At 37.6% G+C, this 1,045,869-nt stretch overlaps 10 protein-coding genes, 3 long non-coding RNA genes, 1 other non-coding gene and 8 pseudogenes across 36 annotated transcripts; 10 read left to right on the top strand and 12 right to left on the bottom strand.

The window, feature by feature from the left end:
- The first annotated feature begins 70,124 nt into the window (after positions 1-70,124).
- Positions 70,125-75,883, top strand: LOC147828819 (uncharacterized). Its single transcript, XM_087208053.1, is given in 1 exon segment — positions 70,125-75,883. A coding segment is annotated over 1 exon segment (3,255 nt). The 5' UTR covers positions 70,125-71,071; the 3' UTR covers positions 74,327-75,883.
- Positions 75,884-87,820: 11,937 nt separating this feature from the next.
- LOC101715964 (AP-1 complex subunit sigma-2 pseudogene) lies at positions 87,821-88,511 on the bottom strand (annotated as a pseudogene).
- Positions 88,512-154,189: 65,678 nt separating this feature from the next.
- On the bottom strand, positions 154,190-166,047 carry LOC110350342 (uncharacterized). The gene is made up of 3 exons (XR_015450069.1): positions 165,254-166,047; positions 164,993-165,159; positions 154,190-157,516 (listed from the first exon to the last, which is right to left on the bottom strand). It is a non-coding gene; the product is annotated as an uncharacterized LOC110350342 (long non-coding RNA).
- Positions 166,048-166,419: 372 nt separating this feature from the next.
- Positions 166,420-171,934, top strand: LOC110350680 (uncharacterized). The gene is made up of 4 exons (XM_087207999.1): positions 166,420-166,594; positions 166,760-167,469; positions 167,551-168,432; positions 168,512-171,934. Exons 1-4 carry the CDS (start codon positions 166,420-166,422, stop codon positions 171,932-171,934), a joined length of 5,190 nt encoding a protein of 1,729 aa, XP_087064125.1.
- Positions 171,935-172,315: 381 nt separating this feature from the next.
- Positions 172,316-565,993, bottom strand: LOC147828815 (uncharacterized). The gene is made up of 10 exons (XR_015450068.1): positions 565,833-565,993; positions 547,702-547,813; positions 340,560-340,726; positions 253,155-253,332; positions 252,544-252,772; positions 243,516-243,643; positions 212,850-212,919; positions 205,414-205,516; positions 175,911-175,964; positions 172,316-172,393 (listed from the first exon to the last, which is right to left on the bottom strand). It is a non-coding gene; the product is annotated as an uncharacterized LOC147828815 (long non-coding RNA).
- On the bottom strand, positions 184,426-186,879 carry LOC101712639 (cold shock domain-containing protein E1 pseudogene; annotated as a pseudogene).
- Positions 228,964-231,612, top strand: LOC147828818 (uncharacterized). Its single transcript, XR_015450067.1, has 2 exons — positions 228,964-229,000; positions 231,374-231,612. It is a non-coding gene; the product is annotated as an uncharacterized LOC147828818 (long non-coding RNA).
- LOC147828817 (uncharacterized) lies at positions 231,738-237,694 on the bottom strand. Its single transcript, XM_087208045.1, is given in 2 exon segments — positions 231,738-231,920; positions 232,235-237,694. Coding segments are annotated over 2 exon segments (4,551 nt in total). The 5' UTR covers positions 236,753-237,694; the 3' UTR covers positions 231,738-231,887.
- LOC101716660 (antizyme inhibitor 1 pseudogene) lies at positions 282,681-290,199 on the bottom strand (annotated as a pseudogene).
- Positions 475,147-476,489, top strand: LOC101703877 (exosome complex component RRP45 pseudogene; annotated as a pseudogene).
- LOC147828816 (small ribosomal subunit protein bS18m pseudogene) lies at positions 561,970-565,964 on the bottom strand (annotated as a pseudogene).
- A 1,462-nt stretch (positions 565,994-567,455) lies between the features above and the next one.
- Positions 567,456-621,704, top strand: Mis18bp1 (MIS18 binding protein 1). 2 transcript variants are annotated; one of them, XM_087208047.1, is made up of 17 exons: positions 567,456-568,043; positions 570,174-570,728; positions 575,306-575,410; positions 575,635-576,119; positions 578,871-578,944; positions 581,159-581,289; positions 588,864-588,951; positions 589,909-590,063; positions 593,068-593,213; positions 594,197-594,293; positions 596,507-597,371; positions 603,392-603,555; positions 604,549-604,709; positions 610,039-610,184; positions 614,640-614,727; positions 617,807-617,855; positions 618,028-621,704. In XM_087208047.1, the coding sequence occupies exons 2-17, from the start codon at positions 570,203-570,205 to the stop codon at positions 618,129-618,131; spliced, it is 3,384 nt and encodes a 1,127-aa protein (XP_087064173.1). In that variant the 5' UTR covers positions 567,456-568,043; positions 570,174-570,202; the 3' UTR covers positions 618,132-621,704. The 2 variants fall into 2 exon arrangements, with proteins under 2 accessions (XP_087064173.1, XP_087064172.1); XM_087208046.1 differs by having other exon boundaries at positions 593,068-593,225; positions 603,392-603,564.
- A 170-nt stretch (positions 621,705-621,874) lies between these two features.
- Fancm (FA complementation group M) lies at positions 621,875-671,298 on the bottom strand. Its single transcript, XM_013075073.2, has 23 exons — positions 670,614-671,298; positions 669,934-670,106; positions 666,915-666,992; positions 665,453-665,611; positions 661,001-661,132; positions 659,002-659,134; positions 658,513-658,638; positions 657,460-657,546; positions 654,680-654,864; positions 649,893-650,099; positions 648,724-648,937; positions 645,790-645,953; positions 644,386-644,541; positions 640,550-642,443; positions 635,612-635,703; positions 635,444-635,506; positions 634,325-634,447; positions 632,669-632,825; positions 629,959-630,065; positions 628,861-629,253; positions 625,176-625,551; positions 623,584-623,875; positions 621,875-622,680 (listed from the first exon to the last, which is right to left on the bottom strand). The coding sequence occupies exons 1-23, from the start codon at positions 671,122-671,124 to the stop codon at positions 622,542-622,544; spliced, it is 5,961 nt and encodes a 1,986-aa protein (XP_012930527.1). The 5' UTR covers positions 671,125-671,298; the 3' UTR covers positions 621,875-622,541.
- Positions 671,299-671,663: 365 nt separating this feature from the next.
- Positions 671,664-674,445, top strand: LOC101717346 (zinc finger protein 410 pseudogene; annotated as a pseudogene).
- Positions 674,446-675,109: 664 nt separating this feature from the next.
- On the top strand, positions 675,110-688,765 carry Fkbp3 (FKBP prolyl isomerase 3). Of its 6 annotated transcripts, none has more exons than XM_021262776.2 (8): positions 675,151-675,300; positions 675,846-675,949; positions 678,236-678,337; positions 679,297-679,404; positions 683,463-683,598; positions 684,754-684,821; positions 686,809-686,906; positions 688,453-688,765. In XM_021262776.2, exons 2-8 carry the CDS (start codon positions 675,866-675,868, stop codon positions 688,505-688,507), a joined length of 651 nt encoding a protein of 216 aa, XP_021118435.1. In that variant the 5' UTR covers positions 675,151-675,300; positions 675,846-675,865; the 3' UTR covers positions 688,508-688,765. The 6 variants fall into 6 exon arrangements, with proteins under 6 accessions (XP_004835662.2, XP_004835664.2, XP_021118435.1 ...); XM_087208051.1 differs by having other exon boundaries at positions 675,164-675,272; XM_087208050.1 differs by having other exon boundaries at positions 675,179-675,329.
- Positions 688,766-689,041: 276 nt separating this feature from the next.
- Positions 689,042-729,855, bottom strand: Prpf39 (pre-mRNA processing factor 39). 7 transcript variants are annotated; one of them, XM_087208049.1, is made up of 15 exons: positions 729,701-729,849; positions 708,713-709,065; positions 708,158-708,283; positions 707,641-707,975; positions 707,394-707,512; positions 703,393-703,560; positions 698,359-698,524; positions 697,481-697,588; positions 695,961-696,125; positions 695,522-695,648; positions 694,420-694,688; positions 693,391-693,575; positions 691,352-691,426; positions 689,969-690,089; positions 689,042-689,749 (listed from the first exon to the last, which is right to left on the bottom strand). In XM_087208049.1, exons 4-15 carry the CDS (start codon positions 707,725-707,727, stop codon positions 689,693-689,695), a joined length of 1,647 nt encoding a protein of 548 aa, XP_087064175.1. In that variant the 5' UTR covers positions 707,728-707,975; positions 708,158-708,283; positions 708,713-709,065; positions 729,701-729,849; the 3' UTR covers positions 689,042-689,692. The 7 variants fall into 7 exon arrangements, 6 of the variants coding, with proteins under 6 accessions (XP_087064175.1, XP_004835667.1, XP_087064174.1 ...); XM_004835610.4 differs by lacking the exon at positions 707,641-707,975 and having other exon boundaries at positions 729,701-729,855; XM_087208048.1 differs by having other exon boundaries at positions 707,641-708,283.
- Positions 694,275-694,360, bottom strand: LOC147828814 (small nucleolar RNA SNORD127). The gene has a single exon (XR_015450099.1). It is a non-coding gene; the product is annotated as a small nucleolar RNA SNORD127 (small nucleolar RNA).
- Positions 729,856-745,012: 15,157 nt separating the features above from the next.
- On the bottom strand, positions 745,013-822,576 carry Togaram1 (TOG array regulator of axonemal microtubules 1). Of its 3 annotated transcripts, XM_004835615.3 has the most exons (21): positions 820,163-822,576; positions 808,565-808,721; positions 804,060-804,194; positions 800,614-800,910; positions 799,023-799,285; positions 795,711-795,943; positions 792,787-792,887; positions 783,591-783,743; positions 778,431-778,529; positions 776,893-777,068; positions 776,283-776,436; positions 766,530-766,683; positions 759,709-759,814; positions 759,177-759,412; positions 758,651-758,809; positions 755,341-755,467; positions 754,478-754,596; positions 751,846-752,035; positions 749,605-749,824; positions 747,078-747,164; positions 745,013-746,138 (listed from the first exon to the last, which is right to left on the bottom strand). In XM_004835615.3, exons 1-21 carry the CDS (start codon positions 822,206-822,208, stop codon positions 745,873-745,875), a joined length of 5,478 nt encoding a protein of 1,825 aa, XP_004835672.2. In that variant the 5' UTR covers positions 822,209-822,576; the 3' UTR covers positions 745,013-745,872. The 3 variants fall into 3 exon arrangements, with proteins under 3 accessions (XP_004835672.2, XP_004835673.2, XP_004835676.2); XM_004835616.3 differs by lacking the exon at positions 783,591-783,743 and having other exon boundaries at positions 820,163-822,458; XM_004835619.3 differs by lacking the exons at positions 745,013-746,138; positions 747,078-747,164; positions 749,605-749,824; ... (1 more) ...; positions 754,478-754,596; positions 755,341-755,467 and adding an exon at positions 755,496-758,451.
- Positions 822,577-822,626: 50 nt separating this feature from the next.
- Klhl28 (kelch like family member 28) lies at positions 822,627-868,355 on the top strand. 9 transcript variants are annotated; one of them, XM_087208041.1, is made up of 6 exons: positions 822,663-822,757; positions 832,856-833,120; positions 836,768-837,666; positions 855,253-855,696; positions 858,356-858,564; positions 861,754-868,355. In XM_087208041.1, the coding sequence occupies exons 2-6, from the start codon at positions 832,986-832,988 to the stop codon at positions 861,915-861,917; spliced, it is 1,851 nt and encodes a 616-aa protein (XP_087064167.1). In that variant the 5' UTR covers positions 822,663-822,757; positions 832,856-832,985; the 3' UTR covers positions 861,918-868,355. The 9 variants fall into 9 exon arrangements, with proteins under 9 accessions (XP_004835679.1, XP_004835677.1, XP_087064167.1 ...); XM_087208044.1 differs by lacking the exon at positions 832,856-833,120 and adding an exon at positions 834,755-834,800 and having other exon boundaries at positions 822,673-822,757; XM_004835621.3 differs by lacking the exon at positions 832,856-833,120 and adding an exon at positions 834,755-834,800 and having other exon boundaries at positions 822,676-822,777.
- A 7,068-nt stretch (positions 868,356-875,423) lies between these two features.
- Positions 875,424-885,116, bottom strand: Dorip1 (dopamine receptor interacting protein 1). Its single transcript, XM_087208039.1, has 5 exons — positions 884,978-885,116; positions 882,270-882,794; positions 880,704-880,793; positions 878,697-878,831; positions 875,424-877,460 (listed from the first exon to the last, which is right to left on the bottom strand). The coding sequence occupies exons 2-5, from the start codon at positions 882,791-882,793 to the stop codon at positions 877,277-877,279; spliced, it is 933 nt and encodes a 310-aa protein (XP_087064165.1). The 5' UTR covers position 882,794; positions 884,978-885,116; the 3' UTR covers positions 875,424-877,276.
- A 51,230-nt stretch (positions 885,117-936,346) lies between these two features.
- LOC101718721 (nuclear receptor subfamily 1 group D member 2 pseudogene) lies at positions 936,347-944,874 on the top strand (annotated as a pseudogene).
- A 77,050-nt stretch (positions 944,875-1,021,924) lies between these two features.
- Positions 1,021,925-1,026,463, top strand: LOC147828813 (RNA-binding protein with serine-rich domain 1 pseudogene; annotated as a pseudogene).
- The last annotated feature ends 19,406 nt before the right edge of the window (positions 1,026,464-1,045,869 follow it).

Here is a 1,045,869-nt window from a genome sequence, read left to right as displayed (position 1 = left end):
TGAGATGATTAGGTCATGAAGGTAGAGTCTTCCTGAGTGAGATTAATGCCATTATAAAAGGGGCCCAAGACAGCTTGTGTGTCTCTTTCCTCATTCTAGAAGGTGCCATCAAGGAAGCACAGAGAGATTACTCAGAAGCAGACACTGAATCTTCCTGCACCTTCATTTTAGACTTCCCAGTCTCCAAAATCAGTAAACTGTGAGCAGTAAATTTCTGTTATTTATACATTATTCAGTCCATAGTATGTCAATAACAATCAAAAGCATTAATGACTGTTTAGAGATCTGTCCAGTGAGAATTACTAACAGTTGAAAGTATCTTCACCATCATCAAGAAGAGAAAGAGAAAGCAAAAGAGAAAAAAAAAATGGAAAGGAGAAAAAAAGAAAAAGAGACACAGAGAAAGGAATTTGTTTCATTAAGGAGTCCAACATTCTGCAACAAGCCTGTATCACCTGGAGCATGTCAAACTCTTAATAAGTCAAATATAATCATTTAAATATTTATAGATGAAACCCCAATGATGGACAGGACTGACTGCTCCTTATTGAGTGCAGGACCACAGTGCCATGTGGCCAGAACCTCTGAAATCCCGAGACTTGGAGTTGCATCTGTTAAAGAATGCGTCCCAGCTCATCTCTGACCCTCATGAATAAACAATCTAAACACACAGATGTGGAAGTATGTTCCAGGGTGATTACGAATGACCTCAAATTAGAGCTATAAAACAAGAAAGTGCTTCTCCACCTGAAGAGTATTGTAAACCCTGTGCAATCCACTGTTTCATTACTTCAATTTAGTAGAATCTGTAAATAACAAGAGGAAGAATCGGACTGTTCTCTGTGAGTATTATCTGCATCACTGATCAGAAAACAGGATTTGCGTTTAACCTATTTAGAAGATTTAAAATAATTCTAGCTACCTTCCAGGCACGTACTTTAAAGTGTTCTGATATTCTGCCATCTTGTGGGACTTTGAAAATATAACAGCGACTCAGTACAAAGTTTCATGTTTGTTTTATAATTCAAAATGTTTGTGCAATATAAAGCATGAATGAACATAATTTCTCTAATGACATATAATATGCCCAAGAAAATTTGATTTTCCTTTTTTTCCTCATTACATATTTCATATAAAAACAAATTTTAGTTACCCTTAGTCTTATTGACCTGAACCAAACAAATCTATAATTTGAAATAAGTTAGAGCCGGCAAAAGCTTGAGACGAGTTTTAACATTTTTCCCTATTTTTTGTTAAGCATAAAGTGATAAGGCCTATTTCAGAAATAATTGCTTCCATGTGTGTATCAGTCAGCTTTCCAGTTGCTGGGACACAAAACCCAATACACACAACTTAAAGGAGGAGAAGTTTAATTTGGTCCATGGATTCAGTGCATGGTTATCTGGCTCCATGGCAGAAACACCATGGTGGTGGAAACTGGTCACCTCATGGCAGCCAGGAAACAAAAGGAGAAGGGACAATCTGGGGAAGGAGATATATCCTCCGAATATACTTCCTCAGTGACACACCTATTCCAGCCAGGTCCTACCTCCTGATAGCACAGCTAGCTATGAACTCATCCATGGATCAGTCCACTGAGGTGTATATCTACCCCATGATTCAATCACTTTGTAAAAGCCCCCACTTCTGAACACATAAGACTTTTGGGGGACATTCTAGATCTAAACCATAACAATTTAGGATTTGAACTCTTTTTGTTTTCCTGTAGCATAATAACTCAAAAGTAATATACATTTTTATAGTACTCATTTGAAAATTGTATACTTCTTGTTCTCTTTCTCCCTATGTATTTTAATTTAGTCATAGTTCTATTATTACATTTTACCTAGGTATTGTATTTTACATAAATCTATATTTTAGCCAAGTATTAAGATTCATATCATATGTTTGAGGTCTAAATCACTTAAAATTATATATCCATTTATTTTAACACCCCATAGTCACTCAAAATACTGTTTTCAGAGGTTGTGCTTCAGATACACTGAGTATACACTCTACAAGCTGCTTGTCCATGACTCAGAAGGCGAGGGAAAAATGGAGCATGGCCCTGCCAAGTCAGACTTTACTCTTAGTACAGGAAGACCTTTTAAAGGGCACATGAAAAGAAGAACTTCTTGAGCCTACTCAAATTAAAATATGGCTATGTGTGGTCTCTTATGCAGGTGGTATTCAGTGCAGCGTTCCCATGAAACTAGGTCCTTGATGAAATTATCTTAAAGTCAAATCCATTTGGTAGGGTCATCAGCTCAAATATAAGCAAAAATAGTGCACTGAGGGAATGAAGGTGATAAAACATGAGATGTAGGTCTTTAAAGAGACATCTTCAAAAGGAACAAAATAACAGAATTTTGCAAAGGGACAATATGGACTAGATAAATGAGTCTTAAATGTCCATGTGCTGCAGACTTGCTATCCAAAATGGCTGTATTGGGAGGTAGTAGAAGGACTACTTCTAGATAGTGGTAGGAGGTAGTAGAAGGAGGTAGTAGAAGGACCTTTAGGCGAGGTCCTTCAGGCATAGGAGTGCACCTTCAAAGGGCTTTGTATGATCACAGACACTTTCTCTTCCCCTTTTTCAATCCTGGCCATACAGTGAGCAGTTTGCTTGGCCATGGATTCTCAGTATAATGTGTTACTTCATTAGAGATCAAAAGCTATTCTCTCCCAACCCCTCCATCTTAGACTAGAACCTATAGAACATAAGCCAAATGAACAGTTTCCTTTATAAGTTAATTATCTCAGGCATTTTCTTATGATAATGGGAAGCTGGCACAAGAAATTGGATATGAGAACAGCCTACACACTTTTTCAGACTCTAGAACTGTATTTTGTTCATATTAGTTGCCAAAAATAGATTTAATTAAATTTTAAAATTATAAAAATCCCTCCTGAATATAGCAGTACATTTTCCTCCTCATGTTAAGGCATAATCAAATGTTCTCCCTCTTAAAGGAAACTTCAGACATTCCAGAAATCAACTTACATGTTTCTTAAAAAAAAATTGTTATTTAATGAGATATATTTTCAAAATGTACATTAATGAGATATATTTTCAAAATGTACATGAGTAACTAATAATAATTTCATATTAGCCTATGTGAGCTGAACCTAAAAAAGAAGCCCTTATGTGGAAGAGAAGATAAACAAGCAAGATTTAAAGATAGCTATTAAGGATCTAAGCCCTTACAAAAATAACTGACTCACAGCATAAACCAGTACCTTGTTTTGAAAGCAAAGTCAACACACTTCTAGACCAGGAGAGTTATCCTAGTGAAGAAATGCACAAGTCTAGGTCTCTCTATCAAAAAGTTAAGGGGGGGGAGCAGGGATTTAGTTCAGTGGTTCCACTGCCTGCCTCGCAAGCTCAAGGTCCCGAGTTCGATCCCCGGTATCAAAAAATAAATAAATAAAAGGGACCACTGGAATTTCACTCTAAGAAATATTAAAAAGTATGCAGCTTTTTTTTTTTTTTGTCTCTCCTGGTCACTCCTACGGGCCCTTAATATATAAGGGCTTAGGAAAGACCCTAGTGTATAGTCCATGCCCAAGAAATTCTGTTTATTACTAATGTTGTACACATGAATCATGAAAATGGCCAGGAGTGAAAGGGACAGACAAAGGAGAGGGCAAGTTTTTTTAAGTAATTATTTGAATATTGGCAACTTGTATTTATTTATCTTTCAAAACTCACAGGGAATCAGTAAAGTAGCTTGATGTACAGAAACTCAAGCTTTGATAGTCCCTTGCTTTCCCCTCTGACTATACCTACTTAAATAAATAAAAGAGAATAAATGTTATCATAGACACCTGGCAAGTTTTTGCTTTTGTGATTAACAAGAAAAATTTCCTTTGGAATAAACCATTATTCAAAACAGATAAATTTGAATTCTACCACAGGTGAACTTTAGGAACTGAAGAATATTTGCACAAAGTATATAGGTTGGTAAGAAGGAGGCATCAAATTAAATCCTCTGCCACATTCAGAGTTACCATTAGTTTCTTTTCTCTCCCAAGGTGGCTGTAAAATCCATGCTAATTACCCATATACACACCTGACAGGGGTAAAGCCAGGAATAAATGGCAATGAAGCAGCCAGAAGCCCCAAGTGTAGCATATTATAGGGACAGAAGATAGTCTCGCTAGATCTGGCAAAACTGAGCCAAAGCTCTGCATCCTTAAAAGATGCTAACACCAGTTACACTGTAAAGCATCGAGTCCAGAACAGGAACTCAGCCTACCAGTGAGTAGCATTTGCCCAGGATTATTCAACAGAAGGCTCAAATCTCTTGTGAAAACAGATAATTCTGTCACATTTTTTTTCAATCATGATATTCTTTGACCTTTTTTCCTCAACAATTGCCAGTCACGGATGATATATGAAATGCTCACCATGTAACCGGTATCTTCGCATTCACTGATTGATTTAATTCTCCTAACAATTCTTTGAGATGGTTATTTTTATTATTCCTTGTTTATAGATGAAGAAACCAAGAGTAGAGAGATTAAATAACTGGACCTAGGGCTTTTGGGATGGAAAGTAATCTGCAGAACCAGATCTAGAACCTCTTCTAGAACTTGCCTTCATAAATGGACGGTTTCCAGACTTTCTGTAATCTCCTTTTAATTTCCAAACATTATTGTCTTTTTGTCTTTCATCTTAGCTACTACATACTCTCCCACAGGTCCCAGGGTAGAACAAACACCATACATGCATCCATACACATGCACACGTGCACACACACACACACACACACACACACACACACACACTGCATGTAACTTTTAACCAGTTAACCAGGCCCAACCCCAGGCTTCATTAATGCTATGCAAACACTCCACACAGGCAATAATTTCCTATGTCTGAAATTGGAAAGATGTGAGTCATAGTAATATCTGTACCTAAAGGGAAATTTCAAGACAGTCCCAACAGAGGGAGAGTCTGAATTTTCTCTGAAGGTCCTGGCAAAAATCCAAATACTTGGATTCATTTTTATGTTTCTGTTCAGAAACTATAAAATGCTTTTTAAGTGTCTACTAAATTTTCCTCTAATGTGGAACAGCAGGGAGGTGCTCCACCTCTTTGGAGTCACTTGAAAAGCTCCAAAGTAAGTTTAAGAAACAAACCTAAAAAGTGGCCCAAGTTGTCAGGCCTGTCTCCCTTCAAAGGCACTGGCAGCCATGCAGTGTGCTGATAGGAAATGCTTCAGCCTACAGAACTTCACAGCAGCATCTCAAACAAACTTTACACTTCTCTGGGACCAAGAAGAAAAAGGAAAGGAAAAAAACATTAAATAACCTTTTCCTGGCTTCTCACATGTCTTTATAGTATGAATGCTTATAAGCTTGCTTAGATATCAAAGCAGGGAATATGTGCAGGGCTTTATCTTAAAGGATAAAAGAAAAATAGTGTTAAGGTGGAGGGAGAGCTTTCTAACAAATATATCTCCTCTTCATGCTTTTAACTCTGGAGAAATGTTGGAGTCCTTGCAGGATCTCCAAAGAATCATGAAGCAAGAATGTATATTCATCTGGATAAGGATTTAAATTCATCCCTTACTACTTCTTAATTTTCTTAAAAACAGTCACTCCTAACAGGTCTGTCAGCTGTTACAATATTAATTATAATTTGAACAAAAATAAAAATCTCTCTGGCTAAATAAATTCTTTCTTTGGTTGCAAATTAAGTTATCTCTTCCCCACTTCTCTTTCAATTCCCAGCTGAGATGGAAAATAATTGAACACAATCTTTTTCATAATTCCCTTTTAAATGCTTGGAAACTATTATGAGTCCTCTTAATTTTCTAAAAAACTTCAATCTATTGACTTTTTTCAGAAAACTTTTAAAATGTGCATCACTACATCTCATCATCTTGATTCTCAGTCCTTTAGAAATTCAAAGACCAATATTAGAGCAATCCCCTAATAGAACATTGGTTAATAATAGATATTGGAAAAGTTACATCTGGCTCTCTGTTATCTATTATTCTGACAGCTTTAAAAATGAACACCATTAATTATTCATTCATTTTCAATTTACGATTCTAGTTAAGTGACACTCATCTTACCCAGCTTGGGGAAGGGTACTTTCTTGAAATTTTATAATAAGACAAATTAAAAATATTTGATACATTAAATTACACTGTTTCCTAAAAGAATTGATCTCAATTTAATGAAACATTTCTTTGATTAATTTTGTAATACAGGAATTGTATACCTATTTTCCAAAGTATTAAAAACTTAAACTAATGTCATTTATAATTTAATGGAAACAATATCAATTCTGTCATCTGTAGAATTATAAAAACTGAGATGTGAAATAGCCCTTTAGAGGTAACTGGGCCCTAATTTTCCACCCTGGAAATAAAAATGGGAGGACGAAAGAGAAAATGTCTTGCCCCGGTCTCGAGAATGCAGGCACGATTCCTAAGCTCACTTCTTGCAGTGTAACATCCCATCCCTGCACAGTCAAGCCTTGCTCCAGGCACCATGAAAAATACTCAAAGTCATCATCTGTTATACATCCTTCCCTGTACTTTTCAGATACAGGAGAAACTCTCCCCTTTCCCTGCCTTTCTTTCTTTATCTAGGTAACCTCGTCTGTGAATTAATTAAGCAATATTCTCTGAGTTAGTCAATGAATGCCAAGCCAATGAATGATACAGTAAATCAATACCAGTGTAATAAAAATATATGCTACGGAGTTCTCAGACCCTTTTCATCAAAGGCTAAATGCACAGCCTTGACAATAAACATGTCCAATACTCTGACAGGTAGAGCAGTCTGAGAATGGAGCACTCAGGAAGATGGGCCTGAAGCTGGAGATGAGTGGATAGAAGCTTGGATGAAGACAAATCAAGGATAAAACACAACTGTGTCTCAACTATGTGGCATCAAAGAGAAGTCTAGCCCCTTTAACAGTTCCTGATTATTTCTGGATTAGAACTTTTTCAGTCTCCTTATTGTTTACATCACATCACATTATCAATTAATATAAAAATGAATGCATATGAGTAATTTAAAGTCATATATAATAGAAGCACACCATATCTAAGGAGATATCTTTAAATATTAAGCTTTGATATACCAGGAAACTATTCTTCTCGTAAATATATATTTAGCATCTATAGCATGTGCTATTTTTTTCCTTCTAGTGCCAAATGTAATCAAAATGATAATTTGGTATTTTTAATGCATTCATCAGTCACATGTTACGTTTCCTGACACTAGTGCCCTTTATACTATAATTTAGCCTCTTGCATTAAAAACAACTGATTAAGGAAAATATTGATTGTCCTTTATAATATGTATTACACACCTAGAAATACATCAGATATTTACAGGTTCAAGCATCTCAAAAACAGTCATGGGATCATGAAAAAATTCAATAAGGTGATTTATTTCCATTTCTAATGCTATGTAGATGAGTTCCATTTCTAAATATTGTCACCACTTAGATTATGTACTTCTTGTTTTCCATGTTTCCACACAGTTATCAATCATTAGTCAGCAAAGGATATTCTCTCATTTTATATATTATTGAAATATTTTCTTGGTTGCAAACAGTGTGCTTTCAAAAAATGAAGCAGTGTATGAAAAAGACTTCTATTTTTAATTTATTTCTGTTCAAATAATTTGTCTTTGTTCTTGACCTTTTATATTATGTGAAAAATTGTATGTAACAATGAGAGAAACAGACAGACAGACACAGAGAATAGCAAGGAGCCTTTGCTCTGTAGCTCACTATTACTACTACTTCATTCAGTGTAGTCTCTTCTACAAATAAAGCCCCAGAATTGGGATTGCAGCTAATCCCCAAATCACTGTATCAGTGCCAACAGCCACCATCAAGGTACTAGAACGAGAATGAATAGTTCTGATCCCAGAAGCATTGTTAAGAATCATGTCACTGGCTGCCATCCACTATGCAGTGAGCACCTACTACATCACAGAGGCTATGATAAGCATTACTTCAATGAATCCTTTCACAGGCACTGAAAAGCATGTGAAACCTGAGGCTGCAGAAGAAAAATGGAGTATCAGTTCTATGCCTCTGTACTCACCTCACTACCACCTGGAGACATTGAATATGATGGAAAAAAAAAAAGAAACAAACTATTCTGACCTCAAGCTTCCTCTCTTTTTAGGTAATTTTGAGTGTCATGAACTGACAGAAAGCCTTAAAAAATTCATTCCTTGGGGAAATACTTTCACTGACCCTATGCTTGTCACTAAGTGTAACACATACAAGTTTTTTACTCTGTCTTTATTGTAATCTCATTAAGACAAGAATTGTTATCCCTGTTCTACAGATAAGGAACCAAAGTGAAGTAGTAAAATAACTTTAATAAAACCAAATGGCAGAACCAGGATTCAAGACATATTCTGCCAAGTTTTCTCCACAATGTCACACTGTTACAAATAAAAAGTATAATGCTACAAAGTAGTACCTATTATTAAACCTGCAAACTAAAAATGTAGATAAATGTTCTGATTTTTTCCACAAAGTTGGAAAGTAGTAGTATTTTTGAAATGGTATATGTACTCAAAACATTTCTTTGACGGTATGACTTATGTGGCAAAAAAAGAATTATATAAATAAACAAATAAATAAATCCTAATGGGATGATGAAAAGATGAGAGTAGAGTTTTTAATTTATAAATACATGATTATTACCAACTAGTTCTTAGCCAAAATATACTGGAAAATCAATCTATGAAGTTTATTTTCTCTGGTTAGAAGTCAATAGCCTTAATAGAAAGAGGTTAGTATCCTTTCCCTCTCCTCCCCTGAAAATCATACACTTTAACATAACTTTGCACATTGTGAACCATTTTCAAAGATGAAAAAGACACAAAAATCTGAAATAAGAGTCAGGTCCATACTGAGGTAAGTGTCAGGTTACCCTGTTCTGAAACAATTAGAAACACCAGGCTAAGAGAATGTGAATAAAATAGTGAATAGTCCACTGAAATAATCATAAAATTTATAAATCTATATATAGTAAGAATATAATAACACATAAAAAAGTAAAAGAAAAAATAAAAGGCTGCTCAGTTGATATCTACCTATTGTCTCTGAGTATTTACACAGTAACCATAAGGCAAGCTCCAAAATCTCCTACAAAGAACGAAGATTGAGGCTTCAATGCATTTACAATCTAATCTTGACTCCCTATTCAAAGGTATCAAAATAAATGATTGTATGATTATTAATCTGATCCACTTAACCCACCTACTTGGGTTTTGTGCTAGTCTGAACATGGTACCATGGACAGAACACTACAGATTAGGTGGCTTAGGCAAGAGTGTGTTTTCTCATAGTTATCAAGGTCAGAACTCCAGATCAAAGTGCCCTCAAGATTGGCTCCGTGTGAGGTTCCTCTTCGTGGCTTGCAAAGAGTCACCATCTCTGTAGGTGCAGACTCACTGCCTGTTTGTTCCCATGAGGTAAAAGGTGCGATCCCTGGTGTCTCTTCATATAAAGACACCGATCTCCTGGCCTTAAGGCTCCATGCTTATAAACTTAATTATCTCCTGAAAGATCCAACTCCAACTACAGACACAATAGGGGTTAGAGTTTCCACATATGAGTGTTGTGAAAACAATTCAGTTTATAACAACTATCCAATTCCACATGAAATAAGGAATTTCGGTTGCATAAAATACCATATCACTTACTCCAAATATGACAAACAAGCAGCCAGAGAGGCTTTAAAATAGTAACGATAGCACTTTGGACTTCTGAGTAACAACACAGTGGCTTGAGTAAGAAATTTTAGGTGACAATTTCAATTGAAATAGTCACTTAAGTGGCAGTCTCAATTGCCTTGACACATAGTATAAAAATATTAAAATAACTATTCCTAAGAATACTTTTGAGGTATGCATACTTCTTCAGGGACACAACAGTTCATAGAAAAGTCTAAAACTTGTCATATCTATCAGCCATGATCACTCAAAGAAAGCAACTTTTGGTCTCTCTGAGCCCTCCACTGGCCAAGGTTGTAGCTTAGTCAAAACTGTGCGCACAACCATGGTTGAGAAACATTGTGCACATAACAAGTCTAAGAACTCAGGTGGGATGCTCCCGGCCCAGAGGTAGAGGCTGCTAATCCACCATCCCACTGCTCCTGGACCACAGGAAGGGGCTTCCCAGCCACCATCCCTCCTGTTGCTCCCAGCCCACAGGAAAGGGCTTTTGGGCCACCGTCCCTACTGCTGCTCCCGGCCCCTGTTCCACCTCTCCCAGCTCAGAGGAGGTAATCCCTGCAGGCAAAAACAGCCCCCACCCCAGTTGAAATGAGAAAACAAGTAAATAAGTCTCAAAACCACACTCCCAGATCACTTACAGCAACCCCAAGGGGAAATGAGATGGAACACTCTGATATTCAACCACCTGGACCCACTGAGCTGGCAACAAAAGGGGATCTGGAAAAAAGGAAATCAGAAATAATTCCTCACATAACAGGAGAAATTGTGCCCCTAGTGCAAAACATGATTAATAAATCTAGAGAGGAGCTCAGGAACATGATGAAATCCTAACATAGGAAACAAATGGAATCCATAAAACAGATACAAATAGATTTCCACAACATAAAAAACTCCATTGAAAGTCTACACAGCAGAAGGAGCCAATGTGAGGACAGAATTTGAGATATAGAAGAGAAGATTGCAATTAGTGACCAGTAAAAGAAAACTTGCTCCAAAATTATAAGGGAACATCAGAAATCAATCTAGCAGCTGCTAGATGATGCGAAGAAGAATAATGTAAGACTGATTGGAGTCAATGAAGAAACAAGAGAGAGTGCAGATGACATAAAAAAACTCTTCACAGAAATAATGGCGGAAAACTTCCCAAGCAGGGGAAAAGAGCTTGACATACAGAAAAGTGAGGCATATAGGACTCCAAATAGCCTTGATCAAAAAAAATCTACACATAGCCATATAATTGTTAAGATTCCAGAAACTCAACAGAAGAACAAAGTTTTACAAGCAGTCAGAGAAAAGAAACAAATCACATACAAAGGAAAGCCCAGCAGAATCACAGCAGAATCCTCAACACAAACCATCAAGGCAAGAAGAGCTTGGAGTGACATATTCCAAGTGCTAAAAGAAAACAGCTTCCAACCCAGATTGATGTACCCTGCAAAACTATCTTTCAAAATGGATGGAGAAATAAGATACTTTCATGACAAAGAGCACCTTAGGGACTTCATGAATACCAAACCAGCACTCCAAAGAATTTTACACAATATCCTAGGAACAGACATTGAGGATCACAACCCCAGGAAGCAAAGAAGAATGAAACCATCTGGCATGACAAGAAATTAAATGTAAAGGGGGAGAACCCAACAAAAAGAAAAAGTCATGGCAATGACAAGTCAATACGTTTCAGTTATAACCATCAACATTAATGGTCTCAATTCACCAATCAAAAGAAATAGACTGGCAGAATGGGTCAAGAAGCAAAATCCAACAATATGCTGCATACAAGAAACACACTTAATTCAAAAGGAAACTCATAGACTGAAAGTTAAAGGGTGGAAAACAATACCACATGCAACAGGAACCTGAAAAAAAGCAGGAGTAGCTATCCTCTTTGCAGATCAAGTAGATTTCAAACCAACACAGATTAAGAGAGATGAAGAAGGATACTACATCCTTGAAAAGGGAAGAATCCAAGAGGGAGAGATGACAATCATAAATATCTACGCACCAAACACTAGTGCACCCAACTATACAAAACAAATACTAACGGATGTGAAAAGTCATATATGCACTAATAAAATTGTAGTGGGGGACCTCAACACCCCACTGTCACAAATAGATACATCAACTAGACAAAAAATAAGTAAAGAAATACTAGAACTCAATCGAACTTTTGAACAAATGAACTTAAGAGATGTTTACAGAGTCTTCCACCCCACAAAAGCAGAATAACATTCTTCTCAGATGCACATGGGTCATTCTCCAAAATAGACCACATACTCACACATAGAACATGTTTAAGTAAGTGCAAAGAAATTGAAGTTATCTCCTGTATATTATCAGACCATAGTGCGATGAAATTGGAGATCCATAGCAAAATAAACTCAAAAACGTTCATAAACACATGGAAATTGAACAACACACTTCTGAGTAACCAATGGTTCACAGAAGAAATTAAAGAAGAAATCAGACAGTTCCTACAATTAAATGACAATGACAGTACAACATATCAGAATCTATGGGACACAATGAAAGCAGTCTTATGAGGGAAATTCATAGCAGTGAATATGCATATTAGGAAAATAGAACAAGCCCAATTAAACAACTTGCTGCTGCAACTCAAGCTTCTAGAAAAAGAAGAACAGGACAACCCCAGAGCTCATACAAGGGAGGAAATTATGATCAGAGGAGAAATCAATGCAATGGAGACTAAGCAAACAATACAAAAAAATCAATGAAGCCAAGAGTTGGTTCTTCAAAAGAATCAACAAAATTGATAAATCCTTAGCCAACCTTGTCAGAAAAAGGAAAGAAAAGGCCCAAATCCATGCAATTAAGAATGAAAAGGGTGAAATTACAACAGACCCAGCAGAAATCCAGAGGATCATCAATACCTACCTCCAGAACCTATACGCCAATAAGATGGACAACACAGAAGAAATGGACAGATCCCCAGATACATAGGAATTACCAAAGTTGAATGAAGAAGACCTAAAAATTCTGAACAACCCAATATCAACCAATGAAATTGAAAATGTAATTAAAACTTATCAACTAAGAAAATCCTGGGCCCTGATGGCTTCACTGCTGAATTCTACAAGACATTTAGAGAGGAACTGCTGCCACTACTGTTTAAACTCTTCAAGGAAATTGAAAGGGAAGCAATACTCCCAAATTCATTCCTGGAAGCAAGCATCACCTTGATCCCCAAAGCAGAGAAAGACCCAACTGAAAAAGAGAACTATAGGCCAATCTCACTAATGAACACAGATGCAAAAATCCTTAATAAGATACTGGCAAACAGAATGCAGAAGATCATCAAGAAGATCATACACCCTGATCAAGTGGGATTCATCCCAGGGATGCAGGGATGGTTCAACATATGCAAATCAATAAATGTAATACATTATATCAATAGAGCCAAGGACAAAAATCATATGATTATCTCCATAGATGCAGAAAAAGCATTTGACAAAATCCAGCATGCATTTATGACTAAAACCCTACAAAAAATTGGAATAGATAGTCTCTACCTCAAACTGATAGAAGCCATCTATGAAAAACCAACAGCCAATATCATACTAAATGGTCAAAAACTGAAATCCTTCACACTAAAATCAGGAACAAGACAAGGATGTCCACTATCACCGTTCTTGCTCAATATAGTTCTGGAAACATTAGCCACGGCAATTAGACAAGAGAAAGATACAAAAGGAATAAAGATAGGTAATGAAGAAGTCAAATTGTCATTATTTGCAGATGACATGATACTCTATATAGAAGACCCCAAGAACTCCACCAAAAGTCTTCTAGACTTAATAACCAAAGTCAGTCAAGTAGCTGGTTACAAGGTCAACACACAAAAATCAATAGCTTTCCTCTACACCAATGACAGACTCACTGAGAGAGAAATAGGGCAAATAATTCCTTTCACAATAGCATCCAAAAAACTGAAATACCTAGGAATCAACCCAACAAAAGAAATCAAAGACCTCTTCTCTGAAAACTACGGCATTCTGAAAAGAGAGATTGAAGATGATATGAGAAAATGGACAGACATCCCCTGCTCCTGGGTAGGAAGGATTAATATAGTGAAAATGGCCATACTTCCAAAACTGCTATATAGATTTAATGCAATTCCAATTGAGATCCCAGCAGCATACTTCATGGACCTTGAGAAAACAATCCAAAAATTCATTTGGAACAAGCAGAGACCCAGAATAGCAAAAGCAATTCTAGGTAACAGAGACATGGCAGCGGGTATGACAATCTCCAACCTGCAACTATACTACAAAGCTACTGTGATAAAAACAGCATAGTACTGGCAAAGAAACAGACCAGAAGACCAGTGGAACAGATTAGAAGATGCAGAAACAACTCCAGACACACTGAGCCATCTCCTCTTTGATAAAGGAGCCAATCACCATAACTGGAGGAAAGACAGGCTCTTTAATAAATGGTGCTGGAAATATTGGGTATCAACTTGTCAAAGATTAAAACTAGTCCTATGTCTTTCAACATGCACTAAACTAAAATCAAAATGGATTAAAGATTTAAATATCAAAATAGAAATATTGAATTGCCTGCGCACATAGGTTAGGTAGAACTCTTGAAGACATCGGTGTAGGAAAAGATTTTATGAACAAAACCACAGTTGCCCGAGAACTAGCACAAACAATCAACAAGTGGGATCTCTTCTTACTAAAAGGCTTCTGCTCAGCAAGAGAAACCACCAGCAATGTGAAGAGACAACCCAGAATGTGGGAAAAAATCTTTACCTGCTCTTCCTCACACAAAGGTCTACTATCCCGAATCTATAAAGAATTTAAAAAGATCAGACCTCCCAAATTTAAAGACCCAGCCTGAAAATGGGCATCTGAAGTGAACAGACATTTCTCAGACAAGGAAGTAGAAATAGCAAATAAATACATGAAAAAATGTTCAACCTCACTGGTCATTCCAGAGATGCAAATGAAAACAATGCTGAGATTCCACTTCACTCCAGAAAGAATGGCTGCTACCATGAAATCAACCAATAACAAATGCTGGTGGGGCTGTGGGGAAAGAGGAACCCTGCTCCACTGCTGGTGGGAGTGTAGACTGGTACAAGCACTGTGGATATCAGTATGGAGATACCTCAAAGAACTAGGACTGGAAGTCCCATTTGACCCTGCTATTCCTCTGCTGGGGATCTTCCTCAAAGAATTAAAAGAATCATACCACAGTGATATATGTGCACCCATTTTCATACCAGCACAGTTTGTAATAGCTAAAACTTGGAAACAGCCCAAATGCCCATCAACTGGAGATTGGATAAAGAAAATGTGGTTTTTTTATAACATGGAGTACTACTCAGCCATAAAAAATGAGAAATGAGAGACATTTATAGCTAAGTGGATGCACATTGAGGTGATACTCTTAAGTGAAATAAATAGGACACACATGTAAATACCAAGTAGTTTCTCTGGTGTGAGAAACTGAAAGTGTAAATAAGGACTAAATGTATAATAGGTAATGTGAAATAGGAAGAAAAGGGGCAAAGGGGAAGGAAGTGGGAGGGCTAGGGGAAAGGATAGAAGGGAATGGGATTAATATGAGAAAATGGAAAAATAGGAACAAAATCTTTGTAAATAGGGAGGACTGGAGGGGTTGAAGGGAGGGCTGGGCAAGAGTGAAAAATAAGAACCAAGAGAGACTATGTAAAGGTGCAAATTTCCAATGATGAATGTCATTATATTGTATACCTAAAATGTACCAATGATTAGAATGAATAATCGATAATGAAAAATAGGAAGAAAATGTCCAAAGGGGTAGGGGTAGTGGGAGGGGCACGGGAAAGGAAGGAAGGGAAAGGATAAATGATGAGAAATGGAAATAAAGTCTTCGTAAAAAAAAAAAAAAAAAAAAAGAACTCAGGTGGGTGGCTTTGAGAATATAATGAGCACCCAATACATGTTAAGATGGAAGACTAGGTTCTGATTATTGTGTCTTGTCTGCTTCTTTGTAATATGTTCTTCATCACAATAAAATTCCTACCAGAAAAACAGCAACACTTTTATGATAAAAATGTATTTCTTTTTTTTATTTCTTTTATTGGTACATTTTAGGTATACAATGCTTTTATATTTATCATTAGGAACTTATACCTTTACATGATATATCTTGGTTCTTATTTTTTCCCCATTTCCTGCCCTCCCTTCACCCCCTCCACCCTTCCCTATTTATAAAGATTTTGTTTCCTTTTTTTCCGTTTCTCATAATTTTTCCTTTCCCTTCTTTCCTTTCCCCTATCCCTCCCACTTCTCCTACCCCTTTGGACCTTTTCTTCCTATTTTGCATTATCAATTATTCATTTTAATCATTGGTACATTTTAGGTATACAATGTAATGACATTCATCATTGGAAATTTAAACCTTTACATAATCTCTCTTAGTTCTTATTTTTTCCCATTCCTCTGCCCTCCTTTCAACTCATCCATCCCACCCTGTTTACAAAGACTTTGTTTCCTTTTTTTTATTTTCTCATATTAATTCCATTACCTACTTTTCTTTCCCCTATCCCTCCCACTTCCCCTTCCCCTTTGCCCCTTTTCTTCCTATTTCACATTACCTATTATACCTTTTAGTCCTTATTTACACTTTCAGTTTCTCACACCAGAGAAACTATTTCGTATTTATACATGTTTATTTATTTCACTTAAGAGTATCACCTCAATGTGTATCCATTTAGCTATAAATGTCTCTAATTTCTCATTCTTTCTGGATGAATAATAGTCCATTTTATTAAAAAATGACATTTTCTTTATCCAATCTCCAGTTGATGGATATTTGGGCTGTTTCCAAGTTTTAGCTATTTCAAATTGTGCTGCTATGAAAATGGGTGCACATATATCACAGTGGTATGATTCTTCTAATTCTTTTGGGAAGATACCCAGCAGGGGAATAGCTGGGTCAAATGGGACTTCCAGTCCTAGTTCTTTGAGGTATCTCCATACTGATTTCCATAGTGGTTACACCAGTCTACACTCCCACCAGCAGTGGACCTGGTTCTGCTTTACACAGAGCCCCACCAGCATTTGTTATTGGTTGATTGCATGATAGCAGCCATTCTTTCTGGAGTGAGGTAGAATCTCAGCATTGTTTTCATTTGCATCTCTTGAATGACCAGTGATGTTGAACATTTTTTCATATATTTATTTGGTATTTCTACTTCCTTGTCTGAGAAATGTCTGTTCATTTCAGATGCCCATTTTCAGACTGGGTCTTTAAATTCAGGAGGTCTGATCTTTTTAAGTTCTTTATAGATTCAGGATAGTAGACCTTTGTCTGAGGAAGAGCAGGTGAAGATTTAGTCCCACATTTTGGGTTTCTCTTCACACTGCTGGTGGTTTCTCTTGCTGAGCAGAAGCCTTTCAGTAAGAAGAGATCCCACTTGTTGATCATTCATGCTAGTTCATGGGTAACTGAGGTTTTGTTCATAAAATGTTTTCCTACACCGATGTCTTCAAGAGTTCTACCTAACCTATGTGCGCAGGCAATTCAATATTTCTATTTTGATATTTAAATCTTTAATCCATTTTGATTTTAGTTTAGTGCATGTTGAAAGACATAGGACTAGTTTTAATCTTTGACAAGTTGATACCCAATATTTCCAGCACCATTTATTAAAGAGCCTGTCTTTCCTCCAGTTATGGTGATTGGCTCCTTTATCAAAGAGGAGATGGCTCAGTGTGTCTGGAGTTGTTTCTGCATCTTCTAATCTGTTCCACTGGTCCTCAGGTCTGTTTCTTTGCCAGTACTATGCTGTTTTTATCACAGTAGCTTTGTAGTATAGTTTCAAGTTGGGGATTTTGATACCCCTGCCATGTCTCTATGGTCTAGAACTGCTTTTGCTATTCTAGATCACTTCTTGTTCTAAATGAATTTTTGGACTGTTTTCTCAAGGTCCTTGAAGTATGCTGCTGAGATTTCAATTGGGGTTGCATTGAATCTATATAGCAGTTTTGGAAGTATAGCCATTTTCGCTATATTAATCCTTCCTACCCAGGAGCAGGTGATGTCTTTCCATTTTCTGACATCATCTTCAATCTCTCTTTTCAGACTACTGTAGTTTTCAGGGAAAATGTCTTTGATTTCTTTGGTTAGATTGATTCCTAGGTATTTCAGTTTTTTTGGATGCTATTGTGAAAGGAATTATTTGCCCTATTTCTCTCTCAATGAGTCTGTTGTTTGTGTAGAGGAAAGCTATTGATTTTTGTGTGTTGACCTTGTAACCAGCTACTCTACTGAATTTGGTTATTAAGTCTAGAAGACTTCTGGTGGCATTCTTGCAGTCTTCTATATAAAGTATCATGTGATTTGCAAATAAGGATAATTTGACTTCTTCATTTCCCATCTTTATTCCTTTTATTTCTTTCTCTTGTCTAATTGCCACGGCTAATGTTTCCAGAACTATGTTGAACAAGAGTGGCAAAAATGGACATCCTTGTCTTGTTCCTGATGTTTGTGAGAAGGATTTCAATTTTTGACCATTTAGTATGATATTGGCTGTTGGTTTTTCACAGGTGTCTTTTATCAGAATGAGGAAGAGATCATCTATTCCGATTTTTTGGTAGGGTTTTTATCATAAATGCATTTTAGATTTTGTCAAATGCTTTTTCTGCATCTATGGAGATAATCATATGGTTTTTGACCTTGGCTCTATTGATATAATGTATTACATTGATTGATTTGTGTATGTTGAACCATCCCTGCATCCCTGGGATGAATCCCAGGTCCCACTTGGGACCTCAAGGTGTATGATGTTCTTGATGATATTCCGCATTCTATTTGCCAGTGTCTTATTAAGGATTTTTGCATCTATGTTCATTAGTGAGATTGGCCTGAAGTTCTCTTTTTCAGTTAGGTCTTCCTCTGCTTTGGGGATCAAGGTGATGCTTCAAGGAATGAATTCAGGAGTATTGCTTCCCATTCAATTTCACTGAAGAGTTTAAACTGTAGTGGCAGTAGTTCCTCTCTAAATGTATTGTAGAATTCAGCAGTGAAGCCATCAGGACCTGGGTTTTTCTTACTTGGTAAGTTTTTAAATACATTTTCAGTTCCATTGATTGATATTGGGTTGTTTAGAATTTTTAGGTCTTCTTCGTTCATCTTTGGTAATTCATATGTATCTAGGAATCTGTCCACTTCTTCTGTGTTGTCCATCTTATTGGCGTATAGGTTCTGGAAGTAGGTATTGATGATCATCTGGATTTCTGCTGGGTCTGTTGTCATTTCACCCTTTTCATTCCTAATTGCATGGATTTGGGCCTTTTCTTTCCTTTTTCTGAAAAGGTTGGCTAAGGGTTTGTCAATTTGTTTATTTGTTTGAAGAACCAACTCTTGGCTTCATAATTTTTTTGTATCATTCTCTTAGTCTCCATTGCATTGATTTCTCTTCTGATCTTTATAATTTCCTCCCTTATATGAGATTTGGGGTTGTCCTGCTCTTCTTTTTCTAGAAGCTTGAGCTTCATCATCAAGTTGTTTAATTGGGCTCTCTCTGTTTTCCTAATATGAGTATTCACTGCTATGAATTTCCCTTGTAAGACTGCTTTCATTGTGTCCCATAGATTCCAATATGTTGTATCGTCAATGTCATTTAATTGAAGGAACTGTCTGATTTCTTCTTTAATTTCCTCTGTGAGCCATTGGTTATTCAGATGTGTGTTGTTCAATTTCCATGTGTTTATGAAGTTTCTGCAGTTTCTTTTTCTATGGATCCCCAATTTCTTCACACTATGGTCTGATAAGATACAGGAGATAACTTCAATTCCTTTGCACTTACTTAAACATGTTCTATGAGCAAGTATGTGGTCTATTTTGGAGAATAACCTGTGTGCAGCTAAGAAGAATGTGTATTCTGATTTTGTGAGGTGGAACACTCTGTAAACATCTGTTAAGTTCATTTGTTCAAGAGTTCGATTGAGTTCTAGTATTTCATTACTTATTTTTTGTCTAGTTGATCTCTCTCTTTATGACAGTGTGGTATTGAGGTCCCCCACTACTACTGTATTACTGAATATATGGCTTTTCCTGTCCATTTGTATTTGTTTTATATAGTTGGGTGCACTACTGTTTGGTGCATAGATATTCATGATTGTCATCTCTTTCTATTGGATTGTTCCCTTTCCAAGGATGTGGTGTCTTTCTTTGTCTCTCTTAATCAGTGTTGGTTTGAAATCTACTTGATCTCCAAAAAGGATGGCTACTCCTGCTTTTTTTCAGATTCTCATCATATGGAGTATCTTTTTCCACCCTTTAGCTTTCAGTCTATGAGTTTTAATTTAAATTAAGTGTGTTTCTTGTATGCAGCATATTGTTAGATTTTGCTTCTTGACCCATTCTGCCAGTCTATTTCTTTTGATTGGTGAGTTGAGACCATTCAACATTTATAGTTATTACTGAAACATATTGAGTTATCATTGTCATGACTTTTTCTTTTTGTTGGGTTCTCCCCCTTTACATTTAATTTCTTGTTGCACCACATGGGCTCATTCTGCTGTGCTTCCTGGGGTCGTGATCCTCATTGTCTGTTCCTAGGATATTGTCTAAAATTTTTTGGAGTGCTGGTTTGGTATTTATGATGTTCCTAAGGTGCCTTTGTCATGAAAGTATCTTCTTTCTCCATCAATTTTTAAGATAGTTTTGCAGGGTACATTACTCTGTGTTGGAGGCTATTTTCCTTTAGGGCTTGGTATATGTCACTCCAAGCTCTTCTTGCCTTGAGAAGCATGCTGTGATTCTGCTGAGCTTTCCTTTGCATGTGATTTGTTTCTTTTCTCTGCTTGTAGAACTTTGTTCTTCTGTTGAGTCTCTGGAATCATAACAATTATATGCCTGTGTAGATTTTTTTTGATCAAGGCTATTTGGAGTCTTATATGCCTCATTTATCTGTATGTCAAGTTCTTTTCCCCTGCTTGGGAAGTTTTCTGCCATTACTTCTGTGAAGAGTTTTTAATGTCATCTGCACTCTCTCCTATTTCTTCTTTGACTCCAGTCTTATGTTATTCCTCTTTGCATTGTCTAACAGCTGCTGGATTTATATCTTGTGGTCCTTTACAATTTTGAGGGAATTTTTCTTTTCCTGGTTAGTATTTGCAATCTTCTCTTCTATATCTGAAATTCTGTCCTCATATTGGCTCATTCTTCTGTGTACACTTTCAATGGAGTTTTTGATCTCCTGGAAATCTCTTTGCATCTGTTTTATGGATTCTGTTTCTTTCCTATATTGGGATTCCATCATGTTCCTCAGCTCCTCTCTAGATTTATTAATCATGTCTTGCACTGTGAGCACAATCTCTGCTGTTATCTGAGAAATTATTTCTGATTTCATTTTTTCCAGATCCTCTTATTTTGCCAGTTCAGGTAGTCCAGCTTGTTGAGCATCAGAGTGTTCCATCTCCTATCCCTTTGGGGTTGCTGTAGATGATCTGGAAGTCTGGTTTTGATACTTGTTTATGTGTCTTCTCATTTCAACCTGGGGGGGGGGTGCTGTTGGCACCCATGCAGCTCACCTCCTCTGAACTGGAGCAGTGGGACCACAGCCTGGAAGCCCCTTCCTCTGGGCCAGGAGGGGTAGGCAATAAAAATGTATTTCTAATACATTTAGAATAACAAAATCCATAAACCAATTCTTCATCAGAACTCTCACAAATATTAATAACTATGAAAAATAATCCCAAAGAGAGGAAGGAAAAAGTCAAACTTCATGTTGCTTTTCTAAAAAGCCTTAGAATTATTGATGTGCTAAACCACTTGAGCTTTAAAAATGATTTAAGCATATCTTTGCATTTCACTTGAATATTTAGAATGTTCCAAACACTGTCGTGATTGGTTTTCAAAATGAAACCATGAGTTAATTAGAAATTTAATCATTCTTATATTTCAAGATAGCAAAGATTTTTTTTTTTACCTTTTAGGTACTGCTTATAATTAACATTTTTCCTACTTACTTTTCATAAAGTATTTTATATTATCAGAACCTTTAAAGAAACAGACTTCTTTCTAATTTTACTATGCTAAACTAATTACAAAATGAATTTTTTATTTCCTAATTCTTTGCCACATTTGTACACCCTCTGGGTAGTGAATCATAATTAATTCTGCTTTTCTTTCTCTAATAGATTCATGCGTATTATCATATATATTAAATTTTCACTTCTTTAATTTTTTCATTTTTAGTGCTTTGCACATTGACAATGTACACTTCATTAGAAACACGTAATCCCTTAGCTGTGATCAAGGCATAATTACAAATCTTTATAATATAATAACATACATGTTCTTCACATTTTTTACAAGACCCCCTGTTCTACTTTAAAATTATGTAGTCCATGTCTTCCTAAATTACAATGTGAGAATGAAATTTAAAAATTCTAATTCTTATAACAAAACCAATAATAAGCACATCTTTCTTTTTTCAACCTCTTCCCACTCTAATTTAAAATATAATCATCTATTTTTGTCAATGTAATGTTTAGATTAATTTAGATAATTAATTTAGACAATTAGCACTGAGATTTTTATCTGAAAGTGATAAGCTTTGTGATATGATGAAGTAATAACACTCTCTTGTTACACTAGTTTCTTTGACCTGATTCAACTTTCAAAAGATGTTTTGACAAAAATATATATATATATTTTGGTACAAATACAGCAATGCAAAAGTCCAGATTTAAGAAATACAGGCCATAAAATGCAGTGTAGTAGGGAAGGGAACAGTGAAGCTGAAAAGATGAATTTTCTTCCAAATAAAACTACACAATGTTATTATGCTTTTCCTTGTCTCTCATGAGTTTTGGTAACATTCTTTTACTTTGTCCAAAATTCACACAGTCCTTTTGGGGACTCTTGGGATAGCAGTACCATCCAAACATGGTGTTTTGTTTTGTTTTGTTTAGGCAAGAATGAAGGGTAGGAAAGAATGACAAGAAAACTGAAAGCATTTTGCAAATGTTTGCTGGAAATTGCAGTGTTAATTGATCATTGCATAGCCAAGTTATACATAGGTGGTCTAGCACTATAATACAAAAAAAATAAGAGAAGGATAATGATCAGATTTATAAATTAGTTCTTTCTGCTAAGTGTTAACTGAATTCAGAAAAAATTATTTTCTTCTGTTAAGGCTTTCTACTTCTTTATCCAAGTTTAAGTTCATCTTAAAGATAATTAGAGTAAAAACACTGAAAATGATCAACAACTTGAGTTAAGTCACCACTAAAGGTAAATTTCAAAGAAAAAAATACTTCAACTTTAGAACACTTTACTCTCTTCAATGCTCTCATAATCAAAATGAGGCTTTCAAGGGGGCCCTTCTTACCGTCTTCTTACATTCTTAACTATCATTACTCTTCTCTCACACTCTTTCTCTGACCTTATATCTTGTTCCTTTGCTCTATAAACTGTCTCACTCTTGCTAAATCTATTAAATGAGGACATTCACCTCCTTGGATCTTGAGGAATCCAGTCCTTTGAGTCCACAAGAACAGAAACTTTGTCTATTTTTTGTGCCACCAGAATGAAGTGGTACAGTGAATAAAATGTAACTTACAAGCTCTACTATTTCTTAACTTACACACACACCAAAAGGAGTCCTTTCAAGCCAAGCACCCCCAAAAACTTAGAAATCAATCTTTCTGGGACATCTTCTCTGAAATTTTAACCCTGCAGTGGGTACATGTAAAATTCCATGGCACCCTGTTGTAATCCCTATTGTTTAATTATCTTTTCACTGCATTGCAAGACTCTTAAGAACAGGACTTCCATCTTTCACTCTTGTTTCATTAGCTCCTAGCCAAGTACCTGAAGCACAAGAGAATTCAATATGCATTTGTAAAAAGCATGAAAAAAAAATCACGTAGCTCTTATGGTATGGTGTCAGTGTTCCCAGCAAAACAGTACAGGAACTTACTGTGCTATAGAAGTGAAAGTATGTCTGACACTGGATCTGTATCCCTGTTTTGCCAGACAATCTGAGATTAGAGCTTGTCAAAGGCAGGATGATGCCACCACCCCTGCAGTTATTCACACCTTATCCCGGAACCTTAGGAAATGTTGCTGTATGTAGCAAATGTGACTTTTTAGATGCAATTCAGGTTAAAGAGCCTAAATTGGGGAAATCAGCCTGAATTTTGCAGGTGGGTCCAATTTCTTCTCACAATCTTTAAGAGAGGAGAACCTTTCCCATCACAAAGAGAAGTGACAGAAGTATGCTACCTTGATGCCTCTGAGAAGGGACAAAGGAATGTTAAGCCAAGGCACTTAGACTTTCCCTCCCAGCCAAGCCAGCAAAGTCAGGAAGATGGATTCTCACCAGAGCCTCAAGAAAGAGCATGCAGCCCTCCCAAAACCTTGACTTTAGCCCAGTGTCCTACAGTGTAGGACTTTTACAGAACTGTAAGGATAATAAACTCATACGCCTCCCCAAAGGCTGCACCCCTACATACATCTAGTGTTGCTTATAATAAAATGACTTCAAAGCCAGGCATGGTGATGGATGCCTGTATCTCAGCACTTGAGGCAAGAGAATTGCCATGAGTTTGAGTTCAGCCTGAGCTGCATAGTGAGTTCAAGGTCAGCTTGAAGTACATAGCAAGATCATATCTCAAATGAATAAATAAATAAATACATAAACTAAAACAACCTCAAAAGATTTTTTAATGAGACTATCCAAATAGTCACATCAATATTCTTAGAGACATTTTTTGGTAAATATCTCAGCACATTCAACAAACTCACGTTGACTGAATTCTTTCCTTCAAAATATCTTTACCTATGTTTCTCTATCCACTTACATTAGAGAGAAATTTATTTAGACAAAAAAATAGTTGAAACTTGCTCAGAGATTCAGAATGCAAATTTTATTGATTCATCTTCCTTTTTCTGTCAACTACATGATAATTCTTTTTCACTATAAACATTGGAGCTTTGTGGAGCTGAGCTGCCGTGAGCCACCATTAACACTGCCCCCACACCCCAGACCCCACCCTCTGGCCTCCAGGCTGCACCCATACCCGGATCCACATCACAGAGGCACAAGGGGTCATAAGGGCCATTGTCCTGAGCTCCAGAAGATAGAGCAGAAGTGAACAACAGAAAGAGGGCCTCTCTAAGGCTCCTTGATGAAAATTGAAGCCCACTAGAAAAGTGAAGAGAATCTCTACAATAAAGGTATACCAGACCACCGTACTTGGTAAGTTGGCAGGATCAACACCTCCCATCGGAATCTGGACTATCTTCAGGGGAAGGACAGCTGGAACCTGAAGTAGAACCTTACAGAGTTCAACCCTGCAGGAGGACAGGGAGCTCAACTTGGGCCTTGCAGCCAGAAATCAGCCTGAATCTAAGGGGACTGCTGCTGGCTTGCTGAGACTCATTGACTTATAACTGCACACTGCTGCCCACATTGTCTATTGTGACACTAGAGACATACCCTAAGGGAGGCCCTTCCTTTTTATTTTTTATTTTTTATTTTCAAAGGCTTTTTTTCTCTTAATTTTAATTTTTTTTTATTTCTTTCTTCTCTTTTCAAATTTTTCTTTTTTTCTTTCTTCTTTTTTCTTTTCTCTCACTTTCACTCTCTCCCTCTCTCACTCCCACCTTGTTCTTCATCTCCATTTTTGTTCCTGTTCCTGCTCTAATTTGGATTTCTTCTTTCTTTTTCTTCTCTCTTTTTTCTTCTTTCAATTATCATTAGTTTTAAAGGAAAGTGAACACAGTTTCTAGCTTCCCTATTGATGATAGGTTGTTCTGTTCTTGTCTTTGTTCTTTCATTCTGTCTTTTCCTCTTGTCTTCAACAGTACCCTAGAGTTTGCATGATCTTCCTGTGTCCTCTGGCCTCACTTCTAACCTTTCCCTATCCTTCTACCTATCTATCCCTCCCTCCCCAACTCCTTCTAAGCCCCCATCCCAAAGGATAAAGTTGCTATATTTAAGAGTTTATTCACTATAAACATAGTTTGGGCTGGTCCTCGATTTTTATTTAATTCACACAATTGAAGGTGATAGATTAATAACTACCACAAATTGTCATTTTCTAAGCTGTGCTTGATAGTATTGTTGTTGCTGGTTGTATCACTTGGGCTAAGGTGTTGTGATTGATCTAATCAGTTGTCCTTCCTGGTATAATGAGAATGAGACTGCCTTAGAGTCATTAGAGACTCAAAACCTTAAGACCAGCTATATCTGGAAGACACCTCTGAGAAGCAATCATTCCATAAGGGTTCTGAATACAAGCAACAATGATACTTGCAATAAGCAATATTGAAGTTTCAACCCAGGAATTAAACCAAAAACTGTACCAATAACAAAAATAGAAATGAGAAGACACTTAAGCAAGGCACAGACCCAGACTTCCAGCTCACCAAAGGCAAATTCTGGGGGAAACAAGGTGGAAAAGTCTCATAATCAACCACCTGGACACCCTGAACTGGAAGTAACAAAACAGATGGATGACGCTCTAGAAAAATTCAAAACAGAAATAATTTCCCAGATAACTACAGAGATGGTGAGCAGAATGAAAGACATGATTAAAGACTCTAGAACAGAAACAGATTTTTAAAAATAGCTGAGTTCAGAACCACGATGGAAGCCATGAATGCCCAGCATAGGAAAAAAATGGAAACCATGAATGCCCAACATAGGAAAGAAATGGAATCCATGAAACAGATTCAAACAGATATCCAGGAGATCAAAAACTCTATTGAAAGCATTCGCAGCAGAATGAGTGAATGTGAAGATGGAATATCAGATATAGAAGACAGGATTGCAGTCAGTGACTATGAAAAGAGAGATCTCTTAAAAATAGTAAGGGACCAGGAGAAATTGATCCAGCAGCTCCTAGATGATGCAAAGAAGAATAATATAAGACTGATAGGAATCCACAAAAAAGCAGGAGAAAGTGCAAAAGACATAAAAAACTGTTCACAGAATTAATGACAGAAAACTTCCCACATACCATGAAAGAATTTAACATACAGATACGTGAGGCATATAGGACTCCAACTAGCCATGATCAAAAAAAATCTACTCTTAGACATATAATAAGATCCCAGAAACCCAACAGAAGAACAAAATACTACAAGCCATTAGAGAAAACAAATCACATACAAAGGAAAGCCCATCAGAATCATAGCAGAGTTTTCAACACAAACCCTCAAGCCAAGGAGAGCCTGGAGTGAGATATTTCAACCCCTAAAAGAAAACAACCTCCAACCTAGACTGATGTATCCTGCAAAACTATCTTTCAAAATTGATGGGGAATAAGATACTTCCATGACAAAGAACACCTGAGAAACTTCATGAATACCAAACCAGCACTTTAACAATTCTAGAAAAAGACAATGAAGTCCACAACTCCATGAGGCCCAACAGAGCAAATCCATCATGCAAGGTAAAAAATTAAAGGGAAAGGGGGAAAAATAAAAGAGCCAATAACAGGAAAATAACATGACAATGATAAGCCAATACACATCATTTATAACCATCAATGTTAACAGTCTCAATCCACCAATCAAAAGGAATAGACTGGCAGAATGAATTAAGAAGCAAAATCCAACAACATGCTGCATACAAGACATGCACCTAGTTCAAAAAGAAATTCATAGACTGAAAGTAAAAGGATGGAAAACAGTTTTCCATGTGACAGGAACCTGGAAAAAAGCAGGGGTAGCTATCTTATTTGGAGACAAAGTAGATTTCAAACCAAAACTAATTAAGAGAAACAAAGAAGGTCACTACATCCTTGTAAAGGGAACAATCCAAGAGGAAGAGATGACAATCATAAATATATATGCACCAAATACAAATGCCCCCAACTATACAAAACAAATATTAATGGACATGACAAACCAAATAAGCACTAGTACAATTGTAGTGGGAGACCTAAATACCTCACTGTCACAAATAGACAGATCATCTAGACAAAAAAATCAACAATGAAATACTAGAACTGAACCAAGCTTTTGAACAAATGGACTTAATAGATGTCTATAAATAGTATATTAATAATATGCATAAAGATATATAACTTCTCTGTCACCTTTGTTCAGATTAAAGTTTTCCAGTTCCTCCTTACATCCCATGCTGAATGTGTGCTGATTTATGTACTGTGGTATGGTATCTCATCACTAAAGAAAACTCTGGGGTGGGAGATTTAGCTCAGTGGCACCATGTCTGCCTCACAGACACGATATCCTAAGTTCGATCCCCAGTACCAAAACAAAATTAAATAAATAAAAATAAAGTAAACTCCATATTATTATGTCAACTTTACAGTTAGCTTATATAGTGATTTTTCCTAATAATATCAAGTTCCCAGACAATACTCTAATATTTTTTATGAGAACAATATAGCATAAAAGCTTTGTCCACTAATTACCTCCCTGTAATAAATGTTGCCATAAGAAAAACCTGTATCAGTTATTCCAAGTTCATAGGAGTCAGGTATTCTAAATTGAAGTTCATATGTTAGACAATATTCTACTCAAAACAAAGAAAATTTCTGCTGAAGAAGGAGTTACATGGGTAATACCAAGATTAAGATAACTATTTTGTCATAATGGCCATCATCATTATGATAAGTATTTTTAAAATATCCACTCAATGACTACAAAACAATAATGTATGGCAAAGATTACATTCCAGTCGAATTCTTTTTTTCTTTTCTGTATGCATGCTTACCCACATTTGTTACACTACGGAAAATAATTCACAAAATCTTAAGTACACAAAACATGACTACTCAGAAAAATTGGGGATAAAATTTCTCATCCTACTCCACTGGAAAGTTCATGGAGGCATCAGGTACCACAAAGGGTGAGGATGAGCCTGGGGCTGGGTGTCAGAGTCTATGCTCTACCCATCTGTACACGACACAGAAATTCCACCAGTCAGCAATAACTGAAAAGCAAATTGTATTTGCATCTACCTCAAACATGGGAAATTCCCTCTGCATAAACTGAATTATCAGGATCTAAACCTGGGATCTCAGGAGTATTTGGGTTGGGAGAGAGGTTGAGACTCAAGATCAGAAATTTAGGGAATAAGAGAAAACTTGCACACTGAGTAGAACCTTCAGGCTCTCATCCACCCCTTTTCTACTTCTTCAAACACACACTTTAGGCAGTGACTTCAGTGACTTTAAGGAAGGAAAAAAATCCCTCCAGATATTGATACTGCTGCTTCTATGGTAAAAATGCCAGCATTTCAGATGCAACACCTTATGGTTAAATTCACTAGTCAAAAGGACCTACTTCCCTACACACATATTTCAGCCCACATTTTGGTTAATAAAGAGCAAGGTCATTACACCTTTGTGAAAATATTCCAGAATAAAAGGTGTCCCGGCCCACGGGTAAGTCAACGAAGACCCTAGAGGGGGAGCAAGGATGAGAGGGGACAGGGGACACGAGAGATGGAGACAAGACAGGTTTCTGATCAAGTCTCGTTTATTGCGGAAGCTGCTACAACATATATACGGTAGGGCTAGAGGGGAGGAGCAAGAGGAGGGTACTGGGGCTACTTCCTTGTTGCCGGGTAGATTTGCAGCAGGCCCGGATATGTCCGTAAAAGGCACTCAAGAGTTCTAGTGGGGGGGCAAGGCCCCCCACAGGTCCTCCCTTTAAAATTATAATTATAAGAAAGGCGTCAGGAGAGCCAAGCCTGCGGGGGCTGAGCCTGTCTTGGGTCAGAGCAACACAAGTGTCTGCACCGTGCACCTTACCCGTCATCGGTTAACCAGAGAATCAAGGCTCTGGCACCTGTCTTAGGCGGCACACGAGGGCTCTCTCATTGCATGGCACGCTTGCTCAGTTGCCCGTCATTGGCTTGCCAGCCCACTCACCAGGTGGGGTGAGAACACTTCGCCACGGCAAGGACCTAATCGATGGTCCGACATTCGTCCTGGTCAGCCATTGCCAATCTATTATAGTAGACCTGTATGGGCGCTGTTTTTATTGCCTCTATCTGGGCTCTAAGAAAGGCCATGGTTTTGTTATAAAGTACGGGCCCTAAAGAAATGAGCAAGAGTAGACCCAATAAGGGTCCCAGCAAAGGGAGGAGATAAGGGAGGAAACCATTGAGGCCAGTCCAGAGGGGATTTTGAATGAGTTCTTGTCGTCGTCTGTTTAAATCTTCTTGAAGTTCACGAATTTTTCCCCTGACGATCCCAGATTTGTTGGCATAGAAGCAGCAATGTTCATTTAAGGCTATACAAATCCCTCCTTGTTCTGCTGTGAGGAGGTCCAGACCCCTTCTATTCTGAAGGACCACCTCAGCCAGAGAGTCAATCTGATCTTGTATATCTGTAAGAGTGTTGGAGAGAGCTTGAACATCATTAATCAGCTGGTTGGATAATTTGGCATAAGAATGTAGCGCCACTCCGACGCCAGCAGAGCCAGTGGCAAGGGCGCCGGACACCCCTAGTCCCATGAGCAAGGGGACCAGTGAGACGGCCCTTTTATGTCGCCCAGCGATATAGTCAAAGCTGGGCAAGGGCACCGGCTCATCTCCAGGAATAAGGGAGATGTCCGGGAGAACAGTCGCCACCACGCACAGCCCAGTCCAATTAGTGGGGAGGGAGGTGAACACCAAGCTCCCTCCACAGATGAGCACGTGACCCGGGGCAGGGCAAATGGCGGCAGAGTCATTAAGCACTACTGAACAGAGAGAGAAATTTTGGACTCCAACATGTATGTCGAAGCTATTGTTGTTGCCCGAATTTAGATAACAAACTGAGGCGTTGAACTGTACTGGCTGGACCCTGAAGGGCAGGGAAAAGCTGCAATTGTAACTAGAACTGTTGGCGTAGTCAGTTTGGTCGACATTCGGCAAGGCGAGGGGCAGGGGTGTGCCAAGGGTCAAGCATAACCAACAACCTGCAGCAAAAGCTGGGTTGGATGTATTGATCACATGATAAGTGGCCTCTAGGACACTCAGAGTTTGGGCGTCAGGGTCTGGGCCTCGAGGTTTGGGAAGGACCAGTGGATGATAGTTTAAGGAGGGATACATCTCTTGGATGATAGTCTCAAGTTGTTTTTGTACTCGTTCTTCCCGGAGCTGATCCGAAGGCCCTCCACCGTCCGATATATGGATGGGGGCCTGTGGCGGCCAACAGACGTCTTTGCCCGGAGTGCCGCGACAAGAGGCCTGGCCAAATTTAGAGTATCCTATGGGGCTGGGAAAATCCCAGTCGCCTCCGACGGAGCCACTATAAGTTCTTTGCAAGACAGTAGTTAAATAGATTTTCCCGTCGGAATGGGTACATTGCTGGGCCTCAATATAGCAGGTAGAATGCATTTCGGTGGCCATGACACACCCGGCAGGGCATGGCCCTGGTTTGTCATTGACTGTTGGTATAATCTTAGGTTTAGGGACACATTTCCATTTTTGGTTATATCCTCCTGCTAATGCGGCCTCATAAACTAAGTAGGCAGTTTTATCACCGCAATCGGTACTACGAGTGTAACTTGAGGGCACAACCCTACCAGAGCCCCCTGTACAATCACAGGGGTTACCATACAAGGCAGTGAGCAATTGTTCTTTGTTAACTGGTTGAAATCCGCTCTCCGTTGTTGATGCCAGGAGCAGCAACAGGCCGGGCAACAGGATCAGGGGTATCATCTTCAGAGCCTGTAAGCAGAATTTGTCTTGCAATATAAACAAGGCTGGGCTATAGATAAGAGAGTTAGGCTAACCTGATTGAGCTTTTGAATATAACCAATGTGGGCATATTACAATAACATTTTCAGAACTTAACCACTATGAACGTTTTGTAACAACATATTCAGTGTTTAAATCTCCTGAACAACCAATACAGTCAATTTACAACCTATTTAGATAATATTCACTATGATATGTCTCCCATAAGATTATATGATATAAAATTTACTAAGGGGTCCCTTTGATGAATTAAGACCAGAATAATCATTTTCTGGGTGGCCACTTCTATATTCATCAAAGGGAGTCCCCATCTCAATTCATTTTGACAACCAAGAGTCTATATCTTTCTATTTGCAACTGTCAATTGCAATTGATTACTGTTTCTAATACACATTACTTTCATAAAATAAATTCCAGTGGTACTTTGATCCATTAACAACCTGGGGAGGAAAACATGTCTTCAATTCAATAACATTTATCTATGAGGCAACTTAACAGTAGGCGAATATCCTTTAAAAGGGAAGGAACATATTGAGCTCAACTGTATGAACACAAACAACAGACAACAGACAAACGTTTGAGACAGTGTATAAATTAGGGTGCACCCAAATATAACTAGCCAAATGGAATTATACTATACTCTTTATGATCAATAGATAGCAGTTTTAGGCGCCATTACTAACTGGTTGAGATTGGGCAATGTCAGGTCATCGGCATCATCAGCACGCCTATCAACTTGTTTTACTAGGCGTTCTGGAAGCCACCTGGCTGACTTCATTTCCTTGGAGTAAATACACACTGATCCTCGGCCCCAGATAAGTACAGGATCGGGCCCGTGCCATGAGTGGTTCAGGGGGTCTTTCCACATCACCGAGGCAAATCGTCATTGCGTCTCTGGTTGCCAGAAACGGTTGGCTGCAGATAAACCTTTGGCATCCAAATTTAAAAAGTTAAGAATAAATAGTGCATGTGATATCAGGTTTCTAGGAGACCCCTTGGTAGGGTACCATTCCCCATTTTTTATTTTGTCTAAAGTAATTTTGAGTGTGAGATTAGCCCTTTCTATAATGCCTTGTCCCTGAGGATTATATGGGATTCCCGTTATGTGTGTTATTTCAAATTGTTTGCAAAACTTGGAGAAGCCAGAGCTGGTATAGCTGGGACCATTGTCTGTTTTAATTTGTTGTGGACATCCAAGTACTGAGAAGGCAATGAGGAGATGAGCGATGACATGTTTAGTAGCTTCCCCAGACTGCAGGGTGGCAAATATGAATCCACTATAGGTATCAATGTTGACATGTATATATTTAAGAATGCCGAATTCAGGGTAGTGTGTGACGTCCATTTGCCAGAGGGCATTTGGAATTAAGCCACGAGGATTAACTCCCAGATGAGGTGTAGGAAGGTGCAGAGTGCACGTAGGGCAGGCCTTAACAATTTGTCTAGCTTGTTCTCTAGTAAGCTTATACATAAGGCGAAGCGTGTGAGCATTAAGATGATGGAATTGGTGTGCCTTCCGTGCCTGGTCAATTGGAATGGGGGCATCAGTATTTATTGAATAGGCAAAAGCCTGAGGTCTTGTGGCTAGGTCTGCTAAGCGGTTGCCCTCTGCAAGTGGGCTGGGCAGGGTAGAGTGGGCACGAAGGTGCCCAATAAAAAAGGATTTAGATCTTTTTCTGATTAGATCTTGTAGTTGGAGGAAAAGACCACCAGTCTGAGAAGCAAGTTTGATCAGTCCGCATGTCTCTAATAAGGGGACAGATTGAGCAATGTAAGCACTGTCAGTAAAGAGATTAAAAGCTCGCGCAGGGAATGCAGAAAAGACCGCTATGACTGCCTGTAGCTCAGTTAATTGGGCCGAAGAGTGGGCGGTTTGGAATTGGACAATGTTATCGTCCCACACATAGGCAGCCATCCCGGTGGAAGAACCATCTGTAAAAACGGATAGGGCTTCTGGCAGAGGAGAACAAGAAGTGACTTTCGGGAAAATGAAGTCATGTCTGTTGGCAAAGTCAATGAGTTTGTTGGGAGGATAGTGATTGTCCAGTAGCCCTGAATAAGAAGCGAGAGCAATTGGCCAGGAATCGGTAGTCTGCATAAGCCAATCGATCTGATCCTTAGGGTAGGGTTGGATAATGACATCAGGTTCCTTTCCAAAATACATCTTTCCATGGTCTCTGCCTAAGATAACCAAGTCTGCAACTGCAACATAATAGGGATAGAAGACCCGTTTAGGGGAAACTGGGAGATGAACCCACAAAAGGGGAGCGGTTTGCCAAAAGACAGCAGTGGGAGAAAGAGAGGTTTTGCAGATGATATATTGTAAAGGAGAGTTATAATCTATAAAGGTAATTGTTTGATTTTGGATGGCTTGTTCTACTGTGTTAATGGCTTTGCGCCCCTCGGTTGTGAGTTCCCGAGGTGAAGTGGGGTGGCTATCACCTTGCAGGGTATCATAGAGAGGCTTCAGGTCATGTTTGGTGAGTTTTAGATAGGGCATAAGCCAATTAATGTCTCCAAGCAGTTTTTGGAAGTCATTCAGAATGTTAAGATTGTCCAGCCGTAAGGTAAGCTTTTGGGAGGAAATGTGACGTCCCTTCATCTGAAATCCGAGGTAATTGTAAGGGTCTGTTAGTTGAACCTTATCAGGGGCAATCTGGAGGCCACGAGATTCAAGGGCCCGCCGAAGGTCAGCATAACAAGCTAAAACCTCACTTCCTAATTGTCCCGCCACGAGGATATCATCCATGTAATGGATAATATACATTTGAGGCCAATTGTCTCGGGTGGATTGGAGTGCTGTGGCTACAAATGACTGGCACAGGGTGGGACTATTGGCCATGCCTTGGAGCAGCACTAGCCATTGAAAGCGCTGCATTGGGGCACAGAAATTGGTCGCCGGAAGGCTAAATGCGAAGCGTTTTTGATCAGCAGGGTGTAAGGGAATGGTGAAAAAACAATCTTTTAAATCAATAATAACCTTATAATATCCAAGGGGGATGGCCACCGGTGAGGGAAGGCCGGGCTGTAAAGCTCCCATAAGTACCATGGTCTTATTGACTGCCCTAAGATCCTGTAAGAGCCTCCATTTTCCCGATCATTTTTTAATGACAAAAATGGGAGTGTTCCAAGGGGACTGGCTAGGAATGATATGGCCAGCATGAAGCTGTTCCTGCACCAGCTGCTGAGCCGCCAATAACTTCTCCTTGGAGAGGGGCCACTGATCGACCCACACTGGATCATCTGAGAGCCAGGTGATCCTTTCAGCATGGACCGCAGGAGTGTCAATGACCCCTATGGAAAATGGCCTAACCCTGCTCGAGGGGGCCGAGGGACAGGCTCAATGGGGTGAGTAAGGCTTGTAGGGTGTTTTCCCAGCCCTGTTCCTGGAATGTACCCATTTTTAAACATCTGCATAGTGACAATTTCATTGGGGCTGGAAATAATTAGCCCCATTTGTGATAATAGGTCTCTCCCCCATAGATTGACAGGCAACCCTGAGATGATATAAGGTTGAATGGTGCCCTGATTACCATCTTGGTCCCTCCAGGTCAGATCTTTGGCACTCTGTTTAGGATTTTGACTTTGACCTATACCCCTGAGATGGGTGAGGGTGTCTTTTAATGGCCACGCCCGAGGCCAGTCTTCTCCCTTTATGATAGTTACATCAGCCCCAGTGTCTACCAATCCAGAAAACTGTCTCCCATCTAACCACAAGGTCATGAGAGGCTTCTGCGCTGAAAGCATCTCTGACCAGTAGACATCGGATGAGCCGAAACCCTGGCTGCCTCGGGCATTGTTAAGAGCCGTATTAGAGGTAGAGAGAAGGGGAAGGAGTAACAATTGAGCAAATCTTTGGCCTGATTGAATGGTGTTAATAACTTTGGGGGAAGAAGCCATAACTTTAATTTCCCCGGAGTATTCGCTATCAATCACTCCTGGGTAGACCAGCAGTCCATTCATGGTACTGCTGCTTTGGCCTATTACGAGGCCAAAGGTCTCCTTAGGTAGGGGTCCAAAGACTCCTGTGGCGAGGGCCTGGACTCCCATTTCTGGGGTCAATACTGTGTGGGTGGTGGCACTGAGGTCCAATCCGGCACTTCCTTTTGTGGCTCTGACGAGGTCTGAAATGGATCGCTGTTTATTGGAGCAAAATTGAGCGCCCCATAAATTTGTTTGGAATTGGGGGCCCGGGGCTGGCCCCCTTTCCCGTTTCCCGAATTCGAACCCTGGAGAGGGGGGAGGGGTCGGCCCTGGACATCAGTTTTGGATCGGCACTCACTCGCCCAATGCCTCCCCCGATTGCACCGGGGGCAGGGCCCTGGGGGCGGAGCGTGGGGGCCCTGCATTTTAGCGGTCGGGCATTCTCTAGCAAAATGGCCGGTGGCCCCACACCGGAAGCACTTATTGCCGACGTGGCGCTGCAGGAATTGTTTGACTGTGATCTTTACCCCTCGTGCCTGTAATGTCTCCTTGAGACCTTGCACGAACAATTCGTGCTGACTAATGCCCTGTCCCATAATCGCCGTTCAACTTACCGAGGTGCGAAAAGACGGCAGGTCTACGTCAATTGCAAGCCTCTCCTGTGTCGAGTGTGCTCTTTGTTCCTCAATCTCAATCTTAGGGCCCCTGAGCAGCGTCCTTCACTGGATCCCCTGTTCTCGGGCCCCACGTTGGGCGCCACTTGTCCCGGCCCGCGGGTAAGTCAACGAAGACCCTAGAGGGGGAGCAAGGATGAGAGGGGACAGGGGACACGAGAGATGGAGACAAGACAGGTTTCTGATCAAGTCTCGTTTATTGCGGAAGCTGCTACAACATATATACTGTAGGGCGAGAGGGGAGGAGCAAGAGGAGGGTACTGGGGCTACTTCCTTGTTGCCGGGTAGATTTGCAGCAGGCCCGGATATGTCCGTAAAAGGCATTCAAGAGTTCTAGTGGGGGGGCAAGGCCCCCCACAAAAAGGATGTCAAAACAAGCAATTTTTTGTACTGGCTACCTGTGAAGAATCAAAGGGGGTGAGTGGGGTGCATGAAGGAGGCTTACTTTATGCTTCTATATGAAGTTCTGTATTCTTTACATGCTACTTAAGTAAGCATGTGCTAGTTTATTTTTTTTTAAAGATACATATAATTTACTCTCTTGTCTGGGTGACAACAATGGCACAGAGGAGCAGGTCAAACTTTAGGTAAGATTCTTCTCCATATTTCTAGGGCCAGCATGGTGTACTCCAACATCATCAGAATCTGAGGTGTCACAGAAATCCACTGACTCAAAACCCACTACTATTCAGTTCTTGGCTGTTTCACAGCATACCAATTAGAATACCATATTTGCTTCCTTTGTGTGGTAGATGGTGTCAGAGACAGGGTGTGAGACTTCTGTCTTCCAGACAGATTTGATTCAGCTTCATTGGCTTCATGAATTGGTTATCAAGGGACAAAATGAAGACAAAAATTGTATTATGCCTAGACTCTACTTGGTAAACAGAGTAATCAAGTTATTTCATCCAGTCACATAACATTTTCCTACATGAACATGGAATGTTCCACAGTAGAATAGCCAGATTAACCATCCCTAGAGGAGCAGACATCTCAGGCTATTTATTGTGTCTCTGAGTTGATTTTTACTAACAACGTTGACCTTATAAACAAAACCATGAAATATTGGACTATTATATTGATTTAATTTAGTAAACCTTTTAAAATAATTTAAACTGCAAAGTGAATTTGCATGTGTATTGGTTAGAAAGAAGCATTCACATTTTATAATTTTATATATTCTGAATACTAGCAATTTGACTTTTGGATTCCTTTATTAGAGTATGTTAATTTATAATAATTAAATCAAAAAATGTATATGAGTTCAAGCACAAACAAGAATTTAAAGCACATTTATTCTTTTTCTAATAAAGTCCAAAGTGGGCAGATGGGCAGTGTGCTCTCTGGTGGTAATTCATGGATCCAGGGTCCTTCCTTCTGGGGGCTACACTGTCTGCAATGTGGGACTTGCAGTATCCCAAGGTGAATGTGCAGCATCCTGCTGTATCATGCATAAGTATCCATCCATACAATTTGTTTAAATTGAAAAACTTCAGAGAGTGGAACAACAACTAACAAGACCTTAACAGGATAATGCTTAACTGTGTGAGGCACACTAAGGTTATGTCATCTTGATGCATGGGAGGTTTTGTGGACCAGGATTTGGAGTAGTGGGTATTGCTCCTGCTAATATCCTACTTTATCACAGACTCATGGCCAACTACAATGTAGACTGAAAAATACTGATTCACCATATCACCAAGGAAGAGAAGAATGTAGATTTATATCAAAGCTCCTCAATTTTCTTTGATACTTTCATTTTTGACATACTCAATTTCCATTGCAAATGGTCTACCTAAAAAAGATTCATTCTTCAATAATAAGATAAAATTCCTGTCCTCAGGAAGCTTATATTTTAATGAGGAATGTGGTAATAAACAAATAAACCAGTGGATACAATATAGTTTCAGTAGTTACATATTCCATAAAGTAAAAAATAAGTTAGGTAAAGGGTAAATTTTAGATTAATAAAACAAAGTCAGGGAGAGAGCTGCACTGAAATATATAGTAGATACTTGTATGAAGCTTGAGAGGCTCCTATTGGAATATTTAGAGGAAGCACTTCCAAAGCAGAAGGGATGAACTGCATTTTTAATAAAAAGTATCAAATTATCCAGGCAGAAATGTTTTCCTTGCATTTTAAATTAGTCTAATAAACACTGAATCTTGACTATCACTTCCTATTATGTCGTATTATTTTAACATAAAATACTTCCTTTTTCAGCCTCTTTGAAAAAGAATAACTGAAATTTTCCATACAATTCATGTGACCATTTGAAGCACAAAATTATTTTACTTTAGAAAATACATTACAATAGGAAATGGAACTACTAAAGAAGTAACTGATAACATTTTAACTCTTCACTGTTTTCAGTTGTAAGTATCAGAAATCCAACTCAAATTCATTCATATAAATGAGAAAATTTATTGGTTCACCAGACTATATAAAATGTTGGTTCACTAACTTTTTTTCTCTATCATCAAGATTCTTTCTCCATTCTTATTTCTGCTTTGACCAGTTTATCTTACTTCAGATGGCTTCCTTCCTATCTGTGGAAGGACAGTAGCATGGATTACAATATCAGTTATGCAATTATTTTTCATTCTCTCCCTTACATGATGCTACTATGGCAAGTCCTATAGGACTTCTCACCGCCTTAGACATAATACCACAAAGTGTTCTGATGGACCTCACTTGACTCACACACCTATCTGTATACTAATCATCCTGGCCAGGTGATCGAATTGAAGTAGTTGAAAACTATTTTATCAGAGAAAAGGAAGTGCTGACAGAATAAGGATGAAATACTGTTGGGTGGATTAAAACAACAGGGTTCCACTCCAGACAATGTTACTAATGCAGTCATAAAAGGAAAGGTATTGTGTAGTCTACTGTGTGGCACAAGTATCAGAATCAAGTGGACTTGGGTGTGAACAGTGGCTTCACAGATTACTAGCTGTGTGACTTTGGGCAAGTCCTAAGCTTGGTCTCTTAATCTATTGAATTCTGATAATAATAGCAAACAATAGCTCTAAATATAAATGAAGAATTTGAAATGCAGAGAAATTCAATAATTTTGCCCAAAATCACACAGCTGCTAAATGACAGATCTAGGATTGGGTTCAAATTTCACATCCACAAGATTCCCAAGCACATCTTCCTACCATATTGCATCATAATTATTACACCAATTCCTTGCTTTCAGAGACTGTGGAAGTGGATTCACTTTCCCCTAAATTAAATAACATTCTTTTGTGCTTTGAATTTTCATCCCTTTTATTTCCATCCCTTAATCCTTCTAATTTGTCAATGATATTTTCTGTGAGCCTGTGACCGTCAAAAGAATGGATTGGTTATAAAAGGGGAAGCCAGTTCACCAAAGACAAGAAATACCAGAAATTCTGCCACTGGAGATTTATTCTATTAGCTTAAACTTTCTATCTGTGCAAATGTATAATGTGCTCATAAGATGAGGCTTGTTCTAATAACCTAGTAGCAGTTTCATCATTTGTAAAAACAGAGATGCCATTTACTGTACAGAGATTAAATGATAGATTGTGTGGGTCAAATTATAAATTGCTAAGAAAAAATCAGGCACATTATTGATAGTGACATTAAGAATAAAACATTATTTTCAATTCCTTAAATCTTAGTATAAACAGGTTTCAGATTCTGTCCTACAAGTAGCTTTTCAATGGAGAAAAGCTCAGGCCTGAAAACTTGTGGCAAGGAAAGGCAAAGTAAGTTCTGCAGTGAAGAAAACGCAAGGAAAAGAAGCGTGAAGACATCAGGAGTTAAGCAATCCTTACAGTTCTGCATATGGCCCTGACATTGCCCATGTCCCCATATATGAAACCCAAATAGTTTATTACACAGGTTTAAGAGACAAAGGTCCTCCCTAGCACTCTTACACAAATTTAAACTGCAGCTAATTTTAAAAAGTGCAAGTTCAGAAGCAATTTGTAGTATATATTAAAACATCTATTTCAACAGGTGAACTTTGTCCATTTGCAAATGAAGAAATTAACACCCATAAATTATGTTGGATACAGTATTGTCGATGTGTGTTATATTAATTTACTACACTAATTAACTTACTGTCTCACACCAAGTCAACATTCCCTCTCTGGGCTGAATTTATATTAACGTGGACTGTAGATGACCCATCTAATTCTCTGATAAGTGTTCCTTGACGTACAGACAGATATCTTCAAGAATGTGTCAGTGTTACAAATATTTCCATTACATGAACCATGATTCCAATATATGTGATGCCGTTCTGTTTTATTTTTAGCATTTGTAATTTAAGTGTCATCAGTCTTGTTTGGTGACTTCCTATTTTACTAAATTTTTATGGATGCAAGAAACAAAGATATATTGTACCTTATAAATAGGTCAGGGACATTATAGCAGTAAAATATCTCCCAACAAAGATTTCATAAAATTGAAGAGTAAGACATACTATTGCCAGGTTTCATGAAAACAAAAGGGACTAGACATCGGATGCTTTTTGTCTTAGAAATCAGATTCTGTTGATCTCTGCATCTCTTTTTCATTGCTTCTTCCTTTCATTCTATCTTTGTGCTCTATTCTCTTCCTTGCTTATCAGAATTAGAATTCAGCATGGCTGATCAAGTTGAATGACTCTATGACTATTCATTCAAAGTACCTGTGACAAACTAATTCCAAAGTATCAGTCCAAATTCTTGAGTGGGGGTATAAAATCTAACTAGCTTGGTCAGTTCTAATTTAGTTCACCTTTGGAAAGTTGGGCGCTTCAGACCAAGCAAGCTATGGGAATGGGAAACAGTGGTATAAACTCAGCTTTCCCCTTCATCAGAAGCTGCAAGCAGAGCCAGTTCGTTCACATGGGTCATAGGACCCTTCCAATTTAAAAAGCAGAGTAAATTTAGAACTTCCTTCTTCAACTCATAGAAAGTACCTAAAATCAATGAGAAGAATAAGAAACAAAAATTCAAATGGGTACTGAACAAAACCCAGAGACAAGTAAAATCATAAATCAAAAATAGATGAAATCATTATTTAAAGGATTAAATATCAAAGAGTAGTTTATGAAAAATAAGGCAGAAGAACGCCTGCTGCTGCTAACCTAAGGAAAAGCAGCATATCCAAAGTTAAAACTTTACCACCTTAGGTAGAAACTAGAATCCCTTATTCTCAACAATGGAAAAGGATGAATAGGCTGGCAGTATGAGTTTTCAAGGAAGCAATTTGGTTTTGAGAACAAGAAGAGACAGTACTGGGCTGCGGATTTAGCTCAGTGGTTTCGCCGCCTGTTGCGCAAGCCCAAGGAACGGAGTTCAATCCCCAGTAACAAAAAAAAAAAAAAAAGAAGAGACAATACTGAGAGAAGAATCAGACAGATAAGCCGCATTTACAGGAATTTATCTGTCAGTGAGCAGCAAGAGGAAAAAAGAGAAGCTCAGCATAAACAGACCCACACCTTCATCTCTCCTTTGAGTAGATAGAAGGCAGGCCTAAAAGAACCCACATACAAATCTCTAGGCAATAAAGAATGCTCCTGCTAGTCTGCAATCCATCTCTCACATCTTACCAATAGAAAAATCCTTCAAGTAGCTGTCCAGGAAGAACTCCCTTCATTCAAAGATGATAAGTAAAAGAAGACATGGCATAGAATATTTACAAAGATAGCACATGAGAAAATGAATAGGGGAGGGAAGAAAAAAATACTCAAAAGAAAAATATTTCCATAGGGCAAGTAAAAATCATGACTACACATGTCACTAAGATACTAAAACAAGTAAAAGAAAGGAAATACCAATGACAAAGCTCAAGAAAGAAAAGGGAAACATTAAAGAAATGGAGATAGTACTGCAAGTAACAGACAGAGAGAAATGACATGTTGAGTAATAAAAGAAAAAGAACAAGTATGAGAAAATCCAGCAAAAGAGAAAGTTAAAAATAATGTTCATGTCATTTATGTCTAGAGTAAAACATACTACTTAGGGTAAATTAAGTATGGTAGTTATAAGTATAAGCAAATATGGTGAAAATAAAAAAGTGGATCCAAGAAAATATATTCAACTTTTTGTTAAGCAAAGTAAGAAACCAACAGAAACTGTCTTAAAAATCAAGGATTGAAGAAATTATACAAAGGTATGGCTTCAGAGACACCCATTAATAACAAAAATACAAAAATCTTCCAGATATATACACATATGTGTAATAAAGGAAATGCATATCATGCAGTAAAAGATTTCAAAAATTAAGATTGAATCATATAAATCACATAAAAGTGAAAGATATAATATTAAACATATGTGCCATGAGTATAAGTGTAAAAGGTTAAGTACACCATTAGAGGAAAAGTACTTTCAGAAAAGATCAAGAAAAATGTGTACCATATCTAAAACATGCTTATAAGAATAAGTCAGAACAGCTGAAAATAAAAGTCTGGCCAAAAGTAAATATAAACAATTTAATGTTGGGCCAGGAATTTAGCTCAGTGGTTCTGCCGCCTGCCTCACAAGTGCAATGTTCTGAGTTCGATCCCCAGTAGCAAAAAAAAAAAATTAATGTTAACTAAGGTTGCATTCAGAAAAAAACTATTCAATGAAATGTAGTTTTATTCTAAAGAGTTACAATTTATAGTGAAAATACAACAGCTGTGAATATCTGTACACAAAAAATGTAGCATCAACATATGTAAAATAAGAGCTACAAGAAACAGAAGAAAAAATATAGAAATACACTAATAGTAGGAGGCTTTAATCCAGTTTTCTCAGTCCAACATAGACAAAATGTACAATCTTCAAAATAAGTTTAGTAGGTTTAAATAATAATAAATAATAGTAATAAATCTCCAAGAGCTTAAAATAGAGCTTTGTCCTTAACAAGTTAAAAAAACCACACATTAGGCCTCAAAGAATATTCTAATATATTAGAAAAGTTAAGTTGCTTATTATATACCTTATGCAAAAATTAATTTCAAGTGGATCAAATAATAACTAAGGTTTTGATGGCTTGATATGTTCCAAACATGTAACACTGAATCAGTTAACCCTTCTAACATTGCTGTGTGGAAAATGCTATGAGTTCTCCACTTTAAAGATGATGAAATTAAGATGCTGAAGAAACAATTAGTTTTTAAAATATTCTTTTAAAAGACAACATATAGCCTAAGAAAAGCCTTGAAAAGATTGATAAAGTTTACATCATAAAATGAAAAAAAACTCTAAAAAATCCCAAAATCAAAATAGGAGACAAATAAAAATTGAGAAAACAAAATCTGCAGCTTATATTGAGTTAAACTGGTCTGACATACCCTTACTTAAAAACTTGGGTTATGACTGGAATTTTAGTTTGAATTTCCAACAAAAGTCTTGAATTACAACCTGAATGTCAGCTGCTTGTGCTTCCAGATGGTCTCAGATTCAGATTTTACCCTTAAAGAGTTCTGGAAAGAACATTACAGCATCCTTTCCTGTGTGGGGTTAATTGAGAAACCCTGGGCCAGTGTCTTTCTAAGGACACTGAGATCCGCCTGTATACAGAAGAGAGACTTTGAAGGCTGTGTAGAGGAGCCTGAGCCTGAAATTGACAAGTTGAGTTACAACCAGCCCTCAGGAACAAATTGAGTTGATAAGTCAAAGGTCCACTCTATACAGAGTTTCTTCTTTCCCTTTCATTCCATCTATGCTGCAAGCCTATTGGATGGTGGATTTTCCCTCTTCCCTCAGTTTCCTGGCCTACATTCCAATCATCTCTGGAAACACACAGAAGAGTGCTTTGCTAATCTTCTAGGCATGTCTTAATCTACTATACTGATAAAGAATAATTAACAGTCATAAGGGTTTAATATTTGATCCACTGGGTATCGACTTGACCACTATTTTATTCCTCTTTTATGGAATTGTAATACTTATTTTGTATCATTATATCTTGGAAGTATGTAATCTTTTTTTTATTTTTACAGGGTACATAGCTAAGAATTTGTTTCAAGTTTCAGAGGAGACTTGCACTTGCATTTCAGAATAATTCTGGACTTTCAAGACTCTTGGAGAAGGGCTAAATGCAGTTTTAATTGTAAAGATGACAGGATCACTTGGAAGACAGAGACAGAACATAAGAGTTTGCATCTGCAATTTATCCCAAAGGTCCAAGTGTGAAAGTCTTGTTTGCAACCCATGTCACCATTGGGAAGTGATGGAGGCTTTAGGAGGTGAGCTCTAGTGGAAGGAAGTTAGGTCATGGAGGGCATGCCCTTGAGGAGGTATTGTTATCTTGACTCCTTTCCTGTGTCTGTCTCACTTCCTGGGCACCATGAGGTGAGCAGCCACCTGTGCCACAGTGCTGTCCCATGATGTGCTGCAAAAGGTCCAAAGCAAACAATCAAGTTATTATGAACTGAAATCAAAATAAGTTTTTGCTCCTTGTACATTGTTTAACTCACATGTTTTAGTACAATAATGCAAAGCTGAGTGACTCACACCTGTGTTAGTGAGACTATTTTTTAATGTTCTCACATATTGCTGGTAGAAGTGAAAGGTTAATATAACCTCTACAATAGATAGTTTGACATGCTCTTCAACAAAACAATACATGGAAACCTAACTAGCAATAGGTACTTTGCTAAGTAAATTATACACATTGTAATTATTAAACACACAAAAACAAGGGAGTTCTTTATCTTGCTTGGGACAACAACCAAGATAAATTATGGAAAATAAGCAAGTTTCTAGACATTATGCATAAAATCCTTAAATTTATTTAAAAGAAAGGAAAATATAAATATGATTGTAACTATGCATTTTCTTGTATTTTTGTAGACTATGTCTGGAAGTAAATGTAAGACACAAGCAGAATGTTCTTATATCCACTCAGAAGAAAAGCCTGGACTACAAAGGAAAAGGAGATTCTTCAAGCATATCATGTTTTGCAATTTGACTTTCAAACTATATAAATGTATTGATTGTTTTCTTAAATAATAAATTTCAAATAAAACAGATTTTTAAAAAGGAAAATAGTTGAATATATTCAACTCACCACATTTCTGGTTTTTTGCTCCCTACTTTACTAATATAGAACAAAAAAAGGAAAGGAAGCAAGTAAAATAGGATACATAAAAATGTAAAGAAAAACTTTAAAAAGTCAACAATTAAACATCAAGTATAATAAAAGCACGACTCTCTGCTGCAGAGTTTGGGTTCTCTTTCTTTTGCTGTCTCTGCAAAAACATTTAAATTAGGTACACTTGATCAAATATATGTTAAAAGTCCATCACTTAAACTTCTCACAATGTAATTAGTATGCCAATAGTAGTACAAGAGAGGGAAATGGGAGCAGCCATATTGGAAGAAAAATTTTGTATACTATTAAAAATAAGATTTGAAGTAGATGTTTTAATGTAAAATGTTAATTATAATCACCATCACAATGAACAAGAAAATAAAAATACAGTAAAAGAAACATTGAGTGAATTAAAATGATAAACTAGAAAACACCAATTTAACACAAAAGAAAGCAATAGTGAAGGAATAGAAGAACAAAAGAAACATAACCCCAAAAAAAGCAAAATGACAAATATAAATGTGAACTCAGTAATTACATTAAAAGTTAAATATATTGCAGTAAAAAGGCAGACATTGGGGAATTGATGAGAATCAATGAAAGAGAATGAGAGACTATGTGCCAATTATATGCTATTTATAAAACATACAGTTTAGATTCAAAGATACAAAAGGGTTTAAAGCAAGAGGATACTAAAAGATATAACATGCAAAGAAAATCAATATACTAATATCGGATAAAATAAACTTCAAGAAAAAAATTTTACTGCAACAAAACCATTTTATAATGACAAAAGTGTTAAGCCAATGAAGTTGACAATTAAGATTAACTAGTACAGAGATCAGCGTGCCATGGACCCCAGGCAAGAGGAGCCTTCTGGGTAGGCACACCACAGCTCCCAGGCAAGAAGAGGCTTTCAGGTAGGCATGCATGGCTCCCAGCCCAGAGGAGACCTCCAGATTGGTGCGCCATGGTTCACAGGCAGGAGGAGGCTTCCAGGTGGGCATGCCATGACTCCCAGCACAGAGACCTCCAGATCGGTGTGCCAAGGCTCCCACTTAGGAGGAGGCTTCTGGGTAGGTGTGCTGCAGCTCCCAGCACAGAGGAGATGAGCCACACAGGTGCCAGGAACACACACCCACCACACACGCCCCTCTCTCCCCCTGCATCAAAATGAGAAGACAGGTAAACAAGCCACAGAACCAGACTTCCAGATCACCTACAGCAACACCAAAGGGAAATGAGATGGAACACTCTGATACTCAACTACCTGGACTCCCTAAACTAGCAACGAAAGAGGATCTGGAAACATGAAACCAGAAAGAATTTCTTGCATAACAGCAAAGATTGTGCCAATAGTACAAGACATGATTAATAAATCTAAAGAGGATACAGATTTTAAAAAAAGAGAAGCTGAGGATCATGATGGAATGCCAAAATAGGAAACAAATTGAATCCAAAAAACAGATGCAAACAGCTTTCCAGGAGATTAAAAACTCCATTGAAAGTCTATGCAGCAGAATGAGCCAATGTGAAGACAGATTTCAGATATAGAAGATAAGATTGCAATTAGTGACCAGGAAAAGAAAAAAATTCTTTGAAATTTTAAGGGACCATGAGAAATCAATCTGGCAGCTGCTAGATGATGCAAAGAAGAATAACATAAGACCGACTGGAGTCAATGAAGAAACAGGAGTGAGTACAGACAACAGTGAAGAAACAGGAGAGAGTGATGGCAGAAAACTTCTCAGGCAGGGGAAAAGAATTTCACTACAGATAAGCAAGGTATATAGGACTCCAGTTAGCCTTGATCAAAAAAATCTAAACATAGGCATATAATAGTTAAGATTCCAGAAACCCAACAGAAGAACAAAATTCCACAAGTACTTAGAGAAAAGAAACAAATCACATACAAAGGAAAGCCCATCAGAATCATAGCAGACTTCTCAGTGCAAACCCTCAAGGCAACAAGAGCTTGGAGTGATGTTCTTCAAGCCCTAAAGGAAAACAACCTCCAACCCAGATTGATGTACCCTTCAAAACTATCTTTCAAAATTGATGGTGAAATAAGATACTTTCGTGACCAAGAGCATCTTAGGAACTTTATGAATACCAAACCAGCACTCCAAAAAATTTTAGACAAAATCCTAGGAAAAGACAGTGAGGATCACAACCCCAGGAAGACCAGCACAATGAATCCATGACATGACAAGAAATTAAAAGCAAAGGGGAGGATCAAACAAAAAGAAAAAGTCATGACAATGATAACTCAATACGTATCAGTTATAACCATCAATGTTAATGGTCTCAACTAACCAATCAAAAGGAACAGATGGGCAGAATGGGCCAAGAAGCAAGATCCAACAATATGCTGCATAAAAGAAACACACTTAATTCAAAAAGAAACTCATAGACTGAAAGTTAGAGGGTAGAAAACAATACTCCATGAGATGGGAAGCCAAAAAAAGGCAGGAGTAGCTATCCTCTTTACATACCAAGTGGATTTCAAATCCACACTGATTAAGAGAGACAAAGAAGGACACTATATCCTGGTCAAGGGAACAATCCAAGAGGAAGAGATGACAATCATAAATATCTATGAACCAAACACTAGTGCATGCAACTACATAAAACAAATAAAAATGGACATGAAAAATCATATAAGTACTAATACAATAGTAGTGGGGGACCTTAATATCCCATTGTCACAAATAGATAGATCAACTAGACAAAAAAAAGCAATGCAATGCTAGAACTCAATCAAACTATTGAAGATATGAACCTAACAGATGTTTACAGAGCATTTCACCCCACAAAACCAGAATACACATTTTCTTTGGCTGCACATGGGTGATTCTCCAAAACAGATCACATACTCACTCATAGAACATATTTAGGTCCATGCAAAGGAATTGAAGTAACCCCCTGTATATTATCAGACCATAGTGCGATGAAATTGGAGATCAATAGCAAAAGAAACTGCAAGAATTTCATAAACACATGGAAATTGAACAACACACTTCTGAATAACCAATGGGTCACAGAGGAAATTAAAGAAGAAATCGGATAGTTCCTTCAGTTAAATAACAATGACAATACAACATATCAGAATCTATGGGACACAATGAAAGCAGTCTTACGAGGGAAATTCATAGCAGTGAATAATCATATTAGGAAAACAGAGTAAACCCAATTAAACACCCTGATGCTGAACCTCAAGCTTCTAGAAAAAGAAGAGCAGGACAAACCCAAAGCTCATACAAGAAAGGAAACTTTAAAGATTAGCACAGAAATCAATGCAATGGAGACTAAGAAAACAGTACAAAAAATCAATGAAGCCAAGAGTTAGTTCTTCAAAAGAATAAACAAAATTGACAAACCCTTAGCAAAACTTTTCAGGAAAAGGAAAGAAAAGGCCCAAATCTATGCAATTAGGAATGAAATTACAATAGACCCAGCAGAAATCCAGAGGACCAGCAATACCTACTTCCAGTACCTATATGGCAATAGGATGGAAAACACAAAAGAAATGGACAGATTCCTAGATAAGTATGAATTACCAAAGTTGAATGAAGAAGACCTAAAAATTCTAAACAACCCAATATCAATCAATGAAATTGAAAATGTAATTAAAAACATACCAACCAAGAAAAACCCAGGTCCTGATGGCTTCACTCCCAAATTCTACAAGACATTGAGAGAGGTAGTACTGGCACTATGATTTAAACTCTTCAATGAAATTGAAAAGGAAGCAATACTCCGAAAATCATTCCTAGAAGCAAACATTACCTTGATCCCCAAAGCAGAGAAAAACCCAACCGAGAAAGAGAACTATAGGCCAATCTCACTAATGAATATAGATGCAAAAATCCTTAATAAGATACTGGCAAACAGTATGCAGAAGAACACCAAGAAGATCATACACCCTGATCAAGTAGGATTCATCCTAAGGATGCAGGGATGGTTCAACATAAGCAAATCAATCAATGAAATACACTATATCAATAGAGTCAAGGACAAAAACCATATGGTCATCTCCATAGAGGCAGACAAAGCATTTGACAAAATCCAACATGCATTTATGATAAAAACCCTACAAAAAAATCGGAATAGACAGTCTCTACATCAATCCAATAAAAGCCATCTATGAAAAACCAACAGCCAATATCATACCAAATGGTCAAAAACTGAAATCTTTCACACTGAAATCAGGAACAAGGATGTCCACTATCACAACTCCTGTTCAATATAGTTTTGGAAACATTAGCCATGGCAATTAGACAAGAGAAAGAAATTAAGGGAATAAAGATAGGAAATGAAGTCAAATTGTCATTATTTGCAGATGACATGATATTCTACATAGAAGACCCCAAGTACTCCACCAAAAGTCTTCTAGACTCAATAAGCAAATTCAGTAGAGTAGCTGGATACAAGGTCAACACACAAAAATCAATAGCTTCCTTCTACACGAACAACAGACTCACTGAGAGAGAAGTACGACAAACAATTCCTTGTACAATAGCATCCAAAAAAGTGAAATACCTAGGAATCAACCTAACAAAAGAAATCAAAGACCTCGTCTCTGAAAACTGTAGCACTCTGAAAAGAGACATTGAAGATGATATCAGAAAATGGAAAGACTTCCCTTTCTCCTGGGTAGGAAGGATCGATATAGTGAAAATGGCCATACTTCCAAAACTGCTATATAGATTCAATGTAATCCCAATTGAAATCCCAACAACATACTTCACAGACCTTGAGAAAGCAATCCACAAATTCATTGGATCCAGAAAAGACACAGAATAGCAAAAGCAATTCTATGTAACAGAGACATGGCAGGGGGTATCACAGTCCCCAACTTGAAACTATACTACAAAGCTACTATGATAAAAACAGCATGGTACTGGCAAAGAAACAGATTTGAGGACCAGTAGAACAGATGAAAAGATGCAGAAACAATTCCAGACACACTCAGCCACCTCATCTTTGACAAAGGAGCCAAACACCCTTACTGGAGGAAAGATAGCCTCTTTAATAAATGGTGCTGAAGAAATTGGGTTTCAACTTGCCAAAAACTAAAACTAGACCTATATCTCTTGCCATGCACTCAACTATAATCGAAAAGGATTAAAGATCTAAATATTAAAACAGAAATGCTGAACCAACTAGAACAGTGGTTAGGTAGAACTCTTGAAGACAGTGGGGTAGGAAAAGATTTTATGAACAAAACCTCAGTTGCCCATGAACTACTACAATCAAGAAGTGGGATCTCTGTTTACTAAAAAGCTTCTGCACAGCAAGAGAAACCACCAGCAGTATGAAGAGACAACCCACAATGTGGGAAATAATTTTCACCAGCGATCCCTCAGACAAAGGTCTACTATCTTGAATGTGTAAAGAACTTAAAAAAAAATCAGACCTCCCAAATTTAAAGACCCAATCTGAAAATGGGCATCTGAAATGAACAGACATTTCTCACACAAAGAAGTAGACATGGCAAATAAACCTATGAAAAAGTGTTCAACATCACTGGTCATTTGAGAGATGCAAATAAAAACAATGCTGAGATTCCATCTCACTCCAGAAAGAATTGATGCTATCATGAAATCAACCAATAACAAATGCTGGCAGGGCTGTGGGGAAAGAGGAACCCTGCTCCACTGCTGGTGGGAGTGTAGACTGGTGCAACCACTGTGGATATCAGTATGGAGATACCTCAAAGTACTAGGACTGGAAGTCCCATTTGACCCACCTATTCACTGGCTGGGTATCTTCCCCAGAGAATTAAAAGAATCATACCATGGTGATTTATATGTACCCATGTTCATAGCAGCACAATCTGTAATAGCTAAAACTTGGAAGCAGCCCAAATGCCCATCAACTAGAGACTGGATCAAGAAAATGTGTTTTTTTACAAAATGGAGTACTACTTGGCCATAAAAATGAGAAATTAGAGACATTTATAGATAAATGGATGCACACTGAGCCAATACTCTTAAGCTATATAAACAGGACACAGATATGTAAATACTGAACAGTTTGTCTAGTGTGAGAAATTGAAAGGGTAAATAAGGACTAAAAGGTATAATAGATAATGTGAAATAGGAAGAAAAGGGGCAAAGGGGAAGGTGAAGTTTGATGGGTAGGGGAAATTAAAGAAAGGAATGGAATTAATATGTGAAAATAAAAAAATAGTAATAAAGTCTTTATAAATAGGAAGGGTTGGAGGAGTTGAAGGGAGGGCAGGGGAAGGGGGAAAATTGAGAACCAAGAGAGATTATGTAAAGGTGCAAATTTCCAATGATGAATGTCATTATATTGTATACCTAAAATGTACCAATAAAATAAATTTTTTTTAAAAATTCACTATCCTGAGAACTACTTTAATATCTTCCAAAGGCATACCTCCCATGACCTAATGATCTCTGACTAGACCCTACCTGTTAAAAAGTCTCCTCAATTCTTAAAATTGCCACACTAGAGACCAAGATTCTAAAAGATTAAATACTGAAGGACAAACTCAAACTGAGGCAAGAGAGGTACATAAGAAACAGCTAAAGAAAGAGCTAAGGGCCATTTTCTGGGTTAGATCTACTTTCTGAGTTAAACTTTAACCCAGATCGGGATATCCAGTTCTACATACGATGGGAGAAAGTAACCAGGTAACTCAGCTTATACACACTAAGTTTCCAGGCATGAACCCAGTGGTCTTCAGCAATCCTTAGCCAACCCCCATCCTAATTACCATGTCACTGAGTATGCAATTTTGACCAACCCAACCCCCCACCATAGGGTTTGGGTCCCATGGTAGTTCCTTCAACAGCCATGTTTATGGGCCTCAAATCCACTACTGTTGGAAGGGCAGAGCTGACTCTCTCATTTGCAAGAGCAAAAACCTCAGAATAACTCAGTACCACCCCAAATCTTAATGGTTAAAACCCCCAACATCAAGCCTCTGTCTAGGAGTTTTTCTTATTGGCCTGCTTCCACCCTGTGCATACTTTCACTTTCAATAAATCTTTGATCTTGCTGCTCCTTTTGAGTGTCCTGCTCAATTCTGTATTTAAGACATCAAAAACCTGAACAAAATCCCTGATCCAATAAAAAAAATCATAGCCAACCCATAACATTCTGCTTCTGAGCCATAAGCTTCACATCCTTCTGACAATTATAAAATACACTCCAGTGCCATTAGCCCAAAGTCTTGATTTTTTTTCCATGATCACTCAAAATTTTGAGTCCAAATATCTCATCAGAAATTCTTTCTGTGGGCCTATAGAATAAAAAAATTTACCTACTTTCAAAGTACCATACCAGGCCAGAAATGGGCTAAACATTTTTACTCCAAAAAAAGGAGAAATAGTGAAGTAGAAAGAAGTAACCAGCCAAAGCAATACTAAAACATAGTGGAGCATATATTAAGTCCTGAAGCTCCAGGTTCAGTATCCTGAACACATCATGAAGTGGGGTAAGTCCTCAGAGACTTCGCTTTGCTGATCCCAGCCCATATGGCTACTCTCTGAAACCGCCTGCTGATGCCTACAGCTTTCTGAAACTAACATTCCATGCTGCTGCTTACGGTCCTTCTCTGGGATACTAGATGCAGATATGCTGTCACGGTCCTACAAGGCATTGCCCCCTTGGGAGCTCTCTGTGGCAGCTCTGCCTGCAGCAAACTTTTGTTCAGTCTCTCAGGTTTTCCTTTCAAATCTCAATGGAAGCTCTCAAGACCCCATAACTCCATCTCCTGTGTGTCTACAAAATAAGCACTGTATGGACAGTCTACCAAGGTCGGCCACTTTCATAAGCCATGACTGGGCCTACTTGGGCCATGGCCAGATCTTCTGTTCAGTTCTTTGCTGGAAAAATCCAAAATACTGAGCTTATTCAAAGTGCTCAGGGGTTTCTGAAGCTATTGTGCCCTTCTGTGCCTCTGAGACTAGGAAGGGAGGGGTGACTTTGAAGATTCCTGAGGTGCCCTGAAGGCCTTTTTGCTATTGTCCCAGTTAAAAAGTAGTTAGTTCCCTTTTAATCCATGTTATTTCTTTAGCAAGTAGTCACTCAGCTGGGCCTTCATCTTCCAATCTTGCTTTCTTCACTTCTTTTCTGGTCGGGTTGTAAATTTTCCAAATTTTTCTGCTGTTTCCCTTTGCTCTCAAATTGCATTGAAAACAGCCAAAGCACCCACACAGCTGCTCTGTTTTTGGGGTTTTTTTTTTTATTTATTTTGCCAGAATCTGTAGGTCATCAGTTTTAAACTCAGCTTTCCTTCATCCTCTAAGCTATGAACACATTCCAGCCAAGTTCTTAGCAAAGGTGTATCAAGCGTAGCCTTTACTACACTTCCCAATCACATTATCATTTGCATCTGAAACTAGTTTCCCTCGTCTTTCTGTCTTCTGAGCCCTTGCTAGAATCACCCTAACATTCCGCTTATAGCATTCCAATCAGTTTCTAACTTGCATCTCCAAACTCTCCCAACCCCTACTATAACCCAGCTCCAAAGATGCTCCTACATTTTTTAGGGATAATTATAGCAATGGCCCCACTCCTCAATATCAATGTTCTGTATTAGTTCATTTTCCATTGCTATAACAAAATACTTGAGACTGAATAACATAGAAATAAAAGATGTTTCTGTCAGTCCAGGCAGGAGAGGACTGTTACAGAACACCATGACCCACCCTGCATGCTGACAGCCTGCACGTTGGCAGCCTGTGCACCAGTGTAAAAACCCATTACTGGAGCCCACCTGTGGGAAAGACCACAGAATATCACATGCCAGCCCTCAGTTCCAGGAAGTCATACTTAAGTCTATGCTCTCCCCAGCCCTATGCTGATTCCCTATGGAGTCAGCCCACCTGCTTACATTTGAGTGAATAAAGAGCTTTGTGCACTCACACAAGGCTAGTCCAGGTGGTCTCTGATACCGATACTTTACATCTCTGATACAGTTTCTTCAGCTCACAGTTTTGGAGGTTCACGAGTAAGGCATCAACATCTCCACTCTAGTGAGGGCCCCCTTGACTACATCACATCTTAGCAGATAGCACCACTGCAGGTGTGCATGAACCAGGAAGAGATCACATACGCAACAGGAAGTTGGAGAGTAGGAAGTGACCAGCCTTGGGGTGTTGTTGTTGTCGTTATTGTTGGTGGTGGTGGTGGTTTGGGGGGGGGGTTGGTACTGGGAATTGATATCAGGACCTTGCACTTACTTGCAAGCCAGGCAGTGCCACCACTGAGCTAAATCCCCGGCCCTTTTTTTTTTGTTTTGGTAGCATCCTTGGGTTTTTTTACAACCACATATTCTTGCAAGAACTGTCTGTGATGTCATGAGAACTACCTTAATTCCTTCCCAGAGCGATGCTGTGATATACCTATGACACTCCCTAGGCCCTACATCCTAAAATTAATGACACTACAACTTAAGATCACCACACTGGGAACCAATGTTTTGTTTCAACACATGAACTCTTGGGAGACACAATCAAACTATACCCAAAATATAGCAACTAGAATACACATCCTGGATAACCCATTTTAGGCATACCCCCAAATCACCATAAATATATGCAACTTGAAGCCATAAGCTATTTTACTCCCTCTGGAGGGCCTGTACTCTCTGAGTGTGTGTTTTTTAAATTCTGCCTAAAAATCTCTTTATGCCACTTATTAGCCATTCTGAAAATTCTTTCTCTGTGAAGAAAGATAGCAAACCTGCCACCTGTCCATGAGTGTGGTGGATCAAGGTTCCCCATTCCTGCCTTGAGGACCTCCTTGGACCCTATCCAGTGACATTTCCTCGTCAAGTCAGTGGCAGGAGATAAAGGAGGCACAGAGCCTATGACTTTAGTAAGTACAGCCAAAGAATGTTCTTTTTTTCCTTCCCAACTCTCTTTGCCCTGAATCTTCTCTCTCCCTCTCTCTCTCTCTCTCCTTCTTTCCCCTCATTTCCCTATTCAAATCTTTGTAGCTTTGTTTTTTCTTTTTTTCCTTTTCAGCAATTTCAGTGTACTGAAACTCTAGAAAATGATTGCTTATGTATAAAGGCACCAAAGACATGAGGCACTTGCTCCCTCTAAGCAGGAATGAGGAGCGGTGTCAGGAGGTACACTCTAGGATGAGTAGTGGCCTTATTAGATAACCCTTGGAGTCAACACATCAGTTCTGACCCATTCCTGGGCAAGATGGAAGTAAAATTTACTCACCAATGAGATATCGATAAGAATAGACCCATTCAGTATTTCAAGCCAGGTTTCTCACACATCTGGTATGGAAAATCCAGTTCAGAGACACCGTGGAGAGAACCAGACTCAAGATGACACCTAAGAAAGCTAGCTCCAAGAATTACATACAACTTTGGGTCCTAAACATTTCAGATAAAAGGAGAATCTCTAAACTGCTTTTCGAATCCTCTTTCTCTCTCCCTCTCCCTCCATATTGTTTGCTTTTCTCTCATACATCTACTTCAGCCTCAGATTTTATCTCTGTTTAAAACTGCAACTTGTAGCTACAATTATACGGCACCTACAAATCTTTTAAATCTTCCATCAAGTCTTTACATAAGTTTCAGATTCCCAGCTATCTAGATTCTTATGGTGACATTTTAAGTAAAACCCAGCCCTTCTGTACCTTTTTTATTTATTATGAAAGATGCCATCAACTTTTGACATACTTTGTGTAGTTCCACGCTTGAAAGGATCTATGTATATGACAGTGGCAAAAATTGCTTGTTTACAACAATTGGACTGGCCTGTGTTGGCTGATCCCAGGATGAATAGATTTCTGCATGACTGGAAGGGATGGCTGGGCTACTCATGACAGAAAACTAGGGTGGGCACATGGCCTGTCCTCAGGAAAAATTGGGCCTGATTAACCTTTTCAGTCCTTGGGAAAATTGGAACACATTAGGAGGACAGGCATGATATCTGATCCCCAGTGGGGGACCTAAATAGGACACTGTCTTTTCTTCTTTTTTATCTTTTTTCTCTTTATTGCTTTTCAAAAGGACTCAAGAAAGATCTCAAAGATAGAACATCTTATAAGATGATGGGTAATAAAACATCACCTTTTTTTTATTAAATTCTTTTATTGGAACATTGTAGGTATACAACACAATTATATTTCTCATTGGGAATTATACCTTTACATAATGCATCTTGGTACTTATTTTTTCCCCATTCCTAGACCTCCCTTCACCCCATCCATCCTTTCCTATTTACAACGAATTTATTTCCATTTTTTCCATTTCTCAGCATTTTTCCTTTCCCTTCTTTCCTTTCCCCTGCCCCTCCCACTACCCCTACCCCTTTGGACCTTTTCTTCCTATTTTGCATTATTGATTATTCATTCTAATCATTGGTACATTTTAGGTATACAATATAATGACATTCATCATTGGAAATTTGCACCTTTACATGGTCTCTCTTGGTTCTTATTTTTCACCTTTGCCCAGCCCTCCCTTCAACCATTCCAGTCCTCCCTATTTACAAAGATTTTGTTCCTATTTTTCCATTTTCTCATATTAATCCCATTCCCTTCTATCCTTTCCCCTAGCCCTGCCACTTCCTTCCCCTTTGCCCCTTTTCTTCCTATTTCACATTACCTATTATACATTTAGTCCTTATTTACACTTTCATTTTCTCACACTAGAGAAACTATTTGGTATTTACATGTGTGTCCTATTTATTTCACTTAAGAGTATCATCTCAATGTGCATCCATTAGCTATAAATCTCTCTAATTTCTCATTTTTTATGGCTGAGCAGTACCCATTTTATTAAAAAAACCCCACATTTTCTTGATCCAGTCCCCACCTGATGGGCCATTGCTTTGGTTCCAAATTTTAGCTATTACAAATCATGCTGCTATAAACACGGGTGCACATATATCACTGGGGTATGATTCTTTTATTTCTTTGGGGAAGATACCCAGCAGGCGAATAGCTGGGTCAAATGAGACTTCCAGTCCTAGTTCTTTGAGGTATCTCCATACTGATTTCCACCAGTCTACACTCCCACCAACAGTGGAGCAGTGTTCCTCTTTCCTCACATCCCCACCAGGATTTGTTATTGGTTGATTTCATGATAGGAGCCATTCTTTCTGGAGTGAGATGGAATCTCAGCGTTGTTTTCATTTGCATCTCTTGAATGACCAGTGATGTTGAACATTTTTTCATGTATTTATTTGCTATTTCTACTTCTTTGCCTGAGACATGTCTGTTCATTTCAGATGCCCATTTTTGGATTGGGTCTTTAAATTTGGGAGGTCTGATTTTTTAAAGTTCTTTATAGATTTGAGATAGTAGACCTTTGTCTGAGGAATAGCAGGTGAAGATTGTTTTCCCCACATTGTGGGTTGTCTCTTCACATTGCTGCTAGTTTCTCTGCTGGGCAGAAGCTTTTTAAGAAGAAGAGATCCCACTTGTTGAGTGTTTGTGCTGCTTCATGGGCAACTGAGGTTTTGTTCATAAAATCTTTTCCTATACCAATGTCTTCAAGAGTTCTACCCAATCTGTGTTCCAGCTGGTTCAGTGTTTCTATTTTAATATTTAGATCATCAATCCATTTTGATTTTAGTTTAGTGCATGGTGAGAGATACAGGTCTAGTTTTAACCTTTGGCAAGTTGAAACCCAATTTTTCCAGGACCATTTATTAAAGAGGCTATTGTTCCTCCAGTGAGGGTGTTTGGCTCTTTGTTGAAGATGACATGGCTGAGTATGTCTGGAGTTCTTTCTGCATCTTCTAATCTGTTCCACTGGTCCTCAGGTCTGTTTCTATGCCAGTACCATGCTGTTTTTATCATAGTAGCTTTGTAGTATAGTTTCAAGTTGAGGGTCGTGATACTCCCTGCCATGTCTCTGTTTTTCTAGAATTGTTTTTGCTATTCTGGGTCTCTTCTTCTTCCAAATGAATTTGTAGATTGTTTTATCAAGGTCCATGAAGTATGCTGCTGGAATTTCAATTGGGATTGCATTGAATCTATATAGCAGTTTTGTAGATATGGCCATTTTCACTATGTTTGTCCTTCCAACCCAGGAGCAGGGGATGTCTTTCCATTTTCTGATACCATCTTCAATTTCTCTTTTCGGAGTGCTATAGTTTTCAGAAAAGAGTTCTTTGATTTCTTTTATTAGGTTGATTCCTAGGTATTTCAGTTTTTTGGATGTTATTGTGAAAGGAATTATTTGCCCTATTTCAGTCTCAGTGAGTCTGTTGTTCATGTAGAGGAAAGCTACTAATTTTTGTGTGTTGACTTTGTATCCAGCTACATTATTGAATTTGGTTATTAAGTCTAGAAGACTTTTGGTGGAGTTCTTGGGGTCTTCTATATAGAGTATCATGTCATCTGCAAATAATGACAATTTGACTTCTTCATTTCCTATCTACATTCCTTCTATTTCTTTCTCTTGTCTAATTGCTGTGGCTAAGGTTTCCTAAACTATATTGAACAGGAGTGGTAGTGGACATCCTTGTCTTGTTCCTGATTTTAGTGTGAAGGACTTCAATTTTTGACCATTTAGTGTGATATTGGCTGTTGGTTTTTCATAGATGGCTTTTGTCAGATTGAGGTAGAGACCGTCTACTCCAATTTTTTATAGGGTTTTTATCATAAATGCATGCTGGATTTTGTCAAATGCTTTTTCTGCATCAATTGAGATGATCATATGGTTTCTGTCCTTGGCTAAATTGATATAGTGTACTACATTTATTGATTTGCATATGTTGAACCATCCCTGTATCCCTGAGATCAATCCCACTTGGTCAGGGTGTATGATCTTCTTGATGATCTTCTGCATTCTATTTGCCAGTATCTTATTGAGGATTTTGCATCTATGTTCATTAGTGAGATTGGCCTATAGTTCTCCTTTTCAGTTGGGTCTTTCTCTGCTTTGGGGATCAAGGTGATGCTTGCTTCCAGGAATGAATTTGGGAGTATTGCTCCCCTTTCAATTTGATTGAAGAGTTTAAACAGTAGTGGCAGTGGTTCCTCTCTAAATGTCTTATAGAATTCAGCAGTAAAGCCATCAGGACCTGTGCTTTTCTTAGTTGATAAGTTTTTAATTATGTTTTCAATTTCATTGATTGATAGTAGGTTGTTTAGCATTTTTTGGTCTTCTTCGTTCAACTTTGGTAATTCATACATAGCTAGGAATCTGTCCATTTCTTCTGTGTTTTCCATTTTATTAGCATATAGGTTCTGGAAGTAGGTATTGACCATCCTCTGGATTTCTGCTGGATCTGTTGTAATTTCACCATTTTCATTCCTAATTGCATGGATTTGGGCCTTTTCTTTCCTTTTATTGATGAGGTTGGCTAAGGATGTGTCAATATTGTTTATTCTTTTGAAGAACTAACTCTTGACTTCATTGATTTTTTTGTATTGTTCTCTTAGTCTCCACTGCATTGATTTCTGCTCTGATCTTCATAATTTCCTCCCTTGTATGAGCTCTGGGGTTGTCCTGTTCTTCTTTTTCTAGAAGCTTGAGGTTCAGCATCAGGGTGTTTAATTGGGCTTGTTCTGTTTTCCTAATATGAGTATTCACTGCTATGAATTTCCCTCATAAGACTGCTTTCATTGTGTCCCATAGATTCCGATATGTTGTATTGTCATTGTCCTTTATTTGAAGGAACTGTCTGATTTCTTCTTTAATTTCCTCTGTGATCCATTGGTTATTCAGAAGTGTGTTGTTCAATTTCCAAGTGTTTATGAAGTTTTTTGAGTTTCTTTTCCTATGGATCTCCAATTTCATCGCACTATGGTCTGATAATATACAGGAGATAACTTCAATTCTTTTGCACTTACTTAAACATGTTCTATGTGTCAGTATGTGGTCTATTTTGAAGAATGACCCATGTGCAGCTGAAAAGAATGTGTATTCTGATTTTGTGGGGTAGAAGACTCTGTAAACATCTGTTAAGTTCATTTGTTCAAGAGTTTGATTGAGTTCTACTATTTTATTAGTTATTTTTTGTCTCATTGATCTATCTATTTGTGACAGTGGGGTGTTGAGGTCCCCACCTACAATTGTGTTAGTGTATATATGACTTTTCATGTCCGTTAGTATTTGTTTTATATAGTTGGGCACACTAGTGTTTGGTGCATAGATATTTATGATTGTCATCTCTTCCTCTTGGATTGTTCCCTTTCCTTCTTCATCTCTCTTAATCAGTGTTAGTTTGAAATCTACTTGATCTGCCAAGAGGATAGCTACTCCTGCTTTTTTTCATGTTCCTGTCACATGGAGTATTGTTTTCCACCCTTTAACTTTCAGTCTATGAGTTTCCTTTTGAATTAAGTGTGTTTCTTGTATGCAGCATATTGTTGGATTTTGCTTTTTGACCCATTCTGCCAGTCTATTTCTTTTGATTGGTGAATTGAGACCATTAACATTGATGGTTATAACTGAAACATATTGACTTCTCATTGCCATGAGTTTTTCTTTTTGTTGGGTTCTCCCCATTTACATTTAATTTCTTGTCATGCCAGATGGGTTCATTCTGCTTTGCTTCCTGGGGTTGTGATCCTCAATGTCTGTTCCTAGGATATTGTGTAAAATTCTTTGGAGTGCTGGTTTGGTATTCACGAAGTTCCTAAGGTGCTTTTTGTCATGAAAGTATCTTATTTCTCCATCAGTTTTGAAAGATAGTTTTGCAGGGTACATCAATCTGGGTTGGAGGCTGTTTTCTTTCAGGGCTTGGAATATGTCACTCCAAGCTCTTCTTGCCTTCATGGTTTGTGCTGAGAAGTCTGCTGTGATTCTGATGGGCTTTCCTTTGTTTGTGATTTGTTTCTTTTCTCTAACTGCTTGTAGCACTTTGTTCTGTTGTGTTTCTGGAATCTTAACAATTATATGCCTATGTGTAGATTTTTTTGATCAAGGCTATTTGGAGTCCTATATGCCTCACTTATCTGTATGTCAAGCTCTTTTCCCCTGCTTGGGAAGTTTTCTGCCATTATTTCTGTGAAGAGATTTTTATGTCATCTGCACTCTCTCCTCTTTCTTCATTGACTCCAATCAGTCTTATGTTATTCTTCTTTGGATCATCTAGCAGCTGCTGGATTGATTTCTCATGTTCCCTTATAATTTTGAAGCAATTTTTCTTTTCCTGGTCACTAACTGCAATCTTATCTTCTATATCTGAAATTATGTTCTCATATTGGCTCCTTCTGCTGTGTAGACTTTCAATGGAGTTTTTCATGTCCTGGAAATGTATTTGTATCTTTTTTATGGATTCCATTTGTTTCCTATGTTGGGATTCCATCATGTTCCTCAGCTCCTCTCTAGATTTATTAATCATGTTTTGCACTAGGGGCACAATTTCTCCTGTTATCTGAGAAATTATTTCTGATTTCCTTTTATCCAGATCCCCTTTTGTTGCCAGTTCAGTGGGTCCAGGTGTTTGAGTATCAGAGGGTTCCATCTCATTTCCCTTTGGGTTGCTGTAGGTGATCTGAAAGTCTGGTTTTGAGACTTATTTACATGTTTTCTCATTTTGACTGGGGGGAGGGGCTGTTAGGGCCTGCACGGATTACCTCCTCTGAGCTGGGAGAGGTGGGACAGGGGCTGGGAGCAGCAGTAGGGATGGTGGCCCAAAAGCCCTTTCCTGTGGACTGGGAGCAGTGGGAGGGGTGGTGCCCAGGAAGCCCCTTCCTCTGAACCAGGAGCAGTGGGATGGCAGCTCAGAAGCCCCTACCTCTGGGCTGGGAGCAGTTTGAGGGATGGTATCCTGGAAGCCCCTTCCTCTGGGCCAGGAGCGGCGGCACAGAAGGTGGCCCAAAAGCCCTTTCCTCTGGGCTGGGAACAGCGGGAGGGATGGTGGCTGGGAAGCCCCTTCCTCTGGACCAGGAGCAGTGGGACAGCGGCTCAGAAGCCCCTGCCTCTGGGCTGGGAGCAGCGGTACTCAGTACTGTGTTCTGGTGATCCAGTGTCCTCTGTGTCTTTGTAATATGGAACCAGGTGACTGTACAGAGGAGTCGGGGGTGGGGGGGTTGTCCAGTGGATTGTTGCCAGGGCGTGGGTTGATTTGGCATGTTCTCCATGACTCGGGACCTCGGTAGGGCGTGGGCAGACCTGCCTGTCTGTAGCAGGGTGATTCAGCGTCTTCCACAGGACTTGGGACCTCGGCAGGGCGTGGGCAGGCCTGCCTGTCTGCAGCGGGCTGATTCAGCGTCTTCCATGTGACTCGGGACCTCGGTAGGATGTGCGCAGACCTGCCTGTCTGCAGCAGGCTGATTCGGCGTCTTCTGCACGACCATATTAAATTTTATATTAAATTTTACAATTGAGAGCATTTTAAAACAATTTTTTAAAACTTTTCTCTGTATTTCTCTAATTATAAGTGAAATAGAAAAAAGGATTTAGTCCCAAACTTGATTTTATAACAATGAGGGAAAATAAACTAACATCACTAAGATCCTAGCTGGCAGTCTGCAATTCTTCTCTTTCTCCTTTTTGACTAATTACTGGTTTAATTCTGTGGTATTAAAGTAACCAGGGTACTGCAAAAAAATCTTATGATTTACATAAAAAGAAAAATCACTTATTAATATCCCCTAGGGAAACTTCTAACTGGCTATTTTATTTATAGTTATAAACCTAAAAGTAAAAAGGATTATAATTTAATACAGCCAATACATCTAAAAAGTGTACTCTAATTTAATTTAATTGTTACATATCATACACTTTTTTGTCTGTCTGACTGATAATCTGTTTTTAATAATTAGCTAAAGTGCCTCCAACTGCTCCATTTTAAAAAAATATCTCATATCAACTTTTAAAAAAAAAATTTGTATTTACAAACTTCTGGCCCTGTTAGAGTTTTCAAAGTGTGGGGGGGAGGGAGAGTTAGATATTCAAGAGTTACAAATGTCATTTAAAACATTAGAGTATAAAACTGTTGTTACTTCAAGGTTTACATAAAACTTACAAATTAGAATCTTAAAATTTTGTAACAAAGCTTATATGATTTAGGTTAATATATATGTTTCTTGGTACATGTTATCCTCTAAAGTTCTATTTAAGTTGGCCTAAGGGTACACTCATATAATTAGCCTAAATCACTTTTGTTAACATGGCTTAACAATGAGTTACTCTAAGTTGGTCAGTAAAATAAAAATAAGGAAGTTTTTAAAATTGCTAACATACATTTTGCTGTTATTAGTCAATCAGTATAATATTTATCTTTGTTAAAAATCCAAGGTGCAATGTCCACTGCTTTCTGTATTTCAAGTACAAAAATTTTTAGTTTTTTTTCCTTCGATATGTATAAAATGCATAGCTTCATATGTTAACTATTCTATTATTTGGTTCTCTGAGTAACCTAAAATAATTGATAAATAAATACATAAATAAGAATGGGATTAATCCTTATAAATATTTATAACAGCTGAGTCATCAGTTTTTAAATTTAACTATTCTTGGCTTCTTAAAGTTTATAAAAGAACAATATTTTGGCCTATTTAATGTCATTCTTCATAAACTCACTAAGAGTTAAATTCTAGTGTATAACCCTATGTATAAAAAGGAAGGGAGATTGAGGAAGGGCCCTTGAGCCCTCAGAACTACTGGTAAAAACTCCCTCCATAGCTGAAAAATCAAGTGTCTGAACCAATGTCCTTCAATTTTCCCCATGATGGGTGGCTCCTTCAGTTTTTCCCAACAAATATTATTTTTAAAATATTATACATAATTCAGTTGGCTATCACTAAGAGGCTATATTCCAATACATTTATGTAAAACCAAAATCTTACCACCTCCCTAAACAAAGTTTTCTTAAGATATTAATGTGCTCTTGGTAAAAATTTACAGAAGTTGGTCTAAGAAACAGTTTAGTCAGGGTAATTTCTTCTGTTTTCTGCCATTAGGCTTTGAATTACTTTAGAAAAATTGTTTTAAGAGTGCTAATGTTTTATGTTGACATGTGAAATCTTTTCAATGACAAGTTTATAATTCTGGTCAAATAAACAATTATTATATTGTGTTATAGTAAATTTTATATCTGGGACTAAAATATATAATATATAACTATATATGAATTTATAACAGTTATATATTAAATATACTATGTCTGAGCTTTGTCAAAATGTACAGTTTACAAACTTATGCAAATCTAATACATACTACATAAACCCTAAGTTCTCTCTCTCTCATCTGTGCTCTTTCTCTCTCTATATATATAATGTGTGTGTGTATATATATATACACATATATGTAGTATATAGTTCTCATGTTTATATGTTACATCCATAACCATATAAGGAATTAATTTATTATGCCTCCACCTAATTTGAACTGTCTGAGGAGAAAGTTGGATTAAATCTCCTTGGTTTCCTTATCTACCATTCAATTAATCAACTGTAGACACTACTATATATATATATAGTAGTGTCTACAGTTGTATATATATATATGGGGTGTGTGTGTGTGTATATATATATATATATATATAACATTTAAACATAAAATGATCAAAACTTTTTGTCAAGTCTGGTCTTTGTACTCAACACAATTCAGTCCTGTCATATGACACTTGAACTGCATCTTTTGGCTTTTTCTAAACAAATATTTTGCTATTGTATAAGTGAGATGCATTATATACTGGTTAATATGTCTTTGTGTTTCCTAAGCAAAGAGAAAAGAATAAGCTAAAAGAGTAAAACAAATTGAGGCTAAAGAAGGCGTGTTGATTATTTGGTACTGCCTTGATAAGCCTTTTTGTGACTTTCTTACTTTAGTCTGTAATAAACACATTGGCATTCCTGTAATAAAGTTCCAGTTTCTGTTGGTTACTTAATGTTGGTTTTTTATATCAGGCAGAGTCTTAATACACATTGTTTTACTATATATCCATAATTCCTTTAAAACAAAATAAAATATCACCTCAAAATTGCATTTATAAGTCCTTCAAAGTAACTCTGTAATAAGACAATTTTAATGCATTATATTACATTTAGTATTGGATAACTCCCTGAAAATCTCACAAGCCAAAAGCTGAACACAAAACAAGTACAACATGCATTGCTTTAAAAATATTAAATTATGTTTAGTAATTGTAATAATTTATTATCTTCTATGTCCCTTCAAAAATAACAAAATTGGGTTCTTTTCTAAGATTTAAAGGTTTACTTGATATATGAAAAATGGTAATAGACAATTAAAGCTCAATATAGGCTTAAAACTTGAAAGCAGTTGAAACAGGGATTACACATGATCATGTTAATATGAATTTGGCTCTTATCTAAAGGAAATGAATTAAATGACAACTTCTAGAACTAGGAAGTAGGTACTTATTTTTATGGTTAACAAGATTCTTTCCAAATGTTTTATAAAGATAACTAATACTTGTTGAATATTAGTTATTGTAACTATATATTTCACAAGTATTATTATTTAATTTTTACATTAATCCAATGAAGATAATTATTTTCATTTTACAGATATGAGGAGAAAAAGTTTAAGAGTATTGAAATTGTGTGTGTACAAATCATAGTGATGAAATTTGACTCTATATATTTAACTCCAAAATCTGTTTTTTCCTATTCATGATATAGAATTTATGGTTCTGATTTTATATAATATGCTTATAGAATGTTATAACTTAAATATTAAACTCATTTGAGGAAAATTAATCAAATAAAAACAAAATGGAAAAAATTCAAATAATAAATTCCAAGCCTATCACTTCTACCACTTTATATTCTTGCACACAGCCCAATTTATGGCAAATATGTGACAAATATTTTTAATTTGTTAATGAAGAAAGTAAACTTGACTAATTGCTAGAAAATATGAATGTGATAATGTTTTAAAAGATCATACTGAAATCTTCAGACACTTCTCCGTTGAGTAAATTTTGCTTTTCTCAACAAACTGTATAAACTATCATAGTGAAAACCCTTCACTTTTCACTAATTAAATGTCTTATTTGGTTATAGCTCTTTGTCATTGTTATTTTGCTTCTTGTTTTTCTTATTGTTTTTTGTAGAGTCTCACTATGTAGCACAGGCTGGTCTCCTGCTTTGGCCTCTCTGCAGGGAATACAAGCATCACTATGCTTAGCCTTGATTATAAATCTTGTAAAGAAAAATATAAAACACCATTCAGAATCCACTAAAATTTACTGAAAATATTTTATAGCAAATAATATACTAGAAGTTTTGTATCTATCATTTCAACATGCACAAGTAAGTAAATTTCCTTTGATTATATTTCAACAATATTGAGTCCAAAACAGGACCCCAGGTCTTCTAAATCATGAGCAATTTCTGTTACATTAAAGTCCTTCAAAGTAGGATGCCTGGTTTTAAAGCATAGATAAGATAAACTACTAGAATAGAAATAAATTATGTATTATGTAATGTATGTATTAGCTAGATTTCCAGCTCTGTGACAAAATACCTGAGGACATCAACCAAAAAATGGAAACATTCATTTTGGCTCACAGTTCAGAGGTTTCAGTCAATGTTCACTTGGTTCCACTATACATAAGCCTGAGCTGAGGCAAAACATCATGAGAAAGAACACATGATTAAGCAAAGCTGCCCATTTCATGGTGGCCACCAAGCAAAGAGAAGGGGAAGAGACTGGTGATAAAATGTATCCTTCAGTGATATACCCCCAATAACATACTACCTCTAACTAGGCCCTACCTCCTAAAGTTTTAACAACTTCCCAATAGCTCATTAAGTTATGAATTGACAAACTGATTAATCCATTCATAAGATCAAAGACTTCTTGATCCAATCACCTTCAAAGCCTCCATCTTGGACACTACTGCATCGAGGAGAAAGCCATTGAGGACACATGAGCTTTAGGGAAGATAGTCTTAACAGCTTCAGCATTCCTTAAAAGTTCAAATCCAAGCTGCATGAAGGATGACCCACCATACCACAAAGAAGACCCGACACCACAGCACCACATGGAGGAAGACGTGCTGCCACAATGCAACAAACTGCCAAATCCTACCCATCTCTGCTCCATGATTTCCCTCAGCACAGGGCCACAGAGGTGACTACAAAACAATCGACCTGATCAAGAATGAGGCCAACTCCCTGGAAAAGAGGTAAGCCTGGAGGAGTCAGCTGCTTCAGGGAGAAATAATGGATGGATCAGCAGTGCTAGTTCCAAGAAAAGCCCACAACTATTATAAACTGCAAAAACAGCTTGGAGTTTTACCCCAAGAGTGACTTCTTCATACCATGACAGATTTGGGAAAGAAATCCACTACAGCACTTGTCATCTTGTCAGAGAGAGTTTAATCAGGCGCCATTTTGGAAAGAAGTTGATTGTATGGGACTGAGCCACAGAATACCTATACTATACTATACTATACTATACTATACTATACTATACTATACCTATACTATACTCTAGAACTAAAGTGCTACCATACCACAGAGGCTTGGGTTAGAGACAGCCATGGGAGACAGACCTGGAGAGGGTGGGGTCTACCCATAGTTCCCCTGAGAAGTTCAAACTCAGGCCACAGAGGACACAGGGCCTGCGTTCCATGGTGGGATGCCAGGTTTGGTGGGTGTGGCTTTTAGAATCATATGGTTCTGAAGGCAATGACACTGAGTCCAGTGGTCTGCTTGGGCCCTCACTGCCAACTTCCAGCAGAGACTAGTGGTCCAATTGCTTCACGGTGTACCAGTGTGCACAGAGACATGACTCAGCTTAGATTGCAGCCACAGTCTAGGCTTTACAGATAGGGATCTCTTGAGCAATGCATGACCTCACAAATCCACAGGCTATAAAGTGGAGAAGAAGAGGGGACAGTGACTTGCTGGATTCCAAAGACTATAGGTCCTAAGGAAACCACTCATTTGCAAATACATAAAAAAATTTTTGACATTTTTTTCCTCCAGTTTTGTTTTGGTTTTTTGTTTTTAATAGTGGTTGGAGTTTTATTACCTCTTCTCTTTTTCCTTTTCTATTACTATTTTCGTTTGCTTCATTTTTTTTGCTTTTCTCTCTCCTCTTTTCTCACTCTTATTTTCCTCCATATCCTATTTTCTCCTTTAGTTTACTCTATTTCTTACTTAATTCTTTCTTTATTTCTGTTATTTTTATCTAATACTAGTAATTTCCTTTTACTCTTTTATAGGATCCTTTATTTCACTTTTATTGCCTTCTTCTCATGTTCAATTGCTTAATATTTCAAATTTTACTTTTTTCATGCTCCCATTCCCCACAACCTTTATTCTAGCTACTATAACCATTAAGGTTTATGAATCTATAGATTGTGAGTTAACTATATACTATTACTGTTGAACATTGTTCTATTGTTAGTGGAGGTAAAGTTGTTCCATTTAGTAGATGTTTACTGTAGGTCAGTATCTGCTTTGTCAGATTTGTATTTAACACTACTCAGATACTGTTGGTGATCTCTCTAGAGGGAGACCTGGAACCCCGGAAAGCACCGACTTTTAAAGAAAGAAAAGGAAACAGCCTGGGGGATGAACATCAGTTTAATTCCTCTGGCACTATGAAGCAAGGCTTTCATACCTGTAGGAAAGCAGCTTAGTTATTCTGGCTATTGTCTTTCTGATTTTAACCTCTGGTGACAAATGACTTTAAGTGACTCATAAAAGCTACAGGTGAATTCACAAGTCCCCTGTTTCCATTCACCAATCCCGCACATCAAAGAGCACACTGCAGCCCTCTTCTTATCAGATAGTATTAAGAGAGCAGGATGATTTCAGTGAAAATCAAGCCCACCAGCCCACCACAAACATCACAGATGTGTGATTCATATCTCTCTCACCACCCATAGAGTCATTGGGTCGTGGTCCTCTGATCCCAGAAAATGGCAAATAAGAAAACTAGGAAAACCTGTTTTTCTCCCATGAGACTTTTACAAGGTCTCTTAAAGTTTTCTGGCATTCTTTTAACAAACAGACTTGTGGAATTTCCCAGAAACGACTTAATTTTCTTAGTTAACAAACTTCTTGTGATCAATTCTTACAACTAGATAGCTGAATTCTACAATTTCCCACAAGATACTAGTTTGTATCTGACATTATTGTTTTTGCTGATTTTCTTTCTATAGCCAAGGTAACATAGTTGTTGCTATCAAATGTTTTACTCTATATGCCAATTACTGGATAGCCTAGGGGATCATAAACAATACCACAGCTCATTCACATAGAACTAGGTACTGGGCCAAATAAGCTACAACCTCCCTTCCCCTAACTGGACAGATTACAGCCAGAATTGTATAATGAGTGGGCCAGTGCCACTGCCTCTTTGCCATATGAATATGAGGAAGTAAAAGTCTCTCCTTTTAAGACCTGACAGAGCACTTAGTTTGGCCAAAGAGCTTCCTATATAAAGAGCTTCCTCTAAGGCAGTGTTCAGTTGGAGGTTTTAATCCATCCTTCAAAGACACTAGGCCTCATCCTTTCTTTTCCTTGTCTTTTGAGGATCATGTGAGCCATTTTGAGGCTTTTGGGTTGTCCTAAGTCTTCACAAGCCATTTTTAGTTCAAGTTCTTGAACTGACAAGAAAATTTTGACTAATAGATTTTTAAGGGACTAAAGACTCAGGTGTTTTAGAGAGTTCTGCTGTGATTTTCTCAAGAATTGTTAAGTGCTTGTTTTTCTTCATAGGTGCTAGAAATGTTTTTGTTACCTGTGACCTTAAAAAAAGTGGTTTTATTGGTATATAATATCCCTATATAACTGAACATGCTTTCTGTTCCTTCCTTGGTTCATTCTAAACTGTGTTTCAAAATGTTTATCAGAACTTCTTTTTGCTAGCAATTGATTTTTTTGCTTCCTTCTTCTGCCACCTCTATTCAACTAAGAAAATGGGAAATTTTGACTATAGATGCATTGTCTTTCTGTTCTTCTCAGTTGGGAGAATTGTTCTTAAGACTGGTTTCTTTTTTTCCACACTAGAGGCCTTGAGCAATACAGCCAGAATAAGATGTGGAAACTTCTGTGCAAAATGTCTAAATTCTAATATGTAGAAGGCCAGCCTACAAGTTTATCCCAATCCAGGGGACAAAGGAGGCTTAAAGACAAAAGACACTGTGGAGCCAGAGTGACTCCATTTTGGAGCTGTCTCCTTTGTTCTCTCAGAGTGACTCCATTTTGGAGCTGTCTCCTTTGTTCTCTCAAACTTGTGCCTATCCACTCAAAATTCCTAAGTTTATTACCCAGCCATCTGTGTACTCAGGAAGGACATTCCGGACACACTACCTATAAGGTAAACAGTTAATGGCTAACTGCCCACAAAAGATAGATGTGACCATTAGTCAGTGGACCTGCTAACCATCAGCTTATGACAGTCGGCCCCTAACCTTTGCCCCCTACTCCCTTGCAAAAATCTATACGTAACCCCCTTAACCCCCCCGAGCCTAACCAATCAAAACCCTACACTTCATATGTATTTAGCATTAACCAATCACCTGGCTACTAACAACCAAAGCTTGATGTATATTCAATAAAAACCCTGCTAGTCTCGAGGCTCGGGGCTCTCAATCTCGATCCGCTGCGTCGGTGACAATTGAGAGTCCCTGCTTAAGCTTGAATAAACGACCCTTGTGTGCTTACATCGGAAACGGTCTCCTGGTGGTCTCTGGGACTTCACAATCTGGGCACAACATTTGGGGGCTCGTCCGGGATCCCAAGACCTTCAGGACTCCCGTACCGGAGGGTCAATGCCGGCTGGTGAGTGTTTTTTGTGTTTGTAAAGTCTGGGCCTATTTTCTGGGAAGGTCGGCAGACGGTCTAGGCGGACGCGCTGCAAGGGCCGCCGACCCGGGATCCTGGAAGACGTTCCGGATTCCGCTGGTGGGGACGGAGTGCCCCAAGAGTACGAGTCAGTGAGACTCCTGGAGGGACGGTGCGGGTCGCTCCCGCGGCACGGCACGAGGCCGTCGTCCCATTTGCATTGCCTCCGATCAGGCGGAGGACGGTTTTGTCTCTCGTGTTTCTTTCTGTTGTGTTTGTCTGTGTGTTGTACTGACTTGGACTGAGACGATGGGACAGACTGTGACTACCCCTCTTTCCCTCCTGAAAGATCATTTCAAGGAAGTTAGGGAGAGCGCTCGTAACCTAAGTTTAAAAATTAAAAAGGCTAAGTTCATCACCCTCTGTAGCTCGGAGTGGCCCACCCTTGGGTCAGGATGGCCCCCCGAGGAAACTTTTGATTTGCAAATTATACGCAGAGTTCGTAAAGCCATCCTTCATCCCGACCAGGTACCCTACATTGCCATTTGGGAATTTCTGGTTTCTAACCCGCCCCCATGGGTTAAGCTCTTTTTGCCTTCACAGCAGCAGCAACCGGAGTTAATCCTGACGGCCAAAGAAAAGGCTCCTAAAAAGCGCGCGGATGAAAAACAACCCGAAACCAAGCCAACCGCGCCACTTTACCCTGTCCTCCAGGGAGGGACCGAGGAAGATCTTATATTTCCTCCCCCTTACTCTCTCCCCTCTCTTCCGCCACAGCAGGCTGGAGGAGGTGACCCAGTCCCAGCCGGGGCTGGGGAACCCGCCCCGGGCGCCGCCGACAACCGTAATGGTCCCGCCCAAAATACTCGTCACCGGCGCGCCGCCTCGCCGGCAGGACCGGCAGATTCAACTGTCTGCCCGCTGCGAGCAATAGGGCCCCCTGATGAACATGGAAACCAGCCTCATCATTACTGGCCCTTTGCTACCAGTGATCTTTATAATTGGCGCCGACAACATGCCAATTTCTCTGATAACCCTAGAGATTTGATTAACCTGTTAAAAACTGTTTTGTTTACCCATCAGCCCACTTGGGATGACTGTCAACAGCTTCTGCAGGTTCTGTTCACCACTGAGGAACGAGAGAGAATCCAGAATGAGGCCAGAAAATTGGTTCCTGGTGACAGTGGTCAGCCCACCACCAATGCAGACACCATCAACACTTCTTTTCCTCTGTCCCGACCTAACTGGGACTTCAATACGGCAGAAGGTAAGGAGAGACTTCGAGTCTATCGCCAGACTTTATTAAGAGGTCTCAGAGCAGCGGCGAGGAAGCCTACAAATTTGGCTAAGGTAGGGGATGTACAACAAAAGTTAGATGAAAGCCCTGCTGCTTTCCTAGAAAGAATTCAGGAAGCTTTTCGTAGGTACACTCCTATGGACCCACAAGCAGTTGAGACAAAGGCAGCTGTAATAATACATTTTGTCAACCAGGCGGCACCAGACATTAAGAGAAAGTTACAGAAAGTAGATAGGTTAGGAGAAAAGAGTATTCAGGACTTAGTGGCAGTGGCAGAGAAAGTGTATAACAATAGAGAAACCGCAGAGGAGAAACGAGAAAAAGCTGATGACCGCCAGACCCGAAACTTAGCTCGGATCCTTCTGGCTACCACTGCGGGAGAGCAGAAAGAATGTGAACGTAGACTAAAAAAGATTGTGATGGAAGGAGAAAACAAAGAGAGACGCAGAGAGCGCCCCCAGTTGGGGAAAAATCAATGTGCTTATTGCAAAGAATACGGACACTGGGCCAGGGACTGTCCTAAAAAGAAACAGCGAGAAGGACGCCCCAAGACCCCTATTCTGGCTGCGGATGAATTAAATGATTAGGGGGGACGGGGTTCGGCACCCCTCCCCGAGCCCAGGGTAACCCTAAAAGTGGAGGGGAGACCTATTGAGTTCCTGGTGGATACAGGGGCTCAACATTCAGTCCTACTCAAACCGTGTGGCCATATTTCTGATAAAACCTCCTGGGTTCAAGGAGCTACAGGCATGAAAAAGTATTCATGGACAACCCAAAGAACAGTAGACTTGGGAGTGGGCCAAGTAACCCACTCATTTATGGTTATACCAGACTGCCCCTACCCCTTATTGGGAAGAGACTTACTTACTAAATTAGGGGCTCAAATTCATTTCCAACCCGGGGGCACAAAAGTCCTTAATCAAGAGGGAAGGCCCATTCAGGTACTAACCATAAACCTGGAAGATGAATATCTACTACATCAAAAGAGGGCCCCTCCTGATCCTGATATGGAACAATGGCTCTCCATGTTCCCACAAGCATGGGCGGAAACTGGAGGCATGGGGCTAGCTATACACAGGGCACCGGTGTTTATAGAAATAAAACCTGGAGCAGATCCGGTACGAGTTCGCCAATATCCTATGCCCCTGGAGGCCCAGAAAGGAATAACTCCACACATCAGGAGGTTACTTGCTCAGGGGATTCTCAGACCTTGCCAATCGGCCTGGAACACCCCCTTGTTGCCAGTACGAAAACCTCATTCTAATGACTATCGGCCAGTGCAGGACCTCCGGGAGGTAAACAAGAGGGTTATGGACATTCACCCCACAGTGCCTAATCCATACACCCTATTGAGTTCTCTTCCCCCGAGCCATCGCTGGTACACAGTCTTAGATCTCAAAGATGCTTTTTTTAGCCTTCCACTGGCACCTAAAAGCCAACACATCTTTGCGTTTGAATGGAGTGATCCAGAGCAAGGCATCAACGGACAGCTGACGTGGACCCGATTACCTCAAGGATTCAAAAACTCTCCCACCATCTTCGACGAGGCCCTACATGAAGACCTGGGTGAGTTTCGCCTCCAGAACCCCCAACTAACTCTGTTACAATATGTAGATGACCTTCTTGTGGCAGCTGAGACACAGGAAGACTGCTTAAATGGAACCAAGAGACTCTTGATGGTCATAGGAGAGCTGGGGTATCGGGTGTCCGCTAAAAAGGCCCAGATCTGCAAACCCGAGGTAAGCTACCTGGGGTACGTGCTTAGAGAAGGGCAGAGATGGCTGTCGGATGCTAGGAAAGAGACAGTTCTTAAGATACCCACACCAGATTCCCCTCGAAAAGTCAGAGAATTCTTGGGATCGGCGGGCTTCTGCCGCCTATGGATACCAGGGTTCGCAGAGCTCGCAAAGCCCCTCTACGAGGTAACTAGAGACAGTCAGGCTTTTCAATGGACAGAAAAGCTACAAAAATCTTTCGATCAAATTAAAACAGCCTTGCTGACGGCACCAGCCTTGGGCTTGCCTGATATTACTAAGCCATTCCACCTTTACATTGATGAAAACAAAGGAGTCGCTAAGGGCGTCCTGATCCAGTATCTAGGGCCATGGCGCCGCCCAGTGGCGTACTTATCAAAAAGACTTGATCCAGTTGCGTCAGGATGGCCCCCGTGCCTAAGAATGATTGCAGCAGTAGCTCTAATGGTCAAAGACGCTGACAAGTTAGACATTAGGCCAAGAACTGTGTGTGACCACCCCTCACGCTATTGAGGGAGTCCTAAAACAGCCTCCGGATCGATGGCTCAGTAATGCTCGCCTGACCCACTACCAGAGCTTACTCCTAAATCCAACCCAAGTTGTCTTTCAGGCCCCGGGTGCTTTGAACCCAGCCACACTGTTGCCAGACCCGAACTTGGAGGCTCCGCTTCACGACTGCACAGACATCCTAGCCCAGGTACATGGAATTCGAGCAGATCTGAGTGACCAACCATGGCCAGATACAGATGATACCTGGTACACTGATGGGAACAGTTTTGTTCGTGATGGCCACAGGTATGCAGGAACAGCAGTGGTGACAGAGACTGAGGTCATTTGGGCAGAACCATTGCCCACCGGGACCTCAGCACAACGGGCGGAGCTCATAGCTCTGACCAAGACATTGACTCTAGGACGGGGCCAAAAGTTAAATATATACACAGATAGCCGGTATGCCTTTGCCACTGCACACGTCCATGGGGCCATCTACAAAGAAAGGGGACTCCTGACAGCTGAAGGAAAGACTATTAAAAACAAAGAGGAGATCCTTGCCCTCTTAACAGCCCTCTGGCTACCTAAAAAATTAGCCATTATCCATTGCCCAGGACACCAAAAAGGCGACACTCCAATTGCCAGAGGAAATAATTTAGCTGACCAGACAGCCCGAGAAATAGCCTTAAAGATTAATCTGACACTGGCCACTCAGCTGCCCGATCCGGGAAGTGCAGCCCTACCAAAAAAACCCCAGTACACTGAAGAAGATTTAAATTGGATAAAACAATTACCTATGCCTCAGTGCCTCAACGGGTGGTGGAAATCTTCTGATTGTAAAGTCATCTTGCCTAAAGCGCTGGGAGAACAAGTTCTCTCCAAGGTGCACCGGACCACCCACATGGGCACTCGAAAAATGCAAGATCTCCTGAGACATGCTGAAATTAAGATCCGTGATGCTAATTCTAAAATTGAACATATTGTTGCTACCTGCAAAGCCTGTCAATTGACAAATGCCACCCACAATAGGGCCAACCCAGGAAATAGGCTGAGGAAAAGCCGACCTGGAGCCTATTGGGAATTGGACTTCACCGAGGTAAAACCTGAAAGGTATGGTTATAAATACTTGTTAGTTTTTGTAGACACTTTTTCAGGATGGACAGAAGCGTTTCCTACCAAACATGAAACAGCGCGAAGTGTGACTAAGAAACTGCTAGAAGACATCCTGCCAAGGTATGGTTTTCCAGTAATGCTAGGATCAGATAATGGACCCGCCTTTATTTCCAAGGTGAGTCAAACCCTAGCACAGATATTGGGGACGGATTGGAAATTACATTGTGCATACAGACCCCAAAGTTCAGGACAGGTAGAGAGGATGAATAGAACATTAAAAGAGACCTTAACTAAATTAACCTTAGAGACTGGCGGTGACTGGGTGACTCTCCTTCCCTTCGCCCTCTATAGGGTACACAATTCACCCTATAAGATGGGATTAACTCCCTTTGAAATCATGTTTGGAATTCCCCCTCCCATTATTCCCAACCTTCAATCAAATGTGCTTGTTAAATTTGATGACCAAAAGTTGTTGCTTTCTTTAAAAAGCCTCCAAAGTGTACACGAAGACATCTGGCCTAAGTTAGAAGCCTTATACCAGACCGGACCACCTCCTGAGCCCCATCGCTACCGACCTGGAGACTGGGTCTTCGTTCGGAGACACCGGCAGAAAGACCTTGAGCCCCGTTGGAAAGGACCCTACGTCACAGTCCTGACCACGCCCACTGCTCTCAAGGTCGACGGGATTGCTTCGTGGGTACACTACACCCACGTTCGCCCTGCAGATCCTCACACTGTCCTAGAAGACTTCGTTCCATCATGGCAGGTGTCCAGAGACCAAGACAGTCCCCTCAAACTCAAGCTACGTCGTCGACGATCGTGATTATGGTAACTGTACTTTTGACACCGACACTAGGAGGACAAAACCCATATGCTCCCTTAAATTTAACCTGGATGATCATTAGTACGTCTACGGGCAACATTGTTAATAGTTCATCTGAAGTGGCTCCACCACTTACCTGGTGGCCAGACCTAGACTTTGACCTGTGTTCGCTCGCCACAGGGACTTGGAACACTGGAAACTGGAAAATCGGGCCTAGAGGAGAGCCAATATGTAAAAAAGGCATAGGCCAATGTAATACTAATAGAACATCCCTGCCCATGGCTCCAGTACCTATGGCCCCTCCTAGACTTGACCCTGGGTGTAGCCATTCTCTTGATAGAAACATCCTACAAAGCACCCCCTTTTATGTTTGTCCGGGAGAAAGGCGCACACAGTCTCAGATAAACAAGTGCGGGGGACCTGACCAGTTCTATTGTGCCAAATGGGGATGTGAGTCCACGGGCACTGTCTCCTGGGCCCTGCCTGTCAAGGACGATTTTATTTCTTTAAAAAGAGTCCCTGGGCCCCCTGGCCTGCAGACAAATCAAAAGGGTGGTAATTTCTTAGTTCTTAGTGGCCCCTGTACCGGGTTCCTCTGTAACCCGGTCAGACTTTCATTCACGGATTCAGGTAAAAGGTACACTAAATGGGAAACAGGCCAGACTTGGGGACTCCGTCTATATCAAGATGGTTATGATACCGGGTTGTTATTCACTATAAAACTGAAGGCAGAGCCGCTCACCATAGGGTCTCCCCAATTGATAGGGCCAAACTTGGCGCTAGCTCCAATAGCCCCTTTCAGACCTATTAAGCCCCCTCCCCCAAAAAGCTCGCCTATGTCACCAAAACCAAACGCCTCCGTACGGCCATCAGACTTAACCTCCGCTCCCACATCCCCGCCCTTGATTCAAATGATCACCCAGATTGATAAAGTCGATCATAACCGGGACCAGGACCCCCTCTGGGAACTGATGGTTCACACCTTTAAAGCTCTAAATGCATCTAGGCCAGACCTCACTCAGTCCTGCTGGCTATGTTATGATACTAAGCCCCCATACTATGAAGCAGTAGCTTATCTAGACAATTTCACTAAGTCAGACAGCCCGACTCAATGTAGATGGCAACAAAAAGGGACAGCTAGGCTGACCCTACAATCAGTAACTGGGCAAGGAACTTGTGTCGGCAGTGTCCCGGCCTCCCACCAACACCTTTGTAACAAAACCGTCCTTAGACCTAGGCCCAAATATCTCATTCCCCCTTATGATGGATGGTGGGCCTGTTCCTCTGGACTTACCCCTTGTGTACATGGGCTAGTGTTAAAACAAACAAGAGATTTCTGTGTACTTGTACAATTAGTCCCCCGGTTGTTATATCACTCAGAAAAAGACATCCCCAGCCGCCTGGCTGAAACCCAGGTCAGAGTTAAGCGAGAACCTGTAACGGCCATTACTTTGACCGTTCTCTTAGGATTAGGACTAGCTGGGACAGGAACGGGAGTTTCATCGCTACTAATACACAATAAATATTATAATGACTTAAGGACAGCCATAGATATAGATATTGAAAGGCTAGAAAGCTCCATCTCCCACCTCCAAGAGTCTTTAACTTCACTAGCAGAGGTAGTCCTCCAAAACCGAAGGGGGCTGGACTTAATTTTCCTTCAACAAGGAGGACTCTGTGTTGCACTAGGTGAAGAATGCTGTTTCTATATAGATCATTCAGGAGTAGTCAAAGAATCCATGGCTAAAGTTAGAGAAGGCATCGCCAAACGTAAACAAGAAAGAGAACAATCTCAAACCTGGTTCGAATCTTGGTTTAATTCTTCCCCTTGGCTCACTACCCTAATTTCTACCCTGTTAGGCCCCTTGCTTATCGTGTTGCTACTATTAACCTTTGGACCTTGCATACTTAATAGACTAGTTTCGTTCATTAAAAAGCGAATTAACGCTGTTCAGTTAATGGTACTCAGGTCCCAATACCAGCCAATACCTATTGATTTGACAGAATTAACCCCCAGAGGCCCATGATTGGCCCTCTACAGCACCCTGAGAAGGGGGGAATGTGGAGCCAGAGTGACTCCATTTTGGAGCTGTCTCCTTTGTTCTCTCAGAGTGACTCCATTTTGGAGCTGTCTCCTTTGTTCTCTCAAACTTGTGCCTATCCACTCAAAATTCCTAAGTTTATTACCCAGCCATCTGTGTACTCAGGAAGGACATTCCGGACACACTACCTATAAGGTAAACAGTTAATGGCTAACTGCCCACAAAAGATAGATGTGACCATTAGTCAGTGGACCTGCTAACCATCAGCTTATGACAGTCGGCCCCTAACCTTTGCCCCCTACTCCCTTGCAAAAATCTATACGTAACCCCCTTAACCCCCCCGAGCCTAACCAATCAAAACCCTACACTTCATATGTATTTAGCATTAACCAATCACCTGGCTACTAACAACCAAAGCTTGATGTATATTCAATAAAAACCCTGCTAGTCTCGAGGCTCGGGGCTCTCAATCTCGATCCGCTGCGTCGGTGACAATTGAGAGTCCCTGCTTAAGCTTGAATAAACGACCCTTGTGTGCTTACATCGGAAACGGTCTCCTGGTGGTCTCTGGGACTTCACAATCTGGGCACAACAACACAAAGATAATTTGGAAGAGGAGAACCAGGGAACTTTTGCCTCTTCTGGACAAAAAGCCCCGATCTGACTGTGCTCCTCACTCTCATTAGACTTGCACCAAGAAGAAGCAAGCAAGCCTGTGATCCAGGATTTAGGGAAAGTGTATCAGGTTCTCATAATTTACAGACTGCACCCAAATATGTGTTTTCTTTAATCAGACTTCAGCTATAGCTGATTCTCTCCTCAAAACTGGCTGAGGCTAGCGTGCTAGCCCACAGCCTGAGGTGGGGGTGGTCTGCTATCTCCTCCCCCATGTCTCAAGGAGAGTTCAACCCAGGCCTAGGTCTTTACACTTGTTTTCCCACACTAATACAATGAAAAATGTCTTAAAACCTGAAGCAAGAGCTTTTTAAAATTAGCGAAGACCTATGATAAGTTAAGGTAGGAAGAAAAAAACTTCAGGAAATTCAAACTCAGATTAAAAGGGCAAGCAATCTCCTTTGAGATGTAAATCCCCCCCACCCCACCCTGGGGCAGGGTGTTGAGACAGTGTCTCCTTATTTAGTCCAGGTTGGTGTTGAATTTACTGCATAGCCCAGGCTAGACTCAAACTGCCAGCAGTACTTCTGTCTCAGCCTCTGGAGTGCTCGATTGCAGGCAGTAGGAAAAATTTATTGAGAGAAAGATAGCTTCTGTCTAAGAGAGACAGAAGGGGGACCAGAAAGTGGGTTGCCCACCCACCCCACTTCTCAAAGGTGTTGTATGGGACAAAGCCACAAGGTGAGGGTTCAAGGTGGGACAAAACTATAGTCACAATGGGCCAGGGATTTAGCTCAGTGGTGCCACTGCCCACCTTAAAATCACAAGATCCTGAGTTCAATCCCCAGTACAAAAAAAAAAATTATAGTCACAACATTTAAATCATACAATTTTAAATTAAGACAGTTTTGAAACAAAGGCCAGAATTTATGGAACAAAAATCAGGATCTATGAAACAAATGGCCAGTGTTGTGCCCAGATTGTGAAGTCCCAAAGACCACCAGGAGGCCGTTTCCGATGTAAGCACACGGGGGTCATTTATTCAAGCTTAAGCAGGGACTCTCAATTGTCACCGACACAGCGGATCGAGATTGAGAGCCCTGAGTCCCAAACTAGCAGGGTTTTTATTGAGAATACAACAAGCTTTGGTTATTAGTAGCCAGGTGATTGGTTAATACTTAATATATATGAAGTGTAGGGTTTTGGTTGGCTAGGCTTTGGGGGTCGAAGGGGATTACGTATTGGTTTTTGTAAGGGAGAAAGGGGCAAAGATTAACGGCCAATTGTCACATACTGATCGTTAGCAGACCCACTGACTAATGGCCGCATCTATCGTGTGTGGATAGTTAGCTCATTAACTGCTTATCTTATAGATAGTGTGCCTGGAACGCTCTTTCCCCGGGTACACAGGTGGTTGGGTAATAAACTCAGGAATTTCAAGTGGTGAATTCCTAGTTTAAGCACAAATTTGAGAGAACAAAGGAGACGGCTCCAAAATGGAGTCATTTTGGTCCCACACCAGAGCTTATGAAACAAAGGTCATGATCTATGAAGCAAAAAGATCAAAGTTAGAACCTATGAAAGAAAACTTACCTCCTTACAGTAATCTCAGTGGAAGACCTCCAAAATGATATAGGGGGAAGAGATGCAACTCCCAAACCTGCTAGGTATCCAAAACACAAGTTTGTGTTCTCTAAAATCAAAGAATGAATTCTAGGAACAACAGAAGTTAAGAGTAGGAAAAATTTATTGAGATAAAGATACCTTCTGTCTAAGAGAGACAGAAGGGGGACCAGAAAGTGGGTTGCCCCTTAATTCTTTTTTCCCATTCCCCTCCCTTCCTTTCAGCCCCTCTTCCTCTCCTTATTTACAAAAGTTTTGTTTTCACTGTTTCCTTATATTCTTTTCCCTTCCTTCCTTTCCCAACCCTCCCTAGTTCCCTTTCCCACCTGAACATTTTCTTCCTCTTTCACAATATCTCTTATACATTTTGGTCCTTATTTACCCTTTCAGTTTCTCATACCAGAGAAACCGTGTAAAGTGGTGCTGAAAAAATTGGCTTTCCACATGCCAAAGACTAAAACTAGACCTATATCTCTCATCATGCACGAATCTAAAATCAAAATGGATCAAAGATCTAAATATTAAAACAGAAACACTAAATTTTCTGAAGATATAATAGGTAGACCTCCCTTTGTTCAAATGTAAATGCCTCACCACTCTGATTATCCACCCTTTCATAACACTAAAACAGGGAAGTTGTGTGAACCACTCCCTTCTCTCCATTCAATGGTAAACTAAATACCACCCTAATGATTATCCAGGCTTAAGCATAGGAAGTCAAGCAGATTGCTGACATCAGAGAGAGCAACAGTAGGAGGCACTTTGGCTCAGTGGTGTCTGACCTTATAAATACCAGAAGCCTGAATTATCAAGGTCTTTTTTCCCTTCAACAAGTCCCTATATCCCTTCACCCTTTTTTCTCTTCACCCTTCTCCCTGTTCCTACTAGTGTCCAATGATCTTCAATAAATGTAGTTACTTACTACATATTCTGAGGTGTATGCTTGGCAATTCTTTTCTTGTTGTACACAAGAACTTGGACTATTTTTGGCCCACTCAACTGTATCAAAACCACCAACAGAGTGAAGAGACAACCCACAGAGTGGGAAAAATGTTTTTGCCAGCTGTTCCTCAGACAAAGGACTACTATCTAGAATATATAAAGAATTCAAAATAATCAACTTCCCCAAATTCAAAGACCCAATCCAAAAATGGGCATCTGAAATGAATAGACACTTCTCCGATGAAGAAGTAGAAACAGCAAATAAATACATGAAAAAATGTTAAATGTTGTGCCCAGATTGCGAGGTCCCCAAAGACCACCAAGGAGCCGATTCCGATGCAAACACATGAGAGTCGTTTATTCAAGCTCAAGCAAGGACTCTCATCTGACACCGACGCAGAGGGTCAGGATAAGAGCACCGACTCTAAAACACCAGGGGTTTTTATAGAGGTTACAGCAAGGCGCGGGGTTTCAAATCACATGCAAATCACAGGATTGGCTAGCATTTAGCAAGTTTTGAAAGTTTACACCTAATTGGTTGGGCCTTGCACGCTGAACTGCAAATGGCTGCTCAAGTCATCGAAAAGAACATCTGAGATACTGGGGTATTGGGGTAACTACTGATTAGCTGTCGCAGGCCATGAGAAGAGCATCTGGGACATTGAGGCAGCTACCGATTAGCTGTTGCTAGGCTAGTTGCTAGGGGACTGCTGAACATTATCACAGGCAGGTGGCCAAAGTACATCTTGTGGTTTTTCTTGGAACTAGAATTTATGTCCAGGCCACCTTACTCTAAGATGGGGCCAAATTTTAAAATGGAGTTACTCAGGTCTCACATTAAACATCACTGCCCATTTGAGAGATGCAAATTAAAGCAACACTGAGATTTCATCTCACTCCAGAAAGAATGGCTATCATCCAGAAATCAACCAATAAATACTGGTGAGGATGTTAGGAAAAAGGAACCCTTTTTTACTATTGGTGAGAGTGTAGACTGGTTCAACCACTGTGGAAATTCTTCAGAAAATGAAACTAAAGTTTCCAAGCAGCTATTCCCCTGCTTGGTATCTTTTCAAAAGAATTAACAACATCATACTACAATAATATATGTGCACTCACCTTTATATCAGCACAGTTTGTAATAGCTAAATCTTGGAAACAGCCAAAATTCTCATCAATGGATAATGGATAAAGAAGGTGTAGTTTGTTTATACAATAGAGTACTACTCAGCCATAAAGAAGGATAAGTTTGAGACATTTTTAGGTAAATGGATGCACCTTGAGATCAAACTCTTAAGTGAAATAAATTGGACTCACATATTTAAACATTCCAAGCTTTGAGATGTAAATTTCTCACCTCTTTACCACCAGGAAACCTCACTTCAGATATGCAAATTTAGGAGTAAGTATTGCTGAGGAGTGTAAAAAGGAAAAATCATCCCAATAGTGTTATTTTTTAAAAGCTAGTAAATGATAAATCTAAGTCTTCATTTATTTGTTTATATGTACATGTATATGTTTATGTGCATGTGTGTATTACATATTGCCTATGTATATACTTGTGTTTGTATATTGTTTAAATGGTACTAATATAGATAGTAAAACTGGGGCCATGGGAACACACCCCTCCACTCACCTGAACCTAGGCAATGCCCCAGTGCTAACCCCCTAAGCTTTGTCCTAAAGCTTACTACCCAGAGCCAGAGATAAGAAAAACAAAGACCCCTGAGCACTCATGCTTGCCAGATTCTCCAGTATGACCTATAGTAACTTTTCTTCATTTGGAACTCATTGAAGTTTCAGGCTGTGGGGGCCCAAGGGCTGAAGGGAGGTTAGGTCAGGCAAAGTTCCACCCCCCACCCCCCAAAACGAACATGCATGGAGCAGATATCACAAAAAAGCAGGAACCACCTTTAATTTCTAGCGTCAGGACAGCATCAGAGCATGAGAGTTGGAGCTGCAGCTGTTTGTTGAGCTCAAGAGCTGCGTTTCTTTATCAGCTTTCCTGAGGCACACTTAGACAAAACAGCCCCACATCTTTGCAGAGCTCTGTGGTCATGCATGGTAGTCTATGCTGGTTTATTATTATTATAACAAAGTCTGTCATGCGCCTGCACTAAATGACACTTGTATCCTCAAGTGCCTTCTGACATCATCAGATGCCCAGGCTTTGACACATTTCACAGTGGCCTCCTACACTTGCATCTGGACTGCATCTCATATACATAATTATAACAGAATGAATTATAAGAAAGGTAATGTGCAATAGGTCCAGCTGTCATGTCTCAGTGTCCTTGGTGTTCTCAGGCTTAAAGGTGGATGAGATCATGTAAAGCTAGTCAATCATGTAAAGCTAGTCAAGGCTAATCAAGCATGGTTAGGAGTCTGGCCAACTCCTAGACACTCCCTAAATGATCAATATTACCATATGGAGAGCTGAGAAGAGATTTGACCCAAGATTTACCATAAGAAAAGATACAACTCAAAGGTCAAGCTTTGTTCTGTTTTTAGCCAGGGATTTAGCTCAGTGGGTCTGGTCTCTATTTTTAGTTACTTAGCAAGTTACTTTAGGTTCAAGTGAAGAGTCATGACTTATAGCAAAAATGACTTTTATGTCTCTCATTATTCTGGAAGCAAACACAAATGATATTTTAATGGGTCACAGGTAAGGGTCCAAGATTCTGCTGGTTCCCCAACCCTATGGTTGTCTCTGACTATATCATGACTGCATCAGTTTCAGGATTGGTTTGTTCTAGTATGCTCTCAGGACTGCTTTCTTGAGCAAGAGTTGTTTACAATGACTGGCAGCTGGGGCCAGGGATTTAACTCAGTGGTTCCACCACCTGCCTCACAAGTGCAAGGTCCCGAGTTTGATCCCTGGTACCAAAAAAAAAAACAATGACTGGCAGCTTACACTTGGTCATCCTGAGACAGGACATAGGACCTGGCAGAGACTGGCTGGGAAGAGTGGCATAGGATCCAAGCACTGTCTCTCAGGACCAGTATGTAGAAGTTCCTATGAGTTTCCTTGAGATCTGGACAGCATAAAAGGGCACAGATGCAAAGAAGATGGCTTTCCTCACAATATCCCACTTGTGTCTTCCAGGGTATATTTTTATCTTATTCTTTCCCAACCTTGTTCTGCAGAGCCAGTTTCTTCCTCATCCTTCACTTTTACTTTCTCAAATAAATTTTGTCACCATCTTTTGCTCATTTCATACAATCCTTTGTTCAAGTTGAGAAGAACCTGGAATCCAACTCCAAAAGGAGATGAGAGCACCACAAAACCCAGTAACATGTATTTGGTGAGCCATTTCTGGTACTCAGCAGAATTTGAGTTGGATAACAAACATCCTCTGTCACTTATTACAATAGTGAAGTGGAAATAATTGAAAAGCTTTTGCATGTGTACCTAAGAAATTCTCAAGATGTTACTCTTGGTCTTTGTCACCATGGGTGATAGGACCTTGGACTACAGTAAGGAAAAAGCAGCACAGTTTAATGAGGTAACAATACACTCAGAATGACCAGGCTCATGCTAATGAAAGGAAAGTGGCATAAGTGCTGAGGGAATTGGGTTTAAGGACTTAAAATGTGCCAGGTGTAGGGCAACTCCCAGTGAGTCTTCCGGAGCATGATTGACACCATGATTGACAGGGTGCTGAGTCATGCCAGCTGTGTCCTGCACATGTCCTTTCCCATAATTCACTGTTATAATTGAATGTATGAGATGCAGTCCATATGCATGAACCCTCAATGAGCTCTTGGTGAAGAAAGTTACTGTAGATCATGCAGCAGAATTTGGTGTGCATGCTTCCTGGTTTGGGATTTTGGAATTTTCCAGAACAGGCTCAGGGCTCTTTGTTATTCTTTTCTCTGCCTCTGGGTCACAAGCCTTAGGACAAAAGTTGAGGGATTGGCCCTGGGATGATGCCCAGGTTCAGGTGAGTGAAGCAGAATGGTTCAGCAGTGCATGGAGGAGAGCAGCCCCATAACTCCAATTGTACTGTCTATATTATCCTGACATTGGTAAATGATGTGCTTTCTCCAAAATGGTAATTTACATTGATTTACAAGAAAAGGGGACTCGAAGTATATGCTTGATATACCTTTCTGACCAAACTAACCCTGTTTCACAGAAATATTGGCTTTCATTAATTAACTTGGTCACTGTTTCTTTTTTTTTTTTTTTTGAAGTACATGCAAGAAAAGGTATTTCAGAATCTACTAATTTAAAGCAAGCAGCTGTATACAGATAACAAAAGAAGCAACATTTTGTTACAACTTAGCACACAGCATCCAAAGCAAACAGGCATGAGACAATGCATATTTATGCAGCATTAAAACCAGATGAACAACATAGTGCAGGGCAGGGGGAGGGATGGAGGGGGAGAAAAGGAAATGAAAGACCCATGTTTCCCAGTGCTTTGAATGTAGTGTCTTACAAACAAGAATGGTAAGAATGGAAATAACTGATTTGTATACCTGCCTAACACACAACACATTTTTGTAGGTCTTCCAGTGGCAAACCAGTTTGGGTAATTTCTGAAGCTACTGTTTAATGACAACTTACTTAACTCAGGCCTTAAATTCTGTAGATAGAAACAATGAATTATTTGGTAGTTTTTCTTTTACAATAAAATATGATATAAGTTTTATTAAAAGCATACACAATAGTGATCGATGTTAAAGGTTTTAGTATTCAGAAATATAAAACTATAGTTAACAAAACATTAAATAACATCAACATATATAGACTATAAGATAATCACACTAAGTATAGTTGTTTTCTTCAACAGTTGAACAACAAGCCACTCTCAGTATTATGGCATTATTTTGATGGAGCACTTCAGCCATATTTTCTTTGGTAACATTAACGATTGCTGTGTTTTTCTCTTATAAGATTAATCACAGATATGTGTGTATGTGTCTGAGATAAAAGTACATAGGACATATTTTGTCAAGAAGAAATTAAACCAGTTGTGGACAGGAATAAGCTATATCAAGATCACATATAGATTGAAAACAGGAAAGAAAATTACGAATGAAAAAATACAATTGTCAAGATACTAGTTCTGAAATGTTGTATGATTATTTTACATGACAACCAGTCACCATGATGAGGACATTTTCTTTCATAAGCATATCAGCTCTTTTATTTCCTCTGGGAAATTCTGCAGACTTGATGAGTAGTCATTTAGTACACAGGGACATTAAAATATTCGTGACGTGGCTACAAGAGAAATGCATATATTCTTACACAGAGTACACAAACTGGTACGGACACAATCAGATTTCTAGAATGTTTAGTTCATGGTAAAGCTGCCTAAAACTTAAGTTTTTGGTTGCTTTTGTTCTTTGGTTTGTGGCTAAACATGTAACTTCTTAATGCCTAGGAGTTCAGATTTATTTGTATAACTTTATATAATGATAAACAAGGTGATCACCTACACCCAAAAATATCCTATTTATATTTACTAGTAATACTCTGAAAAGATTTTCAGTTTAAGTCACCTAGTCAGTGCTGAGTTAACTGAAAAAACAGAATAAATCCTTTCACCAGTATCTTAAGTTCATCAGGATTTTATCACATGAAGCAGGGGATCCTAGAGGAAAATCTTCCAAGAGAAAAATGGAAGTAGTCATGCATATGGCATTTTAAATAACAATAAAGGCTTTTAACTGTTCACTTAGCTACAAAACAGTAAGTCCAATGAATATGACTTTGAAAATAAAGATATTAATTTTTTTAAAATCCTCAAATTAGACTTTTAGAGAACTCTCCAAACAAAACTGTTTAAATGCGTATACCTACAAATTTATCTCACAAGATGTTTCTCACATCAACAAGGCAAAAAAGGTAACCTGAAGTGGGATTTAAAGTGACCCTGTCTGCCCCTGCCCCAATTTCCTGAAATAACATGGAAAATTCTGTCTGTTCCATTTTATATTTATTCAAGCTTGAACTCTGAGATATTTGGCTACGAAAGCATGTAAACAGTCCCTCCAAAAATAACATTCCTACATTTATGCAACGATTAAATACAGTAATATCTGAGGATAAAATCCAGTCACAAACATTTTAAGGAGATAGCTGCCCATTTTTCTCCACTCAAAAGATAGTAGTGAAATTAAACAGCAAGCAATTAAAATAAATATTAATAACAAACAACCCCCAATTCAATTCCTTACAGAAGCTTTTGTTTTCATAGGGAAATTCTACTTTACCGATGGTATTAGCAAATCACAGTATTTAATAAATATCTTTTTGTTTGTGAACCTCTAAACCTATTTCAATATTCTCTGTAGAAAATAAATTACAAGCCCCAGTGACTGATCACGATTAGAGCAAAATTCCCTATGAAAGCCTCAGTTTAATGAAATAATTGGGACTATCCCTTGGGATTTAATGTAATTTAGGCTTTCTAAGTAATGCTAAAATATAACAAGCTTGACAAAATTATAACTGTCAACTGAATTCATATATCCTACTATATTTTGATGCATGTCAGCACTCCAGCATGTATTCTAGTACGGGTTTTTTCTTAGACCACCCATTGAAACTCTTGCTGTGACACATATTCTGTTCTCCTGCAGGAGATCGGCCTGTTCAATTGCTTTAAGGACATTTTTCTTGGATGTTTCCTGAACTTCCCCTCCCAAAAGAAATTCATCCAAAATAAAATAGGCCTTCTCAAAACTAAAGATGATATCAAGTTCACACACACTGCCAAAATACTTGTCACGTAATTCCACGTAACGATGAATTATTTCCAGGGTAATTAGTTTATTGTCCTGATCCTCAATAGCACAGCAGAAATACAGACTAGCATATCTTTTGTAAACAATCTTCAGATCTGGCCACTCAAGGAAGCTGCACATTTTAGGTTTCCTTGCTAAAACGGTTTGAACAAGTTCTCTTGTGATCTTTTTCTTCTCTTTGTCTGACAGTGGGACATACCATTTCTGCAGTCGAAGCTTTCCCTGACGACTAAAAAGCAATATAAACTGCATGGCGGCCACGGGCCGCGGACGCGGCGAGGATCGGCCGGCGGCGGCCGAGGGGGAGCCCCTGCCGCCGAGCTGAGGAGGGGAAGCCGTGTTGCTGTGAGTAGTCACTGTGTTTCTTAATTCAAAGCACTGTGCGCACTGGACTTGTTTTACATCTGCTTAAAAGCTTTGTATCTATTTTTTGTCAAAGTTGTAATGTTTTACAATGATGACTACAAAATAGAATCAGATTTGACACTGGACTTTAGATAAGTTTAGCCTAAGTGCCATGCTATATAAATATCTCATATTATTCATATTTGGCAACAGTGGTTTTATGACACTGATTCCAATCATTTCTCACTTTCCCTCCAAAGTGGCTAATATTCTGGCTGATCATCACTAGGGAAAGCTACTTTGACATTAAAGGACAAGACCACAGATGGTTAATTGGCAATGTCTTTAGAAGAGAATATAATGCATTTGTAGATGGGAGGTGAAGTTATAAACATAAAAGACATACATACCTATATGTCAACCCTACCAAAACTAAGTACAGCTACAAAGGTTATAAAGGAGGATAGCCTGAACTACATAGCAAGACCCTGCCTCAAAAAAATTAATTAAATTCCATTTTGCCATGCCAGTTACAATCCCCCCTTACTTTTGCCCAGCCCTCAATCTTGAGGGCCATGAGATGCCATATTATTTGACTGGTTACGTAGTGTTGGATTGGCATGAAGATTCTGTCAAAGTAGCTGAAGTATGAGCAAAAGGAAGACTAATGCTTGAGCCTGAAAAAGGATCAGTAAAGATTGTGAGGTCAAATACAAAAGATAGACAAAGTCAGGAGATATCTAACAACACCTGATGAAAGGACTTTTTGTTGCTAGTAGACAGTCATGCCTAAGAACCCTGACTCTTTTCCGCTTCCCCCATCTATACCAATACATCTTCTTGTTGAGGATGTCTGAGAAATTTATTTCCTCAAAAGGTAAAAATCTCTTAAAAACTAGAATAAGCAGACCAGTTAAGACAACCATGGCTGACAGAACAACGAGATTTAGATTTCTATGACTATCTACAAACTCCAAAACCCTTCTTACAAGATTATTTCCAAAATGATTAAAATCTGTAATAAATTAAAATAAGAGGGCCAGGGACTTAGCTCAGCGGTTCCGGTGCCTGCCTTCTAAGCACAATGTCCTGAGTTTGGTCCCTGGTACCAAAAAAATAAATAAAATAAAATAAGAAAACCCTTAAAAGTTCTAAACAGGCTTTCCCAAATACTCCCTCTAGTTAAGCTTGCATAGGAAATATTTGTTGTCCCATTCATTAAGTCAGTAACCTAATTTAATAAAACAAGTATGTGAGAAAGACAGCAATGACTTTCTGATATTTTAGTTGACTAATTTAAAACTCTTTATATGAGAGAAATTTATATCTATAAAGAAAATTTCCATTTGTAAGAGATTCTCCTTTCCTGAGGATTAACTCTTACAATAGGGAAAAGGCATTAACTTAAATCTACATATAACAAGCCTCACCTTTGACCATTTTTCTCAAAAGAACCATTCTGTGTCCATCTTTGCTTCAGCAAATAGTAGTGAAAGGGAACCAATTATTAACCCAATTTCTTTCCCTCTCTCTCTCTCTCTCTCTCTCCCTCCTATCCTTTGCTAAATTGCTCTTTACCTCAGTTTATTTTTAATTCCTGAACCAAAGTCTGAAAGATAAATATCCTGTGAAGGATATGGGAGCTACCCCATTCTCCACATCACCATCTGTCTTAGTTACTTTTCTCATTGCTGAGACAAAATACTCGACACTCAAAGTTAAAGAAGGAAAGGTTTATTTTGGCACAGAGTTTGTAGAGGTTTCAGTCCATAGTTGGCAGGCTCCAAGGCAGGGCAGCATGGCAGAGGTCATCACAGAGGAGAAACAGTCCATGGTAGGAAGAAGACAGCAAGCACCAAGCAGCAAACAAACTCAGTAGCCCTCTTTCTGTCTCTTATATTTTATCCAGACTACCCACCCTTAACTGAATAGCACTCACACCTGGGGTGGGGCACCATTAATCCTATCCAGAATTATGCCAAACCAATAGTGGACTAATTTAGGGATCACTCACCCTGATCCCACCATCACACACTCCAGATCCAGCCACCATTGAAAAGCCTCATGTATGACTGCACAAGGCTTTGGGGGACATCTAGATACAAGCCATAAAACCATCACCCCCACTCTCTAGCAGCACTGTGACCCAGTCTAGGATAATGATCAGATTACAACCTAACCAATCACTAGCTATGCAGATCCCTCAACTCTTGCCTTTGTTCTTTCCTCCATGTAACTGCACAGCTACTACCAACACCCAAAGACAGCCTTTAGATCTGTTTCCTAATGGGGACGTGTCAAAAAATAAAATTGTTTTTCTTTCCTTCTACTATTGGCTTTTCCATTTGCTTTCTGTGGCAAGTGGCTAGACTTGGTTTAGATCTCTAAACAGATTCCTGAGTCAAATTCCCTCTGTCCTGATTGGTAAAAGTGTTTACATCTAAATTGTGTTTCTTTAAAATGTACATTTTCTATCTTCTTTCATCGAAAAGTCATATTTTTAAAAATTCAAATTTAGAGTTGCTACTTAAGATCGATTAGAGGTTAATAAAAATGAAATTTAAAGATTGATAGTTTAAAGGGAAAACTACTTAAATGCAAATAAAACACCTAAAGTGCTATAAGAACTTTGCTTCTGATGTATCTTGATGTATATGTGTTACATGTGTCTGTTATAGATATAGTACATGTGTTTGTATATTTGTATATTTGGTGTGATGGGGAAAATATCTCCCAACCTCTTAGGTGGCAAATGTGGCAAGTTTGTGGTCTCACAACATTGAGGAATGAAGTCACAAAGCAAAGGAGGTTAAGAGAGTTTTATTGGAAATAAGAAGAATGAAAATAGTTCCTCGATTTATAGGAAGGGGTCACATGTGGACCACCACCTAGGCTCTTTGTTAGTGGTATTTTGTACAGAAAAATTACAACATGGGTACAATGTGGGTCAAACTACAATCAATTTATGGGATTACAAGTATAGTCGCTTAGCTCATACTGTTCCAATAGGGAAGCAAGTCACTAGAAAGTGTGCACAGAAAGAACAAGGCATTCCTGGAAAGAGAGGGGAGTACTGGTCAGTCCAGATGTTCTGGTCACCCACCCATGGGTCTGACGTCTATCTAGGCTCACTGGACCATGGGGTGCTAATTGCAGTATAATCTCAAATTGCTGTTTATCTCTAGGGTGTAACTCTAGGAGTCTTGGAGGTGTGGCTAGTGCATCTCCATTTTGAGGCCTGGCTCTCTTCAGCTTTGCCTCCAACCACAATCTTGGACTCTTCATCTTCTATGCCCAATTCCTCAAGGGCCCAATTCCTCTCTATCTGAATATTAACTTCTATCTAACTTATCTGTCTCTAATATTGGTACCAAACTGACTCAAGATGAAAATGATATGGGAAAAAGAGAGATCAAATGAAAATAACTTCAACACTTAGAGCAAATCTATATCCTGCCATCATAAGAATTACTCTTATTTCTTTTTCTTTTTTTTAAACAAGGTCTCACTATGTAGCTCAGGATGACTTCGAAATTACTAAGTAGCCCAGCCTGGCTTTGAACTCACAGCAATTGTCTTACCTCAGCATCCAGAGTGCTGAGATTACAGACATCCATTTCCACACCTGGCTGTCTTGTTTCTTTCCTGATACTATGCTTCTCAAATTTCTGAGGAACTCAGTATCTGGTCTTAAAGCAAGGAGATAGGGAAAGTTAAGGTAGGGCGCAGATCCTGAATAGTTAAACAGGGCACAGGTCCTGAAGTAAACTAAAAGTTGGGGCTCAACTGTGTTAACAGAGGGCCCCAGATAATTAAGCAAACTATCAGGGCCTAGTGGATTACAGGGGACAAAAAACAGGTCCCTAACCAAGTGGAAGACCTTGGAGGAAGTGAAATCCAAACAAAGCAGCTTGCATTCCAGACACCAAAGGCCTAACTGTAACCAGGAGTATCCCTGTGTTCTGTTACATACACCCCTACCAAACACTGTATAAAAAACCAATGGACCTAAATACCTACAGTGTCTGCCTTACAGGACACCCCTCCCCAACTAGCAGGGGTTTTTCCTTTTATTCTTTCTAATAAACATGCATTTGGCCATTCTCCACCACTTGTTGCTGTTTTGTCGACTTCAATCTTCATTGCCCCAAAACAAGGACCAAAAAGCTAGAGGGAGCTGGTTACGTTTTGAAACCAATATAAACACTAAAACTCAAGCATGTCTCTCCCCATTCTCCCTCACTACTGAGACTATATTTATCCTGACTTGTTATAAGTTGCAAGGACCTATTTTTCTCTGCTTTTCTCATACTTCGATCCCCTGGTTCTGGGAATTAAGAAGTTACATGGTCATTGGTAACACAACTAGAACAAAATTAGATCTTATTCAGCTTTATATCTCTGGAGCCTTTATTTCCTTATAAACATGCTTTTTAACTTTAAAATATCCATGAGAATTGTTGAGAAATCTCATATTTTTTCCACCCTTGTTCTTTCTCTCCTTCACTCTCCATAAATACACTCATTTTGAAAATAGTTTTGAGCAGAAAGCCTGAATAAATTAAAACATTCTTTTCCTGTAGTCTGAGAAAGTAGATTATGGTCTAAATTCTAAGAAAGAAATTCTATAAAAATATAGAAGAAGCAATCTACTTGCCACTGTAGTAGCTAACATACTGAAACTCAGGACATAGATTACAGACATGCATTGCTGCTGGGAGCACATACAGCAAAGAACATTTTGAAGATATTTTATTCAGCATCAAGGAAGATCAATACTGGCTCCACAGAAAACCAAGATTATTAACAGATGTAGATTCCATGGGATAATTGCTCAGGAAAACAACAACAAAATATACCTTTCTTAAAGTTTCTAAAAGATCAATAATGATGAATTTATTCATTAACAACTTACTATACCTCTAGGAAAGAATGCTTTGAATCTGTACTTGAGGACAACAGAAATTATTCCAATACCACAAAAATAAAAAATGTGTACAGCAAACAAATTTTTAGCACATCACAACAATAATTACAGGTATGTGCACATGCATGAACATTAATAGAAGGTCATGACTTTAGCTATTTCTCTCCCATATAAAACATCATTTTTGGCAATTTAATAAAGCGAGGGGAACAAATGAATGATATTTATATGCTAGAATTTAAAATAGGAGCCCAAAATTACATGGAAAGTACTGTTTTACTTTATTATGAAAATATTAACTTTAGAATACTAAGCAGGAAAGATTAAGGAAAGGAAAGAAGGAAGGAAGGAAGGAAGGGTAGGAGGGGGAAGAGTCAGATAAAATAATTTGCAACTCAAATCTCCTTTACTCATTCAAGAAAGATTTATTATTTACTTTTCATGAGCTAAGCACAGTGCTTGCCATTAAAGATATTTATCAGCTTAGGACAAAATCTAGTGAGAATAAACATGCAGATGATCTCTATCCAATGGTTCAACTTAAATGTTTTTGAGTTTAGAATGGTATAAAAGCAACATACACTCACTACAAACTGTACTTTGAATTCCAAGTTTTCAGTTTTGATATTTCCCAGGCTAGCAATATGTAGTATAATAATCTCTTGTGATCCTGGGCAGCAGCAGCAGCAAGCCACAGCTTCCAGTCAACCACACGATCACGAACGCTAATGACCCATGCTCTCAGTGTACAGTATGGCTAAGCTATGATGTTTGGTAGGTTAGTTATGTTAAATGCTTTTTCAGCTTACACTAGTTTCAATTTTTCATAGGTTTATAAGGCTGTAACTCCAAATTTAGTCAAGGAATGCCTATATGCAAAAAAAAAAGACCACTACAAGGCAATGTGAAAAGAGCTATAATTCAGGCTTGAACGAAGAATTACTAACTCTGCTTGGAGGTGTAAGTTTATTTTAAAGTGGAGTTGGCATTTTAACTAGACCTTAAAAAGCTGAATAAAACCATTTGTTAAGGCCGAGGAGTCACATTATATAGCTATTTTCTAAATATAAACTTAATTCCTAAGAAAAATTCCAACCACCTTGATTCTTTTTCTAACATTACTACCACCTCTGCATCTGTCTGCCCAAGCTATGAACCATATCTTCATCCTGTTAATGGCACCACACATATATACATCCTTCTAGAAAGCAAATCTTTAGAAGATGATGCAAAACAAAGTGGAAGCCTACTGATTCATACACACTAGAAGATAAAATGTCTTTGAGCTTCTTGGTACAAGACCACAGAGAATTTGTTATTTCCTGACCACTGGAACCCACTAAAGGGCTATATCAAAAGAGCCAAAATATATTACAGGCTCACTAGGCAAGTAGGAAATCTTCTGAGAACACTGGTAATGACACAATAGGCAAGGGCTAGACACACACAAGCTATGCATAAATGGATACTCAAGTACAAATTTGGTCTTTCTGATACCCATCTCCTCTGGAAGAGGCTACCATAATCTTTATTTTTTCTGCTTCCTTATTGAAAGAACTTACATTTTACCTAAGGAGGCAAAGAATTACATTTCTCAATCTCTTTTGCAGATAGGGTTGCCACAGAGATATGACTAATATAAATAAGTGGTCTCTGGGAAATATTTTTAAAGTCTGTATTCTTATTGATAGGAATTCATTTGATTTTTTTCCTCCTATCTCATTAGGTAAAAATAACAAGCTTCTGACTTTCTTGCTTATAGGAGTCTACAGGTAGCAAAGTTTTAAGATTCTGGATTTGAGAGAGCAGTGAAAGAATCAAGACAAACCTCACATTTCTCACTAAACTATATGCTCTCACTGCAGACCACATTTAAAATTGGAAGGCTAAGGACATGTGAGAGTTTGCTATGAATTAGCAAAACATTTACTAATTGAACCAGTACACTGCAGGCAACATGTTTGCATAATTTCAGTATCACCAAGTTAATTGCCTTCTAGAATTAAAACATCAATAATCCAGAACTGTTACAATCTTCATTTTTAATCTAAAACTACTAGACATTCAAAGACAAAGAATTGTAACACAAAAAAGCCCAGATATCAAATGTATAATATGAAGATTTTCCCACACCCTACCGAGGTCCCCGGTCGCACGGAACACACGCCGAATCAGCCTGCTGCAGACAGGCAGGTCTGTGCACGGCCTACCGAGGTCCTGAGTCGCGCGGAAGACACCGAATCACCCCGCTGCACATACGCAGCCACCTGATTCCACACTACAAAGACGCAGAGGACACCAGACCACCAGACCAAGGTACTGAGTCCCACTGTTCCCGGCCCAGAGGTAGGGGCTTCTGAGCCATCGTCCCACTGCTCCTGGTCCAGAGGAAGGGGTTTCCTGGCCGCCATCCCTCCAGCTGCTCCCAGCCCAGAGGAAAGGGCTTTTGGGCCACCTTCTGTCCCGCTGCTCCTGGCCCAGAGGAAGGGGCTTCTGGGCCACCATCCCACTGCTCCTGGTCCAGAGGAAGGGGTTTCCTGGCCGCCATCCCTCCAGCTGCTCCCAGCCCAGAGGAAAGGGCTTTTGGGCCACCTTCTGTCCCGCTGCTCCTGGCCCAGAGGAAGGGGCTTCTGGGCCACCATCCCACTGCTCCTGGTCCAGAGGAAGGGGTTTCCTGGCCGCCATCCCTCCAGCTGATCCCAGCCCACAGGAAAGGGCTTTTGGGGCACCATCCCTACCTCTGCTCCCGGCCCCTGTCCCACCTCACCCAGCTCAGAGGAGGTAATCCATGCAGGCGCTAACAGGCCCCCACCCCAGTCGAAATGAGAAAACACATAAATAAGTCTCAAAACCAGACTTCCAGATCACCTACATCAACCCCAAAGGGAAATGAGATGGAACCCTCTGATACTCAACCACCTGGACCCACTGAACTGGCAACAAAAGGGGATCTGGAAAAAAGGAAATCAGAAATAATTTCTCAGATAACAGGAGAAATTGTGCCCCTAGTTCAAGACATGATTAATAAATCTAGAGAGGAGCTCAGGAACATGATGGAATCCCAACATAAGAAAAAAATGGAATCCATAAAACAGATACAAATACATTTCCAGGACATGAAAAACTCCATTGAAAGTCTACACAGCAGAATGAGCCAGTGTGAGGACAGAATTTCAGATATAGAAGAGAAGATTGCAATTAGTGACCAGGAAAAGAAAAATTGCTTCAAAATTATAAGGGAACATGAGAAATCAATCCAGCAGCTGCTAGATGATGCAAAAAAGAATAACATAAGACTGATTGGTCTCAATGAAGAAACAGGAGAGAGTGCAGATGACATAAAAAATCTCTTCACAGAAATAATGGCAGAAAACTTCCCAAGTAGGGGAAAAGAGCTTGACATTCAGGTAAGTGAGGCATATAGGACTCCAAATAGCTTTAATCAAAAAAAAAATCTACACATAGGCATATAATTGTTAAGATTCCAGAAACACAACAGAAGAACAAAGTTCTACAAGCAGTCAGAGAAAAGAAACAAATCACATACAAAGGAAAGCCCATCAGAATCACAGCAGACTCCTCAACACAAATCATCAAGGCAAGAAGAGCTTGCAGTGACATATTCCAAGCCCTAAAAGAAAACAGCCTCCAACCCAGACTGATGTACCCTGAAAAACTATCTTTCAAAATGGATGGAGAAATAAGATACTTTCATGACAAAGAGCACCTTAGGAACTTCGTGAATACAAAACCAGCACTCCAAAGAATTTTACACAATATACTAGGAACAGACATTGAGGATCACAACCCCAGGAAGCAAAGCAGAATGAACCCATCTGGCATGACAAGAAATTAAATGTAAAGGGGGAGAACCCAACAAAAAGAAAAAGTCATGGCAATGACAAGTCAATACCTTTCAGTTATAACCATCAATGTTAATGGTCTCAATTTACCAATCAAAAGAAATAGACTGGCAGAATGGGTCAAGAAGCAAAATCCAACAATATGCTGCATACAAGAAACACACTTAATTCAAAAGGAAACTCATAGACTGAAAGTTAAAGGGTGGAAAACAATACTGCATGTGACAGGAACCCGAAAAAAAGCAGGAGTAGCTATCCTCTTGGCAGATCAAGTAGATTTCAAACCAACACTGATTAAGAGAGACAAAGAAGGACACTACATCCTTGGAAAGGGAACGATCCAAGAGGAAGAGATGACAATCATAAATATCTATGCACCAAACATGAGTGCACCCAACTATATAAAACAAATACTAACGGACATGAAAAGTCATATATGTACTAATACAATTGTAGTGGGGGACCTCAACACCCCACTGTCACAAATACATAGATCAACTAGACTAAAAATAAGTAATGAAATACTAGAATTCAATTGAACTCTTGAACAAATGAACTTAACAGATGTTTACAGAGTCTTCCACCCCACAAAATCAGAATACACATTCTTCTCAGATGCACATGGGTCATTCTCCAAAATAGACCACATACTCACTCATAGAACATGTTTAAGTAAGTGCAAAGGAATTGAAGTTAACCCCTGTATATTATCAGACAATAGTGTGATGAAATTGGAGATCAATAGCAAAAGAAACTGCAAGAATTTCATAAACACATGGAAAATGAACAATACACTTCTGAATAACCAATGGGTCACAGAGGAAATTAAAGAAGAAATCAGACAATTCCTTCAATTAAATGACAATGACAATACAACATATCAGAATCTATGTGACACAATGAAAGCAGTCTTATGAGGGACATTCATAGCAGTGAATACTCACATTAGGAAAACAGAATGAGCCCAATTGAACAACCTGATGCTGAACCTCAAGCTTCTAGAAAAAGAAGAGCAGGACAACCCTAAAGCTCATACAAGGGAGGAAATTATAAAGATCAGAAGAGAAATCAATGCAATGGAGACTAAGAGAATGATACAAAAAAATCAATGAAGCCAAGAGTTGGTTCTTTGAAAGAATCAACAAAATTGACAAACCTTTAGCCAACTTTGTCAGAAAAAGGAAAGAAAAGGCCAAAATTCATGCAATTAGGAATGAAAAGGGTGAAATTACAACAGACCCAGCAGAAATCCAGATGATCATCAGTACCTACTTCCAGAACCTATATGCCAATAAGATGGACAACACAGAAGAAATGGACAGATTCCTAGATATATAGGAATTACCAAAGTTGAATGAAGAAGACCTAAAAATTCTGAACAACCCAATATCAACCAATGAAATTGAAAATATAATTAAAAACTTATCAACTAAGAAAAGCCCGGGCCCTGATGGCTTCACTGCTGAATTCTACAAGACATTTAGAGAGGAACTGCTGCCACTACTGTTTAAACTCTTCAGTGAAATTGAAAGGGAAGCAATACTCCCAAATTCATTCCTGGAAGCAAGCATCACCTTGATCCCCAAAGCAGAGAAAGACCCAACTGAAAAAGAGAACTATAGGCCAATCTCACTGATGAACATAGATGCAAAAGTCCTTAATAAGATACTGGCAAATAGAATGCAGAAGATCATCAAGAAGATCATACACCCTGATCAAGTGGGATTCATCCCAGGGATGCAGGGATGGTTCAACATATGCAAATCAATAAATGTAATACACTATATCAATTGAGCCAAGGACAAAAAACATATGATTATCCCCACAAACGCAGAAAAAGCATTTGACAAAATCCAACATGCATTTATGATAAAAACCCTACAAAAAATTGGAATAGATGGTCTCTACCTCAAACTGATAGAAGCCATCTATGAAAAACCAACAGCCAATATCATACCAAATGGTCAAAAACTGAAATCCTTCACACTCAAATCAGGAACAAGACAAGGATGTCCACTATCACCACTCTTGTTCAATATAGTTCCGGAAACATTAGCCACGGCAATTAGACAAGAGAAAGAAATAAAAGGAATAAAGATAGATAATGAAGAAGTCAAATTGTCATTATTTGCAGATGACATGATACTCTATATAGAAGATCCCAAGAACTCCACCAAAAGTCTTCTAGATTTAATAACCAAATTCAGTCAAGTAGCTGGTTACAAGGTCAACACACAAAACTCAATAGCTTTCCTCTACATGAATGACAGACTCACTGAGAGAGAAATAGGGCAAATAATTCCTTTCACAATAGCATCCAAAAAACTGAAATACCTAGGAAACATCCTAATGAAAGAAATCAAAGACCTCTTCTCTGAAAACTATGGCACTCTGAAAAGAGAGATTGAAGATGATATCAGAAAATGGACAGACATCCCCTGCTCCTGGGTAGGAAGGATTAATATAGTGAAAATGGCTATACTTCCAAAACTGCTATATAGATTTAATGCAATTCCAATTGAGATCCCAGCAGTATACTTCATAGAACTTGAGAAAACAAACCAAAAATTCACTTGGAGCAAGAAGAGACCCAGAATAGCAAAAGCAATTCGAGGTAACAGAGACATGGCAGGGGGTATCACAATCCTCAACCTGCAACTATACTACAAAGCTACTGTGATTAAAAACAGCATGGTACTGGCAAAGAAACAGACTTGAGGACCAGTGGAGCATATTAGAAGATGCAGAAACAACTCCAGACACACTCAGCCACTCATCTTCGACAAAGGAGCCAAACACCCTCACTGGAAGAAAGATAGCCTCTTTAATAAATGGTGCTGGAAAAATTGGGCTTCAACTCACCAAAGATTAAAACTAGACCTGTATCTCTCACCATGCACTAAACTAAAATCAAAATGGATTAAAGATCTAAATATTAAAATAGGAACTCTGAACCAGTTGGAACAGAGGTTAGGTAGAACTCTTGAAGACATCAGTGTAGGAAAAGATTTTATGAACAAAACCTCAGTTGCCTGTGAACTAGCACAAACAATCAACAAATGGGATCTCTTCTTATTCAAAAGCTTCTGCACAGCAAGAGAAACCACCAGCAGTGTGAAGAGACAACCCACAATGTGGGAAAAATTCTTCACCTGCTCTTCCTCAGACAAAGGTCTACTATCTGGAATCTATAAAGAACTTAAAAAGATCAGACCTCCCAAATTTAAAGACCCAATCCAAAAATGGGCATCTGAAATGAACAGACATTTCTCACACAAAGAAGTAGAAATAGCACATAAATACATGAAAAAATGTTCAACATCAGTGGTCCTTCAAGAGATGCAAATGAAAACAATGCTGAGATTCCACTTGACTCCAGAAAGAATGGCTGCTATCATGAAATCAACCAATAACAAATGCTGGCGGGGCTGTGGGGAAAGAGGAACCCTGTTCCACTGCTGGTGGGAGTGTAGACTGGTGCAAGCACTGTGGAAATCAGTATGGAGATACCTCAAAGAACTAGGACTGGAAGTTCCATTTGACCCCACTATTCCACTGCTGGGGATCTTCCCCAAAGAATTAAAAGAATCATACCACAGTGATATATGTGTACCCATGTTCATAGCAGCACAGTTTATAATAGCTAAAACTTGGAAACAGCCCAAATGCCCATCAACTGGAGACTGGATAAAGGAAATGTGGTTTTTTTATAACTTGGAGTACTACTCAGCCATAAAAAATGAGAAATTAGAGACATTTATAGCTAAGTGGAGGCACATTGAGGAATACTCTTAAGTGAAATAAATAGGACACACATGTGTAAACACCTAATAGTTTCTCCGGTGTGAGAAACTGAAAGTGTAAATAAGGACTAAACGTATAATAGGTAATGTGAAATAGGAAGAAAAGGGGCAAAGGGGAAGGAAGTGGGAGGGGTAGGGGAAAGGATAGAAGGGAATGGGATTAATATGAGAAAATGGAAAAATAGGAACAAAATCTTTGTAAATAGGGAGGACTGGAGGGGTTGAAGGGAGGGCTGGGCAAGGGTGAAAAATAAGAACCAAGAGAGATTATGTAAAGTTGCAAATTTCCAATGATGAATGTCATTATATTGTATCCCTAAAATGTACCAATGATTAGAATGAATAATCGATAATGAAAAATAGGAAGAAAAGGTCCAAAGGTGTAGGGGTAGTGGGAGGGGCAGGGGAAAGGAAAGAAGGGAAAGGAAAAAATGATGAGAAATGGAAAAAATGGAAATAAAGTCTTTGCAAATAGGGAAGGGTGGAGGGCATGAAGGGAGGGCTAGGAATGGGGAAAAAATAAGAACCAAGATGCATTATATAAAGGTACAATTCCCAATGAGAAAAGTAATTGTGTTGTATATCTACAATGTACCAATAAAAGAATTTAATACAAAAAAAAATGAAGATCTAAAAGCAGCTAATAATGTGTTCTAGAATTAAAAGAATATATTTTAAAATATATTCCAATTAGTTTAAATGTGTTAACAAACAAATCCAAATATCCATATATATGGTTATCCATACATATATATATCTCCAAATATAGAAATAAAAATGATAAAATAACAAGACAGAAATGTTAAGCGGAAAAGTACAATGGTCACAGTTTTGCAAGTTTTGCAACCCATTCTTGCATTACTGAAGTGTGCTTCCAGTAGTGACTGTTTTTCTAAAAGTAATTTCTGGAGCAGCTGTTGTAATAAAAAAAAAACCTCTGGTCAGTGATCTACCTTTGAAACCATCTCACTTCTGGGTATAAGAGAAGTCACGTACTCTGTCCTGTACATCTCCTCAGAGAGCTACACAAACAGATATGAGTTAAGAGCATATACTTTAATGTGATTGATCATTTTAATCACATGCTACAAAACATTTTTAAGTTCAGGTGACATTTTTCTGTTAGCAAGCCTTTCTTTATGGATGGCACAGTGCATAGAGTCATATTCAGAAGCAACCACTTAGACCCAAGTAGCAAAACCAGAAAGCTGTCCAGTTATGGTGGCTGCTCCATCCAGGAACATATTGTTACAAAATGACCAATTTAGTTTTCCTGATATGTCATCATTCAAAGACTTGAATAGTTCTGAGGCTGTGGTATTGGTTGGTGACAACTGCATATAACATATCCTCATGCACATCCTCCTAGAAAATATATTGAATGAAGATTATTGCCTTTTTGTCAGTTTTCAACATTTGTAGACTCATCAATCTGGATTGTGTGCCATGGTGACCGATTAATTCTTTCTAATAGTTGTGCCTCAATAGTCTCTGCTATTTACCAATTTGTCTAGCTGTGGTGCTAGCTAAAAGAGGAATTCATGCCACCTTTTGAACTGCAGCCTCTCATAAGTTCATGACAAATGTCCTCAGCAGCAGACATTGTCAATTCTTCACTGATAGTGAAGGGCCTCTTTGCTTTAGCAATTATGTTAGCTACAAACAATGATGCTTTCAGTGCAGACACATCTGATGAAGTGGTGGCTTTCAATAATTGTTTTTCTGTTCAGGTTTATATTTTTTTTCCTTTTTAAAAACTCCAAAGGCTTGTTTTTTAATGCAGGCTGGCTAGTCTCTGTGAAGCAAAGCAGTTTTGAAGGTTTAATGTCTTTGTTGGATATCCAGTCACCATATATTATGCAAAGTAGGCTTAGACAATGTGAGTCACCTGTTACAATGAACCCATAATTTAATGCAGCTTTCTTTTTTTTGGCAGTCTTATTGTTATCAGGTAGCTTGTTTCTAAAAAGTGGCTCACCAGCTAAATGTTACTGGGTTCTGGATTGTTTACCTCTCCTTCTGGAGTTGAATTTCAGGTTCTTTTCACCTCAAACAAAGAATTGAAAAAAGTGAGCAAAAATCAGTGGCAAAGTTTATTCAAGAAGGCAAATATGAAGAGTGGGAGAGAAGCTGGCTCTTGGAACAAGTAAATAGAAAAAATGGTGAGAGCAAAGATAAAAGTACATGCTATATCTAGGAAACACAGTGTGGACTACCATAAAAAGTAATGATAGCAACAGCCCTTCATGGCTGCTTTTCTTTTATATTGTTCATATCTGGAAGAACCCCATGAGAACTTCTACATCTGGGTCCTGAGAGGTGGTGCTGAAATCCCACTCCCCTGGCTGACATCAGGTCCAAACCATCCTATTGAAAACCTGCTTGAATTCTTGCTAGAAGTCCACATGCAGGGATTTGGGAATAGTTCTGTGCGTGTGTCCAGGATCTTATAATTAATAGGTCATGTCTACTTCCCCAGCCAGCTTTGCCACACCCTAATCTCCTACCTCATTATGATCTACTTTCTCATTATTGAGTATTTCTCATTTTTCAAAGTAGCTCTCCAGTGATGATTGGTTTTTGTTCATTTTGGCCAAGGTTAGCTTGTGGGCTTTCCAAAACTGTGACTAAGATAAGTGTTCAGTGTAGGAAAGAGGCCCAGATGGATGTGGGTTATAAAATAATGGGCAGGCCATGCACAGATTAAAATAAGTGTCAGAGTCTGATTTAAAGCCTTCTGCTAAATCCAGCTGTATGATTGAAATATATCAACTCCCTTGCCACAATAAAGTCTGTCACCAGATGCAGCTTAATTGTCACTTACCACTCACTGACAGGGCTTTGATATGAGTCTGCAAGAAATTGATTTATTATGGTTTCTGTGCAGTCAAACCTCTCTGCTAATGACAATCTATATTTGTAGCCACTCCCCAGAACTAGCATCACTGGCTCAGCTTCACCTCAAATCATGGGGCAGTAGATTTTCATAAGGAGCATGCAACCTAGATCTATCACATGCACAGTTCGCAGTCGGGTTCACAATCCTATGAGAATCTAATGCTGTTGCTGACCTGACACGAGGCAAAACTCAGGCAGTAAGGCATGGGATGGGTAGTGGCTGTAAATGCAGATGAAATTTCACTTGCTCACCCACTGCTCACCTCCTGTTGTGTGGCCCAGTTCCTAACAGGCTACAGAACAGTACCGGCCTGGAGGTTGGAGACCCCTGATATAAGGTCCATCTAAGAAAACAGAAAAAATGCTACAGAAATAGACCAACACCTTTCTGACCATCAGATTTTCAACAGTGTTATGGTAGTCCAGTGTGGAAAAAATTTTTTCAATAATGGTACCAGAAAAACTGGATAGTTATGTGGGAAAAAAATAGCCACAACTCTTATCTAACACCATTCACATAGCAAAAGCAATTCAAATGAATGATGGACCTAAATGTAAGAGATAAAGTACAGTATAAAACTTCAGAAGAAAATGTAAGGAAATTTTTCTGATCTTGGGTTAGGCAAAAAATTCTTAGATTAATATCCATCAACAGGTCACTAATAAAATGTGATATATCCATACAATGAAATACCACTTGGGACAACTAAAAAAGAATAAACTGATGGAACATACACACAACTTCGATGACTCTTTAAAAGGTGCTAACAGAAAGAAGCAAGACATAAAAACTACATATATTATGATGCCATTCATCTGAACTTCTAGAAAAGGAAAAATTGTAGTAACCAAAAAGCAAATTGGTAGTGTTTGAGCTAATAGATGGGGCATAAATGACTATGGGCATAGGACAACTTTTGGCAAGATAAAAGCATACTAAATCTTAGAGCAAGCGTTGCCGTGATGTATATATTTACCAAAATTCATAGAATTTAAAATGGGTGCATTCTACTGTATGCTAATTACACAGAAATAAATCTACTGAAAAATAATACCACACTTTAAAATATTTAGAACTATATAAAAGGTTCTTTTATTTCCCAGTAAACGTAGCAACATATACAAATTATTTTACTCTAATACAAACATATAGGACATAGTATGCTTCAGTGGGAAAAGATTTTTTTTTTCACCCATACAGATATGGAAACAAAACATAATTCTCCTACTCTGTGATTGATCAGGTTGCTCTCATTCTTGATTTCTTCACTGATAATGTATACCTGTGGTGCAGACTTTTGAGTCTTAGGGGAAGCACTACATAACAAGTACCTGATGCCTTCCCCTATGCAGTCACCTAATCACCCTGAGTTTCTTTAAAATACCCATACTGAAGAAAAATTCTGAATATTCAACTTACCAAGTAAAGATAAAACTTACAGATGCCTATTTCTTCATTGATTCCATCAGAATCCTGGCTGGTTCCTCAGTAATCATTTAGTTTCTCTCTGACAAAATGAAAAAGCACATTTGTAATTGCCTCAATAGGATCCTTTGGAACACAAAAGAAATTCTTTCTGACTAATAGAAAGTTTTAAGGATATATGAGTACTTAGGGAGATATAATTACCTCTACTAAAGTCAATAACATTAACAATGTGTTTCAGTTGTATTTAGTTATGATAGAATGGGTAAAATAAATTACATAATACTGTTATTTAACGAATCATTGATTGCATTGAGCCATTTTTCAACTTTTCCTATATTCTCAGCCTTTGTTATGTAGCTGTTAACCTCTTGTATCAAAAAAATATAGTTTTCCATCTTAATTCTGAGCTTGACCATAGCAGGAATGTATTATGTATATGTGATTTGCAAAAGTACTTACTTTTTGTGCTTTTGTGCCTCTCCCCCGCCACAAAAATATTCCTCAACCTACAGAAACATTAGAAACACATGATAAGAGTTGATTCCTACCTGTTGGCCCCACCAGGCTAGGTTTATCTCAGGCAAAAGCAGCTGATCACTTGTGTACTAAAGTCCAGTCCAGACCAGCAAAGTTGCCTAAGCAACCACCCCACATGCCATGGGAGGAATAAAATCCTGCCACTGAGGCTTTGTGACAGTTAGCTTGTCATCCAGGAAGTCTCTGGAGGTAGATAGCCATTTAACACATTCAATTTGTAATTTCTTCTGAACATAATCATTCATCCATAAACCATATCCCCATCTTAATTACTATTGTTTGAGAACAGAAAGTCTTTTTTAAAAAACAAGAACAATGGTACATATTTACTAATTAACAAAGGCATGTGAAACAAAAACTAATAAAGAACAAAATTAATATTCCATTTACAGCAAAGTCAGTTGTTACCTTGCTGTTTTTTTAGGCATTTTACAGTATTTTTTGCTTCAGAATTGCTTTGCTTTCTCTTTAGCATTGTAAGGTTGCTTGGTATACATCCGATAGATTTCAGAGGAGCCATTATATTCTGATATCTACTCAGTCTGTGAATCTTATACTTCGTAGTTTGTTTGATTTTAAGATAGGATTGGGATGATTTTGAGTATGTGATAAAAAGAAACTATGGCATAAACACTAAGTTAATGAAGTGCTTACTAATCATGGGGCTGATAGAAGGCCTGCTCTTCTGAGAGGCACTGACCCCATTAAAAAATATTAACGCACTTCCAAGATGTCTCACTCATACACTCTCACAATGTTGTATTCATCTCCATTTTTCCTGAGGAAATATGTTATAAAGTTTTTGCCACACACAAAAGATTCATACCCAAACCATAGAGACAATTGGGAAACACAACAAAACCTAGAGTTGGACTTCCTAAATTTAAAATCCTTGCTCTGCCACTTATTAAATGTATACAACCTTGATATGTTATTTAATCTAAATCTTAAAGAGTACAAAATGGAGATACAAACAAAATGATATTGTTGACTTCCTCAGGTTGCTAGAGGAGCAAACTTTATGCACACTGTTAGAGCAATATCTGGTTCATCAGAAGCTGACTGTAGAAACTGCTCCCCACTCATGACTGCAAAGGCCCAGCAAAGCTCTTGCTCCTTTGATCTCCTAGTAGAGTATGAATGACAAGATGATGCTATTCACTTCTCCTCTCAGGAGGAATTTTGATACTTATAACAACTTAACTGACAAAGGACTGTATCGGGAAAGAATATAAGGGCAAGGTTTAACTAGACAATCAAATAGTGCCTTTTTATTAGGACAATTACTAAACTAACATAGAATCAATGTGTTGATATAAGACCTCATCAGGAAAACCATTATTCTTATATTATATAAACTACACTCTCACTTAAACTCAGCTTAGATGATTATAATGGCCAATATAGCTTCCCCAGAAATCATAATTATTCTTAAATTTAAAGTAAATATTCTAAATTAAAGAATTTTATTTTAAATTAAAAAATCAATTAAAGAAAATAGTTAATGTCAAATCCTTCAATGACTTTCTGAATAAAAATAAAAACTCATAATTTTCATTAAAAGTAACATAATCCAAGATTTTCACATGACAATATTTCTCATTTTGTTTCTATGGCAGAAAATAAAGAATGGTGATCATGTTAAATGTGACTTCAGGTCCCCATCATTTAGTATTTACTGCTTTAACATTACAGCAGTAATAAACCAGCAATTTTCTCTTCACTTTTGGTTATTGTTTTTCAGGGCTATTTTTACTTTGTGGTTATTTTGTTTTGTTTTTACATTAGTGCTGTACAGGTATTTTAGCATTTGTTTGTTTGGTCTGGACCATGGTCCTCAGGGAGTTAGGGTTCATCATTTTGCCCAGAGCACAAGGAAGAGTTGGAGTTGTGCAATTAATCAGCTGTTTGAGGAAACTGACTGTATCCCAGCTAGGGCCTCAAAAATGAGTCAAAACAGTATTTTTAAACAACTATATTACACAATTCTTTTATCATCAATTAACACAAACTCATGGAAATATAACTACATTTCATTGAGATTGTTTCATGACTAATAATTCAAAATTTCCTATGGAAGTCTAATAAAGAGTGGACAAGAATTTATATAAATGAAAGGTAGGAGAATTTGTAGAAGCATGTATTAAAGTACATTTTAATGTCTCAGTAATTATTCTTGTAATGCCAGCAAAGAAATCAAACTAAGATCCTAAAAATGGCTCTAATCACCATATGAATTTAGGATGTGATGTAAAGCAGGGGTCCTCAGTCCCTGGGCCACAGACAGTACCACTTGTCTTGTTAGGAACTGGGTGCACAGCAGGAGATGAGTGGCCAGTAAGCTAAACTTCATCTGTTCTCCATCCTGGCATCACAGCCTGAACTCCACCTCCTGTCAGAGTGGCATTAGATTCTCAAAGGACAATGAACCTTACTGTGAACCTTCTGTGCAAGGATTCTAGGATGTTCTCTCCTTAAATCATCCTAAAATCACCCATCCCTATCTGCTCCCACCCCCATCTGTAGAAAAACTGTCTTTTAGGAAATTGGTCCTTGGTTCCAAAAAGGCTGGGTTTGCTGATCGAAAAGCCCCTTCAAATCTGTGTGGAAAGGAGAGATTAACAGTAGATCTTTTACATGCAACTGGCTAAATGTTGTGAAAAAAATTAGATTCATACATGACTGTATAACACAAAACATTTTCTTGAAGAATTTATGACTTAAATATTTTAAAAATTAAACCATAAAATTACTAGAAGTTGTAATTATCCTATCTAAGAGTAGAAAAGGCCTATCTCAGTATCCCACAGAAAACAAATATCATCAAATAAACATTTGACTTGGTGAAAATTAACATGTGTGTAAGTACTGTAATAGAAGATATGATAAAAAGGCAAATGCAAGTGACACAAGAGGAAAGAAATATTTTAACTTCCACATGATGCCAACTGGATTAAATAGAGAAGAAAGTAACCTACAAAAACCAAAAATGTGTAATATCTATAATTCAAAACAGAAATAAAAATTGTTAAGCTCTTACTAGTAACAAAAGGAATGAAAATTAAAACATTAAGGCACAACTTTTACCTAGGAAATTGGTAAAGATGTATTTAAATAATATTCAGTTATCAAAAATTCAGGTTAAAAAAGGTACTTTTTCTTTCTACTTATGGGATTATAATGTATACAGCTTCTCTGCACAGCAATTAAGTAATATGCAACAAAAATTTAAAAGTGCAAGTCCACCGACCCAACAAATTATTTATGTACATGCATGCACATAAATATGTTCACACAGACATACACATACACATACACAAAGTTCATCTTATACTACTAAAAAACAATCAATAACCTAAAAAGAATGCCAATAAAGATTGGTTTAACAAATTGGAGTATTCCCATTCAAAAGAGTAATTTTTAATGCACTCATTAAAAATTAAATTGTAAAAGTTTACTCTAGAAAGTATTCATAATATGTTTTAAGTAATGAATCATCGTACCAATAGTATAAAGAGAACAATTCCATCTTTGTTTAAAATGTACATAGGAAAACAATTGTAAAGACAAGTGTTAGTTACTAGTTGGTAAGATCTTTCTTGTTCAAAATTTTTAATAATAAACATGTCTTAATATTATAATTTGATTATTTACTTATCTGCTTATATTTTAAAAGTTGTATGAAATATTTCCTCTACAATTTTCTTATGCTTCATGTGAACCCAATTAACTTTCAATGTATTGTTGTTCAGATTTTCTTTGCCTACTTTTCCAAAGAGTTCTCCATTCACCATCTTTTAAGTATTTTTAGTTAATAAAAATAAAAAGGAAAGACAAGAGTTTTGATGGCTTGATTTGCCTTTGTGAATTTCAGCACGAAAAAATTAACTCTTAAACTTTTAGGCAGATAGAAATGTGTTGTGAATACCAGGGCTTATTTTTTAAAATACATAGAGGAGTTGACCAGAGTTCTTTCACTTTTTCTCTTAGTTTAGAAATCTGTTTTGTAATCACCAGTCGTGCTGTTTTGCAACTTATACAGCTGTCACCTTATACAGATAAAAGAACTATAGCAATTATAAAACTGATCATTCTGTATAGTTTGAACAGGACAAGTGGGAAATTTGCCTGGAAAATGTGGAGGCCTCAGAAGACTTTGGAGAAGTAGGGCAGTTTAGCATGTTAAGGTGTAATTATGTTATTCTGCCATCCCACTATTAGTTAATTTAAGAACAGAAGTAACTGTTCACCATACAAAGTTCTCATATATTTTCTGAGAGTAAAAGTGTAAGAAGACTCCTGAGAAATCTCAGGCATTCAAGATTTATACTTCAATTCATCCCATTGAGAAAGTTTGAGTAAATAAATAGCCAAATTTATATTTGTTTCTTTGCATTTACTGGGGAGAATTGTATTCTACTGCCTCATATGAAGTAATGAGCCAATTAAATGACATCCTGCAGACAATTTTCTCAGGCTTCTGCCCTACTTAAATAGTCATAAATCAAAGTTTGTACCTGAATTCAGAAAGTCCTTGATCACAGTGAATGCCGCCAGTGTAAGGAAAATAGCCAGGCAGAGATTGAAATATGGTTTGTCATCTGTAGCAATTAGTAATAAAACAGATAATAGATTCTCTTTTAGAACTGGAACTAAAAAACAAATTCTGCTGATTGTTTAGTAACCTTATTTTATTTTATTCATTATTTTTTAAGTTATTTGATTATTGCTAGAGTGGCAACTCATTTGAAGAGTAATGTAGTCTGCTGATTTTCTGCACATACACCTCGCTAATAGTTTCCTAAATTCACTGGGATAAAGTAAGTTGAAAATAGGATAAAAGTAATTTTTCTCCTATTTACAACCCTCAGCTACCTGAGGCTGAGCTCCATCAATCTTCTTTAATCACTTGGGAAGAATACTCAAGAAAGCCTTCTTCTCCTCTTCACTTAAGTAGTATCAATCACTTTAATTAGCAAGCATTATAAATACTCTACTCTTTATTTACAAGATATTCATACCCTTTCTGATTTCAAAAAATTTGGCATTGATAAGGCCCTTGCAGAATGTTTAATGATGCTCATAACTCAGGGGTTTTTTTAAAAAAGGTCAACTCTGTCAAATACAGACTCTGTATTTTAATGATAGTTTAAATTAAACTGTATATTGTTCCAAGAAGTATAATTATAGATGTTCTGTATACAAACTTCCAAACTCACCCTCTGATAATGGTAACTACTATATGCATTCCAAGTAACTCCTTTAAAGAAATTGTGTTTCTTTCTTTTTAAGGTAAAAAAAAGAAAATTGGACACTAGAAATATTCTGCTCCAGTGAGATGCATGATGCTTTGTGGAAGCTTGCCTGATATAGTAGGAAAATGCTATCTTAGTTTCCAATCACTTGTAGTCTGTGTGACAATGTACAAGTCATTTAACTTCTCTGGCATAAGTTTCTGCACTCGTAAGCTGAAACAACATCCCCTTACCTACCTATTCCAAGGCAGCAGGATAGACTAAAGGGTGTCTTGAGGTGCAGTCCCATTTTAGAAACCTTGACATACAAACACTGAGATTATAATTTACAGCCAAGACAATAGTGAAATGACCTGTGGATGTGTGCAGTCATTTTCACAGCAGTATGATCTTCTCCTTAACACATTTGAACCTCATGGCCTCCTCCTATGTGATAAATGGGCCCGTATAATAGCTACTTCTACCAGATAAGAAGCTGAGCCTTGAAAAATTCAATACCTTCATTGCGGTCCTTGAAGTAATAAATTGACCCAAGATCAACACTGGAGTCTTCTAACTCCAAGTCTAATATTCTTTCCACTATTCCACATTTTTTTCTCACACAAGTCTGACATCCAAATTTCCAAAATTGCATCCTCAAATGTATTGTTAGCTTTCCAGAAAAGGATACCTTCCTCATTTTGCTCAGTAGAATTGAGCATACAACCTCAAAATGAAATTTAATAATGCACTATTGTGTCCTGAGTTTATGAGAGGTGTTGAAGAGAAATTTTCTCACCCTTTATGTATTTCTAAAGATAATCCACAAATACAGATGGTCCTCATGCAGATTAGTGAGAGAGAGCTGCATGTAGCTAAAATATGATGTTGTGATCCAAAGAACCTTTTCTCTTGCTAACTTTACTCTTTGCCATCTGAAAAAAGTGCTTCATGGACACAGCAATAGAATGAGAATAGCCAACTGACAGATTTCAAACAAATTGGGACATTTGGGGATGATCAAACACACTAACCCAAGAAATAGCCAAATGGAATTTGTAGGAAAATGATAACAAAATGTAGATAAGCCATCAATTTTCAAATATCCATTTCAGGTCCCTGGTCTGTATTATGCAGCCTGCCATGGCCTCTCAAGCTTTCATTAATCTCCTTCTGCTCAGACCTTCTCATAGTATGTACCGTCTTCCCCTCACAAGTTAGGACCTTATTACCCTCATATTTCCCTAATTGTAAACACCTGGCTTTAAAAACCACCTCCGCATCAAAATGCTCATGATGCCTCCCTCTTTGATCTTCTTCCTACCAGATATAGATATATATTCCAGCCCCTGCCTTAGAGGAGAAAGACATATTTGTACTATCCCACTTAACATTTAGGATTATCTCTCTTAGGAGTATTTAAGCTCTACAAAATGGATCCCAACCCAGGGAAACAGGAATCAGATGCACAGCTGGAAGTGAGTGATAAGAGATATGGCTAAGCTCCATCTGTATTTAGAGCCACTCCCTAGCTCTGGCATTACCAGCTGAGCTTCCCATACCAGATCACCTGCAGCATTAGATTCTCATAGGACTGTGAACTCTACTGTGAGCTGCACCTTTGAGGGATCTAGGTTGTGGTTCCTTATATGTATATCACTTTAAATTATGATCCTATCACAGTCATTCTAATATGTTCTGCTGGCCTGAATACCTAGTGCAGTAATTTACAAGAGTGTTGGCTTGCAGAGCTACAAATATATGCCAAGTAATTAGCAGCACAAATGGAAATGCTAACAATTGCTTGATTTGCATTCATATGTGATTTTTAGATAATCCAGGTCATAACCTCTTCTATTTTTCCTAAGTATAGAGAATTGATGTTACAAGTCACAAAACATGTATTCTTAAAATAAAGCAGAAATATTTCTGGCAAATAGAGCTTACACATTTATGTATATAAGTAAACATACAACTCACTATATCTTTGAAATTTAGATTCACAAAAAGTACCACATAATCAACCTGCCAGAAAATGTATTCTATTGGTGCAAAATATACATTAAAATTAATAATTTTAATACAAATCTAAACTTTAAAAATTTTTGTTCCATTCAGTGTCCATTTTTCTGAACTTGTCCCCTCCCCACTTCTTTAGAGTTCTTTCAGAACTACTCATGAAGATAAAATGAGTTAATGGGAATGAGCATAAAACACTTTCTTTTTTTCTGCTCAGCCATATTTTCTATTCTCTTAATTTATGGTATAGACTGACCTATTCTCTTCAGGCTTCCTACAAGCTTTTTCTAGACAAAGAAACACATAATGGATTCAAAATTCAATAAATTACATCCTAATTTTAATTTCCAGTTCTTTAGATGCCCCATCTAGTCCTAGTGTATGTGTGAAATACTAGCATGTTTTATATTTAATAAAAATTTAATGGTGATGTAATGAACTGCTATTGATTCATTATTTATTGGAAATACACTTAATTTGGTGACAGCAAGACAGGATCTGGACATGCAGGAATGAACCAGACAGACCCTTAACTCAGTAGCTCTTACATTGCAATGGGGCAGATTCAGACTCAAGGTCATCACTGTACTGAACACATTTCTTTGCTACACCAAACAGAAGATAAATTAAGTTCTACTCAATCTTATTTAAATGTAATTACACAAAATGCACCTAATGATGGGTAAATGTAGGTAGGAAATTATACATTTGGGACTACCAACACCTGCTTACATTCACCATGCTAAGAGGGCTCTTCCTAATATGTTAGACTTAAAGGGAAACCAGGCCTTTAGCACTGAGATGTCACAATAATGATGCAATTAAAAATATAACATGCCTGCTAGGCTCTTTGCAAATAGCCAAAGCAAAAGAAACTGGAGAGAGTATAAATATCATTTGTAAAATACTGTAAAGATGTACAGTACCACACACCTGTCACTCATTGAAAAACAGACTGCTTGATGTTTACTTTTGTACAATATTCATTCACATTTTTTCCAGAGAACCCATAAAACAAATAGTACTAAGGTGATCTCTTAAGACATAAGTCTTGAGATATAAGCATTATGTGGGAGAACATAATAATGAATCCCAAGATGTGTCATTAGTATCATGATGTTTTAAAATTTAACCACTTAATTGAGGTGCAATTGACACACAAAAAGCTATAGCGTTTTGAAATAAATTTTATTGGTATATTTTAGGTATACAATATAATAGCATTCATCATTGGATATTTGCACCTTTACATAATCTCTCTTGGTTCTTATTTTTTCCCCATTCCCCTGCCCTCCATTCAATCCCTCCAACCCTCCCTATTTACAAAGACTTTGTTTCTATTTTTTCATTTTCTCATATTAATTCCATTCCTTTCTTTCCCTTCCCCTACCCCTCCCACTTCCCCTTCCCCTTTGCCCCTTTTCTTCATATTTCACATTATCTATTAAACCTTTTAGTCCTTATTTACACTTTCAGTTTCTCACACTAGAGAAACTATTCGTTATTTACACATGTGTGTCCTATCTATTCACTAAAGAGTATCACCTCTATGTGCATCCATTTAGCTATAAATGTCTCTAATTTCTCATTTTTTATGGCTGAACAGTACCCATTTTACATATAAAAAAAAACCATGTTTTCTTTATCCAGTCTCCATTTGATGGGCATTTAGGCTGCTTCCAAGTTTTAGCTATTACAAATTGTGCTGCTATAAACATGGGTGCACATATGTCACTGTGGTATGATTCTTTTAATTCTTTGGGGAAGATCTCCAGCAGGGGAATACCTGGGTCAAATAGAACTTCCAGTCCTACTTCTTTGAAGTATCTCCATACTGATTTCCAGAGTGGTTGCACCAGTCTATACTCCCAGCAGCAGTGGAGCAGGGTTCCTCTTTCCCCACAGCCCCGCCAGCATTTGTTATTGGTTGATTTCATGATAGCAGCCATTCTTTCTGGGGTGAGGTGTAATCACAGCATTGTTTTCACTTGCATCTCTCCAATGAACAGTGATGTTGAACATTTTTTCATGTATTTATTTGCTATTTCTACTTCTTTGTGTGAGAAATATCTTCATTTCAGATGCCCATTTTGGGGTTGAGTCTTTCAATTTGGGAGGTCTGACTTTTTAAAGTTCTTTATACATTCTAGATAGTAGACTTTTGTCTAAGGAACAGCAGGTCAAAATTTTTTCCAACGTTGTAGGCTGTCTCTTCACTCATTTGATGGTTTCTCTTGCTGTGCAGAAGAGAAAAGATCCCACTTGTTAATGAGAAGAGATCCCATTTGTTGATTATTTGTGCTAGTTCACAGGCAACTGAGGTTTTGTTCATAAAATCTTTTCCTACACCAATGTCTTCAAGAGTTCTGCCTATCCTCTGTTCCACCTGGTTTAGCGTTCCTGTTTTAATATTTAGATCTTTAATCCATTTCGATTTTAGTTCAGTGCATGGTGAGAGATATAGGTCTAGTTTTAATCTTTGGCAAGTTGAAACCCAATTTTTCCAGCACCATTTATTAAAGAGGCTATCTTTCCTCCAGTGAGGGTGTTTGGCTCCTTTGTCAAAGACAATCTGCCTGAGTGTGTCTGGAGTTCTTTCTGCATCTTCTAATCTGTTACACCAGACCTCAGGTCTGTTTCTTTGCCAGAACCATGCTGTTTTTGTCACAGTAGCTTTGTAGTGTTGGGAGCAATGCTACATAATTCTAGGGAAAAATCATTTGAGTAGGCCTAGTTCTCCTGCCTACAGCCCAGCTAGGACATTCCAGACATAATTGCATTTTGGCCTCTGGTCACAACTGAGACCTCAGTGATCCCCAGATGCTGTAATCTCCAGGGCAAAACCACACCTGCAGGAGATGCCAGGGAGGAACCAAATCTTCATCTGCATAATTCCTCATTGTTCTTAGATTTCCACTGCCCCCCAGCCTTTTGTTACACCTTGTTTATCCCAATGTGAAGTACTGAACTCTATATTTCACTTGTTACATTTCTTTCCCCATGTACTGAATAAAAAGTGCTGCAAGCTAGGGGGCCTTTGTCTTTGCTGCCCAGAGCAGCACTGATCAGACCCAAAGCTCAGCTTCTTCTCATTTGTCTACCTTTCCTGTAATTCACCATGTGCTGCCGTGGCTCGCAGGAGACTAGGACTTACTGCAGAGGTTCTGGTAACATCCCCTTCCCCTGTTCCCTACATTGTAGTATGGTTGCAGGTTGGGGATTGTGATACCCCCTCTCATGTCTCTGTTACCTAGATTTGCTTTTGCTATTCTTGGTCTCTTCTTGTTCCAAATGAATTTTTGGATTGTTTTCTCAAGGTCCATGAAGTATGCTGCTGGGATCTCAATTGGAATTGCATTAAATCTATATAGCAGTTTGGGAAGTATGGCCATTTTCACTATATTAATCCTTCCTACCTAGGAGCGGCGGATGTCTGTCCATTTTCTGATGTCATCTTCAATCTCTCTTTTCAGAGTGCTATAGTTTTCAGAGAAGAGGTTTTTGATTTCTTTTGTTAGGTTGATTCCTAGGTATTTCAGCTTTTTGGATGCTATTGTGAAAGGAATTGTTTGCCCTATTTCTGTCTCAGTGACTCTGTTGTTTGTGTAGAGGAAAGCTATTGATTTTTGTGTGTTGACCTTGTATCCAGTTACTTTACTGAATTTGGTTATTAATTCTGAAGACTATTGGTGGAATTCTTGGGGTCTTCTATAGAGTATCATGTCATCTGCAAATAATGACAATTTGACTTCTTCATTTACTATTTATATTCCTTCTATTTCTTTCTCTTGTCTAATTGCTGTGGCTAAGGTTTCCAAAACTATGTTGAATAGGAGTGGTGATAGTGGACATCCTTGTCTTGTTCCTGATTTTAGGGTGAAGGATTTCAGTTTTTGACCAATTAGTATGATATTGGCTGTTGGTTTTTCATAGATGGCTTTTATCAGATTGAGGTAGAGACTGTCTATTCCAATTTTTATAGGGGTTTTTTTTATCACAGATAGATGTTAGATTTTGTCAAATGCTTTTTCTGCAACTTTTGACATGATTATATGGTTTTTTGTCCTTGGCTCAATTGATATAGTGTATTACATTTATTGATTTGCATATGTTGAACCATCCCTGCATCCCTGGGATGAATCCCACTTGATCAGGGTGTATGATCTTCTTGATGATCTTCTGCATTCTATTTGCCAGTATCTTATTAAGGACTTTTGCATCTATGTTCATCAGTGAGATTGGCCTATAGTTCTCTTTTTCAGTTGGGTCTTTCTCTGCTTTGGGGATCAAGGTGATGCTTGCTTCCAGGAATGAATTTGGGAGTATTGCTTCCCTTTCAATTTCACTGAAGAGTTTAAACAGTAGTGGCAGCAGTTCCTCTCTAAATGTCTTGTAGAATTCAGCAGTGAAGCCATCAGGGCCCGGGCTTTTCTTAGTTGATAAGTTTTTAATTATATTTTCAATTTCATTGGTTGATATTGGGTTGTTCAGAATTTTTAGGTCTTCTTCATTCAACTTTGGTAATTCCTATATATCTAGGAATCTGTCCATTTCTTCTGTGTTGTCCATCTTATTGGCATATAGGTTCTGGAAGTAGGTACTGATGATCATCTGGATTTCTGCTGGGTCTGTTGTAATTTCACCCTTTTCATTCCTAATTGCATGAATTTTGGCCTTTTCTTTCCTTTTTCTGACAAAGTTGGCTAAAGGTTTGTCAATTTTGTTGATTCTTTCAAAGAACCAACTCTTGGCTTCATTGATTTTTTTGTATCATTCTCTTAGTCTCCATTGCATTGATTTCTCTTCTGATCTTTATAATTTCCTCCCTTGTATGAGCTTTAGGGTTGTCCTGCTCTTCTTTTTCTAGAAGCTTGATGTTTAGCATCAGGTTGTTTAATTGGGCCCGCTCTGTTTTCCTAATGTGAGTATTCACTGCTATGAATTTCCCTCATAAGACTGCTTTCATTGTGTCACATAGATTCTGATATGTTGTATTGTCATTGTCATTTAATTGAAGGAACTGTCTGATTTCTTCTTTAATTTCCTCTGTGACCCATTGGTTATTCAGAAGTGTGTTGTTCATTTTCCATGTGTTTATGAAATTCTTGCAGTTTCTTTTGCTATTGATCTCCAATTTCATCACACTATTGTCTGATAATATACAGGGGATAACTTCAATTCCTTTGCACTTACTTAAACATGTTCTATGAGTGAGTATGTGGTCTATTTTGGAGAATGACCCATGTGCAGCTGAGAAGAATGTATATTCTGATTTTGTGGGGTGGAACACTCTGTAAACATCTGTTAAGTTCATTTGTTCAAGAGTTTGATTGAGTTCTAGTATTTTATTGCTTATTTTTTGTCTAGTTGATCTATCTATTTGTGACAGTGGGGTATTCAGGTCCCCCACTACTATTGTATTAGTGCTTATTTGATTTTTCTTGTCCTTTAGTATTTGTTTTATACAGTTGGGCTCACTAGTGTTTGGTACATATATGTTTATGATTGTCATCTCTTCCTCTTGGATTGTTCCCTTTACAAGGATATAGTGTCCTTCTTTGTCTCTCTTAATCAGTGTGGGTTTGAATTCCACTTGATCTGCAAAGTGGATAGCTACTCCTGCTTTTTTCAGGTTGCTGTCACAGGGAGTATTGCTTTCCACCCTTTAGCTTTCAGTCTGTGAGTTTCATTTTGAATTAAGTGTGTTTCTTCTATGCAGCATATTGTTGGATCTTGCTTCTTGACCCATTCTGCTAGTCTATTTCATTGACATTGATGGTTATAGCTGATATGCATTGACTTAACATTGTCATGACTTTTTCTTTTTGTTGGAATCTCCCCCTTTGTGTTTAAATTCTTGTCATGCCTGATGGATTTATTCTGCTGGGTTTCTTGGGGTTGTGATCCTTGTTGTCTTTTCCTAGGATATTGTCTAAATCTTTTGGAGTACTGGTTTGGTATTCATGAAGCTCCTAAGGTGCTCTTTGTCATGAAAGTATCTTATTTCTCCATTAATTTTGAAAGATAGTTTTGGAGATTACATCAGTCTGGCTTGGAGGCTATTTTCCTTTAGGGCTTGAAATACGTCACTCCAAGTTCTTCTTGCCTTGAGGGTTTGCATTGAGAAGTCTGCTGTGATTCTCCTGGGCTTTCCTTTGTATGTGATTTATTTCTTTTCTCTAACTGCTTGTAGAGTTTTGTTCTTCTGTTGGGTTTCTGGAATCTTAACAATTGTATGCATATGTGCAGATTTTTTTTTTTTTTTTGGTACCGGGGATCGAACTTGAGTCCTTGCACTTGCAAGGCAGCCGACGGAACCACTGGGCTAAATCCCCGGCCCTGTGCAGATGTTTTTTGATCAAGGTTAGTTGGAGTCCTATATGCCTCGCTTATCTTTATGTGAAGTTCTTTTCCCCTGTTTTGGAAGTTTTCTGCCATCATTTCTGTGAACAGTTTTACATGTCATCTGCCCTCTCTCCTCTTTCTTCATTGACTCCAATCAGTCCGTTATTCCTCTTTGCATCATGTAGCTGCTCCTGGATTGACTTTTTGTGGTCCCTTAGTATTTTAAAGAAAGTTTTCTTTTCCTGGTTACTAATTGCAATCTTATCTTCTATATCTAAAATTCTGTCCTCACATCAGCTCATTCTGCTGTGTAAACTTTCAGTGAAGTTCTTAATCTCCTGAAAATCTGTTTGCATCTGTTTTATGGATTCCATTTGTTTCTTATGTTGGGATTCCATCATGTTCCTCAGTTCCTGTATTTTTTTATCTGTGTCCTCTCTAGATTTCTTAATCATGTCTTGCACTATGGGCACAATCTCTACTGTCATCTGAGAAATTATTTTTTATTTCATTTTTTCCAGATCCTCTTTTGTTGCCAGTTCAGGGAGTCCAGGTGGTTGAGTATCAGATTGTTCCATCTCATTTCCCTTTGGGGTTGCTTTAGGTGATCTGCAAGTCTGGTTTTGAGACTTGTTTACATATCTTCTCATTTCAATAGGGCAGGGGGGTGTGCTGCTAGCACCCACCCAGCTCACCTCCTTGGTGCTGTGTGCGGTGGTACGGTGGCCAAGAAATTTCATCTCCTCTGTGCTTCAGGTGGCTCTGCTCCTTGTGTACATTTTAATGTATACACTTTGATGACTTTGGCAAAGAGTGAATCCCAGCAAAACTATCACCATAATCCATGCCATAAATACCTATGTAACCTCTAAATCTTTTCTATGAACCTCTTTGCTCATTATTGCTTAATGGGTAATCTTTGTGAAATAGGATTAGACCTCTTTTTAAGGCTAGAAACTAGGCTTATATCATTAGTAGCGTCAAGAATTAATTTTCACTTCAATTTTAATTGCCAGGGCTGAGGTCTAGATGAGACATTTTATCCAAAGCACTAAAAGATACAGCAGAGTATAAGCAGGGCCAAAGTCCAATCCACATTCTGCTTACTACACTCTGTTGCCAGTCAGTCAGGTCCCTACACTCATCAGGCTGGTTTAGTTGCCCCTGACCAAATCAAAGGAGGCCACTTATTTTGTTGATAAGAAAAAAATATTTTATTCAAACCTAGCTCTGTGGAGATGGAGGGACTTCATTTGCCTTAAATCACCATCTCCCTGTTTACAGGTATGTAGTATCTCTTATGGCAAAGAACAAAGGGAAGTAGGAATACAATGAGACAATATACATGTGTGTGGAGGTTTGCTATATCACTTCAAGCCATCTTCCATTCCCTCCCTTTCCTGTGGAAACCAAAACTGGACACCTTTGGGCTGAGCCAAGGAGTGGATGGTGACTGTGCCCTGGGCTTAAGGAAGTTTGGAGAAGCCACTTGTCTCTAAAGAGCTTTTAAAACTCCATTTTGCCATACCTGTTATACCACCACCCTCTTTGTTTATTATTTTTGAAATAGATAGTCTTTTTGGAAATATGACCAGGCCTCTTTTTAAGGTTAAAACCTAGGCATATGTTGTGTCTTGTATCTACATGTCCCCACAAAGCTTCATGCACTCATAGATAAGGCTTTTCAGAACTGGCTGGATCTGGAGTGTGTGATACTGAGATTAAGGATGTGTGGTACTAAACTACCCCCATTGATTGGTTTAGCATGGTTCTTGGTGTGGATAATGGGAAGGCCCACCATGGCTGTGGATAGCACCATCCAAAAGGCTTGTAGCCTACATGAGATAAAAGGGAAAGAGAGAGGATTTAGCTCAGTGGTTCCAGCACCTGCCTCAGAAGCACAAGGTCCTGAGTTCAATCCCCGTTACAAAAAAATAAGCGGGGGGAAAGAGAGGCTTGCTTCACTGCTTTATGCTTCCTGCCTGCCCATGCCATGGACTGTTTCTCCTCTACAATGGCCCTGTGCCATGCCACCCTGACTTGGAGCCAGCTGAATATGGACTGAAACCTCTACAAACTGTGAGCCAAAATAAACCTTTCCTTTCTTAACTTTGGGCATTGGGTATTTTGTCTCAGCAATGAGAAAAGTAACTAAGACAACATATATCATTAATAGGATCATAAATTAAATTTCAGTTCAATTTTAAGTGTCAGCACTAGCATCTAGCTTTGTGCACTTTGCCCAAAGCACAAAAAACATATGACAGAGAGTATGAGTGGGACTGAAATTGAATCCATCCTCTGCTTACTAGATGTGCACTGGAAAAAGGCTGAATCAGCCTACAGAAAAAAGGATGCTTCTTCCTTATTCACCTTCCTAGAAAGCCCTTTTCTAATTCTCCCAAAGACTACATGTAGTCTAGCAGATCCTGGACCATTGCTTCTAGCATAAGAGTCTAACAAAACAATTAAACTCACAATATTTATGCAAAGAAGTACCCACAGACAGAATCATTTTCATGTCAAGCATTAACTTAATTTTTAAAATAAGAGTCTGAGTTCTAAGAGTTAATCTAAGAGTTAATTTACATAGCCATTTAAAGCCAGAAGAACAACAATATAATCTTAATTGTGAAAATGTTCTTCACTTGATCTTAGCCAAAAGGCCAAGAAGCTATGTGAAAATGTTCTTTATAGGAAAAGATAATCCTACTGGTCAACTTTGGTTACATATTTTACATGAGTTCTCTTCATAGTGGTAATGATTTGACACAGATTCACACATTCTATCACCAAGTTCCACTTATGACCAATGACATAGGCCGGAAAGAAGTCATAGAGAATAGCATCTGGCTAAATGTACTGAAAGAATTACACCAATTATCTAGACTTCAGCAACACTGTGATTTAATCTCTTGATCTATTCTAGCACCTATTCCAGCTAAATATCCCTAAAGATATCCTGCTGTGGAAGCCCTTTGAGGGAATAGGCTCCTAATGACTCCTTTTTGTCCCCAACCCCAGCACAACACTAGGCATATAGGACTCAATAAATGTAGTTGAACAAATAAGAGATGGTTAGATGAAGCCTTTAATATCCACATAGTAAGCTCAACAGTGAAGGTAATTAAAATACTATCTGCTGTGGAATGTAAGCTTATTTCATCCTATTAGCCTCTCAATTTGATTCTGTAAATATTTATTGGATACTTATAAATGTAAAGCATGACACACTTAAAGAAATACAATGATAAATTCAGAGAGAGTTGCTCCTTTAAAAGTGATTATTGTTTTATGAAGGTGATAGAGATACAAAAGCAGCATATATCAACTCGTATGTTGTTATTCTCTATTAATAATAACTCAAGAAACATACAGGCAATAGAATTAATTTCAGAGTCACCTTAAGAATTTCAGGTCCCATAGCATCGAACCAGGGTGAAGAGCAATACTTTTGACAATAGCAAGGAGTTGTTATTCAATATTTTCAACCCATAGTTCCCAAAATCCCAATACTGAGCTGTTCTCAAAGGGAATACAGAGAACATATTATTATGGTGTCCAAGATAAGAATAAAAAACCTTGCAACAGAAAGCTGAAGCAAAAAAGAAATTAATCAGGGAGCTCAGTCTAACTGCCCAATAGAACTAAAGTACAATACTACATGTTTCTTGTACCCTGACTCCTTCCTTTGTCCTGGCACTACTGCCACCCATGAGGGATTACAAGTAACTTACATCTATATGATATTAAGTCTAAAACTCCAAAGTATGGGCTTTTACATTGCATGCTTTTTGTATCCATATTAAGAAATGCTACAAGCACACAATGGCCCGTCATTACCACTGCATGTTTTGAGAGGAAAAATGCAATAGATTATATTGAGTAGAATTTCTTTTGTTCATTTCTCATCCAATTTGAATATGTATTTTCAATGAAGACAGTTTATATCATGATATTATCATATTTCACCTCAATCTTATTTTAAAGGGACAATAGCACTGTGTGACTGATGCTGCCTTTGAATTATAGGTTCTTACTAATCTGCATTTGGGTTATCTAACTCTTTGAACCATTCAGTCAGAAAGCTGTTTACTTGAATCAAATGAGAAAGTTAGCCAATAATATATAGCAAAAAAATCAAAATGTTACTGTACCCAGCCACCATTCCTAAAATATAATAGGCATTTCACAGTCTCATATTCTCATCACAGAGAATGTAATGAAAAAGAAAATGTCATAATATTAATCATTTCTCATGACAAATAGTTTAATAGGAAAGGGAGAATGTTGTATTACCTATGTAAATCAACTATTATGCCCAGAATGCCGTATTTCCATGGCAATCCCATGATATCTAAGACAGCCTCAATCCTCCATCTCTGCAGGCATCTGGCGAGACATATTTTTCTTTTTAATTAATAAACTTTTAATTTCTTAGAGCAGTTTTAGCTTCATAGCAAAACTGGGAGCAAAGTGAGAGAGTTTCTACACTCCCCCTGATCCCATGGCCACTTTTGAGATAGCCCCAAGAATATGACAAAACTCAAGACAAAGTACAAGAAAAATTTAGACTGATTAGTGCAACAAACAACTTGGTCTTAATACATTCTTTTATAAATTCACCTTTTAATAAATTGAAGCCTTGATGCAAAAACTAAATGTCCAAATACCAAAACCAGTTTTTTAAAAAAGCTATTTCCCTTTAAAATATACAATTTTATGAATAATTGATAATTTGAAATAGGGAAAGGTCCAAGGGTTTGGGGGTGGAGGGAGGGGAAGAGGAAAGGGAAGAGGGGAAAGGAAAAATTATGAGAAAGAAAAAAAATGGAATCAAAGTCTGTGTAAATAGGGAAGGGTGGAAGGGGTGAAGGGTGCACAGGTAACGGGAGAAAACATAAGAACTAAGATACATCATGTTCAGGTACAAACACCCAATGATAAATGTAAATGTATTTTATACCTAAAATGTACCAATAAATATAAAAATAAAATTAAATAAAAAATAAATAAAATAAAATATTCAATTTTAGAATTGTATTAAGAAAAATAAGATAAAATTAGAAGCTTTGTGAAGGGAAAAAATGATTCACTATTAAATGAAATGGCTTGACTACAGAGTATATGATAACTGCAGCCAGCAAGAGGACGTTTCCACTAATTACGAGAAGAGAATTTCTTTTGAAAGAAAGAGGTCTGGAATCTGTCAGTTTCTGACCCCAAAGCTAATATATCTACCTTACATGTCAGTGGACTTAAGATGAAAGAAAACAATGGGGAATGGTACAAGTCAGAAAAATAGCATAAAAGATTTTTAAAAATCAAAGAGGTATTGGGCTATATTTAAAAAAGAAACAAAATATATTAGAAAATAGAAGAGAATGATAAAAACATATTTCCAAATGTAGTTCTTTCCTTGGGAATGTAAAAACTAAAAATATCAATGCTATTTAATTCCTGTACAGAGGCCCCTAATAGAGAAGGTATTAAGTTAGCTACCATGATGGCAGCCTGTTGGAAAATGCATGTCAAGAACTAAAACAGTAAAGTGCAATTAATTTGGTTTCCTTCCATTCCACAGATCCAAGGGTGAACACAAAGAGAAAAGATCAGTGCTATTCTCAAAGAGCTCTATCTCTGATTTGAAGAAATATCCACAAAGGCAGAGGCAGCAACAGATCTGTCACAACAATGGGTGGTAATGAACAACAATGGGAGAAAGTCATAAAAAATACTCTCAGAACATTCTGATTGTTTCAAGTGTTTAGCCAGTCAGTTGATTATGAAAAGAAAGTATAATAATCCATATGTTGGAAGGAACAGTAAAATACAAATCTATACTTTCAAAGAAGGTAGTTATTAGAAAGTTTTAATGACATAAAACATAAATATAAAATATATTGAGCTTAATTAAATAAATGGAAATAGTAAAACCATAGAAACAAAATTCCATAAACTATAGGCAACAAAACAAAAAAAAAAAAAGGAGGAACAGAAAGTTCCCAGCCAGGAATCTGTGGCAGCTGAGAGCTGTGTTCTGTGATGTGCGGCTGGGCTGTGGGATTAGACACAGCTCCTGGAGGGCTGCTGTAAATTATAAACCAGCATATGTGCAAGGGGAAGAAGCAGCCCATTAGTAAACCTTTCCAATATAGATGGGCTCCCAAGAGGTTAGTTTGTACATTATTCACAGAAATAACTTTGACTGCACAAAGATTTGTAGAGCGTTTCAATTGCCCTGAGATACTTAAGAATTTTGTTCAGCGAACAAAAATGGAAACCTTAAAATCACAGTAGCTGAGCAAATTATTCCAAAATGGCATCATTTATTTGATAGCAAAATACGTTTGGACAAAAATTAACAGTAAATTCAACTGTGGTCACTTAAACTGTCTAAAGAAATTTGAAACAAACAAGAGAGAGCTATTGAGTTCTTGTGTTTTTTCTTAAAGAAGAGTGGAAAGACTCCATTAATAATTATAATTCAAGGGCAGGGGATTTAGCTCAGTGCTGCCTGTCTCACAAGCACAAGGTCCCAAGTTTGATCCCCATACCAAATAATAATAATAATTATAATTCAACATGTACCATATCTGACTGAAATTCAATACATTTTTGGCCTGGAACTTAGAAAATGTCTCGTAACAGATTCCCTTTAATCATGCCATTGGTACAATCTACCAAAATGTTCATAAGACAATTTCACTTGTGCTATATACAGCCAAGTTTTCTGTCCTGTGATACAGTGGCTAACTGGCAAAAATTATGTTGATTAAATATGGCTTTGAATAATTAACTTGCTCTTGTTTAAAAGAATGGTACTGGATGATATGAAATGAAGAATGGCTTTCACTTAAACCTAGTTCCATTAATGCATCTTAAGTGTGTTATTCCTGTGCTTGTGAGGCAAATATTCTTAATGCAGTATAGAGAGAAGCTATGCTCATCACATATTTCAAGCAGACACATCAAACTCACACAAGAGGAATAGTCTATTATGCAAAAGAACAGCTATAAATACAGATGTCACAAAAAGGATTTTAAGGTATGTTCATTCTGGTAGCTACACTGAAAGGACAGCAACTCACAGGGGAAACTCTTCGCATAACAATGGCAAACACGCAATAAGGAAAGCACAACCATGTGAGCATGTTTCGAATTTGCTTGTACTGAGTCTGCTGACATCTCCCTGAGCAAAACTAAGTACAAATCTAAGCTCATTGCTAAGAATGGGAAGGCACACTTGGCTACTGGTGCAAGAATTTCCATTTACTTAACAAATGGCATGGTACATGCTGAGAGGTAAAGAATTAAGCGATTGAGAGTTTGAGCCCACCCTGGGCAAGTTAGTGAGACTGTCTCAAAAATTAAAAATAAAAATAAACCAAGGCTGAGGGTTTAGCTCATTGCAAAGGCCCTGGATTCAATCCTCAGTAATGAGTACGGAGTGGGGCACACAGGATTCTCCAGTACAGTGGAGCTGCTGAGAAGAGAGGGAACCATCTCTCCCCCACAGTGGCCATGCCTTATTATTATTCTCCCATTCTTTATGCCACCAGGCACACTAGCTGTAACAAGTGTCTAAATGAACAGATATGCTTGCCTCTTTTTGTTCCCCATCCATGTCACCAAGGCTTATGTCTCACCAGATGTGAAATGACTCAAAAGGAAAATAATGAACTGTTTTAGCCAGAAAGGATATTGAACTGTGTCACTGAGCAGCTGGCATGGCCCTTCAGCACACTGTCAGCCCTGTATTTGGCTCAGATACCACTCAGGATATGACTGTCCTCACCAAAAGGACAACATACAACCTCTCCAACTGCCATATCCAGGATAATTTAGGATGCAACTTAAAAAACTCAGCATGCAGAGATCTGAGGAAGACAAATAGGTCCTGGACCACAAACAGACAAAAAAGTAATCCAAGAGCATTTGTACCAATTCATTAGTGGGACCAAACTGCTTTTGGAATCTAATCAATAAAGACACTATGAATAAAGACTAAGATTTTTATTTCAAGAATAGTGATCATTCTAATGCAAGGAAAACCTTCACTCATCACCAGAAGCTTTAGAAGACTTAAAACAACAAAATAAAAGGAAATAAGCACATAACAAGGATAAGCTTTCTGTTCTGCTTTATGAATTTCTCCCCATTGTACTGAGAAAAAGTTAGCAGGCTTTATACCAGGTCTCTCAATATTATGTATGTTTACTGGAGGATATACTCCATTTAAATTTAATCACAGGGAAAATTTCACTTAGTTTTTCTCCCATGCAGTGCATTCAGGTATTCTATAACCATGTTTTTGTGGCCTTAAAGAGGTCTCATTAAAGAACTCATTCAAATTTCATTCAAGATAGATAACTAGTCTATTTTGGCTATTTTTGTCAGCTGCCTTGTAGTGATTCCAGTCTGGATGTTCCACACATAACAGTTATTCAAAATCTCTCCCACAGGAACCTCTAGCTCCATACCCTCAAAGTATCTGGTCCCTCTTCTTATATATTGAACAAAGAGATGTCTAAGCCCAAAGGACACCGATGTCAAGATGCCATCAGACATTCTTGCTTTCATTACTTTATTTGTGGAGCATCCATTGCAATGGGGGTACTCTGGTAGATGGAAAGCACACAATTCCTGCCCTGTAGACAATACAGGGACACTAACAGGTAAACAACAACAACAAAAATACAGCACAATGTAAAGAGGGTATTAAGGTTTGAATGGGCACCCCAAAATTCATGTGTTGGAAACTTTCTCAATGTATCTGTATTGTAAAGGTGCAGGCTACAGGGAAGTGTTCAGGTTATGAAGCTGAGAAAGGTTTTCATATGTCACATACACACAAAATTGAAATGAAGTTATAAAGTGAGGTTAGCATGGGGAAATAAATGCAAAGCATAAGACTGCAGCACCTAGGTCATTCTGATCTAGCATGGCAGGTTTCTGCAGACTCCCCATATAGACAATAAATAATCTCATTAAAACTCTTTTCCTTCTTATCACAATTCTTACCTAAATGTATAAATGACTGATCACTAAATAATATCCTATGTTGTTGTCAGCCAATACAATTGTTAAGAACCAGTTTATTATAAACTTTAAAAAAAAAAATCTATAAAAACCCAGAGACCTTTCTGATACTACTTGAAGGAGGGTTAATTCTAGGTAGCTAGAATCCGTTCCTCCTGGGTGATTATCTTTATACTGGCTCAAATAAATTATTTGTTCTTATTCTTGGTGTGCCACATCTTGCCTCTTAAAATGATGAATGGATTAATGCTTTACTCTTGGGAGTAAGATAGCTATCAGGAGTTTGGCCCCTTTTCTCTCTCCTATTGCCAGCTTGCCTTTCTACTTCCTGCCATGAGCTGAAGCAGCGTGAGTCCCTCACAAGCTGGGGCTTCTCAGCTTCTAAATCATGAGTCAAAAATGATCCTTTTTCTTCATCATTACACAGTCTCTAGTATTCTCTCAGGTGACCAAAACCCAGACTAAGATGGCAGACATCAGCCACTAGAAGCTTCCATGCTGTCTGAGTAAGAGATGATACAAAAGACCAAATATTTAATTCATTCTTTTGTGCTTGCTTTGCTGGAACATATACTAAAATTAACTCATTCTGGAAGCATCAGGAAAGACTTCACACAGGAAGGAAAATCCAGTATAATATGGGAGACCTTTCTCCTGTAGAAACCTAAAGAATCAAGCTGACTGTATCTCTATATTTAAACATGCTTTTCTAAGTTTTCTATTTAATGAGGAATACAATAAAGAGACTATTTTAAAGTGCTACCTGAGTTATAATTAACTTCAAAAAATTCCAACTATGTGCTTAGCCAAAATCTATAATAATCAAGGACCTATATCTTCTCACCAGGTTTTCCAAGTGTTTTTACATGACATTGATTTTGGAAAAATATTACCTATATTAAACTACATTCCCAGTTATTGAGCCCTGTAACTTTATGCTTTCTGTACAAGGGTATTGTAATTACCTTATAAAAGACAAGGTGAAATAATAGAAAAAGGATGAAGTTGACAAGCATTCATTGAATTTCCCTCTCACTCATGCTATCTGGAATTTCTGAGTCTCTCAACCTTTTCCCAAAGCTATTAATATTATTGCTATGTTGACCTTTGCTGCTGTTTGCCAATTTGAAATTTACAGATCAGCAAGCACCAGTAAATCTTGTCAGAATTAATGCAAATGTAACACACAGTCATTACTGGCTCCTTGCAGTACAGAATAGCTTGCTACAATATTATTACTGAGACACAATTTATTCTGATTGCCACAAAGATGAAACTCCCTGAATGGAAGCAGTAAACTCACTCCAAGAAATAAATTTTCCTGGCGTTGCCCATACAGAAGTTTGCTCAGGCGGATGAACGCTGTCAGGGCATCGAGTGGCCGCTGATTGATTCACTCTACACATCTCCCATCTTCCCCTGCTAGAAAATGAAAGTTAATTCGCTCTCATTCATTCTGTTCCCCATACTAGACATTTTTAGGGATTGAACTCAGAAAATGAAGATGAGCAAATCATGGGCCAGATGTACCTCCCCAACACTGGCACTGGGTGTACCTTTATATTTCAGTCCTGCACGTTTCTTTCCTCGGACTCCCTAGGATTAATATACTAAGGAATTCCAAGCCAAACAGAAAGTATTCTTTGTGCCATTGGATGTACTTAGGTTTCCAAAATGTAACAAGTGGTTGCATAAAATAATTGACAGTATGTAGGTAGGTCGCAAAACTTCAGTTCATAACCATTCCATCTTCTCGGTGCACTTTAAAATCATTTTCTTCTCTATTAAAAAAAACTTGCAGTGATGGTTATTAAACTAAGAAGTTTAATTTAGTCATCTTCTCAGAGGAAGAATGTGAAAGGATGAGCAAACCCTAGAAAATAAAACTAAGGAAGGAATATATTTTGTGTTTCCTGAAAATAACTAGCTGAAATATGGGTGTTTATCCTTCTTTGGGCAAAGGAGGAACATTGGAAAGAAACTGTTTCTAAACACATGGAGAAAAAGGCTGTATGAGCAAAGGGGAGTCGGCACATAAAATGATGCATGCTCGCTTTTGGCTTCCAAAGTCTCAACTAAGAGCTCAGACTTCAAGACACCTGAGAAGCCACACCAGGAATGCCATGGATGCTCTCAAAACCTGGGTGTTCTCAAGATGCACTACCAGAGGAACACAAAACAAAAAAACCTGAGAATATTTACAATGAAAGCATTTGAAATAGAAAGGGAATGGAAACTTTTAAAAGTCAGAGAATATTAAATAATTAAATATATTCAAAATCATTTTTAAATCACGGAAAGAAGCTATAAATTAGATATCTCTTAAAATACAATCTCTTTGAATTCCAAATTTGATTTGAAGAACAAGATAAAATTTTAAAACCCATAGTTTAAACCATATGTAGAATTTATTACAAGAATAGCATACTTATAAGCAGAAGCAGCTTAGAGAATGGTTTTTATAATAAAGAATTGATGAGTGATTTAGAAACTTTAAAACAAATATTTCAATCCTGGAAATATTTGAGTACCTTCTCCATGTCAAACATTATTCTAGGTGTTGAGAATAAAAAGAGCTCCCTTTTAAGGAGTTTGTAATCTAGAGACACTCTTGTGGTTTATGTTCAGATGCCACCCCAAGCTGCATGCTCTCATGGGTGGGGCTTTTGGGAGGTTATTGGATCACTGGGAGTGATACTTATCAACAGATTAATCCACTGAGGAGTTCACAGTGGACCCCTGAAATTTGTGAGGGTTACATTTCCAGAGCACCCACAAATTGTGAAAAGCTGCGAATTTCAGCTATGGTTAGAAAAATACCTATAAATGCTTATTTGTACAGTTTAAACCCTAAATATGCTGTCTCCCACAGTTACATAAATTAATTTAATGAAATACTATATTAATAAAGTCCTAGAAGGTACGGGGCATTTTGGCTGCACCTTAGGGATATAAGGGCTTTAAGAACAAAACTGAGAACACTCCAGGTAGCTACACGGGGTACAGCAACCTATTATGATGCGGGAATCCTGGGCCATCTGCCTGAGATGGGTTACAAGGAAGCAGCCAATCAGCATCAAAGAGAACTGAATAGCGCACTTCAATTGGCTATTTGCAAACCTCCCACAAAAAAGCAATTGCGGAGAATATTTGGGCTTCTGCGAAAAAGTAGGGGTTTCCACAGACAATTATTAGTTAGATTCTAAGGAAAAAATCTATGAACTACTGCGGCTACGAACTTTGAACCACTTCGAGACGGTTCACTGTATACCTAACTATGATGTTTGGAGGTGAAGTCTGGTGGGTCACTGGGGGTGTGGCCTGGAAGGGTCTATCTCTCTCCCTGACCCCACTGCTTCCTGCCAGCCAGGCCATGAGCGAGTCTCTTCTGCTAGGCACTTCCTTGGAGCTGATTGACTGTGGACTGGAACCTCTATAAACTGTGGGCCAAAATAAACCTTTTCTTCTTAGAGTTGTGGGTGTCGGACATCGTGTCTCAGTGAAGAGAAAGTGACTAAGATAGACACAGGTGAATAATATAGTTCATAACATTCAGTGATATATATAATGGGGAGATTGAGTAAATTTCTTTTTAAAATAAATGAAAGAAATCCAAGAAGATAGAGGTTAAAATAGTTTCACTTTTTTGAAGAAAAGGTATCTGATCCATAAAGGAATTGTTTCATTAAATCTCATCAGCTATCAGAAAAACTGAAAGGCAATTATAAATTACAAATGTTAATAATAGCTAGCCAATCAAAATGGCCCATTTACTCTGAAGCAAAACATCTCTAACTTTAAATTTTTTAAAATCTGAAGCAGAATTTAGATTCCTGTCTAATGAAAATTATAAGATTTAAAAGTAGAATTGGTAAGAAATGGCTTGAGAATAAATTATGAAAAGCAGGAAAAGGCTACATTTCAGAGCTCATTTTAAAAAATGAAAAAGTAACTTTCTCAGCACATCATTATGCTTTTTTTTTTTAACTACAACAAGAAATACATCTCTCAGTCAGATTCTAGAGGCAGCCACATAAATAGATACCCAAAGTACCTACTCCTAATGGCAGTAACAACAACAACAACAAATGTTTCACAGACTGGGGATAAGGGGCTATTCTGTGTATGTGTCAGGATTCAAAAACAAAAATGAAACAATTTTTAAAACCCACTATCCAAATCATTACAATCTTAACTATTCTATATACCTGAACAAATAATATAACAATTATGCCTGTTCTCTTTCCAAAATACAGCATAATACCTATTCTATTCCACAGGAGAGATAAGTTTCAAGGTCTTATAAAAAGTAAAATTATTGAATGCTTCCTTTTGTTTTTTTAGAATCCATCTCTAAGACTTAGAAATAAAGGAGGCATGAAGGAAAGAATAAATACAAATAAAAGGAATATCTTTTAAAATTATTTCCAATTTCTTGAACCTTAAAAGAAAAAAATCCTACTGATTTATTGCACCATTTTACGATTTTCTGTTGCATCAAAACTGTTAATAAGATTTCCATCTTACCAACACTCTTCATGAATGTAGATGCAAAACTTAAAATATAAGTGAAATTTAGGAATATATTTAAAAGAAGACATATTGTCTTTTTAATATGAGAATGTTCTCTTTTTAAATATCAAATATTTATTTAAATTATTTATTTAAGGCCAGGGATTTAGCTCAGTGGTTCCAGTGCCTGCCTCACAACGCAAGGTCCCAAGTTTGATCCCTGGTACCAAAAAAATAAACAAATTAATTACTTATTTATTTAAATACTTAAAACAAATTGATACATTTACCACATTTGGATAATAGTCACCTGATAAAATTTAACATCCATTTGTAGTAATAATTCTCAAAGAAGAGAAACTCCTTATTCTGACAAAGAGCATCTGTGAAAACCAATAGCTAACATATTTATTGATGAACTATTTAATATCTCCCTCTATCTCTCAGGCTGTCAATGAGTAAAAAGCAAACAAAGTAAAAGGCATAAAGATTCCAAAAGAGTATTAAACTGTCTTTATTCAAATAAAAGATTGTGTACATTTATTATATAAATTTTATGAGTAAAAGCCTAAGTAAACTACAGAAGAAAAAAAAAAAAGCAATAGTAACTAAATTTAACAATGTTGTAGGAGGCCAGTATAGAAAAACGTACTTGTATATAGAACGATGAATAATTGAAAATGAAATTTTTAAAATAATTTCATCTGCAATAAGAAAATACCTACACACTGAAATTACAAAATATTTTAAGAGATGTTATTAGAAATCTAAAAAAAATGAAGAGATATATCACTGTTTACAGATTGGAAGAAGCTAAATTGAAACAGTGTTGATTCTCTCCAAATCATCTATTTAACATGATTCTTATTAAAAACCTGGGAAAATTACTTAACAAATTTGCAAGGGAAATCTAAAATACAATAGAAATTCAAAAGATCTTGGAATAGCCAAAAATATTTATAAGTAAATTTGGAGTACTAACACAACCTGATTTCCAAACTTACTATAATGCTACAGTAATCAAGAGACTGACTTTGGCATAAGGATAGAAAAATAACTCAAAAGAATTGAGCATAGGTTCCAGAACTAGAGCAACATACAGTATTTATAATGAGTCACAAAAGGAGAATATTTTCAACAAATGGAATGGAACAACCAACCAAAATTCAAACTACTTCAATTTATAATGAAAATTAATTTAAAACAGATCATAACTCTAATAGTAAAGGTAAAACTATAAATCTATAAGAAACCATGAAAGAATATGTTCAAAATATTGGGGGAGGCAATGATTCTTAGAGGGTACATGAAAAACACTAGGCATAAAAGAAAGAAAATGATAAATAGGACTTTTTTCAAAATTAAAAGACCTGTTCTTCTAAAACTGTGATAATACAATGAAAATTCAAGCCAAACACATACACACACATATCACAAAGTAACCAGGACACATTTTTAAAAAGCATACAAATTAATAAAAACCCCAACATTCAAAATAGGAAAAGTACTGAACCAAAAAAGAAATTAAAAGTATATTTGAAAATGTTCCACATCCTTAGACATCAAAAAATGTAAATTAAAATGACAATGGAATTGTTTCACACTCTGCAGACTAGCTAAAATTAAAAAGACTGACACCATCAAATGTTGGTGAGGATATGGAGCCACTGAAACTTCAACAATATTGTTAGTGGAATTACAAAAAAGTATAACTACTTTGGAAAACTGGTAATTTCTAATAAAATTAAACATACTTACCCTAGAAGTAAGCATTATGCTTCTAGGTTTTTACTCCAAACAAATGAAAACATGTTCACAAAAGACTTATACAAAATGTTTATCAGCCTTATACATACTACCTAAAAATGGGACATAGCCTAAGTGTCCATCAATAGGACAGAGGATACATGTTTTAGTACAAAAACAGGGCCAAAAAAGGAGGCAAAGTAATGATAAAAACAATAGTAAATTTCTATAAAATGTATGTGTATGAATGAAGCCCAGCACAAAATAGTATGTATTTATATAATTTTATTTCCATAACTGTGTACTATCCAAACTAGTCTATAGTGATAAAAATCAGAACAGTAGTCACCAATGGGGGTGGTGTGTACAGAAAACTTTCTGTGGATATTGAAAGGTTCTGTGTTTGGTAGAGATGTTGTTTATATGTACGCATACACGTCAAAACCCATTGAATCTTATATTTAAGATTTGTGCATCTTGATGTAGGTAAACTTTATCTTAATGAAGTATTTAAAAATATAAAATATACTAGCTCACTAGTCAAAGTTATTGCTAAAATGACATTACATGGTACCAGTTAAGAATATATGAGTTTTCAAATGTATAATATTGTTGAAGAATCTTGTGCTATTTGAAAACTTAGGGCTTCTTATTTGGTGACTAGACATAGCACAGTCTTAACTAGTACTTCAAAAGTAAATGTTATGTTCTTACCTCTTTTACTACTGATAACACCACATGGGAATCAAAGGACAATCTTTGCCCAAATCACATTACCAAGTGAAATAAGAAACTCAGATCTAGAATTCAAGATGGTAGACTAGCATACTATAAGAAGAGAATTTAGAAATCCTTATAGATATGATCATTACTTTCTGGTAACAATTTTCTAGGAAATATAAAGCATATTTCAATTATCTAAGTTTTGTACATTTATAGATACAGTAATATGCACTTTTTCTTAGCATTACCATTAAGTAAAAAGAATATATACTTGAATTTGTTTTGCAGGTAGAAATATTAAAACAAAGGGAAATTAAATCATAACTACTTGGTACCAATATGATTAATTTAAAGGAGAACATTTCTGGAAGTCAGTGACCTGATTGTTGTTCAAATTTAGATAACTAAAAACTTTTGGTTTTTAATTAACTTGTCATCTTTATACAATAAATATCATAATTTGCTATAATGCTAAATGACCAGACAATTGAGAAAAAAGAACATTAAAAAGAACCTGCTAACTCCTTTTTTTTTTTTTAGTACCAGATATTGAACTCGGTACCTTGAGCTTGTGAGGTAGGCAGTGGAACCACTGAGTTAAATCCCCAGCCAACCTGTTAACTTCTATTCAGAAGTACTGAGGTAAGAGAGTAGAGCCATAGTAGGCTGCCTAGAATACAGAATGTGACTTGTTAATTACAAAGATCCAGACCAAAGGCCAGGAACACAATGTATCTATGTAACTTGATGTAGAATGGATGTGACCTGTCAGTTACAGCCAGGATGCTTGGGCAGAGCAACTTCTGAGGAACCAGATTTGGAAAGAGATAAAAGGCAGCAACCCTTGACTTCGCTGCCACTTCTATCTTGATGGCATGCTCTTGGTTTTGCAGTGGTCCAGCCTGCTTGCAAGACATATCTGGTCTTGTTCTTCTTTCTTCCTTCACTCTTTTCTTCCTTTCTTCTCTTTCTTCCACCTTTTCCTTTCCTCTTTTTTTATATTAAATAAAAGTTATGTTTAACTGTTCTTCAGTTGTCCAGGCCACTTCTTTGCATGGGACAGAAAGACCCAGGAATCTTCGGACACTATGCCATCTGGCAACATTATTTCTTTCAGTAAATGTTAGCTTAAATACAGAGAACAAAATCAGAATGAATTAGTTATAAAAACGCGGGTTAGTATTGGTATACCTCTCTGAAAGACTGACTGGTATACCTGAATTTTTTCCTTACCTTTAAGCAATATGAGTATATTCAATTTATTGTTGGGATCTGCCAACAGTAAGTAAGAAAAGTATGCTTTTCTTACTTGCACATTTGAGGGGTTTTTTTTCATCTTTTTAAAATACAGTTCTCTCCAATGAAATGCAGAGTTTACTTACTCTTTCTTGGTTCATGTCTGTTAAAGTTTAGATACAAATGTCCCCTGAAGGCCTCACATGCTCATAGGTTGGACTTTTGGAAGGTGATTGGATTGTGGGGTTTATAGCTGACTTGCTGTTAGGAGATGGAGTCTGGTCACAAGAGATGGGTCACTGTGGATGGGGCTTGGAAGGATTGATTTCCCTTCCCTGCCCCTCCTTGTTGTCTCTCTGCTTCTTGGATCCCATGAAGTGAGTGGCTTTCCTCTGCTCAGCCCCTTCCACCAGGCTCTTCTGCCTTGGAGCCAGCTGACTATGGACTGAAACCTCTACAAACTGTGAGCCAAAATAAACCCTTCCTCTTTTAAATCGTAGGTGACAGGTATTGTGTTTCAACAAGGAGAAAATGAGTAAGACAGTCTCTTGCCTTCATTCAGTGGTTGCCAATCTTGCTATGGTCAAAAACACTTTTAGAAATTGGAATAGACACTGCTGTGGAGTCTCTCTCTAAAAAAAAAAAATGAACATATGCTTGCACACAAAACATTTTGCAAGAAATTTCCAGAAATCCCTGATCTTGTGATTACAAAATCCTTCTCTACAAGAATCATTTTAGCAACTCATAGTGATTCTTTTAATGACCACTTTAATTCTATTTTTCAAAAACTAGATAGAGAAGGGGTTTATAACTACAAGTATAAAAAAGTCCTTTTAAGACTTACATGGAAAACATTCATTTGATAAATGTGATACTTTGAGAAATTCGATCATAATAGAAAAAATTTGCTATGTTTCACTTCAGTATTATATAAATTTTAAATAAGTTTTAAATCACAATTTTTGCTATATTTAAAAATAACAGTCCATGAATATATGACTATTCAATCTAGGTGACAAGGCTTGATATATAGAGGAAATGGCAGATCCTTGGGAATAACTCCAGTATTCTCCAAATCCACAGTCCAGTGATGCCAAGTGATCAGTAAAAATAGAAATAAATAATAGGTTTCTTAAAGAAAGTCTCTTAATTTAAATATGGAATACCCTCAGAGACAAGAGAGACTATTTAAAGGAAAGAAAATTTACTATAATACAACCTCTATAATTATTTTCCATTGCTCTTTTAAAATAGCTTTAGTTTGTTTCAATATGTTATTTGCATTTTGTCTCAGAAAGATTTCTTAACAGCAAATTGTTTCCATTTTCATTTATAACCTGTGGTGACACAAAGTGAACCAGATTCTATAAATTACTGTGGGAAGTGGTGAGCCAACAATTTGGCAGAATAAAGCCCTCGGGATATGACAAGCAAAAGGAGAATGGAGTTTGAAATTGTAGATTAAAACTGAAGAAGAGCACATTTGAATGGTAAATACTGTATTAAAAGTGGACACCGCTCATGACTGCTATATGCAATAGCTTTGCAGGCATGTAGGGAAAAATTAAAAATCAATCACTCTGCTTAGTATCAGTGAATACTTGGACTAGGTGTATATCCTCAAGCTGTGAGGTGTTCTTCATGGCAAATAGGCATTAAGATCACTTACCTTTGATTGCTTAAGGCTAGTAAAGATATTCAAGGAGGGGCTGGGGATTTAGCTCAGTGGTTCTACTGCCTACCTCACAAGCACAGGTTCCCAAGTTCGATCCCTGGTACCAAAAAAAAAAAAAGATATTCAAGGATTTTTAAAGCTTTACTTTGAGCACAGTCATGATCAGATTGCTTAAGAAAGCCACTTTATGTGAGACCATGACTAAGTTTTGCTATATTTACAGACATTTTGTCACAGAATCAAAGTTAACGTTTAAAAAATCCTCTTGCCACTGAGGAACCCAGATATGCTCTATTTGCAAACTGACTGCATGAGGCAAAAAGCACAGTAATTATGAAGCTGTTGGTTTGGATAAAATGAGAATGTAATTGAAAAACAAAAAGGTTAGGAAAAGAATATGCTGAGAGCTGAAAATAAAAATCTGAAATGATATCCCAGCCTGCTCATAAGGTCTTTTTCACAGTGTAGAAATGCTGCTACTGCTTTACTTTTCCCAGGATCTATGTTCTTCTCTAGGCTCTTATCTATTCTTGTGTTTCCAGTTTTCAGGGATCTATTGAAATAATCAAGATCATTTACATTCAAAATCTTTGCCATATTGTTCTAATACTAATAATGACCTCAAATTTATTACATATTGAAGAAAAATTGTTTTTAGAGCTATATCTTCCTTCTAGTTCTAATTTCCTTCTCATTCATTCCTTTTCCAATACCATATTATTTCCATCAAGCATATTACCAAATCTTCAGAAGAGTTCCAGCCCTATATTTTAAGCTTAACTAATATTCGGGAATACAAATACCCTTAAAAAGGACAATTCTTTTTACTCTTTTTCCCTGTACACTAATAGTAGATGAAACACAAAAACTTTTTAAACATGTTTCATAAGAATCACTGATTTCAAGCAGAAAAAGATGCTGGGGGTCATCTGGTGAAACATTCTCATTTTGTACATAAAGATGGTGGCCCAGGGAAGAATATGCAGCAACAGAGCTAGTAGTAAACAGTTCTCATGTCTATAAACCAAAAGGCCACTTGATAAGGAATAACTTCATTCTTCCATTTCTATCTCCACTGTGACTGCTAAGTTTAGGTTTTTGTTTTTTAAATTAATTTTTTAATTTTATTTTTTATTAGTACACATTTGCCATACATAATGATCACATTCATCATAGGGAATTTGTACCTGAATATAATATATCTATGTCATGCCTGGTCTGAATGAGACCTTCACAAGCAAACAGGCCATTCTCAGCAAAGAACAGGCTATTCTCACTAAACAGAAAAGACTGCCATAAAGAAAATTTAGGATGGAGTATGTAATCTCCCTGGAACCAAGAAGTCCAGTGGTTATTTTCACACCTGTGCTGACCATCCTTGGACCCTCAGTCATAAACATTCTTTATGATCATAGCCTCCTTTTCAAGTCTTGTATAAGCCTAATTCCCTTCCCAGGTAACTGCTGATACCTCTCTCTCTTGATATCAGCCCATCCACACACAGATGTAATAAATTCAGCTTTTTCCAGCTAGATGCTAAAATCTGACTCTGATTTCAGTCTCCATTCACACCTGGACTGGAATACACCTTTTTTCTCACAAAGCCTTTCTCCAAGTGGCCTCATGTGTGCTGTTTATAACATTTTAATTCTTCTTTTATTTCTCATTTCCCTTCCACACTTCAACCCTTCATCCCCTCATTTACAAAAGCTTTGTTTACATTTTTTTGTTATCTTTTTTAAATCACTTTTTTCTTCCTTCTCTTTCCCCTGTCCCCTCTCTTGTTCCCCTTCCATTTGAGTATGTTCTTCCTATTTCCTTCATCCTCCATTTTGTTCCTTACCCTTTGGGTTTCTCATAAAAGAAATGTATTTAAACTCGTGTGTCTGATTTATTTCACTTACAATTATGATCTTGAGATGCATCCATTTACCCAAATATGTCTCAAGTTTATCCTTTTTTATGGCAGAGTAGCACTCCATTGTATATACAAACCACATTTTCTTTATCCATTCATCCACTGATGGGCACATGGGCTGTTTCCAAGATTTAACTATTATAAATTGTGCTACTATAAAGATGGGCATACATATATCACTGTGGTATGATGCTTTTAATATTTTTAGGAAGATATCTAGAAGGGCAATTGCTTGGTCAAATGGAACCTCTAGTTTTAGTTTAGTTTTGTTTTGGTTTTGGTACTGGGGATTGAACTCGAGACTTTGCGCTTGTGCGGCAGGTGCCAGAACCTCTGAGCTAAATCCCTAGCCTCTAGTTTTAGTTTTTTGAAAAATCTCCATGCTGATTTCCATACTAGTTGTACCAATTTACACTCCTAACAACAATGAACAAGGGTTTATTTTTTCCCACAGCCTCGCCAGCATTTATTGGTTGATTTCTTGATGTTAGCCATTTGTTCTGGAGGGAGATGGACTCTCATGCATTTCATAAATGACCAGTGATGTTGGACATTTTTTCATATATTTATTTGCTGTTTGTACTTCTCTATTTAAGTAGCTATTCATTTCAAATGCCTGCTTTTTAATTGGGTCTTTAAATTTGGGGGTCTGACTTTTTTGAATTCTTTATATATTCTAGATATTAGTCCTTTCTCTGATGAGTAGGTGATAAGAATTTTGTCCCCTTCTGTGGGTTGTCTCTCTGCCCTGCTAGTGGTTTCTTTTGCTGTGAAAAAACCTTTTAATTTGATGTGATCCCAGTTATTAATTCTTTGTAATATTTTCTGTCCAGTTGGAGTTTTGCTCATAAAGTCTTTGTCTACACCTATGTCTTCAAGACTTTTACCTACTCTATCTTCCAGCAGATTAAATGTTTCTATTTTAATATTTACATCTGTGATCCATTTTGATTTTTTATAGTATATGGTGAGAGACCTGGGTCTAGGTTTAATCTTCAGCATGTGGAAAGCCAGTTCTCCTAGCATCATTTAAAGAGGTTACTTTCTTCCAGTGAAGGTGTTTGGCCCCTTTGTTAAAGATAAGGTACCTGAGTATATTTGGAGTTGTTTCTGCATCTTCTACTCTGTTCCATTGATCCTCAAGTCTGTTTTTTGTCAGTACATGCTGTTTTCATCACTGTAGCTTTGACTTCAAATCAGGGATTATGATGCCTCCTGCCTTGCCTTTGTTGCCCAGAATTGCTTTTGAAATTCTAGATCTTTTCTAGTCCTATATAAATTTTTGGAATTTTTTCTCTAGTTCTGTGAGGTATGTTGTTGGGGTTTTGATTGGGATTGTATTAAATCTATATAACAGTTTTGGAAGTATGGCCATTTTCACTATTTTAGTTCTGCCTATCCAAGAACAGGCGATGTCTTTCTATTTTCTGATATCCTCTTCCAGTTCCTTTTTCAGAGTACCATAGTTTTCAATCCAAAGGTCTTTCACTTTGTTTATTAGATTGATTACTAAGTATTTTTCTTTTTTTTTACACTATTGTGAAAAATGTTTCCCTAATTTTTTTCTCAGTGAGTTTGTTATTCATGTACAGGAATGCTATTGATTTTTTAGTGTTGATTTTGTAACCTGCAATGCTGCTGAATTTGGTAGTTAAATCTAGGAGTTTTTGGTGAAGTTTCTGAGGTATTGTATGTAGAGTATCATGTCATCAGCAAATAATGATATTTTAACTTCTTGTTTTCCTTTTCTTTCTTTCTTTTGTCTAATTGCTTTGGCTAATGTTTCTAGAACTGTATTGAACAAGAGTGATGATAGCGGGCATCCTTGTTCCTGATTTTAGAGCAATAGCTTTCATTTCCTGACCATTTAGTATAATGTTGAGTTGTCATAGATGGCTTTTATCAGACCAAGATAAGGACATTCTATTCCAATTTCCTATAGGGTTTTATCATGAATGGGTGTTGGACTTTGTCAAATGCTTTTTCTGCATCTGCTTGGTTCTGTTAATGTGGTGTATTACATTTATTCATTTACATAGGTTGAACCATCCTGTCATCCCTGGGATGAATTCTACTTGGTCCTGGTGTATAATCTTTTTCATGGTTTGCTGCATTTTGTTTGCCAGTATCTTACTGAGCATTTTTGCATCTATATTCATTAAACAGATTGACCTGTAGTTCTTTTTTGGTTGGGTCCTTTTCTAGTTTCATTATCAGGATAATGCTTGCTTCCAGGGATGGCTTTGGGAATATTGCTTCCCTTCAGTTTGAGTTTCAAGAGTAATGTCGTTAGATCTTCTCTAAAGTTCTTGTAGAATTCAGCAGTGAATCCATCAGATCCTAGACTTTTCTTTGTCAGTATTTTTTTATAACTTCTTCAATTTCATTGACTGATATTGGATTGTTTAGAATTGTTATATCTTCTTTTTTTTTTCTTTTTTGGTTTTTTGAGGCAGGGTCTCCCTTTGTAGTTCAGCATGGCCCTGAACTCACTATATGGCCCAGGTTGGCCTCAAACTCATGATGATCTTCCTGCCTCAGCTTCTCAAGTATTGGGATTACAAGCATGTGCCACCATGCCTGACTGTTATATCTTCTTTATTTGGCTTTGATAATTCATATGTATCTAGGAATCTATCCATTTCTTCTGAATTTTTTTCTCTCTATTTAGAGTACAGGCTCTCAAAGTTGATACTATTGTTGCTCCGGATTTCTGCAAGATCTGTTGTGATTATGCCCTTTTCATTCCTAATTGCATGGATGGATTTGGATCTTTGTTGTGATGATGGTGGCTATGAGTTTGTCTATTTTATTTAATCTTTCAAAAAACCAACTCTTCGATTCATTGATTCTTTGTATTGATTTCTTAGTCTCAATCACATTAATTACTGCTCAGATATTTATAATTTCCTTCCTTAAGTCGGCTTTAGGTTTAGCTTGTTCTTTTTCTAGAAACTTGATGTTCAATATTAGGTTATTTATTTGAGCTATGTTTTCCTGATGTGGGAATTCACCACTGCTATAAACTTCTCTCATAGGACTGCTTTCATTACATTCCATAAGCTCCAAGTATGTCATAATCATTCAATTGTAGACACTATGTAATTTCTTCTTTAATCTAATCTATGACCCATTGGTTGTTCAAGAGAGTATTATTTCATTTCCTTGTGCATATGCAGTTTTTGTTATTTCTTTTGCCATTTATTTTCAATTTCATTGTACTACGATCTGATAATATGCATGAGATAATTTCAGCTCCTTTGCATTTACTTAAACATGTTCTATGAGCTAGTATATGGTCTATTTTGAAGAAAATTCCATGTGCTGCTGAAGAGAATGTGTATTCTGTGGTTGTTGGTCAGTTTAGGTTTTAATCTCTGTTCTGGATAATGCCATATTCTCATTCTCCTAATTAATTATTTGTAATATTCCAATCCTGTACCAACCTTTCTACAAGTATATTTTCATTTGCTTTGATAAAGCCAGCCCCATTTTTCTCTAGGCTTCATTTAAATGTTTATAGCAAAAATCTACATGCAATCTTAAGCCAGATCCAGGAAATACAGATTCAGCACCAGTGATTGAGCAAAAGAAGACACAAGAGGGAAAGCAAGTTCCACGTGGAAAAAAAAAAGACAATTCTGATTTTGGACACACTTTCTCATTACAATCAAATTTTCAGAGTTAGAAGAGACTGAGCCATTGGCTTGTCCAACATTTCCCAAGTGTTTCTTATACCCTAGAGGCACAGGATAGTTAATGACTTTGTGAGCTGGTAGATTAGGAAATAGTATAGTTGACCAAGTTACATTGATTTTTTTTTTTACTAAAGTCTCATGGCCTTTTATGCCAGTGGGGGCTTATGTTACTCCAAAATTATAGGCAATTTGTTCCAAATTTATTTGAGCAAGAAACCCTTTTACAGAGAATCCCACAGAGCTGCTATCCTGAAGGATATCATGGGAGGGAAAGGCTGATTACATCAATTCTACAAATTGTAATCTAGTTAATGCCAGAGTCAGAACAAGAACTAAGTCTTTTCAATTTAGTGCTCATTGACAGGAACATTTCATTTTGTCTCAGGTCTTTCTGGTTTCTGAAAAGACATTCTGGCTACCTCAGATATGATAAAAATAGTAGGAGGAAAAGAGATAAGAAAGGAGCTTCATTCAGGACTGGCAAATCATAGGATTCAAGCAAGGCTGATTCTTAGAAGCATAATAACTGACATCTCTAGCACAAAACTCCATTGTAAAAGAATTAATTCTTAGTTGAAAAAAATGACAAGCACAGCAGAATTTATTGCAATATAAATATAAAGTATTAAAATTCTTAAACTTTAAATAAAATCGCATGCAGAAACTCTTATGATATATATTAAAGGGACTTTCCAAAAATATGCTTGAAATTTTGTGCCTAAACTCCCACTGGCCAAAAATGGAATATTTTGAGCAACAACAAAAAAATAGTAGCTGAGTGGGGCATTGGTGGCTCATGCTTATAATCCCAGCACTTGAGAGGCTAAGATACAAGGACGGTGGGGTCAAGGCCAACCTGGACTACATAGTGAGACCATATCTCAAAAAGCAAAAAGTATCTGCAAGAGATGTATCTAACTCAGTGAGGAAAAAGGGAAAGATGAAAATCACTTTTAGAACACAATATGAAAATCACATTGTGTTTTTCCTGTACAAATTATACTTGAGATAAGCAAACAGTTGATGAATGGAATTTTTCTTTACAGAAGTTTGCCAATTTCTAAAGGGAGGAGTAATAAAATTACAATGTCACACTAATAAAATAATGAATGTAGACAATGATCATCAAGGCCTCTAAGTCACAAACAAGAAAGAGAAGTAGAAGAACATATGCCCGCTGACAAAACCTCCAATGAAGTACTCCTGCCTAAAATTGAACCTGAATTTGACCAACCTTCTAGTTCCAAATACCCAGTCCAGCCCGGGATTTAGCTCAGTGATTCTGCCGCCTGCCTCACAAGTGCAAGGACCCAAGTTCGATCCATGGTACCAAAAAAAATACCCAGTCCAGTAACTACAGGAATCAGAGGAGCATGCTCAATGACGAAGATGTGGTGCAATTCCCAGAATAGGAAGTTCTGCAGTTTACCCTGGTTACTTCGACAAGGAAATTTTGCATGGGGGAACAAAAGAGATAGGGAAACTACATGTTTAAGAAATAGAGCAATGATTTTCAAATGTGTATCTTTTATTTAGATCCTGACAATATTATTTTTTAGATTTGATAAGGATGAAATTTTTTTTACATACTGTTTAGAGATACATATGAGCACTATTTCTAAATACTTTATTAAAAATAACCTAATGTTGGGTAGAAGCTTTCAAAAATGAAATAAGACTGCCCCTAAGATGAAAACTGTTGATGCTGAGGGATGGCTACATCAAAAATTAGTCTTATTATTCTTTCTACTTTTTTATATGCTTGAAATTATGCTTAATAAAAAAGGTTTTTTGCAATATCAAACTCACTTGTTACTTATTCAAGACAAGGGTGTTCAAAAAGTAATTTACAATTTAGATTAGGTCTAATAGACTAAATAATTGAAAAAACATGGGTGAGCAAAATGCCAACCAGGACATCCATCATTGACATCTTTACCATTACATTTAGTGGTTAGACATGTTATTGCAACTATACTACCCACAGAAAAAAAAAGGAAAGGCCAACCCAACAGTGTAAAGTGTGTGGTTCAAAGAAAGACAATAATACAAAAAGAATTTGGAAAGAGACTAGATACTACTGTCCAGATTATAATGTTGCATTGTGTATTGAATGTTTTAAGATATAACAGACACAGAAAAATTACTGAATAAGTTTGGTAAAATTGTCTTTTTTATATTTCCTGTTGTATTATGTCACAAAAATTAATAAAATACAATTTTTGGTCATCCTGTATTTTAAAAAAAAAGGTTTTTTGAAGTTGTTAATCATGGTATGATTTTAATACCACAGGTTACACTTAAGCCAAAAGATAATAATTGATTATAAAATAATCAAAGTTTACCTCTTATTTATATAACTAGTTATAAAATCATTTAGTCTTCAAATATTCTTTCTATTAAGAGAATTTTCAATCCATTTTTCCACTTAAACATAACATATAGTAATAGTAGCTGCCATTTATTAACATTTACATATAAATGAATGCAAAAGATAAGATATAAAACTGATGTGTTCTAGTTTATCTTAACAGTTTCTATTTTGTTCAACATGTAATTTTGAATCTCTATAATGAATTTCTAATCATATGTCACAATATTTAGAAAAATGAATACTTTTAACCATGTCCCAAGTTAACATTTCATGACACTCTCCCTTCTACTGAATTCAGTGCACATTTGTGCACAAAATCTGTAACTAATATCACAGACTTACCCTCTATTTAATCACTGACCATTTTATCAATCAACTTACTCAGTAATTTAACATATTGTAAATAATCAAATAAATTACTTCTCATAAATGTCTTGGAAAGTTCCACTTGGTGAAAGTACATCCTTATTGTATATAGATGAAAGATAAAAATTATTGCATATTTTTAAAATTTAGGTTTTGCTTTCAACATTAACACTGTGTAGTGTTTTTTTCTTAAACTAAGTTTAAAAGGCTGGTCTTGGTGAAAGGATACGTGAAATTCAAACTACACTTCCTAATATGGTAATCTTAGGCACATCACTTAATAACATGGAAGAAGTTTGAACACTCAAGAGTATCTAATATAATCAAGCAGTAGATAAATAGCATTGCTGTTTTATACCAGCAGTCATGAAACTCTTTCTATAAAAAGCCGGACAAAGAATAATTTGGGATTTGCAGACCACGGTATCAATTGAAAGCATTCAGCTCTGCTTTTGGAGTATGAAAGCAACCATAAACAATTTGTGAAAAAATTAGACTGGTTATATTCCAGTACCACTTTGTATACCACTTAAATTTGAGTTTTATATACCTTTTCATTTATCATGAAATATCATTTTTAAAGTTTGTTTCAACCATTTAAAAATACAAAAACTTTACTTAGGTCAAAAGCAACATAACAGACAGTGAGCCATATGTGGTTAATCGGCTATATTTCATCAATCCTCACTTAACAAAAATTTATATTCTTGTTAGTTGTATTGTGTTTCTTAGAGGACGGCAGAAGCAGGCATCATTATGTACCTGTTTAACGTGTAGAAGAAATGTGTTACATGATTGCAAATCAGAAAGAAAACTATCTGAAGGGTCTTCAGTATAATTCTGTCTGAAGTTTTGTTCTAATATATTGTAAATATTCACATGAAAAGAAACCTAACCTTTTTAAAAGTCCCTGCAAGAATCCAAGTTATAAAACAGCTGGAAAAACAAGTTAGTTAAAAGGTAATTAATTACCACTGATACAATGCCAGAGAGAGTGAGTTTAATTGAGGATCTCTAAATGTAAAGGAGGACTTGATTGGAAATAGACTACAAAGGAGAGAAGTCATCAGGTTAATGTGTGAGTAGTCCTGGGGATGAAGCATATGTGTTTGTATTGGCTTCTGAGATGGAAAATAAAGAAAAAGAAATCAGTAACTGTCTCAAATAGGTATAACAGTGAAGAGTAAATTAAAGTGCAAAAAATGCAGCTCTCTCTAATAAAAGGGGACAAAACTGGGTAAAATGAGAAGATGACCTTGGAGGTAATGATTGCTCGAAACACAACTTTAATGCCTTCCCTTTGAAAATCGGCAGGCACGTAATTTGAAGATGGAATAAAACTCTATTTCCTAAATGCCTGAATCCTAAATACCTGAATCAAAAATGAAGAGAGGTATGCACCTTGGATGAATTTAGACTCTAAGATTCGAGGTGACATAACCAATATTTTCTTAATTCCTAATTAATAAAATAGCCATCATCTATAAATTGCCTATCAGGTGTCTGGTAACACCTCAAATGACACAACCAATGTACAAAGTTCTCATCTATATAATAAGGACTAAAGAGACAAATAACCTTCTTAAGGTAACACACCTAAACATGAAGTTAGGCAGAAATTTGAACCCAATTTAGGCTCAAAAATCCACTGTGCCCTTTCCCATTTTGCAGCAAACAGAATAAGACTTACTTTAGTATTTCACATCTGCCCCTCCATACTCCTCAAGGTGCAAAATGACAAAACATTGTAAACAAGCCAGCAACTCTGCGGCAACAGGCAGCCTCAAGAAGTTCTAGGCCCAGAGTCTGGCGCTCTAGCTACCAATAGATGCCATTATCAAAGCCCAATGTTTGTAACAGACAGTAAGAACAGATCACACACATGGCAGAGTAAGATGCAGTTAAAATTTGAGCTTCTGTCTATAACGTATTCACCACTTTGCATCCCCATTTCCCCAGAGCTAAAATTGAGAATTCAGGGGTAGCTAGCCCAAATTTACATTTACAATCTATGGTTTTTATTTACAATTAGAAATTTGGTTTCTTAAAAATTTAATTTTCCTTAGTAAAGAATTAAAACTCTAATTCACAAAGGAAAAGCATGTACTGGAGCCTTGACATCCAAAGACATAACAAAGAAAATTCTTTCCACAGGAGAGCTACAAACAATTCTCCAAGCACATCTCAAAATCCTCATTTAATTAACAGGGATGATTTCTTCCCTGTAAAAAAAGACAGAAAGGCTCCCATTTCTCCTGTCTCTGTTTCTTTACACAACTGCATACCCTGGGGCTTCAACTCAGAACTTTGAAAGTAGGCCAGTGTTAATAACTTCCAAATCCTACAGGGTTGATTAGCAAGAGAAATGCAGTTACAAGAACATCTCTTAAGAGCCAAGCCATGTGAGAGAAACCGTCAATGTTCAGAAACAGCAGAATGAAAGTCTGAACATTTTCCATGTGAGACCCTCCAGCGTCAGAGGCACATTTTCTTGACAGAAAATGAGACCATATTAATCAATTGTGGGAAATAACCAAGTGAGCTTTTCTTAATATGAAGATAAGACCTCTGTTCATCTTTCCTATTTCCTTTTCAATATTTCTTCCTATCTTTTTCATTGGCCTTTAATTAATCCCATTCCTGCATCCTTTTTCTTGTTCTCTTACATGACTATTGCTTAAGAATTTCCCATTTCTGGTTTTACAGATTCTGACTCTTATTGTCTCTTTGCTAGAACACTTTTTTGTACATTTTTCTAAATCTTTTATTCCTAATTATTCTAACTTACTTTATGGTAATTGATAACTAAACTGACCATAGGACAATATATCCTCCAGGAAAAAAGCTACCAGACAGGTGTTTTCAACCATCATCTCTTCCCCAAGATAATTTCTGTTCCCTAGTTCTTTCTTAAACTCTCCTGGGCACTTCAGGAGCAAAACAAATTATGACATACTTGGATTAGAACACATCACCAAAAAAACACATTTTGGCAGGCTTGTTTTTCCTAAGGAGATTTTGACAGCTGGTAAACTAAGAGTTTGGGTCTCCTGAGATTCCTCTGCACAGCTTGACCAGGTATCACAACCACATCAGAATGTACTGAACATGGCTTTATCTACCCTATCAGTTTTCCTCCCCAGCCTAATTCACTAGCTGTTCAAAAGTCATTACTCTAAGTAGATAGGCTAAATAACTATATTAGTCACCTTTCTGTTCCTGAGACCAAATATCTGGCATACATAAATATAACTTAAATGAAGAAAGGGTTTATTTTGGCTCATGGCTTCAGAGGTTTCAGTCCATGATTGGCTGGCTCCAAGGCAGAAACATGATTGCAGAAGGGGATGGCAGAGGAAAATTGCTCACCTCATAGCAGCCAGGAAGCAGAGAGACAGAAAATGAGTCAGAGAGGAAGGCTCCAGATACCAGATGTAGTTCCCAAGGTCATGCCCCATGATCTACTCACACACTCTGAAATCTGCTTTACTAATCTAGGCATCTCTCAAGCCAATCAAGTTAACAAACAAGATTAACCATCACAGTAGCACTACACAAACAATTCTTATTTCTGTAATGTTAAGTTCTTTAGTTATTTTGAAGAGATACAGAACTATAACTGCCAGAAAAGAACCATCACTGTAACAGTATTTGTTAGAATATATGGGCCTAGTCTAATTTGGTGATGAATGGAATGAGGAACTTACTCATCTAACTTTTCATCTGGTTCTATACTTAATATCTTCTAGAACTGTAGTGAAATCATAGGAAACATGGAAGTGTTTCAAATACAAATGTGACTTTAACAGAAAAGATGCATTCCGTTTTTGACAAAACACCAATAACCTAAAGCTGAATAACTCAGACTTGATATATGATAAAGGTCAGAGAAGAACATCTTTTTAAAATACTTTGTGACAAATTTCATTCTGGTCATCCTCTTCCTCCTTCTCTGGTATAATTGCTTCTAAGCATATAGAGACACCCATTGTATCACTCCTTTTTTTTGCACTGCATGTAAGATTTTTGGGAATAGAAACAGGAGCATGGGTTAAAATTTGTACTGTTACTGGATTCCAATGAACTTCACATCTCTTTGGTAAGGTTGTATGTACTGAGACTTTTTTGGTTGATCAGTTTGCGTGGTAGGTTTAGATCTCAGCCATGTAACACTCTCAGTTGTTAAAAAGAAGCTAATGTAGTTTGTACTAATCTGTTCTGTGTTGCTAATGACACGATACCACAATGGATAAGTCATGAAGCAAAAGAAAATTGTTTTAGCTCATGTTCTAGCCCAAGACTGAGGGTTCACATTTAGTGATGGCCTGGTAGTAGTCTCAAAGCAGAGCAAAGTAATCATATGGCAACAGACAAGGAATACCTACGTGATATATGTTCTGGTTATTCTGCCTCTTCTTATAAAGCAATCAGTATTCAATAAGTCATGGTGGTGCCACTCTGTTGACTAATCCTCATCACCTCCAAAAGATCCCATCTCTATACACTAGGTGACATGAAGTCTCTACCCCTTGAATGTCTCACAATGGAAATTCAATTTCAACACATGAACCTTTTGAGGACCCTCGAAGCATTTCTAAATCATAGAATAGCAAACAAATTCCATTCAATTTCACATTGCCCCAGACTTTTTAAATTCTATAGAAACTCAAAGTTTCATTGGGCCACATACCATGAAGTGAATGCTATAACTTTACCAACTTTGATTGAATAAACTATGGTACAATGGAGATCCCTACAACCCTGATTTTCTTATACAATGTCTAACATAGACTTAATCATAAGCATATCTATAATTTTTAAATATCTTATTTTTTTAAAAATCAATTAAAAGTCTGAATATAGCAGAGCCTATGTACTTACATTTTTTGAATTCCCATTACATTGCAAGATGTATGCAAATTGTACATTTATTCATTCTATAAAATGATAACTATCTCATCTCCTAATTGGATATTTTTGTATTTTTATTTTCATTGCCTCTATCAAGACTTTACTAGGAATTTTTAAAGTGTAATTTAAATTATAAATATAGTTCATTTACTCAGACGCAAAGTGGTAAAATAATCTAATGTTCCATTGAAGTGTTTGATCTGTTAATACATGATCAAAAACTACTACTGAGTACATGAGTATTTTCCAAGAAGCTAAAAATAAAATTGTAAGCCCCTTTCTTTTCAGAGATTTGATAAGAAAGTGATTTATTCCAAGAATAATCATTTTATTTCACTTGAATACCCCTCCTACCTACAAAAGACAAAACAGCAGCTTAATGTATTATTGAACTTCAGATTTTGCTAATTTTGAAAATATTTTAATTAGAAAATGTCATATCCCTATGTTCTACAGGATTTTCTCTCTACCATGAAAGTAAACAGGGACCCTTAACACTATGTACATTTTTACAATATTTCACTTCCTATCTCAGAGTAAAATCAAAAGTCCTAATGGTGGCCCATAAGGCCTTATATGATAATCTGTCCTCTCTCACACTAACACCTAGGCTTATCACCAACCATCCTCCCTCTTGGTTGCTTTTCCCGTGCCAGTCATGCCTCCCTGCTATCCTTTCTGTATCAAAGCACATCCCTGCTGAAAGGCTTTTACTCTTACTGACGGAGCCAGCCGTCACTTGTCGAACAGTACCCGAATGGGGGAGTGAGGATGAAGAAAAATAAAGACAAAGAGATAGAGTCGGGAGGGCTCCCAGAGACCAAGTGCCCGAGTTTATTTTTCTTCTCTCTTTTATACAACAGGTGAGTTTGGTTGTTAATCATGACCCTTATCCAGAGACACCTGCTTCCTTGTTTTCTAGTTCTTTGGGAATTCCCCACCCTCGTGGGCTTCCTTGTTTCTCGGGGTTACAGAACGTTCATCACGTTCCAGGGCAATCTAATTCAGCAAGGACGCGGTTCCTCATAACATAGTCTCCTTGCTCTATACAATGGAGGGTAAGATTCAAAATGGAGCCTCTTTGGCTAACACCGCTCTCCACACTTACTATTCCCTATGCCTAAAATATTTGTTTCCCGGAGGAGTGCATAGCTCACCTCGGCACAATATTACCTCAGAGAGAAGTTGGTCATCCTATCTAAAATCTCCCTTCTTTTATCCCATCACTCTGTGTGCCCTTCTGCACATAGTAGGCACTCAAACATCTGAAATGTATAATAAAGTGTTGGTGACAAAAATTAAACAATTCTTCCCACGCCTCAGGGATGTCTTGCTGCCAACCCTCCCAACCCTCGCCTGGGGCTGAATGAGTAGAAACCTATTAGGCAAAACCCAGCATACAACTGTGCAGAATGGCCAGTGACTTAGGAAACTGAAGTAAAATGGCATGACCAGCTAGAGCTGTGATCTTGTCTGCCTTGCAATTAAATATGGTCACTGAGAAGCAAGGAGGTTTTTTTTTTAAACTCTGGAGAAGAGCTTATTTGCAATAAGATCAAGACTTTTGGGAAAATTTCACAGATAAACATGTTTGGAAGATGTGGGGCAGATAGGAATGGGGTTCAGGAGGCAATTTAGTAAACAAGCCCAATCACATAGGTGAGTAAAGATAGGTCACAAGTCCTGGTAAGAGAGGAATGGTATTGCTCATTAAAATGTCATCAATGGATGACTATTCTATATATTTGTAGTCATTTTTTTAAAAGTCTTTATATTAGTATAAGTGGCTTAGAAAGTGCAATATAAAAAGGAAAGCAATAAATACAGAAAAATATCTGGTATTGGACAATTTACTATATTTTCTAAGAGACAGCAGATAAATTGTGATGATCTCACCAGTGTGACTTCACCTTGAAATTGTAACCACTGGAATACACACTAAAAATATGTTTCTAGAGCTTTCAGATTCCCACGAGACAAATGCATCTGAAAAGGCTTGGAAGTAATACCTGGAGAAAAATTGTAAGCCCTATCTAGGGAATCTGATGAGGAGGAAAGCCTATTCACAGCAAGATTAATACACAGCATTAAACTTAAAACAATAAAATTCCCTCTGGACTCAAGCATTATCTGGTCTTCACTTGAGTGGTAAAATTGAATGATGAAACAAACAATTCAGTCACTTTTCCATATGGCGATACAGAGTTATAGCTCAAAGAAAGAGTTTTTAAGGTATTAGAAACTTTTCTTATGTTTAAAAAGCTTCATATCTAATAAAATCATATATAATAATTTCATATCTAACAAGAATTGTACCCACATATACTATTTTGTGTAGAAAAAAGTGAAATGACCCTGTTTGGAAACTTATTTTCTATTATGCCACAGTTGCTCTATTTCTGGATTTAGAGAACATGCTAACCATATTTGCTGGTATTAATATCTCACCTCCTGGTCCGGCGAGATTGCAGACTGTGTTACATGTTAACTTTTGCCAGTCAGCTCTCTGTTAAGTGCACCCAATCAGAAGCCCTGGAGGGACGCTACTGTCTAGGGGATAAAGGAGGGCTGTGCAGTGGTCCCAGCAGTGAGTGGCAGTCCTGGCTGTTTAGCAGCCACTGCCCTCCAGTAAGGCTCAGCCGGCCACGGCTGTCAGGGCAAGCTGTTTCTGTCAAGCTCCTTCATCATGACAGTGATAGCAGCATATTCCAATGGAAACTACAACTTATTTTCAAAGGACCAAATCTCACCTTGCAGGCCCTTCCTCTAACTCCCTTCCTTGTTCACTTTTCCCTTTGCCCTTGGATACATCCCTCAGAGCAGTAGCCAGTCCACAGAGCTACTTCTGCACATTTTAGTGTTCTCTCTTACTCTGTAGTTAACTACTTTGATTTCATTAAAATGCTTTATATCAAATTTCCCCTACTCAAATTGCTGGACCCTATTTGACATAGTAAATGTTTGGCAATGTGTCACATAGACATTTATTCATCTCTGTCAATATTATGGGAGTTGGGAAAGAAAAATTCATCTCAAAAGTGTCTGAGAAATTTGAATATGCATTTATTAATCCAGTAATCCACCAGTCGCAAATTATCTTATACAGTCTGTAGCTGAGCCCTGTCCAAGCCCTATGTTGGGGCACCACATGTAGCCGACCCTCAGAGACTTAGACTTGCTACTTTGTTCTCCCTGACCCGGGGATCAAAGGAGGATGAATGACAGAGACAGGAGTCAGCTTAACATGCTAGCAGCCAGGGGTGTCTTGCCTCTTAGTAGGCAGAGGAGCCTCCTCTGACTCATCTTACCTTTATTCACCCAAACATGGGCACGCACAATCAAAGTAACACAAGATTCATCTGCGTTCCAATATCCATTAGTACATTCTCTGGTAAACAACTTAACCTCAGCTGTCTTAAGTTTTCCCTACAACCTGCAAAATGCAATCACCCCAAGTGCAGCCATTCTCCTTTTGCTCACAGAGTAGGCTTCAGTTCTCCTCTGGTCTCCCACAAAAGTCCATTAAATAAGTACCTAGACACTAAACCATAAGAGTACAGTGGACCCTCAAGTTATAACTGGCCTGACATAGGAACAACTTGGGTTAATTAGGTTAATGGATGATTCGTCTGCCTCTTGTTATCTATAGCATGTACACAGATAAACATCTAGATCTCAGGTGTAGTGACTTACAACTAACTTGAGTTACAACCAGCCCTCGGGAACTGATCAAGTTCATAAGTCAAGGGTCCACTGTATTTTCATCAAAGTTGAAAAGAACAGAAACAGACTGAAACCAGACTGAAATGTCACAAATGCCAAGAACTCCAAATAAGTACAGCTAGAAAGGATTCATACAAACACAGACTACTAACTAGAAAACTGACAAAACCAAGGCAACAGCTCTCTCTTCTCATACCACAAAAACCATATCTTCCATCCCCACAACTTGTGCTCTCGATCTACCTCACTCTGCTCTTTTTATTCTTTCCAGATCACTCCAACATACTGTATTACTCACCTAGAATGTCAACTATTTGACTTTCTCCTCTAGAATGTACACTCCAAAAGGGTTCAGATCTCTGTTTTATTTCTTCCTATTCCTCAGCATACATGGGGTTATAAATGGCAGCTACAACCCCCAACTCAAACTATCAGTGACTCGCAGTTTATTGGTTTTACAGTTCCAAATTGTTAAGCAAGAAATCTGATTGCTACTATTCATCTCATCTCTTTAAGTTATTGAAGCATACATTAGCTTCTCATTTGTGAGAGAAAATCAGATACAGTCTTCTCTATTCTACCGCTCATTCAGAAATTCATAAGGACACACAGATGAGTCAGGAAATGTTTTGCATTTCTAATACAAAAGTGGTCATTTATTATAGCATTATTTTTCAGTTGGAAAATAGAAACTATATAAATATATCTGCATTTATATCCTTATATTAAAAGTGATGATACTGGCTACATCTATTTCCATGGTAATAGATTCATCAAATATATTTACATTTTAAAAGGACATAAAATAGAACAAAAAATAAGATTTTATTTCTATATATTATGTTTACAAAATTCTGGAAGGGTATTTACCAAAATGTTACAGTGGTTAATTTGGGGTGGTGGAATTTTGACTTAGTTTTAGTTTCTCTTTTAATGCTTTTTTTGTATTGTCTGATTTTTTAAAATGTAATCATTTCTTTCTTTTTTGTGACAATAGAATAAAGCCACTTACTTTCTGTAGGAGGAAAGTAGAAAAAAGAAAGAAAAATAAAACCTATTCCCTAACGAATGACTGTTATTAAAAAAAAAAAAAAAAAAAAAGAATGACTGTTATTGGACCCGGGATTTAGCTCAGTGGCACCACGCCTGCCTCGCAAACGCAAAGTCCTAAATTCAATCCCCAGGACCAGGAAAACAAAAGAAAAGAAAAAAATGACTGTTATTGAAGAAGCCATTCCCACATAGATAATAAAGTCACACAAGAATTAAACAAAAGTCAGTCATATAATATGTAATATCTAACAATGATACAACTGCACAGGATTGCAAAACATTGTATAAATTCTCAAATTTCATAACAATATTTCAAATTTGGATGACTTTAGACAATGATACTGAACCAACTCAATATCTTATGAACTTGTAAATAAGAGGACAGAAATAACAATTTTTCCAATGAACTGCACTGCAAAGTAATTAAATAGGAAATGAAAGGAAGTTTCTCTTCATAAAGGTATTCTGATTAATAAATGAAAATTAAATAATAGTATTAGAAAAACACCATTTTACAACTGCCAATGGATTATTGATTTGGTACTAAAACATCAAAGGATGCTAAAAGTCACAGAAAGAGGGAAAGCTAGATATTACATATCTCCTACAATCATCCTAAATACAGTACTATGCATTGTCTTTTCAAAGGAATCACGCCTGAATCACATCCACTCTGAATTTCTTTCTTTCTTTCTTTCTTTTTCTTGGTACCAGGAATCAAACTCGGGTCCTTCTGCTTACAAGACAGGAGGCGGAACCACTGAGCCAAATTCCTGGCCCTGCACTCTGAATTTAGCAGCCACTGTGCAAGAAGCACCCATGATAAATATGTTGAAGTACAAAAAGGCAGCATCAAGAAACTCCATTCTTTCATATTCCATGTGTCAAATTTCCCAGACTCTTCAACAGATACCCTGTGAGGAAAAGAAAGAGAGGAGGAAAATACAGATTTTAGGAAGACTCAAAAGACATGTCAAATTTCTTAAGTATAGACTAGGCTAGAATATTTAGGAATACATATATGAGTGATAGAGCTATAAAAAGGGAAATTCAAGAAAACCATTACTATCAAATTCAGGATAATGGCAAGAGGGACAGAGCTATAACTGGAATGGAGCAACTGGAATGAGCTGCTCGGGTGGCTAGAAAAGCTCTATTTCTTGACCTGGGTAATGTTTATCTTATAATGATTCATGAAGTCATATGTTTGATTTAGATGACTTTATGCTATTGTGTTTTATTTTTCAATAAACATGGTTTGAAATATAAAGAAGGTTGACATAGGCTAGGATTCAAACTTTACCTACCTGACAAGATGTTACAGAGAGAACAGAAAGCAAAGTGAAACATCATACAGGGGAAGTTACAAGATGTGAGAATGATGAAATTCCCCAACCTCACAGTGTTGTCTTGCCCAACTCATATCTCTTCTGAAAATCTATTGTGTTATCCATGGGGCACTGCCACATAGGCCCAAAGAGTAAAATGAACCATTCCAGCCTTATTCTAATGATAGTTTCTCAGACTCTTATTTGTTCTAAATATTAGGTATAAAAATGCATAATGGAAAATTAAAATGCCAATAATGCTGGAAATCCATATTTTTAAATTAATTTTATTGGTACATTTTAGGTATTCAATATAATGACATTCATCATTGTAAATCTGCACCATTACTAAGCTCTCTTGGTTCTTATTTTTTTCCCATTCCCCTGCCCTTCATTCAACCCCTCCATTCCTCCCTATTTACAAAGACTTTGTTTCCATTTTTTCATTTTCTCATATTAATTCCATTCCCTTCTTTCCTTTCCCCTACCCCTCCAACTTCCCCTTCCCCTTTGCCCCTTTTCTTCCTATTTCACATAATCTATTATATCTTTTAGTCCTTATTTACACTTTCAGTTTCTCACACTAGAGAAACTATTTAGTATTTACACGTGTGTCCTATTTATTTCACTTAAGAGTATCACCTCAATGTGCATCCATTTAGCTATAAATGTCTCTAATTTCTCATTTTTTATGGCTGAGTAGTACTCCATTTGTAAAGAACCCACATTTTCTTTATCCAGTCTCCAGTTGATGGGCAATTGGGCTGCATCCAAGTTTTAGCTATTACAATTTGTGCTGCTATGAACATGGGTGGGCATATATCACTGTGGTATGAAACTTTTAATTCTTTAGGGAAGATACCCAGCAGGGGAATAGTTGGGTCAAATGGGACTTCTAGTCCTAGTTCTTTGAGGCATCTCCATACTGATTTCCCCAGTGGTTGTACCAGTCTACACTCCCACCAGTAGTGGAGCAAGGTTCCTCTTTCCCCACAGCCCCACCAGCATTTGTTATTGGTTGATTTCATGACAGCAGCCATTCTTTCTGGGGTAAGGTGGAATCTCAGCATTGTTTTCATTTTCATCTCTTGAATAACCAGTGATGTTGAACATTTTTTCACATGTTTATTTGCTATTTCTACTTCTTTGAGAAATGTCTGTTCAATTCAGATGCCCATTTTTGGATTGGGTCTTGAAATTTGGGAGGTCTGGCATTTTATAGTTCTTTATAGATTCTAGATAGTAGACCTTTGTCTAAAGAACAGCAGGTAAAATTTTTTTGCCACACTGTGGGCTGTCTCTTCACTCTATTGGTGGTTTCTGTTGCTGTGCAGAAGCTGTTTAATGAGAAGAGATCCCACTTGTTGATTGTTTGTGCTAGTTCACAGGCAACTGAGGTTTTGTTCATAGTCTTTTCCTACACCAATGTCTTCAAGAGTTCTACCTAACCTCTGTTCCAGCCAGTTCAGCATTTGTTTTAAAATTTAGATCTTTAATCCATTTTGAATTTAGTTTAGTGCATGGTGAGAGATATAGGACTAGTTTTAATCTTTGGCAAGTTGAAACCCAACTTTTCCAGCACCATTTATTAAAGAGACTATCTTTCCTCCAGTGAGGGTGTTTGGCTCCTTTGTCAAAGATGAGGTGGCTGAGTGTGTCTGGAGTTGTTTCTACATCTTCTAATCTGTTTCACTGGTCCTCAGGTCTGTTTCTTTCTGAGCAGCATGCTGTTTTGTCACAGTAGCTTTGTAGTATACTTTCAAGTTGGGGGTTGTGATACCCCTGCCATGTCACTGTGGCCTAGAATTGCCTTTGCTATTCTGGGTCTCTTCTGGTTCCAAATGAATTTTAGGATTGTTTTCTCAAGGTCTGTGAAGTATGCTGCTGGAATTTCAATTGGGGTGGCACTGAATCTGTATAGCAGTTTTGGAAGTATGGCCATTTTCGCTATGTTGATCCTTCCTACGCAGGAGCAGGGGGTGTCTTTCCATTTTCTGATATCATCTGCAATCTCTCTTTTCAGAGTGCTATAGTTTCCAGAAAAGAGGTCTTTGATTTCTTTTGTTAGGATGATTCCTAGGTATTTCAGTATTTTGGATGCTATTGTGCAAGGAATTGTTTGCCCTATTTCTCTCTAAGTGAGTCTGTTGTTCATGGAGGAAAGCAATTGATTTTTGTGTGCTGACCTTTTATCCAGCTACCCTACTGAATTTGGTTATTAAGTCTAGAAGACTTCTGGTGGAGTTCTTGGAGTCTTCTATATACAGTATCATGTCATCTGCAAATAATGACAATTTGACTTCTTCATTTCCTATTTATATTTCTTCTATTTCTTTCTCTTGTCTAATTGCCATGGCTAATGTTTCCAAAACTATATTAAACAGGAGTGGTGATAGTGGACATCCTTGTTTTGTTCCTGATTTTAGTGAGAAGGATTTCAGTTTTTGTCCATTAGTATGATACTGGCTGTTGGTTTTCAATAGATGGCTTTTATCAGATTGAGGTAGAGACCATCTATTCCAATTTTTTGTAGGGTTTTTATCATAAATGCGTGTTGGATTTTGTCAAATGCTTTTTCTGCATCAATTGAGATGATCATATTTTTTTTGTCCTTGGCTAAATTGATATAGTGTATTACACTGATTGATTTGCATATGTTGACCCATCCGTACATCCCTGGGATGAATCCCACTTGGTCAGGGTGTATGATCTTCTTGACGATCTGCATTCTATTTGCCAGCATTTTATTAAGGATTTTTACATCTATGTTCATTAGTGAGATTGGCCTATAGTTCTCCTTTTTGATTGGGTCTTTCTCTGCTTTGGGGATCAAGGTGATACTTGCTTCTAGGAATGAATTTGGGAGTACTGCTTCCCTTTCAATTTCATTGAAGAGTTTAAACAGTAATGGCAGTAGTTCCTCTCTAAATGTCTGGTAGAATTCAGCAGTGAAACCATCAGGATCTGGGCTTTTCTTAGTTGGTAAGTTTTTAATTACATTTTCAATTTCATTGGTTGATATTGGGTTGTTTAAAATTTTTAGGTCTTCTTTGTTCAACTTTGCTAATTCATACATATCTAGGAATTTGTCCATTTCTTCCATATTTTCCATCTTATTGGCGTATATGTTCTGAAAGTAGGTGTTGATGATCCTCTGGATTTCTGCTGGGTCCACTGTAATTTCATTCTTTTCATTCCTAATTGCATGATTTGGGCCTTTTCTTTCCTTTTCTGATAAGGTTGGCTAAGGGTTTTTCAATTTTGTTTATTCATTTGAAGAACCAATTCTAGGCTTTATTGATTTTGTGTATCATTCTCTTAGTCTCCATTGCACTGATTTCTGCCCTGATCTTTATAATTTCCTCCCTTGTATGGGCTTTGGGTTTGTTCTGCTCTTCTTTTTCTAGAAGCTTGAGGTTCAGCATAAGGTTGTTTAATTGGGCCTGCTCTGTTTTCCAAGTATGAGTATTCACTGCTATGAATTGGCCTCATAAGACTGCTTTCATTGTGTCCCATATATTCTGATATGCTGTATTGTCATTGTCATTTAATTGAAGGAACTGTCTGATTTCTTCTTTAATTTCTTCTGTGACCCATTGGTTATTCAGAAGTATGTTGTTCAATTTCCATGTGTTTTTAAAATTCTTGTGGTTTCTTTTGCTATTGATCTCCAATTTCATCACACTAAGGTCTGATGATATACAGGGGATAACTTCAGTTCCTTTGCCCTTCCTTAAAAATGTTCTATGAGTGAGTATGTGGTCTATTTTGGAGAACAACCTGTGTGCATCTGAAAAGAATGTGTATTCTGATTTTGTGGGGTGAAACACTCTGTAAACATCTCTTAAGTTCATTTGATCAAGGGTTTGATTGATTTCTAGTATTTCATTGTTTATTTTTTGTCTAGTTTGTCTATCTATTTGTGACAGTGGGGTATTAAAGTCCCCCATTACTATTGTATTAGTCCTTATTTGATTTTTCATGTCTATTAGTATTTGTTTTATATAGTTGAGCTCACTACTGTTTGGTGCATATATGTTTGATTGTCATCTCTTCTTCTTGGATTGTTCCCTTTACAGGGATGTAGTGTCCTTCTTTATCTCTCTTAATCAGTGTTGGTTTGAAATCCACTTGATCTGCAATGAGAATAGCTACTCCTCCTTTTTTTCAGGTTCCTGTCACATGGAGTATTGTTTTCCACCCTTTTCCTTTCAGTCTATGAGTTTCTTTTTGAAGTAAGTGTGTTTCTTGTATGCAACATCTTGTTGGATCTTGCTTCTTGACCCATTCTGCCAGTCTATTTCTTTTGATTGGTGAATTGAGACCATTAACATTGATCGTTATAACTGATATCTATTGACATCATTGTCATGACTTTTTCTTTTTGTTGGATTCTCCCCCTTTGCATTTAAATTCTTATCATGCCCGATGGACTCATTCTGCGGGGCTTCCTGGGGTTGTGACCCTCATTGACTTTTCCTAGGATATTGTCTGAAATTTTTTGGAGTGCTAGTCTGATATTCATGAAGTTCCTAAGGTGCTCTTTGTCATGAAAGTATCTTATTTCTCCATCAATTTTGAAAGATAGTTTTGCAGGGTACATCAATCTGGGTTGGAGGCTGTTTTCCTTTAGGGCTTCAAATATGTCACTCCAAGCTTTTCTTACCTTGAGAGTTTTCATTGAGAAATCTGCTGTGATTCTGATGGTCTTTCCTTTGTATGTGTTTTGTTTCTTTTCTCTAACTGCTTGCAGAATGTTGTTCTTCTGTTGAGTTTCAGGAATCTTAACTATTATATGCCTTTGTGTACATTTTTTTTTAATCAAAGCTATTTGGAGTCCTATATGCCTCACTTATCTGTATGTCAGTTTCTTTCCTCTGCTTGGGAAGTTTTTTGCCATCACTTCTGTGAACAGTTTTTTATGTCATCTGCACTCTTTCCTGTTTCTTCATTGACTCCAATCAGTCTCATGTTATTCTTCTTTGCATTGTCTAGCAGCTGCTGGATTGATTTCTCATGGCCCTTTACTATTTTAAAGAAATTTTTCTTTTCCTGGTTAGTATTTGCAATCTTATCTTCTATATCTGAAATTCTGTCCTCACATTGGCTCATTCTGCTGGGTAAACTCTCAATGGAGTTTTTAATCTCCTGGAAATCTGTTTGCATCTGTTTTATGGATTCCATTTGTTTCCTATATTGGGATTCCATCATGTACCTCAGCTTCTCTATTTTTTCATCTGTGTCCTCTCTAGATTTCTTAATCATGTCTTGCACTATGGGCACAATCTCTGCTGTTATGGGAGAAAATATTTCTGATTTCATTTTTTCAGATCCTCTTTTGTTGTGAGTTCAGGGAGTCCAGGTGGTTGAGCATCAGATTGTTCCATCTCATTTCCCTTTGGGGTTGCTTTAGGTGATCTGGAAGTCTGGTTTTGAGGCTTGTTCATGTGTCTTCTCATTTCGGGGGGGGGGGGGAGAGAAGATGTGTGCTGCTGGTGCCTGGAAGTTTCACCTCCTATGTGTGGGGGCAGCTGTGCTCCTCAGCATTAGGGACAGTGGTATGGCAGCCTGGAAGGTTCACTTCCTATGTGCTGGGGGCAGCTCTGCCCCTCAGCACTTGGTGTGGTGATACAGTGGCCCAGAATGTTCACCTCCTTGGTGCTGCAGGCATCTCTGCTCCTCTGGAGATACATTTTAACTAGATCATCAAAATGAAAGTGTCCTGGGGCTGGGGATTTAGCTCAGTGGTTCTACTGCCTACTTCACAAGTGCAAGGATCACAGTTTAATCCCCAGTACAAAATATTAGCAGAAGTCTTATTCATTGATTTCTGAACCAGCAAAATCATTCATAATTGCTAGCAAAGGAAATCAGCCTCAGCTCATCACATAAGGCAAATTAACTAAAATGCACATAATTTTTCCTGAGTGTCCATTAATCAACATTAACTCTTTTGATACTTTTATCTCCTATTTTTCCATCTCAGTTTTTTTTCTTCTGGATATTCTGCTCCCTCCTCCATTGGGCACCACCTCAAAAATGAATGCAGTCAGAACAAAGGTTGAAATGGGTAAGAGGGTCAGGCCAGGGAGTAGAACATGGAAGGATCATAAGCATAAGCATGCTGCAAATGAAAATATATTTTAGAATTATCTTTCCAAAACTGTGAAAGATGAATTGGAGGATAGAAGCAAGGAGACAGACACATAGGAAGATAAATGCAGAGGATAGATGAAATTGGGCCAAAGAGTACCACCACAAAAAAAAAAGAAGAAGAAGAGGGAGGGGAGGGAGAGGAGGAGGGGGGAAAAAGAAGAGGAAGAAGAAAGAAGAAAGAAAGAAAGAAAGAAAGAAAGAAAGAAAGAAAGAAAGAAAGAAAGAAAGAAAGAAAAAGAAAATCAGGCATGATCAGGATGGACTCAGCCATGATCCAGATTCATGTTTCTAAAATATTCTGGTACAGATGAAGCCAATAAAGAGAAAGAAGCATGCCCCTTTCAATCTAGCATATTGATCTACCTATATTGATTCAATCTAGCTATTTCAAGGGATATTTAACCAGCTCTCTCAGCTTTCCTAAGCCCAAGCAAGTCTGAAAGGCATCTCTGCAAAAAAAGAACATTGTACCTGAAAGCAGGTATGTCAAACACTCAAATTAATCTAATCATAATGACTCTTTGATAATTTAGAAGGTTTTCAATATGTAGCAATAACAAAAAAATCATCATTACCAAATCAATTATCACTCCACGTGTGATTTACAGAAATGCAATTCCAAACTTCTGGTAAAAAAGAAAATAGGATTCTTAATAAACAACTGTACATTAAAAATACTAGAGTCAATTTCCTTTTTTTTTTTATCTTTCCTTCTTTTCATCCAGTCAAAATTAAACATTTACTGAGAATATAAGTCTTCCAAAGCAAGTTAGATGACACTAAAAGAAAAAAAGCCAAACAACATTTTCCAAATCTAGGACACACGCTGTTTTAAAAATATATCTGGTCATAAATAAATATATTGAGCACATTAATAAATGGCTCTTTCGAAAGCTCTTCACTCACCAGGACTTTAAATCACCACTCAGAAAATAAAGGAGTATTGAGAATTTGAAAAGTAAGCATAATTCAGTCCTCTCCAAGTTATTCTGCATTTTTTCAAGGTTAGTTGTTCTTGTAAAACATACATAAATATGCATATCTTCTCTCTGAGTCAGGCTCATTTCAACATCCTAAAGCAAAAAGAAATAGGAAAGTCATAAGAGAGTTTTAGATACCACAGCCTGAATGAAACTTGAATACCAAAAAAGACTGAAATATGGATACCTGGAAAAGATGTGTTTCTGTAGACTCCACAGCCTTCCCTTCAGGGCTCAGTCCAGGGCAGGCTGTGGGACTGGAGCAGATAGACTGCTGTGGCTGCTGAGCAGGGATTGGCAAGGGCCAATGGCATTGGTTATGAAGAGGAAGGTGGCCCAGAAGCTTGCTGCTCAGAAGGCCTTGACAGGCACGTTCCCAAAAGTGTGCATTGTGGCTCTGGGCGTTGTGGTTCTTGGAGAATAAAAATTCCCCCGCCTTCTGATCTGAAGTATCTACTGGTCCCATGGTCTCCTTCCCGGGTTTGAACTCCCTTTGAAATTGTGAAGTCATCACAGTGGGGATGTCTATGAAGCCCGAATCTGATGGAGTGAAGTGAGTTCTGAAACATGGAACCCTTACCAAGTTCAGAGCAAATGGCAACACTATGGAAGAAATCACCTTCAGATGTGCTCTCCTGCCTCCACCCCACCTGGTCTTGATTTTGCTTGGAAGCAGTGCAGCCAAGGGGAGGAAGACTCACTCTGGGTTTCAGGGTGGAGGAGGAAGAGCTCCAGTTGCCAGGGCTGGACCACTACTTCTGATAGAGCAGTACTAAACAGTAAGACAGCCCCTGGCCTTGCCTCCATTTTTTTCTCCACAGAATGTTTTGTTTTGGAAATGTAAGTTTATGTGGCTGGGCTCCTGCCCAGTGTATCAAAATGGTGTGTGGCTGTCTGAACTGTGTGACCTTTCAGGAATGTTCTGTTAAGCCCTGCCCTCTCACAAGAAGGTTCTGTTAAGCTCTGAACCCTGTCAGGAATGTTCTGTAACTCTGCCCCACCCCCACCCACCCCCACCCCCTCTTCAATGAGCATGCTCACCTACCCTGTGGCTCCCTATATAAGAAGGCTCTCATTTCTGGTAGAGTGCTCAGACTCCTCTACTAAAAGGCTTATCTCCGCCTCTTCAACTAACCATCAGATTCTCAAGTCTTCAAAGAATGAGAGCTGTGACCCAGAGCTGCCACACTGAGCAATAAAGCTCAGCTGTGCCTCAGAGCTGTGTTTCAGAGCCGCCACACTGAGTTGTAACACTTCGCTATAGCACAGAGCTGCTCCTCTCTGCTGCAACACTTCTGAGCATCCCAAGACCAAGCCCTAACTTCCATGGGAAGCTCTTTCCCACCCCACCCAATGGCTGGTGCAGGCCCAAGACCACATGTGGGCATTGTTATGGAGAAGAGGCCCTGCGAAAAGCCACTGTCACCTTTTAAGGGGAAAGAGAGTCAGGCCTGGGCACTGGTGGGCAGCGCTGAGAAAGGTTTCCTCCACTATGGTGTCATACAGAAAGGGTGGGGTGTGGCAGAATGTGGGTGAGCTCTGTTACCAAGGCACTTGCCACACAGGTGGCTCCCAGAAAGCTTCTAGCAGACCTAGGGTCAGCACCCTACTGGCCTAGATCTGTGTGACTGAACCTTGCCCTGTCATGTTTTTGCTTTGTTTCTGGGCTACACTGTTGCTGCACTGGCAACAGATGTGCCTGCCCATCCTGGCTGGACCCCATACCCAGTTCAGCTGAACTCTGAGCCCCTAGCAGCTAATAAGCCCTCTTCCCTCGATTCTGATCTCCCACTTGAATCACTCATTGACCTTACTCCCCCAGAAGAGCCTGGAAGCTTTGTTTACCTGGATTCCTCTGTGCCCACCAAGATGCTGTCTCCACCTCAGAGGTTTGCTGGACAGCTGTCCCCACAGCTGGATAAGGTTGCTGCCCCACACCAAGGTCTAGCTTGGCAAGAGAGGCTCCAAAAACTGCTTCTGATGGTAGATGGGGGTCAGAATCAATTTCTAGCTCTGCCTCCTCACCTCAAAAGGAAGATCCAGACTTCTGGGCTCCATCACACTGCAGACCACCAGGCAGGTGAAGTACCTTTTGTACCTCTGGACAGGCAGCAGTCAAAAGCAGCAAAGTTTCTTTCACACCTGAACAAGGAGGAGGAGCAGGATCAGCATCAGCAACTCCCTGAGGTGGTGGTTGGAACTCCACATCAACTTGAAAAACCTAAGTTTCAGGAGCAAATCTCCCAAGAGAAGGATATTTACACAAGTATGGATGGAGGTGAGCATGACAGCCATGATCTGGAGTCCCAGGAGAACACAGATCAGCCTCCAGAGGCCCCTGGACAAACTACACCTTCTCAATTCCAGCTGGAGGCCCAGAATCTCCACCCAGAGACTCCCCAGGTACAATCCTTTTCTCCTTAGCAAGAAACAACAGCTCAGTTCTCACAGTGCCCTGAGGAAGGGGAACCTTCTTCCACCCAGAGTCAGCCTGACCTTGCTGCTGAGGAGGGTGTGGAGCAGCTGTTGGTGCCACAGGAGGTAAAAGCTCCATCTCTGGGTAGGAGGGAAGAACATCATTCACAGGAGCTGGTGGTCACAGTTAATGTGCTTGTGAAGAACATGAGGACCACGCCGGCTGGGAAGGAGGCTCAACCTCCTCCACTCCACCAGCAGGCCCCAGCATCACTTTCAGAGAGTCCTGAGGGAGTGAAACCTTCTCCAACCCAGCAAGAGGCCCCATCTCAGCCTCCAGGCTCTCCTATGGAGATTGAACTTTCTCCCAGACAGCAAGACCAGCCACTTGCAACTTCTGAGACTGCTGAGGAGGTAGAAACTTCTGGAAGCCAGCTGGAAGCTCTGCCTGAAACTGAAAATCCTCTGGAGGAAGTTAAATCTCCAGTCCAGGAAGATACACCAGCTCTAGAAACCACTCTAGGGAGGCTAGGTGATGAAGTAAGAATTTCAACTCCAGCTCACCATCAAGCCAAGCATTCACACTGGCTCAGGCTGACAGTGAACCCTCCAGACCTACTGCTCACCAAAAGACCAGAACCCACTGCTGAGGTGAGAACTTCCCAAACCCACCATGAGGTTCCAGCTCAAGTCTCAGTTCTACTGGATGATGTGGAACTCCCTGTGACATTGATTGAGGCCCTGACTCTGCCTCCAGAGCCCTCTGAAGGGGCTGAATTCTTCAAGTTCCAATGGGAGGTTCTATTTCCATCTTCAGAATCCATTCAGGATGAGCAAGGCTCTCCCAGCCCGCAGGAGAGCATGGATGGGAGTCTCCAGGCTTCTGAGGAGAGTGAAGCTTCTTCAACCCAGTGGGAGGCCACAGTTGAACATCTACAAACCTCCAAGGAGGTTGAACCATCTTCTACCCCTGAAGGGGCTGGATCTCAGCCTCCAGAGCTCCCTCATGAAATCACAGCTCAGGCTCTAGGACATCACAAGGCAGCAGTTTCTTCTCCAACTGATGTTCCCAGGTCAGCCTCCAGCATTCGACAGTGTCACTGTTCAGCCTCCAGAGCTGAGTGATGAGGTTGCAATTGCAAGTTCAACAGAACAAGGGATCCTAGCTCAGTCCTCAGTGTCCCGTGAGCAGTTTGGACCTTTCACCGAGAAGGAAGAGGCTCCAACTCAGCAGCCCAACCCTGCCATGAAGGATAAACCTTCTGCATCCCAGGGCAGGGTCCCAAGTTGGCATGCAGAGCTTCCTGAGGAGCATTCTGGACACCAGAAGGAGAGCTCAGCTCTGTCCCCAAACTTCTCTGCCAGAGCTGCACTTCAATCAGTCTACCATGAGCTCCCAGCTCAGCCTCAGAGACCCTCTGTGAGTGCTACTATGACTTTTGTAGCCCAGCTTTCTGAGCTGCCTGAGGACATAACACCATCTTCAGTCCCCCAGGAGGCTGCAGCCCCACCTTCAGGGCCACCTAAGGAGCTGGAACCTTCTCCAGCTCAGCAGATGACACCACCTCAGCCTGTAGAATTCCCTGAAGTGGGCAAACTCTCCGTGCTGCTGCCAGCCCTATCTCCACCCCCAGAGCCTCCTGAGGAGGTAGAGCTTTCTCCAGCTCAGGCGGTGGACCCATCTCAGCATCCACATGAGCCACCCAGTGAGAGTGTAGCTCCCCCTCCAGCCCAATATGATATTACAGTTTCATTCCCAGCACAGAACCAAGCTGTGGTGCCACCATTGCCCAGTGTCACATCTGATTATTTGGACATGGAAACCACTATCACTCCAGTATGCACTGCAGAGGGTGAACTTCCTACTGGCCTCCAGAGGTCTGCAGCTGTTCATGCAAGGCCCGCCAAGGTGACAATTCCACCACCAAACCTGATTCTGGGCACAGTTGGACCTTTGGACCCAGAGCTTACCAGAACTCCACCGTGGACTGCAGAAGCTAGAGTTTCTCTAGCTATGCAGAAGCCCTCCTCCCAGCCTACAGACCCAGCTGAGTCTGTCACTCAACCTCCAGCACCTTCTGAGACAGAAGCTCCAAGTCCTAGTCAGGAGCCCACTCAACATTGCCCATCGGCCCCGGTCACAGGCCCACCTTCCCACGTGGATCCCAGCAGCACTGCTGTGCCCTCCACAGAGGCTGCACACTCTCCATCCCCACAGAAATCTACAGTTCCTCCTGTAATGCCGACTGGGGTGATGCTGCCACACCCAGACCAGGTTCAGTCTCAGCATCCAATCCTGACTGAAGTCACCACTCAACCAGTGGAGGTGAAGGCTCTAACTGTGCTAAGTGCACAGAGAAGCATGACACACAAGGACATATGCGAACTCTGTTCCTGCCAGGAGGAGACCCTGGCTTGCACTGACCTTGGCCCCACCCGCAGGCTGCATGAGGTGCCTGCCCTTGAGCCTAGTGCCCACAACAGGACCTTCACTGTCCTAAATTTCCAAGGAAATTCTATTTCTTTCCTTGATAAGAATGTTTGGAGAACATACCAGTGGGTTGAGAAACTAAATCTCAGTGAAAACTCCCTGACTGAATTACAAAAAGACTCCTTTGCAGGCCTGCTGTCCCTACAGTACTTAGATTTATCCTGCAATAAAATACATTCAACTGAAAGAGGGACATTTGACTCACTACCCTTTTTGCAGTTTGTAAATCTTCGTTGCAATTTTGTTTCTCAGATCAGCTATGGAACATTTCATGCGTGGCATGGGATGCAGTTTTTACATCAAGTAGTCCTCAACAATAACCCTCTGACAACTATCGAAGATCCATCTTTTTTTAAATTACCAGCATTAAAACACCTAGACTTGGGAGCAACACATGTGTCCCCTGCAGTGCTGGAGAACATCCTCACCATGACTCTGGAGTTGCAAAAACTGATCTTGCCGAGCCACATGGCCTGCTGCCTCTGCCAAATTAAGAGTGATATTGAGGGTGTGTGCCCGACAGTCAAGCTGCACTGTGACAGCACCTGTCTGTCCAACACCATGCAGTGCCTTGAGGCAGCAGCCATGGGGAATGTGGATGGGGCACTCATGAAGGTGCTGCAGACCCGGAACAACAGCACCAGCACCCAGCTGAGCATCGAGCCTGAGACATCATCTTCACAGCAAAGTGTGGCCCCCTGGTCGGCCATCATGAGTGACCAGCACAAGTTTCATGACCAAAGTGACGTGACCGACGCCCTCAGCTACATGGTGCCCTATCTCTCAGAGGGAAGCCCAGAGGATGTGCAGTCAGCTCTACTGCCACTCATTGCAAGGCTTTTTCCAAATGCATTTCATGGAGATAACACAGATTCTTTAAAAAAGGATATAAAGAAGTCCTCCTTTATCCACGAATCCAACAAAAATAAACTTGAAGAGCTGTATTTGCTCAGAAATCAGTTAAATATAGAAATTCAGAAAAAAATGGAGGAGGTTAAGAAGGAAGACGACACTGTCAGGCATATACAGCCCAGCATTTTGGGTCCCACCTTGGAGCCCCAAATATCTAGAACACTGGGAAGGGCTCTGACACAGGAAAACAGCATGGCGGAAGACCTGAGAGGAAGGAGAAGGCTGCACACAGTGGACAGGGTCCTCAGGGGCCTGAAGGGCACAGGTAGAAGGCTGCTGCAGGACAAGTGGAAGCAGCAGGTCAGGGGCAGGCAGGTCACCTGGCCCCTTGCACAAGCAGCCTCGGGGACCCCAGTGGCATGGAGCTGGAGCAGCATAATGAGGGCCCCCAGGCCCAGGAATCTGGCCAGATTCTCCATCCTCACAGAAGGACAGAGGGCAGCCACCCCTTCCTCCCTGCCAGCTCCCTGGCTGGGCAGGTCCCCCACCTCCACCCCTGCCAGAGCCCAGCCTGTGGTGAGAAGCAGAGTGAAAGACTTCACCCACGGCCTATGGTTTCTAAACCATGGGCAGGACAGAGTGCTAAGAATGAAGGCAACTCCACCTGCCTGGCAGTCACAAAAGCATCATCTCTTGGCTGAAACTCTCTTCCCTGTGTCCCTCAAAACAGCCCAGGCCAACCTGAGGGCACAGCTCACCAAGGGAAATGCACGCAGTGGCCTGAGCCCAGCAAAGAGGCTTGGGTTCTGGGAACTGAGGAGCCTCATGGACTCCCCTCCAGGAGGCTTCCCGTCAGCACCAGGGGACCTTCGTGTGTCTGCTGCAGACTCTGCCTCGGGCTCGGCCTCGACCCTCACATACATCACCTCCCCAGGGCTGCCGCCCCTGGGGGTTGGGTTAGAAATGCAGCTGAATCACTTGCTGCAGCCACTCATCCCTGACAACAACCTGAGAAGGCTCTTCACTCAGGTCATCAGCATTTTGAAAATGGACTGCGCTGAGCCCCCCGCACCCCCTGCCTGTGCCAAGCTCATCTCCAAGTCTTGCTAACTGCTGATGCTTCTGACTGAGCAGCAGGAGGCCACGGTGTCCCAGGCCCAGGGGGAGCAGCAGCAGCTGTATTCTGACCCCGTGGTCATGGAGGGGACAGAAGCCCATGGCAAGCAGAAGGGACAGCAGACGCCTTGGATGTTCAGAGAACATGTTCTTGAAAGCATGTATATATACAAAGGCATCATTGGGGCATTAGCAGTCCTGGCTGTGATACGGATAGCTGTCATCATCGTCCTCTGTGTCAGGCAGAGTTACCGGCACAGAAGAGCCAGAGTGGAAGATCCAGAGGCCAGGAGGAAGCCCAGCAAAGAGGCCAAGCCTGCAGAATCAGCCAGTGACAGGTAGAATGACAGGGAGAGTGATGAGCTAGTGGAGATGCTCACCAACTGACCTCGTCCTGCAAGTGACCAGCAAAGCTTATTTTTCCCTTGTCAATAAAGACTTTCTCATCTCCTGCTAAAAAAAAAAGAAAAGAAAAGAAACTTGAATACCATCTATAAGCTTGTGTCATTAAGAAGTTTAATATTTTTAATGCATTCACTGCATTTATAGCTGGCTCTAAGGCACTTATTTCTGGCTGCAAGGTTTGACAGCAGCCTAAGCAAGCTGTGTATAGTAGCCATGGTGGCTAATCCACTTATGTGCAAAATCTAAATTACTTTAGTACCACAATGCTTGAAGAAACAAGGTATTTTTATGTGGAAGATCAAATACAAACCTGTTCTTCCCACTCTACTAACAGGACAGAATTTAGTTCACTGACAATTATTTGGCAAAAATTTTTCTTAACAAATGTACTTTGGGGTTCATGGCAATTTTTAGTCTCCCCAGCATAAGTATTGCATGCAGATAAAAATCAAAAGCACAGAGTATAATTAAAACTTTTTTTTCACAGCTAAAAAAAAAACTTTTACACTCTAATTACCATATTCATAGGACTCATCCTATTCAGGAAAGAAGTGGGCTTATTAATTTAAACATCTCTCTTTTCTAATTCAATGTTTTGTTATTGATTTCACAGTCACTGAGATGGAAATTGAAAGTTTCCTTTCCCCACATTTTAATTAGTTAATTGATTTGGTTGTTCATTATTTCTACAGTGAAATTTCTTAAACCATGGTGGGGTTGCGGGGGGAGTAGAATAAACTAGAAATCTATTCTTACAGTGATCTGGAAGATATGCCAGATTTAGAAAGCCTTATCAGATAGGACAAACCAAAGACAGTATTTGCCACACTAAACATAGGCAGCACCCAGACCAAGTTCCATCTTTGTCTAAGTATTTCTGTTTGGTCTTTTCACTTTCCACATTGAAAACTACTGTAATATCCAAGAAATATGTCCAATGACAGGCCTGTAAACAGGCTACTACCAGGATAATTATCCAACCGCCATGTAAGTCATTTCAGATGAAATTTCCAAGTCAGAGTACAATGAAATAGGCTTCTGATTGTTTGATATGTTGTCATATTACTCTCAGAACCTGCCTCTATATTAACACTAGTGCAGCCTAGAACATTACATGTCCAAAACATACATTGCCTCCTTTGTGTATCAAAAACTAGGTGATCTCCCATATTGTGTCAAATATTGAATGTAGGATGGTGTACCCTCAACTGTCTACTTCAAAGAGGCTGAATGGAAATTTTACTCAAAAAGGCCAAGTATTATGATCCAAGTTGAGCCCATCATTCTCTAAATGCATCCATTAACACAAGGTGCAACAGAAGTTTTGGCTGAATATTACTCTTTCATACCAACTCACTTAAGTAGCATTTATTCTGTATGTAATTCCTTGTGTGAGTCACCTTGAAAAATTAAAAATAAAATCCAAAATTTAAAGCTAGTGTGGATCAACAGGTTTGGCACACACCTATAATTGCAACACTCAGAAGGTTGAGACAGGAAGATTACTGTGCATTCAAGGCCAACCTGGGCTACACAGTGAGTTGAAGACCAGCTTGAACTACATAGTGAGACCCTGTCTCAAAAACAAACAAAAGGGAAAATTTTTTTTAAAAAAGTGAGAGGTCAAGTTATATAGTCACTTGGAAAACAGATGATGAATTCATCTTAAATTATTTTCATCTCTTGACTCCTTCCCCCTTTGAGAAAGACCTATCTTCCTACTTCCTGTTTTCTATATTTTATTTTGCTTTCTATTTATACTTTGAGTTTCTCATATAAGAGAAGCCATGTGATATTTAAGTTTGCATGTTTGATTTATTTCACTTAACATTATGGTCTCAGAGTGAATTCATTTGAGGGAAAGGAAAGGGAGCGAAAGTGAATAAAAAAGGAATTAACATGTGTTATGTACATGTACCAGCTCCACACAAGGAATGTAAATATTATGTACTGCAAATGTACAAAAAAGAAAAAGGGAAGGGGAACAAGAGATAAATAGAGGGGAGAGGGAGAGAAAGGGAATGAAAAAAGGAAATCAGATGTATTATGTACATGTACCAACTCCCGACAAGAAATGAAAATGAACAGACATGTACTAATAAAGAAAATGATCTGAAAAAATTATTTTCAGCAAATGATGTAGGAAATTGAAGAATTCAAGGTCTAATGATTTCTAAAAGCTCTTCATCATCATATTTTCCACTTATAAATAAAAAGTATTCTTCAAATTAAAAGTGGAGAAAAATAGCTATTGTCTGTATTAAATTGGATAAATTCTTGAAACACTTACTTAGTAGTACAATAAAGACTTACTTCATGAAATGTTTACACCAGTTGGCAACACATTGAGTCCATTTGATAGAGATATTTAAGTGAAAATAAAAGTTTTTAGAATCTTTGTCTTAAGATTTAAGCATACATTTTTGAACTGTAGTATAAATGAGCAGTAGATACTTTTAATCAGAAATTATTGTCCTAGCTTAAAGCATCTATATCAAATATTAAGTGTGACCTTATCCTCTAGGCTAAGGAAATTATTAAGAATAAGAATTTGGCAAAAGCTAAAGGAAACAAATTAGGGGCAAAGTTCTGTTCAACTCTCTGCATTATGGTTTTCTCAATTGAGTAGGTAATGTCAGATATGCTGGTCTTGTGCACTTCCACCGACCAATCTTTGTATTCAGTGGAATGCTGAAACAGAGAGGGATGCCTTTGAATTTAAATCAATCAGGAAAAAATAATATACCCTCAATGTTTATTTTTTCATTGCTTTCTGTCAAAATACTTAGTTATATACAGCTACATCTAGCTATATCCTATAACCATAATCATAAATAATAATTACTGATATTCCCTAGAACTCATAAAATATTTGACTACCAAAGCTTAGCCATATAGAACAGGACAGTTTCTTCTGTGTAATTTGCCATCTACTAGTTGTGCTACAAGGTTAGATTCTAAGAATGCTAGTCTTTCCACAAACACATCATTAAGACAGTCTCCAGGGAATTGAATCACCCCAGAAAAATGGAAAAAGAAAACTGCTAGCAAAAATGTTTTCCATGTCTGTGAACTAGGTATCTGTCTACATATCTAACCATTTCTATGAATGCTTAATTTTAAAATTTAAGTCATCTTTACAAATTTTAAGCACTCCAAATTCAGCATAGCAAGAAAGAAAGATGCTAGAGATACTGTAGCTTTGAGCACATAGTTTCCTAACAGCACTGAACTTTAGCATTTCTCTATCTTTAGGAAAAGAAAACTCTGAAGTCTAATGGAAAAAAAGAAATGTAGTCTAGGAACCCAATCATGATGAGTCAGTTCCATTTATTGATCAAGATTATTAATTGTGTCAGACATGGTGGCATATACCTGTTATCCCAGAACTTTAGGTAGCTGAGGCACAAGGATTGAAAGGTTGAGCCCAGTTTGGGCAACTTAGTAAGACCCTGTCTCAAAATGAAAAATAAAATGTTCCAAAGTTCAATCACTAGTACTAAAAAAAATGAATAAACTCAAACAAACAAACAAACAAAAGTTGTGAAAGATTGAATTGTCTTACCTTGTCTTACAGAGAAACTTTCATTTTATTTTTGTCAAGAAGAGATAATTTCATCTGAGGGGATAAAAAGTTATGTTATTTACATTAGTAATGTTCACTTTGAACATGGAACATTTAACTTTCTAAAGTTATCATCAGGATTAACAACTATAATTACCCACAATGAATTGATTACCATGTACTACAAACATATGCTAATAAAACCTTTTACAATTAAAAAAACTACAATTAATAATTATGAATTTTTTCTATTTCAACATGATGCTAAAGTGGCATCTTAATAATGAAAAAAATTCCTCACTAAACCAAAGAAAGGGAAATGTGGACTCCAAGTCAAGGTTCTCATTTCAAATTTAAACCAAAAATTGAGCTTAACTGGGAGAGTTCCAAAGGGAAAAACAGTTTGAGTAGCTTAACAATGGTTTTTTAAAAAGACTCAAATAAAATTTAGCAAATTGCTTAAATTAGCCGGGGATTTAGCTCAGTGGTTCTGGCACCTGCCTTGCAAGCTCAAGGTCCTGCATTTGATCCCTGGTAAAAAAAAAAAAAAAAAAAAAAAAAATTGCTTAAATTATAAAAGCAAACCCTCATTTTAATAATTAAATAAGATAAATGTGTTAAAATCACATAAAACCATAATTGTTTTTCTGACTTTGGAGGATTTTTAAGAGTATATTGAAAAGAGTATCTTTTCCCAACTATCTATGCAATAAATAATTTTTAGTGTGTTGTTTTATGATCATTAACATAAATGAATGGAAGACAGTGGATAATTGATTTTGAAGCTGATCATTAGAAGCACATCAACAATTTCAATTTATAAAAAGACAGTTTAAAATAAACAGATTCTGTGATAAAGGAAATTCATCTAATCTAGTAGTTTCTTAATTACCTTAACATTAAGAAATTAAACTCACACATAAAGTAAATATAATTTTAGCTTAAAAGTAAGTTTGTGATTAACCAGAAAAGTAATAACCAAGACTTGACAATTCCAATCACTTGTAGCTTTTTATAATTCAACTAGCAAGTGCTTGGCCATAACTAATCTATGCACGAACAGTTATATTATCTAATATCTTACTTTTGAAATTCACAAAAGTACTAGTATTATCTTATTAAATATGATGAAAAATAAGTTCTTAAACATCTAACTTTGTGAAGGCAACATGATTTGGAATTATCCTGATAAAAATCAAATTTTTCCAAAAGCATGCTTAATCTAAACATGAAATATCTCAAAGCTGAACAACTATAAGGAGAGCCAAAAATAAAATAACTAGAGATAGAGAGTGGCCTACTTTCTTCCTTAGAGAGACTAGGAAAAATCTAATTACTGATCTGTTTCAACTCTGAGGTTTTATCTTTAATCCACCAGAAGTTAAAAGGCAAGCATCAAAACAGTACACCTGTGGAGAAAAATGTTGCTATGGAAAACCACCTGGTTGCACATCCATATATTTAAAGCTTAGCTTTTATTCTTTTGCCCTTTTTTGATCCTCTAAGACTTGCTACTCTAGAGACTTATGAGTGTTATTTCATTACAATGATTTTTGAAAATCACATACAGGACACATTTGGATTAAAAACATTTAGTGATCTTACAATTAAATAAAATGATTGTTTTGAAGATTTTTTTACTTTAAGTAAAAATTAAAAAGAAGATATGAAGAAAGCATTAGACAAATGACAGGTAAAGAAAAGAAAAGAAGAACATAAATCAGAATTATTTGTTACTTTTCACATCCTATCTCTCTAGCCTTATCAGCCATCTCTCCAAAAGTTCCCTGCATTCCCAGACCCAGGAGCACTGGCCCTCTCCTTAGCTCAACTTTCCTTCCACTATACCTCTGCCCTTTCTGCTGACTTAAATGGCATCCATCTGCAGCCTCAGCATTTCCCTAATTTCAACATTCATTCCCATTTCCATCATTTCTATTTCCCTAATCTCAACAGTGTCCCTAAACCCCAAACACATACACAAGATGCCATCTTACTTCCTAAACTCCCTTAACCTTTTAAATCTACCATTGTCATAGACACTTTTAACCTATTATGGTAGGTATTATAGTTGGAGTTTTGTACCTCTTAATGACTGAGTCACTCTGAGAAATGTGTCCTTATATGATACCATTGTTACATGAGCATTATAGAGTAGGCTTACATAAATTAAGATCACCACATCACTAGGTAACATGTCTTGTGGGACCACTGTCATTTATGCAGTTTATCATCAACTACAAGTTCATTTTATAGCACATAACTATATATAGGAAGGCAGAAATCAGTAACCATAGTCATCTTGATATCCTCTACAGTGCTCAGCACAGTACTTTTATCCACAGTGGCTACCTAATAAATATTTACTAATTAATAACTTCTGGGTTTGATTTTCCTCTCTAATTATTTACTTTTATTTTTACAATCTACAAAAATTATGTGGTGTAGACAGGCACAACGACACACATCTGCAATTCCCGCACTCCAGAAGGCTGAGTTAGCAAGATCACAACACGGAGCCCGGAAGCTTAATGATTTAACAAGATCTTAAAACTAAAAAGGAGGCTGGGGATGTAGCTTAGTGCAAAGGTCCTGAGTTTAATCCCAAGAACTGCAAAAAAAGGATGGAGAGAGGAAAGAAGGAAGGGAGGAAGAAAGAAAGGGAGGGAAGAAAAAGAGTGCTTCCCTCCATTAGCCATTAAATTAGAACTGTAATGAGATAACATTATACAACCATAAGAATGACTAAAGTTAAGAGGATAAAACCAGTGCTTCCCAGGCTGTAGAGCTACTGAAAATCTCACACAGTGTTGGAGCTAACTTAACATTTTTAAAAATTCTTACTTGTCAGATGTGTTTGTGCTCTCCCTGTAGCTTCCATCACACACACAACCATTGCATGAAATCATTGGTGAAGTTTTAGTCACTGTCTTTAAAAAAATGGAAATCCTTTTTCTCAAACATCAGGGATCATCAGCACATTGTCAATAGTTCACAAGCAATGTAAATATAATTCTATTTTCTCAAGATAAACTTTGTGAAAACTTTTTCGTAGACGCTTTTCTCCGTTGTGTACTGGTAATTTCTGTTGTTGGTGAGGGGAGTGGGAAAAATTCCTATCCACAGCCACCTATTTCCACCACCTCATCAACTACACTGTGAATCCTGCTCTTATATTACAGTAGCTGGTGTTTGAGTGGTGGCAAACCTATGGCACACGTGCTGCAGCAGGCTGTTTGTTATCATTGAAAGCTCTAAAACATTCACCATCACTGGCTGTAAATGAACAGCCAAGCATTAGGGAGTGTATATGCCCTAACCTATACTCCTCCAGTAAAACACTCAAAATTTTAGAACTGTTGTGGATCAAATTCTACTATGGTCTTACTTGGTAGTGCCTAACAAAATATATTGAGCAGGTATTTATGCCATATAAAAAAGAAGTATGGGGCAGTCCCAGTCCCACATAGATAGCTTTATTTTTTAATTTGTATACATAAAAATCTTAATAAAAAATATTATTGTTCCACTAAGCCATCAGGACCTTGAGGATGAAGAATGTGTCTTTATTCTGTTTCCCTCTTTCAGAACTCAGCAGAATATTTAGTATTTTTAAGACCCAGGGAACAATTACTAGATAGATGAATGAATAAGTAAATGATGGATTAGGGCTATTTTACCACTTTATATGTATAGCATATAATTATATATATATATTTATATCATGTAATTCCTCAACCCTTAGAACTATTATGAATGTCTAGGTTTCAGGTTTTTTAATTTGCCTAAGATTCCCTCAAAAGCTGGGTTCTGTCAGGGTTACAGGCTTTTAACCTACATGTGAAGGTAGAAGGGTTGATACAGATCATCCCTGGACAGGATCATAACTCCTCTAAATCAGTATCTTCACATTCAGGTTCTCTTGCCTCTAGGTAATGTGAGAGCAGAGTAGTAAATGCAACAGAGAAACTAAATTGTAGCCAAGTCCTCATCAATCTTTCCAACTTGTGGATAGATCTACACTGTTTATTAGTCCCTAGCATTAGCCTAGGTGTGAAGGATTCAGACTAAAAGCAATCTTTCATATACTCCTATCCCATGATGGGGCTACTAAGCATCACCAAGCATTACACCTGGCCTAACACCCTTGTCTGCCCAATGCTGGGCTATCTGACACTTTCTCAGGTTGCCCATTTTATTTTCCTTTCAGAAACCAACATCATTGAAATAGCAAAATTTTCAAACAAAAAGACATTTCTACAGAATGAGTCTCAGCATAACTAAATGAATGTTATAATGACTAATTTAATAGCTTCCTTCTAAAGAAATGTTAATCATTTAACTTACTAGATCTATAAGGCATCAGCAGAACTAAAATTTAATAAAGAATCATGTGAAAATATGGTATTCATTACCTGAGAAAGGTTTTCTATAATCTATAACGCTTTTAGTTAGCAATTCTTTTATAGTAACTTATTTCTGAATGAACTGCTCCATATTTCTGGAAAATTCTTCCAAATAAATCTTAGTACTTAGTCTTATTAAGTTTAATTTATTCTGTTTTTCTCATTCTTACTAATTATTGGATGTCACTATCTTCATTCACTTTAAAATTTTCATTACAAAACTGCATTATTAGCATTAGTAGTAGAGATAAAAATCTATGGTCCCAGAATAAAAATAGGCACTCTCTTATTTTTATACATATGTGTTTGAAATCAAATGTTGGAGATTTGAATTTACAATAATTTCAAGGTAGTATCATCTCTGTAAAAATTAAAAGTATGATATATTTCAGCACTATTCAAGTTTGGGCAGCACTAACATTTCAGGTCCAAAAAAACCATGATGGCAGAATACTTTGAGGGATTATCAGAAACTAGTGACAGTTGAAAAGAATGCCGGGTGTCTGAAGGAACTCTAGAAGTCTGATTCAGTCTTGGCCCCTTTCTGCAAGCCTAGTGTTATTTTCTAGGGACACTGGAGCTATCCTTGGTCCTTAAGCTTTTGTCAGCGGGGTCAGTATGAACCGGGAGCAGTATTAAAGGAGGTTGCCTGTATCACCTCAGCACTGACCACAGGATTCACTGTGCCATCCTCCATGAGCACCTACATAGCCTCCTCAACTCCTGAGCCTGCAGTTAAGAGTGAGTGAGAATCGGAGTGGGGTCCAGACAGCAGCACATAAAAAGGTCAGATCAGATAGGTGAAAAATCACTGTTTGAATATGCAAGACTCAAGTCACTGGCATTCTAAGAGTTTCTCTAACTTTGGACAATAAAGATGATTTGGATACAACTAAAGAATATTTGGAGCGATCTAAAAAAAATCTCTTTCTACTATCTTGTTAAAATTGGGTATTTTTTTTCCCAGAGCCAGGATCAGACTACAACACAGATGGTATTTTGAAATTAAATTTCTTCAGAAACATATAAAAAGCCTGATTCAGTGACTAAGACACTGTGTGTACATGGACTGGAGATTATGTGAATGTTCAGGCTATGTACAAGATAAATGTAGAAGACAAATAGTATAGACATGCACATCCTCAACTGTCATCCTTTTATTAATTTTTTAATGTGCTTCTCAGATTGGGGATGGCATTTTTTCTAAGAACTGGGGATAAATAGTGAATAAAACACAGATAAGGAAGATGTCAACATGGTTGCTGTTAAAGAATATCTCTTAAGGTAAATGCCCCCCCCCTTTAAGAACCAGCCTCCTTTCTCTGTTTTTTCCATGATGTCTTCCTGACCATATCTAGCCAGCAGTCTCAGACTCGTCTGGGGTCCAATAAACAAATGCTCTGTGGAGTTCATTCCTTTCGTAAAAATCTACTTCCTTTCTTTTTTTCATTGTTATATGTATGGGTTTATATGTACCATGAGGGCAATGTTTGTCATTTGTTTTATAACCTACACCCCAACTACAGATTAAGACAAAGTAGGAAATGTATAAATGTTGACTAGTGAAAACAAAGTATAAAACAAATGAAAGGACAGCAAAATAAGAATATTTTCAAAAGATAAATTTACCATAATTCAGGATTCACTAGCATAAATTTATTGGTTCCTGATTAGGAGTTATCTTGTATAAAATAGTTAAGAATCACTATTTGTTGGACAATCAAGTTACTCACAGAAGAAAATATTAAACATGTAAATAGAACTAGAGAATATAGACCTTTTCCAGAAATGAAGCTGATTAATAAAAAACACTTGAAATAATACAAAGGTAATTATAAAAGTGTCTTTCTTCCATAACAGTGCTGTGGACAATTTCATAAATCAGGAATTGAGAGAGCTAATTCTAGTTTTACCTCTGCTGTCAAGTAGTGGAAGCAACAGTCCACCACAGGTACTGAACATCCCTTCAAATTCTTGCTCAGTGGGCCAAAATTGAAAAGCCTTAAGAGTCAAGCTGTAGCTACTTGCAAGGGCCATGTTTATCAAAAAGTTTGGAAAAAAATGAGGTAATGTCTCTCTCCAGATAAGGAGCAGGCATGATTCTGCTGAGTCTAAAAGCAATGGATGCACTGCCTTAAGCTCAGTGTTCCTATCCTGTAACACAACTCACTGCGTGTACAGGATCCAGGTAGGCCCACCTGCATGGGAAACCAACTCAAAATAAAATGAACTTCCAGCTACTGCTTTTGTTGTGATTAACAGTCTTTTGTCCCTCACATAGGTTTATCATGTCTTCTACCAGTATACACAAAGAACAGAATGCAAGCTTATTAGCTTGTACTTATTGTTAAAATTGTTAATTCACCACAGTTCCTGACAGAAATGGGTTGTATTACCTTTAATAAGTCATTTAGTTACTCTATGTCTACCCTTCCTCACATTTTAAAAAAAGGAATTTGAATTTGATATTCTCCTAAATTGCTTCCAAAAGTAAAGATTAATGATTCTTCTCACCCTGAGAAAGAAGTAGCTTAGAAGAAGTAGTCTTTCTTCTATGTATTTATACCAGCTCTATCTTTAAAGACTTAAATATTTTATAAAATTTTATTCATAACTATTTCATCTTGAGGATAAGGAAAAAAAGAACAAGCATTATATATTGCATAAAGAGAATTTTTTTCTTTTTTAAGCTTTTAGATTTTCTCTTATTTTTAAGAACTTTTTCTATAATACTGATGTAAAGATGTTCTAGAAAAGGAGAGATAAAATAGCTTTGACATTTAAGATATTTTGGTTGAGACCATAAAATCAATGATAACATAGTATTCATCAGTAATATTTTAATTCCTAAATATCTTTTGCCTCCCTGTATTAGGCAAATATTAAGTAAGTCCCTCTGAGTGTATTTGGCAAGATATTTACTGCTAAGCCAGTACTCTGCTTCCCTGTCTTTCATACCTCCCTTACATCCCAGGGCCCGTGTTCAGCTTTCCTTCTGTTTCTCCATGGAAGTGACATACTATCCTGTGACACTGTAAGATAGTAGGGCTTGGGAAGCCTGGGTCTGTGAGTTACTAAGTTGTACAGAGTGTTCTGTTTTGTTGAACACCTAGTATGAGTAAGAACAAAAGAAGGTTGTGCTGAGCCACTGATATTTCACAATAAATGTTATTAGCTTGGCATCATCTAGCCTGTGTAATGAATGCTGAAGTTACATCAAGAACAAGGTGCTCCATGATGAAATCTTGACATATGTCACTGGCTTCATGGTCACATAGCAAAGAGTAAAGAAAAGACACACCGAAAATGTTAAAAGATGGCCACCTACCTTTACACAGTGGAAAATATTTGATAAATAATCATATAAATTTACTTGAGAAAAATTGGAAGTATTGAACAGAAAGCTCTAAAAATGAGATTGAAAACAGAATGTGTATGTTCGTTACTATTGGTTGAGTTTGTTCTGTAAATACTAAAGAATGATAAAAAAAACCTCAAGATAGAATTTACTGATTTCAAGAAGAAATTAAAAAAGAAAAGAATGTTTTACAGATTCAGATCCTCAGATACAGTTTAAACTAATTGCTTCTATAATCTAAACTATATGTACTAACAATAAGAACCAAGAAGAAGAGGTTCAGTAAAACCTATCAATAAATAAGATGTTTCAGGGAAAATATCAGAGTAAGGGTGGACCTTCTATGCACTGTCCCAGAAGGCTTCATGGTATCCACCACAGAGTCAAATGAGAGATATAACATGACTCTCTGGAGAAAGGAAAGCAAAGAAATATAATAGATCTTTTCAGTTTGCATTTAGAAGTTGGCAGAACTCTGTGTGGTACTTTGCAACACACATGGATGAAATTGCCTAATAACATATTTCTCAGATTATATTTCCATCACGTGTCCCATGACTGTATTAAAATTTATTTTTTAAATGGTTTCTTAAATTTATTTATTTTTTTAAATATAACATGAGGAAGGTGTTAAAACTGGTGTAATAGCTCAATAGAATAAGTTTTGCAGATTTTGGGAGGGACGAAGAGGGAGACATTCAGAACCCTTCACCAGAATCCCCCCAGCTTGATCATAGTGGATTAAAGATGTGCTTTGTGGATGTAGTTAGTCAATGACACCGACTTGACAGATCTTTCTTTCTGTGCCAAATCCCATTGAGTTATCTGGTCCACTTGGCTGACAAAGAACCATTAGGTGAGGAGCACTGGCATCATCCACAGTGATGTTCTTCAAGCGATTGACCAACCGATCAGGTCGAGAAGCTGCAACAGTCTTGGGGCGCTTGCAGGCTAGCCAAACATTACAGGCACTGCACTTGCCAGTGCGCTGGTTAAGAATCACCGAGGACTGCACCTCATCTCCTGCCTGTAGCTCAATGCCATCCTGAACTTCTTTCACATGGAAAAAGAGCTTCTTGCTATCTCCTACTTCATAGTTAATGAAGCCAAACTGATCTTTCACACACTCCACTGTGGCCCTATGCAGGGGTGTGATGTTATAGGCCATAGTCTGTGCATTTTGGCCCAGGACACCCAACTGGAACTTAACACCCTCCCCTTTCTGCAGGCAATCCCTTTTGTTGGCCATTCCAACTATGCCAAATGTATACACTTCACCTTTTATATCCCCCTTTTCCACAATCTCAATCATTCCTTGATACTCACTCTGTGTTGGATCAACACTCCTCAGAGGACAAATGACTTTGCCAGAGTAGATGGTGGGATCAGCTTCCTCAGTAATACCATTCACTGAGTGAGTTTTGTTTACTTTTTCAGTACTGACTTTGTTGCTTTTGCCTTTGGACAAGCTGTACTCAACCATGTTCCCCAGTTCCAGGCTATCAGCTTCACCAGAGAATTCACTGTAATGGAAAAAGTTTTCCTTATCAGGATTGGCTGTTTCAATAAATCCAAAATTATCTTTCAGAGTTGCCACATAACCCAAGAGCCTCTTGGAATTGGAATTACTACCTAAAAGTCGCACACAATTTGTAACCTGATGCCAGGCCTCTGTTTGTCACTAATACTAAATTCAACCTTATCTCCTATCTGAGGAGAAGTAGAACCTTCCACATCCTTGGCTTGAAAAGCAATGGTCAGTTTCACTCCACAATCATCATAAGCAATAATGCCATCCTCAGCTTTCTTCTCCTTGCCTTTGATAGGGCTAATGATTTTAGGATTGGAAAAAGTGACTTCTTTTTCTACAGTCCCAGAAAATGATGATCTGAATGAGAATGGAATGAAACCGTGCCCTTGGGAAGTTTTTTAATACTAAGACCATGATTTCTTTGGGCAGAGAGCATATCAGGAACCACAGAAAACTCTACTTCATCTGCAATATGAATCTGGTTCCCATCCAGAATTTCACTGAAGTAGAAGAACATACAAGGATTCTGATCCACACACTTGATGAAACCAAACCCATCTCTCATGGCAGCAACTATACCCATTTCTCTGGCTTCATTAGTGAACTGAAATGTATTTGATAGAACTTCTATGTTGCTTGCTCATTCTAATTTGTCACATCAGTCTGTTGAAATATTAAACCTAACACGGTCACCTTCCAGCAGGGTCACCTTGGATTTTGTATCTTTATCTCCAAAAGGAAGTTCTTTAGGAATCACAAAATCAACTTTGATTCATCCCGACAGTGGGTCATTCTGGTTTTTACTGGGTACTTTTGGGATAACTTTGGTTATAATTCCCTCAAAATGTTCAATACTGATATCTTCAAAAATGACTGTTCCTTGAGGCAATAATCTGACATCTGTTGCAACTTCTTTACCATTTCTGTCCTTGATTGTGAATTCCATATCATCAGGTTGCAAGGTTTCCAGGTCACCTTTAAACTCACTGTAGTGGAAGAATATCTCTTTTACCACATCGCCTCTTTCAATAATGCCAAATGTCTCCTTCATGGCACAAACTACCCCCTGACAGCAGGCTTGTTTCTTTTTCAACAACGTAATGTTACGAGCACTTACAGCACCAGTGTGTTTATTTTTATCAATTACAAAATTTATTTTATCTCCAGTTTCCAGCTCAACATTCCCTTCAACATCTTCAGCAGTGTAAGTCAGGTAAAACACTTCCCCATTATGTTTGTAGCATACACTGCCTGTTGGACTCTGACTGGGGGCAGCTGGAGATTTACTCTCTCAATTGTGAGGAACAGCACACACAACTTGTCCATTCATTTGTTCTTCAGGGTGGATTTCTGGTTTTCTCTTCACTAGTTTAATAGCAATTGGTTTGCCAGTCTGCTGGTCAGATGAAACTTCGAATTCAACATCATCTCCTCCCTTTAAGTCCTGCAGGTTGCCATTATATTGTGAACAGTGGAAGAAAAGTCTAGCTTGACATTCTAAACACTGAATAAGTCCGTAAGAGGTTAACAGTTTTTCAATAACCCCAGTTTCACGAAGTGCTGCTGAAGTGCCATTGGGGTACCCATTATGTTCATTGTTGTGGAGAAGGTTTGGATCAAAGCTCATCTCGCAGTGATAATCAAATATTGCACTTTCAGTATTATTAGCTGATTCTTTTTCAGAACAAGTTGCAAAGGGTGAAAGTTGCTAGTATTAAAAAAAGAGAGAGAAAGAGAGAAAAAATGATCTACCAAGCTAATAAAGAATACAACTGCTGCTGCACTGAGCAATCTCACAGTACAGCACTGAAGAAAACAAAGACTACTAGCAGCATTGGGAAATGCTCTTTCAAAGCTGTTGAGTAGGCACAAACTTCTTGTTTCAGATCAAGTGTTGTGTCTTCAACTCAAGTGTACTCTTCTTTGGTCCTATTGGTTGTTACAAGGTTTGTTCCTTGCCTGATCTGAACTTGAAGCAGCAGTTTCAGGTGGTAAAGTCTGTTCTGTTACACTTCATACCCAACAGCTCAGCGCCCCCTCTCCAGCATTGCCATAAGCAGCATGGCCCGGTACATAGGAATTGACTGTATTGAAATTTAAATTAAAAAAAATTTGGCCTATGTGGCATCTACTAGGTAATTAGAATTTTTTCTCCAGACCACTATTTGTTCAGTATTAGTTTTGAAAATCTTTCTAAAACAAATCACATCTTCTGATGTCTTGTTAATGCTTGAGATGTTTCTTTTTAAATTATATGGACAAATGTTTAAAAACTCAGTTTTGCTTTGGTTGAGTTCTATTATATTCGAATATTATTATAGTTTTTTTTCCCTTGCATTGTTTTTCTTTGAATAATTTTAATTTTTGTATATGTGTGTGTTTAGTGAATGATAATAGTTATACATTTTTTTTAAATAATTTGACAAAATGCAGTATTGATTCATGACCTAAACTCCACCTCTCTAACCTAATAAAAGAAATCCACAAAAAGGAAAGAAAGGGAAGGAAAAGGAAAGAAGGAAGCTCTTGCATAAAAGCTCTTGCAAAACCTTTATTTCCATTTTTTTCTTTCAAGTCTTTTTTTCTTTATCCCCTTTCCCTCCTCTCTCTCCTCACTCCCTCCACTTGTTGCCCTTCCCATTTGAAAAAGATGTCCCTACTACTTAAAAGCTATCTTTTATTTTGCTTTTTCTCTATATTTTGGGTTTCTCGTGTAAGAGAAAACATGCGATTTATTTTTTTAAAAAAGAAATATAATAGATCTGAGGGCTAGAGCTCAAAAATAACTACTGGTTTAGTTACTAAATTATATGACTGATTGGATTAAAATAGAAATTTTCAAAACACTTGACTGTCAAGGAAACTGCAAATCCATAACTATTTGAGGCATAAAGTTTATTGAGGTCCAGAATTTCAAACAAAAGCTAATATTATTCAATGTTTGCTTCAGATGTGGCCAAAGATGATAATGAAAAAAGAAAACCCTGCATCTTGAGACCGTAATGTTGAGTGAAACGAATCAGACACAGAAGCTTAAATATTGCACAGTTTTTCTTATATAAAGAATCTAAAGTATAAATATATTAAAGAACCAAGAAAAGATAGATGACAGCAAACAGGGAGATGGATGCTTTGCAAATGGGAAGGAAACCAAGAGATAGAGAAAGAGGGGAGGTAGAGGAAGAGAAGGAAATGTAAAAAAATTAGGATGCGTTATGTACATGTGTCACCTCCCATGATGAATATGATTATTATTTACTGCGGGCATATACTAATAAATATAAAGATTTTAAATATTAAAAAGGAACAACCTGACAAAGGGCATAATCAGGACTAGTAAGAACAATGAACAAATAAGTTCTGCCAGGAGAGGCAATTCTAGTCAGGTAACAGTTCCTCCAAACCAGGGTAGGGAAGAAGGGGCCTCCCGGTGTCTGCCAATGGGATTACAGAATCATTATAGACCACTCCAGGTGTGGTGGTACCCACCTGTAATCCCAGCACGCAGGAGGCTGAGGCAGGAATATTGTAAATTCAAAGCCAACCTGGACTACATAGTAAAACCCTGTCTCAAACAAACAAAAGCAAAATCTGTTTCTAATTCTAAATCGAACTGCTTATTATCAGATGTTGGATAAAACAGTCATTCTGTTCATTTCATACTACTTCAGATTGGGTTTTTGGAAGATGGCAGTTTGTGTTTTAGTTCATGAGACTGGGCACTAGGAGGAATGCATTTAGACCTGATGTGGAGACTGATGGGCCTCCTCCTGATGCGTGACTTTAATGCAATAATTGGATGGAACATTGTCCCTTTTGAGGGGCTAGTGTATGTGAGGAAAAGTGATAGAGAGGAATATTAATGACCAAGAGGAAACATTAGATCAGAGATATTTATTGTTCACCAAATAACTGTGTCAATGAGACCTGTTTGACCAATGCGCTGTGAGCAGAAGGATCTGTGCCACGTCTAAGAGTATTTCAAAACTAGTGCACAACACTCCAACTCTCTCTTCTTCTTGAGCAGTTATGCAACCAACAATATTTTGAGTTGTATCACAAAGCACTGATAGGCATGTCAGCGAAAGGGGACCACTGAGCAACTGTGTGCAGTGACTCCAAACTTCCACTGCTAAACCACACCAGACATAAAAGTGAGTGAGAAAAGACTGTTCTAATAAGACAATGAGACAATTACTGATAATTGGGGCATAGTTCATTATTATTCCAACATCCCAGAATACATCTTAATACATCCATGAACTAGAGGAGAAGAATCAGAATCCATACACTGGGATTGCTGTGGTTAGCATATTGCTCACAACCTGCAAAGAAGAGCCCCAGAGAGACAACCTGGAAACCCCAGTCTCAATGGCACAAAAATCAGACCACAGACTTCAGCCCACAGACACATCACCAAACCCAAAGGGAAAAGACACTGACAAGGGAGAGTCATCCCACAGAACCCAGTAGGGAGGCAGCATTGAAAAGTTAGGGATATCAATTGCTTCTTTATTAATTTCATCCAATAAATAAGATTTTTAAAAATATACATGTTGTAGAACACTTAATGCCATCAGCAATTAGGGTAAATGAGAAAGGATTTAGCAAAGCTAGTCCAGAAGCTTGTCTGCATACAAAGCCACAAAGAGGCACTTTGAAGTTCACCCTTTAAGAGGTCATTTTAAAGGTTCTAACAAAGAAAGTTAATAGGCAAGAATAAATTCCCAAAATAATATTCATATCTTTTGATATCTAAAGACTTCTTTTTATAGAAATAAATGCCACTAGAGAAAATAATTCTAAAAATTATAGAAATTTCTATAGGTAAAGTAAAATAATTTCTTTAAAATGGTTTTAAAAATATAAATGGTTTTTTTTTTTGATATTATTGAAGTAGAAAAGTTTCAACTTGTTATTCCTTTGATGAATTAATCCTATTCCTCTCAGTCCTGACGTTTTGTACAATGCATTGAAGAAAATTACGTGTTGTGGATCACTTATCAGTGAGGATTGGATGAGGACTGTTAAATTCAATCTTTCTTATTTCCTCTAAAATTATTTAATCATTATCCTTTGAACAAATGCAGAAGAAATTAGACACATATCACACACCATTTAGCCAAATTAACTAAAAATGGATGAAGATTTAAACATAAGATTTGAGAAGGTAAAACTTTCTTCTAGTAGAAAACATAAGGCATAAATATATATATCTACAAATACACAGGCAATAAAAGCAAAAATAGGCAAATGGAATTACATCAAACTAAAATCTTTTGCACTTCAAAGGAAATAGTCAACATATCTAAGAGTTAACCTACAGAATGAGACGCTCTATTTGCAAACTGTACATCTGATAGGGGATTAATATCCAATTATATAAGGAATTTAAACAATTCAATAGTAAAAAAACAACCAAATTTTAAAATGGGCAAAGGACCTGAATAGACATTTTTTGAAAGACAACAAGTCTATGAAAAAATACTCAACATTGCAAATCATTAGCAAAATGCAAATTAAAACCACAACAAGATATCACTTCAAACTTGCTAGATTTGCTATTATCAAAAAGAAGGAAGGTAACAATCACTGGCAAGGATGAGGATAAAAAGTAATCTTTACACACTGAAATGTTAATTAGCACAGAAATGTTAATTAGCACAGTCATAATGAAAACCAATATGTGGTCTCCTCAAAATATTGGGCCGGGGATTTAGCCCAGTGGTTCCAGCATCTGCCTCACAAGTGCAAGGTCCCGAGTTTGATCCCTGGTACCAAAAAAGAAAAAAATTAAAAATAGAAGTACCATTTAATCCAGCATTCTTACTACTGCTGTACACCCAAAAGAAATGAAATCAGTATGTCTGAAACAAACCTGCACACTCATCATTATTGCAGAATTATTCACAATAGCCAAGAAAACAAACTTAACTTCCCATTACCAGATGAATTAATAAAGAAAATATGGTAAACATACACATGGAATGATATTCAGCCACAAAAAATGAAATCTTGTCATTTGAAAAAATGTGACAGTAAGGTGAAATAAACTAGACAAAGAAAGAAATACTACTTTATCTCACTCATATGTAGAATCTATTATAGTTGATCTTATAGGAGTAAAGAGTAGAATAGTAGTTACAGTACACTACGGATGGAAGAGAGGGATAGGGAGAGGTTGGTGAAAGGATAAAAAGTTACAACTAAATGGGAGGTATAATTTCTGGTGATTTCTTACATAATAAGGTGACTTGTTAAAAAACAATGTATTGTATATTTTAAAATAGCTCGAAAGGAAGACTGAATGTTTCACTAGAAAGAACTGATGAATGTTTGAGATAACACATATTGTTAGTTACCCTGATCTGATCATTACATGATCTATATATGTGGGGGGTTTTGTTTGTTTGTTTGTTTTGGGGGGGTTTTATGGTACCAGGAATCGAACTTGGGCCCTTGTGTTTGCACAGCAGGCGGCAAAACCACTGAGCTAAATCCCCGGCCTGATCTATATATGTGTTGAAACATCACACTGTGTCTATAAATATGTAAATTATTAGATCAGTTGAGCAGATGGTCAAACTCATAGAAATAAAGTAAAATAATGGTTAACAGCGGTTGAGGAGGGGAGAAATGAAGAAAATATTTGTCAAAGGAAACAAATTTTCAGGTAGGAAGAATAAATTTAAGAATTACATTATATAAAAATAAGGAATCATATTGTACACAATGGTACTTATAAGTAGCAATATATAATACTTATGAAAATTACTTAAAAAGTAGATTTTAAGTGTCCTTACCACAAAAAATAGGTGTGTGAGATAAAATATAGATTAATTTAACTATTCCACAATGTTTAAATATATCAACACATCATGTTATAGAACATAAATATATACATTTTTACTTATTAAACAATCAATAAATGAAGAAAAACAGTTATCCTAGAAGCTTTTTAGGTAACTTACTAATAATGCATAAACTCTTTTTCATAAAAAATGTTAAGAAGAAAAAAATTTTGAATTTTAGTATATTCTTTAGTCTAGCAGATGACAAATTTTGAAAGTACTTAGTTTATGAAATTTTGCTACAAGACAAACTTTTCTAATTCTTTTATTTCTTCCTTTTTGTTGAAAGCTTTTCGGCTTTGGTTTGGCATTAAGAAAATGGCCAGAGTCCAAGACAGCAAACATTCTCATCACTGAATAAATTAAAAGGATTGTGTGACTTCTAGACACCAGGAAACATTTGATAAAAATATTTTGATACACAAAATAATCTATCATAATAGTTGTGTTTGCATCAGTCCCTAAAATTTTAGCTATAACTTCACAATTGCACTGGATATTATTTGTCAGGAATTTTTATTCAAGTTATTTTGTGCTCAGCTTTACATGCTTTTCAAGCAAGCAGCTTACTGAACAGAGATAAAAGTATGATAAACTATAAGAGATGATAAATCTAAATGGTACAGTATCTTCTATTCATTGCCAGCTAAATTTTCACAAGATTATTTCAGATAATCTTACTATCAACATTCTGACCACTTTACATCTTTCATTGTGCTGTTATCAAATACTTTTAAGCACTGGGTTTTACTGATCATAGCGGAGAACAAAATAAAGAAAAAGGAAGGAAGGAAGGAAAGAAGGAGGGAAGGAAGGAAGGGCAACTGGGAGGGAGGGAAAGATCTGATTCCAATCATAAAAACTGGCTGTCTTAAATTTTGCTGTCCATTTAAAATGTAATGTAAGCTGCAAATGTGAGCCACATATAATTTAAGCTTTCTAATAACTATATTAACAAATAACAAACAGGTAACATTAATTTTATCATTTAGTCTGATATATTGAAAATATAACCTAACATGTAATGAATATTTAAAAATCATTGAAATAATTTACTTTTTTGTTAAAAACTTTGAGTTCTAGTGTGCATTTTACACTTAAAGCACATTTCACCTTGGACCACCCACATTTAAGGGGCTGTCAACAACTGTACTGAGCTCCAAACCCAAGTTCTCTGAGAGAGCTGTATCTGCATTAAAAATCCTGTAGACTCTTTGGCCTTGGCTGACTGAGACATCATGGTTGTGGAGAAATGGATTGTTGTAGGCCAAAATTATCCTGGGCTATCTTAGGACCTTTAACAGCCAATTGCCTTAAATTTGTGTTTGATCTAACGTTCTTTCCAGTAATAGATAAATTGCTCAGATATATCACTAAGCTTAGCAGACTTCTAGCCCCTACAAACTCTTAAAGTGAAGAATGCTGTAAGATTACTTCTGAAGCCTACAGAAGAAATTTCCCTGCTTTGCTATAGTTCACCTACCAGGTGCTCTCTCCAATGTAACTGGTAAATGTATTGATCTATGACTTTCTTTTCTGTGACTAAAAAATTTCATGCAACCTCTTCCACAGTGAAACATGTCATTCTGGGCTATTTGAATCCATGTTCCCAAATCATGGACACTCACATCGACCATGGCTCAGAATAAACTATCTTATTTCCTTAAAGCAGAGTTTTTATTTGATGTTGCTAGAACAATACACATCTAAAAGAGTTTCTTTAAAAGGAAGGTGAACACACAACTGATATAAAACGTGCCTACCCATTCAGATGCATTAATTATTTGAAGCTAGTGAACACAATTAGTCAAAATACAAATATAGATCATATTATTTCCAGGTTCCAGTTTCACAACCAGCTTCTGAAGAGTTTGGAAGCCATCTCTCCTTCCTAACAACTAAAAAGCTGAGCAGACTGAAAAATTAAGAACTCTTCTAAGGTCTACAGGACAGGTATGGTCACAGGGAAAACTGCTGTCCACAAGATTAGGGACTCAAAATACAGAAACTCACAACCCCCCAAAGCAGAGGCTAAGTGTAAAGTATCGCAGGAACAAATGCCAGCAAAGGAAAACATGAGCTGTAGTTGATGAATAGCAGAGGTTCACCAAAGATAAGTCTGGGAATCAAAAGTATAGGAATACTCAGGCATGGGGGAAGAGGTGCACAGTGTTATAAAAATCCCCTCCAGGAGCTTAGTCAGTTTCCCACATTGAAGAACAAGGGAAAATATCCTCTTGTGCTTCTAGCATTGAAACTGCCTGAGTGTTCTGTTCTTAACAAAGTTTGACCTCTGGATAAAGTACTTAACCAGAGCTTAAACTGATAGGATATTAACAGAACCCAACCAACCGTGGGAAAGGAAAATGTCCAATTCCAACGCCAACTAGCCAACCTGTCCTACCCAAGAAAAAAAATTTTTGAGAAACTTTAGTGAACCTCACAGACCAGAGACATAGGCTCACTCAAAGATTTAAACCTAATCATAGGACTATAGAATGCTTCCCTTCCCCTATACTTTGTCACTACATTACTAATAGCCTATTTATAGCAATTCCCTTTACTCATTACATCAGATCTGGCCAGCACAAAGGAATTATATAGTGTGTATCAAAGGCGCAAAAAAAAAAAAAAAAAAAAAAACCACACACACAATGTGAACAAATGGTTCAAGTTTCAGAACTAGATTTGACAAGGACACTGAAACTATCTGACAGAGAATTTAAAACAACTGTGGTTAATAGGCTAGTGGAACTAACAGATAAAGGAGACAGCATGCAAAAATAAATGTGCAATTCATACCAACGTAGAAATCCAAAGAAAGAATCAAAAAGAAATATTAGAGATCAAAAATGCTGTAACAAAAAAATCAGGAATGCCTTTGATGGGAAGTTTAGTAGACAGGACACAGCTGAATAAAGAGTCTCTGATCTTGGTGTTATAATAATAGAAACCTTGAAAACTAATTGAAAAGCAAAATGAACAAAGACTGACAAAAACAGAACAATATCATTTGAGGACTGAGACAACTACAAAAGGTGTAATATATGTATATAATGTGAATGCCAGAACTGAAGAAATATTTCAGACAGTACAGACTGAGAATTTCCCCCAAATTAATATTATACACCATATCACAGATCCAAGAATTTCAGAGAACATGAAGAGCAGGATAAATGCCCCAAAGACTATACTTATGCATATTTGTTAAGATTTAAATTTTAAATATCCCTCTAAAAGTCTCATATATTAATAAGTGTGGTTTCTAAAAGGTAACTGGACCATGAGGAAACTATATTCATCAGTGGATTAAACCCCTGATGACTTCATAGTTGAATGTGCTGTTAGAAGGTGGGGCACGGTTGGAAGAACAAGTTACTAGGGGCAGACATGGAAGGGCATATTCTTGTCCCTCCTCCTTTCCTTTCTGTTTCCTGGCTACAATGGGTTAAGCAGCTTTCTTCTGCCATGTCCCTCTGCCATTCCATTTCTGCTTTGGAGCCAACCAACCATGAACTGAATCATGTGAACTGTGAGCCAAAATAAATCTCTCCTCCTTGCACTTGTGGGTGAGAGTCAGTATTTTATCCCAGTAACAGGAAAGTGACTGTCTTAGTTACTTTTTTCTCATTGCTGAGGCAAAATACCTCACACCCAAAGTTAAAGGGGGAAAGGTTTATTTGGCTCACAGTTCAAAGATGTTTCAGTCCATAATTGGCTGGCTCCAAAGAAGGGTAGCATATGGCAGAAAGGCATTGCAGAGGAGAAACAACATGGTGTGTACAAAGTAGCAAAAGCAACAAGAGACCTTAATAGCATCTTTCTGCCCCTTTTATCCCAACCGGAACCCCGGGATTAAGGTGGTCCCAAACCACTCACATGTAGTGGTTTAGTAATCACATGCCCTTAATCCCAGCGTCACACATTCCAGTTTCAGCCACCTTGGAAAAAGACTGCATGAGACTTTGGGGGGACATCTGGACATAAGCCACAACAGTGACTAATACATTTATCATTTTCTAATTATAGTATTCAAAGATGAAGAAAACACCTTAAAGAAGTTAAAGAAAAATATCTTATCTATAGAGAAACAAAGATTAGAATTATATCCACCTTTTCCTCAGAAATTAGAGAAAGTAAAAACATGGGGGGAAGGGGTTTTAAAATACTTAAAAGTGTTGCAAGGAAAAGAAAAACTAACTTAGAATTCCATATATTGTGAAATTAACTTTTAAATGTGGGGGAGAAATACTTTATCAGGTAAACAAAAATTGAAAGAATTTGTTGCCACTAAGCCTGCCTTATAGGAAATGTTAAACAAAATCTTTAGAGAGAAGACAAGCAATATAGATTAGAAACTCGATCTACATTTTATGACAAATTGAAAGAATAAGTAAAAGTAACAGAAATTTTTACTTTTTATTCTTAGTTAATCTAAAGATAACAATTTATTCAAAAGCAGAGCAAGATGGTGGCAGAGTGAGGCACACTAGCCATAATATCTCCAAACAATCATAAATTTGAACAGGTATTTATATATGAAACTACCTTCCCTAGAGCTAAGGAAAACAAAAGCTCACAGTACCTAATTTTAGATTCACAAAAAATTCATTGAAAAAGATGGGAAGGAGTCACCCCCTCACAAATTAAAGTAATACACTGCAGAAAGACAAGTCCCAGAAAATATTTTCACAGCCCTTAGAATCTCTTGTGCTCCACTTCTTCATCTTTCCCTCCCTTTGAGCCTTTTGTCGCTGCCACTATTTCAGCACTAGATATGCCCTAAGTCAAGATTTGCTGTCCGCAGTTGGTGTATTGTCACTGTTTCAACACTCAAGAGTATCTCAGGTCCACTTTTTGCCCAAATCTACAGTAAATGTTCAGAATGGACTAGAGAAGTGACTAAAAAGAGCAGTCCAGCCCTGAAAGCTTCTACCTGGGGCTGAAGTAAACCCAGATGACTCATTTACAGTCAATGACCTGCAGGACTCTGCTGTGTTCTGAGCTCCACCATGAAGGGTCTGGCCCCAGTTTCCTGTGCAGTGACTTGATATCTAAGTCTCACTTCTTCTCCCAAATAGATAATTACTCTCTCTGTGTTGTGCTGCCTGGGGTTGGGGAAGAAGTGTGGGGAGACTCATGGTTATGAAGGCTCCAATGTTAGGTTGCACATTGGGCCCGTAGCCAGCTGATAATGTTGCAGCTCAGGGGCAGGATTAAGGCCTGCCGATTGCTATGAGGCACTCATGGCCTCAGGCCACTGCAGCCCACCCCAAATCATTCTGGCTAGAAAACAAGTCCATCTGACTGAGGCCACAGGTCTCCACTAGAGTAAGAACACAGGCTTTAACCTTGGGCACTAACCTGGGGACAGGGACTGTTGAGAATTTCCTGGTGTTAAGTTTCACTATCCCAGCATTAAGTTCCAAGGCCAAGTCCTATGCTTACTTCCCTGACTTACTCCCCAGTTAGTAGGGTCTTTCTTCTCACTGAGATTTAGAAAGAGGTAGGGAACACAGTCCCTCAAATATCCTGGCTAATGCAGGTGTAGAGGCTCTGTCTGTGTATACTGACCTCGGGACATGGGCTGTGGGACTCTTCCATGAGTCTTCTCTCCTTTTCCTTCTCCCAAGTGAGGGGCATCTCTCTGCAGTGTGTTGCTTGGTGTTATAGGAGAAATAACATGGGCAACTCTTTCCTTCTCTACCTTCCTCAATGAATCGCTTGTATTCTGAAATCATGTATTATAATTTTTTTTTTACTTGTTTTCCTTAGCTCTTGTGAAGGTAGTTTTTATACATGAATACCTGATCAAACTGATGTTTTGATTGAGACATTATTGCTGGAGTATCTTAGTCTTCCACCATCTTGCTCTGCCTCTGAGTAAACTCTTATCTTAGATTAAAAATTTAAAGTAATAAGTTTTTATTTTACTTTTTCCTTCTGCAATGGTTTTCTGAATATAGAGTGAGTGAGGTTCTAATTTATATTTTTGACAATGTTATAGTTTATATTTAGATGTCACCCTAAAGCTTCATGAATTCATAGGTGGAGTTTAGGGGTAATGATTGGATCATGGAGGTGTAATACTTGTGGGTGGATTAGTCTACAGATGAATTTATAGCTAAATGTGATGTTAGGAGGTGATGCCTGGTTGGAGGAAGTAGGTCACTGCTGGGGCATAGGGGCCTATCTTCCTACCTTAATTTTTCCTTACTTTCTTCCTTAATATCTTCCTTAATTTTTCCCTACTTTCTGCCTGCCCTGCCATGAACTGCTTCTCCTCTGCCATGCCCTGCTTCCCTGCTACCTTGCTTTGGAGCCAGCTGACTATTGATTAAAACCTCCACAGACTGTGAGCTAAAATAAACCTTTCCTTCTTTAAATTATGAGTATTGAGTCTTTTGTCTCAGCAAGGAGAAGGCAGCTGAAAAGACTTTTTCTAAAAATTTTGTTTAATGTTTCCAGCATGGCAGGCCTACTTACACCTATTACCTTCTTTGTCCCATTGCATTCATCGAGAAATGTCTTGACTCCTTTTATATATTGATCCCATGTCAGAAATTAATTACTGTCACCAGAGGTATCATGAGGAGAGTAGGTACCAAATCCCTCCATGTCTCTCCCATCTTACTCAATGTCAGTATCCAGACAGTAATGAATGCCATCTAAGCATAAACCAGGCTTTCAGACAAAGATTAAAGTCCCACCACCTCAACACCCAGTCATCCAAAAACCACCTGCATCTTTCAAAGATTCCTCTAGAATCAGTGCCATCATTTCTTGGCCTTTTGGCTAAGATCAAGTGTAGAATTAGTGCCAAAGTTTGACATAAGCCTCAATGAGCCCATTTCCAGAATAACATCTCTCCTGTAGAAAAGGCACAATAAGGGGAAATGTGGAGAAAGGCAGAGAAGATAAAGATATGGAAAGAGAAAGTCCTTGTAGTAATCAAATATCCAATTATAGCTACTAGAACTTTCCTCTTAGCCCTCTTTCCTTCAACTCTGTGATCTACCCCAGTATTTTCCAAATAAGATTTCTTGTCTAATTAAAGCTGCTCTGAATTTTTTCTTGCAATCAAGAATTTTAACTAATACAATCCTTTTGATCAAGAAGCTTTCAAATTAATTGCAGCTGCTGGATAAACACCACGTGGAATACTTGCTGTTCACAAGTATTGCTGTTCACAAGACTGTGAAAATCATTTGACTATCTTCAGCACATTAGGGATAGTTGCTTGATCTCAGATATGAACTTCAATCATAACTCACATTTGGAATATGTTAGGTTATGCCCTCTGCCAAGTATTTGTTAGTTTCACAGTTACTATACTCTTGGTAAAGTTCTTAAAAATAGTGTCTCTTATTCGCCAATCTTCAGCTAAAATGAGGCTGGTCTACAGATGCTCTGGGCATTCTACACTGGAAGCTCTCACCTCCTGGAGAAGCAACTATTTACCACCTTAAACCACCTCCTTCTTTCTCCTTATACCTTATAGTACACTACTACCCAATTCTTCCACTCTCCTGTCCTTTGCATTTCACTGTTGTATGTTCAGATCAAACATTGTCCATTAGTGGCCCTTATTTAGTCTTTAGTGATGGGCTTTGTGGGAGATGATTGATACCTTTTTATCATACCTCACAAAGTTTTAAAGGGCCACTTGTCAAGACAGGTAGGTTTTATGTTTGGTCATAGAAGAAAAAGCCTGTTTTACATTATTATTAACTGCATGCTCCCTAAAGTTTGCAGCCCTTGGTTAGTATGGCTAATAGTTTACAATTTAGTTTAAATAGAGAGACACTAAAAACAGTAAGTCCTCCTTAATACTCAGTATTACAGCCTCCAAAGGCAGTGAAGATGAGATGCAATTCAGTCTCCTAAAATAAAAAGACCTAGCCAAGTTAGTCATACTCAAGTACAAGCTGCTTGAGCTCTGAAAACACATCAGGGATCAGGAAACAAAACTCAGTGATGTTAATATTTCTATATTTTATTCCTTTTCCCTCCAAAGCCAAAAATTCATTCTGGCCCAGCTGCTGAGATGAATCAGCAGGGAATATTGAACAGAGTTCAGCTTAGAAGCAAACAAAATGATAGGAAGTGAAGTATGTGAGTGTGGACTTCCTTTACAAACACCTGAGCAGTAAATGTATTTGCAGGTGGGAAAATATATTCCTTTTTTGCTGAACATGAGCTATTCAGATATTTACACTACTTATTGGTGAACTTTCTAGGCCCCCAAAAGAAAAAATCCTGGCTGATAATTCATTTCCTCGGGTCCCATCTCCTGTGCTCTTCAGGACAATCAATGGCAGACAGCTCTAGTAAGATGTCAGCAGCTCTCAGAAACAAAAAAACAGCCTCTAACCTATCTTTCTTCCATATACATTCCACAGAATGCTAGTCTCAGAAAATGACTTGTGGAAAATAAGGAAAGAATTTGTTTTCAAATGAACTTGGGCAACACAGCCATACTCTATCCCCAGCCAATATTGACATATGAAAAGCTTTGAAGCCCTATTTTGAGGAAACATAATGAATTTTCTTTGTTTCTCTAGGCTAGCTTTGTGAACACTTTTTTAATGTAATTTTTCCAGATTGAGTTTCCAAAATGCACTGTGGGAGATTTTGTCTGGAACTTCAGCACAGGGGCCTTTTTGCCTGGGGCAGGATTCCCCAAATTCCACTAGAACACCCAAAAGAGGGAGATTCATATCATCTACACAAATTAGGTTTCATAGTCAAATTAAAATGTTGGAAGGGGCAGGGATTTAGCTCAGGGGTTCTGCACCTGCCTGGAAAGTGCAAGGTCCTGAGTTCAATTCCCAGTACCGAAAAAAAAATACTGGAATCTTGGAGAATTGTCCACCACCCACCATAAACTTCATAAAATCAGATTTTAAAATGCTGTGTTATGGCAGTTGATAAGCTATGCCTGGCCTTCTGCTAGTAGGCCAAAACTCAGGATCTGTACTAATCAGGAAATTTACCAACCATAACTTCAGCTTTTTAAGTTGTTCAGAATCATGTCCACAAACTCCAATCAATACTTCTCTTTATTAATCCAGGAGGACATAAAGCTTCCAGAAAACAGGCTGACAAGAATGGAGAAATGACTAAGAATAGCACTTGGCATTGTAGGAGGTATGTTTCCTGTGAAAATTTAGCATGTAAAGAAAGATGCTTACAAAAGCAGATACTGAAGATTATCATTTTCCTATTGAGTGTTCAATTCAGGCAACTGTCAGCCAAAATAGGCCAGCAGAAAGAAACACAACAGATTAAAAATCTGCTGAGTCTTAGAAGTTGGGCTAAAAACCACTGCAAACTAAAGAGTTGGAAAGGGATTCTACTCTCATCCATGTGATTAGAAAGGCCAAGTATATTTGATAAACAGTGTATCTGGAAAAACAATTCCTTTTGTAACATGCAGAATAAAGTGCAAAAACAAAGAAAAAAGTTCATCATGAAGCATGAAGATTCAGAACAATAGACTTCTGAATTTCCTGCAGGAAACAAGAAGAAAATTTTAGAAATAATTTGGCATTAAGAAAATATTAGATATAATGCCCATTGTGAAATATTAAAGACATTTACCAAGAACAGAAAGATGAAAGTACAAAAAATGATTTTAATTTTACAGTAGCAGAAACCAAAGAATAATAATAAGAAGAAACAAGGCAAGGTTGCTTACTGTAATAGGAAGTATATCTAGTAAGGTAAGCAGAATGTTCTGACCAGAGAGATTTTTAGTAGTATGAAGTCCTTAGAAACAAAATAGATGGGCAGTTCGCTAAGACACCTCCTAATTCTGAAACACTATTGAGAATCATGACTCCTTGGGCAATTCTCAGACCTGTGGAAATACACACTGATACTGCTGCTAATAATAATAATTATAGTTGACACTTGCTATGTATAAGGGGTTCTTATAAATTCTATATCCACTCACCATATACACTCACATGCATTCACTTATTCAATCTTTAGAACTAACTTGTACTATTACTACCCCCATATTGAGTAACTTTCCCAAGGCCACAAATCTGATAAGTGACAGGATCCAGGATTCACACCTGCAGATCCCAGTTTGAGTCCATGCTCTTGTTACACCATTATGCTTCTTCTACAAGCTATTAACATAGAACAAAGAGGAAAGCCCTGGAGCTTCTCTTACCTACGGAGATCTCATAGAACCTTCCTAGGAGAATCACAGAGAACATCAGAAGAGTAGTAGAGAAAGAAACCCAAAAGTATATGTAACTTCATAATTAATTACACAAATAAAAGTTGGAACATGCATCATTATGCTTCCTTCAACAATAAGTCACTTATGTATGTGTGTATTTCTGGCTCTGTCTATACATGGATAATTTCCTTTTGTTTTTTTCCTTTCCTCTGATACGGTCTATAAAGTTATTTGGAAGATATAACTACAAAATTCAGTGTATCGGTTGCAGAATATCAAGCTAGAATTATAGTGGCACTAAAGGGAAGCTGATTACAAGCAAGTTTACAGCTGTTTGTGATTGGAGTGATAAGACATTTGCTAACTTTCCTCAAGGAGAACACTAGAGAAGAGAATGTGACTACTGAGTGGGACATAAACATGTATTTAAGTATATGAAGAAATTATGCTTGTTTTATATTTTAAATTACTTTTTTGGAGATATAAATATGTCAGGTCTCGACCAGATCCTAGCTTTACATCCTCTTGTTTTGAGAAGCTTTCCAAAACTCACAATAAAGACTTTTAATAAATACTTCTTTTTGAGACACTCACTATGTAATCTAGGCTTGACCTTAAACTATCTGTATTCAAACTGCAATCTTGCCTCATTTTCCCAAGTGCTGGATTTATAAATATGTACCACCACACCTGGCTAAAATAAAGATATTTTACTCTTGAATTAACCATAATTTGTAGCAACTGAACAATTTAACTACATATATTTATTCTATGTCTATATGATTAATCAAGGTAATATATAAGTGGAAGCCAGGTGTGGTGGTGCACACCTGTAACTCCATCACTGAGAGAAGCTGAGACAGGAGGATCATAGGTTTAAGATTACTTGTACAACTTAACAAAACTCTGTCTCAAAATTTAAAAATAAAAAGGGCTAGGGATATAGCTCAGTAGTAGAGTGCCCTGGTTTCAATCCCCAGTACATCAAAAAAAACAACACAAAAATACACAGGAGTCAGATAAGTTGTCAGAAGAAATGGAACTGTTACAAAAAATAGAGAATAGATAGAAAAATAAAGAGACTAAGATAATATTAAAAATAACAAGGAAAATATGCAAATCTCAGTAATTTAACTAAGACAAAAATACTGTATCAAGGAGTTTTTAAAGTACATTTCTTCAAACACTTAATTCAAGACAGGAAAGGAAAACTCAGCTATAAAGATATAAGAACAATGACTAGCAGAAAAAGTGTAATGGAAGCAAGGAAAGAGAAATATGCAAGAAGGAGTAGAAATGGAGGAGAAAATGGAGCATTTCCTTTTTACCTAAATATATCCAGGTCCTCCAGAGCTATAAACAGTGCAAAATGCTACAGAGAATTGAGAATTCAAGATTGAATAAAGAATATTGCTGAGCAACGAGGAATTTAAAAAGCTAGAGGGGACATTATACCAATAAGAAAAATAAAGTGAGAATAAATCAGAAAAATTGATACTTCTCAGTAAATACAAGAAACAATTATTAAAATTCAGAGTTTAAAGCTAAAGCAGAATTTGCACAATTGAAGCTGCCACCTCCATAAGTAAAATAAAATAAAAGTCAAGAAGAGATGGGGGCTGGGGACTTAGCTCAGTGGTTCTGCCTCCTGCCTTGCAAGCGCAAGGTCCCAAGTTCAATCCCCAGTCCCAAGAAAAAAAAAAAAAAAAACAAGAAGAGATGAAACAAAAGATTTCTAAGCATCAGTGAACATCCAGCATGAATTTGAAGTGACTGAGCAATAGTTGGAGGCTCTCAGAGCTGTAGCAGGGAGGGTGACACTGGAGCATGGAAGTTGGCCAAGTGGGGGTAACAAAGAGCCAAAAGGGCAGAGAATTCCAGCTGGAATTCTAACTGTTGTGTATTTGTGGAATAGTGTTTATTCAGAGAAGCGCATGCCTCCTTTACTTAACAGAACAAGCATGAAAATAAGCACAGCCTCTTTACCTAACAGAGATACAAGCAGATATTATTAACACTAACATTCTTATAAAATATTAGCTATCAACTAGTGCGTGGCAATATGCGAGTCACTGTACAAAGTCTTGCCAACTAGAAAATCAAAATTATCATAATATGATTTGGTATTTGTTTAGACTTTAGAGTTGACAAATCTCTTTCATAGCACTTACTAAATTCTCATGACTCTAAAATAATATAAAAGATTACTTTCACAGCCCCATTCACATAACAGCCAGGATACAGCATTTACCCCAGCATGTTCCCATGGTGGTACCCCTTATCTCAACAGATCACCTGGTCACCACTACATGCCACCAACCAGACTCATGCTTTCCCATTAAAGTTCACACTTTACTTGCATTGCCCTCTGAGTCCCTTAAAAGTTTCATGACTTCCAGTCCTGGCAGAACCAGAGAAATGTTGAGGCCTATGCAGGAGCCAGGAAAACAAGCTCTAAAATAGCTCTGTATAATACATTGCCATCCAAATCACAAAGTAACTATTCTTTAATTATATTCTCACAAAGTCTCTTGTGAACAATTCTATTAGCTTCTAGACCTTAACTCTTTAGTTAAATAATTGCATAACAAATCCAAGGATAAAGATCTGGTTCACATTGTCTTCTCTACTATCTTCCACTCATCTGTCTCTAATTCATTTCTTTCCCAAGGTAATCCAGTTGATTTCAATATCAACTCTACCTCTACAGCAGTGGTTTCTCAGATCCCAATCCTCAAAATGTCTCTGAATACTCGTAGCATTTTGGCAAATATTGAGATCTTCATATATCTAAAAAATTATAATAATTTTTCCCCACAACACAGAAATGTCCAGCCTAAAAAGTGAACTCAAATATTTGGCCTAAAAAGTAAATTAAATACTTTGCTGAAGACCTTTCCAATAAATAGTCATGGGTCAGTGAAATATCCTGGCAGAAGAAAAAAGTGAATTTTACCCTGTTTTACTCTATTCCTGCTTCCCTAATGATCTACCTGAGATTGAGTAAATCCTAAATCAGTAAACTGTATAAAAACATACGTAAAAAAAGATATCTGTAGGCTGATACTTGAGCACTATGTCAATAATGTTATTTTAAAGTCAACGTTGTTCTTTAGCCATTAAGGAAATGCAAATCAAAACCACATTAAGATTCCAACTCACCTCAATCACAATAGTTATCATGAAAAATATGAAAACCAGGGCCAGGGATTTAGTACAGTGGCACCATGCCTGCCTCCCAAGAACAAGGTCCTGAGTTTGATCCCTAGTACAAAAAAAAAAGAATACAAAAGACAATAAATGCTGGGAAGGATGCAGAGGAAAAGGAAATCCTTCTACACTGTTGGTAAGAATACAAATTAGTATAGATACTATGGAAATCAATACAATGGTTCCTCAAAAAGCTAAAAATGGAATTATCATATGACCCAGCTATATCACTCCTTTTATGTACACAAAGGATTTAAAATCAGCATATGAGGGCAGGGATTTAGCTCAGTGGTACCACTGCCTGCCTCGCAACAGCAAGGTCCCGAGTTCAATCCCCGGTACTAAATAAATAAATAAATAAATAAATAAAATCAGCATACTATACGGCTACCTGTATACCTAAGTTTATTATAGCACAATTCACAATAGGCAAGATATGGAACCAGCATACATGCTTATCAATGGATGAATGCAGAAAGAGTTCAGCAGGGTTTTTTAAATTAATTTTATTGCTACATTAAAGGTATACAATATAATGACATTAATCATTGGAAATTTGTACCTTTACATAATTTCTCTTGGTTCTTATTTTTGCCCATTCCCCTGTCCTCCCTTCAACCCCTCCATCCTTCCTTATCTACAAAGACTTTGTTTCCATTTTTTCATTTTCTCATATTAATAACATTCCCTTCTTTCTTTTTCCCTACCCCTCCCACTTCCCCATCCCCTTTGCATCTTTCCTTCCTATTTTACATTATCTATTATGCCTTTCAGTCCTTATTTACACTTCCAGTTTCTCACATTAGAGAAACTATTCGGTATTTATACATGTGTGTGCTATCTATTTCACTTAAGAGCATCGCCTCAATGTGCATCCACTTAGCTATAAATGTCTCTAGTTTCTCGTTTATGGTTGAGTAGTACCAATTTTATTTATTAAACCCCACATTTTCTTTGTCCATTCTCCAGTTGATGGGCAATTGGGTTGCTTCCAACTTTTAGCTATCACAAATTGTGCTGCTATGTACATGGGTGCACATGTATCTCCATGGTATGATTCTTTTAATTCTTTGGGGAAGATACCCAGCAGGGGAATAGCTGGGTCAAATGGGACTTCTAATCCTAGTTCTTTGAGATATCTCCATACTGATTTCCACACTGATTGCACCAGTCCCACCAGTCCCACCAGTCCCACCAGCAGTGGAATACAGTTCCTCTTTCCCCACAGCCCTGCCAGCATTTGTTATTGGTTAATATTATGAGAGCAGCCATTCCTTCTGGAGTGAGGTGGAATCTCAGTGTTGTATTCATTTACATCTCTCAAAATACTGGTGATGTTGAACATTTTTTCATATGTTTATTTATTATTTCTACTTCTTTGCCTGAGAAATGTCTGTTCATTTCAGATGCCCATTTTTGGGTTGGGTCTTTAAGTGTGGGAGGTCTGATTTTTCTAAGTTCCTTATACATTCTAGATAGTAGAACTTTGTCTGAGGAAAAATAGGTAAAAATATTTTCCCACATTGTGGGTTGACTCTTCATACTGCTGGTGGTTTCTCTTGCTGTGCAGAAGCTTTTTAATAAGAAGAGATCCCAATTGTTGATTGTGCTAGTTCACGGGCAACTGAGGATTTTTTTGTTCATAACATCTTTTCCTACACCGCTATCTTTATGAGTTCTGCCTAACTTCTCTTACAGCTGGTTTAGTCTTTCCATTTTAATATTTAGATCTTTAATCCATTTTGATTTTAGTTTAGTGCATGATGAGAGATATAGGTCTAGTTTTAATCTTTGGCAAGTTGAAACCCAGTTTTTCCAGCACCATTTATTAAAGAGGCTTTTTTTCCTCCAGTGGGGGTGTTTGGTTCCTTTGTCGAAGATGAGGTGGCTGAATGTGTCTGGAGTTGCTTCTGTACCTTATAATCTGTTACACTGGTCCTCAGGTCTGTTTCTTTGCCAGTACGATGCTGTTTTTAACACAGTAACTTTGTAATATAGTTTCAAGTTGTGGATTGTGATAGCTAAACCTTGTCCTATTGCCTAGAATTGCTTTTGCTATTCTAGGTCTCTTCTTGTTCCAAATGAACTTTTGGATTGTTTTCTCAAGGTCTGTGAAGTATGCTGCTGGGATTTCAATTAGGATTGCATTGAATCTATATAGCAGTTTTGGAAGTATGGCCATTTTCACTATGTTGATTCTTGCTACTCAGGAGAAAGGGATGTCTCTATTTTCCGATATCATCTTCAATCATTTTTTTTCAGAATGCTATAGTTTTCAGAGTAGAGGTCTTTGATTTCTTTCGTTAGGTTGATTCCTAGGTATTTCACTTTTTTGGATGCTATTGTGAAAGGAATTATTTGCCCTATTTCGGTCTCAGTGAACCTGTTGTTCATGTAGAGGAAAGCTACTAATTTTTGTACGTTGACTTTGTATCCAGCTACTTTACTGAATTTGGTTATTAAGTCTAGAAGACTTTTGGTGGAGTTCTTGGGGTCTTCTATATACAGTATCATGTCATCTGCAAATAATGACAATTTGATTTCTTTATTTCCTATCTATATTCCTTCTATTTCTTTCTCTTGTCTAATTGCTGTGGCTAAGGTTTCCAAAACTATATTGAACAGGAGTGGTAGTGGACATCCTTGTCTTGTTCCTGATTTTAGTGTGAAGGATTTCAGTTTTTGACCATTTACTGTGATATTGGCTGTTGGTTTTTCATAGATGGCTTTTATCAGATTGAGGTAGAGATCATCTATTCCAATTTTTTATAGGGTTTTTGTCATAAATGCATGTTGGATTTTGTCAAATGCTTTTTCTGCATCAATTGAGATGATCATATGTTTTTTGTCCTTGGCTAAATTGATATAGTGTATTACATTGATTGATTTGCATATGTTGACCCATCCGTACATCCCTGGGATGAATCCCACTCGGTCAGGTTGTATGATCTTGATGATCTTCTGCATTCTATTTGCCAGCATTTTATTAAGGATTTTTGCATCTATGTTCATTAGTGAGATTGGCCTATAGTTCTCCTTTTTGATTGGGTCTTTCTCTGCTTTGGGGATCAAGGTGATACTTGCTTCTAGGAATGAATTTGGGAGTACTGCTTCCCTTTCAATTTCATTGACGAGTTTAAACAGTAATGGCAGTAGTTCCTCTCTAAATGTCTTGTAGAATTCAGCAGTGAAGCCATCAGGACGTGAGCTTTTCTTAGTTGATAAGTTTTTAATTACATTTTCAATTTCATTGATTGATACTGGGTCATTTAGAATTTTTAGATCATCTTCATTCAACTTGGTAATTCACACATATCTAGGAATCTGTCCATTTCTTCTGTATTTTCAATCTTATTGGCATATAGTTTCTCAAAGTAGGTATTGATGATCCTCTGGATTTCTGCTGGGTATGTTGTAATTTCACCCTTTCACTCCTAATTGCACAGATTTGGGCCTTTTCTTTTCTTTTCTTTTTTTGGTACCAGGGATCAAACTCGGGACCTTGTGTTTGCAAGGCAGGCACCAGAACCACTGAGTTAAATCCCTGGCCCCTTTTTTCTATTTTTGATAAGGGTGGCTAAGGGTTTCTCAATTTTGTTTATTCTTTCAAAGAACAAACTCTTGGCTTCATTGATCTTTTGTATCATTCTCTTAGTCTCCATTGCATTGATTTCTACACTGATCTTTATAATTTCCTCCCTTATATGAGCCTTGGGTTTGTCCCTCTCTCTTTTTTTTAGAAGCTTGAGGTTCAGCATCAGGTTGTGTAATTGAGATTGCTCTGTTTTCCCTTTATGAGTATGCATTGCTATGAATTTCCCTTGTAAGACTGCTTTCATTGTGTCCCATAGATTCCGATATATTTTATTGTTATTGTCATTTAATTGTAGGAACTGTCTGATTTCTTCTTTAATTTCCTCTGTGACCCATTGGTTATTCAGAAGTATGCTGTTCAGTTTCCATGAGTTTATGAAATTCTTGCGGTTTCTATTGCTATTGATCTCCAATTTCATTGCACTATGGTCTGATAACATACAGGGAATAACTTCAATCCCTTTGCACTTACTTAAACATGTTCTATGAGCGAGTATGTGGTCTATTTTGGAGAACAACCTGTGTGCATCTGAAAAGAATGAGTATTCTGATTTTGTGGGATGGAACACTCTGTAAAGATCCGTTAAGTTCATTTGTTCAAGAGTTTGATTAAGTTCTAGTATTTCATTGTTTATTTTTTGTCTAGTTGATCTATCTATTTGTGACAATGGGGTACTGAGGTCCCCCAGTACTATTGTATTAGTGCTTATTTGATGTTTCACGTCCATTAGATTTATATAGTGTTTGGTGCATATATGTTTATGATTGTCATCTCTTCCTCTTGGATTTTCCCTTTACAAGGATGTAGCATCCTTCTTTGTCTCTCTTAATCTGAGTTGGTTTCAAATCCACATGATTTGCAAAGAGCATAGCTACTCCTGGGTTTTTTGAGCTCCTGTCACATGGAGTATTGTTTTCCACCCTTTAACTTTCAGTCTATGAGTTTCTTTTTAATTAAGTGTGTTTAGTGTATGCAGCATATAATTGGATCTTGCTTCTTGACCCATTCTGTTAGTCTATTTCTTTTGATTAGTGAATTGAAACCATTAACATTGATGGTTATAAGTGATATTTGTTGACTTGTCCTTGTCATGACTTTTTCCTTTTTTGGATTCTCTCCCTTTGCATTTAATTTCTTGTTGCCCCCAGTGGATTCATTCTGCTGGGTTTCCTGGGTTGTAATCCTTGTTGTCTTTTCCTAGGATATTGTCTAAAACTTTTTGGAGTGCTGGTTTGGTATTTATGAAGTTTCTAAGGTGCTCTGTCATGAAGGTATCTGATTTCCCCATCCATTTTGAAAGATAGTTTTGCAGGGTACATCAATCTGGTTTGGAGGCTGTTTTCCTTTAGGGCTTGGAATACATCAGTCCAAGCTCTTCTTGCCTTGTAGGTTTCTGTTGAGAAGTCTGCTGTGATTCTGATCAGCTTTCCTTTGTATGTGATTTGTTTCTTTTCTCTAACTGATTGTAGAATATTATTCTTCTTTTGGGTTTCTGGAATCTTAACTATTATAGCCCTATGTGTAGATTTTTTTTTTGATCAAGGCTAGTTGGAGTTCTATATGTCTCACTTAACTGTATGTCAAGTTCTTTTTCCCTATTTGGAAAGTTTCCTGCCATTACTTCTAGGAACAGATTTTTATGTTGCCTGCACTTTCTCCTGTTTCTTCATTGACTCTGATCAGTCTTATGCCATTCTTCTTTGCATCATCTAGCAGCTGCTGGATTGATTTATTGTGGTCCCTTACTGTTTTAAAGAAATTTTTTTTCTTGGTTATTAATTGCAATCCAATCTTCTATATCTGAAATTCTGTCCTCACATTGGCTCATTCTGCTGTGTAAACTTTCAATGGAGTTTTTAATCTCCTGGAAATCTGTTTGCATCTGTTTTATGGTTTTCATTTGTTTCCTTTGTTGGGATTCCATCATGTTCCTTAGCTCTTCTTTTTTTTTATCTCTGCCCTCTCTAGACTTATTCATCATGTCTTGCACTATGGGCACAATCTCTGCTGTTATCTGAGAAATTATTTCTGATTTTTTTTCCAGATCCTTTTTTGTTGCGAGTTCAGGGAGTCCAGGTGGTTGAGTATCAGATTGTTCCATCTCGTTGCCCTTTCGGGTTGCCTTAAGTGATCTGGAAGTCTGAGACTTTTTTTGAGACTTATTTATGTGTCTTCTCATTTCAACAGATGCAGCCTGCTGTGTTGTTATTTTTTTTGAGGTGACTTTTTGCTCACCCAGTGGTCTTCAATTATCAGCAAGCCACCAAGCATCCTTTACTCTGCTGCTCACCAGTACACCAATTCCTGCGTTCAGAATGGTCACCTTCCTGATTCCTGAGCTGACCTGTTGTCTGGGTGGGCTTCTGGCTGGGGCCTGTGCACACTTGGGATAGTATCTAAGTGTCCTTTTTGTTGGGCCCCCTATGTAGCTCTTGTCTGGGAGGGTCTTTGGCTGGGGGCTGTGCACTCCAGTTCCTGTTGTCTGTGCAGGTTTCTGGCTAGGGTCTCCACTCACTTATCAGTGGTATTGGGGTGAGCCTCTGGCTGTTGCTTGTGTGCCTGTGTAGCTTTTTTCCAAGTGGGCCCTTGGCTGTGGCCGATGGTATGGTGGGCTTCTGGTTGAAGCTTGTGTGCCTGTGCAGTTCTTTTCTGGGTGGCCCTTTGGGTTGGGTGGGTGTGCCCGACCCTCTGGAATCAGGGTAGAGCCCAGGCTGTGATCTGCCTGCAGCCTCCATGCTCTGGTCTGCACAGCTGCTCCCCAGGATGTGCACACACTTATGGATGGTATGGCAGGCCTCTGGCTGAAACTTGAGTTCAGCAGTCTTAATCACTGGATGACATGACTGATAATCGGCAGTATTGATTTATAGTGAAAGTCACTTCCTTTATAGGCGTGGATCTCCTTGATTGACAGGTCATGCTCACTTGCCCGACCAGATAGCCACCCCTAATCTGCCTCAGTAGGAGTTCCCATTCAGGGAAGAAGTGGCTTTCTTTTTATTTCCTTTTTAAATTTTATTAGTACACATTTGTGATACATGCATTTTACAGTTCTCTTGGGGAGTTGGTACATATACATAATACAGCTTATTTCTTTTTTTAATCCCCTGCCCTCCCCTTCCTCTCCCCTTCTAGTTCTTCTTTTCTCCTTTTCATTCTTGTTGATAGCATAAAATATCCACATTCGTTGAAGTTATTAAGACCTTGTACCTGGTACATCTTCACTGTAGCTATTTCCCATCCCTTCCCCATCACCCCTCACTCTAAGTCCTCAGGACCCCTTCCCATCTACAAGAGAGCCATCCCCTTGTCTCTATCTATCCATCTTTATTTTTCTCTTAGTTTATACTTTGCCTTACTCAGATGAAAGACACCATAGTGCATGTAAGTTTGTGTGTCTGATTTATTTCACTCAACAGTATATTTTCTAGATGCATCCATTTTCCTCTATATACCTCAAATTTGTCCTTCTTTATAGCTGAGTAGTATTCCATTATAGATAGATACCACAGTTTCTTTATCCAGTCATTTATTGATGGATATACAGGTGGTTTCCAGGATTTAGCTATTATGACTTGTGCTGCTGTAAACATTGGTATGCCTGAATTGCTGTAGCATGATGTCTTAAGTTCTTTGGGGGAAGATACTTAGAAGGAGGATACATGGATCATATGGAATTTCTAATTTTTAGTTCTTTGAGAAATCTCCATACTAATCTTCATAATGGTTGTACTAGTTTACATTCCCACCAACAATGCAGGAGGGTGACATAGGAACTCTGATAGTTGGCTACCTCTTTCTTCTCCAGAAGTGGCCAGGGTGATAGCAGAGCTCAGAGTTTTCCTCTTCTCCTCTATCACCACCTAGAGGAGAACAATAGGGGTATCACAGATGAGGGAGACCATTATGATGTCATGATTCATGTCAGTGCAGATGAAATTTGGAATTTATATACAAGAATGGCAGATGGGCTTATGAACTAACAGGTGGCTGAGGTATGAATGCTCCTATGCAGGACAAGAAGTCATGGCTTACATGATGATCTCAGGAGACCTATTATTACTCCATAACTATTCCTAAGATTTGGCTGGATCTCTTATTACTAAAAGTGGCCAGCAGATTGAACAAATCTCTCATGAATCAGGAGCTTTGAACAAAAGTGATGAGCCGTTAGGAGAGCTCAATGATTGAATCATTACAATTATGGTAAAAAAGGACCAGATACAGAATGCATGGTATTTGTTACAGAACAGTATTTGCTAAAGTAACATTATGGTAAGTTTTTCTAAGACTAGGAAAGGAATGAAGAAGTGCTGCATCTTTTCTTTTTTAATTTTTAATATATGCTTCTGTTTTAAAAATCCAACATTTCTCTGCTTTGTAAGTATTCTGCAGTTGAGGTGTAGTGAAATCTTTGCTGCTCAACAGATGTAGTTCCTACAGAGTTGTGAGGAAGGGATGAGTGTGCAGAAAACTAATGTTGAAATTTTGAAACAACAGCAGAGTGAATTTCACTTTTTGGTTTTGGTGACCAAAAAAAAAAAAATCCCCTTTCTCCTCATGAAACTATTGTGAGCAAGTTGCTTTGTTTGTTTCATGTTCACTGTAAATCTGAAATACTGGCCATGCCTTTGAAATTTGTTGGCAGAGTTTCTTCCACTCCCTTTGTCTGGTATTCTAATTTAAAGAAAAGTTGCACCTAAATTACTAAAATATTCTCTGCTAATACTTTTTATTTAGATTTATAGAACCTAGAACATCTGGTGAACTTCAGGTAACATAGGAATATATAACAGTATTCCTTATTCTTTAGTCTTCCATATCAACTAATACAAAGTGTGTACATTGCTATGGTGTTTAACTTGCAAAAAGGCAATTCTGTATGTTTTTATAAAGAATTATAGGAACTAGCCCCAGAAGGTCAGGGTCAATTGTGATGTTCTACCAAAAAGAAAGTAAGAAAGAAAGAAAGAAAGAAAGAGAGAGAGAGAGAGAGAAAGAAAGAAAGAGGAGAAAGAAATGAAAGAAAGAGGGAAGGACAGAGGGAAAGAGAGAGGAAAAGACACATCTGATGGATGATTAAGACATGATATTCCTGCACATTGCTCTTTGCACCTCCTCTTCTTCCCAATATAAACCTTTCCCCATACTGAGATCCCTGAAATGGCCTTTTGGGGTGGGGGGGTGGATATAGCCCCTCCCATCTTCTCAGGGTGCTGGCCTTTACTGAACTTGATTTCCTTCTATTGTACTCTACTCTTTTATAAGAATTTTTTTAATTTTTAAAAATAAATTTAATGAACCTTTCTTTAAAAACCGTTCTTTATATTGTAGTTGTAGCCATAGTTTAAAACAATGCCATAGAAGCTTCACTTTTATTTTGGCTTAAATAAATATTAGAAATAGGAAAATCTTATCCTGAATTAAACCTTAAAAAGTAAAAACTGTCAACATTTTTAGATTATTGTGGGGTTTTAGGTGGCATTTTACATATTGAATTTGACAAGATCTTAGTCAAACAGATGATAGTAATATATTCATTCAGGAGACAAATGATAGCATGAAGAAAGTAGAAAGTAGAAGTTAGAGTCAAAATTATTTTGACTTATTTTGTCAGAGTATATTTTTACTTTTAAGGGAATGAAATAAAGTGAAAGGTGGAAATACTTTTTAGACCACAATGGCATATAAATTGGAGAACAAAGGGAAGGTGGCCATCCTTTAAAGTGCTCAGAGCTTTAGTGATGATTCAAGTCTGATTTTTGGACTTATGAAGAGTTATTTTTGTGAACTGATGGAGAAGTGCTGAAATGGATTTATTGAAGGTCATTTTTATAGCGAACATTTTGGGGAAAAGCAAACCTCTGGGAAAATGGAACAAAGACATACTGGAGAAAAGATGGCAGAACAGATAGACGCTCTGTATTCTCCAGCCCACGAATCTGAGCAGATCAATAGGGTTCTGGAAAATCAGTTAAAGCAATTTCATGAATTTGGCAACCGGAGCAAGATGACAACCCACTGAGAAAACTCGTTTGGGATGGGTTGTTGATTTTGCAGGAGCAATAAAAGAGAACATATACATGATGGAATCAAACGATGCCAGTTAGCTATGCAGTGGTTAACTATATTACATATGATCTAAAACATTCCTGTTGTAAAGAGGAAAAGTGCACATGATAATTATGTTCACTCAAAGGCATTTTCTATGAAAACAGTGAGTTTTTTAGCCCTTTTTCCATGTCAGTCTTCATAATTAACCACACACTTGCAATTAAGACTTCCTGGGTGATTTCTGATTGTGTGACCTCTGAAGCGCTTGGTGGACAAAAGCATAAGTGGGGACTTCCTGGCTCTATCCATACTTTAATATACAATATGATAGTCCTATACGCTCACTCTATATTTAGAAAAGTAACATTCTGCTGTGGGACTAGAAGAGCTTTTGTGTTCATGGTTCCAATTATTAATAATTATTATTAATCTAATCTCATCAGATTCTTGAAGGAATTGGCAATAACTGACCAGCTTTACACACTTGGACAATACCCCTCGAATTTAATGGGAGTAGCCATGAAAGCAGCTTTTGAGTCTGATGCAGATACTTATAGAATCTAAGCTAAAATTCAGTGCATAAAGATCAGTTCTGTTTCTGCCAAAGCAAGTACACTGCTAGAATTTGGGAACAATATTGATCTTTTTCTCATTATTTTTTTTCACTTACTTCTCTAGAAAGGTATTCAATCATAATTTTGTCAGTTTTTTCCTTACTATTCTTAATAAGTTAGTATTGTCTATATTTAAATAAACAAAATGACCTAAGGAAACCATTATTATTTAAAACCAAATACCATAGTCATGTGACCTCATAAACATGCTGATAATAAATTTATCAGGAGGACCAGGGATCTAGCTCAGTAGTTCCGGCACGTGCCTCACAAGCACAAGGTCTAGAGTTCAATCCCTGGTACTAAAAAAAAAAAAAAAAAATTATCAGTCAATACAATTTTATTAAAGTGTTATCCTTTCTAGGGACCATCTCCTGTAAATTATGAATCAGCAGGCTCTTAATGGAATGTAGATAATTATTCCCTATTTAGGAAAAGAGACAATTACTTCTAAAGATTTGGAACTGGCATTTCTAATCTTCATGTGTGAAATCTTTGGAAACACGGACTCTTGTCCTTAGAGAATTATATGATTTCTATAAAATGTATTCAAAGCCCTGATGTCCGATGAGAATTATTAAAGTAATTGTTTTTCTCAATATTTTTATTTTGTTAAAAACTAGAACTTGGCCATAGTCTTGAATTCAAGCCCTTCACAAGCTAGATGGCTTTTTTGTTTTGTTTTCATTGTCAAAGTTTACCCTAGAAAGCAAAATAAACACAAAACCATAAATGGTCAGTGCCTGCTCTTAGTCTTAAAGATGATAAGGGAAAGCAATGTATGTATATAGCTCAGTGCAAATATTTCCCTGATCCCTCACAATCAGTCTAAAGGATACATTCCTGAAAAGGGCCCAAGGATGTTTCTGGAGCTTAAATAAGCAACAACCTAACCCACCCTACCCATATAATAGGCTCATGGGTTTGCTGACTACCACTTCAGAGAGAGTTTTTAGGACACATCAGTGAGGCACTGGAAGGATTAGGCAGAAATTTAAAGTATTCTTTCAAAGAAATAGAATGTAGGCCCTCAAGAGAGAGGCATGCTACAGTTTAAACTAGAAATATTTATATTTTTGGTGGTGCAAATCTCTGGAATATGTCACTCTATAGACTTGGTCTTGGTTTAGGGGAAGGATGTCTCCTGCACAGAAAGATAATGGTCTATTCATAGGGGAAAGCCTACTTTACAAGTGAAAAAGTGGTTTATTCACAGGTGAAAAAGGACCATTTTCCAGTAAAATAGGAATGACCAAACCTATTTGCAGGTGAAAAGGAATTTTACACACTTATTGTGTTTTAGGAGAAGAGAAAGAAAAAAACATAAACTGGAAATGTGTCCTGAAGCTGTAATTTTTATTTTTTAAATTATAATTTTCCTTGTCTCCCTTTACTTATCTTCACTTTTTTCTATCCTACCTCACCTCCCACCCTCAGATTCTGATGCCTTATCTTAAGGGCTGCAGAAGGGCTGAAGATTTGCCTTTTATAAAGGCTTCAGGATGAGGAGAGGTATTGATCCTACCTAGCCAGGGATCAAAAGTTTCATCCTGATTTAATTAATAGAGACAAAATTGGGTTTTGTTGTTTAGTGAACCATCCTCTTTTGGTAGTCTGGAAAAGAGTAGAAGAACATTAGCAAGTTATTGATGTTTAAGTTTTATTTTATAACTGTATTAAATAACCAGGAGCCAGATATTAATATTGATAATAGTAAAGTCAGTAACATTTGGCACAAGCCTTTTATCTTTAATATTGACCTCTATTTTGAGATGTTTAGCCAAATATAACTGGTGGAATTTAAGAACATATAGATTATTAAGAATTCAGTGTCCTGGGCCGGGGATTTAGCTCAGTGGTTTCGTCGCCTGCTGTGCAAGTGCAAGGACCCGAGTTCGATCCCCAGTACCAAAAAAAAAAAACACAAAAAAAGAATTCAGTGTCCTATTTTAATTGCAACAATGCCAAATGAATACACTAAATAAAGATATCTATGTTGTATGACCTCTGGCCATTAAGTTTTTTTTATTATGGGGCTTAGAACTTATATCTTGCCTCTATTTTGTAGACCTGAAGATGTTTTATAGTGACTGGCTCTAAATAATGTAAATATAAATTAATTAATGTAAATATAAAATTAGTTTATGCCACAGAGTTAACAAAGTTTGGTAGTTAGAATATTTACATTGCTATTATTTACAAGAAGATAAATTTTTACCAGAGAAGTACTTGAAAGTACATTAAGAGAGGCTGAAGGACACATTTTTGGAATATGTAGTGAGACGGAGAATCAAAACTTTTTATGACTATGTTACAAGTACAGCTAGAGACTGCAAGCTGGGTGGTATAGTGTTTGGAGCTCCTTTTTATATCTACCCTAGCAATTTGTGTAATGTTATTATTTTCTCTCTCTCTCTCTCTCTCTGTGTGTGTGTGTGTGTGTGTGTGTGTGTGTGTGTGTGTGTGTGTGTGGTTTTTTTCCTGGTTATATTTTTCTATTGCATGTTTAAGACCAAGTCAAAGTAAGACCTGCTGTTATTAGATTTTGGGGGTGCTGGAGTCTTCTTCTGGAGGTGTTTTCTAGGTTCTTTCTGTCCTGAACAAATTGGTCAAGGTATAAAAGGTAGCAAGGTTTTATATTTATTAATGATAGGAAAAGAAACATCCTTTGCAGAGTGAGTTTGGGCCAATTAAAAGTAGGAAAAGAAGTACACTCTACAGGATGAGAGCTGGCAACTATGAAAAAGAGCCCAGTGGCCCAGAGATCAGTGATGACTGTCTTTTGTATCTCTAACTCCTCAGAGTAATGTCAGGTCTAGGTTGCCCTATTGAATACCTGTTCTAGTTTTCATGAGAATTGAAGACAGCATTATCTGGTTGGTTCTGCAAGCAGGGCTTTGAGAACTCTTCTGTACATGCGTCCTGGGACTTTGCAATTAACAGGTCATGCCTACTTTTTCAGCCAGTCTGCCATGCCCTAATCTCCTGCCTCATTGTGTTAAAATTAATCTAGCTCTCTCTATATATGTCAAGGTCAGTTAAAGATTCTCAAGGGTTATTTTGGGAACCATGTAAAGAACCTCTTAACTCTTCTAGTCTTTCCCACCACCAGTTGCCAAAATGGATCATATGGCTTGCTCAATCATATGGCTTCTCTTGGAACCATGGGGAACATTCTCCTCTTTAATGACCCTAGATTAGCACAATGTACACTGGTTGACTCCTGTCCTCTGGTGTCCAACAATCTCCCTGCTTGGGAAGTTGGGTAACTCACCCGAGTTATAAAATCTTTTAGAGGTATCCAATCATATACTGGGTCCTGGCTAACCTTGAAGGGTAATGGCTAAAATACTGGCTGTCCTTTTAGCCTAGTTACCTTTTTTAGTTTTGATCTCCAAACCTTAGTGGTTAAATGCCCAGAAGGTCAGTTACACCAATATTGAAGTGGGAACAGAATGCTTTAACTATTATAATATTATTTTGATATTGAGCACTTTTAAATATAAAGTATGACTACAGAACAGCTACCTTTTATTAATCATCTCAGCATCAATATTAGGAATCAGTGTCTTATTTTATATGCATTGTAGATGATAGTCTATCATCTTAACAAATATTAAGTTGTTTTTTAGAAGTCATATTTCAGTAGAATGTTATCAGATAACAGTAAAAAAAGTACAAAATCAAGACCAAACATGGCATTTTAGCATAACAAATATGATATTATACTAGAATCATTAGGTTGTTGTTATTATATCATTTAAATTTTACTTTAATCCAACTACAAAATATTGAATGACATAAATAAACTTATCTAAATTTGCTATTTTTTAATAAAGTGCCTTTTAAGAAGAATGTGCTTGTTTATGGATGTACTTTATAGTTTACCTATATATTATAAATTATTAGAGTAGCATTCCCTAGACTGAAGTGTTAGGCATATCTACCTATCATAATACAATTACATAACAATCACATATGGATAAGCCTGAAAAAGTTTATGACTACAAATAATATTGTTTGAGGACACTAGTATGATAAGGTGTTCTAATTTTTGTATGTTAACGGATTTGCACACTTGGGGACCATAAATGTATTTACTATACCAAAAGGTTAGCAATAACTAGCATCACAGCTATATAGAAATGTTTTATAAAGTAACCTAATTTTTACTCTTAAGATAAAATCTAGATTCTTTTAACAGATTTATATAATGTAACTGCACTGACAAGAATTTAAAATTATCTTTAGAACTCTTATAAGTTTGGGAAACAGTGTCAATGGCTACAAATAAACTTATAACCTAAGGTAATAGTTATTCATTTAACCATTATTGAAAACATTTTACAAGTCAACATTTAAATAATCTTTACCTCTTAAAACTCAGTTTCTTAATCAAAAGACAGTGGAAAACACAACAAATTATCTTAGTAAAATATAAAACCTTTGTTTTTTTAGTTTGGTTTTTCTTAAACTTAATGAAGAACATTTTAATATCTTAAGAAAACCTTATTGCTTTAGACATAGAAAACAGTTTAATTATAGCCTTAATTATATTTATACATTAAAAAATTTCTTTATATAAAAAATAATTTCTTTCATAACATTTGTTGAGTTAGCCACAATAAGACTCTAGGGAAAAACTGGAGAAGCTACCCATCAGTGGAGAACACTGAAGCAAATTGTTGCAGGCAAGTGCTTTTTCAGCCACCAAGGAGCGTTTTGTGTGATCATTTCTCAGGCCCAAGGGCTCTCACTTAGGGATAATTATTTAAAATACTATTTTATATTTTAAATATTTTTAATTAATTAATTTTATTGGCACATTTTAGATATAGATAATGTTCACATTCATCATAGGATATTTTTTAAATATTCTAACATAGAATTATATATTAGAAATTTAACTCAATCAACTTAAGAAAATAATCTCAAATTTTATATATATTAATAATTTATAAAAACACATTTAATATACCAGAATATATTATCTTTCATAAACTTTTTTTAATTATTAATTTTATTGGTACCTTTTAGGTATACAATATAATGACATTCATCATTGGGAATTTGTACTTTTACATGATATAACTGATTCTTATTTTTTTCCCCATTCCCCTGCCCTCCCTTCAACCCCTCCAATCCTCCCTATTTACAAAACCTTTGTTTCCATTTTTTCCTTATCCCATATTTATTCCATTCCCCTCTTTCCTTTATCCAACCCCTCCTACTTTCCCTTCCCCTTTGTAATTTTACTTCCTATTTCACATTATCTATTATACATTTTGATACTTATTTACACTTTCAGTTTCTCACACCAGAGAAACTATTCAGTATTTTCACATGTATGTCCTGTTTATTTCACTTAGGAGTATGGTTTCAACATGCATCCATTTAGCTATAAATGTCTCTAGTTTCTCATTCTTTATGGCTGAGTAGTATTCCATTTTATTTTTTTAAAAAAACACATTTTCTTTATCTAGTCTCCAGTTGATGGGCAATTGGGCTATTTCCAAGTTTTAGCTATTACAAACTGAGTCACTGTGAACATGGGTGCACATATATCACTGTGGTATGATTCTTTTAATTCTTTTGGGAAGATACACAGCAGAGTAATAATACCTGGGTAAAATGGGAAACTTTAAGAAGCCAATAATTAAATTTATATCTAGCAACTGATGACTTAGATGTTGTTATAGGTATTTATAAGTTTTTTTTTCTTTTGGTATTAGACATCAAACTCAGGACCTTATGCTTGCAAGGCAGGCAGTGGAACCAGAGCTTAATCCCCAGCCCTATAAGTATTAATTTTAGTAACTTTAGATTACCCATGAGAACCAAACCATACCATATTATCTTTAACCACAGAAAAGCTCTAAAGTAATTGCATACAGAAAAAAATGGACAGTACATTTATAAAACCAACTTTTGAGATAAATATTATCTTGATTTTCTAACAGCCTGGATAAAAATGTGTCACCAACTTTAGACATCTTTACCCTTATCTTACCAAACAACTTAAAATAGCTTACTGTTAAGCCATGTGAACAAAAACTATTTAAACTGATATTATAAGAATCTACTTATCTATAAGCCAATAAGAGACAGGTAGGTACCTGAGGACAGGATTATTAAAAATATCATTTTCTTTCTTTGGAGGCCTCTTTAAGTACTGTGGTTCTTGGACCTTTACATAGATAAAGACCCATTAAGTCTGAATATAAGGGATTTCACATCATTTTCCTTGTCTTTTGCAAAAAAAGAAAAATAAGAAAAGGTCTAAGTGAAGAATTTAGACTGCCATTCTGAACCTATCTCTTGCCTTTCTCTAGTAACTGGACCCAAACAGTATTCCAATATTAAGGATTAAAGCAGAGCCCCTGGATCTCCACCTAGCTATCTGCATGGGGCCCGTGGAGAGAAAGAGAGAGAAAACTGAGACTGGGGTCCTTCAGAGGGCATCCTCTATAGATGGACACAAAACTGTTGAGTCCCTGATGTGTTCTCCGTGAGATTCAATTGTATTATTAGACATCTCTGGTGAGTCAGTGACATTGCTGTTTTCCTCTTTATTTTTCAGTAGCTCTCTCCATAACTTGTGGCTCACTACGACTCCTTTGTAAGTCACAATGACAATATCACTTGGATCTGCAGCATTGGCCCACTGACTCCTTTGAAGGAAGTGTGGAACCTACCTAGGGGCTCCTTTAGAAACACCCATAAGATCAGGGCAGAGGCACTTGTGAAACAGTATGTCTTACATTTACACCAATACTAATAAAGGAAAGCTTTAAAAATTTTAGGAATTAGAGCCCAGGGATTTAGCTCAGTGGTTCCAGCACCTGCCTTGCAAGTGCAAGGTCCTGAGTTTGATCCCCAATACCAAAAAAACAATTTTAAGAATTAGGATGGCTCTATTTGTGTGTACTCACAGCCACTTTATTGAGCTTTACTGGCTGTTTTATTGTTCTGTTCAGGCTGTCAGCCATATGTTTCTAAGTTATCTGAATTTCTGTTAGAAGAAATAATGAGGGGATCTAACCCAGTTCAAAAGAGAAGAGGGAGGAGGCACATATGATCCTTAAAATCAGAGGCTTAGCTCTTGTCTATAAGGTTGAGATTTTCTGATGACCGTGAGGCCAGTTGAAAAAAGAAAAAAGCAAACAAGCATGGCAAAACCATGTGACCAACTCGTGTAACCAACTAAACACGGCCAAAAAACATGGCCAAATCCATGTGGCTGGCCCACAGCATGAGCCAAAATGGCCAAATCATGTGACAAACTCACATGATGAACCAAAATGGCTGACCAATATGGTAAAAGAAGGTGGACTGGGATGAAATAAGGCCCCAAGAAAGCAACTCACTAATGATACCCAGAGGTAAAAGCCCATCTAGGAAAAAAGCACAGATGAGACTTTAAGCAGAAAAAGAAGTAAAGTGGTATAGGTGGCTACTCAGGCAAAAGATCAAGTTACCAGAAAGAGTGAAAAGCTGAGTAAAGTATCATGAAAAGCAGAAACAAGAGGACAAAAGGTATGCTATATTAGGAAAACAGAATGAGCTCAATTAAACAACCTGATGCTGAACCTCAAGCTTCTATAAAAAGAAGAGCAGGACAACCCCAAAGCTCATACAAGGGAAGAAATTATAAAGATCAGAGGAGAAATCAATTCAATGGAGACAATACAAAAAATCAATGAAGCCAAGAGTTGGTTCTTCGAAAGAATCAACAAAATTGACAAACCTTCAGCCAACCTTGTCAGAAAAAGGAAAGAAAAGGCCCAAATCCATGCAATTAAGAATGAAAAGGGTGAAATTACAACAGACCCAGCAGAAATCCAGAGGATCATCAATACCTACCTCCAGAACCTATACGCCAATAAGATGGACAACACAGAAGAAATAGACAGATTCCTAGATACATAGGAATTACCAAAGTTGAACGAAGAAGACCTAAAAATTCTGAACAACCCAATATCAACCAATGAAATTGAAAATGTAATTAAAAACTGATCAACTAAGAAAATCCCGGGCCCTGATGGCTTCACTGCTGAATTCTACAAGACATTTAGAGAGGAACTGCTGCCACTACTGTTTAAACTCTTCAAGGAAATTGAAAGGGAAGCAATACTCTCAAATTCATTCCTGGAAGCAAGCATCACCTTGATCCCCAAAGCAGAGAAAGACCCAACTGAAAAAGAGAACTATAGGCCAATCTCACTAATGAACATAGATGCAAAAATCCTTAATAAGATACTGGCAAACAGAATGCAGAAGATCATCCAGAAGGTCATACACCCTGACCAAGTGGGATTCATCCCAGGGATGCAGGGATGGTTCAATATATGCAAATCAATCAATGTAATACACTATATCAATTGAGCCAAGGACAAAAACCATATGATTATCTCCATAGATGCAGAAAAAGCATTTGACAAAATCCAACATGCATTTATGATAAAAACCTTACAAAAAGTCGGAATAGATGGTCTCTACCTCAAAGTGATAGAAGCCATCTATGAAAAACCAACAGCCAGTATCATACTAAATGGTCAAAAACTGAAATCCTTCACACTAAAATCAGGAACAAGACAAGGATGTCCACTATCACCACTCTTGTTCAATATAGTTTTGGAAACATTAGCCATGGCAATTAGACAAGAGAAAGAAATAAAAGGAATACAGATAGGTAATGAAGAAGTCAAATTGTCATTATTTGCAGATGACATGACACTCTATATAGAAGACCCCAAGAACTCCACCAAAAGTCTTCTAGACTTAATAACCAGATTCAGTCAAGTAGCTGGTTACAAGGTCAACATACAAAAATCAATAGCTTTCCTCTACACCAATGACAGACTCACTGAGAGAGAAACAGGGCAAATAATGCCTTTCACAATAGTGTCCAAAAAACTGAAATACCTAGGAATCAACCTAACAAAAGAAATCAAAGACTTCTTCTCTGAAAACTATGGCACTCTGAAAAGAGAGATTGAAGATGATATCAGAAAATGGACAGACATCCCCTGCTCCTGGGTAGGAAGGATTAATATAGTGAAAATGGCCATACTTCCAAAACTGCTATATAGATTCAATGCAATTCCAATTGAGATCCCAGCAGCATACTTCATAGACCTCGAGAAAACAATCCAAAAATTCATTTGGAACAAGAAGAGACCCAGAATAACAAAAGCAATTCTAGGTAACAGAGGTATGGCAGGGGGTATCACAATCCCCAACCTGCAACTCTACTACAAAGCTACTGTGATAAAAACAGCATGGTACTGGCAAAGAAACAGACCTGAGGACCAGTGGAACAGATTAGAAGATGCACAAACAACGCCAGACACACTTAGCCACCTCATCTTCAATAAAGTAGCCAAACACCCTCACTGGAAGAAAGATAGCCTCCTTAATAAATGGTGCTGGAAAAATTGGGCTTCAAGTTGCCAAAGATTAAAACTAGACCTGTATCTCTCACCATGCACTAAACTAAAATCAAAATGGATTAAAGATCTAAATATTAAAATAGAAACTCTGAACCAGTTGGAACAGAGGTTAGGTAGAACCCTTGAAGACATTGGTGTAGGAAAAGATTTTATGAGCAAAACCACAGTTGCCTGTGAACTAGCACAAACAATCAACAAATGGGATCTCTTCTTATTAAAAGGCTTCTGCACAGCAAGAGAAACCACCAGCAGTGTGAAGAGACAACCCACAATGTGGGAAAAAATCTTCACCTGCTCTTCCTCAGACAGAGGTCTACTCTCTCGAATCTATAAAGAACTTAAAAAGATCAGACCTCCCAAATTTAAAGACCCAATCTGAAAATGGGCAGCTGAAATAAACAGACATTTCTCAGATAAAGAAGTAGAAATAGCAAATAAATACATGAAAAAATGTTCAACATCACTAGTCATTGGAGAGATGCAAATGAAAACAACGCTGAGATTCCACTTCACTCCAAAAAGAATGGCTGCTATCATGAAATCGACCAATAACAAATGCTGGTGGGGCTGTGGGGAAAGAGAAACCCTGCTCCACTGCTGGTGGGAGTGTAGACTGGTGCAAGCACTGTGGAAATCAATATGGAGATACCTCAAAGAACTAGGACTGGAAATCCCATTTGACCCCACTATTCCACTGCTGGGGATCTTCCCCAAAGAATTAAAAGAATCATACCACAGTGATATATGTGTACCCATGTTCATAGCAGCACAGTTTGTAATAGCTAAAACTTGGAAACAGCCCAAATGCCCATCAACTGGAGACTGGATAAAGAAAATGTGGGGTTTTTATAAAATGGAGTACTACTCAGCCATAAAAAATGAGAAATTAGAGACATTTATAGCTAAGTGGATGCACATTGAGGTGATACTCTTAAGTGAAATAAATAGGACACACATGTGTAAATACCAAATAGTTTCTCTGGTGTGAGAAACTGAAAGTGTAAATAAGGACTAAATGTATAATAGGTAATGTGAAATAGGAAGAAAAGGGGCAAAGGGGAAGGAAGTGGGAGGCCTAGGGGAAAGGATAGAAGGGAATGGGATTAATATGAGAAAATGGAAAAATAGGAACAAAATCTTTGTAAATAGGGAGTACTGGAGGGGTTGAAGGGAGGGCTGGGAAAGGGTGAAAAATAAGAACCAAGGGAGACTATGTAAAGGTGCAAATTTCCAATGATGAATGTCATTATATTGTATCCCTAAAATGTACCAATGATTAGAATGAATAATCGATAATGTAAAATAGGAAGAAAAGGTCCAAAGGTAGTGGGAGGGGCAGGGTAAAGGAAAGAAGGGAAAGGAAAAATGATGAGGAATGGAAAAAATGGAAATAACGTCTTTGTAAATAGGGAAGGGTGGAGGGTGTGAAGGGAGGGCTAGGAATGGGGAAAAAATAAGAACCAAGATGCATTATGTAAAGGTACAATTCCCAATGAGAAATGTAATTGTGTTTTATTCCTACAATGTATCAATAAAAGAATTTAATACAAAAAAAAAAGGCATGCTAAACTCTAGTTCACACATATGGATCCTGAATAATCTGTTCTGCAACTGATTTAATAATAGACTCTCTGGCAGCTCTTTACTGACTTGTACCCACAATGAGTGACAGAAAAGAGGAAAGAAATAAATGGGAAGATAAACATGAGGCAGATCTATGGGTACTTGCTGGGAAAAACAGAGGCCATGCACTCTGCCTACCCCATCCCACATGACAGGACACACTAGGAAGCTGTTCCTAGCGCCATGAGAAAGCTTCCTGAATTCCTCAGCTTCCATTAACTTTTATCACACTCTAGCTTCCTGCTGCTCCCCAATAACTAAAAAGAATTTGAACCCTCTGAAAGATGAAAACCTGTCTTAGGAGGAAAGAGATGAGAAATGGATAGGAGCTTTCCTATGAGAGAAAGAGGCAAAGAAAGCACCTTCTTGGCCATAGATTTTAGAGAAACAAAAACAAATAAACAAAACAAAACAAAAAAGTACCCAAAAGGGCCTTGCCTGCTCCTGGCTGGCTTTGCTAAGATATGTTGTTACCAGGTTTCGAGGTACAGTGTCTCCTTCTAGAGGTAGTTTCTCGGTTAAGCAAAGAATTGGTCAAGACAAGCACAAATAGTAGAAAGTTTTTGCATTTATTAAAAGTGAGGAAAAAACAAGCTCTGCAGAGTGAGCCTGGGCCAAGAAAAAGTAAGGAAAAACAGTATACTCTATAGCATGAACATGGACTGCTGTGGAAGAACACAGCAGCAAAGAGCCCAACATCCACTACCCTGTTTGTATCACCCTCTCCTCAGGCTGATGTGAGGCTGTCCTATCCAAAACATCCTTAGGTTCTCATGAGAAGTTAACTTGCAGGACTTTGTGAACTGTTCTGCATGTGTCCTGGGATTTTGTAATTAGCAGGTCACACATACTTCCTCAGCCAGCTTTGCCACACCCTAGTCTCCTGCCTCAGCCATAAACATGGTAGACAACAGTGAAGGGCTGAAATGAAGCCTCTTCTGGAAGCCTGCAGGTCTCTCCTACAACCAGAAAATGTAGAAACTGCACATTTCCCTCCTCCATCCTATGTGGTAAGACACATTAGGAGGGCTCCCCTCTTCCCCCACCCAGCCGAAGTACAATTGAACCCAGAGCCATGAGAGGACTACCCAAGCTGCATTGCTCCCACTGATCCCCTCCACTCTCCAGCTCCCTGCCTCTCCCTGCTAGCTAATATCTGAAAAAAGTTTAGGGATTTATATTTTCTGATAGATGAAAGCCTCAGAGTGGGAGAGAAGGGACAAGAAGGGGATTGGATTTTTTTTTTTTAGGGGAGAGAGAGAGGATTAAAAAAGAGAAGTTTTGGGCCGGGGATTTAGCTCAGAGGTTTCACCATCTGCTGTGTAAGCACAAGGACCCAAGTTCAATCCCAGGTAACAAAAAAAAAAAGAGAAGTTTAGAGGATCTCCTTTTACTAAAGTGTTAGGACCCAAAGATGTGTGTGATTCAAGGAGATTGCTTCCCTAGGTGTCACCCCAAAGCCTGGTCCTCTCCACAGTGTCTCAGGACTAGGCTTCCCATTCCAGTTGTATGAGAAATGTTGCTTCAGACACTCGGTGGGTGTATCCTAATATGTGGCTCCCTGGTGAGCAAATTTTAGTTCCATCTGACCCAGGAAAGGGGTATGTTGACCTGAAGGAGGACCTAATGAGGCCACTACACATCATAGAGTGTTCTCTTGACACCTCTTCCCATTTCTGTTTAGAGAGAGCCAGTGCCTCTTGTCTTCATGTTTTTATATGTAAGCACTCATCTTTTTCTAGGAACTAGAGGGCCTCTAACTGCTGGAAAGGAAAAAAGAAAAACTAAGGTTGCAGAGGTTTTGCAGGAAAGAAGAAAATAAAAGGGAAACCAAAAAAAGAAAAAAGGAATAACCTACATATCAGAGGGCAAGAGGTTGGGGAACATGGGGAAAAAAATAGGATTTTGGCTGTACTTATTGAATTAATAGTCCTGATGCCTCTTTTACCTCTTGCAGTTGGCTCACCAAGAGAAAATGTCACTGGACAGGGCAAGGGGAAGGTCTGGAAGCTGAAATAAAGAACAGAACCCACTCTACACATAGAATAGGTTAGCAAGTTTGCTGACTTAAGTCATGATGAAAGAATGATTAAGAATATCAATTGAGGGATGGAAAGGCACAGATCCAAAAAGAGACAAGCACTGATCCTGTTGTGTCCAGATCGCGATGTCCCAAAGACCACCAGGAGACCGTTTCCGATGTAAGCACACGAGGGTCGTTTATTCAAGCTTAAGCAGGGACTCTCAATTGTCACCGACGCAGCGGATCGAGATTGAGAGCCCCGAGCCTCGAAACTAGCAGGGTTTTTATTGAGTATATATCAAGCTTTGGTTGTTAGTAGCCAGGTGATTGGTTAATGCTAAATACATATGAAGTGTAGGGTTTTGATTGGTTAGGCTCGGGGGGGGGTTAAGGGGGTTACGTATAGATTTTTGCAAGGGAGAAGGGGGCAAAGGTTAGGGGTCGACTGTCATAAGCTGATGGTTAGCAGGTCCACTGACTAATGGTCACATCTATCTTTTGTGGGCAGTTAGCCATTAACTGTTTACCTTATAGGTAGTGTGTCCGGAATGTCCTTCCTGAGTACACAGATGGCTGGGTAATAAACTTAGGAATTTTGAGTGGATAAGCACAAATTTGAGAGAACAAAGGAGACAGCTCCAAAATGGAGTCACTCTGAGAGAACAAAGGAGACAGCTCCAAAATGGAGTCACTCTGGCTCCACATTCCCCCCTTCTCAGGGTGCTGTAGAGGGCCAATCATGGGCCTCTGGGGGTTAATTCTGTCAAATCAATAGGTATTGGCTGGTATTGGGACCTGAGTACCATTAACTGAACAGCGTTAATTCGCTTTTTAATGAACGAAACTAGTCTATTAAGTATGCAAGGTCCAAAGGTTAATAGTAGCAACACGATAAGCAAGGGGCCTAACAGGGTAGAAATTAGGGTAGTGAGCCAAGGGGAAGAATTAAACCAAGATTCGAACCAGGTTTGAGATTGTTCTCTTTCTTGTTTACGTTTGGCGATGTCTTCTCTAACTTTAGCCATGGATTCTTTGACTACTCCTGAATGATCTATATAGAAACAGCATTCTTCACCTAGTGCAACACAGAGTCCTCCTTGTTGAAGGAAAATTAAGTCCAGCCCCCTTCGGTTTTGGAGGACTACCTCTGCTAGTGAAGTTAAAGACTCTTGGAGGTGGGAGATGGAGCTTTCTAGCCTTTCAATATCTATATCTATGGCTGTCCTCAAGTCATTATAATATTTATTGTGTATTAGTAGCGATGAAACTCCCGTTCCTGTCCCAGCTAGTCCTAATCCTAAGAGAACGGTCAAAGTAATGGCCGTTACAGGTTCTCGCTTAACTCTGACCTGGGTTTCAGCCAGGCGGCTGGGGATGTCTTTTTCTGAGTGATATAACAACCGGGGGACTAATTGTACAAGTACACAGAAATCTCTTGTTTGTTTTAACACTAGCCCATGTACACAAGGGGTAAGTCCAGAGGAACAGGCCCACCATCCATCATAAGGGGGAATGAGATATTTAGGCCTAGGTCTAAGGACGGTTTTGTTACAAAGGTGTTGGTGGGAGGCCGGGACACTGCCGACACAAGTTCCTTGCCCAGTTACTGATTGTAGGGTCAGCCTAGCTGTCCCTTTTTGTTGTCATCTACATTGAGTCGGGCTGTCTGACTTAGTGAAATTGTCTAGATAAGCTACTGCTTCATAGTATGGGGGCTTAGTATCATAACATAGCCAGCAGGACTGAGTGAGGTCTGGCCTAGATGCATTTAGGGCTTTAAAGGTGTGAACCATCAGTTCCCAAAGGGGGTCCTGGTCCCGGTTATGATCGACTTTATCAATCTGGGTGATCATTTGAATCAAGGGCGGGGATGTGGAAGCGGAGGTTAAGTCTGATGGCCGTACGGAGGCGTTTGGTTTTGGTGACATAGGCGAGCTTTTTGGGGGAGGGGGCTTAATAGGTCTGAAAGGGGCTATTGGAGCTAGCGCCAAGTTTGGCCCTATTAATTGGGGAGACCCTATGGTGAGCGGCTCTGCCTTCAGTTTTATAGTGAATAACAACCCGGTATCATAACCATCTTGATATAGACGGAGTCCCCAAGTCTGGCCTGTTTCCCATTTAGTGTACCTTTTACCTGAATCCGTGAATGAAAGTCTGACCGGGTTACAGAGGAACCCGGTACAGGGGCCACTAAGAACTAAGAAATTACCACCCTTTTGATTTGTCTGCAGGCCAGGGGGCCCAGGGACTCTTTTTAAAGAAATAAAATCATCCTTGACAGGCGGGGCCCAGGAGACGGTGCCCGTGGACTCACATCCCCATTTGGCACAATAGAACTGGTCAGGTCCCCCGCACTTGTTTATCTGAGACTGTGTGCGCCTTTCTCCCGGACAAACATAAAAGGGGGTGCTTTGTAGGATGTTTCTATCAAGAGAATGGCTACACCCAGGGTCAAGTCTAGGAGGGGCCATGGGTACTGGAGCCATGGGCAGGGATGTTTTATTAGTATTACATTGGCCTATGCCTTTTTTACATATTGGCTCTCCTCTAGGCCCGATTTTCCAGTTTCCAGTGTTCCAAGTCCCTGTGGCGAGCGAACACAGGTCAAAGTCTAGGTCTGGCCACCAGGTAAGTGGTGGAGCCACTTCGGATGAACTATTAACAATGTTGCCCGTAGACGTACTAATGATCATCCAGGTTAAATTTAAGGGAGCATATGGGTTTTGTCCTCCTAGTGTCGGTGTCAAAAGTACAGTTACCATAATCACGATCGTCGACGACGTAGCTTGAGTTTGAGGGGACTGTCTTGGTCTCTGGACACCTGCCATGATGGAACGAAGTCTTCTAGGACAGTGTGAGGATCTGCAGGGCGAACGTGGGTGTAGTGTACCCACGAAGCAATCCCGTCGACCTTGAGAGCAGTGGGCGTGGTCAGGACTGTGACGTAGGGTCCTTTTCAACGGGGCTCAAGGTCTTTCTGCCGGTGTCTCCGAACGAAGACCCAGTCTCCAGGTCGGTAGCGATGGGGCTCAGGAGGTGGTCCGGTCTGGTATAAGGCTTCTAACTTAGGCCAGATGTCTTCGTGTACACTTTGGAGGCTTTTTAAAGAAAGTAACAACTTTTGGTCATCAAATTTAACAAGTACATTTGAGTGAAGGTTGGGGATAATGGGAGGGGGAATTTCAAACATGATTTCAAAGGGGGTCAACCCCATTTTATAGGGTGAATTGCGCACCCTATAAAGGGCGAAGGGAAGGAGAGTCACCCAGTCACCGCCAGTCTCTAAGGTTAATTTAGTTAAGGTCTCTTTTAAGGTTCTATTTATCCTTTCTACCTGTCCTGAGCTTTGGGGTCTGTATGCACAATGTAATTTCCAATCTGTCCCCAACACCTGTGCTAGGGTTTGACTCACCTTGGAAATGAAGGCGGGTCCATTATCTGATCCTAGCATTACTGGAAAACCGTACCTTGGCAGGATGTCTTTTAGCAGCTTTTTAGTCACACTCTGCGCTGTCTCATGTTTGGTAGGAAACGCTTCTATCCATCCTGAAAAAGTATCTACGAAAACTAACAAGTATTTATAACCGTACTTTCCAGGTTTTACCTCGGTGAAGTCCAATTCCCAATAGGCTCCAGGTCGGTTTCCCCTCAGCCTATTTCCTGGGTTGGCCCTATTGTGGGTGGCATTTGTCAATTGACAGGCTTTGCAGGTAGCAACAATATGTTCAATTGTAGAATTAGCATCACGGATCTTAATTTCAGCATGTCTCAGGAGATCTTGCATTTTCCGAGTGCCCATGTGGGTGGTCCGGTGTATCTTGGAGAGAACTTGTTCTCCCAGTGTCTTAGGCAGGATGACTTTACAATCAGAAGATTTCCACCACCCGTTGAGGCACTGGGGCGTAGGTAATTGTTTTATCCAATTTAAGTCCTTTTCAGTGTACTGGGGCTTTTCTGGGAGGGCTGCACTTCCCGGATCGGGCAGCTGAGTGGCCAGTGTCAGATCAACCTTTAAAGCTATTTTTCGGGCCGTCTGGTCAGCTAGATTATTTCCTCTGGCAATTGGAGTGTCGCCCTTCTGGTGTCCTGGGCAATGGATAATGGCTAATTTTTTCGGTAGCCAGAGGGCTGTTAAGAGGGCAAGGATCTCTTCTTTGTTTTTAATAGTCTTTCCTTCAGCTGTCAAGAGTCCCCTTTCTTTGTAGATAGCCCCATGGACGTGCGCAGTGGCAAAGGCATACCGGCTATCTGTGTATACATTTAACTTTAGGCCCCGTCCTAAAGTCAATGCCTTGGTCAGGGCTACGAGTTCTGCCCGTTGTGCTGAGGTCCCGGTGGGCAATGGTTCTGCCCAAATGACCTCAGTTTCTGTCACCACAGCTGCCCCAGCATACCTGTGGCCCTCACGAACAAAGCTGCTTCCATCAGTGTACCAGGTGTTGCCTGCGTCTGGCCATGGTTGGTCACTCAGATCTGCTCGAATTCCGTGTACCTGGGCCAGGATATCTGTGCAGTCGTGAAGCGGAGCCTCTAAGTTCGGGTCTGGTAACAGTGTGGCTGGGTTTAAAGCAGCCGGGGCCTGAAAGACAACTCGGGTTGGATTTAGGAGTAAGCTCTGGTAGTGGGTCAGGCGAGCATTACTGAGCCATCGATCTGGAGGCTGTTTTAGGACTCCCTCAATGGCGTGAGGGGTGGTCACGCATAGTTCTTGGCCTAATGTCAATTTGTCAGCGTCTTTGACCATTAGAGCTACTGCTGCAATCATTCTTAGGCACGGGGGCCATCCTGACGCAACTGGATCAAGTTTTTTTGATAAGTACGCCACTGGGCGGCGCCATGGCCCTAGATACTGGGTCAGGACGCCCTTAGCGACTCCTTTGTTTTCATCAATGTAAAGGTGGAATGGCTTAGTAATATCAGGCAAGCCCAAGGCTGGTGCCGTCAGCAAGGCTGTTTTAATTTGATCGAAAGATTTTTGTAGCTTTTCTGTCCATTGAAAAGCCTGACTGTCTCTAGTTGCCTCGTAGAGGGGCTTTGCGAGCTCTGCGAACCCTGGTATCCATAGGCGGCAGAAGCCCGCCGATCCCAAGAATTCTCTGACTTTTCGAGGGGAATCTGGTGTGGGTATCTTAAGAACTGTCTCTTTTCTAGCATCCGACAGCCATCTCTGCCCTTCTCTAAGCACGTACCCCAGGTAGCTTACCTCGGGTTTGCAGATCTGGGCCTTTTTAGCGGACACCCGATACCCCAGCTCTCCTATGACCATCAAGAGTCTCTTGGTTCCATTTAAGCAGTCTTCCTGTGTCTCAGCTGCCACAAGAAGGTCATCTACATATTGTAACAGAGTTAGTTGGGGGTTCTGGAGGCGAAACTCACCCAGGTCTTCATGTAGGGCCTCGTCGAAGATGGTGGGAGAGTTTTTGAATCCTTGAGGTAATCGGGTCCACGTCAGCTGTCCGTTGATGCCTTGCTCTGGATCACTCCATTCAAACGCAAAGATGTGTTGGCTTTTAGGTGCCAGTGGAAGGCTAAAAAAAGCATCTTTGAGATCTAAGACTGTGTACCAGCGATGGCTCGGGGGAAGAGAACTCAATAGGGTGTATGGATTAGGCACTGTGGGGTGGATGTCCATAACCCTCTTGTTTACCTCCCGGAGGTCCTGCACTGGCCGATAGTCATTAGAATGAGGTTTTCGTACTGGCAACAAGGGGGTGTTCCAGGCCGATTGGCAAGGTCTGAGAATCCCCTGAGCAAGTAACCTCCTGATGTGTGGAGTTATTCCTTTCTGGGCCTCCAGGGGCATAGGATATTGGCGAACTCGTACCGGATCTGCTCCAGGTTTTATTTCTATAAACACCGGTGCCCTGTGTATAGCTAGCCCCATGCCTCCAGTTTCCGCCCATGCTTGTGGGAACATGGAGAGCCATTGTTCCATATCAGGATCAGGAGGGGCCCTCTTTTGATGTAGTAGATATTCATCTTCCAGGTTTATGGTTAGTACCTGAATGGGCCTTCCCTCTTGATTAAGGACTTTTGTGCCCCCGGGTTGGAAATGAATTTGAGCCCCTAATTTAGTAAGTAAGTCTCTTCTTAATAAGGGGTAGGGGCAGTCTGGTATAACCATAAATGAGTGGGTTACTTGGCCCACTCCCAAGTCTACTGTTCTTTGGGTTGTCCATGAATACTTTTTCATGCCTGTAGCTCCTTGAACCCAGGAGGTTTTATCAGAAATATGGCCACACGGTTTGAGTAGGACTGAATGTTGAGCCCCTGTATCCACCAGGAACTCGATAGGTCTCCCCTCCACTTTTAGGGTTACCCTGGGCTCGGGGAGGGGTGCCGAACCCCGTCCCCCCTAATCATTTGATTCATCCGCAGCCAGAATAGGGGTCTTGGGGCGTCCTTCTCGCTGTTTCTTTTTAGGACAGTCCCTGGCCCAGTGTCCGTATTCTTTGCAATAAGCACATTGATTTTTCCCCAACTGGGGGCGCTCTCTGCGTCTCTCTTTGTTTTCTCCTTCCATCACAATCTTTTTTAGTCTACGTTCACATTCTTTCTGCTCTCCCGCAGTGGCAGCCAGAAGGATCCGAGCTAAGTTTCGGGTCTGGCGGTCATCAGCTTTTTCTCGTTTTTCCTCTGCGGTTTCTCTATTGTTATACACTTTCTCTGCCACTGCCACTAAGTCCTGAATACTCTTTTCTCCTAACCTATCTACTTTCTGTAACTTTCTCTTAATGTCTGGTGCCGCCTGGTTGACAAAATGTATTATTACAGCTGCCTTTGTCTCAACTGCTTCTGGGTCCATAGGAGTGTACCTACGAAAAGCTTCCTGAATTCTTTCTAGGAAAGCAGCAGGGCTTTCATCTAACTTTTGTTGTACATCTCCTACCTTAGCCAAATTGGTGGGCTTCCTCGCCGCTGCTCTGAGACCTCTTAATAAAGTCTGGCGATAGACTCGAAGTCTCTCCTTACCTTCTGCCGTATTGAAGTCCCAGTTAGGTCGGGACAGAGGAAAAGAAGTGTTGATGGTGTCTGCATTGGTGGTGGGCTGACCACTGTCACCAGGAACCAATTTTCTGGCCTCATTCTGGATTCTCTCTCGTTCCTCAGTGGTGAACAGAACCTGCAGAAGCTGTTGACAGTCATCCCAAGTGGGCTGATGGGTAAACAAAACAGTTTCTAACAGGTTAATCAAATCTCTAGGGTTATCAGAGAAATTGGCATGTTGTCGGCGCCAATTATAAAGATCACTGGTAGCAAAGGGCCAGTAATGATGAGGCTGGTTTCCATGTTCATCAGGGGGCCCTATTGCTCGCAGCGGGCAGACAGTTGAATCTGCCGGTCCCGCCGGCGAGGCGGCGCGCCGGTGACGAGTATTTTGGGCGGGACCATCACGGTTGTCGGCGGCGCCCGGGGCGGGCTCCCCAGCCCCGGCTGGGACTGGGTCACCTCCTCCAGCCTGCTGTGGCGGAAGAAAGGGGAGGGAATAGGGGGGAGGAAATATAAGATCTTCCTCGGTCCCTCCCTGGAGGACAGGGTAAAGTGGCGCGGTTGGCTTGGTTTCGGTTTGTTTTTCATCCGCGCGCTTTTTAGGAGCCTTTTCTTTGGCCGTCAGGATTAACTCCGGTTGCTGCTGCTGTGAAGGCAAAAAGAGCTTAACCCATGGGGGCGGGTTAGAAACCAGAAATTCCCAAACGGCGATGTAGGGTATCTGATCGGGGGGGAGGATGGCTTTACGAACTCTGCGAATTATCTGCAAATCAAAAGTTCCCTTGGGGGGCCATCCTACCCCGAGGGAGGGCCACTCTGAGTTACAGAGGGTGATGAACTTAGTCTTCTTAATTTCTAAACTTAAGTTATGAGCGCTCTCCCTAACTTCTTTGAAATGGTCTGTTACAAGGGAAAGAGGGGTAGTCACAGTCTGTCCCATCGTCTCGGTCCAAGTCAGCACAAACAGACACACAAACGCAACAGAGAAGCACAAGGTGAGACAAAACCGTCCTCCGCGCGATCGGAGGCAATGCAAATGGGACGACGGCCTCCTGCCGTGCCGCGGGAGCGACCCGCACCGTCCCTCCAGGAGTCTCACTGACCCGTACTCTTGGGGCACTCCGTCCCCACCAGTGGAATCCGGAACGTCTTCCAGGATTCCGGGTCGGCGGCCCTTGCAGCGCGTCCGCCTAGACCGTCTGCCGACCTTCCCAGAAAATAGGCCCAGACTTTACAAGCACAAAGAAAACACTCACCAGCCGGCGTTGACCCTCCGGTACGGGAGTCCTGAAGGTCTTGGGATCCCGGACGAGCCCCCAAATGTTGTGCCCAGATCGCGATGTCCCAAAGACCACCAGGAGACCGTTTCCGATGTAAGCACACGAGGGTCGTTTATTCAAGCTTAAGCAGGGACTCTCAATTGTCACCGACGCAGCGGATCGAGATTGAGAGCCCCGAGCCTCGAAACTAGCAGGGTTTTTATTGAGTATACATCAAGCTTTGGTTGTTAGTAGCCAGGTGATTGGTTAATGCTAAATACATATGAAGTGTAGGGTTTTGATTGGTTAGGCTCGGGGGGGGGGGGGTTAAGGGGGTTACGTATAGATTTTTGCAAGGGAGAAGGGGGCAAAGGTTAGGGGTCGACTGTCATAAGCTGATGGTTAGCAGGTCCACTGACTAATGGTCACATCTATCTTTTGTGGGCAGTTAGCCATTAACTGTTTACCTTATAGGTAGTGTGTCCGGAATGTCCTTCCTGAGTACACAGATGGCTGGGTAATAAACTTAGGAATTTTGAGTGGATAAGCACAAATTTGAGAGAACAAAGGAGACAGCTCCAAAATGGAGTCACTCTGAGAGAACAAAGGAGACAGCTCCAAAATGGAGTCACTCTGGCTCCACAATCCAAAAAGAGAAAGGATTTAGTAGACAGAAATTTAAAGTATATGTTCAAAGAAATAGAACGCAGGCCCTTAAGAGAGGGGGAAGCACTACAATTTGGAGCTAAAAATATTTATTTGTTTTTAACAGTGGAAATCTGTGGGATTTGTCAATTTAGAGTCTTGGTCTGGGTTTGGAGAATGGGGGAAGATGGCCCACCCACAAAAAGATATGGTCTATTCATAGGCGAAAGCCTATTTTATAGGTACAAAGTGGTCTATCCAAAGGTGAAACAGGATCATTTGTAAATAAAAGGGGATGCTCAAACCCATTTGCAGGTAAAAGGGAATTGTGCATGCTGATTGTGTTTTGAGAAGAAAAAGAAAAAATATTTTAGCCACGTGTGGTAGCACACACATGTAAGTCCAGCACTCAAGAGGCTGAGGCAGGAGGATTGCCATGAGTAAGAGGCCAGCCTGAGCTACGTAGTGAGTTCAAGGACAGCCTGTATTACAAAGCAGGACCCTGTCTCAAAAAAAATAAAAAGAAAACAAAAAATATTTTCAAACTGGACTTATATCCTGAAACTGTAATGTTTAATTTAAAATTTATGATGTTCCTTTTCTTTTTTACGTATCTTTATTTTTTTCTAGCCAGCCTCAGATATATTCTAAAATAATGACACTATACTATAAGAGACCAGAATATGCCATCCAACATGTGTCTCCTTCACATAAAAATTATTTTGAGCTGTTTACTTTGAGAAACTGAAGACACAAGAGAGGCTCTGAAAACAGCAAAATCACCCTTTGTAGGGGATATTTATATCTAAAAAGGAAATCTCCATTTGTAAGAATGTCTCTCTGTTCTAGAAGAGAAGAATGACTCTAAGTAGAAATTCTTACCAATGGAAAAGACATTTGCTTAAATTTGCATAACAAATCAGACATTTGTTTACTTTGCTTTCCTAGGCACCTCCCCCCAGTCAGCCTTCCTCACACCCTTCTTTCTTTGTCTCAGTGGACAATGGTATTTAAACCTGAGTTCAAAGCCACCTATTTGAGATTTATTGCCCTGAGTATCTTCATGAGGTACATGTTAATAAAATTGTTTATTTTTCTCTGATTAATCTGTCATTTGTTACAGGACAGTAACTTAGAAGGATAGAAGGAAACTTATTTTTTCTCCCCTACGATGCAAAATATGAGCTCTATATGTTTGTTTGACATTACAGTTTGATACCACCTACCCTCACAGATTCAAAAAGAGACAAGCACTATGTTCAGCTAAAATTTCTGGGTCAGAATCAAAAGAACTGAAGTTTTCCTGCATTTATAAAACTCAGTATGTTATAAAATTTCTCACTTTGTGATATTATTCTTTCCAGTGCTTTCTGAGGTATTTGTTATAGGGAAAAGGGGTTTATAGGAAGGAAAAGAAAAGAATAAGGGCCTTATTAGGCTTTCTGACTAATTCTGATCAGAAAGAGCTAAAACTTTATTTGGAGGGAGCAATTAACAAGAGAGGAGGCAGATAGGCAGACCACAGGGGAAGTCAAACGCGTGAAACCAAGACAGTAACCCCTCTACCTCCAATAAAGTGGAAAAGAAACAAAGGGGGAAGTGGACTACTAACTTCAAGAAAAACTGTATTAAAAGTATGTAAGTAAGGATCAAAATGTATAATAAATAACCTGAAATAGGAAAAAAAGGTCCCAATGCCAGAGACACAATCAGGTTGTGACAAGTTCCAGGGAGGGAGGGTCTTTATCACCTGATAAAAGCAAGCAGGAGACAAAGGCCCACAGGTAACCGTCTTCAGAGACCCCTGTCCTGTCTCACACAGGGCAGCTTCCTGTCTTCTTTTTTTTTCCTTCTTACAAATAAAGTGTCTTCCTTTTTAAACTTCATTCTTTAGTTCATTACTGGTGCTGAGTTTATGATCCCATTGGCCACTCACTGAAGCAGAGCAGTGGTGCACACACCCAGTCACAACATTGCTAGAACTTATTTTATAGTGACAGTACACAAAGCTGAAGAGCTGACAGAATCCACTTCAATTATTGTCCCTAGTTCAGACTGGGGAGGTTCACGTAAGATTTAGGCAGCCCAAAGAAGAGATTCAGAGCTGCGGACTGTGTTAAACAGTTTTTATTCAGCTGCTTAGCCATAGTTCATCTGGTTAGCTGCCCTTGCAGCCCCCAGCCACTGTACACTCACAGCAGTCCTTAGCCCCTTAGCCAGCCCATTTCTGCAGCAGTCCTTGCCTGCTTAGTCGCGCACAATTTAGCCTCTCGCCAGCCCGGTGGCAGACTACACTTCTACCAAAATGCATGCTAGTGACCATGTCCCAGTAATGACCTTGGTTATCTAAATAATTTATGCCAGCCAGCACTGACCTTGGCATGAAAGTTATTTACATTCGGGCATCAGGATGTGCCTACTCTGCCTCCCAGATCCCCTTCCCTTCACAGCCTGAATCAAAGATCCACCATGTTGTGCTCTCACTTTTCCCTACAATTATATCTTTGCCATGTCTTCAGTATGCTTCTATCTTTGCCATTTTTTATTTCCCATTTTCTTTTCCTTTTGATACTTTTTAACTCATGTGTGAGCTATCCCTCACTCCAAAGCAAAATTGCCTGGGTTACTAGTGTGGTCTTAGACACCTACTCTCATCAGATAAACTCCTTATCTTATCAGTTTCCCAATCTTGCCCCCCATTAAAATTGACCAGTCCTGAGGCTGGGGATTTAGCTCAGTGGTTTTGCTGCCTGCTGCGCAAGCACAAGGCCCCGAATTCGATCCCCAGTACAAAAAAAAAAAATTTGACCAGTCCTGAGTCTTATTCTTTAAATACCCTATTAAAGGAAAATGTTTCTTACCAAGTGTATATAGTATATATTTGTATTTATATAAATCTACCAATCCAAAACCATCCATTAAGGTAGGCACTTCCTATTGTGGGAGGCTATAAAGGCAAATATTTCTTTGACCCTGTCAAAGAAAAACTGCGCCTGATATAGTTAAAAAGGCAAAGACTTTAATCAAGAAGATATCTATTATAATAGAAGAAAGACATAAAGTCAACAGTTGGGCATTTATTACCAATTGGCAAGGGGAGGGAGTTTTGGATAGAAAAATCGCTAAAAGGAACATGAATAAATAATGGGATAAGAGGAATTTCATTAAATTTTAGATCTAGGAGGATTCTAAAATTGTCTGAGCAGAGCTCTTCCTAAAACTGGGCTCAGCATAGGAAGGTCAGAGCCTAGTCAAGAGGAACGTTCAAAAAAGCCTGACTAAAATTTGATCAAAGAGAAAGTCCTTGTCACTTCCCAAGAAGTTTTTGACTGTCCTCATAAATGACTGAGCATACATCTCATCAGGCAAATAGGTTACTATACCATTTTTGATCTAAGACAATTTTAAAGTCCCAACTATTTTTAAAATAGAGATTGTATTGAAAATTTTAGTTTCTGTGTACCATTTTGTTTTGTTTTTCCTAGCACCACTTGTAATTTAGCCCTGGGCCTTCATACTGAGTTACACTTGCAGCCCTTTTTAAATTATGAGGTAAAGTCCAACTTGCAATCCTCATGCCTCAGCCTCCAAAAGTGCTGAGATTACAGGTACGTGCCACCACACCCAGCTAGTTTTTGTGTTCTGGACTATTGCATTTACTTTGAAGTAAGAAAATCTGATAATACTCTCTAAGTTACATCATCCAGATGAGTAACACCATTTTTCTTGATGCATGTTTGTAACACAGATTCGCCCTTTGACGAAATTTCATCAGGCTCTTCTGAATCCTCTTCTCAACTAGATCTCATCCTTTGGGTTTTCATGTTTATACTGACCATTTTTAGCAAGAATAAATCTTGGTAAGTCAATTCATCAATAATCCCCAACCCTCAACAGCTCATCATTCTCAATATCTGACTAAATGTCTCACCCCCTCCCATCCTCCAGGTGATAACTGATTATCTGGCTTTCCTTTAGCAAGAATTAGGTTAGACCAAGAATTCTCTTAGCTTCTTCATTCTTCATCTACCAACCCCACTACCCCATACCTTGCTACAAGTCCCTGCTTTTTCCTGTTATAGTTAGAATTTGGCCCAGTTCAATATTGAGGTCTCTTCCTGCTATTGCAATAGTTGCTGAATAAAAACTGTTTTTACCACTTCACTGTCAGGCTCTAGATTTTCTTTAACACTTTTTCTCCATCCTTCCTATATGAAAAATGTATGTTGGCATAGATTTCAAATTGCTACAATTAGAATACAAGTTGGCACTAACATTACCAATAATATTGACATATTTTGAGAGAGAGACTAGACTATTGAGGAGGCTCCAGTACTTTTGCTGCTGATCATTGAAAATGGTTTTGATATAAAAAATGGCATTGATAAATGAAACTCAGGATAGGGAAAAAGAAGGGCAGATGTATATGCCAGGCTTTATTCTAAATGTGCTGTGAGGTCTTGAGCTTTGACTTCAACTTTGACTTGGTAAAATAACTAACAATTGTACCTTACATTTTAAAATTTCTGTCTTATGATGAGTATACAATAACTATTCATTGAGTGATTAATAGCTCATATTTTTCAAAATTCTCAGTATTTCAAAGAGATTTAGCTTTAAAAAAACCTAACGTGATTATTATGCAATATATAGGCATTAATAGAAACTTGAAATAGATCGTAAATACTTTACAGAGCTTGTTTCAAGAAAAAGAAGGGGAAGACATAAAATAATAATGCAGGACAGCCTAATAAAAAGAAACAATGAGAAACTAAAACATGCTTCTCTGAGATTTGGAGATCAAAATATTGGTGTGAAAGGATGAAAGAATTGAGAAAATTAGAAACTATAAGGAAATTAGTTACCAAAACTACATTCCCTTTAATATAAAACTTAGCCTCTTCTGGGCCGGGGATTTAGCTCAGTGGCAATGTGCCTGCCTTGCAAGCACCAGGACCTGAGTTTGATCCCCAGTACCAAAAAAAAAAAAAAAAAACTTAACCTCTTCTGATTTTTTTTTTTTTTTTTTGGTAACTGGGATTGAACTTGGGACCTTGTGCTTGCGAGGCAGGCAGCAGAACCACTGAGCTAAATCCCCAGCCCTTCTGAATATTGTTTAAGGGGAATTCTTAAATCATAAGCTCTTTGAGAACAGAAACAAGCTTCATTTCAAATATTTCTTAGTTCAAGAAAGGGATTTGATATGTGTTGCTGAAGTGCTTTATTTTCCATACAAGGTGCTACAATTTACACCTACATTATGTCATACTATATGAAATGAATACCAACGCATAAATATGCTTTCATCAGGCAAGTGACACATATTTAAAAGAAGAATCATAAAACATGGCTCCTTTAAAATGTCAAAGAATGTAGGCCATCGAGTTTTGGCTTGGCAGGATAATACAAATGAAAAATCTAAAAATTATCCACCAAAAAAATTCAAAATCTATGAATTCACATATTCAGATTGTATTTTAATAAGTGCTATATCACTTTAATTTAGTGTCATTCATTTAAAATAATTTAATTGTACCTAAAAATAATTTCCTGAACTATTTCATCCCTGTCAACTATCAGGAAAAAGGAGTAACTGGCCAGTCATTGCAAAATGGAACTAAAGAACCATGTTATCAAAAGAGACTATTTAGAACTCCAGCTGTTGGTGAAACTGGAGTTGGCAGTTATAATTGTAGGTAGAATTTCTGTTAGAAGAATGTAATTATTCAAACTGGATTTTAACCAACACACCTGAGCACTTCAAGAAATATATTTTTAATACCATAAATAAATACCTACTTTGTTCCATTTCTCAGTAGAAAGATAACTGCTCCTGAGGCAGGTTGAATTCCTAGGGTTCTGCTTTAGTTCTGGCCTAGTAGGAAAAGTGCCACGTACTGAATTGCCAATCTACTTCCTGGGGAGATCTGAAATCAAGCAAAGAAAGCCATTATTATGTATTTGATAGTACTTATTAGCATTTGATATCTTAGAATTTTGTTTTCAAATAGCTTTCATTAGGTAGGTCAAAAGTTTTAAATTCAAAGACTCTATCAGAGTCACAACGAAACATCATTGATATCATTTGGCCTAGGTGGGAGTGGATCAAAGAGTCGATCTTCCTCTTGGATCTTAATTTAAAAAATATTTTTCAAATTATAGGAAGAGTTAGAACTCCTTTCTTTCCTGGCAGCTGAGGTAGAAAACTCACAGGGCAGAATGAGGAAAACCAAAGGCTGAAGGTAGACTATAAAAAGACAGTTCCAGGTTGCCATTCTTGTGAAGCAGACAGGAGCATTTGAGAACTTTGGAGGAAATAAAACTTCATTTTGATCATAATTGAGTTAAAATTAAAACTTCAGATAAATTTAACAGGATTGAACTGAGTAATGATCAAATGGCTAATGGGATAACCCTCAGAACCAGAAAAGGTTCAGAGAACTCTGCTTAGAACGTGGACAGGCAGCATTTATGAATGGAAAATGGACGTGAAGTAGAGAAACAGCTCATTGGTTAGAGTCCAGTGCTCACCTTATGTGAACCTGGTCTGATCACGTGGCAGACTGTGTCAAGCTGAAGCTCACTGCTGTGATTGGCTGAAATTACTCTCTAGTTAGGCTTTCAGACTGTTGATATATTAAGTTTGGTTGCAGTTCCTCAGGACAAGTTTAGGTTAGTTAATCATTGTTTTGTTTTGTTTTTTTAAATCCATGAACACAGCATTTTCATCTAAACTAAAAATGTAGTACTTAAACAATATGGATTCCAACACCCTAATGCCATGTCTTCATGACTAACTACTAATAACGTAGTAAATTTCATAATTCCTACTCTGCCCCTTATATAGTATGGGACTATTTCCCTCATTTGTTACATGGATATATTAATAACAGAAGCCATACAATCGGTTGTCATATTAAATGAGTTAACACCTCCCTGTTAAACACTTTGAACAATGCTGGGCCTTTGCAGAATGTTATATAAATGTTTACTACTGTTTTTTGTTTGGTTGCTTGTTTGTTTTTATCAGTACCTATTTGTATTATATAATTACATTTATTGTGGGGAGTTGAGTATATGTACACAACACATCTTAATTCTTCAAAATGGTCTGTTCTTTTCCTAAAAACTCAAAGTACTCTCTGAAGAAGATACCAGAAATTGAAAACCACAGGAAGAGAAACTCGAGTCTGGGAGAACAGCAACACTTGCTTTGGTTATATCTGGCTAAAAACTTTTTCAGTTCCCTGAAAAGATATGATAAATCGGTATCAGTATAAGCTATTACATAAAATTATGCTTTTGATAACTATAGTAAAAAGTACTCATTTCTAATTTGGGGCTATAGATTTAGACATTCTCAATGAATTATCCTACTTTTGTATAAAGATTTTAGTTAAAGAACTCATTCGGGTATTATAAAGAGTTTAACTCCAGGCAGCCAAAATGAATTGCAGACACACTGTCTCCCACATCAATAAATGTGTAGGTGGCTTTTTCACATTCTATCGAGTAGATAAAAATCAAAGAAATATAGACTTCACGGTATTTTTTAAATGTTTGCTGTTTTTAGAATAGTTTTACATTACAAAAATTTGGGAAAATGGTACAAAAAGATCCCTATAAACTCCCAACCCAATTATCACTCTCACTGACATATTTGTCACAATTAACGAACCAATATTAATATGTTACTATTAACTAAAGTCCATACTTTTTTCAAACTTCCTTAGTCTTTAACAATGTTTTTTTTTTTCTGTTCCAGCATCACATACTACATTTAGTTATGTCTCCTTAGGCCACTCTTAGCTGTGACAGTTTTTCAGACTTCCCTTGTTTTTGGTGACTGTGACAGCTGTGAGATGCACTGGTCAGGTATTTTATGGAATGCCTTTCAATGGTTACTTGGTATTTTTCTCATGACTAAAATGAGGTTTTGAGTTTGGGAAAGAAGAAATGTAGTCAGTCAGTATAAACTCATAAATATTTATCTAATCCAATACTACTTTTATTTTATTGTTCAGCCTGTTTCAGTTTGATCAACAACTGAAGCTCTTTCAGTTGGCTCCTCTCTTTTGACATATCCTCTTCATTGTGGGGTTGTTTTTTGTTTGTTTTGGGGAAGAGAATATTCAACATTTCCTTTCACAAATGCCAGATGTTCCAGGCATCCTGTATATATCTCACCCTACTACTAATATCAATCCTTTCTGCAAGAAGTCCTGGGTTTTTTCTTTAGCAAATGGTATTAGAAACCAAGGTCTGTGAAGTAGATGTGCTTAGTGTTATTGGAAAGTCATTGTTTCTAGGCTCTCTAAGCTGACAAAGAAAGAAAATACATGTGTAATAACTTTAAATCTATAGATCACCTTAGGAAAAGTTGGCATTTTACCAGCCTTGTCTTTCTTCCAATCCATGAACTTGAAATATCTCTACATTTATTTGAATTTTCTCTCATCAATGTTTTATACCTTGTATAAAAGTATATAAAAGTTTCATACTGCATATACATCCTTACATATTTTCTTAGATATATAATCAAGTACATTTTTTGGTGTTATTCTAAATGGTGTTTTTAAGTTTTAAATTCCAATTGTTCATTGCTGGTATATAAAAAAACAGTAAGCCTTTGTATATTGGGCTTCTGGCCCAGGATATTGTGGGTTGTACCTTCAAGGATGCCATTACAGAGAAAAGCCAAGAAAAATCACCTATGTCTTTGGTAGGTGAAGTAGAAAGTAGTTATTTTGAAATACACTGTAACAAAGGCCTACTCTTCAGAGACAAGTCATTACTAGTCTTCTCAAATAAGCACAAGGTGAATAACCAACTGCGGCCCTTTAGCCTTCCTGATTCACCTAAATGGTGATGGAAATGAATATAAAAATGGTTTTGTGGCCTGGGGATTTAGCTCAGTGGCACGCTGCACCTGCCTCGCAAACACAAGGTCCTAAGTTTGATCCCCGGTACCAAAAAAAAAAAAAGGTTTTGTGACAGTCACTCCAGGAACATAGGCCCAATAACATCTAAAGGTACAGCAAGCATTGAACACAGTCCAAATGCTAGCCAAATTAATATTGAAAACACACACAATAAAAAAAATCATAATTTGGTTCTCTGCGTAATACATCATGTGTAGATCTCAAAAAAATATAAAGCATGCCAAAAGGGAAAAACACCTTAACCTATTCAAAGGGAAAAATGATTTTTCAAACAAATTATAATGGAGGGAACTGAAATAAATGTTAAAATAAAGTCTTTGGAAAGAAGAATATACCAAAGCTCAAATCCACATTTTTATAAAAGGAAAAGCATCAGAGAAAGAATAACTGAAAGTAAAATAAAATCTCCCATTTTTTATCTCATTAATTGCTCTAATAAATAAATGTTTTTTCAAAGTAAAAACAGTGACTTTGTATACTGCTGTCTTCCTCTACTTGCTTATTAGTTCCAGGAGATATTTGGTGTTTTCTGTTTGTATGTTTTTGATTTTAGTTATATTTTTCTACATAGCCTTTTGCAAATAAAGATGACTTCATTTCTTCTTTCCAACTTGTATATCTCCCTCCACCCCGGTACCAGGGATCAACCTCAGGACCTGCCACTTGTAAGGCAGGTGCAGCGCCACTGAGCTAAATCCCCAGCCCCTCCAACTTGTATATCATTTTTTTTTTTTTGTCTTATTGCATTACCTAGGACTTCTAGTAAGACGTTGAATAAGAGTAGTGAGAAAAGACCTCCATGCCTTCCTTGTTCATGATCTAAAGTAGAAAACATCCAATCTCTCACCAATAAATATGATATTATATGCAGATCTTTTATAGATGATTTTTCTGAAATTGCGAAATTTTCTCAGTTTGTTGAATGGGTGTTGGATTTTGTCAAGTGACTTTGCTGTGTCAATAGACATGATGCTTTATATGATTAATTTTCAAACACTGAAACAGTCCAGTATATTTGGAATAAATTCTACTTGATTATATAATTCTTTTTATACATTGTTGGATCTGATTTATTAATATTTTGCTCAGGATTTTTTGTCTATGTTTAAGAGCATCTTAGTTCCTTTCTTGTCACTGAAACAAAATACCAATTAAAAGACAAGTGGTTTATTTTTGCTCACAGTTTCATTGGATTCAGTCCATGGTCAGCTGGCCCCAAGGCAGAAACAGTATGGCAGAATGGCATGGTGGATGAAAGCTGCTCACTACATAGTGGCTAGGAAGTAGAGAGAGAATAGAAGAGCCAGAGACAAGCATACACCCTTCAAAGTTGTGCCTCCAGTAACACACTTTCACAATAGGCCCCACCTATTAATGTGGGAATTTAGGGGTGTATTTATATCTTAGTCATAATTCTCTCTTTGGTCCCCCCAAAATTTATGTCTAGCCCATTTTATGAAAAATCTATTTAATTCATTTCTAAGTCACCAAAGACTTAACAGTTCTAGTATTGCTGAAAAGTCCAAGTCTAAAACCTCTTCTGAAACTCAAGACAAATGGTTGGCTGTGAGCTCCTGTAAACATCAAAAAGAAAGGTAAATACTTCCAACATACATTGGCACAGGGTAAATATTCCAATTCCAAGAAGGAGAAATAGGGAACTAGAAAAGAATTGGACCAAAGAAGTACTGAAAACTCAGCAGGGCAAACATTAAGTCCTATAGTTCCATATCCAGCACCCAGGGAAGACTGTAGTGAAATGTGAACTCAAAAGGGCTGATTCAGCCCCACCCATATAGCCTGCCTGGCCCCTTTCTTGGACTAGTTCCACTTGCCACCTTTCAGTTTTCCTCAGAAGACTTTCCACATTTGGCAACTCCAATTTCCCAGTGCTTCCACTGTGCCTTCAACTTCACTCTCATAGCTTCACACAAAGCCTTTTCAGGAGAACACTGCCTAGCCTTCTAGGCCTTCCTCTGAAATCTGTGTGAAAGCCTCTGTGACCATAACTCTTACATTCTTTTTTTTTTTTTTTTTTTTTTTTTTGGTACTGGGGATCAAACTCAGGTCCTTGAGCTTGCGAGGCAGGCGGCAGAACCACTGAGCTAAATCCCCAGCCCACATAACTCTTACATTATTGATGCCAGTAAAACCAGCACCATGTAGATGATGCCAAGGTTTGCTGCCAGCTCAACCAGTAGCTGGGGCCTCTGGGACCATGGCTACAATGCCTTGATGGCTGACCACAGTAAAATGAGTCCTGAAGAATCAATTTCCTAGAAGGCCAATTTCAAGCAAGCATCCCAGGGCATCTCTTCTTTAAAGCTTTATAGTTTTGCATCCTTGAGTCTCCAGTGTGATGTTTCCTGAGATGTCTTGAAGCCATCTTTCCTATTTTCCTGATGCAAAGTACTTGGCTTATTTTTAATGCTACTTTTTTCAACAACTATGTCCATGGCCCAACTTTGCAGGCATTTCTTCTGAGAAAGCTGCAAACTTTTCAAATCATTCACACCTGCCATTTTCTCCTCATTCTCACTGTAGATCTGGCTAAAAGCAGTCAGCAGTACTCATGCCACAGCTTGAATGTTGAGCTGCATTGAAATTTCCTCTGCCGGATTAGTTAGTCCACTACTTTTAATCTCTGTCTCCTGCAAAGTCTCAGGACTAGGGAACAATGTAGACAAATTTTCTACCAGAGTGTAACACACATGGCCTCTGGTCCAAAATTCAATAGAATCTTTATTTCCAACTGAAATCTCCTAAGCCTGGCTTTTATTGTCCAGATTTCTCCCAGCACTCTTGCCTTCTGCGCTCTGACCAGTACATACATCAAGCACTACTCATAACATTATGAAGTTTCTTAGGTGGCATCTCCAAACTTTTCCAAACTCCTCCCAAAAACTAGTTCCAAAAGCTTCTAAATGGCATGGTCAGGTAGTCACAGAAACAACCCCACTCTTAGTATCAATTTCTGTCTTGGTCACTTGCCTGTCACTGGGAAAATATATCTAATATCTGTAATTTAAAAGAGGAGAGGATTATTTTGGTTCACAGTGGTTTAATTTGGTTTACAGAGGTCTATTTTGGCTCCAAAGCAGAAGCAGCATGGCAGAATAGCATGGTAGAGGAAAGCTATTCACCACACTGTGGCCAGGAATCAGAGAGAGAATGGAGGAGCCACCCAGTTACCCATCCCATCCGACCAGACCCCAACTCCAAACACATGACTTTAGGGGGATATTTAGATCTAAACCACAACATGAAATACATTGATTCATATTTTATAGTACTTTTGAAATAAACTCTAAGACATTTTCACATACATTCTACATTATTCAGTTAATCATTTTGTACAAAACTTAAGCTATGCATGGTCTTTCATCAGAGAATAAAATAGGATATGGTATAAAGTGAAAAGAGAGAACTCTGATTATCTTTATTCTTTAAATGAGCATTAAGTAAAATCTTATATAGAAAAACATTTTACTAGACAACATTTTTCAATGGCTATAGAGTATTTAAATATAGGGCTTTGATTTCAAATTACTTTGGGAACAATGATGTTTTTAATTATGTCTTCATTCCCCTCTTCTTAAAAAAACCTCTTAGTCTCTTAGTACCTTTTCCTTAACCTGATTTCTTTCTGAATTCCAAGGGTAGAATTGACACCAAATCTCACGTCTTTCATAACACTTGAAAACAGTCTACTGTTGAAAAGTAATGGCTGCATTCCAAGTACATTTTTAGAGAGGTGTTGCCTGACACTTCAGACATGTTCAGTTCTATAATAATTCTCCTTGCAATCTGTTCATTTTTCTTTCTCTTTTCTTTTCTCCCTTTGTAGTGCTTCTTTTCCTTTTCAAAAGTTCACTCTGGCTCCATTGTAGCATTTTCTCTTGAAGTCTCATCTTTTCCTCTCTTTCTATACTCAACTTTTGTTTTATGGCTTATTTCACTGTCCTGCTCTGCTGGAATTCTAGGCAGTCACTCTGGCATCTTGCACTGCAATGTAACAACCTAAATCTGACAAAAGCCTGTCAATTGTTCATCTTGGCACCTTCTCCACACACACTAAATGGTAGGAGAGCTACAGAACGGAGCTTCTTTGATGTTAGTATTGGGGACTTGGGATGTTTTCATTGAGGGCTGATGATTATATTTTTTTAATCTTAGCAGTTGTCTTTGAAACCAATCTGAGGCAAATTCTATAGGCTTCAAATGAACTCTCTGGATCTTTTGTGGTGAAAGAAGTTAGAAACAAGAAAGAAATAGGTTTGTTTGTATGTAAGATTTGGAGGATGGTAACATAATGACATACACACAATTCACGCCACATACACTGTGGTGGGTGATTAATTAAAAGGAGTTGTCCTTGTGAAAAGTATATATAAAAGGTAAGGCATACAAGTATAGCTATCCAATGTGGTCAGAATAAAAAACATATTTATCTAGATTCATAAATTCGGGGAGATATGGTACATTTCAAACCAGAATTATGATTAACAGAATTAGAATAGGAATTTCAATTATACATATCACTCATTATTATTATTATTATTTTTGGTTCCAGGGATTGAACTTGGTTCCTTGCAGTTGTGCAGCAGCCGGCGAAACCACTGAGCTAAATCTCCAGCCCCTACATATCACTTATAAGTTAAATTTTTTTAAGCTAGTTAAAATAGCAGAAAAATTATTCTTGTTTTTCAGTAACTAGAACATTTAGTCATTAAAGTAAATCTATTTTGCTAATCATACCAGGGAAATCCAAGTGAAAATTGTACCAAAACAAGATGAGGCATGATGCAGCAGTGCACACCTGTAATCGCAGCACTTCAGAGGCTGAGGCAGGAGGATCACTATGAGTTTAAGGCTGGCTTGAACTACACAGTGAGTTCAAGACCAGCCTGAACTATACAGCTAGATTCTATGTAAAAAAAAAAAAATCCAAGATGAAAATATTAATGCATACATGCAACTTTGTGACTTCTTTGCTGTCTTGACTTCTCAAATTGCATGTTATATTCAGCATGCTCACTATTTTGGCAATTTCCACATCTGCTTGATCTTTTCTACTATTTGCTATCTATTTTCACCAGTAAAAAGGGTAAGCAAATGTGAAAAAGAGATGGTCAGAAAAATACATTTAAAAATGAAATTTAAACCCAAGTGTTTGCACACACCTTTAATCACATTCTGGGAGATGGAGGCAGGAGGATCCCAAGTTTGAGCCCAATTTGGGCAACTTAGCAACTTTGTGAGACCCTGTCTCCAATCGATCAATCAATCAATCAATAAGTTATTCACCTCTGTAAAGTATATGAAACAACCAACCAAACAATGAGAAACAATATAAACCAATCTTAATGTCCCTCTACCATGAGGTTTTCTGCTGACAGCACCCCTGACAACTAGACTACCAATCTATATTATCAATCAATAGTTACTTAGTTTCTTAGTGGTTTCACAAATATTGGGTTCTAAAACATTATATGAAGAGAGCAATGTTTCAAGACTGCTTTAAAATACCAAATATGTCTTTGGCTGGAACCAAGCTAATTAACACTAAAATATTAAATCAATATTCTTAATAATAATGTATTCATTATTTTTGGAAAAAAATTAGTGTGCCCTGATCAAAATGTAAATATGCATACTGATGTACCTACACTGGGGAATTACTATTTATATCTAAACAGGCAGGTGGAAATCAGCAGGTGTATTAGGCAATTGTCATTTTGTTCACTGAAACAGTGCCCTTTCTGTTCTATGACTACTAAGATCTCTGAATGTTTTAGTACTGAACTATTCTCAGCACAGATGACTCTGGTGCCACCTTGAATATTCACCATTCATAGGCTGCCACTTTTGCTATGGGAACTCACACATGTGACTTGTTTCCATGGCAGCTCATAAATTACAGATCCCAAAGTCAGCTGCAATGAAAAGAGAAAAAAAATTTTAAAGATGCTTGCTTTAGTTCATGGCAGTTATCCTGAATATTGCTGAAGTCTTTTCGGTTGGGTTTCAAACCATCTCTGTCGTATGAGAGAACTTGAAATTGTGCTTTACCCTACATATTGGCAATTGGAACCAAGCTGTCTTCTCTCTAGGCTGGGGAAATAAAGAAAGCATTTTTGTAAATCATGCACCAGATAACAGTCTCTTCATGAACAGTCTCAATCTGTCCTGTTATTATCTACTTTCAAATCACTTCTGATGAGTACCAACTGCTTAAATGAAGGAAGAAGAATCAAAACTTTAACTTTTTAATAAATAACTAATATTAAAATAAGACATCTGAATATTCAGATAAAGTCCACAATTCAGATAAAAGCTAAGACCTATAATTACTTTTAATTTCTTTTTAGACAAACAAACATTTTTTTTGTAGAACTGTGCACATCAGTAGCAATCAAATGTTAAAGCTAAAACAATTTTTATATGGCCTTCCATAGATAGGGCAGAGGGACGTGCCCATGAACTCAGCACCTACCTGTACTCTGTATGTATCATTTTTAATCTTCACACAGTCCTTGAAGGGAGAGGAGTCACATTCTTATTTTCTAATTGAGGAAACTGAGGCTCAGTGGTGTTAGGTATCTTGTGCAGATCAGTAAGTAAAAGAATCAGGACTTAAAATAGAAGCAGCAGTTTAAAATAGTCCATTCAACCTACAATTATAATATTAAATATGAAATTCAGAGAAAAATCATTTCCTCACTTTTATATTTTGAAAACTAGTCTCTTCTCAAGGTAATTTACACATTGTGGTTTCTTTTTTAATATACATACAACTCGCAGTAATGAATAATATGAATAGATTCATGCATCAGATCATCTGGCATATTAGTAGTCCACTCATTTACCAAAAAAAAAAAAAAAGGAAAGGAAATAAATGCAGTCATTTACCAAATAACAGAGCACTGTGCTTTTAGTATCCATTGAGTTTCTGTGCACGTAGTTCAATGACAACGTAGGACCTGATATAGAGCCCCTTTTGGACTTACACTTTATTTCCTGTAGAGCAACAGGTTACACTATGCCTTTTGTTTCAGACAAAGCGAAGACATAGAAAGTAGTGTGCTGACCTCCACCCTCTACCTAATGCTGACACTTGCTTCAGATTGATACAGAGTTTAAATTTCAACCTAGTCTGAAAATCTTGGCAAAGACAGTCATTGCATCATTTTAGGTGTCTATTTGGGTCCTGTGTTGACATCAATCCTAAATAATCATGAATGCAATGCCTTTGCAGATGTTTTTGAGCTGATCTCTGTGTTCTTAGTTCATTTAAACATTGATGAGCTGAGGATGTACCAAAATCATGTAGCTCTCTGCCTTAGCTTACTTCTGCCTTAGCTTTTAGTCCTTTTCAGGGTGCTTCCTTAAATTAAATTATACTTTAGTTTAGTTCCATTAGATGAGGATATCCACTACCATAGAACAACATAATTTTACTTCTGACCAGTTATTGACTTGAGGGAAATTTTTGACTAATACCGATGACTGTGTGTCGCTAATATTAGCAAAAGAAGTTCGAAAACACCATCCTTTAACATGAATTACTTCTTTCTAATTGTTTAATATGTTTCTTTGAATTCCTACTGTTTCTTTGGATTCAGACAAATAAAATTTAAATTCCTGTTGTATTCAAGGATTTTCATAGGTATACTTGCCCTGACACCCACTTTTCTATGAATAAGAACACAGCCTTCAGACCTATTAGATTTAAATTCAGGTATCTCCTCTGCCATTTTCCATCTGCATAAATTGGAGAAATTTCAGGTTTTGTTTCTACCTTATCTGGATTTAAACTTTTTGTGTGCGAAAGTGGAGTAATAGTGCTTGATTAGGAATTTTTGTGCAGAGCAAATGTGAAAAAAAAACCATAAAACACTGAGAACAGTGACTGGACATTGCAGCCCTTCTCCACCTTCAGTTCTTCCTCCAAATTCCCTTCTACTCACTCTGAGCAATTTACTTTTCCCCAAAGAATATATGCATTTTTCCTCTAGCCCTAGGCATGTAATATGTACACTGCCTGGGATGGCCTTTGACCTCCCACTGTTCACTTCACTCCTTCTTTGTATCTGAGTATCACTTCCTTTAAGGGACCTTCCTAGATCTTTCTGCCCATGAGTTCAGGGTACTTTGAACACACTCAGAATTCTATAAATGCTTCTAGCATAACATGATACTGTGTTATAAGGACATTTATAATAGGTCGTCCCCTATTAGCCTGAGGCCCTCAAAAGCAGAGTTGACATCTAAAGCATTTTTGTGTCCCTAGTATCTAGTGTTCAATATTTGTTGAATAAAATAATCCTGTGCTCAAGAAATTCAGGTTTACTATTTTCCTTTTTGTTTTATTCTTTTTTCTTATAGTACTGGTGATTAAACCTAGGGTTCATACAAGTAAGGCAAGCACTCTACCACTGAGCTACATCAGCAGCCCTTCCACTTTTTAATATTCATTTCTATCCACAGTTAAGACAGTATTGCTCTTTTGTTCTGGGACTTGCACTTGATAGAAACTATACAAATGTCTGTCCAGTCAAACATAGTGTGAAAAATAACAACTGGTGTTGTTATAAGTCGAAAATTATTAATGGATGAGAGAATGAAAATTAAGTGAATATAAGAAAGAACATAAGAACATAACTTTCATTTACTATTCCCATTCTAATTTTGCGTTTGGAAACCTAACAAGTAGGTAGTAGTAAATGTGTACAGTGATCTGCAGAAGACAGATTTCCTTTTCCTTTTAAAAGCATGCTCTGGGAGATAAGAATGCAATTTGGAAATGTAATTTTATTTTTAAATTATGAGATGGATAGACTTAAATAGCATTGATGATGAAAAATGGCATAGGAGAATGTAGATGGTTTACGTGAAACAAGAACATCAATCTTCCTTCTTAAAAGCAATGAGTCCAGGGTTGAATTAGAAAATATTCTGGAGGGAAAGCTATATGATGAAATTTGTTCCTGGGTCAAAAGTCTCTTCCCATCTGCTGACCGGAAGGGCATTCAATAGGTTGATGTAATCTCTGTCACCAACAGAAGGAAGGGAAACAGTGACTGATATCCTTGTCCCAATATCCATTGTCTTCACATAGAGAAGTTAGAAACATAGCTTGAGATAGACATTGAAGTAGGTATCATCTATCTTTTTAGCCCAATAGAAGGTTCATGGTTTCTTAAGAGTCTAAAGTCAAGTGAATTGAAAAACAGAACGAGTGTTCTCAAAGACCAGATTAAAAATTTTTGCTGACTCCTTAAGCACATACAAGAGATGGCAGTAACCTAGATAGGAATGTTTGTTAGCTTCCATCTATACTACACATAAGTTTATGTAAACATTTCATGTGTAAATTATTGTACTACCTGACCACCAGAAATATATTTGTAATTTGGCTTTATCAGATGTAATAGAGTAAAATGTTTTTCCTAAAACTGTTATGCACACACACATACGTGCACCCACACACACACATACACACAAAAATTCTTCTCTCTATTCTCTCCAATCCATCTCTGCAACAGATAAAACTTCACAAAATACCCGCCCCAAATCACATACTTCCACTTAAAAGTTGATCTGCAAAATGTAGTTCAACTTTAAAAACCATTAAAAAATTGTTGCAACTCACTTTTCCATTTTTTTCTCAAATTTCTGTCCTATGACTTGCACTTCAAACAAATCTGACTAAATCCACAATGTTTGTGTGCTTTAGAGAACTAAATTTTCCAAATACTCTCAGTTGTCAATTCTTTCTATCCACAGACTTCTTATTTTCTGCAACTGTTTTTATTTCCACAAATGTATTATACATTATTAAGCAAAGACATTTTTGCATAGAGTTTTATTTAATTTGGATGGTATTGAAGTTACTCTAGACTTCATTTGCCCTTGTCTTTTCAGTGGGGCAATCACTATTTGGATACCTTTTTATATGCATTGATAAATATACATATAAAAAATATAAAGCAAGGTGCACGTAGACATAAAAACATATGCCTTTGTTTTGTGTATTTATGTTTATTTTGCACTCATAAGTTCATACTCAATATTTTTGTAACACTTTTGTTTACCTATTTTCTTGGTCCTTTCATGTCAGTAGTAGAGATGGGCTATAATATTCAAGTATAGATGTGTCATATTTAACCATCCACCTACTAATAGACATTGGACTTTTTCCATTTTTCCCATTGAAAAAACTACTACAAAAAAGAACATAACTATGCAATATTTTTCTTAAGCTTGACTGTGTCCCCCAGAATTCCTGTATTGGAAACTTAATCCCCAACGTGACAATGTTAAGAAGTGGGGCCAAAGAACAAGTGTTTAGGTTGTGTGAGCTCCTCCCACACTCATAGATTATTGCCATTACAAAAGGGGCTCTCAAGAGAGTGGCTTTGCTATCTTGTACTCCTGTTCTTCCACCTTTTGTACCATGATGGCACAATAAAAAAAGCCCTCTCAAAATTCTAGTACCCTGACCTCAAGCTTCCCATCCTCCAAAAACATGAATCAATAAATTTCTGTTTATTATAAATAACCTAAGTTCCAGTACCCTCTTATAGCAGCCCAAAATGGACTAAGAAATCATATGAGCTTGGGCTGCTGTAACAAAATATCACACATGTGGTAGTTCAGACAATAGAAATTTACCCTCATGCAGTCTGGAGCCTGAAGGTTCCAGAACAGAGTGAAGCCTGGTCAGGTTCTTGGGGAAGCTTTCTGTTTCCAGACAGCTGCCCTCTGCTATGATCTCAGTTCTTGTATGTGACGAGAAATCTATTTTCATAAGGACATGAAGACCACCATGAAGTTCCTGCACTCGTGACCTAATTCAAGCTTAATTACTCCCCAAAGGTATAGTCTCCAAACGCCATGACAGTGAGGTTTTGGGGTATTAATACATGAATAGGCAGGTAAGCATTAAATCCATAGCAGATCTATGCCTAACAGAATTACAAATTAGGAAATTCTGCCAGATTATCTCCAAAAGAACTGTGCAAATTTGCATGCTCATCTCAGAGCCTGAAGCGACCCACCGTCCTATACTATTGCCAACATTTGATGTGTTGATCTTTTTATTTTCTCTGGATTTTTGTAAATATTTTGCTATCTCATTGTATTTGTATCTTCTATTTATTGCTGGAGTTTTAAATGAGGTGCAATATTCACTGATCATTTTCATTTTCACTTTCTTGAATTACATGATTATTTTCCTATTGAGTTTTTAATTTGGGGGAATTCTTCAGATATAGTGAACACTAATCCACTGTAAGCTCTGTGAAGGCATGGTTTTTAATCTGTTTTGCTCATTACTAGATCCCCAGAGCCTAAAATTGCAAGTGGCACATGCTGCATGTTCAATACATGTTTTCCAAAAGAACACATCAGTAGAATTAATAAAGAAATTTTAGGCATTTTCTAGTGTACTATTTGGCTTGACTATATAGTATCTAATTTAAACAAAGTTTTAAACATTGATATGATCACACTTATTAACATTCTTTACTGGCTTTTGGGCCGCCATCTGTCCCGCAGCTTCTGGCCCAGAAGAAGGGGTTTCAGGGCCGCCATCCGTCCCCCCGCTCCTGGCCCAGAAGAAGGGGCTTCCAGGCCACCATCCCAACCACCGTTCCCAGCCACTGTCCCACCTCTTCCAGCTCAGAGGAAGTGAGCAGCGTGGGCACCAACAGCACCCCCCTGCCCCCCCAGTCAAAATGAGAAAACACGTAAATAAGTCTCAAAACCAGACTTCCAGATCACCTACAGTAACCCCAAAGGGAAATGAGATGGAACACTCTGATACTCAACAACCTGGACCCACTGAACTGGCAACAAAAGGGGATCTGGAAAAATGAAATCAGAAATAATTTCTCAGATAACAGGAGCAATTGTGCTCCTAGTGCAAGACGTGATTAATAAATCTAGAGAGGAGCTCAGGAACATGATGGAATCTCAACATAGGAAACAAATGGAATCCATAAAACAGATGTAAATAGATTTCCAGGAGATAAAAAACTCCATTGAAAGTCTACACAGCAGAAGGAGCCAATGTGAGAACATAATTTCAGATATAGAAGATAAGATTGCAATTAGTGACCAGGAAAACAAAAATTGCTTCAAAATTATAAGGGAATGTGAGAAATCAATCCAGCAGCTGCTAGATGATGCAAAGAAGAATAACATAAGACTGATTGGACTCAATGAAGAAACAGGAGAGAGTGCAGATGACATAAAAAAAAACTCTTCACAGAAGTAATGGCAGAAAACTTCCCAAGCAGGGGAAAACAGCTTGACATACAGATAAGTGAGGCACATAGGACTCCAAATAGCCTTGATCAAAAAAAATCTACACATAGGAATATAATTATTAAGATTCCAGAAACTCAACAGAAGAACAAAGTTCTACAAGCAGTTAGAGAAAAGAAACAAATCACATACAAAGGAAAGCCCATCAAAATCACAGCAGATTTCTCAACACAAACCCTTAAGGCAAGAAGAGCTTGGAGTGACATATTCCAAGCCCTAAAAGAAAACAGTCTCCAATCCAGATTGATGCACCCTGCAAAACTATCTTTCAAAATAGATGGAGAAATAAGATACTTTCATAACAAAGAACACCTTAGGAACTTTATGAATACCAAACCATCACTCCAAAGAATTTTACACAATATCCTAGGAACAGACATTGAGGATCACAACCTCAGGAAGCAAAGCAACCAACACTCATTAAGAGAGATGAAGAAGGACACTACATCCTTGGAATGGGAACAATCCAAGAGGAAGAGATGACAATCATAAATATCTATGCACCAAACACTAGTGCACCCAACTATATAAAACAAATACTAACGGACAGGAAAAATCATATATGCACTAATACAATTGTAATGGGGAACCTCAACACCCCACTGTCACAAATAGATAGATCAACTAGACTAAAAATAAGAAATGAAATACTAGAACTCAATCGAACTCTTGAACAAATGAACTTAATAGATTTTTACAGAGTCTTCCACCCCACAAAATCAGAATACACATTCTTCTCAGCTGCACATGGGTCATTCTCAAAAATAGACCACATACTCACACATAGAACATATTTAAGTAAGTGCAAAGGAATTGAAGTTATCCCCTGTATATTATCAGACCATAATGCAATGAAATTGGAGATCCATAGCAAAAGAAACTCAAAAAACTTCGTAAACACATGGGAATTGAACAACACACTTCTGAATAACCAATGGGTCACAGAGGAAATTAAAGAAGAAATCAGACAGTTCCTTCAATTAAATGACAATGACAATACAACATATCCAAATCTATGGGACCAAATGAGAGCAGTCTTACGAGGGAATTTCATAGCAGTGAATATGCATATTAGGAAAACAGAATGAGCCCAATTAAACAACCTGATGCTGAACCTCAAGCTTCTAGAAAAAGAAGAGCAGGACAAACCCAAAGCTCATACAAGGGAGGAAATTATAAAGATCAGAGGAGAAATCAGTGCAATGGAGACTAAGAGAATGATACAAAAAAATCAATGAAGCCAAGAGTTTGTTCTTCGAAAGAATCAACAAAATTGACAAATCCTTAGCCAACCTTATCAGAAAAAGGAAAGAAAAGGCCCAAATCCATGCAATTAGAAATGAAAAGGGTGAAATTACAACAGACCCAGCAGAAATCCAGAGGATCATCAATACCTACTTCCAGAACCTATACGCCAGTAAGACGGAAAACACAGAAGAAATGGACAGATTCCTAGATACATAGGAATTACCAAAGTTGAATGAAGAAGACCTAAAAATTCTAAACAACCCAATATCAATCAATGAAATTGAAAACATAATTAAAAACGTATCAACTAAGAAAAGCCCGGGCCCTGATGTCTTCACTGCTGAATTCTATAAGACATTTAGAGAGGAACTGCTGCCACTACTGTTTAAACTCTTCAAGGAAATTGAAAGGGAAGCAATACTCCTAAATTCATTCCTGGAAGCAAGCATCACCTTGATCCCCAAAGCAGAGAAAGACCCAACTGAAAAAGAGAACTATAGGCCAATCTCAATAATGAACATAGATGCAAAAATCCTTAATAAGATACTGGCAAACAGAATGCAGAAGATCATCACGAAGATCATACACCCTGATCAAGTGGGATTCATCCCAGGGATGCAGGGATGGTTCAACATATGCAAATCAATCAATGTAATACACTATATCAATAGAGCCAAGGACAAAAAACCTATGATTATCTCCACAGATGCAGAAAAAGCATTTGACAAAATCCAACATGCATTTATGATAAAAACACTACAAAATATTGGAATAGATGGTCTCTACCTCAAACTGATAAAAGCTATCTGTGAAAAACCAACAGCCAATATCATAGTAAATGGTCAAAAACTGAAATCCTTCACACTAAAATCAGGAACAAGACAAGGATGTCCACTATCACCACTCTTGTTCAATATAGTTTTGGAAACATTAGCCATGGCAATTAGACAAGAGAAAGAAATAAAAGGAATAAAGATCAGAAATGAAAAAGTCAAATTATCATTATTTGCAGATGACATGACACTCTACATAGAAGACCCCAAGAACTCCACCAAATGTCTTCTAGACTTAATAATGAAATTCAGTCAAGTAGTTGGTTACAAGGTCAACATACAAAAAACAATAGCTTTCCTCTACACCAATGACAGACTCACTGAGAGAGAAATAGGGCAAATAATTCCTTTCACAATAGCATCCAAAAAACTGAAATACCTAGGAATCAATCTAAAAGAAATCAAAGACTTCTTCTCTGAAAACTATAGCACTCTGAAAAGAGAGATTGAAGATGATATCAGAAAATGGACAGACATCCCCTGCTCCTGGGTAGGAAGGATTAATATAGTGAAAATGGTCATACTTCCAAAACTGCTATATAGATTCAATGCAATTCCAATTGAGATCCCAGCAACATACTTCACGGACCTTGAAAACAATCCAAAAATTCATTTGGAACAAGAAAAGACCCAGAATAGCAAAAGCAATTCTAGGTAACAGAGACATGGCAGGGGGTATCACAATCTCCAACTTGCAACTATACTACGAAACTGCTGTGATAAAAACAGCATGATACTGGCAAAGAAACAGACCTGAGGACCAGTGGAACAGATTAGAAGATGCAGAAACAGGGCCAGGGATTTAGCTCAGTGGTTCTGCCACCTGCCTCGCTAGCAGAAGGACTGGAGTTCGATTCCTGGTGCCAAAAAAAAAAAAAGAAGAAGATGCAGAAACAACACTAGACACACTCAGCCATCTCATCTTCAATAAAGGAGCCAAACCCTCACTGGAGGAAAGATAGCCTCTTTAATAAATAGTGCTGGAAAAATTGGGCTTCAACTTGCCAAAGATTAAAACTAGACCTATATCTCTCACCATGCAATAAACTAAAATCAAAATGGATTAAAGATCTAAATATTAAAATAGAAACGCTGAACCAGTTGGAACAGAGGTTAGGTAGAACTCTTGAAGACATCGGTGTAGGAAAAGATTTTATGAACAAAACCTTAGCTGCCTGTGAACTAGCACAAATAATCAACAAATGGGATCTCTTCTTATTAAAAAGATTCTGCACAGCAAGAGAAACCACCAGCAGTGTGAAAAGACAACCCATAATGTGGGAAAAAATCTTGACCTGCTTTTCCTCAGACAAAGGTCTACTATCTTGAATCTATAAAGAATTTAAAAAGATCAGACCTCCCAAATTGAAAGACCCAATCCAAAAATGGGCATCTGAAATGAGCAGACATTGCTCAAACGAAGAAGTAGAAATAGCAAATAAATACATGAAAAAATATTCAGTATCACTGGTCATTTGAGAAATGCAAATGAAAACAATGCTGAGATTCTACCTCACTGCAGAAAAAATGGCTGCTATCATGAAATCAACCAATAACAAATGCTGGTGGGGCTGTGGGGAAAGAGGAACCCTGGTCCACTGCTGGTGGGAATGTAGACTGATACAACCACTGTGGAAATCAGTATGGAGATACCTCAAAGAACTAGGACTGGAAGTCCCATTTGACCCTGCTATTCCACTGCTGGGAATCTTCCGCAAAGAATTAAAAGAATCATACCACAGTGATATATGTGCACCCATGTTCATAGCAGCACAGTTTGTGATAGCTAAAACTTGGAAACAGCCCAGATGCCCACCAACTAGAGACTGGATAAAGAATATGTGGGGTTTTTTTAATAAAATGGAGTACTACTCACCCATTAAAAATGAGAAATTAGAGATATTTATAGCTAAGTGGATGCACTCTTAAGTGAAATAAATAGGACACACGTGTAAATACTGAATAGTTTCTCTGGTGTGAGAAACTGAAAGTGTAAATAAGGACTAAATGTATAATAGATAATGTGAAATAGGAAGAAATGGGGCAAAGGGGAAGGAAGTGGGAGGGCTAGGGGAAAGGAAAGAAGGGAATGGAATTAATATGAGAAAATGGAAAAATAGGAACAAAATCTTTGTAAATAGGGCTGAATGGAGGGGTTGAAGGGAGGGCTGAGCAAGGGTGAAAAGTAAGAACCAAGAGAGACTATGTAAAGGTGCAAATTTCCAATGATGAATGTCATTATATTGTATATCTAAAATGTACCAATGATTAGAATGAATAATCAATAATGCAAAATAGGAAGAAAAGGGCCAAAGGGGTAGCGATAGTGGGAGGGGCAGGGTAAAGGAAAGAAGGGAAAGGAAAAATGATGAGAAATGGAAAAAATGGAAATAAATTCTTTGTAAAGAAGGAAGGGTGGAGGGGATGAAGGGAGGGCTAGGAATGGGGAAAAAATAAAAGCCAAGATGCATCATGTAAAGGTACAAGTTCCCAATGAGAAATGTAATTTTGTTGTATATCTCAAATGTACCAATAAAAGAATTTAAGAAAAAAAGAATTCTTTACTAAGTGTTCTACATTTTGTGTCTTATAACAGTTCTCATTGTGGTTTACAAACAGTTTTTCTTTGTTTTTGTTTAACTGTATGCTCTTTTTTCCTATTTTATTCATTTTTACTCTATTTAATTTACTATCCTTACTTCTGATGTTTATAGCCTTTAAAAAGTAGCAATTTAATATATATATATACATATATGTATATATTGAAGTTGGTTCATATGACATTACAAGTTGAATTTTATAGAATGTCACATTCTAGCCACAGTGAATTTTTTTTAATTGCTAAAAGATTTAAAATACAATGTAACTTGACTTCTATCCTGAGTCATTGACTTCCAAAAGCACATTGAAACATGGAGAAGGACACAAGTTTACTTTTCCCATAAACGGGCACTAGGAAGTATGTTTTTGAAGGTAGCACATTATTTCCATTTGTATTTAATTTATTATTTAAGATTAAATTACTTAGTACATTGGACTTGGATAAAATATTCTAAATAAGATACAGAGTGTCAACACCACTCTTTCTTTGTGTGCATGCAAAGCAAAAACTCCCAGAAGCAAAATCCTAGGATATGAAGTCAATCAAAGCCTGCAGAAACTTAACAACAGTATATGTTTGGGAAGTAAGATGTACACACCAAAGTAACCTTGGGAGCTAAAACAGAAAAGGCCCCAGTGAGTGTCCCTTATCACAGCAATATTCTCCGGAAAGGATGGACAGTCATATCTGTCATTTTGACCACATTTTCACTCCTGAGTAGTGTCATTGTCAACGTGCAATATGAAAGCCATCAATACACGCCAACAGTGTTTACACTCCAAGTGGCAGAAACACTATGGCTAAAGAAGAAAAAACAAAGAAGCCAGAGGGTAATATCTTGGGCTAAGATGAGAAATATACCAAACTATGGACAATGGAGTTGCAAATATAAAGTGATCTAAATAAAAGAGGGGAGAGAATTGATCATTTAAAGATCAGAGGCAATAAGTCTATATTTATTTAAATAAAAGCAACCATCATTTGTTACTGAACTTTGCTTAGAAAAATAGTCACTACAGATTTTGTTACCTATATATAGTCATTCCCTGAAAAGGCTAGCCCTAAGAACTTTCCCCCGGTTGAATAATTTTATGTGCTTTCCTTCTAAGAGCTAAAATTATCAATCAAATATAGCCTGCTTAATTTTGAGTTATTGTGGAGAAGTCATTAGCAGATGAAGTCAATTCACAAAGAAATAACTAAGACACAAAGGTATAAAATAAATTTTCCTGCAAGATATTCTACCCATACATTGTACTTAAATGTACTTATTTAATAAAGTTTACTTATGGTTAGCTATCCATTAAGCACATCTCTGGCAAGCCTATGTTGTAGAATCAGAAATTAAAACAAAACGTTTTCCCTTCAGAAATTTAACACTTGTTAATGACCCACAATTCATACACAGATGCATAGACACATACAAGTCAAATGAGCAATGAGCACTCATTTAAGAGAATGATTTAACCAGTAAAGTATTATATCAACTAGCCTTAAAATCAACTCGACCTCTAATTCAGCTTTAATCCCCAACTGGTATAAAAACTTAAACATACAAACAAGAGTGTTATTTTGGAAAATAAAGAAATTAAATTCATCAAATATGTATTAAACTACTGCATGCTAGGAATACAAAAGTAGGTAGAAAGTTGTTCCCACTCATAAGGAGCTCTCAATCGAATAAAGTCTGTTTGGAAGAGTTTATAAAGGTAAAGACATAATGGACCACAGTAGAGAGTCATTACATGCCCCTTGAACTGCAGAGGTATCTCAAAGAACCTTCTGGTAGAAGGGCCATTACATGCAAAAACATAGTTTATGAATAGCATTTGAGTAGCAGTTCTAAAATGGCAGTGTCACATGCAAGAGGGATAAGAGACTAAAACTAAGGAATGAGTCAAGAGGTTTATGTGTCATATATGAAATTCAGAGTGTATAATAGTATCTGGCCTATCTATTTCCTTTGGAATCAAAATAAATTTGCTCCTTCAACAATTTGCTCCCAGTCACAAATCATGTCACCCTCCTCCTTTCCAATGTTCATTGCACTGGATAACTAATCCATTTTAGTTCCTGATCACCTTCACTATTATGGCCTCACATATACCCCATTCATCTCTTTCTTTGGCTTCACTTCTATTGGCATGTTCTGCAAAAACTGGAAAATACATAATGATAACAACAACAAAAATACAAACATCTCTCAGGCTGTCTATCTTCTCTTTATAACCAAGCACCTTAAGGTACTCCAAACAACTGTCTAAATTCCTTCTTGCATAATATAAGAACTTACTACCACACAGTATTTTTTTTTTTTTTTGTACCAGGAATCAAACTCAGGACATTGTGCACTTTTGCTCCTCCACTGACATCCTTCTAACAACGAACTACATCCTGTCTGATTTCTCTTTTGTGCTCAGCACTACCAATCAGTCCTTTGAGGCTCTTTTGGCCACCATGTCTGTACTCCTCTAAAAATGCCCTATGACTTTGTCCCCTCCTTGCTCAATTGTTCCTTTTAGTTTCCCTCTTTGACCATGGTCATTTGAACTAGTAACACTGTATTCCCTTTCTCTATACTAAGAGAAACTCTTCAGTAATGATCCATCCTCTACGTTAGGTTTTCTCTTAAATTATAGCTATTACTTATCCTTTTGATTATCTCTACATTTTTTTCTGTCACACTAATCTATACTTGTCCCTACTTATTTTTCTTAATCTCCCTTCATCCACATTTTGAAACTCCAACATTGGATTGAATCTGTTCTCTCAATTGACACAATTGTCCACTTACCCCTAGGAAGTTCAACTTCCTTTTAGCCTTTGCCTTGCTAACTCCTCTAGAGCAATAAACACTATTCCTTCTGAAATCCTTGCATTATTTGGATCCATGAAACACAATATCTTCTGATTCTCCCCCAACCACTTGATTCATACTTTTCTCCCAAAATCTATCTTAGAGTTATATACATTTTATCACATGTTCAAAATCTCTTGTTTATTTTCCTAGATAGTTCAACTTGATACATCAAGGACATTTTCCTGGACCAGGATAACAACCTTTAAAGAAATGACTGCAAGTTTTTAATATTTAAATAACTTTTGACAACCTTCAATCACATCTACTAATCGATCTCTGTAGGTCACAACAATCACATACTTTGCCAAAGGGGACACATAGTTCCCATGATAACCCAAGAATATTTTTCCCATTGCATAATAAAATTTAAACCCTTGTAAAAACAGTAGATTTCCATTCTAGCCTCTATCATTTTGAAGTCCTACTGTACTTCCTTGCCATCCTCTCCCCACACAGACTGATTAAAACCAACCTACTCTTAAAAGTAGTAAACAGTGAGGCAGAAAAGGAACAGATTTGGTTTAAGTGCAGATGTAGCCTGTCTCATCTTTAACAGGTTAAGCAATTTACTTTAGCCAAATTTTCTTAATTGTAAAACTGTGAGAATAGCTAATGCTTAGTCTCCTGGTAAGTTATAATTCTACGTATAGAATGATGGGCATACAATTTAACTATACATATCCAATATTCATTTTATAGCAATATTTATTACTATAGTCAGTTACTATAAACATGTGTTATCTCATTTAATCCTGTAAGAAATCTTTGAGGATGGTACTCTTACTAACCCATTTTATAGATGAAGAAATAAAGACACAGAGAGGTTAACAACATGTCCAAGAGAACAGAATTAGAAACAGTCAGGTTTCAGAATGCCTAACAGAAAGCTTAGAAGTAGTAATCCCTGAATAAATCATTAAATCATGACAAAACACCATTCTCTACATACTGCTTTACTCATATAGTTCCCTTACTGAGAATCTTATCTTGTCTCTTCTCCCTCTTGGTGCTCAGCTGAATAATCCTTTATTTCACAGCCCATCAAAGAAACATTTTAGGGCCAGGGATGTGGCACAACACCTGCATGGCAAGCATGAGGTCCTGAGTTTGATCCCTGGTACCTAAAAAAAAGATACTTTTGGACATCCTTTCTTCAATAACATCTTAGTGGTAACTTTTATATCACTTACCAAGCTAACTAGTGCATATACATAATTAATAATACATTTATATATAAATTAATTTGAGAGATATGAGAAGATAGAATTCATGTTTGGTTGGTTTATTTTTAATCTTTAAACCCTCCATAGAAAACTGGCATAATGTATCACCTCACCTAAGTGTTCAACAAATTTTTGCTGAATTAACTTTCTCGGTGATTTTTATTAGTATATGTTTGCAGAACATAAGGATTACATTTATGGTGGAAAGTTTGTATATGTACATAAAACATCTCAGTTCGTTTTTTGTTCCCTTCCCTCACCTACTCCCTCCAACTCTTCTCTCCCTCCCCATTTGAAAAAGCTCTGCATTCACTTTTTTCTCTTCAACTCTTTTTGTAAAATCCCTTTTCTATTTCATCCTCCCTCCCTCTATCTCTTGTTCCCCTTCCCATTCAAAAAAGGTCTTCCTACTTCCTAATCTCTATCTTTCATTTTACTTTTTTATACTTTGGGTTTATCATATGAGAGACACAATGGGATATTTAAACTTGTGTGTCTGACTTGTTTTGCTTAACTTTATGGTCTCAAGGTGAATCCATTTACCTAAAAATGCCTCACATTTATCCTTCTTTATGGACACTCCATTTTATACAAAAACCACATTTTCTTCATCCATTTATCTGTGATGAGTATATAGGCTGTTTCCAAGATTTAGATATTATAAACTGTGCTGCCATAAACATGAATATTCATGTATCACTGTAGTTTGATGCAGTCTGAAATCTTTGGAGAAGATACATAGAAGGGAAATAGCTGGGTCAAATGGAATTTCTAGTTTTAGTTTTTGGGGAATCTCCATACTGATTTCCATAGTGGCTGCACCAGTTTACAGTCCCACCAACCACAAAGAAAGATTCCTTTTTCTATGTGCCTCACTGGCATTTGTTATTGATTGGTTTCTTGATGATAACCCTTCTTTCTGGAGTGAAATGGAATCTCAGCGTCGTCTTAATTTGCATTTCTCAAATGGCTAGCAATGATGGATATTTTTTCTTATATTTATTGGCCATTTGTACTTCTTAATCTGAGAAGTGTCTATTCATTTCACATGGCCATTTTTTTGGATTGAGTCTTTAAATTTGGAGTGTCTGATTTTTTGAGTTATCTAGTCTAGATATCATTTATATTCTAGACATTTTTTAGTTCTTTAGACATTCTGTCTGAGGAGTAGCTGGAAAAATTTTTTTTCCCATTGTATATGTTGTCTCTTCATTCTGTTGGTGGTTTCCTTGGCTGCACAGAAGCTTTTTAATTTTATGTGATCCCATTTGTTGATTTTCGGTATTATTTCTTGTGCAACTGGGGTTTTGGTCAGAAAGTTTTTGCCCTCACCTGTCTTCTTTTCCTATTTTATCTTCCAGCACATTAAGTGTTTCTATTTTAATATTTTAGATCTTTGGATCCATTTTGATTTTAGTTTAGTGCATGGTGAGAAATATGGGTCTAGGTTCAGTCTTCAGCATGTGGATAGCCAGTTTTCCCAGAACCATTTGTTAAGAGGCTATCTTTCATCCAGTGAAAATATTTGGGCCTTTTGTCAAAGATAAGGTAGCTGAGTGTTCAGAGTGTTGTTTCTGTATCCTCTAGTCTGTTGCACTGATCCACAAGGTTTTTTTTGCTGATGCCATGCTATTTTTATCACTATAGTTTGTAGTATAAAGAAGTCCATGATGGTGCCCCCCCACCCCGCATTGCCCTTGTTGCCCTATATTAACTCTTACTATTCTAGGTCTCTTCTGTTTCCACACGAATTTTAGGATTGTTTTCTGTCGTTCTGTGAAGAATGCCATTGGTATTTTGATTGGTATTGCACTAAATTAGTATAACAGTTTGGGAAGTATGGCCATGTTCACTATATTGGTTCTGACTATCCAGGAACAGGGGATATGTTTCTGTTTTCTGATATTCTCTTTGATTTCCTTTTTTTTTTTTTAGAGTACTATAATTTTCATTGTTGAGGTTTTCACTTCCTTGATTAGGTCAATTCCTAAGTATTTCATTTTGCTTGATGCTACTGTGAAAAGTATTGTTCCTCTAATTTCTCTCTCAGTGAGTTTGTTATTGATATACAGGAATGCTATTGATTTTTGAGTTCTAACTTTGTATCCTGCTATGCTACTGAATTTGGTTATTAAATCTAGGAGAATTTTGGTGTTTTGTGGGTCTTCTATGTAGAGCAGTGAAGGCAAACATTTTAGAGATGAGTGCCTAAACCGCAACCCAAAACCCACTTATTTATCACAAACTCTGAACACTGCAATACTAAGTATTTTAGTTTAGAAAAACAACTCATAGATTAATGTCTTTGGTTTAAAAGAAAAAGAACACATATGCCATAGGTCCCACCACTGATAGATCATGTCGTCAGCAAATAATGATAATTTAACTTTTTCCTTTCCTGTCCATACCTCTTTTCTTTTTTCTAATTGTTCTGGCTAATGTTGCAAGAACTATAGAATCAATCTAAAAAATGTATACACAATTCAAAAAAAGAAAAACTTGTGTAAATATTTTAATACTAAATTTATTGAGACATCATGAGATTAGTATGTTACCTTTGACCTCTACAATTATAAGAGATGCTCAAAATGGTGGCCATGAGCTTCCAGACATTTTATTAGTATGGCAAATTGCTGCTTGGATAACCTTGGTCATTGAGATTGTTGCACATGCATTTTCAATTTCTTCTGTAAAGGCCAGCACGTAGGTTTTCTGTGAAATACGACATCCTCTAGGGTCTCCATATAAGGGTAACACCATCTGTTGAAAAAAATCATACTTTTCTTTCCCTGAAGTGTGTATACTTTTTTTTAGTGGACTCTGTATATTGAGTGGGAGTGGTGATAGTGGACATCCTTGTCTTGTTCCTGACTTTAGAGGAAAAGCTTTTGGTTTCTCTTCATTTAATATGATGTTGGCCACTGGTTTGTCATAGATGGCTTTTATTAGATTGAGATGAAGACTTTCTATTCCTATTAACTTCAGTGTTTTAATCATGAATGGATGTTGGATTTTTGTCAAATGCTTTTTCTGCATCTATTGAGATGATCATAATTTTTTAAATCTTGCTTCTGTTAATGTGGTATATTACATTTAGTGATCTGCATATGTTGGGCCACCCTGCATCCCTAGAATGAACCCTATTTGGTCATTGTGTATAATCCTTTTGATGATTTGAGGCATTCTGTATCTTATTGAGGAGTTTTGTATCTATGTTCATTAAAGAGACTCGCCTATATTTCTCTTTTTACTTTGGGTCCTTTTCAAGTTTTAGAATCACAGTAATGCTTGCTTCCAGGAATGACTTTGGGGATATTGCTTCTCTTTAAATTTCATTAAACAGTTTGGGAAGTATTGGCATTAGATCTTCTCCAAAGTTCTTGTAGAATTCAGCAATGTATCTATCAGGACTCAGGCTTTTCTTAGTTGGTAGTTTTTTAAATTACTTCTTCAATTTCATTGACTGATACTGAAATATTCAGGATGTTATATCTTCTTGGTTCAGCTTTGGTAGTTTATATGTATCTAAGAATCTATCCATTTCTTCTGAATTTTCCATTAATTAGAGTATGGATATTTGAAGTAGTTGCCAATGATCTTCTGGATTTTGGCAGAATTTGTTGTAATTTCACTTTTTCCATTTCCAATTGCATGTATTTGGGTCCTTGGCTTTTTTATTGTAGTAAGTTTGGCTAAGGGTTTGTCATTTTGCTTAATCTTTCCAAGAACCAACTCTTTGATTCATTGATACTTTGTATTTTTTATAGTCTCATTTTCATTAATTTCTGTTCTGATCTTTATAATTTCCTTCCTCGTACTAACTTTGGGTTTGGATTGTTCTTGTTTTTCTAGAACCTTGAGATGCATCATTAGATTATTTATTTGAGCTCACTCTGTTTTTCCAATGTGAGAATTCATCACTGTAAACTTCCCTCTTAGGACTGCTTTAATTTCATCTCATAGGTTCTGGTATGCTGTATTGACATTATCATTTGATTGTAGAAACTGTTTAATTTCTTCTTTAATTTCATCTCTGACCCATTGATCATTCAAGAGGGTATTATTTAATTTCCATGTGTTTGCATAGTTTCCATGGTGTCTATTACCTATGATTTCTAGTTTCTTTGCACAATGACCTGATAATATACATGAGATAATTTCAATTATTTCACATTTACTTAAGCATGCTTTATGGACCAGTAAATGGTCTGCTTTGGAGAAAGTACAATATTCTGCTGAGAAGAATATTTAGTCTGCTGTTGAGTAACATTCAATAACTATTAAGTCCATTTGTTCAAAGGTTTGGTTCAACTCTGAGATTTCTCTGTTGATTTTCTGTCTAGTTGATCTGTCCATTTGTAACAGTGGGGTAGTGAGGTCCCCCAATTGTATTGGTGCTTATTGATTTTTCATGACCATAAATGTTGCTTTTATGAAGTTGAGTGAGCTGGTATTTTGTATGCATATGTTTATCATTGTTATCTCTGTTGAATATACCATTATCAAATATGTAGTAACTTTCTTCATCTCTTCTGATTAGCCCTGGATTAAAATTCACTTTATCTGAAAATAGGATGGCTACTCCCACTTTTTTCTGGGTTCCCATTGCAAGGGATATTGATTTCCATCCTTTGACTTTCACTCTATAAATTTTGTTGTGGGTCAAATGTGTTTCATGTATACAGCATATTGTTGGGTTTTGTTTCTTGATCCATTCTGTTAATCTATGTCTTTTGATCAGTGAATTGAGACCATTCACATTCACAGTTATAACTGATAGGTATTAACTTAACCTGGTCATTATATTATTTTCTTGCTATTGATTCCCCTTCTTTTGCTTCTACTTAATTTCTCACCCTGCCTGGTGGGTTCCATCTACTGGGCTTTTTTGCATTGTTAGCTTCATTGTCTCTTTCTAGGATATCCTTGAGAATATTTTGGAGTCCTGTTTTGTTGACTATGAATATCTTTAGGAGTTCTTTATCATGAAAATATCTTATTCTCCATCAATTCTGAACGATAACTGTGGGATACATCAGTTTGGGCTACAAGTTGTTTTCTTTTAGGGCTCAAAACACTTCACTCCAAGCTCTCCTTGACTTTTGGATTTGTGCTCAAAAGTCTGCTATACTTCTGATGGGCTTTCCTTTAGAAGTTATTTGTTTCTTTTCTCTAACAACTGCTAAGATTCTATTCTTGTGTTGGATTTTTTGAATCTTAGTTAAATATGTCTTAGGGTGGTTCTTTACTGATCATGGCTATTTGGGGTTCTATATGCCTCACTTATTTATATCTCAAATTCTTTTTCCATGCTTGGAAATTTTTCTGCTAGTACTTCTGAAAACAGGTTTTTAGGCCCTTTGCGCTATCTTGATTTTTCATTAATTCCAATTAATCTTAGATTAATCTTCTTTGCATCGTTGAGCAGCAGCTGGATGCATTTTTCATGTTCCCTTGTGATTAAGGTGTCTCTCATTAGTTGATCCAGCCACAGCCCTGTATTCTAAATCTGTTTTTTGGTACCAGGGATCGAACTCAGGACCTTGCACTTGTGAGGCAGGTGGCAGAACCACTGAACTAAATCCCCGGCCCTGTCTTCTAAATCTGACACTCAGTCTTTACATTGGTTGGTTCTGCTGCCAATAATTTCAATAAAATTTTTAATCTCCTGGACTTCTGTTTGGAACTTTTTTATCAATTTCAATTCTTCTCTGTGCCAGGGTTTCATGGTTTGCATCTCTTTCTTTAACTCCTCTAGTTCTTTATTAATATCTTCTCTAGTCTTGCTGATCATTTGTTTTATTAGGATCATTATCTCTTTAATTATTTCTCCTGTTTTGTTACCTCCACTATTACCATTTCAGATATTCCAGCTATGTCTCTTTTCATTTCTTCCCCCAGTATGCCCTTTGAGGGAGTTGGGAGCTTTTAGGGACATTTTGTTGCCTTGTTTTCTCATTTTCCATATTTTGTTTCTTAGTGTGTTTTCTGTGCTGAGGCTTGCAGATTGATTATGGTGGGTTGCTGCATTGCTAGTATCAAGGCCTCTTTAGTTACTGTTCACTTTTCCAAGATGTTCTCTAGGGATAGCTAGCTATTGGCCTTTGGCTCTGTCCCAGGATGCAACCACCTCCATTTATTTGGCAGAGGACGGTGCACCCTATTTGGCTGTAAAGTACCTAGTTCTTTGGGAATAAGCTGTGGTATTGTTTATGACCCCAAGGCAATCTAGACACTGGCATACAGAGTAAACTAATTGATGGCAACAACTAAAGTTGTAAAATTGGCAACAACAGTAGCATCAAATACAAACTGGATATTGACAAACCCTAAGAACTAATAGCATACCATCCTTAACTATAGAAACAAGACCTATAGTTATAGTACTAACTTTAAGACAAACCAAATATTGATATACAGTAAATATATACTCAATGAAATGCTTATACCTCCATTAACATTAGAACTGTGTTCAACTGTAGTATGATATAGTTAACTACCTCCAAATTCATAAAGGTTAATGGTTACACTAGTAAGGATAGAGGTTGGGGGAACAAGTACATAAAAAAATACAATTTGAAAAATTAAGCAATGAAAGATGGGAAGAGGTGATAAAATTGAAATAAAGCATCCTATTAAGGAGTAGAAGAAAATTAGTAATATTAGATAACAGTAACAGAAAAGACCAACAAGGAAAAAGACAAATAACAAAAAATAGAGATTAAACTAGAGAAACAAAAGAAAAAATAATAAAACAAGTGAGAGAGCTAGTGAGAAAAGAAAAGAGGAGGGGAGGAAGACTTAATTAAATGAATAAAACAAGTAATAAAAAGTGGGGAGAAAATGTGTGATAAAACTCCAAACTCCACCAAAAAAAATAGAAAATACCAATATGGGGTGGGGGGGACTTAGTCTAAAGAAGAGAGAAATGAAAAAAAAAATCATATGTATCTCTAAATGAGCATTTTTCTTCCAGAACCTAAAGACTTTAATCTAGCAAGTCACATTCCTCTCTGCACCTCTTTATACCTGTAGGTTTTTGTGTTATCAGTAAACCTCAGTTTGTGGCAACTATCCAAGCCAAGACTAGGGACCAGGGAGGGTATGGGCTGGCAGACACTGAGTGAAGACTCAAGAGAGACTGAAGCACCTGGTATAGACTGCCGCAGGCAGGGAACCAGGGCTGGGTGCCCGACGAAGACTCCGGCAGCCATGGGACCAGCTCAAAATGCTAGATGAAGCCTTGTGCAGGCCTAAGGAGCCCAGTGGAGACCAGGTGTGCCCAGGACTAATATGAGTAGATTCCAGTGGACCTAGGGAGGGCACTAGGCATTGGGTGGAGATTCAAGCTGGCCTAGAGCACCAGGCAGGTGAGTGCTGAATGCCAGACAGAGACTCTGGCATGCATGGGACTAGCATGATGTGCTGGGCAGTGATACCAATGGGTCTGGGCCACTCAGTAGAAATCCAGATGCACCCAAGATCGATGCAGGGTGCAAGATGGAGACACTGGTGTGCCCAGGAAACACACAGAGTGCCTGTCACTGAGTTAGGACTCCAGCAGGCCCAGGGCACCAGGCAGAGACTCATGTGCTCTGGGGAACTCAGTGGAGCCACAGAATGCTCAGGACTGATGCTGGATGCCCCACAGAGTCTCTAGCATGTCCAGGAAGGGTGCAGGACAGTGAGTGCTTGATGGAGACTCAACCAATGTTGGGGTGCCAGTCACAGATGCCAGCAGGTCTGGTGTTACCACTTGGTCTCATATAGAGGTCCTGGAAGGTGTGGGACTAACTTGAAGTGCCTAGCAATGGCTCTGGCTGACCTGAGGCACTCAAGAAGCTGGGTGGACATGGCAGTCATTGTTTACTTGTTTATCCTCTCATTGCCCAGAGTCGGGTGGGTGGAGAAGGAGCTTCCTCTGCCCCTGGTGACCACTGGCTTGGATGCTGCGGTGTTTTGGGAGGGAATTATGGAGCAAGGGGGGCCACATACCCTGGAGACTAGTCTCTACAGTGCTCCTTGGTTTCCTCTGTCTATTTGGGAAGTTCTCAAGATGGCTGCTCCCAGGATGAACAATGGTGGGAGTCATGTGGACCAACCCGGTTAGGACTGCTTCCCTTCTTTTTGACTACTATCCTGATGTTTGGTATGATCAATATATATCTTCTTTCAAACTGATTTTCTGTATGAGGGTGTAAGTCCTTCCCCTGCTTCCAATTATCTGGGTTTTTAGTTTATCTTCCCTGAGTATCTCAGATGAATCTCCTTTTCTAGTCAGCCATGTTGGATTTCTCCTTAAATTCACTTTTAAGATTGTCAGAATAAATATCCCATGATTTTATCACAATAATTTTTTTTTAAATTAACAATACCTTCCTCCAATTTCCTGAGATATTTATGCATTCACAGGCTAGCCTGGAGTTTTCAAGCATGTGCAACTGGAGAAGTGTCCTAGAGCTTTACTTTTCAATGTGATTTCGGTCATACTCCTGTTCCCTAGTCAAAAAGAATACTCAATCAGATTTTATTGTCCATGTGAATGCATTAATTGAAAAGTAGACTTCTAAAAGGAATAGCTAAACTATGCTGGGGCTCAATCATGCACACATAAGTGAGTACTTATTGCAAGACATCTACTTAGTTTCCTAGCACATATGAGCCTTTCCAGTGTATACAATGAACTAAAATCTGCTGAGAACAGATGTTTTCTTTATCTAAGTAGCACCAGTGCCATCTGCAGGAAAAGTTCAAACAGCAACTGTTTTTATTCATGTGTTTCTCTTCAGTCTCATCAAAAGGCTTTGTCATGCATTTGCCCAGTGAAAAACATTACAGGGCTCATCTCCTAGCAAAGATTTCCATCCATTCTGGCTCATGGATGAAGTAGGTATTGTTAAAACATAAGAAACCATGCACAGCCAAACTAGAAAAATCTAATATTCAAAGGACACTGGAATATGGTTTAAGAAATAAAACTGTGAAGTACACAGAAGCCCTTTCATTTGCTTACATGAAGAATGCATGTGAGTCTGGCCATGCAAATGAAGTTTTCATCAAATGCTTCCACACAGCTTCATTAGACTAAAACATCCAAAATCTAAGAATTTGAGAAAATCTGTTTTATAACTTTTTAAAGAAAAGTTTTTTGTAGAAGTTTATGTTAACTGAAATCTACATTTGATTTCTAATATGTGCAGCAAAGTTCTTTAACCTTCTTTTTGTCTATAGTTTTATCTTCTCCTATGAAAGACTCAGCCCCACAAATTCGGGTACCCAAATACTGTGCTCTACTCTACCTTTACCAAAAATAATCATTAACACTTACTTCTGGATAGAACTACTTTTAAATTTTAAGCAATTTTTATAACAGATCACCTCTTGATCTGCCTAAAATTCAGTGGAAAGCGCACACAATAAATTTTACATCTAGACTAACCAGGCTTCAAGTCATGTCCAAGAAAGAAACATTCTTCTACCCCCCACCAATAAAGAAGCCAGTAACTAAACATGTAACCACAATTAATAAGAAAAAAACATTTTTTCATTCAGTTCTCCAAGTAGCTCCTGGAATTAATAAATATTCTAAAATAGCAAAAGGTTTTTAAAACAAAACTCAATAACACTGAAAGAATGACACCAAACATTCTATACTTTTAAGCATTAACATTAGAATTGTCTCAACGTGGTGGAAAGTAGATTCACAGAGAGGACAAACATCTATTTCAATAACAACTATTTCTAAAGATAGACTAGTCACAAACTTCATTGAAATAGTAATAGTTTTTCATGATTATTACAATTATTTTGCTTACTCAAATAAATAGGGATTTTATACTCCCTATAAATTAAATAACAATAGTCATCTGCAGCTATAGAACCACTGTAATAGAATCTACTTAGAATAATTAAAAGCAAATTGTATATTACAATCCAGAAATAATAAAAGAATACATTTCATTTATTTTATTTTTCAGTTCTCTTCAAATGCTTTCATTATGGTTTCAGTTATGTTTTACAATGGGTGAATATAATTGTGAACTTCAGGCTGGTAGTTTCTTCAATTGTGATCAACAAAGAAAAAAATTTTTCAGTTTTATTATGTGAGAAGCTTGCCAAATCTCCAAATGTGTTTGAGATTACCATTTTCTTCCTTATATTGAAGTTTTTCAACTGGGCTTACACATCATGAACTGCTAACTCTGCATACATAGTAGAAAATCATTTCTTAGTCTATTGAAAAATGCTGAAAGTCCTGACCTGCCCAATATGTCTCTTCCATCAGGTTGGCAGAAAATCTAACTGGAGAGGAAGTATCCAACAATTACCATGAAGAAAGAATTTTAAAGATTCGAAATGCTACTTACAATTACTGAAGTTAACATAGTAACATAATTATGTACATAAAAAATAAAGTTGAAATGATCAAACTTAAATTTACAATATAGAATAATAACCATGACAATCTAGGTGATATTGATAATTGTTAAAATAAGCCTGTATTTCAAATATAACAATAAATGTGGTTACTCTATCAAAAACAGAGAAGAAAATCTCACTGGTTGATGAGACTCCAGGGGAGAGGACTCACTTCTGGTCCTTTTGGTGATCTACCTTTGGTCAGTCAAGAGAAATTCAGAAAAATTCCCTCCCTGGACTTGCTCTTCTTAAAGTATCCTCAAGTTAAAGTAGTCAGAACACCAAAACATTCTATTTTGGTGTGACATTTCCTGAAAGGAATGCAAAGTATTATAATGATATTCTAACGTATTTTGAGCCTGTTGTAAGATATGCTACTGAAATAGTACATAAAATAAGCACAGTCATGGTGAGGACCTCAAATAGCTCTTGTTTTTATTTTAGTTCCAGCAAAGCATGTGATAAGTCTTCATAGTTAGGATGCCAAAAAGCTCTAGAAAGCATCAAGGGATTTGAGCCCAATAAAAAGATTAGTGAAGCAGAAATGGTGGGAATCTTAGGATTCAGGAGTCTTGACACAGGTGCTAAAATAACCATCAAGGAAAAGGTTGAACTTAGATGGCTTCATATGTCTTTAGACTATAGTAAAAATGTAAAAGTTCAGAGGAAAATCCATGATACTATGGCATGTAATACAAAAAAGAAAAATGGGTCAAAAATACTAAAGCCTCACCAAGAAGTAATTTTGACTTCAATCACAAGTTATCTTCATGAGAAGAGAAAAGCATGAAGTAGCACAATAGACATGGCGGTCAAGCAATTCGTAGACTTCCCAAGATGATTATATATAGTTTTTAAAGACCATATAAAAATGGAAAGAATGAATATGGAGCTAAAGCATTCTTTAACAAAAAGTCTACAATGAATTCAAATTTACATATGTAAATATATGTAATATATAACATGTAAATGGACCCTGACTGAAGTGAAGATAAGAATTCCAAAGAACCTCCATTTACTCCCATCATCATGGTATGTGCTTAAAAGAGAGCTTCAAGCACTGCCTCAAATCTAAGGTCAATGTCCAACTTGTTCTGCATATAGGAAAAAATCTGCTTATTTGATTCCTGCTTACTTTTCCATGTTCTACTCCTGATCTACACACACACACACACACACACACACACACACACACACACACAGAGGCACACATGCATCAGCCACACTGCCATGCTGATTTCTACCTTTGTGCAGCCTGTACCCTAGGCCTAAAACAGTTTTCTTTCCTTGAAGAAGTTATTCTTCATAATCTACTTCCAATGTTGTATCCTTCACAAAGCCTCCTTTATGCTTCTTCCTCTGGCTAGTTACCTCCTCCTCCTCTATGCTTCTTATGTTCTTTAAATGAACTACACTCTCCTATAAGAAGTTGAAGACTATAAAATAAGCTAAAATAAACAAGATCAAAATTTTTCTCCCATAGGAAAGTTATTTTTGTGTTTCCATTCAAAAATTTGTCTGACCTTGAAGAGTGAGGTAAATGAGCTAAGAGAGTGTTCTCTATTTCGTGTTACAAACGAATGGAAAATGTTAATGTATCAGTCCAACATTTAATTCTCTTTTAAGTTACTCTTCATCTTAAGTTTTCCAGTTGCATGAGCAATCAAAGCAGTTTACCTAATAAAGCCCTGCTAAGTTTTCCTTCTAGAGGTCCAACTTGATGACTTTCTACCAGGCAGACTGAAGCACTCCAAAGAGAAGTATGGGCTCTGAAGGGCAACACAGGTGCTAACTTAAGCCTGAATTGCAAAATTTTCTCTCAAAAAAATTACAAATTTCAATTACATTATTGATTCTTTAATTTGTTCTAAATTTCTAAAGACCATAGAGAGTATAAACATGTTTTCTGCCTAATCCAGAAACCCCAAGCAATTGTTTTTTGTGGGATTTTTTTTTTTTTGGCCTTTCTTTCTAAATTTCCTTCCCTTGCATAAAATTCAATAATTTGAAAAATTTGCATTTGACAGATCAATGAGATCTCCTTAGTGGTGGTTTAATACCAAGATTCACTGGAAGAGCTCCACGCTTTGTTCTATTCCTAAAGATTATTAATCGTAACAGATCTGAAACCCATAAAAGTACTCAGAAATGTTCAGGCAAATTCTTTGAGACCTTAATAAATCACCGCCTTATAAACATTCTGTAATTTTACAAAACCAACCTGATTTCAGTCTTAACAATATGTTTAAAATTACATATTAAGGTAGAATTTTTGCTAGTGCCTACTAAAACAAAGTCAATATACTGAATATTGAACTAACAATTTTTATATTGTCCACACTACTGAGCATAACGTGTCTAGCATTGAAGAAAACAATGTCAAAAATGCATTAATGTCATTTTGTCATGAGATGAATTCCAGAGACTACTAATACATGGGTAAAATTAAACTGTGTAAATATTAAGAGCAATAAAAGTTTCCTAAAAGTGTGAAAAGAATTCATTTTTGTTTTATCTAGTTAAGTTGTAGATTAAAAAGTGACCAAAAATATATGAGAAAGATACCATACTACTAACATCTGACTACACAGCAAAGTCAAATTGAGAGAAAATAATGTGAAGAATAAAACATTTTAGCAACTAGAAAGGGAGAAACAAAAAGAAAAGCCAAAATTTTGCAACATAATAATGTAATAATTTGTCAATTCAATAAACAGCATCTATGTATAAATATAATGTATAAATCAAGAAAATAAATGTATAAATGTATAGCACAGATACATGTCCTCCAAAAGGAGATATGGTCTATGTCCCAACAAACTCAAAACTTTGATAAGTTAGTTCAGGGCTAGGACAAATTTCTTCTGCTTTAGACCAACTGAACCCATTCAATTATATCAAGGTACATTTTTGGTTTTATGTGGGACTACTTGGAGTAATTTGTCTCTTTTTTCTGATACGCTTCATAGTCTGCCATAGAGAAATTAGAACCAACCAACATCTAGAAGCTATTCAGCCACAGCTTATCTTGATTCAGCTTCTGCAGTTATACAAATAAAAGGGGGAACTTATAGTTGTATAAATCAATGAAATAATTTCCATGTACATAAACTGATTTGCTCTAAACACATGAAACCAGCTATTAGATATATAAGCTATGTATTACTAAGCTGGTGTCTTAGAATGAGTGGGAGGTTTGGCCACTCTATTCTCCACCACCCTCCCTAATTCCAACATGCACACTCCCACTCAATTTTCATGCACAAAATTTTTTCTCTTTAATGAACTAATTTTTTAAAAAAACTAGGAAATCAGTGTCTGGGGCACTACCTTTTGCTTTATTTTCTCTTTTCCATTGACTGCTTAATATTCATTTTTGAGACTTGAAATATTAAAAGGGCTGCTATCCCCCAGACACGCAGTGTAAATAAAGTCACATTTCAGGACAGATTAGGGTTGGAGGAAAACAACTTCAACTTCTCAGAGCATCCTCATTTTTTACTCAATACTTTTTACAATTATCTGTGAATTAGATATATTATGAAAATATCATTTTTTGTGAAGTTAGTTGTAAAGTAGTAAAGAGCAATTAGTATTAAGAAAAATATATCTTCTATAAATTCAGCTTAATAAACTGTTTAAGATAAAATAATTTTTTAAAAGATGCTGTATGTAAGATGTTAATTATAACCTGGACAATAAAACTATTCAAAAATTCCAAGACTAGAGTCAGAATAGTGGGGCTAGTCAGTCTTGCTTCCACAGTTATAGGTAGAGAGAAATGAGAAGGTTTAAGTCTACTTGCCATTACTTTTTATGCCTCATGGCACATCAATGGCAGACATATTAGGCCCAGTCGAAGAGAAGTTGTCCTCTCCTCCCAAAACTGGGAGGAGTTTCTGGGCTGGCTCCTGCCAAATTCCCACAATATACCACACATTCACATTCTTAAGAATCCCCATTCAGCCTTACATAAAAATTACAGGTGCACTGCCATTAATGATTTTACAGGGTGGTCTCTGAATAAATGAGAAACTGTCTGAACTACAGAAAACAATTCAAAAATTCATTTGGAAACAGAAGAGACCTAGAATAGCAAAAGCAATTCTGGGCAACAGAGACATGGCTGGGGTTATCAGAATCCCCAACTTGAAGCTATACTACAAAGCTACTGTGATAAAAGTATGGTACTGGCAAAGAAACAGACCTGAGGATCAGTGGAATAGATTAGAAGACACAGAAACAACTTCAGACATACTCAGCCACCTCATCTTTGACAAAGGAGCCAACCATCCTCACGGGAGGAAAGATAGCCTCTTTAATAAATGGTGTTAGAAAAACTGGATTTCAACCTGTTGAAGATTAAAAGCAGCAAATAAACATATGAAAAAATGTTCAACATCACTGGTCATTCAAGAGATGCAGATGAAAACAACACTAAGATTCCACCTCTCCCCAGAAAGAGTGGCTGCTATCAAGAAATCAACCAATAACAAATGCTGGCAGGGGTGTGGAGAGAAAGGAACCCTTCTCCATTGTTGGTGGGAGTGCAGACTGGTGCAACCACTGTGGAAATCAGTATGGAGATACCTCAAAGAACTAGGGCTGGAGATCCAATTTGACCCAGCTTTTCCCCTGCTGGGTATTTTCCCAAAAGAATTAAAAGAATCATACTACAGAGATACATGTGCACCCATGTTTATAGCAGCACAGTTTGTAATAGCTAAAGCTTGGAAACAGCCCAAGTGCCCATCAACTGGAAATTGGATAAAGAAGATGTGGATTTTTAATAAAATGGAGTACTACTCAGCCATAAAGAATGAGAAATTAAGCTCCCTGCCTCCATCCCAAGCTCCTAGAGCAGAGAAGCTCAGCCAGCCCCAGCACCTGGAAGGAAGCTCCCCCGCTGCCATCCCAGGCTCCTAGGGCAGAGAAGCTCAGCCGGTCCCAGCACCCAGAAGGAAGCTCCCTGCCTCCATCTCAGGCTCCTAGGGCAGAGAAGGCAAGCCAGTCCCAGCACCCAGAAGGAAGCTTCCCCACTGCCATCCCAGGATCCTAGGGCAAAGAAGCTCAGCTGGTCCCAGGACCCAGAAGGAAGCTCCCCGCCTCCATCCCAAGCTCCTAGAGCAGAGAAGCTCAGCTGGTCCCAGCACCCGGAAGGAAGCTCCCCCACTGCCATCCCAAGCTCCTAGGGCACAGAAGGTGAGCCGCGTGGGCATCAGAAGCACTGCCCCCCCCCTTGGAAATGAGAATACACATAAGCCTCAAAAACAGACTTCCACATCACCTACAGCAACTCCAAAGGGAAACGAGATGGAACAATCTGATACTCAACCACCTGGACTCTCTGAACTGGCAACAAAAGAGGATCTGGGAAAAATGAAATCAAAAATAATTTCTCAGATAACAGCAAAGATTGTGCTCATGGTGCAGGACATGATTAATAAATCTAGAGAGGACACAGATAAAAAAATACAGGATCTGAAGAACATGATGGAATCCCAACATGGGAAACAAATGGAATCCATAAAACAGATACAAACAGATTTCCAAGAGATTAAAAACTCCATCGAAAGTCTGCACAGCAGAATGAACCAATGTGAGGATAGAATTTCACATATAGAAGATAAGATTGTAATTAGTGAGGAGGAAAAGAAAAATTGCCTTAAACTTGTAAGGGAACCTGAGAAATCAATCCAGTAGCTGCTAGACAATGCAAAGAAGAATAACATAAGACTGATTGGAGTCAATGAGGAAAGAGGAGAGAGTACAGATGACATAAAAAAACTGTTCACAGAAGTGATGGCAGAAAACTTCCCAAGGAGGGGAAAAGAACTTGACATACAGATAAGTGAGGCATATAGGACTCCAGCTAGCCTTAATCAAAAAAAAAACTACACATAGACATATAATAGTTAGGATTCCAGAAATCCAACAGAAGAACAAAATTCTACAAGCAGTGAGAGAAAAGAAACAAATCACATATGAAGGAAAGCCCATCAGAATCACAACAGACTTCTCAATGCAAACCTTCAAGGCAAGAAGAGCTTGGAGTGATGTATTTCAACCCCTAAAGGAAAACAGCATCCAACCCAGATTTATGTACTCTGGAAAGCTATCTTTCAAAATTGATGGAGAAATAAGATACTTTCATGATAAAGAGCACCTCAGGAACTTCATGAATACCAAACCAGCATTCCAAAAAATTTTAGACAATACCCTAGGAAAAGAAAATGAGGATCACAATCCCAGGAAACCCAGCAGAATGAATCCATTGGGCATGACAAATTAAATGCAAAAGGGGAAGAATCCAACAAAAAGAAAAAGTCATGACAAGGCTTTTAAAACTTTTAACTTCATCTCCCTAATGAGTGTATAATTCAGTCTTATTATTGTACTGATTAGTATTTTTCTCATTCTAGAGTTGCACACCATTCCTTATGCTATACTGGCTATTTATCATCTTCTTATGTCTACATTTTAATTGTCTATTAATGAGCTTTAAGAATTCTTTATATATTCTGGTCATAGGTTATATGCATTGTAAATATGGTCTGTTTAAGGACTATTTTCATTTTAATGATGTCATTTAAAGTTCTAAATTTTGATGGAATCCCATTTAACAATTTTTTTCTTTTATACATCATGTTTTTTGTATCCTAGGTAGTTCTTGACTACCCTGAATTCATAAATATTTTCCCTTATAATTTCTTCTTAAAGTTTTATACTTTTAGGCTTTCTTATTTAGGTTCATAGATCCCTTCAAGTTATTTTCATGTACGGAAAAAAAGGGTTGAGGTTAATTTTTTATATATGGATACCAGGTGTTCTAGTGCCATTTGCTGAAAACACTATCTCTTCCTCAGCTCTTGAATTGAGTTTATATTCTATAAAATGCTAATGTTAAATAATCTTTCAAAACTCAGTGGACTATATACATGTGGTTCTATTTCTAGAGTTTCTGTTTTATTCCAATGATCTATATGTCTTTCCTTACACCAACACTGCTTTGATTACTGTAGCTTTAGAAGAAGTTTTAAAATTAGGTACTAAACATCTTACAACACTGTTTTTGTTTTAACTTTTGTGTCCTTTGTGCTACTACATAACTTTTAAATTTCAATATCCAATTCTTCATTTATAGCAAGTATACACAGACCTGAATTTTTATATATACCTTGTGTTTTCTAATCCGGCTAAATTCAAGTACAAGTTCTAGGGTCTCCTAGAGATTTCTTAGTATTTTCTCTGTAGATGATCATTTCATCTACATACAAAGATTTTGCTTCTGCCATGCCAATCCTATCCTGTTGTGTCATTTTATTGCCAGACTATTTTGGTGGGGCCTAGGTTTCAAAGTTTAATGAACAGATAAAGAGTAAGCATATCTGTCCTTGTTCCCCACCTTAAGGAGAAAGAATTGTATCTTCTCCATTCATATAAGGCATTCTTGCTGGAAGTATGGAGTACATGTCTTTAATCTGTTAAGAAGTTTCTGTTCTACTTCTAGGCTCCTGATAGCTTTTACCATGAACAGCTGTAGAATTTAGTCCAATACTTTTTCTCCAAGTAGTGACAGGATCATATGACTTTTTCCTTTCCTCTGTTAAAATGATGACTTTTGGGGGTGGATCTTCCAATGCTGAACCAACACTGCCATCTCTATAACAAAACCACTTTCTGCATCCTGCCAGATCTGACTTCTAATAGTTTGTTTTGTTAAACAAATTGCTATCTATGTTCATACTTTTTTCTTCTATTATCTTTATCCAGTTTTAGGATTAACACAATGTTGAGTTCCTAAAATGGGGGGAGAAGTGTTCCTTCTTTTTTCTGCTTTGTTTGATATAGTTTACCAGTTAAAATGTTTATGAGCCTGCTGTTGTCATATAGGTAGGTGTTCAAGCTAGGAATATACTTTCTTTAATAGGTGCAATTCAAATTTTATATTTCCTCCAGAGTTAGTTTCATTAAATTGTTTTCCAAGGTACTTCTTAGAAGTTGTCAAATTTATTTCCAAAAAGATTTTTGTAATATGCTTTCTATATCCTTTTAAATTCTGTAAACTTCATGGTAATATCTCCTAGATCTTAATATTGTAATTTAAAAAATGTATAACTGATATTGTGTAACAGGAAGAAAAGATCTAAAAGAGCAGGGGAATTGGGAGGGGTAGGGGAAGGGAAAAAAGGGAAAGGAAAAAATATGAAAAGAGGAAAAAAATGGAAACAAGGTCTTTGCAAATAGAGAAAGGTGGAGGGGGTGAAGGGTGCACAGGTAATGGGGAAAAAATAAGAACCAAGATACATCATGTACAGGTACAAGAAACCAATGATAAATGTCAACATTTTGAATACCTAAAATGTAACAATAAAAGAATTTAAGCAAAATAAAATAAAATAAAATAAATGAGAAACTGTCTGAACATGAAAACTCTTAAATATCACCCTCAATGAATTGCAGCAGAAATTCTGGGTGTAGGATCCCAAAATATCTGTGTTTTGCCATCCCTTCAGGAGGTTCATGTGCATGCCAAATTTGAGAACCACCTGCCAGGATAACTGCTCTTTGTCACATGTACAGACTATGTAAAAACTAATCTCCTTTCACCAAACTTTTACTTACTCCATTGGGCCTGTCCAGCCAGGACTCTGTCTTTCTTCAAGATCATTTTATTTTTTGAGCCCTATTTCCTGTCTACTAGAGTTTGGATCTGGAATGACCCATAAACCCTCTTAGTCCCTAGCCTGGTGCTATGGGGAGTCGGTGGAAATGTCAAGAGGTGAGACTTGGTGAGAAGTCTTCAAGTCATTGGGAACATTCCCTGAAGGGGATTTGGGGATCTTGGTCTCTTCCTTCTTTCACTTCTTGGCCATAAGTGAACAGTTTTGCCCTGTCATTATACTCCGACCATGTTGTGCAGCCTTACCACAGGCCCAAAAGCAATGGGGCCAGCAGATCATGGATCCCATGATGATATTAATGATTTGTAAGAAGAGAAAGAGAGACTCAAACCAGCAGAGTTGCTTTTTCTCATGACTTTCACCATTTTGTGACAACAAGAAAGCCCTGACCAGAAGCCAAGTAAATGCTGCTTTTGTCGATGGGCAGGGTCCAAGGAGTTTCTCGCGGAGAGGAGAGATAAGATGCTCAATTCATTTCCTCTCTCCTATGGAGTAGGTTCTTCACTATCATGAAAAAGAAATGCAGGATTCATCAGTGAAAGGCATAAGTAGATTTATTAGGCAGAGTTAAAGAAGTACACATTCAGGAAAAAAATGTGGGTGACTGATGAGACACACTACAGTCTGGGCCTGGGTGTATTTATTTAGTCTCAAGGGTGTTCTTAAAGCAGATGATCTAGAATGTGTATTCCATGTCTGTCAGGGTACTCAGTAGTGGGATAGGTTAAAGTACAATTCATATGCATGCATTTCAAGTTTAGAGATATGGTACTTAATTAATAATGCTGCTTTCTTGTGGAAGTGTGTGGAGTATGTGAATCTACAGAATTGAAAGAGAAGCACAGGTTCAATTTACAGGAGAAAAGCATGGGTCATATTTACAGACTTATTATATCTTTTATAACTCTTAGGAATTTAGGAGTAAGTAGTATGGAAGGGAAAAACAGGCTTAGGAATGGGAAAAAAAAAAGACATTTTAACCTTGGGTAACTTTGGGCCCTGAAGCCCCAGCTTTCTTATATATACAATCTTTACATTACAATTTTCCTTGTCTCCTTTCCTCCTACCTTTATTTCTTTGTGTGTGTGTGTGTGATTCAAAGATTTACTAAGGAACTCTATGCATTCTACCTATACAGAAACACCTAGTAATTATTACAATTGGTTTAAGCAGGAATAACATTTTTTGGTGTTAAAATTGTTAAACATCCTGCTTAGTGCACAGCGACTCTCCATAATGAATCTGCTCTTCACAATGATTTACCACACACTTTAAATTACTAATTAAATAACAGAAAAACGTACTGAGTCAAACTAAATTTAAATGAGCTATAAAAAAAACCCTCATTTCAATCCCCAATACCAAAAAAAAACCCCTCAAAACAGATCATATACACATATTTCAAAACTACCTTTGCTATCTAGCCCCTTTCCCCAATTTTTAGCCTGAAAAAAACAGTAAAATCTACACAAAATTTTATTGCAATCATACAAGGGTTACATTAGGTCAAGTACAACAAATACTATGATGCAATTTTACATTAACCTACAATTCAAAGCACAAATTTACACACTCAGAATACACTGAACGTATCTAAGGAAGCCACAATAGTCTTCCACTGACATCTGCTGTATCAGGGTGGAAGATGCTAACTTTACAAGACTTTTGGATAGGAAGCCTCAGTATAAAAACTGTGTACTTGTATGTAAACGGTTGAGGGGAACCCGGGTCATGGGCTTCCATCTCCACTAAGTCATCCATTTTGTTGTGTATTTTATTTTCAAAGCTTAAAGGGTAGGACAAACTGCTAGGTTTAATCTGGACACATTATTTAAATTTCCCGTCACCCCAGTGAATTCTAGATGAAAGCTGATTTTGTCTGGTCCCACATAGCTATTGACTTTTGTTTCTGAGAGAATGGACAGAGTGAGATTGTTTGGATTGTTTCCACCCTGGAATGTAGACCAGACCAGTACACCCCGAAAGCGCAGATCTAAAGGGGTGGGGCCTGCATAAGCCTCCGTGGGAAACCCTTCTTCCTGGCTCAGCTGAAGGCACGAAGAAGAAGTTCTTCATCATGGTGTTCGATCGAGGTGACACCCGCATCCTGCATCTCATACCAGTCACTGAATGACATCGTGGAACACACAGCTGGCCTCGGAGCATCCTTGAACGCAGACGCTTCCTGGAGCGAGCCCATGTTGGCAAAGATCAGCCAGTCGCCCACGTGCAGCTCGGGCAGCTGGCGACTCTCCACAATCTGATCCAGCTCATCACAGGACAGACCCCAAAGGCTGCTTGGAAACAGAGGCTCATCTTCCTTGTATTTCTTGTGAACCTCTGGAATGGTATTCAAGTCCTCAGACAGTTTACTTCCAAAAGAACCAGACACACCATCATTCATATAATACACAAAGGCCGGTTCATCGCTCCTGGTTTTTTTCTACTCCAGAGGGGAATTTCTTATTTTCAACAACTTTCTTTGCAATGGTATTAACTGCAAGTGTAAATGCAGAAGACATATAGTAGTTTCCAGGTCCTGAAATGATCTTGATGCCAGAGCCTTCAGGAAAGTAGACATCCAACAGAGGACTGATAACATGATTGACTTCCTCCAGCTGAAATGCAGTTCCTGTGAAGCCTCCGCCAATGTCTAACATGCTCTTTGTAAAGCCAAATTCTCCAGCCATGTCAAACACAGACCGAGCATCGGAGAGAGCATGCACATATACTTGAGATTCTTTGGGAGCACATGGAATTTCACCCCGATGATTTGGACATCAAATTCCTTAGCACATTCCAAGAGATGCCTACAGTTAGTTCTTCAGTGTGGAGCCCAGCTTCATGCTACCCTCCTCACCTCCACTACCATCTTCTGTTGCAAGATGTAGTAAGACCTTGGCATTTGAGTGATTACGAGCAATTTTCTTCAATTCAATTTCATTGTCACGTCATGATACTCAATTTTCGCTGCATACTTTATCTGCGAAACTTGCTTGCAAAGACTTATGTAAATAATGTTTTCTGGAGATACACCCAGTTCTTGCACTAAACCCATTTCATTCTTGCTGGAGCAAGCAAACCCCGTCCTCAGAGCCGCGAGTGTGTCCAGCACGGCCGGCGAGGGGTTGCACCTCATCACTTAGAATGGCCGGATCTGAGCGGCCTCACTCTGCCACTGGCTGTGCTTCTTCACGATCTTCCTCAGGTCACCCACAAAGAACGCGCTCCCCGCGTCAGGGTATGTTCATTAACATAGTTATCAATAACGTTTCCAAGGTTTGTTCCTTCATCCAACAGGCCAGCGGAGTAGTTTGCGTCGTCAATGAATCATTCCATCTCAGCCATATTCCACAAAGCCGAAAGTCATAAACCAGGAAAAACAAGGGATGGGCCACCAAGCCTATGTCTGGGTCCTTGGCATATGCAACAAAATGAACAAGTTAGGAGATGGACCCCCCTATCATTAGCTGGGCTCCCAAGGGGGCTCGGCGTTGAAGGCAAACTGCTCCTTATACAGCACTTCTCCTAGGCTTTCTGGGTAGTTGTACGCTTGGTCAGAAAGTTCGCCGTGAGATAAGGGTCCAAAGAGTCGGGTAAAGCGTTTTCTCTTTTTCGGTGGAATTTTTAAAGAGGGATGTGGTTACCTTGAGCAGAAATACCCAAGGCGGCCTGGGCCATAGGCTGCGGGTACGGCGTGTGAGAGCGGCCCGACACCAGCTGAGCAGCAGTGGTGGCTGCCGGAGAGACATGGGGTGGCGCCGGCAGGAGGGAGAGGACTCGGCCTTGTCACTCCGCAGGGCAGCAGTGCCAGAAGGGAGAAGAGGCAGAGCAGCGGCGACGACAGAGAAAGCCACCTACCTTTATTTCTTTTTTATTCTATTCTACCTCAGTATCATGCTCTTGGGCTTCCCAGCCTTAAAAGAGTCAGCCAAATGAACTTCTTTCCTTTATAAATTATTCAATCCATGGTATTTTGTTATAGTAACAGAAAATGGTCTAAGCCACTCAAGAATTTGATTATAGCTTTCTCTAAAGTGCATTAGTTTGAAAGATGTATTAAATGGAAATCAAATACAAGTATTAATTTGTGATCCAAAATTTCCATAGAGAATAGGAGTATATTTTTCGTAGCTACCGAAGTCAATGTTGCTTTGCCTTCATGTAAAATTTAGCAAATGACAACTCTTCTTAAAGTAGAAACTTTACGTAGTATCCTGTATTATGTAGGTTACTGCTAATGATTATAGAATTTTACTGCTACTCCTAAGGATTTTAAATATCAGCTGTGTACAGAGCCAGGTCATCCATGAAATGTACTAAGATAAACTTCAGTTGTGATCTGACCTGTCTAAATTCTCCCAGAACCGTGACCACTACTTTGTAGTAGTTGACCCTCTTTTTAGCCACAAATGAAATTGGCTACTTTAAGCATTTACTTTCTTTGTGAGACCATTAGGGTAATGACAAACCATTAAAAGCAAATAAAATGTAGTTTTATTTGTAAAAATATTACTGTATTTATTTACTAAATGAGAGCAATTTCAAGCTTTTCTTTTAAAACACTCAAGTCAATTCAAGAAGTCATGGGAATGAAAAAATGGTAATGTGCCATTAAATGAAATTGAAAAATAATAGACAGAGTTCATTCTACTCAGTGATTTTCATTTCCTTCTCATCCAAACTTCTACCAGTGTAGTTAATGAATAAAATTAATTAACTGTATTCTTTATTCTTTATTTGGCCAAAAGGTAGAGGCAGGGAAAAGAAGGCTATGATATCTGGACCCTTCAATCCAAACCATAATCAGTGATCCAGAACTCTTCTCACATAGCATTTGAGTTTGAATATTCTTAAAGTGCACTAAAGCAACCCTCTTTTTAAAATACCCAAAATCAAAGAATACTTCATCATACAACTTGAAAACTAAAAGAGCAGGCACTTTGGAAATAGCACTATACATAAATTCCCACTATGTGAGCTTCAGCAATTCACTCAATATCTTGAAGATCATCCTATTTACAAAATGTGCTCTACTCATAGGGGCTGTACATGAATTGCATTAAATTAGAAACAAAAAAGTGCCTTGTGTAGCACCTGGCACCTAATAGGCATTCAATAAATGGTAAATATTTATGCAGCTTTGAGTAGAATGTATTCTTCCCATTTCATACTTGCCCCTATATTCTCTATTCCCAATCATGTAAGTAAAAGGACCTGATGGTCTTTCATCTTTGTAATCTAGGTTAATTGTAAAGCAAAACCATCTGCACAAGCAAGCAAATGTTATTATTCCTTCACTAGGGACAACTGAGATAATATCTTTCTTTACTAGTCTTATGTTCTTGTTTTCCTCAAAAAAATTTGCTAAAGGGCTTTTAATGGTTATTAGAAATTTGAAAAGATACATTTTAGAAATCAGGCTGTTCTGTTAAAATGAGCCTAACTATCTAGAATAATTAATTCATTACAGCAGCCTAATACCAGCAAGACGGCTCTGCTAAGCTACTTGAAGACTAGCCAAGTAGTTAGCAGGTAAGTGTTCCTTTCAGGTCACCAGTTAATATAGGTGTTTTGAGTTTCTGGAAGCTTTGTTCTCAGAGGGAAAACATTTCAGTGAATCTGAGAGAGAATCAGGGCAACCATAATGAGTCTGAAACCAAATGCCAATCATAATTTTAGGCCAGCTGATACCTCCTTTCGATTTTGAACAAAGACCTACCCTCTGCGAGCACAGCTCTCCCCCCAAGGAGGGACTGCTATCATAGAGAACTATGTGATTCTGGCAGGATTTAAACATCAAGCTGGGCTGTAGCATAGCTGCAGTGAAATGAGGTTTTAGGTGGGATCGGGATTTGTCAAAACTGTGGGAGAGAAAACAGGTCCAAGAAGTACACTTGGTCAACAATAAATTGTTAAGTTTAGAAAAGCATAGTAGTTTCAAATAAGTCTCTCAGAACAATTAAGTTTTATCCCTAGCTGACAGGATGGTACAGTAGATAATACCCAAGCTCTAAAACCAAACAAATACACCTCTGCTATACCCAAGCTATGTTATCTTGAGCAATGTATGTGACTCTTCTAAGTTTCCTTTTTCTCCTCTTTAAATTGGTGAATATAATAGCACCTATGTCATAAGATTTCCATTATAATTCATTGAGCTAGTAATATAAAGTCCTTATCATGACGTCCAAAACATAATAGGGCTCAATAAATGAAGGCTGCAATTTTCACATGGTAGTTATATTGGTATAGACAGAACATCTAAATTTGTTGTGGTAAAAAAAAATTAATTTATGTTTCTTTCACATAAAAGTAGTCTTAAAATAAGAAGCTCAAGAGTATGCCAACATTTTGCTCCATCATCCTAGCAATTACAGTACATCTTTAAGGGTTTCTTCTTAGAAGAAAAATTAATTCCTCACATTCTTTCACCTAGATTATTGCAATAGCCTCTTAATTGCCTCTTATTCCACTCTTCCCTCCTGCCATCCATTTTGACATAGAAGTCAGGGGGCCCTTTGATAACTTGTCAGTCCGTAACACTCCTCTGCTCAGAATCTTTTAGCAGTTTCTCATTGCATTCTGAGTAAAAGCCAAAGACCTCACAATGTCTCTTAAGGGGCCCCATGCCCCTAGTAACTCTCAGACCTTTCACTACCCAATACCTTGGTCACTAGCTCCAGTCACAGACACCTCCCTGCTATTCTGAAATATTTCTCCTCAGAATCATTTCCCTTGCTGCCTAGAACACTCTCCTACCGGTTATCAATGTGGCTAGTTCACCTACCTCCTCCTGGCTTCCGCTTATTCTCAGTTCAGCAAAACATTCCCAGAAACCATTTTTATGATAGCAACTCTTTCTGACTTACCCATCCTCCTTCCCTGCTTTTTTCTCCATAGTACTTACCCTTTAACAGTCTATGGCATTTCCTCATCTAGTTGTTTACTGTCTTTCTCTCCTTCAGAGTGCAAAGCGATAAAGGAAGGGGACTGTAGTCTGCTACAGATTGCAGACTGCTCCGTCTTCACAGTATCTGGCATACCATAAGTATTCAAATAATTGCTAAGTAAATCACAGAAGGATTTTTCTCATGAATAGCATCTTAATATTTGTAGCTTTGGGGATCTTCAGGCATAACTTTTACATCAGCTGTCTCATTAAAGTGTTTTTCCAAATCAAAATGCTTTTTCCCTTTAAAAAAGGAATGCATTGCCAGCATCCTTAAGGCAAGTCCACATCTTTGCAGAAGGTATGGAGGAGTATTGCTCAGATTCCACCTCAAGTAAGAAGCTACTACAAGGAGGGCAGTCAGCTGCCAACTTTCACTGTCAGGGTCCACCACGGCATCCATGCAGAAGCCACATCTCCCCTGATTGTGTGCCCTGCAAGTGACCAGCCATGATGGGAATATTAATGCTGGGTCACCCTTGCTCAACACAGGGCTCCAGTTGTCCTGGCAGAATCCCCACTGTGGTCTGAAGCTGTTCCTACCTGATCCTCCTCCCTTCATCCTTTCTTTCCACAGATGTCACACTGCATCTGTAGGATGTCCTACAAACTCCTGCTCCTTCCCTCTACCGTCTACAAGCATTTACCAAATAAATTTTGTGTACTTCAAATTCTATCTCGGTGACTGCTTCTCATAGGACCCAATCTGAAACAGTCTTTTAGACATTTTTCACAGGTATATTTTAGTCAGTGCAAATTCAATATGTTTAGAAAATACTCAAGAAGATCTCACAAAACTTGGCCCAGAACAATGTGGATCATGTTGGAGACATTTTGGGACTGAGATTTGTTGTGGAGAAGGAAAAATTGCACAGTGGTTTATTCAAAGTACTGGAAAGTTTCTTGAGTCTGAGCAGGATCACCCCAGCCCAGGATATATGTGATAGGATTAAATTATTTCAGTGACTGAATTACTCAGATATAAAAGATAATTTTTAGGATTTCTATAAAATCCCTAGATATTTGAAGTTACTATTTTGGAATATAATGGCTTTGAATCATTTTTAACCTTAAAGATTACTAAAACTAACATAAAATTAAGTTTTAAAAGACCCAGTTTAGTATAATTTCAATCCTGAAGTTAAAGTAAAATGATGGTAAAAACTTAATTTTTAAGTACTCAGGCATTTCTTCTATATTTGGGTTGAATATGAGTTATATAGTTAATAAAGTATATAAACTGGTGCAATATTTTTTCCTGTTTGTTGGTGTTCTTCGGCCAATTATATGTTCTCTCTGTGCACTGAGTTTAAACAGTACCAAGTTACTGTTTATTGCTAAAGTTTCACAATAGACATTTTTACCTTCATTTTAAAAATTTATAGAGAATTTATGACATTAGCTTATTCAATGTCACAATGCAACACTTCTAAGCAAAAATTTTGAAAGTGTAAATTTATTTAAGAAGCTGTCATTTCACAAAAATATGGTAGTAATGAAGCAGCTACATGTTGCTCAGATGCTTAGGAGTGTGCTTTCCTTCAGATGTAACATTTTTCTTTTGGTTTTTGCATTTTGGAACCTCCTAAAAGAGGATATGTCTACTCTACAAATACAAGGAACAATATAGAAAGCAAGCATCAGAAGATCCTATAATTCTAAGTACAAGAAAATTAGCTACTTGGAATTACTCTTATAAAAAATTTTGACTGAGAATCAGCCCGCTGCAGACAGGCAGGTCTGTGCACACCCTACCGAGGTCCCGAGTCACACTGAACAGCCCAAATCAGCCCACTGCAGACAGGCAGGTCTGCGCACACCCTACTGAGGTCCTGAGTCGCGCGGAAGATGCCAAATCAGCCCGCTGCAGACAGGTAGGTCTGCGCACGCCCTACCACAGTCCTGAGTCTCACGGAACAAGCAGAATCAGGCTGCACCCCTGCAACAATCCACTGAACCCCCAACCCCACTCCTCTGTACAGCCACCTGGTTCCACACTACAAAGACACAGAGGACACCGGGCCACCAGACCACAGTACTGAGTCCCACTGCTCCTGGCCCAGAGGTAGGGGCTTCCCGGCCACTATCCCTCCCACTGCTCCCAGCCCAGAGGATAGGGCTTTTGGGCCACGTTCTGTCCCACCGCTCCTCGACCAGAGGAAGGGGTTTCCGGGTCACCATCCCTCCCACCACTCCCAGCCCAGAGGTAGGGGCTGCTGAGGCACCATCCCACTACTCCTGGACCAGAGGAAGGGGCTTCTTGGCCACCATCCCTCCCACTGCTCCCAGACCACAGGAAAGGGCTTTGGGGCCATGATCCCTACCTCTGCTTCTGGCCCCTGTCCCACTGCTCCCAGCTCAGAGGAGGAAATCCCTGCAGGCATCAACAACCCCCACCCCATTTGAAATGAGAAAACACATAAATAAGTCTCAAAACTAGACTTCCAGATCACCTACAGCAACCCCAAAGGGAAATGAGATGGAACCCTCTGATACTCAACCACCTGGACCCACTGAACTGGCAACAAAAGGGGATCTGAAAAAATGAAATCAGAAATAATTTCTCAGATAGCAGGAGAAATTGTGCCCCTAGTGCAAGACATGATTAATAAATCTAGAGAGGAGCTGAGGAACATGATGGAATCCCAACATAAGAAACAAATGGAATCCACAAAACAGATGCAAATAGATTTCCAGATGAAAAACTCCATTAAAAGTCTACACAGCAGAAGGAGACAATGTCAGGACAGAATTTCAGATATAGAAGATAAGATTGCAATTAGTGACCAGGAAAAGAAAAATTGTTTCAAAATTATAAGGGAACACGAGAAATCAATCGAGCAGCTTCTAGATGATGCAAGGAAGAATAACATAAGACTGATTGGAGTCAATGAAGAAACAGGAAAGAATGCAGATGACATAAAAAAATCTCTTCACAGAAATAATGGTAGAAAACTTCCCAAGCAGGGGGAAAGAGCTTGACATACAGATAAGTGAGGCATATAGGACTCCAAATAGCCTTGATCAAAAAAAATCTACACATAGGCATAAAATTGTTAAGATTCCAGAAACTCAACAGAAGAACAAAGTGCTACAAGCAGTCAGAGAAAACAAATCACACACAAAGGAAAGCCCATCAGAATCATAGCAGACTTCTCAACACAAACCATCAAGGCAAGAAGAGCTTGCAGTGACATATTCCAAGCCCTAAAAGAAAACAGCCTCCAACCCAGATTGATGCACCCTGCAAAACTATCTTTCAAAATCGATGGAGAAATAAGATACTTTCATGACAAAGAGCACCTTAGGAACTTCGTGAATACCAAACTAGCACTCCAAAGAATTTTACACAATATCCTAGGAACAGACACTGAGGATCACAACCACAGGAAGCAAAGCAGAATGAACCCATCTGGCATGACAAGAAATTAAATGTAAAGGGGGAGAACCCAACAAAAAGAAAAAGTCATGGCAATGACAAGTCAATACTATTCAGTTGTAACCATCAATGTTAATGGTCTCAATTCACCAATCAAAAGAAATAGACTGGCAGAATGGGTCAAGAAGCAAAATTCAACAATATGCTGCATACAAGAAACACACTTAATTCAAAAGGAAACTCATAGACTGAAACTTAAAGGGTAGAAAACAATACTCCATGCGACAGGAACCCAAAAAAAAGCAGGAGTAGCTATCCTCTTGGCAGATCAAGTAGATTTCAAACCAACACTAATTAAGAGAGATGAAGAAGGACACTACATCCTTGGAAAGGGAACAATCCAAGAGGAAGAGATGACAATCATAAATATCTATGCACCAAATACTAGTGTGCCCAGCTATATAAAACAAATACTAATGGACATAAAAAGTCATATATGCACTAATACAATTGTAATGGGGAACCTCAACACCTCACTGTCACAAATAGATAGATCAACTAGACTAAAAATAAGTAATGAAATACTAGAACTCAATCAAACTCTTGAACAAATGAACTTAACAGATTTTTACAGAGTGTTCCACCCCACAAAATCAGAATACACATTCTTCTCAGCTGCACATGGGTTGTTCTCCAAAACAGACCACATACTCACACATAGAACATGTTTAAGTAAGTGCAAAGGAATTGAAGTTATCCCCTGTATATTACCAGACCATAGTGCGATGCAATTGGAGATCCATAGCAAAAGAAACTGGAAAAATTTCATAAACATGTGGAAATTGAACAACACACTTCTGAATAACCAATGGGTCACAGAGGAAATTAAAGAAGAAATCAGGCAGTTCCTTCAATTAAATGACAATGACAATACAACATATCAGAATCTATGGGACACAATGAAAGCAGTCTTATGAGGGAAATTCATAGCACTGAATAAGCATATTAGGAAAACAGAATGAGCCCAATTAAACAATCTGATGCTGAACCTCAAGCTTCTAGAAAAAGAAGAGCAGGACAACCCCAAAGCTCATACAAGGGAGGAAATTATAAAGCTCAGAGCAGAAATCAATGCAATGGAGACTAAGAGAACAATACAAAAAAATCAATGAAGCCAAGAGTTGGTTCTTCAAAACAATCAACAAAATTGACAAACCTTTAGCCAATCTTATCAGAAAAAGGAGAGAAAAGGCCCAAATCCATGCAATTAGAAATGAAAAGGGTGAAATTACAACAGATCCAGCAGAAATCCAGAGGATGGTCAATACCTACTTCCAGAACCTATACGCCAATAAGACGGAAAACACAGAAGAAATGGACAGATTCCTAGCTATGTATGAATTACCAAAGTTGAACGAAGAAGACCAAAAAATGCTAAACAACCTACTATCAATCAATGAAATTGAAAATGTAATTAAAAACTTATCAACTAAGAAAAGCACAGGTCCTGATGGCTTTACTGCTGAATTCTATAAGACATTTAGAGAGGAACTATGCCACTACTGTTTAAACTCTTCAATCAAATTGAAAGGGCAGCAATACTCCCAAATTCATTTCTGGAAGCAAGCATCACCTTGATCCCCAAAGCAGAGAAAGACCCAACCAAAAAGGAGAACTATAGGCCAATCTCACTAATGAACATAGATGCAAAATCCTCAATAAGATACTGGCAAATAGAATGCAGAAAATCATCAAGAAGATCATACACCCTGATCAAGTGGGATTGATCTCAGGGATGCAGGGATGGTTCAACATATGCAAATCAATCAATGTAATACACTATATCAATTTGGCCAAGGACAAAAATCATATGATTATCTCCATAGACACAGAAAAAGCATTTGACAAAATCCAACATGCATTTTTGATAAAAACCCTACAAAATATTGGAATAGATGGTCTCTACCTCAAACTGATAGAAGCCATCTATGAAAAACCAACAGCCAATATCATACAAAATGGTCAAAAACTGAAATCCTTCACACTAAAATCATGAACAAGAAGAGGATGTCCACTATCACCACTCTTGTTCAATATAGTCCTGGAAACATTAGCCACGGCAATTAGACAAGAGAAAGAAATAAAAGGAATAAAGATAGGAAATGAAGAAGTCAAATTGTCATTATTTGCAGATGACATGATACTCTATACAGAAGACCCCAAGAACTCCACCAAAAGTCTTCTAGAATTAACAATCAAATTCAGTCAAGTAGCTGGTTACAAGGTCAACACACAAAAATCAATAGCTTTCCTCTACACCAATGACAGACTCACTGAGAGAGAAACAGGGCAAATAATTCCTTTCACAATAGCATCCAAAAAACTGAAATACCTAGGAATCATCCTAATGAAAGAAATCAAAGACCTCTTCTCTGAAAACTATGGCACTCTGAAAAGAGAGATTGAAGATGATATCAGAAAATGGACAGACATCCCCTGCTCCTGGGTAGGAAGGATTAATATAGTGAAAATGGCCATACTTCCAAAACTGTTATATAGATTTAATGCAATTCCAATTGAGATCCCAGCAGCATACTTCATGGACCTCGAGAAAACAATCCAAAAATTCATTTGGAACAAGAAGAGACCCAGAATAGCAAAAGCAATTCTAGGTAACAGAGACATGGCAGGGGTTATCACAATCCCCAACCTGCAACTATACTATGAAACTGCTGTAATTAAAACAGCATGGTACTGGCAAAGAAACAGACTTCAGGACCAGTGGAACAGATTAAAAGATGCAGAAACAATGCCAGACACACTCAGCCATCTCATCTTCAATAAAGGAGCCAAACACCCTCACTGGAGGAAACATAGCCTCTTTAATAAATGGTGCTGGAAAAATTGGGCTTCAACTTGCCAACGATTAAAACTAGACCTATATCTCTCACCATGCACTAAACTAAAATCAAAATGGATTAAAGATCTAAATATTAAAATAGAAACTCTGAACCAGTTGAAACAGAGGTTAGGTAGAACCCTTGAAGACATCGGTGTAGGAAAAGATTTTATGAACAAAACCTCAGTTGACCATGAACTAGCACAAACAATCAACAAGTGGGATCTCTTCTTATTAAAAGGCTTCTGCACAGCAAGAGAAACCACCAGCAGTGTGAAGAGACAACCCACAATGTGGGAAAAAGTCTTCACCTGCTCTTCCTCAGGCAAAGGTCTACTATCTCGAATCTATAAAGAACTTAAAAAGATCAGACCTCCCAAATTTAAAGACCCAATCCAAAAATGGACATCTGAAATGAACAGACATTTCTCAGACAAGGAAGTAGAAATAGTAAATAAATACATGAAAAAATGTTCAACGTCACTGGTCATTCAAGAGATGCAAATGAAAACAACGCTGAGATTCCACTTCACTCCAGAAAGAATGGCTGCTATCATGAAATCAACCGATAACAAATGCTGGCGGGGCTGTGGGGAAAGAGGAACTCTGCTCCACTGCTGGTGGGAGTTTAGACTGGTGCAAGCACTGTGGAAATCAGTATGGAGATACCTCAAAGAACTAGCACTGGAAGTCCCATTTGACCCTGCTATTCCACTGCTGGGGATCTTCCCCAAAGAATTAAAAGAATCATACCACAGTGATATATGTGTGCTCATGTTCATAGCAGCATAGTTTGTAATAGCCAAAACTTGGAAACAGCCCAAATGCCCAACAACTGGAGACTGGATAAAGAAAATGTGGTTTTTTTACAACATGGAGTACTACTCAGCCATAAAAAATGAGAAATTAGAGACATTTATAGCTAAGTGGATGCACATTGAGGTGATACTCTTAAGTGAAATAAAGAGGACACACACGTATAAATACTGAATACTTTCTCTGGTGTGAGAAACTGAAAGTGTAAATAAGGACTAAATGTATAATAGGTAATGTGAAATAGGAAGAAAAGGGACAAAGGGGAAGGAAGTGGAAGGGGTAGGGGAAAGGATAGAAGGGAACGGGATTAATATGAGAAAATGGAAAAATAGGAACAAAATCTTTGTAAATAGGGAGGAATGGAGGGGTTGAAGGGAGGGCTGGGAAAGGGTGAAAAATAAGAACCAAGAGAGACTTCGTAAAGGTGCAAATTTCCATTGATGAATGTCATTATATTGTATACCTAAAATGTACCAATGATTAGAATGAATAATCGATAATGCAAAATAGGAAGAAAAGGTCCAAAGGTGTAGGGGTAGTGGGAGGGGCAAGGGAAAGGAAAGAAGGGAAAGGAAAAATGCTAAGAAATGGAAAAAATGGAAATAAAGTTTTTGTAAATAGAGAAGGGTGGAGGGGGTGTAGGGAGGGCTAGGAATGGGGAAAAAATAAGAACCAAGATGCATTATGTAAAGGTACAATTTCCAATGAGAAATGTAATTGTGTTGTATACCTACAATGTACCAATAAAAGGATTTAATTTTTAAAAAAAGCTTCTGCACAGCAAGAGAAACCACCAACAGTGTGAAAAGACAACATACAATGTGCGAAAAAAATTTTCACCTGCTGTTTCTCAGAAAAAGGTCTACTATATCAAATCTATAAAGAACTTAAAAAGATCAGACCTCCCAAATTTAAAGACCCAATCAAAAAATGGGCATCTGAAATGAACAGACATTTCTCACACAAAGAAGTAGAAATGGCTAATAAACATATGAAAAAATGTTCAACATCACTGGTCATTTGAGAGATTCAAATAAATACAACACTGAGATTCCACCTCGCCCCAGAAAGAATGGCTGCTATCATGAAATCAACCAATAACAAATGCTGGTGGGGCTGTGCAGAAAGAGGAACCCCGCTCCACTGCCGGTGGGAGTGTAGACTGGTGCAAGCACTGTGGAAATCAGTATGGAGATAGCTCAAAGAACTAGAACTGGAAGTCCCATTTGCCACAGCTATTCCCCTGATGGGTATTTTCCCCGAAGAATTTAAAGAATTATACCACAGTGATGTGCATCCATGTTTTAAGCAACACAATTTGCAATAACTAAAACTTAAAAGCAGCCCAATTGCCCATAAGGTGGAGACTTGATAAAGAAAATGTGTTTTTTTTTATAAAAGGGGTACTGCTCAGCCATTAAAAAAAGAGAAATTAGAGACATTTATAGCTAAATGGATGCACACTGAGATGATACTCTTACGTGAAATAAATAGGACACACGTGTAAATATCGAATAGTTTCTCTAGTGTGAGAAACTGAAAGTGTAAATAAGGACTAAAAGGTATGATAGATAATGTGAAATAGGAAGAAAAGGGACAAAGGGGAAGGGGAAGTGGGCAGGGTAGGGGAAGGGTGTTGGTGGTCTCTCTAGAGAGAGACCTGAGACCCCCAGAAAGCACTGACTTTTGAAGAAAGAAAAAGAGACAGCCTGGGGGATGAGCAGCAGTTTAATTCCTCTGACACTGTTCGACAATCACAAAGGAAAGAAGCAAGGTTTTTATACATGTAGGAAAGCAGCTTAGTTATTCTGGCTATTGTCTTTCTGATTTTTACATCTGATGATAACCAGTGACTTTAAGCGACTCATAAAAGCTACAGGGGAGTTCACAAGTCCTCTGTTTCCGTTTACCAATCCAGTACATCAAAGAGCACACCGAACTCCTCTTCTTATCAGATAGTATCAAGAGAGCAGGACGATTTCAGCCAAAATCAAGCCCCCAGCCCACCACAAACATCACAGATGTGCATAGTGAGTAGTATCTCTCTCACCACCTGTAGAGTCACTGGGTGGAGGCTCTCTGATCCTACAAATGGTAAATAAGAAAACTAGGAAAACCTGTTTTTCTCCCATGAGACTTTTACAATGTCTCTTAAAGTTTTCTGGCATTCTTTTAACAAACAGACTTGTGGAATTTCCCAGAAAAGACTTAATTTTATTAGTTAACAAACTTCTTGTGATCTATTCTTACAACTAGATAACTAAATTCTACAATTCCCCACAGAAAGGAAAGAAGGGAATGGAATTAATATGAAAAAATGCAAACAAAGTCTTTGTAAATAGGGAGGCATGGAGGAGTGAAGGGAGGGCAGGGGAATGGGGAAAAATAAGAACCAAGAGCAATTATGTAAAGGTGCAAATTTCCAATGATGAATGTCATTATAGTGTATATCTAAAGTGTACCAAAAAATTAATTTTAAAAAGTAGTTATAACCAAAATAAATAAATAAATAAATCATCAGTAAATTTTAAGAAGCACTATGGAAACTTTTCATGGACATAAAATTGTTATGACTTACAGATGATGAAATTATTTAGATGGCTTTTACACTTGTATTATGCATCCTAATGGAGGCTACTCTGGAAGATAAGAAAAATTAGGTGCTGTATGTAAGGAATAAGTAATAATGAAAACAGAAATCATCCCAAGAGATAGTAGGGTAGTTTGCATATTATTGTAGCAGTGTTTTCCATTCTGGAAAAAGAAAGACCCCATGGAAATAATGTATTTGACAATGAAATAAAGCTGGGAGCTGTGATGGAGTAAAACCAAGGATTTTTAACTTTAACTTCTGAATAGGAGAAATAACTAAATTAGAGTCAATTTTAGGACCAGGTACCAGGAACCTTACTTGCCATCCACAAATAGCCAATCCAAAACTATTTCTTAGAATACCCTCTATTACATACATCAAAAATACTAAAAATGATGATAATTGAGACAAATAATATTAAAGAATTTGAGCAATCTAGATTTCCAGAGTAGCTCTTCTCATTAAAGCTCACTATGCAAAAGCCATACTAAAAAAAAACTAAAGTTGAGGCTTCTTTCACTTATAAGTCTACCTGGAGTATTATACTTTTAATATTTGCAAATCATGACAGTAGGGCACCGCAGAGGAGAAATAGCTCATGGCATGGTGGCAGGAAGCAGAGAGAGCCTGAAGAGAAGAGCAGGGAAGAGGTTTGCAGGCCACACTTCCAGTGACCCTCTTCCTCAGACCAGTCTTCACAGCCCTGCAGTGCATTTAGCTATATTCATCATCGGGACTAATCCACTCATGAGTATCATGCTCCCATGACCCAGTTACCTCTCAAAACTCCACCTAGAACCACATGAGGCTTAGGGGGGGACATCTGGATATAAGCCATAACAGCACCAAATAATAAAAATTTAAAATGTAGAGTACAAATCAATTTCTTTGAAAAGGGAAGGGAATTAAAGAAGTCTGCAATTCAGGACTTCTTATGATGATAGAATATAGATGGAAGTAAATATTTATTTTGAAAAAAGTAATGCTCGTGCTTTCCTAGAGACTCATCTTATTTCTCAACTGCACACTGCTTGCTTTCTCACCCCCTTTGAGTAATAAAATCAGATTACTACTATAGGACATGTGCATAGGGACACAAGAATGTAAGCTATTGCTTAAATCAAGAATTGGTTTATAAAAGCAAACAACTGTTACATCTTCCTGTATATTTGGAATTTCTATTATTGACATAAAATGAATTAGATATCTTAGTTTTGAAGATTATAGAATATCCCAAATTTTAGAAAAACATGGGAAAGTTCACTCAGGGAAGTTGCTGCCATGTGTCATACCCTGTAGCAAATTTATTCATGTTTCCTTGTGTTCTCTGTGGTCTGGCTTCAGCAGGAACAATCTAAAAAATAGATTTTGCTCTTAAGAAATCAAACCCCCCAAAACTTGTCATAGTCTTACTCCTTTGTCTGTACTGAGAAAGGTTTGTCCTTGACCTTTTACAGAGTCCCAGGAAAGCGGGACCGCAGACAGAGGCAATGTGAATTCCCAACGCTTCTCCTGAGTACTCATCTATGGCAGAACCCCAGGATTCTGGAAATGGGATGAGAGTAAGCAGAAGACAAGCAACATAAATAGAAGGTTAGAATCCTGAGCAGAAATGGAGCAAAAAAGGATGAGGAAAAAATACATTGGATTTCTCCCTTAATTTCTCTCCTTTTCCTGAAAAGGTAAACAATCTGGTTAGGAAAAATTTGCTAAGAGGAATCATTTATGGTGACAAAATTGGAGATAATGCTAATAAAATATATAACTTTATCAAATCTATGAACAATGTTAAATATGTATTATTATCCCCCTTAAATGACAACTTAGTCACATTCTCATCACTGAGACACAGAACCTAATGCCCACAACTTAAAAGAGAAGAGATTTATTTTGGCTCACATTTTAAGTCCACAGTTGACCTTCTCCAAGACAAGAAAGCATGGTGGAAGGGCCTGGATGGAAGAAATCTGCTCACGTCTTGGCAGCCAGCAAGCAGAGGGTGGGGAGGAGCCTAGGAGGAAACTACATCCCCCCAGGCCACATGCCCACTGACCCACTCTTTGGGCCAGGCCTCACCTTCCACAAGCCCCACCTAAAGCATGAGGTTCTTGAAGGTCATCCCAGATCTAAACAATAAAAAATATGAAATTTTTATGTAAGCAAAATTAGTATATCAAGAGGCTGTGACGTAGAAGAAAGAACATTTTGTTGGCATCTGCTTTCCTCTCTGCTGGTGTGTGATTTCAGTCTCTGCTTATTCATGTGTAAAATAAGAATGATAACATTGTCACCCATGTCACAAGCTAGTAAAGGACTCTAGCAGGTAGAATAATGTTATGGTTTAAATCTAAAATGTCCTCCAAAATCCTCATGTGTGTGGAAGGTGAATGGATCACAGGGACAACTGTTAGGAGGTAGAGCCTACTTGGAGGTTGAGCATTAGGGGTATGATCAGAAAGGGCATATTTTTGTCCCCAGCTCCTCATTTCTCTCTCTGTTTTCTGGCTACCATGGGATGAGCTCCTTTCCTTCCACCATGCCCTTTCACCTCGCCATTTTTAACTTGCAGCCAGCCAACTATGGACTGAAACTGTGACCGAGAATAAATCTCTCCTCCTTTAAACTGTGGATGCCAGGTATTGTGTTCCAGTGACAGGAAAGTGACTAGTATAAATAAATAGCAATCTTGAAAAGATATGTTTAAGTCTTAACCCCCAGTACCTCTGAATGTGGCCTAATTTGAAAACAGTATCTTTGTAAATATAATTAAGAGTCAAGATAGGGTCATCCTGAATTAATGGTGGGCTCTAAATCCATTGATTGGCCCTCTTAAATGATAGAAAATAAGACACAGATATACTTTATTAGTCTCTTTTCTGTTGTTATAATGAGCTAGTGGGAAACTTATAAAGAAAAGAGGTTCATTTAGCTCACAATTTGGGAAGCCTCAAGTCCAAGATTGTGTAGTCCCATTGGTTCAGCCTCTTGACTTGTTCACAACATAGCAGATGGCATTATGACAGGAGTGCATATTTGGGTGAGAAAAATCATGTGGAAAAGCAGGAAGCCAATGAGGGATTTGGAGCTCAGGTTTACTCTTCATAACAATTCACTCTGACAGGAACTATATTAATCCTATCTGAGGGTACACCCTCAATAACCTAGTACTTTCCACAAGGTCCCAGCTTTTAGAGGTTCTACTAATTCTCAGTACTGCCACACTGGATACCAAGATTCCAGCAATGAGAATTTGGGAGACACAATTAAACCATATCCAAATCATAGCAGAAACAGAAGGTAAGGCCATGTGAAGATAAAGATGGAGGCAGATCATGAGCTTCTTTAGACAAGGAGCACAAAGAATGGTCCACAGACATCAGAACCTAGGAAAAAGCACAGAACAGTTGCTTCCTCAGAATCTTTAAAAAGAATTAATCTCAAAAACACCTTGGTTTTGAGGTTCTGTAAGACAATACATTTCTGTTGTTTTAAGCCACCTACTTTTGAAATGTAATAGTGATTTGTGCTTTTGCTGGAGGAGAGGCATCTTCCATAGCCTCATACAAAGAAATAGTGCACCTGACAGACATCTATAGAAAGACAAAAGAAAGAGTAAAGGAAAGAAATAGTACAACTATTTTGAGCACGTTGTTAAGATCTTTTAGCTAGAAGCAACAAAATCAACTCAGGCTAGTACCAGCAAAGACTACAAAATTAAAGAATGAGCAGGAGTCTTAAAGGAGAATAAAAGAGTATCAGATTTAGAAGAGTTGAACAATCAAAAATATAAGATTCAGATTCCTTTAAGGCTTTTCTGGATTTTAATCACCACATCAGAAAGAATGTGTTTCTTTATCCTACACTAAATAAAACATACTGTTTCTGCAGTATTTTTGTTTTTAGAAAAACTGTCAATTAAGGTTCAAAGAATCAACCTTTAAGGAAAAATATCTCAATTGCTATGTTACTTTTAAAAATGCAAAAGTCTCTGCTGTTTCACTGCTTGCTACTTTGAGACTTGGCTCTCTTCTGCCTGCTCCACTTTGCCACAGACTGTTTCTCCTCTGCGATGCCCCTCTTCCATGCAGCCCTGCCTTTGAGCCAGCTAACTATGGTCTGAAACCTCTACAAACTGTGAGCCAAATAAACTTTTCCTCCTTTAAAAAAAATGCAAAAGTCTTCCTGAAAAATAGCTTGACACATATCTAGGTATATAACTCTTATTAACTTCTAAGTAGATCAAGAAGCAATACCTTCATCCAAAATCCTGAAAAATGAACACATTGCTTCTTTTCCTTCCCATCTCCTTTGGGAAGAGAAACATGGTTTGAATGTTTAGACTTATTTGAATAAAAATGCAACCATGACTGAATTCTAAGATCCAGCATATTTTAACTGGCTTAGGGAATACTTCTCTTAGATAAACTACTTACTTTAAACTCCTGTCTGAGGAAATTATCACTTTGAATTATTTTGAGTTGCAGCAAGAAACAGGACATTTTTCAACAGTATATTTTCTTTGCCTTAGGCAATTTGCTCTCTGTTCTATCCAGAATTCTCACTGAGAGGAGTTAGTATAACTGGTAGGTTTCCTGCTCAGCAGATTTAAGTGAAAATAAAAACTTACAACATGAAATCAGTTTGATGGGTTCCTTCAAACTAAATCCAGAAATCTTTTTTTGAAAAACATTGGCCTATGGAGGAATAAAAAGAGAAAACTTACAAATATTTTTTACATAGGGCAATATGACATTACCAGAAAACTCAAGGTATATAAGATGAATGGAAGACATTCATTCTACAAGATTTTGGAAAAATTTTACACAGATAAGATACTTAACATGATATTAATAAACACTTTATAGTAACCTAGATTATAATCATTAGTGCTTATATTTTGACAACCTCAATTAATAAGTACACAGACCCAAACAGGCTCTGTGCTGTAGATGCTTTTGTATGTTAGCACAACATATCCCTCAGATAGTCATCTTCCTTTGCCCACTCCCTGACACACAGCCATGACCTCTGGATGATAATGATATCATATATTAACTCAGATTCTTATAGTTAGAAGTGACAGAGACTCAATTTTAACCAGCTTACATATTTTCCTTCTTCTGGCATTCCTACATATTGGCTTCATTTTGATAAAGACTCTCCACATGAAGTATCTCCCAGAAACTCCGGCTTACCATAATTTCAGAAGAAGAAAGTGCTGGTAGATCCAGCAAGAATAACATAGAGGAGAAAAGATTCTGATACTGTGCCCAGCTATAAACCAGTAACTCAAATGAGGGATATGGAGATGATGGCCACGTTTGAGTCATATGCCAGTCTCTGAAGCAGCAAGGCAGGATTGGCCCATGAACCACTTACAGAGCAAAGCTGTCCTTATAAAGAGAAATTTTCACACAACAAAGAAGAAAAATTATTGCTAGGTTTATCAGTTAAGAGTCCCAAGAGGCAAAAAAAAAAAAAAGAGACATTCAAATTAGGGTAACTAAAGAAAACTTCTTTTAAAATGAACTAATTATAAAGATATAAATGTGGTACAGAGGAACCACGAGAGATAGTACAGTGACTTACAAGAGTTGTCCAAAGGGAGAAGGGAAGGGAGAAGTTACCAAATTTAAAGAGTCCTGCAGAGGGGAGAAAAGATACTCAATGAGAAATTCTAATCCAAAGTGACCTCACAAGAAAATAGAAATAAACCTTCCTTCCCTCCAGTCTCCCTCCAGGAGTCCCCAGTAACTAAATTCAACCAGTAGTCAGAGGGTAGGGGAACCCTCTAATGTAACACTTAAAAATCAGGCCTCTGAGTAGCAAAAGGCTGGATAAGGACAGAGAATGTATCTGGAAGAACAAGTGGGAAATATGCAGCACACTGAACATGCAGACAGCAAATATACATGATAGGCCATGGCCCCTGGATGCTCACCCATTCACTCAGACGATATCTGTTGAGTCCCTGTATGTACAAGGCAGCTTTGGAAATAGGGAAAACATAAAAATGAATGGGACATGGTCCCTGCTCCAAGAACCTCATAGTCAAGAAAACAGAGACCAATATGAGACAATTTTTCAGTGAAATTTTTGTATTTTTCCCTATACATTTTGGCAAACCAATATATTTGTATATAGAGTATTACACAGTCACAACCATAAATGAGCCCTAACCCTAACCCTTATTTCTGCTGTGTTTTAGACCAATCAAGTATTCTCTAACTCTAAGAAGAGGTATATGTGAGCATGAGGTATATATGTACACAGTTCAGAGGGTGTACAGAAAGGGGGAGCTAGTGCTAATGCTGCATTAAAAGAAAGAGTTACCAGAGAGGACAAATGGGGGAAGTGAATCTCCAAATGAATCTTTATCAGTAAGTAAGCAATCAAGAAGATAAATCAAGAGAGAAAAGGAAGTGTGACATTCTAGACATAAGGAACATTTCAGTAAGTCCCCAACTTACAAATGAGTTCCATTCTGGGACAACATTTGGAAGTTAGATTCAATTCATAAATCGGATTCATTTGTAAGTTGGATTCATCCGTAATTGGGATAAAGTAAGTCTATACACCGTTGACACAAGTATACAATATATATTGCTTTGTACTTCTTAGCAGTCCCATCCACATCACCCCTGCTTTTCCTCTTGCTTCTGGACATCCTGAGCTCTGACTGAGCACTGCATTACTCCACACTATCACACTTTACAATGAACACACAGCACCACAACTGTGACAGTGTCTGGCAGACACGTGAGCTACTCCTGCAATTTGTTCACATCTATGAATGTTCCTAATGCAAGATCCATTAGTATCTGTGAAAGTTTGCAACTGGAATGTTCATAAGTCTGGGACTTACTGTATTAAAAACATCCATGAAGTTGTATTATCATATATTTAACCAACTGTATAAGTCTATATATTAAACCAACTATAACTAGAAATTTTATAGTCAAATTGTAATATGATTTGATAATGAAAAATCAGAAAATATACTCTGTGTGTATGTGTGTGTAAGTGTGAGACAGAGGGCTGTATCAGTTTTTTAAGTGGAGAACTGGTCATTTCCTTACATGTAATTTTATGACCCCACATACCCCAGAATTGTAGGTGTTCAGTAAATACTTATTAGATTAAATTTGTTTTATTTTCTTCATCAAAAATAAATATTCTTGACTTTTCTTTAATTTAAAAAATTCAAATCAATATTATTTTGAAGAAAATATCAAATAAAGGTTTAAGAGGAGCAGATTTACATTTCCATAATCATTTTAAAACTCACTTGCTCAACAATACAATAACCTATTCCTTCAATTTAACTGAAATTTTATGAATAAATGAGTAGCACTAAAGGTAAACTGAAGCTGAAGGTATAACCACACTGTTGCTTCTCAGAATTTTCTTCTGAGAAAATGACAGAAGAAATCAAAACCCTTTGCAAAAAAGAACTCTGAAATTCTTACTCGTAAAACAAACTCACACAAATTTTGTATTTTACAACAAAATAATCAGGGAGACTAAGGCATATGTGTCTTGATATCCCTAGGGCACTTGTATGACTTTCAGAAGCATAGAATTAAAATATAAAAATAAAAGTTATAGAAAACACAAACAGAAGATTAAATCCATAGTTAATTAATGTATTAGATTCAGAAAATATTGCTGATCTGTTAGCCATAGTTCTGGTACATCATAATGTCCATGGATGACATTCTTTATTTCTAGATTAAGTAATAGTCTGATAAATCCCAGTCATTGCCCTGTCATAAAAATCATCATATTTAATTCCTCTTACTTATGTGATTGTCTTCTCTATCTAGTATGAGGCTTTACAATGACAGTACTATGTCTCATTTACTGTTGTATCCATAGTGTCTAATGTGATGCGTGTAAAACAACCACTTTCAGTGAATATCCAAGGCACTGTTGGCTCACCCTGAATACCTGGTTGCCAGTCCTAAGGTCAGTAATACACAAAAACAAAAATAATCTGTAATATTTAAATTAGAAACAATAAAAATTGTTTCTTTCCCCTCCGGTCATAGGTAATAAGAAAGCTTGAAGAAAAATTTACAAAAAGTTAAGAGGAACACACATGCATAAATACCAGTTTCTCTGGTGTGAAAAACTAAAAGTGTAAATAAGAATCAAAATGTATAATTCAATTGTGAAATAGGAAGAAAATGTCTAAAAGAGTAGGGGAAGTGGGAGGGGTAGGGGAAAGGAGAGAAGGGAAAAGAAAAAATATGAGAAAAGGAAAAATATGGAAACAAAGTCTTTGTAAATAGGGAAGGGTGGAGGGGTGAAGGGAAGGCAGGGGAATGGGGAAAAAAATTAGAACCAAGATACATCATGTAAAGGTACAAGATCCCAATGATGAATGTAACTGTATTGTATACCTAAAATGTACCAATAAACTCAGTGGAAAAAAAAAAAGTTAAGAGGAACAGAATTGATACCATAGAGTCAAAAAGTCTTTTTTGTCTTCAAATGCAAAAGCATATTTCAAATATAGAGCAATTCTTGTAATAATCAAAACCAAAAAACATAGGCATTAGAGGCTGAAAAATATTCATAAAATAAATAGATTTGAAGATTAGGAAGACTAAAGATAGAAATATTACTTTATTAAATGACAGTTTTACTAATACAGAATTTGAACATTGAACTTATGGTAGATTTTAGACTATGAAAATAATGAAGAAAAGAAAAGGGTCTATAAGTATAAATCCAGACAATTATTCTTTCTAAGTCTTCCTGCAGTGTCTATTATTTGCTTGGTAACAGTATAAATAACATATATTATTTTAAAAATAGCTATTTTGAACTGTATCAGTGACAACTACATTAATAAGAATGAAGCATTTCTGTATTAAATGCAAAAATTTTACATCTCCTTCCTCAAAATGAGACTATTAACAATTGAAAAAAAATAAAACAGAGAACACCAGGAGCAATGTCCAAAAAAGAAATCAGAAATTCCAGGAAAATGTATAACAAATGAGAATAATTAATAGGGATATCTAACATTGCCAGAACTCCTACCCACATAAAACTGACTTTTCAAACAAGGACATTCTACCATTAGGCTATGGAAATGGTGCAAAGATCAGAAACACAAGGTGGAGAGTGAAGAAAGATAAAGACCGTGAGGTTTTACTAAGTCAGTATTGAAGACTGGAATATTTGAAGCTAATTCCAGCACTCGTGCCTAAGAAAATGCTCTAAATAAATTCTGAAAGAGTTCTGAGGGCACATTTCAAGCGGGCATTGGGGGCAGAAAAGTGGGTAGTATTTATTTAACCTCTGAAAAATGTTTCCATGGTGCCTCTAAAAAAGCTACTTACCCAGTCCACAAGGCCACATCTCTATCCATCCACATGTCAAAAGTATCACTCATATAGTGCAGATAAAATCCAGATACAGATTTTTCAGAAATTCCTTACTAGACAAATAGGTCTAAAGAAAAATAAGGAACAAATGAGGGAACTCTCATATAACACAAGCAAAAGTGTGTTACTACTTTGTAAACAATTTGTTGGTAACAATATATTCCTTCCATCTCACATCCTGTTCTCCTCACTGTTTAAGGATTATATTACTATTAAAAATATTTATTAAAAGAATGAAAATTAAATTTCTGTATCTAGTAATGGTATGTGAATTCAGATCAAATTTCCCTTTTAATTCAGCTAGAAGAATGCTACAAAATACTAAATATATTAAAGTTATCTACTTCAATGCATGGAAGAACTAATATTGTAATAAAGAATTATATAGCCAAGATTTATGACAGATATACCCAAAAAAAGTAACCCATTAATTTGTGATTTCTTGAACCCTGAAGGCATTTGCCAATTCCAGAAGAGAGAGATGAGAGATGAAGGAGTACTTTTAAAGGCCTCAACATGAAATCCAGAATCCATGAATGATTGGAGTTCTAATATAATTGTTTCAGATTTCTAAAGAGATGAGAATGGATGAAAAGTAACATCCCTTGCACAGACTATAATCTGTCAGTCATGCACATGACCACAAGAAAAATAATTACAGAATATACAAATTGCTACTTCCACAAAGCATTTTGGCAGAATGAAACAGAGTTTTCTTTGAAGGAAAAGAATATTATAGCTGGAGGTTTAGCTCAGTGGTTCCGCCGCCTGCCTTGCAAGGGCAAGGACCTGAGTTCAATCCCCGGTACCAAAAAAAAAAAAATTATAGAATTTACATTTTTCATACTTTTTGTTTTTTATTAGTGCATACTAGCTAGAATATTGAGTTTTCTTTTGACATATTTATACATGGAAATTACATACTTTGAACATTTTTACCCTCCCATTACCATCGTCTACTTCCCACCACCTCCCTCAATCCCCTTCTTAAATAAAAATTTATCTGGAAAATAAGAAGATCAAGACAACATAAACAAGAATAGTGGAATTACAAACCATAAAAGCCCATGCACTAAGGCTACGGAGAGGAAAACTATAAGACATGATTCTTAAAATAACTATCAACAAATAAATAAAAGATTCAAACTTTGGGCAAAGAATTAGAGATCATAAAAATAAGCCAACATCAAAAGGAAACAAAATGAAAATTTTAACACTACCATATACAATTAAAATAAAATTGTTGGCAGGTAGATTTAAAAAAAGATTAGACATTGGTGACATAAGAATTAGTCCTCTCTTGCTGCCTTTGCCACCTCATGAGTGCCATGTTGTTTCTCCTGTGTGAGTGCGTTTGTCATGCCTGTCTTGGAGCCAGCTGATTATGGACTGAAACCTCTATGAACTGGATATGCTTCACTTGTGGGAAATTAAAGAAACTTCATTTTCAGTGGCTTATGACATTTGTTGTGATTTTTAAAAAGAGCCAGGAGCACACCAGTGATGAGCACAGCCACCTGGAGTCATCTGTGCTACACCACCCCCTTCCAGGCCTCCCAGCCAGGGGCACACAGGTGAGAAGCAGAGCCGCAGGGGCACCTGCAGCATCACCCTCTCACACCGCCGCCCCCCACCACCTCTGGCCTCCTGGTTGTGCCTGTACGTGGATCCACACCCCAGAGGCACAGGGAGTCTTGAAGGCCATTGTTCTATGCTCCAGAAGATAGAACAGAAGTGACCAACAGAAAGAGGACCTCTCTATGGCTCTTTGATGAAAATTGAAGCCCACTGGAAAAGTGAAGAGAATCTCTGCAATAAAGGCACACCACATCACTGTAGTTGATATCTTCTGCTATGGTTTGAAAGTTTATCCCTCAAGAAAAATTATTAAGAGTGCTAAGGAGGAGACTTCCAGGACACTGTACCATCGAACCCAGTGCTGAGGAGGTAAGCCCCCTCACTGCCAAGGAGGAGCCTTCTGGGCCACCGTACCATCACCCTCAGTGCCAAGGAGGTGTGCTCCCCAGTGCAGAAGAAGTAAGCCGTGCAGGCACTAGCAGCACAATCCACCACCACCACCCCCCACATTGAAATGAGAAGACACATGAACAAGTCTCAAAAGCAGACTTCCAGATCACGAAAAGCAACCCCAAAGGGAAACAAGATGGAATAATCTGATACTCAACCACCTAGACTCCCTGAACTGGCAACAAAGGAGGATCTGGAAAAAATGAAATGAGAAATAATTTCTCACATAACAGCAGAGATTGTGCCCATAGTGCAAGACATGATTAATAAATCTAGAGAGGACACAGATAAAAATAATAGAGGAACAGAGGACTATGATGGAATCCTAACATAGGAAACAAATGGAAACCATAAAACAGATGCAAACAGATTTCCAGGAGATTAAAATCTCCATTGAAAGTTTACCCAGCAGAATGAGCCAATATGAGGACAGAATTTCAGATATAGAAGACAAGATTGCAATTAGTGACCAGGAAAAGAAAAATTGCTTTAAAATAGTAAGGGACCATGAGAAATCAATCTAGCAGTTGCTAGATGATGCAAATAGGAATAACATAAGACAGATCAGACTCAATAAAGAAACAGGAGAGAGTGCAGATGACAAAAAAAAACTGTTCACAAAAGTGATGTCGGAAAACTTCCCAAGCAGGGGAAAGAACTTGACAAACAAGTAAGTGAAGCATATAGTACTCCAAATAGCTTTGATCAAAAAAAATCTACACATAGGCATATAATTGTTAAGATTCCAGAAACCCAAGAGAAGAACAACATTCTACAAGCAGTTAGAGAAAAGAAACAAATCACATACAAAGGAAACCCCATCAGAACCACAGAAGACTTCTAAACGCACACCCTCAAGGCAAGAAGAGATTGGAGTGGCATATTCCAAGCCCTAAAAGAAAACAGCCTCCAACCCAGATTGGTGTACCCTGCAAAACTATCTTTCAAAATGGATGGAGAAATAAGATACTTTCATGACAAGCAGCACCTTAGGAACTTCATGAATACCAAACCAGCACTCCAAAAAATTTTATACAATATCCTAGGAAAAGACAACAAGGATCACAACACAGGAAGCCCAGGAGAATGAATCCGTTGGGCATGACAAGAAATTAAACACAAAGGGGGAGAATCCAACAAAAAGAAAAGTCATGAGAATGATAAGTCAATACATATCAGTTATAACCATCAATCTTAATAGTCTCAATTCACCAATCAAAAGAAATAGACTGGCAGAATAGGTCAAGAAGGAAGATCCAACAATATGCTGCACAGAAGAAAAACACTTAATTCAAAAAGAAACTCATAGACTGAAAGATAAAGGATGGAAAACAATACTCCATGTGACAGGAACCAAAAAGAAAGGTAGGAGTAGCTATCCTCTTTGCAGATCAAGTGGATTTGAAACCAATACTGATTAAAAGACACAAAGAAGGACACTACATACTTGTAAAGGGAACAATCCAACAGGAAGAGATAACAATCATAAATGTCTATGCACCAAACACTAGTGTGCCCAACTATATAAAACAACTACTAACGGACATGAAAAGTCATATATGCACTAATACAATTGTAGTGGGGGATGTCAACACCACACGGTCACAAATATATGGATCAAGCAGACAAAAAATAAATAATGAAATACTAGAATTCAATAAAGCTCTTGAACAAATGAACTTAACAGATGTTTACAGAGTGTTCCACCCACCCCACAAAATCAGAATACACATTCTTTTCAGGTGTACATGGGTCGTTCTCCAAAATAGACCACATACTCACACATAGAACATGTTTAAGTAAGGGCAAAGGAACTGAAGTTGTCCCTTGTATATTATCAGAGCATAGTGTAATGAAATTGGAGATCCATAGCAAAAGAAACCACAAAAATTTCATAAACACATGGAATTGAACAACATATTTCTGAATAACCAATGAGTCACAGAGGAAATTAAAGAAGAAATCAGGCAGTTCATTCAATTAAATGACAATGACAATACAACATATCAGAATCTATGGGACACAATGAAAGCAGTCTTATGAAGGAAATTCATAGCAGTGAATATGCATATTAGGAAAACAGAATGAGCCCAATTAAACAACCTGATGTCGAACCTCAAGCTTCTAGAAAAAGAAGAACAGGACAATCCCAGAGCTCATACAAGGAGGAAATTATAAAGATCAGAGCAGAAATCAATGCAATGGAGACTAAGAGAACAATACAAAAAATCAATGAAGCCAAGAGTTGGTTCTTCAAAACAATCGACAATATTGACACATCCTTACCCAACCTCATCAGTAAAAGGAAAGAAAAGGCACAAATCCATGCAATTAGGAATGAAAATGGTGAAATTACAACAGATCCAGCAGAAATCCAGAGGATCATCAATACCTACTTCCAGAACCTATATGCCAATAAGATGGACAACACAGAAGAAATGGACAGATTCCTAGATACATAGGAATTAGCAAAGTTGAACGAAGAAGACCAAAAAATGCTAAACAACCAACTATCAATCAATGAAACTGAAAACGTAATTAAAAACTTATCAACTAAGAAAAGCACAGGTCCTGATGGCTTTACTGCTGAATTCTATAAGACATTTAGAGACGAACTACTGCCACTACTGTTTAAACTCTTCAATGAAATTGAAAGGGAAGCAATACTCCCAAATTCATTCCTGGAAGCAAGCATCACCTTGATCCCCAAAGCAGAGAAAGACCCAATCGAAAAGGAGAACTATAGGCCAATCTCACTAATGAACATAGATGCAAAATCCTCAATAAGATACTGGCAAATAGTATGCAGAAGATCATCAAGAAGATCATACAACCTGACCAAGTGAGATTGATCTCAGGGATGCAGGGATGGTTCAACATATGCAAATCAATAAATGTAATACACTATATCAATTTAGCCAAGGACAGAAACCATATGATCATCTCAATTGATGCAGAAAAAGCATTTGAGAAAATCCAACATGCATTTATGATAAAAACCCTACAAAAAAATTGGAATAGATGGTCTCTACCTCAATCTGACAAAAGCCATCTATGAAAAACCAACAGCCAATATCATACTAAATGGTCAAAAACTGAAATCCTTCACACTAAAATCAGGAACAAGACAAGGATGTCCACTACCACTCCTGTTCAATATAGTTTTGGAAACCTTAGCCACAGCAATTAGACAAGAGAAAGAAATAGAAGGAATATAGATAGGAAATGAAGAAGTCAAATTGTCATTATTTGCAGATGGCATGATACTCTATACAGAAGACCCCAAGAACTCCACCAAAAGTCTTCTAGACTTAATAACCAAATTCAGTAATGTAGCTTGATACAAAGTCAGCACAAAAAAAATAGTACCTTTCCTCTACATGAACAACAGACTCACTGAGACTGAAATAGGGCAAATAATTCCTTTCACAATAGCATCCAAAAAACTGAAATACCTAGGAATCAACCTAATAAAAGAAATCAAAGAACTCTTCTCTGAAAACTATGGCACTCTGAAAAGAGAGATTGAAGATGATATCAGAAAATGGACAGACATCCCCTGCTCCTGGGTAGGAAGGATGAACATAGTGAAAATGGCCATACCTACAAAACTGCTATATAGATTCAATGCAATCCCAATTGAAATTCCAGCAGCATACTTCATGGACCTTGAGAAAACAATCTGCAAATTCATTTGGAAGAAGAAGAGACCCAGAATAGCAAGAACAATTCCAGAAAAACAGAGACATGGCAGGAAGTAGCACGACCCCCAACTTGAAACTATACTACAAAGCTACTGTGATAAAAACAACATGGTACTGGCATAGAAACAGACCTGAGGACCAGTGGAACGGATTAGAAGATGCAGAAACAACTCCAGACACACTCAGACATGTCATCTTCAATAAAGGAGCCAAACACCCTCACTGGAGGAAAGATAGCCTCTTTAATAAATGGTCCTGGAAAAATTGGGTTTCAACTTGCCAAAGGTTAAAACTAGACCTGTATCTCTCACCATGCACTAAACTAAAATTGAAATGGATTGAAGATCTAAATATTAAAATAGAAACACTGAACCAGCTGGAACACAGGTTAGGTAGAACTCTTGAAGACATTGGTATAGGAAAAGATTTTATGAACAAAACCTCAGTTGCCCGTGAAGCAGCACAAACACTCAACAAGTGGGATCTCTTCTTATTAAAAAGCTTCTGCCCAGCAGAGAAACTACCAGCAGTGTGAAGAGACAACCCACAATGTGGGAAAAATAATCTTCACCTGCTATTCCTCAGACAAAGGTCTACTATCTCAAATCTATAAAGAACTTTAAAAAATCAGACCTCTCAAATTTAAAGACCCAATCCAAAAATGGGCATCTGAAATGAACAGACATTTCTCAGGCAAAGAAGTAGAAATAACAAATAAATACATGAAAAAATGTTCAACATCACTGGTCATTGAAGAGATGCAACTAAAAACAACGCTGAGATTTCATCTCACTCCAGAAAGAATGGCTCCTATCATGAAATCAACCAATAACAAATCCTGGTGGGGATGTGAGGAAAGAGGAACACTGCTCCACTGTTGGTGGGAATGTAGACTGGTGGAAATCAGTATGGGGATACCTCAAAGAACTAGGACTGGAAGTCCCATTTGACCCAGCTATTCCCCTGCTGGGTATGTTCCCCAAAGAATTAAAAGAATCATACCACAGTGATATGTGTGCACCTATGTTCATAGCAGCACAATTTGTAATAGCTAAAATTTGGAACCAACCCAATTGCCCATCAGGGGAGGACTGGATAAAGAAAATGTGGGGGTTTTTTTAATAAAATGGGTACTGCTCAGCTATAAAAAATGAGAAATTAGAGACATTTATAGCTAATGGATGCACATTGAGATGATACTCTTAAGTGAAATAAATAGGACACACGTGTAAATACCAAATATTTTCTCTAGTGTGAGAAAATGAAAGTGTAAACAAGGACTAAAAGGTATAATAGATAATGTGAAATAGGAAGAAAAAGGGCAAAGGGGAAGGAGGTGGGAGGAGTAGGGGAAAGGAAAGAAGGGAATGAAATTAATATAAGAAAATGGAAACAAAGTCTTTGTAAATAGGGACAGGTGGAGGGGTCGAAGTGAGGGCAAGAGAATGGGGGAAATATAAGAACAAAGATATATTATGTAAAGGTACAAATTTCCCATGATGAATGTCATTGTATTATATATCTAAAGTGTATCAATAAAATTAATTTAAAACAATAAGAATTAGTTAACTACAGGGCTGAGAGTTTAGCTCAGTGGTGCCACACCTGCCTTGAAAGCACAAGGTCCTGAGTTCAATCCTTTGTACCTAAAAAACCAAAAAAAAATAGGTAACTACAAAATGTGATAAAATATCCATACTGAAATAGAGGAAAAGCTGAAAAATATGGAAAAGAAGATAAGAAACAAGACATAGTGAAGAATAATAATTAATAAATTTATAATTTTTTCCAGTGCAGTTTAAAGATAATCTACATGTCTCAGTCCATGGGGCTGGGTAGCTAACAAACACCAGATATTATTTCCCGCAGTCTCAGGAGCTAGCAAGTCCAAGATCAAGGTGACAGCAGACTCTTTCCAGTGAAGGCCTGCTTTCTGATTCTTAAAAGGCTGTCTTCTTGGCAAGGCTAAGTGGCATACACCTGTAATCCCAGCACTATGGGAGGTGAGAAGATTGCAAATTTGAGTCCACCCTGGGCAACCGAGTGACTTAGCAAGACCCTGTCTGTAAATAAAAAATTTTAAAAAGCTGGGTATGTAGCTCATTGTGAAAGCCTTGGCTTCAATCTCCAGCATGCATGAATGTGAAGAGAGAGAGAGAGAGAGAGAGAGAGAGAGAGAGAGAGAGAGAGAGATTTTCTACCTAAGTCTTCATATGACAAAAAAGACAGGGAGAAAAGGGAGCTTTCCAGGGTCTCTATAAGGCCATTAATCCAATTCATGAGGACTCTACCCTTATTAATCACTTCCCAAAGTCCTTAACTCATGATAGCATCACATTTGAAATTAGACTTCAACATAATTTTAGGTGGGACAACAAACATATAGTCTATAGCACAAATAGAAGCATCATATAATTATTAGAATCTTGAGAACAGTACTTGCAAAAATCTTGGGGAAAAGATTCACTCTTTCCAGGATGTTCAGTATAACTTTCCCAGAAAAGGGTTTTCTCAGCTGAAGTCCAAAAGAAGAAAACTTAACTAGGTGAAAAGCTGGGAGTGAATAGAGATAAGAATGTATTTAGGCAGATAGAATAGTATATTCTTCTTACCCTAGACAAGGAGAGCAGAATAACTTTAGGGAACTAAAAACAACTCAGTATTGCTGGAAAATAGAATGTGGATTGGGAAAATGGTGAAAGGTAAGGAAAAGTCAGTGAAAATATGATGATGGTGGGTTTTATAAATCATAAATTATTTGATAATTGTGATGATACTGATTGGTAAACAGATTGAAATGAAGCAAGAGTAGAATTTGGATACCAAATAGGAAACTGTGCCATGATTCTAGTCAAGAGATGACGGTGGGATGAACAAAAACAGTAGAGTAAAAATAGAAAGTATTAGATGAATTCAGAATGTAATTTAAGGCTTATAATAATTGAATTTGAAGGACAAAAGGAAAAACTATTAAAGATGATCACCCATTCTTAGAAAGAGGCAATGTAAGTCAATAAGATAATGGTACCCTAAAGTTGCAGCAGGTCTGTGAGAAAAGGATTGCATCTGAAATATTCTGAATGTGGGGTATGAGTAGCCCAGTACTGTGCAGATGTTCTATAGATGCTGGCTATGTGGGCCTGAGTTCAGTAGCAAAATGCAGGCTGGAGTTATAGGTATCAGAAAGATAACTACATAGTGACTGAAGCCAGAGAAGGGACTTCTGAACAGGTGTCAAAGGAAATACTGACATTTAAGAGAGATGAAGAGGCTGAGGAGCCAGTAAAGCAGATGGAGATAAACTTATTGAGAAGCGTAGCTATGAAGGAAAAGAAGAAATTGATTTATATAATGCTTAAACACACAGGAGACAAGAATCATATTATTATTTTTCTCATGACTTCATTGGTACATTTTAGGTATAAAATACAGTTACATTCATCATTGGGATCTTGTACCATTACATTATTCTCTTGGTTCTTACTTTTTTTCCCCTTCCCTTGCCCTCCCTTCACCCCCTCCACCCTTTCCTATTTGCAAAGACCTTGTTTCCATTTTTTTCTCTTCTCATAGTTTTTCCTTTCCCTTTTTTCCCTTCCCCAACCCCTCCCAATTCCCCTGCTCTTTTAGACCTTTTCTTCCTGTTATACAATAGCAGTTATACATTTTTTAAATCACAATATTAAGATCTAGGAGACATTACCACAGATTTAACAGAATTTAAAAGGATATAGAAAGCATATTACAAAAATCTTTTTTGAAATAAATTTGACAACTTCTCAGAAGTACCTTGGAAGACAAATTAATGAAACTAACTCTGGAGGAAATATAAAATTTGAATAGCACCTATTAAAGGAAGTATATTCCTAGCTTGAAAACCTACCTATATGACAACAGCAGGCTCACAAACATTTTAACTGATAAATTATATCAAACATTTAAAGCAGAAAAAAGAAGGAACACTTCTCCCCCCATTTTAGGAACTCAACATTGTGCTAATCCTAAAACTGGATAAAGATAATAGAAGAAAAAAGTATGAAGATAGATAGAAATTTGTTTCACAAAACAAACTCTTTGATCTGGCAGCATATAGGAAGTGGTTTTATTATAGGGATGGCAGTGTTGGTTCAGCATTGGAAGATCCACCCCCCAAAAGTCATCATTTTAACAGAGGAAAGGAGAAAGCCATATGATCCTGTCACTAGTTGGAGAAAGAGTATTGGCCTAAATTCTACAACTATCAGGTAAAAGCTATCAGGAGACTAGAAGTAGAACAGAACCTTCTCAACAGATGAAAGACATGTACTCCATACTTCCAACAAAAACTCCTTCTTGGCTCATGTCCTTCCATCTTTGCTCAGTTTTGGGTAAACTTGTAAGTTACTTGACCTCTTTAACCAAGCCAGGTCAAAGCAAGACATATCTCATTTAACAGTTAGAAGGATTAAAAAAGTAATCTTTGAAAGTTGCTTAAGACAATGTAGTGTTCTTTGCACCGCTTAGGACATGTAAAGGGCTTATTTCACTGTTTTGCATATAAAAAGCATCCTATTAACAATACAATTATCACCATCATCATCACTATTGAATAAACATCAGCATCAATATGGGCAATATTAAAATTACAAAGATACATTAAAATAATGTGAATTTGGCTTTAAAGACCACCACAGAGAACATGAGTCATCAGAAACTCTGTTGGCAAAAGGAATCTGAGTGAATTGCTCAATGTGAAGGATTCTTTTGACACAATTTAGGCAAAAGAAAAAAATTTTTAATTAAAGCATTTTTTTAAATTCTCTTCTTCAGAGAAAGAGTCTTTGAAATCCAGGCAAATTTCAGCCTGGGTTAAACACCTTATAGGATGTTAAAGGAGGCTAATTATTAAACTTTAGGAAATGCCACAGGGCCTTCTAATATTTACTGGACAGATCAGATAGCAGCTGGCAGGAAAATAAAGCAAAACAAAAACTAGAATCAATTCAGAAAATGACAGGTGGGTCATGAAAAACTCAAAACCCTGAGAAAAATAATTGAGGAAATAGTCTGGGATGGGAAGAACCAAGAGAAAAAATTGAGATATTCTAATGAGAGTTACCATAAAGGAGAGAAATATTAATAATGTTGAAATTTATAACTAAGTGGATGCACATTGAGGTGATACTCTTAAGTGAAATAAATAGGACACACATGTATAAATACTGAATACTTTCTCTGGTGTGAGAAACTGAAAGTGTAAATAAGGACTAAAATGTATAATATATAATGTGAAATAGGAAGAAAAAGGGCAAAGGGGAAGGAAGTGGGAGGGGTAGGGGAAAGGAAAGAAGGGAATAGAATTAATATGAGAAAATGGAAAAATAGGAACAAAATCTTTGTAAATAGGGAGGACTGGAGGGGTTGAGGGGAGGGCTGGGCAAGGGTGAAAAATAAGAACCAAGAGAGATTATGTAAAGGTGCAAATTTCCAATGATGAAAGTCATTATATTGTATACCTAAAATGTACCAATGATTAGAATGAATAATTGATAATGCAAAATAGGAAGAAAGGGTCCAAAGGGGTAGGGGTAGTGGAAGGCACAGGGAAAAGGAAAGAAGGGAAAGGAAAAATGCTAAGAAATGGAAAAAAATGGAAATAAAGTCTTTGTAAATAGGGAAGGGTGGAGGGGGTGAAGGGAGGGCTAGGAATGGGGAAAAAATAAGAACCAAGATTCATTATGTAAAGGTACGGTTCCCAATGAGAAATGTAATTATGTTGTGTACCTAAAATGTACCAATAAAAGAATTTAACAAAAAAAAATTATACAGCCTTGGTATGTGCCAGGTATAATTATAAGGAGATATATATATTCTTTTCTATTTATTTATATTTATATATTATATTTATATAATATATTCTTTTGTTCAGCACAAGACAAGAAAGGTCCATGTATGCCAAGTATGGACACCAAAACATAGAAGGTTTAAATGACAACTTCCTTAAGTATATAATAAGAGAGATGAGGAAAATAGGATCCAGAAAGCTATTAAGGGTTTTATGCTTTGGAGCTATTTTAAACTTTTTAAACATTTTTTGTTATAATTTTCCTATGAAATGATACTTTTTTGCTGCTGACAGAAAGCCACACAATGCCTGTTGTATATGCATTTCATCAGTGATCCTCAAACTTTAACATCAACAGAATCACTTGAAAAAAAAGACATAAATCCAGAGGTCTGCACCTTATCCTATTGCAATAAGCCTCACCCTCCACATAATTGGATTAGTTCTCTTCTGCTTGACTGTGAGTCATACCAAAGTTTGAGAACCATACAGTTACATATTATTGCTATTGTCATCCACAACACTTGCCTACATGTGCCCAGATTATCACAGGAAGTTCTGATAAACTCTACTAAGCCTTTATTACCTACAAGATAAGGCTCACGCTCCTTTGAATCTCTTACTGTCTGGGTCAGCCTGTGGATACAGACTCATTTGCAAAATTCTCGTAATTATTCCCTCATGTATTAGAATTCTTCAGAGAAACAGAACCAATAGGATATATGAGAGATATGTGGGATTTGTTATGGGAATTGGCTCATGTGACTAGGAAGGCTGAGATATCTCATGATAGTGTCTGCAAACTAAGGAATAATGAAGGCCTATGGTGTCATTCAGTCTGAGATTATGTCCAAAAGCCTGAGAACCAGAGAAGCCAATGTTGTAACTCTAAAATGAAGTTCAATAGAAACAGGACTGAAAACGTGGATCTCTGGTGTCCAAATACAGAAGATAGATATTCAGTCCCCAGAAGAAAGAGAGAAAATTTCCCTTTCCTCTGCCTTTTTGTTCTATCTGGGGCCTCAACCAATTGGATAATGCTCACCAACACTGGTGAGGGTGATATATTACACCATTTTTTGTTGCTATAATGAAATATCTGAGACTGGGATTATAAAGAAAAGAGGTTTATTTAGCTCATAGTTCTGGAGGTTTAAGGGCAAGGTACTGGCCACATCTCAGATCTGGTGAACTCCTCGAGGCACACACGCTGGCAGGTGGATATGTAGGAATGACAGATGACAGCACAAAACAGAAAGCCAAATAGGCTGGGAAGGGGTCACATTTGCTCTTTTATAACATCTCTTTCATGAGCACTAATTCAGGGTCCCATAAGGACTACTGTAATCTCTTCGGAAAGATTGTACCCCGTGATTTAAGGCCATGCCACAAGGTTCCACTTTGGGGGGCATAACACATTTTTTTCATAGAGGTACATACACATAGGTGTTTCAAATCCACATTTATTCTTTAGAATATTTCTATTGATGAATTAATTTTAATTTTATGAGTTTTATTATATTAAGTAATGAATGCTTAGCAGGAAAAAAATCACAAAAATTAAGTGTTGCATTTATATTATCAGACCATAGTGCAATAAAATTGGAGATCAATAACATAAGAAACTGCAAAATCCCCACAAACACATGGAAATTGAATAACACCATCCTGAACAACCAATAGGTCACAGAGAAAATTAAAAAATAAATTAGATAGTTTCTACAAGTAAATGATAATGCCAGTACAACATAAAGGAATATATGCAACAATGAAAATAGTTCTATGAGGGAAATTCATAGCAGTGAATGCCCATGCTAGGAAAACAGAGCAAGCTCAAATAAACAACCTGATGCTGAATCTCAAGCTCCTAGAAAAGAAGAGCAAGACAAATTCAAAGCTCATACAAGGGAGGAAATTATAAAGATCAGAGCAGAAATGAATGCAATGGAGACTAAGAGAATGACGCAAAAAATCAAAGAATCAAAGTGTTGGTTTTTTGAAAGAATAAATAAAATTGATAAGCCCTTAGCCAACCTCATCAAAAAAAGGAAAGAAAAGGCTCAAATCCATGCAACTAGGAATGAAAAAGGTTAAGTCATAACAGATCCAGCAGAAAACCAGAGGATCACCAATACCTACTTCAAGAACCTGTACTCTAATAAAATGGAAAACACAGAAGAAATGGACAGATTTCTAGATACATATGAATTACCAAAGTTGAAAGAAGAAGATATAAAAATTCTAAACACCCCAATTATAATCAGTGAAATTGAAAACATAATTAAAAATTTACCAACAAAGAAAAGTCCAGAGACTGGTGCAACCACTGTGGAAATCAGTATGGAGATACCTCAGAGAACTAGGACTAGAGGTCTCATTTGACCCAGCTTTTCCTCTGCTGGGTATCTTCCCCAAAGAATTAAAAGAATCATACCACACCGATATATGTGCACCTATGTTTATAGCGGCACAGTTTGTAATAGCTAAGGTTTGGAAACAACCCAAGTGCCCATCAACTGGAAACTGGATAAAGAAGATGTGGTTTTTTTATATAATGGAGTACTACTCAGCCATAGAGAATGAGAGACTAGAGTCATTTATAGCTAAATGGATGCATATTGAGGCCATACTCTTAAGTGAAATAAATAGGACACACATGTGTAAATACTGAATAGTATCTCCAGTGTGAGAAACTGAAAGTGTAAATAAGGATGAAAATGATTAAAACAAATAACTGATAATTTGAAATAGGAAAAAGTCCAAAGGTGGAAGGGTGGCGGGAGGGGAAGGGGAAAGGAAAAAAGGAAAGGAAAAGTTATGAGAAAGAAAAAAAAAATGGAAACAAAGTCTATGTAAATACGGAAGGGTGGTGGGGGTGAAGGACACATAGGTAATGGGGAAAAAAATAAGAACTAACATACATCATGTTCAGGTACAAACACCCAATGATAAATGTAAATGTATTGTATACTTAAAATGTACCAATTAATATATAAATTTTAAAAAACAAAGAAAAGCCCAGAGCTAGGGATTTGTCTCAGTGGTGCCACTGCCTGCCTCGCAAGCACAAGGTCCTGAGTTTGATCCCAGGTACAAAAGAAAAAAGAAAAACATAAAAGCCCAGGGCATGATGTCTTCACTGCTGAATTCTACAAGACTTTTAGAGAAGAACTATCGCCACTACTCTTTAAACTTTTCAATGAAATTGAAAGGGAAGCAACACTTCCAAATTCATTCTGGGAAGCAAGTGCTATGTTGATTCCAAAACTGGGGAAAGACCCAGCCGAAAAAGAGAACTACATGTCAATCTCCCTAATCAACGTAGATGCAAAATTCCTCAGTAAGATACTGGCAAACAGAATACAGAGGGTCATCGAGAAGATCATACACCCTGACCAAGTTGGATTTCTCCCAGGGATGCAAGGATGGTTCAACATATGTAAATAAATAAATGTAATACACTATATTAATAGAGTCAAGGATAAAAACCATATAATCATCTCAATAGATGCAGAAAAAGCATTGATAAAATTCAACACCCTAACATGATAAAAACCCTGTAGAAAATTGGAATAGTGGGTCTTTATCTCAACTTCATAAAGGGTATCTATGAAAAACCAACAGCCAACATCATACTAAATGGTCAAAAGCTGAAAACCTTCACGCTAAAATCAGGAACAAGACAAGGATGTCCAGTATCACCACTCCTATTCAATATAGTTCAGAAAACATTAGCCACAGCAATTAGACAAGAGAAAGAAATAAAAGGAATAAAGATAGGAAACGAAGAAGTTAAATTGTCATTATTTGCTGACAATATGATACTCTACATTGAAGACCCAAAAACCTCTTCCAAAAGGCTTCTAGACTTAATTGATGGATACAGTAGAGTAGCTGGATACAAGGTAAACACTTAAAACTCAATAGCCTTCTTGTACACAAGTAACAGACTCACTGAGAGAGAAATTAGGGAATCAATTCCTTCCACAATAGCATCCAAAATAACAAAATATCTAGGAATCAATCTAACAAAGGAAGCAAAAGACCTCTACACTGAGAGCTACAACACTGAAAAAAGAGATAAAAAAGGATATAAGAAAATGGAAAGATATCCCTTGCTCCTGGATAGGAAGAACCAATATAGTGAAAATGGCCATATTTCCAAAGCTGATATACAGATTCAATGCAATCCCAATTGAAATCCCAACAATATATTTCACAGATCTAAAGATAACAATTCAAAAATTCATTTGGAACCAGAAGAGACCTAGAATAGCAAAAGCAATTCTAGGCAACAGAGACATGGCAGGGAGTATCACAATCTCCAACTTGAAACTCTTCTACAAAGCCACTGTGATAAAAACAGCATGGTACTGGCAAAGAAATAGACCCAACAATCAGTGGAATAGACTAGAAGATACAGAAACAATTCCAGACATACTCAGCTACTTCATCTTTGACAAAGTAGCCAACCATCCTCACTGGAGGAAAGTTAGCCTCTTAAATAAATGGTGCTGGAAAACTGGGTTTCAACTTGCCAAAGATTAAAACTAGACCCCTATCTTTCACCATGCACTAAACTAAAATTGAAGTGGATTAAAGACCTAAATATTAAAACAGAAACACAAAAGTTGCTGGAAGATAAGTTAGGTAGAACGTTTGAAGACATTGGCATAGGAAAAAACTTTATGAACAAATCCTCAGTAGCACAGGAACTAGCACAAAGAAACAACAATTAGAATCTCATCTTATTAAAAAGCTTCTGCACTGCAAGAGAACCTACCAACAGAGCTAAGAGACAACCTACAATGTGGGAAAAAAATTTTACCAACTGTTCCTCGGACAAAGAACTACTATCTAGAATATATAAAGAACTCAAAAACAATCAGATCCCCCAAATATAAAGACCCAATTCAAAAATGGGCATCTGAAATGAACAGACATTTCTCAGACAAGTAAGTAAAAGCAGCAAATAAACATATGAAAAAATGTTCAACAGCACTAGTCATTTGAGAGATGCAGATGAAAACAACACTGAGATTCCACCTCATCCCAGAAAGAATGTCTGGTATCATGAAATCAACCAATAACAAATGCTGGCGGGGCTGTGGAGAAAGAGGAACATTGCTCCAGTGTTGGTAGGAGTGTAGACTGGTACAACTGTGGTCACTGTGGAAATCAGTACAGAGATAACTCAAACAACTAGGATTAGAAGTCCCATTTGACCCAGCTATTCCTCTGCTGGGTATCTTCCCAAAGGAATTAAAAGAATCATACCACAGTGATATATGCTCACCCATGTTTATAGCAGCACAGTTTGGAATAGCTAAAACTTTTAAACAGCCCAAGTGCCCATCAACTGAAGATTGGATAAAGAAAATGTGGATTTTCTATAAAATGGAATACTACTCAGCCATAAAGAACGAGAAACTAGAGACATTTATAGCTAAGTGGATGCACATTGAGGCATACTTTTAAGTGAAATAAATAGGACACACGTGTAAATACCAAATGGATTCTCTGGTGTGAAAAACTAAAAGTGTAAATAAGGATTAAAATGTATATTTGATATTGTGAAATAAGAAGAAAAGGTCCAAAGGAGTAGGGGAAAGGATAGCAGTAGGGGAAAGAAAAGAAGGGAAAAGAAACAATACGAGAAAAGGAAAAAAATGGAAACAAAGTCATTGTAAATAGGGAAGGGTGGAGGGGTGAAAGGAGGGCAGGGGAATGGGGAATAAAATAAGAACCAAGATACATCATGTAAAGGTACAAGATCCCAATGATGAATATAACTGTATTGTATACCTAAAATGTACCAATAAACTTAATGAAAAAAAAAGAAATACATGCACACACTATGGGCTTTAAAATGATTAAAAACAAGGATTTCAGAGCATAAATAGAAGAGTTCAGAGGATTTTTAGGGTAGTGAAATTATTCTATATGATACCACAATGGTATATCCTTATGTATTTGTCAAAAACCATAAGATGTACAACACCAAGAGTGAACCCTAAAGTGGACTATGTCTTTATGTAATAATTCATGAATTGTGTCAGATGTACTATTCTAGCGGAGAATGTTGATGGTAGAGAATGCTGTGCATGTGTTAAAGCAGGGAAATATAGGAACTTTATGTTCCTATACTCTGTTTAGTTTTGGTATAAATTTAAAACTGTTTTTAAAATTCAGTCTATAAATAAATGCTTTGGATGTATCAATATGTTGTAAGCATGTATACAAATCACACAATTAGATTTTATGAAATGAAAAATCATACACTGGAATTCATATACCATATACAGTTGCTTAGATATTAAATTAATGTAAACTAAGAAAAATAGACTTTAATTTTATTTTTTGTATTTTTCTTTAAAGTTACTGAATTTCTCAGAAGGGAAGGGAATATGGGGCAAAACAAAGTGAGAGTGATGGAAAAGCAATTGTGCTTTCTATGTGTGAGAAATTCACACCAAAATTATACAAATCACTTCTTCAAGGGACAACGCTCAGCCATCATTGTATTATTGTGACAATAGGCTTGAAATATACTCTTTGGAAAATGTTCGATGCTTGTCCATAAAGATTGCTATGGTTTAGACCAAACTGAAAAAGTCATCTCTCTTATGCAAAGAAATACAAACTTCCATATTCATTTCAATTTGGGCACTTCATAGAAAGCATTCATTATCCATTATATGAATACAAGCCAAGAAAACAGTCACAGGCTAGATTAAGTCAATTTTAAAATGCAATTGAAAAATTCACAATTTTATCTCCAGGTCTTTAATCCTACTTATGTAATGATTCTACACACACACACACACACACAAGTTTTTTATATGTTCAGAAGCAATTAACATAAATGTTACTATCTTACGGACTTGATAAATCTGCTTTAAACATACAAAAAGCAAATGATTCCACAAATTTACTACTGTAAAGATGAATCATTCAAAATCAAAAGACAAGATTAATACCAGAACTTGAGTTAACAGATACTTTAATCTTAATTTTTAAGATGTTATATTGGTACAAATGTTTTTTCATTTTTAGCTTACTTTTTTCTCAAAATAATATTCATAGATCTGATTGTTAGCATTCTTCAATTATATGCCTCAAACATCATTATAACATGCCCTAAATTTCTCCAATCAGTCTTCACAGAAAGAAAGAATCTATAGATCTGTTTATTCCTAGTTTCTTGTCCTACTTGGAAGGAACAGAAGAAACTACATTTCACAGAGGAACAGTATATAAATGTGCACACACATTTTAGAATGTACATTATAAGTGACCACATATTTCATCCTTGTACCAATTTAGAGTCACTAGAGTTCCAAATCATTTCTGTGCAGAACAGAATTAAGGTAAAGCAACAAGGAATTAGTATTTGAACTGACTTTTACTACCAGGATTTCTAAATTTTCCATTTGCTTCAAAACACATACTGACAGATTGACATGCTCTCATACCATCCCTCTTCAAGATTCTGGCAAACTCTCTTGCTAACACAGCTGTCCCACCTGGGGCAAGGGGACAGAGAAATGACCTCTCTTCAGCGACCTTCTTTACCTACTATTCTGTAAGCAAACTAAAATAATGAGAAAACAATGTAACTTTGAGATTGAAACTTTAAGATAATATATATCAGATGGAAGCCAAAACTGTCTGATCCAAATTTGATATTTTAGGGAAGAAATTTTGAAATCTAAAAATGTAATATTGAACATGCTTATTCACAGAAAATAGACCACATTGCCTCTAATAACACACATTACAACAGATGCAATCATTTAGGGGACAGGTACAAAATAATTATTCAAAGAACAATTATCTGGACTTAGGAATTGCTGGAGCCAGCTGCTTTAAATGATGCCATATGGGAATACTGCTGCATAGTCTGTAGGCAGTTATATGCTTACCCTTAGAACCCATATCACTCCTGGCCCTAAATTTCTCCAATTAGGCTTCCCAGCATAGATAGCATGTTCACGCAACATAATGATATTGTGTTGATTGCCTACAACATGTCAAGTGCAAAGTGTTGGTAATTAAAAATGAAGAGAACATAGGCCCTCCCTGAAGGAGCTTAAAGCATGGTGGGAACAGATGAATAAACCATTAACTGTGCACAAAATCAAATACAAATGAGTAAAATGTTTGATAGGAGAGGGTACATGGTTCTCTGTCCCAGAAATCACACCTAACTGATACAGCAGTGTTAGACTGGGTACTGATAATTAAACCAAGACTAGAAAGGCATTCCTGATAGACAGAGCAGGAAGGATTGGCACAGCAAGACTGGTACTCAGAGACAGCCACCTGTGTAAATAAATAGACCACATGCCATGACACAGAAACTGAATGAACTGCTTTTCCTCTAAGATGCTAGCAGATGCTTAACACCCCCCTCAAGGCCACTACTTGATCAACAGGCAGGGAACCCATCTCCAACTGATTTGCACAAACCACGGACTTGGCTGGCATACTTTGCAGAATTCAGGAGGGGTCTTTGCACAAGATGATTCAACGAAGGGAGTTCAGAACCAGCAACTCAGAAAGGTATCAGGGATTGAGTCACAGCAATATGAGATGGAGCCTCACTCCCAGGCTAAAACAGGGGGAGGCAGTGAAAGGCCTAAGATAGCAGGAGTTCAGAAAGTTCACTCCCCAAACGGAGAACAGATGAAAATAAAAAGGATACAGCCCTGCAATGGTATGCAGCTGAACTCAATGCACAACAGCATTCACCAAAATAAAATAAATAGTAAATTATAAAATAAAGACACAAACAGGGCAAGAACTCTTCTATGGATTTTATCTCCCTTCTCTTCTGATTCAACTACCTTAGCAAACACAGAGAGGGACAGAGAGAAAATCAGAATGTAAACCCCATTTGATGGCAGTGAATTATTATTCATACAAGTTATCTCAAACAAATATCTGAGAAATGTTCAGCAAAAGTAAAATGTGAAGACTCAAGAAATGAAGTCAAATACATTCATTGTGTTTTTGAGCACCACCTGTATGTTTTTTTGTTACATTTTCCTCTTTCTTTTTCTCTCTCCAACTGTAGCCCAAGGCAATAATTCCCAGTTCCCTCTTTAATACAAAGAAAATATGGGCAATGTTTGAAGAATGAATGACAAATTAAAATGGGAAGAAAATATACAGATTTAAGAAGTGAGTCAAGGAACAAGGACATAACGAAAGGTATGGGAGGAATGAAAAGGGCAAAGAATAAAAAGAAAGGAGATGATAAGTAGTGCATCATGGTTTACCTGTGTTAAGCTTCTTTTTTTTTTTTTTGAAAAAAAAGTAAAAATGATAACGGTTTGCATACGGGCAGGATACAGTAACCAACAAATCTCAGCTCTTATCATTTTATCTAAGCCTAAATTCAAAGAAATCACAGTTTCTTTTATGGGATCAATACATACTCTAAAGAATAAAAACAAGGAACAGGAATGTTTACTTAAACCTATGAAGTCAGCAAGACATGATCTTATATTTTAGTTCTTAAAATGCTCTGAAAGGAACAAGGGTACTTACTGCATTCTCTCCAGGAAAGAAACATTAGGCAGCACTGCCAGCCTCTCATACGATCACCATCGCCTTGCTAGGCTGAAAAAGAAGGATCTCCTGTTCCCTCCTGCCTCGCCTTATCTGACTCACACTGCACTTGAGTATGCACCTCAGCAGGTACTGGGAATCTAATGTATTTTTCTTTTTGTTTTCTGCAGCTACCCATCTCTCCAGCCCACTCCTACGTATTTCAGGGATTAAGATGCAATTTGATTTGATAGCTAATATTTATTTTAAACTTACTCCATGGCAGGCAATCATCTAAGTACATTACATATACTTTCTCAATTCTTATCCATGCCCTATGAGGCAGGTATAATACTTATCCCTCTTAAACAAAGAGAAATCAAGTAATTTGCCCAATATCACAAACCCAGTGAATGCAGAAGCGGAGAAACTGATCCTAACCTCTAAATTACATTGCCTGTCTCCGGAAGCAGTTTGTAGATGTTTCTACACCAGGAAGCACAATGGAAAGTAAATCTAATCAGAATTCATCTGATCATAATTTGAAGCTAAAACATCATGAAATTTTTGTAATTTTTTAAAAAGAGGATATATAATCTATTTTCTGAGACATTTCCTAATAATCCTGGCCAAAAGTAGACTAAATTGTATAAAGTGTGACAAATTTGGCATAAGGTGAACACTATCTAGCCTTATTTTTTTCTGTCAAATTTAAATGTGTAAGATAATTGTTATCTAGGTTGCATCTAAAAGTGAAAGTTTAGAACCAGTTCTAGTGGTCTGTATCTAGAAGAGTATTCAGAGTCTACATCAACTTATTGCATATTTCAAAATAACTAGAGAGGAACCTGAAGATTCTCAACACACAAGTGATAAATATTTGAGGAGACAGAAATGCTAATTACCTTGATTTAATCATTACTCATTGTATACATATATCTAATTATCACTAGTTAAGGCTGAGCACTATAGGAATTAATATTACTTAGTTTGCAAATATGATGCATTAGTAATTTCATGTCATTACCAATATAGCCAAACTGGCTAACTTTCCATCCTGAAATTGTGTTTTAACATTTCAGTCACAAGTTTTACTTTTTATGCTTGTTTGATGATTCTCTTATTATTACTTCAGTAGCCAGAGATAGCACATTTCCTCCGGTGCCACTAAGGGCAAACTAGCTTGAGAATCAAGGAGTAAATCAACCAATTAAGAGTTAAATAACTTTCTAATTATTTTTAAACTCAAAAAATGAAATCTTTTAGAATGTAATCAGCTAAGGGCAAGGAATATGCTGAATGAAAAAGCAAAGCTAATTCAATCATAATGAATTATTGGAAAAGAAAACAAGTATCCTCAGTTAGGGAAAATGATGATGATAACTAAAATCAATCTATTTCATTATTTAATGTATTTCATTATAAGTTAGATATGTGATACTTCTAAATATAAGAATTGATCTTGCATGAATTTGAAGTACACTCCCATAAAAATAACAAATTATTATATTGAGTTTGTTATTAACCCTACACATTAAAATATTCTTCCTTGAAATTCTAGTGAGATAGTGAAATTTTCTCTAATAAAATATCTAGATGTGTAAAATTTTTAATCCAAAATATCATTACATTTTACTCTAAAAATAAAATTATCAAATATATATATATATCAAATACCAAACATCAAATATATAGATGGAGTTTGTTGAATATTGAAATTGAGCATCATCTGATCATCTCCCTCATCAGGCTCTTGATAGCATTCCCATTCTTGTTTTGCTCTCCAGCTACAACATTTTCTGTTTCTTAAATATACTATATTCCTTTCTACTTTGGATCTCTGATCCTTCCTAAAAAGTTTTCCCTCTATTCTATCCTCTTCATTTCCTATAATTTCTTCAGTTTTATGTTAAAGTGTCATTTTCTTTGTTAAGGAAGCAAACTGTATTCCTCCATGATGTCTTATCCTCTCAAGGTCCCCTAGCCTTCTCTTAGAAGTAGGTATGTGTAACTTTTAAAACATTTGTTAATGGTTTATCATCTATTTCTATGTAATCTCTTTTTAAGTGACTAAGAATCACTGAATTAAGATGCTGTGCCTTTTCTTGGAGTTGCTTATACTCAGTTTTCTGCAGAGGGAGTGTGAGCAATGAAACCTAACTAAATTACAACTCTGAGAGTGTCCAAATGAAGGGTTTCACTTAAATGTATAATGTCCTACAAAATAAAATTTAACATTTCAAACTCTTTAGCATTTTCACCGCAAAGCTAATCTAGGAGTGCCAAACAGGCTACTCCCAAATTCCCACAACTGGTCAAGTGTCCAGGTTCCCAGGCATCTGCCTACTTCAGCAGACCACTGCCCCAGGCTTTTCTTCTCTGACTCTCAAAGGACAGAAAGAACAAGCTCCTAGATATTCACCTGATTACCCTCTGTGGAGGAGAATATTCTCTCCTTCTTCCGAGAGCATTTCCTTCTTTCTCCTCAAAATCTTCTCACTTAAATCAGAATATTTCATTTTTCATTTGAGTGAGTTTTACCACTAAAATCTCAAACTAATGAACACTCCAGCCCATCTGAAGAATAGCCCTACATGGTGATAATGATCTCACAATGCAGCAGGGAAAAATACCTTCCCCAAAATGGAGAAATAAAGAATATTTTACAATAAGTATATTCTCCCAGAGTTATTTGGTTTCTGAGTGGAAACTAGTGAAAGAAATCCCAAACAGAAGTCAGGCCTCAAATTCTTGTTCTGGTTGGATAATTAGCTATAAAATCCAAAAGAAGTCATTTAAATTCCCTGTGCTGCTTCTCTTCTCAAAAGTAAAAAAGATGAGCTAGATTATTGTTTAGGTCCTTTCAAAGTCTATGACTCTATCGTAATTCTCAAAACTAACAATTTGTTTATTCATTTTAGCTAAGAAGGAAGGAGGTATCTCCAACATCAGTTCTTCAGTAGCTTGTTATATCTGCTTTATTAAATTTAGTTCATTTTTGGTAGCTTCATTAAACAACACAGCTTGTCAGAAATACTTGCATATTTATGTGGTAATGGCCCTTCAGAGCAATTATGATGTCAACGGAACTATTATGATTTCAATGCCACCATAACATCTTATAGGCATAACTAGCACTAAAGATAAAAATTTTATGAGACATACTCAAGCTAGTGCACAAAGCAGCAGGGTTGTTTTCCCAAAATATAAGCAGCTGAGCCTTTAAAAAGTATTTTGATTTTAAAAACACAAGGGATATTGACATACACCAGATGGTGGTGGCAGTTTGAAAAAAAAAGACTACTTAAATTTGTTTATGGAAAAAAAACCATTTGTTTATAGAAAATTACAGTCTATGTGGCTGCTCTTTAACTGCAAAATTGGTTAACCTATGAATCCTGCTTTGGGTCAAAATCATAAGGACCTAAGCCAAAAAAAAAAGTAATAATCATGTTCAACTCATTAGTATTAAGTGATATGACCAATAAACAAACTGTGTTTTAGATCAGACAATGTATGTTTCTGAGACTTTCAGATATCCTAGACTATAACTGTAATACTCTTTCATAAGTTTCATGTCTCAGAAAAAAAGTGTATATATGTTTTGTGACTCCCATGAACAATTCTATCTCTATTACAGGGTCTTTGACTTACAAAATCAAAGGAATGAGAAAAGGGAGAATTGAGAAGGTCTGACAAGGCAGAGGTACTGGAGAAGAAAATTTGAAGATACAGAAGGAACAAATCAAGAGCTAGAGAGATTTTAGGGCATTTAAAAAGAGGAGCTAGGAATTTAGGGGATAGAGTTCATTTTCATAAGAAACGATGGAGGGTGGGAAATGTCACTGGGCTTTCATTATTGAAATACCACTCTGGCATGTGTCAAGAGACTCCAGTGAATATTTTAGTGTTTTCAGAATGTTTGTCTATTGACCTGGTTTTATTCTTGTTGGCTAACATCTTAAGAGTGGGCCTTCAAGATACCTGAATTCAGTTATATTTATATTTTACATAATATAAACATATTTAGTTATAAAAACCATCAATTAAAAGGCTCAGAGTTCTACAATTCAAGTTTCTGGAAGGATAGTATTAATCATCTCACTTATAAACGTCCCATATCTGAGTTTTTATCCAGACTAGGTGTTCAGTAAAAATTCAAAGAAAAGAATATACAGTAGATAAGTGAATGGTTTCCATATGCACACAGTAGATAAGACAACTAAACCAATAATGTAAACAACTTACCACATGGTTTCTCTTATTTGAAAAATTCAACATATAAATTAAGTGCAAAATAATGTAAGTAAAATAAAATGGAGCACTACTCAGCCATAAAGAATGAGAAACGGTGCGTATATATTTATGATTGTCATCTCTTCCTCTTGGATTGTTCCCTTCACAAGGATGTAGTGACCATCTTTGTCTCTCTTAATTAGTTTTGGTTTGAAATCTACTTTGTCTGCAAATAAAATTGCTACCCCTGCTTTTTTCTGGGTTCCTGTCATGTGGAGAACTGTTTTCTATCCTTTTACTTTCATTCTGTGTATTTCTTTTTGAGTTAGGTGTGTTTCTTGTATAAAGCATATTGTTAGATTTTGCTTTTTAATCCATTCTGACAGTCTATGTCTTTTGATTGGTGAATTGAGACCATTAACATTGGTAGTTATAATTGATAGATATTGACTCATCCTTGTCATGATGTTTTACTATTGTTGCCTCTTTTATTTCTTGTTTTTGCTTTCTCTGCAAGAGAAACCACCAACAGAGCTAAGAGACAACCTACAATGTGGGAAAAAATTTTCAGCAACTGTTTCTTAGACAAAGGACTACTATCTAGAACATATAAATACCTGAAAAAAATCAGACCCCCAAAATACAAAGAACCAATTCAAAAATGAGCATCTGAAATGAACAGACATTTCTCAGACAAAGAAGTAAAAGCAGTAAATAAATATATGAAAAAATGTTCAACATCAATGGTTATTCAAGAGATGCAGATGAAAGCAACACCGGGATTCCACCTCACCCCGGAAAGAATGGCTGTTATAAAGACATCATACAATAACAAATGCCGGTGGGGGTGTAGGGAGAAAGGAACCCTTCTCCATTGTTGGTGGGAGTGCAGACTGGTGCAGCCACTGTGGAAATCAGTATGGAGATACCTCAAAGAACTAGGCTTAGAGGTCCCATTCAACCCAGCTATCCCCCTGCTGGGTATCTTCCCAAAAGAATTAAAAGAATCTTACCACAGCAATAAATGTGCACCCATGTTTATAGCGGCACAGTTTGTAATAGCTAAAGCTTGGAAGCAACCCAAGTGCCCATCAACTGGAGACTGAATAAAGAAGATGTGTTTTTTAATAAAATGGAATATTACTCAGCCGTAAAGAACCAGAAACTACAGACATTTATAGCTAAATGGATGCATATTGAGGCTATCCTCTTAAGTGAAATACAGAGGACACACATGTGTAAATACCAAATAGTTTCTCTAGTGTGAGAAACTAAAAGTGTAATTAAGGATACACACGGATGAAATTGCCTAATAACATATTTTTCGGATTGTGTTTCCATTGCATGTCATATGACTGTATCGAAATTTAAATTAGGGAGAAGCTTGGCTTAGGTGGAGTCTGCTAGCTAACTGGAGTTTTTTTTTCAGACCACTGTTTGTTCAATGCTGGTTTTGGGGATTTTTCTGAAACAAATCCCATCCTCTGGTGTCTTGTTGGTGCTTGAGATTTTTTTATGTTATATGGAAAAATGTTTAAGTGCTTTGCAGTTTTGTTTTGGTTGAGTTCTACTGTATTTGAATATTATTGTAGTTTTTTTCCCTTGGATTATTCTTCTTTGAATGGTTTTAATTTCTGTATGTATGTTTGTTTGATAATAAAGTTATTTTTAAAAAATAAAAAAAAGAATGAGAAACAGGAGACATTTATAGCTAAATGGATGCACATTGAGGCCATACTCTTAAGTGAAATAAATAAGATACACATGTAAAATATCAAAGTTTCTCTGGTGTGAGAAACTGAAAGTGTAATAAGGATCAAAATGTATAACAGGTAATGTGAAATAGGAAGAAAATGTCCAAAGGGGAAGGGGAAGTGGGAGGGGTTGGAGAAGGGAAAGGAATAAATATGAGAAAAGGAAAAAATGGAAAAAAAGTCTTTTTAAATAGGAGAGGTGGAGGAATTGAAGGGAAGGCAGAGAAATGGGGAAAAAATAAGAACCAAGATATATCATGTAAAGGTACAAATTCCCAATGATGAAAGTCATCATATTGTATACCTAAAATGTACCAATAAACTTAATGAAGAAAAAAAGAAAAGGAAAAAAATTAATGTCAGCAAAACAAAAACTCCGAAAAGTTTTTTCTTCATTATCTCAAATCTATATGAAAGTTACTCCAGATTTGAATTATTGTAGATAATTTTCTTATCTTTATTTTCCATTTTTACTTACTTAAATGTTTTATCTCACTAAATAATTTCTTTGTGTACAAAATTTTTATTAAATAGAATTTTTATTAAATAGAATTCACTTACCAATTATGGCCTTGGCTCTCAGCTAGGTCTCAATGCTGCTGCTTCAATAGCTTACAAACAGAATGAGCTTAGCAGAAGTGATGAAGCAGGTCCTTAGCAGAGTAAGAATCAAAAGACTCACTTGGATTATATCCTTTCTTGGTTTGCACTTGGCTCACAGTAACTTTCTGCCAAAACAAGGGATCGTTATAATTTCAAAGATTACTGCACGATCTGGAATTATTCACTATAGCAACAATCTAACACTGATAGGTTTGAAAGGTATAATTGTATAATTTTATCCCACCTCAAGCATATTCTCCCATATAATCAACACACATTCATGGCCAAACCATAACATCAGCAAACTGTCCCTTAGATGTCCATCCTGAGTCAACATTTTCTTCACATGTTCACTCCTACTTCTTCTCCAGAGATTTCATGCCCTCTCCCTCTTATTACCTGACTGCCTCTTAGCTCTAGGCCCCATCCACTCTCCAGTTTAGACGGCAATTTAATAGTAAACAAATACATGTATTGATAATTTATTCTAGTTAAGGCCATTAGGTAAGAATAATTTAACAAACTTGGCATTATCAGAGATTGTTGCATAAATTTCCCAGAGAAATGTGAAAAAAAAAATCTGCCTCCAAATTGAGAGGGTGCCTGTAGTCTAAAGAATGACTTGGACAAGTCCAACTCAGCAAGCAAATGAGTCTACTAGGGGTTACAGACAGTGGTGGATGACTTGCAGATTGCAACACTATTGAAGTCACCAACTCCTCTTTCCTAAGCTTCTGATTTTATGGGGATCTAAAGTAAACAGCAAAAGGCAGGATCAAAGACAAGAGTCCTTGGGAAATGTTATATGTACTCCATCCCCACGCCATCCTTATTAGGAACTCTCCAAGTCTAACAAGCACTGTCAATTACAGAAGTGGATGTCCTCATTGTACCACAGTCTGGCACACAGCCTCAGCACCTGGTGAGGCCTACTAGACCATTACATAGTGACCCACTGCAAAGTAAAGTTACTTTGATGAGGGTCTGGAAACTATTCTCCCTCTAGAAATCTTTTGTGTTTTAAAATAAAGTACTAATATATCATGGAGAGCAGTATGTTGATAGGTAGGGTCCATTTTCACATCTTCATGTTACATTGTCCTTCATTTACCTATGTCTAGGATATACCTTCATAATCCATATACATCTCTGCTACCAACACAAAATCATAAGAAGCTATTTATTCTTTTGAAATACCTACAATATCTCAAAAGTAATCACAACTTACCACAACTTCATAATTCAAACTTAGCGGAAAAACAATTGATGAATTTTTTCTAAAACATGTTAAATACATGAAAGCTTATTATTTCCACTGCTAATATAAATATTACTACATCAAGATGCATTCTAATACAAAGGTAAAACATATTTTCAATTCCATAGCTTACTTATATAGGAATGTATGCTAAAATATTGTTTTAAAAATGATCATTTTACTATATTCATTAAACAATATATGCCATAAATAGAAGCCAAGAATAATAATAGTAATAAGAATGAAAACGGGAAAAGGGGACTTAGAGAGGGAGGTAGATAGGAACAGGGAAGGGATTAAAAAAGAAACAAGCCATGTTATGTACATGCACCTACTCCCCAAGTCGAATGTAAACATCATGCACTGCAAACATGTACTAATAAAAGAAAAAATAATTTCCCTAAGAAATAATTTTAGATTCCAGGACACACAGAACTGAAAGTGAAAGTATGGGAAAAGATATTCTATATGAATTGTAACCAAAAGAAAGCAAGAGTACCCCAAGAACTTCACCAAAAATCTTCTAGACTTAATAACCAAATTCAGTCAAGTAGCTGGTTACAAGGTCAACACACAAAAATCAATAGCTTTCCTCTACACGAATGACAGACTCACTGAGAGAGAAATAGGGCAAATAATTCCTTTCACAATAGCATCCAAAAAACTGAAATACTTAGGAATCAACCTAACAAAAGAAATCACAGACCTCTTCTCTGAAAACTATGGCACTCTGAAAAGAGAGATTGAAGATGATATCAGAAAATGGACAGACATCCCCTGCTCCTGGGTAGGAAGGATTAATATAGTGAAAATGCTATATAGATTCAATGCAATTCCAATTGAGATCCCAGCAGCATACTTCACAGACCTTAAGAAAACAATCCAAAAATTCATTTGGAACAAGAAGAGACCCAGAATAGCAAAAGCAGTTCTAGGTAACAGAGACATGGCAGAGAGTATAACAATCCCCAACCTGCAACTCTACTACAAAGCTACTTTGATAAAAACAGCATGGTGCTGGAAAAGAAACAGACCTGAGGACCAGTGGAACAGATTAGAAGATGCAGAAACAACACCAGACACACTCAGCCATCTCATCTTTGATAAAGGAGCCAAACCGTCACTGGAGGAAAGATAGCCTCTTTAATAAATGGTCCTGGAAAAATTGGGTTTCAACTTGCCAAAGATTAAAACTAGACCTATATCTCTCACCATGCACTAAACTAAAATTGAAATGGATTAAAGATCTAAATATTAAAATAGAAACACTGAACCAGTTGGAACAGAGGTTAGATAGAACTGTTGAAGATATCAGCGTAGGAAAAGATTTTATGAATAAAACCTCAGTTGCCTGTGAACTAGCACAAACAATCAACAAATGGGATCTCTTCTTATTAAAAAGCTTCTGCACAGCAAGAGAAACCACCAGCAGTGTGAAGAGACAACCCACAATGTGGGAAAAAATCTTCACCTGCTCTTCCTCAGACAAAGGTCTACTATCTCAAATCTATAAAGAACTTAAAAAGATCAGACCTCCCAAATTTAAAGACCCAATCCAAAAATGGGCATCTGAAATGAACAGACATTTCTCACACAAAGAAGTAGAAATAGCAAATAAATACATGAAAAAATGTTCAACATCACTGGTCATTCGAGAGATGCAAATGAAAACAACGCTGAGATTCCACTTCACTCCAGAAAGAATGGCTGCTATCATGAAATCCACCAATAACAAATGCTGGTGGGGCTGTGGGGAAAAAGGAACTCTGCTCCACTGCTGGTGGGAGTATAGACTGGTGCAAGCACTGTGGAAATCAGTATGGAGATACCTCAAAGGACTAGCACTGGAAGTCCCATTTGACCCCACTATTCCACTGCTGGGGATCTTCCCCAAAGAATTAAAAGAATCATACCACAGTGATATATGTGTGTTCATGTTCATAGCAGCATAGTTTGTAATAGCTAAAACTTGGAAACAGCCCAAATGCCCATCAACTGGAGACTGGATAAAGAAAATGTGGGTTTTTTTATAAAATGGAGTACTACTCAGCCGTAAAAAATGAGAAATGAGAGACATTTATAGCTAAGTAGATGCACATTGAGGCCATACTCTTAAGTGAAATAAATAGGACACACATGTGTAAATACCAAATGGTTTCTCTGGTGTGAGAAACTGAAAGTGTAAATAAGGACTAAATGTATAATAGGTAATGTGAAATAGGAAGAAAAGGGGCAAAGGGGAAGAAAGTAGGAGGGGTAGGGGAAAGGAAAGATGGGAATAGAATTAATATGAGAAAATGGAAAAATAGGAACAAAATCTTTGTAAATAGGGAGGATTGGAGGGGTTGGAGGGAGGGCTGGGCAAGGGTGAAAAATAAGAACCAAGAGAGATTATGTAAAGGTGCAAATTTCCAATGATGAATGTCATTATATCGTATACCTAAAATGTACCAATGATTAGAATGAATAATCGATAATGCAAAATAGAAAGAAAAGGTCCAAAGGGGTAGGGGTAGTGGGAGACACAGGGGAAAGGAAAGAAGGGAAAGGAAAACTGATGAGAAATGGAAAAAATGGAAATAAAGTCTTTGTAAATAGGGAAGGGTGGAGGGGGTGAAAGGAGGGCTAGGAATGGGGAAAAAATAAGAACCAAGATGCATCAGGTAAAGATACAATTTCCCAATGAGAAATGTAAATGTGTTGTATACCTAAAATGTACCAATAAAAGAATTTAAGAAAAATAAATAAATAAATAATAAAAGGAAAGCCGAGCATAAAGGCAGTACATATAATGCCAGCTACTCTGAAGGCTGGTGTAGAAGAATTACAAGGCCAAGGCCAATATAAAGAATATTGTGAGGCACTGTCTGTTATGGTTGATGTCTAGATGTCCTCCAAAGCCTCATGAAGTCATGGGTGGGGCTTTTCAGAGATGGCTGGATGTAGGGTGTGTGATATTGGGATCAAGGTTGTGTGATTACTAAATTAGTCCACTGACTGGTTTGGCATAATTTTGGGTAGGATTAGGGTGCCACAGCCTGGGTGGGAATGCTACCTGTCCTAAGGGCATGTTCCCTGGGTAAAATATAAGGGACAGAAAGAAGGCTGCTGTAGCTGTTATTTACTGCTGCTTCACTACTTCACTGCCTTGTTACCTTCTGCCTACCATGAACTCTCCTCTGAGATGCCCCTCTGCCATGCCACCCTGCCTAGAAGCCTACTGATTATGGACTGAAACCTCTATAAGCTGTAAGCTAAATAAACCTTTCATCTTTTAAAAAGAAAGAAAGAAAGCAAGAGTGGCTATACATGTATAAGTGTGAATGTTTAAGTCAAAAACTTTCTCTAGAAGCAAAAGCCATTAATAAAAGAATCAATTCAATAGGTAGATATAGCAGTTTTAAATATTGTTATATCCAACACCCACCTAAGTATTTAAAGAAAATACTGGGTGATCTGAAAGGAGAAATTGACAGTAATATAATAATAGCTGACTTCAATATCCCACTTTCAATCACAGATACAACATCCAGACAGAAAATCAATAAAGAGCAGGCTTGAAGAACATTATAGACCAAATAGACTTTAGAGACATATATTCAACTTTTCACTAATAGTAGAAGAAATCATATCTTTCTCACATACACACAGAATACTCCCACATCACAAACAAGTCTTAACAAATTTAAAAAGATCAAAATCCTATCAAATATATCTTTGAACCACAAGAGCATGAAACTAGAAATAAATAAAAACAAGAAAATAGAAAAAAACCACAAATGCCTGGAAACTAATACACTCTCAAACAACAGCTGGAAATCACATCTGAAATCATACTGGAAATCAAAAGAAAATTTTTTAAATATTTCAGGATAAATGAAAACAAAAATACAACTTCCCAAATCCTATGAGATAGAGAAAGTAGTACTAACAGGAAAATTCATACCAGTAAATGACTTCATTAAAAAAAGAAAAAGAGGGGCCAGGGATTTAGCTCAGTGGTTCCGCCACCTGCCTCGCAAGCAAAAAGTCCTGAGTTCAATCCCTGGTACCAAAAAAAGAAAGAAAGAAAGAAAAAGAACTCAAATAAAAATATAACGTTATACATGAAGAAACTAGAAAAGAAAACCCTAGGGGCCAGGGATTTAGCTCAGTGGCACCATGCCTGCCTTGCAAGCACAAGGTTCTGCATTCAATCCCCGGTACTGAAAAAAGGAAAAGAAACACTAAACCCAAAATTAGGAGAAATAAATAGAAAGACCAGAGCAGAGACAAATCAAATAGAGAATAGAATACTATAGAAAATTTCAACAAAACTAAGAGTTGGTTTTTTTGGGGGAAAATGTATATAAAATTGACAAACTTCTAGTTAGACTATGAAAAAAGAGACTTAATAAAATAAAATTAGAAATAAAAGAAGAAACATTACAATGGATGTCTCCTAAATAAAAAGGGATTATTATCAATTATATGCCAACAAATTGGATGACCTAGAGGAAAGAGATAAATTCCTAGAAGCATACAGCCTACCAAGACTGAATCAGAAGAAACAGAAACCCTGAAGAGACCAAAAACAAAGAGATAAATAATCAAAAACATGCCTTCCCAAAAAAGGGACCAAACATTAAAAGAATAATTAATATTAATTCTTCTTAAATCTTCTCTAAAAAAGTAGACGTTAAATACTCCCAAACTCATTGTATGAGGTTAGCATCACCTTAAGACCAAAAATGGACAAAGATAATACAAGAAAGGAAAGTCACAGGCCAATGCCTCTAATAATACTGATGCAAAGATTTTCAATAAAATTCTAGTAAAATGAATTGAACAACATATAAAAGATTACACACCATGACAAAGTAGGATTTATCCCTAGGATGCAAGTTTGCATCAATCAGTAATATTTACTACATCCCAAAATGAAAGACAAAAAGTACATGAATATCTAAGTAGGAGGCATAATCAAAAATATGGTGAATGTTTAAATTTTTAAATTTATTATACTAAAAAATATGTTGTCATTTATCCCCCTCAAAATATACACTCACTTTAAACATACTTATCCCAACTTTCTTGCCAATTCCTAAAGCAGTTCAGGAAGCCCTCTTTAGTGAGTGTCTAGTTGCACTGTTGTGGTTCCCTTGATGTCCTGAATCAATCAATTCAAAACAGTCAGAAGTTGCGTGGTTCCAGATCTTGTGAATAAGATGGATGAAGGAAAACCTTAACGTTTTTACAAGCCAACCTCTCCATTAGATAGCACTCAGTAGTAGCATTCACTGAATTTTTTATCAAGCCTAATAAAAACATTCAAGAGAGGACTTCCAGAACTGCTTCAGAAAGTGGCAGGAATAATAAGACAAGTGTTTTAAGCAAAGGGGAGTATTTTGAAGGAAATTAATGGCAATGTGTGTCTTGCTGTAATCATTTTTAATTTAAACATTCACTGAATATTTGACCCTTTCTTGATAAAAGCTCTCAACAAAATAGTTATTGCAGAAAATTTCTTTAACCTAATAAAAGCCATGAATGAAAATTCCATAGCTAATACCACAATCAATATGGAAAAATTGAAAGCTTTTTCTCTAAGATCCAGTACAAGTCAAAGAGGCCTACTTCTATTCAGCATAGTTACTGGACGTCTAGCAAGAGCAATCAGACAAAAATAAATAAATTAAAGGAATCCAAATTGGAAAGGAGGAAGTATAAATATCACTGTTTTCAGATTACATGATTCTTATATAGGAAATGTTAAAGACTCCACACACACATAAAAACTTTTTTTGAACTAACAAATGAATTCTGTTAAAGTTCAAGGATGCAAAAATCAGTTGCATTTTTTACACTAGTAATAATCTTCCTGAAAAAGAAATTATGGAATACATTATTATGTATATCAAAATAGCATGTTGTATGCCTTAAATATATATACAATAAAATCATAATTTCCCTAAGATTTCATTTATATTATTAATTTGCTTACTTGTTCCAACTTTCACAGATACTCAAAAAATAAACTTCATCTTGGATTCTGTATATATATTCTAAAGTAGTTAAGCTTGAAAGGATCTTGTTAGTCACTGGGCAGGTGGTGCACACCTATAATCCTAAGCACTCTGGGAGACTGAAGGAGGATGGACCACAAGTTTGAGTCTTGTTTGGATAATTGGGCAAAACTCTGTTTCAGAATAAAAAAGGCTAGGGATGTAGCTCAGAGTAAAGACCTTGGGTTCAATCTCCAATAGAAAAAAGAAAAAGGAAAGAAGAAAGAAAAGAAAGAAAGAAAGAAAGAAAGAAAGAAAGAAAGAAAGAAAGAAAGAAAGAAAGAAAGAAAGAAAGAAAGAAAGAAAGAAAAGAAAGAAAGAAAGGAAGGAAGAGAGAAAGAGAGAGAGAAAGAAAGAAAGAAAGAAAGAAAGAAAGAAAGAAAGAAAGAAAGAAAGAAAGAGAGAGGGAGAGAGAAAGAAAGAAGGAAAGAAAAAGAAAGAAAGAAAGCAAGAAAGAAAGAAAAGAAAGAGAAAGAAAGGAAGGAAGGAAGGAGAGAGGGAGAGAGAGAGAGAAAGAGGAAATGTTTTACTAGAACTGCCAGATTTGACTACTATATTAACAAGAGTTTAAATATTTATCTTTTGCTTTCAAATTGAACTACAGTTAATCCCAACCAGCTTCTAGAAAAACAGACTAAATGATAATCCAGTTCTTCCCAGGGTTACAGAGTCTGAGCAAGGTCAAGCTTGCTAACATTTTTTATTTTCTCCTTGGCTCCCATTACAGGTTGCCAGATTGAGGGAAAGAAAATCATTCTGTTGCTTCCAAGATGATTGCCAAATTATTTGAGTTGCCCTGACAATTACATAGTTTGCAATGTCTTTCATTCTTCATCTTGTACCATCAATTTTTGTGCTGTATTCTTATGAAGTTATAACCCTTTTAATTGGGATTAGGAAAGAGAGATTTCTTGCCAGACAAGCAAACACAGATAAAAGTTAAATTCAGCTTGCAAATAAATATTCTGTTTTAGGTGATAAAAGATAAGCAATGGGGGCCAGGGATTTAGCTCAGTGGTTCTGGCGCCTGCCTTGCAAGTGCAAGGTCCCGAGTTCAACCCCCAGTACCAAAAAAAAAAAAAAAAAAAAAAGGCAATGAAGTGAGAAAGGTGGGGGTTTTTTGTCCTTTAGCAGGATTAAGCAATAATATAATGCTTTAGGATTATAACTCATTGGAGGAACTAGTGAAAACTAGTATGCTATTTGAGGAACATGTGTCATTTGTGTAATTATGTGCAAATTCCTTAAGTGTACATAAGGATTCAATCTTACTGCCATTTGAACTGGCCAAGTAGCATCAAGCAACATTTTTATTTTTGTATTCCTATTTATTTTAAATAAATAAATGATAGATTAGATACATGATAGATAGATAGAGATAGATAGATAGATAGATAGATATCCACCATCTCCAAATACCCCACCTATGAGCATATGAGCCTTTGGGGGTGACATTGAGATGGACGTGTCCTAATGTCATTTTCAACGGCTCTGTGAATATTCAGTTCCATAGTAATGTTCAGAAGTAAAAAAAAAATCATATTGCAGTACTAAATTTTTACAATGCCAAATGACTGCATAATACTTCTAGCTAAGAACCTTTGTTAACCTAGTAAATATCCTTAACAAGAGAATAAGTGTGTCATTAATGGCCCTTATCTAGGAAAAATAAGAACAGAGATTTAATTTGCAGAAATAAATTCAAAGGTAAAACATCTACTTGAAGTAATAAATTAATTTATCATGAAATTAAATTATAAGAAATTAGCTAAAATTTTCAAAATAACATTCTCATTTTTTAAATGAAGTGTTAGAATATCTCAATATCACTGAAAAAAATTCATCTAGTTTCTAGACTCTATGATGAATTCCATAGTGCCTAGATTCTCACATGCCAGTATGATAAGAGAATCTTTAAAGTAATGGTGAAATTTTTAACATTTATATTTAAGTATGGCCCTAGAAAGAGTTATAGATCACTTTTCAAATATCATAATTATTAGGTCCTCAAATCCAGTCATATTTTTATCAGCATGATGGTCCTCCCTGTGACTGACTTGATGAATGACCCAGTTCAATTAACATGTCACTCGACCTTTATCTCATTTCCACTGTGAATATATAAATGAACACAGTGTATACATATGGAACTTTTTGAAATTTGAGTAAAATTAAAAACCCTACATTGCAAAACAGAATCCACTATTCTGTATGTCTTGGTTACTTCCTCATTGCTGGGACAAAATACTCGGCACCTGCAAGTTAAAGAAGGAAAGGTTTATTTTAGCTCACAGTTTGCAGATGTTTCAGCCCACAGTCAGCTGGTTGCAAGGCAAGGTGGCATGGCAAAGGGGACTGGCAGAGGAGAATCAGTCCATGGTAGGGCTGGCAGGAAGCAGCAATAGCACCAGCAGCAGCAGTGAGCCTTCCTTTCCCTTTTTTCCTATCCAGGCTACAAACCTATTGGTTGGTACCTACCACCCCAGGATGGGGCTTCCATTACCCACACTCAGCACAGTGTTAAACCAATCAGTGAGCTAATCTAATTATCACACATCCTTAATCAGTATTCATATGTTCTAGATTCAGCTACCTCCAAATATGACCACATGAATCTGGAGGTGGGCATCAAGATACAAGCCATAACGTTATACTTTAGTGTTTGTGCACCTATGTTGTGGCCTACTTTTTTCATTTAAAATTGCAAAGTACTTGATGATTAAGAGAGTGTATGTCTCCTTGTTGTACCTTTCATTAAATAATTCTTAAATTGATGTCCTATTTGGGTCATTCATACTTTATATCAGTTTTTCAGAATCAATGTTTAGATGCATCAATAAATTTTATAAATAAAATGCCTACCTTCAACATTCTTAAAAAGAAAGGCTTCAGAGTATAATGATTTTCATGCATCTTGTCTTTCATTTTGAATATAATAGTCAATATTCATAGATTCAGAGTTGTTCTCTTTTAAAAATTAAATAGAGATGCAATTCCACTTGCAAACTGCTGAGGAATTTAACTTTGTTTCATTAATATTCCTTCTTAACAGAAATTCTAATTTACAGCACAGGGCCAAGCAAAGGTTAGCAATTATGACGGCAAAGTAGCTGAGACTATTAATGGCAGGCAATACTGCAACTGCCTTAATGCCCAGTGACAGTAGTTCACATCAAGTTGTTAAAAAGATATAAAAGCACACAGTCTACTTCATGAAGCTTTCTAAAGTCATCTCCTTGAGGTTTCTATTATTTCACAGTGCACAGAGCTTATGATAAGATATTCACAGGCCTAAAAAATGGAGAAAATTCCTCTTACAAATAAATAAATTAATAAATAATATTTAAAGTTCAAATTGTTCTACAGTTCACTGGGAGTGGACCTTTTTGAAGCAAAGAGGCTATTTGGGTATAAAATCAAGGTAAGAAGATTAGGTGACTAAGAAATGTAACAGTTCGATAGAAACATGGTATCTGCATCCACACAGACAGTCTTTAAGAAAAGCCTTCCCAGGAATAGCCAAATGCAAATTGAAATACTATTCACTATGATTAGTATGGGTGAGATCTGTTCAATATATAAAAAGCTGCCAAATTTGATTTGCAAATAGCAAAGCAGATTAATGTGATCTTTTTGTCCATCAATTTCCTTATCTGCTTATGAAAACACTTCCTACCTTCCTAAAGTAAAAGTTTAAGCATTAAATGAGCATATAACATATTGACATCACACTCTTCCCAAATATTCTAAGCCACTTGTGCAAACCATGTGCTCAAAAATATTTTACCAAGTGTCCAGGCGTAAGAAGCAATAATGAAAGCAACTAAAAATGAAAAAGAAAATGATGTTGCCTGTTCATTTCTTTAATCAGGTTTAAAGAGCAACTGCTCCCTGGACAGTGGTTGATTATTTTATTTATTTATAACTAAGTCAATTAACAAAGTCATTTCTGTCTTTGACAGAGAAGGAAAAGGAGGGAGTGTATGAAGAGAAGACAAAGAAGAGAAAGGGGAAAGAAGAGGAAGGAGGAGGAGAAAGAGAATCAGAAGGGGAAAGGGGAGAAGGAGGAGGAGAAGAAGACGAAGAAGGGGAGGAAGAAGAGGGGTGAGAGGGGGGAAGAGAGGAGAAGAAATAAAGAAAAGAAAGTAGAATTCAATTAAGTATTTGTATCCCTAATATAAAGAACCCTAGTTCGATCCCCGATACCAAACAAACAAACAAACAAAAAACCCTTATAACACATCAGTAAAAAATCAAACACTCCAGTTTTTTAAAGGTATAAAAGGCTTGAACAGACACTGAAAAGGATACAGTGGTTTCTCCCCAGTAATAGCAATTTGAACAACTACCTTCACCAGAGTTACAGAAAACAAGTGCGAGACCACAGTACCTGGTTTTACCATAACAGTGAAAAAGACACATTGAAGGAACTAGGAAGAGAAGAATTGGGCACATGACCCTTTCCCCAACTCCAAACAATCCAGTGTGTAAAGAAGCATTTCCTCTGGAGGAGGAAAAGCAAGTAAGACCACACCATAGACTTGAAATGCTGCCTCAGAATCAGGAGGAGCCTCATAGCCCAAGCCAGAGGGAATTCACTTCTGGCTAGCACCACCTATGACTGGATGCAGAAATCTCTGGTCTTAGGTAAACTACAGCATCAAACAGGCTATAGCAGCATGGGTCTTGGTCCCTATTAACAGACTATGGTTAAAAGACTATGGGGTGTGTCTTAGAGTTGCATCATTGGTAGCCATGTCACCTCTTCCCAAACCAAGGAAACACCATGGAGAGATTAAGTGTTCACTCTAGGAAAGAAGAAGGAGGTGGACACCAAGCAGTTTCATAGCAGCCTGGGGCTGATTCCTCCATGATGAGTCCCAGAACTCAACAGAATCCCAGAGCTAAACAGAGTCCCTGTGGTGCCCAATCACAGGACAGTGACTATGGAGAAGGCATCTAGACCACTCCTAATCCCTGGCAGAAGCTTATGATGACAGACTAATCTCTTTGGTCACTCTTCCAGTCCATTCTAAACAACACTGCAACTGTGGATTTGTGACACACTTGTACCTGAGGTACACACTCATGCTGGAAGAGTGGTGACACACCAAATGCAGACTCAAAGCAAACCTGGACTTAAATGACCTGTTAGTACTGAAGCAGTGGAAGTGACCACAGACTTGGGAAAATGTACATCCTGCTTAGAAATTCTAGAGGAACAGGCACAGGCAAAAACAGATTGTAAAGACTGGGATAAATACACAATTCATCAACGTGCAGATGGCATCATGTGCCCAAAAAAGCCCCAGGGACTTTCAGGAAACTATGACATTACCTAACAAAACAAGGCTCTAGAAACCAACTATCTGGAAATTAATAAATGGAAACCAATAAATGGAAACCCTCAGAAACAGAATGCAAAATCTCTTCTAAGGAAACACAAAGAGCTTCAAGATAACATAGAGAAACAATTTGCTGCTTTAAAATGTAAACTTAACAGAGAGTTCAAGAAATATAAAAAATTAATCAACAATCTTTGAAGGGATAAGTACTTTAAGTGAAATTAAAAACATGACAGGAGTCATTAATAGCAGAATATATCAAACCAAAGAAATAATTAGCAAGCTCAAAGACAGGCTACTTGAAAATACACAGAGGAAAAAGAGAAAAAAAAATAAAAAAGAATGAAGTAAGCTTATGAGAACTTGAAATAGCATTCAAAGAGCAAATATTTGGGTTATTGGACTTAAGGGGGACTTGAGAATGCCAAAGGGGTAGAAAGCTTATTCAAGGAAGTAATAACAGGAAATATCCCATGCCTATAGGAAAACACAAATATACAGGTATAGAAAAGTCAAAAGAGTAAGCAAAATAGTAAGATTCAACTCAGTCATCTACCTCAAGACATGATGTAATAAAATGTCAAAGGTTAAAGAGGATACTAAGAGTAGAAAGAGAAGAAAAACAACACACACACACACACACACACACACACACACACGTTCCAATACATCTGACAGCAAACTTATCAGCATAAACATTATAGGTCAAGAGGGAACAGAATGAGATTTTCAAACTGCTGAAGAAGGAAAGAAACTGCCAGCCAAGATACTGCCAGCAAAGCTATCCTATAGAAATGAGAGATAAAGAATCCCAGACAGAATGCAATAATTTATATCCACCAGACTTGAAACGATAAAGGGAGCCCTTCAAAATGAAAGAAAGAGGCTGGGGATTTAGCTCAGTGGTTTTGCCACCTGCTGCGCAAGTGCAAGGACCTGAGGTCGATCCCCTGTACCAAAAAAATAAATAAATAAAATGAAAGAAAGAGATGTTAATGAGAAGGAAAAAGTATCAGAAGATATAAAATTTACCGGAAGGAGTAACTATACAGATAAATTCAAATTGTCCTAATTTTTAAACGTTGCATAAACCATTCATACCATTAATAGAATGAATACTAAGAAAATCAAAATAAAATAATTACATTACTATGTTAACACATAGGCACTACAGAAAGACCTAAAATTGGACATCAAAAATTCAAACTTTGGGGAAGAATGGAGTGTTTTATTAGCATTCCTCTCTCTTTTGTCTCATTTTCTATATTTTGATCATTGTTAAGTTAATACCATTTCAAAATAGCTTCTTACAAACAAAAAGATGCTTTTATAGGACTCACGGTACCCATGAAACAAAAAGTCTATAATAATCAAACTAAAAATAATAAGTAAATAATAAAACATACTACTAGAATAAATCACAAAAGAGTACTGTTAAGAGAGAGAGAGAAAAAAAAGGAACTATAAGGAAAATAAAAAGCAAGTTACAAAATGGCAGTAGTATGGTCATCTATCTATAATTAATCTAAATATGAATGGATTAAATGCAATTAAAGATATTTAGTGACTAAAAGGTTTTTTAAAAGATTCAACTATATATTACCTATAAAAACTCACCTTACCTCTAATATTATGCATAACCTGAAAAGTAAAGCTTGGGAAAAATAATTCATGCAAATGAAATCCAAAACTGTGGGAGCTGCCATACATATTTCAGATAAAATATACATATAGTCAAAAGCAGTGAAAAGAGACAAGGAAGGTCATTATATAATAATAAAGAAGTCAATCCAGCAAGAAGAAATAACTATTATAAATATACATGTACACTATATCAGAGAACCTAATAAATCAAATATATTAGTAGACCTAAGTGGAGAAACAGAGACCAATACAATAATACCAGGGGATGTACACACTTTCAATAATGGACAGACAATCTGGACAGAAAATCAACAAAGAAATGTCATCTTAATCTGCACCCTAGACCAAATGGACCTAACATTCAGGTACCTAGGGAACATTCCATCCAACAAGTTCAGGAAACACAATTTTCTCATCAACATCTGGAACCCAGAGCCAAAAAAAAAATCTTTCCTCCTCAAAGTTTTTTTCTCATTCATTTGATTACAGCTATGAAAAACTGACCGATACAGTGATACAGTACACCATCTGCTGATACACTTGAATGTATGCTGGAAATATATATCAAGAGCTTTAAAATGTTCATAAATTTTAATCTAGTAATTTTATTTCAGGGACTATATCCTAAGAACTAATAGTAAACACTTTAAAAAGCTTATTCAAAGGTGCTTAAGTTATAGAATGATAAAAAAAAATCATAGTATCTTCAAATACTGGAATGTATTGGGTAGCATGTTGGATGGTATAAATCAAAACCATCAATATTAGAGGAGGAATTGTTAATTACTGTTGGAATCAAAATAAGTTGTCAGTCAGTTCAAGGTAGAATGTACTAGTAGGTGTGACCCTACAGAATCAGATGAAAAAGGAAGAAAGACACAGCACCAAGTTTACATTGTTAAAAGTAGCTACAGAAGTGAGGTTCCCTAAGACTTATGTAGGAGTTTAACCATGTAAGGCTAAGGTGTCAACAAAAATTAAATGGAATATGTAGTTTTGTCTGTTGTGCTAAGATTTTTTTGTTGTTGTCCTAAGATTTGAGCTTCCTCTTTATGCTACCTATATTTTGAGATAAATTCCTATGTAAATAAGTATTTTTTAACTAGAAGTGGAGTACCATGTTCCAGTTCATTCTGTCTTGAGGAAAGTTCTGGGAGGTGCCCACTGAATTAGTGAAATGAAAGGTTGTAAATGACAAAAAAAATGAATTTGGAGTTTGTTTATTAGTTAGTTTGTTTTTTGAGACAGGGTCTTGATACATAGTTCAGGCTGGCCTTGAACTCACTATGTAGCCAGGATGTCATTGAACTTGCTGAAATCCTCCTCCCTCAGCCTCCTGAGTGCTGCATTACAGATGTGAACCTCCCCTTAGTTTTAAATATCAGGGATTTCACTGCAACTAGGCATTTGAGAATGTCTTAGACATGGCAGACCTGTTTGTTCTTCCCATTGTGATTTTTCTCATAACTGGTATAAATGACCAAAAGAAGTTTTGTTCATTCATAAAACATATTCTACCTGTCTGGATCATTACCACAAAGAGAGCTTAGCTGGAAAAGGCAGATCTCATTTTCCCGGTAGCCTGGGTAAATTAGCTTGGAATTGGATTGATTGCAGTATCCTCCTGTTTAGACTGCTCAACCCATTCTTGTTAATACCCAGAAGGTTAGACTCCATTCAAAGTAGGTAGTAGATATTAAATCAAGAACAAGAAGAATATTATGCAAGCATTATACATGTTCATGAAAAATGTGCAGTAGACCTGGAAAGCATATATAGTAAAAGCAAGCAAATTTATATATTTGGTTGCATCTCAATAATGTACAGAATTATACTGGGCTGGGGATTTAGCTCAAGAGTTCCAGTGCCCGCCTCGCAAGTGCAAGGTCCCCAGTTCGACCCCCAGTACCAAAAAAAAAAAAAAATGTACAGAATTATAAATAGAGAGAAAAAAAGTAGTTCTAACTGGGTGGTAGCAATATCAAGAAGTTTTGGGGTTTTTTTTACCTTATATCAAAAATATTTCTACAAAGAGTACATATTACTTTTACAAATAAGGAATATGGAGAGTTTCCAGGACTCACAGTAAATAATAATATGTAAGCAGTTCCCTTTAGAAAAGGTTTATTGTTTCCGACTATCCTTCATTACTATTATTAAAGATCAAAGTAATTAAGGATTACAACAGAGAAAATAATTAACAAATTAGTGAATTGTGTTTCTGCTTATATTTCAATCCCTAAATGATTAATCAACTCTATTAAAATTACTTTTTAAAAAAAATAAACAAAAACCTAATTTATAAATTATATTATTATTCTTCCTTGATACAAATGTTTCCTGGCCCATAAGAAACTGAGACTAAAGGATTTCTTCTTCCACTTCACTATCATTTCTCAATGTGAACCTCCCATTTTAGACAGAATGCACGACATGGGGCTCTAAAACTTCATTCAGAAGGGTGACCACCAAGGGGTCATCATGGGTCCTAGTAACCACAATTTATGTTTGTGCTCCAGATTCTAGCCTTTTTCTAAGGACTTAATAATGCATACTTTTAAGATGTATTTATTTCTCAATATCTCACTGCTATATCTCTTGTTATTTCTTTCATAAACCAAAATTTTTAATAAGAGAATCGAAAGATTCAATTTGTCTTTGAGCAACTGAGGCCCCAGGAGTAGGAGCCACAGGATATGCTGTGCCAATCCAATCTTTCTCTTCATCCCTAAATTTGAAAATTAAGCTGTGTATCCATTATCACTTTGCCCTGGGAATAGTCACTGACTGACTTCTTTGCAGTGCCCTGTAAATCACCTAATTAAAATAGGGTTTGAGACAATCAGCTTATCACTATGTTCCTGAACTTATTCCAAGAATAGTTGTGTCATAGAGACCTGAAAACTCTCCCTGTTCAGGATCTGATAAGAAACAACTTTCTGGGTCAACCATTACTTCTAGTAATTAACCCATTAGGTTAATTAGGAGCCACAGAACTGGTAAAGTCAAAGGACCTTTTTTTAAAAAATGACTACTTACTAAAATTTCTCTAACCCTGTATCATATCTTCAAAGTGGTAGAATGTAAAATAAAAGTACAGGATCAGAGATATTATGTTTATCTGGAGATCTAGAATATACGACTGCTTCTGAGACAAAATGAAATAGAGGCAGAAACTGAAATGCAGTGATGACTTAGAACGTATAGTTGGTACTTATATTATTTCTTAAAACAATTGACCGAGGTCCTGAGTCACGCAAAAGAGGCCGAATCAGCCCGCTGCAGACAGGCAGGTCTGTGCACACCCTACCGAGGTCCTGAGTCACGCGGAAGACACCGAATCACCCCACTGCAGACAGGCAGCCACCTGATTCCACATTACCAAGGCGCAGAGGACACCAGACCACCAGACCAAGGTACTGAGTCCCACTGTTCCCGGCCCAAAGGAAGGGGCTTCCCGGGCACCATCCCTCCCGCTGCTCCCAGCCCAGAGGAAAGGGCTTTTGGGCCACCTTCTGTCCCGCTGCTCCTGGCCCAGAAGAAGGGGTTTCCCGCACACCATCCCTCCGGCTGTTCCCAGACCACAGGAAAGGGCTTTTGGGTCACCATCCCTACCGCTGCTCCCGGCCCTTGTCCCACCTCACCCAGCTCAGAGGAGGTAATCCATGCAGGCGCTAACAGACCCCCGCCCCAGTCGAAATGAGAAAACACATAAATAAGTCTCAACACGAGACTTCCAGATCACCTACAGCAACCCCAAAGGGAAATGAGATGGAACCCTCTGATACTCAACCACCTGGACCCACTGAACTTGCAACAAAAGGGGATCTGGAAAAAATGAAATCAGAAATAATTTCTCAGATAACAGGAGAAATTGTGCCCTTAGTGCAAGACATGATTAATAAATCTAGAGAGGAGCTGAGGAACATGATGGAATCCCAACATAAGAAACAAATGGAATCCATAAAACAGATGCAAATACATTTCCAGGACATGAAAAACTCCATTGAAAGTCTACACAGCAGAATGAGCCAGTGTGAGAACAGAATTTCAGATAGAGAAGATAAGATTGCAATTAGTGACCAGGAAAAGAAAAATTGCTTCCAAATTATAAGGGAACATGAGAAATCAATCCAGCAGCTGCTAGATGATGCAAAGAAGAATAACATAATACTGATTGGGCTCAATGAAGAAACAGGAGAGAGTGCAGATGACATAAAAATTCTCTTCACAGAAATAATGGCAGAAAACTTCCCAAGCAGGGGAAAAGAGCTTGACATACAGATAAGTGAGGCATATAGGACTCCAAATAGCCTTGATCAAAAAAAATCTACACATAGGCATATAATTGTTAAGATTCCAGAAACAAAACAGAAGAACAAAGTTCTCCAAGCAGTCAGAGAAAAGAAACAAATCACATACAAAGGAAAGCCCATCAGAATCACAGCAGACTTCTCAACACAAACCATCAAGGCAAGAAGAGCTTGCAGTGACATATTCCAAGCCCTAAAAGAAAACAGCCTCCAACCCAGATTGATGTACCCTGCAAAACTATCTTTCAAAATGGATGGAGAAATAAGATACTTTCATGACAAAGAGCACCTTAGGAACTTCATGAATACCAAACCAACACTCCAAAGAATTTTACACAATATCCTAGGAACAGACATTGAGGATCACAACCACAGGAAGCAAAGCAGAATGAACCCATCTGGCATGACAAGAAATTAAATGTAAAGGGGAAGAACCCAACAAAAAGAAAAAGTCATAGCAATGACAAGTCAATACGTTTCAGTTATAACCATCAACATTAATGGTCTCAATTCACCAATCAAAAGAAACAGACTGGCAGAATGGGTCAAGAAGCAAAATCCAACAATATGCTGCATACAAGAAACACACTTAATTCAAAAGGAAACTCATAGACTGAAAGTTAAAGGGTGGAAAACAATACTGCATGCAACAGGAACCCGAAAAAAAGCAGGAGTAGCTATCCTCTTGGCAGATCAAGTAGATTTCAAACCAACACTAATTAAGAGAGATGAAGAAGGATACTACATCCTTGTAAAGGGAAGAATCCAAGAGGAAGAGATGACAATCATAAATATCTATGCACCAAACACTAGTGCACCCAACTATATAAAACAAATACTAACGGACAGGAAAAGCCATATATGCAATAATACAATTGTAGTGGGGGACCTCAACACCCCACTGTCATAAATAGATAGATCAACTAGACTAAAAATAAGTAATGAAATACTAGAACTCAATCAAACTCTTGAACAAATGAACTTAACAGATGTTTACAGAGTCTTCCACCACACAAAATTAGAATACACATTCTTCTCAGCTGTACATGGGTCATTCTCCAAAATAGACCACATACTCACACATAGAACACGTTTAAGTAAGTGCAAAGGAATTGAAGTTATCCCCTGTATATTATCAGACAATAATACGATGAAATTGGAGATCCATAGCAAAAGAAACTCAAAAAATTTCATAAACACATGGAAATTGGACAACACACTTCTGAATAACCAATGGGTCACAGAGGAAATTAAAGAAGAAATCAGACAGTTCTTTCAATTAAATGACAATGACAATACAACATATCGGAATCTATGGGACACAATGAAAGCAATCTTACAAGGGAAATTCATAGCAGTGAATATGCATATTAGGAAAACAGAACGAGCCCAATTAAACAACCTGATGCTGAACCTCAAGCTTCTAGAAAAAGAAGAGCAGGACAACCCCAAAGCTCATACAAGGGAAGAAATTATAAAGATCAGAGGAGAAATCAATGCAATGGAGACTAAGACAAAAATACAAAAAATCAATGAAGCCAAGAGTTGGTTCTTTGAAAGAATCAACAAAATTGATAAACCTTTAGTCAACCTTGTCAGAAAAAGTAAAGAAAAGGCCCAAATCCATGCAATTAGGAATGAAAAGGGTGAAATTACAACAGACCCAGCAGAAATCCAGAGGATCATCAATACCTACTTCCAGAACCTATATATGCCAATAAGATGGAAAACACAGAAGAAATTGACAGATTCCTAGATACATAAGAATTATCAAAGTTGAACAAAGAAGACCTAAAAATTCTGAACTACCCAATATCAACCAATGAAATCAAAAATGTAATTAAAAACTTATCACCTAAGAAAAGCCTGGGCCCTGATGGCTTCACTGCTGAATTCTATAAGACATTTAGAGAGGAACTGCTGCCGCTGCTGTTTAAACTCTTCAATGAAATTGAAAGGGAAGCAATACTCCCAAATTCATTCCTGGAAGCAAGCATCACCTTGATCCCCAAAGCAGAGAAAGACCCAACTGAAAAAGAGAACTATAGGCCAATCTCAATAATGAACATAGATGCAAAAATCCTTAATAAGATACTGGCAAATAGAATGCAGAAGATCATCATGAAGATCATACACCCTGATCAAGTGGGATTCATCCCAGGTATACAGGGATGGTTCAATATATGAAAATCAATTAATGTAATACACTATATCAATAAAGCCAAGGACAAAAACCATATGATTATCTCCATAGATGCAGAAAAAGCATTTGACAAAATCCAACATGCATTTATGATAAAAACCCTACAAAAAATTGGAATAGATGGTCTCTACCTCAAACTGATAGAAGCCATCTATGAAAAACCAACAGCCAATATCATACTAAATGGTCAAAAACTGAAATCCTTCGCACTCAAATCAGGAACAAGACAAGGATGTCCACTATCACCACTCTTGTTCAATATAGTTCTGGGAACATTAGCCACAGCAATTAGACAAGAGAAAGAAATAAAAGGAATAAAGATAGGAAATGAAGAAGTCAAATTGTCATTATTTGCAGATGACATGATACTCTATATAGAAGACCCCAAGAACTCCACCAAAAGTCTTCTAGACTTAATAACCAAATTCAGTCAAGTAGCTGGTTACAAGGTCAACACAAAAATCAATAGCTTTCCTCTACACGAATGACAGACTCACTGAGAGAGAAATAGGGCAAATAATTCCTTTCACAATAGCATCCAAAAAACTGAAATACTTAGGAATCAACCTAACAAAAGAAATCAAAGACCTCTTCTCTGAAAACTACGGCACTCTGAAAAGAGAGATTGAAGATGATATCAGAAAATGGACAGCCATGCCCTGCTCCCGGGTAGGAAGGATTAATATAGTGAAAATGGCCATACTTCCAAAACTGCTAAATAGATTTAATGCAATTCCAATTGAAATCCCAGCAGCATACTTCATGGACCTCAAGAAAACAATCCAAAAATTCATTTGGAATAAGAAGAGACCCAGAATAGCAAAAGCAATTCTAGGTAACAGAGACATGGCAGAGAGTATAACAATCCCCAACCTGCAACTCTACTACAAAGCTACTGTGATAAAAACAGCATGGTACTGGCAAAGAAACAGACCTGAGGACCAGTGGAACAGATTAGAAGATGCAGAAACAACTCCAGACACACTCAGCCATCTCATCTTCAATAAAGGAGCCAAACACCCTCACTGGAGGAAAGATAGCCTCTTTAATAAATGGTCCTGGAAAAATTGGGCTTCAACTTGCCAAAGATTAAAACTAGACCTGTATCTCTCACCATGCACTAAACTAAAATCAAAATGGATTAAAGATCTAAATATTAAAATAGAAACTCTGAACCAGTTGGAACAGAGGTTAGGTAGAACCCTTGAAGACATCGGTGTAGGAAAAGATTTTATGAATAAAACCTCAGTTGCCTGTGAACTAGCACAAACAATCAACAAATGGGATCTCTTCTTATTAAAAAGCTTCTGCACAGCAAGAGAAAACACCAGCAGTGTGAAGAGACAACCCACAATGTGGGAAAAAATCTTCACCTGCTCTTCCTCAGACAAAGGTCTACTATCTCAAATCTATAAAGAACTTAAAAAGATCAGACCTCCCAAATTTAAAGACCCAATCCAAAAATGGGCATCCGAAATGAACAGACATTTCTCACACAAAGAAGTAGAAATAGCAAATAAATACATAAAAAAATGTTCAACATCACTGGTCATTGGAGAGATGCAAATGAAAACAACGCTGAGATTCCACTTGACTCCAGAAAGAATGGCTGCTATCATGAAATCAACCAATAACAAATGCTGGTGGGGCTGTGCAGAAAGAGGAACTCTGCTCCACTGCTGGTGGGAGTGTAGACTGGTGCAAGCACTCTGGAAATCAGTATGGAGATACCTCAAAGAACTAGGACTGGAAATCCCATTTGACCCGGCTATTCCACTGCTGGGAATCTTCCCCAAAGAATTAAAAGAATCATACCACAGTGATATATGTGTACCCATGTTCATAGCAGCACAGTTTGTAATAGCTAAAACTTGGAAACAGCCCAAATGCCCATCAACTGGAGACTGGATAAAGAAAATGTGGGTTTTTTATAAAATGGAGTACTACTCAGCCATAAAAAATGAGAAATGAGAGACATTTATAGCTAAGTAGATGCACATTGAGGCCATACTCTTAAGTGAAATAAATAGGACACACGTGTAAATACTGAATAGTTTCTCTGGTGTGAGAAACTGAAAGTGTAAATAAGGACTAAATGTATAATAGGTAATGTGAAATAGGAAGAAAAGGGGCAAAGGGGAAGGAAGTGGGAGGGCTAGGGGAAAGGATAGAAGGGAATGGGATTAATATGAGAAAATGGAAAAATAGGAACAAAATCTTTGTAAATAGGGAGGAATGGAGGGGTTGAAGGGAGGGCTGGGCAAAGGTGAAAAACAAGAACCAAGAGAGACTATGTAAAGGTGCAAATTTCCAATGATGAATGTCATTATATTGTATACCTAAAATGTACCAATGATTAGAATGAATAATCGATAATGTAAAATAGGAAGAAAAGGTCCAAAGGGGTAGGGGTAGTGGGAAGCACAGGGGAAAGGAAAGAAGGGAAAGAAAAGCATGATGAGAAATGGAAAAAATGGAAATAGTCTTTGTAAATAGGGAAGGGTGGAGGGCGTGAAGGGAGGGCTCGGAATGGGGAAAACATAAGAACCAAGATGCATTATATAAAGGTACAATTCCCAATGAGAAATGTAATTGTGTTGTATACCTACAATGTACCAATAAAAGAATTTAATACAAAGAAAAAAACAAAAAACAACTAAGCAGGAGACCATTCCTTTTTTTTTTTTTTTTTTTTTTTGGTATCAGGGATCGAACTCGGGACCTTGCGCAGCAGACACCACAACCACTGAGCTAAATCCCCAGCCCAAGAGACCATTCTTAATTAGCTTTGTACAATAGTGTATTTACTGTTTGTTTCTTTGAAAAGAATACATTTCTCTAAGGTACCCATATTTCATCCATATTCAGTCATCTTATCTAGTACCAAATCTTTCCTTGCTACTTCACATCACTCCCAGGAGACGAAATGGAGGACTTAGAAACTTATACCCTCATGCTCTCCTACAGATTTCAGCTTTAAGTACATCCCAGGAGGAGGAGATTAAATAGTAGCACTGTCAGCCCTCAAAACACTGCAGAGTGCGCATTTCCTCAGGACTACCATATCTTCACAGTCCCAGAACTTTAAAACTCTCCTACGTAATTAACCTTAAGATGTTCTGTGTCTTTTTAACATCTTTCTAATTCTTTGAGAATTTCTTTTTATCCATTGCTAAGAAGCTTCCTTAATGCTTTACTTATTAGAAAACAATTGTTGATTTAAAGAAAATAAAAGCATCAACCAATTAATGGGAAAGATTTTAGAGTTTACTTTTCCCCCAAGAAGTTTTATTAGCCTGTACAACATGATCAAATGCTTTAAAAGAATCTAAGTCCCCCTAATAATAAAGGATTTTGTATTGGCACATTCTGAAAGCCTTGTTTATGCTCAAATAAAGCTATTCATTATGTGCATCTCATTAACTCATCTTGCACATCTAAAATTCTCTCTTCTCTTCTACTTTCTTCTTATAATTCAGAATCATCCTTGACAATGCTTTCAAATATTATTATAAGGAATCTATCACATTTGGAAAGCTAAGGGAAATATTGAAAATACAAATAAATAAATAAATAAATAAATAAATAAATAAAATAAAGAGAGTGCAAACATGGCCCTGTGGTCCTAGAGAGTATCAAGATATAAATATTTTCTCCTCTAAGTAGCTATTCATCATTATATTCATCATTGTATTCATCACTTACACTGTGCTGCACAAGATAAAATATTCTGCATGGCCCCTGTCTTCAAGGAACTTACATTACCACCTAGTTAGGAAAAAAGACACATACAAAACAACAGCAAGAGATACAAATAGCATACATTGAAGCGCTAATGTTGGCATTACTTAGAAATGTTATGTTAATGTTAATGTTAACTTAGAAAACAGGAAAGTCAGTGAGTATCTAAGCCTATGAAGTAAGACTTAGAAAAAAATTGGTATGTGTTAAGATAACTACCCAATATATGGCTAAAGTAACTGAAGACATAGAAATTTCCTTTAGAAAGGATCAACAGGGAGAACAGTATCTCTCTGCTCTGAGCCAACGATCCTGGAGTACCTTGAAATGGATACATACAAAAATTAAAAGAAACAATATTCTAATTACTATTATTGTATAACAAATTTCTCTAAAACTCCACGGCTTAAATCAACCCTTTTGTGCTATTCGTAGAGTTGTTGGGTCAAAAATTTAGAAAGGATAAACTAGAATGGCTTATCTCTGCTCCTTGATTACACTGGCCTCAGCTGGGAAGACTTGCAGGCTACAAGTTAGGGTCCTCTAAAGCTCATTCACTCACATTCATCCAGGGCGGGGTGACTTGGTAGGACTGCTGACCAGAATGACTGCATATGACCTCTCTTGTTTAGGGCTTTGCCTCCTTACAGCATGGTGAACTTAGGGAAGTCAGATTTTTCACATTGTAGCTCGGTACTCCAGATAGGATTGCCCCAGAGAAGAAAACAAAAGCTGTGTCATCTACTGATCCACTGCTACGGTTTAGATACAATTTAAGAGTGTCTCCCAAAGGCTCATGTGCCAGGAGCTGGTCCCCAGCATGACAATGTTGAGAGGTGGTAGAACCCTAAAGATAGGTCATTGGGGCAGCACCCTCAAAAGAGAGTCTCTTTGGACACTAGTTAGTTTCTGGGAGATGAAGTGTGTGTGTGTGTGTGTGTGTGTGTGTGTGTGTGTGTGTGTGAGAGAGAGAGAGAGAGACAGAGAGAGACAGAGACAGAGACAGAGATAGACAGAGACAGAGAAAGAGAAAGACAGAGGGAGAATGGAGAGAAGAAGGAAAAAGAGGAGGAGCAGGAGGAGAAGGATAGAAAGGAGAGGAGGAGGATAAAAGAAGAAGAAGAGAAAGAGAAGAGGGGAAGAAGGAAAAAGGGGAAAGAAGAAAGAGGAGAGAGAAGGTGGAAGGGGAGGAAAAAGGAGGAGAAAGAGAAGGAGGAGGAAGAAGGAGAAGGAGGAGGAAGAAACGGAAGCAGAGAGGTGGGTGGGTGGGAGAAGGGGAGGAGAAGGAATCAAATCTGACACCTAAATATGTTTTGCTTCCTATCTCAACATGTGATTGTTCCCTCCCTCTGATCTGTGTTCGCACCATGATGCTATCAGCCACCGATGTGATGCAGCCAGGTAGCCCACACTAAAGGACAAACAGGTGGACCTACTTGATCTTAGAATTTAAGCCTCCAAAATTATGACCTAAGTAAATCTATTTCCTTTATAAACTATCCAATCTCTCAGATATTCTCTAGTAGTAACAGAAAAAGGAATAAGGCACTCAGCTTTGGAAATCACAGTGTCTCTTCCATCATACTCTGCTGATCAAAGAAGTCACAAGCCCACCCAGATTCAAGGGTAGCTTGACAGACCCAACCTCTCAATAAGAGAAGTGACAAGGAATACTGATATTTTATTTTAATATCAACAAATGCAAGTTTCCTGAATATTTTCTCCCACAACATTTAAAAAACTTCACAACTTCAGAAATCCCCATAACAACTATGAAAAGAAAAAGAGTAAAATGTATTCAAGCCTGGAATGACCATATGTTTCCGTTCTCTCATAAACAGTCTCAGTTTATTCACATTATCCCAAAGCAACCATTACAGCTCTCCTCTCAGTCTCAAAAGTGATGTGTTGAATGATAAATTATATGATAATCCTATTTGTAGGCCTGGCATGTTTCACTTAATATCCTCCAGTTCCATCCACATTGCCACAAATGATAGGATTTCATTCTTTTTTTGCTGAATAATATTCCATTGTGATATATATCACATTTTTTATCCATTCATCCATCAGTGAATATGTTGGTTGAGGAAATGCGCCTGTCTTTTGGGCCACATATTATCAGTATGTAAAGAATCCAACCAGTAGCTGATGGTGAGAATTAGAACCACAGGATTCCAAGTTCTCTCACCTAATGTAAGTCCACATCAGATAACAGGCAGTGTATAAATCCAGTTTAGTTTATTTCTTGTAAGGAACAGGATTTTCTATGCTAATCTTTGTAGAGTTCTCAAGGTTGCAGAATAGCAACATTTCCATACTTTCATAAAGCTTTAAATGTCAAAACACCATGAAACTAAACTGTATATCACATAGCCTTCAAAGGGAAATTTTCCTAATTCATGTTTAAGAATGGGTACATCAAGAAAGTCAAACATTTTTTTACATAGTGTTTGAGGTGCTGACTGTACAAGCTAGACTATCTACTAACAGTAAATTGCACAACTTTGTTAACACTTTCTCTCAGATGTAAGACCATTTTGCTTTGGTTTCTACCAGAATTTTCTGCCAATGAAATAACCATTTTTATCAAAAAAAAATTACATCCAGCAAAGAAGAAAGGAACTGGGTTTACATTTAGCTAAAAAATACTTATCATATCAGCTATGGATATTTAATGTCCAGCTGTAAAATTCTTACCACATCAGCAGTGTCATCATTTAGATAATGGTTTGTTCCCCAAAGATTCTTGGTCCTCAATATAATGATGTTGAGACCTGGTGGGACATTTAGTAATAACTAAATTATAAGGGCTCCACTGTCATGAGTGGATTAACACCTTTCTCAAGAGACTGGTTTAGATCTCTTGGAAGAGAAATGAGTCCCACCAGATTGGATTTGCTACAGAGAGAGTGAGTTGCTATGAAGCAGGTTACTCCTTGTATGTGGCCTCTTTGGCACACATTCTGGCTGTTCTCACATATCCTCCTGCCATGTGATGCATCATCCATCAGGAGGCCCTCACCAAAATCCACACAGATACCAGTAACACACTCTCATCAGAGCCAGGAGAAAACAGAACAAACATCCAAGAGTCTTGCCCCTATAAAGTCACTCAGGGTATCGTAATCCCTCTAGCCTCAAGTTGTAACACTTGAAAAACACTGATTACATATTTTCCAGAGTTTTTACTGAGAGCTGGCTCATTAACACCTCTACCTAATATATATCAAAATTCTAGGCTCCCAGAATGAAAACAAGTGTTCACATAAGCTACAGTGTTTGCATAACAGTTTAGGCACAATAAACCACCCTTATCACTCAAAGAACAGTGGAAACATTCCTAAAATCTAAGCAGACATCAGCTACCTGGGGTCTAGATAAGTTGGACTTGAAATCCTTCCAAAATCCATATTCCCTAGAAGATTAAGCTCTCCAAAATTTTTGTGAACTCCAGTAGGTCATTTTTAAGGTCTTTACTTGAATTTTTCTTTTTTTTCCCCCCTTAAATTATTTCACTGGTACATTTTAGGTATACAATTCATTTACATTTATCACTGGGTCCTTGTACCTGTACATGATGTATCTTGGTTCTTATTTTTTCCCCATTACCTGTGCGCCCTTCACCCTCTCCACCCTTCCCTATTTACAAGAAAAGGTCCAAAGGGGTAGGGGTGGTGGGAGGGGAAGGGCAAAGGAAAGAAGGGAAAGGAAAAATTATGAGAAAAGAAAAAAATGGATACCTGAATTTTTCAATTGTTTGTTTTGTCTCAGCTGCCTGACCTCAACTACTTGGTAATAAAGAGAAATAGTTTTGCAGTTTCTGATATCAGTATTCAAGGTATAATAACGGGCTGAAAGCTAGTACAAAAGACTCTACCTACATTTTTGATAGTCAGGTTCATCTCTCCAGCTGTCTCTTAATGACTTTCTGCTTTTACTTCTAACACTACTTTCTTCATAAACATAGTGATGCCAAATCAGACAGGATGATTTTAAGATTCAAACCATGCGATTGCCAAGTGATTCCCATCAGGGAAAAAAATAGACACAATACATATTAGTTTATGCAATTCTCCAAAAATGCATTTCTAAAACAAAGTGGTTACTTTGACATTGTATTTCAATTTACTTACCAGGCCCTTATGTAATATCTTTCCCTTATGAGAAAGTGTGTAAAAATTGGAGTATTTTAATATAGCCTACATAAAGTATAAATAAAATTACTCTTTGGGGAATTTTCTAGATATTCCTAAATTTGAAAGCCAAAAAAAAAAAAAATGAACATTTTATAGAGCTGTGAAGCAATGGCTTCAGGAAGAGAAAACCTTTGGCAGAAAGTTTTCTGCCCCTCTGGAGCACCGTTTGACATTATAATTTTGTACCAATTTAATATTCAGGAATATCTGTATCAATGTGGACTCAAAATTTCATCCTTGCAATATTAGATTTTTTCCAACACATCTCTGACTCCCTCCATTTTCATGAAACTCGAGTTGTACTTTACAAACTGTTTCTCCCATAGATCATTTTAATTCAATTTAAATTAAGCAAATGTTCACTTGAGCAGCTGAAGCTCTCTTAAGGACACTTAAATTAATGATAATTATTTAAACATTCATATACTCATATGCAGTTCTCCTGATTTATTCTCCAATCAACATAATTCAAAACTATATCCATGGAGAATTAATTCACATCTTTTAAAGGAGCAAAAATGTATTTATTTTGAGGATTAGTATTTTAAAAGAAAGTAAATTATTGAAATTGACTTTTGAATTCATTCTTTGTTAGGCAGTCACAAGGTAGACTGTGCACCCTCAGGTAAAGTTTAAATTGAGAACTTTTACTTAAAAAAAATAAAGAGAGAACATAAACCCTCTTGACAAACCCTCATTAATGCTGCACTCTAATCTTCAGGTTTTTCTTTGAATTTTGTCTTTACATGTCCGAATTGCTGTAGACAAGAACCATAATCTACAGATAAGAACTATGAATATTAAATATCTCATAAACTGTAAATGCATTCCATAAATTATAGAATGGCACAGTGATCAGATTCATATTAAAAAATAAGATCAACAAATCATGATCTCAAATTTCCATTATCCCGATCAGCTTCTTGCATTAGAGTGATAGACCTGTCTTATCTTTGCTATTAGACATGATCGCAAAGAACAGCCCATCTTTGTGGCCATCACAGTACCTGGCAATGTGTACTGCACAATGTAAGTGCTCAACAATTACTCACTGAATTAATAGAAAAATCGAAGTGCTATTTTTCTCTGCTTCATAGACACTCAGGCTAGTAGTTTAAAGAAAAGCTACATATATCTCTCTCAATAACATCAACACAGCACTACAGATTTTCACTTTAAACCCTGGCTGGTCAGAGTACAGATTATCAATGGGCTTTTGAGGCAGTGGATAAGAAATAATAAACAACAGAATTGAGGTTAGCTTTAAAAATTCAAATGGGTCACAAAGTCAGTGTACTCAGGATAGGAGGAAGTCAGAGAAGCAATCTGGGCAATAGAAGACCATCAGTTGAGACCTGGAAAGCAAACTGACGCCAAGCAACACATAAGGGTGATAGATGATAGGGACAACCCACTTGCCAGCCTCCTTCTGTGTCTCTTAGAAGCTATCTTTCTCTCAATAAACTCTTCCTACTCTTAACCTACATTGTTCCTAGAATTCATTCTTCAATTTTAGAGAACATGAATTCGCGTTTTGGATATCTAGCAGGTTTGGGAGTTGCACCTATCCCCTCTATATCATTTTGGAGGTCTTCCACTGAGATTAGTGGACAGAGGGTTCTGGCTGAAGAAAAATATGCATATGAGGATCTCTAGCCAAATGGAATTCAAGTCACAATTTTACTATTTGAGCAAACAACTTAAGTGGCAAAAGCAATCTTTCACACACTAAAATGAATTTCAAGACTGAAGGGCCTGAAACTGTGCTGACTCCATTATACTCCAATTTCAATGTTGAACCTTCTTGTCAGGTGTGCTGCAGGGAGACCTGGCTCTGGAGAGACCCAGGTAGCCACGAAAGGAGAATTACACTGCTGTCTAACGTATGAACTTGACCCAGTCAAGGTTTACTTATGACAGGGGATCAAGAATTCCATGATGTTTTTGGTATCTTTGCCATAAGCACTAAAAAAGAATGTTTGAGATGGAACAACCCATTTATAAGTAAAATCCAACTCAGTCAATGCCAAGAACAACCTAATCAAATTAGTGCTCCTGGTGACTTGGGGACAACCACATAAATACACTGCACATTATGGAAATAGGTACTTCCTTTCCGGCCAAGAGAGCTCCTTCCACAGGTCACACCTCAATAGGAAACTTGCCAATAGGAAATGTGGAGCGGGAATGAGCAGCTAAGAGGAGGGGTTGTCTCTCACATTCTCTGGACAGACACAGCTTCCGGTGGAGGCTGGTGCTGTGGTGGCATCTCCTCATCCCATACCCCTGGGCAGCCTCTCCTCTGCGACCTTAGCCCCTGCAGGAAGTTCCTGCTGTGTTTCCATGATCCTCCTCCTGAGCAGAGCACAAGATCTCAGAGAAAATACCCCTTTCTCCCTTTATGTCACCTGTGGGCACAGGTGACTTTCTTTAGCTCCTGTTTCTTCCTTTCCATCTGAGTTCTATTTTTTCAGTGACTGATTTTAAACTAGTGTTGGTTGCAATTTCTTTTGTCCTATTTGGTGTGGGTTCTAATTTCTTCAAATGAAGACCAGAATGTTAAGCTTAAATATACAATTCTAACTATATATATAATTTATATATAACATATATAATATTGTATTATATAATATAATATTATAATACATATATTTGGTTCAGAACCTAATTATATATTTTTAACATTTGTCAAATAATTCATTATCCCAGGGAGATATATAGGCCAATGTATTTTATTACTCTTGTATTTGTTACTAAAAATATATTAAACATTCATAATTAACTTAATGGTACAGGAGCATGAAGTTATCTATTCACACAATAAATGGTCTTTGTGTTCTCTGACTACTAACTACACCCAGTGAAAAGGATGGGTCTGGCCTCGGCCCTCATGAGGTACAGAATCTGTTGGTTCCATCTTTGTTGCTGGCTTTTTGTAATATCTGAGTGAGCAGTGAGATGTTGCCAATAAGATAGTTCCACCAACACTTGATTATAATCATTTTAAGTATAGATAATAGTTACAATAATTCTAAACATCCATATATACCCTCCACCTGCTACAGTCGAATGGGCAATATAGTCCAGGTTCTTATGTACAAGCATACGCCCAGTAGTAAGTAGCTACATTTCTTGAAGTTCACAGGAAAGGTAGCAGCAGCAACAGGAAAAGGGGGAAAGGGCCCAATAACTCAGGCTGTCACAGACACCTCTGCTTTTTGGTGCCTCCACTAAGTCTCCCATCTGGCACCTGTGTCATGCCTACCCCGTAGGCTTTTGTTATTTTATTATCTACCTCTCTTAGGATAGGGAAGCAGGAATAATCATTGGGTGCTGTTTGGTGTTAGATGAAGGGAAGGGAGTGACTCACTCAGCTCCTTTGTTTCTAACTGAACCACACCTAGATTCTAATTTCTCTTTCACTATTTTTGTTTAATCATGCATCATGTCCATATACCTGTGGCTTTATTCATCCAAAATTGATTTTTTTTTTAAAGTACTTCAAGTACATTGCAGACATTCATGTAGTTCTCTGTTAACATTTGAAATGCACATAATTGACTACTTAATATTTTTACATATATTTTCCTCTCATGTAAAATTTACATATAATGAAGTATACAAGTCTTAATTATACCTTAGCTTGTTTGTAACTAATGCAATATTTCCAACTCTATGATGCAGAATATTTTGATCATTGCAGAAAAATCCTTAAATCAGACCTGGTCAATTCTTCATCTTTCTCTGTTGAGTACATCATTATTCTGATTTTTTTCAGCATAATTTAGATTTGCCTCTAAGAATTTACTACAAATGGAGTTATGTAATGCACACTATTTGCAAGAGGCTTCTTTGCAACATTTTGGTTTTCAGTCATCAATGCTGTTAACTTTATTGCTCAATATTCCTTTGTATGAATATTCTACATCTGGTTTATTCATTCACCTTTTAAATGACTTCTGGTCTCTTTTCAGGGTTTGGCTCTTATAAATAATGTGGACTATTAGCAAACAGAATATTAGAAAAAACAGAATGATAGTCAACCTTACATATCTTGTTGTAGAATATATGATTTCATTTATCCTGAATAAACAACAAAGATTAAAAATCCTAAAAAGGATGATGATGATGATAGATAGATAGATAGATAGATAGATAGAAAAATCAACCATTTGCATCAACCAATGGTTTTATTATCAGTTTCCTGGATCAGTAAGAGGTAAAAGGCAGGCCACCAATATAGCCCACCTAGTATTTACAGCAGATCTGAAGTGATGATTAGTTAGAGTAGAAAATAAGCAGTCAAAAGAGAAATAATTTGAGATTTATTCATAAGATATAAACATTAGAAATGATATTTCTCATTACTCTCTGTCTTTCCCTCTTTTGGAGAAATGGGGAATGCTTTTTCACATAGCAACCCTTCTTATAAATTTGAGACAATGTACAGGAGATGCCAAAATTGTTTCTCTTGCAAACATCCTATCTCACCCACTAAAAAATAACATGGCAGCATAATTTCAAACAATCAAGCACAAAACAGAAAAGTAAATTTCTTACAATCATGTGTTTACATGGTATAGCCAAGGAGTAACACAAGACCATGCATTGCCCCAAAGTCTTGCAGTCTCAACATTAAAACTCCTACCTGGAATTTGGACATTGTCATCAAGAAGCCTTTATTAAATGCAACATTTGAACACCTTAAGAAGAGTAAAATATTAACCCACTGAATGGTTCATTGAACAGTGGTAAATCCATTCTATGGAAAGCTTGCCACAATAAAAAGGCTTGGAGAATTGATATACCCAACTTGAATGCATCTCTAAAAAATTAGGCTGAGTAGGAGGAAAAAATGAGTCCATAGGTTACACACTATATGATTCTAGTTATATAATATTTTTGAAATGACAAAATTATACAAATGGACAGATTGGTATTGTTAGGTCTAAGGAGAAATGACTTTACTTGTAAAAGGGCAATACATTGGATCTGGGTACTGAGAGGAGTGTTCTGTATCTGGACTATGATGATGTCATATATATATACAAGCAATAAAATGTCATTAAACCAAATATCACACACATACATACAAGTAAAACTGGGGAAATCTGAACAAGATCATTGGGTTGTGTCAATGTTAAATCACATAGTATACTATAGTTTTATACAGTCTTTAAAACTTGCCTCAATTCTTGTCTTCCCTATTATATTATAATTTTATAAAATATTAATATTAGCAAAAATAGGGTAAAGGGTACCCAGGATCTTTTATGCATTAGTCTTCACAACTTCATGTGAATCTACAAGTATCTCAAAATAAAATATTTAATTTTAAAAATTAACACATTAATATGATTTTGTATATAAGATACACTAGATCTTACCTGAAAGCAAAGTTGTGGGGCAGAAATAAGCCAAATCCATATTCAGAGACCATGTAGTCTAGGAAAATGGGATCCAAATCTAGAAAACCTCCATTCAGTACCAGATCTTCCATTGCTAGCAAATTATATGCTGTCCCAGGACCTCAGTTTTCTTATCTTTAAAACAGATAGTAAACCCTGCTTTGCAGCTTTATTATGAAATACAAATTAAATTATGAGAGTCTGGGGCACGGGTTGGCATTCAGTTAATGAGAGATTCTTAAAAATGTAAGCAATAAAGAGGTAAGTCATTGGTACTTCTCTATGAGAAAAGAATGGTAGGCTATACTGGGAGAGATTCAAGAAGCCTAAGACAGGTTGTTGACAAAAAGATGCTGAGATACTGCAGAAACTAAATCATTTGTAACAATTACATATCTATCCCTTCTGGAATGTTCTCCCCCAAATATCTGCTTGTCTACCATCTTCACTTCATCCAGGTCTTTGCCCAAAACAAATGTCAGCCTATTGAGAAGCTTAATCTGACTACCCTATATCAAATAGCTTCATTGTTGTCTATGCCCTGACTTTACCACCATTGAATGGGCTTTTTAAAAAATCTGTCCCACTTTCTGCTTCTCTCTTCTCCTCTCTTTTTCTTTCTCCTTCCCTCATTTCCTTTCCTTCTCCCTTTCTCTCTCCCCCATGCTCCAACTAGAACATTATTATGGCTTGTGTTTAGATGTCCCCCCAAGCTTTATGTGCTTCATGAGGTGGGGCTATTTCGGAGGTAGCTGAATCTAGAATTTGTGACTCATGGTGCAATGCTAGGTCCAAAAGCACTAGGATTAAGGGCATGACCACTCCTTGAGTTAAGTAATCTGCATAAAATAAAGGGGCGGGAAGATGCTGTTGAGGTCTCTTGTTGCTTTTGCTGTCTTCCGCTGCCATGAACTGTTGCTCCTCTGCCACCCTGCCTTGGAGCCAGCCAATTATGGACTGAAACCACTCCAAACTGTGAGCTAAATAATCTTTTCTCCCTTTAACTTTGGATGTTGGGTATTTTGTCTCAGCAATGAGAAAAGTAACTATGATAAACATAAACTACATAAGAACATAAACATAATTCCAAGACAGCATTTCTGCCACACAGTATGTGCTTAACAAATAATCTTAACTAGTAAAGTTTCATTTACTGAAACCTAATAATATTCTATTTTTCTAAATATGTAGCAAAGTAGAAAATCCAATAAAGGGAGGGGGTAAAATTATAGTTACTTCCCTCTAAAACAAAATAATTTTGAATTCATCTTCTTCCCCTACTCTTCTTTTTACACACCATTTCATTTATCAATTTAACATACTATCTACTCTGTGGAAGGCAATCAGAACATGAAGTGCTTCTCACACACATTTCAATGTTTGAAGCTGTCTCTTCTAAAATTAGCTTTTGTCTCCAGTAGAACTTAGGATGTCACTGTCCATCTCGGCTCTTGATGAAAGCAAATGAGCAAGTCAAATACCTGTATGAAATTATAAAGCAGGCTGGGGCATTATAGTGCACAGATATAATCCTAGCTCAGGAGAGGCTGAGGCCGGAGGATTGCAAGCCCAGGGCTACCCTGAGCACCTGAGACCCTTTCTCAAAATAAAAAATTTTTTTAAAGGGCTGGGGATCTAGCTCAGTGGTAGGACATCCCTGGGTTTCATGCCTAGTACCACAAAAAGTCTTACAATTGGTATTACTTTACTTCCTCCTTAACCTACCCTTCACACTCCATCATTACAATATGATCATTATTCCTTGGCTGCCTAAATAAAGGAATTTTACCCAGGCCTGATCATAGAAGTCACCATCTGCCCCAAACCTTTCTATATTTTATGGCTCCACCAATTCTATCATCTTTCAAATTATATTAAGAAAGAGGTTACATAGTTCTCCTTTTTATATGCTTTTCAAAGGCTTTTAATGGATCTTTACTATTTAAGCTTATCCCATTAGAGTAGAAGTATTCTGACTGAAAGTAAGTTTTTCCAAGTACTGTAAGACAAAGATGTATGAAATTTCAACGCCAGCTTCTGATTAACTTCCATTCTGCTGGATTTGCAACAATTACCACATTTATCTAATAGGAGATTAGATGCCTCTTACTGTTAGTTTATAACTGCATCCTACCTTGCAAAAATCCAAATTAAACTTTCAGCTCCAGTGAAACATTATACCATGAACTCTGGAAAAGGTACACACAATTCCATTTTGAACAGTAAAATATTAGTGAAGTAACATCAGGTTGTTACTTACCTATAGCAAATCCAAGAAGCAATTCTCTTTGCAATTAATCCTGCCAATACAAATCTTAGATGGCTAGCTAAAGTTCTGAATAAAGCAAGGCAGCTTCCACTAAAACAATATCCTAAATTAGTAGGAAACAAATGTAGACACTTTACAGGGGGTGAATATTATGCCCTAACATTTATTTTTAACTACTTCTAAGAAAGCAAAAGCTTTATACAAATTTACTGAGTAGGGGTTTAAGGGGTTAATAAACTTTTTATTGTGCATTATAGATTAAAACTTGGCATGCTAAGGAAACAGAAAAGTGAAAGCTATTGAATGTGCTCTGGTTTTAAAATTCATTTCTGAGCCAGATTTAGCTCAGCGGCACCTCGCCTGCTTTACAAGCACAAGGTCCTGAGTTTGACCCCAGTACCCCCCAAAAAATTCATTTCTGACAGAACTGTGTTCTTGAAAACATTAAAATAATTAAGTTAGAACCCCACAATGAAAAATCAGAGTTCTTAATATCAAAGTTCTTTTACAAATTACTATATCCCAACAAATTAGGCTATATATGTTCAACAATGTACTTACTGCCTAAAGTATCACAAATCACCCAAAGAAGAAGGAAGCAGAAAGAAGACCACTCAACTAGCTCACCTACTAAAGAAGCACATTTCACTTTCTTTGGTAGTTTTTGCAGTTAAGTTTTAGGAAATTCAAAAAATTGGAATTGCAGCTATGCAGTTTACATGGCACTAAGTGAATTAAGTGCTAGACTTACAAATACTTTTGATGCTTTTCTTTAATCTAATGTGTCATAACAGCATAGCTTGTACCTTCTATGCAAATATTCTACCTATAAGAGACTAAGAGCTGCCTACTACATTACTGCTTTCATCTAAAAGAGTTTTAAAGAACCTTTCATAATTCATTCATTCCATCTGCTCAATAAATATTAGAGGATGCTTAATCGGCCTTCAATCTTAGCTCTACAACTTACCTACTGCATATTCATGACTAATGTCACTTATCTTCTCCAGGCTTCAAGTTACTCATCTGCAGGGCAGTATTTTCAGAATTAAATGAATTAATATGAAGTACTTGGAACTGTAATTGGCATATAATAGTACCTAGTAAGGTTTTCTTGCTATTATTTCCCAGGTCCTGTACTAAGGATTAGACTAGTATAGCAACCAGTAGCAGAAAAGATGCTTGGCCACTTAAAATTTTCAGCTGTAAGTGTACATATTTCATTGCTGACTAAAAAATGGTCTGTGAAGGGGAATAATAGAGTTTTATAAGAATATATAATATCAGAATCTGACCCAGCTGTAGCAGGCCACAGGAGCTGTCCCTTGAGAAAATGGTGTGTGAGATGAAGGATGAGTAGGAGGCTGACATTTGTTTTGGGCAGAAAATTGGATGAAGTGAGGAAGGCAGACAAGTAGATATTTGGGGGGAGGATATTCCAGAAGAGATGGATATGTAATTGTTGCAGATAATTTAGTTTCTGCAGTATCTCAGCATCTTTTTGTCAACAACCTGCCTTAACCTTTTTGAATCTCTCCCAGTATAGCCTACATTATTTTTTCTTAGGGAAGTGCCAATGATTTACCTCTTTATTGCTTACATTTTTAAGAATCTCTCATTAACTGAATGCCAACCAAGGACCCAGATTCTCATAATTTAATTTATATTTCATAATAAAGTTGCAAAGCAGGCTTTACTATCTGTTTTAAAGAAAACTGAAGTCCTGGAACATCATATAATTTATCAGAGAGATTGCTTTGAACCATGAAGTTGATGGAGCAGGAGCAGGCAGGGTGAGATTTCCAAATTTGTTGCAGATTAACACTTGCAAAAGGAGAGAATGAAGGAAAAATTGGGTAGGAAGAAGCTCAGAACTCAGCACAATTTTCATGAGGCCTCAAGCAGGCCAATGGGATGTTCTGAGTCAAAACTGCCCATTAGAATTGTGTTTCCGGCTATGATTGGTTACTACTAGAACCTCACCATGCTTATGGGAACGTCAGGGAGGAACAATCAGTCCCACCTTCCACAGCAGGTTCTTCCCAGAGATTTCTGTGGTGTACTTCCATGGCTGCCATGGTTATGCATGCACATAATTTAAAAATGAAACAGTATTATAATCTTATAATGATCTTTATAATCTTATAATGATTCTTTGTTCATTCCTACCCTTATCTCACTCTGTGCCCCATACTCAGGCACTTTACCTCTTTTAGCTAATTCTTCTAGGATTTTGGCGTTTCTAAATGACATTCATATGTTGTGGTTTCTGGATTTTGTACATATTGATTTCTGACTTCCTGTTATGAAAGATGAAGTTTTATCTCATTTATGTGTTCCTCAACATTTCATCCTCTACAACCATTTCAACTCCTTGATCTTCCTACCATACTTCCATAAGCTTTGTTAGACATTTATTCAATGTTTACATTATTATAACTGTAAATGTTATTTGCAACTGAGTCAAGTACTGTACCATGGTTATGTTTATATTATTAACAACTTTTTATTCTCCCTAAACTTAATGGTTATTTTCTTGTTGTAATATGATGTATCTTATTATTTATTCATCCTAAAGCCTTTTACAACAGTCTCTTCACATGAGTGTATTCATCCAGGAAGTAGGACTGCTGAATTTTATGACAGTTCTATTTTTAATTTTTTGAGGAACTTAAGTACTGTTTTCTGTGGTGGCTGTACTAATTTACATTCCTACCAACAGTGTACAAGGATTCACTTTTCTCCACATCCTCACCAACACTTGTTATCTTTAGCCGTTTTGATAATAGCTATCCTAATTATGGTGAGGTGATATCTCATTGTGGTTTTCATTTGCATTTCCATGATGAATGGTTAAAGCAAAGAATTTTTTTCATATATCTGTGAGTCATATGTATGGTTCCCTATGAAAAATGTCTGTTTAGAGCTATTGCCCTTTTTTTCATTATCTGGGTTTTTGTTTTATTTTATTTTGCTATTAAACTTGTGAAGTTTCTTATATATTCTGGATATCAACAACTTATAAGATGCATACCTCGTAAATATTTCCTGCCATTTTGTAGATTTTTCTCTTCACTTTGTTGACTGTTTGCTTTACTGTAAAAAACTAGCCTCGCAAGCGCCAGGTCCCAAGTTCGATCCCCAGCACACACACACAAAAAAAACTATTTAGTTTGATGTAATCCCACTTTTCTTTCTTTGCTTTTCTTTCCTATGCTTTGGAGTCTTCTAAAAAAAACTTTGCCCACTTCATTGACCTGAAAAATTTCCTCTGTATTTTCTTCTAGTAGTTTAACAGTTTCAGGCTTTAATTCTTTTTAGTTGTTTCGGTTTTGTTTTGTTTTGTTAGGTGTTTGCTGTTGTTTTTTGTATGTGGTGAGAGATGGTGATCTAGTTTTATACTTCTGCGTGTAGATATTCAATTTTCTAAGACCATTTATTGACTACACTATCCTTTCTCCAATCTTTGTTTTTTGCAACTGTAAAAAATCAGTTGGCACAGGTAAGCCAGTCCCAGCACCCAGAAGGAAGCTCCCCTGCCACCATCCCAAACTCCTAGGGCAGAGAAGCAGAGCTGGTCCCAACACCCGGAAGGAAGATCCCCCACTGTCATCCCAAGCTCCTAGGGCAGAGAAGCAGAACCATTCCCAGCACCCAGAAGGAAGCTCCACTGCCACCATCCCAAGCTCCTAGGCCAGAGAAGCAGAGCCAGTCCAAGCACATGGAAGGGAGCCAGAAGCACCCACCACCCCTGCTGGAAATGAGAAGACACATAAACAAGCCTCAAAAACAGACTTCCACATCACCTACAGCAACCTCAAAGGGAAACGAGGTGGAACAATCTGATACTCAACTACCTGAACTCTCTGAACTGGCAACAAAAGAGGATCTGGGAAAAATGAAATCAGAAATAATTACTCAGATAACAGCAATGATTGTGCTCATGGTGCAAGACATGATTAATAAATCTACAGAGGACACAGATAAAAAAATAGAGGATCTGAGGAACATGATGGAATCCCAACATAGGAAACAAATGGAATCCATAAAACAGATGCAAACAGATTTCCAAGAGATTAAAAACTCCATCGAAAGTCTGCACAGCAGAATGAACCAATGTGAGGATAGAATTTCAGATATAGAAGAAAAGATTGCAATTAGTGATGAGGAAAAGAAAAATTGCTTTAAAATTGTAAAGGAACATGAGCAATCAATTCAGCAGCTGCTAGACGATGCAAAGAAGAATAACATAAGACTGATTGGAGTCAATGAAGAAACAGAAGAGAGTGCAGATGACATAAAAAACCTGTTCACAGAAATGATGGCAGAAAACTTCCCAAGGAGGGGAAAAGAACTTGACATACAGATAAGAGAGGCAAATAGGGCTCCAACTAGCCTTGATCAAAAAAAATCTACAAATAGACATATAATAGTTAGGATTCCAGAAATCCAACAGAAGAACAAAATTCTATAAGCAGTGAGAGAAAAGAAACAAATCACATACAAAGGAAAGCCCATCAGTATCACAGCACACTTCTCAAGGCAAGAAGAGCTTGGAGTGGTGTATATCAAGCCCTAAAGGAAAATAGCCTCCAACCAAGATTGATGTACCCTGCAAAACTATCTTTCAAAATTGATGGAGAAATAAGATACTTTCATGATAAAGAGCACCTCAGGAACTTCATGAATACCAAACCAGCACTCCAAAAAATTTTAGACAATACCCTAGGAAAAGAAAATGAGGATCACAACCCCAGGAAACCCAGCAGAATGAATCCATTGGACGTGACAAATTAAACCCAAAGGGGAAGAATCCAACAAAAAGAAAAAGTCATGACAAGGCTTTTAAAACTTTTAACTTCATCTCCCTAATGAGTGTATAATTCAATCTTCTTATTGTACTGATTAGTATTTTTCTGATTCTAGAGTTGCGCACATTTCCTTGTGCTATACTGGCTATTTATCAGCTTCTTATATCTACTTTTTAATTGGGTTGTCTATTAATGAGCTCTAAGAATTCTTCATATATTCTGGTCATAGGTTATATGCATTGTAAATATGGTCTGTTTAAGGACTACTTTTCAGTTTAATGATGTCATTTAAAGTTCTAAATTTTGATGGAATCTCATTTGTCAATTTGTTTCTTTTATACATCATATCTTTTGTATCCTAGGTAGCTCTCGCCTACCCTGAATTCATAAACATTTTCCCTTATAATTTCTTCTTAAAGTTTTATACTTTTAGGCTTTCTTATTTAGGTTCATAGATCCCTTTAAGTTATTTTCATGTATGGAAATAAAAGGTTGAGGTTAATTTTTTATATACGGATACCAGGTGTTCTAGTGCTGTTTGCTGAAGACACTATCTCTTCCTCAGCTCTTGAATCGAGTTTATATTCTATAAAATGCTAATGTTAAATAATCTTTCAAAACTCAGTGGACCATATTTGTGTGGTTCTATTTCTAGAGTTTCTGTTTTATTCAAATGATCTATATGTCTTTCCTTACACCAGCACTGCCTTGATTACTGTAGCTTTAGACGAAGTCTTAAAATTAGGTATTAAACTTCTTACAACACTTTTTTTTAACTTTTCTAGGTCCTTTGTACTCCTACATACTTTTAAATTTCAATATCCAATTCTTCATTTACAGCAAGTATACACAGACCTGGATTTTTATATATACCTTGTGTTTTCTGATCCTGCTAAATTCAAATACAAGTTCTAGGGGCTCCTAGAGATTTCTTAGTATTTTCTCTGTAGATGATCATTTCATCTACATATAAAGATTTTGCTTCTACCTTGCCAATCCTATCCTAATTGTGTCATTTTATTGCCAGACTATTTTGGTGGGACCTAGGTTTCAAAGTTTAATGGACAGATAAAGACTAAGCATATCTGCCCTTGTTCTCCACCTTAAGGAGAAAGCATTGTATCTTCTCCATTCATATAAGGCATTCTCACAGGAAGTATGGAGTACATGTCTTTAATCTGTTGAGGAGGTTCTGTTCTACTTCTAGTCTTCTGATAGCTTTTACCATGAACAGCTGTAGAATTTAGTCGGATACTTTTTCTCCAACTAGTGACAGAATCATATGTCTTTTTCCTTTCCTCTGTTAAAATGATGACTTTTGGGGGTGGATCTTCCAATGCTGAACCAACATTGCCATTCCTATAACAAAACCACTTTCTACTTACTGCCAGATCTGACTTCTAAGAGTTTGTTTTGTTAAACAAATTTCTATCTGTGCTCATACTTTTTTTCTTCTATTATCTTTATCCAGTTTTAGAATTAGCACAATGTTGAGTTCCTAAAATGAGGGAAGAAGTGTTCCTTCTTTTTTCTGCTTTAATTGTTTGATATAATTTATCAGTTAAAATGTATATGAGCCTGCTGTTGTCATATAGGTAGGTTTTCAAGCTAGGAATATACTTTCTTTAATAGGTGCTATTGAAATTTTATATTTCCTCCAGAGTTAGTTTCATTAATTTGTCTTCCAAGGTACTTCTTTATGTTGTTGTTGTTAAATTCTTTTATTGGTACATTTTAGGTATACAACACAATTACATTTCTCATAGGGAATTGTACCTTTATTTAATGCATCTTGGTTCTTATTTTTCACCCATTCCTAGCCCTCCCTTCACCCCCTCCACCCTTCCCTATTTACAGAGACTTTATTTCCATTTTTTCCATTTCTCATCATTTTTCCTTTCCCTTCTTTCCTTTCCCTTGCCCCTCCCACTACCCCTACCCCTTTCCCAAGGTACTTCTTAGAAGTTGTCAAATTTATTTCAAAAAACATTTTTGTAATATGCTTTCTATATCCTTTCAAATTCTGTAAAATCTGTGGTAATGTATCCTAGATCTTGATATTGTAATTTAAAAATGTATGATTGATATTGTGTAACAGGAAGAAAAGGCCTAAAGGAGCAAGGGAAGTGGGAGGGGTAGGGCTAAGGAAGAAAGGGAAAAGAAAAAATATGAGAAAAGGAAAAAAATCAAAATAAAGTCTTTGCAAATAGGGAAGGGTGGAGGGGGTGAAAGAGGGAAAGGGAAAGGGAAAAAAAATAAGAACCAAGATACTCAAGTAATGGTACAAGATCCCAATGATGAATGTAACTGTATTTTATACCTAAAATGTACCAATAAACTTAATGGGAAGAAAAAAAAAGTACGGGAATTGAAGACAATGAAGAAATATTACCTCCCTTGGTGGTTGCTTTTAACTGCAAAACAAGATCAAATCATGTGTTGAGATGGGTGTATTTACTTTCATTCTATTTTTACATGCACAGTTGGCATTTTCAAGAAGAAAATTGTATCAATCTGGTAAACCATAGTGATGATATACTGAGAATAATCTTGATAATCAATTCAAATTATCTTTCATTATTTATTCCTGGATTATTTTAATATAGACTGGTTTTTTAAAAATCTGGGAAAAAAAATCAGTTGGCAGTAGATATGTGGGTTTACTTCTAGGATGTCTATTCTGATCCAATGCCATGCCACTTTCATCACCACAGCTTTATATTGTTTTGATTTTTTGCTCAAGATTTCTATAGCTATCTGGGGATTTCTTTTTCTTTCATATGAATTTTAAGATTATATTTTCTAATTCTGTGAAGAAAGTCATTAGTTTTTAGTTTTTGATTTTGTACTGGGCATAAAACTCAGGACCCTGCATTTGTGAGGCAGGCGGTGGCACCACTGAGCTAAATCTCTGGCCCCTGTCATTGGTATTTTTTTCTTAGATTCTTTTATTGGTACATTTTTAGGTATACAATAGATTTACATTTATTATTGGGAACTTGTACCTTGCATGATATATCTTGGTTCTTATTTTTTCCCCATTTCCTGTCCTCCCTTCACCCCCTCCACCCTTCCTTATTTACAAAGACTTTGTTTCCATTTTTTTCATTTTCTCATTATTTTTCCTTTCCCTTCTTTCCTTTCCCCTACCCCTCCAACTTCCCCTTCACCTTTGCCCCTTCTTTTCCTATTTCACATTATCACTATTCATTTTTATCATTATTTACACTTTAAGTTTCTCACATGAGAAAAACTATTCAATATTTACATATCTGTATCCTATTCATTTCACATAAGAGTATGTCCTCAATATGCATCCATTTAGCTATAAATGTCTCTAGTTTCTCATTCTTTATGGCTGAGTAGTACTCCATTTTATAAAAAAAAACCAAAATCTTCTTTATTCAGTTTCCAGTTGATGGGCACTTGGGCTGTTTCTGAGATTTAGCTATTACAAACTGTGCCACTATAAACAAGGGTGCACATATATTTCTGTGGTATGATTCTTTTAATTCTTTTGTGAAGATACCCAGCAGGGGAACAGCTGGGTCAAATGGGACCACTAGTCTTAGTTCTTTCATGTATCTCCATATTGATTTCCACAGTGGTTGCACCAGTCTGCACCCCCACCAACAATGGAGAAGGGTTCCTTTCTCCCCACAAACCCACCAACATTTGTTATTGGTTGATTTCTTTTCTTTTTTTTTTTTTTTTTTTTTTTTTTTTTGGTACAGGGGCTCGAACTCGGGACGTTGCTCTTGCAAGTCGGGCGCCAGAACCACTGAGCTAAATCCCAGGCCCTATGGACTGATTTCTTGATTGCAGCCATTCTTTCTTGGTTGAGGTGGAATCTCAGTGTTGTTTTCATCTGCATCTCTCAAATGACCAGTGATGTTGAACATTTTTTCATATGTTTATTTGCTGTTTTACTTCTTTGTCTGAGAAATGTCTGTTCAGGTCAGATGCCCATTTTTGAATTGGATCTTTAAATTTGGGGGATCTGATTTTTTTCAATTCTTTATATATTCTAGGTAGTAGTCCTTTGTCTGAGGTACAGCTACTAAAAACTTTTTCCCGCATTGTAGGTGGTCTCTTAGCTCTGGTGTTGGTTTCTCTTGCAGTGCAGAAGCTTTTTCATAAGAAGTGATCCCACTTGTTGATTGTTTGTGTTAGTTTACAGTCAACTGAAGTTTTGTTCATAAAGTCTTTTCTTATCTCAATGTCTTCAAGAGTTCTAGCTAACTTATCTTCCAGCAAGTTTAGTGTTTCTGTTTTAATATTTAGATCTTTAATCCATTTCGATCCTAGTTTAGTGCATGGTGATAGTGCATGGTCTTAGAGTTTTAATCTTCAACAGGTTGAAATCCAGTTTTTCTAACACCATTTATTGAAGAGGCTATCTTTCCTCCTGTGAGGATGGTTGGCTCCTTTGTCAAAGATGAGATGGCTGAGTATGTCTGGAGTTGTTTCTGTTTCTGTATCTTCTAATCTATTCCATTGATCCTCAGGTCTGTTTCTTTGCCAGTACCATGCTGTTTTATCACAGTAGCTTTGTAGTATAGTTTCAAGTTGGAGATTGTGATGCACCCTGCCATGTCTCTGTTGCCTAGAATTGCTTTTGCTATTTTAGGTCTCTTCTTGTTCCAAATGAATTTTTTAATTGTTTTCTCAAGGTCTGTGAAGTATGCTGCTGGAATTTCAATTGAGATTGCATTGAATCTATATAGGAGTTTTGGAAGTATGGCCATTTTCACTATATTGGTTCTTCCTACCCAGGAGCAAGGATGTCTTTCCATATTCTTATATCCTCTTCAATCTCTTTTTTTCAGAGTGCTGTAGTTTTTGGTGAGATCTTTTACTTCCTTTGTTATATTGATTCCTAGATATTTCATTATTTTTGGATGCTATTGTGAAAGGAACTGTTTCCCTAATTTCTATCTCAGTGAGTCTGTTACTTGTGTACAGGAAGGCTATTGTTTTTTGAGTGTTGACCTTGTATTCAGCTACTCTACTGAATCTTTCAATTAGGCCTAGAAGTCTTTTGGAAGAGTTTTTTGGGTCTTCTATGTAGAGTATCATATCAGCAGCAAATAATGACTGTTTAACTTCTTCCTTTCCTGCCTTTACTCCTTTTATTTCTTTCTCTTGTCTAATTGTTGTGGCTAATGTTTTCTGAACCATATTGAATAGGAGTGGTGATACTGGACATCCTTGCCTTGTTCCTGATTTTAGCATGAAGGTTTTCAGTTTTTGACCATTTAGTATGATGTTGGCTGTTGATTTTTCATATATAGCCTTAATCAGGCTGAGATAAAGATCTTCTATCCCAATTTTCTGCAGGGTTTTATCATGAATGGGTATTGAATGCTTTTTCTGCATCTATTGAGATGATTATATGATTTTTGTCCTTGGCTCAGTTAATATAGTGTATTACATTTATTGATTTAAGTATGTTGAACCATCCTTGCATCCCTGGGATAAATCCGACTTGGTCAGGGTGTATGATCTTCTTGATGACACTCTGTATTCTGTTTCCCAGTATCTTGTTGAGGATTTTTGCATCTATGTTCATTAGGGAGATTGGTCTGTAGTTCTCTTTTTGAGTTGGGTCTTTCCCTGGTTTTGGAATCAAAGTAACACTTGTTTCCAGGAATGAATTTAAAAGCCTTGCTTCCCTTTCAATTTCCTTGATGAGTTTAATGAGTACTGGCATTAGTTTTTCTCTAAATGTCTTGTAGAATTCAGCAGTGAAGCCATCAGGACCTGGGCTTTTCTTTCTTTGTAAATTTTTAATTACTTTTCAATTTCACTGCTGGTAATTGGAGTGCTTAGAATTTCTATATCTTCTTCATTTAACTTTGGCAATTCATATATGTCTAGGGATGTGTCCATTTCTTCTGTTTTCCATTTTATTAGAGTACAGGTTCTCAAAGTAGGTACTGATGATCTTCTGGATTTCTGCTGGGTCTGTTGTGACTTCACATTTTTTTTTCTTAATTGCATGGATTTGAGCCTTTTCTTTCCTTTTTTAAAATAAGGTTGGCTAAGGGTTTATCAATTTTATTCTTTTGAAAAACCAACTCTTTGATTCATTGATTTTTTTGTATCATTCTCTTAGTCTCCATTGCATTGATTTCTGCTCTGATCTTTATAATTTCCTCTCTTGTATGAGCTTTGGGTTTTTCATGCTCTTGTTTTTCTAGGAGCTTGAGGTTCAGCATTAGGTCTGTTTTCCTAATATGGGCATTCACTGCCATGAATTTCCCTCATAGAACTGCTTTCATTGTGTCCCATAGATTCCTGTATGTTGTACTAGCATTATCATTTACTTGTAGAAACTATCTAATTTCTTCTTTAGTTTCCTCTCTGACCCATTAGTTGTTCAGGAGAGTGTTATTCAATTTCCATGTGTTTGTGGGGGGTTTGTGGTTTCTTGTGCTGTTGATCTCCAATTTTATTGTGCTATGGTCTGGTAATGTACAGGAGGTAACTTCAGTTCTTTTGCATTTACTTGAACATGACCTATGAGCTACCCTGTGGTCTATTTTGGAGAATGACCCATGTGCAGCCAAAAAAGAATGTATATTCTGATTTTGTGGGGTGGAACACTCTGTAGACATCTATTAAGTCCATTTGTTAAAAAGCTTGGTTCAATTCTAGAATTTTGTAGTTGATTTTTTTTCAAAATGATATGTCTATTTGTTACAGTGGGGTATTAAGATCCTGCACTACAATTGTCTTAGTGCCTATTTGGTTTTTCATATCCATTAATATTTGTTCTGTATAGTTGGGGACATTCATATTTGGTGCACATATATTTATGATTGTCATCTCTTTCTCTTGGATTGTTCCCTTAACAAGGATGTAGTGACTATCTTTGTCTCTCTTAATTAGTTTTGGTTTAAAATCTACTTTGTCTGCTACCCCTGCTTTTTTCTGGGTACCTGTTGCATGGAGAACTGTTTTCCATTCTTTTACTTTCAGTCTATGAATGTCTTTTTGAATTAGGTGTGTTTCTTGTATACAGCATATTGTTGGATTTTGCTTCTTAATCCATTCTTCCAGTCTATTTCTTTTTATTTGTGAATTGAGGCCGTTAATATCGATGCTTACAATTGATAGATATTGACTCACCCTTGTCATGATGCTTACTGTTGTTGGTTCTCCCCCCCCCACCCTTCCCTTTAGTTTCTTGCCTTGACTGGTGGTTTCCCTCTGTTGGGCCTCCTGGAGTTGTGACCTTCATTGTCTCTTTCTAGGATATTGCTTAGAATTGTTTGGAGTGCTGGTTTGGTGTTCACGAAATGTCTCAGGTGGTCTTTGTTGTGGAAGTATCTAATTTCCCCCATTGATTTTGAAAGATAATTTTTCAGGATACAGCAATCGAGGTTGGAAGTTATTTTCTTTTAGGGCTTGAAATACTTCACTCCAGGCTCTCCTTGACTTGAGGGTTTGTGTTGAGAAGTCTGTTGTGATTCTGTTGGGCTTTCCTTTGTAGGTGATTTGTTTCTTTAACTGCTTGTAGGATTTTGTTCTTCTGTTGGGTTTCTGGCATCTTGACTATTATATGTATGTGTAGATGTAGCTTTTTTTTACCGTGGCTAGTTGGAGTTCTATATGCCTCACTTATCTGTATGTCAAATTCTCTACCTCTGTCTGGAAAGTTTTCTACCATTACTTCTGTGAACAGTTTTTTTTTATGTCATTTGTACTTTCTCCTGCTTTTTCATGGACTCCTATCAATATTATGTTATTCTTCTTTGCATCACCTAGCAGCTGCTGAATTGATTTCTCATGGTCCCTTACTATTTTTAAGAAATTTCTCTTTTCATAGTCACTAACCACAATCCTGTCTTCTATATCTGATATTCTATCTTCACATTTGCTCAATCTGCTGTGAATACTTTCAATGGAGTTTTTAGACTCCTAGATATCTGTTTGAATCTCTTTCATGGATTCCATCTCTTTCCAATGTTGGGCCATCATGGTCTCCATTTCATTCTTATGCTGGGCATTCATGGCTTCCAGCATGATTCTGAGCTCATCTTTTTTTTAATCTGTTTCTGTTCTAGAGCCTCTAATCATGTCTTTCACTCTGCTCACCATCTCTGTAGTTATCTGAGAGATTATTTCTGTTCTGAATTTTACTAGAGCCTCATTCATCTGTTTTGTTACTTCCTGTGCTATCAGTTCATGGTGTCTAGGTTGTTGATTGTCATATTTTTCCACCTTGTTTCCCCCAGAATTTGCCTTTGGTGGGCTGGAAATCTGTGTTTGTGTCCTGCCAAGGTGTCTTCTCATTTTTAATTATGTTGTTGGTGCTATTTTTGGCTTAAATTCCTCGGCTGATACTCCAATATTTCTTATTTTGAGTATCTTTATTACTGGTGTTTAGAGCCCCTATGGAGTGATTGCTTCTCAGAGATATCTTCCAGGTATAACTGGACTTTTTAGGCTTTGAGTCTCTAATGACTCTTAAGCAATCTCCTTTTCAGTATAGCAGGGAGGACAACTGATTTGATCAATCACAACACCTTAGCCCAATTGACACAATCAGCATCAAACGCAGCTTAGAAAATGACAATTTGTGGTAGCAGTTAATCTGTCACCTTTAACTGGGAGAGCTACATCAAAATCTAGGGCCAGCCCAAAATATGTTTGTAGTAAGTAGACCATTCAATATGGCAAATTTACCCTTCAGGATAAGGATTTAGCAGGGGTTGAGGAGGGAGAAGTAGAGAGACAGAAGGAGAGGGAAAGGTTAGAGGTGAGGCTAGAGGGCACAGGAAGATCACACAAATTGTGGGGATCTGTTGAAGACAGGAGGAGAAGATAGAGCAAAAGAACAGAAACAAGTACAGAATAAACTGACAACAGGGAAGCTAGAAATTGTGTTCACTTTCCTATAAAAGTGACAGTCGAGAGGACAGAGAGAGAAAAAATTCAGAATGGGACAGGAACAGGAACAAAGAGGGAGAGAAATATAGAGCCAGAAGGTACAGAGAGAAAAAGAAAAGAAAATATATAAAAATATATAAAACAAAACAAACAAAAACAGGCCTCCCTCAGGATATGTCTCTGCTGTCCTGGTAGGCAATGTGGGCAGCAGGTCTAAGTCGATTAGTCTCAGCAAACCAGCTGTAGTCTACTGAGATTCTGACTTATTTCTGGCTGCTAGGTCCAAGTTGAGGTCCTTGACCTACTGCAGGATTAAACTCTGCAAGGTTCTACTGCAGGTTCCAACTGTCCTTCCCCCCTATTCGAGTCCAGGTTTCTATGGGAGGTGCTGATCCCACCAACTCACCAACCATGATGGTCCAGTGTGCTTTTATTGAAGAGATTTTCTTCACTTTCCCAGTGGGCTTCAATTTTCATTGAAGAGCATCAGAAAGGCCCTCTCTGTCGTTCTCTTGCGCTCTATCTTCTGGGGCTCATAACCATGGCCTTTATGGTCCCCCTGGTGCCTCTGCTGTGCAGCTTCAGATGCCACTCAGCCTCCATGCCATGTGGTCTCTGGCAGGGCACATGGGCTGCTGGTGACTGTGCTGCATTGTCATTGGTATTTTGATAAGGATTGCATTGAAGCTCAAAGTCACTTTGTGTAGTGTGAATATTTTAATAATATTGATTCTTTTAATCCATGAATATGGACTGTCTTCCCACTATTTTGTGTTCCCTTCAATTTCTTTTATCAATATTTTCATTGCACTGACTCTTTGGTTTAATTTATTCCTACGTATTTTATTATTATAGCTACTGTAAATGGAATTTTTTCTTGATTTTTATTTCAGATAATTTGTTATTGGCATATACAGTGCTACTTATTTTCATATATTAATGTCATGTCTTGGCTCTACTGGATTCGATTTATTAGTTCTAATAGTTTCTGGTGGAATTTTGGGGGTTTTCTATATATAAGATCATATCATCTGAAAACAGTGACAATTTTCTCTTCCAATTTGGATGCCCTTTACTTTCTTCCTTTGGCTAACTATTCTGCCTAGGACTTCCAGAATTTGTTGAATAAAAGGGTAAAGGGCTGGATTTGGCTCAGTGGTTCTGTCTTCTGTCTCATAAGCACAAGGTCCTGAGTTCGATCCCTGGTACCAAAAAAAAAAGTGGTAAATGTGAGCATCATTGTCTTCTTCCAGATTTTAGAAAGCTTGCAGCTCTTCCCTATTTGGCACAATGTTACCTGTTGACTTGTTATAAATGATCGTATTATGTTGAGATACATACCTTCTATATCTAATTTGTTCATTGTTTATAATGAAAGGATGTTGAATTTTATAAAATTCCTTTTCTACATCTCTTGAGATAATTATATGATCTTTGTCCTTCATTCTGTTGATGAGGTGTTTCGCATTTATTGATTTGTGTCTACTGAACCATCCTTGTATCTCTGGGATGAATTTCACTTGATCCTGTTGAATAATCTTTTTGATGTGTTATCAGATTCAGTTTATTAGTACTTTGTTGAAGAGGCTTGTGTCTATGTTTATCAAGGATATCATCCTGTAGTTTTGTTTTTGTTAGTGGTGGTGGTGGTAGTGTTTCCTTACTGGTTTTGATATCATGGTCTTGCTAGCCTTGTGCAATAGTTTTGGAAGGATTCTTTCATCTTTTTTTTTTGGAATTACTTAAGTAGAATCTGTATTATTCTCCATTAAATATTTGATAGAATTCAGCACTTCCCTCTTAGTACTGGTTAGTACTATGTCCCAGAGCTTTTAGTATGTTGTCTCTCCATATTCATTTCAAGAAATTATTTAATTTCCTTGTTTTCTTCATTGATCCATTGATTGGTCAGAGGTAGGATGCATAACTTTCATGCATTTGGTATAGTTTTTCTTGCTATTCATTTTTTATTGCATTGTGGTTAGAAGGTATATTTAATATTACTTCAATTTTTAAAATTAATTGTGACAAAATTTGTTATTTGTATGTTTTCAATACATAACAAATGCAGTCAGCTTGGGGAGTTGGTGCATACACATATGACATCTTATTCTTTTTACTTCCTTTCCTTCTCTATTCTCTCCCCTCTCTCTCCATTCCTAGATCACCTTTCCACCTGCAAAATGTGCCTCCCTCTTTTCTATAATCTATTGTTTACTTTGCTCTTTGAATTGTTTATGCCTTTATTTATATCTTTGGGGGGCCAAGGGTGGGATGTTAGGGCTTGTGTCTAGATGTCCCCCCAAAGCCTGAAGGTGGGGCTTTTCAGACATGGCTGGATCTAGAGTATGTGATGCTGGGATTAAGTGTGTAATGCTGGACTCAAGGGTGTGTGATTACTAAATTAGTCCACTGATTGGTTTGGAATAGTTCTGGGTAGAATTAAAGATGTCCCACCATGAGTGTAAGTGCTATTCACCCTAAGGATGTGTAGCCTGGATAAAATAAAAAGGACAGAAAGAGGGCTAGTGTGGTCACTTGTCACTTGCTGCTTGCTGCCTTCTGCCTGCCTGCTCTGTGGTGCCCCTCTGCCATGCCACCTTGCCTTGGAGACAGCCAACTATGAACTGAACCCTCTATAAACTGTAAGCTAAATAAACCTTTCCTCCTTTAACTTCTATGAGTATTTTTTCTCAGCAATAAGAACAGTAACTAAGAGACCATTGCAGCAATGGTCCAAGGGAGATGGGCTACTGCTTAATCTGGCAGCAGAACTTGCCATCATCCATGTGCTAATCTTTCAGGCATGCCAAATGCAAGAGTTATGTAGTCATGAAGGCTTTCACCTAGATTTTAGAAGGCCTGGCATGCCAGGCAAAAAAAAATGTCAAGGTCACAGCCCCTGCTGAATGTCCCTGTAAAGGGGATGCTTGAAGTTGTGAGAGTAAAGCTGAAGTTACAGTGGAAAGCCTAGGAAGTTGGTTCATGAAATATCTGTTGAAAAAAGCCACAGGAAGTGAATGGAGCCAGCCCAAGAGAAAAGCCATGTACATGAGCTGCAATCAGGAAGGCCATGGGGGTTGGAATGCCCAAGCCCTTTGGAATGTATATTGCAACACAACCTGCCCTGGGTGCTGGACAAATAGCTACAAGATTTAATGCTTGCTCTGTTGAGTTTCAGTAATATTTGATCTGATTGTTTTTTCTATTTCCCTGTTTATGCTATGAATTGTGCATTGGAACTGTTTAACTTTCTTTTTGACTTTTACAGGGCCTCACAGCTATAAGTTTGCCTTGAGTTTCAGAGCAGGCTTTGGACTTGAACATTTTAGCAATGCTGAAACTGTTAAGACTTTGAAAACTCTTAGAGATGGATTAAATTCATTTTGCATAATGAGATGAACATGAGCCTTTGGGAGGTAGGAAGTAGAATGTTATGGTTTATATCTAAAATGTTCCCAAAAAGTCTCATGTTTGGAAGTAAGACCTGGGAAAGGAGCAGGTCAAAAGGAGTGGGTCATCTGGGACATGTTTGGAAGGATATATTTCTAGTCCCTGGCTTCTCCTTTCTCTCTCTGCTTCCTGGTTGACAGCTTTCATCCAGAATGCTATTGGTCATATTGTTTCTACCTTGGAGTCAGATAACCATGAACTGATCCACTAAAACTGTGAGCCAAAATAAATCTCTTCTCCTTTAAATTTCTGGTATCAGGTATTTTGTTCCAGCAATGGGAAAATTACTAATATACAGTCCTCATACTTATAATAAAACTCAATGCAGAAGGGTCTAGCATACGTGCTGCCAAGGCAAGCACAATGCAGAAGTGTCTAATTCCAATAGTTGGAAATGTATAATGACACAAAAAAATCACTCATTCCAAACCTAAAACTGTATAAATACTCTTCTCTAATTCACCCATTTTAAGCATTAAGTCCCTCTCAATATGATGACTTTCTTAACACAATGAGTTCTACCTCAGCATTGTTCTATTTAAAAGTTGTCTAAAAACTTATTAAGAGTTCAACAGAAGTCGCCCAGAACACACCGAATCAGCCTGCTGCAGACAGGCAGGTCTGTGCAGGCCCAACTGAGGTCCCAAGTCCAGTGGAAGACTTCGAATCAGCCGGCTGCAGACAGGCGGGTATGTGCATGCCCTACCGAGGTCCCCAGTTGAGCCGAAGCAGAATCAGCCCATGCCCCGGCAACAATCTATTGGACCCCCAACCCCACTCCTCTGTACAGCCACCTGGTTCCACACTACAAAGACGCAGAGGACACCAGAACAACAGACCACGCTACTGAGTCCTGCTGCTCCCGGCCCAGAGGTAGGGGCTTCTGAGCCACTGTCCCACTGCTCCTGGTCCAGAGGAAGGGGCTTCCTGGCCACCATCTCTCCCGCTGCTCCCAGCCCAGAGGATAGGGCTTTTGGGCCACCTCCTGTGCCGCCACTCCTGGCCCGGAGGAAGGAGCTTCCGGGCCACCATCCTTCCCACCGCTCCCGGCCCAGAGGTAGGGGCTGCTGACCGCCATCCCATTGCTCCTGGACCAGAGGAAGGGGCTTCCCCACCATCATCTCTTCTGCTGCTCCCAGCCCACAGGAAAGGGCTTTTGGGTCACCATCCCTACCACTGCTGCAGTCCCTGTCCCACCTCTCCCAGCTCAGAGGAGGTAAACCCTGCAGGCACCAACAGCCCCTACCCTAGTTGAAATGAGAAAATGCATAAATAAGTCTCAAAACCAGACCTCCAGATCACCTGCAGCAATCCCAAAGTGAAATGAGATGGAACACTCTGATATTCAACCACCTGGACCCACTGAACTGGCAACAAAAGGGGATCTGGAAAAAATGAAATCAGAAATAATTTCTCAGATAACAGGAGAAATTGTGCCCCTAGTGCAAGATGTGATTAATAAATCTAGAGAGGAGCTCAGGAACGTGATGGAATCCCAACATAGGAAACAAATGGAAACCATAAAACAGATGCAAATAGATTTCCAGGAGATGAAAATCTCCATTGAAAGTCTACACAGCAGAATGAGCCAATGTGAGGACAGAATTTCAGATATAGAAGATAGGATTGCAATTAGTGATGACCAGGAAAAGAAAAATTGCTTCAAAATTATAAGGGAACATGAGAAATCAATCCAGCAGCTGCTAGATGATGCAAAGAAGAAAAACATAAGACTGATTGGAGTCAATGAAGAAACAGGAGAGAGTGCATGTGACATAAAAAAATCTCTTCACAGAAGTAATGTCAGAAAACTTCCCAAGCAGGGGAAAAGAACTTGACATACAGATAAGTGAGGCATATACGAATCCAAATAGCCATGATCAAAAAAAATCTACACATAGGCATATAATAGTTAGAATTCCAGAAACTCAACAGAAGAACAAAGTGCTACAAGCAGTCAGAGAAAAGAAACAAACCACCCACAAAGGAAAGCCCATCAGAATCACAGCAGACTTCTCAACACAAACCATCAAGGCAAGAACAGCTTGCAGTGACATATTTCAAGCCATTAAAGGAAACAGCCTCCAACCCAGATTGATGTACCCTGAAAAGCTATCTTTCAAAATGGATGGAGAGATAAGATACTTTCATGACAAAGAGCACCTTAGGAACTTCGTGAATACCAAACCAGCACCCCAAAGAATTTTACACAATATCCTAGGAACAGACATTGAGGATCACAACCACAGGAAGCAGAGCAGAATGAACCCATCTAGCATGACAAGAAATTAAATGTAAAGGGGGAGAACCCAACAAAAAGAAAAAGTCATGGCAATGACAAGTCAATACGTTTCAGTTATAACCATCAATGGTAATGGTCTCAATTCACCAATCAAAAGAAGTAGACTGGCAGAATGGGTCAAGAAGCAAAATCCAACAATATGCTGCATACAAGAAACACACTTAATTCAAAAGGAAACTCATAGACTGAAAGTTAAAGGGTGGAAAACAATACTCCATGTGACAGGATCACGAAAAAAGCATGAGTAGCTATCCTCTTGGCAGATCAAGCAGATTTCAAACCAACACTGATTAAGAGATATGAAGAAGGATACTACATCCTTGTAAAGGGAACAATCTAAGAAGAAGAGATGACAGTCATAAATATCTATACACCAAACACTAGTGCACCCAACTATATAAAACAAATACTAATGGACATGAAAAGTCATATATGCACTAATACAATTGTAATGGGGAACCTCAACACCCCACTGTCACAAATAGATAGATCAACTAGACTAAAAATAAGTAATGAAATACTAGAACTCAATCAAACTCTTGAACAAATGAATTTAACAGATGTTTACAGAGTCTTCCACCACACAAAATTAGAATACACATTCTTCTCAGCTGTACATGGGTCATTCTCCAAAATAGACCACATACTCACACATAGAACATGTTTAAGTAAGTGCAAAGGAATTGAAGTTATCCCCTGTATATTATCAGACCATAGTGTGATGAAATTGGAGATCCATAGCAAAAGAAACTCAAAAAATTTCATAAACACTTGGAAATTGAACAACACACTTCTGAACAACCAATGGGTCACAGAGGAAATTAAAGAAGAAATCAGATAGTTCCTTCAATTAAATGACAATGACAATACAACATATTGGAATCTATGGAACACAATGAAAGCAGTCTTACATGGGAAATTCATAGCAGTGAATATGCATATTAGGAAAACAGAATGAGCCCAATTAAACACCCTGATGCTGAACCTCAAGCTTCTAGAAAAAGAAGAACAGGACAACCCCAGAGCTAATACAAGGGAGGAAATTATAAAGATCAGAGGAGAAATCAATGCAATGGAGACTAAGAGAATGATACAAAAAAATCAATGAATCCAAGAGTTGGTTCTTCGAAAGAATCAACAAAATTGATAAACCTTTAGGCAACCTTGTCAGAAAAAGGAAAGAAAAAGCCCAAATCCATGCAATTAGGAATGAAAAGGGTGAAACTACAACAGACCCAGCAGAAATCCAGAGGATCATCAATACCTACTTCCAGAACCTATATATGCCAATAAGATGGACAACACAGAAGAAATAGACAGATTCCTAGATAAGTATGAATTACCAAAGTTGAACGAAGAAGATCTAAAAATTCTGAACAACCCAATATCAACCAATGAAATTGAAAATGTAATTAAAAACTTATCAACTAAGAAAAGCCTGGGCCCTGATGGCTTCACTGCTGAATTCTACAAGACATTTAGAGAGGAACTGCTACAACTACTGTTTAAACTCTTCAATGAAATTGAAAGGGAAGCAATACTCTCAAATTCATTCCTGGAAGCAAGCATCACCTTGATCCCCAAAGCAGAGAAAGACCCAACTGAACTATAAAAGAGAACTATAGGCCAATCTCACTAATGAACATACATGCAAAAATCCTTAATAAGATACTGGCAAACAGAATGCAGAAGATCATCAAGAAGATCATACACCCTGATCAAGTGGGATTCATCCCAGGGATGCAGGGATGCTTCAATACATGCAAATCAATCAATGTAATACACTATATCAATACAGCCAAGGACAAAAACCATATGATTATTTCCATAGACGCAGAAAAAGCATTTGACAAAATCCAACATGCATTTATGATAAAAACCCTACAAAGAATTGGAATAGATGGTCTCTATCTCAAAGTGATAGAAGCCATCTATGAAAAACCAACAGCCAATATCATACCAAATGGTCAAAAACTGAAATCCTTCGCACTCAAATCAGGAACAAGACAAGGATGTCCACTATCACCACTCTTATTCAATACAGTTCTGGAAACATTAGCCATGGCAATTAGACAAGAGAAAGAAATAAAAGGAATAAAGATAGGTAATGAAGAAGTCAAATTGTCATTATTTGCAGATGGCATGATACTCTATACAGAAGATCCCAAGAACTCCACCAAAAGTCTTCTAGACTTAATAATCAAATTCAGTCAAGTAGCTGGTTACAAGGTCAACACACAAAAATCAATAGCTTTCCTCTACACGAATGACAGACTCACTGAGAGAGAAATAGGGCAAATAATTCCTTTCACAATAGCATCCAAAAAACTGAAATACCTAGGAATCATCCTAACAAAAGAAATCAAAGACCTCTTCTCTGAAAACTATGGCACTCTGAAAAGAGAGATTGAAGATGATATCAGAAATTGGACAGACATCCCCTGCTCCTGGGTAGGAAGGATTAATATAGTGAAAATGGCCATACTTCCAAAACTGCTATATAGATTTAATGCAATTCCAATTGAGATCCCAGCAGCATACTTTACGGACCTTGAGAAAACAATCCAAAAATTCATTTGGAACAAGAAAAGACCCAGAATAGCAAAAGCAATTCTAGGTAACAGAGACATGGCAGAGGGTATCACAATCCCCAACCGACAACTATACTACAAAGCTACTTTGATAAAAACAGCATGGTACTGGCAAAGAAACAGACCTGAGGACCAGTGGAACAGATTAAAAGATGCAGAAACAATGCCAGACACACTCAGAAATCTCATCTTTGATAAAGGAGCCAAACACCCTCACTGGAAGAAAGATAGCCTCTTTAATAAATGGTGCTGGAGAAATTGGGCTTCAACTTGCCAAAGATTAAAACTAGGCCTGTATCTCTCACCATGCACTAAACTAAAATCAAAATGGATTAAAGAACTAAATATTAAAATAGAAACTCTGAACCAGTTGGAACAGAGGTTAGGTAGAACCCTTGAAGACATTGGTGTAGGAAAAGATTTTATGAACAAAACATCAGCTGGCCGTGAACTAGCACAAACAATCAACAAGTGGGATCTCTTCTTATTAAAAGGCTTCTGCACAGCAAGAGAAACCACCAGCAGTGTGAAGAGACAACCCACAATGTGGGAAAAAATCTTCACCTGCTCTTCCTCAGACAAAGGTCTACTATCTAGAATCTATAAAGAACTTAAAAAGATCAGACCTCCCAAATTTAAAGACCCATTCCAAAAATGGGCATCTGAAATGAACAGATATTTCTCAGACAAAGAAGTAGAAATAGCAAATAAATACATAAAAAAATGTTCAACATCACTGGTCATTGGAGAGATGCAAATGAAAACAACGCTGAGATTCCACTTCACTCCAGAAAGAATGGCTGCTATCATGAAATCAACCAATAACAAATGCTGATGGGGCTGTGCAGAAAGAGGAACCCCATTCCACTGCTGGTGGGAGTGTAGACTGGTGCAAGCACTCTGGAAATCAGTATGGAGATACCTCAAAGAACTAGGACTGGAAGTCCCATTTGACCCTGCTATTCCACTGCTGGGGATCTTCCCAAAAAAATTAAAAGAATCATACCACAGTGATATATGTGCACCCATGTTCATGGCAGCACAGTTGGTGATAGTTAAAACTTGGAAACAGCCCAAATGCCCATCAACTGGAGACTGGATAAAAAAAAATGTGGGTTTTTTATAAAATGGAGTACTACTCAGCCATAAAAAATGAGAAATGAGAGACATTTATAGCTAAGTAGATGCACATTGAGGCCATACTCTTAAGTGAAATAAATAGGACACACATGTAAATACTGAATAGTTTCTCTGGTGTGAGAAACTGAAAGTGTAAATAAGAACTAAATGTATAATAGGTAATATGAAATAGGAAGAAAAGGGGCAAAGGGGAAGGAAGTGGGAGGGCTAGGGGAAAGGATAGAAAGGAATGGGATTAATATGAGAAAATGGAAAAATAGGAACAAAATCTTTGTAAATAGGGAGGAATGGAGGGGTTGAAGGGAAGGCTAGGCAAGGGTGAAAAATAAGAACCAAGAGAGACTGTGTAAAGGTGCAAATTTCCAATGATGAATGTCATTATATTGTATACCTAAAATGTACCAATGATTAAAATGAATAATCGATAATGTATAATAGGAAGAAAAGGTCCAAAGGGGTAGGGGTAGTGGGAGGCACAGGGGAAAAGAAAGAAGGGAAAGGCAAAATGATGAGAAACAGAAAAAATGGAAATAAAGTCTTTGTAAATAGGGAAGGGTGGAGGGCGTGAAGGGAGGGCTAGGAATGGGGAAAAAATAAGAACCAAGATGCATCATGTAAAGGTACAATTCCCAATGAGAAATGTAATTGTGTTGTATACCTACAATGTACCAATAAAAGAATTTAATAAAAAGAAAAGAGTTCAACAACAGTACAAACATTGTGAATAGTATTTGAGTACCTATAATTGTGAATAATAAATACATCAAGTGATGGCATGTAGGTAGGATTATTTTCTTTTTGATTGGTGTTTCAAGTCTTTCATAATATTTGTATTTTTAACAGAATAAGCTTATATTAATATTATACCATATACAAAGTAAGTTTTTAAATTGATTATTTTAACCATTTGGCAAGTTATTTTCATTGACATTGACTCTGAATTGGTTAAATCACACTCCAGATTAATATTAGTTGGCATAAAGTTAACTCTCATTTTTGGGAGCAGGCTCTGTTGTTATAACCTGAGAGTATGTGGTATTCTGAGAAGTAAATGATGAGAATTTTCATTTCCTTCTCCAATAAATTTAAATTAAAATTACTAATATAAACTACACGTGTCAATATTTTTTACCCAAACTGTGCATAGATACAGGCCAAAACTTTAAAACTATGTCAAAATTTGAGTTATCGCTATACCAATGATTTTAAACACTACACACTTAAATGATGATCCAAAATAATATATGGACCAAGAAAAGGATCTGACGTATGCTGACAAGTTCCCTCTTAAGTTCAGATACTCACTCTCACATTAGGATTTTTAAGGTCTGGGGCAGGGGGGCTTGTTTATGATTGTTTTTAAATATATATTTTATTTTTTACTATCTTTAACCAAGTTAATGAAATTTATTCTTTTAAAGAGAATTCCTTGGCCAGGTGTAGTGGCACATGCCATAATCCCAGGACTCAGGAGGCTGAGGCAAGAGATTACTACCAGTTCAAGACCAGCCTGGGCTGCATAGTGAGTTCAAGGCCAGCCTGAAGTACATAGTGAGATTCTGTCGAAAGAAAGAAAGAAAGAAAGAAAGAAAGAAAGAAAGAAAGAAAGAAAGAAAGGGAGAGAGGGAGGGAGGGAGGGAGAAAGAGAGAGAAGAGAGAAAGGAAAAAAAGAAATTGCTTAAACTAATTCATTGAAATTATTAAGATCATTAGGACATTTTCTGAAACTGACCTGATAAGGAAATGGGTACTTCTGAGCTTCATGTTGGAGGAAAAGGAATATGGTCAATTCTAAACCTCACAATTTAGCAGCCATTCAATTTTGGGTAAGACACAGCAGAATCTAAACCCTGTGGCAGACTTTCAGGATTTTGACAGTTCAGAATCAAGATTCCCACAAATGGCCAATCATGTGAGACAGCCTGGCAAAGAAATCTGTTGATTTGCTGGGAGAGGTGGCACACAGCTGTAATACCAGCACTCAGGAGGCCAAGACAGGAAGATTGAAGTGAGTTCAAGTCCAGCCTGAACTACAAAACAAGACCTTGTATCAAAAAACAAAACAAAACAAAAAAGTCTGTTGACTTGTCTTTTAGACTCTCACAAAATAATTAAGTTTCATATTTTGGCATAAAGATATTGAGTTCCTGGAGTAAATTTTTAATTATTTCAAAGTAATCATGGTATTAAATGTGATTTTTAAGCCATTATAAAATTACCAAAGAACCAAATTGATCTTTTCCAATAAAACCAAAGCTCTAAGAATAGTACAGATATTATTAAGAATCCCTAGAACATTCATTACTTCTAATCCAGCAATTTTATTTCTAACGGTCTCACATCAAAAATGATTTTAAGGACCGGAGATGTAGCTCAGTGGTGCCACACCTGCTTGACAAGCACAAGGTCCTGAGTTTGATCCCCAGCATGAGAAAAAAAAATGATTTTAAATACTTTTTAAGATGCATTTACAAATTATGTTTACTACATGAAATAAGTAAATATTAAATTGAAAAGGAACTTCAAATTATTAACCAAGAATGGTTACCAATGAAGAGTGATCGTTTCTTTTTCAACACTATTTTATAGTTTCCAAGCTCTTCTTATTTAGCATTTATCATTTTTATAATCAGAAGATACAAGTTGGGAGAGCAGGTTTTAAGAAAAAAAATAAAACCATACATTCACAACAATTCCTCCTCACTATTCTGTCTATTAATTATTAAGCCACATTGGCACTTTGATATTGTTAAATTTAAATATAAAATGCATAAACAGAATCTCAGATTTAAATAATTATAAATCATAGAGCAAGCACATTCTGTACAAGCAGATGCAGAAAAAAATTATATGCAGGATCATATCACGCCAAAAATATAGAACACTTCTTCATTACTCCATTAACCCATGCCAAATAGGTTCACTCTTGCATATTTTAGTTACATCAGCCATATTTCATTTTTAAGAAAAGCATAAAGTGTAATAAAGTTACTTCTCACAAAGCAATATTGTGAACTCAGTGAGAGTTTTATTATTCCCACTTAGTACATTATTCTTGAGATCAAAGTTCATTATTTTCTCTGCTAAGATGACACCTATCTGTCCCATAGTCCTCTTGTTCAATAATTTCCATTTAAAAATTTCTCTGCTTCCAAATCAAAGGAAATATTGAGGCATGTGATGTATCTTTGAAGATCTAAGCCTCCAAATGCTTTGGACCTTTAGAAGTACAACTGTAGAGAAACCACAAAGGACTACAAAGCAAGATGAAATATTATCCATGTCCTTTGTATAGATTACAGCCAAAGGAGTGTATTTGGCTTGAGGGACTCAATGATTTATTACTGTTCAACTAACCTCCAATGAAAGTATTGCAATGTCTCTGGAACAGACTTCAGAAACATCTCTAGATGTCAAGCACAAAAGAGAGACTGACTTAGCATTGAGACTGAGTCTATCACTGTCAATAATACTATAAAAGCATAACATAAAATATTTCCCAAGTCCCTTCTGGCTAGTACAACATACCAGGATCTAAACTCATAAGCCTTTAAGATTCTGATTTACAGCCATACATTGGCTCACTTGGTCATAATAAAGTTGAAATGATGATATTCCTTTTATATTTAGAAATAGTCATTCTAGTTTCATGCTTCCTGGTTCAGGAATCAAAAAAAAAAATGACTAGAGAAACATGGTGTTGAATATATTGCTGTATGGCAAGAATACAAATGTAGAAAACATGGCAATGACAAATTGCTGATATGCCAAACCCTGCTACTAATGGAATAATAACTGCTTTCATACTGGTTATTATCTTAGTAATGAAAATTCCAACCACTGATGAAGATTTTATCATAACCACTTCTTTAGGAATACATGGTTAAATGTTATGGATAAGATTTAACATTTGCTTTCTATTTCTTTATTAGTACTTTACGTTGCTTAATTTTTGGACATTACACAAATAATTAACATGTTTCAGACTCTTTGGGGAAAGGAGTGAATCAAAAGAACATAAGGGATTGACTTTGATGTTACAAGTATCATTGGACCAACTTTTTGTTCAATCAGTCACATGCATTGTTCACATATTTATGGAATATCTATAGTATCTTGTTGTAGGCCTTTGAGTTACTAAAATAAGGAAGAAAGGAAGGAATTCTGTGACTCAGATCACAGTTGTAAGACAAGTATCTTGGACTACTTCTTAAAATTTTAAGATTATCACTATAATTTAAAATAACCATTCAGATTTTGTAATGATTCCATTAAAATAATCAAGATTTTAAAACATTTTGAAGATTAAAAAAGAAAACATTCAACTGGGTCAATACAAAGAAAATGCTTTGTTTCATATCACTACATGTTAAACACAAAGAGAACTAAAATAAATAAAAATAAGACTTTGCTCTGAATTGAAACACTAAACAACCACAAAAATAGCATAAGTAATCTTATAAGTAATAGATGCCCCAAAAAGTCCTGATTTTTACCATTTCATAGAAAATAGTGTCTACATATTAATGCCTTAAACCACTGATGGCAGAGGTAATTTATTCCCAAATCAACACCTTCACTTCTACGCCCTAGAATAGAAAACAATTGCTAAGACTATAAGAATGAAAACAAAGATTAATTTGCAAAAAGATGTTTATTACATTCACAGCTGAAAAGCTAACAAAGTTTGGAAAGATATTTTCCACTCTAGTCCAACTCAAATGATAGTGTCCACATCTTCATTTAACACAAAATAAGACTCAAAGAAACAGATTTATCACTAAATCCCTGTCATTCATCATCAAGGGAAAATTAGGTAACTGCTTGCTTCTTCTACCATTTCAATAATTCATAAGATTCTCTTGCAAAGGTTGCATCACTTAAATCTTGAAATAAAATGTCTTTACTGCTGAATTCATGTGGAGTAGTTTAAATAACAGACTTTGACATGTCATGGACTAAGTTCTAGCCAACCTGAATGGGCTGAAACATCATTCAACTACCAAGTTTAGTCCAGGACAAAAATTTTTTTTAAAATGGGGGAGGCTTTTGGTTTGGGGATTTTCTCCTATCCTTGTATTTGCCTTTCATTCACTGCTGGACTCCCCTTCACTCCACCTGTCTGTGGCCTGGGCCATCCTCTGATGTCCTGTGACTACATTCCAAAGTTAACTTGTTTCCCCACCACACTCGATTCAGGACCTATATTATTAGAAAAGAAACTGAGCTGATTTTCACTAAAATGTGACTAAGAGCCATTATGTCTTCTCTCCCAGGAACATTTGCCTTCTAAGGGCAAGTAGAAACCAAGCATGATGGCACATACTAGTTCCATCTACTAGGGTGGCTGAGGGAGGAGCATCCTTTAAACCCAGTTCAAGATCAGCCTGGATGACATAGTGAGATCCCATCTGTAAACAAATTTTAAAATAATATACAAAAACATACCTTACCAGATCACACCCCTGTGACCCTCCTCCTCAAACCAGGGCCCACTTTGTAACAGCAAATTCAACTATGCATTCATCAATGGATTAATCCTTTGATCCAATCACCTTCCAAAAGCCCCACCTCTGAATACGTGAGACTTTGGGAGAACATTTTAGATCTATAACATGACAAAGTACCAAGGCCCTCAGGGTTACAAGCTAATGATTAATAAAGAGTGGTCCAGTCTACACAAGTGGGTTGTTACTATGGCATCCATTATCTCTAATGATATACCCCATTCAATTTTACGGCTTTCTTTCCATACACAATTTTGGGAGAGAAATCGTCAATGGCCCAATAGCATTTCCATTTTTCCAGTGTGGAATCTCATAACCACCCAAATGGCACTGGAAGTGAGCACACCCCAGGTCCCTTTTTTCCTAAGTCCCACAAGCCTCTGTCCCTTTCCTTTTCTTGCCCCCAAGAAAAGTCTTTTGTAGTCTGGTGAGTGGTATATAGCCTGTTCTCTTCCTAGCTTCTGATCAGCTCTTGTCCTATGCCTATAAATCCACTTCACACAAAGATTTAGAATTTTGAAGCATAAAGTTCAGAGATATTTACAATATGTGTCTATTTTATGTCCTGCTACATAGCTCCTCTGAGGCAATGAGCCCAAAACTGACTTCTTGCTTGAATAGGGAGAAGAAAATGGGAGGAAATGCAGTGAAAAGCACATGGAAGATTGTTTCAAATATGTCAGCCGTAATACTTTAAAGGGTGTTCAGTCAAATCTTTGTACCACAGTACATTTGAATTCAGCTATAGAGTAGGATAGTGGTTACCAGAGATTGGTATTTTCGGTGTGCTATTCCATAGAAGGGTGACTATAGGTAACAAAAGTGTACTGTACATTTCAAAAAGCTAGAAGGATCTTGAAAATTTTCACCATAAAGGAATGATAAGTATTTGAAAAACTTTTTATCCTTAATCAAATGTTACACCATGTATACTATCAAAATACATTATCCCATCAACATGTACAACTTTTATGTACCAATTAAAATTATATTTATCTTTCAAAATAAATGTTTAAATCTAATAATTTTTAAAGTGCATATCAAGAAATGTTCCCTTGAGGTATTAACCTGAGTCTCCTCCTGTGAAGATGCCACAGGCAAAAAAAAGGACTTCCAAGATTCTCATCCATTTGAAAGCACAATAAAAAAGGGAGCCGGGCAAAGTTGCTCACAGACCAGTCTTGAAGTTACACTGTTATTTTTACAAGTACAGAAGTGAGGCCAGTAAATCATTAAGTCACATTCTCTGGCTCTCTATCCCCCTTCTGTGGCCCATGAGAAGTTAGTAGGAAAGAAATTCCCCAAATGGAAAGCAGCGTTTTGTATGTAGACCATGTACTGTTAGTGCCACCTAGTGGTAGTATAGAAAGGCTCGTGAAGTTGGGTCTATCCGTGAAATCTAAGCAGTTAAGGAGGTCTCTGATGAGTGCATCTGGTACATGTCTGCGCTGTTTCAGCCAGGGGAACACTAGCTTTCTAGAAAATGCTTCATCTTGCTAGCCTGAAAATAGCAACTAGTCTTATTTGATCTTGTTCAAGGCTTAGAATACATTTCCCCATAAGTTTCCTTTGATTTCTGTTAACATTGTATAATTTATATTCTTCACTTTCATTTCATTGCATTACTAAAATTGCTGTGTCCCCTTTAGTATCCAAACTTAACAGTCAGAACCTTTTCCCCCTTTCCTACTACTAATAATAATACCACAGACAAAGAAGGCAGCATGCTCTGCACATGTTCATAGCACTGAACCCTGAGGCAAAGTTTCCATGTCGGTTGGTTTCAAATTTGCCATCTCCCTTTGTCACAAGAATTCAGGGAACTACAAACAATGGTTAACAATTTAATAAATCCAATTAGGCAAACCTAATTAGTGACACCTTGGATGCTAGAAGCCAAGCTTCAAATTTCCAGCCCAGTAGCTTTTCCATGTAATGCCACAGTACCTGGCTTCCCCCAGAACACTTGCAGCATAGGGAATACATTCGTCTAGTAGAGTTAGACCAAGGTCCAAAGAAAATTGATGTGGCTCTTGGCTCATGTTCCAAACGTAAGTTTGCAGAACGGGATAACATTTAATTTGTAATCAACAAAGCTCGACTCCTAATGGAGTTTTCATCATTGGGCAATGTTTCACATTGTTTTTCTGCCCTGCAGTTATTGGACCATGTGCTGCTGAATCACATTTGCTATTGTTTTATTAGTTTTATGGAGTGCTCTGTTCCAAGGAGTGTTCCCACATGTAATCCCCTTCCTGTCCTGTTCTCACACTTCCAAGATCGGTGTATCCTGTTATTTTGTTGTCAGGAGCTTTTTATTACAATCTTAGGTGTGCTTTTCATAATAAGTGGTGCTTCCAGAATTGGTGGATGGAGATAATTTTCAAATGCAACTATTGCTTAGCATCTTACAGATGGCATAATTATAAAATTGTCTCCTAGAAGGAGAAAGTATCAAAAGAAGAATAAAATTTTGCTAACATCCTTATACAGTGTACACAAAGCTTAGGCAAATTTTCAGAAATACCTTAATGACATTTATTTTCTGATATTTGTTCTCTATCTTTCCTTGAAATCATACTAAGAGAAAGTAATATTATTCCATATTTTAAACCAGTGGATTGTTTTCTAATGGAGAGGAAAAATGATTTCAAAATTATATTTTAATTAAAATAATAAAAGAAATTGTTAGAATCCAGTTATACTTTTGCTTTTGATCTTAATTTTTAAATTAGTTCTAATTGCTCTTTTCCTAAGCTGTTTAGTTCTTAACTTTCATTTTGCTTCAGGTAAAGCTCATTCAAAGTTCTATTCTTTATTTTCTGCAACTAGTTATACAGAACAGATATAGTTCAAAAGAAAAATACTGGGTCCAATATTCCAATCACTTAAGTCTTCTGGAAAATAAATGCTTTTGTATGTTCTCTGTAACCATGAGTTCATAGCCTTTCACACCAAGTGAAGAGTGAAAATTTACAATCTTGATGGCCATGAAGCTAATGAGGACAAGCATCCATGCTAATGTAAGCTGGTCAGCATGGTTCTTTCCTATAGGAAAGTGCCAAAAATCCTTATCAAATTACAAATGTTATAGCTGGAGACTTAATAGCATCACCCCAAGCCATTTTTATTTCTTTGCCTAAAAACTGTTTGCTAGAATTCCCTCTACTGAAAAGAAAAATTGCTGATTAGCCAAATGGAGTTAAGCCTTCCTCCGCTGGTCTAGTTAACAGGGCTCTGGGGCTATGGACCTCTCACCCCATAAAGTCTTCTGGCCCTGATTTCTTTCACATCAGGTATCACCTCGCTATATTCTTACCAAGAAATGAAGATGACGACAGGGTGAGATGTCAATTTTTAACTATTCTATAACTGAGGTCATATTCAAGAATGAGAAAATATTTGGCTAAGAAAACAAATCAACTTTCTATGCACCTTGTTCTTTGTAGTACATACTGTCTTTTCCCAGATTAAACTGAATAAATACAGTCAGCTCTCTGTATCTGTGAGTTTCACATCTGCAGATTCAGCCAACTGTGAATTGAAAATATTTGAAAAAAATTACTGAACATGTAAGAACTTTTCTCATGGTCAATATTCCCCAAACTAAACAGCACATTAACTATTTACATAGCATTTACTTTGCCTTGGGTATTATAGGTAAGCTACAGATGGTTTAAACTATATAGAAGGATGTGTGTAGGTAATACACAAATATTATATTAATAAGGGACTTGAGTATCTACAGATTTTTGTGTAGTCCCTAACCTATACATAGCTTCCCATATACTTCAATTCATCTCTAGTACACTTATAATACCCAGTAAACATTAAGTAAATAGTGCTTATGCTGTATTCTTTAGGGAATTATAACAAGAAAAATGTCTGCATATGTTTGATATAGATGCAATTTTTTCAGGATGTTTTTGAGCTACAGATAATCAATGAAGTTCATGAGTCATGAAGCTCATACAGAGCTCAAAGCAAATTTAAAGGCATTTCTGGGCCTTGTCTTGTCCTCCTCCAGCACTATCACCACCATCATGTAAAAATCAAAAAGATTCCAACTGAGACTCTTAGGAAAAAAACACTTCCCATGATGAAATTTACTAAATTCCTAGCTTCTGTTGAGTTTCTTTCTTCATGGACAAAAATAACCACCAGGAAGGAATGCAAATTTGGAAGTCAACCTTTACAAATTTTATAGAAACAGAGGTGGATTCAGAGAAGAAATTGAAAACGTGGCTAGCATTTCAACTGCCTCTCTGGTAAAATGAGAAGTTTCTGAATCAATGGTAGAGGAGGAAAAAGCTGAGCATAAAAGTTCTTGTGCATCTGATTCGCCTATGGAGTCAAAATACTGAGTACAGCTGATAACAAGATGTAAGGGAAAGAATACCTGTGGTTCAAGCTAAGAATGCTACCTCTGGTTTATGATAATAAGGGAATTGCAAGATATATTTTTGGCAAAGAATCAAAACCCAGTTTGAATGCAAAGTAAAAGTGTTCAAAAGAAAGATGCTTTAGGCTACAGCTAGGACACTCTTCACAGGTGGCATATGTTTGTAGTTAACGTAATCTATCCAAACAGCAGAGGCCTGTTTCATCAGACAAGTGTCTGTACTGATGACCCTGGTACTGAGATAGCAGGAAATATCTTTGTTGAAAATAGGGAAAGAAGCTTCACGCCTGCTCAGAAAAAAAAATTTCCCTGTGGATGGAGAGGAAAAGAATAATAGAAGAAAGTATAGTCACTGAGCCAGTTACCTCTGACTCACTATTTCTGCAGATGATTTCTTCCCCTCTTTGTCTCTCTTTATTTCTCACTGCCCTTCTGTGCGTCTACATTTTGTCATATCTGAACTTTTGATGAATATTCGTATGTCTCCATAGTGATTTGGCTGTACTATGCTTAAGAATAGACTGAAGTACTTAATAAAGCCTCTTCTGATAAAGAAAACAGCTGGGTAGCAAGTCACCCATGTTAAAGAGGGACATTTTACTATTAGTAGATGATGGGTAAAATTGTAGGTCTAGAGCTACTGAAAAAAATCCAATTGCCTTATCACAGCTGTCCCTTTTCCTTAGGTATATTTGAGAGATATACTCCAGCAAAAATCCTTCTAAGTTACTTGTCAAGTAATCAGTCACAGTTAAAAATCAAGTATTTATTGGGCTGGGGATTTAGCTCAGTGGTTCCGCTGCCTGCCTCGCAAGCTCAAGGTCCCGAGTTCAATGCCTGGTATCAAAAAAAAAAAAATCAAGTATTTATTGAGCTGAGTTTTGTACTAGGCACAGGATAAAATGGAGAGGGAAAAAAGCAAGTATGAGCCTTACACTTAAAGAGTGTGTACATGCTAAGTGTGCTCTGCTTATGAACTATAGCTGCTGAGGCTTCACTTACAGACCTCTATTAAAACCCCTGCCATTCAATGAGCATTATCAGCCATACAGGGTGCCAGGTTGAGGGGATGAGCAGGCTGAAATCCAGCTTTCACTCTGCCATCCAAAATCTGCCTGACCCAGAAGAGATGCCTTTTAAAACGTCACACCAATATAGCACCAGGAGCCACAACCCTGTATTAAAGCACAGTTATAGTTACAGTAGCTTTCCTTCCCCTAGGATTTCCTAGTATGCCTTGTCAGACATCAATCATAAACCGGTAAGTCTACAGCTGAAGTGAATTAATGTAACTTATACCAGAAACACAAATACATATGCTAGTGGGACCATAATAATGCAGCTGTCTCAGGTTTCTTAGGGGTGTTGACTTAAGCCACTGTTCCTTAGTTGTCATTATATTAAAGTCTTCATCCAGCTGTTCTTTCTAAGTTAATAAGCATTCTAAAGTCCAGAATTCTTTGTTCGTGTCCATCACATTTATAATGCACTTTCCCCCATGTGATGGAAACAAGAGCCTTTCTCCAAATGACTTACTACATTCCTAGTTTTTATTAGTAAGCAGGCAAAAAAAGAAAAGCATGAGAAAGGACCAGGGAGGAAGCCAAGTTGTGACTGGTTTGCAGATAAAGGTATGGAATTTTATTAATAGAACCAATCTGCTGCTAACCAGCTCCACAGATTACAGTGAATAAAAAGGCCATGTTTTTGTCATGTGCCTGCTGCCTCTGTTGCAAAGATAAACCCCTTAATTGGTAAGCTTTTAGCATCTAATGGCATTTTATGTTATGGTCTGATAGAAATAATCTGTCCTGGCATTGTGACAAAGTTGTTTTGCAAATCCTTACTAATAATGGAGGGAAATCTTTGAAAATGCATGCGTTCTCATTTTGATATTAAAAATTTGCAATAACTTTAAAAACAAATTCTGATCCTGTCACTTAAAAATGTAATTCTTATCATTCTTTTGATTATAAAAGGTTAGGGGTAAAAGCTTCGAAAACCTAGTTTAACAAATAGCTCTCAAGCAGGTTACTTATTATGGAGTTCTTTTAAGATTTGTTTGAAATCTGTTTAACCTATAAAAACATTCCATCCATCCCCCCAACAAAAAAAAAGCTAGAGTTTTTTTTAAGTTAACTCAAGTCCTGGGTTGCCTCCCAACTTTGCCAGATTTGAAAAGCAACTAGAAACTATACCTGAATTCACTTTTCATCTATGATAAAACACCACTTTCAAATAAACAAACAAGCATCAATTAACACATAGATTAGATGATGCCTAATAATCATTAATCTTTGAGATTTTTTCATAAAATAAATTAGCCTTGTCATTCTTTCAACACAGCCATGATAGGCTTCAAATGATATCATTTGGAATTCTTCTATCTTTTATGAAATAAATTTTAAAAACCCACAAAACCTAAGTCTTAACACAAAGAAAAAATCCCTCAAAGATGAGACCTTTCCCCATAAACCCAATAAAAATCCTTCTCCTGATTCATCTTCAGCACTTGCCCAAGTTCCAAGCAGCCAGAAAGTATAGAAAAACCTAGACACAAACTCTTGGAATGCATACTTCCTCTTTCTCAGCAGGCTGTATCTCTGTGGTCCTTCAAAATTTGCAACATCTTCTCTCAAACTCATTTCTCTGACTCCCAATGCATCCTTCAGCCAGAGTTACATACAGCTCCATCTCAGCCCTCACCATGGCATCATGAACATGTTTGTCTTTCTCTCCACTAAATGTGAGTTCCTTGAGGCCAACAACTGTGTACTAGAGCCTTTGTATTTTAGCACCAGTCATGCTATCTGTGATATAATAAATGCTCAATGTTTGTTGAATGTAAGAACCAGGAATATAAGGATGAAGTAGTACATTTCCTCCAGTAAAAGACTGGTTGGGAATACCAGCTCTATCTATTAACTTCCTGAATACCTAGATATATCACTACCAAAGGTGGGTGTCCTTTCAAGCAGAGGTGTCATCTTTGAAGGGGCTGCTCTGGAGCCCATCTATCCAATATGAATACGTTTAAAATAATTTTGCTAGCTTGGACATCTTAATTTCAAAGATAATCATGTAGAAATGTGGCAAATTCCTTTAGTTCATTCAAAAGTTATACCTCCATATGCCTAGTCAGTTCAGAACAGCCAAGATGCTACTCATGCATAGCTTTCCTTGCGGAAGAAAGTAGCATCAGGAGCAGTTATCAATTAAATATTTATATGTGAATTTCTCAAATTTGTCAAATCCCTTTCTCTTTATTTTGACTCTCTATTTTGACTCTATGTCCTAAGCACCATGCTTATTTGTACATAGACAAAATTATCATTTCTGCTTCATCATAATTCATGTTAACTAAAAGAATGTTTCAAGAACACTGTTCCCTACTTTGCCATGTGTAACCTTGCTTTATTAAGCTCTTGAATAAGTTTTCAATCCAATCTCTAAGCACAAATCTACATGTAAGAAAAGGGACAGTCTTTGTGCCCCTGAAATTACATTCTATTATTTCTTTGGTGGAAAAGGACATGTATGCTGCCTTTGACTAGGCTGCCTTGGGGTGGATTTATGAAAAATCGGTAGCCCTAAAAGGTTGGATCTTGATGTGTCTGTTTCATAAACCCATGTAGTTCTTTGATCTCCAGTTTGAATCATGAAGGTAAGCTGTTCATGATCTGAAACAGCAGGCATCATTTCTCCATCTGCTACACAGCACTCCAGAGATACCACAAGCCCAAGGAAAGTAAAACACAGGAAAAGAAAGAACATTTATCTGTCAAAATGCCTAGGGCAAATGAAGCTCAAGCATTTAGCTGCTACAGGAAAAGAATAATCTATTAGAATTGGCATGGGAAAAGTTGGGTCAGTTTCCCAGACACAGGAAGATGCCCTAGAGGGATAGAAAACAGAAATGAAACCCAGTACAAAGTAATTCTAAAGTAGTGTAATGTTACAAATAAATTTTAACAAGTTAATCATTAAGAAGACTTTTTTTCTTGTGGCACTGGGGACTGAATACAATGTCTTCACACTGAGCTACATCCCCAGCCCTTTTTTTTTTAAAGGCCAAGTCACTGTGTTGCTCAGGCTGGGCTCAAACTTGCCATCCTCCTGACTGAACCTCCCACAGTGCTGGGATTATAGCTATGTACCACCACATTCAGCAAGAAAACTTCTTATTAAAGACTCTCTGTGTTCTTTGTTTTACTATAAAATCATTCTCCCTGAGAGCCTCTGTATGTGAACCAAGAAAATATATCCTCAAACAGTGAGAAAGCATTATATTCAATTGCATGATGTGAACACCTTACTTGACATGTGGTTCCTCAGCCTGGTCATTACATCTTGGAAAGTGGCAAGTGAAATCCTGAGTATCACATGTCCCAACTAAAAAGAAATCAGCCTGCTCATTCCTTAACTGAGGCTGACAAACTCTCCAAACTGAAGGCTATGGCCACTAGAATTGCAAAGGTCTATTATATCCATTCTCTGTGTTCTGTTCTTAGCTGGCAGAGTTATCCTATTAGTAGGAAAGCATCAGTTGAACTTCTGATTGACCACAAGAGCACTGATTAAGATGGACACAGAAAGAGTTCTGTGAAAACTATTGGATCTTCCTGCAAACAAACAGCTCAAGTACACAAAGCCAAACTTGATACTGTGATAACCAGAATGCACAGCTTACTATTTTTAATTACATCCCCTCCATAGTTAGTCATCTCCTTTGGAACAGTGCATTATTATTCAGCACCTTCTGAATGAGAGGAGTGTACACACTATCCAGCAGGAAGCCAAAAGGTTCTGGATGCCTCCTATGTTACTAATCAATTCACAGTAGCTAAGATGAAAGTCAAGGCACATAGTGGGTTTAATATCTTGATTTTAGGCAAATGACATTACCCCTGCAACACATTACATCACAATTTCTAAATGCACAGAAGCTGAGAACTTACATTTCAATGCCTGTGGGTCTCAAGAAACTACAATTCAATGTGATCTCTGTTTCGGATATGTTGTAGATGGACATTTAGAGAGCTTGTGTGACTTTGTAGATTTTTATTTTCAATATTAGTGTTGTGTAGATTTGGAGCAGTAGTTCTGAACCAGGGATCAATTTTATCCCCCAGGCCATGTGTGACAATGTCTGGAGACATTTGGGGTTGTCATAACTGGGGAAGGGCAGAGTTGTAAAGCCATCTTAATGGGTAGAAACCAGGGATACTGGTAAACACCCTGCAATGCACTGGATAGCACCCACAGAATGAATCATCTGGCCAAAGTGTCATTGTGCCACAGGTGAGAAAACCAGGGTTAGAAGGGGAAAAAATAAAAATTTTTACTTTTTAAAAATACTTTCATTTTCAGTGGTTCCGCCGCCTGCCTCACAAGCTCAAGGTCCTGAGTTCAATCTCTGGTACCCAAAAAAAAACCACAATAAAAATACTTTCATTTTAATCAATTAATGCATGACCTAGTTTTAAAAGTTAAATTGCACTAATAAGACTCAGGAAAATTAGACATTCTCTGCCCTGCTCCTTCCAATCTTGGGTTTCCCTTTCCAAACATTTCACTATTTCATTTAGGAGGCTTTTGTTCTGAAGACTACACTAGCTCCTGTTTGAGTAAGTGTAGAAATCATTTTGACACTTAATTTTGGAATGAAAAGATTTCTTTGAACACCTTGCTCTTTACTATTTTTTCTAATTTTACCATTTTTTCCATTATCCATGTATTTGTAAAAGATTTTTACACTTTATTTCTGCTTTTCATTGAATTTTCACATTAGCTCTTTTTACCCTAATTTTTATTCCCAAAGCCTTTTTCTTTATCTCTTTTTTCTTGTCCCTTTGGTTAGTAACAACCTATTTTTGTTTCACAGAAAAAAAATCTTCTCACACCTTTTTAAGCTTATAAGCTATATTCTTTTTGAAATTTTCTTGTGTTCATTGTTTTGTTTCTATTTCCTCTGAGATTTATTTTTTTATTGTTGTAGTTTATTACAGTCAATTTTGTTCATATGGGAATATTTACTTAAATATAGGAACATTCACTAAATATATGATCTTTGCTGCTCCTTCATATTTAAAAGTGAGTAAAAGGCTATGCATCCCTGGATAGAGCTTGCTCACTGGAGCCTCATAGGAGCACAATCTAGGGGCAACTGAGCATACTAAAGCTAGTTCCAAGTGCCAGTGTTTATACTGGTCAGGGTAGGCTATGCTTAATGAAAAAAATATTTTTTTCAGTGGTTCAGTACTCCAATGGGGCTCTGTGACCATCACTGTCAAGAAGCTAACAAACACATGGATTCCATGGTCACCAAGGAATAGCGACCCATTTCTCTTCCCTTTGCAATCCATTGGCCAGAAGAAGTCACATGACTCCATCTAAAGGTACAGAGTGGGGGACATATGAATATTTATTCAGCTTCTCCATTGGCCTCACTCACATTTCTAAAAAGATAACATCTTTCAAAAACCATGTAGAAATGAGGTTTTGAATATTAAGAGTGTTTTTCGATCCCCAGTACCAAAAAAAAAATGTCAGGAGTATTTAAGGTTTAGGTTTTTCTTCCCACCTCATTTGACATATTCTCTTTTTCTTTCTTTTTTGGCTTCCAAATAGTTGAGATTGCCCAGAAAAGGAGCAACAAGAGCAGAAATGCATTAATGTCTCTGTTAATCTTTATTTCTATACCCATGCTTAGAATTCTCTTTAGAAATTCAATTTTAAAAAGTGTTCTGAATATGACTGCGATGATCAAAGGTATTGCTAAGAAAAGTGAAATGTTTGTAAGTTTTCAGATACTTCTGTAGACTTCAATCACTACATTTACAAAATTCTTTACCTTTAAAATAGAAAAGTAGAGATCTACTCCAGTTACCTATTTTTTCTTAACAAATCATCCTATCTCCAAATCAGCAGCCTAAACAATGATTTTTCTACAATGCTTAGAGATTTGTAGGCTGGGAATTCAGAAAGGATACAGCTGACAGAGGTTCCATAACACTGAGGGAATCATCTGGAAAGACTTTGAAGAGGTGACCCAAACCTCTGGGAGCCAAGATCACGTGAAGGCTCATTCACTCACATATCTAGAAGTGAATGACGGATGCTGCAGGGCCTGGATTTCCTACATGAGCCTTCTCCCAGTCCCTGTATTGGCCTTCTCACAATCTGGTTCTGAGAGCAAACATTCTAAGAGAATAGGATCCAAAAACAGCATTGTGCTTTTATGACATAGCTTCAGAGTCTCACTTCTATTATACTCTATTGGTTGAAGTAAACCTCAAAGGCCAAAATCATTGTCAAAAACAAGAGGCATAAATCCAGACTCTCTCTCTCTCTTTTTTTTTTTTTTTTTGGTACCAGGAATCAAACTCAGGACCTTGCACTTATGAGGCTCAGTGCTACTGAGCTGAATCCCTGGCCCACACACTCTGTCTCTTGATAAGGTTCTATGAAAGCATATGAGATGGGAAATATGATTATCTAAAAGAGAGAAATAAGGGTTTGCCATTATAGTCCTATCACCTTGCAGAAGAACTATACTAATGAACAGATTTCATTATCATTTATATAGTCTTATCATATCCTGCTGGATAGAATATCTGAAGGTCTAGCCATCTATGAATCATAACTCCATAATTTAGAAGAAATGCAAATCCAAAAGTCAAAAAATGAAATATAGTATATCATATTCAAAAGATAGTAATGTATTCAACAACTCTGGCATTAGCTGCAGAAGAAGTGGGATAAAGGGAGAGACAAATAAGTACAAACCCAAAGTAGAGATGTTGATCAATTTCAACAAAGGAAGATCTATTTTTTCATAACTCTTAATGCTTATAGCTCACTAGAAGAACAGGATGAGGAACAGGATTTCAAAAATAGGTCAAGTTGGAATTTAACTGTGAAATTCATTCATTAAACTAACTAAAAAAAAACTGAGTTTCTACAACATAGCCAGCAATACAACAGAAACGGATGCTTCCCGTGTGTGCAGAAGCATCTACTCTAAGAACTACACTGTAGTAAGTACTGCATACACACTCCTGGAGGTTCCTCAGGAACCTGTGTATAGTCGATATCTATTCAGAGTGGGAGTCGCATGGAAGACGCCAAATCACCTCGCTGCAGACAGGCAGGTCTGCCCACACCCTACCGAGGTCCCTAGTCTCCCGGAACACACACCGAATCAGCTGGCTGCAGACAGGCAGGTCTGTGCACGCCCTACCGAGGTCCTGACTTGCGCAGAAGACACCGAATCACCCCGCTGCAGACAGGCAGCCACCTGATTCCACACTACAAAGACGCAGAGGACACCAGACCACCAGACCAAGGTACTGAGTCCCACTGTTCCTGGCCCAGAGGTAGGGGCTTCTGAGCCGTCATCCCACTGCTCCTGGTCCAGAGGAAGGGGCTTCCTGGTCACCATCCCTCCTGCTGCTCCCAGCCCAGAGGAAAGGGCTTTTGGGCCACCTTCTGTCCCACTGCTCCTGGCCCAGAGGAAGGGGCTTCTGAGCCACCATCCCACTGCTCCTGGTCCAGAGGAAGGGGTTTCCTGGCCACCAACCCTCCAGCTGCTCCCAGCCCACAGGAAAGGGCTTCTGGGTCACCATCCCTACCGCTGCTCCCGGCCCTTGTCCCACCTCACCCAGCTCAGAGGAGGTAATCCGTGCAGGCGCTAACAGCCTCCCGCCCCAGTCAAAATGAGAAAACACGTAAATAAGTCTCAACACGAGACTTCCAGATCACCTACAGCAACCCCAAAGGGAAATGAGATGGAACACTCTCATACTCAACCACCTGGACCCACTGAACTTGCAACAAAAGGGGATCTGGAAAAAATGAAATCAGAAATAATTTCTCAGATAACAGGAGAAATTGTGCCCCTAGTGCAAGACATGATTAATAAATCTAGAGAGGAGCTGAGGAACATGATGGAATCCCAACATAAGAAACAAATGGAATCCATAAAACAGATCCAAATAGATTTCCAGGAGATGAAAAACTCCATTGAAAGTCTACACAGCAGAATGAGCCAATGTGAGGACAGAATTTCAGATATAGAAGATTGCAATTAGTGACCAGGAAAAGAAAAATTTCTTCAAAATTATAAGGGAACATGAGAAATCAATCCAGCAGCTGCTAGATGATGCAAAGAAGAATAACATAAGATTGACTGGGCTCAATGAAGAAACAGGAGAGAGTGCAGATGACATAAAAAACCTCTTCACAGAAATAATGGCAGAAAACTTCCCAAGCAGGGGAAAAGAGCTTGACATACAGATAAGTGAGGCATATAGGACTCCAAATAGCCTTGATCAAAAAAAATCTACACATAGGCATATAATTGTTAAGATTCCAGAAACAAAACAGAAGAACAAAGTTCTCCAAGCAGTCAGAGAAAAGAAACAAATCACATACAAAGGAAAGCCCATCAGAATCACAGCAGACTTCTCAACACAAACCATCAAGGCAAGAAGAGCTTGCAGTGACATATTCCAAGCCCTAAAAGAAAACAGCCTCCAACCCAGATTGATGTACCCTGAAAAACTATCTTTCAAAATGGATGGAGAAATAAGATACTTTCATGACAAACAGCATCTTAGGAACTTCATGAATACCAAACCAACACTCCAAAGAATTTTACACAATATCCTAGGAACAGACATTGAGGATCACAACCACAGGAAGCAAAGCAGAATGAACCCATCTGGCATGACAAGAAATTAAATGTAAAGGGAGAGAACCCAACAAAAAGAAAAAGTCATGGCAATGACAAGTCAATATGTTTCAGTTACAACCATCAACGTTAATGGTCTCAATTCACCAATCAAAAGAAACAGACTGGCAGAATGGGTCAAGAAGCAAAATCCAACAATATGCTGCATACAAGAAACACACTTAATTCAAAAGGAAACTCATAGGCTGAAAGTTAAAGGGTGGAAAACAATACTCTATGCGACAGGAACCCCAAAAAAAGCAGGAATAGCTATCCTCTTGGCAGATCAAGTAGATTTCAAAGCAACACTGATTAAGAGAGACGAAGAAGGACATTACACCCTTGTAAAGGGAAGAATCCAAGAGGAAGAGATGCCAATCATATTCAGAGTGGACTGTTTTCTCTGCTTTGATTGTCTAGTACCCATACCATAGCAGGTGGTAAATATTTTCAATAGCACTCCTACTATCATAACAAATGAGTATAACTGGATATCCACCTTGCTTGGGGAACTTTACATAATACACTAGAACTGTAGCTTAAAATGCAAAGTGGAGAGTTAAATGGAGGAGGCTGGAGACAAACTGTGGTAAGATCATGACAGGCCTTCTTTGTTATATTTAGGTAAATGAAGAGCAATTGAAGAGATTTTAACCAAGACAGCAAGTCGGTTGGATTGGTCACATTAAAATTACTCAATCTTTTTGCAAACAATTGAGGGGGTATGATGACAAGCAGATGATAGGAGGTCATTTCCACAATCCACAAAGAAAAATAGGCAAATTAAATGTGGTATGTGTGGAGGGAAGTATACAAATCAAAGGAAAGTATAAACAAAAGAATATTGTGATGGTTGGATGAGCAAGCCAGAGAAAAAGGAGGGCAGTTTTCAAGGATAACCTTCAGTTTTTTGGTTTGGCAACTGGGAAGATAACTGCTATCAAAGATACAGCCCTGTCTAACCTTTGGCCACTGTCCACTGCAAGGCCCAAACACAACACTGGCAGCTCAGTTCTGGCTGACAGAGCCAAGGATGGTAGGACATGATCAGGATGGTGTTCACATCTAGCCTGACAAGGAGCAAAAGCCAAGAAGTTTAAGGAGACAAGCAGATTATTCCTTCTCTTCTATATTCTCTGCTACACACACTCACTCTCCCCAAAGACTTGGAGATTACAATTATCATAGGAGAACAAGGCTGGGCAAAGAACATGGAAGATCCTTTAGGAGATGTCTTAGTCACTTTTCTCTTCCTTGAGACACAACACCCAACACCCACTACTTAAACAGAGGAGAACTTTATTTTGGCTCATGTTTCAGTCCCTAGTCATTTAGCTCCCAGGCAGGATGACACAGGTGCACAGTGGAAGTCAGCTGAGGAGAGCTGCTTATGGCATGGTAGTGGGAAAGCAGAGAGTGAGTGAAGGGAGGAGTAGGGAAGAGATAACCCTTCCAGTCCACACCCCCAGTGACCCACCTCTTCCTACCAGATCCCACCCCCTAACAAAATCAGCTATAAATTAATCTACTGATGATCATCATATCCATGATCCAACCACCTCCCCAAAGCCCCACCTATGATTGCATAAGACTTTGGGGGGACATTTAGATATAAACCATATCAGGAGACTACTATCCACAGAAGTAAAATATGGGAAGATTAAACCTAGACAAAAGTCCAAAACTCACTAGGAGGAACAGAAGGGAGGTCCTGGGTATTATATCCTTTCCCAAGTAATACTTTATTAGTCCTTCTACGCCAGGAAAAGGTACCCACTTGAAAAATATTTCTAGAGAGTTTAAATGGCTAGCATGTCCTAGACAAGAAGTTAAGATTTTGTTAGCCCCATTTCTTTCAGCAATTTAAAAATCTCCTGAAATTAAAGATCTGCAGGAAGGGCTATGGAAGTTCAACCATAATGGAATCATCAGGGAAAAGCAAGGAGAAAAGCAATGTCTCAGGTCTTAGAGAAAGATCAATATTGAGGTTCCTGTGTAATAGTTGCTTGCCCAAGAATTGTTTCCTCTGGGTCACCCCTCAATTCCGGAGCTGTCCCACATACACTTATTTATCATGGAATAGCATCTGATGTTTTCTCTACTCCTGCAAATTTCCCTTAAAATTATCTAATGTACAGTTCCTGTTTCTTTTTTTTTTTTTTTTTTTTTTTTTTTTTTGGTACCGGGTATCAAACTCTGGTCCTTGCTCTTGCGCAGCAGGCAGCGAAACCACTGAGCTAAATCCCCGGCCCAGTTTCTGTTTCTTAAGTAATTTTTAGTTATATTCCAGTTACAATTCTCTTTATTAAATAGCTTTATTAAATAATATTCCTAGAGATTTTGCCTTATTTAAAAGGGGGCACTCTGGAGCATTATTTCAAAGTCTCTTCAAAATTCCTGCTATAATCATTCACTTGAACACTTTAAATATCTACAGATATTTTATCTCACTTCTTCCTTTTAGTAGCTTTTGGGCAAGTACTATTATAATTAATTAAAATGTCCCACTTGCGAGACAACCTGGGACTTTTTGTGTGTCCTTGATTTACTGAGCTGTGTCCCAACTCTGGACAGGAAGTTAACATTCCAAAAGCAACTCTGTCTATGATATTAAAATGTAAGGATTATTTAAAATGTATTATCATTTTACAGAGTTGTAAAATGAGCAGTCTAGGATCCCAACTTGCTTCCTCTCAGCTTCTTCTCTGATTTCAGATGTGGGTAGGTGGATGTCTCCATGAGAAGCTTGGACTTCATGTAAACAATGTGCTATGCCTCTGACTCCCAGCAAGTCCAGCTCCACAGCTTACACCTACAGCTCAGAAGCTTAGGGGAGAAACCACCCCAAGGGTAACCCTGGCTGGTGAGCAATAAAGCCAATGGATAAATGTTCCTGCCTATCTGCTTTTAGTGAGCAATTCTTGGAGGTATTCTGTACATTTCTCAGGTCCCCAACACAATCAAGCTCCACTGCACCTTCAGTAACCTCAGTAATGTTCCCTTGCATTACATTTTTCTCCTTCCCTGTCTCACCCTCCTCAGGCTGTTTCTCCTGCTCCTGGGGATGACTGCCCAAAATAAACCACTACACACAAGCCCTCATCTCTGGCTCTGCCTCAGGTGGTACTCAAACCAAAACAGCTTTCCTTCTTCATTTTAAAGATGAAAAATATAGTGCACAAGAGTACAATATTATTTACAATAGATCTCGAATCTTCCAACTTCCAGAAGGGGAAATGATATTTTGCTGTTGAGGTCCCCATCAAACACTGAAAATAATGCAATAATAAGTTAAATGCAGAATTATGGTGGAACAGACCTTCAGCACAGCTGGCATTCAGAAGGGACAGCCATTAGTCAGCAGTGGTGTAGGTCAAGAAGGTTTTATAGAGTAAGGAAACTTAAATTGGGCCTTAAATGGTTGTATAGGCATATGTAGGATACTCGAGGAAAATGAAATTATTAAAGTCAAAATGAGCAATGTCTATTCCTACATCTTATAGACTAGCCTGGCAAGTCTCATTGAGTTATAGAAAAAATGCTGAATAGGTATAATGGTGACAGGTTATAAAACTTTGCTAGCCAAGCAAAAGAATTTAAAGATGACATAATCAATTGCCTTAATTTCATACATAAAAGGTAATCTGCCCACTGACACACAACCAGGTAGAGAGAGAGAGAGAGATGTTGAGGCAAGTCCAGTGCCTCTGTCTCCACATTTCTAAGTCCTGCAGTCCTTTTCTCACTATTCCTCTCTTCCAAAGTTACTTTGACACGTTTTAAAAGTTAAGAACATTTTCCTATCTCTTGTATTGATACTATTCATGGGATAAAATCCAAAATTCTCCGCCTGATTCATTAGACCCTTTGACATCAGGACACTGTTTGTGCCTCCTGTTTTAACTCATTTAGCCCATACCCTATACCAGTGATGGGAACCTTTTAGATCCTTCAACAATACAAACAACCAGCTGTGGCACATATGCCATAGGTTTGTCACCACTGCCTTATACTCTTGAAGTAGTCTCTTCAAGTATATCCTTGAAATAGTCACTTATACTCTTAGGAAAAGTTTCTTCCTCTCGTAGGGTTGCACCGTTCTGTTTTGCCACATTATTTCTCTCTTTCTTGCTCTCATTTACTGAATTTCACTTTATTACTCCTCATTGATTGAGAAGTATGTTCTGGGACCCCAGAATCATTTTACTTCCTGACTTACTGATTTTCTGTGAAGTTTATTACCCATGCTGATGACCCCAATAATACCATGGCCTCATCTTTATGGCCCCCTTGATTTCAACTCTTCTCTGTCCACTTCAAAGCCTGGACCTTGTCTTTTTGCATCAACTTGGAAAACTTAAATCCCAAAATATTACTCTCTGAAATAAAATTCATAGTCTACCTTCTCTTTCACTGTCCTTTTATATTTGTTTATTCATTCAATCACCTACATGTGTCAGGCATTAAATAGGACACAAAGAAAAGTAATAAATGAGACAGACAAGATCCTTTTCCTCACAGAATTGATAACCTAATAACTACAATTAACCAAGAAATGAGTGGAAAGAACTATGATATCAGAACAGAATGATATAGGGATTTATATGAAAAGTACCTAATCCAGACTTAAGGGCTAGGAGTTTCTCAGGAAGTAAAGTATAAGGAAGGTGCTCAAAAAGCCTCTTTAGATGTTTGATCCCTCCATTTTATCCTCACTCATCATGACTCTCCCATGCCTTTGCTTCCTTCACTTACTAGCCTAAGCTCCATAATGCCATTTTTCAGTTAATCTCTTCTTAGTGCTCTCAATACTTATCCTAGTCCCCTTATCTTTTTCCCACAGCCACTCTGTATACTAGACATGGGGTAAACTTTACAGTCAGCCTTCTCTGATCTTTACCCAGGCTTCTGAGAGCTTCTTAAGAAAACCACATAAAAATGCAGATTGGTGGCACTGTCCTCTGCATCTCTGATCTCTGCTGGGCCTCTTCTCCTAGTCAGATCCTCTCTGATTCTAACAAGTATTTCAATGCTTCCTCTTCCTTTCACAAGTTCACTATTTCACTAGCTTTCCCATTACTCACATGCCAATTCCTAACAACTCTGCAAATTTTCTCTCCCATGACTTCTTTGGAGCATTTAGAAACCTGAGATCCCTTCTCAATCTTCTTTCTGCCTTTCTTTCTTTCCTTTTCTTTCTTTCTTTCTCTTTCTTTCTTTCCTTCCTTCCTCCTTTCTTTCTTTCTTTCTTTCTTGAGATAGGGTCAGTTCAGGCTGGCCTTAAACTCACAAGGATCCTCCTGCCTCAGCCTCCCAAGTGCTGAGATTACAGGTGTGTACCACCACACTGCACTTTTAATTCTACTTTGCTTTTAATTTTACTTTAGTGATATCACTTTCTTGGTTCTCTGACTGTACACTTACCCATTTCCATATTGTTTTTTAGACTCTTATTTCTCTGGCCTTATTCCCAAATACAATACTGATATATTTCATGGTTTTATGTTTGATTTCTCCTCTTACTTTGACATGTTTTCATACAGACTTCATTTACTTTTATAACTTCAAGTAGAGCTTTCTGTATCCTTATAACTATAAATGTAGATCTTCAACCAAGTAATTGTCCCAAAATCCAGGCCAACAGTCCACAGATGTCTCTACATGATCCAATATATATTAAACTAAACTTATTAACCTTATTATTTCTCCCCAACCCAATTTCTACTTTGTTTTTCTATCATATCCACTCTGTTGTAATTTGCAATATCCAACCACCCAACCAACAAAGACAGATCTAGGAGTTATTGTAGGTTCCTCTCTCCCTCATCCCCACATTCAGACATAACCAACTCAACCAAATTATCCCCCTCCCCAAACATTTTTCCTTTTTCATTTCCTCCAAATTTGATTGTCACTATTTATACCCTGGTTACACAGAATTATTGGATATTACTTCCAAATAAAGACTATTTTATATCTCCATAGTTTTTCCATTTTATTATTTGCAATGCCCTTTCTTCCTTTCCCTACCAGTCATTTTTTCAGGATTCATACAGTATCATGTCCCCCAATTAATTAAACTTTCTTGACTCTCTACTGACTCCCACACCCACCACAGCTTCAACTACTCTCTCCAAATCTGTTATACACCCTAAGAATGTACCTATAACACACTATTTATACATCTTGCTGCTTACCTAGCTATATCTATTCTTTTAAAAAGAGATCTCCAGGAAAAAGGTCATTTCTGAACTTTTTGCCTTAGGACCTATCACAATGCCTGGATCAGTAAATATTTGTTAAATGAGTGAACAGCATGCAGCTCCTGTAATACCTCATTTTGTGGCTCTAAGTAAACATAGGCTTTGGGATCATGCAAACATAGGTAGATATGTGTTCACCTAAATGATACAGTTCCCTTGACAGTGTTTGCCCTTGGCAACTTAACCTCTTAAATTTCAATTTTTCATCTATGAAATAGGGATGATACTACTAACTCATCCAGTTCTAGTCAGCATTAAATGAAGGAAATGTATGCAAAGAAGACAGGAGGCAGCTGGCATCTAGAAAGAACTTAAATATATGTTAGTCATCACATATCACTCCCTCTGCCTGGTGACTCTGCTCCCAGGATGCCTGTCCTTTATTTTACAAACTTACTAACACTTGGTCTTCTCTGAAAACCTAAGCCAGTGATGGCAAACCTATGGCATGCATGCCACAGTGGGTTGTTTGTACCATTGAAAGCCTAAAAGGTTTGCCATCACTGACCTAAGCAATCTCATCTCTAGGTGTCTGCCCCTTTTTCCACCTCTTGCAGATGAAGTAGTGATCTTCATTTTCACTTTTCTCAAAATACTTTATATTATTTCTTCAATAGTACATGTTGTACAGAGTGTCTACTTGCTTCCCCAACTCATTCATTACACCGTACATTAAGTAAGAATAGGAGCTATGAGTGTTTATGCACAGACCCTACTTATCTGCTGAGCAGGTACTTTGTACTCAATTTAAAAATCACTGGAACAACAAATACTGGTAACAGAGTAACATAAATGTGATGGACATGCAAATATTTCTTGGTTCAACAGGGGCAAGTGGGTAATTTGCCTGATAATGTTATTTGAGATAGATTAAATCAATTCCAGATCAAATTATATGGCCTCAACTGTAGGGAACAGGGAAAGGGGATGTTACTAGAACCTCTGCAGTAAGTCCTAGTCTCCTGCGAGCCACGATAGCACAAGGCGAATTACAGGAAAGGTAGAAAAATGAGACTGAGAAGAAGCTGAGCTTTGGGTCTGATCAGTGCTGCTCTGGGCAGCAAAGACGAAAGCCCTCAGCTTACCACACCTTTTATTCAGTACATTGGGAGAAACAAATGTAACAAATGACTTGCAGAGAGTTCAGTACATCCTGCATAAACAAGATGTAACAATTCAAGAAAAACGAGGAACTGAGTAGATGTTTGTTCCTCTCAGGATGTTTTCAGCTGGTGTAATCTTGTCCTGGGGAATCACAGCATCACCAGATCATTGAGGTCTCTGTTGTGACCGGAGGCCAAAATGGAATTATGTTTTGGAATTCCATAGCTGGGCTGTAGGCAGGACAATCAGGCTAACCAAATGATTTTTCCCTAAAATTATATAACATTGCTCTGAAAACTCAACCAGAACATAGAGGAATTAAGTGGCCAGCTATGCTATTTCAGTTTGGTCATTATGGAGGCGAGGTAGCATAGAAAAAATAAAAATAGATACAAAGAAGACAAGGAAAATTATAACTTCAAAAAGTGGACCTTTAAGAAATGTAATTTGATCCTGGTTTTCCACAGATTCATAAATTCTGCAAGTTTCCTTTCCCAAGAACATTTAAATACCCCCTGCCCCAGCCCTTAATGTGCCCCATCCTATGAGCGCCACATTCCCACTTATTTCTGCCTAGTAAATCTCTTTATCCCTCACACTGACATACACTGAAATGCCTTTCTGTGACTAGTCAACTGCCTATTCCATGGGCGGAAGCAAGTTGAGGCTCCCTCTCCTCTACAAGACCTCCCGATTCCTCATCCAGTGACAGCAGGATTGTATTCGGCCCATAGCAACAAGAACCCTATGAACAAGTTCTTGTTTGGACATATTTACAGTCTCCCTTATAGCTAAATTCAAAAGGCAAGCCCAGAACACTAGTTCTGCATGAAGTAGAATAAATATCTTTCAGTCCAAGAGCTATTTCTTCCTAGGCTTTCTTTTTTATTATTTTAAATGTTTATTATTTTATTCTCCATTCTGCTTACCACACAGGAAGTAAGACTATAATCCTTGCCTTAATTTCCACACATCACTCTGATGAAATGGATAAAAGATGCTACATTTTTGGTTTGTGTAAATTAAGGTTTGATTTGCATTTGACTAAGAAAAATCCTTCCTTGAAAACACCATGGTATCCTGAGATAATGGTTTAAAATATTTATTTGTAGTTGCGAAAAGCAGAAAGACTCTTAATCATGGTATGACTTAATTATAGCAATATAAGCTTAATTAGCACAGTTGTAATAAATTACTAATTTATAAAATAAATTATCTTGTTTCAGTTTTCAAAATAAAAAGAGCTCTATAAATTATTCTATGAAATATTGTTATGAATTATTATTTTTCTGGATCCAGCTTACTGGTAACTGAATTTTTATTTCTCTACATATTAATTTTAATATTTCAAAGTTGAAAGTAGAAAAGCCAAAAAGCTAACCTATTAGCCATTCTTCTTTTCATTATTCATTAGGCATCAACTTTCATTATCTATTCACAAATTTTTTAATTTATTTCAAGTAGTTCTCAATACTTGTTATACTTATCATTGATACATGAGTAGGAATCATTATAATGGATTTATGCCAAGGCCTGGTAAGGTATATTGAAAAAAGTAGAGAAATGCCTTAGGGATTAGACAAGCTAATGGTTGAAAAAGTACTTTGTAGATAGTTCAAATTCTTCAGAAAAAACGTATCATTTTGTATTGCTATAATAATGCCTTACTTTTATTTTTCACTTAATGCTTAAAATTCACTTTAAAGTGGCATAATTTTCTTTTAGCCATCATTCTGTGGAAAAGGAGACAATGAAAGCAAAATATCACCATCTTTAATGTCTCCTACTTACTGTTGTTTTTTGCCTGTATTACTTTGTCATTCACTATAAAGTGTATTCCAATATTAAACTGTAGGCCAGCCTAGGAGCCTGGGATGGAGGCGGGGAGCTTCCTTCCAGGTGCTGGGACCGGCTGAGCTTCTCTGCCCTGGGAGCCTGGGATGACGGCGGGGGAGCTCCCTCCCAGGTGGTGGGACTGGCTCACCTTCTCTGTCCAGACATTCTTATCTGTGCATGCAAACTGGAAAATCCCAAAGAACTTCAAAAACCATTGATGCCACAGAAACTGCTATTTACTTGGCAAGAGGTTTGGAAAATGAAGAGAGTACCAGGTGGTTTTTCCATGAAATGGGGTGAAGTCCCTGCTCTTACTCTGGGTTCTGTGAATTTCAGGACTGAACAGAGATTTCCAGAAAGTTCAGTATTTCCAATTCCTCTTAAATATTTAGGTTTTATCAAGTATCCTTGGTTTAGCTCCAACCATGTACAAAAACTAGCAATGAAAATCCATGCACACACAGATAATAGGTGAGTGCTGGGAGTAGTTTGGTGAGAGATCCTAGATGAGAATCCTCTACATCTGTAGCAGTTTTAGATAGTATTTACTGATTGCCGGGCACTTTAAGGGATATAACAATTTCATCTTATTTTGCCTTCACAGTAAAGCTTTGATGGAGTTATTATCCAGATTTTACAAGAAACAAAATTGTGACAAATTATTAAAATTATGAGTCAGGACTTGCAATCTAAATGTCAGTTTGTCTGACTTCAAAGCCAGTGCTCTTAGGCAATTACTCACATGCATTGAAAATTCTGAGAAATATGCACCATTAGCAAACTAAGACATTCACTTTGTCATTAACCTACTGAAGAGCTCAACATACATACAATGTATACATTAGTGCATTCTTACTCCAAAGTTTGCATATATTCACAAGATCTTGCAGTAAGACCTTCTTTATTAGATTTATTAATAACACAAGTTAAATGATAATCTGTTGAAAACTAAATTTAACATAGTAAATTTATAGTATAAGAATTGTAGAGGAATTTAATGTGATGGGGCAAAGTGGCCTAACTGCTTCCTCACACTCCAGGACTCGGAGTTGGCTACTGCCCCTCTTTGCCCCTGGTATCCAAAGTCCTGCAAAGCTGGGCATGCACCACATGACCTTTAAGACCATTTCTATTTAAAGCAGCAATAGTTTTTTTTTTACTTAGTTGAAGCAATTGTATATCATTTCCATTTCTCTTTATTTATTTAACTTATTGGCCTGCAATTATTAGTTTTATTTTTGAAAATCAATTTTATGTGAGATAAGTAGTTCAATAATAGTAAAATAATGATAATGGTAATAGTGTAGATTTATGAAACACTGAGTTCTAGATATATTTATGAATCATGTATATTAACTCATTTTTAATTTTCCTACAGTCCAAAGAAATAGAAAACATTGTTGACCCCATTTAAGAAATAACGAAGTCAAAGACTTATCCAGATGATAAATAGCCCAAGGTTACACAGCTATTCTGTGTAGAGGCTGAGGCAATCCAGTCCCTGATTTTGTTCTTTAAACTACTGCACTCTATCTTTCAATGTTTTTAAAGGTTCTATGAATGGAAAATTTACATGTTACTGGTAGCATTTACTTAATGACACATAAGAAACAATCTACACAACCTCCAAATAATAAAGCTATTGTCTACAATTAAAAAAAAAAAACTGTAGGCCAGGAAAATATTGCTGCAGAAAGATGACTATCTTAAGTGCTTTATTTTCAATATGATTACTGCCAAAAATCCTAAGCATTATTTTTTTCCTTTAAAAAAAGAAAATACAGTTTGAGAAAGAAAAATTTCTCATATTGCATCAAGGGCCAGAAAGCCTCTACAAAAATAAATAAATAGTAAAAACAAATTTCAAGATTTGCTACATTTCCATGTATCCAAGGCAAAGTGGGCTTAAAAAGCTAGAATTGAGCCAGTCCCAGCACCCAGAAGGAACACCCCTGCATCCATCCCAGGCTCCTAGGGCAGTGAAGCTCAGCCAGTCCCAGCACCTGGAAGGAAGCTCCCCTGCTGCCATCCCAAGATCCTAGGGCACAGAAGGTAAGCCACATGGGTGCCAGAAGCACCTCCCCCCCGTGGAAATGAGAAGACACATTAAAAAAAACAGACTTCCAGATCACCTACAGCAACCCTAAAGAGAAACGAGATGGAACACTCTGATACTCAACCACCTGGACTCTCTGAACTGGCAACAAAAGAGGATCTGGGAAAAATGAAATCAGAAATAATTACTCAGATAACAGCAAAGATTGTGCTCATGGTGCAAGACATAATTAATAAATCTAGAGGGGACACAGATAAAAAAATAGAGGATCTGAGGAACATGATGGAATCCCAACATAGGAAACGAATGGAATCCACAAAACAGATACAAACAGATTTCCAAGAGATTAAAAACTCCATTGAAAGTCTGTGCAGCAGAATGAACCAATGTGAGGGTAGAATTTCACATATAGAAGATAAGATTGCAATTAGTGAGGACGAAATGAAAAATTGCTTTAAAATTGTAAGGGAACATGATAAATCAATCCAGCAGCTGCTAGACGATGCAAAGAAGAATAACATAAGAATGATTGGAGTCAATGAAGAAAGAGGAGAGAGTGCAGATGACATGAAAAATTGTTCACAGAAGTGATGGCAGAAAACTTCCCAAGGAGGGGAAAAGAACTTGACATACAGATAAGTGAGGCATATAAGACTCCAACTAGCCTTGATCAAAAAAAATCTACACATAGGCATATAATAGTTAGGATTCCAGAAATCCAACAGAAGAATAAAATTCTACAAGCAGTGAGAGAAAAGAAACAAATCACATACAAAGGAAAGCCCATCAGAATCACAGCAGACTTCTCAATGCAAAACCTCAAGGCAAGAAGAGCTTGGAGTGATGTATTTAAAGCCCTAAAGGAAAACAGCCTCCAATCCAGATTGATGTACCCTGCAAAACTATCTTTCAAAATGGATGGAGAAATAAGATGCTTTCATGATAAAGAGAACCTCAGAAACTTCATGAATACCAAACTGGCACTCCAAAAAATTTTAGACAATACCCTAGGAAAAGACAATGAGGATCACAATCCCAGGAAGCCCAGCAGAATGAATCCATTGGGTGTGACAAATTAAATGCAAAGGGGGAGAATCCAACAAAAAGAAAAGGCCATGACAAGGCTTTTAAAACTTTTAACTTCATCTCCCTAATGAGTGTATAATTCAGTCTTATTATTGTACTGATTAGTATTTTTCTGATTCTAGAATTGCACACCATTCCTTGTGCTATACTGGCTATTTATCATCTTCTTATGTCTACATTTTAATTGGATTATCTATTAATGAGCTCTAAGAATTCTTTATATATTCTGCTCATAGGTTAGATGCATGGTAAATATGGTCTGTTTAAGGACTACTTTTCATTTTAATGATGTCATTTAAAGTTCTAAATTTTGATGGAATCTCATCAATTTTTTTTCTTTTATACATCATGGTTTTTGTATGCTAGGTAGTTCTTGCCTACCCTGAATTCATAAATATTTTCCCTTATAATTTCTTCTAAAAGTTTTATACTTTTAGGCTTTCTTATTTAGGTTCATAGATCCCTTCAAGTTATTTTCATGTATGGAAAAAAAGGGTTGAGGTTAATTTTTTATATATGGATACCAGGTGTTCTAGTGCCGTTTGCTGAAGACACTTTCTCTTCCTCAGCTCTTGAATCGAGTTTATATTCTATAAAATGCTAATGTTAAATAATCTTTCAAATCTCAGTGGACCATATATGTGTGGTTCTATTTCTAGATTCTCTGTTTTATTCAAATGATCTATATGTCTTTCCTTACACCAACACTGCCTTGATTACTGTAGCTTTAGAAGAAGTCTTAAAATTGGATGCTAAATGTCTTCCAACACTATTTTTGTTTTTGTTTTTGGCTTTTCTGGGTCCTTTGTACTCCTACATAACTTTTAAATTTCAATATCCAGTTCTTCATTTATAGCAAGTATACACAGACCTGAATTTTTTTATATAATTTGTGTTTTCTAATCCTGCTAAATTCAAATACAAGTTCTAGGGGCTCCTAGAGATTTCTTAATATTTTCTCTGTAGATGATCATTTCATCTACATATAAAGATTTTGCTTCTGCCATGCCAATCCTATCCTAGTTGTGTCATTTTATTGCCAGACTATTTTGGTGGGACCTAGGTTTCAAAGTCTAATGGACAGATGAAGAGTAGGCATATATGCCCTTGTTCCCCACATTAGGGAGAAAGCATTGTATTGTTTCTATCCATAGAAGTAGTTTTGTTGGAAGTATGGAGTACATGTCTTTGATCTGTTGAGAAGGTTCTATTCTACTTCTAGACTCCTGATAGCTTTTACCATGAACAGCTGTAGAATTTAGTCCAATACTCTTTCTCCAAATAGTGACAGGATCATATGGCTTTCTCCTTTCCTCTGTTAAAATGATGACTTTTGGGGGTGGATCTTCCAATGCTGAACCAACACTGCCATCCCTATAATAAAACCACTTTCTACATACTGCCAGATCTGACTTCTAAGAGTTTGTTTTGTGAAACAAATTTCTATCTATGTTCATACTTTTTCTTCTATTATCTTTATCCAGTTTTAGGATTAGCACGATGTTGATTTACTAAAATGAGGAGAGAAGTGTTCCTTCTTCTTTCTGCTTTAATTGTTTGATATAATTTATCAGTTAAAATGTTTATGAGCCTGCTGTTGTCATATAGATAGGTTTTCAAGCTAGGAATATACTCTCTTTAAGAGGTGCTATTCAAATTTTATATTTCCTCCAGAGTTAGTTTCATTAATTTGTCTTCCAAGGTACTTAGAAGTTGTCAAATTTATTTCAAAACAGATTTTTGTAATATGCTTTCTATATCCTTTTAAATTCTGTAAAATCTGTGGTAATGTCTCCTAGATCTTAATATTGTAATTTTAAAAATGTATAACTGATATTGTGTAACAGGAAGAAAAGGTCTAAAAGAGCAGGGGAATTGGGAGGGGTAGGAGAAGGGAAAAAAGGGAAAGGAAAAAATATGAGAAGAGGAAAAAAATGGATACAAGGTCTTTGCAAAGAGGGAAGGGTGGAGGAGGTGAAGGGAGGGGAAGGGAATGGGAAAAAAATAAGAACCAAGAGACTCATGTAATGGTACAAGATCCCAATGATGAATGTAACTGTATTGTATACCTAAAAAGTACCAATAAAGTTAATGGGGAAAAAAAATAATAATAAAACTAGAATTATCTCTTTTTTTATTCTTTTATTGGTACATTTTAGGTATACCACACGTTTACATTTATCATTGGGTGCTTGTACCTGTACATGATGAATCCTGGTTCTTACTTTTCTCCCCATTACCTGTGCACCCTTCATGCTCTCCACCCTTCACTATTTACATAGATTTTGTTTCCTTTTTTTTCTCATAATTTTTCCTTTCCCTTCTTCCCTTTCCCCTTCCTCTTCCAGCACCCCTACACCTTTGGAGCTTTTCCTATTTCAAATTATCAGTTATTCATTTTAATCATATTAATCCTTATTTACACTTTTAGTTTCTCACACTAGAGAAACTATTCAGTATTTACACGTGTGTCCTATTTATTTCACTTAAGAGTATGGCCTCAGTATGCATCCATTTAGCTATAAATGTCTCTAGTTTCTCATTCTTTATGGCTAAGTATTACTCCATTTTATTTGAAAAAAGAAACACATCTTCTTCACCCAGGTTCCAGTTGATGGGCACTTGGGCTGTTTCCAAGCTTTAGCTATTACAAACTTTACCGCTATAAACATGGGTTCACATATATCGCTGTGGTATGATTAATTCTTTGGAGAAGATACCCAGCAGGGGAATAGCTGGGTCAAATGGAATCTCTAGTCCTAGTTCTTTGAGGAATATCCATACTGATTTCCACAGTGGTTGCACCAGCCTGCACTCCCACCAGCAATGGAGAAGGATTCCTTTCTCTCCACACCCCACCAGCATTTGTTATTGGTTGATTTCTTAATAGCAGCCATGCTTTCTGGAGTGAGGTAGAATCTCAGTGTTGTTTTCATCTGCATCTCTCGAATGACCAGTGATGTTGAACATTTTTTCATATATTTATTTGCTCTTTACTTCTTTGTCTGAAAAATGTCTGTTCATTTCAGATGCCCATTTTTGAATTGGGTCTTTGAATTTGGGGGCTCTGATTTTTTTCAATTCTTCATATATTCTCAATAGTAGACCTTTGTCTGAGGTACAGCTGCTAAAAATTTCTTCCCACGTTGTAGGTTGTCTCTTAGCTCTGTTGGTGGTTTCTCTTGCAGTGCAGAAGCTTTTTAATACAATGAGATCCCAGTTGTCGATTCTTTGTGCTAGCTCCAGCGCTACTGACGATTTGTTCATAAAGTCTTTTCCTATGCCAATGTCATCAAGAGTTCTACCTAACTTATCTTCCAGCAATTTAGTATTTCTGTCTTAATATTTAGATCTTTAATCCACTTTGATCTTAGTTTAGTGCACAGTGATAGGTATGGGTCTAGTTTTAATCTTTGGCGGGTTGAAATCCAGTTTTTCCAACTCCATTTATTAAATAGGTTATCTTTCCTCTAATGAGGGTGGCTGGCTCCTTTGTCAAAGATGAGGTGGCTGACATAAAAAATGAGAAATTAGAGACATTTATAGCTAAGTGGATGCACATTGAGGCAATACTCTTAAGTGAAATAAATAGGACACACATGTGTAAATACCAAATAGTTTCTCTGGTGTGAGAAACTGAAAGTGTAAATAAGGACTAAATGTATAATAGGTAATGTGAAATAGGAAGAAAAGGGGCAAAGGGGAAGGAAGTGGGAGGCCTAGGGGAAAGGATAGAAGGGAATGGGATTAATATGAGAAAATGGAAAAATAGGAACAAAATCTTTGTAAATAGGGAGGACTGGAGGGGTTGAAGGGAGGGCTGGGCAAAGGTGAAAAACAAGAACCAAGAGAGACTATGTAAAGGTGCAAATTTCCAATAATGAATGTCATTATATCGTATACCTAAAATGTACCAATGATTAGAATGAATAATCGATAATGTAAAATAGGAAGAAAAGGTCCAAAGGGGTAGGGGTAATGGGAGGCACAGGGGAAAGGAAAGAAGGGAAAGGAAAAAATGATGAGAAATGGAAATAAAGTCTTTGTAAATAGGGAAGGGTGGAGGGTGTGAAGGGAGGGCTAGGAATGGGGAAAAAATAAGAACCAAGATGCGTTATATAAAGGTACAATTCCCAATGAGAAATGTAATTGTGTTGTATACTTACAATGTACCAATAAAAGAATTTAAAAAAAAAAAAAAAAAAAGATGAGGTGGCTGAGTATGTCTGCAGTTGTTTCTGCATCTTCTAATCTATTCCACTGTCCTCGGGTATGTTTCTTTGCCAGTATCATGCTATTTTTATCACAGTAGCTTTGTAGTATAGTTTCAAGTTGGAGATTGTGATACCCCCAGCCATATCTCTGTTGCCTAGAATTGCTTTTGCTATTCTAGGTTTCTTCTGATTCCAAATGAATTTTTGGATTGTTTTCTCTAGTTCTGTGAAGTATATTGTTGGAATTTTAATTGGCATTGCATTAAATCTATATAGTAGTTTTGGAAGTATGGCCATTTTTACTACATTGGTTCTTCCTACCCAGAAACAAGGGATATCTTTCCATTTTCTTGTATCTTCTTCCATCTCCTTTTTCAGAGTGCTGTAGTTTTCAGTGTAGAGGTCTTTTGCTTCCTTTGTTAGGTTGATTCCTAGATATTTCATTTTTTTAGATGCTATTGTAAAAGGAATTATTTCCCGAATTTATCTTTCAATGAGTCTGCTATTTGCATATAAGAAGGCTATTGTTTTTTGAGTGTTGACCTTGTATCCAGCTACTCTACTGAATCTGTCAATTAGGTCTAAAAGACTTTTGACCAAGTTTCTTGGGTCTTCTATGTAAAGTATCATATTATCACCAAATAATGACAGTTTCACGTCTTCCTTTCCTATCTTTATTCCTTTTATTTTTTTCTCTTTTCTAATGGCTGTGGCTAATGTTTCCAGAACTATATTGAACAAGAGTGGTGATAATGGTGTTAATGGGCATCCTTGTCTTGTTCCTGATTTTAGCATGAAGGTTTTCAGTTTTTGACCATTTAGTATGATGTTGGCTGTTGGGTTTTCATAGATAGCCTTAATCGGGTTGAGAAAAAGACCTTCTATTCCAATTCTCTGTAGCGTTTTTATCATGAATGGGAGTTGGATTTTGTCGAATGCCTTTTCTGCATCTATTGAGATGATTATATGATTTTTGTCCCTGGCTCAGTTAATATAGTGTATTACATTTATTGATTTAAGTATGTTGAACCATCCTTGCATCCCTGGGATAAATCCAACTTGGTCAGGGTGTATGATCTTCTTGATGACACTCTGTATTCTGTTTGCCAGTATCTTGTTGAGGATTTTTGCATCTATGTTCATTAGGGAAATTGGTCTGTAGTTCTCTTTTTGGGTTGGGTCTTTCCCTGGTTTTGGGATCAAAGTAACACTTGCTTCCAGGAATGAACTTGGAAGCCTTGCTTCCCTTTCAATTTCCTTGATGAGTTTAAAGAGTAATGGCGATAGTTCTTCTTTAACTGTCTTGTAGAATTCAGCAGTAAAGCCATCCAGACTGGGCTTTTCTTTGTTGATAAAATTTTTATTACATTTTCAATTTCACTCATTGTTATTGGGGTGCTTAGAATTTCTATATCTTCTTCATTTAATTTTGGCAATTTGTATGTATCTAGGAATCTGTCCATTTCTTCTGTGTTTTCCATTTTATTAGAGTACAGGTTCTCAAAGTAGGTATTGATGATCTTCTGGATGTCTGTTGGATCTGTTCTGACTTCACCTTTTTGTTCTTAATTGCATGGATTTGAGCCTTTTCTTTCCTTTTTTTGATAAGGTTGGCTAAAGGTTTATCGATTTTATTTATTCTTTAAAAAAACCAACTCTTTGATTCATTAATTTTTTGTATCATTCTTTTAGTCTCTATTGCATTGATTTCTGCTCAGATCTTTATAATTTCCTTTCTTGTATGAGCTTTGGGTTTGTTATGCTCTTCTTTTTCTAGGAGCTTGAGGTTCTGCATTACGTTAATTAACTGAGTTCTCTCTGTTGTCCCAATATGGGCATTCACTGCTATGAATTTCCCTCGTAGAACTGCTTTCATTGTGTCCCATAGATTCCTGTATGTTGTATTGGCATTATCATTTACTTGTAGAAACTGTCTAATTTCTTCTTTAATTTCCTCTGTTACCCATTGGTTGTTTAGGAGGGTGTTATTCAGTTTCCATGTGTCTGTGGGAGTATTGCAGTTTCTTACATTATTGACCTCCGGTTTTATTGTACTATGGTCTGATAATATACAGGGGATAACTTCAATTTTTTTACATTTACTTAGACATGTCCTATGAGCTAACATGTGATCTATTTTGGAAAATGACCAGTGTGCAGCTGAAAAGAATGTGTATTCTGATTTTGTGGGGTGGAGCACTCTGTAAACATCTATTAAGTTCATTTGTTCAATAGCTTGGTTCAGTTCTAGGATTTCATTGTTAATTTTTTTCTAGATGATCTGTCTATTTGTGATAGAGGGGTGTTGAGGTCCCCCACTACAATTGTATTAGTGCTTATTTGGTTTTTCATGTCCATTAATATTTGTTTTGTATAGTTGGGGCATTTGTATTTGGTGCATATATATTTATGATTTTCATCTCTTCCTCTTGGATTGTTCCCTTCACAAGGATGTAGTGATCATCTTTGTCTCTCTTAATTAGTTTTGGTTTGAAATCTACTTTGTCTGCAAATAAGATTACTACGCCTGCTTTTTACTTGGTTCCTGTCATGTGGAGAACTGTTTTCCATCCTTTTACTTCCAGTCTATAAATTTCCTTTTGAGTTATGTGTATACAGCATATTGCTGGATTTTGCTTCTTAATCCATTCTGTCAGTCTATTTCTTTTGATTGGTGAATTGAGGCCATTCACATTGATAGTTATAATTGATATTGACTCATCCTTGTCATGATGTTTTACTGTTGTTGGCTCTTTTATTTCTTATTTTCTCCCCTTTCCCTTTAGTGTCTTTCCTTGCCTGGTGGCTTCCCTCTGTTGAGCCTCATGGAATTGTGACTTTCATTGTCTTTTTCTAGTATATTGCTTAAAATTTTTTGGAGTGCTGGTTTGGTGTTCATGAAATTTCTCAGGTGTTCTTTGTCATGGAAGTATCTAGTTTTCCCATCAATTTTGAAAGACAATTTTGCAGGATACAACAATCTAGGTTGGAAGTTATTTTCTTTTAGGACTTGAGATACTTCACTCCAGTCTCTCCTTGATTTGAGAGTTTGTGTTGAGAAATCTGCCATGATTCTGATGGGCTTTCCTTTATAGGTGATTTGTTTCTTTTCTCTAACTGCCTGTAGAATTTTGTTCTTCTGTTGGGTTTCTGGGATCTTGACTATTATATGTCTAGGTGTAGATTTTTTTTGATCGTGGCTAGTTGGAGTTCTATATGCCTCACTTATCTGTATGTCCAATTTGCCACCTCTGTCTGGGAAGTTTTCTACTATTACTTCTGTGAACTGTTTTTTTTATGTCAATTGTACTTTTTCCTGTTTTTTCGTGGACTCTTAGCAGTCTTATGTTATTTTTCTTTGCATCATCTAGCAGCTGTTGGATTGATTTCTCATGGTCCCTCACTATCTTTAAGAAATCTCTGGCCAGGGATTGCACCTGCTGTGCAAGCGCAAGGACCCAAATTTGATCCCCAGTACCAAAAAAAAAAAAAAAAAAGACACCCTTTAAGAAATCTCTGTTTTCACGGTCCTTCACTGCAATCCTGTCTTCTATATCTGATATTCTGTCTTCAGATTCTCTTAGTGTGCTCTGCATGCTTTCAATGGAGTTTTTAATCCCCTGAATATCTGTTTGAATCTATTTCATGGATTCCATTTCTTTCTTATGTTGGGCGATCATGGTTTCCATTTCTTTCTTATACTGGGCATTCATGGCTTCCAGCATGTTTCTGATCTAATCTACTTTCTTATCTGTTTCTGTTCTAGAGCTTCTAATCATGTCTTACTCTGCTCACCATCTCTGTAGTTATCTGGGAGATTATTTCTGCTTTGAATTTTTCTAGAGCCTCATGCATCTGTTTTGTTACTTTCTGTGCTATCAATTCAGGGTCTCCAAGTGGTTGATTATCAGACTTTTCCACCTCATTTCCCCCACAATTTGCCTTTTGTGGTGTAGAAGCCTGAGTTTGTGCCTTGCTTAAATGTCTTCTCATTTTTGTTTTTGGTACTGTCCTTGGTTTAATTCCTGGGTTGATATTTCAAACTTGCTTAATGTAGGTATCTTTGTTGCTTTTGTTTAAAACCCTTATGAAATGATTGCTTTTCAGAGGTGTCTTCCAGATATAGCTGGTGTTTAGGTTTTGAGATTCTAATGACTCTGAGGCTATTTCATTTTCATTATATCAGAAAGGAAAACTGATTATATCAATCACAACATCTTAGCCCAAATGATACAATCAGCAATACTATAGCATCAGGCACACCTTAGAAAATGACAATTTGTGGTAGTTATTAATCTATCACATTTAATTGTGTGAATAAATCAAAACTGAGGGCCAATCCAACATATGTTTATAGTGAATAAACTCTTCAATATAGCAACTTTACCCTTTGGGATGAGGAGTTAGAAGGAGTTGGGGAGGGAGGGACCCATAGAAATATCAGGAAAGATTAGTGGTGAGACCAGAAGACACAGGAAGATCACACAAACTCTAAGAAATTATTAATGGTAAGAGGAAAAGGCAGAATGAAAGAACAAAGATGTGAACAGAACCACCTAACAGCAATAGGGAAGCTAGATACTGTATTTACTTTCCTTTAAAACTAATGATAATCAAGAGAAGGAAAAAGATTTAAAAAAAGAAAAATAAAGGAGAAATCCAAATTCAGTCCAGCAAGGAACAAATAGGGAGATGAAGAGCAAAGTGGAACAGTGAGAGAATGAGAGAGAGAGAGAGAGAGAGAGAGAGAGAGAGAGAGAGAGAGAGAGAAGATAAAAGAAAGAAAAAAAGAAGAGTAAAAATTTGAAAAGAGTAGAAAAAAGTAAAAATTAAGAATTAAAAATAAGAGAAAAAATTTTTTCTTTTTTGCAAATAACAAAAATTAAAATGACAGGCCTCCTTCAGGGTATGTCTCTGCTGTCACAGTAGGCAATGTAGGCAGCTGTGTGCGTACAAAAGTCTCAGCAAGTCTCAGCAACCCAGTAACAGAACTGAGAGATTCAGGTAAATTTCTGGCTGCTAGTCCCAAGTTGAGCTCCCTGTCCTCCTGTAGGGTTGAACTCTGCAAAGTTCTACTGCAAGTTCCAGTTGCCCTTCCCCTGAATATAGTGCAGTTTCTGATGGGAGGTGATGATCCTGGTGGTAATCCCTCCAACTTACCAAGTATGGTAGTCTGGTGTGCCTTTATTGTAGAGATTCTCTTTACTTTTCCACTGAGCTTCAGTTTTCATCAAGGAGCCTGAGAGGCCCTCTTTCTGTTGCTAATTTCTGTTCTGTCTTGTGGTGCTCAGGACAAGGGCCTTTGTAATCCCCTGTGCCTCTGTAGTGTGGAACCAGGCAGCAGAAGAGCCAGGAGACTGGGGGGGGGGGTGTTGATGAGGACAACGGGGGTGGAGGGGAGCAGGACTGGGCCTTGCAGGTGCCTGCATGGCTAAGCAGAGCCCATAACGGAGCCAAGGGCTTCATGCTGCCTGGCTCCTCATCTTGTGCTGGTCAGGCCGAATGGAACACAGGACAGGGCAGGGGCTCCAAGCCATGCCTGGGACCTCACTGTGCCAAGGGTGGAGCCTGGCTAGAATTTTCTGGAACATTTGAGTCAACACTCCAATTCACTTTCCCTTTGTAGAAGGCAATATACTAGAAGAGTTTGTACCTTTAAGCCTTAAACAGTCAGCAAGTAAATCTGAGGTTATGAAATCATTTTCTGAAAACAGTGATGCGAGCCCCTCCTTCTGGTGGCATCTGATTCCCAGCTGTCTCACATCTGATAGACCAGATGTGCAGGCTCATCACAGATGTCTCACCAACCAGCATTCACAAGACATTTGCCTCTGCCAAACTTCAAGAATCCAGCCTCCATGACTCAGTGCTGGAACAATTTGCTACCATGAAGCCCAAGAGAATCAAAGCAGAAAAACTGATTGAGAAATTCCATTTGAAATTAATTACAGAAATTATATCATTTATATAGATTAACCCAATTAGATATTTTCTTTGATTTTTTTCCAGAGTAATATGCCACAGCCTAGCCCAATTATTCTGCATATATTCATAATAGAGCCATACTCACAACTTATTGTTAAAAAACAACTGCATCTCAAGGTACAAATATTGAATTAATATTTTCATTTTAAAACAAATTGGAATCTGCAGTATTATCAGTCTCTCTTTCCACCTAATTTCCTCCTGGATGATCTGATGGCTTCCTCTTGACAGGATCACTCTCAGCATAAGTCATAACAATGGAAGTCTGCTTACATGAGTGAGGAAAAACATCATTTTAAACTGACATAGTCATATTGTCAACCTTGAGCTTCTCCTGAAGAAAATGAATTGGCTTACTGAAGCAGTTAAGTAGAAAACAGAAACCATTATTTTCTAAAGGTTTTCAAGGTAAAAATCCTCAGGGACAATCATTTGTCAGTGTCTAAGGCTTGATTAACTGTCTTAATTGATTAATGACTTTTAAAACTCTGGGGCATGAAGTTTCTTTATCTGCTGTACTATATGAATCTTATAAGTGGGATGTTCTTTCAATGAACATCATAACCTACCCATAAAACACATCAACAACTGTAACAGATAATTATGCATTATGTCACTCAGTTAGTATGAGAGACATTTCCAGGTGAGGCCCCCTAATCATTTAAACAGAAAAATCAATTTCTCACCCAAAATATGCTATCTCATCATACAGGCAATTTTTCCTTCATCAACAAATGACACTCCAATCTTATTGTTTCCTCAGGAGACTATATCTCAGAAAATCCACTAATGATTCATTTTGTTAAATACACATTTAAATCATAGGACTTAAATATCTCTTTTCTTTATAACTGCTAGTGGGTAGAAAATATTGGATAAAAAAATGAATATGAATGCCCATGGTAGATCAAAGATCTGCACATTCCTAAAGATAATGAAGGTCAAGTTCCACCATCCAATATAAGTTGCATAAAATTTGGTGGACTGCTACTATCTAAAGTCAATGAGATAAAAAGTCCATCTTTAATAAAAAGTATAATCAAGCACAAACTTTGTGAAACTCCTACAAAAGTTGTATTGAAAATGCTACAATCTTTCTCTGTGGCCTAGAGAGAATGAGAACCTAAAACTTTCTTCAAACATGAGTTGGATCCACAGAAAAGAGGGCAAAGACACCTGCACTGTTGTGGTCTGCTCACACTTCCACTTTAGAATCATTTACCTTCAAAGTCAACTTATTTTAGGTCCATATGCACACAGGAAACCAGACATACTCCAGGTTCTCTCTAAATGTGTCAACAATATACAACTTTAACTCAGATTTTATTTCTCTCAGGCTTTAAGATAGCCATAACAAGGCTGGGGATTTAGCTCGGTGGTTCCACCACCGGCCTTGCAAGCTCAAGGTCCCAAGTTTGATGCCTGGTACAAAAAAGAAAAAAGAAAGATAGCCATAACATTTGAAAAGCAGCAAAAACTACTGAGGCACCAGAGCATCATTCTTCTGACACTATGGCCTTAAATAATTTTTTCTGAGCCAGGCACAGCGTTGCATGCCTGTAATTCCAGCACTCTGGGAGATTGAAGCAGGAGGATCACAAATTCCAGCCCAGCCTGGGCAGTTTAGTGACTTAGCAAGATCCTGTCTCAAAGTTAAATAAGAGAGAGAGAGAGAGATAGAGGGAGGGAGGGAGGGAGGGAGGAAGGGCTGGGGATGTAGGCCAGTGCAGAGGCACTGGGTTCAATCCCCAGTACTGCAACAACAACAAAAAGAATTTTTTTCCAAAAGTATACACTAACATTACAGAGAGAGGGATGTGTTACACTTAGGTTGAAGTTGGTATGATGTATGTATCAGATGATCATATGAAGCCTTAAGTTATTGATTAGAAAACAAAAACAAGGAATTTTACATGAAAATAAGATCTTACTTCCACCAACCTCTGTCTCTTAAGAAACTTAACTCTAGCTAGCGAGACAATTATAACTCAGAATTTTAATGAGCTAAACAGCTTCTGTAAAGTTTATTTCAGTCTAGATAGAGAATTCATCATTTGAATTATCTTTTCTTCTTCCAGAAGGGAAATAATGAGTTTAATTTTATATGGTTCATATGTGTTTATGGTAGCTTTAAAAAAGAATACCACAGGAGGCCTTTATTCATGGAAAATAAAATTCTTTCAGAGAATGCACTGGATGGCCATTAGATTTTTTTCCCTACATTTCTATGTTAAGTTTACTTGATAATATGGCTCAGCTATCACTTCATACTGTAAAACTTGTTTGATGTCAATTAAAAAAAAAGACAAATTAATTCACAGAGGAAAGAAATGAATACACAGAGACATGATCTTGAGGGTATTGAGAGGTGGTCATTAATCACTCTGGGAAGGTTAATAGTACAGCCCTCAGTAAAAATCTGCAACATATTTTTTAGCACAATGTTTGTGACAGATAAAAAGAAATCCATTCTATTTTACCTTGTTAATAAAATGAACGACTTACAACTGTGAGAAGTTTAATAGTCAAACCACTAGAGATAAGCTTTCTATACTATACATAAAGGGAAAATGTATAGCATTACAGCCTTGGGAGTAGATGACCTTGAGAAGTTTATTTGTTGGATCACTTCACTGTTAAGTGTCATTTTGAAGAAAGTGAAGATCCATTGTAAACAAATGTTTTTCTCTCTGGGCAAAAATCCATATAAACCAAGCTGGGCACGGTGGGGCATGGCTGTAATCCCACTACTCTGGGAGGCTGAGGCAGGAGGATCACAAATTTAAGCCCAACTTGGGCAACCCAGCAACTCAGCAAGAACCTGTCTCACAATTAAAGATTTTTTTAAAAAGGGTTGGGGATGTAGCTCAGCATGAAGGTCCTGGGTTCAATCCCCAATAACACACACACACACACACACACAATAACACAATATTTCAATATAGGGACAGTTACTTTATTTATTTTACTACCAGATAAAAAACACAAATGGAAATTGTCATGCTAGTGCCAGCTATTATGAGAAAACAAACCATAACAAAACTTGAAGGTTTGAAACAGTCATTTATAGTGTTATTCTAGCTCACATACCTGTGAATTTTCTAGAGGTATGCTCAGCTCCACTAGGTTCATCAATGCATCTGTTCCTCTCAGGACCAGCAGCTGAGGCTGGCAACATCCTCAAGGCAATGACAGAACTGCTACAGACCAAGTGAAATCACACAAATACTTTTTAATGCTTCCTCTTATATCACAACTTATAGTATCATATTGGCCAAAGCAAATCATAAACACAAACACAAACTCAATGAAAGAAAAATACAGTCTATCTCTTTATGGAATAAGTGGTAAATTTATGTGGCAATGTGAATGGCTACCCAAGAGGAGTAAGAATGGGAGTCATGAAGGCAATATACCAAATTATTGATGAGTCGTGTGTTAGTTACGTTTCTGTCACTGCTGAGACAAAATATTCACCACCCAAAGTTAAAAGGGAAAGGGTTTATTTGGCTTACAGTTCATAGGGGTTTCAGTCCATAATCAGCTGGCTCCAAGGCAGAGTGGTAGAGGGGCAACAGTTCATGGCAGCTGGAAGGTAGCAAAGCAACAAGAGACCTCAACAGCATCTTTCTGCCCCTTTTATCTTATTCAGACTACAAGGATTAAGACAGTGCCAAACCAGTGTGGTGGTTTAGTAATCACACACCTTTAATCCCAACATCACACACTCTAGATTCAGCCACCACATGAGGCTTTCAGGGGACATCTAGACCCAAACCATAACATTCCACTCCTGAACCCCTCAAAGACTCATGTACATCCTTTTATGCAAAAAGTATTTAGTGTATCTCTAAGAGTTGCCAAAGTCCAAACAGTTTCACCATTGCTGAAAATCGAAGTCTCAAATCTCCTCTGAGATTTAAGGCAAATTTAGCTGCAAGTCCCTGTACAAATGAAAACAAAGTTAAATATTTCCTACATACAATGATACAATGACTCAAGATAAACATTACCATTCCAAAAGGTATAAATAGGAGGATACAAAAGAATGGGACCAATGCAAGTCCAAAATCCAGCCAGGTAAACTTTAAATCCTGTAGTTCCCTGTGCAGCATCCAAGGCAATCTGTGGCAAGTTGTAAACACCAAAGGGCTTGGGTGGCTCCACACCTATGGTATTGGCAGTAGTTGTAGCTTCCATGGCTTCTCTCTTGGGCCAGCTCTGCTCCCTCCTTTCAGTTTTCCTCAGAGGATCCATACTCCTGGCTTCTCTAAACTTCTGAGGTCTCCACTGTATCTTTGGTTTCACACTCACAGCTTCACACATTGCCCTCTCAGGCCCACACTGCCTGCCCTCCCAGTCCTTCTTTTGAAATCTGGGGAAGTCTTCCTGACTCCGCAACTCTTACATTCTGATGTGCCTAAAACCATGTGGATGATGCCAAGGTCTGCTGCCAGATGGAGCAATAGCCAGGCTTCCTTTTTTCTTGGCTGTAGGTGTCCAGTGCCTATGAACCAAATCCTGAGGAATAATTCTCTAGCCTGGCACAATTCTGGAACATGGTGCAGCCATCACCATTCTAGAAGATGGCGCTCTGTGGCTTTCTTCTCAAAGCAAAGTCTTTCACTTTTGAAATTTTGAGGCTGGAAAGGGTGGAGTCCTGCTGCTTCTTGTGATGCCCTTAGGCCATCTTTTCTATTCTCCTGTTCCTTCTCAGCAGTCAAGATCTCCTCTGATCTATCTTTGCAGGCCCCAACTTTATTGGAGCTTCCTTTCTGGCCAAACTCAAAATGTTTTACATCATTTTGCTGGGCTCTTTGCTCTTGATTCTTAACATAGATCTGGCTAAAATCCCCCAACAGCAGCCATGCCACTGCCTCAACATTAGACTGCCTTGAAATTTCTTCTGCACGATTAATTAGTCTGCAGCCCTTAATCTCAGTCTCAGGCAAAGTCTCTGGACATGAACAAAATGCAGACAAATTTTCTGCCAAACCGAAATACACATTGTCTGGAGTCCGATAGCCAATGTAGTCCTTCTTCCCAGCAGAAATTTCCTGAGCCTTGTCTTTACCAGCCTTCTGGTCTTCTGATCTCTGACCAGAATCTCCTATACAGAACAGACTAAAGTGTTTCAGCTCTACTTCTTCAGCTGACATCTCCAAATCTTTTGGCAAAGTCTCTGAACATGAGCAAAATGCAGACAAACTTTCTGCCAAGCCATAACACACATCGTCTGGAGTCCAGCAGCCAATGCAGTCCTTCTTTCTAGCAGAAACTTCCTGAGCCTGGTCTTTACCAGCTTTCTGGTCTTCTGAGAACTGACCATAATCTCCCATATAGAACACCCTAGAGTATTCCAGTTCTATGTCTTCAGCTGGCATTTCCAAACCTTTCTTAACCCTTCCTCTTCCCACAAGCCAGTTCCAACGGCTCTTATGCCACATAGCCAGGTAATGTCACAGCAATTACCCCACTTCTGGTACCAAATTTCTGTGTTACTTTTCTCTCATTGATGAGACAAAATACCTAACACCCAAAGTCAAGGGAAAAAGATTTATTTGGCTTATAATTTGTAGAGGTTTCAGTCCATAATCAGCTGGCTCCAAGGTAGAGTGGCAAAGGGGCAAAAGTTCATGGCAGCCCAAAGAAAGCAAAGCAACAAGAGACCTTAACAGTATCTTTCTGCCCCTTTTATCTTATTCAGACCACTGGGATTAGGGCAGTGCTAAACCAATCAGTGTACTGATTTAGTAATTGCACATCCTTAATCCCAGCATCACACACTCTAGATTCAACCACCGTATGAGGCTTTGGGGGGACATCTAGACCCAAAACGTAGCAAGTCATGAACAATAAGGGGGATTAATATAAAATCTACAAAGCACACCAGCAAATGTTTGAAAATTAGGCAAATTTCTCTTTGGTTTATTTATGACAGCCACAGCATATTTTACTCATCTGTGAATATATGTGTGTGTGTGTATATATATATATGCGTGTGTGTGTGTGTTGAAAATTTATGTAAGACAACTTAACCATTCATACTTATTAAGTTCTTTGGTAAAGAGCCTACAACCAGTACAGATTGGCAGAAGTGTTGATTTCTCCTCTACAACCTAACTACCAGGTGGTAAGGTTACAATGAAAGTAACCTTCAAAACTAATTCTACTATGTACAAAAACATTCATTTGCCATCATATCCCCCAAATAACCAAATAATTTTGTAAGCCTGGTGAAGTCCGTATATCCTGTCCTTTTAGGCATTTTGATGAAGAGCAATACCTGGATTCAGCCAGCTGTTGTGGTGCACACCCCACCACTCAGGAGGCTGAGGCTGGAGGATCTCCAAAAGTTCAAAGCCAATCTGAGCTACACAGCAAGATCTTGTCTCAAAAACACCAAAAAAATTTTTTCACATAAAGCAATTAGGCTCCTTACAGTGACTTTCTAGTTCCTTCTTTCAAAGTGTCCTCCCATGCAAAAATGCATTCCATTCTAATTCTATACCCCAGTGATTCTTTTTTAATTCACTACTCTCTCCCTTGGATCTAATGTGTACCTTGTAATCTTGTCCTTGATATTAATAATTTTCACACACATGTAATTCATACATATGTAATCCATTCATATAAATGGACGTGCAGATGTTCCTCAACTTATGATTGGTTTACAATAGGGTTACAATCCAATAACCCCATACAATGTTCTATTATAATTTTTAAGTGAACTTTTCCCTGGTGCTAAAGACTATGCTAATTCACTTTGAGTCTTTAGAACAAAAGCTAAAGCAGAGGTAACATATCAAGGTTTAGTTATTAAAATTAATTTGTTCTGGATATAATACTGGGTATCAAGCAGACTTACCCAAACTGTGATAGAGGAAATAGAAAGAAAAATAATAGTGAGTGGTATTATTTTTTAATTTATTATAACTGAGATAAGATATCAATTAAATCTAAAAATGATCCTTCCAATAACTATAAAAGACAACAAAAATAAAGAATTGTGGACACTGGAATTGTTTGATACTTTGAAATTTTTTTTTATTATGTGCATATTATATAAGACTATTCGGTAAAGAGTTCATTAAAGCTGGAGAATATGATGGCTATCTCAAAAATAGCAATAATCATCATCATATAATCAGAGATGTAATTTGGGAGTCAAGCTTAAAACCAGAGAGTTCATGCATGATTCAATGCTATTGATAGAGTGATATGCTAGGGAGAGTGAGGACAAGGGGAGGAGTGAGAGAATGAGAACAAGTAGACACTAGAGTGACTTTCTTCTTTTGGTCAACCTCATGACCAGGGAAGTAAAAAACTGACTATTTGAAGTATGAAAGCAAGTGTAATCTTGAAAGACAAACAAAAAAATGAATCACAGAAGAATAGGAATAAAAGTATTTCACCAATGTCTATCATGATTCATTACTTATATTCATCCAATTTCCAAAGCCATCTTGGTGAGCTGTTAGTAGGGACAAAGTAAATACATGACCAGGGTACACTGAATTGCTTTCCTTCTTTGTCCTTTCAATTGTCTTGAGGAAACAAGTTGTTTGGTATTTTCTGGGGTTATCCCCTGTTGGTTATGTATCTTCCTATCATTTGTAGGCCCAGGTCCTTTTTCTCATTTCAGTTTTAAAACAAACCTACTTCCAGTTGAAGCTGACTTCACCTTGCTAAGGGCTAAGTAATTCCCCAGGTCAGGAGAATACCTCATCAGTTACTTGAATGTTGTTTTCTTTAAAGGAGTCCTGTCAACTAATTTTTTGCCTATTTACTTGTAGTTTAGGGACCTTTACTGATTTACTCTAAGTTAAATCAATTCACTCCTAAATTTTTTAAACTGTAATTTGGGAACAGTCATGCAAGCACGCAGAATAATGGCCATGAATTACATTTACTCTTAAACTTAAACCTTTTAGCATCTGCTAGTGCTATTCTCGCTTCTCTCTTGTTTTTACAACATGTACACAAACATTTAACAGGGAAGAAATTTCAAATCCTTTCTTTATTCAGGAGGGCATCAAATAGATATTTCCAAGAGAACATGTTTTATGTGTTTACAAACTACATAAAGGAGTATTCAATCCTATTTGAAAGGAATTGCAAATGAATTATTTCTTAAATTGTGCTTTCTAGACTGACTGAGTTAGTTTTCTAGTCTGTTCTAAACAGAACAGTTTATCTGTCTAAATTTCCTGGAATTGATAGTTAAGCTATCGTGTCCTTAGACTGAATTTCATTTTTTTTTTTTTTTGGTACTGGGAATCGAACTTGGGTCCTTGTGCTTGCAGGGCAGGTGGTGGAGCCACTGAGCTAAATCCCTGGCCCTGAATTTCTTATTTTATGTACACAAATCTTATACAATTGGCAATCCCCTGTCAAACATGGTACACATCGGTTTTCACTTCTAGTTATCACAAGATATATAGGAATGACACCCAAGCATAGCAACACATATATGATAACTTTTGCTTTTGCATTTCCTTCTTGAGGTAAGATGGAAGAAATAAAGACACACAGAAAGGAAACAAGGAAAATCAAAATTTTTTAAACTATATTTAAGAAACACTGCAACTTCAGGACACTAAAGTTACTCAAGTCTTTTTCCCTTACACAAAACTCACTCAAAATTTCCTAAGCGTCTTAGAGACACAATAAGTCTGTAAATTGGGCTCTGGGCCTATTATCTTCACCTGCAAATTGGCTTTCTCCATTCTCAAGGAAGTGACAATATTACCAGGTAGTATATCTCAACTTGAAACATATGTAGATGGTTTGCATTCTGACATAGCCCTCCAGAGAGATAACCTGACAGATAGTAGGACACACATCCTAGATCACGAATCTTGAAGACACCTTCAATGTCCCATAAATATACCCAGCACCAGGTCATAATGCAGCTTGCACTCAAGGGCCTGCACTTCACTCCTTAGTGTATACTTTTAGTTTGGGCCTTATAAATTCTGCCTGTGCCTCTCACTGACTAGTTCGCAAAATTCCTTTTCTACCATGGGGGTCAGTGAACCTGCAAGCTGTCTGGTGACACTTATGACTTTCACATTCCAACCACTGCATTCATATAACAAAGATGTATGGAGTAGCTGATGCACACTAGGTGCTAAAAAGACATAAAGAATTATTTCTCTTGAATACAATTTCTGGTTTTTTTCTTTATTTTGAATCTTTTCAAGCTTTCTTAGCCTGAGTACCATTTTTTAACCTAACTTAATATGTACAACAGATACAAGCTAAAAATTATATGAGAAGCAAGCTCAATGGCGGGGGGGGGCAGCCATCAGTAGCCTCCATGCAGACCATGAGGCACGTGCTGAGAACCTTGGGATGTGACAGGGCACCTTTTATCCCAAGGAAAGACCCAATGCACTTATTTTTCAGGTAAATTAACTATGAGTTAGAGGCACTGTTTTGTCAGTGGTCTCTCTAGAAGGAGACCAGAGACCCTGGAGAGCACCAACCTTTAAAGAAAGAAAAGGAGACAGCCTGGGGGATGAACAGCAGTTATTCTCCTGACACTGTTCGACAATCACAAAGGAAAGAAGTAAGGCTTTTATACATATAGGAAAACAGCTTATTCATTCTAGTTGCTGTCTTTTTGGTTTTAACATCTGGTGATAACAAGTGACTCTAAGTGACTCATAAAAGCTACAGGCAAATTTACACGTCCGTTGTTTCCGTTCATGATCCATACATCTAAGAGTGCACTGCAGCCCTCTTCTTATCAGATGGTACCAAGAAAGCAGGGCAACCTCAGCAGAAGTCAAGCCCACTGGCCCACCACAAACATCACATATGTACATAGTGAATCATATCTCTCTCACCATCCATAGAGTCATTGGGTCACGGTCCTCTGACCCTGGACAATGGTTACTAAGAAAGCTAGGAAAACGTCTTTCTCCCATAAAACTTTTACAACATCTCTTAAAGTTTCCTGGAATTCTTTTAACAAATAGACTGGTGGAAATTCACAGAAACAACTTTTTAATTTTCTAAGTTAACAAACTTCTTGTGATCACATTCTTACAATTAGATAACTAAATTCTATAATTTCCCACACTGTTTGACTAGCCCAGAGTAACTACCCAGTCAGAGGCCCATCCAGAACTGTTCGTGTCTCCTGACACTCAAATTCTGAATCCTTTCCAGGGGGCCATAAGAACTACTACTTTGAGAAATGTTGATATCTTGTTAGAAATATATCTGCTTGTAAATATTTACCATTTGGAGTTTATGAATTCTTAAAATACATTCAATTACATCTAAGAAGCAAAAGAAAAAAGAAAAAACATTCTGAATTGCTCACCTTTGATGTTAGATTATAAGTCGATTTATAAAAGACTTCTCTTCCAAAGTAGGTGGGGAGAAGAGGGCAGTTCATCAGCCTTCTCAAGTGGGAACATTAAGTACTGTAGCTCAGAGAAAAATTTTATTTGCCTCCAAATCATTGAAATAAATTCCTATTGCTAATAACTCTCCTAGCAAATGGAAATACTGCATACCTTACAGATAATAAACAATAAAATAGGAGCGGGTCCCAGCACCTGGAAGGAAGCTACTCCGCCGCCATCCCAAGCTACTAGGGCAGAGAAGCTGAGCCAGTCCCAGAACTCAGAAGGAAACTCCCCCACTGCCATCCCAAGCTCCTAGGGCAGAGCAGGTAAGCCGCGTGGGCACCAGAAGCACCACCCCCACCCCTGTGGAAATGAGAAGACACATAAACAAGCCTCAAAAACAGACTTCCAGATCACCTACAGCAACCCCAAAGGGAAACGAGATGGAACGATCTGATACTCAACCACCTGGACTCTCTGAACTGGCAACAAAAGAGGATCTGGGAAAAATGAAATCAAAAATAATTACTCAGATAACAGCAAAGATTGTGCTCATGGTGCAAGAAATGATTAATAAATCTAGAGAGGACACAGATAAAAAATAGAGGATCTGAGGAATATGATGGAATCTCAACAGAGGAAACAAATGGAATCCATAAAACAGATGCAAACAGATTTCCAGGAGATTAAAAGGTCCATCGAAAGTCTGTGCAGCAAAATGAACCAATGTGAGGATAGAATTTCACATATAGACGATAAGATTGCAATTAGTGAGGAGAAAAATAAAAATTGCTTTAAAATTGTAAAGGAACACGAGAAATCAATCCAGCAGCTGCTAGACGATGCAAAGAAGAATAACCTAAGAATGATTGGAGTCAATGAGGAAAGAGGAGAGAGTGCAGATGACATAAAAAACCTGTTCACAGAAGTGATGGCAGAAAACTTCCCAAGGAGGGGAAAAGAACTTGACATAAGATAAGTGAGGCATACGGGACTCCAGCTAGCCTTAATCAAAACAAAATCTACACATAGGCAAATAATAGTTAGGATTCCAGAAATCCAACAAGAAAAATTCTACAAGCAATGAGAGAAAAGAAAAAATCACATACAAAGGAAAGCCCATCAAAATCACAGCAGACTTCTCAATACAAACCCTCAAGGCAAGAGCTTGGAGTGATGTATTTCAAGCCCTAAAGGAAAACACCCTCCATCCCAGATTGATGTACCCTGCAAAACTATCTTTCAAAATTGATGGAGAAATAAGATACTTTGATGATAAAGAGCACCTCAGGAACTTCATGAATATCGAACTGGCATTCCAAAAATTTTAGACAATACCCTAGGAAAAGACAATGAGGATCACAACCCCAGGAAACCCAGCAGAATGAATCCATTGGGCATGACAAATTAAATGCAAAGGGAAAGAATCCAACAAAAAGAAAAAGTCATGACAAGGCTTTTAAAACTTTTAACTTCATCTCCCTAATGAGTGTATAATTCAATCTTCTTATTGTACTGATTAGCATTTTTCTGATTCTAGAGTTGCACACCTTTCCTTGTGCTATACTGGCTATTTATCATCTTATGTCTACTTTTTAATTGGATTGTCTATTAATAAACTCTAAGAATTCTTTATATATTCTGATCATAGTTTATATGCATTGTAAATATGGTCTGTTTAAGGACTACTTTTCAGTTTAATGATGTCATTTAAAGTTCTAAATTTTGATGGAATCTCATTTGTCAATTTGTTTCTTTTATACATCATATCTTTTGTATCCTAGGTAGCTCTCGCCTACCCTGAATTCATAAATATTTTCCCTTATAATTTCTTCTTAAAGTTTTATACTTTTAGGCTTTCTTATTTAGGTTCATAGATCCCTTTAAGTTATTTTCATGTATGGAAATAAAAGGTTGAGGTTAATTTTTTATATACGGATACCAGGTGTTCTAGTGCCGTTTGCTGAAGACACTATCTCTTCCTCAGCTCTTGAGTCAAGTTTATATTCTATAAAATGCTAATGTTAAATAATCTTTCAAAACTCAGTGGACCATATTTGTGTGGTTCTATTTCTAGAGTTTCTGTTTTATTCCAATGATCTATATGTCTTTCCTTACACCAGCACTGCCTTGATTACTGTAGCTTTAGACGAAGTCTTAAAATTAGGTATTAAACTTCTTACAACTCTGTTTTTTTTAACTTTTCTAGGTCCTTTGTACTCCTACATAACTTTTAAATTTCAATATCCAATTCTTCATTTATAGCAAGGATACACAGACCTGAATTTTTATATATACCTTGTGTTTTCTAATCCTGCTAAAATTAAAATACAAGTTCTAGGGGCTCCTAGAGACTTCTTAGTATTTTCTCTGTAGATGATCATTTCATCTACATATAAAGATTTTGCTTCTACCTTGCCAATCCTATCCTAATTGTGTCATTTTATTGCCAGACTATTTTGGTGGGACCTAGGTTTCAAAGTTTAATGGACAGATAAAGACTAAGCATATCTGCCCTTGTTCCCCACCTTAAGGAGAAAGCATTGTAACTTCTCCATTCATATAAGGTGTTCTCACTGGAAGTATGGAGTACATGTCTTTAATCTGTTGAGAAGGTTCTGTTCTACTTCTAGGCTCCTGATAGCTTTTACCATGAACAGCTGTAGAATTTAGTCGGATACTTTTTCTCCAAGTAGTGACAGGATCATATGGCTTTTTCCTTTCCTCTGTTAAAATGATGACTTTTGGGGATGGATCTTCCAATGCTGAACCAACACTGCCATCCCTATAACACAAACACTTTCTACATACTGCCAGATCTGACTTCTAAGAGTTTGTTTTGTTAAACAAATTTCTATCTGTGTTCATACTTTTTCTTCTATTATCTTTATCCAGTTTTAGGATTAGCACAATGTTGAGTTCCTAAAATGAGGGGAGAAGTGTTCCTTCTTTTTTCTGCCTTAATTGTTTGATATAATTTATCAGATAAAATGTTTATGAGCCTGCTGTTGTCATATAGGTAGGTTTTCAAGCTAGGAATATACTTTCTTTAATAGGTGCTATTCCAATTTTATATTTCCTCCAGAGTTAGTTTCATTAATTTGTCTTCCAAGGTACTTCTGAGAAGTTGTCAAATTTATTTCAAAACAGATTTTTGAAATATGCTTCCTATATCCTTTCAAATTCTGTAAAATCTGTGGTAATGTCTCCTAGATCTTGATATTGTAATTTTAAAAAATGTATAATAGATATTGTGTAACAGGAAAAAAAGGTCTAAAGGTGCAGGGGAAGTGGGAGGGGTAGGGGAAAAGAAAAAATATGAGAAAAGGAAAAAAATGGAAACAAAGTCTTTGCAAATAGGTAAGGATGGAGGGGGTGAAGAGAGGGCAGGGGAAGGGGAAAAAAAAAGAACCAAGATACTCATGTAAAGGTACAGGATCCCAGTGATGAATGTAACTGTATTTTATACCTAAAATGTACCAATAAACTTAATGGAAAAATAAATAAATAATAAAATAGGAAATGTTGTTGCATGTCCAAGGCTGCTGTCCTTCCCAAGCTATTTATCTTCTGGTGCTTTACCCCTTTTCACTAGTATCCCAGAGACTTCTCCCATCCTCTTACAATATATGGAATGAGGTTGTTATTCCACAGCCTTCGCCCCCCATTTGCCTATGTTGTATGCCCTGCTAGTAATAACACATTCCCTTGTTGTTGGGAATATAGTGGCAAGAACAGGAATAATGTCTCCCAGAATATCACTGCTCTTTATTGATCACTACCATGCATATTCTTGAACCCCTGTAGAAATTTATTTGAGCTGGCTTTATCCTAGCTCTTAATCACAATAAAACATTCTTTCCTACCTCATCAGTTAGTATATATTCATTGCCAGTAGTCTAAGGCTTTTTTTAAAAGTTAATTCCAATCTTTTATTTAAAATAAAAACATTAAATGTTACCCCATGCTATGCTGGTAAAACATTAAACCCAAGCTCCTGAGGTACCTGCTTTTATAAGGCAGATATTGAAATGTGACACTTTCCATTATAGACTAATTAAAGGGAAAATTTAATGGCATCCCAGCATGCAGTCTGCTTTTAAATTTTTTTAAAAATGAAAAAAGTGAAGAACAATGAACTACAAAGGCCATTAGAGCTACTATAAAGTGCTTAATTTAAAAAGTATTTCCCATAGTCATGGATCAAGATGTTGATGCTCATAACTAAACTAGTTTACAACTCACTTACATTAAATTACTTAATTATTCAATTATTACTATGTATACTATTTAAAGAGACTAAATGCCTTCCAGAATACTTTCTTCCTCTTTTGTTTTTAACAGGCACATAATTCCTTGAAACAACAAATCATATATGAGGTGTTATTGAAATATATGTTAAATATTTAACTTGTAAAATTTACTTCAGTGAAATACACAATGCCATTAATCCCCCTCAAAATACTTCCCCTGGTTTAGAATACATTTATCCCATCCCTATTGGCACTTTCTGAAGCAGTACTGGACGTCCTCTTTTCTGTCTTTACAAGGTATGATCAAAATTATGGCAAATGTTGTTGCTGTATGCCATCCAAAGGAAAAGTAAGCTTATAAGAACATTAGGCTATGTCTCCTCCACCTTATTCACCAGATCTGGCACCATGTGAGTTCTGGTTCTTCACGAAAGTCAAAATGACCATGAAAGGTAAATGTTTTGAATCAGTTTAGAACATCTAGGCCACTATAACAGCACAACTAGAGACATTTATAAAAGAGAATTTCCAGAACTACTTTAGAGAGCAAAACAATGATGGATAAGTGTGTTTGAAGTGATGAGTATTTTGAGTAACATTAAAGTCAATGTGTCTTTAATAGAAGTAATTTTTTTATTTAAACATTCATTGTATTTTATATTATAACCCATAAATTAACAAATTAATAAATGCTGAGCTCTGTGTTAGATAGTGTGAAGCACAGTTTCTCAACCCCCAGACCAGTACCAGTCTGTGGCCTATTATGAACTGAGCTACACAGCAGGGGTGTGGGGGGAGCAAGCAAATCTTCATCTGTATTTACAGCCACTCACACATTGCTCACATTACACCTGAGCTCTTCCTCCTGTCAGATCTGAAATGACATTAGAGTCTCATAAGAATCTGAACACTACTGTAAACTGTGCGTGTGAAGGATAGGTTGTGCCCTCCTTATGAGAATCTAAAGCCTGATGATCTCAGGTGAAGCTGAGGCAGTGATACTAGCACAGGGGAGCGGGTGCAAATACAGATTAACATCGGCAGAGAGGTTTGACTGCACAGAGAACATAAGTCAATTGCTTGCAGACTTGTACGGAAATGCTGCCAGTGAATGGCAGATGACAATTAAGCTGCATCTGGTGGCAGACATTACAGTGACAACTGAGTTGATGTACTTCAATTGTACAGCCGCATCTGGTGTCAGGTTTAAAGTCAGAATCCAACACTTATTTTAGTCTGCACATGATTCACCCATTGTTTCATTAAACACTTTTGTCTGTGCCTCATTCCTACAATGTGCACTTTTTTGTGTCACACCTTTGGCAAGCCCTCAAGCTAACCTCAACCAAAATGAGTAAAAAATAAATATCGCTGGAGATCTTTTTTGAAAAGGTGGGAAGAACCAATGATGAAAAAACAGAAGACACTAAGACTGCTAACAATAAGAACGCTGCATGTAGGTTCCACACTACAAAGATGCAGAGGACACCAGACCACCAGACCAAGGTACTGAGTCCCACTGTTCCTGGCCCAGAGGTAGGGGCTTCCCGGTCACCATCCCTCCCGCTGCTCCCAGCCCAGAAGAAAGTGCTTTTGGGCCACCTTCTGTCCCGCTGCTCCTGGCCCAGAGGAAGGAGCCTCCAGGCCACCATCCCTCCCACCACTCCTGGCCCAGAGGGAGGGGCTTCTGAGCTGCCATCCCACTGCTCCTGGTCCAGAGGAAGGGGCTTCCGGGCCAAAATCACTCCCGCTGCTCCCAAACCACAGGAAAGGGCTTCTGGGTCATCATTCCTACCGCTGGTCACAGCCCCTGGCCCACCTCACACAGCTCAGAGGAGGTAATCCATGCAGCTGCTAACAGTCCCCTGGCCCAGTAGAAATGAGAAAACACATAAATAAGTCTCAAAACCAGACTTCCAGATCACCTACAGCAAGCCCAAAGAGAAATGAGATGGAACACTCTGATACTCAACCACCTGGACCCACTGAACTGGCAACAAAAGGGGATCTGGGAAAAATGAAATCAGAAATAATTTCTCAGATAACAGGAGAAATTGTGCCCCTAGTACAAGACATGATTGATAAATCTAGAGAGGAGCTCAGGAACATGATGGAATCCCAACATAAGAAACAAATGGAATCCATTAAACAGACACAAACAGATTTCCAGGACATGAAAAACTCCATTGAAAGTCTACACAGCAGAAGGAGCCAAAGTGAGGACAGAATTTCAGATATAGAATATAAGATTGCAATTAGTGACCAGGAAAAGAAAAATTGCATCAAAATTATAAGGGAACATGAGAAATCAATCCAGCAGCTGCTAGATGATGCAAAGAAGAATAACATAAGACTGACTGGGCTCAATGAAGAAACAGGAGAGACTGCAGATGACATAAAAAAATCCCTTCACAGAAATAATGGCAGAAAACTTCCCAAGCAGGGGAAAAGAGCTTGACATACAGGTAAGTGAGGCATATAGGACTCCAAATAGCCTTGATCAAACAAAATCTACACATAGGCGTATAATTGTTAACATTCCAGAAACACAACAAAAGAACAAAGTGCTACAAGCAGTGAGAGAAAAGAAACAAATCACATACAAAGGAAAGCCCATCAGAATCACAGCAGACTTCTCAACACAAACCATCAAGGCAAGAAGAGCTTGCAGTGACATATTCCAAGCCCTAAAAGAAAACAGCCTCCAACACAGATTGATGTACCCTGAAAAACTATCTTTCAAAATTGATGGAGAAATAAGATACTTTCATGACAAACAGCACCTTAGGAACTTCGTGAATACCAAACCAGTACCCCAAAGAATTTTACACAATATCCTAGGAGCAGACATTCAGGATCACAACCACAGGAAGTAAAGCAGAATGAACCCATGTGCCATGACAGGAAATTAAATGTAAAGAGGAGAGCCCAACAAAAAGAAAAAGTCATGGCAATGACAAGTCAATACGTTTCAGTTATAACCATCAATGTTAATGGTCTCAATTCACCAATCAAAAGAAATAGACTGGCAGAATGGGTCAAGAAGCAAAACCCAACAATATGCTGCATACAAGAAACACACTTAATTCAAAAGGAAACTCATAGACTGGAAGTTAAAGGGTGGAAAACAATACTCCATGTGACAGGAATCCAAAAAGAAGCAGGAGTAGCAATCCTCTTTGCAGATCAAGTAGATTTCAAAGCAACACTGATTAAGAGAGACAAAGAAGGACACTACATCCTTGTAAAGGGAACAATCCAAGAGGAAGAGATGACAATCATAAATATCTATGCACCAAACACTAGTGAACCCAACTATGTAAAACAAATACTAATGGACATGAAAAGTCATATATGCACTAATACAATTGTAGTGGGGGACCTCAACACCCCACTGTCACAAATAGATAGATCTACTAGACAACAAATAAGTAATGAAATACTACAACTCAATCGAACTCTTGAACAAATGAGCTTAACAGATGTTTAGAGAGTCTTCCACTGCACAAAATCAGAATAGTCATTCTTCTCAGCTGCACATGGGTCATTTTCCAAAATAGACCACATACTCACACATAGAACATGTTTAAGTAAGTGCAAAGGAATTGAAGTTATCCCACATACACCATCAGACCATGGTGCGATGAAATTGGAGATCCATAGCAAAAGGAACTCAAAAACTTTCATAAACACTTGGAAATTGAACAACACACTTCTGAATAACCAATGGATCACAGAGGAAATTAAAGAAGAAATCAGACAGTTCCTTCAATTAAATGACAATGACAATACAACATATTGGAATCTATGGGACACAATGAAAGCTGTCTTATGAGGGAAATTCATAGGAGTGAATATGCATATTAGGAAAACAGAATGAGCCCAATTAAACAACCTGATGCTGAACCTCAAGCTTCTAGAAAAAGAAGAGCAGGACAACCCCAAAGCTCATACAAGGGAGGAAACTATAAAGATCAGAGGAGAACTCAATGCAAGGGAGAATAAGAGAACAATAGAAAAAATCAATGAAGCAGGCCAGGGATTTAGCTCAGTGGTTCTGTTGCTTGCCTTGCAAGCACAAGGACCCGAGTTCGATCTCTGGTACCACCAAAAAAAAAAAAAAATCAATGAAGCCAAGAGTTGGTTCTTCGAAAGAATCAACAAAATTGACAAACCTTTAGCCAACCTTGTCAGAAAAAGGAAAGAAAAGGCCCAAATCCATGCAAATAGGAATGAAAAGGGTGAAATGACAACAGACCCAGCAGAAATCCAGAGGATCATCAATACCTACTTCCAGAACCTATATGCCAATAAGATGGACAACACAGAAGAAATGGACAGATTCCTAGATACATAGGAATTACCAAAGTTGAATGAAGAACACCTAAAAATTCTGAACAACCCAATATCAACCAATGAAATTGAAAATGTAATTAAAAACTTATCAACTAAGAAAAGCCCGGGCCATGATGGCTTCAATGCTGAATTCTACAAGACATTTAGAGAGGAACTGCTGCCACTACTGTTTAAACTCTTCACTGAAACTGAAAGGGAAGCAATACTTTCAAATTCATGCCTGGAAGCAAGCATCACCTTGGTCTTCAAAGCAGAGAAAGACCCAACTGAATAAGACAACTACAGGCCAATCTCCCTAATGAACATAGATGCAAAAATCCTTCAAAACATAATGGCAAACAGAATGCAGAAGATCATCAAGAAGATCATACACCTTGATCAAGTGGGATTCATCCCAGAGATGCAGGGATGATTCAATATATGAAAATCAATCAATGTAATACACTATATCAATAGAGCCAAGGACAAAAACCATATGATTATCTCCATAGACACAGAAAAAGCATTTGACAAAATCCAACATGCATTTATGATAAAAACCCTAAAAAAATTGGAATAGATGGTCTCTACCTCAAACTGATAGAAGCCATCTATGAAAAACCAAGAGCCAATATCATACTAAATGGTAAAACTGAAATCCTTCACACTAAAATCACGAACAAGACAAGGATGTCCACTATCACCAGTCTTATTCAATATAGTTCTGGAAACATTAGCCACGACAATTAGACAAGAGAAAGAAATAAAAGGAATAAAGATAGGTAATGAAGAAGTCAAATTGTCATTATTTGAAGATGACATGATACTCTATATAGAAGATCCCAAGAACTCCACCAAAAGTCTTCTAGACTTAATAACCAAATTCAGGCAAGCAGCTGGTTACAAGGTCAACACACAAAAATCAATAGCTTTCCTCTACACGAATGACAGACTCACTGAGAGAGAAATAGGGCAAATAATTCCTTTCACAATAGCATCCAAAAAACTGAAATACCTAGGAATCATCCTAATGAACGAAATCAAAGACCTCTTCTCTGAAAACTATGGCACGCTGAAAACAGAGATTGAAGATGATATCAGAAAATGGACAGCCATGCCCTGCTCCTGGGTAGGAAGGATTAATATAGTGAAAATGGCCATACTTCCAAAACTGCTATATAGATTTAATGCAATTCCAATTGAGATCCCAGCATCATACTTCATAGACCTCGAGAAAACAATCCACAAATTCATTTGGAACAAGAAGAGACCCAGAATAGCAAAAGCAATTCTAGGTAACAGAGACATGGCAGTGGTTATCACAATCCCCAACCTGCAACTCTACTACAAAGCTACTGTGATAAAAACAGCATGGTACTGGCAAAGAAACAGACCTGAGGACCAGTGGAACAGATTAGAAGATGCAGAAACAACTCCAGACACACTCAGCCATCTCATCTTTGATAAAGGAGCCAAACACCCTCACTGGAAGAAAGATAGCCTCTTTAATAAATGGTGCTGGAGAAATTGGGTTTCAACTTGCCAAAGATTAAAACTAGACCTGTATCTCTCACCATGCACTAAACTAAAATCAAAATGGATTAAAGATCTAAATATTAAAATAGAAACTCTGAACCAGTTGGAACAGAGGTTAGGTAGAACCCTTGAAGACATCGGTGTAGGAAAAGATTTTATGAACAAAACCTCAGATGCCCGTGAACTAGCACAATCAACAAATGGGATCTCTTCTTATCAAAAGGCTTCTGCACAGCAAGAGAAACCACCAGCAGTGTGAAGAGACAACCCACAATGTGGGAAAAAATCTTCATTTGCTCTTCCTCAGACAAAGGTCTACTATCTCAAATCTATAAAGAACTTAAAAAGATCAGACCTCCCAAATTTAAAGACCCAATCCAAAAATGGGCAGCTGAAATGAATAGACATTTCTCAGATAAAGAAGTAGAAATAGCAAATAAATACATGAAAAAATGTTCAACATCACTGGTCATTGGAGAGATGCAAATGAAAACAATGCTGAGATTCCACTTCACTCCAGAAAGAATGGCTGCTACCATGAAATCAACCAATAACAAATGCTGGCAGGGCTGTGGGGAATGAGGAACCCTGCTCCACTGCTGGTAGGAGTGTAGACTGGTGCAAGCACTCTGGAAATCAGTATGGAGATACCTCAAAGAACTAGGACTGGAAGTCCCATTTGACCCTGCTATTCCACTGCTGGGAATCTTCCCCAAAGAATTAAAAGAATCATACCACAGTGATATATGTGCACCCATGTTCATAGCAGCGCAGTTTGTAATAGCTAAAACTTGGAAACAGCCCAAATGCCCATCAACTGGAGACTGGATAAAGAAAATGTGGGTTTTTGATAAAATGGAGTACTACTCAGCCATAAAAAATGAGAAATTAGAGACATTTATAGCTAAGTGGATGCACATTGAGCCCATACTCTTAAGTGAAATAAATAGGCCACACATGTGTAAATTCCAAATAGTTTCTCTGGTGTGAGAAACTGAAAGTGTAAATAAGGACTAAATGTATAATAGGTAATGTGAAATAGGAAGGAAAGGGGCAAGGGGGAAGGAAGTGGGAGGGCTAGGGGAAAGGATAGAAGGGAATGGGATTCATATGAGAAAATGGAAAAATAGGAACAAAATCTTTGTAAATAGGGAGGACTGGAGGAGTTGTAAGGAGGGCTGGGCAAGGGTGAAAAATAAGAACCAAGAGAGATTACGTAAAGGTGCAAATTTCCAATGATGAATGTCATTATATTGTATACCTAAAATGTATCAATGATTAGAATGAATAATCGATAATGCAAAATAGGAAGAAAAGGTCCAAAGGGGTAGGGGTAATGGGAGGGGCAGGGGAAAGGAAAGAAGGGAAAGGCAAAATGATGAGAAATGGAAAAAATGGAAATAAAGTCTTTGTAAATAGGGAAGGGTGGAGGGCATGAAGGGAGGGCTAGGAATGGGAAAACAATAAGAACCAAGATGCATTATGTAAAGGTACAATTCCCAATGAGAAATGTAATTGTGTTGTATACCTACAATGTACCAATAAAAGAATTTAACACAGAAAAAAAAAGAAAGCTACATATAAAAGAATACCAAAAGTCGCACTTAAATTTTGGCATTGTTGCAACAGGTGATTCACATTTTCAAAGACCACTTTGTAAAATATGTGGCAACCAACTGTCCAACAAACACATAAAATATTCAGAATTGTCTTACCATATGGAAACCAAGTAGCCTGCGTTAAAGAAAATAAGCCTTCAGAGTTTAAAAAAAAATGTGGACATGAAAAACAAAAGCAATTACTAAAGGTTACCACTTCATCAAATGTGTCTGCACTGAAAGCATCATTCAGTGGCTAACTGCAGATCTAAAGGTAAGAAACCCTTTATAATTGGCAAAGAGTTGATCCTGCCTCCTGCTAAAGACTTTTATCATGTACTTTTAGGAAAAGCTATAATTCAAGAAGTGTCATATGTTACTCTTTCAGCTAGCACCATAGCTAGATGACTTAACAAAATAGCAAAGAAGTGTAAATAAGGACTAAAAGGTGCAATAGATAATGTGAAATAGGAAGAAAAGGGGCAAATGGGAAGGGGAAGTGGGAGGGGTAAGGGAAAGGAAAGAAGGGAATGGAATTAATATGAGAAAATGAAAAAAAGGAAACAAAATCTTTGTAAATAGGGATGGATGGAGGGGTTGAAGGGAGGGCAGGGGAAGGGGAAAAAAATAAGAACCAAGAGAGATTATGTAAAGATGCAAATTTCCAATGATGAATGTCATTATATTGTATACCTAAAATGTACTAATAAAATGATATACAGTTTAAAAAAATAATAAAATAAAATAGCAGAGGATACTGAGGCACAGTGTTAGAGAGGATTAATGAGTCACCATGGTATACAATACAGGTGGATGAGTCTACTGATGTCACAACAAAGCAACAATGCTTGTTTTTGTAATATATATTTATCATAAGGAAATGTATATGCAATTTTGTTACCAACCAAAAACACAACTGCAGAACTTCTGAAGTCTTTGAGTGATTAAATATCAGGAAAACTGAATTGGTCATTTATTGTTTGGATGCAGTGGTTACTATGAATAGACAGCTTTCTGGTATCACTACTCACATCAAAGAGGACAATTTTGAATATGAGTCTAAATCTTCCTCATCTACAGAGAAATGCTGGCTAGCCAAAAAAATGTCACCTGGATTTTGAAGGATGTGATTAAAATTTTCAGCCATATTGAAGTAGACATCCTCAACTCATGTCTGTCTGTGCAGTTCTGTGAGGAGATGGATGCCAAGCACACATGTCTTCTCATACACAAAGGTGAGACAGCTTTCTAAAGGTAGATCACTGCCAACATTTTTTAATGATGAGATCTCCAGAGATTGCTTTTAGAAAAATTCACCAATGGCAGCACATTTCAGTGACACAGAATGGGATACACAACTTACTAATGAGATTTACTCAACCTGCTCAATGAACTCAATCTGTCAGAGGAGAATAATAATTGAATTCCAATAAGTAGATGAAGTGGCTGCATTTGCATTCCACCACATCCAGCCTGGAGGTAGGGGATTCCGAGCCACCATCCCATCACTCTCAGCCCAGAGGAAGGGGCTTCTGGGTCACCATTCCACCACTCCCAGAGCAGAGAAGGTGAGACACATGGGCACCAACAGCAGCACCCCCCCAATACATCAAAATAAGAAGAGACATAAAATAGTTGCAAAACCAAATTTTGAGAGCACCTAGAGCAACCCCAAAGGGAAAGGAAATGAAACACTTTGATACTCAACAACCTGGACCCCATGAACTGGCAACAAAAGAGGATCTGGAAAAAATGAAATCAGAAATACTTTCTCAGATAACAGCCGAGATTGTGCTCATAGTTGAAGACATGATGAATAAATCTAGAGAGGACACAGATTAAAAAATAGAGGAGCTAAGGAATACGATGGAATCCCAACATAGGAAACAAATGGAAACAATAAAACAGATACAAACAGATTTGCAGGAGATTAAAAACTCCACTGAAAGTCTCCACAGCATAATGAGCCAAAGTGAGGACCGAATTTCAGATATAGAAGATAAGATTGCAATTAGTGACCAGGAAAAGAAAAATTGCTTTAAAATAGTAAGGGATCATGAGAAATCAATCCAGAAGCTACTAGATGATGCAAAGAAAAATAACATAAGACTGATTGAGGCAACGAAGAAACAAGAAAGAGTGCAGATGACATAAAAATACTGTTAACAGATGTAATGGCAGAAAACTTCCCAAGCAGGGAAAAAGAACTTGACATACAGATAAGTGAGGCATATTGGACTCCAAATAGCCTTGATCAAAAAAAAGAAAACTACACATAGGCATATAATTGTTAAGATTCCAGAACCGCAACAGAAGGACAAAGTTCTACAAGCAGTTAGAGAAAACAAACAAATCACATACAAAGGAAAGGCCATCAGAATCACAACAGAATTCTCAACACAAACCATCAAGGCAAGAAGAGCTTGGAGTGATGTATTCCAAGCCCTAAAGGAAAATAGCTTGCAAGCCAGAATGATATACAATGCAACACTATCTTTCAAAATTGATGGAGAAATATGATACTTTCATGAAAAAGAGCACCTGAGGAACTTCATGAATATGAAAGCAGCACTCCAAAATATTTTAGACAATATACTAAGAGAAAAAAATGAGGATCACAAGCCCAGAAAGCCCAGCAGAATGAATCCATCAGGCATGACAAGAAATTAAACAAAAATGGGGAGAATCCAACAAAAAGAAAAAGTCATGACAACGATAAGTCAATCTGTATCAGATATACCCATCAATGTTAATGGTCTCAATTCACCATAAAAAAGAAATAGACTGGGAGAATGGGTCAAGAAGCAAGATCCAACAATATGCTGCATACAAAAAATAAAATTAAATCAAAGGGAAACTCATAGACTGAAAGGTAAAGGGAGGAAAACAGTACTCCATGCGACAGGAACCCAAAAAGAAGCAGGAGTAGCTATCCTCTTTGTACATCAAGTGGATTTCAAACCAACACTGATTAAAAGAGACAAAGAAGGACATTACATCCTTGTACAGGGAACAATCCAAGAGGAAAGATGAAAATGATACATATCTATGCACCAAAAACTAGTGCGCCCAACTATATACAACAAATACTAACGGACGTGAAAAGTCATATATGCACTAATACACTAGTAATGGGGGACCTCAATATCACACTGTCACTAATAGATCAACTAGACAAAAAAGAGTAATGAAATACTAGAACTCAATTGAACTCTTGAACAAATGAACTTAGCAGATGTTTACAGAGTGTCCCACCACACAAAATCTAAATACACATTCTTTTCAGTTGTACATGGGTTATTCTCCAAAATAGACCACATACTCACTCATAGAAAGTGTTTAAGTAAGTGCAAAGGAATTGAAGTTATCCCCTGTATATTATCAGACCATAGTTTGATGAAATTTGAGATCAATAGCAAAAGAAACTGCAAAACTTACATAAAAACATGGTAATGAAACAACACACTTCTGAATAACCAATGAGTCACAGAAGAAAATAAAGAAGAAATCAGACAGTTACTACAATTAAATGGCAATGACAATACAACATATCAGAATCTATGGGACACAATGAAAGCAGTCTTATGAGGGAAATTCATAGCACTGAATACTCATATTAGGACAACAGAGAGAGCCCAATTAAACTTGATGCTGAACTTCAAACTTCTAGAAATAGAAGAGCAGGACAAAACCAAAGCTCATACAAGGGAGGAAATTATAAAGATCAGAGCAGAAATTAATTCTATGGAGACTAAGAGAACAATAAAAAAAATTAATGAAGCCAAGAGTTGGTTCTTCAAAAGAATAAACAAAATTGACAAACTATTAGCCAACCTTATCAGAAAAAGGAAAGAAAAGGCCCAAATCCATGCAATTAGGAATGAAAAGGATGAAATTACAACAGACCCAGCAGAAATCCAGAGGATCATCAACACCTATTTCCAGGACCTATACCACGATAAGATGGAAAACACAAAAGAAATGGACAGATTCCTAGGTACGTATGAATTAGCAAAGTTGAGCGAAGAGGACCTAAAAATTCTAAACAACCCAGTATCAACCAATAAAATTGAAAACGTAATTAAAAACTTACCAACTAAGAAAAGCCTGAGTCCTTATGGCTTCACTGAACAATGTAATACACTATATCAATAGAGCCAAGGACAAAAACCATATGATCATCTCAATAGATGCAGAAAAAGCATTTGACAAGATCCAACATGCATTTATGACAAAAACCCTACAAAAAATTGGAATAGACAGTCTCTACCTCAATCTGATGAAGCCATCTGTGAAAAACCAACAGCCAATATCATACTAAATGGTCAAAAACTGAAATCCTAAAATCAGGAACAAGACAAGGATGTCCACTATCACCACTCTTGTTCAACACAGTTTTGGAAACATTAGCCTTGGCAATTAGACAAGAGAAAGAAATAAAAGGAATAGGCAAGTCATGAGGAACACGCCAAATCGGCCCACACCCCAGCAGCAATCCACTGGACACCCCCGCACACCACGCTCCTCTGTACAGACTCCTGGTTCCACACTACAGAGACACAGAGGACATTGGAACAACAAACCACGCTACTGGGTCACGCTGTTCCCGGCCCAGCGGTAGGGGCTTCTGACCCATCGTCCCACTCCTCCTGGTCCAGAGGAAGTGGCTTCCTGGCCACCGTTCCTCCCACTGCCCCCAGCCCAGAGGAAAGGGCTTTTGGGCTGCCTTCTGTCTGGCCACTCCCTTTCCAGAGGAAGGGGCTTCTGGGCCATCATCCCTACTGCCACTCCTGGCCCCTATCCCACCTTTCCCAGCTCAGAGGAGGTGATCCTCGCAGGCGCCAACAGCACCCCCCAAACCCCCCCCCCAAGTCGAAATGAGAAAACACGTAAATAAGTCTCAAAACCAGACTTCTAGATCACCTGCAGCAACCCCAAAGGGAAATGAGATGGAACATTCTGATACTCAACCACCTGGACCCACTGAACTGGCAACAAAAGGGGATCTGGAAAAAATGAAACCAGAAATAATTTCTCAGATAACAGGAGAAATTGTGCTCCTAGTGCAAGACGTGATTAATAAATCTAGAGAGGAGCTGAGGAACATGATGGAATCCCAACATAGGAAACAAATGGAAACCATAAAACAGATACAAATAGATTTCCAGGAGATGAAAATCTCCACTGAAAGTCTACACAGCAGAATGAGCCAATGTGAGGACAGAATTTCAGATATAGAATACAGGATTGCAATTAGTGATGACCAGGAAAAGAAAAATTGCTTCAAAATTATAAGGGAACATGAGAAATCAATCCAGCAGCTGCTAGATGATGCAAAGAAAAACATAAGACTGATTGGAGTCAATGAAGAAGCAAGAGAGAGTGCAGATGACATAAAAAAAAAACTCTTCACGGAAATAATGTCAGAAAACTTCCCAAGCAGGGGAAAAGAACTTGACATACAGATAAGTGAGGCATATAGGACTCCAAATAGCCTTGATCAAAAAAAATCTACACATAGGCATATAATTGTTAACATTCCAGAAACTCAACAGAAGAACAAAGTGCTACGAGCAGTCAGAGAAAAGAAACAAATCACATACAAAGGAAAGCCCATCAGAATCACAGCAGACTTCTCAACACAAACCATCAAGGCAAGAACAGCTTGGAGGGACATATTCCAAGCCCTAAAAGAAAACAGCCTCCAATCCAGATTGATGTACCCTGCAAAACTATCTTTCAAAATGGATGGAGAAATAAGATACTTTCATGACAAACAGCACCTTAGGAACTTCGTGAATACCAAACCAACACTCCAAAGAATTTTACACAGTATCCAAGGAACAGACATTGAGGATCACAACCACAGGAAGTAAAGCAGAATGAACCCAGCTGGCATGACAAGAAATTAAATGTAAAGGGGGAGACCCCAACAAAAAGAAAAAGTCATGGCAATGACAAGTCAATACGTTTCAGTTATAACCATCAATGTTAATGGTCTCAATTCACCAATCAAAAGAAATAGACTGGCAGAATGGGTCAAGAAGCAAAATCCAACAATATGCTGCATACAAGAAACACACTTAATTCAAAAGGAAACTCACAGACTGAAAGTTAAAGGGTGGAAAACAATACTGCATGCGACAGGAACCTCAAAAAAAAGCAGGAGTAGCTATCCTCTTTGCAGATCAAGTAGATTTTAAACCAACACTGATTAAGAGAGATGAAGAAGGATACTACATCCTTGTAAAGGGAACAATCCAAGAGGAAGAGATGACAATCATAAATATCTATGCACCAAACACTAGTACACCCAACTATATAAAACAAATACTAATGGACATGAAAAGTCATATGTGCACTAATACAATTGTAGTGGAGGAACTCAACACCCCACTGTCACAAATAGATAGATCTACTAGACAACAAATAAGTACTGAAATACTACAACTCAATCGAACTCTTCAACAAATGAACTTAGCAGATGTTTAAAGAGTGTTCCACCACACAAAATCTAAATACACATTCTTCGCAGCTGCACTTGGGTCATTCTCAAAAATACACCACCTCAGTCACACATAGAACACGATTAAGTAAGTGCAAAGGAATTGAAGATATCCCCTGTATATTATCAGACCATAATGCAATGAAATTGGAGATCCATAGCAAAAGAAACTCGAAAAATTTTATAAACATGTGGAAATTGAGCAACACACTTCTGAATAACCAATAGGTCACAGAGGAAATTAAAGAAGAAATCAGACAGTTCCTTCAATTAAAGGACAATGACAATACAACATATCGGAATCTGTGGGACACAATGAAAACAGTCTTACGAGGGAAATTCATAGCAGTGAATACACATATTAGGAAAATAGAATAAGCCCAATTTAACAACCTGATGCTGAAACTCAAGCATTTAGAAAAACAAGAGCAGGACAACCTCAAATCTCATGCAAGGGAGGAAATTATAAAGATTAGAGGAGAAATCAATGCAATGGAGACTAAGAGAAAAATACAAAAAATCAATGAAGCCAAGAGTTGGTTCTTCAAAAGAATCAACAAAATTGACAAACCCTTAGCCAACCTTGTCAGAAAAAGGAGCGAAAAGGCCCAAATACATGCAATTAGGAATGAAAAGGGTGAAATGACAACAGACCCAGCAGAAATCCAGAGGATCATCAATACCTACTTCCAGAACCTATATGCCAAAAAGATGGACAACACAGAAGAAATGGACAGATTCCTAGATACATATGAATTACCAAAGTTGAATGAAGAAGACCTGAAAATTCTGAACAACTCAGTATCAACCAATGAAATTGAAAATGTAATTAAAAACTTATCAACTAAGAAAAGCCCAGGCCATGATGGCTTCAATGCTGAATTCTACAAGACATTTAGAGAGGAACTGCTGCCACTACTGTTTAAACTCTTCAATGAAATTGAAAGGGAAGCAATACTTTCAAATTCATTCCTGGTAGCAAGCATCACTTTGATCCCCAAAGCAGAGAAAGACCCAATCAAAAAGGAGAACTATAGGCCAATCTCCCTAATGAACATAGATGCAAAAATCCTTCAAAACATAATGGCAAACAGAATGCAGAAGATCATCAAGAAGATCATACACCCTGATCAAGTGGGATTCATCCCAGGGATGCAGGGATGGTTCAATATACAAAAATCAATCAATGTAATACACTATATCAATAGAGCTAAGGACAAAAACCATATGATTATTTCCATAGATGCAGAAAAAGCATTTGACAAAATCCAACATGCATTTATGATAAAAACCCTAAAAAAATTGGAATAGATGGTCTCTACCTCAAACTGATAGAAGCCATCTATGGAAAACCAACAGCCAATATCATACTAAATGGTCAAAAACTGAAATCCTTCACACTCCAATCACGAACAAGACAAGGATGTCCACTATCATCACTCTTGTTCAATATAGTTCTGGAAACATCAGCCACGGCCATTAGACAAGAGAAAGAAATAAAAGGAATAAAGATAGGTAATGAAGAAGTCAAATTGTCATTATTTGCAGATGGCATGATACACTATATAGAAGACCCCAAGAACTCCACCAAAAGTCTTCTAGACTTAATAACCAAATTCAGCCAAGTAGGTGGTTACAACGTCAACACACAAAAATCAATAGCTTTCCTCTACACAAATGACAGACTCACTGAGAGAGAAATAGGGCAAATAATTCCTTTCACAATAGCATCCAAAAAACTGAAATACCTAGGAATTAACCTAACAAAAGAAATAAAAGACCTCTTCTCTGAAAACTATGGCACGCTGAAAACAGAGATTGAAGATGATATCAGAAAATGGAAAGACATCCCCTGCTCCTGGGTAGGAAGGATTAATATAGTGAAAATGGCCATACTTCCAAAACTACTAAATAGATTTAATGCAATTCCAATTGAGATCCCAGCATCATACTTCATAGACCTCGAGAAAACAATCCACAAATTCATTTGGAACAAGAAGAGACCCAGAATAGCAAAAGCAATTCTAGGTAACAGAGACATGGCAGGGGGTATCACAATCCCCAACCTGCAACTATACTACAAAGCTACTGTGATAAAACAGCATGGTACTGGCAATGAAATAGACTTGAGGACCAGTGGAACAGATTAGAAGATGCAGAAACAACTCCAGACACACTCAGCCATCTCATCTTTGACAAAGGAGCCAAACACCCTCACTGGAGGAAAGATAGCCTCTTTAATAAATGGTGCTGGAGAAATTAGGCTTCAAGTTGCCAAAGATTAAAACTAGACCTGTATCTCTCACCATGCACTAAACTAAAATCAAAATGGATTAAAGATCTAAATATTAAAATAGAAACTCTGAACCAGTTGGAACAGAGGTTAGGTAGAGCCCTTGAAGACATTGGTGTAGGAAAAGATTTTATGAACAAAACCTCAGTTGACCATGAACTAGCACAAACAATCAACAAGTGGGATCTCTTCTTATTAAAAGACTTCTGCACAGCAAGAGAAACCACCAGCAGTGTGAAGAGACAACCCACAATGTGGGAAAAAATCTTCACTTGCTCTTCCTCAGACAAAGGTCTACTATCTTGAATCTATAAAGAACTTAAAAAGATCAGACCTCCCAAATTTAAAGACCCAATCCAAAAATGGGCATCTGAAATGAACAGACATTTCTCAAAGAATTAGAAATAGCAAATAAATACATGAAAAAATGTTCACTGGTCATTCGAGAGATGCAAATGAAAACAACACTGAGATTCCACTTCACTCCAGAAAGAATGGCTGCTACCATGAAATCAACCAATAACAAATGCTGGCGGGGCTGTGCAGAAAGAGGAACCCGGCTCCACTGCTGGTGGGAGTGTAGACTTGTGCAACCACTCTGGAAATCAGTATGGAGATACCTCAAAGAACTAGGACTGGAAATCCCATTTGACTCCACTACTCATCTGCTGGGGATCTTCCCCAAAGAATTAAAAGAATCATACCACAGTGATATATGTGCACCCATGTTCATAGCAGCACAGTTTGTAATAGCTAAAACTTGGAAACAGCCCAAATGCCCATCAACTGGAGACTGGATAAAGAAAATGTGAGTTTTTTATAAAATGGAGTACTACTCAGCCATAAAAAATGAGAAATTAGAGACATTTATAGCTAAGTGGATGCACATTGAGGTGATACTCTTAAGTGAAATAAATAGGACACACATGTATAAATACCAAATAGTTTCTCTGGTGTGAGAAACTGAAAGTGTAAATAAGGACTAAATGTATAATAGGTAATATGAAATAGGAAGAAAAGGGGCAAAGGGGAAGGAAGTGGGAGGGCTAGGGGAAAGGATAGAAGGGAATGGGATTAATATGAGAAAATGGAAAAATAGGAACAAAATCTTTGTAAATAGGGAAGAATGGAGGGGTTGAAGGGAGGGCTGGGCAAGGGTGAAAAATAAGAACCAAGAGAGACTATGTAAAGGTGCAAATTTCCAATGATGAATGTCATTATATTGTATACCTAAAATGTACCAGTGATTAGAATGAATAATCGATAATGTAAAATAGGAAGAAAAGGTCCAAAGGTGTAGGGGTAGTGGGAGGGGCAGGGGAAAGGAAAGAAGGGAAGGGCAAAATGATGAGAAATGGAAAAAATGGAAATAAAGCCTTTATAAATAGGGAAGAGTGGAGGGCGTGAAGGGAGGGCTAGAAATGGGAAAAAAATAAGAACCAAGATGCATTATGTAAAGGTACAATTCCCAGTGAGAAATGTAATTGTGTTGTATACCTACAATGTACCAATAAAAGAATTTAATATAAAAAAAAGAAATGAAATAAGAAGAAATCAGACAGTTCCTTCAATTAAATGACAATGACAATACAACATACCAGAATCTATGGGACACAATGAAAGCAGTCTTACGAGGGAAATTCATAGCAGTGAATACGCATATTAGGAAAACAGAATGAGCCCAATTAAACAACCTGATGCTGAACCTCAAGCTTCTAGAAAAAGAAGAGCTGGACAACCCTAGAGCTCATACAAGGTAGGAAATTATAAAGATCAGAGGAGGCGATGCACAGCGAGGTGGGCCAGCATGAAGAGGTTCAGGACTCCCTTGCCCACTGACTCCTGTTCCCGTACAGCTGTGACCCTACATCATGAAGGAAACGCTGCTCTTGAACTGTGAGCACCGCTTCCTGCTCTGTGCCATCGAAGAAAAGAAGCAGCTGGATGGCAGACAAACCTATGATTATAGGAACATCAAGATCTCATTTGGAACTGATTATGGGTGCTGTATTGTGGAACTTGGGAAAACAAGAGTTCTTGGACAGGTTTCCTGTGAACTTGTTGCTCCAAAACTCAATAGGGCAACAGAAGGTATTCTTTTCTTTAACCTTGAACTCTCTCAGATGGCTGCTCCAGCTTTTGAACCTGGCAGGCAGTCAGATCTCTTGGTGAAGTTGAATCGACTCTTGGAAAGATGTCTAAGAAATTTGAAGTGTACAGACACTGAATCTCTCTGTGCTGTTGCTGGTGAAAAGGTTTGGCAAATACGTGTGGACATACACTTATTAAATCATGATGGAAATATTACTGATGCTGCCAGCATTGATGCAATTGTTGCCTCATGTCACTTCCGAAGACCTGATGTCTCTGTCCAAGGAGAAGTCACATTGTATACACCTGAAGAGCATGATCCTGTAGCATTGAGCATCCACCACATGCCCATTTGTGTCAGTTTTGCCTTCTTTCAGCAAGGAACATACTTATTGGTGGATCCAAATGAATGAGAAGAATGTGTAATGGATGGTTTGCTGGTGATTGCCATGAACAAGCATCGAGAGATCTGTACCATTCAGTATAGTGGTGGAATAATGCTACTAAAAGATCAGGTTTTGAGATGTAGTAAAATAACTGGTGTGAAAGTAGCAGAAATTACAGAGCTAATTCAGAAAACTTTGGAAAACAACCAGAAAGTGAGGAAAGAAGGTGGAAAGTTCAGCTTTGCAAAATCGATAGCAAATAAAAGGATCACATTTAAAATGGAAAAACCCCCATTGATACCTCTGATGTTGAGGAGAAAGCAGGAGAAATCACTGCTGAAGCTGAACCTCCTTCAGAAGTTGTTTCTAAGCCTGTGCTCTGGACCTCTGGAACTGCCCAGATTAGAGAAGGAGTAGAAAACTCCTGGGGTGATCTTGAAGACTCTGAGAAAGATGAGGATGAAGGTGGCAGTGATGAAGCTGTCATTCTTGACAATATAAAAATGGACACTGGAGCAGAAGCTTCTGATATTGGAAGCCAAGATGACCCAATAGTACTCTCAGATAGTGAAGAAGAAGAAATGATCATTTTAGAACCAGACAAGAACCCAAAGAAAATAAGAATGCAGACCACCAGTGCAAAACAAGAAAAAGCACCAAGTAAAAAGCCAATGTAAAAGAGAAAAAAGAACACAGCTACTAAGGCTAATATAGTTGTATGTTTGTATATATATAGATAACTATTAAAAGGATATTTATTCATTGCTTAAAAAAAAAAGATGAGAGGAGAAATCAATGCAATGGAGAATAACAGAACAATACAAAAAATCAATGAAGCCAAGAGTTGGTTCTTCAAAAGAAAATTGACAAACCCTTGAACAACCTTATCAGAAAAAGGAAAGAAAAGGCCCAAATTCATGCAATTAAGAATGAAAAGGATGAAATTACAACAGACCCAGCAGAAATCCAGAGGATCATCAATACCTACTTCCAGAACCTATATGCCAATAAGATGGAAAACAGAAGAAATGGACAGATTCCTAGATACATATGAACTACCAAAGTTGAATGAAGAAGACCTAAAAATTCTAAACAACCCAATATCAACCAAAGAAATTGAAAATGTAATTAAAAATTTATCAACTAAGAAAAGCCCAGGCCATGATGGCTTCACTGTTGAATTCTACAAGACATTTAGAGAGGAACTGCTGCCACTACTGTTTAAACTCTTCAATGAAATTGAAAGAGAAGCAATACTCCCAAATTCATTCCTGGAAGTAAGCATCACCTTGATCCCCAAAGCAGAGAAAGACCCAATCAAAAAGGAGAACTATAGGCCAATCTCACTAATGAACATAGATGCAAAAATCCTTAATAAGATAATGGCAAACAGAATGCAGAAGATCATCAAGAAGATCATACACCCTGATCAAGTGGGATTCATCCCAGGGATGCAGGGATGGTTCAATATACAAAAATTAATCAATGTAATACACTATATCAATAGAGCCAAGGACAAAAACCATATGATTATCTCCATAGACGCAGAAAAAGCATTTGACAAAATCCAACATGCATTTATGATAGAAACCCTACAAAAAATTGGAATAGATGGTCTCTACCTCAATCTGATAAAAGCCATCTATGAAAAACCAACAGCCAATATCATACTAAATGGTCAAAAACTGAAATCCTTCACACTAAAATCACGAACAAGACAAGGATGTCCACTATCACCACTCTTATTCAATATAGTTCTGGAAACATTAGCCACGGCAATTAGACAAGAGAAAGAAATAAAAGGAATAAAGATAGGTAATGAAGAAGTCAAATTGTCATTATTTGCAGATGACATGCTACTCTACATAGAAGACCCCAAGAACTCCACCAAAAGTCTTCTAGACTTAATAACCAAATTCAGTCAAGTAGCTGGTTACAAGGTCAACACACAAAAATCAATAGCTTTCCTCTACACGAATGACAGACTCACTGAGAGAGAAATAGGGCAAATAATTCCTTTCACAATAGCATCCAAAAAACTGAAATACCTAGAAATCAACCAAACAAAAGAAATCAAAGACCTCTTCTCTGAAAACTATGGCACGCTGAAAAGAGAGATTGAAGATGATATCAGAAAATGGAAAGACATCCCCTGTTCCTGGGAAGGAAGCATCAATATAGTGAAAACGGCCACACTTCCAAAACTGCTATATTGATTCAATGCAATCCCAATTGAAATCCCAGCAGCATACTTCACGTACCTTGAAAAAACAATCCAGAAATTCATTTGGAACAAGAAGAGTCCCAGAATAGCAAAAGCAATTCTAGGTAACAGAGACATGGCAGGGGGTATCACAATCCCCAACCTGCAACTATACTACAAAGCTACTGTGATAAAAACAGCATGGAACTGGCAAAGAAACAGATCTGAGGACCAGAGGAACAGATTAGAAGATGCAGAAACAACTCCAGACACACTCAGCCATCTCATCTTTGACAAAGGAGCCAAACACCCTCACTGGAGGAAAGATAGCCTCTTTAATAAATGGTGCTGGAAAAATTGGGTTTCAACTTGCCAAAGACTAAAACTAGACCTATATCTCTCACCATGCACTAAACTAAAATCAAAATGGATTAAAGATCTAAATATTACAATAGAAACTCTGAACCAGTTGGAACAGAGGTTAGGTAGAGCCCTTGAAGACATTGGTGTAGGAAAAGATTTTATGAACAAAACCTCAGTTGACCATGAACTAGCACAAACAATCAACAAGTGGGATCTCTTCTTATTAAAAAGCTTCTGCACATCAAGAGAAACCACCAACAGTGTGAAGAGACAACCCACAATGTGGGAAAAAATCTTCACTTGCTCTTCCTCAGACAAAGGTCTACTATCTTAAATCTACAAAGAACTTAAAAAGATCAGACCTCCCAAATTTAAAGACCCAACCCAAAAATGGGCATCTGAAATGAACAGATATTTCTCAAAGAATTAGAAATAGCAAATAAATACATGAAAAAATGTTCAACATCACTGATCATTTGAGAGATACAAATGAAAACAACACTGAGATTCCACCTCACTCCAGAAAGAATGGCTGCTATAGTGAAATTAACCAATAACAAATGCTGGCGGGGCTGTGCAGAAAGAGGAACCCTGTTCCACTCCTGGTGGGAGTGTAGACTGGTGCAACCACTCTGGAAATCAGTATGGAGATACCTCAAAGAACTAGGACTGGAAATCTCATTTGACCCCGCTATTCCACTGCTGGGGATCTTCCCCCAAAAATTAAAAGAATCATACCACAGTGATATATGTGCACCCATGTTCATAGCAGCACAGTTTGTAATAGCTAAAACTTGGAAACAGCCCAAATGCCCATCAACTGGAGACTGGATAAAGAAAATGTGAGTTTTTTATAAAATGGAGTACTACTCAGCCATAAAAAATGAGAAATTAGAGACATTTATAGCTAAGTGGATGCACATTGAGGCGATACTCTTAAGTGAAATAAATAGGACACACATGTATAAATACCGAATAGTTTCTCTGGTGTGAGAAACTGAAAGTGTAAATAAGGACTAAATGTATAATAGGTAATATGAAATAGGAAGAAAAGGGGCAAAGGGGAAGGAAGTGGGAGGGCTAGGGGAAAGGATAGAAGGGAATGGGATTAATATGAGAAAATGGAAAAATAGGAACAAAATCTTTGTAAATAGGGAGGAATGGAGGGGTTGAAGGGAAGGCTAGACAAGGGTGAAAAATAAGAACCAAGAGAGACTGTGTAAAGGTGCAAATTTCCATTGATGAATGTCATTATATTGTATACCTAAAATGTACCAATGATTAGAATGAATAATCGATAATGTATAATTGGAAGAAAAGGTCCAAAGGGGTAGGGGTAGTGGGAGGCACAGGGGAAAGGAAAGAAGGGAAAGGTAAAATGATGAGAAATGGAAAAAATGGAAATAAAGTCTTTGTAAATAGGGAAGGGTGAAGGGTGTGAAGGGAGGGCTAGAAATGGGGAAAAAATAAGCACCAAGATGCATTATGTAAAGGTACAATTCCCAATGAGAAATGTAGTTGTGTTGTATACCTACAATGTACCAATAAAAGAATTTAACAACAACAAAAAGAAATAAAAGGAATAAAGATAGAAAATGAAGTCAAACTGTCATTATTTGCAGATGACATGATACTCTATATAGAAGACCCCAAGAACTCCACCAAAAGTCTTCTAGACTTAATAACCAAATTCAGTAGAATAGCTGATTACAGTGTCAACACACAAAAATTGATAGCTTTCCTCTACATGAACAATAGACTCACCGAGACAGAAATAGGGCCAAAATTCCCTTCACAATAGCATCCAAGAAACTGAAATACCTAGGAATCAACCTAATGAAAGAAATCAAAGACCTCTTCTCTGAAAACTATAGCACTCTGAGAAGAGAGATTGAAGATGATATCAGAAAATGGAAAGACACCCCTTGCTCCTGGGAAGGAAGCATCAATATAGTGAAAACGGCCACACTTCCAAAACTGCTATATTGATTCAATGCAATTTCAATTGAAATCCCAGCAGCATACTTCACGTACCTTGAAAAAACAATCCAGAAATTCATTTGGAACAAGAAGGAACCCAGAATAGCAAAAGCAATTCTAGGTAACAGAGACATGGCAGGGGGTATCACAATCCCCAACCTGCAACTATACTACAAAGCTACTGTGATAAAAACAGAATGGTACTAGCAATGAAACAGACTTGAGGACCAGTGAAACAGATTAGAAGATGCAGAAACAATGCCAGACACACTCAGCCATCTCATCTTCGACAAAGGAGCCAAACACCCTCACTGGAGGAAAGATAGCCTCTTTAATAAATGGTGCTGGAGAAATTAGGTTTCAACTTGCCAAAGATTAAAAGTAGACATATATCTTTCACCATCCACTAAATGAAAATAGAAATGGATTAAAGATCTAAATATTAAAACAGAAATGCTAAACTGGCTGGAGCAGAGGTTAGGTAGAACTCTTGAAGACATTGGTGTAGGAAAAGATTTTATGAACAAAACCTGAGTTGCCTGTGAACTAACACTAACAATCAACCAGTTGGATCTCTTCTCATTAAACAGCTTCTGGACAGCAAGAGAAACCACCAAAAGAAATGAAAATGTGGGAAAAACTTTTCACCTGCTGTTCCTCAGACAAAGGTCTACTATCTCGAATCTATAAAGAACTGAAAAAAATCAGACCTCCCAAATTTAAAGAACCAATCCAAAAATGGGCATCTGAAATGAACAGACATTTCTCACACAAAGAAGTAGAAATGGCAAATAAACATATGAAAATGTGTTCAACATCAGTGGTCATTTGAGAGATACAAGTGAAAACAATGCTGAGATTCCACCTCACTCCAGAAAGAATGGCGGCTATCATGAAATCAACCAATAACAAATGCTAGTGGGGCTGTGGGGAAAGAGGAACACTTCTCCACTGCTGGTGGCAGTGTAGACTGGTGCAACCACTGTGGAAATCAGTATGGAGATACCTCAAAGAACTAGGACTGAAAGTCTCATTTGACCCAGCTATTCCCCTGCTGGGTATCTTCCCCAAAGAGTTAAAAGAATCATACCACCGTGATATATGTGCACCCATGTTCATAGCAGCACAATATGTAATAGCTAAAACTTGGAAGCAGCCCAAATGCCCATCATCTGGAGACTAGATAAAGAAAGTGTAGTTTTTTTATAAAATGGAGTACTGCTAAGTCATAAAAAAATGAGAAATTAGAGACATTTATAGCTAAATGGATGCACATTGAGCCAATACGCTGAAGTGAAATAAGTAAAACACACATGTGTAAATACCAAATAGTTTCTCTAGTGTGAGGAACTGAAAGTGTAAATAAGGACTAAATGGTATAATAGATAATGTGAAATAGGAAGAAAAGGGGCAAAGAGAAAAGGGAAGTGGGAGGGGTAGGGGAAAGGAAAGAAGGGAATAGAATTAATGAGAAAATGAAAAAATGGAAACAAAGTCTTTGTAAATAGGGAGGGATGGAGGGGTTGAAGGGAGGGCAGGGGAAGGGGGAAAAATAAGAACCAAGAGAGATTATGTAAAGGTGCAAATTTCCAATGATGAATATCATTATATTGTATACCTAAATTGTACCAATAAAATAAAATTTAAAAAAAATAAAGTGGCTGCATTCAAAGCTGAACTGGAATTATGGGGGTGACAAATGAACGTTGGGATTTTTGACATGTTTCAGGCATTAGCAGAGATTCTAAGTCTGATCCAGGGCCTTCTTTGTGCTAGCTGGGGTATAATTACCTATTTCAGGTTTTAAAAGAGTCTGATCATTACTTGCCACAAATAACCCCAAGACTGGAAAGGAATGGATCCACAACCTGTTTGTGAATAATCCAGGTGAATCAACTTTGTCTATGCTAGCAGAGGATAAACTGCTTAGATTGAAAATGATGGTGGACTTAAAAGTATGCTTGAGACAACTTCAAATTTCCATATATTCTGGATTAGAGTCAAGGAGGAATATCCTAAAATTGCTATAAAAGCACTGTAAAGCCTACTTCATTGCCAACATCTTATCTTTGTGAAGCAGGGTTTTCTGTAGTGACAGCAATGAAAATAAGATTATGAAGTAGATTGGACATAAACTACACACTCTTGTGTCACTATCTCCCATCACATCCAGATGGGACCATCTAGTTTTAGGAAAATAATTTCAGGGCTCCCACTGATTCTACATTATGGTAAACTATACAATTATTTAATTATATAGTACAATGTAATAATAAAAATAAACTGTACAATAAATATAATGCTCTGGAATCCTCTCAGAACCATCTCTCCCCAACCCTCACAATTTTTCATGGAAGAATTATCTTCCATGAAACTGACCCCTGATGCTAAAAAGGTTGGGGGCCAATAGTATAAAGGAAAAAAGTCTAATACCTTTTCTTCAGCAATCTCATGGTTCAAGGCTGACACATTTATAAGAAAGACTAACAAGAGAAAAGCATAACAAAATTATTTAATCAAAGTTTAGCCAACATAGGAACCTTAAGAAATGAAGACCCAAATCCCCAAGGAAATCTACATATTTTAATGCTTAGGTTTAATGAAGATTGGACAACCACATAGAAATATGATTGAACCAAAAATTGCATAATCAAATGATAATTAACTGGGACAACTTAGTCTATTTTTTGAGATTCTTCTTGGCCTCTATATGTAGTATTATTTCCCCCTCAGTCTGGGGCAGGGCCCCTCTAGAATGAGGATCTCAAGGGGAAAAGGTTAGAGACTGATAATACTAGGTTTTACGGCTTGCCTTGAAGAGGAAGAGTTCTAGTTTATATGACTGACCTTTAAGAAGAGGAATTCCAGTTTATTTGATTGATTTCAGGGGGAGAAAAGGGGACAGAAGGAGGACGGCAGAAGGTCAGAGAGAACCTGCTTCTGAGGCCTTTCCAAGTTCATTCAATTCAAACAACTCAGCATGCCACAACACCATACTTTGTGATATTTTGTTCTGAGCTCCAAAAACAGCTGATATATTTTGGAATTTTCCCAGAAATATTCAGAAATAATATGTTTTAACACCTTATGGTTCATTGTCCTTATTGCACAATTGTATGGTACAGTATAAGTAACAGCCTATTAATTTTCATGTTTACAATAAATTTCATAACATCATCTTATCATAAAAGTGTCTGCTAAAAGTGTTTCCATCGCGTGTCATATGACTGTATCGAAATTTAAATTAGAGAGAAGTTTGGCTTATGTGGAATCTGCTAACTAACTGGAGTTTTTTCCAGATCATTATTTGTTCAGTGATGGTTTGGGGGATCTTTCTGAAACAAATTACATCCTCTGGTGTCTTGTTGGTGCTTGAGATGCTTTTTTAAGTTACATGGAAAAATGTTTAAGTGCTTTTCAGTTTTGTTTTTGTTGAGTTCTACTGTATTTGAATATTATTGTAGTTTTTTTTCCCCTTGCATTATTCTCCTTTGAATGGTTTTAATTTTTTGTATGTATGTGTGTTTGAGAATAAAGTTATTTTTTTAAAAAGCGTCTGCTATATTAAGAGCTTTGACAATAATACATTGAACTTCTCTGTTTTAATATCAAAATCTTTTAAATCTTTTAATACAAATTAAATAATAAAAGATGCAATAGCAATGAAAAGGTAAAACTTTTTATGGCTAAGTCGTTTTATTTTGGTTTTGATGGTGCTGAGGATCACACCCAGGGCCTTCTGCATGCTAGGCAAGCATTCTGCTACTGAGCTACTTCCCCACCTTTCTTCTGCTGAGATTTTTTTTTTTTACCCTATCCTCCAAATCTAAAATAGAATAAAAAGGTGTTATATTTGACTCTTTTATGAACTGTCATCCTTCAAAAGTTTTTCCAGTAGGTGACAATGTAGTTCCTATGAAATACAAAACTGAGAATATATTACTTAAAATTTACCTAGCTGATATATATTTTATTAAGAAAATGAATTCAAATATGTACAATTGAAAAAACTGGGGAAATTCTTTAAATGAAACTTTAAAGGGTGTATTTGTTTTATTTTGCCTTATTTTGTTAAATATGCAGCAACTGTGTGAAACTGGGTGGTGAGAGACAATGTTCATGTTTCCTGAGTTTCTTGCAAGCAGGAACACTAACAGCTTTTTTCCTGGAGTATCTCTTCAAAGATGTTTGAATAGCAAACATACTGTTCAGTATAACAAAGAACTCCTTCTACTGCTAAGTTTAGACAGGTTTTCTTACAGTCATTTACAAGAGGCTGAGGTATCTAAACCTGGATTCTTCAGCTCTGACGCAAATCCGCTACACAGCACCCACCTAGTTGCAACTCCATGATCCCTGTGGGACGCGGTAGGTGAGTGGGGGAGGGGGACACGAAGCTCATGCTGACAGTTGTGCTTTAACAAAGCCGTGTGTCTGGCTCAGGAATACTATGTCTTCTGTCAACATTTTTCAAACTGTGCAGGCTAACTTGTGAGTTTGTAAACAAGCTAACCTCTTGACACTTCGTAGTTCTTTTAACACTGTATTTGAGGCTTTTCTTTTATTCCCCTGTAGAGAAGTTAAGTTTTTGTTGTTGTTGTTGCACTTCAGAAAGTATAAGATTGAATGATGATAATAGATCCCTTTGGAGCTGTTCCCAAGATGCTAGAACCAAGATTCAAAAATGAACAAAGAAAAGAAGTGGAGACATTAAACTTTAAAGAACAACATTGTATTTTGTTTTTGTTTTTTTGAGACAGGGTCTTGTTATGTAGTTCAAGCTGACCTTGAACTCACTATGTGGCCCAGGCTGGACTCAAACTCACAAAGATCCAATCCTACTGCTTCACCCTCTCAAGTGCTGGGATTACAAGCATGTGCCAGCACACCCAGTAAGAACAACATTGTAGGGCTGGGGATTTAGCTCAGTTGTTCCATCACCTGCCTCGCAAGCAAATGCAAGGTCCGGAGTTTGATCCCTGGTACCAAAAACAAAAACAAACAAAGAACAACATTGTACTTTAAACTCAAGTGTTGGAAACAATATAGTATATATTAAAATTAGCTGGCAGAGAAAAAATAGTAATTTATGAAATGAAGGAAATAAGTAATAAGCTCTTTAAAAAGCCAAATCAGACCTACTAATCTCCAGACACACTTGTGATCTCTTCTCTTTTGAACCTTAATCTTTGTCTAACCTATGGGTCTTGGTTTCTCTCTTCATAACCTAATTTTTCCTGTCAGCTCTCTTTTACACCTGCATGTTTTGAAATGGGCTGTCAATTGCTAACAAGAGATTTTAAGATGACATAAGGTCAACAGACCTCCTTGCCAGTTTGTTTTTCATGGATTGCACTCATTCTGCTATGACCTTGATTTCTCAGCTGCCTCTTGAAAACCATAGAGCATGATGATTAAAACCATAGTCACATAGAGAGAGAGAGAGACTGAGAACTCAAGACTACAGCCCTTATTGTGCAAATAAGGAGAGTAAGACCTAGAGAAATTAAAGCATATTATCCAAGTTGACATTACTTTATTTGAAATTCATTATAGCAATTCAGGAATCCATACAATAGAGCTTTCTGAAGTAGAGGAAAGCAAGATGCTGCTTTTGATGTCTTTATTTGACAATATCAGTGAACTCTTCTCCTTTGAGTGCTGGAGATTAAACCCAGGGTCTTGTGCAAGCTAAGCAAGCATTCTACCACTGAACTACATCTCAGCTCTGAACTATTTTTGACAAATACTTCTTTTTTCTAATATGGAAATAGAGGCAAAATTAGATTTGTGAATTCTCCTTTCTCTTTTTCACCCAGCTGTTTTTCATCAGTTCTCAGGAAGACTTAGCACTTCTGCAATTTAATATCCCAGAGCGTTAAAGAGCTTTTCTGGCCTTTTCATATTTCTTCATAATTCAACTTATCTGAAGATACAGTCCTTCTGATTCTATTCTTAACAGTCTATGATAGTTTCTCATTCATTCTCAGTCATGTACTCTTTTATCTTTTGTTCATGGCTTTAAAAATCTGAGCTCATTAAAGAATTTGCAGTGTATTTATGATGATTTGTTTGGGTCCTTCTACCTCTTCTTCCTCATTTGTAATCATAAAGAACAAATTGCCTTTAGATACTTTTTAAATCTTTAGGTTGTGTCTAATTCATGGACTCATGCCATGTAATTATGCCATTTTCTTCCTTTCCACTTTATAAAATCTGTCTTCCTCAAATCTAGGCTGTTTATCTTCCTTTTCTAGTCTTTCTCTTACTGGTATCACTAAGTCTGCAGTCAGGCAATTGGAAACTAACAATCAAGAAGATTTGAATTATAATTCCATAATTTACTCATAATTTGACCAGAAGGAAGCTGAACTCCAACTTTGTTACTTAAAAAGTAAATCTAATATTCTAATTTCTCCCTATCCAATTGATAGTTTGGTATTTTGGAGATAGCATTGGTTTTAGGCAGAACCAAGATTTAAGTCTATCTAACTCATGTTCTTTCCAGAATGTCAACATGCATGTTTGTGTACTGAAATTCAAGATATAAAGTTATCTGATTGCTGGAGGCCCATCTTTTATAAGGTTCCCAAGAGAAAAAGCTTCATATAAGGTTTCAAGAATCAGAATAGAGTCAAATTTCTCAGTAGCACAGTGTCTTCAAAATTATTTCTTAGAATGTATTGTTTACTAGAATTATTTGCTAGATTTCTACAGTAGACAAACTATCAGTTAGATATGAAGACAGAAAAGAAGCCATTTTCAACACTTCTTGTGCATTTTAAGAAGATGAAATTTATGGAATACCTGACATATTTGAACACATTGAGAGAGCTGACATAATAAGAACCTAGAAAACAAAACAAATAGAAAAAAGTTATTAACCTCAAGGAAAACAAAAAATTATGTATGCATGTCTTATGGTTCATTTAAAGAGCATATATAAACTCATACAAATCTAAATACTGAATTTTCATGTAACCAAAATTATAATATAGCTCTATTGAAATGATGAGAGGCAAAATACATGACTGTATACATACTAGTGAATGAATATTGGGGGTAAGATGTGGAAGAAAAGTTGAATCACTTATTAAAGGGGAAAAAAGCTATCATGTTGCATAGAAGTGAGTTGGTAGATAATATCTAAAATGGGAAAATAAGGAAGAATATAAGTTTATTCTTTGGATATATGGCAATACATGATCAAAAGAAAATGGTTAAATTGCTGAAAATGGTTGCCTCTGAAAATGGTTGAGAGTCAAGATGTTACTTTAAGCAAGGCTTGGTTTGTTATTTTATTTTCAAACTCTGTGATTAAAAACAAAAAATAGGGGTTCAGGGTATAGCTCAGAGGTAGTGTGCTTTCCTAGCAGATGTAATGCCCTGGCTTCAATTCCCGGCACTGAAAAAAAGGAAAAAGAAAAAAAAAGGAAATAAACCTCTAAAAAGAAAGAAGAAGAAAAAAAAACCCGTTGCTCTCAAGGTATCCATGGTTTAATGGAAGACATCATCAGTTGACAATTGGTTAAATATTAATATGTTCAGGGACAACATAATATTGACCCAAATACAGTCAAACTAGTCAAGAACAAAGAAAATTACATTTATTTAGGGTTAGTTAGGATTGCAATCCAGGAAAATACAGATTCAAGCAATCTTGGAAATGTGCTCTGAGATTTTTACAAAATGGTGGCCGTATCTATAACTTTCAACCACATGGGGGTTGAAAATTACATCACTATTTAGAATTAAGATTGGTTCTGGAAAAAGTTAAGCTATTTTGTAAGAAAGAGACTGAATGCAGTATCAGTCTTTGGGCAGTTTGAGAGACGGAGTCCATGTCAGAAGGCCATCCCAAGTTAACTGTGTTTCAAAGGTCAACTCACATCTAAGGATAAATGTGTCTGTGACCCAGTTCAAAGGTTCAGCTGCAGATGTAGCTGAGATGTAACAAAGGCCTCTCAACTCTGCTTTAAGTGCTCCAAATCAACAGTACTACACATCAATTTTTTCCTTGATATTAAGAAATCATAATCCATTCTTCCTTAGGCAAAATGAGTTGGCAAGAAGCATATGAGGTCCCATATGAGGTCTTCTTTGGATAGAGCCTTACATTTCTAATTAGGAGTTTTCTATGCAGAATAAGAGAAGAGAAGTATTCTTATTTAGTCAGGGAAAATAGGATCAGCAAAGGGATAGAAGCATAAAGTCATCATTCAATTCTCAGGGATCTCCCATTACTATGAATAAACTGTGCTTTATAGTCAGATGAATGGTAGATGACAGGGCTCAAAAACCTTGCATGTCAGTCTACAGAAAGATACTTTTAATGTCACAAATCTAAGCATGTATGGTGAATAAATCACCCTCTATTCAGTTGACTCCATAACTCAGAAATCATTCTACACATTTTCCTGTCCTTAGCACACATTTCTCATTCATTATTGAGGTACTTCCTCTGAATGGATGAAGCCTTATGAGCAACTGGAATTAGCAGGCTTTGTGAAGTGCATTAGCTATACAACTTTATCTACCTTGTCTAAATTCCCACCATCTTTACTTGTATGCTTATAAGAACTTCGTAATCAGTCTCTAGGGATGATTCTTTCCCTTCCATTCTCTATTTCCAGCCAGTGATTTCATCAAAATGGAAATCTTACCATATCACCTTCCTACTTAGTCTATGTCAGTAGCTTTCCATTTCTATTAAGATAAAGACTAATAGCCTCAAATGGTCTTCAAAAATTGTGCATGGTTAAGTCTGACCTTCATCTCCATCATATTCCCCTATAATAGACATCCTTCTCTCTCCTCCAGCCACAATGGTATTCTTTCAGTAACTTGAACCCTACATATGCCCTCCACCATTGGCTCTTTGGCCATCATTCTCCTTTCATCTTGAACACTTTCTTCCACCACTTCCTGCCACTCCATCACTCCCACCACTTTCACATTTTATATTCACTTAATGTTTACTCATTCTTTAGATCTGTACCTTCAGGGAACCAGTATATATGCTTTCAGGCACTTAGCATGATTATAACTTTAAATTCACTCCTAAGATTTGATTTAAGTCTATTTCTCTTCTTGACTATAAATTCATTTGAGCAGGAATTATATTAATGCATATTTGAATGAATGAAAGGATGAATGAATAGCATGCTTATTGAAACCTACAAAAAATTCTAAAGGCCTTAGGAAACAATAGAAAATACTTTCTTATACTGAAGCAACTTGAGAAAAAGTAGCTCTCTGATACCATGACTACTGTCCAAGTGGACAAGTTGTACTAAAATAACAAATAAAAAACACAAGAAAATATAAAAATAAATATGATATAATTGGAAGTAAGCTTTTAAATGGCACACTTAAGACTTTTTGTCAACTAAGAAATACAAGAATTTTTACTGTATTTTAGTAGCTGGCTCTTAGTTCTCTTTGATTCCTATCTGATCTTTTTAAAAATCAGCACCATGCTGAGAACAGACTCTGAGAAGGTTGATAAAAATATAAAATTTATTCAGTAAGTAGTCTCTTCTCCCATTTCCTTCTGAAGAAAAAGAAGTGTCATTCTCACAAAGCTTCTGTCAACAGGCCAGATAATCCATCTGTTTTTTTAATTAAACACACCAAACACTGCTTCATTTAAATTGTACAATATCCAATCTTTCTAAAGATTTTCTTCCCACAGAACAGCTTATCTATTGAAAAAAAATTCCAGGATGATGCCTCATTTTTCACTTTTTTTACTAAAAGTAGAGATTCTAATTGCTGATACACTTAATTCTTTAACTGATTTTAAACCAACTGTTATTTCCAGGAAAAAAAAACCCAATAAATAATGCTTTATTTATTTTGGGGCACTTAAGTGCTATTATGTCTTCTCTTTTTAGATGACTAGCAAGAACAGATAAAAAAAGTTATCAGTAAATGTTACAAAAATACTTTTATTGAATTTATACCTTAAGAAGATTAGAATGCTATAATTTATAAATATGGTAAATAAACCATTCATATCTTTAGCATCAAGACTAAAAACAATGTAAAATAATAAAACTACGTTAATATGTTAAGAAATAGGCAAAGCAGAAAGACATAAAATGAGGCATCAAAATTCAAACTGTCGGGAGGAGTATAGTACAAGTGTTAAGTTTTATATTGTTTTATTTCTCTTTTTTATTGTTTCTGTTCTCATTTTTATAATTGTATTCAATTGTTATCATTTCAAAATAGCTTCTTATAATCAAAAAAAGTTTTTGTAAGCCTCAAGCCACAAAATAAGAATATATACTGGACAAACAAAAATAATAGGCAAGAAATCAAAACATCTTACTACAGTAAATAACTTAGTCACAAAGGAAGACTGGAAAAGAGGGAAAAAGAAAAGAAAACTAAAATAAAACTAGAATACAAGTTATAAAATAGCTGTATTAAGATGTTATCTGCTATCCTGACTTGAAATTATATTACAGAGCTACTGTGAGAAAAACAGCATGGTCCTGGCAAAAAAAAACAAAAAAAACCAGACCTAATGATCAATGGAATAAACTAAATGCAGAAACAACATTAAACGGGCCGGGGATTTAGCTCAGTGGTTCCGGCACCTGGCTCAAAAGCACAAGGTCCTGAGTTCGATCCCTAGTACCAAAAAAAAAACCTAAATTAGAAACAACCTTAAACACACTTATCTTTGACAAAGGGACCAAACACATTCACTGGGAAAAGATGGCCTCTTTAATAAGTGGTGCTGGAAAAACTGGCTTTCCACATGCTGAGGATTAAAATTAGACCCATGTAGACCCATGTCTCTCAACATGCACTAAACTGAAATCAAAATGGATCAAAGATCTAAATATTAAAACAGAAACACTAAATTTTCTGGAAGAGAGAATAGGTAGAATTCTTGAGGACTTAGATGTAGACAAGGATTTCATGAACAAAACTCCGATCTCACAGGAAATAATACAAAGAATCAACAACTGGAATCTCATCCTACTAAAAAGCTTTTACATGGCAAAAGAAATCACCAACAGAGTGAAGAGACAACCCACAGAATGGGAAAAAAATTCTAGCCAGTAGTCCCTCATACAAAGAATTAATACCAAGAACATACAAAGAATTGAAAAAAACATACCCCCTAAATTTAAAGTCCCAATCCAAAAGTGGGCATCTGAAATGAACAGATAACTTCACAGATGAAGAAATACAAATGCCAGATAAATATATGAAAAACATATATGAACATATATGAAAAACAACATCCTTTCAAGATAAAAACTCTGAAAATGTTAGACATAGAAAGATGGTAACTCAACATAATAAAGACCATATGAGATAATCCAACAGCTAACATAACACCAAATGAAAAAAGTCAAATGTTTTGTTTATTCACTAAGATCTGGGAACAAAGATTCCCACTTTTATCACTCTTATTTAACATTGTACTAGAAGGTCTGGCCAGAGCAATCAAGCAAATAAATAAACAAATAAAAGACATCCAAAAGGGGAAGACTGAAGGCAAACTGTCACTGCTTGCAGATGACATGATTTTATACACTGAAAATCCCAAAGACTAAGGGCCCAGGATTTAGCCCAGTGGTGCTGCACCTGCCTTGCCATTTCAAGGTCCTGAGTTCAAGTGGGGGAAAAGAAAATCCCAAAGGCTACCCAAAAACTATTAGAACTAATAAATATATCTAGCAAAGCTGCAGAACACAAAATTAACATACAAAAATTGGTAGCACTGCTGTATGCCTATTGTCAATTACCCAGAATAAAAATCAAGGAAGCAATCCCATTTACAATAGCTACAAAAATAATAAAATATCTAAGAATAAATTTAACCAAAGAAAGGAAAAATCTCTAAAACGAAAACTGTAAACTATTGATGATAGTAATATAGGAGAAAAATAACTCCCAACCTGCTTGATATCAAATGTGCCGAGTTTGTGTCCCCTGAAGTCAAAGAATGAATTACAAAGGACAAAGGAGGTTAAGAGTAGGAAAGGCTTATGGAGAAATAGTATTTTAGACAGCTAAATTAAGTATAAATATTATAGGCAGTCTGACAGGTTAGACCCTCAAGGGAGTCAATGAAGAAGAGAACACATCAGAACTGTAGCTAGAGGTACACCTGAAGGTCAATGTCACAATGGTCAGATTTACATACTTCCCTAAGCAATAAATGTAAACTTGAGGGCTGGAGATTTAGCTCAGCGGTGCTGAGCCTGCCTCGCAAGCACAACGTCCCTGAGTTCGATCCCTGGTACCACAAAAAATAAATAAATAAAAAATTAAAAAATAATTGGAAGCTTGAGACTATTAGTACTATCTTTTTGAGATTTCCTGTATAAATAAACTATTATCTTATTGGGGTGGGCAATCCTTTCCCATCTACTAAGACTAAGACTACCAAGACTAAGACTAAAACTATAGATTATCGACCAAGGCTAATCATGTCATCCATATGCCCTTGATATTATTGGATCAATATTAACCAAGTGGCAATACTTCTAATCTTACTGGTTGATTGTAGTTTTGATCCATGTTGTGCCCACCTTGTGATTTTGCTCTATAAATCTTTTTCAGAGAAGTAGGCTCATTGGCAACCTATTCAGGACCCCTCCTGTCTGTCAGGAGCTATTCCTATTCCCCAATAGATTTTCTGACTCTTAACCTCCATTGTTCCTTAGAATTTATTCTTTAACTTCAAGAAACACAAACTCAGCCTATCTGACATCTACCAGGTTGGGAGTTACATTTTTTTACCCCTATATCAATAGAATTAGCTCCTGAGAGACAGGAGGGGTCCCAAGTGGGTAGCCACTGAGGTCATTTCTCCAAGAATGTTTTATGGAGCAAAATCATGAGGTGGGTACAACATATGCCAAATGATAATCAACCAGTAACTTTATGGGTATAGCAGCTTAGCTAATATTGATCCAAATAGGGAAGCAGGGAATGAAGCATATGGCTGACATCATTACCCTTGGCTTTCTATGACTTCTAAAACAGGAACAATTTGGGGAAGAAATGGGACTAGCTGTGCCGGTCACCCACCTGGGTATCTGATGCACAACTGGACTTAATGGACCAAATGGTACCAATTACAGTATAATCTCAAGTTTCCATTCATCCTTTAGGGATGTATGCAACTCTGGCCATTGTGACTTTATCTTGAGGCCTTGCCTTCCTCAGATGTGCTTCCAGCCAGTTTTGATATATTTTCATCTTTTTGTCAGACTTCATCAAGGGCCTGTCCCTGTCTATCTATTAATTTCTATCTAACTTAGCTCCCTATAATAATAGAAAATGAAAAGAAACACAAAAATGAAGGGACATCTCCTGCTCATAGATTGAAAAATAAATATTATTAAAATATTCACAATACATGAAAGATTTACAGATTGAATGCAATCTCTGTCAAAATACCAATGACAGGGGCCAGGGATTTAGCTCAGTGGTTCCGGTGCCTGTCTTGCAAGCACAAGGTCCCAAGTTCGATCCCTGCTACCAAAAAAAAAAAAAAATACCAATGACATTGGTCACAGAATTTGAAAAAACAATCCTAAAATTTGTATAGAAACAAAATTCCCAAGTAGCCAAAGCAAACTTGAGGAAAAAAAACAGAGCATGAGCAATTACACTACCTGACTTCAAAATATGCTATAATCATCAAATAGCATAGGGCCGGGGATTTAGCTCCAGTGCCTGCCTCGCAAGCACCTGCACGTGGTTCCGGCGCCTGCTTCGAAAGCGCAAGGTCCCAAGTTCGATCCCCGGTACCAAAAAAAAGAAAAAAACAGCACAGTATTGGCATAAAAACAGTCATGTAGACCAAACAAACAGAAGAAGTAGACACATACACATGCAGCCAACTGACTTTCAACAAAGGTGCTAAGAGTACTCAGTGGAGAGAGGACAGTCTTTACAATAAATGGTGCTAGGAAATTTCAATATTCAAGTGCAGAAGAAGGAAGAAAAAAGGTATACCCCTATCTCTCATCTGTTACACAATCAACTCAAAATGAATTAAATACTTAAATGAAAGGCATGAAATTATTAGAAGAAAATATAAGGAATATGCCTCAGGACATTAAAAGGATTAGTATTGGGCAAGGGATTTAGTTCAGTGGTTCCAGCACCTGCCTTGCAAGAGCAAGGTCCTGAGTTCAATCCCCGATACCAAAAAAAAGGACTAGTATTTTTTTTTGAGACTACCCCAAAAGAACAGGTAAAAAAGTAAAAAAAAAAAAAAAAAAAAAGAAAATAGACAAATGGGATTATATCAAATTAAGAAGCTTCTACACAGCAAAGGAATCAACAGAGTAAAGAGACAACTTACAGAATGTGAAAAAATTGCCAGACTATACTTGGACAAGGTGTAATACCCATAACATGTAAGGAACTTCATGAATTAAACAGCAAAAAATAAATAACTTGATTTTAAAAGGAGCAATAAACCTAAATAGACAGTTCTCAAAACAAGACATAAAGTAAGTACATGAAAAAGTGGTCAACATTACTAATCATCAGAGAAATGTAAATCAAAACAATGAGATATCAATTCACTCCAGTAAAAATAATTATTATCAAAAAGACAAAGCAGGTTGCTGTACCACTGCCCCTAGCGCTGAGGAGCAGAGCTGTGCCCAGCGCAGAGGTGGTGAACTTTCCGGGCCACTGTACCAAACCTACCAGCACCAAGGAGCAGAGACGCATGGGTGCCAACGGCACACATCCCTCCCACCCCTAAACCTGTTGAAATGAGAAGACACACAAAGAAGTCTCAAAACCACACTTCCAGAGCACCTACAGCAACCCCAAAGGGAAAGGAGATGGAACATTCTGACACTCAACCACGTGAACTCCACAAACTGGCAAGAAAAGAGGATCTGGAAAAAATGAAATCAGAAATAATTTTTCAGATAACAGCAGAGATTGTGCCCATAGTCCAAGACATGATGACTAAATACAGAGAGGACACAGATTAAAAAAAATAGAGGAGCTGAGGAACATGATGGAATCCCAACAGAGGAAACAGATGGAATCCACAAAACAGATTCAAACAGATTTCCAGGAGATTAAAAACTCCACTGAAAGTTTATGGAGCAGAATGAGCCAATGTGAGGACAGAATCTCAGATATAGAAGATAAGACTGCAATTAGTGACCAGGAAAAGAAAAATTGCTTTAAAATAGTAAGGGACCATGAGAAATCAATGCAGCAGCAACTAGATGATGCAAAGAAGAATAATGTAAGACTGATTGGAGACAATGGAGGAACAGGAAAGAGTGCAGATGACACAAAAAAAAAAGCTGTTCACAGAAGTGATGGCAAAAAACTTCCCAAGCAGGGGAAAAGAACTTGATATACAGATAAGTGAGGCATATAGGATAGGACTCCAAATAGCCTTGAGCAAAAAAAAAAAAAAAAATCGGCACATAGGAACATAATAGTTAAGATTCCAGAAATGCAGGGGCCGGGGATTTAGCTCAAGGGGCTGGGGATTTAGCTCAGTGGTTCTGGTGCCTGCCTAACAAGCACAAGATCCCAAGTTCAATCCCCGGAACCAAAAACAAAAAACAAAAAAAAAACAAAGTACAAGATTCCAGAAACGCAACAAAAGAACAAAATTCTACAAGCACTTAGAGAAAAGAAACAAATCACATACAAAGGAAAGCCCATCAGAATCACAACAGACCTCTCAACACAAACCATCAAGGCAAGAAGAGCTTGGAGTGACATATTCCAAGATCTAAAGGAAAAGAGCCTCAACCCAGATTGATGTACCCTGCAACACTATCATTCAAAATTGATGGAGAAATAAGATACTTTCATGACAAAGAGCACCTTAGGAACTTCGTGAATACCAAACCAGCACTCCAAAAAATTTTAGACAATATCCTAGGAAAAGACAATGAGGATCACAACCCCAGGAAGCCCAGCAGAATGAATCCATCAGGCGTGACAAGAAATTAAACAAAAAGGGGGAAGAAGCCAACAAAAAGAAAAAGTCATGACAATGATGAGTCAATACGTATCAGTTATAATCATCAATGTTAATGGTCTCAATTCACCAATCAAAAGAAATAGACTGGCAGAATGGGTCAAGAAGCAAAATCCAACAATATCCTGCATACAAGAAACACACTTAATTAAAAAAGAAACTCATAGATTGAAAGTTAAAGGGAAGAAAACAATACTCCATGTGACAGGAACCCGAAAAAAAGCAGGAGTAGCTATCCTCTTTGCAGACCAAGAGGATTTCAAACCAATACTGATTAAGAGAGACAAAGAAGGACACTACATCCTTGTACAGGGAACAATCCAAGAGGAAGAGATGACAATCGTAAATATCTATGCACCAAACAATAGTGTGCCCAACTATACAAAACAAATACTAACGGACAAGAAATATCAAGCACTAATACAATAGTAGTGGGGACATCAATACCCCATTGTCACAAATAGATCAACTAGACAAAAAATAAGCAATGAAATACTAGAACTCATTTAAACTTTTTAACAAATGAACTTAACAGATGTTTACAGAGTGTTCCACCCCACAAAATCAGAATACATATTCTTTTCAGCTGCACATGGGTAGTTCTCCAAAACAGACAACATACACACTCATAGAACATGTTTAAGTAAGTGCAAAGGAATTGAAGTTATCCCCTGTGTATTAACAGACCATAGTGCAATGAAATTGGAGAACAATAGCAAAAGAAACCAAAAGAATTTCATAATTCACGTGGAAATTGAACACACTTCTGAATAACCAATGGGTCACAGAAGAAAATAAAGAAGAAATCAGACAGTTTCTACAATTAAATGACAATGACAATACAACATATCAGAATCTATAGGACAAAATGAAAGCAGTCTTATGAGGGAAATTCATAGCAGTGAATACTCATATTCAAAAAACAGAGCAGGCCCAACTAAACAACCTGGTGCTGAACCTCAAGTTTCTAGAAAAAGAAGAGCAGGACAAACCCAAAGCTCATACAAGGGAGGAAATTATAAAGATCAGAGGAGAAATCAATGCAATGGAGACTAAGAGAATGATACAAAAAATCAATGAAACCAAGAGTTGGTTCTTCGAAAGAACAAACAAACTTGACAAACTCTTAGCCAACCTTATCAGAAAAAGGAATGAAAAGGCCCAAATACATGCAATTAGGAATGAAAAGGATGAAATTACAACAGATCCAGCAGAAATCCAGAGGATCATCAACACCTACTTCCAGAACCTATATGCCGATAAGATGGAAAACTCAGAAGAAATGGACAGATTCCTAGATATGTATGAATTATCAAAGTTGAATGAAGAAGACCTAAAAATTCTAAACAACTCAATATCACTCAATGAAACTGAAAACATAATTAAAAACTTACCAACCAAGAAAAGCCCAGGTCCTAATGGCTTCACCACTGAATTCTACAAGACATTTAGAGAGGAACTACTGCCACTACTGTTTAAAATCTTCAGTGAAATTGAAAGGGAAGGAATACTCCCAAATTCACTCCTGGAAGCAAGCATCACTTTGATCCCCAAAGGACAGCAAGACCCAATCAAAAAAGAGAACTACAGGCCAATCTCACTAATGAACATAGATGCAAAAATCCTTACTAAGATACTGGCAAATAGAATGAAGAAAATCATACAACCTGACCCAGTGGGATTCATCCCAGGGATGCAGGGATGGTTCAACATATGCAAATCAATCAATGTAATACACTATATCAATAGAGCCAAGGACAAACACCATATGATCATCTCAATTGATGCAGAAAACACATTTGACAAAATCCAACATGGATTTATGATAAAACCCCTACAAAAAAATTGGAATAGATGGTCTCTACCTCAATCTAATAGAAGCCATCTACGAAAAACCAAGAGCCAATATCATACTAAATGGTCAAAAACTGAAATCCTTCACACTAAAATCACAAACAAGACAAGGATGTCCACTATCACCACTCTTGTTCAGTATAGTTTTGGAAACATCAGTCATGGCAATTAGACAAGAGAAAGAAATAGACGGAATAAAGATAGGAAATGAAGAAGTAAAATTGTCATTATTTGCAGATGACATGATACTCTATATAGAAGACCCCAAGAACTCCACCAAAAATCTTCTAGACTCAATAACTAAATTCAGTAAAGTAGCTGGTTACAAGGTCAACACACAAAAATCAAGAGCCTTCCTCTACACAAACAACAGACTCACTGAGACTGAAATATGACAAACAATTCCTTTCACAATAGCATCCAAAAAACTGAAATACCCAGGAATCAACCTAACAAAAGAAATCAAAGGCCTCTTCTCTGAAAACTATAGCACTCTGAAAAGAGAGATTGAAGATGATATCAGAAAATGGAAAGACATCCCTTGCTCCTGGGTAGAAAGAATCAACATAATGAAAATGGTCATACTTACAAAATTGCTATATAGATTCAATGCAATCCCAATTGAAATCCCAGCAGCATACTTCATGGACCTTGAGAAAACAATCCAAAAATTCATTTGGAACAAGAAGAGACCTAGAATAGCAAAAGCAATCCTAGGCAACAGAGATACGGCAGAGGGTATCACAACCTCCAACTTGAAAGTATACTACAAAGCTACTGTGATAAAAACAGCATGGTGCTGGCAAAGAAACAGACCTGAGGACCAGTGGAACAGATTAGAAGATGCAGAAACAACTCCAGACACAGCCTTCTCATCTTCAACAAAGGAGCCAAACACCTCCACTGGAGGAAAGACAGCCTCTTTAATAAATGGTGCTGGAAAAATTCCAACTTGCCAAAGATTAAAACTATACCTGTGTCTCTCACTATGCACTAAACTAAAATCGAAATGGATTAAAGATCTAAATATTAAAACAGAAATCCTGAACCAGCTAGAACAGAGGATAGGTAGAACTCTTGAAGACACTGGTATAGGAAAAGATTTTATGAACAAAACCTCAGTTGCCTATGAACTAGCACAAAGAATCAACAAGTAGGATCTCTATTTATTAAAAAGCTTTTCCACAGCAAGAGATACCACCAACAGTGTGAAGAGACAACCCACAATGTGGGAAAAAATTTTCAGCTGCTGTTCCTCAGACAAAGGTCTACTACCTAGAATATATAAAGAACTGAAAAAAGTCAGACCTCCCAAATTTAAAGACCCAATCCAAAAATGGGCATCTGAAATGAACAGACATTTCTCAGGCAAAGTAGAAATAGCAAATAAATACATGAAAAAATGTTCCAACATCACTGGTCATTCGAGAGATGCAAATGAAAACAATGCTGAGATTCCACCTCACCCCAGAAAGAATGTCTGCTATCAAGAAATCAACCAACAACAAATGCTGGTGGGGCTGTGGGGAAAGAGGAACACTGCTCCACTGTTGGTGGGAGTGTAGACTGGTGCAACCACTGTGGAAATCAGTATGGAGATACCTCAAAGAACTAGGACTGGAAGTCCCATTTGACCCAGCTATTCCTCTGCTGTGTACCTTCCCCCAAAGAATTAGAAGAATCATACCACAGTGATATATGTGCACCCATGTTCATAGCATCACAATTTGTAAGAGCCAAAACTTGGAAGCAGCCCAATTGCCCATCAACTGGAGACTGGATAAAGAAAATGTAGTTGTTGTTTTTTAATAAAATGAAGCACTGCTCAGCCATAAAAAATGAGAAATTAGAGACATTTTTAGCTAATGGATGCATATTGAGCCAATACTCTGAAGTGAAATAAATAGGACACACATGTGTAAATACTGAATAGTTTCTCTAGTGTGAGAAACTGAAAGTCTATATAAGGACTAAAAGGTATAATAGATAATGTGAAATAGGAAAAAAAGGGGCAAAGGGGAAGGGGAAGTGGAAGGGGTAGGGGCAAGGAAAGAAGGGAATGGAATTAATATGAGAAAATGAAAAAGTGGATACAAAGTCTTTGTAAATAGGGAGGATGAAGGGAGGGCAGGGGAATGGGGAGAAAATAAGAACCAAGAGAGATTATGTAAAGGTGCAAATTTCCAATGATGAATGTCATTATATTGAATTCCTAAAATGTACCAATAAAATTAATTTTTAAAAAATATTTAAAAAGACAAAGATAACAGGTGGAGAGAAGGAGAGAAGATTAGGGAGATTTCGTAAAGAATTAAACAGTGAATTACCATATAATTTAGCAATCTTACTACTGGATGAATATCCAAAGAAAGTGAAATAAGTATGTCAAAGAAACATCTGCACTCCTATGTTTATTGCAGCACTCTTCATAACAGCCAAGAAGTGGAAATGATCTAAGTGTCCATCAACTAATGAGTAGATAAAGAAAAGGTGGTTATGCATTAACAAGGGAATACTACTGAGCCATAAAAACAAATAAAATCTATCATTTGCAACATCAGTGGAGCTGGAGATTATTATGTTAAGTGAAATAAACCAAGCACAGAAAGACAAGTATAGCATGATCTCATTTGTATATGGAATATAAAAAAGTCAGTCTCATACAAGTTACAGTACAGTGATGATTACCAGAGACTGGGAAGAATAGCAGGTAAGACAAAGATGGAGAGAAGCTGATCAGTGGATACTAAATTATATAGAAATAAGAAGTTCAGGTGCTACTGCACAGTAGGGTGACTATAGATAATGATAATATATTGTATATTTCAAAAACTAGAAGAAAGGATTTGGAACATTTTTACCACAAGTTTGAGGAAATATATTTGTTTATACTGATTTTAACATTACTGAAATGAAACATCACATTGTACCACAAAAATATGTAACACTTTATCTTTTTATGTATCACACACAAAAAGACACCTATTTTTAGTACTAAGGACAGAACCCAGAGAACACTGAATTACATCCTCAAACTTTATGTTTTATTTTGACACTGGGTCTTGATAAATTGCCCTGGCTGGCCTTGAACTTGAAATCCCTCCTGCCTCAGCCTCCCAGGTAGCTGGGACCATAGGTGTGTGCAACCACACCCAGTAATAAAATTTTTTTTTTGATACCAGGGATGGAACTCAGGACCTTGCCCTTGCCAGGCAGGTGCGGTGCCACTGAGCTAAATCCCCAGCCCTAATAAATTAATTTTTTTAAAAAAATAGTGATAAAGAAAGTGCAGAGGTTTCAAGTTTAAATAGAAGAAAGAAATTTTTACTAGTTGCTGTGTAGAATAAGAAAGATGACTAGGGAACCATAAAAGAATTTCTCAATAGCACAGAAGGCTCAATTTATAATACAAATCATGCATTTTTAATGCAACCAATCTGTGAATATTCTCCAAAATAGAGATGAGCTGGAGGAATACCTGTGGGCTAAGCCTCACAAAGCAACTTCAGCTCACACTTCAAATTGAGGCAGTTACCTGCACAATGGTTTAATCACAGCTTGATGATTAAAAATGTCAGGTGAGGCTGTAGAGAAGCACCTTGGTTACATCTGAAAAAGATGGGGAACTCTATGGATAAGAAAATCTAGACTAATCTCTCAACCACTGTTGCAGAGAGCTATAGCTATATAAGTAGCTCTTTTGAAAAAGTTCAACCAATCTAACTGTGTAGGAAATTATTAGAAATATTTTCTAACTATTATTAATGATTTATTATGTCTTGCTCTTTCACCTAAACACCTTTCCTTTTTCTTCTAGTATACTATTCCTGTAAAAGAGAACTATTTGTAGAACTTAATAAAACTCTCTTAAAAATAGGCAAAACAGGGCTGGGGATTTAGCTCAGTGGTTCTGCCCCCTGCCTCGCAAGCACAATGACCCGAGTTTGAGTTAAAAAAAAAAGGGGGCAAAACATACTGCCCTTCATGCTTAGATTTAATATAGCACATCTTCAGAACTGGGCCATCAGATATATCTTCTCCATTGAACACTATATGCACATAAATTTAATCCAAGAAATAGATCAAACTCAGGAAGTACTTAATATGGTCTAACCTATAAAGCAAACATTTTTCTTTAAAATAGATACCCATCGCTGAAATTGAAATACCAAAAGAGTATTATGTAAACCATACTTGCTATAGTTTGGATCTGGGATACTCTTCAAAGGCCCATGTGCTAAAGGTTCAGTGACCAGCCTCATTATTAGGCAGTGGTGGAACCCTCGGGAACTGAAGCCTGGTAAAGGAAGTTAGGTCACTGTGGGGGAGTGAGGTCCCCATAAAGGTGATACTGGGACCTGGGTTTCTACCTGTCTCTTTTTCTTACCTGCCACAATGTGAATGGGTTTCTGAGCCACAGGCTCCTACAATATTGCATCATATTATCACAGACACAAAGCAACAGGGCCAAGCAACCACAGACTAAAACCTCTGAACCCATGAGCCAAGATAAACATTTTCTCCTTTTAACAAGATTATCTCAGGTATTTTGTCACAGTGGTGGAAAATTAACATAGCCTTTATCCTAACTAGTTCTAATTTGCCTCTTTAATGCCATTTTTTAAATTACAAAATGAACTAGGCTTAGAAAGATTTATACAATTGCACCATGCATTTTCTGAATAAGCAGTAATACCTTAAACATAAATACTGTTCCATTGCATTAATCATATTCACTAAAGATAAAATATTTCATACAAATAAAGTTTTTAGGCCCCAAAGAATAAAATATAATATTTTTCAGTCGTGACTATTTTTGAAGAGATATATTTCTAAAAATACCTTGGGCTTCATTTCAGTAAACAATAGCCCACACTTATACAAACAGATACACTGCCAACTCATTCTTCCTATCCTTATTAAGGCAAATAAGGCAATTAAGTCAGCACCACAGACTAACCTGAAGCACTATAAATAATGAGAGTGTTAAATTGAATCCAATGAATAATTCATGAAACCTAATTCTTCTAGCTCTTTGGCAGTTCTCTCACAGCCAGCTGAAACAATGCAAAGTGATTACAAAGATGTATCATCTCTATTGTTGGGGTGTATGCCTTATTTATTAAATTAGCTCATTTATTTAGAAATAATAATCATCTTGTGGCTACTTTACATTCTAAATGTTTGCTTTGTAGGATAACGTAATACAAATACATCTTGCTAGAGCTTAAAAGTGAGATAATGTCCAAGTAGTGTCCACCTCACATGCAAACCTGATTTAGAGGTGAACCGGAGCTCCAAGGATAAGATGGCATACACTGTGACTCTCAGAGGCACTGGGTTACATTTCTAGTCCAGCACATCACCAATACAAAGGAGTCTAGTATCAACTAAAAGAATTCAGGGAGTTAAGTGAACCAAGAAACTGGTTCTATTTCTGGATCTGCCATAGACTTGATTTGACTTCAGCCAAGTAACAAAACTTGTCTAGACTTTCACCTCTATTACATGAGAATGCAGACTGGAATAACTATGAGGTTCCTTCCAATCTTCATGTTCAGCATTCTACATCACCAACAAACAAATCTCCTGCTTCTAGTCACATTGAAATCATGAATGCAGAGACATGTTTTTCTCAGCAGTGTGTCTTCAGTACCTAGCATGGCACCTGACCTACTGGAGTATTACAATCTATATTGATTGAATAAAAAGAATGGACCTAGTCCAGTTGAAAAACAAATGTCAATCCCAGATATGTTTCTTTTTAATACAATGTTGAATATACAAAAGTTTTCACCAGCCCAAATCCCAAATTATTGACAGAAGCCAAAAACAATAGATTTACATTCAGTAACAAATATTTTGTATTTGGTTTTCTCACCAAACTATTTTCCATTTTATTGTGGCACAAGAATTAGAATATGTTTTTCTTTTGCTCCATATAGCTACTAGCACTTAGGACTAGCATCATGAGTAATCAGCTGGTTATTCTTAATAGTAAATCCTCTTCCTGCAACAAATCTCCTTCTGTATACATACATATTAACATATCCACATTTAAGCCTATCTCTCCTCAAAACACAGATACATGGAAGATTCCAGAAGAGACTACTGTGTTGCTTCATACATACCTCCTATCTTATTTTGTTCTCATTATTTGAGTCAACCTCTACTCAAAGAAATTGTATTCTCTTATCTAAGAGTTGAGAACTACCATTGTTCCTTCCCTTGGGAATTTTTCTGGTGTAGGTCGTAAGTGACAGAGAGAAGCATTTAAAGTTTTAGATTCCCACATGAAGTTTTTTTGAGCAATTATTATAACCATTCAAAAATAAGAGAAATAAAGACGTTTTATATTTAATAAATAGATATTTTATACTATATTGTGCTTTGAATAATACAATATTAAAGATTATAATGTGAATCATATTATATACTAGATAATCCAAGAGCTACTTAATTGAATAATTGTAGTGAACCTTATAAGACACTCAATATTTATTTTATTGCTGTTCCAGGGAATAACAGAAATATGGATTCAGAAAAAAAGGACTTCTAGGAAGATGGAAGAGTGGTGAATAGCGGAGAAACAGCCTCTCTGAGCTTTGGTGTCCAGACACTGGAATTCAGGAATGTGAGCAATAAAAGAAGGAAGGAAATGGGTCCCCGGGACCCAGAAGGATCTGAAGCCAGAATTGAAGCCTGTGGGGAGGACAGAGAGACCTCAACACAGAAGACAGAGATGGCAAGTGGTGCTTTCTCCCTGAGGCCTGACTCACTGCATGGGAGGGATGGCTCAAACATGCAGATGCATGGTGAATACTGGTGACTCTGGAGGCCTCCACAGAAAAATGAACCAGTGGAATGTAGCAGTGGACACAATGGACTCCAGTGGATGGTGAGTTATTTGGGTTCAGCCATCCCCCAGGAGAGGGCAATTGGCTGGCAGCCATCTTGGAAAGGGGCCAACTGAGCTCAGAAATAATAGCAGCTTCAGGCTGACTCCATCAAGTGCCTCCCAGTGTCAGAGAGAGGCAGAACTGAGTTCAAGTTGGCAGGAGGTTAAGGAGCCAAGTTCAAGATGTCAAGAGGCACATAGAGTGTTGCAGGCTAAACAAATCAGATTCCAGCCTCACAGCCAGAAACCAACCTGAACTTCTGTGGAACTAAAGGTGCAGACTTGCTAGGATTATTCACTACCCCACCATAAATCACAACTGGCTTACTGGGATCAATCAACATAGATCTGGACTCTGTCTGCCCACTCTGTCTTCTAGTGACAGCAGAGACACACTCTGAAGTGGATATTTTTTTCTTTTCTTGTTTTTTTTGGTTTTTGTTTTTGTTTTGTTTTCCTGTTTGTTCTTATTTTTATATGAATGTGAACATTGTTTCTAGTTTTTTGTTGTTCTTCTGTTCTTGTTTTTATTTCTTCCATCTCTCTTTTCCTCCTTTCTTCCTCACCAGTTTCTGAAAGTTTCCATAGGCTTCCTTTGTGCTTCAGCCTTGCATCTGATGTCTTCCTCTTCTATTTCTCTATTTTTCCCCCTAACTCCTTTTCAATTTTTCTTCCTTGTGTATAAAATCTCCATATTGAGGGTATATTTACTGTATAAAATTTTCTGGTTCATTTTAGATTTTGTTTTATAACCACAAATATAGTTCTTATAGTTAAAGGTGGCAAATTAACAGTTACTGACACAATATGTCATTTTCTAGGCTCTATTTGATGCTATTGTTGTTGCTGATTGTACTACGTTAGCCAAGGTAACATAGTTGTTCCAATCAGTTTGTTCATCCTTCTATATCAAGAGATTGCTTGAGGGTCATAAACAATACTATAGGCCAATGCCAAAGCACTAAAGATTAGGCCAAATAGGCAGCAATTTCTCATCACCAATAAATTGAAGAGGTATAATCTTACAACAGAATCAAAACCCAAATCCAGATACACCTGGAATACATTTCTGAGAAGTAGTAATTTCTTAAGGGTTCTAAATACTAGCAATAAAGCTACCTGCCATAAGCAATTTATAAGCATCAACTCAAGAATTAAACTAAAAAAAAGAAGAAGAAGAAAAGAAAATGAGAAGACACTTAAACAAGATGAAAACCCAGACATCCACCTCATGAAAGGCAAACCCAGGGGGCAATGAGGTGGAACATTTCAAAAACCATGTACCTGGATCCTTTGAAGTGGTAACAGCAGAAGTAACAAGACAGATGATTGAGGCTATAGAAAAAAATCACATCAGTAATAATTTCTCAGATAACTACAGAGATGATGGCCATAATGAAACACATGAATAGTGAATCTAGAGCAGAGACAGATTAAAAAAATAGAGAAGCTTGGGATGGAAACCATGAATAACCAACATAGGAAAGAAATGGAATCCATGAAGCAGATTATAACAGATATCCAGATTAAAACTTCCATTGAAAGTATAGCCAGCAGAATGAATCAATGAGAGGACAGAATATCATATCTAGAAGACAAGTCTGCAGTTAGTGATCATGAAAAAAATGATTTCTTAAAAATGGCAAGGGACCATGAAAAATCAATCCAACAGCTGTTAGATGATGCAAAGAACAATAACATAGAATTTGTTGAGTCAATGAAAAAAGAGGAGCTACCATAGTGGAGGATATCACCAGGCTACGCCTCCTGGAAGCTGCCTCGGTGTCTTCCAAGAGCTTACCTAGCCCTTACAATATGTCTTCAGCTCCATGCTCCCACTCCGGCTCCCACTCTGCTTCCCGAAGTAGGTACCAGAGAGGAACCTTCAATGCCACAGGAAATTCTTCCTACTCATACTCCTACTTATTTAGCAGTAGCTCAATTGGCCACTAGTAGTCAGCAGCAAATGGTTTCTATACCTTGGATTCATTTATATGAGTTTCTAGTTTAAAAGGAAAACTTGGTGCTTGCAGTATAGTGAATAGAACTTTCTATGCTTAAAACATAGCCGTGGTTGGAATAGAATAGTAAAGGTTTTCTGGCTTTTTATCTTTTTAGCCTATCTTAACTAATGTAGTCCTCTTTGATGTAGTTAAATGAAGAGGTAATCACTTGTAAGGATAGCACAAATTGAATTTAGAATTTGTTTTTTGTCTACTGTGTTTAGATTTTTTTTTAGTTTTGGGGGGAGCCTATAAGACAGATTTCTATCTTGGAGATGTCTATCCTGGAGATGAAAATTAAAGCAATCTGATATTTTAGTCATCATTCTGTTTTTCATCTAAATATTTCCATTTTCTGCATTAGGAGAAAATTATCCATACACCTGCCAAAAAACCCTGCCCCAAACCCAAGTATTTTGGAATGGGTTTCCTTTAGATGAAAAAGCATGCATTGTATAGCCCATATATTCTTTAATGCAGTTGTTTGGCCTGGTATTAATTTGACTATATGTGCATGATAGCAGTAATTTTTGCTTTTCTTTGGTCAAAGTTTTGTTTATTTTGCTTGTCATTTTCTATGTACTTTAAAAAGATGTCTTTATGAAGTTTGCTGTTCTGGCAATAAATTTTTAGGCTTTGGAAAAAAAAAAGAAAGAAAGAAAAAAGAGGAGCTAGTACAAAGAACATTAAAAAAACTGTTCACAGAAGTAATGGCAGAAAACTTCCCAAGCATGGAAAAAGAATTTGACATACAGATAAGTGAGGTATAATAGAACTCAAATTAGCTATGGTCAAAAAATATCTACACCAAGGCATAAAATATTCAAGATTTCAGAAATTCAACACAAGAGCAGAATATGAAAACTTGTAAGAGAAGAAACAAATCACTTATAATGGAAAGCCTATCAGAATCACAGCAGACTTCTCAACACAAGCCTTAAGTCAAAGACAGCTGAGTTATTTCAAGCCCTAAAAGAAAACAACCCCCAATGCACATTGATTGTACCCTGAAAAACTATCTTTCAAAATTGATGGAGAAATAAGATACCTCCATGACAAACAACACCTGAAGAAACTCATGACTACCAAACAAGCACTCCAAAAGGTTTGGAAGGATATCCTAGAAAGAGATAACGAAGCCTACAACTCCAGGAATGCCAACAGAATGAATCCACCAGGTAAGGGAAGCAATTAAACAGAGAGGAAGAAAGAGAACAAACCACAGGAAAATAATATCGCAAGAATAAATCAATATATATCAGTTATAACCATCAATGTAAATGGTCTCTATTCACCAATCAAAAGAAACAGACTGGCAGAATGGATCAAAAAGCAAGATCCAACAAATGCTGCATACAAGAAACACATTTAGGTCTAAAACAAACTAGTACTTCTCTCCATGGCAGGTCCAAGAATATTTAATTTTTAAAAACAAACCCAAAAATCCACCTGAAAAGAAAAAGCTCTTAAAGCCAAACTGCTACTACAGTTATTACTTTAAAAATAGACTTGGCACCAACTCCCTGAAAAACTACAAACCATACATGGAGGAATCGCTGCCCCAGGCCTCTTGGAGGATATTGAAATTCACAGTGAAGGGATGAACTGGAAGTAATGGGACTTCCATTTCAGAGCTGCCTATCATTTCCACAAACTTTTAGTAAGATAGAAGCCATGAAAGGAACTGATGTTAGTGAATTCCAATTTCAGAAAGGAGAAAAAGAATTCGCATTCTCTCTGCAAGAGGAGAGTTTGAAGCCTGCACTTCAGGGAGCTCCTGCCTGGATGGTAGGCGGGGACAGGAACAAAGGACAGATGTGCGAGACCTGAGCTTTGCTAGGGGAGGAGGACAGGGTGGAAGTGCTCTCAATTCAACCGTATTTGGCTGAGGTCCACGTGTTCTGAAATGTGCTGCTACTGTTGTACTGCTGGCAGAGCTAAAAAATAAATACTCTGCAAATATATTTTACCCCACCCACTTTGCTAAAATAAAACCTTTCTGGCAAAAAAAAAAACACATTTAACTCAAAAAGATTTTCATAGACTAAAAACCAAAGGAATGAAAACAAGACTCCATGTAACAGGAACTCAGGAAAGGGTAGCTAGTCTATTTACAAACAAAGTGGATTTCAAGCCAAGACTGATCAAGACAGACCAAGAAGGTAACTATATCCTTGTTAAGGAAACAATCCAAGAGGAAGAGAAAACAATCATAAATATATATGTACCGCACAGTAGGCCACCTTATCTGCGACAAAGAAGCCAAACACCTTCACTGGAAGAAAGATAGCCTCTTTAATAAATGGTGCTGGAAAAAATGGCTTTCCACATCCTGAAGATTAAACCTAGACCCATATCTTTCATCATGCACTAAACTAAAATCAAAATGGATGTAAATATTAAAACAGAAACACCAGATATGCTGAAAGATAGAAATAGGTAGAACCCTTGAAGACAGTGGTATATGCAAAGACTTTATGAACAAAACCTCAATCACACAGGAAATATTACAAAAACTGAACAACTGAGATCTCATCTTATTAAAAAGCTTTTGCACAGCAAAAGAAACCACCAACAGAGTGGAGAAATAACCCACAGAGTGGGAAAAATTTTTGCCAGCTGTTCCTCAGACAAAGGGCTAATATCTAGAATACATAAAGAACTCAAAAATCAGACCTCCCAAATTTAAAGACCCAATCCAAAAATGTGCATCTGAAATGAACAGACACTTCTCAGATGAAGAAGTACAAATGGCAAATAAATATATTTTTAAAAGTTCAACATCACTGTTCACCCAAGTTAAAACAACACTGAGACTCCATCTCACTCCAGAAAGAATGGCTATTATCAAGAAATCAACAAATAACAAATTCTGGCAGGGCTGTGAGGAAAAAGAAACCTTTCCCCACTGTTGGTGGTAGTGTAGATTGGTGCAACCACTGTGGAAATCAGTGTGGAGATTCCTTAAAAAACTAAAACTAGAGTTTCCATTTGACCCAGTTTTTCCCCTTCTGGGTATCTTCTCAAAAGAGTTAAAAGCATCATACCACAGCAATATATGCACACCCATGTGTATAGTGGTGCAGTTTGTAATAGCTAATCTTGAGTACATCTCAAATGCCCATCCACTGATGAATGGATAAAGATGTGGGTTTTTTGTACAGTGGAATAGTACTCTACCATAAAGAAGAATACACTTGAGACATAACTAAATAGATGCACGTTAAGACCATACTCTTAATTGAAATAAATTGGACACACATGTTTAAATACTATATTGTTTCTCTGGTCTGACAAACTGAAAGTGTAAATAAGGACCAAAATATATAATAGATATTGGGAAATAGGAAGAAAATGTTCAAATGAGAAGAGGAATAAGGGAAGGGGGAGGGGGAAAGGAAGGAAGGGACAAAAAAAGGAAAATAGAAGGAAAAATGGAAACAAAGCTTTTGTAAATAAGGAGAAGAGGAGTTGAAGGGAGGGGACAGGAATGGAAAAAAAGAAGCAATATATATCATGTACAGGTACAAATTCCCTATGTTGGATATTATCATTATGTATATCTAAAATGTATCAGTAAAAAAATTATAAAAAAAGAAAATTGAGGGGCCGGGGATTTAGCTTAGTGGTGCTGCCACGTGCCTCACAAGCACAAGGTCCCAAGTTTGATCCCCGGTACCAAAAAAAAACAAAAACCAAAAAAAGGGCTGGGGATTTAGCTCAGTGGTTCCTCTACCTGTCTCACAAGTGCAAGGTCCTGAGTTTGATGCTCAGTACCAAAAAAAAAAAGAAAGAAAGAAAAGTGACTAATACAAGGAGCTAGTAATCTTTGAGCTTATACTTTTATATTTGAAATAAATCAGTTTTGCTGTCAAAGAAATATGGCTTAATTAATTTATCTATGCTCATATTTGCTAATGATTCTCTTGAAAATGAGTATGTAATATATCAATCACACATGAGAGTAAACTTCAGGAAACTTATAAAAATATTACTCTTTATTTAAACTATAGTTTGGTTGTTGAGGACTAAAAAAGGCCCAGGCATTAAATAAAGGCTTGGTCCAAATGATGGCACTACTGGAAGGTGGTGGAACCTTTAGAAGATTAGCCCTAGGAGAAGTTCCTTAGCTCGCCAGAGATTTGCCTTCAAAATGAATTGAGAGGTCCTGTCACCTTCCTATTTCTTTTTTGCTTCCAGGCCATGTAGTAAGTAGCTTGACTGCACCATACATCCTACCATGATGTGCTGCCTCATCACAGGCCCAAAGCAAAGGGGCCAATAATCGTGAACTGGAACCTCCAAAACTATCAGTCAAAATAAAACTTTAACCATTATAGTTTAATTACCTCTGGTATTTTGTTAAAATGATGGAAAGACAACTAACACATATTATTAGAGTGACAATCAGGCATGGTAGTACATGCCTGTAATCTCAGCATTTGGGAGGCTGAGGCAGGAAGATCATCATGAGTTCAAGGTCAGCATGGGCTACATAGTCAGTTCAAGACTAGCCTGCTCTACTGAGCAAGGCCCTGTCAAGAAAGAGAGAGAGAGAAGGAGAGAGAGAGAGACCCAAAAAAATGGGTGTCATACTATAGCTCAACATGAACAAGAAAATAAGTACCTCAGCAGGAATCAGCATTAGTGTGAAGTCTGGCACTAGAAATGGTATAATGGAAAAACAGAATGAGTCTAGGATATGATGCTATTAATGAACCATTAAACCAGGTAAACACACAGGCTACCTTACTTCTAGATTTTCTGTTGAGATAATAAATTTGTTTAAATTAGTTAAGTTAGGGCTTTTGTTACTTGCAGCCCCCTGAAGTCCTTTCTGATACATACAGTTATCTATTTGACCCACAGTTCAGAAGATTCACTCCATGGCCAGCTGGCTTCAAGGCAGAAACATCATGGTAGAAAAGTAAATCAAAACAAAGCTGCTCAGTTAATGGAAGCTGGGAAGCAGAGTAGGGAAAGACCACCAGAGAGGAAGGGGCCAAAGACCCAAAATAGACCCTAAGGCCATGCCTCCATGACCCACCCAGACACACCCAAAAGTGGGCTCCATGAATTGCCTGGGCAGATCCCAAAGCCAGGCAAATTGATACCCCACCCTAAACACCAAATTCCAACCCTAGCCAACTTCATACCAAAAATATTTCTCCTTAAACCATACTTAATCTCCAAATAAAGACAATTGCATACTCATAATTCTACCTAACATATTACAACTATCCTGTTATAATAAGGGAAATGCAACAGTCTCTTCCCCAAAGTCTCAACAGTTCTAAGATTTACCAAAAGTCTGATTCAAAGCTTCTCCTGAGACCCATGACAAACTCTCAGGTATGAACCTCTATAAAAATCATGACCAAGTTACATAATCCCAAGGTACTATGGAACAGGATAAACATTCCCATTCCAAACGGGAGAAAGAGGCAGGTAGAAAAGAATAGGTCCAAAGTAAGACCAAGATCCAGCAGGGCAAATATTAAATCCTATCTGTCCATATGCAGCATATAGGGCCCAGAGTGGTGAGGTGTTAATTCTAGAGGCTAGGCAGCCCCATGCCTGTGGCCTTGCTGGCTTACCCACACAACTCTCTCTCGGTGTGTGGCTCCACTCAGGACCTGCAGCTTTCTTTGGCAGACTTTCCACATGCCTGGCATAACCAACTACCTGAGACCTATACTGAACTTCTGGCTCATTCCCAAGCTTCACACAGTTCCTTTCCAATCTGGGAGGAAGCCTCTATGACATTACAACACTTGCATTCTGTGTACCAGTGAAACCAGCATCATAGTATTACAGACAGCTAAATTAGGTAGAAATAGTATAAGCAGTCAGGGCTAGGGCCTTGATGGATTCAGTATAGAAGATGAAAATATCAAAAACTGGCTGGAGGCACATCTGAAGAAGATCAAAGTCACAATGGCTGGATTTATATACTTTCCTAAGGAAGCTTGAGATTACTGGAATCACCCTTTTGATATTTTCCATATAAATAAACCATTATCTCATTAGAGATAGTCCATCCTCTCCCACTCTCTAAAACAGACTACTAACACTAAGACTACTAACACTAAGACTAAAGACAAGACTAAGACTATGGATTATTGACCAAGGTTAATGATGTCATCTATATGCCCTTGTTATTATTGGATCAGTATTATTATTATTATTAGGTAAATATTAGCTAAATGGTCATACTTGTAATCTTATTGGTTGATAATTTGACCCATGTTGTACCCACCCCTCATGACTTTGCTCTATAAAATCTTCTCGGAGAAGTGGGATTGTTAGCAACCCATTCAGGACCCCTCCTGTCTCTCAGGAGCTATTTCTATTCCTTATTCCTATTCCCAATAAATGTTCCCACTCTTAACCTCCACTGTTCCTTAGAATTCATTCTTTGACTTTGGGAAACAGAAACTCAGCGTATCTGATAACTAGCAGGTTGGGAGTTACATATGTTTCCCCTATATCAATATGAATGATACCAAGTGTTGTGGTTTGTGTCTAGATGTACCCAGGAAGCCTAATGCAGTCATATGTGGGGCTTTTTCATAGGTGGCTGGATCTAGAATGTGTGATGCTGGGTTAAGGATGTGTGATTATTAAATTAGTCCACTAATTAGTTTAGCACCCACCCTAAGAAAGCCTAGATAGACTATAAAGGGGGAAGAAAAAAGCTGCTATTGTTGCTTGCCTGCTTTTGTTGTCTTCTGCCTGCTATGAACTCTTTCTCCTCTGCAATGGCCCTCTGCCATGCAGGCCTACCATGGAGCCAGCCAACTATAAAGTGAAACCTCTACAAACTGTGAGCTACATAAACCTTTCCTCCTTTAACTTTGGGTGTTGGGTATTTTGTCTCAGCAACAAAAAAAGTAACTAAGACACCAAGGTTGTCTGCAATGGGAACAGTAGCCACACCCCCTTGGACTGTGGCTGCAGCAGTCTGAGTGCCTAGATAGCTGAGCATTGAGCATGGTGAAATTCCAGGGAACCAATTCCTTATGGAGACCCTTCTGAAGCAGGCATCCAAGGGACTCTCTTCTCAAATGAAAAGTTTATACTTTTGCAACCTTGTGCCTGCCATGAGTACAGTCTCACTGATGTCTGTGATGACTTCAAAACATCTTTCTTCTTGTCCCTGTACAAAGTTCTTGGTTTCTTTTAAAAGGCACTAATTTCTTCAGCAACTACACCTCTTTTGGCCCCAATGTTATACATGGTTCCTTCTGGGCCAAAATTTAAATTTTTCAAAAAAATCTCTACTTTCTTTCTTTCTTTCTTTCTTTCTTTTTTTTTTTTTTTTTTTTGATACTGGTGATCGAACTCGGGTCCTTGCACTTGCACAGCAGGAGGCAAAACCAATGAGCTAAATCCCCGGCCCAAAAAATCTCTACTTTCTATTTGGCCCAGAGTCTCGGTATAAATATGGCTTAAACAAGCCAGCAGTACCAGTGCCACAGCCTAAATGCCAGGCAGTCTTTGAAATTTTCTTCACCAAATTAATTAGTCTACCACACTTAGTCTCAGGACACGGGCAAAATATAGACAAATTTTATGCCAGAGTTTAATACACATGGATTCTAGTCCGTTTGCCAGTGGAGATATTGTTCCCAACTGGAAACTCCTCAGCTTGGCCTTTACTGTCCATATTTGCAGCAGCATTCTGGTCTGAGCTCCAACCAGAATCACCTAATCAATGCTCAGTTCACAGCATTTTAGAGCTCCTCTAGGCCAAATCTCCAAACCTTCCCAAACTTCTCCTATAGTCTTCTAAACTATATGGTCAGGTATAGTCACAGAAATGACTCCATTCTTAGTACCAATTTTCTATATTAGTCAGTTTTCATGTCACTGGAACATAATATCTAATGCTAACGGTTTAAAGGAGGAGAGATTTAATTTGGTTCATGGTTCAGGATTTATTCCATGTCAGATCCAAAGCAGAAACATTATGGCAGAAGGACATAGTAGAGTAAAGCTGTTCAATTGTGGCATCTAGGAAGCAGAGGAGGGGAACAGTACCAGAGAGGAAGGGGCTAGGGGACAGACACAGCCCTCGAGGCCATGCCTCCATAATCTTCCTCAGTAGACATACCCAGACCACCAATCCTCTGGGCAGATCCCAAAACAATCAAATTGACTCTACCCTAATTACCACAAGCAGTTTTGGGGGAAGAAATAAACATAAAAATCAACCTAGAAATAGTTTTATGTGTCAACCTGTCACTTCATGGAAGTGAACTTTATGGAAAAGACCTGTCTGAACTGTACGTTTGCCAAGGCATGAGTTTCTTACAACATATTTTCTCAAAAAAATTATACAAAAGATCTAATCCTGAGGCAGTAGTGAATAAACTGACTTCTAGCTGAGATTAAAATGAGATTTTTCCTCCCTGAGGAATAGTATTACAAATATGATCAAGTGAATTATTGAAGGGTTTTACTCTACTCTATAATACTTCTGGTCTGTTCCAGGGTTATAATGACTAAATATAGAGAGTAAGGAAAGGGCAAATGTTTAGTTTTAAAAACAAACTGGAAACTCAAAAAAAAAAAATTAAATTTAGCAGTTATTTCATGCTCTCAGCTTCCTCCACAATCACTGACATATACAGTTTCCATGTGGAAATAGACTTTCATTCTGGTAAATTACAAATTTTAACTGACCTACCAATTATAAAGACCATAAAAACAACCTCAAAAATCTAATTTGTCTCATTCCCTAATACAGTAAATCATGTTATCAGGTTTCCCAGTTTCTTACAATTCATTTATTCTTCCATGCTTTCATTTGTGATGGCTCCTTTTTGGTGTGTGACACCCCCCTCCTCCATTTCTCCTACACCCCTCTCTTATCTTTCCTCTGATCTTTGGCAGCTCTTCTCTACTATCCATCTCAGTTTCTTTCCAATTCCTACTCATCATTTCAGGTCTAATTAAAGTCAGCTCTTCTGCTGGAAACCCTCCTTGACCACTCCTCTTTCTAAATTACTATGAAGGAAAGTCATGCACTGCATGATTCTATGTCATGATTTAATGAGGCAAAATGACAGAATGAAGAGGTTTCATTTAGTTTTTGTTTTGTTTGTTTGTTTGTTTTGGCATTACTGGGGATTAAACCCAAGACCTCTGCAATGAGCTACATCCCAGTCACTTTCCCTTTCTTTCTTTTTTTTTTTCATTTTTCATCTCTTATTTTGAGACTGCTAAGTCACTAAATTGCCCAGGCTGGGCTCAAACTTGTGATTCTCCTCCCTCCACCTCCCTCACTGCTGGGACTACAGGCATGCATCACTATGCCCAGCACTAAGAGTTTAGTTTTTAAGACAAGAATTCAAAGCCCAGGGCTGGGGATTTAGCTCAGTGGTACTGTCACCTGCCTAGCAAGTGAAAGGGTACCACAAAAAAAAAAAAAAGAATTCAAAGCCCAGCTCTGACATTCACTTACTATACAACTTCATTGCAGACTCTCAATGAAGGGTATTGGTTATTATTAGTATAAACAATAGCAATTAACAATTTTAAAATCCTGATTCTGCTATTTAGTGCCTCTGTGCTCTCAAGTAAGACATTTCACTTTTGTTTTGCTTTTTTTTAAAAAAACGGGGTGTTCAAGGCTGGCCTTGAACTCATGGGGCTTTTACCACCTCAGCCTCCCAAGTGCTAAGATTACAGGTGTGACCCACCATGCCTGGCTCATAAGACATTTAACTTAACAGAACCTCAGTTTCCTATCTGTAAAATGAAGTCCCACTGACCTCACAGAATTGTGAGAACTAAAATATGACAATGAGTATAATAGTGTTTGTAATGATTACTGACGTTACTCAATTTATGATGGAGTTAGATCCCAGTAAACTCATTGCAATTTGAAAATACTGTAAACTTAAAATGTATTTGATACACCATAGCACTATATATAGTCCATGACACTACATATGTATTTCTAGCCTGGAAAAAGACAAAAACTCAACAGTACAGTTTTTACTGGATGAATGTGTATAACTTTCACACCATTGTAAAGTTGAAAAATTACTAATCAAACCATTGTAAGTTGGGGACTGTATGTATACATATATCTACATGACAGATTCTAAGAAAGCTATTAATATATTAAATATTTTATGACATGCTAGAATGTTTATAATATCAAATGAACAGAGAAGAACATATAATTGTTCAACAATATAAGACCACAAGAATGCTTTTTACAATAGGCTATCAGGAAATAAGTCAAATTGCTAATAGCAGTTTGGGGAGCAGGAAGAGTACCAAGTCAGACTCCTAAATTTTGTACTGAAAACAATTATTTAGATACCTGGATGATGGTGCATTGCTGTGGCAACATTGGTGGTAGTAGCAAAAATCTCTCTTTACTTTCCCTCTGGCAGATACCAGTAGGAAACCAATCAACCAAAAATGATTGGCAGAATTCTAGTTCCAGGAATACCAATTATATGGTGTCAATTGGAGCTGAAAGACAATGGCTTAATAGTTGACATACTAATTAACTAAAACTTCCACCTGGAAGAACATATCTTCTAATAAAACTGTTCCTAAATTCTGAAGAAGGTCTGAGTTGTAACACTCAGAAAAATACATGGAGCAAAGATAGAACTACTATGGATTTCAATTCAGTGAGAAGGTTTGCCTCGAATTGGAAACAGCCCACCTGTTGTGGCTTGTGTCTGGATGTCCCCCCAAAGCCTCACACAGTCATAGGAGGGGAATTTCAAAAGTGGCTGGATCCAGGGTGTGTGATGCTGGGATTAAGTGTGCCTCATCCTGGGTGTGAGTAGCATCAATCAACAGGCTCACAGCCTGGATGGAATATAAGGAACAGAAAGACCTCTGCTGCTTCTGTGGTTTCGCTGCTTGACTGCTGCAACCTCCTGCCTGCCCTGTGGTGGCCCCTTGTCATGCCACCAGCCAACTATGGACTGAAACCTCTACAAATTCTGAGCTTCTACAAACTTCCCTCCTTTAACGTTGGGTATTGAGTATTTTATCTCAGCAACAATACAGGTGACTAAGACACCACCTGGAATTTTTATAATTGATGTGTGATTTCATGAACTGAAAATGATCAATTTTGGAATGTATGACTCAACGGCAATATAGTAATATAATGTTATGCTTGACAGTCTGATTGCTTAAGTTACATTCTCTAGTTTCAAACCCGCTCCACTCTTTATGGACCTACCAACTTTAGACAAATCACTTAAGTTTTTTGTGCTTTAGTTTTCCCATCCATGACTCTAACCTAATAGTGCCAACCTGAATATGCTACTGTGAAAATTAAGTGAGTTAATCTACATAGTCATTGCAATAGTGCATGGAACATAATGCTTAATAAATTTGTGGCTAATGATTAAAATTCTTCCTTTCATTTAAAGGAATTCCTTTAGTATAAAAATATAAATGGCTCTAATAATAGCACTTTATTGGTTATTTATACTAGAGTGTAAATAGAAGATCTGAGGGTGAATTTGGAAGAGTAACATGAGTAATCAGGAGTGAAGTTGTAGAAACATAGGTGCTATGTTGTAAAAAATAAATGGTAAAAAAGGATACATGAAAAGTCCACAATATTTTGCTCATAGTTATATCTCTCCCAATGTGTGGCACATAACAAGTTTCACTAATTATTTTTAAGTGAATCTCATGAATAAATTTACAAACTAAGGAATATTGAAAGTAAATGATGTGATTGAAATTTTTGCCTCAGTCAGTCTAGGATGAGTCTGTACAATGCTTAAAGAGTGATGATTGATTTTCAAATCTTTTTTAAAAGTTTTTAAAGTACATGTTCACAGTACATAATGATTATATTCATAGTAAAGAGTTCATACATGTACATAACACATCTTAATTCTTTTTCTATCCCTTCCCATTGCTTTAAATATAAGACAAGAAGACTTTATATCCTTCCTTCCCTTCTACTAAATAAAATAATAAGAAGCCTTTGAAGGGAGTCAAATAGTTACCCATAGCTATGCAATATGTGCAAAAATAAAAGGTGTTCTCAAGAAACTCCCTGAACCCTAGGGGCTGCGAAGGGGAAAAGAACAAGGGGGTGAGGGGTCTGGCCTGTCTTGGGCCATCCCAAGTAGGAAAGGAACAATGGGAAACTACCCAGAGTCCTCACGGCTGGAGCCTGCTTCCCTGGTTCACCAAGTTCAGCCCAGGAGCAAGAAGCCGAGTGGGAGGGGCACCAGGTGTGGTGAAGCAGGTGACAAAATGGAACTACTGGCATGAATGACGCTGTGCTTGGCAGTGAGAAGAGAGCCATCCACCACCTGAACTGACTAGATAGATGCCCAGTGCCACCACCCTCCGGCATCATCTGTCCCTTCCTCAGTCTGCTAAGATCCCATCTTTGAACCATAATGGACTCCTCTGTTAATTTTGAGAATTTCAAACCTCTCCACCTACTCTAATTTGGTCCATCTTTTCTATGATTCTAGCCATGCTAATGAGCTAGGCCTCAGAAGATTTTGCTCACCAAAGGTCCTGTCTGCTCTTGGTCAGACACAGGGCAAAAGCTTTCTAGAATGAACAAGTGGTATGAAACTTTTTTGGGGATCTACAGTAAGTCAACTGAATTTTTAAACAGGCAATTCCAACAAAAGTGAGATTCAGGCGGAGGGTTCCCCACCACCATTCCACCGCTCCTAGTCAGAGGAGGTGAGCCAATCCCAGCACACAGGAGGAGGCTCCCCACCACCATTCTACTGCTTCTAGGGCAGAGGAGGTAAGCCAATCCCAGAGTCCAGGAGGAGGCTCCCCACAGCCATTCCACCGCTTCTAGGGCAGAGGAGGTGAGCCACGTGGTTGCCAGCAGCACACCCCCCCCACCATGGAAATGAGAAGACATGTAAACAAGCCTCAAACACAAACTTCCAGATCACCTACAGCAACCCCAAAAGGAAATGAGATGGAACAATCTGATGCTCAACCACCTGGACTCCCTGAACTGGCAACAAAAGAGGATCTGGAAAAAATGAAATCAGAAATAATTTCTCAGATAACAGCAAAGATTGTGCCCACAGTGCAAGACAGGATTGATAAATCCAGAGAGGACACAGATAAAAAAATAGAGGAGCTGCAGAACACGATGGAACCCCAACAGAGGAAACAAATGGAATCCATAAAACAGATGCAAACAGATTTCCAGGAGATTAAAAACTCCACTGAAAGTCTATGCAGCAGAATGAGCCAATGTGAGGACAGAATTTCAGATATAGAAGATAAGATTGCAATTAGTGAGGAGGAAAAGAAAAATTGTTTTGAAATTGTAAGAGACCACGAGAAATCAATCAAGCAGCTGCTAGACGATGCAAAGAAGAATAACATAAGACTGACTGGAGTCAATCAAGAAACAGGAGAGAGTGCAGATGACATAAAAAAAACTGTTCACAGAAGTGATGGCAGAAAACTTCCCAAGGAGGGGAAAAGAACTTGACATACAGATAAGTGAGGCATATAAGACTCCAACTAGCCTTGATCAAAAAAAATCTACACATAGGCATATAATAGTTAGGATTCCAGAAATCCAACAGAAGAACAAAGTTCTACAAGCAGTGAGAGAAAAGAAACAAATCACATACAAAGGAAAGCCCATCAGAATCACAGCAGACTTCCCAATGCAAACCCTCAAAGCAAGAAGAGCTTGGAGTGATGTATTTCAAGCCCTAAAGGAAAACAGCCTCCAACCCAGATTGATGTACCCTGCAAAACTATCTTTCAAAATTGATGGAGAAATAAGATGCTTTTGTGATAAAGAGAACCTCAGGAATTTCATGAATACCAACTCGGCACTCCAAAAAATTTCAGACAATATCCTAGGAAAAGACAATGAGGATCACAACCCCTGGAAGCCCAGCAGAATGAATCCATTGGGCATGACAAATTAAATGCAAAGGGGAAGAATCCAACAAAAAGAAAAAGTCATGACAAGGCTTTTAAAACTTTTAACTTCATCTCCCTAATGAGTGTATAATTCAATCTTATTATTGTACTGATTAGTATTTTTCTGATTCTAGTGTTGCACACCTTTCCTTGTGCTGTACTGGCTATTTATCATCTTCTTGTGTCTACTTTTTAATTGTGTTGTCTATTAATGAGCTGTAAGAGTTCTTTATATATTCTGGTCATAGGTTATATGCATTGTAAATATGGTCTGTTTAAGGACTACTTTTCATTTTAACGATGTTAAAGTTCTAAATTTTGATAGAATCTCATTTATCAATTTTTTTCTTTTAAACATGTTTTTTGTATCCTAGGAAGTTCTTGCCTACCCTAAATTCATAAACATTTACCCTTATAATTTCTTCTTAAAGTTTCATAGTTTTAGTCTTTCATATTTAGGTTCATAGATCCTTTCAAGTTATTGTCATGTATGGAAATAAAGGGTCGAGGTTAATTTTTTATATACGGATACCAGGTGTTCTAGTGCCATTTGCTGAAAACACTATCTTTTCCTCAGCTCTTGAATTGAGTTTATATTCTATAAAATGTTAATGTTAAATAATCTTTCAAAACTCAGTGGACCATATATGTGTGGTTCTATTTCTGGATTCTCTTTTATTCCAATGATCTATATGTCTTTCCTTACACCAACACTGCCTTGATTACTGTAGCTTTAGATGAAGTCTTAAAATTAGGTATTAAACTTCTTACAACACTGGTTTTTTTCTTTTTCTTTTCCTTTTTACTTTTCTAGGTCCTTTGTACTCGTACATAACTTTTAAATTTCAATATCCAATTCTTCATTTATAGCAAGTATACATAGGCCTGAATTTTTATATATACCTTCTGTTTTCTAATCCTGCTAAATTCAAATACAAGTTCTAGGGGCTCCTAGAGATTTCTTAGTATTTTCTCTGTAGATGATCATTTCATTTACCTATAAAGATTTTGCTTCTACCTTGCCAATCCTATCCTACTTGTGTCATTTTATTGCCAGACTATTTTGGCCTGGGCCTACGTTTCAAAGTCTAATGGACAGATGAAGAGTAGGCATATCTGCCCTTGTTCCCCACCTTAAGGAGAAAGCACTGTATCTTTTCCATTCATATAAGGCGTTTTTGCTGGAAGTATGGATTACATGTCTTTAATCTGTTGAGAAGTTTCTGCTTTACTTCTAGTCTCCTGATACCTTTTACCATGAACAGCTGTAGAATTTAGTCCAATACTTTTTCTACAACTAGTGACAGGATCATATGGCTTTTTCCTTTCCTCTGTTCAAATGATGCCTTCTGGGGGTGGAACTTCCAATGCTGAACCAACACTGCCATCCCTATAACAAAACCACTTTCTACATCCTGCCAGATCTGATTTCTAATAGTTTGTTTTGTTAAACCAATTTCTATCTGTGTTCATACTTTTCCTTCTATTATCTTTATCCAGTTTTAGGATTAGCACAATGTTGAGTTCCTAAAATGAGGAGAGAAGTGATCCTTTTTTTTCTGCTTTAAATGTTTGATGTAATTTATCAGATAAAATGTATATGAGCCTGTTGTTGTCATATAGGTAGGTTTTCAAGCTAGGAATGTACTTTCTTTAAAAGGTGCTATTCAAATTTTATATTTCCTCCAGAGTTAGTTTCATTAATTTGTCTTCCAAGATACTTCTTAAAAGTTGTCAAATTTATTTCAAAACAGATTTTTGAAATATGCTTTCTATATCCTTTTAAATTCTGTGAAATCCATGGTAATGTCTCCTAGATCTTGATATTATAATTTTTAAAATTATAATTAATATTGTGTAATAGGAAGTAAAGGTCTAAAGGAGCAGGGGAAGTGGGAGGGGTAGGGGAAAGGAAAGAAGGGAAAAGCAAAAATATGAGAAAAGGAAAAATATGGAAACAAAGTCTTTGCAAATAGGGAAGGGTGGAGGGGGTGAAGGGAGGGCAGGGGAAGGGGAAAAAAATAAGAACCAAGATACTCATGTAATGGTACAAGATCCCAATGATGAATGTAACTGTATTTTATACCTAAAATGTGCCAATAAACTTAATGGGGGGAAAAAAAAGTGAGATTCACCTTAACAGAGTTCAGTTTATATCCTAACATCGATGTGTCAGACGTCATCTGTTCCTGCCCCCCAGCACTATTCTCTTGGCTTTCTCAGGTGGAACTTGCCTAACGGGAAGCAAAACCTGAATAACCGTGATCTTCCCTTCCTAACATTATACATCATATTCCTTGAGGAAGTGGTAACAGCCAGTTTAAAGCCAGATGTATTCTCCTCTTCCTATCCTTCATCTTTCTCTCAAATAAAATAGGGGAAGGGGATGCTCACTGGAGCTGGGCATAGTGGCACATGCCCTAATCTGGGGAGGCTGAGGCAGGAGAATCACAAATTTGAGCCCAGCCTGGGCAATTGAGCAACTTAATGAGACCATGTTGCCAAGTAAAAAAATTTTTTAAAGGGCTGAGGATCTCCCTCAGTGCAAACATCCTAGATTCAATCCCCAGACCAAGGAAGGGGGCCGGCGGGGGGGGGGGGGGGGAGAAAGGAAGGAAACAAGCCTGTTCACGAACTGGAAGAGACACAATTTATATATATGAAATAGAGCCTATTGTCAGAGAGCATATAGCAATGAAGTAAATTGTCTGAAATAGATAAAAAGGATCATAGTAGTTTAAAAGAAGAGACAAGTCGACAAATTTATTGAAGCTAAAAGGAGCCTCTCCTGCTCCTTACCACACTTCCCAAGAGCAATGGCTCCTAAGGTCCTCAGGTCCAAGATAATTTGGCTGGGAAATCTAAGAATTTTATTGAGAAAGTATCACACTTCATTCATATCATCTCTACCCTCAAAGAGGATCTCATCATGAGAAAGAAAGAATCTTTCATGAAGATCTTCTAAGTCTCCACAGTACAGTAAGATTATTAAATTTTCTCCCAAATCTCCTTCCATCTCAGTGTAACACCTACATCCATGTAACATGCAAAGAGGAGGAAAGGGAGGAGAAAGGGACTTGTCAGGAAAAAGAGCTTACTATCTCTGTCCTGAGACATTTATATTTCTAAATGTATTTGGTTCAATGTCTTTATCTTATTCTTTCATCTTCCCAAAAGGCCATAGCAACAGTCCTTGACCCCACAAAGCAGACCTTATAAATCTTTTTTTGGGGGGGGGGGTACCAGGGATCGAACTTGGGTCCTTGCACTTACGCAGCAGGCAGCAAAACCACTGAGCTAAATCCCCAGCCCAGACCTTATAAATCTTAAATGTTGTCAAGCATGGTGGCTCATGCCTGTAATCCCAGCACTCAAGAGGCTGAAGCAAGACTGCCGTGAGCTTGAGACCAGCCTGGTCTATACAGTGAGCTCAAGGCCAGCTTAAACTACATAGAAAAAACTCATCTCAAAAAGCCAAAATACAACAAAATCTTCAATGCACATATAGTAAAAGAAATCAGTCTACCATTCCCACTTTACCCTTGTTTTCAGAAGGAAAACCGTAACTGACTCTAAGAAAATGAATGCCAGATATTCAGCTAACTAGTTTTCAATACTAACATAATTTTCAAACTATGCTTTGCAACTGTTTAGTAGGTCATGAAATTAATTTTTTATTATGTTTCATATTTGTATGTAAGTATGTGTTTTGTATGTGTATTGGGTCATGATATGAAATGTATTTTTACTATGAGTCACAAATCAAAATGTTTGAAAAACACTGGTGTTATCTACTAACAGAGAATGACACAAGAAAATCCACCATATTGATCACTGAGCCATACAAAGCTATTCTGATGTAATTTTTAGCAAACAAGGGAGAAGTTATCTGACTCCTTTATAATTAATATCAAGCAGTGTCACTTATTAATACGATAGATCAACTTTCTTCCTCTTATAGAAAGATTTGAAGAAAACCCCAGATTTGTATACTGGGTTTATCGCCCTTGACCATTTACCATGAAATGGCTGTCATTCCCCCAGGTCTGTAAATAAAGGCATATTCTTATAAAGGCTGAAGAATTCAAATGTCTGTGTTCAGCCTATGGAAGTATAAAAAGTATGTGTCTTGTGCTTGCTTCGGCAGCACATATACTAAAAAGTATGTGTCTATATACAGAAAATGTATGACTAAAATGGTATTTCTTATTAATCTGGACCTGTCCATAACAATTCAGTTTGTTGAAGAGGCTTTATCTGGTAGGACACGTGCAACATAGGCCATTACCTCAGAGAGGATGGGAAAGAATGCCCTCAAGAAACAAGCTGCAAGTTATGATAAGCTGTCTGTGAGCACTGGATTTAAAAGCCTGCATTAGGTGGCCGGCCAAGAGGACAGCTGACAAGGAAGACAACCCAGCATATGTTCACTCCCATCCTGCTTTTTCTTGCTTAGATACCCTGGAAAGGTCAGCTCCACTGATACCAAAACTGATTTGAATATTAACCCAGGAACAGGCAGAGCAATGACTTAATGACCCTTACTGCTCATTATTTTATCGTTTTTATTTCTCCACTCCTTTAGAGGATGGCACATGCTACATATGCTACAGTGATCCCTTCGGAAGACTTTGCTACACTTCTAGGCTGTGTGTATAAAGTTATTCAAACAACATCTTCCTAAGAAAATTATTTTTTCTTATGTTCACAAGCTCTAAATCTAAAAGAAACAGAAAGGTTAAGAGAAGCATACAGAACTTCCCACAGAACACAATAAATCAATATCACTTTAGTCTCACCTCTTTACCTCTAAATATTGTCACTATTCTACTTAAAATTGACATAAATAGGAGAAAGAATGCATGAGGGAAGACAAGCTGTGTAGAAGTACCATTTAGTGCCATTGTCATAACCTTTGCAATTTTGCAATCACACTTATATATACATTATTACACCTAATCCAGATTACATCATGATACAGAAGATAATATTATTCATCTTCATTTTTTCAAATAAGGAAAGGTAAAAGCAAAGCCAAAACTCTAAATACAATCCATCTGATGGTTCCACTTACCACACTATTCCTTTAGTGACTCAAGACATTTGAAGTTTGAATGAGTCACAACTGTAAAAAAACAAAATGGTAGGGCAGTTTATTATCTCGATTCTTTTATACCTTACCTTACCTGTAACTGTAATTTTCTGCAATACTGAATAGGTCTCATAAATACTTCCTTTGGTCACAGGTCTCTGCTACTACCAATTACTACAGTACATCGCCATCCAAAACACTGGTGATAATCATCTAGAACAAACAATCCATTCGTGTCCATCCTCTCAAAACAAAACTAATTTCTATATTTGAACCTAACAGTTAATTAAATGTAATGTTCAAATACAGGATCAAAATCAGGAAGTGTCTTCATGTTTATTCTCTCTGTAACATATAATTACAGAGTAACCAAATAACCCAAGAAGGGTCCTCTGAAGTTGTTTCCCCCTCACATGAGCGTCTTCAGTGCAAAAAAAAAAAAATGTGCAGATATGGAAAGAAATAATTTTCCCCAAATCCAATCTTTCTCAATCTTCTATATCCAAGAAAGGGATAGAAATTATTCAAAGCAATTAAAAACAATCACTTTGATGAATATAGCATTTTATTTTTTAAAAACTATTGAACAACTCTAATGTGCAAAGTTGTGCCTACCACAACAACCACAAAAATAGTGATATTGTGAGAGTTTCAGAGTCCCTTCATCCAGACCTCTCTCATATGGAGTATAACTGATCTTTGATATCTTCTCTTTTTATCCCTCTCTTTATTTCTTTCTCATATCAGTAGCCTATAAATCTGGCTCATAACTAAAAGTTTCTAATTCAAACCACTCATATCCATACAGTGTTACAGAAGGAACAATTTTGAACCACCTTTTGCTCTGATTAAATAATACATAATGTCTTCAAAGGATTTTTACAATATGTTTAGTTAGTCCATGGATGATTTTTTTCTTGTTTTTATGGAGTTTTTGTAGATGTTTGTCTTTTGCTTTGGTCTTTTTGGTTTTTGTTTGATTGTTTTTGTTATTGTTTCTTTTTTTTGCAATTATACTCTATATAGTAGGGTTCAGTCATAAAATCAAGCTTCCACAAATAGCACAATGAGATTACATAAAACATATCTGCACATACACCACAAACACACACACACACATTACATAATTCCAATGCAAATTTAAAATAATCAGGATCTCTAAGAAAAAATATCAGAGAGATATCCAAGAGTGAAATGTCATTGTAATTAATATAAGTTTTATCTTTTCATTCATATATTATTTTTACCATATTAGAGATTATTAACCTTCTAATGCCATTTAGTCTTTAGAAAATATAAGCACTACCATTATTTGAAAATAGTTTTTATTTTACATTCTAAACATGCTTTCTATTTCAATAATTTAAAATGAATTAAGAATATAATACCTAAATCCTGTGCTAAATAGTTTTGTAAAGTGAATATTTGTACCAATCTACAAAGATGGAATTGTATATGTTGGATTTCTTGTCAGTTGTACTCATAACTGACACAGGTCATTGTGAAGTTTCATATTTGCAACCAGATGATATACTGTGAATATTGCTGCCTGTGTGCCCAACCACATTTCATGTTAAAATGGCTGAAGACACCACATGACTGTCTTGATCTAAGATCTCTTTATTGCTCATTCCAAGTGGCCAAGTAATGCATTACAGATGCAAAAAAGCTGATGTGAATTAAAACTCTTCTGAGTTAGAAAGTTCAACTTAGTTAGTCTTACCAGGCTTAGTTAGAGTAAGGTCTATCTATCCACATCTTGTTAGCTGAAAAATCTCAAAAAGACCAAACATTTTCATTCCTGAATCCTTCCAGAGAGAGGAATGGGAGATAATAAAAGCAAAAGGGAATTACTTATCAATCTCTCTCTTGGAGAAGGGCCTCAATGGCCTAGAGAATCTGGTTTTTATGCATTAAATTCTTCTTTCTTTAGGGGCCAGGAATTTAGCTCAGTGGCACCACGCCTACCTCACAAGCATAAAAGGTCCTGAGTTCAATCTCCAGTACCAAAAAAAACAACAACAAATGTTATTTGAAATATTATTTACAGAGTAACACATTATTATGTAAGAAAAGTAACCAAATTTAAAGGTTATAAGTTACTTGTGCAACAAGGGACAAAATTCAGACATAAGATTTTTATTAGAAATAAAATTGCCAAGGATGGCTTTATGACAAACATAAAAGCATGCCAGTGTTTCTATAGATGTAGAGAAAGAGGAAATATTTTATCCTTATCTTGTTGTGATTTTCATCAGTAGTTAGAAGTCCCTACAGTTTTATTTGTAATACCGAAATTTCATTAATTAACATCTAGAGAAAAATAGGCTAGGCTGAAAAGCTCAAAATTTACAAAATGAGAAAAAGAAAGGGCCAAATAAGATTATTAACAAATGAAAGCTGCAGCATGTAATATTTTCCATCTTCATCTAACAACTCATTACAGTTAGAAAAATAATAAGAATTGCTCATATAAAAGATGCTTTTTAGCCAGGTGTGGTGGCACACACCTGTAATCCCAGCACTTGAGAGACTGAGCCAGGAGGATCGCTGCAAGTTTGAGGCCAGCCCAGGCTACACAGTGAGCTCAAGGCCAACCTGAGCTACATAACGAGACCCTGTCTCAAAAAACCAAAAACAAAATAATAAGGCCTTGCCACATAGGGGAATTAATGATAATTTGCATTGGTATTTTGTTTCAGAAGTCTAACAACCATAAATTCAAAATTAACACATGAATTCTAGATATTTTTCATTTAAAAAGTTGGGAAGGGCCGGGGATTTAGCTCAGTGGTTTCACCGCCTGCTGTGCAAGCGCAAGGACCCGAGTTTGATCCCCGGTACACCGCCAAAAAAAAAAAAAAATTGATGTGCAGACTGCCTAAAATGCAGTATTAACTGTACACCATTTATAGGGCTGGAGATTTAGCTTAGTGGTTCTGGCGCCTGCCTTGCAAGCGCAAGGTCCCAAGTTCGATCCCCAGTACAAAATAAATAAATAAATAAATAAATAAATAAAAATTAAAAAATTAAAAGTTGGGAAAATATCTAATCCCTTCATCTGAAATATAAATAAATTTTTAATTATTTAAAGGAATTCTACATTATATAAAAAGAATTTGAGAATTAGTTTGCAATTTTGAGAATCAAGACTCTTTCTAGAAGCATAAAATATTCAATTAACTATCCTGTACAATTTCTAATGGTGACACCAAAATGCTGAGCGGAGCAGTAACATCTATTATTCTTTATGAATTAATATTTTCCAAGACTATACACACTGTCAGTTCTATAATAACACTTCAGGAGAGCGGGCGTGAGAGCCGCCGCTCCGGGCTGTGAGCCCGTGCGGTCTGGAGTGTGGAGGTCCCCTGCGGCCTCCAGGATGTCACCATGCCTAAAACACCAAAGGGAAAAAGCACAGAATAAAAAAATCATCCACCCATATAGTAGAATAGCTGCTCAAATTACAAGAGAGGCCCACAAACAAGAAAAGAAGGAAAAATTGAAGAATGAAAAGGCTTTATGTCTCAACCTTATTGGTGAAAAACTGCAGTGGTTTCAAAATGAGCTAGATCCCAAAAAAATGAGATATTCAAAAAAGACGCTTGTGAATTAATTGAAAGGTATTTAAATCGATTCAGCAGTAAGCTGGAGCAGACTGAGTTACACAATAGCATCAAGGACAGGCAGGGAGGGCGCCACCAAGCCTGGGAGACGGTCATCAAGCAGACGATGGAGCGTGAATGACAGCAATACGAAAGCTACAGCTTTGATTCCAGACATTTTACATGCAAGTAGTCTGAAAACCTTTAGGGAATGGGATTTGGATCTGAAGAAATTGCCAAACATTAAAATGAGAAAACTTTGTGCGAATGATGCGGTTGCTAAGAAGCACAACAAGAAAACTCTGAATTTAACTATAGACAAAGATTTAGGGCAAATGGAATTAAAAGGCAAATCAAGTGACTCGAATGAAGAAATGACTCCTGTGGCCTAATAGTCCTTACTTGAGTTGAAAATAAGTAATATGAGAACTTTAAGTCACACTCATTACTCATGAGAAACAATTATCTAGTATTTGCTGTTTAACTCATTCTCTCTCATAATGTGAATCACATTTGCAGTTTCAAATATGGTATTGTAATTTTTATTTAAAAATGAAAGTTGTGTTTCATTTACATTAAAATGCTATATAGAAGATATATTCTGTTTTTCATTACTATAACGGAATACCAGAGGCTGAATAACATAAAGAAAAGAAGTTTATTTAGCTCATGAGTTTGGAGGCTGAATGTCTAGACAGAACAGTGCTGGCTCTGGTGAGGCCTCCTCTTTCCGCTACATGTCATGGTGCATGGTTATCACAGTGCTGGGAGGGCACAAGAGAGGGAAAGATCACATGGCAAGACAGGAAGCCAGAAAATGGGAGGGTCCCATAATGACATCCCACCAGGCCCTGTCTCTTAAAGGCCCAAGAGAATTAAATGATTTCAGGTTAGCTCCATTTGATTATTGTATTATTTTCTGCTTTCTCATTGTGAAAAGTGATAGGTTTTATTCAGACCTAAAGGTTAGAGAACTAATGATTATAATTGTTACTTCCCAGATACATTACCTAAATTAATATATTAAACATATTTCAAGTACCATGACAAACATGGATATTCTAGAATTTTGCTCTTCAAATAATTTACTAAATGCTAATATATGTTAGTCTGTCTTTTAAAGGATGCAAGTATAAGTTTTCAAGAAAAGAAAAAAATAATGCTGTGTGAGATTAACTGGGTATCAACTAAATTGTTAACAATTTATACAAAGTGTTACAACTTTTATACTTCTGAAAATTAAAAATAAAGTTTATTTCTATAACTTCTTAAAGTTCCAATTATTTAATTTTCAATAACTATGCTTCAATAATATTTGTTAAAATGTGATTTATTATTAAACTCCTATATTTTTAGTGAAAAAAAATAACACTTCAGGGCACAACTTATAGTTTTAATTTCATTTCTCAATCTATGATAAAAGATAGTGATTAATTCTGATTCAACTATCTTTCATTTGTTAACCAATGGAGCATCATTTGAACCAAGGAAATATTATGTTTGCTTAATTTAAAGAGTAGGGTATTTTTTTTAATATTTTAGGGGCAAGTTATTACATAATATTAAAATCAGTACAGTGGTCCAAAATTCCAAGCTGTGCTGTAAGGAATTATCATAATGGGGTTTCCTCTTTCCTTCACCAAAAAAACAAGGCTCTCCATCTCACTCCCAGAGAACAAGACCTCTCTTCATTATAGTGCATGGCACACTACAGAGGCAGCCTGAAGTGGACTATTGATACACCAACAAAGACTTTAATGATAAGAGGTGATATCAGACAGTGTTTAAGAGCCTAGGTTACGAAGTCAGAAAGTCTGGCAGAGCAAATCTTAATACTGGGATCACCAACTTATTAACTTTGACTTTGGGGAATTTTACCTTAGATCCTTTTTTTTTTTGTACCGGGGATCGAGCTCGGGACCTTTGCGCTTGTGAACCAGGCGCCGGAAACACTGAGCTAAATCCCCGGCCCTTTACCTTAGATCTTTAAGCCTCAATTTCCTCATCTGTAACATGGAAATAATGTTAATACCTATTTCACGCAGGTGCTGGGAGAATTGTAAGTTAATTCAAGTGTGCCAGTGTAACACTGAATCTAGTATCTGGTCCCTACGGATGACTGAGAAATATTCAATTTTTATTACATTAAAATCTGATCAATCATCTGGACACTTTTAAATTCGATACAAATCCAAGACAATAAATAAGTTTCAACTTGTCTGTACCACCTATCAAATTGTAGTGGCTGCCTGGAACACTATATTACGAATAACCAATGGAAGATGAGGATGTAGTTCTGTGACAGAACAATTGGCCAGCACACTCAAGACCCTGGGTTTGATCCTCAGCATCTCAAAAAAAAAAAAAAAAAGGGAAAAAGCAATGTTTAAAACCGTGGAAATGTTATATTTGCTTAATAAAAAAGGAAGTACTTTAATATATTAGAACAACTTTTTACAGTTGCCCATGGCTGATGGGAATATGTTATCAGAGATTTCAATCAGCACTGTCTACTATGGGAATGGAATGAAGCAACAGCAATATTTTCCTACCCTATCATAGGTATGTATTTTTTTTTAGGTATGTATTTCTTATAATTTATGTAATATTTCCTGTTGATGGGATTTCTTTTTCTCCTCACTTAGTTTCACCTTTGCATGGGTAGGAAAATCCATTCATAGACGTAAAAGGGCAGCTATGATCTAGTCTACAGAAAATTACTAAATTAGTTTGGTCCAGAATACTCCAGTTCAAACTCCTGTAAGTCTAATCATTCTTCCACATGACATTAAGTATCATTAAAATATATGATTAGATTCCTTATATATCATATCTTTAGCAAGCTAAACAAAGGAAAACATTGTTACTTCTATTGTATTTCATACAACTTTTTAAAAGATTCTGCTTATGCTGCCAATATTCCCCTTAAATTACAGTGCTTTATATATGTCAGATATGGACTGATGTCACCTCCATTGGATACTATACATCAATTATTGTGTTTTTACAATAGCACAGGCTTTTTTTTGCTGCCATATCACATTGTGAATGCACCTGATCTTGTAGACAATATCCCCAAGACTTTTGCATGAATTGTTGTTAAGGTGATGTCCTTTTACTATACATTTCCCATAGAATGACTCAGTAATATACTATTGAGTATATACTTTAGATGACAATGATCAATATGGTATCATCATGGTTTCTTGTTGCCAATTTGAGTTGTCATGTTTATAAACTCACTGATCAGCTTACTCCAAACACTGTCCCCTAGTCAGTTGCCTTAATGATACATTTTACCCCTATAAAAGCAGTCTTATTAAAATTCCCTGCATTAAGTCCAAATAAAGAACTGGACTGGGTTAACTTGCTTAGAGATGATTTATGTAATAGATTAACTCATAGTTGGAAGAGCAATTTGAAATCATTTGTTCTGACTTCCTACTCAATCCAGATAATGTTCAGTATCTTTTTTCTCTGTACTAGAATCAAACTCAGGGCCTTGTGCATGCCAGGCAGGCACAGCACCACTGAGCTACATCCCCAGATAATAATGCTCAGTAGCCTAGACAGGAGAATCAGATTAGTGTCTCAAAATCTCCAGAGAAACACCCAATTTTGCAAATCTCTTTCCTGGTTACCAGAACCCCAGGAAGAGGTGGGAGTGTGGGAGCCTACCTAGTTCCTAAGAATAGTAAAGACTTTTCAATTTAAAACAATTTTTTATTTATTACTTAATTTTATTTCCCTTAATCCACGTACTCGTTGATTTCCACAATCACTTTAATAAGACAAAAACTTATTTAATTTAATAATTAGAAATATTTGAAAATATGAATACTTCTATGAAAAAAATCTTTACATCAAATCTAAATTATCCATAGCAGAATCATCCTCAGATTATATAATGTGATGTGGGGCTGATAAGATATTTGGAAATGGAGAAGTTAACTTCTAAATAAACTTTACACACTTTAAAACTTTGACTAGATAGCAAAGTAGCATAGACTAAAGTGGGCATATTAACTTTGCAGAGCCTTGACTGTCAGTTAAATTGTCCATTAAATAAAACTGTATAATAGAAACAAGTTTCTTAAAAAGCAACAACTTTGATTGCTATATGGTCAAATTATGAACACCATTTAGATGACACTGAAATGAGAACTGCCAACCCCACCCAGTACTTAACTTCTTTTACCCAAGATAATGGGGGTGATGGGGATAAAGCAAAGAGCCATATCACTGATATGATAATGAGGAAAATTGTTAACCTATAAAGAAGTATACAACCATCAAATTGGTGGAAATGGAAAGAAAATAATCAAACTTTGCATTATCTCAAATGGAATATCTCGTCTCCAGGCTGTGTGAATTCTACCTGAAGAAAGCAGCTGTATTAGCTTTCCCATTGCTAGATGCATACTCAACACTAGCAATTTAAGGAGGAAAGGTTTAATTTTGCTCACAGTTGGGGTGATTCAGTGCATAGTTGGCTGGCTCCAAGGCAAGAACACCATGGTGGAAGTGTGTGGCAGAGCAAATCTAAGCAAAGCTGCTTAGTTCATGGCAAGCAGGAAGCAGAGCAGAGGAAGAATGCCATAGAGAAAGGGGTGAGAAGCCATTTATAGTACACAAAGCCATGCTTCCATGACCTACCCAGACACATGTAGGTGTATGCTATACTAATCGCCTAGCGATTTCTTAATCCATTGAAGTTGACATATAAGGACTATAGTCACAATTCAGTCTTTTTCAACTTCATACCCAAACACATCTCCTTAAACTCCAAATAAAGATAACAGCAAACTCATAATTCCACCTATTATAACTTTCTCACATACAAGTGGAAACACAATGATTCCTCCCCCAAAGTCTCAACAGTTATAAGATTTTTCAAAAGTCCAAGTCTTTTCTGAAACTCAAGTCAAACCTTCAGCTGTAAACCTCTATAAAAATAAAAAATAAATTACATAATCTCAAAGTATTCCCATGCCAAAAGGGAGGAACAGGGGAATTGCCGCAGACCAGCTGCAGTCGATGCAGGGTAGGAAGGGGAGAGGTCTCAGGCCGGCGAGTGAGAAAAGAACCTTCACAAGCAATGTGCAGGTTCCCTCTGAGAAGTCTCAGGGTCTGATTTATTTTTATATCTTTAAGCAATGGCTAGGAGGCATTGGGCAGAACATGTTTACATTTTAGGTTGCCTTAGCAATTTCTATAGAAATAAAGGTTATTTTTTACTAAACAAAGTATATTTTTCCTAAGCTGATTCATTTCATTGAACATCATAAATACCTTTAAAAATTACAATTGTCCCCTTATTTACCCACACCTAAGCAGAACAGAAAGTAACTTAATCAAAATCTCTATATCAGCGGGGATACAAGCAAGATTTAGTTAATTAAATGTCAAACTTGTGGTCGTCAGCTGGCCCTTGAGAAACTGCACAATGGTTAATATAGTTTGCTATTAGCTCTCTATTTTTTCTATACCTCTATTCATCTTGCTTAAATGTTATTTGGGTTCATGGTCCATGAGCAGGAAATGTTTACAGTACTTTGAGAAAAGCTGAGTAACTTGCCTCCTTAGTGTATTTATCTGTCTTAACTTTCTTTCTATTTCCCATTTTCTACTGTGTCTTACATCTAAAATCTGTCCTTTCAATCTCTTTATAAGACCCCTTTAGTAAAAAGAAAGTCATTAATAGAGGAAAGGAGTTACAGTGTCAGGAAAACAGAGGGAGTTTTAGGAGGGGTTTCTTTAGAAGTGGGTGTGACAATAGAACTAAGAGAAACAGGAATTTGGGACTTTTGAGCCAGATCAGATTTCAATACAACATTGCCAATTTGTATCATGGAGAATATGTTGTTAGTCACAAATACAATGATTCCTGTGACCAGAGTAACAATTGTAAACATTAGGGCAAGAAAAAATAAAACATGAGGGTATGATGTGTTCCACCCTCCTTTTCCCCCAGCTGGAACTTTGTCAAGCAGCATTGGAGGTTGGTCGGGCTTCGCCAGGGAATAGAAAAGAATCAAATCAAAACAAGACCAAAAACCAGCAGGGCAAAGATTAAATCCTGTAGCCCCATGTGCAGCATCTAGGGCAATAGTGGTAAATGTGGGTTCCAAAGGGTATAAATGTGGGTGGTCACCTCTACAGTCTTGCCAGTTACAATGCAGAAGATCTCTCTTTTAGGCTGGCTCCACTCACAACCTGCAGCTTTCCTCACCTGATGTTCCACATTCCTGGCATCTCCAGCTTCCTAGGGGATCCAGTGTACCTGCAGCTTCACTCTCACAGCTTCACACATTGCCCTCTCAAGGGCTCCTTGCCTGACCTCTCAGCCCTTCCTCTGAAATCTGGGTAGAAACCTTCCAGATTATACAACTCTTGTGCTCTGTATTCCAGTAAACCAGCACCATGTGAATGATGCCAAGTTCTACTATCAATAGAAGCAGCAGCCAGGACCCCTTGGACCATGACTGAAGAAGCTTCTGAGTGCTGACAGCTAAGCTTCATGAAATGAATTCAAAGGAATTAATTCTCTATAAGCCCTTCTAAAGCAGGGTTCCCAGGGATTCTTTTCCCAAATAAGAGGTTGACACTTTTGCACTCTTGACCCTGCCATTGGTAGGGTCTTGCTGATTTCTGAGATGCCCTGAAAGCATCTTTCTTCTTGTTCCTGTGCAAAATGTTTGGCTTCCTTTTAATCAGCCACTCTTCCTTCAATCCCAACTTTATACATTATTTCTTCTGGGCCAAAATTTTAAGTATTTTCAATTTTTTCTGCCCTTCTTTTTACTTCTAATATGGGTAAATGTGGGTAAAAGCAGCCAGTAGTGCCCATGCCACAGCCTGAATGTCTTGAAATTTCCTCCACCAGATTTAGTATATGAAAAATCCCAAGGAAGAAAAAATTATTTTTTGTATCTATATGTGCATCTCCTCTACCTGGATCTGAGCTCCAATGGGCAGGAATTACATTATATTCATTTTATATCTCCAGTTCCTAGCATCAGACCTTGCACATAGTATTTTGTTGAAGTGATCAAATGAATGAAAGATATTCTACAACACCCTGCATTATGCCCTCTTTTCTTCAGTTCATCACCTCACACAACACAGGCTGACTCTCGGCAGAAACTGCATAGAAAAAATCTCTCTCATAAGATTACTTCTCCTCCTTGCCCTGTTTATCCTTGACTCCAAGCACTTATTTTATGTCCCACTATTGACTGTACCATGAACTCCTTTAAGATGTTCATGAACAATAGCAGACAGCATTAAATATGGAATATCTCCCATAAGATCCACAAAAAATTAATTGGCAAGTCTCTCAATGTATTCCTCCTAAAGAAACATAGCCATTTCAGATAATTCTTTTAAAAACAAAAGTATCCCCAACCACTCAATAATTCTCTTCTAGTCTGCCTCTGAGGCTTCCCAGAATAAACATAATTCTTCAATATGACAATCTTTCAACTATTTAAAGACAGAATCAAGTCCATCCAAGTTTCTCTTTCCATTTTATCCAGCTTCCAGTCTCTCCAGTATGCTATTATGTGACTTCAACTTAGTCTTCCCCATGTATATTCCAGTTGGTAGGTAATTTCCAAAAGGTGATATCCAGAATTAAACACAATCCATCAGATGTATCTTGTAGGTAAGAGAAGATATCATTTCCTTTATGGTTAGAACAATCACTGCATTATGAGTTTGGGACTTGGAAGGCAGGTGTGTTCACAGCTGTAACACACTATCAATTTATTTTAAATTTACTCTCAACAATACTCCTGAGATGCTTTCACATGTGCTACATTAGACACAAATTTGGTGGTTGTTAGTTGTCTTAAAAATGCAACATTTTACAAATAGTGTTAGAAAATTTCATTTCTGAACTTAAATCTAACCTTTCATCTCTCACTCCTGTTAATCATTAGGATCATTTAGATACTAATTCTATCACTCAACATATTAGCTATGTCTCTCAACTTCATAATTTATTAATTTAGTGAGCATGTCTTTTTAATAAAATAATTTTAAATGTTGAATTCTACATTTCAAAGGTACATTGCTAGAGATATACCTTAGGCAGGGCTGGGGATTTAGCTCAGTGGTTCTGCCAGGTGCCTTGCAAGCGCAAGGTCCTGAGTTCAATCTCTGGTATCAAAAAAAAAAAAAGACAGATCATCTTCTTAGGCACTATTTGAATACAGCCTTCAAGTCAGTTACAAATCCAATTTCTGAATTTTTAATGTACTAGGCCTTGAAAGCATGTTTATATTTTAGTGTGAAACCTTTAAAAGACCAAAAAGCCTGCAAGGTCAACAGAAATTAATTTCTAAAGATGAAATTTTAGAGTTGTGGGAGAAAGTTTCCTGCCACAAGTACATATTCTGTTATCTCCCTATTCATAAGTCTATACTAGCTAATAGCATCTTTACCTGGAATTTTAACTCCTTTTTGCCATAATAGGGTTGATTTATGCTGAGAATTTATCAACACTATTGTCTTCAATGAAGCTGGTTTGGGAGGATATGATCTGCTGATTTGTTTTAAACATAAGCTCTGATATATATTTCTTATGCAAACATCTCTGGCAAACAATTTCACATGCAGAATCCCTTAGGTTCCAGGTAATGATCACATCTGTAACATTAAAGTCAACATTAAATTGACTTTTCCATATAAAATCTGGAGAAGTCAGAGCTTTCAGATATAGGCTCAATTTTGGCATATGCAAGCTACTATGATTGTCTTCTAAATTCATTTCAGATTCAGCAATTTCTTTGCCATTTTTACAACACTCTTATGTCACTGATTCTTCCCTAGAATCTATAGCCCTGACTCAGTGAAAATGAGGTGAATCATGGGCTATAGTTGTTTTATTTTTAGTGCACAGCACAATGCTGTGGGAGTTGCAGATGTTCAAAAACAAAGAAGAGGGAAAAAAATAATGAGTAAGGCCAAAATAACACTCCTCTGCACCATAAAAAGAGTGATTTTTTTGCCTGAATCTTGATACATGTCAACAGGGAAGGTGCAGCTATGACATTTTCAGGAGAAAATGTGCACTTTTTATACTTTTCTGATGCCTTTTTCAGTGTGACAAAGGACACAAATGGCAAAGGAAGAATACTGCATCACATTGATAAGCCAGGTTAGGAGTCTATCATACAACTAACTTAATTTCTATTATCCACAGGCTGTATATGAGATAATGAGAGGAAAAGGGAAGTAGAACTTGCTCTTTTGCAACCAAAACAAAGCTCTTTTATCAGAAATGGGAAAATTGTGCTTAAATTATAAACATGTCAAAATATGGGTTCCAAATACCACTATAGATTAAACAAAGTGGCAGCTACTCAGTTGGGTAACAAAATGTTTCTAAATAAATTAATTCCACCTCTTACTTACTGATTCCATTAGAAAGTCTTATATTTAACCCAGACTTCTATAAGAGTTCAATGCAAATTAAATCTGAACTTAGAATATTATTACATATTCCAAATGGGGTTTTTCTTCCAAATGAATTTAAATTAATGAAATCACACAATTTCAGCATACTAGACACTGCATTCTTACCTTTAGATGCCTCAAAATATCTATAACTCAACAGAAATATTCACTTTTGTTTATATTGGTAAAGCTAGTGACTAAATTGGCTTAAGTACTAGAAACTGACCCCCAACAAGCACAATTCCAGATACCAGAGTAACATTACCTCAGGACACGGTGAGGTGAAACATGATTTAGTAGAACTTCAGTGTGATTCATAAAAACAATGTAACAGTCAGTGAATGGCCTATTTTTAAGGTAAACGGTATACTATGTATCTTAGTTATTTTTCTTATTGCTGAGACAAAATACTCAACATCCAAAATTAAAGCAAGAAAGATCTATTTCAGGCAGCTCCCAGCATGGAGGAGGCTTTCAGGTCAGTGTACCACAGCTCCCAGAACAGAGGAGGCTTCCAGGTCGGCATGCCACAGCTCCCAGCCCAGAGGAGGCTTCTGGATAGGTGTGCCTCAGCTCATAGCCTGGAGGAGGCTTCCAGGTAGGTGTGCCACAGCTCCCAGCACAGGGGACGTGAGCTGTGCAGGCACCAGCAGCACCTTCCCACCCCTGCCATCAAAATGAGAAGACACGTAAACAAGCCTCGGAACCAGACTTCCAGATCACCTACAGCAACCCCAAAAGGAAACAAGATGGAACACTCTGATACTCAACCACCTGGACACCCTGAATTAGCAACGAAAGAGGATCTGGAAAAAATGAAATCAGAAATAATTTCTCAGATAACAGCAGAGATTGTGCCCATGCTCCAAGACACGATGAATAAATACAGAGAGGACACAGATAAAAAAATAGAGGAGCTGAGGAACATGATGGAATCCCAATAGAGGAAACAAATGGAATCCATAAAACAGATGCAAACAGATTTCCAGGAAATTAAAAGCTCCATTGAAAGTCTATGCAGCAGAATGAGCCAATGTGAAGACAGAATTTCAAACATAGAAGACAAGATTGCAATTAGTGACCAGGAAAAGAAAAATTGCTTTAAAATTGTAAGGGTCCATGAGAAATCAATCCAGCAGGTGCTAGACGATGCAAAGAAGAATAACATAAGACTAACTGGAGTCAATGAAGAAACAGAAGAGAGTACAGATGACATAAAAAAACTGTTCACAGAAGTGATGGCAGAAAACTTCCCAAGGAGGGGGAAAGAGCTTGATATACAGACAAGCGAGGCACATAGGACTCCAACTAGCCTTGATCAAAAAAGATCTACACATAGACATATAATTGTTAAGATTCCAGAAACCAAACAGAAGAACAAAATTCTACAAGCAGTTAGAGAAAAGAAACAAATCACATACAAAGGAAAGCCCATCAGAAGCACAGCAGACTTCTCAACACAAACCCTCAGAGCCTTAGCTTGGAGTGACGTATTCCAAGCCCTAAAGGAAAACAACCTCCAACCCAGACTGATGTACCCTGCAAAACTATCTTTCAAAACTGATGGTAAAATAAGATACTTTCATGACAAAGAGCACCTTAGGAACTTCATGAATACCAAACCAGCACTCCAAAAACTTTCAGACAAAATCCTAGGAAAAGACAATGAGGATCACAACCCCAGGAAGCCCAGCACAATGAATCCACTGGGCACAACAAGAAATTAAAAGCAAAGGGGGAGAATCCAACAACAAGAAAAAGTCATGACAATGATAACTCAATATGTGTCGGTTATAATCATCAATGTTAATGGTCTCAACTCACCAATCAAAAGAAATAGACTGGAAGAATGAAAGCAAGATCAAGAAGCAAGATCCAACAATATGCTGCATACAAGAAACACATTTAATTCAAAAAGAAACTCATAGACTGAAAGTTAAAGGGTGGAAAACAATACTCCAAGTGACAGGAACCCAAAAAAACCAGGAGTAGCTATCCTCTTTGCAGACCAAGTGGATTTCAAACCGACACTGATTAAGAGAGACAAAAAAGGCCACTATGTCCCTGTAAAGGGAACAATTCAAGAGGAAGAGATGACAATCATAAATATGTATGCACCAAACACTAGTGCACTCAACTATACAAAACAAATACCACCAGACATGAAAAATCAAATAAGCACTAATACAATAGTAGTGGGGGACCTCAATACCCCATTGTCACAAATAGATAGATCAACTAGACAAAAAACAGGCAATGAAATACTAGAACTCATTCAACCTCTTTAACAAATGAACTTAACAGATGTTTACAGAGTGTTCAACCCCACAAAATCAGAATATACATTCTTTTCAGCTCCACATGGGTCATTCTCCAAAATAGACCACATACTCGCTCATAGAACATATTTAGGTAAGTGCAAAGGAATTGAAGTTATCCCCTGTATATTATCAGATCATAGTGTGATAAAATTGGAGATCCATAGCAAAAGAAACCAAAAGAATTTCATAAACATGTGGAAATTGAACAACACACTTCTGAATAACCAATGAGTCACAGAGGAAATTAAAGAAGAAATCAGACAGTACCTTCAATTAAATGACAATGCCAATATAACATATTGGAATCTATGGGACACAATGAAAGCAGTCTTACGAGGGAAATTCATAGCAGTGAATACTCATATTAGGGAAACAGAGCGAGCCCAATTAAACAACCTGATGCTGAACCTCAAGCTTCTAGAAAAAGAAGAGCAGGACAAACCCACAGCCCATAGAAAGGAGGAAATTATAAAGATCAGGGCAGAAATCAATGCAATGGAGACTAAGAAAACAGTACAAAAAGTCAATGAAGCCAAGAGTTGGTTCTTCAAAAGAATCAACAAAATTGACAAATCCTTAGCCAACCTTGTCAGAAAAAGGAAAGAAAAGGCCCAAATACATGCAATTAGGAATGAAAAGGGTGAAATTACAACAGACCCAGCAGAAATCCAGAGGATCATCAATACCTACTTCCAGAACCTATATGCCGATAAGATGGACAACACAGAAGAAATGGACAGATACCTAGAAACGTATGAATTACCAAAGTTGAATGAAGAAGACCTAAAAATTCTAAACAACTCAATATCAATCAATGAAATTGAAAGCGTAATTTAAAACTTACCAACCAAGAAAAGCCTGGGTCCTAATGGCTTCACCACTGAATTCTACAAGACATGTAGAGAGGAACCACTGCCACTACTGCTTAAACTCTTCAATGAAATTGAAAGGGAAGCAATACTCCCAAATTCATTCCTGGAAGCAAGCATCACCTTGATCCCCAAAGGAGAGAAAGACCCAACTGAAAAAGAGAACTACAGGCCAATCTCACTAATGTACACAGATGCAAAAATCCTAACTAAGATACTGGCAAATAGAATGCAGAAAATCATCAAGAAGATCATACACCCTGACCAAGTGGGATTCATCCCAGGGATGAAGGGACGGTTCAACACACACAAACCAATCAATGTAATACACTATATCAATAGAGCCAAGGACAAAAACCATATAAGCATCTCAATTGATGCAGAAAAAGTATTTGATGAAATCCAACATGCATTTATGATAAAAATCCTACAAAAGTTTGGAACAAACGGTCTCTACCTCAAACTGATAGAAGCCATCTATGAAAACCAACAGCCAATATCATACTAAATGGTTAAAAACTGAAATCCTTCACACTAAAATCATGAACAAGACAAGGATGTCCACTATCACCACTCTTGTTCAATATAGTTTTGGAAACATCAGTCATTGCAATTAGACAAGAGAAAGAAATAAAAGGAATAAAGATAGGAAATGAAGAAGTAAAATTGTCATTATCTGCAGATAACATGATACTCTATATAGAAGACCCCAAGAACTCCACCAAAAGTCTTCTAGACTTAATAACCAAATTCAGTAAAGCAGCTGGATACAAGGTCAAAACACAAATATAAATAGCTTTCTTCTACACAAACAATAGACTCACTGAGACAGAAATAGGGCAAACAATTCCTTTCACAATAGCATCCAAAAAAAACTGAAATACCCTGGAATCAACCTAACAAAAGAAATCAAAGACCTCCTCTCTGAAAACTATAGCATTTTGCAAAAAGACATTGAAGAGGATATCAGAAAATGGAAAGACATCCCTTACTCCTGGGTTGGAAGAATCAACATAGTGAAAATGGCCATACTTCCAAAACTGCTATATAGATTCAGTGCAATCCCAATTGAAATCCTAGCAGCATACTTCATGCACCTTGAGAAAACAATCTTAAAATTCATTTGGAACAAGAGGAGACCCAGAATAGCAAAAGCAATTCTAGATAACAGAGACATGGCAGGGGTATTACAACGCCCAACTTCAAACTATACTACAAAGCTACTGTGATAAAAACTGCATGGAACTGGCAAAGAAACACACCTGAGGACCAGTGGAACAGATTAGAAGATGCAGAAACAACTCCAGACACACTCAGCCACCTCATCTTTGACAAAGGAGCCAAACACCCTCACTTGAGGAAAGATAGCCTCTTTAATAAATGCTGCTGGAAAAATTGGGTTTCAACTCGCCAAAGACTAAAACTAGACCGGTATCTCTCACCACACACTAAACTAAAATTGAAATGGATTAAAGATCTAAATATTAAAACAGAAATGCTGAACCGGCTGGAACAGAGGTTAGGTAGAACTCTTGAAGACATTGGTGTAGGAAAAGACTTTACGAACAAAACCTCAGTTGCCTGTGAACTAGCACAGACAATCAACAAGTGGGATCTCTTCTTATTAAAAAGCTTCTGCACAGCAAGAGAAACCACCAGCAGTGTGAAGAGACAACCCACAATGTGGGAAAAAATTTTCACCTGCTGTTCCTCAGACAAAGGTCTACTATCTCGAATCTACAAAGAACTTAAAAAATCAGACCTCTTAAATTTAAAGACCCAATCCGAAAATGGGCATCTGAAATGAACAGACATTTCTCACACAAAGAAGTAGAAATGGCAAATAAACATAAGAAAAAATGTTCAACATCACTGGTCATTCAAGAGATGCAAATGACAACAATGCTGAGATTCCACCTCACTCCAAAAAGAATGGTTGCTATCATGAAATCAACCAATAACAAATGCTGGTGGGGCTGTGAGGAAAGAGGAACCCTGCTTCACTGCTGGTGGGAGTGTAGACTGGTGCAAGCACTCTGGAAATCAGTATGGAGATACCTCAAAGAACTAGGACTGGAAGTCTCATTTGACCCAACTATTTCCCTGCTGGGTATCTTCCCCAAAGGATTAAAAGAATCATACCACAGTGATATATGTGCACCCGTGTTCATGGCAGCACAGTTTGTAATAGCTAAAATTTGGAAACAGCCCAAATGCCCATCAACTGGAGACTGGATAAAGAAAATGTGGGTTTTTTATAAAATGGAGTACTACTCAGCCATCAAAAATGAGAAATTAGAGATATTTATTGCTAAATGGATGCACATTGAGGCAATACTCTTAAGTCAAATAAATAGGTGCAAGGACCCAAGTTCGATTCCCAGTACCAAAAAGAAAGTCAAATAAATAGGACACACATGTGTAAATGCCAAATAGTTTCTCTAGTGTGAGAAACTGAAAGTGTAAATAATGACTAAAAGGTATAATAGATAATGTGAAATAGGAAGCAAAGGGGAAAAGGGGAAGGGGAAGTGGGAGGGGTAGGGGAAAGGAAAGAAGGGAATGGAATTAATATGAGAAAATGAAAAAAAGGAAACAAAGTCTTTGTAAATAGGGAGGGATGGAGGGGTTGAAGGGAGGGCAGGGGAAGGGGCAAAAATAAGAACCAAGAGAGTATGTAAAGGTGCGTATCTCCAATGATGAATGTCATATTGTACACCTAAAATGTACCAATAAATGGATATACAAAAAAAAAAGAAAGAACGATCTATTTCAACTCACAGTTTGTAGAAATTTTAGTCCATAGTCGGCTGGCTCCAAGGCAGGGTAGCATGGCAGAGGAGAAACAGTCTATGGCATGGCAGACAGAAGACAACAAAGGAGCAAGCAGTAAGCCTCCCTTTCCCTTTTATCCTATCCAGGCTATAAGCCTTTTGAGTGGTGCCACCCATACCCAGGGTGGGGCTTCTGTCTTTAGTAAACCCATTCAGCCATGGCCAAAACTATGCTAATTCCAATCAGTGGGCTAATTTAGTAACACAAACCCTTATTCCCAGTATAACACACCTTAACTCCAGCCAGCTATGAAAAGCCCCACCTGTAAGTGCATGAGGCTTTGGGGGGGCCATCTGAATACAAGCCATAATACTATGTGAGGAGCATTTCCTGAATTTCCTGCTGGATTCATGGCCAATGTGCAAGATACAGCCAAACAAATGAAACTGTACTTATAAATATTTGTTATATACTTATGGAAATAGGATATTTGAGTATTTTTACTTGTATTGTAGTACCCTGATACAAAAATATGCTTTGTAGATAAGTGACATTGGCCTAGCATTTTTAAGCCTTTTTAAAATGCAGAAGAGGAAAGAAGAGGAAGGATGGAGGAGTAAAGGAATTGAAAATGATCAAGATACACTATATCCATAAACTGATCCCCCAAATAAATGCCACTATTATGTATTGCAAACAAACACTAATAAATAAAATAAAATAGAAATAAAAATGAAGAATCAGAGGCCTCATCCCTATGTCATAATCAGAATCTGCATTTTAAACAACTGTCAGTTGTTCACATTCACATTAAAGTTTGAAAAATACTCTCACTATAGACCTTACAAGTTTCTTTTGCTCTGACCTTCCATAGCCATGATTCTGTACTCTTATTGAAATACCTAAAACACATTAATAACAGATGTATTCTTGAGTCCTGTGTTCCTTTTCAATTAACTAGAATGAAAAAATTGTATGAATTTGTCAAATAATATGCAAATAACTGACTGCACAGGCAAGAATGAGGGTTACATGAAAACTATAATTGATCAAAAACAATAAATTTGATGAATTTGATAACACATTTACTCAGTATGCTTATCAAGTATAAAGCTGCCAAAGATCTACTAAATAAGACAAAATGAAGCAACTACATAGAAATCAAAGAAGGACATCCAAGACAAAGGCAGGAAGAGAATCATGATGCCAAAAGCAAATTGTTGTTTAAAAAAATAGAATTTCTGTGCAGAATAATGTACAGGTGAGGCAGTGTCATAGGGCTTCATGATGCAGGTCTCTCCCTTTGTCTTTTTGTCACACCCTGCCTGTATGCTGAGAGAAGAAGCCCGTGTCTGGTTTCTGTGCAAAATTGCTCCTCAACAACCTCATACAATTAACAGCATCGGAATTTTGTGCAAATTTCTTATATCTCTCCAAGCTGTTACTCTGAATTTTTATAGCTCTAATGAAGTAGAATTGAGATACTAAGATAAAACAAAACAGAAAACAATTAAAACCTACATTTGTATAATGAATGCAATTTGATGGCTTTGGTCGTATCCATACACCCATGACACCATCATCACAATCAAGGTAGTAGCCATCACTTCTGAAAGTTTCTTTGTATCCCTTTGTGTGTTTTGTTTTGTTTTGTTTTATGTCATAGTAAGAACACTTAATCTGAAATCTTCCCTTTAACAACGTTTTAAGTGCAAAACACTACCATGTTAATTATAGAAAACATGTTGTACAGCAAATCTCTATAATTTATTCATCTTGCATAATTGAAACTTTACAATAACAGAGCAATAATTCTTCAGCCCTCCCACTTCATCCTCTAGCAACCTTTTTTTAATGTGAAAATTAGTTACTTCTCAGATTAAAGCCCCTCAGTGTCAACAGGATTAAGACCAAACCCTTTAGCAAATACTTGGGATCCCTTCATGAGCTGCTTATGACGTTCTGGGCTCATCTCCTGACATTTCCACATCCCCACCAGTCATTCCACATTGCCAACTCAAGTTGCTCAGCCTTTGCACTCTGTTCCCCCTTTCTAGAAGGTCCTCTCTTTTGGATGTTCATCTTCAAGATTTAGGTTCCAGTTACCCCAAGTAGATTTAGTCTTTGTTCTATGAACAGAGTAGCACTTACTAGTGTACTCGGATTGATCAATATTTCTGAATTTTCCACTATACTAAGTTCTGTGAAGACATAAATACCTTACTCCTCTCTGTAACTCCAAGAAGTGCACTACCAAGCATTTATCATTGTTCTCACTAGATCTTGTATCTCCATTTCTGGATTCTCTAATTCTTTTTTATTATTAATTTCTTGATTAGCTGAACTTTACTTAACAAAAGCTTAGTGTATTTGTTTTCTTTCTTTTTAAAGAGCTCTTACATGTTTATTTTCTGAATCCTTTATATTTAAATAACATTTGTGAATATAATATTAAAAATATGATAGACATCCCCCTGTTGCTTCCAGAATTAAATGTGTATGCAAAAAGTCTGATGCAAGCTTGAATTGTTCCTTTTTAAATTATCTTAAAGAATTACTTACTTATTTTTTTTGAGTCAGGGTCTCTGTACGTAGTTCAAGTTGGCCTTGAAATCACTCTAGCCCAGGCTGGCCTTGAACTCGCAGTGATCCTCCTGCCTCAGCCACCCAAGTGCTGGAATTACAGACATGCATCACTGCACCCATCTTAGAATTCTTTTTTTAAAATCCTCAATAACAAAAAGGCAAATTCTCAGTGTTGATAATGTGGTTTCAATTTTTCCTGTTGGATATGTGCACCTTCTTATTAAAGAAATTTTCCATTATCATGTCTCTGAATACCATCTGTTGTCTTCTTTGGAGATGCCAATTGTTTTGTCAATCATTCATGCCTATCGGCCTCTTGCTAATTGCTTTCATCTCAATCTTGCTTTCATTCACTGATCTTGTAACTTTTTACTATCACGTGAATTTGAATTTTAACTGTCTCTTCTGATCCTTATTTTTAAATATATTTATTAGATTTTAAAATGCTGTTTTACATCTTAGTTTACTTGACCTTGGATTTGGCTTTTTATTTGTTCCTTTATAGTCTTGTCTTCCAACTTTCATTTTATTGAATTTATATTTGTGTAAAACTCTTTTACAGCAAGAAGCATTCACAAGGAAACAGCTTCTGGTACTGAAATTATGACATTTTACAGGTAGTTTCCTCATGTGTTTTCATATATACATTTCTCTCGCTTTCATTCTGTGTCTCTCTATAGGTTGTCCTTCCTCAGTTATACAAAATCTACCCCTCAAAATTGATCATACTTCAGGAAAAGAAAAATAGTATGATGTTTTTTCAACAGCTGATTTTAGCCTCCTATGGGGAACCCTAGAGGATGTCGTATATTGCAGAAAATCCACTACCCCACAGGCCCTTAGAGAAGAAATTGAAACTGCATGTGCAGCAATCACAATTACCAAGGTTACCCAAACAACAGTTTTCCATATTAATAAATGTAAGGAAGCTAATGGCCACCACTTTGGGCACCTCTTGTAATTACAGAGGTCAAAGGTAGCTTATATTAATCTCATGATGTCTCAATAAATTTAGTATTAAAATATTTATATGTTTTTCTTTTCCTGAAATGTGTATATATTTTTGGTGGACTCTGTATATTTGCATTTGTTTGTTTGTTGAGACAGTCTTGCTATGTAGGTAAGGCAGGCCTTGAACTCACTGTGTAGTTCTGGGTGGCTTCAAACTCATGGCAATCCTCATAGCTCAGCCTCCCTCAGCCTCCTGGGATTACAGGCATTTGCCACCACACCCAGATATATATTTGCAGTTTTATGCCATTTCTTCTCATTTTGCATATGCTTAGGATAAGCAACACTGTACAGACTTATGTGCTCAAACATAGTATGTTTTGCAATCATTTTTATTTCTTTAAGGTAATCTTTCTTAAAGGTAATGCCATAAGATTTAACCCCACTAATGTCTATAAGAAGAAAATACTAACATTCTTAAACACTATGTACCACTGTGCCTAAACACTTTAAATTGGTTTTCTATAATTTATTTATGTTAAGCACCAAGAAAGAGTAGTTATAGGACCAGGCTCTGAAACAGCTGTGTAGAGTCTCAATCTGTACCTGCATATGTAGGGCCAATAAATTTTTTAATCTCTATAAACCTCAGTTTTACAATCTCTAAACTGAAACTAATAAAAATACCTAACTTCACTGATGGGGAGATAAATGAAACAAAGTACGAAAACATATCTGAAATATTTAGTGTTTGTCAAATAAATGAATGAATATATATTCTTCTAATGAAACTTTAAATATCACAATGTATTTTCAGTTCAGTTGAATAACTTGATTCTAAATGTGGCTAAATTTGTGAATCAGTGCCTTTATCATTTTTTTGATACAAGTGCAGCTCTCTCACACAAAGATATGTTCTAAATAGCAGTAATTTTTTAGCTTGATGCCACTGAGAAATTCAAAGACTATGCTTGCCATCTAGTGGAAACCTGTTAAATTCCAGTGCTTCTTCCAAATTCTGGCCAATTCTGGAGTTAAAGTGAACTATTCACTTTATAATACTGTACCTTTTGAGAAATTTCCTTCACATATCCTTCTGCATAATTCTATAGGAAGAAAATATTCTGTGGTAGAACAAAATAACAATAACAATAATGATAAACTTGAATTATCTTCTGATCCAGCAGAATCGATCTACTTTACAAAAGAACATGCATATCGTGACACTCTCAAGTTATGCTTGAAAGAAAATTCTAGAAAATAATTAACAATTAAAAACACATTTATTTAGGGTGCTGTCAGAATTTCTTCCACAGTGCCCAGGTAGAAAGGTTAAGAATATAAGTATTTTCCTGTTCCCAGCTTCCTTGTTGATTTTGAGGTTCAGAGTCTTTGTTTCTACAAGTAACCTTTCTTTTTACATGTATCTTTTTCTAGACAAAATTCTGAAACCATTTCCTTATCATAAAAAAATCCTAATTAATTCCTTTTTAACAATTATCCTATTTAATAAGGCTTGCTTAGTTTGAATTTAATATTATTCCATTTATAACTATAAAGATAAATGAAGTAGCCAAGTTATGAAACTACTCTATATCTCTAGCAAATTATACTGGCAAATGGCCAAGATGTATATAGTTCCTGGGTCAAAGTGGTAACTAATCTACATGTTGAATAAGGTTCCTGCTTTAAAAAGGAGGAAATGTGACAAGGTTATGGGTGATAATTCTTAAAAGAAGTGAGTGGATTTCATAAAATTAATTGAAAGGATAGTGGTTTAAAAATACAATGAGGGAGGAGCTATGGTTAGGGGGAGGAAGGATGGACCAGTGAGATCAAAGAGAAATGCATTTGTGCAAAGGGTATGGTAGACAGTGGTTCCCAGGACCTTCTGTCTTTCAAGGAAAACTTTAACTTTCACCTATATACTGAGCTAATTAGAAACTAAGCTTGAATTTTTCTTTATCTTTCAGGTAAACTCCTCCATAAAATCATAGGCATTACATGAGAAAAGGGCCTTGATAAAAATGTTGTAAATGCCATGGAGTTCTGTGACACCTACTTATAAAGCTTGTTTTTGCCATCTGGTCATGCTTTTTTACTTACTCCTAAATGTACTACTTCTGTTTTGCAGTTTACTTGGTGCTGTGCCTAAGTCTCATCATTTGGCAAGTCTGACAGAACTCTGCTCACAATGGGAATTTCTACGTAGAAAAAAAAGGACTTTACAGATGAAATTAAATTAAGCCTCTTGAAAGAGGAGACTATCTTAAATTATTGCAGGGGCAAGAAAATCAGTCAGAGGGGAAGACAATGTCCTGATGGAAGCAAAGACTAGAGCAATATGTTTTGATAAAGGAGAGGGGCCACAAGCCAAGATATAGAAGCAGCCACTAGTAGCTTCAAAAGGCAAAGAAAGAGAATCTTCCCTCTGATTACTTTGAATCTTAAGTTTTTACTAAACAATCTGTTGCAACTACATTTTCTGGTAATTATATGAGGTTTTTAAAAGATTAATTAAGCCAGACATGATGGTGTATGGCTGTCCTCCCAGGGATGGCTGAGATAGGAGGACTGCCACAAGTTTGAGACCAACCTGGACTACACAGCAAAACTCTGTCTCAAAAAAAAAAGAAAGATAATGAAGCAAACATATCCCATGTCATTCACATTATGTAAAATTGTACAGTTTTTCTTTCCTATGTAAAAGATAGTTTTTAAAAAGTCATTGCCACTTAAGCTATAATACTCTTCATTTAAAAAATCACTGAAATTGTACATTCTGTCATGTTTTTATTGAAATGAACAGCTCAAGGCTATACTTTAAGGGATCATTTCTATAGTTCGTTGAAATGAACAACTCAAATTATCTTTAATGTGTCTTGAATAAACATAGAACAGATATTAACTACTGTTATTAGAGTTGCACTTTCTCTCATGTCTGAGACCACTCCCTGGAAGCAAGTTAAGCGATTATTAGGCTAAAGGATCTCTTGTCCCATATGTTCATTCCTTCACCCTAAATTATCCATACTTTCAATATAATCAGTGGTTAAGAAATCACAAATAATGATAACCAGAAACATTTATCATATTAAGAACAGCATAGATATAAATTTAAAAAAATTTAACCACTCAAATGTTCATTCTCTTCTGTGAAAAGCTAACATGGTGGCTGCTAAAAAGCCTTCTTAATTCATTCAATCCTCTCCACTATCTTTAACAAGTGGCTTTCACCTTCAAAGTCACCTCATGAACCAGGATGACTACTGAGTTCTAGCTATCACATTCACATTCCAGATAGAAAAAGTAAATGAGTCCTATCTCAATCAAACTTGTTCCTATTAAGAATCTTCCTGCCCAGTAAGAATGGCTATTATGAAAAATACTAAAGATGACAAGTGATAGTTAAGATGTAGAAAAAAATGGAACCACTTCATACTGTTGGTGAGAATGTATATTGGCACAGGTACTACAGAAAACCATATGGAAGTTCCTCAGAAACTTAAAAATAGAACTACCATATGATTCAACAATCCCTCTACTGGGTAAATACCCAAAAGAAATGAAACCAGTATGTCAAAGAGACATCTGCACTCCCATACTCATTGCAACATTATTCACATAAGCCAAGAAATGCGAATAACCTAAGTGTCTATCAACAGATGAACAGATTTTTTAAAGTGGCAAATATATAATGGAGTACTATTAAGCCGTTAAAAAAACAATAAAATCTCATAATTTGTAGCAATGTGGATTGAACTAGAGATCATTACATTAAGTGAAATATGCCAGACACAGAAAGACAAATACTACATGGCCTCATTATTATGAGGAATCTAAAAACATTGATCTCAAAAAAGTTAAGGGTAAGGTAGTAGTTACCAGAGTGGGAAAATAGGGTATGGGGAACGGTTATTCAATGTAAACTAAGTTAAAATTAGGAACAAAAACCTCGAGTATGCTATGGCATCATAGTGTATTTCCCCCAAAATAAAACAAGGTCTTACATTAATTTTTACCCCAAAAGACACAAGAGGGCTTAATTTCAGAAGATGTCTTATTTTTTCATGTACAACAATTTAAATTTATTCATTTATTCATGTAAAAAAAATCTACATTTATTAAAAGTCATGTCATCTTCTTTTGGAACAACGTAACTCTCCAAATCCAAAATTCCAGTCTGAATTTCTTGTGACTCAATTTCTTGTTGAATCATTGGCCCCAATCTTTCATGTCCAACAATTGAGCTCTCCTTAAATGAGCACTTCTTGTGCATAAAGCCTGCTCATAGTGCATTGGAAACACAGCTATCAGTGATTTTATCCCATGAACTCTTCACCCAAGTCACAACCTCTTGCAGGTGGGCTTCACAAAGTTTCCATTAAATCAGGTGTTAATCAGGAGTGGCAACAAAAATGCTGGCAGTTAAGAACGATGGTCCACACAAAAGCGATGAAAAATTGCAGGCACTAAAATTCAGAAAACGTTTCTTTACTTCACATGAGTTCATTCAGTACGTCTGTTACAACACATGATTTACTGAATTATGAAGATTCATATTAGACACAACCATGTCCATCCGTTATCAAGTGCGCATATTATTCATGCGTTGTGTCTATACTCCCACTAGTCATTTGGCAATAAGTCTCAAGTTCATCTGTTTACATAGGCATTTACCTCTCTGCCAAAAGTGCCTTCTTGGATATTTACAAACACTTAACTATAATTTATATCATTATTTATTTTAAGTATCAATGTCAATAATCATTTATTTATATTTAATTATATATTAATATTATTATTTTATAATTCAATACATCCATTGTGTTTCAGAGGACATACTAAATGCATCTGTCTTGCTGATGATCTTAACTGGGGCTTATTTTGGGGGTAGGGCTTATATTACAAGCATCCTGAAAAATCATGCTAGGATTTATTTTCCAGTTAGGTCTTATTTTGGGGGAAATATAGTAGTAGGGTAATTATAGATAACAATATACTGCACATTACAAAAAGCTAGGAAATATTTTGAAAGCTTTCATGATAAAGATAGTGATAATTGAGGAGCTAGATAAATTTAACTTGATTTAAACATTATACAGTGTGTACATGTATTGATAATTACATGATACCCCCTTTAATATATACATTTTTATGGTTTGTTATATCAGTTAAAATTAAATTAATGTTTTAAAAAATTATCTTCCCAGAAGTCCCATACAAATTTCAACTGAACTTAGTCAACTGATCGTGTCTACCTCCAAATATGGTTGGAAAATGTAATTTTTTAGCTGAGCATTTTGCTGCTCTCAGAGAAAAGTTGAAGCTTTTTCAATAAGTGATAAAACCCAAAATGAACCTGCTTGAGCAGAAAAAAAAAAAAAAAAACATTAGTTGACATAACTAAGTCAAAGGTTATCATTATTTATTTTCAGTACTGGGAATTGAACCCAGGGCCTTCACACTGAACTACATTCTCAGTTCTTTTTATTTTGTATTTTGAGACAGAGTCCTGCTAAATCACTAAGTTGCGTAAGCTGGGCTCAAACTTGTGATCCTCCTGGTTCAGTCTCTCAGAGGGCTGAGATCATAGATCTGTGCCACCTCACCTGGCCAAAGGTTATTTTAGACTGAGACGCAGCCTGATCCAGGACCTGGTTTTCTCTCTCCATATCTTTACCTTTGCCTATTCTGTGTTGATTCTTTTCTTAGGCAAAAACTCAGCACATGTGGTGGCAAAATGACCACAGAAACTGCTCACATGCTCTCTGCTTCATGTCCATATGAAAAAAAGAAATTCTACTTTTTTGGTAACAAATCTCCTAAAACTCACTGTGAGTAGACCTATCTAGATGATTTGTGAACCCTGAATCAAGCACTCTGACCAAGTAGTGAGATGTTGATTAATTAAAGCCTATTGCATCCCTAGAGCCAAAGGTAAAGCACCATCTAGGTCTGAAGACAGGAAAAGTCTGTATTTTAGAAACAAAATCAGATACTGTTATTAAAAGGAAGGTCAAGGGATAATAGAGAGGCAACCAGAAAATGACTTAATACAGCTAATCACATTTATTATTGCCCAGATGATACACCTCCCAAAATACTGCCATCTTTTTCTTGAAGGAAATAAGGCTATGGCCTCCAAGATTCCCCCGGAAAGATGAAAATATTATCTACCTTCTCTTCAGATTACTATTAGTGGGGGTAAAGAAAACAGATACATTGATCTGGAGCCCTAAATAAAAATTTAAGAATTAGCTGGGGATGTAGCTCAGCAATGCAATGCCTGCCTGGCAAGCATAAGGTCCTAAGTTTGATTCCCAGTACAATACAAAAAAAAAAAAATTTAAGAATTGGCCAGTCATGCTGGCCCAGGTCTATAATCCCAGCATGCATGAGGGTGAGGCAGGAAGATAATAAATTCAAGGCCAACTTGAGATACACAGCAAAATCCTATAATAAATAAATATTCAGAATTAAAGAGATCTAATTAAATGAAGGTGCATGTGCTATTCATTGATTAGATGTTGTTAATATGTCAATTCTCCTATATTGACCTAGAGATTGAATGGAATCAAGATAACAAATATATCCATTACCCTGAAAACTTTGCTCATGTCCTTCATTTTTTCCTTCTTCTTTCTCCTCTTTCCTTCCTCCCCGCTTCTATATTAGTCTGCTTGGCTAATGGGGTTGCTGCAACTACAGAAATTTATTTTCTTAGAGTTCTGGAGGATAGATGTGCCAGATCAGAGTGATAGTCCATTCTGCTCCTGTAGGGCTTTTTGCCTAGTTTGTAGAGGTGGGCTCTCACGCTGTATCCATACATGACCTTTCCTCTGTCAGGCACAGAGAGCAAGAAGAGGGAGACAACAATGGAGGAAGAGAGACAGAATGAGAGGGGAAAGAGAGAGCCTTCTCTTCTTATAAGGCAACAAATCCTGTTAGGGCCCCACCCTTATTAATTTATTTCATCTTAATTATATGCTTAAAGGCCCTGTGTCCAAATAATGAGGAGTTAGTGGTTCAACACATATATTTGGAAGGGGCAAAATTCAGTCAGTTTATAACATTCTGCACCTGACCCCTCAAAAATTTTCATGTCCTTCTGTGCAAAATACATTCAGTCCATCCCAATAGTCTCAAAAGTTTTAACTGATCCCAGCATCAGATCTAATGTATAAGGTCTAAAATCTCATCTAAATCAGGTATTGGTGAGATTCAAGGTACAATTCACCCTGAAACAGAATTACTTCTCAGCTGTGAAATACTGAAACCAGGTAAGTTATGGGCTTCCATAATACAATGTTGGGACAGGCACAGAATCAAGATTCTTAATCCAAAAAGGAAAAATAAGGAGCGGAAAGGAAGCAATCTTTATACCCAGGGCCCGTGGTGGGCGTGGCTGGCTAATGGTTTTTTAATTGTTCTTAGGGTTATTGTTTCCTTTTCTTGAAGGATAAAGCAGCTCCAAGTCAAATAGTTCCATTGTTGCATCCTGTAGCATCCTAAAAGTCTAACAGTCTTCTTTAACTTCGATCCACTTTCTCTGTTTCCTTTAGTTCAAAATTAGCAATCTCTACTGGTATGATCATATCTGTGTTCCTGGATTTTGCTGAGATGGCTGGTGAAATCCCTGAGCTGTACCCATGATATTTTTTTCAAACCTTTAGTGATCTGTTTAGAAACATGCTTTCTCAGTTTTTGCAAAATGGATAAGCTGATATTCCCAAATTTTGGGTTCTTTTTGCTTTACAATTTCTTCAACTTATCTCTTTCCTCTCACATCTTACTACAAATAATAAGGAAAAATCAAGATGATCCTTCAAAACTTCCCTTAGACATTTCCTCAACTAAATATGGAGTTTTGTTGCTTTTAAATTATACCCTCCGCAAAACACTAGAACACAATTGAGCCAAATTCTTTGCCACTTTATAACAAGAATCACTTTCCCTCCAGTTTCCAAAAACATGTTCCTCATTTATGTTTGAGACCTGGTCAGAATGAGTTTCAACACACACATTTCTACCAATACTCTGTTCTTGATATATGTAATATCTAAGACAATAAATGCCCAGCCTTCTGGTTGCTATGATTACACGCATGCACCACTCACTCCTGGCTTAAATGTTTCTTTATAAAGTACTCAGCTTCCTGTATTTTGTTATAGTAATAGAACATGAACTAATACAGAAAACTGGTACCAGCACTGCGGTTCATTGCTATGATTCTCTCTGGAATCATGAAAGTGACTAGGGAACTGGATAACAGGCAGAAATTAGAAGAGTTTGGGAGATAGGCTAGAAAAATCATAGGATGTCGGAATCAGAGAATTATAGGTGACTGTGGTGAGAACCCCAAAGATAATCAAGGAAACTACTCTGAGATGGAAATGAGGATCCTAGTGGAAATTGGAAGAAAGGTCATCCTTGTTATAAGGTAGGAAAAAATTTGGCTGAACTGTGACCAAGCTCTAGGACTTTAAAGATGGCTAAATTTAAGAATGATGTACTAGATTACTGGACATTTAAAAAATTCTAAATAATACAGCATTCTGTCTGTATCATGGACATTATTGGTCATTTTCAATGAGCTTTATAATGAAATGCAAAAGAAAAAAATAGACTGGAAAGATTTGGAAAACTTGCAACCAGGCCAAGGGAGCTAGGAAAAAGTAAGTGAGTGTACAGCTGAGACTGCCTGCTAAAGATCTCTAAAAGCCAGGCGTAGTGGCACATGCCTGTGATCCCAGCACTCGGGAGGCAGAGGCAGGAGGATCACTTCGAGTTCGAGGCAATCCTGGGCTACACAGTGAGTTCATTGCCAGCCTAAACTACAAAGCATGACCCTGTCTCAAAAAAAAAAAAAATCTCTAAAGATCTTAAAGATTAGATGCTGAATATCAAGAAAATGGGAATAAAAAGGCCCACAGGGCATCTCAGACATCTTCAAGGCCACCCCTCTCACCACAGGCCCAGAGCCCCCAAGAGCAGACTTATTCCAGGGAAGACCCCAGGGTTTTCTCCCATAGGTTCCCTTTGCAAACATACTAATACAAATTATCATAGCGAAAATACTATAGACTGTGTGTCTCAAATAATAGAGATGTATGTTCTTACAGTTCTGGAGGCTGGGTGTACCAGGTCAAGGCGCTGGCCAATTCAGCTCCTGATAAGGACTCCCTTCCTGGCTTGCAAAGAGCTGACTTGTTGCTGCATCCTCACATGACCTTTCCTTGGTAGTTACATAGAGGGAAAGGAAACTCTAGTAACTCTTCCTCTTCTTTTCTTTTTTCCTTCTACCCCGCTCCAACATTGGGGATTAAACCCAGAGCCTCTTCACTAAACCACATCCCCAGCCCTTTTTTATTTTTAATGTTGAGACAGGATCTTGCCTAGTTGCTAAATAGTCCAAGCTGTGCTCAAACTTGCAATCATCCTGCCTCAGCATCCCAGAGTGCTGGGATTATAGGCATGTGCCACCAAGCCTGTCTCTTATCCTTTTTTATAAAGTACACCAGTGCTAACAGATTAGGGTTGCATCCTTATGACTTCATTTAATCTTTCTTTATTAAAGGCTCTATCTATATATATAGTCACATAAGGAAACTGAAAAAAATGTGTTTGCTGATTAAAGCACTCAGTGTGGAATATTTTGTGATAGCAGTCCAAACTGACTGATATAGTGTCAACATATGAATAAGAGGTGGGAAGACACAATTCAACCCATATCTCTTTCCCTTTCTTCTCTTTCTTTTCTCTACCTGAATAATCCAGCCCTTAAACTATTAGATGAAGCAGAGCCATAGAGAGGACTATCAGAGCTTGAGCAGCTCTGTTAGAGCACTTTCTGTCATGGGATTCAGGGTCAAGTGGAGAGAAAAGAGCATCCCCATGGAGGAACAGCATGATAAGAAGTATCAGTCACTAAATTCATTGTCTTTTTTAAGCAGCTGCTTAGTATTATATAATGCAGATAATTAATGTATCTTTATAAAGAGCTCAAGCTATGAACTAGCAATGTTTTCTATACTATTCAAAGTAGAGTCTGTAGCATTGTTAGTGTAATCAGATTAGAGAACCAATTCCAGAAACTCTGAAACCAATTAAGAGAATCCTTAAAATTGTTCCTCTAAACATTCCTGGTGCCAAAACTCTGTATTATTAGTGAGGGATATATACTGTCTGAGTGCTAGAGAATCATTCCAAGTCCAAAGGACTCACAACCAGGGAAGTCTGGTATAACTCGGTCTGAGGCTGAAGGTCTGAGAATTTAGGGGGCTACTAGTACTAGTTTTTGAGTCCAAAGGTAATCTCAGCTCTATAGAAGAGAGAGAGAGAAAGAGAGAGTTTTCACTGTTCCTCTTCATTTTTGTTTTATTTGGGCCCTTAGCTAGTTGAATGATACCCACCCACATTGAGACTGGTGAGACTGCGTCTTCCACCACAGACATGTCCAGAGACAATACTTTACCAGCTATCTGTGTATGCCTTTGTCTTAGTTACTTCCTATCACTGGGACAAGATACCTGACACCCACAGCTTACAGAAGAAGAGGTCTATTTTGGCACAGTTTCAGTCCATGGTCAGCTAGCTCCAAAGAAGAAACAAGATAGCAGAGGGCCATGTTAGGGGAAAAGTGCTCAACTCATGGCAGCCAGGAAACAGAGAGAGAAAAGAAGTGCTGGGGATAAGAATGTACCTTTCCAGGTCATGATCCCAGTGACCCACCTCCCAACAGCACATTTAGCTACTGAACTCATCAATGGATGAATCCACTGATGAGTATAGCAACCTCACATAATTCAATCACCTTCCAAACACATGAGACTTTTGGGGGACATTATACATCTATGCCATAATACCCTTAATATAGACAAGTTGTTACCTAAAAATAACTATCACAGACTCCAAAGAGAATGAGATGGATACATAGAGGTGTTCCTGGCATGGTGTTTCAGAACCAGAATGAAACGGCTAACTATACAAGTTGAAAGGGACCCAGCCATGGGTGGTAGAGCCTAAGTGTAGCAAGTAGGTCATCCTTGCAAGAAAGGAGGAAGTGCTGGCTATACAGAATGATTATATATAGTAATATTGATCAAATAAATATGTCACTTATAGAATCCAGTTTCATCAATGATGGAGAGATTTACAAACACAAAGAGGGAGAAAACTAGAATGTACCCTGCGGTGTTGAATAAAAATGAAGGGCTTGAGGTAAACTCATGAATTCCAAAATAGATAAACAGATACTTCTCTTTGGTCCCAGAAAGCAAGGGAGAGCATACAGAATGATTTAACATGACAAAAGGAAACAGAATCAAGCTTGAAAAGATGAACTATAAAATCCAGAACAGTCTAAGTCAAAATAATAATGGTGATATTGGATTGCAATCTATTGAATAAAATTGGAAAGCAGAGATTCTTACATAAAACACTAATAGCTGAACAACTGAATAACAACATGAAGAACTGAATAACAAGATGATTTCAAAGTATCTCCCCATAAAACACTTCTTAATTACAAAGCGCAAAGAAGTAACATTATATTGGGGAATCCTAGTGGATAGTGGTAGTATCCTAGAATCCTAGAGGATAGTGGTAGTATCCTGGTGGATACTACCTTAAACATCTGTATTCTGTAATATCTGTAAAAGAATACAGACATCATGTGATGCTTAAAAGGATACAAAGAGAAGATGTGGCATTACTTCCCTGATATTTCTGTCAAAGTTGCACAGCCTGTGTCTAATCCTGAGAAAATAAATCCAAACAGAGGGAAACAGTAGTACCAAGTAACTAGCTTGTAAATCTTCATATGTGTCAAGGCCAGGAAAGTCTAGGAAAAACTAAAAGAGAAATATGAAAACTACATATACTACATGCTTCTGAAGAGATTCTTAGCTATAAATGGTATTATTGAGAAAATTGTCAAAATTTGATTGGGGTCTGAAGATTAGAGAGGAGTAATGTACACATGTAAATTTCCTGGTATTCTTGGTTATTTTGTAATTATGTAGGAGAAGGCTCTTATTTGTAGGAAGTATACACTAAAATTATTTTTTAAATGTTCTGGACTATACTTGAAACTTTTCTATAAGCTTGAAGTTATTTTAAAATAAAAAGAACTGGGAGCTCCAGATGAGCCCAGAGAAGCAAGTCTGAAATAAAGCAAGCAAAACAAACTAAACTGTTTTGTCATAATAAAATAACAGGAGGGCTGGGGATTTAGCTCAGTGACTCTGCCACCTGCTTTGCAAGTGCAAGGTCCTGAGTTCAATCCCCAGTACCAAAAGAAAAAAAAAAAAAGATTGCACCAATAAAATAACAGGAATTTTAATTTTTCTATTTTTTTGCATTTCTTTGTAATAAATCTCACTTTCTGATAGGAATATCCATGTGCCTTTGAAAATATTTAAGTGTATTAGTAATGCAAATGAAACCAAAATTTACTATTGAGCTTCTGGAAATCAAAAAAGGATCTTTTTTTTCTTAAAGCTTAGATTTTATTTCTTTCTCTTTTTTTTTTTTTTTTTGCGGTACAGCAAAAACTCAGGACCTTGTGCTTGAGAGGCAGGCACCGCACCACTGAGCTAAATCCCCGGCCCAAAATAGGGTCTTAAAGCAAGTCTTGAAAGTCAGGCTTAGTAATTTCTAAATTGATTTAGTCCCAAGAATATATCAGGAAAAGCCTAGAACACTTAGAACACTAGGCGACTTGGGAGGCTGAGGCAGGAGGATTGCCATGAGTTCAAGGCCAGCCTGGGCTACATAGTGAGACTCTGTCTCAAAAAAAAAAAAAAAAGAAAAAAGAACGAGAAAAGAAAAAGAAAAGCACTAGGCAGAGAGATCAGAGGGTACACTCCTTCTGGCTAAATGGCTAGACCGTAAGGCCTGCTCTGTAGGGGATAGAATAGCTGCTCTCAAAGTGTCATACAGCAATCCCTTGGAGATCACCAAGATCATTTCCCTGGGTCTACAAGGTCAAAATTTTTCACAGTATATTAAAACAGTATGGTTTTTTTTCACTCATTCTTTCCTAAGTGTAGAATGGAATTTCCAGGGGCTACATGATTTGTGAAATTGCAACAAATCAAACACAGAAGTAGATATGCACGCCTATTAAGCTATCTCCTATTTAGCCAGACATTAAAGCAAACTAGAAAATATAAAAGAATTCCATTCTTCTTATTAATTTTATTTTACTTCATAAAATATACAGTATTTTATCTACAGTATTTTATAAAATATTTATATAATACATTTTATAACTGATGAATAAATATTAATATGCCTGTTTCAGTTTATAATATGACAAATATTGATAAATATAACCCAAACAAAACAAAGCTTTTTGGAGCCTTCAATATTTCTTAAAAGTATAAAGGGGTCATAAAACCAAGAGGTTTGTGAATCACTAACATAGAAATGGAAATTTATCCCTTCCAGGCTAAAGTGTTATAGAAGGAAGAAAGAAGCCAGTGTTACAGTCAATATGTCAGACACCTGGATTCTTATAAATCTATCTCTTCCTGTGCCCCTGAAATTCTGTCCAAAGCTTGAGTGAGTTTAGAAAACATCGAAACAGATATGGGAAACTCAAGAATATTAAGACACATATTAGAAAGCAGCTGAAAACAAGAATTCCCACATTTTTTTGTGTGTGCCATGGACCAGGTTTGGAAGTCTGATGAATCTTACAGACCTGTTCTCAGAGTGTTTTAAAATTTATAAACTACACAGAATTTTAAAAATCATATTGTTATTATATTTCTGTCAAATGTCCAAAGGAAGTTCTGCATATGACCACTTCCAACCTGACGCAAAGGGACAGTACAACAGCAACTGCAGGCAGCTGTATATGGATAAGCCTGGGGCTACACATTGGCTCTCTTTAGTCCGTTCTTTTTATGCACAGGATCCACATATCCACCAGTGAATCGGTACAACAGGCTGAGAGATTTCAGAGGAAAAAGTCATGGAATGGGAATACTTCAAAATTCTCCAAAGTAACTTGGGCCATGTACTCGAGTAACAGATTTAACACATTACCCCTCGTGGGGGATATGGTTAATGGGGGAGGCTATGCATGTGTGAGGGCAGGTGGCACGTGGGACATTTCTGTATCTTCCTCTCAATTTTCTGTGAACATAAAACTGCTCTAAAAAAAAAACCCTAACATCTTTTTTTTTTTTTTTTTTGGTACCGGAGATCAAACTCGGGACCTTGCACTTGCAAGGCAGGTGCCGGAACCACTGAGCTAAATCCCCGGGCCAATGTCTATTTTTTTAATACTTAGCAATGCTCCTGTTGCTCATTTAGAATCTAACCCAGAATAGGTTTCACTTGGAACCAATTTACTCAAAAAGATGCAAGGACAGAAGCACCAGCATGTCAAGAGGGCATTACTAGATATTTTTCTTATGTAAGAGTCCTTAAAGCAATCCACCAATTCAAAGGTTTGTCTTCTTTGACCACTCCAATATACAGCTCAAGTGGAAGAGAACAAGACCCAAGCGGGTATATGCCATAGTCATCCAGGATTAGAAGCCTTATGACCATTCATGGGTATAGCTGCCAGGTCTCCACAAAAGACATATTACATTACTTAGGAAAGCCCAAAGTTTTGGGCATCTAGAATTCGTAGTTCTCACAATCTTCCTAATAGAGGAGAATTCAACATACAGGACCTTTTTTATTATAATACTAATTATACAGTTGATAGTTCATCTTTACTAGGTTTCCAGTTATATATAATTAGAAAGTTAATCCAACTTCAAATTTGTACACAAAGCAAAGGAGGGAGTTTTGCTAGCTTTTATTCATTGTTTCTCTGTAGCCTTCCCCAACTTTCCATTAAATACTCATATAGTCACCAAATAAGTAAAAAATTCTCATCAAAACAAAAAAGTAGGCCTGATAGATATTTAAGTGCTGGAGCCTAGAAGAAATTAAATTCACTGTAGGACAGATGAACATTTTCTGAGGGAAGCACTTAAAACTCTGCTTCATGAAACAGATTGTCTGAACACTTTGTAAGCAACATGAAAGATCTTGGATTTACCTTTTAGGTTCTGCAGGGACACTTGAAATTTTCAAGTTTGAGCTTCAGATCAATCATGTTTGAGAAAATATGAAAGAGCTTTTTGATACAGGCAAGGCTTTAAGACTGAAGATATGAAAACAAAATAGAGACAAACATTTGCAGTATTTTTGGCGAGAAATGTTGAAAGTCATTACTTAGTAGCAGAAGAATGAAAGAAATAGAAAAGAAATTAGTGGTTACTTGAATTTGAGAGGCAGAAGAGGGTAAAGGTGTAAGAGGGAAAAACTCCAGAGTGGCTCTTACACCTCTGATTTAGTTATGGGTAGGCAGCCTTTCCCCGAAACAAACAGAAGAGGAGGGAATTTAAGAGTGAAAAATCATTAGCAGGTAAATTGGAGTTGGCAGAAAGATAGAGAGTTCTATTCTGAGTATGTTTGGCTTGAAATAGCTTTGGGCGATCTGGATGAAACTGTCCCCAAGCATCCCTTCATACTGAACCTGGTCAATTTGGAGGACACTGAACTCTGAGTTTTCCATTTTTCTCCGTTAGATCCTGAACTCTGGGAGCTGGGGTGGGGGTGGATCATAGCTGGCAGCAAGCAACCAGCAGGATTAGACTAAAAGGTTCCAATTGCAAGAATCCATTCAACCACAAGATGGCATCAGAGCTAAAATACAAGAGAACCTTACTTTGAACTTTCCTCGTGTGGCAAAGCAATCACTTACCAGTGTTTCAGGGTTTCTTTATTAGCAAGGAAGGACTACTCCCAGGTGAATATGTCTGAAAAGAGACACTTGGAACATTCTCAAACAAATTATACAGCCTCCAGTATGGTCTAGGTCTGGAAGATGGGTGTGGTGAGCAGGTAATGCAGGGGATCAATGAATCAGCAGGTATTTGTTTAAATTGGACAAGGGCTGTGAGAAAACAGGTGTGAGCTTTTGATAATTGTTTGTTTTAAGCCAGGGTCTCTCTATGTTGTTCAGGCTAGCCTTGAACTCACAGCAATCCATAGCAAGCCTCAGATTCCCAAGTGCTGGGATTACAGGCAAGGGCTACCAAGCCTGGTTTGTAAGCATTCGGTACAAACCACAGGTATGAAAATCGATCCAGAAGTTTGCTGAATTGTCATAACAGAAACTTTAAGAAGAAAGACACTAGCAGGTCTGTGCACCAGGTAGGACCTCCAGCCTCACTCTAAGTTATTGTTGAAGAGGCCCACGTGTCCTCAGGCCAAATATTAGATTAGATATGGGCATCTTGATATGTGGGCCCTTAATAAATCCACTGTGATATATGCAAACAATGTAATATTGCTCAAGCATAAAAAGGAGTAAAATACTGATGAATGTGTATGAACCTCAAAAAAATTCTAAATGAAGAAAACTAGACAAAAAGATCAATACTTCCATTCATAAGAAATATCTCAACAAATAGAAACAAAAAGCATAGAAACAGAAGGCAGATTGGTCTTGCTTGCATAGTGGCACAAACCCAGCACTCAGGAGGCTGAGTCAGGAGGACTGCAGTAAATTTGAGACCAGCTTGGGCTACATAGTGATTTTAAGGCTAGCCTGGAAAACACACAAGACTCTGTCTCAAAAACCCAAAAAAGAAAGGAAGCAGATTGGCCTTTGCCAAGGACTATGGGGGTGACTACTTAATAGGCATGAGTTTTTCTTTTAGGAGATAAAAATGTTTCATAGGTGGTGTAGAACATTGTGAATGTATTAAATGTCACTGAATTGTACGCTTCATTTTATTTTTTTTTACTATAAACTGAATTTATTGGTAGCAACTTTATGTAACTTATTCTTCATATTTGATGTTACAAGCTTTAGGGTCTTTGAGACATGCAGGACCCTTGTATGTAAATGGCATAAATCACATTATTTGAGCTCTCTTAATTGCTTTTGAAATTTGTTTCTTCCCACAAAGACCCATTATATGCCTTCCATGGATGCATACAGTAAAGGGAAAAATAAACTGGGACAAAAGCTGCACATTCTTAAAAGCCACACATTTCCCACACAAGATACACTTCTTAAGAGGCTCCTTATAAAGACTTTCCATTGTAATAGGCAGGTTGTCATTGCTGGTTACCTGTTTAGACTATGAACAACTTGTCCTTAGCACCGTGGGAGGTCCGGGATCCATGAGCCAGACAGCAGCTGTCACCCAGTGAGTCAACTTCTTCCTCCCCAGACCACTGCAAACAGCAACTACAGCGGCCATGCTTTCTCATCCTTCTTCCTTTCCTTTCTCCAGTGAACTGCACATTTTAAATGGATATTTTATGTCATGTGAATTTGCCTTACTTTATTTAAAAATGAAAAGCCACCCATGCAGAAACATGAAAATATTCACATTATACTACAGTGGCATACAAGCATTAAAAAAAAAAAAAGGAAATAGAAAATAGCAGATTGTGTACTATATATTTATTAGGTTATAAAGTATATTTCTACTGTGAGTTGCAGTTAAAAAATAGCTGAAAGCTACTGAAAATAAAATACTTCTGTTATGAGCTTTTAGTTTCTTCTGTGGCAGGGATGGAAATATGTAACTCTGATCTTCTTGTAAAAGAAGTGGCTTGTATGCTGTAAAGACAGCAAACCTCATTTTATCCATGCAGATTTGCTTCCCTTGTCCAACGGATTTTGTTTCGTTCCTTTCGTTCATTTGGATGTTTTACGTTTATATTTTGTCTCAATTTTTTTTGTTGTTGTTACCAGGGATCGAACTCGGGTCCTTGAGCTTGCGCAGCAGGCGGCGAAACCACTGAGCCAAATCCCCGGGCCTTTATGTTTATATTTTGGATTCGAAATATTTGCTGTGACAAAATGTAGCAGATACAGAATTTCCAAAAGGGGACTGCAAAAGCCACTTCAAAAATTTAACCCACTGCAACCTCTCCAGTCCAGTGTTGTCTTAACTGTGAAACGTGATATGACTCTGCGAAACTGAGGGATTTTCTTAGATGAAACATACAGAGGTCTTCTGCTGCAAATGCTGACTGGGGTGAAGAGGGCAATTTATGGTCACACGGTGCATGGTACAGCTTTTGATAGGGTTTACCACTGACTGTTCTGGCTACACCTTCACTTCCAAGACAGAAATAGGTCGTCCTACACAAGGCTTCCAGCCAGCGACTTCGTCAAGAAAAGCTCTTAACTCCGCAGCTGTTGGAGCAGAAGCCAACTGACTCCACTCTAACGCCTGGCATAGTCTGGTCTGTCAAAAAAGGCATCGCAATATATAGTCGTCAATATTGATACTTCTAGAACCTGAGGTGCTGTTTCTTTATATATAAAAAAAAAAGTGGTGCAGGCCTGTAGTCTCAGCACTCGGGAGGCTGAAGCAGGAGGATCGCTGCAAGTTCAAGGCCAGCCTACACTATGTATATAGCGCGACCCTGTTTCAAAACAAAACAACCCACTTCCTGCCGGAATACCTCAAACTAAAAATTACATTGCGTGTGTAATTTTGTATTCGGTCTACTATCCCCTGAGAACAAAACGTCCTTTCTCGGCCTCGAATATATGGCGAATTGAGAAAAATTAAAGTTCTCTCAAACCCACGAAGCAACCCACATTTCTCAGACGAGGGATCTGGAAACCATCCTTCAGCCAAACGAGGTCGGTAATGGGGAAGGGTGACCGGGAAGGGCCAAACTTAGTAACCGATGTAGCTCTAAGAACGCGGGCGGCGTCTGTGACGTGTTTTTCCGCCGCAGAGCACCCTGGGAAGAATGGCAGAACGCGATGTGGGCGCGCGCCCTGTAAAAACGAAATGAATTCCGCGGATCGGGTTGCGCCCCATACTCTTGGCCGCACGGGGTGACACACGTTTTACGGGCACAGCGGTGTCCACTCGGCGCTAGATTGGTGCCCCAGGTTTCCTTGAGTCGCAGCGAGACGCGTGGCGACGCAGCTGCTGAGCGAGCCAATCCCGAGCCGGCGGGAGGGCGGGGTCAGATTTGAAATCCCTGACTGGTGTGAGGGGACTCGCGACGCGCTGGTTGTCGTTTGGGCGTGCAGCTGTGCTCCTCGGGTGCTGGCGCGGGAGTCGGACACTACGACCACCCTGTGCCAGACCCTTCACCCGAGGTACGAGGTGCCGCCCCGCTCCCAGCCCGCAGGTCAGGGTCTCCGGTCCCGGTCCCGCTGCCGGGCGCGACCCCGACCTCTGGCGCGCTCTGCCCTGGCCTGGGCTTTTCTAGAGCTCCTGCCTTAACAGTCGTTTCCTAAGTGCTTCCTTGCGGGGCTGCTGCGGTTGTCAGGAGAAAAGAACATTCACTGATTCTTTCGGATGGTGAGTGCACTGGTCTTTTCTTTCTAAAATCAGTTCTGGGTGGGAAAATCTTAGGTCAGAATGATTGTCAGGAAAATTGCCCCGGTACCCAGCTCTCCATCTTGGGACCTAAGACTCCACCTCGAAATATAGAAACAGTGGATCTCTCCAGTTTATGTTTTCCTCTGATTACACTACTTACATGCTGGTTGCAAAGAGTTTAGATATTAACAAAATTGTTTAGAAAATGGAAGGCCCTTTCACAATGGATCTCTCCGGTTTATGTTTTCTTCTGATTAAATTTACATGCTGGTTGTAAAAAGTTTTAGGTGCTAATGAAATTACAATGGAAAGCCCTTTCACCCTACCTTTCCTAGCTAAACACTTCACGATTTGATGCACTGTCTTCCAGATTTTCCCCCTATGTTTATGTTCATTTTTTTGAAAACGAAAATGCAACTCCATGTCCTTTTTGGTGTGTACTGGAGATTGAACCCAGAGCTTTTACACTGAGCTACATCCTCAGCCCTCCCCCTTTTACATTTTGAGATATAGTCTCCCTCAATCGCTAAATTGCCTAGGCTGGGCCCGAATTTAGGATCCTTCTGCTTCCCATAGTGCTAAGATTACAGACGTGCACCACCAGGCCCAGCTTTCTGCTTCCTTTTCAAATTTAATTTTCCTGGGGAACTTTGCATGTCAGTATCTATATATCTTTTTGTTGAAGACATAGAATTCGATTTTATAAATGTAGCAGAATTTATGAATTTATTTTGCCTCTTATTGGTGGTCATCTATGTTGTCTTCTAATTTCCCCAATACTGCAGTGAACTTTTGTGTAGTAGTAGATTATATTGCCTGTTGTTAAAGAACTTGGGTTTTGAGGGTGGACTTGGTTACTACTCTTTCTGGCTGTTAAATGTAGCACCTTACTTCCCTAATCTTCAAACTGGGACCAATAATATTACTTAAATCTTAAGGGTTGCAGTAAGATTGTATAGCATGCACTAGGTACTATTTAGTAAATACTGGTTATCATTACTGCATATATATTTGGAGAAGAATTTATAGAATTACAGTAGTTTTCCAGTCCCAGAGTCAGTCACACTTTTACCCCTCTTTGTCAACTACGATTATTGAAGAATATTCCCCCCCTTACAATCCCAAATTATTGGATAAAATAGTACTTTATATATGAATTTTTAAGTTATTTTTAGGTTATTTTTCACAGAATTTATTGTAGATAAAGATACTTGATGTCTTTTCATCTGACTATATTAGTATTTTTTGTGGTAGGCTTTTTATATTTAGATAATATCAGAAAATATTGGTAAAGTTATAAATTCAGTAGTAAGACCTGCTAGAAATCTTGATTAGTAAGTTCCAGGTCTCTTGGATTGAAATATTTTATTTTCCAAGAATTACTTAATGTAATAATTACAATTACTAGCTATGAGAAATAAAATTTACATGTAAGAATTTAAAGAAAGTCTTTAAATAGCATTATGTTTTAAAACAATTAAGATTTACTTTTTATTTGAAGGTTTTCAACTAAGATCTTGTAATTTAAATGTTCTGGAGCATAATAAAGTCAGGGTTAGAGATTATTTAAATAATTGAATGAATCTTTGAGCTGTCAGTAGGATAGATCATTGTAGCTCTAACCTTAAATTTGAGTGAGTAAAGGGAAAAACTACATTTGTGAAAGTTAAAAATCTTTCATAATTCAATAGAGTGTCATGCAGATGTTCTTTTTGATGTAAATATTGGATTGGAACCTCCAAGGTTTGATGTTCAAGTAAATTTCAAAACAGATATTCAAAATTCAGATCTTAGAGCTATTAAATATATCATTTAGTGAATGCTGCTTTTTGGAAAGAAGTAAATTTAAAGACCAAATGACTATTCTATTGAAAAATAAGACTTTAACAAAAAACTAAAATCCTAGTCTGATTTGTGAATTCTAGATTATCCATTGTTGTTATGAACTAATTAAACTTTTCAATTACTATAATGTTGTTACAGAAAGCAAATAAACTAAACTTTTTCTGCACCAAAGCATGATAAAGATTGATTTCACATTGAACTACAGGTTTCTCTGGGTCCCTGCTGAAATTCTATCCTGAAAATTGTGTTTGAATTTTCTGTTAGAGGAATTTTGTTGCTACTGACTTATCAAGATGATTGCAACACCTTTGAAATATCCAAGAATTCACCTATCTTCAGAGATGTCTTCTCAAACAAGAAATATGCCCATGGATGCGATCTTTTTTGATAACATTCCTGCAGGCACACTTACTCCTGTGAAAGATTTGGTGAAATATAAGAAGTCCTCTTTAAAACTGAATGACCATAAAAAGAATCAGTTTCTAGAAATGACAACTTCTAACAATAAAAATGTATTTCAATCTACCATGCTAACAGAGCCTGCCACCTCTAATAGTTATCTTGATATCAGTGCTATAAAGCCCAATAGCAATGGATTAAAAAATAAAGCAGCCTATGAATCACCAGGAAAAGTATTTCAGAGAATGAAAGAAAAAGTACTGCGTGACAAACAAGAACAAGCATCAGGAAACAGTAGTATGCTGGAACCACCGAACAGTGAAAATAATAAACTCTTTACTCCTAACAAAGATGGGAAAAGACCATTGCAGCATATCTACCTGTGTGAAGAAAAGGAGAATAACGGTTCATTTCAATCAGGTAACAGTTTGCTAAGAGAGTAGTTTTATTGTGTTTTTGCTAAAGAGCTAGAATGTGATAAATGCTTAATGTGTCAGATACTGTTTTAGGTTTTCAAGATACAGCAGTGGATAAAATGCATCAAAATTTCTGCCTCTGAGTATAGTTCACATTCAAGTGAATTTTAAAAAGTAATTTTTTGGTACAGAAGAGGAAGGCAGGAAAAAAAAAGCAGAGTAAGGATGATAGAGTTGGAGGGTGTTGTATTTTTCAGTGGAATGATTAAGGTAAGCTTCAGAAGATAGCATCTGGCCCCAAACACTGGAAGGAAGTGATAGGTAGAGATGTTTTGGGAAATGGAGAAGGATGATGCAAGCAGATTACAGTTAAATGCCATGAAATAAGAAAATGGCTGATAAATACAGGGCCTAGTATGAGGTGAGTGTCATGGAGTGAATAGACGGAGCTGAAGAAAAGCGGATAAATAAGATAGAGTCAGGTAATATAGGACCTTATGGGTAAATGTAAGTTGACTTTTTTTTTTTTTTTAGATAGGGTCTCACGATGTAGTCTTGGCTTGGCTTGAACTCTGTGGTGATTCTCCTGCCTCAGCTTTCAGAGTGGAATGCTGGGATTATAGGCCTGCACCACCATGCCTGGTGTAAATTGGCTTTTAATATGAGCAAAATAAGGAGCCACTGGAGGGCTTTGAGCAGAGGAATGTTTTAAAACTTCTCTCTGGCCCTTAATTTGAAATAGAAGCCGTACAGTAATGCATGTAACAGTATTGCCTAGGTCCAGTGGTTGCCTTGGTCCAGTATTGCCTTGGCAGCAGTGGTTGAATTAAGAAGTGCTTAGATTCTGGATATATTCTGAAGGTAGAGCCAGTAATTGGCCTATAGATTGAGTGTGAATATAAGACAAAAAAGGATAACTTCAGATTTTTTTGTTTTGTTTTGATTTTGTTTTGGATTTTGGTTTTGGCCTGAGTAATTGGAAGGATGATTGAAAAGTCAGATGTCAGGTTGGAAAAAAAAAATTAATTGGAATTTAGGGAAGTGATCCAGGGCACAGAAGTTCATTTGAGAATTATTAGAACCTAATAGTGTTTGAAGCTGTGAGATTAGATAAGATCCTCAAGAAATAAATGTAGAAAATGTTCCAAGGGCTGAGCCCTGAAGCATTTCACTATTTAAGAAGTTAAAGAGTGGAAGACCACTGAGATGATCAGGAACAAGAAAAACCAGAAGAGTTTTACTGAAGCCAAGAGAGCAAATTGCTGTAAAGATTAGCGAGTCATCAGTTGTGTATGGTTCTGCTAGTAGATCAAGCAGGCTGAGATTTGGTCCATGGATTTAGCTGTGTGGAGGTTATTGGTGACTTTGAGGAGTGCAGTTTTGGTGAAATAGTAGGCATAAAAACATAATTTGAGCTGGTTCAAGAGGCAGAATGATGAGAGAAATTGGTAATGGTGACCACAGAAGTCTTTCTGAGGAAAACATACAGAAGTATGGTTAAAGGTTTTGTTGTTTTGAGTATTTGGTGAAATAACATTTTTGTATGCAGTTGGGAATAATGTACAAGAGGCACAAACTTAGATTGCTAGTGTTATACCTGAGTATTTGAGAAGGAATAGAATTTAATAAGTAAAGATTTGGTTTTAGCTAGGACAAAAATGGATAAATTGTTAAGAATGAAAGCAGTTTGTGCAAATACACGTGCTGGTGGATCACTATTATATGACTTCACAGATAATCTGAAATAAGAAAGGCCATCATGAGCTGAAAATACTTAGGAGATGATGCAGTGTTGAAGTTTGAGTAGGTAGAGGTCTGAATAGTGCAGAAGAGGGGAACAGTAAATTGTCTAGGCTTAAATTTGATTTTCTAGATAACAAAGATATACTCAAGTTTGTAGGCAGGAGTTTAAAGTGAGACCAGTAAATATTATTGTAAGTTTTTCTCTATCTTTTTTATTATTTTTATTTTATTGGTAGCGGGTATCGAACTCTGGTCCTTGTGCTTGCGCAGCAGGCAGTGGAACCACTGAGCTAAATCCCTGGCCCCTCTCTATCTTTTTTAAATGCATAAATGCTAGTAGGGAATAAGCTAGGGGTTGGATTTTATCTGGGTTATGTTTTTGCCAAACATGAAATGACAGACGAAGTTGAGAGTGAGTGCAAGGGGGTAACCGTGATCACCTCTAAAATCTAAGCTGGGTACTCAGAGCTAAGTAGATCTGACTGGTATGGGGAAGTGTAAACAAGTACTGTACAGGTCTTGTTGGGATAGAGGATTTGAGAGAATGATGTGGAAAAATAGAAAGTGTTCAAAAATTGGCACACATGAAAGTGAGATTTTGATGTTTCAGCAATTGGTAATGAAAAATATTTAACATACATTCTCTTATTTGATCCTTTTAGCAAACACTGGGAACTTATTAATAGCTCTTATAAAGAGCTCATTATCTTAACCACTACCTGGTAGATTGTAGGCATATTGTTGTATTTCAAAGACAGTGACATATTCTGATACAGAGAACAGAATTTTCTAAGGGAGTGTAGGATGGAGATGGAGGAGTATACAAAATAGTCTATTGTAGGGAACAGGGGAAGGGGATGTTACCAGAACCTCTGCAGTAAGTCCTAGTCTCCTGTGAGCCACGGCAGCACACGGCGAATTACAGGAAAGGTAGACAAATGAGACTGAGAAGAAGCTGAGCTTTGGGTCTGATCAGTGCTGCTCTGGACAGCACAAAGACAAAAGCCCCCTAGCTTGCAGCACTTTTTATTCAGTACAAGGGGAAACAGATCTAACAAGTGAAAATGCAGAGTTCAGTACTTCACATAGGGATAAACAAGGTGTAAAAAGACTGGGGGGGGGGGGGCAGTGGAAATCTTAAGAACAATGAGGAACTATACAGATGAAGATTTGGTTCCTCCCAGGCGTCTCCCGCAGGTGTGGTCTTGTTCTGGAGCACTACAGCATCCAGGGAATCACTGAGGTCTCAGTTGTGAGCGGAAGCCAAAATGCAATTATGTCTGGAATGTCATAGCTGGTCTGTAGGCTGGAGAACTAGGCCTACTCAAATGATTTTTCCCTAGAATTATGTAGCATTGCTCCCAACAGTCTACAGCCTAGGAGAAAATGGAGAAACAAATGAAATTATGCATATTAAAGCATGTTTTATCTACAAAATAGAGTTTGAGAGAGATAGAAATGCTGGTCTACTTTGAGAATGTGATGACTCTTTCCCCAGAAAGTACACACAAGTTTTGTAAATATGATTTCAGAGATTTTTTTTATAGTCTCTGCATGGCTATCAAGGACCTATGTTGTACAGCATGTTTTACTTGATGGAATTACCTGCTTGTTTTTAATACATAACCTGCCATTCCAAAGGAACGAGTTAAAGTAGAAATTATTCACTTCTTTTTATGACTCATCATTATAATCTATATATTCAGATTTCTAAGGCCAAAGTGGCATACTTGTTAAAGCATGATCACTACCAATTTTCTAAAGTATAATACTTGACATTAAACGAAATTCAAATTTTCCTTCTTTGTTACAACTTTTAAGTCTGTTTTCTTTATGTGTGAAAGAAACTCATTTCTATATTCAAAAAAATTAAAGTTTAAAGAGCTAGATTGTAAATCAGAATAAACAATACTTGTTTCGTCTAGTTAGTTTCTTTTTTTTTTTTTTCCTACCAGGAATCAAACTCAGGTCCTTGCGCTTATGCAGCAGGCAGTGAAACCACTGAGCTAAATCCCTGGCCCTGTCTAGTTAGCTTTTGTGCTTTTAAAGGAAAAGAGATGTCAAGGGAATATAAATTATAGTTGAATCTCCTATTGGGTCTCAACATTTTGACTTAAAGAATAAGTTGCAGCTCTGTTCTTTTGTTTTTTAAGAATTTACAGTAATCAGAAACAAGTAGAATTTTTAAGACTGGGTAGCACTTCATGTATACTCTTAACAAATATATGCTTAATTTGTGGCAGCACTGGAATTTTATTCCAGATCTCCAGACTTCTAAGTCTAGTAGTATACTTTCCCCCTTTCTCTCCCTGTCCCCAGAGTCCTCACCTGACAGCAGAGATCACCCTGTTAGCCACTGTGTGACACTGTCTATCTGCCCTTTAGTCAACATCTCCCAGCAAGCTCTGTGCCCAGCCACCTGGGGCCTGGTTGTCCAGCGCAGCTCCTGGCACCAAGCAGTCTGGTACGTGGTGCTGGACAGAAGTTGTATCAAGGCTGTCCGAATGCTCAGCCTGGGTCTCCTGGAACCTTGCTGCCGTCTATACTAGGAGGGGCCATGACCCAGACCCTTACACTCGCAGAAGGCTCATGCTATGCTTTTGTCTAGAGCAGGCAGATTGTGGCTTAGAGAAGTTTCTAAATGCCCCTTCAGCATGATACCAGTATTGAGAATGTAGTGAAGGTGTAAAAAGACAATAAAGGGAAATATGGATGTACCTCTCATATACTGCAAAATTACACCCTACTGGTCTGATCATTACAACTTAATTTTAAAAAGCATTTTTTTCTCCTCTGTAGTAATCAACTTCTTTTATTTTTCTTTTTTTTTTTTTAAAGCTTCTGTCCAAGAAGTTACTCTAGAATCATCACATTTCCTTCCCTTCAATCAAAAGACTCAACACCACCAAGAAAAGAAAACACAACTGCACAATTCAACTTATGGTAAAGTGTTCTTGTTTGTTTCTTAGTTTCCAAGTTGGGGCAGTAAGCATTGATGAATTAACCGTGAATTATTTAAAAGTCAGAGGCACTCAGAGACTAGGCAGGAGGATAGAGCATTCCTAACTCAAAGACTTCTTTTTAATATAAGCAGTTTTAACTTGACTTTTATTTCTCTCTTTTAATTTCATGATCCTTATATAATTTTTGTTTTGTGTCTTTTGCAGAACTTCCAATTCTGAACCAAGAACACAAAAATGTTTCAGCAGTAGGAGTCTCAAACAAAGGATTAGCTAGAGCTCAGTTGACTAAACAGATTCTTCACTCAAAAGAAAACATAGTTGAAATCACTAAGTCCAAAAAGGACACGTTTGTTTTAGAAAGCATTCATTCTGCCAATGAAAAATTCCAAAATTCTGATGTTGAAACTTCTAGTACTAATTGTATTCCTATTAAAAGCGGTAGTCAAGGAATAGTTTCTGATAGTGATATGACAACAGAAGGGATTTCACAAGGGGCAAGTACAGAACAAAATGAAAAAACAGTGTCCACAGAGACTAGTCTTCTCAATTCCATGGAAGATACATGTAAAATTGTACTTGCAAGTCCAAGACTTCATTTTACAATACCTCGGAGGTCAAAAAGAAATATTTCAAAGCTTTCTCCTCCAACTTTATTTCAAACCATTACAAACGAAGTTAAAAAAAATAAGGTAGGAAAACTGTATTTTGTTTTTTTGAGACAGCATCTTGCTATGTAGTTCAGGTTGGCCTTGAACTCACTGTGTAGCTGAGGCCAGCCTGGGACTCTCAGCTCTCTTAATGCCTCAGCCTCCTAAGTGCTGAGCTGCAGGAGAATGCCACCATGCCTGGCAAAGATAGGAAAACTTTTGGGTTTTGTTTTTTTTTTAATTTGTTTGTTTATTTTTTAGACAGAGTCTCGCTGTGTATTTCAGGCTGGCCTTGAACTTACTATGTAGCCCAGGTTGGCCTCAAACTTGAAGCAATCCTCCTGCCTCTGCCTCCCAATTGCTGGGATCACAGGCATGTGCCACCACACATGCTTTTGGTAGCAAAATTTTTATATCAATATATATTTCTACCTTCTGCTCCTTCAGGTTGCAGGCTTACGCTCATTTATGTTTCATTTATTATTTAGCAACAGTGTAGCCTAGGGAAAAGACCTGTGGTCTGAAAGTTAGAAAACCCAGGTGTTTGATTTGCTCCAACAATTTACTTACCTCTTTTAGGGAAGAACACTGAATTCATTCCTGCTCTTAATTTGTTCTTTTTCTTCTAACTTTTGAAGTGCTATTAACAGAACAATTGAAATAGGAATTATAGCATCTAAAGATTTGAGAATTTTCCTGATGTGTAGTAATAATAGGATGATCAATAAACACTATCGAATCAAACTATGATACATTAGAATAAATTCTTAAAAGGAAATAGAATAGAAATTCAGGCTCAAAAAGAAAGATACAAAGTGAAATTTCTAATTGTTAAAAATTTGCCCATTAATTTTTAAAAGGATGATGAGGGTATCAAATTAAGATGGTGTTCAAATTCCATCCTAATTTTAAAGAATGATATAGTAGTTACAGTTTTTGTCTTTCAGTGAATTCACTGGAAATTGAGTTATGACTTTAAACTTATGATGAAAAGTTTTAAATGTTGACTTTAAAATGTGTAAAGTGGGGCCGGGGATTTAGCTCAGTGGTTTCGCCACCTGCTGCGCAAGCGCAAGGACCTGAGTTTGATCCCCGGCACCAAAAAAAAGTGTGTAAAGTGAGTTGAGCAAACAGTATGAAGACAGCTATCTTAACAGACTCCCACAATACTAATTCTTTCATCTCTGCATTGCTGTTTCCCAGTCACCATAAAATGTCCAGTCCTCCCAGGGCTCGTGCCCCTACATAGTTCTGTACATCCCCTAATTTTGAGCCAATCTCATTCATCGTCAACTCTAAACATTACATTGTGCTCTTTGAACTCAAGGTATGTGGAGCAAAATGTTGTATTATCTAGTTCTATGAACATTTTTTTAACCTTGCTTTAACTAAACTACACCCTCTACTAACAACTCTCTCAAACTTGGTTTCTTCAGCTTTAATGACTTCTCCTACCCTCACCTTCCGTCTTAGACCTGCCCTTACCTTGGCATTAGTAAGCACAAGCACTGAATTCTCACTTTCGAGCATCATGCTCTCTTACTACTGGCTCCTTTTGTTTAAAGTCGTCCCCTTTCTAATAACATGGCAAAATTATCTAACTAGACTGCATCTGTACAATGAGGATTATAGTACTGCCTACAACCTCCTAGTTTTGTGAGGATGAGTCAACACATCTAGGTGCTGGAAACACTATTAATGTTAGTTTTTATTTTAACATTATCTCCATCTGACTGATGCTTTGATATATCTTAGGTAATTCCAAATGGGGGGAATAGGAAAAAAAGGAATGTTATTTACTGTCTCTTCCCCAAGTTTTACGTATAAAATTTTAAATGGACATATCTGGGAATGCAATAAAAAGACAATCCTCCCATTTTAATATATTTTCCTGATTGAGTATATAAAGCCACAGTGGAGAATTTGGCTTTATATATAAATGTATAATTTTATGTAAAGTAAATGACCACTCAGACGAGTTACTCTATGAATCTTGGCTTCAGCTCTCATCAGAAATAGTTCAACTTTAAAAAAAAAAATAGTTCAACTTTAAATTATTATGAAATATAAATTTTTGCATAGATGTTCATAGAAATTTTTCCATTTGAACAGGATTTTATATGTACTACTGTAATTTTCTGAGTTATCCAGATACTTGCTTTGAAATACAATGCTGTGAAATGTATATTACTAGCAGTTACCTTTATAGGAAATCAAAATGTAATTCTTAAGTCAAATTTTTTTTTTAAAAGGTCTAATATTTTTAGGGACAAGGATGATGGGATACAACACAGTTAACTCTTTCTCCAAGTTATTGGAGCTTTTGCAAAATTTGGTGTTTTAATGTATACCTTGGTGTTTTACATGATCCCTCCCACCATGTGGCTGAGGGTTTTTTGGGGAGTTGAGGTTTTTTTGAAACAAAGTCTTCTATGTAGCCCAGGCTGGCCTCAAACTCGCAGCTGTCCTCCTGTCTCAACCTCCCCAGTGCTGGGATTACAGACATGGGCCACTACACCTGCCTTTGTCATTGAGATATTTGATGTAAGAATTTTGAAATGTAGTTTCTTTTGGATTATAAGACAAACTATGTAGTACAACCTCAGTTCAGTCTTTTTCTTCATATTTTCTGTTTCATTATATACAAGTTTTAACAATTGCTGTTTAGTAACCCGTAATTGTATAGATGGGGACTAAGGAATTATTAGATGATTTTTTTCTTGTAATTTCATTGTGTAATGCTAATGCTGCAAATAGTACAAGAAATGTGTGCTTTGTTTTACGCTTAATTAGGTAATCCAGCTACAGGAATGGGTGATTAAGATCATCAATAATAACACTGCTGTATGTGTAGAAGGAAAACTGACGTAAGTGTAACATTTAAATATTCTTATAATAAAATTTGAGAAGATGGTTGTGTATAAAATTTTAAAAGGTGATTCATGAGAAACAGTATCTTCCTACAAAGAAACACCTTCTTATGAGGTTATGAACTGAAAGTAAAAAGGAGTATGCAGGAGCCAGGCGTGGTGGCACATACCAGTAATCTCAGCATGCAGGAGGCTGAAGCAGGAAGGTCACTGAGTTCAAGACCCTGTCTCAAAAAACAACAACAAAAAAGCCAGGTGTGCTGGTGTGCGCCTATAATAGCAGCACTTGGTAGCTGAGGCAGAAGAATTGCTTCGAGTTCGAGGCCAGACAGAACTGCCTAACAAGACCCTGTCTCATGCCGGGGATTTAGCTCAGTGGTTCTGCCGCCTGCCTCGCAAGCACAGGGTCCTGAGTTCAATCCCCAGTACCCCCCCCCCAAAAGACCCTATCTCAAAAAACAACCAAAAAAAGAACCACGCAGGTCCTCACCATGATTGTTACCAATTTTTTTGTTTCTGCCTGTCTTCTCAAATTATTTTTTAAAGTAGTAACAGCTCAAATTTGGATCACTGTGTTTTTTTCTGAGGTGCTAATGTGTAGGCTAGTATTATCTGCTTGATTATATATGATTTGTTGATAATTATTTTGTGTTTTAGTCCACATTCTCACATCTGAATGGGGGCATGTGAATTGGAACAACTAGATAAAAATTACTGATCCAGAAAAGGAACCAAAATTATTGAAAATTTTGCCACACAATAAAATTAACACTTTCTGGTTCTCCAACTTGTAAAATGAGAGCATCTGTAAGGAGGTGAGCTTTGCCTAAATCTGCTACTCTATCAGCTCCATTTTCTGTTTTTCTCAGTAGTAAAACAGATTTCCAGTAAAACAATGCAAGATATCACAATTTAATGTACTTACATGAAAATTTTTTAAGTTGAGGATGTATATGAAATCAGAGTTGGTGCTCGTTTTCTTATTATCCAAGATGCAGTGAAGACTGCCACTGTGGGAATCCCGTTGTTGCTGCTACGACCAGTATCACCTGGACAAGTTACTTATTCTCTTTCAGTCTCACTTTTTTTTTCTGTACAATAAGGATAATATATTTATTACCTACCTTGTAGGTAATTTTAAGAATTAAGTAACCTTTTTGTTGTTGTTTTTTCAGACAAGGTTCCACTGTGTAGGTCAGGCTGGCCTTGAACTCAAAGCAATCCTCCTGCCTCAGCCTCCCCAGTTATAGGATTATAGGAATGCACCACCACACTGGGAAACAATACTAGAGAACATTGCTTTTAGATCATTTAAATGTTCAGTGAAATTAGAAAGAATGAAAGATAATATTGTGTTAAAGTGCAATATAATGAGTTTAGTATAGCATTTAAGCCTATTTGACTGAATTAAAAGAATTTAATTTTATCGCTTCTTGGCCTTTTGGCTACGATCAAGTGTAAAAGAATTTTTAGTGTGTTTCTTATTATCTAATGAATGAATGATGCTTATCTAATACTTTTTTCTTTTTCATACCCATGCTTACCTTCATTTAGAGCAATATAAAGAATAGATTTATGGGTCAGTCACTTGCTACTATAGTTTGTTTTTTCCTAACTTGAGCCTCTGTTTTGCTATTTTTTTAATGGAAGGTAAAAACCTGTGGCTGTGTACTGAGGGTAAAAAAAAAAAAATCCCAAGATTAGATGGATCTAATCTACATTTCTAAACCAAGCACGGGAGGAGGCACCTGCAGTCCCAGCTATCTGGAAGGCTGAAGCAGGAGGATGAAGAGCTCGATGCCAGCCTGGGCAGAATAGCGAGTCCTACCTTTCTGCACAAAAGCCAGCACAGTGTACAGCCTGAAGGAGAGGGCCACAGAAGATATGCTCAGCCTCAGTTAAGCTGAACTTGCAAGCACCATTAACACCAAATATTTAGGAAAAGCTTCTGCTTCCATGCTCATGATATATTTTGTATTAGGGGCACGGTTTATGCAGTGTAATTTCTTGGCACATACTCTTAGCATGTGCCAGCCAGTTGAGGTCTGCTGCAATGGTTGGGCCTCAGTTGTTAATACTATTATAGCTAGAGTGCAAGATTACTACTATGTATTATGAATATGTATACTGTACTTATATATGTACATTGTGACTCCAGGTAAAATGTGAATATTTTGGCCTTCACAAAGCTTTTTTTTTTTCCCTCCTCAGAGACATGACACACTTATATTGGCACAGTAATGTAATTGTAGAGCGCATTAAGCACAATGAACTTAGGACTTTATCAGGCAACATTTATATATTAAAAGGATTGATAGACCAAATTTCCATGAAAGAAGAAGGTAAATGAGTTTCATTATTAATTGATAACTTGTTTTAATTTATTTTTTAATTAATTGTATTGGTACATTTTAGGTATACAGTATAATGACATTCATCATTGGAAATTTGCACCTTTGCTTAATCGCTCTTGGTTCTTATTTTTTCCCCATTCCCCTGCTCTCCCTTCATCCTCCCTATTTACACAAACTTTGTTTCCATTTTTTTCATTTTCTCATATTTATTCCATTCCCTTCTTTCCTTTCCCCCTACCCCTCCCACTTCGCCCTCCCCTTTGCCCCTTTTCTTCCTATTTCACATTATCTATTATACCTTTCAGTCCCTGTTTACACTTTCAGTGTCTCACACTAGAGAAACTATTTGGTATTTACACATGTGTGTCCTATTTATTTCACTTAAGAGTATTGGCTCAATGTGCATCCATTTAGCTATAAATGTCTCTAATTTCTCATTTTTTATGGCTGAGCAGTACTACATTTTATTTTAAAAACACATTTTCTTTATCCAGTCTCTAGTTGATGGACAATTGGGCTGCTTCCAAGTTTTAGCTATTACAAATTGTGCTGCTGTGAACATGGGTGCACATATATCACTGTAGTATGATTCTTTTAATTCTTTGGGGAAGATACCCAGCAGTGGAATAGCTGGCTCAAATGAGACTTCCAGTCCTAGTTCTTTGAGGTATCTCCATACTGATTTCCAGAGTGGTTGCACCAGTCTACACTCCCACCAGCAGTGCAGCAGGGTTCCTTTTTCCCCACAGCCCCATCAGCATTTGTTATTGGTTGATTTCATGATAGCAGCCATTCTTTCTGGAGTGAGGTGGAATCTCAGCGTTGTTTTCATTTGCATCTCTCGAATGACCAGTGATGTTGAACATTTTTTCATATGTTTATTTACTAGTGAGAAATGTCTGTTCATTTCAGATGCCCATTTTTGGGTTGGGTCTTTAAATTTGGGAGGTCTGATTTTTTAAGTTCTTTACAGATTCTAGATAGTAGACCTTTGTCTGAGGAAAAGCAGGTGAAAATTTTTTCCCACATTGTGGATTGTCTCTTCACACTGTTGGTGGTTTCTCTTGCTGTGCAGAAGCTTTTTAGTGAGAAGAGATGCCACTTGTTGATTGTGCTAGTTCATAGGCAACTGAGGTTTTGTTCATAAAATCTTGTCCTACACCAATGTCTTCAAGAGTTCTGGCTAACCTCTATTCCAGCCAGCTCAGCATTTCTATTTTAATATTCAGATGTTTAATCCATTTCAATTTTAGTTTAGTGCATGGTGAGAGATATAGGTCTAGTTTTAATCATTGGCAAGATGAAACCCAATTTTTCCAGCACCATTTATTAAAGAGGCTGTCTTTCCTCCAGTGAGATTGTTTGGCTCCTTTGTCAAAGTTGAGGTGGCTGACTGTGTCTGGAGTTGTTTCTGCATCTTCTAATCTGTTCCACTGGTCCTCAGGTGTGTTTCTTTGCCAGTTCCATGCAGTTTTTATCACAGTAGCTTTGTAGTATAGTTGCAGGTTGGGGATTGTGATACCCCCTGCAATGTCTCTGTTACCTAGAATTGCTTTTGCTATGCTGGGTCTCTTCTTGTTCCCAATGAATTTTCTCAAGGTCCATGAAGTATGCTGCTGGAATTTCAATTGGGATTGCATTGAATCTATATAGCAGTTTTGGAAGTATGGCCATTTTCACTATGTTGATTCTTCCTCCCCATTAGCAAGGGATGTTTTTCCATTTTCTGATATTGTCTTTAATCTCTTCTCAGAGTGCTGCAGTTTTCAGAGAACAGGTCTTTGATTTCTTTTGTTAGGTTGATTCCTAGGTATTTCATTTTTTTGGATGCTCTTGTGAAAGGAATTGTTTGCCCTATTTCTCTCAGTGAGTCTGTTCATGTAGAGGAAAGCTATTGATTTTTGTGTGTTGACCTCGTATCCAGCTACTTTACTGAATTTGGTTATTAAGTCTAGAAAACTTCTGGTGGCATTCTTGGGGTCTTTGATATATTTGACGTCTTCATTTCCTATCTTTATTCCTTTTATTTCTCTCTCTTTTCTAATTGCTGTGGCTAATGTTTCCAAAACTATATTGAACAGGAGTGGTGATAGTGGACATCCTTGTCTTGTTCCTGATTTTAGTGTGAAGGATTTCAGTTTCTGATCATTTAGTATGATATTGGCTGTTGGATTTTCATAGACAGCTTTTATCAGTTTGAGGTAGAGACCGTCTATTCTAATTTTTTGTAGAGTTTTTATCATAAATGCATGTTGGATTTTGTCAAATGCTTTTTCTGCATCTATTGAGATGATCATATGGTTTCTCTCCTTGGTTCTATTAATACAGTGTATTACATTTATTGATTTGCATATGTTGAACTATCCCTGCATCCCTGGGATGAATCCCACTGGGTCAGGGTGTGTGATCTTCTTGATGATCTTCTGCATTCTATTTGCCAGTATCTTAATAAGGATTTTTGCATCTATGTTCATTAGTGAGATTGGCCTATAGTTCTCTTTTATAGTTCAGTTGGGTCTTTCTCTGCTTTGGGGATCAAAGTGATGCTTGCTTCTAGGAATGAATTTGGGAGTATTGCTTCCCTTTCAATTTCGTTGAAGAGTTTAAACAGTAGCAGCAGTAGTTCCTCTCTAAATGTCTTATAGAATTTGGCAGTGAAGCCATCAGGACCCGGGTTTTTCTTAGCTGGTAAGTTTTTAATTATGTTTTCAATTTCATTGATATTGGATTGTTTAGAATTTAAGGTCTACTTCATTCAACTTTGGTAATTCATATGTATCTAGGAATCTGTCCATTTCTTCTGTGTTTTCCATCTTATTAGCATATAGGTTTTCGAAGTACGTACTGATGATCCTCTGGATTTCTGCTGGGTCCTTTGTAATTTCATCCTTTTCATTCCTAATTGCATAGATTTGGGCCTTTTCTTTCCTTTTCCAGATAAGTTTGGCTAACGGTTTGTCAATTTTGTTTATTCTTTTGAAGAACCAACTCTTGGCTTCATTGATTTTGTGTATCATTCTCTTAGTCTCCATTGCACTGATTTCTCCTCTGATCTTTATAATTTCCTCCCTTGTATGAGCTTTGGGTTTGTCCTGCTCTTCTATTTCTAGAAGCTTGTTTAATTGGGCTCACTCTATTTTCCTAATAGGAGTATTCACTGCTATGAATTTCCCTGAGACTGCTTTCATTGTGACCCATAGATTCCGATATGTTGTATTGTCATTGTCATTTAATTGTAGGAACTGTCTGATTGCTTCTTTAATTTCTTCTGTGACCCATTGATTATTCACAAGTGTGTTGTTCAATTTCCATGTGTTTATGAAATTCTTGAGGTTTCTTTTGCTTTTGATCTCCAATTTCATTGCACTGTGGTCTGATAATATACAGAGGATAACTTCAATTCCTTTGCAAGTACTTAAACATGTTCTGTGAGCGAGTATGTGGTCTACTTTAGTTCATTTGTTAAAAGAGTTTGAATGAGTTCTAGTATTTCATTGCTTATTTTTTGTCTAGTTGATCTATCTATTTGTGACAATGGGGTATTGAGGTTCCCCACTACTATTGTATTAGTGTTTATTTGATTTTTCATGTCCATTAGTATTTGTTTTATATAGTTGGGTGCAGTAGAGTTTGGTGCATAGATAATTATGATTGTCATGTCTTCCTCTTGGACTGTTCCCTTTACATGGATATAGTTTCCTTCTTTGTCTCTCTTAATCAGTATTGGTTTGAAATCCACTTGATCTGCAAAGAGGATAGCTATTCCTGCTTTTGGGGCGGTTCCTGTCACATGGAGTATTGTTTTTCACCCTTTAACTTTCAGTCTGTGAGTTTCTTTTTGAATTAAGTGTGCTTCTCATATACAGCATATTGTTCCGCCTTGCTTCTTGACCCATTCTGTCAGTCTATTTCTTTTGATTGGTGAATTGAGACCATTAACATTGATAGTTATAACTGATACCTATTGAGTTATCATTGTCATGACTTTTTCTTGTTGTTGGATTCTCCCCCTTTGCTTTTAATTTCTTGTCATGCCCAATGGATTCATTCTGCAGGACTACCTAGGATTGTGATCCTCATTATCTTTTTCCTAGGATATTGTCTAAAATTCTTTGGAGTGCTGGTTTGGTATTCATGAAGTTCCTAAGGTGCTCTTTGTCATGAAAGTACCTTATTTCTCCATATATTTTGAAAGATAGTTTTGTAGGGTGTGTCAGTCTGGGTTGAAGGATGTTTTCCTTTAGGGCTTGGAATACGTCACTTTAAGCTCTTCTTGCCTTGAGGGTTTGTGTTGAGAAGTCTGCTATGATTCTGATGGGCTTTCCTTTGTATGTGATTTGTTTCTTTTCTCTAACTGCTTATAGAATGTTATTCTTCTTTTGGGTTTCTGGAATCCTAACTATAATATGCCTATATGCAGATTTTTTTTGATCAATGCTAGTTGGAGTCCTGTATGCATCACTTATCTGTATGTCAAGTTCTTTTCCCCTGCTTGTGAAATTTTCTGCCATCACTTCTGTGAACAATTTTTTTATGTCGTCTGCACTCTCTCCTGTTTCTTCCTTGAGTCCGATCAGTCGTATGTTATTCTTTGCATTGTCTAGCAGCTGCTCGATTGATTTCTCGTGGTCCCTTACTATTTTAAACAAATTTTTCTTTTCCTAGTCACTAATTATAATCTTACCTTCTATATCTGAAATTCAGTCCTCACATTGGCTCATTCTCCTGCATAAACTTTCAATGGAGTTTTTAATTTCCTGGAAATCTGTTTGCATCTGTTTTATCGATTCCATTTGTTTCCTATGTTGGGATTCCATCATGTTCCTCAGCTTCTCTATTTTTTTATCTGTATCCTCTCTGGATTTCTTAATCATATCTTCCACCTTGGGCACAATCTCTGCTGTTATCTGAGAAATTATTTCTGATTTCATTTTTTCCAGATCCTCTTTTGTTGCGAGTTCAGGGAGTCCAGGTGGTTGAGTATCAGATTGTTCCATCTCATTTCCCTTTGGAGTTGCTTTAGGTGATCTGGAAGTCTGGTTTTGAGACTGGTTTACGTGTTTTCTCATTTCAATGGTGGGGAAGGGGGTGTCCATTTGGGGGGGGGGGTATGCTGCTGGTGCCCACAGGTCTCATTTCCTCAGCGCTGGGGTTGGTGATACAGTGCCCCAGAATGTTCACCTCTGCTTGGGGGCAGCTCTGCTCTTCAGTGCTGGAGGCAGTGGTCCGGTGGTCCAGTAGGTTCACCTCCTCTGCACTGGGGCGAGCTCTGCTCCTCGGTGCTGGGGGCATTGGTACGGTGGCCCAGAAGGTTCACCTCCTCTGATAAATTATTTTACCAGAGTAAAGTATCAAAGTAAAGTATTTAACCATGTTTCTAGTAGTATAAAATCCATATATGTGTTTTTGATTTTTTTAATTAGAATTTTAAAATAACAATTTAAAACTTGATCACATGTATAACTTAAGTATTGATCTCTTTGCTCTCATTATTTATAATTTAAGTTTTGTCATAAAAAAACAAATGGACTTCTCTGTATATATAAAGATATATAAAAATGTAATTTAACTTTTCTTTTATAAGAATATAGTTTAACTTCCTGGTTCCTGTCTTTCTTGAACCTAGCTGGTACAACCCCAATCTTGATAAAATCTAATTTTCTACCTATGCATTGTGCATAACTGAACGTAGTCTACTTTGAGTTTAGAATTACCAGCAACAAGTTATAGTCCCTTAGTGATCCTTGTGTGTTGCTTGGCATCCTACTATACTTTCCTAATCCATTCCTCTCCCATCCTCCCTGATAACTATTGCAGGTTTTTGGAAATGTCCACAGTCTCCTCCCTAATATTTTCTTAGGTAAGAAGAGAGATGAAAAGGGAGAACCTGAACAGAGGAACAATCAGAAGAGAATTTCTCTATCACTTTTACTCCTCTGGTTGCATCCATACCTGCTTTTATTATGGATGTACTATCCCTATTCCTGTCTGTGTCAGTCTGTCCATTTGTACACTGGTTCCTCTCTTCCCTCTTTTATTCAAGGACATCACTCTAGTAATTTTTTTTTTTTTTTTTGGTACCAGGGATCAAACTCGGGTCCTTGCGCTTGCAGAGCAGGCGGCGGAACCACTGAGCTAAATCCCCAGCTCCAGTAATTTTCTATACTGTTTGAAAAAACTTTTTTATCCATACTTGTACAGCAAAACTCAGAAGGTTTACCTTACTTGTATCTGATTTCCCTTAAATTCTCAATTTTTTTAACTCTTTAATCATACTTTATCCCCCAGTTCATCACAAAAACAGCCTGTATGAAAGTTACCAATGGCAAAATCCACTATACGATTAATAGAGTTAATCCACCTACCTCCTTGAAATACTTTATTTGGGTTCTGAACTACCGTATTTCAATATTCATGCTCCCTAATTGTTCCTTCTTTGTGTTTTCCTTTTTTCTTCTAAATAATGGAGAAGTTTAGGGCTCTTTCTACTCTTGGTTCTGTGCTGATTCCTTTTCTCTTCCTATATGTTATCATTTGTATGATAACAAATGCCAATTTTATATTTCAAGCCAAGGCTTACCCTAAGTATCCACTTTATTTTCCATGTGCTCATTTGACATCTCCACTTGAATGTCTATAATGTCTAAACCCTAATCTTCTCCCTTAAATCTGCTTGACCTATACTCCTCACCATTTTTCCATTCTTCTAGTGGCTAGCCAAAGTCCTTGGAGATATTTTTAAGTCCTTAATTGCTCTCATATCCACATCCAACATTTCGGTACATCCCACTGGCGTTACCTCCAGAATATATCCAAAACCCAGACCTCTACTACCCCTACTACCTTCCCTGTGGTCCAGACTTCCTTCATCTTTTGTCTGGATTGTTATAATGATCTCCTAACTGGTCTCATTCTTCCTCTACTTGTACTTCATATACTCTTCTCAAAATAGAGGCTAATACAGTCCTATTAAAGTCATAGATCCAGTAGCTCCTCTGCATGGAATCTTTCCATAGCTTCCCATTTTGCCCCAAATTAATGGCCAGGTCCATAAAATGATCCCAAAACCATGTTCACCTGCTGCGTCTATTGCCCATTTGAGGAGCCTCCTAGTACTGACAGCTCATGCCTCTGCAACAACACTAATCTTATTGTTCCACAAACAGGCCAGGTATATTCTTGCTTTGTGGCTTTTCATTTTCTGTTGCTTTTGATGTTTTAACTCTACTTCTACATGGCTCATTCTCTCAGGTTTTTTAGCACTTTGCTCACTATCTCAATGAGAACTTCCCTGACCTTTTTAAAATTTATTTTCTCCCCCATGAACATCGTTACCAACTTCCCTGCAATACCATCTAGCAAATAAGACTTTCTGTTTATTGGTTTGCTTTCTATACAGGCAGGGATCTTTATCTGATATTTGTTAACTGCTAAATCCTCGGTATCTATTGACAGTGCCTGTGAACAATAAGTATATGTATATTTTTCTTGACTGATTTAATGGATTAATGATATCTCTTTTAAAATCTAGGCTTTTAGATAATTTTCTTTTTATTAACTAGGATATCCATATTATCTCACAAGAAAATTCATGTTTGGATTTCCAAAAAATTGGAAAGAGTACATTGCTAATTTTCTAGAACAATTAAGGTAAAGTGTTCTTTTAAGTTTTTGAATTTTAACTTTATTGTATAATTGTCATTAATTTAAAAATACCCACTTTAGGCACAAAATGTAATAAATATATATACTCGTGTAAACCAGTGTTTTAGTTTTTCAGTTTTTTGTGGGGGGGGTTTTTTGAGGGGGTGCCTATTTTGAAGTTATCTTTGATCTTACGAGAGTTTCAGAAACAATAACACTTCACCTGAATTTTTGTCATGTGGAGTAAATCTAAAAGGAAAATAAAACTTGTGGCATATTTCAAGGAGTCTTTTTCAGTCACCTACTTGTTGAGAGCCATGTAGCTGTCAATATTAGGCTGAAGTTGTTGAGTATTTTTCTCTCACTTACTATCAGTAGTCATTGAGTGTCACCTACTTAGCAGACACTATGATTGACCCTGGGAAAACAAAGAATTTGATTAATTCTTGTCTTTTGGAAGCTAATGGGGGATGTGGAGTTTAAGTTAATCACAATATAAATAATTTACAGTGGAGACTGGCAGTTTTTTTCCTGTAAAAGGTCAGGTTATATTTTTGTGGACATGTTGCCTGTATTCCAACCACTCACTCCTGCCTTTGTAGCAAAAAGCAGCTCTGAGTAGTAGTATGTGAATGGATGAGCATCACTGTGTTTCAGTAAACTTCATTTACAGAACTTGGTAGCTGGCAGCATTTGCCCCATAGTTTTCTTATAATGTCAGCTTAAGTAGGAACTATTAGAGAATGGAGTTGGAAGCATTTAGGAGGTTGTACTTGAGTTTTGGGGACAGGAGGGGATGGAAGCATCAAAGGATTAAAAATACAACATTAAAGATACTCTTGCCTGGGAGGAAAAAAGAGCTTTATGTGAGGGACTTTCATTTTTTTATTTGTTGGCAATATTAGAGAAAAATAATATTTCTGAAAACCATTATCAGAGGAAAAATAATATACTTGTTTTTAGGGCTGATGAAAGGAAAATGAAAAAGGCCAGACAAAAACAGAAAACTGTAAGATCTGTCCCTGGCCTACCAAAATCAGTGAAAAATGATGCAGAAAACCTAACAGATGACGTCCAAAAGACCAGCACCACCTATGACCATGACTGTGATAACTTTGGTATGTTTGGCCTTGGTTTTCTTTGGGCATAGTGATAAATTCTTAATGGTCTCTACATTATATATTGTATATATGGTATCACGTTCTTTGCTTTATACTACCAGAAAATTACTTTTTTTTTTTTTTTAAGATAGGTATGGTGGCACACACCTGTAAATCCAGCACTCTGGAAGGCTGAGGCAGGTGGATCACAAGTTCAAGCCCAATCTGGGGAATTTAGTGACTTGACAAGACCCTGTCTCAAAATGAAAAATAAGAAAGAGTTGGGGATGTAGCTCTGTACAAAACCTCTGGGTTCAGTCTTCAGTACCATACACACACACAAACACACACAAAAAAAAATTCCTACTTTTTTCACTCCTGACATAACTGTGATGCAGACACGTCATGGTCATCTTTCAGCTAATTTCATTATATAAACCTTTTAATTAAAATACAAATGATCTCCAATACACTGATAAATGTATTAATGAAAGATAATTGTTCTTTTAGTTTCCTAGACCCAAGATGTTTAGGCTGCCAACCTACCCCAAACTTCCAGTAAAAACCTACAAATAATGCTAAATTTTATACCCCCTAATAGGAAAAAGCTTGCTTTCAAGGAGGAAATAGCATGTTTTATTGAATGGGCATTGCTATAAAGGGAGCTGGCAGAACTGTTCTGTGTCAGCTCTTTACCACCCCCATAATCTGCCTGACATCCCACTCCCACCCCCAAGGTATATAAACATTAATTTATAGCCATTTCTAAATAATATGGATGAGTAAGTTACTAAAACTGGTTATATACGTATACATATACATATCTTTTAAATTTTACCTTGTTCTTGTAAACTACAAGCTGTAAAACTCATGCAAAAAATAATTCTTAATTATAAAATTTGAATTCAAGACTCAAAAACAGCACCAAACTGGGTATGATGGCCATGTGCCTGTAATCCCAGCTACTCGAGAGGCAAAGGCAGGAGGATTCAAAGTTTAAAGCCGCCAACCTCACCAATTTAGTGAGACCTTGTTTCAAAATAAAATTTAAAAAGGGCTGGAGAGCCAGGCATGATGGTGCACATCTGTAATCCCCCAGGACTTTGGGAGGCTGAGGCAGCAGGATCACAAGTTCAAACCCAACTTGGACAATTTAGCAACTTAGCAAAACCTTATCTCAAAGTTAAAAAAAAAAAAGGGCTGGGGATGTAGCCTAGTAGTGGAACACTTGCCTAACACAAGGACCTGGGTTCAATCCCCAGTAACACACACACACACTCACATGGTACTATATTGGATATAGATGTACCTGTACCTCATTCTAACCGCTCCCTTCCTGGCTCTTACTGAACTTACTTCCTTGACACTTTGCTTATCCTTACTAGTACAGAGAAAGGGATAATTTAACATGTAGATGGCAGAGCTAGCTTGCCCAGAGCTAGCAAAAAAGTCATGTACCCCTTAGTTATCAGAAGTTACTTAGCTGGACATTGTGGTGCAGGCTTATAATCCCAGCACTCTGGGAACAATAGGCAGGAAGTTTGCAAGTTCGAGCCTGGCCTGAGCAGCTCAGCGATTTAGCAACCACCATCTTAAAATTTTCTTTAAAGGAGAGGGGCTGGGGATACAGCTCAATGCAAAGTCCCTGGGTTCAATTCCTAGTACAAAAAAAAAGTCAACTTTTTGCCCTAAATAAGGTATACTTCTTATTGTCATTGCTAGACCATTTGAGTATTCTGGAGTCCTGGGACTATAGGACCTGCTATTGACTTCTAAATGCTATTTTACTTCTAAATCAAAAATATTCTTAGAAGTGAATCTACTTATTATTTGTTAATCTTCTTGTTCTTAGATCTTATCCACCCCGCAGCAGCACCTTTTAGGAATTTGAGCTAAATTTGTAAATTTGATAGGTAATCACTCAATTTCAAAACTCCTCAGGCTGGGGATTTAGCTCAGTGGTTCTGGCGCCTGCCTCAAAAGCACAAGGTCCCAAGTTCGATCCCCAGTACCAAAAAAAAAACCAAAAACTTCTCTATACTGATTTCATAATGGTGAGAATTCCTCAAAACACTGAAAGGAGACTTCCATTCAACCCAGCTATTCCCCTTCTAGATATCTTCCTGGAAGAGTTAAAAATATCATAATACAGTGATACATGCATATCCATGTTTACAGCAGCACAACTCCACTCACAGTAGCTAAATCCTGGAAGCAGCCTTTATGTCCATCAGCAGTTGAACTGATAAAGATACTATAAAGGATAATTTGAATCATTTGTGGGAAAATGGATTCACCTTGAAAACATAATGTTAAGTGAAATAAATCACATGCTTAAATACTGTGTGATTTCACCTATATGATAAGTATAAATAAAAAAGAACAAAGAAAAGATAGATAAAACAGGGAGATAGATCTACTGCAAATGGGAAGGGGACCAGGAGATGAAGGGAAGGAAGAAGGAAGGAAGGGAAAAGGAATGTAAAAAAAGAATCAAGATGTGTCATGTACATGTACCAAATACCCACAATGAAAATAGTCATTATATCCACCGGCTGCCTCGCAAGCACAAGGTCCCGAATTCAATCCCCGGTACCAAAAGAAAAAAAAAAAATAGTCATTATGTATCACAAACATGAACTAATAAATTAAAATTTAAAAAATAAAACACCTTCTAAAGATCTTGATCTGTGTTAACTCTTAGGAACTTGGAGACAATTAAGACCCAGATACCTTCCTTCAGGAAGTTCAGTTTACGGACAGATGCTACTGTATTTTATTATGGTTCTATCATTTTCCTAGTATAATTTATTAGATCTTTGTTTAAAACTGTGAGATATCAAGTGTCTTAAATATCACACAAAACCCTATACAGAGTGATTTTGTCCAATGAAATTGGTTTTCGTCATAATAAAATTATTTGAATGTGATACTGATTTTTTGCAAAGTTAGCTCTTTAATGTATAAAAGCAGTTTACCTTTTATGTAATCACTTATTGAATTCTCCATCTTGTACTCGCAGAACTGAAAAATAATAAGCAAAGAGGGTTGCCAGGAACTACAAAAGTAAACATTGGCAATAGTAATTATCAAAGTAAACCACAAACAATGCTCCCACCTGACCAAGTAAATAAAGCTATTGACAGTGTAGGAGGTGATAACTTACAGGTAAGGAATCAGGTAAGAAATTAATTACTATGTGTTGTTTGATGTTTACAAGAATGGTGTGAGGGCCGGGAATTTAGCTCAGTGGTTCTGCTGCCTGCCTTGCAAGCACAAGGACCCAAGTTCGATCCCCAGTACCCAAAAAAAAGAATGGTGTGATACTTGAAAGGGTTCAGGACCAAGTCATAAGACACATGTTTTGTTTGATAAGTAATAGTTTTATCAATCAATCCAAACTTAGAAATTGCAAAAGTGAAAGGGACTTCATTTAGACTCGAAGAAATTGCAGTTCAGGAAACAGATTCAGATAGGTCTGAATCAGTATTCCAGAGAAGGCTGGGAAAGTGAGAGCTTATATTGAGCAAATGGTTGTTGAATTACTTCAATCCAGTGAAAATTCTTTTGTGAGGAAGCTGCTGTTGGAGAACAGATGCTTGTGACAGGAGCTATGTGACCAAAAGAAGATAAAGAAAATAAGGTGTATGCTTAATAAAAATGTCATAATACGAGTACAATGTAACCATCTGTTCCAGCTGCCCAGTCAGAAGATAGCCAAAGTTCACATTCCTGGGCAGTAGCTGAAATCCTGTATAAGTCCTCCCTTGAAGGTCTTCTGACTCCATTTTGAAATGCTCTTTCCATGTTGATTTCATTGTAATTGTCCTATAATGTTCATAGCCTTTCATCAACTTTGAAACTATAAGTAAATGCCTTGATACTTATTTTCCCAGTCTTTCATTGAAAAAGTAAATGAAGTAAAGTATATAAAAAGCACTTAAAAATAAAGAAATTATACAGGATCATGGATGCCCGGAATGTGCTTTTACAGGTCAGGCAGAGCAAATGAGTTTCTGAATGTCAACATTAATAGAATTTAGAAGCACCTACAAGTTTGTATGTTTGATGCATGCTGTAAAAATGTTGGAGATCATGTTTAAATAGTGGTTGTTAAAATAAAGGCAAATTCTTTTCATTTTGTTTTGAAGGAATTAATTGTCAAAAGAGAGTATAAACAATTGTCTTCAAAGAAACTCAAAAATTGTGAAGGAATAAATAAAAGAATAACTAAAAGTCAAAAACAAGGTAATGTATCTTTAATGGTTTTGCAGTGATAAGTAGGAGGCTACTATTTGAAATGTTTTTAATATGATAAAGATGATCCTATAAATTTTCTTCTCTAAAATGGTAAATGGTTTTAATATTTTTAAATGTTTACTTGTTATTTTGACAATGATTTGCATAGTGAAATAACATATTACTTTAAATGCCACGTTATTTCTGTTCTTTAATTTGGGTACTAAATAATTTTATTTGGAACATAAAATTGGACATCATTTAAAATATACTTACAAGAATGTTTAAAGCCTGATTCCTTTTATGAAGTTAATATCGTAATTTTTGTATGTGTGTGGATTTTCAGAGTGATTTGTTGATGTCCTGTATACCAGAATTTACAGAGCCTTTTCTGCACATAATAGCAAGTACAAGAGTTCATGTTGGGTTAAATCCACCAGTCTAATAGCATTTTTCTAATATTCGTTAACTGAAAAATAGTGAAAATGAAAAACATTTATAAGCATTCAAAAAATAAAAGAGGAAAGCAATATTGCTTAGATTACAAATTCATACAAGTTAAAGTATCTAGAATGGGTTGAATTGTTATTCAGATTATGTAAGAAAGTGATTTTTTAAATTGAACAGCAGTGTTTTGTTCAAAATCAGAATGTTCAAAATTTTCAAATTCCAACTGAACACTTGTTGGATTTAATGAAGAGTTAGAAGAAAACACTTTCCTTATAATTTGAAGGTATAAACCAGGTGTGGTAGGACATGTCTATAATCCCAGCATTTGGGAAGCTGAGGCAGGAGGATCTCTGTGATTTGGACACCCCTTGGATACATGGTGAGTTTCAGGCTAACCCGAGCTACATAGCAAGATCTTGTCTCAAAAAACCAAAAACAAAATAATAGCAAAAAAATTGAAGATATATGGTGGCTATAAATAAAATTTGTAGAAACTTTTTACATTGCTTTTGATTAGTACCACTTCTTTTAAATTATAATTTAGAGGGTTTTTTTTTTCTCCAGTATTCAGTATTATCCATTAGCCTTTCAATTTGTCGTTAATCTTATAAACAATGGCATATAGTATGTGTAGGTTGTTGGCATATTTCATTATGATGATTAGTGTGATACTTTATATGTATTTATAATTACATTTAGATTGTTTAAATTTACAATTTTAGTTTAGCTTCTGTTATCTTAAGTTTCTTTTTTTGGTGCCGGCGATCAAACTCAGGACCTTGCGCTTGCGAGGCAGGCAGCGGAACCACTGAGCTAAATCCCTGGCCCTTAAGTTTCAAATTAGAAAATTGCACTTCTTTTAATTTGCTTTCCTTAGAGACATGAAATAACAAAGCTTCTCAGGTTGTTCCATGTTGGTTACTTACATCCTTATCTAGCACAACTTCTATTTCATATACAGTACACATGCCCAGTAAGGTTTTAGTGACGTATGTTTTTCTTATGTCTTCTAAATATTTGACCTCTAAAGAGTTGATTTAACAACTATTTTCATCTTACTAACATTGGCCAAAATATCTAAACATGAAAATAAAATTCTTACCATTAACTATTTTTCCAGTCTAATTAAAAGATAAGACTGATGTGTGGTTATAATACAGGACATAAGTAGTATGGAAACAGCTTTCATTCAGTTGAGGGAAATCAAGACAAAGTTTGTGGACCAAGTAGGTTAGAGAATAAAATCAAAGCATATAGTGATTTGGTTTGTTAGTAAAGGGAAATTTTCAAGTAGAATTAGCATTAATGAAAGTTAAGAACAAAGCACATTTGAGAAGCAATAAGTGGTCTAATAAACCTAGAATACAGGGGCCCGGGATTTAGCTCAGTGGTTTCGTCGCCTGCTGTGCAAGCGCAAGGACCCGAGTTCAATCCCTGGTACCAGTAAATAAATAAACAAACAAACAAACCTAGAATACAGTTCACATTTGAGGACAGAGAAAGATTGGAAATAGATTGAAGACCAGGCAGAGCCTATGATTTCCAGGAGACTACAAGAAGTCATTGACAGGTTTGTATAAATAGGTGTGTGTGTTTATATTTGAAGGGGCAGTGATCTGACTAGACCTATGCTTCAAGAAGATTAATATAATAATAAGCTGTACAGTGAGACTTAAAATAAAATACATTTTATTTGTGAAAATATTTTTCTTATGCTTAAATATGTTTGGGGCTAATTTGAGATTTTGGTCTTTGGTTTTTGTCTTATGAAGTTAGAGAGAGAAGTGAAGAATCAGATGTATCTACTGATATTTTGACTTCACGGGAACAGTTTTTTTCAGCTGAAGAGAGAAAATACATGACTGTCAATCAGAAAGAAGCTTGTATTTTAGTAACACCACTTAAAACTAAGAAGGTGATAGAGCAAAAATGCAAGAAGTATAATCTGTTCTATGACACCAGGAAAGCAACGACAGAGTTTTTAGTGCCAAAGCCTCAAAAAAAAAGTGAACCAGACTTAAATGAAAGTTCCATCAATAAGTCCACAGAGACTTTAGGAAATACATCTGAGTACAGTGTGGATCATAAAAGTAAAAACAAGGAATATTGCAATGAATGTGATTTACTCACTGTCAACCAGAAAATAAAAACACCTAGCCCTAAAAATGAACACATGGGCATTCGAGACTTTAAGAAAAATATCAGGTTGCCATCAAAATTGAAGAAAATTGAAAATGAAGTAGCTGTGTCATTTTATAATTGTCAGTCCTCATCAGATTTGTCAAGTGAAGAGAGTGAAACTGAAAAGGAAATTAGAAGGAAAGCTGGAGTTAAGAAAAACAGGGCAAGAAATAGCAAAGAAACAGTTGCTCACCTGAGCAAAAGCAAAAAAAACACCGCAAGGCATATCATAGTGACTTCAGAATCTGAAACTGAGGAAAGTAACATGGAGTATCATGTCAAACACAAGAAACCTAGGTCTTCTGCTAAAGAAACTCTTCTGAAATGTGGTGTTAGAAATGAGTTTTCAGTTGAGGCAATGGAACCTGACAAAACTAACAAGCCTTCCTTAAAATGTTTACCTGGCATAAATCAGGATGAAGAGTGGAATGAGAAAGAATTACAGAAACTTCATTGGTAAGTAGCTAGACTTGACTCTGGAATATATACACAGTGATTACAAAGCAGTTAAATGTATAAAAAAGAGCAGTAAGGAGCTGATTGGATGACTTCCAGGGATTATCACTGTAGTGATGCAAATAGTTTTTTTTCAGAAGAGTGGGATTTCTTGTGTATTGCTTTGATAAATTAAGTGTGATTAGAATTAGATTTAGCTACATAGACTTGACAAGCGTTTTCAGTAGTGGTCTTATGGAAACCAGACCATAATTGAGTGATGAAGTGTTAATGGGTAAAAGAAGATAAAGAAAGAAGTAAGGAAAACCTGGGTGGGCAACCAACAAACATGGTGATGATGGGGTGTAGAAAAGTTCAGGGCTGGGCCCTGGATTTAGCTCAGTGGTGTTGCCACCTGCCTCATAAGAGCAAGGTCCTGACATCTTTGTTACCAATAAACAAACAAACAAAAAACTTCAGGGTAATAGAAGGGAGTTTGATGATAAAGGGATATGTTTGTTTGCTCACTTGCTTATTTATAAATGGCTGATACCAGAGTATAGTGTTATGCTGATAGAAAGAAATGAATATGTGATTGATAAAGGAGTGAAAGGTGACACAGGCACATTCTACATTTAGTGTTCATTTCCTTTGTACCTCTCTAACTTTACAACGTTTGGGATTCATTTTCAAATCTATTTTCTTGAAACATTTTTCCTAATGCATCTCCATAATATCATACTTTTCGGTTTTCCAGGTGTTTTTCTTCTTATTTTCAGGCAGAAAAGGGAGTCTTTTTTTCCTTTCCAAAGTTCTTCTTGGGTGCTTTTTGCTGATACCCTACTCAGTGATCTTACATCCACCCAAAATTCTAACTTTCCTCTTTATACAGTGACTCCAAAGTCTGTATCTCTGGCCCTGAATTATTTTCCCCCATACGAGGGATTGACTCCAGAGCCTCACGTCCTCAGCCCTTTTTATTTTTTAAGACAGGTTCTCATTAAATTGCCCAGGCTGGCCTATAACTTGTGATTCCCCCTGCCCCAGCTTCCTGAGTACCAGCAATTACAAGCATGTGCCACCATGCCCTGCTGAATTCTCCTATTTACCTTACTTGTGAATCTAATGTAATACAGTAAAGGCAGAAAAGCTTAAACTTATTTTCCCATGCCTCTGCTTACTTTGCCTGCTCATTCTTATTTCTGGAACTATAATTCTTTCCCATCAGCTAGCTTTCAGCTCTTTGTCATCATTATTTTTTTAAAAAAATTCTAATCATTTGGCAAAGAGCTATTTTATCTGCACGCTTCATATTTTGACACTTCATTTTCAGACCTTTGATGCCTTTTTCCTAAATTGGGGAAGCCGTAATTTTGGATTTTTTTTTTTTTTTTTTTTTTTTTTTTGCTTGTTTGTTTCTGTTTTTGTTTTTGCACCACTGGGTACAGAACTTAGGGCCTTGTGTATGCTAGGCAGTAGTAGCCTCAGATATTTCCAGATTAATCTTAATACATAGCTGTGGTTCTGTTAGATCTTCATTGCATTCGTACTGATCTCAAATTATATACTGCTGGTTCTGCTTGGATCAAGCGCATACCGTGTTATGATTTTATCTTTTCCAGCTGTAGACCTCCTTATTTCCTCATTCTCAACCTTTACTGTTTGTCTAAATCATCTAAAGAAATTTTAAGATGCCTGGACTGCAGAGATTTTAGTTCTCAAAGGTGGAATAAGTATACTCCGCCATTTGTTCTGTGCAGCTATAAAACCTGGATAGAACGCACAAACAGATTTTTGTCAGTTTAGGAAATAAATAATAATGAGTTAATTGGAGAAATCTAGAATGTTAAGTGGCATCAGACTAACAGTAAGTTTCCAATTTTTCCTCTTTACCCCTGAGTTAGATACAAGGATACCAGAAAGTTTAAGTGGGTATTAAGGCACAAAGAAAGTTCACATAGAAGATACTCAGTTCTGGGTTGAGCAAGAAAAGGGACCTCTAACACTAAAAAGTAGAAGAAACCCACTAGTTATCTTTCTTTTCCCTTTCCCTTTAAGGCCCTTGGAATCCTACAGGGGCTACAATAACATCAGTTGAGGTCCAGCATACCTAAAACTCAGAGAGAACTACCTCTCACCTATCACCACCTTCCTAAAATCTTTCCTTGTTATCACTTACTCCTGCTACTTAATTAGAAGTGATATAGGGCCAGTGATTTAGCTCAGCGCCTGCACAAGGTCCCGAGTTCGATCTCTGGTACCAAAGAAAAAAAGAAGTGGTATCTCATTCTTATAAACAACAAAAAGCAATTCCAGTCCTGACTGCACAGCAAAAGAATTCCTGCAAAGCTTGTGAAAAATGCAGAGTACTGCCATCTCAGACCTACTGGATTGAAATCTTCCAGAGTAGTGTTTATAGTCTATGTGCTTATTTTACTTACTTGCTTATTTACTTGCTTGCATTTTTACTGTCAACTCCTCAAGGAAATCAGAGTCATAACCCACTGCTTTGTACCTCTTATCATGCTAGAGTCAGCACACACAGTCATCAGTGTAAGAAGTTTATAAAAATCCTTATCAAGGCACTCTGAGCTAGCTTAGATGGATATTTGAACTAATATCTAGAAGTTACATAAGAAATATTTAAGCCAGAGATTGAAAGTATATGAATTTTAGCTGGAACAGCATATATACATGTAGAATGAGAGAGGCATATTTAGAAATACTGAAAGAAGGATAAAACAACTAGAATACTAATTGCTGAGGAAAGAGCAATACAAGATGAGATTAGTGTGTCAAGAAATAATATAGATCACAGTAAAGATTTTGGGTTTTATGCTAAAAATAATGAAGTTATTGTTTTGTTTTTGTGTCAGGGATTGAACTCGGGACCTTGTGCTTGGGAAGCAGGCGGCAGAACCACTGAGCTAAATCCCCAGCCCAGTTTTGTTTTGTTTTTGAGACAGGGTCTCACTGTGTAGTTCAGGCTGGCCTGGAACTCGTGGCGATACTCCTGCCTCAGTCTCTAGAGTGCTAGGATTATAGGCATATGCCACTGTGCCCAGCAAGCATAATGAAGTTTTAAACAGGACTGGAGTTTCATGTTTACATTTATTTTTTTTAATTACCTGGGATAATCTAGAGGGTATTTGTTAGTTATTGACCATTTATTATTAAATGCATTTAATATTTCTGTTATAAAAAGTAACCCTTTTAGACAGTCCTAGACTTGGAAATAAGCTATATACCTACACAAATTGGGAAGCTTGATCCCCAAATCCTTCTAATCCTCCATTTTAGAACATTTACAAAGTGATTAATTATGCAAAAGAGAGCATTCAGTAACAAATGTTTAATGCCTGTAAGTATTTATTTCCCATTCATATATGGAAGGCATGCAATAGTCAACTGCTAGCTGTTCACAAGAGTTAACTGTTAAATGTTTGGGTTTTTTGAGGTTGTTTTGTTTTGTTTTGTTGTTGTTTGGGGGTTTTTGTTGTTGTTGTTTTGAGACAGGGTCTCGCTTTGTAGTTTAAACTGGCCTTGAACTCACTATGTAGCCCAGGCTATCCTGGAACTTGCAGTGATCCTCCTGACTCTTCCGAGTGCTGGGATTACAGGCATGCGCCACCACACCCTGCCTAAACAGCAATACCTTTTTTTGGTACCAGGCATCAAACTCGGGACCTTGCACTTTCAAGGCAGGTGGTGGAACCACTGAGCTAAATCCTTGGCTGTTAAAATTTTGAGAAATTTTACAGATCAGTTGTTAAACAGACATTAAAAATTTAATTATGCTAACTTGCAATGAAATATTAAAAATAAAAGCAATACTCAAAACTCATCACTTCCTTGAGGTTTGGTTCTGCATCTAGGTTTGGTGAAAATAGTATATAATAGTAGGGTGCTAGCACATTTCCTACCGGCTCATCACCTTCAGTGATGTCAGGCTCATAGCTTGAAATCAACCACAGTAGTGATATTTACCATATGGACATTGGAAGACACTATACTTCAGAGCTTTGTAACCTCAGAGAGCTGACTAAAAATTTGCTAGCATACCACTGTGTGAAGCGTATGCCTACAGACCAGAAAAATACATTCAGCCCTCCATACATATAGATTAATTCTAGGACCAACTGTGGATACCAAAATCTGTAGGTGTTTAAGTCCTTTGTATACAGTTATGTAGTATTTGCATATAACCTACACAATCCTCCTGTATATTTTAAATCATCTCTAATTACTTATAATACTGACTATAATGTAAATAATACATAAATAGCTCTAGTGTATTGTTTAGGAAATGCTAACAAGAAAAAAAATTTGTATGTGTTCATCATAGATGTATTTTTTCCCCTGAATATTTTCGTTGAATCTGTGCTTGTAGAACTATGAATGTGGAAAACCACTTTATGTTTTGTCAAAGAAATAGTAAACTTAAAGGTATGGTTGAAATAACACTTTAGTACAGGTTGAACATCCCTAACCTGAAAATCAGAAATGCTCCAGAAACTAAAACTTTTTGAATGCTGACGAATACCACAGGTGGAAAAATCCACCACTGACCTCATGTGATGGGTCACAGGCATACTAAAAATACTGCGTAAAAAATTACCTTTGGTAAGAAGATGTAGCTCAGTGGTACAGTGCTTGCTTCACATACATATGGCTGAGTTCAGTCACTAGCATGGCAAAACCAAAAACTTTTGATCTAGGGTACTAGGTATGCAGGAAACAAATTTGGTGTCCAGGTTTGGGTCCCATCCCCCAAAATCTCTCATTATATATATACACAAATATTCTAAAATCTGAAGCATTTTGGATAAGTACCATTTTAAGGCTAATTGGTGATTTAAATAGATATTTTCTGGCTGAACTTGTCAGCCAGTGATATCATTTTTTTACTGTAGGTGGGGATGGTAGCATGTATACCAGGTTGTGAACAATCATTTACAAGTGAACTTTTAGAAAGTAATTCATATGTTGAATTGGGAACTACATTATGTTTAGTAATATATTTTTTTATTTCATTTGCTTTCCTTAATTGAGAACATTTTTTCTAAAATACTGAGGTTACTCATGGTGGCACATGCTTGTAATCCCAGCATTGAGGTGGCTGAGGCAGGAGGATGGCCCCAAGTTGAGGCCAGCCTGGGCTACTTAGTGAGTTCAAGGCCATCCTGAACTACATACTGAGACCCTGTCTCAAAAAAATAATACAATATATTGAGGTGTATAAATTAAGAGTACAAGAAATCAAGCATGTGCTTGCTTCAACAGCATATATACTGAAACAGAAATCAAGCATAAAACTTTTTTTTCAGATAGTGGATGCTCAACTTGTAGTTTCTTTTTATTATTGTTAGCACATTAATTGTTAATGAGATTTACTGTGAGAGCTCTATACATGCCTACATCATGCATTGGTCATATCCAGACCACCTTATTTTTCTATCCCTCCCAAGCATAAAACTTTCTGATAAAGAGTTTATAACCTTGAATAGTTAAGAACTAAGAATTTCTCTCCTGGCACACTTAGCACAAGTAAGATTTGAGAAACACTGTATAAAAGATAGTCATGCCAGAGTTCCCCAAATATCAACTCACTGAATAGTTGGACTAAGAAAAAATACAGTGAATGTTGGGCATGGTGGCACATCCCTGTAATCCCAGCAGTTGAGGGACTGAGGCAGGAAGATCAAGAGTTCGAGGCCAGCCTATGCCATATAGACCTTGACTCAAAAAAAAAAGAAAGAAAGAAAATTGGAAGATGGGAAAAGTTTTCAGGTTTAATAGAATACAACAAAAGAGCAAGAAGATGTCTCTCAATATGTAAAATGACATCTTCATATTTGAAGCACTAGAGTGAATTACTTAGTAAAGGGAATAGCGTCCTTTTCCCCCAAATAGTTATCTAGAATAATTTTGGTAAAATTCCTTCAGCCCAGTAAATCTCATTAGCTCAGTGATATGCCTTTAGGAATTTACTTTTATTGATTTGAGTTTCTTGTTCCTTAACTCCTTTTGGTCTTCCATAGTGCTTTTGCATCTCTTCCAAAGCACAAACCTGGCTTCTGGTCAGATGTTGCTCTGGTGGTAGGTTCTCGAACTGCTAAAGAATGCCAGAAGAAATACATGGAAGATCCTCGACGAAAACAATCTCAGAAAAATACCGCCAAGAGAAAGCAAGCCAATCCCAAAGGTCAATATGGTAACCTTTATAATAGTTTTTTTCCTAGTACAAGTGTTTTCTTAAAATGTTAAAGTTCAAAAGAACTTCAGAGATCATGTTTAATTTTTCAGTTTTAACCTAGGTAGCTACTTGCATCAATACTAGTTTTAGTACCCTTGTGCTTTGAATTTTTTCGAGAAAATCTGAAATTGGATAGAGAGATTTCAGTTTGTGAATTATTGCTCTGAGAGTCTAACTTAATTTGAAGCTACTTGATTAAGAGCCCCTAATAATTCATGAAGATACTGAGCTGAGAGTAAATTTAGTTTTCATAGTCCCAGGATTGCACATCCTGCTCATAGTTCCTAGTAAAAGGTGTTTTATGCCAGAAAAGTCCTACAATAATCTTCAGAGAATACTTAGCCTAGCATAGTTCCAAGGTTTATGTTTTAGCCAAATAAATCAGGCACTCAGTAATGAGAGTATGGGATATTGCCTTTCTCACAATGTAATGACAGTTGCATTCTCACCCTGCCTGATCTTCCACAGTTCTTTTTTTTTTTTTTTTTTTTTTTTGGTACCAGGGATCGAACTCAGGTTCTTGTGCTTGCGAGGCAAGTGGCAGAATCACTGAGCTAAATCCCCAGCCAAAGGTTTTTTGTTTTGTTTTGTTTTGTTTTGTTTGATACCGGAGATTGAACTCGGGACCTTGACACTGAGCTAAATTGCTGGCCCAACATCTTTTTACCATGATCTCACTTTTTTTTTTTTCTTCTTTTTTTTTTTGGTACCGGGGATCAAACTCAGGTCCTTGGGATTTCGAGGCAGGTGGCAGAACCACTGAGCTAAATCCTCGGCCCTCACAGTTCTTCATGATTGTCATGTGGGCTAATTACATTCTACAGATCTCAGTGTGAAATCACTTGAAATACAGGAAACTTAAAATAACAGAGCCTGTTAGGTTTATAAAGCCATTATTGTAAATGACCAAATCTTTATCAAAATATCTTGTTAACTCTTAAGGTGACACAGACAGTGCTAATAAGACGAAGACTGTTCAGATAACTGCCAAAGTGGGAACACTTAAAAGGAAGCAACAAATGAGGGATTTTCTGGAACAGATGCCAAAAGATGACCATGATGATTTTTTCAGTACAACACCTTTGCGTAATCAAAGAGTACTGGTAAGAGTCTCAAATGCATGAAACTGCTGGTTGCTTTACCTATATTGACTTCTTCATCTTTCACTTGTATGCATGGTTAATCTTCATCACTAATATTTAGGCCAAGTAGCAGTAGCATCCATAAACATGACCAAAGAATAGTATAGAAAACAACATGCTGGAACCTGCCATTCTCACTGGTTTCTAGCATCTGCCATCAGTGGTTCAAAGGCAAGGTTTGTAAAACCAAATAGAAAACAAAAAAGTAAGCCAAACATAGCTATTTAAATTTTAAGAAGATTGCAAATTGTGGAACAGAGGTGCCCAGCTCTTACCTCTTCCTCTGTAAAGATGATCAAAGCAACAGTTAGATAACTACATTTCAAGAACCTAGACTGCTGCAGCTTGGCACCATCCTGAGAACAGAGTCACAGAATTCATACTTCCCTAAGCAATAAGCCCCAGGGTCCCACTGATACTGTACCACACTAGGACAGGAATCTACAGCTTCTGCCGTGGCTGCAGTACCTAGGCCTGCACAGTGCCCTGCATGACAAGGATAGGTGGTTCAGCCCCAGTGGCCACCACTGGGCCTGGACCATGTCCCCAACCTGCCTTTGCTAAGGGAGCACACTCAGTGCCCCAGCACCACTACAGCTGCCATTACTGGTTGCCCCTGCCAACAGCAGAGCTTATGCCTGAGGGGTTTTACTCTACTCTGGGTTCCTGATGCCACCACTGCCATTGCCAGTGGAAGATCATCAAGTTCAAAACCAGCCTGGACTACGTAACAAGACCCTGTCTCAAAAAACCAGACCAAGCCAGGAGTGGTGGCACATGCCTGCATTCTCAGCAATTTGGGATTCTGAGGCAGCAGGATCACAAGTTTGAGCCCACTCTGGGCAACTTGATAACTTAACAAGACCCTGTTTCAAATTTTAAAAAAATACAAAGAGCTGGGGGTATAGCTCAGTATGAAGTCTCAAGGTTCAATCTCTAGGACCAAAAATAAAAACAAACAGAAAAACTCCACTACCACCACAATAAAAATGAACATATCTGGAGAAAGCTTTCCATGAAAACTTATAAAAGTGTAGAATCAGCTCATCTGCCAGATGCAGAAAAAGCAATGTAAGAACACAAGAAGTATGAAAAAAAAATCAAGATAATATGCCACCTCCAAAGGAACCCAACAGACTCAAAGAAAAGGATATTCATGAATTGCCTAAAGAATTCAAAAGAATAATCCTGAAGATTTTTTTTTTGGTACCAGGGATCAAACTCAGGACCTTGCACTTGTGCGGCAGGCGCCAGAACCAGTGAGCTAAATCCCGGCCCCATCAAAAGAATAATCCTAAGTAAATTTAGTGAGATACAAGAGAATACAGGCAGACAATCCAGTGAAAATAAGAAAACAGCTATTGCTATGAATAAGAAATTCATCAAAGAGCCAGGGATTTATTTAGCTCAGTGGTGCCGCCGCCTACCACGCAAGCACAAGGTCCCGAGTTTGATCCCTGGTACCAAAAAAAAAAACCAAATTCATCAAAGAAATGGAGATCACAAATTGAACTCATTAGGTCAAATAAAAAATACAGTTGAGTACTTTACCAACATTCTAGATGAAACAAAGAATTTTTTAACTTTAGAAAGGTTTTTTTGAAATACTGCAATCAGAAAGAAAAGGATAAAAGAATGAAGAGAAGCCTCTAAAACTTAGGGGCTACCATTAAATGAAAAAAAAAATTCAAATTATAAGCTTCGAAAAAGGTAAAGGAAAAGGAACAAAAAACTAGCCATTAAAACAATAGCTCAAAACTTCGCCAATCTTGGGGAAGATGAGAACATACATATCCAGGAGACTTTAGAGACCCAAATATATCTGAATAAAAAGATCCTCTCTGTTGCATATGATATTCAAACTGGCAAAAGTCCAAGACAAAGAGAATTCTAAAAACAGCAAAAGAAAATACCAAGTCACATTTAAGGAAACCCCATTAGACCAACAGCAGATTTCTTAGCAAAAACCTTATAAGACAAAATAAACAGAATGAATCTTGTAGGAGAAATAGAACAATATATTCAATATTCTAAAAGAAAAAAAAACTCAACCAAGAATAGCATACTGAGCAAACCTATCCTTTAAAGGAGAAATAATACCTTTCTAAGATTAAAAAAACAACAACAGGATATTCATCATCACTATACAGCCTCTCTAAGAAATGCATAGAGTACAACATCTAAAAATGAAAGAATAAGTACTACATTATAAAAATATACAAATAGCTAAAATGCACTGGTAAAGAAGATATGTAAATGAAAAAGAGAAAAGAATCAAACCCTATGCTACAAGAAACCACCAAATCACAAAAATAGTGAGAGATGAAAAGGAACAAAGAGTATAAAGAACAATCCAAAATCATTTAGCAAAATGGCAGGAGGAGTGAACTTTTATTAATAATATCCTTTAATGTTAATCTCAGTCAAAGATACAGAGTGGCTGAATGGATAAAAATGACCCAACTATATGCTACCTAGAAGAAGTTTTACAAGTAATACTACCACATAGACTAAATGGTTAGGAAAAAGTATTCCACACAAATGGGAAAAAAGTGAGTAGGAATAGCTATACTTATGTCACATAAAAGACTTTAAGTTAAAAAGCACAAAAAGAGACAAAAAATGTCACTATTTGGGCCGGGGATTTAGCTCAGTGGTTTTACCACCTGCTGTGCAAGCGCAAGGACCCAAGTTCAATCTCTGATACCAAAAAAAAAAAAAAAGTCACTATTCAACAAAAGGAAATAACTGTTAAAAACATCTATGCATCCAATGCTGGAGCACCTAGTTATATAAAGCAAACATTATTAATTCTAAAGGGAGAGAAAATATAATGCTGGCTACAGTAATACAGTTGTTGGTGATTTCAAAATCCATTTTCATCAGTGGACAGATCATCCAAATAGAAAAAGCAAAGAAACATTAGAGTTAAACTATACTATAGACCACCACATAGAAATGATAATATTAGAAGTAGAAATGCTAATTACTCTGATTTTGATTATTATACTTTGTATACACATACTGAATTATAATCACTATCACATAAATAAGAATATTATCAATTTAAAAATAAAATAATAGCAAGGGATGTGTGGCACACACCTGTAATCTCAGCACTTGGGAGGCTGAGACAGAGGATTGCTACAAGTGCAAGACCAGGACTACATAGTTGGTTCAAGGCCAGCCCAAACAACATAGTGAGACCCTGTCTTAATCAGTCAATAAAAATTAATATGCCATAAGACAACACTTTAAAGGATATAAAAAGTTTTATTTTATGAAAAGTAGCATAAATAAAAACTTTAGTGGTTGGAATAAAATATCGACAACAAATACAACACAGTCAATATCTAGTGTACAGAATTCATTCAAATGTAACTGGAATAATAAAGTATAAGATCAAAGAAAAAAGACAAGAAATTTTAAAGGCAAAACATTTGAGGAAGTGATCATTTTTCCTAGTAATAGAAGAAAATAAACTGTATGCATACCTTCTAAATTAAAGAATCTCTTTTTTAAAAAGTAAGTCAAAATATCTCCCACTATCAAAATCAAACCTGATATTGTTATAGTCATATCAATGGAGATACATTCATACCTTTCAGAAATCATGGTAATATTTTTCAAGTTATGAAGACTAATTCTCTTTTTGAGAGTTCATCCTAAGAAATTTAGAAGACTAAATATTTTACAAAGATACTCATTTTAAATTTATCTTTACAGAAAAACCTGGAAGTAATTTACATATCCAATAAATTTATTTCATAAACAGTGAAAAATGGTACAAATGTTAAGTGAAAATTTAGGATTATTTCTAGAATCGAAGTTTTATCTCTGTTAAAATTAAAGTAATGCATGTATATGTGGATGTGGACAACTGATCTATTAACCCTTCAATACCTAGTGATCCGTTTTTGGAATTCCCATAACAATGGAATATAATGAAATGTTTTCTCTTCAAAGTCTTCTTCCTTGAATTTTTCTAGGTAACATATATGAATTTCATGCAAAAATTCAAAAAATTTCAATCTTAGGCATAAATGGGTTGAGTGTAAAACTTTAAAGATTTGAATTAGTGGGGCCAGGGATTTACCTCAATGGTTTTGCCACCTGCTGCTCAAGCACAAGGACCAGAGTTCAATCCCTAGTACCAAAAAAAAAAAAAAAAAGATTTGAATTAGTGAACTAGACTAAAAAGTGACTCTTTTAGCTACTACTTTCTTTATATTATCATCCGATCATCTTCAATTTTAAAAGGCTGTGTAGTGCTTTACCAAGGTATATAACAGCATTATTTCGGCCTCCTTTGTACTTATACAAGTTACAGAAGGTTATTTTAAGCCAGTGATCTTAGTCCCTACAGTGTTCCCTTCTCAGCACCATGGTTCTTTAGGGATTATACCCTTTATGTTATCCCACCATCATTTCATGTCCCAGATATGTATGTGTGAGCCTAAAGGCAATAATAGCAACGTTAAAAACATAGAAAATAAAAATCAAAAGCAATGAATTTGCTCATTTTCTATAGCATAAGTCTATTGTCTTTTTTTCTTTTTTTGTACCGGGGATTGAACTCAGGACCTTGTGCTTGTAAGGCAGGCAGCAGCACCACTGAGCTAAATCCCCTGCAAAGTCTATTATTTTAATATGAAGGTTAAGTAAAATCTTAAGGATTGAATTGTTCATGTGCACAAAGATTTGATACTGGTTGAGTACCCATTAATTACCAAGCATCATAGTTAATACAGTCTTGTCTTGTCTCCACCCTGTGGACTAAAATCAACCTATTGCTTGTTTATTCAAACAAAATTTTATTGCAACACAGCGATGCCCATTTGTTTGCATATTGTCTCTTTTTTTTTTTTTTTTTTTTTTGGTACTGGGGATCGAACTCAGGATCCTGCGCTTGCGAGACAGGTGCCAGAACCACTGAGCTAAATCCCTGGCCCTGTTTGCATATTGTTTATGACTGCTTTCATGCTACAGTGACAGACCTCCTTACAGAAAATATTTGTCTATCTCTCTCTGGTCTATATAGCCTTTAGAAATAGGTGTCACTGTCTCCATTTTGCAGAAGAAAAACTTAGTTTCTTAGTAACTAAGGCTCTCACCTGCTTACTTTTATAAATTCTCTAATCTGGAGAATTATAAAGAGGAAAACAATTTTTCAGCCCACCAAAAATCATTTTATTATAATAAGAAAATTCATCTTTTCAGGTGTCTGCTGAAAATATTTATTTTCCAGTTGTCAAGATGACAATGATATTCTGTCCAATTTGTTTTCTAGTTGCCAAGTTTCTGGGACAGTCAAGATGGTGATGACATTCTGCCAGCTATGGACAGAAATCCAGCAACTCCATCAGTTACCTTTCCATTGGCAAAAACTCCTCAATGTCAGCACGTCAGCCCTGGCATGCTAGCCTCTATAAAAAGGTAAATATTTATGTGTGTGATATGTTAATTTCCTGCATCAGCAGATTGGGGAACATTTAAGTATTTTTGTATTTTGAGGTATTTTAGTGGGGGTTTTTTTTGAGACCAGGTCTTGCTAAATAGCCCAAGCTAAGCCTCACATTTGGGATCCTCCTGCCTTGGCCTCCCAAGTAGCTGGGACTACAGGCATGCAGCACAGTGCCTGGCAATCACAGGGTCTTTATAACGGGGAGGCAGAAGGGTCAGAGAGAAAGAAGGAGCAAAGACATGAGGAGCAGAGATGGGCATGGTGCAGCCCAGAGCCAGGAAGCACTGCAGCCTCTAGATCCTCCCCTGAACCCTGCAGAAGGAGCTGGCTCTGCTGACACCTTGATTTTATTTAGCCCCTGGAAACTTAACACACCAGAGTATCTGGTCCCCCTGCAACGGGAGGCAAGGAAGGGCTGGAGCCTGGGTGTTCCCGAGCCTCAACCTTCTCCCCTCTGTAATCCTTTGGTGGCTTTTGCAAGACAACACAGAGATGTTGAGTTTGCCAGGCTGAGACATCCAACTCCCCCAGCACACCACACATTCTCTTCCTGGGTCTTTGAGAGCTCTCCGCCTCCATCTGTGGCTGGATTTAGGGCTTAAGGTAGGTCCCAGGTCAAGAGGGGTTCCAAGGCCTGGGTCAGCAGTCACCCTGAAAAAGGAGAGGATGCAGACTGGTGATCTTACACTCCTGGAGTGTCCATCAGTACTGTGGGCTTGTCCAGCCCTGCTCACTCAAGCCCACGCAGAGAATCCAAGCTGTTGGTGCAATTGGTTTGGGCTTTCCCAAGGTCATCTCGGGCATATCCCTCTTGTACTGTTATTTCTCCTAAGCATTTTGTAGGTTAAGGAATGTAGAAGCAGTATAGGAAGAGTTATCATTTTTTTAAAAAAGTGAAGAATGAGGGCCAGGGATTTAGCTCAGTGGTGCTGCATCTGCCTGGCAAGCTCAAGGTCCTGAGTTTGATCCCTGGTACCAAAAAAAAAGAGATTAAAAAAAAATGAAGAATGAATAATTCCTAAAAGTGCTTATATATGTGCATATATACATAATGACTTTTATTAATTATCTGAAGAGATATATACAAAACTAAAATTGATCTTTAAGGGGAGAAACTAACTTTCTGGCAGTGCTTCCCTGCTCTCCTTCCTAGCTACTATGGACTAAGCCTCTTTGCTCCACTGCGCCCTTCACTGTGATGTTCCTCCCCTGGAGTCAGCTGACCACGGACTAAATCCGCTGAAACCATGCACTAAATTAAACCTCCCCTCTTTTTAGTTGCAGGTGTTGGGTGTTGTGACCCAGTGACAAGAAAGCTAATACATATGTAGTTGTCAAAATTAATGAAGAAAAGTTTTTATTAATATTTGATAAAATCCCCAAGATATATTAAGTGAAAGACACTAGATGCATTGGACTATGTGCTACTCTTTCTATAAATGGAGGCCGTACATATAAAGTCTGCCCTAAAAATGTAGACACACCTCAGCAGTTTGCTGTATTAATAAATGTCTGGAAGCTAATGCTCACTACCCTGAGCACCTCTTGAATTATAGAGGCCAAAGGTAACTTGTATTAATCTCATGATGTTTCAATAAATTTAGTATTAAAATATTTATACAAGTTTTTCTTTTCCTGATGTATACATTTTTTGGTGGACTCTTTTTAAAAAATAGATATAATATATATGTAGGTGTGTGCTTATATATGTGCATATATACATAATAACTTTTATTAGATTAATTATCTGAAACGATATATACAAAACTAAAATTGATCTTTTAGGAGAGGAACTAAGGTAATGAGGGACAAAGGGAGGCTTAAATTTTGAACCATGTGGACATAAGTTGAAATATGAATAAATTTTAAGAGTAAGAGTAGCCAACATTCAAATATCACAGAAAAGATGGAAAGCATTACAAGGAGGCCTGCAACTGGGCAATTAAAGAGACCAATGCTGATCTTAGAGCAATTTCCATAGTATTGAGAGAAGCCAAATGATGATTGAGAAAACCTAGTCAATACTCTCATAAAGCTTGGTGAAATTTTACTTTGCATTTATTGGAGAAAAAAAAATTTTGCAATCCACAAATTATTTTTTATTTTGTTTTACTATTTAAGGCAGGTGAAGTATACTGATAGTATAACTTTGGATAAGGTTTTGGTAAACACTTTGGCTAAATCAGTAGTAAAAACCTTAAAATATGAATTTTATTAGTCAATTCTAAGGAAATAAGAGATTTAGACAAATATATATATTGGTATAAACAAAGATTCATCAGAATACATAATACTGAAAATCTGAAAATAACCTAAAAGTCTAAAAGAAGGGAATGGTCTTGAAAATCTCCATATACCAAAATAATATATAACATTAAAAATCATGTTTTTGCCGGGCATGGTGGCGCACATCTGTAATTCCAGCACTTAGGAGGCTGAGGCAGGAGGAACGCTGCTAGTTCAAGGACAGCCTGGGCTACATAGTGAGTTCAGGGCCAGCCTGAACTATAAAGGGAGACCCTGCCTCAAAAAACCAAAAAAAAAAATTTTTTTTTAAATCATGTTTTCCAGAATTTTTAATGACATAATGTTCAGTGGAGAGTAATTTTTCACAGTTAAGAAATAAAAGCACATACAGCATGAACCCAATTTTACACAACATGAATTCATTAGAGAAATAAAATTTGGGGGGTTAAAACATCAACAGCCATTATCATCAGGCTACTGAATGACACTGGTGGTGTACGTTTTAGGTTTTTGTTTTCATGGAAAGGCATTTCTCTGTTTTTACTGCTGTTACAATTCAGGAAATGTGCCTGCTTTTTCTTATAGAGAACATGCATCACAGACTTGCTCACATCATGAATCTGTGTTTCTTAAGTTTGTTTTCTCACTTCCTAGGCCTCTTTACTATCTCCTGACTTCACCAGCTCCAGTAGTTGGCTTACATTTTATAACAGTTTTATAACAGCGCTTCAGAAGTGAAAACTTCTCTGCCTCATACAGTAGTTAGGAGGTATTGATCCTACATAGTTGAGCAGGCCTATTCCTTTGTTAAGCAATAGCAACTGCACTTTGCCCTTCCTGCATAGCAGTGCTTGGATTAATATAAATATTGTAATACAGTCACACGTTTACAAATTTCTATTATATCATATACCTTTGAAGATGCTCCTATACAGTCATAATGAAAAGAGAATAATGGCTTATGTGAGATCTTGGGACTGAGAGAGTGAGAATTGTTCACCTCCTTACTGTCATAAGTGAGACTAGGAATTGGAGGGAGGGAAATGGAAAATAACCATTTTGTTTGGCTTCAGTTTTCAGCAGTAAATTATAAGTCAGTGCTTTTTGCTAAGAATGAGCTGGAGATGAAAGAAGGTAAATGTATTAGTCAACTTTCCTGTTGCTGGGACAAAATACCCAACACCCACAGCTTAGAGAAGAGCTTTGCTCGCTTTCAACACATAGTTGGCTCCCTCCAAGGCAGGAACATGCTGGCAGAAGACATGGAAAAGCAAGCTGCTCCCTTTAGGGGGTGGGAAGCCGAGTGCAGGGAGACTGCACAGTGAGATGCGCCCCGTGGGCACAGTGACCACTCCTCTAGCTGGCCCCCTCCTGACCCCAGGCAGCTGTGAACGTGGTGCAGCATCCCTGTGCTCCAGTCACTTCTCCAGGAGACTCTTCATCCGTGCAGACTGATAAATAAGAGTACCTGGCACAGTACAGAAATGGGAAAAATCACTGAAATTTTCATAGCTGATATGGAAAATGCATTTGATTATGTAGAAATAAAAGGCTTGCTAAGCTGGATGAAAACAACACAATCGGAAGGTACAAATTGAGGGTTTTCAGCATCAGGCATATCCTTAAAGTGATCACCTTTGAAATTCAATCTGGATAGTGAAGGAAGTGAACAGAAAAAGGGGGTACACGGCGTAACAAAAGGGTATCCAGCGACAAGAACTCAGGGTTTTGGAGAAGAGAAGCAGCAAGATACACTTGAGGAAGAGTATTGATGGGACAGAAACCAAAGCATAATTTCCTAGAGCAGTCTTAGTCAGTCTTTCCCTTACAGTGTTTGGTGAAAGCTGGGTGCGGGGCACACATCTGTAACCACACCCTTCAGGGAAGCTGAGGTGGTTCATGCCCAGCCGAGCAATTCATCACCTAGAGAACCTTGTCTCAAAATGAATTTTAAAAGGGGGTGGGGAAATAGCTCAGTGCAGAGGCTTTGTTTCAGTTCCTAGGATTGAAGGAAAAAAAAAAGTTTGAAGGATTTTGTTATTTCCATAGGTGCACCATTGCCATCTTTAAAACAAAGTCTACTTTTTGAATATTAAAATAGATTTTATCAATTGCTGTTCAACTTGTAGGCAAAAGTATGATGATTAATGTTGACTTGAAATTATGTTATATCCAAACAGGAATGATTGTGATAAATATGTTTCTCGTATACAAAAAAATCATAGGAGTAATGGTGGCATTGCCTGGGGCAACATTAAGAAAAAAAAAGTAAGTGTTTTTATTTTTACCCATCCAATACTTATCTGTAGAACAATATATTCTGTGATAAATTGTGGTAGATACAACTTATGCCCTCCAGGGACTTAGACTTAAGTAAATTCTAATTTTCTGGTATGAATGAAATACATATAAAAATGCTTGTAGGGCTATAGACAGCAGCTCATAGACCGAACAAAGCATTGAGGCCAGGTGAGAATAGCTAAAAAATTTCCATTTGAAAAGTGAGGTTAGGTGAAAAATACAGGTCAGGGAAGGGAATTTCAAGCAGTTCAGTAACTGGGTAATGGTCCATCCCCATTAAGGGAGTCATGAATTTTCATAGAATAAGAAATTTTCATCAAATCCCTTGCATGTTTAAAATAATTTCAAGTGTGTTTGTTTTGAGAAAAACGTCTCTGTAGTTCAGGCTGGACTTAAATTCATAGTGATTCTCCTGCCTCAGCCTCCTGGGTACTAGGATTAGAGGCATGCACCACCATACCCAGCTTCAAATGTTTTTTTTAGATTCAGCTACTTAATTTTTTTAACATTATTTAAAATACAATCACAAAAATGTTAATTCAAGGTTGCCATAAGAATGATCTGTATCTTCTTAAGAAAAAATAATAATAAAGTCCTTTATCCCCTTGCATTTCTTTCTTTTTGCAGTAAACAGGGATCGAATACAGGACCTTGCGCTTCCCAGGCAGATGTGGCACCACTGAGCTACATCCCCTGCATTTCTTTTTAAAAATTAACTTACTGATTTTATTTTGAACAGCTGATAGCCAGAAATAATTAGTAAGTTTCTAGGAAAGGTGATTCACCTCAAATTTCCACAGAGTAAATAGCTAACATTGAAGTATGATAGCTCCTTTGTCCCGTGAAAGTATCCTTCAGACTAGCTTATGGGCAACCTTCCCTATCATATGCACTTTAAAATATTCACACTGCAGGCTGACTAAAGCATAATTCCTCTCAAGAGTCTATAAATCCTGAGATTACATAATCACATCCATCCTTTTTTTGGTACTGGGGATCAAACTCAGGACCTTGCGCTTGTGAGGCAGGCGGTGGAATCACTGAGCTAAATCCAGGCCCATAATCACATCCATCTTTGTAGACTTCATTTGTACATGGGAAATAGTGGGGACTTTGATTTAAAATTAGTCTGGGGACTCAGTTCTTCCAAAGAACTCTGTGCTCCCTAATGAAATAAGACAGACTCCTCACTGGTCTCTAAGATCCCTTTATCCAATCCCAAAGTCCTTAATGAGAATGAAATTTGTTATTTTGCAAAGAACCTAGAATTAACAAAGTAATGGGAGTCTAAAGATTTGGCTTCTATAGTTCATTTTGCCAGTAAACTGGGTTGCTTTGGTAAGTGCCCTCCTCCAGTGTTTCTCAAACACAAATGTGCATAGAATTCACCTGGGGATCTTGTTAAATCCCAGATTCTGAAGTAGTTTGAGTTCTGCATTTCTGTTGAGCTCCAGTCGATCCTCAGACCATATTGAGTGGCAAGGCTGTAATACATTTAGTCTGTTCTCTGCAAAATGAGAAGAGGTTGATAGGGATGTATCTATAAATCCCTTTCTAGCCAGGCTTGGTGGTGCACTCCTGTGATTCTAGCACTTGGGCGTCTGAGGCAGAGGAGGATCACTGAGTTCAAGGCCAGCCTGAACTACGTAGCAAGACCCTGTCTCAAAAAACTGAAAAAGAAAAAAGAAAAACAGGTCCTTCCTAGCCAGACATGGTAGCCCATTCCTATAATCTTAGCACTCTGGGAGGCTGAGGCAGGAGGATCACCAGCCTGAGCAACTTAGTCTTTGTGTCAAAATAAAAATTTTTAAGACTGGGAATAGCTCAGTGTGAAAGTCTTGGTTCAATCCTCAGTACAAGAATCAAAATGAAAAGGTCCTTGCTTTTAAGAACTGTAATTTCTGTTTCTGGAATCATCTTGGTGTTTTTTAAATTTTTATTGGTACATGTTTACAGTACACAACGATTACATTCATTGTGGGGAGTTGATACATGTACATAACACATCTTAATTCTTTTTATGTCCCTTTTCTTTTCCTTAGGCTATAATTTGAGTGATCCACCAAACTATAATACCATTATAATTTAGTCACATTTTTTCATAGCTTAATATTTTGCAGCCAATATTTAGGAGAGAGAGCCATGGATTGTTAAAAGTACTCACCTCAGTGTTTGAAACCCATGCTTGCTTACACCGAGGAAGCTACTTGTGCTTTCTAATCTATTTTCTTCATGTTGTTTGACAGGGATCGTGATATTAGTTTACATTACTGAATTATTTTAATGTTTTGCCTCTTCTCACAGTGAAAAAATACATTTATATTACTGAGCATGAATTTTTATCTCCAAAGTTAGTTTCTCACAAACAATACTTACTTTGTCGTACTTTGTCATATTTGTATACTATGTCATATTTTCTATTGCATTACTTGGTGTGTGTGTGTGGTACTGGGGATCAAACTCAGGTCCTTGCACTTGCGAGGCTGCTGGTGGAACCACTGAGCTAAATCCCCAGCCCATTACTTCATTTTTTAGGGAAAAAAATATGGCCAATGCTTTGACATAATGTATATGAGAATGCACTTAAAACTTGCCATGTTATTACCATTTTAGCCAAGAATGTGAAGTACAGGGAGTTTTTCTCATACTGTATGTTTTCTAAATTTAGTGTTCTTGTTTCTACCTATAGCCAGTTATTTTAATTATGCTAAAAAGTGTGTGTGTGATTTAAGTTTACTAGCCCAGTAATTATTCAAATAAGTACTTAGTACAGTTTGGCAACTTTTCAAGGCCATAGACTATCCTTCAGTCACTGTAGCATCCATTCATAAATATTTTCTTATAGTGATGTTTGCTGACAGTGAGAAACAACATTTACAAAGTCATGGTTTTTTACCTGGATAAACTCAACTTAAAATTGGTTTTGATAGATAACAATAGTGAGTAGTGTTGCAGAGCATCTGCAGAGAAAGCGTACTTCACACGTCTGACACGTTATCACTGGAGATACTATTTACTCTTAGCATTAATATGAACTCTTTTGTAGGTTGAAACTGTTTCCTCAAGCCCAACAAGAAAAACGCTGTTTAACAGAGGTAATTTCTTTTGCATTATGGTTTTATTATCAGGTAATCTCTTTACATAGATGGTCCTAAAATTAGTTGATTGTGTTCAACAGACCTGCCATTTAGCTCCTTACAGTTGTTTTCAGTTTTGTTGAAATTACGTGGAAATTTACTAATCCTTTTATTAAACTCCTTTTTACAGATTTAGGAGAAAACTCTGGTATTGGAAAACTTTTCACTAATGCTATGGAATCTTTAGATGAAGAAGAGAAAGATTATTATTTTTCAAACTCTGATTCTGTGTAGAAAAATGTGATTTCCAGGACTTACGAAAAAGCAGATGGTGTATTTTTATCTACATTTAGAGAGTATTTATGTATTTTCTTTATGATGTAGGTTCATATGAAAATGTGGATTCTTTTTTCAAAGGTTTCATGTTTGCAATGCAAAGTAAAATATCCCAAAATATTCCCCATTGTTGCATCTTACCAAAAATGTAAGGAAAATTGTTTCGTGCAGACATTTGTAAATATGGTTTGTAATATTAAAATATATAGTTAACTCTTACAAGTATCCAAATCTGTTTGCTTTAATAAAACATGTCCCAAATATATATTTTTAAAGTTTTCCCAAAAAATGTTGCTTCCCAAAGTGAGGAGCACAAGGGAGATGGAAGAGTGGTGGCTACTAAATTCATGGAAATGTTTAGCTTTGTCACCACCATGTATTAAAGCCATAGTTGATCTGATGTTTATTTAAATCATATATTGTTGAAACTATGTGACATGCTTCTCTCCTGATTGTTTTTCTTGAAACTTGTGATTGGCCTATCAAAACTATAAATTTAATTTGTTGCTTCAGTATTTTATTAGATAGAACTAGAGATCAGATTTCTGTTGCATTCTGCAGCCTTTTACATATACAAATAAAGTTTAAATTTGGTCTCAATATTAAAATGACTAGGCTGGGCATGGTGACACATATCTGTAATCACAAGTTTGAGCCCAGCCTGAGCTATATAGTGAGTTCAAGGCCAATCTGAGCTACCAGAGCGAGACCCTGTCTTGAAACACTAAAAAAATAAAAATATTAGACATTCAGTTAATCGATCCACTATTATAAGGAAACAAGTTAATGTTATAGTAAATACCCTGTCTTTCACTAACAGCTCCTTTAGAAATAAACTTTTAACTGATTTTACCAATTGTTTTTAAAATTTGACATAAAATATTTTCCCCCTGGTCATAGTACATATTCATCTATCCTTTCTAGGTAGATTGTTCAAATAAAGTTAGTTTGATTTTATAGGATTTGTTTCTGGTTGTTCTTTTTGTTGTTGTTGTTTTTTGTTTTGTTTTGTTCTGTTCTTGGTACCAGGGATCAAACTCGGGACCTTGCACTTGTGAGGCAGGCGGTGGAACCACTGAGCTAAATCCCGGCCCCTTGTTTTTTTAACTATTCAGAGAAAGAAAACCTGTGTCCACTCTGTTAATGCTTCTAAATTTACTCAAAAAATACCTGAACTTTCAGTAGAAAATAAATTTGTTTTTTCAGAATTTTAGTCAGTAACAGCAGTTGTATAACCATAGGTTCCATCTATAAAACACTATGATAATTACTGTCCCAAAGACCTTGCTAGATGCAGGGTGGAAAGAATTTTTTTTAGAGGATCTTAAAAAGTACTGTTGTGGAACTGGAGTTGCTAATATAATGCTGTGCTATTTGAGGTTAATGGGCTGTGCTGTTTGAGATTGTATAAATTAAGGTTATGGAACCCCACCACAGAAAAAAGGGTCATTCTGACATGGCACACACTTGATGCCAACCAGTAAGTCTGGCTCACTGGGAGTTCCTTCAGTGTCCTTCCTATACTAGTCTGCCCCACCTGCAAGGTTCTATTAGGTCATAAAATAAGCTAATAACCGGGCATGGTGGTGCAGGCCTATAATCCCAGTACTCAGGAGGCTGAGGCAGGAGGATCACTTCGAGTTCAAGGCCAGCCTGGGTTACATAGTGAGATCTTGTCTCAAAAAAAAAAAGCCAATAATAATGCCTAAGGTAAGTAACCAAAGACTTAAATGGAGAAAAAAGACTAAGGGCTCAAGGACTGAAATACAGTGGACCCTTGACTTACAATTTTTTCCCAAGGGCTGGTGGTAACTCAAGTTGTCAATTGCAGGCTCAGGCTCCTCTACATGGCCTTCAAAGTCTCTCCTGTGCATAGGCGGATCTCAGTGTCCTTAGAGAGACACTGGCCCAGGATCTCTCAGTTAACCCCACACAGGAAAGGATGTTGTAATGTTCCTTCCAGAACTCTGTAAGGGTAAAATCTATCTGAGGCCATCTGGAAGCACAAGTAGCCAGCATTTGGTTGGTAACTGAAGACTTCGGTCATAAGTTAAAACTGAAACTCCGGTCATAATCCAAGGTGTTGGTATGTCAAGGTGGTTGTAACTTGAGGGTCCACTGAAGATGGACTGGTAATCAGTAGGGTGCTAATGAGAACACAGGAGGCAACTACAAGCTGGGATAAAAAGAGCTCTTTATAATTTACAAATAAATGAAGTCCTCTGTTACTTCTCTCCCATCATGTTAATGTTTGCATTTTTTTTTTTGTCTGCTGAGAAGACATGCAGAGAGGGTCTGAGCATGGGCCATCCATCCAGGTCAAGGTGCAGTTGTGCAGGGACTGGACTGCATGCTCCTGAGGAGAGCACTGTCCACGCGTCCCCACCAACAGACCATGCGCAGGAACACAAGAGAGGCAGCACAATGGAACCAGTGAGAACAGCCTCTTCTGCTCCTGACAAAGCTTAGCATCTGTTCAATGTAAAGGAGAAAATCCAGTCTTCAGAAAAGTAGTAAAATTTTTAACTACAAAACAGCCATAGTATATACACGATATTTCTTTTTTCTCTGGCTTTACAGTTTTGGACAGTAGATAAGAAGTCAGCTGTTGTAGATAAGAAGTCAGCTGTTGTCACAAGAATTCAATTTATAGTATCTCCGAGGAGCAAAGTTCAGCATTAAAATAACCTCCCCTCCCTGCTCCTACCAGTATACAGCAGAGTGAAACAACAGTATCTAGATCCCAGATTCAAGTTTTAGATTTGCTGGGCTAAATCTGAGTAAGTCACTTGTTTCTGTGCCTCATTATTATTATATAATAAGGAAGGAAAAATGCAATTTGAAGTAGGTGAGATCTGCTTGCCTTGAAAGTGCTGCACTGTGACTGGTTCAACTACCCAAGTGTTAACAGGAAACAAAAATAAGGAAAGGACTCTAGATGGAGGGAAAACAGCCCCTAATTAAAGGCTACTTTCTGCACACAGTCTGTCAATAGTTCATGTGGTGGGGTGTGGAGAGGAGCTATGCCCCAGAAGCATGTGGTCCCTCCACAACTTCACACTGACCTGGTGGCTGACCATGCAGATGACCACATGCTCAGATTCCCCGTGTCCTCTCACCAAACAAGGAGTAGAAGAAACGGCCTTGGCCTTGTTCACATTGCAGATATAAACATGGAGTCATTTTAAAACATACAACACCATCACAAATAACACAATGCATCAAACTGAAAGTCCAGGGCCAGGGATTTACCTCAGTGGTTCCGCTGCCTGTCTCACAAGCGCAAGGTCCTGAGTTCGATCCCAGGTACAAAAAAAAAAAGTCCACATTCAATAACATACAAAAAAGAAACTTTCCAAGTCTAAGCCAATGTACCACTTCACTGACTATATGTCAACAACAAAAAGAATGCACCTTGGGCTGGGGATTTAGCTCAGTGGTTCTGTGGCACCTGCCTCGCAAGCACAAGTTCCCGAGTTCGATCCCCAGTACCAAAAAATAAATAAATAAATAAAAAGAATGTAGCTTGGAGTTCATGTTAGTAGGGTTTGATTGTGTTTGACCTGGTTACCTTTGATGGGGATGACAGTTAAGTTTTTTTCCTTGTTACTGGGTCATTTATCTAACAACACACCTTCCATCCACACCCCTAGTGTTTTAGTTTTTTCTCTTTGTTGAGACAAAACAGCCCACACCCAAAGTTAAAGGATAAAAGGTTTATTTGGCTCACAGCTTTTAGAGGTTTCAGTTCACAGTTGGCTGGCTCTAAGGCAGGGCAGCATGGCAGAGGGACACTGAAGAGGAGCAACAGTTTATGCCGGGCAGAAGGCAGCAAAGCAGTGAAGTAGCAAAGAAGCAGCAAGCAAGGAGTAACCGACAAACGACTACAGCAGCCCTCTTTCTGTCCCTTATATTCTATCCAGGCTACACACCCTCAGGTCAGGTAGCACTCACACCCTTGGTGGGCCTTCCCATTGTCCATACCCAGAACTAGGCCAAACCAATCAGAGGACTAATTCAGTAATCACACACCCTTGATCCCAGCATCACATACTCTAGATCCAGCCACCTCTGAAAAGCTCCACCTATGACTGAAGTTTTGGGGAGACATCTAACTACCCTTAATAGCACTTTTAACAAATGTTATTTAATTTCAAAAGTTAGTTTCATACTCCAGTTAGTCAAAATGATTATTGCACAACAAAGATATCCTTTTTTAATAATTTATATATTCCATATAAATAAAAATATATATATATCTAAATGATAAATATTTACGTATTTTAAACTGATAATCACAAACCACAATTATTGAAGTGCATTTAGTATTGTGAGAGTTCTTTAATAACAGCATCTTGAGTAGTCTGATCATGTATCAGATTTCAATCTATCTTGGTTAAGATCATTTGGTAACATCTGCATGTCAAATACATAGTGAATGTATCTATAGATTTCCTCGGCTTTTCGATGAGTTACTTGTGCATACATGGAGATTTCTTCAGGTGAGCTGGAAAATAAATGACAGAGAAAAACATTATACTCAAAACTTTGGCCTTTATAAAATTTAATATTCTTAACTCACCCAAAGAACACCAACCTGCAAAAATATTGATTTCAACATTTGCAATGGACTAAATATTTGTGTCCCCCTAAAATCAGATGTTGGAACCCTAGTCTCACTGTGTTGGTGCTATGGATTGGATATGGTTTGTGTCCCCTCAAAAGGCTCATGTGTAGGGAACCTGGACCCCAAGGCGGCAGTATTAGAAGATGGGTGGACCTTTAAGAGGTGGGAGCCTGGTCCTCTGGTTATCAGAGGTAGCGCTGTCCCTGTGAGGGATATGGAACCCCAGTTTCTCTCTCTGGGCCTGGCTTTAGATGTGCTAACTTGCCCCTGCATGTGCTCCCACCATTGCTATCCACTCCAGGACGTTATATAGGCAAGGGATAGACCTGGGTTTGATCCCCAGCACCACAAGGAAAAAAAAAAACTAGTAGAATTCTCACCTTGAATATTTTTCTAGTTAGAGAACTGAATGGCCCAGAAATGTTAAGAGTACAAGGTCAAATGCAGGTGTTGTTTATTGTCTGCCTCCCCATATAGCTCTAAGTTCCCTAATGGCAATGACTATACTATTTTTCAGATTTTCCCAGTATTCAGCTTCGTGCAGTAATGTTAGCAGTCAAAAGAAACTTCATAGAATAAAATATAGCTGTCACCATGCCTCTTTTTGAAAATATTCAAATTCTACAAAATGCTAAGAATCACTGAAAAGCAATCATTTTAAAATATTACTAAAATAGGCTGGGGATTTAGCTCAGTGGTTTTGCCGCCTGCTGCGCAAGCACAACGACCTGAGTTCGATCCCCGGTACCAAAAAAAAATAAAAAATTACTAAAATAGACATACCTGTTAGCCATCTTTTTCACAGATGAAAACTGATGGCACATATTTAATGCAGCTATGTAACTTATATTGGGAATACTTAAATAAAACTGAAGTGCCTCACATTTACCACTATTCACCACCGTTGGAACATGAATACCAACATTCTTTCTCTGTTCCACTAAAGATAATTCCTTTAACAAATCTGCAGTTTCTTCTTGGCAGGAACTAAAAAGAATTCGGATTCCAGCGCCAATTAAGGTGGTCAGCAGACTGTCATAGCTTTTTGTTCTCCTAAACATTCTTGATGTGTCTCCTAAATATTTCATATTTAAGAAAATGCAAATTTTAGTAAGTAATATAAAATAGGTTCATTAATATATATTATTAAAAGTCTAAAATCTATACCACTGAACAAACTATTGCCACATACTATAATGAGAAACCTCACAGGTAAGTTTTAAAGTGATTCTCAGATATCTGAGAGATAAAATAAGGAGACTGGGGGCTGGGGATTTAGCTCAGTGATTTTGCCGCCTGCTGTGCAAGCGCAAGGACCTGAGTTCAATCTCCGGTACCAAAAAAAAAAAAATAAGGAGAATGGTCTTTATAAGTATCTTAACCTGAAGGCAACATAGGAAGGTGAATGGTAAGGGAGAGTTTATATGCCTGCAGAGCAAGACTATATTACACCTCTATGATTTTTCATGCTAGCACTGATAAAGGGGAAAAAAACTGCAACACTGAAAAAGTAACTTATTCAAGGTTGCATGGTTTACCCATGACAGTATGGGGGGTATAAAAAGTTGCCTAATCCCAAACCAATGTTTTACATAAACTACAGTATTTCCTTTTATGTATAATTCTTCAATTTTTGCACAGTGACTTTCATCTATATGACTTCACTTAACTCTCGTGATACCATGAGAAATGTAGGACACATATTATCAATATTTAGTATACTTGTTACACAGAGGGAATGATTTGTCAATACAACAGCACTTAGCTATAGAGAAACCAGAGATCCATACATATTCTGATTCCATATGCCATGACCTTTTCACTAGTCTCTGGGATTCCCCCATACAATTAAATAATTACTATTCAAATTCCTAACTGTATTACTAGTCCTGCATTTACAAATGCATCCTACTCATTTCAAACTTAAGCATCTTAACATTTAAAATTGACCTTACCTTGCCCTTCAAATTTGCTGTTTCTTTTATACTTATAATTGTAGTAAAAGCACCATTACCTAACCTCCCCATCACCAACAAGCTGGTCAGCTAGGAGTAATTCTCAACTCCCACCAACTCCTGCAAATTCTGATTCCTAAACACCTCCCAAATCCTCCACTTCCCCACTGCTGTCTTCCTGAAGGCCCTCATCCTTCCTGGGGTTCCTGAAAATGTCTTCTGATTGATTCACTAGCCTATTTGCCACCCTTCAATTCTCATTAGATTCATTTAAATACAATGACTGATGAAAAACATAATGGCATTAAAATGTAAAAGTACGTATTTATATTTCAGGTTTTCCATCTGACAGTTAAAGAATGAAGTAATAATAATCACGTTTCTTCACCATCTTATAAACAGACATTTTAAAATACAAACCTGTTTTTTCTCTGTCTTTTTCCACAATCACACATATTCTTTCAAACATGCTCTGCAGGTGCTGGATTTGCTCAATGAGCTTGTTCTTATTGACAGCACTTAACATCTCAGATTGACACCTCCTCTCCACCACCATGCGGTTACTCACAATGTAGTCACAGCCGTTAAGAGGACAGACTTCTACATGGAAGCCATGAACTGCTCTTAGGGAAGAAATTACTTGGAAACCAGAAGTTATTTCTCGACTAGCTACAAGAACACAGGTTCTTTTTTCTTCTGGTGCAAATCTAAGAGAAGTATGGGGCTCCGCCACATGGGATCCTGAATTGGAACAGTGTGCCCCTGGAGTGCTAGGATCCTCCAGAGCATGACCCACCTGAAAGAGCAGAAAACAAGTGATCACCACCTGGTCAAATATATATCAGTACCAGAAACTTCTTACCCATCACGCTGATTCTCCTTGTGATATTTACTTTTTTTTCCTTCAGCACAACCAATGTGACTAAATAAAGGAACAAGCCACCATTCTTACAATTCAAAATATATTACAAAGCTACAAGTAAACAAAAGCTAAGAGTGGAAGATGTGAAATAGGAGAAAATCTAAAAATGAACAGGGAAGCAAATCAGTTTTCAAAAGGTAGACAAATGAAAGAATGGTTAAATAATACCCTTAAAGTGTATGTGAGGAGTTCATCTCAGAAAATAAGGAAACTAGCACAAGATATTACTGAAAAACTGGGAGATTAGATAACCAGAAAGTATCTTAAACTGAAAAGAACTGAACCTCCTAAATAATGTGGGTTTTTTTGCAGTGCAGGGTATCAAACCCAGAGCTCTACCACTCCACCACTGAACAATACTCCCCAGCCCCTAAATAATGTCTTAAGAAATATTTTGAGCTGAGCACGGAAGCCTACATCTATAATCCCCGCACGCTGAGGCAGGAGGATCATGAGTTCAAGCATCAGTGGTAGAACACTTGCCAAGCATCTGCAAGACCCTTGATTCAATCCCTAGCACTAAAAAACAACAAAAGTGAGAATCCTGGAAACAAAGCCAGAACAAACCCAGATTCCCTTAGCAAATTATCTGTCAAATCCTGTTGACCATGAGTTCTTTTTATATAGGTCAATCCATGGGAAACATACAGAGTGCCAGATGTCCAAACCTTCAAAAACTTAAAATATTTGAGTGTAAGTGCAACAAAGAAATTTATTCCATAAAAGAAGAAAGCAAAAAAGTCAACCTTGATATCTAGTAAAAAGGGAAAATCCTCTCAGGACAAAGTAATCCTCCAGCCCTGTGAATTTGTTGGAAAAATATGTACACATAGTACCCACTTGGTCCATAAAAACCTCAAACAAAACTTAAAGAGCCTCGGAAAAGAAAGCCTAGGAACCATATGGTTGTATGAACACAGGAACTGTATGAAAACTAGAACTATGAAAATGTTGCTGGAAGAAAAATACTGACTTGAAACTACAGAAAAACCAATTCTCATAGACTGACAGTATTCTCTCCTGAGGAGGCCCTGCCTGAGAAGCAACTGTTGTATGCAGCTGGGAGAAGGAAAAGGCAGGAAACCCTATGGAGATGTCAGCGGTATCTGGCACCATCGCATTTGCATTTGCCTTTTGCAGTAACTGCAGAGAATCCACTCCCCAGCTTCTCTGGCAAAATCTGAGAAGACAGGTACATGGCAATTTGTTATATGCCTAATCATAACAGTAAAAGATTAAGCCACACATGGTGGTGTGCACCCTTAATTCTTGGTACTGGGAGGCTGAGGCAGGAGAATCAGAAGTTAAGAGGTTAGCCTGGGTAACTCAGTAAAACCCTGCCTCAAAATAAAAAATAAAAGGGCCCAGGATGTAGCTCAGTGGAAGAGCGCCACTAGGTTCAATCCACAGTACCACAAAAACAAACAAACAAAAACTGCTGAGAATGCTAGTAAACAAACTTACTGTTCTAAAACCGATACAGAGAAAAAAATCTGCGCTTCTTACACAAACTATATTACTGGATAACCAAACAGTAGATGAGAGAAGAGACATATTACTAAAGTTAGCAATAAAAAGCAGGACCTTACTTCAAATTTACAGAACAAAAAGACTACAAAGAGGACACAATGAACACTATATGCCAACAAGTTGCATAACCTAAATGACTGGACAAATTTCTCAGACCACATAAATTGATGGAATTGACTGAAAAATAGACAGAAAATCTGAATAGATCTATAAAAAAAATTAGTAATCAAGAGATTAGATTAGTAATCAAAAACCTCTCAACAAAGAACAGGCCAGGAGCAAATGGCTTTATTAATGAATTCTACCTACCAAACATTCAAAGAATCAACACCAATGGTTTCCAAATCATTTGAAGAGAGAGTATCTCTTAACTCATTCTATGAAATCAGTAATACCATAATATGGAAGCCAGTAAAAGACACTATAAAACTACAAACCAATATGCCGTAGGGAAATAGACAGATAAAAAATAGTAGCAAATCAAATTCAGCAGCTGTCAAGATCATACTCCATGAGTGCCGGGGATTTAGCTCAGTGGTTTCGCTGCCTGCTGCACAAGCGCAAGGACCCGAGTTGGATCCCCAGTACCAAAAAAAAAGATTATACTCCATGATCAGTAAGATTTATCCCAGGAATGCAAGGTAGTTCAACATATGAAAATCAACCAATCATCACATTAATACAATGAAGAAGGAAATCATGCACCTGCACAAACATGCACGCACACATACACACACACAAAATCATCTCTGTGGATGCAGAGAAGCATTTTTCAAAACGTAACATCCTTTTATGATAAAAACCCTGAAAACTAAGAGCATAACAAACACAGTTAAAGCCAGATAAGAAAAGCACACAGCTGGCATCACACAGGTTTTGTTCCACAGCTACAAGGAGAGGATGCCCACTCTTTCCCTTCTATTGAACACAGGATGGGAAGTTCTAGCCAGAGAAAGTAAGCATATTAAAAATACCTGAAGTATTTTGGGGGAAAAACAGCAAATCTGGGGACTAGTTCTGTGCATAGAATTTTTATCAATTTCATCTTGCAGGAAGCACTATTTTCCTACCTTTTGATAAAATTATGCCTCCTGACAGAAAACCATCAATACATTTAAAAATAATTAAAACCTAAGTATCCTATAAACTTCCGATAATTTAGTGTATCATTTTCTTATTTCAAGAAAATTTTTCTTCTTTGTTTTCTTGACACAGGGTCTTGCTTGTGTAGCCCAAACTGGCCTTGAGCCTCCTGCCTCAGCTTCCCCAGTGGTGGGATTATAGACAGGTATCATCATCCCTGGCTTGAAAAAATTTTCTTCAAATTTTTGCTCAGTTTTCTTTGATCTAGTTATTGCATATACCCCCCAACCCCCAAAAAAGCACACACATACCCCCAAAACACCCAAAACGATTTTCCTTCTCCCACTACAAAAACCTTTTTGTCAAACATGTGAAGGCTTTTTTCTTTAAATTCATCCATACCTTCGACTGAATTAGAAATTTTCTACATTCTTTATGTGACTCAATAGTAATCTATGGTGATGAGGTTGATTAGGTTTTAAGGCTCTGAAGTTTGATGCCCAAGACTTCAGAAATCGTACCCTCTCAATGAAGTGGCATCTGTTGGCTCTGCTCTATCGACTGACTTACTAGATTAGAAAGGACCTTCAGCTGCACCGAAGACTCAGCAGGCATTAAAGTCAAAGGATCCTCCTGGGGATTATTCTTGTCAATAGTGCCTGAGTTACCCACAGTATCTGATTCTCTTTTATCGTTTACACTGTTTTCCTCCTCACTTGAATCATCTGGTAGAATGATTCTGGATAATTTCTTTTTTGAACGTGCACAATTCTGCTGCATCTTCATTTGCTTTAGCATTACTGCACGTCGGGTTGTATATTTTTTGCTCTCACTCGAAAAACAATCTTCAGTTATTAAGTTAAAATCAACACAAATTTCTTCTTCACTTGATTGGTTTTTGCAAGACTCCTCTTCATCAACACAGAAACTGTCCTCTAAATAGGTTTCATCTTGTTCAGGAATCTGTAATAAAAACACAGGTCTTTGAAATTCCTTTCATACATTCAACATGTTCCATACATATATTCTTTTAAGCACTAATGCTTATTTCGCTTATTTTAAGTCAGTCACTTGTTCAACTAACATACACTAAGTACCTTCTTTATGGGGGAAAGTTGGTACTTGGGAGATAAAGACTGATTTATCCTACAGAATTTTACAGTCTGGTAAGGCACCCAGAAAAGTAAGCAATAATAATATTTCGGATGAGTGCTATTTAATAAGTACAATGTAAGTATAGAGAGGTGAATAATCACATTATCAAGCCAAACATGGTGAACAAATCTAGGAATATAAGAAGTGTTATCTATAAATGAACAAGAATTTGTAATTTTTAGACATAACATTTTTATGAAAAATAAATAAATTTTAAGAGAAATATGACGTGTATGAGAATTAAAAACCTAACTGGTAGATGGTGAAATTCTGTTCTCTAAAACATTCTAATTGGAAATGTTTTACTCTAAGTAATTCAAATTAAAGAAAGGATACAACTTGATCAAATTAGGACTAAAAGGGATCTTGAGAATTCATTTAGTCCACCTTCCTAACAGCAGAAATTTGCTCAGATGGCTGATGGCCCATATTTAGGAACAAAATAGAAGCTTCACTAACAGGAACATATTTCATCACCACCATGAGGAAATTATTATTTCTATAAGTTCATACCTGTGAGAAAATGTTTATGTTTCTATGTTTCTTATGGACCATTTTGTACTTATTGCTCATCAATGGACTATGCAAAGATTTCATGTAAATAGCTCTCATTTCAGAATCTGTGTAAAGATAAGAAATGAAGATAAAGTAGCAAACTGATTTAAAAGAAAACTAGCTATTCCAAATTTACATTCAAGCATTGAAAAAATATTTTATATAAAAGATACTAATATATATTGAAAGATACCTAAAAATGATGATTCAAAATGCAAAGTAAGCCAGGCGAGGTGGCACACGCCTGTAATCCCAGCTACTTGGGAGGCTGAGGCAGGAGGATCTCTCAAGTTTGGGGCCAGCCTGGGCACCTTAGTGAGACCCTGTTACAAAATTAATAATAATAATGAGAGGGAGGAAGGAGAAAGAAGAGATAGAAGAATGAGAAGAGGACAAAGAAAGAAGGTAGAGAAGAGAGGAGGAGGGGGAAAAGGATGAAAGAGGAGAAGAAGGAAGAACTACTGAGCCCAGTTCTCTGGGAGCCTGAAGCAAGAGGATGGCAAATTCGAACTCAGCCTGGGTAACTTAGCATATTAGTGAGAACTTGTTTCAGAAAAGAGAGGGACTGGGGGCTGAGGATGTAGCTTAGTGTGAAGGCTGTGGGTTTTGATAGCCAGCATCATAAAGAAAAAGAGAGAGAAAGAAAGGAACTGGGGATGTAGGTCAGCAGCAAAGCATTTGCCTCGGATGCTTAAGGCCCTGCTTTCAGTCCCCAGCACTGCTGAGAAAAAGCCTCTGAAATTACACCATCTAGTTGGGTGATCACAGACAACTTATTTAAGCTCTCTGCCTTGGCCATTTCTCATGAAAACCAGGTTTAGAATAGTCCCTTTTCATTCAAAACAAATGTACATAAACCAGGCGGGGTGGCGCATGCCTGTAATCCCAGCACTCGGGAGGCTGAGGCAGGAGGATCATTGTGAGTTCCAGGCCTGCCTGAACTGCATAACGAGACCCTGGTCTCAGAAAAATAAACAAAACCAAAAAACAAATGTACATAAATACTTCAGAACTGTACCTTATTTATACAAGCATTTTACATTAAAAGCCACAGCAAAGTTTCATGATTTTCAGTTAAGTAAAAATTGGGAAATAAAAGATTTTTAAATTATGCCTATCATTTATAAAGTTATAGCAAAAAAGGTACTTAAGAAATGATACATGAAAATAAAAGATAATTTGGAATTACTTTTTTTTAAAAAGCTTTGAAATCTAAAAAAGCTATTTCAAATAAACTATCTGAAATGGACATTCAGATTTCTCTCCATCCAAACTGCTCCATCTGTAGCCTTCTCCAGGTCAGATAACTGCAACTGCATTCATCCTATTGCATTCCTTTCTTTCTAATCCTCCAGAAAATCCTGTCAGCTTTCTCTACTCTATTCACTCATTCTCATCCTCTTCAGCACCGCCTTTGCAGAAGCCTCTGTCCCCTTTGCCTGGATTACTGCAACTGCCTCCTAGCTGCTCTTTTCTTTTTTTTTTTTTTGTACCAGGGATCGAACTTAGGACATTGTGCTTTCGAGGCAGGTGGCAGAACCACTGAGCTAAATCCCTGGCCCATCCTACTTTTGCTACCCTGTAGACCATTCTCAATATGGAAGCTAGAGATGATTCTTAAATGTCAGATCATGATCTGGCTGCAGACTGTCTTTGATCTCACTTCCTGCTGTGACCTTTCTCCCTTATTCTAGTCACAATGCTATCATGAATAGGCTGGGCATACTCCTGCCTTTATACTATAAACCTGCAAAGGTCACTTACTTCCTTTAAGGGCATAAAATCTTATTCTGTAAATCATATCAGTATCAAGGATACAGTACTGAAAATTTTATCTTTAAATCTTTTTTGATTTAAAATTCTTGGACATTTAGAAACCTTGCTGTTTTAAATCATTATCAGAGACTGCCAGGACAGAATAAATGGCAAGATCTGTGAAAGACCAGAATACTGATAAGCCCATCAAATAGTTCATACTTCTTTTACAGCCTAATGGAACCTATGGATTGGAACTCTATAATATCTGCTCAAGCATTGCTTGAAGACACTATTTTCCAAAAGTAAACCTCCCTTACACGGCAATAATAAACTTAGCTTTATTCTCTGTTGGTTTTAATCACTCACATGGGTAAACCCCTCTTTTAGTCACTGATCAAACATCATCTTCTCAGTGAGGCCTACTCCCAATCACCTCATTTAAAATGACCACTTGAACATTATTAATACCCTTGGCCAATGCAAGGCCCTATCTTGTTCAATTATTTTCACTTTTCTTTATATTTTTCATCTTATACTAAATGAGTTATTATATGTACTATCGCTTTCCACCGGAAGGTAAGCTTCATATGGAAAGCTTTTTGTCCCCTTTTTTCAATGGCATAATTTTCTAAAGTTCCTTACATTACCATTAAGAGGCATAAATACTTGTGGAATGAGCATTTGATACTTGAGCCACTCCAGTCAATCAAGAAAGAATTATTCAAATAAGCAGAAGCCTATAAATAACCAAGCATATAGAATTTAAATGAAAATTATGAAGTAAATATTTTGCACACAGCAAATTTAATTCCCTTTAAATATAGTTTCTTGGAAAACTGCTCAAAATTTTTAAATATGAGCACACTGGGAACAGTGGAAAGGTTTTTAGAAAGTATTATCATAACATCACCATTTACAGCCTGTGAAAGTTGAGTTTCATCATTTAAGAAGTTCAACATCGAGGAATCTGGCTCATTTTCCGAGTCATCACTTTCATCTGATGAGATGCACTTTGCATCTTCTTCAGAAAGTTCTGCTTCATCATCCAGAAACATCCTAGCCACATGCTAAGACAAAGTAGAAAACATGAAGATATCCTTGAGAAGATAATTTTCTTTCACGATTTTAGTTCTTGAAAAAGGATATTAAATACTCTTTAAATTTTCAATTGGAACGGAACGATACATTTCGGGGTCACAGTGTGACTTTTCAGCACACGCGCACCATGTGTAAGGACTGGGTCAGGGCAACGGCTCCGTCTATCACCTTAGCATTTCTTTATACTGGGAATGTTCAAGACCCTGTCTAGTAGCAACTCTGAAATACACAACTTTCAACCAGTTATCCTCCTGTGCTACAGAAGTTGTTCCTCTTAGGAAAATGGATTTTTTGTCAATGCAGTTTTTTTCCCTCTAACTCTGGGAACTACACTCTGTACCTTCACACTGAGTTACATCCCTGACCCCCTTTTTTTAAAAAATGACTGCATTCATTTAGAGACAAGCTCTAAGTCTCTACACTGCCAGGGCTAGGCTCAAATTTGCAGTCATCATGCCTCACCCTCCCAAAGTGTTGGGATTACAGATGCGCACCACCAGGCCCAATTCTGTTAATGCTTTTAAGAAAAAAAATCTGGGGCCGAGGATTTGGCTCAGTGGTTCCGCTGCCTGCCTAGCAAGCACAAGGACCCAAGTTCAATCCCCAGTACCAAAAAAGAAAAAAAATCTGCAAGAAAAAATGATAAAGTAATAGGTCTACTTAAAATTATTCCTGATAAATTTTTAGTATACTAATGGACAAGTCATCATGACAGCTTTCTGTATTTTTTTTTTTTTTTTTTTTAGTACTGGGGATCAAACTCGGGACTTTGCGCTTGCGAGGCAAGTGGCGGAACCACTGAGCTAAATCCTCGGCCCTTCCTGCACATTTTTAATAAAAAGTTTCCTGAGTATTCCAGCTAACTAGTTTTTGCCAGGAAAAATACTACAAACCAAAAGGACTGACCAGAGGAAAGATGCTAAGAACCTTTTTCAAATATTTGAATACTGGACATTGATACAGAAAATAATAAGACTGTAAAAGCAAATGTTAAAGCTCAGGTTTCTGTGTCCACATTTTCCTCAATTTGAACAATAAATTTTCCACGTACTTCATTTACTTATTCAAAATAACACAGCACTACAAAATAAGGAATCAAAACACAAGGAGAATGCTGGGCATGGTGGTGCACACCGATGATCCCAGCACTTGGGAGGCTGAGGCAGGAAGATGGCTGTTGAGTTCGAGAGTTCGAGGCCAGTCTGGGCTACACAATGAGTTCAAGGCCAGTCTGGGCTACACAGTGAGACCCTGTCTCAAAAAATAAAAACAAAACAAAAACACACTTTGAGATTTTCACTCCAGGGGGAAAAAAAAAATCAAAACTGGTGCCAAAACATTTCTTTCAAAATTGTGGTATTTTTCTAATTAAAAATGCATAAATATACTTTGATATAAATGCTAATGATCTTTATTATATACATATATATATATGTATGTAGAATTTTTAAAACTAAAGAAAGATTACCTTTTGGTGACTCTGTCCATTTTGGACTTTGATGCCTCTTCTAGTATTCCTATTACAATTCTTAAAGTCCTCTAATTGTAGATATGGTATGTTCTCACTCTCATCACTAGATGATAATTCAGACTATAAAAATTCAATAAAATTATGCATAATAGTTGATATTTGTCATAGTATATTTTAATATATCAGTATATATTATAGTATATAGTTGATAATTTTATCATAGTACATTTGTCAAAATAATTCCTTTAATTTTTAGTTTTTCTTTTTAAATATTTTAGTTTAATACTCACTTACAAAAGTAAAATTACTCTCATAATTCAGATCTATATATAATACTTAAGAATTTATTTATTTATTTATTTATTTTTGGTACTGGGGATTGAACTCGGGACCTTGTGCTTGTGAGGCAGGCAGCAGAACCACCGAGCTACATTCCTGGCCCCATATTTACGAGTTTAAAAATCAATCAGTTAGGTAATTCTCAATGCTAAAATGCCAAATTAGGTAACATAAATATTCATTCAATTTAGCTTTCTATCAGATATATTTGATGTGAACTTGTATTTTCAATAGTGCTTCCTTTAGAAGAACTTGTTAAAGCAATTTTTCTAGTGAAATTTTATGATTATATGAAGTTAATATGTATTGGTTGCACTTTTAATTCATTTTCCCCAAATTATCCTAGATTGTATCAGAGAATTAAATAAAATACAAGCCAAATGTGGTGGTACAGGCCTGTAATCCCAGCATTCTCCTAGGAAGCTCAAGCAGAAGGATCCAGAGTTTTAGTTTTGGGATATATTCCTGATAGTATCTCCAGTACCTTAACATACCTAGCAAAGGTTATTTACCAAACATGTGCTGACCTGCCAAAGTAAACATATGCTGACCTGCCAAAGAGGAATGACTTTTAAAAGCAATTAAAATGATTTAATATTTGTATTTATTATGCTTAGAAAGTTTACAATGAACTTCTCTCTGAAAACTAATAGGATATATAGTACCAATTTTCCCATTAATTATATCCTTATAAGAGTAAATATATTTATGCATATACATTTTCTTTTAATATCATCCTAAAACAAATTGATTATATACTATCTGTCATTTACTTACTCTACGAACCCTGTGCTTTTTGACAGCATGAACTGGAGAATCAATTTCACTATTTTTCTGATCCTAAAATGAATAAATAAACAGATTAGGTAAAAGGTAATACAAAGTCCTCAAGCAAAAAAAATGGCTTTTATGTGATTATATTATTGTAATGACTGAAAGACTCACCTCAGGAGATTTTAAAACATTTTTTTTTCGCTTTTTATGTTTTCTTAGAAAAACCTCATCTTCACTTTCACTATTTATTAATAATTGTTCACCTATAATTTATTTAAAAGATAAAATAAATCTGGTCAATAGAACAGAAGGCAAAATGTAATTTTATTAGTCCATGATTCTAGAATTCACCTCTAAATCTATTATAGTCTTCCTGCCCTTTTGCCTTTATTCACCTTCAGGCTGAAGGAATTAAAATAATGAATATGCATGCTACAAAACAATACATTAAAAGATTCAATTTTTGTGCGTATATATGTGTACATATATATGTGTGTTTGCATATAAGCATAAAAACTGGTAGGATATTCACCAAAATGTAACTAGAACTAACTATTTAGGGAAGAGGAAGAAGGTTAAAACAAAATCCTCAGGTTGGCAGTGCAGCTCAGTGGCAGAGTACATGCTCTGCAAGCATGAGGCCCTGGGTTCAATTCCCAGAACAGCAACAACAACAAAAAATCCCTCACGTATGAAAGCAAATACTTCACATTTTTAAAGTACTTAAACAAAGTTCTATTTTTACACTTCCATAAAATTTTCATTCAAGATGCTGTTTTGTATCTTCACAAAACCCTCTATTAAGAGTATTAGAGACCCTGTGGTGGTGTTTTGTTCACAAATTCTTTGATAATCCTCCCTTCAGTAGTACATTATAATTCCTCTCCACTTGAGTGCAGGCCAGATGGAAGCAAAGGTGTGTTATTTATAAACCTAAGTCATAAAGGCATTGTGGCCTAACGCTTGCTCTTTCTCTTATATCAATTGTATTGGGAGGCCAGCTATGTTTTTCCTCTGTGTTACCCAGGCTGGTCTAGAACTCCTGAGCTCAAGCAATCCTTGAACCTCAGCCTTCCGAGTAGCTGAGACCACAGGTGTGGGCCACCATCCCCAGCTACCAGATGCTACACTTTGAGGCTATAATCAAGCAACCCTATGGAGATGTCCACATAGCAAGAAAATGAAGCCCCATGCCAGCAATCTTACAAATAAACCACCTTAAAAGCAGATCTAGTCAGTGTCTTGACTGTAGCCAGTCACTCCCAGCTAAGCCACAGTTGTATTCTTAACTCACAGAAACCTTGAAAAATTAAATGTTTTTGCTGTAAATCATTAAAGTTTTGGGAGAGGCTAATTGCAGTATAAAATTAGATAAATAAATAATATAGGTTTTGGTACCTAGAAATTGGGAGTAGCCATGACAAAACAACTAAACTGCAAAAGGAGCTTTAGAACTAGACAGGGGGTAGAAAATGACAGGACTTCTGAGAGTTTTTGTGACGGCCTCAAGAGCTTCAAAAAACTGTAGGAAGCTTAATGCCCACTGAGGAGACGACAGGTGAGAGCTTAAAAGGAAAGCCTCATGGGAAACTGAAGAAAGGAAATCCTCTAGAAGTAGTGTCAAAAAGTTTAAAAACATTGCAGCTAATATGGAAAGTAGAAAGTTCACCTAATGAATGAGGTGAGATAGCTAAGGACAAACCGTTTAAGGTATTGCTTGTTTCTTCTTGCTGTTATAGTAAAATAAGAGAGAAAAAGATAAGCCAAAGAAAAGAATATTAAATATAAAACAGTTGGAACTTAATGGTTTTGAAAATTCTCAGCCTCCTCAGGTGTCAAGCAATACTAAATTTAAGAAATCTATGCAAAGATTAAATCCAGAAAACCGCCAGGAAAATATTATGAAGCTTGAGGATATAACTGAAGATGCTGTTAAAACCTCAGAAAGAACAAAGGTGGAACCTCAGCGTACCATTCAGTCAGACAAAAGGCCCCTAAGTATTTTAAGTATGATTCTCAAAAATCCTCTCCAGACAGCTTCAAGAATTATCTCCAAACATCTCAGCAAAAGCCCAAACAAGAGAAGGGCTTTTTTCCCAAAGATTTGTGTGTATGAACGGTGTCTAATGGGATGAACTTTCTAAGAAGATTCTTGAGAGATCTATAAAGATGTATCAGAATTATAACACTGGAAGAAATGCAGCCAACTACAAATGAAAGGAACAGATAGTATAAATTGGAAAGAGGCCTTTGGACCTCCAAACATCTACCAAAAGGAAGCAGGCTCAGAAAACTCAAAAGGTACTTGTTATGAGAAAAGACCAAGTGTCCAAAGGATGGAAGGTGGAGGAAAGGATCACGGAAAATACTCCCACGCTTTGAGCCCTAATGAAGGAACTACTAACTGGTGGGAGCTATTCTACATAATCTTGGGGAAAAATCATTTCACAATTAAATTATGATTAGGCCTAGTTTTCTTGCCCACAGGGCCGGCTATTGCATGTCAAGACGTAACTCCATTTTTGCCTCTGGTCACAGCTAAAACCTCAATGGTCCCGTGATGTTGTAATGCTCCAGGGCAGGATTACATCACCTGAAGACATCTTGGTTCCTTGAGAACCCAGTAGTAAGAGAAAGGTTTCACCTGGGAAGGGACAAATTCCTAATCAACATAAATTTCTCATTGTCCTAGGATTATCATCACCCTCTGAGTCATATGTTACTCCCGTGTAGTAAATAAAGGTGTGGCAAGCTTCAGGTGCCTTCATCTTTGCTGCCCAGAGCAGCATCGATCAGGCCCAAAGCTCAGCTTCTTCTCTAAGTCTCGTTTCCTTCCTTTACAAATTAATTCATCTTGTGCTGTCCTGGCTCATAGGACACCAGGACTCACTGCAGGGGTTCTGGTAACATCCCCTTTCCCTGCTCCCTACAACTAACCTCAGCTCCACTGGATTTGAGAATTGTTAAGAACTAGGGCTTCCTGTGTACCTTCTATCGCTCCCCCACCTTTTAGAACTCTCCAAATCAAATCAACCCTTCCACAACTCTAGCTGAAATCCCAACTATAACCACATGAGAAATCTAAAACCAGAACCACCCAGCTATACAGCTCTTCAATTCCTGACGTACAAGAAACTGAAATAAATGCTATTTTAAGCCACTGAGTTTTGAGGTACTTTGTTACACAGCACTAGATAATACAAACCCATACAATTAATATCTCCTCACATTCTGTGCTAGTAATACATCTATCCAGACAGATAAACTGGAATGATCCTTTTTTTTGCACATGATTCAACTAATTTTCTTTTTTCATTACCTTGTAAAAAGCCAGATTTAATGAAGGGCTCAGTGATAGTACACAACCCATTTCAGGAGGTTTCCTTTTGAACTGCTTTAGTAGTATTTAAATAAACTTTTTGAAATATAGGCAATTAACATGGTAAGTGATCTTAAATCCTTTCTTTGAATTAGATCAAACAAAAAAGAACTATATATTCTCTTATATATGTTCAATATTATGTACATGACTAATAGTCATACACAATGCTAGAAAAGAAGTTTTAATGCAGATCTGACACAAGTAAAACAATGACTTCACCCACTAAAATGGACTTAATACTGTATAGATATTGTCAAAACAAAACTTAAAGGATAATAGGCAACATACATTTACAGAAAATAAAAATGACAGAGCACACCCCAAACTATGCAAACCAGTCACATTTTGAAAATTAAAACATATTTCCAAAACTTACGGTAAACATGCTTTCATTTTAAATAGAATATTCATGAATCACAACCTCAACACTAATGAGAACAACCTAAGGACAGGAAAACACTCATTTTGTCATACAATTTCTTTTTCTTCAGTCATAAGTATTATTAAAACTCGTAAGTATGGGCCGGGGATTTAGCTCAGTGGTTTCGCCACCTCCTGCGCAAGCACAAGGACTCAAATTCAATCCCCGGTACCAAAAAAAACTTGTAAGTAGCCCAAAAAAATTACCTTTAAATAAATTAGTTGAGATCTATAGCAGAATTTAAAAGATACTGATATCATTCTAATACTAAACATCTGTCACTATGTTTTCTAGTTTTTCTGTAGCTATAAAGTCTGATCATAGATCTCCAGATCTCTGGCTATTTTATGGTCTGGTCTCAATCTCTAAATATGATCTTACAGTAGATCTCTGACTTATGAATTCAATTCATTCGCTGGCTGTAACTCAAGTTGTCAGTTGAAGGCTCAGGCTCCTCTACACAGCCTTCAAAGTCTCTCTCTTGTACATAGGCAGATCCCAGTGTCCTTAGAGAGACACTGGCCCAGGATTTCTCAGTCAACCCCACACAGGAAAGGATGTTGTAAAGTTCCTTCCAGAACTCTTTAAGGATTAAATCTGTATCTGAGGCCATCTGGAAGCAAGAGTGGCCAGCATTCAGGTCGTAACTCAAGACTTTAGTCATAAGTTAAAACTAAAATTCTGCTCGTAACCCAAGTTGTTCATATGTCAGGCCAGTCATAACTCAAGGGTCCACTGTATTTCTCAAATAGCTTATTAGATAAATCCTCTACTTCAGCCTATACCCCCAATATCTTAGGTCTTCCTCCCTTTCCTTTTGTTTTATTATTTTATAACACCAAAATTCCCTTTTTCAATATATTTATAAGTATTCCTGAGTAGCCCAAATGAAAATCAACACAGTATCTATAACATCTTTTTAAGCTAATCTAACTCAAAATTTCACTATCCTGTCAATCTCTTAAAAAACCACTATTACTCAATTGGTAGCTATTTCCACCCCTTACTGGCATCTTTTCAAATGCATGTCATATAAATATTTGTGTTTTACAACTAAGGAGCAGGGCTAAATCTTTTACATCATTGTATACTTTGTAATATCTAGCATAATACTTTTCCCATGGCACGCAGATAAAAATTTTTATCAGCGAGCATCAACTTAAGAAAAATATACATCAATTATCTAATTCAACACACATAAGCACATATTATATCATATACTGAGAAGTAACATTTGGAAAAATCACATATTTCTGGAGTAATTATTCTACAAAGACTTACATATTTCATAAAGGTGGAATCTTACCTTCAGCAGGACAGGACTGATGCAGACAGATTTGATGACTGCTTTTAGCGTTCTGTAGAGAAAACCCTGAATCATCAAAAGTTGAATTCAATGTTTCCTTACCACTTTGCAGATTTACTTTTTTCTTATTAGAATCTGGCATCTTGAGTATTTCCTTTCTTACATTAGAAAATGAGTTCAATGTGTTTGATTTGGAGAGCGATGTGCTCATAACTTTTTCTTCTACTGGCAAAGAAAACTGAGAAAAACCAGGAGATACAAATTCTTTCATTTTTGTTGCACTCAGTGGAAAATGTGCAAAATTTGGACTCTGTGTATCTTTACTTGACAGGACAGGTGTGACTCTACTTGTAAAATTTTCAACATGATCTCTTGATGGATTCGAAACATTATTTGCATCCTTTATCTTCTTAATATCTAAATGTCTTCCAGGAAGATCATCTAGTCTATTCTTATTTGTAGCTGATGTATGTTTGAATATTTCATCATCAGAATCTGGACTACAAAATCCTAAATCAAAGGTAACAGAAAATAAATCCCTAGAGTAATCAAAAGCAGATTCACCACTCTTCAGTTTTTCTTCATGTGTGTCTTTCAAATCTGCACATGATATCCAACTATCAGTATCATGAATTATTTGATCTTGGGGTTCAGAATTATCATCTAATAAAAGTTCATCAGAAATTAAGAACCGAGAGATTGGAGCCATTTCACTTAGAAGAGTTTTGTCTGATACAGACAAAGATTTACAATGACTTTTCAAGGGAGAAGGGCTCACATCATTAAATTCTCCATCAACATCTTCAAACAGTAGTAAACTCTCATTCTGATCAGTGGACAATATTGGGAAATCATTGTTACCATCATCATGATTGGTTTTGTCAACTAAATTCCTTGAAGGATCTACATGAATTGGAACATGACTGTTACATAATAAATTTTCATTTTTAATGTTATTATGTACTTTATCATCCCTGTCAAATAAGTACGGCTCATCAGAAGTCTTAGCATTATTTGTAATAAAGAGACAGCTTTTTTCAGAAGGCTGATTAATAATTTTAAGTGAATCCAATTCTAAATTCTGTTGAGAATCCACAGCTGAACATGACATCAAAGAAGTGGGTTTACAATTCTGTAAATGCTCTGTGTGGGGTAGAAAAGGTAAATTCTCAAGTTCTGTCATTTCAAATTCCAAGTCTGAGAGTCTACTGAGAGGTGGAGGAGAATGAGATAAAAATCTCTCTACATTAGCTAATACTTCTTTTGTCAATGTGTGACAATGATGAAATCGATCACTTGTTCTAGATATATAAAGCTCCTCTTCAAATGGAAGAAATAAGTTGGATAAAGCAGATTTCTCATCACTGCAACTGCCATAACCAGAATCTAAAAAACATACAGCAAATGAATTAATAGATTTATTTGTAAACTGGCCTTCTGTTAGTGATACATCTGGCTGATTAATAACTTTTTTATTAACAGTACATGTGGTAGCAACTCCATCTATGTCTGATGACTTTTTATCATCTGGTAAGTCTATCTGGAAACTAGGTTCGACAGGAGAAGTTCTGCCAGTATTTAAAAAATCTGTATCACCATTATTTTCTTTTTCAGACTGGTCCTTTTTCGTTTCTTTAGAAGCTGTTTTCATTAGAGAAACAATTTTAGTAGGTTTGATGTGAGTTTGTTTAAAATTTTCAGCACATTCTTCATCAGATTCTATCATTGAGAATGAATTGGCTTGATTTATATTCTTTGTTAATGAAGATTTCTCATGAGTAATAAAGATGTCATTAGCAGGATTACTATATCCATTCCCGAGAGTGCTAAATGTTGAGCTAACATCTTCCATTTGTAAATACGATTTCATTTCCAATTCATAGTTGCTTTCACCCTATAATCAAGGAACATGTAAAATCAAATGAAGACAAAATAAAACAAAGCAAAAGAACCCATTTTTTTTTTTGCTTTTCTTTTTGGAGGTGCTAATGGGGAACAAATCGAGGACCCTGTGGTTGCTGAGCAACAAAAACCCAATTCTAAAAGATTAATTTGTCTCTATGTTAAAATTATTTTCTAAATAATATTATTCAAATAATTTTCTTTTAAACTTTAAAATCAAGGAAAATTATAAATGATACTGTGAAATTATCCAGTTTTTTTTTTTTTTTTGGTGCCAGGGATCAAACTTAAGACCTTGCACTTGTGAGACAGGCGCTAGAACCACTGAGCTAAATCCCTGGCCTATCCAGTTATTTTTAATCAGTTAATTTTTATCCCCAGTATTTTTCACAGAAGACTATGATTAGAATTTAATAAATATGTAAGAATATAAATACTGACTTTTTAAACTTCTAACATTTAAATTATTCTAATTTCCTAAAATTATATATAGTATTTAAGAAATTAATATATATTAATGAAAAACACGTGTTTACTCTCAACACTGATATATTAAGAACAGCTTTAGAACACTTAAAATAATAGTACTTGTATGTCTGCTAGATTATAGCTTTGAGGAGACTTTTTTTTTTTTTTTGAGACAGGGTCTTGCTATGCAGTTCAGGCTGGCCTCGAACTCACAGCAAATTTCCTCCTTCAGCTTCTTGACTGCTGGGATTAAAAACACAGACTTTTTTTTTTTTTGGTACCAGGGATTGAACTCGGGTCCTTGTAAGCAGGCAGCGAAACCACTGAGCTAAATCCCCGCCCCCAGACTTCTATTTTTAACAGAGTTGCCAACCAAAACCTCTTAAAGTGAATTTTTAAGTCTTACTAAAAACTGTCATATCTACTACTCTTCTTCCTCTTAGGGTTCCTCTACTACTCGTGGAGTTAAGCAGTTACCACTATACTTTTTTTAATAATAAATGCAATAAATATTAAAGTGAGCAATGGCTGTCTCCCTCCTAGTAGAACAGAGTGTTTTATTTGGTTTGTTCACTTATATGGCCATAAGGCCTGCAATAGAGCATGGGATATAGTGGGAACTCAGTAAATAAATGTTAATTTAATGGCACCTGTTTTTCTGGGGTCCACAATATTTTATTTCCATGTATCCATAAATAATAATAAAAGTAGCTACAATTTGAGTACATATTATGTACTAGTTCCTATTCTAAGTGCCTTACATATATTAAGTAATTTAATTCTCACAACAATTCTGTGAAGTACGTATTATCATTATTATATTTTATAGATGAAACTGAGGGACGAGATTAAATAATTTGCAAATATACAATTAGTAAGAGACAGAGTTGGAATTCCAATCGAGGGATTATGGATTTCACACTCGGAAGTTTAGTATTTTGACTCTCTCAAGGAAAAACAGTCAAGAAACTGACCAAGAAAACAGTAATTCCCTAAACTACCACCAGAGTACAAGAGATACCTAATGACCTACATGCTAGACAATGTTTCAATAAATCCCAATTCAATAAGAATCCTAGGGCCAGGGATTTAGCTCAGTGGTTCCGCTGCCTGCCTCGCAAGCGCAAGGACCCAACTTCGATCCCCGGCACCAAAAAAAAGAATCCTCAATTAGCTTTACAAATAGTGTACACAAATCATTAAGTATTAAAATTTTACTCTGATCTAATGATATTTACAGATTATATTTTCCTTCTAATCAATTAAGTCTATTTCTTTTCCTAAAACAGAAAACTGGGTCCTCATTGAAATCACAAGGACCTATATCGAAAAACAAATTATTTTTAGGTATAACTATTTCTAATAAACACTTCAGTTTCTTATGATGTCTTCAAATTAAGAAAAGCAGAAGTTAAGTATTCCAGCTTCTTTATCACACCATAAAGAGAAGGTTACAGTAAAACTACCTCTTCGTGTCTCATCCGCTCTATCATTTGCATAACGCTAACAAAATGGTGGCATCTCTCCGAATGGTCAACTTGGTGTGTGGGAAAGGGATGGTCTTGCCACACTCTCCATTCGCCGAGAGAGAGTTCATGGATTCCAGTGGTTGGTTTTTGAATCTTGATTAATGATTTTAAAATAATAAATATGATAAGATCAGACATACGTACTCACTGAGATTTCACAGACTTGTTTTAAAAATACTCCTAATATGTAGATAATAACCCTAACGTATATAAATTCGAATTCATGTTGGCAGTGCCAGCTAAAATCCCAGAAAGAAAAAGGAAAATAATTTCATAAAGTACAAAGATGGTCCTTTTAAATACATTCTAAAATAACTGTTCAGTTAGTTATAACTTGACCATATTCCTGTTTTATAGTTCCACGTTAAGAGCAACTACTGAAAAAAACATGTCTGGTCTCAAAACTACTAGATTATGCTAGATTCAGATTCCAAACTCTAACAAAAAGGCACATAATCTTGGTGATCCCAAGTCATCATGCCTGCTGCCATTCCCCACTCTCCTGGTTAGTGATTAAAATAAAAACATTCAGATAGTTAAAATCTCTATACATCTTCTAAAAGAAATCATTCCCGAGGTTGTTTTTTCCAGCTTCCTCTGCATATATACCACTTTTCTCAGTTCTCTTGTCTTGTAGTAAGCTCACCAATAATTTGCTTGTTTTGCTGATGCTGGTGCTAGGGACGAAACCCAGGCATTGATGCATGTTACACAAGCACTCTACTACTGACCTACATCTCCAGCCCCAGCTCAACAATAATTTGCTCGTAAAAATCATGTAATTTAAAGTTTTAAATACAATCTCAGAACAAAAGCAGTTTGTACAAAAAAATACATAACAACATGATTTGTTATTAAAATTTAAAAAAAAAAATCTCAAAACACATCAGGAAAATAGCCAAGCAAACTATGGAAGATTACAGATGTAAGATTATGCCTATTTAGAAATGTTTATATTGCTGGGCATGGTGGATTACATGCCTGTAATCCCAGCACTCAGGAGGCTCACTGTGAGTTCGAGGCCAGCCTGGGCTACATAGTGAGTTCAAGGCCAGTCTGAACTACACAGCAAGCCCTCATCTCAAAAAAAAAAAAAAAAAAGGAAAAGACAAATGTTTATATAGTAGAAAATAATGATGAAAAAACAAAATTTATGTAAAAATATCCATATACAATAAATAAGGAAATTACTAATTTTTAAAAGTTAGACTTTAATGATTGCTTTTAAACTGATTACTTCTTCCTTTTTAAAAAGTAAATTGACATTCCAATAACAAACATCTCTCATAACTTCCGAAGCTATTACATAATCATAAAGACCATCTGAAAACATGAACTTACTGGTCCATTTTCTTCTTCTTGTAAAGATGGAAAATGAACTCGAGGCAATGTTATCTCCTTAATTTTATCACTGTTTCTTAATCTATAAAGTCTGTTCCATAATTTAAATTCTTCTTCTGATAAGAACCAATCCTTATTTGAGTTATTCTGTCTCATTCCTGTAACTTGAAAATAAATAATTGGAGTTTAAAAAATATTCAAGGCAACCACAAAATATACACTATCAACCCAAACTCTGTACTTGTTTATGTCTGTCTGTCTATTCACCTCTGCTAAAACACTGATTCAAAGTCTCAAAACTAAAATTTGGTATTTAAAACCACTCTGCTTGTCACTTCCTGATTCTACACATCTCCTAGGCTTCATTCTTTGAAAGTAACCCTCCGTCTAGGGGCTATCCCTGAGGAATGATTTCATTCACAGAACAGAGCCAGCTAGTTGAGCTCTCAGGCCTGGCTTCTTTTGCACTTTCAATTTTGTTATCTAAGACCTGGTATGCAGCAGAATCAGATAACTTAAAAATGAAAACTAGTACCATGGTTCTATCAGAGCAGTACTGGAAAGATTATCTGAAGCCTGGGGAGATGACAGAAGTTAAGACTAAGCTAGGTATGGTGACCCAGGCCTGTAATTCCAGCACTCAGGAGGCTGAAGCAGGAGTATCACCACTAGGACAGCCTGGGTTTACGTAACAAACCTTGTCTCAAAAAACAAAAAAAATGAAAACTAAAACGCGTCATAGGCTTTAGTTTTAAGTAGGTAGAAGTAGAGGAAGAGCAAAGGGTAGGCAGAACAATTTGTTGTGTTAAAATATAACAATACATTTGAAAAGCTGCATAAAATTGAATTCTTGGCTTCCATAATCTCTAGAAAAGAAAACAATCACCAAATAGAAAAGAAACAATAAAAGAAAGGAATTCTTCCCCAGTACAGATGAGGGTGGGAACAAAACTTGAAAGGTTTTTAGGAATTAGGAATTAGGAAGGGGAAGGGGAAGAAAAAGGACCAAGATGAGATATGTATATATACTCATAGCCCGTGATGAATAAATGCATTGTGTCGCAAGAATATACTGACCAAAACATTTTAGTAAAATAAAGTTTTGTATTTCCATATTTTAAAAAAGGAATTAGGGGGCCGGGGATTTAGCTCAGTGGTTCCGCTGCCTGCCTTGCCACCTGCCTCATAAACACAAGGTCCTGAGTTTGATCCCTGGTACCAAAAAAAGAAAAAGGAATTAGGAAACTTCAGTCTCAACTATTTCCAAATACTGTATTAGAAACTTTTTTAAAAATGCATCTGGGGCTGGGGATTTAGCTCAGTGGTACTGCCACCTGCCTCGCAAGCGGAAGGTCCTGAGTTCTATCCCCGGTACCAAAAAAAAAAAAAATGCATCTGTTTCCTCACCTATAAAGTAAGGTTTGAATTAAATCATCTCTCAGGTCCTTTTCAGACCTTATGGACCCAATAGGAAGGTACTCCAATCTTCTACCAAAAATTTTCAGCCCTCTATGGGGAGTAGCTCAGTGCAAAGACCCTGGGTTTAATCCCCAGTACTTCCCCAAAACAGTAAAGAATGTACAGAATGAGGAATTTACCTCAGTGGTTTCACCGCCTGCTGCGCAAGCACAAGGACCTGAGTTCGATCCCCGGTACCAAAAAAAAAAAAAATGCATAGAATGTATATACAATCTTGGCAAGAATAATCATAGACACTGGAAAAAGGAGAGAGCAGTATATGCTAGTGATCCCAGCTACTCAAAAGGCTGAAGCACGAAGACTGAGTTCGGGCTCAAGCATATTAGTGAGACTCTCAAATTTTTTTTAAAAGGCTGGGGATGTAGCTCAGTGCAAAAGCCCTGGGTCCAATCTCTAGCACCATTAAGAAAAAGAAAGAGACCCTGTCTCAACATAAAAAAGCCTGGGGAGCTGAGCGTGGTGGTGCATGCCTGTAATCCCAGCACTGGGGAGGCTGAGGCAGGAGGATAGCCACGAGTTTGAGGCCATCCTGGCTACATAGTGAGTTCAGGGCCAGCCTGAACTACAAAGGGATACTCTGTCTCAAAAAACCAAAAAGCAAACAAACAAAAAGACTGGGTATTTAATACAGTGCAAAGACGCTGGGTTCAATCCCAAGTATCACAAACAAACAAATAAATTCACTCATGCATCCTTCCTTCCTCTGGGTTGGAAGGCTATCTTCAATTTCCCTGACATGAGTTTTATTTTTGTTGGGGGGGGCGGCGGTGCACACGCAGGCAGTTCTGGGAACTGAACCCAGGGGCAGTCCATCACTGAGCTATACCCTTAGCCTTTTTGTTTTTAATTGTTTGGGGGGGGGGGGTTGGTACTGGAGATCTAACTTGGGACCTTGCACTTGCAAGCCACTGAGCTAAATCCCCCACCCTTTTTGTTTTTAATTTTGAGACAGGGTTTCACCACGTTGCCCAGGCTGGCACAAAACTTTCCATCCTCTTGCTTCAGCCTCCTGAGTAGCTATTACAGGCCTGCAGCAACAAGCCCAGCTAACACAAGGGTTTCTAACCCCTGGACAGACAGTGTCTCCTTCCTTTGGCTAAAAGAACAATTTCTTATCCTTCCAAACACAACACTTAAAACATCTTAGAGGGCCGGGGGATTTAGCTCAGTGGTTTCGCCGCCTGCTGCACATGCACAAGGACCCAAGTTCGATCCCCAGTACCAAAAAAATAAATAAATAAATAAACAAACAAACAAAAAACCCATCTTAGAACATATACTGAGTTTTCTTTTTTTTTTTGGTACCGGGGATCGAACTCGGGACCTTGCGCTTTCGAGGCAGGCGCCGGAACCACTGAGCTAAATCCCCGGCACTCATATACTGAGTTTTTATATCAAGTTATGACCTGCCATCTAAGAACAGAGGGGAAGAAAAATCTAAACTTATTTACTTACCATTCCTACAGGAAAAGAGAGAAGACTTTCGCTTCACACTTCGAGAAGACTTCTCCGGTTTATAGATGCCATGTGTGATGAACATCTTGTGCAGTTCTGGATTGATGTCATCAGGAACCATTCGTGGACTTCTCTGGTAAAAATGAAGGACTTGTTTGCTACCTGAAATAGCTTTATAAATACTTCTTTTGTTGGACTGACTCTGATTATAAGTCTGCAAAACCAAATACAAAATGTCAAATTACATTTCTATAATTTTCATTCAGTCATAAAAAGCAATTAAACCAATTCACTTAAATACTTAGAGAGCAGAATTCCTATTGTTTGAATTTTTTAAAAGTGAACTGATTAACCTTTGATAAAAAAAATGTTTATCATAAAAGTTTATCTTAGCAGTTATATTACACAAAGGAAATCTGGTTTTTATTTGTTATCTTCCTGGTTTTGACTAAGGCTGACGTTGCTTCTTGGCCTTTTGGCCAAGATCAAGTGTGGAATAAGGCTGACATTTACACATAAGTTCAAAGTGATATAAGCATACAGTTTTTGTGTTTTTATTTATTTTTTCTTGTTTATAGTACTCAGGATTGAACACAGCACCTCCATACGGAGCTATAGCCCCAGCATTTATTTTTTATATCGAGACAAGGTCTCACTAAATTGCTAAACTGTCCTGGGTAGGATCAAACATGATTCTCCTGCCTCAGCCTCACAGAGTGCTGGGATTACAGGTGTTCGCTGCCGTGGCTGAGGCCATAGGACCACAAGTTGCTTGAAGTCCAGCTTGCACAACTAAGTAACTGAGAGAAATGCCGAACCGAAAGAAATAAAAAGCCCTGGGGATACAGCTCAGTGCAAAAGCCCTGGGATCAACTGCCAGTCTTGCAGAAACAGAAGGAAAAAAGGAAGAGAAGGAGGGAAGAAAGAAATCTCATACACAGGGCTGGGGATTTAGCTCAGTGGCACCGCGCCTGCCTTGCAAGTGCAAGGTCCTGAGTTCGATCTCTGGTACCAAAAAAAAAAAAAACAAAGAAAGAAAGAAAAAGAAATCTCATACAAAATAAATACACTTACTGTAAAATTGGAATTCAAATGCTAAAATACTGTTGGTTGTCTTTAGCTGTATTTCTCAAATTTCAAGTCAAACCATGTTTCTGAAGGCTACTTACGCGTTCTTCCCGTCCTTCAGCAAGGATAACAACAATCCTGCCTTGACGTTTGCGTCCAGTTCTACCCATTCGTTGTATAAGACGAATTGGGCTCCTCTGGGCATCAAAACATATGATAAGATCAACTTCTCCGATATCCAAACCTTCCTCACCAACGCAGGTAGACACCAGTGTGTTGTAACCACCATCACGAAATTGTTTCACCACCTGAAAAAAAGAAGACTTAAAAATTACTAGATGCAAATTAAGAGAATTGCAGTATATTGTTCCCACTCACTCCAAAATGGTGAAATCGGATTAAAAATCAGCATTAAGGATACCACAGAATAGGAAAAAGTCACAAAATGGCAATGTAAGCCAAAAGAGATTAATGTCAAGTAGGAAGAACAGTCTAATCCCTTTGTTTTTACAATGGCTGGGTGGTAAAAGGATTCATCCATAATTTAACAGTGTCTCAATCCACGATTGAGATTGATTTTATATTTAGCACCACTGAAAGGGGCAGAGGGACGGTAAAAGGTCTAGAGGAGTTACTCCTATTTATCATATGTTAGATTTAAATATGCAGTTACATGTATCTAAAATAAAACTGTTTCATTACACCTAGAATTCATATCATACCTTTCACACTGCCATTTCAGGATTTCTCTTCGTTCAGTCTAATGAAACTACAATAGCATGAGAACGAGTTAATGAAAAGTCAACCAAATATTTGGAAAAACTTCTGTGAGCCTTATAAACTTAGTTCTGAACTGCTGTGAGCCTCAGTTTCCCCATGCATCGCCACACCCCTGGTGCAGGTTGAAGTGTGATGGAGAAGTGGTGGTGGTAACACAATAATCCAGCATCAAAAACTGACTGAAACAATAGTAATAGAGAGCTGCTATAGACAAGGACATACTCTGTGCCAGGTACTAATCTTAAGTACTTTAGATATCAACTACTACTCCAACAGCACTACGAAGAACATATTACCATGGCATTTTACTAAAGAAACTGAAGCTCTGAAGAAGTTAAGGTATTTTTAACTTACCTAAAATCTCACTAATAATTGTCAGCATAATAGATCTATTTGACTCGAAAAAACCTATCTTAATCCTTAAGACTAAGGATTAACAGTAATTCTACTGTTAAAAACAACAACCTGAAAAGTAGGAAAATAAGTACAACCTTATATAGGTCCTCTTAGAAACCTTTCCAGTATCAACAGTCAAAGGATATTACTTCAATACTATAAATCTCAGTACAGGGAAAATCAATGAACAGGGTTAAAAATTAAGACTACTTCATTTTCTTTTGGAATCTGCAATGACATTAAGCCAAAGAAAGACTGACTTAATATTATCTGCATGTAACTTAAAAAAAAAAAAGATGTCCTAGATAAAGGTAAAAAATGGAGCACAGTACTAGAGATACAAAAATGGAAACTTAAATGGAATGTAAAGGTTTAGAAATTTGATTGGGTAAGTTTATGCTTGTTGACTCTAAAATAGTTTTTAAGAAAGGCATCAAACTCTGCTTTTCATTAGTTTTACTCTCTAGTAATTCTTTTTTAAGGTGATGGGGGGTGGGGGTGTCTCTCACTATGTAGCCCAAGCTTTCCTTGGACTCACAACCCTCCTGCCTCGGCCTCCAAATGCTGGGATTACAGGCATGTGCAACCACACCTAGCTTCTAGTAATTCATTTTTGTTGTATTGTTCAAAGGTATCAGGCAGTGATTAATGGGAAGAAATCAACTGCTACTCCCAGTTTTGAAGTTTGAAACACATTAATCTAAGAGGTCTGACAAAGATAACCTCTCAGAAAACCGAGCTCCAAATATTCTCTCCAAAACCTGCTTTTACTATAGTCTTACCCATGTCAGTTAATGGAAGATTCTTTTAGCTGCTCAGGTCAAAAAATCTTGGGGTCATAATGCAAGCTCCGTTATCTCACATTTCACTGAATTTATCAATAAATCTTGTCAGCGTGACCTTCAAAATATATCCAGAACTATTTCTCACAAACTTCCCTGCTATCACTCTGGTCTAATCCACCATCATCTTCACACTGAATTCTGCTAAGCCTTCAACTGGTCCCCTAGCTTGTACCAGTGAATCTTTTAAAATGACCTTCCTGGGGGCTGGGGATTTAGCTCAGTGGATCCAGCACCTGCCACGCAAGCACAAGGTCCAGACTTCAATCTCCGGTACCAAAAAATAAAAAAAAATGACCTTCCTAGGCCAGGCACAGTGGGGCATGCCTGTAATCTCAGCACTCGGGGGCTGAGGCAGGAGGATTGCTGTGAGTTTGTGGCCAGCCTGGACAACGCAGTGAGTTCAGATACCCTGAACTACACAGTGAGACCCTGTCTCAAAAACATAACAAAACAAAACAAAACAAAAACACCAAAATACAAAAACCAAAAATGACCTTCCTTTGCTCCAAACCTTCCAAAGACTTCTGACATCCCTCAGTCATCAAAACAGAACTTACAGGACCCTAAAGGACCTGTCTATTTCCTCTTTGACTCTATCCCCTATTTCTAAATACGTGTATAATTACAGAACTGTTTGCATGAAAGCCCATTTCAGAATTAGACAGCTGTTATGCATGTAATTAGGGATGAGAATAATTTAAAAGGTTGTTACTCTGGCCTATGGTCCAGTGGCGGCAAATCTGTGGCATGGGAGCCATAGCGGGCGCGCAGAGCCAAGCTACCCCTGCAGCCGAGCATCATATATTCAGGTGTCCTCGCAGTGCTTCCACCTTGTGATAAATAAGTGGGTTTTGGGTTGTAGTTTGGGTACTCAGTCTCTAAAAGAGCTGCCATCACTGACCCTACACAAAAATATTAGCGAGGGCTGGGGATGCAGCTCAGTGGTAGAGCAGTTGCTTAGATATGCACAAGGCCCAGAGTTTGTTCCCCAACACCACAAAAGAAACTGACATAAATGAGTAAATGATAAAGGTAATAAAATCAGTAAGATTTTTGTGTGTGTGTGATGATGGGGATCAAAGCCAGGGCCTTAAAGATCCTAGGCAAGTGCTCTACCCCTGAGCTATATCCCCAGCCCCCAATAAAGTTTCTTATGATGCCTGACAAGCTGAGGGAATAATGACTACATAATACTGAAACTGGCAGATGCCCCGCTTGATGGCGCACACCTGTGATCCTAGCACTCGAGAGGATGAGGCAGGAGGATCACCACGAGCATGAGGCCAGCCTGGGCTACATGGTGAGTTCAAGGCCAGCCTGAACTGCATCCTGAGACCCTGTCTCAACAAAACCAAAAAAAAAAAAAAAAAGACACTGGTAGGGTCCAGGCTGAGTTGGGTACTGTGGGTGTCTCAAATCCTGAAAATTCTTGACCCTCTAAGGCAAAAATTCATTTTATTTTTCATTCATGTATAAAAACGTTAAAAGTGCACCAATAATCACTAGATCCCCTTTCCAGTACTTACTGTATGGTTTGACAATGGGTAAAGGTGTTATCTTCAAACTGAGGAAGATTCTCCACATTCTCAAGTCCGGTTAATCAGACTCTTCTGAGTGCAGTGAGGACTAGTAAAAAGGGTATGGGGGCGGGTGGTTGGGACAAGGTCTCACTATGTAGTTCACAGAAGGTCACAAACACACTATGCAGCCTAGTCTGGGCCTAGGACTCAGATCTTCCTGTCTCAGTCTTCCAAGTGCTGGAATTGCAGACATGCTCCACCATGCCCAGCTAAAACGGTATTTAAAGACTGGAACTCCTTATCTACTAATATCAAGAATCAAAAAAAGAGCTATCAAATGAATGAGACATTAAAGACACACCTAATTATCAGCAATTAATCTGCCAAAACCTGTACACTTTTATAAAAATCTTAAGGTAGGGCCGGGGATTTAGCTCAGTGGTTCCGGCGCCTGCCTTGCAAGCGCAAAGTCCCGAGTTCGATCCTTGGTACCAAAAAAAAAAAAAAAAAAAATCTTAAGGTAAAATTTCCCCTCAAAATATCACAGCACACGAGTCTTCCTTAAATTCCATCATTCCTTCTTCTGATCATACTTCTAAAGTAAGATTTTTAAATAACCAGAAAAACAATAAGTTATTTATTCAGAAGAAATTATAAAAGGGACTTAAGTAAAATACACATGCCTGTAATCCCAGCACTCAGGAGGCTGAGGCAGGATTGTCACAATTCAAGTCCAGCCTGGGCTGCATAGAGAGTTCAAGGCCAGCCTGAACTACATAAAGTGACACTGTCTCAAATACATACATACATACATATATTTATTGTTGGCTATAAAATAAGATCTCATTTAATGCTTACAACAACCCCATAAAGTATGTTTAACGAAAAATGAAGGACAAGAAACAACTTGTGATTCTAAAGTAAGCTGTATGATGCTAAAGCATTTCTGCTTAACCATTACACTTCATAGCACTTAAAAACAAATGTTTCAAAACCATCATAAAACTTTACACTTTACTTACAAAAGTTTCAAAACTGCCTAAAACACTTCATCTGGTCTTTCAAAATATGTTTATTTTCAAGTTTACTATAAAATTACTTTTCTTCATGAGACAGGGTCTCACTATGTACTTCAGGGTGGCCTTGAACTATGTAGCCCAGGCTGCCCTTGAACTTGTGGTGATCCTCCTGCCTCAGCCTCCCACGTGCTGGGATTATAAGTATGTACCACCACACCTGGCTAAAATTACTTTTAAGTAGCCAATTGACCAGTGAGTTAAAACAAAGAAGCATAACTACAAAGCTAACCAATTTTATTTTTATTTCATTTTCTCTAAAAATAATTACCTCCAGTTGCTCCTTCTGGGTAAAACCTTTCATGCTTTTCCCTGAAGCGTGGCCAACGAAAGTCATTACTCTAATAATTGGCTTATGCTTTAAAAGCATTTCTGCAATTTCTTGAACACTATCTCGAAATGAAGAGAAGATCATCACTCTGGTCTCATCACATTTCTTTCCAGAGGAGTTTTGAGCTATGTAACAGAAAGCATTATTACTTTAAAAAAAGCATTTAGTATGTACATGTACCAACACCCAAGATGACTGTAAAATGCATGTACTGCAAACATGTACTAATACAGTTTTTTAAAAATAAAGCATTTAGACAAGAACTAGTTCAAAACATAAATCTAAAACACAAATGAACAATAATTTTTTAAAAGAACGTATTTTAAGATTTTTTATTTTTGGTTCAGTGCCATGGCTCAAACCTAGAGCATCAAAGATGCTAGATAAGCTCTCTACATCTGAGCTATATCTCTGGCCCCAGGCTTTTTAAAAATTACATCTTTTTTTTTAACATTCTCTAGTAATTTTAATAATCTTGGCGGCTTACTTCTCATTTGCTATCATAAAGTCCTAAGCAAATCAAGTAAGAATTACCTAAATCACTTGGAACAATCCTTCAATTCAAGCATGATGCCCCCAGTAGCCTCCAAAACAGACAGAAACACAGCACTGTAGAGCCTCCACTAATTTCATAAATCTCTCTTTTCTGCTCACTACAATTACTGCTTTCATCAGAGCCATACATCCCCAAATGTGCTATTTTTTCGAGTTCTCCAAAGATAAACTCTAGTCAGTTTCAAAGCTGTTCCCAGCGTTCCTGCAACTGGGAGGAAGGAGAACACGCTAAGAATGTGACTGGGCGGGGGATACAGCTGGGGGCTGGCTTGGATCCTTATCACTGCAAAACAAAAGAACGGAAGAAAGGAGGAAAAAGACCTGTTCTTCATGGCTGAGCCACACTTACTCTGGGAAACATGTGCTCATGGTCCTTATTAAATTTCTTTAAGCTTTAGTTTCTCATCTAAAATGGACTGGTGATTAAAGGAAATAGAAAAGGGAAAACAGTGTTTGTGCACAATAATTAAGAACTGCAAATTATGTAGGTGTTTAGGTTGTTACTGTTTTCTCGTGTTTTTAAGGGTGGTTGGGAGTTTGACAATCCTTTCTTACGATTTATAGTACATTACTCATCATAATGTGAGCAAGAACACCACCAAGTATTCTATATATTAACTTATTTAATCTTCACAACAACCCTAAAGAGTACATTAATACATACACAGTAACCCACAAAACAATAAGCAAATTCACAATACACTAAGCAGTAAGCAAAAAAACAGGACTTGAAGGAAGTAGCTCTATTAAGCAGTATCAATCTAGACCAGTGATGGCGAACCTTTAGAGCTTTCAATGATAACAAACAGCCCGCTGCAACACGTGCCACAGGTTCACCACCAGTTCTAGACAAAACTGCTTTGAATCATCACAGCACCAGCCTCTGCATCTGACCAACTGCTGATGGCTAACCTGCTGGGCCTTGCCTTCTCACCTTTATTCTACTGAAGCTCCCACCAAAAGCCTGTCATCTCCACACTGCCAAATTCACCAGACCCCGTCTAGCTCACTGCCACGCTTCTAAACACAGTCCACTCTTTCCTCCTAAACTGGTCTCTCCCCCAGCTTCCCTCGTACGTCTTTAGGGTCCATTCTGGCCCCTCTTCTGCCTCCAAACTATCTTCCTGGTGATCACACCCATTCCTGAAACTTTAAACATTAACTTTATGCTGATAACTCCAAAATGTGTTCATATATGTGCAAATATATCAAAATGGTCCAGACCATTCCTTTCAAATTCAGATTCACTTATTCAAAGCTTACTTGACATCTCCACGTCTCAAAAGCATCTTAATATGTATGCCCTTTCTTATGCTGTTCTTTAACTGATAAAAATTATATACATATAAAAATGACATACATATATCGTGTACACCATGACATTCTGATATGCACATACATTGTGGAATGGTTAAATTAAGCTAATTAATATATATATTATGTCACATACTTAAGTCTACACTGTTCTTTGCTTCTGGTAACGCTTTCACAAAATACAACATTCACAGATGAAAAACCAAGTGTGGCCGGGGATTTAGCTCAGTGGTTCCACTGCCTGCCTCGCAAGCGCAAGGACCTGAGTTCGATCCCCGGTACCAAAAAAAAAAAAAAACCAAGTGTGGACTTGGCCTACAAACCTACGTGATCTGGGTTCTACACCACTTTTCTCCTCGGTCAAAGCTGGTCTATTTACTGATCCGTAGTCACAGCAAGTACCTGCCTGCCGTGAGGTCTCTGAATCTGCTATTGTCCCTGGCTGGAAGGATCCATCCTCCCTCTGAGCTCCACGAGGCTTATCCCCACATTTCCATCAGTTACCAGTTCAAACACCTCTCTAGAGACAGACCATCTCTAACCACCCTGTACACAACCCTCCTCTATGACTCGTTCTCTCCCTACCGACTCTACTTTCCCCTACCACTAATACTATATATTGTTTACACCCACTTCCCCAGTATTTCTCAAACATTTTCCCTATAATACTTTATTCTTTGCATTCCTATCATTCTCTTTGGTCCCATCCTTCCAAAATTTCTTAAGAGCCTTTGAATATTCATTATCTAGAATAATTAAAAGCCCACATTTTCTCCACAAGTGTTAGCACAAACTAATGAGTTTAAGTTTTAGCTCTTTCAATAACTATCTTGCTACTAAATATTACCTACCATTCCATGACTTGAAGTGTTCAACTACAACTTCTTCTAATTTCTTTAATTTTGGATGACTATAGCAAAATGTTTTATCTTTATCTCCTGCAGAAAAAAAAACAGCAATAAATTTTCCATATTTTTTCATATTCAATTATATTAATGTATATTCTTATTCTTTTTAAAATACATATGTTAAAACTAGGGCCGGGAATTTAGCTGTGTGGTTCTGCCGCCTGCCTTGCAAGTGCAACATCCTGAGTTCAATCCCTGGTACCAAAAAAAAAAACATATGTTAAAATTTACTTTTTTTTTTTTTTTTTGGTACCAGGGATTGAACTCGGGTCCTTGCGCTTGCGCAGCAGGCGACAAAACCACTGAGCTAAATCCCCGGCCCTACTTATTATTTTTATAAATACTAAGTAGCATCTAGGTTAACAAATAAATTTTTAAAAACCTTTGAATTTTTATGAAAATTTTATCCTGCAAGAGAATCCAAACAGAAATCAGGAACAAAGCAAAAGGGAAAAATATATATATTTAAATTGAAGATCAGTTTTTGGTAGTTCCAAGAATTTTCACCACCAATAACTATTCATAATACCTATTACATATTTAAGTTTATAAAACTTAAACTTGAATGTATATTAATTTCAACTCAAATAAAATCTTCAAGCATTTAACAGACCTGTTACTACAAAAATATAACTATATGTGCAATGGAGTAAAATTTCAAAATTAACCTTAATAAAGAAAACTAATCACTCAGGTGACTGAGGAAGGAGGATTGCCATGAGTTCGAGGCCAGCTTGGGATACCTAGTGAGTTCAAGGCAGCCTGGACTATAGTGAGACCTTGTCTCAAAAAAAAAAAAAAAAACAGAAAACTAATATACAATTTAATTTAATTTTTGTTTATTTATGTTTCTTGAGGCAGCATCTTGCTATGTTGCCTAGGCTGACCTTGAACTCAAGCAATATTCCTGCCTCAACCTCCTGAATAGCTGGGACTACAAGCATGTGCCACCACACCTGGTTAAAACAATACAAAATTTTAAATGAAAAATCAAACCTTTGTGGGCCACAGAAGTATCAGCTGCTGAAGTATTACATGTCCGCGCAAACATGCACTCTAGATGATGATAGAGTTTCGTGAAGTCCTCACTTCTGCAAAGTTCATTTTTGGCTCGTGTCATTCCTTTAGAAGTTAAGGTTTTACAAATAGATAAACTTTATAGCAAATCTCATCAAACTTACTAGTTATTAAGCGCAAGGTCCCGAGTTCAATCCCCGGTACAAAAAAAAAAAAAAAAAGAAATTAAATTGTGACAAGGAATGCAGATTACACAAATTCAAACATGAAAATCCACATTTACACAAGTATTAATGAATGACTTTCTTTTTTCTAGTAGTTTAACAACAAAGAAACATGGCCATTAGTTACATAATTATTTCATTGCTTTTAAAAAATATTTTTAATTAACTCAAACTTAATATATTCAATGTCTTTAAGCAAAATAATACTTAACATTATTTCATTAAATAATTTTATATACTTTACCTTTTGTTCCATCCATAATTCCACAAAGGAAGAAATACAATGATCTCATTCCCATTTGCTGCAATAATTCATAACCATGATATAAACTAATACAAACTGCAAACTCTCCCTCAATTATGCCTTGTTGTATTCCCTAGGAAAAGAAGCGTGTGTCATATTTAACCAAAGAAAGAAATATACATCCTCCACACCCCAGTTGAAAGGCCAAATGACTATAGCATTTATAATATAATTCAAATGTTCATAATTATTCCCTTCTATCGTGACCACAACTTATTGGTTGTCTTGAACGTAAATGTTACAGTATGTTGTACGGAAAGCTGCCAATGCAGTTTCCATATGAAATCCATCCCTTTATTTCATTTTTCTTTAATTCAACAGGAAATTTCCACTTTAAAGAAAAAAGGAGAAACATTTATCATATAGTTTGTCTTTATAAGTAAATTATTAGCAGTAAACAGATCCATGTGTTATTTCAGAATTAGTAAGTATCTAGTAGATTTTAAGCATTTAGCTGCATAATGGAAACGGAAAACAAGCCAGTAACTTAGTGGGAACCTGTGTCAAAATAAAATATTAAAAAAAAAAGGTGGGGATGTAGCTCAGTGCAGACCCTGGATTGAATCCTCAATACTACAGAAAGAGAAAGAGAAACAGACAGACGGACAGGGGCCCATCCTCATGAACAATACTGGCGAAAGGACAAGTATCTAAGCAGACTGACACTAACATTTGAAGGTAGGAACTACTGTTATACCTATTTGATAAATGAGGACAACTCAAAGGTGGTGAGTAGTACAGCTAGTATTTAAATTCGGGATATTTGGTCTAAAGAGGCCTTGTGCTTTCAACTGTCATGGCAGGTGTATTTATGTGAAAAGACAGTTTCAAAAGAAGCTGGGTATGGTGATGTGTGCCTGTTATTTCAGCACTAGAGAGGCTGAGGCAGGAGGATCCCCATGAGTCTGAGGCCAGCCTGGGAGACACAGTAAGTTCAAGGCCAGCCTGAACTACATAGCAAGACACTGTCTCAACAACAAACAACAACAAAAGACCGTTGAGAGTATATTTTAACTATTTTCCCTTATTTGAGATGAAGACTACTGTTTTCTACCTTACAGTTTTAGAAGCATTTATATCAGTGATGTCATTTTAAATGTTTTCAGAATAGCAAAAAATGCCCTAAAAGGCACATTAATTTCCTAGAACATAAAACCACCACTCTGTAAAATATAAACTCTCCTCACCAATAAGATGAAGTTCCAAAAGGTTTGGATTTACTATTTAAAATTTCAACCAACCTTTTACTTACAGAAGAAATTTAAAGTTCTGAATAGTATCATGAAATTTCATACAAAAGGCTCTATTGGTCATTCCTCAGACACTGCAGGATAAAGACCAAATTTCTTGGATAACCTTTAAGACTACTCCCACGGGGTCACACCTCACATTGTGGCATGTGGCTTCCTCAATCCTGCATCTCAGCCAGACTGGCTCTCACTGCCTCCTAGGGCCTTCGCTCATGGGCTCTGTCCTCACGCACCCATTCGCCCTCAGCTCCATGACTCGGCCTTTTTGTGCTTGTGGGTATTTCTTCTGACTTTGGACCTAGCTTGATGGATATTTTTCTACCCGTCTACTTTTTTTCTTATGAAGATTAGAAATCAGAAGCTTACTGTGATGCTTCCTCCCACTGCTGGTGTCCAGAGTAAGATTAAATGTCTGGGTCTTTAATTTAGTTAAGTACACTTTTTCATGGCTCTTTGACTTCACAAAATAGAAATGGAGTAAAAGACCAATTCTTTGTTCAAAGTTAAAAGATATACATTTATCTTAATTCAAATCATTAAACTGTATTATTAGATTTTTTCACCTTCATAAACTACATAAATTATACCTAAATTCTTAATTGCTAATATGTAAAAAATAATTCTTTACATTTATCCTGGATCTGAGTAAAAATTTAATCTATCATAAAGATTTATTTTAAAATACCTACCACAATATTTGGAGATGGGTTTTTCCTAAATTGATCTCTTGCCAGAATTATCTGGTATTTTGTTAGATTAGAGATATCCCTTCTCATCAAAACATTCCTGTGAATCAGAGGACTGGCAAATGATTCCAAAATCTGTAAATATAAAAGAAATTCAGCTCAAACTTGTTTTAAAGTCCTTTCTCAAATAAAATCATTTCATTACATATTATAATTGGAATAAAAGACATCTTAATAAAATGTCTTAAAGTGAATTTTTACATCAATACAGAAAGTCAACAAAATTTAAAAATGCTTGAGATCTGGGTCGGGGATTTAGCTCAGTGGTGCCGCCGCCTGCCTTGCAAGTGCAAGGTCCTGAGTTCAATCCCAGGTACCAGAAAAAAAAAAAAAAATACTTGAGATCTATCCTGGATAATACTGAAGTAAGCATGAGTGTAAGAAACTATTATATCTGATTATAATTTAAGGACACACTGTTTATTTACAGTATTTCTTAACTCATCTCTCTGTCAAGCTACACACACTATGATCTAAATGCTGTGGAAGGGGGCCTTGGGTTTCTTTACAGTTGCATCCTCAGTGCCTAGAGCCAAGGACGGCAGATAGGTCCTCAGTGAATATTTGCAGATTGTTGAATAAATATCTTGAGTGTATTTAATTTCATTCACTGATTTATTCTTTCAACAAATATTTCTTAACCATTTATTATATATCAAGCAATGTTCTGAATACTGGAGATATTGTGGCTGAGATAAATAAAGTTGCCACTCTTAAACAATTTACATTTCAGGGCCGGAGATTTAGCTCAGTGGTTCTGGTGCCTGCCTCCCAAGCCCAAGGTCCCAAGTTCTATCCCCAGTACCAAAAAAATAAATAAATACAAAATAAATAAATAAATACAAAAAAAAGATAGAAACTATTTACATTTCAGTGGGAAGAAGCAAAGAATAAAGAAACAAACAGAGATAAAGCCGGGGTGTAGCTCAGCGGTATAGTGCTTGCCTAGCATGCGCAAGGCCATGGATTCAATCCCCATCACCGAAAAACAACAAAAGATGTAAACAAAGAAAGTAAGTTATTTTGATAATGAATAAGCTTAAGAATATAAAACACAAGGCCCAGGGATTTAGCTCAGTGGCCCTGCACCTGCCTCGAAAGCACAAGGTCCTGAGTTCGACCCTCAGTACTAAAAAAAAAAAAAGAGTATAAAACACAGTAATGCTTCTAGTAGAAGTCAGGCATGGTGATGCATGCCTGTAATCTCAGCACTCTGGGAGACAGGAGAATCACAAGTTCAAGCCCAGTTTGCCAACTTAGCAACACCTTGTCTCAAAAAGTTAAAAAAAAAAAGGGGGGGGTGGTGGCATTTATCTCAGCGCAAAGGCCCTGGATTCCATTCCCCATACTAGGAAAAAAAATTTTTGTAGAGTCTGAGTTGACACATAAACAAGGAGGCTCTGAAGGCAGAGCATTTCAGAAAAGGTAGGAATGAGATTAATGGAACACTGAAGGACAGAGAACTCCAGATAAAGACCCACTACGGCAATATGTAATTAATAAAGTTTTTAACTAATTTCCATTTCTTAAAATGGAGATATTTTGGTACATTTTTCTCTCCATTCATGCTTTGCTAATCATACTGCCTAAAGAAGCACTCTGAATATTATTAAGGCAACTAAATCTAACTGTGATTATATAAGTAATTTTTATGTAGTTATAAATGGAATAATTTAATAAAAACAAAATACATTAGTATGTAAGAGACAATTACTTGGGCTGGGGACGGGAATGGGGCTAGGGGTAGTCCTTCCTTAGCATGAGCAAGGCCCTGCATTCCATTACCAAAAAGAGAGAGAAAGATAAATACAAGAGAGTAACTGCTGGAAAGACTTCATCTCTTCTATTAATGCTGTTCAAAGTTTTAAAGCAAATTATTAAGAAAAACCATATTCCTATGAAACTTCTTTTTTAAAAAAAGAATACATACTGAATGACAGATCCATCCATGTCTTACTCACTATTTCTGTAAAAATCACACTGGGTGAAAACAACCACCATTTTATTTGCTCATGATCCTGTATCTGTGGGCAAACATTCAAGCAGAAGCAGCGATGTCACAGTTAACAATGAGACCAGCTAGTGCAGACACTGGTCCTAAATATTCTTCCACAGAAGGAATAAAGTGTCCTTAGGGAAATGACTAATTCTGTCCCTGGTGCGGAAAAAACATAAATGTACAAACTTAAAATATTGTATGATATCAGGAAGTTAAGCGTGTATGTGTGTGGGGCAGGTGTAAGGTACAAATCTAAAGCACTCCGGAGCCACCTTTGTTTTGATTGGGGGCAAAGTCACTAAGTTGCCCAGACTGGGCTGAAACTTGTGATCCTCCTGCCTCAGCCTCTCACTATATGGGTGTGTACCACTACTGCCTGGTGGAAGCCGTCTTAAAGGAGCTCATAATGATCAAAATTGAAATAATCTATGGGCCGGGGATTTAGCTCAGTGGTTTCGCCACCTGCTGCGCAAGCACAAGGACCTGAGTTTGATCCCCAGTACCAAAAATAAATAAATAATCTAGACAACAAAATTAATAATCATAATATTGGAGGGCCGGGGATTTAGCTCAGTGGTGCCGCCACCTGCCTCCCAAGCACAAGGTCCTGAATTTGGTCCCCGGCACCAAAAATAAAAAATATTGGACTGTCGCTCATAGAAAAAAAGAAATATTAACTAGTCTACACTCAAAGAGTTGAATTAATAAGCCAATGGTGGAAAATAAACAACTCTTCATTACAGAAGAATTCAAATTAACAACGGTAAAAGAAATGAAAGAAGAAACAACTGGACCAAAACCATGGAAACAATTGCTATCCGTACGAATTATTTTTACTGGGCTGGGGATTTAGCTCAGTGGCACAGCACCTGCCTGGCAAGCGCAAGGCCCTAAATTCAATTCCCAGTACCGGAAAAAAAGAATTACTTTTACTATGTAAAAGTACAAAGTAAGCAAAATGTGATGCGGCAGAGGATCCTTGCACCATCTCAAAGTATATCCCTAGGGGAACTATACTATTTTTGCAAATTTCTTGAAAGTTTGAAATTAGTGTAAAATGAAACATAAAAACTGATTTCACTACCACACTATAGGGGAAGCTTGTCTGTGTTGCCTGGGGTCTGTAGTTCCAGAGGGCTGGCAGCAACAAGAAAGAGCCTCACTGAGCCCGTGTGTCTGCACCCTGATCCTATCTCCTTGCTCCTCCTCTCCACAGCATGGCTTACCTGAGGGTTATTACAGCTAAGCTGGGGCTCATCATTCAGTAGCCAGTCACAGAGCCAGCGCAGATTGGAGGGAAGGGGAAACACATGCCATCTCCCCGTGGAAGAAGTGGCAAGACTGCAGCCACAGCAGTGATGAGTTGGAAATACATTTCTACCACCAGACTAATATAAACTATAGAAAAACAATGTCACCTCTAATTTCTCCCATTGAAAGGGACAGCTGTGTAGCAGTTTCTCAACTGATCCAATATTGACACCTGGGCCAGAGAATTCTTTTTTGTGGGGGTCTGTCCTGTCTGTTGTAGGATATGGTACATAATAGCTTCCTGGCCTCTATACACCAGACGCCAGTGGCAATTCTACACTAAATCCCCTTTATTATAGGAACTAAAACATGTGTCAAGACATTGATAGATGTTTCCAGGTGAGGAAATCATTTGCATTTGAGACCCACTGCTGTACCAGGGTCAGAAAAGGAAATATGGAAAATATATTTTATTATTAAAAAACCTTGGTGGCCACGAGTGGTGGCACACACCTGCAATCCACAACTTTCAGGAGGCCAAGGCAGGAGGATCTCCATGAGTTCAAGGCTAGTCTGGGCTACATAGTGAGTTCAAGATCAGCCTGAATTACATAGCGAGACCCTTTCTCAAAAAAAACGAAACAAAAAAAGCGTCTGGTGGAATGTGGGTACATGTTCTAGGTTTGTGCATGTAAAACTTCAGTGAACTACACAAATGTTTTATAAGCACCTTGCTGTTTTATGCAAGCTTTATGTTTGGGTGTGTGTTTGTGTTTCGTACTACAGTTCAAAGGTTTACTTGAAAAAATACAAACCCAATAAAGCTAGTACTTTCTTTTTTTTTTTTCAGTACCAGGGATTGAACTCGGGTCCTTGCACTTGCGAGGCAGGCGGTGGAACCACTGAGCTGAATCCCGGCCCAGGCTATTACTTTCTTTAGAAATGGTCCATCTTTTGTACTTTTCCTTGAAATAGTAAGTTGTTAACACATATAAAACACAGGACTCACTCCAAAAAATTTTCTTCAAAGAATTTTTTCAACATGTTAATTATATAAAATGAAATAGTATACATTCTTACAGCCAAATTCTGTTAACTGAAATAATTACTGGTTCATTATCAAAATTGTGATAAAAATGGCTTGCCTGGATATATGTCTTTTGAATGGCTGCAAGTTCTTCACCAAGGGGAACAATAAGCTTCTCAACTCGTCTTTCGTGGGAGTATGGCAAAATATCCGCAGAATCTTCAGAGCGAAGCTCTATCTGCCCAATTAGTAGGTTAGTGATAACCTGCTGCACAGCCTATGCAAAAGTAATTAAACACAATTATAAAGTACATAAGACGTTAAATTTGTTTAGTTTGTTACTAACAAATAATAGCAATAAATTTCTGAAAGAAGCACCAGAAATTCATCTCACTAATATCAGAAAAAAAGAAAAAAGAAACTAGATAAGCCCATAAAGAAGGTATGTCAGAAATAGCACAACAGAAGGAAAAAGCTTTTTGAACATCTTTTCCCCCTACAGTCTTTCAAGCCAAGCATCCAAGTAATAAGAATATTAGTAAATGTCCAGCAAGTTCCTCAAATGTATCTTGGTGGTTTCTAAATGCAGTCCCTAAGAAGACTCCAACAAAATGGAAGTTTTAGATTAGCAAACTATTCCCCAAATACTATATGTATAACAGTCAATTTCAGAGCCAGAAGTAGGACCTGGTTTCTTGATTCCCTGGAAAATAATTTTTCCTACTGATTTTTGTGGGAAAATAAGAGGCTATTAAAGGGCACTAGTGTATCTTAAGAATATTTTATAAAATGGCTTGTTAAGAGATTGAGGGTCTACACTATATCAATTACTAGTAAGTTAGTAGAATATTTTTCATTTAAATCCATACATGTGACATGAATATGTTTCTGGAGCTATTTTCATTCACAAAAAGCTTATAATGGCATTTAATTATGAAATTAGGGACCCAGATGTGGTGTCACAAGCCTAATAATCACAGCTCTTTGGGAGGCTGAGGTAAGAGGGAAAGGGGAGAAGGGAAAGGAGAGAGGGGAAAGGAAGGATAAACCAGGTGTGGTGGTGCGTGCCTGTAATCCCAGCACTCAGGAGGCTGAGGCAGGAAGTTTTACTGTGAGTTCAAGGCCAGCCTGATTTACATACCAAGATCCTGTCAAAAAAAAAAGGAGGTAAAGAAAAGAAACAGGGGCTGGGGATTTAGCTCAGTGGCGTCGTGCCTGCCTCCTGCCTGCCTTGCAAGCGCAAAGTCCCAAGTTCGATCCCTGGTACCAAAAAAACAAAAAACAAAAAACAATAAACAAACAAAGAAAACAGAAAAGAAACAAATGTACTAATTTAAAGAAACTGCAAACATATCAGAAAAGCTAGGCATGTTGTAGAAAACACTGGCCATAAAATCAAACTACATAAATGCTACAATGAAAAACTGATCTGGCCTTATAAAAAAATTCTTCTTTTCTTAGCTCAGTAGTTCCGCCACCTGCCTCGCAAGCGCAAGGTCCCGAGTTTGAACCCCAGTACCCAAAAAAAAAAAAAAAAATTCGTATTTTCATAACAATAAATGCAAAGACACTTTACTTACCTTTATATCACTACCTGGTGTGGCACTAAGAGCCAAGATTCTAAAGTGATTTGTATATTTGATCAGTTCCCTTACAACCTTAAAAAAAAAAAAAAAGAACAAATTTTAACCGATGATCTAGTGAGAACTATCACTAACATATTATCAGAAAAACAAATGATTCAGGTTTAATGAGACTCACACTGAATGAATTTTTAGTCAATTAGACCATAATGAATCCCTCCCACCCTCGGTAGTGAGGATCGAACCCAGAGGCTAACACTGAACTAGATTCCCAGTCCTTTTTACACTTTGAGACAGGGTCTTGCGAAGTTGCCCAGGCTGGCCTCGAACTTGCAACCTTCCCACATCAGCCTCCCAAAGTAGCTGGGATTACAGGCATGAAACACTGTACCTGGCCTGACTCTTGATTACTACTCAAAAAATATTACTTGTGGAGTTTTTAACATAATACAGATTGCATATGAAGACATAACGTTATACTTAATAGAGACTTAAGTAGAATTATTCTAATTAAGAAATGGCAGCACAAAGGAGTCCAAGTTCTAGGCCAGCCTGGGCAACTCAGCCAGGCCCTGATTCAAAATTTTCAAAAAGGCTGGGGATGTAATGTTATTCAGTGGTACAGCACTTCCCTAGCCCTGGGTTCAATATACAGCACCACAAAAAAATTTTTAAACAACTGGATGCAAAGACTGGGGAGGTAATTCAGTAGTAGAGAGCTTGCCTAGCATGAGCAAGGCCCTAAGTTCAGCCCCCACAATCACAAACACAAAAACAAAACAAAACAAAACAAAACAAAAAACAAAAACTGATGTGAGACAAACTATCCCAAGTGGCCATTTCTATTTTTTCTCGGTGCAAGAAATGATGTCCTTAGATATCACAGAAGGATTTTTTAGAATCATGGATGCAGCAAGGAAGACATAAAACAGATTGCTTATTGGATTGGTTTTTTTCAGAAATCTTTTTGTATGGAAGCCAGAATTCAAAGTGTTCTTTCAGATTATGAAGCAGTTCTGGCAGTTCTAAGTGGAATCATTTTATTGCTATTTGCTAGAGGTACCAATACACTTACACTTACCAAAACTGTTACACATGAAAATGGAACCAAATACATTACTTCTTTTCAAGAGGAATTTCTAAGCATCCTGTAGAAGAGGCAATGGTGTTGTGTTTTTGTAATCAGGAAGCTGAATGTTTCATGGGGCTGATGTGCCCACTGGAAGTTATACCTGGAATACTGAAGTAGTATAAACTCCCAGGGCTGTTTGGTTATTTATGAAGTCAATGCAGGTTTAATTGTCCTCAATAAAGCATAAAACTTGCAAGAAAAAAATCATCTAATGGGGCCAGGGATTTAGCTCAGTGGGGCCGACGCCTGCTGCGCAAGTGCAAGGACCTGAGTTGATCCCTGGTACCGAAAAAAAAAAAAGTCATCTAATGCCCAGAATTTTGAAAATATGTGAATTAAACATAAACTAAACCTACAAAGTGAATTCCATAAAGTCATAATAATTTAAATATTTAAATTTAAAATATCCCTCTAGGAGACAGATCTTTTGCAAAAGGGAAAGGAACCAAGAGACGAAGGGAGTGGGGAGAAAGGGTAGAGGAAGGGGATGAAAAAAGAGTGAAGATGTGATATGCACATGAACCAACTCCCCTCAAGAAAAGTAATTATTATATATTGCAAACATGTACTAATAAAAAATAGAACTTGAGGGCCGGGGATTTAGCTCAGTGGTTCCGCTGCCTGCCTCAAAAGCACAAGGTCCCAAGTTCAATCCCTGGTACCAAAGAAAAAAAAAAATAGAACTTGAAAAAAAAGTGAAAATTTCAACACGTGTATCGATTTAACTTGGAAAGTATAAACAAATGGAAAAATACAATCGTTTCCTAGATATAGTTAGAAAGATCAACTATAACAATTCTTCTTAGGATGATAAGATACAATACAATAACACTTAAAGTCTCCAAGCAAATTACAAATTCACAAACTGGCAGTAAAATTCATGTCTATATTAAATGAAATGGATTTTCCCTTCTTTTTCCCTCTTCCTCATCTCACCAGCCACTGCAGTTTTAATGTATTCTGGTAATTCCCAAATCTGTACTACTTCCAGCTGAAAATTGTCCATGGAATTCTACGATTCCATCATCTACTGCCTAATGGATAGTTACATCTGGATTCTCCAGACACCTCCAAATTCTACACTTCAAACAAAACTCAGTAGCTTTCCACAAGCCCCCCAAATCTGCCCTGCCTCCTTAACTGTCACATCTTCCCAGTTTTCCAATCAAAACCATGGTAGCCACATTCCATTTCTCCTATCCCTCACTGGATATCCTGCCTTTAGCCTCCTCTCCTCTCATCTCTTTAAATCTTAAGTATCACTCTAAACATTTTTAACAAGTCTCCATCACTTATATCTTTTATGGCCTACACTGTGCATTGAAATTGTTAAGCATACAATACCAATGCCTTCCCAATCTGGTCCTTAAATAGAATAAAAGAGCCAAAGTTCCATTAAGGTAAGGGAGAAAGAGAGAAGGTCAATTACATTTAGCACAAAGATGAATGACTTCTACAATCACACCCCTCCACTTCACCCCTTATACTTTACATCTCTGTAATACTTGAGTGAAACGCCCTGTTAAATATATTACATACATTATTTCACAATCCTTGTAACATGGACTTCTAAGTATTATCTTACCTAGTTCCCAAGAAATGGCACTCTGTGTTCACTATCAATCTTTGACTTATTATCTTAGTTCCCAAACTCCACCCATATCCTACGTTAAATCACTGCCCCAACCACTAAGATACACATCTGACTTAAATTTAAAAAAAAAAAATCGTTTTGAATAGACAAAAGAAAGTATTCACTATCACCATCCGTTTAGATAATAAATGTAAGGCCTTTTATAATACCATCAACTTTCATCACTAATTAACTGCCCCCTAAAATACTCAATTGGGTACACACAAAATACCATTTAACAAAATTATTACCTGGCAATAAGCATAATTTCCAAGAGCCTTATGAGCTTCATCAACGACTAAACACTTTATATCAGCAGCAGGACAAGCTCCTCTAGTAAGATCATTAACCATGACTTGAGGTGTAAGAAAAAGTACTCTTTTACTGAGCCATATTTCCTTCCTGGTGAAAGCTTGTGTAGAACCTGTAAATAAAAGTGACACTCTACGTTCTAACTTCAGACTGGTATCTGTAAAGCATAAATAGTCTGGATTATTTTCAAAATGCATTCTTGTTTTGGTAACCTCCTTTAGTGGAGAGGAATTTGATGATTTTTTGGAATGCTACATTTTAAATCTCTGGTGGGGCCCAAGTGTCAAAGATGTCTTATCTAAGACTACAAACAGATTGTCTTTAGATAATTCCTACTAAATCCTTCATGTTCAATTACACGTAAGATATACGCACATAATTGCTTCAAGATACTCTGACAAGTTACAGGGGTATACTGAAAGTTGAATAAAGTAGCCCAGTATTGGACTTATTACAAGTAGATGATGTTTTATGGAAAAGAATGTAATATGAGCCTATTTGGATGTGAGAGCTATTCCACAAGGGTGAGAAATCTCTTAGCTCTACTTTCACCAGAAGGGATCCCCCCACCCCCTGGAATCCAGCTCTTATTTCGTATTAACCCATTCACTCTAGATACCTGTCATTTCGGCCATGTGGGCCTGCGGGATACCCATCACCTGGTAGCAAGCCTCGATCTGCTGCGTCACCAAGGGTTTCGTAGGGGCCATAAAAACCACCTTGCCGGAAGGAAACCAGCGGTAGAAATTGTACATGACGACCGCGGCAATAAAGGTCTTCCCCAGCCCAGTGGGCAGACACACCAGTGTGTTGCAGAACAGAGCGGTCCGAGAGATGTGCAGCTGGTAGTCTCGCACCGGGCAGTTGGTAGGGTAAATCCACAGGGCGCCCGCGGAGGTGCAGAACCCGCCATTCTCCTGCCTCTGCTGCCGCTGCTCAGCCTCGTACACCGCGACCAGCAGCACGTCGTCGTCGGACTCGGGCTGAGCCTCCGCCGCTGCAGGCAAACCCGGCTTGAAGCTGCCGGGGCCCTGAGGACGCTCGGCTCCGGAGCTGCCACCCGGAGCCCCGGCGGATCGGGAAACGCTAGAACCCCAAGTCTGGAAAAGCGTTCTTTGCCGTCCGCTCATGAGGCCGACGACCACCAAAGGCTTCGCTCGAGCACCGACAGCCGCAGCAGCTCAAGAGCAGCCAGGATCCCGAGCCCCATCGGTTTCCTCGCACAAAACTGGAGAAAGACAGGGAGGGTCTGTGGCCAATCCATCCACTTAAAAATGCCGCCGCTGAGTGCGCGTTGGGGAGATGATTGGCTGGCTTCCCGGAAGCCTCCGCGGCTTCTTGGAACGCGTGCGCATTGCCTAGGTGTTACTCTAAATGTGGTCCCCCATGCAACCTTACGGGTGGCTTTGCTTTGAGTTCCGTTTCCAATGGTTAGGTTTCTGGGCGTCACTGCTAATGTGATGTGGCTTACAATGATTAAATAAGTAACCTTGAGATCTAGAGCACAATCAGATACCCATAACTTCGTAAAGTTTAACGTTACTGAGAATTTGCATTGGATGAAATACAAAATCAAAAGTGTGTGGATAGAATAATTTCTGTCTAGGCAAAACAAATATGTCAGGTCTCCTGCTGTATCAGAAGTAGCAACCCATTATTTTAATATTTTTATTGTTTAAAGAGAAGTAAATGCGATCTGGTCTTATTGTTAGAAAATTTAGATAGGGAAAGAGAAGACATCTTGATGTTCCGCCATTACATTTTTATTACATCTTAGAGCAGTAAGCATAGGTGTGCAATTATTCTACATTACTCATCGCTTTCTATTTCAGATGCAGATACAGTTCCTGGCTTCTTCACTCAACTTGATGACTTTCAGTAATTTGTAAATTCGTTTCCTGGTATATTGAAGAAAAATACAAACAGGTCTTGCAGCTGCCATGAGCAATAATGCCACCCCCTATCATCAGAAATTGCAATTCTGCCACGTGTGGATGGAATTCAGGACCAACTGATGGCCGGCCAGCACCCCGGGTCTGGAAGGTTAAATTCCTTGCCAGCCTAGTTCAGCATCTTACAGGAAGAGCATAGAATTTTCTAAGGAATATGAGCATAATAGGAAGGTATCATTGACTCTGAATTAAATCTGAACCTGTACCCTGAAGAGCTACAGGATTTTGGAAGCTGAATCAATGTTATCACATGAATTAGAATCCAAACCAGAGCTTCTGGTACAGTTTGTTCAAAATACCTCCATCCCATTGAGACAGGGACTAGTAGAATCAGAAACTAAAGACATTACTTGCTTGTCACTCCTTCCGCTGACTGGGGCCTCAGAATGCAGTCGGCTAATGTTACCAGATGATACTTCAAATCATACTAACTCCTCTAAGGAGGTCACTTCTTCCGCAGTATTGAGAAGCCTTCAGGTAAATGTGGGCCCAGACGGAGAAGAGACAAGGGCTCAGACTGTACAGAAGTCCCCAGAGTTTTTATCCACTCCAGAGTCTCCGAGCTTGTTACAAGATCTACAGCCAAGTGATAGCCCTTCTTTTATTCTTCTTAATCTAACAAGAGCAGATCTGGGCTCTTCAGCTGAGCACTTAGTGTTTGTACAAGATGAAGCAGAGGATTCGAGGAACAATTTCCTCTCCAGTGAAAGCACAGACAGTAGCATTCCATGGTTCCTCCAAGTTCAGGAGTTGGCCCAAGACAGTTTGATTGCTGCTACTTGTGCACAGCTGGCAAAAAATGCAAAAACCAGCAGTAATGGAGAAAATGTCCACCTCGGTTCTGCTGATGGGCAACCCAAAGATTCTTGACCCCTTCCTCAAGTGGAGAAGAAGCTCAAGTATAGATGGGATGTGACTGGACATTTGGGTGGCCAGCTCACTTCAAGTACCACCTCAAAACTCATCAAAATGACTGCTCCTTCATCGGCCTTGCAGAAGGCTGTGGAAAAAGCTTCTATGTGTTGCAGAGACTGAAGGTGCACATGAGGACCCACAATAAGGGAGAAGCCCTTTATGTGCCCTGAGTCCAGTTGTGGTAAGCAGTTCACTACAGCTGGAAACCTCAAGAATCACCTGTGCATCTACACAGAAGAGAAACCTTTTCTTTGTAAAGCCCAAAGATGTGGCCATTCCTTTGCTGAATATTCTAGTCTCCAAAAATATCTGGTGGTTCACTCAGGAGAGAAGCCTCATCAGTGCCAAGTCTGTGGGAAGACCTTCTCTCAGAGTGGAAGCAGGAATGTGCACATGAGGAAGCATCACTTGCAGCTGGGGACAGCTGGGAGTCAAGAGCAGGAGCAAACTGCTGAGCCACTAATGGGCAGTAGATTGCTTGAAGAGGCTTCAGTACCCAGTAAAAACCTGGTATCTGGGCCAGAGATTTATTAGCTCAGTGGTTCTGGCCCCTGCCTCACAAGAGCAAGGTCCCAAGTTCGATCCCCGCTACCAAAAAAAAAAACAAAACCCTGGTATCTATGAATTCCCAACCCAGCCTTGGAGGAGAGTCCTTGAACCTGCCAAATACCATTTCCATCCTTGGAGTTGATGATGAGGTCCTTACTGAAGGATCCCCACGTCCCCTGTCTTCAGAGCCTGATGTAACACATCACTTGGTGACCATGCAGTCAGAGGCAGTCATACACAGTTTCTGTCTTAGCAGCCGTAAATCCACAGGGGTTATTAAACGAAGGAGATTTAACTGAAAGATGGACATGAGTTTAGGTGCTGACCTTCGAAGGAGCAGCTCTGTTTGATCCCAGAGTGCACAGTGGGTGCAGAACCCAAAGGCTCCAGACCTGCCAGAACCAAAATAAATCTGTGAAGGATGAAACCCCGCTTCTGCCTCCTCACTTCCCTGGCAGAGAACACGGGTGTGTGAGAGATTCTCTTCAGCCACCCTCTGATTCTGATAAGCGAAGCAGAGGCTGGGGCTTGGTGACTCTACCTGACTCTTCTCCCCGTGGAATTTTGGGACAGACTTCTCTTCCCAGAGGCAAATTGGGTTATGTGTTGGCTGAAGTTTTTTATGACAACTGTTGAAGGGGTTTTCCTTCAAAGAGTTTTCATCCCAGAGCCAGCTGTATGACCACGGGGATGGTCAGCATCCTATCAAACACAGAACTTCTCCTTGAGTTTTCAAGATGCCTTGTTGCTTTGAAGGAGGGAGTGATGTCAGTTGTTTTGCGGCGTTCTCCCTTCAGCAACCTGAGTGGGAGACTCCCAGCCATCGGGCTGCAAAAAAGAATTACTTGAATCTCCCGTGCCCCGCCGCTGAGGTTCTATCTTGTCTTGTACACCTCTGCTTAGTCACTTTGCTTTCTTTGTTGACGGAACACACAGTAGCATGTTAAGAGGGTTTTTTTAGTGGGTTTTTTTTAAAGTTAAAAATCATCTGATACAGAGCTTCAGTTTTCCCTTTAAATAAACAAAGCTGCCCAGTGAAAGAAATTGCAGTTCTAAGTGCAGCTTCTTTACACTGTTTCATTCGTTCAAGTTCCTGAACTTATTTTTAGACAAACTTATCCTGTTTCGTTGGGGACGAGCGGGCGCGTTCCATTTGTGTGAGCTTTAAAAGAGACAGCGACTGGGCATCATGGTGCACTTCTATAATCTCAGCACTCCAGGAGGCAGAGGCAGGAAGGTCCCGAGTCTAGTCTAGCCTGTGGAACTTAGCGACTTTCGAGACCCTGTCTCAAAATTAAAAAGAAAAAAAGGTTAGGTATATCACTTAAGTGCAAAAGCCCTCGTTCAATCCTGAGTTCTGCAGAAGGTAAAGGGGCAGTAGCAGAATATGGATTGTATGATGGACAAGAATTGACCCAATTCAGGTGATTCTTGTAGATAAAACTAGATAACATGAAGTTAAGAATCTGAATGCTGTTTCCATGACAAAGGTATGGACTGGACCTCAATGGCACAGAGGCCGCTCACAAGGGATCCAGCTAAGAAAGAGTGAAGCAAGGCCTGATATCTGCGCAGGCAGCCGGGCGGCCGCCTCCACAGAGCGGCGACTCAACAAAGCCGCCCTCATAGCACAGCCTTGACGTCATTCAAATCCAGGCTCCAATCCCGCCCGGTCGCGAGGTGACCCCGCCCCCAGCTCCTAGCGGCGCCCAGGTCACGCCCAGGGGCGGGCGGTGCCGACCTGAGGTGGGCTGTCTCAGTACAGCCGAGCAGCGGGGAAAGATGGCGGCCGCGATTCCACAGCGGGCGTGGACCGTGGAGCAGCTGCGTAGCGAGCAGCTGCCCAAGAAGGACATAATCAGGTTTCTGCAGGAGCACGGTTCAGATTCGGTACCAGAAGCGGCTGGGCGGCCGGGCCGGTGCGGCTGCGGGACGCCCCTCCTCCCCCGGGATGCCCTACCTTCCGTATCCCCCCTCCCTCGTCCTCGCGGGGCCCGGCCTTTTCCCTGGGGCGCGCGGGCCCGGTCGCGAAATTAAAACCCCTGGGAGCCTGACGGGGGTGGAGGCGATGAGAAAAGGACCTCGGAGGTGTCGGGGGCCGAGGAGTGGGGTCTGGAGGCGACGCGAGCAGGGGAGGGGGCTCTGGGGACGAGGAGGGAGGCCCCACGGTCTGTGGGGAGGGCTTGCCTTTCTCACCGATTTACCAAAGACCGAACAGTAATCCGAGTGATTTTTTTCAAAATCCGGTGGATACTACTCCTTAAATGACCTTTTCGCGTTATGCTTACGGGGGCTGCGCGCGCGTTTCTCGGGGCGGCCCCCCATTGTTGTGAACGATCCGCTCGGAGATCCGCTTGTCACGCTGTGCGCGCCCGGCCTTTCTCTGCACGGTCTCCATCTTAGCCCCTCGTCGGTAGTCACACGTTATTTTTCAGACCTCTTTTGTCCTTTGGAAATGACATTCGTACCTCTCTTAATTGCTGAACTACTATGCACACAGCATCTTTCAACCTCCAGAAATGGAAGCTGCAGCCTGCATGTGGGTTCTCTATCGTTTCTTAAATTCTCTAGCATCAAATATTATTTCTGTAATTCTAAAATATCAAAATATTAATCATTTAAATGTGTTTTCTCCGAAGACCATTTACATACTTAGGTCAATATTGTATTGCTTTTAGCAGAATCGATCCTGGGTTGTTAGGGGACTGTATTTTGGTTTAGGAGGGTATTGAGGGGAGATAGAGGAACCTACAACTTCCAGTTCCTTACATATGCATAATTATCCTGGCATCCGCCTCTTAGACTAATGGAGCAAATATTTATACAAAATATCCAGCAAGAACTACGCTCAGTGTTTGGGGATACAAAGGAAAAAAAGACTATCCATCAGGATCTTCTACCATTTAATGGAATTGCTGTCTTAAACCAATATGTATTTTGCCTGAAATAATCGGTGTTCAACGCTTCAATGCTATATTTTATTAAATTTTTATGGAACAAATCATCCCAAAGTAGACTTTAATGTTAGACTGGCCAGAGTGGGACAACTTCAAAAGACTTGGGTTATAGCATTTTTTTTTAATAAAAATAATGCATATTCTCCAATGACCACTTAGTTAAACCTCTAGGCTGGGCTGGTATTTAGAATCCTCCTGTCTCAGCCTCCCACAGTGCAGAGATTACAAGCATGTGCCACTACATCCAGCTGCCATTCCTTATTGATCTTAAGATGTCAAAGAGATATTTATATTTCAGACATTTTCACAAAAGCTTGCTAAAAAAACTCGAGTACTGGGCCAGGGATTTTGCTCAGTGGCACCTTGCCTGCCTCGAAAGTGCAAGGACCTGAGTTCAATCCCCGGTACCAAAAAAAACCAACTTGAATACTAACTCTGCTGATTAATTTTATGTAATGAACTCCTGTATTCAATTGGCCTTTTTTTTTTTTTTTGGTACCAGGGATCGAACTGCAGTCCTTGCGCCTGCACAGCAGGCAGTGAAACCACTGAGCTAAATCCCCAGGCCTCAACTGGCCTTTATAATTTAGAACACTTCTCTAAAAAGGGGAGGAAAAAAAGCAAAGAGGGTAAAATGCAATGCTAATAGTGTTAGAAAAACGTAGAAGCTGGGTACAGTGGCACACACCTGTGGTCAGTTACTCAGGATGGAGTGTCCCAAGTTCAAGGCCAGCCTGGGCAACTTTTCAAGACCCTATCCCAAAATTTTAAAAAAGTAAGGGCTAGGTTGTAACTTAGTGGCAGAGTGCTTGCTTGCCTGGCATTATCACAGCCCTGGGTTTAATCCCCAGTACCACAGATAAAAGAAAAATTGCTAGAAGATGGCAAAGGACAACTTTGATTTGAGAGTGACAAAATGAGTCCAGCAAGGACCACATGGCAGAGAAGGAAGCAGAACGACATAAAAGAAAAAAAAAAATCACTAAAATCCTCACATAATTTTGAGGTGAACATACGTAATAGTCTTTGGGCATCTGTCAACTTACAGTCTTATATTTGAGAGAAAAGGAATTATTTTACCTTGAATTATAAGTATGTTATTTTATTAATCAAAATAGCTAACATTAAGTTCTTGCTGTGACAGGCTCAATGCTAAATGCATTTTATCCTCACAGCAACACTTTGTTTTGTTTTGTTTGTTTGTTTTTTGAGACAGGGTCTCCCTATGTAGTTCAGACTGGCCTTGAACTCAGTGTGTAGCCCAGGCTGGCCTCGAACTTGGAGCAGCAATCCTCCTGCCTCAGCCTCCTGAGTGCTGGGACTACAGGTGTGCACCACCATACCCAGCCTACAGCAACACTTTGATATAGATGCTACTGTTAATCTTCGAGTACAGATTAGAAACTAAGTCTTTAAGAAAGCTGGGTCTGGTCTGGAGTGTAAGTATCCTCCTGGGCATGGCTGGAGGCTCCCAAGGCCAGTGCCCTGTAGCGCTCTGTCACAAGCAGCTGCCTCTGTCCTATTTGCTATGTGAATATTTCCTGTTGTTTTTTGTGAGTTCTGTGAAGGGAAAAGAGTTAGGAAAATCCACTGTTTCCCATACAAAATGGTATAGTTCTAAATGCCTTTTCTAAATTTATCATTTTGGTTTGATTTGGGGTTGTTTCTTTGTTTGTTGAGATGAGGTCCCACTCTGGTACCCAGACTGAACTCAGTCGGACTCCTGGGCTCAGTGCCATCCTCCTGCCTGACAATTCGAGGTAGCTGGGACCGCAGACACCACTGCCATGCATGGCTCCATTTTCTCATTTTAGAATCATCTTACTTGAGCTAAATGACTTTGACTGACCAGTATTTTTTCCTTATAGTTTCTTGCAGAGCATAAATTATTAGGAAACATTAAAAATGTAGCTAAGACAGCTAATAAGGATCACTTGGTTATGGCCTATAACCATCTTTTTGAAACTAAGGTAAGTATTGTTACATTCTATTAGCAGAATCTCATTTCTGAAAATTTATTTCTAAAAGAAGTTTTAAATGGGGCCGGGGATTTAGCTCAGTGGTTCTGCCACCTGCCTTGCAAGCGAAAAGTCTCGAGTTCAATCCCCAGTACCAAAAAAAAAAAAAAAGAAATTTTAAATGCATGTATTTGTAGGAAAAGTTGAAATTTTTCTCCCTGCAGTTTTCCCCCTTTTTTTTTTTTTCCTTTTGGTACCGGGGATCGAACTTGGGTCCTTGCGCTTGTGAGGCAGGCGGTAGAACCACTGAGCTAATCCCCAGCCCTCCCTTTTTTTTGTTTTTTTGGTACCAGGATTGAAATCAGGACCTTGCACTTGCAAGGCAGGTGCGATGCCACGCAGCTAAATTCCTGGCTCCCTGCAGATTTTCTTAATCATAATTGGACCAGCTTTGAAATTTAGTAGGGCTAATCTGCAGTATAGCAGAATGTTTAGGTATTTCGAAAGGGGACATTTTAAAAAATAATTTCCTAGTAGCTTAAACAGACAACAAATTCTTAGGTTATATATAAATCCCTTAGGTCAGTTGGTAATTACCATGTTAGTTCTGCATGTAAAATCTTACATGGAGAAAATAAGTTCCATTTAATTAAAGAATTTAAAGACTGAGACTTAAGCTGGGCCTTTAGAAAAACTTTAGGAAGTTCTGCAATATTTATTCACTATGAAGTGTTCATCTTCCACACAAAAGAATCTTTAAGATATTTTAATAGTATTCATATAAGCTGCTAAGGATCATAATTTATTGATTAAAATGCTTATAAGTCTCTTACTTGGTTCTTACAGTTTCTTGGGAGATTTATTTTCTATAACTATATTCATTGTGCAGATGTGCATTTGAGAGGCTGAAAATCTGGCTCTCCCTAATTTTTAGCCTGTCCTGAATGTTGATGCTGGATTGTTTTTCACAGCGTTTCAAAGGTACTGAAAGTGTAAGCAAAGTGACTGAGCAAGTGAAAAATGTGAAGCTTAATGAAGAAAAGCCCAAGGAAACCAAGACTGAAGAGACTCTGGATGAGGTCTGTATGGTTTTTTACAATTATTATTACTTGTGAATTTAGTATTTGCATTACAACACAAATTTCTCAAAGTGAGGGATGGTTGAATACGGTCATTTGCGGTGAGCCAAAATGATCAGAGTGTGCCACCTCCCCTAGGTGTCTGCCAGTAGATGAAGCCACAGGACTAGTTCTTTACCGTTAGTGGCCTATCCTGTGAAATACTTCTGACTTTGTATTTAGTATCACCTTCACGTCTGGCCAGACCTTCTGAACTCTCAAAACTATTTTAGGGACCTGATTCTATAGCCAAGTTGGACTGAGTGGCAGGAACTTGCTTTTTAATTATATTTAGCTTTTTCTGATGTCCATAGTGTCCTTGCCAATAGAAATAGTCCAAGCTTGGCACAACTTTCCCAACCAGGGTTTTATATTTTGGTACCAAGGTTTGAAGAACCAGATACAATCATTTTTCTAGCTGGAAAGCCTTGGAGCTAAGAACAGCATTAGCAGACCTGAGTTGTTTTTAATCTTGACATTTCTCTTAGCGCGTTGCCAACTAAGCACACTGATAGCAGTCTTAGTATTGGCAACTATAATCTATTTTTAGTTCTTTCAAAGGGATGTAGCCTTTAGTTCTTTTATTTTTTTAATATCTCAATTTTATTTGGTGGGGGTTTTTTGGTGTTTTTGAGACAGGGTCTCGCTATCTAGTTCAGACTGGGTTTGAACTCACTCTGTGGCCCAGGCTGGTCTTGAACTCCTGGCAATCCTCCTGCCTCAGCCTCCCAACTGCAAGGGCTACAGGCATGTACCATTGCACCTAGCAGTTCTTTTAGTTGCTTTTTTTTTTTTTTGGTCCCGGGGATCGAACTCAGGACCTTGCATTTTCAAGGCAGGAGACAGAACCACTGAACTAAATCCTCAGCCCCAGCTGGCAGTTCTTTTAAAGAGATGTACTACTTGGGTATTTGTGGATAAAGTATATACAATTACAGATGTTTATATGATTGAAGCTAGTTAATTTTGCATGATGTTTTCCTGTTGGTTGCAAAGCACGAGTTAATGTTATACTCACAAAGCATTCTGAGGTTTATCATAACTAAAGTCTGTTAAATGTATCTGTTGAGCACCTACTAAGGTAAATACAGCTGTGATTACTAAAGGGTGTCAAAAACAGTTGACATAGTTATCTAGAAAATTACAGTGAAGGTGCTCTTAGGTGTCAGATGATAAATATGTACATGGCAAGTTCTTAAAGGACAAGAAAATCTAGAGCAATCTTGTGAGAGTCCTAAACTGTATCATTGTCTCTTAAGACAATAACTATAGCCATTCCCTTCTTTGCAGCTTAAAATCTTAGTGAATCCTTGACCCTCTTTTTCCTTTGCATGTCTCCTATAGAACTGATCCTCCATTTCCTCCCCTTCCCTTTCCCCCTCCCCTTCCCTGGCCAACTTGAGCTCAGTGCTATCACTGCCTTCTTAGATTCCATAGCCTTGTCCAATCCCTTACTGATGATCCCTGCTATAGGAAGCATTGTGAAGAAATACATAATTAGACGGTTTATTAGGCTTTGCATAAATTCATACTAAATGTTTTCTAGTTTCACTGCTACTCAGCAGTATTTATGCTATCTCTTGCTCAGTTCTCCATTTCACTGCCAACATGAATTAAGGTTTATGTACCGCATTCTCAGTCCCTTGTTACTCTTTTCTTACCATAAATTTCTTGTTTTGTTTTACCAGAATGTAAATGTCTGCAATCATAACCATGTTCTTCCTTTCTTCCTGGCATCAGTGTTTAGCCTTCTTATGTCCCCTTTAAGACTGTTGTTCTCAAATATATCCTTTTTCAAATCTTCCTTTTTTTTTTCTTTTACGTTTATTTGTTTACTTGGGTTTTTTTTTTTTTTTTGGTACCGGGGATCAAACTCAGGAATTTGTGCTTGCAAGGCAGGCGTTCGAACCACTGAGCTAAATCCCCGGCTACTTGGGGTTTTTTAGACTAGGTCCCATTGTAGTTGAGGATGGTCATGACCTCACTATGTAGCCCAGGCTGGCCTTGAACTTAGGGCAGCCATCCTTCTGCCTCAGCCTTCCAATTGCTGGGATTACAGGCATGTACTAGCATGCTCAGCCTGTTTGCATTTTGAAACATTTAAAGGCCTCAGAAGGTGTTGGAAAAGTTGCTGCCTCCGTTCTATTCAATGCATTTAGCCCAATAATAACCAAGAACTTTGCAAACTACGCCCCATTCAACACAACAATCTTCAGTCTAGAAATTCTCTGCTGTCTAAAATTGCTTGTGAACATGTGGTACTGGAAATTGAACCAAAGCCCTCATATAGGCACTGAGCTATACTCACAATCTTTATTTTTCATTTTGATTTTGAGGTAGCGTCTCACTAAGTTGCCCAGGGTGACCTCTAACTTGAAATTTTCGTGCCTCAGCATCCCAAGTAGCTAGGATTACAGGTGTGGGCCACTTAGAACTACATTATTTAATAGGTAGTCACTAGCTTTGTTTGCTTCCTATCACTGACAGAATACACGGGATAAACAACTCACTAGGAAAGGTTTCTTCTGGCTCAGTTTTGGGGGTTTCAGCCCATGGACACTTGGCCTACTGCTTTTGGGTCCCTGGCAGGGCAGCGCATCGAGGTGGGAGTACATGGTGCAGGTGGAGGAAGACTTCAGAACCTTGTGGCAGCAATGAGGAAAGGAGAAACTGGAAGGCTCTGAGGTTCCACAATCCCTTTCAAGGACATTTCCCCAGTAACCTAGCTTCCACTGGTCCCCACCTCCTAAAGGTTCCACCACCTCCAGTAGACTACAGGCTGAGCCTGGAGCCTTCACCACACAGGCCTTTGGGGGACATTCAAGAACCAAAATGAGGGCCGGGGATTTAGCTCAGTGGTTCCTGCGCTTGCCTTGCAAGCACAAGGTCCCAAGTTCGATCCCCGGTACCAAAAAAAAAAAAACCCAAAATGAAACAGCTAAATGTGGCTCATTCAAATTGATTTGATCATTTAAATTACTTTAGTAAGTACCCAGGCTATGAAAACTAGATTTTGCTTTAGGGAAGCAGCCTGGCTTCAGTTGAAAGTATTAATCCTAAGGCTCTGAATTGGATAGGGCTGTTTGCTTGATCCACACCTTTCCGACTTGCACCCAAACAAAAGCATTTGGCAAAATTCTGTTTTTGTTTTGTTTTGGTTTTTTTTGTACCGGGGATCAAACTTTGGGACCTTGTGCTTGCAAGGCAGGGGGCAGAACCACTGAGCTAAATCCCTGGCCCAGCAAAATTCTGTTTTTGTTTGCAAATGCTACATTGCGTGACAAACACAACCGTGGCCATCTTTTCCAAAATCATGGAACAAATTAAGTTTGTGAAATGAGGCACCACTGTAATTTGGGAGGCTGAGGTAAGAGAATCTCAAATTCTAGCCCAGTCTGGGCAACTTAGTGACTTAATGAGACCATCTCAAAATTTTTAAAAGGGCTGGGGAATGTAGCTCAAGGTGAAGGTCCTGGGTTCAACCCTTAGTACCTCCAAATAAATAAAACCATTGATTATATTATCCTTTTGGGTTTTTGTTAAAGACCTTCATAATCCTTTTTCCCTTGCTAGGGCATATGGTTGTTTTCAGAATTTTGATAGGTAGTTTTGTTGTTTGAACTTATTTTCAAGTTCAGGGCCAGAAACAATATTGCTGAATTCATCTTAATTGGATATAATGAAATAATCTAGAAACACCAATTATTGCTTCTAAAACAACCCAGATCTTTGGGGAAAAGTCACTTTAATTTAGGAATTTAATAGTAATGAGTTTTGTTTGTTTTTGGTACTGGGGATCAAACTTGGGACCTTGTGCTTAACAGACTCTTGCATGAGAATTTTTGGCTTCCAAAGATGCTAGAGGTTATCTGAAATTAAATTACAGATGTGTAAGTTACTAATATTCTCATCAGTCTTGAGAATAGTGAGTTTAGTTCACAGAAGTTGACTAGAAGTAAAATAAGTATTCTTTGCCATCATTCTAAATGAACCTTTATGTACACTGATTTTGATCTTAGGGTCCACCAAAATACACAAAATCTATTCTGAAAAAGGGAGATAAAACCAACTTTCCCAAAAAGGGAGATGTTGTTCACTGCTGGTACACAGGAACGCTACAGGATGGGACAGTTTTTGATACTAATATTCAAACAAGTAAGTCATAATCTTTTTTTTCTTCCTTTTCTTTTTTTTTTATTTTTCATTTTATTTGTTTGGCTTAAGATGTAAAACTATACACAGGTGAGTAATTGGCATACCTTTTCTTGGTTATCACTTACTATTTTGTTTTGGTTTTTCTTTCCATAGTAGTGGGGACTGAACCCAGAGGGGCTCTATCTCCAGGCAGCAACCCTTTGGTTTTTGTTGGAGAGGTTTTTGGTGTTTTGTTTTCAAGGCAGGATGTCACTAAATTGCCCAGGCTGGCCTCGAATTTGAGATCCTATCTCAGCCTCCAGATTACAAGCATGCTCCACCCTGCCCACTCTTTCAGTTCATTCTCCTCCCCTCTAACAGAGCACCTGAGACTGGGTCATTTGTAAGAAGGGTTACTTGGCTCCTGCTTACAGCCTGGGGCAGGCTCTGCTCAGCTTCTGGTGAGGCCACACGCTGTTCCATGCACAGTGGAAAGGTAGAAAAAGAAGCGGGCAGGAGCCACATCAAAGTGAGTCACGTGTGAGAGCAAGGGCGGAGCCCCAGGCTTGCTTGTATTAACAATCCTTTCTTGCAATAGCCAATCCAGTCTCAAAATCGAGAACTCATTGAGAAAAACATGAATCCCTCTTAGCTACTTGGTCACCTCTCATGGGACCAAGCCTCAACATGAATTGCAGTAGAGAAAAACCATACTGAAACCATAGCAGTGTCCCAACGTGATGCTTTTCAATGTAAAAGGCAAAACAGTTTGCTGTCCTGGGGTATGAGAATGGGTCCTAGTCCCCTACCTTCATTTAGACTTTTACATCTAGAATTTTCCTGATTGAACATAACCTGGTTTTCTAAAGTTTTGTTCTCAAATACATAGTATTACAGAAGTAAATTTTTTAAAACTTTCCACCAGGTGTACTGGTGCATGTCTATAATCCTAGCACTTGGGAGGCTGCCGCAGGAGGATCACCACAAGTTCATGGCCAGCCTGCTACATAGTGAGTTCAAGGTCAGCTTGAGCTACAAAGTGAGACCTATTTCAAAAAACAAAGCAAAACAGTTTTCTCAGGTTTTTTTTACTAATTTCTTAATACTCAGGTTGTTTTTACTAATTTAATAGAAACTAGACTGTATCTTTAATTATTAGGAAAATCTGTTTTACAGGTTCAAAGAAGAAGAAAAATGCCAAGCCTTTAAGTTTTAAGGTTGGAGTGGGCAAAGTTATCAGAGGAGTAAGTAAAGAATGGCAGTAAATGAGTGGACATTCTAGCACATGCTATTGTGGTATAGTGCTATAAAGAATTACAGTTGGGGGCCAGGGATTTAGCTCAGTGGCGCTGCACCTACCTGGCAAGTGCAAGGTCCTGAGTTCGATCCCCAGTACTGGGGGAGAAAAATTACAATTGGGGTGCCGGGCATGTTGGCGCACGCCTGTAATCCCAGCACTTGGGAGGCTGAGGCCAGCGTGTACTACATTGAGTTCAAGGCCAGTCTGACCTACATAGCAAGACCCTGTCTCAAAAAAAATTACAGTTGGGAATATGATAAGAACAATCTTTGAAGTTGGACAGATTGGGTACTATCATTGCTAGCTGATCTGGCACAAGCTGCGGGTCTCCTTTTCCCCATCGATAAAAGAAGAGTATTGTGTAGCTCAGGGTTGTTAACAATTAAGTGAGCTTAAGTCAAAGCATTAACAGTAGGGGACTCATATTAGTTTTCTAGTCTAACCCTTTCGTTAATTATTTTTCTTCATAAGATACTGTAATTCTTTGTTAAAATGTTTGGCCTTTTTTGTCTGTAAGATTCTTGTGCTACGTAGCTGTCATACAACTTATATGTAATCAGAAAAGGTAAAATGCTTGTTCCACTTCACTACTTGTAAAAGCAGGAGTTTCTGTAAAAAATTTTAAAACCTAAGCATGTTTTACCTACTCAAATGAAAGAGATAACAGAAGGCAACTTTGAAAAAAGAAATCTGGCTTGAGCTGTAATGACCATTAACAGGACAGGAAGTCAGCATCCCTAAGACATATTTCCATGCTAGGTCCTACTCACTGTTCATTTTAAACTGTAATTACTCAAAACACCAAACATTGATGACTGAAATGCCTATTTAATTGCAGTTATAAGAATTCTCATTGTGAGTGGGGCTTAAGACAAGTCTCACTATGTAGCCCAAGCTGGGCTCAAATTCACGGAGATCCTCCCCCCTCAGCCTCCTGAGTGCTTCAATTACAGGTGTGTGCCACCGCACCTAGCAAGAATTCTTAATATATCACTGTTTGCATTCTAAGTCCTAAGGTGGAGTTCAGTCATATCCAGAGGTGAAAATAGAATATAAAACATCTTGTAAAATGTTTAGTAGAATGTGACTTTTAACTGTTACCTACTTATACAAAGTTGATAGCAACTATAAATTGAGCAATTTTTCTAGTTCTGTTAAATACCTACTGGTACATTTCTTCTAGTTCACCATATTCTTAGTTTCCAAATGTGTTAGAAAGCGACTCTAGTGTATTTGTATTATGTTGATATAACTGGACAACTGGATTTAATATCCAAATTTTAAACTGAAGAGGCAACCTGGAAAACTTCTTAATTTCTTTAAAAGGAAAGATGGTTTTGCCTTCTGCAAAAGATCTTAGTTCTCTAACAGGACAACATGCTACTGTTAAAACAGTTTTAGAGTAGTTGCTAGTTTATCCCTATAAAAATGAATGCTTCAATTTGTCCTATGGTGTAAAAGTGTAGCAAGTTTTTTATAAAGGTCTAACAACAAACTGATTTCCATACATATGGCATGCTACAGTTTACTAAAGTGCTTTTACATATCATTTAAGGAGTGTTATCACATTGAAAAATATTAATATAACAATTTTTTATTGAGGAAGTTCAAGACAAGATTTATGGACTCAATCAAGGATTATTACCTTAGAACATAATAAAATTCAGTGAAGGGCTGGGGATTTAGCTCAGTGGTTCTGGCGCCTGCCTCACAAGCGCAAGGTCCTGAGCCGAGGACTTAGCTTAGTGGTTTCACCGCCTGCTGCGCAAGCGCAAGGACCCGAGTTCGATCTCCGGTACCAAAAAAAAAAAAAAAAGGAAGAAAAGAAAAATCCAGTGACAGTGCTTAATATGTGCACGCACGGACACATAACATGTTTTTGTTTTCTGCTCTTTTTACTTTTTTTTTTAATGCTCTGCTCTGGACTTTAGTGGGATGAAGCACTCTTGACTATGAGTAAAGGTGAAAAAGCTCGACTAGAGATTGAACCAGAATGGGCCTATGGAAAGAAAGGACAGCCTGATGCCAAGTATCCTTTTTCTCCTTCATAATTAAAGGAAAAAAACATGAAAGGAAGATCAGCTGAAGGTGTTTAGAAAGGTGCTATCTAGGCTAGCCTTCCAGAGCAGGTATTGTGTCAGTGTCAGCCCATCCAATACAGATGCGTGCGTGCGTGCGTGTGTGTGTGTGTTGAAATCTTGCTACACTGCCCAGTGTGTGTGCGTATGTATGTGTGTGAGTATGTATGTGTGTGATGAAATCTTGCTATATTGCCCAGGCCAACTTCAAACCCCTGTGCTCAACTGATCTTTCTACCTCAGGTTCCCAATGCCACTATGCCTGGCAGAGAATACTTAGTATCTCACGTTGGTACAAAGTATTCAGACTTCAAGACCAGCCTGAGCTACATAGTGAGTTCAAGGATAGCCTGAGCTAATATCAAGACCTTGTCTCAAAAAGCTAAAAAAAAAAAAAGTATTCAAACTTGAGGTAGATTTTTTTTTCTCTTACTCAAGTTCTCAATTTTTGAGATCTTAACTGCAGAGTTCAAGCTTTCATCATTGAAATACAATTCTTAATATATGCAGGGTTTACTCCAGTAAGTTACAACACCCAATGTAAAAAATAAGCAGTAGGGTACCAATACAGCTCATGGTAATTTTAAACTACAGTATAATTTATGGCAGTCGAGTAAGCAAAGCTTAGAAATAGAACACACAATAGGGATTGCCAGCTGTGAAATGGAGACCACAGGACCATGTATATAGTGTTAATAAGTATTAATACTAATGACAGTACTTCTCTGAAAGGCCCAGTTTCTGAACATTTTTAAAAAGTAATGATGCCAGACCATTCAGGCCAGACCAAGCCAGTAGGTAAATGGGAAGGCAATTTATAGCTGTTGTCAGTTCCATTCCTGTTTGCCAAGTTAAAAGTGGGGGTTTTTTGGGGGGGGGGGTTAGAAATTGCTGTAGTCTCCTAACAGTTAAACTTATTTGAAAATAGTTCTCATCCTATCAAAACCAGATGGACAGCTGCAGCTACCTCTCTCCCATGGGTGTAACACTTTAAGAACAGTCTGGTGTGCATAAAAATCTCTGAATTTAGCATCTTTAAATTCATAGTAAATATGTACTAACTTCTTAAAAATTTCAATTTTAATGCAGCATACACAGCAAACTGAAATCACTTTTTTTCCTTTTTGAGTACTGAGTAGCAGCCTCCATAAAGTGGTGACTAATTGAGGACATCATAGCTGAAGCTCAGCTGACCTGGTCAGCCTACATTGACAGGTTATGCTTTCTACTTGCCATTAAAGATACTCTTAAGGGGCTGGGGATTTAGCTCAGTGGTTTCGTCACCTGCTGCGCAAGCGCAAGGACCCAAGTTCAATCCCCGGTACCAAAAAAAAGATACTCTTTTTGTCCCCAAGTATGTATTATGTTCTGAATCAATTACAGAGCTCTTCATTTTGGGGCTAATTACTAATGTTCAGAATACATAATTCTAATTTTATGGTAATGAGGGCAGGGGAGGGATACTTTTTATCAAATTTGCCTTGACTTTTTCAACAGAATTCCACCAAATGCAAAACTCGTTTTTGAAGTAGAATTAGTGGATATTGATTGAAACAGTATTTCAGATCTGAAGACATCAGAAAGTGATTAAAACTTGGCCTTGAAACTTAGGTATCATCAACTGGAAAATTCAGAATTAAGTTAAATTTACTTGATCCCAATTTTTGAGAAATGTAACCCCTTATAAGTCCCTGAAGTCTAAAATATTTTACTATAGCTGTGTGAAATACTGGTTAAGGAGAACTGTATTTCTTTTTACCTCATGTTGTAAAACTGAAAAGTTCAATTAAAAAAATATCCACTGTCTTGATATGTGTTTGATGTTAATGTTCTGATTAGGTAAGCGTAAGAAGGACTACTAACATCCAACCAGGGAAGTACAGTAACTAATAACCCAGAATGTTTAAATAATCTGGAATGGTAAAAAGTCAGAACTTGAACCAGAAAGTTTAAAAGGGCTAACAACTTGGCAGGAAGGTAATTAAATTTAGGGAACATCTGCTTCTAAATCGGTGAATCACTAACAGTGTTAAATAGAAAGTTAACATTAGGTGATTCCCCCAAAATACATTCATAAAACAACTACTGGATGAATCTTCAGTTTTATTACAAAAATGAAGATGATCAGTTTGATCAAAATGAAAGCTTGCTCACAAGTTTTACACGGATATTCTAAATACAAAGTCTCCTGGAACGACATACTTTAGATATGATTTTCAGTTAAAGGGATGCAAACATTATATTTTCTCATTTATAATCTATCCCAAGGCATAGTATCTTAGTGTATCTTTTCTGCAGTTAGATCCAAATTCACAAGTATAACTGAAACACTTGAGACAACCTTGTCAGCAAAGATTAAAAATCACTGTTTTTACAGAAGAGGTAAATCCTTAGCCAGCCCTTGTGTTTCCAGAATGTACTACACTGACGTGATTGGCAGTCAGTTTTTTTCCTACACTTAAGGTTACAAAACTTTTGCAAATCCATTGCAAAAGAATTCTAGACCACTTAATGCAAAAAATAAAAAAAATAGTTCTCCAATAAAAAGTAAATTTTATAAATGGTAGGAAATATTATCTGTGGTAAGATACTGACATTTTCCCCTAATAAATGTTACACAGAAACAGGGAAGACAAGTTATCAAATACAACAAGCTTATGCTATGTTTACATCCCTTCTTTAAAAAATAATAATTTCATACTTTTCACATACTCCATCTGAAATTTACATTCTCTCATCAGGTTGGAGGGGGAGGATAATACTGTCCATAATTCCAAGGATTCTGATAATTGTACTGTAAAGAAAAAGTAAACATTAGTAGAACTACTGCTAAGTTTCAAATATGAAAATTAAAGCAACTATATTTAAGAAAACAAGCATGTGTTCATTGCTGCAACTCAAAGACTTAACTGTATGACACAGTCGTACAAAGCCAAAGGGTTGTTTTTACTTTTAGAAGTGTCTCCAATATGCTTCTAATAAAATCTAGGAACAAAGAATTATGTGGACTCACTTGGTACCAGGCACTATAATTATATGCAGCTTGATTTGCTTGTAAGTCACCATCAATCATCTGTGTAGATGATGAAGTTGTGTCTTCTGTGTGTACTTTCTTTTCTTCTGGTTCTTCCGATCTATGTAAAAGGTCAAAATGGAAACTATGAGGACTTCCACAGATAAGAACTTTATTACATGACTATCAACCAACTTGTGTACATTATTTTATAAACATTTGTTTACTTTTGGTGGTGGAGAAGGCGATCCTGCCAGAAGCAGAATTTAAGAGAAGCAAAAGTAATGGACCAGGGCCGGGGATTTAGCTCAGAGGTTTCACCACCTGCTGTGCAAGCGCAAGCACCCGAGTTTGATTCCCCTCCCCGCAAAAAAAGTAATGGACCAGAAGGCGCTTAGTGACAATCGTATAGCTGGACAAATTCTGGGTGACAGGCCAAAAGCTAAATTCAACAGTTTACCTTTCTTTTACAAAGCAGTATCCCTCAAAATCACTTATGCAAAGACGTTTCCCTGTATCTTTGCTCCACAATGCATGTAACCTCTCCAACACACTCAGAATAGCAGTGTAGACTGTCTGCCCCAGGCACAGATCAGACTGGTCACTGACCTCCAGCGAGATGGTCACAGCCCTTTGTGGTGTGGCCCCCAGGAGACATTCGGCCTCATTTCCCACTCTACAAACCTAAAATCCAGCTAAGTCACGGATGACCTCATTGAGACATCACATGCTCAAGTCTGCCAGAGTGGCAAAATGGCCTGGGGTCTGGATGTGATCTACAGTTCAGCCTGGGTGATGTTTTCAAGATTTCCATATAAAAAATCTACTTCTGACTTCATAAAAATCAGACTATATCTACAAAGTGTCCACATTTTCTCCTAACTTCAGTTGGGGCTGAGCAGTCATGCCTGAGATGGAACATGCTATACATCATTGTCACCTGCCAGCCTTGAATTTGGGATCCTTGCTCTGTGACTTTGCTTATGTCACTCCCTCAATTTACAAGGCTCATGGCCTAACTGGATTTACCTAATGGTTTACCACCTCCTAGTATCCTCTCTAGGTTCAGTATCAGAGCTTCCAATTCATTGTAGTACTTTTTTCCCAAATCATGAAAACATCTAAATCACTATAACAAAATGGTAATACTTAAAAATATTTCTCTTTAACATGTTCCCACCAGCTTGAACCACTGATGGTACATGGACAATTCCTATGCCACCTGATGGGATGGGATAGTCATACACATACAGTACCAGTGATGGTTCAGAGCTGCTGGCAGTCATATGAAATTTCAGTCCCATCATGAACTTGTTAAAGGAATTTCACAATGAAATGTCTTCTTTTAAGCAGCCCTTCCTGATTTACCGAGAAGTTACATACCCATTTTCTGCTTTCCTTTTTAAACTATCTTGTTCTTTTAGGAGTGTTTGATGTTCATCATAAGCATTCAGAAGCCTGAGAAGAAAAAAAAATCCTCTGGAATAAACAAAAACCAAATTTTACTTTTTAAAGATTTTAAGTTGTTTCTATTCAGAGAAACTAAATGTGTAAATTTCTAAGCGGCTCATTTTTCACTTTTTAAAAATTTCAACTAAAACAATCTTAGTTCTGATATTGAAACTCTCCATACCTGTAACTGCAAGGGCCTTAATGACACTTTTGTGTTAAAGTTCCAATTTGTCTGCCTATTACTATCAATCTATGTCATTTAATTTTGATGGTCCAAATTACAACACCCAACTACTATAATGAGCTACATGTGCTCTGAATTTTCAAGGTACAGCAATGAAGATGGGGATATAGCTTAATGGTCGAGTACTGCCCTAGGAGCACATACCAAAAAAAAAATTGTTTTTTTATATTTCCACTACCTCACAAAACCCTCCAAGCAAATACAACTTTTATTTGGACTTTAATCTGCTTCCATTATTTCATCCTCTCCTCAGTTTATCAGAATCCAGCAGTCACTAAATGAGGCTCCACCTCCACTTTGAAACATGACAAATCTAAACCCAGCATGGTAGCACACACCCATGATCCTACTCTGGCAGGCTGAGGCAGGATTTAAATTGGAACCCAGCCTGGGCAAGACCCCGTCCACAAAAATTTTTTTTAAGGGCCGAGTGTGCAGCTCAGTACAAAGGCCCTGGGTTCAATCTCCACTACTATAAAAAAGGAAAAACATGACAAATCCATTCACTTCTTAACAAACACACATTTATATTACTTTCTCTTGAGAATCACACCATCCAACTAAAAGGTAAATTATGGATCTCAGTTCTGTATATGCCTTCTTCAGTACAAAATATACAAGACATTAAATACAGAGCATATGAGGTAGTTTAAGAGTAGAGGCTTTGGGCTGGGGATGTAGCTCAGCAGAGCTGTGTCTGCCTGGCAAGCATAAGGTCCTGAGCTTGATCCCTGATAAAAAAAAAAACAGAGCCTTTGAAGTAGGTTCACCTGCCCAGTCCCACAAATTGCCTAATCTCTCTTTTTAAAGACTTCTCTTTCAACTATTAAAAGAACAGAACCTTGCTGGGGACTTAGCTCAGTGGTTCTGCCACCTGCCTAGCAAGCACAAGGTCCCAAGTTCAATCCCAGGTACCAAAAAAAAAAAGAACAGAGACTCTACTTACTATACTGCTATAAATTTTACATTAGAAGATTATAAAATATTTAGCATGATGCCAAGCATTTAAATATTAGTTCTTGAATTAGTTTAACTGAAATTTTACAGTCATCAAAAATATATACACAGAAGCAAAAGAAACTTTCAGTTGCAATGGAAATCACTCCAAATTATAGGCACATGCTAAACAGGCTCTGGGGATATTTCCTTACTACAGTAAGACTAGCACTTCAGCAATACGCTAGCCAGAATTTCTACTCATCTGCTTACTGGCAAATTTTAATTCTTAAACTTGTCCTTCCACCAAATCTAGAGCAAATCCTTCTATCACACTTCATTGTTCAGACTTATAACAATGCACAGAAATGAGGCCAATTAAACATGAAACTTCTATGAGACCACATCTACCCTTTCTCCAGACTGATAAAATAGCATTCCTATTCCATATTAACCCCATCTATGTATGAGCTCTAAACTGAATGTTTACATGTTCCATGGTATAATCTTTGTCTCATTTCCTGTTTCACCATATTGTTGCTTCCTGCCTTCTCTCATTCACTCACAGTTTATTCTAAAATCAGGGCAAATTTTGAAGGAAACACAAACCATACGTTATCCTGTTAGGCACATAAACATTTACAAAACTCAACATCCTCTCATATATCTGAGGAAAAAGTAACCTAAGCAAACACCGTTAAACTTAACAGTTTATGAATCTAATCATCAAATTCCCATTCAAAGAAATCAATTCTCATCATTCAAACAGACAATATAATTAAGGCCTTACTTATTAACATCTGATCCAAAATCTTCAAGAAATTCCACTTTTCTCTGAGAAAATGTAATTCTCATTTTAATAGGTAATGAACCATGTATAGCTTTGTCAAAACAATTTAGTATATTTTCTTCATTTTGTTTGAGGTCACCACTATATTCCATTTCAAGTAAATTGAGGTATAACTTTGTGTTCTCCTGTGTAAAAAGTAGTAATAAATTTTCTAAAATATTTCGATTACAGCACAGGTATATTAAATGCCTTTTTATGTCTCAATTCAAAAACATTCAATAGTAAAATACATCTCATGTTAAATGTTTTCAGCATACATCTAAAGGGATAAATAATTCTTTGCCCTATTTGGTAGGTAAGGATATTATCCCAGTATCTCCCAAACTATGTAAGCTGTTAAATGCCAATAAAAACTCTACATACTATCTTGGGTTTAACATAACTTGACCTATCATGACAATCATAAAATAAAGCATACTGTTTAAAAAATGGCCTCTATAGCTCAAATAATTTACACAATTATAATATGGCTGTAGATAAATATCTTAAATTGGAGCTGGAAGTGATTTGTTATAAACCTGTATCTTAAACAGACTTGAATATAGCTAAAAACCTAAAAAAAGATGATTTTCCAATACACTGCCTTTCATCAACTGTTATATAGAAGGAAACATTGAAAAATCATCCTACTGCTACATCTGTTATGGGTATGCTTTTGTTTATAGACGACTCTCCCAAGCCCTGTGTTCTACTTAGTAAATCAATAAATTTCTTTTAAAATTTCCAAAGGGAAAACAAACAAAAAAAAGGTATCAAAATGTCTGTAACCCTTTTTAATTAAATAATCTTAATGTTCACAAACAATTCAAGATAACTTGGGCAAATGGCAACATCAGTTTAGAGGGACTGTTGTCCTCATTTAGCAATAAAATATATTACATACAGACCAAATTTGTCATCATAGTTGCCAAAGTGAAAAACCAACCACTGGTTTTTATGAAAGATATTCTAAAAATCACGAATACATACTTTATCTCTTTCAATTGCTTCCAAAAGCACCTTTCTTGATTTGAGAAGATTTTTTTGTATTTTGAAAAGATGTCGGGCTAGTTTGATAGCATAAAACGATGATTCATTATTTGATCTGGCATTCTTAATAGCATCCTGAAGCAAATGTTCAGCTTCTTCCATATTTCCATGCCGTCGCTCTAAACTTACTCTTCGCAAACGAACCATTGCCAATCCCAGAACGCATTCTTCAAATGTTCTCAAGATATTCCTGGCTTCATTAATATTACCTAGAAATAGCAAATAAATATTTATGCTTTTTTTTAAACTTCTGAGGTATCCTTTATAGCAGATACTGAAAACATTAAACTGGGCATTGTAGCCCACACCTATACCAGCACTTAGGCTGAGGCAAGAGGATCACAAGTTACAGCTTTGTCTGGCCACTTAGCTAAATCATGTCTCAAATTAAATATAAAAAATAAAAAGGGCCAGGGATGTAGCTCAGTGTTAGGAGTATTTCTGGATTTGATCCCTACTACATTAAAAAAAAGTCTGTAGGGCCGGGAATTTAGCTCAGTGGTTCCACCGCCTGCCTCGCAAGCGCAAGGACCCAAGTTTGATCCCTGGTAGCAAAAAAAAATAATAATAAAGTCTGTAAATGAAATCTAGCCTTCTGCCTATTTGTATTACAGAAAAAGTGTAGGGCCAGGGATGTAGGTCAGTGGAGCCATAACTTCCTGGCAAGCACAAGGTCCTAAGTTCAATTCCCAGTAACCCTCAAAAAAAAGACTTAAAGTTTTCTCATCTGTATCAGGGATAATAATTACCTCACAAAGTTACCATAAAATTAAATGTGGTAATCTGTATTAAAGCATTAATGAAAGAAAAAGCGTAAACAGTCATCTCCTTTGTTATTTACTGTTTACAGCTGCTTTTGTGCTACAATGGCAAAGATGAATTGTTAGGACAAGAAGGACTGCAAAGGCTAAAATATTCACTATCTGACCCTTTACTGAAAAAATTTACGAAGCTCTTCTTTACACAATCTTCAACACTCAATTTCTTAATAATGTCCTGAAATAATGTCCCAACAGTATCACCTGAATTTCCTCGTTCTTACCCTGCTGTTCCTCAAAAGCTGCCCAAAGCATATGCACCATGGGTTTCTTTGGGAGATGAATAGTGCAAGCTCTGCTGAAGACATGCCTCACTCCTTCAATGCTATGGTTTTCCATGTACTTGGCATACTACACACAGAAAAAAGGAGATACTGAATAATTTACAGTTGAACAAGCCATTAAATAAGTGACAGAACGATAAAATTCTATTTTTAAACCCATTCGGCACCTTTATTGAACCACTAGACTAGTTTCTGTAAGGAAGGACGGAGAGGCAACGAGGTTGGCATATGCAGCAGTCAAATCTGGTTGCAAGCAGACCATCTCCTAATGCAACAGATATAGTTATATGAACAACATTCAACAGAAGTACAAAAAAAGGTTAGTCACTAGATCAATGTTTATAATGTATTCAAGTTTAATAGTGTATGATTTTCTTACCTTAATCCAAAACTCCTCATAGAGGGCACATGATATGACACATCTTTCAAAAAGAACCACGACACGTTCATGAGTTCCATTTTCTATTTCAAATTCTAAGTATTCTTTCCAGTTTTTTAATTGAGCCTTTTCCAGTGGTTTCACATGAAAATAAGGTCTTTTAATCTGTAATAAGATTATAACATGACAATGAAAGTAAACCTATACCAATTCCAAAATATCTACTGTACAGTAAAAGTTAAAATATAAATTAATAATGAACCAAGAGATTTAATTACCATACAATTTTGTATTTTAAATTAAAATTTCTTGAATTCTTTGCATTTTATAAATGGAATAGAATGCATTTTCCATTTATTCAGTTATTTTTCTGGAATTATACTTTATTTTTTATGTATAATTTTTATTTATTTAATTTATTTCTTGCTGAATATTTTCTTTTCTTTTCTTTTTTGCTTTGTTGAGACAGATTTTCACTTTGTAATGCAGGCTGGCCTAGAACTCACTATGTAGCCCAGGATGACCTCAAATTCACAGCAATCCTCCTGCCTCAGCCTGCCTGGGTACTGGGACAGCAGCCGGTGCCACCAAGCCCAGCTTGAATATTTTTAAATTGAATAATTATACCATCAGTAGTTGTCTGTGGCTAGAAGTGACTGGAGAGTGACTAAGGGGACCTCTTGGTGTGAAAAATAGTTCTGTATCTGACTGTGGTGATGATACAATGTGCACACATTTATCGAAAGTTACTTTACAGCCAGCTACAAAAGTCCACGTACAACATAATTCCATTAATGTGAAAAGGCCACTATAGGAAAATCCACAGAAACAAATTATTAGTGGTACCTTAGAACTTAAGAGGTGTCAGAGGTCAGTAGGTAGACTACAAGTACACTAACAGGTGAAGGGTTTCTTCAAGTGATCACAATGTTCTAAACTTGACTGTGGTGATTATTGTACTTATCTCTAAATACATTATGAACTCTTGAATTGTATATTTTAAATGGATGAAGTGTATGTCATGTAAATCATTATCTTAAATGCAGTAAGATTATTAAAATTATGGGGAAAATTTATTTTGCTATATATCTATCTAAAATGAGCACATTTTATTGTGTATAAAGTACAACCCAACAAAGCTGATTTTAAAAAGTGAATTGGGCTGGGTATGGTGGCACATGTCTGAAGTCTCAGCACTCTGAGGGTGATGTGAGTTTGAGGCCAGCCTGGGCTACACAGTGAGTTTATAGCCAACTTGAACTACATAAAGAAATCCTGTCTCAAAAAACCAAAAAAGAAAAAAACTTGAATTGGGTAAGCAGAAAACTTAGAGATCCAATCTGAATTTAACAGGATTCCAAAACTGATAATGGAAAATGATAATACAAAACAATGAAATGCATATTTAGCTATTAAATACACAAAAAGAAAAAGTAACAGAGGCACTGCTATCAAAACAAGATATATATATATTAATCCTATCTTTATTATTTGAAGATTATTTCAGAAAAAATACTTACACCTTCTTCAAATGTCCACCTTTTACTAACTTCATGCTCATTATAATTAAACATTTCTTGATGAATTTCAATGATCCTGTGTCTCATGTTCTCTATTTCAGTTATTAGCTTGGAATGAAAAATAAATCTCATAAATTACATACTGAAAATTTTTTAATATTAAGTATTATCCACAGATTATTTTAGTCTTACAAAAGCAGTGGGTTTATAACTATTATCAATTAGTTTTTCCTTACTTCTGTGGTACTGGGGATTAAATCCAGAACCTTTCATAGACAAGTGCTTTATTGCTGAGCTTCTTCCCCAAACCCTTTTATTTTTCTATTTTTTCAGATTGGGTCTTGACAAGGCTGGCCTTGAACTTGCAATCTTTCTGCCCCAGACTCCCAAGTAGCTGAGATTATAAATGTGCACACTATGTCAGCAACAACAATTATGTTTTTAACTAAAATTTTACCAGAATATCCTAATAAACCTTTTTATTACTTTTAATAGACTAGTGGGTTACAACCTAGGCAAAATATTCCTTGTAAAGTAAATTATTTCTAGATGTCTCATTATAAGACAGAAAAAAAAAAAAAGATTTAAGGTGGAAAATCTAAGTACTGGAGATCCAACCCCCAGGAGCTCTCTACCACTGATCTACATGCCCAACCCAACTTAGTTTTTGAGATAGGGTCTTGCTCAAACTTATAATCTTCCTGCCTTAGTCTCCCAAGTAGCTGGAATTAGGGGTGTGTGACACTAAATCCAGCTTCTACCTTAAATTTGTATTTAGGTGCTACATGCCAGCTACATAAATTTATTACTATTACAACACATGTAGTCAACGGTCTAGTTTCTCATGCACTGAACAACTTTTGAGTAAGTCTGGTTACCTTTGCTGGATCAGTTATGTCTTCAATTCCTGATGGTAGATCATCACCGGGAGGACCATCATCACCACTATGTCCATTTACAGAAGCTAACTCCCTTCGCAGCTGGATAAACTGTTCACCAGTTAAAAGATCTCTAGGCAAGTTATTCTGTACATGTTCTTTAAATCTAAAGGAAGAAACAGTGTATGTTCTATATTTACATCATAATTTTAAATCCCATGTTAGGTAACTACTACCTATTAACATTTCAAAGTAACTGGTTTAAAGACAAAAATGAAACTATCATAATCTTCTTCATTCCTTCCTGTACTGAAAACCTACTACTTGTGTGCAGACATTTCTGTCTTGCCTTTGCAGTGGAACGGATAAGGCACAGACAGGCACAAATTCAAACCTCAGCTCTGTGTGTTAGTTATTTGACTTAAAGTTTTTCCCTTCTCTACACCTTAGTTTTCTCATTTGTATCATGAGATAATAATTATATCACAAAGTTACCATAAAATTAAATGCAGTAATCTGTATTAAAGCATAAATGATTAACAAATGTCAGGAATTCTTCCCCACATACTAATTACTCAATTCATGTGTGTACTCAATAAGCCAATATAACTGCCCTAATAAAGATCACTGATTACCTCTTATATGCAAAATTAAATGAATGTCTATCTTACAGTACAGTCTCTCTCCAAATAATATTTTCTGTATGTAAGGATGCTAATCATATCTTATTTTTAAAATTTTTTTCCTCCTTTGGATTCTGAGTTAACCACTTTATTGCTGGTTTTTCTCTGAGTTTCTGATTGTTTCTTGAACTCTTACTGTTCCTCCTTCCTACTTGCTCTACTTGCCCTCAATTATTACCAAGAATTCCACTCTCCAATTTGTTCTCTTCTGTTTTTATATACTTTCTGGCCAATGTCATTAATACAGCCCGAAATAATAACTGCATAATAATACATCCACAACTACAACACAAATACAAATCTTTCTCCTAAATTCTAGATTGGTATGCCCCAATTACCAACATGTGACCCACCAAAAATTAAAATTAATCTATAGACATATTTTAAGAAAATGCCATCTTGGGCCGGGGATTTAGCCCAGTGGTTCTGTCGCCTGCCTCGCAAGCGCAAGGACCCGAGTTCGAACCCCGGTACCAAAAAAAAAAAAGAAAATGCCATCTCAGTATTTTATTCACGTAAAAGATTTTAATTGAAAACCCCAGGTTGGAGAGCTAAAATATCTACCACAAGAATCTCCCATACAATAACGCTTTAAATTAAATGTGTCATCTTCATTTGAAAATACTCTCAGCATTTCTAGTCTTTTTTTTTTTGGTACCAGGGATTGAACTTGGGTCCTTGCGCTTGCGCAGCAGGCGGCAAAACTACTGAGCTAAATCCCCGGCCCAGCATTTCTAGTCTTAATGGCACTGTCAACCATTGAGTTTCCTCATCTTTTTCACCTAGCTTACCACATCCCACTGAATACCAGGTCCTAATGATTCTATTTTCTAAACACATCCTTAGGACCAGCTCACTTTTCATCTGCATAAACAAACTGGTCTGCAACCCCTTTGCCTCACATTCCCATTCTCAACCCTTATCAGAAATGTTATTTCTGAACATGAACACTTTGGGAAGCTGAAGCAGAAAGATCTCAAGTTTGAGTCCAGCCTGGGCAACTGATAAACTTGAGACGCTGTCTCAAAAAGAAAATTACAAAAAGCTAAGGACATAGCTTAGCATGAAGGCCCTGAGTCACTGGAGGTAAAAAAAAAATGTAGGCATAACACTAAAAATAGTAAACACAACTATCTCTCTCTTGCCAAAATCACTTCTGTGCTTTTCACCCTTCAAGGCTAAAATTTAATACCCCTTAGATAAAATCTTTATTCTGACCCAGTCCTACTTCAACTTAATTACTAGATATGGTTGCCCATGTGCCATATGCACCAACCTTGTTTGTTTGTTTTTTTAAAGACAGGATCTCTGTGTTACCCATGACAGTCTTTAACTCATAAGCTCAAGAGACCCTCCTGCCTCAGGCCCTCCAGTGATTGGAGGATAGATGCTTGTCACAAGAGACAGGAGACAGAAATTCAAAGCACTGTTATCAGTACTAATGTAACTAAGTATAGGTATAGGGGTGGCACAAATGACAGCACAGATTCCTCAACTTAAGTGAACTGGGGAAAGTTCCAGAGAAGACAATTACATGGTAGTGAGAAATAAAGAGTTCACCAGAAAAGTGCAAAATGTAGTAGTCATAAAAGTATAAAATATTTCCTTTGGGAAAATTATCATTTTTTAGGTGTGCTGAGATTAGAAACTATTAGGGATGAATCCTGAGACATTAGGCCATATCATGAAGTACTTATGCTGAAGATTTAAAATCAGACATTATCTCAGAGATAACAGTCCATGTACATCCAATATGCAAGCCTACATAATAGAGGTATTTCCATTAAAGCACTTAGAATATTTTTAAAAAATATATGCCTCTTCTTCTACACTTCTGGCCAACTTGAGAGCAAGACCATCCACACAAAACTTCTTTGGGCCTTTTTCCTACAATGTAAATGAGTTATCAACCAGTATACAGCAACTGCTAAATAAATGACTTTAATGAGGGGACATGTGCTAGGCAAAAGAAAATAGCTCAGTGGTTCTCAAAACAGCCATGTAAACTAGTTTGCACAAAACTAAGATTTATTATTTACACAGACTACTTGGGAGTTTGTTATAAACTGATAAAGAAAATAGTTTTCCATATATTAAGTGAAAAACAGCTGACTATAGGGCAGAAATGATGTAATCCCACTAATTTCTATTATAAACATATATTCATTTCTGAAAGCCTAGCAGAGTTGGGCACAGTGGTGCTCACCTATAATCTCAGCTACTTGGAGAATCACAAGTTCAAGGTTAGCCTGAGCAACTTAGCAAGACCCCGGCTCAGAATAAAAAAAAAAAAAAGAGGGATATAGCTTAATGTTAGTCCACCCCCGGGTTCCATCCCCAGTACTGGGAATCAAAAAGAAAACGCCTAGCAGGATGCTCATTTAAAAAAATGATAGGGCCTAGAGGTGTAGCTCAGTGGTCAAGTGAGACTATATCAAGAACTTTTAGGCCACTGTCTATGCTCCAACTAGGTCCAACACTTACTAACTCTGTAACCTTGTGCAAGCATAATCTCTCTGTTACTACACTTTCATAAAATGGGAGTTAATAATAATACCTACTTCACTGCACTATTGTAAGGAGTAATTAGTAAAGCACTCGGACAGTATGGGATATGGTAAATGCTATATAAGTGTTTCCTAAAGATATGTTTTTCTTGCCGTGAGTATGCTGGGAGCCCTGCACTACAGATCACTATGGCCAGGCCTAACTTGCCTCCTCCCGCAGATGAGGCAGGGTCCCTTGTAAAACAGGCATCTTGTTCACTTCCTCCCTCAGACACAGCCCCACAGCGGGGGGCAGGGACAGACAACAAGAGGGCGTGATAAAACAAGGCCTGGTCAAAAAACAGTCTTCCTCCCTGCCCATTTAGCAAAAAACCATAAAGCATGATGTTCTACAGACCTTAGCTACTCTCCTGGCTCCCATTACAAACCAGCCCCTTTTACCTCTCCCTACACTTCCCTTATCTCTACCACTATAAATAAACATGCTACAGTTGCCTGGTGGTCTTTTTCTTCCATCAGGAGGAAGAGCCCCACCTGGCCCCACCTTTTTTATATCTCTTTGTCTTTGTTTTTTCTTAATCTCCCACCATCATGTCTCACTCTATAAACCCCTCAGTCACACAGGCCATGACATGAGTAGTTACCTTATAATCAAAGATTAAAAAAAAGATTTTACCTATAAACACAAAAAAAGAAAACGATCCCTCTCTGATGTATCAGGGCTTTTAATTACTTTCATATTCAGTCAACATGCATATTTACCAAGCATTTTCATGTGATAAGTTTTATGTTAATAATGTCTTTCACCAAGTATCTGCCTAGGTCATTATAACCTCGAATCTTTCCATTTCCTCCACTTCATCAAAACTGGAGGCAGTACATTCATACCTACATGATTCCTTTTCTAACCTGAGTTTGCCTGACTTCTATTTCTAGCAAGCTCGTCCACAGAACTTCACACATGCTTTACTCAATCTTCTAATTTTTGTAATAAAGAATTTGTATCTAAGTTTATGCAATATAACTCATAAAAATTATGACAAATATATAGAAAATATGGCAGTTAAAACAAAGGCACAGAAAACAGGCTGGCCTCACGTATTACTGAGAAAGACTTTTGGGTACTTATCAGTGGGATGTTTTGCACACAGCAGTAAACAATACCGAAGTCACAGCACACAGCACTGTCTTAACAGTAATCATTAAAATGAAAATTAAAACAGGAAATCGTGGTGGAAAATTTACATGGAGTGATACTGGATTGCCTGAATATAGATAAGCCTCAATATAGAAAATAAATCCTTCACTGTTTTTGGATATAAGATATTTGTGAATAAATGAAATATATGTGTAGTCAATCATTAAGTTTTAAAAAGTAAGGTGGGCACAGTGACATGATCCTATAACTCAGCTACCTGAGGCAGGAGAAACATGAATTAAAAACCAGTCTGGGCAACACAGCACAAATACCATACTAGAAGATAAAAAATTTAAATAAATAAAAAGCATTTACGACATGCCAGGTACTGTGTTAATTTAGTAGTACAAATAAACTTAGATTCCAGTTTCCCATTTCATTACTTTGAAATACCTTATGGAAATTAGAATTCCTGTGTTTCCTCACAAATAAAATAAGGAAAATTTTCTAGCTAAATACAGCAAAATTCTTAAATATTTCATAAGATATAAGAAAATATGTGAAAATTAACAAGTCTGTAAAACACAATTATCTAGCAAGAAAATTTATTTGGTTTCCATCTAAATATAAGAAATCATTTCAAGAGAATTATTACAAATGAACCTGAGTAATCAAATGTCTCTCAAAGATTAGACTTTCAACCTACCTCTGAAAATGATGACTATACAGCTGTGTTGGAATACCAAGAATACGATCATAGATAGCTGTAACTTCTCTCAGGTTTCCCTGTTCATTTTCCCAGTTTATATACATTTCCCACAGTCTGTCAGATCGGAAATCTGTTCCTGCAGCTAGAACAGCATGCTCAAAAGTTCTGAAAAATTAAATTACTCTTAAGTTATCTTTCCAAAATAAAATCACTTTGTTTCTAAATTTAGAAAATGATGCTAAATTCAAAATTATATTCATCTGCTTCCTATGCAAATCGGGATTAAAAAAATCGAAGGAAGCTGGACAAGGTGGTGCACATCTGTAAGCCCAGCACTCTGGAGGCTTAGGCAGGCACATACCAAGTTCAATACCAGCTTCAGCAACTTAGCAACTTGGTGAAACCTTGCCTCAAAATAAAAAAAAATTTTAAATAACTCTTAAAAAGGTTGGAGATGGGAGCTGGGGATTTAGCTCGGTGGTTCCACCGCCTGTCCCGCAAGCGGAAGGACCCGAATTCAATCCCCAGTACCAAAAAACAAAAAAGTTGGAGAGGTAGCTAAGAGCAAATGCCCAGGGTTTAATCCCAAGTACTGAGGAAAAACAAAAAGAGAAGAAGGAATACATGAAAGCATACAATGGTACTTAAAAGAAGAATCAGTGAGAGATGATAAAGGGAATATATATCTTATATAATTTTATCTTTTTTGGGGGAAGAGAGAAGGCAATATTGAGGATTGAATCCAGGGTTTCACATATGCTAGGTAACCACTCCAAGATACATTTCCAGCCCATAACTCTATCATAAATAAAATAACAGTGTAAAATGTTGCAATCAAGAGTGACACTGAAGACACTTAAGTATTTGTTAAACTTGAAATGTATGTAATACAGATTCATTTATGGAAGATGACAAAACTAAAGTAAGAATTTAAAAAGGTAAATTTTACCTCAACATAAGAACTGTTTCTGGCAAAAATAACTGCAACAAGGAATCCAGCTGCTTTGTAAGGTAATGAGAAGTATACATGTATTTTAAAACTCTCAAAGGTCCCTCCTACTACTAAAACTTCTTAATTTATCACAAAATTAAGTACTGCATTTTAAAATACCTAGCTCATTTCAAGAGATTTCTGTAGGCACTTTTGGGGGGAGGAGGGAACTGGGGATCGAACTCGGGACCTTGCACTTGTAAGGCAGGTAGCAGCACCACTGAGTTAGAACCCGGGCCCTTCTGTATATTCTTTTAATGACTGGATTTGATTATCCCAATGGAATAAAACTCTTGGATATGTATTTTCAAAATAAATACCTTACAATCAAAAAAGATTTTTTTAAACATAAAACTAAATTCCCTAAATTAACTTACACCTTTAATATAATTTCATCAAAGCACTAATGAATTTTTTGGGGGGGTACCAGGGATCGAACTCAGGACCTTGTGCTTGCGAGGCAGGGGGCGGCACCACTGAGCTAAATCCCCGGCCCTAATTTCAACTTTTGTTCTACTCAAAATTCATTAGTGCTGGCCAGGGTTTGAGACAGGGTCTAGCTGCTGGGATTACAGCTCAGCCACCTTAAACAGAGTTAAGACATGCCAACACTGGAGGAAACACGCTTAACATAAAGAGACAAAAGATTAAGTATGTGAGTAGGCCAGCGTGGTAGTGTAAGACGGAGGATTCCAAATTTAAAGTCAGCCTTAGTAGCTGAGTGAAGCCATGTCTTACAATTTGAAAAAGCAGGGCCAGTGATTCAGCTCAGCGGTGCCGCCACCTGCCTCTCAAGCTCAAGGACCAGAGTTCGATCCCCGGTACCAAAAAAAAAAAAACTCAGCATAAAATTTAAAAAACCAGTAAGAAAGGGTTGGGGATTTAGCTCAGTGGGAGAGTGCTTGCCTAGCATGCAAGAGGCCCTGAGTCCCATCAATCTCCAGTACCATACAAACAAAAAAAGTATGTGAATGTAAATGTGAATGCATGCATGCTGTGTTTGTGTGTAAAGTTTTCAAGAGAATAAAACAGATGTTACTGTCCTTGCAGAACCTCAAAAGTGACTCAGGAAATTAATGTGCCAGATATTGAGCAAAGTGGAAGGGAGGAGAGAGGACAGTAAGACAATGAAATGACAGCACAATGTTTAGATGAAGGTTTGCTTAAGGAATAGTCAGAAATCTTCAACCACTTTTCCTGCCCAGTTATGGGATTTCAGAAGCTAGATTTACGTCCCTTGGGGAGATTAGATGATCCATCTCTTAAGAAGAGGATGGCTCAAGATTAAGACTAACACTTGGTGTCCCCCAACAAAAACTTGAATGGCTACCTGACTGATATAACGTGAAGCTCTCCAGGCCAGCTGACAATGTCCCATATAAAACATACAGAGCTCCCAGGTAGCTTACAAATATCTAATCTTTAACATCAGAAATCAAGACCACACATTGGACAGCAAAAAAATTTCAGAGAAAACAGTGCCAAGACAGAGGAAAACTTTATTCTTAATACACTCAAAGAAATAATAAAAAGATATGCAGCTGTCTGTAAAATAGTAAGAGGCTATAAAAAAAGAACATCCTTAAACATTAAAAATCTAATAGCATATGTTAAAAATCCAATACAAGAATCAAGGAAATACCTCAAAAAGCCAAATAAGTTCTATGAGATGAAAAGTAGGAACAGAAAAGATAAGAAGATTCAATGATTAAAATAGAAAGTTCAGTATCTAACTACTAAATAACAGAAAACCAACGGAGGGAAATTATCAAAAGAATATCCACAATAGTAAAATTTCTACTGAGCTAAAACTGTCATCTAATATAACATGTCATAATGTTTAAAACTAATAAAGATGCACTAGTACAGAAGTATATGCAGTCAAAACCACCAGAACAGCTAATATCTGCAAAGGGATAAACGAACTCCTTTTTTTTCACAAGCAGTTTAACAGCAGCTGACTTCTTAAACTGTATGTACGATGCTTTGCTTTGAAAATTAAAAACAAAAATACACTAACAAATTCCTATAATCAATAAGAAAAAGACAATCCAATACAAAAATGAGCAAATGATATAAACATGGAATTTTTAAAATGGCTCAGTGTTGGGGGTACAGCTCAGTGGCACAGTACATACCTCACATGTGAACAGCCCTGGATTCAATTTCTAGCATCAAAAAAAGGCATATAGAAATGATGATAAATCAGAATAAATATTCTAGATATAGCAAATTAAGAGATACACAGAGGACAAAAAGAAAATCTGACACTCCTAAGGAAAAATGACTACTTTTGTACACTGTTAATGGAAGTTTAAAGTTGATACCATTTTTTTGTTGTTGCTATTGTTCTTTTTTTTTTTGGTACCGACGATCGAACTCAGGACCTTGCTCTTGTGAAGCAGGTGGTGGAACCACTGAGCTAAATCCCTGGCCCTGTTGATACCATTTTTGAAGAACATCTTAAAACTTAGCTGTGTATTCCCTTCAACTGAAGTTCCACTTCTAGCACATGGTACAAAAATACTGACTTCTATAGTGATGTTCACTATAGCGTTATTTCCTATAAATAAGGAACTGGTCAAATAAAATACAGCACTTTCATGCTATAAAGTATTTTTACAGCGGTTAAATATATGGCAGAGAAAGATTTCAAAATATTATGTTAAATAAGACAAGTTGAACAACAATATGTAAAATGCACAAATATGTATGCAACACATATCTGAAAACACATTAAGGCATTAAGCAAGACAGGAGTTGGACTGGGGACACAAGTAAAAGGGGTGTGGAATGAAGGAAGGCTTTATGATGTTTTTAAAAATAATCAAGAATAAGCAAAAAAAAAGAATAAGGTTTTTACATGTATCATCTTTTAAACAGTGGGAAAGAAATATAAATGTTAAACTTCCAGTTTAGCATTCATGAGCTGTTCTATTATCAATATGGGAATACTTATTTACATCTTCAAATGAGTATCACTGTGGAGTATCAATGTTTCACATACCCTCTTATGGTACTGTTTGTCTCAGGATCTCCAGGGTCCAGTGTTTCTTTTAAGAAGTTTATATAATGTATCCAAAGGTCAACACTAAGAGGTATTGCCTGAAGCCCCCGCCGATACACCTAAGAAGAAAACAATCAACTGTACTTCAAATACTTAATTATTTCTTAACAGAGAGGTAACACTGTGTTATCCGGTGAACCTTAGAAATACTAATTACTGGAATTTTGTTTAAATAATCTACCATTACCATTTGGGTGGAGGTTGGATAGAACATGGCAATGTTCTGATCCCCACGTGCAGAGTCTTGATCTTCAAAGCGCAGCAGTCCCTGCATTCTGACCGGGTTGTGTGGGCAGGCTTTGGGTTACAGACCATAGGGCACAGACCCATTAGAGCATCAATGACAGCGTCTGACCAAAAATGCAATAAGACGTAGCAAATGTGACTAGCAAACCAACTATATTGTTTGGAAAATGAGAAATAAATGTAAGTGAGAGAAAAGCCCTGCCCTACTTGTTAAGCTGCAGTGTAATACAGAGGCTTGCACTGCAAAGCTTGACAAACTGTAGAGGTTTAACGCACCTGCCAACAAAGAGAGAAAATATTAGCTACAAATGCCACAAGAGTGACAAATGCAAATAAAATACCCTATAAAAATTGTTTGACCATAAATGGTAGGTACTGCCAGCCAAAAAAAGTCTTGTTTTGTTATTAATTGGCTTACAGTACCTAATAAAGATAACTTTATTCAGTGATGTACGCACCTCATCTGATTGTTTAATGTTGTCATGTCGTTTTTCAAGATCTGCATACTTTTTCCAGTAACCATAGCAATACGGATAGTGTATGAAAAATTTGTCAAATGCTTTCCTGGCAGCCAGCAAGTGATTCTGATGAAAATAAAACAAGATGTTTAAATATCCTGGAAATTCTCATTTAAAAAATAAATAAGGAACTAACCCTGTCAAAGGCAAAGTAACTTTTCTTTTTTAATAGTACTAGGGATGGATTTCACGGCCTCACATGCTGTACCACTGAGCTATATCCTCAGTCTACAATGTATCTTTTATTTTGGCAATGTTACACACATGCCATACAAACCCCAATTATTACACAACATTAGGCTTTGATTCTACTGGCTCTGCATAATATACAAATGTTGTGAGTTCTTTTCAAAGCTAAAAGTGTATGGATATAATATTATTCAACTTAATTTAAAAATTACTTAAAAAGTCAACTTTCATTACAAAACAGTAAGGCCTGAACTGGTATTAGTTTGGTTAATCGGTCCATCTGACACTATTTAAATAGTTACTAACCTCCTGTTCTACATATTGAAGCAAATATACCCAGCCTGTAAAATCCTGAGGATTATTCTCTACAGTTTTCCAAAATTTGTCATATTCTGGAGGAAAATTTGCTTCTGTTTCTGTCACTGTCGCTGGAAGGTCCACAGTATTTGTCATTTCACTTTCTTCTGTAGATGCATTCACACTGGGAGAGCCATCAGGTGACTGTTCCATTTCTGTGACATTCATAATCTCAGTACTGAAATCAGCAGGATGTTCTGCTACCGCCTCTGAACTGTTGCCTGTGCTGCCATTATTAGAAGTTCTGTACTCGTCCATGTGAGAGTTTTGCATAGCTATTTCTTTTGTCTTCAGTTAATTATCTGTGGAAACACACACCAAAAAAGTTATGTGGCATCAACAACATCTTTTAAAAGCCCTATTTAGCTATTAAGAAATACATTCATTTGAATATACCTGACTGATTCTTTCATCTCTAAGTAACAGAAAACTTACTGACAATAGTTTAAAACAAAGAGGAATTTATTTTCTCACACAATGGGAAGCTGGGATTGTGCTACAGGCTTGATGGCATCAGGGATGGTATTTCTTAATTTTCTTGCCCAATCCTTATTATTTCGTAGACATAAATTATTTGAAACATGTTCAAATTCCAGATAGTAATGAAGTGGAAGAAAGGAGAACTGCACTAGTCACGACTATACCTTTTAATGAGTGTCTTAGCTACTTTTCGTGTCGCTGAGACAAAATATCTGACACCCACAAGTTAAGGGAGGAAAGGTTTATTCATAGTTTGTAGAGGTTGCAGTCTGTAGTTGGCTGGCTCCAAGGCAGGGTGGCACATGGCAGAGGGGCAACAGATCATGGTGGTGGAAGACAGCAAAAGCAACAAGGGATCTTAACAGCATCTTTCTGCCCCTTTTATTTTATCCCCACTACTTAGGGTGGGTAGCACTTACACCCTTAATCCTAGTACCCTTGGGTCTAGCACTGCACCATGAATCAATCACATACTGTAGATTCAACCACCTCTAAGAAAGCCCCACCAATGACTGCATGAGGCTTTGTCTAGACAGAGGCTTTGTCTAGACACAACCCATAACAATGAGAAAAGCAAAAACTTACCCAGAGCTCTGCAGGTTTGGGATTAGGCATATTGCCACCCCGAATAAAATCAGTGTTTTATCAGTGAGGAAGAATGGTGAGAGGGGATATTGGATAATGTCCACTAAATAACATGCAACTTTTCTAGAGATAAAGTATCAGCACTTCCCCAAACATAGTGATCTAGAAATTCCATGATTTATAGTATATACCTATGGGTAGGTTTTGTTCCTCTGAATTATTAAGGGAGCTTGGTACAAGTACAACTTCCTGGGACATAACCTAGGATTCAGAATCACTGAGGTCAGAGCCAAGGAATCTGTATCTCTTTTAAAGAGTTTACTAGCTGACTTTTGTGAGGACACTAGATTTGAAATTTTCTATACATAAGGAAATAAAGTAGTCATAAAACTCCAAAAAAATAAAAGTAGCCAGCCAATCCAAAGTTGGCTTTTCTTTGAAATAATAAAATTACCTTTGCCCAGCTCACATAACTGAGGTAAACCAAAAGAATATAGCACTCATCCTACTTCTATGAAGAGAACTATTAACATTTTTATTGCATTTTATTTTATTGGGTGTAAATTCTAACAATGTATGCTCACGTACAATGAATGTGTGCATGTCTGTCCAAGACACAAATGTCTGACAACACAAATATACTATCAAAAAAATAATTCCCTTCTGTCTGGATGACTGATTAATGTTACCAACTTTTCCAAGCTGAAAATCACTTCAAGCCATACAAAAAAAATATAAATTTCTCAATTTATTCCATTCTTCCTCCTCCTAAAAGACACATCTGAGTATTTTTCCATATGTGAATTAGCTACCAGTTTGTGAGGTTTTAATAGGTCAGTTTTTCTTTTAAAGTTGTTGCTCGATGTACTTACTACCATACCTACCTTATTCTAACTTAAGTGGGGCATAAGAGTTTCTTCTGAAATCAGCAAATTTACCACACCCCTGTATCTTCAGAGACTGTCAACTACTCCACACCCCGCAATTACAGTGTTGTAAAAGGATTAAGAACACCAGCCTTACCATTAGGAAAATAATTTTGCTGATTACTTCATAAAACAAAGCCAAAAGAATACACTGATATTATTAAGTTATCCCAACATATTCTTTATAATGTATCAACAGTACCAGTATTAGTTTATTCTTAACAATCACTAATAACCTCCAACTAGCAATATAAAAAAGCAAACAGCACAGAGTAACTTTTAAAGAGAGAAAAATAACAGTATGGTACTGACATTAAACAAATCAACCAACTGAACAGAACAGAAAGCCAAGACATAAACCTTCTTGTACATGGTCAGCTAGTCTTTACCAAGACAACCAAGACTACTCAATGGGGGGCCGGGGATTTAGCTCAGTGGTTCCGGCGCCTGCCTCTCAAGCGCAAGGGCCCGAGTTCGATCCCCATAACCAAAAAAAAAAAAAAAAGACTACTCAATGAGGAAAGGCATTCTCTTGAACAAGTGGTGTCAGGAAAACTGACAATACAAGCAAAAGAATGAAACTGAACCTTTAGCTTTCATTACATATAATAACTAATTTAAAAATGGATGGAAGGGCCAGGCATTTAGCTCAGCAGCACCACTCCTGCCTCCCAAGCGCAAGGTCCTGAGTTCAATCCATGGTATAAAAATAAATAAAATAAAAAATAAAAACAGATTGAAGAGGCTCCGCTTTTTGGCTGCCATGCATTGAACACATTTTCTTCTGCCATCCGGTTTCTGTCTTGGAACTAGTTGACCATGGACTGAAACTATGGTGAACAGGACATTTCTGTTACCCAGCATCCTGAGAATGAAGAAGCAATTCTTAAACAATTTTCAAGGACTCAACACGACTGTTATCACATCACTTGCTTCTACTGGAGAAGTAAAGGAGTGAATTGAAAGCTACTAAGGGAAAGGAGACCTGCCAATATTAAACTAGAGGAGGAAAGGAAAGAGAAGTAGGTAATTCAAAACTCATAAAAAAGAAGCTGACCAACTTTGATGACAACTGTAGGTGAGTGGAAGGAGAGAAAGAGATGAGTCAAAATTGACTCTAGGCAACTTGACACGGGGCATGAGTGGACAATAGAATTAGGAATATAGAGTGTGACTGAAGTCTGAATTATTGTAATGTTTGTCAGGTTCTGAGAATCTATCTTCAACATAAAAGTAAAATACAGAAAGAGAACAAGCATAGAAAAGGGGTTAGTAAGACTAAGAAAAAGGAAAAAAAAAAAAGGTACAAAGGTACCTCATTTTCCAGCATCAAGGCAGATTTTCTTTTTTAACTTTTCCCCTTGACTATTTTGAGCCTGACAGAATCACTGAGAGGAATGGATGTATCACTCAGCCTTTCAAACATGATTCATTATAAGACTAAGAATCAGGTCAACATGTGCCTCTGCAAGATTATTTAGTGGAAGCCATGAGTGTAAAACCACTCAAACAAAACCCAAAGGCCTTTTCAAAGTAATTCAGATTCCAGGAATGAAATGTCTGCATGGAAGCTTTGCGAATTAAGTAATGAATATCAGGTTTTAAAAAGAAAGAAATACCTGGAAATAGATAAGTAACATCTGGTGACCAGTTCTGAGGTAATATACTGTTCTCTATAGGCCGATCAATAAAAGTTTTCATTTTTATTTAGAAATGGGGCCATGGTTGAGAAAAATATGGTAACATGCCTGGAGGGCATATGATGAAAGAAATGAGGTGAACTAAAGAATAGGTAAATTTGGCATGTGTAGGAAAATAATTATATTATGAAGTACCTTGAAATATAAAAAAAAGATGTTCAACAGAATGTATAATTATAATTAGTATTAGATCAAGCAAAGAAACAAAAGTTCATATCCTAATGGTATAGCTCTATAACTAACTAGGTAAATTACTTTTCTTTAAGTGTAAAAACAGAATAATATCTACTAGTCAAGTTCGTTATGGGAAATAAATTAATATTATATATGAAAACACCAGACATAGCATCTGGCATGAAAGAATTGATAAACGCTGGGCCGGGGATTTAGCTCAGTGGTTTTGCTGCTCGCTGTGCAAGTGCAAGGACCCAAGTTCGATCCCCGGTACCAAAAAAAAAAAAAAGAATTGATAAACACTGACTTGACTGATTTTCATTACTACTTTTACATAATTGCATTTATAATGCACTTCAATAACACAGCAATAAGATCTTCTATATCTTATCAGTATTTCACCATTACATTCTTAAAACTGATGTCTGTCCATATTAATCAATTAGTCAGAATTTAGATTTCACTGCTTTCTTCTACCACTTCTTAGACTGTTGATCTTCTCTTAAATCCATTTTGTCATGGTTGTTTTATATATCCTTGAATAATTTTTTTCAGAAATGGTATATGGCTGGAAATTTTCTGAACCACTAAAATTCCAAATGTCTTTAGTTTGTTCACATTTCTGAGTGTAATTATTCTGACATATTGTTTGCAGGTTCAAAATTTAAAACAAAAAAAAAATGGACTGAAGAAGACTTAAATGTGAAACCTAAAACTGTAAAACTCCCAGAAGAAAATAATAGCAAAACTTTAACGATATTGGGTTTAACAAGATTTATAGGTATAAGAAAACCCAGGCAATAAAAAGGAAAAATAGACAAATGGAAGTGAGGTAGTGAAGCAGGAGACTGCAGCAAGGCTAGCTGGTTTGGCAAGTGGGCATGATCTGTCAATCTCAAAGATCCAGGACACAGGAGCAGAAAAAGAGTTCCCAAGCAATGTTCCTGGAACCAATCAGAACATGGTATCTTCAAGCCAGGAGTGGTAGCACACACCTACAATCCTAGCAGCACATAGGTTGAGGCAGGAGGATAGTTGTGGTGAACTGGAGGCCAGCCTACACTACATTGTGAGTCAAAGGCCACCCTGAATTACAGAGTGAGACCCTGTCTCAAAAAAACCATTAAAAAAAAGAGAAAGTGCTACGTTCAATTCTTCTGGCACATTTGGGAATGGTGGCACAAACCTGTGATCCCAGCATCCAGGAGGCTGAGGGAGGAGGACTGCTGTGAGCTCAAGGCCACCATGGGCTACATTATGAGTTCAAGGCCAGCTTGAACTACATAGTGAGACCCTGTCTCAAACAAAACAAACAAATGAACAAACAAAAAAATTTTTCTGGTGTGAAATCTGTTTTTGATAGGACCACCTAGATCTGATGTCAGCCTGAAAAATGGAAGGTACAAAAGATGTTCACAGCCAGGTGTGGTGGCCCATGCCTGGAATCTTGTGCTACATAGTGAGTTCAAGATCAGACTGAATTACAATGCCATACCCTGTCTGAAAAAAACAAAAACAAAACAAAAAGATGTCTGCCATCCTACTCTCACTCTGCAGAGTTTACTTCTTTCTCTACCTTTAATAAAACCTATGCCTACCCTTTTTCACTTGTCCAATTCTTTGTTCAGCACAAGAACCTAGAAAGGATCCCTGGAAAAACATCAACATCCCAGAACCCCAGTGATAGTAGAATAGAACAAATAAAAACTACACAGAAGGGAAACAAGGAAAATCATAATTTTCAAAATGAAAATTAAAGCTTCAGGACCCCAAGACCCCATTTATTTTCTCTCTTCTCCCAGATCATAGTAAGCCTGAGCAATACTTTTCCACCTACAAATGGCTTCAGCCATTCCCTTTTACTTGCAAAGTCTTCTTTCACCTGTGACTAGACCACATTTTCACCTGTAAATTAGGATTTCCCCTAACTGAACTGATCTTACTGTAAGGGGGCCATCCTCCCCCCACCCACCAGACCAAGACTAAGACTACAGATTATCAAATTCCACAGATTTCCACCACCAAAAACTCATAAGTATCCCGGTTCCAAACTGTAGTGCATTCACTTCTGTGAGTGCCTGCACTCAAGTGCACCCTAAAATCTCTAATAAATCCTTCCCATGCCTCTTGTTGACCCATCCTGAAAATTCTTTTTCTGAAAAAGGGTCAGTGAACCTGAAAACTCAGTCAACAAAAGGGTGAACTGGGTTCCTTATTTCACCTTCAGACCCAGCCTGGTGAGAGAAATACGCCAAACTTAAAAACTTCTGTGTATCAAAGGACACAATCAACAGAGTGGAAAAACAACCTATGGAATGGGAGAAAATATTTACCTATCATATGTAAGAAACAAGGTCTTTTCTATCAAAGGATATAAACAAGAGTGCCTCCATCTAAAACTCTAGTCCACCCCAGGCAGCCCCTCTCGAACACACTAAATTACAGGAGATGCCTAAATTCTGGGAAGATTGCTGCAGACCAAAGACAGCTCATCAATAGCCAAGGACTTTCTGTTCCCCACACCCTCTCCTCCCTCTTCTCCTTCCCTTCAGCAACCCTTTGGATCCTCCCCTGGCTCGGCTTCAACTAGTCAATTGCCATAGATTGTGCACTTTCAACCTAGCCAACGGGGAAAAGGTCAGCTGCTTCTCCTGAAATAGGGATAAAAGGGCCAACCCTTCTTTGTCCCACATGCCTTGCTACCTCATTGCTGGGGTATGCTTGTGCCCTTCTGTAAAAGTAAATTTGCCTTGTTGAGATTTTTTAGTGTCTGAGTGCTTTCTTACATGCACCAACAAACTGGGTCTAAGGGCTTATTTCCAACAATATATCTAACAAGGGGTTAATATCTAAAATATATAAAGAACTACAACTCATCAAAAAATCAATTATCTGAATAAACAATTTGAAAAGACATATCTCCAGAAATGATATACAAATGGCCAACAAGTACAGTACATGAGAAGATCCTCAACATCACTAATCATCAGAAAACACAAATTAAAACCATAATGAGATATGGTCTCACACCTGTTAGGGTGACTATAATGGGGGCCAAGTATATAACAAATACTGATGAGGATGTAGAGAAACGAATTTTTTTGTTTTGTTTTGTTACTTTTTTTGAGATAGGGTCTTGCTATGTAGTTCAGGTTTGCCTTGAGCTCACTACATAGCCCAGGCTGGCCTCAAACTTGCAGAGATCCTCCTACCTCTGCCATGTGCTAGGATTGTAAGCATACACTACCACACTCAGTAAGAAACTGGAATTCTGTACAGAGGGTCAACAAGAAGATCATACACCCTGGCCAAGTTGGATTTATCCCAGGGATGCAAGGATGGTTCAACATTCGTAAATCAATAAATGTAATGCACTATATTAACAGAGTCAAGGACAAATATCATATGATCATCCCAATAGATGCAGAAAAGGCATTCGACAAAATCCAACATCCATTTATGATAAAAACCCTACAGAAATTTGGAACTGAAGGTGTATCTCAACCTGATTAAGGCTATCTATGAAAAACCAATAGCCAACATCATACTAAATGGTCAAAAACTGAAAACTTTCATGCTAAAATCAGGAACAAGACAAGGATGCCCACTATCACCACTCCTCTTCAATATACTTCCGGAAACAGCCACAGCAATTAGAAAAGAGAAAGAAATAAAAGGAATAAAGATAGGAAAGGAAGAAGTGAAACTGTCATTATTTGCTGATGATATGATACTTTACATAGAAGACCCAAAAAACTCGGCCAAACTACTTCTAGACTTAATTGACAGATTCAGTAGAGTAGCTGGATTATAATTATGGTCAACACAGCCAGGGATTTAGCTCAGTGGTTTCGCCGCCTGCTGCGCAAGCCCAAGGACCCAAGTTCGATCCCCGGTACCAAAAAAAAAAATTATGGTCAACACTCAAAAAACAATAGCCTTCTTATACACAAATAACAGACTCACTGAGAGAGAAATTAGGGAAACAATTCCTTTTACAATAGCATCCCAAAAAATGAAATATCTGGGAATCTAACAAAGGAAGCAAAAGACCTCTACACTGAAAACTACAGGACTCTGAAAAAGGAAATCGAGGAGGATACAGGAAAATGGAAAGACATCCCTTGTTCTTGGATAGGAAGAACCAATATAGTGAAAATGGCCATACTTCCAAACCTACTACATAGATTTAATGCAATGCTGACTGAAATTCCAACAACACACTTCACAGAACTAGAGAAAACAATCCAAAAATTCATTTGGAGCCAGAAGAGACCTAGAATAGCAAAAGGAATTCTAGGCAACAGAGACATGGCTGGGGGAATCACAATCCCCAACTTGAAACTATACTACAAAGCTACTGTGATAAAAACTGCATGGTACTGGCAAAGAAACAGACCTGAGGACCAGTGGAACAGATCAGAAGATGTTCCACAGATAAGAAACAACTCCAGACACACTCAGCCACCTCTTCTTTGACAAAGGAGCCAAACACCCTCACTGGAGGAAAGATAGCCTCTTTAATAAATGGTGCTGGAAAAATTGCGTTTCAACTTGCCAAAGACTAAAACTAGACCCATATCTCTCACCATGCACTAAACTAAAATCTAAATGGATTAAAGATCTAAATATTAAAACAGAAACAGTGAACCAGGTGGAACAGAGGTTAGGTAGAACTCTTGAAGACACTGGTGTAGGAAAAGACTTTAGGAACAAAACCTCAGTTGCCCATGAACTAGCACAAACAATCAACAACTAGGATCTCATCTTATTAAAAAGCTTCTGCACTGCAAGAGAAACCACCAACAGAGCTAAGAGACAACCTACAATGTGGGAAAAAAATTTTACCAGCTGTACCTTAGACAAAGGACTACTATTTAGAATATAAAAAGAACTGAAAAAAAATCAGACCCCCCCAAATTCAAAGACCCAATTCAAAAATAGGCATCTGAAATGAACAGACATTTCTCAAAGAAGTAAAAACAGCAAATAAATATATGAAAAAATGTTCAACATCACTGGTCATTTGAGAGATGCAGATGAAAACAACAGTGAGATTCCACCTCACCCCAGAAAGAATGGCTGTTATCAAGAAATCAAAAACAAATGCTGGTGGGGCTGTGGGGAAAGAGGAACCCTCCTCCATTGCTGGTGGGAGTCCAGACTGGTGCAACCACTGTGGAAATCAGTATGGAGATACCTCAAAGAACTAGGACTAGAGGTCCCATTTGACTCAGCTATTCCCCTGCTGGGTATCTTCCCCAAAGAATTAAAAGAATCATACCACGATATATGTGCACCCATGTTTATAGCGAAAGCTTGGAAACAGCCCAAGTGCCCATCAACTGGAAACTGGATAAAGAAGATGTGTTTTTTTTAATAAAATGGAGTACTACTCAGCCATAAAGAACAAGAAACTATAGAGACATTTATAGCTAAATGGATGCATATTGAGGCCACACTCTTAAGTGAAATAAACAGGACACATATGTGTAAATCCTGAATAGTTTCTCTAGTGTGAGAAACTGAAAGTGTAAATAAGGATTAAAATGATTAAAATGAATAATTGATAATTTGAAATATGAAGAAAAGGTCCAAAGGGGTAGGGGTGGTGGGAGGGGAAGGGGAAAGGAAAGAAGGGAAAGGAAAAATTATGAGAAAAGAAAAAAAATGAAAACAAAGTCTATGTAAATAGGGAAGTGTGGAGGGGGTGAAGCGCGCACAGGTAATGGGGAAAAAATAAGAACTAAGATACATCATGTACAGGTACAAGCACCCAATGATAAATGTAAATATACTGTATACCTAAAATGTACCAATAAAAGAATTTAAGGGGAAAAAAAAGAAACTGGAATTCTGTACATTGTAGTTAATAATGTAAAATGGTACAGCCACTATAAAAAAAAAAACAGGATGTCAAACCAGGCACACACAGTAATACCAGCTACTCAGGATGTTGAGGTGGAAGACTGCAAGTTCAAGAAGGCCTGCCTAGGCAACTTAGGGAAAATCTATCTCAAAAATTTTGAAAAGGGCTGAGAATGTAGCACAATGGTAGAGTGCTCCTGGGTTTGATCCTCAGTACTAAGCAAACAAAACACAGGATGGTAGCTCCTCAAAAATGGGGTCTCAAAGAGCTATCTCTATACCATGTTCTTAGCACAATTCACAACAGCCAGGACATGGAAGTATTATAGGTAGCTAAGTTTGGTAGAATTAATAGGAGTCAGACAGGAACAGGCCCTGGAGGAAGTCAGTGCAAAAGATGAGAATACGTTAAACTACCTGTAGGCACATCTGTAAAAGGCAAGGCTTAGAATCACAATGGCCAGACTTGCATACTTCCCTAAGGAATGAAAAAAATTTCAGATTATACTATAATTAGTACCACCCAGCCCATTAAGTCCATATATCCATCAGACACTCAGGTGGGTGACCAGGTCATCTGGACCTATCCCTTCCCAAAACTGTTCCTGTTTAAAGGGTCATAGATAAGCTGGTTAATGATGCTAGCCGTAAGACCTTGTTACATGCCCCTCTTCCCTATGGATCAGTATTACCTAAGGGGCTCTTCTTGCAATCTTATTGGTTGGTTATAGTTTGACCCACATTGTACCCATGTTGTAACTTTGCTGTATAAACTACCCGTGATAATGGGCCTCAGTGGCAACCCACTTTCAGGACCCCTCTTATCTCTCAGAGCTATTCCTATTCCCCAATAAACCTTTCCTACTCTTAAGCTCCTCTGTCTCTGGAATACATTCAATTTCAGGGGACATGAACTTGGCACATCTGACACCTAGCAGGTAGGGAGTTACAGTTCTCCTATATCAGAAGCAACCTGAATGTCTACCAACAGATGAGTATTTTTAAAATGTGGTGTGGAGCCAGGGATTTAGCTCAGTGGTACCACTGCCTACCTCACAAGTGCAAGGTCCTGAGTTCAATCTCCCGTACCAAAAAAAAAAATGTGGTGTGTACATACACACACACACACACACAAATGCTATTCAATCTTTAAAACCAAATCCTGTTTCATGCTACAAGATAGATGGATGAACCTTGAGGACACTATGCTAGGTGAAATAAGCCAGTCACAAAACAGCCAGCACTCTGGGAGGGTGAGGCAGGAGGATCACAAGTTTGAAGCCTGAGACCAGCCTGGGGAATTTAGCAACTTAGTGAGACCCTGTCTCAAAACAAAAACTTAAAAAAGGTTGGGATGTAGTTCAGTGTGAAGGCCCTGCCTCAGTATTAACCCCCACCCCAAAAAAGTGTGGGATGATAAATACTGGAAAGAAGTCTTATTTCTCTCCCTTAGTAGCTATCTGATCCTATATCAGTCTACTTTTCTCACTAATAAAACTGCCTGCTTCATAAAGAATATAAGATGAAATAAAGTCTTAAAAAATAAATTTACATAAAACTATAAATTCATATGAAAATATCACTGCAAAACATTGAATTCCTTGGAAAGTGCTATCCAAACAAGAATTTATACTTTAAAATAAGAAAAATAAAAATGAACTTCACTATGCACCTAGTTTTTTTGCAGTAGAAACTTTAATGGGAGAACACTCATCAATTTTTCTTATAAAACTAGTATTGAACACAACTTATCTGGAGATGTTTCACGATTTTTATTTATTTATTTTTTTTAAAATTTGGTACCGGGGATTGAACTCAGGTCCTTGTACTTTCAAGGCAGGCAGCAGATCCACTGAGCTAAATCCCCGGCCCATGACTTTTTTTGTTTTAAGCTTTTTTCCCTATCTTTCTAGATTAGGATTTGGTTCTTTTTTTTTGGTTTTTTGAGGTTGGCCCTGAACTCCCTATATAGCCAAGGTTGGCCTTGAATTCACAGTGATCCTCCTGCCTCAGCCTCCCAAGGGCTGGGATTAGGCTAGAATTTGGTTCTTATACTACAAATATTTACACCTCTCTCTTCCCTCTGGTATTGATCACAGAATTTATCTGGAAATGTTTCACTTTTTTTTTTTTTCTGCTGTCTTTCTAGATTAAGATTTTGTTGTTATACTACACATATCAACACCTCTCTCATAATTCCACCAGCTTGGGGTTAAGTCCACATTCAAAGTTTACATTAGTATGCTTATATAAATAATTCGTGCTAAGCCACTCTGCATACTATTTTCTTACTTCTATCTCTTTAAAATGTTCCTTATTATTTTCATTTGCTTCTTTATCTTTCAAAATTCAAACCATACTCTCCAAAAGCTCTTATAAACACATTCAAAAACAATTTAGTGCTCATTAATTCCATTTTCCTTCTGGAGATTCCTCTTGTCTAGGTTGGTCTATTCATTTAGATTCAAAGAATTCTTTTTACTCATTTTCCAGAGTTGAATCCCATCTATCAACAGTTAAAATATTTTCTTGGGACAAGGATTTAGTTCAGTGGCACCGTGCGTGCCTCGCAAGTGCAAGGTCCTGAGTTCGATCTCTCGTACAAAAAAAAAAATTTTCTTTCTTGATTTATTCCTTCTAATTTTAGAGCATCATTTCTATAACCTCCTAAAAAAGGCCATATGGGGAGCCAGGTGTGATGGCGCATCCCTGTAATCCCAGGACTTGGGAGGCTGAGGCAGGTGGATTGCTGTGAGTTCAAGGCCAGCCTGCACTACACAGTGAGTTCAGGCCCAGCCTGAACTACAAAGGGAGACCCTGTCTCAAAAAAAACCAAAAACCAAAAACCAAAAGGCCACATGGGGAAGGAAAATTTAAGGTTTTCCTATCATCATAACTGAATGATAAATTGTCTAAAATTCTAGAGTGAAATTTATGTTTTAGAAGAATCCACTCAATATCTCCTACCATCTGGTATTGCTACTGAGAAAGTGTGATGCCATTTTTATTCCTGTTAATTTCCATTTTTTATTGAGTGATCCTTTTTAAAACTCCTCCTCCAGTTTCACTGTTCCAGTATCTCCTGTTATTTTACTATAATTCACTTTAAATTTTCTTTTCTCCTGAACACGATCTGCTTCTTCTGACAGTCTTTTAAGACTATTTTTATTTTTGTCTCTCAAGTATAGGTACTGATCTTCAAACTGCTCAGGAAGAAGTGTGAGAGATCACAAAGGTAGACTGAAAGCTAGACAGGGCTTGTCAAGTGGTAGATCTCCATGTAGGAGATTCGTTTAGTGACATTCTATTGAGGAGGGAATCCACTAAACGCCAGTGATGAACTTCTTTTCTCTTGGCTTTAAGTTTCCCAAAGAAGTCTTTCAAATTAGAAAAACTGAATCAAGGCAACCAACATTCTGGAAGCAAAGAAGACAAATGGGATTGATGGTCTCATCATTCAGTTTGCAAGCTTTTATTTCAATTTTCTATGTTCATTAAGACCCTTCACTCCTGTCCCATATCTTACTGTTTGCATCCTGTTCAAATAAACATCCAGTTTTTCACTGGCTATAACAGACAGAAAAGGAAAATCTAGGGTCTTAACTACTCCAGATTTTCAACCAATCTACTTTTAGTTATACCCAGCACTCTCATCATCAGAGGTCATAGTTATAAATAATTCTTTTTAAAGGCAATTTGAGCCAGATATGGTAGCACATGCCTGTAATCCCAGCACTCTGGAGGCTGAGGCAGGAGGATCACAAATTCAAGGTCAGCCTGGGCTACATATAGTGAGACACTGTTTTAAAAAAAGGCAATTTGGGCCAAGGTCAGTGGCATACAATTTCTTCTACTCAAGAGGCTGAGGCAAGAGGATTACAAATTCAAGGCCAGCCTGGGTAACTGAGCTTGTCTCTAAAATAAATGAGAATTTGTTTGTTTGGTTTTTTTGAGACAAGGTCTCACTGCATAGTTCAGGTTGGCCTTGAACTCACTATCTAGCCCAGCCTGGCCTCAAACTTGTTGTGATCCTCCTGACACAGCCTCCCAAGTGCTGAGATTACAGCCATGCCTGGCTAAAAGAGAAATTTTTAAAGGGGTGAGGATGTAGCTCAATGACAAAGCACTTGCCTAGCATGTGTGAGGTCCTGGATTCAATCCCATACCACAGAAAAATAATAAAACAGACCACTTGAAAAAATTAATAATGGGCAAAGATGTTCACTGCAGAATTTTTTTCCTAAGAAAATAGCCATTTATTGGCATACTGTGCAGTCTACACCACAGCATTCCAATGAAAGTACTAACTTCTCATAATGATTTAGTTGTCATAACCAAGGGTCAGGCTTTATCCTACTAGATCTCTATATCCTCTGTCCTTTTAAAATTTTTTCAAACCTCCAACTAGTAAATCTATTACACTATTACCCTAAACTCTTTGATCCATTTACAATCTTTCCTCCTTTTTGCTCCCAACATCTTTAATCTCTATGATGGACTCCTGTAACAGCCAAAATATGTAACCATTATTTGTGCTCTATGTAGTCTCATAATATCTTTTCTTTCTTTCTTTCTTTTTTTTTTTTTTGTTACTGGGGATCGAACTCAGGACCTTGCACTTGCAAGGCAGGGACAGAGTCACTGCACTACATCCCAGACCCTAGTCTTGAGGATATAAGCAATCAAGTGTGACTTCTTCATCTTTCCTACTACCAAATCTCCACTCTTAAAGACATCTGTAATCTCTGGTCCTATCAAAGTCCAAACCAGGACTCATGTCTGGAATCACTGCTCCTACACATCTTAAGAATTTTATTTTTAATGGCCGGGGATTTAGCTCAGTGGTTCCGCCACCTGCCTCACAAGCGCAAGGTCCCAAGTTTGATCTCCAGTACCAAAAAAAAAAAAAGAACTGTATTTTTAAAATTATTTTTATTCTCCCATTCTTATCATTTCCTATTAGTGTACTAAGTTACTTCCATTAGCTTTCAAAATGTTAAAATTCAGCTAGGCATGGTGGCACATGCCTGTAATCCCACTGCTCTGGAGGCCAAGGGAGTTTGAGGCCAGTCTGAGCTACAGTGAGTTCAGGGCCAGCACCTTGAGTGCATATACCTTCTCTCAGAAAAAAAAAACAACAAAATAAAACAAAAAGTTAATATGCCTCATCTTTCATATAAATTATAATTCATGTACTGGAAATTAGCTTAATTTAAAATTACCAAAGGAGGCTGGGGATGTAGCTCAATGGTAAAGTATTTGTCTAGCATGCATGGGGTCTGGGTTCAATACCCAGCACCAAAAAGACCCCCAAAAAACAAAAAACAACCAAACTTTAAAAAATAGCAAGGTATGAGTATGCACATCTGTAATCCTAGCACTCTGGAGGGTGAGGTAGGGCTACACAGTCATTCAAGCCATCCTAAACTACATAAGTGAGACTGTCTCAGAAAACCAAAACAGGGCCTGGGATTTAGCTCAGTGGTTCTGCTGCCTGTCTGGCAAGCGCAACATCTTGAGTTTGATCCCTGGTACAAGAAAAAAAAAGGTAGGAAAAAACCAAAACAATAAAAATAAAATTACTAAAAGGTAATTATAAGCTATCTTGAGAGTCTGGACCTTGTCCTAAGGTCAAGGAAAAGGAAAACCAAAGCAGTTGAAGTCTGTTATTTTCATATCTGTGTATTCCACTTACTCTTCAATTTAGATTCAAGTCTACAATCTTCTTGTTTATAAATCCAATTAAACATCTTCCAATTCACCTTTCTAATCTACTCTTCACAGCATCCAACAGAAATATGACTTCCTACCTGAAAGGCTCTTTCTTGTTTTGTTTTTTGACTTGTCACACTCACCTAGTTTCCCTCCTGCCATAAGCTGCTCCTTTATTCTTTTTTGGGTTTGTTTTTTGAGACAATGTCTTGCTAAGTAGTTCAGCTGGCCTTGAATTCACTATGTAGCCCAGGGTGGCCTCAAACTTGCAGCAGTGATCCTACTGCCTCAGACGCCAGGTGCACTCCACCATCCCTGGCTGCACCTTTATTCTAAAGAATCTTTCTTCTTCTAATAGCCCCATTAGAATTAGTACCACCCAAGGTCTTGTCCTTGGCTCTCTCCTTCTCCAAATCAACACTTTCTCTGGGCTGATAATGTCCTCCTCTTTGATATCATCTCTTCACTTGGTTTCTAGGTCCCACCATCTCCTGACATTACATCTCCCTCACTACCACTCCCTCTCCTGAGAGACAACCTCCCAAGATAAAGAGCTGGTGCTCCTCTGCGAGCTGATCTTTTAATGTTAAGAGTGCCTCAGGCCTCAGTCCTTGATCACCTTCTCTGTATCTCCATCAACTCCTAATCTCACATACTTTTTATACTCCAGCCCAGACCTCTCTTCCAAACTTGAGTCATATATCCAATTGCCTACCTCATATCACCTGCACATACAAAGCCATTTCAACATTAAAATGTCCTTGAGTTTATTTCTGATCTATCTCCCCAAATCTGCTGCACCCATAGCCTTCCTCATCTCCAATGATGGAAAAGCACTCTTTCCAGCTGCTCAACAAAAGTGCTGGAATTGTCTTTGACTCTCTTCTTTTCCTCACTCCAAACCAATCTGTTAGGGCATCTTTCATAAATTACTCAGAACACCATTTCTTGTAATATTCACTCAAGATGCAATCTCTTAGAATACTATTATAGTCTTTTGTAACATTCTGTAGGCCTCTTGCTTTTTCTCTTTTTCCATCCCATCCCTGCCTCCTTGTGTTGTCTATTCTCAATACAGCCATTAGTATGTTTAAAACACATAAATCACACATCTCTGACCTCACCTTGCAGCACTCTCACTCTCAGGTGCAGTCACACTCACATCTTGCTGGCTGCCCCAGTCCTCCCTCTCCAGCCTTAGAGCCTCTGCACTGCTGTTCCTTCCCTACACCCAGAATGATCTTCCAGAAACTCACACAGGTTCTTCCTCACCTCCTTCAACCCTCTGCTGAAATGCTACTTACTGAACAAATCTTTTGTTAAATGTCATGCCCCATGGGGTGAGGTGGCACACACCTGTAATTCCAGCACTCAAGCAGCTGAGGCAAAAGAATCTCCATGAGTTCAAGGCCAGCCTGGGCTACACAGTGAGTTCAGGACCAGCCTCAATTACAGTGTGAGACTCTGTCTCCAAAAAGCAAACCAAGGGCCGGGGATTTGGTTCAGTGGCACAGGCGCAAGGTCTTGCATTCATTCCCCAGTACCACAAAATAAATAAACGAATGAATGAATGTCATTTCCCCATTTTGAAGGATGGAGAAATAAAAATCTAAGGTTAAATAAACTGTCCAAGTTTATCTCCATTATAAGGAACAGAGCCAGGATTCAATCCTATCCTAAGACCAAAAACTCTGGCTTCTTCTCTACTAATTTCGAGGCCCAGCCTCCCACCTCTTCTTAGCTTCACCCACTTCCGGTACCTTAGTGTATGCAATTTCTACCTGAAATGCTCTTCCAACCCTGTACACCTCACTAACACATTCACATTCAGTGTCTTCAAACTAACTAAAGCCAACTCTTTCTTCCAGGCAAAGTTTAAATATCACTACCTGAAAAGTATTCCTACACTCCCCCAATAAGTTAGGCTGCTTGCGGTGACAGTCCCACAGCATCCCTCTTTTTCTCCACAGCACATACCACAGCACATCTGAGATACCTGTTCTGTTTACCTTCCTTACTAGCCCTCTTGAGGATAAGGAACAGATCTACCAGTACACGGAGATACAGTACACCTGGAGGCCTAGAACACACACAGTTCTCCCTGAATAAAAAATAGCATTAATCTTTAGTCACCCATACTGAAACCTGGCATATTACTTTCTTCCTTTTTTTAGAAAAACTACCTTTATTTTTTATTTCTTTTTCAGTTACATACTTTAAAACAGGGATGTGTTTCATTATTCAGACATTCAGGCAATGTTGACTTCATTAGTGTTGACAGAAAAGAAGCATAAAAATGCAAAACATTGTTGGCCTACCCTGAACATACTTGCATTACCTATTACTGACCAGTTTGTGTTGCCGAAAGACTTAACCCTTTGCATTAAAATGCCTAGCATATTACTTTCATAACCAAATAAAAATGAAGTGAGCCAGACACAGTGGCTCATACCTATAATCCTAGCACTCCAGAGGCTGAGAAAGGAGGATCACCTAGAGTTTGAGGTCAGCCTGAGCTACATAGTGAGTTCAAGGCCAGGCTGAACTACATAGTGAGGCCTTGCCTCAAAAAATCAAAAATAATTTTTTAAAAAATTAAGTGAGGGGCCGGGGATTTAGCTCAGTAATTCTGCTGCCTGCCTTGCAAACGCAAAGACCCAAGTTCGATCACCGGTACCAAAAACAAACAAACAAGCAAAAAAAACAACCAAAAAAATAAAAAAAATTAAGTGATAAGTGCTTCAGCATTAGAGGACAACAGAACTGAATTAAAGAGCTAGCTTCCTACTCATTAAGAAAGTCTGAGAAAATTAATCACATTAAGCCTCATCCAAAAAAACACACAAACTTTACTATAAAAATTAACTATCTCACCAGGCATGGTGGTGTGAGCCTGTAGTCCCAGCACTCTAGGAGGCTGAGGCAGGAGGATCACAAGTTCAAGGATACTTCACAAGTTCCTATCAAGGAAAAAAAAAAACTCCCAAATTAACTCTCCTTTTCATTCACGCTATTGTTAAAATTTAAGTAATTTTTAATCTACTCTCTAAATACATGTTTTTCAAAGTGCAGATGGCTTCAAACCAGTTTCTAACTTTTAAATGGGAAAACAAAAAATAGAAAAACTCAAGCATTCATATACACATTAAGTGCATATGGCTGAAACACAATTGTTTACTGAGTTGTAATGTCACATGTACATCCTCTATTATGGTTTTCAGTCAAATATTGAAAACCGTTGAACTACTGCCACAGATAAACTAATATTACTAGAATCATTAAATGAAATGAGAAAAGGACCTTGTGTCCCTAGAACCTAAAACAATTACTGGCGTATGTATAACAGCACAAATAAGCATCTCCAAAACAGTGATATATTCCAGCTCTTAATTTTCCAAACATATTAATCCTACACTATTTCTCCTCACTGCCATTTCCAGAGCCCATTACATTCTTCATGCCTGAGCCTTGACACATGCTATTCCCTCACACTAACAAAATTTTCAACTCATCAAATCAATGGATGGCTTTTACCACATTACACTTTCTTGTAAAATTATAGGCACCACCCGCCTTCTCACTTGAAGATATAACTCTCTCCATATCCACTTTACAAAAAATTCTGCTTAGACTTCTGCATGGGGGGGGGGTGCACAAAAAAATTATAGGATAAGGTACGTAAGTATAGAAAAAACCAAAAAATTATAGAGTGAATATGCAGAATATGGAAAAATAAGGTTCTCCTATATTATACTTTTAGCTTTTAGTATACTTACATTACATCAAACATCTGAAACACCTAACAATCAGCACGCCATCTTAAAATTTAAAAGGTGCAAATTCCCTAATGAGTGTTATCATTATGTATGCATAAAATGTACCAATAATTGTGCTATTAAAAAATTTTTTTAAAGGTCTTTTGGAGGTTGACTTAACCAATACTTATTTATTTAACATGGACCACTGGACCTAATACCTTTTTTTGTTCTTTATATGTCTCTTACACCTATAGCAATAACCTATGATCTATACCAGAGGTAATCTATAATGTTTCAACATATTAAACACTTGATTATGTCTAACATATTGGACTTTACATATATGTTTTACATAAATGTCTGTATGATCTTTAGATCTTTTTTTAAAAATGACCATTTGTATGTAACTACTACTTTCTTCTTCCTTTGGCTCTTTTTTTTTACGTTCTGTTTTACACAGAATTATTCATTAACATACCATAGAAGGTTCTGTTCTTTCTCTTGACTATAACACATACTTTTTTAGCATTTGTCTTACTTCAACTATAAGGTAAGCAGATAGAAATATTACCAAATACATATTCTCAGACTTAAAAAAACAAATTTTGCTTTTCTATTCTCACTTGAAATATACTGCCTGCTAATCAGGCATCTCTCGTCAACCCTTAATTACTTGAGTTCACAATCTAAGAACTAGTCTTCTATAGTAGAACTCCTTTCTATCACTTTATCCCTACCTGAAAGCAAACAGAGGAAAGTTTCAACTTTTGTAATTCTAGAATGTACAAAAGAGGAGAGAACCTGACAATAGTTACTTGTTTGGGTTTTTGTTTTTTCAGCCGACTTAAAACTCCCACAGCGCCCAAATACTTAAAATTCCAACATAACCTTCATACTTCCTGTGCAAAGTACTGGTGCTTCCTTAAGCCTCATCATTTCCAGCTGTAAAAAAGTTTATTTCTGAACAGATGAAATCAGTTGCCAAACAGCCTGACGTCCTCCAAACGAAGATCCCATGAATACCAAACTAAGAAGTAACTTGGAATTGACGTAACATTACTATATGGTATTACAGCATCATCAATAATACATTACCAGCATTAACTTCAAGTCTTATTTATTAAATTAAAAGACATGATTGTTTTAGAGCAATAAATACACCAGTGCTGGTCTCTGATTACAAAAGGTAGAAACACTCTTAAGCACTCTTTACAAGATCCCACTAGGATCTCTCTAGTTTTTGTTTCTATCCTAACCTGCCAGAAGCTCTGGCTGACCTTTGGGAGTGCTGTAACTCCGGTCCCAAAAGTATTGCTTCACAGTAGCCAGAACACAGAAAGCCTCCTCCAAGGCGCCCCAGTGCTTTATTAACAGAATTTGTGCGGCACCCTTCCGATGCCCCGGGCCGTGCTAACGAGAACCCTGCACTCACAGCCGTCCCAGCCACGCTGGTTTCCAGCCCTCGCTTCCAACATCCAGGTGGAGTCAGCCCACACTTCCGCGCCCCACCTAGCGCCCCTCTCAAGAAAAACCTTTGGTCTCTGAAAAGAAACCTCGCACTGCCCCACCCAACAGGTGGACAGCAGAAAGCCCTGGGCAGCCGGGCGCCGAGCCCAGGCCTGGCCGCGCACGGGGCGGGAGGAGAGCGAGGCCGCGGCCTGAGGCTCTCCGGGTCCCTTCCGGCCGCGAGAGCCACCCTCTCCCGCCAACTCCAAGGGGCCCGTCCCCGCTGACCTTACGACTGACGTCACTCGCTGCCATGAGCCGAAACCTGGGCCAACCTAGCTGAAGATGGTACTCCCACCGCCACAGTCCTCAACGAAGGACCAGCCACCAGCACCGCAGCCGCCTGATCTAGGACGCGGCGCGCATGCGTCCGAGTGTCGGCGGTGCGGAGTCACGTGGCTCGCGGCGCGCAGGCCTCGCCCTCCCCGGCCCCTCCCCTGCCCCGCGCGTGAGGATTCCCGGGTCTTGCGTTCCTTGACTTCGCTGGCGTCGCCTTCGCCTGGCTCGAACTACCTCACACGCGCGGAAGTGGGATATCGTTACTCTTTTTCGGCTAATTTTCTAAGGTTTTCTTAATGGCCCAGGCTTTATCCCTAACAACTTACCTGAATATAGGCAGAAATTCACCTTTAAACCTCTGAATCTCGATGTGGTGTGGACTCTGGTCCACTTAGGTTTCCTTGAGGTGAGACAGCCGAGGACTTGAGGGTCGGAGGAGCTGACTACTGGAGGAGTATTTGTAACACTATCTTCTGGACAAAGGGAGACAGCTTTAAGTGGAGAATCTTAGTGGTCCACTTCAGTTGCCCCTCCATCCCCTACTTCTAAAAAAATATATATTTTTCTTTTAAACCTGACCTCTCATTAAGATTCAGCTACAATTGTGCCTGTGTTTACTCATTACTTACCAGGCAGCTTCTTCAAGGTTCAGTGCTCTTAAAGTGGACTCCAGCTCCCTTCTCTGCAATGGGTCTCAAGAGATGTTTCAGGTCCAGAGCCGTACTGGGTCAGTCCTTTTGCCAGTACCTTGACATCCAAAATACAGTATCAGAATCAATCATACTTTCTGCCTTTCACTTTCATCAAATTTCACCTAGTTGCAGCTTTCCCTTTCCATTTGCCTCTCCTCTTCAAACCAACTTGTTGGGGTTCTCTGACAATGCAGCCATGCTTTCAACAGGTTTAGTCAGCAACTGTTAAGTGTTTCCTCTGGGAAGCAACCGCCAATGGAGTGGTACAACTGAAGAAGACAAGTAGCTTTGGCTGGCACGGGCTTCACTCTTGTTTTGTTTTGTCTTTTGTTTGTCTGTTCTTTGAGACGCAGTCTCCCTATATAGACCAGGCTGGACTCAAACTCGGGGTAATCCTGCCTCAGCCTCCCCAGTGCTGAGATTACAGGCATGCACTACCATGCCTGGTTTCCTTTCTTTTCTATTTCTTTCAGTCTTTCCTAAAATGACCTCACATTCTTCATCAATAGATAAGATTATTCCTGAGATCCCATCTCCAATACGCATTTTGTAAAATTCCTCCTGTTCCTTCAACATTATGGGAAATTCATTTTTTCCCTTATCTTGTTTCCTACATCTTTCTTTTCAAGCCAGTGCTTTTGTTCTCACTGTCCTGCTTAAGCACTTCCATTACTTTCCTTGACTGTTTATAAGAAAAACCCAAACCCCATAGCATGGAACATGGAGTCCTCTATAATCACAGAAGCCTTCTCATGGAACTCCCAAGAGCCACATGCCCTGAACCATTCAATTTCCTTTTCCTCTGCCTAGGATATGTTTCCTGAGTTAACCTTAGTTGACTTTAATAGGAATTATGTATCACAATTCTAAGCTTTGGGAAGAAAAAATAAATATCCAATTCTGTGGTTTAATGTGTGGTGAGATCTAAAAGTTTTTAAGTCAAGCAGTGTCAGAAACAGAACAAAGAGACAGATGGGAAAAGGTATTATTTATTAGTGCAATGTATTTTCTTCTACTTGCCTCTTTAGATCAACTGTTTGTCCTTCTCTAGCATGCTCTATTTCCTGGAGACTGATCCTTTAAGGCTACATCAACGAATTTCCTTGCTCCTTGGTTTCTGGTTGGGTCTAATCAAGATTCCTGACAGAATGGAAGAGAGGCTTGAGGTCAGATTATTTGTTCCCCCATTTGTCTCCAAGTCTCCATGTAGGAATCTCAGATTTGTTGTTGTTGTTGTTGAAACAGGGTCTTGTTCTATATTTCAGGCTGGCCTTTAACCCCCTATGTAGTCCAGGTTGGCCTCAAACTCGCAGCAATCTTGTGTCAGCCTCCCCAGTGTTGGGATTACAAGCACACACCACCACACCTGGCACAAGAATCTCAACTCTTTTGAAGGTGTCCTTCTCCCTCCATATCACTTCTTTCAGATCTCAGATTTCCCTAAAGTTTAGGCCCAAACCCTACCTTTGTAAATAGTCCCTTATCAACCACTTCTCAAATCCTGATATTGTTATTTTATCTCCTTTCCTTCTGGGATCCTATTAAAAGAGGAAAATATTTCTTGAGATACCCAGGGTTAACCACAAATTCTTTCTGAGTTATTCAATATAAAGTTTCTTTTTATTCTTTTTCTTCCTTTCTTTCCTTCCTTCCTTCCTTCCTTCCTTCCTTCCTTTCTTTCTTTCTTTCTTTCTTTCTGCTTCCTTGCTTGCTTGCTTGCTTCATAGTGGGAGTCAAACTCAGGGCCTCACACTTGCCAGGCAGGGGCTGTGCCACTGAGCTACATTACTGGCCCTATTCTCTTTAAAATATAGCATGCAAGGGCTGGGGATTTAGCTCAGTGGTTCTGCTGTCTGTCTTGCAAGCACAAGATCTTGAGTTCGATCCCCAGTACCAAAAAATAAAATATAGCATGCAATTAAAAATGTGTTAAACACTAAATGGCTCATTTAATGTACAGAATATATTTGCTCTAGGGAATTGAATTTATTCACTTACATTATAAATAAATCTATTGGGGCCAGGGATGTAGCTCAGCAGTTATGCCGCTTGCTTCATAAGCACAAGGTCCTGAGTTCGATCCCTGGCTCCAAAAATAAATAAATAAATCACTGATTGTGGTGATTCTTCTATTAGAAACATTCAGATTTCTATATTTAATGTTTCTCCTACTGAAGGCAAGCAAAATTAAAACAGTGGTTCCAGGAAATGTATCCAACTGGAACCTGAACCTTGTTTCTTCTCTGCTATTACTTGATCTTTAAGATTTATAGTTTACATTATAGTTTCTCCTCAGTTCAATCTTCCTGGGAATCATTTATTTGGATCCCATGCTGCTCCTATTTCTGGATAATTAATTAAATTACTAATTTGTGCCATGTTTTCACAGCTTACAGAACTATCAAATGAAAGAAATATTTGCACTTTAATCTTTTTTTCCCATTTTCTTGTCACAGATTTTTGTATTCTCATCACCTGGTTAAGAAACTATCTCTAATTGATCTTAAATTGAGCAAGTCTTAAGATATCTGCTAGGAAAAGGACAGAATTATTTTGGGTTAGATGGCTGAATTTGAGGCACCCTGCCTTCTCACTATGGCCTAAGACTTTCAGGTTCTTCTGTGGATCCCGAAGGAACAAAGAGGTGCTGAGAGGGAAAAGAGAGATCAGGATGAAGGGATTACCTTTAGCAGAAATTTTATGAGCAAATACAAATGGCCAGAGTGTGGATTCTGGCCAGGAGTCCAGCAGTGCAAGTTTAAAACGCTAGAGGGCCAAAAACAAAAACAAAAAACGCTAGAGGGGTCAGTGGCCCAATCCATAGAACGCTTCAGTCCATATACACGAATTCTGAGACCAACAAGATCTACAGAACTAAGGACTTTTTTCTTCTCCAGTATCAGTGGCACAGTATTCCTCTCACATATTCAGATAGCTTAGAAGAGAAAAAGATAAAATCTAAAAGGTGATCCAAAAACTGAATTACCCACAAATTAATAATGTTAGAAATGGAAGAAGGGTTACCACTATAGCACCATATTTTTGCCAAGCAATCTCACCACTGTTCAATATTTTTTCATGGTTTTTTGGTTTTTGGTTTTTGTTTTGAGACAGGATCTCATTACTTAGTGCAGGCTGGCCTTGAACTCATTATGTACCCCAGGCTGACTTCAAACTTGCAGTGATCCTCCTGGCTCAGCCTCCCAAGTGCTGGATTACACCACACCTGGCTAAGGTATTCTTTTTATCCATTATAGGAGAAATTGCTTACCTTTAATTAGAGGCAGAACAAATATGTATAGTAAATATTATAGAGGCCATGAAAATGCACATTTCAATTGGATTAATTCACAAAGCATAATCCTATGCTGTGCTCTGAAATCCATTACTAATTTATGTTAAAGCAATTCTTTTTTTTCCATTAAGTTTATTGGTACATTTTACGTATACAATACAGTTACATTCATCATTGGGAACTTGTGCCTTTACATGATGTATCTTAGTTTTATTTTTCCCCCATTCCTCTGCCCTCCCTTCAACCCCTCCACTCCTCCCTATTTACAAAGACTTTGTTTCCATTTTTTCCTTTCCCTTCTTTCCTTTCCCCTACCCCTCCCACTTCCCCTATCCCTTTAGGCCTTTTCTTCCTATTTCACATTATCAGTTATTCATTCTGATCCTTATTTACACTTTCAGTTTCTTACACCAGGGAAACTATTCAGTATTTACACATGTGTGTCCTATTATTTCACTTGAGTATGGGCTCAATGTGCATCAATTTACCTGTAAATATCTCTAGTTTCTCATTTTTTATGGCTGAGTAGTACTCCATTTTATTTTTTTTTAAAAAACCCCACATCTTTATCCAGTCTCCATTTGATGGGCACTTGGGCTGTTTCCAAGCTTTAGCTATTACAAACTGTCACAGCAATTCTAATGGGCTACTGTCAGCCAATGACATATCCCATGTAAGGGATATTCAGTCTAGCTCGTTCGTGGAGCATGTGGGACTCTTCTGATAGCAATTTTGACTAGAGGAATCCTGGTCATTTTTTTTTCCAGTACTAGGGATTGAAGCCAGAGCCTTTGCACTGGCCAACATCTCCAGACCTTTTTGCTTTGAATCAAGTCCTTCCTAAATTGTTCAGACTAAGCTGGAATTTACAATCCTCCTGCCTCGGCCTCCCAGAGTGCTGAGATTATAGGCATGCATCACCACACCTGGCTCTGTTCATTCTTGCCAGACACTTCTTTCCTTTCCTCTATTCTGTAGCAGAGTTACGCTATATGATTGAAGGCTCTCTCAGCTTTCTCCAGTCTCTTCCTGTTTTTCTTCACAGGCATTTTCCTCCAAAAATTTTGTGTACATCTCATCTTTCTGTGACATGTGCTAGTTTTGAGAACCCAGACTAACACTAAAGCTCATCAACATAACTGTGACATGTAATGCAGTGTGTTTTCTCCTGGTTGATTCCATTACCATATATATCAATGACTTCTGCAGTGAGCACTTTTTTTTTTGGTACTGGGGGGTCAAACTTGGGACCTTGCGCTTGTAAGGCAGGTAGGGGAACCACTGAGCTAATCCCCGGCCCTACAGTGAGCACTTTTGTTTGTTTGTTTGTTTTTTTGGTTAATGAGCACTTTTTATTTGGCTTAGTTACTCAGCATTTGAAAGCCAGCTCTTGCAGATCCCAACCCCCTGCTAGACTCATAAGTGGAAAGGAACACTTTCAAGCAAGTGCCTGGCTGGGTTTTATGAGTATACAGGTCCTGATGACATTGTAGAGCTAGAAGGAATGGAAAAATTTTGTGAAGACATTGGTGTTGAAACTGAATGTGGAAATTAGAGGCTGACGGCATGGGATTTTTTCACCAAGAAGAATGATTAAAGGGAATGACTTCATTACAGTAAGAAATATTTTTAGAAAACAAATCTCATGGCCTATTTGAAGATCTTACTTGATATTTTGTGCTTCACAATTTTCAGGAGTAAGGTTTCACGTTTAAGTCAAATCAGTTTGATCTCTTAACAATCAGTTGGGAATTGACAAAAATTATATCGTAGGCTGGGGATTTAGCTCAGTGGTTCTGGTGCCTGCCTGGCAAGCGCAAGGTCCCAAGTTTGATCCCCGGTACCAAAAAACAAAAATTATATCGTAGTCTTGGCAAATGAATAGTTACCCATTTTTCATATTCTGTAAGAAAGAACTTCAGTACAGTTGTATTAAAACCTATTGATTCTTTTGATAAGTGAATTAAAAGTCTTTGATTCACAAGTTGAATAACAGGGGCTTTCTCACTGTGAATAAAGAATGCCACAATATGAGGAATTTGTTCGTTGAACAATCCTAAACTGTAGGGTCTCCTTTTTCTCCTCTTTAATAAATTTGAAGAAAGAGTTATATAATACTTCTATGATTTTTTTTCAAATGAATCTCATGAAGAATGAAAGTAAAAATGTGTGATTCCTATGCAGTCTTTGCCATTTTATAATTGCATATATACAGTTTAAGATGCTTCTTTGACTATTTTAGTAAGATATAGAACTGTTCCTTTATAAAAGTAATTTGATTTTGACTTTCCAGAGTAAAATATATTTAATTTCAGAATTAGGAATTACTTGTTGATTTCATATTATGTCATATCCCTAATGATTATTCAGAATGTTACTAGTCAGCATTCTAAAATAGAGGAAATGTTGGGCATGGTGGCACATGCCTGCAATCTCAGCACTCGGGAGGCTGAGGCAGGAGGATTGCTATGAGTTTGAGGCCAGCCTGGGCTACATATTGAGTTCAAGGCCAGCCTGGACTACATAGCAAGACCTTTTCACACACACACACACAACACACACCCACACAAATTAGAAGAAGCATTAATTTATAATATTTTTAGAGTACAGGACCAGGGATGTAGCTCAGTGGTACTGCACCTGCCTAGCAAGCACAAGGTCCTGAGTTTGACTCCTGGTATGGGAAAAAAATTATATATATGTATTTTAGAGTACAGAATGGGCCTTTATTAGTCATGTGGTTTCTGGCTGTGACTATGCTTTTATTAACACACTTAAAACTATTCTTAATCCTTGTTTGCCTGTCCTTCAGTTCTTTAAAAAAATATTTGTTTATATGGTACTTAAATTTTTTTTTGGTACCGGAGATCGAACTCGGGACCTTGAGCTTGCAAGGCAGGCACCAGAACCACTGAGCTAAATCCCCGGCCCTGGTACTTAAATTTTTATATTTGAATTTTCACTGTCTAATTCTTTGTAAATCTCTTTATGAAGTGCAAACATTAACAGATTTTTATATTTTTTTCCAGTGGGCAAAATCATTTTCTCATATGAACCAAATCGAAATTTCTAGAGCCCAGCGTGGTGGTGCACAGCTGTAGTCTATAATCCCAGTCAGTAGGCTAAGGCAAGAGGATGCCAAGAGTTTGAAGCCAGCCTGGGCTATATAGTGAATTCAAGGCCAACCTGAACTACATAGCAAGACTCTGTCTCAAAAAAAAAATAAACAGAAAAAAATTTCTAGAATAGAACATAAAGTCAACCCTCCCACTTCTATTATTTATAAATGTAGAGTCATGGCCATGCATGTGGTGCATGCCTGTACTCCCAGTACTTGGGAGGCTGAGGCAAGAAGATTGCTGCAAGTGCAAAGCCAGCCTCGGTTACATAGTGAGTTCAAGGCCAGCCTGAACTACATAATGTTATCCTGTCTCAAAAAAAAGCCAAGTCTGAAACTCAAGGAAATTAACAAAATATCTGGCACAAAGTGTACACAGTTCCCTATTGGTAGAGTAGGGAATTTGTACCTGTACATGATATATCTTGCTTATATAATGTAGTTTAGGCTGTCCTTGAACTCAAAGTGATCCTCCTGCCTCAGCCTCCCGAATGCTGGAATTGCAGGAGTGCACCCTCATGCGCAGCTTACATTTCAAACTATACTTCACAAGTTTTTCACAAGAAGATTTGGATAGCTGGAAGTCTTCATTAATTTAAGGAAGACACTCGGTACTTCACATTACAACCTCATCATGGGAAAGAAACAACCATTTTCCAACCAAGAATGTTTTTTTATTTGAGTAGCTTCAAGGCTGTACAGTATTACTGTTCTGGGGAGATGGGGAAGGAATAATAATAAGTGAAAGATAAACTTCTGGGGCAATTTTAAATACTGAATAATTGCTTTTATTTTGCATAGCCTTCAAACTTCATACAGGAAATGTATGCTAATAAAAGCCACGTTCATGAGCCAGTCAAGAGCTGAGAATGTAGCTTGGCAGCGCCACACCTACCTGGCAAGCACAAGGCCCTGAATTTGATTTTTTGAGGCAGGGTCTTGCAATATAGTCCAGGCTGCCTTGAACTCATTATGTAGCCCAGGCTGGGCTCAAACTTGGGGCACTAATCCTGCCTGAGCCGCCTGAGTGCTAGGATTACAGTCATGCACCACCACACCTGGCTTGTTTGGATCTTAGGAGTAGAAAGTTGTAGGTACTTGAAGTAGTTTAGAATCTTTTTATAAGATACATGTATGCTAGAGGGTGAGAGGTAGAAAGTGTATCTCAAACTGTCCTTTAGTGAATTAGAAGAAAGTGGATACTAGTCTGGGTATGTCAGAATATCTTCCCTGAAGTGAATTACAAGTTGTTCCACCCTTTACTCCCTGCAGTTTAGAAAGAAGCACCATGCTTGGTGGGCTTCTTTGGATTTCAGAGCAACATACACCTCTTCTGATTGTGTCACTCCCACTCACTAGATACCCTAAAAACTGTCAGCTGTAAAGGGGATCACAAGCAAAAGAACCAGTGAAAGCTTTCTCTGCTGCTTGGCTTTTATGACTTAGCTCAAGGTGGCAAAGAAAGCCTCAATAGCAAAATTTCAATGGAAATTTTTAATGTTTGATAGCAAAGGCATGCTTAATTGAGCAGAAAAAAACAACTTGCTATAGCTTGGGGAGAAACTGAAGGTCTAGCTATGGTGACGAAAAGGTTTGGGTGGCCTATAATTATTTCATTTTATGATTGTCCAAGTTAGGGGCCAGGGATTTAGCTCAGTGGCAGTGAGCCAGCCTTGCAAGCACAAGGTCCTGAGTTCGATGCCCAGTACTGAAAAAAAACAAAACAAAACAAGGAATGACTGTCTAATTTAGCAAACAGAAATAAAGGATACCTATTTAAATATAAATTTCACTTAAACAATGAAAAATGTTTAAGTAAATAGTGCATGGCATTTTAACTTTTATCTCAGGACAAATATTACATTGGGACATGTATTAAAAATTATTAAAAGCTGGACAGGGTGACACACACCTATTTTCCAGCACTCTGGGAAGCTGAGGCAGGAGAATCACCAAGTTTGAATCCAACCTGGGCAATTTAGTGACTTGCTGATACTCTGTCCTAAAGTAAAAAATTAAAAAATGTTTAGGGATGTAGCTGAATGTGAAGGCCATGCATTCAATCCCCAGTACTACTGTGAAAAAAAGGAATAAAATTTGTGCAAAAAATGGCAGAGTGGTGAACAGCAGAAAAACAGCCTCTCTGAGATTTAGTGTCCAGACACTGCAGTAGACCAATGTGAAAAAGAGAAGGAGGGAAGTAGGTCCCTGGGACCCAGCAAGGATCTGAAGTGAGAATCGAAGCCCTAGGGGAGAGTGAGAAGAGAGACTTCAATGAAGAAGGAAGTGGTAAGTTGTGGTTTCTCCCTGAGCCCTGGCTTACTTCATGGAAAGGGCGGCTTGAACCTGGAGGCACAGTAATTACTTGCAACCCCTCAGTGGAACAGAGCAATGGAGGCAGCAGACTGCAGTGGCCAGTTATTCAGGTTCAGACATCCCCCAGGAGAGGGCAATTGGCCAATAGCCATCTTGAAGAAGGAACAACTGTGCCCAGAACTCAGAGCAGCAGCTGGCTGCCTCCATCAAGGTGAGGTGGAACCAAATTCAAGTTAGGAGGAGGTCAAGGAGCCAAGTTCAAGCATGCAGAAAGCCAAGTTCAAGCCAACAGGAGGTACAAAGAGTGTTGCAGACTGAACAAATGGGGTTCCAGCCTCACAGCAAGAAACCAGCCTGAGCTTCAGAACTATAAAGGTGCAGGCCTGCTGGGATTGTCCACTACCCTGCCATAAATCTACAGCTGGATTGTTGGGACTAATCAACACAGATCTGGGCTCTGTGTGCCCACTTTGTCTACAGTGACAGCAAAGATGTGCCTTGAAGTAGACAATTTTTAAAATTTTCTTTTTTATCCTTTTTATTTTGTTTTCTTTGTTCTTGATTGTTCTTATTTTTAATATAAGTCTGAACATTATTTCTAGTTTTTTATTGTTGTTTTTCTATTGTTTTATTTCTTCCTTTTCTCTTCCCTCCTGTCTTCTTCACCAGTTTCCCAAAGTTTGTATAATCTTCCTTTGTCCTCCAGCACTGCTTCTAATCTTTTCCTCTTCTTCTATTTCTCTATTCTTCCCCCTAGCTCCTTTAAATTTTCTTCTCTGAGGGTAAAATTGCCAGGCAGCGGGCATATTTACAATGTACAAATTTCTGGTTTGTTTTAGATTTTGTTATAAAACTAACCACAAATCTAGTTCCTATGGTTAAACATGGCAAATTAATAGTTACCACAATTTGTCATTTTTGAGGCTGTATTTGATGCTATTGCTATTGGTGACTGTACTTCTTTAGCCAAGGTGATATATCAGTTGTTCTTCCTGGTATACCAGGACTGAGACTGCCTAAGAGTCATAAACAATACTATAGGCCAGTTCCAAAGAACCAGAGGCTAGGCCAAATAGGCAGCAGCTTCTCATCAGCCATAAATTTGAAGAGGTAGGATCTTGCAACAGACTCAAAACCCCAAAGCCAGTTATACCTGGAAGACATCTCTTAGAAGTAGTCAATTCCTGTGGGTTCTAAATACTACCAATAATGCTGCTTGCCATAAGCAATTTATAAGCATCAACCCAGGAAATAAACTAAAAAAAGAAAAAAGGAAATGAGAAGACATTTAAGCATGATGCAACCCCAGACATCCAGCTCACCAAAGGCAAACCCAGGGAGAAATGAGGTGAAACATTTCAAAACCCACCTACCTGGACTCTGAAATGCTAACATCAGAAGTAACAAAGCAAGGCTAGGGATTTAGCTCAGCAGCACCACCATGCCTGCCTTGCATGGTGCAAGGTCCTGAGTTTGATCCCCAGTACTGCAAAAAAAAAAAAAAAAAAAAAAAAAGAAAAGAAAAAGAAAAAGTAACAAAGTAGATGAATGAGGGTCTAGAAAAAAAATCAAATCAGAAATAATTTCTCAGATAACTACAGAGTTGGTGACCATAAAGAAAGTCATGGCTAGTGACTCTAGAGCAGATACAGATTTAAAAAAAAAAGATAGAGGCATTTAGGAAAATGATGGAAACCATGAATGCCCAACATAGGAAAGAAATGGGATCCATGAAACAGATTCAAACAGATATCCAGGAGATTAAAAATTCCACTGAAAGTATAGGCAGCAGAATGAGTCAATGTGAGGACAGAATATCAGATCTAGAAGCCAAGATTGCAGTTAGCCATCAGGAAAAGAAATATTTCTTAAAAATAGCAAGGAACCATGAAAAATCAATCCAACACCTGCTAGATGATGCAAAAAAGAGTAAGATTTACTGAAGTTAACGAAAAAGCAAGAGATAGCACAAATGACATAGACAACCTACTGACAAATATTGAAATAGTGCATGATCTCACCTATATGTGGTATCTAAAAATGTTGACTTCAAAGAAGTGGTGGTTAGCAGGAGCCAGTGGGGGAGTGTATCAAACGATATGGAGTTTCATTTAGGAGGAATAAGTTCTGTAAATCTATTGTATAGCATTGTGATTATAGTTGATAATAATGTATATTTGCAAATACTAAAGCAAATTTTAAATGTTCTTACCACAAAAAAGAAATGTGAAGTATGGATGTTAATTAGCTTGATTTAATCATCCCACATTTACATATAAAAAAGCATCACATTGTACACCATAGATACATACAATAAAAATTCCTTTTTGTTCACACCAGTTGCATTTTTAAAAACAATTATAATCTTGGTCATAGTTAATAAACATAAATCTGCAATTTGAACTGTCTTCAGAATCCCTTTACAATATCTTAAATTCATTATATTCATCTTTTTCCCACAACCTACTTCTCTAGTGTTCTCCATTTTAATTGCACCATCACCAAGCAGTCACTAGTGTTAGAAACTTTAATAACATTTTGATCCTTTATCCTTCACATCTAAGTGTCTTGTCAGTTCAGTCAGTTTTGCCATCAGACTACTTCTCAGATCCAAGCTTTCAATTCTTTTTTTTTTTTGTACTAGGAATCAAACTCAGGACCTTACGCTTGCCAGGCAGGCACAGCACCACTAAGCTAAATCCTCGGCCTGAAACTTTCAATTCTTACTGCTTCTAGTAGTTTAAACCTCTGTGTAGAGTCTGCCTTCAAACTTCACATAACAATCTTTCCAACACATTATGTGGTTAGACACTATCCATCTATCAGGCTGGCACATTTGATGAATCCATTTGCTACATACAGCCAGGCTCTGGACCAGTGCTGACAAACTGACTTTTTTGGTTTCACTCTTTCCCTGCTCCATCAAATTACCCTTATTCTCCCTGATCCGTGGTTCTGGGGATTGAACTCAATGCATCACACATGCTAGGTTAAGGGTGCTCTACCATTGAGCTCATCTAAAGTTCTGATATTTTATAATACATCACCTCCACCCTTGAAAACACTGTTTCCTATCTCCAGAATAAATTCCAAGCAGGTATCATTAACCACTTTTAAAAAAGGACTACTTTGTGAAAACTGCAGCTTACTTTAATGCCTTTAAATTTCTGCTTATCTTGTGGCTTTGCCCAGAAAAGAGTAATAGACCTCTTAGTGCTCAATGTCAAAGAATTATCAAGATATAAAAAAAACTTTAAGCTTAGGATTCTGCTATATTAATCACTATTTTCTTTATAATAAAAGGTAGCACAGAGGTTATGTGAAAAAAAAATTTCCAGTGAGAAGTGATTATATTTACTTTTTTTCAAAGCAAAATTAAACCTACCTCTATTCCAAATAAGGGATAATTAAGCTTATGTATAATGGCTTTGCCTTTGAAATCTTAAATTTTCCCAGCAATCAATCAATGTCAAATTTAGCTGGCCCAAGTACAACTTCTGAAGGAAAAAAAGCAGTGGTCATAATTAGTAAAAGCTGGAATTTGTTCTTATTGTTCCAGTGATGCATATCAAAACAGAGTTGAACCAAAATTTCATGATTTCATGGTTATAACTGAGATTAAAAAAGCATCTACACCCGATGTTGGGAAACAATCCCAGATGCCTGTTTTTGTGTGGCCTGAACTAAGACTTTTTGGTTGTTTTTACATTTTTTTCAGTAATATTTTCATTTATTTTACTTTCAGTAATCATTTCTTTCTCTCATGTTTGAATACAAATTTTGCTTTAAAATTGAGTCAAAATTGAAACAGTTTTTTTCTAACAAAGTGACCAAACTGCTGATCTTATGACCTCAACAGATGTTGCATCTTATCATTTTCATTGAACATAAGACCTGTTTTGATTATTCTTAGTGAGCAGCAACTTTGTTTTTTCAGTGGTTTCCATGTGTCAAACAGTCATGACAGATGGTTTAATATGATGCCTACTGCTTTCCAGTGATTCCATCAGATGAATCCTCTTTTCCCGGGGCAACAGCTATTAGTAGTCCTCCACTGAGTCCATCCATCGGGACTTCTCTATCGTGGCTGGCCAGGAAGTCCTGCTTTGGCTATCAGGCCTCATTCTGCTGAATATATTCCTGAAATCTCATGAATATTCTGTCATTTAAAAAATATTTCTATAAGCAACGTTCTGAACGTTTAACTTCTTTTGTCATGAAGTCTTTAACACAGTCCAAAGAGCAAGTTTCAATAAATTTACTGTAGGTTTCAAGGAATCCCCTAACATATTTTATCTGACCAGATTCTTGTATTTGTGCAGTCATATTAATCTGGTTTATCTATCAGCCACTTTTTCTAATGCATGAGTTTCCTTTGAGTTCTGGAAAAGCAGTTGTTCACCCTCTGCTTCAATGTCTCCAGTGGGGCATTTCTCATTTAATCACAGGGTCTTCTGTCTGTATGAGGCTGGGGGGCTGTGACAATTGTCAGGTCTGGGAGCAGAGAGGGTCGGGGTCTAGGTGTGCGCCTTGGCCCACATTTTATACCTTTTAAAAAACGTATTATTTGGGACAGGCTCTAAGCTGCTCAGGCTAGCCTCAAACTTGCAATCTTCCTGCCTCAGCCTCCTAAGTAGCTAGGGTGGTAGGCATGCTCCACCATGCTTGGCTTGTTTTGAAAGGGAACAAACCTCTGAATGTGACGTCATCTCTCTGTGGCTGACAACACTTAAAGTATTTAGTTTCCGGCCCTACACAGAAAAGCTTGCCAACTGGAGATCTAAACCACAGGACTATAGTTGGTCCTATTTAAACTACAGGATAAAGTACACTTAGAATACAAGGCATTTTATTTATTTTTGTTTGTTTTGTTTTTAGGTTTTTCGAGATGAGGTCTCATTCTAATTCAGGCTGGCTTTGAACTTACTAGGTTGCCCAGGCTGGCCTCAAACTTACAGCAATCCTCCTGCCTCAGTCTCCCAAGTGCTAGGATTGCATGCGCCACCATGCCTGCCTGGTATTTTTTTTTCCCCAGTAGTGAGGATCAAACTCAAGACCTTGCACTTATGAGGCAGGTGTGGTGCCACTGAGCTAAATCCCCAGCCCTCTGCCTGGTGCTTTTGAGACAGGGTCTTACTATGTAGTTCAGGCTGGCCTTGAACTCATGATGATCCTCCTGCCTTAGGCTCTCTAGTGTTGGGATTATGTGCCACCACACTTGGCATATAAGGCATTTTAAAAGTATGTAACTAAAAATAGTATGTAAGACAGAAAAGAAGGTAGTTGGGTGTTTCTTTTCAGCTTAGCTTCAGATACGTGGCAGCAAACCTTACATTTTTTTTTTCCTCTCAGAAGTTGTGGATAATTTAAAAAAAAAAAAAAAATCAAAATTCTGGGCCGGGGATTTAGCTCAGTAGTTTCACCACCTGCTGTGCAAGCGCAAGGACCTGAGTTCGATCCCCGGTACCCAAAAAAAACCAAAAAACAATCAAAATTCTAAAAGGAGCCAAATAGGGGATGATGGTGTAGCTCAAAGGTAAGAGTATGTGCTTAGCATCTACAAGGCCCTGAGTTCTTTCTCCAGCACTATCCCAGTCCCCTCAAAAGGAACCAAATAGATTGTAATGTAAAATATGTAACACAAGGAGTGAAAATGACTTGTCCAAGGTCACAGAGCTCATTTCCTGTAAGACTGGAATGATAAACCAGGTCTACTATTTATAATGATTGGTCATGATTATATCCAGTAAATCAATGGAAAGTGATAGGTCAATATTACAGTATATTTTCCCATTTTAACATATATGGAAATTGGAAAAACAGGACGCCTGTCACACATCTACAGAAATAAATCCTTTTATTTTATAACATTCCTTTTCATTTTTAAAGATGCATACAGTACTTGTAAGCTCAAGAATTCTGAGAAAAACTATAGAAGACCTGGCACTAGTTTTGAGAATTACACAACTGGGCAGCAAAATAACACCTTTATAAATGTCAGGACATACAGAAATAAAATTTAGTGTTTGCACACAAAAATAGGGAAGTTACATTCAACACGTTTTTTTAAACGTGAATTTAAATGTTTACTGTTTTCTAAAACTTTGGTCATCATGCTTTATTATCTCTTGTTAAATTTCACAATTATGCAGACAATTAAACCCAAAAGGTAAGCAAATGTATCACATTAACAGAGCAGCAATACCAAGCTAATACTGCATTATCATATTAGCAGACTGATTCAGAAATACATGTTTTTCACAAATAGCACACAAAATTTAATTTGTGATAACATAGTTCAGTGACTTGTCTTCCACTTCACAAAACAAGGCTGAGTAATGAGACATAGCAAAACATGATTACATAATAAAAACTATATTTTTAATTACAAATCTAATTGTACATAAAGGACAACAAGCTGTAGTTTCTATGGAATAGTGAAAAAGAGCAGGACTTTTCTCAAAAATATTAAAGTAGGATTCAGTCCACGTGCTTTAGATTTCACAAATATTGGGTTACATGTGTGGGTGTAGTGCTAGGGTTGATAAAGGACAAATGTGTACTCGTAGGCTGCAAATAAAATAGCCACTGACTTAATTTCCTAGATGTGAAGTGCAGGCACTCAAAATGTAGCTTTAAAAAACTTTCATTTGTCATCATGTAAACTGTCTCGTTCATCATACCATATTTCATAATGGATTCATAACTCATTTAAAACTGTCATATCAAGCAATTCCTCTAAGTTCTTTTTGATATGTGGTGGTTGAGTTGCAGCCTGATTTAACAGATTCTGACCCATCTGTGCAAAAAGTGCTTTTGATAGTTTAGCTGTGGCCGTGCGGATATTTCCCCCAGCTCCAGGCAGAGAGCCACTGTGTGTCATGTTCCCTAGGAGGTGCCATAAAACAACCAGCACTTTCTGTTCTGTAGCATGAGGCTTCCTCTGATATAGTTCCATAACGATATCTGAAACAAAATACAGCAAAGAGTGAAGGTTTCTTTGAAAAAAAATTCAAGGCCCGACAATTTAAGAGCATCTAAAACTATCAAGCTTCTTCCCTTTGCCAGTTGTTCTAGAAAGTTAGGCTTCTTAAAAGAAACTTCCCCCAAAAGACAGAGATCACCAAGTATTGGAATTCTATATATGATAATTAGTTCAGGCAAAAGTAGTAGAGAGAGACATTGAACTCAAAATTAATCTCAATGTTTTCCAAATGTACTTATCAAAAAAATTCAGAATAGCATTTTCCTATGACCATGAATGTTTGATTTTATGTCTTCATATATTATTTCTCCAACAGGAAGATTAAACAGGAGAGCTTTTTTTTTTTTTGGTACTGGGGATCAAACTCGGGAACTTGCGCTTGCGAGGCAGGCACCGGAACCACTGAGCTAAATCCCTGGCCCAGGAGAGCTTTTTATTTTTTTGCAATGATGTGTATCAAAGCCATGGCCTTGTGTGTGTTAGGCAAGCGCTCTGCTACTGAATCACACCCCCACACTCTAGAATTCCTTTGAAGGACATTATTGGAGTAAAAGTCTTTTTTCCTCCTTTTCAGTACTGGAAACTGCACCCAGAATCTTTACACAGAGTTACAAATGTACCCTCTTTTATTATTTTGTTTTGAGACAAAGTATTGCTAAATTACCCAGGCTATGCTGGAATGTGTCATCTTCTAGCCTCAGCCTCTCAGAGTGCTGGAATTATAAAACCATGCACAACCATGCCTGGTTTGGTATAAAAGTTTTAAAAAGTCTTCCTGTGGATCATTATGTAATCTATTTATGCTTTGTAAGTAATGCTACTGAATTGAGAACTCTCCTGAAATTAAGTTAACATGCCCATTAGTTTTTCCTTAGTTAATAAAGATATTTCTTTAGAAATTATAATTTAAAAGTATTTACCAGCAAGCTTTTCTGTCATATCTTGTTTTGCTTTTCCATTTAAAAATTGAGCTTTGGTGCAAAATGGCTGTAGAAGCAAGTAATTGTCTAGACAAAACACAGACACATATTTAAAAGTAATGACCATGGCATTGAAAGGAAAAAATAACTTCTAGAATGCAAAAGTGTTAACTTTTTAAAATGTATAGTTAATCACTATTTACAATTCTTTACAATCTTAAAAGTAATATGCTTACAGCAAATAAGGTTATATCTTACATATCAAAACAAAGGATATGCATGAAATAGCTATCTCACATAGCATTCAAGGAACTATCATGTGATCTGAAAAAGAACTGCCTTATGTTTTATAGGTATGTTATTCCAAGTGATACCATGAGTTTATTAAAAAACAGAAAAAACGGGCCGGGGATTTAGCTCAGTGGTTCTGGTGCCTACCTCGCAAGCACAAGAACCCGAGTTCGATCCCCGGTTCCAAAATAAAGAAAGAAAGAAAAAAGAAAAAAATTGCTTTCATGGGAGTGGTTTATACCTTTATTGGTTTTTGCTTTTTCTCCCAGCACTGGGGATTGGACCCAGGGCCTTTCCACTGAGGAACATCCCTAGCCCTTTTAATTTTTTTATTTTTATTTTTAAATTTTTTTTGGTACCCGTGATCGAACTCAGGACCTTGCGCTTGCGAGGCAGGTGGCAGAACCACTGAGCTAAATCCCCAGCCCTAGCTCTTATTATTTTTTGAGACAGGGTCTTGCTAAGTTGCCCAGGTGGGACTTGAACTTGTGATCCTCTTACTATGGCCTCCCTCAGTGTTGGTATTAAAGGTGTATGCTACCGCGTCTGGCTTATCTTTACTTATTGTTTTTTAAACTTTTCCTTTTGAAATAATTATATATTCACAGGAAGTTGTACAGATAGTAAAGGGGTCCCATGTACCTTTCACCCAAAGGTTATGTCTTACAAAACTACAGTACAATATCAAAACAAAGGGTATGGATATACAGTTCTACCTCATTTTATCACATACATAGATATGTGCAACTATCACTGCAATGAAGATATATAACTACTGCCTCACCATAAAGATCTCCCTAATACTACCTCTTCATAGTGCTATCTGTGCTGGTCAGCTTTCTGTTACTGTGACAAAACTCCTTAGAGAGTCAACTTAAAAGAAGGAAAGGTTTATTTTAGCTCACTGTTTCACAAGTGTCAGTCCATGGTTGCTTGGTCCTATTGCTCTGGGCCTATGACAGCGCAGTACATCTTGGAGGAGTGTGTGATAGAGGAAACTGCTCACCTCATGACAGCCAGGAAGCAAAGAGAGACAGGAGGGGACAGGGTCCTAACAGTCTCTTCAAAGACATGCCCCCAGTGACCTAACTTCCTTCTGCTAGATCCTTCCTTCTAAAGGTACCATCCCCTCCCAACAGTGCCATGGGTGTGGGGGGGTTAAGTCTTCAACACCCAAGTCTTTAGGGGGACATTTAAGATCCAAATCATAAAAATGTCCATCCTCACCTTCCTACCAGCCTGAAACTCTGACAACCAATAATCTCTTTACTATCTTGGTAATTCTGTTATAGTGGACCCTCAAGTTATGACCAGCCTGACATACAAACAACTTGGGTTGATTAGGTTAATGGACGATTCATTTGCCTCTTGTTATCTATAGCATGTACTCAGGTAAACATCCAGATCTCAGCTGTACTGAGTTACAAACAACTTGAGTTACAACCAGCCCACGGGAACTGATAGAGTTCATAAATCAAGGGCCCACTGTATTTTTGAGAATGTTGTAAAAATGGAATCCTATAGGATATGATCTTTTCAGATTACTTTTTTTTTTTCACTGATTTAAAGCCTCTCAGATTCATGCAATGATTTGCATATATCCATAGTTTGTTCCTTTTTATTGGTAAGCAATATTCCATGGTATGGGAATGCTATGATGTGGATATGGTCTGACGGTGTCCCCCAGTGATACAAGTGTTCAAAATTGATCCCCAGTGTGATGTTAGGAGGTGGTGGGACCTTTAAAAAGTGGGGCCCAGTGGGAGGCCTGTACTGGGCTTCCTGGATCTCTCTCTCATGGAATCTTGCCATGATGCTATGTGTCACATGACACACCCGGGGAAATCCTCACCAGAGCCAGCACCACACTATCTGGATCATCAGCCTCTAAAACTCTCAGGTAAGTGAACCGCTTTTAGGGGTGGAAGGATGCCTTGGGCTGGACCCAGGGGCTTGAACATGCTAGACAAGTGTTGTACCACTGTGCAACACCCCAGCCCAACTTCTTTTCTTTATAAGTTACCCAGCCTCAGGTATTTCATTGCAGTGACAAAAAAGTACAAATAGAGATGTATCACTTTCACTATTCAAAAATGAAAAAAATGACACTATTAAATGAAAAAATTAAAGTAACTAGGAAAAAATTAAGTAACTAGGATTTTAGCATTATAAAACATATATAGGACCAGAAAGTATAAAGTCAAAATAATTTGAATACCAAAGGAGGATTTCTTACCTACATGCTGGCTCAGTGCCTGAATAACATTTGTAGCTGCAGCATAGATGCCTGGATTCTTGGAATTCAGATTGTTATCCACTATTGCTGGAATCAGCATGTTGATTATAGGAGACAAGTTGTCTCTAAGTAAAGGAATCATTTTGTGCATTGATTCTAGAGCCACCAGATTTACTTTACTGTTGGAATCATGAAGTCGAGATTTAAAAGCATCAAAGATCTGAAAATAAATTGGTAATATATTTAAAGTAAAATAATGTTTAAAGCTACTATATTTAAAGTTTCTTGGCATTTCATGGTATTTCTCCTGTTTTACTCTGTTTAAACTCACACACCCCACATTCTATTTAACTTGAAATTAGTCATTTGGAACTTTATAAAAATTTGGATGCTAAATTCAAGGGTTGTACAATTTTATTGATTTTTTGGTACTGGGGATCGAACTCGGAACCTTCCGCTTGCAAGGCAGGCAGCGGAACCACTGAGCTAAATCCCCGGCCCTACAATTTTTTTTTTAAATTAAGTTTTTTGGTAGATTTTAGGTATACAATATGATGACATTCATCATTGGGAATCTGTACCTTTACAAGATATATCTTGGTTCTTATTTTTTTTCCCCAGTCCCCTGTCCTCCCTTCAACCCCTCCACCCCTCCCTATTTATAGATAGAGACTTTGTTTCTGTTTTGTACAATTTTATAGCAAAAAGACAGGGATTCATTACCCCCCAAAACATCCTAATAAATTAAGGTTACAAATGTGAGTTAGTAGATAAATGACTGACACTGTAAATGTAATATACAAGCTATTTCCTGGGAGGTGCAGGTTTTCTAAGCCAACTCTAAGAACTCCAATTTCGATCTCTATTCTGAGGTCTAACCTAGTTTCAACTTAGATTTGTTAAGAGATTTTTAGATGCAATTTCACTTTTTTGGCAGTGCTAAGGACTGAAACAGGGCCTCATACATGCTAGGCAAAGGGCCTACCACTGAGCTATATCTCTAGTCCCTTAGAGTAAAACTTTTATTATTATTTCTTAATCTGATCACGTAATAATTACTCCTTGCTCTTCTGAACTCTTAACTTTCATAAATGCAAGACATAATAATGTGAATGCTAAATAACTCTTTAAGCATGTGAGGTGAACAAAGAGTACTTTATGAGGCTGAGGCCATTAATAAGTCCTGATAATTTATTTATTTATAATTTTTTATGTTCAGAATACTCAAACCAAGAGATATACTTTTACTAAAGAAATATCAGAAAATGTAACTTTCTGACTCACTAGAATTAAAAGGTAGCTACAATATAGCCTACCAAGTTCAATGCATATTATGCCAATTAAAAATGGTATTTAGTTAATTAATTACTAAGAACTAACTAAACTAAATTTTGATAAGCATAAATAATCTATCTTTCATAACAAACATTAATATTTCAATTTCTTTTACTCACTTGTCTTAATGTTAGGTACATATATAGTTTCACAGAAATTTCTAATCTACATATGAAAAGATTTAATATCTACTCTAAAGCAGTATCAAATTTCTTCAATCTATTTTTAAAAAGTATCTATTGGCCCACTTCACAAACATGTACCTAATGCCAGTTCTGAGAGCTCTGAAAATAAGTATAGTGCTTCCAAGGAACTCATCATCGTGTAGGAGGGTTCACATAAGCACTTGACTATTTCCTTATTTGCTTATTCTATTTAATCTGAGTTGTTCCAGCATGTTTTTTTTTTCCCAGCATGCTCTTAGAACAGTGAAACATGGGCAATCCATTCTTTTCAACAAATTTATTTAAAAAGTTTAAAGTAATATGTATAAAATTTAAGACAACTTCTTTTACTAATTACTTTTTTTTTTTGGTACCGGGGATCGAACTCAGGTCTTTGCGATTGCACAGCAGGTGGTGAAACCACTGAGCTAAATCCCTCGCCCACTATTAACTTTTTTATTAGCCACAGATCTCAAATGAAAATTATTATTATTGTTATTTTTGAGACAGGGTTTTGCTATGTAGTTCAGGCCGGCCTTGAACTTGCAGCAATCCTCCTGCCTCAGCCTTCCGAGTGCTAGGATTACAGGCATGCACCACCACACCTGGCCCATGAAAATTATCATTATTATTATTTTTTCCAACGCTGGGAATCGAACTCAGGACCTTGTGCTTGCCAGGAAAGCATGGCACCACTGAACTACATCCTCGGCCCTGAAAATTATTTTTGATAGGTTCTTACCTTTACAATGTTTCCAATAATAAGTTCTTGATTATTTTCAGCATCTGATAAAAGTTGCTTAATCCCATTAATACGATCACGAAAATCTTTTGCATTTAATAAACCTGTTATGACTTTAATGTACTCCACACTTTCTAAGGAATTACGAGGAACTGATTTTCTGGTGACCTCACGAACTTCAGTTACCTCTCTAAAGTGAAAGAAAGGTAAATTTAATTTCACTTTTCTTTTCTTTTTTTTTCACTTTTATTTTCTATAAAACCACAAACGTAATAAAAATTCATTATAAATTCATTTTTCAAAAATACACAAAATTATCTAACCCACAGTCATAAAATCTGTTTTGTAGGTCTTCGTGTTCTATCACAGGTTTGGTGATTTGCTGGGTGTAGGCATAGGTGCCAGTATATAGTTTTACTCATGATCAAGGCTTAATGCAGTAGGAGGTTAACAATCAGAATCAGCAGGGAGAAAGGTGCATGAATTCCAGTATAGAGGAAACCAAATACAAGCTGTCAAACAATGGCGAACAAAAAGATAAATAAATGAAAAGAGTAAAACAGAAAAACAATTCAAGAAGCCATCCTCAAAGATGGCTGTTTTGGTTCAAGACCGCATGAAAATGAGGAATAGCTGCTAAATATGAGTTTTTTGGGGAAGTGATGAAAATATTCTAAAATTGATTGTGAGAATGGTTGTACAACTTGTTGAGTATATTAAAAACACTGAGGGCTGGTTGTGTAGCTCAGTGATAAGAGTGTTTGCCTAGCATGCCCAAAGCCCTGGGTTCAATCCCCAGTGCCACAAAACATCAACAACAAAAACAAAATCAAAAAGAGATGAATTGCATCCTTTAAACAGCTGAATTATTATACAGTGTGTGAATTACATCTCCAAAACACTGTAATTAAAAAAAAAGATACAACATGTAAAGAAATTATTAATATTAGACAAAGTAGACTTCAGGACAAGGAATATTACCAGAGGTAGAGACACTTCATAAGGACAAAAAGATGAATTCCTCAGAAAGTCACAACCATCCTATATGTATCTGAACCTAAACACATTCCATCAAATTGTATGAAATAAAAATGATAAACCAGGAAGTATAACTAGACATATTCACAAATAGAGTTGGGGATGTCAGTACTGCAACTTCATCAACTGACAGAAAAAAAAGAAAATCAGTGAGGCTATAGATAGAAGAGACTTGAATAACATAATTTATCTTGATATTTTATAGAAAGCTACAATGAACCAGAGAAGAATACACATCTTTTACAGCACATATAAAAGAGCTGGGCATGGTGGCGTACGACTGTAATTCCAGTACTCAGGAGGCTGAGGCAGGATGATTGCTGTGAATTTGAGGCCAGCCAGGGCTGCATAGCGAGATCAAGGCCAGGCTGAACTACACAGTGAGACCCTGTCTCACAAAATTGAAAAAAAAGCAGATATAAAGTAGTCCCTAAGAAAGAACACATGCTGGATCATAAAACAAGACTGGACACCTTAAAAAAACCCTGAAATAGGGCTGAGGGTATAGCTCAGTGGTACAGTGCTCACGTATTATGTGCTAGGCATGTATTATGTTCAATCCTCAGCATCAGAAAAAACAAAAACAAGCCAAAAAACAAAGAACAACCCTGAAATTACCAAAATTATGTTCAATGAAACAAAACTAAAATCAAAATCATTAACAAAAAGATATGTAGGAGGACCATTTGGGCTGAGGAGTTTGGGGCCAGCCTGTGCAACATCAAAGTTCTAACTTACAAAAAACTAAAAATACACAACAAAATGTATCATGTATCATGCACTGAAAAGGGTATGGTATCACTTCTGTGGAATTCTAGCCTGAATCTGTGAGAAAACATCAGATAAAACCAAATGGAGATACATCTGTGAGATGAATAACTGACCTGCTGAGTATTTAGAAAAAGGCCAGCACACAGTATGCTTTCAAAGTCAAAGAAGCATTTTTTGATGGGCACAAAAAAAGTTTTGGACCAAAATGTCTGATTCAGGATCTTGTACAATTATGTCTCAATGTGGAAAAAAATGGTAGATTTTGATTCAGTAGGTCTGGAGGAAGTACAAGATTTTGCATTTCTACTAAGCTTCAATGTGGCTATTCTGTGGGCTACACTTTGAATACCAAAGCATACATATAATTTTGTACAGTTTGTTTATTTATTTATTTATTATTATTTTTTTTGGTACTGGGGATCGAACTCGGAATCTTGTGGTAGCAAGGCAGGTGTTGGAACCACTGAGCTAAATCCCCGGCCCCTAAACAGGTTAAATGTTACAAAATTACACATATAAAAGTACTTATAAAATGTTTAAGAGTAGTTTTTTCTGCTTGTTGGCATTATGGACACTTTTTAGGTCCTGAAGAAATAAACCTCATCTAATTTTTTTTTCTTTTCTTTTTTTCCCCCAGTACTGGAGACCAAACTCAGGACCATGCTCTTGCCAGGCAAGCAAGGTGCCACTGAGCCATATCCCTGGCCCATTAACCTCATCTAATTTTGACAAATATCCTGGACTGGTTCATGAAAGCATCCAGAGGAGACGTCTGTAACTAAGGAGTTACTCTCTAGTGCAGTGAACTATCAAATGAGCTTACTTCTCAGCTGAACTGACGGCATCTCTAGAAACAGATGGTGATCTTGTACTTCCAACACTGCCAGTATGAGATCGCCTTCCTTTTGCTGAAGGAGGATCTAATGGCATCTCTCCCAAACCCTGTAAGTATAAGGGATAATCGAAAAATACAGTCAATGCTTAAATGAAAAAAAAAAATAAACCAGTGAAAGAGAAATTGCCAACAATGATGGGATACGTGTGTTCAAAGTGAGGGGGAGTACTTTTAGGGGGATTAATAGCAATGTGTGTTTTACTATAATACACTTAGAAAAGTGGTGTGAGGAAAAAAACTAGCAAAATAATTTACTCGAGGTAATTTTCAAGGCGGCTTGATAATATATTAAGTATTTTAATAATCTGATACACATGCTTTTTTTTTTTTTTTTGGCACTGGGGATTGAACTCGGGTCCTTGTGGTTGTGCAGCAGGCGGCAAAACCACTGAGCTAAATCCCCAGCCCTGATATATATGCTTTAAACGGTACAGGACACATAAACTGTCTTGTGGTTAGTAGTAAACTAATAAATATGTAACAGGAAATTATATTCTGACTCCTTAAAACAAATTGTTGAAAAACTGTTTTGGGGACTAAGGGTATGACTTTGTGGTAGAGTACTTGCCCAGCATATGGTGAGGCCCTGGGTTTATCCCCAGCACAGCAATAAATATTTACTTTCAAAGCCTGATACTGCGTATGTCTACGTAGTACCATAGTTGTTGAAATACTAATGTAGATGTACTTCAAATGATTAGCAAATCCCAGAAGTAATTATTTCTATTCTTTGCCTTATGGGAAAATAAATGTGGTTTTAAAGTTGTTTATATAAAAAAAATTCTACATACCTTTTGCCGTAAATTTTTAACAGATTCCTTAATATATGGCAAATCTTTAGATGGGACATATTTTTCAAGCATTTTTTCAAAGTTAGGATGACACATCATGAGGAAAAGCATCTTTCGACCGTAATACCTATGGATATTTGAGAAATATGTAAATGAATTTACATGTATTATTATGTTCAATTTTTCCCCTTAGATGCAAAATTTTTTTTCTGTTTTGGTACCGGGGATTGAACTCAGGACCTCATGCTTGCCAGGCAGGCCCTGTGCTGCTAAGCTAAACCCCCAACCCTAGATGCAATTTTTTTCAACAGGAGAAAAAGCAATCATATCAAGATAACCATCCCACTTCAAGTAAGCCACTGAAATGTGTGTACATTAGCGGTATTAGAGGGTATAAGATTCTCCTGCTCCCCTATTTCCCTCCTTTTAAAATCACCAGTAGCCTAAATCTTTCAGCGATGTGTCAGATGGACAATAAAGAGATCTGACTATTTTTCAGGCACACTTGGGTCCATACTCAAGGCTGGCAGCATTTGGCAGAATTGTGAATTAGGAGAAGTCTTCTTTGTTCTGGGTTCCTTATCCACTGATCTCTTGTGGTTTACCTGCTGGCTAAACGTTCTGGCCCAACTCAACCTTTCTTGTGTTCTGTATTTCTGACCACTCCTCTCTTCTTCCCTAAGTAAAACTTACCTGGGTCCCAATTCTTCAAAGTCCTATTCTCTATTACTTAAAAGAGACACAAGGTTGGATAAATTGTGGTTGATGTTATTAAATGACATAGAAATCTCCAAACCAGAATTTTCATGTCATGTGCATTTAAAAAAAATCCCCTAACAATAAGATTTTAAGCCAAAATATCACTCTAATGGTAGATATTCAGATATCATGGAAGTACATATTGCAGATATTTTAGGACAGAGATGCCATATATAGTATCTCACAATAACACTAATTGCTATTCTTTAAGGAAGTCTGGCCCTAAAATAAATTAGTGATATTTTTGCTTATAATCTGGAACATATGGTATTAAGAAGAATGAGAAGACAACCTTTTGGGGGAGCAGGATAGAACAAAGTTAGAATTAACCAGATCCCTTAAAGTGTAACTAAATTTCACACAGGTAGCTGATAGCAGAGAAAAAAAAATTAACTTTTCCCATGACTACTCAGATAAGTAGCTCCTAATTAGTTATGCTTTCAAGAAGAATTCTAATTTTTAATCTGGAATATTAAGGCATACCACAGGATCTAACAATATGTGAAAGGGTAAAACAAACAAGCATCCCAACAATAGGGGCACAAAATATGAAAAATAATAAAACTCAAAAACTGAATGTAACTATCTGATAATTTAAAAACCTGGGCCGGGGATTTAGCTCGGTGGTTTCGCCGCCTGCTGTGCAAGCACAAGGACCCGAGTTTGATCCCCTGCACCAAAAAAACAAAACAAAACAAAAAAACCCCCTGAATCTACAAAAGACAAAACAGGTTAGAATTACTATGCCATTAAAGACAGGCTTAGTAGGGGCTGGGGTGTAGCTCAATGGCACAGTGTTGACTGGTTGTGAAAGGTGCTGGGTTCAATCCTCAGCACCACTACCACCAACCAAAAAAAAGATGCACATACAACAAATATTAAGACTTTCTCTTTTTTTTTCTTTCCCCAACCTGGGAATCGAACTCAGGACCTTGCACTTGCCAGGCAGGCGAGGTGCCACTGAGCTACATCCCCAGCCCTCTCTTATTGTTGATAACTACTGTAGTCTATGATCTGACCCTTCCTGAATTTTTTTGAACATGAATGTAGTATATAGACCTTCTTAACCTTTTTTACTCAAACTGGGTATGGTGGCACACCCCATAATCCCAGCACTTAGGAGGGTGAGGCAAGAAAATTGCCAGGAATTTGAGGCCAGCCTATGCTACATAATGAGTTTAAGGCCAGGCTGGACTATAGAGTGAGATCCTGTCTCAACTCAATCAAACCAAATCAAACAAAATGTTTTACTCAAATCCCTAGAATCTGTGAAGATGATGAAGTTATATTACTTAAGACAAAGAGATGATTTGGATGAGTCTAATCTAATGAAACACTGAACCCCATGCAAGGAAAGAGAAGAGTTTTCTGCAGCTGGTTGTAGAAGGGGAAGTCAGAGAGATTCTAGGTCTGAGAGAAACTTAAAGACATCAGGATGGCTTGAGGATGGAGGAGGGCAACATTAGAAGGAACGTGGGTGATCTTAAGGCACTAACCGAGGACTCTAGTCCTATAATCACACTGAACCGAATGTGGCCAATAGTAATTTGCCAGCAAACAAGAGACCAGGACTGCAGTTACACTTACTTTTATTTTAGCCTTCTAGGTCCCCATGGAGGGAACCCAACTGATCCATGCCAGAACTCTGACCTAAAGAACTGTAGGTAAATAATTTATGTAGCCATAAGCTACTAATATTTGTGGTAATTTGTTACACAGCGGTAGAAAACTAACACATTTACCTTTTGCATTAGCTTTTGGTGGAATGAGTCCCACAAGATTAACTCCAGTTACCTAAAGTAACAGACATCTGTCTGAAAACGTTAAAAATTTTAGTCTTCTTTAATACTTACAAACTCAGGATCGTTTTTCCCCTTTTTAAATTATCATCATATATTACTGCTATAAAAGTTTAGATTTTGTATGACAGATTCCTGGTCACCTGGCCTAAGCTTCCTAATTTTACAGACAAGACAAGGATTAACAAAGATTAAGTGTCTTGCTTAAGGGCAAACGGTGATGTAGAGGAGGAATTTCACCTAGGCGTCTGACAACCGTCAGACCCTAAAAACAGCTATCAGAAATTCATGGAGTTTTCTATGTGCAAATACTTCATTTTTCAGAGGATGATGATGTTATGCATTATTTCTGTATTTTTCATGTGTGTTCCTATTTTCTTGATTTTTATCTGATTGCTTGGAAAAATATCATTTTCCTCTAAATGGATTACCTTACATTTGCCCACAATGAAGTTCTTCTGCCATTTTTCTGCCCACTCATAGTCTTGTGTCGTTTTCATGAAGTTCATCCCTGTGACTTGGCATCTCACTACCCAGAAGTATGTAGTGTCATCTGTAAATTTGGAGAATTCACTGTGTGCTCCCTCGAGATCATTTATTTACATATTGGTTAAATGAGACCATCCCCCAACACCAATCCCTGGGACCCTACTTCTCCATTTAGAAAAATGTTCATTTGCTTTTAACCTTTGTTCCCTGCGTCTACGCCCTTATATTAACTGACTTAACAAATATTATTGGCAGCTATTTACCTGGTTTCTTGTGAGCTATCTTGAGCAAACTTAGCAGCAGCTGGTAATAAACGTTCAGCCATATCTTTCATTCCAGTTAAAATACGTTCTGGTTCCATAAATTCTACTATATCTGATAAGTGCTGGGCTGTACATCTTCTTACTGCAATGTGTAAATGGCTATAAGGAAACATGATCATTTAAACTAAGTCAATACATGAACTGTTTCCAAAGATCTTTAATGATTAAACAGCTTCTCAAGCAATCACCTTGGGAGGCAAAAATAATCAATTATTTGGATCAGTTATCCCTTCCCAAGAGGTTAAAAACAAAATTCATAATCAAGAACATTTATTTAATTTCAGACTTATGAATGTAAGTAATATTATTAGAATAACAATATTGATTCTTTTTATGCTGAGCATGCAATATGATCCTTATCACATAGGAATTAAGGCTTTTTGACTGAAATTTGCTCCCCCCAGTATACCCATGGTCACAGACTATTTTTAGTTTAAGGACACTTCAAAATTATTCTGAACATTACCTTTGCCCTCCACTGATGAGAGCAATGACTGCACGTGCAGGAGTGACGTTGTTAACCATAGCTCTCAATGCTTTGTCAACATCCTCTCTTATGAATGTATTTGATTCTCCAGCCTTGTGCAACAACACTTTGACTGTTGTATCTAGTTCTTGATCCATGCTCTTTTTCAGGTAAGTGAAAAGATCACTTAAACAGACCACAGCGGCGCGAGAAACCCCAGAGCGTAAATTTTTCACCTAAAAAAATTTTTCAAAACATATATTTTGCTGATATTCTGAAAAAAACCCAGTAATAACAACTTTGGAAAGAGAATTAGTATTAAAGTAATCTATTTATTATGTACGAGCTTGCATCCTAAAAATCAGTATCTAATAATTTTTTTTAAAATGTAGCAAATTAAGACACGGGCTACTTTTCATACATGATGATCCATCATAAAATGTAGAGATGTTTAAGAGTTTTAAAGGTCAAATGAGTATGGTATATTTGTTCTTTTTATTCAAACAATCCTTAAATTATCTAAAAAATTTACCTCTTGGACTACTGCAAAATTTGCTTCATGCAACTTAGTGTTCAGTATCTCAGAATGAAAAGCAGCTAAGCATCTAATAAAATTCAGTCCCTCAATTTTCTTCTCCCTATGGAAAAAGGAAATGACAAAATCATTTATTAAATACAGTTCAACAGAAACAAGATCTCAAATGTCTTCTTTTTTTGTATATGGAATACTGCCAACAAGGAGACTTTTTCTATTTTCCTTTATTTAGGAATCTCAAAAAAATGAGAATACATGTAAAATACCTTTTAAGATTCAAAACCACTACTGACAGTCAAACTAAATTCATCTTTTTTGTAATGAAAGGAACATTTCTTCCTTAGTATAAATATCATATTCTTTCTAGACAGTAGGTGGATAGAAAAGAATGATATACAAAGGTTGAGAAAATAGTAAAACAAAACTGGAAGAAAAGTTGAAAATGTATGACCCAAGAATGATAAACCACCATTACCTGTTTCTACAACTTGTATTTATTTTTTTATTATTGGATCTAATAAGCCAGATGAAGAGGAGATGGATACCTACAAGAGGGTAGAGTTCAGCTAGGATTTAGGAATAACATTTCAAACTTGATGGTTTTCACCTTGTAGGTTTGCAAAATATGAGCTAAGAAGAGTTCTCATACTTGGCAATAGTGCTTGTAGTCATTTTAAAAAAAGTATTTAAAGTTTTGCAAAGTGGTAAAAGAAACCCGGAGAGCGCAAGGTGGCAAGGACATTTAGTAGCACCCTGCCTCAAATTTTTCATTTTTTGGATAGTATAACACATTTTACTGTCACAGTTTAGACACAGAAACAACCCAATTCCATACACAGAATCAGAAAATAATAGAAAATAGAGTCAAGGAGACAGAAAAAGAAACTAATACATAGTGGCTGAAAATTTTCCAAATTTGATCAAAACTATAAACTCCTTCAGATCCAAGAACAAGCTAAACAGAATAAACCATAGAGATTATTATACATGGATCATCATAATCAACCTGCCGAAAGGAGTGTTAGAGAATATTCTCTTTTTTTTTTAAGAGAAGCACATGAGGAAATATATTTCTCTTCTGTAGTTATTTTGTTACTGTTATTTTAAGTCCACATATTATATAAAACATAACAGAGAAATCAGATTTATAAAACAAACTGAAGTATTTGGATGAAAAAACACAAGAGTTTTTCCCTTCATGTCTACAGATCCCTCAATAAAATTTTTTTTCCTTGAGATAGGGTCTCACTATGTTGTTCAGGCTGTTCTTGAACTCACTATGTAGCCCAGGTTGGCTTCATGGTGATTCTCCTGCCTCAGCCTCCCAGAGTGCTGGGACAACAGGTGTGTGCCACCACACCCGGCTAAATTGTTGGTCTTGCACTTTAGATATCAAAAAAAGATATCTAGCTTAAAAATAAAAAGTTGATATGCTACAAGGTTAAACTGTAGTTTAGTGATGGGCCAGGAAATGACAGATTTTCTAAATCTTATCCTAAAATATTGGTTATAACAAATGCTGATATGCAAAATCCAAGCTTTTATCAGATAGCAAGAGGGAAACTTGAGTGAATGAATGCAGTTTACCTCCAAGTTTAGAGAATATTCTTAAAAGAGGCCACAGAAAAAGACAAATTATATATAAAAACAAAGATAAAATTATAGATATTTTCAAGTCAGAAAATATGCAAGTCAGAAACAAAGTGAACAACATGTATTAAAAAGAAAAGAATACAGGGCCAGGGATTTAGTTCAGTAGTGTCGCTGCCTGCCTCGCAAGTGCAAGTCCTGAGTTCGATGCCCCGTACCAAAAAAATCCAAACAAACAAGAAAAGAAAAGAAGGGCCAGGGGTTTAGCTCAGTGGTTTCACTGCCTGCTGCACAAGTGCAAGGACCTGAGTTCGATTCCTGGTACCAAAAAAAAGAAAAGAAAAGAAAAGAAAAAATAAAAACCCAAACAAGCCAGCCATGGTGGTGCACACATGTAACAACACTCTGGGAAGCTGAGGCAAAGGATCACAAATTTGAGCCCAGCCTGGGAAATCCAGTGAATAAGAAATACAATACAATACACCAGGTATAGTAGTGCACTCTTGTAGTCCTAGCACTTGGGAGGCTAAGAAGCTTTCCTTTCTGGATGCTTCTAAGATTTTCTCCATCACTAATGTGATCTCCTGCCTCAGCCTCCCAAGAAGCTGGGATTACACGTACACCTCACCACACTTGGCAGCATAGTATACATCTTTTTGAATTCTACTATTAATCGTATGTATGCTTTTTTTCTACTATTAATCTATGTGTGCCTATATATTTAAAGTGAAATTCTTATAGGTATCATACAGTTAGGTCTTGATTTTTTTAATCCAATCTCATTTGGGCATTCAGTTGATTTACATTTAATGATCAGTTATATGAACGAATTTGATTTTGCTATATTTTCTATTTGTCTCATCTTTATTTCTGTTCTTCTTTCTGACACTTTTATTTTTTATTTTTTTAATTTTTATTTTTTTGGTATGGGGATCAAACTCAGGACCTCGCGCTTGGCAAGGCAGGCGGTGGAACCACTGAGCTAAATCCCCAGCCCATTTCTGACACTTTTAAATTGAGCATTTTCATAATTACATTTTTGTTTCTTTTGTTGCCTTATCAGCAACTGTTGTGCATTTTAGCAGTTGCTTGTAATTTTATAGCATGTTTCTAAGTTACCATGAAGTGAGTTATCTGATGTATCATTTTGCTGTATCTATCTACCTACCTATCTACCCACCTACCTACTTATCTATCACAATACTTTCATTTCTCCCCTCTAGACCTCTGTATTACTGTCATACATTTTTATTTCTATATGTTATAAACCTCACAATATGTTAATTATTAAACATTAGATAACTTTTAAAAAACTTTATAAGCATGCCTATAATCTCAGCACTTGGGAGGCTGAGGCAGGAAGATCATCGTCAGTTTGAGGACAGCCTGGGCTACATAGAGTTCAAGGCCAACCTGAACTACAAAGCAAGACCTTGTTTCAAAAAAAAAAAAGAACTTTATAAGAAAAAAGCTTTATGTTTATACATGTAATTACCACTTCCATTTTCTTTCTTTCTTAGTATTAATTCAGATTATTTTCCTTCTGCTTAAAGACCTTCTTTCTAACTTTCTTGTAATGCAGGTCTGCTAGTGATGAAGTCAAAGTTTTGCAGGTATAAAAAAGCATTTCACTGCTTCTGTTTGTAAAAGATACTTTCACTGTATATGAAATTCTAGGTTGATTTTTTTTCTTTCAATACTCTAAAGATCTTTTTCCTCTGCTTTTTGGCTTGCAGTGATTTTTATGAGAAGTCTGATGTTTTATATTTGTGTGTAACACTTTCTGAATGCTTCAAAGATATTCTCTTACTGATTTTAAGTAATTAAATTAAATTAAATTATTTATTTTTGTATCGGGGATCAAACTAAGGACATCGCACTTGCCAGGCAGGTGTAGCACCACTGAGCTATATCCCTGGCCCAGTAATTTAATTTTGATATATGTCCCTTGTGATTTTTTTCATAGTTTTTGTGCTCGGTGTTTATTGAGCTTTTTGGGTATGTGGCTTAATATTTTCATCAAAAGTAGACAAACTTTGTCTATTTTTTTCTTCAGATATTCTTTTTTGTCCCTCTTTCTGATATCTGTAGTTATGCTTGTATTATGCTGCTTTAAGCTATACCACAGTTCGCTGATTGTGTGTGTGTGTGTGTGTGTGTGTGTGTGAGAGATATGTGTACTTTTCAGTCTTCTTTCATTCTGGATAATTTCTATGACTGTCTTCAGATTTTTTTTCAATGTCTAATCTGTTGACTTCGGTTAGTGTATTTCTGCTCTCAGACCCTGTAGTTTTTATTTTGTTTTCTTTTTGTTTGAGACAGAGTGTTGCAATGTAACCTTGGCTGGCCTAGAATTTGTGATCCTCCTGTCTCAGCTTCCTGAAATGCTGGGATTATAGGCATGCATCATCATGTTTGGTTCAGATATTGTAGTTTTGACCTGTAGATATTAGATTTGGGTTTCTTAAATATTTGACAAGTCTTTACTTGCCCAGTCTTTCCTTTGGCTAAAAATGTGGAATAGAGATATAGTATATTTATCTTCTAAATCTATCTGTGTAATTTTTGAATTGGTTTCAGAAGTTTGCATTTTTATGAGTTTTATTTTCCTGCTTTGTATGCTTGGTTATTTTTTATAGGATTCAGACACTGTAAATTTCACTTTAGATATTTTTCTATTCTTATAATTTTATTTGAGACAGGGTCATACTATACAGTTCAGGCTGGTCTTCAACTCACTATGTAACTCTGGTTGGTCTCAAACTTGCCATGATCCTCCTGTTTCAGCCTCCCGAGTGCTGGGACTAAGGCATGCATCACCATAGCCAGCCATAATATTCCTATAAATGTCCTTGATCTTTGTTTTGAGATGTAGTTATATGGACACAATTTGATTCTCTCAGGCCTTGCTTTTAAAATTTGTTAAGTGGGACCAAAACAACCTTTAGTGCAGGGTTTATTTTACCACACTAATAAAGCAAAACTCTCCTGAGTATTCTACCCAATGTCCTGTGAATTACGAAATTTTTCACTCTCCTGGTGGGAACAGGATATATTCTGGGCCTTGTATATGCTCCAGGGGTTAACCATTATAACTTTGTAAGTTTTTTCACTTTTTCTTATTCTGGCCTTAGGCACTCCATTCACTTGCCTGCCCTGACCAGTACTCAGATGAATGGCTGAGCAGAATCCTCTGAAGCTCTCTCGAGTCCATGGTGGAGCTCTCACCTCTGATATTCTTACAAATGCTAGCCACCTTAGCCTCCAAAATTCCTAGCTCCAATGCCATCTCTACCAGTGTTTGTCTGTTTTTCCCCAATATGAGCAAGGACCCAAAACTCTCTCTAGGAAATCAATTGGACAGTTACAGGGCTTATCTCCCTTGTTTTTTGTCTCTCAGGGATCATCATCTTTCACTGACTAGTGAACAGTATCTTGAAAACTTTGTTGCACATATTTTGTAAGTTTTTGTTTTTAAAGTTCTTTTACAAAAAGTACTTTCAAGACTGAGGGCAAATCAAGCCCCTATTAATCCATCTTGGGAGGAAGTGAATTTTAAATTCTCTTTTGGATAAGTTAAACTGAAACTATCTACCTGGACTCAAGTAAAAAGTGTTATTATGCAGGCACTTGGATTACTTCTTGAGTCTCAAGCTGAAGAAGATACCAGGGACCCAGTTATACATTTATGAGAACAGAGAAAGGACAGAATTTAAAGCTACTGGACTTGATGAATCTTAAAAAACAAAAAAAGGGTCAGCAAACTACGCTTCTGGGAGCAATTGTGGAATGTGGCCCTGTCCAAAGATTTTATGAGTAAAATTTTTCTAAGTAAAAATGTATTGGAACACAGTCATGCCCAACTGTTTACACTAAGGCTGCTTTTGCACTACAAACAGCAGAGCATTCACAACTGTAAATATTTATTACCTGCTCTTTATAGACAAAGATTCCCAGTAAAAGACTGTCCCTGGCCCATGAGATGAATGTAGATTAGAGAACAGCAGCACTGCACTGTGCAGAATCCCTAATCCAGGCGCTCAACAGAGGAAAAGAAATCAGGAAGTACAGATCACTGAGAACTTTAGTTTAAAAAAGGGGAGATGGGAATGAATAATCGATAATGCAAAATAGGAAGAAAAGGTCCAAAGGGGTAGGGGTAGTGGGAGGGGCAGGGGAAAGGCAAGAAGGGAAAGGAAAAATGATGAGAAATGGAAAAAGTGGAAATAAAGTCTTTGTAAATAGGGAAGGGTGGAGGGGGTGAAGGGAGGGCTAGGAATGGGGAAAAAATAAGAACCAAGATGCATTATGTAAAGGTACAATTCCCAATGAGAAATGTAATTGTGTTGTATACCTACAATGTACCAATAAAAGAATTTAACAACAACAAAAAAAGGGAGATGGAAAGGAGATATGGAAAAATGTGCAGTGTAGGAAGTTCTCTAAAAACAGGAGATATAAATTATAGCACTTTCACCCCCATCCTGGGGATCAAACCCAGGACCTCACGCATGTTACCCATGTGCTCTGCCTCTGAGCTACAGCCCTAGCCCCATAACATATTTTTATGTTGGTGAATTTGACTAAGCAGTGGCAAAACTGAGGGTGAGGAATAGGATGGGACTGTTGCAGACACTGAAGGAACAGAGGAGAAAGTGAGACAAGGTCAGCCAGTAGATGCTCCAGTTAAAACAAGTGGGGCATATGTTGTCATTTTTTTTTTTTGTCTCCCTTGTCTTACTGACTGAGCTGGCCAGGTGGCTCCTGAAGCTGCAGTAATAACACACAAGCACCTTAGGATGGTTACAGTATATTTTACAGAGGAAATAACATATAGTGTGGATATATACCTGTTTTACTACGCAACTGACAAAAATGAAGCTACATGACATCTATATATAGAATTCCAGCTGATTTTCTCTACTGGTACAATGTTGGGAAATGGTGAAATTTATATTCCAATACCAAAGAGTTTGCATAATCCACAATAAAATTAAAATTATGTCCTCATGGTGTACAAGTTATCATATAACTAGTAATACGGGTGTATTAGAACACAGCTACATCGGGAAGTTCAGCTTCATTAATAAGTTCAAAGACTCAATGCCTAAGAACTAAAATAATCTTTTCTAACACTATGTTAATAGGAAATGTGTTTCAAGGTTTTTAATAAGAAATCTGTAAAACTGTTTTAGAATTTAGTTTTAATTGATGGACGGTTAACTTACCAATCCTCATCAGCTAAAAGCCTCAGCGCTTCTGTCAGTGCTACTTCAGGTTTGGAAAATGGCCGTAGCTCCAGTGAATCCATTATTTCCGGACTATGAGTGACAGAAGACATTCTTTCTTTATGCTGTAGCATGGCTCCAGGAGATGCTTCACCTAAAACGAAACATATTAAATACAGCTTGAGGAACTTACAAATGGTATACAGATGCTAGAAATATTGCTTGCAGAAACTAGCAGTGTAGCAGACATCTCTACCCAGTATTAGCAGACTCTGGTTCACTGCAACCCAGTCCCAGCACCCTTTGATCTCTCCAAGCAAGACAAGCAGTACCTTTCCCCTTTACATCCCTGTCTGCGTATCAGACATGCCTGCCTGCACAGCCATCACCAGATGCTTTGGATGCTTCACACTGTGGAGCGGGATGTCATCCAAGCAAACCTTTCCTACCTTCCCACACTTGTAGCTAAGAAGATACTGGGTGCCCTCCCCAGAGCAGCACTGATCAGTCCAAGACCCCAACTTTCTCTAAGTCTCGTCTCATTGCTTTTCTTTCTTGTTTTTTTTTTCTCTCTGCTACCAGGGATCAAACTCAGTACCTTGTGGTTGCCAGGCAGGCACAGCTCCTCTGAGGTCCAACCCTGGCCCGGGCCCTAAGTCTTGTTTCTGCCTTTGCTTTTATTCAGCTTGGTGCTGTGCCTTCACAGGAGACCAGGACCCATTGCAGAGGTCCGGTAACATTCCCTTTCCCATTCCCTACATAGTAGTATGACTTTATTTTTCAAAAACACTGTAATACTTGGAAATAAGCTATTTAAATTTTAATTTTTCTTGAAAATTAATAAATTCCATATAATACAAATATATAAGTGGGTTTTCAGTCATGAGTCATTAAGACCTGGAAGAATATGACCTCATTTGTAAAAGCATATGGATAAATACCCGTTTTACTGTAAAACTGACAACTTAAAAAAATGAAGCTATATGACATCTATATATGGAATTCCAGTTGGTTTTCCTTATTGGTACAATATTCATGGTCTCAGGCTGGGGATTTAGCTCAGTGGTGCCGCTGCCTGCCTCACAAGCTCAAGGTCCCAAGTTTGATCCCTGGTACCAAAACAAAAAACAAAACAAAACAAAAAATATTCATGGTCTCTTACAAATCCTAAGATCATGTATAGTACCATGAACAATGTTTCTTCCACAATCACAGACTTGTTAAACATTGTCCAGATGTAAGGCACTGTGGTAGTGGTGTCCTTGAGTGCTCAAGATAATGTCTTGAGAGCACGCCACAAGGTAAGACAAGAAAGCGGAGATGTTAGAAAGGAAAAGATCAAATGAGGATGGGTTGTTGTTACTGGTCCTTTTTCCACATTAAGAGATATTTTTAAGAAGGAGCATTAGGCACTAGAAAATGAATGTTATGAAAGATTATTAATCGCATTTGGGAGAAAATGTTACATGACACCCCAGATATAAGAAATTTCACTTGATGTTGTGCATTAATCACATATTTAAATGCTTGTACCATTTAAAATCCAAAGCCAACGAAGTATTAATCACATTAACTACTATTTATTAAATACCATGTGCCACACATTGTGATAAATGTTCTACAAACTTTACTGCATTTATCTCAACAAAGCTGAAGAAGACACTCTCATGATCTTTACTTGTTTTTTCATACAAGGTCTTAGTAAATTGGCCAGACTGGGCTTGAACTTGCAATCCTCCTGCCTCAGCCACCCAGAGTGCTGTGATTACAGGTGTACACCTCTATATCTAGCTCATTACTTTGCAGCTGAGAAAATAACTGAATTTTGCCAAAGGTAAGAAATTTGTTTAAGGTTCCAGTGCCAATCAGTGGCAATGTCAGGACTTAAGATTTAGGACCATAACCTATTGCTTTATATGAAGAGATTAAAGACAGAATCTCTGTTTTAAAAACAAATTTTTTTTTAGACAGGGTCTTGCTATATAGCTCAGGCTGACCTTGAACTCACTTTGTAGCCCAGGCTAGCCTTGAATTCATGGCAATTCTCCTGTCTCAGCCTCCTGAATCCTGGGATTACAGGCGTGGACCACTACATCTAGCTCAAGATATATTTTTTAAATTTAGTTTTTTAAAAAGGAGACATGAGAAGAATGTATTAGAGAGAGATATAGGACGAACTTAAGAGTAAAGTACAGATGCTCAGAGCAATGAGGCATTCAAAATATTTTAAAAATGTTAATGCACATCTTTTTACAAGTTTTTACTTCTATTGGTACATGTTTGCAGTACATAATGATTACACTCGTTGTGGGGAATTGGTACATGTACATAACACACCCCACTTCCTTCCCCCTTCCCTTCTATCCACCTTGCTTTCAATCCCCTTGATCACATGCCTGATGCTGGTAAGAAAATATATATAAAAAAATAAATAGTACTAGAGATCAATCAATACCAGACTTTATATGAATAATCATATCTGAGGAAGATGATGTACCAATTAAACAATTAACCCATTTCATTGTTTTGATGGTTCAGATGTACCCTTATTAGGGCTCATGTATAATAGAGATATGTATAAATAAAACTATCTTTGGAACATTACAACTCTGAAGGAATAGCAAATACAAAAGTGTACTACAAACCATCATTTATTGAGATACTGTATTGCTTGGTACTGTACTTAGTGCTTCACCCACATTATCTCATTGAATTCATTCAACAACTCTATGAAATAGATATTATTAATCTTACATCACATACAAAGAAACTAATGCTGAAGTTTTAAGAATTTCCTCACTATAATATCTACTCCATTCCTACTCTCACGGCACTTCACTGGGAAGAGATAAACAGATAAACACCAAATTTTCAACCTTGGCATTATACCAACATCAACTACTATCACCTCTGTTTATTTTATTTTTCCCCTGAAAAGAGTGAAGCAAAATGAATGTTATTTTGGAAAAGGAGATGTACAGAATATCAATCTAAAGCAGTACTGCTCAAACTAATTCTTTTTTTTTTTTGGTACCAGGGATCGAACTCTGGACCTTGTGCTTGTGAGGCAGGCATGGTGCCACTGAGCTAAATCCCTGACCCCTAAACTAATTCATTTTTAACTGCAACTTTTTTATTTTTTGTGGTCTGGGGACCACAAAGCAAGCAGTTTCTCTACCACTGAACTACATCTCTTGCTCTAGACTGATACTTCATAAACTTCAATAAATGAAATGTCCAATTGTTACGTTTCTAAAAGCTAAACACTTTTTGTATTTACTTTGTCATAGATAAGTAATAAGCACTTCATCCAGTCTCTGGACCATACTTTGAGTAGCACTAATCTAATGGATAGAAAGCTCCTTAAATGGAGACATATCCAATTAGAAATGTGCTATTAGAGGGCCGGGGAATTAGCTCAGTGGTTCTGCTGCCTGCCTTACAGGTGCAAGGTTCCAAGTTTGATCCCTGGTACCAAAAAAAAGGAAAGCTGCTATTAGAAATTATTTCTGCCAATATGTTTGTAACTATAAACAGACCTAAACATTTAAATTTTGGTTGATCAACATAAAAATTTTCTAAGTATATACTGATGTATAAATAATATAAGGGTGACTCCAAGAAAGCATTCTTCTTATACGTCTCAAAAATTTAATATGTAGGGCTGCGGATTTAGCTCAGTGGTTCCACTGCCTGCCTCACAAGCACAAGGACCCAAGTTCAATCCCTGGTACCAAAACAAAACAAAACAAAAATTTAATATGTAAAGACTACATTATCAGAAAACTCACAAAATTAGTTGATGTCTCTAGCAAGAATTTATGATTTATTACTATCTGTGCCATTTGTTATTATTTGGACATCTATCCTATTAACACGGGCTTGGATGGGTAAGAAGTTCTGTAGGTTTGTTTCCTCTCCCCAGATTTTACGATATTAACAAACAATGAAATTACCTGGTAATGCAAGTATGGTTAATTTCACAAATGGCTACATTCAACAGGTTGTAGGGCCATGTTTAATCAGCAATATTATAGGCCAACACCTCTCATCAACCATACTTTAACCAATGATTAGCTCTGTGAACACAGAATTTCAGAAAGTTTTCTCTCTTCTTACATTATAAAAGAAATATAAGTTAAGGCAGTACCTCAAACTTCATCTCATTTACCTCTTACTTTTATCTTTAAAAAGTATGTTATCCAAGATTACATTTATATATTAACTTTTACTATTCCTTTGGAGATATCCGGACTTTAGACCTAAAATAAATTTTATAATTCATTGTAGTTCACAGTTTATTTCCTTGATTTAAATATTTGGCAAAACATAATAATTAAACAATAATTTTTATTATTTATTAGTTCACAAATTTTTTTCATTTCAACATAGGATTTTTTTCCTTGTTTGCTATTATACCTAAGATCTAGTCAGTGTTTTACAAACAGCACAGGAACATGGAGCCTACTATTCCCTAAGCATAGAACACAGAAGTACTTAATGGCAAGCTGAATAAAAGATAAAAATGACTGTTTAAATATAAACCAGCTTCAGACTGGGGATTTAGCTCAGTGCAAGTTCAATCCCTGGTACAAAAAAAACAAAAACAGAAAACCAAAATATATATATATATGTCAGCTTCACTATCGCAGTTATGTCAGCTGTACAATGGGATACCACTCCTTAGTCCAAAGGGAGTATTTCCAGTGAGCGTGTAAGGGACGGTTGGGATAATCTGCACCTTTGAGACAACTGAGATAGTTCCAGGGGCAGAAAACTGAGGGCTGTTTCCAGATCTCAAAGCTATTGAAGGGCAGCACTCACAGGTCTGTCCATTCATTCCTAGTTCAGTGCTCTTTCTGTCACAAATACACTGGTCTCCGTTATTTGTTAACGTTTATTATCTAGATGTTCCTCTAAAGGCTCCCATGCTCATAGGCGGGCTTTGGGGAGGTGTCTGGATCGTGGGTGTGACAGTCATCAGTGGATGAGTTTATAGCTAGCTGTGATGTTGAGAGTTGGAACACGGCTGGAGCAGGTGGATCACTGCAGGTGTGGCCTGGAAGGGTATATCCACCCCCTCACTCCCATGCCTGATGTCTCTCTGCTTCCTGCTGCCATGCTATGAAGGTACTTTTTCTCTGCCATGCCATCTTGCTTTGGAGCCAGTGGACTATACTGAAACCTCTATAAACTGTGCCAAAATAAACCTCTCCTTTAATTTTCAGGTGTCAGGTATCATGACTCAGTGATGTGAAAGTAACAGATAAATTTTGGTACCAGAGAAGGTAAGTTGTTGCTGTGACTACTTGATCATGTGGTCCAGAGCCTTTGGTTTGCTGGAGGAGTTTGAAAAGGTTTGGTGATGTCAGTTAGAGAAGCAGCCCCAGAATGCTGTGAACTGAGTTTGATGAGAGATTCTGTTCAGAGCCCAGAAGGTCAGAATGTTGACAGTAATGCAGCCAGAAAAAAAACAGGATTAGGATGTTTCTTTTGGGAAAAAAGACTCCAGGCCACGCGTGTATGCTCTGGCAGAAAATTTCTCTGCAATTTACTCATCCCCAGAGACTTCAAGGGAGACTGAGATTAAAGGCAAAAAAACTAATTAATCTGACAGTGGAAATTTCAAGGCAGCCAAACATTCAGGTTGTGGCTTGGGTACTGTTGGGAGCTTTTAGCCACCTCTATGTTGCAAATCAAGAGCAAACAACCCTGCGGAATGATGTACAAAGTTTTAAGTTTGGCCATAAAGGAAACTCCAATAAAGATGAAGATAACTTGGTTGCTGGAAATATTAGCATTAAAAAGAACCCAATTCGGGCCGGGGATGTAGCTCAGTGGCACAGCACTTGCCTGGCAAGTGCAAGGTCCTGAGTTCGATTTCTAGTACTGGGGAAAAAAAAAAGACTTGAAAAAGAAGCCAATTCCATGCTGCCTGCCTCGAAAGCGCAAGGTCCTGAGTTCAACCCCTGGTACCAAAACAAAACAAAACAAAATGAAGCCAAGTACTTTGGAAGAGGACAAGAGGAAAAATGCCTTGAAGGAACTGTGAAGAATCAGCAAGGCTCTACCCTATCCAGGCTCAAAATTCCAATAGTGAGGGGTCGTCCTCGGTGGGCGGCGCGAATAGCTGCCCCAGCGGAGCCTGGAGCGCCCGAGTCGGTTCCGAGTTCGCGGACGCCCCGCCCCGCACTAGGCGGGGCCCGGCAGTGGCGGGAAGGGCCGAGGCGCTCGGGGCTTCTGTTCCGTCACCGCGGACACCTCCCCCTCCCCAGCCCCGGGCCAATGGGGCGGGTGAGGCGAAGGCAGAGAGAGCCAGGAAAATGCTTCTAGAAGAAAAACAATTGAGATTCACATACAGATGTTTTCATATTGAGTTCCAGAACTGAAAGAGAAGTTGGAGGTCTCCATCCATTCATCTACTTCACACATCCCAACAGAGAAAATGAAGACCTCTTCTGAAATGGAAGTTATTTTGCTCAGGACCACATTTCATTTCTGCACAAGGGACAGTTGAAACAGAGGCAGAACAGGAAAGAGGACAAAAAAGAAATGAAGTGACAGGAAGAGAAAGGGAAAGATACAGCACAAGAAGAACATCCATCAGAAAGAGAACAGTATAGATTTAGTTACAGATAATGACTGAGCCAAGAGCCACCCTCAGTCACAGGAGAGTAGACGTAGAGATACAGGTCCTGCAAGTGGCATTCACAAAAACTGAAACAGGAGGAAGGATGGAACACACAGGGAAAAGTGGAATGAGGCATATGAAAAGAAAACAACAGTCTTTCACAGGACAGTATCCCTTTTAGGCTAGCACCAAGAAAAGCCATATTGCATTTAAAGAAACGTGGCACAGCCAGGCATAGTGGTACATGCTTGTAATCCCAGCTACTTAGGACTCTGAGGCAGGAGGATCACAAATTCAGCCAGGCATGGTGGCACATACCTGTAATCCTAGCCTTTGGGAGACTAGGAGGATCCTGCGAGTGTAAGGCCAGCCTGAACTACGTAACGAGACCCTGTCTCAAAAACACAAAACAAATAAGCAGAAAGTAAAACTTAAGTTTGAGGCCAGCCCGGACAACTTAGTGAGACTATCACAACATTCTCCTCTCCCGCATTAAATGGGGAGGGGGGGAAGAAGGTATGGTGATGCACGCCTGTAATCCTGGCACTCAGAAGGCTGAGGCAGGAGGATCATCTCAAGTTTGATGGCAGCCTGGGCTACATAGTTCAAGGCCAGCCTAAACTACATAGTAAGACCCTGTCTCAAAAAAACAACCAACCAAATTCTACACATACATACATACATAAAAACGATTCCTCCACCTGCCTCACAGCATAGCTGGGAGAACTAGGTGAGAATATTTTTAAAAATACATATTAGGGGGCCAAGGATTTAGCTCAGTGGTTCCGCCACCTGCCTTGCAAGCACAAGGACCCGAGTTCAATCCTTGGTACCATATATATATATATATATATATATATATACATACACACACACACATATTAAGGCTGGGAATTTAGCTCAGTGGCACTGTGCCTGCCTTGCAAGTGTAACGTCCTGAGTTTAATCCCTGGGACCAAAAAAAACCATTAAACTACATGCTGCACATAAAAAAAAAAAAAATTCCAATAGTGAGAAACTACACTGAGAAGAGAGTTCCAAGGCACCATGCTCCAGGATGGTGGCAGCTGAGGAATAGGAACTGATTCTCCAGGACTCAGTTCATGATGGTCAGCCATCCAGGTACTCAAGAGGCCTCTGCAACCACCAGCAAGATGCAAGAGGGCTCAGCTACTGCTCTACCTGCCAGCAGATATTGGCATCATCCAAGTGTTGCTGGTATATCTATAAATGTCTTGCAAAGCCTCATATGCTCATAGGTGGGGCTTCTGGGAGGTGATTGCATCACTGGAGTATGATATTCACCAGAGGATTAATCCACTGATGAATTTCTAGCTAAATGTGATGTTGGGAGAAGTCTGGTCAGGGGCATGGCCTGCAAGTGTATATACCTCTCTCCATGTCTCTGCTTCCTGCTGCCATGCCATCCTCTGCCTTGGAGCCAAAAGAGTATGGACTGAAACCTCTACAAACTGTGAGTCAAAATAAACCTTTCCTCCTTTAATCTGTCAGCATCAGGTATTGTCTTAGCAACAAGGAAGTAACTAGACACTCTCCAGCTTAGCAAGCATTTAAAACATTATTCTTTACATTTAAATAAGTGACTTACTTGAATCTGAAAGCACCAAAGATGGTAACTCTTTTAAACTGGCCCCTCCTTTTAATGGAAGGCTGAAGGCAATGTTTTCTTTTCTTCTTAATTTTTTCCATAATATATAAGAAATTTTATTTTTTTCTAATTTTTTTTTGGTGCCAGGGATCGAACTCAGGTCCTTGTGCCTACGAGGCAGGCGGCAGAACCACTGAGCTAAATCCCTGGCCCTCTAATTTTTATTTTTTATTAGTACATGTTTATAGTACATAATACATTCCTTGTGGGGCATTGGTACATGTATATAACACATCTTAATTCTTTTCCACCCTCTTCCCTTCCCCTCTTGGTCTTCTTCTCTTTCGCAAAAGATCTATCTGCCTATTTCCTATTATCTATCTTTTATTTTGCTGTTTATTTATAATTTGGAACTTTTGTATAATATAGGTGAAATTATGCAATATTTAAGCATGTATATCAGATTTATTTCACTTAACATTAAGGTCTCAATGTATATCCACTTTCCTACATCTGACTCCTCCTTTATGGCACAGTAGTACTCCATTGTATATAAATACAATATTTTATCTATGAATTTGTTGATGGACATATAGGCTATTTCTAAGATTTAACTATTATGAACTGTTGCTATAAACAGGAGAATGCATGTATCACTGTAACATGTTGCCCTTAAGTCTTTGGGGAAGATACCTAGAAGAGGAATAGCTGGGCCAAACAGAATTTCTAGTTTTAATTTTTGAGAACTCTCCATACTGATTTTCATAATGGTTGTACTGGTTTACATTCTCACAATCAATTCCCATTTCCTAGGCAGCCAACATTCTGGAGCATGGTGCCTCGGCACACTCTTCTCACCCCTTTTTCCCTTCACAGATTTACTAACATTTGTTATTGGTTGATTTCTTGATGGCAGCTATTCTTTCTGGAGTCAGATGGAACCTCAGTGTTGTTTTAATTTGCATTTCGCTAATGACCAGAAATGTTGAAGATTTTTTCATGCATTTATTGGTCATTTATACTTCTAAGAAATATGTATTTATTTTAGCTTGACAGCAGTGTTCTCTAAAGGGGAATACTCATTTTTTTTGGGGGGGGGGTATGGGGGATAGAACTCGGGTCCTTGAGCTTGCACAGCAGGTGGCAAAACCACTAAGCTAAATTCCCAGCCCCAGAATACTCATTTTTTGATATCCCCACTTCACTTCTAAAAATACTTAACTTTGTGAGAAAATTCTTTTTCTTTTTTTTTTTTTTGGTACTGGGGATCGAACTCGGGTCCTTGAGCTTGTGAGACAGGTGGTGGAACCACTGAGTTAAATCCCCGGCCCAATTCTTTTTCTTTTTATGAAAATATTTATTATAACTGAAGCTACTGGATCTTGCAAATTTCAGTGTTATGGGTCAACACAATCCATTCTTAGTTACGTATCACTGGCAGTTAAATCATATTACACCAGCTTTAGAATATTACTAGACCAAAAAAACAAACCAAAAGACAAATCCCACTTACTTTCTGATGTTGTTTTCTCAGTTCCTATATGTTTCATTCGTTCCCAAGGATTCTGTTCTTTCTTTTCACAATCTTTAACATCAAAAAGTTCTTTTTCTTCTTTTCTCTTTTGTCTCATCTTGTCATATGTAGATTTTGACATAGCAACTTTAGTCTGCATGAAAAAGTTGAAATATCTGGAAGTATTCAGGGAGTTTGATATTTAAAATATCTTCATTTCAGATAACTATATATATGCATGTTAAATGTCTATAAAAATAAACCATATGTTTTTTAGTCTTTATTTTAGGAATCCTAAAATAGAATTACATAGTTTCAATATTTAATTAAACTTGTGCCTAAGGATACCTGAGTGTGTTTTACAAAACTGCTAAATACATACATATATAAACGCATACACACACACAATGCATATTGTACTAGAATGAGAAAACATTTATGTAGGAAAGAAGAATAGTCTATTTTTAAACAATTAAGGATCAGAAACTCCTTTTAGATCAAATTTCAAATTTTTTAATCAAAATATTTTTACTATCCCACATCTGACATACATAAAATAATGACATATCATAGGTTTAAACTTATCCTAATGATTAAAAAGTAATCTTACATCTTTGTCATTTTCAACATCAAGATAAGATGGAATACTCTGTTGGACTGCTCTTCCATAAATCCCCGATGGTGGTTCAATACTTGATTTAACTGAAAATGTATCCCCATTTTCCACAGAAGGTACCACTGGTTGGCTGCAGGTTGCTGGTGCTGAATTTGGATTTCCAAATACACCTGTAATCAAGCAACCCTCGAATAGTCATTAAGTATTTATGTGATGGCACTGTGGATAACAAAGTTTAAAACAAGGGTATTGTATTCAAGGAACAATAAAATAAGAAAGACATGTTAACTAATTATAAAATATACAAACAAATATCTCTACAAGACAATAAAAGAGGTCCAGAAAGTAGTTCATAATAGCCAGTGAGACCTGTATATTATAGGCACGGAGTTCACAGGAAGGTTGATGTGAACTGGGTGTTTAAAACAATTTCAAGGAACATGGGTTTGAGCTGGGATTAGAAGTCACAATGGGGGCCAGGGATTTAGCTCAGTGGTTCTAGCGCCTGCCTTGCAAGCACAAGGACCCGAGTTCGATCCCCGGTACAAAAAAAAAAAAAAAAGAAGTCACAATGGATTTGGATAGAAAAGTAGAGAGAATGTCTATGAGATGAGATTATTTATATGCACAGTTGAACAAATATAAAGCATACAAAGACAAATAACAGAAAATAAATCTGCAAGAATAGGCTGGAGCCAATCTGAAGGTCTTAAATTACTCTAATCATAAACTATCAAACAAAGAAGTTAGAAAATATTTCCAGGAATTTTATCCTGGAATTTCCTTATCTTGAACAAAAAGAAGACAGATGGGCTCAAGGTATATTACCATATTCTACAGTTTAAAAAGAATCTAATTTTAAAAAGTAGTTGTAATTATGTTTCCAAAGATCTCTTAGTGGTCCTAAAATAGGTAAGAGGGGTTTGGTTGATTTGTTTGTTTTGAGACAGAATCTCACTATGTAGTTCTCACTGGCCTTGAACTCACTATGTGCCCCAGGCTGGCCTTGAACTCCTATTGCTCCTGTTTCAGCCTGCCAGGTACTTGGATTACAGGCATTCACCACCATGCCAGGCTCAAGAGGTCTTATCTAGACTTTGTTGGGAAGATAATAAAATAAGTTACTGATTTTTAAGATGATAAATAAGGTGTACCATTTGAATTTAAACTATGATATAATTATTGTAGCTATCCCAAAACTGAATTAGAAGTACCTCAATAATAGCTATCACATGATATATCTCTGAAAATTACTGACAAGTTACCCAGGTTTTGTCAAGGGGCAGAAACGTGAAGGCATGTTATCACTTCTAGTTCTTCTAATAATTAAAAAAAAATTTCCATTCGAGACTTGAATCACTCCTTTATTCTTCACTGACATGATTTGCTTATGGGTAAAGAACACATACAATTAAAAAGCTAAATAACTTTGATGGGCTAGGGATATAGCTCAGTGGTAGAGCACTTGCCTAGCAAGTATGAGGCCCTGGGTTCAATCTCCAGTACTACCAAAAAAACCTAAATAACTTTACCTTTTCCAACAACTACTACTGAGTCTTCTGATAGGATATTTGTGGATGTGAAGTCAAAACTGGGAATCTGCTGTACATTTGATGACGACCTTGTAAATCCTAAAGAAAGAAAGAAGGAACCAAAGAAAGAAAGAAAAACAAAGAATATTTTGAAATGTTTACTTATTACCTAGTATTTAGGATATTATAACATGGTTTTATAAAATTAAAATTTTTTTTAATCAAACATGTTAATTCAATAAATATTTGTAGTTAGAATATTATGCACTGAGCACTAAAGAGTTCAAACATATGAGTTGAAAGTGGGAGAAACATGTGAGTAAATAATCTTAACATGATAACTGCAAATAAAAGAATAACTGTGAGGGAAAGAATTTGATGTCTATAAATAGATCTAGTCAATCTCACAGAAGCCTGTACTTTCCACGTTACCTTTTATCTCAGTTTCTTAATTATTGTCTCTTCTATGAGAATGTAAGCTCCATGAGGATGAGATCTTTGCCTAGTTTTTATCATTTTTTTCTGAGATAGTACAGTACTTGGCAGAGAGTAGATGTTCAGTAAATACATGTTAGATATATGTATCAAAACAGAAAAAATGAAAAGTAAAACAATAAATTCAGTGTCTTTGAAAGAAAAGCAGTTACTGCTTTTGGTGAACTTAATTGGTAAATATAATCAAATAATTTTTGTTCTTGAAGGACATGGACTGTTTTGCTAACTTGCTAAGGCTAATAGACTTGTTCTGGCTTTGTATGAACAGAGATTAAAAAATAGCAAAAACTTATAACAGAAACCCATGTAGGCAGTCATTTTCCACAAATTCTTCTTTCTTTTATTTCATGGCATTGTGGATTGAACCTAGGGCTTGCACACATCAGACAAGGACTGCACCACTGAGCTACATCCCTAGCCCCATATTTCTTTTTTACGGTATTTTATTTTTTATTTTTTTAGTACCAGGGATTGAACTCAGGACCTTGCACTTGTGAGGCAGGCAGTGGAACCACTGAGCTAAATCCCTGGTCCTTTTCTAGGTTATTTTAGAACAACTAAAATCAGCATGCAGTCTTGAGGTAACAGAAACATCAAGATCCCACAAAAAGTGTTCTGTGACAAAGGAAGGTGAAATCTTGGTCAATGAAACAATTTGCTTAATACAGTATTCCACAAACATAAAACTATATATATATATATGCTGCCAAAAGATGAAGGATTAGGTAAGTCTTATGAAGGACATGTTAAGTTTGAACTTTACTTTTTTTTTTTTTTTTGGTACCGGAGATCGAACTCAGGACCTTGCGCTTGCAAGGCAGGCTGTGGTACCACTGAGCTAAACCCCCGGCCCTGAACTTCTAAGATAAGTTGACATTAATAATTTTTAATGTACTAATATTTTTATACTATATATTTTTATAAGTAAAGAAATGTTGAAAGAAATATTGCTCATTGTCTCAGGTCTAAGTAAAAAGAAAAAATATGTTAAAGGCTTCTTTATATACAAATGTCCTTATATAATGTTTTTCTGTCTCATTCAAATGCAGAAAGAGAAAATATTACATCATGGTTGTTAACACTCCATCCATCCATCATTAAACATCTTAAGTCATTAATTGGTTTCTAAGGTATTACAGTATGTAGAAAACAGGCAGGTTGAAAGGGAAACCCAAAAGAGGAAGGGAATGGGAAGAGAAGGAAGAGGTTCTGAGGGCTGATCCTCAAAGTCTGAGGTTTCACACAGAATGACTCCATCTGGCCCCACAGTGCCAGTATTTCCTTTGGGAGTGCTTGTGTTCTGCTCAGCACTGTGCTCGTTACGCGCTGTAACCTGACTATCTGAGGATGTAATTTGTGAGTGATTATGCCCAAGGCTACATAAAGTCAGTTTTGATTGGCTGCCATTTCATTTATTTCATATGTGGTAAATGAACACAATTCTACACAAAGCATACTGAAGAATAAAGATGAAAGTATCATTGCTCTTAAGAAGCGTACATAGTAATACCTCGGTTCATGAACACTTTGTTTGCAAACAATTTGGTTCACAGACAAAAGCAATTGGCAAAATTCTGTTTCTGTTTACAGTCTCCACATCATGTGATAAACATGACCATGGCCATCTTCCCCCGACAAACATAAACGTGGCAATCCTCCTCAAAATCTTAAAACAAATTCAGTTTGTAAACCCAGGTACCACTATATGAAAGATATGAAATATGCATAATTAACTGGAAAACAGGATGAGGGAAAAAAGGGAAGACGACTATTCTAGACCAGGCAAGTAGGCAAAGTTTTCTAAAGAATAAGGTTTTAAACCAGTATTCAAAAATACATATAATCTGGACCTACTGCAATTTGAAAAGGGGATCTAGGGCTCGGTAAACTAAGAAATCTTCTAATATCAGGAGGAACTTGGTAAAAATCTTTTCCAAAATTTTAAAAAAGAGCTGCCAGACATGGTGGCATATGCCTGTAATCCCAGCAACTGGGAAGCTGAAGCAGGAGGATTGCCCTGAGTTCAGGGCCAGCCTGAACCACACAGGGAGACTCTTTCTTGCAAAGCAAAACAAAAACATTTCCTTCCTTTCCCTCCCTTCCTCCCCCCATCTCTTTTTCTTTCTTGGGCTGATGATGTATCTCTGTGTGAAGTCTCTGGGTCAATCTCCAGTACTGAGGGGCAAAAAAAAATCCTACAGCATATAGCATGAAAAGAGAAATAGTAAGAAGTTAAAAAAAAATGCTCACACAAGGTTTATTAAGAGTTTTAAAATTTATGGTACAGAGTAGGAACTCTATTTTCGGGAAATAGGGAACCACTCAAGTGTTTGAGTACTGATGACTGTAATTTAGAAAGATAAATCTAAAAGAGAATGCAGCCAAATTAAAAAGAGATGAAAACAGGAGACAAGTCTTACCAAAAGGCTTTGGAAGAGGTAACAGAGGCTCAAATAACAACCAGGGAAGCAAATAAAGTGAGAATGAGAAGAAATGTGCAGTAGCACGAACCACTGTCTGACTTGGAAGGCAAGGAGAAGTATACAAGATGGGTATAAAGGCTTAAGCCCCCGCAAGTGGGAAAACAGCAGCGTCACAGAAGACAAACAGGACTATGAAGGAAGCTAAGTCTGGTTTGGAATAAGTTTGCTCATGTTGCTGAGAAACACTGTTTGGCTTAGAGTTGGATGCTTGAGTGTGAATTTTCTGGAGCAGAAGTAACTGCTCGTGAAGAGATGTAAATGTATTTATGATTCTGCTGTCCAAAAAAGATGTAACCAGCAGCAAATGGGCATATTGAGCAATTATTTAAACCAATGTAAAATTTTGTTGTTGTTTTGTTTTTTGAGACAGGGTCTTGCTATGTACTCCAGGCTGACCTTGAACTTGCCTTAGCCTCCTGGGTGCTGGGATTTACAGGCGTGTACCACTATGCCTGGAATCCAGTGTAAAAATTTTAAAAAATTATAATATTAGAATAAGTTACTTTTAATAAGAAAAGTATTTTTGACCTTGATTTTCTTTACATGAGAAAATATGTAATCCTATTTAAAAATCCTGGTTTTTTTGGTTTTTTGAGATGAGGTCTTGCTATGCAGTTCAGGCTGGGCTTGAACTCACTATGTAGCCCGGGCTGGCCTTGAACTTGCTGCAATCCTCTTGCCTCAGCCTCCTCAGTACTGAGATTAGAGGCATGTGCCACCAAGCCCAGCTTCATTTTCTTTTATAAAAATAATAAGATAACTGTCACACAGAAGAGATGTTAACATATACCTCTGGTCAGTTTGAGAAACTACCAAAAAAATACCACACAAAACAGGTTCCAATCAAGTTCTTGAAGGACCCTAGTTAGCAAAACAGACTCCATATTGCTGGACAACCCACCTGCCTGCCCTTTAGATGAACTTAGAAGGAGGAAGCTTAGAAACCTCCTCCCCTTAGAAAGTCTCTTAGAAACAACAATTAATCAACTATTGTTTTACAAATGTTCTAACGGCAGGACGTTCCGCTTCTGTACCTTTCGCTTGCTTTGCTAGTTCTATCCCATAGGGGGCCCTAGAAACTGTTGGCCTCAAAGGTGTATAAAACATGTTAGTCTCCCCCCAGTCGGCGCTCGAGTCCGATGCTCGGCTTGGGTCCCAGCCAGTAATAAATTCCTGTGTGGATTTAATATCGGTCTCTGGTTGGTTCTCTCTCACTTGGGTCTAACCGTTTTCACCCAATTTGAGTTACTTCCACAAAATATATATATGTCCTATCTGCTTGCATATAGCTGATCTCAGGTATCAGAAATAACCAAGTATATACGTTGATCTTATGACCACAGTTGCTATACACACATACATACAAACACACACACACACACACACACGCAAATTGACAGGTCTTTCTTTACTTACTTAGGTTTCAAAAATACAGGGGACTTCTAATTACTCTATTTGTTTAAATATTTATATCTTTTAATATCACTTTTTCTGTCCCCTAAGAAAAAATTTTAAAATGCAGCTTGTAATAGGATCTCTTAAGAAATACAGCAGTCACCAGATGTGCTACTCACCACCAAGTTTAAAAAATGAAAATTGCTAACAATGGATAATGATGATACAGAAGCTCTCTGCCATATGGAAATCACATTCTTGTTGCCACAGCTTTAGGCCATGGCTACAACCTAACTAGACACCTGGGAGTAATTTACTAGCATGATTGTTTCCCACCCATTTCAGTGGCAAATGCCTTGTAAAAATTTTTGTGTGCACACATGTGTGCATGTGCATGTATGTGTGTGTGTACTTGTGCATGTCCTTAGGGTAGAGATCCAAGGGGCCTCCCTAGTGTTAACTCCGGAACAGTCCTTTCAAAGCCTCACTGTTTCCTGAGGTGAGCCCATAAACCAATACACAATCCTGTGAGTTTTAGTCTACAAAATTATTTATTTATTTGTGGTACCAGGGATCAAACTCGGGTCCTTGCGCTTGCGGGGCAGGAGGTGGAACCACTGTGCTAAATCCTTGGTCCAACAAAATTATTTATTTAAGCAACACAAGTAGGGTAAGATGAAAAACCTCAAAACTGAAAATTCTGTTAATTTTTCTTTACTGGTATGCTTAGGGAGGGTTCTTAGAGATATTAAATCTTAAAAATTAATTTGCAATGAAATTTACTGACCTTTTGTATGCTTATAATGTCTTGGGTGTTCCTTATTTTGTGTTTTAAATGCACTAGGTGGAATGTCATGTGACCTATCATCTTCAGAGTCACCACATCCAAACCCATAGTTCATACGTTGACCAATTATGCTTACATTGGATGTTGTAATCCCTATAAAATAAAATAAATATTTATTTGAATTATTTAGGTAATATAAGAGGTACTTATCTCCTCTCTAAATCTAACCTGGCTTCTAACCTTTTGAAAAGGTCAGTAACAATATTAGCAATCATAACACAATAGCAGTTTTTTGGATTTTTTTTTTGCAGAACCGGGGATTGAACTCAGGACCTTGTGCTTGCCAGGCAGGCACTGGCGCCACTGAGCTAAACCTCTAGCCCTAGCAGTTTTTATTATTATTTTGCTTTTTGAGACATGGTCGCACTATGTAATTCAGGCTGGCCTCCAACTCACAGTGATTCTCTTGCCCCAGCCTCCCAAGTGCTGGGATTACAGACATTTGCTACCACACCTGGGGATCCATGATAAAAGTTTTTAAAGTTTTATCCTATTTCATTTTTTTTTTTTGGTACCAGGGATCAAATATCCTATTTTGAATTATATAACTTTTAAATCTTATTTGTAGATAAGAACATTTATTACAAGTTATATATTTCTTTAAATATGATTTAAAATTGCAATGAAACGTAAAATGTAATGTTTGAAGGAGATAATCAAGTATAAGTGTTTTAAAATGATAGTTAATATTTAAACGACACCATTAACTATAAATAAAATTTTGAAATCCAGAGATTTGAAATAGTGGCCTCAGTGATGCCTACATTCTTCATTCTTCATGTCTCCTGGCCACATGTAAGGGTTTATCCTGGCCTGGCTGGTGAGGCAATAAACCATACAGTGACCAAGAACTCAGTGTCTGGAATCACACTTCCTAACTGTCAATTATCCCTGCACTTAAACTTCCGGGAGAACCCAGTAAGGCACTTCACCTATGTGTAAGACGAGGATAACAGCAGAGCCTTTTCTAGAACTGCCACCTGGATTAAATGAAGAGAAGACATATGTATTTACACAAAGGGCTCAGCATGGTACCTAGGCTACTGTATACCTCCTTTTAACAAATAAAAAATTTTTAATCTACACTTGAATATTTAAACTGACCACACTACAGTAATACTTTGTGTCTATTACAACCACAAGATGCCTATTAAATGACAAATCCTAGGCAATACCGTATATATTTAAATGAGTGTCTATTGTTACATCTAGCTTTTACGTAAACCATTAAGCAATAATAATATACTTCGTTCTTAATGTTGCATTTTAATACAAACTGAATGGTGAGGAGAGGAGGTAGGTATTGGCAGCTGGGCTAGAAAGAACTGTAGAACAAAAGATACTGTTTAACAGTGAATTTGAGACCAGCCTGAACTACATAGTAAGAAGCTGTCTCATCCACCCCCCAATAAAAAGATATTGTTTTCCTGGAGTGTTGTCATACATCTGTAATTCCAGCAGTCTGAGAGGCTGATCACAAATTCAAGCCCAGTACAGGCAACTTAGTGACTTAGGGCTGGGGATGGAGCTCAGTGCAAAGGCCGTGAGTTCAAACCCCAATATCACAAACAAAATGAAAGACAGAATGAAAGGTACTAGTTCATAAAGAAAAGTTTCATGAAACAGCTGATATTAAATGATACCAAACTTCTAGAAAGTAACATGGACATCTTTAACAATTCTTAATATTTTGGGGGGCCGTAGATCGAACTCAGGACCTTACACTTGTGAGGCAGGCGGCAGCACCACTAAGCTAAATCCCGGGCCCTAAAACTCTTAATTTTTTGTTTGTTTGTTTGGTTTTTTTTTTTTGGTACCAGGGATCAAACTTGGGACCTTGTGCTTTCGTGGCAGGTGCCAGAACCACTGAGCTAAATCCCTGGCCCTAAAATTCTTTTTTTTTTTTTTTTGGTACTGGGGATCGAACTCGGGTCCTTGTGCTTGTGCAGCAGGTGGCGAAACCACTGAGCTAAATCCCTGGCCCCCTAAAATTCTTAATTTTGACAGTTAATCCCTAAGTAAGATTTATAAAGATACCGTTTTGTGTAGAAATGTTTTCTGTCAATAGGTGACACTGACCTACAGGAAAAGTTTACTATAACATCATTCACAAAGGTTAACACAATTTGCAGTAATAAATAGTTGCAGAGTATGTGTGGAAACCTTCACTGGAAACACTGTTGTGAAGACTGGACTTATAATTTTTTACATAATTGATATTTTTGTTTTTATCTTCAAATAAGTCTTTGTTGTGGGCATGATCATTTTCATGTTTTACCAATGAAATGATAATAAACTTGTAGATATCACTTGTTTATGGAAAACAAAATAAATCCAAATTTAAGAAATCCTAAACCACTAGTAACTTAATAGCTTGAGAGACTATTTAAGATTATTTTATAGTGAATTCAGTAACAATAGCTTTTCCAAAACTTAACCCTAAAAATGCCTTTTACTTGTCTGAAGCACAGATTTCTAACCACTCAGTTGAATTCATTAGGTTTGAAGTGAGGCCTTATATGTATTACATGTGCCCACACAGTTCCTAGGATTAGGTTAATTTGGAAAACACCGAATATTGGGCAAGTTTGGGGAATACAAAATGATTCATACAGAAGTGTGTACTACTGTAGGATTAACTACTCTTTTAAAATTTAAATGACTCAAAGGCGGTCCCAGCACCCGGAAGAGAGCTCCCCCACTGCCATCCCAGGCTCCTAGGTCAGTGAAGCTCAGCCAGTCCCACCACCTGGAAGGAAGCTCCCCTGCTGCCATCCCAGGCTCCTAGGGCCAAGAAGGTGAGCTGGTCCCAGCACCCGGAAGGAAGCTCCCCGCCTCCATCCCAGGCTCCTGGGGCAGAGAAGCTCAGCTGGTCCCAGCACCTGGAAGGAAGCTCCCCCCCTGCCATCCCAAGCTCCTAGGGCTGAGAAGGTGAGCCGAGTGGGCGCCAGAAGCACTCCTCCCTGCCCCGCTCCTTGGAAATGAGAAGACACATAAACAAGCCTCAAAACCAGACTTCCAGATCACCTACAGCAACCCCAAAGGGAAACGAGATGGAACAATCTGATACTCAACCACCTGGACTCTGAACTGGCAACAAAAGAGGATCTGGGAAAAATGAAATCAGAAATAATTACTCAGATAACAGCAAAGATTTTGCTCATGGTGCAAGACATGATTAATAAATCTAGAGAGGACACAGATAAAAAAATAGAGGATCTGAGGAACATGTTGGAATCCCAACATAGGAAACAAATGGAATCCATAAAACAGATACAAACAGATTTCCAAGAGATTAAAAACTCCATCAAAAGTCTGCGCAGCAGAATGAACCAATGTGAGGGTAGAATTTCACATATAGAAGATAAGATTGCAATTAGCGGGGAGGAAAAGAAAAATTGCTTTAAAATTGTAAGGGAACATGAGAAATCAATCCAGCAGCTGCTAGACAATGCAAAGAAGAATAACATAAGACTGATTGGAGTCAATGAAGAAAGAGGAGAGAGTGCAGATGACATAAAAAAACTCTTCACAGAAGTGATGGCTGAAAACTTCCCAAGGAGGGGAAAAGAATTTCACATACAGATAAGTGAGGCATATAGGACTCCAGCTAGCCTTAATCAAAAAAAATCTACACATAGGCATATAATAGTTAGGATTCCAGAAACCCAACAGAAGAATAAAATTCTACAAGCAGTGAGAGAAAAGAAACAAATCACATACAAAGGAAAGCCCATCAGAATCACAGCAGATTTCTCAATGCAAAACCTCAAGGCAAGAAGAGCTTGGAGTGATGTATTTCAAGCCCTAAAGGAAAACAGCCTCCCACCCAGATTGATGTACCCTGCAAAACTATCTTTCAAAATGGATGGAGAAATAAGATACTTTCATGATAAAGAGCACCTCAGGAACTTCATGAATACCAAACCGGCACTCCAAAAAATTTTAGACAATACCCTAGGAAAAGACAATGAGGATCACAACCCCAGGAAACCCAGCAGAATGAATCCATTGGGCGTGACCAATTAAATGCAAAGGGGGAGAATCCAACAAAAAGAAAAAGTCATGACAAGGCTTTTAAAACTTTTGACTTCATCTCCCTAATGAGTGTATAATTCAATCTTATTATTGTACTGATTAGTATTTTTCTTGATTCTAGAATTGCACACCACTCCTTGTGCTATACTGGCTATTTATCATCTTCTTATGTCTTTTTAATTGGGTTGTCTATTAATGAGCTGTAAGAATTCTTTATATATTCTGCTCATAGGTTATATGCATTGTAAATATGGCCTGTTTAAGGACTACTTTTCATTTTAATGATGTCATTTAAAGTTGTAAATTTTGATAGACTCTAATTTATCAATTTTTTTCTTTTATACATCATGTTTTTTGTATCCTAGGTAGTTCTTGCCTACCCTGAATTCATAAATATTTTCCCTTATAATTTCTTCTTCAAGTTTTATACTTTTAGGCTTTCTTATTTAGGTTCATAGATCCCTTCAAGTTATTTTCATGTATGGAAAAAAGGGGTTGAGGTTAATATTTTATATACAGATACCAGGTGTTCCAGTGCCATTTGCTGAAGACACTATCTCTTCCTCGGCTCTTGAATCGAGTTTATATTCTATAAAATGCTGATGTTGGATAGTCTTTCAAAACTCAGTGGACTGGGCCAGGGATTTAGCTCAGTGGTTTCGCTGCCTGCTGCGCAAGTGCAAGGACCCAAGCTCGATCCCCGGCACCAAAAAAAAAACAAAACTCAGTGGACCATGTGTGTGTGGTTCTATTTCTAGATTCTCTATTTTATTCAAATGATCTATATGTCTTTCCTTACACCAACACTGCCTTGATTACTGTAGCTTAAAAGAAGTCTTAAAATTGGGTGCTAAACGTCTTCCAACATCGTTTTTGATTTTGTTTTTGGCTTTTCTCAGTCCTTTGTACTCTTGCATGACTTTTAAGTTTCAATGTCCAGTTCTTCATTTATAGCAAGTGTGCACAGACCTGAATTTTTGTATGTGCCTTGTGTTTTCTGGTCCTGCTGGATTCAGGTACAGGTTCTGGGGGCTCCTAGAGATTTCTTGGTGTTTTCTCTGTAGGTGACCATTTCATCTACACGTAAAGATTTTGCTTCTGCCGTGCCAATCCTATCCTAGTTGTGTCATTTTATTGCCAGACTATTTTGGTTTGGACCTATGTTTCAGGGTGTAATGGACAGATGAAGAGTGGGCATATATGCCCTTGTTCCCCACTTTTTAGGGAGAAAGCATTGTATCGTCTCCATTCATAGGTGCAGTTTTTGTTGGAAGTATGGAGTACATGTCTTTGATCTGTTGAGAGGGTTGTTCTACTTCTGGTCTCCTGGTGGCTTTTGCCGTGAACAGATGTAGAATTTAGTCCAGTGTTCTTTCTCCAGCTGGTGACAGGATCATGTGGCTTTCTCCTTTCCTCTGTTGAAATGATTACTTTTGGGGGTGGATCTTCCAATGCTGAGCCAACACTGCCATCCCTATAGTGAAACCACTTTCTACATCCTGCCAGATCTGACTTCTAAGAGTTTGTTTTGTTAAACAAATTTCTATCTATGTTCATACTTTTTTCTTCTATTATCTTTATCCAGTTTTAGGATTAGCACAATGTTGAGTTCCTAAAATGAGGGGAGAAGTGTTCCTTCTTCTTTCTGCTTTAAATATGTGATATAATTTATCAGTTAAAATGTTTATGAGCCTGCTGTTGTCATATAGGTAGGTTTTCAAGCTAGGAATATACTTTCTTTAATAGGTGCTATTCAAATTTTATATTTCCTCCAGAGTTAGTTTCATTAATTTGTCTTCCAGGGGGCTTCTTACAAGTTGTCAAATTTATTTCAAAAAAATTTTTGTAATATGCTTTCTATATCCTTTTAAATTCTGTAAAATCTGTGCTAATGTCTCCTAGATCTTAATATTGTAATTTTAAAAAATGTATAACTGATATTGTGTAACGAAGAAAAGGTCTAAAAGAGCAAGGGAATTGGGAGGGGTAGGGGAAGGGAAAAAAGGGAAAGGAAAAAATATGAGAAGAGCAAAAAAATGGAAACAAAGTCTTTGCAAATACTTGGAAGGGTGGAGGGGGTGAAGGGAGGGCAAGGGAAGGGGAAAAAAAATAAGAACCAAGAGACTCATGTAATGGTACAAGATCCCAATGATGAATGTAACTGTATTTTATACCTAAAATGTACCAATAAAGTTAATGGGGAAAAAAATTTTTTAAATGACTCCCCAGGTCATACAATCAGTGTCAGAGGAGAACTCAAATCTGGGTTTTAATCTATTTTTTTCTAATTCGAAAGAAATTCTTCTGAAAAAGTTTCTACAAACTAGATACAACTTAATTTTTCTTCAATCTTTTATAAACATACTTTAAATTATAAATACTCATTAGGATTATCAGCCTTATAAAAATGGATTAAAGGATAAGTTAATGTATTTCTGTGTGTCTCTCCCTTTTAGGGAATAAATATGTTTTGGAGTACCCATATGCACAAAGGCTATATATATGTTACATGCTTAAACCTTCACAATTCTTCTCAAGGTTTGTATTCATCAGATGAAGGAACCAACTTTGAAAGCAGTTAAGTAAGTTGTACAGAGTGTGAATATTATTATTATTATTATTATTATTTGGTACCGGGGATCGAACTTGGGACCTTGCACTTGTGCGAGAGGTGCCAGAACCACTGTGCTAAATCCCCAGCCCAAAATTTACATGTTTCCTTTTTTTTTGGTACCAGGGATCAAACTCGGGACCTTTCGCGTGCGAGGCAGGAGCTGGAACCACTGAGCTAAATGCCCAGCCCTGTGAATATCATTATTAAATATCAATTTGGGATTTCAGCTGGGGTCTTCAGACCCTTAAGCACATATACACTGACTTCATATGCCTAGTAGAATAGCTATCTCTTTGTTGAACAACAGCTTTGTGCAAATCAGTAAATCAGAGACAACTGGTTAAAGCAGGCACTCATGATTAGGACAGGAATTACTAATAATCAATCTTGTTTGTGAACTGGGGAATGCTTCCGGAGAAAGCAAATGAGCTATTTTCATAGCTGAATAGGGTGTGATGTAGGCTCCAGATTTCATCCAGTGGGAAGAGTGTAACTGTAAAAACACAGGAATGGTACTGAAGGTGGTCTGACTTAAATGGAGCACAAGATACAAAGAGGGAAGTGAAAAATGAGGCTGGAGTGGTAGGCAGAAACCAGATCACTGAAGGATGCCCTGAATAATTTTATACAAGGGATGATCAAAATACAGGGTGAATGCTTAGATTAAAATAATTTATTACAGTAAAAGATGTATTGACATTATTTTCCCTCAAAATATTTCCCCTCGTTTCAAACACACTTGTCCTATCTTTCTTGGCACTTTCTGAACAAGTTCTGGAAGTCCTTTCATGAGTGTCTTTACAAAGTATGATGAAAACTACAGTGAATGCTGTTGCCAAGTGCCACGAATGGAAAGGCAGGTTCATAAAAACATTACAGTGTGTCCTCATCCACCTTACTCACTAGATATCACAACATTTGACTTCAGGCTCTTCCCCAAAGTAAAAAAAGGACCATGGAAAGTAAACATTTTGAATTGATTCAGGACATCAAAGTAGCCATGACAGGACAACTAAAAACAAGAAAATGAACTTCCAGAACTGCTTCAGAAAGTGGTGGTGGTGGTGGGGGACAATGCACTAAATGTTTGAAGTAAGGGGAGGGGGGAGTATTTTGTGGGGGACTAATAGCAATGTGTCTTTTACTGTAAATTATTAAACATTCACCATATTTTCTGATCACACCTCATGGTTTCATATCATGAGGAACGGATTTTAAGTGAATGAGATTGAAAGTGGCGTAGGTAGGTAAGAAATGAGGATGAGTGTGAACTAAAGCCATGAAGAGGGATTAGAAAGGGGATGAAATTAAGATATATTTAGATCAAGAAATTAAAAATTTTAGTAAACAATCATAAGCATGTACAGGTTTTTGGGAAGGGAATTATGATGTAAAGTAGCCTTAAAGTTGTTAGCACTTATCATGTAAAAATAAATACATCCCAATTTATAATTCAATACAATTTTACTAATCATAAGGTAAATCATGCAATCATTCCACATTCATTTTGTATATTCTGTGACTCTACCTCAGTAATTCCAGCAATGGAATTTCCAACAAGAAAAAATTTCCAGGGCTGAGGATTTAGCTCAGTGGCACCGCACCTGCCTTGCAAGCACAAGGTTCTGAGTTTGATCCCCGGTACCAAAAGAAAAAAAAAAGAATTTCCAAGTGGAAAGAAAAAAGAAAGACATGCAGAAGACACACAAAGAAAAATCACATGCAGGTTCCAGTCTAAATAGATCAAAGTCTAATATTTTTCTAACTGATGACTGTTAAATCTATTTTCTGAGAAGTGATGTTATAAAATTAGGTTAGTCACAAAAGTTTTGTTTTTTTTTTTGTACTGGGGATTGAACTCAGGACCTTGTGCTTTTAAGGCAGGTGCAGCGCCACCAAGCTAAATCCCTGGCCCAGTCACAAAAGTTTTAACTCAAGACACACATGAATATATCTAGTTCATGTATATCTACATGTGCTATATATTTCTTCAAAAATAATATTTAACTCAATATAACTAGTAATAACTAAATTTTTGGGGGGGGCGGGTACTGGGGGTCAAACTAGGCAGGCGGCAGAACCACTAAGCTAAATCCCCTGCCCAAAATGTTGTTTTTAAAGGAAACTGTCATTTATGAGGCCCAGTAATTCTCAAACTATGTTGTACATTAGAATCATTTAAGGAATTCTCAAAATTCTGATAGTCATGTCTCAATCCATAATAACTAAATCAAAATATCTGGGTAGGGGAACCAGACATAGCTATACCTATGAATTTAAAAGAAATCAATGATTGATTCAGGTAAATAAATTTTCTCCCAAAAATAATACATTTACTTTTCTCAAAATGGCCCTTTACATAGTTTAAACTGATTAGTGTTACTTTAAAAATTTTAAATTTGAAATCCACTTGCTATCATTTTGACATCATCATTTAAAATCGTATTTCTTACAAACCATATTTATAAAATAGTCATAGAATACCTGTAATGGTGCTTGGTTCAGCAATATGAGAGTTTTTATTTTTTGCAGAAGAAAATCTCATTGGACAAGGTTTTGATCCACATGCTGAAAATATGTCTGACCTATAATGAAACAATAATTCCAATAAACATTTTTAGAGTTGTTCAACACTCATATCAAGTATATTCTACTCTTTTTTATTAATTCAGTAAACTTTCAGATAATAAGGTAGCAGACATATAAAATCAAATATAAAAACTACAGCTAAGAATATTTTTAACTCAGTTTTTGATATTGGACCCTTTTTTTTTGAGACAGGGTCTCACTATGCAGTTCAGGCTGAGTTTGAACTCACTATGTAGTCCAGGCTGGCCACAAACTCATGGTGATCCTTCTGCCTCAGCCTCCTGAGTGCTGGGATTCCCAGTGTGTGCCACCACACCTGGGCTGACCTTTGAACCTATACAAGGGATCAAACTCAGGACCTTGCGCTTGCCAGGCAGGTGCCACTGAGCTACATTTCAGGGCCTTCGAACCTTTTGACACATGGCTAATTTTTAATTTTCCTTGGGGAGATTGCTACAGGATATGACTCTGGCTTGTGCTATATAAACTCTGGGTAAGTGCAAAACCACTGAATCGAGTTCTAAGACCAAATCAAATTATGTCCTATTTATCTAATATACTATCTAACATCATATACAGGAAAAAAACAGAGTCCTGACTACAAATAAGAAGTCAGCAGCAAGTGGCTTGCAAATACCACTTTCTTCTTAGACTATCCTATGATACACTTTCCTGACATTTTAAAGGACTATTTGTTTAATGCAGAAAAACTTTGTTACAGAATATTAAATCTGAATGCAGGGAAATTGCTTAAGTAGTAAATATTGTAAAGTCAATAAATTAGTAATGGATATTATGAAGGAGAGCTTTTACAAAGTACAATTCTCAATAGAACTGTGTACTTGCCATTGAGCCTCATAAAAATTAATATTAAATATTTTGAAAGAATTTCTCTATTATGGAGAAATTTATACTGTGTATTTGACTTGGATGAAAGAAAAAACTTCAGTCTAGAAGGGTGATTTTTTTTTTTTTGTACTGGGATTGAACTTGGGACCCTGTGCTTGCAAGGCAGGCAGCAGAACCACTGAGCTAAATCCTCAGCCCTACAAGGCTGGTTTTTGACAATTTTTCTTCCTTAACCCATCTAACAATAAAAGCCTTGCTTCGGTAGTAGTTTTTTTTACTATGACTCCTAAGGCAGGATGCAAGCTGGTTAAGACTAACTAGTAAATCCATTAAGTGTAAATGTGGGAATCTTAAATCCATTAAGGACAATTCAGATCATAAGTGAGGATGTGCTGAATTCCCTTCTTACAGAGTTCAATATTTCAGGAGAATAATTCTGTGATACAATTTAGGAAGTACTGAATTTTTCCCCAGTGAGTTTCAAATTATTTACACAATGTTGCAACTAACTGTATGAAACTTAATATAAATGGCTATTTCACAAGTCCATAAAACCACTCCAAATTCATTCTGTAAATATATTTCTATTAGTTTACCTAAGTACTATAATTACAACAAAGGAAATTTCGGTAAGAAAAAAATCCTCAAGTACAAACCAAATCATTATTTAAGTTAACAATGTGGAGAGGAAAATCCTGGGATGAGATAAACCTCCAAGAACAGGACACAAAAATTCAGTATTTATGAACTGATGAAGTTTCTATTAAAGTTATTAAAATATTACCTCTTCTTTGATTGTGCAATCTTTTTTATTTTCCTTTTTTTTGGTACCAGGGATAGAACTCAGGACCTTGTGCTTGCGAGGCACGCAGCGGAACCACTGAGCTAAATCCCCGGCCCTTGATTATGCAATCTTTACCTGCATTTATCAGAGGCTCCAATTCATTAAAGTGACAATAATTTTAATTTAATTTTAAATACTTAATAGCTACATATAAACAATGTTCAGATAAAATCAAAGGAAAATAAAATCAGAAGGACTGACAACACCAAATGTTATCAAGAATGTGAGGCCATCATAATTTTCACACATTGGTGGTGGAAGTATAAAATTCCACAACCATTTTGAAAACTCTACCAATTACTAAGTTAAACATAAATCTACATATGCTGTTAGTAATTCTACTCCTGTGTTTGTGTCCAAAATAAAAAGAAAAGAGATTTCTTCAAATGCTACAATAAGGTAACAGAGATACCCAGAAATCAGGGTAGAAACACTGTTTACGACTTAAAGGTTCTAAAGGTAATGTGGAAAAGTTGGTTCAATGTGGGATAGCCAGGTTTGTAATTCTAGCACTCCTGCCCTAGGTAGGGAGATTCCTTAGAGGGCTATGAAAGCTATGGTATGGAGTCATGAGCTTATGCAAGATAACAAATAACAAAATGTTTAAGAAATAGTGGATAGGGCTGGGGATTTAGCTCAGTGGTTCCGTTGCCTGCCCTGCAAGCACAAGGACCTGAGTTCAATCCCTGGTACCAAAAACAAATAAACAAACAAAAAAAGAAATAGTGGATAACAGCTGGGTAGAACTTATTCATAAATTAGAATTGGTGCTGAGTTTAAAATAAAAGAAGTAGTATAAGTCAACTAACAAAACAGAAAATGATTTGTAGAAGAGCTAAAGGACAAAGAATATTAGGATAAATTTTAGGAGGAACCACAACTGGGGCTTTGGAAATAGGGCTTAATTTAGGGGTTTCAGATTGCACCTGGAGCTGTTTCTCTCTTTGTACCCTCCCTCCAAGCCAAAGCTAAGCAAAGTAATATGTGTAAACCCTCCCATTCCCTTTTAAATGTATTTTAGCATTCTGAAAACCAAACAATAAATGATTTTAACTTTTTTCCAAATACATCATTAGAGGGCCTAGATCATAAGAAGAATATTATCACATGCCAAAAAATACAGTACATTGTTCTCTTCCCCTGAGGAGTTGTAGACAGAGAAGAAGCCAATGATTCTTGGCTGTAAACTCCACTTTCACTGTAAGAGCTGATGTTTGGAGAGGAAGAGCGAGATGGGGAGTCCATGGTCAAATCAAGCTTCATGGCAGAATCAGGGCTTTCAACATCAGAAGTACTGCCACTCAGTTTTGCTCTTTTCTTAGCTGCACTATTCCGAAGAGATCTCAGAGAGCTCTGCATCTAATAAAAAAATAAAAACAACTTCATGATTTAACATAAATTCTTAGTATTAGTAAAAGTTATCTGTGGATTTTTAAACTCTACTAATTATCCCTAACTAGCTATTCCTAAATCCAGTACTAAGAAGATGGATGCTAACATAGATGTACACTGTATAAAAGCACAGACCTTATCACTGGATATAAATAACCTACTAGGTTCTTAGATCCATGAGAGGAAGAGTTTCATCTATTATTTGCCATGATAATTTTGGTACCAGGCACAATGATTTAAAAAATTAGTTTAAAAAAATTAGTTCAGTTCCTTAATAAAGGAACCACTGAATCAGATGGTAGTTAAGAGGTAGAGATGTATAGCTAATTTTAGCTCCCTGGGTTGCTAAGGATCCTACTTACAAATTCTAGAGGGCTAACAAAAAATAATCAGTTTTCTAAAGTTTGACATTTAGATCAAATCTGCAAAAGCGTTTAAGAATTCAGAGAATAACAGATTACTGCATGTAACTATTTTGAAGCCAACTATTTTTTAAAATCCAGACAAATGATTCCAGACTAATAAGTCTGGGAATAGAATCCTGAAAATATTTAGGAAATACAGAATCATACATAAACTGTTTGGTTTACATTTCAATTCATAAGGTTAGGCATTTAATGAAAGTATCTGCCTTTAACTAATGAAACATCCATAAATTTCTTAAGTCTTTACACTTATTAAAAGATAGGTTCAACAAACTTCTTAATGAAGTGTTGGCAGCGTAGTACACTGGGAACCAAAATGAACATGGAGCCAATTGAACTGAACTTGAATTCTAGCCCATCACTTACTTTTCTACCCTGAGCAAGGCAATAACATCTCTGATCCTCTTCTGTAAAAACAAACACACATACAAAACAAAACCATAATAGATGTTGTGTTGCTTAACTCAGGGTGTTACTGTAATGAAAATGAAAGTGTTTGATACATTACCAAGTACTGTGGAAATATAGCAACTGTAACATAAAAATGCATATAAAAGTAATATTGAACTGAGAAAGTTGATTAGTATACTTTCCTTGTAACACAAGAACACAATTCTAATCCATAAAATTCATGGTAACTTTTTCTTTGTTTGGTTTTTTGAGGCAGGGTCTTGCTATGTAGTTCAGGCTAGCCTTGAACTCACTATGCAGCCCAGGTTGGCGCTGAACTTGCTGTGATCCTCCTGCCTCAGCCTCCTGGGTGCTAGGATTTCAGGCATGCACCACCACACCTGGCTCCACAGTGACTTTTTTTAAACATCAAAGAAGATGAACAGAGACCACTAACTAGAAGGCAGGGTGGGCAATTTTAATTAATTACACTGGTAGATTCAATAGTAGGCCCTTCTCCCTATTAAAAGCTTGGAAGATTGAATGTGTTTACTCCTGTGTTTACTAATAATTATATAAGAGAAACTCACCTTTCAATTATCTACTAAAAGAAAAAGGGCTACAGAAAAACAGTGCAAGAATATGTAGGATCAGGTGAAATGTATGAGTTATGTAGGAAAACCCCTTTTCTCTATGTTTCTTTCCTTCAAATAAATTCCCTTCCCCATACAACTGAAATATAATGAGTTAGAAAAGACAAAAATTAAGGAAAAGATTTCACAAACAACACTTAGAAGTTGGAATGACTAATTGTTCAGAACCAACTTGGTACTTTCTAAATTTTATGGATGCTTAACATTAAAAATAATTTTAGGGCCAGGGATTTAGCTCAGTGGCTCCACACCTGCCCTGAGTTCGATCCCTAGTACCAAAAAGAAAAAAAATTAGATGAATATGCATTAAAATTAACTCTAAGCAAACTATTAGTACATGATTCTTCCATCTTGAAAACAGGTGAACATAAGACCAATTAAAAATCACGATTATTTCTGTTTATATGTGATGTAAAAGCTTTTGTTTTTTGAGAAAGGGTCTCTGCCACATAGGCCAGTCTGGCTTCAAACTCGCCGTCCTGCTGCCTCAGCCTCTTGACTGCTGGGATTTCGGGCATGTGCCATTATACCTAGCTTAATCTTTCATTCCTATAAGTTCTCCTATAACAGACAGCCATGTGCATGTCTTCTTGTATTCTGCTACCATGTTTGGCCTGTAAAACCCTTTTCTGACATGAAATTAGGCAAACTGAAATATGAAATAGTGCCCTAAATTCAAAATAAAAAACAGAAACGACATTCTTTCTCCGACATAATTAGTATGTACAAAGTTATGTTACTGGTAACATATTTTTTTTTTTTTGGGTACCGAGGATCAAACTCAGGTCCTTGCGCTTGCGCAGCAGGCGGCGAAACCACTGAGCTAAATCCCCGGCCCAACAGGTAACATATTTTGATAGCATGAACAGTGCAATGTAGGATTCACAGATGAATATACAATATGACCTCAATTTCATAAAGATAAAAAAATGTGCAGATATGCACAAAGGCTTAAGAATGTTTTTTTTTTGGTACCGGGGATCAAACTCAGGTCCTTGCGCTTTCGAGGCAGGCAGCGGAACCACTGAGCTAAATCCCCAGCCCCTAAGAATGTTAACTGTAGCATTGTTTGCAATAATAATAAGCTCAAATCAATGGTATGAATGTACAATTAATATATAAAACATACATTCATATAAAACTACAAAATATGTAAAACATGAATTAATATTAACAGGAGTTAATTTGTGAAGACAGATATTAGATTAGGAAGGGAACTGTAATATAGGAGACAAATGTGACAAACTGTTCACTGGCAGTGGTTAGTACACTGAGGTACTGCTATGTTACTATTCATACTTTTAATTTAAAAGAGAATAATATATACACAGAAAAATAACTGGAATGAAAGAAACATGAGTGTGTTACAGGAAATTATTCTGGGTAGTGGGATCTGGTGTTCTGAATTTCCTTCCTGATAATTCATGGCATTACCACATTTTATAATGAACATGAAATATTTTTATAAATAAAAAAACGTGTCATGGGATAAGAAGGACTTGATTTTTCCTTCATAGTAACTGTAATATTATAGAAATTTTCAAATAATCTTAAATAATTAAAGATGATGCTTCTTACCTCTTCTTGATCCAAATCTTTATCCTTGAAATTTAATTCTGAAAGATCAATTGTAAGACTATCTTTTTCACTCTTCCAAATATCATCAGGCTCTTTCTTTCTGTTGCCCACGGTGCTTAAATCAGCTTTATCAGGCAAAAGGTTTATCCCCCTTGGTATAGGAGGGACAGGCTTTGTCCCATTTAGGCCTCGTCTGGAAGATGGTGATCTTACTAAGGCAGGTATAAGCTGAACTGCAGTAGCTTTTTCTTGAGAATTTTCTCCTGCATGAAAAAAACCATTATTTCACTTTTTTTTTTTTTTTCAGAGAAGAGGGGCATATAGTCACAAGTCTGTCAGGAATAGTGTCTTCAAAAAAAGGCACATTTTGTTTCATTAGAAATAAAGATTAGTATTTAAAATGAAATGAAATAACAGTATCAGTGTCCCTTAATGAATATAACAAAAATGAGCCACTTGAAATCTTTTATATTATATACCAAATTAAGTTACCTGCCATCATACACATCTTCATGACTACTATCTGTTAGGATAAAATCCAAAATAGGCTAGAAGAGCTACTTTTCTGTCCTGATTCACTTATGTAAGCAGCATTTGGATGACTAGTATACAAAAGACCTGATGCTGGGGACTGGGGAGAATAAAGTGAATAAAGTCTCAGCATTTTTTCCCCCTGCAGTGCTGGATCAAGCCCAGGGATTCAAACATGCTAGGCAAGCACTCTCCCACTGAGGTACACCTTTAGACCAAAGTCTTGGCTTTTAATTCAATATCTGATCTTGTAGGGAAGACAAAGAAATTAACAGAAGGGAATGAAGGTTCAATATTAAGAGAAAGTGATACAACTGACAGAATATGCCATATATTGATTTTAATATGGTTATAAATTCGAACAAATGGTGTTATAGGGTATTAATGGTGGAGAATCTTACCCTTGCTAAAAAAAAAAAAAGCATGTAGGACAGAGGGGATGCTTTAATAGACTTTTCTTTTTTTGGTATGGGAGATTGAACTTGGGTCCTTGTGCTTGCGCAGCAGGCAGAGAAACCACTGAGCTAAATCCCTGGCTTTAACAGACTTTTTGAGACTGGATTTGTCTTTAATGAACTCATATACTAATATCATGATTGTAGAGGGAATATTATTACAAATGAGATTTTAGTTTACAACAAATAACAGAAAACCCTTCAAAATTATAGCATATAATAAACATTCAACTAATGTTTAATGAATGAATACTAGACAGTAAATATATAAATGACATTTTATATTGATAATATTAAATTTATTAGCAGGTTCTTAAGCAACATAATGCTGTTCACATACATTATAAAGGATTATTTGTCTGGTTCTGAAGAGGGATATTTCAGTGGCAATATAAGAATATTAATGATCATGTCAATGGAATTTTACATTATACACATTTACTCTATCATATAAACTATTAAATATTTTCCTAAATATTTTCTAATTCAGAGAAACATAATGTAATTTATGAGTTTTAAAAAATCTGATATTAACTAATCTATACATTAACTCCAAAGCATTAATTGAAACATACATATCTATTGACCTTTACCATCATTTTTACCTGTAGGATCAGAGGATTTTTGGTTGACAAGATTCTTCTGTGGACTTGGCTTTGATAGTCCTTCAAAGCTTTTAAGAGGCCAGGAATTTGAGAAATTAACAGAATTATCTTGAGACTTCTTTGGAGATACAGTAAGAGGAGACGTATGCTTTGGACTAGTTCGTGGTGATGAGAGAGGGTGGGATGGAAGTATGAAGGTTCCCGGACTTGGATTTGGACCAGGGTATGAAGAAGTACGCTCTGTTTGACTACCAAATGTTTGCTGTAGCCTACTGCCATAATATAGGCTAGCATACACTGTCATAAAACAAAAGAAAATATGTTATTTATACATGCATATCTTCTCAGACCTTAAAGTTTTACTTTTATTTTCACATTCAGATTTTCATTCCATCTGGTATTTGTCTTTTTGTATGATGTAGGGCATTGGTGGCGAACTTATGGTACATGTGCTGCAGCAGGCTGTTTGTATCATTGAAAGCTCTGTTACTGTGTCTTTAAGACAAAAAGCTTGTTTTTTCTATACTAAAACCTCAGTATTCAGGTTTAATCGCAGTTTTGGCACTTTGCAATAAGTGGGTTTTGGGTAGCAGTTTGGGTACTCAATCTCTAAAAGGTTCACCATCACGGGTTTAGGGTAAAGATTTAATTTAATTTGTATTTATATATATTGTATTTTCTTCTATTAGTTTTCTACTAACATTTGTATACTAAAATCTTCTGCTTGTAATTCTGTTAAATCACATACACATATTCTTGAACGTATAGTTAGTCCAATGTACGTAATCTCTTCTCTCTCCCTCTTTATTCTCATGCACTCACAATCAGAAGTTTGTCTTGTTAGTAAGTTGTTTTTTGTCTCACTATAAAGATACTCTCTAGTGCTAGAAGTGTGATTAGTTTTATTGTGTATGTCTGTCACCAATTCATTTTACCTGCTTTTCTTCTTTGAACATTTGCCTAGTGTATCTTCCTCTCCACGCTTTCCTTTCTCCCAAACTACCCTGATATATTTTAGATTTGGCTCTTAAAAATAGCCTTTCAATCAAAAAATAAAATCTGATCATCTTTGTAATTTAAATGGTAAGTCATATACATTTATATTTATGGTAATTATTTAAATATTTGGATTATTTTGTGCTCTCTTTGCTGTGTTTTTTATTACTTTTTTCTTGCCTTATAATATTTTCTTTTTATATCTCAACTAAAATAAACAGCTATTTGCAATCTTTTAGGATTCCCTTAAATTTTCTTTTAAGATTATTTTTACAAGATTGTCTTTGACCAAACACCTAACTTATGTATACTATAAATAAAATTTTTTGAAGATCTCAATGACTTCTGGGTGTCGGGGATTTAGCTCAGTGATTCTGCCGCCTGCCTCACAAGCACAAGGTCTCGAGTTCAATCCCTGGTACCCCCCCCCCAAAAGAAAGAAAAGCTATCTGGGTGGAAATGAGGAAAATAGTAGTCAGAGATTAACATATAAATATTTGCAGTTTCCTAATTTCGATACAGTGCTCTATTAATAGCTTCGCATGCTTCATGGTAGCAGTTCATTCATTAAGGGGACTGAAACATATTTCTTACAAAGAAATCAAACATCAGATCTTTTATGCATATAAATAGAACCAATACAACGCAACATACACCAACATTTCCAACATTCAGTGTGGATCACTACATTTAAAATTGGGATAGGAATGTTTAGATGGTTTAACATTCACACTCCAGGTCCTTCAGAGATTCCCTAGGAATACTAACTGAGAAGTGGCAGTGCTGTCAAGAATTTTTTTTTTTTTTTTTTTGGGTTCCGGGGATTGAACTTGGGTACTTGCTCCTGCACAGCAAGCAGCGAAACTACTGAGCTAAATCTCCAGCCCCTAGAATTCTTAATATACAACCAATTATTACATTCCAGGAGCTTTAGACTATGGCATGCCTTTATAGTTGCTGCTCTAATAGATACTGTATTCTGAAAAGTTAGAGAAAACCACAGCTACTCTGCTGATCTGATTAAATATTGAGAATAGAGGTAATCTTCAAAGGGCTGGCCTAAACAGAGACAAAATAATCCACAGAGCAAACCCTGTTTCTATAAATCACGACTTAGGAAATACCCGTATCATTAACAATGACAGACCTATTTATTGTGAAGTGGGTAACATCACAACAATAAATTTTTAAGGAGCTATGTGACCCTATGGGGTAGGTAGAGAATAGCTAAAATTTAGGTACTACATTAACCAAATTTTTACTAATTTCAAATGAGCATTACTTTTCCACCAATAAATGTATATCTTTATCACTCAAAAAAATTGTACTAAAGGACATACAACAAAAATTAAAATATTTCTAGGAATATTTAACCCTATTACATACTAATTATTAAGCTATTTCTTAGCATAAATTTTTTTCTTTTCTTTTGAGACAAGGTCTTGCTATGTACTTTAGGCTAGCCTTGAACTCACATAGCACAAGCTGGCCTTGAACTCGTGGCGATCCTCCTGCCTCAGCCTCCCTAGTACTGGGATCACAGGCCTGTGCCACCATGCCCAGCCTAAAAATTTAAAATGGATTTGTTTTCTTTTGTTTTGGAGACAAGGTGTCATTATTTTGCCAGGGCTGGTCTCAAACTCCTGAGCTCAAGTGATCTGGGGTGACACGTGCTTGCCACTGCACATGACTTAAAACACTGTCAATCTGAAAACGCGTATGACTGACAAACAGCCTCCACTCCTTCCTTTTCTTATGTATCTTATGTCTTATCTGAAACAATAGCTTGTCAGGGGATAGTAGTTCCTAAAAGGAGACATAAGAAATTCCAATAGTCTTAAAATTTAAAGCTGTTGTAGAAATAATTGTCATCATGCAGTTTGTCTTTCTTTTCTTTTTTCTTTTTTTTATCTGTCTGTCTGCAGTACTAGGCACTGAATCTAGGGCTTTCACACTGAGCTACATTCCCCACCCTTTTAAACTTTTTTACTTTGAGACAAGGTCATGCTAAGTTGCTAGGTTCCCTAGGCTGGGCTTGAACTCGAGACCTGCCTCAGCTCAAACAGTACTATTTAATGGATGTTATTTTCAATTTTTTGGTATTAAAATGTTCATCTTCACCATAAGTTTCTAAACCTTTACTATCATCAGTTATATGAACATCTGCATTATAAAATCTAACATTTTAGGGTAACAATTACGGGAAAAAGTTATTAAAATTATTATTAAAATATAACAAACATCCTTTTCTTTTTCGTGATGAGTATAATTACACAAAATAAAGTACAAACTAGTGTCAGAAATCCCACGAGGACTGGGATGTAGCTCAGTGGCAGAGTACCTGCCTACCAAGCACGAGGACCGGGGTTAATCCCTAATAACACCAAAAGAAAAAATTCCCACATAATATTTATAAATCATTTGTTCCCAAGTAAATCTGGAATTTATACCTTTATCTTGATGACTGTTAGTTGTCCCCAGGAGCTCTAAGTTAGAATCTACACTGCCAGTTTTACCACGTATATGTGACAATCCAAGTTGTCCACATTTCCCAGGAAGATTTGTCTGATGAGTCCCAGTTGTACCTTTGGAAAAGAAAAAAAAGGAAAAATCCACAAAAGTAAAAAGTAAACTTTATTTCATACATTCATTTTATTTCACAAATGTTGGTGTAATTTGGGTGGGAATAAATATAGGCATATCAGGTATACTTAGCCAGGCAGGCAAAAAGGAATAAGGCTTTTACTATTGGCAAATCTGATTGGAGGTTAAAGTACAGAAAATCAACTGGTAAAGAACAGGGAAAGGAAAGGTATACTGAAGATTGAGATAAAGACCATCTATTCCAACTTTCTGTAGGGTTTTTTTTATCATGAATGGGTGTCGGACTTCATCAAATGCTTTTTCTGGATCTGCTAAGATAATCATATGGTTTTTGTGCTTGGCTCTGTTAATATGGTGTATTTTTTTATTTTTTATTTTTGGTAACAGAGATCGAACTCGGGACCTTGCGCTCGCGAGGCAGGCGGCGGAACCACTGAGCTAAATCCGCGGCCCAATATGATGTATTACATTAACTGATTCGTGTACGATCCATCCCTGCATCCCTCGGATGAATACTATTTGATCATGATGAAGAATATAAAATACACAAAGGCAATTTCTTTCTTCATTCTCCTTTTTCTCATTGTGGAATGTTTCTCTATAACCTGGCTTTCCTTCTTCCCGGTATCTCTAGTATATACTACCCCAAACATTCTACTGCAGAACTCTCCTACTTTCTTAATATACCACACAGGATTCAGGTACTGTAGCTTCAAAGCCTACTTCTAAGTTTCTAAGCATGTTTCCTGGATCCCTTTTCCTCTCCTGTGGCTGGTTAAGGTTATTCCTAGGTAGGGGACAAAGTCTTTTTAAAAAGGCAATAATGCCCTCTCTGGCAGATTATTCATGTATAAAATGAGCTGGCCTTCTGTAGTTCTAAATTCTGTTTTTTTTCCAGTACTGGAGACTGAACTCAGGAGCTTGCACTTGCGAGGCAGGCCCAGCACCACTGAACTAAGTCCCCGGCCCTAAACTCTATGATTTAAAAAAAAAAATTCCCTCCTTGTGATTTCAAGACTTCTTATCTTTAATGTACTGGATATCTTCTATGTTAATTCCTTCATCCCTGAGTTTGGTTATACTCTCTTCTCACCTGTAACAGTTCCTTTTGTCTCACTGTTAAGTTGCAAACACTTTCAACTTTTTTTTTAGGAGGTAGGGTACCAAGGCTTGAACCTGGGGCCTTGTGCACCTTAAGGACTGCTCATCACTAACCTATATTTCCACCCCTTTTTACATTTTAGTTTGAGACAGGGTCTCACGAAGTTGCCCAAGTTGATCCTGAACTTGTGATCCTCTTGCCTGGGCCTCCTAGGAGCTGAGATTACAAGCTTCTGTCACTATCCTTGGCCTTTCTGGTCTTTAAAGTCCAATTCAAGCCATTTCTTTTCCCATAGTTTTCTCAAACTACTTCACCACCTACAATCAATTTCTTTCTTTTCTATTCTTTTTTTTTCCTGTACTGGGGACTGAACTCAGGACCTTGTACCTGCAAGGCAGGTGTGGCGCCACTGAGCTAAATAAATCCCTGGCCCCCCAATTCCTTTCTTGAACCCCTGATATTTATAATTCATATTATACAATCTAGCATTAGGTTATATATCATCTTATTCCCTAGTTGTTTAAAATCTGTACAACTAGGTAATGAGCTTCTGTATGGTATAGAAACTATAACATAAAAATCCAAAAAAGAACATAACTGGTATATTCTTGTACTTCTGCTTCTCTAGTATGTAAATAACAAATTACATTACACAATCATTTCATTTCTTTTTTTTTTTTTGTACCGGGGATTGAACTCAGGTCCTTGCGCTTGCACAGCAGGCAGCCAAACCACTTGAGCTAAATCCCTGGCCCTCATTTCATTTCTATACAAAAATACTATAGAGTTTTACTGCATAAAGGCCTATGAATTCCCTTAGTCAAAATTTCAACAACTGGTATCATTTGGATATTAAATAAATGTTAAAATCTATAACATATTCACTCTTTATCTTCCATATCATGTGCCCTTCCCATCAGTATTATTCTGTCAACAGATTTCCATTTTCCTTTCTTTCTTTTGTCTTTTTTCCCCTTTCAGGACTGGGCACCTGAACCTAGGGCCTTCACTAAGCTGAAACTCCAGCCCCTCCTTTTTTTTCTTTTTCTTTTTTGGTACCGGGGATCAAATTTGGGACCTTGCACTTGTGAGGGAGGTGCCAGAACCACTGAGCTAAATCCCTGGGCCCCCTTTTTACTTTTCATCCCGAGACAGAGGATTGCTAAATTTCCAGGATGGGCTCAAATCTGTGATTCTCCTGCTTCTTACAGGCATGGACCCAAATACCTGGTTTTCTTTTTTTTTTTTTAATAGAAAAAAGAATATAAAGGGCCGGGGATTTAGCTCAGTGGTTTCGCTGCCTGCTGCGCAAGTGCAAGGACCCGAGTTCGATCCCCCGTACCAAACAAACAAACAAACAAACATAAAACAACACAGAAAAAAGAATACAAATCTATTAATGTACACTGTGAAAATCAAAGGAATGTGATTACCCCAACATATTTTCATTTTTCTAATGAGCTAGGTGCTAAGTCTTAAAAATTTTCTCTATTCTCCTTTATTTTTTATATAAAACCACATCTTCCTGGTTATTTTTTCCTATTTCACTTACAAACAACCTTATGACCCTAGTTTCTTTTTTCATTAGTTAAAAAAAAAAAAAACAACTTCACTGGTCCTTAAGGCTTACAAGTATGAGCTCACATTTTTGAGCCTAGTGCATAAGAGCTTCCCTTGTCTCAATTTATCTTGCACCATCTGAAATGAATCTTGATGCAGCTCCCAGAGTATCTCATGCTCATCCATAATGTAAGTCTTTGCTCTCATACCTCCCCTCTAGCTATTTATATCATATGAATCACAAAAAGATGTGGCTCAAGTACTACCTCTTCCTTAGTGCCTTTTTTTTTTGGTACCAGGGATCGAACTCAGGACCTTACATTTGCAAACCAGGCAGTGGAACCACTGAGCTAAATCTCCAGCCCTCCTTAGTGCTTTTTTAACTGAGATGGCTCATGGCAATGACCATGTCATCTGGACTATCATAATATTTACTTTCTGTAACAGGCAATTAAACACCTTTCCAGTTGCTCTGGCATGACATTCCTAGAGCATTCCAGACTCCTCTTTCACACACTCCATATCCAATCTACCAGCAAATTATGTCAACAATTAGAATCCAATCACTTCTACATTCATCGCTATCCTGGTTACAGCCTCCATCAGCTCTAGCCAGGATTAAAACAAGGGACTCTTAATCAGTTCTATTTTTGTCCTTGTCCTCTTTTCACCTGGTTTGAAACATAAGCTCCAAAATTAGCCTGGAAATCAAGGCAAATAACGTCATTTCTTTTCTTAAAATGCTTCTTACTCACACTAAAAGCTAAAGTTAATTTAACAGCTCAGTAGATTTTATAATTAAGCCCCCCTCCTTTGTTTTTTTGAGACAGGGTCTCACTATGTAGTTCAGGCTGCCCTTGAACTCGGGGCGATCCTCCTGCCTCAACCTCCCAAAGCTGGGATGACAGGTGTGCACCACCACACCCAGCATAAAGACCCCTATTAGCTCTTTTAATTTTCTATTTCTTTTCCCCTTATACATTTAATTTCTGACATATTAACCTCTTTAATCACTCTGAAATATGTCCAACATGCTTCTATTGCAGTGACTCTGCACTGACTGTTCCTCTTTCTGAAGTTATTTAAAAAAATTTTTTTTTTTGTACCGGGGATTGAACTCGGGTCCTTGCGCTTGCAGGGCAGGTGGCGGAACCACAGAGCTAAATCTCCGGCCCTTTTCTGAAGTTATTTGCTTCTCTTTCCTGATACCTAATGTTTTGCTTCAACGCTGTCCTTCTAAATATGGCTACCTTTCACTGTATTACTCAAAATAGTCCCCCTCCATATTTCTCTTCTTTGCTCTATTTTTATCCATAGGTTCTTTCCTTATCTAATTTACCATGTCTTGCATTTAATGTTTGCTCCCTTCCCCAACCAGAATGCAAGTTGTATTAGACAGAAACTCTTCCCTCTCTTCTTGACACACAAGCGGTGTTCAATAAATATGAGTGGTTTATTAAATGAATACTGCTCTACATTGCTACTTAATAAGTTTCAATGAGAAACTCCTCCAGGGTCTCCTGAGACAATTGTGTGAAAACGTCCATTTTTATCAGATCTTCAATAAACATTTATTGAATCTGAACTTCCTACTATGTTATAAACCGTGCAAGTCCTTGAATGGATTGTGAAGTTTAGAGAAGTTTTTAACTTACTTCAACATATCCATCACCTTCAACTTTTACTTACCAGAAGCACATGCAGGAAGAGAATCTGGGTGAAAGTCCTGACTATTCTGAAGTAAGTTTCTGGACACTCTTTTTCTGCTAAAACATAAATCATCACTGACTGGCATTCCTTGAGAAGATTTTAATTTTGGAGATGGGATAAGATCATATGCTGAAAACTATAAAAAAAAGAATAATAAGTTAGCAAATCTGTATTAAGTCTACCTGGTAATATATGTGTCAAAATAATTTAGACCAAATTGTGAAATTCAGAGCATAAAAAAAAGTTATCAAATATACAATGTCACATTCATATATAGTATGGTATGCTGTTTTTCATTTCAACATAGAAATGTTAATTTTTTTTCTCTTACTACTTTACTTCCACCCTTTTCTGTACTTTACCACGTTACAATATATATCTGGCAATTGAAAAGGAGAATTCAAATGACAACTTGAATGAAGAACAGAATGACTGGCTGAACCCTGTGACCCTTCAAATTATGCCATCTTTAAGCAGCAGACAATAAATGCCAATTGCAAATCACTGAATAAGCAAGCATCTTGTTTTACTTTTCTCACTGAGGCAAATGTACTATCTATATCCTCCAGCCAAAATGTATAAACAAAAGACATGCTAACCTATTTTACGGTTTTCTTAGCAGCTTTTCTTATATAGGTGTCTGTTAGTTAAAAGCAAGGACACAGGGTCTGGAGGTGTAGCTCAGAGACAGAGCATGTGCTTAGCATGCACAAGGCCCTTGGTTCAATTTTCAGTTGAACAACGAAAAACCCAATTACATTTCAAAAATATCTAGTACTTTATGGTTTCCAAGTCCTTTTCTCATAAATGCCACATGATCCTTAAGGTACCAAAGTGGCATGGTATAATTTTGAAGTTCTATCTAATCACAGTTCAAGAAAGCATGATTCAAGTGTTCAGATTTCTTCATTCAGGACAACCTCAATTTTTTTTGGATCATTTTACATTCAAATGGGTATAAAACATTTTTAAAAAGTGAGTGAATTTACAAACTACATATTTATTTCTAATTTACAGAAACAATCAAATCTAGATACATGGTGCACTATAAGCTTTGACATTATGCTGCTTTGTGAACTTTGCCAAGTACCAAAGAGCAATGAAACAAAATAAAATGAAAGGGCCAGGGATTTAGCTCAGTGGTGCCGCTGCCTGCCTCACAAGCGCAAGGTCCTGAGTTCGATCCCTGGTACCAAAGAAAATAAAAATGAAAATAAAATTAAATTAAATTAAAGATATGTCTATTTGAAAGTTTTTTGACTACTCAACTATTATAAAACTGTAAACTACCAAATATACATCAGATAACTCATTATTGCTCATTACATTTTGTGTAAAACCTATTAACTCCTTCAAAAATTAACCAGGAAAGATAAATGAGGAATGCACAATGTTAGATGAAAAATGAGTAAGTTTACTTTTTTCCAAATTCAAATATTATAATTTCTTTGATTATATAGTAGTATTAAGAGGATACAATGGAATAAAAATGAATCACTTGCAGTGAACTTCTGCTAAGATATATTAAATATAGGGCCGGTGATTTAGCTCAGTGGTTTCACCTCTTGCTGCGCAAGCGCAAGGACCTGAGTTCGATCCCCAGTACAAAAAAAAAAAAGGATATATTAAATACATCATAAGATATATTAAAATATTGACACAGCTAACATAGTAAGTGATCTAGAAATAATTTTTCAGTATGGAATATATTTCATATTGAATTTATTTTGCAATTATTATTATTTTATTTTGGTACTGGGGATTGAACTCAGGACCTTGTGCTTGAGAGGCAGGTGCAGTGCCACTGAGCTACATCCCTGGCCCTTGTAATTATTTTTTGCTTAGGGAACAGAACATTAGAATATATGACAGAATCATACTACACTCAATGAGGAAGGTGAAGATAGGCATGGGGTGTGTGGGTGTGTGTTTATGCAGCATTTTTGGAAATCGGGAAGTCAGTCATACAGGATTTTGCTACTGAAAATATTTGATAAAAGACTCTAGGAAGTATCAAATATTAATATGAGAGGCCTTTCTTCATTTTTCATAAAAGCAATCAAACGACTTTCATCACAGGATGCTCCAATAAATAAAGGGAAAAGAACATTTGGAGTAAAAAAGTATAACATAGATAAATTTTCAGAATTGTGAGCTGAAGTTACAAAAGGCAGTCAGGCATGATGGCACAGGCCAGTAATCCTCGGATTCTGGGAGGCAGAGGCAGGAGAATCACAAGTTTGGGTCCACCCTGGGCAACTTAGTGAGGACATGTCTCAAAATTAAAATACACAATAAAAAGGGGGGCAGGTGGGAAAGTAGTTCAGTAGGAACTACATAGTAGTATTAAAAGGACACAATGGAACAAAAACAAACCAAGTGCAATTAGCTCAATCCCCAGTACTGTCAAAAGAAACTTTTTTTTTGAAAAGGTGAAGTAGTCTATTGAAAGTACCTTATAACTCAGACCTTTTAGCTTTTGAAGTTTCTAAAAATTGAATCATTTAATACCTTAGAGTTATAGTAAGTGAAAGCACTCTAAAAAGCAAGTTTTATACTTAATATTAAAAATATTTAGAAATCCATATAGTCTTATCTACTGGAATCTGGTTTTCTTATTGGTCTTTTTAACAGTTATTCTTTGAATATAGCCACCAATGTCTACAAAAATGGAATAAAGAAAACTAAATTCATAACATTCAACAATTAAGTTTTCCAAACCTTAGGTAGGTCTAATCTTCTCTTTCTTTCCTAGTGGATGTTTGTAATATAGAGTTGGTACAAGCATATAACATATCTTGATCATTTTCAATCCCTTTACCCCTTCTTCCTTCCAAGGTTAGCCTTTTAAAAATAAAACTTACTGTAAAGGGTACGGACACTGAGCCAAATTTCTCAATCTGTTAGTTATGTTTTGCTATATAATGAATTATCTCAAAATACTAGGTTAAAACAACAAACGTATTATCCTTCTGTGCTTCAGGCACTTGGAAGCAGCTGAGGGATGACTGTGGCTAAGTGGCTTAGCTGGACGGTTAATGTCTCTGAACCACTGCACTAAATCCCCAGCCCTCTTTTTTTTTTTTTAAAGCTAACATTCTTAATAGATTGGCACCTGCTCCTATCTTAAATTCTGTGGTTTGTTATAACTAGACCCTTTATATCAGGGATGGTGAACCTTTTAAAGCTTTTAATGATACAAACAGCCCACTGTGGCACAGGTGCTGTAGGTTCACCACCACTGCTCTAAGTTATATAAAAGACAAAAATTTCCATCTGATGAATAGAAATACTTTCTCAACAGGCAAACTGATATGCTTGTCTACCTATGAACAGTATTAATAAATCAAGATAAAATCAACTAGTATAATCTCTTTGAATTGGTGTATAGGTTTGCTTTTTTAAAAAAACATATGATTGGGGCCAGGGATTTGGTTCTGGCGCCTGCCTTGCAAGTGCAAAGTCCTGAGTTTGATCCCCGGTACCACAAACAAAACAAAACAAAAAACTTATGATTTAAATATATTGTCTCTTTAAGAAAAAAAAATTCATCTAGCCAAAAGCTGTAAATTTAGGGAAAAACATAGGTTAATAATCAGTTTAAATACTGACCTTGGGTCATTTGGATAAATAAGGGAGGAGGGTCCTTAAAAGTTTTAATATTTGACATAATTGTATAGAAAAAGTTCACATAACCCTACTTAAGATGGTTCTTTGGCAATACTAGATTTGTTTAACAATAGTATTTCTCTTTGTCCCAATTTTACTACCATGTACAAGTTATATTAGTATGATACAGCTGTTTGGGAAAATCTCAAACTTCTCAAACTTATCTTCTTAGGAAAAAACTAATTAACAACTAACTAAATTTCCTCCAATGGTTTCACAGTTACATACTTTAACTTCATTTCTTTTCAAAATACTACATAAAACTGTAAAATTATTCTCCAACTAAGTTTATAATAGATGATAGCATTATAAAAAGGGATTAATTCTTACGATGCCACAAATCTTATAATGCTTACTATAGTTTACAATGTTCAGGCTTTGAGTTAACTTTAAGATTTTAGATTAATATAAAATTAAAAACTTTTTAGATCTTAAATAATTTCAAATTAAGATAAAATGCAAATCATGATGACCAAGTGTTTTATAATTTATCCTTGTGTCTTAGATCTTATATCATTACAAAATATCAAATAGACATGTTAAAGGAAATGTTTTTGGATGATGTTAATGTATATGCTTGCTTTTATCACTTAAATAATTATAAAAAGGATATAAAATAGATACTCATGGACAAAAAGAAAAGATGATTTTTTTTTGGTACCAGGGCTCGAACTCAGGGCCTTGCGCTTGCGAGGCAGCCGTGGTGCCACTGAGCTAAATCCCCAGGCCAGAAAAGATAATTTTTGGTTACATGACTTGGTTTTCTCTGTGTTGTTCATAATACCGACAGGCTTCACTGTGAAAGGTTTCTTTATTCACACCCTAATCATACTTTTCAAAGAAAATTAAAGACTAGCTATTGCAAATAATCCAACACCCAAAGAAAACCTCAAGTTTTAGGATTAAGTTCATACTGAACATATTAGTGTAATTTAAAAATTTTACCTTTTCTGATTCCCTATTAAATTTGTTATATTAAATATTCTAAGTATTTCCCACATTCTTCAAGTACTGGATACCTATTTCCCATTCTCAGCTTGCTCTTAATTTAACAGAATCTGGAAGCCTAATAGTAGATCCTTGCTTGTATAACTGGTTTACAGATCAGCAGCATGAGCAAGCCCTTGGAGCTTATTAGCCATGTAGTCTCAGGAACCATTCTAGAAACACCGAATCTGAATCTGTATTTTTAATAAGCTTCTGAGGCAATTTATATGGATATTAAAGTTTGCTAAACACTGAAACAGAGGTCATGTCTTCATTCTTTTGACTTTAAAACACACACACACACACACACACACACACACACACACACACGCTTTCCTGCTACCTCAAAAGCTTTCTGTATTTTGAGTCATTCTACTTTTCGTTCCTTCAGTTTCAGATGAAAAGACTTCCACCTGTCCCAAAGGTAACCCTCTCTTAACTCTGTTTTTGGCCACTCAGTATTTATTTAGGGACATTATTTTCTTTCTTTTCTCTATCAAGTATGATTACAGGGCAAACTCTGCTCCTTTTTTGGAGACAGGGTCTCACTACATAGTTCAGGCTGGCCTTGAACACACCAGGTAGCCCAGGCTGGTCTCAAACTTGCAGTGATCCTTCTGCCTAACCCTCCTGAGTGCTGGGACTATACGCATGCGCTACCATGCCTGGCTTGAATCTTCTATATCTTTCATATTTAACACCTGCTATGGCAAAGACATAGAATAGACATGTTGAATTCATAGATGGCTCCTTTTTCTCTTTCAAATCAGGCATTCCCTATTTAAAAGTACATTATAGAGGGGGCCGGGAATTTAGCTCAGTAGTTCTGCCACCTGCCTTGCGAGCACAAGGTTGCGAGTTCGATCTCTGGTACCAAAAAAAAAAAAAGTACATTATAGAAATAATAACTAATCTTGCTATATCCTTGTGCTACTACCTTGCTTGGTCTTTTCTTGCACTGTCAAACCCTTAGATCAGTGATGCCAAATCTTTTAGAGCTTTCAACAATAACAAACAGCTGGCTGCGGCATGCATGCCATAGATTTGCCACCACTGCCTTAGATATTTGTTGATACCAATTTATGGGAACAGCACTGTGGTTAGTTCTATTATAAAGACAAAAGTCAAAATAAAAATAGTCCTTATGGGGGCTGAGGATTTAGCTCAGTGGTGCTGCTCCTGCCTTGCAAGTGCAAGGTCCTGAGTTCAATCCCCCCTACCAAAAAAAAAAAAAATAGTCCTTACTATTATAGTGTTCTCCTACCATCACTGAGGAGAAAGAAGACATGACTCAGGTATGCTAAATGCCAAAAGAGACAAAAATGGCAGGCAGGGCTTTAAAGAGTAATTTATAATTTCCCACTCAGCAGGGCACATAGCAGATGATCAAAAAGACAGATGTTGAATAAATGCTGTTTCTTCATCATTTCCCCTCATAAACTTTTAAATTTGGCCCGCCTATTATATCCTACAAAACCCACTCTTTTCCACATCTGAATGATCTTCCGATTACTAAAACTTTTATTCATAATAAAGTCAGTAATAAGGGGGAGACTCATTTGTCGAAAAAAGAATCTATATCTGTATACATAAATTGCAATGATACTGGAAGTGTAGAAAAAATACTACGGATCTTTCACAGTACTAGGATAGTGAAAAAATTTTAATTCTTTCTTTCAGTATTTTTATAATTTTCCAAATTTTCTATACGCACTTATTTAAAGAACTAAGAAGACATTTAAAAAGATAAAGAGAGGGCCGGGGATTTAACTCAGTGGTTTTGCCGCCTGCTGCGCAAGCACAAGGACCCGAGTTCGATCTCCAGTACCCTGTAGCAAAAAAAAAAAATCTAAAATCAATCATCTAAGATTATAACTTAGGAAATTAGAAAAGGAGCACATTATACCCGAAATAAGAAGAAGAAGAAAAAAAACCTTAATGGAAAAAAATCAATGAAAACAGGAAATCAAGAGAGAAAAATCAAAACCAAAAGCTGGTTCTTGGAAAAGATCAATGAATTGATGTCTTTGATGAGGTTACCTAAGAAAAGAGAAGACAAAGATCCCAATGATAGATGAACTATACTGTATACCTAAAATGTACCAATAAACTTAATGGAAAAAAAAAAAAAAGAAAAAAGGGGACACAAATTACACCAGAAATGAAAGAGACAGAACATCACTACAGATGACATAGCTATTAAAAGAATAATAAGGGAACAATATGAATAAATCTGTGCTAGATGAATGTGAGACCAAAGTGAACCTAAGAAATGAACTCCCCTTATACCCCTCCCCTTATAGAGTGCTGGAATTCCCCACAAGACAGCCGCTTGCTCTGCTTCTGTAAACATGCTTTATCGCTCCCCAGGAACAGATGGTGCCCGGCGCCTCCCTGTAACCACTGAACCCTGTAGCTACACAAGGCCCTATCCTGGCAAGATAGGTGGGATGAAAAAGAACTGGGTTGTGAAAAAATATTTCACAGCCGGCTGAAGGACATAGTGGCCTCTCCCTGAACTTCTTTGTTCGAGTTTCTTATAAACCTGTACTGTCCCCTGCTTCGGGGCTTCACTTCTCCTAGAGAGTGGAGTTCACGCGCGTAAATAAACTCCTTTTAGTTATAACTCTGTCTTTGTCCCGGTGTTTGGTGATTTCCTGGCTGGCGTGGCACAACAATGAAATGGACCACTTCCTTCAAAGATACAATCTTACAAAACTCACAAAGGAAAAAATAAACAATCCAACCAGGTCTAAATCTCTAAAAGATGCTAAATAAATAATCACCTTCCAAAACAGAAAGCACCAGGCTCAGTTGGGTTTGTTTACTAGTGAATTCTACTAAACATTTAGGGAAGAAATTAGACCAATTTTCTACAGTCAATGCAGAAGACAGAATCACAGGGAATACGTCCTACCTTATTTCATGAGGCCAGGATGTATACTATATAATTACAATTATGTAAAATTCCAAAAAAGGAAAAGTGATGTAGTCAGTAAAAAGACTAGGGGGTTCCAGAAGAGTAAGGAGGGGAATGATGAATACTCATTGCACAGAGGATTTGTAGGGCAGTGAAACAATTTGTTTTTTAAATTAGTGTATACTTGCAATACATCATAGTTACATTCATTTTAGGAGACAGGTACATGTATATAGCTTATCTTGATCATTTTCCATTCTTTTATCTCCCTCTCTACCCTCCCCTTGGTCCCCTTCCCTACTTCCAACAAGTCCCCCTTTTTGTTTCCTACCATCTCTCTTTGGTTTTACTCTTTTATGTTTAGGTTTCTCAAATAAAAAAACTGCTATATTTAACTTTCTTTTTTTTTATATTTATCTTTCTATTTCTGACATTTCACTTAACATTATGGTCTCAAGTTTCATCCATTTTCCTGCAAATAACATGATTTCATTGTGTATAGATGCCATGTTTTCTTTATCCATTTGTCTGATGATGGGCTATTTAATAATACTGATCTAAAGGTACAATATACTTTTTTAAAACTACAGACATAAAAATATTTATATATTCATTCTCTGTCCTCCATTAAGATAATTTTCACTGTACTTCTACAGACCATTTCTCAGCAAGTAATTATATCTTGATTTCTTGGATAATTTCACCAGAACATCTTTCAAATGAAAAATATGTCTATGTTGGCATTTCAAAAGTGCACTTATTTTCTGATTCTTATTGCCTTAGCCAATACCAGAATCATCATCATCTTCTTCTTCTTCTTCCTTCTACCTTCTTCCTCCTCCTCCTTCTTTTTTTTTTTTAAAGAGGGTCTCACTTTGTAGAGCAGGCTAGCTTTGAACTCACTATATAGCCCAGGCTGGCCTCAAACTTGCAGCCACCTTCTTTCCTCAGCCTCCCAAGTGCTGGGATTACAGGCATGAGTCACCTTACTGAGCCAGAATCTTAATGGTACATATATACACTATCATCTTAGACCTAACACATAATAAGCAGTCTTAAAATCAACACTTACAGAAAATCACCTTCTGTCAGGTAATGTTTACAAAATATAAGAATAATCATATAACTAGATAATATAAATCTGAAAAAAATATTTTTTAAAATCTGTGAATTTTGGCATTGAAAGGAACCACTGAGAACACTTATGTCATTTCCATCTATTTGAGATCTACTGCAAAAATAGTCCAAATTCATAATGTACAGTCCATGTCTTAGGATTTTTTTGACTTTTTGATGGTGCAAAAAACAATATGCATTTAGTAGAAACCATACTTTTTGATCTTCTCCTGGGCTAGCAATATGTACCACTATCCTCTTGTAATGCTGGGTAGTGGCAGCTGGCTGAAGCTTCCAATTAGCCACAGGATTGGGAAGGTAAATAGCCCATTCTCTATGATGCACTGGGTTGCTAAGCTATGATGTTCAATAGGTGAGAGGTATTAAATGTTGTTGACTTATAATATTTTCAATTTATAACGCGTTTATTGGCATGTAAACCAATAAAACACGATCTCCATACTTTACTACTGCCTAATTTCTAATATCATCCTTCAGCTCCTTACTAGACCCACTGTGTCAGCTGTGCAAAAAACTCCCCAGTCTTTTATTATTACTTTGTTAAATGCTTTCATAAATTGGTGTCCATGCTACTAATTTGTCTGAAAGTCACCATGACCCACCCACACTTAGTAAACAACTATTCATCTTTCATCACATCTTGAATCACAACCACACAGACAAAAGAATTCACGAAAAGTTTGAACTATGTGGGGTAATTCTAAGTACAAAAAGAAAACCTTAGTTGCGTTATTTGTCTAGTAAGTTTTTAGGTACTGTAGAATACAGCGTACAAATATATATGACTATTGTTGAGAACTAAGGTTTTATAATGGGAAAAGGGAGAGTAGAATATAGAATGAAAGAAAATACGGAAGAACCCTGCACTACTGGATTTGAATTGGAGGTATTAATGTGAACTCATTAGAAAAAAAAAAAAAAAAAAAGGGTCCTCCCCGGTTCTGTTCACTAAAGAGCAAGGGCAAGAAACAGCCAATGAGCAAAGACCAGACTTTGGTCTTTAAATACCACTTTCTACTACACAGGCAGGATTAGGACTGGCGGAAAAATAGAGCTGATTCCAGGTCTGGAGCAGGAAAAATACAAGGTAAAGCCTAGACTTTAAAGAAGTGCCAAAAGACTCCCGGTAAAGGCATGGCCAAAGGATACAGAAGCAAGTCACATGGAGCATCAACAAAACTAAGTATTTTTTTAGTATCCAAAAATTAAGAAATACCGGGCCGGGGATTTAGTTCAGTGGTTCCCCACCTGCCTTGCAAGCACAAGGTGCCGAATTCGATCCCCGGTACCAAAAATAAATAAATAAATAAATAAATAAATAATTAAGAAATACATAATTACTACATATAGAAGAAAACAGAATTCCAGGTAACAAATATAGAAGAAAATTAGTTTTTTCTTTACCCTTTTTTGCATCCTCCATGTAATGAACAATAAAGATTAGAATCCGTAGTGGATGCTAAAACAGTGAGTAGAAGGTTGTTGTGGAAGGTTCTCAAAGTATGAGCCTGTAGATTATGTGCTAATTATAAAGAGAAAAATATCTTTACAATGAATCTGGTTATCACCACCTTATTAATCAAATGATAAAAGTAAGCATCACTAGTAGTGGGACAACTTGATATTATCTGTGATGTGATCTACTGTGAAGTTAATATTACTCATCTTCTATGTAATGCATTTGGTAAAAGTGCTCATCTTTTTTTTTATTAAATTCTTTTATTGGTACATTGTAGGTATACAACACAATTACATTTCTCATTGGCAATTGTACCTTTATATAATGCATCTTGGTTCTTGTTTTTTCCCCATTCCTAGCCCTCCCTTCACCCCCTCCACCCTTCCCTATTTACAAAGACTTTATTTCCATTTTTTCCATTTCTCATCAAAAAATGCTCATCTTGAATCTCACAGGAAATAATCAGATAAATTTTAAATGTGAGACATAATACAAAACAACTACCCCAGACTCTTGGGAAAAAAAGTCAAAGTCATGAAAAACTAAAGAAGCACAAACAGGTACAGACACACAGTAGATTAAAAAAAAAAAACACATATTAAACAAATGAACCATGACCACATCCTGGATGATAAAAGTAAAATAAAATCATAAAGCACACTTTGAGGACAAATAGGGAAATGTAAATACAACTACCTATTAGATATTACTAAATTACTATTCAAACTCTGAAGCATGATAATATGATGGTCCTAAGGAGAAGGTAATTTTTAAGAGACATATGCCACCATATTTAGAAGTATCAAAACGTATGTAAATTTCAAATAGTTCAGTAAGATGTTAACAACTGGTAAATACAGATGGAAGTATATGGGTACTCATTGCACCCGTAGATTGGAATTTTTACAATAAAAGTTTGGGGAGAATCTCAGTTCAAGTGTCACATCTTCTCTGAAGGCACTTTTGACTTTTCTAGTAGAATTATTTTTTCTATCTTCAGTATCCTCACACTACTCTGTTTATATTTCTATTTTAGCACTTTAGATATTTGTTAACTGCCAATTTATAAGTCTGATCTTTTACTTAAACTGTGTGGAACTGCTTTCATCTTCAATCTTAGAGCTTAGTTCTTTATCTGGCACCTACTAGCTATTCAGTGTTTGTTGTATGTCTGACATCCCCAAATGGTGCACCAAAATTGAAATCCAAGTATTATCCATATCACATTGTGCCTGAAATGAAATCCAATCAATCAAGTACAGAAGCCCATTAAATGGTCTTATGTGACCTTTACTACTGTGGGTATATCATCATTTAAATTAAAACAAAGCCTGACAACCCTAAAGCAGCCTCACTCTTTAAAATTCTTCTGTTTCAACTCAAGAAAATTAGAGAAGATGCATACCTGCTCTATATCCTTGGAATTGGAGGTTGGGTTTTCTTCCATGACTCCAGGCTGCTCATTTTCCCATGGTAATTTGTTTTTCCCTTTTCCTGCACTTAGTACCCTCCGGGTGCAGATAGTTGGACTGTAAGATCCATACGTTTGCATGCTATCCCTCATGGGGTCACCACAGTGACAGTGTGCACTCTGATTTCTGTTACCAGCCAAAAGCCAGTCTGTATCTGCCCCATGTGCCAAATGGCTTGGTCTGCCCTGGGCTGAAGATGGCATGAGTATTGCATATTCCACAAATCCTTTTTCTGTTAGCCTTGGTAGGGTTTTTCGAGCCAATCTAGCCTGCACAGCATTCATCACTCCATCTCCATTATCTTGCATTTCAATAGTATCTACAGCTTTAAAAAGGATGTTGGTTTTACCTGAGCCCATCGATGATGCCAACACAGCAAAGGCTTCTAGAGCTGCTTGGCGTACCCTGCGTTTGGTATCTACAAGAGCTGGGGCAAGATCAAAAGACAGTTTGGGTAAATCAAAATCCTCACTGGGATAGGTCAGAAGGGAGCAGATGCAAATGTTCACCACCTCCTCTCTTACTCTGGAATGCTTATGTTTGAGATGTTCCAGGAGTAAACAAAGCACCTGTTGAGGACCTACTTCTTTCATTAGTTTAAGAAAGATTTTCATGTATTCCTGTTTGATTACTAACTTGTTGTCTGCCAGTACTTTGACAGACGCTGTTATAACTGGTCCCAAGAACTGTTGCACCTGTTCCCCAAGGCGGATAACCAGTAAATGCAGAACCTGAAGTGCACCATGGACCACTTTGAAATTAGAATCGTCCAACAAATTATACAACAAGCTAATGAAACCAACAAGATTGGAATGAGTGGTAGAACTAGGGTTAAATTTTCCCAGCACCTGTTTTAGTTCTTCAACGGCTCGAGTCCGGTTCTTGTAGTCTTCCTGATCCAGTAATCTTGAATGTAGTTCCTGAGGAATAATCCCAAATTTAAGATTGCTATTGGAAAGAGCCACAGCACAGGGGACAGGATCTTCAGGAAATCCAGAGGCTTCGAGTTCCAAATAATAAGGAACCTGACTTCCAAATTGGGACTCCAGGCGGCGATTGTAGAGTCTCCTCAGGGCTGATGGCAGGCAAGAGATATAGGAGTGAAACCTCTCTTGGCCCAGTCGCTCCCCAATTTGCTGAAGTGCCGAGAAAGCCGTCTCTGATTCTTCTTCTATCTCCTGGTCACCAAGCTTTCTAGCTAGAGCTATTATCACTTCGGTGAGATCCAGGCCGAGCAACAAGTCCTCAGGAGTAAGTAAGATAGGGAGCAGCAGTGCAGTGGAAGCTCTAAGCTGGGCATCGGTACTTTCCAGACCTTGCTGAATAAGCGCTCTCAGCACCTCTCCAGAACTACGTTTCAGACATATATGCAGGATCTGAAGCGCATCTTTCCGCAGGGCTGGATCGTCTTCGCGTAAGGAGACAACTAGTTGAGGCAGAAGTCCCAAACTAAAGGCCTCTTCCAGATGGCCTGCCTCCCCCTGACCCCGGAGAACGTCCAAGACAAGTTGCAAGCATAGTCGCTTCTCATCACTACCTCCTTCCACAAGCACTCGGCCCAGGGCCCGATACAAAGCTTCTTTGCGTCGGGGGAAGCCAAGTCGACCGCCCCGCCGCGGCAAAGCAGCCTGCAAAGCCTGGAAGGCCTCGGAAGGATCCGGTGCGGTGCGCAAGAGCTGAAGGAGCCTGGTCTCCTCTTCATCTCCTCCCGACAAACCTCCTGCAGGCCCAGACCAGCTACGTGAGACTGCCTCCGCGGGCAATAAGAGGGTTGAAGCCAGAGGCGAAGGCGTAGAGGGGCAAGAACCGCGGTCCCCAGCAACTCCACGGCAGTAGGAGTTTTTCTCTCCTCTCATGATGCCCCCAACTCGACGAACATCAGTCTCTGGGGCGGAAGGGCGACTGTGGCTCTGGGGGCGATAGGCACAGAGGGCTAAAAGGGGCGGCAGATGGAGCAGCGCAGACGGCGCAGCCGCCATGGAGGGTCGTCAGGTTCCTGGAGGGAACCATTGCCGTCTCCGAAGGGTTAGATGAAGCCTAGCCTTCCAGATCCCCTCCAAGCCCCCAGATGCGGAGGAAGCAAAGAAAGAGCTCCAGTCAGCTGCGCGGTCGCCTCCGACTCCGAGAGGCAGCCTCGGGCAAAATGGCCCCTGTCTAAGCCCCAGACCCCACAGCGGCCACCGGGCGTAACCAGGGGCACCACATGACCAAACCGATCGCATCCATGGTGATGCACCTAGCTCAGACTTCTTGACCCGGAAATTCGCTGCCGAAACAAATGCTGGGTCTTGTAGTCCACGTCAGGGGTTAAAACTGGCCAGGAGGCTCCTGGAAGAGGGAGTCTGAACGTTGGCACGTACTAGAGCGGAGGAGAGGAGGGGCGAAGACCGACATTCGACGGAAGTGATGCTCCTCACGCTGTGGGCGGAAGCTCCCCGCCCCGCCCGTAAGAGTTGAGGTTTGACCAGAGCAAGTGAGAATCCTACCCGGGCTCCAGTTGTGCACCGCTCCTCCTGCTGGCGCTGCAGGTGCGATTCTTGGGACTCAGGTATTTCCCTTTTGCTGTCCTCCGGCGGCTCAGGCTTTGGCAGGGTTTTGCCCGACCGCCCCTGGAGCTAGAGTGAAAGGAATGGACGGGAATAGGCAGGGAGGGAGGCGACATCTTCTGCACCGCTGGTTACCGCATTAAACGCGTTATTCTCCTCAACCCTGAGCATGTGCGATCTTTTCCTGGTGCAGTCCGCTTATCGGTACTGGCGATCCCGACCTAGGCCAAGCTCATAGACACAGACTGGGTACTTTTTTTGTTTTTCCTCATTTTTTAAATTCCTGGACCTTTGGGAACTTATTTACCTCGCCTTCTTTCGCCTTCTCCCCTCCTCGTTCTTCCCTTAACCCTCTGCCTGTGAAGGGTTCACGGTGTTCTGTCACTTCTTACCGCATCACTGTAAATACTCTTGACAGTGCACGTGACCTGGAGATGTCTGTTTGGTCTGTTGTTACCCGCCTTGCTCCAGACGATCTCAGTCTCCCCTTGTCATGCAGTTCCGCTGTGGGACTCCCTCAGCCCTCCCTCCGCCGCCCCAGCCTCTCTGCACCCTTTCAGTCTCCTGGAAACAAAGACTGCAAAGACAATCTGTTGCGGTGGGAATTCTTGGCTTCTCGACCCCGAGAGGATTCTGCAGGGTTGATAGATACTTCTTTCTTTTAGGCGAACTGAGAATTTAGTGGGCATTCTTTCTCATAAATAAAAGGTAAGCAGATTTAATGGAAGAGCTAGAGTACCTTGTGTGAGGCTGGAGTGATTAAAAAAAAAAAAGAATAATACAGTTACGTTTGAATGACTCAGTGAGAAAAGTCTGAGTTATAATTTGAAATCCCAGTATTGTCCACTTCAAATCAGAATATTCCTGTCCCCTTCCGTACCAGGTAGGATGCCTCTCAAATACTTTTTTAAATCTTGAAGTACTTGAATCATATATGCCAAACCCATTTTATAATGTTTCTGGCTGATACAAGTTGAAAAATTTTGTGTGACATCACAGTTTGAATAGTATAGGGGAGAGTATTAGCGTAGATGAGGGTGTGTAAATCTGCGTGTTAAGTTTTGTTTTAAATTCTGCGTTGTTAACTTCGTTATTCACTTTGATGTATAAATAAATCTGCCTAAATTGGCTTAGCTAGCCTATTTCAGTATGCCAAACAAATGCTAAAACCCCCCTTTTTCCATTTTTAGGACCATGGTGAGGCCTGGGGATTACAGCAGTTGTCAGTGAGAAAGGTCCACTTGCTTCACCTAAGAAGTTCAGATGTGTACCTTTACTCTTGTATGCTCAGACTTCAGTACCCAGTCCAGTGGAAAGGAAACGAGAGTGATAAACACATTAGAATGCACACATTAAAATGTCCGTTTATATTGCAATAGAAGATAATCCTTTCCAGTGAACAGAATTTTCAGGTTGAAAATTCAGTGTATCTTTCCTGTAGCGAAGAATTTATTTAGGAAGTTAATAACAAGAGCTTGCCTGGTAATTAGAGACAAAGACAAGGAATTTGGAAAGTATTGGATGATATTTCATCATCAGTTATGGTGATGCTTAAGAATTACTCCTCTTCTCTATGATACTTTTCAAGGGACCTGCATACCGAAATGAAACAGTTAGTACTTTTTCTGGGAACAAAGCAAAATGAGTCTTTCCCTCATCTTTTTTTCAGGTTCCTATAGACGGCTATTGTCATAATTGCATTCTAAAAAATACCCATTACATTTTGTCTCCTTGATGAAGTCTTGGAAAATCAGTAGTACTTATGGTGGATATTTAGGAAATGAGACTTCTTTGCTATCACATGTCTTGCTAATTATCTTCTATGATTATCTTGTGAAGTATAAATCTCATCCACTTAGTGTATACAGTATTCTGTTTATATCTATTACATATACAAAGTAGGTTTAAAAAAATAACATTTTTTATCATTGATTCTAGGAGTCCTTTGTGTATTGACTAGAAAAGTCTTTATTTTTTCTTAATTTTTTTTTTTTTTTTGGTACCAGGGATCGAACTTTGGTCCTTGTGCTTGTGAGGCAGGAGGCAGAACCACTAAGCCAAATCCCCGGCCCCGAGGAAAAGTCTTTATATTTAATCATAGATACAGACAAGTAACAGACTTTTAATTAAATTCCAGAATAATGGAATACACTTTTAGTTGTATTAATAGAAAGTTGAGCCGGGGCTGTAGCTCAGTGGTTCTGCCGCCTGCCTCGAAAGGGGAAGGACCAGAATTCGATCCCCAGTACCAAAAAAAAAAACGTATCTCAAAAGCTGAAAGGAAGTAGTTAAGGATACATTGGAAATTGCATATTTGTGTAGAAGTTAAAAATTTCAAAATAATTTAGTTAAATTAGTGGAATAGAGGATTATGTATGTTACAGGCCTTAAGTTTTTGAGCTGAACTTAAGCAGAGTACACATACACACAATTGCTATAGAGACATCCTTTATTTCCACTGTCAGAGATAATAAATTTGTTGGATGAATTGTTATACTTTTTCTGTACCAACATCTAAGAGTATTGGAAACCAGTATTAATTTCATAAACTCTGAAGAATAGTTATAGTTTAAGAAGTTATTGTGGGCCGGGGCCCAAGTTCAATCCCCAGTACCAAAAAAACCAAAAACCAAAAAACAACAACAAAAAACCTCACAAAGAAGTTATTGTAAAGTGATGCTGTGCACATGAAAGATGCTATTAATATTAAATAATTATATTACCATTTATTGTGTTTGCTTTATGCCACATACTGTGGTAGGTACTTAATGAACATTAAGCACAAAATTTTGGAAGTTACATATTCTACATTTGTACTGTAGCAGATCTTGTGTAGAATAAATATAATTTGAGAACAATTAGAGGAGAGTAAAATTCAAATTAGTCAATTTAGCTATTTGCCTAAAGCTTTGGGAGACTTTGGTGGGGAAGGGAGTGTTGAAACTATAGAATATGATTTAGATCTTTCCATTATTAATCATATTTTTTCTATGTATTATTGATTATGTATTTTAATCTTTTTTGGTTTCTATTTTGAATCTTACTTGCTTGAGTCAAAAAATTAATACAGTTAAAAAATTATACCAGGGATTTAGCTCAGTGGTGCCACCCCCTGCCTCGCAAGCACAAGGTCCTGAGTTCGATATCCAGCACCCCAAAACAAAATAAAACAAAAAAACCAAACAATAAAAAATTACTTGCTTAGTTTTATACCTATGAGATTAAATAAGTGGTATATTTTATGTCTTCATTTATGTTCCAAAACATTTCTATCCTGAGAACTATAAAAATCTAATTTTTATTGCATTTTGAGCTCTAATTTTTATTTATTTATTTATCCCCCCCCACCCCGCCCCGCCCCGCCCCGCCCCGCCCCGCCCCGTACTGGGAATCTGGACCTTGCACTTGCCAGGTAGGCGCAGCGCCATGGAGCTACATCCCTGGCCCTGAACACTAATTTTTATAAGTTCATGGATGTCACAACTGTTGCAACCAGTTTTTCAATGGATAGGTTAATTATGTAAGTTGGAGCTTTTACTGCATGTAGTAATGCCTTTGGGGACTTGCTTTACTTTGTGATATTTCTGGTTCCGTGATATAATGATGCATGTTATGACAGGCGTCTAATTTTGCTTCTCCAGATATAATAAAAATCAATCTCAGAGAAAAGGAAAATATGCCAGTTTATTTCATAGGCTCACTGATAAAATTGTAAATACCATCATTTGTTGAATTCTATTGTGAGGAAAGTTGAACTGTGGGAAGGAGATTTAAGAAAAGAACAGTTACAATAAAATATGCTCCTAATTTTATATGTCATGTTTTATACAGAAAACTTTGTTGTGATTGCTTTTAAGCAATCATCCGCATTTCTGTTCACCAGTTATTTGCTCTGATTGTAATCTGTGAGTGTGTATACAGTGGCAGATAATTGTCTCCCAATTGATTTCAGCATCATTACTTTGTAACTTAGATGTCAGTTAAGCAGAGAGATAGTAAACTAACAGCCTGACCTCTATTATCTTGGTTTCAGAACCGAAAATTATGAAATTATTGAAAAATTATGAAATTACTGTTATGAAAAGATTGGTTTTATTTTTATGTCATCTAATATATTTTGGATATTTCTACAAGAATATGATTTGAAGTGAAGTACAATGCTATTACCTTGTTAAGACTTTTCGGATACTGTACATTCAAACCACAAAACTGTTTGGTTTTATGGTACCAAAAATTAAGAACAGAAAAAATGTCAGATATATGGAGGAGCCATTTGTTATTATACAAATAACAAAAGAGAATTATTGTCCTATGAATACTTCTTTATTTCATTTTAAGGCCCTGTTGTATTTTTTTAATCTGATCTGTGTAGTGTGTGTGTGGGGGGGGTCTATCTTTTTAAGTTTCTGTTCTGCACATTTTTGATTTCATGCTTGAGTTAAAATTTTAACAAGATGATTACTTTATTTAATACATGCAATATAACATAGTATTTCAGAATTTTGGAAACAGCCAAGGTTTGAATCTTGCTTTGGGCCAAAGTCTCAAATTTCTTTGTAAGATAGGAAAACTAATAACAGTTCTTATCTCTTATTGTTGCTGTGTACATGAAGGGAATTAATACACATAAAAAGCTTAGAATGGTACCTGGTACACTGTGGCAGTTGAACAAAGTTGTATAATTTGGGTCAGTAAATATTTTAATCATCTCAACACTGATCAGTGTTATAATTTCTTGAGTGTAATGTATAGAGAGCATTGTTCTAAGACAAAGATTCTAGCTGCAGTAATGAGTCCTAGTCTTGTGATTTTACTAAGTAATTTAAAGCCCTGGAATTTAAGATTCTTCATGTGTAAGTCTTGTTCAAAGTTTAGTTCTTATGTTCTTTTTTCTTTTTAAGAAGACTTTTTTACTGTGCAAAAGTTCAAAACATGTGAAAGTAGAACATGATGAACTTATGTGTGCACATCATCCAACTTCAACAGTTACCAATTCAGGACATCATCTGTATCTCCATCCCATCCCTCATCCTGTATTATTTTGAAGCAAATCTCTGATATCATATTATTTCATGTAGAGGTATTTCAGCATTATTTGTGAAGGATTGGTTATTATAATCAGTAATACAGTCAGCATACAGATTTTCAGTTGCTTTCGAAATATGTGTACACACGCACATATATGGATTACACTTTATACTTAGTTGATATATCTTTTAAATTTATTCTAATTTGTATGTTTATTCTCTATTTCTTACAGTTTGTTGAAGCATCTAGATTATTCTATAAAAATGTTGAGAGTCAGTATGTTTTAGGCAATTACATCTCTCATATTTTTTAACATACTCTTTGTTTCCTGTATTTTTTGTAAGTTAATGGTTGCATCTAGTGGATTGACTGTAGTTTGACTTTGGTGTGGGTTGACAGGATAAAAGAACATTCATAGAGCTAGGCATGGTGGTGCACACATGTAATTCCAGCACATGGGAGGCTGAGGCTGATCGCCTTGGGTTCCAGGCCACCTGGGCTACACAGTGAGTTCAAGGCCAACCTGAACTACAATAGTGAGACCCTATCTCACAAAACAAAAAAACAAAAACAAAAGATGGTGTTCTGTCAAAAGGCCCTCTTTTTGCTGTCAAAGGTCTCTCCTTAATGTGAGGTTAGTAGCCCTTCAGAATCAGGGCCTTTCTTCTGTTAATTCATTAAAGGACGCAGATTAGGTAACATTCTATCATTCCTTGTTCATTTATTAACTGGAGTACTTTCATAGAGAAAAAAACAGTGATACAGTTACCTTGGAAAGTATGATAGATAAATGCTTCTTCCCTTTTATTTATTAGGTTTCAGTTAATGAATTGGTTCATTACCATCTTCCAGTGGTGACTGATGGTTATTTTCTAATTACTGTTTTGAATGTATGGATTTAATGAATCTGATGTGGGTTTTTTTTGGTACCGGGGATCGAACTCGGGTCCTTGTGCTTGCGCAGCAGGCGGCAAAACCACTGAGCTAAATCCCCAGCCCTCTGATGTGTTTTAATAAATTGCAGTTACTATTATTGATCATAAGTTTGTCCCATCTTTGACTCATGAGGGCCTATTTATTTTTATTCCTTAGTTTTTTAAAAAATGACCCCAGTAGTCATGACAATTTTTTCATTTTGCAGCAGGTAAAGACGACAAATTTATCTTGACATCTTCTCCCCAGCCTTGGAATGAACATTTGTCCAAGTTCTGATCCCTTTGAGGGAAATGGTATTTAGGGTCCAGATCTAGGGGCTAGGTGTGCTTTTTACCATTGCAGTGTCACCGTTTCTATGCCTTTTCATTAATCAGAGCTAGGACATATAATTTGTTTTTTTCTATAAAATAATATGCATATATGTATTTTGTATACTGTATATAAATTATGTATTAATATATGTAAATATATGCTGACTTGTTTCCACATATACATTTATTCTGTGTTTAATTAAAAATTAAGAGTACAAGATTTGTACTTAACATCTCCATCCTTGCCTCCTTTCTCCCACACTGAGAATCTCAGATTTTAGTAACCCTAGAGAAATAACAGAATTACAACATCACATGATTACTCATTAGCTTTATAGTGCAATGCATACGCAATAGTTTCAGAATACACATAATACTTTTTTAAAGAGTGTGATTACTGAAAATATAAGACTCCCCTCCCACCACCCCTCATCTTACTAGGGAGTGAACCGTGGGCCTTTGTATGTGGCGAAATCCTCCCATTTTTTATTTTTAAGACAGTTTGCCTTGTCCTCCTAGTGTGCTGGTTTTAAAGGTGTGCATTACTGCGCCCAGCTAAGAATCTTTTAAAAAAAGACATATCCCACTAGAGATGGATTGTCAAATTACTGTTTTAAATTTATTTGGAATATTATGATTAAGCCACAACTAGGTACATGTTTATTTCCTTTTATTTCCAAATTTCATATTGTTTTAAGATTTAATTTATTTTATAATTATGTGAAATACTTTCTGATTTCAAATTAAATCTATAATAGGGCTTACTGTATTCAAGAATGTCTAGCTTCCACTCTCAACAGATGAATGGATAAAGAAAATGTATTTATATACAATGGAATACTATTCTGCCATAAAGAAGGATAAATTTGGGTCATTTGTAGGAAAATGGACGCACCTTGATACATATGTTAAGTAAAGTAAATCAGACATGCAAGCTTAAATATCTCATGGTTTCTCTTATATGAGAAACCTAAAATATAAATAAAGAGGAAAAACATAATAGGAAATACGGAGATAGGGCTTTGGCAAAAGGAATGAGGACTAAGAGATGAAGGGATGGAGGAGTAAGAGGAGGGGGAAGGTGATAAAAAAGAATTAAGATATGTTATGTACATATACCAACTCTCCATGAGGAATATGATCCTTATGTACTATAAATAGGTACTAATAATATATTTTTTAAAAGTCTCTAGGGACCGGGAATTTAGCTCAGTGGTGCCGCCACCTGCCCTGCAAGCACAAGGACCCAAGTTCGATCCCTGGTACCAAAAATAAAATAAAATAAAAGTCTCTCTCCCCTTCAGCTAGTTCCTTCTCTCCTCTTATAACATTTAAAAAGTTAATACTCTCACATATATATGTATATATACATACATATATATATGCATATGTGTGTATTTGCAACCTCTGCTTTCTTAAATAACTAATAATATGCTATACATACTTTTCCTTGCTTGGATTAGAAAGGTCATTGAAGAGTAGTATACATAGAGATTCCTCATTCTTTTTCACTACTGCATAGTACTCTACTCTTCTGATTTGCCAGTTTTTCTACCATTCTTTTGTTGCTGGACATTAGGGTTGGTTCTTTTTGGGGGGTTTCTGTTGTTTTGTTGTTGTTGTTGTTTTGGGTTTTTTTGGTACCAGGGATTGAACTCGGGACCTTGAGCTTATGAGGCAGGCGCCAGAACCACTGAACTAAATCCCCGGCGACATTAGGGTTGTTATGAGTCAGTTATTTCTTGTTCTGTCAAATATGAAAAATAAGAAACTTTATATAAAGTATATTCTTGCTTTTTATTTTTTATTTTTATTTATTTTATTTTTAGTACGGGGATCGAACTCAGGACCTTACACTTGCCAGGCAGGCACAGTGCCACTGAGCTAAAACCCCAGCCCTATTCTTGCTTTTATAAATAGACATGCAAGTATTAGCCTTATGCTTTTGTAGTTTATTTTATTTATTTATGTTTTTGAGACAGGGTCTTTATGTAGTTTAATCTGGCCTTGAACACACTTGGTAGTCCAGGCTGGCCTCGAACTCCTGGTGATCCTCCAGCCTCAGCCTCCCAAGTGCTGGGATTACAGGTGTGCACCACCATGCTTAGCTGCATTTGTATTTTTCGATAAATTATGAGAAAGACCTATCTTTGTTGGTCAAAAGGACAAATGCAAATGTAATTTTGATAGATTTCTCCAGATCTGTCTTTAAAGTTCTTGCATCATTTTATTGTAAGTTCTTTTTTTTTTTTTCCTTCTACCAGGGATTGAACTCAGGACTTTGCGCTTGCAAGGCAGGTGCAGCACCACTGAGCTAAATCCCTGACCCTTATTTCATTTTATATTTGCACAGCAATGAGAGTAACTTCATCACAATGTAGCTAACAGTATATTGTCAAGAGAGAACTGTTAACTCCCTGTAATTTTATCTTAAGTGAAATGAAGCGATTTTTCATGTGGTTAAAAGCCATTTGCATTATTAACCATCTATTCACTTCTCTGGTCATTTTTTCCTTACAAGGCCAGGGAATTTTAGAAATGTTTTATATATTATATACATTTTATATATATGGGAAATATTTTTTTTGGCATATATATTTCTACTTAAGATTTCTTTATTCAGAATGTTTTTCATTTATACCTTTGATCCACTTGAATTTATCCTGGAGTGTGTGGAAGGGATCTAATTTTATTTACTTCCATATGTTTAGTTATCCTGACACATTTACTTAAGCACATGCTCTATTGCTGAGCTATACTCCCCATGACATATTTACTTAAAAATTCCTCTACTCCCCACAGATTTTGAGATGCTGCCTTTATCATATAGCAAATATACATATATAAATGATCTATTTCTTTATTTTCTGTTCTATGCCATTAACCTATTTTTTCCCCTATATACATTCTCATGTAGTTCTGTTTAATCCACCATAAATCTCACAAAGTTCAAGTATAGAAGAAATAATTTGCCCAGTGTTGTACAGCTGTTAAGTACCAAAGGTAGATTTGAGCCTAAATGTCTCTGACTCTGAAATTTAGACTTTTATTCATTGTTTTTTCTTGTTCTTTCTGTTATTTACCCTTCCTTCTGAAACTTGTCCATGTAAAACTGATCATTTCTGAAGATCAGAAATGTTGCTTCTTTGAGTAACTTAGTCAAAACCCAACCTAGTCACAGTTGTAATTCATCATTTTGAATGAATGACAACTATAATTGGCAATAATATTTCAGCACTTATGTTAGAAATAGTTTAACTGGTTTCCAACTGTTAGCATGCATAACAATCACCTGGGGAGTTTTCATCCCCCCAGGGTGAAGGAGAACAGCAGAGTTTGTCCAGTCTTCTGCTCCACTAGTGTACTCTGATTCTTTACATCTGTGTAGTGCTCAAGAATTTGTATTTTTAGCAGGTCCCCAAGTGATGCTAAAGCTGCTGGGTACAAGGACCGTATTTTGAGGACCACCGTTCTAGAGCTCTGTATCTGAAAAAGTTAAAGGTTTTGAGTTTCTAATTCATATTTCTTGAGAGCAGAAAAAGGGTCTTATCATTTATAAGAATGCTATAATGCAAGCCTACTGAAATTTAAGTTGCTTATTTTTAACCTTGGTCTTTAAAGTTTTTAGTTGGAATTGTTTTGATTGTGCCTTAAAAGTCTTAAACTTTATTCCTCAGTTCTTAAAAGGGATGAACATTATATCTTTTGGTTTCAGTATGATGATGTGTATGCTTAGATGTTCTTTTGTAGTTAATCTTTAGCAGGGCCCTTACGTTGACTTTTTTTTTTTTTTTTTTGGTACCAGGGATCGAACTTGGGACCTTCCTTCCGCTTGCGAGGCAGGTGGCGGCACCACTGAGATAAATCCCCGGCCCTGTTGACTTATTTTTAAATTTTTGATAGTTTTTTATTATTTTGGAGGAAAATAAACTGTGATGCTTCAAATGAATAGACTACTTCACTTACTAGTTGCCGTGGTTAAAAAAAAATGTTGTAGCTGGGAGTGGTGGTGCACACCTGTGATCCTAGCACTCAGGAGGCTGAGGCAGGAGGATCGCCTGGGCTACAAAGTGAGTTCAAAATCAGCCTGATCTACATAATGAGGCTTTGTCTCAAAAAAAACCAAAAAAGAAAAAAAATGTTACAAGTAACTTTTATCCCTTGGTTTTTCATGGGATCACCCTCAGATCTATTTTTCCACTTAGCACTCTCGGTTCCATTACCCAAGTAAGATGTGATTTGAATTTCTTCTCTTCAGAAGGTGTCACCATTCATTTAGATTCCTTTTAAAGGATGGTAACCTAAAAATCTGTGCCCCACATGTAGGCTCACATTTGCAGAAAAACAAAAATGTCCCTAATTTCCTGTGTATTACAGTTCCATTAATGCAGCTTAAGCCCACATAGGCTTTGTTTATTAAAGTAGTACTAAAATTAAAATCACTAAACCCTTTAAAAATGTCCTACAGATGAGTCATTTTTCATTTAAAACGTGTAGTTGCTTTGGAATCTACTATGGAATGGCAACATTTATGCCTCTGAAATTTCTTCAGGTCTTTTTGGATCCTCATTTTGTTATTCAGTGTTTGTACTGGCTCTGCAGCTTCACAGTATCTCCAAAGCTGTACTTTGAGTCTTTTCATCTCGGCCTTTCTAGCACACCCCTAGTCACATCCCTCCAGTCCTCATTCCATTAAGTAGTACATGCTGGGTGTGGTTGTTCAATCAGTTGCTAATTTAGCTAACTGAATTAGGTTATTTTTTTTAGTTTTGTTTTCAAGAAAATCATGAAAGGCAGATTATAAGTTCTTTACTAACGTAGTTAAATTGCAAGTCTATTTTCTTGATATACAAGCTCAACACATTGAAAAACAAAAGCAAGGTTAGTCTGTGACATGTCCTATTATTAGCTCATGTATACTAGGATTAGACATCTTTGCATCCTCAATTATAGGATTTACTGACTTACTTTTGAAAATAGTCTCCAGTTTTGTAGCACTGGTGATGATTCAGGGATTTCATTTGCATGTTCTTTTGAATATCTTGGAACACAGATGTTGTCTGAGAGAGATATGAACTTACAAATATCTATGTCTTCATTTTCAATCCTCCCTCTTATTTTTCATATCCATTTACCTTTCCCTTTGTTAATTCTTCGCTTTCCAGTCTGAATATAATTCTTGTTAAATTAGAAAAATGAGAGACAAAAGGGGTATGTTTTGCAAAATAACACAGGTAAAGTTAATTTTGACAAATTTTGAGAATGTGAATTGGAGAAAGGGAGATGAGGGAAGAGAAAGGCTATAGACAATGTAGCATGTGCTAAGAAAACATTTGGAAGATAGCTGGTTTTTATTTATGGATGAAAAAAATCAATACTTTGATTAAGAAATGTACCGATTTCATCTAAAAATATTTGACCCAGTTGGGACTAAAATTATCTTCTATTTCTAATTGCCTTATGTAATACTGTACACTTGAAACTTACAGTTTGGCCTGTTTAAATTATCTGATTTGATCCTCAAAAGCTTTGTGAGGTGTATGTTTTGGCCACTATTGTGATTCCTATTTTGCAAATAAGGAAGATGAAGATGAGAGATGGTAGAGTTAACTAGATATAAAATAGGACTGTATTATTAACTCTGTCACCTGTTTTCTATAACATCTTGCCTTTCTTGTTATTCACTCTTCATTTTTCATTCTAGATACTAACTTTCTTATAAAAATTGAAGCAAAAGGAAATTTCTAAAGGTCAGTACCATAGAAACAGAACATATCCATGTCTAAATGTAACACCTTCTGATTACTGGCTTCTCAATAGTATTCTATTTTAAATAGAAAGAAAGTTGCTATTGGAAGACCAAGAAATTTCTTTAGACTTGTTCACTCCATGATTGAAATGATACTGAGAATTTTTATGGTAGATGTGTTAGGATTATTTGGAGAGATCAAATGTGGAGGATGGTTATCAGCTGTAAGGAGGCAATATTAGTGTAAATTGTTAACAACTTAAAATTCACTGTGAGACAAATGTGAAGTAGTGGAAGTTTTTGGTGAAGATAAAGATTTCAGTGTTTGGATTTTCAAATTTAAAAACCAGAAATGAAATGCTATATTTTCCCAGTCCACCCAGTACTTATATTCTTTAATAGTGTTCAAAACCTTTTAATTTGGTAATGCTTTTAAGATAGGAATGAAAGCTACTTTACTGGTATCTCCATAACTTGTATTTGAGTTGTGAGTGAGAGAGGGAGGAAATAGGTCGTGTTATATAGGTGTCTTCTGCTCCCTTTGTTCTAGGCAATTGCTAGGATCAGTTTGAAGTATCCATGTAGTAAATTCTTACGGCTGCTGTAACAGATTATCACAAACTCAGTTGCTTAAAACAGCAGAAATGTATTCTTTCACAGTTCTAGAGGCCAGAAGTCTGAAATTAGTACACATTGGTAGACATCCTCTTCTACCTGGTGGTTGCCAGTGTGCCTTAGTGTATGGCTGCAGCCCTCCAGTCTCTGCTTCTGTAGTTACTCTATAGGGCTTTACTCACTTTGCCTGTGTCAGGTCTGCCTCTACCTTCCCATAAGGCACGCTGATTGCATTTAGGGTCCGCCTGGGTAATCCAGTTTAACCTCCCCATGTCAAATCCTCTATCCACATCTGCAAAGTCCTTTTTTGCCATATAAAGTAACATTCACATATTCCAGAGGTTACGATGGGAACGTCTTTTGGAGAGCCATTTTCTGCCTGCCACAGTACTTACTGTTTCTCCAGTTTTTCTTTTCTTTTTTTTTTGGTACTGGGGATCGAACTCAGGACCTTGCGCTTGCAAGGCAGGTGCCAGAACCACTGAGCTAAATCCCTGGCCCTCTCCAGTTTTTCTTTTTCCTTATTTTATTCTTTTTCATCTTCTAGATATATAAGTAGACTGAGTGTGTTTAATCTGAGTTTATGATGAGGGGTTGAGTTGCTATGGTATAGATCGGTAAGTGAGTCTTACTGTCCTCACTGTAGAACACTGGATTCTGCTCTCAATAATTTGTTGTTGTAGAATTAATTGACAGCACTGATGACTTTGTTAAATTATTGAAAGTTAAGGTAAAGGATTTGAATTAACATGAAATTTTTTTCCAACCAAAGGCACTGGTCTTATCATTGATAAACAACTAGCTAGTGTTGTTTCAAAATGAATTTTGCCTTAGCAAGTCCCCCCCCATATTTCCATTTTCAGTGATAGCTCAAACTTGAGTTTATTTTTAATTTTACTAGTACATATTAGTGGTATATAGTGATTACATTCATCATGGGGATTTGCTACATGAACATAACACATCTTAATTCTTTTTAGGTCCCCTTCCCCACCTTCTACCTCCCTCTACTTTTTGATTCCCTTCTCTTTATCAGATTTGAATTTAATGAAGGGGAATGGAAAGATTTGGCAGTTTTGATCCAGAGGTCCATTATCCAAAGAGCTTTATGACCTGGGGAATATTATGTAACATTTTGGGACTGCATCTCCTAATAGCTGTAACAAAGGAGTTTAATTACATGATTGTTAAATTCTTTCTAACTCTGAAAGTCCTTTTTCTAGTAGCTAGTGCTTAAAAACCAAGAAACAGGCAAATAAGCAAGAAATTTGAGTTATGTGGTATTATTTGAAGCACAGTTATATTGGCATGATTATTTGGAAATAACTGTCCACACTTTTTGTTTTTCTGTAGATGGACCACACATCCCCAACCTACATGCTTGCTAACTTAACCCACTTACATTCTGAACAACTTCTGCAGGGCTTGAATCTTCTTCGTCAGCATCACGAACTCTGTGACATCGTTCTTCGTGTAGGTGATGTTAAAATTCATGCTCACAAAGTGGTACTTGCCAGCATCAGCCCATATTTCAAAGCAATGTTCACCGGAAATCTTTCAGAAAAAGAGAACAGTGAGGTTGAATTTCAGTGCATTGATGAAACTGCCCTCCAGGCCATTGTGGAGTATGCCTATACAGGGACTGTTTTTATTTCTCAGGACACAGTTGAATCTCTTCTTCCAGCTGCAAACCTACTCCAAATAAAGCTTGTCCTGAAAGAATGTTGTGCGTTTCTTGAAAGCCAGCTCGATCCTGGTAATTGTATTGGAATTTCTCGTTTTGCAGAGACGTATGGTTGTCACGACCTTTATTTAGCAGCCACTAAATACATATGCCAAAATTTTGAAGCTGTTTGTCAGACAGAAGAGTTTTTTGAGCTTCCGCACTCTGATTTGGATGAAATTGTTTCCAATGACTGTTTGAATGTGGCTACTGAAGAGACTGTTTTTTATGCATTGGAGTCTTGGATCAAGTATGATGTACAAGAACGCCAGAAATACTTAGCACAGCTACTAAACAGTGTACGGTTACCATTGCTGAGTGTTAAGTTTCTCACAAGGCTGTATGAAGCAAATCATCTTATTCGTGATGATCACACTTGTAAACATCTTTTGAATGAGGCCCTAAAGTACCACTTTATGCCTGAACACAGACTCTCTCATCAGACAATCTTGATAACACGACCTCGCTGTGCGCCCAAAGTACTTTGTGCAGTAGGAGGAAAATCTGGACTCTTTGCCTGTTTGGATAGGTAAATAGAAGGCTTTCTTAAAGGAATGATGCTAACGGATTTTGTGCTTTTTAAATGTGCTCATTTTTGGTATTTTCAAATAATTTTTTTACTTTATTTGCTTCTTTTTAATTTTTTCACTTCCTCCTAAAATATCTACATAGTTGTTTTAATCACATTGCCATCCATTCTTTACAATACTCTCAATTATTAACCCTCCTCCATCCCCAAGCATGTACCTTTATCCGTCCTAGTTACTCAGTTTTTCTCCCTCTGAAACCATTTACATCTTCATTTGGATCAGACCAGGTTGGAAGGGAGATTTATTATTGTCAGATATATCAGAAGTACTAAAAAAGAGCTAGCTACATACCTGTGGTAAGGGCAGACTGGGGACAGGAATGAGTTTGAGTCAAAGAGTTAATTAGAAGAATTGTCATAGAAATGAGACAAAAATAGGATACTGTTGTAAATCATGGAGTTTATATGCTGTTTATTATTTTCTTCACCGTATTTTTTTTAAGACAATAGTAAAAGTTGCTTTTTTTTTTCCCTAACAATTTAGAGCAAGGGCTGTCAGACTTTTCTTTTTTTTTTTTTTTTTTTCTGGTACCGGGGATCGAATTCGGGTCCTTGCACTTGCGAGGCAGGTGGTGGAACCACTGAGCTAAATCCCCGGCCCATGTCAGACTTTTCTTTAAAGGGCAAAATAGTAGATATTTTAGACTCTGTGAGCTACATGGCCTGTGTCAAATCTACCCTGCTCTGTAGTGTGAGAACAGATACAGACAATGGATAAATGAATGCGCATCAGAGTGTTTCATTAAAACTTTACAAAAATAACTCATGGGCTGAACTTAGCCTGTGACCATACATTGCCAACCCGTGATTTAGACCATTAAGTAACCTTTAGATTGAATATATAGCTTGATATTTCTTTGCTTTTTCCTTGGGTAGAATTGCTTCATGACTTTTGTGTTTGATATGGTTCTTTAAAACTGGATTTCTTTCTGGTTATTTACAAAACATTGGTAGATTGTTTTTTTTTTTATATGATGGTAGGGAGTTATTAATGTTTCATTAGTGGTGACTTACACATTCTGAATCTTTAAAAAAGTTTCACTATACATTTTAATTATAATAGAAAACTGGTATCGTTGAGATTGGGCTACAAGTAGGGCATTAATTATGGTAGTTTACAGAAATTGATTGTTTAATTCTTTTTTTTTTTAAGTTCTTTTATTGGTACATTTTAGGTATACAATTCACTTACATTTATCATTGGGTGTTTGTACCTGTACATGATATATCTTGGTTCTTTTTTTTTTTTCCCATTACCTGTGCACCCTTTACCCCCTCTGCCCTCCCCTATTGACATAGATTTCGTTTCCTTTTTTTTTTTCTTTTCTCATAGTTTTTCCTTTCCCTCTTTTCCTTTCCCCTTCCCCTCCCTTCACTCCTTCCTCTTTGGACCTTTTTTCCTATTTCAAATTATCAATTGTTCATTTTAATCATTTTAACCCTTGTTTATACTATCAGTTTCTCACACTAGTGAAACTATTCAGTATTTACACGTGTGTCCTATTTATTTCACTTAAGAGTATGGCCTCAATATGCACCCATTTAGCTATAAATGACTCTAGTTTTTCATTCTTTATGGCTGAGTAGTACTCCATTTTATAAAAACACCACATTTTCTTTATCCAGTTTCCAGTTGATGGGCACTTGGGCTGCTTCCAAGCTTTAGCTATTACAAACTGTGCTGCTATGAACATGGGTGCACATATATCACCGTGGTATGATTCTTTTAATTCTTTTGGGAAGATACCCAGCAGGGGAATAGGTGGGTCAAATGGGACCTCTAGTCCTAATTCTTTGAGGTATCTCCATACTGACTTCCACAGTGGTTGCACCAGTCTGCACTCCCACCAACAATGGAGAAGGGTTCCTTTCTCTCCACACCCCCGCCAGCATTTGTTATTTGTTGATTTCTTGATAGCAGCCATTCTTTGTGGAGTGAGGTGGAATCTCACTGTTGTTTTCATCTGCATCTCTCAAATGACCAATGATGTTGAACATTTTTTCATATATTTGTTTGCTGCTTTTACTTCTTTGTCTGAGAAATGTCTGTTCATTTCAGATGCCCATTTTTGAATTGGGTCTTTGAATTTGGGGGGTCTGATTTTTTTCAATTCTTTATATATTCTAGACAGTAGTCCTTTGTCTGAGGTACAGCTGCTAAAAATTTTTTCCCATATTGTAGGTTGTCTGTTAGCTCTGTTGGTGGTTTCTTTTGCAGTGCAGAAGCTTTTTAATAAGATGAGATCCCAGTTGTTGATTCATTCTGCTAGTTCCCATGCTATTGAGGTTTTGTTCATGAAGTCTTTTCCTATGCCTATGTCTTCAAGAGTTCTACCTAATTTATCTTCCAGCAAGTTTAGTGTTTCTGTCTTAATAGTTATATCTTTAATCCACTTCGATCTTAGTTTAGTGCACGGTGATAGGTATGGGTCTAGTTTCAATCTCTGGCAGGTTGAAATCCAGTTTTTCCAGCACCATTTATTAAATAAGCTATCTTTCCTCCAAAGATGGTGATTGGCTCCTTTGTCAAAGATGAGGTTCCTGAGCATGTCTGGAGTTGTTTCTGCATCTTCTAATCTATTTCACTGATCCTCAGGTCTGTTCCTTTGCCAGTAACATGCTGATTTTATCATAGTAGCTTTGTAGTATAGTTTCAAGTTGGAGATTGTGATACCCCCTGCCATGTCTCTGTTGCCCAGAATTGCTTTAGCTATTCTAGGTCTCTTCTGGTTCCAAATGAATTTTTGGATTGTTTTCTCTAGTTCTGTGAAGTATATTGTTGGAATTTCAATTGGCATTGCATTAAATCTATATAGTAGTTTTGGAAGTATGGCCATTTTCATTATATTGGTTCTTCCTACCCAGGAGCAAGGGATATCTTTCCATTTTCTTGTATCCTCTTCGATGTCTTTTTTCAGAGTGCTGTAGTTTTCAGTGTAGAGGTGTTTTGCTTCCTTTGTTAGATTGATTCCTAGATATCTCATTTTTTTGGATGCTATTGTAAAAGGAATTGTTTCCCTAATTTCTCTCTCAGTGAGTCTGTTATTTGTGTATAAGAAGGCTATTGTTTTTTGAGTGTTGACCTTGTATCCACCTACTCTACTGAATCTGTCAATTAAGTCTAGAAGTCTTTTGGTGGAGTTTTTTGGGTCTTCTATGTAAAGTATCATATCATCAGCAAATAATAACAGTTTAACTTCTTCTTTTCCCATCTTTATTCCTTTTATTTTTTTCTCTTTTCTAATTGCTGTGGCTAATGTTTCCAGAACAATATTGAACAGGAGTGGTGATAGTGGGCATCCTTGTCTTGTTCCTGATTTTAGTGTGAAAGTTTTCAGTTTTTGACCAGTTAGTATGATATTGGCTGTTGGTTTTTCATAGATAGCCTTAATCAGGTTAAGATAAAAACCTTCCAGTGTTCTGTAGGGTTTTTATCATGAATAGGTGCTGGATTTTGTCAAATGCCTTTTCTCCATCTATTGAGATGATCATATAGTTTTTGTCCTTGACTCTGTTAATATGGTGTATTACATTTATTGATTTATGAATGTTGAACCATCCTTGCATCCCTGGGATAAATCCAACTTGGTCAGGGTGTATGATTTTCTTGATGACCTTCTGTATTGTTTGCCAGTATCTTGTTGAGGATTTTTGCATCTATGTTCATTAGGGAGATTGGCCTATAGTTCTCTTTTTGGGTTAGGTCTTTCCCTGGTTTTGGAATCAAAGTAACACTTGCTTCCAGGAATGAATTTGGAAGCCTTGCTTCCCTTTCAATTTCCTTGATGAGTTTAAAGAGTAATGATGTTAGTTCTTCTTTAAATGTCTTGTAAAATTCATCAGTGAAGCCATCCAGACCTGGGCTTTTCTTTGTTGGTAAATATTTTATTACATTTTCCATTTCACTCATTATAATTGGGGTATTTAGAATTTCTATATCTTCTTCATTTAACTTTGGCAATTCATATGTATCTAGGAATCTGTCCATTTCGTCTGTGTTTTCCATTTTATTGGAGTAGAGGTTCTTGAAGTGGGTATTGATGATCCTCTGGATTTCTGTTGGATCTGTTGTGACTTCACCTTTTTCATTCTTAATTGCATGTATTTGTCCCTTTTCTTTCCTTTTTTTGATAAGGTTGGCTAAAGGTTTATCGATTTTATTTATTCTTTCAAAAAACCAACTCTTTGATTCATTGATTTTTTTGTATCATTCTCTTAGTCTCCATTGCATTAATTTCTGCCCTAATCTTTATAATTTCCTCTCTTGTACAAGCTTTGGATTCGTTATGCTCTTCTTTTTCTAGGAGCTTGAGGTTCTGCATTAGGTTATTTATCTGAGTTTTCTCTGTTTTCCTAATATGGGCATTCACTGCTATGAATTTCCCGCGTAGAACTGCTTTCATTGTGTCCCATAGATTCCTGTAGGTTGTACTGGCATTTTCATTTACTTGTAGAAACTGTTTAATTTCTTCTTTAATTACTTCTGTGACCCATTGGTTGTTCAAGAGGGAGTTATTCAGTTTCCATGTGTTTGTTGGGGTTTTGCGGTTTCTTATGTTATTGATCTCCAATTTTATTGCATTATGGTCTGATAATATACAGGGGGTAACTTCTATTCTTTTACATTTACTTAGATATGTCCTATGAGCTAGCATGTGGTCTGTTCTGGAGAATGACCCGTGTGCAGCCGAAAGAATGTGTATTCTGATTTTGTGGGGTGGAACGCTCTGTAAACATCTATTAAGTCCATTTGTTCAATAGCTTGGTTCAGTTCTAGAATTTCCCTGTTAGCTTTTTGTCTAGATGATATGTCTATTTGTGATAGTGGGGTATTGAGGTCCCCCACTACAATTGTGTTAGTGTTTATTTGGGTTTTTTTGTCTGTTAATATTTGTTTTGTATAGTTGGGGGCATTTGTATTTGGTGCGTATATATTTAGGATTGTCATCTCTTCGTCTTGGATTGTTCCCTTCACAAGGATGTAGTGACCATCTTTGTTTCTCTTAATTAGTTTTGGTTTGAAATCTACTTTGTCTGCAAATAAGATTGCTACCCCTGCTTTCTTCTGGGTTCCTGTGGCGTGGACAACTGTTTTCCATCCTTTTACTTTCAGTCTCTGGAATTCCTTTTGAGTTAGGTGTGTTTCTTGTATACAGCATATTGCTGGGTTTTGCTTCTTAATCCATTCTGCCAGTCTATTTCTTTTGATTGGTGAATTGAGGCCATTAACATTGAGAGTTATAATTGATAGATATTGATTTATCCTTGTCATGATGTTTTACTTTTGTTGGCTCTTTTATTTCTTATTTTTTCCCCCTTTCCCTTTAGTGTCTTACCTTGCCTGGTGGCTTCCCTCTGTTGGGGCTCATGAAGTTGTGATCTTCATTGCTTTTTTCTAGGATATTGTTTAGAGTTGCTTGTAGTGCTGGTTTGGTGTTCATGAAATTTCTCAGGTGTTCTTTGTCATGGATGTATCTAATTTCCCCATCGATTTTGGAAGATAATTTTGCAGGATACAACAGTCTAGGTTGGAAGTTATTTTCTTTTAGGGCTTGAAATACTTCACTCCAGGCTCTCCTTGATTTGAGGGTTTGTGTTGAGAAGTCTGCTGTGATTCTGATGGGCTTTCCTTTGTAGGTGTTTTGTTTCTTTTCTCTAACTGCTTGTAGGATTTTGTTTTTCTGTTGGGTTTCTGGGATCTTGACTTTTATATGTCTAGATGTAGATTTTTTTTGATCATGGCTAGTTGGAGCTCTATATGCCTCACTTATCTGTATGTCCAATTCTCTACCTCTGTCTGGGAAGTTTTCCACTATTACTTCTGTGAACAGTTTTTTTATGTCAATCGTACTTTATCCTGTTTTCTCATGGACTCCTATCAGCCTTATGTTATTGTTCTTTGCATCATCTAGCAGTTGTTGGATTGATTTCTCATGGTCCCTTACTATTTTTAAGAAATCTCTATTTTCATGGTCTCTAACCACGATCCTGTCTTCTATATCTGATATTCTATCTTCAGATTCCCTTAATCGGCTGTGGATACTTTCAGTGGAGTTTTTGATCTCCTGAATATCTGTTTGAATCTGTTTCATGGATTCCATTTCTTTCTTATGTTGGGCGATCATGGTTTCCATTTCTTTCTTATGCTGGGTATTCATGGCTTCCAGCATGTTTCTGAGCTCATCTATTTTTTTATGTTTCTATTCTAGATCCTCTAATCATGTCTTTCACTCTGCTCTCCATCTCTGCGGATATCTGGGAGATTATTTCTGTTTTGAATTTTTCTAGAGCCTCATTCATCTGTTTTGTTACTTCCTGTGCTATCAGTTCAGGGTATCCAGGTGGTTGGTTATGGGACTTTTCCATCTCATTTCCCCCAGAATTTGCATTTTGTGGGGTGGAATTCTGAGTTTGTGCCTTGCTTAAATGTTTTCTCATTTTTGTTTTTGGTACTGTCCTTAGTTTAACTCCTGGATTGATAGTTTGAAATTGCTTATTGTAGGTATCTTTGTTGCTTGTAATTAGAACCCTTATGAAATGATTGCTTCTCAGAGGTGTCTTCCAGATATAGCTGGTCTTTTTTGTTTGTTTTTATAGCTGGTCTTTAAGTTTTGAGTCTCTAATGACTCTAAGGCTATCTCATTTTCCTTATACTAGGAAGGTTCATTGACTAGATCAATGCCAACACCTTAGCCCAAGTGATACAATCAGCAACACCATTGCATCAAGTACATCTTTGAAAATGACATTTTGTGGTAGTTATTAATCTGTCACCTTTAGCTGTGTGAATTAAATCAAGATCAAGGACCAACCCAACATATAGTGAATAAACTCTTCAATATAACAACTTTACCCTTTGGGATGGGGAGTTAGAAGGGGTTGGGGAGGGAGGGATAGATGGAAAGAAGGATAGGGGAAGGTTAGCTGTGTGGTCAGAGGACACAGATGACAAGGAAAAAGAGAATAATAGGAAAATAAAGAAGAACTCTGAATGAGGACCAAAACAGGGACAAAAAGAGAAGATGAACAATGTGGGAGAGCAAGAGAGTGAGTGTAAGAGAGAGAGAAAGGAAAGAGAAAAGAAAGAAGAAAAGAAAAAGAGAAAAACAAATATTTGCAAGGAGTAGGGGAAAAAATTAAAGATAAGAGGAGCAAAAGAAAAGAGAAAAAAACAAAATATTAAAACTAATTTTGGGAATAAAAAATAACCATGAAGATGAAGGGCCTCTTTCAGGGTATGTCTCTGCTGCCACAATAGAAAACGTGGGTTGCAGTGTGCAGATATAAGTCAATGAGTCTCAGCAAGCTAGTCGCAGACCCATGAGATTCAGGCAGATTTCTGGCTGCAAGTCCCAAGTTGAGCTCCCTGTCCTCCTGTATGGTTGAACTCTGCAGAGTTGTATTGCAGGTTCCAGCTGCCCTTCCCCAGAAGATAGTCCCGGTCCTGATGGGAGATGAAGATGACTGCAACTTACCCAGTACAGTGGTCTGGTGGTCCGGTGTCCTCTGCGTCTTTGTAGTGTGGAACTAGGTGGCTGTACAGAGGAGCAGGAGTAGGGTGCTGTTCAGATTGCTGCCAGGGCGAGGGCTGATTCGGCGCGTTCTGCGTGACCCCTGGCATTGCTATGGTGTCCGCAGACCTGCCTGTCTGCAGCGGGCTGATTGGGGCTTTCCGCGCAACTCGGGGCGTTGCTACGGCTTCCCGATTGTTTAATTCTCAAAGGCTTGAATTATTGGGATGAAGTAAATAACTAATATCATAAAAAAATTTCAAATTTGCATGTATATTGCAAAAAGTCTGTTTGGCTCTTGGTTTCTCAAATATTGAAAATAATGAGTATAAGTTGTTGAAGAGGCATAAAGCTGTTCATAGCTTTAGATCTAGTTACTAATCTTTTGTCTTTGAATCTGTCATAATAAAATTTGAAAATTAAAATATCATAGGGCTGAGGATTTAGCTCAGTGGTTTCGCCGCCTGCCTTGCAAGCGCAAGGACCTGAGTTCGATGCCCGGTACCAAAAAAAGAAAAAAAAACCCCATATATATCATTTTCACAGAGCTGTTTATCGCAGGATTATTTATAACTATGAAAAAATTGGAACCAAGCTGAATCATTATTCAATTTAACGCTACAAACATTTTTAAATACCTGAGCATCAAATGCTACTAAATAATGGAGCTTCAGAAATGTCTTAATTTAGTAAAGGAGAAAAGTATTTATATAGATAATTATAATACAAAGTGTTAATACAAAAATAAAGATAATTCTGTGCATTATTAAGGAGAGGCATTTATCCTGTCTGGGGAATTTGTAGAGGAGTTTGTAGAGAAGTTAATGTCCTGGGTGAATGTTGAAAGCTAAGAGCCATGTGAGGGTCACAGGAAAATGTGCAAATGGGTTATGCAGAGAACTAAAAGCTGTTTGGTACTGGAAAGTATAAAGTTCTAACAAAGTCAAGCATTGGTTAATATGGGCCAAGTCAAAGAAGTTATTGTATGCGGTGATGAAAAGAAGACTAATTTTTATGTGTATTGCAAAGGATTTTAAAGAGGGTATATGAAGATTGAAGGAATAGGATTAGTATCAGAGATTAGATAACAGGCTAATTTAGAAAGTATAAACAAGAGATTTTTCAGATCCTGGGGTAGAGTATAAATAGTAAAAAATGAAGAATAGCACATTAAGTCATGTTTTAAGAGTAAATTGACAGGATTTGGTGTTTGGTTGGATATAGAGAAGGGATGGTGAAGAAGAAAGCAAAGATGAATGAGATTTCTTGATTACTTGACTTGTTGAATGGTTGTGTATTGAGAATAGAGGAGGAAGAGGAGAAGGAACCACTTTTCAGGAAAAAGTAATTTTTGCAGTTTTAGTCATACTAAAATATTTATTAACTATCCAAGTATCTAGGTATGGTGGTACATACCTAGAATTCCAGCTACTTGGGAGGCTGCAAACAGGAAGATTGTGAGTTTGAAGCTAGCCTGGGCAACTTAGTGAGACCCTGTCTGAAAATAAAAAGGGCTGGGGATATAGCTTAGTGCAAAGGCACTGGGTCCAATCTCCAGTTTAAAAAAAAAAATAGGGGAGCTGAGGATTTAGCTCAGTGGTTCCATCACCTGTCTCACAAGTGCAAGGACCCAAGTTTGATCCCCGGTACCCCCCCCCAAAAAAAATTGAAGTAAAGAATAGTCTACTACTAACTGGATGTGAGTACATAGCTCAAAGAAGTGACCAGGGCTGGAATTGGAAGTCATTAATATATAATCTAATTTAAAAGTATAAATTAAAACCATAAAGTCTGTGATGGTCTTTTTGACTGGTTTAAGTGTCCCTCCTTTCTGCCCATTAAGAACATATAGAAAGGAAAAAGTATAGTGAGATCCTGGCTCAAAAAAAGGGGGGCTGGGGATTTAGCTCAGTGGCACCACGCCTGCCTCGCAAGCACAAGGTCCTGAGTTTGATCCCCGGTATGGAAAAAAAACAAACAAAACGAGTTAAAACCAAGGAAACAAAGCAAACAGAAAGAGACATTTAAAAATTAATATCCTGGGCCAGGGATTTAGGTCAGTGGTTTCACTGCCTGCTGCACAAGCGCAAGGACTCGAGTTCGATACCCGGTACAAAAAAAAAAAATTAATATCCTTTAAAAAAAGGTGTGTGTTTAGAAAAAAAGAAAAAAGGATTGATTAATGAATGAAAATCAGCAGGTATTAACATTCAAAATCAAGTCACCAAGAACAATTTTAGAGGTAAGAGAACCAAGAGCAAAGTGTCATGAAAGCCAAGGAATTTAAGTATTGTTTATAATTTACCCTGTCTGTGGTATTGTTATAGCATCAGAAAACAGACTAAAACAGAAAAATTGGTACTAAAAAGTGAGGCTGTTGTTATAACAAATACCTGAAAATATGAAAGTAGCTTTGGAAGTGGGTAATGGGTAGATGGTGAAACAATTTGGAGGAGCGTGCTAGAAAATGTCTAGAGTACTATGAGAGCATTTAAGAATGATTCTGGTGAGGGCTCAGAAGAAGAAAGCCATAAGGAAAGTCTGAGTCTTCTTCAAGATTAACCTACATGGTTGTGTGGCCAGAATATTGGTGGAAATATCAGCAGTAAAGGCCATTGGCATTGGAAATTGGAGTAAAGGCTATCCTTGTTATACAACTGCAAAGAACATGGCAGAATTGTATCCATGTCCTAGGACCTTATGGATTATGGAACATAAAAATGATGAACCAGGATATCTGGTAGAATTTCTAAGAAGCAAAGCATTTAAGCAGCTTAAATGCTTTCTCTGTGGCTACTTTGACATCCATACAGTGAAATATGAGGGGAGGCTGTGGGGTTAGCTCAGTGGTAAAGGGCATGTTTAGCATGAGCAAGGCCTTGGGTTCAATCCCCAGCACCACCAAAAAAAAAAGAGGGAAAGAAATTACTTAAAAACAAAATTTACAATTAAATGAGTAACAAGTGGAAAGATTAGGAAAATCATACCCTGGCCATGTAAAGAAAAGTTACTGTTCCACACAAAACACAAAAAGCTGTGCCCAAGTGATCGGCACTGGCTAAAGACATTAACTTGGATACAAGGGAGCTCAGTTACTGTTCATCAAAATAATCAGAGAAAGACCCAGAAGACATTTCAGAGTTCTTTGAAGCTGCCCCTTACATCCCAGGCCCAGGGCTCTAGGAGGACAGAGTGCCTAAGAGGGACAAGCTCCAGGCATCCTCCACAGAATGGCTGCTGGGGCTCCCTGCATTCCAACGCAGAACTTCTTGACTACCCTATCGTGGTTCAAGCATGCTCAATTCCATTTTGATCCACTGCTGTGGCAGGTGCATGTGGTAAACCTTGGCAGTGTCCACATTGGTGCTAATTCTGCAAGATTGGGAATGCAGATCTCTGGAGTCATAACCTCTGAGAAAGTTGTAGACAGCTTGGGGGCACCGACAGAGACTTGTGGTAGGGGCAGAGCCACTGCAGACAGCACTTTATAGGACAGTGCTGAGCAGAAATGTTGGGTCAGTGGTGCAGCTGTCATAGAGAGACCCAGTGCAATGCCTGGTGGAGGTATGGGAATGGGACCCCCTAGAGTGTCAACACTAGGGCAATGCCTAGTGGAGTCATGTGAGTGGGAATACCACTAAGACTTCAAAACTGAGCCACTAGCATACAACCAGCCTGGGAGAGTTATAGGCACAAAACTTGAATCCATGAGAGGTTCCAGGTATACTGAACCCAGCAAAGCAATGGAGTCAGGGCTTTCTGAGGCCATGGGGGTCCAACTCCTGCACCAGTGTGCCCAGAAGGCAGGATATAGAGTCAGAGTAGATAATTCTGCAGCGTTATAACTTAATATTGTTTTCCCTTGTTAGGTTTTGTGCTTGGGCCAGTTACCCCTTTCTTTAATTTGCAATGCAAATTCCTATCTCACCATTGTATTTTGGAAACATGGAACTTGTTTTGAGGTCATGAACTCAGGTATAGAGAATTGTTCCTTCAGACTTATCTGTATATGATTTTGGTGGGACTCTGTATTGAATTTTTTTTTTTTTTGGTACCGGAGATCAAACTCGGGAACTTGCACTTGGTTGGCAGGCGCCAGAACCACTGAGCTAAATCCCCAGGCCCTCTGTATTGAATTTTTGAGTTGATGCTGGAGTGAGTAAAGATTCTTAGAACTATTGGGATGGAATGCATATATTTTACATCATAAGAGAGACATGAATATTGGGGGCCAAGAGCAAAATGCTGTTGTTTGAATGTACACTCCTGAAATTCATGTGTTGGAACCAATCCTTAATGCAACAGTGTTTAGAGGTAGGACCTTTAAGAAGTGATGGGGTAGGGCCGGGGATTTAGCTCAGTGGTTCCACTGCTTGCTTTGTCAGCGCAAGGTCCCGAGTTCGATCCCCAGTATCAAAAAACAAAACAAAACAAAAAAAACAAAAAAAAGAAGTGATGGCATCATAGAGTTACTACACATATAAATGGATTAAGGCCATTATCTGAGGAGTGGGTTGTTATAATGGTAGGGGTGGGGGTTGATCTCTTTTTCAATTTTGTGTGCTATCATTATGTGATGCTTTACACATACCATGATACAGCAAAAAGGCCCTCACCAAATGCAGTCCCTCACTCTTTGACTTTCCAGCCTCAGCAACAGTGAGTGTTGTTTATAATTCTCAGTCTGGTGGTATTCTGTTATTACAACAGAAGATAGACTAAGACATTCTTTTTGTCCTTTGGGGTTTTGAGCCATTGGTCCTGTAATGAGTTAATAGAACTGTTTATCAACCACCACGTATCTTAATCTTTACTGCTTACCCAGCTTAGATTCCATGAACATTACTGTCATCATGTTTTAAAAATACCTCCTTGGTTTCCTTGCCCTCCTTGGTTTCCTTGCCCTTGGTTTCCTTGCCCTTATGTTCCTTCATTATACTTGTAAGGTCAGACTGAGATGCAGTTGAGACCACTGAGGCAGGCAAAGTTCAAGTAATATGCAAAGAGTTTATTGCCATCTGAGTGCAGGTGGGCCAAAGGTGAAAAGGCCATTGGTACTGAGAAGAGGGTGTGCGGTTGATATGGGGGAGTTTAGGTAGGGGAGGGGGCAGTGGTCGAGAGGGTGGAAAATTTTAGAGTCCCATGGATGATGGGCCTGGGGGTGGCTGATAAACTGGCAGCTGCTGGCTCCCTGTTATCTCTATGCTCCTGTGGATGTGGGTAGTGGGTCTGCTTGTGTGTGGGGGGTCCAACTCAGGGGCCTGTCAATACTCATCTAGTTAAAATCATGTCCAGTGCCATAGCTGCACCTGAGCACTGGAAGGCGGCAAGAGAAATACACATGCCCACCTTACCGCATTGCACTTGGGGCCCTCAGCACTCTGCAACAACCACTCTAAAATTTTCCCAGTTTAGTTTACTTCTTAGGATTGTCTCTTACTACCTATTCTCTCTTAAGAACATCCCAAACCCTTTCCAACCCTTAACTGACTACCTTATCCCTTACTCTACTGAAAAGATAGAAGCAACCAAAGAACTACTATACCACATCTTCTCATCACCAAATCTATTATTTCCACCTAAACCAACTTTTCCACTTTGTCACATACTCACAAGATTCCATTCCTTCTTTACACAAAGATTTTGCTCTTCTGATGATCCCATCTTTTTCCTGTATCATCATCTCCCAATGTGCTCACTGCACCATTGCCATCAGTATACAAATATTTTTTGGTTTAAGCTCCCTGATTAAGCTACTGTGCTCCTCACAGTCTTTCTGTGCTTCACCTTGTAACTGCCTCCTCAAGTTTTACTCTTTTTAGTAAAAACCATTGGAAATTTGTCTAAACCACTGTTTTCACTTCTCACCTCCCATTCTTTCTTGTGCTTTTCCACTCAAGGTTTATTTCTATCACCTCAATGATATTTCTCTTATTAAAACCAAATTGGTCCCTGACAATGTCATTCTCATTGATACAAATTCACATTTTAAAAACTAGCACTATGACAAAACTAACTATAAATAGACATTGAACAACCATTGAATTAATCACTGTACTTTGGTCATACTCAATAAGAATACATATTTTATGCTATTGTATTGAGTTTGGGGGCATAGGTTAATTTTCCTATTTTGGAGGATAATGAAAATATATGCACAAAATATATATGAGGGTAATCAGATATGCACAAAGGACTTCTATGGTTTGGATGTGGTTTATTCCACAAGGGTGCATGTGTTGATCTTTGGTATGGTGTCCTTGAGGTAATAGGACCTTTAAGAGGTGGGGCTTGGTAGGAAGTCTGTAAGTCAGTTACGGAGGGCACGCCCTTATAAGGAATTGTGGTTTTTCTTTTTTTTGGTACCGGGGATCGAACTCAGGTCTTTGCACTTGTGCAGCAGGTGGCGAAACCACTGAGCTAAATCCCCGGCCCCGGATTGTGGTTTTTCACATGGTGTCCTTGAGTCCTCCAGAGAGGGTTATAAAAAGAGTATACCTGGCCCCACACAGCTGTCTGGCTTCTTGTTTTGAGATTTGATCTCTTCCTTTCACATGTACTCCTGCCATTGTGACAGCATCTGCCATGAGGTCCTCACCAGAGCCAAGTCAGCTAAACACACATGTTGTTTTTTATAAGGTTAGCCTGCTTTGGGTAGTTTGTTACAGTAATGTTACAGTAAACAGTAATGTTACAGTAATGTTACAGTAAACATTACAAAATGGACTAGAACAGAAAATCAGTTAGGAGTAGAGATACTGCCTAATGATCAATACCTGAATATGTGGAAGTGGCTTTTGAATTTGGTAATAGGCAGAGGTTCATTTTGAGGAATAGGCTAGAAAATTCCTAGAATGCCATAAATGAAGAATTATAGGCAATTCCGAAGAAGTTTCAGACGAAACCAGGGAACTAATCTCAGGTGGAAATGAGGAATTTTGGAGAGGTCCAATACTGAGGATTGCTAGGCAGGTACTCTACCAGTGAGCTCCACCCCCAGCTCTTATTTATTTATTTGATTTTGAGACAAGTTCTTACTAAGCTGCCATTGGCAATCCTCCTTCAGCCTCCCAAAGCAGCTGAGTTTACAGACATGTGCCTCCCCTGAAATGAGGATTGGGGCCGGGGAGGAGGGGGGGTGGGATTTGATAGGCCTTGTTTTGCCATGGCAAAGAACTTAACTAGAACTCTATTTAAGAGGAATTTTCAAGGGGATAATATAGGACATTTGGCAGAAACTCTGAATAGTGAAGTATTCAAGCATTGGTATTAGCCATTTTTAGATTTACACTGAGACTTGGGAGCAAGAGGAAGCAGAGAAGAAAGATTTGAAATTTTGCATCTTGGCCAAGGAAGGAGCAGGGAAAAAGCATGTAAGGGTGTGGCTATGAAGCCACTTGCTAAGGAATAAAAGGAAGACAATTGATTTGCATCAGGAACATTGGAAAAAGTTCTCAGGGGATTCCAGGACAGAATTGTTTCAGAAAAGAGCCCTGGTGTGCTTGCTGCCCAGGGCTCCCTTGGGATTTATTTCCCTGCCTTCAGCCAACGAAGCACCCTGTGGCTGCATCCGTGGTTCAGGCAGTCCACAGCTCATGAACCAGACCTTGATGTCTATGTTGTGCTGAGTTTGCAGGTATACCATATACAAGAGTTATTGGATCATGGCAACTTTTGCCAAAATTTCAGAGGAAAGCCTGGAAGACCAGAGAGAAGTCTGCCACAGTCACAGCCCCTGTAAAGAACCCCTGCTGGGGCAATGCCTAGAGCCCTAGGAATTGTGCTGACTGACTAGGTAGAGCTACCAGCAACATGCAGTGCCCACTAGGGAAAACTGCAGTTGTGGCACACAGCCAGTAGCCTACAACCAGCATAGTCATAGGGGTGGGGCTGCCAGAGGTCTTGGGGGCCCACCCCTCACTGTAGTGTGCACAAGATTGCTGGCCTTGGAACTTTAGGCTTTAATGTCTCCCCTGCTGGGTTTCAAGCTTGCTTTGGGTGGGTTACTCCTTTCTATTTGCCTTTTTATCCCTTTTGGAGATAAGCTGTTTATTCTGTCCCTGTCCTGCCATTGTACTTGGAAGTATGTATCTTTTTTTTTTTCTTCACAAGGGCTTATAGCTGGATGGAGTTTGCCTGGAGTCTTTGATGAGATTTTGAATTTACGCTTGAATGAGTTAAGACCTTGGGACTACTGGGGATGGAATGATTGTATTTTGCATTTGTGAGGAGGATACGAGCCTTGGGAGCCAGAAGTAGAATTATATGATTTGTGTGCCCCCGGGGGTTCATTTGCAGAAATTTATTTCTCACTGTGAGTTAGTAAGAGGGTAGAACTTAAAACTGAGTATAGTGTAGAGATGTAGAATCTTTGGGAGGTGATTAGGATTAGATAAAGTCATTTGGGTAGAGTCCCTTTGCTTGAATACTGGTGGCTTTATAATAAGAGGGGGAGAGACCATAGTACACACATGTGTGCTCCTTGTCTCACCATGAACTGCCACCAAGATGGCCATCAAAAGATGCAGCCCCGTGACTTTAGACTAGAAGCTACATCAGCCAGAATTACCCTCTTTTCTTTATAACTTACCTAGTCTGTGGTATTGTGTTATTAGCAACTGAAAACAGGCCAAACGGATCCATCAACCATCCTAATAGACTGTTACCCATACTTCCAAGTCCCCGTTTATTTCCTTCCCTCTTCCAGAAGTAATCACTATCCTCAATTTTCTATGTATTATTATTTTGCTTTTCATTATAATTTTGACATGTAGAATGAATGAATATATATGTATATATATGGTTTCTTTTCTCATAGAACAGTAAGTTTGTGAAATTTATCTATGACAAAGTATACAAATCCCATATGTACAACTCACTTGTCATAAAGGGAACAGAACATGACCTTGCTGGGCATGGTGGTGCACACCTATAATTCCAGCACTCTGGGAGGCTAAGGCAGGAGGATCACAGGTTCAGGTCTAGCCTGGGCAACTTAATGATTTAGTGATAGCTTGTCTCAAAATGAAAATACAAAAAGCTCAGTGCAAAGGCCATGGGATCAATCCACAGTACTGAAAAAAATCAAATCGACCAGCACCCAGAAATCACTCTTGCGTCCTCCCTGTTTTGCCCCAAAGATAATCATTGTCTACATCTGTAATCCAGAGATTAGTTTTTCATGTTTTTGAACTTGATATAAATTAAATTATACAAAATATATTTTTGGGGGGGCCGGGGATTTAGCTCAGTGGTTTCGCCGCCTGCTGTGCAAGTGCAAGGACCCGAGTTCAATCCCAGTTCCAAAAAAAAAAAAAAAAAAATATATATATATATATATATTTTTTTTTTTTTTTAGTTAGGCTTCTGTTATATTACACATTATATGTGTAAGATTCACCCCAGATGTTTTGTTCATTTTCAATCCTGACATATTCTCTTATATGATATACCTTACTTTATCCACTTTATGGTCAATGAACATTTAGATTGCTTCCAGTTTTTGGATGTTACAAATAATACTGCTACGAACGTTCTTGTATATACACAAATATACACATTTCCCCTGGATCTAAGAATGGAATTAGTCACGGGACAGAAATACCCTACCTTATTTAACCATTCTTCTTTTGATGAATTATTGTGTTGTGCTCTGGTGAACATTTCTGTATATGTTTCCTAATGCAAAACTTGCTATAATAAACATTTGATAGACACATAAGAATGAAATGCTGAGTGAAGGCATCTGTGCACCTTCAACTTCCTTAGATAATGTGAAATTGATTTTCAGGTCAGTATACCAGTTTACACTCTCACCAGTACAATGTGCATTCCTTGCTCCACATTCATTCCAAGGTTGTTATTACCTGACTTCTAAATGTTTCCAGTCTGGAACATATGTCATAATTTATTGTGGCTTTTATTTGCATGTTCCTGATTATTAATGGGCTTGAACATGCTTTTGTTTACGGGCCATTTTGTTTTTAAAATGTAATTTTTTCTGCTTATTCTTTAGTGTGGAGATGTACTTTCCTCAGAATGACTCTTGGATTGGCTTGGCACCCCTAAACATTCCACGCTATGAATTTGGAATATGTGTTTTAGACCAAAAAGTATATGTTATAGGTGGTATTGAAACTAATGTGCGTCCTGGTGTCACTATCAGAAAACATGAAAATTCAGTAGAATGCTGGAATCCTGATACAAATACCTGGACTTCTCTAGAGAGAATGAATGAGAGCCGAAGTACCCTCGGAGTAGTAGTACTTGCAGGAGAACTTTATGCTTTAGGTGGATATGACGGACAATCTTATTTACAATCTGTAGAGAAATATATTCCCAAAATAAGAAAATGGCAACCTGTGGCACCAATGACTACAACAAGAAGTTGTTTTGCTGCAGCTGTATTGGATGGAATGATATATGCCATTGGAGGGTATGGTCCTGCTCACATGAACAGGTATTTAACTTAATAATCAAATAAATTGCTTATGTTTGCAGATTTTTTTTTTAAAAAGCATATTAACAATGACTTCTGAGTTTTAAACAATTTGTGTGTAGGAATGGACTTCCTTTGTTACTTTTTTTTTTTTGTACCGGTTATCGAACTTAGGACCTTGTGCTTGCAAGGCAGGTGCAACGCCACTGTTACATTTTTAAGTTATATTGATCGGCATTTGAGAATTTAACCTGTTCTATAAGTAAATTTGTTTATATGGGAAATTAATACAAACCTAAGTTTCAAACCTCTCTTATTAAAGTTTGCATTTATTCATTCAGTATAAATAGACTACATTTGAAAACTCAGAAACCTAAAAATAAGATTTAGACAACTTTAGATGTTGTCTGAGGTGTGTATATGCATGTGTATGGTCTTTTATTGCATTGCTCAATAAATTGTACATGTAATTCCTATGTGTCAATACAATATCATGATACATCATAAAGTTTTAAATATCCCTTTCTGGATTTTTTTTTTTTTTTTTTTTTTGCAGTGCTGGGGATTGAACCCAGGGCTTTGTGCATGCTAGGCAAGTTCTCTACCACTGAGTCACATCCCCAGCCCCACCTTCTGGATTTTCATATACATATCATCATGTGTCTGGGGTATGTTAAAATCTGAATTGGAGGGCCGGGGATTTAGTTTAGTGATTCTGCCACCTGCCTTGTAAGCGCAAGGTCCTGAGTTCGATCCCCAGTACCAAAAAAAAAATGTGAATTGGAGATTTCAGTATTTTATAGTATATTCTCTGAATAAGGAGAAATACAGATGAGAAAATAAAAATACAAAGTAACTTTATATGAAATATTAATCACATATTTGTTGAAAATGGATGTTCTAAAGATTTTAGCTCTAGTGCTCATTAGAGCAGCACATATACTAAAGATTTTAGGTCTAATAGTAATTGAAATAGCATGTGTTTTATTGACTGTGAGTGTTTCAGTGAAGAGATGTTGTGGTTTAAGAGTGCTGAGAAACAGCATTTCATCTATAAATTTTTATTTCTGTCTATGCTAAACTGTTTCCCATTTTTTGCTCCACAGTCAAAGGAAAAGGATTTGGGGCTTAAACATGGATTTGACAAAAAAAGAAAAACAAACAAATGGATTTGACAAATCTTTCAAAAGCTTTTGGGAGAAATTTCTAAGATGAAAGATTTAAGTATCTTAATTTTGAGATAATGTTCTTTAAGGTCTTGCTACAGCTTATCAACTCTTCTTGTCCAGTGATTTTGGTCTAATAGTTTTATCCTGGTGTCTTTTCAGAAACACCATTATCTAGGCTCTATTACAATGTCCATAATGATGATATAGCTCTCAAATGCTTAAGCCTTTTTCAAGAAGTTAGGTCAGAACTAGAACAAGCTCAACAAGCTTACCTTTGTGCCTCTGTGATCCTTCAGAATGAACTATAGGCCCAAAGGGCTTTTTTTGAAATTCCAAGTAAATCTGGCTTTCCATAAAGAAGTTTGGAAATACTACAGGTTTTCTAGAATGTGTACTTGACTTAAATACCTGAGTTCTCCTCAGTCATTCTGGGATTACTATGAATAGCCAGTTTGTGTTATGGAACCTGCAGTGATTACTTTGGATTAAACCACATGGATTTTTCTGCAGGAAAAAAAAATGCCCTTTCTGTTCCCTTTTTCTTATCTGTGTATCCTTAGTATTCTTTAAAAAATCTATATTCAGTTGTAGCTTCCACAATACTTGTTTGGCTTTATTCTTACATGACTCCTTTGAGGTTGCACTAGTTCCATTTTTGCAGGTGAAGAAATTGCTTACTTAGTATTACCCAGCTCCAAAGTGGTAGGGCCTCTACTATGCCAATTAGTATTTAAACCCAGGTCTTCTGACTCCAAGTCCTATGCCCTTAATATACCTTGTTGCTTGTATAATGCAGCCAGCTCTCTGTATCTGTAGGATCAGCATCTGTAAGTTCAACCAACTTTGGAGCAAAAAAAAAATTTCAGAAAAATAATTGCACGCATATTGAACATGTAGACTTTTTATCCTTGTCATTATTCTCCAAACAATACATTATAACAACTATTTGTGCATCATTTGCATTGTATTAGGTATAAGTAATCAAGAGATGGTTTAAAATATATAGGTGAAGGGCCGGGGATTTAGCTCAGTGGTTTCACTGCCTGCTGTGCCAGCACAAGGACCCGAGTTCGATCCCCGGTACCAAAAAAATATATATATATGTATATATAGGTGGTTATATATAAATACTATACCATTTTATATAAGGGACTCGAGCATCTCCTGGGTTCTGGAACCAATCCTTTGTCTACTCAGGAAAAGCTGTATAATGGAATAGCCTATGGCTATTGTTATACTCTGTCCACAAGCTAAGCTTTATTCCTGTAATCTCATCAATAAAATCTAAGCAATTTGTAGTACCAGCAACTGAACTCAGGACCTTGCGCTTGTCAGGCAGGTATGGCGCCACTGAGCTACATTCCTGGCCCAAAATCTAAGTAATTTGGAATAGATGACTCTTATTTTATGTCTATTTGCATTTTTTCATGGGGGGTTTTCATTTTGCTTTGGTAGGAAGAATGACGCAAAGCATCTGTGAACTAATTCTCTTTTTTTGTAAATTTTTACAGTGTGGAGTGTTATGATCCAAGTAAGGACTCCTGGGAGATGGTTGCATCCATGGCAGATAAAAGGATTCACTTTGGTGTGGGTGTTATGCTGGGCTTTATTTTTGTCGTGGGTGGACATAATGGTGTCTCACATTTGTCAAGCATTGAAAGATATGACCCTCATCAAAATCAGTGGACTGTGTGTAGACCAATGAAAGAGCCCAGAACAGGTAATAACTTAATTTCTAGACATACAAGGCAGTGTTTTCTATAGTAATACTCTTAGAATAGTACAGTAATTCCTTAGAATATAACAGTAACGGTATAACTTGTCCAGAATAAACTTTTTTTTCCATTTTTTCCTTCCTTTTTCAATTCTTTTTTTGTCCCTTCCTTTCTCCTTCTCTCTTCCCTTGTTCTCCTTCCCATTTGAACACATTCTTCCTATTTTCCCAACGTCCATTATACACCTCAGTCCTTATTTCCACATTCAGTTCTCACACCAGAGAAACAGTGTGGTGTTTAAACATGTGTGTCCAATTCATTCAACTTAAGAGTATGGTCTCAAGGTCCATCCGTTTAGCTATAAATGTCTGAAGCTCATCCTTCTTTGTGGCAGAGTAGTGCTCCATTGTATAAAAAAAACCCCACATCTTCTTTATCTACTCATCAGTTGATGGGCATTAGGGCTGTTTCCAAGATTTAGCTATTACAAACTGTGCTGCTATAAATGTGAGTATGCAGGTATCACTGTGGTAGGATGCTTTTAATTCTTTCAGGAAGATACCAAGAAGAGGTATAGCTGGGTCAAATGGAACCTCTAGTTTTAGTTTTCTGAGAAATCTCCACACTGATTTCCACAGTGGTTGCACCAGTCTACACTCCCACCAGCAGTGGAGAAGGGTTCCTTTCTCCCCACAGTCCCGCTAGTATTTATTATTGGTTGATTTCTTGACAGCAGCCATTCTTTCTGGGGTGAGATGGAATCTCAGTGTTGTTTTAATTTGCATCTCTCGAATGACCATGATGTTGAACATTTTTTCCTATATTTATTTGCCATTTCTAATTCTTCATCTGAGAAGTGTCTTTTCATTTCAGATGCCCAGTTTTTGCATTGGGTCTGGGGGTTCTGATTATTTTGAGTTCTTTACATATTCTAGATAATAGTCCTTTATCTGAATAGCTGGTAAAAATTTTTTCCCATTTTGTGGGTTGTCCATTCACTCTGTTGGTGGTTTCTCTTACTGTGGAGAAGCTTTTTAATAAGATGAGGTCCCAGTTGTTGATTCTTTGTAGTATTTCCCATGCAGTTTGGGTTTTGTTCTTTTTTTTTTTTGGTACTGGGGATCGAACTCGGGACCTTGCGCTTGCAAAGCAGACTTTGGAACCACTGAGCTAAATCCCCAGCTCTGGGTTTTGTTCTTAAAGTCTTTGCCTACTCCTGTGTCCTCAAGTGTTCTACCTATTCTCTCTTCCAGCAGATTTAGTGTTTTTGTTTAATATTTAGATCTTTGATCCATTTCAATTTTAGGTTACTGCATGGTGAAAGATATGGGTCTAGTTTGAATCTTCAGCATATGGAAAGCCAGTTTGAGAAAAACCTTTTTTTTTGTAAACTCGAAAGGTAACTACCTAGACAAGACTGTGTGGATTTCTTTACTGTGCTTTTAATATATCATTGTGTATATTATCATTTTTCAAATTTGAACACATTTTGGGAAATGCTGATAATAGAGTATATCTTTCTATAAGCTCTTTTTGTGCATTATAACATGTCATTTTGTGTTTCTCTCTCCCTCTCATGGATTGTTCTGTTTTATTTTGTACATCAGTAATCCATATATTCACTTTTACATGTTCTATCTCCACGTGGCAGTAGTTGATCAAAAAAAGGTGGGATTTTAAAGTAGCTAGAGAAAAACAAGTATGCTCTTGAGCATAAAAGGAAATTGTTATTTTTGAATACAAATTCAAGTCACATTTTATAGTACAGGTTTTAAGTTACTGATGGAAAATGCTTTAGAAGTATTCTTTGCTGGGGGTGTAGTTTAGAGGTAAAGCATTTGTCCAAGGGTAGTATTTATATTCATGGTTAAAGAAACTTTTTTTTTTGGTACCGGAGATTGAACTTGGGACCTTGCACTTGTGAGGCAGGTGGCAGAACCCCTGAGCTAAATCCCCAGCCCCAAAGAAACTCTTGATATGTAAATATTCAAAGAAAATTAAAAGGACAAAATGGAATGAACTATTTAAGTGTTTACTACAATTGGTTTCTTAGATATCCTTGATAGAGAAAGCCATAAAAGCAAAGAAAACTCTAAAAATATGAGGTTTGTTCTCTTTTAGAACTATAGGTGATAATATCTAAAGGATATTTTTAAAGCATAAACTATGTATCAATATATTTGAAAACCTGACAAAATGATTTCTAGAAAAATGTATATAAATATAAATTGATTATAAAACATATGAAAATACACAATATTCTTTTTTTTTCTTTGAGACAGGATCTCACTATGTAGTTCAGAGTGGTCTTGAACTCAATATGTAGCCCAGGCTGGCCTCAAACTTGCAGCTATCCTCCTGCCTCAGCCTCCTGAGTGCTAGACCACACCTGCCTAGAAATACACTATATTCTTTTTTTTTTTGGTACTGAGGATCAAACTCGGGACCTTGCACTTGCAAGGCAGGTGGCGGAACCACTGAGCTAAATCCCCAGCCCCTTACTATATTCTTTTTTTTGTGTGTGTGGGGGGTCTACCGGGGATTGAACTCGGGACCTTGCGCTTGCGAGGCAGGCGGCGGAACCCTGAGCTAAATCCCCGGCCCATAAGACTAATTTTTTTTTTTTGTACTGGGGATCGAACTCGGGTCCTTGCGCTTGCGCAGCAGGTGGCCAAACCACTGAGCTAAATCCCGGGCCCAGCCTTCACTATATTCTTAATAGTACTTTCCCTCTGGTTGTCCTGATCTGATCATTATGCATTGTATACATGGATTGAAATGTCACACTGTACCTGTGACTATGTACAATTACTGTGCATCAATTAAAAACCTATTTTGAAAAAATAATACTTTCCTGGACTAAAGGAAGGGGGAAAATAGGATTGGAGAGCAGAGGTAAAGGAAGACTTCAACCCTAACTTTAATTTTTTTTTTTTTGGGGGTACTGGGGATCGAACTTGGGACCTTGCACTTGCGAGGCAGGCACCGGAACCACTGAGCTACGTCCTGGACCCCTTACTTTAATATTAAGGGTCCTTTTTCCAGGCAGTACATATTGCTGTATTGTTTGTATAATTATAATTGTTAAAATGTATTTTAAGAAAACTTTAAAATACAAACTCATTTTTTTTTTTTTAGTGAGCAAAGCACCTACTTCAGTTACCGTGTTTCTTCTTTTTACCCACCTTTCTTAGGAGTCGGTGCTGCAGTAATCGATAACTGCCTGTATGTGGTTGGTGGTCACTCAGGGTCTTCCTATCTGAACACAGTGCAGAAATACGACCCGATCTCAGACACATGGCTGGATTCAGCAGGCATGATCTACTGTCGCTGCAATTTTGGATTGACTGCACTCTAACAAGTGTGGATTCTTGAAAATAGCATGGTGGTGAAACTTGTGCCACATGAGAGGATGCCTGGTTTTCTAAAAGCTGCATCGCTTCTTTGTAACTTCAAGTGGCATGAAGACTCACAGTTCGTGGGGTACTTTGACAAGTAGTTTTGGTTGCTCTTGATTATGCAGTAAATCCATAATTTAAAAAAGACCTTGCCAATTGAATTGTGCACTTTTCCCCCCAAGACTGCAATAGTTCTTAAACGTACATGTGGACAAAACCTTGCTGCTTTTTTTCCTTTCTTTTAATTTTAGCTCTCCCTCCTTGACACGTATTATGATTTACTAGGATGAGAGAAACTTTAGAACTATGAAGTATATTGAATGACTGGACAGATTGCTTATACCGCTTGTCAAATATAAATTCATATGCTTTACATTTCTTAAAACAAAGGGCTGCTTTTACTTTTGGTACTTCTAAGGATTGTAAATAACGTGCCCTAGTGAGTCACTGTATACTCTTTCTGCTAAATGGTTATAGGACTGGTGGTATAATAAATTTGCAAGAAAAGTGCTTTTATTATCATATTTGGGGCCCTATTTTAAGAAGTCAGCTATTACGGTTTATGCCTTTTATATATATGGGCAGCTTAGTGCTGCACAGATTGAGTTACTCATCTATGCCGTGGTAAGCATGGATAGAAGGAGTTAATCATAGCAGTTATTTCAGTTTTTCCTTGGTACTGCAGCAGGTTCCCAGTGTTGATGTAAATATTTGAAGTGTTTAGTACTTTAATGCATATTGATTTTTTCATATATCCTCATAATAATTTTAGTTTTAAGATCTTTGCTTTCTCAAAGTGTTCATATATAAAAATGGTGCTAACTGTAGGATCTATAACAAGATTGTAACCATGTTCCTTTGGATGTTTAAGATATGCATGACATATTTTGATAGTCTTTGTCATTTTTACTGGCTTGATTCATTTGTGCTTATAATGTTAGTGAGTGCACCAATGCTAATCTCTAAAAATCATCTAAACAGCCTATGTTATGCTTTTCTTGGTTCCTGAATAGTGGTTTAAAGAAAGGTACATTTTTATCTTCCTTCTTGTGCTAGATATTACATGTCCTTCTTAAAAACAAATATATGCATTAAATATAAGGCACTAAGCAGTTGTGCATTATTTTGTATATTTCTTAGGTAACTGAGTATTTTAAAGTTATTGAGGAAAACTAGAACTCGATGTTTACTTGAGTAATGATTCAAACTTCGATTCTGCTTTTATTAAAAAAGCAATCTTTTAAAAACAAAATTGTTTGCTATACCCACCAATAGCTAATTTAAAAGAAATGGTTAACTTATTTTAGTTTAGCATGTGTTAGTAGGTGTCTCTTAGTCTCAAACACATTAGCTTGCATTTTATGCTGATACTGGTTCTTGTGTTTGTGGTTTTGGTACTATAGTCATTTCGTTTTCATTTCCTTTTTTTCCCCCCCTCCCACTATCACTTTATATAGCGTCTGTGAGACCAGTGTATATCTTTCCCTAAGAAAATTCATACTGCATTCTTAAGTGCCATAATATTCAAAACTGTTGTTAAGAAGCCATTTGTAATTATAAAATATAGGTTCAGTTGTTAACATGTTATTTCTTGAAAACTATGGCCAGCCAATTTGCAGTTTTCCTTGTTCTTCCATAAATTGCCAGTTGTAGAGTTGAGTATATACTACAAAACTGTATAAAATCGTCTTTAATCATAAAAGTAGTATCATGCTTTACAAATATTTGCACAGATTATAAAACTTTGCAAGTGATTTTTAGTCTCTTCTAACTTAGAACTCAACAGGAGCTACTAATAAAGTCAACTGAGTATTTTCTATGTTGCTTGTTTGAATAACATAATGATATATAGCAATAACTTTTTCATTGATTTGAATAAATCTGTTGAATAGAAATAAGGTGCACTACTGTGGTTGTCCTAAACCTCAAAGAAAAGCAATTTAAAATAGATTCTACCACGTACAATGCTTGTTTTAAATCCCCAACTCAGTTTCTTTGTTTATATCAATCAAATTGTCTCAGTCACTTTTCTTGTTGCTGGGGCAAAATACCCCACACCGGCAAGTTAAGAGAGGAAAGGTTTATTTTGACTCATAGTCTGTAGAAGTTTCCCTCCAGTCAGCTGGTTCCAGGCCAGGGCTGCATGGCAGAGAAGAGATCCCCCAGCATGGTGTGGGAAGCTGGGAAGGATCAAGGGAGTAGGGAAGGAGATAGGTCCTTCCAGGCCACCCCCAGTGACAACCTCCAATCAGGTTTCACCTGGCAACATCACAGTTTAAACTCAGCAATGGACTCATGAGTATTAAGCCTCTATGATCCAATCACCTCCCCAAAGCCCTACCTATGAGAACAGTAGGCTTGAGGGGGGCCATCTAGATAGAAACCATAACACAATTATTAAATACATCTTATTATACTATTTTAATCCCCTTCTCCCAAAAGATAGGATTTTGAAAGATTATAGAAAATTATTTTGTTTCTGTTATATGATGTTTTACTCATGTTGTTTCCACTATCAAATTAGTATAAAATATATAATCGCTTGGCAAATTCTATGGAAAGCAAATATTGATCATTTTCAAAAAATCTAATGCTCATCTTAGTGAAAATTAAATGTGAAATATCTTGGGCAATAGTAGCAGCTATGTACCAGTGAAAAAATTATGAAGACCTGTGAAGGTTAAAGGAAAAAACACTTTAAAATAAGCAATATATTTATCATAGGACTGCTGTTGTACTGTTCACAACAGCTAGAGCTGCCAATATGACCTGACAGCTGATAAATTTACTATATGTCCTTCTCTGACACATTTGTGAGAATTTTATGTGGAAAATTTTGCTGACAAATTGTGAATTTAAAGCCACATGATTCTTAATTTAAAAGGAACGAAATACTATAAATCCCCAGGTTTAATGGTATTAGAAATGATTGTACATATTCAGTCAAGGATAGGAACACTATTTAAAACTGCCAGAAATATTTTGGAAAATAATGGGAAGAGAAATAGAAATTAAATCAATTGCAAGATAATTACCTCCTATAATTATGTTATAAAGACATAATCTGTTAGGAATGTTTAGCTATTTAATATTAGTTTAACTGATTTTTAATATAACCTGAAGGATATTTACGAGTTCCACTTGTTTTTGCTAATATTGTTTTAAATATGAATGAATATTAAATGATAGGAAGTGGCATCAAGTGATAGGAAGGTGGCATTAGATTTTGAAGTGTAGTTTGGTAGTTTGATCCATATGGAAGGTCAACTATACCTGTGAGCTACTGTGTTAGATCCTGTGGTGGCTAGAAATAGAAATACATACACTCTTTTCACTCAAGAGTAAAATACAGTGGAGGAGTTCTGTACCCCAGTATCAACTATGGTAAAATGTGGATCTAATTCCTTATTTCCAGCATAAAAAGTGAGTAGACCTAGTTTACGTCTAAACAATTATTTAGTGTTCAAGTAGATTTTAATGGCATGAAAAAGAATTATGAAAAATCTAATGTTTATAGAACTCCACATCTTCTCGAATTGGACAGTGTATTTTCCAGAAGAAAAACAAATGTATAGGGAAAAATTAAAAAACCAGCTATATCCTGGAGTATCAAGCCTGTGGCTGACACTGAGGGAAACATACATATATTATGCTGTGTTTGGTTTGGGTTTTGGTGTTGGATTCCTAGTATTGTCACCTAAGTGCTTATTTTCAGGAAAATCAGACTCTACAATAAACTTATTGCTTCAAGTTCAATAAACTTGTGATAACCTCCATAACCTCTGTAGTTAGAAAGTTAAAAAATTATGTCACATGTCAAGTTAACATCCAGTTCTACTTCTTAAACTTTTCCCCCACTTTGTAAACAGCACTTTAGACATGGTTTAATTAGACAACAATTCTGTGGCTGGAAATATATTACAATGTATTGATTCAGTGTTGATACACATTGGAGAAGACTGAGAAATACAATACGTACAACATGTTTTCAACATTATAGGTTTACAAATTTTCTTACTAGTGTGAATATGGAGTCAAATAAAAATCCAGTTTACATCTCTGCAGCCAGAAAAATTGTTATCCATATGTCTTTTATATTCTACATATTTAGAGATAATTTATTGTTAATTCTTGTCACGTTATCATGTGTAAGGTCCCATTTATTTTAAAATACTAAGCAAAAAGTTCCAAGTTTGCCTTAAAATACAAGTGAAATTAAAGAACTGGATGATAATGCCTATATTTTTGCCTTATGAATTATGCTGTATCATAAACCAGAGATGGTTTTGATTTTAACAGGATTCTGAAATTTTGTAGATGTAGAGTACTAATATTTGTACTCTTGCAGAGAATGTGATCTAGTGAGTAATGTTGATGTTTAAATGTTTTTGTATCTATATTTTACCTCTGAATATGTACCTTTTTAGCATCAGGGTTTTATTTTACTTTTGTTTACACAGTAAAATGGCAATTAACTTGTTGAAAGTTCTATTCTTTTGTCTTTTATTTTAAGTTTTTTGTGTATATTATTGTGGTAATGCTCTGTAATGGTTATGGTTGAATTTTATTTAATGTGAAATGTTTAAAATAAAATTAAAAATTTCAAATGTGTATCCTGTAAGGATCGTTGCAAACTGAATCATGTTAAGTTTGTCGTTTTCAACTCAGTTTCTTTCTCGTAGAAACTTAGCAGTCGAGATGGGTGTGGGTCACCACTCGTTGATATCCTCATTGCCAACTTGCACATTCAGACATTTGCTAAGCAAAACAGGCGCAAGAGCTGTTTCCAGCCTCAGTGCAGCCCTAACTTTCTGTCCTTTCAGACTCTCTAACCATCCTTATAAGGAAGATTTCCTTCCGGCAGACAAAGCAGTCTCCCAAAAGATTCCCTTACTTTTATGGTTAGTATCAAGCAATACTGAAGAAAGGAATAAGAACAGGTAATGGAGACCCAGGCACATTCTTTAAGGAAGGTGTAAGTTACATGCCTGAATGGGTCTAATCTAATTTCACTAGTAAGAGCAAATTTCTGATACTATGTTAGTCTGTGAACCGCTTCCCCAATACATAGTCCTGGCATTTAATATGCTTATTAGCAAATCCTCAGCTGCCAGTCAGATTATCAGTAATGGAAGTACTTGTGGTTCCCTGAGTATGATTTCCTGACTAGAATGTCAGCTACCTTTCCCTCATCTGCATTCCTGATGAGGAGGGCAACTCCTGGAGCTGAAATTGGAACTTAGATATATCCTAGGTATTTAAAGTGAACCACATATTAAAATTAAGATTTCTTGGGCCGGAGATTTCAGTGGTGCCACGCCTGCCTCACAAGTGCAAGGTCCTGGGTTCGATCCCCGGTACCGGGGGGAAAAAAAGATTTCTTGGCTAAGTCAATGTTTTTTAAGTTCTACTGTTTTATTCCAAGGCATGGACAGAGAGCTTGTACATTACCCAGAACTTATTTTAAGATCTGTCAGCAGACATGTAGTGAGAGCTTAATATGTGCTAGACAGGAAGAAGGGTGAAAGGGAGTAATACAAGCCAGATGCTACCATCCCACTTGAAATGGAAAAAGTTGCTTCGGAGTGCTTCTCCTCCCACCACCCACCCAAGAAGGGTGAAAAGGATGTGCTGTTTTGACAAAACTTCATCTGCGCCTCTTGGGTTCTTTCATAAAATTACTAGATGGTTCTCTTGTTTGGGGCAGTCATGGAGCAGATATACAATGTGGTGGGTGGATCGTAGGAGTCTGCAATGAACTCAAACGAATGCAAAAAGCTCTTCTGTGCCACGCTGGAACTTGAGAGTAAAACTGTATACTATGATGAGATAGTACTAAAACAGCTCAAGTGAGCTTTGGTATAGCTTCCAGCCTTTTTGTTTCTTTTTAATAGAATTGAGACCTTCATGTACACATCACCCAGCTTTAACTATTAACCACATTTTATTAATCCTACTTCTATTTATTTACCCTGGGTGTTTTTTTTTAAATGTTTTTGCTGAGCATTTTAAAGAGAATCCTAGACAGCATTATGATATGTCCAGTAAATAATTGAGGCTGTAACTCTAGATAATAAAAATTACTTAAAAATGCATTCAAAAAGAAGTTATTCTAGTGTGAGATGTTGTGCTACATGCCTGTAATTCCAGCAATTGAGAGACAGACAAAATGATCCCACGTTGGGAGACCAGCCTGGGCTACATGGTGAGACTCTGTCTCAAAACAACAACAAACAAAACAAAAGTATAAACCACACTGATAGAACACTTGAAATTTTAATACTTTTGTGATACTTAGTACCCAGTCTATATTGAAACTTCCCTAATTTTCTCAAAAATAATCCTTGTTACCATTGGTTGCTTTGAGTCAAGATCTAAACAAGGTTTATACAATAGAATTAAGAAATGCCCTTTTTAATTTTAACAGAAAGGGGGATTTTGCCTAAATATTTGATTTTAATATATTATTTCTAGGTGTGAAAATTTTGGTCTATTGACATGAATATAATTATGTATTTGTGTTATCTTACAACATTTTTGTAGTTTCAAAACAGTACTAACATAGCTATAAATAATAAGACCCATGCATGCAAGGATATCTAACAAGAACACTGGCTTTAGAATCAAATGAGGTCAGTGATGAACAATTAGGTGGTTAGTATTTTGTGGTGCTGACGATCAAACCCAAGGCCTCACACATGCTAGGCAAACTACTGCCAAGCTACATTCCAGCCCAATAGTTAGGTTATTTTAATACAGGTATCAGTTTTCAAGGATATATTCTTTTAATTTGATTTCATTTTTAAATTTTATAAAATAATTGACAAGTAGAAACCATATAAGATGTATTTATGGGAATTTTGTATTTCCTTCTCTTCCACTCTGTTTATTCCTCTAAGTAATTCTTTCTATGAGATGTCATATTCATTTAAAAAACGAAGATACCTCTTTCTTATTTTGTTACAGAAAATACAGCCTACTACAAAAACATTTTTTAAAACTCCTTTTCACTTAATATATTCTGGAAATTATTCCATATTATTATATGTAGAGCACTTTTATCCTTTATTCAGTTGAACAGTGCTTATTGTGTGTGTATACCATAGCACGCTGTAGCACTCTGCTGCTGGACATTTGCCTTGCTTCATTTGTGATTTTTTTTGGGGGGGGGTACCAGGGCTCGAACTCGGGTCCTTGCGCTTGCGCAGCAGGCGGCAAAACCACTGAGCTAAATCCCCGGCCCTTCATTTGTGATTTTTACAAATAATGCTGTAATTAATAGTCTTGTGCATTTTCCATTTTGTGTCTTGAGGATTTTTTTTTCTAAAGTGGAATTGCTGGGCCAGGGCAGATGATATACAATTTTGCTCCATCTCACCCAGTTTTCCCAAGAAGTCCTACCACTGTGCATACCATTTAGCAAGAGACAAGACTTAGGTGCTCTTTGTATCAGTCTACCTCTACCCACTTGTGAACTTACTGAAAGGTGACATTTGGCCTCAGGTTTTTTGGCTTAAACCTTAGAATATAATTTTAAAAATAAAGTTTGTTATGTTTTAGGATGCATTAAAAGCTGATTTAAAACTCTTATTAGTGGGCTGGGGATTTAGCTCAGTCGTTCTGCCACCTGCCTCGAAAGTGCAAGGACCCGAGTTCAACCCCCGGTACCCCCCCACAAAAGAAAAAAAATAGGCAAAGGTCTTACAATTTAATAGAGTAGGCATTTCCCACTCAGTAGAGAATTATGTCTCAAAAAATTTTAAAGCCAGATTTTAATAGTCTTTGAAATTATCTCTCTATATAGCATCTCCAACTGTAGTCACATGATGTCTTAAACTGGGTAGCTTGCAAACTTAAATTTATTTCTGACAGTTTTAGAGGTTGGGAAGTCCAAAATGAAGGCAGATTTGGTGTCTGGTGAGGACCTTTTCCTGGTTTAGGGATACAGCCTTCTCTGTCTGTCCTCAGTACGGTAGAAGGGGTGTGGGCGCTCTCTTGGGTCTCCTTTATATAGGCACTAATCTGATGGATAACAGCTGTTCTCCCAGGGTTTAACCACCTCCCAAGAGCCCCACCTCCTGATACCATCATCCTGGGGGTGAGGATTTTAAATATGAATCTGAGGGCAGGGGAGTACAAAGACTCAGATCACAGCAGAAGGATAAACAGTTTTGGCACAGTGTGGTGCCCCATGCCTATAATAGCCCAGCACTCTGGAAGCTGAGGCAGGAGAACCATGAGTTCAAGGCCAGCATGGGCTACATAGTTTCTCTCTCTCTCTCTCTCTCTCTCTCTCTCTCTCTCTCTCTCTCTCTCTCGATAATCCAGTGGTAAAGTGATGACATACCATGAGTCACTTAGAAAGTGGACCCTTGACTTACAAACTCGATCAGTTCTAGGGCTGGTTATAACTAAGTCAGTACAACTGAGATCTGGATGTTTACCTGGGTACACACTAAAGCGAGAGGCAGATGACTTAACCTAATTAATCTAATTAACCCAAGTTGTTCCTATATGAGGCCGGTTGTAACTTGAAGGTGCATTGTATTTCCTGGTGAAAAGGAGGTAACAGTGAGTCAGTTCTTCTGGGATTTCCATAAACTTGCCAAGAACAGACGTTTCTAAGGCTTCTCAAAAGAAGAGGTAAAGAAAGAGGGGAAGATTCCAGAAACTATGAAGGAGGAGAGGAAGTACAGTAGGTCAAGAAACCCTGGGAGTCAGCTTGCAATTATTTTAGCTGAAGTGTTGGCAGAAAGAGAAGTCAATCTTATCAAAGGCACCATAACTGTATATTTGAATGAAAACTACTCTTTTCACCTAAACTACAGAATGAGTTAATACTTTCTGGCCAGAAAGTTCAGATACGATTTTCTTTTCTGGTTCTTTCCCTTCCATACTGGGGAGCGCCTGGCACCTAGTGTTCACATACTATACTGCAAAGAGTTGGAAATAACCCTGTCCCCGAAGTCCAGCTGATCACTCATCCACAGAAGTATTTAAAGAAGGCCCAACTAGAGACATTTATAGCTAAATGGATGCGCATTGAGGCCATACTACTAATTGAAATAAATAGGACACACATGTGTAAATACCGAATAGTTTCTCTGTTGTGAGAAACTGAAAGTGAAAATGAGGACCAAGATAATGTGAAATAGGAAGAAAAGGTCTAAAGGGGGAGGGGAGTGGGGGAGTGGGGGGTGGGGAAGAAGGGACAGAAAAAAAAGAGAAAAGAAGGAAAAATGGAAACAAAATATATTTTTTTTAAATAGGGAGAGTGGAAGGATGGAAGGGAAGGAGGGGGAAAGAGGAAAAAAAGAATCAGGATATACCATGTATAGGTACGAATTCCCAGTGATGTATGTGATCATAATGTATACCTAAAATGCATCAGTAAACTTAATGAATAAAAACAGGCCCAAACAGGTGACTTCTCCCATTCATCTTTTTTTTCTAACAAATCAGAAATAGAATAAATTTGACATTATTAATCCTTTTGGATTACTTTAGCTACAATAATTTTTTTTTTTTTTTTTTTTTTTTTTTTGCTGTACTGGGGATCGAACTCAGGACCTTGGGCTTGAGAGGCAGGTGCCATGCCACTGAGCTAAATCCCCGGCCCCGATAAATATTGTTTTATTTTGAAAGTGTTTCAGAAGCTTAAATTCCACATGGTTTCTCTTACACGAGAAACCGAAAGAATAAAGAGCAACATAAAAGATAGACATCGGAAATGGGGAGATAGCTCTTTTGCAAAAGAGAAGGGCACCGGGAGATGGGGAGAAGAGCGGGAAGGGAGAGGAGGGAAGGGATGAAAGAAAGAACTGAGATGTGTTATGTCCATGTACCAATTCCCCGCGAGGTTTGTGATAGCTATGTTCTGCAAACGTACGATTAAAAAATAAAAATCGAAAACAATAAATTTGAAGGTGTTTGAAAGATCTTTTATCTTTGTTCTATTGGAAATTAAAGGTAGCTGGGCTTTGGAGGTAGAGTGAGGCAATAGGACCTTATAATTGCTCTAAAAATCACAAGCTGAATGATCGATAGTCTCTTTCTTCCACGCGCCTTCCCAGGCAATGCTGGGCAGCAGCGGCGAACAGCCGGTCTCAGAGCCCCTCACCAAAGCTGCCTGCTTCCCTCGGTGCAGGAGTCTCTGATTTACGCCCCCCCCCCCCCCCATGTGCACATCTCCAGGGCAGACAGCACGTCTAATTCAAATTGCAGATAGTAGATACTCAAAAATAAGTACGCACTAGGTGAATGACGCAGAGGAAATAATGTTCGATATTACCTTGTTCTATCTTGGAGCCTCCAAATCAAATTTACCAGCTTGGGTAAATATTTTCTCAGCTATCCAGCCATTTTCTCCATCCCTTACCAAGGTTTCTTTTTGACTGGGGCACAGGTCAGATCTGTTGTTTTTCCTTTCTTCTCCCATCTTCTCCTTTCCTATTGCCCTCAAATTCCCACCTTTGAGTACACAGAAATTTTTTTTTTTCTGTACTGGGGATTGGAACTAGGGCCTTCACAATGAGTTACATTCCCAGTCCTTTTAAAAATTTTGAGGACCTGGGATTTAGCTCAGTGGTGCCGCCATCTGCCTTGCAAGCGCAAGTGCCTGAGTTCGATCGCTCGTACCCAAAACAAAACAAAACAAAAACAAAAAGAAATAAATAAATTTTTTGAGTCAGGATCTCATTAAGTTACTTCGTTGCTCAGTCTGGGATGGAATTTGTGATCCTCCAGCCTCCATCTCCCAGAGTGCTGGGATTATAGGCATCTGCCACCATGCCCAGGTTGCAGAAGTATGTACTGTGCCTATTTCTTCCTCTTCAAAAACTCCCTCAGCCAACCTACCTTTTTTTTTTTTTTTTTAAAGCTAATTATGTTCAACGTATTTTAATCTTTGTTATATGCCTATGGTAGAGTCACAGGAAATCTGTTTGCCTATATTCACTTCTGACTATTTATACCATTACAGTATTGCTTCCCAACTCTAGCATTTGGATACTACGATTGAAATGTAGATAGAGAAGTATAAAGGAATGACACCTTTCATAAAATAAAATGAGTTCTTAAAGGTTTGAGAAGATGAATGTTACGGAAGCCCCGTACCTAGACAGGCGACAGTAGCTTTTCCTTTTTTGCGGTGCTGAGGATAGAACCCAGGGCCTTACACATAGCCTGTGATCTTCCACTGAACTGTACACGCAGCTACAGCTGTTTTCGGAACCTCACTGTCCTGCTGTAGTTTTTTCATGATCATTACCATGGTCACCACTACGCTGGCTCCCAGGAGCATGTACTTCTTTCAAAGCCGTAAGTCCTTGGTTCTTGGTTTGTTCTGTACTATACAGCCAGGCCAGATGTTTTAAAGAGGTGTTACCAGCAGGAACCAATGATTATCACTGGGCAGAGAAATCATAGATAATCTTTATTTTCTTATGTTTTTGTATTTACTTATTTACATATTATTCTATTAAAAATGACTTTCAGGGCTGGGGATTTAGCTCAGTGGTTTTGCCACCTGCTGTGCAAACGAAAGGTCCTGAGTTCGATCCTCAGTACCAAAAAAAAAAAAAAGACTTACAAAATTCCAAGGCAAAACAAGTAGTGAAAATAGAACCAGCCACACAAGCAGCAAGTTTCTGACTTGCTGACTTATCTACCCAGCTAATTTTCTTCCAAAACTCCTGCTCTACATCTGATCTGAGGCCCTGCCAAAGCAGCTGTTTTTCATTTTTAAGCACTATTTTCTTGATCCTTTCAGAACACCTTACTGAGAAACTGTGGATAGACTATGGAACCCATTCTTACTGGGAAGTAAATAATCTAATACACATCTTCAGGTAGATATCAGCAAGTAAATCATCCACGTAGAGGCTTCCCTACTAACTTACTCTTGATACGTTTCCCAAAGGAGGGGAAAAAGGTTATGCTGTTCCTGGGACCAAATTAAATTTGAAGTTACAGGAGTGTCTTTGTTTGTGTTGCTCTGACAAGGCCCCTTGATACTGAACAGAAACTTATTCCTTACAGTTCCGCAAGCTTGGAAGTCTAAGGTCAATAAGCCAGTATCCTCTAAGGGCCTTATTTCTGTGTCCCCACATGGTGGAAGGCACAAGGGCAGAAAGGCTCAATTCATTCCTTCAAGCTCTTTTATCAGGGCACTGTTGGCTCAGTCACTTCTGGAAAGATCCACGTTTCAACACCACCACCATGGGGATTAAGTTCAACATGAATTTTGGACAGGACATCCTCCTTTAAATCATAGGAACGAGGCTGACCAGGGGACCTGAAGCTGCAACCTGGACCAGTTAGGTGGGATGGAAGACCCTGATAGCAAATATTACATTTAAGGCCTTTGTATGACTGCCAAAATAAGATGAACTTTAAAACCTATGCAATTTTAGGGCAGAACATTAATTGACGAAGATGAATGAATACAAATATTTGGGCTGTAGTTCAGTAATACTATTTACAGTCATTTTACATGAATCGCTTTCCCTTCCTACTTGTACTTATTTTCAATGAATTATGTATCATTAATTTAGCATGTTCAACATGGGCAGCTTTTATTCATGTTTCATAGTAATTATTTGCTTAGTTTGCTTAAAGTCCAAGAATGAAATAGAAGATGAGATTAACTATTATTTACTCAGGGCATAAGTTTCTCTTCCTCGTTTATTGGATCAGATCAAATGACAGTGCCTCAGATATTAAACCAAATCATTTATAATGAAAAGTTACTTTAAAGAAATAACAGTAAAATTATTCACACAAATTGAAAAAAAAAGGTTTCTTTGTTGAAGAGAAGTTGTAGATTCCTTCTTAAATTTGCTTTGTCCTTTATTCCTGCTGATCATGACCAAAGTTTTAAAATTATTTTTGCTCTTCTATAAATGTAATAGTGGTTTGTGGTACTTTCATTAAAAACATAGTCTGATTATTCCCTCAAATCTTTTGCTCCCTTTTCCCCAGGTTATTTTGATTTCTTCAAGGATGTTTGGAATTACAAGAAATTTCCACACCCTCAACTTGACATTTTATAGTCCAGTTTAGTTCTTTCTTCCTTCGTATCTCCTCCCAACCCTTCTTTCTTATGGTGCTGGTGACTGAATCCAGGGCCTTTTGCACTGAGCTACATCCTCAGACCTTTGTTTTAAGACAAGATCTCACTAAGTCGATAAATTGCCTGGGTTGGGCTTCAACTTGTGATCCTCCTGCCTTAGCCTTCCAGAGTGCTGGGATTTCAGGGCTGTGCAACCATGCCCAACCAGTTCATTCTTTTTGACTCTATTCATTGCATGGTTACCCTGGGATAACTTTTTCTTGCTACCAATTAGCCACTAACACCACAAGAAAGACATTTATTTCCCATTACACGTTAAGTACAATAGTGATGAGCTACTACCTATTTTCTAAAATATCTAGAAAGTCCAAGAGAGAATCTGAGAGACTGCCTGTACATACAAGAGGTAGAAAAATAGGTTTATTAGCATGTTCAAGGTAGTCAAGATTTATAACAAACATTATAATCCCCACAACAGCCCTGTGAGGTAGGTTAAGTCACTGTTTTGTGATAAACTAATATTCCAAGTAAAGTGCAATTCTTAAAAGAATAAATCTGCATTGGGAATAACTAATAATTTGCTAATTATTTCACTTATATATGCTCTAGTATTTGTGTTCTTATATATTTTGACTCATGCAATACAGTAATATTTTACAGATTAAGTTTACTGTAAACCAAATGCTATTTTTTGTATTTGGGGGACTATTTAAATAAATGCTGGGATTTTTTTTTTTTTTGTAAAATAAATCACATTTTATCTTAGGTATAAAAGTACTTCTCATGGTATTCACTCAGAGGGAGGAATTCTCAGTAATGTTTCACCCACACTCATCTATTCTATAGAAAGTTATCTCAACTCGGCACCAAGGCAATGTAAGATTTAATTTATTGAATGAAACCTTAGCAATTTGGTATAGGCAGTGAACTGAGTAGTCATTTAGACGTCTTCAAATATATTGCACCTAATCTCAACCCTACACCTAAAGCAGACTGTGTTGAAATGTAAACACTAAAACGAACGGGTATAAGTTCCAAAAAGTGTTTTCCCTTGAGAATTTTCAATGTTTTCCTTTAAAACGAAAAGCAATCTTGGGGTCCTTATAAAAAATATTCTGATCACTATAAAATTCTAGTGATTTAACTGCAAATAAAAACTTCATGCTACCAATTACTACCTACAAGAGCCAGCAAGTTTTACTCTAAAAATTAATTTTTTCTTCTGTGCCAATGTAATACTTAAATAGGTAAAGAGATATGGGCTGGGGATGTAGTTCAGTAGTCGGACACTTGCTCATATATTTTTGTTAGCCCAACGTTAGGAAGCATCCAGTTGAATATTATTTTTAATAGTTGGTTTTTCTGTAAAATGACTTTTTTTTTTGTACCGGGGATTGAACTTGGAACCTCGTGCTGCCGAGGCAGGCGTCGGAATCACTGAGCTAAATCCCTGGCCCCTGTAAAATGACTTAATTGGAGAATTTCTATTACATTTAATTATGAGGTTAATATTTAGGGTAGTTATGTAATTTATTTTGAACAATAACTTTAAGTTTGGAAGCTTACTTAACACTTGGAAATCCACTGGCAGGTTTACAATAGTTTAGCAAGTACTTACAGTAATTTACCATTATAAAGAAATCATTTAAGCCCAGACAAAAAAATTCTCACATGACTATTTTTAAAAAGTTGGAGCAAGGAAATTAGGCAAAGTAATAGGTAAAATTAACTAAGTCCATAAATTGTACATTCAAATCCATACTAAATCCCAATAGTGCACTTTGGATTACAGTTGAGGTAAGGCAAAGAAATATAGTCAAGATATATTTCAAACTTTTAAATTTATATAAATTAAAATACTGACTTTTACCCAGGTTTTACTTAGATATCAAAAAGAAAAATTTAGAATTCAAGTGACAAAGTATTTTCTTAGATTTAAGGATACAACCGTAAAAACTTCTGCAGTACATATTTAAAAAATATAAAGACTACAGATATATTTTATTTAACATAAAATATGCTTGTATAAAAATAACCCAGGAAATATAAAAAAAGAAATACAAATTTTTTTTGCATAGATCTTTGATATAAAACATTTACCTGGAGCTAAACACTGGGAAATACACCTCTGAAACTAGTATAGTTGAACTCTTTCCTTGGATACCAAGTATACACAAAATAAAAGCCCTTCAACTCGGAGGAGCATGGGCAGGCGGGAAAACAATTTAATTTAGCACCAGTCTCTATTTATTTCTCTGTTGCTCGAATATAAACCAATGATGACAAGAGGAGAAACTCTGGGGGTTTATTTAACAAAATTAAATTCACATTTCTGAGGCCATCATAGTGCATCCAATGTCCGTCAATCTGGAAAGCTGCAGAATAATGATGTTCCTCTTTGCTAAATAACGTGGCACCTTCCAACAAGTATCTGCAAATTAAGTGACAAAGTGTAGCAAAAAATTATAACACCTTATTTTAAGACATATCACTCTTTTTTTTTTTTTTTTTTTTGGTACTGGGGATTGAACTGTGCTTGCAAGGCAGGTGGTGGAACCACTGAGCTAAATCCCCGGCCCAAGACATATCACTCTTTATATTCTTAACTAAGGAATAGGACTGTTTGCATTCTCTTTCCTAGAAAAGGTATCCATCTATATAAATCATGTACTATGAATTTCAAGTAAAACATTTAAAAAATTGATATCACTTAGGAGTTAAAAACCTATTTTAACAGATTAACTTATAATCTGTATTCTATTAAAAAAGAGAAATGTACCCAAGAACTTTTTTTTTTTTTTTTGGTAGTGGGGATTGAACGTGGCACCCTGTGCTTGCCAGGCAGGCGGTGGAACCACTGAGCTAAATCCCCAGCCCTCCCATGAACTTTAAAAGGCAAAAGTTAGAAGAATCCTCTATTTTCTTTTTCTTCTAGTTCTTTCTCTCTTTTTGTTTTGGTTTTTGAGACACTGCAGTTCAGGGTGGCTTTGAACCCACTATGTAGCCCATGCTGGCCTTGAACTTGCAATGATCCTCCTGCCTCCACCACCACTCCTGGCTAGACTCTGATTTGTATGCAGGTGTTATTTATAATTACGACAAATAATAATTTATGTTTAAATGATAATCTCATGTGTAATACTATATGCTACTCTGATTTAAAATACAAATAACAGCAGTATTTACTGTCTGCTTACCATGTGTCAGGCATTACCCTAAATACTGAGCATACGGTACTGTCTCATTAGAGTTTCACAATAATGACACCAAGTAGATACTATTTTACAGGTACAAAAACTAAACTGGGCAGGGTGGCACAACGGTAATCCTAGCACTCCAGGAGGCTGAGGCAGATACAGCTCAGTGAAAAGGCCCTACGTTCAATCTCTAGTACTGCCAAAAACCAAAACAACTGATGTGTACACTTGTTATTGACCCTGTATAGCTTGTGAAAGATGGGAAATCTGTCTGTTCCATAATCCAAGTAACTAATCACTATGTACAGTGCTAATGACTGTCTCTTTCAATAGATTCTGATCCTATTCAGAATACATAAATTGAGAGATAGTGAGGATTTTTTAAAACAATCTTAATGGCTGGTCAAAATCGTGATAAACTACTTATTTTTTACTAGTTTTTTGAAACAAGCAAACCAAAAAACACCTACTTGTGATCAGATAAATCCAAGTAATAGGGTACATATGCCAGATCTTCAGATTTCCAATGTTGCATATTTAAGACAACAAAAGGTGGTGCTCCTCGGCAGAAAACTCGTTGGGAAAATTCTCTTAAGCCACCACACCTAAAATGGAACACGGGCATGAACATTATTATACTTGGGATAAAGCTGCTTTTAACGCTTATGAGTTGCATTTATGATTTTAATTTTCTAGTAAGAATAATTATCTATTATAGGTATGGGTTATGACCTTATATACCTATTCCTAGAAGTTTATGTGATGGCTCTCTATGCTAGAAGTCATACTCTAAAAACTTTTGGAAAAGTTTGTCTAAGTGTGCCTAGGGTTATGAAAGTGTGAGTCTGCTCAACTGTTGGGAGCAATGCTACATAATTCTAGGGATAAATCATTTGGTTAGTCTAGTTCTCTTGCCTATAGCCCAGCTACAGAATAACTCCAGTTTGGCCTCTGGTCACAACTGAGACTTCAGTGATCCAGTGATGCTGTGATTCTCCAGGACAAGAAACATCCTGGGAGAACAAACATCTGCTCAGTTCCTCATTGTTCTTGGACTGATTAACATCTTGTTTGCCGGAGATGTACTGAACTCTCTGCAAGCCTTCCGTTACACCTTGTTTATCCCAATGTGAACTATTGAACTCTCTGCAAGTCATTTGTTACATTTGTTTCTCCCGATGTACTGAATAAAAGGTGTGGTAAACTGGGGGCTTTGTCTTTGCTGTCCAGAGCAGCACTGATCAGACCCAGAGCTCAGCTTGCTTCTTCTCAGTCTCATTTTTCTACCTTTCCTGTAATTCGCCGTGTGCTGCCGTGGCTCGCAGGAGACCAGGACTCACTGCAGAGGTTCTGGTAACGTCCCCTTCCCCTGTCCCCTACACTCAACTGTTATAGAAGCTTTTATTTGTAGATACGTTTTTCTTCTTAAGCCGCTTTCAAATAATGATGAAAAGAGGAAGAATATGACTAATTTTTCCCTTTTCCATAGAGGATCTTCTATTAGTATGATGCAAATTCTCTTTTTCTTTTTTCAGAAATGAAGATCAGAATACCACAAATGATACACAGTAAAACTGTGATTAACTGGAATGCTCAGGACATAGTCTTCTGGTTAATAAACATTACTGACTATACTAAGTAACCAGAAAGCCACTTATTTCAGAGTTTGTTGCTAAAATATATTAGTTCATTTTTTGGACTTAATGAGAATAATTAAGTGACTGCATTTTTGTCTTTCCTTCTTTGTGATGAAACAGCTATAAGATCATCCTTCTAAATATTAATTCTCATTGTACAATATGGCAGACAAATTGCTAACAGAGCTGAGGATTTAGCTCAGTGGCACCACGCTTGTCTCACAAGAGCAAGGTCCCGAGTTTGATCCCTGGTACCAAAAAAAAAAAAAAAAAAAAAAAAAAAGAAATTACAGATCGGGATTAATGTGTTCCACCCCTCTGGATGATTTTTCCTGTGTTAAATTTATTTATTTATTTATTTAGGTACTGAGGATTGAACTTGGGACCTTGCACTTGCAAGCTTGCAAAGCAGGCGGCGGAACCACTGAGCTAAATCCCTGGCCCCAGCCTGTGTTAAATTTTTTGTTTGTCATAGTCTCTTTCTCCTAAATGAGGAATACAGGGGGAAAAAACCCAGTTAATTGAGGCCTCTGATTAGGTGGGTTCTGGTTAACCAGGGATTTACTGTAACTACTCAGCAATGGAGAAACAAAGAAAAGGTATTTGCTTTGCATTTACGAATTAGCTGTAGTGCTATATTTTACATGATAATTGATAATGAACATACAACATAAGACAGCATAGTAAAGTAGGTTTGTTGGTAAGATTCAAAAAGTGTTAGGCTTCCTAAATACTTAGGAGTTGATGTTTCATAATGAATTAACTTCAAAGAACACATCAGTCGTTTCTTTATAAACAAAATAGAAGTACTTCCATCTTAAATGTCTATCGTATGCTCACCCATGCTCTTCACATAATTCAATCTTGGAACAGAATAACTCATCCACAGCCAGTCGTATCAAATTTCCATGTGGAATTTCTTGGGGAGGACTAAAATAATTGTAAAACGCATGTAAGAACTGCTTCAACATTATATATACGTCAATACATTATTAGGATAACAAATTCTACAGGCCAATCCATTATCAGCAGAACCAAGTATACCAATATAACCTCTGTTATCCATCTATGTACTTCCAGATAGCATAAAAACCACTGGAACGCATAATGATACATAAAGTTTTCCAAGAAACAAAGTTTTCTGTAGTGATCCTGAAATATGCAGTCGTTGCTGCTTTACTTAAAAAAAGTGCCTCAAGTGAAGAAGAATGACCAGTATGGTGAGTAGAAACTAAGATCTAAAGCTGGGTGTGGTGGCGCATGCCTATAATCCCAGCATTCAGGAGACTGAGGCACGAGTATTGTTAAGAGTATGAGGCCAGCCTGGGCTACATAGTAAGACCCTGTCTCAAAAAAACTAAAAATCAAACAAACAGAAAAATCACTGTTGGACTCAGATGCAGACATTGTTTTAAATACAAAAAAAAGCCAGAAGCTTAAAAATTTAGAGTATGATGACAATATTGAGAGAAGTATTAAATATTAACATAAAATTAAAATTTCATTACAGTTTCAAAACATCTACAGATTAAAAGACACTAGTTTTTTTCTTATTTTTTGTGGTGCTAGGAAAAGAACCCCAGGGTTCATGTTTGTGGCTACCACTGAGCCACACCCCCAGCCCAAGATACTAGATAATTTATGAAACACTTTTTAGTCTCTTACGATGTAGAGTAAGAAAATATTTTTCTTTGGTAGATTTCAAAATCAACATCATTATATCAGCAACACAAGGAAACTGTGTATTTCAGAAAAAAAAAGCGATAAATTAATAAGGGTGTGTTATGTACATTCCCAAGAGAGAACAATCTATTAGGCTGTTTTTCTAGACCACAGGGCCAAACCCCCTCTCTGACATGTTTGGGTCTGTTTTTCCTCCCAACAATGACCTTTTCCGACTCTCCCCTGGGGCTGTAATGATTCCCAGCACTCCACAGGGCTTGCCAATTTGGCCTCTGTCCCTGTCTTTTGCCAGCTTGGCAGGCTGCCTTCTCTCTGAAGCCAAAAACACTGCTGGCTCCTAGCACTTTCCCAGCAGTGTAAAAGCTTTTCACATCCATTCCTCCAGGTATGACGTGCCAGATTTGGTCTACCAGATCTCTGCCTGCAATTACACCCAGGTATTGATGTGAAAGAGTATTTCTAATCCTCTTGCTCATGTGGAGCCAAGATCATTCAGAGGGTAAAATATCACAAAGCACTGATGTGTTCTTCCAGAGGTTAAACCCACAGAGTTACCTACACAGTCATATTAGTAAAAACACAGCAAAACACTTTGTTTTGAGTAATCCCATTATTTTACTACTGAAAGAGTTATCACTTGGTTCTTGTATAAATATTTATAAGTAAAAGCAATGTTTACTCAAAAAAAGTACACATGATGAGAGAGACTTTAGGGCAACTTACTTTATATTAATTGAGCGCTGCTGATCTTCCTGTGCTCGAGTTGGGCATCGCCAGTTGGAACAGTAACTTTCTTGAATGGTAGACATGAGATTTTCCAGATTTTTTGTAAAATTATCATGCTCATTCCCAAACAGATCAATTACTAATGAAGCTTTATGAACTTCAGATTTGTATTGCTGTTTTTCCATCTTGTCCCAAATCCAAAGTAGCTTCACAGTTGTAAAACTGTAGGTGTCCATTAAATAAAGAAAACAGTCTACAAACTCTCTACCAAAATGAAGAGAGAGTTCCCTGGGGAAATTTTCATTCTCGTTAAGAATGACATACAATAACATCAAGAATCCATCTATGGTGCAGGTATTTTTTAGTCTTATTTCTACATAGAGTGGTGTACAGGATACTGCTTTGCGGCCAGCTTTGATAGTAAAAACACCTCCCCAAGGAAGAACAGGCCTCCAAAACGATCGATCTTGGTTATAGTTATTTTTAATTGATGCTTTGATCTCTTCAAACAGTGTCTTCATCCTGCATTTAAAAAGTTTAAAATAAAACATACAAAGGCATGAGATACATCTAAATTAAAAAAAAAAAACCAACCTAAAGATACAGGTTGTTAGACACCTCCCAATGTTAACAAAATAAATTTAAATGTAGTGTTTTTGGGGGCAAATCTTTTTTTGAGGTATAAAATGGTGATTTGATAGGCCTATACATTAATTACATGATTTTATCTGTAATATAGAAAAACCCTGTTAATAAAAAACCCTAAATAAAAAGATATTTAAGGATACAAAATAAATGTTTACGCATATTCCTAAGTCTTCTCCTTCCAATATACCAGCTGTGCTTCATTTCGTTATTATAGGTGGTTCCACTTAAGAAACTGACATAACAAGATACTTAGTTTGGGGTGGAAAATAATATCCATTTAGTGGCCTTTATATTAATTATACTACACATATATAACATACGAACCATGTAATAATAGCACCTATTGCTAATGATGCAGACCAGTTCTGACATTTAACTGTGAAAGGCACTTGAGGAGTAATCACGAGAATGTAACTGAAGTAACACAGCCAATTATTTCTTTTCACTTTAGGATTTTCACTTGCAATTTAGAATTGTGCTAGATATCCTGTATTTATTACAGATGTCATGGTATGAAACCTGATTCAGGTCTTAATATACTGATTCTCTTTCCCCAGGTTTTTGAATAAACAGAAATATCCTTCCCTTAACCGTGAGGAGTGCTAAACATTGTTTTAAAAGCCACTGGCAGGATTAAAAAAAATAAAACGTGTCATGTGTGTTATATAAAGTAAAATTTAAAACCTAAAATTGTACTGAAAAGGTCGTTTACTGGATTTCACTTTATTTAGGACAAATGTATAAATCAAAAACATACTGTTTTCCAATGTTACTTTTACAGAAAAATGTATTTTTGAGAAAAAAAGGAAGCATCTGAGGAATAGAAAGAAGCGACTGAGGTCTGTCTTATTTTGACCGTCTTTTCAAGAGCCACATCCTCACAAGTCCAGGAGATCAACCCTCAATAACACTGCAGACCTGAGTTTTGTGTAAAAAACCATGTTCAAAACTCTTGCAATAGCAGACCAAAATTTCGTTTCTGCAGCATATGAAACACATGTGCATTGTTTCCTACTTGAAGCATGATCCTGTGCGCCCCGAAATACTAACGCTATATTTAGTTTGAAGTGTAGTTATTTATGTATCATCAGCTAACGTGTTGGACTTAGTCAACCACTTACAGGGTGTGGCAAATCTGAAGCCTAGGAAAACTAAGTTCTTAACAGAAACCAACTCGTGTCATTTAGATTTAAAAAAAAATAAAAAGCATAAGCCATTCAAATACTTTAAAAGTGAAAAGACCTTTTTTCATGGGTTGAGTTTTATCTGTTAAGTTTTTAAAGAACCTTGTAGCAAGGTTCAAGGTTGCCTACAGGGCTTGAGTTAAGATTCCTAAAAAAAAAAAAAAAAAAAGATTCCTAAATATTTCATTGGAAGGGAGAGTAAATCTCTAGCATTTTTCTTCAAACTCTCTTAGACATGACCAAAATGAAGGTTAACTGTAAAGCAATGGTTATAATCCAAGAGAATTAAACTATAGTGATACGTATGGCACGAAACTAACTTTACAGGAGGGTTGAAGAACAATGACAATGTAGTTTCAGCATTAACTCGGTGATTTGTTCAAAAGTAAACTGCAATAAAAATAGGCGGAGTAGGAACACGGAGGGGGAGAGCCGCTTTTCTTAAAACTCCCTTAAGTGGTTGCCACATCTCTGAAAAGGCTGCTGTCAGGCAGTGTTGGAAGCACTGGGGGTCGCCTTCCTGCGGCTTGATTTTCCCGCACCAAAAGGGCTTCCAGTTTGGATAAATCCGGACGACTCCCTAACCGCTGCTTCCCTGACAAAACGACCCCTTTCCTTTACGGTCGTCTGCAGGGGTGGCAGCAGGTTCCCCAAGCTGCCCCCAGCACTGAGTGCCGGGCCCTCCTAGGGCACCTCGGAGGCTCCCCCGACCCAAGGCCCCCGAATGCCCCTCTGCAAACCCGGGCGCGCAGAGCTCCGGGCAGGGCGCGCGAGGGGCACTGTCCTGCAGCCCGCGCCCGGCAGGCCCGGCCCGGACCTCGGGGCGCCCCGCACCGGCCAGTCTCAGTCCCCCAGGAAGCCGACTCCTCGTACCTCCCCGGGGACCGAAAACCGCCGGTGCCGCCGCACCCGTCGCCGCCGCAGCTTGCTCATGGAGAGCCCGGGCTGCCCCCGCCGCCTCATCTGCTAGCACTGCGGGATGTCTCGGTCTCCCCCGGCGCGAGTGCTGGGCTCCGGTACGGCCTCCATCGCACCCGCCGCGGCGGGAGCCACAGCAGCTCCGGCGCCCAGGCTCGATCCGACCGGACCCACGGAGCCAGGACCGCCAGACGCGTCGCTTCTTATTACGGAGGAAGATTCGGCCTGACCTCCGGCCCCCCTCCCCACAGGACCCCAGCTTCCAGGAGCGGGACGGCACCGCTGCGCACGCGCGAAGACGCCCGGGCCAAACGTGCGTGTGTCGAGTGTGTGTACAGCGTCAGAGTTTGCCCAATGGGAACCAGGGTCAGGTGTGCGGGGCGGGACCTCGCCGAGAGGGGCTGGGCTCTAGCGTGAGAAGGTGGGTGGGGAGGCCGGAAGTGGGCTGGGCTTGGACGGAGGCAGAACTTCACTGTCAAACGCAATTGGCTTTCTGAGGTTTGTGCCATTTTAGGATTTGATTTTAGTTTGATTTTAGGTCCTGCGCTCTTAACTTACTATCTCTGAGGAGAAAGCTTTATTCTCAGTAAATCATATGAGATTTTTGACTTAAGCATACATTTAGGAAAAAGATGGTGTTTTAAATGCTGTTAGTGTTCAAGATTAGACAGTATGCTGTAGTTTACAATGGATGTTAATACCAGTTTGTTTTTTTATTTTTAAAAAGTTAGTACATGTGTGCAGTACATAATGTTTACATCCCTTGCAGGAGGGAGTTGGTACGTGTACATGACACATCTTAATTCCTTTTCCCTCTGTTCCCTCAACCCTCTCCATCTCTTGATCCCATTCCCATTTGAGAAAAATCTCCCCACTTCATATAATCTATATTTTATTTTGCTCTTTATTTATAAATTGGGTTTCTCATATTACAGAAGTCATATGATATTTAAGCTTGTGTGTCAGGTTTATTTCACTTAATTATGGCCTCAAGGTGCATCCGTTTTCCTACAAATAACTCATTTATCTTTCTTTATGGGAGAGTAGTACTCCAGGGTGTATAAATACCATATTTTAAAATCCGTCCCTCTGTTGATGGATATATAAGTTGTTTCCAAGATTTAGCTATTGTGAATTGTGCTGCTATAAGCATGTGTTGCTGTAATATGATGTCTTTAACTTTTTTGGGAAGACATCTAGAAGGGAAATAGCTGGGTTGAATGGAATTATCCATTTTTAGTTTTTTGAGGCATTTGCATACTAATTTCTATCGTTGTTGAACTAGTGTAAATTCCCACCAACAATGTAGAAATGTCCTAGAAGCCTCACCAGAATTTGTTATTATATGATTTCTTGATGGTAGTCGTTCTTTCTGGGGTAAAATGGATGCTCAGTGTTGTTTTAATTTGCATTTCTCTAATGGCCAGCAATGTTTGAGCATTTCTTCATGTAATTATTGGCCATTTGTACTTCTTTTTTTTTTTTTGGTACCGGGGGTCGAACTCTGATCCTTGCGGTTGCGTAGCAGGCCATGAAACCACTGAGCTAAATCCTCGGCCCCATTTGTACTTCTTATGTGAACTATCTATTCATTTACTTGCCCATTTTTTGATTGGGTCTTTTTTGGGGGGCTATCTAATTTTTTGAGTTTTTGTTATATTCTAGATATTAGTCCTATGTCTGAGGAATAGCTGACAAACATTGTTCATAGACTGTAGGTTGTCTTCTCACTCTGTTGATTGTTTCTTTTCTGTGCAGAAGCTTTTTAATTCTTTATGATCCCATTTCAACAAATGGGCACTATTTCCTGTACAACCAGGGTTCTATTCAGAAAGACCTTGCCTACCATACACCTATGACTTCAAGAGTTTTACCTATTTAGTCTTCTAGGAGATTAACTGTTTCTGTTTTAACATTTAGCTCTTTGATCCATTTTGATTTTAGTGTAGTACATGGTGAGAGAATATGAATCTAAGATTCAATCCTCTGCATGTGGCCAGCCAGTTTTCCCAACACCATTTATTAAAGAGGCTGTCTTCCCTCCAGTGTATATCTTTGGCCCCTTTGTCAAAGATCAAATAGTTAAATATGCTTGAAAAAGATAGCTTTAGCCTTACTATAGCGTTGAAATTAGCTCTGGAGATAATAAGTTTCTACACAGCAAGTGACAGCTGGAAATTGAAGTTAGGGCTACTTAATACTGTTGTTTGGGCCTGATTTTTTTTTTTTTTTTTGGTACCGGGAAGGGCCTGATTTTTAAATCCTCCTTTAGAGTCAAAGTCCCACCCAGATAACACAGGCCATGCTGGAAAATTGCTTTCACCTGCAATTAGGAATGAGAATGTTGAGATTTTTACCATTCAGCCATTCAACAGTGTCTGTAAAGTGAGGCCCAAACTCCAGAATCCAGCAGGGCTGATTTAGAGCCAGCCCACCAGAGCTGTGTGGTTCTCATTGTCTGAGCTGAAGGGAGGTTGGATACCTTGTTATGAAATAGTCAGCTGTGGCTATAGCAAAGAGCTTTCTCTTGAACCTCTCTCAAGGAGTCTGGTGGACAGAGGGAGGCTGGAAGAAAAGATTGACTTATTCAGGATTACTGCTGATGGAGATGGGAAAAAACTATGTCTCTCAGAACAGAGGGGGAAAGAAGATGGCCCTGCCCAAAAAAGAATAACTAGCAACTGGAAAAGTCTGGTCTTTTTAGTTTCCTGGGTTTTCTAATTTCTTACAGTATTTTAGAGATGAAAATACTGAGGTTTGGAGAAATTCCTAATGTGTTGGAATTTATGTGCAGAAAGCTCACATGTTAAACACACTCTGCAACTAAAAAATCTTTTAAAAAGTTTGTAGATGTGAATTATATGCATAATTCATAATATCTTACAAGACATGGAGTTCATTTCATGCTGATTAGGTCATTCCCTTCTGAAAACAGACATAATGGTGGTTGATACCATTTCTGGAGAAAAGCAGTGGAGATGGCTCATATCTCTGCTAAAGCTCAGCTGCGTGGAGGAAGCAGAGATTCTTTGCATACTTGGATAATTCACAAACATCACTGAGATTTCCATTCTGCTTCCATTCCACTGTCCTTAAAACAGGACAGCTGAGTTGTAGATTTTTTGAAAAGAATTATTCAATCATAGTAATTGTACAAATTATTGATTTTCACTGTGGAATTTCCATGCATTCATGTCATTCTTTGATCGTATCCACCCTCTCCTCCACCCTTCCTTGCAGGTCCCTGTCTCTCCTTCCCCCTTTCAGTTTGCCTCAGAGTCAGATTTTTAAAAATAGTATTGAAATATAATTGACATACAATATATGCAAGATGTTTAAAGTGTAATTTTTCCCTCCCTGCCTCCTACACATAAGCAACTAGTGATCTACTGTCTTTAGGTTTAATCTTCATTTTCAAAGTTATATATAAAAAGAGTCATAATATATAACCTTGTATTGGTTGGTTCCTTTCATTAATTCTAATTATTTTGAGATTCTGTGTACAGTAGTTCATTCCTTTTTTTTTTTTGATAAGTCTATTCCATTGCATGGATGTACTGCAATTTGTTTACCCACTCATCTATCAGTAGACATTCAGGTCATGTCTGGTTTCAAGCTGTTATTGGTAGAGTGCTATGAAGATTTGCAAAGCTCAGAGAAATATATGTGGACATGTATTTCCTTTTCTCTTAGGTAAATATCTGCAAATAGATGGCTGGATCATATGGTAGGTGTATGTTTAACTTTCTAAGAGTTTCCTATGTTATTTATCAATGGTTGAGCCATTTTACATTCTGATAAGGAATATGAGAACTTGAGTTTCTTTGCATCCTCATCAACACTTGGTATTTAAAAAAAAACTTTGTTCCTTTATTTTTTTTGGTACCAGGGATCAAACTCAGGACCTTGCGCTTTCGAGGCAGGCACTAGAACCACTGAGCTAAATCTCTGGCCCTACTCTTGGTATTTTTATTTATTTATTTGTTTGTTTGTTTGTTTGTTTTTTTGAGACAGGGTCTCGCATTGTAGTTCATGCTGGCCTCGAACTTGCCGTGATCCTCCTGCCTCAGCCTCGAGTGCTGGGATCATAGGGGTGTGCCACTATGACTGGTTTGCACATGGTTTGTTTGTTTGTTTATTTATTTATTTATTTATTTATTTATTTATTTTTGGTACTGGGGATCAAATTCAGGACCTTGCACTTGTGCAGCAGGCGCCAGAACCACTGAGTTAAATCCCCAGCCCACACTTGGTATTTTTAAAAAATCCAGGTATGCTAATAGTCTTCCTTCCTTCCTTCCTTCCTTTTTTCCTTCTTTCCTTTCTTTTTTTTTTGAGACAAGGTCTTCCTGTGTAGTTCAGGCTGGCCTTGAACTAACTGTGTAGTCCAGGCTGGCCTTGAGCTCATGATAATCCTCCTGCCTCTGCCTCCTGAGTGCTGGGATTACAGTTGCATGCCACCACACCCAGCTTGTAGTTGTTTCTTGTAGTTCTTTAAAAAAATTAATTTTATTGGTACATTTTAGATATACATAATTATAACATTTATCATATGGAATTTGTACCTGTACCTAATATATCTTTTTTTTTTTTTTTGGTACCGGGGATCGAATTTGGGTACTTGTGCTTGTGCAGCAGGGGCCAGGAACCACTGAGCTCAATCCCTGGCCCTACCTAATATATCTTGATTCTTCTTTTTTTCCCATTTCCCTCCCCTCCTTTGTACCCCTCTTCCCTTCCTTATTTACAAAAGCTTTGTTTCCATTTTTCCTTCTATTCTCTTTTTTCCTTTTCCCTTCTTTCCTTCCTTTTCCCCTCCCTGCTCCCTAGTTCCCATTCCTATTTGAACATTTTCTTCCTATTTCACAATATCTATGTATTAGTTACTTTTTTTTTGGTACCAGGAATTGAACCCATGACCTTGTGCTTGTGAGGCAGGTGCGGTGCCACTGAGCTACATCTCCAGCCCCATTAGTTACTTTTCTCTCATTGCCGAGACAAATACCTAACACCCAAGGTTAGAAGGAAAGGGGTTTAATTGGCTAACAGTTCATATAGGTTTCAGTCCATAATTGGCTGGCTCCAAGGCACGGTGGCAGAGGGACAATAGTTCATGGTGACCAGAAATATCAAAAAAACATGAGACCTTAACAATGTCTTTCTGCTCTTTTTATTTTATTCAGACTACTGGGATTAGGGCAGTGCCAAAGCAATCACTCTCCTGTAGTGTTTTAGTAATCACATGCCCTTAATCCCAGCATCACACATTCCAGACTCTGGAAGAGACTGCATGAAGCTTTGGAGGGACACCTAGACACAAGCCATAACAATCTATTATACATTTTCGTCCTTATTTATGATTTTGGTTTCTCACACCCGAGAAACCATGCAATATTTGAATATGTGAATCTGGTATATTTCACTTAAGAGTGTGGTCTTAAGGTGTCTCCATTTAGCTAGAAAAGTCTCAAGATTATCCTTCTTTATGGCACAGTAGTACTCCATTGTATAGAAAAACCACATTATCTTAAGCCATTCATTGGTTGATGGGCATTTGGGCTCTTTCTAAGATTTAGCTATTACAAACCATGCTGCTATAAACATGGGTGTGCATATATTTCTGTGTATGATGCTTTTAATTCTTTCAGAAAAATGCCAAGAAGGGGAATAGCTGGGTCAAATGGAATCTCTAAGTTTAGTTTTTTGAGGTATCTCCACACTGATTTCTACACTGGTTGCACCAGTCTACACTCCCATCAACAGTGGAGAAAGGTTCCTCTTTCCCCACAGCCCTGCCAGCATTTGTTATTGGTTGATTTCCTGATAGCAGCCATTCTTTCTGGAGTGAGGTGGAATCTCAGCGTTGTTTTCATTTGCATCTCTCAAATGACCACTGATGTTGAACATTCATATATTTATTTGCCATTTCTACTTCTTCATCTGAGAAGTGTCTATTCATTTCAGATGCTCATTTTTGGATTGGGTCTTTAAATTTGGGGGGTCTGAATTTTTTGAGTTCTTCAGATATTCTAAATATTAGTCCTTTGTTTTTTTGGCAAACATTTTCCCCCACTCTGTTAGTGGTTCCTTTTGTTGTGCAGAAGCTTTTTAATAAGATGAGATCCCCGTTGTTTTTCTCCAGATTCACTAATCATGCCCTTCATTATGGTCACCATCTCTGAAGTTATCTGAGAAATTATTTCTGGTTTTTTTTGGTACCGGGGATCGAACTCAGGACCTTGCGCTTGTGAGCCAGACACCGGAACCACTGAGCTAAATCCCCAGCCCTGAGAAATTATTTTTGATTTATTTTTTTTCTAGAGCTTCATTTATCTATTTTGTTACTTCCAATGTTACCACTTCAGAGAGTCCAGGTTGGGGGGCTTTCTACTTGTTCCACATTGCCCCTGGGTTTACCTTTGGAGAGCTGGAAGTCTGGGGTTGCATCGTTCTTCTGTATCTTCTCATTTTCTGTTTTTTAAAAAGGTTTACTTCATGCATTGATGCTTGTAAATTTTTTATGGTAGGTATCTTTATTGCTAGTATTGAGAACCCTTAGGAGATGACTGCTTCTCAGAGATGTCTTCCAGGTGTAGCCGGTTTTGCGTTTTGAGTCTGTTGCAAGTTCTACTCCTTCAATTTATTAGGGATGAGAAATTGCTGCCTACTTGGCGTAGTCACTGATTCCTTGGCACTGGACTACAGTATTGTATATGACCCTTAGGCAGTCTCAGTCTTGGCATACCAGGAAGAACAACTGATTAGAACAGTTACGTCACCTTGGCTAAAGTAGTACAACAGCAATAACAATAGCATCAAACACTCCCTACAAAATGAGAAACTGCGGTAACTATTAACTTACCACCTTTAACTGTGTGAACAAGGTTTGTAGTTACATAAGAAAATCTAGGACTGAGGATTTAGCTCAGTGGTGCCACCACCTGCCTCGAAAGCACAAGGTCCTAAATTCAATCCCCAGTACCAAAAAAAAAAAAAAAACCCTCTAAAACAGACCAAAAATTGTGTACAGTAAATATCCCGTCAATATGGCTATTTTACCATCAGGAAGAAAATTTAAAAGAGTTTAAGGGAAAAAAATAGAGAAACAGAAGAGAAAATGATTAGAAGCAAGGCTAGAGGACAAAGGAAGATTATACAATCTTTGGGAATTAGTGAAGAAGACAGGAGGGAAAGAAAAAAGAAACAGAAACAAGAATAAAAGAAATCAACAACAACAACACTAGAAGCAATGTTCTCATTCATATAAAAAAATCAAGAAAAAGAGAAAAAAATAGAAAAAAAAGAAAAACCAAAGAAGGAAGAGAAATAGAAAAAGTCCACTTAAGGGCATGTCCCTGCTCTCACTGGTTGATGCAGGGCTAGACGGAGCCCAGATCCGTGTTGATTGGTCCCAGAAAGCCAGGAGTAGAATTATGGAAGTGGTGGATAATTGCAACATATCTGGGCCTTTAGTTCCATTGAAGTTCAGGGTGCTCCTGGTTTCTGGCTGTGAGGCAGGGACCTGAGCCCACAACATTCCGAGTGCCTCCTGCTGGCTTGAACTTGGCTCCCTGACCTCCTGCCAGCTTGAACTGAGCCATGTCTCACCCTAACGCTTGGAGCCACTACAAGGAGCCAACCCACAGCTGCTTGAGTTCTAATTTTAGTTGGCCACTTCCAAAATGGCTATTGCCCAATTGCCGTTTCCTAAGAGTGGAGTGTCTGGGATAACCCACCAGCCACTGCAGTCTACAGTACCCACTGCTCTTTTCCATTGGTGTGTTTCTCCATGAGGGCCTCTGGGGTCACCAATAGTCACCGTGCATCTGCAGATTTGAACTACCCTTCCCATGCTGTGAGCTGGGGCTCAGGGAGAAAGCGCTGCTTACCAGTTCCCTCTTCTGTGTGTGGTCCCTCTCTTCGGTCTCCCCATGTGCTCTAATTCTTGCTTCAGATCCTTGCTGGGTCCTATGGACCCACTTCCCTCCTCCTTCTCTTCCTCATGTTGCTGTGTTCCAGGGTTTGGATTCCAAATATTAGAGAGGCTGTTTCTCTGCTGTTGACCATTCCGAAATCTTCCCAGAACTCTTTCTTATAGTTTTAATTTGCATTTTCCTAATAACAGATGATGTTGAGGCTCTTTTCATGTGCTTATTTGCCATCTGTCTATCTTTTTGGTGAAAAGCCTAGTCAGATACTTGTTTCCAATAAAAAAAGTGGATTTCTTAATTTAAGATTTGAAAGTTTTAAAAAGTATATTCTAAATACAAAACCTTTGTCAGGTATGTACTTTGCAAATATTTTCACCCACTATGTTCTTGTCTTTTCATTGTCTTAATGTGTTTCAAATTTTAATAAAGTCCTACTTACTCTTCTGTTGACCGTATTTTTGTTTCTAAGAAATGTTTGCCTACCCTAGGGTTATAGTGACTTTCCAGTGGTTTCTTCCAAATGATTTACAGTTTCAGGATGTACATTTAGGTTTATGATACACATTGTGGTATTAATTTCTGTTTATGATTTAAAGCCTAGATCATATTTGTTGCATATAGATACTGAATTATTCCACCAACATTCCCCTCCCCCACTGGATTGTCTTTGTCAAAAATCAGTTCTTGATTTTATGAACATTTCATTTAATACTTATTTATCACCAACTATTTGTCAGATGTGCTAGCACTAGATATATGTATCACTGATTGTCCTTTGGCTGCAAAAATTTGAGGCAAATTATTTCTAACTTAAGTAAAATAATACATTTTTATTACTTTTGTGAGGCATAATAGAATAAAAAGAAATGCTGAAAAATCAGATGTCAGCTCTGACTGATAAAGAGGAAGTAGTTTTCCAAAGGGCAATGAGGTCTTGTTAATAGAAGAGGAAATAGTGTTGTGCAAACGTCAGCTAAGCAATGCTTCCTTTTTTTCTTTTTAACATTTCTACCAATAAGTGAAGGGAATTGGGCAGTGTGTGAGGGCAAACTGATGGCTCTTAGAAACCATCTGTTATGCTTTAGATCATGGGTTTCCCCACCAAAGCCTCATATCTTCTGAGGTTGGGGTTTTGGAAGGTGATTGGATCATGGAGGTGCTAATGAGTGGATTTATCCATTAATGAGGTAGTCCCTGAGTGTGCTGTTAGGAGATGGGACCTGGTTAGAGGCAATCATTGTGGGTGTGACCTGGAAGGGTGTATCTCTTCCTGGCTCCTTCATTCTTGCTTTGCCTCCTGGCCACCATGATGTGAGCAGCTTTCCTCCATGCAGTCCCATCCACCATACCTTCTGTGTTTGAGTCTACCGGTCACGGAATGCAAGTTCTGAAACTGTGGGCCAAAATACTCTCCTCCTTCAGGTTGTGAGTGTCAAGTATTTTGTCCCAACAATGAGAAAGTGACTGTGTGAAGTGTGGTGAAAAATACGTTACACTTTCTTTGTATTATGTAATTATGAGAAAGAGTATTAGGGAAGATACTTAATGTGTAATTTATATAAAGCTTCTCAATAAAATCTGTTTAAAAATTTATTGGGACCTGAGCTTATCTTTGTGATGTGATATTTCAGACCTTTACTCAAACCTAATCATAATGTACACAAGGAAAAATAGATGTATCATATTATATAGCTCAGTGAATTTTCACACAGAAAATACACATTGTATATTCCATTGTATACCTGCATAAGAAATTCCCCCAAACATAAAGGCTTAAAATAACAATATTAATTTTGTTCATAAATTCAGTAGGGCTTATGTGGGATAGCGTGAAGGCTGGGAAATTGGAATCATCTGAAATCTCTTTGCTGTCAGGTGTAGGTGTTGATGCTAACTATTTCATGTTGCCTTATCTGTGTCTGTGACCAGAACACCTGCACATGGCTTTTCTATGTAATTCTTGGCTTTCTCACAGCATAATGAGTGGATAGTAAGTGTGAGTGTTCTGAGAAAGAGGACCAGCTACCATCTCTAGTGCTTTTTCCATTACCAGTCATGCACTATCATTTCTGGTGCTGGGGATCAAACATAGAGCCCCCATGCTGGGCAAGTGCTCTGCAACTGAGCTACACCCCAGCCTTCTTTGTGCTAGATGTGAGTCACCAGCCCATATTGAAGAGGGAAGGAAGTGAGCTTCACATTTGGATTGTAGGTATTTCAAAGAATCCATGGATATGTTTTAAACGTCCCACACTTACATCACAAGCTCAGTCCTGGCTAAGGCTGGCTTTCTCACCATCTCTGCCCATGAGCCAGCAATGTAAGAGAAGCCACGTATATGAAGATAGATCTGTGAGTGAACACTGTCAAGGGAATGCATTGATGCACAAGGAATAGGAAGATCTGGACAGATCACTCAACTAAGTCCCGCACAGATATGTAGCTTTCAGTATAGCAAAATACAATAAAATATTTGTTGTGGCATGGCAGAGTTTTAGGAACTGGAATGTTGCTAATTAATTCACTCTGCCCTTCTATCTTTCTCTTGCTCTCTTTCTCCCTCCCTCCCTTCCTTCCGTTGTCTTTTCTTTCTTTTTCTTTCTTTCTTTCTTTCTTTCTTTCTTTCTCTCTCTCTCTCTCTCTTTCTTTTTTTCTTTCTTATACTGGGGATTGAACCCCATGTCACTTTACCACTTAGCCACACCCCAGCTCTTTTTATTTTTTGAGACAGGGTCTTTCTAAGTTGCCCAAGCTGGCCTCACACTTGTGATCCTCTTCCCTGGCCTCCTCAGTAGCCAGGATTACAGGTATGTGTTACTGTGCCTGGCTTCTTTCTGATTTTGTGTTTTTGAAAATATATTTATTTTGCCTTCATTTTTGATCTTTACTTTTGTTGCATATGAAATTCTAGATAACCATTTTCTTTCAGTATAAGATGTTAATCAGTCTATTGTCTTCTGGTTTGTGTTCTTTCTTTTGAGAAGCCAGTGTTTATTATTACTGACCCTGAATATTGTACAATTTTTTTTCTGCATGTGTTTAAAATTTTATCACTGGTTTCAAGAAATCTGATTATGATGTGCTTTTATTTTCTTATCCTATTTTGCGTCATTGAACTTTTTGGATCTAAGGGTTTATGTATCATTGAATTTGAGAAAGTAAAATTCCAATTATCTATCTTGAAAAAAATTTTTTCTGCATCAATATCTCTTTCTTTCCTGGTTACACATATGGTAGATAGTTGACATTATCTCATAGTCCATTGAGATTTTGGGGGGGGGGCGGTACTGGGGATCGAACTCGGGACCTTGCACTTGCAAGGCAGGCGGTGGAACCACTGAGCTAAATCTCTGGCCTACTGAGACTCTTTTACTTAGCAATTTTTCTCTCAATTTCTCTCAGTTTTGCTTAGGATCATTTTTATTTCCTGTCATCAAGTTTAATTGTCTTTTATAAAGAGTAATTTGCTATGAAGTCTGTTCATTTAATTTAAAAAAATTTTAGATATTATAATTAGTTCTATGAAACTTTTTTGGTTGTTTTCAATTTTCTACTTTGACATATCCTGTTTTACTTTAATTAACTTAACATTTTCCTTTAAATCACATTCATAAAAGTCTTTATAAAGCCTTTGTCTACTAATTTAGTCATCCCAATAATTTCCAGGTCAATTTCTACTGACTGAATTTTTTCTTAATTATGGATTTCATTTTCTAGGGCTGGGGATTTAGCTCAGTGGTGCCACCACCTGCCTCACAAGTGCAAGGTCCTGAATTTGATCCCCAGTACCAAACAAACAACTCCATATTTTCCTGCTTCTCTACAGGCCTAGGTAATTTTTAATATATGTTGTCCATAATGGATGCTATGCCATTGTGACTCTAGATTTTCTTATTCTCTTTAATAGAGTGTTTTCTTCTGGAAGAGAGTTAATTCACTTATATATCAATTTGATTATTTTGAAGCTCTTAAAAATATTCAGTTTGCGGTGATTCTACATTCACATGCACTTAAAAGTAAGTATAATAATACGGAGAGATCTTCTGTACCCTTCACCTCATGTCCTCTAATCCTAACATCTTGCACCACTTAAAATACCATGATCAGGAGCTTTACATGGATACAACCCACCAATTTTATTTAGATCTCACCAGTTTTACGTGTATTTGTGTGTGCATTTAGTTTCATGCAATTTTGCTACATATGTAGGTTTATGTGACCACCAAGACAATCAAGGTAAGGGAATAGTTCAGATATAAGAAGCTCTTATGCTACCATTTTATAACGACAGTGGGTTTTTCAGTCAACATATTTCCCATGAAATTTATTCAGGTTGTTGTGCACATCAAAAGTTTTTTTTTTCGGGGGGGGGTTGCTAAGTAGCACTCTGTGTTATGTATTACTACAGTTCGAGTAACTTCATCTGCTGAAAGATGTTTTAGTTACTTCTAGATGTTGGTAATTACAAATAAAGCTACTGCAAACACTTGTGTTCAGTTTTTTGTGTGAACATAGTTTCCTTTTCTCTGTGATAAAAGCCTGAGTGCAGTTGCTGGGTCACAGGGTGGATGCATATGTAGTTTTGTAAGAAATTGTCACCACTTTTCCAGAGTGGCTGTACTACCAACAGTGTATAGGTGACCCAGTGATCCACTTGTTCCACATTCTCACCAATATTTGATGTTATCACAATTTTTTTTTTAGCCATTCTGATAGATGCATAGTGCTGTCCCATTGTGGCTTTCATTTGTATTTTCTTTATTTTTTTTTTGGTACCAGGGATCGAACTCAGGACCTTGCACTTGCGAGGCAGGTAGCGGAACCACTGAGCTAAATCCCCAGCCCTCATTTGTATTTCCTTAATGGCTAGTGTGTTAGTTACCTTTCTCTCTCTCGTTGCCGAGACAAAATACCCGACGCCCAAAGGTAGAAGGGAAGGGGTTCATTTGGCTTACAGTTCATAGAGGTTTTAGTCCATAATTAACCAACTCCAAGGCAGGGATGACAAAGGCATGGCAGAGCAGAAACAACATGGCGCACACCAGGCAAAGGTAACAAGAGAGTTAACAGCATCTCTCTGCCCCTTTTATTTTATTCAGACTGCTTAGGGCAGATAGCACTTACACCCTTAATCCTAGTGCCCTTGAGCCTAGCATTGCATTATGAATCAATTCCAGTTTCACACACTCTAGATCAATCCTATGACCACATGAGGCTTTGTGGGACATCTAGACCCAAAGCATAACACCTTACGAAATTATCAGTTTTTGGCTTATTTTTTAAAAATCCTCTATCAGAGTTTTTACAGGGAAAAAGTTTTAAAATTTGAAGTGGTCCAATTTATCAATTTTTATGTTATAGATTATACTTTTGGTGGTAAGTCTAATAACTCTTTGCATGGGCTTATATTCCAAAGACTTTTCTTGTGATTTTTTAAGTAAAAATTTTAGTTGCATATTTTACATATGAGTCAAAGACTTGTTTTGAGTTAAATTTTGTATTGGGTGTGAAGTTTAGGTGAAAGTTCATCTTTTCGTATAATCATGTCCAATTGTTCTGGCTCCATTTGTCCCTCCACTGGCTGGTTTTTGTACCTTTGACAAAAATTAGTTGGGCATATTTGTATGAGTCAATTTATGTTTTTAAAATTCTGTTCCATTTATTTATGTATCTGTCCTTCTGCCAATATTGCAGTGTCTTGGTTAATGTAATAATATGGTGATGAGGCTAGATCATATGCAAAATAAGAATTAATATCATAGATCTATCATTGTTATCCTTAGAATGTTTTGTGTGGCCCTGGGCTGTAAGGTTGGCCCTTACGTTGTGTCTGAGAACTAGGATTTCAGATGATCATTTCCTAGCTGATAATAGTGGCTTGCTGTGGCTAAACCATTTGTATAAAGAATAATGGTTTATGCTGAATATCTGCTTTTCTTCTGGGTGTCTGGAACTTTGGTAAGTGCTACTCAGAGTATGTCTATGTGGCTGGCTCCCAGAAAAAATCCTGGATGCTGAGACTCTTTTGAGATTCCTTGGTAGATAACATTTCACATATATAATCAGAACTAGATGCTGGAGGAATTAGCTGTGTCCTGTGACTCCAGTGGGAGATTTTTGGAGGCTTGTCTCGCTGCCTCCAAATTTTCCCCCATGTATCCTTTCCCTTTGCTGATTTCGCTTTGCATCCTAAGGCTGTAATCATAGTCTTGAGTATGACCATATGCAGAGTCCTGTACTCACCTTGGCACATCATCAAATCTGGGGGTCATCTTGGCAACTCTCAATCCTAATATTGGGTACAGTAATTCCTCCTACCTTATTATTCTTCTTCATATTTGTCCAGTGCCTTTCCATATAAATTTTAGAATAAGCTTATCTGTATCTCTAAAATTTTTGTTAGGACTTTGACGGGAATTGCATTAAATCTGTAATACAATTTGAGGGGAATTGACATTGTTATTATATTGAGTCTTCAAATTCAGGAACACAGTATGACTCATCTTTATGTCTTTGATTTATTTTTTCAGAATTTTATAATTCTCAGGTACTAAAGCTAATACATTTTGTTAGATTTATACTTAAATATTTCATTTTATTTGGAGCCATCATAAACGGTGGTGTTTTTAATTTCAGTTTCTACATTTTCATGGTTAATATGAAGATTGTTTTTAATTATCAAGGCAGTGTAAAATAGTGTTTTAGGGCTAGACTAACTTTACATCTAACAAGCAGTGTTTCTGAGATCTCCACTGAATGCTGCAAGATTTCTATTCTTCAGATCAGAACTAGAATGTCTCCCAGACTTGGGTGATCTGTAGTAGTTGTTCAGCTCACAACTGGCTGGTTATCGTTCTTTTCCTAGTAGTAGTTGTGTGTGAAGCTTTTTGGATTTTTTTTTTTGCTCACTATATAGTGTCTGCTGAAAGACTCAAGTTTCTGTACAGATTTCTGGATATTTTTCTCTGGCGAGTGCCCTTCTCTCTCGTAGTAGTCTACTTTATCACTTTTAGTAGTATCAGTATTCTTCATCTCTGACCTTTGTCTTTGAAGGTTAGCAAGACTGCTGTCCTTCCTTCACTGTTATTTAGAGAGTGCATCATGGAAGAAATTTTGGTGATTGTAGGGCTTACTTCATTTGTTTCTCCAAGGTCATTATTCTACACTTTTTGTTGTTTAACATACGAGAACAGTCATTTCATATGTCTTGTCTAGGAACATAGTTTTTTTTTTTTTTTTTCAAACTACTGATTGATAGTGGGAGGGGCTTGTTCAGTATAGTTCTTAGTCAGAAACAAACGTTTTCAAATATTTTTAATAAAATAAGAAGTGACAAGTGTCATATCTAGGGTAACAGTAATTAAGCTATAACAGGCAGTCCATACCAAATGAGTTGAAGGAGGTAAATTAGAGGTGGTACTCCAAATGGTCCTCAAAATCTAACTGACTCTCTGTCAGAGTTAAAAGTCTTCACAAGGTTTTGTTTTTGTTTTTGTTTTTTGGTACCGGGGATTGAACTCCAGACCTTGCACTTGCAAGGTGGGCAGTGGAACCACTGAGCTAAATCCCTGGCCCTCCACAAGGATTTAATAGTCCCTCTGCCATCTATCTTGTCTCAAACCCACCCTGTTCTTATTTTAAAATTTTACAGCTGCCAAAATGTTCTTCCTAAATTACAAGATTAGTCCTGTCACTTGCTACTTTAAATAATTTAATGGAATTCACTACCTTCAGGGAAAAAAAAAATTACTTAGTACAGCTTAGGAAAGGCCTTACATGATATGCTTCTTTTTTCTATCTTCATCTATCTCTAATTCTCATTTCCACCATAATCTCTTAGAAAATGACTAACTGCTTTCCGTGAACTTTATTCATTGCAAAATTACCTTCTATTTCTTATAGTTGCTATCTCTCTGATACATTAGAGACTTTTTTTTGGTATTAAATTCTTTTATTGGTACATTGTAGGTATACAACACAATTACTTTTCTCACTGGGAATTGTACCTTTACATAATGCATCTTGGTTCTTATTTTTTCCCCATTCCTAGCCCTCCCTTCACGCCCTCCACCCTTCCCTATTTACAAAGACTTTATTTCCATTTTTTCCATTTCTCATCATTTTGCCTTTCCCTTCTTTCCTTTCCCCTGCCCCTCCCACTACCCTTACCCCTTTGGACCTTTTCTTCCTATTTTGCATTATCAATTATTCATTCTAATCATTGGTACATTTTAGGTATACAGTATAATGACATTCATCATTGGAAATTTGCACCTTTACATAGCCTCTCTTGGTTCTTATTTTTCACCCTTGCCCAGCCCTCCCTTCAACCCCTCCAGTCCTCCCTATTCACAAAGATTTTGTTCCTATTTTTCCATTTTCTCATATTAATCCCATTCCCTTCTATCCTTTCCCCTAGCCCTCCCACTTCCCCTTCCCCTTTGCCCCTTTTCTTCCTATTTCACATTACTTATTATACATTTAGTCCTTATTTACACTTTCAGTTTCTCACACCAGAGAAACTATTCGGTATTTACACGTGTGTCCTATTTATTTCACTTAAGAGTATCACCTCAATGTGCATCCACTTAGCTATAAATGTCTCTAATTTCTCATTTTTTATGGCTGAGTAGTACTCCATTTTATAAAAAAACACATTTTCTTTATCCAGTCCCCAGTTGATGGGCATTTGGGCTGTTTCCAAGTTTTAGCTATTACAAACTGTGCTGCTATGAACATGGGTGCACATATATCACTGTGGTATGATTCTTTTAATTCTTTGGGGAAGATCCCCAGCAGTGGAATAGTGGGGTCAAATGGGACTTGCAGTCCTAGTTCTTTGAGGTATCTCCATATTGATTTCCACAGTGCTTGCACCAGTCTACACTCCCAGCAGCAGTGGAGCAGGGTTCCTCTTTCCCCACAGCCCCACCAGCATTTGTTATTGGTTGATTTCATGATAGCAGCCATTCTTTCTGGAATGAAGTGGAATCTCAGCATTGTTTTCATTTGCATCTCTCGAATGACCAGTGATGTTGAACATTTTTTCATGTATTTATTTGCTATTTCTACTTCTTTGTGTGAGAAAGGTCTGTTCCTTTCAGATGTCCATTTTCGGATTGGGTCTTTAAATTTGGGAGGTCTGATCTTTTTAAGTTCTTTATAGCTTCGAGATAGTAGACCTTTGTGTGAGGAAGAGCAGGTGAAGATTTTTTCCCACATTGTGGGTTGTCTCTTCACACTGCTGGTGGTTTCTCTTGCTGTGCAGAAGCCTTTTAATAAGAAGAGATCCCATTTGTTGACTGTTTGTGCTAGTTCACGGGCAACTGAGGTTTTGTTCATAAAATCTTTTCCTACACCGATGTCTTCAAGGGTTCTACCTAACCTCTGTTCCAACTGGTTCAGAGTTTCTATTTTAATATTTAGATCTTCAATCCATTTGAATTTTAGTTTAGTGCATGGTGAGAGATACAGGTCTAGTTTTAATCTTTGGCAAGTTGAAACCCAGTTTTTCCAGTGCCATTTATTAAAGAGGCTATCTTTCCTCCAGTGAGGGTGTTTGGCTCCTTTGTCAAAGATGAGATGGCTGAGTGTGTCTGGCGTTGTTTCTTCATCTTCTAATCTGTTTCACTGGTCCTCAAGTTTGTTTCTTTGCCAGTACCATTCTGTTTTTATCACAGTAGCTTTGTAGTAGAGTTGCAGGTTGGGGATTGTGATACCCCCTGCCATGTCTCTGTTACCTAGAATTGCTTTTGCTATTCTGGGTCTCTTCTTGTTCCAAATGAATTTTTGGATTGTTTTCTCAAGGTCTATGAAGTATGATGCTGGGATCTCAATTGGAATTGCATTAAATCTATATAGCAGTTTTGGAAGTATGGCCATTTTCACTATATTAATCCTTCCTACCCAGGAGCAGGGCATGGCTGTCCATTTTCTATCATCTTCAATCTCTCTTTTCAGAGTGCCATAGTTTTCAGAGAAGAGGTCTTTGATTTCTTTCGTTAGGATGATTCCTAGGTATTTCAGTTTTTTGGATGCTATTGTGAAAGGAATTATTTGCCCTATTTCTCTCTCAGTGAGTCTGTCATTGGTGTAGAGGAAAGCTATTGATTTTTGAGTGTTGACCTTGCAACCAGCTACTTGACTGAATTTGGTTATTAAATCTAGAAGACTTTTGGTGGAGTTCTTGGGGTCTTCTATATAGAGTATCATGTCATCTGCAAATAATGACAATTTGACTTCTTCATTACCTATCTTTATTCCTTTTATTTCTTTCTCTTGTCTAATTGCCGTGGCTAATGTTTCCAGAACTATATTGAACAAGAGTGGTGATAGTGGACATCCTTGTCTTGTTCCTGATTTTAGTGCAAAGGATTTCAGTTTTTGACCATTTAGTATGATATTGGCTGTTGGTTTTTCATAGATGGCTTTTGTCAGATTGAGGTAGAGACCATCTATTCCAATTTTGTGTAGGGTTTTTATCATAAATGCACGTTGGATTTTGTCAAATGCTTTTTCTGCGTCTATGGAAATAATCATATGGTTTTTGTCCTTGGTTCTATTGATATATTGTATTACATTGATTGATTTTTGTATATTGAACCATCTCTGCATCCCTGGGATGAATCCCACTTGATCAGGGTGTATGATCCTCTTGATGATCTTCTGCATTCTGTTTGCCACTATCTTATTAAGGATTTTTGCATCTATGTTCATTAGTGAGATTGGCCTATATTTCTCTTTTTCAGTTGGGTCTTTCTCTGCTTTGGGGATCAAGGTGATGCTTGCTTCCAGGAATGAATTTGGGAGTATTGCTTCCCTTTCAATTTCCTTGAAGAGTTTAAACAGTAGTGGCATCAGTTCCTCTCTAAATGTCTTGTAGAATTCAGCAGTGAAGCCATCAGGGCCCGGGCTTTTCTTAATTGATAAGTTTTTAATTACATTTTCAATTTCATTGGTTGATATTGGGTTGTTCAGAACTTTTAGGTCTTCTTCATTCAACTTTAGTAATTCATATGTATCTAGGAATCTGTCCATTTCTTCTGTGTTTTCCATCTTATTGGCATATATAGGTTCTGGAAGTAGGTATTGATGATCCTCTGGATTTCTGCTGGGTCTGTTGTAATTTCACCCTTTTCATTCCTACTTGCATGGATTTGGGCCTTTTCTTTCCTTTTTCTGACAAGGTTGGCTAAAGGTTTGTCAATTTTGTTGATTCTGTCAAAGAACCAACTCTTGGCTTCATTGATTTTTTTTGTATCGTTCTCTTAGTCTCCATTGCATTGATTTCTCCTCTGATCTTTATAATTTCCTCCCTTGCATGAGCTTTGGGGTTGTCCTGCTCTTCTTTTTCTAGAAGCTTGAGGTTCAGCATCAGGTTGTTTAATTGGGCTTGTTCTGTTTTCCTAATATGCATATTCACTGTTATGAATTTCCCTCGTAAGACTGCTTTCATTGTGTCCCATAGATTCCAATATGTTGTATTGTCATTGTCATTTAATTGAAGGAACTGTCGGATTTCTTCTTTAATTTCCTCTGTGACCCATTGGTTATTCAGAAGTGTGTTGTTCAATTTCCACGTGTTTATGAAATTTTTCCAGTTTCCTTTGCTATGGATCTCCAATTTCATCGCACTGTGGTCTGATAATATACAGGGGATAACTTCAATTCCTTTGGACTTACTTCAACTTTGTATATGTGTGAGTCTGTGGTCTATTTTGGAGAATGACCCATGTGCAGCTGAGAAGAATGTGTATTCTGATTTTGTGGGGTGGAACACTCTGTAAACATCTGTTAAGTTCATTTGTTCAAGAGTTCGATTGAGTTCTAGTATTTCATTACTTATTTTTAGTCTAGTTGATCTATCTATTTGTGACAGTGGGATGTTGAGGTCCCCCACTACAATTGTATTAGTGCATATATGACTTTTCATGTCCGTTAGTATTTGTTTTATATAGTTGGGCACACCAGTGTTTTGTGCATAGATATTTATGATTGTCATCTCTTCCTCTTGGATTTTTCCCTTTACAAGGATGTAGTGTCCTTCTTCGTCTCTCTTAATCAGTGTTGGTTTGAAATCTACTTGATCTGCCAAGAGTATAGCTACTCCTGCTTTCTTTCAGGTTCCCGTCACATGGAGTATTGTTTTCCACCCTTTAACTTTCAGTCTATGAGTTTCCTTTTGAATTAAGTGTGTTTCTTGTATACAGCATATTGTTGGATTTTGCTTCTTGACCCATTCTGCCAGTCTATTTCTTTTGATTGGTGAATTGAGACCATTAACATTGATGGTTATAACTGAAACGTATTGACTTGTCATTGCCATGACGTTTTCTTTTTGTTGGGTTCTCCCCCTTTACATTTAATTTCTTGTCATGCCAGATGGGTTCATTCTGCTTTGCTTCCTGTGGTTGTGATCCTCAATGTCTGTTCCTAGGATATTGTATAAAATTTTTTGGAGTGCTGGTTTGGTATTCATGAAGTTCCTAAGGTGCTCTTTGTCATGAAAGTATCTTATTTCTCCATCCATTTTGAAAGATAGTTTTGCAGGGTATATCAATCTGGTTTGGAGGCTGTTTTCTTTTAGGGCTTGCAACATGTCACTCCAAGCTCTTCTTGCCTTGATGGTTTGCATTGAGAAGTCTGCTGTGATTCTGATGGGCTTTCCTTTGTATGTCATTTGTTTCTTTTCTCTGATTGCTTGTAGAACTTTGTTCTTCTGTTGAGTTCCTGGAATCTTAACAATTATATGCCTATGTGTAGATTTTTTTTGATCAAGCCTATTTGGAGTCCTATATGCCTCACTTATCTGTATGTCAAGCTCTTTTCCCCTGCTTGGGAAGTTTTCTGCCATTATTTCTGTGAAGAGTTTTTTATGTCATCTGCACTCTCTCCTGTTTCTTCATTGAGCCCAATCAGTCTTATGTTATTCTTCTTTGCATTGTCTAGCAGCTGCTGGATTGATTTCTCGTGTTCCCTTATAATTTTGAAGCAATTTTTCTTTTCCTGGTCACTAATTGCAATCTTCTCTTCTGTATCTGAAATTCTGTCCTCACTTTGGCTCATTCTGCTGTGTAGACTTTCAGTGGAGTTTTTCATGTCCTGGAAATCTATTTGCATCTGTTTTATGGATTCCATTTGTTTCTTATGTTGGGATTCCGTCATGTTCCTCAGCTCCTCTCTAGATTTATTAATCATGTCTTGCACTAGGGGCACAATTTCTCCTGTTATCTGAGAAATTATTTCTGATTTCATTTTTTCTAGATCCCCTTTTGTTGCCAGTTCAGTGGTTCCAGGTGGTTGAGTATCAGAGTGTTCCAACTCATATCCCTTTGGAGTTGCTGTAGGTGATCTGGAAGTCTGTTTTTGAAACTTATTTATGTGTTTTCTCATTTCGACTGGTGCGGGAGGCTGTTAGCGCCTGCACGGATTACCTCCTCTGAGCTGGGTGAGGTGGGACAGGGGCCGGGAGCAGTGGTAGGGATGGTGACCTAAAAGCCCTTTCCTGTGGGCTGGGAGCAGCCGGAGGGATGGTGGCCCAGAAGCCCCTTCCTCTGGACCAGGAACAGTGGAATGGTGGCTCAGAAGCCCCTCCCTCTGGGCCGGGAGTGGTGGGAGGGATGGTGGCCCGGAAGCCCCTTCCTCTGGGCCAGGAGCAGCGGGACAGAAAGTGGCCCAAAAGCCCTTTCCTCTGGGCTGCGAGCAGCGGGAGGGATGGTGACCGGGAAGCCCTTTCCTCTGGACCAGGAGCTGTGGGACGAAGGCTCAGAAGCCCCTACCTCTGGGCTGGGAACAGTGGGACTTAGTACCTTCGTCTGGTGGTCTGGTGCCCTCTGAGTCTTTGTAGTGTGGAATCAGGTGGCTGCCTGTCTGCAGCGGGGTGATTCGGTGTCCTCTGCGAGACTCAGGACCTTGGTAGGGCGTGGGCAGACCTGCCTGTCTGCATTGGGCTGATTCGGCGTGTGTGTTCCGCTCGACTGGGGACCTCGGTAGGGTCAATATTTGTGGAATTTAAAATAAGGCAGATGTGAGGATCCTGCCCCTATGAGTTCTGAAACAGTATGATTGGATGGAACCTAAAAATCTGTTTTTTGACACATAATTTTTTTTGTAATTCTGCTGCATTTGAGAACCACACAGTGCTAGAATATAAGTATTATTTTGTAAGAAGAGCCACTTTAAAGCAAACCTGTTGGTTTTAAGAAACTGTCAAAAATCCATCCAGCTTGTGCAAAATGTGATTTATTGAATCATGTAACTGGGAGATTCAGAGGGGAGACAGAGAGCATGTTACATGATTCACTATAGGGGCTTAAATATTATCATTGGGTTTCTCCTCTCCCTCAATTTTACCAGCAAATCCTTTCATGTGGTGGGGAAGGTAGCTCCTGATTGGTGGCTCCTGATTTTTATGGTTCTTGATTCTAAATGAAGACCAATGAGACCTTCCCTCTCCCAGTATCCTCATATCAAATTGCAAGGTTGGACTCTGGCCCTGCTTGACTCATGTATCTGTGCCTTAATTAACCAAAGGTTAGACAGGATTCAGTGATTAACAGTTTCATTAGAATCAGATAGGATGGGGGAGGGGACGTAGCTCAGTGGCACAGTGCCTGCCTGGCAAGCATGAGGTTCTGAGTTCGATTCTCGGTACAAAAAAAAAAAAAGAACCATATAGATATAGGATGGAAAAGGGGCAGTTTTCTAGGAAATTCATCTTTTTTTTTTTTTTTTTTTTTTTGGTACTGGGAATCAAACTCAGGACCTTGCACTTGTGAGACAGGCACAGTGCCACTGAGCTAAATCCCTGGCCCAAGGGGCAGTTTTCTAGTGGAAAAAGATGTACTGAGGAGATTAAAACACAGATACGCTGTACTAAGTCTCACCTGTCTCACAATAAAGTAAAGGCCTTTTATGGCACAGTGATTTATCACGAGACCTTCTTTAGCATTAAGCATTTAACCAAATGATGCAAAACTATTTAAGGTTCCAAATTTCAAGCATGGATATTTCTGTTTAGGTTACTATGCAAGGTCGATATAGGATATACTTGTTAAAATTGTAAAAATCTCTCTTCTATCTCTCACTCCTGATCTTCTCTGGTGTGGCAGGCAGGTTTCTAAAAGGGCGCCCAGTGATTCCCACTTCTTGGTATTCGCACCAGTGTGTAATCCTCTCCACTTGAATCAGGGCTGCACCTCATGATTTGCTTCTAATGGATATGTGTCAAAAGTGAAGAGATGTCACTTCTGTGACTGGATTATGAAAGAGTGTGACTTCAGTCTGGTTGGCATTTTTTCTCATCTTTTTGATTTGCTTGTTTTGATGAAGTAAATGGCAAGTTAGAGAGCTCCAAATAGCAAGGAACTTTGAGGAGACATGGCCAGCAGTCAGCAGGGAACTGAACGTTGAAAACAACCATGCAAGTGAACTTGGAAGCGTATATTGCCTCAGGGGTGCCTTGGGAAACTTATCACACCAGTTGATATCTTGATTGAAGCCTGCGAGATCACTCTGAGTAAGAGGGCCCAATTCATGATCCAGTGAAACTGTGAGGTAATGACTGTGGTTTTTAGACCACTAATTTTTGAGTAATTTATTACATGGGAATCCATAACTAATACAATGAGAAGCTTAACATAAAACTTTTGATATTCTAGTGCTATATTTCATGGATTATTGGGATGTGGTGGGAAATGCTGCTGTGTTAGACCTGAGGGTAGTTTGCCCAGTAATGACTGCTGAGTTTTTGTATTTTCCCTCAAGTCTTTTTGGTTAGGCCTGAGTTTCTGTGTATTCTTTCTATTTGGTATCTTCTGAGTCATATTTCTTCTTACTCCATATGCCAATTCAGTACAGGATCAGGGCTAGAGAAAGATAAGACACTTAGGGAACAAAATTAAAGAAGACCCTAGGTGCCTCACTTGACTCACCAGAATCCTGGTTGTAATTCAGTCAACTTATATGATTTTGTGTCTTGGTTCCTACTCTTATGACATTATTATCTATTTACCTGTTATAGCGTTCTAATACTGACCTAGAAATTAAGTTTGTCTTATGCCCAAGTTTAGGTAGAAATCCAAAACATGAAGGTCTTTTTGTGCATTTGTTCTTGGGTCAGTCTCTTTACTACATTTTTTTTTTTTTGGTACCGGGGATTGAACTCAGGACCTTTTTGCTTGCCAAGTAGGTGCTGTTGCCGCTGAGCTATATCCCCAGCCCTCTTTACTACATTTTTGTCCTCTGCTTACTCCTTTCTTAGTGTGTGCTACACAAAGGAGAAAAAGTTGATAGCTTGGTTGGCTAGGCCCCTGGATTATTAGTAGGCAGGTATTGTGGACTGAATATGTTTCCCCAGAAGTCACATGATGAAATCATAACCGCCATGGTGGTGTTAGGAATTGGGACTTTTAGAAAGGTGACAAGATCTTGAGGAAAGGAGTTCTCAAGAATGGGATTAGGATTCTTGTAAAATAGGCCCCAGAGAGCTCATTTGCGCCTTCTACCATGTAAGAATATGAGCCACAAGTCAGCTGGCTGCAACACAGCAGAGAGACCTCACCCAAACCTGACCATACCTGCACCTTGATCTTGAACTTCCAGCTTCCAGAACTGTGAGAAACACTTTTCTGTTGTTTATACACCTTCTCGCATATGGAATTGTGCTATCAGAGCCCAAACTAAAACAGTAGGATACTGAACTTTAAATATCAGCACTTCTGTGTGGTGTCCTATTTTTCATTTTTAACTTTCACGTAGTAAGCACATTCAAACAGGTCCTGGTCCTCTCTTTTTAGAACAGTCCAGGTGTCTGACTCCCTCTCTATCTCCCTCTCTCTTTCTTTTGAATTGTTATGTTGCATTGTCTAGACAAGATCTCCCTATGAGTCTCTCTTTTCCCTCTTCCAGTTCTGCAACTGGATTATCATATAATGCCAGATCTCTCTGCAGACATAACCATTTTAGATTTAGGGGGATGATACAGAAAGCCTTATCTAGGTCTTCTGAGCTAAGCCCAGTTCCTCCATCCAGCTTCTGTCAAACCTCAACACTGGGAGTTATTGGGTGTTGATTTGGCTCTTAATAAACGGTAATTTTCCCACTGTTTACTGTTCCTTGATGATACCTCTTTTGGTTGAAAAATGTACAGGCAGGAGAGGTGAATAGCAGGGCAGGTTTTGAACTTAATACTAGCCTAATGCATTTAAACCTCACCTAATAGTCCTAAATATTGCTATTCACTGTGTTGCTGAATGAGTACAAACAGGGAGCCTGGAATTAGGAGTTAAAATGCTGTGTGGGAAGACACTGGCTGTTGTCTGACGCTCAGCAGTTGGCTTACGTGCTGGCAGCCAGCTGCAGCAGATGGTATCGCTGGAATGGGGCTCTGGCTGGGTTTGGCAAGAAAAAGGGTTCAGTGTGAGGTCAGAGCAGACCTCATTGAGACTGCAGCCTGAGCAAACAGCAATCTGGTCTTGACAGGGGAGAGAAGTGTTTTCTCGGGGCAAGGAGGATTTCTTTAGTTGTTTGTAAACTTGCAGAGGCAGTTTCAGACGGAGTGAGCAGAGTACGTAGGGAAAAAGCAAACTCTTGCTGGAGCCAAAGGAAACTTCAGCGTGTCAGGGCTCTGGTGCTCAGGCTTTGCTGTTTGAGAGCACCAGCCCCCTCTTTCCTCATATTTCTTGTCTTCCAGCAAGGGCCAACTGGTCGTTTTCCTCTCCAGAGAAGATTTTTTTTTCTTCTCCAGAGAAGATTAAGGACCACTTGCAGTACAAAACCAAATAGTAAAAAGGAAATGTTATTTATTTGGATTTTTATTTTTATTTTTTGTGATGCTGGGGATCAAACCGAAGGCCTAGTGCATGCTAGACAAGTGCTGTATACTGAGTTGTATCACCAGCCCTGAATTTTTATTTTAAAATTAATTTTATTGATACATTTTAGGTATACAGTATAGTAACATTCATCATTGGAAATTTGCACCTTTACAGAATCCCTCTTGGTTCTTATTTTTTCCCCATTTCCCTGCACTCCCTTCAACCCCTCTATCCCTCCTTATTTACAAAGACTTTGTTTCCATCTTTTCTTTTTCTCATGTTAATTCCATTCCCTTCTTTTCTTTCCCCTACCCCTCCCACTTCCCCTTCCCCTTTGCCCCTTTTCTTCCTATTTCACATTATCTATTATACCTTTTAGTCCTTATTTATACTTTCAGTTTCTCACACCAGAGAAACTGTTTGGTATTTATACATGTGTGTCCTATTTATTTCACTTAAGAGTATTGTCTCAATGTGCATCCACTTAGTTATAAATGTCTCTAATTTCTCGTTTTTTATGGCTGAGTAGTACTCCATTTTATAAAAAAAACCACCTTTTCTTTATCCAGTCTGCAGTTGATGGGCATTTGGGCAGTTTCCAATTTTTAGCTATTACAAACTGTACTGCTATGAACATGGGTGCACATATATCACTGTGGTATGATTCTTTTAATTCTTTGGGGAAGATCCCCAGCAGTGGAATAGCGGAGTCAAATGGGACTTCCAGTCCTAGTTCTTTGAGGTATCTCCATACTGATTTCCACAGTGGTTGCACCAGTCTACACTCCCACCAGCAGTGGAGAAGGGTTTCTCTTTGCCCACAGCCCCACCAGCATTTGTTATTGGTTGATTTCATGGTAGCAGCCATTCTTTCTGGAATGAAGTGGAATCTCAGCATTGTTTTCATTTGCATCTCTCGAATGACCAGTGATGTTGAACATTTTTTCATGTTTATTTGCTATTTCTACTTCTTTGTCTGAGAAGTGGCTGTTCATTTCAGATGCTCACTTTTGGATTGGGGCTTTAAATTTGGGAGGTCTGATTTTTTTTTTAAGTTCTTTTTTTTTGGTACCAGGGATTGAACTAAGGTCCTTGGGCTTGCGAGGCAGGCACTGGAACCACTGAGCTAAATCCCCAGCCCAAATGAAGAAATGGCTTCCTTTTTCTTTTTCTTTGGTACCGGGGATTGAACTCGGGTCCTTACGCCTGCACAGCAGGCGGTGAAACCACTGGGCTAAATCCCTGGCCCTTTTAAGTTCTTTATAGATTCTAGATAGTAGACCTTTGAGGAATGCAGGTGAAAATTTTTTCCCACATTGTGGGTTGTCTCTTCACACTGCTGGTGGTTTCTCTTGCTGTGCAGAAGCTTTTTAGTGAGAAGAGATCCCACTTTTTGATTGTTTGTGGTGGTTCACGGGCAACTGAGGTTTTGTTCATAAAATCTTTTCCTACACCGATGTCTTCAAGAGTTCTACCTAACCTCTGTTCCAGCTGGTTCAGCGTTTCTGTTTTAATATTGAGATCTTTAATCCATTTTGATTTTAGTTTAGTTCATGGTGAGAGATATAGGTCTAGTTTTAATCTTTGGCAAGATAAAACCCAATTTTTCCAGCACCATTTATTAAAGAAGCTATCTTTCCTCCAGTGAGGGTGTTTGACTCCTTTATCGAAGATGAGGTGGCTGAGTGTGTCTGAAGTTGTTTCTGCATCTTCTAATCGGTTCCACTGGTCCGCGGGTCTGTTTCTTTGCCAGTACCATGTTGTTTTTATCACAGTAGCTTTGTAGTGTAGTTTTAAGTTGGGGCTTATGATACCCCCAGCCATTCTCTGTTGCCTAGAATTGCTTTTGCTATTCTAGGTCTCTTCTTGTTCCAAACGAATTTTTGGATTGTTTTTTCAAGGTCCGTGAAGTATGCTGCTGGGATTTCAATTGGGATTGCATTGAATCTATATGGGGGGGCAGGTCTTTGATTTAATAGAATTTAGTGACATTTAAAAATTTTTTTAGTTTGTTAGTTTATATTTGTAGCACACAATGATCACATTCCTTATTCATTGTGCAGAGCCAGGACATGTACATAACATTTCACATTTTAATTTTTAAAATCCCTTTCCCCTCTCACTACCTCTGTCTCTTGGCCTCTTCCCCTTTTGCAAAAAATCTATCTCCCCATTTCCTATAATCTTTTATTTTGCTATATAATTTATTTATATTTGGGCTTCTCCTATAAGAAAAATCATGTGATACTTAAGCTTCAGTGTCTGACTTATTTCATTTAACATTATGATCTCAAGGTGCATTCATTTTCCTAAAAATGACTCAAGTTTATCCTTCTTTATGGCAGAATAGTACCCCATTATGTATATACCACATTTTAAAATCCATTTATCTGTTGACATATTTATCAGTTGACATTTATCTGTTGGACATATAGGCCACTTCCAAGATTTAGCTATTATGAATTTTACTGCTGTAAAATGGATATGGATATATCACTGTAATATGATGTCTTAACTCTTTCAGGTAGTTATCTAGAAGGGGTAAAATAGCTGAGTTGAATGGAATTTCTGTTTTCAATTCTTTTAAAGAACTTTCATATTGGTTTCCGTAATAGTTGTACTAGTTTACATTATCATTAACAATATAAAAGGGCCCCTTTTTTCCCCCTACAGCCACTCCAGCATTTGTTATTATTTGATTTCTTGATGATTGCCATTCTTTTATGGAATCTAAATCAAAATAGATCAAAAATCTAAATATTAAAGCAGAAACAATCTTCTGGAAGATAAAATAGGTAAAATTCTTGAAGACATAGATATAAGCAAAGACTTTCTGAACAGAACCCCAATTTCATGAGAAATAACATCAAGAATCTAAGAATGGAATCATATCAGATTCTGCACAGCAAGGGAAACAACTAACATAGTGAGGAGACAACCTACAGAATGGGAAAATGAATTTGCCAGCTTTTCCATGGACAGAGGACTAATATCTAGAATATACACAGAATTAAAAAAAAAATTAGACCCCCAAGTAAAAGACTCAATCAAAATATGGCCAATTGAAATGAATAGACAATTCTCAGAAGAAATAGAAATTGCCAATGAATGCATGAGAAAATGTTCAACATGTCTGTTAGAGAAATGTAAATTCAGTGACATTTAATTTTATAAGTTGTCATTTCCAAATATTTATCATGGAGTGACTAGCATAATGGCGAAGAAAGAAACCACTGAAAAATTCTTGTTTTTCTTCCATCTGTCTTTTTCTCTCTGTCTTTCTTCTGTTAGATAAAACCCAATATCTACTATAGTCCATAGCTGGAACAGCGGTGTAGAAACTTTGCTTTGTCTTGGGAAATACCACTGGGGCAGTTTTCACATTTGATTCTAAACTTTGAGGGTGTGGAAGCATCATTGATACTCATCTGCCTTACATTTTGTAGTTGAGAAATCAGATATCAAAGAATGGGGATAGGATTAACTTTTTAGTGGAGTTGTAGGAACAGCCCATTTTTTTAGGGAAAGAGTAGTAAATCTACTGCTGAAGAAGGCAACAAATTCCACCAGGCATCTGTGGTTACCCTCTGGTTGGCACTGAGCAGAATAAGAGATTGAAGTGGGAGAACTGTGGCTCTAATTTTATTGAGACTTTAATATCTCCAGGAACTTAACAATGGGTTGAAGGAGTTAGGGGGATACAGAGTTAGAATTGTTTTGACTTCCTAGTGAATTGATCCTTCTAAGACCATAAAGTGAGCTTGTGTGTCTCTTAGCAAAACTTTTTGGTTTAAAGTTTTTTTGAAATTAATATTAATTTTCGCTTTTCTGTTAGTGTTTAATAGCACATGATCTTTCTGTATTTTATTTTTTTAGATTTTTTTGGTAAGTAGCCACAGTTTGACTTTGTTCAATGCAGTTTGATTTTGTCTTTTAATAGGAATATTTAGTTACTTTCACAGAATATGATGATTGATAAATTTGTTTAATTTTACCATTTTTCTGATTTTGTATCTTTTTAAAAACTTTTTTTATCAGTACCTGTTTGTGATACGTAATGAAGGGATTCATCATGGGGAGTTGGTATATGTACATATCACATCTTAATCCTTTAAACTCCCTCCCCTCTTGTCCCTCTCATTCTTTCCTCTCTTTCCATCCCTAGATCCCCTTCTCATACCCCCTATTTCCTATAATTCTTTATTATGCTCTTTAAATTATTTATATGTTTAAGTTTCTTGTATAAGAGAAACCATATGATATTTTAACCTTCTTCATCTGATGAATTTCATGTAGTATTTTGGTCTCAAGATGTATCCTTTTCCTAAAAATGATTCAAATTTATCCTTCTTTATGGTAGAGTGGTACTTCATTGTGTATACATACCACATTTTCTTTCTTTCTTTCTTTTTTTTAATACCAGGGATCAAACTCAGGACCTTGCGCTTGCAAGGCAGGCGTGGTGCCACTCAGTTAAATCCCTGACCCTACCACATTTTCTTTAACTGTTCATCTTTTGATGGGCCTATAGGCTGCTTCCAAGACTTAGGTATTATAGGTTGGGCTGCTATATACATGGGTATGCATGTGTTTCTGTAATCTGCTATCTTTAACTCTTTTGGGAAGATACCTTGAAAGGGAATAGCTAGAAATTTTAATTTTAATTTTAATTTCTTTTTCAGGAATCTCTGTACTATTTTCGAATTGTACTAGTTTACATTCCCACCAACAATGTAGAAGGGTGTCTTTTCCCACTGAAGCCTCACCAGCATTTACTTGATTTCTTGGTGGTAGACATGCTTTCTGGAGTAAGATGAAATCTCAGTGTTGTTTTAATTTGCATTTCTCTAATGGCCAGCGATGTTGAACATTTTTTCATGTATTTATTGGTCATTTGTATGTCAATGAAATAACTATTTCAGTTGCCCATTTTTTTGACTGGGTCTTTTATTTTTGTGAGTCTAAGTTTTTGAGTTCTTTATATGTTCTTGATGGTCCTCTTTCTGAGAAATAGTTGGCATATATATATTTTTCCAATTCTGTAGGTTGTCTCTTCACTCTGATGGTTGTTTCCTTTGCTGCGCAGAAGATTTCTAATTGGATATAATCATTATCTGTTGATTTTTGTTATATCTTGACTTTTTATTTTCTGGTACTGGGGATCGAACTCAGGACCTTGTGCTTGCGAGGCAGGCACATTGCCCCTGAGCTAAATTCCCGGCAGATTTTTGTTATATCTTATGCAATTGGGTTCTGTTCAGAAAGTTCTTGCCTATGTCTTCAAGAGTTTTACATTTTATCTTCCAGAAGATTAAGTATTTCTATTTTAATATTTAGATCTTTGATCCATTTTGATTTTAGTTTAGTCCAATGGTGAGAGATATGGTTTTAGATTCAATGTTCAGCATATCAATAGCCAGTTTTCCTAGCACCATTTGTTAAAGACTTTATTGTTCTTCCAGCATGTTTTGGACCCTTTGTTAAAGATGAGATGGCTAAATATGCCTGGAGTAGTCTCTGCATCTTCTATTCTTTTTTTTTTTTTTGCATCCTTTATTTTATTTACGTATCTGTTTTGTGCCAGTACCATGGTGTGATTTTTTTTTTCCCCCACAGTAGCTTTGTAATATAACTTGAAGCCTGGGATTGTGATGCCTCCTCTTTGCTGTTGTTGCCCAGGATTGCTTTTGTTATTCTGGGTCTCTTCTGGTTCCATATGAATTTTAGGAGTGATTTCTCTAGTTCTGTGAGCGATGCTATTGTTATTTTCATTGATGTTGTGTCAAATCTGTATAATAGTTTTTGAAGTATGGCCATTTTGACAATATTGGTTCTGCCTATCCAGGAACAGAAGATATCTTTCCATTTTCTGATTTCCATTTTCTTTGATTTCCTTTTCCATAGCATTTCATTATAGAGATCTTTCACTTCCTTCATTAGTTTAATTTCTGAGTATTTAATCTTTCTTGATGCTATTGTGGATGGTATTTTTGTCTAATTTATTTTTCAATGAGTTTGTTTTCAGTGTATAGGAATGCTATTGTTTTTTGTGTGTTGATTTTGTATCCTGCTATATTGCTGAATTTGTTTATTAACTCTAGGAGTCTTTTGCTGGAATTTTCTGGGTCTTCTATGTAGAGGATCATGTCATCTGCAAATAATGATAATTTGACTTCTTCCTTTCCTATACATATCCTTTTTATTTCTTTCTCTTGCCTTATTGTTCTGGCTTGTGTTTTGGGTACTATGTTGAACAGGAGAGTTGATAGTAGAAATCTTTGTCTTGTTCTTTATTTTACAGAGAATGTTTTTAGCTTTTCCCCATTTAATATGAGATTGGCAGTAGGTTTGTTATATCTGGCTTTTATGAGAATGAAATAAGATCTTTTTTCTTCTTTTTAAATTAATTGTATTGATATACTTTAGATATACATAATGACAACATTCGTCATAGGGAATTTGTACTTGTACATGATATATCTTGATTCTTCTTTTTTCTCGTTTCTCTCCCCTCTCTTCAACTCCTCTTCCCCTCCTTATTTACAACAGTTTTGTTTCCATTTTTTCTTCTATTCTCTTTTTCTTCTTTCCTCTTCCTTTCTTTCTCCCTCCTCCCTCCCTTGTTTTCCTTCCCATTTGAATATTTTCTTCCCATTTCCCAATATCTATTATACATTTGGTTTCTCACACCAGAGAAACAATGCGATATTTAAACGTGTGTCTGATTTATTTCACTTAAGATGGTGTCAAGGTGCATCCATTTACCTATTAATGTCTTAAGCATATCCTTCTTTATGGCAGAATAGTATTCCATTGTATAAAAACCCCCACATCTTTATCTATTCATCCATTGATATTTCCAAGATTTAATTATTACAAATTGTGGTGCTTTAAACATGGATGTGAATATATCGCTGTGGTATGATGCTTTTAATTCTTTCAGAAAGATGCCTAGAAGGGGAACATCTGGGTCAAATGGAATCTCTAGTTTTAGTTTTTTGAGGAATCACCACATAGATTTTCACACTGGTTGCACCAGTCTACATCCTATCAACAGTGGAGATGAGCTCCCTTTTTCCCACAGGCCTGCCAGCATTTGTTATTGGTTGATTTCTTGATAAAAGCCATTCTTTCTGGAGTGAGATGGAATCTCTGTTGTTTTCTTTTGCATCTCTTGAAAGACCACTGATATTGAATGTTTTTTCATACATTTATTTGGTGTTTGTGTTTCTTCATCTGAGAAGTGTCTATTCATTTCAGATCTCCATTTTTGGATTAGATCTTTCAGTTTGGGGGGGGTCTGATTTTTTTGAGTTCTTCATGCATTCTAGATATTAGTGTTTTGTCTGAGCAACAGCTGGCAAAATTTTTTCCCCACTCTGTGGGTTGTCCCTTCACTCTGTTAGTGGTTTCTTTTGCTGTGCAAAAGCTTTTAAACCAGATCACATCCCATTTGTTCATTCTTTGTGATATTTCCCATGCAATTGGGATTTTGTTCATAAAGTCTTTGCCTACACTAATGTTGTCTTCTAGAGTTCTACCTATTCTGTCTTCTAGCAGATTTAGTGTTTCTGTTTTAATATTTAGATCTTTCATCCATTTCAATTTTAGTTTAGTGCATGGTAAAAGATATGGGTCTAGGTTTAGTCTTTGGCATGTGGAAAGCAAGTTTTTCCAGTGGCATTTATTAAAGAGGCTATCTTTCTTCCAGTGAAGGCGTTTGGCCCTTTTGTCAAAGATAAGGTGGCTGAGTCTGTTTGGAGTTGTTTCTGCATCTTCTAATCTGTTCTACTGATCCTTGGGTCTTTTTTTTTTCCCCAATACCATGCTGTTTTTATCACAGTAGTTTTGTAGTATACAAAACAAGTCAAGGATTGTGATGCCTTCTGCCTTGCCTTTGTTGCCCAGAATTGCTTTTGCTATTCTAGGTATCTTCTGGTTCCAAATGAATTTTAGGATTGTTTTTTCTAATTCTGTGCAGTATGCTATTGGTGCGTTGATCGGGATTGCATTAAATCTGTTTAACAATTTTGAGAGTATAGTCATTTTCCCTATATTGGTTCATCCTACCCAAGAACAAGGTATATATTTCCATTTTCTGATATTCTCTTCAATCTCCTTTTTCAGAGTGCTGTAGTTTTCCATGTAATGGTCTTTTACATCCTTCATTACATTGATTCCTAAGATTTCATTTTTTGGATGCTGTTATGAAAGTGTGATTTTCTTAATTTCTTTCTCAGTGAGTGTTATTTGTGTGCAGGAATGCTGTTGATCTTTGAGTGTTGACTCTGTATCCATCTATGCAACTGAATTTGGTTACTAAATTGAGAAGTATTTTGGTGGAGTTTTGGGGTCTTCTATGTAGACTATCATGTCATCCACAAATAATGATAATTTAAGTTCTTCCTTTCCTGTCCTTATTCCTTTTATTTCTTTCTCTTGTCTAATTGCTCTGGCAAAGTTTCCAGAACTATATTGAATAAGAGTGGTGATAGTGAAGATCCTTATCTTGTTCCTGATTTTATAGCGAAAGCTTTCAGTTTTTGTCCATTTAGTACAATGTTGGCTGTTGGATTGTCATAGATGGCTTTTATCAGATTGAGATAAAGACCATCTATTCCAGTTTTCTGTACAGTTTTTTTCAAGCATGAATGTGTGTAGGACTTTGTCAAATGCTTTTTCTGCATCTATTGAGATGATCATGTGGATTTTGTCCTGGGCTCTGTTAATATAGTATATTACATTTATTGATTTGCACGCATTGAACCATCCCTGCATCCCTGGGATGAATCTTACTTGGTCATGGTGAATAATCTTCATGATGATTTGATGCATTTTTTTGCCAGTATCTTATTGAGGAGTTTTGTGTCTATCTTCATTAGGAAGATTGGCCCATAGTTCCCTTTTTTGGTTGGATCCTTCTCTAGTTTTGGTGTCAGGTAATACTTGCTTCGAGGAATTCATTTGGGAGTATCACTTCCTTTTCAGTTTCATTAAAGAGAACAAAGAGTAAGCAGTATTAGTTCTTCTCTAAGTTTCTTGTAGAATTCAGGAGTGAATCTGTCAGAGCCTGGGCTTTTTTTCATTGGTAGGTTTTTAATTACATCTTCAATTTCAATGACTGATATTGGTTTATTTAGAACTTTTATATGATCTTCATTCATCTTTGGTAATTCATATGTATCTAGGAATCTGTCCATTTCTTCTCTGTTTTCCATCTTATTAGAATGCAGGTTCTCCCAGTAGGTATTGATGAGCCTCTGGATTTCTACAGGATCTGTTGTAATTTCACCTTTTTCTTCCTAATTCATGGATTTGAATCTCTTCTTTCCTCTTTTTGATAAGGTTGGCTAATAGTTTTTCAATTTTATTTAATCTTTCAAGGAACTCTTTGATTCATTGATTCTTGTATTATTTTCTTAGTCTCCACTGCGTTAATTTCTGCTCTGATCTTTATAATTTTTTTTCCCTTCTATGAGCTTTGGGGTTGACTTGCTCTTCTGTTGTAGAAGCTTGAGGTTCAACATGAAGTTGTTTATTTGTGCTCACTCTGTTTTTCTAATATGGAAATTCACTGCTAAAAATTTCCCTCATAGGACTGCTTTCATTGCATCCCGGAAGTTCCAGTATGTTGTATTGGCATTATCATTTAATTGTAGAAGCTGTCTAATTCCTTCTGCAACTCATTGGTTTTTCACGAGAGTGTTATATAATTTCCATATGTTTATGAAGTTTTTGTGGTTTCTTTGGCCATTAATTTTCAATTTCATTGCTCTATAGTCTAATAATATGCATGGGATAATTTCAGTTTCTTTCCATTTACTTAAGCATGTTCTTCAGGCTACTATGTGGTCTATTTAGGAGAGCATTTCTTGTACAGCTGAGAAGAATGTATGTTCTAATGTCAGCAGGTGGAATATTCTATGGACATCTACTAAGTCTATTCAAAAGTTTGGTTCAGTTCTGATATTTCTTTGTGTTTTTTGTCTAGTTGCTGTGTCTATTTGTGACAGTGGGGTATTGAGGACCCACATTACAATTGTATTACTGCTTATTTCATTTTTCATGTCTGTTATAATTGTTTTATATAGTTGGCTGTACTGATATTTGGTACATATATATTTAGGATTGTTATTTCTTCCACTGGAATTGTTCCCTTTACAAGGGTGTAGTGACCTTCTCTGTCTCTGTTTTAGGCTTGGCTTGAAATCCACCTTGTCTCCAAATAGAATAGCTACCCCTGAATTTTTCCAGGTTCCTGTTATGTGGAGTACTATCCACTGACTTTCAGTCTATGAATTTCTTTTTCAATCAAATGTGTTTCTTGTATGCAGCCTATTGTTGGATTTTGTTTCTTGATCCATTCTGCCAGTCTGTTTCTTTTGATTTATAAATTGAGATCATTTACATTGATGATTATAACTGATATGTATTGATTTATCCTTGTCATGTTATTTTCCCATTGTTGGTCCCCTTTCTTTCTTCTCTCTTTAATTACTTGCCTTGTCTGGTGGATTCATTCTGTTGGGGCTCCTGGAGTTGTAGTGGTTGTTATCTCTTTCTAGAATGTCCTTCAGATATTTTGGAGTGCTGGTTTGGTGGTTATGAATTTGTTCAGGTGCTCTTTGTTATGAAAGTATCTTATTTCTCTGTCTATTTTGAATGATAATTTTATAGGGTACATCAATGTGGGTTGGAGGTTGTTTTCTTTTAGGGCTTGAAATACTTCACTCTAAGCCCTTCTTGACTTTAGGGTTTGTTGAGAAGCCTGTTGCAATTCTGATGGGCTTTCCTTTATAGGTGATTTGTTTCTTTTCTCTAACATCTTTTAATATTTTGTCCTTGTGTTGAATTTCTGTAATCTTGACTATTTTATGCCTTAGTGTAGATTTTTTGATCATGGCTAATTGGAGTTCTGTATGTCTCACTTATCTGTATGTCCATTTCTTTTTCCATGCTTGGGAAGCTTTCTGCCATTACTTTTGAGAACAAGTTTTTTATGTTGTTTGCGCTATCTCCTGCTTTTTCATAGACTCTGGTCAATCTTATATTATTCTTCTTTGCATCATGTAGCAGCTGTTGGATTGATTTTTCATGGTGCCTTGCTATTTGTAAGAAATCTTTCTTTTCATGATCATTAACTGCCATTCTGTCTTCTATATCTTATATTCTGTCCTCACATTATCTAATTCTGCTGTATGTATTTTCAATGGAATTTTTAATCTCCTGATTACTTGTTTGAATCTGTTTCATTGATTCCATTTCTTTTCTATGTTGAGCATTCATAGTTTCCATCATTTTCCTCTATTTTATAAAATCTGTATCTGGTCTAGAGTCACTAACCATGTCTTTCATTATGGTCACCATCTCTATAGTTACCTGAGAGATTGCTTTTGATTTGATTTTTTTTCCAGAGCCTCATTCATCTGCTTTGTTACTTCTGTTGTTACCACTTCAGAGAGTCCAGGTGGATGGATTTCTAATTGGTCCACTTCACTGCCTCCTGGGTTTGCCTTTGGTGAGCTAGAAGTCTGGGGTTGTATCTTGCTTAAGTGTCTTCTCATTTTCTATTCTTTTAAAATTTAATTCCTGGGTTGATGCTTGTAAATTGCTTATGGTAAGTAGCTTTATTGTTAGTATTTAGAACCCTTAGGAATTAACTATTTCTAAGAGGTGTCTTCCAGGTATAGCTGGCTTTTCAGTTTTAAGTCTGTTGCAAGATCCTACCTTTTCAATTTATTGGTAATGAGAAGTTGCTGCCTATTTGGCTAGCCTCTGGTTCCTTAACACTGGCTGATAGCATTTATTGTTTATGACTCTTAGGCAATCTCAGTGTGGCATACACAGAAGAATAACTGATTAGAACAGTTATGTCACCTTGGCTTAAGTAGTACAACAGCAATAGCAATAGCATCAAACAGCCTAGAAAATGAAAAATGGTGATAACTGTTAATTTCCACCTTTAACCATTCAAACTATATTTATGATTGTAAAACAAAATGTAAAACAAGCCAGAAAATTGTATATGTAAATATCCCCTCAATATGGTGATTTTTACCCTCAGGGAGAAAATTTAAAAGAGGTAAGGGGGAAAAATAGAAAGCTAGGAGAAGAGGAAGAGATTAGAAGCAATGCTGGAGGACAAAGGAAAATGACACAAACTTTGGAAAATTTGTAAATAAGACAAGAGGGAAAGAGAAAGGGGAGAAATGAAAACAGGAACAGAACAGAACCCCAACAACAAATCTAGAAAGAATGTTCTCACTCATATAAAAACACAAACAACCAAGAAAAACAAAACAAAACAAAACCAGAAAACAAGAAAAAGAAGAAGAAAAGAAAAAAAAAGGAAAAGAAGAAAAAACAAAGTCCACTTCAGGGTGTGTCTCTGTCTCTCCTGTCACTAGTAGACAGAGTGGGGAGACAGAACCCAGACTTGTGTTGATTAATCCAAGTAAGCCAGCTGTAGATTTATTGTGGGATAGTGGGTAATCCCAGCAAGCCTGCACCTTTAGTTCCACTGAAGTTCAGGCTGATTTCTGGCTGTGAGGCTGGAACCTGATTTGTTTAGCCTGCAACATTTCATGTGCCTCCTGCCAATTTGAACTTGGCTCCCTGCAGGCTTGAACTTGATTCTGCTTCACCTTGACACTGGGAGCTGCTTGATGGAGGCAGCCTGTAGCTGCTCTGAGTTCCAAGCTCAGTTGGCTTCTCTCCAGTCACCATCTCCTGGGCAGTCACCCTCTCTTGGAGGAGGTCTGAAACCAAATAACTCACCAGCCACTGTGGTTCACTGTGTTCACTGTTCCATTTCACTGGTGTGTTTCTCAGTGGAGTCTTCTGGGGTCATCAGTAGTCACTGTGCATCTGCAGGTTCTAGCACCCCCTCCCATGCAGTGAGTCAGGGCTCAGGGACAAAGTGCCACTTGCCACCTCCTTCTGTGTTGGGGTCTCTTTTCATTTTTCCCGTGGGCTTCAATTCTTGCTTCAGATCCTTGCTGGGTCCCAAGGGCCTGCTTCCCTCCTTCTTCTCTTCCTCACACTGGTATATTCCAGAGTCTAGATACCAAGTCTTTGAGAGGCTGTTTCTATGCTCTTCACTACTCTGCCATCTTCCTGTACAGTTGCTTTTCTTTTAAATGATGGAGGAACTTTGGAACACTTTAAGTGTCCCTTAATGTATATATGCTGTTGTATTGTTACTGCTATTTTTATTCTACATGTATTTGAAAGATAGTTTTGCAGGATACATCAATCTGGGCTGGAGGCTGTTTTTCTTTAGGGCTTGCAATACTCTTCTTGCCTTGAGTGTTTGCATTGAGAAGTCTGCTGTGATTCTGATGGGCTTTCCTTTGCATGTGATTTGTTTCTTTTCTCTAATTGCTTGTAGAACTTTGTTCTTCTGTTGGGTTTCTGAAATCTTAACAATTATATGCCTATGTGTAGATTTTTTTTTTGATCAAGGCTAGTTGGAGTCTTATATACCTCACTTATCTGTATGTCAAGTTCTTTCCCCCTGCTTGGGAAGTTTTCTGCTATCACTTCTGTGAACAGTTTTTTTATGTCATCTGCACTCTCTTCTGTTTCTTTGTTGACTCCAGTCAGTCTTATGTTATTCTTCTTTGCATCATCTAGCAGTTGCTGGATTGATTTCTCATGGTCCCTTATAGTTTTGAAGCAATTTTTCTTTTCCTGGTCACTAATTGCAATCTTCTCTTCTATATCTGAAATTCAGTCCTCACATTGGCTCATTCTGCTGCATAGACTTTCAATGGAGTTTTTCATCTCCTGGAAGTCTGTTTGCATCTGTTTTATGGATTCCATTTGTTTCCTATGTTGGGATTCCATCATGTTCCTCAGCTCCTCTCTAGATTTATTAATCATGTCTTGTACTATGGGCACAATCTCTGCTGTTATCTGAGAAATTATTTCTGATTTCATTTTTTCCAGAACCTCCTTTGTTGCCAGTTCAGGGAGTCCAGGTGGTTGGGTATCAGAGTGTTCCATCTCTTTTCCCTTTGGGGTTGCTGTAGGTGATCTGGAAGTCTGGTTTTGAGGCTTGTTTATGTGTCTTCTCATTTCGGGGTGGGGTGGGGTGGGGGGATGCTGCTTGCACCCACGCTGCTCACCTCCTCTGTTCTGGGAGTGGTGGAATGTCGACCCGGAAGCCTCCTCCTCTACGCTGGCAGCGGTGGCAGGTCAACCTGGAAGCCTCCTCCTGTGTTTCTACATGTATTTGAAACCACATAAGATATTTTTGTAGATTTTTATGGGCAATATTCATTTAAATTCACCCATATGTTTATTGTTTTCATTGCTTTTTATTCATTCCAACTCTCTGCCTTTCCATCTGGGATCACTTTCCTTATGCCTGAGGAATAGTGTTGTGTATGAGCTCCCACTACTGTTTACTTGTTTGATCCTCGGGTTTTCCAGGTAGCTTAGCAGTCTAGGAATAGTTTTCCTCTTTTAGCATCATATTATTTAGGAAAAACTGAGGACAGAGTTGGCCAACTTCTTTTGCAGGTGAAATATGTCATAGGGCTCAGATTTCTTTTCATTTTGTAGCAAAGAGTTCTCTCTCGCTCTGTGGAGATTACAGTGTGTTACTTCTATGGCTCAAGATGTAATGAGTATGGAGAGTGATGAATTTAGGGCCTGTAAGAACCTCTATTTCCAGGAAAGCTCAATATGTGGTCGGCAACTCCTGCTGCATTGGTGTATAGCACAGGCTGAGGAGAGCAGTTTTGCATGTAAGAAAGCTGAGTAGCTAATGGGCATTGTGGGTGGTCCAGAGACTCCAGGAAGCTTGAGAGGAGGTTGAGAAAGCTTTGCAGTGATGGAATCTCTGAGGCAGTAATGAGGATATCTGTTGTATTCTACTTCAGATAGATTCTAGAGCCTTTTGTTAGAGGTGGAGCATTTAAAATAGGTTTATTTGCAAGTAATAGAATAAGTGGACTTAAGTAAAGTTTGTAAATGAGAAACATTTTGTTTCTAGAATTCATGAAGAACTAAAGAATGTTGTGGGTACCGAGAGGATCTATAGCTGTTTCTTGCAGTGTCAGGCATGGCTTATCAAATACTTTTCAGGAATTTAATACAAAAGGATTGGGCCCTGGCTTATATGTGGAACAAGACTTGTCCCCTTTTTTTGAGTTCCTTTGTATTTATATATTTAAAATGAGTGTGTCCAATGACTGTCCTTGGAGGAAGATGAAATCAATGTAGTGCCTACTTCCAATATTAGAAAAAACTGTATGCAATACAGATCTTGCTCGCGAAGACTATATAAGGCTGTCGAGCTTTGCTATGAATAGCTGAGTAAAGGTATATCGTGTCTCTTCAGAGATGAAGGCAAACTGCAGCCAAGAGAATGTTGAAATAGTCAATGAGCAGAATATAGTAATCAAATCTCTAATAGCAACATATTTATTCATTGTTGATTGGTGGATACGGTAGTTTCAATATTAATGGGTATAGGAGCTTTGATGGGTGGGACCACAGCATTTAAGGTTGTGGTAATCCACCATGAAATACCACACATTCTTTCTGAGTTCAAATACAGGCCAAATTGGGCTGTTAGCCATGAGGATAATGACTCTTCTCTGTGAAGTCTTGTATAATGGATTTCAATCACTGACAATTTCGATTTACTTTGAACCACATTAACTATTTTAATTGGGGAAGAAGATCTGTGGAGTCCCATTTTGTCAAGTGCCAATGATTTAATTTAGTTTTAATTTGTAATTCATTAGTTCAGAGCATCCATGCACACTATGGTGTATTTTAGGGCACTGCTGTGGGTGTAGAGAATTTAGACAAGTCAGTAGATCCAATGGTTCAGATGAGCATATCTGTTTGCTTTCTTTTTTATATTGGATAACTACCCTAAGAGTATATGTGGTTCTTTGTTTAAATGTAGTGGGGTTCCTAGTATTTATTAAATCCATGAAGGTTTGGCAGTTTGTGCATTTCAACAAATATTAATTCGTATAGAGCCTGCTGGTATGTGCTTGCAGTCCAAGCTACTCAGGCTGAGGCAGGAGAATCCCTTGAATTTGAGAACAGCCTGGGCAACATAGTGAGCACTATCTCAAAAAATTATAATTCAGAACCTATGTTATATAGGTACAAAAGCTATTTAGTGCCCTTTTATCTTTTGTTGAATTATTTTAGTACAGTTTAGATTTCTAGTTAGGTCAAACTGTGAACATGTGTTTTGGATTTTTTTGTTTGTTTCTTCTAGTGTCTCTGTCTCTGTTTCTCTTTCTTTCTCTGTCTCAGTCTCTGTCTCTGCTGCCACCTCTGTGTGTGTGTGTTTGTGTGTGTGTGTGTGTTTGATTACTGGATATGTTTCAATACTGTGAGGTGTTCCGTTATCCTGTTTAATTATGAATTTCTTTAAAAAATTAATTTTATTGGTACAATTTAAATATACATAACTATCACATTCATCAAAGGGAGTTTGTACCTGTACATGATATAGCTTGATTCTTCTTTTCCTCCCATTCCCCTTCCCTTCCTTTAACTCCCCCTCCTTATTTATAAAAGCTTTGTTTCCATTTTTCCAGTCTTTTATTGATTTTTTTAAATTTCTTTTTCCAGGGAGCCTCAAATCAGTACTATCAGGGCAGGTGCCTCCTATGGCAGTGGTTATTTCACAAGATTTGATTTAAGCCCTTTGCTGTGCCACACAGTACCATGGGTGTTTTTATAACCTAAGCATTAGGATCTTTCTCATGACTGAGGCACAAGCAGCATAATATCAGATGCATTTAAGGGTCTAGGTGATCTCTTTACTCTTGGAAAGCAGACCTTAGCACACCACATCATGGCTGCTTTCTGTTTCTTTTTCTGCATCTCTTTTTCTTTCTCTCTAGGAGTCTTCTTTCATGCACAACCAGTGATGATCTCATATCTTGTACAGAGTATTGTGCTTCCTCTCGTCACTTTATTAGGGACAGTGCCTTTCTGAGACATAACCAAGTTGGAAACAGGGAAAGAGTCTTTTCCCAGAGCCTGTATCAGTCACAGCCATTCCAAGATGCACTGATGGGTCTGGGTTTAGACATGAACCCAGACCACTTTATGAAGGGCTTCAATATGCTACTCCTGTCCCTAATACAGAATCTTCATACTTCTGGCTTTAACTCTGTATAAGGGAGTTTATAGGCATCCACATATGCTGCATAGTGTAGCATAAACCAAAGTGCAAGCTCTCTAGGAAGCAGTTAAGCCATCCAATCATGTGAAGTAGTTTTTACCCTTTTCATAGTTCAAAAGCAATAGAAGAAAGACCTCCTGTGGTGGTGGCCAATATTTATACAATCCTGCTCCTAGCACCAATTTTTGCGACTACTTTGCAGATGCAGCCTAGATGCCTACTCAAAATTTGATTCAGATGTCAGGACTGCTGACACCACACACACACACACACACACACGAGTAGAGAAATTTTTTTATTTTCATAATAAAGCTTCTTGAGCAAGCAGAGCTTTCCTATATTTTACAGTTCCATAAGCCCTGTATCATAGAAACTTTTGGTTGTCTGCTAGTTCATTGACATGAGAGCCTAAAGTGATCAGCTTGCTGAGTGTAATTACAGGTTTAGTGTAGTCCCTGCCATGTCACACCACCTGGTGGAATGCAAAGTTTTTGAGAACAAAGACCTTTAATAAAAGAGTCTTACTTGATGGGAAGGGAAGCATACATTCTGTGTGTGCAGTCACTGGGAGTAAGGGAGACAGGGGCCATCCATGCATTGGTTCTGTGCCCATGGATTCACTTATTGGACCATATGTCTATAGGGCAGCAGTTTGTTGAATTGCATGCACTTATCCTGGAGGACAGAACCCTTACCTTGCAGAGCGTCATCTCTGAATTGGTGCCTCAGCTGACCTTTAATAAAGGGTTGCATCATGCCACTGGTCCAGTTGCTTCTGAGTCAGTTTAAGCTGCACAAGGTAGCAATGGGGACTGAGAGGTATTATGCTAGTTGGAAGTCATGATGCTGCTGCAGTTGGTCCTATGAAAACAAATCTGTGTGTTAGGGGCTGGGGATTTAGCTCAGTGGTTCCGGTGCCTGCCTCACAAGCGCAAGGTCCCAAGTTTGATCCCCAGTACCAAGAAAAAACAAATCCATGTGTAGAGTTCCCTGGAATTTGAAAGGCCTTGTTTTGCCTCTCATCTAAAGACTTCTTTTGTTTGGTAGAACTGACATCATGAAAGAAAACCTTATATTTGATTAAGTAATATAAATACCAGGTAAGTTATATTTATCCCCTAAAAAGGAAGAAGAAAAAAAAGGAAGAAGAAAAAAGTGACTTAATTTGAAGCTGAAGCTGTAAGAAATAGCAAAATGCTCCCCTGTCCCTTTTAAAAACACCCTCTTATGGGCTTGTCATAGGTACATGGACCCTGGACAGAAAATTTGAACATATGTTTAAAAGCTGAAGAGCCTACAGAATTTAAAAAAATTCATCGCGTATATGTTACTTTAAGAACTCTAACATCTTTATGTTAGAATAATTAATTCATGCTTAACACAGCATCTGTTACTGTGTAAATGTAGTCTCTGCTTTGCAGTGCAGTGGTAGAGGACAGGTAGCATAAGTTACATAAGAAAGACAGCAGTGTCAAGGCTATGTATAGTGTAAAAAGATATAAAATGTCCAGAAGAAACAGACTACCATGTGTTTGTGTTGCATAACCAACAACTTTTCTGCTTTTCATGCCTCTTTAAGTTTAATTTTATTGGTACATTTTAGGTATACAATATAATGACATTATCATTGGAAATTAGCACCTTTACATAGTGTCTCTTGGTTCTTATTTTTTCCCCATTCCCCTGCCCTCCTTTCAACCCCTCCATCCCTCCCTATTTACAAAGACTTTGTTTCCATTTTCTCATATTAATTCCATTCCCTTCTTTCCTTTCCCCTACCCCTCCCACTTCCCCTTCCCCTTTGCCCCTTTGCTTCCTATTTTACATTATCTATTATACCATTTAGTCCTTATTTACACTTTAAGTTTCTCACACTAGAGAAACTGTTTGGTATTTACACATGTGTCCTATTTATTTCATTTAAGAGTATCTCCTCAATGTGCATCCATTTAGCTATAAATGTCTCTAATTTCTCATTTTTTATGGCTGAGTAGTACTCCATTTTATAAAAAAACTCCACATTTACTTTATCCAGTCTCCAGTTGATGGGCATTTGGGCTGTTTCCAAGTTTTAGCTATTACAAATTGTGTTGCTATGAACATGGGTGCACATATATCACTGTGGTATGATTCTTTTAATATTTTGGGAAAGATACCCAGCAGGGGAATAGCTGGGTCAAATGGGACTTCCAGCCCTAGTTCTTTGAGGTATCCCCATAGTGATTTCCACAGTGGTTGTACCAGTCTACACTCCTACCAGCAATGGAGCAGTGTTCCTCTTTCCCCACAGCCCTGCCAGGATTTGTTATTGGTTGATTTCATGATAGCAGCCATTCTTTCTGGAGTGAGGTGGAATCTCAGCATTGTTTTCATTTGGATTTCTCAAATGACAAGTGATCTTGAACATTTTTTCATATGCTTATTTGCTATTTCTACTTTTTTGTCTGAGAAATGTCTGTTCATTTCAGATGCCCATTTTCGGATTGGGTCTTTAAATTTGGGAGGTCTGATTTTTTTAGTTCTTTATAGATTCTAGATAGTAGATCTTTGTCTGAGGAACAGCAGGTGAAAATTTTTTGTCTCTACACCTTGTCGGTGGTTTCTCTTGCTGTGCAGAAGCTTTTTAGTAAGAAGAGATCCCACTTGTTGATTGTTTGTGATAGTTCACGGGCAACTGAGGTTTTATTCATAAAAACTTTTCCTACACCAATGTCTTCGAGTTCTACATAACCTCGGTTACAGGCAGTTCAGCATTTCTGTTTTAATATTTAGATCTTTAATCCATTCTGATTTTAGTTTAGTGCACGGTGAGAGATATAGGTCTACTTTTAATCTTTGGCAAGTTGAAACCTAATTTTTCCAGCAGCATTTATTAAAGAGGCGATCTTTCCTTCAGTGAGGGTGTTTGTTAAAGATGAGGTGGCTGAGTGTGTCTGGAGTTGTTTCTGCATCTTCTAACCTGTTCTACTGGTCCTCAGGTCTATTTCTTTGCCAGTACCATGCTGTTTTTGTCACAGTAGCTTTGTAGTATAGTTTCAAGTTGGGGATTGTGATACCCTGTGCCATGTCTCTGTTATCTAGAATTGCTTTTGCTATTCTAGGTCTCTTCTTGTTCCAAATGAATTTTTGGATTGTTTTTTCAAGGTCCATAAAGTATACTGCTGGGATTTCAATTGGGATTGCATTGAATCTACACAGGAGTTTTGGAAGTATGGCCATTTTCACTACATTGATCCTTCCTACCCAGGAGCTGGGGATGTCTTTCCATTTTCTGATATCATCTTCAATTCCTCTTTTCAGAGTGCTGTGGTTTTCAGAGAAGAGATCTTTGATTTCTTTTGTTAGGTTGATTCCAGGGTATTTCAGTTTTTTGGGGATGCTATTGTGAAAGGAATTATTTGCCCTATTTCTGTCTCAGTGAGCCTGTTTTTTGTGTAGAGGAAAGCTATTGATTTTTGTGTGTTGACCTTGTGTCCAGCTACTTTACTGAATTTGGTTATTAAGTTCAGAAGATATTTTGTGGAGTTCTTGGGGTCTTCTATATAGAGTATCATGTCATCTGCAAATAATGACAATTTGACTTCTTCATTTCCTATCTTTATTCCATCTATTTCTTTCTCTTGTCTAATTGCCATGGCTAATGTTTCCAGAACTATATTGAACAAGAGTGGTGATAGTGGACATCCCTGTCTTGTTCCTGATTTGAGTGCAAAGGATTTCAGTTTTTGACCATTTAGTATGATATTGGCTGTTGGTTTTTCATAGATGGCTTTTATCAGATTGAGGTAGAGACCGTCTATTCCGATTTCTTATAGGGTTTTTATCATAAATGCATGTTGGATTTTGTCAAATGCTTTTTCTGCATCTATTGAAATGATCATATGGTTTTTGTCCTTGGCTCTTTTGATATAGTGTATTACATTCGATGATTTGTATATGTTGAAGCATCCCTGCATCCCTGGGATGAATCCCACTTGATCAGGGTGTATGATCTTCATGATGATCTGCATTCTATTTGCCAGTATCTTAGTAAGGATTTTTTCTATGTTCATTAGTGAGATTGACCTATAGTTCTCTTTTTCAGTTGGGTCTTTCTCTACTTTGAGGATCAAGGTGATGCTTGCTTCCAGCAATGAATTCAGGAGTATTGCTTCCCTTTCACTTTCACTGAAGAGTTTAAACAGTAGTGGCAGTAGTTCCTCTGTAAATGTCTGGTAGGATTCAGCAGTGAAGCCATCAGGAACTGGGCTTTTCTTAGTTGATAAGTTTTTAATTACATTTTCAATTTCATTGATTTGTATTGGGTTGTTTAGAATTTTTAGGTTTTCTTTGTTCAACTTTGATAATTCGTATATATCTAGGAATCTGCCCATTTCTTATGTTTTCCATCTTTTTGGCATATAGGTTCTTGAAGTAGGTATATTGATGATTCTCTGGATTTCTGCTGGATCCATTGTAATTTCATCGTTTTCATTCCCAATTGCATGGATTTGGGCCTTTTCTTTCCTTTTCCTAATAAGGTTGGCTAAGGGTTTGTCAATTTTGTTTATTCTTTTGAAGAATGAACTCTTGGCTTCATTGATTTTTTTGTATTGGTCTTAGTCTCCATTGCATTGATTTTTGCTCTGATCTTTATAATTTTCTCCCTTGTATGAGCTTTGGGTTTGTCCTGCTCTTCTTTTTCTAGAAGCTCGAGGTTTAGCATCAGGTTGTTTAATTGGGCTTGCTCTGTTTTCCTAATATGAGTATTCACTGCTATGAATTTCCCTTGTAAGACGGCTTTCACTCTGTCCCATAGATTCCAATATGTTGTATTGTTATTGTCATTTAATTGAAGGAACTGTCTGATTTCTTCTTTAATTTCCTCTGTGACCCATTGGTTATTCAGAAATGTATTGTTCAATTTCCATGTGTTTGTGAAATTTTTGTGGTTTCTTTTGCTATTGATCTCCAATTTCATCACACTATGGTCTGATAATATACAGGGGATAACTTCAATTCCTTTGCACTTACTTAAATATGTTCTGTGAGAGAGTATGTGGTCTATTTTGGTGAACGACCCATGTGCAACTAAAAAGAATGTGTATTCTGATTTTGTGGGGTGGAACACTCTGTAAACATCTGTTAAGTTCATTTGTTCAAGAGTTTGAGTTCTAGTATTTCATTGCCTATTTTTTGTCTAGTTGATCTATCTATTTGTGACTGTGGGGTATTAAGGTCCCCCAGTGCTATTTTATTAGTGCTTATATGATTTTTCATGTCTGTTAGTATTTGTTTTATATAGTTGGGTACACTAGTGTTTGATGTATATATGTTTATGATTGTCATCTCTTCCTCTTGCATTGTTCCCTTTACAAGAATGTAATGTCCTTCTTTGTCTCTCTTAATCAGTGTTGGTTTGAAATCCACTTGGTCTGCAAAGAGGATAGCTACTCCTGCTTTTTTTTGGGTTCCTGTTGCATGGAGTATTGTTTTCCACCCTTTTCCTTTCAGTCTATGAGTTTCTTTTTGAATCAAGTGTGTTTCTTGTATACAGCATATTGTTGGATTTTGTTTCTTGACCCATTCTGCCAGTCTATTTCTTTTGATTGGTGAATTGAGACCATTAACATTGATGATTATAACTGAAACATATTGACTTATCATTGTCATGACTTCTTCTTTTTGTTGGATTCTCCCCCTTCGCATTTAATTTCTTATTGTGCCTGATGGATTCATTTTGCTGGGCTTCCTGTGGTTGTGATCCTTGTTGTCTTTTCCTAGGATATTGTCTAAAATTTTTTGGAGTGCTGGTTTGGTATTCATGAAGTTCCTAAGGTGCTCTTTGTCATGAAAGTATCTTATTTCTCCATCAATTTGGAAAGATAGTTTGCAGGGTACATCAATCTGGGTTGGAGGCTGTTTTCCTTTAGGGCTTGGAAGCTGCAAGCTCTTCTTGCCTTGAGGGTTTGTGTTGTGAAGTCTGCTGTGATTCTGATGGGCTTTCCTTTGTATGTGATTTGTTTCTTTTCTCTAACTACTTGTAGAATGTTGTTCTTCTGTTGGATTTCTGGAATCTTAACAATTATATGCCTATGTGTAGATTTTTTTCTTGATCAAGGCTAGTTGGAGTCTTATATGCCCCACTTACCTGTGTATCAAGTTCTTTTTCTCTGCTTGGGAAGGTTTTTACCATCACTTTTGTAAACAGTTTTTTTATGTCATCTGCACTCTCTCCTGTTTCTTCATTGACTCTGATCGGTCTTATGTTATTCTTCTTCACATTGTCTAGCAGCTGCTGGATTGCTTTCTTGTGGTCCCTTACAATTTTAAAGCAATTTTTCTTTTCCTGGTCACTAATTGCAATCTTATCTTCTATATCTGAAATTCTGTCCTCACATTGGCTCATTCTGCTGCATAGACTTTCAATGGAGTTTTCAATCTTCTGCAAATCTGTTTGCATCTGTATTATGTATTGCATTTGTTTCCTATGTTTGAATTCGATCATGTTCCTCAGCTCCTGTATTTTTTTTTGTCTGTGTCCTTTCTAGATTTATTAATCATTTCTTGCACAATGGGTACAATCTGCTGTTATCTGAGAAATTATTTCTGATTTCATATTTTCCAGATCTTCTTTTGTTGCCAGTTCAGGGAGTCTAGGTGGTTGAGTATCAGTGTTCCATCTCGTTTCCCTTTGGAGTTGCTGTAGGTGATCTGAAAGTCTGGTTTTGAGGCTTGTTTAAATGTTTTCTGATTTTGACGGTGGGAGGGGTCACCTTCACTGTGCTGGGAGCAGTGGTATGGTGGCCTGGAAGCCTCCTCCTCTACGCTGGGAGTGGTGGTAGGGTGGAAGCCTCCTTCTCTGGGCTGGGAGCGGTTTTTTTTTTTTTTGGTACCAGGGATTGAACTTCGGTCCTTGCGCTTGCGCAGCAGGCGGCAAAACCACTGAACTAAATCCCTGGCCCCCATGCCTCTTGATAGTGTAAGTTTCTGATTAACTTTTTAAGAATGCATTTTTTTTGTGATTGATATATAATATTTATACATAGTTATGATGTACAATGTGATTTTTTATTCGTATTTTATACTGGATAATGAACAACTTGGGTTAATTAGCATATGCATCACTTTAAACTTTTATTATTTCCTTATGGTGAGTACATTCAAAAGCTATAGTGGACCCTTGAATTTCGACTGGCCTGACATACAAACAGCTTAGGTTACAAACAGAATTTTAGTTTTACCTTATGAACAAAGTCTTGAGTTATGACTGAATGCTGGATGCTTGTGCTTCCAAATGATCTCAGATACAGATTTAACCCTTTAAGAGTTCTGGAAGGAACATTACAACATCCTTTCCCATGTGGGGTTGAGAAATCCTGGGCCAGTGTCTCTCTAAGTACAGGAGAGAGTCTTTGAATGCTGTGTAGAAGAGCCTGACCAACTTGAGTTACAACCAATGAATTGAGTTCATAAGTCAAGGGTCCACTGTATTTTGAAATGTATAGTGCACTATTATTGATATTCACCTTTCTGTGTCAGAGAATACAGAACCTATTCTTCCTAAGTCATAGTAACCTACTGACCATTGTACCTACTGGCCAACTTTCATACCCCCACACTCTCCCCAGTCTCTGGTAAGTTAGGTACAGATAGTACTATGTTTCACTCATACAAAATCTAAAAATATTGATTTCGTATAACTTTTTGAATCACTTCATTGGGCTACAATAGCATTTAAAATATATGACACTATAGAGGTATAAGGTAATATTTTTCCAATGTACTATGGAGTAATTGGAAGAGAAAGGAAGGGGCAGTTGCAGATATGCTCTTGGACAATGAAGGAAATTGAATTGACTCTTAGTCATAACAAAAACTGTTATTTAAAAGTACATCTGTGCGATGTTTTGCTACTATGGGTAGATTTAGCAGGGAGGCAGATTCAAGAGTATGCTAGTCCAATTTCCCTTTCCTCTGTATGCCTCCGAAGTAATGGCAAACCTTTCCCCCCATTTTGGACTTGAAGAACAGGATTACCTACTGTCGAGGTTCATTTATTAGTACTGTCGTCCTTTATTCCCCAAACCTTTGACTAAGCTTGACTCTCTCTTGTCCTTGTGGTGATTATATTTTGAAGAAATTATGAAAAGAGAGAGTTTTGTGTCAGGGAATGATTGGGGAGATGAGCATTAAGTTAGAAAATCCAGGACTGCAGGAAGCCGCCGCGCCACCGCTTTTGTTGTCAGGGTCCCCGTGAGGAGTGCGCTCGCCGGCCGCTGCCGCCCTCTCCCTGCAGCCCGCGCCAGGCTACGGGGCTTGGGTCCCGCCTGCCCGGCCCATGAGCGCGCTCCGAGACCACCGCTGCCTCCGGGGTGGCGCGGCGCTGAGGTGGGCAGCGGGCGGCCCCGGCCCCTCCCAGAGGGCACCGTGGAGGAGGTGTGATTGCCTATATCAGCTCTTCCAGCCGAGCCTCTAGCCCTGCCTCTTGCCACAGTGAAGGGTTCTGAAAACAGTTTCCAGTCCTCCTCCTCTTCTGTTCCATCTTCTCCAAATAGCTCTAATTCTGATGTCAATGGTAATCACAAGAATGGTGATCTCTCCAATATAGAAGGCATCCTGAAGAATGATCGAGTAGATTGTTCTATGAAGACAAGCAAGTCAAGTGCTCCTGGGATGACAAAGAGTCATAGTGGTGTGACAAAATTCAGTGGCATGGTCCTACTGTGTAAAGTCTGTGGGGATGTGGGGTCAGGATTCCACTATGGAGTTTATGCTTGTGAAGGCTGTAAGGGCTTCTTTCGGAGAAGTATTCAGCAAAACATCCAGTACAAGAAGTGCCTGAAGAATGAAAACTGTTCCATAATGAGGATGAATCGGAACAGGTGTCAGCAGTGTCGATTCAAAAAGTGTCTGTGGGGATGTCAAGAGATGCTGTTCGATTTGGTCGTATTCCTAAGCGTGAGAAACAGAGGATGCTAACTGAATTGCAAAGTGCGATGAAGACCATGATGAACAGCCAGTTTAGTAGTCACTTGCAGAATGATACATTAATCGAACATCATGAGCAGACAGCCTTACCTGCCCAAGAACAGCTTCGACCCAAGCCCCAGCTGGAGCAAGAAAACATCAAAAGCTCGCCTTCTTCCTCTTCTGATTTTGCAAAGGAAGAAGTGATTGGCATGGTGACCAGAGCACACAAGGATACTTTTATGTATAATCAAGAGCAGCGAGAAAACTCAGCTGAGAGCATGCAGCCCCAGAGGGGAGAACGGATTCCCAAGAACATGGAGCAATATAATTTAAATCATGAGCATTGTGGCAATGGGCTGAACAGCCATTTTCCCTGTGAAAGCCAGCAACATCTCAGTGTCAATGGACAGTACAAAGGGAGGAACATAATGCATTACTCCAATGGGCATGCCATTTGTATGGCAAATGGACATTGTATGAACGTCTCCAATGGTTATACTCAAAGAGTATGTGATAGAGTTCCAATAGATGGATTTTCTCAGAATGAGAACAAGAATAGTTACGTGGGCAACACTGGAGGGAGGATGCATCTGGTTTGTCCAATGAGTAAGTCTCCATATGTGGATCCACATAAATCGGGGCATGAAATCTGGGAAGAATTTTTGATGAGTTTCACACCAGCAGTGAAAGAAGTGGTGGAATTTGCAAAGCGTATTCCTGGGTTCAGGGATCTCTCTCAGCACGACCAGGTCAACCATTTAAAGGCTGGGACTTTTGAGGTTTTGATGGTATGGTTTGCATCATTGTTTGATGCGAAGGAGCATATGGTCACCTTTTTGAGTGGAAAGAAGTATAGTGTGGATGACGTACACTCAGTGGGAGCAGGGGATCTGCTAAACTCTATGTTTGAATTTAGTGAGAAGCTAAATGCCCTCCAGCTGAGTGATGAAGAGATGAGTTTGTTTACAGCAGTTGTCCTGGTATCTGCAGACTGATCTGGGATAGAAAATGTCAACTCTGTGGAGGCTTTGCAGGAAACCCTCATCTGTGCACTAAGGACCTTAATAATGAAAAACCATCCAAACGAGGCCTCTATTTTTACAAAACTACTTCTAAAATTGCCAGATCTTTGATCTTTAAATAATATGCACTCTGAGGAGCTCTTGGCCTTTAAAGTTCACCCTTAAGGCCTTTGTTTATTTGAACATGAACTGATACTAACTGTATATTTTGTGCATTTAGCTTATTTATATGTGTATATCATACATGGAGAAAGAAAAGACCTTTAAGACAATACAAGATTGTAGGCTATCTCTGTAATCAAGCAATAGCTGTTTGGATTGAGAACTCTACAACTGTGATTAGATATCGACTTCATCTTCCCAATAGACCAATCAGCTGTGTCACACTTAAACTGGAGAAGTTACACTGAATTATAATCACACTGAATGTTAGACTTTTTCATCTGCCAAAACCAAAACCACAATCCCAAATATAAGACTTTGAAATTAATCCTTTGTGGTAGAAGTACTGTTGAATGTTGGAAGTTTTGGTGTCACCAAAAGACTGGTAATTGGAGATTTGGGGAGCTAGGAGTTCTCCTTGTTTGTATTTTACTCTGCCACTGTTAAACTTAATGATCCTGGGCAATTTACTTGGTTGTGGAAAATGAGAATTTATAGTGTCCCTAATGTCCTGCCTCATGGAGATGCTAAAAATGTCTATAAAAGCATATTTACCTCTTGGGAGATAGGCACTATGTAAATAAGGTAAAAATTTTTTTATTATAGTTATTCATCATAATGAATAATAACTTGTTATTTCTGAGCATTTCTGGGAAACCATTTCACAGTCCACATCAATCTATTCAGGGTTCCTTGCATATGTGTAGGGTATCCTGATGATACACACATATTCAGAGTTTATGGATGCATCAAATACATAGTATGTGTACATAGTATGTATGTGAATAGTTATACATAAATATATTTCTTCACAATATTTTAAACTGTGAAGAACTTTATCATACAATAAACTTAAAACAAGAGGTGTCAAAAGACCCAAATTAGGTGCATTTTACCTGTTGATGATGACATAACCATTGCTTTAAAAATATTAGATGGTAGAATATTAAATTTATCCTCTATTTTTGTTTATTTAAGCAACATTTAAGTCCAACTTTCAAAAAATATGTATTTTAGAGTTCATCTTTGGTAAAATTTTTGGTTCAAGGTACTAGTTTTTTAAAAGCTCATTCAGATTCTTACCTTGTGCTAATAAAGGTTGCAATGCTGCCCCTTCTATACATGCTGCAGCTCGATGATAAAGAATTTTGATCGTATCTGAAGAATTAATGTTTAAGCAAACTGTTGGCATGTGTAGGCATGTACCTGAGTCCACTTGTTTTTTTTTCTTCCCCGAGTAACTCTACAGGGATTTTGTCAAGTTAGATTTAATCTGTAATTTGAAAAATCATTTAGTGTGTTACCTACAGACTTAGAAATGGTATCGTCAAAGACTTTTTCATCCATGCTTCTAATAGTGGACTTTATTAAACAGATAAGATCAGCTTCTGTTTGGGAGAAATAGTCAAAGTTGAGGATTTTATGTATGTTTTCTGTTTTCCTGGAAAATAACAATTAATTGGATTTGTTGGTAAAGATTGCCTTCTATATAATGTTCAGATGATACAAAATTGCAAAAATTTTAAGAACTCGCTTTACTCCACTAAGCCTGTTACTTTCATTATGTGAACAGAATGCCTTATTTTGTTTTTTTGGTTTTTTTGGTACCGGGGATTGAACTCAGGACATTGCACTTATGAGGCAGGCACCGGAATCACTGAGCTAAATCCCCAGCCCTCCTTATTCTTTAATCTTGATTAATTTGTTGCTACTGAGATCTGAATTTCTGTGGCACTGGTTAAGTGAGTTAAAAAAAAACCCCTCTGATTGTAAAAGAGGAAAGGAGATAGTGATGTAATATGATATAAACCATAATTGTGATTTACCTTAGGTATGACTTTTATGGGATATACAGTTATAATTTTGTGAATTCTTTACATGATAGCATTATCTTTTAATATTTTGTTTCCTAAGATAAATGCGTAGTTTTCTTTTGTGAGGGTAGAAACAGCTTTTTGAAATAATATCAAAAACCTCAAAGATCATGTTGATTCTTAATTTTTGCCTTTTGCATAAGCCTCTTTTATAACATGTATCTTTTAAAATGATTAAGTCTTTAGGAATATGTAACCAGAACTATGTTAGTATTGCTTATAAAATTTTAGTTAGGTTCAAGATATAAATGTATATGTCCATATATAAGGTATATAGGTTCACATTTTGTCTTGTAAAATTTTATTTGAATAAATTCTACCTGTAGTAATGGGAAACAAAATTAATAGTTCATATTGCCACTCAGCATTTCTATATTTGAAAATAGCCCAGTATGATACTTGTAATTCTAAAATTAAACCGGCAGCCTATTACAAGCACATTTTTTGATTGAGTTGTAGTTACAAACTTACTAAGTTTATGCAAGGAGGACACCAGTGGAAGACATCAGTTTAGGGAACTTCTGAAGTCAGTGGGACACTGTTGATTAATTAATGTACTGTATGGATTAAGCGATGCTTTAACTCTGATTTTACATTTTAAAGTTAAAATATGGGCATTATCTCAGAAGTTTTAAGGGCATTATGTCAGCAAGCTAAAACATTTTTTTTTTCTGTGCTTTTAATGTATCTCTACATGATCTGAGAGAAGATTCCAGCTTTTAGAGAGATGGTTGAGGGAAAAGGGAAACATCTTGGGATGAAGCTTGTTCTTATGGTGATGTTTTAATTACAGATTAAAAAGAAGGAAATTGCAGTGGATTAAATGTATAGCTTTTGTATTTACATTTCAATAAATATCCATTGTAACTTGATAAGATGATTTATTTTATGTAAACATTGCAAAGCAAGGTGTAGAAGCTCAGCTAGATTTATTACTGTGCACAAGAGTAAATACCTATAAATTATTCTTTTTTCAATATAAAGTTTGCTGAATGTACAAGAAAAGTTTATCACTTAGGATATAGAATTTTTTTAGGGGTCGGGGAGGGGCTCTGTCAGGAAACGGTTACCTATAAACAAAGACAGTGCTGATTTGATCCAAAAAAAACCCACCATAAAACTATTCTTGAACTAACATAGGAAATAAAATGGCTACTGTTTTAAAAATGACAGAAATGTATTGTTGACAGGATATGAATTATTTTCTATAAATTGTAATTGATGACATGGATAATATCTTCATGTTTCTGAGAAGTAATCTGTTCATGGGGGAGGGGATAATAAATATAATTTCTAACAAAAAAAAAAAAGAAAAAGAAAATCCAGTCCAAGGCATTTATAAAATTATGAGTTCCCAGGAATCCTCAGTAATCCTATGAGGCCTTCCCTTTAGATCTGGAGTGAGAGTTTGAAACCACTCTTATGCATTTCAGAGCTCTGAATGACCTCAAATGACATCCAAGTTATGCTCTCTTACTTTTGGCATTCCTAAATTTCCTCTCAGTTTGGGCACAGTAACTAGTACAGGTGAGTGGAGCCCGGAGCTCTGAACTTGGTCCACAGGTAGAGTCAGGGGCCTTCGGCTTCTGGCAACAAATCCAGTAGTTAGAAATACTCTTTTTTGTGGAGTTGACCAGGGGGCCTTATTATAGTTCCATGTTAAAATGAAGTGCTAGTAAAGGTTCTTTTTATAAGTGCTGTTGAAAATGCAAATTATTTATAATTTGACAACCTAGCTACTTGTAACTGAAAATTGAGGAAATTGTTTTACCTCTGTAAAAAGTTAGAACCATCTTTTGCTTCCTGATCATTAGTGGCTCTTGCCTTCCTAGGATGCTCTTCCTTTTATTCTCTCCTCCCCGAATTTCTCTTTGCCTATTTTGAAGCCAATGCAAGTTGCATGGTTAATTCACCCATCCATGTAGTTTAGATCTCTGGGAAAATGCACATCCTTTATTCCAAAACATGCTTGCACTTATTTTTGATTCAGAAGTCATTTCTATTTTCTGTTGAGATAGGGATTGTTTGAAAATATTCAAGCATTTCTCATATTTTCTGTTTTACCTGGATTGTAGTTACATACTATTTTCAGTATGCTTTGCTTTTAACTTTTATGTTGCATGTTGTAAGCATGTTACTAGGCCTCTAGATGGCAGTACAGTACCATCCAGAAGTGCATGGATTATTTTCCTGCTAGTAGTGTGCAATTGGTGTTCTTGCTTCTATAAAGATGACCTTCATTTGCCAATGAGTGTCTTCTCCTTTCATTATTTCCTCCTTTGACCTAATCTTGAAACATTTGATCATTAATTATATCTGACTTCAAAGGGAAGTTTATAAAACATTAAGATAGCTACAGGGTGCTAGATCAAGTCTAGGGTACTTCAAAGTCTTAGTAGCTATTAAACTTAGTATTTTTTTTGATAATGACAACAAAGACAAAGTAGAATGTTAAGAAATCATGGTCATGGGTTGACACATTATGAGGGGACCTAATGTAAAAATTGAGTGCTGCATAACATTTCAAATTAGCACCCTTAAATCCAAGTATTCACAATCCATAGTATTTATTTCTTTACAAGTACAGACCATTACTTACCCTGAGCATTGTGATATTTTGGTATACTGTGCAGGTTTATTACAGAGGCAGTTTCAAGACTCTAGTCAGTTTGCCATCTCTTTCCTCTGTCAAGCTGCCTAAGCCTCCTGACGTGTATGTGCCTGTGACTCTTTGCTTCTGTTGGGGAGTTGGATTCCCTTATGAGCTAGTTAGCTTTGCTTCTTTCTGTGACTTCAGCCTGGACCCTTAACACTAGATAGCCTCTTTGAAAATGCATTACCTTGGCCTCAAGTGGGATAAGAAGTGGGAATTTGTATTCTCAGTGCAAATCCTTCATCACTAGTGAGCAGTCAACCCAAAGCCTCTCCAGCAAGACCCTGCTACTGTTATCAGAGTGACTGATGGACTGAGTGCTCCATGGATTGTCACTTGAACTGGTGCGTTTCCTTGCATTCCCCTTGGCTGTCCTAGATCAGGTAGGAATCATTGCACAAGCCTCCTAGCTACTTTCCTCCCTGCTACTGTAGCCCTTCAAGTTCGGTATTTTTTTCTAACTCACAAATGAACAGTCCAAATTCTCTAGCTGCCTCTCATATCGGAGTCCCAAGATATTTTCACAGTGCACTAATAGTGTATTAATGCATGGGCAGGGATTCTTAATATTTATTCAAGCCCGTCTGTAGTGTTACTACCATAAAGATGCCAAGTTCTCGGCGATATGCACTACTAGAAAACTGGACCAACACCTCAGTATTCCCTGAAGAAATGTTAATCCTTTGCAGTCTATGTGCTTTCACTCACCTTGTTTCCTGTCTCTGGAATATGTGTTCCTCCTACCTCCATTTCTACTATTCAGCTCTTACCAATTCTTCAGAACCTGGCTGGTTTAACCTCTCCTAACAGATGTTCATTGTCTCCCAGAAGCAATCTTCTCTTTCTTTATCCCACATAATGCTTTGTTTTTATACTATTATGGTGTTTGAAATGCTTTTTATTACAGTTATTTGTTCATATACCTTATCTTCCCTGCTGGGTTGCAAGTTTTTTTTAAAGGATCAGGATTTTGTCATATTCATTTTTTCTGAATATGAAGGACATAACAGGCCAATACTGTATTTGAGAAATAATTCTTATTAATCTATGCATATAACCCTTTTTTGGTGAAAATATATACATAACAGGAGAAATGATACTTTTCTGTTGTCATGGAATTTTGGCTAAATCCCCAAAGCTGACAACAGTGGATAATAAATATCCATTCATTTCAAAAGAAGTGCTAAGCACATCCCAAAGGACTTGCTGGGAGATACTTTAAAGACAGGTCTGATATCTGGCACCATCAGCAGCCTACTTACACCAAACCTGGACCTTTATCAGAGAGGAGGATTCTTTCAAGGGAGTTCATAGTAGATAGGTAATCAGCTCTTCTTTGCAAACCCAGTGAAGAGTGGCCCAGGAGGTCCTGTCAGGGAGGTTTGAGGGGTCCTTGTAAGAAGGGGACCCTCACATTTCACTCTTGCTGAATGTCTGCTGAACAGCAGAGATGTATAGATGTGGAGGGTGTGCAATTTAGGGCAGGACCTGCCAGTGCCTAGGACTTTGGCACAAATGTAGATGGAAACTGGTAATTGTCTTTCACTTGGAAAATTCTGGCTTTGTGAGGCTGCCTGAGAGAAGACAACAGTAGAGATGGGTGGGAGAAATGTTTGTAGGTTCTGGGAGCCAAATAGACACTGAGGAGGGTTATAGTGGTCTTGAAACTGTCTTACCCTAGGCCTGCTTGGCCTGGGACGGGGCTCCAGCAGACAGAGGCTATGGGTGACAGGCAGCAGGAGAGGTTTAGTACACTAGAGAACAGTGTTGATGTCAGGAATAGTATAGATGAAGGTACCCAGGTAGATATGTGTCTCTAAAAAAGGCCAGAAATAATGCTCTTCAGACCAAGAAAGAGAACCGGAATTTGATTGTTGGCATGACAGCAGGTCATTCATACAAGGGTATGAGCTAAGTAAAAAGGCCATGTCTTCTCATCCCTCCTGCTTATTGGATCCAACCTCTGTCCAAACCAGAAGAAAGAGGAAGCAAATGGGGCAAAGAATGGACCACACTGTCCTTTCTGTGTCTCCTCACCCCATGGGACTTGGTTTAATATATCCAAATCCTTGGTTGGCCCTTGAATCCTTGGTTCACTTCTGACATAAGGGAGGGATAAAATATACAGTTGAAAAGTGAGAGCAAAACAGTAAGATACACACTCAGGATGTACAAGGGGAGGGAAGGAGAGCTGACAGAGTCAGTTTGAACAAGGTGGGATTAAGCAAAGAGCTGTTTCCTAGTTTTACCCAGCCATGTTTAGCCCATTAAATAAAATATCAAACAGTCATGTATCTCTCCTAACATTTCCATGTGATTTAGATTTTTATTATCTAAATTTTCTCAAATGGATATGTAATATATAAAAATATAATATAAAATAACTGATTTTAAAAGAAAATTTGAAAAATAGAAGTTTTAGAAGAAAATTGAAATTACAATTTACCCATCCACATGTGAATATTATTGATATTTAGTATTTTTACTTCTATATTTTCTATTCACATGACTATTTGTAAAATATTCATACTGTTGCACTTCCAGGATTCTCTTTTAAAAAATAGCATTTTCCCATGACTTGATTTATTTTTTCATGTGTATCTGATTCAGCATTTAAAAAATAATTTTATTGGTACACTTTTGATATACATAATGATCACATTCATTACAGGAACTTTGTACCTGTACATAATGTATCTTGGTTCTTCTATTTTCCCCATTTGCCTCACCTCCCTTCACCCCTTCTTCCCCTCCTTATTTACAAAAGCTTTCTTTCCATTTTTTCTTCTATTCTCTTTTTCTCCTTTTTCTTTCTTTCCCTTCCCCCTCCCTTCCTCCTCTTCCATTTGAACATTTTCTTCCTATTTCCCAATATCTGCCATCTATTTAAGAAGTTTTTGGGCTGGGGATTTAGCTCAGTGGCACCATGCCTGCCTCATAAGCCCAGGGTCCTGAGTTGTATCACCGGTACTGAAAAAAAAGAAAAAAAAAGAAGTTTTTCTTTTGATGATTGCTAACCACAAACCTGTTTTCTAGACCTGATATTCTGTCTTCACATTGGTTGATTCTGCTGCATATATTTTCAATAGAATTTTTAATCTCCTGGATATCTGTTTGAATGTGTTTCATGGAATCCATTTCTTTCCTATGTTGGGCATTCATGGTTTCCATAATTTTCCCAAGTTCCTCTATTTTTAAAAATCTATATCTACTCTAGATTTACTAAACATATCCTTTATTGTGGTCATCATCTCTTTAGTTATCTGAGAAATTATTTCTGATTTGTTTTTTTCCAGAACCTCATTCACCTGCTTTGTTATTCCTGCTGCTACCATTTCAGAAAGTTCAGGTGGGTGGCTTTTGATTTCTTTCACTTCATTGCCCTCTGGATTTGCCTTGGGCAAGCTAGAGGTCTGGGCGTGCATCTTGTTTTCATATCTTTTCATTTTCTGTTTTTAAAATTTGTTTTCTATGTTGATGCTTGTAAATTTCTCAGGTAGCTTTATTACTAGTATTGAGACCTCTTTAGGAAATGACTGTTTTTCAAATATGCCTTCTAAGTTTAGCTGGCTTTTGGCTTTTGAGTCTGTCTTAAGATTCTACCTCTTCAATATATTAGTGATGAGAAGTTGCTCCCTATTTGGCCTAGCACCCAGTTCTCTGGTACTGGACTATGGTATTATTACCCTCAGACAATCTTGGTATTGGCATACAAGGAAGAACAAGTGACCACAACAACTATATCACCTTGGCTAAAGTTGTACAATCAGTAATAACAATAGCAACAAATACAGTCTAGAAAATGACAAACTGTGGTAACTGTTAATTTTCCATCTTTAACCATAGGAACAAGATTTATAGGTATATAACAAAATCTAAAACCAATCAGAAAATTATGTACAGTAAATATCCTCTCAATAGACCAATTTTAGGGCTGGGGATTTAGAGCAGTGGCACCACACCTGCCTCCAAAGCACGAGGTCCTGAGTTTGATCCCTGGAACCAAAAAACATAGAGCGCTTTTACTCTCAAGGGGGAAAATTTAAAAGGGATAAGAGGAAAAAATTGAGAAATAGGGGAAGAGAAAGAGATTAAAAACAAGGCTGAAGGATAAAGGAAGATTACCCAAGCTTTGGGGAACTGGTGAAGAAGACAGGAGGGAAAGAAAGAAAGAAGAAACAAAAACAAGAACAAAACAGAACAAAAAAACTAAAAACAATGTTCACAGTCACAAACAAACAAGAATAAACAAGAAAAAAAAACAAAGAAAGGGCAAAAAAATGTCTACTTCAGGGCATGGGTCGGCTGTCATTGATAGACAAAGGAGGCAGACAGAGCCTAGATCTAAATTGGATGATCCCAGCAAGCCTGCAGGAGAATTAGGGTGGGGTGGTGGATAATCCCAGGAAGCCTGCACTTTCAACTCCACTAATGTTCAAACTGATCTTGCCTCTGGCTGTGAGGCTGGGACCCAAATTGTTCAGCCCACAATACTCTGGGTGTCTCTTGCTGTCTTGAACTCGGTTCCCTGACCCAGGATGTCTCCCACAGCTGCACCTCACCCTGACACTGGGAGCCCTGCAGTGAAGCCAACCCAAGGCTGCTCTGAGTCCCAGGTGCAGCTGGTCCCTTCCCAAAATGGCATCCAGCCATCTGCCCTCTCCTGGAGTTGTTTGGACTGGGGTCACTCACCAGCCACTGCAGCCCACAGTTTCCACTGCTCCATTCCACTGGTGCATTTCTCTGTGGAGACCTCTGGAGTCACCCGTCATCACCCTGCTTCTACAGACTTGAACTCTCCCTTTGTGTCAGGGAGAAGGCGGTGTTTGCCAGCTCTTTTTTCTGTGTTGAGGTCCCTCTCTTCGGTCTCCCCATGGGCTCCAGTTCTCCCTTCAGATCCTTCCTGGGTCCTGGGCATCCACCTCTCTCATCTTCTCTTCCCTGGACTATGAATCTCAGAGAGGCTGTTATGCTGTGGCTCACCACGCTGCCATCTGCCTGAAAGTCCTCCCATGGCTTTAAATATCTTAGAGGCATTGAAGAGAAATTATGGAGGAAATAGACTGCATTTAACCAATCCCTATTGCTGGATATTTAAATTAATTGCAATCTGTGATATGTGTAGGCTAGAGCAATAATTTTTTATATTTTATAGGTGTTTCTGGGTTGGGTTTTTTTTTTTTTTTAGAGACAAGGTCTTGCTGTGTTGCTCAGGCTGGCCTCCAACTTGCAGAATCAAGCAATCCTCCTGCCTCAGTCTCCCAAATAGCTGGAACTACAAGTGTGGAGCGCTGTGACCCATGCATTTTATATGCTTCTCTTTCTCTTCCTTTGTCTAATCTTTTTATTTTCATCTGTCATTGAACCCTTATTATATATCAATTACTATGTAAAAGGTGAAACCTAATTTAAGAAGGGGTGTCCCTAGCTCTCAAGAGTTCAAATTGTGACATGGAGAAACAGAGGTTTAGGAAAGGAGGGAGAGAGAGTGAACAAAGGCAGTCAAGTAAGAAACAACACTTTCTACAGGGCACGGAATAGGAAAGATTATAAAAACCTCACATTCAAATGGGAATTTTTATAGACCTACTTGTTAGGGATGCTGTCAGGGTTAAGTGAGATCATATAAATTGGCCAACAAGGTATCTGGAACTTAGTAAGCACTGAAATTTAGCTAAGATGATTGCTATCCATATTGTAATTATCCCTACTCTGTATTTATATGTTAATATAATCAGGCCTACTTCTCTCTTAGACTATTGAATTAGTCAGGGTTCTCTTGCAAAACAACCCATACATCTATAATATTAAAATATTTTAGTATGGAAATTGGCTCGTGCTCTGAAGGTTATAGAGACCAAGAAGTCTCATGATGTGCCACCTACAAATTTCTAGTTCTAGTCCAAGGATCTGAGAGTGGGGGTGGAAGAAGGAGAGGCTCACACATGCCAGGTAAGCACTCTACCACTGAGCCACACGCCCAGCCCCCTTTCTTTCATATATATATATAAACAGAATCTTGCTAAGTTTTTCAGGCTGGCCCCAAACTCACACTCCTGCCTCAGCCTCCAGAATAGCTAGGATTACAGGTATGAACCACCATACCTGGCAAAAAATGTTTTAAGTAACTATTTATGGTAATTTGTTGCAGCAGCAATTGAAAGCAAGAGAGAGGAGGTAGCAGCAGCTCCCTGGGCTCAGGGATGGTTATAGCTATTAGATTAAGTTCTATTGCTATAGTTAAGCCTAGAATAGTAATGGCAGGAGATGCTTCAAATGGAGAATATTTTAGAGACTTAGTCAGTGTAAGTATTTTCTGTACTTTGATGCTTTTCAGTCCCTGAACCTATAGTTTGTGTTAGCATTGAATAGTGTCAAAGGCCAGATGTGCCTACAGATCTCTGAATTTGTCAGACATACTGGTGAAAAAGCTTTGACTGGTGCAATAGAACATAACAGGGAAAGGATAAAACTATTTTGTAAAAAGTGTTTTTTTTTTTTTTTGGTACCAGGCATCGAACTCGGGCCCTTGAGCTTGCACAGTAGGCAACGAAACCACTGAGCTAAATCCCCGGCCTGGATGTAGTTTTTGTGTGTGTGTGTGTGTAAAAAGTGTTTTTGTGCTAGAAAGATTATAGTACTGACTCAGGCAGAGTTGAAGATAATATATACTAGTTTATGGAGAATTTTCAAAAATAATTTATTTTAAAACAGAACAATTTTTCATGGTAGAAATAGGCTATATCATGGTAGAAATAGCTGCTATCTTTTTTTTTTTTAATGGTTGGGGCAACTCAGATGCAGAAATATTATATCATTTACCTAAGGTCACATGTGTGGTAAGTGACAGGCAATGTTCTAACTTAGGTCTAAGTTTTCCCAGACCAAGTGCTTTCTTCCTGCAACCTTGCTGTCTCAGGTAAAGGCTATAAAAATTACTAGTGTTTTGAGTTAACTCCCCCAAAATGAGCCTACCAAAGAGATAAATTCAAGAGAGTTATGTGCACAAACTGTTGATCATTTAGCATTTTCCACCTTCAACTTCTAGGTATATTTCTCAATATTTAAAAATTTTGTAATAGAATGATTGCAGTACATGAAGCTAGAACTTTTTCTAGTCTTACTATTGTTAAACAACTTGCAAGAGGAAGGACACCAGGTGGCTGGTTTTATTAATCTCAAATTTGAACCCCTCCATGCATTGTCACTGCATATTTTAGGGAATAAATTATTTATTTGTACTACTAAAAATAAATCACAAATATACTCTGAGACTTAGGAAACAAAGATTTATTAAAATTATAGGAGACCTAGGCCAGCAATATTTAACTTAGAATATTTAAAACAAACTTCCACAGTAGATATGTATGTAGGATGGTGTTTCAAAGATTAATACAGTTGCTTAAATAATCTTACATTTGTAGTACACCTGCCCCCAATTTTCCCATTAAATGCTATTTACAAGGCTAAATTTTGAAGCATAATTTAAATAATTGAAGTGATTCTTTTTTTTTTTTTGGTACTGGGAATTGAACTCAGGACCTTGCACTTGTGAGGCAGGTGGTGGAACCACTGAGCTAAATCCCTGGCCCTGTGATTCATTTCTTAAAAGGACAAGGCATAATCTCTCCCAATATCAGTTTTAAGGACTCAAGTATTTTTAAACAATCTGTTTATTGTCACAAGATATTTGCAGTGAGAAATGAAGGCTCCTTGTCAAAGTACATTTTATTTTTTGAGGATGACTTCTTTGGTACTGGCTAGCTTCATTCTCTCAGATTAAATGTTCAGCCTAGTACAGTGGACCCTTGACTTACAAACTATTGGTTCCTGAGGGCTGGTTGTAACTCAAGTTGGTTGAAGGTCAGTACAGCTGAGATCTGAATGTTTGCCAGGGTGCACACTATAGATAACAAGAGGCAGATTAATCTTCCATTAACCTAATTAACCCAAGTTATTTGATTGTCAGGCTGGTCATAACTTGAGGGTCCACTCTATAAAACTGAAATAAAGATACTGATACTGTTGAAGCCTTGCATTCACACTCTCAGCCAAATTTCCAAAATTGCCTATTATAATTACTTGAAATACTTGTCAAAAATAAAGCCTGCTCCCTTTCCAGTCAGACTCACCAGCTGATGAGCTGTGGGAAACCATTTTATACCCAGTGCCTAGGTGATTTTTATCATGAGGCAATTTTGGGAAACTGCTCAATACTAATGATTTTTTAGATCAAGCACACCTGGGAAACTTATTAAACATGTATATTTCTGAGCTCTGTTCCCAAGTACTTAGATTTCAAATGATGTAAATGATCCATTAAGCATCTCTGGAGAAACAGTAGCTCAAGGAGGTTATCGTCAAGGCCGTGGGTCAGCAGAATGGTCTGTGCATAAGGCTCTGTGGTCATTGGAGATGGACACCTTTTCAAGCCTGGAAATCTTGGTGGGCAGACAAGGCTGAAAGAATAGAATAGAATAGAGCCTCAAGCCAGAAATCATGACAAATAGATTAGTTATATCACTAAACAACTCTCAGAACCTGAAAACAAAAGAGTGACTTTAAAATGAAGGCCATTTGAACCAAGGTGCAATTTATGTGTCTGGAAAAGGTGAACCATTTTGTGTGCAGGTTTGCAGGGTGAGCAGCAAGGTTATTGCAAATGGCTTGGAAATGAAATAACTGTAATTACAGGTACAGTCATAAGGAAGGGGTTGAAGATAGAAAGGAGTGGCACATGTTTGTAGTTTCTGACAACATAGACATCTTTAGTCACAAGTTAGCTTCTTTTATAACACTTCCTCAGAGTGGTTTTTGGATTGGTTCCATAACTAATGCAAGGGATATGGGCACTATTTGTTATAAATGCAAGTTTATGGGCTCTGTCTTAGATTTATGGATTAAAAATCTGTGGGAGACTAGGGAACAACATTTTAAATAAGCTGTTAAATCTTATACATGCTAAAGTTTAAAAATCATGACTGTATCAGAGAGCCCTGAAGCCTGAAATATATCTAGACAGGCATTTTACCTGGCAAAAATCTGAATCCACTGGGAAGGATTACACATTAAACAGATTACCAGACATTAAGCGAATTAGTTCTCTGGAGGAAAAAGCAACTGAGCTAAGAATTTGGGGAAGGAGGAGGAGGAGAAAGGAAGTGAAAAGCAAAGGCATGGAAACTTCCCTGGTTGAATCTGTCCGAATGTAGTTTTCTGTTAATATGGGCAGAAGCATTTAGAGGGATAGAAAAATTGAGGACTTTGTTTGCAAGCGGGCTCCAGTAGCGTCCACAGCATAGAAGCTTGAGTAGTTGGCCCAGGTCAGCAGGTGTTTCTGATTGTGATGTGTTAGGGAGAGCATCTATCATTGTTGTCCCTGAAAACTTGGGATAAACTCCAGTGTTGCTTAGATCAGTTAATAAGTGCTGTAGTTATTATTGGTTAAAGACCCCTGGAAACTACTGTACTTGCAGGCTTTACCAATTTAGGGGAGATTGTTTCAAGATATGTCAGTAGCTGCAGATCTCTCTCTCTGTTTCGGATTTTTTGAGACAGAGTCTCATAGTTCAGGCTTGCCTTGAACTCACTATGAACCCCAGGCTGTCCTCAAACTTGAAGCAATCCTCCTGTATCAGCCTCCTGAGTGCTAGGTTTACAGATTTATTAGGGATTACAGATGAGCATAAATATGCCACCACTCCCGGCCCTTATCTTTCTCTCTCTCTCTTTTTTTTTTGTTAAATTCTTTTATTGGTACATTTTAGGTATACAACACAATTACATTTCTCATTGGGAATTGTACCTTTGCATAATGCATCTTGGTTCTTATTTTTTCCCCATTCCTAGCCCTCCCTTCACCCTCTCCACCCTTCCCTATTTACAAAGACTTTATTTCCATTTTTTCCATTTCTCATCATTTTTTCCTTTCCCTTCTTTCCTTTCCCCTGCCCCTCCCACTACCCCTACCCCTTTGGACCTTTTCTTCCTATTTTGCATTATTGATTATTCATTCTAATCATTGGTACATTTTCAAAAAATGATAAATCAAAGCTATGAACATTGTGGCATTATCAATTTATACTTAAGGAAATATTGAGAAATTGTTGGTGAAGAATTTGTTGATCTTCACAGCTGAGGCCACAGAATTCTCTCTAGAGAATGCCTGGACCATGTTCAGTGGAATTTATGTAGGAATGTGATGTTAGAGACTATGGAAACCTGGTCTCTCTGGATGCAGATCACTTCCTTCCAGAATTCCTAATTCCCCCAAAGTGTTTCTTTTTTTTATTAGACAGTTTTTTTCCTGGGAGTTTTTGCTTTGTATGAATGAATATCCCATTACTGCTTTAAAAAATTGAAGTTTTGTTGATGTACAAAAGAAAATATTCATGATGTTTTATCTTGACATTATCTGCATTCTTCACTCTAGTTCGATGATAGTCCTAGAAATTTTGACAAAAAAATCTTTAAAATCTAGTTTATTTTCCTTTTTATTCAGTAGTACCTGAAATTGTAGCTTAGATTCTGTAAATTTAAAGTGCTCGCTAAACATTCTAAGAGTGTTCTTAGGAGGCAGCATTTTGATCCATGATTTTCTGAAATTTTCTATAATGGTCTCTCTCCCCTCCCTAGCACAATATTACAGTAGAAGGTGCACAATCATTAGCAAGATTCATGTGACTTTTTCTAGCAAAAGAATCTTGCTGTCTCTGAGCCGAACTTGATCATTTTTTGGCAAGTAAATAATATAACCCTGCAATGTAAATGAAGAAGAGACAGTGGCCATACATCTAGGTAGGGGTAACAAATAAACCAAGTGACAAACATAAATGGTCTAAAGATAATGAGGAATCCAGACATGAAAGGATGTAAGGGAAAGCCCTTCATCAATGAAAATGACATTTAAAAAAAAAATTAAATTCTTTTATTGGTACATTGTAGATATACAACACAATTACATTTCTCCTTGGGAATTGTACCTTTACATAATGCATCTTGGTTCTTATTTTTTACCCATTCCTAGCCCTCCCTCCACCCCCTCCACCCTTCCCCATTTACAAAGACTTTATTTCCATTTTTTCCATTTCTTATCATTTTTCCTTTCCCCTGCCCCTCCCACTACCCCTACCCCTTTGGACCTTTTCTTCCTATTTGCATTATCGATTATTCATTCTAATCATTGGTACATTTTAGGTATACAATATAATGACATTCATCATTGGAAATTTGCACCTTTACATAGTCTCTCTTGATTCTTATTTTTCACCCTTGCCCAGCCCTCCCTTCAACCCCTCCATTCCTATTTACAAAGATTTTGTACCTATTTTTCCATTTTCTCATATTAATCCCATTCCCTTCTATCCTTTCCCCTAGGCCTCCCACTTCCTTCCCCTTTGCCCCTTTTCTTCCTATTTCACATTACCTATTATACATTTAGTCCACATTTACACTTTCAGTTTCTCACACCAGAGAAACTATTCGGTATTTATACATGTGTGTCCTATTTATTAATGAAAATGACTTTTGAGAGACCTAGGTTTATTATTTCTTTTGTTATCATAAAGGAACATTGTCTGTCCATTGTTTTCAAATTGTTTGAGGTACTCCATCCAGGTCAATGAACTGTCAACAAACTCACAGTATGAGCCAACATTATCTTTGTGGTCTTTGAGAGCCTGCATAAGCTGACTGCTTTTACACTGATTTATGGGGACGAGGAAAATCTGTGCATATTTCTGTCACCCTCCAAATCAAGCTAATTTTAAGTTATTTTTTGTCTCATGTCAGAATTGCATGAGGAGAGTGGTGGATGTGAAATAGCCAGGGACAACCAGGGTGGGAAAATAGTCTTGGATGACAAAATGAGCATGTTTTTGTAATAAAAAAAGAAAATTAACTTTATTAACTTGTAAAGCACAGTATATATTTCTTCCCATCTCACCAAAATATAGATGTCTTGTGCAGAATACATATATCAGGTTGAGAAGGCTAGTTATTAGCTACTTATTTCCATGTAACAGGTTACTCCAAAACTTTGTCACTTCAAACAACAGTCATTTATTGTTAATGTAAAGTTACTGTGGGTCAGAAATTCAGAGGCAGTGCACTTGGGTGATTCTAGCTTGATGTCTCACATGAGACTGCAATGAAGATACAAGCCAAGACTGCAGTCATCTAACTGCTGGATAGAGGCTGCAGGATTTGTCTCCAAAGTAGTTTGTTTTGTGCTGCCAAGTTGGTCCGAGATAGTGGTGGTAGGCCTTAGTTTCTTCTCACTTGGGTCTCTCAACTGGGTGTTTGATGTCCTCATGACACAGAGACTGGCATCATTTTGTAGCTGGCAATCTGAGATGGAACAAGCAGAAATGGATCTTTTTTTTTCTGCAGTATTCTGACATACCCAAAAATAATGCTTTGCCAGTTCCCTAGGAAACCCTTAATCCAGTCAGGTAACACCTGAAACTAAACATTACATTTACTATTTTTTTCTATGTGGGATTTTTTTTCTGGTTTTTGAGCTGTGGAGACCAGATGAACAATTTTCATAAGGAGAATTATAATTTCTCCTTTTATTTAAAACATGATGTGATAATATAATGTAGTTAGATTTGGTCTACAAGTGCCTGGTGGTGTGGCTCTGTGCCATCCATTTTTCCTTTTATTCTCCCTTTGGTTAGCAGTGAAAATACACAGATTTCAAAAATCAAAAGGAATATTTTTATGATTTTATATAGTATAATTTTTAAACCCATAAATATAGTTTACGTTTATTCATTTCTTCTCAAGTGTTCACATAAGAATATTTATGTAGCGTTATTCCTACACTCCCAGGAATGTATTACAGAAATTATAATTATTGAAGAATTCATTGTTTTTCTGACAGTAACATCTCTGCTCTGTCATTTTTAGAGGAAATTTTCTTGACAGCAGTATTTGTGTCTGTGCCTGGAAATATCTATAAAATATATCCAAGTCCCTGAAAATCTCAAAGGAAGTGTTGCTCTCATAAAAAATTTTTGGCACAAATACTTCAAATTACTAGCTGTGGCAGTGGTTCCACAATTCTAGGAGGGAAAAGCAAGTAAGGGATGTGTGTGTGTGTGTGTGTGTGTGTGTGTGTGTGTAATGAATTCTCTTTCCAGAAGATAAAAAAGATCTTTTTTTTTGTACTGGGAATCAAACTCAGGACCTTGTGCTTTCAAGGCAGGCAGCAGCACCACTGAGCTAAATCCCCAGCCCAGAAAGATCTTTATCCTAATTGTAATTTCTGGTTTTGAAACACACCTTCTTCCTGAAAGTGTGGTATAAAGATAATTTTCTCATTGATCATTAAGAGGTAGCAAAACAATGATGTTCCTTTCAATAGCTGGGTGTGGTGGCACACACCTGTAATCCCAGAATTTGAGAGGCTGAGGCAGGATTGCTGACAGTTTGAGGCCAGCCTGGGCTACATGGCGAGATCCTGTCTAAAAAAAGAAAAAGTGATATTCCTTTAACTATTAGTGTGTATGATTGCTGACTTGGATTTTGCAAATGTGACTAGGAAAAGTGGGAGAGGGGCTTTAGAAGCTGTTGCTGTGAATCTAGAAAAATGTCTGCAGAAGCCAGAAGGCTTCATAGGCCCATAGACCCAAGGTCCTATGTACAACATGATGCTTTCAATGAGGAACTAGGAAAAAGTCATGAGAGAAAAATTGGGATTTCAGTCACATTAGCATAATTCCTTGGACCATCTGGTGGGTAACTATGACATAGTATAAAATCTAAATGAATCATTTTATGTGCCTCATTATATGAAACAGAAATATGTGAGATTTAGAAAAAAGAGAGTTTGAGAAAGAATTGAGAGTCCTATTGACAACTGGGCATGATGAACTTATATCTAAATAGATGATATCAAGTCCATGGACCTGATAAACTAGATCACAAATTAGTGATAGAATTATTTTCCTAAAACAGCCTTCTTGACTTTATAGCCACTTCGTGGTATATGGGTAGGTCTTAATCCAAATCTTCAAACAATTCTTTTTTTTTTTTCTTACTGGGGATCGAACTCGGGTCCTTGCACTTGTGCAGCAGGCGGCAAAACCACTGAGCTAAATCCCCAGCTCTTCAAACAATTCTATCTAGGCAGGAGCTGAAGTGACAGACTTAGTCCCAAGCTTATAATTTCCTTTGGGCCTTTCTCTACCTGCAATTTGGATGCAATATTGGATGGTAGGGGAGCAGAGTCTTGGAGTCAGACCTAGGTTTGAATCTCGTGTCTTCCTCTTGCTAGTTCTATAATCTTAAGAAGGCTTAATTTTTCTGCATCTCTTTTTTTTCATCTACAGATGAGATTATTAATTCATTTTCAGGGCTGGCTACATAACTTGTAGGGCCCAGAGAAAGATGGAAATGCTAAGTGCCATGGTCAAAAAGCAGGAAAAGGGCTGGGGGTGAAGCTCAGTGGTAGAGCACTTATCTAGCCTATGTGAGGCCCTGAGTTCAATTGTTAGTAGCACAAAGAGAAGGTTAAAAAAAAGGCTTGTGCATAAAACTTTTTCTTCTAAAAACACTTTATTACTTTTAAAGCATAAAGGTTTAATTGTTGTAAGATCACAACAATTAATACTTTAAATATTAGCATGAAATTTATCCTTTGTCTTGATATAGTATAATGTTGACATATATTTACAACATATGTGGTGTGATGGAAAAATACAGTGAATGTTTAAATTAAAAAAATTATTACAGTAAGAGACATTTTACCACTAATCCTCTTCAAAATCCTTCCCCTCACTTTGAACACACTTATCCCATCATTCTTGCCACTTTCTGAAGCAATTCTGAGAGTCTTCTTTCCTGAGTGTCTTCAGTTGCACTGTCATGGCTACCTAGATGTCCTGAATCAATTCAAAATATTTGCTTTAAAAAATTTTGCTTTTTATGGTCATTTTGACTTTCGGAAAGAGCTAGAAGTTGCACAGCACCAAGTCCAGTGAATAAGGTACATGAGGGCAGATGGTAATATTTTTACAAGCCTGCCTTTCTTGTAGATGGCACTAGGTAGCAACATTCACTGTACTTTTGATCACATATTGTAAAGACTCCAGGGAACTCCAGAATTGCTTTCAGAAAGTGGTGAGAATGCTGGGTCGAGTGTGTTCAAAGCGAGGGGGAATATTCTGAGGGAAATGAATGGCAATGGATCTTTTACTATAAGCATTAAAAAAAATTCAAACATTCACTATGTACTTTGATCACACCCTAAAGGGGGATGCTTGGTCTATAAAGGAGGCTATGAATATGTGGGGGCAGGGGGTAAACTGTGTAAAGCTGTATCTTCCTCTTAATTTTTCTGTGAACCTAAAACTATTCATAAATACATATATAAATAAATATATAAATGTGCAAAGTGTTTAAAAAATGACTACACTGCATTTGTCCTCGAGCCAGGTCTTAACTAAGGGTTTCACAATTTTATCTCATTTGCATCTTGCTATCACCATTGGAATAGGTTGTTCATATTTCTGTTTCACAGATAAAAGTACTGGCATATAGAGGGTTATGATTAGTATTGCCTTGAGAAAAATTAACTTATTATATAATGTATATTCATTCAGCTACTGCCAGTGGCTCTGTATAATAAACAATCTAGAAGTCTAGAGACTAGAAGACTCATTGTCCTACAAAACAAGGATTTATGTGTTTTTGTTTGTGGGGTCGTGGGTAAGTTGTAGCTCTGTGAGTTTGCTTGGGACCATTTGTGTTTATGTCAGCTACCTTCATTTTTTCATTTTCCTGGGACCAGCAGCTATGTGGTGGGGGGAGGTATTTTTCTCATGGCAAATCACAGGAGCTCAAAAACACAAGTCACAGTACAAAAGCACATTTAATATCTCTGTTTGTGCCATTCCCCTAATGTTCAGTGGTTAAAGTTAGGCTCGTATCAAAGGAATAGGAAAGTATAGTTTACCCACAGTAAGATGGCATTATAAAGTGGCATGGCAAAGTGTGCAGATGTGTAATCCTATTATAGGGAAAAATTTGAGGCCAATAGTCCAATCAACTTCTATCTAGGGTTAAGGAGGCATGGAGAGAATGTGGATTGATTATATTGGGCAGAAAGGAGGGTAGATAAAGAAAGCAAGAGAACAATGCATGACGCTCAGTGTGAAAGTCTGGCAGAGAGCAAAAATTGGGGTCCAGGCCAGGGGTGGGGATGCTAGAAATGAAAGCGTTGTTCTCCCACCTCCTTTCTCTAAATTCAAGCCAGACTGTTTACATCTTTATTTATGGCTATCTCAGCAAATAAGGAGACCATGCTGAGAGAACAGTGGCAGCACAAGACCCCTGGGGTCTGTTTTCAACCATTTTATTGTCACAACCCAGAGCTCTGATAGGTTAGGGTTTTTGGTCAGTGCTTAATCTCAGCAAATTTTATGATGCTTATGAAAACCCTGGCTCAAATCTCCTTTATTGCAGCACAAATAATATTCTATGTAGCTTTCTTAAAAATCCCACTGCTCATAGCAACAAAGATGCTTTTTAATTTAGGGGTTATATTTTGCAGCAGAATCCAATCCAGAGTTCCTTTGGGGTTTTGACAAGACTGTTCCAGGAAAGAACCACCATATTATTGTCCCAACTGCCATGAACAGACAATATAAAGTCTGAAATGATATGAATGTCATTTCTGAGAATTCTAGGTTGTAGCATGCAGGAGATGTATTAGCATCTGCAGATGAGGGGAATGAGACTGGAAAGAGAGTTAAAACCAGATGAGAAAAGGCTTGGAATGGAATGATGATAAATCTTTGATGAATCTGATACCATGAGAAGGATGGATTGGAGAAGGGACAATGAATGGGAGGCAGAGGCACCAATATGGAATTTACTGAGATGTTTTAGGCAAGAGATTATAAGAGCAATCAGATTCTTACTCTTGGGGTACCCTGTTTCGGACATCCTTTTGAGACCACCTGTTCCTAACATTCTCTGGCACTTCCAAATCCAAAACAACAAAATTCTGGAAGGCTTTTGCTGGAAGTACCATCTGACTTTTAGATTTACATTATTTTTTAAAGATACTTCCTAAAATGCCTGGCTTAAAAAGTAGGTGCTCAGTGTTTGCTGAATAAAAAAAATATTGACTTTCCTTTGATATTTATAGAAAGAAAAGAAAATGTACCTAGTAGTATACTCGAGAAGAAAGGAGGTTTGCTAAGACTAAAGTGTCTAAGGGTGTGAAAACATGCTTTTGCTTTTGCTTGCACTATGAATTAGCGTCTTATCTATAGAGGCCATGTATCACCTCCAAAGACAGGAAAGGGAGAAGTAGTGTTCCCTGAAGGGGCACATTTACTGGTGGCTGGGAAGTGCACCTAGAAGTATACATGGAGGCTTCCATTCAGATGAAAGCAATATACTTCACACCATACACAGATGAGAGTGTGACAGTCGGAGAGTGTCTTCTCTATTTAATGTAACTTGTTTAGGGGCCTAGGAGCAACCAATCCTGAAATTTGGCAGAAAGATCTCTTCCTACACCATCTTTTCTCATTTTGCTCATTTGTGCTGGCCATGCTTACCACAGGGCCAGCCATCTAGCTTTCTGCAGGGAATTTTGGCAGGTTCTAGTGTGCGAATGTTACTACTGCCCTGGGTTAAGATTTGCTGAAGAGTTATAGAGTTCTCAAATAGACATGGTCTCCCATTTCAAAGGATCTACTGTCTCCTCTACCTTTCTTTCTTACCTTCCACCCCTGAGTGTGAGTAGTATGTGTTTCTTTTGGATATCCTTAGACTATGATGATATCTTAGTTCATTTTGTCTGCTATAACAGAATATCATGGTGGCTTTATAATAGTAGGCACCTATTTCTACTCATCTGGCGGCTGGTAAGTCAAAGATCAAGGGACTGGAAGATTCAGTATATAGTGAGGGCCCATTTACTGGTTCATAGACACCCATATTCTCACTGTATCCTTAGAGGGCAGAAGGGACAATGTTGCTCTCTGAGGACTCCTTTATAAGACACTGATCACTGGTCTCTAGTCACCTCCCAAAGACCTCTCCTCCAAATGCCATCCCATGGGGGATTAGTTTTCAACATACGTACCTTGAAAGGACACTAACATTCAGTCCATAGCAGACTATTTAATTTCATGTTGAATACTGTGGGAGAACAGGTGTTGTGTCCCAATTCTGGAAATTTGGTGGGCTTTGCAAAGTTGTAACTGTGTTGCTGCTTTATCTCTTTACTTTAGCTTAGTTTTTATGTCCTTTGCTAAGTAAATTAAGAACCCAGGCTCATGGAGGAGAGCTGTTTACATGAGCTCCTCAAAGGGTCAAAGAGTATTGCAAAATGTCACTGTGGCAGCCCTGCTGCTACTGTTGTCTGTGCTCTGGAAACTAGAAGGGGTTCTAACTGATGAACCTCTGAATGTCAGATCCTTATTCAACAGCCTCATCCATCTTATCCAGTCCCATGTCAAGACTCAGCCTCTAGCTGCCATTCCTAGCCCAGGTCCTAGGTGCCAGTTTTTCTCTTACATTTATGTTGTGCTGCTCCAGTGCGCGTCTCCTAAACTTTTTACGTGAGACCTCACTCTTCTGGTTCTCTCCCAGTTTCCCCAAAAGAGAGGTATTTGAACATGGCCTTAGGATATGGAAAGTGAAGTGCAGGGGCTTCATTGCACAGCAGTTTGTGTATATGTAAAAAAAGCAAGTCTGTGCACCCCAGGGATCATCCCTCAAATCCTTTCACTTGTGACCAGAAGATCTTTCCTCTCCCTTGGTTTCCTCAGATAGACCCAGGTAACCTAGGAACACTGATTGCAAGCATTTTATTATTAGGCTAAAAGAGTGATGACCTAAGCAGAAATGATTGGAGGCATACTTGTAGAGTTTTCCTACTTGTAGTTAAATGATGTTGGGAGTGGGAAAGAGTAGGATAGGAGAGACATGATCCATGCAGATATGAGTAGTAGGGTGGTATTTCTGAGGCAGGACCAAATTCCTCAGAAATGGATCAATCAATTTATGTGATTAATGGGATAACAGGTTATCTTGAGAGTGAGTCTGCTACAAAAGCCAGTTTGGCTAGGTCTCTTGGGCACTGTCTGTTGCCATGTGATGCTCTGTGCTGCCTGGGGACCCTGACAGCAAGGCTGTGACCACATGCAGTCCCTTGACCTTGAATCAGAACTATGAGCCAAAATAAACCTTTTTTCTTTGTAATTTAAAAAATGTTGATTGGCCTATTCCATGCATTCCTGATAATACTGTCTGGAGTATCAGGAACCAAGCTCAAGCACCTCTGAAGAAATCTGTAGTTTCTCAACTGGTAGTAATACCTTTCTCCAGTGTTTTCCTCCATTTACATCTGAGTCAAGGGTGACTGTTTTGAGTTGACCCAGCTCATGGCTACACAGAATACAGCTCTGGATAGGTGGTAGTCTCAGACTATTAATTACAATGCCTTACCCTTGGATGCCCAGCAAATGAGCATTCCAGATTGCTCCTCCTTTCTTCTGGAGAATGGTATAAATTGCCAAAGGATGGAGGTAGCACAGAGATCATTTTCATTTCTGTTGCTACATTCATGTGATGATTTGCTGCATCCTTCTTCTTTACTGGTTTAATGTTATACATCTCTTAGTTTATTATAGCTCACTTACTTCATGCAAGAGTTTAGGGATGATCATTTCCATAACTTTGTAACTTAGTTCTCCCAAACTATTGCTAGTGACGATAATGAAAAGAAATGGTATGAAAATGTCTTACACTAACCTTATCAAGGATTAACCTCTTTTCTCAGACCACTGTAAATAAAGAAAAAAAATGTTGTCTTTGTGCTGGAAGGGAAGGCCACAAATGTTTTTGGAATGTAATAGTGACTATAAGGCAAATTTAAAGGAAATAAAACTACAGTTCTACTAAGGTTGAATGAATCTCTTACCAACTATTGGATTCTTTTTTTTTTTGGAAGGGAAGGGGTTTATTTGACTTACAGTTTGTAGAGGTTTCAGTCCATAATCGGCTGGCTCCAGGGCAGGGATGGCAAATGGGCATTGAAGAGGAGAAACAATATGGTGTGCACAAGGCAGCAAAGGTAACGAGCTTAACAGCATCTCTCTGCCCCTTTTATCTTATTCAGATTACTTAGGGCAGGTAGCACTCACACCCTTGATCCTAGTGCCCTTGAGCCTAGCATTGCATCATGGATCAATTCCAGCTTCACACATTCTAGATCATCACATTCTATGACCATGTGAGGCTTTGGGGGACCTCCAGATCCAAACCATAACATTCCACCGCTGGCCCCCCAAAGACTCATGTACATTCCTTTACATAAAAGGCATTTAGTTCATCTCTAAGAGTAGCCAAAGTCCTAAAGGTTTCAGCATTGCTGAAAAGTCCAAGTCTAAAATCTCTGAGATTTAAGGCAACCTTTTAAGTGCAAGCCCCTGTACAAATGAAAAGGAAGTCAAACACTTCCAACATTCAATGGCACAAGGTAGACATTACCATTCCAAAAGGTACAAACAGGATACAAAGGAATGGGACCAAAATAAGTCCAAAATTCAGTAGGGCAAACATTAAGTCCTATAGTTCCTGTGTAGCATCCAAGGCAATCTGTGGCAAGTTGTGAATTCCAAAGGGCTTGGGTGGCTCTGCCTCTGTGGCACTTCTGGTGGTTGTAGCTCCCATGGCTTCTCTCTTGGGCTGGCTCTGCTCCCTCTTTGCAGTTTTACTCAGACGATCCACACTCCTGGCTTCTTCAAACTTCTGGGGTCTCCAGTGCACCTTTGGCTTTACACTCACAGCTTCACACACTGACCTCTCAGGGGCACCCTGCCTGGCCTCCCAGGCCTTCTTCTGAGATCTGAGTGGAAGCCTTCCTGACCCCACAACTCTTGGATTCTGCGTGTGCCTAAAACCAGTGTCACATGGATGATGCCAAGGTCTGCTGCCAGCTGGAGCATTAGTAGCCAGTCTTCCTTCTCTCTTGGCTGTAGGGGTCCAGTGCCTATGAACCAAATCCCCAGGAACAACTTCCTTAAACTGCCATTTTGGAACAACTTCCCTAGGCCACCACCATTCTGGAACATGGTGTGGCTACCGCCATTTTGGAACCTGGTTCTCTGGGGGCTTTTTTCTCAAAGCAAATTCCTTCACCTTTATAACTCTGAGGCTCCAAAGGGTGGAGTCCTGCTGCCTCCTGTGATGCCTTCAGGCCATCTTTTCTATTCTCCTGTTCTTTCTCTCTCCTCTGCTCTATTTTTGCAGTCCACAGCTTTACTGGTGCTTTCTTTCTGACCAAACTCAAAACATTTAAAATCATTCTGCTGGGCTTTTTGTCCTTGATTCTCAACATAGATCTGGCTAAAAGCCCCCAACAGCAGGCATGCCACTGCCTCAATATTCAACTGCCTTGAAATTTCTTCTGCAAGATTAATTAGTCCTCTGCCCCTAATTTAAGTCTTTTTTTTGGGTATATCCTTTTATTGGTACATTTAAGGTTTACAACACAATGACATTCATCATTGGAGATATACGCCTTTACATACTCTCTTGGTTCTTATTTTTCCCCCTTCCCCTGCCCTCCCTTCAACACCTCCATCCCTCCCTATTTACAAAGACTTCATTTCCATTTTTTCATTTTCTCATATTAATTCCATTCCCCTCCCACATTCCCCTCCCCTTTGCCCCTTTTCTTCCTATTTCACATTATCTATTATACCTTTTAATCCTTATAAATAAACTTGACCTTTTCTTACATATTCTTTTTTTTTGGTACCGGGGATCGAACTTGGGACCTTGTCTTTCGAGGAAGGTAGTGGAACCACTGAGCAAAATCCACAGCCCCCCTAATTTAAGTCTTAGGCAAAGTCTCTGAACACAAACAAAATGCAGACAAACAATAACAAGCAATAACACATGTCATGTCATCTGGAGTCTAACAGCCAATGCAGTCCTTCTTCCTAGCAGAAACTTCCGTAGCCTGGTCTTTACAAGGTCTCTGGTCTTCTGAGATCTGACCAGAATCTCCCATACAAAACAGTCTAAGGTGTTTCAGCGCTGCTTCTCTAGCCAATGTCTATGGATCTTTCCTAACTCTTCCTCTTCCCACAAGCCAGTTCCAAAGGCTTTTGAACCACATGGCCAGGTAATGTCACAGCAACGACCCCACTTCTCTGGTACCAAATTTCTGTTAGTTACTTTTCTCTCATTGCTGAGACAAAAATACCTGAAACCAAAAGTTGGAAGTGAAGGGATTTATTTGGCTTACAGTTTGTAGAGGTTTCAGTCCATAATCAGCTGGCTCCAAGGCAGGGAGGGCAAACAGGTGTTGCAGAGGAGAAACAATATGGTGCGCACAAGGCAGCAAAGGTAGCAAGGGAGGGCTGGATTCTTTTCACTGTTTGGGAATCAGGCTTTTCAGTGCCATCCTAGGAGTTGGCTAATTGTTCTATAAGCTACGAGGTAAACCATTCCTATTGAGTGATTCTCCTATATTCTAAGTATATTTTCCTATAAAATCTACATGGACAGAACTTTTACTGAGAAAAATAACAGGTAGAAGAGTCTTTTGAGGGACAGCAATCTCATTAATAAAGATTGAGCAACCCACATAGTTCCAAAATTTGCCCCTAAGTTTGTGAGGAATGTAACAGAGTAAACATTTAAATTATCCCAAATTTCTACAGATAAAATAATAGCCATGGATTTCCTTGTGGCCAGCGTGTGTGGGGATGTCTTTATCATTGCTGAGACTTTATTTTGTACCTGGAATTAACACCGGAAGTGATGACAGCAAAACAGTCTATATCCAAAACATCTAAGATAGATGTAACTTTGTAGGAATTGTTGAGATTCATTTTATTGATGCAATCTGGGAAATCTTAGGCCATAGTTTGAGTCTTTTATAGTACTTTAGTTACTTTTTTTTCTTCATAGACAAGTCATGTTTATTATCCAGAGTATTAAGTGTTTCCACATACTCCTCTCCTAAAGATGATCGAAAATATAACAAAGGAACATGCTGAGGAACACTCAGACTAAAAATTGGGTCTCCACAAATGAACATTAACTTCCAAGAAAAGCAATAACAATGACAAAAATCTAGACATTAATGATCTTCCCTGCAATTCTGACTGTGAGGGGATCAAAAGGTAGGTGATAAAAATTAAAAGTATCCAAACTCTTAGAAAAAGATGGACAGTTATACTGTCTTGTTAGTGTTAGTTAGAACTGATTTTAACCCTGTCTAACTAGTGACAAGTATCAATAATGGGTAGTTGCTTCACTTCAGCAAACTCTCTTCTAAATCTGACATTAAATATCTGTCTCTATAAGTAGCACAAAACATGCTCTGCAGGCTGATCTCAGACTACTCTGACTTCTTGAAATCAATAAACACTTCCCAAGAATGCTTAATAAGATTAGAAGTTTACTCTTTCTGACTAGCAAAGCTCTTCATTGTTTAAATAAGCATCAAATTTATTTTGGTGCTTTTGGTTTCAGATTTCAAGTGTGGCATCCATTAAAAAATTTTATTAAGTTTATTGGTACATTTAGGTATACTTTATGATCACATTCACCAATGAGAATTTATACCTGTACATGATATATCTTGATTCTTACTTTTTCCCATTCCCCTGCCCTTGCTTCAACTCCTCCACCTGTGGCATCAATTTTTGACAGGAGACATGAGACAAATTCTGTTTTTAAGATCAGTGAGAGAGAAATGATAGGATAAAGAAGTCACATCTAAAGTATTTACTCATGACAGTAACTTAAGACATTAAATACAGAGTCTGTTTTCTATTTCTTCAGAATTATCTTCTTCTCAGAATTCCTGAGGACAAAGTGTATTAGCTATATATAATGTAGACTTTGCCAGATATCTGAAAATATTATAGAGCACATCAAAAGGTGATATCTAAGGCAAACTAGATGAAAGAGAGGAATTTCTGTGGAAGAGAGGAGTTTGTGGTACATTTTTGTTAGGTGCTTTGTGCCTTTCCTCCACCTCATGCAAGAGGAGGAGAATGTTCTATCTTTCCCATCCTACCCTGAGGTAAAAGTCCCAAAGAAATTTTATTTTGGATTTGGAGGCATCTATAATAGGCCCTAGTGCTAGCTTCTTGTTTGGAGTTTTCTGAGGAGCAGAACATGTAGGTATAATTAACCCCTGAAATTGGGAGGAGGCAGCAGAAAGTTGGTAGCATACTAAGCCTGTCAGAGAGGGTAATGATAGCCCCTAATATCCTACAGAGCTGAGTCTGTCACAGTTGGTAGGAATAGGTGTGATGGTTAATCTTGATTATCAACTTGATTGGCTTAAGAGACGCCTGAGACATTAATCAAGCACACTTCTGGGTGTGTCTGGATGGGGCATATGGTATATTTATACAAATAGAGAATGTGCTGGTCATACAATACCCTAATTTGCCATCTTTTACTGCAGAAGCCAGTAGGAGAGCAGAGGTGATAACAGGTTAGGTGCATGGCCGAGTTGCACAATGGATAGAATATGGCCGTGCTTAGGGTACCACAAAAAACTACCTGAAAGAACTTGGGACTGAATTTTGTAGGTAGAATGTTTAGACAGAAGCTGTTTTAGTCTTAGTATTTATGTGATTTTTTTTGTCATTTTGGAAAATTACATTAGAAGAATTTAGTCTCTTCAGTATTTAGGTCTCAAAAGAGCCTAAATGTGTCCCCTGATTAGTGGACAGTAGTCCTCCATGTGAAATTTGGAGGGATCTCAAGGATATCCTACCTAAAATTATCCAATGAAGACTTCAAGATTCAGGCATTGTCTTGGTTTTTTTTTTTTTTGTACCGGGGATCGAACTCAGGACCTTGTGCTTTTGAGGCAGGCGCCGGAACCACTGAGCTAAATCCCCGGCCCTCAGGCATGTCTTTCAGTGTTCCCTGTGACATGTAAATGTAAGAGAGTGGAGAATTTATATGCCATCATTCTGGTATGTTTTTGTGTGTGGTGTTGATGGAAAAGGGAGTTTCTCATTCTCATGAGAATAACAAACAGCAGAAATGAAGTAAATTTCCTAGGAGGCTGTGATAAGGTTATATTATTAAAATTACAAATTAAGAACAGGTTGGACATCCCTAATTCAAATATCCAAAAATCTGCAATATAGATGTTTAGATTTTGGAGCATTGCAGATTTTAGATTTTTGAATCAGGGAAGCTCAACTAGTAGAATTTTTTCAAAATCTGATAAAGTCCAAAACCAGAAACATTGCTAGTCCTAAGCACTTTGGATAAGGGATACTCAATCTATATTTATTTAACATACGTGGACCAACCTTGGGATATAAGAATATTGGATTAGATATATATCTTTTCCAGAGTCAAAATGATTTAAAATATACCTCTATGTATGTGATTGCCAAGGAGGTATGTTGGACAATATGCAGTTATTGTAGAAATTTTGTAAATGTGTAAAGGTATTAATTTGTGTGCATTTGCGCATATGTGTAATGGATGTGTGTATATATAACTGAAATCATATTTATAACTATATATCTAGAAGATGATATGGTGTTTTGCCTGGATCTTTCTGTTTATAACACATTATAAAAATAGTAACATTTAAAAAAAGTTTTTTACCTTTTGTATAACTGTGTTTTGATACCTATTGTCATCCTACCTCTATGCCCCCTCCCCTTCACCCTTCTCATGGTGTAGTAATCACTATTTTACATTCAGTTTTACCTTTTTTACATTCACCTTTTTTTTTTTTTTTTGAAGCTTACACATAAAAGGAAAAAAGGAGGATTTGTTGTTCTGGGTCTGGCTTATTTCATTTAATATATTATACTCTAGTTCCATCCATTTTGCTGCAAATGACAGGATCTTATTCTTTTTTTAATGGGTGCATAAAACATATATATATATATATATATATATGTATGTGTATATATAATCTTTTCTTTATCCACTTATCAGTCTGTGAACGCCTAGTTGAGTCCATGTCTTGGCTGTTGTGAACAGGGCTGCAATAAACATGGAAACACAGTACTGTATTTCATTTCATTTCATATTTGTCCCATGATTGTATTTTAAACCAAAATTTAAATTTAGTGAATTACTATAGTAATTAATTACTATAGTGTCTAATATAGTGCTAATCATGGTTAGGACTTCAATATGCTATGATATATTATGGTTGACATCTTTTCAACATAATCCACATTTTTTTTGCAATACTAAAGATTGAACCCAAAGCCTTTTCACTGAACTGTATCCCCACCACTTTTTTTTTAATTTTAAATTTTGAGACAGGCTCGTTAAGTTGGTTAGTTGCCCAGGCTGGGCTCAAACTTGTGATCCGCTTGTCTCAGTTTCCCAGAAACTGATGTGCCACCACATCCAACTCTATTTTAATTTTTAATGTCAAACTGTCTATATTGCTGTGTAAATTTTCTTTACAGTGAATTTTATGGAGCAGCTTATTTGTTACCCAAGAGCTATCTGTGGAAAGAGTGCTTGTAGCTGGGAATTTGGCATGACAAAATAATGCCTTCTGTCATATTTGTGCTTTGATTTTTTTTGATAACTGGACTATCTCTGAGCACATAATTTAAGAACCATTCATTTGTAGAATGAAATTTACTTTTCTGTGATTTAATCACTTGCAAACTCATTCATTGCCTTCCTTATTAAGGTTTCTTATCAATGCAATTACAGATTGAAAAATGTCAAATGGTCCCATAGTGGCAGATCATTTGAATTTGGGGTTAGAAGGGAAACAGGCAGTTTAGGCCATTAGGACAAAAAATTAAATTGAACAAAGTTATGAGAAAAAAGTATAAAGTACAATAATGTGGTCTTTATGAAATTGAAGGGGAAAGGCTTGCCTCAGAAAACAATCCAATTAAACTGCGAGACATGAGATAAGTTCTTTAGAGGCTGACAGTTATTGCAATACTTAGGTGGTTCGATTTTAGTTAGAAATAAGTGGTGAACCTGTTGGTTTTGTCACATAAAATACAAATGGGCTGAATATTCTACTCTGCTCTTCCAGGATGGATTTCAAATTACAGTAAAACTTATCAAGAAACGTAATATAAAATTGGATTTTAATGTTCATTCTCTTTGAGTGTGCATCTGTGTTTCAACAGTTTAGCTAATCTGTATTAGAATATAATAACTTGAGTCAACAACTCTATGAGTACATTATAAGTGTAATCACATAGTGATAAAGAGATGTGATGCTTGATTTTTTGGTGAAGTATATTTCTGCTTTTTCCTCTTGTCTAGATAAAAATAAACAGAGTATATTTTTCAGACATCTTCCTCTCAACAATTACTTCCCTGTTATCCAGTTACAATGTTTTATTTGACACATATATTTTCTTCCTTTAACTGACTAGTTTCTATGATGAAAAAGAAGGTTTTCATATAAGGTTTTCCCAGAACCCCCATGATATATATATATATATATATATTTTTTTTCTTTTTTCCTTAAATTCTTTTATTGGTACATTTTAGGTAAAAAATACATTTACATTTATCATTGGGTGCTTGTACCTGTACATGATGTATCTTGGTTCTTATGTTTTTCCCCATTACCTGTGCACCCTTCACCCCCTCCACCCTTCCCTATTTACATAGACTTTGTTTCCATTTTTTTTCTTTTCTCATAATTTTTCCTTTCCCTTCTTTCCTTTCCCCTTCCCCTTCCACCACCCCTACCCCTTTGGACCTTTTCTTCCTATTTCAAAGTATCAATTATTCATTTTAATCATTTTAATCCTTATTTACATTATTCAGTTTCTCACATTAGAGAAACTATTTGGGATTTACACATGTGTCCTATTTATTTCACTTATGAGTATGGCCTCAATATGCATCCATTTAGCTATAAATAACTTTACTTTCTTGTTCTATATGGCTGAGTAGTAGTCCATTTTATAAAAAACCACATCTTCTCTATCCAGTTTCCAGTTGATGGGCACTTGGGCTGTTTCCAAGCTTTAGCTTTTACAAACTGTGCCGCTATAAACATGGGTGCACATATATCACTGTGGTATGATTCTTTTAATTCTTTTGGGAAGATACCCATTAGGGGAATAGCTGGGTCAAATGGGACCTCTAGTCCTAGTTCTTTGAGGTGTCTCCATACTGATTTCCACAATGGTTGCACCAGTCTGCACTCCCACCAGAAATGGAGAAGGGTTCCTTTCTCCCCACACCCCAACCAGCATTTGTTATTGGTTGATTTCTTGGTAGCAGCCATTCTTTGTGGGGTGAGGTGGAATCTCAGTGTTGTTTTCGTCTGCATCTCTTGAATGACCAGTGATGTTGAACATTTTTTCATGTATTTATTTGCTGCTTTTACTTCTTATTTTTATTTTACTTATTTATTTATTTTTTTCCCCATTAACTTTATTGGTACATTTTAGGTATAAAATACAGTTACATTCATCATTGGGATCTTGTACCATTACATGAGTCTCTTGGTTCTTATTTTTTTTCCCCTTCCCTTGCCCTCCCTTCACCCCCTCCACCCTTCCCTATTTGCAAAGACCTTGTTTCCATTTTTTTCCTCTTCTCATATTTTTTCCTTTCCCTTTTTCCCTTCCCCTACCCCTCCCAATTCTCCTGCTCTTTTAGACATTTTCTTCCTGTTACACAATATCAGTTATACATTTTTAAAATTACAATATTAAGATCTAGGAGACATTACCACAGATTTTACAGAATTTAAAAGGATATAGAAAGAATATTACAAAAATCTTTTTTGAAATAAGTTTGACAGCTTCGAGGAAGTAACTTAGAAGACAAATTAATGAAACTAACTCTGGAGGAAATATAAAATTTGAATAGCACCTACTAAAGAAAGTATATTCCTAGCTTGAAAACCTACCTATATGACAACAGCAGGCTCATAAACATTTTAACTGATAAATTATATCACATATTTAAAGCAGAAAGAAGAAGGAACACTTCTCCCCTCATTTTAGGAAATCAACATTGTGCTAATCCTAAAACTGGATAAAGGTAATAGAAGAAAAAGGTATGAACATAGATAGAAATTTGTTTAACAAAACAAGGTATTAGAAGTCAGATCTGGCAGTATGTAGAAAGTGGTTTTATTATAGGGATGGCAGTGTTGGTTCAGCATTGGAAGATCCACCCCCAAAAGTCATCATTTTAACAGAGGAAAGGAGAAAGCCAAATGATCCTGTCACTAGTTGGAGAAAGAGTATTGGACTAAATTCTACAGCTGTTCATGGTAAAAGCTATCAGGAGACTAGAAGTAGAACAGAACCTTCTCAACAGATCAGAGACATGTACTCCATACTTCCAACAAAAACTCCTTCTATGAATGGAGATGATACAATGCTTTCTCCCTAAAGTGGGGAACAAGGGCATATATGCCTACTCTTCATCTGTCCATTAGACTTTGAAACATAGGTCTAAACCAAAATAGTCTGGCAATAAAATGACACAACTAGGATAGGATTGGCACAGCAGAAGCAAAATCTTTATATGTAGATGAAATGATCATCTACAGAGAAAATACTAAGAAATCTCTAGGAGCCCCTAGAACTTGTACTTGAATTTAACAGGATTAGAAAACACAAGGTATATATAAAAATTCAGGTCTGTGTATACTTGCTATAGATGAAGAACTGGATATTGAAATTTAAAAGTTATGTAGGAGTACAAAGGACCCAGAAAAGCCAAAAACAAAACCAAAACCAAAACAGTGTTGGAAGACGTTTAACACCCAATTTTAAGACTTCTTCTAAAGCTACAGTAATCAAGGCAGTGTTGGTGTAAGGAAAGACATATAGATCATTTGAATACAACAGAGAGTCTAGAAATAGAACCACACAAATATGGTCCACTGAGTTTTGAAAGATTATTTAACATTAGCATTTTATAGAATATAAACTCGATTCAAGAGCGGAGGAAGAGATAGTGTCTTCAGCAAACAGCACTAGAACACCTGGTATCTGTATATAAAAAATTAATCTCAACCCTTTTTTTCCATACATGAAAATAACTTGAAGGGATCTATGAACCTAAATAAGAAAGCCTAAAAGTATAAAACTTTAAGAAGAAATTATAAGGGAAAATATTTATGAATTCAGGGTAGGCAAGAACTACCTAGGATACAAAAAACATGATGTATAAAAGAAAAAAAATTGATAAGTGAGATTCCATCAAAATTTAGAACTTTAAATGACATCATTAAAATGAAAAGTAGTCCTTAAACAGCCCATATTTCCAATGCATATAACCTATGAGCAGAATATATAAAGAATTCTTAGAGCTCATTAATAGACAACCCAATTAAAATGTAGACATAAGAAGATGACAAATAGCCAGTATAGCACAAGGAATGGTGTGCAATTCTAGAATCAGAAAAATACTAATCAGTACAATAAGACTGAATTATACACTCATTAGGGAGATGAAGTCAAAAGTTTTAAAAGCCTTGTCATGACTTTTTCTTTTTGTTGGATTCTTCCCCTTTGCATTTAATTTGTCATGCCCAATGGATTCATTCTGCTGGGTTTCCTGGGGTTGTGATCCTCATTGTCTTTTCCTAGGGTATTGTCTAAAATTTTTTGGAGTGCCGGTTTGGTATTCATGAAGTTCCTGAGGTGCTCTTTATCATGAAAGCATCTTATTTCTCCATCCATTCTGAAAGATAGTTTTGCAGGGTACATCAATCTGGGTTGGAGGCTGTTTTCCTTTAGGGCTTGAAATACATCACTCCAAGCTCTTCTTACCTTGAGGGTTTGCATTGAGAAGTCTGCTGTGATTCTGATGGGCTTTCCTTTGTATGTGATTTGTTTCTTTTCTCTCACTGCTTGTAGAATTTTATTCTTCTGTTGGATTTCTGGAATCCTAACTATTATATGCCTATGTGTAGATTTTTTTTGATCAAGGCTAGCTAGAGTCCCGTATGCTTCACCTATCTGTATGTCAAGTTCTTTTCCCCTCCTTGGGAAGTTTTCTGCCATCACTTCTGTGAGGAGTTTTTTTTATGTCATCTGCACTCTCTCCTCTTTCTTCATTGACTCCAATCAGTCTTATGTTATTCTTCTTTGCATTGTCTAGCAGCCGTTGGATTGATTTCTCATGTTCCCTCACAATTTTAAAGCAATTTTCTTTTCCTCCTCACTAATTGCAATCTTATCTTCTATATGTGAAATTCTATCCTCACATTGGTTCATTCTGCTGTGCAGACTTTTGATGGAGTTTTTAATCTCTTGGAAATCTGTTTATATCTGTTTTATGGATTCCATTTGTTTCCTATGTTGGGATTCCAACATGTTCCTCAGATCCTCTTTTTTTTTTTTGTCTGTGTCCTCTCTAGATTTATTAATCATGTCTTGCACCATGAGCAAAATCTTTGCTGTTATCGGAGTAATTATTTCTGATTTCATTTTTCCCAGATCCTCTTTTGTTGCCAGTTCAGAGAGTCCAGGTGGTTGAGTATCAGATTGTTCCATCTCATTTCCCTTTGGGGTTGCTGTAGGTGATCTGGAAGTCTGTTTTTGAGGCTTGTTTATGTGTCTTCTCATTTCCATGGGGTGGGGGGTGCTTCTGGTGCCCATGCGGCTCACCTTCTCTGCCCTAGGAGCTTAGGGATGGCAGTGGAGGAGCTTCCTTCCGGGTGCTGGGACTGGCTGAGCTTCACTGCCCTAGGAGCCTGGGATGGAGGTGGGGAAGCTTCTTTCCGGGTGCTGGGACTGGCTCACCTTCTTGGCCCTAGGAGCCTGGGATGGCAGCAGGGGAGCTTCCTTCCAGGTTCTGGGACCAGCTGAGCTTCACTGCCCTAGGAGCCTGGGGTGGAGGCAGGGAGCTTCCTTCCGGGTGCTGGGACTGGCTGAGCTTCACTGCCCTAGGAGCCTGGGATGGAGGCGGGGAAGCTTCCTTCCAGGTGCTGGGACTGGCTCACCTTCTTGGCCCTAGGAGCTTGGGATGGCAGTGGGGGAGCTTCCTTCCAGGTGCTAGGACCGGCTGAACTTCACTGCCCTAGGAGCCTGGGATGGAGGCGGGGAAGCTTCCTTCTGGGTGATGGGACCAGCTGAGCCTCCTGCTTTTACTTCTTATTCTGAGAAATGTCTGTTCATTTCAGATGCCCATTTTTGAATTGGATCTTTGAATTTGGGTGGTCTGATTTTTTTCAGTTCTTTATATATTCTAGATATAGTAGTCCTATGTCTGAGGTACAGCTGCTAAAATTTTTTTCCCACATTGTAGGTTGTCTGTTAGCTCTGTTGGTGGTTTCTCTTGCAGTGCAGAAGCTTTTTAATAAGATGAGATCCCAGTTTTTGATTCTCTGTACCAGTTCCCATGCTGCTGAGGTTTTGTTCATAAAGTCTTTTCCTATGCCATTGTCTTCAAGAGCTCTACTTATCAGGGTCGGGGATTTAGCTCAGTGGTTTCATCACCTGCTGTGCAAGTGCAAGGACCTGGGTTCGATACCCGGTACCAAAAAAAAAATAAAAATGAGTTCTACTTATCTTCCAGCAAGTTTAGTGTTTCTGTCTTAATATTTAGATCTTTAATCCACTTTGATCTTAGTTTAGTGCATGGTGATAGGTTTGGGTCTAGTTTTAATCTTTGGCAGGTTGAAATCCAATTTTTCCAACACCATTTATTAAATAGGCTATCTTTCCTCCAATGAGGGTGGTTGGCTCCTTTGTCAAATATGAGGTGGCTGAGTATGTCTGGAGTTGTTTCTGCATCTTCTAATCTAGTTCACTGATCCTCAGGTCTGTTCCTTTGCCAGTACCATGCTGATTTTATCATAGTAGCTTTGTAGTATAGTTTCAAGTTGGAGATTGTGATACTCCCTGCCATGTCTCTGTTGCCCAGAATTGCTTTAGCTATTCTAGGTCTCTTCTGGTTCCAAATGAATTTTTGGATTGTTTTCTCTAGTTCTGTGAAGTATATTGTTGGAATTTCAATTGGCATTGCATTAAATCTATATAGTAGTTTTGGAAGTATGGCCATTTTCATTATATTGGTTCTTCCTACCCAGGAACAAGGGATATCTTTCCATTTTCTTGTATTCTCCTCAATCTCTTCTTTCAGAGTGCTGTAGTTTTCAGTGTAGAGGTGTTTTGCTTCCTTTGTTAGATTGATTCCTAGATATTTCATTTTTTGGGATGCTATTGTGAAAGGAATTGTTTCCCTAATTTCTCTCAGTGAGTCTGCTATTTGTGTATAAGAAGGCTATTGTTTTTTGAGTGTTGACGTTATATCCAGCTACTCTACTGTATCTGTCAATGAAGTCTAGAAGTCTTTTGGCTGAGTTTTTTGGGTCTTCTATGTAAAGTATCATATCATCAGCAAATAATAACAGTTTAACTTCTTTCTTTCCTATCTTTATTCCTTTTATTTCTTTCTCTTTTCTTATTGCTGTGACTAATGTTTCCAGAACAATATTGAACAGGAGTGGTGATAGTGGGCATCCTTGTCTTGTTCCTGATTTTAGTGTGAAAGTTTTCAGTTTTTGACCAGTTAGTATGATATTGGCTGTTGGTTTTTCATAGATAGCCTTAATCAGGTTAAGATAAAAACCTTCCAGTGTTCTGTAGGGTTTTTATCATGAATAGGTGCTGGATTTTGTCAAATGCCTTTTCTCCATCTATTGAGATGATCATATAGTTTTTGTCCTTGACTCTGTTAATATGGTGTATTACATTTATTGATTTATGAATGTTGAACCATCCTTGCATCCCTGGGATAAATCCGACTTGGTCAGGGTGTATGATCTTCTTGATGACCCTCTGTATTCTGTTTGCCAATATCTTGTTGAGGATTTTTGCATCTATGTTCATTAGGGAGATTGGCCTGTAGTTCTCTTTTTTTGGGTTGGGTCTTTTTCTGGTTTTGGAATCAAAGTCACACTTGCTTCCAGGAATGAATTTGGAAGCCTTGCTTCCCTTTCAATTTCCTTGATGAGTTTAAAGAGTAATGGTGTTAGTTCTTCTTTAAATGTCTTGTAGAATTCATCAGTGAAGCCATCAGGACTTGGACTTTGTTGGTAAATTTTTTTAATTACATTTTCCATTTCACTCATTGTAATTGGGGTATTTAGAATTTCTATATCTTCTTCATTTAACTCTGGCAATTCATACGTATCTAGGAATCTGTCCATTTCTTCTGTGTTTTCCATTTTATTGGAGCAGTGGTTCTCGAAGTAGGTATTGATGATCCTCTGGATTTCTGCTGGGTCTTTTGTGACTTCACCTTTTTTGTTCTTAATTGCATGGACTTGAGCCTTTTCTTTCCTTTTTTTGAGAAGGTTGGCTAAAGGTTTATTGATTTTATTTATTCTTTCAAAAAACCAACTCTTTGATTCATTAATTTTCTGTATCATTCTCTTAGTCTCCATTGCATTGATTTCTGCTCTGATCTTTATAATTTCCTCTCTTGTGTGAGCTTTGGGTTTGTTATGCTCTTCTTTTTCTAGGAGCTTGAGGTTCTGCATTAGGTTATTTATCTGAGTTTTCTCTGTTTTCCTAATATGGGTATTCACTGCTATGAATTTCCTGCATAGAAGTGCTTTCATCGTGTTCCATAGATTCCTGTATGTTGTACTGGCATTATCATTTACTTGCAGAAACTATCTAATTTCTTCTTTAATTTCCTCTGTGACCCATTGGTTGTTCCGGAGGTCGTTATTCAGTTTCCTTGGGTTTGTGGGACTTTTACAGTTTCTTATGTTATTGATCTCAAAATTTATTGCACTGTCATCTGATAATATACAGGGGGTAGCTTCAATTCTTTTACATTTACTTAGACTTGTCCTATGAGCTTGCATGTGGTCTATTTTGGAGAATAACCTGTGTGCAGCTGAAAAGAATGTGTATTCTGATTTTGTGGGGTGGAACACTCTGTAAACATCTATTAAGTCCATTTGTTCAGTAGTTTGGTTCAGTTATAGAATTTTGTTGTTAATTTTTTTGTCTAGATGATCTGTCTATTTGTGATAGTGGGGTATTGAGGTTCTCCGGTACAATTGTATTAGTGCTTATTTGGTTTTTCATGTCCATTAATATTTATTTTGTATAGTTGGGCGCATTCGTATTTGGTGCATATATATTTAGGATTGTCATCTCTTCCTCTTGGATTGTTCCTTTCACAAGGATGTAGTGACCATCTTTGTCTCTCTTAATTTTGGTTTGAAATCTACTTTGTCTGCAAATAATATTGCTACCCCTGCTTTTTTCTGGGATCCTGTTGCATGGAGAACTGTTTTCCATCCTTTTACTTTCAGTCTATGAATTTCCTTTTGAGTTAGGTGTGTTTCTTGTATACAACATATTGCTGGATTTTGCTTCTTAATCCATTCGGTCAGTCTACTTCTTTTGATTGGTGAATTGAGGCCATTAACATTGATAGTTATAATTAATAGATATTGACTCATCCTTGTCATGATGTTTTACTGTTATTGGCTCTTTCATTTCTTATTTTTCTCCCCTTTCCCTTTAGTGTCTTACCTTGCCTAGTGGGTTCCCTCTGTTGGGCCTCATGGAGTTGTGTGACCTTCATTGTCTTATTCTAGGATATTGCTTAGAATTGTTTGGAGTGCTGCCTTGGTGTTCATGGAATTTTTCAGGTGTTCTTTGTCCTGGAAGTATGTAATTTCCCCATCGATTTTGAAAGATAATTTTGCAGGATAAAATAGTATAGGTGGTAAGTAATTTTCTTTTAGGGTTTGAAATACTTCACTCTAGGCTCTCCTTGATTTGAGAATTTGCGTTGAGAAATCTGCCATGATTCTGATGGGCTTTCCTTTGTAGGTTATTTGTTTCTCTTCTCTAACTGCCTGTAGGATTTTGTTCTTCTGTTGGGTTTCTGGGATCTTGACTACTATATGTCTAGATGTAGATTTTCTTTTTTTTATTCTTAAGTTCTTTTACTGGTACATTTTAGGTATACAATATGTTTACAGTTGTCATTGGGTGCTTGTACCTGTACATAATGTATCTTGGTTCTTATTTTTCCCCATTACCTGTGCACCCTTCACCCCCTCCACCCTTCCCTATTTACATAGACTTGGTCTCCATTTTTTTTCTTTTCTCATAATTTTTCCTTTCCCTTCTTTCCTTTCCCCTTCCCCTCCCATCACCCCTACCCCTTTGGACTTTTCTTCCTACTTCAAAGTATCAATTATTCATTTTAATCATTTTAGTCCTTATTTACACTTTCAATTTCTTACACTACAGAAAGTATTTGGTATTTACATGTGTCCTATTTATTTCACTTATGAGTATGGCCTCAATATGCATCCATTTAGCTATAAATGACTTCAGTTTCTCATTCTTTATGGCTGAGTAGTAGTCCATTTTATAAAAAAACCACATCTTCTTTATCCAATTTCCAGTTGATGGGCACTTGGGCTGTTTCCAAGCTTTAGCTATTACAAACTGTGCTGCCATAAACATGGGTGCACATATATCACTGTGGTATGATTCTTTTAATTCTTTTGGGAAGATACCCAGCAGGGGAATAGCTGGGTCAAATGGGACCTCTAGTCTTAGTTCTTTGAGGTGTCTCCATACTGATTTCCACAGTGGTTGCACCAGTCTGCACTCCCACCAGAAATGGAGAAGGGTTCCTTTCTCCCCACACCCCAACCAGCATTTGTTATTGGTTGATTTCTTGGTAGCAGCCATTCTTTGTGGAGTGAGGTGGAATCTCAGTGTTGTTTTCGTCTGCATCTCTCGAATGACCAGTGATGTTGAACATTTTTTTCATATATTTATTTACTGCTTTTCCTTCTTGTTTTGAGAAATGTCTGTTCATTTCAGATGCCCATTTTTGAATTGGGTCTTTGAATTTGGGGGGTCTGATTTTTTTCAGTTCTTTGTGTATTCTAGATATAGTAGTCCTATGTCTTAGGTACAGCTGCTAAAATGTTTTTCCCACATTGAGGGTTGTCTGTTAGCTCTGTTAGTGGTTTCTCTTGCAGTGCAGAAGCTTTTTAATCAGATGAGATCCCAGTTGTTGATTCTTTGTGCTAGTTCCCGTGCTACTTAGGCTTTGGTCATAAAGTCTTTTCCTATGCCAATGTCTTCAAGAGTTCTACCTAACTTATCTTCCAGCAAGTTTAGTGTTTCTGTTTTAATGTTTAGATCTTTAATCCACTTTCATCTTAGTTTAGTGCATGGTGATAGGTATGGATCTAGTTTTAATCTCTGGCAGATTGAAATCCAGTTTTTCCAAAGGTATAGATTTTTTTTTGATCATCGCTAGTTGGAGTTCCATATGCCTCAGTTATCTGTATGTCCAATTCGCCACCTCTGTCTGGGAAGTTATCTACTATTACTTCTGTGAACAGTTTTTTTATGTCAATTGTACTTTCTCCTGTTTTTTTTGTGGACTCCTATAAGTCTCATGTTATTCTTCTTTGCATCATCTAGCAGTTGCTGGATTGATTTCTCCTGGTCACTATTTTTAAGAAATCTCTGTTCTCAGGGTCACTAACCACCATCCTGTCTTCTATATCTGATATTCTATCTTCAGATTCCCTTAATGTGCTCTGTGTGCTTTCAATGGAGTTTTTCACCTCCTGAGTATCTGTTTGAATCTGTTTCATGGTTTCCATTTCTTTTTTATGCTAGGCATTCATGGTTACCATTTCTTATGCTGGGTATTCATGGCTTCCAGCATATTTATAAGGTCATCTATTTTTTTATGTGTTTCTGCTCTAGAGCCTCTAATCATGTCTTTCACTCTGCTCACCATCTCTGTAGTTATCTGGGAGATTATTTCTGTTTTGAATTTTTCTAGAGCCTCATTCATCTGTTTTGTTACTTCCTGTGCTATCAGTTCAGGGTGTCCAGGTGGTTGATTATTGGACTGTTCCACCTCGTTTCCCCCAGAATTTGCCTTTTGTGGGGTCGAATTCTGAGTTTGTGCCTTACTTAAATGTCTTTTCATTTTTGTTTTTGGTACTGTCCTTGGTTTAGTTCCTGGGTTGATACTTTGAAGTTGCTTATTGTAAGTATCTTTGTTGATGTATTTAGAACCCTTATGAAATGATTGCTTCTCAGAGGTGTCTTCCAGATATAGCTGGTCTTTAGGTTTTGAGTCACTAATGGCTCTGAGGGTATCTCATTTTCATTATACCAGGAAGGATAACTGATTAGATCAATCACAACACCTTAGCCCAAGTGATACAATTAGCAACACCATAGCATCAAGTACCTCTTAGAAAATGACAATTTGTGGTAGTTATTAATGTATCACCTTTAACTGTGTGAATTAAACCAAAATCAAGGACCAACCCAACATATATCTATAGTGAACAAACTCTTCAATATAGCAACTTTACCCTTCGGAATGGGGAGTTAGAAGGAGTTGGGGAGGGAGGGATAGGTAGGTAGTAGGATAGGGGAATCATAGCAGCGAGGCCAGAGGACACAGGTGAGAGAAGGAAAGAGAAGGAAAAGAAAAATAAAGAAGAAATACGAATTAGGGCCAGAACGGGAACACAAAGGGAGATGAAGTACAATGTGGGACACCAAGGGAGCGAGGGACAGAGAGAAAGAAAAGAGAAAAGAAAGAAAAAAGAGAAAAATAAAAATTTTAAAAGAGTAGAAAAAGAAGTAAAAAAATTAAAAATAAGAGCAAAAAAGTAGTGATGATTTTGAAAATAACAAATAAAAGAAAAATGAAGGGTCTCCTTCAGGGTATGTCTCTTCTGTCACAACAGACAACGTGGGCAACAGTGTGCAGTTATAAGTCAATGAGTCTCAGTAAGCTAGTCACAGACCTGTGAGATTCAGGCAGATTTGTGGTTGCAAGTCCCAAGTTGAGCTCCTTGTCCTCCTACAGGGTTGAACTGTGCAAGGTTCTCTTGCAGGTTCCAGCTGCCCTTCCCCTGAAGATAGTCCAGATTCTTCCAACTTACCAAGCACGGTAGTCTGGTGTGCCTTTATTGCTGAGATTTTCTTCACTTTTCCAGTGGGCTTCAGTTATCGTCGGGGAGCCTGAGAGAGGCCCTCTCTTGTTCACTTCTGCGGCTCAGAACAATGGCCTTTATGTCCCCCTGTGCCTCTGTAGTGTGGAACCAGGTAGCTGCACAGCCGGCTCCTGTCGCAAGTAGGCGTGGCTAGCCGGACAGAGCTGCGCTCAGTCAGTCCTGGGCGCTCTGCCGCGGGACTCTGTGCAGCTCCACAGGTGGCTGGTGGGCGTCCCCTCCGTATATTTTAATGACTGAAATATAGCCAAAGTAGAACACAAACAGCAGTGTTAGGAGTCCCTTCTGCACTCCTCCTTTTTTCCTCCTCTCAGGTTTCACAAGATGCTCCCACTGCACTGCGTGGGGGAAATTTTTAAGTCCTCAGTCCTAGCACCAGTTCACTTCGGGACAACATAGGTGCTTTGTGGAGACTTGAGGCAGCATAATAAGCATTTAACTTGAAAACACATGTGGCAAGCAAAGAACATTCAGGCTCTGAAACATGGAAACCTAATTTTTTTCTTTTCTTTTATTCAGTGTAGTAGATGGATGAGAAATGAATATTTTTACCTGCCTCCTGGGAGTGTTTAATGATTAAACCCTCCTCATAAGGACAGAAAAACTAGTTGTTGGTGGCTAAATTGTTCAACATTTGTTGAGCATTATCGCATATCAGACATTATTCTGGGTACTAGTTTCCTATAAATGAACAGGGAGGGGCTGGGGATTTAGCTCAGTGGCACTCTCAAGCCCAAGGTCATGAGTTTGATCCCTGGTACCAGAAAAAAAAAAAGATAAATGAATAAGGAGAAGTATAGGAGAAATGTATAGGGAGAACCACACACTTTAAAATACACATATTAAATATATAAATATTAAAATACAAATATCTACCTTGGTGCAATATTATTCAGCCATACAAATTAAATTCTTTTATTTGTAGCAGAATGTTTAGAACTGGAGGACTTTATGTGAAGTGAAATAAGCCAGACTCAGAGAGACAAATCATATTTTCTCTCATATGCAGAGACTAGAAAAGCAGATCTGCATACAGAACACTGATTTCTAGAGTCTGGGATGGGTTTGGTCAAGGGGGCTAAGGAAAGGTTCGATAATAGGTCCTAAAGCATAGAATGAATAAGCCCTGGTGTTCTGCAGCACAGTGGGATGACTACAGTTCACAATAACCTATTATACATTTTGTGAAGATGCAGAAGAGTAGAGCTTGAAGGCTTCAAATGTAAAGGAATGACAACAAGAGAGAAATGTTAATTTCCCTGATTAGATCAGGGCATGCTATATGCATGTGTTGAAATATCGCATTATACCCCATTAAGATGTACAATGAATGCATATTAATAAAATATAAAATAGAACTCCAAAAATACTGTAACAAAAATAAAACAAGTAGAAGGTGAAGATTGAGGTGCTGTGAAGGTTCCTGGGCTGTGGGGGTAAGGGAGGAAACTATTGTAGATAATGACTCAGGCTCCAGGTTTAATCAGCCTCAAGTGGATTTTTGTAATAAAAGAAGGGTTTGAGGGAGGAGGGAGTATCCTGGAGAAGCTGGAAGGGGTGTGAGAACAGAGTCTGAGACTGAAAGGAGGAGATCTGTGTGTACTGCATGCAGCTGTACGCCTGTGGCTGCATCCCCAAGAGGTGGCCAGACACAGGGGAGGTTTTGTGGGCAGGAAGGCAGTGTGACTGTTCATTGTGATATGCAGTATATCAACTTGCTTGGATTAAGAGCTACCTACCAGATTAGTAAAGCACACTTTTGGGTGTGCCATTGTAGGCCAGGGAGGCGTGACCTTGGGTACTGTGTATGTTTGCTGGCCCTTCTCCTCCAGCGCATTCCCATGCCCTGCTTCCCAGATGCCATGAACTAAACAGCTTTGTTCTGCCACATTCTTCAGATTCTTCAGATTCTGCCTTGGAGCCAGATGGCCAGTGACTGGATACTCTGAAACCATGAGCCAAATTTAACCTCTCCTCTAAGTTGTAGGTGTTGAGTATTGTGTCCCAGCAAAAGGAAAGGTGACTAATAGAGACAGGACCCAAGTCTTGGACGTCCAGATTCAGCAGATTCCCACGTCCCATTGTGGAAAGGACACTGTGGATACTGTTATATTTGAAGTACACTGTGCAGACCTACTCACGGGCATGGCCTGTTTGGGAAGAGACCAATTACCAGAGCTGTTGTTGAGCTGTTGCAACAAGAAAGAGCCTGGAACCTGTCTCAGCCCTGGGAGCCCTGTGGAGCACCAATAATGCTTCAAGGTGGGGTTTCCACTGGGTGAAAATTACATGGATTTCTAGAAAATAGAAGCAATTTTTTTAATTCCACATGGGGGCTTATTGACTGAGATTCACATTGGCTATATTTAATGACTTTTTCAAGCTGTATTTCATCCATTTCCACCCACTCCAGTCTCACCTGAAATAGTAAGCATATTTATTTGCCTATTTCAACTTAAATATTGCTTGAGCAATCTTGCTCTCTGGGGTTTACCAAGGACTTGACCTTTTATGGCAATATTTCAGCAGCTTAAGAAAAGTTCAGTGGGGTAAAAGGTAATTTTACAGCTGAACTTTATGATGTCTTTCACATTTTAAAGTGCTACCTGTTTTTAAAGCTACTAAAATTTCAGGCCTAACTTTTAAGAAGTTACTGGTTCCTTTGAAAAGACTATGGAGAAATAGAGTGCTAATGGTGATTTTTTTTTTCTCTAGGAGGTCAAAGAATACTCTTTTTCTTTAGCAGCTTTGAAATCTGAGAAAGGTCTAAATGACAATTCTGATCTCAGAAAAATGGCTGTGAAAAGGTTTCTGTGCTAACATCCATTATTGTACCAGAATGATTATGGGTTATGATTCATTGGATTCTGGTGTTTAAAACAATCTGTGACTAGAAATATTGCCGGTAAAACATGGTTGATATTTTACTGAATGTCTGTGGAAACTTTTCTCCCTCCCCATTCCTTGTGAGGAGGTGCTAAAGTGTTCTAGTTTGTCTGAAGTAGAGGAATTGGAGTACACTCAGATAATGCTTTCTCCTTTTTATTCTAGCTCTGAATGTGTGGGATTGGGAATGAAATGTATTCAGATAGTGAGAAATACTCAATTTAGAGGAGGGAGAAATACTTTTATAACAATAAAAGTTCTATTAGTCTCAGATCCCAGTGAAATGTGACCTTCTGTGTTCTGCAGCTCCACATTATCACTCCATCTTTGGTATATTCACAGATGTAAGTTCGCATTCTGTGGTGGGAGGAATTGTCAAATAACCCCCTTTCCCCAACTTTTCCATTGGAGAAAGATTCTAACTCAACAGGATACAACCCAAGCTAGGGCCATTACCTGGGAAGCAGGATGTGGCTGGGTGACTCTAGTGCAGCTGCCTGGTCTCAGCCCAACTGAAAAGAACTTCAGTGTTTCTGAGCTCAAACGGGTTGCCTGATATTTTTTCATGGCAAGGCACAGCCCTGGCATTGGGGTAATGTTCTTCTTTCTACATAGAGACTTATTTGTCTCCAAGGAAAACCAATGTTTGTCACTGAGAAAAGTGCTTATTTAATTGGCCCCCTAGTAAGGGAATCAGTAGGCTTGCCACTATCACAGGAGGGAAGCTGGAATTAGAATTGGGGGACACATGTTCGCTCTGATTAATGAACTGCAATAGGGCAGGGGCAGTATCACTGCTCATCATCTGATCTGAGGAAATTGAGAGTAAGTTCTTTTCACCTATGGAGCGGAGTAGGGAGAAATGCAGGGGATGAGTAGCTGAATTAAGGAGCAGAGGGAATGTGAGGGTTATGACATAAGGGATTTATTATAGGTATTAGACCTTACATAGTTTAGGAACTGGTGAAAATCTGGAAGGGCATTTGCAAGACAACAAAAGAAATGACTTTTTGAGAAACCTCCATATGCTTTTCCATAATGGCTACACTTATGGTCCACTTGGGAAGCCAAGCATCTCCAGTGGCCAAAGTGGGGCCACAAGGGGAAGTACATGTAAATGTTTGTGGCAATCTCTTGCTTCTATGTGGTTGCTGCCTCTGGTGGGTTCAGAGTTAACAATGTCAGCTTTTGGGAAGAGGAGTTGGATGCAAAACAGAGAATATTAGGAAGAAATGGAGCCTGCTAGTGTAGAATTATCTGTCCATCTCTGTGTCTGTTAGTAATGACCTGCAGAGCCTGATGATCATTGCTTTATTTATATCTTTTAAATCTAATATGCCTATTTTTGGGCCAACCTACCTCACACAGGGAAGGGGATCCTGGGAAATATGTAGTCAAAACCTTCATGGCAGGGCTATGAACCTGAGGGAAGTGGTTCTGATCAGAAGCAGAGAGAGCTTTGAGATAGTCACCGTCACTGTGAAGGATGAAGGCCAAAGTCTTGAACGTGGAAAAGTCCACATTAATTAGAATTTTAAGTTTGTTCATCCCACTCTGTATATTTCTCTTCTGAACTTCCCTTCAGTAGAGTAGAGTTCAGGAGAGAACTTCATAATCATGTTGTGATCTAGTATATTAGTTGTTTGGATGTTCTGTATTCGTTATAATTTTACTACTGGCAAAAAACCAAAGAGTAAGGGAAGGTTTGATAATAGGTACTATAGCATAGAATGAATAAGCTCTGGTGTTCTGCAGCACAGTGGGATGACTACAGTTCACAATAACCTATTATATATTTTATGAAGATGTAAAAGAGTGGAGCTTGAAGCAGTGTCAGACAGCTCTGTGTTTGGGACCTTGATCAACTTAGTAGCTATATAATTTAGGACTAATCACCTGATCCTTATGATCCTTGGGTCCCTGATCTATATAACATGTGGCCAAAATGTCTTTCTTTCAACATGATATGTTCCTATCATCTTTAAGATATATTCCTATATTATCCCACCAAACCAAATCAAACCAAACCAAACATAATAAAACCACACAAGTTCCCACTGTGTTAGTCTGCTTGCAGTCCCATAACAAAATACCACAGGTCAGTTGGCTTACACATGTATTTCTTACACTAGTGCGGGCTGAGATCCCCAGATTAAGGTGCCTGCAGATTTGGTTGTTGGTGCTGACCCACTTTCTGCCTTGTATGTAGATGACCTCTACCTCATTGTGTCTCACATGGTAGTTAGAAGGAGTTCTGATTTTTTCCCTTTATAAGAATGTTAATTCTTTCATGAAGGCTTTACCCACAAGATGTCCTCTAAAGTTAGTGAGCTCCTAAAGGCTCCATCTCCTAATACTACCACATTTGGGGGCAGGGCATCAACATGTAAATTTTGGAGGGATACACACATATTCAGTCCTCAAAGCCCACAAAAAAGCCCACAGAACCCAAAAAGTATAACAAATCTTCTGTCAACCTCACAGTTATTTTCCTCATAGGAAAACATTTCAAAATACCCGTTTTTCCTCCTATTCTCTCACTTTTTATCCCTCAGCTCAATCCTGACACTGCACGCCCCTGGGTTTCCTCACTCTTCTGTTCACTCCTTTGTTTGGGGAGTTCACGAAACTTAGTCTTAGGCCTTCCATCTCTCCCTAAGTAGTTTGTATCATCACCTAAGTATCCTCACTTGCACCCAAGGCTTCATGTACCACTTGCATGTAAATGACCAATTCACACCCGCATCCCAGCTTGTCTAACTTTCTGACATTTCTACTTGGATGTTTCAAAAGACAAATTACAACTCAACTCATTTAAATTAGAGCTAAATTTTTTTCTTCCCTAAATCTTGTTCTCATCTATTTCCCTATTTTAAGAATATGGTATCATTCTATCCATATGTTTTATAAGTCAGAAATATGCTAATATCTTTCTGTATTTCCCCTGACAACTAACCCATTCCCATGTCCTGTACTCTTAAATCTCTCTTTTAAAACAGCTTTATTGAAGTATAACTGATCTGCAAAGAACTCCACATGTACAGAGTGTATAATTTGGTTATCTTGAACATATGGAAGCTCCCATGATATAATCACCACCATTAATGTAACAGGCATTTCTAACCCCTCACAAAGGTTCTGTATGTCCTTTGTTTTTCCATTTTGGTATTAAGAGTGCTCAATATAAGACCTATCCTCTTAATACATTTTGAAGTGAACAATACTGTATTGTTCCTTTTAATAAATTTTTTAGTACACTATACTGTGTTGTTAACTATAGGTACTATGTTGTGCAACAGAACTCTGGAACTTAACATCGAGCATAATTGAAACTTCTTTTAGCATAACTGAAAGTTTATACCCATTGAACAACTACTCTTCCTCCACTCCAACCCCTGACAACTACTATAATATTCTGGAAGGGGTCCAAAATAATTGAAATCAGAATCGCAAAGAGATATATCTGTACTCCCATGTTTCTTACAAAGCTATTCACAATAACTAAGAAATGCGAACACCTAGTGTTTATGAATAGATGGATAAAGAAAACGTGGCATACCATGAAATATTCAGCCTTAAAAAGAAGGGAATCCTGCCATTGGTGAACTTTAGGTGACTTTGAGGACATTATGCTATGTGAAACAAGCCAGTAATGGAAGGACAAATACTGCAGGATGCCATATAAATGAGGTATCTATAACAGTCTGACTTTTAAATATCTCTTGAATTGATCTACACCTATCCACTTTCCATGCTATCAGTCTTGTTTAGTATATCACTCCTCTACCATGGCCAACTAAAATAACTTCCTAATTGGTCTCCCCATTTCCTTTCTTGCTGTCCTCAATTCATTCACCCTACAGCAGCCGGAGTGACCTTGAAAATCAAACCTATCATATGATTCCCTGAAGAAAACACAACAATGACTTCTAATTTCTTCAGGATAAAGTCCAAGATTGTTAACTCTTGACCTACAAGGATGTACAATATCTGGTATCTGCTTCTCTCTGTAGCTTTGTTTCACATCACACTCTCCCTCACAGTCTGTGTCTCAGCCCTATTGATTTTCAGTCTGGAAATACACGCTGCCTCGTGCTCCTCTGGGGCCTGCCTCACATTCCCTCTGCAGCCTGGAATATGCTTCTCCCTTTCTAACTTAGAAACCTCTCCCTGCTTTTCAAATGCTCTATTTTGTGTGCTCACAGTTTTGTGAGCCTTCCCTAAATGACGTTTTATCAATTTATTAGCTTGCTGTGATTTTCATAACAAAATACCACAGACTCGGTGGTTTGAGCAACAGAAATTTATTTCTCACAATTCTGGGGATAGAAATCCAAGGTGTTGGCGGGTTTGATTTTTCCTGAGACTTCTCTCTCTGGTTTGCAGATGGCTACCTTCTCGCTATGTTCTCAGATGGTGTTTTCTTTAGGTGTGTGAATCCCTTGACATATCTTACTGAATTAAAATTTCCTTTTCTTATGAGGACACTATTCAAAGTGGATTAGGACCACCTGAATGTCTTCATCTTCACCTCTTTGAAGACACTATCTCCAGATATAGTTATATTCTGAGGCACAGAGAGAAAGGTTTTGATATCTAAATTTTAAGGTGATACAAATCATCCTGTAACATGCAGTTTTAACTTTTTGCTCAGTTGAATAGTTATTATTGTCTTCTGTAGTACTTTATAATCTCAATGAGGACAAGGATCAGTCCACTGTGAGCCCCCATTGCTATTACATGAACATTTATAAATGAGAAGAGCCTAGTAGACTCTGCTCCATAACAAATACACTACAAAGATAGATACTACTAACAAACAGGTGATGACAAACAGGTGGCTAAGCTGACTCAAGGGATCAGTTTAAATTTTGTTCTTATGATCTAGTTGCTCTCTTATTGGCATTTACTTCTAAATTCTCACTGCTGATTTAAATCTTTAGTCTTCTTTGCAAAGGTTTGACCAAGTGACTATAATACAAGGCAAAATAGTACTAGCACATCTTTGGTAAATGATAATGATGGATTTTTTTGTGGTTAATTATCTAATTTTTGTGTATGAAATTCTCTTAACGCTTATTTTATAATGGGGAAGAATAGTGCAAACTGTTCTTTTGTTATAGAAAAATGTACATGAAGCAGAAAAACCCTTGATTGCTTGTATCTTATTTTACATGATCATTTGCATTCTCTAATCTTCATTATAAAACTGTATAATAGGATATACTAAATTAATATATAATACTCAAGGCCCATTGATGGTTTATCCTGTTATATATTGTTGGATTGGTTTATATTACTTTGCTAGACTTTTATTTCACCTTGAAAATAAAATGAAAGTGGTTTAATATTTCCCTTGAATACATTTTGTGCTTTTTCAAATTTTTAAAGTAAACAAATCATTTAAAAGAAAAGAGGAGAGTTTGATGTAATGAATAATTTGGACTTCAGTTGTCCAAAATAACTAAAGGATGAAATACAGCCAACATAAGCAGAATGTGTACCAATCTATCTCGGATTTGACTCATCTCCCCTCAAATAATTGTTAGGCCAAGACTACATGCCTTCCTTTTGGTCCAAAACATACACTTCATCTTTCTGATCACTAGATGTCAGTGTTGTCACACTGCAAACGCAGACACTGTGGCTCTGACGCGGCCAAGAGGATTTTATATGACTACTGATCAACACTGCACCCTTGCTGGCTTCTAAGGGTCAGAAAGGTTCTTTTACAATCACAAAGCTGAGAGGGATCTTACTTCCTCACAGGCTGCACAGAAAGCCCTTTTTTTTTTATTAGGCAGATGAAGAATGAAAGGCGACAAGTTTAAAAGAGCCAGAGGCAATTTTTGCCTAATAATAACAACTGCTAACAGATTTTGAATACTTATTGTGTGCTAGGCATGATGTTAAGCATTTTAACACAGATTCTGTTATTTAATGTTTGCTTAGAACTGCAAGAGGAGCATTGCTTTTATTATACTCATATTTCACATGTGAAGAAATTGAGGCAAAGAGAGGTTAAATAATTTGCTCACCACCATAGAACCTGAAAATAATGAAAAATGATTCAAACACAAGGCCAAGCACTGAACTTAACTTTTCCTGTAACTACAATGCTATGTGGCTTCACCTTTTAATCACAATGGTGAAGAATCTTAAAAACTGTGTGCAAAATAGTTACTTTGAAAGAAACTCATGTCAAAATTACTATAAGTATAAATTGTATATTGTGGCTTACTGGTATAAAATACCTTGAAATATGAAATCCTCATTTCTGAATAATTTTACAAAATGTAGGCAACTTTCTCCCCCTTTGTCAATACCACCAAATCACCAAGAAATTATTTTAATTAAATGACCCTTGAATAAGGTGGGTGCTGATGTTAGAGATATTTGCACAGATGTTTGTTCATGGTGGTCTCTCTGGAGGATGGAGGATATTATGTGGCTATGGTCAAGGGTTTCTCAAAAAGGATCCAATTTATTGTTTCCAGTAGGGGCCACTGAGCCTTGTATGAGCCACCATATTTGAAGGCATTGTTCATGCCATCTTTCTAGTGGAAAAGTGCTTATTCCCCTAAATTCATTTTCTTGTTAACCATGAAAGGAAAATGGGTAAGAGGGTATTGTAGAATCTATTTATATGCTTAATTCTGTTTCTTTATCATCTTAATTGTTCCTCGTTGATGTTTTTCTTTTAATGTGAGGTTGCACAGTCCAGTGATTCTGGTTTATGTGTTAAACACTATGGAAATCACATAATTCTAATTAGATGTGGAGTGCTCAATTAAACAATTCCAATGTTATAGTCTCAAACTTTTCTTTTGGGGATTTTACTTAGCAATTTCATCACAAATATGTTCATATCCCTTAAAATACTTTTCAAGTTTTGTGAAGTGAAGGTTTTTATCATCAAATTATTCTTTTTTTGGTACCAGGGATTGAACTCGGGACCTTGCGCTTGCAAGTCAGGTGGCGGAACCACTGAGCTAAATCCCCGGTCCCATCAAATTATTCTTTTATATTGGAATTATATCAATTAAAATGTAACTTTAAATTGGTGAATTTTATGGAGCATCTGTATCAAAGCGAGGACTGAAGACAGGTGTCTTTTCATTGATCACAACTTGAACCAGAGGATTGATAGAACCATGACTTTACAAGTGATAAATCTTGTTGAGTCAGTCTTTGACCTTCTGGTACAAATCTTACAAATGCTATTGGTGACAATTTTGAGTAAATTGATTAGTTACTGTCCTGAAGTTCAGAACTCTGATTCTGAATTCATACTGAGTTGAAAAATTTAAATGCCTTGCTGCTAGAAATCATGCCTGTGTGCATGTGTGTGTAAATAACCCCCTCAGCACTTGCTTTGTACTTCTTTATTTAGTAAGGCCATTGGACTGTTTTTCTTCCAAGTAGATATAAAATTTTAGCCATTGGCATGTTTTGGTTCACCTTGTTCTAATTGAAATTACAACAGGTGATGAATGTTGTCTTGAAATCAGGATTTAGGAGAGTTTTACCACAAAGAAAAACCTGTAGTTCATGAAGCAGTGCATTGTGTAGCTAGTATTGAACCTGGTTAAATCAAATTCAGTGAGTCATAGCTGTAGCATATATTATAATACTGCTCCAACTGACCCTATCTTCTATTTTCTTCCATTAAAATACCATCCACAATTGAAAGTATCACAAAGAAATGCATTCAAGATAGCTATTTGGATGGAAAATGGCACCTTTAGTGGGATCTTTTTGTACTGTCTTGTAGGGTTTAGTAACTGCAACCAATTTTTTCTACCTAGTATATTCATGCTTGGAAGCACAACCTGCAAATGAAAAAATCGTAGGAAAATAACCAAGATTATATAGCTTTCCCTATGTTATTGAGAACAAGAGAGCGTATTATTAAGAAAAAGTAGATTTTTGCAATAATCTATTCAACTTTAAGCCCTTTTGATAGGTATTGTAATGACTGGGGGAAAGAGATAAGATGCTTATATAATAAGAGTGCTTATCTAAAAAATACAATTCTTAGTTTTATTTTATGTTGTAGAAAGTATAAAAATGGGGGTCATAGGAGTCTACCTCAAAGAAAGTAAGATTCAAAAAGTGAGGCAACTGTGGTGACTATATTTTTAATAATAAAAATGATAGATTACATTCTAAATTTTAAAATTAATTTACTTAATAGGCATAGAATTTGTTTTGACAAGCTATTTAACCTAGCCTATGAGAGGCATTATTCTAAGCCCTTTGACACTTTATGAACATTCACTTACTTAAATCTCGCAACAACACTATGAATATTGGTACTGTAATTATCAGCAAGCCCATTTTATAGATGGGTACTTGTCCTTGTTGAAATCGCCAATTAGTAGAGCCAGGATTCAAGCCCAGCCAAGTGAGTAGAGTTCGCCCATTATCCCTTTGCCTCCATAGCTGATGACTTTTGTCAGATAGGCTGGTTGGAGTGGAGGAGGAGTCGGGCATTGCTCACTAGGCTTCACCGAGAGTTGCAAAAACAGGGTGACTGTGCTCCCAAGACAATTGCAACTGTGATCACCAGCTGTTCTAATAAGTGGATTTTGGATTAATTCAACAAGATAACTATTTTTTTTAATGGAGAAGTGAGGAGAGACTTTCCTTTAAAATGGTGGAGAACTGGAAGTTAAAGCAGTGAAATAAAAATGTGGTAATCTTTCATTTGTGTTTTTTAATTTTTATTTTATTTTATTTTTTTGGTACCGGGGATCGAACTCGGGACCTTGCACTTGCAAGGCAGGCAGGGGAACCACTGAGCTAAATCCCTGGCCCATTTTTTTTTTTTTTTAAAATCTTTTCTTGACCTTCAGTGTCCTTTGAAGGCACAAAATGCTTCCTTGCAAAAGGAATTAAAGCTGCATTTACAGGTGGCAGTGTGGCTCGGTCAGTCACTGCTTAGCATCTGCCCACCCCTCTCCTCTGTTCTATTTTTCCTTCCTACCAGTTACCTTTTTCTGCTCTGATCCTTTCTTTTGTCTGCTAATAAATTTATGGTCTTTCCTACCCAGTAGTATAACTGACACACCTCTAATTTAGGCACCTATTTCAGAAATGCTTCTGAGAAGCTTCATGGAAACTTTTACAGTTAGGTACATTTTGGGTTGAAGCTTGCCCAAAGGTAGCCAATAACGAGATTCCTCTAAGGCAAAGAACGGAATGGTAGGAAAGAAATGTTTTTAAGTTCTTAATCTTCTGTTTAAAGTTGAGAAAGCAAAATTGTACAACTACAGAGTTAGAATTCAAGTTAGTGATAAATACTGTTTTCTCATTCTGATATCTTTTTATACAAATAAAAAAATTTAAAAAATAAGCTCTTATCATCATCACCACCACCAGTGTTTAGAAACCAAATTTTTCAAGAAAAGAGATTTATACTGTTTTGGAAAAGACAAATTCTAGTTCCAGAAATTTTTCCAAATTGGAGCCAGAGCACAGAAACATTGTCCAATAGCAACTCATGTAAGCATTTTTTAATTTTTCATTTTGTACATTAAAAATCTTTTTGTTATATATTGAAGAGTCAATAATAGTCCACTTAGTCTCTGTCATTTTTTTTCTTTGAATTAACAGTATGTGGTAAGTAAAACTCAAAGCACTATTTCTTTTTCCCTTAGATGAAAAATTTGGCTTTAGGTGAAATTGACACTGCTGTGCTGACCCTGGGCTTTTTAAAGCTGTGTTGTATAAGCTATAAATGGTTTCTTAACATGCCCCTCACATCTCAAATATCTTTGTCCACAATGACTCTAGAATAACAAAATGTGCACCCAAGGCTCTGACACAGACAATGAAAATAAAAAGAGAAGGGAATTCACTTCTGTGTTAGGGATAGCTTAAGCAAGGGAGAGGAAGAGAAAAAGGGATAAATAACCTCATTGGTCTCCAAGAAAGAATTAAGCTGCTTCTTTCTCTGGTCCTCTCCTAAGGATTCAATTGCACAAGTCAGTGAACAAAAACATACCCAAATGTGAAGGATTTTTAAAAGTATTCTTTTCTTGAACGTGTCCTTTGTCCTCTTAGTTCTTTCTTGAGACAATCTCTTTTTGAAGGAGGTAACATCCTTCTCATAAGAAATTACTAAGTGGCAGAGGTAAGCAGGGAAGGGGAAAACCAGAAAAGGATGGGAAACAAATGTATAGAGGAAGGCAATTAGTGTGGTGTAGTCATCCTGGGAAATGTTTTGCCATAGTTCCCACTGGGATCAATTTTAGAGCTATTGTTTCTAGTCTCTGTGTAGCAGAGACACATAAAATAAACTTGCCTGAACACTTGCATATAACTGAGTTTTAGGTCTGCTCTGTATGATTCCAACTCTATATGTAAAATGTGAGCTTAGTCTTCACTGAAATCTTGCTTCCGTATCCCAGTGGCTTAGAGGGTTGCAAAGGGAAACAGAATGCCAAAAGATGGTAGCTTTAAAAATATATCTTGAAGGCTTCTGCACAGCAAGAGAAACCACCAGCAATGTGAAGACAACCCACAATGTGGGAAAAAATCTTCACCTGCTCTTCCTCAGACAAAGGTCTACTATCTAGAATCTATAAAGAACTTAAAAAGATCAGACCTCCCAAATTTAAAGACCCAATCCAAAAATGGGCATCTGAAATGAACAGACATTTCTCAGACAAAGAAGTAGAAATAGTAAATAAATACATGAAAAAATGTTCAACATCACTGGGCATTCGAGAGATGCAAATGAAAACAATGCTGAGATTCCACTTCACTCCAGAAAGAATGGCTGCTATCATGAAATCAACCAATAACAAATACTGGTGGAGCTGTGGGGAAAGAGGAACCCTGCTCCACTGCTGCTGGGAGTGTAGACTGGTGCAACCACTGTGGAAATCAGTATGGAGATACCTCAAAGAACTAGGACTGGAAGTCCCATTTGACCCTGCTATTCCACTGCTGGGGATCTTCCCCAAAGAATTAAAAGAATCATACCACAGTGATATATGTGCACCCATGTTCATAACAGCGCAGTTTGTAATAGGTAAAACTTGGAAACAGCCCAAATGCCCATCAACTGGAGACTGGATCAAGAAAATGTGGTTTTTTAATAAAATGGAGTACTACTCAGCCATAAAAAATGAGAAATTAGAGACATTTATAGCTAAGTGGATGCACATTGAGGAGATACTCTTAAGTGAAATAAATAGGACACACATGTGTAAATACCGAATAGTTTCTCTGGTGTGAGAAACTGAAAGTGTAAATAAGGACTAAATGTATAATAAGTAATGTGAAATAGGAAGAAAAGGGGCAAAGGGGAAGGAAGTGGGAGGGCTAGGGGAAAGGATAGAAGGGAATGGGATTAATATGAGAAAATGGAAAAATAGGAACAAAATCTTTGTAAATAGGGAGGACTGGAGGTGTTGAAGGGAGGGCTGGGCAAGGGTGAAAAGTAAGAACCAAAAGAGATTATGTAAAGGTGCAAATTTCCAATGATGAATGTCATTATATTGTATACCTAAAGTGTACCAATGATTAGAATGAATCATTGGTAATATAAAATAGGAAGAAAAGGTCCAAAGTGGTAGGGGTAGTGGAGGGGCAGGGGAAAGGAAAGAAGGGAAAGGCAAAATGATGAGAAATGGAAAAAATGGAAATAAAGTCTTTGTAAATAGGGAAGGGTGGAGGGCGTGAAGGGAGGGCTAGGAATGGGGAAAAATAAGAACCAAGATGCATTGTATAAAGGTACAATTCTCAATGAGAAATGTAATTGTGTTGTATACCTACAATGTACCAATAAAAGAATTTAATAAAGTGCAAAATATATATACCTTGGTACAAGAGAGCCCTGAAACGCCCGTCTTGATCCCATAGACTCCGTTAATGAGAATCTTGGTAAAATTGACTGAAGTTATTTGTGTAAGGACTAGGGAGGGCTATAACCCCAAAGTCATGTGGAGTTAGGAACTTTTAATCTCTAGTTACCAAATGTCCTATTTAGCATCAAAACAGCAATGCAGGCAAATTGTCTGCTGTAATATGTAGTATACCCAGCGAAAAAATAAGTCTCACTAAAACATGGTTCTGAAGAGTGGTGGTTACTTATACATTTGGCATCTTCCTCTCTCCCAAATCCTAAAACCCTAATTATGGTCAGATAAGACCAACCCAGTTAGGGCCTAATGGTTTATGTATTCTGAGTTTTAATACAAACAAAAGGATATGTTGAGAATTATAAGAAAAATGCATGTCTTATTAGGTATACATGTATCTCTTTATAAATGTAACCTCCATGAGGGTAGTTACAAGGTTTATGGTTCATTGTTGAATACTTAATTTTTAGCACAGTTGCCTCACACAGAGTCACAACATATGGTTGTTAAATAAATGAATGAAATAATAAATTATGATAACAATTTTTCCTCAGTATCCTAATGATGACTTTCACTGAGTGACATTAAGAGTATGATTTTGAGTATTTTGTTTCATTTGGATTTCCCTTCCCTTTTTCTTCCTTTTACTCTTCAATTCTTCCTCTCCTCTCTCCCAGTCTTCCTCCCTACTTCCTTTCTTTCTTACCCTGCCTTTCTTTTGTTCATTCTAGGGATCCATTCTTACATTTTCATACCAACTGTTCTGGACTATGAACTTCCTGTTGTCAAGACTTTAATAAGAATCACAAGAAATTTGCTTAGTATTTGACTGAAGTGTGGTCTTTTAAAATAATGAGTCTCCATCACTTGATACTTTGGTACTTTCTCCTAATATGGTCTTCAGAATGCTGGTGCCCACTTGATTCATTTACTCCTGTTGTACCTTCATTATATAGTTCTTGAAAGCCTTCTTCAATAGTAGCATTAAGAATCTTCACACCACAAAGAGAAGTTTCACATGAATCAATTATGTTTTATTATTCAGTTAGTATCGGGTAGATTACACAGCTAGTTATTGAGCTCTTACTATATGTTGAGGACTTGTAGAGCTACAATAAAGGATGAGTTGTAATCCCTAGTCTCACATAGCAACTTTTGAAGCCAGAAAAATATATGGAAGATAAATAAAAAATGTTCAAATAGTTGGAGAAAACAATAAACTGTCAATATTTCCTGGTTCAGAAATAATGAAAATTCTCTCATACTTGAAGAGACATTTTGCATATTCTATAATTCAGTGTAGTGTTTGTTACCTTCGAGAAGGGATGATTTTATTTTCCAACTTTGTCAAAAGACTTTTTCTAAGCAAGGTGATGCACACCTGTAATCCCAGCTACTTAGTGGACTGAGCCACAGGTGTCACAAATTTGAGACCAACCTAGGAAACTTAGCAAGACTTTGTTTCAAAATAAATTTTACAAAAGGGATGGAGATGTAGCTCGGTACTACAGTCCTTACATAGCAGTTGTGAGGCCCTGGGATGAATCCCTTGTACTGTGATAAAAGGACTTTTTGAATTAATTATTTAATATGTCTATTTTTCTATTTTAAAATTAGGATTTCTGAATTGTGCACTGAAAGTTGCCTTCTGTTGCTGCCATCATGATATTAAATTGATTCTGGTTCCTATGTGTTCCTTTGCTATTGTTCATACCTTTGTTTTACAAATTTTTCATTGTTGGTGGGAATGGAAATTAGTACAGCAATTATGGAAATCAGTATGGAGTTTCCTCAAAAAACTAAAAATAGAACTACCAACTGTAACACCACACAGTATCTACCTGAGAGAATTAAGGTAAGCATAGTGTAGAGATATTCACATACTCATGTTTACTGCAGCGCAATTCACAATAACCAAGCTATGGAATCATTCTAGGTCAGTGGTGGTGGACCTGTGGTACGTGTGCTGCAGTGGGCTGTTTGTATCATTGAAAGCTCTAAAAGGTTCACCATCACTGGCCTAGGTGCTGATCAACAGGTAAATGGATAAAGAAAATGTGCTATGTATATACATTGGAAATATTCAGCCTAAAGAAAATGAAATCATGTCATTTGCAGAAAAATGAATGGAGCTAGAGACTGTCATGCTATGAGAAAAAGACTCTTGTATGAAGAATCTAGAAAAAAAAATAAACAGGAGAGATGACATGAAAATAGAAAGGAGATTATTAGAGAAGAGGAGGGAGATTAAGACAGGGGAGAGGAAAGGAGGAGGAGATAATGTGTGTGGGGGTGATCAAAATACGCTATACACATGTACGAATATGCCACAACAAAACTCATTATTCTGTAGAACTAATATGCACTAGTAAAAAATTCTACAATAGCTGCTTAAGAAAGACTGAGAAATAAAGTCCTATGCTATTTTTGCATGTGTGAAAATATCTGTATTTTACCTTCATAGTTGATTAATGATTTTGTTTGATATGGCATTCTGTATTGAAAATGTATCTTCAGAATACTCAAAACATTGATTCCTTATATTTTAGATTCTAGCTTTGTTGTTGAGATATGGTATTCCATTTCCCATGCCTTGTACAAAGTATGCATATATTTATTATGTTAGAGATATGCTTAATTTTTTTCCTTTTCTAGTTCTTTTTTGATGTTTGTCGTCAGTGTTCTAAATTTCACAGTGAAGTATCTTGGAGTGTGAATCTTTAAAAAAATCATTCTGAGTTCTTTAGTTTGTTTTTAAAATCTGGGATAGATCCTTCTATTCTAGAAACATTTTTTGAATTATTTATTTGATGAGTTACTTTTGTTTTCTCTCTTTCTGGAACTCTATTAGTTAGATAATGGATATCTTTTTTTTTTTTTTTTTTTGTACCAGGAATTGAACTCCGGACCTTGCACTTTCAAGGCAAGAACCTTGGAAATAATCCAATATCATTGAACTTTCAAGGAGGCAGAACCACTGAGCTAAATCCCTGACCCAGATAATGGATATCTTAAAGAATAAGTTTAAAAAATTGTTTTTGCTCATTTTTATAACCTTGATCTGTTTGTCCTACTTTCCAGGAGATCTTCATTACCTTCCAAATAATTTTTAAAAATTTACATTTCTACTCTTTTGCTTGAATTTTCAAAGGCTTTGTCTTTTCTTTAATTTTACTTTTTTTTTTTTTGCAACACAAGTCAACCTTTATTGAAAACTGCAGTATTAATACATAACAATTTGTTACAATAAACGTGCCTTTAAGAATTTTAAATCTGAGCTCATCTACTCATCAGATTGCATAAAAAATTAAAATAGTATGAATTTACACCTAATTGAACTGGCTCAGAATGGATAGTCCATTCCTTTATATTGACATATAAGTTCAATGCAGAGGTGAGGGATGCCTTTAATACTGGAAGACAATGCTGACTTAAGCTTTAAAAAAGTACCAAGAGAACAGTGTGAAAAACAGTATTTAAAGATCATTAAAAAAAAAAAGGACCCATTTTCTATCCGGCCACAGCCCATGCAGTTCCTTGGGGCCTTTCCTCCGAGGTGCCATCACCACAACCCACCAGGAGCACAGTCTCTGATCTGGCCCACTCATCTGTTACTGCCCACCAGCCTGCATCAGGGCCCATGCTACACCCTGCCCAGGGAGCTACCTGCTGTGCTGATCTGGGACAGCCCACCCTCCTGAAGTGCGTCAGAACTCCCTGGATAGATATGCTCCTCTGTCTCATCATCCCAAATGACTAAACTGTTAGTCCTATGGACTAAAGCAAGGTTATCCCACAGGTTTTCCATTCTTCAAATGAACTCAGTCAGGAAGAGAGACAACCCTTAAAACATGCAAGATCAACTTTCCAGTTTATACTGAGACCATGCCACCCCCCACCTCCAGTCCGCTCAGAAGTCTGACAGCCTTTGAGAAGCTCAGGTGGAACAGTAAGCAGCTGAAATATACACACAGACCTGGGAGGTATGCCCTCCCTAAGCCAACCACACTCCTACCAGACCCCCTTAGAAAGCACCCGAGAGAAGGACCAGTGGCTGCCCCACTGCTGCTGCACCCAGGGGAGGTCCTGTGCTGCCCAGGCAGTGCCAGGGGAACTACAATTGGAGCAGCCAACTGTCAGCTGCCAGATGAGAGAAGGTGGCCCAATTGGTAACAGTAATACTATATCTAAATGTTCAAAAAAGACAGGTGAAGTCTGGATTTCCTTTGCAAAGTAGCCCAACATTTATACAACTGGATAATGAAAGCCCAAGAAAAGGACAATGCTGCTGGATGTCAGTGCATTCCAAACTGCCTAAGAATATATGTCCTTTCATTGACATGTCTTCCAAGAAAACTTGCATCTTGCTTCCTAGTCGCCTGTCACAGCAGGATGATACCATCAGATGGAGCAATGCACCAGGTACCTAGACAGCAGCCTGAAGCCCAACCCAGGTCCCTGCCACCTAAAAACACATTTGAATAGCACTCAGGAAAGGATTTCACAGAATAGCAACTGGTAGGCCATAATCAAACCAACAAGAACATTCTTTTTTTTTATGACTTGCGTTAACGATTTTTCTTTTATTTTTAAAAATTTTTTAAATTAAATTCTTTTATTGGTACATTGTAGGTATACAACACAATTACATTTCTCATTGGGAATTGTACTTTGCATAATGCAGCTTGGTTCTTATTTTTTCCCCATTCCTAGCCCTTCCTTCACCCCCTCCACTCTTCCCTATTTACAAAGACTTTATTTCCATTTTTTCCATTTCTCATCATTTTTCCTTTCCCTTCTTTCCTTTCCCCTGCCCCTTCCACTACCCCTACCGCTTTGGACCTTTTCTTCCTATTTTGCATTATTGATTACTCATTCTAATCAATGGTACATTTTAGGTATGCAATATAATGAGATTCATCATTGGAAATTTGCACCTTTACATAGTCTCTCTTGGTTCTTATTTTTCATCCTTGCTCAGCCCTCCCTTCAACCCCTCCATTCCTCCCAATTTACAAAGATTTTGTTCCTATTTTTCCATTTTCTCATATTAATCCCATTCTCTTCTATCCTTTCCCCTAGCCCTCCCACTTCCTTCCCCTTTGCCCCTTTTCTTCCTATTTCACATTACTTATTATACATCTAGTCCTTATTTACACTTTCAGTTTCTCACACCAGAGAAACTATTCAGTATTTATTCATGTGTGTCCTATTTATTACACTTAAGAGTATCGCCTCAATGTGCATCCACTTAGCTATAAATGTCTCTCATTTCTCATTTTTTATGGCTGAGTAGTACTCCATTTTATAAAAAAACCACATTTTCTTTATCCAGTCTCCAGTTGATGGGCATTTGGGCTGTTTGCAAGTTTTAGCTATCACAAACTGTGCTGCTATGAACATGGGTGCACATATATCACTGTGGTATGATTCTTTTAATTCTTTGGGGAAGATCCCCAGCAGTGGAATAGCAGGGTCAAATGGGACTTCCAGTCCTAGTTCTTTGAGGTATCTCCATACTGATTTCCACAGTGGTTGCACCAGTCTACACTCCCAGCAGCAGTGGAGCAGGGTTCCTCTTTCCCCACAGCTCCACCAGTATTTGTTATTGGTTGATTTCATGATAGCAGCCGTTCTTTCTGGAGTGAAGTGGAATCTCAGGGTTGTTTTCATCTGCATCTCTTGAATGCCCAGTGATGTTGAACATTTTTTCATGTATTTATTTGCTATTTCTACTTCTTTGTCTGAGAAATGTCTGTTCATTTCAGATGACCATTATCAGATTGGGTCTTTAAATTTGGGAGGTCTGATCTTTTTAAGTTCTTTATAGATTTGAGATAGTAGACCTTTGTCTGAGGAAGAGCAGGTGAAGATTTTTTTCCCACATTGTGGGTTGTCTCTTCACATTGCTGGTGGTTTCTCTTGCTGTGCAGAAGCCTTTTAATAAGAAGAGATCCCACTTGTTGATTGTTTGTGCTAGTTCACAGGCAACTGAGGTTTTGTTCATAAAATCTTTTCCTACACCAATGTCTTCAAGGGTTCTACCTAACCTCTGTTCCAACTGGTTCAGAGTTTCTATTTTAATATTTAGATCTTTAATCCATTTTGATTTTAGTTTAGTGCATGGTGAGAGATACAGGTCTAGTTTTAATCTTTGGCAAGTTGAAGCCCAATTTTTCCAGCACCATTTATTAAAGAGGCTATCTTTCCTCCAGTGAGGATGTTTTGCTTCTTTGTCGAAAATGAAATGGCTGAGTGTGTCTGGCATTGTTTCTGCATCTTCTAATCTGTTCCATTGGTCCTCAAGTCTGTTTCTTTGCCAGTACCATGCTGTTTTTTTCACAGTAGCTTTGTAGTATAGTTGCAGGTTGGGGATTGTGATACCCCCTGCCATGTCTCTGTTACCTAGAATTGCTTTTGCTATTCTGGGTCTCTTCTTGTTCCAAATGAATTTTTGGATTGTTTTCTCGAGGTCCATGAAGTATGCTGCTGGGATCTCAATTGGAATTGCATTGAATCTATATAGCAGTTTTGGAAGTATGGCCGTTTTCACTATATTAATCCTTCCTATCCAGGAGCAGGGGATGTCTGTCCATTTTCTGATATCATCTTCAATCTCTCTTTTCAGAGTGCCATAGTTTTCAGAGAAGAGGTCTTTGATTTCTTTCATTAGGATGATTCCTAGGTATTTCAGTTTTTTGGATGCTATTGTGAAAGGAATTATTTGCCCTGTTTCTCTCTCAGTGAGTCTGTCATTGGTGTAGAGGAAAGCTATTGATTTTTGAGTGTTGACCTTGTAACCAGCTACTTGACTGAATTTGGTTATTAAATCTAGAAGACTTTTGGTGGAGTTCTTGGGGTCTTCTATATAGAGTATCATGTCATCTGCAAATAATGACAATTTGACTTCTTCATTTCCTATCTTTATTCCTTTTATTTCTTTCTCTTGTCTAATTGCCGTGGCTAATGTTTCCAGTACTATATTGAACAAGAGTGGTGATAGTGGATATCCTTATCTTGTTCTTGACTTTAGTGTGAAGGATTTCAGTTTTTGACCATTTAGTATGATATTGGCTGTTGGTTTTCCATAGATGGCTTCTATTAGTTTGAGGTAGAGACCATCTATTTCAATTTTTTGTAGGGTTTCTATCCTGAATGTGTGTTGGATTTTGTCAAATGCTTTTTCTGCATCTATTGAGATAATCATATGGTTTTTGTCCTTGGCTCTATTTATGTAGTGTATTGCATTGATTTATTTGTGTATATTGAACCATCTCTGCATCCCTGGTATGAATCCCACTTGATCAGGGTGTATGATCTTTTTGATGATCTTTTGCATTCTGTTTGCCATTATCTTATTAAGGATTTTTGCATCTATGTTCATTAGTGAGACTGGCCTATAGTTCTCTTTTTCAGTTGGGTCTTTTTCTGCTTTGGGGATCAAGGTGATGCTTGCTTCCAGGAATGAATTTGGGAATATTGCTTCCCTTTCAATTTCATTGAAGAGTTTAAAGAGTAGTGGCAGCAGTTCCTCTCTAAATGTCTTGTAGAATTCAGCAGTGAAGCCATCAGGGCCCAGGCCTGATGATAAGTTTTTAATTACATTTTCAATTTCATTGGTTGATATTGGGTTGTTCAGAATTTTTAGGTTTTCTTCGTTCAACTTTGGTAATTCCTATGTATCTAGGAATCTGTCCATTTCTTCTGTGTTGTCCATCTTATTGGCTTATAGGTTCTGGAAGTAGGTATTGATGAGCCTCTGTATTTCTGCTGAGTCTGTTGTAATTTCACCCTTTTCATTCCTAATTGCATGGATTTGGGCCTTTTCTTTCCTTTTTCTGACAAGGTTGGCTAAAGGTTTGTCAATTTTGTTGATTCTGTCAAAGAACCAACTCTTGGCTTCATTGATTTTTTTGTATCGTTCTCTTAGTCTCCATTGCATTGATTTCTCCTCTGATCATTATAATTTCCTCCGTTGTATGAGCTCTGGGGTTGTCCTGCTCTTCTTTTTCTAGAAGCTTGAGTTGCAGCAGCAGGTTGTTTAATTGGGCTGGTTCTGTTTTCCTAATGTGTGCATTCACTGGTATGAATTTCCCTTATAAGATTGCTTTCACTGTGTCCCATAGATTCCGATATGTTGTATTGTCATTGTCATTTAATTGAAAGAACTGTCTGATTTCTTCTTTAATTTCCTCTGTGACCCATTGGTTATTCAGTAGTGTGTTGTTCAATTTCCATGTGTTTATGAAATTTTTCCAGTTTCTTTTGCTATGGATCTCCAATTTCATCACACTATGGTCTGATAATATACAGGGGATAACTTCAATTCCTTTGCACTTACTTAAACATGTTCTATGTGTGAGTATGTGGTCTATTTTTGAGAATGACCCATGTGCAGCTGAGAAGAATGTGTATTCTAATTTTGTGGGGTGGAAGACTTTGTAAACATCTGTTAAGTTCATTTGTTCAAGAGTTCGATTGAGTTCTAGTATTTCATTACTTATTTTTAGTCTAGTTGATCTATGTATTTGTGACAGTGGGATGTTGAGGTCCCCCACTACAATTGTATTAGTGCATATATGACTTTTCATGTCCGTTAGTATTTGTTTTATATAGTTGGGTGCACTAGTGTTTGGTGCATAGATATTTATGATTGTCATCTCTTCCTCTTGGATTCTTCCCTTTCCAAGGATGTAGTGTCCTTCTTCATCTCTCTTAATCAGTGTTGGTTTGAAATCTACCTTATCTGCCAAGAGGATAGCTACTCCTGGTTTTTTTCCTGGTTCCAGTCACATGGAGTATTGTTTTCCATCCTTTAACTTTCAGTCTATGAGTTTCCTTTTGAATTAAGTGTGTTTCTTGTATGCAGCATATTGTTGGATTTTGCTTCTTGACCCATTCTGCCAGTCTATTTCTTTTGATTGGTGAATTGAGACCATTAACATTGATGGTTATAACTGAAACGTATTGACTTGTCATTGCCATGACGTTTTCTTTCTGTTGGGTTCTCCCCCTTTACATTTAATTTCTTGTCATGCCAGATGGGTTCATTCTGCTTTGCTTCCTGTGGTTGTGATCCTCAATGTCTGTTCCTAGGATATTGTATAAAATTTTTTGGAGTGCTGGTTTGGTATTCATGAAGTTCCTAAGGTGCTCTTTGTCATGAAAGTATCTTATTTCTCCATCCATTTTGAAAGATAGTTTTGCAGGGTATATCAATCTAGTTTGGAGGCTGTTTTCTTTTAGGGCTTGCAACATGTCACTCCAAGCTCTTCTTGCCTTGATGGTTTGCATTGAGAAGTCTGCTGTGATTCTGATGGGCTTTCCTTTGTATGTCATTTGTTTCTTTTCTCTGATTGCTTGTAGAACTTTGTTCTTCTGTTGAGTTCCTGGAATCTTAACAATTATATGCCTATGTGTAGATTTTTTTTGATCAAGCCTATTTGGAGTCCTATATGCCTCACTTATCTGTATGTCAAGCTCTTTTCCCCTGCTTGGGAAGTTTTCTGCCATTATTTCTGTGAAGAGTTTTTTATGTCATCTGCACTCTCTCCTGTTTCTTCATTGAGCCCAATCAGTCTTATGTTATTCTTCTTTGCATCATCTAGCAGCTGCTGGATTGATTTCTCGTGTTCCCTTATAATTTTGAAGCAATTTTTCTTTTCCTGGTCACTAATTGCAATCTTCTCTTCTGTATCTGAAATTCTGTCCTCACTTTGGCTCATTCTGCTGTGTAGACTTTCAGTGGAGTTTTTCATGTCCTGGAAATCTATTTGCATCTGTTTTATGGATTCCATTTGTTTCTTTTCTTTTTTTTTATTGCTGAATGATCTTTTTTTGTATGGATATACCACATTTTCTTAATCCATTCACCAGTATTCTCAGAGCGAGTGGGCTCATACCTGAGAAAGAAAAATGGTAGAAGTGCCAAGCATAAGATGTAGGGGTTTAAAATGCTGTGCTGGTTTGTGGGCACCTTGCATTGGTGTCTTCCAGAGCATGACTGACAGTGTGCTGAGTCATGTCAGCTGCATGTGATGCACTGTGCTTTACCACAGCTCACTCTGTTATAATTATGAGATGCAGTCTATATGCATGGACTCCCAATGAAGAAAGGTTGCTTCAGGTCATTGGTGTGCATGCATCCTGGTTTGGAATTTTGAAATTTTCTGAGGCAGGCTCAGGAGTCTTTGCTTTTCTTATCTCTGCCTTAGGACAAGTCTAGGGGTGGAGGTGGCCCTGGAGTGTTGTTCAGGTTCAGGTGAGTGGAGGGGACTGGTCCCATAACCCCAATTATATTATCTATATTATAGCTATTCTAAAATGTACCAGTCAGCTAAAGCTCACATAACAAAGCATCATAGGCTGGGTGGCTTAAACTAAAGGAATTTATTTTTCACAGTTCTAGAGGCTGCAAAATCCAAGTTCAAGTTGGTGGATGGTTTGACTTCTGATACAGGATCTTGTTCTGGCCTGTAGCTGGCCATTGTGTTGATAATTATTCACCTGACCTCTTCTCTGTGCAGCAGGAGAGAAAAATTCTGGTCTCTCAGACATAATCTTTTTTTTTTTTTTTTTTTTTAGCACCAGGGATTGAACTCGGGTCCTTGCACTTGCGAGGCAGGCGGTGTCTCAGACATAATCTTATTGGATCAAGGTCCTGCTTCTGTTACCTCCTCTAACTTCACTTCCTTAAAATTCTGTCTCCAAATATAATCACATTGGGGCTGGGTCTTCAATGTGTAAATTTCTGGGCCACATACAACTCACAACATGGAGTACAAAATAGTATCTCATTGTGGATTTAATTTGCATTTCCCTAATACTAATGATGTGAAGTATCTTTTCATGTGTTTATGTATCTTCTTTGGAGGACTATTCAAATTCTTTGTCCATTTTTACATTGAGGCTTTTGCGTTTTTTTAATGAATTATTATTTTTGCTTTGCTCTTGACAAATTCCTTTTGCATTATACTAAGATTGCAACCTCTGTTTTTGTTTTACTTCCATTTATCTGGTTTTTGTCTGTCCTTTTATTTTTAGCCTTTGTGAATTACTTTGTTTTAGACATTGATTTTGCAGTACTGGGCATTGAACCCAAGGTCTTCACACTGAGCTACACTTCTAGTTTTCTCTCTTTAAATTTTTGAAACCAGGTCTCACTAAGTCACTAAGTTGCCCATGCTGAGTTCAAGCTTGTGATTCTCCACCTCAACTTCCCAGAGTACTGGGATTACAGGCATACACCACCACTTCTGGGTTTTTGCTTGGTGATCTTTTTTTATTTGTAAGTAGAAATGTAAACACATTTTCTTTTTTTAAATATGATAGCCATATTTGGCCTTCATTCTGTCATTTTTTATATATAGTCTGCCAAAAAAGTGTATACACACTTCAGGAAAAGAAAACCTTGTATAAACATTTTAATACTAAACTTATGGAGACATCATGAGATTAATACAAGTTACCTTTAGCTTCTGCAATTATAAGAGGTGCTCAAAGTGGTGGCCATCAGCTTCCAGACATTTATTAGTATGGCAAACTGCTACTCGGGTAACCTTGGTCAAAGTGTCCATTGAGATTGCTGAACGTGCATTTTCAATTTCTTCTCTAAGGGCCGGCAGTGCAGTAGGTTTTCTGTGATATATGACATTCTCTAGGGTCTCCCATAGATAAAAGTTTGCAGGTGTTAAATCAGGAAGATGTGCACCTTGTGCAAGTTTTTCTTTTCCTGAAGTGTGTGTACATTTTTTTTGGCAGACTCTGTATTTTATTTTTTTATTTTTTTGGTACCAGGGATTGAACTCGGGTCCTTGTGCTTGTGCAGCAGGTGGTGAAACCACTGAGCTAAATCCCTGGCCCTGTATTTTATTTTTATAATTTAATTCTTTCATGATATAATTTGTTTCTTTTACTCTTTTGGTAATTCTAATACTTGGAAAAGTTTGTATTCTTATAAATTTTATAATTAAAAATGGCTTTTTGGGACTGGGGGTATAGCTAGGTTGTAGAGCACGTACTTTGCGTGTCCAAGGCCCTGTATTTGATCCTCAGCATCCTCTAAAATATGGTTTCTTTAGAAAGTATACTTTCACAAAATACATATCTGATAAGGGAATTGTATCCAAAATCCATTTGTTTCTTATGTTGAGATTCCATCATGTTCCTGAGCTCCTCTCTAGATTTATTAATCATGTCTTGCACTAGGGGCACAATTTCTCTTGTTATCTGAGAAATTATTTCTGATTTCATTTTTTCCAGATCCCCTTTTGTTGCCAGTTCAGTGGGTCCAGGTGGTTGAGTATCAGAGTGTTCCATCTCATTTCCCTTTGGGGTTGCTGTAGGTGATCTGGAAGTCTGGTTTTGAGACTTATTTACATGTTTTCTCATTTCGACTGGGGCGGGGGGCTGTTAGCGCCTCCACGGATTACCTCCTCTGAACTGGGTGAGGTGGGACAGGGGCCGGGAGCAGCGGTAGGGATTGTGACCCAAAAGCCCTTTCCTGTGGGCTGGGAGCAGCCGGAGGGATGGTGGCCCAGAAGCCCCTTCCTCTGGACCAGGAGCAGTGGGATGGTGGCTCAGAATCCCCTCCCTCTGGGCCGGGAGCAGTGGGAGGGATGGTGGCCCAGAAGCCCCTTCCTCTGAGCCAGGAGCAGCCGGACAGAAGGTGGCCCAAAAGCACTTTCCTCTGGGCTGGGAGCAGCGGGAGTGATGGTGACCTGGAAGCCCCTTCCTCTGGACCAGGAGCAGTGGGACGACGGCTCAGAAGCCCCTACCTCTGGGCCGGGAACAGCCGGACTTAGTGTCTTGGTCTGGTGGTCTGGTGTCCTCTGCATCTTTGTAGTGTGGAGCCAGGTGGCTGCCTGTCTGCAGCGGCATGATTTGGTGTCTTCCGTGTGACTCAGGACCTCGGTAGGGCATGCACAGACCTTCCTGTGTGCCGTGGGGTGATTCGGCATATTCCGGGCAACTGCAGACCTCGGTAGGGCATAGGCAATCCTGCCTGTCTGCAGCGGGCTGATTTGGCATGTTCTGTGTGACTCAGGACCTCGGCAGGGCGTACACAGACCTGCCTGTCTGTAGCGGCCTGATTTGGAGTGTAGGTATAGATTTTTTTTGATCGTGGCTAGGTAGAGTTCTATATGCCTCACTTATCTGAATGTCCAATTCTCCACCTCTGTCTGGGAAGTTTTGTATTACTTCTCTGAACAGTTTTTTAATATCAGTTGTACTTTCTCCTGTTTTTTCATGGACTCCTATCAGTCTTATGTTATTCTTCTTTGCATCATCTAGCAGCTGCTGAATTGATTTCTCATGGTCCCTTACTATTTTTCAGAAATCTCTGTTTTCATGGTCCTTCACCGCAATCCTGTCTTCAATATCTGATATTGTATTTTCAGATTCTCGTAATCTGCTCTGCATTCTTTCAGTGGAGTTTTTAATCTCCTGATTATCTTTTTGAATCTGTTTCATGGATTCCATTTCTTTCTTATGTTGGGCGATCATGGTTTCCATTTCTTTCTTATGCTGGGCATTCATGGCTTCCATCATGTTTCTGATGTCATCTATTTTTTTAATCAGTTTCTGTTCTAGAGTCTCTAATCATGTCTCTCACTGTGTTCCCCATCTCTGTAGTTATCTGGGAGATTATTTCTGCTTTGAATTTTTCCAGAGGCTCATTCATCTGTTTTGTTACTTCCTGTGCTATCAGTTTAGGGTGTCCAGGTGGTTGATTATCAGACTTTTCCACTTCATTTCCCTGAAAATTTGCCTTTTGTAGGGTGGAAGTCTGGGTTTGTGACTTGCTTAAATGTCTTCTCATTTTTTTTTGTATTGTCCTTTGTTTAGTTCCTAGGTTGATATTTTGAAGTTGTTTATTGTAAGTATCTTTGTTGATATATTTAAAACCCTTATGGAATGATTGCTTCTCAGAGGTGTCTTCCAAATATAGCTGGTCATTAGGTTTTGAGTCTCTAATGACTCTGAGGCTATCTCATTTTCATTATACCAGGAAGGACAACTGTTGAGATCAATCACAGCACCTTAGCCCAAGTGATACAATCAGCAACACCATAGCATCAAATACCGCTTAGAGAATGACAATTTGTGGTAGTTATTAATCTATCACCTTAAAAATGAAGGGCCTCCTTCAGGGTATGTCTCTGCTGTCACAATAGACAACGTGGGCAGCAGTGTGCAGTTATAAGTCAATGAGTCTCAGTAAGCTAGTCCCAGATCCATGAGATTCAGGCAGATTCCAGAATCCAACGGGAGCTGATGATAAGTTGAGCTCCTTGTCCCTCCAACTTACAATCACAGTGGTCTCATGTGCCTTTATTGCAGAGATTCCCTTTACTTTTCCAGTGGGCTTGTTTTCATCAGGGAGCCTGAGGCAGGCCCTCTCTCTCGTTCACTTCTGGCACTCAGGACAATGGCTTTTATGTCCCCCTGTGCCTCTGCAGTGTGTAACCAAGTAGCTGCATAGCCAAGAGGCCAGAGGACTGGGGGTGGGGCATCGGGGGACAACTGTTGTTGGAGGTGCCTGCGCGGCCAAGGCATCAGCTGGTGGGGGTGCCCAGAGGGGGTTTTCCTCACCCTGTCCTGGTGGCAAGCTGGTGAAGCGAGCCAGAAGAAGCCTTACTGTTTGTTTGTTTGTTTCTTTCTTTCTTTCTTTTTCCCCATTAAGTTTATTGGTATATTTTTAGTATAAAATACAGTTACATTCATCATTGGGATCTTGTACCTTTACATGAGTCTCTTGGTTCTTATTTTTTTTCTCCTTCCCCTGCCCTCCTTTTACCTCCTCCACCCTTCCCTATTTGCAAAGACCTTGTTTCCATTTTTTTCCTCTTCTCATAGTTTTTCCTTTCCCTTTTTTCCCTTCCCCTACCCCTCCCAATTCCCCTGCTCTTTTAGACCTTTTCTTCCTGTTACACAATATCAGTTATACATTTTTTAAATTACAATATTAAGATCTAGGAGATATTACCACAGATTTTACAGAATTTTAAAGGATACAGAAAGCATATTACAAAAATCTTCTTTGAAATAAATTTGACAACTTCTAAGAAGCACCCTGGAAGACAAATTAATGAAACTAACTCTGGAGGAAATATAAAATTTGAATAGCACCTATTAAAGAAAGTATATTCCTAGCTTGAAAACCTACCTATATGACAACAGCAGGCTCATAAACATTTTAACTGATAAATTATATCAAACATTTAAAGCAGAAAGAAGAAGGAACACTTCTCCCCTCATTTTAGGAACTCAACATTGTGCTAATCCTAAAACTGGATAAAGATAATAGAAGAAAAAAGTATGAAGATAGATAGAAATTTGTTTAACAAAACAAACTATTAGAAGTCAGATCTGGCAGTATGTAGAAAGTGGTTTTATTATAGGGATGGCAGTGTTGGTTCAGCATTGGAAGATCCACCCCCAAAAGTCATCATTTTAACAGAGGAAAGGGAAAATCCATATGATCCTATCACTAGTTGGAGAAAAAGTATTGGACTAAATTCTACAGCAGTTCATCGTAAAAGCTATCAGGAGACTAGAAGTAGAACAGAAACTTCTCAACAGATTAAAGACATGTACTCCATACTTCCAGCAAGAATGCCATATATAAATGGAGAAGATACAATGTTTTCTCCTTAAGGTGGGTATCAAGGGCAGATATGCTTACTCTTTATCTGTCCATTAAACTTTGAAACCTAGTCCCCACCAAAATAGTCTGGCAATAAAATGACACAAGTAGGATAGGATTGGCATGGCAGAAGCAAAATCTTTATATGTAGATGAAATGATCATCTACAGAGAAAATACTAAGAAATCTCTAGGAGCCCCTAGAACTTTAGCAGGATTAGAAAACACAAGGTATATATAAAAATTCAGGTCTGTGTATACTTGCTATAAATGAAGAATTGGATATTGAAATTTAAAAGTTATGTAGGAGTACAAAGAACCTAGCAAAGTTAAAAACAAAAACAAAAGCAAAAACTGTTGGAAGATGTTTAGTGCCTAATTTTAAGACTTCTTCTAAAGCTACAGTAATCAAGGCAGTGTTGGTGTAAGGAAAGACATATAGATCATTTGAATAAAACAGAGAATCTAGAAATAGAACCACACATATATGGTCCACTGAGTTTTGAAAGATTATTTAACATTAGCATTTTATAGAATATAAACTCGATTCAAGAGCCGAGGAAGAGATAGTGTCTTCAGCAAACGGCACTAGAACACCTGGTATCTGTATATAAAAAATTAATCTCAACCCTTTATTACCATACATGAAAATAACTTGAAGGGATCTATGAACCTAAATAAGAAAGCCTAAAAGTATAAAACTTTAAGAAGAAATTATAAGGGAAAATATTTATGAATTCAGGGTAGGCAAGAACTACCTAGGATACAAAAAACATGATGTATAAAAGAAAAAAAATTGATAAGTGAGATTCCATCAAAATTTAGAACTTTAAATGACATCATTAAAATGAAAAGTAGTCCTTAAACAGCCCATATTTCCAATGCATATAACCTATGAGCAGAATATATAAAGAATTCTTAGAGCTCATTAATAGACAACCCAATTAAAATGTAGACATAAGAAGATGACAAATAGCCAGTATAGCACAAGGAATGGTGTGCAACTCTAGAATCAGAAAAATACTAATCAGTACAATAATAAGATTGAATTATACACTCATTAGGGAGATGAAGTCAAAAGTTTTAAAAGCCTTGTCATGACTTTTTCTTTTTGTTGGATTTTCCCTCTTTGTGTTTAATTTGTCACGCCCAATGGATTCATTCTGCTGGGTTTCCTGGGGTTGTGATCCTCATTGTCTTTTCCTAGGGTATTGTCTAAAATTTTTTGGAGTGCCGGTTTGGTATTCATGAAGTTCCTGAGGTGCTCTTTATCATGAAAGCATCTTATTTCTCCATCCATTTTGAAAGATAGTTTTGCAGGGTACATCAATCTGGATTGGAGGCTGTTTTCCTTTAGGGCTTGAAATACATCACTCTAAGCTCTTCTTGCCTTGAGGGTTTGCATTGAGAAGTCTGCTGTGATTCTGATGGGCTTTCCTTTGTATGTGATTTGTTTCTTTTCTCTCACTGCTTGTAGAATTTTATTCTTCTGTTGGATTTCTGGAATCCTAACTATTATATGCCTATGTGTAGATTTTTTTTGATCAAGGCTAGCTGGAGTCCTATATGCCTCACTTATCTGTATGTGAAGTTCTTTTCCCCTCTTTGAGAAGTTTTCTGCCATCACTTCTGTGAAGAGATTTTTTATGTCATCTGCACTCTCTCTTCTTTCTTCATTGACTCCAGCCAGTCTTATGTTATTCTTCTTTGCATCATCTAGCAGCTGCTGGATTGATTTCTCATGTTCCCTTACAATTTTAAAGCAATTTTTCTTTTCCTCCTCACTAATTGCAGTCTTATCTTCTATATGTGAAATTCTATCCTCACATTGGTTCATTCTGCTGTGCAGACTTTCGATGGAGTTTTTAATCTCTTGGAAATCTGTTTGTATCTGTTTTATGGATTCCATTTGTTTCCTATGTGGAATTCCATCATGTTCCTTAGATCTTCTATTTTTTTTATCTATCTCCTCTCTAGATTTATTAATCATGTCTTGCACCATGAGCACAATCTTTGCTGTTATCTGAGTAATTATTTCTGATTTCATTTTTCCCAGATCCTCTTTTGTTGCCAGTTCAGAGAGTCCAGGTGGTTGAGTATCAGATTGTTCCATCTCACTTCCCTTTTGGCTTGCTATATGTGATCTGGAAGTCTTTTTGAGGCTTGTTTATGTGTTTTCTCATTTCCATGAGGTGGGAGGGGCTGCTTCTGACACCCACACAGCTCAGCTTCTCTGCCTAGGAGCTTGGGATGGCAGTGAGGGAACTTCCTTCTGGGTGCTGGGACTGGCTCACCTTCTCTGCCCTAGGAGCCTGGGATGGCAGCATGGGAGCTTCCTTCCAGGTTCTGGGACTGGCTGAGCTTCTCTGGCCTAGGAACCTGAAATGGCAGTGGGGTGCTTCCTTCCGGGTTCTGGGAATGGCTAAGCTTCTCTGCCCTTGGAGCCTATGACTTTCTGTGCTGGACACCTGAAATGTCCAGGAGCAGGATGCAATTCTTAACTTATTTGTCTGGACTTGGCTGCTCTGGTGTCAAATGCTTCCTGGTGTGTAACTGAAAACTTTTGAAGCCATGTCAAACATCCAGTGTGTCATCTCTGAGTAATATCTCAGTCCAGCCGTAATGGAATCCACAGTCACACCAAGCTATACTGCAGTCCAAGGTGAGCAGAGTGTGGAGCTTACTGTTTTTTAAAAAGAGGATTGGTCAGGTTCTTTACTAGGCTCCAGGTCTCTACTGGCCACTGCCTGTAACCTGTGAAAAGGCTGCACATTTATTTTATACTTCTAGTAGCCACGGGGCAGCTTGTTTTCCTATGTGTGAATCCTTGGAGCCTGAAAATGGAAGTCACTAAGAATGTGGGGAGCCTGTGGTGGGAAGCAGGGAGGTGAGGCTGTGACCTGGGTCTCCTGGCTGTAGTACTACTATGCTGGTTTTGTCAGAAAGTGTCTCGAGATCCTAGTCACAGGCTATAAGCCTGGTGGCCAGCATTCTGGGAATAATATGAAGTAAAAGATTAGATAGGCCCTGTGTTTGGGATGCAGACTTTTATTTAAAGTTGCATTTCTAACACTTTGTTTCATTCCACTTCTTTCTTCCTGGAATCCAGGAGTCTGAGGGCTCTTAGGTTTACTCTCTGATTTTTTTTTCTTTCTTTCTTTTTTTTTTGGTACCGGAGATCGAACTCAGGACCTTGTGCTTGTGAGGCAGGTGGCAGAACCACTGAGCTCAATCCCTGGCACAAAGACTGCCTGATTTTTTTTTTTTGTTTTCTTTTTTTTCTTAGGTTTACTCTCTGTAAACAATCCATTGATCTGCAATGTTGAGCAGGATGTGGGTAAGGGATGGGTGGGTAAGGTTAGCAACATGGTTGCTTGCAATGATGGAGGGTGTCTGAAGAAGGTCGTACCCCTTTGTATACAGATGTTCAATCACTTGCTCCATTTGAAACCTTTTGCCTAACCCGTATGACTCCTTGCCCTCTGTTTTTATGTTGTTTTATTTTAAAATTCTGTCACTTGAGCTGGTTCATTGTTTAGGGAGAAAACAGATGCATGTGATTCATCTTGCAAGCTTAACACAAAGTTAATTGGTGGATTTTAAAGAGCTCTGGTAATGATAAAGAGATCTTCTGAGGGACTTTAGAAGAAATAGGGACTTGCGGTTCTTCTAAATTTGGCCTGGGCTAAGTCAGTGATACGAGATGAACAGATAAGGGGGCTTTGGGTGCACTTCTCTGATGTGGAATGTATAGAAGGGGTAGTTAGAATTACAGAATGAGGCAATGGGAAAAAGTGGTTTGGGTTTTATACACACAAAAGCAAAATGGGAAGGTTTCATTTTAAAACATATTTTGAGTTCTTTGATCAGGTATCTTGTATAATATTATGCTAGAGTAAAACTGGATAAATGTAAAGAGTTATTATATATTGTCTTTAGTTTAACTCAACAGGCTTAGTTGGTCATAGAAGGACCGTGTCAAAGTCAAAGTCATTGTTCAATCAGGTCAGCTTTCTACCAAGAATCTTTCATCATAGGTACAGACTCATCTCTCATTGCACCGTCTGATGTCACTGTAATACCAATGATCACAAGGGAACATGGTGACTAAGATTGTGGCTGACAGCAATGCCCCAGGGACAGTGAGCTGTGACACTGTTTTAGTTATTTTTTCCTCATTGCTGAGGCAAAATACCTGGAACTCAAAGTTAAAGGAGGAAATGTTTATTTAGCTGACAGCAGTTTCAGTGCATAGTTAGCTGGCCCAAGGCAGGGTGGCATGGCAGAGGGGCATTGGAGAAGAGAAACATCTAATGGTGGGCAGCAAAGCAGTGAAGTAGTGGAGAAGCAGTAAGCAATAAGCCAAGACCCTCTTTCTGTTTCTTATACCTTATCCAGGCTCCCTACTCTTAGGGTGGGTAACCTTCACACCCAGGGAGAAACAGCCTTAATCCTAGCATCACACCATGCAATCCTAGCAGTAGCACATACCCTCGATCCGGCCACCTCTGAAAAGCCTCACCTGTGACCATATGCGGCTTTGATGGAACATCTAGACACAGACCATAACAGATACCATTAAAAAATTATTTGGGGCAGAATTTTTTTTTTTTACATAGTTGAAGTTTAAAGCATAATAGTTGGGATATTTATTGTCATGTATCATTTTTACACTTTGATATTCCTAGTATTATATTTTATTTTTTAATCAACTACATTTTTACAAGGCATATAACCTAATGGGGTACATTCCTATGGATAAATATTCAACAAAACAGAACAAAATGCAAATATATCTTACTTTTATTTTTCATTTACCTTTTTGGGTATCAAGGCCTCATCTTGGGTTTTAAATTCTGTAATCTCCAAAATTCTACATGAGCACTTTCTGTGTAACAAAGGATATCTGCATTATTATTTGATTCTTTTTATGTATTTGAACATTAAAATGCTAGCTTATAGTTTTAATCCCCAGTTTTGTCTTATAAGTGATTATTATATGAGTGTTATTTTCAGATGTATACTAAGCTTAGTCTGTCAGAAGTGGCTGAGAGATTATCAAAATGTAATTATCCCTAACTTTTTAATTTAAAGGAGCAACTAATAAAACTAAATGAACTAGCCGGGGATTTAGCTCAGTGGTTCCGCTGCCTGCCTTGCAAGTGTAAGGACCCGAGTTCAATCCCTGGTACCAAAAAAAAAAAACCAACAAAAAAAACCTAAATGAACTTAAATTGCTAACAAGTTTTTGTCTGTGAACAAACTGTGCATTTAGATGTTCAGACTGGAACTCTAGTGAAATTTTGTGGCATACTCCCTCTTCTCCAATATGTGTGGCTATTATAACCCCTGAGCAGAAAAGAGAAGTCATTGTAAGTGTAGATGTGAATTTGAGGTATGCTAACACCCAGGCTGAATGAGAACACTATCTGACGGATGGGCATGTGCCAGGCATGTGGGACCCTGATGGGTGTGAGATGAGTGGTTGGTGAGCTATAAAGGGGAGAGAAAGCTTCAAAAAAGCAGGAAGTTTAGAAAAATAGGAACCCTAAGATTTACAGAACTTATTTTATAGAAAATGGAAAAATCACTTTGGACCTCTGGCACATGCCTTGGGTCACTTTTGTCTGTATTCAGCTGGGTGCTTCAACTGGGCACAGAGAAAAGTGGTGTGGTAAATTTTATTAATGGAACACAAGACTTGGAAGTCAAATAGTCCTGGCTGTGCTACTTCTTACCTGTGATCTGCACCAAGGGCTCCCAAAGAACAATCTTGGGTAGTCCCATAACGTCCATCAAAAAGATGAGAAGTGGTGAAGGGCAGGAAAGGTTAGTCAGCATGGTCATGCTGGGAAACATGGAGTGGTTCAAGATATGACTTCAAGGAGCTGACAGAAATTTTGGGCTTTTCAAAGGCAAGGGCTAAGTGTTTGCATAGCTGGCAGTGTAAGTAATTCTGGTTAAGTCAAGATTAGTATCTCAGGACTGGTCTGTGAGGTCCTGGGTGGATCATCATCATGGAAGGGAGTAATACGGTTCTCATCATGCAATGACAGCTACTGCTGGGGGGAGCAGCTTCAGTTCCTGTCGCTGAGTAATTGCTTCCTGCTTAGGGGGTGACTTCATCATGGGTTGGTCTGTGCGGCTCTGCTTTTCCTGGAACCTCATGTGATTACAGCTTTAGGACAGTGGCTGGAGAATTCTCAGCATTGCTTCATGGGATCTGGAACTGAATACTGGAAAAGCTGGCAATTAGGGGGTCCCTGCAGATCTTGAAAATTTCTTTCTTTTTATCTTGGTGTCCTCAGTTCTGAAGGGGAATGAGATAGGCTAGGTAAATGTAGGGCTAATAAACCTTGCAGTATGGACACTCCTTGAGTTAGTAACATACTTGTGTGTAGAGCTGAGCGGGGATCTGATCCAGTTTTGTGATAAGAAGAGAGGCATACATTCTTGAAGGCAGAGATGCCAAGCTACATCCTGCTTTTAGTTACCCATTAGGGCTTCTGCAGTCTCTAGGTCCCTGTTACACTGCAGGCTGATCTAAATGAGATAATAATTGCTACAAAATCTGAGTAGAGAAGATTTAGCATCTAAGTGATCAGGTGAGCCAAGAAAGAATTGGTTCTTGGGTGGGAAATAAACAAGGGTAGGTTAGGGGAAAATCAGAACAAACTTGAAGGAGAAGGACTTGGTGAAGTGTGGATAAGAGGAAAGATATGATGAAGAGTTAAACCAGTAAGGAAACTCAAATTGTACTTATTGGGGTAATGAGTTCACTTAGTGCTATTTTTGCTCAGGCAACAACATGCATACAGTGAAGTAATACCTAGTTTTAAAAAATTTAGCAGGAAGTGAAATCACTTTTATTAGCTCTATTAGTCAGCTAATAAATTAAGACATGAGAGCATGTAATCTTCAAGGCATTTTATGATTTCTTTTCCCCAGTACAAGTGTGGAATCTGTATGATTTGAGTTAACTTCTTATTTTCTATCTTCCATTCATCTGGCCATGATACCTAAAGTCCTCCTAACTTGTGATGAAGGTTTTTGTTTCAGTCCTGGATAAGACCTCAAAGGTTAGTACTCATGGGAGAGTGACCTATGACTTCAATTTGATATTTAAGTACAAATGACTGATCAAGCATTTTATGTATATAAATATTCATCACAGAGAGTAAAAGATTAGTTGGCATCTGAGAGGGTAAGAGGAGAGTGATGCAGAAGGTTATAGTTTCCTCTGGAGCTACCTTTATATATTTTTGAGGGTATCATGAGGCTATAACGCTTTGTCTACTTTGGCAGAGAGTATAATAACTAGGATTCTCTAGAGGGACAGAATCAATATAAAATATATATATAATAATACAAAGGGATTTATTAGGTATGTTACAGTACTGGAGGCAGAAGAGTCAACAGTGGCCATCGGTAGGATCAGAAGCAGAGTAATCCAAAGTTGCCATATGTGTGCTGGAGACCTACAGAATCTAATAGCAGTCAACGTTCCAAGGCCAGGAAGGTCAGTGGGGAGTCACCAGTGTGAGTCTGCATTAGAAGGCTGAAGAAACTGGGGACCAATGTCCAAAGGCAGTGGTGAAGATTTGAGTTCTTCCAAAAAGGAAATACTTCCTCTTTGTTTGCCTCTTTATTCCATCCAGGCTACAAGCCTAGTGGTTGGTGCCACCCCCATTGGGGGTGGGTCTTCCCCTTCAGTTTGCAGGCCTGAATGTGAACATCCACAGTCAAACCCAGAACTGCACTAATACGCTAGGTGGTTCTCATTTAAGTTAAACTGACGTGTCACAGTTAACAACCACACAGAATGAGATTAGTAGATGAGCTATCATTTAGTAAATTTTATTTGGTATTCTGCTTATTTGGATTTTACTGGAGAGCTCTGAAGTAGATTCCAATCTCCTGCTTGGAGCTATGATGCAAGATGAGAAGAAAGTCATAGAGACAGAGTTAGAGAGAGAGGTATGGGAAGCCAGAAAGACTAGTGCTTGTGCAGTCAGAGGCTTGAGCAAGCAAAGGCCCTGGCCAGCCAAAGCCATTGGTATTTATTGGTGACATCACAGTTAGACTGAGGTAAAGGGGCTATGTGGAGTTGCTATGGATACACTGCTGATGCAGGCAAAGCTTGTAAAGGAAGAGACAAAGCATTCTTGAATTAGGAACAGAACAGACAAAATACAGGTTGTGATTAGCAAATAACCTTGTCCTTTTAGTTAAGAAGGTTTTAATTTTGGCAATGGAGTTTGGATGCCAGTCACTCTGACCTCGGCCATGTGCCGTCTCATATTAAGCCCCATAGCTTCACAGGCCATTCTCTGGTCTCTGCCGTGGCTGTTGGGAAAGAGGGCTAATGCTGCCTTGCTAGCCGTCTGCCCCTATGAGTCATGTAAGCTTCGGTCTGACTCACTTCTTAAAACCTGCCAATTGTGGGGTTAGCTCTTTACAGTCTGCACTGCTCACAGCCTGCTTTGGACATAATCAGTAGGGCTGACCACTGCCCCCCCCCCCCCCAGGGTTTTAGCTTATTTGGGAAATTTTTTAAAGAAATTGATGAGAGGTTTGTTCAGGGGGGATGGTCACAATTGTTAGGGCTCTGGAAAGAGGAGAGGGTCTGAAATAAACTAAGGCCAGAGAGACTGAAATTGAGTGTTTGGCTCCAGCTAAGAGCAAGCAGGAAGAGTACTTCCAAGTGAGCTCAGTCTCAAAGTAGAGATGTTTTCTCTAGTAGCAGCTTTAAATGAGATCACAGTCAGTGGAAGGAATGGGAATCTCTTCTATAGCAAGATAAAAAATTAAAACTGAATAGAGGCAGTTCTCTGTCTTTAGATTATTTGGGGTTATATAATTTCACATTATTAACCTTTGCTTTTCTCATTTCTATTTTTTGGTTTTATTTTGGTACCGGGGATTGAACTCGGGACCTTGTGCTTACAAAGCAGGTGGCAGAACCACTGAGCTAAATCCCTGGCCCCTCTCATTGCTAAATAAAAAAAGGATGTACTGGATGTTCTTAAGAATCCCCTGAGTTTGTAGCTCAGTAGTAGAGCACTTGCCTTGCATGCAAGAGGCCCAGCTCTGAGGAAAATAAAGGAGGAAGAAGAGAAGGTGGGGAGGTGGAGAAGTGAAGGAAGTGAAGGAGGAGGATGAGTTCCTTAAATGTTCTGGTGTACGTATGTAGGGAAAGGGGAAAGAGGAGTGGGAGAACCATGGTCATTGACAGCCTCCTATTACTGCTATGGATATTATCTCACTTTAATTCTCCTAGAATACCAGATGAGAGAGGTGCTATTTATCCCACAGTATAGAAAAAGTAACTGTGTTTTAACAGTGTAAGTAACTTATTCTAGGTCACACAGCAACTAAATATTAGGGTTGGATTGGATCATAGGTCTGACTGTTTCTGATCCTATAAATGAGAGATTTGAGGCCAGGGGTCTAGTTCATAAGAGAACTAGCAGTTTGTCTGACTTTTGAACATTGGAATGGAGTGAAAGAAAAATCTATAAGCAAATATATAGCTCTAGGATTATTTTAAATAAAATAATTATTTTTCCAAGATGCTCATTATGTATATATAAATGAACAAATCTTTAGGTTATTAGTTGGTGTTAGAGAATTTGATTCTCCAGAAGTTGATGTGATTTATGGTTCTATTTGTTTGTAGAACTTTGCTCGCTTCCTTCATGCCCTTGGCTCAAGCTGACATTTTTCTCTGTCTCCTTCTTCATCCTTTTTCAATAAGTCCTCAAATGCTCTCAATTCAAACTTTTTGCTGATAACCATGACTTAGCAGTATTTCTTCATAATTCGTAGGAGATATTTTTCAAAACACTTGGCTTATTTAGCCATTTTTTACAAGTTGGTAGTGTTAAATATGTTTCTGTGGATTTATATCTTACATTTCTTATCATTTAGTAGGTATATCAGTTACCTCTCACTGACTTGAAGTACCTTGTTTTATGCTCAGTTTCATATCTGTAGAATATCAGATTCATATTTTGTAGGTGTAATTCCCTTGAAGTCATGGCACTGAGAACTTGAGTTTAACAGCATAGCATCATTTTTATGTCTAGGATTTGAACCTCACACTGCCAGGTCTGAATATTGCCTATGCTACCTACTAGTTATGTGACGGTGGGCAAGCCACTTAGCTCCATGTTGCTTATTTTTCTTGTCTGTAACAATGGCATTTTCCTCATAGAGCTGGGAGGTGAATTGAATGAGTTAATAATTATAGAGGATTTGGAACAGTACCTAACACATATACAAAACTATGTTTGGTGGGGTTTTTCTTGGACAAAGATCTATCAAAGAGATAATTTCCATCATTTTCTTAGAATCCTGTAACTTGTGGCCTATCCAGTAGATTAAGTTAAGTGCTTTTAGCAATAACTAATATCCCAAAATCTGGCTGAATGTGTTTTAATGTGAATATTGAGGGGAAGATGAGCCAAAATAACACAAGAACCTTTGAAAATAAGAATGAAAATGCTCAAATCCTTTCTATCATCTTCCAGAATGTAAATTCACAAATTCTAGAAGTCCTTGAAGAAGGTTGCATGATGCCCACTCTTGTTTTCTTGGCTGTGAAGAGGTGATGATGGCTACCTTGGGCAGCATTCAAACTCACATGCAGGGTAGCAGAGCTCTTAATAGATCTTTCTTTGATAGCAACTTTTGCAAAGGTAGCTAAATTCTCCAGCTGGGTAGTTTGGATGCAATCAGATTCTCTGTGGGAGAATAAAAGGATAAATGACTCACCTCAAACACATAGGCAGTCAAGATAAATTTATTTTAGCGCAACGAGTTTAAAATTTTAATGCAGCAGATTTTAGTGTTTTTATATCCTCTGTTCAGTGGAGCAATTGGAATGATATAAAGTCTATCAAAATAAAATTTCCATTTTGATACACATTACAAAGCTCAGTCTATTTCTGACCCCTAAGAATATAACCCTTTTAAGGGGTACTCTTTCAGACATACTCTGAAATTGAGACAGGAGCTTAATTTTCTTCATACAAGAAATACTCTTTCAGAAAATTACTTATATTACAGCTTAAAATTTTTCTAAGGGTTGAAACTAGTAATTAATATGTGTGGCACATTTCTTAAAACCTGAGATTTTGAAAGTATAAAAAATATTTGACTGCCTTCACTTTTAACAAATCAGTAACAATATGTTGTTTGGTTTTTTTTGGTACTGGGGATTGAACTTGGGACTTTGCACTTGGAAGGCAGGTGGCAGAACCACTGAGCTAAATCCTTGGCCCTAAATCAGTAACAATATGAACACATAGCTCCTCATGACTAGTGATTTAAGGCCAGATTTTCTTATGATTTATCAAGAATGCATATCACAATCCCCAACTTGAAACTATACTACAAAGCTACTGTGATAAAAACAGCATGGTGCTGGCAAAGAAACAGACCTGAGGACCAGTGGAACAGATTAGAAGATGCAGAAACAACGCCAGACACACTCAGCCATCTCATCTTCGATAAAGGAGCCTAACACCCTCACTGGAGGAAAGATAACCTCTTTAATAAATGGTGCTGGAAAAATTGGGTTTCACCTTGCCAAAGATTAAAACTAGACCTGGAGGCTGAGGCCATCGGGAGGAGGTGGTGGTGGTGGCGGCAGCGGCGGGAAGATGCTGCTCTTTGGTGTAAATTGCAATAGATTAGGGATCGTTTCTCAGACTCAAGTTAGAAGTGAGATTTCAGATAAGTGAGGCCGCCATTGCTGCTTTGAACACCTCAGAAGGGGAGAATGGATTTATCAGGAGTGAAAAAGAAGAGCTTGCTAGGAGTCAAAGAAAATAATAAAAAGTCCAGCACTAGGGCTCCTTCTCCTACCAAACGCAAGGATCGCTCTGATGAGAAGTCTAAGGATCGCTCTAAAGACAAAGGGGCCACCAAGGAATCTAGTGAGAAGGACCGCGGCAGGGATAAGACCCCGAAGAGGCGCAGTGCTTCCAGTGGAAGCAGCAGCACCAGGTCTCGGTCCAGCTCAACTTCCAGTTCAGGCTCTAGCACCAGCACAGGCTCAAGCAGTGGCTCCAGTTCCTCTTCAGCATCCAGCCGTTCTGGAAGCTCCAGTACATCCCGCAGCTCCAGTTCCAGCAGCTCCTCTGGCTCTCCAAGCCCTTCACGGCGCAGACAGGACAACAGGCGGCGCTTCCGCTCCAAATCCAAACCACCTAGAAGAGATGAAAAGGAGAGGAAAAGGCAAAGCCCTTCCCCTAAACCCACCAAAGTGCACATCGGGAAGCTTACCAGGAATGTGACTAAGGATCACATCATGGAGATATTTTCCACCTCTGGGAAGATTAAAATGATTGACATGACTGTAGAAAGGATGCATCCTCATCTATCCAAAGGCTATGCATATGTGGAGTTTGAGAATCCAGATGAAGCAGAGAAAGCGCTGAAGCACATGGATGGAGGACAAATCGGTGGTCAGGAGATAACTGCTACTGCTGTGCTGGCCCCCTGGCCTAGGCCACCACCCCGACGATTCAGCCCTCCCAGCAGAATGCTACCACCACCTCCCATGTGGCGCAGGTCACCCCCACGGATGAGGAGAAGGTCACGCTCCCCAAGACATAGGTCCCCTGTACACAGGCGGTCCCGGTCTCCTGGTCGCCGCCGCCGCCATAGGAGCCGCTCTAGCTCCATTTCTTCCCGATAAGCAAGACTACCAAAGCTCACTCTTGTAACTTATGTCCCAGTCAGCTCAGTTTTGTCACTTCTGTAGCATAATGAGCAGCAGAAGAGGATCCCTCACTCAGGCAGTCTTCAAAGGCAGCAATGGAGACACGTTCTTCAGGCGGGTTCTGGCTACAGAAGTGCTCTTGGTTCAGGGCTGTGCCCATAAATGCACCCTGCAGTTTTCTGTCTAGGAAGCTCACCATTCACATCTCATGAGTCTGTTCAATGGCAGAGCCTGTAGGAACAAGTAAGCCTCCAGGTGGCAGATGCCCCAGCCTTTCCAGATGACTTGGGGGCAGTCTGGCCATCTGATCATACCTTGGGGACCAATTCACCATTCTCATTAGACCTGGCCCTTTGATCCCTGCTTGAGTCCTCTTCCAGCCTCTAGGATCAAACACCTAGAAAGACCCCCGTGCCCTGTGTTAGTTGTCATAATGGTTCTGTCTTTCTATGTTCTCACCTATACACGCACCCCATTTGTCTTCTTGACTCAAATGTTGGTGAGCAATTTGAGAACCAGCTTTGCAGGTCACCATGGAGCCCCCCCATTTCACCTGCCATTCATGGTGGTCTTGCAGGTTACTTTGGCAACATGTACATTGCTTTATTGGCTTTTATTGTACAGTCAGTGCTATAAAATTTGAGTTTTGTAACTTTGTAGCATTTTTAGATAAGGTTGTGTTTGTTCTTTGTTGTGTAAAGGAATTGTATTGAATAAACCTAGGATTAGAATGCGAAAATAAAAAAAAACAACTAGACCTATATCTCTCACTATGCACTAAACTAAAATCAAAATGGATTACAGATCTAAATATTAAAATAGAAACGTTGAATCAGCTGGAACAGAGGTTAGGTAGAACTCTTGAAGACACTGGTGTAGGAAAAGATTTTATGAACAAAACCTCAGTTGACCATGAACTAGCACAAACAATCAACAAGTGGGATCTCTTCTGATTAAAAAGCTTCTGGACAGCAAGAGAAACCAGCAACAGTGTGAAGAGACAACCTACAATGTGGGAAAAAATTTTCACCTGCTGTTCCTCAGACAAAAGTCTACTATCTAGAATCTATAAAGAACTGAAAAAAGTCAGACCTCCCAAATTTAAAGACCCAATCCAAAAAATGGGCATCTGAAATGAACAGACATTTCTCAGACAAAGAAGTAGAAATAGTAAATAAACATATGAAAAAATGTTCAACATCACTGGTCATTCGAGAGATGCAGATGAAAACAACGCTGAGATTCCACCTCACCCCAGAAAGAATGGCTGCTATCATGAAATCAACCAATAACAAATGCTGGCGGAGCTGTGGGGAAAGAGGAGCCCTGCTCCACTGCTGCTGGGAGTGTAGACTGGTGCAACCACTGTGGAAATCAGTATGGAGATAGCTCAAAGAACTAGGACTGGAAGTCCCATTTGACCCAGCTATTCCACTGCTGGGTATCTTCCCCAAAGAATTAAAAGAATCATACCACAGTGATATATGTTTACCCATGTTCATAGCAGCACAATTTGTAATAGCTAAAACTTGGAAGCAGCCCAAATGCCCATCAACTGGAGACCAGATAAAGAAAATGTGTGTGTTTTTTTTTAAATAAAATGAAGTACTACTCAGCCATAAAACATGAGAAATTAGAGACATTTATAGCTAAATGGATGCACATTGAGGCGATACTCTTAAGTGAAATAAATAAGACACACATGTGTAAATACCAAATAGTTTCTCTAGTGTGAGAAACTGAAAGTGTAAATAAGGACTAAAAGGTATAATAGATAATGTGAAATAGGAAGCAAAGGGGCAAAGGGGAAGGGGAAGTGGGAGGGGTAGGGGAAAGGAAAGAAGGGAATGGAATTAATATGAGAAAAAGAAAAAATGGAAACAAAATCTTTGTAGATAGGGAGGGATGGAGGGGTTGAAGGGAGGGCAGGGGAAGGGGGAAAAATAAGAACCATGGGAGATTATGTAAAGGTGCAAATTCCCAATGATGAATGTCATTATATTGTATACCTAAAATGTACCAATAAAATAATATGAAAAAAAAAGAATGCAATTGTTAGGGGTGGGGCTTTAGCTCAGTGGTTCCGCTGTCTGCCTCGAAAGTGCAAGGTCTTCAAGTTCAATTCCTGGTACCAAAAAAAAAAATTGCAATTGTTGTTAGTGTTTTATAAAACATTCCATGTAAGAAACCTCCCCTCTAAAAATGTGGGTACACTGTCTTTTTATTTATTTTTTTAATTTTTGGTACCAGGGATCAAACTTAGGACCTTGTGCTTGCAAGGCAGGTGGCAGAACCACTGAGCTAAATCCCCAGTCCCGCACTGTCCTTTCAAAAGCATGATAAGTGTAACTTAGAATGTAAGTGGGAACTTTAGTGTTTCAGTTATTTGGCAATGAAATGGGGTGTTTATTTGGACCACTTTTCACTTTGCTCCTCTAAATGTCACTGAGGGTTAAAGGTTTCAGACCTGGTGTGCAGTCCAACTGCACGGGAAACTGAGCACACATGTAGGCTCAGCAGCCTCTCAACCTTCGCTCTGCCATCCCCCCGTCACCACCACCCCTCCTGACCTGAAAGGTCCTGCTGTCTCCTGACTCTTACTCTCCAGTATTTAATATTCTTCATCGTTACATATGTCTCCCTGCTCTCCAGACGGACCTCCTTAAGGACAGAAGCTTTGACAATATTGTTGACAGCCATGTCTCCAGGACCTAGAACAGTGTCTGGCATACAATAGGCATTTAACAAGTATTCAACATGTGACTCTGTATTTATGAGTATATCTGATGTCCTAGAAATAAATACATTCAAGCAAAATAATGAGATAACCATATAAAGGAAAGAAACACAGAACCAATCATTTTTTAAATAAAATTCTGTGCATTTCAATGGCTATGCTAGTCTAAGTCATTTCTTTCCTTAGGGCTTTTTTTTTGAGAACATAGTTGTTATTCTCAGAAACACCTCTATTGGACTCTGCCTAATTCTTTGAAGGAATCTGCCTTTAAGGATGCCAACCTTCCTTTCCTTCATCATTCTGCCTCTTTACTGTTTACTGTGTTCTTTTGAGTCAACTCTCACAAAATTTTCATATATAGACAGAATTGAATTTGTCTAATGACTTTTAATAAGGTTCTGGTAATTTAAAATTTAACAAAAATCCTATTGAAAAGCAGTGCTGTCCTTTTGTGCAGATAGGTACATTGGGTAATTCCAGTAATAGACACAATCTGCTGGAACACATTTCTGAGTTAGGGATTCAGTTCAGCAGGATGAAAGGAAAATCCCAAAGAAGAGCAGCTTCAACAAAAGCAGCCGTACTTTCCTTGTGTAATCAGAAGCCCAGTTGCTGGAAGACGATCGATAGATTGAAGAACAAAAGTACCTGTATATCAGCTGAGTTAATTCCCTTTTCCTGAAGCTTCATCAGAAGCCCCAACTTCCATGGCACTGGCTTGTTCTCTATTCCATGGCTACCTCTGTCTGCAAGAGAAGTTGGAAAACAGAGACGCTGGCTTTGTTTGTTTGTCTGTTTGTTGTTTTTTTTCTGAAAATGAGAATGCTGCAACTAAAGTAGAGTTGTTAGTGGGAGAGAAGGAGAAAATGGATATTAAGTAGGCAACCATCAGTTTCTGACAAAGCAAAATATATCTAAAAAGTAGATAAAATTTCTGTTTGCCTTTTTCACAGAAATGAAATTGTCCAGTGCATACCACTTAGAATAACAGTGTTGGGAAAATTACCTACAGAAAATTGCATTTCAGTATTTTTCAAAGCATGCAAATAAAATGTCTTTACAAGATAGTGCAGTTGCTTAATGTAGATTAAAGCAAAGAAGGTATGTTAAGTTCTACAACAACAACAAAATGATTATAACATCCATATGCTTTCATCCATTGAAAGACCTTGCCCAGAAAAAGTTCTGAATGTCAGCTCAAATAACAGTGTACTTCACAATAATTCTAGATGCGTTGGTGTGGATCATAAAGATTATAAAGTTTATGACTAGGTCTATACTAATTACTTAGATCTATAATACATTAAGGTGTTATTTAATAATTAAAATTAATATTTTATAAGAGAAATTATATAATAGTTAAAAATTACATTTTACAAGCAGAAACAATTTAAAATATGTATAACATTTATTTGATAACTAAGTCAGGGAAAGTATCCCAAACAATGAACTTATATGTCTATAAATTATTAACCCATTTAGAATTATCTAAATTCAGAGTAACTTTTAATTTTTTTCTGTCTGAGAATATAATTCTTTAATTTAAAATCATAGTAACTCAGAAAATATATTGGGAACTTATTGGTAGTGATGAGTTATTATTCTTGAGAGAAATCTTTAGTGTATTTAATTAAAAAACTAAACTTATTCTTATAGCTACTTAGGAAATGACTTTTGGAGATTTATCATACATGCTATAAAAATAGTAAATGGAATGAAAGAAATTAAGTCCCTAAAGACGCACTACATTTTATTTTTTAAAATGTCTATAATTGTACAATAATATGTTTTAATCCTAGGGGAAAAGTTGTTTAGATCCTTTCTTTAATTGTAAGTGAATTGGAATCTTATTAAACTTGAATTAACATTGCACATTGAATTGTAATTGTCTTCATTTTTCCTTATTTTAAATTATAGATAGAGAGATGTTTTATGCTCTATAATTTTGTGATTTAGGAAATGAATTACAGGTGCGATGATATTTTAGATTAAGTAAGGCTCAGGAGACATAAATGTGAGTTACATATAGTCTTTGTATTCAAGTAGCTTTGGTTTAATGGGAGAAAAGGATATACAAGACAGCCTCTTTATGGTTAAGAGTTGTCTTAGTCCCTTTGGGTCACTATAACAAATTGCCATGAACTGGATGGCTTTTAAACGACAAATATATGTTTCCCACATTTTCTGGAGACTGAGAACTCCAAGATCAAAGTGCTGGAGGATTTGCTTTCTGATGAGGGCCGCCTGGTTCTTGATTCATCATCCTCTCACCATTTCCTGACATGTCAGAGGGACAAGGGTATTCTCGGAGGAGGTCTCTTTCATAAGGGCATTAAACCCATTCCTAAGAGCTCTGCTCTCACCACCTAATCACATTCTAAAGCCCCATTTGCTAATGCCAGCACCTTAGGGGTTAGGGTTTTAACATATGAATCAGGAGGGGGTATGAACATTCAGAGCATAGCAAGGGCTATGCTAGAGGTGTGAACAAGATGCTGGGGAGGGTCAGGAAGAGAGCAGATGATGCCAAACAAATTCAAAAAGAAAAATGACATTTGACCTGGATCTTGAGGGTATTTTACCAGATGCAAGATTAAGGGTGGGGCATTTCAGAGAGGGAGCAGATGATTCAGAGGCTGAGTTACTGCTCAGTGGTTTTGGCAGTTAGGGGAGGTGCTGGGCAAGAAGTGGAAGCTGACTGGAAGAGTCTTGTACACTTAAGGACTTTGCATTTCGCTGGTAGGCAGGGAAAGACTAACAGTTTTTAAGCAGCGACAGTGACAAGACAAGATTTGGTTTTAAAGGATTCAACTATAATGACATTTAGGAGGATGGACTAGGGCAGTGGTGGCGAACCTGTGGCACATGTGCTGCAGAGCCCTCTCTGATGGCACGGCACGTGAGCCAAGTCACCCCAGCAGCTGAGGATCGGGTAACAGTTGTTTTTTCTAAACAAAACCCAGATTTAATTGAAGTGTTGGCACTTCAAATAAATAAGTGGGTTTTGGGTTGCAGTTTGGGCACTGGGTCTCTGAAAGGTTCACCATCACTGGAGAAGGGCGTAGTGACTGTTGGTAAAGAGTCAATTAGGAGATTCCATAGCAGCCCTGGTGACATGATCAAGCCACGGACAGTTGATGGCCATCAGAACATAACTGAGAAGGGGGCGTTGGGAAACATTTCTGTTGGGCTTAAGTATCTGCTTATAAAAGAATGTGTGTTTGGACATGGGAATCATGAGTGCCTGGAGTTGGTATAATGCTGGTGTTTCTAGCTTGGAAAATGAGACTGTTGACATTTAATGAAGTTAATAATTTAGGAAGAGAGTAGATATTTCAAAGCTACATAAATTGAACTTGAGGTATTAATTTTTAGGACTGTCTAGTACACAGTTGGAGATAGGAATCTAGAAATAGAATTTGAAAGCGAAATTTGGGAGTCGTCCCCATATTGATAATAGCTAAAGCTTTGGGGGAAAGGTGTATCATCTCCAGTTTGCATATTAACTGATACAGAGAGCTTAGTGACTTGTTTAAGGTCATTAGAAATGGAACAGGAAGAAGACCAATATATAATCCAGGTCTTCCGATTCCATGTCAGTTATTTAATTTCTTTACACTTCTCTTTCTCATATGTAAGGTGGGAACAATGACACTTTCCTTATATTGTTTATGATTAAATAAGTAGCACCATGCAAAGCACTACACAATGACGCAGTGATACATTATCACAGTCAGATGGTCATCAAGAGTCTCCACACAAGGAATGTTGACATTATGTACTGCAAATGTGTACAAAAAAAAAAAAAAGAACAGAAAAAAAAGAAAAAAAGAGAAAAGAAATGAAAAGGGGATGATGGGTGGAGAGGGGAGACCTGGGAAAGGAGATGAAAAAAGGAATTAATGTATGTTATGTACATGTATCAACTTCCCACAAGGAATGTAAACAGTACATGTACTAATAAACTAAAATAAAAAATAAAAAAGTAAACATGAAAAAAGTTTCTTAATTTCCCTTTCTCTTTTCTTTTTTTGTTTTCAAATGCTGATAAAGGCCGACAAAGACTTTCCTTGCACAGGCTCCTTCAAGCCCTCTTTTCTCCTGAGTCTTTGTCTTTTGCCTGCTGAATTCAGTCTCAGCAAGAGGCCTGTTAAGTCATTTTAGGGAGACTCTTCCCATTCTTGATATCTGATAACCCTTGATATATGCTCAAATTTCTCATCCTCTATGCTTTTTTGCGGGGGAGAGGGCTTTGAGACAGGTTCTTACTATGTATTCCAGACTGGTCATGAGCTGACTGTGTGTGGCCCAGGCTGGCCTCAAACTCACAGCTATTCTCCTGCGTCAGCCTCCCAAGTGCTGGCATAATAGTAGTGCACCACACCCAGCCTTCATCCTTTGCCGTTGATGCCTAATTATCGTAACCCAGCTTCAGCAAAGATCTTATTAAGTTGGTCTAGCAAGAATCCCCCTACCCCTGGATGTCTCTTTATAATTTTTCATTGGTTGCTCCCCTCTGCTCCCAAATCCCAGTTCTCTTTACTGTATTTGGGGTTGAGCTGGATTTCTTTCCCCTATTGTAATATCCTGAGTGAAGTCTTCCTTACCATTTTAACAAGGTGTCAGCATATCTCTTCTTTAGCAAATCCTTAATATGAGTTTACTTAATAATATCCAAGAGCTTCTTTAATTTTGTGGCTTCAGGCCGGGGATTTAGCTCAGTGGTTCGGCCGCCTGCCTCGCAAGCGTAAGGACCCGAGTTTGATCCCTGATACCAAAAACACAAAACAAAACAGTAATTTTGTGGCTTCTACATAGCTCCAGCATGATGCCCTTATTACGTAGGGCTAGAAGTTCAAACAGGAGTCAGAATCGGAAAGTACCAAGTAGGCAGCAGGTTGAAGCTGAGAGCCAAGAGACAGAAACATGGGGGCAGTAAGTTTGAAAACAGGAGTCACCAGGAAATGTAGAGAGCTTAACAGAAGCTAGAACTTTGAATTCAAGAGGAGCCTGGGAGCCAGGGAAAGAGCCAAGACCATGGAAACAAGAATATGAGAAGCAGGTGCTAAAGTGATCTGACTAATTCCACCAGATGAGAATCTTCCCTTGTCCAGGGATGCTTTTAACAAGTGAAATGACGTTTGGCTCTGCTGTGAAGCCCTTTTGGCTACCTTGGAGTGTGATGCACAGTAGACTCCATGGGGGCTGGCAGGTGGCCACGTTGTTCCGTATGCATGCCTGAAACTCAGCACGATGAAGACCACTGTCCTAAGTAGCCGGTTAGGGAGGTGGGACTTCACGATTATGAAGAGTTGAGTTTTATTATTATTTTTGGTACCAGAGATCAAACTCAGAACCTTGTAACTGGGAGGCAGGAGGCGCGACCACTGAGCTAAATCCCTGGCCCGAGTTTTGTTATTTATGCCGGTATTATTAATTTTTAGATGCCAGAATATAATTACATTACTCTATTAAAACCATACTGTAATTGATATTTTGGGGGGATAATCTAGAAGGCATTGGATGAGGAAGGGGTTTCAGGACTTTCATCAGAAAGTGCCAGTGATCGTTGTGTATGGGAAAGGGCTGATGGACTGGACTCTGTGCCTCTTAACTCTCCTGAGTGCTCAAGGCCAACCAGAAGGCAGGATAGGAGGCACGGAGGGCTTCACGGGCCAAATATAAGGGGAAAGAATGTGCCTGGAAGAAGCAAAGGTGTATAAAAGAGTTCAGCAGCTACAGAAATCAGTGTATACACATTGGAGCTTTCCAGGGTTCAAAGGATTACACATTATATGGAAGTTGGTAATTTGGGAGAGATGAAAAGTGAACGGAATGAGAGGGTTAATGAAAGCGTGTTTTTATGAAGTCTGTCCTTAGGGTGTTAGCTTTGTAGTACCAGTCTAAGGCCTTGATTAGATCTGTAGCAAATGAAAAATATTCAAACAAGTGAAAATGTCATGATTAGATTAATGGCACAATTTGCATGGTCAGAAGGAAATGTGAAATGCTAACTACTTAGTACCCAGGTGAAAAAGGAGAGGGACAGGGAAGGATTGGCAGACAGGTCAATTCTGTAAAAATGCCCTATGGTGCCTGTGTATGGTTAAGGAAGGGGAGCCATGTTCCAGTGCCCATTTTCAGGATGGCGGGGAAAGTAACTCTTGGCCTCCAGTTTACTGTGTGCCTTTGGACAGGTAGCTTTCCTTATTCACATAAACTCCTCATCCTCCAATTCTGGAGACAAGAATAAGTAAAAATAATTATACTTCTCCGGGAGTGTTTATGTATGGTCATTATCAGCATGGTGGAACTGAACGAAATACCAGGGATTATTCAACACACAAAAAAGTTCATTGATGTTTCCCAAAATTCCGAAACTAGTCTAGTTTTGAAAAAAAAAAGTTGCTTATAAAGTAATTTGATCGTTACTTCATTTCTGATATATAGATCTCCCTCTCTCTCATCTGTATGTCTTTATATGCAAATATTGTGAAGCTGTTATATTTAAGGTGACTATCACAGTAAAAAGTGTTTTTTAAATGAAAGTGAGCTTTTTTTTGACCATCATTTTCAATTTATAGTATTGTCTTGATAATTGTCAGATTTCTGAGCTTCTTAGTAGTCTTTGTCAAAGTAAGATGAAGATAAGTTGACACCCAGCCCCTCCTCTAGCCCACTCTTCACGCTGGCACAGGGCAATTTAACTTTGACTGGTGTGGGGTTAGTGGAGAGGTCATTTCCAGAGATATTCAGAATTGACTTTTGAGACTTCTTTTAGCTGTAGGCAATTATAAGATATGCTCCACCTTCATCTCTTAGCCCTTGAATCTGACCTTTCCAGTTGTCTAGATGCTAGGGTTCTGGCTATCACTTGCTTTTCAAACTTAAAAACTTTTATTTCCTTTACAAACCCACAAAAATGAATGTAGAAAAGTTGTAAGACTCATACAAACAACTATAAAAACCTTTCTCCTATGCATGTGTATTTAAAAATTTTTGAATCATGCTGTGTGTAATTTGTTAACTTGCTTTTTTTCTGTATATATACATTTCTTGGCAAAGTTATATATTAAAAATGATCAGAGTTATATACTAAAAATGATTGGAGAGTATTCAAATCCAAGCAAATTTGTAACCAGTGCATCAGCAAAAACAATCGCTGATACTTGCATGGATAACTTGGACTACCAAATAGACAATTCAACATGACTGCAAAGTGGCATCCCAGGTACTAAAAAGAAATGCAAGTATAAGGGGATGTCAACATCGCTGACCCTTTAGTTAGATTTGAAAGGAGTACCCTGAACAAGAGCACACATGTATAGACAGAAGCAGAGCCAGAGGGGCTACCATTAAGATATGCAAGGACCATATGCAGCCTGCTGTGATGTGAGAACTATGCCTGCCTGGGGTACATACCCCAAATAAGAAAGTGGAAACACCTCTTTAAAAATTTATTTATTTATTTCCCCTTTCTATTATGGAAAATTTCTTTTCTTTTTTTTTTTTTTGTATTGGTATGTTGTAGATATACAGCACAATTACATTGCTCATTGGGAATTGTACCTTTACATAATGTATCTTGGTTCTTATTTTTTCCCCATTCCTAGCCCTCCCTTCACGCCCTCCACCCTTCCCTATTTACAAAGACTTTATTTCCATTTTTTCCATTTCTCATCATTTTTTCCTTTCCCTTCTTTCCTTTCCCCTGCCCCTTCCACTACCCCTACCCCTTTGGACCTTTTCTTCCTATTTTGCATTATCGATTATTCATTCTAATCATTGGTACATTTTAGGTATACAATATAATGAGATTCATCATTGGAAATTTGCACCTTTACATAGTCTCTCTTGGTTCTTATTTTTCACCCTTGCCTAGCCCTCCCTTCAACCCCTCCAATCCTCCCTATTTACAAAGATTTTGTTCCTATTTTTTCTATTATGGAAAATTTCTAGCTTACCCTAAAGAAAAGAAAATAATATAATGTATCCCAAACCCAACTTCAACAGTTATAATCATTTTTCTAATCCTGTTGCATCTATCTCCCCAAACCTACCCTTAACTCCTTTTTCCACTGAAGTATTTAAAGGAAATTCTTGACACCGGACCATTTCATGAATATATTTGTATGGATAAAAATCCTAAGAAGTATAAATGTAATGCAATTTTCATTCCTAACAAAATTGATCAAGATTATTTGATGCTATGTCCGAATTCAAGTTTTTCCAATTACTATTTTTCCCTCTTATGATCCTTACCATTTTATTCAAGGACTCGTAGATTACTCACTAGGATGACCTGGAAGGAGCCTGCTTGACAACCACATGGTAAATTATCTTGTATTTGGTTTTATTTTTTACTTTTAGTACATGTCTGCAGTACATAATGTTTACATTCATCATATGGATTAGATACATGTACTTAACATATCTTAATTCTTTACATTTCCTTTCCCCTTTCCTTCCTCCCCCCCTCACTTCATCTGTAGATCCCCTTCCCATTTGCAAAGGATCTATTTCCTTCTTTGCTATTGTTCGTCTTTTATTTTGTTCTTAAAGTTATTTATACTTTGGATTTTTTCATATGAGAAAAGTTATGTGATATGTCTGTCTGATTTATTTCACTTACTATTATGGTCTCAAGGCATACCCATTTTCCTACAAATGACTCAAATTTGTCCTTTATGACGAGTAGTATTCCATATGTATACTTACCACATTTTCTTTATACATTCATATGTTGGTGAATGTCTAGGCCATTTTCCAGATTTAGCTATTATGAGCTGTGCTGCTTTAAACATGGGTATGCATGTATCACTTTGGTGCAGTGTCTTTAAGCTGTATGGTATGATACCCAAGGGAGGTATAAGTAGGTAGAATGAATTTTTAGTTTTAGTTTTTTGATTTCCATAGTTATTGTTCCAGTTTACATTCCTCACATCTGTCACTTCTGTTTATATAGTCAGTAGCATTCTTAACTCCAGGATTTCTCTTTGTCACTTTTTCCTGACTCTATTTCTCTGGTAAATTTCTCATTTATGTTTTGAGTGGTTCTGGTCAGCTCTTCTCACTTTTTATTTGACTCTTCTCCAATCACATTGGGCAGTTTGTTTGTTAATTCCACTGTCTGTCTGTCTTTGTCATCCTCAAGCTCACCAAGTTTCTTTGCTTCTTCTTTAATCATTTTATACAGCTCTGCTATTTGGTGTTTGATTTCCTTTCCATTAGTGCCCCTTGGATCTGCTTGGGAGAGATGGGAGACTTTGGAGGCATTTTGTTCCCTCAATTTTTCATATTCCTTTTTTTCTATGGGTTGAAGGTTATGGTCAAGTAGAATGAAGAGACTTTGTTGTTGGTATGGAGATCTTTTCAGTTTGTTCTGTTTTCCAGTGATGTGTTTTTTGACTTTATTTGTCAAGTGATAATGTCTATACCTTCAATCTATTCAGTTTAATTGGGTTGGACCCAGTCCCTGTGTCATAAGGAGAAAACTACTGGTTAAAACAGCACCCACAGTTCCAGTCCTACATCAATCATGAACATTAAAACTTGTTTGCACAATTTGTCCTTTTATCAGTGTCCCTACAGACTATACTATATTGCTATTTGTGGTTAGTCTGAGATGTGGAAGAAGGAAGGAAAGAGGAAGAGGACAAAGAAGGAGTAAGCCAGTAAGAGGAGAGAGAGATAAGAGAAATGTTAGCAGATGAAAAATAGATGAGATCAGACTCTGTTGGAGGAATTTTTATAGCTGGAGCAAAGGGCTAGTGTTGTAGAGGTTTGTGAGAATTTTGGTGGAGAAGGGAGGAGGAATACAGAGGGAGGGAAGTGTAGTTAGAGATCGAAGGAAGCTGTAAGGTTGTAGGAACCTGTTAACATACTTGCAGTTAGTTTTGTTTGGCTCCTTTAAGCACAATTCTGTTAAGGATTACTGTGACATGGCCATAAATGACCTTCAAGTTAAAGCACCAATCCATTCTTTGTCTCCTTTGTACATATACAGGCACCTGGTATATTGATGGAGAAGAAGACAGGGAGGACAAGGGGATAGGGACAATGAGGAATAGTGAAGAAAAAGAACAGGAAGTAAAGACATTTAAAAAAGAGAAAAAAGAAGAGAGAGCAGAATAAGGGAGAAAACTTAAAAATAAAAACGTAGAATAACAAATATTATTGACAAAGAAGCAAGAGCTGAAGAAAAGGAGAAAACAAAACAAACAAAAAACCCCCAACACAAAAAACCAGAGCAGACAAACAAGGAAACAAACCACACACCCCGCACAGTCAGGAACCGGCAGCCAGAGTCCTCGCAGTTCCCTCAGGGCTGGCTGTGGGCGCTGTCTGCCCGCAGGCAGCCACGCCAGTCTCCGCCTTCCGGTCTGCGTCCCTGGAGGGGCCAGGGTGTGGCGCTCTCTGGGCCGCAAGCGGTGTTTGGGGCTTGGCGAACTGCAGACTTGGTCTGCGTCCCAAGGTGTGACCACCTCAGTCTGGTAAGAGGAGCTTGAGGTCTGCCTCTGCCTCAACTGCGGCATCACCTCCCACTCCCACTCCCCTCGCTGCAGGGCAAGTCCTGCGGTCGTCTCCAGACATCTGCCCAGTGTATCAGCGGAGTCTGCCCAGGCTACTCTTTCTGTCCCTTTGCCCTCAGACCTTTATCTGTCCCTGGTCCTGGACTCGAGAGCTCATCTTTCAGCCCATGGAACTTGTCACAGTCCCCAGGCTCGGCTGAGGGCCTCCTTTACCTTCTGGGGATGGCGGGTGGGGCCAGGATTTCACGCTGCCTCTCGTCTGCCAGGTGTTTGGGGAAACAGAGAAAAGCGCCCACCCCGGTCTGGCTCCAGTGAGTCCTCCTCCCCTGTGTCTCCAGGACGTGATCCGTGGGTCCCTGCCAGGGAGTCTTGTGCAGTGCACAGCTCGCGCGTCCATTCTAGCTCTTCCTTTGTCAATGCAGGCAGGGAGGCGAGTGCGCTGGGTAAACGGCATGGGGGTGGGGTGTGGGCCAGCAACGCTGTTTCCCTTTCTCATTACCCAGATACTTGGTTTGATCTGGAGGGTTCATCTTTTGGGTTAATTTACCGTCTCTGGGTGCGACTGCCTTCCTGTTTCAGGACACCAGACCTGCATGGTCCAGTGTTCCCCTCCAGTTTCTCCTCCAGCCCTGCCTCACTGCTCGGCCATGTGGGAAAGTCCTCTCAAACGAAACATTTTTAATTTTTTAAAGTCAGAATTCAAGGACAATTCACAAATTGGATTTTGTTATGTAGCTAATTAGTTTTTGGATAACTTTTTAAAGTTTCTTTTTTGAAAATATTAGCACGTGTTTTTCTTTATTGCACAGTGGTTCGCTGTTCAGATTCTTCTGGCATTTTACTTAATGGCTGAGTCTTGGAGATCATTGTACGTTAGTGTACAGAGTTGTCATCAGTTCTTTTTGTGTCTGCATAGTACTCTGTTAGTTAAGATACTGAAGATTACTTAATCAATCTTGTATTGATGAAATCTGAGTTGTTTGTAGTCTTATGAATATTGTAAATTATGCTATAATAATCGTCTTGAATACATTACACACTCTAGACACTGGTTTTAAATTTTCTTAAAATATAGCCAGGGGGCTTCTGTCAGTGTACCTGCTGAGCAAAGGGGTTTCCTTTTTTGTCGAGAGTTAGATGTCTGCTCTTCCTATTGTTGCACTATTTATCCAGAAAAAATGACATATTTCCCTGTTTACTAACAGTGTATATACAGAAATGTGTAAGCATGGCAGGATGGTGCATGCTGCGATCCCAGCACCCGGGAGGCTGAGGCAGGAGAATCACCATGAGTTTGAGGCCAACCTAGGCTACATAGTGAGTTCAAGGGCAGCCTGAACTACATAGTGAGACTCTGACTCAAAATAACAGCAACAACAACAAAAACAACAACAAAAGAAACGGGTTGCAGCCATACACCTATCTTTCCCCCATCCTATGTACACACCACACGCCCTCATTGTCATTTTCAATGGCTGCCGCATTAGTTTCCTGTTGCTGCATAGGACAGTGCCCCAAAACTTGGTGGCTTATAAAACCAAGCATGTATGTGGGCTGGGGGATGCAGAAAGCTCGAGGCTCAGTTTGGGGAGGATTTGCTCGTGAGGTCACAGGAATGGTTTTGGCAGGACTGCTTTCTGCACAGGTCCTTGGATGGGGACGTCAGCTCCTCCCTGCTGTTGTCTGATGGGAACTGCGTGTTGTCTTGACAGTTCTCTGCCACATGGGCCTGTCTGTCGGGGACTTCATAACCTGGCAGCTGACTTCTATCCCAGGAAGTGAGGATAGAAGAGAGGTTGACTAAGACAAGCCAGAGGCTTTCTGTAACCTAATCTCAGAGGTAACATCCCCACACTTTTGCCATAATCTCTTGCTTGGAAGCAAGTCATTAGATCTAGCCAACACTTTGGGGGAGAGGATAACGCAAGGGCTTGAATAACAGGCCAAGTATCATTGTGTGCTGTATTAGCAACTGCCTACCACACTGACATAGCATTTCATATGTGTATTATAGTTTACTTAATCTATTACATTAAACTGCTTCCAATCATATCACACACTCACAGCCTTCCAGTGCTTTTCTCCTGTCTGTTCCATACTTCAGATCTCCAAAAACTGAAGCTACAAAGTAATCCTTTCTAAATGTACAGACTGCAGAGAAATATACTTCTCCCCACTAACTCCCCTGGAATTTCAGTGAATAACATTTTCTCTATCCTGTTGCAAGTACTTTAGATCAAAGAGATATTGGTCATATATCCCTAAATATATTCTCAACTTTAGAATGATATTCTGCATATAATGTGCTCCTCACATTCAATAAAGACAGTATCCTCAGTAGAAAAACAGGCTGAAAACATGAACAGCAAAAGACAGTAACCAAAAATTAAGGTGTAAAAATATTAAACTACTTTATAAGAAAAAATGCAAGTTATAGAAAGATATTATTTTTAATTAATCCATTGGATAATCATTGAAAAATAGCACAATTGATAAGAGCTTATAAAAACAGACACTCACAAACAGTCCTATAAGAATTTGCATTTGTACCCTGACACATAAAATCTATTTACGATGTCTTCTATATCACATATTTAAAATTGTATTGTAGAATTTTTTTCCATGTTAGCTGTCACCCTGGGATCAGTGCCGCAAGACATAAGGAAATACCTGTCAGTGAAGTGAGAGCAGTTTATCAACAAAGGCCACGCCATGGCCACTTTATGGGTGCAGATCCTGACAAAACAATTCACAAGTTGCCATGCAGGTTAAAGGCAGTCAAAACAGCGGTGTCAGTCAACAGAAACAAAGGCTTCTGCACTTGCCGAGAGGATATAGATGCTACCAAGCAGAACCGCTGATACAGGCCTTGGAAAACAGGAAGTGCATCGCATAACACTCAGTTTCCATGATGTGGAAAAAAGTTGTTTTTGGAAAACTTCACACTGTGGAATCTTAAGTTTCCCCATATCATTTTTGGGGGTGAAGTGAGGAGGACAGAGCTCATTGTTATAAGCTAAACAAGTGTCATGGGGTCTTTTATGCTCATCTTAGCAGTCAATACAGTGAAATGGGTTGAAACTAAATTATTTGCAGATCACTAAAGGAAATGCCATAACACTAAATGACCATTTCATTCAAAGGTGTATTAAACTTTGTTACTGTACTTGTAAACAGGCTTATCCGTACCTTAGGATTGTTCCCCACATATGTAATAGAATGGGGGCTGGGTCTTTTTCTCTCTGTTGTTGGGTTCAGGATATAATTCTTGGCACATAAAATACATTAAGTCATTGGACATTTCTGTATCTATGAGATTCTTTAAAAGATTAGTGTGATGATTAAGAAGAGAGAAATTAATATACAAAAACACTTTGAATTTTTTGGCCATGGTTTTCTCCCAGTTGAAGATATCTACTTTTGTCCCTTTTTCCCTAGTCCAACAGAGGAAACTGTGCCTGTCTTTATTGTTTACTGACTATAAAAATACAAGGATTATAGAAGTGAATGTGTAACACAAAAGACTTTATTAGTTTTATTTTGTTTCTCAAGAAGCTTGATATCTGAGAACACAATCTGGTTTTAGAACAGAATTTTTTATATCCTTTCTGTTTTTCTAAGCTTCCTTTAAAATGGAGGTGAAGGACTGAGGATTTAGCCGAGTGGTTCCACCGCCTGCCTTGCAAGCGAAAGGTCCTGAGTTTGATCCCCGGTACCAAATAAATAAATAAATAAATACATAAATAAATAAATGGAGATGTGTAGGGAACAGGGGAAGGGGACCTTACCAGAACCTCTGCAGTGAGCCCTTGTCTCCTGCGAGCCACAGCAGCACTCGGCGAATCACAGGAAAGGTAGAAAAATGAGACTGAGAAGAAGCTGAACTTTGGGTCTGATCAGTGCTGCTCTGGGCAGCAAAGACAAAGACCCCCTAGCTTGCAGCACCTTTTATTCAGTACATGGGGAAACAGATGTAACAAGTGAAATGCAGAGTTCAGTACTTCACATTGGGATAAACAAGGTGTAACAAAAGACTGGGGGCAGTGGAAATCTAAGAACAATGAGGAACTATGCAGATGAAGATTTGGCTTCCCTGGCCTGGCGTCTCCTGAAGGTGTGGTCTTGTCCTGGAGATTACAGCATTGCCCGGTCACTGAGGTCTCAGTTGTGACCGAGGCCAAAATGCAGTTATGTCTGGAATCTCATAGCTGGCCTGTAGGCGGGAGAACTAGGCCTACTCAAATGATTTTTCCCTAGAATTATGTAGCATTGCTCCCAACAGAGGTGAAACTCCTACTTCCCTTCATGCCTCACAGGTGAAAAACAAACACAAAATTTATTGTATGCATAAGATAGCTAATTATCCAATGTGTATTTTACTTATTGTAGGGCCTTCTTTTCTGTACTTTTTAAAATCAAGTTTCTTTTTTCCCTTTGACATTTGCATTTTTACATATATAGCTTTAAGTGTGTAGTTCAATATAGTGTATTTAGTGACAAATCCTCAGAAACCATGTTATTTACCAATTTGTTACCATATCTTTTGGACTTCTACCGGTTTTGACAATGTCTTAATACAAGATTTAGGAAATTAAAAATTAATCTCTTCAAACAGAAGTTCACCCTATTTGTCTTCATGTATGAAAAAAATTTTCTAGTTAACAATACAGTCATTCCTCTGTACACAAGGGGGCTTCTAGGACATCTCATGGACAACAAAATTCTTGGATACCTAAGTCTTTTACATGAAATGGTGCAGTATTTGCATATAACTGACACACATCGTAGTTATATGCTTAAAATCATGTCTAGATTACTGGTAATACCTAGCGCAATGTGCACACATAGTTAATTTGTGTCAGTTCACTGTTAGCACTGGACAAATTCAAATTTTTCTTTTTGGAAATATCTAGAATTAAAAAAAATTCCAATCTGTGATTAGTTCAATCCATGGGTGTGAGACCCATTGACACCCAGAGCCAATTTTACTGAGTTATAAATTTTTCCTCTATCTTGTAGAAAATTTACAAACTCTCATCAATCTAATTAATGATCTATTTAGCATATTCTATTTCTAAAATCACTAATTTGATTATCATTTAGGAATTGTTTTCAGAGCAGCCTTACCTCACTCATATTCTTTGCTCTTGTACATGTAGACTTTTCTACATGATTGAACAGCAGGTATGCTCAGTTTGTTATAATTTCTTTTTCAGGATTGCAGAGGCTTATGCATATGGAAATCAGGTGTGTACTTATCTAGATGAGCTATGGGCTGGCTGTATGCCTCCAGTTGGGCCAAATGATTTAAATGGTGGTGAGCTAGTTAATACTCCAAATATTTGTTTGCATGAGCAAAGTTGTATGTCTTGGGCAGTGTTGGGTGTGAAAAGCCATAGCTCCATAAGCATTGAGATTATCAATGCTTCAAACAAAGAGCCAGAAGGTCACACCAGGATATTATGATATTTTGAGAAGTGATGTTGATTGATTATGGTTCTTCATAAGATTAGGGCTAAAACTTCTCCTGTAGTATAGTATATAGTAGAGATGATGTGATCACTTCTGATCAAAAAGGATAAAAATGTGTAAGGAAGAAAATTTGATCATTGTGACTTGAGTAGACATTATATATAGAACAAAAATTAAAAATATGTTTTGAGTGCTCTAATTTTTAATTTTAAAATTTTCTTCTATTTGGTCTTAGCTTATATTATGTGGATGGGAGATCGAACACAATAATTGTAAATTGTGACTCAGCTGTTAAGTTGCAGAATGCTTTTGTGTAAGACTGCTAACCTTTCCATGTTTTCCAGCCTCCTTCATTCACAAAATTAGGGAATTCTGCTAAATGATCTCTAGAGTAGCATGTGTCCTGAAATCCCTTGATCATATGTTGTGTAAATGGCATATCCTCTGATTTATAATTATTTGAAAATAGTACCCGGTTGGATATGAAACACAAGCAAATGTATGTGAAAAATTTCTTTGCTATTGCTGTCATTTTAATTGTGAAGCCTCTATCTTATTTATGCCTTAGTCTTTGAGAAACCTAAGACTGGCTCTTAAATAGTTCTTCTAATTAGTATGAACTGTTGTAGCATTTAAAATCCTTGTCCTGCCTTTGATAAGATCAAAATTAGAGAGAATAATATGCATTGGTTGAACATTAGCATGCAAATCATGTAGCTTGAGAAGATGTGTTTAGGCACTGAGAATAAAGCAGAAGCCAGCACGTTCTGACAGCTGGGAGAAACACAAAAAATATTAATCGTGGCAGTTAGAGAGTCAGACAGAGAATAGCAATGCACAGGTGCGTTTTCCCTAGTGGATATATTTCTTCTTTAGTATTCATGATGAGTTTCCAATACCTTCATCTTTACACAGGAATTAGAAAGCAGTTCAGACTTATTAGTTTGGCTGAGCAATATCCTAGGACAGCTAGAAGAACAATGCCTAAAGGGGTATATATATTTCTAATAAAATAGTCCTCTATGATAATGCATTAACTGTCACCATAATGGCATTCTTCTTTTCTAATAGATTCTTCATTATAACACTTTTATGGTTCTCTTAATTTTATTCTTAACATCTTATCTGAATAGAGTGAAAAATTGTATTAATTGCAAATTCTACTTGTCTCACCAGTACTACCTTTTTTTTTTTTGGTACCGGGGATCAAACTAGGTACCTTGAACTTGCCAGGCAGGCAGCGGCACCACTGAGCTAAATCCGGCCTTTTTTTTTTTTTCTGGTACCGAGGGTTGAACTCAGGACCTCGTGCTTGCCAGGCAGGCGCTATGACGCTGAGCTAAATCCCTGGCTCCAGCACTACCTTGTAATTCAAGTTTCCAATATCCATATGTCAGCATTTTGCCTTTAAAGGTTAAGGAGCCACTTAGGTTTAGGGAAATTACGTGAAAAAACTTTTAAGTCAATATAGAAACCCATCACTTCAGAGTACTGAAACATGTAGAAATAGGAAGGCTGAATTTTCACGTCAATATGTTTGAACATAATATATTGAATCCCTGTGAATGTTCCTGAAAACCCTTTCAAAACCAGAAATAGATATCCCAAGTACTCTGTTCTCCATTATCTGGAGATATGAAACATTGTACAATTAGGTTCTAGAGATACTATATATCTCTCAAGTTCACTGTCAATGAAAAATGTGAAACATTTGGATCTTAAGTGTAATACAGAATTTGTCTTATCCTCAAGCTTTTAATCAGCTCAACTACTAGAGGAAGAACAATGCAAATGGTGTCACACTGCCAGAGAGACATGAATAGCAGAATTCAGCAAAGCCATGAAACAAAATTTTTCTCTATAAAATCCAAAATGAAAATGTGTATGGTAATTTTCCTAAATTTATACTTTAGGGGAAAATGTCAGATCTCAAATATTCTTTTATGATTGGAACCAAATGTCTTAAGAGTATGTATCAAAAGCATCTGCTTAGAATTTGTGTTAAAATCTATAGGAGCTCTTATTTTTAAATGTGACTGAGCCTTAATTTTTATTTTTAATTCTATTTGTTTAAGACTTAGCTGGTATTCATAAGACCCCAATTGAGTATTTTAACCACAGCAACATGGTTGGCATCAGTTGCTGTTATGATAGATACTATCATCTGATACTTTTGAAACTTATCATCTTAGGATGTGTGTGTTTTATAACTTTGGAAAAAGAACATACCTTTCTTCAAGTTGTACAAAAATTTTCTTTCTCCCGTGAGGCTCCAACCCTCTGACACCTGTCCCATATTTCTTGTGTTCCCAAAGTTCTTGTGAAATTTATTCTTGCTTGCTTATGGTGTAGCAAAACAGAGTGATATAATTTCACCAAATTTCTAATTGCCAGATGTGA

This window comes from Heterocephalus glaber, unplaced genomic scaffold (genome assembly GCF_053883595.1).
Source record: "Heterocephalus glaber isolate CG9 unplaced genomic scaffold, H.glaber_assembly_v1.0 deba00000901, whole genome shotgun sequence".
NCBI classification, from domain to species: Eukaryota; Metazoa; Chordata; class Mammalia; order Rodentia; family Bathyergidae; genus Heterocephalus; species Heterocephalus glaber.
Note: the sequence above shows the minus strand (reverse complement) of the source record. Positions and strands in the feature narration are given on the sequence as shown.

What these genes read in the sequence shown, in the direction of transcription:
- Dorip1 (XM_087208039.1), bottom strand. Translation starts at nt 882,793, where the DNA reads ATGAAGACACTGTTTGAAGAGATCAAAGCATCAATTAAAAATAACTAT. An exon ending in CAGCGCTCAATTAATATAAA is followed by an intron (nt 880,794 to 882,269) that starts GTAAGTTGCCCT and finishes CAATTATTTTAG; the next exon opens with TCCTCCCCAAGAAATTCCAC. An exon ending in GAATTATGTGAAGAGCATGG is followed by an intron (nt 878,832 to 880,703) that starts GTGAGCATACGA and finishes GTTCCATTTTAG; the next exon opens with GTGTGGTGGCTTAAGAGAAT.
- Klhl28 (XM_087208041.1), top strand. Translation starts at nt 832,986, where the DNA reads ATGCTTCAAATGAATAGACTACTTCACTTACTAGTTGCCGTGGTTAAA. An exon ending in AGGATCGCCTGGGCTACAAA is followed by an intron (nt 833,121 to 836,767) that starts GTGAGTTCAAAA and finishes GTTTTTCTGTAG; the next exon opens with ATGGACCACACATCCCCAAC. An exon ending in GGTCCTGCTCACATGAACAG is followed by an intron (nt 855,697 to 858,355) that starts GTATTTAACTTA and finishes AAATTTTTACAG; the next exon opens with TGTGGAGTGTTATGATCCAA.
- LOC110350680 (XM_087207999.1), top strand. Translation starts at nt 166,420, where the DNA reads ATGGCTGGTGCAGGCCCAAGACCACATGTGGGCATTGTTATGGAGAAG. An exon ending in TCCACCCAGAGACTCCCCAG is followed by an intron (nt 167,470 to 167,550) that starts GTACAATCCTTT and finishes TCTTCCACCCAG; the next exon opens with AGTCAGCCTGACCTTGCTGC. An exon ending in ATCTACAAACCTCCAAGGAG is followed by an intron (nt 168,433 to 168,511) that starts GTTGAACCATCT and finishes CTCAGGCTCTAG; the next exon opens with GACATCACAAGGCAGCAGTT.
- Prpf39 (XM_004835610.4), bottom strand. Translation starts at nt 709,036, where the DNA reads ATGCAAAACTCTCACATGGACGAGTACAGAACTTCTAATAATGGCAGC. An exon ending in TTCAATATGTAGAACAGGAG is followed by an intron (nt 708,284 to 708,712) that starts GTTAGTAACTAT and finishes TATTTTCATCAG; the next exon opens with AATCACTTGCTGGCTGCCAG. An exon ending in ACATTAAACAATCAGATGAG is followed by an intron (nt 707,513 to 708,157) that starts GTGCGTACATCA and finishes TTTTCTTCTTAG; the next exon opens with GTGTATCGGCGGGGGCTTCA.
- Fkbp3 (XM_004835605.4), top strand. Translation starts at nt 675,193, where the DNA reads ATGGCGGCCGCGATTCCACAGCGGGCGTGGACCGTGGAGCAGCTGCGT. An exon ending in AGGAGCACGGTTCAGATTCG is followed by an intron (nt 675,301 to 678,235) that starts GTACCAGAAGCG and finishes TTTTCCTTATAG; the next exon opens with TTTCTTGCAGAGCATAAATT. An exon ending in AAAGGACAGCCTGATGCCAA is followed by an intron (nt 686,907 to 688,452) that starts GTATCCTTTTTC and finishes CTTTTTCAACAG; the next exon opens with AATTCCACCAAATGCAAAAC.
- Fancm (XM_013075073.2), bottom strand. Translation starts at nt 671,124, where the DNA reads ATGAGCGGACGGCAAAGAACGCTTTTCCAGACTTGGGGTTCTAGCGTT. An exon ending in ACCCATCTCCAAATATTGTG is followed by an intron (nt 659,135 to 661,000) that starts GTAGGTATTTTA and finishes TTCTTTTCCTAG; the next exon opens with GGAATACAACAAGGCATAAT. An exon ending in CCCAGAAGGAGCAACTGGAG is followed by an intron (nt 650,100 to 654,679) that starts GTAATTATTTTT and finishes TCTTTTTTTCAG; the next exon opens with GTGGTGAAACAATTTCGTGA.
- Mis18bp1 (XM_087208046.1), top strand. Translation starts at nt 570,203, where the DNA reads ATGATTGCAACACCTTTGAAATATCCAAGAATTCACCTATCTTCAGAG. An exon ending in TGCGTAATCAAAGAGTACTG is followed by an intron (nt 604,710 to 610,038) that starts GTAAGAGTCTCA and finishes TTTGTTTTCTAG; the next exon opens with TTGCCAAGTTTCTGGGACAG. An exon ending in GCAACATTAAGAAAAAAAAA is followed by an intron (nt 614,728 to 617,806) that starts GTAAGTGTTTTT and finishes ACTCTTTTGTAG; the next exon opens with GTTGAAACTGTTTCCTCAAG.
- Togaram1 (XM_004835615.3), bottom strand. Translation starts at nt 822,208, where the DNA reads ATGGCGGCTGCGCCGTCTGCGCTGCTCCATCTGCCGCCCCTTTTAGCC. An exon ending in TGAACCAAGCACCATTACAG is followed by an intron (nt 783,744 to 792,786) that starts GTATTCTATGAC and finishes TTTATTTTATAG; the next exon opens with GGATTACAACATCCAATGTA. An exon ending in CTCATCAGTGGAGGGCAAAG is followed by an intron (nt 758,810 to 759,176) that starts GTAATGTTCAGA and finishes GTTTCCTTATAG; the next exon opens with CCATTTACACATTGCAGTAA.